The 1153433-nt window shown below is 43.8% G+C and overlaps 2 protein-coding genes, 8 long non-coding RNA genes and 1 other non-coding gene across 22 annotated transcripts; 6 read left to right on the top strand and 5 right to left on the bottom strand.

The window, feature by feature from the left end:
- Nucleotides 1–211654: 211654 nt before the first annotated feature.
- On the bottom strand, nucleotides 211655–215341 carry LOC109493128. Its single transcript, XR_002744813.2, has 3 exons — nucleotides 215247–215341; nucleotides 212239–212327; nucleotides 211655–211754 (listed from the first exon to the last, which is right to left on the bottom strand). It is a non-coding gene; the product is annotated as an uncharacterized LOC109493128 (long non-coding RNA).
- Nucleotides 215342–240962: 25621 nt separating this feature from the next.
- Nucleotides 240963–265578, bottom strand: LOC109493124. 2 transcript variants are annotated; one of them, XR_006586353.1, is made up of 7 exons: nucleotides 265477–265578; nucleotides 264883–264967; nucleotides 262717–262800; nucleotides 261968–262061; nucleotides 261232–261554; nucleotides 260925–261139; nucleotides 240963–241120 (listed from the first exon to the last, which is right to left on the bottom strand). It is a non-coding gene; the product is annotated as an uncharacterized LOC109493124 (long non-coding RNA). The 2 variants fall into 2 exon arrangements; XR_002744806.2 differs by lacking the exon at nucleotides 240963–241120 and having other exon boundaries at nucleotides 260813–261139.
- Nucleotides 265579–332943: 67365 nt separating this feature from the next.
- SEMA5A (semaphorin 5A) lies at nucleotides 332944–816457 on the bottom strand. 9 transcript variants are annotated; one of them, XM_023239575.2, is made up of 25 exons: nucleotides 815963–816457; nucleotides 705843–705921; nucleotides 687173–687242; nucleotides 647282–647477; nucleotides 600644–600743; nucleotides 584612–584657; nucleotides 516413–516475; nucleotides 505948–506046; nucleotides 504302–504515; nucleotides 486520–486805; nucleotides 483224–483359; nucleotides 475970–476174; nucleotides 444498–444705; nucleotides 426025–426142; nucleotides 415328–415509; nucleotides 408473–408616; nucleotides 399921–399938; nucleotides 399540–399687; nucleotides 361962–362187; nucleotides 358484–358702; nucleotides 350906–351076; nucleotides 349229–349384; nucleotides 347761–347808; nucleotides 343167–343378; nucleotides 332944–340499 (listed from the first exon to the last, which is right to left on the bottom strand). In XM_023239575.2, exons 4-25 carry the CDS (start codon nucleotides 647400–647402, stop codon nucleotides 340380–340382), a joined length of 3240 nt encoding a protein of 1079 aa, XP_023095343.1. In that variant the 5' UTR covers nucleotides 647403–647477; nucleotides 687173–687242; nucleotides 705843–705921; nucleotides 815963–816457; the 3' UTR covers nucleotides 332944–340379. The 9 variants fall into 9 exon arrangements, with proteins under 9 accessions (XP_023095343.1, XP_023095360.1, XP_023095363.1 ...); XM_023239592.2 differs by lacking the exon at nucleotides 815963–816457 and adding an exon at nucleotides 815696–815922; XM_023239595.2 differs by lacking the exon at nucleotides 815963–816457 and adding an exon at nucleotides 796448–796617.
- Nucleotides 753059–756315, top strand: LOC123380499. Its single transcript, XR_006586351.1, has 3 exons — nucleotides 753059–753091; nucleotides 755856–756145; nucleotides 756226–756315. It is a non-coding gene; the product is annotated as an uncharacterized LOC123380499 (long non-coding RNA).
- A 147-nt stretch (nucleotides 816458–816604) lies between the features above and the next one.
- Nucleotides 816605–820168, top strand: LOC109492280. Its single transcript, XR_002146133.3, has 2 exons — nucleotides 816605–816915; nucleotides 819715–820168. It is a non-coding gene; the product is annotated as an uncharacterized LOC109492280 (long non-coding RNA).
- On the top strand, nucleotides 819545–819615 carry LOC111557038. The gene has a single exon (XR_002736786.1). It is a non-coding gene; the product is annotated as a small nucleolar RNA SNORD123 (small nucleolar RNA).
- A 345-nt stretch (nucleotides 820169–820513) lies between the features above and the next one.
- On the top strand, nucleotides 820514–832248 carry LOC123380493. The gene is made up of 3 exons (XR_006586339.1): nucleotides 820514–820915; nucleotides 828957–829009; nucleotides 829145–832248. It is a non-coding gene; the product is annotated as an uncharacterized LOC123380493 (long non-coding RNA).
- A 29337-nt stretch (nucleotides 832249–861585) lies between these two features.
- On the top strand, nucleotides 861586–870914 carry LOC109492282. 3 transcript variants are annotated; one of them, XR_006586329.1, is made up of 4 exons: nucleotides 861586–862735; nucleotides 863328–863458; nucleotides 863861–864444; nucleotides 870229–870914. It is a non-coding gene; the product is annotated as an uncharacterized LOC109492282 (long non-coding RNA). The 3 variants fall into 3 exon arrangements; XR_006586331.1 differs by having other exon boundaries at nucleotides 861586–863146; XR_002736258.2 differs by having other exon boundaries at nucleotides 861586–863458.
- Nucleotides 870915–877519: 6605 nt separating this feature from the next.
- Nucleotides 877520–889033, top strand: LOC109492283. Its single transcript, XR_002744800.2, has 3 exons — nucleotides 877520–877858; nucleotides 879650–879736; nucleotides 888964–889033. It is a non-coding gene; the product is annotated as an uncharacterized LOC109492283 (long non-coding RNA).
- Nucleotides 889034–894186: 5153 nt separating this feature from the next.
- Nucleotides 894187–895210, bottom strand: TAS2R1 (taste 2 receptor member 1). The gene has a single exon (XM_003981557.3). The coding sequence runs from the start codon at nucleotides 895081–895083 to the stop codon at nucleotides 894187–894189; it is 897 nt and encodes a 298-aa protein (XP_003981606.2). The 5' UTR covers nucleotides 895084–895210.
- A 116849-nt stretch (nucleotides 895211–1012059) lies between these two features.
- LOC111556622 lies at nucleotides 1012060–1030065 on the bottom strand. The gene is made up of 3 exons (XR_002736255.2): nucleotides 1029418–1030065; nucleotides 1018113–1018181; nucleotides 1012060–1012535 (listed from the first exon to the last, which is right to left on the bottom strand). It is a non-coding gene; the product is annotated as an uncharacterized LOC111556622 (long non-coding RNA).
- Nucleotides 1030066–1153433: the final 123368 nt, after the last annotated feature.

The following is a 1153433-nucleotide window of genomic DNA, read 5'->3' as shown; positions in this document are numbered from 1 at the left end:
CAAAATGGTACCATAACTTTGGAAAACATTTTGAAAGTTTCTTAAAAAACCACACATACTCTTATATGATTCAGAAATCACGCTTCTTGGTATTTACCCAAAGGACTTGAAAACTTGTGTCCACACACACACACCTATACTTGGATATTTATAGTAGCTTTATTCATAATTGCCCAACTCGGAAGTAACCAAGATGTCCTTCAGTAGGTGAGTGGATAAATACACTGTAATTCATCCAGACAATGGAATATAAGTCAGCGCTAAAAAGAAATGGGTCATGAAAAGACCGAAAGAAACCTGAAATTCATAGTATTATGTGAGAGAAGGCAATCAGAAAAGGCTACTTCGTGTATGGTTCCAACTATATGGCACTCTGGAAAAGTTAAAACTATGGTGACAGGAAAGATATCAGTGGTTGCCAGGAGTTGGAGGGGGGTGGGAAGGACGTATAAGGAGAGCACAGAGGATTTTCAGGACAGTGAAAATGCTCTGTGTGTTACCATCACGGTAGATACATGTCACTATACGTTTGTCCAAACTCATGAATACACGACACCAGGAGTGAACCACAACGTAAACTATGGACTTTGATTGATTATGATGTATTAGTGTAAATTCATCAATTTATAACAAATGCACTTCTCTGGGGGAGAATGAGGGAGTTTATGCATTTGTGAGAGGGAAGGGCATAGGGGAAATCTGTACATATTCTCCCCACTTTTTCTGTGAAACTTACACTGATCCAAAAGAGTAAATTCTTAACAAAAAAAATGCAGAGAGGCTTGCTAAATTGTTTGTCAGTAAGAGTAAAACTGAGTGGAATCACAGAAATTGTTTCCGAGTTGTGTTTTCAGTTCTTGTGACATTTGAAAATACCATATTTCATATTTTGCCCTTTGTACTTGCAATATTATGGTCAGTACGGAGGTTATTCATGGTCATGGCCATCAAATTGGATGTCTATGAGAATTCCCTTATTTTACAGCTGGCGTCTGTTTCTTCCATCTCTACAGTCTTGTTTGATAGAAATCTCTAATAGTAGCGTTGGTTTCACCCAGCATCTCTTGAACGCTTACTTGTGCAAAAGGTTTTGTATACTTTGTTGCTAATTTCTGCTTCACTCTTGCCATTTCAATGTCTAGGGAAAGCAGTTTGAACTCCTGCTTTTCAGGATGAAATGTAAAACCTGAATCTGCCAGAATCCCCACAGGTCCTCTGACAACAACCCATTATATTTCTGTTTTGTGCAACTTTTATGTCTGTCATATGTCGCCCACGCGTTAAAATACATAATGTAGGTATAGCAGCGGTCCTGCACCTGATATGTGGATTTTCATTCTGTGTTACTGCTACCCTTTGTGTGTTTCAAAATCTATAACACACAAGCCTAATTTTATTTGTCAGTAGCTACTAATTGTTTGGATTCTACTGTCTATGCCTATAATTAATTATTTGTTTCAATAAAGCATAAATATCCTAAAGGTAGTCACTCATATACGGAGGCATTCTACATATTATTCAATCACTTTAGCACTGGGAATGGCTATTAATACATTGAAGTGACTAAAAGGAAATATACTTTTATAGTAATTGGGGTTAATGTAAGATAACATTAGATGCAAAGAACAAGCATGCTTAATGTAGTCCTACTTAAACAAATATGTGTGAATTTGCCTAGAAATATATTAATAGAGTGCATCTATTGGAAATGGAATTGGGGTGGTCTTTTCTACCTCTTTATGGTGTTCTGAATTAAGGAAGACATACCAAATCTACCATATACTATTTAGGGAACTCAACACCTAGAGGTTTTGCAGGGAAGTCAGCCCAAGAGAACAATCTCTGTCCTGCTAGGTTTTGAGAATTGTGATCTTTAGGATTCTTGCAACAGCTTTCTGGGGTTATATAGTGTTCCTAGGTTTCTTTTTCTAGACATAAATGGTCTTCTTCAAAGAGATTTTTAGCTCAAGCGTTTCAATAAATTTACTACAGCCATTTGAAAGCAAGTAAAACTCTTGAAAAGAGATCAACCTGCTGGAGTAGAGATGCCAGCCACAGAAGTCTAAACAGGGTTAGAACCTGCTCTTAACTACCACTACTTGTGAATTGTATTCCCTCACCTAGCACGGAGCAGCTCTCAGCGTAGATCCACGCGTTTTATTTTTATATTTGAGTCACGTGAGTGTTCTATAAACTTCGTATCCTACTTAACACCGTGCTGTCCGGTCGGCTGGAGCTATCCAACAGCACTGCGCTTTGGCTCAGGGTCTCCAGCTCGGCAGAACACTCTCCTTGCTCTACTCTTACTTTGTGGTCACACCTGCCGGGAGGTAACAACCTGATTCTAGCCCCAGGGCCTCCTGAAAATCCTTTTATTATTCTGAGCCTCAGTGTCTATATTTGCACGATAGCACAACTATTGGATGGTAGTACAACTACGCGTTCCTAACACAACTATATTCATTAGATGCGTAATTCCCCTTTAAAAAAATTTTTTTTCAACGTTTATTTATTTTTGGGACAGAGAGAGACAGAGCATGAACGGGGGAGGGGCAGAGAGAGAGGGAGACACAGAATCGGAAACAGGCTCCAGGCTCTGAGCCATCAGCCCAGAGCCTGAGGCGGGGCTTGAACTCACGGACCGCGAGATCGTGACCTGGCTGAAGTCGGACGCTTAACCGACTGTGCCACCCTTTAAAGGTGAACATCTAAAGCCTGAATGGAAATCTGCCTGATTCACTTGCAGAGCTGGGACTGAAGCCTCGCCCCCCTTCTCCTAACCTGGGGGTTTAGTAGCGTGCCATCTTGGCCCCTGACTTCTCGTGGAATATTTGGTACACAGCATAGTTGGTATTCCTTAGGGTGTTACGGAACCAGGCTGGAACGCTGGCGGAAAAACCAAGCGGCACTGGGAGATCTTGGTGGATCGGAGATTTATTTAACAGCGGCAGGCTCAGAGGAGACCATTTCTCCAAAGATCTGAGCCCTGAATGGGGGGGGGGTAATTTATAATTGCCAGCTTCCATATCTATGGGGGGTTTCACCCTCATGGCAAACAGGACGAGAGGAACCCGAAGAGGGGTCTCCAACCTAGAGACCAGAGCTTGTTTTAGTCCCGCTGGCCATCTTATGGTGTAAAACTTTATTCATTTTCCCAGCAAGGGTACTACTCATGTTTTATAAAATGTCGGCGACAGATTTGATTGAGTCTCCTTAAGAGCAGGTATAAGGATCGGACGATGAATCCTACTCAGGCAGACTGCCCTCCTTCCCCGTGACACAAGGAGCCAGACACTTGGATAGAGTTTTCTCCCATTCTGTCTACATGTAAGCAGAGCAATTTTTACTGAAAGAAAACAGTGGCCACTTAGAACACAAGACGCGCTAGCTGCGACTTTCCAACAGTGTGAATAAATAAATGCTTCCTATTTTCATGATAGTGATGATGCTGTAGGTCATTTCAGTAATCCATGCATTTATGAATCTTCGATTCTTTATACTAATGAAATTCATGACTTTGCCTGATTTGCGTGGCCTTGCAGATGTTCTCACGCGCATTGGCTCTTGATCATCCTAAATTTCTTGGGCTTTTGCTATCAGTCGCAAAACGCAGTGCGTTATCTTGTATTATTTTATCATTGATATGCATGGTTTGCCAGTTGACTTCTGTCTGAGTCTTATCACTGAAACTACACCAAAAATCTCTTCAGAAGATTAAAGAGTCTAGAAGAACATTACTGGCTTCCACTGGTAAAAGCTTCTAAGCAAACCATCACCAATCTCACCAGCTCACCTTGGTCACCCTTGAGGAGGATCGGGAAAAGCAGTCAGAATTTTCTGTATTGTAGTTCTTGTTCAGAAAATTCTTGGATTGATGCTAATAGAAGGCAACAAGCTCTTAGCAGAAGAAAATAAAGGATTGTTTCAGATCAGGTTACATAATATTCTGGGATAGGCTGAAATTATAATTAAGCCTAGATTTGCTGTTGGGCGGTGGGGGTGGAAATCGGCCCAATTTGGGCTTGTTTTGTTTTGTTTTCCTTTATCAATACCGGTGACCAAGATTGACTTCCTTTTTCTTTCAGCTTGACCCAAGTTAGGTGTGATTTTTCCTGATTCCAGGTCTGACTTCCGTTTTCCTAAAGCATTTACATTGAAAGACTTGCAGTTGCGAATTATTTCTCTGATTCTTTGAGATGTAAACCTTTTTTTAAAGTCTTCTGCCAGTTTTGCAATGCGGGAACGCCTTTCTCAAGGACCTGGGACCAGATCCTTGAAACATAGTTCTGAAGGATCATGCCCCAGACCCCTCTCTCACAGCCTCTGTGAGAGGGGAGGAGCCTAATTTCGGCAGGCTCCTAGTCCCAAGTTGTCAAATTACCTCCTCTAGAAGATAGAAGGAAGTCTCCATTTTGTTGGGTGCTTTGGAACATTTCCCAGTTTCCCCCTCTCCCACCCTTCCCAGAGACAACAGCCCTCATGAACCCGGGCACTGTTTCTGGTGTCACTGGGAAAGAGGAGAAAGAGAGGCAGCCTGCAGACCAAGGTGACAGGGATGGGTCCTGAGCAATGTCCACACCCTGCTGGGTCAGAAGAGAGGGACCCACTGCCCTGGCAGAGGGCGGGCTCCAAGGTGGTGCCTCCCCTGCTGGCGTCCCTCTCTTATCTGCTGTTCTCCAAGGACCCTTTGAGTTGAGAGATGCATTGAGAGGCTGTCCTTGTTGGAACAGCACCACCTAAAAACCTGCCTGCCCTGGGTCTGGGGCTTCGGGGTCCCTGTAGGGTCTAAGCAACCCCAATTCTTTGTAGGGGAGCCCAGTGTCTCTGAAACAAACAAACGAACAAACAAACAACAACAACAACAACAAAACAGCTCCTGTGAAGGTGTAGCTGGCTTCCTGTTGATTTGTATTTGGGCCAGTTGATTAATTAGGGACCAATGTTGAGATACTGTTCCTGGATTGACATCCAGTCGGGGATACTCTGCCTTTTAGAATGGATCTGAGGATGGGCCCAGATCCACAAAGTTCAGTTTAATATGTATCCTTATGTCCACCTTTGGATAACTCAAAACAATGGACAGCCTGCACTTTGCCTGGAGGCAGAACCCTAGGGGAGGCCAAGTGCCATGCCACATTTGTCCCACAGGGGTGAGTTCTTGGGAGGACCAGGCCGGGACCAGGTCCCCTTATGATCCCGGGCTGTACTTCCTGCCCGTAGGCCTCTGTTCATCAGTCCCAAGGGTCATCCTGGAGTCCTGGCCCGAGGGAGACAGCTCCTGTGTTGGCAACACGGTGGCTTCCTCCTTTTCTGATCTATTTCCAAGGCCTTAACATTCATCTATCAAGTCCTTTGAAGTTCATCCACCGCAGGCATTGGTGTGAGTCACAAGACACAACAGACACACTTGAACAAAATTCTGTGTTTACAGCAGGATTTCCTGTTCTGTCCTCGGGATAAGCAGGGAAAGAAAAGAACTCTCACTTCCTCCGCTTTGTTGCCTCCACCGACCCCACAGTGGGCATCTCTCACTTGTCTCCCCTCAACTCCATGGGACAATCTCTGCCCCAGTGAGAGTTTTCTGGTGTCAGTTGATGAGGTTTTTGGGGTGACAGTGGGGTTCGAAGGGTCTAGAGCTGACAGCCAAGAAAGAATTCTAGAAGACATCTTTGGTGCAAAAAGGTGATTTTATTGAAGCAAGGGAACAGGACCTATGGGCAGGAAGAGCTGCCCCGGGACCATGAGGAGAGACTGGTTTTATAATATGGAGCTGGGGGGAGGTAAAGTCCAGGGGAAGTTTCCAGTGAGATTTTCATATGCTAAGGAAGACTCCCAGGATACTGGAGGCCTAGCTATTGTCAAATTTGGGTTGTTTGCCCTCTAGCAAAGCATTAGCATTAAGACATAGGGAGTTCCTGGAGAAATGTTTTACTCTGCCGGCCTCAAGTATCTACCAATGGGTTGCAGGTTATAAGGAAATTTCCTTTTACCTGCCATTTCCTTCTGCCTTTGTTCCCACATCACTATGGAGGGGTGACGGAGACTTAGGTCCTACAGTTCTATGATCTCAATCAGTTAACCATTTGTTTTTTCCCCTTTCCTTTGCTTTGGGGCAGCCAGGAGTGCCGAGGAGTATCACATACATCCCACCTGGCGGTGGGGAGTGAGTGTTTGCAGCCTGTCAGCTTGCCTTATTCTCCCTCGTCACCAGTGCTGTGCTCCCACTCTGGTTAACTCACGCAAAGGAGAAATTTGTTATGACTCAGGGTGGCTGTGTAATCAGTTTTCAGAAGGTCCAGAGCCAGAGAACACAGGCATCCTGGGAAATGAGACACATGGACAATACCTTCGGGGTGCAGAGTTTCCAATATTTTATCCTTGATTCTCTCTCCCAGCCAAGATTCAAGTTACAAAAGAGAGAGATTCTGATGGGCGTAGTGTGGGTCACATGCTAGTTCCCTTGATGGGGCCAGGAGTCAGGGAGAAGGCAGTTCGATAGATATTCTCATTGTATATGGTTTGGAGGAAGTGGGGTTATCAGTTCTTCCCGATTTGTCTTAAAATTATCTCCTTTTATTCCTAAAAGCCCTATATCCTAAGAAAGCTTTCGGTTTCATGAAAAGTGGAGAAAGTCGTCCACCCTAAGGAGGGCTTAGGAAGACTGAGGCATTATTACAGAAGTCAGGGTGAACGTGCACTGCCATGGCAGAATAAATTAGGTGTTTTTACTAGACGTATGGACAACCTTGGGCAAACCAAAAATGGCGAGTATTGACATCAACCCTTTTCGGTTTCAGTTTGAGTTTCTAGATTCTACTGGGCCACTAGAGTAGGAAATATGGGAGAGAATGAAAGCTCTAATATGAGGATCTGGTTTTCTGTCCTTGTCTAGGAAGCCTGGAGTCCTTTTAAAGGAAGGGATTCATTAATTACACGGGAATGTCACGGTACTGTTATGGCTTCTTCCCTGGGATCTTCCACTATGATTTTTTCTGATTCCAAAACCAATGTTCTTCTGAAGCATGGGTTTGGGAAGGCAGGATGTACAAGTGGCATGTTGACCACATTATTCTGCCAGTGAATTCCGGCTATATGAGTTCTAGTAGAGCATTTATTCAATATAAAATTTTAAATAATTTTAAGTATTTTTTAAATAAGTTGACTTTTAAAATAAATCACTTTTCAGCCCGGAAATTTCCGTGCCTCTACACAGATGGCCGAGCTCTAGACCTCACCTCTGGGGGCGTGTGGTTGAGTGGCCCCGGTCAGGGAAGCAATTTCTCCTGGGGTCAGTTAACTTTGCTTCTCTCCGCAGCCACGGCCTGCACCTCCCACTCCCCGCAAACCTCCCTCCACTAAGTCTCCAGGAGTCCAGAGGAAAGAGTTTCCACGGGTCGCTGAAAATCTGCCACCTCTCCTGGGGACTTTATAGACCTCTCATTCTCCTTAGTGTAGTCTGTGAATGTGGACAGCTCCATACGTCCGTTGCATAATTAAGTGTATTTCTACACCACGATTGATAGGTGACCAATGTTGAACGCTTCATCGACTCCACGTTTCATCCGAGCCCATTTCACGTGTATCTCCTATTTCATTAGAAATTTATATTCTAGGGGCGCCTGGGTGGTGCAGTCGGTTAAGCGTCCGACTTCAGCCGGGTCACGATCTCGCGGTCCGTGGGTTCGAGCCCCGCGTCAGGCTATGGGCTGATGGCTCGGAGCCTGGACCCTGTTTCCGATTCTGTGTCTCCCTCTCTCTCTGCCCTTCCCCCGTTCATGCTCTGTCTCTCTCTGTCCCAAAAATAAATAAAAACGTTGAAAAAAAAAAGAAATTTATATTCTAATAGGTACAATTGCAATAGCCACATTGGGGATACTTAAATACCTGAGCGCTGTTTTCATGAAGCCACATTTTTAAAAGCCACCTCTATGGTTTGTTTGTTTGTTTTTCCTTTTTCAAGTTTTAACTTAAATTCCAGTTAGTTAGCATACGGTGTAATATTAGTTTCAAATGTGAAATTTAGTGATTCGTCCCTTACGTACAACAGCAAAGGCTCATCATAACAAGTGCATTCCCTAACACCCACCACCCATCTAACCCATCCCCCACCCACTTCTCTCCATCAACCTTCAGTTTGTTCTCTATCTTTAAGAGTCTGTTTTCTGGTTCGCCCCTCTCTTTTCTCTTCCCCTTTTGTTCACCTGTTTTGTTTCTTAAATTCCACATGGGAACGAAATCATATGGTGTTTGTCTTTCTCTGACTGACTTTTTTCACCTAGCATAGTACCCTCCAGGTCCATCCACGTATATCAATTATGTATAGTATATATATCCACGTATCATAATTATATAAATTATCTTGCCCCAAGAAGATTTTGGAACGTAAGAACGGAAACATCCTTAGCGATTCCTTTTAGGCTTACGAGAATTCATTCATTTTTAGCTGAGTCCAGGTGCTTCTTCGTTGTTGATGAAAATATTTACATTTTTCAATCCTAAAGACAGGCACATTCCACATTCGTAGGGGATGTCCCACTTTATATCATCTTCTGCATCAACAAAATTAACCAGCGGTTCCCATCATTCAACATTCGAGGCGCATCTCATGGACAACCTCTTGCAATAGAAATGGTTGAAGTTGGGGTTTTCGGGGACGATTGTCCCAACTTTTGTCTTGGGAGAAAACGATGGTCTTCTCTACGTGTCTTCCCAAGGAACTGAGGCAGAAGCTACAGCCATCGCTCTGCCTGAACAGCAAGTGGGTAGAGCCGGCCTGATGATGAACTGTAGCACAGAGGACGTACTCTTTTCTTTGCATTTTCGCGAACAAAGATTCATAACACAGTAAGAGTGTACAGATCCAGCAATTAGCCAGCACGTTTCTGGGAGGCAGGTAGGTGCTCACGATATTACTTGGTACCAGGGAGATACAACAAACATGTGGGACACGGTGCTTTGTGTTATGGGAGGAATGTTGTCCACCCCAAAAGAAATCGAAGCCCTGAACCCCAGAACCTTATTTGGAATGTGACCTTATTTGGAAGCCGGATCCTTTCCGTTGTAATCAAGATGAGGTTTTTAGGGTGGGCCCTAATACAATACGACTGGTGTCCTTATAAGCAGAGGGAAACTCACACACACACACACACACACACACACACACACACACACAGACCTGGGATGACAGGCGGCAGGGATTAGGTCTGATAAAGCTACAAGCTAAGGACATTAACAGTACCCACCAGCACCTAAAAAAAGTCAAGGAAAGATTCTTCCCTACAGGTTTCAGAGGGAGTGTGGTCCTGCTGACATCTCGATTTTGGATGTCTAGCTTCAAGAACTGTAAGACAATAAGCTTCTCTCATTTAGGGCATCCGGCAGCCCTAGGAATCTAATACACCTCCTCCTCAAAAACCACCATTACGCAGAGATTTGTCGGCCACCAGCTCCTTACTAGACACCGGGCTTATTTCTAGGGATGCAAACGCAAACACAATGTGGCAGATTTCTTGGAGAAGAGCCTATACGCTAACTATGTGGGTGTTTTGGCACAGCTAAATGATATGATAGCAGATGGCACCCCTAAAAGGCAGCCTTGATTTCCTACGGTGGTAGTACACTCTAAAATAACGACTGAATTGTAACCCTCTTCAGACTACAGGATATTTCAAAAAGATGCAGATTGATAACGGTAAGTCCTAACAACGGAATGTTATGCAAACCGTAGTTTCAGCTCCCATATTTATTAAGGAACCATTTCTGGAGGCGGGTAGATTGAGGGTGGGGATCCTAAATCATTGCTTCTGTCCCTGATCCTCTGTAATCTCCTGTAGGTCTCCAAAGGAGAGAAATCTTCTGTGAACTTTACTGCTGTCTGGTCTCAAGTCTCTATTTCTTGGTGGTAATTGTTCTTGAGTTTTGCAGAGCAGCTTTGTGAAATGACTCCTTTTTTAGTCAAAAGTGCAATGTGTTTGATCTTAGGAAGGCATTAGTGGTAACTGGTAAATCAGGATGTCTGCATTTAAAATTATGTTAAAGACAAGAGCATTTCCTATTCTCTGAGGCTTTTTAGAATTCCAACTATCAGTATGTTTAATTGGAAAGAGAATCCGAGGATAAATCAAACAGCGTAAGGCTTAAGAGATTCTGGCACTATTAAGAGTACAGCTTGAAAATTATTGCATGGATTCTTTTGTTTTTTTTTAAATTTCCCAGTGATGCTATGATACGTAGTTCACAATGAATCAGTCTTTGTACCATATGCTCTCATTACTTAATATTAACATCTGCCCTGGGGTCCTGTAAACTAACCATAAAATTTCCTTAAGGAATAAGAAAGGATAGCCAGTTTTTCTTACCTCATCTTATGCAAATGAATTAAATGAAAAATGCTGAAAAAAATTAGGAAGGATATCTAATCAACTTCTATGTCATTCACTGAGCAAATTAAAATTTAAAAATTAGAGATACTCTGTAACTACAGGGCACTGAACTACCTTCTTTCCTTTGTTCCTTCCTTCCTTCGTTCCCTCCTTCATTTTTCCCTTCCTTTCTTCCTCTCTCTGTCTCCTGCATTCTTTCTTTCACAGTCAGATCTAGAAAAGCTCAAAGAAGGAATGAGATATTATCCTCTTACACTCCTTTATTATAAAAGAGAAATATCAGGCCCAGAATAAAGTGACTTTTTATGATTATAAAAACAGTATATATATTTAAACTGACAGTGTCATTTTTAAATACGCTCTGAGATTTATTTGGGGTCACCCATGACATGCAGCATACTCAAATTTAAGAATGTGACATATAATTTTCTAGAGACCTATAATAGAAGAAAATGTATTCTGAGAATTCTGCAGGAAAACTAAATTGCGGCTAAATGCATACTTTCATGTTTATAGTTAAAGCTATACTTAAAAAAAAAAACAAATTGTGAGGCACCTGGGTGGCTCGGTCAGTTGAGTGTCCGACTTCAGCTCAGGTCATATCTCACAGCTCAAGATTTCTAGCCTCGTGAGTTCGGGCCCCGCCTCGGGCTCTGTGCTGATGGCTCAGAGCCTGGAGCCTGCTTCCCATTCTGTGTCTCCCTCTCTCTTTGCCCCTTCCCCGCTCATGCTCTCTCTCTCTCTCTGTCTCTGTCTTTCAAAACTAAATAAACATTAAAAAATAAAAATAAATAAATAATAAATAAATAAGTAAACATGCAAATTGTATTTAATGTTGACCAGATAGTGTCAAATCAGTGGCATCATTATAGCCAACTCCTACACAAAATCCTGGGGAGTTTATGATGTCTGCACAAGGCAGAGCTCCCCAGTGGGCAGGGGGAAGCTGTCAAGCTAAATTTAACAAAAAAGGTGATAACATTGCCCTGCCCCATAACTCCATTGTCAAACACCATCTGACCCAAGCACAAGGACTGGTTCCATTAAATTCTGGTCCCCTGTGGCATTTGACGATGGTGGCCTTCTCAGGGACTGATGTCACAGGAGTCATTTAAATTCTCACTTATTCAATATGTGATGAGGGTACAATATCAATTTGTTACCAACTTCTATCAGAGCATATGCAGAACTCAGCGGCTTCTGCTTGTTTGTTCCTAGTCCTGAACATGACTTTTCAAGCTCAGAACAAGTTTCACATTTTGTAGAAACACAGAGGAGGGGCCACGACCCTTAACCTTCTAGGTCTACCGTTCAGCATGACTCCTGGCAACATTATTGGATCATTACATGCTCCTTTGGAGTAACTACAAAATCAATTTAAAAGGTTTCAGCAGCATTTAACTTATGTAAAATATTTTTTGGTATCGCTAATATATAACATTGACAGGTATCAAATGTTATAGATGTTTTGAAGCATTCTTCTTGGCTTTGAGTTGTTTTATCTGTTTGATAAACCACCGAAGTAAATGAGATACATATCAGATGTGAAAAGAAGACAAGAAAGAAGAATTGGGATCTTAGTCAAAACAAAAGCATTTAACTTCATAAAAAATATACAATATGCTTACCTAGTAATTGGAAATGAACATCAGAGCAGTGTTTAAATAATGTATTTGCTAGTTTACCACAATAATGTAGAGGTCAATAATTATTTTGGAGGATTTCTGTTATTAATATGATCCCTTAAAACCTCTTGCTAGGAAACAGTAGTGTTCGTTATGAAATTAAATAACTGTGTAATTGTTGCTGGCTAAAACCAGTCTGAATTCATTGCACCTATAATTAAAGGAAATATTTCTTTTTTGGTTTGTTTGCAGCTTTTATTTAAGTGATAGTTAACATACAGTGTAATATTCGTTTTTAGGATTAGAATTTAGGGATTCATCAATTACATACAACACCCAGTGCTCATCCCTAAATGTGCCCTCCTGAATGCCCATCACCCATTTAGCCCATCCCCCCCACCTTCTCCCCCTCCAGCAGCCCTCAGTTCATTCTCTGTATTTAAAAGTCTCTTATGGTTTGCCTCCCCCTCTCTTTTCTTTTTCGTTCCCCCGGGTTCATCTGTTTTGTTTCTTAGATTCCACATATGAGTGAAATCATATGGTATTTGTTTTTCTCTGACTGATTTAATTTTGCTTAGCGTAATACACTCGAACTCCATCCACACTGTTGCAAATGGCAAGATTTCATTCTTTTTATAGCTGAGTAATATTCCATTATATATGGAATATATATATACACACACATATATACATATATACATACATACATATATATGTGTGTATATATATATGTGTGTGTGTGTGTGTGTGTGTGTGTGTGTGTGTGTATATATATGAAAGAGAGAGAAAGAGAGATACAGATGATGTGGTATACATATAAACCACATCATCTTTATCCATTCATCAGTCTGTGGACATTTGGGCTCTTTCCCTAATTTGGCTATTGTAGACAATGCTGCTGTAAATATCGGGTGCATGTACCCCTTCAAATCAATATTTTTGTACCTTTGGGTAAATACCTAGTAGTGCAATTGCTGGGTCATAGAGGGAAATATTTCTAAGGAGATTCTGATTCATTAGTGTTCACTTTTATCTTAAGCTATAGTCTTAAATAGATTGGCATGAATGAATATAGACAGTATTAATGAACATATGTTAAAGTGTACTCTCCAGTAAGTTACCTAACATCTATTAATATGTAAAATGGGGGTGAATAACTGTGAGGGGTAAATGAGTCAATATGCTGCAGCTGTACTGGTTAGTATTGCTACTGACCAAAGTGTGTGTGTGTGTGTGTGTGTGTGTGTGTGTGTGCGCGCACGCGCAGGTGTTCCATAAATAGGTCTGCACGCTAATTTTCACTTATTAACATACCATATGCATTTCCTCATCACTGCTACCTATGACCCTTCTGTTAATATCTTTGCGCAGAAATATTTTAAATTTGTCCAAAGCAGATTCTTAGATTTAGCTTCCCAAACAAAATTACTGGACCAAAAAACATATATATATGAAAAAAAATTAGGCACCTAACCATGTTGCCCCATCACATTAAAATTTTTTGTAACTGTATATATGCATTTCTCCTCTCCTTCACTGTGGTGAATATTATCTTAATTTTAACATTTCCTCTGTTTCTAAGTAGAACTCTCGTTTTAATTTTCAGACGTTGAATATTTTCTCATCCATTTCGTAATTGCTGTATTATTTAGATGAATTTAATTCGGTCTTGGAAACATTGTGCTTTCTCAGCGTTGAGACAAAGGAAAATAATGAGTTGATCGTGGAGGCACAGCTAATACACCTTCTAGGTCTGGATGTGGCTTAGGTCGAGTGTGCAGCGATTGGCCAATGTGGGTGAAGGGGCTGACCTGAGGGCACCTGCTGTCTCACGTCCCCTCCATCAGTGCATCCACACTGGGGTCAATGCCACTGACAGCTCTTTGATTGGGTGGTGGCCCACAGCTCTTTGATTGGCCCACAGTTTCTCTAGGGAGATAGCTACCTCATATTTACCTTAATTGAGTCTGTCTGGTGCCCATTCAAGTCCCAAGAAGTTGGACAAGAGGACAGACAAGCTTAAATGGACCAGACATGTGTGTGGCCGGAGGTGGTCATCAGGTTACAAAATGACTGGACTTTGGCGGGTTCTCCTGAATGAAGCAGGGAGTTCTGGGAAGCCACCGAATAGAGTTGTGGGAATAAAGACCACCTAATGAGAAGAAACAAGGGGTCCTTATTCAGAGCTCCCTGGAGCAAGGGAGTCCTCACCCTCACTTGTATTTGGCACGGATGTTTTGTTGTTGTTTGTTTGTTTGTTTTTATATAAATTGGACTTCATTGAAGTTAAACACTTCTGTGCATCAAAGGATATAATCAACAGAGTGAAATGGCAATCCACAGATTTTGGAGAAAACGTTTACAAATTATATACACACTCAACAACAACAAAATGACCCAAATTTAAAAAAGGGCAAAGCACTTAAATAGACGTTTCTCCAAAGAAGATCTACAAGTAACCACTCAGCACATGATTTTATACGGCAAGGTTGGCCGGATTGGAGGCTGAAGCTGGAGAAGGGCTAACCAGAAGCTGGGCATCCTGTGTGATTGGTGCTGGGTACGCATGTGGCTTCCTGTGGTTGGTCCAAAGTTGGAAGTGGGACAAAAATCAGGGAGGCCATCCTCTATTCATCAAGTCCTGGCCACTTGGAATAGATTATTGCAGGGGTTATTATTTGTCTTCCTGGATAATTACTAGCAATAGTGGGCTGGCTTCCTGGGCTGGTTCCACACGTAATGGGTGGGTTTCCTGGGTCGGTTACAAGAGTTTATGGCTCAGAGTTCTATCTCTATACATGGTCTGGCTACACAGCCATTCAGTCTCATTCAGTGCCTTCAGTCCCTGAGCATGAAGTCAGTGGAGACTCCACAAGGGACAGGATTGGGGTCGGGCACGTATGTCAGACCCTGCGGGTGTCATCACTTTGTCTTCTGTTTGAAATGGCTTCTCCACGCAATGTTTGGGGTTCATCACAGTGATAAGTTGAGATCCCAGAGCTTCTCTCTCTCTCTCTAGCTTGGAAACCTGGCCCTGGAGAAGTACATATGTCTCTGAGGAGAGATCTGTTTATTCAAATGCTGAATCTATTGACAGATTGAAAGGAAGGCACACAAATATTCTCTCCTTCCTTTGAGGAGTTTACGGATCATGTTTTCATTCAAAACAACAACAAAATCTCAGTTCTCAGCCGAGCAGGCTCACCTCATTTCTAGAAAAATGAAATGAAGTTGGTTTGTGAGTGCCGATTTACATTCCCCCACATCACCTGAGTTCTTAATCCCATTACATATGTGATTAAGTGATTTTCCTCCAGACTGCGGAAAGAGTAGATAATGGCTCATCTCATGAGTTCTCATACCAATGTGCTTTGTCTCTATCATGGATGCTGAAGCTCACAAGTGTGGCATTCTGACAAAATGTTGGACCCCATTCTTGACGGTGCCCATTACTGGCTTGTTTTGTCTGGGTTTCTGTGAGCTGTGCCTGGACAGAAGGCATTGAAACGCGGCTGAAGTTTGTGAGCCTGTGCAGTGCAATCTGGCAGTGACCTAACGTTGACACCTCTGGGCCGGGATCCTGCTTTCAGGAATGTGATCAAAAAGAACATGCCAGCTGCGTGCATTCCAGACTCCTATGAAACACCACGTATGAGTTGCTGAATAATTTTCACAGTCTCCACTCAACTGCATGATGGTTTGGAGTCTACACTGCCGTCCTCCCTAGGACACAGTGTCTGTAAGTGTAACATCCACATGCCAGTTTGTGTAATTTGTGTGCAATGTGTGTTTCCTGAGGCTCAAGGCAATAGTCACGGTATTTGGGATGTGGCTAAATGAGATGTATTGATATCTTCCTCTGGGAAACCATCCAAAGTCACATTTCACATTCTCCCCTTAGATATATTGTTGGAAATTCATTGATCTGTGATATGTACGCCAATTTTCAGTCTCTTTCCAAGGACTTTTCCCTGATCAGAATATTAATCTATTGAATAACTGCAGCAAGGAACCAGCTCCAAGAGGTGACATGAGCGGTGAAGCAAGAGGGCAAGAAACCTCATGGAAGAGACTCACATGGGGCAGGACCCAGTCCACGTGCTTAGGGACCAGAGTGAGCAAAAGAAAAGGCATGAAACGAGTGCAAAGGTATTCTATAAAAATCAACAGGCAGATAGAAATTTTCTGTGATGAAATCAATCATCAGGGCAAATGAGCAGAACTGAGTATTCCATTCATGTGATTCATTCAGATGTCAAATATCACCCATGTGTTGGGCACGTCTAGGCACTGTGAGGGATACACAGAAAAGACACACTAGCTGATTACAAAGAAAGTGCAAAGTTTTAAGGGGGGGAAGGAGAAACTTGGGTCCAAACCTTCTCTAAAAGCCAAGTTAAAAAAGTTGGAGAATGGGTAGCAAGGCTTGTTTTAGGAGTCACCGAGTCAAGAATCCTACAAGGCCCTGGGAGAGGTGATATTTGAGACAGATCTTGAAGATGAGGTGAATTTCAATGGACAGGATAGGAGGAAGGGAACAGCCAGCATTCGAAAGACAAGGAATAGAATGAGCAGACGCCAAGTCAGAAAAGTGAAAGCTGGTCGAGATCGCCACGTTGTAGGTCATATGTAGGGTGCGGGTACAGGAAGATTCTCACCTGTCAAACATTTAGGTGGCACCAATATTAGAATATTCCCACAGGACAGCTTTCATACCTCAAATGAAGCCATGCTATTTTTTTTTTATCCCAATCCTTACTATTTGACTTTTATATTTTACACTCTTTTTGTTGTGGTCAAAACTTCGTACGTTGAAATGCACATCTTAACTTCGCAGATTGGTAAATGCATCTGCCCTGATACAGAACATTTCTGTCTTCTTAGAACTCTCCCTCCTGTTCTCTCTCAGTCAACCCCACCAGGGGCAACCACCATTCTTACTTTTTCATCTTAGATTAGTTCTGTATGACTGTAATCATACAGTGTGGACATTTCATGACTTGCATGTTTCACTCAACATTTGTCTGTGAGATACGTGTGCGTGTGGTTTTGTGTGCCAGAAGTGTTGTTTTCAAGGACTCAGTAACAATTCATTGAATTACTAAGCCCTCCTGCTGATGGGTGTTAGCGTTGTTCTCAGTTTGGGGGGTTATTATAAGTAATGCTGATGGGTATTCCTATACAAGGCACTCTGCAGAATATTCTCCAAATATTAGTATAAAGAGTGCGAGATTCGTTCATGTTTTTGTGTGTATCTGTATCAGTTCATTTTTATCGATGAGTAGTGTGGAATTGTATAGAACACTACAACATTTTTAAATAAATTAATTTATTAATTTATTTTTGAGCGTGCGCGCACGAGAGACAGAGAGAGAGAGAGAGAGAGAGAGAGAGAGGGAATGCATGAGTGGGGGAAGGGGAGAGAGAGGGAGAGAGACACCCCAATCTGGCTCCGCACTGTCGTCACAGAACCCGATGCGGGGCTCGATCTCACGAAGCATGAGACCATGACCTGAGCCGAAATCAAGAGTCAGACGCTTAACTGACCGAGCCACCCAGGTGCCCCAATATACCACAGCTTTTTAATCCCCTTATCAGTTGATGGACATTAGAGTTATTTCTGGTTGTTGTCTATAAAGACTGCAAATGTACATATACACATGTAATGCGGCTACCTGCTTTCATTTCTCCCAGGTAAATGTTGAAGAGCAAAGTGTTTGGATCTCACACACATGTTTAACTTTGTAAGAAACTTCCAAACGGTTCGCCACACTGGCCGTGCCACTGGCCGTGGCAATGCCCGAGAGTTCTAGTTGTTCCTTATCTTCACCAACACATGGAGTAGCTCAATTCTAATTGTTCTTATTCTAATATTAGAGGTGGATTGTGCTACCTTATCGTGGTTTTAGTTTCTGTTTTCCCACAACTAATGATGCTGAGCACCTTTCAATATGCTTGTTGGGCCATTCTCATCTCAAATATCTCGCCTGTTTTGTAGCAATTGAGTTGGTTGTTTATCTTCTGATATATTTTTTAAGTTTTTTTTAATGTTTATTTATTTTTTAGAGACAGAGAGAGACAGACCATGAGCAGGGGAGGGGCAGAGAGAGAAGGAGACACAGAATCCGAAGCAGGCTCCAGGCTGTGAGCTGTCAGCACAGAGCCCGACATGGGGTTCGAACCCACGAACCGTGAGACCATGTCCTGAGCTGAAGTCAGACCCTTAACCGACTGAGCCACCCAGGCGCCCCTCTTCTGATTTTTGAATAATGAAAATTCCTTCAGTGTATTCCTTCTGGATACAAGATTTTTACCTCTTATGTGCTTCACGTATTTTCCTCCTAAACTCTGGCTGGTCTTTCTTTACGTAAAAGTAACTTACCAAGTGCAGGAGGGATTAGTTTTGACCAACAACAGTTTGTCTTCTTTTTTTTTTTAAATTTTTTTTTCAATGTTTATTTATTTTTGGGACAGAGAGAGACAGAGCATGAACGGGGGAGGGGCAGAGAGAGAGGGAGACACAGAATCGGAAACAGGCTCCAGGCTCCGAGCCATCAGCCCAGAGCCTGACGCGGGGCTCGAACTCCCGGACCGCGAGATCGTGACCTGGCTGAAGTCGGACGCTTAACCGACTGCGCCACCCAGGCGCCCCACAACAGTTTGTCTTCTAAAAAATGTTTATAATTGGTGCTTTTTGTAGACTTTCTAAGAAACTTTTGCCTAGTCCCACGTGGCAAAGACATTCTTTTATGTTCTCTTTAAAATGTTTTTACTTTTTGGGGCACCTGGGTGGCTCAGTCAGTTAAGCGTCTGACTTCGGCTCAGGTCATGACCTCACGGTCCGTGAGTTCGAGCCCCACGTCGGGCTCTGTGCTGACAGCTCAGAGCCTGGAGCCTGTTTCAGATTCTGTGTCTCCCTCTCTCTCCGACCCTCCCCCGTTCATGCTCTGTCTCTCTCTGTCTCAAAAATAAATAAACATTAAAAAAAAATTTTTTTTTAATAAAATGTTTTTACTTTTTAGCTCTTACGTTTAAGTATCTGATCCATCTTGAGTTAGTTTTCATACATATATCATGTGAGGTAAATTTTGTCCGTATAGATACAGCAGTGCCTCCTTTATTTGTGGGAGATGTGTTTCAGGACCCCCAGTAAATGCCTGAAACCATGGCTAGTACTAAATGCTAGATAGATAGATGATAGATCGATAGGTCGATCGATCGATAGAATGTTTTCTTCCTTATATATAATATCAATGATAAAGTTTAATTTACACATTAGCCACACTAAGAGATAATCAACAATATCTAAAAATAGAACAGTTATAACAAATATAATAAAAGCCTTGTGGATGCAGCCTCTCTCTCTCTCTCTGAAAAAATCTTACCGTGCTGTCCTCCCTTCTTTTGGTGATGATGTGAGATGATCAAGTGCCCATGTGATGAGATGTAGCGAGGCAAATGATGCAGGCGCGGTGACGTGGCGTTAGGCTACTGGTGACCTTCTGACGGTACATCAGAAGTAGCTGCATCTGTCCCCGGGGGGCAGTTGACTGCAGGTACTTGAAGCAGCAGAAATCGAAATTCTGAACAAGGCAGGATTCCCTAGGCCACTTTTTTCATACCGCTTGTTAAGAAAACTTACCTTTTCCCCTTGAATATCTTTGAAACCTTTGGTCACAAACGACTGTCATACCAAGTGTGGATCTAGTTGCAGACGCTCGGTTTCTTCAACCTTTTTAATGATCCTTTCGCCTCCATAGGATTTTCACTGTTTCCTTCATCAGAGCCGCTCAGAATATGTCTCTTTCAATGATGAACGCTTTAAAACCTTTGCTCAGTGTCTCCGTTCATTTGTGATTGACTTCTCGGGTTCTCGATTTCTCTAAACGAACATATTCAGGTGGAATACAGACCTAAGTCGGTAGCCCTGAAGTTAACTTTTATAGATAATAGAATTTATTAATTATTTATCTGCCACTTTGAACGGTGTGAGAGCGTATTATCTCTTTCCTTTGCTTTTTCTAAAATTAAGGAGTTCTTTGGCTCAGCATTTCTTACTGTTTTCTCAGGCCATTCATCGGTTTTAGTGTATAAACTCCAGAAAAAGTGCCCGGTGGCCCGGCCAGTACGTTGGAGTCAGGGACAAAATAGTGCTTGGGGCCATGAGGAGGAGGGCAGTGTCTTTGCAGATAACCTAAAAAGCCTATCTGAGATCTGGATTGACCTCTGGTGGAAAACATTTTAGAACGAGACACGAGTGCTCAGGAAGAGACCTTGAGAAGGTCATCAACAGAGAGAGGCATCTTTTTGATGGTTAAGTTTATGTGTCCATTTGGAGGGTGTTTTGGGATGACATTATCATATAAATAGGTGAACTTTGGAGAAAGAAGATTGTTCTCCATAACCTAATAATCTCAGGTGTCTCTCACTCAGCTGAAGGCCTGACTAGGATAAAAAAAGCAAGCTCCAGACTTTAACTGCACCATGGACTCTCCCGGGTGTCTAGTCTGCCAACTGACACTTCAGATTGTGTGTGTGTGTGTGTGTGTGTGTGTGTGCACGCTCACGCGTGAATCCTAGCGTAAATATGGTTGTCTGGAGAACCCTGACTAATATATAACTTCCTAGATCTCCCTTCAAAGAAGGGTTTGCCACCTCGCTGCAAAGACTGGACGTGGCAGAATGAGCTAGAGTCAGATCCTTCAGAACCCACTTCGCTACAGGCAGCAACCTCACTCTGTGTCTGTCTTTGTGGGTAGTATCCCTGGAGACTGAACGGGGCAGGTGTATACTGGCCTGCCATCTTGGCCTGACGCACACTACTTGTGCCAGAACTCCTCACCAGGTTGACCGAGGCTTTGTTGATCCCTTTGTACCCAATCCCGCTACTTCTCCATTCCGGTCGTCGGTGTCAACCTGTAATTCTGATTTATAACTCAAACCTCAACCAAGCTCCTCATTCTGAAGAAATCAAACTAAGACAGAAACGTAAATGTGCCGCATGGAGTTTTCAAGTGGGACATTCAGTGAAATCCCCTTACTTCATTCATCTGTAACAACTTCACCACCAGCTCTTGCCACTAGTGCTTTGGGCAAATGACCTGTTCTTTTGAGGGAGGGGGCAGCTGCATCTTGTCTTTGACACGGGGAGATGAATTGTATTTGTGGGCTTTAAGCCACCTTCCATGCTACTAGCTTTGACTCACTGACCAGCCAGGCTGCCAGACAGCCTCTCTGGGGCTGTGTCGCAAACTGTGCTGTAGATGTGGATTACATTTGGAGTCATCATGGCCCTTTCACCACTTTGACTTAAAATGCATGTTTTCTAAGATTGTCAAAGTGTCTAAGAACAAACAAACCGATGACAGACAAGGCATCAGTTTTCCTGTCAATGATTCACTGAATTATGGCAAAATGGCTCTTGGATCATGGATGCTGGATAGTTACCTTCTTTGTAATACACCCTTGTTCCAGCCTGAACATGGACCATAGTGGAGAGGGAAAAAAAGTCACGAGTAAGGCCAGCTTTGCTTGTGAAGATAGACCCAAGGTGTCATCGTCTTGTGAGGTGCACATCTCTCCCCATGTTGCAATGATTTCATCACCATCTGCCCATCTGATTTCCCTGCCCCCCTTCCCCCAACACTTGAGTTCGACAGGTACTTGATGGGCCCCATTCTGGGAAACACCATTTCAAGTGGCGCTCCCACACCCCTCACCCTATACTCCCCATCAAAGGGGAGGGGAGACCAGTGATAAGTCATGGTTGACAAAGGAATCAGAAACTTAAGGCTCCTATATGAGCATAGCAAGTTTCAAAAACACATTCTATGACAACTTTAACAAAGGAAATTTAATGCCAACTAGAGAATTAGTCCCAACCTTGAAGAACTTCCTCCTAGGTTTGTTTTTATATTATATTGTTTTATTTTAATTCCCAAACCATTGATTGGGCAGCTCAAAAGAATTTCATTTTTGCTATTTTGGTGATGGGCTCTGAACAAAAGTTTGGATTAATTTCTGAAGGCATCTCTTTTGGAGTGATATGAGAGGAAGATCATAAAGAAATCACTTATCTTTGGATACAATGGGAATTCAAGGAGCATCATTGCCCAATACACTGGGCATCATTGGAGAGTATTTATTCGAGGCCCAGACTATAAACTCAAACGTCTGATTTGGGGGATCCAATAATTACTTTTCATTAGTTATTGAGAGGGCTGGGCCTCGGTGACACCCTGGATGTAAATAAAATATAAACAGGAGACATGAGGGGCCCATTTTCCTGAACCCAATCCACTGCCCAAGACGTCCATTTTTTTTGAAAAACAGCAGAGGTTACATTTTTAAAGATTTAAGGCAGCAAGAAAAATGAAGAATAAATCACAGTTTTGTGGCTCAGGAACTGCGAGGGGATAAAGCATTGTTGGATTTATAATTACAACCACATTCTCATATTTATTTCCATAGGTTAACGCTGGGCCCTGGAAATCATGACTTTTCACTCTCTTTTTAGTACTGCAGGGTGTGTGCTAACATTTTTCACATTTTCACAGCTACTAATGACCTGCAACGTATCTAGTGTTTAGAGCAAATATATTTAATGATGCTGTAATGCACAGTGAGCCCCTGGTCTTCTTGTTTACAAATATTCACTTCCCCTCATTGTTCTTCAGGGTTTCTACCACAGGGCCAGAATACAGACAGTTGGTTTTCCAGTAATGAGGGGGCCATCGACGCCTTTAGCCTGTGCCTGTGGGGGAACGGAAATTGAAGGGTGGGAGCTATCCCTTCCTTTCACGGAAAATCTTTCTCTTCTAAAGTTATGATGCATGAAGAAATGGGTCTGGTGTTCTACACGACGAGGACGCTCATGATGAGGTAGCAGGCAGCCCTGACACTCCTACTAAACTGTATTACCTACTAGAAGGTGTATGTCACTTTCAAATCAGCACTAACATTTGTATAAGGCTCTGCATCTGTGGTAGATAATTATGTGTCATTTTGACGGGGCTTAGGGATGCCCAGATAGCTAGTGAAATATTCTTTCTGGGGCGTGTCTGTGAGGGGGTTTCAGGAGGAGACCAGCATTTGAATCAGCAGGCTGAGTAGAGATCACCCTCACCAATGTGGGTGGGCATCTGACGATCCGTTGAGAGCCTGATGGAAAAAATGGTGGGCAGAACAGTGACTCCACTCTCTCTGTTGAGCTAGGAAGGCCATCTTCTCCTGCCCCCGGACATCAGTGTTCTTGGTTCTTCAGCCTTCGAACTCTGATCAGGACTTACGTCATCCGCCCCCCTGATGCTCAGGCCTACGGGCTCTGATTGAATGTCGCACTGTTGGTTCCCCTGGTGCTCGGGCCTTTGGACTTGAACTGAAGGACACTACCAGCTTCTTGCTCATTCTCCAGCTTACACATGGCATAGGGTGGGACTTCTCAGCCTCTATGTCCGTGTTAACCATTCCTATAATAAAGTGCCTCCTATATGTGTGCATGTAAATATATATATATTTTAATATGTATGTTAATATATACTTATATATGTAATTTGTTTTGTTTCTGTGGAAACCTTAACACAGTGTCTCACACCTTTTCCTACGTACCTGGCCTCCTTTGACTCCAGGGGCCGACACGGAGCAGGTCTCATTATTATCCCAACATTTAGGGGAGGAAATAGATCAGAGAACTTGGGAGCCTGTCCAAAGGAACTCAGGACCTCTGACTTCATGTGTGAAAACGCCCTCAACAGGCTTGGGAAGAGTTCCTTCTCCCACTGCTGTGACCAGCCCAGGCCAATAGCAAGCCATCGCTACCTTCTTCAGGGCAACGTTGTGGGGTTTCTGCACCAGGACCTCCAGCATCAGCCCTCAGGGTCCAGATAGAAGAGATGGTGACTGAGAAAGATAGGGTTTTAAGGAAATCACTACAGTTATTCACAATGAATTAACGCCCTTGTTTTTCACTGCAAAGTTTTATTTTGTTTAACACGTGTGTTTCCTTTCCCTACTGAAACAAATACCACTGTTTGAAATTTTATTTTGTAGTGAATAGTAACACATGAACTTGGATTTTTGCTATTACTTGTTAGAGCCCTAATTTTCTTGTGATATCAAGGAAGATTTGAAAACCTCAGTAGAACTAATTTTGACTGGCTGTACTTGTCTGTGGGAAACTTCCTGGCTTACCTGTTCCTGCTCTGTTTACTCACAGTATTACTCTGTAATACTCCCTATGTGTATTATTTTTTCTGGAGAATACTATTTGCCATGTAACCTGATACTTCGTCTTGTGCCTGAAGGGTAACACCAGATCTCACACAGAGAGAAAGACAGAGACAGAGACAGAGTTGAAATTGTTCTGTATGCCACGGACCCACATCTCCATTTCACCATGTATCAATTTTATTCCCATCTGCCCGGGTTTTGAGCCACCCCACCCAGTGTACCAAAGTTCAATAACTTCATGTAATCTATTTCTTTCCAGACCTTATTTGCTTCTTGAATATATATATATATATATATATATATATATATATATATATATCTTATTTATTTTGAGAGAGAGAGCATGAGTGGGGGAGGAGAGAGAGAGAGAGGAAGAGAATCCCAAGCAGGCACCACACTCTCAGCCCAGAGCCCTATGCGGGGCTCTATCCCAAGAACCGTGAGATCAGGACCTGAGCCGAAATAAAAAGACCCTTAACTGACTAAGTCACCCAGGGGCCCCTGCCTCTTGCATATATCTAGTCCTTATGATAGTCATTGACTAATATACTTCTTTTTAATTAAAAATGAGTGAGGTAGGTAGAATGAAGCCCCCCTCCACCTTAAAGATCTCCATGTCAAAATGTCCAGAATTGGTGAGTACGTTATGTTACCTGGCAAAAGAAAATTAAGGTCGCAAGTGAAATAATGTTGCTAATAAGCTGATCTTAAAATAGGGCAATTCTCCTGGATCATCTTAGTGGATGCAGTGTAATCACACAGGCCTTCGAAAGCGGAAGAAGGCAGAACATGCATCGGAGACGTGGGACAGTGGAAGGGAGGTGGGGAAAGCGACAGGACATGCCATCGCCGGCTTTGGAGGTGGAGGAAGGGAGCTCCAAGACTAGGATGTGGGCAGCCTGGAAAAGCCTGGAAGAGCCTGGAAGAGTGAGGAAGTGGGTTCTCTCTTGGAACCTCCAGGAAGAAACCATCCCAACTGACACCTTGATGTTCATTCAGTGAAACCCGCTGCAAACCTTTGACCTCCAAAATAGTAAGAAAATACATTTAACTTGTTTTCCGTTCCCCGGTCTGTGGTCATTTACTGGAGCAGCCATAGGAAACTAACCCAACGAGGAAGCTAAAAGCACACGGAGATGGGGCCATTCATGATTAAACCAGAACTTTCCAGTCCTGGGTTGGCATTGCTGCCTGTGAGTCTGTCCCGGGGAGACAGCAAGGGTACCGAGTCCGTGGGCACATGGGTTTGGGCACAGGTGCACGTCATGGGAACATGTGAGCAAAAGCCTTCAAATTAACCTGATCTTTTCTTAAAATGATATATAGTCCTTCTGTCTGTGTGTTTGTATGTGTGTGTGCATGGGTGCGTGTTCTGAAATTTCGTTTTGGCATCCGTGTATGTTTATAATAAACCAGGAGCCTAAAAGCCGAGAGTGCAAATGCTCTGAGATACCTTGTCTGGGCATTCCTGAGTGGCTCCCTCTTCGCATCAATTCACAGTGGATTTATCAGGCACATAAGGACAAAATCTGTAGTGTACTTTCTTCTTAGCTTTAAGGAATTGTTTTGTTTTGGGTTTTTGGGTGTGTGTGTGTGTGTGTGTGTGTGTGTGCGCGTGTTTTTGGTTTCTGTTTTTTCCTGTCTAACCACACGCAGAGCTACAGACACAACTTCAGGCTCCTTTTCTGTGTTTCCCTCTTTATAAAAAACAACAACAACAACAACAACAAACCCACATATTTAAATAGAAAGCCTGAAGAAATTTACCAAGTCAATGTAATCATCTTTGCAACATAAAATATGTGATAAATCAACTGTTTCTTCAAGCGATAAACGCATATGATTACGTAGAGAGAGCGGTAATTCCCTGACTTTTAAATCATTATGTTGAATTAAACCAGTGGGAAGTATCTCCTGCCATATCTCCTGCCATAGTGCACTCTGTTTATAGTTTCACAGAAATTTAGCATTTTTTTTATGTTTGTTTAAAATAATTACTCTTGAAGTGCTCCATACACGTTCCATGTTCTGGAAACACTGCCTGTGTTTGTGTTGTTTTTAGTGAGCATGACAAGGACAACATGCTTCTGTTGCCTACCTTGTATCCTTTATTTATTTTTTTTAAGTTTATTTATTTTGAGAGAGAGAGAGAGAGAGAGAGAGAGAGACAAAGGAAGAGAGAGGGAGAGAGAAAATCCCAAGCAGACTCTGCACTGGCAGCTCAGAGCCCAACATGGGGCTTGAACTCGCCAACCATAAGATCATGACCTGAGTGGAAACCAAGATTCGGGCACTTGATCAACTGAACCACCCAGCTACCCAACACAGTATCCTTTATTGAGCTAAGAAAGTGTGAATGAGTCATATGATACTATACTTATGAATATTAATGAAAAGACAACACGATTGGTGACACCAATTTTTTTGAAATCTTTCAGAAACAAGTTTCGTCCTTAAACACTTGCTAGTATTCTTATGAAAATTAGTGAGAAACGTGTATAACCCCTTCACAGCAGATTGTAGTTCTGTGTGGACATTTTTCTTAATAGTAACTTACTGGGATGTTGAGTTTTATTTTTATCATATACAAATGAGTGAATTCATTTTTCAGACATCCATACGATCAGTGACATAAAGGAAATAAATGTATCGAGGATTTTAGAAATTTGTATGTTGTGGGGAATAAGCTTAGAAATTCCCTGAGCTTGCACTAATGGGGGTTAACAAGGCATAAAGAAGTAGAAAGCCACAGGATGTACGCATCCAAGATTAGTAAAACAGATTAGGTAAATGGGGCAAAGGCCCCCAGTATAAGACAAAGGTATAGGAATAGGAAATCTCAGAATGGAAGCATCCAAGATGAGGTAAACAAGATTAGGTATTCAGGGCAGAAGTGCCCCCCAACTTAGTACAATAGCAGAAAGCTGCTTTGACAGGAAGGAAGGACCAAAATAGGTAAATGGGAAAACAGGGCTATAGACTGCAGCAGGGTGAAGTTGCCCCTAGGGCAGCTAATTAGCAAAAGAATGGTGCCTTGTTGACCCTGAGGTAGCATGCTCTATCTTTCTTGTCCCCTAGAGCAGTTCAGGTAAATAGAGGTGGTGCCTCATGTTTGCTGTAAACAGCCTTCCACCCAGCACCAGAACCTTATTTTGTATTGACCCAAACCCCTGACACCGCATATCTCCAAAACCCCCTTTTCCCTGTGCCCATGAGTTAATGTTCATGGTTTCATTGTCTCTTTGTGCACGCCCAGCATGCTGGTAAGCCTTCTGATCCTAATAAAAACGGAGCAAGGACCCTTACTCGGGGTTCTCATCTCCACCCGGACATTAGCCTCTCTCACATTTCAATCCTGCATCCCACTCTCTTGCTGGACAAGAGAGAACTCCAGACCCAGAGTCTACAACAATATGTTACTAGACTTTATGGACTGAGTTGTGTCCCCACCTCCACTGCACCCCATGTGTTGAAGTCATAACTCCTTCAATCCTCAGACCGTGTGGGGGATTAGGGGCTTTAAAGAGACAGTTGGGTTAGGTGAGGCCATGAGGGTGGGTCCTAACCCAATATGAATCTCTTCTTAAAAAGGAGATTAGGACACAGCCACTCACAGAGGAAGACAACACGAGGAGGGAGAAGGTGGTCATCTACATGCCTCCTGGAGAGGCCTCAGAGGAAAGAACTCTGTGGACACCTCCATCTCAGAGTGCCAGCCTCTGTAATTCCGAGAAAACACAGTTCTGTCGTTCAAATCTCCCAGTCTGTAGTGCTTTGCGAGGGCAGCCCTGGGACACTAACTCACTGGATCTTGCCCTCAAACACCAGCACCTGAGCTTCTCCAAAGGAAGCAGAGGATGAAATTTATAGTCTCAATAACTACCGTTTCTTCCAAGCAGTTTGCTAAGAACATTGGCAGCATAGACAATGATTTTGCAAACTGCATATTAAATTGTGTTACAAAACATTTTTAGAATTAACTTACCTGTTCATATTTTGATTAATAGACCCTTGAAATGGAGTCCCTGGGTGGCTCCAGCTGTTTAAGCATCCAACTCTTGATCTCTGCTCAGGTTATGATATCATCGTTTGTGAGTTTGAGCCCCATGTTGGGCTCTGTGCTGACACCACGGAGCCTGCTTGGGATTCTCTCTCTGTCTCTTTCTGCCCCTCTTCCACTTGTATGAGCATGCACATTCTTGCTTCTCTCTCTCAAAATAAATAAATAAACTTTATATATATTATATATATATGTCATATATATAATATATATAACAATGTATGTATATATGTATTATATATAATATAATATGTATTTATATATAATATAATATGTTATATTATATTAATATAATATGTTATATTATATTAATATAATATTATATATAATAATATATGTCATATATAATATATAAATATAATATATTTATATAATATATACTATATTATTATATAATAAAATATAGTTATAATTATTAATATAAAATATATTATATAATAATTATTACATAATATAGTATATTATATTATAATTATATAATAATATAATATATATAAATAAAATATATAAAAATGTTACTTTACATATATGTGTGTATATATATATATCCTTGAAATACATTCAGAATTAATTAGAATTTATAGATGTATATATTTGTCATGAATGTAGCTTACGACCGTTTTCCTTTACATTGCCTTTCCTGTATTACAGTTTCTCAATTTGGTTGATCGCTTCTTTATCTTTTAGATTTCAAGTTGACATTTTTGTCCAACCTTTGGATTTCAGAAATGCTTCAGCAAGAATAATCTGGGGAAACCAGAATCACAATTAGCTGTATCGTTGCAAGTGTTACATACCTGTTTATGGAGTTCTCATTTAAAGCAGCAGAGATGAGGGGCGCCTGGGTGGCTCAGCCGGTTAAGCGTCTGACTTCAGGGCAGGTCATGATGTCACGGTTTGTGGGTTGGAGCCCTGCGTCAGGCCACAAAGCCCAGAGCCTACTTCAGATTCCGTGTCTCCCTCTCTCTGCCCCTCCCCTGTTTGTGTTCTCTCTCTCTCTCTCTCTCTCTCTCTCTCTCAAAAACGAATGAACACTAAAAAAAACTTAAAGTAACATAGATGAGGAGAGTTCCCACACTTATTTTTTCTTCAACTATGTTTTCTACATTTTCTAAATATAGATAATAAGATTTGCCACAGGACGCTAGAAATCACTGGAAAATTAAATGAGAGAAAGTAATAAATTGGAAAATGGCAGGAGTTGAGGGAAGTACATGTACTTTGGCATACGCACTTCAAAACTAAGCCAATAACGGACAATAACTCTCAAAAGTTGCTTTCTTATTGTTGGTTGGAGGAGTATCAGCCTAGAATCTTCTATTTCTTCATTCCTTTCAAAATTCCCAGAACATTTTGGTCGTGTAGCTATTTTTACACATTGGGAAAGATTCTCTAAACAGTTGTTCATTGTCTCAAAAACAACCGGTTTTTAAATCATACAGATGTTTTTAGGGGGAAAACACAATAAATAGAGGCAAGACTGAATGTTAAATAACATATGCTACAAACACTGAAAACACGTTTCACTGACTGTTGGCTTCTATTTTGTTGATCGTTCATCTGCTTGTTTTGGGCCATGGGAAAGAAGAGTAGTGTTAGTGTGGATCGATTGCCTCCTTCAGGTAGGTTGTTAAATTTAGTCACGTCTGAGTTATACTCTTTTTCTGACCTTTCGAGTAATTTATAATCAATAGCTACCTAGAAGTTTTAAAAATCCTGAATATTTAGTGTATAACAACTTCAGTGTTCAGTCAATTAACCATTTTACCCTGACCCATGGATAAATGAATTGTTAAAAAAAATACATACACACACACACACACACACACACACACACACACACACACACGGGTCACCTAGGTGTCTCAGTCGGTTAAGCGTCTGACTTCAGCTCAGGTCATGATCTCACAGGTCACAAGTTTGAGCCCCGTGTTGGGCTCTGTGCTAGCAGCTCAGAGCCTGGAGCCTGCTTCGGATTCTGTGTCTCCCTCTCTCTCTGCTCCTCTCCCACTCATGTTCTGTTTCTCCCTGTCTCAAACATAAATAAACATAATTTTTTTTAAATTGTTACTCTGGTTTGGTCATCAGGCCTGTGAATGTGAGTTGTTTTCCCTTTAATGTGTTTCCATGAATTTCTAAAATGAGAAGGCTGCCATGTGCCATTTCTTTCCCAATAGTTTTTTTGACAAACAAAAATTAATTCTGTAGTTTCTTTGGTATTATGAAGGGCTGCTGTTACCATAGACTATGGCATTGGAAAAGTGGGCAATACTGACGAAAATAATACATTTGTAGGTGAATATGTGAAATGAAATAAAGGATTTTATTTAGTTTTAGTTTTCCGATGAACACAAAGAAAACCGATGTATATAACTCTGCAGGATGATGTAGGATGCTTGGAAAGTTCTATGTTTGTCTTTAAATGTTGTCTTTTGCAATTCTGAGTTGCAATTTTGCTCTCAACTTGTATTCATTCATTCAATTATTTGTTTTGAACACCTACTATAGTCTTCTAAGCTCTCATAGTTTCCTTAAAATGTACCAGTTCCCAATGGGAAGAATTTAAATTGAAGTAAGAGGAGTATCTGATCATCTGTCGAAACTTATTAGACTCTCTAAGTTGTCCTGATGGATTTGCTGATGTCCCAGCCAATTTGCCTCTTTTTCATTTCCGACAGAGTCATGGAAAAGCTCCAATATTGATGATAGATTAATATCTTAGATTACAGGAAGAGACTCTAATTCAGTAAGGATATGGCAAAGTGTCTCAATCAGTATCTAATGTGAAGTTTTTGTTCGTTTGTTTGTTTGTTTTAGCATACCACCAAGACTTAGGGAATGAAAGAGACTTTTTAGACCCAAATGCATGTGAACTCTTCAGGACTGGAAAAAACAACCAGACAACAGTATTAGAGAGACAGATTTTATTTCCAAAGAGAAAAGTATATAATTAGATCAGGAAAAGTTGGGCAGAGAAAGCGGAGCTGGAAATCGAGATTAGTTCTGTGTTTAGAGTAAAGATATGATTTAATTGCTGATGTTTATTTTTTTTTCCTCTGTTGACATTTCTGGTCATAACTTAGCATGCACGTGGAATTAGCAAGATAGACTCGGTGTCTGCACTTAAATAAAGGATCCACTGGAGAATCCAAGAAGGAAGAAAATAAATGTGGTCCAAGCATTTGTTTACAACATTTTTTTTTCACTTGAATCTTCATTTGTTAAAAAAAAAAAAACCCACATTATATTTATTTCTATATCATTGTTTGCCATATACTGTTGTTGTCAGTAATTAAAAAGGAGAAAAAAAATGAGATAAAATAAATAGAGACATTCTTAAGACATCTTCACATTCAGGGTTGACTTCCAAATCACTTTTTTAAATTCACATTTTATTTTACTTTTTATTTTATTTTATTGTGGTAAGAACACATAACTGGCAGTCTTCCCTCTTAACAAAGTTTCAAGTGTATACTATGGTATTGTTGGCTATAAGACACAAGGCTGTTTTGCAGGTCTCTGCAATACATTCAACTCGCTTTAATTGAAATTCTATGTTCATTGATTACCAGCTGCCCTTTTCCCCTTTCCTCCCGTCTCTGGAAACTGCTATTCCACTCTTTGATTGTATGAATTTGACTATTTTAGATACCTGATGTAAGTGGAATCATGCCTTATTTGTCTTTCTATCACTGGTTTATTCCACTGAGCAGAATGTCCTCAATGTTCGTCCATGTTATCACATAATGCAGGATTTCTTTTTGTAAAGGCTGAATACGATTCCGTTGTGTGCTGTATTAGAAAGAAACTACATTCTCTCCATCTAAGAGGGAAAAATCCAGTTCTTTCCTCTTGTCTTCCCCTTCTGTGTGTCTCCTTTACTGCTCACACAAGGTACTTCACTTCTGGATACCAAATATGTTTAGGTTTTTCCCAGACCAGGTAATTCTCTGTGACACTAGCTGGTTGTCATACAATGTAACTCAATTCTAACACTATGTCGAGATAGTGTCAGATCCCATAGGTTAAGATTCGATCCCTCGAGGCTGCTCTCATTGTCCTTCAGATGTGCTAGAAGCGGGTCCCCAGGTTACCCACAATTTCTGTACAATTTCGTTACAAATAGGAGGTTCCCATGACCCCCTCCTCAAGTTTAATTAATCTGCTAGAGCCATTCACCGAATTCAAGGAATTCACTTACTTTCTCTTACCTGTTTATTAAAGGATACAGATGAACACCCAGAGGAAGGGATATATAGGGAGAGTCTCGGAGACTATCAGTTACAGGAACTTCTGACCCCATGGAACTGGGGTGCATCACTCTCCCAGTCTGGATGTGTTCACCAATCTGGAAATTAGCCCCTCTGTCCTCTTTAAAGAAGCAGGGGGTGAGACTGAAAATTCCAAGCTTCTAATCATGGCTTAATCTTTCTGACGACCAACCCCAGTATAGGAGCCATCCCAGAGCTCACCCAGAGTTACCTCACTGAACCAAAAGATGCTTTTTGTAATCTGATCACTTAAGAACTCACAGGGGTTTTAGGACCTCTGTGCCAGGGAACTGGGGGCAGAGACCTATACATGTATTTTCTATTATCCCACATATGCATACACTGTATTTTCTTTATCTTTTCATCTATGGAAAGCCATTTAGGCTGTTTCCATTCTTGGATAGTATGAGTAGTGCTGTAATGAACATGGGAGTGCTAATATCTTTATGAGATTCTGATTTTAATTCTTTTGGAAAAGTACTTTGATGTAGGGTTGTGGGATCATATGGTAGTTCTCTTTCCAAGTTTTCGAGGAACCTCCACACTATTTTCCAAAATGGCTGCAGCATTTGCATTCCCACCAACAGTGTACAAGGATCCCAATTTCTTTACGTCCTTGCCAACATTTGTGTCTTTTGGGGTTTTTTGCTTTTGTTTTTGTTTTTGTTTATAATAGCCATCCTAACTTATGTGAGGTGATATCTCATTGTGATTTTGGACATTCAAGACCTGAAACCAAAACTTCTGATGAAAACGGGGGGGGGGGGGGAGGGGGTTTCATGACATTGGTCTCAGTAATGGTTTCCTGAATAAGACACCAAAACACAGGTAACAAAAGCAAAAATAGACAACTGGGACTAGGTCAGATTAAAAAGCTTCTGCACAATGAAGGAAACAATCGACATTTAAAAAAAATTGTAGGTAGACTTTTCTTTCATCTCCAAAATATAGTTAATTACCCCTAAGGGAAATGTTGAGATGTATTTTACTATATCTAAGTGACTGCTTTATTTTTTTTTAATTTTTATTACATTTATTTATTTTTGAGAGACAGAGACAGGCAGAACACAAGTGGGGGAAGGGCAGAGAGAGAGAGAGGGAAACACAAAATTCCAAGCAGGCTCCGAGTTGCCAGCACAGAGATCGATGCAGGGCTCCATGCGGGGCTCCACGCGGGGCTCGAACTCACAGATTGCGAGATCATGACCTGAGCTAGAGTCAGACACTAACTGACTGAGCCACCCCGGCACCCCACTAAGTGACTGCTTTAGATGAAGGTATGCGATCATGGAGAAGAAAGAATAGTCAAAAACAGAAGAACTCAAGACATGTTTTGGGAGCCAAGAGTAGTTCTGTTGGTCTTAAGACTAAGTAAAATTAATTTTACTGGAGAAGGCTTGCCTGTAAAGGGGGCTGCAAGACAAATTGGGGAAGGTTTTTCATGTTAAGTCCATGAGTTTTTGTCAGTTATGGAAGCACTGAAAGTTTTTATTGGGAGACCTTCATTCATCCATCCACTCATTCCTTCATTTGACAACTATTTGCTACACACTGGAACAAAGGGGAGAAAGTCATAGTTTCCGCCTGCTTGAAACTGAGTCATGCGGAGACAGGAAGGTGAATAAATAATCAAAGTTCTGTGAGTTAGGTATTTAATAAAGGACATGAATAGGAACCCCAAGTTCTGGGATGGGCTCATCCTCCAAGACTAAGTGCCTCGTGCATTTTGTGGGTTACCCTGTCTCCCCTGCTCCGTGTCCAATCACAAGTTCAATGTGAACATAGGCCCTGAAACAAATACCCTTGCTGTCTTCAGCTTACAGGTGAGGAAACATCACAAAGAAGTCAGACATGCTGCCCAGGTTCAGGTAGCCCATCAACAGTGCAGACAGAACATGACACATGAATGTACATGGTCGACCTCAGAGCCTACTGTGTTCATTCTTTCCTTGGATAGTAAATTTCAGGTAAACTACAGAAGTTTAATGTTTATATGGAGGTTTTTGATTCTACAATGAAGTTCGCAAGGTGCTGATAAAGCTATTGGACCATTTTATGGCCATATATCCTAGAGCAGAGGTCAATGCCAATTCTTGGAGGAAGATGTTTAAAAAAAGTTATCAGAATAGGTGATGAATTTTTTACCCAATATTCAATACCTCTTTTGTTTCTCGTGTTTTGTTTTAGACAAATTGAAATTCAATACTATTGGAAAGATGAAAATTGCTTTTAACTAAATTATCTTTTTATTTCTGTCTGAAATACCTACAGTTTCTTAAGGGGTACATACGTTTCTGGTGGAAGAAAGAGACATGTCTGTCAGGAAGAGGTCAGAGGGCTGCTAAAACTGCTGAGACCTGAAATTGGTCCAGAGTGTGGGTGCTGAGTCAGAGGGGCAAACATGGAACCTGATGGTCCAGGGGGAGAATTTTTGGGTTTACAAAGAGCTGCTCATGAGTTATCCTGTTTATTCCTCATGATAACCCCACAAGGTATGGGGGTTGGTCATCTCTTTGTGACTGACGTGGACTGAAGAATTCTGAAGAACACAACCAGGCTTCTTGGCCAGGGAAGTGTGGCTCAGGAAGGGACATGGCAATTGGAGGCAGGGCTGTGGGGAAGGGCTTTTGGAAGGACACCACTGGAGGGAACATGCTGATGGCCAACGCTGCCTCACTGATGCAGGCTATACTGGACCTTCCCTGCATGCCCAAGAGCTTCCGGTTGGAAAAACACTTGCATTTTTAGTTACCAGTTAGATGGTCTAATTACGAGAGTTTCGATATTCTTTTTGCAAAACAAACAAACAAACAAAAAACATGGATTACCACTATTTTGATCTCATAATCTGTTGTGTCCCCAATCCCATCGGTGGCCTATTCTGAACTACAGGGTTAAAGAGTTTCCTCCATCAACCACACCATAGAACGTGTTTTCTTGTTTGGGCCATACATTGGATGTAAACTCAATGTTTAAAGGCCAATATATATTTTAACAAGTCCGTAAATATAAACTTTGCCCAATACAGTGTCATATTGGCTTTAAGGAAAACAGTAGCATTCAATCAGTTTGGGATATGTTCTTTTTTTTTTTTTTTTAATTTTTTTTTCAACGTTTTTATTTATTTTTGGGACAGAGAGAGACAGAGCATGAATGGGGGAGGGGCAGAGAGAGAGGGAGACACAGAATCGGAAACAGGCTCCAGGCTCTGAGCCATCAGCCCAGAGCCTGACGCGGGGCTCGAACTCACGGACCGCGAGATCGTGACCTGGCTGAAGTCGGACGCTTAACCGACTGCGCCACCCAGGCGCCCCTGGGATATGTTCTTTTTAAACATTGCTCTCTGTGGTGACCATTTGCATCAACCTGGCCAAGTTTTCATTTGCGCTGGGATATTTCTCTCAGGAACTGGACACCTGTGTATTTCTTGGTTAAGCAAAGTCAAGATCAAAATAGGCTAAACGATATTGCGGGCGATTATGAGGACATTTCTGTACCTAGTTACCCATGTCTCAATCACATCTCATGCAGATTTTAGTAATCAAAGTAAAAGCTATAAGTGAACATCCGCTCTGTGGAGCTCGGCTAGAGGTCACGCTGGTGGGAAGACACATCTGTGAGCCCCCCTTTGACTGGATTTCCAGGTGTCCTTTGATATGATGGGAGTCGGAGGTGGGGAAATGCAACTATGAAGAATCTTTTGAAAGTGGAGTTTTCTGTATTAAGATAAAGAACTAGCAAATCTTTTGTTTCATTAAACGGAGTATTATCATGAGTCAAATAGTTGCTAAATCAGAGTTTGAATTCCTGCTGAAGACACGGGACACATGAAGGCAATCCTTGGTTTTCTCCACGTTAGGGACATCTGGGGATATTCTGAGATTTTTAAACACTGCTGCAGACACATTGTCACCAGGAGGGGACAGGAGTTTGTCACCTGCTCCCCTTAGAAGGCAGCCTGTGCCCCAAGGGTCAGTGGGGCAGAACGGCGCACCTCTGTGGTGTTTTGTCTTCACAGGGGGCTCTCAGGTATGGTAAGTCAGTGGACACATAGCTTATCTTTTGTTAATCTTCCCTAACTGTATACAGAACAGGGATCACCAGTACCTTTTAAGAAGGCAAATACAAATTATGCTTGGATTAGTTTGAGCCACAGCTGAGAACAACAGGATTATTTGGTGGGAGATGGAGAAGGTGCCTCCATCTGTCAGTGTCGGATCATGGGAGGGCTTCAACTGTCATTGCATCTTCTTACCTTCTAGAAAGTTCTTTCTTCCATTTCATCCCAGATTGTATTTTTAAATGTTTTTTAACGTTTATTCATTTTTTGATAGAGAGAGACAGAGCGTGAGTGGGGGAGGGGCAGAGAGAGAGGGAGTCACAGAATCCAAAGCAGGTTCCAGGCTCTGGACTGACAGCACAGAGCCCGAAGCCGGGCTCGAACTCACGGACCGTGAGATCATGACCTGAGCCGAAGTCAGACGCCCAACCGACTGAGCCACCCAGGTGCCTCTCATCCCAGATTTTAAAAAAGCATCTATTAGGTACCAATGGTTCCCCTTGTGTTTAAGTCAGTCTTTCTGGAGTCTTTTTTCTTGTAGGGCTGAGTCACTGTTCTTCCAAAGACTGAAAAGCCACATGTGTACTGGAGAATTCTCTGTCTTTAGCAACAATACTTCCCTCCCTCTTCTTTTTCACCTACACTTTCCCTGCGAGACCTGTTCACAGAGCTGCTCCTTTGTCTTAGTAAAGTTTGCCCTTCCTGAAGACAAAGATCTGTCATCCCTGTCATGTTGTGGCAGGCCAGAGAGAGCTGTGATTTAGCACAGAGACACTGGCTAGTTGGGGCCAGAGGGCAGACAGGGGGACCTCAGGAGCAAGCGGTGGGGCGACACTGCTCAGGAGTTGGAGGGAGATGCCTGCGGCAAAGGAGAGAAAGTGTCTCAACGTGCACTTTTTTCTGCATATAGGAAAGTGTTATTTTATGCGACCTTGACTCAGGAAGAAGGCAGGGGACTCCTCGATTCAGACAAAAGGTGATGTCAATGACATCGGGCACCATGTTCTCTCTCTTCCTCAAACCACCTATATTATCAGATCTCCCCATCCCTATCCTGCTCATACAAGCCTTCCTTCTGGAATATTCTCTCCTACTTTACCAACTACTAACCTCTCTGTGATCTATCAGTGTTTGTCGAAGAGGGCACTATGATTTGCGTATTCAGAGCTAAGTGCTCACCTCTCATAAATCATGCAGAGGAGACAGAGGTTCCGAGTTAAGACGACTATAGCAAAAATAGCACCAAGTTATGGGTGAGTGAGAGCTTTACTTCTTTCAGTGGGAATAGCAAAGATACAACACTGGCATTTTGTTACACATGAAGTGTCAAAACACAGCAGTTTGGGACATCTCACGGGACCAGCGGCGTGGCAAACTGCAGTTGATATGATGTGACCTGACACATGTTCAGCATGAGAGACATTGCCAGCATCTCTTCTCCCCCGGGGAAATGTGCGGACCCTCCCATCTGCCAACCAAAAGAAGGTATTGCATTAAGAGCAGGTGACCTTCCCCCACCTTCCAAGCTCTCCTGGGGTTGCAGACTCCACTGCTCCCAGAAGTGCCTGCACCAAGTAGAAAACAGGACGTCCTGCCTCTCAACCCACTCCGCAATGGAGACCTATGAACAGGACAGCCGGTGTTGAAGTCAGGATGCATCAGCACGCATGGCCACACAGCCAGCGGAAGCCGCACTGTGCGCAATCTGGTTTACTTTCAAAAGCTTCCTCCCGGCGGCCAAGGCACTTTCCTCCCTCGTGCCCACTGGCCTTCAGTCTCTTCTGGGCATTTCTCCCCCAGCCAGATCGTCTTTCCTCTCCGAAGAAGACCAAAGAAACGAACAAGCAAAAACAAAGACCGAAACATCTCGCTCCCACTCATTTTCGTGCTATCAGTGGCCGAGAAGGTGCCCCATCTGAGGTCCTGCTCTTTGGAGAGTTCCTTCACAGCCGCTGTGACAGATATATAAATAAGAAATAGCAGATGTTCTAGCGTGCTCTGCAGAGTCAGTTAAAATAACAAACACCAACGTATTTAACGTTTTTGTGTTTCAGAGCCTTGGAGGCAAGCCCTTTGAACTTCCTGGAAAAAAAAAATATACTGAGTTCCCAGCCAGGAACATGCATGAACTACACTTTGCTTTAGAAGGGATTGCACCCTTTCCTGTAAATTTGGGTGGGAAAACAGGAATAGTGTGCACTTATTTAGATGAAGGTATAACATACCCCTTCCTCCCCCGACCTCCCCACCACCAACTGACTGACATTCTTTGGGTTGATCAGTAAATGAGGTGAGATAAAACCAGGTTTTAACTTTAGATTCAATTCTGTAATTAGCTGAATTTTTTCCAAGCTGACTTGAGTGGTGATCTGACAGTCCTATAATCATTATTTCTGAAAGAGCTCTACTCACAAAGAATTGTCATACATTACATGGCAAAAAATAAACAGATACCTATAATTTTGATCAAACACAAATGTATAAAGCATTCTAAACAAAGTTTATGTTTCATAGTACAAAGAGCATCTCTATTCCGTTTCTAACAGCCGAACTTGAAAGAATAATGGCTCGTGTAATTTAAAAATTTCCCCAACGAGAATGCAGCTATGTTTCTGTAGATATAAAGGCTCCTTCTGCTTTCTGTAAATTTTATACACATATTACAGGCCACCTTCCTTTCTCCAGAATTCAGACGTTTTACAGTATTTTTGACAGAATTCTTTTCACCGACAAGGAGAAAAGAAAACGCATTGGAGCAGTGATTACAAGAGCTTTAATTTTGGCAGAGAGAACCGAAGAAGACCATTGAGCTGGATGCTTTTGCAAATCTTCAGGTCCCCCTACAAGTGCCGGCCATAGATTTGTCCCCTGCTGCTGTTCGGAAGGTAAACATTATGTACAGTTGTACAGCGATGATTCTTCTTCTTTCCTCTTCATCTGTATTTGATTTCTCTTGGGCTGGAGATCCATAAGGAAGGTAGTATTCAAACGATTTCATGCATCCCACGTTTAAAAAAAATTTTTTTAACATTTATTTATTTTTTGAGAAACACAGAGAGAGAGACAGAGTGTGAGCAGGGGAGGGGCAGAGAGAGAGGGAGACACAGAATCCAAAACAGGCTCCAGGCTCCGAGCTGTCAGCACAGAACCCGACGCGGGGCTCGAACTCACGAACCGCAAGATCATGACCTGAGCCGAAGGTGGACGCTCAACTGACTGAGCCACCCAGGCGCCCCTTTGCATCCCACATTTTAAAGATCCGTTGTAAGATCCACTTCTGTAATGGCGATTCAGTGACTCTCCAAAATCTGCTCCTTCGTGTAAGCAGCCAAAGCACTAACAATAATTGCCCAAACCCACATTTTCAAAACCCTAAAGGTTAAGCAAACTCTTTTAAAATCGAAGAGGCTTTATTCTAGAAAATAGCTGGATATTGGTATCGACAGTGATATTCCTAATGATCTAACTCACTGCGTTCTTCTCACCCTCGTCTTAGGCTTGTGCAACTTCAGGATCACCTTAAAAACCAACGCCCCGGGAAGCACAGTAGCAACAGTATTCTGGAAGCCACTCAAAGGGGCAGATCGAGTTTGGAGTTCCCCCAAACCCACGCCATACAACTGTGACTATTTGACCTGTCTTTTCCCTGGATCCTTCCAACTTACAGACCCACTCCTGACCAAGAGTTCCGTTAGTATAAACAGTTTTTCCCCTGGGATTTTTTGACAATAGTTGTTAAACATTGCCACTGCCTAAGTTGGAGCAAACAAGAAATTGTTAGCCAAAAATTTAAAGGGAAAAATTGTAGAATGAGATGTCCATAGGGACCCCGTAAAGGCCTCACATATTTCTGGGGAACTAGAAGTCACATACATAGGAACAGCTGTCTGAATGCGTAGGGAAGACCCGAGAAGGCTCCAATCTCATATCTGTAACTTCTCTTGAGGCCCTGCACAAGTAGGAATTAAAGGGCAGGACAGAGCTGGGAACTGCCTGCTGGAGCGATTGAAGGTGCATGCCCCAACGGGTGCACAGAGCTTTGCAGCAAAGGTGGGAGACTCACTGTGTCCAAGCATGTATGGAAATTTCTACTGGATAATTGGATGACCACAAAGCTTACTAAGTAGAGACTTAAGTTGTTATGCACAATAAAGAATAAGGACCTGAATTCGTTTAGGAAAGTCAGTAAACAAACAAAATAGCAGTAACAACAGCACCAAGAAACTCTTGGGAAAGGGAAGGATCTGATTTCAGAGTTGCAAGATTATATTATTTAAAACATCCAATTTTCAACAATAGATTATGAGGTATGAAAAGAAATTAGAAATTGTCCCTGAGGACGCCCAGATGTTGGACTTACTAGACCAAGACTTTTATTACCGTTTCGTGTTCAGAGAACCAGATGAAACTATGTCGAAAGAACTGAAGGAAGGTAGGAGCAAATGTAGAGACTATAAATGAAAATAATAGAAATCGGGGGGAGGAGTGGTAGTTGCAGAATCAAATAGAATTCTGGAGTAGAAAGTATATAAAGTAAAGCTCAAAAAAAGGAAATTGAAGTAAATACAAATAATGCAATAATAAAGCTAAAAAATAGAAAAGAACTAGAGAATGGAAAACAGGAAAAAAAAACCAATGTAAGCAGAAGTTCATTTTTTGCAAAGATCAACAAAATGGATAAACCTCTTGCTAGATTGATGAAGGAAAAAAAGACCCAAATTTCCAAATTCAAGAGTAAAAGAAGAGACTTTGCTCATGACCATTCAATATTTTTTAAAAAGATTATAAAGAAGTACTTTGAATAATTGTATTTCAACAATGCTTAAGTTGCATTTAAGTTAATTATCTCTATGAACCTTAAGTTCCATTACAAATATCTTTATAAGAGAGAGGCGTGCGCGCGCACACACACACACAGACACACACAAAGAGAGAAGGTCATGTGAAGACAGAGGCAGGAGTGATGTGGACACAAGCCAGAGCATGCCAATAGCCACCAGAAATTTAGAAAACCATCAGGCAGTTCCACCAAAAGTTATACATACAGTTAGCATGCGACTGAGAAATGCCATTCTTAGTTACATATGCAAGATAATTGAATGCACAGGTCCACGCAGGTGCACAAATGTTCGTAGCAACAGGATTCATAATAGCTTCAAAGGGGAACAACCCCAATGCCCATCAGTTGATAAATGGATAACCAAGAGGGGGTTTATACACGCAATGAAATATTCAGCCATACAAAGCAGTGAAATTCTGACATATGCTACGACATGGATGAACCTTTAAAACGTTATGCTAAACCGAAGAGGCTAGATCCAACAAATTACATACTGTCTGATTCCAGTTATATGGAATGTCCAGAAAATGCAACCCTGTTAAGAGACAATAGCAGGTTACTGGGGGAGGGGCAACCAGGGACTGACTGCAAATAGGCTTGGGGTGACTTTAAGAGGAGATAAAAATGTTTAAGAAGTATCGACACATTGGACTTTATTGGAATAGCGTAATATAGGGTTTTCCTGTCCCAAAACTTACTTTGGGGTGTGTACAACAGATGTGCTGGGAAGGACTGGAGAGGTTTCTGGCATCCGGAGGACGTTACCTCCCACCAACATCTGTTGAAGTCCTACTCAAGCAAAACAGTAAAACAAAAACAAGAATGAAACTCAAGTTTACAAATTGTATTGTGGAAACTCCCAGATGAACATAAACAGAAGTCTAGTGCAGTCTCTAAATAATGTCATAGAGTACTGAGATGTGTGTGTGGTGTCAGAGAGAGAGAGAGAGAGAGAGAGAGAGAGAGAGAGAAAGAGAGAGAGAGAGAGAGAGAGACAGAGAGAGAGAGAGAGAGAGGTACACATGGGGAAAAGGAATTTTCCCCTGAAGACTCTCAGACTTTGAGATTGGGAACTCCAAGCTGCCTGTGACATTGGGAATCTTTCTTGAGTTGTCCTTCATGATTTCTTCTTGTTGGACAAGAGGAAAGCGAGAGCTAAGCCGCCAGAGAAGACAGAGGAAAGGGGGAGGGTGGAGGACACACTCAGAAGGGGGAGGAGGGTGGTGGGCTCCTGGCCGTGGGGCAGTTAGAGACGGATGAGCCCCCTTCTCCTGCTTCCCACCTGCACACACCCCCAGGTAGACATGGCCTAAGCCGGGACCCTTTCCTTCCCTTTCTTCCTTCCTCCCTTCCTTTCTTTCTTTCTTTCTTCTTCTTTTTTCTTTTCTTTTCTTTTTTCTTTTCTTTTCTTTTTTCTTTCTTTCTTTCTTTCTTTCTTTCTTTCAAAGTTTATTAACTTATTTTGAGACAGAGAGAGAGAGAGAGAGAGAGAGAAAGGTGACTGGGGGAGGGGCAGAGAGAGGGCAGATTGAGAATCCCAAGCAGGCTTCCCACTGGCCAACCCAGGGGCTCAAAGGCACTAATTATTGACATCATGACCTGAGCCAAAGTGGCTTAACCTATTGAGCCACCCAGGCACCCCCGGGACACTTTGCATTACTGATCAAGATTATATTTTCACCTTCCAAGTTGGAAGCCTGGCCTCAGGAGTCCCACTCAGGACAGAACAGCCAGGAAGTCCCCAATGATGGTCCCTTGGAGATGTGCAGGATGGGCCCCGGGCTCCTGGCCCTGAACTGATGGTCCCTGAGTGGCTGCTACCCCTGTGTCGGGTGGTCGCAGTCTGGGCACCACTGGTCCACAGCCCCAGCCCAGGCCCCCCAACCCCTGTGGGGTCCAGGACCTGAAGCCCCAGGCTTGGAGGGAGCCTCCTCTCAAACATGAGCACCCTCACCAGAGCCGCCCTCTTTGCAAGAAGAAGGGATACGTCGGGCACCAGAGTCCCAGGACACCTGAGCTTCATTTGAGATCAGGGAGAGGGGAGGGCTGCATGCGGGGAGCTGTTTATTCTACTGGGCCTGGGTCCCTTCTTTGAAGTCACCTGCCCTGCCCCCCGTCCTTGGCTGCGGCATCCCACTCTGGCTCCCATCTCTGTGCTCCCTACTCCGACAGGACCTCTGACCTCTCCCTCATCAACCTGCGTCCCGAGGCCCCCGACCAGGACGCCCGATTTCTGCACGCAGCCCTCCCACTAAGGGTTTGCTCCTGCAGACGTTTGGTCTTCCTGGGGGTGGCCCAGCAGAGCTGAGGCTCTGGGACGGGTGTCCTGGCTATGCCATGGGAGCTGGGGGGACCCCTAGGAAGGCGGAGGCGCCCCGAGCCTCAGACCCCAAGTCTCCCAAGTCCTGGGCTCTTGAGTATCAGACAACATCGAAGCGTGGCCTCGTGCACACCGCCCGGACGCCCTTTCCACGTCCTGGGGTCCTGAGCAATTCTGTGCACATAGAGCCAGTGAAGCTCTTATAAAATCAGTCATTAAAGTCCAAAATGAACAAACAAAACAAACAACAAAGAGCTGCCTCTCTCACCTCACCTCCTGGGTCACTGATTTCAACTCCTGGGTTCCCGGCTGTCCACCGTAAAATGACAAAGTCCTTTATTCAGTGAGAGGAGGACATTGTTTAGATCCAAGATGACTGCTTACCTCCGGATCTGCTGCGTGTGTGTGTGTGTGTGTGTGTGTGTGTGTGTGTGTTGCTCATTGCAGGGGGGAAACTTTTTTTTTCTTTATTTTTTTCCGATTGACAACGGTACCTCCATTTTCTACAATATGCAACAGCAGAACCTCCTGTCGCTTATCGTCAATGACTCAGCGGAGGTTTAGTTACCAAGATCCCCGGTGTCTCTCCAGGCCTCAGTATGTGGGTGCACAGACCCCCAGGAAGATTTGGAACGTAATTACACTGCCTTTATTTAAAACATACGATAGTGTTAAAAGATACCTAAATATTTACCATAAATAAGCCATCAGGTGACTTGAGTGTTTTCCAGATTTCATTTTATGATAAGCATAGACATGCTCTCAGCTGGTTTTGTGGCCAGAGAATTGTAGATGACTTGGAAATGGTTGCCGAAACCCAATGCCTAATTCATGAAATGTACAAAGAAGGAGAAAAGGCCCTAGTAATTAAATCCCCTCTGAATCCTATGAATGGAGGCAGTAAACATTATCTTCAGCCTTATCAGCAGCCCAGCTGCCTGCTGTGGCCGACACATCTGTCACTCCTCTGTGACACAGAGCTTCTCCTGCCCCTGGGTCTTTAATTGAAGAAAACCAACACTCCGAGCACCTATTGTTCATTAGAGGCTGGGAGCTGTCAGTCACCCCTTTTGGATTGTTTGGGTTCCTTCTAACCTCGTGCGTGTCCACGATTGGCTCACTTTTTATGCGTGTCAGCGTTTCTCTTTAAATTTTCCCTTTGGTGTTTGGAATTTGATTTCCTTAAATGGCAGAAAACAGGGAAATCCACTCATTCAAAATTTAATGACAGCAGACTAGTTTAGTGCAGTAGCTGGAAGGATGGGCCCCACGAGAGACTGACTGGCTTCAAAATATGACCTGGACTTCCTAGCTGTGCAACCTTGAGAAGGTTACTTAATGTCTCTGTGACCGAAGGTTAATTTTAGGCTTCACCTTGGCTGGGCTGTGATGCCAAGTTGTATGGTTAGACACCATTCTAGATATTGTTGTGAAGGTCATTTTAAGATGTGATTGACATTTAAGTCACTACACTGAATAGTGCCGCTGACGGTCCCCAGTGTGGGTGGGCCTCATCCAATCAGTTGAAGTCTTTAAAAGCAAAGGCTGACATGTCCTGAGGAAGAGGGGATTCCACCTCAAGACTGCAACATAGAAACCCTACCTGATTTTCCTCCTAGTGCCCTGCAGCCTAGTAGCCTCCGATTTCAAACTTGTTAGCTCCAAAATAACAGGAACAATTCCTGAAAATCTCTCTTTTCCCCTCTTCTTCTCCTTCTCTTCCCCCTCCTCCTCTTCCTCCTCCTCCTCCTCTTTTTCTTCTTCTCCTTCCTCTCTCTCCCTCTCTCTCTGTCTTGCAAAGGCATACAAAAGAGTTGAAATAATTTGCTTCCATTTTAAATTAAGGAATAAATTGGAAAAACCATACCAAGAGTTTGAGCTGCTATGTTTAAGGACACCTGGACACTGACTGCTCTCTCCACCAAATGGAGCTATTATTTGGTAACTCGAGGGGCTCCCCACATTTGCAGACCTCTTAAATGATGTGCATGGGTGTTTTGCGTAAGCTCCCCAGTGGGAATGGACGCCCCGAATAAAGGCACCCTTGCCGTGGCAACAACAGGACTTCCCAGATGTCACCAAACCCTCCCTGCTCCCACAGTGTCCCTCCTGAGTTCACCTCCATCAGGACCTCCATGGCCAAGGAAAGATGTCCTGAAATGTTGGGGGGGGTTCCTCTACAAAGCCACCTCACTCCTGGCGACGTTCCTTATTCTTTGCTAAGTGAAAAGCATATGGTAAATTCACTGGGAAGATGGGAGGGAATGTCTCCTACCCTCACTTGCCCCCTCACCTCAAACCCCATTATTCCTTCCCAGAAGCAATGTCATGGTATGCTGCGCTCATTTTAAAAACGGTCTTCTCTTATTCTTTTAGGTGTTTAAGTTTATTTATTTACTTTGAGAGAGAGAGTGACAGTGAGCTGGAGAGGGGCAGAGAGAGAGGGAGAGAGAGAATCCCAGACGGGCTCCACACTCCCAGCATGGAGCCCAGTGGGAGACTTGAACTCACAAATCACAAGGTCATGACCTGAGCTGAAATCTAGAGTCAGTCGCTTAACTGACTGAGCCACCCAGGTGCCCTAAAAAACTGTCTTTGTTTATGCACGAAAACAAACATTTATGGGACGCAGGATACAGATATTCAAGATCTGATGAAACAAGAATGACCATAATCCTACCTTGAGACCTTGACATAGACAAGGGTTAATGATTTCATCCAGGCTATTGTGTATCCCCCTTTGCTCTCCCATTGCCTGCAGGTAAGTTGGGCTTTCTTCATAACTGAATTGATGAACACAGAGGTGGGACCAGAAGACAGAGTGAGAAGGGATGAGAAATGGAGTCTAGCACTTGAAGGGCTCCCAAGGGAAAAGAGCAGAAACCAAGGAGATACGGGGAAGATACTGATCCGATCAAGGGAAAGGTTGTCACGTGTCACCAGAATTAAAACCTGAAATGTGCTTTCAGTTCTCACAATAAACTGACACAACACAAATGGAGGGACACACGCAAGGGGAAAGAAATCGTATGAAATGTTCTGGGGCCGCCATCGTAACAAAGGTATGAGGTGAACAGGCTGATGTCATTGCCAGGACCCTTCAGAGAATCCAAGGCTGTTTGTGCACGACCAGGAACAAAGGATGAAGTGATGTAGAAATCTCACAACTCACTAGTCTCTTCATTTTGCTGGTCTTGGCGTAACTGTCTCGTGCAGAAAGATGTAAGTATAAGAACGCTTCACCCAGATACAATAGCAGAACCAACTCTGATGTGTTTCATTATTTTAATATGTGCTTTGGCAAAAATAAAGCCTGTTTTCTGCAGGAAGTGGTCAGAATGGTAGTTCACACTGAAGGTGTAAAAATTAAAATATGTTCCAGCTATCTTTAAAAAGTGACAGCGTTACCCTACAAGCCACAACTTTATTGACGCCTGACATTTATTTCAAGATACTTCAGCGATATTCATAATAACGTGGTCATATGTTCAAAAATTTAGCTTGTTGCATTGAATTCCCTTAGCAATTTTGAGGCTAAGTATGAGCACAAATATTACAAACTTTCTCAAAGAAACCCAGTACAGAGTTTTCTACCAAATATAACATTTATGGACTTCTTGTCGATATTTTCAACAAGTAAATGTGATTCAGATGGCAAATTCAAGATCTCTATGTCACTATGTTTAAATCCAAGAATAAATAGTAATACAATTCAAACAAGAAATTTCTACTTAAGCATTAAAACAGGAAAAAATAGAATATTCAAAAAAATTTTTGTAATGTTTATTTATTTTTGACAGAGAGAGAGAAACAGAGCATGAGCAGGGGAGGGGCAGAGAGAGAGGGAGATAGAGAATCCAAAGCAGGCTCCAGGCTCTGAGCTGTCAGCACAGAGCCCCACGCGGGGCTCGAACTCACAGACTGTGAGACCATGACCTGAGCCGATGTCGGACGCTCAACCGACTGAGCCACCCAGGCACCCCAGGAAAAAAAATAGAGTATTTTAAAACTTGGACTGACTATTTAAAATACTGAGCACTAAGAACCAAATATTTTAAAAATAATTTTAAATATTTTTTATTAGGAAGTCTGAAAATCTCTAACATTGAAGATAACTTGCTGTAATGTAATCTATATTTGATAGCTATTGTGAATTTGGTAAAAAGAAGTTTAAAATGTATTTTAAATAAATTTTGGCAATATTCTGTAAGGTTGAAATTTTCATACCCTATGGCCCAGTGATTACATACATATATAAAATTTAGCTGATCTTACCAGGAGTTAAGAATATTCAAGAGGTTGTTCATAACAGGAAATAATCCAGACGGCAATGGGGTCATGGATTTACAGCACAGAATATTAAACAGTGCTGAAAAGGAATTTGCTGTAGCTGTAAGCCATAGTGTGAATTAAATTTTGTAACAAGATCAAGGAACGAGAAAAGCAAGGATAGGAAGACCACATATGGTATGTTAGCTTTGTAATGATGTTACACTAAATGATAACACAACTAAGCGATATTCCTTTAGGCAGACACACACGTGTGGCCAGAAAACAGAGTTTTTGAAGTTTACTCTCGGAAGAAGAGAAGAGTCTTTGGTGCCCCAACTGTACCCCCTCAGTCCAGCTTTAGTTGTAGCCAGATCTGTGTGAACACAGCCCCCTGTCTTTTAGGAGGACAATAGAAGAAGCCTTCTGTATGCTTCTCTGTAGGTCCTAGTATAATCAAGTCCCTGCAACGTATAGCTGTGAGTTTCATTATCGACCCCTAAGACTCCATTTGGGTTGGTTGGCATGCGTTAGGAGTGGAACGGAAGGCGTGATCTTGTAAAGGAATAACCATTTACATAGTATAAGAAGAAGACAATAGTTCTGCCAGCAATAACTATCAAAAAAGTTTACAAAATTTCTAAAAGGAATCCCAGCTGAGCCTGCTGAGAGCTTTTTTTTTAAAACATATATTAAACTATGGAAAATCTGTCTATTCCCTGAACATATGGAGAGGTGTGTAATCTTCCCATTTGGGCAGACTCAAGAGTCAAAGAGCAATCCTGTACTAATTATAATATAAAATCACCAAATTTTGATAAAAACTTTCCCAGGAGCACTTTTATTTATCTTGATAATCTAATTATAAATTCATCTGGAAAAAAATCTCCAAGAATAATCAAAGACATGTAAGACAATAAGGGAATGTGCCTTACCAAGTATCAAGGTGCAGGATAAATCCAGGGTAATTAGAACATTTTAATCTTGACGTAAAAATACATAAGCCAATCACTGAGGCACAATAGATAATATTAAGAGATCATATAGATATGGAACAATTTCTCATAAAGGTGATATTCAAATCAGTGGTGGATAAAGGAATCACAAAAATAAATTTCAGAAACAATCAGGTGATAAACACAAAACAAACTTGTAAATGTATTATAGGAAAAAAATTTTAAATATATATTTTTTTAACATTGGTATAGGAAATAACCTTGCCAACAAATCACAAAATGAGAGTTTTTCCCTTTATGGCAAGAAGCATCAAGGAAAAAAGGTAGATAGACATCATAAAAATATGCTTAAATGTGACAAAGTCATTGTAGAATTAAAATGTAAGCTTAACACTTAAGAAGCATTTGCTGCATGCACAACAATAAAGGATTAATATTTAGATTATACTTAAAAATCTATAAATACTCAAAAAACATAAAAACCCAATAGACCAGGGCACCAAGGTTAGACGTAGGGAATTTAGAGAAGAGAAAATCCTACAGATGTGTGAAAATCACATTGGGCTATAATTTTTCTCCCACAAGATTTTCAAGATTGAAAACTAAAAGAATGACACCATCTAATTTTGTTGACAATGTAGGGCAACAGTTACTGTCTTTTCACTGGGGGATGGAAAGGTCCAGTCTTCAAAGGACAGCTTGTCAGTATTTCCTGACATCCTCAATGTGCTTCACTCCTGACACATCGTTACTTCTCAGGATCAAATCCTTTTTAATTTTTTTTAAGTTTATTTATTCATTTTGAGAGAGAGAGAGAGTGAGCGAGCAGGGAAGGGGCAGAGAAAGAGGGAGAGAAAGAATCCCATGCAGGCTCCACGCTGTCAGCACAGAACTCGACTCAGGGCTCGAACTCACAATCTGTGATATCATGACCTGAGCCAACACCAAGAGTCCGATGCTTAACCGACTGAGCCACCCTCAGGATCAAATCTTAAAACATACTCACATGGGAAAAAGCAACAAGGTCACAAACCTTTTCTTGTGTACCTTTTCACTTATTAAAACACGGGATGGGGTAGGGGCGGGAGCACCCCGACATTGGTCCTCTGGGGAATGGTTACCCTGCCCTGCATCACATGGCGAAGCTTCACTTAGCACATTGTCCTCATGGGGCAGCCCGACTCCAGTGCCAGACTCCTCAAAGGCAACCCTGCTCAAGTGTGGTTTCTGTCTTTGAACTTTGCCAGTTTTTTCTTTGGCAGTTATATATACATATGCATATATACAAATTTATATGTGTCCACATAAGTGTATGCATGTAATCATTTATGTATCTACAAAGGATTATATATACATAATAATTTTGCGTTGTATATGGTTTTCGAAACACAAGACATGTTGCTAACTATATAGTCTAATAATTTGTATTTTTAGTCATTAATAGGTTGTGGAGATATTTCCTTAATAACCCATACCATTTTTTCTTATTTGTGTTAATCTTGGTTTGAAAACTACTAATTGACCTTAAGGAGACTAACGGACTGCAGGAGAATGATGTTGTGTGTATATGCGTATGAGTGTGTGTGTGCCAACTCACATGGATACACGCGCGTGTGTGTGCTTGCGTGCGTGTAGACGATTTTTCAAATGATAAACCGAACTTGAATTCCCCAGACGAACCCAAATTGGTCATGTGCATTTTACTTTTTGCTCTTTTTTTATATCAAATAGAATTTACTGTCAAATTGGTTTCTTTTTAACTCACTTAGTTGGTTGATATTCTGTGCAGAAGTTTTGTAATCACCTTCAAGAGAGAGAGTGGCCCGTAGGTTTCTTTTCTAGCACTGTTCTTCCTAGTATTAGCAGCCATATTGTAAAAGCCACCTTTTTGTATTTTCTTCATGATATAACAGAGGCTTATGCTCATTTACTATTCGATTTATTTGCCTGTTGCTTATTTGTGGCATAGTACTATTAGTATATATCATCATTAGATTTTACCTATACTAATATTAGTGTTAAGATTGATATTGGCCCTGGAATTCTTAGTTTGTGGAGGTAAGGTTATTTATGTTGCTTTAACCCTGAGCACAAAATCTTTGCTCTTGTGAGTTCCTTCCTTCTGTGTGGATTTAATGAGCTCTGTGTTACTGTCACAGCCAAAACATCACAGGCTGCTTTGAACAATGGGGGCAAAGGTGGAAAATAATTACTATCTATTTTAAGCCTAGAGGTCTTTGGGTGATAATCGGAAGAGGAAAAGGCAAAACAGGGTAATGAGGGAAGGACTTTGCTCAGCAGGACTCTGGCTTAATTGATTTACCCCAGATTAACCTGGAAAGAGTGGAAATGGACTCAAAATGCTTATGTTCACGCACACGTATGTTTAGTTGCTAAGCTCCTCATTGGAAATTTTGCTTTACCTCTGTAAATAACAAATCTAGTTATTTTATGATGATATTTTAATAATTGTTTGGTTTTTGTTTTTTTTTAGGAGAGAGAGAGAGAGAGAGAGAGAGCATGCGTGCACGTGCATGCACACAAGTGGGGGCGGGGGCAGAAAGAGAGACACAGGATCCAAAGCCGGTTCTGTGCTGACAGCAGAGAACAATGCGGGGCTTCAACTCAGGAACTGCTAGCTCATGACCTGAGCTGAAGTCAGAAGCTTAACCAACTGAGCCACCCACGTGCCCCCCAAATATAGTTATTTTTAATGAAGATGTTCTATAAACTTTCAGCCAAAGAAGAAAACATACTTATTTACTCATTTGAATCTATTTACTCTTTTATTTCACCAGATGATAAATATTGACAATCAAGATATAAAGAAAGAAATAAAATGGAGGCGAGATAATTCTACATTGGCATTGTTCCGGCAGTGATAATGTCACTTTCTTCTCCCTGCTTTGCCAAGATGCCTCATATGTGATTTTCAGTTATGCTTATTTTTTAAGTAGTATCTTTGTGACTGTTTCCGTTAGGACCCTGGAGAAGCAGTCAGTTTTAAAATCCCACGTATGTTTCCAAGATCCCTGAGTGATCGGGAGAAATATGAAGAGTGCTTTAGTAATTCCAAGGAAGGGAAAAATATTTAAACAACATCTGAGCCCTGCAGAGAGATTTGCCATTGGGTTCGTGGATTTTTTCTAGGAAACAACCTCCTGAATAGTTTACAACCCAAGACAGCATCAGACTGAAGAGGGAAAGGAGTTACCATGATGTCTCAATGGGAGAGGCTCTGGGAAATCCAAGAGTGGGAAATCTCCAGATCTCTTTCCATCTCTATCCCTGACCTGGACAACTTCTCTGCAGCACCTTCTGGTGTGCAGACCTCTTTATTGAACACACATGCACAGCACACACTTCAAGGAACACATGCAGGGCTGTGTGATGGGCCCTCTGATGGTAGAAGAAGAAGGGAAACAAGAGACGAGATACACAGGTAATCCCAGAGTCGCTTTTCTCACAGTGTCCCTTCACAAAGCCCTTGGAACTTTCCTAGCGTTGTTCTCTCCACGATGGGCAGGAATGATTAGTCTCACTGACTGGATGTTTAGTCAAAATGACCTTATTTTAGAGAAGTTTGCACACTGTGATAATGTAATTTTTTTAAGTTTATTTATTTATTTTGAGAGAGAGAGAGAGAGCACAAGTCGGGGAGGGGCAGGAAGAGAGGGAGAGAGAGAGAAGCCGAAGCAGGCACCACATTATTACGCAGAGCCCAATGTGTGGCTCGAACCCACGAACCTCGAGAACATGACCTGAGCCGAGGACGTTGGGCACTTAAGCAACTGAGCCACCCAGGCACACAATAATATGAAGTTTAATTAGAATACACCAAATACACCTAAATTCACATCTCAAGTTGATGCTCTGATGTGTGGCTCCCAACCATTTCTTCTGAAGAACGGGTATTGGATCTTAAACTGTGCATAAATCCAGGGATCCACAAGCGTGCCTGGGGCTTCCTATGGGTTGGGGGTGTGTTTGGGAAGGGGAGCGTGCTGATCCTAAACCAGAAAAAAAGATATCTCTACTTTCCTTCAACTACTGAGATGATTGTGGATTCATGCGCATGGGCTGCTGTAACAAAAAAGCATGGACCAGGTGGCTTAAACAATAAACAATTATTCTCACAGTTCTGGACTCTGAGAAGTCCAATAACAAGGTGCTGGCAGGTCCAGAATTTGGTAAAAGCTCTCTTCCTGGTCCATAGATGGCCATCTTGTCACTGTGACCTCATGTGGCAGACAGAAGGAGAGAGGGCGTGAGACTGATCTTGGTTTATGGTAGAGAAATTTGGCCTATCTTCTTTATTTTCTTTACAACTCCTGGACAGTGATAGCTGCTCTCTCTTTTGACATATGAGTCCCAGATTTTGTAAAGATTACGCTACGCATAGCATCACTTCTGGGCCAGGATGTGGCCATCTGCCTTCCTAAATGCCCTTAAATGACATCTAAGCTGCTGACAACCGTCACTCCTCACCATCCCCACCCCTGCAGAGAAGCACCTGTTTCCACACTACACGCGAAGCCCGATCCTCAATGCCCACTGGGCTGACCCAGGAGCAACTTTTGTGCCAACTCCTGCAGGCCCGCATGGACCATGCTGGGAGCTGTCTTCGGATGGCAATTATTCTTGGCTGCAGCCATGGCCCCATTAAAGACAGGACTCTAGAGATGAAAAGTCCCAGATCCCATTATCAGTCCTTACTTCAAACATGCACTCTGGGTCTTGAAGGCTCTTCATGTGGCTTCCACAGCTTAATGACACCATTAGCATCTCCTACCTGAAGGCAGCACTAATTAAGGCACTAAGATGCACAGCCATATATTAGTTAATGGAGTTCATTTGCTGGTTTGCAAGGAAACGCAATTAATAAAATAAGTTGTGCGTGTCACGTTTTTTGGCGGGTCAGCTTTGAAGAGGTATCTGTTTGACTGATTTACTCTGAGTAAAATGAGAAAAAAATAGTTCATGCTGAACTATTCATAGGCAGAGGTGACGAACATATGTTTCTAATTCTGAGCTAAGAGAAAAGCAAAAATACACAAATTTAGCAAATCTTAGTTCTTGACAACCACTCACAGGGTATTTCAGCTAAGAAATGAGCATATGGCTCAGGGAATAAAAAAAACTAGCTGGCGTGATGTGGAAATGAAGCTAGGCTCAGTTTCTAGGCTCAGTTTCGTGACCGCCATGAGTGCATTCTTTCTGAGATGGGGGGTGGGGTGGGGAATATTTTCTGTGGCTTCTCCCATCAGTAAACAAATGCTTCTTATCCATGCAGGTGGGTTGCGTGGGGGTAGAATGGGCACCTCGTTACCTTACATCGCACTTCATGGCGGATGATTTTCACCAGGAAAGGATTAGGTCTCTTCGGACCTGCTGCATCTGGAAGTGATCAGGTGGTTAGAGTCGTTTCGGGTAAGTGCAATGGCAGAGGGGTGTGGATGACCTTCTGCCCTGTATGGAAGTGTCAGCTCAAAGTAGAGAAGGAGTTTGGCCACCATGCCTCTTGTTCAGCGGAAATTGTTTTATTATAGTTAGACAATGGGCAATTCATTTCATTTTTGGCACATCTGTGCCATCTGTGTGGCACATTTTTGGCACTAGCTGATAATGTTTTCATTCCTAAGCCTGAGCGCACACTAGTGGCTTTGCATTGTCATTTACAGATAGCACACGTTCTGAGCGTTTCTCTGATGACAGAGTCAGACTCTGAGTTGCGTGAGATCCTCAGCTGACCCCTGTTCACATTCAAGTTGGGGCATTGCTGGCCACGGGGAGGAGTCATAGTAACAGCCCTGGTGTTCCCACTGTCATCTCTTAAAGGGAAGCTGAGAGGGAGGGCTGGAGCGGAGATCACACAGAGGAGTTGGGGACCCACAGGGGTCATGATGCGTTGGCCTCAGCCTCTTGCTTGGTGACTCATCCTGTTGGTGCTACCTTAAGTATTGCCCCAGGGCTTGTCAGCCTCCACAGATCACAGTTCATCAAGCTACACACCCTTTCCTTCCAAGTAGCATCTTTTAAATGCCACCTGTCATCCCAATGGTGAGGGGCAGGTATGTTCTTTTTTTTCTTTTCTAACATGCTAGCCCTTCTGAGACCCTGGGGAACTTTTATGAAGCTGTTTTATGCTCCTCTGGAGCTGCAAGGGAACTCTTGTCGGAAGCTGATCTTCTTCCCTGGACCACTCATTGGAATGTATACCACGGGTTGGACACTGCTTTAAAGCAGTTTCTATAGAGTCTTTGCAGGTGGCTGGAGCTAGGCAATAGATCCCCAAAGGCCCTCTCCATCTGGCACTTACCTCTTCCAAAGTTTTCTGTGTCTCTGCAATTTGCCAGTTGAAAAATGTTTTACTGGAATCTGCCATTCCATCCAGGCAGGAGCAGTCCCATTTTGTCTGCCTGGATGCCCTCTCAGATCCTTCTGTCCTGGCCTGTGCAGACACTAACTTTAACTGAATTCCCTCCTGATCCGGAAGTCAACTGCTGTCTCTGTCTCTCGCCTGTATCGAGACGATCATAGGGAAGAAGAAACAAATATGTGGGTTCTTTTTTTTTCTTTTTTGTGGGGATGTTATTGTTTCAAATTTGTTTCGCCCATGAAGATTGGACTAGCTGATATGAGTGATTCTACCATCGACAAGGTTAACTCTGCCAGCCATGTTGTGTAGACTTTCCCCTGACAGCTTGGCATATTTTGAGTTTTAAAGAAGTGCTCCTAGATGCGGGATGTGTAGGAGGTGAGAGGAAAGACAGAGCCTAGACCAGAGGGCCTGTGGCTTTCTCCAAGGGCCGAGTCTGGATCTGTCCCAGGTCCAACATACGTGCACTGCCTACGTGAGAGGCGGCTGGTTAGTATGTGTGAGGTTAACCTCATTCCAACTGTCCACTGGATTACTTGGTTTGGAATGACTTCTGAGCTGGGGGGTTACTTGGTAGAGAGGTTGCAGCTTAAATGATACTTGATTTTCTATTGTTTGCCGTTCTCGAAGTGAGTAGTGGCCTCCTCTCAGGCTTGCGGGACGGGCTTCTTCCTGACGATGGTCAGCGCACCTGCTGACTGGGGGTGCAGGCTGATTGTGCCCGTGAGGGAGTGCCTGGCTCCCTAGGGGAGGCCGGTGTGCTTTGACTCCAATGCAGACATGCAGATCCCCACTCATGGTTCACACAAGAGTTGAGACCTCCCTCGTAGGCAACAGTAGCCTCCTACTTCCCAGGAGCAGGGAGGCGAACTTTCTAGTTCTGTCTCCCAGCTCCTCACAAGGCAGGAAGGATTCACTTTTCCTCAGACCTCCAATTACACAAATTCACCGTAAGATGTGTCAGGCTTTATCTTAACTAATCCTAGGACTGAGCTTTCCAGATAAAAAAAGGTGTGGAATTTGACCTATGTAGCTTTTCATAAACACATTCTCTCGAATAAAACAGCCTGCCATCTGACTTCTGCTCAGTGGCGTGAGGGGCCTTGTCTCACAAGTAGAACCGGAGTAGTGTGTGCTCCACAATGGACCTCAGGCTGTGTTACAGGATGTTTTTGCTGAAGACCCCGTCACCCCACCCCCACCCCATGTGCTCCATGTGCTCTGTAGATCTTTCCTCGTCTGCCCAGAGCACTCTTCACCTCTTCCCGCCTGGGCCATGAATCTCCTTTGTGCGAGACAGCTGAACTGCTGACACAGTTTGCTGAGGAAAGTCCCCAGAAACCAAATTTGCGAGAATGATCTTCCCATCCATCAGCCTGGCCCTACAGATCATCCACGCTAAATGGCCTGGGCAAACTTTGTTGGAATCTCTCACCAGCCCAAGGCACGCACCTTGAAAAATGAGCAAGAGAGAGGACTTCTACAGGCAATTGGTATTTCAAGGGGATTAGAGGCATGGCTGTGTTTCTCGTCCCCGTCCCCGCCAATAAAACTGACTCGCGATCTGTCACCTCTGTTTCATAGACAGGAGACTGGTGTCGGTAGTGGTAAACTTAAGTGCCCAGAGGTTCATGAGAGTATAAAATGCTTATTGGTCTCTAAACAGGCTACTGCGGAAACGAACTGGCACTCTTGAACGTGGCAAGAGTTGATGGCTAACCCGCAGCCTTGAAGTACTCATCCTCATCCCAGGGAAACCAATCATGGCATAATTGAGCCATGGAGGTTGCTTTTAGGTCATCAAAAAAGTTGTCCCCTCTTCCCACACAGCAAGACCAAATCTTGTAGGAAAACACCTCTGCTTACAAAAATTCCCGGAGATTCTAGATTTAAAAATCAACTTCTGCTCTGCCTGTTGTATTTCAAAAGTATATACCTTGAAACAAGTCATCCTTCTGTAAGGATAGATACCTTGCCACATAAGCTATCTAAGTAGAAAAGTGACTTAATATCTGCTTCTGTATCTCTTCTATTGAAGATAGGTGAAATTCTGAAGAATAATTCCTGATAAAGGAATTATTAGAAGGTCTTCATGTGTCAGTAAATCTGGGGGATAGCTAAAGGCTCTTCCTTTAAGGATGTCTTGATTTCATCTCTTTTATGAGGTGTTTTTAAGGTTGTTAAAGTTGTGTTTGTGGAATATTGTCTCAAGGTTGCACCCTTAAATCACCTTTATTTCAAAATAGTTCCCTTGTCATTTTTTAGAATGATCATATGAATAGCTTCATAGTGTGATAGTCTCACTAGGACGCGATAATGGAGAGGTAGAAATAAACTTCAATGCATACATCTGATGAAGAAGTTTATGTAAATGATGATAACAGCAGGTCTGTGAAGGATCAGGGGAAAATACTAGGTTTATTAGCAGTACTAAGTCAATTAATTTAGCACTTTATTCAATGAAATGTAGTTGGGTTCAAGTATGTTGTGTTCACTGCTGGGTATAAAAATATGGAGACCACGATCTGTGCCCAGAAGGAGCTCTTAGTTCAGCATTATTCAAACTTACCACTGGTGATATTTGGGACCAGGTAATTCTCTGCTGTGGTGGGGTGTGTCCTGTGCACTGTAGGATGTTCAACATCATCCCTAGCCTCCACCCCCTGGAGGCCAGTAGAATCTTCTCTCACAGTTGTGACAGCCAAACTTGTCTTCAGAGCATGCCGAATATCCCCTGGGAGGTCAAATCGTGGTTAAGAAGCACCGTCTGGTAGGAGAGAGAACTCGTTAAGGTCCATGAGATATGATAAATGCTGGGTGAGCACAAGGTATCTACTAGTCGCTGTGGACTGACCCCACACAAGGTCAAGGAGTCCAGAGTGGACTTGATGGCTTGTTTTGACGTTAGTTCATTCAGTAGGAATAGGCTAATTTTTTTTACTTAATCTGGTAAAAAATATGATACCTTTAAAGCTTTATTCTCAGTGAAGTGACAAGATAAATAACATTTTTACTATCAGCCAATTTCTCTATGTTCTGAGATTTGTAACTTGTTTATGACTTTCAGATGGGGAAAGATTTTTTAAAATATCATCCTATATTTTTTCACAAGTATTCCACAGCTTTGCCGTTTATATTCATTCAACATATTCTATCTGAAGGGTTTTCTAACAGCTTTAGATTGAAGGATTAATCTAATTTTATTTTCTTCATACGATTAGCAAGTTTTCCCAACCTGGTGATCTCAATTCATGGTGTATAGGCTCTAGACAGCCGTGGGTCACAATCCAGGTCCAATTCTCCTCGCCTTTCATATTGGCCTATTTACCTATATCTTTGGGAGTGCCAGCCCCTGGCTTTGTAATATCTTTTACATAGAAGGATATGTCTTCTTCTTCTTTTTCAGGATTGGTCTATGAATACAGAGAGATCTGTACTGTCATAAGTTTTAAAAGCTGCTCATTCCCCCATCCCCAAATGTGACTCATCCAGAGTCATGTTAAATTTTCTTGTTTAGTTTGGGAAGGATTGATATCTTAATGTTTGCCCTTGCCCCTTTTATTTCCTCTTTTATTTCACTAATTGATTTAAAATATATTCTCTGGGGAGCCAGTATACCACGGGTAATTTCTGGCCATGTGATAATCTAATGTTTGTGCAACTAGTATCTTTTTTGTGTTTTTAAAAAATTTTTTTTAACATTTATCTATTTTTGAGACAGAGAGAGACAGAGCATGAATGGGGGAGGGTCACAGAGAGAAGGAGACACAGAAGCTGAAACAGGATCCAGGCTCTGAGCTGTCAGCACAGAGCCTGACGCGGGGCTCAAACTCGCGGACCGCGAGATCATGACCTGAGCCGAAGTCGGACGCTCAACCAACTGAGCCCCCGGGCGCCCCACTTTTTCGTGTTTTCTAATTACATTTTCTTCATCTTCTTAGATTTTTGATCTTCACAGTCACCTTGTACTCATATTTTATCATGAACCTTTCCATTGATTCTTCTCAGTTTTATATGCATATTTCAGTATCTCCTGCAAAGAATGATACAATATTTGCCTTTTTTGTTCTCATCCTTATGTTGTATGTTACTCACTAATGGTATTAAGTATAAATATCTACAAAATGGAAACCTTTATAGATCCAGCTACATGATAACTGAAAAGTAACAGCATAATTAAAGACAAAAGGAGGCAAGTGATCAACCAGGGATTCATATGTGTTATACAACTGACAAATAACTGTTATATAAAATGTCTTAGTACCTCCTGAAATCAACAGGGATAGAGCAACATGACCCAGTCGATAAACTGTCAATGAATCTGAAAAGATAACATGACACATCTTTTGAAAAATCTGATTTACTTGGTAAGTATGCTTATGTGCTTATTAATGAGAAGATAAATATAGCCCGTTAGGTCTCCCATTGCTGAAGTCTTAAAAAGTTAGACACATTGGCAATGAGAAAGAATGAAATATGGCCTTTGGTAGCCACGTGGCTGGAACTGGAGAGTGTTATGCTAAGTGAAATAAGTCATCCGGAGAAAGATAGGTACCATATGTTTTCACTCTTATGTGGATCCTGAGAAACTTAACAGAAGATTGTGGGGGAGGGGAAGGGAAAAAAAAGTTAGAGAGGGAGGGAGTCAAACCATAAGAGACTCTTAAAAACTGAGAATAAACTCAGGGTTGATGGGGGGTGGGAGGGAGGGGTGGGTGGGTGATGGGCATGGAGGAGGGCACCTGTTGGGATGAGCACTGGGTGTTATATGGAAACCAATTTGACAAAACATTTCATATTAAAAAATTTAAAAACAAAGACAATTCTAAAACCAAAAAGAAAAAAAGTTAGATACAAACTTCACTGGCAACATGGAAAACAAAGTTTTAGCAGGGGCCTAAAGTAACGCAGCAATCTTGAAGAAAAGTTCAAGCATGTAATCAACGGGGGGTATGTTTAACTCAGAGCCCAGTGGTTCTACCACCAAGGTGTATATTCAAGAGGAGCTCTCAGTGAATAATTCGTAAACAGAGTGGAATGAAAAGGAGTGATAAAGAATATCTGGTCTATAGCAGTGTGACTCCCCCAGTCAAAGCTGGGCATCTACCTGTTCACCTTCCCAGTGGAAATCTTACACAAGTTCAAAAGGACTTCTAAAGAATGCTAATTTCATCATTGTGTCTAATAATGAAAAACAAAAAAGTCTAGATCTATCAAAGTAATGAACAAATAAATTGTGGTATAGAAGTATCTTGAGAGATCATAGAATAGTCCAAAATGGTATGTTATCTACATATCAATATAGCTTTACCTCAGAAGCAAATTTAGAATGAAAAATTCTATGAGATTCTACATTTATATAATATCCATGAACAACAGCACATTTTGCTCATTACTTACATACACATTAGTATCTTAGTCTGCTTGGGTTGACCTAACAAAATACCATAGATGGGGTGGCTCTAAACCACAGACATTTATTTTCTTGCTGTTCTGAAGGCTGCAAGTCTGAGATCAGGGTGCCCGCAAGGTCAGGTTCTTATGAGAGCTCTCTTCCTAGTTTGTGGATGGCCATCACCTTGCTGTGTGCTCGAATGGCCTTTCTTCCACGGATGAGTGTGAAGAAGGAAAGATCTCTCTTCCTCTTCTTAGAAGGCCAACCCTCTACGGTTAGGACCCCACTATTATGACTTCATTTCACCTTGATTGCTTCAGGAAAACCAATGATCACATTGAGAGTTGGGGCTAAGCAGGAATTTGGGTGGGGGGACAAAATTCCATCCATAGAACGTAGTAAATTAGATTTATATTCATTTATTTTTCTTTTATGAAGACTTCTTATATAAACCTTTTATAGGAATGCTGGTTGTTTATATATAAGTACATAGTAAATGGGAAGTAGATTCGGATTAAATATACTCGAGTTGCTGTCCCTGTAGAAAGGAAAATAAAATTAAGATGCAGGGGTGCCTGCGTGGCTCAGTCAGTTGAGTGTCCGACTCTTGATTCTCTCAAGTCATGATCCTGGGATCATGGGATTGAGCCCCTGCTGACAGTGATAACAACACGGAGCCGGCTTCAGATTCTCCCCCCCCCCCCCCCCGCCTCTCCCCTGCACTCTCTCTCTCAAAATAAATAAATAAGCTTCAAAAAATTAAGGTGCGGATGAAGGGACATAAAATAAGGCTATCCATGGATGGACTGATAGGCGACAGTGTATCTTATCCTGAGGTTTATAATCGATAGCATACATTCAATTCTATACCGATGAGGACAAGCAGGTTACATACATGTAAGATTTGGGCCCATTTAGATGAGGACAAATCCAGTAATACTTGTGACATTTGTAGCAGTTAATGACTTGATGAAGATAAAATGTAGGTAAAATGAGAATGGCAATTCAGGCATTGCCACGTGTGATGTGACAGAGGCACATGCTTTCTTCCGTCCAGGACCGTCCTTATCAGCATTTCAAATGACCTCCATATTTTCACATTCAATGGCTTCTTCTCTGTCTTCATCTTCAGTGTTTTGTTTTGTTTTGTTTTGGGGGGGGTTGTTTTGTTTGTTTGTTTGTTTGTTTGTTGACACGGCAGACCTCCTTCCCAAAATATTTTCTTCTCTTGCATTTCTGCCACATAACACTTTCCTGGTATGTGTGTGTGGTCCAACCCCACATCCGTATCTGTGTCCTCCCAGTCTCACCTGCTGGCTGTGTCCCTCTTCCAAACCTGCCTGGGGCCCGTGTTCTCTCTTCTGTCTTCGCTTCTCTGTTTGCTTTCTCAGTGCCATGGTTTAAATCCATCTTATGCCCGTGACTCACAAATCAGTATCTACAGCCGCAACTTTCTCTGGATCCCCGGTGTTTCACAGACAACTGCGTACCTGATAGCTCTCCTCCGATGTCAGATAAGACCATCATATTTAACATTTCCCATACACAGCTCTTGCTACATCCATCTAAACTACTAGAATCGGGGTAAATTCTCAGACTCCAAGCTTGGTTCCTCTTTCCTGACTCCACTTCTAACCCATGGGCAGCCTCTCTCATTCATTACGTCCTGAACCATCCATCTTTCTGCCTTCTCCCCGGCTGTCTCTCTGGTCAGTTCTCTCCAACCCAGACTCCTGATTCGTAGTCAGGCTTCCACACCTGCCTCCTCTGTGATTTCCCCTTCATGCAGTGCCCAGAATGACCTTCAAAAATGATCATCAGATTATATCATTCTCCAGTTTCGAAGCCCACCGGGGCTTCCAATCACATTTAGAAGGATCGACAAAGTCTCTACCATGAAAGTTATGGGTCTGTATCAGTTGGCCACTGTCTGGTGTTCTGACCTTTGTTCATTTAGGTCTCTGCTGATGTTAGGTTCCGGGCACACATGGCCCATCAGTGCACTGTTGGGTGGTGTTCACTCCTCTAATTCTTTTTTTTTTTTTAATTTTTTTTCAACGTTTATTTATTTTTGGGACAGAGAGAGAGACAGAGCATGAACGGGCGAGGGGCAGAGAGAGAGGGAGACACAGAATCGGAAACAGGCTCCAGGCTCTGAGCCATCAGCCCAGAGCCCGACGCGGGGCTTGAACTCACAGACCGCGAGATCGTGACCTGGCTGAAGTCAGATGCTTAACCGACTGCGCCACCCAGGCACCCCTCACTCCTCTAATTCTTGCTGCCTGAGAGCATTTACCCTTCCAGCTCTACACAGGGGACTCTGGCCATCATTCAGTTCTCCGGCCGATCATGGCCTTGAAGAGAGGTCTTCTAAATAATCCAGTTGAGGGCAGGACCCTTACAGCCACATTTCTACATCCAAGTTGCTGTTGCATTGCCTGAATTTTTTTTTTATGTTTTTCTTTTCTTTCTTTCTTTCTTTCTTTCTTTCTTTCTTTCTTTCTTTCTTCTTCTCCTTCTCCTTCTTCTTCTCCTTTTTTTCCAATCACAGTCATATTGTTTACTTTGAAAAATTATTTGTGGTCTAGGGGCGCCTGGGTGGCTCAGCCAGTTCAGTGTCCGACTTCAGCTCAGGTCATGATCTCACAGTTTGTGGGTTTGAGCCCCGTGTTGGGCTCTGTGCTGACAGCTCAGAGCCTAGAGCCTGCTTTGGAATCTGTGTCTCCCTGTCTCTCTGCCTCTCCCCTACTTGTGCTCTGTCTCTCTCTCTCTCTCAAAAATAAATAAAATGTAAAAAAAATAAAAGAAAAGAACATAAGAAGAAATTATTTGTGGTCTCTCTAATCCACTGAAATTAAATTTCACGGAGACAAGAACTGTGTTTTTGTTAATAGAACCCCATTGCTCACAATGGGTCCTGTCACATGCGGACACACGGAAAAGTAGATACATTTGAATGTTACTATGAACCAGACATGGATCAGAGTGTTACATTAAATCACCTACAGAGGAGAGAGCTAAGAGCAGACATGTCCACTGGCTTGCTGTGGATCTCGTACTACTAATAACAGGCAGGCCTGGAATTTGAACCCAGTACATCTACACCCAGGGCCCAAAGTCTTCATAGTATGCTGTTACTGTTCTTAAGTGTAATGACCTATGTTGAGTGAAAGAACAAGTAGAAAACTTATCCATATTGTTGTGTTATTTTAAGACTCAGCTCAGATTACCAAGTGCCCTCAATGTTAAATGTTGGAGATTCTCCACCCAATGGAGTTGGGAATGGTACACATTTTATAATCAGCTCAAACCACAAAATCCATTGATAAAGTACTATGTATAGTAATTTTCCCATGAAAAATTAGAAACATTGAGTCCAGTGGGTTTATACCCACTGTCTCTCAATTTATCAGCCAAGATCCCAGAGCCCTGAGATCCCTCTGCCTACGTGTTTTAGGAATATTGTCCAGAGCATAGATTTTCTTTGGACATGATTATGTTGTCTCATGAAAGATAGTCTTCAAAGCTTCAAGTGGTGACAGTGTCTTAGTTGGGTGGTGAGCCAAGGCATAACTTATCCTCTTCCTTTCATAAGATCAGCTCAGAACCCAAAATGGGGCATGTGTTTATGTTTCTCATGGTCACCAGCAACGTACCTTTCATGGTTACCAGTCATTACAAACAATCCCGACAGGCGGATGCGTGAATATAAACTTGCACCTTGTAGTTCATGATTTATGCCTTGCATATTAAGATGCATATCGTGTGGATCCCCTGTGGCCTTTCTGCTCTGCTTCATGGGTTTTCCTTCCTACGTGCATAATGGTGTGGAAGTCAGACAAAATGGCATTCCTGCTGACTCCTGAACTGTAACAAAATCCCTGTACGGCTGCTTATATTGGCATAAGTTTCCATTCTTTTTAGCCACCAGTTAATAACATGTATCATCACAATAAGACACTCCAGGTTTACAGAACCTATTTGAGACTGAGGCATAAGACTTCACCTTTACTGAAATAGCAATTTTCATCTTAAAGAATATTGGGAATATTGAAGTTTGAAGGCTCTCTTCAATGAGTTTTCATGATTGTATAAAAAGGGGATTCTATTAGGCATAAATCTATCTCTGCAGACGCGTTTGCTTTTACTGAGCCTTGCCTTATTTCCGAGTATGTATTATTAATCCTTAAGACGAGGTTTATGGTTCCTTCTCTGTGTTGGGCTATTTCTGAAGGATGTCTCTGAAGTGAGATAAGGTTAATGAGAAAAAAAATATCACCTGCAGCAGCTGAACGAGAGAAGGGACATAACCTCATGTCGATGATAATAACTTTTTTAAAGTATGACTAAGGAAAGGAAAACATTCTGGTGAGGTGCAGATAATACAACACGGGTGTGTCCCATTTGTACCACGGACCTGTACTGTGAGTTTATTAATCCCTGCAGGGCTCACCAATAACTCACACTTGGGAATAATCAAATTGAAGGTTTGCGATTAACCTTTTCCTGTTCTGGGGAGGAAATGGGTGAAATTGAGGAAAGTGGACAAGGCCGCTCTCCTCTGATTTGAGACTCCAAGGCTCCATGGTGAATTGGGAAATGATCTGAAATATCAAGGTATGACCCATGGACACATACACATTTGGTCACAAACACAGCATAATGTATGGTGATGACCCGAATCTAGGATATGTAACAAACTCATGACCAAGGCTGGGGGATCTAAGAGAAGAGGAGACCATCACAGTGGGCTCCCTCATCTCCAGTATCCCAGTCTCTCCTCAGGCTACATACACATGTGCTGTAGGATGCGAAGAGTCGTGAAGTCAGCACAACACCTCAAGAGAACCATTAGGATTGGGTCTGCCCAGTTTCAATCATCATGAACAGGATAGACTGCTGAAATTGCAAATAGAGGGCACTGGAAAATGGACATCATGGAGAATAGGAGGGAACCACTTAGAAGGAAACTGAACTCAGACTTAGAAGGCAAACGCTCGTAATCGTTTCCAAATATGAAATTCAGTAAAATCATTTATATTAAAAGGAGCTTAAATAAGATAATAGCAAAATGAAATGCAAAGGGAGATTTCCAAAGGGAAAAATAAAATTAGATTTCAAACACCGGGATGATAGGCTGAATAATGAATGAGACCAAGGAACAGGACAATCTTATGAAATATAAAATTATTAACCTAGAGGGAAGATTTGTGATAATATAGGAACGTATTTCCTATAAACATATAGGAAAACAAACTCAGAATGTGAATAATAAGGAAAATCTAAGGTATTTGTTATTTCTAAATTATGAATCCCAGAAAATGAAACAGAGCTATACTTAAAGATATATTAATTTTCTCTAGAAAGTCTGAAATACTGAATCAATAGGCCAGTTAATACCATCATGGTTTCTTGATGTAACACACTGAACACTGGCACATATTCAAGTTAAGCGATTAAAGTTCAAGGAAAAAATTATTGATGCATCTAGGGAGACCATTAGGCTGGTCTCATTGTCTAGATTTCAACATTGGTCTAGGGGCAAAATCTATAAAGTCCTGAGTGTGTGTGACTTGAGGACACTTTGTAGGGCCAAGCCTGTAATAGCTCAGGAAGCGTTATTCTAGAAACCCTTGGAAAGGCAACACTAACTTAACAAAGAAATCCATTCAGTTAGGGATAAAGCACAATAAATGTTTCAGAGATGGAGGAATCACAAAAGGATGAATTATAAATTCATTTCAAGATGGCATTAGAATATATTCACATGATACGGGCGCCTGGGTGGCTCACTTGGTTAAGCGTCCAACTTCAGCTCAGGGCATGAACTCACAGTTCGTGAGTTTTCAAGCCCCATGTCGGGCTCTGTGCTGACAGCTCAGAGCCTGGAGCCTGCTTCCGATTCTTGTCTCCCTCTCTCTCTATTCCTCCCCAGTTCCCACTCTGTCCCTGTCTCTCTCTCTCTCAAAAATAAAGATTAAACATTTTTTTAAAAAAGAATATATTCACATATCTTAAAAAACAAAGAAAATAAAATTAACATTAACACTAAATTATATAGCATTTACGAAGCTAGAGACATTATCGCTATGGAATGAGATTGTTCAACAGCGATCACAGATCACTTCAATAATTGATTATATTAAACAAAGGAAAATAGAAGCCAACATGCCAAAAATATTCTAGATGTTGGGAATATAAGTCTTTATGCTCATCTATTTAACTTCTAAAAGAGAAATAGAGATTTAGTTAGTTTCAGGAGGTCACTTAGCTTTATAAAAACTGATGTTAATATATAGATTTCTTAGAACAGGAGGGAGGGAATAGTCAGTGACAATTTCACAGCAATTGGAAATCACAAATAGCCAGGTTATAGGAATAAATGACCTTAAATATAGGCTTGGTCATGCGTATATGAATAACACGTGTCTGTGTAGAATGTAGAGGTGAAAGCTACTTTTTCTCAACTTTGCAACCCACCAGTTAAATTTGCCTGATTAGCTTGGGGGTGAGCCTTGTATCCTATGTCGTTACACAGTTTCTATTGACTTCTTTTGTGTTCTTTGTCAGGGTTGTTACGATGCTTTGGGGGATATGAAAATAACATATAGGGCCCTGAGTTTTCCAAAATAACTGTATCTTGTAGCCAAATATTGCCACTATTAGGGCCACTCATGGTCTGGTGAGTAAGAAAGAGAACAATATTTCCAGAAGTCCACAGTAAAATAACACTTTTTTATGTATTACCCACATATTTACCGGAATCCATTATTTTATTAATAGCAACCCATTTCTGAACCTGTTGAAATATTGAACTTGTTTTAAAACTTGGGTACCTCATGGGGCCCCTGGGTGGCTCAGTCAGTTAAGCGTCTGACTTCAGCTCAGGTCATGATCTCACGGTCCGTGAGTTCGAGCCCCGCGTCGGGCTCTGGGCTGACAGCTGGAGCCTGGAGCCTGCTTCAGATTCTGTGTCTCCCTTTCTCTCTGCCCCTCCCCTGCTCATGCTCTGTCTCTCTCTCTCTCAAAAACAAATAAAAATAATAAATAAATAAATAAATAAATAAATAATAAGAAAAACTTGGGTACCTCCGTAGGATTGCCTCAAAACCAAATTAAGGGGCCATTAGTTACACTGGCTTCCATCAAGAGCTAGCATCTGGATCTAAAACCATCACTGCCCAGCTCAGTGGATGGAAGGCTGGTGTTCTTTCCAGCACTAGTCTCAAAACTACTACTCTCTTTAAGTTTCCACTGAATTTGTTTAAATCACCTTGGATCTATTGAGGTATAAATATTTTGCAAAAACTCAATTTTCTGTTACAAAAAAAAAAAAAAAGACCGTGTTTTGCTTTCCCTTCCTAAATCCATTCTGGGAAATGAGTGAATCAGAGATAAACTTAAGGAATTTTGCTTCCCACCAGTTAAAAAGAACTTTTACATAAAGTTGCCTACCTTCAAGTATTACTGGGAGGGCTCAGTAGAGCTACACCAAGTAGGCACCGACCTCCGGCAGCTTTATTTTCCCGTCCTCCCCTCTTTTTCCGGCTCTCTCCAGCGACCCTGCATCCAGTCTCCAAGCTGAGGTTGGGATGCTTCTTGGCCTTAGTGCGGCCTATGGTACCCCGACCCAGTCACCTGAAAATGGGCTCCCGACATTCTTGGCGAGTTAAAGCAAATATTACACACTGAAGATTGTCCCCCTTTTGAAAGGCCTTTCGTTTCATCCCGTCTTAGTCCCCTCCCTTTTGCAAATTTCTGGAGCATGGAGTTGCCCTAGTGCCTCCCGCTTCTAGGTCACGTGCTACTTTCCATTTCCTGTTGCTTCCGGTGGCTTCTGTCTTAGCGGCGAGGCCACACCTAGCAGAGGGGAGGACAGGGGACCGTGTGCGTCCTGGGTACCCGGACCCCTGAGCACTGCTGGGGCCGTCTGGGTACTAGCCGGTCTTCACATCGGCAGGACTAAAAGCTAACAGCTGCCACCCCGCTGAGACTCTAACAAGGCTGTCATCAAAATGCAGGAGATAAAATGTTAGCACCCAAACAAAGCACGCAACTGTAGACGCTTGTTTTAGGTAACATGTGATCGGCTGTAGTCCTTGTTCACAAATTTGCAGCGCAAAAGAATTACCCAACAGTCTTGAATCAAGAAACCGTTCTCCTTTGGGAGGTGTCCTATTACATCTTGGAGGCAGGTGCATCACGTCCCCTTTAGAATCTGGTACTCAGCAAGGATGCAATTTTATATGTTTGTTTATAGATTCTGAGCATGGTTTATGAAGGAAGGGAGGGAAGGTGTCACAAAATATGAACAATCCACCTCCCCCCCGACAGGAAAAGGAAACAAAACAACCCGGGGGGGTGGGGGGGGGTGGGATATGCCATGTGTATCACCGTAATGTCAGGTGTCTATAGTCTACAGTAAAAATGTTAAAATTCGCAACGTTTGTAAATGATGAGTCTTTTCACTTATTAGTCTCGGTTTTCCTCCCTCAGGGAAATTTAATCTCACAGATTTCAATGGGAAACACACTTGGAAATAAAAAAAGACACCACTTTATCTTTCTCAGAAAAGCTGTCGCTTGATTCTCTGCAGGAGGAAAAAAAAAAAACTTGCATTAGTGCAGACTTGAGTTTGCAGGTGGCGAATGTTACCTTTTAAAAAAAGAAACGATTTTCAATTTTTAAATGGTATTCTAGAATTTTCTTAGGAAGACATTTTAAGTTTTCGAAAATAGCTTAGAAATTACAGCCGCCTAAAATCTTTAGAGCTTTTATTTCTGTGTGTTTCACCCGTTTCTAAGGAAACAATAGGATTTGATCAACAGCAGTGGTTTGTTAAGTGCCTACTGTGTGCCGAGTGATACGCTGCATGCTAGTGAACACTATCTGTCATCTTCCTAGGTGACAGACAACGAAACCTGCAGTCACTCGAACACGCCATCCGTCCTGGCATAACAGGAGAGGCACAGGGAAATGACAGATGCAAGGAGAGCCGACTCAGCCTGGTCTGGGGTCAGAGGAGGGGACCCTTATACAGGGACATTTAAGCTGAGACCTGAAGCAGGGGTGAAGGATGCAAGTGGGGAAAATTGTTCCAGGTGGAGGATGGGGCAAAGGTGAGAGAGAGAACATGGTGCCTTTGGGGCATTTGCTTTGGGACAAATGAAGGAGGTGAGCAAGTTCGAACCCTGGAGAGGAAGAATAAGGGTTATGAGGGGGAGGAGGGGCCAGATCTGGACAACTTGAGAGCCAGGTGGGTTTTTGTTTGCTTGTTTGTTTGTTTGTATCTATTTTTTAATGTCTATTTTTGAGAGAGAAGAAGAGAGAGAGAGACAGCGAGAGAGAGAGAGAGAGAGAGAGAGAGGAAGGAAGGAAGGGAGGGAGGGGGAGGGGCAGAGAGAGATGGAGACGCAGAATCCAAACTGGGCTCCAGACTCTGACCTGTCAGCACAGAGTCCCACTGGGAGCTCGAACCCACGGACTGTGAGACCATGACCTGTGCCAAAGTTGGATGCTTGACCGACTGAGGCACCCAGCCGCTCTTAGAGCCAGGTGGTTTGTACATAGTCTGCAGTGATGAGAGGCCATTAAAGAGCTTATGCACCATACTTACGCCCGCCCATAAAGTCCCTGTGGCTGTAGATTTTAGAGAGGCAGACCACAAGATAACTCAGAGCTGGATCCATAACCAGGAAAAAGAGGATTATAGGTCCTCCTAGGAGTTGGATGGGGAAGATGGATAGATGCAAGAGGTATTCCAGAATTGGAGCCAACTATATTTGGTGATTGTCTGAGCTTTGACAGTGAGAGAGAAGGAGAATACCAGCATACCCTGTATCACTGTGCAGGTTGTGTATTGAGAAACTCGGCGGTGTCACTGCTATCTCATCTATAAGAAAGGCTCTTAGGGCACCTTGGGTAGCTCAGTTGATTGAGCTTCCAACTCTTTTTTTTTTTTTTAATGTTTATTTATTTTTGAGAGAGAGAGAGAGAGAAAGAGCACAAGCAGGGAAGGGGCAGAGAGAGAGGAGGACACAGAATCAGAAACAGGATCCAGGCTCCAAGCTGTCAGCACAGAACCTGATGCAGGCCTCAAACTCATGGACCTCCAAGATCATGACCTGAGCCGAAGTCTGTCGCTTAACCAACTGAGCCACCCAGGTGCCCCAAGCGTCTGACTCTTTATTTGGGCTCAGGTCATGATCTCAGGGTCATGGGATCAAGTCCCACCTCGGGCTCTGCGCGGAGTGTGGAGCCTGCTCGAGATTCTCTCTGTCTCTCTTCCTCTGCCCCTGTCCTCCACTAGTGCTCTCTCTCTCCTTCTTGCTCTCTCAAATTGAAAAAGAAAAAGTAAAAGAAAAAAAAAAAGGCTTTTGACGAAGTTGCGCAATACGGTAGAAGGTGAGAACCCAGTAATGAAAGAGTGTCTTGATCTCTACCCTGGTGCCATTTATTATGACGTAGGAGGAAAACCAGAGTTTATGATAGGCAAGTGGGTCACGGTGGCAGCGATGAGGGGACATGAGGAGACGAATGTGAGCAGTTCATCTTTGAATGGATGTCACTCACACTCGTGTGTCTGCTCCTCAGGACAATGGCGTGACAAGGTGTGCTTGAGAAATCCTGCGTTTGGGTGATGATGAAAGCAAGAGACTTTGCTGAGATTCGAGAGTGTGTTGTACGGACGGTCTAAAGAATCTGTGGGCTTTCACAATTTATTGTTAAGGGAGAAGCAAAGAATGAAGAGTTGGGGGTACGACCTGAGAGACCACGAAGACTAGCGACACAGGGTCCGTGGAAGAGAGGAAGGAAAGGGCAAAGTAGTGGCCTCATTGGGAAGAGGGGCAGAATCCGGGCCACAATGCCTTGAAGGTGGAGTGAAAAACACCAAAGTAGAGACAGGAAGTGTAGACCACTCTTTCCTGTGGTTTTGTTGAGGACATTAGGGCCACGAGGACAGCAGCAGAGGGAAAGTTAAGAGTAAAGGGCAGTTTTAAAAATGCGAGGCAGGAGTGCTATTCTTTCAGGAGGTTAAGCAAGCGAAATGGAAGCAATTAGCTTCCCGTCGAAGCAGAGGTATGCCGTCCTGCGTCATAAGAGTGTGTTCTCTCGCACATACTACTCACTTCTGTGTTGCTTGAGCTAGCTCAAGTCAAAAGGATGTGAGCTGATACAGAAAGATATTCAGGGAAGAAAATTTTCAGGAAACATCTGGAGAATTTATATGTTCCCTAATGCTATTACTATTTTGTCACTTTCTAGAGAAAGTTCTCTTTCCCTTTTCAATTTACCTGTTCGGTGGCTTATAAAATTTTAATGTTAGTGGTAACAGGAAAATCAAATAGTGATTCATACATAAAGTAGGAAAGGAATATGAATCCTGCGCCAAATTAGTTATAGAAATCTTGAAGCTGAATTTCAAAGCAGTAGCTGGATTCGTAAAAGAAAGCCTTCCTGCTATCCACCCCTAGCCTGGCAGCCAGAAGTCCATGTTGAAAATATTTAGGAGAGAATTTTCAAAATCCAAGTTTACAGCTCACTCTAAAATCTCTTAAATGCTACAAAAAATCTGAGACTGATAACCTGTATTTTTCAGGTTCATTGCTTTAACAAACTTGCAACACATCCTTCACAGGTAAATTAACCTTTCTGTTGTCTTAATTATTCAAGGTCTGAAAATCTAATGTAGTCTCACTGAGGGTTATGTGTTTCGCACATTTACACTTGAACTAAGGTGCACATATTAGGTATTCCCTGTTATGTTATTCTTTACAGGGTATTCTAGATTCGCTTGAATGTATCATTATTACTGATTTAAGTATTTAAATATTTTTTTAAATTACTGCTGTGGACTGAGTGGTATCCCTCTACTACTCCCAATTCATACGTTTAATTTTGCGATGGTATCTAGAGATGGGGCTTTGGGGGATTACTCGGGTGTGGATGAGGCCATCGGGGCCATATTAGTGCCCCTATATAGGAAGAGACACTGGAGAACTTACTCTCCTTTGCTAGAAGACACCATCTGGAAGAATTCTCACCAGAAGCCAGCCATGTTGGCACCCTGATATGGGGCTTCTGGCTCCCAGAACTATGGGAGATAATCCTCTGTTTAAGCCACCCGGTCTATGGTATTTTGTTATGAGAGCTTGAACAGAGTGATATGATTGTGAATCGTGTAGATAATCTGAACCCTAAATTGGGCTATAGGGATTTGTTATGTCACTCTAGGTTGGGGGTTTGGGCACTATTGGCATTTTGGGTCAATACGTCTTTGTTAGGGGGCTACATTGCAGAGTATTTCACTATTCCTGGCTTCTACCCAGTAGATGAGAGTAGTATCCCCTTACCCCCAGTGGTGACAACCTAAAGTATTTCTGGACTTTGTTAAAGATTCCCTGGAAGGGAACGTCCTCCTGTCTCCTACACGAAGATGCACCTTCACCCCTGGCAAGGATGACTGCACTGTGTAATGTTTAAAGCAAAGATATTCATTTAGCTTAGTCTTAAATAATATTCTCTTCTCCCATCCATAAGCCCTGGTTAGTTCTAAACAACGAACACATTATTGTAGCTCAAGGAACTGTTATGAAATGCAAAAACATGAAACTTAGACATACTTATCAAAGCCAACGCACACTTTTATTAACAACTTTATTAAAAACTCTTTAAAAAGTAGATGTAGAAATACAAATATATTTGTATGTGTTAAGCACCTGCCAAAAAAAGATAGCTTCCTATGTTGTTCTTTTATCACGAAATGGGCTTAAATTTGAGAATCAACTTCTTTGTCTTCATGGTTGTTTTTGCTGCTTGGATTCTACAATTGTAATTATCCCCCTTCTCTCCGTATTGTGCATTGAGAAAATCTAGATTGGTCTATTAATCTCTGTTCAGTTTCACTCAGTGTATAAACCTCTTCTCTAAAGATTTTGAGAATTGAGAGTATCTTTTGAGGAAATAAAAAAAACAAGCAAAGTGTTTATAACGAGCATGTCAGCCTAAAAATCTCCTTAGAAAAATTCCAGTTATATAATATGGGGATTCTCAACCTTCGGCCCATGGGAAACCGAAAGGTGTTCATGAATGGACATATAGGGGTCTAAGTTCAATTCCACCCAAAGCCACGGGTGTGTAGGCACTTTCCACTGAAGAGGAATGGTTTTAATCAAATTCTCAAAAGCGTCCAACATGAAAATTAGAAACAAAACAAAAAACAAATAGCAACTGAGTTTAACAGTAATAAGAGTTTAGACACTAAATTTATCTTACAGTATTCTAGTCACATAAGCTTTTTCTCCTGTTTAATAGGAACTATTTCTGGGACACCTGGGCAGCTCAGTTAGTTAAGCATCTGACTCTTGATTTTGGCTCAGGTCATGGTCTCACAGTTCATGAGCTCGAGCCCCATTTGTATTTCTCTCTCTCTCTCTCTCTCTCTCTCTCAAAAACAAACAAATAAATAAATAAACTCTTAAAAAATAGAAACCGTTCCTACTTATCACAAGGCATAACCAAAAGCATCATATTCTTGAGGAAATGAGATCTTAACATATTTTTTCTTTCATCCTCTCAACATTGGCTGGAACTCAACTGAAACCATGATGATCAGGATGGGATCTCCTCATTCAGGAATAACAGATGGTTAATGTGTGAACACTTGGCAAACATCACCACTCACACAGTCTTCCCAGGCCAGGAGGGTGCTGGGTATTCTTCACCACGGTGAGCTTTGTCAGGGAGGACGAAACCTACCTACCTGCATCAGGAAGGAGAGATACACCTACCTGATGTCCCTCCAGACTATTCTCCACAGACTATCAGAGACCCTAACATGCAAAGTTGATGATGATGGTGACCTGCTTAAACGGTTTCCATGATTCTCAACCATATCGTCTCTATCTGCGTGTGCTCTAGGCAAGGGCTGATTTCCCTAAATGCACGTCATCCTTTGATATAATTCTCTTCTATGAAATCAAGACCTGGTTCCTTCTCGCTATAAGTTTATGAGCACTTAAAAACAGATGTCAACGTTTCAGGGAAATGGGGATGTTGAACCACATAAATACTGAGGCAGTAACTCAGATGCATAGCAAGGTAGTTTGCCAAGAGGAAAAAAAAGTCCACTACCAATGGTTCATATGCTGTGTGATTCTATTGATGTATCACTTTAAAAAATGACAAAATTGGGGCGCCTGGGTGGCGCAGTCGGTTAAGCGTCCGACTTCAGCCAGGTCACGATCTCGCGGTCCGTGAGTTCGAGCCCCGCGTCAGGCTCTGGGATGATGGCTCAGAGCCTGGAGCCTGTTTCCGATTCTGTGTCTCCCTCTCTCTCTGCCCCTCCCCCGTTCATGCTCTGTCTCTCTGTCCCAAAAATAAATAAACGTTGAAAAAAAATTTAAAAAAAAATGACAAAATTACAGAGATGGATGACAGGAGAGTGGCTGTCAGGGGGTTGGAGTTTTAGGAAGCATATTGTTGTTAAAAGATAATACAGGGAAGTTTCTTTGAGGTGATGCACTAGGTCTCTTTCTCTCTCTTGATTCTGGTGACCACTATTCAAATACGTACGTATGCTAAAATCTAGGAGCTATATATCTTTACCTTTTCCTTCCCGTCTCACCTCCCGCTGAACCTGAGGGCATGTTAAAAACAAAACAAAACAAAACAACAACAACAAAAACTGGTAAAATCTCAGTAACGTCCACACAGGTTTTGATAGTATCATACCAACCTCATCATTGTGGTTTTGACAATGCACTGTGGTTATATAAGAGATACTGTTGTGGAAATCTGGGTGAGGGTATGCAGGAACTCTCTGTACTCTTTTGGAAAACTTGTATGAGTCTTAAACTATTGCAAGACAAAGTTTTTAAAAAGATTGTTCCAAGAGGATCTCTTTTGCATTGCTGGTGGGAATGCAAACTGGTGCAGCCACTCTGGAAAAGAGTATGAAGCTTCCTCAAAAAATTAAAAATAGAACTACCCTACGACCCTGCAATTGTACTACTAGGTATTTATCCAAGGGATATAGGTGTGCTGTTTGGAAGGGACACATGCACCCCAATGTTTATAGCAGCACTATCAACAATAGCCAAAGTATGGAAAGAGCCCAAATTTCCATCAATGGATGAATGGATAAAAAAGACGTGATATACATAGAGAGTATTACTTGGCAATCAAAAAGAATGAAATCTTGTCATTCATAACTACGTGGATGGAAGTAGTTATGGAGGGTATTATGCTAAGTGAAATTAGTCAGAGAAAGACTAATTGATTTCAAAAGACATATGATTTCACTCATATGAGGACTTTAAGAGACAAAACAGATGAACTTAAGGGAAGGGAAGCATACTAATATAAAAACAGGGAGGGGGACAAAACATAAGAGACTCTTAAATATGGAGAACAAACAGAGGGTTCCTGGAGGGGTGGTGGGAGGGGGGATGGGCTAAATGGGTAAGGGGCATTAAGGAATCTACTCCTGAAATCATTATTGCACTATATGCTAACTAATTTGGATGTAAATTAAAAAATAAAATAAAATAAAATAAAATAAAATAAAATAAGATTGTTCCAGAGCTAAGTAATGTCATTGGGATTTTATGACATTTAGTTAGTGATTTTAGTTACTGAAATTCTTACAATATTTCAGGAAACAGCAAAAATGAGTTAAAAATAGAAATCAAACAATTTTATGATTAGAAACTACTATTAGAATATTTTCAATAGTTAATTAAAGGAAGGGAGATTATAAATATTGTATTTATCCTCTCAAGGAATTAGCCAGGGAAAGAGTGTTTCCAATGAAAAGTGGTTGGGAAAGCGTTACAGATTATTTTATGACAACAGTGTATACAAAACTTTTGAAAAAAAGTAATTTTGAATAACCTGTGATTCCTCCTGTGAGATAATTCACAAGGAATTTCCACATCAGAATTGATGAAACTGTATCTAATTTGTTATTGATCACAGGTCCCAAAGCAGTAATTCTGTATAATTAAACACTGTGAGATTACATATTTGTTTTTTCAAGCCATTTTTCTTTTTCCGGAAGATTTTGCAATAACTCCTGCTCTCTCAAATGTATGCCTTCATCATTTATCACAAAGCTGCTGTATTCGATCAGCCCAGGGAACTTGAGGGTCTTCCATATGGTTCATTTTCAGTGTCTGTGTTGGTACATCCACCTGAGGGTCCATTAGCTGGGAAGCATCCAACATGTCTGCGTTTGGCATTTCAGTCACCTGAAGCACCACCTGTCATGCTAATGTGCTGGCATCCTTTCTGATCACAATCAGGTCACAAAGTCTTACTCTTCATTAGTGTGAAGAGATACAAACTTCTCTTGAGATACAAAATTTCTTCAGTTGATGTTAAAGACCCTTACAAAAAGCACCTTAGTATGTGATGGATGGAATAATAGAATCCGAGATTTCCTTCCAAGCCCTCAGAGACGCCATATTGTCCAGTAAATTATTTTTATTTCATAGAAATTGGCCCATTCTGTTCTTTATTTTTCTCCTGCAGTGCCTATGAAATTTTGTTTTGATACGTGAGGTGGCCAAGTTTGAAAGAAGTGAGACTATTTAATGCTAGTGCATAAGAAAACTCATTGTAAATAATTAATGGATAAGGTGATGCATTTGTTATTGCCTAATTATTGGGAAAATTGCTCATTCCTTATTTTTACATTCTGGCTTTCTTATGCATTTTTTGCAGGGCTACTCTCCAACTCCACAAAATGTCAGCATCATTACTGTGAAATTTTGCATATGAATGCAAAGCCTTTTTCTCTTGGCCCTCATCACCTGACAGAGTCTGTTCATGGCTCTACAACCCATAATAATTGCTTCTAATTGACAGCAAACAGTAGGATTTTCTCTCCTCCTAAAATTGAATCTAAGGTAATTTTTCATTCCCTGTGTTAGAAGTGTTTGATATTCTCAACAAAATCTACTCATATTTAAGTAACAGAATCAAGGAGGCAAGATGTTTCTGTATGTACCATATATGACATAATATATATGCTACCTTTGCATACATATGATCCTAGATTTTTTTCCTTAAATTAAGCATGCAATACAATGTATGAAAGCCTCCTAAAGCATACTAATCAATGTCAGTCAAAGGCACATTATTCCTGCAGAGTGTCTCTCAGTTGAGAGGGACATATTCATTCTCACAGTGTTTCGAACCATCTGGACGTCTTCACGAATCCAAATGTCTGCATTTGTTCTCCAAATGCAAGTACTCCCACAGTCGACAGAAAGGCAAGGCTGGTTTTGGGGGTAGGATGACAATCACTGGCCCCATTCGCCTCTTTTACTAAAAGGGGGCTCTTACCAGCCCCTCCTCTGCATTCGCTCACATTAGGCAGGACTTTTGGTGAAGGCTGAGCCTTAGGGAGAATGCACATGCTGGTCCCACTAAAACTAATGTTCACATTTCTGTGATGTTACCACCCGAGACTTTGTGGGAGGGAACTAAGGGAGCAGAGGGACACTGTCTTCTCAAAAGCCCGAAGGGGATTTCACGTGACTCACCAGAGGGCAGCATGAGGAGGATCCAGGGTATCAGAAGGGATGGCAGGAAGCAGGCACTCACTGAAGGAGGAGGTGCCGAGGACAAGTATGAACAGATTTTGCTGTGATCATTAACACAGAACCTCAAGGCTTAGCACCGTCAAGTCTCACCCCTGGTCGGAACAACTCCCCAGGGCATTTGTTGGCCCAATGATGCAGGCATTCTCCATCTTGTGATGCCAATACCTCAACATATGGCTTTGAAGGAAGACCGAGTGTCACTCAGCAGGTGTTATGTGTTCAGGCTCAGAAGGCACATGGGTCGTTGCCGCTCATATCAGATTGACCAGAATTAGTTGCATGTCCTTTCGTTTTATTTATTTATTTATTTATTTATTTATTTATGTATTTTGAAAGAGGGAGAGAGAGAGCATGCAAGCAGGGGAGGGACACAGAGAGAGGGAGACACAGAAGCTGCAGCAGGCTCCAGGCTCCGAGCTGTCAGTGCAGAGCCCAACGTGGGGCTCGGACTCCCAAACTGTGCAATCATGACCTGAGCCCAAGTCGGTCACTCAACAAACTGAGCCACCCAGGTGTCCCCTTCGTGTCCTTTTCATATACAACTTTTTAAAAATGACTTACTGTTTGTGACCTAGAAACACCCAGATTATCAGTTTCAAGACTTCAAAACCGCATGTCGGCATTGGATGATTCTGTCTGGTTGCTCTTGTATGGTTCCTTCTGGACTATTCTCCGATATTTAGCGATATTTTCTACTCATTGTCAGCTGCCAATTTTTTACCTTTAAACAAAGTATACCCTCTTTACCAACAAGTATACATGATTGGGCACAGAGATGGACATAAGGCCAAATGATTTCGTGATTTGTGTGCTTTTCCTAACAATGATGGTATGAGCAATGGCAGATATGATCTTAAATGACTCCTCTTGGAACAAGACCTGGCCACCTTGTATCACAATTTTTAGTTGCTGATGCTGCTCGTTCAGGAAGTGAGATTTGAAGGGAAATTTGGCCTTAACGCATTGCCTGAATGAACAGGAAGCATTCCCTTATGAGTCCCACATGGCTTTCCAGGTTGGGGCTGCTTCTCACTGGCCACACTCCTTTCTTCCTCCATTTCAAGGCAAGCGTCCAGTTAATTGGAACAGGATTTGATTCCCCTCTGATTCTTCTCTAATTCTGCTTATTATATCAGTGCTGTGGTGGGATGGGGGAAGATTGGGGAATGAGCTGGTGAGGAGCCTTGTGCCTGATGCGTAGAGACATCACATGTGTATCACGGACTCCACGGCTTTGTCTAATTTACGGAGATAATTTAGGCAATGTTGTGGATTTTCTTCTGTGTAAGACTGGTTTTAGGATCCACCATTCATTTAATCAACTCTTGGCTGGGAGAAGAAATATACTACAAACAATATATCAATTATAAGGTACCATCCTAAATGAAAAAAATATATTAAGTACTTTTAGAAAGTGTGTATTAGAATAAAGAATGTGCAATAGTGAAATGAGGACTCATTTTGATTCAAGATATATATATATATATCTTGAGTGTATATATATATATATATCTTGAGTGTATATATATATATATATATATCTTGAGTGTATATATATATCTTGCATATATATATATATCTTGAATATATATATATAATCTTGAATATATATGCGCATGTGAATACACACACGCATATATATATATATATATATATATATATATATATATATGTATACACACATGCGTATATATTCAATACCTATCCACTATCTGAGTTCTGGCATTTCAGAGAAAAGGTATAAAAACATATCTAGGCACAGCTGGCTACATAATTTGTAGGACCTAGTACGAGATAAAAAAGCAGGCTTCTTATTCAAGAAGCAGGGAAAAATATGTAAAGCACAAGAATGTCATTTTTTTTTAGTGCAATGTCATTCTAAGTAATGAAAATAAATTTTTAAATTGTTAGGAATTTTACTATTCATTTTCATATTATGTAATACCAGTGTTTAATGTAAATATTAAAGCATTTAATTCATTTGTAAAACCACCAACTTTATAAAATTCACACTACATGGCTCATACACACATGTGTGTTTTGATCTTACAGAAGACGAGAGACCCTGCACAACATCGAATCACCTGCCTTTTGCTTTGGTTTTTACTTCCTGTGTGTACATTTTACCATCATTCTCTACTTTTGGTTCATTAAAGAATAAGGAAAGACTGAAAGGAAAAGCAACTACGCATTATTCTATTTTTCTCTTTCTTTGTCATCACTGTTAGCTTAAGTGGCTGACATGAGAAAGTAACATGGGTTAAAAAAAAATCTTGGGGCGCCTGGGAAGCTCAGTGGGTTAAGCGTCCCACTTGGGCTCAGGTCATGATCTTGTGGTTTGTGAGTTAGAGCCCCGTGTCAGGCTCTCTGCTGACAGCCAGGAGCCTGGAACCTGCTTTGGATTCTGTGTCTCCCTCTCTCTCTCCCCCTCACTGCTTGTGCTCTGTCTCTCTGTCTCTCAAAAATAAACATTTTTTAAAAAATCTTTATTTTACCTCCTATGTTTCTATTTTTGGAGACAATAATTGCTTGCTTCCCTGACTCTTTCCATCCTCAAAATAACTCTGTAGATTAGTCTAATTAGTTTTTCTCCCCCACAGATTGGAGAGGAGAAGAGTGAAAGAGAGAGAGAGGATCTTAAGCAGGCTCCATGCTCAGTGCAGCGCCCGATGCAGGGCTTGATCCCACAACCCTGGGATCATGACCTGAGCTGAAATCAAGAGCTGGATGCTCAACTGAATGAGCCACCCAGGCGCCCTAAGTTGATCTAATTCTTAAATGTAGTCCATTTCGGTCTTTGCTACTCCTTTCCTGTGATCTCAGCTTGGTCCTAATTTTCCCCCTGGTGTGGTTGTAAGAATCTGCATCTGCGACCATCTGGCTCTAGTCTTATGCCTAATAAGTTCTTCACATTTTTTCTAAAATAATCCTTAGAAGACACAAATATAATCATGGAGTCTCCCCCACCGAGCCTACCGGAAGCTCCCTGAAGGACAGTCTTCCGACATGTCTCGGGAGGTCCCTTTTCTCTAACCTTATTGCTTATGGAGTCTGAGCCCATCCCTGTGACTCACCCACAGGTACCAGTCCTGTCAAACTTCTCCGTGTTCCCTGGATATGCCGGACAGTTTAATTGCTTCCTGTCTCCCCATGGGTCTTCCCCATGCAGCAGCAGCTGAATTTCTAAAGCTCCGAGACCTTCTTCCTCTAAGGGGACTTCCTAGGGTCTCATTATCCTCGGGAAGGATTGACCGCTTTTGGTGTGCCATACATCCACTGCTGGTGCTAGACCTGTGTGTGTGTGCACGGGCATGCACATATACAGCCTTTGTCCTAAGTAGACCAGATGCCCCAGATCTTGCTCATCCTGAGCCACTCATGCCAGTCTGGTTGCTGTCCGCGAGTAGGCACATAGCATCACCGAAGACTGGATAATTATCCGAGCCCTCTTTATCATAAACATTCATTACTACTCAGGAAAAAGAAACATGCCAGCTATTTTCAGCGGAAATTAAAGACAAAATAACTGTGAAATAAAATATGTGTAGACAAGATGTTGTTTTAATTCCTTAATTTTTTTTTATTTTTTAATGTTTTATTTTTGAGCGAGAGAGAGAGAGAGAGAGTATGAATGGGGGGCTGGAGGCAGAGGGGGAGACACAGAGTCTGAAGCAGGCTCCAGGCTCTGAGCCATCAGCACAGAGCCCCAAGCGGGGCTCGAATTCACAAACCGCGAGGTCACGACCTGAGCCGAAGTCGGACGTTTAACCAACTGGGCCACCCAGGCACCCCTCCTTTTTTGATATAGATATATCCAGAAAAATATTGTGGGGCTATTTTCACTAGTCAGATAAATAAGGTAAAATGATTTGTATCTGTTTCAGATGAAGCCATCTATAATGTTTTTATTTTTTTCATTGTTCAGAGCTGGATGCTAAAATAAATACAATAATTTATTTCTGCGTTTGAATTGGAATACATCTACAGTATATGGAGAGTGATAAAAAATACAAGGGCATGAATGAGCTAATGTTTTCACTTGTGTGACCTCATACACATTTCATAAGGTAAAGTAATATATTTTTAATTTAAAAAGAATAAGAAGGTACACTTTTGGATATATATATATATATATATATATATATATATATATATATAAAAGACAGAGAGGAGCTTTAGCCACAAAGATATGAAACATGGAAATGAGAAAAGAATGAAAAAATTTAGAATTTTGTTAAGTAAACATAAAAGGCTGAAACTTATATTCAGTCTCCAGGCGAAAGGGAACTGGGTGGTTGGTGAAACTGAACCTAATGTATGTGATTAGGCAGCATGTGAGGTGTCCTCACTGAGTTCCCTATAGGTAAATGCAGGTAAATATGAGGGCTTACAAAAGCCTTGAGTTCATAAAGTAAGCATCTGAAAGAAGGTTTCACGTTTTGAAAATAGAGTAAAATCTGACAGTTGTTGGTGTTCAGGAATGTGATGATATTCAAAAAACAGTACAATCCACAGGCCCCACGCAATCTCCTTTAACACATACAGAGTCCTTGTGTTCCGATTATTGAATTAAATTGCAGTCTCTGATCGGTGTTAGCAAAGTAGCCTGACTCCATAGATTTCAGCTAAAGCACTGGAATGAGGCCTACCAACCAGTTTCTCCAGAACACTCTTGATCCCATTGGGTTGGCTGGGTTGTCCTCTTTGTGGTTGAGTAGGATTCTGTGGTTACTTTCAGGATCAGAATGGGATTAACTTAACACTTAGAAAGGAGGATGTGGAAGGGGCTGGAAACCGCTAAGAACTAAGTATTTGCCATCTGTGTTCTAGGTCATTTCTAGTGTTATTTTTATGTATTAGTCCAAAACTATGTATTTTTTTTAAAGAACTGCCTTATGAAACATGTATGAGATCACATAATATCAAGTATAGCGCATGAAACAAGGATTTGAACAGCAGACATCTGCAGAATGATGAATAAAATATTTTTAAAAATCAAAACTGAAGTGAGAGGGATTTTTCTGGCTGTGTATAAGATCTCTGATAACCATTAAAGAAACTGGAGCTTACTGAACAAGGGATTGTAGCCAACTCATAATTCTGCCATAAAGCTTTGACCAGGAAAACCTGAGTATTTTGATCTCAATATCTTAGATTGCCATATATTTCGAAGGGTACAAAAAAAAAATAGGCAAGTCATTCTCTGACAAATTGAGAAAACAAGAATGTAAATTAGGTTTAGTTTTCTTTATTTAATTGACATTTAACCTACAAGGGTGATATATTTATTTTATTTTTTTTTTTTTTAAATTTTTTTTTTCAACGTTTATTTATTTTTGGGACAGAGAGAGACAGAGCATGAACGGGGGAGGGGCAGAGAGAGAGGGAGACACAGAATCGGAAACAGGCTCCAGGCTCCGAGCCATCAGCCCAGAGCCCGACGCGGGGCTCGAACTCACGGACCGCGAGATCGTGACCTGGCTGAAGTCGGACGCTTAACCGACTGCGCCACCCAGACGCCCCAAGGGTGATCTATTTAATAGATATTTAAAGTGAAACCATCATATGATAATAGTTGGTAATATTCAGAATCACTATCATTTCCTAAAGTGAGCATATAGGTACAGATATAAAAAAACTGGAAAAATGAGGTTAGAAAATACTGAGCACAGGTCAATTAAATAGTATCTTGTAGCTAGGAATTTTGCTTTTAATATAAGCAAAACTCAAAGACATCTGGAAGGTTTTGAACAGAGGACTTGCATGATGTCATTAGGTCCCTGGAAGATCACTCTAGCTACTGACTTGCCAGGAGGCTCCGGCAGTTGGAAACAAAGACCATTATTATTGTTACATGAGCCATTTCAGTAATTCACATATGTAGTAATCATGGCTTGACCCTGAATGATAGATAGCAGGGAATGTGCTGAGAAGTGGTCATATTGTGGGTGTGTTTTGAAGATAGATCTGCCAAGGAATATTTCCTGAAAGATCGGATGTGGAGTGCTAGAGAAAGAGAGGGGCCAAGATGAATATCAGACTTGTTTTCTTGATCGAGTGGATGGCGTTACCACCAACAGAAATTGGGAAGGCAGAGAAGACATGGGGTATGATGGAGTTCCATTTTATACACTTAAAGTTAAAATGTATAGAAGATGTTCCAATGGAAATGTTGAGCACAGAGTGATATGTGAGTGATATGACCCTGGGAGTTGAGAGGGACGTGATCTAGTACACAGATGGTTTTTAAAGTCAGGAGAGTAGAGAAAATGCAGGGAGGGTCTATTGATAGAAAAGCAAAGAGAACCAAAGACTTGGAACCTGGAGTTGCTCCAAATTAAACATCAAGGAGAGGGGCACCTGGGCGGCTCAGTCGGTTGGGCATCCAACTTTGGCTTGGGTCATGATCTTGTGGTTCACGAGTTCGAGCTCCGTGTCGGGCTCTGTGCTGACCACTCGGAACCTGGAACCTGCCTCAGATTCTGTGTCTCCCCCTCTCTCTCTGCACCTCCCCTGTTCATACTCTATCTGTCTCTCTCCCAAAAATAAACAAAACATTTAAAAAAATCAAGGAGGAAGGATAAAGCATTAAGAGATACTGAATGAGAAAACTAAGGATGTGATGCCCTTAACATGATGCATTAAGGATGAAGGAATTATCAGCTAAGTCAAAAGTTGCCAAATAGTGTGAGGACTGAGAATTGATCCTTGGAGTTCACAAGATAGAGCTTATGGCTGATTTTGGAGAACAGTTCCGGTGGAGTGGTCAGGCAAATCTTACTTGGAGGGCATTAAAAAGACAATAAGAGCATGAGAATCCAAGGCAGCATGTATGGAAAATCCTTTGGAGGAATTTTGTTATCACGAGGAGCAAGGAAGGGGGCAAATGTTGGTGGGGAAGTAGAGTAGAGAGAACATTTATTAAGATGGGAGACAGGACACCGTGTTTGTGTAATAATGTGAATGATCCAGTAGAAAGAGAAACTTTGATGTGATAAAGGGGGCGAGGGGCACCTGGGTGGCTCAGTAAGTTAAGTGTTCCAACTCTTGATTTCAGCCAGGTCATGCTCTCATGGTTCATGGGAGCTAAATAGGAGCTGTATGGTTTATATCTGTCATAGGAGGCTGGGGTATGTGGGTGCAGACGATGGTTGATGTGGGTGCAATTGCCATGGGTGTCTGTGAAGTTTCTCTTTCTATCAGCAAAGAGTCATGGTCATCTGCTGAGTCAATGTGGGAAAGAAGTGGGGCATTGGGCATAAGGCATGAAATGGTCACATGAGCGTGGGAAAGTAAGCAGAAAAGGACGTGTAATCTGATCACCAGATAGCTCTGAGGACCCAGCTGATGTTGAGGATCATGAATGAGAGAGAACACCAGCCAGGGCGTTCTTGCCTTTTTGTCCAGCCCTGATCAATTGCATGGGTGCCGTTGCAGAACAGAGCAGGGAGGAAGTTGCCAACAGAGCACCGAGCAAAGCAAGACAGGAGCAAGAATGAACAAGATGCATGATGCATTAAGAATAGAATTCTACTGTCCTAGTTTACGATTATATGTTTAATATCATCCCTTGTTTTATTTCTTTCCCTTCAATCTTTTGGTCCTTTCAGAGTGGCATACTGTTCTTTTAGAGATGCCAAGCAGCTCTAGGAAAGAGACTGTCCTCTCTGAGAGTTTATTTTTGAAGATTTTATTTTTGTGTTAGTCTTCTCTATTTTCTCAGTAAATTGTTTTTCCTCATTTTCTTCAGCTAAGTTAAAATAAGGCATGATTGGGGCACCTGGGTGGCTCAGTCGGTTGAGCGTCCGACTTCAGCTCAGGTCACGATCTCGCGGTCCGTGAGTTCGAGCCCCGCGTCGGGCTCTGGGCTGATGGCTCAGAGCCTGGAGCCTGTTTCCGATTCTGTGTCTCCCTCTCTCTCTGCCCCTCCCCCGTTCATGCTCTGTCTCTCTCTGACTCAAAAATAAATAAAACGTTAAAAAAAATAAAAAAAAAAATAAGGCATGATGTCTCTGACCAAACTTGGTAGGTATTATCACAATGCACCTTGGATCTGTCCTGATACATGGTTGATAGCTAGATTCTCTTCAATCCACAGCTACAGAGAGCCAGATGCATAATCACGGCTCCCCATTCTTATTACCAATTTTTTTTCACATACTGTGTCTAATAGTCACTGGGTCCTTTTGATATTGCTTTTAAATGACTGTTCGTGTTTCCAAGGGTAAGAAGCACCAGTCAGAGGCGTTAAACCACCCTGTTACCTGTCATAAAGCTCCTGTATGACAGAGGAGAGATTTTTTTTTGCTCTGTTGATAATCACACTCTCTCTACAACCATTCTATAATATTTTTTGTCTATAATTAGATTCACAATACCAAACCTTTAAGTTGGTACCACCCGCTGTGGTCTGTGCTGACCACAGATCGCTGCTTTGGGGCCAACTTCTCAGCTCTTGGCCAGAGATAATGTGCTTGGCAGATGTCCTTTTGCTGCGCTCATAGTCAGAAGTACTCTTGAACCCTCTTTTATTCTGACTTTCACTGAGTAAGCATATGCTCATTTATCATTCTTTCCCAAATACTGAATAATGTCTTCCTATTATGTGGGATGCCACTTTTATTTTTCAAATTATGAATCATTCTTTTCAACCTTATTGCCTTGAGTGAGAATATTTATTCTATTTTTTTGTTATTGCTCTTGCCAAATCAATGAGTCTCAGAATATAATGATAGCAATTATTTCTTCCCAAGTCTTCTGGACATCTGATCATTTGGCTGGAGTGTGCATGGTGTTTCATTGTGTAACGTAATTTTGCAGGAAAATGAGGATGTTTTGGCAAGATCACTATGGAAAAGCCAACAGGATTTGGAGCCTGTGGAGGTACCACTTGGTTTAAATTCTTGTCTAGTAATTTTAAATTTTGAGACTGAATGTTTAATTGGCGCATTATATCCAGACACAATGAACATAATGAAGCTATAATTAAAACTTAATTATAATTAAAACTCATTACAATTAAAAGAGGAAAACAGTCTGCACATTTATTTCAATGTTCTGTTGCATAAAATTTTAAATTATTTTTAGTTTTCACTTGAAGAATAGACTTTCCAAATGATGAGTAAACTTGAAGATCATACTGGACTTGAACTTTTTTAAAAGGAATTTCACATGTGTTTGTTTTTTTGCTAGTTTTGCTGCCTGTTTCTTAGCTCTTGCTTTGAAAAAAAGTTTCCCCTGCTTCTTTGTTCCTCTCAGTCTCTGGGTTTATAACTTTGAAGTCAGGGGCTCTGACTCCCTTGAGCATGAGCATCTGAAGTGAATACTAAACACGACCAAGACCTCGATACGCAAGAATCTCAAGAAGCTAACGTCAAAGATTTAATCTTCATAAGTTCAAGTTAAGACCACACAAATGAACATGAAACAAAACGATATGTACTGTTCAAAATCACATCTGATCCCTCATGACTACCAAAACTAAATAAGAAACATGCCTGCATTACAATGGCGTGATCATGTCTTTCTAGCCGGTTTCTCCAGGTTTTTTTGATGATAAAAATTAGGTCCAGTTAGATTTACTTGTCCTTCTCATTCTTTCCTGTTTAACAAATTTCTCCGAATGTTGTTGCACAAAAATGCTCCTTTGCTATTCTCAGGGATTCCATTGCCCAGAGATTCAGGAAGTCCACGGTAGGGAGGACAGTCTCTGTCCTGAGTATCTGTGGGCTGGGGGCACAGCTGAGAAGACCCTCGTGGCTGGGAGATGGGACACCTGGAGAGGGAGCTCACTTGCAGGATGGCCTCTACACCCACAGTTCTGACACCTGGGACGAGCATGACCTGAACGAAGGCCGGCACAACTGGGGACGTTTGTCTGAGTATACAATTGCGGCCTCTCCAGAGCACCTGTCTGGCTCAGTTGGTAGAACATGGGACTCTTGATTTCAGGGTCATGAGTTCAAGCCCCACATTGGGGATAGAGTTCCCTTAAAAACAAAAACAAAAAACAAACAAATGCAGCCTTTCCTCATGATTTGGGCTTCTCCCAACATAATAACTGGACTCTGCACTCTGGGAAAGAGCATGATGAGGTGGGGCCTCAGGAAAGAGCTTCCCAGTGGCACCAAGTAGAGGCTCCATGATTTTTTCTGACCTAGATTCAGAATTCACAGGCTTGATTCCATCCATCACACTCTAATGGTCACAGCAGACAGAAGCCCACTCCAGATTCAAGGGAAACAGACATAACTCCACCTCTTGCTGCGAAAAGCGACAAGGTCACCAGGTACAAGAGGATGTGGGAAGGGCAATAATGTTGCAGCCACTCGGAAAATACCATCTACAACACTCGAACATTTTTACCATTTGCTTTCACCTCCCGGTGTCTGTGGTCACACGTATACAGAACACGCCGAAACACCACGTATCAAACCATGCCTATGAATATAGCACAAGTGTGCTGCTCTCTGCCGTGATCCCTCTGAGGCTGCTACGTGCTACTTGACATATACTTGGCATATCTTCTGAAGTATTTATAAGAAGATCCATAATGAGTTATGCCCTGACAACACCTTTCTTGAGCAGGTCAACAACACATTTAGAGCAAAGTTGTAGCACTGGAGATGAAATTCATGGTCAAGGATCTTAGTTCCAGACAAAAAGTGGTGAGATAGCTTTTAAAGTGAAATGAAACTAGCATGCTAGAATTTATAAATATATATATATATATTTTATATATTTATAAATGTATAAATAAATGGTGTGATCACCATTTATAAATATATATAAATATATAAAAATATAAATATATAAAATATTTATAAATATATAAATACATATGAATATAATATATTTATAAATATAAAATATATATTTATAAATATAAATATTATATATTTATAAACATAACATATATTTATAAATATATGAAATATATATTTATAAATATAAGTATGCAAGTATATACTTATAAATATATATTTATATATGCTAGAATATATATGTAATATGTATATGATATATATACATATATATCATATATATGTCATTATATATTAAGATACAAATCTCATGTAAATATGTAATTATATTATTAAGAGGGAACTTATATTATTAAGATATGTGATATTTTGTAATATTTTCTATAGTCTCTGAATTGATGATATGTCAAAAGATCTATTATAAGAAAAATATTCACCATCCTGTTACAACATGTGTTTGCCAACTTCCATGTCCATATGCATGAAGAATTTGAGTACACAGTGGTGTCTGCTGAGAGCAATTTGCTTTGCTTAGCTTGTACTTTTTAGTGTACGACATAGAATTTTAAAAATATGTAACACACATTGGATCTCTGGAAACATACAGAATCCTACCGTGCTACCTAGTTTTTACCAAATAAAACTCCCTTCCCCTTTTGGAAAAATTTTGTAGATCAAGTGAAGATATGCATGCAAATAACTTTATTGCCAAAATCTGATTTATCTGATAAAATAGATGACAAGAATATATTTATTGAGATTAAATTGCCCTTTAGGGTACCGAATAAAATAGTAGGATTGTACCTGCATTTGGCTTATTAAAATGTAAAAGGTAATAAGTAAACAACAGCAACAACAAAACTATTATAATTAGGTACACTGATTACATCTAAGCCTAACTGAAAGCAATAAAATTTTTTTTTATTTAAAAAAAAAATTTAAGTTTATTTATTATTGAGAGAGAGAGAGACAGAGACAGAGTGCAAGCATGGGAGGGGCAGAGAAAGAGGGAGACACAGAATCCGAAGCAGGCTCCAGGCTCTGAGCTGTCAGCACAGAGCCCAACATGGGGCTTGAACGCACGAACTGCGAGACCATGATGTGAGTCGAAGCCAGATGCTTAACCGACTGAGCTTCCCAGGTGCTCCAATAAAATATTTTTTATGAAGGAAAAATTTATCGCTTCTGGTATGACATCTTTACTGGAGATTAAAATTCATGTGGACATCGGCAGTGTCTAAAGACCACCTATCTTTTCGAAACTAATTTATCCAAATAAAATCATGACGTAGCACTGCTTCGTTTCAACTGGGTGGAATCAAAAGTTACCTGGGCTGATCTCTCTTCATCTCTATTTTATTACTGTGTATACCATATGCCATGACATGTTATTACAGTTCATATACGTGTTACTGCCCTTGATTATTCATTGAGGTTAGGTTCATTCCTTCGAAGATCTTTCCATCTCCAGTGTTCACCACCATGAATAACAATTTTCTATCAACAGGAACATTCACTCAAATATAATATTTGGTTGAATGAATGCACGTTAACTCACTTCTGAATCTGCCACAAGAACTGCTCTCAGTTTTCTAAAAGTTTTTGTCTAGTGAAATTCACCTTATTAAATAAATTCGCATCGTCCAGTTAGATAACTCAATAAAAGCCATGTTTCAGGCATTTTGTAACCTAGGCTTGGAAATTCAGTGAGAATGGCTTTATTGAATCACAATGCTTCAAGGCTTTCAAAATGATGCAGTCCTTACCTTTCATTAATAAGTGAGACAGCTGAAAATGTATCTACTATGTTTGCTTTTTCCTACGTGGACTCTTTGTTCACCTTGCTCTTTTGCACTAAGTACACACAGACGATTACACCACAAGACGGACAGTTGTTTTCAGTCATTGTCATGCCTTCCGAGTTCTCCACTGGAAGAATATACTGTTGTTCATGTCACACACGCACCTCCTTCTCTTAGTTTTTGCTATTATGAATAGTGCTGCAGTAAACAGCTTTATGTATACATCTTTCATTTTCCGTAAGCTTATCTTTGACATAGATTCTCAAAGAGAGGATTGATCGTGTTCTAAATTGTGCTCTGTGTTTCAAACTCCTTTTCGTGGATAAAGACTCAGAAGTGGGATTGCCAGATAGTGCAGGTGCTGTATTTTTAGGTTTTTGAGGACACTTCATACTGTGTTCTATACTGGCCGCACGGCCTAGCTTTCCCACCAATAGCGTGTCAGCGTTCCAGTTTCTCCACATCCTCATCAACATTTTTCCTTTCTTTTTATAAGAGCCATTCCTCACAGGAGATAGTATGTGCCTTGTGACAATTGGCTGTTCTGTTGTATAACCCAAGTGCCTGATCGCAGAGGCGATCACTTCAGAGAGGCCATCTTGAAAAAACACCACCAGCCACCAGCAAGATAGAGAGCCAGGCCACCCCCTACTCTGAGGTTCCTTTGGTTTAGAGATCTTGGTTAACTCTGATAACTGACCATTTGTGGCATTTGTTTTTTCTCTTCCTGCACTTTGGTTCCTGCCCTTCTGTTTTAAATTCACCAATAAATAGTGAGCCTGCAAAACTCTAGGCCCCTACCCTTGACCTGGGTGAAAACAGGACCCAAGGTCTGTGCTCTCTCTCCCTGTCTGGGGGCTCTCCCTGTGTGGTCCCAGGCGGGCTGAGTAATTTCCATACCTGAAAAATAAGGCATATTACTTATTTTCCCCCAAAGTTTCTTAATGATCATTGTTGAGGGCATTTTGTTGTTCTAAGAACCACAAAGGACGGCCCATCGACTACGTGAGTTAGCAATAGGCTAGGACTAGCACAAAATATGGGTGTGAGATGTTGTCTCATTGTGGTCTGGGGTTGCATTTCCCTGATAATCAGTGCAATGCATATTTTCCCTTGATAAAACTGCTAAACTAGAAATATATACAAGGTACAAGCTGTATTGCCAAATTTTCGAAAGTACAGAACTTTGGAAGGATTAAAGGCGTGAATGAAACTGGTGGACAGAGCTAGGTGTTAACTGGGTCACCACCTGAGTTTCTTTGGTAGTGTCTGGGCCAAACAGCCAGAACATTCGCCATGGAGGCAATGTTATCAAGGGGTGTTCAGAGTCTACTGTGTGTTATAAAAAAAAAGCTCAGTTCCCATTTTTGACCTTAGGTAGGGATTACGATATTTTCCTTTTCTAATCTGTAAACAAAATTTCAACATGCGTGTCTTGCCACGGAAGCCCTTCATGGAGTTCTCTATTCTCGAATTTATTTAGAACTCTATTCGTGGATGCATCTGCAGTCTCAGAGCTGAAAGGGAAGTTATTAGTCAAGAAGTATGACCACTGTCCTTCCAAATGAGAACCTGTAAGTCTAGATGTTTGATTGCTTACCGTGATCAGAGGCTATGGGTTTATGGGCTAGAAACACACTGCAGTTCGATATTTAAGTGAAACAGGGAGAGCTGGCTTCGTGAAAGGGCACTTAAGAGGCAGTAAGAGCCTGTATGACATAAGTCCTAATGACAGGGAGAACACAGAAGTAAGAATTCCACCGATCAAAGGAGGGATGTGGAGACTTGGAACACAGTGAAGGGAGGCTTTAACCAACATTCTCGCAAGAGCAGGTGTCTGATGGACAGACACACTCCGGGAAGTTACAGCAGACAATTTACCTCCTATTGTGCAAGCCCCTCCCCTGATTCCCCATTGGCTGAAAACTACAGAGCTTACAGCCTTGCCCAGAAGTAGCCTGTGCCCAGCGGAGGCAAAAAGTAGTCTGACTGCACACTCCTTGATGTGACGCACACCTCAGTTCTTTGGCGCATGCTCATTGCAAAGCCCGCAAAAAATAAGCCCGTGAAATCAAGAGGGGAAGAAGAACCAGGAAGTGAAGTGTCTTAAGGGTTTGGGATTCCATCGTGGGGGAGGGCAGTCTACCTATTTCCAATAGATTGTACACCTATTGTTAACTAGACAGCACAGCTTTTATTTGGTATTTCTGAAAATGAATCCTCTCACTTACCTCTCATAACAGGCAAAAGGGAAATGTGGATACAATTACATGCCCTTATAACCTGCAGCCCATCGCCAAATACTTGATGTTGGCAGAGTATAACATTCCTCCAGGAACTCCCAACTGTCTTCAGGTTAACGCGTTGCTAGAAGGAAAACCAACCTTAGCTTGACAATAACGAGGCCTCCAGGATCCTGAGAGTCTTTTTTAGCATATGATAGTCCTTTTGGAAACATCCCCTTGCCTTTACCTCCCCCAACTCCCAAGTATATGATCAGTCACTGTTCACAATCCCAGGGCAGCTCTTTCTGCCCATGGGTTCTGTCCTCCTGCTTTAATAAAACCACCTTTTTGCACTGAAGATGTCTCAAAAGTTGTTTTTCTGCCATCGGCTCTGAACCCCAACATTTTCCACATGACTAGCAACAACGACCCATGAACGATAACCAAGATTGGGCTCTGCATGTTTTCAATTGCCCGATCAATCCAGTTAGTGGCATTGCCTATCAGAGAAGAAGTTTATTAAATCCATTTATGGGATAACAGGAACCTTGTATTTGAGCAGGTCTTTTGCAGGAAATAAACCAATGGGCTTCTCCATGCTTGAAACACAGCTCTGACGCTGCTATTCCCCATGATTTGTTTAACCCTTATTCACTTTGTTAGTCCTCATTTTCTCTGGAAATATATAAATAGATATAATTCATTGATCATGCCACTGTTGTGCTTTTGTTCCAATGTTCAGAAAAAGCTAAACTATCATCATGTTATCAGTTAAAATCATAAATACCACTTTTTACTTTACTGAATATGTAGATACTTCCATGACTTCATTTTCTAGAACTGATTTTATTCTGCCTGCCTACAGCTCTTGGACTTTTTGTACCCCCCCAACCCCCCCCCAAAAAAAAACACATGTAAGAAGTAAGCCTGTTGGAATTAATTTCAGCTTATTATCAGTTATATATATATCCATATATACATATATAGATATATATATATACACACACATATATATGTATATACGTGTATATATATATATACACATATATATGTATATACGTGTATATATATATATATATACACACACATATATACCATATTATTTCACCATTTGAAATAGTTTAATTTTTATTCATTATCTGAACATTGGATTTTTTCCTACAGTAGGTATATAAAGTCAATATCCACCATATTAACAGCTCTGAATTAGCTAGCCTTACATTTGTATCAGTTATGGCTGCGTAGTATTTGTTCTCAGAGTTAACAAAGCCATTACTTACGGTGGGTTCTTGGGTGGCTCAGTCAGTTAAGCATCTTACTGTTGATCTCAGCTCAGGTCTTGATCTCAGGGTCCTGAGTTCAACTTCTGTGCTGGGGATGGAGCCTACTTAACACAAGAAGGGAAAAAAAAATTACTGTTACTTATAGACATTAATGACATATTACCTTTTCTTTTTATGGTGTTCGTCTTTGTTGTTGTTGTTCTGTGGTTGTGGTTATGGTTTCTATCACTATTTTCCAGGTCATTGTGCCATTATGATCTATGAACACTGGCTAAACCATAAACATTCTTTTTCATTCCGTGAGTTAATGGCTTTCATTTTTAATTTTACCTCCTTTGGAATTGGAGAGTTTTTTGGTATTAGAAAGAAATGACCTTTCCATTAGAACAACTCAAAGGGAAGCATACTAAAATCAACACTATAACTAAGTTTCTTTAATTAGTACATTAGTCTCTATCCATGTTGATAAGTGAAGTAAAATTGCATTTTTCTGACCTTTAACAAAGGCATAGGAGAAACCTTCTTGCTTCATTAGAATTAAATACTTTGGTATGTACCAATATATTCAGTGGCTATTCAGAAAATTATGAAATTTTTATGACAACCGTTAATTGTATCTGAAAAAATTCTACCCTGCACTGATGTGTCAGTATTCAACTGCAGAAACAGAAGAGACCGGAGACGCTAGATTGTTACCCCTGTTGCCATCATCATTATGAGATTCTTGTTTAGAATATCTTTAGTGGGGCGCCTGGGTGGCGCAGTCGGTTGGGCGTCCGACTTCAGCCAGGTCACGATCTCGCGGTCCGTGAGTTCGAGCCCTGTGTCAGGCTCTGGGCTGATGGCTCAGAGCCTGGAGCCTGTTTCCGATTCTGTGTCTCCCTCTCTCTCTGCCCCTCCCCCGTTCATGTTCTGTCTCTCTCTGTCCCAAAAATAAATAAACGTTGAAAAAAAAATTAGAATATCTTTAGTATCCAAATTAGCCTTTCCCAGCAGCAATAGTTTGAATATGCAACACCTGGTGCTTTCTTGCCAGTCACCTTGTTCATTGTCCTTTGTCCCGGGAAGGCTCCCGTCTTAGAATTCCAGAAGTTCTTTTACTGTGATAGCTTTAAGCATGGCTGTGAAGTCTTTGGACCTCCTTCCATCAACAGCAGAGTCTAATTTCTCTTTCCTTGAATGTGGACACTTGTAATGAAAACAATGAAGCAAAATTAAAATTGCGTTACTTCTAAAGATAGGTGAGAAAAAATAATACTGCTTTTGCAAGGCACTCTCTCCCTCTTCAGATATGTGCTTAATTAGGCCAATATGGAAGCACTCGGCCTGCCCTAGTGCCACCATGCATGAGAGGCCACACAAGGAGGACATGTACAAGAGATGCCCCAAGTTCATCAGTGCCCTGCTGATTGTCTGAATATCAACCTTCTTTAGCTCCTTCCAGCCCCGGGATTCAAGGCTGCCATAATTACTGCAACTTTAGCAGAGATGACACTATCCTCTCCTCCCTGTCCAAATTCCTGACCTACAGAATCTGTAAGCATAAGAGACGATCATTATATGCCAGTAAGTGTTAATTTGTTTTGCAGTTGTAGAAATGGAAATTCCTCTAACATAAGTTCTTAGAAACCTTACCAGTCCATGGATACCACAGGTCCCTTTGCCCACTCTTTCTCCCATATCTTATTTTAAATCAATTTGCTGGCCCCTGGGTAGCTTAGTTGGTCAAATGCCCGAATCTTGGTTTTGGCCCAGGTCATGATCTCACGGTTCCTGGGTTCAGGCCCGCATTGGGCTCCATGCTGATCGTGTGAAGCCTGTTTGGGATTCTGTCTCTCTACCCCTTCTCTCTCTCTCTCTCTCTCTCTCTCTCTCTCTCTCCTCAAAATAAATAAATAAACTTTAAAAAAGGAAAATAAATCAATTTTCTAATCAATAATGGCATATTAAAGCACATATGTGAACATTAAAATTACTTCTATTTTAGAAGCTAAGTGTGAAGTTATGGATTTTTTCCTATGCTTTGAACATGTTTAATTCCAATAAAATATAACTTTTGCTTACATCTTAAAAATAATTATTTCCTTTTCCTTTTTAGTCAATGATTGTGATGGGATAAAGTCCTTAAGTGTCATATGAGACAAATTTTATAAGCAAATCCTTCTTTCTAAGTTTATCCTTCACTCATTATCCAGATAGGTGAAAGTTCAGCAATGAGTACCAAGTGCTGTTGGATATTTCCAAAGATGAGGAATAGCAGAGACTGCAGACCATTTGACATGGCTGGTGGTAGCCTTGGTGAGGCGCCCTTAAATGGAATTTCCAGAGAACCAGTGGATTGAAGGATTAATAAGATAGGGAAAATAAAGGGAGGGAGCAGAGCTACATCAAGATTTTAGCTGTGAAGCTGAGAGGTAAAACCACAATTTTAAGCAAACAGGGAACCAAAAGAAAGCATTGATTTTTCCTTTTGCTCTTTCTTAAGATGACGGGTCCTTGAGGATATTTACATTTTTTATTGTAGGACTCAGTAGAGACAGGGGTTGGCAATATAGGACGTAGTAAAGACAGAAAAGAGATCAAGGTCCCTTGACTAAGGGTAAATGAACTGCCTATTGAAGGGTTTGGTCTAGACACCAGAAAGGGCATCCCTTTCATTATAATAGGAAATGAGAGTAAATGTTATTAAATATCAAATAGAACATTAAACCTAACTTGCCAAAAATACGAATCTTAAAGTACTGACAAAATGAAAGGAAATAAAGGACAATGTAGAGAATGTTTACCAAATTGGAGGACCTGCACTAGAAAAGTAAGGAATAAGATGGGAACAATTCCTATCTCCTGCTCTTCCAAGGGAAGACAAAAGAAATACAAATATGTAGGAAGCACAGCCTCCATGGCTCACCAGGAGGCCTTGCTGCAGAAAGGTCCATCAGATGTCCTTCTTTCTTTTCTCCCGATGAAAGCAGCAAAAGGATGTTGGCATACCTTTAATGAATTCAAAGCCCCTCTATTCCAAGAATATAGTCCTACCTTCTCGACACGCCTCATACTTCTTTGACACAATGCAAATAGATAAATGTTCTTAATGCAGTCACATTTGCCACTAACTTTTTGTCAGGGCATATATAAAGATCGTCCACCTTACATCATCCATTTTATAGCTACGTAATGTACATTCTGTGCGTGAACCCACAAATCTATGAGTAAAAGTAAAACATAAATGTAATATTTTCACTTGCATTCAATTGCTTTGACAAGTAAAGCTAATGGGTTAGTTTAACGTTCCAAGAGAGCCTGTGGGGAGTGAACAAGTACAATAATCGAGTGACCTTTCAAAGCTGTTTCTACGGCGCATACAAATTCCGGCAGTATCTATTTTCCAACTGGGTTTACCTCATCTCAAAAATATGATGGAAGACATGAGGTTCAAAATGTCTTTTTATTGTCTTCGTTCTGTGTCAAATTATTACCAGAGTTGATTAAAAGCTCCAACACTAACAGAGAAGCCAAATCATGAAAATTTCACGCTTGAGACTATCAGCATTTATGAGGCTCTGGTTTGGAAATATTGTTTTCCCAGCTTGCATTGTGCCATAGAAATAATTGTCCACCTCCACCAAATATCGTTTGGACATTAGTGTCTAAAGAAGTATTTGTTATCTAGATAGTCATTATTTTTCAAGCATAAAGTAAATAACGTTAGTAATTTTTTTTTCTGGTGGTCTTTATTAATATTACATTTTATTTCTTTTTTTGTTTGTTTTGGTTATTTATTTATTTATTTATTAAATTTACATCCAAATTGGGGCACCTGGGTGGCTCAGTCAGCTAAGCGTCTGACTTCAGCCCAGGTCATGATCTCACAATTCATGAGTTCGAGCCCCATGTCAGGCTCTGTGCTGACAGCTTGGAGCCTGGAGCCTGCTTCGGATTCTGTATCTCCCTCTCTCTCTCTGCCCCTCACCCAGCTCATGCTCATACTCTGTCTCTGTCAAAAATAAATAAACTTAAAAAAATTGAATTTACATCCAAATTAGTTAGCATATAGTGCAACAATGATTTCAGGAGTAGACTCCTTAGTGCCCCTTACCCATATAACCCATCCCCTCCCACCACCCCTCCAGGAACCCTCTGTTTGTTCTCCATATTTATGCATCTCTTCTGTTTTGTCCTCCCTGTTTTTGTATAATTTTTGTTTCCCTTCCCTTAAGTTCATCTGTTTTGTCTCTTAAAGTCCTCATATGAGTGAAATCATATGATACTTGTCTTTCTCTGACTAATTTCACTTAGCATAATACCCTCCAATTCCATCCACGTAGCTGCAAATGGCAAGATTTCATTCTTTTTGATTGCCGAGTAATACTCCATTGTATATATATACCACATCTTCTTTATCCATCCATCCCTCGATGGACATCTGGGCTCTTTCCATACTTTGGCTATTGTTGATAGTGCTGCTATAAACATGGGGGTGTGTGTGTCCCTTCGAAACAGCACACCTGCATCCCGTGGATAAATGCCTAGTAGTGCAATTGCTGGGTCGTAGGGTAGTTCTATTTTTAGTTTTGTGAGGAACCTCCATACTGTTTTCCAGAGTGGCTGCACCAGCTTGCATTCCCATACATTTTATTTCTTAATGTTATTCTGCATGAGTGACAGGAGTCTACTGAAGATCTAGGCCATGGTCCATACCAAAATTCCCAAGTATAAGTACTTTGTGAAGTAGAACTGTAGTTACCAGCATTTATCCGTACTCCCCCCGTGTTACCCCCGACACACACACACACACACACACACACACACACACACACACAATATTCAAGGAATAAAACAAAGATAAGGTGTAGAAAACTGTCGAAAAATGAACTCAAGTAAAAGGATGAGGTAATACCAGAAATTCAGGAGTCCCGTGGACGCGCATGGTCTCGTAAAGGCAAGGTGGAAAAACATCAGAACAGGCGTAGTGGCTATTATTTGAGAGGTAAGGACTATTACCTGTGTGTGCAAAGGTAGCCAATCCATCTACAGGGTGCAGGATAGATAAGGCTCACCTACCATTAGAAGGTGGCACCATTGGAAGAGCCATTGGCTTTTCAAATAATTTGTTGTTACAATCAGCAATTCACTCAACTCTTTGAAGCTTAGTTTCTTTATCTACAGAATGCCAGGGATTGATTAGATATTTTAGAAGCTTCTAATATATATAAACCCACTTACATGTATATATATTTGACTTACTAAAATTTTTAGAATATTTGCCTCTGTTTATAAGGGATATTGGTCAGTGGATTTCTTTGCACGAAATTTCTTTTTCTGGTTTGGATATCAGAAGATTTAGCATCATAGAATGAGTTGAGAAGCACTCCCTCCTTTCCAATTTTCTAGGATAGTTTGCATGGATTTAGTATTACATCTTCCTTAGGTGTTTCTTAGAATTTTCATTGAAGCCATCTGGACCTGGTGCTTATGGGAAGGATTTTAACCACAAATTCAACTCCTTTGATATATAAAGTTCCACTCAATTTTTTATTTCTTCTCATATATGTTTGGTTATTTAAGTAATTGTTCAATTTTATCTAAGCTAAAAAATTTATTGTTGCAAAATTAATTGTATTATTTCCTTAAAATTCTTTTGATACTTAAAGATTTTATAGTGATATCCTGTTTTTGAGTGAGTATTTTGATAATTCTTATCTTTTCTTTTCTCCCTACACTGTCTAGCTGGAAGTTTATCAATTTTATTGATATTCTTAAAGGACCAGATTGTTTAGGGGCGCCTGGGTGGCTCAGTCGGTTAAGCGGCCAGCTTCGGCTCAGGTCACGATCTCGCGGTTCGTGAGTTCGAGCCCCGCGTCCGGCTCTGTGCTGACAGCCCAGAGCCTGGAGCCTGTTTCAGATTCTGTGTCTCCCTCTCTCTGACCCTCCCCCGTTCACGCTCTGTCTCTCTCTGTCTCAAAAATAAATAAACGTTAAAAAAAATTTAAAAAAAAGGACCAGATTGTTTATTTCATAGATGATTTCTTTTGTTTCCTGTTATCCAATTCATTGCTTTTGCTTTTTATCTTTATTATTTTTTCTACTTAGTTAAGTTTGGTTTGTTTGATGTGATGTTTTCCTAGTTTCTTAAGGTAAAAACTGAGGTCACAGATTTTAGGCCTTTCTCTTTTTCAATCAAGAATTTGTTAGTGTAAAATTCCCTATATATACTGCTTTAGCTGTGTTTTTATTTTCTTTCAGTACAAAATAATCTTTAATTTCCCTTTTGGTTCCTTTTTGCCTGATGGGTGTTTCAGAAATATATTTAGGTTCCAAATGTTTGGTGTTATTTTTTCTGATGCTTTTCTGTTAGTATTTTACAATTTATTTTCATTTGAGTTCTAAAGCATACTTTGTATCATTGAAATCCTTACAAATTTATTGATGCTTGATATTGGCTTACCACATGATTTATATTGGTAAGTATTCTGTGTTCACTAAGACTGTATTCTAATGTATGTAATGTTCTAGAAATGTCAGTTCAAATTTGCTGCAAGTTTGGTCCTTGATTTTCAGCCTCCCTGGTCTATCTATTACTGGGGGATGGGTGTTGAAGTCTTTACTATAATTGTGTATGTGTTTCTCTCCTTTCTATGGCCCTGAAATTGGGTGTGTGGATGTATAAATTATTGAGTCATCTTGTTGATTAGACATCTGAAGGTAATCAGACAAAGTGAACAGAAACCTATTATCTCAGTTGCCCTTGACTGAAGGTCAGCATATTTAAAAAGAAGGTGTTCTCTCTTGTTTTTTGTTTGTTTGTTTGTTTGTTGTTGTTGTTTTTCCTGTTGAATACCTTGAGTTCATAGAAACAAATTGATGATTATGGAGAAGCAATTTAAGTTTCTGGGGGAAGTCCTGAGGGCAGGTGGAGGAGTCAGCATAATGGGGAGGACTCTCCTGAGAGTTGGGATGAAGAGGTTGTCCAGCAGCAGGGTGGCCAAAATGGGACCTTGCAGAGCTGAAATATCAAAGATGGAACTGGTATTATCTGTGGATGTATGGCATAAATATTTCCCATATTGACTCCTCAAATCTACATTAAAGTCGCTTTTATGTCAGTGCTCCCTGTTCAAATAGCATCTTTTTGCTCACTTCAGAAAAGTTTTCAGCTTCAAGTCTGAGTCACCATGGTGATGCTGAGACGAGGCCCGCGTGCAAGAACGTGGTCAGTGTTGGCCATCACAATGGGGGTGCCTGAGAGTTTAAGATAATTTAGGAAGCTTTGGGCTTTCCCAAACCATGGAATTTAGGTCTGGTGGCATTCACATCTGTCCCAGGTGGGAGACAGAATTTCAGCAAAGACAAAGATTTTTCACCATTAAACATGTTAGATTTGCCTTTTTCCAGAAGTGAGTACTATGAGAAAGAAATTTAATTTACCTTTTTTTAATTTAAAATAAAATTCCTACAAAATGGACTGCTTTCTATGCTCACTATAGGAAATCCCAAAGGTAAGGCATACCATTGGTGACATTGAATAATTTGCCATTTGTCTGGTCAGATGTTTTCTGGTTATAGTTTCGAGAACCACAATATATAGGTTTATACATTTATTACGCTAAGATTTCCACACATATGCCTACAATGACTCATAGGGTCATTTGAAGGAAATTTACATTTAGCCGAAGGAAGCCCTTAGAGCCTTTACTTACATGGTTTGAGCTTTCTTTACAGCTTTCCATATGCCCGGACTTTAACAATCTGTCACACGGATTAAAAAAAAAATCATTTGCAATTGCCCAAATTTGCTTCAGCATGGAGAAAATCTACCCGGAAATGTTTGGAGAGAATTAAAATGCAAACCAGCATGTTAGGGCACACACACTGAGTATGAATTAAAGTATGCTACCTTCTTGACGTGGGAATTTTCTGAGGAACAGTGGGGCTCTCTTCTAAAGTCAGTAGTATTCACTGAGCTACAGGATCCTGGAGTCATTCAGGGCAACATGTGGGGAGCTGCCAGGGGAAAATGGGAATGGGTGTGTTGCCAGCAGTGAAATGCCCCCTGAGATGGAATAGCCTCAGAATAAAGGGTGAAATAAGTAAGAGCTACTAGTAACTTAGAGAAATCTTGAAAACCTCTTCAAATTCAAAACCCATCATCCATTTAACCTGGGGAATTGGGACTAGTTATGGACAATACAACTTTCCTGAATCTGAAATTTACAAATGAAGTTTAGAAACCGGCCAGACAAGGGGCGTCTGGGTGGCTAAGTCGGTTACGTGTCCAACTCTTGATCTCCTCTCGGGTCCTGATTTCCATGGGTTGTGGCACTGAGCCCATGTGGGGCTCTGTGCTAATTGCACAGAACCCGCTTAAAATTCTCTCTCCCTCTCTCTGCTCCTCCCCTGCTCAAGCTCTCTCTCTCTCTTGCTCTCAAAATAAATAAATGCACTTAAAAAAAAAGGAAGACAAAAATTCCCAATTTCCAGAAACCAATATATGGAAAAGGTTAAGGCACTGGATTCATGCCTGCGGTAATACAGCTTCACTATTAGGCCCATTATTTCACTTCTCCGAGCATCGGTCCTTCATCTAGGAGACAGAGATAATGATGGTGCCTCCTGATGAGGTTGCCATAAGACGAATGAAACAAAATACGAGTGTAAAAATACGCAGAACTAATCACTGCTCAAAGTCAATGTTCAATAAATGTTTGCTCTTATGACGAGCCAATTCCTGACCAAAGGAAGAACCTTCAATGCCTTCTCAACTGGCTATGTGTGTGTAAATGTATCCCTTCTTGCCAGTCCATGTAGAGCAGGGATCGTTCAACAGTGCCTGGTTAGTGGACTTCATGGCTCGGATGAAGCGTGCTTTTCTCCGGCCGAAGTACATGATAAACTATCACTGTCATGTGATGGCGAATTGTCAGTAAAATCTAAGGTTCATTTAACTCAGCTCTCGATTGATAGTCACATTTCAAAGTTCCCTAGTTTTCAGAAAGGCACCAGAAGCCACCCACCCCTGCACCTCCTGGAAGGGTGACCCTGGTCTCAGCGGGGTAGAAAAGTGCTCGATGACTACACCGGGGTTGACATCTTGGTGGTGGTTCTTGCCCTCTGCCAGCCCAGGTGACCTCCTCCTGGGCTTGGCCTTAGGACTTCCTGGGAGCCAAGGACAACTTGGGGTGAAAGGTCTGATTCCCAACTCTCTCATTTGTCTACACAGCACAGACGCTTTACAGGAGAGCTGAGTGCCCGCCCGTACCTAGAAACACTGTCCACATTCACAGGGGACGTGTTTTTCACACCCTGCTCTTCTCAGGATGCCATCTTTATCATTCATAATCCTCCACCTATATACAGGAAAGAAATACAAAATAATCGGAAGAGAAATATTATTTGCATCATTTGGGATTTCCAAACAAATCACTGAAGGAAGGAAGGAATAAATGAATTTGTCTCTGATCCACTGACACATTTCTGGCATTGAGGACAGTGCCTGGCACAAAAAAAAAAAAAAAGAGCTCAAAACCACCACGTGCCTGAATCACTGGATAAGTGATGTGGTCTGAGCACAAGCCTAAGGGTAAGTGTAATGCCGGCCATTTCCCCACGATGACAGTGCTTTGAAGATCCAAAGGTGACAGTAAGACACGATCCCTGCCATCAAGCAATTAATTCTCCTGAATTACACTGTCCAAGCTGTGGTTTTAAATCACTGTCTTAAGTTGTCGTTTACATACCAAAATTCCACCCACTGAAAATGTACCATTCAGTGCGTTTTAGAAAATTGAGGGAGTCACGCAATCTTCATAGCACAACTCAGTTTTAGATTTCTTGTGTCTGTTTTTCAGCTAATCCCGATTGCTAACCAAACCCTTCGCCCGGATAACCACGAATTTGGTGGCTGTCTCTATAATTGTGCTGTGTCTAGACATTTCATATTAGTAGAATTCTACAGTGGACAGTCTTTGTGACTGGCTTCTTTCCCTTAGCATAGTCTTGTGGAGGCACTTCTGTGTTGTTGCACGTATCACTAGTTTGCTCTGTTTTATTAATGAGTAATATTGCAATATGTGGCTATACTTCATATTGTTTCTCTATTTACCGATGGATTGATTTACCATATTGTTTCTCTATTTACCGATGGCACGTGATTTTGACTGTCATGAATAATGCCACTGTCAGATTCCACCTGCAAGTCTGTGTGAACATAGGTTTTCATTTCTCGTGGGTTAGACTCGGGATGGAATCGTTGGGCCACTTGATAAGTGTATGTTTAATACTGTAAAAAGCTGCCAAACTGTCTTCCAAAGTGCCATTCTACATTCTTAACAGCAATAAACAACAGGTCTAGTTGTGGTTTTTTTTGTAATATAAGTCCTTTTTAGCACTTTGTAAACTCCATCTTTTATTATTATTATTATTATAGCTTCCCTAGTGTGTATATAGGGGTATTTCATTGTGACTTCAACTTGCATTTCCCAAGTGACTAACGATGGTGTACGTATTTTCATGTGCTTATTAGCTATTCTCAAATCGTCCTTTGTGAAATTGTTTTCAAATATTTTACTTATTTTTTAACTTGACAAATTTGTTGAATTACAGTTATTGAATTGTAACAGGTCTTTATATATTCTGGCTATGCATTCTTTACCAGATGAATGAGTTGCAAATATTTTCTTCTAATTTGATGAAGTGCAGTTATCAGTATCATAAGGGCTTATATATATAAGTATATATAAGTATATATTTATATATGTAAATATATAACTTATATATATATAAGCTTATATATATCGGTATATAATGGCTTATAGGGCCACATCTAAAAAGTCCTTGCCTATTCTTAGATACAATCAATTTCCTCCTGTTTTATTGTAGAAGCCAGGAAGTTTTAATCAGTTACAGTCCTGTAGCCATCAGTCGCCCCTTAAACTTTTGTCTTTTCTCTCATCTACCACTTTTTCTTTGACAATTCTTTCTCAGATTTTTGTAACCCAAGAATGATTGGGATCCCTGTCTTTATTTTATTTTATTTATTTATTTATTTATTTATTTATTTATTTATTTTTCCCTGTCTTTATTTTAAATAGAGCGACTATTGCTGGAGACCAGCTCCAACAACCAGGGGTTCCCGAAGGAAGAACGGCGTCGGTGAAAATAAAACAAAACTGAAATAAAAAAGTAGAAAATAAAAAACTAAAGTAAAAAACTAAAACTCAAATAAAAAACTCAAATAAAAACAAAAAATAAAAATGGACACAGACAACCGCAGTGGGTTGAACTGGCCGATTTACTGTAGCAAACGTGGCATTGTATTTGCTAGTGATTTCCTTGCGGCATACGTCATCTATGTTTTTCTAACATTACCTGATTTTGACAATGTTCCTATGTGTAAACAACCTTTAAGAAATAACATGGTGATTTTCCCCTAACTTTCCCTCATACCCTTTGATTATAGATTAATTTCTTACGTTATTCCATTATGCATCTGCGCTTATCTATAATTATTAGTCGATAAAGCATTTGCTTTGCTGTTCTCGTGAAAGGCCCTCCATTTCTCAACACCTCAAGTGGAACAGTTACAGGGACACGACCTCCTAACCACATGAGGCCAGAAGAACAATGAGTCTGCCTCGGTCCAAGGTGCCAGAAAGGGGCCGAAAAGGCCTTAGAAACCCATGCCTCACACATTCTCAGAGAGACGATGCACCTAGGAACCAATGAACCATTCTGTAGCTTAACCGACTAGGTTCAGTCATCATCAGGAATGCCCCTGGGGAGCCAGGTGGGCCTTGGGGTTGAAGTCACCTGTGCCCAGAGATACACTCCTTAGTTGCCGGAGTGAGGCTTTCAAATCCATATCTCTCTCCTTTACAGGCCCTCTTTGCTTGCAAAGGCATGAGGCTATCTTTCCTGTAAGTAGAGGAGTCTCCATAGGGGATGGCAAGGGCTAAACGTAGGCCGCACAATTTCTTGCGGAACCTTATTTTCTTCCCTAACGGTTCTTTTCCCAGGGGGCCTGCCGAGGGTAATTCCCCGACAGACAGACAATATCCCAGGTACTTTTAAGGCCAAATTACCTAAAAGCAGGAGGACAAGAAGCTTCACTGTTGGCGGCCTCCCTGCAGTCACCAATCTATCCACAGCCCGGGCCCTGCCACTCAGGCTGGGATAGCTCGGCTTCCAGCAAACTATCTTTTGTTTTTGTTTGCTTCCTGTCTCTGTCATAGCGAGAAAATTTCCTTGATGCAGTGGCAGTCCCCACCATGTATGACAGCCAGGCTCCCCCCGGGGACCATAGACCGCAAAGTCACGTCTCTATTTTTTTTTTTAATTTTTTTTTTCAACGTTTATTTATTTTTGGGACAGAGAGAGACAGAGCATGAACGGGGGAGGGGCAGAGAGCGAGGGAGACACAGAATCGGAAACAGGCTCCAGGCTCTGAGCCGTCAGCCCAGAGCCCGACGTGGTGCTCGAACTCACGGACCGCGAGATCGTGACCTGCCTGAAGTCAGACGCTTAACCGACTGCGCCACCCAGGCGCCCCATGGCACGTCTCTATTAATCTAGAAGAAACACATGTGGTATAGGCATTTATATATTATGGTGAGAACACTGAAGATGTACTCCTTTAGGAAATTTCAAATGTACAATACAGTATTAACTATAGTTAGTCCCCACGCAGTGCCTATAATCTCTATAATTTACTCCTCCTTCGTAACCAAACTATTGTATTCTTTGGCCTACATCTCCCCATTTTCCCCACCCTCAACTTCTGGCAACCATAATTTTATCTCTGCTTTTATGAATCAAACTTTTTTATATTCCACACGTAAGTGGAATCCTGCAATATTTGTCTTTCTGTGTCTGGCTTATTTCACTCCGCCGAATGTCCTCCAGGTTCAGATGTGGAAACAAGGGGCCGTTGATGGATAAATGATACACACATGATCTGTGGTTTGAATTTAAAATTTGCAGCAAGAAGCAAGAGGAAAGAGAAGCAAAGGGAAAGAGAGTGGGAGGCAGGCATGGTGTCAGTAGTTCGGCTGAGCTGAGAGAGAGAGAACCAAGCTGTCAGGTGTGGGAGTGGCTGATTCCAGCAGGAAGCCCAAAGTGAGCAAGGCAAGCCTCCATTTCCCCGATGCAAATGCACATCAGTCCCTATTCAGGTGCGTCAGTGAGACGTGGGGTCATTTTACTTCTGAAAAATCCCAAACAAAAGGCTCCAGAAACTTCACGGGCCCTGAGGCAGGGAAGGGCTCCGAGTGGAACAGTACTAGGCACTGAGTCAGAGTGGAGATGTGTCTTCTGGGTTTTCTGTTCATTCTCCCCACGAGGAGACCTCAACAGGGTTGGAACCCTGACTCCTCACATGAGGCATGCGATGTTCTTGGGTTTTCTCTTTCCTTCTGGTGCTTCTACCTTTGCTGATGATGTCCCCGTTGATCAAAGTGACTCAGCAGAAGGAAGGTGTCTGTAACCAGCACTCCGTGCTCTACCCCAGAGATGCACAGGCAAAATAGCCCAGACTCACCGATAACTACACGAGCCACGGCTTTTATCTGAGTGTCTCAGGCAGCTGACACGTGGAGCCAGATGGATTTTACTGGAGGGTGACCAGCTTAAGAATGACACAGCTTTCAGTCTGGAGGTGATAAGATCAGTGCCTTATGCAGAGACACGGTTTACTTGGTTCATCCATTCTTCCCCGTGGAAATCTAGCACAGACCTGGCATACCTTACAAGCTACTTCTACGTTTTAGCAAAATGGAATATTCCATCATTTCAAGATCTTGGAAGAAAACCCACTGTTGCCCTCATCTATGAATAATCCTCACAAGATTTTGTCAAATTACTCTGACGGTAGTTAAGGAGCACATCAGAATTAGCTTGGATTCTTAACACTGTAAAATTAAAATTAAAACTCTAAAAAGGTATGAGTAGACATCTGTCTACATAAGCAATTCAAGGAGATTGGAAATATGGAATGAAGAGAAAAATTTTAAAACTGCCTTCATGTGCACCTGCTAAGTTGAAATTTTGCTTTGTTAAACAAAAGCAAAATGACATATGGTTTTTTATTCAGGTAGAGAGAAGAACGTAGCAATGAGAAATAAAAAGGAATTACTGAAATAAATGTCCAAAGGCAGTGGGAACATGTGGTATCTTCTGATAGCCTGCAGTCGCTTCAAAGTAAATCTTAAGTTTTGTAGAAGGAAGGGGAAATTAACATGCATATGGCAGGACTGGAGCACGTGATTTCTTTGGGCAGGTACCGACATTAGTCTTGCTTCCACAGGAGAGCTAAGACAAAGTCTACGTAAGACCTTCAGAACTGGCACCTCTTTCTTCAAACTTGAATGTCTTTCTCAGGCTTTCTGATGTACTTTCGAATACACATATAATAAATGACTTTCCCCAAAGCATTACAGCCCTGGGTATGGTAATTAGAGGGAAACAAATTGTAGTGGTCATTTAGTAAAATGATGAATTGGTCAGAACCAATGAGAGGCAGAAAACTCAACACTAAGACTGTGATGAATAGCTAAACGATGTGAAGGTTTTCTCTGAGATGCAGCTCGGGAAGAACTCGACTTCCAGCCACAACCAATAAACTCTTCAAGGTGGAACTGGGGATACACACGAGAGGCAGGGAGAGGTCTTTGTAAATTTTAATATATCATGTCAAGTACTTCATTCTATGGCAAAAAGAACATCGTTATTTCCTCAACAAATTGCACATATGTTTTTTTAAAAATGTATCCTTGGGGCGCCTGGATGGCTCAGTCAGTTAATCCTCTCTTAATCTCGGTTCAGGTCATGATCTCACAGTTTGTGAGTTCGAGCCCCTCATGGGGCTCTGCACTGGTGGCAAGAAGCCTGCTTGGGATTATGTCTCTCTGTCTTTCTGCCCCTCCCCTTCTCTCTCTCTCAAAATAGATAAATAAACAACAACAAAGATTCTTAATTGTATTCTTTTTCTTGTTATTTTTTTTCTGGGAAATTACTTTTGACTTTTATTTTTTAAACACAATATCTTGTTTTAGGCTATATTTCAATTGATATTGCATATTAATATATCCATTAAATATATAGGAATATTAAATATAAATAAAATATATTTATTAACATTGAATACTTTAGAATTTTATCATAACTTTACTTACTTATATTTACTTATATTTAACTAACTTACTTATATTTAGCAAATATATCTTACTTATATTTACTTACTTATATTTAACTTACTTATATTTACTTACTTATATTTAACTTACTTATATTTACTTACTTATATTTAACTTACTTATATTTACTTACTTATATTTAACTTACTTATATTTCACAAATGTATCTAACTTACTTATATTTAACAAATATATCTTTATACCTTCCTTTATCTTCTAATTTTATGCCTTATTTTATTAAATGAATCACTTCTAATCAGTGAAAAGTTGAATTCTTAAAAATTCAATCTGTCTTTTTATTCCTTTTTTTAAAGTTTTTGTTTAAATTCCAGTTAGTGAACATACAATATAACATTAGTTGTAGGTGTACAATATAACGACTCAACACCTCCATACAAAACCCAGTGTTCGTCATGACAAGTGTGCCCCTTCATCCCATCACTTATTTCACCCACCCCTCCCCCACCTCCCCTCTGGACACCATCAGTTTGTTCTCTACAGTGAAGAGTCTGTTTTCTGGTTTGCCTCCTTCTCTTTTTTTCCCCCATGTTCACCTCTTTTATTTCTTAAATTCCATATATGAGTGAAATCATATAGTATTTGTCTTTTCTGACTTATTTTGCTTAGCATAGTATACTCTAGTTGCATCCATATCCTTGCAAATGGCAAGATTTAATTGTTTTTAATGACTGGAGTGATATCCCATTATATACATATTATATATATACATATATATAATGTGTGTTTATACTCCATTATATATATTCCATTATATATATATACTCCATTATATATATATATGTATATGTGTGTGTACATATACATATATATATATTCCATCATATATGTTTATATAAATCTCACATCTTACTTATCCATTCATCAGATGATGGATACTTCAGCTTTTTCCAGAATTTGGCCAATGTTGACACTGCTGCTATAAACGTTGGGGTGCATGTACCTCTTTGGATTAGTGTTTTTGTATTCTTTGGGAAAATACCTAGTTCCTCAAAAAGTTAAAAATGGGACTACCCTACTTTTTTATTTTAAAGCAAAATGCCGTTCCTTGAGTTCTTATTCTCTTCCCTGCTTCTTTAAAGTTTTAAAATGCATTAAATTCCTCCACATCCCAACACACAACTTTGGTGACTTTGCACCATGAAATCACTTTTAATCTTATCCAATGGAAACCACATTAAGATTATTAAAGAAAATACGCTGACGGCACAAATTTCAAACATATTATGAATCTAAAAGAGTTGGGTAATAAATGCGATTGTAAGAAGGGCAAAAATGCTATTTTTAGAGTATTAGTTAGAATCTCAATTTTTTGTTCGATATTGACTCATATGCTGTCGTGAAATGCATCAGAAAACTCAGATGTTTATTCCCAAAAGGCTAAGTAACAATTTAGAACTTGGCCTGGAAAAAAATCAGAGGCTTTAAAACTTTGACATATCCTGTTTCTCTGTATTTTTATCTTCATTTACTCTCTCTTACTAACTCTAGCTAGACCAGCTCATTTCTGACTGTCTATCATAGTTTCCCCACCATATACCGTAAACCATATACCATAAAGCTCGTGACTTAGTGATCAACTAACTTCTATGCACACGCGTGTGGTAGTAAGTCAGAAATATCTACTGACCTTCTAACATGTGCGACACAAAGACTAAGCACTCCCTCCCCCTCGCCCTCACTTTGAAATGGTAGCAGTGGTGATAGTAATAGACAGCAATGTTATAATTCGATGCCAGTCTATGGCTGGGTTTGCCCAACTTCTTCTGAAAAGAGCTATGTAGCAATTATTTTCGACTCTGGGAGTCACATACAGTGTCATAGCAGCATGATGGCCCCTTCAGACAATGTGGAAATGGAGGGGTGTGGCTAGATTTGGCCCATGGGCCATGGTGGGCTTACCCCCAGTCTGAGGCAATAACACAAAATTTGATGATACGTGGATGATAACTTAATGTGTTCTGTAGCCGAAATGTGATTTAAAAAAAAAAAAACAGATAAGATCTCTGTCAAGATGATTTCTGGAGGCTTCTTAAAAAAAATAAAATAGTGTTACAATTGCTGCCTTAGAGCAACTGCTAAGCTTTAATAGTGATTGGAGAAAATATAGGTATTCCAGGTAAGAAGGTTCACTTGTTTACCAATTATGTTCTGGGCCTAGACTGAGCCAGATAAAGAGTCAGGGTTTAATAAACAAAGGTAATGTCTATCTGTGCTCTTGGGTGGATAACCAATACAAAGGAGTAGAAGGATCCAGCATGATCTCCCATCAACAAGGCCAATTGGACAAAGACACTGTTGCAACGGATACTAGAAAGACTGAGAAGCTAATATACCAAGACTATACTAAAAGCCAGAGCTGCTGTTCGTTAATTTCTGCAAGGATTATGAACTTTTCCCCAAGTCTGACGGCCCTGCGAGTTCTGAAGTTCATAATTTCCTTTGAACTGAGTGTAAGAACTGACATCTCACATAGCAATGCAACTATTAGGCAAAGTATGATAGGATGTTTACATTTAGACAAATGTAATCATTGCCATACTGCTGATCATAGGGTGCCCTTTCACAACATCAGACCTCTGTAAGTAGAAGAATTTCTCAACACCTTTATTTCTTTTATATTTATCTTTCACTGTATGTAGAAGTATCACCTTACACAGAACGTTAGTATATGTATAAGTACCTTATGGATACTATCACTGCTCACCTGCTTTTATCTATCTATTATTTTGTAAGCATACAGAATTCTCTTCCTGTTAGGACTTTTCTGCAACTGAAATCCTCTCTTTCTTCTCACTAGTGGCGGGTATTTCTAAGTCCTGCTTTAGGAGAGGAAAAAAAAAAAAAAAAGATGATCCTTTGCCCAGATGTCCATTCCCTTTGTTTCTTTGTTTTGTGTTTGATGAGTACAGTCATGGACTAGTAAACAAGCAGAGACATTGAAACAAGTTATTCTTTCCCTTTAAGTCATTTGAACTGATGCAGAACAGCTTGGAATTATCTTAATTTACTAGTACAGTATCTTTGGTGTTGCTCATAATTCTCCTACGAAAAGACGACATAGGCCGACAGACTGGACTGAACTATTTTAGACACAAATGTACCTGTATCCTTTCGAATAAGCATCATCATCCATTACCAATAGTACCTTCTGGGACTGAGAAGAGATTCAAGCTGATTCGAATCAATCTCTTTCACTTGTATCTATTTTAAACTGCAAAACTATGTGTGGGTAAAATTATCCACAGAAGCGACAGAATAATAAAGACTAATATTTGAAAGTGCATAGGAATTTAACTATTTGTACTCATTACTGAAGTAACTCAAAGTAAATTACATCAGCTGTCTGTCACTTACAAAAAGGTTCACGTCCCCACCTCCCCCAGGGTTACTGTGAAAAAAGCCATAGACATGCATTGAATGTCACCTCAAGCTCTGTGATTGAATAAAATATTATCAAAATTAATCTTCATTTAAAAGTAGAAATGTAGAGCCAATTTCCATGTCTCTTACTCATTTTTTTTTTCATGCTTATATGAAGAAAATGAAATTTTCTTAGCTTATTCAGGTAATTAATTATATCTAAATACGGATACCTTTAGATAAGTCCCCCAGAGATATTAAAAATGTTACCATACGCCACTATTTCTCATAGCTTTCTCTACTATGGCTATTATAACAAATGATCAAAAAGTAATTCAATGATTAATTTTAAACTTTTGAATCATGGCTCACAAATGAGGTACTGGCTGGTGACTCATGCAGCCTTGTTGATGAATGTTTAGGGTTTTGGGTGCCGTAGTCTACATTTAAACTTTCCTTATCACATATTCTTCTATAACATATTAAAAGCAACTCTGAAAAGATAAGAAACACGTGAACCTCACACACAAGATAAAAGGGGCCGATGGGGCGCCTCGTGGCTCGGTCAGTTGAGCGTCTGACTTCAGCTCGGGTCGTGATCTCCCAGTTTGTGAGTTTGAGCCTCGCCTTGGGCTCGCCGCTGTCGGCACAGAGCCTGCTTCGGGATCTTCTGTCCCCTATCTCTCTGTCCTCCCCTCACTCCCCACCCCCGCTCATGCTCTCTCTCTCAAAAATAAATAAACATTAAAAAAAAAAAGATAAAAAGGGGCCTAGACAACAAGGTAAAGGCCCTGATAAGCTATCAGCATTCTGATCTCACTACTTTTCTATGAACAAGAGTGAATAGTTCATTAAAACTCTTGTTTTCAAGCAAAGTTGCCGGAGGATAGAGTTTCGGTTCTGCTCTGGATAATCTTTAGGAACTTACTTTATTTGGCATTTTATGTGGTCGCTTTCCTGTCTTCAAGTCTAATCAATGAAAGGCTTAAATATCTGTAAGTTAAAAAAAAATTGATATCCTTGGCCTCCTGAAATTAAAGGACCCAGGGAACTGGGAATTTCCAGAACTGACCATGGACCTATGACTGCTGACTCTACCCATAAGGATTTGTTCGGGCCTTCCGGTTATGCCGTAGGACTTTTGGGCAACGTGATCCTAGGAAGGGGAGCCCTAGCTGGGTGACACGTGAATTCAACTTCATCCCGCGGCACCTCCCCTGGCAGGTGAACACTCTGTGGCTGGGAACGAGAAGGTGCAGGATGCAGATGGTCGGGGAGGTCTTCAAGTCCTGAATCCGGTCATTTTCTCTTCCTGGCGACTTGCAGAAGGTGTGGAGAGTGGCAGACCCACAGAGGACGCTTGTCATACCAGTCCGTTACTCCCCAGCACCATAGCATCGTCCAGGGCCAGCCCCTCAGAACTGGAACTCTAGATGATATATTTCCCAGGGCTGGGCACGCCCAGAGCTGAGCTTCTCCCAGCACACCTTTCCATCCTGACCTGCCCCTGAGTCCAGGGTCTTCCTGACCACTCTGACGATGCGGCAGAATCAGTCGGGAAATGAGCCCCGTCATCCAGAGCAAGCGGGAAGGACCCAGAGCATGCTAACCCTTCCTGATGAAGTTAACGGTGCTGACTATTCCTGCCAAGCTCTGGCGTTGGGCAAGTCTACATTTCATCTCTGTACACTCAGAAAGGTCACTTTCTTATTGGGTATGATCTTGGAAAGCAAATAAATAAGGAGCACAGTACGAAGCAGGAAGGAAAATGAAACACTGAATGCCCCCTATGTTACATTGTAAGACCAAATTCCAGGCAAGAGAGCCAGAGACACATGAACCCACTGAGTGAAATCAGATTATGTGATTTACCCTTTGCATGTTAATCTTGATCTGGGGAGCAATTGCCTATGAGAAACTGGGAGCACTAATTCCTAATCAAACTTAGAATGAGGCTAAATGCACAGTATCGCTCTTACACTTCTGACTTTGCTAGAAAGATTGTATTTAGAACGCCCTATTAATTTGGAGCGCTGCCCCATGGTGGTCAGCTGGGGTAAATAAATAAACCAGGTAAGCAGATTAATGGTTATAAACGCTTCTCACCGGTGATTCTGTTTCACCGCCGAGAGAAATTTTCTAGTGAAAAACAGAGTTAATGAGATACTGGGCTCATCTTGATACTCTCAATTCTCTTGAATAAGCTGAGAGGAAGGTAGTCAACCAGGCGGATTATCCCAATTTTACCGCCTCACTAATACTCAGTTGCCTGTTCCTGTCATGAGTCCTGGGCACCCCCTTTTTTTGCTTCATCCCTTCAACATGTTCACAGCTGGCACTCCTAGGCATGCCACTGAGCTCCCATCCTGTGTAGGAAAGAAACACACCACCACTTAAGATGGTGTTAAAGCAGGCAGCTCATCAAATTGTTGATCTTCCAGTTTGGGTCATTCCTCTTCCAACTCTCTGTCCCCTGGCCTCGTCACGGTTGATGTGGGGCTTGTGTTTCCTCACACCAGCCCCAGCCGTGCCCCCTGTTGTCCTCATTAACCACCACTCCCCCTCGACGTTTGCCCAACTGTGAAAATTGTTGATATGATGATCACGGTCTACTCTTTCTTACAGATGTAGGGGCTGGTCCAGTCACTCTTGGTGTGGCCTTGGACAAAGTAGTTAATCAAACTGTGCCTGAAGGAGATGATAATACCAGTGCGTTGAGGTGGCTGAGAAGATGAAATGAGTCCGTACGTGCAAAGAACTGACTTCTACCTCTATGTTGTTGCCTATCACTGAGCGCTCCCTGTCCCTCCCCCCACCCAACAATGTGTTTTGCTCCTGCCTTTTCTGGGCATCCTTAACAACCTCATGCTTCAATTTTATGCCTCCCTTCTATCTTGCAGGCTTTCATTGAAATCTCAGCTCCCGCTGGCCTCTCATTTCCTTGAACTTCTACAAAGATGATGGCTTCTAACTTTACAGCTGATTCTATTCTTCCCATAGTCCTCAATCTGTGTTGGCTTCATTCAGGGATGTCTCTAGGCAAAATCAGATTATATGATGTGGTTTTCATCGGGCTCAGTAGGTGCTGGGTATGCACCTTAGTCCCTTAGTGCCCTCTTCTGTTGGTAGGCTCTCCTCCTCTTGGGCAAGAACACATGTTTTAACCTCCCTTGCTTATTAAAAATCTACCTGTAGTGGGAATCATTGGTTCATCTAGATTTCCTAGGTGAATGTTACCAAGCGGACAAGATGAAATTTGTTCTAGTAGATAACTCATGCTGAGGCATCAAAAGCAAGTGAAATTTCAGGAAAGATCAATATGATAAACTTTATTATAACCACTTGGGTAACTGGCATCTAATCAGAATTATATTCTTTTAAGTATGTTAGATATTTCAAATCATGGTATTTGATTACAGGTAGCCTATGTATTATGTCACTTCTTATAATATTTTTTTCTTTCAATTAGAATTATATCTTGGGGTGCCTGGGTGGCTCAGTTGGTTAAACATCGACATTGGCTCAGGTGATAATCTCATGTTTCGTGGGTTCGAGCACCACATTGGGCTCTGTGTTGACAGGTAGCCTGCTTTAGATTCTCTGTCCCCCTCTCGCTCTCTCTGCCCCTCCCCGTCTTGTGTGTGCATGTGCTCTCTCTCTCTCTCTCTTTCAGAAATAATAAATGAATAAACTCGAAAAAAAATAATTATATCTTATTGTCATGAGTTCTTCTAACTAATGTAGGAAGAGTCACCCTTCAGGAATAAACTAAAAAATACATAAATGATTACCAGTTTTAAAAGTGTTTTCTAGGGGCGCCTGGGTGGCGCAGTCGGTTAAGCATCCGACTTCAGCCAGGTCACGATCTCGCGGTCCGTGAGTTCGAGCCCCGCGTCGGGCTCTGGGCTGATGGCTCAGAGCCTGGAGCCTGTTTCCGATTCTGTGTCTCCCTCTCTCTCTGCCCCTCCCCCGTTCATGCTCTGTCTCTCTCTGTCCCAAAAATAAATAAACGTTGAAAAAAAAAATGTTTTCTACTATTATCTGTATAAATATGTCACTAATGACATTAGTTGCTACATTAGGGCCAAAAAGTAACTATATTTGAAATTTCTCAGAAATACAGTCTCTCCAGACATAAGCAACTTCTAAAAGCCAAATAATTACTATTGTCCAAAAGGTCTTTGATCATTTTTCTGCCCTTGCACAAAGGGCTATAAATAAATCTTATTCAACCGTCACAACACCCTAAGAATCATGAACACCTTCCACCATCGCTTAGAGGCAGTGAAGCAACACTCAGGCTGAGACAGCTGGCTGGTCCAGCTGCCATTTGTATTTTGCAGGGATGTAGTAAAAGTTCATTGGAAAAGCACACATGGAAAAGAGAAGGCAACATTGCCTTTTACTTTATCACAGAGACATATTTTATATGAACACACATCTTATTTTATAGATTGTGTGTATATCTTATAAGGTGTATTCCTACTTACCTGCTTTTGTTGGCTTTGAAAATAGATTCTATTATTTCATTGTATTTATGAACTGTTTCTACTTGGGAAAGCCACTAATTTTGGCACATTAATTCCAAATCCAGAATTTTATTATTTAGTCAACAGTTTTTCTGGGAATTTTTTTGTTATCTCGTCTATAGTTTTATCTTTCATGGGCACTTGTTTGCAAATGATTCATTGTCTGTTATTTTTCAATAGGCAGGTAGCATAGGCCCCTTTGCTTTTGGACAACCATTGTTTTTTTATAAACTCACCGGATTCTGGTTCTGTCTATTATTTTTGCCACGTCAATTAAAAATGTGATTTGAGAAAATCTCATTGAGAGTTCCTCTTCAGTCTTTCCAAGTTATTTTCTTACTTCAAAGGAGTATTCTGTGAATTTGTAAGGTAATTCTCTTACAATAACTAAGACTGTTCAAGAAAGAGATTCCACCCAAGTATTAGGATATAGCATAGTGCTTTACCTTATAAACCTTCAAAACTAAGACAGGCTAAAATAAGAACGATAAGTGGGCTTGTGTGTGCAAAGAATTTAAACTACGCGTGCGTGAGTTAAAGGTTCGGGCTACGAACCATTGAAATTAGGCGAAGTTGTTTAAGCACATAGCTTAGAGAACTATTCAAATTCAAATATGTATTGGTCTTGAAAAAGGACACAATTAAAAGTCGGCAGATGTGCCGGATATTAGGAGGGTGAACATTCGTATTTTACTTCGGAAACTGCTTTGAAATTTTCTAAAAACGTTGTGTTGTCTTTTAATTAGGTTAATGCTACAGGGGATAACCGATGCACCTAAAATGTTAGCAGCTTTCCATAGAAGTTGTTCATGCACTTCAGGGACCGATCTGGATCATGGAGGCCACGCTATGCATTTTGGGTAGAAGAGGTTTAGTGTAAGAACTGGCATCGTACATGACTTCTGAAGACCAGGGAAGCCACCACAGATATCTCAGGCAGCCTGATGCCCCCAAGTGGGTGCTTCTCAGACTCACCCGGAAGCTGCAGAAGCTCTCAGGAATCTCCGAGAAGCTCCGGTCAACCGTCCCGTTCGGTCACAGTGAGGAGGGGCTCTCCGGAAGCTCCCCAGGGAGTCGCAACGAACCCTGCATCTGCCCAGAGTCTGACTGCAGCCAGCTCTGGGGGTCACCGCTTCTCCTCCAATACTGTCTTCCCAAATCGTGTGCGTGTTGTTTTGATGGCAAACTCTAACCTGGACCCAGGCAAGGAAGGGAATGCTGTACCTCAGCAACACATGAATGGATGGCAGGCAACAGACAAGAATGCAAACCCACCTTACAGCGCAAGGGGGGTGTGAGCTGTCCTGGTGGGTGTGTGGTTTTGTCCTTGGGAGAATGGAGATGACGCTCCCGGCCGCCTCCCCATTCAGGTTCCATTGACAGGGACAGGTCACATGGCCCACCCGGGGGCAGCAGAAGCTGCCTCTCTGCGGGCCCCCCCCCGTTATGCAAGGAAGAACATTAATAGGGAGGAAAAGGCAGCCTCACAAATAAATTAGTCACAGGAAAGATTCAATTAACCTTCACAACTGAAAAAAAAATAATGTTGGATCTGGAATGTAACACGAAATCAGAGTTTATCAACATAAGCCATGGTGTTGACAGCTTAGATCTTATTTGTTTATTTATTTTTATTTTTTATTTTATTCAAAAAAATGTTTTTAATGTTTAATCATTTTTGAGAGAGAGACAGACAGACAGACAGACAGAGCATGAGCAGAGGAGGGGCAGAGAGAGAAGGAGATACAGAGTCCGAAGCAGGCTCCAGGCTCCGAGCTGTCAGTACAGAGCCCGGCGCGGGGCTCGAACCCACAAACCGTGAGATCGTGACCTGAGCCGAAGTCAGATACTTAACCGACTGAGCTGCCCAGGTGCCCCATGAAATCATAGCTTATCAACATAAGGTGTAGTGCTGACAACTTAGATTTTCTTATTTACTGAGTGATTACTTGTCAATACCTTTGAAGCATGCTAGGTTTTTCCTAGGATACAAATATCAGTGGTAAAATAATTCCTAATTTTATTGTATGAAAGCACTGAACTAATGTATTAACTTTTCTCTACTGATGGTCACACTGATCCTTGTCCTGAAATAAATGGTCACATCACTGGGAATTGGCAGAAAATCTGCATCTGCTAAAACATGATGGGGGATCCGAAGTTTTCTGGGAGAGTAATTTGTGTATGAACATAGAGAAGACGCTTCTGAGTTTTACTCAATCACACATAGCATGCTTATGGAGTTTTACAAATATATGCATTTTATAACCTTGTTTGTGTTATGCCCAGAATTCGTGATCCCCAAAGACCAGCAGGGAGCCGAGTCCGATGCAAAAGCAAAAGAGCCTTTATTCTAGCTAGCTCGAGCTCAATCCCCTACCTGCACCGACGCAGCGGTGAGATACCAGGGAGAGAGTGAGTTTCAAAAGCACAAAGGTTTTATAGGGGTCTAGGGGCAGCCGATTGGCTGGGGAAGGGGCGTGGCCTTGGCCAATTGGCTGGGGAAGGGTCAGAGTCCTGTTAGGCAGGTCGCTGGGCGTGTTTTGATCAGGAAGTTTGAATGGGTGAGCAGGAGGTTACTCAAGGGGAGGAGGCAGTGGTCTAGGTGAAGGACACAGAACAAGATGGAGTTGGCCGGAGTAGGCCCGCCCTTTCAGTTTGGGCTAAAAAATAGTCTTGGTTTGGGGTGCCTGGTGGTGCAGTCAGTGAAACCTCCAACTCTTGACTTCGGCTCAGGTCATGATCTCAGGGTTTGTGAGTGCAAGCCCCAAGTCTGGGTCCACGCCGATGGCTGAGAGCCTGCTTGGTATTGTCTCTCCCTCTCTCTCTGCCCCTCCCCTGCTGGCACGCTCTCTCTCCCTCAAAATAAATAAATAAACAAAAAAAAAATAGCCTTGCACTCATGATTGTGAAAAAAAAAAAAAACAAAACTAGAGGTTACCTGAATCTCTACAGGAAACTTGTAATATGCAACAAGAAAACAAATACATTTATGTTTTCTGAAGCACTTTGTATTAAGTTCAGTCTGGAAGGTGATTTGAGGAATTCCTTAAAGTAGGGGCACGTTATACGTCTTACTCATCTAAATAAATCTCTCTGAATAACCTCTGAGTGAACGAATGAAGTGAATTATTTATGCCACGTGTTTATTTCTCTTACTCAACACCAGGCTCTTAAAATCAGCTATTTTCACTACAGGCACCTAACAGTATCTGCCACATTCATTTTTGTGAATGAGTAAAAGTGGAAATTGCTGTCACGTGTGCTTGATCAGCCCTTTTCTTCCAAAATAAAAATGCTAATTCTCTGTGCAGAAGGATCTTAATTGGGCATGCATATCATAGCAATTCTCTTCCCTTGCACCCTAGTCCCCTTACGCTATTGAAGCTCTAATGAAATTCACACCCTGTATATTACCCAGTCCCCTACTCTGTCTTCTGTTGGCAACATCACTGCATTTTTGCTACAGAAAAAGAAAGTTACAAAGATAGAAATGCTGTATTTCCCCCATAAAGGCATTGCTGTTTTAAAGGCATAAGAAGAGTTTCACCGTGAATATCTCCAGGTCAGCTGAGTTCTCACCCAAATAGATTTAACCATTATTAGCTGCCTGGATTATGGTTTCTTCGGGGGTTATCTGCAATTTGTTTAAAATTTGAGAACAATTAACAGAAACACCATGCTATTCTAGGCAATAGTTATGGCTCTGACAAAGATCTTTTACAGATCATGTATTTTCAATCACTTTTCGTGCTCTAAAATAAGCTTAGCACAAAAGGTCTCACCTTGTAGATGCATCACCTAAAAATTGTAGGCAAAGTGTGTTTAAAAGTAAATGAAACCGCAAGAGAATAAAAGGCGTATTTTGGTATAATCTAAGGTTTAGAGTGGCCTTTTAATTTGGGCAAAGCAACTTTTCATGCATGGGGTTTTCAAGTATAATGCAGTTTGCAATGGACAGTGGAAGAGGCAGGTGCAGAATTTGTGAATACTCCTGTCAAGGACTATCTTCGCTTATAGGAAATTGGGAAGCACTGGGCACTGACAGGTGGTTTTTGTATAGGAAACCGACAATGAAAGATAAAATAGAAATTGAGCAGAATTCGGGGCGCCTGGGTGGCTCAGTCGGTTAAGCGGCCGACTTCGGCTCAGGTCATGATCTCACGGTCCGTGAGTTCGAGCCCTGCGTCGGGCTCTGTGCTGACAGCTCAGAGCCTGGAGCCTGTTTCGGATTCTGTGTCTCCCTCTCTCTGACCCTCCCCCGTTCATGCTCTGTCTCTCTCTGTCTCAAAAATAAATAAACGTTAAAAAAAAATTAAAAAAAAAAAAGAAAAAAAAGAAATTGAGCAGAATTCAAAGGAGCATGAGATGTGTGTTGTGTATAGACTTTGAGAGCAGGTGCCCTCTTCAGCCTTCTCAGAATGGTGCTGCTGTTAAAATAGATTCCCAGGGCTCCTGGGTGGCTCAGTCGGTGAAGCATCTGACTCTGATTTTGGCTCAGGGCATGACCTCACAGTCTGTGAGTTCAAGCCCCGCATCAGGCGCTGTGCTGACAGTGCAGAGCCTGCTTGGGGTTCTCTCTCTCTCCCTCTCTCTCTCTGGCCCTCCTCTGCTCTCTCCCCCTCTCTCTGTCCCTCCCTCTCTCAAAATAAATACAATAAACTTAAAAAATTCTTTTAAAAAAAGGAATGAAAGTATTTTTTTAAAAAAGAAGAAGAAGAAGAATAGGGATGCCTGAGTGGCTCAGTGGGTTGAGCGTCCAACTTCAGCTCGGGTCATGATCTCGTGGTTCGTGGGTTCGAGCTGCACGACAGGCTCTGTGCTGACATCTTCGGATTCTGTGTCTCTCTCTCTCTGCTCCTCCCCGCTCATGCTCTGTCTGTCTGTCTCTCTCAAGAATAAATATACATTAAAAAAAAAAACAGAATGGATTCCCTAGGGCACTTTCCATTGAGACTTGCAGGTACAGAGGCATTTTCTCAGGATAAGTGGTAGCATCTTTGGCGTGACTGAAAATGGTGCTAATCAGCTCTTTTTAATAACAGCTGCATTCATTCGTTTTGGTCAAGGAACAAATTCTGTACCTTAAAATCAGTACCACATACGAAGTAAACTATATATATATATATATATATATATATATATATATATATATATAATTGAGTGGGATTAATGTTGTTATTTTAATCTAAAATCTAGCTGATAATGTTTTCTGTCACCGGCACACATGTTAATTTGGCACTAGGTCTCCATGACAAGGGAGGAGGTCAGTTCCCTGCTATGTGAGATATCTTTTCTTTTTCTCTAACTAGGGCAAAAAAAATTGTTATGCAAGGTATGCAGGAATAATTAAGTCTTGTCATTTTATCTCACAGAGGACTAAACATTTTGAAGACTCAATTACATATTAATGAAGAAAATACAGATATTATTGAAAGGTATGCTACACCAGATCGCTGTACCTGTTAGTCAAACACAGGAATTTGGTATTTGTCCACCAGGGAAATACCTTGCTTTATGCAGCCATGGAACATCACCCAGAAAACAATAATGTCTTGATGAATCAATGAAAGTTGATGTTTTTATACTTCAAATCGCTGGCCTACTTTTTATTTACATTTGATGATATTTAAAACATCAACGACAGTTATGTTTCATTGTTATTATGCAAAACATAGTAGGCCAACTTTCTGTTCTTTGGTAGATTTTTAGACTAATGAAATAATAGCGTAGCATTTATTATAGTCCTACATTTCCTGCAGTAAAACAAACTGGTGAAGTTTCTTACTTCAAAAGCTTCCAATGCAGGGGCACCCGGGTGGCTCAGTTGGTTGAGCATCTGACTTTGGCTCAGGTCATGATCTCATGGTTCCTGGGTTTGAGCCCCCCGGTGTCGGGCTCTGTGCTGACAGCTCGGAGCCTGGAGCCCGCTTTGGATTCTGTGTCTCCCTCTCTCTCTCCCGTCCCCGACTTGTGCTCTGTCTCTCTCTCTCACTCAAAAATAAACATTAAAAATTTTTTTTTAAAGCCATCAATTCAAATGACTGAAAGTCAACAGAAAAATCTAGATAGAATGTGCAACTTGGATTGTAAGTACTCCAGCAGACTCAATATCGATATCATTTCCAGTCTGCATCAAAGCGCTACTAACTAAACTTGACAAAAACCTCATATGCAAATAGATGAGCTATTCAGTGTTTAATTCCTCCTATTGTGTGCATTTTACTTTCCGAAGTATATTGTTGTCATTTCCTTAGTGTATTTGCATAAGAACACTTTTTTTTTCATGAATTAAGGCAAATGTAAAATTCCTTAGGGACATTATGTTAAAAAATATCAGAGCAGCGTTAATACCTGACAATAGAAGGGTTCAACCTGCGGGAACAATGGAGATTTCAGACAACTCTCCAATTTTGCCTGATGCTAAAATTTTTGTTGATACTGGTGGGAGTTAACTCTCAAAAACACTATTTGTGTTTCTTTGCATTTCAAATATTTGCGTTTTACATATTAACTCTATATGTTTTTGTCAGTTGAGGATGTCGTGTACTTACGGATGGCAGAATTTACATTCTTTTATACAAAGAAGGGACCCACCCTGACTTGGGATCGAGACACATCTTCATTAGCACACCACTGGTAAAGCCAAAAGGCAGGGATGCTGGGTAAGAGAATGGGAGAGAACTCAGAGATACAAGGAGCCAGGAGACGACATGGGGGCATTGTGCCTTCATTTTTATTAATTTGGATGATAACCATCCCTTCTGGAGAGCACTCTGTCCATGTTCTGATTACTGCCTGCTTTGAAAACGTCTAGAAATGTGGTTTTTCTCTCCCAACACCTGCATTAAATGACAGGCTTGGTGGTGGTTTTCTTTTTCCTCCAGAAAGTTAACTGTTTTCTTGGAATACCCAATTAGATTATTATTCCGACCCTTTAGAAGTGTTATTTTTGTGAGACAAGTTTTGCCTCTTAGAGACATTTGAAACAATATCTCCCAAATGGCTCTTATCTAAAGGGATTCCTACTCCATATTATTTGCTACCAGAGCTAAAATTTAGTTCTATTTTCAAAATCATCTCTTCAGAGACCAATCTTGCCATTGTAACAGTAAAATAAATGTATTTACTGAACCACCTTGAAGATGTTTAAATTCAAACCCAACCACACTGGTGAATTAGGCCATTATTTCCTATTTGTTTTCCTTATCAACAAATGCACTGAAATGTTTGCTATGTTTCACGTGTTTTTGGAATTGTAGGTTTTTCAATATTTTCTCCTAAATCAGCCATATTATTTAACAATTATTTAAAATGGAATTTAGCAAACAGTTGATGTAGAAGGATCAGTCGAGAAGAAAAAACAGCTAAATTTCATACTGCCCCGATGTAAATTTCATGCTGACCCAGGTTTTTATGTTCAGATAAAGATGTGTCCTTTCATAAAATTCTCTTACATTTTGTCCTTTCTTCATTTTGTCAAACAGCTTTTTATTTTATTTTATTTTATTTTTTCAACGTTTATTTATTTTTTGGGACAGAGAGAGACAGAGCATGAACGGGGGAGGGGCAGAGAGAGAGGGAGACACAGAATCGGAAACAGGCTCCAGGCTCCGAGCCATCAGCCCAGAGCCCGACACGGGGCTCGAACTCACGGACCGCGAGATCGTGACCTGGCTGAAGTCGGACGCCTAACCGACTGCGCCACCCAGGCGCCCCTCAAACAGCTTTTTAAAAAAGTCTCTGTGAATAGTGTTGTTTGGGGGCCGTTAGCTATAAACTGCTTCAAATTATTTAAGTAAAAGTGATATAAATATACAAAAGTGACTGACATTGGAATAAATGGTTGGAATATAAATTTTTCAATTGGTGTCTCATTAGCAGCATTTTGTACTTTAACCTTCCATCCCCAAGTGGGGCTGGGGGTTGTTACATGACATGCATGATATTTCATGCTCTATGCGCTGTCATGAGAGTTTGCTCTTTCTTTCTTTTTTCTTTAATGTTTATTGATTTTTGAGAGAGAAAGAGAGACAGAGCATGAGACTGGGAGGGGCAGAGAGAGAGGGAGACACAGGATCCGAAGCAGGCTCCAGGCTCCGAGCTGTCAGCACAGAGCCCGACACGGGGCTTGGGCCCATGACCTGTGAGATCATGACCCGAGCCGAAGTCGGACATTTAACCGACTGAGCCACCCAGGTGCCCCTTGTTTGTTCTTTCTTTTAACTACCCTCCCTGCCCCCGACACCTTAGTGGCAAAATGAGAGAGGCATAAATAATTTGTCTCTCTCGGACCCGAAGGAAACACTTTCTTCGGTCTACATACTTTTGAAATCTGGGACAATGTCAAACACGGCTTGCCTCACTGATTCGTTTTTCAAGGCACACGTGAGGACAACCTCCCTTCCACACTGGGATGTTGTTTAGAGCTGGAGGGTCTCAAGAGGAGTGGTAATTAGACTATATGTTCGGGTAAGAAGATAAACATCCAATACAGTTGGTGTTTTCAAATGATTATTAATGTGTAAGTCTCTCGCCATACATTTTTCTCAGGAAGTAATATTTTAAGTTCTCACTAGTAAAGAATGATGCTTTTTCAGACAGGTATTTTATAGTTTTCCAAAATAAGGTCAGGAAACCATCTAACTGCCAAATACATTATACAATCATTACCCTCTATAAATTCAGAGTAAAGATGATTTTTAGGAATACTTATTTACGATTTTCTGGTCATGACGTGTTATGTTCCACAAGGTAATATTTTACTGTGATGAGTTCGGAGACATGAAGTCACATTTGCTAGTGACTTACAAAGACTTACTTGGTTAGCTTCCAATTTTTTCTCCTTTTCCTAAATAAAGATATTTTTAAATCATCTCAGTTACAATCGCAGTTTATATGTAGTCTATATGTAGTGCTCTGACCTTTCTACATCAGGTTTTGCATCCACTCCTAGTAACAAAACCTGACTTCAGAGGCCTGTACTCATGAGGATTTATTCTTTCGCAATAAAGGGACATGAAGTCAGGTGTCCGGGGCTCAGAGAACAGCTCCACAAAGTTGACCAGGCTCCAAGGTACTTGAATCTTCCTTCTGTACTTCAGCCTGTAGCACGAAGTCCTAGAACACCTCACATACCAAAACGGCAGCCAGAACAGCAGCCATCTTGCCCTCACATCAACATCCCTGGCAGGAAGAACTCTGTCATCAGCATATTCCTCCATGTGGACACCAAGGTGAATTAGATAAAGACAAATATTTATAGTGAAAATGAACATAGCGTTGAAAACAGATTTCATCTGCTAAGGTTCTTAAAGGCGTAATTAGATCAAAGGTAGATTTGAAGAATGTTGAGGTTCCTGAAAAAATAATTTCACTTTATTAGAGGCAGATAGCTTTCCAGATTTAGGTTTGTAAACCTGGTATAGAGAATAGTGGTTTAACAAACCATCCCTGTGGTATTTTGAACACCCCCCCCTTTTTTTTATGAAATGTCAGACCTCCTACGTCAGTACTACCAAAAATGATAACGAACTAAGGATGGCCTACGGCACCGACGAGTATGCGCACTCTTTTGTTAACAATCTATTGATTCCATTCAGCAATAAGAAAGTTCACGATTACTGATTGATGGTACATTTGCACCATTAAGAGCGGAGCATACCTACAGCCCTAGCAAACTGATTTATTCCTAAAGTTACATATTTATTCATAAGATTTATTAAGAACTTTACACCCATCTATATGCAGGGTATAAAGCTTATAGTGATTGGACTATTAAATTGTTATAAAGCGTCAACAACTCATAGAAATTAATTGTCTTTAATGGCCGTTGATTTCCCAGTAAAGGCTTATGATGCACTTCAGCGTCTTGGTGAAATATGTAACTGTTAAAATGGATATTTTTGTAGTAGCGGTAATGATGTTCTCAGCAGCAGCGTTGTAAATTACTTGTGATTTGTAAGCATGTTTCTCCCCACATGCTTCTGCCACAAATACTTTATTAATGCATTAAATCTGCTATTAAAATAAAGTGACTAAATCACCCCAAACAGTACGATCCCTTCAGTTATTCATCCCACTGACTATTTTGTACCAAGAGGAAAGTTAAATTAACACTCTGAAACTCATGGAAACCATACTCCCAATGGTTTTTCATGTATTATAGTAAAAACGCCATGATATAAAGTGTGTGTTTTATGTATGGTGTAAATCTTGGATTCTCTGAAGGTTTGAGCTGCCAAAGGCTTCGTTGAGCCATTGGAAATCCACAACCCTTCTCAATATTTCCTTCATGAATTAACTGAAAAAAGATCTGGGAATTGCTTTCTTAATGTAGTTTGAGATTTTACTGCTTTGAAAAGGGATCGTAGTGAAGCCGTCAAGTCCAAAGAATTCTGCTCTTGGGTTGTCTTGCCTATAAGCAAATTCTATTTCATAAGATGCATGCTTAAGTGCTTTTAATGTTAATTGGGCCATGCAGTCAGTCAGTTAACATGTATTGACTTGATATCTGCCTCATGGGAGGGACAACGTCCGCACCTACACGGCGTCTTCAGTATTGGTCTGAATTGTCATGATAAGCCCCACATCCAGGCCGACCTAAACATTTACTCCCTAATGACTTACACACACCTCTAGGGCACCGTTGGGGTATCCCTCACCCAGAAACCTCCATACCTCGCAACATACCCATCCAGAAACTGCCATGATGCCACAGTTGTCTTAAATTACTCTGAAGCACGTTTATCCAACTATATATTACATTTGCTATCGTGAGGGCATAAATTCGTATGTAAAGTTTGAAGTTCTGAAAATTATTATAATAGTTTATAAAATGGATTGTATTCCTTAATTCACAGGGTTTTCAGGGTCTTCGTATAACATAATATTACACAGAAACTGATGCTTGTCATGTCTGTGCTTTAGACGTTTCTACTCACCAAAGACCAAGACTTCCGACAAGCCCAATATGCTCTTGTGTAGAGGGGGCAGAAAACAGATTTTAAGTGCTGGACAATAACTTGCCATTTTCCCTGACTTCTCACCCAACTTTGCCTTTGGCACTTGTCATGTTGAATGAAGCCACTTGACATTAATTATACTTTTGTGATCTGTAACTCCTCTTGTTGGAAACAGCCAAGCACTTCAGCGGGTGAAATGGCACTAAGAAAATCCATGAGATCAGTTCATCTTTCTAGTGCTGCCCATTCAAATTCTAGTTCCTTTAGGAAATTGTTACAAGGGACTTCATTGTCATTTCAGCACAAGGGTGCTGAAAGATGGTTCATTTCACGGAAAATAGAAGAAACGAAATTACATGTTTTCTTCAAGCCGTTTTTAACAATGTCCTCCACGAGATCTTCCTGGTCCCTCTGTGCTTTCTTGGGATCCTTACCAGACCCCCGGTGGGGTATCCTGCTATGGGATTATCTTGTTTGGCATCTGTCTCCCAACCAGGGTTATCGTGTTATTTTTTGAGGGATTATTATATATTCATATTTACCTCTCCAAAATTTAGCATCATATTTGGAGCACAAAAAAGCAACCCACCCATACAGAACAAATAAAGACAAAGTTACTACCACACGGTATATTTATACGCCTGATTTTAACTGATTGGCCAGTTGTCATTCCTAATTTAGTTTAGCTAAATTACTGTTTTTGTATTAATGCAGGACCGATGCAGATTTGTGCCTTTCTATTCATATTTGGTGTGCAGTTCAATTCCGGTAGTGGCTGAGAATAGATACTAACAGGTTTCTGCTCTAGCTCGGTTCTGTGTACCTGAGCTTCTAATCTGTGTCTAAAGGTCTTCAAAGAGGAGAGGCAGGCTAGATAGGTTTCAGCGTGGCAGCCTTATTTCCTTCGGATCCTTGGCTTTAGCGAGAAAGGTTTTCTTTTACTGTGTGTTATGTGCAAGGATGGGCGTGGAGTTTGCAATGTAAACTCAACTGTTGCCTCCCATTAATGACTTTATTAACACGGGATCCTTCATGCTTCTGAAATTAACGTCACTCTGTCATTACACAGCACCCTTTTAATATCTTCCTGGAGTCCATTTTAAAGGTTTTTAAGGATCCTTGTGTTTATATTCATAAACGGCTCTAGAGCATGCCTTCCCATGATACAAGTTCAGATTTTAATGCAGGCTTACGTTAGTCTGGATAAGCCAGACTATGTTGAAGTAACGAATAAGCCCCTGTCTCAGTAGCTTAACCAAAGAGGGGTGGGTTTTTAGCTGGAGGTACATCTGCAGAGCTGTTCAGCTGGGGGGGTCCGCTCCACAAAATCACTGGGGGACCTGAAGGGTCACTCATATTCACCATCTTCCGGCCATGTTGCCCAGAACAAGAGAAAGCATGGAGATCTTCCCCTGGCTCAAGCCGTGCCAGGCAAGGCAGCCAAAGCTCGTTGGCCAAGACTAGGTACGTGGCTCAGCAAGAGGCTGTTCTGGGTCACCTTTCTCGTGCCTCATTGCGGAATTGCATAAGAATACACCGTAGTGACATCTAACGCATGTCTGTATTTGTCGTGCTCTGGTAGAGCCGTGATACAGCAGGGGGGCCCGCTTGTGGGATTTCTGTGAGGATCAAATAAGTTAATATGGGCAAAGCAAATAGGGCTGGACACACGGTGAGCACTATGACCTGTGTGCTTTTATCATTATTACACGAATTTAGTAGTGCTCATAGTGGTGGTGAGAGTGGTTGAGATAGTTGCAATAGTCGCGTCTGCAACAGTAGGTCACAGCGTCGGCGACAACAGCAATCGTTGTAGTAACAGCACTCGGGGCGGGGGAGGGGGGGACAAATAGCAGCAGTGGCAGCAGCCGTGGTGGTAGCATTGGAGATAGTGGGGATAGTAGTCTCAGGAGTGCGATTTCATTCCAGGCTGGCTCTGAGCTGACTCAAACTCGGGTTGCAATTCTGAAGCCCCTGCCTGCCACCCCCACCCCCCCCCCCCCGATTCTCCCCTGCAGCCGCTGCACAGCCTCCGAATGCCGAGCTTGGAGGCCACGATGTAGCCAGAGTTCCAGACGCATCTCAGGCACGCGGCTCCGACTGCCATCTCCTCCATGTTGGAAACCTACCAAAAGCGATTCCTGAATGTTGGGCTTGGGTCTACCTAGAGCTCCTCACGCACCCCACCTGTGCGGGGTAAGAATTTTGCAGGTGCTTAGTGGGGTGGGGGTGGGGGCACATCAAGCAAAGTGCAAGCTGATCACTCCACACGTTTTTCTCTAGGGTTCTGTCCTCTCGAACCTAAATTGTCTACCATTTTGGTTCTCATGATGCCTTTGGCATAAAATCCTGAGAGAGCAATTGTTGAGGAGAAAGCCTTCACGCTAATGAAACTTTGACACAGGTTGCCAAACTGCCCTTCACAAAGATTGAATCCATTCACTCTCCTACCAGAGGGTACGACATAAAGTGCATTTACTTGGGAAGTGATTGTTTACTAGAGTGTCTTGCATCAAGATAGGCAATAAATGAAGGCGAGCAAAATTGAAGAAGTGGTTTTATCTGTAAGAGAATTCTTCCATAAGTAGGAGGGGGACTGTAGTGGCAGAGAATTCTCTTGAGCTTAATGAGAGAAAATAAACTAATGGCTCTTCCTTGGTGAACTCTGAGCATTTTATACAGATGACTATAAATTTCCATGAGACGGCATATCAGAGATTAATGTCACAGAGAATTGATAACTTCACTCAACGGTGAGAAGAGATAAGTCTTTGCCTTTCTTTCTCCCAATTTGTGGGTACTTTTCTATCAAGGCGTAGATACTAGTTTATGCATCTTAATAGACTCGAAGTGAGTTGAGGTATGGGACTCTATCACTCCGCTTGCTGTTTACGTGTAACGTCACTTGATTCACTGTGGATACTTAACGAAAGTGTGTTGAATGCGTATTTCCTGAAGTTTGGAGCAACATCCCCCCCCAAAAAATCTTTAACGTCAACTATGACTCCATGTCTTTGGAGAGGAGCAAATAGGAGCCTCTTCTGTTGTGAAAACAATTCCTCTGTGCCTCTAAGGCACCGGGGTGCCTGGACCAGTCAACACAGGTCAACCCCGATTCAAGAAAGCCCTGCAATTCATTATCTCCATGATCTTGTTAAATACACTCTCTTCTATATTTCAGTTTCAGAATATCCTGCTAGTGCACCTAATATCCAAGAAAGGAGGAATTGTTATTTTTACAATATTACATCTCAGACTCAGAAGCTCTGGCACTCTCATGATTTATGCCATGGTGTTACCGGGATCTATAAAGTGTAGACACAAGGACGCAGACCATGCATGCCCCCTGCAGTGGAGTCTGGTGGTCTGAAGAAGTAGTTATAAGTACGTTCTACAGAGCAACGGAGCCCAAAGTATGCAGGAAACTATTCATCAAAATGACATCCCTTGAAACTTTCAAGTTACTGCATTTAATATTCTTGTGACCGTCATAATTTTAAAGGGCTTCGGCTTCCCTTTTTTTTATCAAACCAAAACTCTTTAAAATTCTCAACGACTGAATGTTCCAAGGGATAAAGAGTCTCCTGAAATGTAGGCATTTTGCAGATGATCAAACAGTGGCCAGCCTTAAGGGATGATCCCTTGCAAATAACTAACATAACCATGTTGGGGGCCGATGGTTTCTGCCTCAATGACTCGGTCACTGTTTACACCTTTGCTAAACCAGGTAAAATTTAGTTACCGCTGCAAAGCACCACACCAGGTTAAAAAGTAAAATGGGGCACCTTTAGCAAAAATATTTTTGGAACTTGTTAAATGCCAAGCTGTGAGCTGTACACAGTATACAGAATAAAAAGAAGTAAAAGAAATCGGGACATTGTAGTGTATAAAAAATGTTACTGAGAATATTGATGTATTTTCTGAGAAGCTGAGAATGGCTGTCCAAATGACTGAAATCTGTTACTTTTATATGAGTAGATAACATTTTCTTTGATTAATTTCAGTTACGAACGATATACACACCTTACTAAATAAATAATTTTTAGTAGGAAGTGTCAGTGCATCAGTAATCATGGATAACTAGAATTGATCTATAAAGAACATTTCATTCATTTTTCATGTTACTTCATCTATTACTAATATATTTATACTGTTGTGTGTCTTTTACTTTATTTTTAATATCGTGTCCTTCTCTCTGATTACTTCAGTGTGTGTTTTCTAAGAACATAATGTTCTCATCCATAACCACAGTATAGTTATCAACTTCAAAAAAGGTCATATTGACTTAATTTCATCTACTCTACATTCCATGTTCTAATTCCTTCATTTGCCCCCAAAGCATCATTTTTAGGATTCTGTTTTTCTCTGGGAAAGATCCAGTCTCGGATTATAAATTGCTTTTTGTCATCTCTCTTTCGACTCTTTTCATTTTTCAGATTCTTAATGTCTCTTGACTGATATTTGGAATACAGGCCAGGTAACCTATAAATTTTTTTCTCAATTTGAGGGGGACCTGAGTGGTCCCGTCAGTTAAGCGTCCAACTTTTGCTCAGGTCCTGATCTCACGGTTTGTGGGTTCAAGCCCCGCATCGGGCTCTATGCTTATAGTACGAATCCTGCTTGGGATTCTCTCTCCCTCCCTGTCTCTCAGGCCCTCCCCACTCACACTTTCTCTTTCTCTCAAAGTAAATATACAAAAAAATTCTCAATTTGAGTTTGTCTGATATGTCTTTGTGACTTGTATGACCAGCTGGATCAGATGTGATGATATGCCCACGTTCGCACTGGTAATCCGAATTTTGTCCATCTGGCTGAGATCTTTTTGTTCTCCAGTGTATATTTACTATTTTCCCCTCACTATTTCCACAGCAAGAAGCCTGGATTGTAATAACTCTTTCACATTTGCTCATTTACTCAATTCCACAATATACACAAAATAATTACAGAATCATTGTATCTGTCCAACCACAAAAAGAACCCTACTAATAAGAGGCGAGATTTGTTCGCACATGATTCAGGTGATGAGAAATCTTGGTTAATTTATGTTGGGTCACATTTTAATTATTTGATGTTTATTTATTTATTTATTTTTTATTTTTTTTTAATGTTTATTTTTGAGAGAGAGAAACAGAGACAGAGCATGAGAGTGAGCAGGAGAGGTGCAGAGAGAGAGGGAGACACAGAATCTGAAGCAGGCTCCAGGCTCCAAGCTGTCAGCACAGAGCCCAATGTGGGACTCAAAATCACAGACCATGAGATCATGACCTGAGCCGAAGTCGGACGCTCAACCGACTGAGCCACCCAGGCGCCCCTATTTTATGTTTTTTTTTAAGTACACTTGTTTATTTTGAGAGAGAGAGCTTGTGTGCACACAAGCAATCTAGGAGCAGAGAGACAAAGAGACAGAGAGACAGAGAGACAGAGAGACAGAGACTCCCAAGCAGGCTCCACACTGTCAGCATGAAGCCCCATGCAAGGCTCAAACTCGTGAACCATGAGATCGTGACCTGCGCTGAAGTCAGAAGCTTAACTGATTGAGCCACTTGGGCGCCTCTGTTGGGTCACATTTTAAAGTAATTCTGATCATCTCTCCTCATTAGAAAACTGACACAAACTTTAATTTTACAGATTCTATGTACTAGTTTTCTTTACTGTTCATCTCTGCTACTTATTTTTAAAGTATTTAATCTCATTGCACCACATGTATCTTTGTAAACCGATAAGCCAACTGGCTACCTGTGTGTAACAAACCACACACACACACACACACACACACACACACACACGTCATAAAAACCACTTAAAACAAGAACCATCGTTGGTTTGGCTCATGATTCTGTGAGTGAGCAATTTAGACCTGGCTCATTCTAATAACTCTGCTGGTCTTGGCTGGACTGGCTCACACACATCTGTGTTGAGCTACAGAGATGGTCAGGTACGGGCTGGGCCAGATGATCTCATTTGTACGCTTGGGAGTTAGCTGTCGGCTGACCAATAAGAGGTGACTGGGGCAAGTATTCTTATCATCCAAACGTGTAGTCAGAGGCTGATTAGGTGGAAGGGGCAATTTCCAAGAGAGTGAGCACAGTGTACAAGATCTCTTGAGGGCTGGGTTTGGAACCAGCTCACCTTCATTGTACCCAATCCTGTTAGCCAAAGTATGCCATGAGACCAGGGCAGAATTGAGGGGTAGAGCAGTACAGTCCACCTCTTGAAGAAGGGGGTGTGGAAAGCTACATGGAGGGGGGCACGAATGCAGAGAGACATGAAGAATTCTGGTCAATTTCACAATCTGCCACAGGCTCCTTAAGTCTTTTTAGGAAAGGATATGTCTTAAAACAAAACCAGACAGAAAGAAGCAAAACGGGCATTTTGTATACTAGTGCAAATACATTGGTGGTTAAGAAAATGGATCTAGAAATCCACATGTGAATGAATTATGTTATTTTGGCTTTTTGATGTTTCCCTTGTCACTGTTTTTTATTGTCTTGGTTATGTAACACAAATACCAAAGAGGCTCATATCACCTAGGAGGGTCTATTTGAGGAGTGAGAGCCCCAGGAAAAGATTTTCAACTCTGATATTGTCCGTATGTAAATTACTAAAAGAAAATGTCATCATTTTATCTGTGGGGGCATTGAAAAGATCTTTTAGTGATGATAGCATGAGATAGTTCTAAGATTTTTTTTTCTTCACTTAAGATCTGTTTATATTCCTCTGTGATGTCCTTCACCTTCTGTTGTCATCTCTCTCTCTCTCTCTCTCTCTCTCTCTCTCTAGCAGTTGATAGGTAAGGTAGATAAACAATGCCAAACACTGAGAGGGAACAGAGTTTTCAAGTGTTTATTTCAAATATTTGATAAAGTAGCTGGGAAACTGTGAAGCACTCAATTTTTCCCTCCACCTTTATTGATATATATCTGACGTATAACATTATATAAGTTTAAACTACACAGTGTGATGATTTGACACATATACATAATGCAAAGTGATTACCATTATATGGCCGGTTAACACCTCTGTCACATAACAGAATTGCCATTTTTGCCTGCAGTGAGAACATTTAAGATCCACTTTCTTAGCAACTTTCAGGTACAAAGAACCGTTGCCTGTAGGCACCATAATGTACATTAGATCCCCAGAACTTATTCATCTTACAACTGGAAGTTTGTACTGTTTGACCAATGGCTCCCCATTTCCCCAACCCTTCACCCTGGCAAATACCATTCTCGTCTCTGTTTCTACCAGTTCTGCTTTTTTTAGATTCCATATAAAATCAGATTATATAGTATTTATTTTTCTCCATCTGGCTTATTTTGCTTAGCAGAATGCCCTCAAGGTCCGTCTAAGTTGTTGCAAATGGCAAGATTTCCTTTTTTTATGGCCGAATAATATTACTTCCAAAATAATAATACGCACACACACACACCCCACATTTTCTCTATCAGTTCATCTATCCATAAGCAATTAGGTTATCTCCACGTCTAGGCTTTATGAATAATGTTGCAAGGAACATAGGAGTACAGACATTTTTCCAAGATAGTGATTTCATTTCCTTCAGATATAGAATCCTTCATAGGGAATTGTAGGATCATATGCTAATTCTATTTTTAATTTTTTGAGGAAGTGTATAGAATATTTTTGAAATCTGAATATATCTCTCATATATACATTAGATGTTTACATGGTTCCTGGTCTTATTCCATATTTTCTCCACTGGTATATAAGATATTCTTAAATCCTTCTAAATATAAAATGTTTTCTCTACTTCAATTGGTAAGTGTTCATTTGCTTCTTCCAGTTAAGAACTCGTTAAACATGGTGATAAACACAAACAGAAGAAAGTAATCCTTTGCTTGGTTAAGTCAGTGGATACATATGGTCTATGTAAGTTTGTTGTTTTTTTTTTAAACCCAAATACTTCCTTCTTCTAATTTCCTGTGCTGAGGCTTTATAAGTCACCAGCTGAAAATTACACATCAAAAGTATTCCTTTGTTTAATATACCCGTTGCAGCCAGTTTCCTATTACGAAACTTGTTTATAAAATTAAAAAGAACAAAGTACTTTCAAAAGGATATTTTCTTGGAAATCTTCCATATTTAGAAGCAGTGGCATCTATAACAAAACTACAAAGAATGAGAAGTCAAGAATGAGGGGTTTTTGAATTTTCTACTGGGTTTCAGTGTCACATTTTAAGCAGGTGACTTATGATCTTAAATCAAATATGACAATAACATGTATTTTGAAGATAGATACTTTATGTTAAAGTTCTGGGAGCTTTTTAAAGCTGCTCTCCCATTATTATAGACTGCAGAGGTGCTATTTTAACGTTACTATTTGGTGATACACATGTTTTCAGACATCCAACTTAACTGCTATCCCAATGGAGATTCACTGAAGTTAAAAAGTTTTCCTGATGAACGCTAATGTCCTTACATTGTCTGTATTTCATAATGTTATCCAGCCTACTTGAGACAATGTTAACTATTTTTAAGATAAAATGTCTTTCTGGGGCTATTTGGAGTGTCTCTACATATGGTTGTCAGTAGAATTAGAATAACAACTATGACACAAAAGTATCGATAAATGAGTCGATTCTCTGCTCTGCTTATACTTCCAATTTAAAAAATCCCGTTTTTTAAATCAAATGTAGTCCATGAATGTCGCTTCACAATCTAATTTATAAAAGTAGGTCCTTGCCTGAAATCCCCACGTTAGACGCAACCCTCCTTCACTCCAAGTGTACGATGTCTCAGGCATTGTCATCAAAGGGATGGTGGTCCTTGCTGGGGTAACGTGCCTGCATAGAAGGACAGGTACATGGGCATCCCAAGCGAGAGGGGGAACAGCTGACAGTGAGAGGCAGTAATGCCAGGTTCCTTCACATTACAGCCACCGACTCTGGGCCATCCAGGAAGTCCAAGTGACCAGATGAGTCACTGCCGCTCAGTTGTCAGACTGCAGAGACACTTTGTAATGAGACCGCATTTCCCATCGTGTTCCTTTGTGTGATGTCAATGATTTGGGTTCTTGGGGGGTCCATGTGCCACTAACCAAGTCTAAATTCCTCTTCTTTGCTAGAACTGACACCTGGTGTCCCGAGGCTTGTAACACCCTCAGCCACCTATTGTGTTTCTGACTAGTGTAGATTGGGCAGTCGGTGTTTATGCATCTATATTATAGGACTATTTTATAGATTTCATGGTGATAGGTGCAGGCATTCAAAAGTGAAATGCTATTGCTTTGTGCTCTTTGAAGCCACTGCTACATCTAAGTGCTTGGAGAACATTTGAGGGCTCAATGTAATGTTTATACCCCCTTGTTTTCGCCCCCCAAAATGTGCATTAACTGACCCTATCAAAAGCTACACTCAAATATCTCACTATAAACTTTCTCCTTAATATTTACTTAGGTTTGCTTTCGGGCAGCTAATGAAATTACATCAGTTTGTCACCATATCCCAGGAAATCAAAAAGGGAGGCAGTGCGAGAGGAATGGTAGAGAAACCCAGTCCGACCTCCAAAAAGATGATTTATTGAGGAACACGTTTAGAAAGATATCTGTTCTTTCCAGCTGGTGGGGAAGACAATCTGACTCAATTTCTAATAAAGTTTTCGTGATTAATAAATCTGTTGCTAAATGAAAGTCGGTCAAAAGCAGGAATGTTTGCATTATCTTGATTTTTATACACTAAGATGAGCTAGATAATTTTAAATATAGTGAAAACATACCCTCTTTGCATTACCAGTGTCAAAAACATTGCCAGGTTAATTGTTTAAATTAAACAGAGCAAACATAATTCTCCCCTTCCTTAATGACTTGAAGATGTTGCTATGGAACTCAGGTTTGGCGACGCCCTGAGAGCTGTAGGCCTTTCAAATAGGCCCCAGTTCTCATTAGCCTGTATTTACCTCTGCTCTTGAACTACCTCAGCCCATATTCTCAACCTCCCCACCACCAGATTGAATCATCTAGTTATTGTGGACTTGCTTCCCACATCCTCCCACTGGGCATGACCTTATCAAATGTAAGCTGATACAATCAATCTCAGTGGTATAATTATACAGCAGCGTATGTTTGCTTTATCCTGATATCATGTGACTGCTGCCTGTGGCCATTCCAGATGTCAGGAGGACATTACAGTGGAGACATCAGGGGGCAGTTTGATGCTTTGGTCCAGGGCTCACAGAAGAGGTCCAGGCTGGAGAAGTTACCAATAGGGAGACAGTATTTGATGCCCACACAGAAAGCATTCAAGTCATTGGAGAGCGTCTTAGTTCAGGCTACTGTAACAGAATACCATGGAATGAATGCCTGAAACAACAAGCATTTGTTTCTCACAGTTCTGGAGGCTGGAAGGCCGTGCTGGCCTGGAGCTGGTAATGGCCCCCTCCTGGTCCACAGACAGCTGACTTCTCATTCTATTTTCCCTTGGATAAGGAGAGCAGAAAAAGAGCAGGCTGTCATGTCTTCTTAAATGGATACTAATCCCACCATGGGGACTCCACCCTCATGACACAATCACCTCCCCAGAGACCCGCTTCCTAATAATAGCATCACATTGGGAATTAGGATTTCAACACACGGATTCCAGAAGGACACATCCAGTCCAGAACAGATACAATGTGATTTCCTACGAGAGAAGAAGGCCAGGTCTGAACCCCAGGTGACACAACCATGTAGAGGTTTTCTGAGGGGTTGGAGTAAGCAGAAAAGCCTCTTAGCATCTGGCCAGTGAAAACAGGGAAAACCAAGAGAAGAGGTCTCAGGCAAGCCGAAAGAAGAAGTGGTTCAGGAGAGAAAATGAAGTCAAATGTTGAAGAAACTGACCATTGGGTTTGGTAAGATGGTGATCAATGGAGACCTTGAAAGGGAGGAAGAAAATCTACTTGGGATTTGCTGACGAGCTAATGAGAAGTGGGAGGTTTAGATAGCTCAGAATAGCAAGGTAGACAAGCCTACTTCATGTTGGCGATGGCTGACAGCACAGAAAAAGAACAGTGGCTGCAGGATGTCATTGTGGTGAGGAATGTGCTATGGACTGACTATGTCCCTTGAAAATCTGTATTCTGAAGACTTAATCTCCAACGTGATGGTATTAGGAGGTGGAGCCTCTGGGAGGGAATTAGTGAAGTAATTATGTGAAGTCATGAAGGTGGAGTCCCCATGATGTGATTAGTGCCCTTATAAGAAGAAAAAGACATGCCACAACTCTTCTCTCCCCCGTGTGGAGATATAGTGACAGGGTGGCCATCTGGAAGCCAGGAGGGACCCTCACCCAGAACTGAATCAGCTGGCATCTTAACCCTAGACTTTCCAGGCTCCAGAACTGTGAGAATAAGTATCTAGCGCTTAAGCCACCCAGTCTATGGTGTTTTGTTATTGCAGCCAGAGTTGACTAAGACAATGTTTATGGGCTTATTTTTAAGATGATATTTATACGAGGTGTTAGAGAGAGAAATATTGAGAATGTGGTAGAGAGGAAAAAATATAGAAAGCAAGTCTGAGTAGAAGAGGGAATCAGATCCACAAGAGAGCAGAGGCTTCTAGAAAACCTCCATTCTAACAGGTTTGGGGCACCATGTGTGAGAATTGATGCTGGTAGTTTTATACAGAGGAGAGTGGGAAAATGAGGTGGTTCTTACCTGGCCGTATCTTCATGATCCATAAAGCAGGAAGCACAGCCATCTTCCAGGACTGGAGGGAGGGAGACAGTGTCAGAAGTGTGAAAGGAGTAAAGGACATAGGACACAGGACACAAGAAAGTCCCTTCACAAGGAAAGTGTTGAACCGGCAGGCTATGTGGATGGTGCCTTTGAGATGCATGGTTTTACATGTAAAGTGAAATCAGTCAGTGGGATTTTGTGACTTTTCCCCTTCTATTCACATGCATCTGCTGAGAAGGTAGATGGCTTGGTCCAATCCACACTGGTGATTACTGAGAATTTGCTACGTGACTATGACAGAATGAGAAAAATGAGACGTTGCCACAGACATTTGTGAAGTGCTCATTGTGGCACCAGACCAGATCATCTGGGCTGGCCAAGGAGGAGCTTGGGATACGAGGGGGTGCCAGACAGCGACCACCATGGTAATGCCTGTGCAGTTTGAGGCAGCAGCTCTTGGGTAGGTGAGCTGGGAGGACAGGAAGTAGGTGACAAAGTGTCATCATGGTGCAGTTTCTAATGAGGACAATGGTTACAAATTTGCTGAGATGGAAACATTGGGAAAGAAGGTTGGATTTGAGAAGAGGAAGAAAGACATTGGGGTTTTGGAGGCCTCCCAAACCTTCCCACATCATGGCACACCTAGAAGAAAGACACCTCTGTGCACAGCACGCTGGGTAAGCGGATGCCATCCTGAAGCCTGAGGAGGTCACCCGCTTGGCACGCCTGTGACATTCCAGTGCACCAAGGGACCCCTTTTAAAAGCTCATCTATCTGGATGTTTACATTGCCAACAATAAAGGTGACGTGCTAGGAGGTAGAAGATGACACGAAGGCAATTGGTGCCTCACCATACAATCCTCCTCCCAGTTAGAGAAAAAAGGCGAACATAAGAAATGGGAGGAAAGGTAGTGCTTATGGCTTTGCCACCTGCTTTTTCTTATCAACATGCTGCCTCTGAGAAGGTCTACTCTGGGGCGCCTGGGTGGCTCAGACGGTTAAGCGTCTGACTCTTGATTTTGGCTCAGGTCATGATTCCATGGTTTGTGAGGTTGGGCTCTGGGCTGACAGTGAAGAGCCTGCTTGGGATTGTCTCTCTCTCCCTCTGCCCCTCCCCCACATGCTTGCTCTCTAAAATCATGTTTTAAAAATGTTGTTTAATGTTTATTTTTGGGAGAAAGAGAGAGAGAGAGAGAGAGAGAGAGACAGGAGTGAGGGAGGGAGGGTCAGAGAGAGAGGGAGACACAGAATCTGAGGAAGGATCCAGGCTGTGAGCTATCAGCACAGAGCCGGATGTGGGGCTCAAACTCAAAAACTTTGAGATCATGGCCTGAGTTGAAGTCAGATGCTTAACCAACTGAGCCACCCATGTGCCCCTATAAATATTAAAAAAAAAAAAAAAGGTCTAGTCTGGGGTGCCTGGGTGGTTCACTCAGTTGAGCGTCCGACTTTGGCTCAGGTTGTGATCTCATGGTTCATTGCTTCAAGCCCCACGTCTGGCTCTGTGCTGACAGCTCGGAGCCTGGAGCCTGTTTCAGATTCTGTGTCTCCCTCTCTCTCTGTCTCTCCCCTCCCTGTGCTATCTCTCTCTCAAAAATAAATAAGCATTTAAAAAAATTTTTTAAAAGGACTACTGTGCTCTAAATGGAATTGTGCCTTCTTAAAAAAAAATGTTTATTTATTTATTTATTTTGAGAGAGAGAAGGATTGAGAATCCCAAACAGGCTCCACATTGTCAGCACAGAGCCCAACATGGGGCTCATCTCAGAACCATGAGACCGTGACCAGAGACGAAACCAAGAGTTGGACGCCCAACCAACTCAGCCACCCAGGTGCCCCGACATTGTGCCTTTGATGTTTGAGGAAAAACAGCCAATTGCGTTCACTTCTACACCTCTCATCTATCTGGTGACCGACCCTGTCTTAAGTCAACCGATGTCCTTCAAGAGCTTCCCTGGGTTCCTGCCGGGCTCCCACAAAGCCCTCCACCTTGTGCTCTATAGTGTGGACAGTGGCTCTGCTTCTCACACTGCTCTGCTGTCCTCTCTCCATTCCACACAGCCTCTCCCCGTTGAGGTCTGCTCACCTTTGCGAGGGGTCCTGCTGGGAGGGACTAAAGAGGGTTTTAAGCCAGAAAAAGTGAAATCATTCTCCTGTAGGCATTGGTATTCTGTGTGACTGTAGACACACACAATGAAAATACCTACTATTATATTATAAAATATAGTATACTCTTCTCATTAATTTACATGGTTATAAACCTATCCCTCAGACGTATTTTCAGAAAATGTTAGTTGTAAGTTTTCCTAATATATTTCAGAGGCCAGAGGCCAAGTCTGGAAAGTATTTATTGTCATCCACACCATCTCAGTGCCATCAGGCTGTGTGAAAAAGAGCCCACGTTGACACGCAGTCAGATGACGTTCAACAAAAGCCAAAGAAAGAGTGTAAATGATCGTTGGGATGGATGCAGGTGGCATAATGGGACAAGGGAAGAGATGAGACTCACTTGGTCGTTCACTGATTGCATCGAGGGCCCCACGGTGTGAGACAGAAGGAACGTCTTTGGATGTCAGCCTTAGATCAGGTTCCCCGTCTACTTGATCTCCTCTGGGCCACCTGACACGTGCCAGGCTGCTCTCTTGTCCTGTTCTCTTGCCTGTAGAATAGGGGAAACTACATCCGCCTGAAGTGTTTGAATGTGGACTAAAGCAGATATTTTGGTGACAGGTCTAAAAGGGCGTTCAGTTAGGGGCACCTGGGTGGCCCAGTCGTTTAAGCGTCTGACTTTGACTCAGGTCCATGGTCCCATGGTTCCTGGGTTTGAGTCGCGTGCCGGGCTGTGTGCTGACAGCTCGGAGCCTGGAGCCTGTTTCCGATTCTGTGTCTCCCTCTCTCTCTGCCCCTCCCCCACTCACACTCTGTCTGTCTCTCCAAAATAAATAAATATTAAAAAAAAAAAGTAAAAGAGCATTCAGTTATCGCTCAATAAACATCCCTGTCCCAACACATGTTTCCAAGTTACTAGAATAGTAACGACACTGGTATGTGTCTAGATAAGTCAGTATAGTACATTCCTCTGACTGGATCCACCCTTCCTCATAATCTCCTATCACCCTGTCAAATATTTATGGAAAGTAGTTTGCCTCTTTGCCTCCTCTCTTCTGTACACTATGTCTCAGTTTCTGTGCCCTCCAACTCGCAATATTTTAGTTTAGCATTTATATTTCTGTGCTTACACAAATTGATTGAACAGGATGCACCCAACTCTGGGATAACAGATACTACGATAAATGCAGCCCTCCTTTCCAGGAATGCTTAAACTTCTCTGACTTCCCCCAAATAATTAAAACATGGGAATAAACTGACTGCCTCAGAGTAACAACACCATTTCTTAAGTTTATTTATTTATTTTGAGAGACAGCGAGAGAGCACAAGTGCGGGGGAGAGGAGGAGGGGGCAGAGAGAGAGAGAGAGAGAGAGAGAGAGAGAGAGAATCCCAAACAGACTCCAAGCTGTCAGCACAGAGCCTGATGCGGGGCTTGAACTCATGAACCGTGAGATCATGACTCGAGCCCAAGTTGGATGCTTAACTGACTGAGCCCCTCAGGAGCCCCAACAACACCATTTATTTATTGAACACTTTCAGTTTGTCACAAACTGGCTTCCTTAACCTATGCTGTGGACCCTCTTCTGTTACACCCATCCCACAAATAAACTTAGGTTACAGAGGATGAGGATCTGGGTCATAAGTACATGCTTAGAGTGAAGACAGAAATTTAAGTTCATTCCAACCTTAGGCTCTGGTCACCGGGTGTAGATTCCAGAAAACATGAAGACTACATTAAGTTAGCCAAAAGACAAAAAAGCAAACAAACCCCCAAAACCAAAAACAAAAAGCTCTTGTACCCCTCATTTTATTTTACCCTAATAGTGTGCATTTAAGGGTGTTTAAGATATCACATCTGCAATTGAGATCTGAGCACCCTGATAATATCGAGAAAAATTAGGAGGAAAACTGGGAAGAGCTGCATAAACGTTGTTCACATTAACTTGAAGTTATTCTTAGAAATTTGTCAAAGAGGTATATACTCACAGACAAGGATCACAGAGAGTTGTCTTGTGCAGCACCTAGACTTATTTTTTTTTTTTTACCAGTTAATATGATCCATTTCAGACATAGGAAAAGTTATCTTGGTTAATACTAATTTGACACTCTTAGGAATGAGTTTTTGTTGTGTGGCCCCTGGGTAGCTCGGTCGGTTCAGCCTCAGACTTCAGCTCAGGTCATGATCTCATGGTTTGTGGGTTTGAGCCCCGTGTCAGGCTCTGTGCCTGCTTCGGATTCTGTGTCTCCCTCTCTCTGCACCTCCCCCTCCTGCTCACACTCCGTTTCTCTCTCTCAAAAATAAATTAAAAACATTATTTTTTTTAATTTAACAAAAAATAATGAGTTTTTGTTGTTATATCTTCTGTCATTTCACAGCCAAAATCCACTTGGGTAATTTTATTATTATCATTTTTTTTAGTGTTTATTTATTTCTGAGAGAGAGAGAGAGAGAGAGAGAGAGAAAGAGAGAGAGAGAGTGAGAGAGAGGGAGGGAGGTGCACAGACAGAGGGGGAGACACAGAGTCCCAAGCAGGCTCCAGCTGTCAGCACAGAGTCCAACACGGGGCTCGAACTCACAGACCACGAGATCATGACCTGAGCCGAAGTCGGACACTCAACAGACTGAGCCACCCAGGGGCCCCTATTTGGGTTATATTTTTAATGTGAGACCCTAAATAGGGGGTGAAATTAGTTTTACAACAGTGCGCCCCATAATTGTCTGAATTTTTTAAAAGCCTTGTCTTCACTTAAACTCTCACTTTAATTTCATTATAAGAGATTGGATTCCAAAGTCACTTTTCATGAATGGAAGAAACAATTCGACTTTCCAGGTGTGTGGGATGTTTGTACTTTGACATTTAACTGACCAAAAAATAAACATTACCATGGGTAAGGTGCCAATCACCCTCGTCCATTTGCGTCCATTTGCATGGAAGATTTGGCTCAATCTGCCTACTCTGAAAAACGCTTTGTTGTCCATAGCGTATTGTTAGAGTGCCTTCTCAAAGTCAGAACTAATGCTGTGATATGCTTTTGCTCTGATTGAATGTATTATAATTTCCACCCAGCTCACTTTTAGCTTTGCAATGATTATCATTATATCGTAAAGCCAAATAGCATAGACCATCTTCATCCACACAATCAAATCAAAGAGGAGTAATCATCCTTGATGGGAAGGATGTCCCATTTCTCATTTCAATTTTAACCTTAGATAATCAGCCATGTTTCCTAGTTCATATTTGGATGGTACTGTCATCTATGTGTCTGAAGTTAAGAATGAATGAATGGATGGATGGATGGATGGATGGATGGATGGAATAAAAGATAAGGAAGCAATGCCTACCTCAGTTGTCCACCATAGAAGTATCATGCAATCATGATGTGTTTTCTACCTGATAACACAGCGCAATTCTAGATGTGCACATACATGTACAAGCGTACAGGAACCCTAGAGGATGTTATTCTTGCGTATATATGGGTGTATGTAATCATTTCGTAGGTACTATTTTCTATTTCGCCATCAAATATTTCATTCATCTTTAATTTTTCTTATAACTGCTTATGTTCCATTGAAATTGCAAATGCCATCTCTACACAGTTCATCTTGGGCCCCTTGGCCGAGTCTGCCATGTTGGGAAACTACCAGGAAGGTAAGTGGTGTTATAGTCTCCCTGGTCTCTTCTGCTCAACAGCCGCATTATCCCCCAGTTCACAGTGTATTTAATCTAATACGCAGACTCATGGGCCCTACTTTCGAAGGACACGTTTCTTTTAATCACCTTCCTCTTGGGCACAAGACTCAAATTATATTCCTAACTTACAGATGTTTTGTCCTTTGGTTACTCAGAGTGAGAGTGATCAGGGAGGAAGGCCCACATGAATAGAAATACTAAAAATTTGCAAATCTTATTTCTGTTCCTGGGTAACAGCTTTGCAAAGGATAATTCACTTGTGATGCTAATCATAGAAACAATTTATTTCCTTAATGAGTATTGTCATTGACTTCTAGTTGTAATGATTGTTATTAAAGGTGTAGCTCCTATTTTGTGTGCCTCGAGCTGTCCAGTTTTGTTTAAAATTTTCTTTAATGTTTATTTATGTTTGGGACAGAGAAAGAGCATGAGCAGAGGAGGGGAGAGAGAGAGAGAGAGGGAGACACAGAATCCGAAGCAGGCTTCAGGCTCTGAGCTGTCAGCACAGAGCCTGACGCGGGGCTCGAACTTACAAGCTGTGAGATCATGACCTGAGCCTAAGTCAGATTCCCAACCGACTGAGCCACCCAGGCACCCCACGAGAGGTCTATTGGTGTTTTTCACTGGGAAATCTGTGCTTTATTATTCACTAGTGCGTGGACTTCTTTGCTTCATGATTAAGAATATATGTCATGTAAACCTAAGGCCTCTCCTCTGTCTTCTTCCCTCTCTGTGACTATGTGTCTCCACCCCTGTCTCTGTCCTCTTTCTCTACTTATTCTGACCTTCCAAATGCTTCTCTGACCAGTGCTCTTAACCATAGCACTGCTCTTGGGCATGAAGCATTCCCAGGTTAGGAATAAGGGAATACATCCACTCCAGAGGACAAAAGACAGAAGGTTCTCTGAGAGGACAGAGAAAAGAGCAAGTTGGGCAATAGGGTACAGAAAAGAATGATGCCCTGTCTATGAGCCTAGTCAGATTTGGCAGTCCCTTATCTCTCTGCAGAACGGTGAACACCAATCTACCCCAAGGTTAGAACCAAAAGTAGTCACCCTACACTGTCTTCAGGCAACAAGATCCCCAAAAGATAAAGCACAACTTTTTAACTTCCCCCAAGGTTAAAACATAGATCAAAGAAAGTGAGTCAATTTATTCAGGAAGAAGAGTCAAAAGCAATTATTGTCTTTATTAATATAAAAATGTTTATTTATCATACTATTTCTTGACTATTATGCACGAATCATGTTATTATTTGGGGGGGGGACATGAATGGGGGAGGGGCAGAGGGAGAGATAGAAAGAGAGATACAGAGAGAGAGAGAGAGAGAGAATGAGAGAGAGAGAGAGAGAGAGAGAGAGAGAGAGAGAGAGAATCCTAAGCGGGTTCCATGCTCGGTGCAGAGCCCAACACAGGGCTCAATTCCACAACCCTGGGATCATGACCCGAGCCCAAATCAAGAGTCTGGCACCCCACCGACTGAGCCTCCCTGGTTCCCCACATTAATCACATCATCAACCTAAGAATCCTTGCGCTTACAGTATAAAAGTCTTGTATAATATGCACAGAATGAAGTATAGTGAGTTTATAAACCTATGTGTATGAGTTTGATATTTAACATTTTACAAATAAGGGTATGTGACATTTGCATAAGCACATAATTTTTTTGTAAATTACAGAATACATATTATAGGCTGCAACTGATATATTTACAATGCATCACATCCAGTTCCCATCTACATTTCTCTCATCATCCTAGGACTTTGCTTTATGTAGCATGTTTTTTTAATTTTTTTTAATCTTTATTTATTTTTGAGAGGGAGACAGAGTGTGAGCAGGGGAGGAGCAGAGAGAGAGGGGGAGACACAGAATCTGAAGCAGGCTTCAGGCTCTGACCTCTCAGCACAGAGCCCAACGCAGGGCTTGAACTCATGAACTGTGAGATGTTTAACTCATACAGAGAGACCTTGAGAATGGTGAACACTATTCAGTCTTCAAGAACATTGAGCTTGGCTTGAGCATGCTGGGGTCTCATATCTGATATCACCATCAGTTAATGGTTAATTTGAAAAAGTGTGTCTTAAGATGTAAGTACACATTGGAACTTGTGTTTTACTTGTACCCAGTGACGATTATGTGTAAAATGGCTCAGCCTTCAGGCATTTTCATATTATCTGGTAGGAATTTTTAACTCTGGCATTCACATTCAACAAGCTATTTGTTTTCTACTTCTATTGATGTCTTTGTTTTGGCTATGAAGTTTATGCTTCTACTGATTGATTTTTGTTTTGTTTTTATTCAAGTATAATTGCCATACGGCGTTGTATTTGTATCCGATGTACAATATAATGATTCACCAATTCTATACATTTCTCGGTGCTCAAGATAAGCGTACTGTTTGGGCATCTGGATGGCTCAGTCAGTTCAGTGTCTGGCTCTTGATTTGGGGTCAGGTGTTCGTGATCTCACCGTTTGTGAGTCTGAGCCCACATCAGGCTCCGTGCTGACAGTGCAGAGCCTGCTTGGGATTCTTTCTCTCCCTCTCTCTCTCTCTGCCCCTCTCCCCCGTCAAAATAAATAAACAAATTTGAAAAAAAAAGATGAGTATTGTTAATCTCCACCACTTATTTCGCTGATTCCCTCCACCTACCTTCCCTCTGACAACTACCAGTTTATAGACTGAATTTAAGAGTCTGTTTTTGTCTCTTTTTTCCATTGTTTGTTCATTTGTTTTGTTTCTTAAATCCCACATAGGAATGAAATCATATGGTATTTGCCTTTCTCTGGCTTATTTCACTTAACATTATGCCCTCTGAATCCATTCATGTTGTTGCAAATGGCAAGATTTCGTTCTTTTTTATGACTGAGTAATATTCCATTGTATCTATCACATATTCTTTATCCATTCATCTATCTGTAAACACTTGGGTTGCTCCCATATCCTGGCTATTGCAAATAATTCTTCAATAAATATACAGGGGCACATCTTTTTGAATTCGTGTCTCCATTTTCTTTGAATAAATACCCAGTAGTAGAATTACTGGATCATATATAATTCTACTTTTAGTTTTTTGAGGAACCTCTGCACTGTTTTCCACAGTGGATGTACTAGTTTGCATTCCCATTAAGAGTGCAGGAGGGTTCCTTTTTCTCTGCATCCTTGCCAACCTTCCTTCTCTGCATCCATGTTATTTCTTATCTTTTTGATTTTAGCCATTCTGACAGGTGTAAGCGATATCTCATTGTGGTTTTAATTTGCATTTCTCTGGTGGCTGGCGATCTTGAACATCTTTTCATGTGTCTGTTGGATATCTGTAGGCTTTGGATTCAATAGGCTGTTAACATAAGGAATATTATTTTTCTCAAAAACAAAATTACTTTTACACTTAAGATTTCTAATTGTACCTTTCAAAAGTTTTTAATAGTTTTCTAAAGCTTATTTATTTATTTTGAGAGAGGGAGAGAGAGAGCATGACTTGGGGAGAGGCAGAAAGAGAAGGAGAGAAAGAATCCCAAGCAGGCTCCATGCTGTCAGTCCAGAGCCCTATTCAAGGCTCGATCTTACAAACCATGAGATCATGACCTGAGCCAATGTCAAGAATTGGAGACTCAACCAACTGAGCCACCCAGGTACTCCCCCTCCTTTTTCATGTAAATGATTGCAGGTATGAATGCATTCTTAGTAGAATTGGTCAAACACTCTAGCCTTTGAAAGCTCAAGGATGTCAAGACACATGTCAAATATTGAATGGTTCCACAATGCAAAAACAGTCTCAGGGGCTGTTGGTCCCATGCTGAAGCATGCCATATGATGATGCTCCTTGAGTTATTACATTTGCTCGTTAGTTTTTCTTCTCCTCCCCATCCCCCTCCTCTTCCTCCTCCTTCTTCTCTCCACTGACATTTCCTGATGTCAAGCATATTTGCCTGTTGAGGGATCTCTCAATGGTATACCAGTTCTGTTCCGGGAAGCCACATGAGCAAACTAAAATTATAGGAAGGAAGGAAGTTAGATCTAGCCTATCAGAAGAGGGCTGAGAGTACCATGTATTTCTAGAAAGTAAGAAGGTACTCAAAAGTGAAACAACAACAACAACAACAACAACAACAACAACAACAACAAAACTCACTGCCAAAGTAACATAGGAACCAATGAAAAGAGCTCCTAATGGCCAAAGCTGGAATAATTTGAGTAACAAAAGAAGAAAGTAATGGAACATAACCCAAAGTATAAAATAAATATCCACAAGTATGCTTTAAGGTAAATAAATGATTGAGTAAATAACTAAATGAGAGAAAAGAGACAAGTCTCCCATGTAGAAACATTTGTTGATCCTCTGCCTATTATGTTGATCGTCTGCCCTATTTGAGATGGCACATAACTCCTGACTCCTTAGGTGTGGGTTTCACATAGTGACTTCCTTCCAAAGAGTACAGTCTACAAAGAGGCGGTGCAACAGTTACTTCACAGTAGAGAATCTGACAAACTCTATCAGTTGAATTAGGCCAAACAGCCATAAGTAATTTTGATATTATATACCCTTGATATGATGGGATTAAGACGGTACTTCACCTCTGTGGTCTTTGTTCTAATAATTCATAACTCCTCTATAACCATGAGGAAAATATCAGACAAACCCACACTGAGGCTTACTGTGCAAATTACCTGACCAGTACTCCTTAAAACTATCAAGGTCATCAAAAAACGAAGAAAGCCTGAGAGACTGTCACAGACCAAGAAAAAAGCCTAAAGAGTCATGACAGCTAAATATGGGATCGTAGATAGGGCCTTGGGAGAGAAAAAGACATTGGATGCAAAATAAGGAAAATTTTAACCAATTGTAAAATCTGTATGAAATCACTTCAGTGAAGAAGAATCTATTAATGCTGGTTCATCAGTGGTGATGGATTAATAGAAGGTGTTGGCAATAGGCAAAAAGAGGTTGGGATATACAGAAACCCTCGATACGATCCTTGCCCCTTTTGGTTAGTCCAAAACTATCTTAAAATAAAAAGTTTGTTATAAAAAAAAATCAACAGTTTATTTCATAATTGAGTATGTTAAATCCCCTTATAATTTATTGGAGGTGTTATATGATCTGTCTCTTTAAATCAGTGGTTCCCAAACTCTAATCTGTGTGAAAGTCACCTACGTCTATTAAATTCTTACAAACAGTTGAGAATCTTGCTGTATGTTGGCTTTCCCTCCAATACCACCTATACCTGGATCCCTCACTGAGAGTTTCTTTTTTTTTTTTTAATTTTTTTCAACGTTTATTTATTTTTGGGACAGAGAGAGACAGAGCATGAACGGGCGAGGGGCAGAGAGAGAGGGAGACACAGAGTCGGAAACAGGCTCCAGGCTCTGAGCCATCAGCCCAGAGCCCGACGCGGGGCTCGAACTCCCGGACCGCGAGATCGTGACCTGGCTGAAGTCGGACGCTTAACCGACTGCGCCACCCAGGCACCCCCCTCACTGAGAGTTTCTAATTTATTTGCTCTGCTGTGCTGCTGGACAGCAGGATTTTTAAACACCCCCCGGTGATTTCGATTGTGTGTCCAAAGTTGGGAAACCTTTTTGTTTAATATTTAATATGGCAGATGTTAGCTCTGTTTTCCCCCTCAAAATGCAAATAGCTGACCAATTATATCAGCATCTCGAGAGAAGCTTGTTAAACATACAGCTTCCTGGTTTCTACTCCAGCAGTTGGGATAATGATCTTAAGATCTGGGGTCAAGAAATTCAAATTTAGCCTCAAATAACTCAGCCGCATGCAAATTTCAAATGGCTCGTAGTGTCTCATTATAAAAAGAGACGCAGGGAGGGAGAGAATGATTCCGGCCAGGATGAAAGTGGACAGGGGCCAATGGGGAGCTTGAAGGAGTGAAGATAAGTTTTAAAGAGTGAGACAGAGAAGAAGAAGATGAGGGGAAAAAGCAAAGAAAACAAAATAAATGCTCCGTCACCAGCTTTGTGATTACCCACCGGCCATGCATATTTTCAATATACTTCCTTATTAAATTCTCACAAACCCCCCTCTAGGTTGGTATTGTTTTACAGATGAGGGAGGAGACCCAGGGAGGGTTGGTAACTTGCCCTGAGAGAGTGTGAATACCCCAGAGGAGAGCAAGCAGGGGGCAGGGGCAGGAGGGAGACATGTGAGGCCAGGGTTGCCTGCTCCCCAGGAGAGGACAGCAGTGTAGATGATGCAGCTGCACAACTTGTATCACCAAAACCATAAAGCCAAGGCAGACCCAGGGCATTTTCTGAGTCTGAGTCAGTGTTTCTATGGAGAGCTGCTCTTCTAAAGTCAACATACCCACTCAATAGTGCATTTTAATATCGAAATAGCATGCGTTTGTCTTGACCTTTCATTGGTGTCTTCCCTATGTTGTTGAGTATTGCTCTCTGAAATAATGTTCTATGTGCTTTCAACCTGTTGCTATACCCTCCATTTTTCCAGGAGTTTCTACTGGAGGACCCGTCGAGAAGTGGGGTAATGGGGATCTGTACCCGGAAGAGGCCATAACCCAGTTTGAGGCCCCTAACACCTGGGACTGCCCATGCATGATGTCGGCGTAGGTCTGCGTGGGTATGCATGTTTCAGGCTCCAGTGCCAAACTCCGAGAAGCAGTTAGGAAATAATGTTGCTGAAAAGGCCACGCTATCAAATGGGAATATTGAGTGAGGCTGTAGGATATGTAGCCACGAGTTGCAGATGCAGAACATCAGAGAAAACACCTAGTACCATTTGGGAATGTTACTGTGGTGGCACATGGTTTATGGAGGACGAGAGCTGTAGTCCCAGGTAGTTTATCTGTACAGAAAACAGGAAGAAGAACTCATGCTCTGAATCAGGCAGTATCCTTGGATAATGAGGAGGAGCCCCAGACGTTGAGGGGAAACGCTCTCTCATCAGTGGCTATTCTTGCACCTGCTGTTTGAAGATGAGATGAGGGTCTTTTTTTTTAAATTTTTTTTTAACATTTATTTATTTTTGAGACAGAGAGAGGCAGAGCATGAACGGGGGAGGGTCAGAGAGAGAGGGAGACACAGAATCAGAAGCAGGCTCCAGGCTTTGGGCCATCATCAGCCCAGAGCCCGACGCGGGGCTCGAACTTACGGACTGTGAGATCATGACCTGAGCTGAAGTCGGACACTTAACCGACTGAGCCACCCAGGCGCCCCGAGATGAGGGTCTTGACACAGAAGGCAGAAGGGAGATTAATGGGCTGGCTGCCTGAATGACTTCAGAAGAGACTCTGTCACAAGGCACCAGAGAGTGAAAACCCTACAGTAGACATTAAGGTTTAATTCACTACATTCTGTGAAGTTGCTAATTGTTCACGTAGAAAGAAGTGAGTCTCCAAATGAAAAAAAAAAAAAAAAAAAAGCAAATCAGCGGATTAGGGAGCTAGGCAGGAAAAGAGAAATGAAAATAAAACTTCATAGAAATAGGAAATCGTAAATTTATATTTGTGGACATGTCTTCCAAAAACAATGGATGCTGGAGTGATTTCAGTTAGTTTTCTTTTTTCTTTTTCTTTTCTTTTCTTTTCTTTTCTTTTCTTTTCTTTTCTTTTCTTTCTTCTTCGTTGTCGTCTTCTTCTTCTTCTTCTTCTTTTTTTGTTATTGTTTCCTACTAGTTGCAAAACTGGTATGTTTCAGTTCACTCCTTTGAATATAGCAGTGTGTGACCTTGATTTTGAATTAGAGTTCTGGGAGTATATGACAATGATTGACAGCCATTTCCAGACTGCAGACCTGTGAACTGTTCCTTCATTAACAGTGTCAAAACAGGGGCGCCTGGGTGGCTCAGTCAGTTAAGCGTCCGACTTCGGCTCAGGTCATAATCTCGCAGTCCGTGAGTTCGAGCCCTGCATCGGGCTCTGTGCTGACTGCTCAGAGCCTGGATCCTGTTTCAGATTCTGTGTCTCCCTCTCTCTCTGACCCTCCCCCATTCATGCTCTGTCTCTCTCTGTCTCAAAAATAAATAAACATTAAAAAAAAACAAAAATAAACGGTGTCAAAACAGTAAGAGTTTTCTCCAGCTGATCTGGGTGCCATGGCAGAAATGGACAGGGGACATAACTTTGGGCACGCCCCCATTTAGAGGTCTAGTGTCATGGTATGTGCGTACCCTCTGCTGGGCCACTCGGGACAGCTCGCCCTGTGCCCACTGATAGACAAGCCTTGGGACTATCTTCCAAACCCAAATGACGAGATTCTTGTGTGTGTGTGTGTGTGTGTGTGTGTGTGTGTGTAAGAAAGATAGAGAGGGAGAGAGAGATTGACTCTAATTATCAGCTAATATCAAATGGATTTCTTCAAATTATCAGCCTCCATTTGACTTCCACTTTACAATGCCTTCAGTTGGTGACCTAGCAGTTCCTGGTTCCTGACATAAGACAGCATTAACTAAGTCACTATGACAATTTGTTTAATATATTCAACAATTGGTTGAAATAACAGAAGTAATACCACTCACTAATCTAGTGATCTGCCAGCATTACCAGTAATGTGCTGTGGCTTGTCCATTTCTCTTGGTGTACAAAAATATTTGAGAAAATAATATGAAATAATCACTTAGAAAATGCCACAAGCTATTTAATATTAGAATTTGTTCAGGTAACATTTTGACCGTATGGTTAAAACTGATTTGGACCAAAGGGCCTCCAAACAATAGAATTACATTTAATTTGTTAAAGTGGGACCCTTTATTGTAAGTATTCATATTTAACATGCTCCATGGAATTTTGAACTTAAATTAGGTGATGTTAAACCCTAAATCATTTTAGAGGTCAACCTTGTGTTTTTGTATTTTATGTTCTGAGAGGTCATTTTTTCATAATTAACTTTGCTGGGGTATGATTGATATACAAGAAACTGCACATATTTAAGGTATACAACCCAGTTAACCCAACATACATATGCACCTCCAAAATGAACCATAACCAGGCAGTAAACATATCCATCACCTCCAAAATTTTCCTCCTGTTCCTTTGTGTTTGTTTTCATTTTGCTTTCTGATTTATTTTTTGTGGTAAGAACAGTTAACAGGAGATCTACTCTTTTAACAAAATCTTGTTTGTTATTGTACACAACATTGTACATCAGATCTTTGTGTTAATGTACACAACATTGTACATCAGATCTTTACACTTTATTTATCTTACACGCTAGAAACTTTGCTCCCATGAGTAGAATCCCCCATTCAGCTTCCCCTCAGCCCCTGGCAACCACCATTTCATTCTTTGTTTCTATGAACTTGGATGTCCCAGGTACCTCATACAGGTGCAATCATGCAGGATTGGTCTGTGACTGGTTTACTTCACTTAGCATAATGCCGTCCAGGGTCACCCTTGTTGTCATATATGGCAGGCGCTCCTTTTTTTAAGGGCTGAATAATATTTCATTGTATGTACATACCACGTCTCTTTATATCTTAACCCACAGATATCCATTTAGGTTGATTTCTTAAATATGACACCAAAGGCACAGGTGACAAAAACAAAACAAACGGGACTGTGTCAAACTAAAAACATTCCATGCAGCAAAAGGAACAATGAGTGGATTGAAAAGGCCACCTATGGAATGGGAGAAAATATTTGCAAACCATCCATATGATAAGGGAGTAATATCCAAAATATACAAGGAACTACTACAACTCAAGGGAAAAAAAAATAACAAAACAAAACAAAAACAATTAACCCAATCAAAAAATGGGCAAAGGACTTTAGTAGACATTTCTCCAAAGAAGACATACAGTTGGCCAACAGGTAGAGGAAAAGGTTCTCACCATCACTAATTATCAAGGAGATGGAAATCAAAACCACAATGTAATATTGCTTCACACCTGTTAGAATGGCTATAATAAAAAAAAAGTTAAGTGTTGGTAAAAATGTAGAGAAATTAAAGTCCTTGTATGCTATTGGTGTGAATGTAAAATGGTGCAGTCAGGATGGAAAATCGTATGGAGGTCCCTCAAAAAGTTAGAACTACCACCATGATCCAGAATCCCACTTCCAGGGATATCCCTAAAATAATTCAAATCAGGATTGCAAAGAGATCATCTGAACTTTCACGTTCATTGCAGCATCACTCACAACAGTCTGGTCTCCAGAAGATCTTGCCATCACGTTAGTTCAACATACTTAAATCCCAACTCACAAATTCATGACCAAACCAGCTCCTAGACCAACCTCCTATTGACCACAAATTTCCTGCCTGAATACCTCTTAGGTTCTCTCTTTCTCTCTCATCTGTCCCCTCCCCACTGCCCGTTTGGACCCTGTTGGAGCAGGTAAGGATTCAGCCCAGATGCCAGCACCCGTAAGAGCTGGTCATAGTTGACAGGCAGAGAGGGACTGATGGTTATAGTCCTAGGGTGGTAACAAACTTGCTAGAAGGTCAGCACTATTGTGTATATTACAGGCGTATCTTTCATAGTCTTGGAGCAAGCATACTTAGGAGTCCATACTTCAGAGTCTGTTTCTTGGTCTCTAGATCTCTCTCTCTTTCCCTTTGCTCATTTGAATTGTTTCTTAAGTTCCACATATGAATGAAATCATATGGCATTTGTCTTTCTCTGTCTGACTTATTTTGCTTAGTGTTATACTCTCTAGCTCCATCCATGTCATTGTAAATGGCAAGATTTCATTCTTTTTATGGATGAATAATGATCCATAGTATATATACAACACCTTCTTAATCCATTCATGTCCATCAATTGATGGACACTTGAGATGCTTCCATATTTTTCTATTGTAAATAATGCTACCATCAACATCGAGGTGTGTGTATCTCTTTGTATTCATGTTCTTGTATTCTTCGGGTAAATACCCAGTAGTGCAATTGTTGGATCATAGAGTATTTCTATTTTCAACTTTTTGAGAAACCTCCATACTGTTTTCCAGAGTGGCTGCACCAGTCTGCATTCCCACCAACAAGGCAAGAAGTTTCCCCTTTCTCCACATCCTTGCCAGCATCTGTTGTTTCTTGTGTTGTTGGTTTTAGTCATTCGGGCAAGTGTGAGGTAATAGCTCATTGTTGTTTTGATTTGTATTTTCCTGATAGTAAGTGATAATGAGCACCTTTTCATTTGTCTGTTAGCCAACTGTATGCCTTTGGAGAAATGTCTGTTTATGATTTCTTCCCATTTTTAATTGAATTATTTCCTTTTTGGGTATTGAGCTTGATAAGCTCCTTACAGATTTTGAATACTAATCCCTTATTGAATTCAATTGAACTTGAATTTATCTACGTATCTAGAAACCTATTCTATACCTATCTAGATATATCTAGAAGAAAGTTGCTATGGCTGATGTCAAAGAAGTTACTGTCTGTGTTCTTCTCTTACACTTAGGTATTTAATACATTTTGAATGTATTTTTCTGTATAATGTAAGAACGTGGTCCCCATTCTTTCTTTTGCATGTTGCTGCCCAGTTTTCCCAGCACCATTTGTTGAAGAGACTGTCCTTTTCCCGTTGGATAATCTTTCTTGTTTTGTTGAAGATTGATTGACCATATGGCTGTGGGTTTATTTCTGGATTTTCTATTCTGTTCCATTGATCTTTGTGTCTATTTCTGTGCCGGTTTTGAATACTACAGCTTTGTAATATGACTTGAAGTCTGGAATTGTGATGCCTCCAGCTTTGCTTTTTTTTTTTTTCCCCAAGATTACTTTGGCTATTTCAGGCCTTTTGTGATTACATACAAATTTAGCATTGCTTTTTCTAGTTCTGTGAAAAATGCTGTTGGTATTCTGATAGGGATTGCATTCAATGTGTAGATTGTTTGGGTAGTGTAGACATTTTAGCAGGGTTTGTAAAGCACAGACTTTTTAGGAACAAGGAATAGAAACAAACCCAATCTGGCTCTAGGAAACTGGTTATAATCACGAGGAATAAAGTTCTATATCGCACGGCGGAACTCATTATTGTAAAGTAAATCTCTCAGAAAATTTTTCATAACAGGAATGACATCATAAATCATTTTTACAAATTCAAAACTGTAACATTTTACTCTCATAAAACCAGTGATCATGAAACTCTCTGTTTCACATACACTGAGAATCACCTCCCTGTCCATTTGTGATTGTGACTTAACCCAGATCATTCTTCATTGACAATACCAGGGCATTATCTTCATAGTTATTATCACCTGCCTTGGGTGAAGAGAATGAAAGATGGCTCTAACCTCACCTAGCGGATTTAATGCCACAGTTATTGACATAAGCTCACCACATTAGCCAGAGATTCTTTATCCAAACAAGAGCCAGGGTTGGAATCCTCTGAAAATGTGCTGAAGGATGGTAAGAGTTGCCACAATCTATGCAATAAATGGAACTTCTACACCCCTCCCAACAAAGGCTGCCTCTGAATTGGTATTTGGGTGTTTGTTGGATTATGTACAGTGTCACTGTGGAATAAAGAGTGTCCAAAGTATAAGAGAGGGGAGTCGGAGAAAAGAGGGTCAAGACACTTGTGGAGTGGAGGGTGTTGGACTCATTGGTCCTGGGACTCATTCGGTAATTTGTTCTACCAGTTAGTTATTTAGGGGAAAGTGGAGAAATCTTTACTTCAATAGTTGCATTTCTTTTTAAATATGACTCAGTGATGAAAATAAATCAAGGAAAATAACGTATTTTATTTAAAATAGGTAAAATGTAATGTTCTCTCCCAGAATGATCCAAATATCTGTATACTGATATACTTATCTTGAGTGAAATGCCAGCTGACCTCATATAAATATAGGCTATACAGCCAATGACTCATGAAAGATTCTGAGTGATTACAGGTCTCCTTGTTTGTTTTATTCACACGGTAAAAGCTCACTAAATGCTGAATAATTGGCAGAACCTGTGGACGGGGACCTTGAACTAAAAATCAGTTCCACAGGTAATCTTTTCTTTTTGCCGGAAGATTCCTCCACACTCCAGGTCCTGAATTGAGAGGAAGCTCTCAGAGGGAGATGTCAGTGTCCTCGAGAGGATTATTTACATTTCCAATATAGTCGGGGTTAAAAGGCCCTCAAAGAAAAACAGCATGTAATAACCTGGGCCCCAGGGGGCCCCATGGGAGGATGCCTGCCAGAGTTAGTTATTTGAAGAATGTAAGGCAAATACCACCCTGTCAATAATGCCCGAGCTCTTTCAGAAGATGAGTTGTGGGAGAATAAATCATAAATAGGTTTTCAGGTGTCAGTCAGGAAATAAGCTATTACTTCGTCCAAAGTGAAGCAGCTGGGGACAACAGACCAGAATATTGCAGGTCTGGATGCTTCTGTGAGCGCCGCAAACCATGACAACCGGGCCAGGGTGGGAGGAAAAATCATCCCTGAGGGTAAACGGATCACAACAGGTTTTCCTCCTGAGCTCAGAATGCAGAGGCTGAGGTAGAAATGGATCATCCGCTTCCCTAACTCCATGCGTGACACCCCGGAGAATGTGACCACTATTGAAGGGAGGCTATTGAGCAGGTCCAGGGGGAGGGGGGGCGCCGAGGGAGACCCTAATTCAAGCAGTGTCTTTTCCTGCCCTCGCTGTGCGAAACCTGGCAAATCACACGCTGTATAAAAAGCACCGATGAGGGGCGCCTGGGTGGCGCAGTCGGTTAAGCGTCCGACTTCAGCCAGGTCACGATCTCGCGGTCCGGGAGTTCGAGCCCCGCGTCGGGCTCTGGGCTGATGGCTCAGAGCCTGGAGCCTGTTTCCGACTCTGTGTCTCCTTCTCTCTCTGCCCTTCCCCCGTTCACGCTCTGTCTCTCTCTGTCCCAAAAATAAATAAAAAACGTTGAAAAAAAAAATTAAAAAAAAAAAAAAAAGCACCGATGAGAAGCTCTACCAAATGCTGCCGGGAAGCAAAAATTAAGAAACCGAAGTCCAGATATTTGAAAATAAAACACCTTCGGATAACTCTCACATAGAAGGTGCGTTATTTACTATCATAATAGGAGAGATATTTTTGAAATTCTAAAAGCTTTCATGATTTACCCATCATGTGATCTTAGGAACAAAAGGATGTGTGTGACAGAAGGTTTTTCCCTTCTGTCAGTTCTTTGGTTCTTATTTTCAAGTGGTATAAACACATAATAAAAAAAAAAAGAAAGAAAAACTCCAGGGCGCCTGGGTGCTCAGTCGGTTAAGTGTCTGACTTGACTTTGGCTCGAGTCATGGTCTCGCAGCTCGTGAGATCGAGTCCCAAGCAGGCTCTGCACTGCCAGCACAGAGGCCGACTCGGGGCCCTCTCTCTCTCTGCCTCTCTCTGCCCCTCCCCCTCTTGTACTCTCTCTCAAAATAAATAAATAAACACAAAAAACCCCTCAGATCTGGACGTGTGTAAATACAAGTGGCCATGATCAGAATAAACCACATGGGGATTGAAACTCCACTGTGCTCTGCGACCTTCCTTCTATTACAATTTCTCTACTTTTCTATTACAATTGCCACCAAAGTGGCAATCTGCCTGTTGAAGGTTACATGAACCAGTTTTAGGCGGGGTCAGGATTATTTCACAGTCCCTTAAAAAAATGCTTTCGAAATTCTTTTTTCTAGACCTTCTCAAACTGTGGCTACGATTCTGCGCAACATTCTGAAATGTGGGGTTTTCCCACACATTGAGAAATTCTTGGACTACCTGGGGGTCCTGCAATTCAACTCACTTCTGACACTATCTGCCTGTAGCTGGCACCAGATTCTACATGTCTTATGCCCCTCCCCCCTCCTTTTCAGATGCCAATCCCTCATCCAGGTCTTCACCTGTGCTCTGACCTACTAACTATAGATTGGAGGTTCCAATGCCCCCCCCCATGGATTCCGTTAATTTGCTAGAGTGGCTCACATAACTCAGAGAAACACCTTACTTACTTGATTACTGGCTTATTTTTTTCAAATGTTTATTTATTTTTGAGAGAGAGAGACCACAAGCAGGGAGGAGTGGGAGGGGGCTCAGAATCCAAAGCAGGCTCCAGGCTCTGAGCTGTCAGCATACAGCCTGGCTTGGGGCTCGAAATCATGATTAGTGAGATCGTGAGCCACCCAGGCGCCTCCAAGATTATTGGCTTATTATGAAAGAACTCAGGAACAATCACATGCAAGAGAGGCATAGAACAGGGGATGGTGAAAGGCCGTGGAGCTTCCGTGCGCCATGAACATGCAACTGTCTCCAAATCACAGCTTGGACAACCCAGAAGCTTTCTGAACCCTGTTCTTTTTGGGTTTATGGAGACTTTGTTACCTAAGCACGATTAATTAAATCATGGACCCCTGGTGGTTGAGCTCAATCTCCAGCCCCTCCCCACCTGCTAGAGATCAGTGGGTAAGACCGAGCACTCCTACCCCTCCAGTCACATGGTTAATTCTCCTAGCCACCAGACCCCCACCCCTAGGTGCTTTCAAAAGTCACCTCATCAACATAAATTCAGGTGTGGTTGAAAGGCATTCATTACGAGTATAAAATCCAAGGGTTTTAGGAGTTTTGTGCCTGGAATGGGGACAAAGACCAATGCATATTTTTTTTTTATTGTAAATCACAACATCACCATGGCTTATATGTTTCTGTTGGTACATCACATATTCTCAGGTACCAGAATTCCATCAAATCCTTCTTTATCAGGTTGTGTTTTTAGCTCACTGAGAGTCTTCCCCCCGACCCCTGTATATAAAGAAAAAAAAAACTGTTCTTTTTAAATTGATAATATGTGTTGAAAGATCTTTTCGTAAAATAGGCCCTTAGATTCTTCGGTTAGTCTCTTGCAAAGTGAGATTATATGGCCTTGCTATTTTATTTTACCTTTAAACGAAATATTCCTCAAGTTTGGGGAATTCTGTACACATCTATGTCACCCCTTGTTCCCAGAACTTTGGCATATAACTCAGTAATACTAAGCAGCTTGCCTAGTAATGTTAGCCAGTATATTTCTAGGAGTTCAATATAACAAGCTTTCATTTGGCCATACTCCTAAATACTAAAATCAACAGTTGCTAAAATTTAGTCACAAAAGACTAAAACTAAAATCTAACAGTAAAATCTGACTACTGTTGGGTAAGTCTCAATCTTTATGTGTATAAATGCAAAGAGAAACAGTATTTCTGATTTTCACTTTCAGTGTTCATCAGTATGAACAGAGAAAAAAGGATACGACTAAAGCAAAACAAAGCCATTAGGAGGTGAATGAATAAATAGATGTCTGTTGATTAGTTGGAAATCCGTTTCAGCGTTAGAATTAAACCGAAGCATTGGGAGACTATTTTCCACGTGTTTCTCAAGTTTCTGCAAGTCTGTGAACAGAAACAATAAATTACTTCATTCTGGACTATCTTTCCAAGACTGTTTGTGTAGCAAACAACTTGGGAAGATAGTGGAAGTTACCTACCAACTACAAAAATGAAGCGAGCATCTTCCTACAAACAGGGAGAGGCATGTTCACTGCCTATTATAAAAGACTCAGGTTCCCTGAGTCCGGGATTCCTCTCCTTTGATGCAACCCATGAGTGTGAAGACACCATCTGACCCCCCCTTACATCTTCCCGTTGCAAGTGAAAAATACACACTTGAGGTTATTTCATATTAAAAAAAAAGGAACTGGAAAAATTTTAAAAGAGTATATAGCTAAGGAATTCAGCTAATGCAATTATACTGTGATTCCAAAGATAAGCAACTAAAGAGACTTTCAGGAAGGTCATGGTTTTCAGAAATTTTGAGTTGATTGGCATTGAATTTCCTACTCCTTGAGGAGATATGCCTTCCGGTCTTTAAGCAGAGGCTACATGACCATGTGAAAGGATGGGATCTCTGCCTCTGGTGGCATCAGGTCAACGAGTCCCAAGAGGCCTCCTTATACTCCTTTATTCTGTGGTTGGACGACCAGGCTATTAAGAATTTGGGAGTCTAAAGTCTCAGCGCTCAGACCAATCTGCTCTGCATATCCCATATTAAAGCACATTCAGCCACTGAAAGCACTACAAGGACTCGCCGTTTTAAGGAGGCTAGTAATGGGCCTGTGTTCCTTTCATGTCACCTTTCACAAAATCATCACTAATAATCTTTCTTTCCCTTTCTTCTAGATATATAATCGGAAACATATTTGTATTGAGAGGAAGGTCACTCAATGAAATGTGTCATATGCCATTGATCCGTGATTCTCTATTGGGGATTGTCCTTGTGGTTGTACAACTCAATGCATTTGTCAGAAATATATAAGAAAAGTAAATTTTACTATATGTTAATTAACACATAAAATGTTTAAAGGCTGTCTTCTAAAATTTCTCCCAGTTATTTCTTTTAATACTTGCTCATTTTTTTTTAATTTTTTTTCCCAACGTTTTTATTTATTTTTGGGACAGAGAGAGACAGAGCATGAACGGGGGAGGGGCAGAGAGAGAGGGAGACACAGAATCGGAAACAGGCTCCAGGCTCTGAGCCATCAGCCCAGAGCCTGACGCGGGGCTCGAACTCACGGACCGCGAGATCGTGACCTGGCTGAAGTCGGACGCTTAACCGACTGCGCCACCCAGGCACCCCAATACTTGCTCATTTTTGAGAGAGAGAGAGAGAGAGAGAGAGAGAGATAGGAAGGGAGACACAGGATCCAAAGCAGGCTCCAGGCTCCAAGCTGTCAGCACAGAGCCCAATGCAAGGCCTGAACTCACAAACCATGAGATCATGACATGAGCTGAAGTCTGGCACTTAACCAACTGAGCCACCCAGTCACCCCCCAAAATTTTTCCCAGTTCTAATAATCTTTATTTAAAGGAAGGGTTTTCACTTCCCAGAAATGCCAACATTTTAATGGAAAATGCGTTTAAGGGTTTGTCTTTGGTATGACCCCAACCTACACAGGAGATCTTATTAATATTGAGAGAAGTCTGTGCCATATTATCGTGGGCTAAGGGTTTCAAATCCCAAATAGTTATGAAATTGGCTTTTAAAGGAATGATGTCACTTATTGAGTTGAAACATCTTCCCTAGGAGTTTGTAGAACTATGGCATCTTCACTCGATCCAGAATAACACCTTTATTTCCAGGAATCACTGTAAAGAGAAATTATGAAAATGTGACATTAAATAAGTCTTGGTATTTACCAGGCACCATGCAAAATGCCTCATGTGTATCGTGACTCTTAATCTTCACAAGAAACTTAATACTGAATACTATGTTATTTTCATCTTTTTTTTTTTTAAACAGAGGAATACAATAAATTTGTTATGTGCACGAGCATTTAACCAACCAATGGGCAGGAGTGAGGTTTGAACACTGGGCATCTCAAAAGCTCACCTTCTCAACCAGATGCAGTTTGTCACACGTGTCTCCACTTTCCTCAGCTCCATTTAAATTGACTCTGAAACTCACTCAGATGCAGGATAAATTTCACAACCTTTGTGGAAACCAACAAGAGTCCACTCCTCTGTCAAGCATAGTATTCTACCAATGGGGTCTGGAAATACCACTATCTGTGACTCAACTCAGTGTTTAATTCCACAATTGTAGCTGCCCATTGGAAATAAGAAAACAAAGCACTATTTGGGAATATGAGTATTCTCATCTAATGTGTCTTTTGTGTGAGGTCTGGTGTCTCTGTGATTCTCCTAAAGGCAGGTGTGCCGAGAGGCTTTTGACAGGTTCTAGGGCTGGGATGAGAAGTCTGAAGAGGTGAAAGGCCATGGAGATTTCCAGCTCTCATCCTCAGTGACTTTGAAGTTCGTATGTTCTGATGCCAATCATCCAGACAGTGGCTGCCCCTCGATTTTCCTGGTAGGGTGATTGACAGCAGCAGGAGGTGACCCATTAGGCTGCCACAAGGCTCAGCCAGAGTTTTACTCCTATACATTAAATTTAATCAGAAGTCACTCTCCTTCTGTATCTATCATATTAAATTATCTTAGATTTGAATAACTTATTCCTGGAAAAGTTGGCTATGAGTGGGTTGTGAACATCATATTTTTTTTTCTGATCTATAGGCAAAGAAGTTCTGTTAATGATTCAGTGCGAGTGGGATGGGCTCTGACTTTGACTGTGAGCCCTCCAGGTGGTGATGCTGTGCAGTGATGGAAAATGAAATTACTGACCTTGGGAATGAATCTGTGTTGCTATTAAGTCACTTGCACGCTATTGCTTTAGGAAGGTTCCAAAAAGTCTTCTTTGTGCATTTTCTATAGATTCTGTTCCTACCGTCATAGTCCATTTTCCCTATAAAACCAGTATCCATGTTGCTAGTCTTTAGGAAATGTAATCAAATACAGGTAAAGCTTTATTATCATTTTGTTTTCTTTTATAACAATCTGGCTTGCGAAGCAATAGAAAGGAAATACGCCCACTTAAGGAAAAAGAATAAAGTCACCCCAATCGATTCAATTTGTTAGTATCAAGGTTTCGGTGCAAGGGAAAGAAATGGCTTAAAGTATTTTCCTTCTACAGAATTATGCCTGCGTGTCTTGTGGCCCTTCGATCAGACGCTATCTAGAAACCAGACTCCACTCCAGAAAATGCGTTGCGTTTACTTTGGGGGTGGGGAGACTTCCCCGGGTTTAATGTGGAAATGCTGCAGGCTACAGAGGTTCCGAACAGAACATGAAAACCCGAGGGCTGTGAAGCGTGAGCTCCTCTCCCTCATTTATCACCGATTCTCGCCGCCATCGTTCTCTGACATTGAGCATCTGTTCAGGAGACCGTGGGTCCCAAGGCGCGGCCCCCAGAGCTTTCCTGGAGGGACAGCTACAGGCCTGCATGGAGAGCGGCCTCAGTGAAGTCCTGGGGGTTTTCCTTCTTTTAGCAGCTGCTGCCTGAGCTACCGTTGGCCCAACAACTTAGAAATAGAAAAAGTAACAAAGTGATAATGCCACAAAACACAACTGTTAGCTGAGTCTCCTAAGACCCACAGTTTCACAACTTCGGTGGAGAACATTAACAGGGAGTTAATTAGCCATTGTTGTGACTGATAGTTAAGTTCACGATTTTTCTCTCTATGGGACTGATGTGCTATCTGGGCTAATCTGCAGAAGTTTAATGAGCAGAGGTTTCACGACAGCGTGAAAAATAAATCATATGTGATGAAAACCTATTACAAACATCCCAGTAATCATTCTGCAAACTGCCAGAGCCCAAACCACTAGAAGCCATCAACAGATAATAACCCTCCCCGCCCCCCCAAAAAAGGATCCTTTGAGAGCTTCAGCTAAAGTTCTGTATTTTAAAAAAGGGGACAACTGTCACATTCCGACTGGGATCAGGAATCTTAGAAACACAAGGCAGGTGCAGCCACGAAGGGGAAGCGGGGCTCAGGGTCCCCAGGCTGAGGGGCGGGGGCGGGAGGAGGGTCCTCGGGCGGCCCCGCCCACGCAGGGACCCAGGGCGCAGCTACACCCTCCCCCCACCCCAGGCACCTGCCTGATCCCTGAGCCAAGGCCTTGGCGTCTCCCACCTGCAGAGAGTCACAAGGATCGCGGCGGCGCTGACAACCTGCAGCGTCCCTCACACGCACCAGCACGGGCCTCGGGCCGCTCTTTGCGCTGGGTCTGCGCAGTGACCAGCGGCGAGGGCCTGACAACCAGGCCTGGACTCCTGCCTCCCGTGACCTAAGGTCAGCCCCGACCACTGGGATCCACCCGAGGATCGAGGATCGTGGAAAGAGGCGGTGCAGGGTCGGAGCCGACCGGGCCACAGTCTCCGCACCGCCCCCGGGGTCCCCGTGTCAGGGGCCTGCCTTCCCCAGGGAGCCACCCTGGCTTTCGCACCGCAGTTGTGACAGCTGCACCCTGACTGCGGACCCGTCGGCCAGCCTCCCGCAGTTCCTGTTCCGCACAAGCCAGGCGACGGGTCTGCCCCGCAGGAAAGAAAAGAGAGTTAGCGTTACCTTAGTTCTACCAGGTTCCAGAAAGTGAAAGACACTGGGTATGATTGCGCCTCTACCCCCCACTGCCGTCCTGAGACCTGAACTTTATTATCTGCCTCTGACCATAAAGGAAAAGAGATTCTTGGACCAGCTTGTCCAAGGTCATTCAGCTCAGAGCCCACAGCCGGCGGGACCCCCATCAAGATGCATCTGATCCCAAAGTCGGGGCCCTTCTTACTGCCTCGTGTCGCTGTCTGGAAAACCCTGCTGAAGGTCTGGTCCCCACCCCATCCCCCACCGGGACTTTTCCCCATTTCTCTAGAAGCAGACACTCTCCACCTGTAGACAACCTCACTCAATCCTTCCCGTCCAGCGCACCAGATAGCCACGTTACCGAGAAAAAATAGAATAAAGCACCGTCAGGGAGGGGGTGACGACATTGTCTGTGAGGGACAGAACCTGCGTTAAAATACTCAGTTCATCAACCCAAGGTTAAAGAAAATCAGAAAACTATGTTTTGCAAGTTAAGCACGAGACTTTAACTTGACTGCTTTAACCAGGCTTTAATTTGACCGCTCTGAACCCCTGGTCTTCTCAAGTATCTGTCCTTGGACTATTACTCTAGAAGAAGAGACAAGCTACGCATTAGAGACATCTAGGATGATTCTGAGTAAATCCCTTATAATCATTCAAGAGCTACTGTCTGTATTGCGATTCTACAACGTTCTCGTGGGAAAGTTAATAGAGGCAGCTCCCTGGTCGAGCGAAGAATAGGAGTCCCAAAGATGCACTCACTTCAGCAACCAAAATTACGTAGTGGCACAGGGAAACGTTTCCGCAGGGTGATTCAGGCAAACCCATGAGAAAGCGGGGCGCTTGAGCCGCGACATGAATCATGAGAGAAGTCACCAGTGTGGATATTTGGGGCATACTTGGAGGAAAAGCATTTGTTTGCAAGGAACGGCGAGTGCAAAAGCCCTTAGATGGGAAGGAATTTGGCATGATGTAAGGCAGAAAGGAAGCCGGCAGCACTGGCCGGTGAAGGCAGGGTGGCATCCAAAGCATCAGGAAGGGAGACGGAGGCAAGCCCGTGTGAGTCCTGTTAGACGGTGCAAAAAGGTCTGCCTCCTATTCGACTGGCAGGGTGGGATCATCGCGGTGCCTCCGTTTCCATTTGCAGTTTAGGGAGGTAGTGCTTCCTTCTGGACTGACAGTGGGTCTCAGGGAGGCAAGAATGGAGTTGCGCGGAGACTTGAGGATGCTGGAAGAGACCCAGGCCCCACAGGCTGCTGGCCTGGACCAAGTCATGAGCATTTGCAGTGTGACGAGTGGATGCATGATGGACACATTCCAAACGCAGAGCCAACTACAGGTGCCGCCGAAGCAGGTGTGATGGGGCGCTGGAAAGAACCCAGGACGGCTGGGGTGTCAGGCCAGAGCAACTGGCCTTTTGGTGTTCGCAGCTGAGGTGGGAAGGTCTGTGGGGAGCAGACTTGAATGTGTGCCAGGTGGGGCAGGGGGAGGAGGGAAAAGAAAGCTAAAGTGCTGTAGGAAAGCAGGAGGGAGGGTAGCTTCCTGCCCTATTCGCGGCCTGGATTCCTCCACGAGGACGGCTGATGGACACCAGCTCCGATAGACCCCCTGGACCCTGCCACACTCCCCCGCTGCGGCAGCCACTTCCCACGTAGGCATCGTCTTCCCCCCGCCCGAGCATCCACTCTGGGCCTCCTGTTCCGCATCCCATGTTTCACGCAGCAGCGGGACCTTTTGAAAGGGCAAATCGGATCCTATCGTGTTGCCCCTTAAAACCCTCCACGGAATATCGAGCCCAGTTTGGGTAAATGCCACTCCCTGGCTTATCAAGGACCCGCACGTCTGGTTCTGCACTCCATCTGCGGCCCTAGCACTCGCCCCTCTCCCACGGCCATCGGCCACAGGAACCTTCTTTTTCTTCTCAAAGAGCCCATTCTTAGGGCTTCGGAAATAACTGTTGTCTCTGCCTGATCTCTACATAGCTGGCCCCTTCCTGTTACTCACGTCCCAATTGAAATATTATTCTTCGGAGAAATTTTCTCTGTCCACACGCTGTAAAGGGGCCACGGCGTCATATAACCCGATGGGAATTCTCATTCTTGTCATCATTACCGGCATGATTATTGAGAATTTGCTACTTCTGGGCCACCTCTCCCAAGTGGAATTAGAGTACGTGAAAAATGGCTCCGTTCTCTTTGATGGAGTTGGACAGTGTCTGACGTCCAGAAACTCAAAACATATTTGAAGGAATTAATTGCTGTTTCCACCAATACCTTGCAGTTGCCCTTGGCGTAAAGCAGATGTTCAGTGAAGGTTTTGAAGGCTTGGGGGTTATTTTGTAATAAATGAAGGCAGGAAGCAAGAGACCAAATGGGACTCCAGAATCATCCAAGTGTCTCATGTCTCTTCACTGTATCGCTTGCGTAGGCAGTAACAAGTAATTTTCTTAATCTTTCAATCAAAATACCGCTGTGATGACTGTCGGCTGGGTACTCGGATATACCTAATGTTTTCCTTAAGTTTTGAATTCAGAGGCATTATCTCAGGGTTTTCAAACCCGATTTGTCACGTATTGTTAAAAATAGTCGCTAAGTGTATCATTCCCCACGAATCAAAACCATTTGTCCCGTTTGCCTCCGAATAGAGACGAGTGCACCTGTCATCATCACAAGAAGCTTAGACTTCTCATCTACTAGAGGCATTTCCTTCTCTGCCTGGGAACGTTTCACACTAAGAGATGGAGTCTCATTAAAAAGATAGCAGCTTTTTTGTAGATGGACCACAATATCAATTCATTTCAGAATAAGTACGTAAACGAGGTGGGCAACCTTCCTTTACCTCCCCAAGGAAGACAAAATGGTAGTTTGGTCTGAATTACAGAACCAGTTCTCACTAAACCAACCCTTTCTCCAGTTGACTCTGTTGCACTCATGCCCCAGTTGGTCCACATACAATCAGCCTGACTTTAATATGTTGCCACAGTTTGGGGGCTGATGGAGGAGAAAGGAAATGGTGCTGAAAATGTCATCACCCAACTGGGGCATCTGAGTCCAAGAGTACAGTGAGGTGGCCGGCAGCCTTGGGGTAAGCATGGTTTATTATGCTGGAGCACTGATGGCTCTCAAAGTTTTGGATAAAATGTTAGGCACTTGGGGCACCTGGATGGCTCAGTCGGTTGGGCGACCGACTTTGGCTCAGGTCATGATCTCACGGTCTGTGAGTTTGAGCCCCGCGTCGGGCTCTGTGCTGACGGCTCAGAGCCTGGAGCCTGCTTTGGATTCTGTGTCTCCCCCTCTATCTGTCCCTCCCCTGCTCGTGCTCAGTCTCTATCTCTCAATAATGAATAAACATTAAAAAAAATGTTAGGCAATTAAACTTACAAGTATTAAGAGCATCATCTTTTAAAATTAAAAGGATACCAGGAATGCTAACAAGTAGAAGGCATGTGTACATGAACTGATGTGATAAAAGATGGAACTGGAAAGAGAGATCACTTAGGCATGAGGACAGCTTAGGTTATATCGTCAGAACCTTGGAGTGTCCCCACTGCCATTCAGGTGCCACTGCTATCAGGGATTTGGGCAGAAAATTTTGAGAAGACCCAGGATGAATAAGACCACCTTCCTAGTGTCCCCACCCAAGTCCCAATACACATGAGCCACTTTCCAGGCTGTTCTTTCTTCCCTATCATGGCAAGACGCAAGTGACTCCTCCGTGGCCTGCTGAAAAACACTCCTTCAGGGAAATCTTCCAAGATGGCACCTATGTAAGGTGTCTGTTCCCTGTGTTATGGGCTTCTGAGACTTGTCTATCCCACTAACCTTCAGGATCCACTCTTCTAGCAGACTGTGAGCTCCTTGATGACCAGTTAGTAATTACTCAGCTTTTTCTCCCTTCTCTCATGTTGCAGATTGTTCCTGCCCCCATATGATGTAAATTTCCTGCCCATCTTCCTTTCATTGACCCCATTTCCTCAGCCAAAGGTCTATTGTATCTTTGCCTTCCACTGTCCCTTACTTCCTGCTTACTGGCTTTTAAGCCAGGTACATAATACAAAACCCAAGCAGTGCTCCCCTTCTGGTTTGGGGCTTTTGTCCCAAACCATGCCTCCTCTCTTAACATCTCATTCTTTATGTGGATTTAGCGGTGATATTTTTTACAAAGGTGTGCTCCATAGAAGTGAACAAGTCAGAGGGCTTTTACCGTGATTCTGCGAGAGTTACTGTTTTCATCGGTCCAGGACTGCTTTTTATGGTACTGTCTCAGGCTGATTGTTGACCCATGCAGGCAATGCAAATTCAGACTCTACGGCTCTGTATGGCAAGGGCTCGAAAGAGAGTTTTTCAGAATTCAACTATTTACTGAGCACCTACGATGTGCGAGACACTGCTTTAGGTGCTGGATACAGCAGTGGAACAGAGTCAACAACCCTGTTCTCAGGGTGTTTAAATTTCCAGAGGGGAGTGGGTTGCTTATCGTGGAGGGACAGGAAGAGAGCAAGCTCTTTTGGGGAGGTGGTTTTCGCTGTACAATTAGATGGATAGCATTGAAAGATCCCAGATGTATGCCAGTGAGTCAGCTTTCGTTCCCCTTCTTGGGTGGACTCAAGCCCGCAAAACCCGTTTCCCCCCATGAGATTTAGGATCTTATCCTTGGTGTGCCTGCATCCAGTTCCTACACCACCTTGCCTGAGTTCCCTAACACTTCCTGACCGTGGTATTTCCCTTGCTTTTAAGCGAGCTAATGTATTAAGGTCATTTTTGTTATGGTTTATTTAGTGCATCTCAGGGTGTCCATAAAGTCTGGAACTATAGATAAGTTTTCATATTGATGATGTCCTAGATGATGTGTCTATATTAATCTATGTTTTCAGGCTTTAAGGACACATCTGTCTTCAGAAAGCAAGTTTGTGATTCAACTCAGTCCACCCATCTACTGAGAACGCGTGCAAAATGCCTGCCATCTTCACGTATGGGTAATGCCTCCACCTTCCCACGTGTCACTGTAATAAATTGTTAATGTGGATTAATAGATAGACAAGGAAATGAGTCCCAGACCCTGTCCCGATGAAGCTCTACTGCTCTACACAAGGTAAGGAGCTGATATTTTCTCTTTCAAGGTTTGTGTCCTCTGAGCTCCCCCATTGTACGTTCTCTATTTTGTTGTGGTGTTTGTTCGGTCTCTGCCGCCTAAGCATCGGTGTGGTGCGAGACCTGATCTGCTTTGCACTCCACTGAGTGCTTAACAGTGGGGTGCGCCCAGCATCTCCTCCCTCCATCTTGGATGAAGAGCATGACCATCTCCACAAAAGGAACGCCTTTCTTCCCCCTCTGTGGTTGCTGGTGGGACTGTTAACATGGGTGCTCTGCCCTCCATGACAACGGGAGGGGACACTTGAGCCAGCCTGGACCATCATACGGCAACGCGGTGGATGCTATTTCAGGTACCGCTTCTGTGCAACAGCCGAAGCTTAGAGCCTTAAAACTACCTCACTTTATATTCAGTCTGTTCTGTGGGCTCGTAGGCCAGCCTTCTCCTCTACGTGCCAACAGGTGTTCCCCCCGAGACCTCTTAGTCTCCTCACCCCTCAGTTCCTACCTCCTCAAGGCGATTTACATCCCTCAGGAATTCTCATGGTAACAGACTCCTTCCATCTTGCTGCCATTCATCTTCTCCCACCCAAATGTTGGGCCACACTGTTGCCATGGTGATATCTCTACTGCACAGATTTGATCGTGTCCCTGGCAGTACAGACTCCCGCAAAGTCTCCCCTTAGACCTCAGAGTCAAGTCCAATATGGTGGCGTAGCACGGAAGAACCTACCTTCTGCTCATGCCTGTGGTCTCTTCCAATCTCACTCCCCACCACAGCTTCCCTCGCTTCCCCTGATCTTCGCCCACTCTGAAATTGCCCCAATTATCTAAGTGTAGGACACTTTCTTCAGACACAGAGTTTTGGGGCTTCTGATCGATTCCTTTTTTGTCATTTCATCCGACCCCACTGAGATCACTGTAAGGCTGGTGCCCGGGATGGGAGGGCGGTTGGTAAGGTTGAGGGGGGAGATGGGAAGGAAACTGAAAGGGGAAGAGTCATCCAAGATAAAAATGCATTCACACTTGGACTCAAAAATTGCACTTCTAGTCACTTAATAGTAGCTCCAAACTGATTTCATTGCAACATATTCCCTCACAGCAAAAATTGGAAATAACCTAAATATCTTTCCAGAAAAGACTGATTAAAAAATATTTTGTACACTTACGCAATGAAGGATAATCCTAGGCCCCTGCTAGGTCCATATGTAATGACAGCACTATGAGAAAAATTATCTTATTGAAGATCATGAAGACAGAGGGAGTGTAAGCACCTGGGAACATGGCTTACAAGAGACTGTTACTTTCTCTGCGTTGATTGGCATTTTATTTTTTGTCATCAGAAATACATATAAATACCATATAATTACATTTACATAATTTATAATTTATAAGATTGTATAAGTATGTAATTTCTGGAACAAAGAGGTAGACCTCCGTTTAGATGTATCAGCAAATAAATTTAACTTCTGGGTTTGAGTGAGAAGACTTTCATCTTATAATAAAAATTCTCCATTTTCTCCCTTAGAGTGCTTTGTAGTTTCATTTTCTGCCTGCTTTCTGTTGCTAAGGTGCATGAAGAGTCTATGAAATACAATTAGCTATGTTTGAGGAGTTACTTTTATACTAAACTCTTGTTCTTACCCCCTTATAACTTCGTGGGGGAAAAATAGCCATCGGCCTAAAGTTTCTCTGATTTCAAGCCAACAATGAATTTTATTTGGAAAGCTTCAGGGGGAAAACACTCAGCTCCTTTCAATTATTAATATTTAAAGCAAGGTAGTTCTTAATGCACTGAGAGAGAAAAAGAACATTCAAACACTTTTTGTTTATGGGTAATCTGAGAAGGTTTCCATTGAATTGCCCTCAAGTTGGCATGGCTGCCATTGGGATTTTTTTTTTTTTTAACATTTTCTCTATTCGTACCCACATCCAGGTGAGTAAAGTGAGTAGCTGCCTTTGCATAGGGGCCTCGTGCCTTTGTGTATAAACATCAAATTCCATGTGGATCCACACAGTCTCCTCATGGAACCAATTTCAAGAGGAAAAGTGAATGCTGCCCAACTGAAAGAAGAGAGAAGGGGGCAGGGGGAAAGAGAGACAGGGAAGGGGGGGGGGAGAGAGAGAAGGAAGGTGAGAAGGAAGGAGAGAGGGAGGGAGAGAAGGAGAACATTATATAAAAATACAGGAAGTGCCTCACTGGTCTGCTGCCATAATTAAAGACAAACATAAAGGGGCGTCTGGGTGGCTCAGTCGGTTAAGCATCTGACTTCAGCTCAGGTCATGATCTCATGGTTTGTGGGTCTGAGCCCCATGTTGGGCTCTGTGCTGACAGCTCAGAGCCTGGACCCTGCTTTGGATTCTGTGTTTCCCTCTCTCTCTGTCCCTCCCTGCTCATGCTCATGCTCTGTCACTCTCTCTCAAAAATAAATAAATATTAAAAGAAGTTTAAGAAAAAATAATAAAGAGCAAACATAAAAAAATGACTTTTCATAAGGAAAGACTTCTACTGAAGTCAATCATTTAAACGTTCTGACTCTTGATTTCTGCTCAGGTCATGACCCCAGCGTCGTGGGACAGAGCCCCATGTGGGGCTTAGGGCTGAGTATGGAGCCTGCTTGAGATTCTCTTTCTCTCTCTCTCTCTCTCTGTCTCTCCCTCCCTCGGCCTCTCAACACCTCCCCCCCCCCCCATTCTCTCTCTCTAAAATAAATAAATAAATACATAAATACATAAATAAATACATAAGTACATAAATGCATACATATATAAAGATAAATAAAACTACTTCTAGTAGTGATTTCTGGAAGGAGCTGATTTAATTCTGGAGTGTAAACCCAGACAGTCAGGTTTTTCTCTAATGAAATGTTAGTACCTGACTGAAGCTTTGGTTGCCAGGCATCGACTTCAGAGAGGGCTGTCTGGAACAAACACACTGCCAGGCACAGGACTAGATAAAGATCAGGGCAGTCCCCCTCCCCACCACCTGGATCCCCCAGGCTCCTCTGTTTTAGACATCTTGGCTGATTTCCATAACTGAAATTTTGCCCACTTGTTTTTTTGTCTTCCCATGCTTTAATTTTCTCTCTTACGATTTAAATTCACCAATAAAACATGAGTCTGGGGCACCTGGGTGGCTCAGTCGGTTAAGCATCCGATTTCGGCTCAGGTCATGATCTCGCAGTTTGTGAGTTCAAGCTCCGTGGCGGGCTCTGTGCTGACAGCTCGGAGCCTGAACCCTGCTTCTGATTCTGTGTTTCCCCCGCTATCTGCCCCTCCCCTGCTTATGCTCTCTCTCTCAAAAATAAACATTACGGGGCACCTGGGTGGCTCAGTCGGTTAAGCGTCTGACTTCAGCTCAGGTCACAATCTCGCGGTCCGTGAGTTCGAGCCCTGCATAGGGCTCTGGGCTGATGGCTCAGAGCCTGGAGCCTGCTTCCGATTCTGTGCCTCCCTCTCTCTCTGTGACCCTCCCTCATTCATGCTCTGTCTCTCTCTCTCAAAAATAAATAAAATTAAAAAAAATTTAATAAATAAATAAATAAATAAATAAATAAACATTAAAAATTTAAAAAACAACAACAACATGAGTCTGCAGAAACCCTAGACTTCCACCTTCCACACTGATCAAAGCAAACCCCCAGACCTACACTCTGTCTCTCTCCTACTCTCTACCCTCCCCCTCACTGTGTTGCCCCAGGTGTGTTGTGTAATTTCTGGGCCCCGTGAGTATTAAACTATTTCTTCCCCCAGCGTCTCCTGATGGTTGTTGCTGAGGGCATCTCACCATGGTAAAAACCACAAGGACTGTCCAACCACAACCATGGTTGTCGATAGGCTGAGATCAGCACCCAAGTTCTAAGAGCTTGAATTCCATCTTCCAACTTATCCTTGAAGCTGTATATAATCTTTAAGATGAGTGCAAAGTAACTCCTTTGCAAGTAGCTCTGAAAGACTGAAATGAGCAAAGAACATCGAACTATGACTGCCACAGGTTATTCTTATTATTTTAGGTGGAAAACAAATTAAATTCTACAGAACTGTACACAATACACAGAACAGTATTTACTATAATAACAAACAAAACATATCCCAGAGCAGCAGTTCCTATGATATCGGAAAGGTTAAATGAAAAAAAATCACTTAATCTCTTACATTATAAGATGCATAGTTAAAGCAAACCTATAAAATGAAAATAGAAACTAAAAGAGAATTATTTAAGGCCTGTGCATGGGAAAGATAATCATTGGTAACTTCCTAGCTCCCAGGTACTTGTTTTAAACCATGAACTAGAAGAACATCTGAAGTGACTTTTATAATCCATTTTTTATTATCCAATTCAAGTGCTCCTCAAAGTACAATTAGGAGATTATGAGAATGGAATCAGACACCATTATAGAATAAAGCTGATACCAAACTTCTAATTTACAGACTTTCAGACTTTTAACCTTCTGCCCTTTTTATTGATCAAAACTTGTATTCTTCACTAATCCGTATGGACCAGCCATTGAGCTGCAATTTGTCATTGCTAAATACATCTGCAAATCCTTCTACCAGTTTCTTGTTGATGCACAGATGTAAGCTATGTGAATAACATCCGCTTTGAAACGTTCTGAATTAAATGTATCTCTTGATAACTAATCGGTGTCTATACCTATATCTGCATCTGTATTTAGCGATTTCCCTGGACTTCTGCTTCCAGAAATATGGCACACCAACCATAACACAATTAGGTCTTGGATAAATTGAAATAAATACCCAATTTGAATGTATTCGGGAGCTCCTAGACGTAAGGCAAATATATTTAAAGAGCAAGAAGATATTTGAAGTTTTAGGAAAACACATTCAGGCTGGGTTTGCCCTGAAAATATGTTGACCCCAGGTCTGGTTTTAGGAAATCAAGCCAGTACCTGTGAAAGGTCTAGAACTAAACCTCATACTCTTTCCGTCAGACACAGCGGCACACTGCAGCCCCTCGGTGCTTCTGTGACTTAAGTTTAATCAACAGCGGGAAATTTTTTTTTTAATTTTTTTTCAACGTTTTTTATTTATTTTTGGGACAGAGAGAGACAGAGCATGAACGGGGGAGGGGCAGAGAGAGAGGGAGACACAGCATCGGAAACAGGCTCCAGGCTCTGAGCCATCAGCCCAGAGCCTGACGCGGGGCTCAAACTCACGGACCGCGAGATCGTGACCTGGCTGAAGTCGGGCGCTTAACCGACTGCGCCACCCAGGCGCCCCAGAAATTTTTATACCACCAACTGCAAAAAGAAACAAGTCGCCAGCGAGCCATAGTCAGTAGGGAACATTCCAAAATGAATAAACTCTATTTAAAGCCTTCCGATATCAAAATTACAACCATAAGGTAAAGTGCTATGTGTAAAATATCTAAAAACTAAAATATGACATCAAATATTAAGCCACGGATCAGCATGCCACGGAGCTGCTCAAGGTGTCGAAAGACAAATGTGCCCTCAAGTATCAAGAAAATGGTGGGAACACAAATCCATGCCAAGAGGAAGAGAGAGGAAGCCATGAGGAAAGCGGCAACCAAGAAGCACTGAGCCCCCTCCCCTCTGTAATAAAGCCTTCTTGGAACTTGAAAATAAGAGAGGATAGAAGGATCACCTAATGAAACAATGCAAAGAATGACACCTTGGGTGCAAAAACAGAAGCCAAAAAAACAGAGAACTATGTCACCAAAGTGCTGAGAGAAAATAAACCTCATCCTGGAACTCTCTATGCAGTTAGCACTGCCTTTTATTAATGAAGGTGAAATATATTTCAGATTATCAAAACCTGGAAAAAAAATCACCACTTGCCAATCTTGATAAAGAGGTTTAAAGGAATTTTTTCTGTAAATTTTCAGCTTTATTAAGGTATAGTTGACCCGAAGGAATTACACGCATTCAAGGCATACAACTCGATGTGTTGGTATATGTATACACTGTGAAGTGATCGACACAATCAAGCTCATGAACATACCCATCACCTAAGTCAGGCACCATTTTCTTTCTCTGGTTCTCTTTATCAATTGATTTTCACCATTCCTTACTCTATTTATAAAAAATCTTCATTTGGACTCAGTTATATTATGATTTATTTGTTCATTAAGACTTTATTTTTTTAGAGCGGTATAAAATTCAAAGCAAAATTGAAGGGAGGGAATAGAGCTTTCCCGTATGCACCTTGCCCTCACACCTATGGAGCCCCCTTGTTATTAACATCCCCCACCAGAATGCTGTATTTGTTACAATGGATTAATCCATGGTGACACATCATTATCACCCAAAGTCCATATTTGATTTTACAGTTCCCTCTCAGTGTTTTGCATTCTCTGGGTATAGACAGGTGTAAAATGACATTATCCATCATCATAGTATCATACATGGTATTTCTGCCACCCTAAAAATGCTCTGCATTCTGTGTATTCATCCCTCATCCCCAACCTCTAGCCTCTAAAACACACTGATCTTCCTACCATCTCCATAGTTTTGACTTTCCCAGAATTTTATATAAAGCATACACGATGTAGCATTTCCAGACTGGTTTCTTTACTGGTAAATGCTGTTAAGATTCTGCCATGTCTTTTCATGCCTTGGTAGTCATTTCTTTTTAGTGCTAAATAATCTTCCCTTATTCAGATGTACAACCATTTCTTTTATCCATGCACCTACTGAAGGACGTCTTGGTAGCTTCCAAGTTTTACCAATTATGAAAAAGGCAGCTATAAACATCTGCGCCCAGGTTTTTGTGTGCATATAAATTTGCAACAAATTTGGGTAGGTACCCAGGAGTGCAATTTCTGGATTGTATGGTAAGACTATGTTTCGTTTTGGAAGAAACCACCCAGCTGTCTCCCAAGTGGTTGTACCATTTTGCATTTCCACCACCAGTGAATGAGTGTTCTGTTGCCCTCCATCTCTGCCAGCATTTGGTGTTGTCAGGGTTCTGGTTTTGGCCACGTAATAGGCGTACAGTGGTTCTCATTGTTTTAATATTAATTTTCCTAGTGAACTATTACGTGGAGCATCTTTTCATATGCTTATTTTCTATCCCTATATCTCATTGGGTGAGATGCCTGTTAAGGTCCCTGGCTCACTTTTAAACTGCGTTGTTTGCTTACTTACTGTTGGGTTCTAAAAGAGTCTCTTTTTTTTGTATATTTTGGATAATAGCCCTTTATCAGAAGTGTCTTTTGTAAATATTTTCCTCCAAGTCTGTGGTTTGTCTTCTCATTGTCTTAACAGTATCTTTCACAGGCCAGAAGTTTTTCATTTTCATGAAGACCAGCTTATCAGTTATGTCTTTCATTTGGCTAAATGAAATGCTGTTGGTGCCGTGTCTAAAAGGTCATCACCCCGGAGCACCTGGGTGGCTCGGTCAGTTAAGAGTCTGACTCTTGTTTTCTGCTCAGGTCATGACCTCGTGGTTAGTGAGTTCAAGTCCCACATCAGGCTCCGTGCTGACAGTGCAGAGCCTCCTTGGGATTCTCTCTATCTCCCTCTCTCTCTGCCCCTCCCCTGCTCATGCGCTCTCTCTCTCTCTCTCTCTCTCTCTCTCAAAAATAAGTTTAAACATTTTTAAAAGTTAAAAAATAAATAAATAAAAAGGCCATCACCCTACCCAAGGTCATCAAGTTTTCTTCTATGTTAGATTCTAGTTTTATAGATTTGCATTTTACATTTAAGTCTGTGATTCATTTTGAGTTCGTTTTTGTGAAGGGTGTAAGGTCTGGGTCTAGATGCATTTTTTTGTCTGTGGATGTCCACTTGTTCCATTTGTTGTCCATTTTGTGTCCATTGTGTTGTCTTTGCTCCTTTGTCAAAGACTAGTTGACTGCATTTATGAGGGTCTATTTCTAGGCTCTCTGTTCTGTGCCACTGATCTATTTGTTAATTCTTGATTTGTCTCTTTGTCTATTTCTCTATCTGACCTATTTGTCTTTATCTTGATTATTGTAACTTTATAGTAAGTCTTGAAGTCAGGTGTCATCAGTCTTCCAAATATGTTCTTCTCTTTTAGTATTGTCTGGGCTATTCCGGGTCTTTTGCCTCTCCATATAAACTTAGAATCAGTTGGTCAGTACTCACAAAATAATATGGCTGGGAGCTTGGTTGGAATAACGTGGAATCTGTAGGCCAGGTTGGGAAGCACCGGCCGATGGAGCCACATAAGACCTGCCTCTACCTCTTGCAGGGAGAGCCCTTTGGAACCAACAGACTGGGGACTAGAGCAAAGGTGAGGACTGGGGCAAAGGTAGAGGGCTGCCTTAGGCTCTGGGGTGGTGGAAACAATGCCTTCAGGGAACGCCCTTGACCCTGGGGGCCTATGGCAGTCATGATCCTGGAAACCTCAGGGTTCCCTTGCTCAACATGCATGGGCTTTTCTTCTCCCTATGTGCTCACTGTGAAGCTGAAGGTCCAGGCAGTGTGAGAGGGAGGTGCTAAGCCCACTCATGCATTTGTCTATTGGCTGGGCTCCCGGTCAAGTCTGTGATTCAACCTCTGGTCTCACACTCAGAGCCGGGTGGGCACATAATGGGTGGGGATGAGGGGCAGCGGGGTGGCCCTTCTGCATTGGGCAGAGTCACAGTACTATTCCCAGGTGATGAGGTTTGGGGGAGAGACTGCAGGATTCGTGGAGTCTGGAGCCGATGACCAAGAAAGAATTCTTGAAGACGTCTTTGGTGCAAAAAGGTGATTTTATTAAAGCCCAGAGACAGGACCCTTGAGCACAAAGAGCTGCCCAGGGACCATGAGAAACTGGTATTATACTATGGAGTTGGGGGAGGTCAAGTCCAGGGGAAGTGTCCAGTGAGATTTTCATATGCTAGTGGAGGCCTAGCTATTGTCAAGCTAAGGTGGTTTTCCCTCTAACAAAGCATTGACATTAAGACAGTAGGGATTCCTGGAGAAAAGTTTTACTCTGCCGGCCTCAAGTATTTGTCAGGTTGCAGGGCTGACAGGTTATAAGGACATTAACTTCTATCTGCCATTTCCTTCTGCCTTTGTTTACCCCCAAATCCTGCCTTTTGTTTGTCCAAAAAAGGAGACTTTTAGGCCCCCAGGACTTTGATCTCAATCAGTTAGCCATTTGTTTTTCCCCTTTCCTTTGTTCTTGGGCAGCCAGGAGTGCCCGAGGAATATCACACATATCCCACCTGGGGCAGGGGGTGTTTGAGGCCTGTAAGCTTGTCTTCTACTCCCTCATCACTAGGTGCCTGGACTAGGATGTTGGGGGGGGGGGGGGGGTGGCAGGCGTTTGGCGCTGAGGATGCTGAAACCACCCCAGGTATCTGGGTTGCTGACCTCGGGAAACAACAGTGAGACAAAATCTGGAAGAGCTTACGAAGTGGCCACCATCTCTGTTTTGAGGTGTGGGAAACACAATTCTAGAAAACATCCTACAACATAGGAGCAGACATCACCAATCATTCTTTTCACGGTGCTTGTGTCAATATGTAAATGAAACCCAGAATGAATCGCCTGTTGAAAAGCCACTTCATTCTCCAAGGTTAATTCAGCTGTCAGTATATGGATAACAAAGCAAGACTGGTTCTATCCTCACCTTCCCCCCTTTGGAGTTTTTTGTTGTTACCACGGCAACTTAGCCCACAAATTTGATGATAATTAAAAACTAATCAGGAGAGCATCTTCACCTACTGGAATTGGGAGATAAATCCTGAAAAGTCCAAAGAAAAGACAAGTAGATACCAAGCCAGCAGCCAAAAGAAATAAAAACAGTTGGGCAACTTGCCGCATTAGGGAAACGTATTAATAAGACTTAGTTGTTCAAGGACTCACTAAGTTAATGCCGCAAAAATAAATGCTTGTCAACCACAATATGAATTAATAAAATGTTTTTACTCAACTCAAAAATATTGTCTGAGGTTCGGGATGTGGCACATTTTTTATTTACAAAAGTAAGAGGTCAGTATGCCATTAATTAATCTCTTGAAAGATATAGACATGGGAAGCTGGGTGGCTCAGTTGGTTAAGTATCTGACTCTCGATTTCAGCTCACTGGTTCGTGAGTTCGAGCCCCGTGTTGAGCTCCATGCTGATAGTACAGAACTTGCTTGGGATTCTCTCTCTCTCTGCCCCGTCCCCACTCATGCTCTCTCTACAAACAAACAAATAAACAAACAAACTTAAAAAACAAAAGAAAGATATAGATGAGTAGGTTGTAACGAAGGAAAAGTCCACATTCACTCTTGTTACTCTTTTTTTAAAATTTTTTTTCAGTGTTTATTTATTTTTGAGAGACACAGCGTGAGTAGGAAAGGGCAGAGGGAGAGGGAGACACAGAAATTCAAAGCAGGCTCCAGGCTCTGAGCTGTCAGCACAGAGCCTGGCACGGGGCTCGAACCCACGCGGGGTGAGATCATGACCTGAGCAGAAGTCAGAGGCCCAACCGATGGAGCCACCCTGGCGCCCCCTAGTTACTCTTAATATCCAACTACTGTAGTGACTCAAGCCCCTTGTCTAAGAAAAAAAAAAAAAAAAAACAAATAAACCAAAACCCACACTTAACAATTTCTGGTGTGTGTGTGTGTGTGTGTGTGTGTGTGTGTGTGTTGCGTATAAATATACATCAGGGCTTCACAACCTCACGCTGTCGATATTTGGGGCTGGATCATTCTTTGCTCTGGACTGCTGTCCTGTGGGATGTTTGGCAACACCATGGCCTCTACCCTGGAGACAGTAGCGGCACGCTCCTTCTAGAGCTGTGCCAACCCAACTGCCTGCAGATCTCATCCACTGAGACTACAGCCCTAGAACAATCTCGACCTCATTTCGCTCGTCCTCTGCTCACACTTCAGTGAGGATGGGTTCCCTGCAAAAAGGTGTGGGTTTCCCTTCATGGCTGAGATGGTCACAGGCCAGGGAAAACGTCCCAAGACCGTGCCACGGGGGGCATCACGTCTCATAACGGCATATTTAAGAATTTTAAAACTCACCTGAAAGTTGGGGCCGTGTAGCCTCACACCATGTCTTGTATGGACCACGGGAGCTGGAAGTTGTCCTCACTGGACCAAGTTGGCTGTGATCTGCCGGGAATGAAGAATAACAGAGATTCTTGCTATGGAGAGCCAGAGCTTACTTTTCGAAATTCAGCCAGCCTCTAGGCGACTGCTGATGAGAATATGAATTGGTACAACTTCTCCGAAGGGTAATTTGGAAATACATGTGTCACAACTGCAAGTGTGTAAGCCCTTTGATCTACCAATTCCATAGAGCATTCTCTTAATATTCTTGCACACATGTCAAACAATGTATGTACGAAGGTTCTCAATAAAGCATTGATTTGCTTGTGACAGCACAATGTGAGAGCCAACCTACATAGTCTCAGCAGGACTGCTTAAGTAAACAGATTATATCCATAAAACATAAAAGTAACAAAATCACAGTTCAATGTATATCCGTTTATACTGTATGAATTTTAACATAAAGCAAATTCATCACCTATGTCGCTTTTTCACTTTCATTTTTGTTTCTCTTGTTTTGTTATGTCTGTTTTATTTATTTGTTTGCTGCAATTGGGGAGTTCTTTCCATATTCTGTTACCAGTCGTTAATCAGGAATGCATTTTGGAAATATTTTCTCCCAGTCCGTGGCCCTTTGTGCTTTTTATTTCATAAAACTCAGAGACCAGACGTGTTTAGTTGGTTGAACCAATGTTGTTCCTTTAATGGCTCACCCATATTGTGTTCCTGAGAAGAAATCTTTGACCCAAAGTCATCAAAATTCTTTTTTAAAAAAAATTTTTTTTATGTTTATTTATTTTTGAGACAGACCCCAAGTCAGAGAGGGAGGCACAGAATCCGAAGCAGACTCCAGGCTCTGAGCTGTGGGGCTCGAGTCCGTGAACCGTGAGATCATGCCTGAGCTAAAGTCAGACGCTTAACCGACTGAGCCACCCAGGCGCCTCAAGTCATCAAAATTCGATTCCATATTTTAATAAATTTATAATTTCAGGTTTTACATTGAGGCCCCTGATCCAATTTTAGTTCATTTTTATGTAGGTGAGGCATGAACACCCACTGATTCTTTAGCCATACTGTTTGCATCATATTTTGCAGCGATTGATTTTGGGATTGCGATATGCATCCTTGATTCTTCGAAGACTACTTAGGGTCCTACTCAAAGGACCCTCACAAATAATACCTTCACTTTTTGTAAATATAATAATCTGGGAACAATAGACTTCCATTTTAGCATGCCTGAATTTTTATGCTTTACTTGCCATATACATTACCTGTTCATATCAGATAAACTTCAAATACAATGGCATAGTTGTTGCTTTTATAGTTACGTGTTTTAAGGAAGTAGAGTGAAAAATTGATAATTTTACATGTATCATGTTCCCATATTCAGTGTTATTCATGTTTTCTGGAACATTCAGGTTTTTATCTGGTTTTGCTTTTCTTTAGCCTGATGAAATTCCCTTTAGCATTTCTTAGAATGTGGTTCTCCTGTTCATCGTTTTGAATGAGATATAAGCCGCTTTTCGTATCTTTACTCCTCTGCATGGTATGTATAATTTTTTTCTGTCTACTTTCTATAGTTTACTTTGATCTTCATCAGTTTACCTATTTTGCCTCCAAGGTGATTAGTTTCCTTTTATTTATTCTGTTTGGGGACTGCTTTGTGTCTTGAAAGTATAAATTTTGTATTTCACAAAAATAAGTTATTACTTCCCCGATTTTATTTTCTACTTCAGTTTTTCTTCTCTTTCTGGAGCTGCAATGTTATCTACCTTGGACTGCCTGCCATTGTCACATGGATCACTGTGGCTTTATTTACCTATTTTTGTTCAAACTTTTATCCATCTTTCTGTCTTCAAGTTGAATGATTTCTATTGATTCATCTCAAAGTTAACGGACTTTTTATTAATTCTTCTCCCAATCTGTTGTTAAGCCCATCTAGTGACTTTACTTCAGTTTTTGGTATTATTTGCTTCTCGAATTTCATTAGATTTTTCACGCTTTATCTTTCCCTACTGAAATTTCGTATTTGTTTCCTTATCGAGAGTATATTTTTCTTCAATTCTTTGAATATTTTCCTTTAATTCTTTGAACACATTGGAAATAACCATAATAAACTTTCAGTGTTTCCACATTGATTTCCTATATGTTCATTCATTAAAATACATTTTCTTTATGTCCTTGAGTGCAGTTATAACATATGTCTTAAAATTTGTATTCGTTGAGGAGCCCCTGGGTGGCTCAGTCGGTTAAGCATCCAACTCTTAATTTCAGTTCATGTCATGATCTCTCTCTCTCTCTCCCCAAAAATAAATAAATCTAAATTTTTTTAAAAAATTGAATTCATCGATTTCAATGTCTGGGCCATGTCTAGTTTATTCTCCATCGACTGGCTTTCTCTTTCCTATGAATTACTTTTTTTCTTTTATTATTTGTGTATTAATTTTGAATCAGACCCCAGATATTGTGAATGATAGCTTGGGGAGATTGGATTCTGTTATATTCCTCTGAAGATTATTGATTTTATTTTCTCCTTAAGATTTTACCTCAGCTGGACTCAAACTCACTTCTGTCTCCCCTATAATTGTCAGAAACTAATATCTACTAAGTTGCTTTAGCATTTTCTGGGTTACTTGGAGTCTATTCTATACAAGTTCAGGTAAGGGGACAACCAATGATTTGGTCAGATATTAGACAGAATTTGTTATTAACCCCCTCTCTGGCTAGCTTCTGTGTAGAATTTATCTTCTCACTTTCCAAATGTTGTGGTCTCCTCTTACTCTGTGCTCTGATTTCTCAACCAGTAAAACTGTAGGTTTTTACTAGGACTTTAACACTCCACATGGGAACCACTCTGGTCTTCCTTCAGGCAATACGCTACAAACTGGAAACTTACCCAGTGTTATTATCTTCTTTGAAATGTCAGCTTCCTTCCTACTTGCTTTAGATGGTTCTTCCTTTAGATTTTTTCATTTTTTTTTTCCCTAAGAGTTTATCGTTTGAGGGTGAGTTAGTCAAATATCAGCTACTCTGTTATTATCTGAGACAAAAATCTTTATGGCATTTTATTTTTTATGGAAGAATATTCTACTACCAAGTGTATTAAAATAGTTTGTTTCAAAAAAGATAGTAAAGGAAGAGCAAATTGATGATTTCCCAGGGACAAATAATGTAGCAGTAGATTGCAATGATAATTTTGTAAACAGAATTGACTTTTTGTTCATCTAAATTTACTTCTGTGAAACATGACTCATGAATATTCCAAGTGTGTTTTGGGGTTTTTTTTGGGGGGGGGTTGGAAAATGGGTCTGTACTTCTTAAAAGTATATAGAGTGAGGGGCTAATGCTGGGAAATGATACAGCGACTGGAATAGGAATGAAGGTAAGTTCTTCAATAAATTCAAGAAAAGAGAATTAAAGAAAACAATTTTATTTATTTCAGCCCTCCATTGAATTTCTCATTTTGCATAAGCAATCACATAGAAAATTAATTTAATACATGATTAAAATTTTGAAATGTTTCTAATTGTTTTGTTCTTCACTGACTCCTTAAGTGCTTTACGATAATAAAATTCATGGTTAAAACTATCATTACTATGCATAAGATGAAAATAGGTGGGTTTTTTTTGTGCTATCCAGAAATTGCATACTGTATTCCTAATCCACCTAAGGCAGTTATTAGAAATATGCCTTTACATTGTCAAAGTGTGTCTGCCTTGATATGACAGTAATTATTCTTCTCTCCTGTGACATAAGTTTTAAGTTTAGTCAATGGAATTTAAATGTAATAACTTCCAGATTCCCCCTATTCGATTAATACTTGGAAATATTTAAATTTATAAAGCAGAAAAAATTACCATTTCTTTTGGGAGGATGACAAATTCTTTTGACTTACCAAAATATAAAATCATGGTTAGGGCATACATTTTATCTCAGAGAAATAATATATGTGGTATATTGTAGTCAATTTCTATTTATATAAAATTCTTTTTGAAAAAAATCAGGGGATACATCATGGCATTTTGTATTCACAATGATGTTTGTAAGGCCCTGCAAAATCTTGACTCTTGGGTAAATCAGTGTTTCTCAACCTGCCAGTTCCCTCAGGGTCTCAATTAAATAAGATCTACTGAAAACGGGGCTCAGACATAAATATTTGTACATTTTTCCATGAGGGTGATATGCAGACAAGACTGATAATTACTGAAAAAGTTCAACAAATAGAGATGTGTATTATACCTTGATTGTTAAGGTGTTTTTTCTGATAATCTTCATATGATGTACATAGCAACTATTCATCAGAAATGTAATCCCAACTCATTCTGAAAAAGTTTGCATTTGAAACTTATTTGTTTGACAGAATTAAGAAAATAACATTCAAAATTCAAGATTTAATATAGAATAATGGGGTAAAACTAGAATTCTTGAAGATATACAAGGGAATAAATGTAATCTCATTGAATCCTTCCAATAACATTATGAAGTGAATGACATTATTATTGCCATTTTACAGGTGAGAAAACCAAGGCACCAAGTAGTAAAGTAAGTTGCCCAAAGCCACAGGATAAGAAGGAGCTGAAAATGAACACAGACAGTCTGGCTTCAGAATCCCTGCTTCTACACATACATTTATACTTTTATTATACCTATAGCAACATTTTTCAGTGAAAAATAATCTTCCTGGAACATCCATTCCAAAGATACCTCTCTTCTCTCTGAGCCTCATGACTCCTGAGTTGTTTTCTATCCCTACCTTTTAAGGAAGCCAAGAGGAAAAGTTTTTAATTTTTTACTCAAAGACAGTGTCCCTAAAGTCATGGTTCTTCTCATTTCTATATTATAGTCTTTACCTATTTACCACGTGCACACGGTTCACCAAGAGCTCCTTGAAACACTTTCTACTCTTGGCCAACATGAATGTGGCAAATGCTTCAGGTCCCCATCTATGTTCTCTCAGTCTTCCCAGAACATACCCACAGCTTTGGAGGAGTATTTGGAGTTTCTAAATACACCTCTGGTGTCATTCCTTATGGACCCATATCTTCTGCCTAAGGGCATTCCATGGGCACGGGAGCATCTAGATGTGCATAAAAGATGGGTGAGAAGTGACAGGGAGCATATGTTCCATAAAGCAATTCCCTGCCATCAAGTGATGGAGAAAAGTAGATAAGGACCCCAATGTCCTTGCTCCTCAGTAGGATAGTTTGGGTTGTGTGTTATAGGCTCTCTCAGATGTTGCCCAATGATATCCCATCTGTTCTGTGGCCAGTAGTCATCAGCCACTCATTAACTCCCCCCTTACTGGCTAACCTCCCTTTCCAGCATACTTTCCCTATTCCTTTCTGTGTTTCCTTAGATCACCTTCAGATAAATCACATGCGCCAAATTCTTGATTCAGGGTCATCTCTTGGGAAAACTCAAACCAAGAGGATGATAGAGCGTTCTTCAACCTCTCTCTTCAGGCTCCATTTTGTTTTTTTCTCCACCTCCTAAGGAAGATCCACGTCCTCTGCTCATCACTTAGAGAATGGTATTCTCAGGATGCTGCATGGATCCTACTCTCATCTCACTTCCAGAGGATCTCATCTTTTCCAGATCTTTTTTTTTAATATTTTCATTTATTTTTTTTAAATAATTTTTCAACGTTTATTTATTTTTGGGACAGAGAGAGACAGAGCATGAACAGGGGAGGGGCAGAGAGAGAGGGAGACACAGAATCGGAAGCAGGCTCCAGGCTCTGAGCCATCAGCCCAGAGCCCGACGCGGGGCTCGAACTCACGGACTGCGAGATCGTGACCTGGCTGAAGTCAGACGCTTAACCGACTGCGCCACCCAGGCGCCCCAATATTTTTATTTACTTTTGAGAGACAGAGAGAGACAAAGCATGAGCAGGGAGGGTCAGAGAGAGAGGAAACACAGAATCCAAAGCAGGTTCCAGGCCCCAAGCTATCAGCACAGAGCCCCATGCGGGGCTCAAACTCACAAACTGTGAGATCATGACCTGAGCCAAAGTTGGAAGTCAGATGCTTAACCAACTGAACCACCCAGGTGCCCCATCGTCTTTTCAAGATCTTAAATTGCCATCTTTATATTGATTGTTCCAAAGTCATTAACTGTAGCTCACATACTTCTGTCATATTCTATATACTGTTTTTTTTTTAATTTTTTTTTAATTTTTTTTTCAACGTTTATTTATTTTTGGGACAGAGAGAGACAGAGCATGAACGGGGGAGGGGCAGCGAGAGAGGGAGACACAGAATCGGAAACAGGCTCCAGGCTCTGAGCCATCAGCCCAGAGCCCGACGCGGGGCTCGAACTCACGGACCGCGAGATCGTGACCTGGCTGAAGTCAGACGCTTAACCGACTGCGCCACCCAGGCGCCCCTATATACTGTTTTTATTCCACAGTATTTATCACACATCTACTCTTCTGCTAGCACCATTTCAGGCCATGAGTATAAGCTCTTCAAACACAGATCCTACTCGAGGAGCTCACATCCTGGTTGGGAGAGATAAAACACAGACAGACAAAGTGTAACTGACACGATTAGTGAGCATAATGGAAATAAAATGGAAATTGTGTTAGAGATTCATGAAGATGAAGGAGAGCTTTAGCAAAGTTGGCCTGGGAAGGCCTTCTGCATACTGAGCCCTAGAGATGAAACCTGAGTTCACACCTCCCCACTGAACTCCCTCATCAGGTGTCAGATTGCCTTCTTGAGAGCTCTGTGTCTGTCTGATTTGGAGGCTGCATTTTGCCCCAGTGACCTCACTTCTCTGAGGAATCTAAGAAGAGTTGTTAATCTTTCAGATTGGTCAGCTTCTCACTTATTGTTAGGGGGTAGTGACTTTCAACTTCATTACATACCAGACTAGAGACCAAAAATCTCCTATTCAGCTTTGACTTGTATGCTACGTCATAGACTCATCTTTGTATAAGTAAAGGAAGGCAATTTATTATATGGACTCATTGTGTTTTTGAATATTGTTATTAAAGAGCCATGAGATATATACACAGGTTTCTTGGTTGTTTTTATTTCATTTTCTAGTATCCTGTATATGATTTAAAAAACACTATGCAATTTAGTATTTATCAGTCTTGGTATTGAATATATGTTCTGTTGAGCCCTGTATTATGCTTATAGCTGACACTGAAGAGTAACTCATAGGACTGTATCCAGTGTCATATTATAAAAAATATACAAATTACATTTATCTTTTTTAGAGTCTTTATATACCTAGAGTCCCATAGCAGAAATGGAAGGTATAAAATCAGGGTCCCTTGGGGCAACTGGGTGGCTCGGTTGTTTGAGTGTCAGACTTCGGCTCAGGTCATGATCTCACAGTTCGTGAGTTCGAGCCCCACGTCAGGCTCTGTGCTGACAGCTTGGAGCCTGGAGCCTGGAGCCTGTGTCCCCCTCTCTCTCTCTGTGTCCCCCTCTCTCTCTGCCCCACTCCTGCTTGTGCTCTGTCTCTCTTTGTCTTTCAAAAATGAATAAACATAAAAAAAATTTTAAATCTGGGTCCATTTTGAAACTTGATTCTCTTTAAAATGCAGACTTTCTTCAAATTAGGCACCAAGTTAATAATCAGATATATTGATGAATAACTCTATGTTAATTTTAGAAAGAGGCTTAGCAAAGGAGGGCATTTCTTTAGGGAAATATTATATCTTTATGGATAGTGCCATGGTAGAGCCCAGTGTCCAAGAAAAGGGGAAAATTTTCCATACCGGGCCACTCTCAACTGTGGGTTTAATTCAAGTCAAAAGAACTCTGAAAAGGAAGTTCCCAACTGTACCGTCTCTTTAAAAGTTTTTGTCACATTTAACCACAACCTGAGTTGAAGTAATGTATCCAAAACACAAATGGTTTAAAAAATTAAAAAAGAGAACCTTTGGTACAATATATAAAGAAATCAGAATAATGATTTATTTAGAGCCTCTTAAAAGTGATGGCCATATGTGGGTACATAATTGTTGACCTCCCCTAAAACATCTTTGTACTTAAAAGACAAGATGCAAATCAATGTGCTCATTTTCAATCACCTCACTTTGCTATCTCTTTTCTTTGATTTTCTCCTTCTCTCTCTCTCTCTCTCTCTCTCTCTCACACACACACACACACACACACACACACTAGAAAATCTAATCAAACTCATCTCCTTGTACGTCTTATATTAATTGTTCAAAAGTGGTAAAAAAAAGTTTATGTGGTGATCACTGAGTTATTTAGATAAAAATAAACATTTTCTAATTATATTGTGTTAAATTTAATTAAATTTATTTAATAATCTGATTTAATTATTTTGTGTCACTGTATAATTGACTGTACAAGACAAATGCAATGCATTGATCACCTGAAGTTCTTAATTTGATCCTTCATATGATGAATACATATGAAATATGACTTTTAAAATATTTAGGCTTGCATCATCCAAAAAAATTCAGACATTTTAAAATTTTTAATATTTTAATTTTTAATAAAAATATTGAAATATATGTGACTATAGGAAGTTTAGGGTGAAATTCTTTATATTTATTAAAATTACAAAATTTTATATCACAAAAATATTTCACTAAAATATATTAAAGGATAAAATTATCTTTCTGGTTGATGCTACCCTTTAATGAATATGCCACAAACTCTGTAAATGCAATTTAATATGCAAAACAAAAAATAGAATATTTGTTCACTTACATGTATCAACATTTTTATCTCAGACTATTTTTTGTGTTTAGCTATATTTTTATTTCATTTTGGGCTATAAAGTCAGTTGTAATACCACTTAAAAAGAAACACACCATAAAATAACAATTGTTAGAGCACGAGCATTTAATAACTAAGAAAAGTTTCTGTGGAAATACGTATATTACTAAACCGAATACTTCTTTAGGTTCATGATGTGGACTTGTTGGTGAGTTATTATTTATCACTGGGGAACACATCCAGAAAATTTCTCCTTAGTGACTTTTTCCTCACTAATTAATTACAGAGCTAAATGCTGATGCAGTTGGAATATTTCCCGCTTCCATATTTTTCCCCAAGGGTAGCTTACCGATACTTACAGTGTAATCATTCATTTAAACAGCTCGTATCACAAAATTCAAATTCAGACAGGACACACTGAGCTGCTCATCGTTGATAGCTTGGTTGATTGATTGACACACGAAGTATGTGTCTTCAGAAAGGCTTTGAGGAAGTCCACACAAGATACACGGTGTAGTAAGGTTAAAGTATGATTGAGGGGCACCTGGGTGGCTTAGTCAGTTGAGCGTCTGACTCTTGATTTTGGCTCAGGTCAAGATCCCAAGGTCATGGGACTGAGCTCCTCTTGGGGCTCCGCGCTGAGTGTAGAGTCTGTTTGGGATTCTCTCTCTCTCTCTCCTTCTGCCCCTCCTCCCCACTCACATGTGTGCCCTCTATAAATAAATAAATAAATAAATAAGTAAATAAATAAATAAACTTAAAAAAAAAAAGAAAAAAAACTCAGCTGGATCTAGGCAGCGGGCTATTCTATCACTTGTGTGTCCTTATGAGTCCCTCAGTCACACAGTATTAAACACCCATACTCTTTGAGGATTAAAAAAAAAAAAAAAAGACTTATTGAAGTGAACCCAATCATCCAATCTATGTAGCTACATCGTGCTGAATGTTCTGGAATTTCAACTGTGGGCATTATGACCACCTGTGGGTCTGCACTGGGGGCAGCTTTGCATCTGGCAGACGTTTCACATGAGACCTCCTAACCATTCTTTTGGTATAACTCTTTATAGACTGTGGCGTTGCTTTTGAAAGTGAAGATGCTGTCTTCCTCATCACAAGCTCACAGAGAAGACAAAAGAAATGCCATCTGTGATACTATTATTGTGGGGGCTTGAAAAATGCCATCAGACATGCTTAAAAACTCTCTGGTGTCAGACAAGCGCATGCTGGGCCTCCAAGATAAGTTCCCATAAACACTGTAAACAACACAGGAGAAAGCCCACAGCTTGGGGCCAGCCCACCAGGTTATTCACTCTCTCACAGAGATTCAAATGGGGTTTAATCTAGGGTAATTTATGGCTACATACAACTCCTTGATTTGTCGTATTTGATAGCATAGAATCAATGAAATTATAATCAGAGATTGTGTGTGTGTGTGTGTGTGTGTGTGTGTGTGTGTTTTAAATAAAAGTTTCTGTTACTTCGGCAAACTTGCTTCCTAAGTGTGTAGTTTTATACCAGATCTCAAAAGAGACACAATGAAACTCTTCACAGGCTACACATTGTCCATCTTAACAAATCAGTGGCTGCCCTTTCCTTTTTCCAAAGCTGATAACATGAGTGGAACCCAGGATCCTTCGTTAGACCTCTGGGTTTTCCCCACATTCTGTTCTGTTACTTCATCCTTGTAGACCCACCAGTCAATGGTTACCAGGTGCTTAGAATGTGCTAAACCAGTGCTGCCCCCCAAGCCATAAAACCTACCAGTACCCAACCCGAAGTAGGTGCTCATGGACCTCCAGGTCCACCAGGGATAAACTGTCTAAACAAGGAAGTAAATAAATAAATAGGGAAATAGTTAGAAACTATGATGTGTGTCATAAAAGCAGTAAATAGCTCTGAGACAGAGAATACAAGAGTGGGAGCCGTGGTGTGGAGTGAGCCACACAAGCCCCTTGCAGGTTGGGCTCCAGGCTGGGCTGGGTGTTACCCAAAAGAGAAGGAAGCCAGAGGATGATCTCAAGGGTTCAAGAAAGAAAAGTGACTTCTATGATTCTGGGCTGGCAGCCTCTGACTCCTTCCCTCACACTGTGGCTGTGAAACCTGGGATCCCGGGCAGTAGGAGTGAACAAATATCAACAGTCAGTTACCTCCCTTTTATCTGCATTTACAGTGCACTTGTTACCTCCACGCATGCTCCAACCTGCTGTTTGTCTCTATTCTGGAAGAATTCACGGAGTCTGACCCAGGACCCATTTTACCTTTTAAGTCTTTTCTAATGTGATGCCTCAGAGAACCCCATTCATGAGTTCACCTAATGCAAGAGATATGCTGAAAAGACTTCAGTCCAACCTCCCCCTAAGTCAATGACACAGGAGCATCATGAGCTGGACTACGAAGGGAAGCAGTCCAAAGACCATTGTCACATCCAATGTTAGTATAACAAACCAGTGCATGGCCTGGGGCCATTCTGGAGATACTGCTCTATGGATGAAGATATATCGTTGGTAACTGAAGATAAGCCACAGTGTGGCTTCAAATCACAGGTGATCTAGGGTCATCAGTTCTGTTACTCATACCTTGTCCTGAAATTTTAAGTGTGATATACACTCACCCCCACCACTGGTGGTGGTTATATTTTTACCATGAGTTTGTGTTATAGGAGGCATAATGGACCTCAAAGATGTCCATGTCCTGATGCCTGGATCCTGAGAATGTCCCCTCACGTGGCAAACTGGGGACTTAGCATATGTGATTATGTTAAGGACCTTGAAATGGGGATATAATCCTGGATTTCCCAACTGGACCCCATCTAATCCAATGAGTCTGTGAAAACAGAGCCTTTCATGGCTGTGGTTGGAGAAATATGTGACCATAGGAAACAGGTCATGAAGATACAGTGTTGTAGGCTTTGAAGATGGAGAGACGGCATTTTGTATTTTTTTCATGAGGCAGTTAGTCAGGTCCCCAAAAGAGGGGACACGGGAAGATGCAGGGAAACAAAGTTTGTTCCACTCACAGATCCCGGAGGGACAGAGTCACTGAGCTCTGTTAGGGGCCACGTGCAGGGAGTCCCAAGGGAACAGACTCAGCCCAACTGGTGGGGATCCCAGAGTGAGGACCCTTAGGCAAGTGCCTTCACTGGGGCCAGCATGAAGTACGCCGAGCATGAGAGGGTTTCCTGGTGTCTGGGAATGGTCACCAGGTCACAGGAGAAGGCAAAAGAGAATTTGAGGCAGGAGCCACTCGTACCACCTGGGAGCGCTGGTCACCTGGGAGGAGCATTCACAGTGTGTTTGTGGCGACACTGGGGCAGCAAGAAAATATGGAATTTTACAAATTATAATACAATGGACCTTGTGGGGCCACCATACCAATGATGCTGGTTAAGATGGGTAACACTTGTCACCTGGGTTGTGGAGATGTTAAAGGTGATGGGGGCAGCGTGACTCAGTCCCTGAAAGGCAAACTTTATTGAAGGTGACAAGTAGGAAGAGTCCTCTCAGGCACATGATGAGGGTTTGAACCTACTTTATACTTTGTGGGAAAAACCCTAAGAAGAGGCCAGGCTCCTCCGGATTAAGAGAATCTGTGGAAGATTTGGTTCGTCATGAAAGACCTTTACCTGTTGGCCTATTCCTCGTCCTTAGGTCCGTACCTGCCCAGCGCTGTTAATGTATATGCAGCAGGAGGTGCCCTGAACGGCACAAAACTCTCCTTCCCTCACTAATAAGTAGTCAAGAGCCAGTCTGTTACCCATGACTGGGTGGCTCCTGGGGACCCTGGCAAGGGTGGGAGCCATTTATTGAACCTCTCTGGGCCTTACCTTTGTCAGTTCTAAGGTGGGCATAATAGGCAGTGTCTCCCTTCTATTTTTACCATAAGAATTAAACCAGCTGATATTAGAATAGTATCAGAATAATAGTGGGCATAGAGTTAGGACCAGTCGACCAGTGTTGCCATTTTCGTTTTTCTCCTGGTAATTACAGCTCCCGACAAGTGTCTCGAAGGGAAAACTTTGGAAGAAAAACATAAGCAGCCAATTAAAAGGCATTGATTTAGATGCACACCACTTAGGGACAGAAAGAGCCTTGGGTGCTATGTGATCCAAATTCCTCATTTTCTGAAACAAGGAGAAAAGTACTTGTTTTGTACTGAATGCCCTCAGTGAGTTAGCAGCACGGCCTGGCTAGAGTCAAGAATGGAACGGAGTGCTGGATCAATGCGCTTTCTATGGCAATGTGACCTCTCTGTGTAGACTCTTCTGTCAGAATCCAAGTGGCGAATTTATTTGAAAACCATCAAAGAAAGTCAAGAGAATAGACCAAGTTGGCAAAATGTACATTCTAGAAGGATATTTTTGCTTATTTTTCTCTCCTATAACTCACTTCTTTTTTATTTTTAGTTTTCTGCCTGTGTTGGAAAGCAGGAAGAATTACTTATTATCAACTGTTGCACATTGTAAAGAGGCACTAACTTGTTTATAAAAATCTCATAAGTCTCAGCCTAAATATAGAAGGATCATCTAAGTTAGTTATCATCAAAATTTTTACCCTCCATGGCATTCCCACTTGTGAAAGGTCTGTAAATGCCATGGGTCGGAGACTCTCTTGTCACACATTGGGTTCAATGGGTCTTTGAACTCTTCAGATAAGAAAGGCTTTTTTTAAAAAATCTCTCAGACACCAGGATGCACACAAAGACAATTATGCTGAGAACACAGTTAGAATTGGATGGTCTGGTTCTCATGTTGGCCACTTACCAAGAGTGTTCTAAATAGAAGGGGCAAGTAGTTACATGATGAGGATTCAGAGATGTATCAGAATTGCCCTTTAAAAGCCAGAGATTTCCTTTTGCCTTTAAGGACATAAAAGTTTACTTCCTGGGTACCTAGAAGCAGAGGACAGGAGGGAGGGAGGGAGGGCGTGTGTGCAGAGATGGCTTTCCTGAGTAGGATTACCCTGGTAAGCTGGGGTTGAATGAAAATGTATCTCTTACCCCAGACACACAAATCCCCAATGTTAAATTCCATCATTTCCAGGGCACAATACTTCTGTCCTTCCCAGGCCCTTGCTAAGGTGTTAAATGGCATCCATGCACACATTGTCCTGTCTGTCTGTTCCTCTCTCCTCGGCCAAACTTGGCTCAACCCCTTTTTGTTTGGTTGGCTTGGTTCATTCCTACTTGTTTCCCAACATCAAGTTCAACTATACGTCCTGCAAGACACCTCTGCTGACCCTTACTGGAGCGGGTTAGGGAGCCTCCTGTGTGAGACCCTGCTCAAGTGCTATCACGGCAACTGTTAGGTTGTGTCTTCATTGTCTTCTTATTCTTCTCTGCCTCCGAGTGGTGAGCTCCTAGAACACAGAAGCTGAGACTTCCATTTTTATCCCCCTGACACAGAACACATATCCTGGAGCAAAATGGATCTCCAATTGATGTTTGGAGAAGCCTTTAATCAATGAAACTCCAGCCCTCCCTGTTCTCTGCCACCATCAGGGCATATGCTGGCTTCCATAGCAACCTTTTATTATCCACTCAGGAGAAAATATCAGAATTGGAGTGAGGGAGTGTCACGTTCTAAGGATCACACTCAATACACTGCAATGTATAATAAACAAAGGGGTGTTACTGGATGATTCTAACTAGTAGCAAGTGGCCTAGAAAGCATCTCTTGCCAGATTATAATTTACAAGTATTGTCCCAATCTGGAGTTGATTAACCGGCACCCATGGGTCAGGAGGAAGAAAGTTCTGTAGAAAAGATATGTCCTCAAAACACATGAAGACAGGAACATAACCTGGGCTCACGTGAATGACTAACAGCTACATCTGTATCACTGAAACCCGATGTTTCCCAACATTGTCCATGTTGAACACAGGGATAGCTAGAAGGGGTGAGAGAAGAAACCCAAGTTAAATGTTACAGTAAGGCAAGAGCATCCGACTGAAGCAGATATATACAGACCCCCTTCAAGGGAGGGGAAAGGGTATAGTAGGGAAAAGGAAAGGAAAAGGGAAAGGTATAGTAAATTAAAGAACCACTTACTGCTTCCATCAAATAAGTGTCCGAATTATTTGAGAGCCACATCTGCCCTGTTTTCCTGCTGAATTAGAAAGCTAGCACTCTTGGGGCGCCTGGGTGGCGCAGTCGGTTAAGCGTCCGACATCAGCCAGGTCACGATCTCGCGGTCTGTGAGTTCGAGCCCCGCGTCAGGCTCTGGGCTGATGGCTCGGAGCCTGGAGCCTGTTTCCGATTCTGTGTCTCCCTCTCTCTCTGCCCCTCCCCCGTTCATGCTCTGTCTCTCTCTGTCCCAAAAATAAATAAAAAACGTTGAAAAAAAATTTAAAAAAAAAAAAAAAAAGAAAGCTAGCACTCTTTACTTACATTGTAAACACAGATTACAGTCCTAGTTCACAGAGCTACAGTAGAAGCTGAGTAAAATAACGTGAAGAATTAACATCAAGAGAAATTTTACAAGATTAAATCCAAGTTAAAAAGAAACATTAGGGGCGCCTGGGTGGCTCCGTCGGTTGAGCATCTGACTTTGGCTCAGGTCATGATCTTGCAGTTCATGTGTTCGAGCCCTGCGTCGGGCTCTGTGCTGACAGCTCAGAGCCTGGAGCCTGCTTCAGATTCTGTATCTCCTCCTCTCTCTGCCCCTCCCAACCTCATGCTCTGTCTCTCTCTGTCTCAAACATAAACATTAAAAATTTTTTTAATAAACAAATAGAAATTAAAAGAAGCAACATTACATCTTTGTACCAAGGTTATTCAAGTGAAATTTTTACATTTTCCTTTGAGTGCACCAAATGAACACACATGTGCAAGGATCCATCCTGTGCCGAGTTGTCTCCTGGGTGTTGAGTGTGTACAAAGAGCACCAACTGGAAGATGTTGACATCCTAAGAAAAAGCCAGATCCCAATGCAGGGGGTTAGAAGCAATGCTGGCAAAGAGAGAGAGAGATGATGCCTTTTGAAACAAAATGCTTTATGTTGTGATAGATTTTTTAAAGTTTATTTGTTTATTGTGTGAAGGAGAGAGAGAGAGCAGGGGAGGGGCAGAGAGAGAGAGAGGGAGAGAGAGAGAATCCCAAGCAGGCTTCGCATTGTCAGCATACAGCCCAATGTGGGACCTGAACTAATGAACCATGAGATCAAGACCTGAGCCAAAACCAAGAGTCAGATGCTTAACCAACTGAGCCGCCCAGACACCTCCTTGTGATGGCTTTTTAAACATGGACTTTTTCATGGAGGTCATTACTGATGGCATCCCCCATAGTAACTCAGTCTTGTAAAACCTGAGTACTTAACACACAATTCTTTTGTGGTGCATGTGCTCATCACCCTCTAGGAGAGTGTGGTATATAAGCTGGCCCCACATTTTACAGCAGAATCTGGGGAAAGGGGTTCAGGCAGGTCTGCACTGAATACAATGCAGCGATGGTGAGAAAGAGTGAGGTATCCTGGTCCAGAGATCCACCTGAGAAAGACATCTGCAGGAAGCCCCTAGCGTGTTTGAACCAAGGCTGGTATGAGAAATGGCCATTGAACTGCTTCTCGGCCTTTTGACTAAGATCAAGTGGAGAAATGGACATTGAGAGGCACCTGGGTGGCTCAATCAGTTAAGCATCCCACTCTTGATTTGGCTCAGTTTATGATCTCACAGTTTGTGAGACCAAGCCCCATGCCAGTCTCTGGGCTGACAGTGTGGAGCCCTCTCTCTGCCCCTCCCTTGCTTGCATTCTCTCTGTCTCTGTCTCTGTCTCTGTCTCTGTCTCTCTCTCAAAATAAACAAACAAACAAACATTAGAAAAAATAAATGGACATTGACAAGGGGTAAAGGATGATTAAAAGTGTCAAATATAACAACCAGGGTGCAGTTGCACCTGTATTGTTGCACAACTGTTCCTTCAGTAAAATCTGTGAGCAGGAAGTCTACATCTTATGGCTTTACGAGACTCACAGGAGGGAAGCCAGGTCACTCATAGTTGCATCATCTCCCAACATATCCAGGACTTGCTTTCATTTGTTTCCAGGTGAGGTGAATCATAAGACTATCCCTTTTCTGCATTGGTGTTCCCATGGACCCTTGTCCAAACCGATGTGAGCAAAGATTTAATATCAGAGCAGTGACAAGCCTTCCATGAATGTGAGTGGCTAGCTCATGGACAATGGCTGGGAATACTATTGACTTGCACATCTATTTTTCAAGGGTTTTTTTTTATGTAAAAGTCATAAAACATCACATAAAAGGCATCTAATTGAGCATAGTTCGTACTAACAGAAGACATTGTTCTACATGTAACAAAACTTGTGCCAGCCCATCAATAGAGCCCTTGTGAGAATAGAGCCCATCAATAAAAGCCCATAATTTTACTCTGAAATTACTGGGTAGAAAACAAAGTAAACATGAGAGAAAAAGGGGAGAGATGAGAGAATACAATAATGTTTAGATTTTTGATTTATACATAATTATTTTTGTATGATGTTAGGTAGATATTTTTCCATTGGAATATGGAATTGGTCCAATATTTTTATTGAATAATAGATACATTATAAGATCTTCATAATGTATGTATTAAATATTTTTTTATCCTATAAGCACTAAAAAAATTCATTGAAATATTTTATTAGAAGAGAGACCTGATTAAATTTACTCCTAAACCTACAATACTATCCCCCAGGGAGAACAGAAAGTGGATTAGAGGGTCAAGAATGCATATGTTATTGCATGAGACCATTTCATGTTTCTCTTTGGCATTAAATATTCTATCTTAATATTAATTCTAATGTGAGAGTCTCAGTCATTTTTTCTTCTACATTAGTCACATGAAGTTGACCAAAAGTTACATTATGTGAAAATCCTTCAAAGAGTGGTATTAAATTTTCCAAAGATACAAGGAACAGCTCTGAGTTGGTAAGATATCAGAAATTCCAGGAGACCAACAACAAATTCAATCAGGGTGTATTCAACAAATTCTGCATCCAACAGGGTATTTTTATTCTGTTTTGAATGTCTTTTGGGATGTGGAGGTTTCCAGAAAGTTTATGGAACAATTGCAATGACTATATTGTATTGTAGTCACCTTGGGAACTCCATGACCAGGTGATCTATAGAGGTCATTTGCCAAAACTAAGAATTTTAGTAAAGGTCATTTATTAAAAAGAATGAGTTTATTAAGCCATTTATGAAAAAGAGCGGATGAACAAAGTTACTACTTTCACTGGACCAAACTCAAGGTGAGTGTGTTAATCTTCAGATGTACATTCTTCTCGGTCAATCAATTATGATGTGGTGTTCTGGTTATTTACTGCCATGTAACAAATCATCCCCAAACTTACAGAATTAAAACAACGTATTCACGTCTCTGGTGGTTCTGGCCCTTGATGGTTCATCTGGTCATCTCCTTCTCGGTGTCTCCATCACTTGAGGCAGGTCAAGGCTGAGACTTGGAGACAGCTGGAGCCCTCTTCACTCACATGCCTGGCATCAGATCTGGACCTGGGATGGCTGGAAAATCTAGGGTAGACCAGCCCCCCCCCCCCGTCTCCATGTGACAAAACACCTTGGCTTAGTAGTCTCAAGGTAAACAGATTTCTTACCTGGCACCTGGATTTCCCTAAAGCAAGTGGTCTGAGAAATCATAGCCAAAGTTCAAGAGTGCCATTTATATTTCTTACACACAAGTCTCAAAAATCACACAGCATCACGAATCTCATATTCTCCTGGTTACACAGGCCAGCCAGATTCAATGTGGGAGGGGGCTGCCTGAGGGTGTGCATACCAGGAGGTAGGGTTCATGGGGACAGCTGGGAGACTAGTTACCAGGAGGTTACATTCATGTACTGGGGGTAGTAATGGAGAGACGAGTATGTGACAATAAGGGACTTTAGGATTTTCAGCCCAATTCCTTTGAATAAGAAAGAGGGCTGTGTGTTACACAGCAGATCAGTGCTGTGATGGCTCATTGAGCGGACACTATACAGGGAGCCAACTTAATTAAGGAGAGAATTCACATATTATCATTATCTGTTGGCTTTTGGAGAGGAAGCAGGACAGAGAGGAGCATGGGCACTGAGCATTGTTATTTCTTGCCCCCAGAAAAAGATTCAATAACTGAAATGTCTCTTGGAGTCAGTAGGTTAAATTTACTAGATAGAAATATCAGGAAGTTATTTATTGCCAGGAAATGAAGGACCAGACCAGTGCTTAGGACCTATTAGACCTCTGCCTAGTCCCAGAAATCAGGGAAACTACTGACTGATTTATTTGGAAACCAGAAATATCACTTTGCCTCCATCACAGATAAGAAAGGTGTCTATTTGAGAAATCGTAAAATGTGCTGCCTGATATAAATTATCCATAATGAACAGACCTGTTTCTTGCCTTTGACCTTGTTCTTGATACAACTGGACGCAGGAATTGCTCCAGCAACTTCGAAAGCCCCGTGGCCTTGTACTAAATCCCAAGGGCATCTAAACCCTTATGATTATGAAGCTGAAAGCCAAGAGCAAAAGAATGATTCTGAAAATGGTCTAAAAGCGTCTCCCTGTTAACTTGGCTGCCGGACAAACCAGTTCGCGTCCAGCAGAAGCTTTTCAGGGCAGTGTGGCCGCTGCTGAGGAGCCCAGAGTGTCCCCAGGCCACAGGTTTAACCAGGAAAGAAACACGTCCTTGTGAAGGAATCACAGGCAGGAGAACCTCGTGGGCAGCAGGAACAGTGTCAGACCCTGGGAAAGGGCCAAGGAGGCCGGAGGCCCCGAGAGGAGCAGGAGGCCCCCTGCTGGAGGCCCCGAGAGGAGCAGGGGTTAGAGGCCCCAGGGGAGCTCGGCCCTGGAGGCCCCTTCTCCACCACCATCTGGGCCCCGGAGGGGACCCAGGTGTCGCCTGTCCCCTGAGGCCCCTGGGAGGCGGCATAAGCACCGGGACCGGGGCAGTGTGACAAATGTCGCAGCAGGTGAAACCACCCGAGGTGCCCTCCCGGGTGAGCGGGCTTCAGGGACAAGACTCGGGGCCTCAGGACCCGGTTGCAGACTCTTGGCGACCGAGAACCGTGGAGGGGGGCGGGGTGGGGGGACTCCGTCGGCGTGGCTGCATCCTCCGCAGAGCAAAGCGCGGAGTTCGGGCGTCCGCGACCTTCCGTGCATTTGGCTGAGACCGCGGTCGATCGCGCAGCGTCACCAGACGAGTGTCCGCTTCGTTCACTCCTCGTCCCCTTAGGCCACGCCGGGTGACAGAGGTGACAGGGTGCAGCCCCGGGCCTCGAGCCGCCCCCACCCCTCGAGGAAACAGGTGCGCGACCACCTTGCATGACGTGACCCTTTAAGGGCGGCCGAGGCTGGCCGTTCACCGGAAAACGCAACAAGCGCGGACGCGACAGTCACGGGGCCACATCGCCGGGTTCCCGGGGCTCAGCGTCCACACCCACAGCCCCGTCGCGACGGGAGGCCTCAATCAGCTCCCCCGCGGGGCGGCCAGGCTCGCGTGTCACCTCCTCCGCCCGCCGCGCACCAGCCCCGGGGTCCTGCCAGACGCCGAGACGTCCGCGGGGCGCCCCCAGACGGAGACTTGCACACAAGCACGGCAGACGCCCCGAGCGACACGCAGCACGTCCCCAGACACTGCCTCGCGCGGCCCTGCACTCGGTCACCTCCTGGATGTGTGCGGTGCGCAGAGGAGGACAGCGGAGGTTCCCGGGATTCAGCTCAGCGTCTCCAATCTTCTCAGCTGATCAACGGCGCCCGTGAATGTCCTGTCCCGACTGTCGAGACAAAGGATGCCAACCCCTCCGTGGGCTTTACTCAGCGAGTGATGATGACACGGGAGCTCGGGGACTGGCGCTGGGAGGGACATGGCTGGCGTGTCGGAAGCGCTTTCCCAGGAAAGCAGGGGCGCTGGCCCTCCGCCACCCCGTCCCTGCCCACGCGTGTCTTGCCGACCCGTCACAGCGCCCCGCGAGCGGGAACAGTTACACGCAGCCCTGGCCCTTCAAAACGGACCACACGGTCCCCTGGGAACACAGCGTGCCCATCGTCTATCCTGCCCTGGCCCTTCAGCGCCTTCATCTGGGCGGCCGCTCTGCCTTGCGCGTGGGTTTGCCGCCTCAGGGGCGGGACGGTCAGCCAGAGACCTCTGTGCAGGTAGATCTCTCCTCCCTGTCACTTCTTTCTTCAGCCCATCCTTAACCCCCCTCCCCGGCTTTCGGAACACGTGAGGCTGATCACTCCAGGCCAATAGCTTTCCAAGAGAAATGATTTGGAAAAAGTCTGTTGGCTAATTTTAGATCTGCTTCAATACACCTGTTAAAGCAACTTACATAACAGAATCAGAAGAGCCCAGAAGGATTTCAGAATTTGCCGTTCCTGCTTTGCCCTGAAGGCACCTCCGTACTTGGGCGCTGAGCGCTGGTTTGAAAGTCCTAACCAGGCAGCCCAGCTGTACCATTTTCCCTGGCAGGCAGAACATTCCTCCTCCGCAGGGGAAGGTCTGCCTTGCACAGGGCACTTGGAGGGGCCGCCGTGGAGCAGGGGAGGACAGCCGTCAGAGCCCTATTCTGCCAAATCTCTAGAGAAAATGAGCGATGTCAGCTCACAGGTCCCAAGTCAGTTTCTTCCAACAGGAGAAGTAGGCATTCGCTCACCGAGAGAAGCCAACGATGCCGTGACAAGGAAAGAGGACAGATGGCTGGACCATTCCATGGACGAGAAGCTGGGGCAGGGAGTCAAGATCCAAGTCTTTGTCTTCAGGCTCTCGGCTCCAAATGTTCATGTTAAAAAATAAGGAAATCCCGTATAGACACATGCAAGAATTATTTGAGCAGATTGTCTTATTCCATGAGCGTCAACGATGACATTGGGAAGCTTCTTTTCTACCCACTTGAGACCCAGACTAAGAGCTGTCCGTGGTAACACCTCAGGCGCATGAGGTCCTGGGACAGGGATGTCGAGCTACAGCCCCAGGCAAACGGGGATGGAGACATTGTCTCTGGTCCTTTCTGCAGCTCCATGCGGTGGCCCTGCTGCCATGGTGTTGGGGGATAACCCTACAAAGAGAAGAGACAGAACCAAATCAAGGGTCTTAGCAGTTCCAGAAGCTGTGACCCCCACACTCTTACTACAGGGCGTTGGCTGCATTTTCTTTCCTGAAAAATGCAAGTAATGCCTTTTATTCATACCAGTACATGTGTCCTATCTACTGATATGGTTGAGCCAACTGGAAGAATATTCCTCCTGATTTGTTTTCTTTTATGGATTTTCATTTATGTGACCTGCATGGTTTTAAGAGTAAACACAAAGCAAAGGGAAAATACCTGGTAATAGTGTAAAAGATATTTCGCTGTCATTTCCAACACTTTAAGAAGCCAAGACATTTTCATTTCCAAGAACAGCCCCTGCGGCGGGGACTCCTGCCTGTGAGATTTTCCTACTGACTTAAAATAGAGACCTGGCAGGATTTTACCACCGCTTGATTGAAGAATGTGGGGGGAGAGTGCAGTTCCCCATATTAATGACACCTCCGGACAATGATCTGGGTCACCGTGGAGGGCCTGTCTCAGTCTTTGCACAGGAACACCATGGACAGAAACCGGTGTTCCTCCAGCATCAGAGAAGCAACCGGATAATCTTCTCTGCTCGGCATGTGCCACAAAGAATTGAGAAGGAAAGAAGGCAGACAGAAGCAAGAATTCACACGGAACATTATAGTATCTTTAATTATTAGGTCAATATAGTCACATGGTGAAAATTCCTATATTTCTTAATGATGATCAGCCTTTGATCAAGTCCAATGAGAACTGCATCTCCTTCAATGAGTCTGAATCAAAGTGTTTCCGTGCAAGCTGCTTTGATTTATTACTCATTGAAGAGAAACCAAGTTGCCAGTTCTGAGAAAATGCTGATATTGATCAATCAATGTCAAGTTTAGATTAAAAAAATAAAAGTCAGACTTCCAAAATGGTGTATTTAGGATTCACAGAATTTAGAGGAAGCAAGGGGCTTTTGGTGAAAACTAGGGCCAAATTTAAAAGTGTGCATCCTGACTCGGTTGAAAAGATCTTATTTGGGGGGTGGGTAGATGGAAAATGTAAGCACAGCATTATGTCAACATACTAACACAGGGGCCGGAAAAATGAGGAAAAAGAGGAAAGATCGCTTTCAGATCGAAACATTAGGAGAGAAGACACATGAAGTGAAACAAAGCCACCTAACTGCCAGCTAATTAGCCATAAATTAAACTCCATGTAAACAGAGGCATGCTTTTTAGGTAGAACAAAAAATAATATTTCTTGTGGGGCACCCGGGTGGCTCAGTCGGTTAAGATCTGACTTCCGCTCAGGTCATGGTCTCAAGGTCTGTGGGTTGGAGCCCCGTGTCGGGCTCTGCACTGACAGCTCGGAGCCCGGAGCCTGCTTCGGATTCTGGGTCTCCTTCTCTCTCTGCCCCTCCCTGCTTGCACACTGTCCCACTCTTTCTCAAAAATAAACAAATATTTAAAAAAAGAATATTTCTTGTATTACTCTGAATTACGGCAACCGTTTTAGTTGTTTGTTCTCTGCCTCCTTATTATTTTGGATGACTTAATACTGGCTCTCTGTATTCTGAAACAAGTAGCTGAACTTAAAACCCGTGGTTGCATACCGCGTCCTTCCTACACTCAGAAAAGTGCCGCCATGGCGAATTCGCTACTCCCAAACACACCTTCGTGCACTTTTTAGCCACGAATCGAAGATTGCTCGGTGGAAGATGGACCACACTGCTTAGATATTTCTATCGGTTTGGGATAAATGAAAAATAAAAACAATATGGGTATTGTATTCACTTTAGTGTTGCTGCCATGACAGATTACCACAGATTTAGAGGCTTAAAACAGAAAATGTATTGTCTCACAATTCTGACCAGAAATTTCTGGTCAGAAATCCACATGGTTTGGCTGATTCCTTTGCTCCTGTCCTCACAAGTCAAGATGCCAGCACAGCTGTTCCTGCTGGAGGCCGAAAAGCATCCACTTTGGGACTCATGCTGGTTGATGGCAGAGTTCGGTTCCAGGTGGATGTGGCATTGTGGTCCCCATTTGCTCGTTAGCTTCTGGCCAGAGGCTCTAGAAGATACTTGAATTCCCTGGCTCATGACCACCTTCATTTTCAAAGCCAAAGTCAAGTTCCTCCCGGGCTTGAAATCTCTCTGGCATTCCTGTCTACCTCAGCTGGAGAAAGTTCTCTAATTTTCAGGGCTCATATGATATGATTGGGCCTAACTGGATGACCCAGGGTAACCACCCCATCTCAAGGTCCATAAATTTAAGTACATCTGGTAAATCGTTTTTGGGGGGGAAAAAGTGCATTTCTTCATTAAAAAAAAAAAAAACAGAGAAGCTACGTCTTTACATAGGAATTATACACATTAACAAAGCATTTCTTATGGTTTTCTAAAGCTTATTATAACAGGCTGCTAGCTACCAATTAAATAGATTAGAATTTTAAAGTTAAAATGAAATCTCTGAAACTACTGGATATGCTAGACTTTTCCAAAAATAAATGAACCGAGAATATGAATATGGTTTGCGTTCACTAAGTTTATTGTTAGCTTCGTTGCTAGGAGTCCTTAGGATACAGCTTTATTGTGCCTTTGTGATCATGATACATTTCTTTAAAAACTGGTCAAGTTTTCCATATATATAGTTTTACATGATAGATTACAGTGCAATACTATTCTTGTTTCATAATTATAGGGATATTACAGAGCCCAAGAGGACAGGGTCTGAGCCATCTGAACAAGACGTGATATAACAAATTTACAGGCTTCAGAGGTTGGAGCATAGACTTCTTCGTGGGGTCAATGCTCTTTTTATTTCAGGAAGTTTTCAAATAATACAGAAAGTTTAAGAGTTGTCATAATATAAGTATCGGCCATTTGAGAACTAAATATTAGAATTTTGAGCTTAAATTATTTGGAGTTAGTTGATACTGAATTACATTGTTTAAATATTTTGGTCACAATATGTGTCCCATATTGGTTCATTTGCTTATGCTTTTTACTCTATGCATATGCATATTTTTATGTCTGCATTACATATAAAATACTATATATATATATATGTATATATATATGGCGTATGAATAGATTAATGTATGCATTTTAAAGGTATGAAATGCATTTCTCTTATCTGTATTGATTATTTCAATTTTTGGTGATTCATTACTTTCTTCTTTCTACTGCTCTTGGATGTTTCTTTGCTGTTTTTTTGTTTTAATGATTGGCAGTTATTATCTAAGTCACTAGTAAAACTTTTAAAGGCAGCTTCACTGGGGGAAGAATAATTTGCTCAATAAATATAAAGCAGATCTGGCTCTCTTACTCTATATATTTCCCCCTATAATATAGTGAACGATTTGAGGGCTTTTCCAAAATGTAATGTGTCGTACATCTCAACCCCAACACTACAATTACCAATAGGGGAAATTAAAGTTACTAGCAGAAACTAAAATGATTATGGTTTGCATTTCATTTATCTTTACAGCGAATCACCTCATTTTTAAGGGCATTAACCTTTTGCATTCATATATACCAGAATCAAATATTTAACTTTCAATTTGCAAACTAGGTTGATTTCTAAGAAACATGTTCTGATACGGTCCCTTGAGGATAGGTGGTTGTAAAACCCGGACCAGGTGCGAATCCACAGTGCTTCAGAAAGCTTCATTCCAAATCAATAACTAAGAGAGTAAGCACTATTCTCAGGCAACAGAAAATATACCCAACCTCTCAAACTCTGAAGTGGTTTTCATTCCTCTAATAATTTGTCATGGTTAACATCAGAGAGGAGAAAACTTTGCTCACGGTAGTCCTCGTTTCTTTTTGCTTTTTAAGTTTATTTAATAGGGATAGCACGAGTGCGGAAGGGACAGAGAGAGGGGGAGAGAGAATCCCAAGCAGGCTCCACGCCACCATCACAGAGCCCTATTTGGGGCTCAAACCCATGAACCTTGAGATCATGACCTGAGCCAAAACCAAGAGTCAGACGCTTAACCAACTGAACCACCCAGGTGACCCTAGTCCTCATTTCGAAGCAGTGAAATTCAGGTCACCACATTACCAATACTGATTATGTTCCTTTCTTCTTTTATAAAAAGTAACCTTGTTTTTAAACAACAGCTTGCAATTTCTTTTCAAAATAAAAGGCTGACTTTAACTAATTTGCCAAGGAATGTTTCTAGTGTAAGATAAATTTAGAACAAAATAAATTTATTTTATTTCTTCCAACACATGGCTTAGCAAAGATGAAGACCTAAAAAGAGAAAATTACAGCACAAAATGTTATGTGAAAAAGAACGATGAAAAGAATCTGAGAGGAAATATTAAACATGAGAAAACCTGCCCTGAGCAAATACTGTACCTTGATGTCTTGATTTTTTAGCATTTCAATATCATTTGTAAAGATGTTCTACAAATTGCCTTTAATATTTTCAAAGGAATTCAATAGATTGAGGCAAAGTTGAGAGACCACCCACCAGTAGAAGCCATGGCACTTGGTGCCGGCACCAGAATCCACATCATGGCCTCAGGTTCTGAGTCTCTGCCCGGCCAAGGGTCCTCTCCGAGGACACACGCATGGAGATGACATTAGCAAGCTGCAGCCACAGGCAAGTGACGTCACTCAGGGCAGGGTGAGGGCGGGGCTTGGGCTTCAATCTTGCTCCCAGAACCAAGGGCACACAAATCAGTGTGGTCGTGGTCCACACTGTTCTATCTCACCGTGACAGGCAGTGGGGTGATGGGGAGACCCAGGGGTTGGCGTCAGATGGGGCCCGAGCACACTGCACCTGTTCCCCTGCCTGGGCTTTGCACCAACTGAGGAGTAATGGGCAGATGCCTGATCCGATCGTCACACCCATTCCTGACAACGGATGAGTGGGGGGCATTGGCTTCTAGGAAAGAAACCAGCAACTCTCCCTCTGTGGCCCAGGACAAGGACAAGACCTGCGGGACAGACACACTGGGGCAGACAGGTGCTCCCAAAGGGGACAGAGAACAGGATGGCACTGAGCCACTGAGATCATTCTTCCTAGAGTTTACACCCAGCTCTTTCCTGGGCACAGTGAGGAGAGTGAAGAGAAGCCAGTAGTCACACAAAGGGAGCTCCTTTCCCAGAATGGAAGAATCCCAGTTGGCCAAGGCTCTGCCCCAAGGACAAGGTTTTAGAGTGGGACACCTCTGGCCTTGACTCTGGCCCCCAGACTTACCAGCCATGTATGGTGGGCAAGCTGCCTAATTCTCATGTTGTGCTGTTCCTCATACACAAATGTAGATGCAGTTAAGTATGTGTATTATGTAAGATGAAATCAATACCTGGCAGATTCTCAAGTAACAGAAACTAATATAAATATTGTCATTCTGAGCCAAATGTGTATTTGGTCAGTCATGTTTCATTGATAGTTATTCATATATTAACATTGACTGGTTCGAGTTACAGCACACAGCCAGTCCACTCCCTCTGTCTGTAGTTGTTCTGAACGAAATCAAAACATCCTGGACAAGAATAGTGGAATATATTTGATCAGATGTGAGCAAGGTGAAACCAGGATATAGCCAGATGCAAAGACCAGATGTTTTCCCACCCCCAAATTCATATGTTGACATCAGATTCCTAATGGAAAGGTATTAGGAGGTGGGGTGTTCGGGAAGTGATTAGGTCCTGAGGGTGGGGCCCCTTGAATGGGATTAATACCATCATAAAATAGACCCCAGGGAGCCCCTCACTCCTCTCCCAAGGTGAAGACACAGCGAAAAGATGGCCATCTCTGAACCAGGAAGTGGTCTGCACCAGTGTCTTCATCTTGGACTTCAGACCTTCACACTGTGAGAAATGAATTTCTGTTGTTAATAGTCTACCCAGTTTACAGTTTATGGTATTTTTGTTACAGCAGCCTACGTGCACTAAGATACCAGATTTAAAAAAATCCTTCTGTCAACTTCACTGTCTTCATATGGTTCAGATTTGTTTACCTCTTTCCATTTTCCCACATACAATGTTGGTGCAGGCACTTCTCAACTGTCCTCTGAAATAAGCTCCTGGTCACTGATCTATTTCCTTTAATTTCTACCCCAGCTAATTGAGAGCAGTTCTTCTAAAAATGCACATCAATTCAAGGACTCCCTTTTGCCTCAATACAAAATCCAGGCTCTGCTTTGAATTGCAACTTTCTCAAACATAGTCACCTCCTGGAATCCTGGGCTCCAACTATCCTTGCCTTTAGGCTGGGTGGGTTTTCCCACTGTGCCCACCCTCTGGACCTTTGCAGTCTCTCATCTACACACTACACTCATTTTCTGGCCTGACTTTTACCAGTTTTTCACATAAGTGAGTATCATCAGTCCTCAGATTAAGCGTGACCTTCCCAGGAAAGCCTTCTTTGATCTCCCAAGGCTAGAATAAGCACCATTCAGGCCATAACCTCAGATTTCACATAATGTTATAACTCAATTTTTAGCTGCCTCTCCTACTGGACTGGATACTCCTCCAGAACACAGAGCAAATTACTTCTTGAGTATTCTCACTGAGAGGCCCAAGGCATTTACTGTATCTCAAATAAACTTTTCTCCAATTGACTCAATGAATGAATGAATGAATGAATGAGATGAGATGAGATGAAAGTACATGACATTGTGTTGGCGACTCTCCTCTGCTCATATTCAGTATTCCTATCATCCCAATCCCTGCCTTTCCCATCCCCCAGATGAACCACTACAATCCTTTGCATTCATTCCACACCTCCTTTTAATTAGTGGCACTCACTTCTTTATCTGGAATGACCAGGATAACACTCAAAATCAAGGTCACTGTGAGACACGATGGTGCAATTAGTAGATTCTCAGCGTAAAGACTAAAACTTGTAGAATCCACTTGGGGAGTCCCTTTGAGAACCTTTTTTCTTAGGGTTTCTTCTTCTTTGATTCTTTTCTTTGTGATCTTATGTTTGTTCTCATTCCTTATGACATCATACTCACCCCTCTCTTTTGGCCCTGCTAACTTCAACATCCCCTTGGCTCTTCTATACTGAGTTCTCAGGTAAAGCTGGCTCCCTCTGCACAAAACCGACATCTGGCACTCTAGAAGGGACAGGCAGAATCCAGAGGAAAAAAGGAAACAAATCTAAGGCTTTGACCAGCATCTCACTCCCATGAGAAATTTGTTTTCCTTCTCCCCACTAAAGTGAGAAAAATATGGAGGACAGAATGAACAGGTGTGCCTACGTGTGTGAAAAAAGGGAAAGATGAGTGGTTTTCATTCATGGAGCATTCTGTCCAGTTGACAACATTTGTGCACCTCACATCCAGTCTAGACTGGCCCATCAGGCCCAAGCCATCCATGTTGGGCTTCTTTATCTGAGACAAATGCCATACGTTAATTAACTATTTGTTCCATCTTCTCTGCTGGTTTCCTTCAGATCCTTGTAGAAGCTGGAGGCAGACAACTAGCAGATATTTTAAGAATCTCGCACCCCACCATTTTTTTCATATAGTTCCAGGTAGACAATAGCATTGCTTCCGGACCAAGGCCAATCCCTCTCTGGTACGTGTGACTTTATCTTACCTTACACCAGTAAGCATGACTTCGATTGCTTTTGTCTTCTTTCTCCTGCTTGAAGGCAAGCTCAATCCATCATCATCTCTGAAAGAAATCTGTCCAAATATTCCCATCAATTCTCCCTCTCATGTAGTTGACTTATCCCTGCTCTTCCCTTTACTTCCAAATGCCTATATAGAGCCGTCTAGAGCCGCTCAGTATAATTCCTTACCTCCCATTCATTGGCCAAGTTGCCAAGTCACCAAATTGGTTTCTTTGTTATTTTCCAGAAACTGCATTTGCTAAGCTAGCAGTGGCCTGTAATTTGCCATATCCAATGAAACTGTTTTCCTTCCAAGAGACATTTTAAAGTCAGCTGTTAAAGTATGTTTTGGGAGCCGCTTGCCCTTTCACAATTATCACCAAGTCTCTGACACCTTTTCCTGGTAACACTTCTTCACAATTCAGCTCTCCATAGTCTATATCTTCTTCTCCTCCTCCCCACTCTCTCCCATTATCTGCTGTTAACTCAAAAGTCTGACAAGAGGCCCAATTTCCCAGTCCTCATGTTGTCTGCAGACACTACTATTCGTTCCTGTGTCTTTAGCTGCCAATGACAACTTTTAAATGTCCTTCAATGCTTTGACTTTTTTCTGGGACTTACATCCACATTTCCAAACTATATACAGGACAATTTCATGAAAACATCCTAAGGCGATTGAAATTTAAACTTCTAAAACCTGATCTCATTATCTATCTCTAAACACACTCATCCTGTATCCTTTATGGGGCCAAGATGGTCTGGGTAATGATGATTTATTAATTATTTAAATCCACTACCATTTTCTATAGAGAAGATACTATAACGGGGGAGTTCTCATTGATCTACAAAACACTTTAGATGGACGTGAAGCTCAGTTTACCAATGAAAGCTGAGGTGACTTAAATGCTTGGCATAACAAGATTGCAAGTCTCCAGGTCCTATCTCAGAGCAAGAGAGTGAGGCATGAATGCAGGAGTGAGGAGGGAGAGAAAAGAGCAGGTAGAACAATGAAGTAGGGTCTACACTGGTGAAAATAAGTTAGTAAAACATTGTGAGCGTCAGAGGAGCTAAAAGGAGACACAGGGCATCATAAGTTCTATCGCATGCAGTGGGCAAGGTGAGCCCACCCAGCTCTCCAGTAAAGTATCTTCTACCCACATTTATCAATAGCCTTAGATGGGTGAATAAAGCGTAAGCAATTGTTTCTTGGGTCTGGAATGATACGAGGACAACAATAGAAGGACCATCTTAAAATATAAAAGACAATCGAATTCACAGAAGTAACAATATATTGACAACAAACATGGGGCGAATGTAGACCCTGAGGTAAGTTTGGAGAGATATGGGAAGTCAGAATTACACAGTTGTTGGAAAGAGGGTTGGAATCATTTTTTTCCCCTTCTGATTAGGAGGTCAGGAAAATTCCTCTAACAGTGAATTTCCTCAACTGCGTTAATAACTTGAGCATGATCAGCCGTCTGAACCACATTAGACTCTGGGATAATCATCATGAATTTCTCCCTCTCCCTCACCTTGGATTGCTCCTGGACTTGTTGGTTCTCATCCATTCTTCCCCTTCCTGCCCCCTACTCTCCATCATAGGGTCCCCCTGAAAGATGTATTTCCCATTATTCCATGACAGCTTTGTTCTGGCAGGATCTTGACAGTAGGAGCTCCAACAGGATATGGGAGGGTAACGGAAAGGGAGAAACCAGAAAGTTTCTTGCCTTCCCTCAATCTTTGATGGATCCTTTGGCAGTAGCTGTATCTCATCTGTGTATCCAGACAGAATTGTGTGCTTTCCTCTGCCTTCGGGTGACCCCAACCCTGTCCCTGAGCCTCCAACCTGGGCAAGAGTAGCATCCTGTGTGGTTCATCTCTGGATGGCTTTACCAACTCCTTTGGGTTCTCAATGTTTCCAGAATATGTTAAGCAGCATCATTTTAATGGTCTCTGCTTTAAACATACAAAATAGTTTTCATTTTGTTGTTGTTGTTTTTTATTAGACCCTCACTGATAAATTACATGAGAACATGTGGCCAAACATCCCCAATGAGCCCTAATGAGAAATATACACTAGGGTTTCATTTTGGATGTTGTATTTCATTCAGCTGATAACATTCTTTGATTTTAATATTAGAAGGACATCTAAAATATTAAGTACATAATCAATTCTAAACAAGGGTACACCAAGGATAAAATAGCTATAGAATATAAAACGGCTTGTTAATACTTTGAACAAACCAGGGAATCAAAAAAAAAAAGCATTCATCCATTCATTTCTGCACGTACCCATTCGTTTGACATTCACTGGCGTGTTCCCTGAATCAGATGTTCTCTTTTTTTCTATAGAGGAGGAATTAGAAGTGAGTGGATGGGGATAGAAAGCCATAAGCAACAAACCTGGCTTCTGCCTCTGAGGAGCTCAGATTCAATTGCAGGAGAAGAGGGTAAACAAATAATTACTGTAACTCCAACCAGCTTCTACAACGCCATATATATCTATGTCAGCTGAAGAAGGAAGGACCTCACAGTCATTTCTCATTAAAAACACAGAAATGTTATTTTTGAATAAATCCTTATCTCCTATGAGTTTATTCTTAACTGAAAATCTGTTTTATCCTTCTTCTGTTTGACTTTTCGTTAGCTTGCTCGATGCTGGGTTTGATGCAAACCTTGCCTTCTCACAGCTACTGGGGGACTGGCAGCCATGTTTTTGTGTTAATTTGATTGATCGTACAGGAAATAAAAACGTACTCTGCCAAAAATAGCAGAGCAGCAAGACAGCAAGACCTGTTTTAAAATTGACTACATTATATGTTTCTTCTTTCCAATTCACTGCATATTTCCCAAAGCAGAGATATATTTAAATTTGATATTCCATAGACTTACCCATGTACTACCCCAAACAATACTTCATTTAATTTAAAAGCCAACTGCCGTCTACGTTGTAACCCACATCATTTATGAAATGTTACGGCGTAAAGCAAACCTTAACGAATCGCAGATTGTGAGTGATGTCGTGTGGATCACCTCAGCATCTGGAGTGTCACTGGAGAGCCAGAGAAATCTCCATGATCCGCAGCTCTGAGCAGAATTTAAAAGAAGGGGCACAGAAACATTTTTAGAAATCAATTATGTGGAAGATTGGATATACAAATGGACAATTCCAGACCATATAGGAAAATGGAACTCTGACCCACAATCTGCAGCAACCAGCCAGCAAATCAACTCATCTACAGAACCAGGCCAGGAAGCCAGCCTGCTCTCTATGAGTCAGGCTTGTAAGAAGCCAGACCACTATCTCCAGGGACTGGTCCCCCAAACCAATCAATAACCCCTGTAACGATTGGCCAAATGGGGCAAGAACTTAGTTAATACCTGACAGCTTCCCTGATTTTTGTTCCTGCTTCTAACTTAAGACCAACAAGATAAACCCAAATAGGTACCCTGACCAATCATAGAGGATGCCTGTGTCTGCTTAGCCCACCTCCAGGTTCCTCACGCCAGCAGCCTCCATTCAGAGCACAACTGGAGTCACCCCTTTTTCCCCACTGTGCAATTGCCCACTCCTCTGCCTGCCAGGTCTCTGCTAAAAGACAAGTGATAGTAGCCAACTCCTTTGCTACAGTAAGCACTGAAGAGACAGCCTTTGCTTTTCTCATTAGGTTGATCTTTATCTCCACCTATAATTACTCTGCTTTTATTCCATGTGCATTTATTCCACGTGTTTATTCCACGTGCATTCAGTTGGCTACATGAAGCATCACTGTGACGAACAATGCACTCGGGTTTCTAGAACCAGACTAATCGTTGGGGCTTCACCAAGCCACTTCTGAGCCAGGTTCAGAAACTGCGTGTCAAGAGTTTTAATTCTAAACCTCAGTGCATACAAGAAATCCATAAAACTGCTGTAAGAGAGTCCCTACCAAGGTCGATGCCATTTAGGCTAAGCAGAAATGTAGGTTCTGATGGGGACAAAAGCTATGAGCTAAAATCCATGTGCCTGGAGGACCACTATGTCATAGAAAAGAGAATCGTGAACAACTATAATTCCTCGGGAAGGTGGGCAGGACATCACCTGGGGATTGGGTCAGGAAGTTCCAGTTACAAGAGATGGTCAACTCGTAGTAGAGATCTAATACGAATTTTATAGCCTATAGCATGCACTTAAAAGAATGTGTGGCTTGAAGGGCAGGGTGGTCTGTTTTAGGATGCTCTGGAGTACAAACATTGGCCCTTGAGTATCGATGGAGAAAAAAATATACCTTTAACATTTAATGTATTAATATATTCAAAATATTTTAAATGCATGATTTAGGGTTGGTGTTAGACTGGATGATTTCTGGTCTTAAATGTCTCTAAAATTTTATGATTCTGCTCAGTTATAATTACTATACTGAGATAATAAAGTAACCAGATATTTGCACTGCAAATCTCCCGACTAGCGTGTTCCCAAAACAAAGCCAGGGCAGTGTTTGGAATTCAGGGAAGAAGGTTGTCTCTCAACACTAAAGAGAACTTGCTTATTTTAAAAAAAGCATGATGAATAAATCTAATGTTTTATCCTAGATGAGGTCCTGAAACAGAAAGGACATTATGAAAAAAGTAAGAAAATCAAATAAAGTATGAATTTAAATTAACAATATATCATATTGGTTCCTTAGTTGGGATAAATATTCCACAGAATGCAACATGTTAACAATAGTGGATAGAGTGTATGTATTCAGGAATTCTCCAAACTTACACTGTAACATTTTTTTAAATCTAAAATTATTGTAAAATTAGTGTTTATTTAAAAAAATTAATGCTCTTTAAAAATGCAAATGGCTGAAAGAATGTAAGTTTTCATTTTTTTCTCCTTCCCTGGGAATATTCAGGCAAGAACATAGGCAAAGCTATACCAGATCAGATACAGTATATCACATTTAAATCTAAATCTGTGAGTTGGGAAATACAAATAAAGTGAGCTTAGCTCATGCTATACAATTAATTCACAGTAGTCTTCAATATATTTAAGATAGAGTTAGGAATTGGAGCACCTGGGTGGCCCAGTTGGTTAAGCATCAGACTTCAGCTCAGGTCATAATCTCACAGTTTGTGGGTTCGATCCCCGTGTCAGGCTCTGTGCTGACAGTTCAGACCCTGGATCCTGCTTCAGATTCTGTGTCCCCCCCCCCTTCCCCTCCCCTGATCTCTCTCTCTCTCTCTCTCTCTCTCTCTCTCTCTCAAAAATAAATAAACATTAAAAAATTTTTTAAAAAGAAAGTTTTAAGAATCAGTCGTTATCATGCTTTCAATCCCCAAATCATTTTCATTTACTGGGTTTTCCATTGCTCATGACCAATGTTAAGGTATGGGAGTAGAAATATTTGTCACGGAATGTATGAAATATTACAAAATGGGCAGGTTCTTTCATGGAATTTCACGTATGGATTTGGATTTCCTTTCTAAATAGGGTGGGAATTTAAGCTTTGAGTCGCCACTAAACAAGTCGTTGTAACCAAAGACTCTAGATAAAGGCTTGTTCTTTAATAAATAACTGCTAACAATATGCAATTATCAAGAGTGATGACAAAGCAAAGTGTAACATCTGCAGGCTCCACTGGATTAAACATCATGTTTTACTCAGCAGGATACTACTTTGAACAATTAGTTACCCATTATAAATTAAGCCTAATTAAAGGTTAAACACTAGAGAGATAGGGGAAAACCAACAAAAACATTTGCAAGCAACTCAAGCATTGATGCTCCAACTATGGGTTGGATTAGGAACTCATCACAGAGATATTTTGATATACCAAAGTTAAATTACAGTAAACAATTAAATAAAGACGACTTATTTATGCATTATGAACTATATATGTTTTTTTAAATGTTATCGAGGTATAACTGATATACTGTAGACCACATATACCAAAACTGAAACAGGTGCATAAACATAAAACTATCACCACAATCAAGAGAGTGAAGATATACACCAACGTTTAACAGTCCTCATGCCCTTCTGTAACTCCTTCCTCTCTTCAGCACTCTGATAACCGGGCAAACACTGACCTAGGTTTTGAATTTTCTGAAATTATATGTAGATAGATAGTGATGGATGGATGGATGGATAGACAGATAGACACACACACAGAGGACACCCTTCTTTCACTCAGCGTATTTTATTACTTATCAATGTTGTTGTGTGTATCAATACAGCAGTTCATTCTTTTTGACCGTGGAGCAAATTTTTCATGATATGGATATTCCAAAGTTTGTTTATCCGTTCACCTGTTCATCCAAACATCTGGATTGTTTCCAGTTTTTAACTATTGAAAATAAAGCTTTGATGAGCGTAGCATAGAAGTCTCTGCCTGAACGTCAGCTTTCGCTTACGTTGTCTAAATACTTAGGAGTGCAATGGCTAGGTCCTGTGACAGGGGAATGTTTAACAGGTAAGACGTTGCTAAACTGTCCTCGAAAGTGATTGTGGCATTTTATATGCTCCTCAGGAGTGCATGAGAGTTTCAGTTACTCTGCATCATCAACTACATTTTTGATAGGGCGTCTTTTTACTTTTAGCCATTCAAATGGGTGCGTAGTGTATTTCACTATGGTTTTAATTTTCATTTCCCTAATCACTAATGAGGTTGAGAATTTTTCAAGTGCATACTGGCTATCCATTTATCTATCTTCCTTTGTGACGTATCTTTTGAATTCCTTTTCCCATTTCATTGGTTGTTTGTTTCCTTACTGTTGAATTTCGAGAGTTCTTTATATTTTCTGGATACAAGCACTGTATCAAATATGTGTCTTGCAAATACTTCTTTTCAATCTGCAGTGTCTGTCTTCATTCTTTTAATATTGCCTTTCAAAAACCAAAAGTTCTTAAATTGGATGAAGTAATCTTTATCCTTTTATATACATATGAAAGAATAAATATATATACGTACAAACATACATATATATGTGTATATATATAGTTGTTGTTTATTTGATTTTACCTGACATCTTCCTCAGTCTCCAGGAATGCTTAAGATCGCAAAAGACCAATCTCCTCCTCTTGAGGAGGTGGAGTGTATTTTTGCATGCATTTTTTTTAATTTTTTAAATATTTATTTTTGAGAGAGAGAGAGAGAAGAGGGAGAGCACGGACAGGGGAGGGGCAGAGAGAGAGAAGGAGATACAGAATTGAAAGCAGGCTCCAGGCTCTGTCTGAGCTGTCAGCACAGAGCCCAAAGCGGGGCTCAAACTCATGAACCATGAGATCGTGACCTGAGCCAAAGTCAAGAGTCAGAGGCTTGACTGACTGAGCCAACCACGCACCCCAGAAGACAAACTCTACTGTATGCAGTGCTTTATTTATTTATTTTTTTCAGAGGGAGAGAGACAGAGCATGAGCAGGGGAGGGGCAGAGAGACAGAGGGCAGCACAGAATCTGAAGCAGGCTCCAGGCTCTGCACGGTCAGCACAGAGCCTACGCCAGGCTCGAATTCATGAGCTGTGAGATCAGGACCTGAGCCGAAATCAGACACTTAACCGATTGAGCCACCCAGGCACCTCACATGCTTTCACTGTGGGCTGCATGTAGCGTCTGCCTTCTTAGGAGTACAATTTTGAAAAAGGAAAAAAGAGTAACTTCAGAGTGTAGAGAGCTAACAAGCACTATCCCGGCCAGTCGATCAAAATTCACACCAATAGCGATTAGTCACGGCGATAGTCTACACCTGTGATAGGATGTGATGAAAAAGGCACTTTGTCTCTTAATTGCAACAAATGCACCACGCTAATGTAAGAAGTTAATGACAAGGGAAATGGTGTGAGGCATATTGGAGCTCTGTGTCCAATCTTGCACATTGTGCCTTCGATCTAAAGAGGTTCCATTTTCAAATCTATACTTAGAAAAAAAAATGTCTAAGGACTTGGATTTATGGAATACTTTTAAGCTCTTCTTTGGATATAGATATTATAAATTGAAGGATCGTTTTCTATTTTTATTATAATATAAATTGGTCACCTTCTGCCATAAAACTGCTGATTATATATTTATAAGAGAGCAAATGTTCCCTTTACTGCTCCTTTGGTCCAAATGAGTTATTGTGAGAAGTCACTGAATACGATTTACAAAAGTAGATAAATATTTCACATCAAAGTCTTCCATGGGTTATAGAATTTTCTGTGCTTGAGTGGTTTCTAAGGATGAAATTCAAGTTGGAACAGATATTATAGTGAAATCTGAGTGAATTTTGAAGCATTCCGAAGGATTGAAAACGGTTAGTGAAACAGAAGAAAAATGCCCCAGGAAATGCTAATGGCAGACATTTGGGCTGAAGGAAGGACGGGAGGCCCGTTGGCAGGTTGGATCTAGAGGCAGCCGTGAGGAGCGCCATGAATGGGAAATGATTAACTGTAAAAGAATAACTGTAAAATTAGAAAGGATTAACTGTAAAAGATTAACTGTAAATGATTAACTGTAAAAGATGATTAACTGTGCTCTTTCTTCTAGCATTTAATTAAAAATTACTAGTTTGTATTTCCTTGGATAATGAATGCTGTGTAAAATATAACCAAATACTATACTAAATGCCTTTAATGGCATTCAATATTTTGACAGTTCTATGCTCATCACATGAACAGGACGTGAGGATTTAATTCTACAATTGCTATAAATTACACATTTGCTCTAAATCATTGCTGACAGAGTGGTGATAATAGGAAGAGATAGTATAAGGTGGCAGGTCAGATTCTGGTCTTGAGTCTACTTACTTGCTGTGGGATTTTAGGTGAGCCATTTAATCCTTGAGGTGCATTGTTCTGTTCTTCTGCAACTGAGGGGTAATCCAGTATCCGCCTCATAGGACCCTTTACCTATGAATGTCTGAAAACCTACTTTCTAGTGTTATTTATTCTTTTAAAAGTCAGATTTTTTTAGTTAAATCCAAGAAGAAAGGGCACACCTTTTACAGTTAATCATCATTCCCCATTTATGGCGCTCCTCACAGCTGCCTCTAGATCCATCCTTCCAACTGGCCTCCGGTCCTGCAGCCCAGTGTCCGCCATTAGCATTTCCTGGGGCAGACCTGCTGGCAGCAAATTGTTCCCCCCTTTGTTAACCTGAACAGATCTTGATTTCTTCCTCATTTTCAGAGGATATTTTTGGCACACAAACTTAGTTTTTAACATCTAGTACTAAAAAAAGTGTATTTCTGTTATCATCTGTGAAATCAGCAGTTATTTTTATCCTTGCATGCCTGTGCATAATGTGGCTTTTCTTCTCTGGCAGCACTCAAGGTCTTTCTTTGTTTTTTGGGGGTTTTTTTGTTTGTTTGTTTGTTTTTCTTTACCTTTGGTTTAAAGCATTTGGGTTATGGTGCATCTCGGTCCAGTCCTTCTGATATTTATTTTGCTTGAGTCTCACTGAGATTCTTGCCCACATAAGTAAATTTTTTCATCAAATCTTTAAACGTTTTAACTATGATTTCTTCAAATATTTTTTTGTGTTCCAATTTTATGCTCTTCTGAGGGACAATTATATGGATAGCATCTACAACTTCCTGAGGATCTGATCACTCTTTTTCAATCTACTTCTCTTTTTTCTTCAAACTGGAAAATGTCTGTATTTAAATTTATATTTTAATATTTTATATCTAAAAGTTTATTTACTTCAATGTATTAAATATCATAACAAATATTTAACATAAAAATTACATATCACATATATAAATATTATATATATATATTACTTTATATACATTATTTATATATTATATATACAGGTGACCCTTGAGCAACAGGAGTTTTAACTGCATAGATCCACTTATACATGGATTTTTAAAATAAATACAGTACAATACTATAAATGTATTTTCTTTGATTTTCTCAATCATTTCTTTCTAGCCTACTTTATTGTAAGAATACAATACATAACACATGTAACCTACAAAATATGTGTTAACAGACTGCTTACATTATCAGTAGAGCCTTCAGTCAACAGTAGGCTATTAATAGTTAAGTTTTTAGGGAACCAAAAGGTATACATGTATTTTCTGCTGCACAGGGGTTGGCATCCCTGACCCCTGCATCATTCAAGAGCCAACTATATGCTACATAGATACTATAATATGTAATAAATATATATTATATTGCATATATAAATATAAAATATAGAAATAATATATCATATTTTATATATTCAATTACTTTTAAAATATGTAAGTGTATAGACAATACATATTTATAGATGCAGTGTATAATATATGGTGTATACATATAAATTAATATAATATATATATACCATGTATTATATATTATAACATACACTTGTTATGTGTTGTACATAATGTGTACATTATTGTATTGTACATAGTTACCTTATACATAGGTACATTGTACATAGGTACATAGGTACATTGTATTGTACATAGTTGATGTGACACATAAGATACGTATTAGAAATAAAACATGAATGTATGATATCTATATATCTTATATATTTAATATTTTCTATATTTGATGTATATAATTATTTATATTTATTTTATACCTATATAAATATAGATGTTGTTAGGGAACAGTATGCATGCACGTATTTCTGGGATATTTTGCTTTTTTCTTTAACTGAGGGTCAGAAGCTGACTCTTTTTTTGAGTTTACTTATTTATATTGAGAGAGGGAGAGAGAGAGAGTGTATGCGAGCAGGGAAGGGGCAGAGAGAGAGGGAGAGAGAATCCCAAGCAGGCTCCACGCTCATCATGGAGCTCCTTGCAGGGCTCAAACCCACAAACCGTGAGATCGTGACCTGAGCCGCAATCAAGAGTCAGTCACTTAACTGCCTGAGCCACCCAGGTGACTCAATTTTCGCTTAAATATCATAAATTGATCTATATTTTTCTATCTAGAAGACTTAGTTCCTCTATCTTTTGGCAGAATAAAACAGTAGTCACTGTCCTCCCTCAGTAGAATTTTATTTCCCCGATTTCCTGAACTCACACAGGGCAACCTGTCTTTGGCCAATGAAATGTGAAAGCGACAAGTTACACTTCCGGGCATCGATCTATGAGGCGATGCATCCTTCATCATGTGCTCTGTTCTCTCTCTGCCTTGACGTCCATCAGTGTTCCAGAAAGCACAAGTGTCATCAGGCTGAGTTTGGCATGAAAATGACAACCATGAGAAGCAAAGATCTATGAGGATCTGAGGGAAAATAAACATTTGATATTTCAATCAATGAGGTGTGGGTGTCACTCGTTACTGTCGCAAAATTGGTTTATCCCGACTGATACCACAGCTAGTATATGTATGTATGCATTACAATTTTAGAATAGTCCCTTTTAACGATATTCTCTTAGATTTGGGGGGAAATTGTATTAATCATATGATATCATTCAGAGCGATAGACATATTCAGATTGTTGAAGTGTCCTTTTCAAGAGCATAATGTGTCTTTCTATTTATGTAAATCTTCTTATGTCACCAAAGAGGCATTTCAGTGTCTACTATAGCATAATTAATGTCAACCTTGTTCTAATGAAGAGTAACCTATTTTATCTTTAATCTATTAATAGTAGTATAATGAAATATTTTGCATAAATATTTGACATGACTTAATTAATCCCACATCACAAATGCATAAAGTAGGACTAGTAAATTGAAGATAATAATGGTCTTTAAATTCTTAATTACTGTCAAATAATATCTTAGAAAAATTACAGGAATTTACTCTCCCACTAGCAATATATTTATAATGGTAATTTAATGCAATCCTTCCACTAATACATTTTATCTTTTCTTCAGTAAAACATTCAGATGGATGACAGATAGACAGATAACATACATGCATTGTGAATGTTGGTGAAGACACCCGCAAATATATTAAAAAATGCATGCATATATACATATGTACACACACACATAGTTACACACATATATTTTAACCAAAAGAGTGAAATACACAGACATGCACTCATATATATTCACATACACATATGCATGCACACACATACAGGTTTTGACTATTCCTGAGCTAGAAATTATTATTTAGACCCTCTTGTTTTATCGGTAACCTCTAACTTGCCATACTCTGTAGTCTTTTGGAGTATTTTAATAAAAAACCCCAAACATGATAACATTTTACCCTTAAATTCTCCGCAGTGGACTCTCTAACAGAAAAGAATGCATATTGTTATTGCCATCAACAAAATTATAATACTTCCTTAATGGAATTAAAGCAATTAGCATGCCTGTGCATAAATCCTTGTAGGTGTATGATGTAGTTTATCTTCATTCTCCAGATAAAAGTGGAATTGTGGGGCCATGGAACAAATACATCCTCTCCTTTTATTTCATGTATGTTTGATGGTGCTACATAATTCTCCAAGGTGTTTATACGTATTTATCAAACTGCTAATAGGAAATAATCATTCTTATTTCTTATTGAGATACATCCTAAAATTAAGCTATAATGCTGATTCTGCTTTCTCTAATTATTAATGCAACTGAGAATCATCTCATGTGTCTATTAATGTTTTTGTGCTCTGCTTCGATTGTTTAGATCCTTTGACACTGTTTTCTAAGATTTGTTTTCTTTTATTAATGTGTAAGGTACCTCTATATATCCTGAATACAAATCCTTTGCAATAAGTATTACAAATATTTTTTCTAATCTTTGTTTGACTTTTGCTAAAGTTTAATATCATATAGAAGTCATTTTCCACATTTTAATGCAATTTTTTCCTTTATGGTTCATGCCTTTTGTTTCCTGTACAAAAAATATTCCATATTACAAGGTCATAAAGATAGTTTACGTATATTTTTAGCATTTTAAAATGTTGCTTTCACATTTAAGTCTTTAGCCTGTCTAAAATGCATTTAGAATATTTCCCCACCTGGATAGTCACTTTTCTCAAAATCACTTTTATTTTTCCCTAGGAACTTATTAAATTTATATATTATGTCAGATAAAATTAATGTCTTATTTGGATTATTCCCACATCTCTCCATTGCATTACTCTTCTTTCGTTTTTTAAAAAATAACATTTCACAATTTTCTCCAGATGTTATTTCTACCTTTTTAAATTTTCTTATTCCTCAGTGACTGCGATAGACATTTCTACTTCTTACCCATACTCTCATTTTCTTCTCCAGACACGTGGAAGGATTAAACTACCCCGCCTGGAAGTTAGCTGTGGATATATGTCTTGATTGGATCACTGAGGTGTAAGCGAAAGCGATGTGTGTCATTTCTAGATGGCAGCATTTAAGAACCAGTATCCCTTTTCCCAGGACCCTACAACAAACTCACAGCAACTGAGGATGTCTCATGTTACACATGGCAGCTACTGGGAGTGCATTCTCCATTCTCCAGCTTGGAATGTTGGTAGAAAAAGGGGTATCTAGGGTAGTTGACCTGGAGACAAAATCAGACTTAACAATGGGCACTGAATCAGCACGAAAGAAGCCTTCTGGTATTAAAGTTCTGAGATTTGGGCATTCTGTGCCCTAATTTATTCTAAGCTGATTGATCCAGTACCTTCCTAGTAGATGGTCGATGTACACTATCATATCTATAGTAAAATTTTGTTTCTTTTTTTGCAACCCCTGTAAGACTTATACTCCCCCCCCCCATCTCCTTGTATTGAAAAGAGCCTCTTGTGCATTACCACATATGCACTGAACATCCATTGGATAATGAGGGGATAGCAGGTGTCTTGGCTTGCTTCTCTGCTTAATGGAATGGCGAGTAAAGTATCTCCACACAGTACTACGTTTGCTGTAGGTCTTTAATAGCTGAATTTGTCAAGCAATAGAATTTCATTTTTATTTCTACCTTATTTGCTAAGATTTTTAAATCAAGAATGAGGCTAAATTTCATCAAACATCCCTTACAGCTGTATCATAAGACTTGGAATCTGGTGGTTCTTATACAAGGTGGTTTTGTCTTCTAGATCCTTTGCAGTTCCACGGAAAATTTAGAACGGACTTGAGAGTTTCAACAACAAAAACAGCAGCAGCAACATCGACCATTCCCACTGTGATTTTGAGTCCATAGATCTATGTGGGGGGAATCAATGGTAATGAATAACAATTCGGGATGTTTGGTGAATTCACTAGACAGAAGACAGTGGACGCTAGGATTTATGTGTTCTGTTTTGGTTTTGCTTTGTCCCCAGAGAAGATTATCCCTCTCCTATTAGGCAGCTATGATGAGGGGCTGACCTCAGTTCAGTCAAGACCTGAAGTTGGTCTGAGCCAGTAGTAGCTTTAGAAATACTCAGTCCTTGTCTGGTTTCTACTATCCCTATACCATAAGCTCTGCTCTCACGTTTGCTGCAGGAGCCTCCCTCTGGAGGGACTTTGTCTCCTGGTCCTGGAAACAATGCAGCCCTTCCCCCTACCTTCCCTCACCAGCCCAACGCTCAGCAAATGCTCCCTGGAGCAAAGCAGCCTCCTCGCAGACCCCAGCAGCCCACACAGCCTTGCAGACTCTGCCGGTTTCTTTTTCTCGCAGAATCCTGTGCTCTGAGCCAAGCGCCATGATGAATCCCTCCAAAAATTGGCAAATGCCCCCAGGAAGATAATGTCCAGTATCTCAGTCCACTAAGTGGGGGCGGGGGGGGGGTCTTCTCCATAGAGAATGTTAGTTTAACTACTCTTCTCTCTGAACCTCTTTCATCTTAAAAAATTTGACTTTTCTCTGGTTTAGGCAGTTGGGAGGGGGAGGTTGTCACCATTTACTACATACCATTTAGAAGAGAAGGTTCTTACTACATTTTTTAATGAATTCTTTGGCAATTTTCAGGAATTCTTTTATGAGCGCTGGTATTTTAAGGTCTTCCACTTCTTGAGCCAAATATGGTAATATTTTTATCCAAGAGACGTCTATTTATACTGTTATCCATTTATCCATTGAATCTCTTAATTCTATCAGCATAGAAATCTACATAGCTATTTCCTATGATATCATCTTGTTACAAATTTAATCCATACTTTAATTTTTGTTATCTTAAATTAACCAGTGATTTATTTGTTCAAAAATATTAATCTCTGTCAATCTTATTCTCAATTCACACTTCGTTTTCAGTTTTTATTTCATTTCTTTGTTTTAACGTCTTTGATATCATTTTCTACCTTTTAAAATATCCCTATCATGGGGCGCCTGGGTGGCGCAGTCGGTTAAGCGTCTGACTTCAGCCAGGTCACGATCTCGCGGTCCGTGAGTTTGAGCCCCGCATCAGGCTCTGGGCTGATGGCTCGGAGCCTGGAGCCTGTTTCCGATTCTGTGTCTCCCTCTCTCTCTGCCCCACCCCCGTTCATGCTCTGTCTCTCTGTCCCAAAAATAAATAAACGTTGAAAATAAATAAATAAATAAATAAATAAATAAATAAATAAATAAAATATCCCTATCTGTACAATATAGAGCGACAACTTCCTTCTTTTTTTTAATAAATGCTTATTTATTTATTTTGAGAGAGAGAGAGAGTGTGCATGAGTGGGGAAAGGGCAGAAAGAGAGGGAGAGAGAGAGAATCCCACTCTGTGATGTGGGCTCAATCTCACAACCTTGGGATCATGGTCTGAGCTGAAATCAGGAGTCAGATGCTTACCCAACTGAGCCATCCCTAGAGTGACAATTTCTGCCCCAAATAACGTTTTAAACATTGAATGAGATACTAAGGTAAAGCCCTGAGCACAGGGCTTAGCCAATGTAATATCGCAGATTATAATGGTTTTATTAAAGCCCATTCTTGACCTGTTCTTTATTTTGATACATGTCATCCTCATTAGTCTTATCATTTTATAAGTGATAATTCAATCCTTAGCCCATTTCTGAAACTAAAAAAATATATAAACTCTTTCTCTAAACTGTGTAATTTATATTACATGCATATGCATAAAGAACAGAAAAGTACAAGTAAGAGAAGCTTATGTTTGATTGTTCCTCTCGCAGGATCTCCCTGTGAACATCCTTCAGTGGCTCCTCCCTTCAGACCTCCGCTGTCTTCAGCTGGGCTGAAGTTGCCTTTCCTCTCTCCTTGGCCCACCGTGTCCCAGCACCACGTCCCATCCTCTCTAAGGGGCTACCCCTCGTGCCCCGCAGCTGGCTTTCTATTCATTATGATTTCTGGAGTTTGCTCACTTGTGTCCTTTCCTTACTTTTACCTTAGCAGGAGGACATATTTCCTGTTTTACTTACACCACACGAAATGGCTATTTGGATTATAAACCTTTATGAAAATTGTAGGTGTTCTTTTTCAAGCCATAACGAAATGTTGAAGTTGATTTATGTCCCCTCGTGCAGGAGGTCTTCGGAAATGGAGGTCTTCACTCTTTATCAAGCCACCAATCCCTAACCACATGCAAAATGTCCCTTCCTACTTTCATTGCCCCGGAAACCACCACTCTTACGCCCTCTTCCTCTGGGAAGATGGGAACGTCCTGAGCCTCTATGATAGACTAACCCTAGTGGTAAGCAGCTAGCTGAGCACACCATGCTGTCAGCTTACTCAACCTTCTCTGAGCTGTGTGCTTTCCCTTCTGGTCCCCTCATGTCCTTTTCCTACTCAGGATGCAGTTCTCCCTTCTTCGGGACTCCCGGAAATGCCATCTTACCGGGTTCAGACATATCAGCTGCTGGAAGCCCTTCCCCACCCCAGCCAACCAGTCCCCACTCCTTCATGCGAACGCCTCTGACGATCACACCTCTCCAGGGGATGTCAGCCACCTGGAAGAGAATCAGGATTTATGAATTCCCACTCTGCTCTTCTCCCAGGGGCTGAGGACCCAGGTCACAGTCAGTCCTTGCTTCCCTACAACTTTCACTGCAGGGCTGCTGTGGGGGAGGACGGTGAAGACAGCCCTGTAACCTCAAGTCTGGTTTTCCCAGCATTCCCCCATGCTTCCCAGCACCCAGGCAGCACAGAAGGAACCCCCCCTCCACCCTTGTGGATGCCACCCTTCCCTCCTACACATAACAGCAGTGCAGACTCCTGGGGGCTACTGACCTCTGAATTTACAACCCAAAGTCACCGGGGGGCACAGCGACCATTGCGTCCCTATTGGCAAAATGCCGTGTTCAAGGTGGAGTCTATATTCCCTTCAGCCAGTATTGGGCCAGGAATGGATGCTCGGTCCTAAGTAGAGAAAAATCCATGCCTTCCTTTTCTCTTATCATGAGGCAACCATGTTCTCATGGAGCCAGCTTCCTGAAGGGTCAGACAATCAGGCAGCATATTACAGGTTGAAGAAAAAAAAAAAGAATTCAGGGGCCAAAGATGATTCAAAGCTAGAGTGTAAACCCACCACCCTTCAGGACCTCACTGCCCAAATCCCCTCTCAGGACAAGGGTGCCCTTTCATCAGCTGGGACGGCAGCACGGGCATCTCAAGGACCCCACACATGAGCTGTGGACGAGGGGTGAGGGATAAAGGTAACCGGTGCGCTCAGGCTGGAATGTTGCAATAAAGCAACTGCAAGAAGGTCGGCCAAACATTCAGACCTTCTGTTTCCTCCCAGTACATCTTCCAGAAGGCCCGATAGGAGCAGCAACATACAGGAGAGGGAAGCTTTCTTCTGACCCAGGTGAATTTATGGCTCACCTGGGCATTTGCTGAAGACATCGCAAGAAGTGAACTAGCGTTCTCCTGCTTTCTGGTTTTAGCCACTGGTTGTTATTTAAGACATCTCAGCTCCACTTTGAACAGATACAATGGATGACTTTCCAAGCTGCCATCATTAATCAAGACTTCTCCTTTGCACACCTGTTTCCCTGCAGCAGGATTATCGTTAGAGTGTATCAGCCATAAGGAGACATCTTGCGCCCTAAACTAGAATGCTTCTGGAGAGCAGTCCTTCATGTCTTTGAGGGTTTGGAAAAACCAAATCTTTCCCTCCTTGGCATCTCCCCCTTCATGACCTTTCCAGAGTGAGGTGACTCTTGCGTATTTCCCTATTCCCCTGGAGAGCACAGTTGGCTGTTGACCATACGGAGCGACCGCAGTATAGCCCAGAGTCTCAACTTTCATCCCATCTATTAAAAAATAAGCATTTACCCTGTGTCTAGTCAGTTTGTTCGAGAGATCAATGTCTTCATCTTAAGTAATGCTTTTCGAAAGCTTCCAGACCCTAATCTCAGGGCAGAAAGAGGTACCGGGGTAAATATTGGGAATATCAGACACACTGAAATTCCTAGTTGAACCCTCACGCTTCATTTGTAAATGTCTTGTGAATTTTGTACCGTGTGCTGTTATATACTCATTTTGTGGAACCCTCTTCAAGCAAAGTTAATTCTACTTGAAAATTCACTGTCTTTATAGCTTCCTGTTCTCCCTGACATATGTGGGTCCCGTTCTTAAAATTAAAAGCTCCTGGTCTTAGTTTTTCTTTCTTGGGAATACCCCTTACTTGGAAGATCATGGCATGGGTTATCCGTCACTTACAGCTTAGTGTAAATGAGTTTGATAGATCTTTCCTAGGAGAGTGTTAGACGAGAAAGGACAGTGCAGTTTTGAGGATGTGTCACACAGAATGAAGACAATGATATGAAGCCAACAGGAGAACCACCAAACGAACATGAAACAACACGTGTTCAATTGCTGTTTTAGGAATTAGTACTCAGGATGGAGATCTGGGCTTCCTGTCAAAGTAAGGCAATTTTAACAACGTCAACAGCAATAGTTCTTATAATCATACAGATCACATTCCTAAGCACAACTGGCAATAAAAAGAACACTTCCCCTACCTAAAACAAGAAGTGATCTAATAGGAACCTGATAGGAATGACTGAGGCAAACACAAGGTCACCTGAGTATATTTCACAAGGTTGACTAAGAACCCTATTCAAAAGTTCAGGGACGCCCAGGTGGCTCAGTCGGCTAAGGGTCTGACTCCAGCTCAGGTCACGATCTCACAGTCCGTGGGTTCGAGCACCGTGTCGGGCTCTGTGCTGACAGCTCGGAGCCTGGAGCCTGCTTCGGATTCTGTGTCTCCCTCTGTCTCTGCCCCTCCCCTGCTCATGCTCTGTCTCTCTCTGTCTCAAAAATAATAAAAACATTAAAAATTTAAAAAAAAAGTCAGCCTGGAACTGTGTTCATGAAGAAGGGAACACAGAGCTTCTTTAAAGGATGTAGATATGTTTAGTAGCCACGTGTGGACGGTAACAGCATAATAGATGGATAGGGCTAGACAATATAAAGTTGTAGTGGAAGAAAGTTCATGACACACTTGGGAAAACAGCAATTTTTTAATAGACTTTATTTCTTAGAACAGTTTTAAGTCCCTAGCAAACTGAGGCAGAAAGTACAGAGTTCCATAGATTCCTGTCCTCCCACACAAACAGCCTTGCCCATCATCAACACCCCCAACCAGGGTAGCCACTTTTGCTAGAGCTGATGAACCTACACAGATACATCTTAATCTTCCAGAATCCATAGATTACATTAGGATTCACTTTTGGTGTTGTACATTCTAAAGGTTTTAACAAATGTGTACTGACAGGTGTCCGTCATTATAGTGTCACACAGAATAATTCCACTGCCCTAAAGGCCCTCTGTATTCTGCTTATTCATTCCTCCCCCAACCCAATCCCTGACGACCACTGATCTTTTTACTATCTTCAGTAAATCTTCTTTTTTTAATGTTTATTTATTTATTCAGAGAGAGAAAGATAGAGAAAAGGGGAGAGAGAGAGAGAGAGGGAGAGCATGAGCAGAGGAGGGGCAGAGACAGAGGGAGAGAGAGAGAATCCCAAGCAGGCTCCATGCTGTCAACACAGAGCTCAGTGTGGGGTTTGATCTCATGAACCATGAGATCATGACCTGAGCCAAAATCAAGAGTCAGATGTTTAACGGACTGAGTCACCCAGGTGCCCCATTCACCGATCTTTTTATTGCCTTTTCTAGAATGTCATATGGTTGTCATCAGACAGTGTGTAGCTTTTTCACTGAGTAACATGCATTTAGGTTTTCTCTGTGTCTTTTCATGGCTTGATAGCTCATTTCTTTAAAGTGCTGAATAAAATTCCACTGTCTGGATGTAGAGGGCTCTATCCATTCACCTATTCAAGGGCACCTTTTTTTATAGACTGGGTTTTTGGCCTTATATATAAAGCTGCTATAAATATCTGTGTGTGGGTTTTTGTATGCACATAGGATTTCAACACAGGATTTCACCTGGATAAATACCGAGGATGATATTGCTGGATCATAAAGTAAAAGTATGTTTAGTTTTGTAAGAAACCACCAAGCTGTCTTTCAAAGTGGCCGTGCCATGTTCATTCTCACCATCTGTGGATGAAGGTTTCAGTTGCTTCACATCCTCGATAGCTTTTGGTGTGGTCTGTGTTCGGGATTTTCATCATTATAACACAAATCACCCGTTCTTAACTCAGCTGGAAATGCGTAGGAGAGTCGTGGGGGCTAAATACACAAACTGAACCCAGACTGTAAATGGTCTTAACAGCCTTTCTAGAAAGACCCACCGTTCAATAGACACAAGATCTAACTGTTCTCCTCTCCTTTTTTCAGAAGTCAATATTTCCAGGTCACAAATGGAAAGAGGACAGTGTTTATCTCACAGACTACCAGTATGGGGCTCTGGGCTTGCTTTCAGGCCCACTTGCTCTCTCTCTGCACCTCCCAACCTGTCCCTACCCCTCACTTTTCCCACCCAGCCTCTCTCTGCCCATTCCCTCCCCACCAGATCCCTTTCTGGCCCCTTGCAAAGCTTCTCACTGTTCCCAGCCTGATCTCATCCCATCTCTCTATGACCTCCCTGCACCTGCCGATCTGTCCCTATACTTCCCCGCCCCCTCAACTGCAACTTCCCCACAAGGATAGAGGTGGTGCAGGAGGCTACTCCCCTGCATGTGTAAAGGGAGGGGCCCTCACCTGTCTTGACTTCTCTCCCTTTATACCCTAAAACAGGACCCTACCAAAGGCTCCCAGGGGGGTCAGGGTACACCCCAATTCCTAACCGTGAATTTCTTCCTCTTCACATACCCATGGCTCTTGGAGAAAGGGCACTGCCTCAAGTCTATGGGGAATGGTCTTTACCCACCTTTCCAGAAATGGAACTCAAAACTCCCAGCCGTGGATCTGCCCAATAATCCATCCACACTCCCAGAAGTCCACACCAAAGTCTGACTCTAGAATGCCCTTTGCCGGGGTGCCTGGGTGGCTCAGTCGGTTAAGAATCCAACTTCGGCTCAAGTCATGATCTCGTGGTTGATGAGTTCGAGCCCCGCGTCGTGCTCTGTGCTGACAGTTTGGAGCCTGGAGCCTGCTTTGGATTCTGTGTCTCCCTCTCTCTCTGGTCCTCCCCCCCCCTCAAAAAAAAAGTAAAAAAAAAACAAATTAGAATGCCCTTTGCCATCCCAGGGGCCAAGAATGTTCCAGGAAGAGTTTTGTTGCTTCCACTACAGAAAAAATTCGCAAAGCTGCCAGGGATAATGACTGTCCACACTTCTCGGGTGCCACATTCCCTTATCTCTGCTCATAACCAAGTGTGAGCTACAGCAGGTGTGTCCCTGTATGCCCCCAAGAGCTCAGAGGGTGAGAGATGAATTAGATTCACAGGCACACACACACGCACCCACGCAGATGCGCACAGATGGGTGCATTTTTGACACACACCTGTCAAAAATGATTTTCAAAAGAACAGAAACTGTTCTCTCACTTCTCTAATCTTCCTGGCTATGACTCTGACGGTGGATCGTCTTTCAAATTATTAAGTAAGTTACAAATTTATTTTCTTCATCCTATGCTATCACATTGTGCCTTCCTGTCTGGCCAGGGATAAGAAGCAGGGCCATTTATTCATTATGGGTCCCTCTCTTACCTGCAAGGGATGGCTGACTGCTCACCAACACTCACGCACCCTTGGCCTCTGCGGTGTTAGAGGAAGCGGGGAGCCAATGCGCGTCTCTGATCCGGGAAGTGAAGTTACCACGCTGGCATCAAACGAAGGCCATGCCAGTTGAAATGGGCACTGGGGCTGCCGGGAGGGGGTCTGGAATGCCCTGTGACACAGGTCAGAACTAGCAGGAGAACCAGGGGGCCCGTGTGAGGTTGGGAAGGCTCCCTGTGGTTACAGGTGTTGGTGCTGGGGCGACATGTTACAAGCAGTGCCCCAGCTTGCTGTGGGGCATAGGACACCTGTGTGTGGCGATTTGTCCCCAGAGCAGACATTGGCTGCTGACGGCCAGTTCATCTGCATTTTCCCCTGCTGCCTGAGGGCCACCGGTTCCGGTCTGGGCAATGGCTGTGAACCCCACTTCCATCTGGTGCGAAAGGTCCCCATCCCAGTGACACTGGTGTCCAGATGCTTATCCCTTCCTAGCGTTTCTAGCCACGGCCATTTCGTGAGGCCCGGTACATCTGTTGATAGATGTGAAAGCAAACGTTGGCGTGCCTGCTCTGGTCTGTCTGCCTGGATCCGGGCCCCTACCCGTTTGTTAGAGATCATGGCCTGGCTGGACAATAATTGAGGTCAGCAAGCCTCGCTGGCCAGTCATGCCGGGACAGTGGCTCTGACTTACATTTTCTCATATAGACTTTAGCCTGAAAAAGGTCACGACAGTGTCTGATCCGTCTGAAAAAAATATCTCCCATGTTTTGCTTTTGCTTTTGAAAGTTTCTTTTACATGTGATCCCTGGGGAACCATCCGTATCCTCAAGGACCTCCTTTAGAGGATCCCCATCTATTTGAATAGTTCAAGCCTTTTGCTTGCAAGAGGCTAAATTACATTCTAGGAAAAACACGTTTTTGAAAATCAACGCTTTCTCATTAGGTGGTTAACGGAGGAAGGTAGCGAGCCTGTTCTGGGCTGGAAGGCACAGGAGCCAAGAACACAAATCCATTCAACCCCTGAAGTCACAGAGCTTGAGGCTCTGTTACCATGGAGACCATCCACTTCTCTCCAGTGGTGCACCTGTGACAATTAAGATTAACTATTGCTATTGTACTTTTGGTCCTTGAATAGACATCACAGAGAATTTGTGTGAGGGAATTTACACAGTTCAAATCCGTAGTGGGCTGCAGTATTCCCACATCCGGGCCCCACCCCCAGAAATTTCGGTTCACTTACTTACTTGTTCTGTGATCAGCCTGGACATCGGGATGATAGTAGCGTAGTCAGGATTATATACCCCTGATCATCAGGCAAGGTGGATGTTGAGCGTCAGGCAGTCGTTCCCAACGTTCTTTCTCTCTTCTGGGACTTGGTTTGAAGACCGATTTTAAAAATAGTAAGGCAATTCTGTTCACACGTACTCTCCAGGTGTCCCATTAGCTTTGGATAAACGCAAAGTTCTCTGGGTGCAGCAGGATGCTGTTTTGAGTCCTAGCACCTTTCTTTTGCCCAGGAATGCCCTTACTCCTTGCCAAGAAACGGGACCCTGAGGAAAGCCACCAACCCTGAGAAGTGAATGATGTCCCCAGGAGCCGTGAGGCCATCTGAGGCCTGGCCACAGAGCTGTGTTGTCCAGCGCTCGTGGTTTCTCAACTTGGAAACTCAACCTGTAAACTGCACCACCGTGAAGTTCCTTCCCAATCTGCGTTTCTGCCAACAGTCTAACGATGTCATAGTCATTCCAGATATTGCCTTGCCCGCCTTCTCCCAGCACATTTCACATCTGAATTTCCTTAAAGGGGGCTGGCAAGGAGCTCGGTCTGGCCACTGGCACACCAGTGGAAGCGAAATAACAAGACTGCGGGGTGGAAGCCGTAAGAACCACTGTGTGAACACGTCCCAGCACACCCGCTGTAGAATCGTGATAACCTGTGCTGAGATGAGTCTTCACTTGGTGCGAACATCAGAGGATTACTCTGGGCACAGGGTCCTTGCCAGTTCACACTGCATAAGCCACAAAGAAACCTTAACTCTTTCCGACCACTGAGGTTTCGGATTTATTTCTTGTCAGAGCACCGCATAGCTTTTCTGACTGAAACAATAGATCCTAACTTCTGAAAACTCCATGAGGGCTTTTTGGTTTTTATGTATTTTTTTAGTGTTTTCTTTATTTTTAAGAGAGAGAGAGAGAGAGAGACAGAGTGTGAGTGGGGGAGGGGCAGAGAGAGAGGGAGACCAGAATCCCAAGCAGGATCCAGGCTCCCAGCTGTCGGCACAGAGCCCAACGTGGGGCCTGAACTCGTGAACCGCGAGATCGTGACCTGAGCAGAACTCAGACGCTTAACCGACTGAGCCCTCCAGGCCCCCTTCCATGAGGGCTTTTTAAATGCTTTGTGATCTGTTGAGAATGACTTAGTCAAGTGTATGACCATCCTGTTCCTCATACAGCAGCCTGTTTGACTTACAAAAATGAAGATTGCCTTTCACGCGTGACAACTACAAAACATGTTTATTACTTCATTTGGCAATTTCTGGGATTTGGCCAGTGTGACCTACAGAGGCTAATGTGATCCAGAGATTTCTGATTCTGAAGCTAAATTTACAATGATGACCTTTACGGATTTTGAGCCAAGTGACAGCTGCTAAGGATACAGCGTGAGCTCCCTCTGCGATTTAGTGGCCAACGATTTGGACATCCGAGACCACAGACCTTGTATGAGCAGCTTCAGAGGAAGTTAATTTCTCCCTCTGAGATTTAATGTTAATAGGTTTCACTGAATTCCATACCTGAGATTTGTTATTAGCTTATATTTGTGGCAATGAACTGGGTAGATGGCATTCAGCTGAGATCATATGCACAGAATTACATGAAAAGGTTCATTTAGCACAGCTGCTTGCTAATGAAGACACATTACTAATGAAGAAATTTATTCTCTAACAGGAACTTCCACCTGAGCCTGCAAAAATCCAGAAAAGATGAGTCAACTCAAACAGAAACGGGAGGAACTACCCCCAATTAAACATCAGTGAGGCATTTGCTGAACCCCAGATACCGCATGGCAAGTTCAAAGGTTGAAGAGGGGAACTGAGCCCCCCTGCCCCCGGCTGATACCATTCTGGACTAACTTGAATTTGACATTGCCAGTGTACTTTGCCCAGCGTTTCTGTCATTTTAAAATGTGTTTCCTTCTGTCTCTCCTCTTTGTTGATGCATTCCAAAATAGGGCATCGAAATGCCAAATAGTGCTCAAACTTCAGAAAAACAGCTGGGACAGCAGTGAACACATTCAGCAAAACTGTTCTCTTTCTTGTGCTGAAGATGCTAAAATACTGTCACCTGCCCGACTGGAAGCAGAGCCTATAACTTGTCTGGTGGCTGAACGTGCGTCTTTTTACTTTCAACACACTCAGTGGGACGGAGCTGTGTTATAGAAATATGGAGAAAAATAGAGGAGAAAAACAATAATCTATTCTTGATATCCCAAGGGACCTTTCAAGAATAAGTACAACATAAAAAAGTAACAAAAATGGCAATCACTGGGCTGTTATATTTGAGGCAGAAATGCACACCACAGACAGGCCACCTGAGCCAATGCGGAGAGACTGGTCCCATAGGGAAGGCACAAGTGTCAGGAATTATGCTCAGCCCAAGGGCAGCCGATTGTGGACTCGCACACCTTTACAGGGTGGTCTGATGCCACTCACACACTGGGCTGTTATTCAAACAGGAATTGGTTGGAACTTCCTGAAAGTTTCCGTCAAAGGTTTTTTTTTCTACACCTCAAACATCGGCTCATTTGTTGTTGTGCGTGCAGAGTTCTCCCTTCTGCCCCAGCTGAAGGTCAATGCCATTTTGGGTACGGATGTTCACCCAGTTCATCGTGGGCATTCGCTGTGTGCCTATGTGCTAGAACTGAGGCTAAAAAGTAAACAAGGTCAAGGCCTTTTTTTTTTTTTTAAGAGAGAAATCTGGGTAGCCCTTGAGGCTTCTGTTCTCCTTGCTTTGGGAGCCCAGCCTTGAGATAACATAGCTGGACCGGGTTATTTGGACTGAACAGACGGAAGCCAGCCACTGCTCACCCTTCCTGACAAGGCAGCTTGTGGAACCCCGGGAACGTCTGCTGGTGATGTCACACGCAGGTGTCCCCTGCTCCCTGACCCTATGAACACGGGGAGCATCGGAGGAACTGACACTGTGCACCAGGAGATTGGGCCGGGGGAGACTAGGGTGCGGCAGGGACAATTCAGTTGTGGGTGTTCTTGTTCTGGGCACCTAAGGTCTCCCTGCAAACCTCAAGTGCCACCTGCACCACGTGCCCGTGCTGTTGGAAAGCAACCCCCACCCCAGCAAGGCCCAGGAGGGGCACAGAAGTAAACCACCACCCCAGGCAGCATTCTGTCCCTCTGCAGGGAAAAGAGCGCTAACTTCCCCTGCGGCTTCTGGACGGCTTCACCCAGGGCGTGGTGGTTCGCGGGGGCCCTGAAGGCCGAGCAGGATTCGCACAGATCCGGGAGAAGGCGTCCGTCCGGGACGAAGGCGGGGTGCCTGGGTGCCGAGAAGCCCCGCAGGGTTTGGAGGTCGGTGCGCTCAATGGGTCACATCTGCCCAGATGGCGAAGGGCTCCCGGAGTGAAGGACACCTGAATCAGGTGATGCCACGGCCCTCCTGGGAATACCCACGGCGGGAGGACAGTGGTCACTAGGCGGTCCCAGAATGTGGAGCTGAGGTGGACAAAGACCCGTTGGGATAGGACTTTGGCTTGGGGGTGGTTTTCCACCTCTCCCCCAACACTCCGCTTCCTCTAAAGGGGACAGTGTTCAGCTCCTACGTACAGCACCCTTACAAACAGTATTAAGCACTCACCTATTTTTGCTTAATTATTTTTTAATGTGTATTTCTTTATTTTTGAGCAAGAGAGAAAGAAGCATCAGGGGAGGGGCAGAGAGAGGAGACAGAGAATCCCAAGCCGGCTTTGTGCTGCCAGTGCAGAGCCCAATGTGGGGCTCAAACTCACGAGCCATGAGATCCTGACCTGAGAGGAAACCCAGAGTCCAACGCATAAGCCACAGAGCCACCCAGGCGCCCCAAGCATTCATTTCTTTTAAAAGACCACATTTGACGAAACATGTCTCACAAATTTTGGTTGGCCTTTGATGTTAATGGCTGGGTGTCCCTTCTTCTCCTGCACCACGTGGTTTTGTGCTTTTTCTTCTGGAAGTTCCGGAGCTTGCAGAGAATAGGTTCAAAGTTGCCAGTGCCAAAGAAGAAAAGATGAGTTCTCTTTAAATTTTCTAAGAAAATTTAAACGCCAGCTATATGTGTTCAAATGCCAACTATATAATAATAATAATGTGACATTCTGCAAAGAATTGTCGTGTTCTAGTAAGGCTTACTAATATCACTTCAGCAGAATAAATTCTGGGGGGAAAAAAACTAGAAAGGTCATCCAACTGCTTCTGTATATATTCTGCTCAAAAACGTACAATACCGTTGAGTTAGGTAGAATTTTTAATTTAACTAAAAATCTCTTTGGACTGTTGAGCAAAGGTTTTAAAGGTTTGAGGTTAGGTGAACATTATAAACTTAATAATGCAACTCAACTCAAAATGCCCTAGCTTCTGCTGATGGGGACATGAATTGGTAAAAAGGGCAGTTTTCACATCAAATTAAACGTGGAGTTAATGCTTATTATCTATCCTCTATCCAACCGCTTTCTTTTCTTGACACGCAGTTCCCATTGACTTTCTCAAAAAAACTGTTCCCAGCAGCTGGACGAGGTTCCAGGGAACATGACACAGTGGGTCTACAAAGCATAAGGAGGGGGTGCCCACCAGAAGTCCCCATCCAACTACATTTCCATCTGGAAGGCAAAATGACATGGTTAGTCAAACAAGAACAGACAAGTTTTTGCAAACACATCTTCTCTACAAGCTATGTTAAAGAAATTCCTTCAAGTAGAAGGGAAATCATGCCGCATGGAAACTTGTCTACATAAAGGAATGTAGAGCCTTAGAAATAGTAAACATAAGAGAAAATTAAGAGATTTATTTCAATGTATTTAAAATACAATTAACAGTTAAAAAACAATTCTGAAAAACTTATGTCTCAGGACACCTTTACCGTCTCAAAAATTACTAAGAATTGTTAATGTGGATTATATCCATCAAATTTGCCATAATAGAAAGCCCAACGGACATGCATGTTAATACACGTTAATGAAAATGTTTATTAATTTGTTTTAAAGTACTCACGATAAACCTGTGCTATGTTAACAAAAATAGTACCTTTTTTAATAAAAATAACTGCATCTTCCAAAAAAGAAAAAAAGATAGTGAGCAGGGTGGCTTTGTTTTATATTTTTGCAAATCTTTTCAATGCCTCACTTAACGAAAGGCAGCTAAAGTATCAGAAGTGCTTTCACGTTCATTCTGTTGCAATGCAACATAACACAGCCTCTGGAAAATTCTCCTTATGAAAATATGAAAGTGAAAACAGCGAGCGCTGATTTATAGCTATGAAAAGAGTTTCAATCTGGTGGATATCCTAACAGGACCCGGTGGACCGCAGGGGACCCCAGGCTGCACTTTTGGAACCACTTGGTTAAACGAAACCTTGTAACAGCCAGCTGGAAGGTTATAACATGTAGACGGGAAACGCCCGAAAGCACTGGCAGGTTCACTGGAAGCAGGAAGCGCAGGTCAATGCATGGCTCACACACTACGTTTGAGATGGTCAAATATAATTAAGAACTAGCCCGTGACAATGAAAGTATATACAGCACAACCACTAGAGCTATTATGAAAAGTAAATACATGAAACAGATTTAGCAAATTGTCCAAAAGTGGAGGAACAAAAATAGAATATTACCTCTGACTCGCTTATTCTCAAAGGAGACAGGAGAAAAAGGAAGAAGGAAGCACGGACACGCGGCACGAATGGACGCCACGTAGTAAGAAGACACACGTAAGCCCGACAACATCAGAGTGTATTACATGTAGAAGGTTCACGGTCAGTAATAAGAGCTTCCACGTTGAGAAGCTAGAAAAAAGCAAGTGTGGCCAAAATAAGTATGCTGAAGGACACAATAAAGAGTACAAACAATGAGGCAGAGACAGTAGAGAAAAATAAAGAAATCAGAAGCTGGCTCTTAGAATATATGAATATAATGTATAAAACTCTCACTATACTAGAGAAGGAAGACAGAGGGCAAACACAAGGCTGAGTGCTGTCTTCTGCCCAGGCCGCCATCACAAAACGACACAGGCAGAGGGATTAACTGACAGAAACGTATTTCCTCCCAGTTCTGGAGGCTAGAAGTTGAGGGTCAGGGTCGCATCAGGTTGGGTTTCTGGCAAGACCTCCCTTCCTGACCCGCAGGCCGCCACCTCCTCTCCGGGCGCTCACGGGACCTTTCCTCTGTGGGTGTGCAGACAGTGACCTCTCTGATGTCTCCTCCTCTCCTTATAAGGACACCAGTTCTATGGGATTCAGGTCCCACACCTATGACTTTGTTTCATTGTGTACATATAGGCCCCATTTCCAACTATAGTCTCATTGGGGCTATGGTTTCAACAGGAATTTTGGAAATACACAATTCAGTCGATAGCAATCACCGTGAAAAATAAAAGAAGATCGCAGAGACCCTGCAGACAGTAGGAAGATACAAGGTAATACTATGAACAGATTTACTTATTTTTTTTAATTTTTTCTTTTTTTTTTTTTACATTTATTTATTTTTGAGAGACAGAGAGAGACAGAGCACAAGTCAGGGAGGGGCAGAGAGAGGAGACAGAGAATCCCAAGCAGGATCCAGGCTCTGAGCTGTCAGCACAGAGCCTGACGCGGGGCTCGAACTCACAAATCATGAGATCATGACCTGATCCAAAGTCAGACGCCTAACAGACTGAGCCACCCAGGTGCCCCCAGATTTACTTATTTAGATAGACCATCTAAATAGGTAGGTATGTTCCTCAAAAGATAAAAATAAGATTGACCCAAAAAAAGAACATTTGAATTGCCCTGTATCTATTAAATATATTGAATTTGTAACTAAGAACCTTTTTACAAAGACACAGCAGTCCCAGATGGCCTTACTGGTGAATCCCTCCAAACAGTTTACAAAAAATAATACCAATCTTACTCAATATTAAAAAAATAAACTAAAAAAAATCTACAAATCCTCTTATAAGACTGGTGTTATTACCCAAACCAGATAATATAAATAGAATAGATCAATATAAATAAAGCTACCATTCTTAAGAACACAAACTCCCTTTACAAAATATTATTGTATGGTGAAACAAATACAGAAATACAGAAAAAACTTAATACCTCATGGCCAAATGAAGTTATCCCCAGGAATGTGAAGTTGATTTACCAATCAAAAACCAATTAATTAAATTCTCTGTATGAGGGGTATATAGAAGGAAAACTATATGATCATGTTTACAATTTTAAAAATCCCTCCAGGGGCGCCTGGGTGGCGCAGTCGGTTAAGTGTCCGACTTCAGCCAGGTCACGATCTCGCGGTCCGGTAGTTCGAGCCCCGCGTCAGGCTCTGGGCTGATGGCTCAGAGCCTGGAGCCTGTTTCCGATTCTGTGTCTCCCTCTCTCTCTGCCCCTCCCCCGTTCATGCTCTGTCTCTCTCTGTCCCAAAAATAAAATAAACTTTGAAAAAAAAATTTTTTTAAATCCCTCCAAAAACTGGAACTAGAGGTGAACTATCTCACCTTAATTAAGGTCACTTACAAAAAACAAAAAGCAAACACACACACACACACACACACACACACACACACACACACAAACACCTTATACCTAACATAATACAGAATTGTGGAAAAAGAAATACTTCCTCTCTAAGTTTGGGAATAAGTCAATTGGGACTGCTCTCACCAGCCTTATTACACATTATATTGAAGACCTCAACCATTGAAATAATGCAGGGAGAAGACCTTTTTAAAACATAGAATGCAAAAGAAGTAAAGTTGCCCTTATTCAGAAATGACATGAACTCTTCACCTAGAACAGCCTAAAGACTCACTCAAAAGCCGGCAGAACTCATGGGTGATGTTCGCACAGTCACAGGATCCAGTCAACACACACAATAATGATATTATACACAAAAATACATTGTCTATAGAGAGATACAAGAAAATGTTTGAAAAAAGAAAAGTCATTCAGAATTACGTGAGAAACATGAAACAAGGACACCTATAATGAAACTATTAAAGATCTATACACTGATCACTATAAATCATTGGTGAGAGAAATTAAAGAACTATGTAAATGAAAAGATAATATTTTCTCACTGGATTGGAACGCTCAATATAGTCAAACTATCCATGCGCCATGAAGTGATCCATGGAGTCAAGGTAATTCCAAGTCAAATTCTGACAGGTTGCTAAGGATATTTGATAAACTATTTCTTTGTTTAAGTTCATCTGTTTGCTTCTTTATAGAGAAAGCATGGGGGAGGGGCAGAGAGAAGGGGAGAGAGAATCCCAAGCAGGCTTCCTTGCTTTCAGTACACAGCCCAATGATTAAAACTGGGAATAAGATTTTGTAAAGGTGTATATAGTCAGAATTCTGTTTCCAAGCAGTCATTTTATTTGGCCTCAAATGGTATGCTACTGTATTTTATCGATCTGTAAGCATATTCCAGTCTTTCTAAGCATTAAATGGGCAATTCATATGTTCTCACACAGAAGGTAGATAAAAATCTTATCCTTGTTTGACTTTATTTTTTAAAAATGTTTATCTACATATTTTTGAGGGGGGAGAGGGACAGAGACACGGTCTTGAACTCATGAACCGTGAGATCATGACCTGAGCCAAAACCAAGATTCAGATGCTTAAGTGACTGAGCCACTCAGGTGCCCCAGATAAACCATTTCTAAATGTATGTGGAAATGCATATAAATTACAATAGCCCAAACAATTTTTCAAAAAGGACTACCAAACTGGACAACTTGCACAACTTTGTTTCAAGACTTATGATAGACCTAAAAGGCACTGGTGAGGGATCAGGAACGAGGCGGGCGAACCTACATGAAGCTGCATGTTAGCGATGAGGCAGCAGAAATTATGAACGTTGAAAATCAGGATTCTAGAATTCAGGACGCAGCCAACGATAGACTGGGAATCGTAACAGATTGACGTGATGGCTGTGACTCACCTGTGCTCACTGGGCTCCAGGCCGCGCCAAGTATGGTCGGGGGTGGAAACACAGAGGCCCTGGCCGCCAGACACCCGTGGGCTTTCATGCAGCTAAATGTCCTTATTAATCTCTCATACCTCCCCTTTGGGGTCTTCCCAAAATTTTCTGACTTCTAAAGAGTTTCCTTTAAAAATTGCAGAGGCATGTTTTCTGCATATAAAACAAACAAACAAACAAACAAACAAAAAACCCATAAAGGAAGAAAGTAGGATTTGGTTACTGAATAGTAAGAACAAACTCCGTAATATTCTTCCAAAACCATGAGTAGAGATATATGCACATGGGAGACAAATGTTCGATGACTATTTAGAAACCGGTTTGGACTTAGCTGTAGCGATAGAAGTCAAAATAGTAGTTGCCTTCAGGAAGGTACTGAGCAGGAGGGAGCACCCAGGAGCCTCCAGGGTGATAGGCATGTTCTTAGGGCACAAGTCTGTGAAAATACATAGAGTTTGCTGAGTTGCATCTTGACGATTAGTGTACTTCACCCTACGCATGTCTGCCTCAGTAAGAGAGCGAAAGCAAACGTTTGGTGGCATTTATCTTGCTGGGTATGTGGGTTGAGAGGAAATACAAAATTAAATTTGGAAATGTTTTCTTTTCCTGGAGGAATCTTTTCTCTCTTAAATAGATCTAAACCTGGGGTAAGGAGCAGGCAGGCTTTGGTTCATCACACTGCTCGGTGGTCATGCGGGATCCGATTTAATGAGAAGAGAAATAAAGTCATCCCTCATCAATGAAAGCCCCCCCCCCCCAGGCCTGGAGCTCGGCTGAAAGGCACAGTGTGCCCAATGAGCATGCTGTGTCTGTCTTTATTTATGACAGCTACCCACTATCTTAACACAGGCATCCCACGTGCAGGTAGTATGCGCCGGCAGATTTTTAATCGCCAGGATCACTATGGATCATTGGATGCCAGTTCTCTCTCTGAGAATCAGTCTTTCACCTTTAACTGACGCTGCGTTCGAAAGAAATACTCAAAGCAGCAGCAAATTAAGGAAGACTAAAATCCACATCACTGCGAGGCTCTCTCCACACAGATAGGTTTGTCTGTTCTCCTGTATTACGAAGCCAATGAACAATAGAACTAGTGAATTTGGCAGATCCGAATGGGACTGCGGATTATGATGACCCACTCAGGGAGAGCCCGCCTCGCTGGTATACCCTAGAGTAGGGAGATCCTGAGCTGTGGGAACCAGTGGTCCTACAAGGACACGTGGTTAACAGTGCGGAGTGAGCAATAAACTGCTATTTCAAGAGAAGCAAAATCCTTAGAGGAAGAACAGAGGAAACTGACATGTCAGTGACTCAGCATAATGGGAAGTCATTGCTCCCGTAGAGTACGATGGATGCGTTCAACCTCTTGCGGTCGTTCAGAGGCCCATGCCATTGGAAGCTCTGCCACGCGCAAGCGTCCCCGGGTCACACTGCAGTGGCGACCTCCCGGCTGACGGAGAAAGAGAAGGAGTGGATCGCCCGTCCGAGAGCTTTTAAGGGTCAGACCTGGAAGAGGCATAAATTACATCTGCCCACCTTCAGTTTGCTAGAAGTCAGTGTCCCCATTTGAATAAAAAGGGGCCAGCAAAAATAGCTACGTTATGGACGAGGTGCATGAGTGTTTGGCGGCCAGAGAGCCGTCCCCACCAGAGAACTTCAAGTACTGTGTGAAATTCTTCACAAGACTGGCAATGCAGCTGAAGACCTTTCAGGGATCAGAACCAGAAAATGCTCGCGCTGAACATCAAAAAAAAAATCCAGTCATCATTAGATCAGATTGCGCAAAACAATCTGCCAGAGGGAGTCGTTTGGGGGATAAGATACTCTCCACTTTTAGGGAAGGGAGATAAGTAAAATGTAATAGGATGTGAATAGAGACAGAAAAGAGGGAGATGCCAATATTTCCTAATCAGGGAGACTTCTGAGTTCAGATGTGGTTAACGAATTTCTTTATTAGGATGTCTGAGCAGAAATTCTAAAATATGTACAGAATTTACTTTCAAGTGGCTGTTTTATTGAAATGTAATGTACAGAAACTACGCGAATCATAAGGGTGCACATCAATGGATTTTCACAACAGGAAGGCCCCCCGCAACCAGCACCCATCAAGATAAAGCACATGGCCCGTGCCCCCCTCCCACAGCCTAAGCCCTCTTCTGCCCCACACAAATCACAGTGCCAAATAAAGTTAACGGCTCTCTTGGCTCTATCTGCTACGTGCCCCAGGCCGCTCTGCAGTTAGGTGTGGCCATACAACTGGGTGTCAACCAATGGCATGTGTGTCTTAGGTCTGAATGTATAGTTTCCCATAGGAACCTCTCTCATTTGATCCTTGGGGCCCTTTCCCCCCATCACTAAGCAGGTGGATCTCGGAAATCGCACGTTCGAGACGGCAGAAGCACGAGATAAAAGGAGGCTAAGGTTTCTGAACCACCTGTTGAAGGAGAGCCTTCTGCCAATCGGGAATACCAGGCATGGGATTCACATGAATGAGAAGTGGCTTTTTAATTCATGCTTGAGCTATATCTGTGTGCTTTCATTTGCTCCAGCAGTGAGGGTCACCTTAACGAGCACACCCGCCACCCCCTGACATCTCCCCTGTAGGTTTCAAAGGCTCCTCAAGCTTGGCAGGTCCAGAATTGAACCTGTTTCTCCTTCCTCACCTTAATCTATTTCAGTTTACTCTGTATCAAATCCACCCACACACCTGGAAGTCAGCCCGGAGCCACCAGCCCCCCGGGGTTAGCCACTCCCCATTTTTGTGGATTCTTCCCCCTGAGTATCTCTTGTGCCCATCTCCTTCTCTTGCCCCTCGTCCCCATTGCCTAGTGTGAGTCCTTAACATCTCTCATCTGAACCTCCTTGGTATTTCTGCTCTCTGATTGCTTGCTGTATCAGTCAGGGTCCTCCAGAGAAATAGAGCCAATGGGATATATATGGACACATAAGAGGATATTTATTATGAGAACTGGGTTCTGTGATTATGGAGACTAAGATATGCCACCCGCATAGCCAGAGAATCAGGAAAGCCGGTGGTATAATTTAGGCTGAGAGCGAAGGAAGGAAGAGGGATCCCTGGTGCAGGACCCAAAGTCTGAAGTTCTAAGGTCCAGGAGCCCTGATTCTGAGAGCAAGAGAAAATGGACGTGCCAGCTCAAGAAAGAGAGAATTGTCCCTTCGTCAGCCATTTTATTCTATCCGGGCTCCCAACAGATCAAATGAGATCCACCCACAATAGTGAGGACACATCTTTACTGGGTCTACTGATTCAAATGCCAATCTCTTTCTGAATTATCCTCACAGCCACACCCACGAAGAAGGTTCTACCAGCTGACTGGACATCCCTTAGCCCAGTCATTTGACACGTAAAATTAACTGTCACACTGTCTATCAGAATATTCTTCCTATAATCAGAAACACAAATCAAGACAAACTTCAGAGTCCCTCAGTGGCCCTCAATTTCCAAAACAAACCCCGAGTATACAGGGCTTTTTATGATCCATGATTATTCTCCAAGGTTGTCTGTTTACACTTTTCACCCACCTTCCCCCATGCCTAACCCCTTACCACATCCTGTGACTCCTCAGGGCTAATGGACTTTGTCGGATGCCTCATGATGTGCATTTCCTGGAGGTTTTCCTTATTCTGTGTTCTCTGCTGGGCACAGTAAGCATCATGTTGTGAACTTCTGGGTAATCTACTCAGAGCTACCCATTACCATGATCTCCTTTCCTTAGAAGGAAGTCAGTGGTATTCAAATCATCTGCTTCCTACCTTATTTTTAATTTTTTTTGCTTCCTATTTTATTGCTTTAAGTTGATTTCTTTTGAGAGAGGGCAAGGGAGGGACAGAGAGAAAGGGAGAGAGAGAATCCCAAGCAGGCTCTGCACTGACAGCATGGAACCCAACGTGGGGCTCGAATCCACGAACCGTGAGATTATGACATGAGCCGAAACCAAGACTTAGGTGCTTAACTGACTGAGCCACCCGGGTGCCCCTGCTTCTTATTTTTAAAGGATCTCTCTCTTCCTCCCTTCTTCCCTCCCTCCCTCTCTCTCTCTTCCTTCGTACTCTTTTCCTTGGCATGTCCCCTTTTCCCAGCATTTCTGATCCTGGAGTCCCATCCAGCTTCACTTTGCTTTGGGTTCACACCCAAGCTATATAAGCCGCCATCCCAAATATGAGGTTCCATTTTTCTTCATTAATAATTCAGTTCACAGCAACCTGGCTTCCCTGTCTCTTTCATGCCCAAACATTTCCTTTGATTTCCTAACATAAACATTTTTTTACACTGCCTGTAGTCCTCACCATACATCATCTCTTTCATCCATGTCATGGAAGACTTTAATTCACAACGACTGAGCCTTCTCTGCATCGGCTCGGGACGCTTGCTGAGGCTTCGCTTCGGTGGCTGGCCCCCAACAAAGACTCTCTCTCATGCCCTGTCCCTGACTCTCTAGGTGTCATGTCTGTGGGTCAAACACCACCTGGGTCATAGGAAAATGGGTACTGCAGCCCTCCGCTGGGCTCCAGCCACCACCTGCATTTGCCCAGGTGCCGAAACTCATCAGATCTCAAACGAAACCCACTTTGTCTACCTGCCAATGTCCTCCACCTTCCACTCAGCTCTTCAAGCCCTAACACTTAAGCCTTCGACCTTCTTCCTCCTCCCCTCCCCCACATTTCTCTATGTCTCACATCTCTCTTGTCCTTCCGCCTCTGCCTCCATTCTTCACCACATGAGTCTCTGCCCAGATCACCTGTCTCCTAGACTACTACTTTTGTTTCCCTTCAACTCCCAAATGGCTGCCAGAAACATCTTTCTGATTTGAAGCTGGGGACTTCACCATTCTGTCTACAGTGTTCTGTTGGCTCTCTATTGAATGCAGGGTAAATATGGCGAATCTTAGAGTAGTTTGGGGGCATCCAACTAAGTAACAATACCAGTATTTGAGCCCTGTATTTGAATGTTTCCCTGCTCTGCTCACCTTGTATGTTCTACCCCAGAGGCCGTCACAGTATTTTACCTTCATCTGAGCACACCATGAGCATTCTCATACATCCTGCTGTCTAAAACCCTCCAAAAGATGTCTCTGGTGTTCCTTTTAAGTCTCCAAAAAATTTTTTTAATGTTTATTTATTTAACCCTCCAAAAGATGTCTCTGGTGTTCCTTTTAAGTCTCCAAAAAATTTTTTTAATGTTTATTTATTTTTGAGAGAAAGAGAAAGAGAGACAGAGCATGAACATGGGAGGAGCAGAGAGAGAGGGGGACACAGAATCTGAATCAGGATCCAGGCTCTGAGCTGTCAGCACAGAGCCCGACACGGTTCTCGAACTCACGAGCTGCAAGATCATGACCCGAGCTGAAGTCAGACGCTTAACTGACTAAGCCGACCAGGTACCCCTAAATCTCAAGAAATTTTTAAAGCCGCAACTCAGATATCACCTGTGATGCCTTTTTATCTATCATTTTTTGTAGAACTGTAGCACTTAATATTAACATCCTTACTGTAAGCAATGACACATGTACATATCTGTTTCACCTTCTAGAATATGATCTCTTCAAAATTAAGGACACCATATTATTTACCATTGTATTATCAGTGCTTATAATAGTGAAAAGAATATTATAAATTCTTTGTATACATTTGGCACTTACTTCTATTTTGTGTTAAATTTTCGTATTGGAATTTAAGATGCTTCTAAAGCAAAGCCAAGAAAATTTGTATGATGTCATTATTAACTTGAAGAAAGTGTTCTTTATTTGCATTATATTTTTAGGGTCCCTTTTTCCTCATAAAGGCTGTAAGGTAACAATCTGCACAAGATGCCTGACTACTGTGAACTCTGAGCTAATGGTTTCTGAATGAGATTTTAGGACATTAAAGTACTTTCTACCCTGAAACAAGATGACTGACGTATCAAAAGCACACACACAGCATTTGAAATTGAAAATTCAAGTCAAGTGAATCACTTGAAATAAGCAGTAACTTAATCTATAGATACATAATGGCACTGGTAATGGCAGTGTTAAATATAATTTTGTGTACTTTAAGTCCTTAGCTATCCACTTCATCAAGATGGAGAAACCTATGACAAGTACAATGAAATCCAGTGAAGAGAAAACAGTAATAAAAAGAACAAAAGCAATGATAGTCAGTTAAATCAGGTTCATGAGAAAACCATCTGAATATTCTTGCTAAGACTGACGGAGGAATGTATATAAGGAACAGCCAATAGCTGGGTACATCCCAGGCAATCTACAAAAGCAGAGACTCAACCCCAGGAGAATTTAGATGTAGTTTGTACACCAACCAGGAGAGAAAGAAAACCAGGGTGAGTCACAAGACCTTGAAATCTTATCCAAGTAGGATGTGAACGTTCCTTGCCTGGAAACCATCAGAACACATAAAACTAGAATTTTGCCAAGAATTCAAGTCTTGAGCTATAGATACCAAGCATTCAGCCTCTCAGTAGCCTATGTTATGAAGGATAGAGCTTGATCATATCACCTTGTTTCTTCAACAAAAATGTAGTGCTCTGAAAAGAAGTACAGAGAAAAATTCTTCATCCTGAGCAACTGTACATTCTGTCTCCCTGCATAGTGTTGTTTTCCACTACTATTTCAACTAAGTCACATTTTCTTCCTAATCCTATGCTTGGACACTCATCCACCAGGATGACATCTTTGCCAACACCTGTTGTTTCTTTTGTTGTTAATTTTAGCCATCCTGACAGGTGTGAGGTGGTAGCTCATTGTGGTTTTGATTTGTATTTCCCTGATGATGAGTGACGTTAACCATCTTTTCATGTGTCTATTAGCCATCTGGATGTCTTCTTTGGAAAAATGTCTATTCATGCTTTCTGCCCATTTCTTCACTGGATTATCTGGTTTTTGAGTGTTAAGTTTCATAAGAGCTTTATAAATTTTGGATACTAATCCTCTATCAGAGATGTCATTTGCAAATGTTTTCTTCCATTCTATAGGCTGCCTTTTAGCTTTGTTAATTGTTCCCTTCACTGTGCAGAAGTTTTTTATATTGACAAGTCCCAATAGTTCATTTTTTCTTTTGTTTCTCTTGCCTTTGGAGTCATGTGTATTAGAAATTGCTATGGCCAATGTCAAAGAGATTGATGCCTATGTTCTCCTCTAGGATTTTGATGGTTTCCTGTCTCATATTTAGATCTTTCATCCATTTTGAATTTATTTTTGTGTATGATGTAAGAAAGTGGTCCAGTTTCATTCTTCTGCATATCACCGTCCAGTTTTCCCAACACCATTTGTTGGAGAGACTGCCTTTTTCCCATTGGATACTCTTTCTTGCTTTGCTGAAGATTAATTGACCCATATAGTTGCAGGTCCATCTCTGGGTTTTCTATTCTGTTCCATTGATTGATGTGTCTGTTTTTGTATAATAACCAGTATTATATAATTGAAAAGGTGTGCATTTCTTTTCTTCTATTAATAAGTATGATATTTTTCATCTTAATAATTGAGTTTTTTGGGTAATTAGTTTTCAAAGAAAAGAACTGGTTTTGTATACACTATTTTAACTTGATTTTTAATTGACCTGAAGATTCTTCATTTGTTCCTTTTTAAGACTGCAGACTAATCTGCATCATTTTCTTAAATGAATCGCTATGATTTTCTGTAAGAAATCTTTACAATAGTTTTGTCCCGTAAGCAGGTGGCTCAGAATCCTCCATTATTAACTCTGTTGACTTGCTTCTTTTCCTTCAATTCATTATTACAGCTTCCTGGAGAATTTCTTACAACCAGTGGATGGATAAAGTGAAGACTCAAGCCTGGTTTACAAAGGGAGCTGCACAGTATTGTAACTCATAACACTTGGAAATCAAAGCTTCAGTATTACAGTCCCACGTGGAGAATTTTCTTCTACCACTGTCTTTCAAGGTTACCTTTAAGTTTTGTGGGAGGCCCCCTCTCACTCTCACCTCTGCCCAGCAACAACCTACCTAGATATCCAGCAGCTTTGAGAACTTCTGTGTGTTTTCTTATGAACTGAAGCAGGAGGAGAGTCCTTGGGGCGCCGTGCAGTCAGTGTTCTAGTCAGTGGAAACCTTCTCAGAGAGAAGGGCACATAGGGCATCCCCGAAGAACTTCCAGAAATAACTGGGGACACCTGGAAGGACTGCTACTCAATCATTAACACAGAAGGGATTTATTAATGCAAAGGCGACTGACTATACCCTTATTTCACACAACCATGTCACCGTTCCAAGAGTGGTTCCTGTGATCTCAGTTGAGATGGTTAGCAGCATTCATACAGCTGGGCTTCACTTTCTCCTCACTTGGAGAAAGGGTGGAAACACAAATTGGCATAACCTTTCTAAAAAGCAATTTAAAAATGCAATCAAAAGCCTCAAATAAGTGACTGGGTTCGAACCCATAACTCCACTCATAGGAAATGTCTTAAGACATACTTTCACAGCTATTAATCTCAGCCTTGTTTGTACTAATGACACTGGGAAACCACCTCACTTCCCACAAGCAAGGATTTCACATTCTTGGCATGAATGTGACATGAATGAGGCCCCTTGACATGATGGGGAAGAATACCTAACAACTTATTGCGTGAAACATTTTCACAGAGTGTTAAGAGATGAAAAGCAGGTTAAAGAGCTCCCTATTTATAAAATGTGGATATATCTCCAATAATATACACATTCCTCACTGGCACAGACACATTCTAGATATGAATTTACCTTGACCGCACCACCAACCGTAGACTAATTTATCATCATGATGTTCTGCACGGTGACACATCCAATCAGGAACTCACTTCACTGCAGTAAGTACAGCAATGGGCTCACATCCATGGAATGAACTGGTCTTGTCCTCTATCCCAGGACTTGGGAGCAATTGGACTAATTCAATGGTGGAGCGGTTAGCTGGGGCTCCTGTTATGGTGGCAATTTGAACACAATACACTAAGAGAACTGTGTCTGTCTTACAGGACGCAGTATTTTCTTTGAATCAGAGACCACTATGTGATACTTTCTCCCCCACAGTCAGAATACGTGAGTCTGGGAAGCCAGGGGTAGATTATGCCTCCTGCCAATGTTATTCCTAATAACTCACAAAAGTTTTACTTTCTGTCCCAGAGACATTGAGTTCTGCTAGTTTTGATGTCTTATTTCCCAAAGGACACTGGTTACACCAAGAGAAACAACAATGGTTCATTGAATTGGAAAATGAGCCTGCCATCTGGACATTTTAGTCCTTTTATGCCATTGAACCAACAGAGATAAAAGGAGTTACTCTACTGGGTGAAATAATTGATTCTCATTATCCCTGCTACACAATGGCAGACAGGGAAGACTGTGTCTAGAACCCATAGGGATTCTCTGGGTTAACATCTAATACCACCATACTCAACTGTAAAAATTAATAGAAAACTGCATTAATCAATATGGTCGAACTTTTCAGTATCAGTACTATACAGGGATGAAAGTTCAAGGTGCCTGAATAGCTCAGTTGGGTAAGCAAGCATCCGACTCCTGATCTCATGGTCTGTGAATTCGAGCCATTTATCGGGCTCCACACTGACAATGTGGAGCCTGCTTGAGATTCTCTCTCTCTCTCTCTCTCTCTCTCTCTCTCTCTCCTTCTGACCTCTCCCCCATCAAAATAAGTAAATAATTTTTTTTTTTAAAGAAAGTTTGGATCGCTTCCCTAGATAGGGAACCCGGACAAGCTCCGATTATAGCTGAGGGCAAGAGAAATGTAAAATTATCAATGGAAGGAAAAAGCCAGAGATAATCAACAACAGCTTCGTGATCAATTTTAAAAATTAAGATTATCATATATTTCTATATTTTATCATACTATATGTGTTTGCTTTTTCTTTCTTCTTTCCATTTTTGTCCATTTTTATTTTTTATTTTTATGGAACAGTTCTTGGAGGTAACTTTACTGTCTTTAGTTGTCATCCTGAAAGAGTAGATAATTGGCCACAGATATACTCAAAGTTTCAGTCTTAGCCTTGGGGGTGGGGCGCTGAGGGTCTTCCAAGTTCCTTCCTTCCCTCATCCCCAGAGTTAGTGGTTGCAATTCACATCTCTTATTCTTATATGGCTTAAGGTTCTCTTTACCCCTCTTAGAAGTCAATCCAGGGGCATCTGGGTGGCTCAGTCGGTTGAGCGTCTGACTTTGGCTCGGGTCATGATCTCGCAGTTTGTGAGTTCGAGCCCCGCATCGGGCTCTGTGCTGACAGCTTGGAGCCTGAAGCCAGCTTCAAATTCTGTGTCTGCCTCTCTCTCTGCCCCTCCCCTGCTCATACTCTGCCTCTCTCTGTCTCTCAAAAATAAGTAAATGTTAAAAAAAATTTAGAAGTCAATCCAAGTTCACCATTCCTCGTGGATGGATACAAGAGCACAGCATGCACAAAGAGATAGAGACATAAAAGCAGCGTTAGGGTTATGTCAGCAAAAATGCCACAGTAAGGACTTCCAAAAGTTTTCCTTTCTAGAAAAGCAGTGAAAAATCCAGAAAAATGTGTCAAAATCAACTATTTCAAGAGTCTGAAATTAACTAACAGCTTGCAGTAAACCTGTGAGTGTTTGGGCCAGAAAAACAGCCAAATCTCAGGAAGAACAGTGCACTTTGTGGCACTTCAACGTACCTGCTCCCATCCCCTGCTGCCCAGATCCACAACAGCCTTGGAAGATAAAATCCCAGCTCCCAGTACCAGAGGGAGCAGAGTGGGGCTGGGAATCTTTCCGAGCCTCACTCAAAATAGGCACCATTACCTGATCTGAGTGGTGTTGCACTGGAAGAACCAGAGGTTCCAGGCAATTATGGGAATCTTTTTGCAATCCTTAGCTGACCGCTGAGATAATGGAATGGAGACTTGAGGAAAGATACAGACTTTACAGAAATAGATTTGAAAGTCAATAAACAAACAATGCCACCACAAACAGCAACACCAACAAACCTTGAAAAGGAGTGACAAACAGATTTCCAGAGTTGCCAAATTATATTACTTGAAATGCTCTGTTTTAAACAAAAATGACATGGACAGAAACCAGAAAGTATTGCCCACAAACAAGAAAACCAGCAGCCAATAGACACCATCCCTGAGCAAGCCCAGGTATTGGCCTTTCTTGACAAACACTTTAAAGTAGCCATTGTACACATTTTTTAAAGGACTTAAAGAAATTGTGTCTAAAGAAATAAAGGAAAGAATGGGGATATGCCTCGCCAAATACAGAAGGTCAATAATGAGATGGAAAATTCACATGGAAATTCTTGAGCTGAAATTCAACCAGAACTGAGATTTTAAAAAGTCACTCGAAGGGCCGAACAGAAGATGTGAGCAGGCAGAAGAAAGAATTGGCACGTTTGAGGATAGTTAACTTGAGGAACAGAAATTAAAAAAAAAATTAATTGAAATAAACAGAACTTTAGACGCCATCAAACTTCACACACCTATGGGACATCATCAAGCAGAGCAACATACGCATAATAGGAGCTGCAGAAAGGGCAGGAGAAAGGGGTGGAGAGGCTATTGGAACAAATGATGGCCAACGGTCAGAAGACAAGTGTTGAGAGTGCACCTACCTAATCACTGAACACCTGCCTTTCTCTCTTTCCAGTGCCTGGGTATCAGTCTGTTAGACCAAGAACAAAATTAATCCCATGTGCATGTTGCCTTGCAAAACATGAAGTGACAGAAAAGTCACATTTCTCTATTTCACTGAAGTTAAATCTGCTCAGCCCTTCACCTGCTGGTTATTGAGAAGTTCAGCCAATTCACTATTCATGTTCTTTGCACCAATCCTTCCCTGTACGGGTTCTACAGAAACCCTGGTATGTGTTATCATAAGCTTGCTGACAGATTCTAAATCCACCGTTGTTTCTTGAAGATACGGACACAGACGGAGTCTGTTCCATTACAATCAAGAACTTCACTCCTCTGCACCAACTATGGGCTTTTTTCACAGCCCCTGAGTATGTGAACTCCTCCCACACATCACAGCACCTGTCACCTCAGTGCACACCAGCACACTCAGTTCATGTCCCAAGTTCAGGATGGCCACGTTCCACATCCCGAATCAGGGCCACTTCTTCTGCCTCAACGCTAAGCATGCATCTTGCTTCTAGAAAAATCCAGGATGGCCTTTAATGGACCTGAACCACCGAAGCTGTTCCCCACTGCGCCCCCCTCCACACCTCAGACCTTTAGAACCAAATGGAAGCCTTTAAATCATAAGACAGGAGTCAGGGATAGTACTGCTTTATTATTCCCAGGAGAAGCCCCAGCTCTCCCGATACCACCACCACCAATGATTAAATAGCGCTAGTTGGTGTTCTTTCTTTTTGATACTTCACTCAGTCACATGCATATAGAGACGGCTACATGTAGATGCATTTCATTTACCTCATGCCCAGCATCTATTTCTTCAGCTAGTCCTCATTACCAGAACGTTACTTTTATTCAGTCAGTCATTATGTTCAGGTGATTTATCAAAATGTGATTCTATCCATCACCTATTCATTCATCACCCACTCCTTTAACAACTCTTTCCATAGTCCTGACTAAGCCAAGTCAAGCAGGTTCAGCCCATCCCCATTGTCACTGCTTGGAGCTGGAGTGGAAACATGGCCGCCCTGGACCAGTGAAGCGCAAGGAAGGTTTGCTGCTTGCTTCAGAGGCGACTCCTGTTTCTCTCCGGGGGAATGCCCAGAAGGAGCTCTTTCCATTCACAGGTTCACAGGTATGAATGAGGAACCCTGGGTCCTCGGGTCCTAATGATTCTACCTTCAGGGAACCAACGCTGGCAGGAGCTGGACTGTGGTCCAGGGACTGGAGAGACAGAAGACCTGGCCTTCCCAGGAGTGAGCCTGGGGGCTTCCTGATTTCCTTGCTAAGCAGTTAGAGGTGGCTTTCTCCTAATGGTTGATACCCACCCACCCCACTTGTGTCACAGGCCTCTGAGCTGAGAGAATCAGGGTGTTCTAATTAAAGGGACAATGTACTTTGATAAACAGAAGGGCCCAATGGACTAAGTCTAGGAAGTTTTCTCTAAATAGGAGACCTGCTTCCTGAGACCAGCTTGCCTTTTCATTACAGGCAAATTCATTATTTCCCCTGTCTGTGCTTTGACCCTTCCTCAGTGTTCACATTCATAGGGAAGAAAAATTCCACGGTCTTGGTGAATGTGCAAATGAATGTCAATACCGCCACAAAGTCAATTATAATTAAATTTATCATGCTTGGTCTGATTCATTATGGTAAGTTTTTACACAACTCTGAATTAATTCTAGACTAGAATTTTGGTTTCCAGCTCCTTCCCTTAAAGCACTAGTAACAGTGAGCCAGCGGCTGAGATTTAAAATGCGTTTCATTGGGAAGCCAGCTAGAGGAGCTCCCCGACAGGAGCAAGAGGAAGTGAAATAACTTGGCATTTTCATAGGCCTCTTTCGCATTGTATATCAGCAACATCTCTCTCTCTCTCTCTCTCTCTCTCTCTCTCTCTCTCTCTCTCTTTCTCTCTCTTTTTTTTTTTAATGTGTCTAAAACTCAGCTTCCCAATCGGTTGATCCTTGTCCGGTCATGTTTCTGACAAATTTCTTGAACTGGCACATGTCTTCCCAAATTCATGGATGAAACCTCTCAACCTTCAGCAGAAAAACGTCAGGACGCCATGCAGCTCAAAATACACAGCTCTTACTGGTTGGCAAGAGCCAGGGGCAAGCTAATAATCATCCTTCAGGCTCATGTGCCTCTACCCTATAACGGGAAAAAATGATCAACTTCAAGATTCACGGGATCATATTTATAATACAGGCACCATGGCTGTCTCACAGTAGCTGTGTAATTGCTATGTGCGTTCACCTTCTCTGCTACTCACAAACTTCCAAAACTAGCATCTACTCAGTCTAGTACCCAAGTAGGTCCTCAGCTTGGCTCCAGTGCAGGCCTTTAACTTCACCTTCAACTTTTCTCCTACTAAGTCCCCGCTGTCTCCAGAACTAACTCTGTACCATTTTCTGCTCCTTTTCCACCTCCAGCCAAGCTTCTGTTCTCACCATTCTCCCTCACCAGCAAGCCCTCCCTCCTCTCAGGCTCATGGACCTTGACAAACCAGTTACCAGCCTGCTTCTTCATGAAGGCTCTTCCCTCCCATGCAGCGGTCCATTGGGCCTTTCTTCATTGTTGATCACTCACTGTGAGTCCTTCCTCCTCGGCTATCCGCACTCCTTCCTGTGGTCCCACCCTGTGGCTCAACTTTGGAGGTCTGTTTTCTCAATGACTACACACTAGGTTTCTTCACAGCAGGAAAGAACAATGTAATATTCTCTTTCTCACAGTTACCACAGGACCTTACGGTGTTTCTCTCTACTCATTAATGTTTTCATTCCTCAGCTATTCCCCAATAGGACACCAAAGTAATTCATTCTCTCTCTCTCTCTCTCTCTCTCTCTCTCTCCCCCCCCCCCCCTCTCTCTGCTTTATTAATTGAGCAGGACATTCTTTATTAAACCTGGCAGAATTGAAGAAGACAACATTTTTCTTAACTTGGACCTCTATATTTAAGAACCACAAAATAAATTTCTAAGATCAAAATTGATAATTGGCTTCAGAATATGTAGTTTCATTTTGAAACTATTTTCAAAATGATAAAAGAAACTGAGTTTTTTGTGATCCCTGGTATTTTGTGGGCATAATCATTTCACTGTGATGGCAAGCCCGGGTAAATGGGGTAAACAGGGTAGGCTGGGGATCTAGAGGATCTGGTTTTAAACTAAGCTCTAATTGTGTGATTTGGGAAAGTTCCTTAATGTTGATGAGTCTCATGCCCTTAGCTCCAAACTGTGGTGATTATAATATGTATCTCCTGGGTTTGCTGTGGGCAAGAATCAAATGAGTGAACCCACCTGGAACCCTCAGAAACAGCCCTGCAGGTAGCAGGTGCTCAGTGATGTCAGCGCCCAATGGTGCGCAATGACACGGAACCTCCACTAGGGGCCAAGTGACAGATGGCCTACCCCAAGGCTCTCAAGGAAACAGGATGGAAAGATCTGAAAGTGGGCACCTCCTGATATACGCAAAATACCGCAGCTATCCACCAACGACAGCAAATAGGTTTCTAGAACAATGCAGATGGAAAATAATAAAATAATAAAACAACGTTACATTACCTTCAGGTGTATGACCTAGTGACTCCCACATCTATACATCATGCTCTGTCCACCACAAGTGCAGCTACCTCATGCAACACTGTTATTCTATTATTGACTCTACTTCCTATGCTGTTCCTCTGTTCCCATGATGTGTTCGTTCCATAATCAGAAGCCTGTACCTCCCACTCCCCTTCACTCATTTTGCCCACCACCCCCAGCGACCATCACTTTGTTCTCTGTACTTATGGGTCTGTTTCCAGTTTTTGTTTGTTATGTTTTGGGTGTGGCTTGGATGGACTTAAAGGGTAAGTGAAATAAGTCAAGGAAAACCAAATACCACATGGTTTCATTTGCATGTGGAATCTAGAAAAATCAGTATATATTTTTAATTAGCAACATTATTCCTCCAGAAAACTCAGAAACTTATAATGAATGAAAAAACAAACTGCCGACTTTTCCTGTTAATTGTATTATCTAGTCTATACAACATAGTTTAGTAGGAAAATATTAACCTGGACTCTGAATCTACCTTGAAAACTAACTGAACACACGACCTTAAAAAAGTAATTTCCCTTCAAGAAGCTCATTGTCTTTATTGAACACAACACAAATTAAGCAGATGCCTTTACCACCCCCGTGTATTTATTGAGAGTTTGGATTGGAATACTTTACACGAAAGATGTGTGAGAATTTTGAACTACAATAGGTCTATCAGGAAGCTGAATTTACAGCAATGCATTTAAATTAAAATGTTCCAGGGCGCCTGGGTGGCTCAGTCGGTTAAGCGTCTGACTTCAGCTCAGGTCACGATCTCACGGTTCATGAGTTCGAGCCCCGCATCAGGCTCTGGGCTGATGGCTCAGAGCCTGGAGCCTGCTTCCAATTCTGTGGCTCCCTCTCTCTCTGCCCCTCCCCCGTTCATGCTCTGTCTCTCTCTGTCTCAAAAATAAATAAACGTTTAAAAAAATAAAAAAATAAAAAGTAAATAAATTAAAATGTTCCTGGCAACAGATTTTCACTAGGTCCACTGCTCAAAGTTTTAAACAGAGCAAAGTGTTATTACTTTAGTCCAGTTACGATGCTGGCTTTTTGGAATTCACATTCAAATCAAACCAGATAGTAGGATGAAATATGGCTTTTCCCTTTCAAGTCTCCTTAAGTTGGTTATTAATGAATCAATTTTGATTTGGGTGGTTTTGTGTACAAATAAGACGCACGGCCATATATGTGCATGTCATGGCTCTCCTGAAAACCCATGGGAAAAAAAACGACATATGCTTCTTTGAAAGCACATGAAGAGTGATCCACCAACTGTTTAAAAAGCAAAAAAAAAAAAAAAAAAAAAAAAAGGAATGCACGTGATTCGGGATCTTCCACTCTTTTTACTGTTTCCAGCTTCCCATGCCCAGCGGGGTTTCCCTTCACAGCACACCAGAGTAGCCAGTGTTATGGTGGTGTAGTTGGTTCTCCTTACCTGCTGTGAGCAGGGGCCAAGAGGCAGGAGGTGACAAGAACCCAAAGAGAAGCGGTGTTGGTCTGTGTCTTTCTGCTGCTCATGCTCTGTCCGTGTTGGCAGAAGTCGAGAAGAGTCACCGCGCTGATGGAGAGCTGTTTAGCAATCCTGACCTCTGTTGCCTCATCTATGACGTGGGCATGATGGGACCACCCTTCACAGCACTGCCGTAAGGACTAAGGGAGAATACACGGTGTCATGGGAATCCCATGTCCGGGTTCTCTTTCCTCTGCACCTCCCTGGACACACACTGTCTGACTGCAGATACCTGGTCTAGACAGGATGCCCGGATAGGAGGCACCAGAAGGTGCATCTGCCATGAAAAAAACATGCTGTCCGTATCTGTGTTTTCCATCAGGGCTTCTTTCTTTTAAGTATTGCAGAGCATGTAAAGCACCGGGCAGAAGGGCCTTCCTGGGGTTTTGTCCAGAGTAAAACAGATCAGGGAGCAGTTCCGTCTGTCCCCACAGCAGGAGATAGAGAGTACAGGAGAGAATCAAGAGGGAAGTGGAAAGAACTGTAATCCCCAGACACTTCCTTCTTCCATTAAAACCTCCCCAACGGTCACTCCAAGTGGGATTATGGTTCCTCCTGGAAAGAAGAAATTGGAATGGATAAATGACTTTCCCAGAGTCACGTAGACAGTATATGCTACCCCTGGTTGGCTGGCCTCAGACTAGATCTTTTGGAAGAATTTGCATCTCCCTGGAGAAAGAGGGGACCGGCCCACCTCCAGGCACCTGGTCACATGGGTGAGACGAAGGTAGGCGTAGGGGGCTGGTTACTCTGTGGAGCACAAAGTTTTGGCTTGGGGAGACTGTCTCCTTTGTTGGCATGGGCAAAGGATGTCTGTCTTCCTTTCTTCCTGTTAAGGTCTTTATCATTGTCGTCAGTAGCTTGGAGCCAACAGAAGGTTGCCCAGCCCGTGTAGCTCAGAATGAATTGACAGGTGGCGCATCGGAGGGAAGGGTTTTGATGAAATGTGTCTCAGTCAGACCACTCACCTGGTAAAATGTTGCCTCCTTCACCATATGTCAGGCCTCAGTTTGCCAAAACATCTCTTGGCCAAAACAAGAGCATGCCTTTACGTGAGAGATTCTTCCTCATTGTTGGAAAAGAACGAAAGAAATATTCATTTAGTGAATTTGAAACTACAGAAAATGGGACAGAAAATTGGCCAATTTAATCAAATTTACTTGCACATTTATCACAGAACAACTAAATTTATTCTGGATACTGCAAGAGGATACTATTATAGGAACATTTATTTTCTAGTTGAAACTACCTTCTACATAGAATGCATTTGTTGGCCGCAATGAAAGTGTTTCAAACCAAGAATATAATGATTTGTAACTTCGCCAAATTCCGAAGTCCTGCTTTAGTGAGATGCAATCAGTCTCGATGTGGTTAGAAACCGAGCCTCAGAATGGTTTACAAATCAAACTGACAAGCGATTGTCTCATCCATATATTATTACTATTAAACATTTATAATTGAATTCTTGATTTAAATGCCTTTCAGTTGCATGCATTCAGGAACACTTCTTGTAAATGGAGAAAAAACACTAGACAATTTGGGTCTTATGGCATACATGTTTTAATAGGTTTTTGGAACACTGGGAATTTGCAGAGGTGACATTTATAGCTTGGCATAAATTCTGAGTATAATAAAATAAGATGTACGGCTTCGGAGTTTGTATACTTAAATATTAATCTAAGTTGCGTGATACCAAGTAAACAGGAAGAGCAGATACCTGATATGTCCAGGGCTGCAAAGCCATGATACACAAAGCATGAGACCCCTTCCGTAGAAGCCACAGGGAGACTGCGCTGACTACCTGGAGAGATGAAAGCAACAGTCTTTGTATTTTCACGAAAAAGAGGCAGCGATGGCACGTAAAAATTACATGCAGAGCCTATGCCCGGCACGGCGCTAAGGCATGTTGCATTTCATCTTCAGGATTTCTCAGTGAAACAAAGGCAGACATCAGCAACAGTAGGAGAAGGCCACCAGAGACTTGGCTTAGTGAAATGGTATCAGACATGATTCCCTGCCATCCAGGAAGAAAAGAAAGAGTTTCTCGCTGGACGGTGTATCTATGTGCCAAAGAGTTTCAGTTATTCTGAGCAACCTGCGAATTAGGCACGGGCATAATGAATAAACAGAAAAAGCACTCAGGAGGAGAGAGAATTCAATAACACTGGATCGTAAAACAAAGTTAAGGACTCCCTTGACTACACCCCAGCAAATGTCAAGTGTAGATCAAACACATGAAATTCTATCTCGTTGTGGCGTCGTATGTTCGGTTGGGTCAATGGTTAATTGAAGCCGAAGCTGAGGATATGTATTTTTTTAAGTTTATTTATTTATTTTGAGAGACAGCACGAGGGGAGGAGGGACAGAGAGGGAGGGAGAGAGAGAATCCCAAGCAGGCTCCATGCTGTCAGCGCAGAGCCCAATACGAGGCTCAAACTCGCAAAACTGTGAGATCGTGGCCTCAGCCGAAACCAAGAGTCAGACGCTTTACTGACCGAGCCACTCAGGCACCCCCAGCCCCGTACCTGTATTTTAAGTTTCGGTCATCCGACGTTTGGGTGCGTGGCAGATGGAGGTTGTTTGGGGAGACAGGTAAACCGAATGTAGGTCTTCGTGCACCCTAAGGAGAGTCTGTACTGTGGGATTCCCTGGTATGTGAATTCTCAACATGAAATTTACACAGTGCTAAAATATTCAAAGTATCGGATAACTTTTTCAATCTCATAGCTTATCCCAGGAAAAAACGTGTTGGGATTTTCACCGAGGATATGACGCACTGGTGTATAAAACCCCTGGCACACGCATCACACAGCACTAGCAGGTGCTGCATTTCTCCCTGCTGCCTGCTCCCACGGGATGCGAAAGGTTATACTTAAGAGTGTCCTAAAAATTATGAATATTACCAAATTTTGACCCTTTAGAATATATATATCCTCTAAAAAAATATTTTGGGTGTTAAAAGGAGAAATGTAATGGCTTACCCAAGAGAAATCACTTGTGTGATTATGTGAGTTACAAAGTAAATCACATAGCAGCTATTTTTTCCACAGCACCTTTTGTATTTGGAAAAATAACTGACAGACCAACTGTGGTTATTCAAACATAGATATTTGGCAGTTATTTTCTTCAACATAAAGTGAGACATTAGCTTCAAGGGAAACAGCTGACAATACTTGTTTCCCAGGATAGGAATTGAGCTTTCAAGTGAATATTCGAATTTTGGAAAAATTGTGTCTGCCATGGTAAGCTTGATAATTTCCCAATGTTTAAATTTTTTTTTTAACGTTGTATTTATTTTTGAGACAGAGAGAGACAAAGCATGAACGGGGGAGGGGCAGAGAGAGAGGGAGACACAGAATCGGAAGCAGGCTCCAGGCTCTGAGCCATCAGCCCAGAGCCCGACGCGGGGCTCGAACTCACGGACCGCGAGATCGTGACCTGGGCTGAAGTCGGACGCTTAACCGACTGAGCCACCCAGGCGCCCCGATAATTTCCCAATGTTTAAAAAGTGTTCTTAGGTAGTCGTGTTAACAAACGTGATTGTTTGTGCTGTGTTCGTAACATGGCAACTATCGATGGATATCACACTCATTAACAAAAGCTGTTTGAGAAGATTTGTTAACTTGTGAGGAGCACGAAGAGGTCCTGAAATCCAAACATTGGAAAATTTGGGTAGTACGCTCTCACAGGAAAACAGAAGAGGGTCGCTGGAAACTAAACTTTGATCAGACCAACCAGAAGAGCAACAATTTTCTGAATTCAGTTTGGCTAAGGGTTTTCATCAGCACTGTAGTGAGGAAGAACTAGAAAGGCGTATCATCACCAACAGTATCTTTTTCATATGGAGCCATTTTTTATATGAATACTATTGAATCAGTGTTACCTGTGCCCGAGGGAACGCGTCCTCAGCGGGTGACATGGGCTCAGTCTGGTCTGGGGGAGCCACACTGACCAGGGGCGTAGGTGACCTGGCAAACGGAAGCACAAATGTCAGGATAGGAGGTACCGATGCTGGCGTCCTGACTCTGCCGATAGCCGTTCTGTGACTTAGATGAGCTGTGCCAACACCAGTTTTCTGCCTTTATTATAGGATAATATCCGTACTTAATTCCTGGGGTTGTGGGACAATGAAATGCAATGCTCTGACAAGAGTACCTGAAATAGAGCGAAACGCCATCAATGCTCTCTGTTGGCAGCATTTTAGCGGCCAGAGTGAACCGAAGCAGAATCCATCTTCCTTACAGTGTGGTTGTCAAACTTGAATGTTTTGGCACCCTCAACAGGACACACCAGGCACCTCATAATCTGGCGCCCAGCTCTCTTTGAGCCTTCGTTCCCACCATACTACGGTATAAACAGTCTTGGTGAGTCCTCTGTCTGGCTGTTCCCGCTCCCCAGCTCATGCCCTTCCCCTCCTCCCCAGTTCCCTCCAGTTAAAATGGAGCAGCTGTATTAGTTCATCAGGAGCCTCACTTACAGCCAGAATCAGTGCCCCGTCTTATAATCCATCACTGCCCCCGTGATTCCTTGGTTACATAATTGTTATAACGTGCGCCGTTACTATACCCGAACATGGCCGACATGGTACTTGACACACACATGACATTCTAGAACTATCCTTGCACCGCATTGAGAACGTTTTCTCAATAAAGTGGTATATTATCAGAGAAGAGAGAAACAAGATCATGTCTTGATAACAGTGTCATTGCTATTTAAAGGTGCCATGCCAAGCCACAAGACATTGCAACAAACTGTATTGCTTTTTTTGATTAATACAGGAAAATATTTGAATGCAGAGACATTTCACTCTTTTGACGCAAGTTCCATGTAATGATGGAAGAAACAGGTAACAAATAGACTCTTAAAACATTAAACGAGCCTGGGCGCCAGGGTGGCTCAGTCGGTTAAGCGTCCGACTTCGGCTCAGGTCATGATCTTGCGGTCCGTGAGTTTGAGCCCCGTGTCGGGCTTTGTGCTGACAGCTCAGAGCCTGGAGCCTGCTTTGGATTCTGTGTCTCCCTCTCTCTCTGCCCCTCCCCTGCTCTCTTTATAAATAATAAAACATTAAAAAAAATCATTCTCAATCAAGTAAAATATGATTTATCTTAATATGCAGGTAAACCAGTAGACGCTGCTGAAAAATCCAGGGGCATATCTAGGGGACATGTAGAAATCAAGTGTTTTATGGGATCATTCTCTGATTCACCGTAAATGCATTTGGTTCAGCTGAACGATTCAGACACATGAAAGCTTATTCTCACAGGCCTGACATTATGTTGCTTATGACAATTTAGAAATTTGTATGGATTCTTTTGCACAACAGACCACACTGTCCTAGAAGGAAGTCACTACCCCTACGTGGCTTTTGAACCCTTGACATGTCCCAGTTCAAACCGAAACGTGCTTATAAGCATAAAAGACACATGAGATTTAAAGACCAAATATGAAAAAAAGAGTGTATAATATCCCATATACTTTTTATACTGAACACATGTTGAAATGATTATCTTTGGATATATTGGGTTAAATAAATAAATAAGTAAAATACAACATTAAGTTTTTTTTAAAAGGAGTAAATATGGGCTTTGGATGAAGTCACGGACACCTGTCTTCACATTTTAACCCTAACATGTACAACCACTCGCAATTCCAGTCATTCCTCTGACTTGGTTTTCCTCATCTCTAACTGGACATGCTTACTTCTTGCCTTGTTGAGGGAACTAAACGTGATATAATATTCAAAGGGCCCAGCAGAGCACTCATTGCTTTTTATTCTTTGTTTTTTCTGTTTTTTGAATGTCACGGCCTTGTAGGATCTCAGACATTGTAGAGCCCGAATGGGTGATCCCACTTCCTTCCTTATTGATACATTTAGAATATGGTGCTGACATTGGAGGCAAAGGAAGAATCAAAGAATGACCAGCATTTACTCATTTGCCGTCATTGCTGTAAAGAAAACTACTGGGCATGCACGCAAATAAGCTGCATTTGGGACTTCGGTAAAATGGGTGTAATTGCCCATTTTTTCTTCACGGATATTTGGAAGACGCGAGAAGCAAAGGCACTTTTAAATACACACACACACATACGTATGCACATGAAAGATATTGATTTTATTCTAAAAGTCAAAGACAAATTATATTATAATGTAAACAAAAACTATGCAACAAACTATAAAAAATAACTTTTCATAATTTTCTGTGGGTTCTCTTGAGGAGTCTAGAATATCATTATTGAGCGCTCATATCACGCATTCCATCAACCAACTATTTAGCCCACTCTACACTGGACTCAGTGAGAGGCAAGATATGCACCATTACTCTGCCTTCAGACACAGGCAGAAAAGGGAAGTTAACCAAAGAAGAGAAACATTTTTCGCAGTACGTTGTGGTAAGTCTTATAAACAGGCAGTTATGAAAAGTAATACCTGGTGTCGGGGCCCTGATTTTAGACGGGGGTCAGGACTGTTTCAGCCAGGACCATATTCACACTGAGCCGGACAGGATGGATGGGAGGGAAGCAGGTGGGGGAAGGGGTGATATAGGGAGGAGGAACAGAGGAAGAGGGGGTGTCAAGATGTGGGGGCAGTGAGAGGGCTGGGCTCAGCCGTGCATGGCCTTGAAGGGCACATGAGGGATTATTTATTTTAGCACACTTGCAGTTGGAATCCATGAAGGGTTCACAGTAGGGGACTGGCAGGATCCAGCCACGGGTTGACAAGGTCACTCTGGCTGCTTTGCCCAGAGCACACAGGAGGGGAGCAGGTGGTTGAAGGTGAAATCGGCAAAGATGGCTTCCAGAATACCAGGTTTGAGAGAAGAAGGACAGCATCTCACTGCTGGGAGGGGTCGGGGGAGGATGTCATTCTGGCTACTGGGATAGGAGGAGGGAAGACCAGACCCAGAGGGAGGGAAGGAAGTAGGTAGAATGCGGATATATTTTGCAGGTAGAATGGCCAGGTTGGTTTGCTTAAACGGTAACAAACAGGCAGCACGGGTCACCTTCCTATATGGAGAAAGAAATGGAAATAACAAGAATCTTTGCAAAGAAAAGGCCTTGCTGGACTAATGCCTTTGAAAGTTGTTTGCAAATATGTTTTGAAATGATTGGGTAACTCTCTATTTTCCTCATAGGAAAAAATAACGAAATCCTAGCAATTTTTCAAAAGCAAATATCAGCAGAGTATGGGGCGATGCTAAGAGAGGCTATTGGTAATTATTGTACTCCATATTATCATTTCATTTATTCTACACTGAATTACAATCATCATAACTCTATCATAATCATTTTTATTGTATCAGGTTTTGTGATTATACTTCAGCTGCATTATCATATGTTTTCATTTGCTACTTATACTTTTCTTTCCAATTTCCCTACATATAGTTTATAGAGGTTTTTATATGAAGTATCCCATAGTCATATGATCCACACTTCTGTTTGTGGTTTTTATCTTCTTTTCTTTTTTTTTTTTTTAATTTGCTTCCAGGGAAACACATTACAAGAGATGGCAGGTTTTTATAACCGTTTTAAAATAGGTGTTTGTAGGACAATGTTTCAATGTAATTTTGATAAAACAGTAATAGATCTATGACTAGTTTGCCAAGGAAGGGAGTGAGGAAAGAGTACTTTCCACTATAGATACATAAATCATATGCATAAATCACGCAGGATTTTAAAGTAAATTGACCAGCTAACAGCGTCTGCGATAAACGTCTTCAGGTTTTAGTCGTTACTGCATTTAAGCTTGTTATCTCCTCTTCATTATTAACATAAACCCAATTTTCTCTCCTCCAGGCTTATCTCTGTGCATGGTACTCCCTTTTGGGGAGCTGGACAGGGAGGAAGGATGCCTAGTCTCTCATATGAGGTGCTTAAGCCACCCATAATTCCTCGTTCTCTTGGCGATTTTCTCCCAGTAAATGTTTCCATATACTCCTTCCTTTTCAACTTATCCTGCGGTTGATTCTTTCTGGAATGTATCTTTCATTCACCCAGGCACACATAAAAATAATTGACAGTTTAGTCTATGGCATCAATAATAGGACCACTGCTTCTATTTGGTGCCACAGAAGACACTTCATGTCACCCGATTCGCATGAAATGCATTGATAATAGCAGTAGAACTAGACAGGTTTTATATCCGTTTCATGTGTATTAAGATCTTGAATTGTGGCCAGAACAGCAAATAATTAAGGATCACTTAACTCTGTGGAGATCAGTGGTTTCCTTTTTACCAAGAATTTCATGAACCCCCCTTAAGGTGCCAGCAATAAGTCTTCCCGATTCCCAAGAGCTTTAGTCCCTGACTTTATTGGCACACTCAATAAAGTCCTCCCTGAGGGGCACTCTTGAGGAAGGAAGAACAGAGAATGAATTATCTTGGTCTCTCTTTGATGTTTTCAGGCTGGTCAGAACCAAGCAAACCTTAAGCCACTCTGCTTAGGATCAGGGACATCAAATGCGTTTATCTTCCCTCTGAGCCCTTTAAATTCATGTAACTTCAAATACTGGGGGTAAAATAGAGCATGTAGGGTAGCCTTGGCTCTATAGATAATATAAAATTACCACCCCAAATAAAGGTTTGCTTCTTCTCATTCTTTTATTCTCTCTGCGGAACAACACAAGTATAAGGAGACACTGTATATAGTTTGTCTTCCACTAAAGACAAAATTCTACTCAAGATACAAATTAAAAGTACAAACACTCTCTGCATAATTCTAGAAAAGTGGTCTAGACCTTATCAGTCTCTCAGTTTTATTTTATCCACCTAGCAATGCTGTGAGGAAGGTCGATTGGTTGCTGGCTCTATTCCACAGATGAGAAAGATCAGACAGGAAAGTTGTGTGGTCTCCTAAAGAGCTGGAAGCTCGGAAGAGGCAGAAACAGATTCATACCTTGATGTCTGACCCCCAGTTATGCTCTCTTTCCACAGAAACTTGAGCCTCCTCACCACCCCTTACTCCCCATTGGTTCCCAGTGCTTTGGGGCAGGGGACTCACATAAATTCTGTTGGATTAAGGGATAAAGGTACATGACAATCACAAATTTATTTAAATGATATTAGTGCCTATATTCATTATCCAACTTTGTGCTGACTTGGCTAGGTTTCCAAGTTACCAGTGGATTTTCACTCTTCTGATAATTGTGGATGAACTTGTTGCAATGCACCCCTCCCACTGAGAACAACTAGACACAAGGAGATATGTGTTTGAAGGCTTTCAGAACTACCAAGACAACAGAAGCCAAAACCAGAAACAAAGTACAAATAATTACATTCACCATGAAGCATTATTTTCACCTGGTTCAGCAGCCAATCAGGTCACCAAAGCTGAGAGATGAAGAAGTTGAACAAAGCTTCCAGAAGTCTCCTTGCATTACGAGACTAAAAATGGAGTTCATGGCTCAGCAGAGAAAAGAATGCCTGGCAGTTAACCAGGAGTTCAGTGGAAATCCTTGAAAGGCTACATACATGAGGAAGAACAAACTGAAATGGACCAAATATCAGGATAATGAAGGCCAGCTTCTAATCTGTCAATCCCTCATCAGATTTCATTTTTGACTGGCTTCTGAACTACTAGGCTCTAAATTTTTAATTCACAAATGTTTCTAGGGGAAAAATGGTGCTTAATGATGATTTATCAGAAGTAAAAATAGAACCTCTTTAAGGGTGTGAGCAAATTATCTTTATAACATTTTCAAATATGTATGGCATTAAATTAAAAATTACTTCAGAAACCAGAAGATAAGACCAAATGACAGAAAACAAAGAGAAGAAAAAAGAAAACAGAGACTCTTGAGAAATTCAAATATTGATATTAAAACTATCAGACACAAACTTTATATACATGCACATACTAATATGATCAAGAAATTAGCTGGCAAAAATGGAGATTATCAACAGAGAAATTGAAGCCATAAAAATTAATCAAGGGGAAAAGAGAAAATTAAAAATACTATAAATATGGCACACCTGGGTGGCTCAGTCGGTTAAACATCCACCTTTGGCTCAGGTCATGAACTCACAGTTAGTGAGTTCAAGCCCCACATCGGGCTCTGTGCTGACAGCACAGAGCCTGGAGCCTGCCTCAGATTGTATGTCTCCCTTTCTTTCTGCCCCACCCCTGCTTGGACTCTGTCTCTCAAAAGTAAATAAACATTTAAAAAAAGTTAAATCCTATAAATATAATTGAGAACATCATAGATTGATTTGACAACAGGATATTGAGAGCTGAAAAGAGGGTTATTAAACTGGAAGACAGATAAAAAAAATAGCTTTAAAAATGGGGAAAACAAAGTTAGGGGTGTAATAGTCCCTTATAAAAACAAAACAAAACCAAAACAAACAAACAAACAAACATACAAAACCCTAATACATGTTCCATTAGAGTCCCAGGAAGTAATGAAGAAGAATAATGGAGAAAACCAATAATACGAAGAAATAAATGACAGGAACTTTCAAAATCTGAGAGGCACTATCAAACTCCAGATTCATGACATAAAATACATACCAAGTGGGGTGCCTGGGTGGCTCGGTCAGTGAAGCAACTGACTTTGGCTTAAGTCATGATCTCATGGTTTGTGAGTTTGAGCCCTATGTCAGGCCCGGAGCCTGCCTCGGATTCTGTGTCTCTCTCCCCCTCTCTCTGCCCCTCCCCCTGCTCACACTCTATCTCTTTCTCTTTCAAAAATAAATAAACATTAAAATAAATAAATAAATAAATAAATAAATAAATATAAAATGCCTACCAAGAAAACAATTACGAAGAACAACACACATCAGCATAAACGTTTTTAAAATTTAAGACAAATAGGAAATTGTAAGAGCTGCCAGTGGAGGGGAGGGGGGCATAAAACTTTCAACGAGGACAAAAATTTTCAAAGAAGGCTTCCCCAGGGCGCCTGGGTGGCGCAGTTGGTTAAGCGTCCAACTTCAGCCAGGTCACGATCTCGCGGTCCGTGAGTTCGAGCCCCGCGTCGGGCTCTGGGCTGATGGCTCGGAGCCTGGAGCCTGTTTCCGATTCTGTGTCTCCCTCTCTCTCTGCCCCTCCCCCGTTCATGCTCTGTCTCTCTCTGTCCCAAAAATAAATAAATGTTGAAAAAAAAAATTAAAAAAAAAAAAGAAGGCTTCCCCACTGAAACAATGCAAGCCAGACAACTCGATAATAAGATCTTCAACTTGTTGAAATTAAATTAATGCCAAACTAGAATTCCGCATCCATCTAAAATGCCATTCATTTTTAAAAGGCAAAATAAAGAGACAAACAAAACTAATGGAATTTGTAAGCTTCATACTGAATAAAATTGCCCAGAAAATCTATATTTCACAGAGATACCAGTAAGAATAGAGCAACAGAAAGAATAAATATGTGGGAAAAAATGCTAAATGAACATTAATTTTCTAAAACAATGATAATGTTTTGAGTTTTAAGTATCTAAAGTATTAAAATATATAGCAACAATAGTACAAAATATAAAAGGAAAGTAAATGGAAGTAAAATATTCTGAGTTCCTTGATGTATAGAAGCTGAAATCACAAATTCACGTTGCAACCTCTATAGTTGTTCTCAACCAGGGATGATTTTTGCCTCTCAGAACATATAAATAGCTGTAGGTGTCTTTGGTTCACACAGCTGGAAGGAAGGTGGTTGCTTCTGGTATCTACTGGGTAGAAGCCAAGGAGACTGCAAAACATTCTACATTGCAAATAACAGTCCCCTAAAACAAAAAGTTTTCAGCCCAAAATGTCGATAGTGCTGAGACGGAGAGACCTGCTCTCTCTAGAGTTTCCACTAAGGATCAATTAGAAAAAACCTGATCATATGCATGTGCTATCACCTGGCCAAGTTTATACCTAGATTTATACCCAGCAGTAATATGTGCCTATGTGCACCAAGAGATGCATATAGGAATGTTTTAGCAACATTATATGTGAAAGGGAAAAAAAAACCCTGAAGATAACCCAAGTGGCCATCAGCAGTAGAATGTCTGAACAAAGTAAGTATGGTTTATTTATTCACACGGCAGAAAATTACACAGCGATGAGAATGGACAGAAAACAACAGGTATGAGTCCGATTAACACACAAGCAAAGCACAAGAGAGTACATCCTTCACTATTTTTTAATAAAGATTTCAAAAACCGTCAAAGCTTAGCGACGACATGAGAAGTGAAGGTAGTGTTTTCCACCTCTGGGAACAGAAAAGGCACAGTGCCAGGGAAGGGCAGAGGGCAGTTTCTGCTTTGCTGCAAACGCTCTATTTCTGAATGTGGGTGACACTTACACGGATGTGTTCACCTTACGACAATTCATTACACCGAATACCTGTGGTTTCTGCACTTTTCTGTACAGATGGTATACTCCAATTAAAAAAAAAAAAAGTAAAGATGTCTTTGAAAACTAGCAAGGAATGAAAATCTGAGGCCCCCGATTCCCAGAGTAGAACCTGTTGTCCTTTTCCAAAAGGCACAGCATTTGTACCATGCTGGGAATCCTGCTGCACCTGCTAGAAAGTTCGGTTGTGTTTTCCCCCATACTGATACGTTATCTTTCCTGTGGTGCTGAGGGAAGAAGGAAGGGAAAGGCGGAATGAAAAGGGATACGTCTGGGGTTGCCTGGAGTGTGAAACGTGTAGTGGAAAGCTCCCACATGACTGGCTTAACTCTGTGCTTATAAGGCAGTTAATTAGAATACTTTGGTGTCTGTTAAATAAAGTGCTTCAGAATTCAACTTATAAATTAGAACAGTATTGGGGCACCTGGGTGGCTCAGTAGGTTGAGCGTCGGACTCTTGACATTAGCTCAGGTTGTGATCTCAAGGTTGTGGGATTGAGCCCCACGCCAGGCTCCTTGCTGAGTGTAGAGCCTGCTTGAGATTCTCTCTCTCCCTCTCTCCCTCCCCTAGCCCACTCACATGCTTGTGTGTGCACGCAAGCCCTCTGTCTCTCTCAAAATAAATAAACATTAAAAAAATAAAATAAATTAGAATAATATTATTGACACTTAAAACAGTATTGGTATTACTCACTTATAAATGTACTTCCCTGGGAACGGCATCCACAGTGCAAAAGTCAGTGGAAATGACTTTACAACTCATTAGCAACTGAATTAAATGATGAGAAATCAACCACTGAGATTTTTCTAGGAAGATAGAAAATAGAAAATACATACAGGTTCCAATACTTCTCACCAGGATATTATGAGTAATACTTTTATAAAGTTAGTTTTTTCCTTAACCTTTTAAACATCCTTCTCTCTGCCCTTTTTAAATGTGGGATCAAAATAACTGAAGCTGTTCCTCCAAATGAAAAGTAAAAATTGAACTACATTATTGTGAGTTTGTTCTTTTGCGTCTTTTTTTTTTTTTTTTTTGTCTCTTATGTATTTGTCCTATGAAACCCCTGGGTTTTATGAGTCAGGATAGAAATCAAACTCTACCAGTTTCTTACAAAAATAGTACGTGGGAAAATATACAACTGGTCGACACAGAAGCCATATCATATTCAGAGGACAGTTTCTTTGTATATTCATTCAAAATCATTACTAAAAGTGTGAATTTAAATAAATGGTGTCTTTTACAGTAAAGACGGCAAATATTTAGCAGAAGACGCCTTTTAGATTAAAATACACATCCCAGAATAAAATGAAATTTTATTCCCTTCTAGGCCATTTGAGTCTCTGAACTATAACAGAATAATCCATTCTCTGGATTTTCAGTATTTTACCTTCCGCTAAAACTCTACCTCCATTTCTCCAGAAGCTCTTCTTTCTACCATCACTGGGAATTTAGCCATTATTGGATCTATGTTAGATTTTTATCAGCAGTCCATTACAGAATTGCTTTCATTTGTTTTCACCATTTTCTTCTTCTCTCCTATTGATTGGGAGCAGGTGCTCCTGGCTTAAGCTAAACTCCTCCCCAGGTATCCATCCTGCAGACCCATCTACACTGACACGCCCTCTGTTCTTGACAGCCTTGATCTAGCAATTATCTTCTTTCTGCCCTATCTTTAATCTCACCCTCTGTGTCCCTTCATCAGCATTAAAATGTCAATACTACCCAATGCAATCCCAGTCAAAATTGCACCAGCATTCTTCTCAGAGCTAGAACAAAGAATCCTAAAATTTGTATGGAACCACAAGAGACCCCAAATAGCCAAAGTAATGTTGAAAAAAGAAAACCAAAGCGGGAGGCATCGCAGTCCCAGACTTTAGCCTCTACTACAAAGCTGTAATCATCAAGACAGTATGGTATTGTCACAAAAACAGACACATAGACGAATGGAATAGAATAGAGAACCCAGAATTGGGCCCACAAATATATGGCAACTAATTTTTGGTGAAGCAGGAAAGAGTATCCATTGGGGGGGGTGGTGGTGGGAGGAACAGTCTCTTTAGCAAATGGTGCTGGGAGTACTGGACAGAGACATGCAGAAGAATGAACCTGGACCACTTTCTTACACCAGACACAAAAATAAACTCAAAATGGATGAAAGACCTAAATGTGAGACAGGAAGCCATCAAAACTGTAGAGAAGAAAACAGGCAACAACCTCTTTAACCTCAGTTGCAGCAACTTCTTACTCGACATGTCTCCAAAGGCAAGGGAAATAAAAGCAAAAATGAACTATTGGGACCTCATCAAGATAAAAATTTTCTGCACTGCAAAGGAAACAATCAACAAAACTAAATGGCAACCGAGGGAATGGGAAAAGATATTTGCAAATGACATATCAGAGAAAGGGTTAGTATCCAAAATCTATAAAGGGTTAGTATCCAAAATTTACCAAGCTCAACATCCAAAAAACAAATAATTTGGTGAAGAAATGGGCAAAAGACATGAATATACACTTTTCCAAAGAAGACATCCAGGTGGCCAACAGGCACATGAAAAGATGCTCAACATCGTTCAGCATCAGGGAAATACAAATCAAAATCACATGAAGATACCACCTCACTCTAGTCAGAGTGGCTAAAATGAACAACTGAGGAAACAACAGATGTTGGCGAGGGTGTGGAGAAATGGGAACCCTCTTGTACTGTTGGTGAGAATGCAAACTGGTACAGCCGCTCCAGAAAACAGTGTGAAGGTTCTTCAAACAATTAAAGATAGAACTACTCGAAGACCAGCAATAGCACTACTAGGAATTTATCCAAAGGATACAGGAATGCTGATTCATAGGGGCACATGTACCCCAAGGTTTATAGCAGTGCTTTCAACAATAGCCAAAATTATGGAAAGAGCCCAAATGTCCATCAACTGATGGGTGGATAAAGAAGATGTGGTTTATATATACAATGGAATACTACTTGCCAACGAGAAAGAATGAAATCTTGCCATTTGCAACAACGTGGATGGAACTGGAGGGTGTTATGCTAAGTGAAATAAATCAGGCAGAGAAAGACAGATATCATATGTTTTCACTCATATGTGGAATTTGCAAAACTTAACGGAAGACCATGAGGGAGGGGAAGGGGAAAAATAGTTGCAGAGAGGAGGAGAGGCAAACCATAAGAGACTCTTAAATACAGAGAACACACTGAGGGTTGGAGCGGTGGGGGTGGGGGCAGAGGAGATGGGCATTGAGGAGGGCACTTGTTGGGATGCGCACTGGGTGTTGTGTGTAAGCGATGAATCATGGGATTCTACTCCTGAAACCAAAAGCACATTGTATACACTATGTTAGCTAACTTGACAATAAACGTTATTATAAGTAAATAAACAAATAAATAAATATGCTCAGGAGTCTCCTATCCTTAAAAAAAAATGCCCTTGGTCCTATATATTCCTCCAGTTACCCACATGCTTCTCATTTCCCACCAAAAACATGGCAGTGTTGATCCCCTTCATTGCTTTGGCATTACTCCCAAATCACTCATACCTCTCTTTTCTCCCAACACACAGTTCACCCTACCATACGTAAGGCCCTGGTGACTCTATGGAGCCCCAGTGAATGGGTCACATTACCTCCCACCCCAAACTTGATCCTTCTTTCCCACTTTCACGAGGCTCTACCCAGCTGCTGAAGCCAGAAACCTAGCAAGGAGTGTCACTGAGATGGGAGTAATTATCATCTCCCTCTTTGAGTGCCTGTTCCTCATGGAATTCTGCTATGGGGTAAAGGCCAAGCACATTTTTAAGGTTTTTAAAATACTTTGCCAGTTATCTCTGAAAATGTTGTGTCAGTTTATCATTCTCCTAGAAGTGTACAAAAGGGCTAAATTTGACATCAGGATATTCTAATTCTGTTTTGTCCTGATCAACATGGTGTGTGAGAAATGGTTTTCTTTGTTGTCTCTTCTTTCTCTCTTCTTTTCTTTTTTTTTTTTTTTTCTGTTTTTGAATCACAGTATGACTTGGTTCTTTTTCCACATAGCTATTGGCCCTTTGTATGTTTGGGTGTTTGCATTTTTACCCTTGGCTGCTTCATTATTCTGTCAATTGCGTATTGTTTTGTAAACACTCTAAAATTGATATGAATCTTTTGAATGTTTTGTTTACCAATGTAATATACCCAAATTATACAGTTTTAAGTATATATATATACACACACATACATAAAACTATATAAATACATATTTATATTTATATAAATAAACATAAAACTATATAAATATATATTTATATTTATATAAATAAATATATAACTATATAAATATATATTTTATATATACACATATAGATAAATATATACATATGCATATAAATATATATATATATATACACATAAAATTAGCTCAGTGTATACTAGAACTTCATAATATTGTCCTTAAAAAATATTAGCATTACCTTAATCCCAGCTTTTGGGCTGGGTAGGCAGAAGTAGGGCCACAAATTATGGTCTTTCTCAGACTGAGTGCTTTACTGGTTCATTCTAGGACACTCTATTGCTTCTCAGTGAAGCTCAGAGTTATTGGTTATTGATTTCAGTCAGTCTTCGAGGCAAGGAGATTGTGGTCTCACTTTACAGTGAACTGGGGGGTGCTTCCAATCTCTCCCACTTGGGTGGACCTGTCCCTTTGATGAGTGTCCCTCTGTGCCTCCCGCTGGTCTCAGGTGGGGACAATATTGGATGGTGGGGGGCAGGCTGCAGGAATGAACAGCAGGGCCGTCTCATCAGCCCCCGGTGCCCAGGACCGTCTAACATTTACGCTTCCTTTACAGTTATGTAATCTCAGTGCTAAAAAGCAATGATACGCAGAAATCTGCACTAAACAAGGGATAGTTTTCAGCTCTTGTCAGGTGGCTGCCCTCACCCCAGCTCCCTCCACCTGCTGTCTAGAAGAGGCCTCTGACCTCCAGCCTCCCTGCCTCCTCCCAGTCTTCCTGCCTCCACACTCCCTCCCAGTCCCCTACAAAGTCACCTGGGAAGCCTTCCCAAACCCTGACTTTGGTGCTATCACTCTTTATACCCCAAAGAACAAGAAGGATCGGTGTAGGAAACGTAGTGCCATGGTTGTGGTTATTCCACAAAGAAAGTACTAGCTCCTTTCCCAAACTTTTAACAACAATAATTCCATGAACCCTCTCTTTTACACATGGGTTTTGAAGCATCTCAGGCCCCCATTAAAAGGCCTTCCGTCACCAGAGATATGATTGCCTCCCTTTCGCAGACACGGCCCCCGGTCCCCACCCACCCACCACTCCTAAAGGACCTCGCTGGCTCTGTCTTCACCGTTTCCAGGGGTCCTGGCGCCTGACCAGGGCCTCACGCCTCAAGCCAGGAAGACCCTGTGTGTCCTTCCTCACACGCCCAATGCTGTTTTTCCTCCAGCACCCCCGTCCCCGATGACCCCACACACCCAGCACAGCTGTGACCCCGGACCCCAAATCAGAATCTAGCAATGTCCCCCGGCCACTCTCCGTGTGTGACAGAACACTTGTCCGTGTTTTAGTAACTACTTGCCAGAGGGGCAGCTCTCAGCAGGCCCCCTCTTTTCCTATGTTCCTGGGTGCTCCAGGTCTGGGCAGCAGTCACGGATGCAAAACTAGGTCCCCAACCCTGTCCCTCAGCCTCACGGATGACAGGTCACACAGCTGCCTCCTCGTCTCACCTGGAGTTTGGTCACCTGGGTGACCACCCCCTACTTGGATTCCCTCACGTCCCTCCTGGGTCCCCAGGTGGGATCCCATCTTCCTACATAGTCCGGCTTAGTCTGGACTCAGCCGTTTGTGACCCTGACCTCCCCAAGATCCACCCTGGAGCTCATGGCTTTCCAGGTGATGAGTAAACACAAGCTTTATCTAGGTCACCCCCGCTGAGTCAGGGGCCCTAGCCACAGGGTTTCTGAGAGCCCTAGAGCGGAAGGGGTTTGGTGGGGCCGCCTGCCTTCACTGAGCACCTCCTGTGTGTGGAAGAAGGCAGTAGCTTGAAGAAGCTGAAGTCATAAGGGGCAACCTTTCTCTGAGGCTCCTTCCTCTACACGACAATACAATTAGAAAACACAATCTGAAGAACGCCTGGATGGCTCAGGCGGTTAACGTTAAGCGTGTCTGACTTCAGCTCAAGTCATGATGTCACAGCTCATGCATTCGAGTCCCACGTCAGGCATTGGGCTCTGTGCTGACAGCTTGCAGCCTGGAGCCTGCTTTGGGTTCTTTGTCTCCCTCTCTATCTTCCCCTCCTCCAGTTGCATTCTCTCTCTCTCTCTCTCTCTCTCTGAAAAATAAAAACTTAAAAAAAATTTTTAAGAATAATAAGAAAGAACAATTTGAGCAACTGGAAAATCTAAGCTTTTATTTAGGATTATGATCCACCAAAAATGGCTTATTTCAGTGAGACAATACCACTTTCCTGAGTAGGGGTGTGCAAAAGCCAGCTGTCATTGCTATAAGTTCTAAATATCCCTAAGATTGGTGTGAACACTGTAGGGTTTCCTCTTCCTCAAATAAGAAGTCCAGGGGTGCAGTCTGGTTGCTCAGAGACCAAGGGTCCTTCTGACTGTCCATTCCAGCATGTGGCTTCCAGCGTAGGGGGACAGGACAGCCAGTTCACATTCTGGGCAAGGAAAAGTGCAAACAGATAGTTTTCTTCCCCTGAACTTTGGTGGCTCCATTTGGGCATTGTGCCTGACTGTCTGGATATGTGTCTCTGGCTCACACAGGTAAGATGGATGAGTATTTTAGCTGGGAACATGTTACACACACCCCTCACTCCGGAAAAGAGGGTTTTGTCAATAACAAAGATGGGAATAATGAATACCAGGTAGGCAGAAGCAGTGATTGCCACAATGGGTTCACTTTCTTCCACCAATTTGACAAAAATGGAACTCGTGCTGTTGTAAAATGTTATATTGCCTATGACACTATATTAAAAATATAAATACTGTTACATTGTTTGTGTGTGTCTGTGTCTGTGTCAGATAATTTGGCAAACCTCCAAGTTTATATTTAGTCAATGGACACCATGTAAAGAACGATATTCTTAGTTTTAGACCCTTCACACATGTAACATTTCCAAGGTAAGACATGTATTTCATTTTTGTTGTTCACTAGCTATTTATCTTTTTCAACCCTTAAACTTCTTATTTTGCTCATGTATTTCTCACGAACAGATGTGGAATTGTGATTCCAAGAAAAAAAGGAGAAACAAAATTCCCACTTTGCTACTCTACATCCTACCTCTTGAAGCCGCACACATGATTCTTAGCAAAGAGGAGGCGGGTATGAGTACAAAGGAAAAAGCAAATGGCAGAAAGTTATTCGATGTCTGATTCATGTCGTTTTGAGCATGGTGAAAATTCCTTAACTCATTCAGATACAGAAGGTGCTCTGATTAATTCTTATACAATTTTAGCACATGGAACACGAGTACAATATTTGGTTTATGAGTTAAGATATCACACATTTATAACAGTTTATATACATACAGATCGATTCGTAGTGACTTCTTCTGAAGGCTGATCAGATCAAATTGAGGAAGAAATTCTGAAATCATGCAGTTACTGTCAAAGAGGGTAATTGCCAAAATGGATAATTCAGGTAAAGATGGCCTCCATTTCAGGCCTCAGTTATCAATGTTCACTGGTCTTTGTAATTTGTGTTTAAGAGGACAAAACAGAAAATGATTCATTCTAACCACTTGACAATAAAGACAACTGCTAAGAATTTGAGTTCTTTCTGATTTGGGCATGTTCTTTCTTCTTTGATTTCCCTCAAAGAGAATGGGGAAAAGGTTTGTTGTTTCCTTCCAACATCTGTCTCACCAAGCTTACAATCGGAATAACCAGTGAGACTATTGAGACTCAAGAGAAGATATATCAAGAGAAGAGAAGATGGGTGTGTGTGTGTGTGTGTGTGTGTGTTATAGCAAGAGAAGATAAGATGGGTGTGTGTGTGTGTGTGTGTGTGTGTGTGTGTTATAAAAAGTTAAATGCAACCAGAGGGAGTTTAAAGAAAAATTGAGTAGACAGCAATTACCCTACATCTATCTAGCTCTATGTTTCCTCCCTGACTTAGCTTCTAAGAAGTACCTATGGTCACATTTGGTTGCTTTCTTTCACGATGATTATTAAGATGTCCAGAATCTACTTTTCCTCAGATTATTTTTTACATTTTATCAGAGTTACCTTCCACTGCAAGTAATATAAATTGAATGAAGTGATTCAACCAATTACGTATTCTCCATAGGCAACAGAAGGGTAGAGGTATATACTCTGGATGGAAAGAGTATCTCCAAACTGAACTAGGGAACCATGTTCCTCCTACGTTTCTGATCTGTGATCCTTAATGTTTGACTTTCATCCTCATGCTCACAGAATGGCTGCTGTGCTTCTAGGCATCACATCTGTATTTCAAGCAGCAAAAAGGAAAGGAAGAAAGGGCCCAAAGAGTGTGATAGCTAAGTCTGACCCTTTCTATGAAAGAAAATAATGGCTTTCCCAGAAGTCCCACCGCCCCCCAAAAATAGTCTGATTATTTCTTATTGGAGAAACTACATCACATGGTCACCACTAGGAAGAAGGGAGTCTGGAAAATTGAGATTATTAGCTGAACACAAGTCTGCTCAACTAGCATAGGAGTTTCTTTAGCACTGGAAGAATGGTAGTAAATATTGGGTAAACCAATCAGTGTCTTCCACAGTTTCCTTTGTGGTTAGGGTATAGTTCTATATTCATTGTTTACTTAAATAACTGATACTGGACATGAATTAATAATGCATAACCGGGGCACCTGGGTGGCTCAGTGAGTTAAGTGGCTGACTCTTGATTTTGGCTCAGATCATGATCCCAAGATCATGAGATCAAGCCCTATGTCAGGCTCCGTACTGAGTGTGGAGCCTGCTTGGGATCCTCTCTCTCTCTCTCTCTCTCTCTCTCTCTCTCTCTCCCCCCCCCCTTTGCCCTTCTCCCCCACCTGTGCTCTATTATATATATATATATATATATATATATATATATGTATATACACACACACACACACACACACACACACACACACACACACAGTAGAGTATATGGAGATGTACAGTATATGGGTGTGTATATATATATAAGTTCTTCAGGGTGCCTGGGTGGCTCAGTCAGTTAAATGTCCAACTTTTGGTTTTGGCTCAGGTCACAATCCCAGGGTCGTGGGACCGAGCCCCATGTCGGGCTCCTGCACTGAGAATGGAGCCTGCTTAAGATCATCTTTCTCCCTCTCTCTGCTCCTCCCCCACTTGCACATGCACATGCACTCCTTCTCTCTCTCAAAATAAATAAACAGTAAAAGAATGAATCACTAATTAACTTCAGAGTGAAAGCCAAGATTCACAGCATTTAGGGTATTGTGAAGGGTGAGCTGTGATCTGGAAGGGAACTCTCAAGCAGGGACTGACTAGTCAGCAGGTGGGCCCCGGGAAAGGCCTCCATTCTCCGTCTGGGCTGTGATGACCGTGTTCCTTAGGTACTGTGGGGCAAGAGTGGGTGGGAAGATGGCAGGAAGGTGGCAGGGGCGAACTGAGAAAGAAGATGTGTGAGAGTTGCCAGCCGGAGGGGAGAGATGTACAGTATATGGGTGTATATATCCACCCAGGAAGCAGGGGAGAGATGGGGAGACAGAGGTACCCACTGAAAATGCCAGAACCCCTGATTTTAGTGATGCCTGATGCTATTTCTGCTCTGGGAGCCACTGAACTCTCACTTCCCATTTTAAACTGCGTTCAGCAGGTACCTCTTCTCCCCCAGTTGCAAAATGGATAACCAGCCGTGCACATTTCCCTTTGAGGCATCCTTCTTTCGGCAAACACGGCCCACCCCCAAAGGAGGGAAAAAGAACAAGTCAAGAGCAGCTCACGCAAAAAATAAATGTGCACCGATTCACTAACACACAGTTCTCAGCCATCAGAGAACTATCCCTGCGGGTGTCTGCGTAGCTAATTTTGAAGTCATGATTTGGAAAAATGGATTCATTCTCTTTGCATCTGGAAAATGTGCTCACTTTCCTTTTATTGGACCTACTCATTTCGGTTGTTCTTTGTCAACGGAAGACAAATTAGGATTCTTCGGATAGTTGATATTGTCAGATCACAATTAAATAATTTTGCATCAGGAAAATTAGCGGAGCTTCAATCTCCGGTAAAACACAAGATCTTTCCTTCCCACGGCGGTCCTGATACGAACAGGTCACACGGCAGCTGTTGTCTAGGCCGGCACCACAACACAGACGACATCTTGAAAGAAACTCATTCTCTCCCACCTGGCTTGCTGTGAAGTCTTCTCCTCATTTTCCATCCCCCTTTGAGAAAGAACTCAGCTTTCTCACTATGTCCTTACTTGTAGTCACTTCAAATATAACCAACTTAGTCTATGTTTAAAACATCATTTTAAAAACTTTTATAATTTTTGGAATTCGTTGGTCATGTTTCACACTGACAAGAAAAGCGTCTGATTATATGACGTATATATATATTCCATATTCCATACATAAATTGCCAGTCTTATTCTTCAGAAAGTAATTTAGGAGCATCAGTTAAGGACAAGCACATTTATACATCTAGAAATAAATGTTGAATTCTCTTACGCCTTGAGTAATTTTCCAAAATTATTTTCCTTGTGTCTCAGGACTTTAAATCTGATGGAATGAGCCCCCTATGCCCTTCTTCCCGCACCTGTATCTACCAGGGAAAGTTTAAATTTCTGTTAATCGTCTCAAATGTATCACTACCTCCTGGAGCATTTATTTCCGACCAGAACATTATACGCTCTCACCAAACTTCCCTCTCTGTTGGCACTTAGCACCCCTCGAATCCAAAAGCAACAGCTAATTTACAGGCCATATTGCTTCTGCTTCTAACTAGTTCTAGCACCAGATTTTAAGAACCACTTAACTAAATTACTGTTGAAAATCGTCAACCTTAAACTGACACTATTGGAACCAATTATTAAAACCACAGTCGGCGATTTGTCTTATTTTCTTTGGGGCTTCAAGAGGTAGAAAGGTTTGTGTGTTGATTAGATAATCAAATCATTCTCTGATCTTCTTTCCCACCGTGTGAAGGTCATATAGCTAGTCGGAGGTCATCTACATTGTTTCTGAGCTGGGACATCACTCTGATACAGGTGAAGACAGCCATATTCAGAGTGGAAACGTCCTACTTGGGGAATCATCTGGAATGTGTGTATCAAGGTCTCGTTTGCATGATGCTTGAGAAATCTGTGAGCTCCAAGTGAACTTTTATTTGGGAGTCTGCCAAGAATGTGGCTATAAAGACATAGTTGTGGGGTTTCCAGCAATTATCTTTGGAAAATCTTTGGAAAAACAAGTAGGATCCAAGAGATTGGTAAAGCATAGAAAAATACACATTTTTTTTATAAAAGGAAAAAATGGCTAGAAGGAAAATCTTCAAAAAATCTACACATAGATATTCAAATTCACACGTAAAAATACTGGAATGAATTCTCAAAGACTCAATTTATTCATACTTTCAATATCATAAGGGACTCAGTTCAGAAATCCATGGAACTTTGTGACGAATGTGTCCAAGAAGCCCAAACCAATTTACTCCAACACACTGGACAAATATGGGAAAGTTTGTCCAGAAGAAACAGCAGACAGGACCCAGACACGTAGGAAAGTCATGGTTTCCTCTTATGGCTCCCTGTCCTGCTGAAAGTTACAAAGTTTGACCTTTAAGACTTAGAAAAGAAACACAAACCTGCTGTAAAGGTAAACAATACTGCAAGCCAATAAGTTGAGAATGTAAACTTGATATAATTCCCATCCACTATTTACTAGGAAAATCAACATTTGTCAAAATACAACTAATTTAAGAAGAGTTTCTCAATAATGTCTGCAATGAAATCAAGCAAAAACACACCCCATAAACTGTATTGTATTAATATAACTCTATTGGGACATCTTCTGGGATTTTAATGACTTAGTCAATTTGGGGCACCTGGGTGGCTCAGTTGGTTAAGGTTCCAACTTCACCTCAGGTCATGATCTCACGGTTCATGTGTTCAAGCCCCCCATCGGGCTCTGTGCTGACAGCTCAGAGCCTGGAGCCTGCTTTGAATTCTGTGTCTCCCTCTCTCTCTTCCCCTCCCCCTCTTGCAATCTGTCTCTCTCTCTCTTTCTCAAAAATAAATAAACATTTAAAAATATGCTGAAACAATGACTTAGTCATCTTCATCCATCTTATATTTTAGTCAATAATTTAATAACTTTGTCATTTTTATTATTATCAATAATATTGAAGCAATATTACTATCTGCCATTTCACATACAACTTAATCACAGTAATAATGCTGCCACAATTTCTGATTTTACAGATGAAGGATCCAAGACCTCATTAGTTCCCATAAAATGTCCAAAATGTACATGGCGGGTGGTGGCAGGGATCAGAGTCAGGTGGTCTGACCCCAATCCAGGCTCTGCACACCTGTCTGTCCCTGCCTCCCAAGTCCCCATTGCCTATTTCCTGGGATTCAAGCACTGGGCAGTGTCTTGAAAGCAAGTTCTTTAACTCTACCCTTGTTGGGTATTGGACCTGCATAGTTGTAGAAAATCTGCCCTCTGAGAGTGTCCCTCTCTTAAGATGTGTGAATCAACTTTTATAGCAGGGATTCAAACTAAACGTCCACAGTGTCAGGTGGGTAACCAGCATGTGTGAGTTCCCCGGACCTAAGAAGATACAAGAGTGGAGAGGTCAGTATCCAAACACACACACACACACACACACACACACACACACACACACTGCCTAAGCATTCAAACACACTTCGATATCACTACTGCAATCAAAGAGAAGCCTTCTGAAATCCAGGTTGTTCTTGTGGGCAGGGACTTGTGACCCTAGATCTGATGTCTGCAGTAAAATCAATTGGTAAAATGGCTCAGTTAAAATTTTGCTCAAAGCACAGATAAGGAAGAAGATTCAGACTTTGAGGTATGTTTGTGAATGTTCCAAATAAGTACAATGTGAATAGATAATCTTGTACAAGATTGAAAAGGAAAAGTATTAGAATGGAAGAATAAAACTGGGCCATAACACTGATGGGTAATGAACTAAAAATTGGGTCATATGAATATTCTAATCAGATGAATTTTTTTAATACTGTCACTGCTCCAGAATTCTAAGTTTTCAGAGGTTAAAATCCTTTGTTCTTACCTGATGAGAATGACCTACAATTGTTAGAAATGAAAAACTAGTTGTGCCAAAATGGAATATCCCAACTCATGCAAACCCCTTGAGCATTTGACTCTATTCTGTGGCATGTTTACTGAGGACAACAAGATTGTTCACTTCCATAATTCATCTTTGTTTAAATTGTACAATAACTTGGTGATGTGTCAAAGATGATGAGGGATTATATTTACCATCACTGGACAATATTGAGGTGCAGTGCAAGTGTAGACCTGCAATTGGGATGTGCCATCATGATCTCCCCCAGTCATTGTTTTGGAAGGAATAGCATTTGAAATCTGGACTTCTGCCTTTTCTTCTTGTCTATACCTTACCTCAGGAAAACATTATATTGGCTACTTGAGTTCATACCAGTTTTCTACTGCAAATGGAAAAAGGAGACATAAAAAGAGGTAGGATTGTATCAGAGGTTGTCCAAATGCAGACAGAGACATGGGGGAGAACACCATGTGAATTTAGGGATTGGAGTGATGTATTTATTCCAATGTATTTACTCAAAGAATGAGTATTATTGTCAGAAAAGCACCCAAAGTAGCAAGGAGCAAAGGAGGGTTCCCTTACAGTTTTTGGAGGGAGTATGGCCATGCCAACACCTTGATTTCAGACTTTTACCTTCCAGAACTGTAAGACAATACATTTCTGTCATGTTAAGCCACCCAGGATGTGATGCTTTGTTGTGGCATCCTGGGAAACTAAAGCAGTGGGGAAGTACAAATGAACCTAATCCATACAATTGCCCAAAACATCGCACTTGACATTGGCTGTCTTGATACGATCTTTACTAACATTCCTTAACTCCCAAAAGTGACCCAACTTGGATGAAAGCATTAGAGACTCATTCAATGCTTTGCATCTAGCCAACTTCAATTAATCTTGAATTTAAGTGCCCCCCTTCTTAAATGTGTGTGAGTGATGTGTAAGGAGAGTTAAGACATCAAGTGAACATCATCTTGGTATGAAGGGGCTAAGTTTTTTAAATCTCTGTGGTAGAAGACAGGTATAGACCACGAACACTTAGCTGAAGTGTAGGAAGACTGGTTGCTTCAATTCTTAGTTCAGTTCACCTGCTTGTGAGTGGCCGAGCTCTCTAGAGACCCAGTAACCGTGAGTTGAAACTCAGATGAAGGGAAGAAGACTGGTTGAGTTCCCATTTTTGACAGCTTATAGGTGAGGGCAGGCTTCTGCCAGGGCCATGCTGGGCATCTAAAACTCAGAGAAAAACACAAGGTCTTGTGAGCTTGAGAAATGAGAAGACAAAGTCCAAAGCAAACATGGCAACAGAAAAGAGAGGAAGGAAATCCTGAGAAACCACAGTGGAGGTGCCACATTTTTGTGCATCAACTCTGCCCACATCCCTGGTTGATGCCTTACCAACTCACGTGTAGCTCTACGTGTAGACTGAGTCAGCTCAGCTAAGAATAAAAGAACAGACCAGAGATTTCAAATGCTGCCTATTTCTGGGGAGACAGGAGGGAATTTGAATTTAGTCAAAACAAAGAAAATTAAATTAACAGTTTTGAGAGAAACATATGAAAATTCATAGTTGTTATGACGTCTCAGTCATAATATCCAGTATGTAATCCAGAATTTCCAGATGTACAAAGAAACCCATGCTCAAGGGAAAAGGCAACCCACGGGGACGTTATTGCTTTCAGCAAAGAAAGTGGCCGGAAGCAAAGCCTCAGCTAAAACCCTGGAACTCTCTGCCATGGAGCAGGTCGGCAGGGCCCTCAGGCTCCGAGTGCCCGGGACATCCTGCTTTCTCTTTGGGAGGGCCATGGTTCAAAGGCCCTTAAGTACCCCTGGTCACTTAACACATCATGCTTTGCCATTGCGGTTAAAGACAAGGACAGCCCTTGTGGGGAAGAGTGGGGAAGAGGAGGGCAAAAACTTTCCTCTACCTGGTACATTTGTCTTCACCTTCTTGGGTTGGAAGACACAGCCCATGTGTGGGAGCCACCAGAGGTCAGCTTCTGAGCTGTGGTAACTCTGAGCTCATCTCCTGGACCCCTGCGAGACCGAGCAGAAGAGGCTACTATGTGCCCAGCAATGACTGAGCATTGCTCCGTTCCCCTCTGGGCCACATTATTTAGATGCTTCATTAACTTCACTTTGTAAGAGCTAAAGGGCCCTGGGGATCATCTAATCTCTGCTCATCTTGTAAAAATTAGTCCCAGAAGGTTCAATATATCCCCAAATTTAGACAGCCAGGTAGTGTCAGTACTGGGGCTACGGCACCACCTCTTGATTCCCAGTACCATGTTCTCTGCCCTTTGGCCTCTCCCACCAACCAATCACTTGCTTAATATATTGAATGTAATGTTTATCACATGCCTACTAGGAACCAAGAACTGTCCTGGCGGATAGAGGTGCATTCATGATTGTGATAGAGGAGGTCTGTCCTCAATCTACATTTGCCCCTGTCTTAGAAGCTATACGTATGCCGACTTGGAAGCTGTCTGTCTCATTTAATCAGTGAATAAATACAGTATTATAATTTTCCCCTCCTATAAAGGAATTCCATTTGTTGGTATGCCTAATGTGTTATTCTGCTGCCTCTGTTTATCTAAAAGAAGTTAAATAAGGGGCATCTGGGTGGCTCAGTCCATTAAGCATCAGACTCGTGATTTTGATTCAGGTCATGATCTCACACTTTGTGAGTTCAAGCCCCATGTCAGGCTCTGCACTGATTCTCTCTGCAAGATTCTCTCTCTCTCTCCCTCTCTCTCTGCCCCTCCACGGCCTGCCATCTCTCTCTCCCTCAAAAAATAAACACGTAAACATAAAAGAATAGGAGAGGAAAGGAAAGAAAAGAAAAGAAAGAAAAGAAGTTAAATAAAACCAAACATTGCAAAGAAAGGTCCTTGTTAAACTTTAACTGTAACTGGGCCTGCTTCTAGGCATTACTCCATTTATGCTGTACCTGTGAGTCACTTATTCATGGGACGTCTGACCCATAGGGGCAATATGAGTGAATTAATCCTCAAATGACTCTAGCCTTTGGGCCTCCCATATGAGGACCTGGATATCATGGAGAAGAGATCAGTTGTCCCCAGTGTTCGCTGTTTAAATTCCAGACCCACAGAATATATCATCATAATAAATGTTTGCTTTATGCTGCTGAGTTCCAGAGTACTTGTTCCAAAATTTTAGTGACCATTCACAATTTCATGTCTTTATAATTTGCCTAATGTTGATTATTTTGGCCTTCACAACTCAGGACAAGAATATGAATTGCTACTTTTCTCCCAACATTTTCTTTTCTTTTTTTTAAGGTTACTTATTTATTTTGAGAGAAAGAGATGGGGCAGGGCAGAGAGAGAGAGAGAGAGAGAGAGAGAGAGAGAGAGAGAGAATCCCAAGCAGGCTCCACGTTGTCAGTGCAGAGCCCAACACGGAGCTCAAAGATCTCCAAACCAGAAGATCATGACCTGGGCTGAAAACAAAAGTCAGATGTTTAACAGACTGCGCCACCCAGGTGCCCCCATTTTCTTTTCATTAGAGAATCATGCAAGCAGATATACACGTATTTGCTACTTAACTTTGGATAAGTAAATTACAGGCATGTTTTCATAGTCAGGGTGTTCAGAATATTTTTTCCTTAAGATATATTATATGTATAAAATACAGGTGAGATAGAGAGAATGTTTTTCTCACACCTGCTCCGTCTTCCCCACAAGTCCAAGGTTTAATTGGACTCTGGTGTCTGTATAAGCACACGGAAATGTGCCCTCACTGCACTGATGCTCTGCCTCCATCCACGCATAAACTCTTGTCTTCAAAAGCAATAGAGTTCTAAGACTGAATCTAAGTAATTTCCATATCAACCAGAAATCATAAGGTATGTGGAAAGTGAATTCAAGTCGGAATACATAATCTTTTTTTTTAATTTATTTGAAAGTGGGCTTTTCTATGAATTCTAGAGTCATATAAAGACATCGCAGACTGCTTTTTGGATAGTCTTATTTCTATGAATAAATTAATATTTTTGGAGTCCTTTGGCATTTTTGTCATAATGCCCTTTATTCTGAAGGCAATTCAGTCACCCGAATGGCATCCCAAAGTGCATGACGGTGGTTACTTGTCAGCTGCTGTTCCTGGCTGTATCTTTTTCATATTTTCATTAGACTCAGATTTCTCTCTAATTCACTGACTTCACATAATGTCCGTTTGATTTCCTCACTTGAGTTGTCAAGTACGCATTTCTGTAGATGAGAACATGAGACACAGACTCTTTCAGAATAGACTTCAGGGGGTCGATTTTAGTGCTGTGCTAAAATCATGGTTCTTATGGGTTCTGCTGAGACCGATTTCGCTTTACTGGCATCATACTTTACAAGAAACAGTGATATAAAATGAGATCTGGTTGAACACCTGGGGTGTCTAATCAGGGTGATAAAGATGGAACGAGTCAACTTGCCCTTGGTGTTAACGAAGCCTGGACGTTTAATTCCTCAGTTCGGGTGATGAACGTCTTTCTCTAAGGCCTAATAGTATCTTTCCTGTTGTGACTGGTTATGCCATTGTCTTCGCTGTGGGGAAAAAACATCCATTTTCCCTGCAAGTCGCCCATGTCAGTGTTGTGTCTCTCTTGAAAAGGGTTCTAAATCGTCTCCAACCTTCTGTGTATTCCTACCTGTTTTCTACTCCCATATTTCTTTTGCGTCAATTAAAAACAATCTGGAGACTTCTGGGGCGCCTGGGTGGTGCAGTCAGTTAAGCGTCCGACTTCAGCCAGGTCACGATCTCGCGTTCCGTGAGTTCGAGCCCCGCGTCAGGCTCTGGGCTGATGGCTCAGAGCCTGGAGCCTGTTTCCAATTCTGTGTCTCCCTCTCTCTCTGCCCCTCCCCCGTTCATGCTCTGTCTCTCTCTGTCGCAAAAATAAATAAATGTTGAAAAAATAAATAAATAAATAAATAAATAAAATAAAAACAATCTGGAGACTTCAAACAACATGACCATAGGCCATCTTATCTACGAAGAGGCAGGACACCGCCCACCATCAGTTCATACCCCTGACGACTCCATGGGGCACATCTACAATGAGCTGGGTAAGGCCAGTTGTAGCAAACTGTCAACTTGCAAGGCGAGTATAACTCAAGCTGTGTGTTGCCAGGGACTCTTATAATATGATTCCAAAGCATTGAATGGTAGATCACTAAAAGTGGAATCCTACTCTATTTATTCTATTTTTAATTTTTTAAATGTTTATTTATTTTTGAGAGAGAGAGAAAGAGAGGGATACAGAATCCGAGGCAGGCTCCAGGCTCTGAACTGTCAGCACAGAGCCCGATGCGGGGCTTGAACCCATGAACCGTGAGATCATGACCTGAGCCAAAGTTGGACGCTTAACTGAGCCACCCAGGCGCCCCAGTTTATTTCATTTTTAATCTAGCTTTCTGGGAAGACCTGTTGTGTCTTGTATTAGACACATTAGATGTGAAGGAAATAAAAATAAGATAAAATCTTTTCATACAAACAGGGTCTAAGCAAAAAGTAGATGTTAACTAAAGAGTTAATAATGTACAGGTCAATGCTCCCTTATATCACCCCCGTTCTTCAGACAGCTCTTTCATTTGCCTAAATTCTGTAGCAGTGTTGGTTTTGCATCTGAAGTGATGGGCATTGTAATGGAAATGGGATGGAGGTCATCACAGGAGCTTGCGAAAAGGATTATCACTGGAGATAAAAGAAGCCAAACCAAAGGCATCGTATTAAAACCCAATTTAATATCTTAACATTAAGTCTATTCAAATATGCTCCCTTATTTTTAAGCATTCAATGTGTATTTCCCTCAAAGTGTTCTAATTCACCATCTGCTCCAAGACATCCATTGAGATGATCATTTCCAGGTGAGGAGGGACTATTCATGTGATGACTTTCTGGAACTGTGGTGAGCATCCGTGTTTGATACTGGAACACACAGGTGAAACTCTCTTCCTTACACGAATTCTCAGGAAAGCTCATGGTGGGGTTAGTCTCTTCTGATCAATTTTGCTGAAATCGGGAGATGTGAGGGAATGGTCTTCTCTCTCCTTCTACATGGCCCAGTGGGAAGTCAGCTGGCTGCCTCTTCTCTGCATCAAGCCAGCACTTTTTGCCATTCTCTCGGAACATGTCAGTGTCTCTCCTGCATTCTTACATAAGCACGTAAGGAATCGTGGCTTCTGGAGAGCAGAGTCTGTGCTCATCTCGGATCCCAAACAGCCCCCGTATGAATGTATCAATGCTTTGTCCGCAGTTGACTCCCCGCGGTGGCTTCTTGAATGTGAAAGGATTAGTTCCAGGATCCTCACAGATGCTTTTAATCCCCATCTCTACCCTCACCAGAGCAATAGCAGCCTAGGAACGGTTCCCTCGTATTTAATAACATCTTTCCAAAACATGAAAAAAAAATTTTTTTTTACTTGTAATAATACCCGATTGTGCAGTAAAGCTCTGCTCTCTGCTCTGTTGATAAAATATACTTTACCCAATCTACCAGCTTGTATTGGTGGCACGCTCTCTATTTCAGCACTCCTGGTTCTCTAGGATACTGCAAACCCACGTCAGGTGCAGCAGAGCCCCATGAACTTGTGACGGCCCCAGGAGACAGGTGTATGATACATTATGGAGATGTATCAATACACATCTCCATAATCCAGCCAGAAGATCAGCCTCGTCTACAGGCAACTAGGGTCAGAATAAACACAGGGCTGAGTACAGGGCATCGGTATCTGTGGCTTCATGTGGTTTGGGGCATATCATGCCCTTTGTCTGGCTGAACAGAGAGGGGACCTTCTTAGGGACCTGGATGTCACCAGTAAGGGACAGCCGCATGGATCCTCACACGTGCTAGGACAAAGACACACTCAGAAGACCTCATCCCAGGACACTGAATGTAAGAAGGTGGGGCCCCAGCCCTGACTCTGCCCCAGTGAGGTCTGTGACCTGGAAAGTCACTGTGCCACTCCTGCCTCAGTTTCCCCAAGAGTGGAATGAGTGGGCTGTATCTAGATTAGCCCTAAAGGCAATGCCAGCTTTGGTTCTTTGCTCATTCAAACATTAGGGACAAACAAAGGTCATCTTAAATCCAAGAGGTTTAGGACTGGAGAAGATGTCCCTCTGCATAGGAAAAGAGCCACCTCAAGATGTGTGTGGCCACGGCTGCCAGTTTCTTGTGACCGAGAAGCTCGTAGATGAAAGTAAAGGGTCACGTGACAGTGAGGAAGCAAAAGGCATAATGTCCCAGGATTTCTATTTTCCTCCAAAGATTTTAACAGAAGCCAAGGCCCATAGCTTTTATTCTCAAATCAGACAAAAGAGAGGGATGTTTCCCAAAGCAGCACAATCTGCTCTATCAAGTAGTTATTGAAATAAAGCTGGGAGTTGAATTTAGGGGAAGCTTCTTTTTTTTTTTTATGAGACAAAAGGATTCTAGTTCACTTAAATGGCATCACCTCAAAATCCAAGAGAAAAGTTCCAAGGTGACAGAAATCAAAGAAGCATTATCAAAATCTATTTATTGTATGTTTGGTCATTTTAAAGCATAGAAAGAGTTAACATTGATTTTGCTACAGATGTCACTCTTCCTAATGATTACGAAATTTTATAGCCTACAATGTGGAATTCGTTTTCTTTAAAAATATACAGCCCTAACACACACTATGTGTAAAATATAAGTGCTATTAAGCATATGATGCAGCTATTTTTTGTAATATTCCTCTATGATTCAATTACGGATACAGTAGATTCTTACAAGGCACTTTGATGTTCAAGACACTGCTCAATGAGGTGATTTAAGGATGCTTGTTGCCACCTCGGTCTTTCTTCTGAATTATTACAATCTGTGAGAGATATCGCACACATATAACCACACATCTAGCCACAAAACAGGGCAGTGAGAGAAGACTGCAGATAATGGTGTTTCCTGGTCTACATCGTTTATTATTAAACATTAACTTTATGAATCTCTCTACAAATCTGTAGATGACAAAAGAGTGGATGATAGTGTTCCAAATTTACCAATGAAGATGTAAACTCTAGTCACCCGAGGGCAGAGTCATCAACTAAGAAATGCAGGGTTTTACTTGCTCCCAGGACACCAAGCCATACTTACAGCTCCGAAGTGAGGATGGTTATTATATGCCCTGTCAAGATTATAGTAATCAGAGAAAGCTTTTGGTTTGAGTCAGAAGGAAGAGTTGTGAGTTATCTTAATGGAGGGGAGGGTATGGGACATTCCAGATGGAGGACGAAGCATGAGCAAAAGGACACAGACGATCAAGTTTAAGGGGCTCCTCAGGTTATTTACAAGAAAACCACTGACCAATGTGTGAGGTACCTGTGAGGTACCTGGCGAGGAACAGTGGCAAAGAAGTATGGACAGGAAGGTAGCAGGTGTTGGATCTGGAATGTTAGGTGGAATTGGAGATGCAGATTTATTCCATGGAGATTGAGAATCACTGGAAACATTTCAGCGAGTGAGAAATCAAATGAGTGATCTGGGAGGCATAACTTGTAGAAGCGTAACTTGCGTCTTGTAGATTCACCTTGAAATAATCTAGCTGGTGGAGACAGGGGGAGTGAATTGGGAATTAATAGGCATGTAGGGTAAGAAACTCAACTGAGATCAAGTAGCAACCCAACACGAGCTCCACTTTTACATCTAGATGTCCACCAAGTCTTAACCACTCCAGAGGTAAAGTTGGCCAGTCCCAGTTGGAGAAACTGGGTTTATCAAACATTTGCCTTTCCTGCTTAAACAAATAAGAAACTCTGGGGCGCCTGGGTGTCTTGGTCGGTTAAGTGTACAACTTCGGCTCAGATCATGATCTCACGGTCCGTGAGTTCGAGCCCCATGTCGGGCTCTGTGCTGACAGCTCAGAGCCTGGAGCCTGTTTCAGATTCTGTGTCTCCCTCTCTCTCTGCCCCTCCGCTGTTCATGCTCTGTCTCTCTCTGTCTCAAAAATAAATAAATGTTAAAAAAAAATTTAAAAAAAAAGAAACTCATTTTTACATGTATTTTTAGATGTTGGATGAATATTCGATTTTACCTCTTCCTCTGACAGCTGAGGGTTCCACCAGAATTCTTCAAAGAGCTTTATTTGGTGTCATTTCAAGAATCCTGAAGTAGTGGGAGATATGAGGGCTTTCTTGATCCCCAAACTTTGACAGGCCTCAAAGTACTCATAATTTTCTAAACAATGGTATCAGATAAGATCTGACTTTTTCATTGTGCTGGCATTGCTGAATTTATTTTGTTTAAAATTTATTTTGTTTAGAATTTATTTTCTTTAAAAAATAGGTCTTTGAAAGGAGGAATCTGACCTTTTTTTGGGGGGGGTGCAATATTTGGTAAATATTTTCACTATCAATCTTTGTATTTCCCTAGCACTTGCTTCATTTTCACTTATTGTTCCTCTGTACCAAGTCTTGTCTTGCATTTCCATTTTGTTCTATATTAGGTCTGCTGAGCATATAAGGGAATGATCCACACATAGAGCTAGAGGTGTTGGCCAAATAAGCCTCTATTCAAGTGCATCCCATGGACTGATGGTTGGAGGTCTGCAAGAATGGCAGCAAATTTGTGCAAAGGTGATCAGTCAGTAATGTTTGGATCCCTCTGTCCCCATCCCCACCACCAACCAAATATATGTGAGGACATTCCTTGTCGTATCAAATCGTGAAAGACAACTTTGCTAACTGCATATTCTGAGGTCAGTTTGCCAGCTCGCCTATCCTATGGCTTCTACCTAGCCTGTATTCTTTGAAGAACTAAGACAGCATCCATCAGACCTTTGACAGAGTATAGCTTCATTTGTGTTCGTCATGTATTTGCCCACATCCAAGCCACAGCAGAACTCCTATTTCCCATATGACTTCTCAAAATAATCCTGGTGACTTACTACCCTGATAACTGGCAGTGGTTCACCAAGGAAGACTTACACTTATCATCGCCCTTGGGGAGGTATTTTGATATACAAAGGGTACATTTAAAAGGAACTCTGGAAAAAAGACAAAATGTGAAACAGCATAGCAAGCTCTCTCTGATTAGATGCTGAAGGCTCAAAAGAAATAAAGACGCCAGGAGAGTCTCCCTCAAAGATTCTGTATGGAAAAAAAAAAAAAAAAAACAAGAGAAATAGTTCACTGCTATTCAAGCCCTCTGAAATTACCCTCCATATCCAGCTGTGTCTTCACCACCTACTCACAGCATCTCGGTCCCTCCTGCTCATCCTCTTGACCTTCTTGAAGTCTACATTCCCCTTCAGGATTCTGTGTCTGTTTGTACTTCTGAACAGGAAAAATCACATTGAATAATTTCCCCTTAACCTTTCTAGATCTATAGAAGGTGAACTCAAACCCTAGTTGAGAGAGGAGTTGTGGGCTTTAAAAAGTGTTTTCCTAACTTTAAAAAGTAACTCTGCCTGTTTCATGAAGACAGACGAATCAGTGACAGAATTCAGGATTTTGTTAGGTAACTATTGTTCTCGATTGTCATTATTGCACCAACTAGCTCCTCTCTTCTTAGGCCCCAAGATAGGGAAAATGGTTAGAAGCAGCACAGTGGGACATGCCAGGAAAGGATTGAATCTGGATGTGCATACATCTAAAAATGGCACTAAAAAAGAAATGTATTGTGTGTAAGGCCATTTCTGAAGTCTTTCCCTTAAGTTCAGATTGGGCAAAGACACAAAATTTTAAACCAAATAATGATGAATATCTTTTAAGATGGACTTCAGAAATATTTCAAACAATATTCTGGGGGTACAGAAAGAACTGAAGTAAAGACAGATGCGTTCCTTTTTAAAAGTGTTCAAATATTGATAAGGCTTAAAAATAGAATTTGACATTGCCAACCTAGAAGACTTGGAACACTTGGATGAATATTTTCAAAAATTCTTAGAAATTATTAGCAAATCATTGTCTGATAACACATTAGTATTCAAAATATATAAAAACTCCTAAAACTCAGCAATGAAGTGACAAACAACCCAAGTCACAAATGGGCCGGGGACTTTGACATTTCTCCAAAGAAAACATACAAATAGCTAATAAGGACATGGGAAGTTATTCTGCATCACTATGCGGGAAATAGAAATCAAACTGCAGTAAGATACCACCCCACACTTATCGGGATAGCCATTATCCAAAATACAGAAATTAAGTATTGGTGTAGATACGGAGAAATCGGGATGCTGATGGCGTACTGCTGGAAATATAAAATGGGGCGGTCACTGTGGAAGACAGTATGGCATCTTCTCGAAAAAAGTAAACAGCATTATCACATGATCCAGCAATAATTCTTCTAGCCACACGTCCAAAAGAATTGAAACCAGAGACTCAAGCAGAATGTTGTGCCCCAGTGTTCACCAGTATTATTTGCAATGATGAAAAGGTAGAAACAACCAAATGTCCGTTGACAGGTGAATGGATAAGCAAAATGTATATACGTAAAATAGAACATTATTCAATCTCAAAAAGGAATGGAGTTATGACGTATGGCACAAAATAGATAGAACCTGAAAACATCAGTGAAATAAGCCAGACACAGAAGGATGAATATTATACGACTTGACTTATATTAGGTATCTAGAATACTCAAATTTATAGAAACAGAAAATAGAACAGTGGACACCGATGTGAGATCGTTGAGCTCAAGGGTCAAGAAAGAATTCTTGAGATGTTTTACGGTGCAAAAAGGTGCTTTTATTATAGCTTGGAGACAGGACCTGTGGGCCAAAAAAGCTGCATTGTGATTGTGAGGAATGACTGATTATACAGGGTTTTCTCTCTTATGGAAGTGAAGGTGATGTTAGGGCTCCAGGAAATTGAGTCTATAGGTTCCTGGAGGTCTGACTATTATTGAAATTGTGTTTTTCTTGTAACTCTTTAAGATGGTTACAAACCGTAGTGGAGTTTCATGTTCTGCATGCCTGCGATCTTTATCAATTGACCATTTGTTTCTCCCCTGTCTTAGTTCTTACAATCATGTGAATGTACCTAACGACACCGAATTGAACACTCAAAAGGGATTAAATGGGTAAATTTTATGTCGTGTATACTTTACCATAATCTCTTAAAAAAGACTTTTTTAAAACAGCCCTAGGAAATAAGCAAGCTAGGAAACAAAACAAATATAAAGCTTTACGTTTGTTTTCTTTTCTAGGTTGATATATATACATAATATATATGTTATGTATATAAACATTATATATATGTTATATATATAAACCTAGAGGCCAAAATAAAAACAAGACCAGAAGGTCCTCTGCTCTTTAAGAATTAGGAGGCTGTGAATCAGGGTACTCATGGATATGATCATCACAAGGACTACAGGAAGGACTCGTGTCCCAGATTGTCTAAGAAAGAGAGGACACAAAGATTCTATGCCAAAGAAAACATCGGCACCCCCAGATTCCATGTCTATGATCCCAAAACCTCATGTTGAATTGTTTATAAACATAAGTGTAAAATAACATGACTTTCTGTTGGCATGAGTGCCTCTATATCTAACATCTATCTTGATCGGTGATGACTTAAAACATCACTGATTTGTGCCTAGTCCTTAATTTATAAAAATGGCTTAATGAGGATACGCAGAGGTCAAAGCCATTGAGAGAAAAGTTTAATGTTACCCACAGTTCCCCTAGAAGGGAGAAGTGTGCTTGCCATGCAGGGCCACCATGGGAAGCACCCGGAGACAGAGAGAAGAGAGGGGAAGGAAGCATAGACCAGAGCCTCTATTGGAGTTTCCATGGGAAAGGCAAGGCAGAGAAGAGTAAACAGTTTAGGATTTGCTAATTTTAGTGATTGCAACTGGCTGTAGATCATAGGGGCTGTCTTAGTTGTCTAGTACCGGCACTGGGTCGATTCAGGGCAGGGAAAATACTGGCTTGGTGTATGAGTGTCCCATATGGGAGGTGGTGGGGGGTGTGGACTTGGAAATGGGGGGTCCACATATGAAAGGCAGGCTTACTTCCATGTTGTTTGCTGTCTCTAGGAATTAGGTAGCCCTGGGGGGGCAGTCAGCGACTCTCCACCCAGATGGCCCCCCAGAGATTTCAAAACATCATATCATATAGAAAACAAGACACATGATTAGCACAGTCAGATTCCTTAGAATTCTAAAATCACTCGAGGAGTGGAAATTTCTAACAGTCCTGTCTTTCTTCTTGACACAAACTGTAACTGTTATTTTGGGCTCATTATCAGATGAACACAGGGTCTCCTGAAGTACAGCCTCTATAAAATTTAATGAGTAGAGATCTACTCTGCAAAGGAAACAACCAACAAAATGTACCGCAGAAGGACTAATTTTAGAATGTGCCAGAAAGCTCTCCTACACCTGGTCAAATTATAGCCAATCTAGATATCAATATAATGACATTATATATGATTCAAAATATAAACAAAGAATAAGTGATAGTCCCAGAAACCCTATAAGCAAGACTTCTCAGAACTAGGCAGAATGATTTCTAAAAGTCCTTAGAACACCAGACTGATTTTTTCCCAGATAATCATGACCATTCTCACTGCATAGCACATGAAATATTATACTCTGCTCTAGGGGTGTGAACTCAACAACACGGAAATCTCATAATTGTTATTATGGTTCTGAAATCTGATACATGCCCACTCCCATAACAGATACATGGGATACTTCCATACAAAATTCTAACTTAATATTGGTTGTGTATTTTAAAATGAAATGAGATAATATCAGACTTATTCTGCAATAACACTCCCAATTCCCTTGTGGAATCAGGCCTTTATGAGATTACAGATCATCTCAAATGGCTGAGCCTATGGCCTTCTCTGGGGTGTATTAAATTGTTAAGAATAAAAACGGTAAATATATACACATAGTCTATGTGCTTTGGGAATAGTCCATGGCTTCAGAATCCTGCAGAAACAGTGTTCTTAACTTCCTTAGGCACCCCAGTGAAAACGGCCAAAAAAAGTAAGAATTAATTGATGTTTCAATAATAGCCCCAAAACTTATGCTCATAAACTAGACATCCACAATGAAAAAAAAAAAAAAAGGAAGAGGAAATAATTTAGCAGACCTCCATGCCAAACATGCCCTTTGGACTAAAAAGCTTTTTATAGAAAAGAAAGAGACATTCATGGAAAAACTGTAAAAGTGAGACACTGTCTACAATCATGATTTAAGGGATCATCTCAGCAAATACTTCCAAATGGATTTCATAACAATTGCCTCCTTCCATGGGCTGTGGATACAGACCAGTCATAATATATTTATTTTCTTAGATAGGTTGAAACAATCTCCTGTTTAAAAAAAAAAAAAAAAAAAAAAAAAAAAAAGCCCTAGCACTCACAGTCATTTAAAAATGATAATATATGGTGTCTTCTATTTAGGGAGTCTAGGTGCCTGGGCGGCTCAGTCTGTTGAGCATCCAACTCTTGGTTTCAGCTCAGGTCATGATCTTGTGGTTCATGAGACTGAGCCCCACATTGGGGCTCTGTGCTGTTACCTTGGGATTCTCTCTCTCCCTCTGTCTTTGTCCCTCCCCCACTCACGTGTGTGTTCTCTCTCTCTCTCTCTCAATCAATCAATCAATAAAATTTAAAAAAGAAAAAAAAAAACTTATACTCTCACCATACAGCGATAGACCGAAACATTTTCTAGGAAACTGATCTGTGATTTAGTCAAGGCTTCCTCCACTCATCAGAAAATCCCTTGCCCTTATAACCCAAGAGCCTCTGCAAAAGTGGAATGAGCAAATAGATTCTTGAAACTAAAATTACTTAAACTCTCAGGCACCTTTGAAATCTCATTACCCAAAATACTACCCTTAGCTTTCATGGCCCTGCATCATTCCCTCTCAGGAATTTATATAGTTTCCCTCTTTGAACTGATCATTGGCAGGCCCACGCCTAAAAAACACCTCCCCTGACACTCCGTTCCTATATTTCACCGCTGATGTAGCTGAATGCTGCAAAGGAACACCCTGTATATTGAGTCTTCTCGTGGACTTTCACCGCGTGTTTTTCTTCACCAATCATTTAATTAGCCCCTAGGCGATCTAAAAGTAGATGATTTGATGTTCTGAAAAAGACATCAGAGAAGGGCTATCTTCTGACCCCACTGGTAAGGACCACACCCTGTAATCATGCCTAGCATAATAGTAATTAAATTTGCAAGGAATTAATCTTTAAATGCACGTTTCCCAATTAAAACAATATCCCCCATTCTCAAATGACAAAAGTGAGAAGATTACAGCAATTAGAGATCTTGAACTGAGGTTCTCTGAGAAATGCTGGAAGCAGATGGTCCATGGGGGTTTAATGATGACATAGGATCTTCAGAACAAGCAGACAACTGTATGAAGTCCGCAATTTCTGCCTAAGACTATCAGAGCAGATCCTCTCACATTCCTAGAGCCACTGTCACCTTCTCCTTTGTGTACTTCCTTTGGACATAAACTTGAAACCGTTTATGTTACACATGTTTGACTTAAATGACAGCAACTTACCTAAGGCTGTGTTTTACTACAGACAATCACTACCCTAACTCTGAAATCCCGATTTCACAAGTTATTGCTAGCACACTCTTAAGAATTGTCAGCCACATCATTCCTTGCCAATTCTTAGGAAAATTCACATAACGGCCATAGTTTCAGGAAAGGCTATTAGAGTACATATTCATCAAGGATATTCTAATGATTAATCATTCTTAACAAATGGTAGACTGATTAACACTCAGGACAGGGTGGCTATAATTTTACTTATATAAAAACCATAATTCAACCTGATTGTGCAATTTTACCTACTCCTTACCATACTTTGATGGTTATTCATGGTGCTTTTCTTGTAATAAAATTACAAACCAAACTCCCAAAAGACTCCAACATTTGCAGCCACGTCTTTTGCTATAAAATGACAGAAATATAACAATGTATTCAGGCCTATGGGAAACTAGAGAATGACATAAAAATGTGTCTGCCACACCAAATGATCCAGTAATGATTCAAAGGCAAATGCAGGGTGAAATGTTGGCCCACAAAGTATAAATCAGACATGTAGAAATGAAACCTTAACGCTGAGGACAATCAGCACCTCTGGTTATAATTTAGGACAAGAGATGACCTAAAAGGCAGATTCTGAATGAAAATCCTCTTGCCCTGGGGAAAACATGGAGTATCCTGCAACCATGATGACAAGGAATCACCAGAGAAGTTTTAACTTTTTTAGTTTTTTTTTTTAAGTTTATGCATTTATTTTGAGAGAGACAGAGAGATAGCATAGGGGAGGGAGAGAGCGAGAGAATCCCAAGCACCTTCCATGCTCAGTGCAGAGCCCAACACGGGGCTCCATCCCACAAACCATGAGATCGTGACCTGAGCCGAAATCAGTCGCTTAACTGACTGAGCCACCCAAGTGCCCCCACCAGAACCAGTTTCACATGCATCTCAGGGTCAGTGCCAACTCAGGGTCATGACGTCACTTTTTAAAGCCAGTCAACCAGGCACAGGACACATTTCTGAAAGTCCACCAACTGGCAGCACAAATCGGTCAGGAGCCACCCTCGTGAAAGCCCTTTGTCAGCACCATATACACACCACTAAGTAACACGAATTACCGGGATCACAAAACCAAATAAATGGCTTTGGGCTCCACCTTTCAAAGGCTACCAATCTCTTAACTGACACTCTTCTCAGAATCCTATAGGAGATTAACTCCTTGCTCTACCTGGAGTGATTGTTCCCACAAGCGTAGTTTTCTTTGACTTCAGAACGTAAAAGTTTGACTTCATTGAATGTGGCCCTCTTTCTTTGTCAATCTCATTTAAAGATCTCATAGATTGATTTAGCTTTTTATACGGAGGATGTTGCGCTCCTGCCTTCTTTTATTTTATTTTCTATTTTTTTTTTTTTTTTTTTTTTTAATTTTTTTTCAACATTTATTTATTTTTGGGACAGAGAGAGACAGAGCATGAACGGGGGAGGGGCAGAGAGAGAGGGAGACACAGAATCGGAAACAGGCTTCAGGCTCTGAGCCATCAGCCCAGAGCCTGACGCGGGGCTCGAACTCAGGGACCGCAAGATCGTGACCTGGCTGAAGTCGGACGCTTAACCGACTGCGCCACCCAGGCGCCCCACTCCTGCCTTCTTTTAAATGTGCAGACAGTTAATGCGAGACAAGGAATGGTAGAGAACATGTCTACAAACTGGTGGATAGATCTCTCGAATGTTTCGAATTTCCCCAAGGAAAAACCATTCTCTTATTTAAGGGAAGGGGGAAAAAGCAATAAAAAGGTAATGATTTTATTATAGAAGGTTCAGAAGCACTTGCCTGGATTTCTGTTAAGGGAAACAAGAAAGCAGACATTTCTCAGAACAGCCCTACCTTTAGGGTATTTCAGGTTAACATGCTGACCACCCTTAGTCCTTTTTGAGGTCTTCTCTTACACTACTTTCTACACCTGAGCTTTGTGAGCTCAGAGCTTATCTGTCTTCCTTTACAGCTTGGCCTGAGTTTACATGAGGGAAAGGCAAATAGTAAACCTTAACATGCAAGAAGATGATTATATATTATATGATATCATATGTCCCAGATATTTTTTTCCTAGAATAACCACTGCATTTTAGATCTGAGAACACACAACACCTTGCCTTCCCCTCCATTTTCCCAACACGCAAATTATAGACAGGTAACTCATTCAAACTCTTACAGAACAGAAAAAAACATATGGCATTTAGACTCCTTTTGAAGGAAAGGTATCAAGGGAGCAACAGAGGATCATCTAGTAACTTGTGTTAAATACTCCTGGACCTTAATCCATTTGTTGTTTATAGACTCATACCTGCTTCTATAAAATGTGAAACACCAAAAGCAAAAGAAGAGATGATCTTATAATAACAAAGTACAAAACACTTGATTCTTCCCATGGTGGGGTAAGAATGGAGAATCATTCACATGATGCACAAATGAAGACCCATTAATATGCTATTTCTTGTAAGTTAAAAGTAATATAGTCATAAAACATTTCCTTAAATGTTATTCAAATGTAATTTAAGTTTTAATACCAGCCATTTTCCCCTGATCTCTAAGTGATTCATAATTACTGATTATGTGATACGGGAACCAATGAGTCGGCTCTCTCTGTATTGGCATAATTTAAGAGATAGTAAATACATTTAATAATTTCAAAGGTTTCCTTAAATCCTGGTTAACATTCTTCCTTTTAAATTGCATTACTCCTTAGAGAATATGCTTCAGTATAGTTTTTCCCTCCAAACTCTATCATAAGAGTTTGCCCAATTAAAACTAGAGCATAAGCTATTCCTAAAACTGTAGATGGAATAGGAAATATGCAGCTTGAATGGAAATACAAAGATACTACATATTCCTTGTTTATTGCAGGTTGGCCTTCTTTGAGACCCCAAGTCCTGGTTGACATTGAGTACAAGACTATGCATGATAGAGCCTTTAAAATTGATAGAAACAGAGGACACATCTTTCTGAGGAAATAAACAAATTACCATTGTGTGTAAGTTGTGTATTTCAGAAAGATGGTGTGTACTTTCTGTATCAGTTGGTGTCCTGAGATGAATCAGATATCACAATGAGATGGGATATTTATAACGATGTGTGCAAGGTTAAGTAAAGCCAAAAGAGATGCTTTAGCCCCCTGAGTTTAACAACTGCAAGGACCTAAGACCAGACATAGTTATTAGCCATGGGGAGAAAGCTGCTTCCAGAACTTAAAGAGGGACACCTAAATGAAGCAGTGACCTTCGGTGAAGGATCAAAGTCATTGTCTCCACAGGGACTGGCAGGTAGGGAACCCTAGGAGCAAACATTCAAATCTTCTCCCAGATTATCATTTGCTCCATTGCACAAGTTCAGTTGGGAGCTTGAGGACAAGGGAGCCCATTGAAATAGTCCATAAACGTCAGCCCAAGAAGGCAAAGCACAGTGGGGAAACCAGGTTTGGGGGAGCATATGGGGGATTCCCAGCACACTAGCTTTGCTATGCTTAAAGGGACAGCAAGAAAGCCGCCTTTCCACTGAGGCTGTCTTCTCTGAAAGACCAGCTGCTCTCCCAGCCTTTGTACTGACCACACTGTGTTGTTTCTCTCTTGCTCAGTGTGAGTCACCGTGAACAGAACACTATCTCATTATCCGTGTCTTCCTAACATCTGGCAGAATACCTGGTGTCAAGGGTGTACGATGAATATTTGTTGATTGAACAAATGTATAATCTATTGGCATAACCATTTTTCGGTTGTTTTTTGGGTTTGTTAGTTTTTTGTTATTGTTGTTGTTGTTTAGGTAGGCTCTACGCTCAGTGTGGGACTTGAACTCACAACCCTGAGACCAAGAGCTGCATGCTCCACCAACTGAGACCCTGGCATAATCATAGTTTTCAATATTAATTTTATAAAAGAATTTCTCATTAAATGGGAAAAAAATGCACATCGTGGAACTTGGTTCTTCCAGATATGTGACTAGCGCTGTGTTTACTTCAGGTGACAATCACAGTTTTTTCCTAAGATCTGTTTCACAGGGCTTTCAGAATATTGTGTTTCCCTGTCATCCATTACTATTACACATCCTCAATCAGAGAGAATATCCTCATAAAATTTATCCATGATGAAGAAGCTCCAAGATTCCTATTTTCTCCTAAGTCCAGTCCAAGACTCTGTTTGTCCTTTGATCCTGGTCTGGTGCTGTGCCCCCCCCCACCCCGACTCATCACTAAATACAGAGTATACTCCTTCAATGGTCATCAGATTCATTTTTGACCAGTCTCTTCGAATCAAACTAACATTAAGGGAATTTTCAAGCAAATGCCCTAAGTGAACGATTGAAGGATCCAAGTCCATTGTCTGCACACTCAACTCTAGTCGTTTTTCCAGCTAAGCTGGGGTCTCCTACTCCTGGGCCTCAGGGCTCCTCTGTTCCTTCGTGGGTTTCTCCCAGAGAATTCTGAAGCCCTCTCTCTTTTATTCCCCTACCCGAGCATGTTTCCAGAGTGCCACCGGCTACTTGAAGTGGCTTTTTTATCAACATATTTCTTCCAAACAGACATAGCATGAAGCTCAGTCTGATGTAACTGCCAACGGCTATTTAATTTGCAGATGAAATAATAGCTTACATTTATCTAGAGCCAGCTTCTTTTTTCCAATTAACTCATCTAATGCTCATCAGCCACCCTATCCAATAGATGCAACTATTAATTCCATTTTTTGAGATGAGAAACTGCACATAATCAGTGAATTCCATCACAATGACCCACATTGGCTTGGCCCAGCCTGAATCGATACCCAGCAAGAGGAATGAATGGGTGACCATGAACGTTGGTCCTAATCAGGACCCACTCCAGCTGCCTGGTCAGGAAACCCACTCTGCAACTGGGTAGGAGTGCAATGTAATTAATGCCAAGGAACGAACAAAAACATCTCACTTACAAGGATCAGAGTGCTGTGGCTAGGAACCGACTGTGGGGCAGGTCTGCCTGGGTACAGATCCTGGTCGCCTCACTTACTAACCATGTGACTTCCGGAAAGTTATTTAACGTCTTGGAGCTTCAATGTTTTTCATCTGAAAGTGAGGATTGTAATGAGACATGCCTCCGTAAGCGTGATGTAAGAATTAAATTAGCATATGTGAGTTAATATTGACAAACAACGTATCGCCTGGTACTGTGTAATTCCCAATTCCATTTTATTTACCATGCACATATATAACATTTATTGTCTCCGTTTGTTAAATGCTAAAGTGGAGATATAGCTTCAGGCTGGCAATAAAGCTTCTCAAACTTTCACATTTTAAGAGTCTCTAGTATTTCTCACAGAAAGGAAAAAAAAATCACAAATGAGGGTCTTTGTCAGCCAAGTGGAAGATAGGTCAGGAGAGTACATTTTCATGCTACAAACAAACTTGGAAGTCTTTAGCAAATGCTCTCCTGTTACGTAACCTCATTTCCTACTCTTACAAGCCAGGAACTAGAAATGATTCCCATTTTAAAGATAAGAAAACTGGGGCTCCTGGGTGGCTCATCTGGTTAAGCGTCGGACTCGTGGCTGTGGCTCAGGTCATGATCTCATGGCCTCGTGGGTGCGAGTCCTGCACAGGGCTCTGTGCTGGCAGCACAGAACCTGCTTGGGATTCTCTCTCTTCTCTCTCTCTCTGTGCCTCCCCTACTGATGCTATCTCTGTCTCAAAATAAATTAAAAAAAATCTTTGTTTAAAATAAATACATACATACATACATACATACATAAAAAAGTAACAGTTCCAAGGGATCAGAAACTTCAAGTACTAGATACAGGACAAGACAGGAGTAACATCTGGTGTATTGGTTTCCTTGGGTCCAACTCTAGGCCAGAGATTGAAAACTAGTGTCCCACCAGCCATTTCAGCACTGAAGACATGTAGAGATGTTCTCTTTCCCGTGAGTGATTTTTATCTTTTTTTTTTTTTTCAAAATTTTAAATCAGTTCATACTAAAAAATCAGGAATCCCAGGCTCTTTGCAAATAAATGTCATGTGATAGTTGTCTGGCGATACTGGTCTGTTTTCCTGCAAGATGACAACACGCAGAAGCCAAAGGGCAGCGCCCCCAGGTGATGGGAAAATGCTACTCAGCTCTGGTTCTGCTCCTTTTATACCCAGTCCACTTAACAGCCAAGGCAGGTAGATGTTCACACCTGGGCTAATCCACCTGGGCTAATATCCCAAAACAGTCCAAAGAGAGGGGGCTCCATCCACAGCCTCCCTATAGAAGGGAGGAAGGAGGTGAAAAGAGGGGAGCAAGCCTGAGCTTGGAGGCAACTGTTGAAGAAACAGTGGGGATTGTCCACCTGGGTTTGGAAGGACACAGGGACCTTAGGAGAGGAAAGTTTGGGGACCCAGTGTGAGAAGGTCTGAGGCATGTGCTAAATGAGCCAGGAAACAGAGGGGCTAGAAAGATTGGGGTTTTACTGGTTTTTTTTTTCAATAATGAATCAGCTAAAAATAATAACTTCTAATAGTAACTGAGCATTTCTAGGTGTCAAACTCTTCTTGGAGGTTTACAGGCATTAGCTCATTGAATCCTCCCAAAAGATGTTATGATGCAGCTTATAGTTTTATCCCTTTCAATAAGGAAAATCTGAAAAATTTTAGGTGTTAGGAAAATTTGTCAAAATTATAGAGATGGTAAAAATAGGAAGGGAGGAAGGAAGGGAGGAGGGAAGGAAGGAAGGAAAGAAGGAAGGAGAGAAGGAAGGAAGGAGAGAAGGAAGGAAGGAGAGAAGGAAGGAAGGAGAGAAGGAAGGAAGGAGAGAAGGAAGGAAAGGAGGAAGGAAGGAAGGAGAGAAGGAAGGAAGGAAAGGAGAAAAAGAGGAAAAAAAGAAAGAAAAAGTAAAAGAGGGCAGCTCCATCTTCTAACGGTTCTGCTGCACTGTGTGCCTCACCGTGGCTCCCTGCTACGCAGTGGCCTTTCTTATACCTCCAGGTAGCTCCAAAGTGAAAGGACAACACTAGTCACGTCTCTTCTTTCATTTAAAACCTACTCCATTTATCGTGGGTTCACCATAGTTTACTTTGCTCCTTTGCCAGGCGAATCCTGGGAGAGAGCACTTGCCGAGGGCATCTGAGGAATTTGCAAGCCAGAAGAGAAATCCGGCTGCGGGCAGCTACGCATGAGAGTGCACTTGGCTCCAGGTGTTCTGGAGCATCAGTGGCCCACGCGAGCCCTCAGTAGGATCCTTTCTTTTCCATTTGCATTCATGGTGCTCGATGTGGAAAAATAGGAGGGGGGGTGGTTCTGACGAGGGAGAAATAAAATGGGAAGAGAACTCTGAGGAGTGAGGGACATCTGCTCACCCTGGGGTCTCCTCTGCTGGTTTAAGCCTACAAACAAGACAGCTTCAGATGCTCCAGATCGCTGACGTGTCTGAAGGATTCTCTTACTCGGGCTGCCGAGCAGCTAACCTTCTGCCCAGAGTTGCAGAGTGAAGCGCCAGGACAGAAGAGGCCCCTCGCCCCTCCCAGCCCCTGCCCTGCCGCAGACTGCAGCCTGGAGCTCCTACAGCTCTGAGACCTGCTGGGAATCTTCAGTGTTCTCATGAGATGGAGACAGACCGCAAGGACGGTCCTCCGGGGGCTTTGCAGGAAGAGAGCATAGGACAGCGGGGGGTTGTCCTGAGAGGAGGACAAAGGGATAGGCTCATTTATTTGGGGGGACACGTGGAAGTCCTTGGAGGAGAAATCACCGGGATGGGAAGGGTCTTTGGAGCAAAGGAGTGATGCACCATCACTAATATAGCAGGGATTCTGCAATTCAAAGCCTGCCAACTAGATAAATATTCCATCTGCTTGCACTGCCCCACGAGCGGTGCCTGTACTCTTTCAATCGAGATGGTTTACACCCAGTCATGCATTGGGCCTCAGCTTCTCCCATTTAAGTATCTGTTTCTTTTTAGCGGCCCCCACAATTTTAGAAGGATTTCACCAAGGAGATTTGCTTTAAATGATCCCCCCACCCCAGCACTAGTGAAGGTACTTGGAAACAGGATGGAAATATAAATCAGGGTAACTTTTCTACAGGGCAATTTAGCGGGGCGCCTGGGTGGCTCGGTCAGTTGAGCGTCCCACTTCGGCTCAGGTCATGATCTCGCGGTCTGTGAGTTCGAGCCCCGCGTCGGGCTCTGTGCGGACCGCTCAGAGCCCGGAGCCTGTTTCAGATTCTGTGTCTCCCTCTCTCTCTGCCCCTCCCCCGCTCATGCTCTGTCTGTCTGTCTCTCTGTCAAAAATAAATAAACATTAAAAAAAATGTAAAGGGCAATTCAGCAAGCAAATCAGAAGCCTTCAATACGTGCCTAACTCTGACCCAGTAACTTCATTTACAAGAAATATCTTCAGCCATACTTACAAAGATACTCATCACAGCCTGGTTTCTAACAACACTTGGACACCGCCTAAATTCCCCCAAACAGAGATCCTACATTTCTGACAGGGGAACTGGAAGCCAATTACCATGATGGAGATGCAAACAGCTTGCTGCCTGGGCCATATTCACGCTCAATGTTCAGAGAAGAAAAGTGGATGTGAAAAGTACTCGTATCCATATTTATAAAAATATTTGTTGACTCCTAATAAAATGAGCATTACATGTCAGCAATCACCTCTGGATGGCAGGTTTATTCCCCCAAAGAATCCTTCCTTTGTTTGGAATTGCAAGGTGCCAGGTAGAGACATTCTCCAACCTCTCTCGCACCTGGACGTTTCACCACAGGGGACGACGAGGCAGTGCGGCGGTGGTTCTCAGGAATCTTTTCATCCTCACCCCCTCACCGCTTCCTGTCTGGAGTAGAGACAGCACTCGAGTTGCAGGAGGGAAAAGACCACTTGCCAAGAAGAGCAGAAACATTTCAGACGCCAGTGCTGCAAACATTCGTGCACGGGTACTTGTGTGCACGTCAACCTTCATTTCTCTGGGAATGCGGTCTCTGGCTCAAATGGAAAATGTACACGTAATGAGAAATTATAAGAAAATGATAAATCACTCTCCCCAGAAGCTGTTCCATTTTGCCTTCCCATACCGCACCCGTTGATGATGGACTGGGGCTGAATCTGCTGGTGGCTAGTCCAAAGATCTTTCTTCAGAATGACCCTCTCCTACATTTACTTTTCAGGATATTCGTATGTCCTGTAATCCAACATTTTCACATAACTCTACTGCGTGAATGCCACAAAATGACCGACGTTTGTTGTTATTTTAGTATATTTCCACGTGGAGGCACCCGCACCTTCTCATCTCCTACATCAGTGACTCAACATCATTTCTATCTTGTCCACGTTGGAGAAACGCAGTGAGACAAGCAGGTGGATGCCACGGCGGCTTTGCAGTCAGTGGCAAGCAGAAACGTGGCGAGATCTAGCAGCTTCTGTGAGAGTTGGTAATTAATGTTCCTGAAACCTCAACTCACGGCTTCAATCTTTAGAAGATTTTTCTCCTTTGGGCTCCTGGGTGGCTCGGTCAGTTGAGCTCCCAACTCTTCACTTCGGTTCAGGTCATGATCTCACAGGTTCGTGGGTTCGAGCCCCACATTGGGTTCTGCTCTGCTGGGGCAGCCTGCTTGGGATTCTCTCTTTCTTCCTCTCTGTATTCCCCTCTCCACGCAAGCTCGCTCGCTCTCTCGCTCTCTCTCTCAAAAACAAACATTAAAAAATATATTTTTTCTCCTAAAAGTCCTTGAAGTATCTTCTTAGTAGATGCTGAAATTCCTCTATTCCATTTCTCATCAATTCATAATTCCCATGAGCCCAGCAGTGATCTTTCACAGGTGTTTGACATTCTAGGTAGTGGAATAGGTTCTGTGACCTTGGGCATTTCAAAACCATAACGTAAAATCTCAGTGCCTTCAAGAAAATAACAACATTTTTTCTTTTTCTAATAAGGTACTCTGATTACTTTGGGCAAACATTGGGAAAAACATACAATGCACAAGATCAAGTTCTGTTTCTGAATTGGAGCCATTTTCCCCCTCATTTATCCCTGTTGATACAGCAGGCAGAACTTACTGAGCAAACAACAGCCTTGCAAAAGGCTACAATTATCTTCTAAGAAGTTCAGAGGGGTAAATTCCTAATAGAGAGACCATGCTTCTTTTTTTAAAAAAACATGTTTCTACAGAACTATAGAAACATTAAATGATGCTTTGGTCACATTTAGGGTAAGCTGATTTGTTTAACAAATAGACCTCACACTGCACGATGGTTCAAACACCACGAAAGTTTAGTTGTTGTGCACATATACCCTTCCAGGTAAACACGCGGGTGTTGGGCTGTGGGGGTGGGAAAGGAACCGTTGATATGTCAACAACACGAATGACCCTCAAACTGGTCATGCTGGGTCTTTTAGGGCTCCTGGTGGCAACACCAATGCCTCAGCCAACATGTGGCCTTCTAAGGACTCACAGCGTACCTTCAACTGGTACATGAGAGAGGCTGGGAGAGACTCATAGCAGTAGAGACACATAATCATTTTCTTTTCTTTTTAGAATTTGTTAATGTTTATTTACTTTCGAGAGAGAGAGAGAAACGAAGCACGAGCAGGGGAGGGGCAGACAGAGAGGGAGACACAGAATCCGAAGCAGGTTTTAGGCTCCGAGCTGTCAGCACGGAGCCCGACATCGGGCTCAAACCCACGAACTGTGAGATCATGACCTGAGCCGAAGTGGGACGTTCACCCGACTGAGCCACCCAGGAGCCCAACACCTACCATTTTCCAATGTTCACGTTCCTGGCCATTTAAAGGCACTAGGATAGGGAAATAAGGCCCCTCCCTGGGTAGCCACTGTCTGGGGATGACTATGGTTGGGGAATGGCAGTCTTTGATGGACAGACAGTAATCCCTGTTTGACAAATTACTGTTCGAAGAATTTGCCATTTGTTTGGTTGATTTCTAGAATATACGGGGACATTAAGACAGGTCTTGGATTTTTTGCCCCTAAATCTTTTCTTCTCTATTTTTTCCAAACGTCTAATGGTTTCATTTTTATTAACCGTAAGCAATCTAGGCAAGATAGTATAAGCTGGTACCCGACAGGGTTTTTAGATCTCGCTAAAAGAGATCTCTTACTGTCTTTCTCCATTCCCATCTTCAGCCTTAGGTGAACATTAAATCCTCTCTATCCTTATGTGATGACTCCTAACTCTCATTAACTCTCGTTCTGTTTGCTGTATGTCCTCAGTTCTATCCTCTAATTACAGACTTCCTGCCAGTAATATCCAATTTACCATTTACCCTTTGAGATTTTTCCCCCCAAATTACAGATTTTTGTGATGATTTCTCTGAATTTCCCTCCATTCTTGACTTACAGATTCTACCCTATCTATTAACTTTTCGAGTATATTAAGTATACTTCTTTTTAAATCCTTCCTTGAGATTTAAAATAGCTGCAAACTAGAAATAACCCAAATGTTCACCAACCGAAGGCCGCATTCCTCATGGAGGGTTGTGCTCTGTGTGCTTATGTTCTTGCTTTACCTTATGGGTTGGGGGGGAGCCGTTTCAGGGAGATAACACTTCGTCTCTAGTTGTGCAAACCTTGTAGTGAGAAAGTTTTACATTTATCTCTGCCTGGCCCACAACATTTTATCAGTTCTGGACTAATATTTTTTTTCCCAGCAGCAATACTGAGATATATAAATAATACAAAACGAACTTCAAGGGTAAACTTTGATAATCTTTGACAAATAGATACATTAATGTAACCATAAAAGTCATTTCTATTACCCCTGAAATTTTCCTTGGAGGTGATGTGCTCCCTATCCCAACCCCAGGCCCCCGGCAACCCCAAATCTGCTTTCTGTCACTATTATTTTGCCTTTTCTAGAATTTCATGTAAAGGGAATAATAGATCGTGTAAAGCCCCTGTGTGTGTCTTGTTTGTTTCACTTAGCACAATGCTCTTGAAATTCATTTAATGTAGTCGTACGTATCCGTAGTTTCTATTCCTGAGCCATATTTCATTTTATAGATATACCACAATTTGTTTAACATTTGCTAGTTAGATGCTGGACCTTTGGGCTGTTTTCACTGATTTGCTACTATGAACAAATGCCCACAAATCTTTGTATCGACAGATGTTCTCATTTGTTCTTGAGTAAATATCTAGGATGGATTTTGGGGCTTCATAATAAACATATGTTTAGTTGCATAAAAAATAACTGCCAAACTATTTTCCAATATGGCTATTCCATTTTGCGTTTTCACCAGTTATGAAAGAGTTCTCCTTGCTCTGCATTCCAACCAATACACATTGCCAGTGTTTTATTTTTTTTTATTTTTTTTTCAGCGTTTATTTTTATTTTGGGGACAGAGAGAGACAGAGCATGAACGGGGGAATGGCAGAGAGAGAGGAAGACACAGAATCGGAAACAGGCTCCAGGCTCCGAGCCATCAGCCCAGAGCCTGACGCGGGGCTCGAACTCCCGGACCGCGAGATCGTGACCTGGCTGAAGTTGGACGCTTAACCGACTGTGCCACCCAGGCGCCCCTCCAGTGTTTTAAATTTTAGACATGGCAGTGGCTGTGCAGTAGGATCTCCGTGTGGTCTTAATTTGCATGTCCTGGTCACTAAGAGGTCGACTATTTTTCCACTATTTTTGTGAAAAAATGTCTCTTGTGAAGTGCATGTGCAAATTCTGTGACCTATTTGCTGTTGTATCTTGGCTTTAAATATTCTAGATACACGTGACTCCTTAGATTTTTTTTAGCACATCTTTTCTTCCACAATATGGCTTGCCTTTTTCATTTCATTAACCGTGTTTTAAATAGTAAGTTTTAAAGTTTGACAAAGTGTCATTTATTACAGTTTTCCTTCACAGGCTCTGCTTTTTAATCCCAGAAATCTTTTGCCTAATTCAATGCCACAAAAAATTTTAGCCTAGAAGGTCTGTACTTTTAGCTTTTGCCTTTAGATCTGATATGTTTTGAGTAGGATTATCTATAAAGTATAATTAAGTATTGTGACTTATTTTTCTATACGGATATATCCAATTGTCCCTCAGTCATTTTTTGGAAAGGACTACACAAGTTTGTTTCATAGAAGACCTTAACTAGGAGTCTAATTCTGGACCTAAATAATACATTTCCATGTCCCCTCCTCCCTTCCACTCTGCTGCCCCACGCACTGTATACTATTTCTACACATGTAATCAACATGTAACACATTGTTCCTAGTTTTACTTTAAGCAGTCGTTTATCTTTTAGAGAAACAACCAATGCGAAAAATCTCTTTCCTACTATCCATACATTAATCATTTCCAGCCCTCAACATTGCTTTGTTTAGAACCATTTCCCCCAGCTGGTATCCTCCTTTCTTCTTTTTGAGGAACTCTCTTTAACATTTCCTGTAGTGAAGGTTTATTGGCAAGGGATTTCCTCATCTTTCACTTGCATGAAAAAGTGGTTTTTTGCCTGTTTTTAAAACCTATTTTCCCCATGCTAGAATTTTCAGTTGACGAAATTTCTTACCAGTAGTTCAGATGGGCCACTCCATTCCCCTTGTTCGTACAGTTTCTGTCCAGAAGTCTGCTGTTCTCTTAGTTTGCTTCCTCTGTCGAATGTCTTATTTTTCTCTAGGTGCTTTTAAGGTGTTGTCTTTATTCATGGTTTTCAGAAATTTGGTTGTGATGCTCCTTGTCATTTTCTTCAACTTTCTACTTCAAGAGGTTTGTTGATCTTCCCGACTATGTGGGTTTGTAATTTCCCTCAAAGGTGGTACATTTTTGGTCATTATTTCTTCAGATATCTTTCTTCCCCTTCTTCTATTCTTTTCAGACAATGATTACGTATAAGTGAGACTATTTGATATGATGCACAAGCCACTGATGCTTTGTTTATTTTTCTAGTCTTGTTTCTCTCTTTTCCTCATTCTGGGTGCCTTCTATTCACTAATCTTTTCTTCTGACACATTTTTTATTCCAGGTATTGTATTTTTCATATCTAGAAGTTTCATTTCTTTTTCATATGCTTATAATTACAGCTTGCATTACTTTCCTCATCAAGTATGTGCTTCCCTTTATATTCTTGAGCATCAAGGGTTATTTGTAGCTGCTGCTTTGCTTTTCTATCTGCTAATTTTATTACCTATCTCTGTAATTTGCAGGGTGATTGTTAATTAATGTATCATTCTCCTTGCTCTAAGTCATGCTGTCTTGCTTTTTTGCATGCTTGGCATTTTGCTAATGGGTGTTGAAATTTGTGAATCCGTGTTGTCTAATTTTGAATTTTATTTTGGTCCTGTATAGAGTAGTGGGACTGGTCCTGATCAATTGTACTTTTTTAGATTGGCTTCATCATTTTAGAGTTTGCTTTTGAAATGTTGTGAGGGTGCATACAGAGAAGATCTTCTCATTACAGACTGGCTCTGGGCATTCAGTTCTGTATTAGACCTCACAGGGAATGGGTTCTTGTCTCTCATGGACAACCCCACCCAGGCATGAGGTTCCTATGTGTGAGCACAGGCTGTTCCTCTTTACATCGTGGATAAGACTGCCTTCCCAGCTCTCGACTCTGCACAAGAGGTTATTTCCAGTTGCTTCCAACACAAAAATACAGTCCTTGCAGAAACCCCGTCTTGTTCCGAGTGTGCCCCTCCACCTCTCCCCAAGGACATCTACCCCCTCAGTTAGAACATGCACCATCTTCCATTTTAACAAAACACTTAATTTAAGGGACATTAGGGATTTGGGTAGCACTTTCTGGATGGTAAAGACTTAAGTGTGACAACCTCTTCTGTAAATTCATTGAATTTCCTCAGAAATACTCTTTGAGTATGTCCAGAGTGGGCAGCATGAAAACGGGAGATTTGGGACACACAGGTCACGCTATTCAGGTATTGTAAGAGCAACACAGAGCAGCTTTTTCCAATGTAATGTAACAAACATGATAATTATCGTTTCAAAGAAGACTGAATATTGGCAATATTCCCTGTAATGAATCATTTGTGAGTTTCCTGTGTTAACCTGCTTAAGGCTGTCAAAATTTTGCAAATAACAATGCCCAGTTACTGAAGTATGGATGTAGGAGTGAGACGTACCTGGATTCCCCCCCTAAGTCCCTCCCTCTCCATTGTTTCCAAGCATCTAATCCTTTTCTGTTCATTAGCCGCATTGAACTTGGCAAGGCGGTGAGCTGTCACCCCTCAGGGTACTAGAAACAGATTCAAAGGGCGTTGTCTCATTGTCTCACCAAGAGTAACCTTTACAAGCCCCAGAAACTTTTTATATACAGTCCAACAATAGGAATTAGTGTTACCTAGGCCCCCTTTTATATTTTACTGCACTGTTGAAACTTGTTTTCTGAAGAGCTTCCAGAAAATAGCCTGACTGCATTGGGAGGCCAAAGGGATGGGTTGGAAGACGCACAAGACAGTTGACTATTTTCTAGGCCCCGAGCTCACCCCACATCCGGCTCTCCGGGTTAGCAGGGGGACAGCTGCTGACTGCCAGGGACGGGGGCCCCTCCTTAGGGAATGCCCCAGCCCTGCCCAGGCCCTTCATTCCCTCCCCACCTCCCCTCTCTCCTTCTCTCTCTCTCTCTCTCTCTCTCTCTCTCTCTCTCTCTCTCTCGGTCTGAAATTGCAAATCCTCTTAACCCCGGCGGCGCCTCGGGGTCTGCGATGCACCACCCTTCCCAGCAGGGCCTCCCAGTGTGCGGGGTCCTCCCAGAGCTGACCGGGAGGGTCCTCCCAGAGCTGACCAGCAACAGCAGGTGTCCCCGCGCCTCAGCCATACCCGCCCCTTCACTGCCCTGCACCCGTGGTTGTTTTAGCTTAAAAAGAAACCAGCTGCACAGCTGACAAGGGATAAAGCCGCTGGTCCACGGGGTGGAAGAGTCGTTTTTGTGACTTGACAAAGCTGCTCCCCCCCCCACTCCCCCCTTAGGGGCTCCTCCTGATCTGACTCCTCCTGGCTCCTCGCCCCCTGCCCACACACTCGCTGCTCCCTCAGACCCCCCCCACACACCCGGCCCCCAGCCTGACTGCACCGCCTGGGGCCCCAGGCGCCCTGCTTCCTCCCACCCACCTGCTCCTGCTTTGCCAGAAAAGTCCAACCACTGGTTTGTAGCCCCCACTGCCCTTCATCTGCACCATCGCCGACTTTTCAGGTCATCGGCCCATTCCCATCTCGGGGATTCCCCTGTGCCCTGACCCCCCCCCCCCTCGCGGTCCCCGGGGCCAGCACAGAGGCCTCCTCACCCGGGCTCCCCCTCAGCCCCCTGAGCACACGCGGCAGGTGGATGCCGCCCAGTAACGAATGCCCAACCCGCAGCTGACTCCGGCCTCGCAGGCTCGGTTCCAGGTACCTTTCGGGAAAGACGCGGATTTTCAGAAAGGCGTCTTCCTAGGGGACTGCTCCCACCACACAGGAGATTCGCGTGTAGACCCGGCTGCTGCAAAAACGTCGGTTTGCGCTAAATTCTGTTGGTTCAAGTGGGTGCAGGTGGCTCCTCGGAGCGGGGGCAGCTGGACGAGGTCGGTGGCCGATGCAGCGAGTGGCCCCCGGTGTGTGAAGACGCGAACACGGGGCGGAACACGGAGAAGGAGCAGCTCTGCCCTCAGGTGCTCCGTGACGCACGGGGGCCCCATCTCCGCACAGACGGCGCCAAACCCGGGGACAGGGGTGTCGTGCCGGCCTCACCCACCTGTCACTTCCAGGAAGGGGCTCTCGGGACCCCCCCCTCCAACCCCGTGCAGTGATGGGTCGTCCGCTTCCGGACAGACCCTCCGATTCCTCGACTGCACCTGGCGAGCAGGTGCGGTTCTCCCGTGACTCCGGGGTTCACGCGCGTTCACACTCACGTGCGGCTGACAGGTGCACGTTCTCTGACCCGGGCCCTTCCGCGGGGAGGTCGGCAGCAGGTGGGCGGGAGCGGGTGCATGTGCAGCTGAGGGCTACCCGTGGGTTCAACATTCACACCCCGCCCACTTGGAAGATGCTGCCGGGTGCTCCCGGGGTGCTCCATGGGTGCTCCCACGATGTGCAAAGGGCTCCTCGGGTGCTCCGCAGGTACTCGGGTGCTCCGCGGTGCTCCTCCGATCTGCACAGGTGCTCCGTGGGTGCTCCACAGGGCTGCACGGGGCCTACCCAGGCGCTCCTGCCCCGCTGCCACGTGTCGCCCAGGACAGCCGGAGCCCCGGGGCCGTGTTCACCGGCGGAGCCAACCCGCAGCCACATCACAGGAAGGGCCCGTTCTCCCCACCAGGCCCCGCCTCCCTCCCTCAATCCAGTAACTTCTGCCCCTCCACCTGCCGGGAGTTGGGCCGCCGCACACACCCCTCTGGGAAACCCAGCGGTGTCACCGAGGGTGCTGACGCTTGTTCCCTGGGCCCCAGGTCTCGGCGGACATACAAGCGGAGACAGCTTTCTGCGCCACTCGTGTCACTCCGCACTGCGACAGCGAGCCTGCGCTGAATTTCTGCTGAGGCTCACACAGCTCTCACGGAGAAGGGCTCCTTGAAGCAGCACCCCAGCAGGGGTCTCCGTTCCAGGACTGGGGAAAGGCCACATGTACCCTGTGTCCCGTCTCCCTGCTTCCCACCCTCTCCTGCCAGCATCCCCATCCAGCCTCCCTGACACACTGCCAAGACTCCAATGCACCGCCACCTTTTCCTTAAAATACTCAAAAAAACGTTTAAAGCCACACAGGGAACAGTTATACACAAGAGCCATGTGTTTATCTGCGGCCGAGGCCTGTGATCTCATGGAGATTCAAGGTCAACATTCCATCCAACCCGTTCTCTACCTGGCCACCCCTACCTGGATCCCTCCCACCTGCACAGCCCCTTGGACTCTGTCCTGGCTTGTCTTGTGCCATCTCGGGGCCACCTGGTTTCTCACCACAGTGGGCCCAGGTCCCTGGGGCCTCCACCACTTTCCACAGCAGGGGCCAGCAGGGGGGGGGGGGGGGGGGCTCTGTGGCCCCGGACAGACTGGACACGGGAAGGACTTGGCCTCCTCTGGCCTCTCCCTGCTTGCACGTGGCTGTGAGCCCTTAGTTCAAAGGGCACAGGTGACAAGGCGGGGAGGGGAACCACCACAGAATACCTGGAAGAGAAAAATGGAAACTAAATTATTGCAGAAGTATTATCCAGGTTCCATTGTCCCTTTCAGAGAAGTCACTGAACCCCTTTCTAGACCCAGGACTCGGGGTCTTACCCACATTCCCACACTTTACCCCACAACCGCTCTCATTCTCCTAAAAGTACCTCATCTCCCAGGGTCCAGAAACTTGCCAAAGGCTGAGTGGCATCGGCCGTGCAGCTCGAAGCCAATGCCGCTATCTGTCTTCAGGCTGGTTCTGGATCCGGTTCCGTCCCCGCGGGCAGAATGGCCTCAGCTCAGTGAGGGTCCACGTGCTTCCGTCTTGGCTGGCCACAGGTATCCAGACTTTTGATTCTCCTGTTGGTGCCTCTCCTTTGGACTGTATCACAACAACTAAAAACGCATGTTTACGTTTACTTTTATTTTCTAAGAAAGTCTCTTTTTCCGCCGCCCTTGAACACCAGCACTTGGCGAAGGCTACTTTATGCGTATGCCAGCGTGTGCAAGGAGAATCCGCCGATGCTTTGGTCCGCCTGTGGGTGAGACGTGCTCCCTTCCTCTGCAGCTGACTTTGTGTTTTCACATCTTGTCTCTTACTCGCGGCCCCCTTCATCCCAGTAACACCCTTCTGGCAAATGCCACGACCCGTGCGGTCTGAATCTGGCAATACTTTGCAAATTTTCCCAATCGTGGTTACTGGAAAACTTTGGAACATACGAAACGGTGAAAACGCAAAGTAAAAGGGTCAAGTGAGAATTCGAATATCCTGACTATAAAATATGGTTTCAGTGGCGGATTTTGGTCTCCTTTTTCGGAGCAGTTAGGTGAAGTGATGAGGACCTTAGTCCCCATGTTCTGAAGGGAAGTTCGGAGGCTGGATTTTAGGCTTTTTTTTTCACCCCGAGGGACTTTCCATCGCCATTTCTTTTGACGATAGGAAAGGAGAATAGAAATGAACACTCAAACCACCTGTCTTCAAAAAAACCCTCCTTTCTCTGGTTATCTCAAGGGCTGACAGCCCAAGCTAATTAGCAACCTTAGCTTCTGCCCACAGAAACTCTATCTGTTCTGTAATTTTTGAACAAGTTAAAGTATCACACTCTTTGTTTAAATAATTCATGCTAAAGGAGAATATTACCTTAGGTATAAAGAAAGCCTTCCTTCCTAAGAGCTGTAAGAATGGTCGTGTTTGAACAGGTCTTTCTGTCACAATGCGAAGCCAGGGGACAGCTTTCTTCGAACAGGTTATTATTCTCTATTCCACAGAACAATCGAGAGTCTAAACGTTTCCCTTCCCACGGGCACCTCTACACTAGATAATCATAACTTATTTACGTGTTGTGGAATTCTTAAACAGTCCCCCAAATATGCATCTGACCAAACTGGTTCACTATTTCCCCGTCATGGATGCGGACAAAAGCACATTTCCCCTCTTCCACTGCCATGGGATTAAAAAAAATTTTTTTTAACTGTGCTGTACAATTTCACTGTCACCGGGGTGCCTGGGTGGCTCCGTTGGTTAAGTGTCAGCTTGTGGTTCGTGAGTTCGAGCCCGGCGTCCGGCTCTCCACTGACAGCATGGAGCCTGCTTGGGATTCTCTCTCTCTCCCTCTCTCTGTCCTCCCCCGCTCATGCTCTCCTTCTCTCCCTCTCCTTCAAAATAAATAAATAAACTTAAAAATATTAACCGTACAACAGCCCCAGGTGCCAGAGTGTTCCGTGAAATTCTCTATGTATTATCCACATGATTCTCTCACTCATAATAAAAACAACGATAGCAATGACATATTTGTTGAGCAATTTGTATGTGTCCAGGCCTTATGCTACATGCTTTCCTTGTATTTGCTCAATGAATCGTCAAGGGAACCTTATGTTGTAGGTGCTCTTATTGTCTCCATTTACAGGTGAGAACTTGAGGCACAAGAAGTCAACAGCTCCGAAGTCACCAGCCAGTAAAGGGCAGAGCTTCTGGGGGAACCCAGCCCAACATCACCTCCCTGCCATCAGGGGTCCAGTCTCCTGGAAGAGAACTGCATGTACATTTAGTTGTCCTCACCAACTCTGACTTCTCAATATCCAGCCCGGACCTCACACCTAGGGGCGTACAAGCAGGGGCCCCTGGACCCTCACCTGCACGCGGCCGTGTGGTCTTCTAAAATGTGGTCAACGATTCCACTGCCGTGGAGATCCCTCCCCCATTCCGTTCTGGTTCCCTCTCTCTCCATCCTGTCTGCTTGTATCAGGAGGTGCTGACGTGGCTGGTGGCATTTCTGGAGGGGGGTTCTATCGGGCGATTGAGATGGGGATACATTCAGCTTGGGCTTGGAGACACGTGTGCACGAGGCTGGCAGTCACCTCCGTGTCACCTCCCTCTCTCATGTCCTCCACGTGCCTGATGCAGAGGTGAGGGGTGAGAGGGCTGTCCTGGGCACAGCCCCTGAAGTCTGCCAGTAGTGGAGGAGAAAGATCCGGTCTCTGTAAGTAATCATCTGCTGTCTCAGCTCGCACAGAAATGAAAGTGGACAGAAGTGTTCCAAATTTGGAACCCTTGAGAAATTTTAGAAATGTTAGAAAATTTTAGAAATCAAATCCTAAAATTTCACCTGTGATTCCACATAACACACGTTACTGATAAAGATAAATCAACTTGGCTTAACAATTATTTTCTATTCTCACGATGGAGAAAGACATTACAAGCGTTATTGTATGCTGGGTCCAAGGGCATGCAAGCAAGACACATGGGAAATTATTCTAGAATGGGTTGCCAGGTGATTAACACAAGCGCTCTGTTGTTGTTTTTCTTGACTTGATCAGATAAGCAGTTCCTATCATTTTTTTTTTTAATTTGAAATTTGTCGCGCTTTCTAAAATCTAAATAAATACTTTTTTTCACGTTTGATTTTGCACTGGGAATTTTGTCCTCCTTTCCTTTCAAAAGTCCCCCCTAAGTTATATAAGCTTCAGATGCTCTAAACGTGGGATCTGGGCTTAGGTATGTGCTTAAAAATGTTGTATTTTAGGGGCGCCTGGGTGGCTCAGTCGGTTAAGCATCCGACTTCGGCTCAGGTCACGATCTCGCAGTCCGTGAGTTCAAGCCCCACGTCGGGCTCTGGGCTGATGGCTCAGAGCCTGGAGCCTGCTTCCGATTCTGTGTCTCCCTCTCTCTCTGCCCCTCCCCTGTTCATGCTCTGTCTCTCTCTGTCTCAAAAATAAATAAAACGTTAAAAAAATTTAAAAAAAAATGTTGTATTTTACGGTGAGTTAAACTTAAGTGACTACAAGTCCATGAAATATGTTTCTCCAAATTCATAGAGGAGCCCTTCTCGCTGTCATGCTTATGCGAGCGAGTGTGCGTTCCCTTTGTCCCTTCAGGAAACAGAAGCACGTTCTAGATTCAGAACAGAGACTTTCCAGCTGTCATGCATATCTGCGGATGTGTGTAAACACCCACTAGTCTTCTCTCCTCAACCCGTCTACCCAGAAGACATCACCTGGGCACCTTCTAGTGCTGGTGTGCAGCGGGCCACCAGGTAGAAACAAGAAAAAGGTAGGTGGTAGCCCCGTGGGGGCTCCTGGTGTAGAGGGGCCATGAATTTCAGGATCACACAGGGAAAGCTATGAAAGGAACAAGGATCCTGGGGAAGAGAGGAGCCAGTGCTGAGGGGACCTGCCCCTTCCTCTTTGTTCCCGTGCATTCCCACACTGCCTTTTTCTCTTGTTCTGGAGGAAGTTTCTAATTCCTGGAGCCCAGACTGTCTGATTCGCCATCAGTCTGTCTGTCTATCAGGCACTGTCTCTCTCTCTCTCTGTACTCTTTTTACTGTCTCCCACTACCTCTTCCTGTTTTCTTCCTCTCAGGCTGACCTTTGAAAGCACTTCACATGTTTTTAAACACCAGGCTTGTTTAGGGTTCAAGTGCTCAGACAGTTGTAGGAAAGTTTTGATCTAGCCATGGGCAACCTTGGCTTTGCTGTGTGACCTTAGGAATGTCACCAAATAATCTTCACTCCTAAAGGGACAATCACACCTCCTTCCATGAACCATACTCTGAAGATTCCATTCCTTAAAAGATATGCGTGTGCACTTTGAAAGATTTAAAAATCTGTCATCTATCTATTTATCATCTATCCATCCATCCATCCATCCATCTACTTAACATCTAGCTATAATTATTATATTTAGTGTTATCAAGGACATGCAAATAATTTTTCATTTTTTTCTTCTCAAATAATTTAAACAAAGGATGGTAAACTAGTTTGAGAAAATTAATATGTTTCACAAAAGTTTGGAAAAAATGTTTCAGAACACACGAACTTAATACTCTCAAGCTATTAAAATGTGAAATATTCCAAAGGCCTGAACTCACGTCAAAGAACAAACTGTTGGGGAAATTAACCATAGGCGTTGGGCAACCCCATCGCTCCTGACCTGAGCTTCCCACAGCGGTGTGATTTTAGCCATGTTGTATTATGTTTCATGCACAGAGTCCCTCTCTCCCCTTGCATCGTGAACTTTCGGAGGGCAGAAAACTGAATGTTTTTTTCCCTATGTTTCATCACTGTTACTCCTGAACTAATAAAAGTCTGCATATTTGAATGGACTCAGTGGCCTCTCTTAACATACCTCAAGCTAGGAGCTTTCCAGCATCTTTTTCCAGTCTGGTCAATTATCTTGCTCTGGCTGCCATAACAAAATAGCATAGGCTGGGCGGGCGGGGGGGGGGGGGTGGCTGTTAAAAGACATTCTTAAGGTCTGGAGGCCAGAAGTCCAAGATCAAGGTGCCAGCAAATTTGGTTTCTGGTGAGGACTCTCTTCCTGGCTGCCTGGCCACCTCGTCACCGTGTCCTCTCATGGCCTCTCCTCAGTGAATGTGCAGAGAGCGAGAGAGTTCTCTGGTGTCTCTTCTAATAGGAACACTAATTCCGTGGGACCAGAGCCCCACAGTTATGAACTCGTTAATTATTTGCTTCCAGGAACCATCTCCTGATACAGTCTCACTGGAGGTGATGGCTTCAATAAATGAATTTGGGTGGGGGAGAAAGAAGCCTTCGGTCCATAACAGCTAAGTTGGCAGAATCAGACACAAGGTTGTATTCTCACATCAAGCTGAGACTTGCGATGTGTCTCCACCTCTACCGCTCCCGGGACTTCGCTGGTACAAGTTGTTTTTCAAATTCCCCCAGTTTTACTCAGGGCCAAAAACCACTCAGAGGCAGAGCCAGACATGGACCTCATCACGGATGGGGGTGGTCTTGCTCCCAACATTTGACATTTTTTCTATATCATTCTTTTCCAGTACAACCCTAGTCCTCTTCCTGTCTCTAACCGCAGACACACATTCCCAGGTGCCACCGTATGTCAGCCTCGGTGAGGTTGAAGCCTACAGCTTCTTCCGGGAGGTTGAACTGATGGGAGACTCCCCAGCCTGGCACACAGCTTAGAAGATGCCTTCCAAGAGCAATAACACATATGGTTATTTTGCAATCGCCTACGGGTTCCCTGGATCATGACCTACCAGGTTTCAGGGAGCCATTTTCTTCTTCTCCCTTGGTCCTTTCAGGCTTAAACACTTTGTGCCCTCGGCAGGTTTGACCACCTGAAACCCGTTCCCTCTCTCAGGTCATCGGAGAATGCAATGATACCGCCTGTCATGCTGACACCAGTGACCTGTCACTGTTAACTATGTGCTCTAGGAACTGGCCATCCAGTCAGACATGGTTTCTCCCTCACAGACCTGTTTAAAATAAACAGTTTTCTTGTCTACCACTATGTGGATTGCATCTTCCTTAGTCTCTTGTGAGGGAGTTCACAAAAGTTTTTCAAATCTAGAAAATGGTGTGTGCCCAAAAACGTTCTGTCTCCTGAGCTTCCCTCAGCCACTACGTCAGCGTCAGAAGTTCAGTGATATATTAATTTTAGAAAAATCAGCATTCTCAATGTTCCCACTTTATTAAATCTGTGTTGGCTAAGATTTTACTTGGTTTTCTTTCTTGTTAGTTTTCTCTCGCTCCTCCTGGCATTAGAGGTCAAAACTAACCCATCCACTGGACTCACGCTCATTTCAGACTCTCTTTTCTTCCAGTGTTCCATTCCTCGCTGAATTGGCAATTCTCAAACAAACAGCAACACCTTTGGATGCCCGTTTTCGAGATTTGTAGAACTCCCAGGGCATGCATGTTGGTCTTTAGAGTTTGTTCATCAAAGAACGTGTACGCTAGACGGACATCTGGTCACCCAACATACACAGAGCTGGTATGTAACAACCCTGCTGTTAAGCTGGGTCATGGCCATAATGATGGGAACTTGTTCCGGAGTGAAGCTAAAGAAGGCCCTTTCGATTTCTCAACGTTTATTTATTTTTGGGACAGAGAGAGACAGAGCATGAACGGGGGAGGGGCAGAGAGAGAGGGAGACACAGAATCGGAAACAGGCTCCAGGCTCTGAGCCGTCAGCCCAGAGCCCGACGCAGGGCTCGAACTCCAGGACCGAGAGATCGTGACCTGGCTGAAGTCGGACGCTTAACCGACTGTGCCATCCAGGCGCCCCTCGATTTCTTACCCAAGACATGACATTCCCATTTCACTCTGGAAACTGAAGGATTAGAGGCTGTTAAATTGGGAAATATCCATAAGCAAGGTTCTAATTACTTTCTCTGTGGTCCACGTGTCTTGAAGATGTATCCAGTAGACTGGAGTTCCCATGTGGAGCTGCCTTAGGACAGCTGTGGGATCATGCAGTACCCATCCCTCACGGCGATGTCATTCTCTGTCACACTGTGCCAGCACAACTGGAGGAGATGGAGGACCATACATATAGCATGCCGGACTGATCAAGAAGGAGCTGCTGCCCACACCGCCTGAGGTGACAGCATTTGGACACAGGTCTCACAAGTTCTGAGGGGTAAAGGTGAATCCTCAGTCGGGCCCGCTCCTCCCCTCCTCCCAGGTTGGATTTCTGCTTTTAACCTTGCCAACAAAAGCACTGGAACCAGGCCCCGAGTGATGGTCGCAGCTTAGGGCTGACCAGGAAAACACATCGAGGAGAGACAGAAGGAAGCTGATCCGCTTGGAAGGTTTCTGAGGGAGGGCACCCCAGAGAGGACGAGGCCTAATTTAGACTGTATCTCATGACCCCGGCAAACTGGAGAACCTTCTGGTGAAGGTGATGCTGCCTCACTGTCATCCCAGATCTTATGATCGATCATAACACAGCTCCCTGACCGAACCGACCTACTACAAGAACATTTGTTTATTTCAACGTGGGGGAATACAGAGGTGAGGGGGCAGGAAAGGGGAGGAAGCCAGAGGGGAGGAGGGCGAGAATGGGGGACAAGAGAGGGAAGGACTGTGAGGTTTAAGGAGTGGACAATCCCTCGGTGGTCACTGGGGAATCCTGAGGAGTGGCAATACACTCAGTGATATCTGGGAGCCTCAGTTCTGGACATTCATCCAACATTTCTTTTATTCCTATCAGCTTATGCCTGTTGATAGGTCCTTCCCTGTGCAGCTCAGATATCTTGGCCCATCCCTTCCATTGCCTACCAGGATCAGCACTATCCCGCCTTAGTGCCCTTCCTTCTCAACTGATCAAAACTCCAAGGGAGATAAACAGCAAGCTTTCTTAAATTCTAAAGAACATAATCTTCAATGGGGGGAAAAAAAGAAAAAAACAGGGCGCCTGGGTGGCTTAGTTGGTTAAAGGTCCGACTTCAGCTCAGGTCACAATCCTGCAGTTTGTGAGTTCAAGCCCCATGTCAAGGCCTGTGCTGACAGCTCAGAGTCTGGGGCCTGCTTCGGATTCTGTGTCTCTGTCTCTCTCTGCCCCTCCCCCACTCGTGCTCTGTCTCTGTGTCTCAGAAATAAATGTTAAAATTTTTTTTTAAAGCCTAGAAGGTATATAAATGACTTAGAACTACTGTTTCTATAATGGGAAAAGACCAATATCTATTTTCACATTTTTCTGGAACTGACAGACTAAATTTCTTTAGCAATTTTCTATGATGAATTGATGGTATTTGAAATGTTAGATAAAAGTAGTGAATCGTGTTTTCCACAGTTTGATTTGATGACCAAAGTGGAAATCAAGATGAGAGGTACTTAGATTCTGAAGTATGGGCTGTGTTTTTGGACTTAGCTAATCAATTGGTGATAAATGTACAGCATCATCTAATTTCTGAATTCTGATTTTTCTAACAAGTATGAAAATCATTAGAGTTCATATCATCTGTATGATTTAGAAATTTGTGCTCAGAGTCTTTAAACACACCAACCTCCTTTAAAAGCAAAATAACTACAGACCCTACAGAAATCCATCATGCCAGCCTGCACCAGATAGTACTTTATCTTGTTGTCAGCCCTTCGTGTGTTTTGAGGAAAATAGACCTAAATAATCTCAACCCTCCCCCCTTTTTTTATTATCATTAAGGTGTAATAACTCAACACTTTAAAAACCTTTAGAAAAATTTCATAAAAGATGTAGAATTCTTACTTTGGGAACACAGGTACAATCTCCATTGTTCATTTCCATGTTTTGGTTTATAACTGAAACTGGTTACATTTGACTGGTTACAGTCAAATGGTTTGTACCATTGACATAAATTACAAAAACAAAACAATTTATTGGTTTCTCGAAAAGCATTCAGAAGCAGGTATTACATTTTCCAGAAAGAAAAGCAGAGCAACTAAAAGTCTGTATGCACCGAATGAGATGAAAGAGTGATCCTTGGGCTGGTTTCCGTCCTTTGTTTGTTCCCTACCTGCCTACCTTAGGAGGAAAAACAAACAAAAGATTCAGTTAGAATCTTCACAGTCACCTTTTCCAATTTTCTCCTCTATCCAGGTTACCTCCTTTCCGAGTATACCAGATGTTCCAGCAAAATATTTGTAATTTACCCTTACTTTTCAATCTTTGTTAAGTGTCTGATTTAACGACTATTTCCAAAGAATCATGGCTTAATTAGTTGCAGGTATGGGCAACAACACGCCTTACAAAAAGAGGAGAATGATAAGCCCAAATTGTATCACTTTTACACAAATCTTATTAGTTACTCAGCACAGTAATGTTCACTTATGGTGGGATGGTTCCCCATCAGCAGGCTAACCATTGCTAAAAAGAGGCTGCTTGGCTGTCTTCAAGCAGAATGAGCATTTTCCCTATTTATGGGACTCACTGGCTTAAAACACCAGGTCTCGTTTATCCAAACTCAGAAGGGATGGAACATGTGTCAATTAATTATGTTGTTGAATTATAACTGCCAAGATTTGTGGGAGGACACCTTCTGTTTCTTCTGAGAAAGGCCCACCAAGCCTGGACCTCATAATGTATTCTGGTCTCAGGAAAGGGACGAACCAGAAACAGATTGTTATTTCCTTGGGGGCAGGTTGAAGATCTAGGAAGCTGGGTGAGGAGAAGGAAGATAGGAAGCAAAGCCTATATGCGTGTCTCCCCCTCCTCCATTTTCTAAGCAGATTTGGGGCCAACAAATCTTCAACACAAGGTGATGATGACCTCTTTGAAAGGGAGTATGTGCTGTGTCCTCCCTGACCTCGTGCATTTACCTCCTTATACTTCTGTCTCCACAGAAGACACAAGGCACTTGAGGGAACAGATCTTGACATGTACACCATCCGTCATTTCATCCCCCTCTTTGAGCCCAATGGTGGAGTATCGTGTGATTTCCAATTGTGTGCAAACTTGCTAATGTCTTGTTCTGTCTTGTTTATCTTTAGATTATGTCTAGATTCTAGAATAAGAATGGGAAGGCCCCCTACATGCAGAATCAGGACACTGCTTGAGCAGAGGGAGTTGGATAAATGTACACCATGAAACATTCTCTTAAAGAGCTCGTAGTTATTAAAGGTGATGACTGAGATTCTCAGCAGGAGTAAGAAATTCGCTTAGTTTTTTCCAGGTGAAGGGAAGTCTGAAGAGATTGAGGCTGGGGTTGAAAGCACTCTTGGTGGGGAGCTGCCAAGCCAGGTTTGAACCTGTGTCTCTGCTGCACCTGCTGGGATCCTCAGGGCATCCTTTCCTCTCTGTCAAATGAGGGGACTTCACCACTTTCTCCTAAAGTTAACCTCACACTCAAAAACTCCACTCTTCCACAAAACTTAGATTCTTGGAACTTCTAGAGAGGAAAGAAACAGAGAAAGGGGGATAAAATTATCGAGGAAGTCACAAAGGAGAATGGTGTGTTTTGAGGTGCTGGGTGAAGGGGTCCTGTGAGCTGTAGGGTTGCCTTGAATCCACTTTCTGAAGGGCTGTTTGGGCATCGCTGCCTGGATATCTTCCTGACAGGATTTTCCTCGTGACTTGATGTGGCCGCCACCTTCCTTCTCTCAGGGAACGGCGAGGCATGTCGACCAGGGGACACGTGATCTCAGAGGGCACACAGATCCTGTAAGGAGCATCTGTTAGCAGGAAACAGGGAGTGACAGCAATTGTGAGGTGAAGGCGTGGGAGGAAATTGAAGGGGAAGAGAACCGTGGTTGGGCATTTACTGTCCTCACCACTCCTAACTCTTCTGAGGAAAGATGGCCTCTGAAACCACTACCGTGATGAACAATTGACTCTTCCACAATCCCAAATTCAGCCTATATCCATCACGATTGGAAAACAGTAATTCAGCAAAGCCTTCTGTGTCTCTACAGTGAGACTCATTTTCAAAACATTAATAGAAGCTTTTCAAACTAGAGATGACCACTTATAATTCTGTATATTGTGTGAGGAATGATTTTACAAGGGTGACTTTTGGACTTGACTTATTCTGTTATGCCTTTGGTGGCTGGCCTTATGAACTCTGAACCAACCAAAACACACAATTGTTTATCCAATGCCATCTTGTTTCGGTTCTGGCTCTGTGATTGCAGGGGTGAGGTGAGAGCTTCAAATGCTTCCTAAGAAAACTTATGCCAAGCTGATTAATGAGAGAAGAGCCATGTTAGCTAGTCATTTTATAAACAAAATCATACCTGCTGTAAAGATAAACCAAGTGTAATTCCAGGAAAATAATACTATTATGGGTATTGTTTAAAAGATAATTTCCTTTTACATTAAATAGCTCTAGTCATGTAGTCGGGAAGTTCAATCATTTCTGCTTATTCTTGACAAGCTGGGTGCCAGGAGACACTTTAAATGGAAATTTCCATTATATATTTCAAATGGATCCAAAACAGTACTTTAAATCGTGTTTCAATCTTATTTTGTTAAGAATGAAGTAGACCCTGAAAAGAAAAGCTGAACACATAAGCACGTGTGAGATGGTGTAGAATGGATCTCTATAAACACGAAGATTCTAGAAAACAATCACAAGAAAGGAAATTGTGGCACAGCACTTGTTTATTTCCCTCGCTTTCTAAACTGACCGCCAAATGTAGGTTCTTTAAGGGATGCTTTAAAATGTTAATATTTCATAGAATAGAGATGCTTAGAATCCAACTGAATTGGCCGGGGATGGAGTCTGGGTGACATTTCTTAAAAACAAAAACAAAGCCCAAAACAAAAAACTCCCCAGATAACGTGCAGCCAGAGCTGATAACCACTTTGACTGTCAACAAGCTCAACGGGGGGAGAACAGACCTCCCAGAGAAGCTTTAAGAAGTTCTTCTTCTGGGACTCTTTTAGCACTGACAGGCGTCCAACCTTGCAATAGGAGTGAGGTCTTTTAAGCGTGCGGGCAGCCTGAGTGATCAGGGCAAATACAGATTTAAAAAACTTAAACAGTAATTATTTCATTATCTGTGGTTAAGAACAGCTTAATCATTATAACATGCTTCACTATATATTTTTATTATGTTAATTTTGGCCTCCATATTAAATGGGCTTTTTCAGCATTTTAGTCAATTAAAAATTATATATACATATGAAATTATGCATATTTTGTCTATACATGTGTGTATATTATGTATGTGCATGCATATATATACACACATACAAACAGTTGGCTGTTGAACAATGTATGCATGATTTTTATTTTTATTAATATGGAAAAGGACTGTAAATGTAAATTTTCTCTTATGATTTTAAGACTTTATCTCGAGCTTACTTTATTATAAGAATAAAGTATATAATGCATACAACATAAAAAATACATGTGTTAGTCGACTTTCTGCTATTGGTAAGGTCAACAGTAAGCTATTAGTTGTTTTTTGTGGCGGGGGAGGAGGGTCAAAAGTTATATGCGGATTTTCAACTGCTGACGTCAGTGTCCCTGACCCCTGTGTTGTTCAACTGTGTATTGAAAAGTTGAGAAAGAAAGAGGTAACAGGATCATGAATACTGAAATATGAAATGTGGCTTTCACTCAACAGAGTGGGCTTCCTGGGCCATGCATCTTCTGTGCTCATGCTGACAGTCAGCAGTTCATTCTAGAAAAGTCTTGTTTTATGCAAGAGATAACGGAATATGGTGTGCTGGAGAGATGAATATAACTTAACAAATTAACCTTCCACAGGATCTGACACCAACTCCTAATAAATTAAAACCCTGATTGGCTTTCCTTGTCACGTATGTCCCGTTACCCATAGAAACATTGCTAACGCTTCTTGACTGTATCACAGAACCATCGTGAGGCTGGTGGGGCCAGTCTCGGCCACCACTCAAGACGCCTGAGGATCTGCAGAACAAACAGGAGCTTGATAGGGGATTTGTGCAGAAGGCTGCCCAGTCTCACTCTGATGGAACCCTCCAAGGAGCTGTCACGCCTTAGCACATCCGGGAGCACAGAGACTTTGCGGCTATGTGAAGAAGAATTGCACTAAACTATTTCCTAAATGGTAGGATTTATTTCAATGCTCACATACAATTGCATGAGACAAACTATTTACATAAAACATAAGTACAAAAAATATAATACAATTTATACTGTACATAATCGGGATTCTCTTATTTCGTCCCCCAAAGTGTTGGCAGGTAGAGATGGGAGGGAGGGGATGCTATGGAAGGAAAGATGGCACTCTGAGCAACACTCAGGGTCATTCTTCCTGAATTTGTTTGAAAAAATAAAATGAATTGGCTTGGATCGTAGAAACTGGCAATTCACCGAGAGCAGTGAGTGAGCACGGCATTCTCCCTTCTGGAATAACAGCTCATTTTCTTATAAATATGTTTGCTTTCCTTAGCGTTGGGACTTGGAGGAGGTGTGAGTTGGTTTCTGCTGACTGGTGGGTAACACCTGCCCCCCCCCCGACTGCCCCTTCTCAACATTTTCCATAGTTGACCCAAATGCAGCAACGGATGAGCTCCCGGCCTGGGGTGCCACTATCGGTGTCTCAAACTGACTCTTGAACGCAATGTACCTGTCAGGTGTCATTAAACAACATTCTTGGATACAGCGCCGGACAGCTCTCTCCAGTGAGCATTTAAGACCAACAAACTGATGAACAGAAAACATAAAAGTGAATACTATTGGAAATTTGTATTACACATTTCTAATGACAAGGTTTCAAAAGAAACCTTAAAAAAACCAAATGTAAGGACTAAAAAAAAGGGGGAGGTGGCACCCAAGAAAGTGAAGACAGATCTGCAATCCATGAGGATTCCAACTGGGCAATCAAAACTCCGTTTTCTCATTCAAGGGAAGGGAAAGGCAACACTGTCTCATCTACAAAGCTCCGTTATGATTCATACATATGGTCTTTTAAAAACTAAATTTAAGGTAACTATCTGCAAGTTTACCAAGGGCTGAAGTTGGCTTTGGTTGGAGAAGGTTCAGTGAAAAAAAGTGAAACAATCCCAAGGAAGTTTATTTTGTATCACAAAACAGCAACAGCAAATTCACACAGAATGAAGCATTTAACATTTCATAACGTCTTCAAAAGTCACATCAAGGGGCGTAACACGCAAGCTTCATTATACGCTTTTGAAGAATCCTACAAGGGAGCAAGTTTGTGCATTTTCTTTGCAGATGATGTAGAGTCTCAGTGGTGACTGTAGGTGCCTGGGTTGAAGGTTCACACTGTGCTTTCCTTCAAAGTGCAGAAGTTAAAGTTTGATTTTGGCCAACAGTCATGGTATAAGAGAAAACACCTTCAGCAGAGAAAACACTGTTAACTTTCTTAACCCAAATTAAGGGTGACAACTTTGTGAACTTGTGAAGCAGTTTTGAAATTGCCTTAAAACACAAACACACACACACACACACACAATGTTCTAGGTGGTTCTCACTCCACTCACGGTATCTGTGCCAGCTGCCACGAGCCTGATTTTCCTGTACCTTGGACTTGCCTGAAAGGGGTCAGTAACAAAAACTCTAACTTCTATAGACACCACATCGGCATCCCCACTACAGACCAAACACTAAGGTGTTTTCACGGAAGATGTAAAATTAAGGTGATGTCAGTTTCTGGAAGGCTGAGACCAGATTAACCTGAACTCTGAGCACACTTCTGCACCTGTTCCGGTGCTACATGCCCTACCCAGTGGGGGCAGACATGACACCCGACTAGGATGTGCTCCTTGGTCATTTTCTATTCCTGAGTTCAAAGAGACAGGTAAGAATGATTTTCTTCAGAGTGTAGCCAGTCAGTCCTCTGCTTTGAATTGGAACCAACAATATCCAGATGGGAGGACAAATCACCATCTTAAACAAGGCACTGGCAACTTTGTATAGAGAAAATGAAACTCTCTGCACTTACGGAGGATGGCTAACAACGCTCTCTTCTTAGTGACATGACAGAAGGACTGTTTGGATTTTCCAGAATCCAGATTGGGCTCCCAGCCTGTATTTGTCTAGCATTTGAACTATTTTGAACTACCATTTGAACCACCGTTCACCTAACCCTTGGGCCACTTGGCCTTTCAACCAAAGCTAAAAAATAATAGGGTCGTGGTCAAACTACTGGCCTCAGATTTCTTACTGAATATGAAGCGATGGAGTGGATGGTTTTGCCAGCCCAACATGGTGGTTTAAGAAACGCCACAGTGTGGTTTTCCACCTCTCCTTTGTTCCTTTCAGGTTTTTAAATGTCCTTGACTAGTTACCCTCATCATGTCAATACAGTAAAACCTGTTTGCTTGAACAAAAATGGATTCTGACTCTGGTCATGGGTAATAAGCTTGATTGCTTTCTGTGGCAGAACTAATACGGTCTTTTGCAAATACTATGAGACAGCTCACACTAGGAAATGAACATGCTGTCAGGCTCCGCTTTGGGTTTTGATGATGTTCTAAGTCCCTGTGCGGCATAAGCTATATCTTCAAGAGAAAACAATCCCTATTCCTGATGCTTTCGTAATGTAGACCAAATTTTTGATAATGTGACATATGACATATGAAAAAACTTTGATTCATCTACTTCCCAAAACATGTATAACACACCCTTAATATAGTCCATAAAAAAGGAGTATAGAATAGTCATTACAGAAATTCCTGCCAATAATTCAACAATGCACCTTGTTCATTACTTGTCAGTTTCCAAAAGAGAAAAGCAAGGATTCCAACAACGTATTTCCCTGTGTTTTATCAGGCTATCAAAACAGATAACATGAATACCTCGAGTTGGCATTTGTAGAGTTACAGAGCATCTTTAAATCAGTTCTTATTAATGACCTCAATAGGGGAGAGCAGCCGAAATAAATTCCGCCATGGCTCCTGGCCTCCAAATCTTTTCTCTCACACGGGGATACACCGTGCAATGACTGGCATTTCTTTTTATGCATTTCTCAGGCCAAAGTGACTGTTACTTTATGTTCTTCCATTTCATTCCCATTGAGAGAAGCAAGGGCTCAGAATGGCTTTCTAGTTTCTGATAATCGTAAGTAATCAAACTTGCAACATTGTGTCAATGTATTATCACCAGGTCAACAAGAATTATCATGACATAATGGAGACATTAGAAGGGATGGATGCATGGGGTAAGCCAACGCGGTCTGAGAATTCCACTTTGCCCCATCCTATCCTGGAAAGCACAGCAGAGAGTTTGCGTATGAGTTGATTCAAGGTAACCATTTTAGTCCCCACCTTCATGAACATTGATTATTGGAGCTGGAGGCTTAGGGACAATCCTGTTCTGTGGAGCACGGCTGCTTTGAGGCAGAAGTTCACTGGATCCACCGCTGGTAACTGCTGCCCCTGGGGAGGTGGCCCAGAGCCCTCTTTTGAGACAGAAATGCGAAATTTGGAGTTGCCCCCAAATGCCACACAAGAAAACCCCACTGGAGTGTAAAAGACTTCCTGCCGGAGGTGGTGACAGTGCTGGGGAAATGTTCGCGGTTTATTCGGAGAGCAAGTAATTATCATAGAGAAGCATAAAGATACATGTGAATTCAAGCACTAGCAAAGCTGCACTTTGTGCATCAAACAGGTATTCGGACAACATGACTAGCTGAGTGCAGACTCCTACAGACTTCAAATAAAGTCTCCTCTGATCTTCAGTTTCACCCGCGTGTACCCCGGCAGGTGGCCCTGGGGACGCGGCATCCCCCCGTTGGGACTCTGTCACAGCTTGGAAGGCTCTGCCCCGCCAGTGCCACCGCAGCCTGGGGTGCAAACGCGCACCCTCGTGGGCCGGGGGCCCCCACGGACTCACCCTTGTGCGGACAGAGCAGGACACGAGGGCGCCCGGGGCGGAACCCCTTGCTGTCTGTGCAGTGGATCCCCCCAGGGTCCTGGCTTCAGACCCACAGAGCCGGCGGGTCCGGGCTCCCCACCCGGGACCGTCCCTCCCACTCGGCCCGGAGCCGCCGCCTCTTCATCATCCCACACCCCCCTACTCCCGCCCTTTCCCACCTCCTCTTCTCTTTGGCATCGGCTCTCGAGGCAGTGGGGCCAGACCCCGGTCCCCCCTGGCACGCGGGCGGCCCCTTCCCGGGGACCGGGCTCCCCCCGGGGCAGGGACTCCCCGCTGCCCCCGCCGGCCACCCCTGCACCTGCCCTGCACGCGAGGCAGCGTCGGGGGTGAGCAGGCTCCTGCGTCCCCGGAGGTGGGGGCTCAGGGGCCCCCACGGAAACGGGTCCCCGGCGAGGGGGGCAAAAGTGTGGGGCAGCACCCAGTCCGGTGACCACGGGGCCTCCGTGGGGCAGAACCCACCCGGCCCCAGACTCCTCCGAAGTCCCAGTCCTGTGACTCAGGGTGACATAGGCCCGGGGCTCCTCACCTCCACCGCCCCCCGCGGCCTGGGGAAGGGCCCTGCTGCGCGTCCTTCCTGCGGGAGGATGCAGCCCCCTGGTGCCAGTCCCCTCTGGAGAACGGACCCTGAGCAGCACTGCCCCTGGGAGTCCCTTCCAAAGAATTTGAATGTGAGACTAAAAGCCAGTGTCCTAAGGAAAACCAGCCAAGCTTCAACCGTATCCAGAAATAATCCTAGAGATTAAACTGGGATTAGTGTCACTTGAGATTAGGTTCAGAGGGGGTGCAGCTTTAAAATATTAGTCTCTATCTGTGCTGCTTGGAAGGAAAGAGGGAGGGAAGGAAGGAAGGAAGGAAGGAAGGAAGGAAGGAAGGAAGGAAGGAAAAAAACAGAAGAAAGGAAAAGAAGGAAAAGAAAAAGACAGAAGGAAACGGTCATTCAGAAACTTACAACAGGACCCACAGAGAGGGAATCCCACACTCAGCCCCCAGGGAGGCTCCTTAGGGAGGAGGTCCCAGGGCAAGTGGTAAACACCACCGTAAACACCCACCTGGGCTCACGCAACACAGGAGGTGTGAGGGGAGGCACAGACACACGAAAGCTAGAAAAGCAAGTTACTCCATAGCTGATGACAATACTTCGACTATATTTGAAATTATTCTAAACCAACTGAAACTCTGTGAAATAAGGAGAATGTGAGAGAGACAGAGGAGAGAGACAGAGAGAAAGAGAAGCCAGAATAATCTGTCTTTGAGGGGAGTGTCCGGGAACAAAAATGAGGGCCTTTCTTTGCAGAGATAAATCCAGGATGTAGGCAATCGCCAACATGACAGTTCGGTGTGGAAGGTGGATGCTGTCACGGGCCACAGCATGACACTGACTGAAGTCCAGCCTCGACAGCATTGAGAAAGCATTTCCAATCAGGTCCACTGATGCTTTCTTGAAATTAGTATCCTCTTTCCTTAGGGAAATAAAATGACCTTTTAAGCTTAGAAAACACTCGGGGGAGGGATTCAAAAAACAACTATAACATGCTTCATGGTGAAGGCGTTTTTCTTATAGAAAAGTGATAACACCAGCTGAAAATCTAGCTCTGGAACAAAGAGGAAACCATCGGACTGAATTTCACCTCCTGAGTATGGACTTTGGCTCTGTGCGTCCAGACAGAGTCGTCTCAAACAGCAGACAACAATGCAGGAGGGGCCACATGAACTCCCCACCAGAAAGACCCAGAACACCATTCGCTTGCAATCTACCAGGCCTCTCTGAGACCACCTGCCATTTAAAATTGAATTTTAGTAGCTTCTGGAAGCCTGGGTACATTTAGTAGCTTCTGGAAGCCTGGGTCCATGGGAGTATTTTCAATGCAACAATATTCATTAGTAAACATGGGATTTTTTTCCCCCAACACTTTCTGAGATTGTTTCTTTACATGGGGTAGGATAAAAACATGTGTGCTAATAAGTCTGTGCTCCTCAACGCCCGTGCTATGTATCTTCGGAAACCGGAAGGTTCGCTGAGCAAAAAGAACACATTTTACTGACCACTTAGGCATCAGATGAACAGTTTCAATCTTGTTCTTACTTTCGAAGACTAGTCAGCCAACTGCCATGTATTATTTCTCAGTTGCTTATGAGTAATTTATCTCGCTTTTTTTTTTTTTTTCCTTTCTGGAGACCTCTATGAATAGTATTATAACACTCTGAAATGCTTAGCAGTGATCAATGCTCAGAACCACAGGGATCATTAAAAACCTCACATCCCTGCTTTCTCAAGGTACATCTTGAAACGCTGTTGCCTCCATGCAGGGAGAAGTGGGAGGGGGCAGGTAGGAAGGCAGCACTGAGACAGAACCCAAAGGCACCAGAACTGGACGTCTCCTCCTCACCTGACCCGGAGGTGGCAAATGACAGCTTGGGGGGCACTTTGCTATTTACAGCGCGGGGGTGAAGGAAGCCAGCTTTACACATCAGTAATGCTCTGGGAAGGGGATGATGGCCATACACTAGTTCTATCGGGAGATAGAAATTAGAAAGTTGCCTTTCGTTAAAGGTCAGTTCTTTCAATCCTTTCCATAACATGGAAGATAAAAAAAAAATAATAAAAAATAAAAAAGTCGGTTCCCATTACATTCCAGTATTTTTAATGCTTTCCCCCATTGGTGTCATGAATGGTTAAGATTTTTTCTTTGCGGGGACACAGAAGGTGTGGCGTCTATCCAAATGTTGAGCAAGTGCTGGTTTTACGGGTCGTCTCTTCAGGATGCTACTATGGACTGGACAGGGGCGGGGCTTCCAGACCAACCGCATAGCAGGGAGCTCCCTGGAATGCTGTGAAATCCAGGAGGGAGACTATGGCTAGCCTCGTAGCATCGCACGGAACGCTGGACCCTTCCTTGTGTCTGTGGCTCTGGTCTGTGAGTGCGCCTCCACCAGGGATAACACAGTAACTGCATTAAGACCGGGGAAAGCGTGTGTCATACCTCACACCATCACCTCCGCAGATACAAGCCGGGGTGAATCCCTGCCCTTCCCCCAGGCAAGAACCGTTCCAAGTCCAAACACGCAAGTCGCTTCCACGGATTCCAGAGAATTATTCAGGTTGGGAAGACAGGGGATCCAGGGTGCAGAACTCTATGGCCACATTCGTATTCTTCGTTTCATCAAATACTTACAGACCTAACATGCCTTATGGAGAACGGGGACTCTCAGCTGAAGTGTCTCTTTTGTTGGATTAAAACATCATAAAGATTTATGCCCCAGAGCAGGAAGACATTCCTATTTCTAAAGACTCCTTCCCATGTGGGTGGTACATTTAGTAAAAAGCTCAAGAAAACAAGTGACTTGTTAGAAAAAAAATGGACTGAACACAGTAAAACAAAACAAAACAAAGCCTCACACCATGGCTCACTCAACAATGATCAAGCATCGAGACCAGATTTTCACGACATCATATTTAGATCTGTGTTGCTTTTAAGGATGTCTGTTTTTGGTAGCAATGGGAAACTCATGGCTTGAAATGCACTTGAAATGTATCCAAACTTCAACTCTGAAGTCTTGGAAACATGGGCAGTCATGGAGCACAGGCCTTGAGGAACTGGGGAATTACAAGAAGCCAAAAATATAACAACTATTAGTACTCATCGTAATTGTTGAGATCTGTAAAATAGGCATTAGAATAGGTTTTCCCAGTGAGATGCGGGTTGAAGTATTTGTTTCTTTCCTCTAGGATCAAGTTGTTTTTGTTAAATGCCTGTAAAAAGGAAAATGATTAAGGAAAAGATTTAAGAATACTCCATGGGCAGTATTTCAGAGAAAAAAAAAAGAATATAATGAGGGCATGACTATGCTGAATATGAACTCCCTGCTAAGGTTCCATTGTCTTAAAAGGTGTTTTCTCACTTATTTGCTTTCTCACGTTATTTGCCTTCCTGAAGACCTGCCTCGTAACTAGAATGAAGCTGGTGGCTTTTGATAAATAGATTTGGAGTATTCCAAACCTTCAAAAAACCTTAAACTGTAATGACTTCAAATCAACACTTTGAATGTTGTGTAACTCTTTAAGCAGCATTCTAATTCTCATGGATACGTAGGTGGAAAAGAGATTTCGAAGTAGATGCATGAAATTTCAAATGACTTCATTGCTCGTCATTCTCTACACTTGTTGAGCATGAGACGAGGAAACAGCCATTCTGAGTCACCCTCTGGGCATTTGCCAGCACGACAACCCTGCTCAGACCCAGCCAGGGTGTGCACGCCTACAAGAGGACCAGAGCTCCTGCCATAAGTTCCTGCCTTGAGCTGAGCCTGCAAAAAAGTCAGTGACGTCTGCCCCAACCACCTTGTGAGTAACAGGTGCCCGCTACCCTCTCTCTGTCTCCTGCTCACTGCTGACCTGGGACGGGGGACTGCCCTTCCCCAGGCTCCTGGGATGCGTCAGTAATAAACCATGGGACTTGACTTCTTTTGGGTGAGTGTATTGAAACTGTGCCTTCAGTCAAAACGAGCCTGGGGTTTCCACTTCCCCAAAGTGGGAGCTCGGCTGCAGAGGGAGCTGCCTGCCGATCCCATGGGGGTGGCCTGTGCCTCCTCACTCCACAGGTCAGAGTACGCATATTCTTAATTTGACACACCAGCTATGGGCCCCCTAACACAGGCTCCTGTAGCCACTTCTGACACAGATGCCCTTCCTTATTAAGTCATTAAAGGCACCTATACTTCCAAAATGCTAAACTATGCCAGGTGGAGTGCAAATATTGAAAAAACTGAAATAAAGATGCAGGATGGTCGGCAGAGGCCAACTGTCCTGGACTGGTCTGGGCAAGGTATCAGAAGAAAGTTCCAGAAGGATCCTCAGCGCTACCCTGCTGCCCTCGTAGAAATGAAATTTCTTATTATCTCGAGTGGCTACTGGATCTTAAGTGAGAACAGAAGACCAGCTAAATTATCTTGAGACACTTGGAGTGACACACAAGTTGATAGGTTGGAATCACATTTAGAGGAGCCCCTTTCTTGGGTTCTGAAGGCTTGTTTGGAAGGTTCTTGCTCATAAAAGGAGCTCATGTTCCTTCTCATACTCCGGGATCTCCGCTCTGAGACATTGTGAGGGGCGTGTTATTAGTGCCTGGTGCTTCATTCCCCAGCCCTAGCACGTGATTACTATAAGGTGCTGAAGGGTTCTGGATCCTGGGGGTAAGCAAGGCCCATGGGTAAAAGTCAGCTGGCTCTGTCTCTGTCCAAGTGCTAGAGAAGGGGGCCTCGTGGTAGGAGGAAAATAAGAGAGGGCACTGTGGATCCCAGGACACAAGCCCTTTCAACCACCTGAAGTTGTAAGCGCTAAAGATGTTCCATATTCCCACATGGGAAGGAAATCAAAGGAATTTCTAAGGAGATCATAGCAGAGAAAGAGTCTCCACGTGCTCCCTAAAAATGCTCAGGGGAACCACCAACTTAACAGGAATATCAAAATGAGAATTTCGTTCCTTCACATGGGTGGTAGGGCACATTGGGTGAAGCAGACAAGAGTCCTTGATGTCCTTCCAGTTATACCCCCGACCTCCTGTATGTTATCTCATTTAAACCGTGCAACAAAGATATGACAGTACATATTGCTATACCCATTTTAAAGACGAAGAAACTGAGGTTCAAAGAAGTAACTAACTTGTATTCCAAAACCTGATGCACAATGCCTCAAATAAAGACCACATTTATTTTGTCAGGCACTAGTCAAGACATAGGAGAAAATGGAGGCTCGGTGACTGTGAATGACTAGCGTTAAGTTTACTCAGTTGGTGACTCATGAACTCAGCTCTTTCTGGTCCAAAGCGGATACCCTTTCCACTCTTTCTTCCTTCCTTAGAACTGGCCTCTATTTCTGGGTGGATCACTGAATTAATCACCCGCTGGGAAAATCTAACAGAACACTTCACCCCACACCAGCCACACAGCACTTGTGCAGCATGCAAAGCTGAAGAGACTTCATTATGCATACAAATTATTTTGAAGATAATTTTTGTAATAATGTGACAGTTTTTCTCAGGATCCCATCGGGGTGATTCCAGCAATGAACCTGTACATCAGATTACCCAACCCCGTCCTCATTACCACTGTCTGGCAAGTACAGGTCCTCGGCCTGGAGCTCTTCTCTTTGACAAGACCTCTCTTTGAACATGGAAGGCACCGTGGAGGCAGAACTGGACAGTGGCCAATGACTCAGTATTTTCCAGCATTTTATTTGTTGCCGCTTCTGTGTCCTGTTTCTAACCCACTTCCCCATATAAGATGCCACCTTTTTTTTCAGGCAAAGGAAAGCTGAAAAGGCAGCTCATCATAAAGGACACCTATTATCTTACCCTCCCCTCCTTCACTCAAGCCACCGCCCCCGGGGTGCTGCTTGGCCATCTGTCTGCCGATCCCTTACCTTGATGGCTTCCACTGAGTCGTACTTGTCCAGTTTGTTAATATGGTTAGTTATGCTGGTGTTGAGAGGGGCGGGAGCAACAGGGTGGATGACGGTGGCGTCGTGGGACTGCTGCTGGTACCGCTGGCAGTAGGTGTAGACGAGTAGGGTAAGGAGGCAGCCCAAGATGGAGCTGCTCAGCCCCACGGCAATCATGTGGAACATGTTGAACTCTGGGAAGACAGCATCAGAAGTGACGCTACTTTGGAAAAGAACACACTACTCAACAGCTCAACGCACTCGGATGAGGACAGAAAAGCAAAATGAAAGGCCCCTGACCAATTCCAAACTTCAAGCAATCACAGGACCTTCCTTTGAAATGTCACGGCCACCAGGACACTTCCCCCCAGGAAGTACAGCTTATTTTGCGTTAATGCTCTTACGGATTACAATCGGGTTTTTGGACATCACCTGAATACACTAGCAGAAGCATTTTTTTTTAAAGGCTTGTACAAGTCTGCTTGTCTGTTTCAAGTGTGGCATGATTTCTGGTCTATGGGGTTACTTGAGAACATGTTTTCCATGCTCCTTAACCGGTGGAGGATCCCTGCCTACGGCCTGGCTGTGTCCCATGAACAAAGTGAGAAAGCATTTACTGCTTCCAATTACTGCTCAAAATTACTGTATTTTGGAGACCTTGTAAAGAAAATGGTTTACACCAAAGAAATAAAGGATTTGTGCCAAAGGCATAAAATATATGATCTTTTGATGGTCATGAAATAGCCCTCTTTTACATATTTTTGTTTGTGTTAAGTAGCATCTTTGGGTTATTTTCCTTCAGTTATAAATACAAGATGTAGAAAAAATGAGTGGACGTGGATTTCTGTCTCTAATATGTGATTGGCTCGAAGGACATCAAGATAACATAATTAAGACCTTTGTAATGTCTGAGAAACAACCAAAAGAAATTACAGATGTTCATCATGTCTTGGTAAAATGCGATACAAAAAAGTTTCCAGACTTTCAGGGAAAAAAGACATTTGAGTAATGCTCATGAAGCTGGACTTAGTGAAAATAAGGTGAAGGACAACTCAACCTTAGTTTTTCTATGCTGTGTTGGCTCTATGTGGCCAACCTGTTGCCTGTGGGTTATTGGTCTCTGTCACCTGCACAGGGCACATCCCGAGGACTGCCTTTCAGCCACGGTGTCCCCTCCATCCACCACCAGGGGGCGCAGTGTCACCCACGCTCTTCCCAGATCTGTCCATCCTGCACCCAAATAGAACCATGAGAATGCCTGCTAGGCACACTGCAGACACCAGGTGAGTCCCAGAGTGATAGCAAGAGGCCCCCAGGCTCTCAGGGAGAGAAGACCTGCAAGTCTGTCCCCTGCACCCAGGCCCTGGGGTGTATGTCCCTCAACTACCCTGGCTCCTCCCTGAGGACTTTCAGAGTCACATTCACCTCAGCTGGGTCCACTCACTGAGGTGCCCTCACTGTCCCCACATCCTGATGTCTCCCTCTAGGCTGTGCCCTTTGCTGCTCCCAGATGCTGCATTCTGGGGACCCCTGAGAGAGGGAGCTGCCTGCCCAAGTGAGCACAGAGCCTGGGTTCGCTGCAAGCCACAACCCACTCGCTCCTACCTGAATCCTAATGCAGGTGTCCAGTGTCTTCAGCACCAGGACCTGGATGACCCAGGTGGAAGTTACTAGAATATTCTACAAGTATCATCTACTCCCCAACACCCACCTGTTTTTCACTTTTTGATTCTTTGGTCAGTGGTTTAACAAAATGGAAGCAATTCATAAACCTCTGGCCTTTCCCGATTTTGTCTGGAGCCTCTAGAACTGGAGACCCCCAACCTGGGAAGGGTGCACAGAGCTTCCGGGGAGCTTTCCACCAGCAACCGCCCGAAATGTCTACTGTAACATTGAGGCGGTGCTCAAGGTAAGCAAGAGCGGATCTCACATATGTTGCCATTGTTTTATACTTTAGCCAATTGGACTCCCCAGGGTCCATGCCACCTACCGATAAAAGCACTGTCTGCTGCACTGATAACAGTTTATTGTAACCTACGAAAGATGTATGATGCTTTCCATATGCAGATGCTTTGTCATCAGTCCAATGAATCGTGCTTGCAGGTGCCTGGGGAGGGCTGGGGCCAGCTGACATCTTTATGAGGATTATATAGTCTTTGTGTCTCATGCAACTAAAACTAGCTAAATTGAAAATTTTCAATAGGCCTATGCTTTTCCGCATTGGGAAAAATAGTGCCTATTAAATCTCTTTTGAATTTGCTTAGCGTGGCTCTTTCCTTTGAATATGTTTTTTCTGTTGTTTTTGGTCAGTAGTGTTGGAATAGAAACCCACTACCCAGTTGGCTCAACTGGCTGTTTTTCTGTACAAAATTTGATGGGTTTTCCTTCAAATGGAAAAAAGACATCTACGTTGCCTCCTGAAATATCCCGAAACATTTTGCTAAGTAATTCCTTTTACCTCTCAGCCCTATACTCAGATCCATACAACCTCTTACTTGCCTAACCTGGTGGGTCAATGTTAGCAGCCTAAAGATCTAAAAACTCAGTTCTGAATATTATAAGATCTCTGTGACTTAATCAACCGCATGTCAAGGTTTGATCTTGGGTTGGGGAGCCAGTTAGCCCAGCTGACTCAGATACACAGAAGCAACATTTTAGGATTGGGAGTGGGCTTTGCATCATGTTCTCTCAAGTGCTCAAGGCCCTTGAAGGTCTCCTGTATCCTAGCCCAGAGAGGGCTGGCCAGGGAAAATGATTTCTAAACCTGTGGCAGGCGTGGAGGGCCAGTCAGCTCTGCAGAGGCAACTTCTGGTTGACTCCACGTTCTGCCTTGGCCTTCCCAGAGGACAAGAATACTCCTCAAGAATTCTGGTTCACGGATCTTGACCTACGCTGCCTCTGAGGGCAGCAGGTGCCCCCAGGCCCCGGGTCCAGAGTGTCCAAGAGTATTTGGCTCCAGCCCCTGGACACAATCCTCCCAGATACTCACTGCCAGGATACTCTTCCTGTGGCGCTCTGGCCTTAAAGCTCACACTCAGATCCCACTGCCTGGGTCCACACCCTGGCTCTGTTGCTGACTTCCCGGTGACCTTCACCCGTGGCCTCCTCTCTCTGACTCTCAGCAACCCTAATGCAGACGACAGTGCCTAGCTGCTATCCCTTTCCTAGAATTTGCAAAACCCAAATCTCTGGCACCTGATTTTTCCTCGCTCGGCTGGCAGCAAAGCATGACTTGACCTGACCCAGTCTGCTGCAGAACGGACTAGAGCTGCAGGGGGAGTGTTAGCATTTTCACTTTGCGCGCATCTCACAACAGCATCATTAAAGAGACTGGTTACAGAATGTGGCCCCGGGCACTGCAGCGTGTTATGTAACAGACATCGCATGCCCTGTATTACCCATCTGAAATCTGGTGAAGGCTGGATTCCGAAACCCTTTCCTATCTGCGAAGGTTTACATTAAGGAACTGTGGGCTGTGGCACCTCCATGAACACTCTCTGTGAGGATCGAATGGGACGCTTCTTGCCACTTAATTCAGTGACATATAGTGACTGATCTCACAGCTATGATTATTTTTATGGGAGCTGGTATATATTTATCTTCCAGCTGGATCCCAAGTGAGTAACTGTCAGTCTGTGAACCCACTGAACTCGTGTAGGTCAGACACCAGACCCTGCATCTCTCAGGCACTGAGGTCTTTTATGATGCGACTGTTGGTTCCAGAAGGGCTGGGGCTATTTGTGTCTCCATGATAAACTCAATGTCCCTCACAAAACTCCAAGAGTGGGTGGTCAGCTAAGATTATTGAATGAACAGATCGACAGCTACCTAAACAGAAAAACTGTGATGGTGGACTCTTAATTAATGTAGCTAATCACAGTAAGTACATTCCTAAAACACACCCACGAAGCTCCTGATTCCGTATGAACACAGAGACAAAAGCCTGTGGCTGAGCTGATGGACTCCCCTGATGGAGTCCATCAGTGGACTCCCCTGATGGAATGGATTCTGGAAGGAATGGGTATTTGTAGGTCACCAGCCACATGTATGAATATGCCATCTCGGTGTGGATATCGGGTCGGTTTAGCAAAGGTGGACGGACAGAGGGTGGGCTTTGATCAATGGACAGTCAACCCATCCTGCTCAGACAAGATAAACATAGACAGTAAAGTCTAAATTTATCATGAACTGGAACCAGAGATTGTGATTTATATCATTTGGGTCTGCAGAAAGTTTAAAAAATTCCTCTAGAGGTGTAGGTATAACCTTACGCCCCATTATAATTTTGTCGCTCCAGCGGCCTGGAGGTTTGAAGCTGGCTGCCATGGATTTGTGATGATCCCAGTCTAGCTACTGCACCTGAGAACCACTGATCCAGATGTCAAATATTGACTATTTGTAGTTACACTACCAAAGTGGAAGGGGTTTGGATCAAGAGTTTCTCCCGTCTGTTTTTCTTGGCCCAAACATCATATGAAACATATGGGAAGAGAAATGATTAGAAAATAACGGAAATCAACCAAACACTAGTTTAAGAAAAAAAGTTAAAAAACATTAGTTAAAAAGAGGAACTTACCCCCACACCTTTTCTCTTCTACACTACTGGATCTCGCCACAGATACTTCTGGAAAAAATTAAATCATGACGTTGGGTGTTGGGAAGGAAGCAAACATCAATGGTTCATTTACAAAATATCTAATGATTTCGAGTTTTATGTGAGTCCAAGTTCCAAAAGCTTGACTAATTGTTAAAAAAAACAAATCGCATGTGTTTCTTTGTTCTAACCAACCTGAGCTGTACTTGGTCAAGGTCATCTAGATGGGGAACGAGTGAGATTCATTACCACAGAAAGAAAAGGCTATGGTCCTTTGGCTCAAAACCAAGGCACTAACTTCAAAATAAAGCCAAGCATGTGCTGGTTTTCCGCTATCATATATTCTGCCAGCTGTGAACCCCACAGCGTCTGCCTCGGTCTTCCCACCTCCGATCTCTGGTTGCATCAAGGCCAGTGTTGCCAAATTCCCTGCAGAGGGGGGGACTGATCCACTGGAGCTCGAAGAAAATTGCCACAACAAATAAAGTCCCCATTCAGAGCTCACTCATGCTCTTTGCCATGATACATACAAATACACAAATAAAATGCCAGTGAGGGAACAGATCCCGAAAACGTTTTAACCCACAGGGATCAAGGATCAAACACCATGTCAGAAGACCGGAGACGTGATTCTTTCCTGTAACGAGAATTTTTCTCTGCGTAACAAGAATTAGCAACGTGTCTCTGGTTAAGAAGGAAAATGACACAAGGCTTGCAGTTCTACACCATACATGATGGAAGTGCCACACAAGACTAACGCTGCTAATTTTCTGTAACATATGATTACCCTTTTCCGTAAGTGGAAGAAAACGAGGTAGTTACCTATAATTATCTTGAAACAGGTTGCTCTCTGCTTTGGTCGACATCAGTAGATGTAAGGCCCACAGTGGACATGTACAAAATGACTTACAAGTATCTAACACCGTGCTTACAGTGAACATGCGACAGATGATTTGTTACCATCGATAAGTAAACATCAATTTCACATGGAAAAGCCTATTGGCAAAGGGCCAGCTAATCCCTTCTCCAAGATGAGCCCCCTGGTACATTTCCATTTTCCCAACTATATCAAAGTTGCAAAAGAATTGTCCCCTTTCCTCTGTACAAACACCTGCACACAACATTATAGAAGCATTTAACCTGTTAAAATACCAAACTAATCTATTTGAATTTTTTTGAGCAGAATCTTCTCGCTGTGTTATAGTCAGTAAATTGTAAAAGACACTGTGCTAAAAAAAAAAAAAAATCGTAAAACTTATGGCCTAAATGCAACCCACAGTTATCTGTAAATCTATCGTCTAATTACCTTGAAACCACAAGAATTGATAAGATCATCTCTGTTTCACCAAAAGTGACCTCCAAGGACAGCTAACACTCCCACCTATGACTCATCTCCTCTCTAAACAATGGAAATGATTTTGTTCACCCCGATAAGCATCTCTGCTCTTACCTGGGATAAAATTGGAATCAAACACACACGGCCGGCTCTCCGTGGTGTTTCCAGAACACTGGCTGCCCACAGGGAACAGAAGGATGCACTGGCGGGCACGGATCTGGACTCCAGACACGTCACACTCAGACCAGTCTGACCACTCCGACCAGCTCTCTGCAATGACCAGAAGGGGACGGGACAACACTGCCCACTGAGATCGATCGACCTGGAAGCACCACAGGTCACATACGTTACATTAAATTTTCATACTACAATTTTAACGGGTCTGTGTATAAATAAGATGGACAGGTAGCCTCTGACCGCTCCAGTAAATAAATTACACACGGGCATGGATAGAAGAGCTGGTATGCCTTTGATCAAAAATCAAATGTGCTTCAAACACATTTTCTAGAACCCATGTTATTTTACTGCTTTCAACTCATTGTACTAGACACTCAATAAGCTAATTCGTGAGGTCCAGCAGTGTAGACATGGGCAGTGGTCGGGGGAGAGAAATCAGCAGTGAGGACACCATTTTCCACCTGGCAATGCTCCCCGATGAAGGCCAGCCCTCAAAGGTTTTCCCGCAAAATTCCTACAGGCCTCAGAGCTCCAGCAAGAGAAATGACAATGTGTGAATGAGAAAGCCCTGGTTGCTGAAAGGGGTGTCGAATGCTTTCGCTTCTGTTACAAAAACAATTGTGCAGAGTCAATATACCAAAGTCAGGCTGTACTTGAGGAAGAATTTATTTTATCCTGTGTTTACTGTTGCCTATGTGCGTAAGATCGGTGCACGAGTCTTGAGTTAAGGTCCCAGGCTGAGTGATAAAGGTCACTTCACCCCGAAGTGGAAAATTTGCTAGGATTTGTTAAATTCGCCCAGGCTTACGGATGTGTGAAAAGAGAGAGCAACCCTTATATTTTAAGTAAGGGGTTTAAAAAAATATAAATAAAAAAGAACTCTCTGTATTTTTTGAAAATATTAAACACATTAAAAAGACATGTTTCTATGCGGGTTGCTTTTTTCCTCTTTTTAGATTTAAGCATCATCTTTGCATTACAGGGGAAGTTTGGAAATCAGACGTGTGCCTTGACGCACTGTAAAGACATGACATTTTTCCTCAAAAATGTGTCAAGTGCCAGGTTTGAGGATGACTGAGAATCTGGTTTCTAGGCACTGTTCTGTATAAATGGAACCTTCCAGAAAGATCTGCAGGAGCAAGTTAAAAACAAAAAAGGATGAGCATTTCAATGTCAAAGTTAGACTCAGAAGAGGGCGCCTCATTCATTCCTAGCGGGCCCTGTTGGGTGGGGAGGCTGTTACAGTGCACCCACTGGGCACCTGTGCTAGCCAGCCTCGGAGCTTGCCCACCCCCGTCCCCCAGACCTGAGGCTGAGTCCTTCCCAAGGGCTCTCCTTGCTCCCCACTCTGATTTTCAGATCCCACTACCAGGTTAAACCTTCTAATGAGACACTGCGATAACGAGTTTCTGTTACTAGTTGTGACACTGTTGACGTGCTGGTAGCTATTTTAATGCAGAACGGTGGGATATGGTCAAGGGTAACTGTGAGGGACGAGGTGCTCCTCTCTTTCAGGATTTGCTGTCGTGGGCCACCATCAATTTCTCCGTTTCTACATCAATCAAGGGAAGAGGTGAGTCTGCCCCGAATCGCGCAAGCCTCCTGGCTGCTCACCGGGGCAGGGCTGCGTGTTGCAGAGAGCTTCCTCCGTATGAAGCCCCAGGCAGATGTCTCCTCCGTAGGCTGGGGCCGGGTTTGTGCACGAGCGGGTCCTCATGTAGTGTCCACCGCCACAGGTCGCTGAGCATTTTGACCAGGGAGACCAGCAAGACCACACGCCATCCACTGGGAAGGGACACAAAGGCATATGACTTCTGAACTCCTAATGTGACCAGCCTGATGCGGCTGCAGATAGAACGTGCATCGTGGGAGGACATCTGCACACGCCCCTGACCGCTCCCAGGGCTGTCTGGCCTCTTCCTCCTGGTGACCAAACCAGTTTTGTGTATTTCTCCCTCTGCTTTCTCGGTTCCTCTTACTTGCTCTTTCAGGAAATATTTCCAAGAATATAATAAGCAAGCACGAAGATAGCCGAGGAATGCTATGTACGCGTAACAGAGTCCCAGTTCTGGGAAGGACCATTAACCATATTCCGTGGTCATTACTGGGAAGGCCAGGGAGCGCTCACCTTTGCTAACCACAGAGTGGACCTGCAGCCAAGGATCAGCAGTTGTGGACACAGACTTCCTTACTAATTGCATTACGATGTGCTCCACGAGAGCGGGATAGAAAAGAGCTAACGGGTCCTGGCAGGAACTGTGAAGGATGCTTCTAGATGGGGGCATCAAACAACCCGACTAAGCATAAACCACGCTGCCTTGGAAGTGCAGACCAAAGACAGGAATCCCCAAGATCTGCGGGCAGACTTCAGGATGATAATGCAGGTGAGTTTTACACTAAGGGCGTGAGGCATAACTGGTTCCATGACTGCTGGTGACCCAGAGCATGACTCCCGTTCTCCCCAGGCCGGGCTCGTGATACCTGCCCACGGGCCTCCTGAACCCTGGGATCAGCGGCCCGCCTGGCTCTGGGACCTCAGGGCTTGCCTCGCGTTAGGTGAAGTTGCTAAAACAGACACCTCATCTGGCTTCGGTCTCTGCTACTGTCATATCTGACCCGAGACACAGAATCCGAAGGAGGCTCCAGGCTCTGAGCTATCGGCACAGAGCCCGACGCGAGGGGGCTTGAACCCACAGACCGTGAGATCATGACCTGAGCTGCAGCTGGATGCTTAACCCACTGAGCCACCCAGGCCCCCCTCATTGTTACAATGAAAAAAAACAAAAAACAAAAAAACAAAACCATTTCAAACCAATTTTAAAACGAGTCTGTGACCTAACTGGGAACTGTGACTCAAAAGTTTATACATTTTACTTAATAGGCAATAAGTTAGATTAGAGCCTAAGGGGGAACCCATCAGATATATGCCACAGGCTGTGACACCAGCAAAAGGAGGCAGTCAGGTGTTTGCCTAGAATTGTGTAAGTTTCAAAAATCCTCTCCCACATCCAATCTTACTGGGAGGATGCTTGCTCGCTGTTTCTCCCGGAGCTGAAGTTTGGTCTCTAGCACATATACTTGCACACCCCCAAAAAGGGTGCCCCTAAGTCGTAGTGCCTTAGAACGACAGGTGTCAAAGGTGTCAGAGTGTACACGGGAAAGTCTGGAGCTCAGAAGGGTCTACTGACTTGTTCTAGATGGTTCCAGAGCCCAATTTAGAACCAACCACGTGATCTGAGGATTCTTCACTTAAAAAAAAAATTAATGTTTATTTATTTTTGAAAGAAAGAAAGAGGCGGTGGGGGGGGTGGGTAAGGGCAGAGAGAGAGACCTAGAATCCGAAGAAGGCTCCAGGCTCTGAGCTGTCAGCACAGAGCCTGACATGGGCCTCAAACTCAAGAACTGTGAGATCATGACCTGAGTCAAAGTCGGACGCTTAACCGACTGAGCCACCCAGGCGCCCCTTGTGGCTAATGATAGACCTGCTGACCAGTGGCCAACAGGTATATGAAACAATGCTCAACATCACTCATTATCGGGGAAATGCCAATTCCAAACCACCCTAAGACATCCCCCCACCCCTGCCAGGATGGAGATTATAAAAAGAATGACAGACAGATGACAACGTTGGTGAGGATGTGGCGAAATTGGAACCCTTGCACACTGCCGGTGCAAATGAAACCTGGGGCGGCCGCTGGGGAAACTACTATGGCGGTTCCTCAAAAAATGAAAGCCAGAGCGACTGTGTGATCCAGCAGTCCCGCTTCTGGGCATAGATATCCGGAAGAACTGAAATCAAGATTTCTAAAAGATACCTCCATTCCTATGCCCACTGCACCACTGTTCACAGAAGCCAACACTATGCGCCTGTGTGGCACCGCGTCTGTAGTTAACGGTACCGTCTGGTGTTGTCCGAACAGTACAACTGTTCAACAGTATCGTCTTTTAATAAAGGTTTGTTAAGTCTTTGTTATCTCACGTGGGTGGCTCTCATGTTAAATATCCTTACTCAAACACAAAAAAAGGGTAAACACTTCAAAAACAAACCAAACATCGAGTGCTTCCCTTCACAAGCATTTTATGATCACGCAGGATCTAACGGTCACACACAGCAGGGAGCCAATAAGCTCCTATGTACAACCCACCTTGCGGTCTTTCAAACAGTGTTCGCTCCTATCCACATTTCAACCAGTACGCTAAGTATCATTTCATCTCGTCTAATAAAGGCTGCCCGCCCCCGCCCCCCACACCGACTGTCCGGTGGGGATCGTGAAAAACATCCCCCGGCCCAGGACTGTTGGTTGTTTGACAGAGAGAGTGTCATTCTCGCTCAAAATGTGAGCAGTGTGGGGGCACATTTGTAACCGAACCCAGTTGCGAAAACGTTCCCACTTGTCAGTTTAAACCATAAGATCACATCGTACCTCTACCAATTGCCACGGCAATTGCTTTGCTCCAAGGGATATCGAAGAGTTGGGGAAATAGATGCTCCCTGTACAAAAGGAAATCAAAGGACAATTCCAGCCACTTCATTCCATCAGGTAGTCGCCCTGGTCTGTAATTGTCCGATGCCCCCAGACCGATTCTACCCTGCCCGTCGCCCCCCACCACGTCATCCTCGTGCTTACGTTTCAAATCTCAACCTTCCTCTGGGGGCAGTGACACTGGGGAGAGGGGGGATGCTGCTTTATACCGGGTGAAAAATGACATTGAGTATGGAAATGCCATTTCACATTAGGAAGGCTAACGTGTTTCCAAAACAGAAATAACAGCCTATTAAAAAGCTCCATGACGTAGCCTTCACTGCCAGGGAGCATGCAGAACCTGGTCGGAAAACAGGAACTTGGAAGCCAAGAAAACCATACAAATGTAGACTCCGTGCTAGCCATGCACACCAGGGGAACCGAGCTGGGCTGAGCACATGAAATCTCCCTTTTCCACTACATAAACTAGGCTGGACTAACAAAATAACTACACGAGTGGAAATAATAACTCGCTCAGTATTGCCCCCCCCCCCCGCCCTGTCCTCACCGCCAGCCTTGGTGGCGGGGTTGTATTCTAGAAATGTGGGACTGAAATGCAGAAGGGTTAGGGCGCAGAGGGAACACATGGGGAGCAGGCCTGGCAGGCTGAGCCCAGGACTCGGCACAGTGTAGGGTTTCACGTAACTTCTGTCCCGTCGCTAAAACTCCGGCGGGAATCTCCTCCTGGCCAAGAAAGACCAGCTCACAGGAAGATCGGACAAATATACGAAAGCTCAGATCCCAGGTTTTTTGCAAGGAGCAAAGCAATCAATTGTAGGGAATTATTTTTGAGCCAATGGAATGTATGGATTAGGTCAACTTCATAGAAGAAGATGCCAATTCGTGTTGGCATCTACCTACTACAGTAACATAAGAATGGTGGCCACGGGAAGTACAGTTACTAGTGATCTAAAGAGCAAAGCAAAATGGAATGATTAACGTCTGAGTGTCAGGCATCCTGTGTGCTGTCGGAGATACAAAGCCCGACATTTACAGTTCTCCAGGACGTGGGCGTGTTTGACGTGGATTCCCCAGCGTCCGGAGGCCTGGGCCACACAGGTCATCACTGTAGGACAGCTGTGCTCTAGACTCCTCCAAGGACCCCTGGGCAGAAGTTTCCTGCAACAGCTGCCCCTACTCCAATCCTCAGTGCTCCTTCTGGGCAGAAGCTATGTCTCATGAGCCATTTTTGTCACCTGTGGTTTACAGAACAAAGCGTGGACTCAAGGAATTCACGAAGAGAAAGGCAGAGTGTTCTAAGCTCATCACAGGTGTCTAACATGTTATCTATAGAACACACATCTGCCCCAACTCATCACTTTGATTCATAGTCTGTCCTTCCCACTCAGGATCCTCCTCCCTCATACTTAAGGTTTTCATAAATATACACAGACTCTTATTTGAATTTGAATAGTACTTAGTAACAAGGAACTACCTGTTGATTCTACCTTTGTAGGTCAAGATCTGGAATCCTTAGTTCTGAAATAAACGTGGATTGACAAAGGGAGTGAAGAAAGACCAAGCTACTGCTCAGTGTTGGAGGAAAATTACATAGGTGAAGTTACTACCAGACCAACCCACGGGAGGGGAGAAAGGATCATTTCAACATGATCATGACTTTACAACCTTATTGCAGTTTAGTATACAAACTGGAATTGGAGATCAAATTTTTCATTGTCTGATTTAAAGGACTTTCCATTCATCTAGCCTTTGATTTTCAAATTTCATCATAATGAACAAACTTGTTTTTAAATAAGATACAGTGTCCATTGTGGCTGTTCTTGCCCAGTAGGACTAAGGATGAGTAAATTCACAGGGAGGAGAGTATCCTAAATGGGGTAAAAAAATAGCCCTATTGCTGGATTTGCAGCTTGGCACCCACATCCCTGATCGCTTCCAATCCCTCCTTGCCAAGTTACATCCCATCGTGTGTTCAGGAATTTTCTAGAAGGTGGGAGAGAGGATAGACATTTACCCAACTCAGTCGCCTGAACTTGCTCATTCCCAAGTGGAAAGTGACGTCTGAATATTTCCACAACCCTCTGGAATGTTGGCTTTCAGAAAGAAAATGAGGACAGAGCTATTTCAAGACATTAGGGTTATGTGCACATGATACTGGCTTGGCCATCAAATCAACTGAAATACAAACAGCCCCCGAGTCATGTTAAGGGATGTGTCTGAGATGGGCCTGAGCCTTACATGCAAGGACCAGAGTGGCATCCAAATATTTGGAGGAGACTTGAAGCTCGTTGACAGTGATGAGGACTCATGTCTGGATCCTGGGGAGGCGTGGGTGGATGGAGGGATCCTGACATTCCCCTATCACCCTCCCTGTTCAGTTTATAACACGTATCCTAATCTGATGATGTCACCAACAAACTGTCTCCCAGCTCCAGGGAGGAATCTCACTCTCCGTGCTGGGGCTGTGGGAAAGAACTGGCTTTGTGACCTTTCCCACCCCCTCAACATCACTTGTTTGGGAGAACTGAGTGGCTGAAGGGAAAAGTCCCCTGGGGCTGGAGAAATACAGGAAGAGACAGCCTAAAAGGGGCTGAGCAGCCCTAGGAACAAGGGCATTATTGGGATTCTCAGCTACAAAGCTGAGAGCTATGTTATTTTCAGTTTAATGTACATTTATTCATCCAGCCATCCAGCCATCCAACTATTTATTCATCTACCAATCCACCCATCACCCATTCATCCCCCACCTATCCATCCATCCCTCATCTACCCATTATTCATCTGTCCATCCATCCACTTATCTATCCATCCACCAATTCACTCACCACCCATCCACCAATTCACCCAGCACCCATCCATCATCTATCCATCCATCTATTCGTCCACCACCCATCCATCTATTATCCATTCACCCATCTATTCATCTACCAATCCACCCATCATCCATTTATCTCCCACCTATCCATCCATCCATCAAATATCCAATTCATCTGTCCATCCATCCACCTATCTATCCATCCACCAATTCACCCAGCACCCATCCATCATCTATCCATCCACCTTTCGTCCATTCACCCATCCAACAAATGTTCACTGAGGACTGCTGCAAGAGAGTTCCTTGCTTAAGGAACTAAGAAACTTATTTGTACCCACTGAAAAAGATGCTATGCTTGCAGGCTTCTGTATCTTTAAAATCACTGTACCTGGTGTTTGGAATAACCCTCCTTCACTCACCATCCCTGCTTGTCTATTTGGTCAACTCCCGTCTGTCCCTCAGGACCCAGTTCAGGGGCCACCTGATCGGGGTAGCTGCCATACTTCCAGCTCAATGGGTCCTTGGCTGATATAGTCACTACATCTGGTCATCAGCCCAATAGCCACTGACCATACTGAGTTGACATCATTCCCAGGATGCCTCCTCACCGAACTCTAGGTTCTTTTCTGCCCGGGACCATATCACCATGCCCACGTATTCCCTGTGAATGGTGCACAGTGGGCTATCCAGAAATGTTTGCTGACAGAATTGAAGCAAAGAAGGAAGGGAGGGAGGTCAAGTAACCACGGGCTTGTTTTCTCATCGTTCCATGAACGATCACTGAGAGCCCTTTCGTGGGTGCCAGGCTAATGCTGGGAGCCGGGGACACTGCAGGGAGTGGGTCCGTCACAGAGTTCCCGGCTGTCCTGGAGCCTTCACTCGACAGAGCCAAAGACAACACGCACAGCCGTCGACAGGGTTCGGGTGGCCATGCGGCATCGATGACAGACTCTGACCACGGGAGCATCAGGTGGAAGCGAGTCAGGTGCCAGAGACACATCCAGAGCTGTGGCCGTGGGGACACAGAGAGACTGAGCGCTGACTAGGACAGACGGTGCACACAGCGTCCTGTCCTGGAGGAAGGAGGCTCTTCAGGCTCATTTATTAACCCTGTGATTTTCTGGGAGTTCGTCGAATGAGACGCCAGGTCTCGGGACACAGACAACACAGCTTCTGTCAGCCTCCAGGGGAGAAGCGTGTGTGTTTAGAGGACTGAACCCAGCACAGAGTGGAGGCCTGCTGACGGACTGATCTGGCTGGTTTGGCTGGCACCTGGTGGGTCATTCTCGATACCTGTCATTCTGGAAGAGGAGCCTGTGGTATGGGGGGGAGGGTGGTCCTGGGACGGCTGGGCCTATCAGTTTGGGAGAAGGTCAACCTCCAGCTTCAAGGACACAACACATCTCTCCAGGCGATGACGGCAGGGCCGACTTCTCCATCAGGCATGATGCCTAGGGCCCAGGATTTTTAGAGGGATTCACGAGAATGTTGTAGTTGCTTTTAAATCAGGAGACATAGGGGCGCCTGGGTGGCTCAGTTAAGCATCCAACTTTTGGTTTCGGCTCAGGTCATGATCTCATGGTCAGCTCTGCACTGACAGCTCGGGGCCTGCTTAGGATTCCCTCTTCCTCTCTCTCTGCCCCTCCCACACTCATTCTTTCTCTCTCTCAAAATAAATAAACATTTAAAAATATCAGGAGAAATAAATGAATATAACCCAGCCTAGGTTATATGTGTCTTTACACCAATGCAGTTAGAAAATATAGTCCGTGAGTCTTACATACATATAATCTCAAGCCTAAGGCTGGGGAAGCTAAACGAGCCTCCCTAAATAGAAGGTCTTCTAAGGCCCTTGATTTTTCAGAAGTTTTCCAGATTACTCAATCCACTCACCTGGGCAAGGCAGAATGTTGCATTCCTGGTATTCCAGGGAGGGGCCCAGGCAAGGCAAGCCCCCATACTTGGGCTCGGGGTTGTTGCAAACCCGCTTCCGGTTCCGGATGCCCCTGCTGCAGTCGCGGCTGCACTGTGACCACGACGTCCAGGCCGACCACGCCCCGTTGACGGTGTGGGCGGAGTATCTCCCGGCACGCAGGAAATCGCCAGAAAGGCCTGCCAAGGAAATGGCCCAAGTGTGATTCTATTAGAAGTCCTTAGAGGAAGCACAGTGCAAACCTTCACTCTGCCTCGGCTGCCTGCTTCGTTTCTAGAACTACACTCTCAACATCGGTTGAATACTTCTGATGCTTCAAAAACCAAACTGTTGGCGAATGATCATCTCCAATCGCTGAAGCTTCTTTCTCTGCGGTTGCTATTGCATAGGATGCAGCTGAGAACTAGATTTGTAAATGTGGTAACTTCCTTATACAAGGAATAGGTCTTGGGTTTGTAGGTCACTTATTTTCCTGAGAAACTTCTTACAAAGAAAACACAACTTTCTCCCTTCCCTTGGGAATCCTGCAAAAAAACCGGGCTGTCCAGGACCAGGCCATGCTCACCATTGGGGACATCCGTCTGGACAAACGGAAGCATGATTCAGACGTTTTTCTAAACCCGTTCCTCTATCCGTGAGCCTTCCCAAAGTGAATTAATGCTGGTGAAAGTCTCGGAAATAATTCAGAGTTAACTGCTTCGGAATCACAGGCCAGGGCGACAGGTGTCTGTTCAAGAACCAGGCAAGGGGTGGAGCTCCTGACTCGGAACTGAACACACCTGTGAATGAACTTGCCCAGTGGCACCCGCTCCTATGCAGTTCACAGCACACTTACCAGCAGGTGTGTTTCCCCAGGTACACATGTGGCGGTAAGAACACAGCAGCGAGGAAATGTCTTGTTAAGAACAGGCTCTGCCTATGTACTGGGGTCTGGTCTGCTCTGAGCATTCTACACTTGGGAAGCCATTTAATTAGCCACAGTCAAAATTCCTGCTTGCTTTGGTGAAAATGGCTGCTCGCTGACAATATTACAAATATTCAGTAATTCTCTCAAACGCTGGCGATGTGATGCGGGTTTTAACAAAAAACTCTGAGGATGCCACGCAGTTCCCGGGAGGTGTGACAAGGCAAATACACTCACAGCCCTGTTGCTAAGCTCCTCTGTTGTTAAAAACTCTGGCTCAGAAACCTAGGAAGGATGCTCTTTTGAGAAAATGGATTAGAAATGTCTTTCTGTAATGAACCGGTACTCTGTGCTTAATCAATACAGAAACAACTATGCACAGGCAAACCTCATTTTGGGCAATCAGAGGCAAAGAAGCCCAATTCTGTATTTTCAAGGTGTCCATACCAAAACGTGTGGATGGTCATTAGAACCAGAAGCCCCTAAGACACAAGGCAGAGGAAGTACATTTTAAGGCTTGCTCAAGATATACTTTTGGAGGAAATATGGGATATTTTTTATAAATGTGTATCAAACTTGTTCTTAGTTTATATTACTATCATTGAAAACAAATATCAGCTATGGTTTTATATGTATCTGAGAATGAAAGGGTTAAAAAAATGTATGTTCAGAGAAGACAATGACATTCCTGTAGGGACACACTGCTATTCACTGTCTCTGTTTTACTTAGATGACATAAGAAATAAGAAAATTCACTGCCTGCTCTGAAATGAGAAAATAAGTGAATGACTCAGAGACAGCATTGCCAGATTTTGCAAATAAAATAGAAGAACCCCTGTTAAATCCAAGTTTCAGATGAATTTGGATATTCAAATTTTAGCAATGTTTTAGGGTAAGTATGTCCCAAGTATTGCATGGGTCATACTTACCCAGAAAAGATTCATGGGGCATACTCATATTTTAAAAATTCTGAAAAATATCTGAAATTCATCTTTAACTGGGGATTTTGTATTTTATGTCACAATGCTAACATGACATCACAGGATAATCCCTTGTGGAATGCAGATCTTTCAAATGGGTCCTCAGTTTTCTCTTGATATTCTATCATATATCTTTTCTTCTTACAGCAGGGTTTTACAGAATTAATAAGAGTGAATATCATTTTGCTTGATTTTCTACATGTATGGGTGTTTGCTTTATGTAAATTGTAGACTTATTCACACAACATTTTTCACTAAAGCAGACTTTTTTTTTTCAAGAAACAATGAACAGGCTTATATTTAGTTGGTGAACTACAGTGAGCAGGATGGTTTGAGGTCAGGAAATAGTTAATGTCAGAACGTACAATTAGATGTGGCTCTCGATGGCAACCGCCAAGCCTCCAGTCATGAAGGCTGGCAGATCCAAGATGCCCCTGCTGTTCAGAGGCTCCCGGAGGAGACAGGGACATTTGTGGCCAGCGTGCCACCAGTGGTCCTCACGTGGAGCCACTCCAGAGCCATTTCCCTCTGGCAATGAAGGAGGACGTTTATCACACCCCCATGAATTTATCCCATCCATGTCAGTCCAACATGGCGACTGCCTCCGTGGTTCATCAAGGCCACCCACCCTGGGTCTAAGGATCCTTCTCTAAAAGTGTCACTGACGGTGACTATGCTTTCTATGTCACATTCATGTTGGGAGAATGAGGTGGAATCATAAACACAAAGGTGCTGAGAAATGTTCCAGGTGCACGACATTACTATCACCGTCCTCATCACATCATGTTCTGAGAACCATCTGTGAACACCTATTTCCTTTCCAGAATTGGACAAATTTTGTGAAAGTAGATGGGAAAGACAGAAGTGACGAATAAGGAAGCGGAAATGAAGCTCTTTGGGAAGGCCAGGCTCGCCCCCTTTCCTGCAGTGGAGACAGCTGAGCTCCAGGGGGAGCCAGTGAGTTGTCAGAGGAGAGTAGCCCACTGAGCAGCGGGGCCAGGCGGAGGGTGCATCTTGTGGTCTCTCTTAGAGCTTTCCCTTCCGCTATTAATATGGTATTGAAGGGATTAAAAGGGCAGAGCAATTTCAGAGCCTATTAAAGGATCCCCACAGGCTGAACTTTTTTGCAGAAAGATCCTTCTATAGACAGAAACACAGAGATGGTCTTTCTTTGTCTTTGTCCAGTTTGGGGATAATCAAAGGAAAAGCTTATCTGCAGCTTACATTTTAGTGACAGAAGATTCATGGAAGACGACTGAGCCTTCCTTGATATATTTTCTGATATTAAATAACCCCCCCCCCCCAGACTCTTCTGGATGTATTAAGAAGGCAGTGTTATTTTGAGGGCTGAGTTCACAGGACCACCTCAGTATAGAACTCTTTCCCATCAGTTTGCCACAAAAGGCATTTGTGCACTTGTGGGATCACTGTCGTAGATTGCTAAGGGGAAAATAATCAAAAGGAAAAGAGCCCCTTGCTCGCCTGTGACCTGAGAGATGGGGTCGCACGCGGGTCTGTGCAAGTTGGGTCGGTCCTGGGGGGTTGGCTGCTCACCGTCTGTAGAGCAGCCGCTGGTTCCGTCACTAGAACAGTATCGCATCTCGATTCTCTGTCTTCCCACTTCCAGCAGATTTGGATCAGGCAGGCGGGCTTTGCACGTGTAGCGAAATCGCTGCTCATAGTGGCCCCCGTTGTCCGAGATGTTGACGGGCGTCCAGGGCGTCCAGGGTGTGGTCTTCTTCAGCTCGGGGCACGGGTTGATATTGCAAGGCTGGTACTCCTGGGAGAGAAAGGGTGCGGCAGGTGCTTATCGTAGGGCATAAACTGGGTCCAGGGCTTCCTTCCCTTACTGAGAGACAGGGCTCTCTAAAACGTCACATCCTGACACCCACCGGCTATTCTACAAAGTGGAAAACACATTTTTGTTAAATTGGACATTTAAGAGGATGATCAGTGTTCAGGTCAACCACAGAAGGAATCTGCACAGGGGCGCCTGGGTGGCTCAGTCGGTTAAGCGTCCCACTCTTGATCTCGGCTTAGGTCACAGTCTCAGATTGCCTAATGGAGCCCCACACTCGGCTCTGCACTAACAGCACAGAGCCTTCTTGTGTTCTCTCTCTCTCTCTCTGCTCCTCCTCTGCTCATGTTCTCTCTCTCTCTCTCTCTCAAAATAAATAAACTTTAAAACAAGAGAAGGAATCTGCACAGTTTATCCTGTGTCAACAAGAATGAGACAGTAAGTGTAACCGTACATGAATAAGAATGGTGATCCCATAAAAACCATCTTCCATCTTTCACCTGATAAATAACCAAAACTGCTGACTATTCCAATGTTAATCTTAGCTTTTTAAAAAAAAAAAAAAAAGCTTGAAGTTCAAATGATGGAAGCAAAACTTTTCGTTTTTGGACAACATAATGCTCAATGAGATTTAATGAGTATTTTAAGCTCTGGGATCACAGATTCTAAGCATAAGAGTAGTGAAGTATTTATTTATCCAAATAAAATACACAATACATAACTTCTTTTCAAAAATATGTTATTTATTTATTTACTTACTTATTGAGAGAGAGCACAAGTGGCGGAGGGGCAGAGAGAGAGGGGACAGAGGATCTTAAGCAGGCTCTGCAATGTCAGCACAGAGCCCTACGTGGGGCTCCAACTCATGAACTGTGAGATCATGACCTGAGTACAAGTTGGATGCTTAACCAACTGAGCCACCCAGGCGCCCCTGTAATAACTTCCACTGTGTAAGTTTCACAGCATTTCCCTCATTGATACAGCCATTTCTGTTTCTCCTCCCTTCCCTCACTACCAGACATCTCCCTTGTAAGCACAGGCGGGGCGTCCGGTCATTGAGTAGGGTACAGATGAAGGTCTGGAAAATGGGGCATGGGGTGGGGTGGTGGGGGGTGGAATTCAGGACTCCAATTATTAAAATTCTTAAAGATTTATTTGTCAAGAATTCTAAACAGAAGAAGCGCCACATAGGAGGGGTACAGGGTTTGACCTTGGACACAATACTTACTACCTTAATGTTCTTCCATTTCATGATAAAGCAAGTTTCATTTAACAATACTTAATGCACCCAGTTATGACCATACTTTAAAAATAATTTTTAGGGGGGCCTGGGTGGCGCAGTCGGTTAAGCGTCCGACTTCAGCCAGGTCACGATCTTGCGGTCCGGGAGTTCGAGCCCCGCATCAGGCTCTGGGCTGATGGCTCAGAGCTTGGAGCCTGTTTCCAATTCTGTGTCTCCCTCTCTCTCTGCCCCTCCCCCGTTCATGCTCTGTCTCTCTCTGTCCCAAAAATAAATAAAACGTTGAAAAAAAAATTTAAAAATCATTTTTATCAATGTTAAACATATACATAAAATAAGTGTTAAATAGCCCTCGAAGCTTTCTTATGAAAAAGAGAACCACTCTATCTTTTCCCTGTATCTTTTTTTTTTAATGTTTGTTTATTTTTGAGAGAGAGAGTAGGGGTGGGGCAGAGAGAGAGGGAGACACAGAATCCGAAGCAGGCTCCGGGCTCCGAGATGTCAGCACTGAGCCCAACGCAGGTTTCGAACTCATGAACCGAGAGATCGTGACCTGAGCCAACTGAGCCACTTAACCAACACTTAACCAACTGAGCCACCCAGGTGCCCCTCCCCCATACCTTTTAGTTGAGTATTTGCATATTTATCCCACAGATCTGACAACTAGAATATTCCAGGATTAGGCATTATCCATTCACTGTGCGCTACTGAAAAAAGAGGCTCTGGCCCTTTACTCCCTACCCCACCCTTGGGCCTGGAACATCCCTGTCTCCTGTTATCTGAACGCAGTTAGGCTGTAATTTTGGTTAGATCAAAATCCAGTGTCTTTACTTCCAACTAGGCGAATACCACCCACAACCGAGGGAGGTGGTACACTGACGGGTTGTTGCTTCTCATCCAGGTCCCTCACACACCAAGTGTGTTGGGGGCGGTTGTTTAGCTTCTAGGAATCCACCATTAATTCATCCCCCCTCCAATCAGGGATTCAGGCCCAGGAAGACCTGTCTTTGTTGCTTCAGGCTTTGAAAGAATACTCCTTTAATACGACATCAGAGAGTTTCCGACAGGAGAGAGACTGGCCACGTGTGTCCACAAGGCCAGCTCGCTCTGGAAGCCTATCAAAATACCTATTTCGTCATGACTCGAATTGTTCTCACTGCTTTTCTTTACTCATAACCCATTTTTTAAAGAAGTTTAGAAGTGATACTCAGGAGTTCTTCGTGTCTGTGACATCATAGGCCTTCAGCAGAGAATCTGGAAAGTGCTTCTCTGATTTAATACCTTCTGGCCATCCCCCCTCCCCACCACCCCAATGCTGGTCCTTCTCATCTCCACACCAACACACCAGAAGATGGATGACTTCATTTCCCTTTGTTTATAGCATCTTTTATTACGGTATTATTTGGATGCTGCTCCAAAATGAAGAAATAGCCCCAACGAATGCCATCAACCCAGTCATGTGAGAGACTAGACGGGACATGCGTGAGCCCTCTTGTTTTCTCTCGAAATGGAGGCCATCAGAGAGGAATACAATAAACCCTTGTCTGGGGTCTTCCAGGCTGACAGTGTGACAGCATTGCCATCCCCAAATTGAAAATGCCGCACGCCACCGTCGTCCCCTTCATCACTCTGTGCCAGCCTGGCTGGGCAAGTGTCCGGGGCTCCTTGCTGAAACGGACTCAGCACATATGTGGTTTATGGACCCCTGCTTAAAAAATGCAGGTCTTTAAGCCTTAGTAAGTTCGACGTCACCTATAAAACAGTAAGATCCCACATCTTAATAAATATACAGGACGCTCCCAATAACTCTTAGCTTCTGTACACTAGGTATTTCACATTTCCTATGGAGGTGAAGTTTCCTTTTTGGAAGATGTGACTAGCAAATATATTCAAAACCTGGGCCAAGTAGCTGAGTTGGTCTCTGTGTGCTGGTGACATATTGAGCGGGGCAGGGGGTCACGTGCCCCAGGGGTGGCCCCAGCTCCGGAATAAAGATCAATTCGAGCTTCTTAGACCTGATCTCTGATGACCAAGTTTGTTCTTCTATTCGTTGTCTCTTCATCGTACACAGTCTACCATGAGACTCAGAACTTCTCTTTCCACCTGCTTTTTGAGGTTTGATTATGATGCACTCATTTAACATATAGAATTACGACGTGCCAAGAAATAGTATGACCAATCAGTTTTATATTAATGGCCGAAATTATAAAGTGATTGGATTCAAGGGGGGTAGTTCTATGGTTCAGCTGAATATGCACACTATGATTGGCTGAGGAACCCCGACAGTAACTACCCGACCCTGAACGGGATGTGAACAGCCTTACATTTGATGCTAAAAATAGAAATTGTTTTCCAAGACGTTTCAGGGAGCTAATGACTATCACATGCCACATAGGATTCTTGATATTCTGGTGGAAATCATCAGGTAAGAATGGTTACTAAAATCAATCCCGCTTCTGGGTATATATCTGAAGAAACTGAAATCAGGGTCTTAGAGTGATGTCTACACTCCCATGTTTATTGCAGCATTACTCAAAGTAGCCAAGATATGGAGACAAACTACGTGTGCAGCACAGATGGATGGATATGTAAGATGTGGTATGCTGGGTGAAGAGAATATGTAATATACAATACAATGGATAATACACGATATATACTATAACATATACTATTATTCAGACATAAGACGGAAGGGACTGTCCCCATATAGCCAGGCTTTTATGCTTCATGTTATATTATTTGGGTCTTATGAGGCTCTCAAGGCTTATGGCCAGTGATAAAAGTTATCACTGGATAGACTTCATTCTAGAACATTCTATGGCCTTCATTAAGAACAAAGGAGGAACACAATTACTAGGTTGTCAGCCATCCTATATTTAAATCTAATTCTTCTATAGACATACAAAGGCAGTGTCATGATATTCCAGGCAACATGTGAAGGAACATAGATCCGAAGCTTGAAGGTCTTCCCCACGTTCTCCCATGACAAACCTTTCATGTGTATGTCACAAGGTGGTCATGAGGGTCAACTGAAACCATTACGCAAACGCCTGTAAACCATGGGAAGCTATACGAATGTAAGATATTGTTATTACTCTATGGGGAAGCCAAAGTCTAACATGGATATTCTGTCCCATTTCACTTTTCTTGACTCCAAGCCACTGAGAAAGTCCTCAAGCAAAGAACTGACCCAAAACCTGAGTGTTGCTTTCTCTTTATCTCACCAAATGGTTTGGCCCAATATTACCACTTAGAATGGAGATCTCTTATTTGGTCCCTGAAAACTCCCTGCAATAAGGCTAAAGAAAGAGTAAATGATATTTTCTGTACAAAGAGAAGAAAGAGCAAAGGGGAATATTCAGAGGGGACTCTCTCTTGCCACGGTTTAGCTTAGGCCCTCAGAAAATATTTGTTGGTGTAGCTCCTTCAATTCCACTACCGTCGGCTAGTGTTCACTGTGATACCATAAACTTTAAGGGCGGTAATGTCAGCAAAGCCTCATCGAATAACAGCAAGTATGTTTGGGGAGAAAGTTGCTCTACACAGCACCTAGCTTTCGGCACTTCTGAGAGAAGAAGCCAGAGAGAGCAAGCTGGACCGCAGAACAAGCTGGACCACAGAAGCAAATGGTCGGTCGTGACTGAATCGATATTCTGAAGCCTTGTGGAGAAGGAAACAGTGGAGAAGGAGTCAAAACTCCTGTGCAACAATGATCTTCTGAAAACAAAATCCACCATTTTCTTTTTTCTTTTTTCTACTTTAATGTTTATTTATTTTTGAGACAGAGAGAGACAGAGCATGAATGGGGGAGAGTTAGAGAGAGAGGGAGACACAGAATCCAAAGTAGGCTCCAGGCTCTGAGCTGTCGGCACAGAGCCCGACGCAGGGTTTGAACTCATGGACTGTGAGATCATGACCTGAGCTGAAGTCAGATGCTTAACTGACTGAGCCACCCAGGCGCCCCAAAATCCACCATTTTCAGCAACTTGGATGGACCTTGAGGACATTATACTAAGTGAAATGAGTTGTACAGAGAAAGACAAATTCTGCATGATATCACTTCTATGTTGAATCTAAAAAGTACAGACTCAGGATGCCTGGGTGACTCAGACAGTTAAGTGTCTGACTCTTGATTTCGGCTCAGTTCAGGATCTCACAGTTTTGTGGGTTGGAGCCCCACATCGGGCTCTGCACTGACCCTGCAGAGTCTGCTTGGGATTCTCTCTCTCTCTCTCTCTCTCTCTCTCTGCCCCTCCCCTGTTCATGCTCTCTCTGTCTCTCTCAAAATAAATACATTATTTTTAAAAATTATTAAAAAAATACAAAAATACAAAAGAGCAACATAGATATTGTGGTGATTGGAGAGATGGGTAAAATGGGGAGATATGAAAGGGTGCCGACTTCCGGTTATGAGGTTAACAAGTCTGGGGATCTATGGATAACATGGCGATTATAGCTACTCACATTGTATCACATAACTGAAGTGGCTAAGAAAGTAGATCTTAGATGTTCTCACCTCAAGACAGAAGTGGTAGCTATGTGATGGGATGGAGGCAGTAGTTTAATAGTACTGTTATTATTTTTCAATAATAAACGTATCACATCAACATGAGGTGCCCGTTAAACTTATACAAAGTTATGTTAGTTACTTCCGGAAAAAAAAAATAAAGCTGGAAAAACATAAAAATCAATAAAGGAAACGGTTGATGCAAGGAAAAAACGTAAATAAATGGTCAAGCACAACTAAGAAAAATAAATCAAGAATGCTTACTAAAGCAATATTACACAATTCTCTAGATATGTTCCCCCACGTACTCTCTATCCCAGTCAACACTGAAAGAACCATTCACTTAATGTCTAGGAGGCACCTACAGAAATGGGCCCTCCCACCTGAATCGGCTTTTTGGTCATTCAGGCCACCGTCACCTCAGCCTTGGTTCAAAGAATCAAAGCATGAATGTCATGGAAGTTTGTCTATTTCTATGCCTGCTTCCACCAACACACGGGAAGTTTGTCGTGTTTACTTTATATTACCGATCTTACTTATTTATTTATTTTTTGGTGAGTGGATACATCATATTGATCAATTCACAAATAAGTACATTCTGAGGGACTCTGCATAAGTTTGGGGAACACCTTTCGGTGGTTAAGAGGGGCTCTGTGTATTGCTGTTCATTTTTCCTTTGAAAAACACTACAATATCTGTATTCCATAGGTTGAAGGCAAAATAAATGGTGACAATTCAAGCAAAATTTTGATAGCATATGCTCAGCCCAAAGGAAGAAAATTACCCTTAAAGTCATTTTATGAATAGCTGAAGATATGAACTAAATGTATTCTCATCTGGAATACGCACGGTTTTCGTATGCATTTATCAAGTTCTCTTCCAGCAACGAAGGGTGTCTTGCTGAGACAGAAAGCCATTCTGCACAAAACAAATAAGGAAGAAATGCAGTCTGGCCTGCAAAGGGCCAAAGCACTCAAGCTTGTGCACAGCAGGAGGTCTGTGATCCCCGACCCCTGGGGCAAAGAGAACATAGATTGATGGGAAGTCCTGGAAATGAGCTCTATGGGACCCAGTAAGGAAGACAAGTAAAAACGAGATGATGGAGTCAAAAGTCTGGGTCCACAGGATGACTTCTGCTTCTAACCAAGATGGAGTAACAGAAGTGGGATTAACCTTCTCGCCAAAAAATAACTGAAAAAATGTATGAAACAACAGTGCTTAAAACACTGGACACCAGGTAGTGAAGGACAGTGATTGCCAAGTGATGGGAAACATGAGGGAAGCCTCCCTACTGGCCCAGCCTACAACCTTGATGAGGTCTCCAGGCCGTGGTGGAGGAAGGAGAAGCCCAGGCACACAGATGAGGGATTGAGGAGACAAAGCTGAGAGCTGGAGGAAGCCAAAAGGCTGGGGTTCTCAGAAGGAGAGAGATGCACAATGAAAACTCCAGTATTATGCAGAGATCCCACCTCAAGTACTCAGGTGGGTACAAATCAGTGAACGCATGTGAGGAAACCACACGGGTGGGGAAAGACCCACCTGCAAGGATCAAAGGGAACAGAGTACATCACTCACACAGGGCCAGACATAGTGTTCGCTCCTCGGAGCAAGAGTGGACAACCTTACGATTCCCTGGGCATCCGTTAGAGTAGCAAGCAGGGTCTTGCCTCCACAGTGGGAAAAATCACCCCAAACTCTGTTCTGATCTCAACAAACGAAGCCAAGAAAAAGCCAAATGATCATATTGGTTTCAAGTAACTTGATCATGTCCTAGAGGAGAGCATAATTTCAGGAACACAGAAGTGTCCCATACACAACAAGGAAAAAAAAATCACAATGCCTTGCACCTAATTTATAATGATCAGATACACAAGGAAGCTGCTGAAAAACACAAGCTATTATGAGGCGAAAGATCGGTCAATGGACATTGGCACAGAAATGACACAGATGACAGAATTTGTAGTCAAGAACATTAAAAAAGTTATGATAACTGTATTTCATGTGTTCAAGAAGCTAGAAGTAAGACTGAACATGTGAAGCAGAGACACAGAATATAAAAAGAAGAAATAAACTCAACTACACACACCATTTCCAGGAACATGAAAAGGAGGGATCACATCTCAAGTCATTCTCGGGTTGACTTTAATCTGATATCAGAACCAGACAAAGACATTACAAGAAATGAGAACTACAGGTGAATATGTCACATGAACTTAGATGCAAAAATTCTTGATGATATTTTAATAAAAAAACCTCTAAACTGCATAAAAAGGTTATTTCTCAGGATTAAGTGGTAATGATGTCAGGCATGCAAGGTTGCATTAACATTTGACATGTGATCACTGTAATTCACCATTTATTAACAGTCTAGAAAGTAAACCTATAAGATCATGTCAAAAGACGCGAATATATCACTTAATAAGATCCAACATTCATGCCATATAGGAACTCTCCAACAACTATGAAAGTAAATAAATTTCCCACATCTGATAAAGGACATGTATTAAAAATATACAAAAGTGACATCTTACTTAATGGTTAAAGCCTGCATGCTTTCTTACTAAGATCAGAAACAAGGCAAGGATATTTGCCTCTACCACTTCTAGTCAATTTTATACTGACAATTCTACTTTGTACAGCTAGGAAACAAAAAGAATTACACTTCATCTATAACGGAAAAAAAGAAGTAACTTTCTCTTTGTACACAAACATTGTGATTGCGTATGTAAAAAATACTGCAGAACCTACCATGAAGCTACTAGAAGTAACATTAATTTATCAAGGTGTCAGAATACAGGATCAATAGAAAATATTAATTTCATTCCTATGTACTAGCAATGGGCAATCAGAAATTAAAAGAACGCCATTTACAGGTGCACTGGGTGGTTCAGTTGGTTAAACGTCAGACTTCGACTCAGGTCATGATCTTACGGTTCGTGGGTTCCAGCCCCACGTCAGGCTCTGTGCTGACAGCTCAGAGCCTGGAACCTGCTTCAGATTCTGTGTCTCCTTTTCTCTCTGCTCCTCTCTCTCTCTCTCTCTCTCTCTCTCTCTCTCTCTCAAAAATAAACATTAAAGAAATTTTAAAAAAAGAATGCCATTTACAGTAGCATCAAAAACATGAAACACTTAGAATAGAGCTCACAAATTATGTCCATGACTTGTACACTAAAGGAAACCAAATCCCCTAAGTGATGTACCAAATCAATGCAATCTTAATCACAATTCTAGAAGACTTTTGGGGTGGGGGGAGGTAAAAATTGACAAGCTGGTTCTAAAATTCATACAGAAATAAAAAGTATCTAGAACACTGAAAACACTTTGGGAAGGAAGAACAAAGCTGGAGGACTTCAACTTGACTTGAAGCCTCATAGAACTACAATAATCAACATGCCATGACGTAAGGATCAAGATAGAACACTAAGCAAAGGAATTCGGCACTGGAAAGTCCAGAAATAGGCTTGCATGTGTATAAATTATTCAGTTTTGATAAGGGAGCAAAAGCAATTAAACCTCCATATGTGAAAAGAAGACCTTTAACCAATAACTTGCTCTCCCTTTGATAATAAACTCCAATGGCTCATAGACCAATCATCTAAGACCATAAAACTTCTACAAGAAAACCTAGAAGAATCCCTCTGTGGGCTTCGGTTAAGCAAAGATTTCCTAGCTACAATGCCAAAAACATCACTCCTGTAAAACAAACAATGACAATTTGAATCATTCAAAATCAAGAACTTCTGTTCTGGAAGAGACACCGTGAAGAGAAAGAGACGCAAGCCACACACCGAGAGAGAATATTTGCAAATCAAATCAAAGATTCATACCCATTACATATTTAAAAAATGAAAATTCAACATTAAAAAAAGTTAATATAAAAATTGCCAAGTGATATGGGGCGCCTGGGTGGCTCAGTCGGTTAAGCGTCCGACTTCAGCTCAGGTCACGATCTCGCGGTCCGTGAGTTCGAGCCCTGCGTCGGGCTCTGGGCTGATGGCTCAGAGCCTGGAGCCTGCTTCGGATTCTGTGCCTCCCTCTCTCTCTGCCCCTCCCCCGTTCATGCTCTGTCTCTCTCTGTCTCAAAAATAAACGTTAAAAAAAAAATTAAAAAAAAAATTGCCAAGTGATAGAAATAGACATTTCACAAGATTAGATAGATAGATGACCAAAAGAGCATATATAAAGATGCTCGACACCATTTGTTGGAAAAAAAGGAAAATTAAAACCATAAGGAAACCACCACACACCATTAGAATGGCTAAATTAATCACAAACCCCAAACCTGACATCAACGCTGGTGAGCTCACAGAGCACCAGGACCCCCTCTCTTACCCCGCTGCTAGAAATGTAAAATGGCACCATCCCTTTGAAACCATCTGACGCCTTCCTAAAAAATTAAACATACACTTACCATGTGACCTTGCCATCTTCTTCCCAGACATTTACCCAAGAGAAAAGAAAGCAGATGTCCACACAAATGCTGGCACACAAATATTCTTAAAAGCCTTCTTGGTGATAGCCCAAAAGAGAAACAACCCACATGTCTGTCAGCAGGTGACTATCGAAACAGATCGTCTTCTATCCAGACAATGGACTGTTCCTCAGCAGTAAGAAGAAACGAACTGTTGACGCATATGGCATAGAGGGATCTGAAAATCGTGCCCAGTGACAGAAGCCAGCAGGATGAGTGACACTGTATAATTCCATTCACGTAAAATGATGGAAAATGAGGGGCGCCTGGGTGGCGCAGTCGGTTAAGCATCCGACTTCAGCCAGGTCACGATCTCGCGGTCCGTGAGTTCGAGCCCCGCGTCAGGCTCTGGGCTGATGGCTCAGAGCCTGGAGCCTGTTTCCGATTCTGTGTCTCCCTCTCTCTCTGCCCCTCGCCCGTTCATGCTCTGTCTCTCTCTGTCCCCAAAATAAATAAACGTTGAAAAAAAAATGATGGAAAATGAAAACTGTGAAGTCAGAAAGACCAGCGGTTACCTGGGATGAGTGAGGTGTAGGCAAGGCAGGGCTGCAGAAAGGGAAGGAGGAAACTTGGAGGTTGACAGACATGTTCATTGTCTTGCCGGTGTCAATGGTTTCGCGGATGTGCACAGTTACCAAAACTTGTCAAATTTTATACTCAAACGTGCAGTGTATCATATGCCAACCGTGCCTCAAGAAAACAATTAAAAATGATATGTCCACGGAAAAACAAATCTCTTTCTTTTTTTTTTTTTTAATTTTTTTTTTCAACGTTTATTTATTTTTGGGACAGAGAGAGACAGAGCATGAACAGGGGAGGGGCAGAGAGAGAGGGAGACACAGAATCGGAAACAGGCTCCAGGCTCTGAGCCATCAGCCCAGAGCCTGACGCGGGGCTTGAACTCACGGACCGCGAGATCGTGACCTGGCTGAAGTCGGACGCTTAACCGACTGCGCCACCCAGGCGCCCCAAACAAATCTCTTTCTTTTTTTTTTTTTTTTTTTTTTTAACGTTTATTTATTTTTGGGACAGAGAGAGACAGAGCATGAACGGGGGAGGGGCAGAGAGAGAGGGAGGCACAGAATCGGAAGCAGGCTCCAGGCTCTGAGCCATCAGCCCAGAGCCCGACGCGGGGCTCGAACTCACAGACCGCGAGATCGTGACCTGGCTGAAGTCGGACGCTTAACCGACTGCGCCACCCAGGCGCCCCAACAAATCTCTTTCTAATAAATGGTGGTTACCTTGCCGGTTAGAAGAGATATTCAAAACCCATTGCGCTTAGACATACTTGCACACATTAAAATTACAGCTCTATTTTTTTTCATAACATTCATGCTGGAGCACTGGCGACTGAAATGCTTTATAAATGCAGAATGTGCACTATTCAGCCCCAATTGCCCATCATATATGCCTGCGAAATGCTACTTTCTATCCATAGCCAATGTGGCCACTACCTGTTAAAGCCTATATATGCACATGTATCAACTGCATGTTATTATCACCTTATTTTCCTTATAATAAGTTTCTTTAACTGCAGTGCATTTTCATGCTGGTATGGGCTTTTGAACACGAAGGAGTTCAAGTCATCTTCCATGGCATTTAGAGAAGTTTTTGAATCACAGGATGGCTTGGTGGAAGACGAACTCAGCCCCAAGGTCAGCTTCTTATTGTCCAACCTTCCGCAAATCTGTAAACACTTGGAAAATGTCTTAGTGTATTCGGGCTGCTATAACAAAACACCACAGACTGGTTCAACAGAAATGTATTTCCCCCAGTTCTGGAGCCTGGGAGCCTAATGTTAAGGGTTAGCATGGTTGGGCGAGGGCCTTCTTCTGGGTCACAAACTTGTCTTTGTGTTCTCACGTGGCAGAAGGGGTGAGCTCACTGGGTACAATTTTATAAGGACACTAATCCCATCCATGAGGGTTCCACCTTCATGACCTAATCACCCCCAATGGCCTCACCTCCTAATGCCATCACTTGGGAATTAGGTTTTCAACGCACGAATTCGGAGGGAGGTGGGGGTGTGGGACCCAAACAGTCAACCTGTAAAACATATCCCAGCGAGTACCAAATCAGGGGTTACCAAGATGATCTCAAAATCCTAAACACATTTTGGAATCCATCGTCTTGCTTTGGATTAGCTCACTGACCCAAAATAATATTCAGCACATACACCTAAATCTGTTTCACAGAAGGTGACAAGATTTGATACTCAAGGCTACATGTCTACACCAGCTACTCTGAAAAGGCTGAGGAATTAGAGATGTGTATGAATATTCCTGATTTCTTTCCATTATCATTACTAGTCATTACAGGCTCATTGAAATAAAATGGAAACTTTTTTTAAATGTGAAAGTGACATGATAATGTGAGTATTTTAAAGTAGGAAATTCCACTGTTCCAAGTACCTGCTTGCCTGTCAGTGGGCTTCCTCTGAGTTAGCCACAGTTCTATAAACCTTTACTGTACCAGCTGTTGGCATGGGGTCTCCCCGGCCCGTATGTTTCTCAAGGGTAAAGCCTGGGGTTGATGTAACTTTCACCCTCACTGGGTGACTGGCACCATCATTGGCTCTAACGGGGGAGAGGACTGGGCTGAACATCTCAGGGGCTTTCAAATGGGTGCATTCGCTTTCAACAAATGGTCATCCCAAGTGTTTTTTTCTTTTCTTCTCTTTTCTTTTTTTAAGCACGGAAAAGCAAGCAAATACTCCTCTGCTGTCTTACTAAAAAAGATAAGTGTTTGTGTGCGTGTTAGATTATATATGTGTGTACATATATAAAAACGGAGCTGGCTTTCCCCCTTACGCATTATTTTAGGCATTCTTTTTTATAACACAGTAGAAAGCCCAAGAGAATAAGAAAACCAGCGCTGTCGTTGGAAATCTTTATTATAGAGGCTGTGATTTGTGGGCACTCTATAAACTTACATCTCAAATGAGAAGATCCATTTATTTATTTTATTCTCTCACTAGAATGCCTTTAAATTCGTAGTCTCTGAGAGTGAACATCAAAAATTCAGACAGCTTTTTTTTTTTTTGGCAAATACTGTGCAATGAGAGGAAAAACTACTTTTAGCTGGAAGTGAAAACCTATCATCGGGGGAAATGTTTCCTTCCCAACTCGACAACTGAAATGGGTGACCTTGAGCAAAGGAGCCCACCCTTTCCTTCCATCCCTCCGCTTTTTGCTGTAACACCTGCTATCTGCTTATTCACTTGGCAAAAATTCCTAAAGATATCTTACAAAGATCCCGAGCGCTCAGTTCTCCTGTGCATTTCTTCAGACATGTAGGATTGTATCTTCGGGCCCCTGAGGAGAGTTGTCCTACTTGAAGGCTTAGGAACAGTTGGTCTGTTTCCCATTAGTCACCTGTACCCTGACACCTTGATTACGGTACAGCTATGATCTTAAGAGGACTGTGACAGCAAGCACCCCAAATTCCCATCACCTGGGTGTCATGCCCTGTGCAATGCCCTCCCCATGAACGTGGCTGGGTCTTGGGGAAGATGATAGCTTTGTGGCTCTCTTGATGAGATTCCTCCTAATCTAAGACTTCCTTGTAGGGGACAATAGAGAGATTGTCCTGCTGGCTTTGAAGAAGGTAGCTGCCATGCTGTGAGGGGGAATGTGGCTGGGACTTAACAATGTCCTCCAGCCAATAGCCAGAACGAAAATGAGGATCTCAGTCTCCAAACTGCAAGGAACTAAATTCTACAAACAACCAGAGAGTCTGAAAGAGGCCTCCGAGCCTTGAAAATGTTTGCAGCTCTTGATTTCAACCTGCAACTCTGAGCAGTGGAGCTGGTTAAACTGGGCCCAGACTGCCCTCCCAAGGAACGGTGGCATAATTAATTATGCTGATTTAAGCCACTAAATTGGTGCTCATTTGTTACACAGCAACAGAAAACTAACACACACTTACGTAGTTATATGTTTGTTATTTGTACATAAGGGGGAATCTATTCCATGACCTGCCTTTTTTCTAATATTCCAAGGATTCAATGTAATAGACAATTCAAATGAAGTTGACTTTTCTTATCTCCAGCCTCTTAATCTGGTCTCTCTTGGGCAAAAAGATGAAAGGATTGGATTCCTTCATGGAAAACTCATTATCTTCCTCCCATGATCTTCCAATTCTTTCTAATGAGAAAGTTTTGGCTAAAAATTTAAAAAAAGTGACCATTACTTATTATTAATAACACCTAGGAAAGTCAAGGTATTAATGAGAGGCCTACAGATTATCTACTAAGGTTGAGGTTGGTTGTTACAATTCATGTCTTATTAAAGATGCCAAGACCATCCAGAGTCAATTTTTAAAATTTAGTTTTACAGAATAGTGACAATACACACGTGTTGACAATCAAATTGTACTTCAACTTCACCAGTTTCACTAAAGCTGTAGATTTAATGGAAATCCACTATGCTTGACTGAAATATATTGGGTTAATGCCTTTTTCTTTAAGGACACAAGCAGAATTTAAAATGGCGTTGTATTCATTTCCCTCGAGTGTGTCTCAGTGGGATGCGGACAGGTGCCACCGAGCAGGCATCTGTTGTCAGGAAAGAGAGAAGCCATGGGTTCAACAAAGTTAAATGGGGTTTCTTCAAACCAGGAGTGGTCAGAGCTCGTTTTAGGGAACTGAACGAGACAGCACATTGGCAAACGCTGTCGGGGAGGAAGCCAGCTGGAATCACAAAAGTTCTCAAAGGTGAGAGCAATTTCATTGTTTATGACTGATTCTACAATCGACATCACTCATTCAAAACTGAAAATACGTGTATCATACGACTTATATGAGTCACCCCTCTCCTGCCAAACCTAACGGGGATTGGAAAGATTGAGGATGGAGTCTTATGTTCATAAAACCCTTAGCCCATTTGACTCCATGTTTGAATAGGGAAAGCCGTCTAAAATATCCCCTTCCTTCAAGACTGTTGGTGGGTGGCTTTCCAGTGAGCTTATGATGCAGAGGGAGCTGGCACGTCAGTAGTCATGCTTCTCAAGCAATTTCTTTGCTGAGTTTATTCATACGTGGGCTGGTCAGTTCTTACCGGGAAAGTCTCTTCACTTCCAAGTTTCCTGTGTGATAATCAGGAGAGGCCACCAGCTCCATCCAGCGGGCCTATTCCCTTCAGTCCCTTAAACTAGCACTTCAGCTAGAAACATATTGTCATGATTTGGGAATATTAATGAGGTAATATGTTCACAGCGGTTATCAGTGAACCTGGCATGGGGGGCATCTTTAGTCTGCACAGAGACCTGGGAATGAAGACGGAAAGCAGAACATGAAAATAGCAGGGGATCTCCAGGGGCGCCTGGGTGGCTCAGTTGGTTAAGCACCGGGCTCTTGATTTCGGGTCAGGTCACGATCTCACGGTATGTGAGATGGTGCCCAGCCTCAGGCTCCGTTGGTCAGAATACGGAACATGAAAATATTAGAGGCGCTCCAAAGTTGGTCACTAGCCATCTTGAGAAATCATCCTTTCTCAGTGCAGATGGCCACAATAACCCATAACTCTCCCAGCCAAGTCACGCTCAGGGGAATGGATTTCTCTAACTGGTAAAACAAGTTTAAATCTAACTTCCATCCAACTTTCCATGCATATGTATCATTTGACTCCCTCTGTAATGTGATCATCTAGTGGAAAAGTTTCTTCCAAATTTGCTCTTATCTGCGTTTACATAAAGCTGGCTTTTAATCAGTTCATGTTCCTTAAATAATCAGCTAAGATTTCATGCTCTAAAAACTAGTAATAAGAACATTCGTTTAATCTAAAACCCTCACATCATGAGTGATATATTTGGAACATTCACTGCTATGGCCAAAGCCCTTCTGCCATTTCATCTCACCAGTATGGGAACAGTTAGAACTCTTGGGTGTTGCGGCTTTCCAACCTGGGATCCCATCATTAATGGGTCCGGGAAACAGAAAACATGTTTTATCAGCATCTTTTGCTGATAATTTAAATCACAAGGGACTGCATTTTTTTTTTCTCTTCTTTTGGCCAATTTACTGTGGGAGAATAATTAATTCCTCAAATAAAGATCCTTAAATGACTTTCATTTTATAATTCAGATGGTTTAATTAGATTCCTGTTACCTTCTGACTATTTCCTGCCAGAACTTATGGTTAATGACCTAAATATCTTAAACCAAACATTTATAACAACATTTATATTTTTGAAATGAAGGGTCACAGTAATATTGCCCAAATGACATTTTCAACTAAGAACATAGTTATGAAAATAGAAGTATCATGTTATTCATCCATCCATCCATCCACTCATCCATTCATCCATCTCTCAAAAATCACTGTTGGGGCAGTTAGTTACACCACATGCTAAGCTACGTCTTCAGGATTTCAGATGTTAGCAGTGAAAATAAACAGAGGACGTCCAAAGGAGACATGTAGGATTATACACCCACACCAACTACGGGTCATGGGAGTTTACATGCAGCAGGAACTAACCAGAAATCACACAAGCATCTCGTAACTAAAGGCAGTGTGGTCAGTCCCACGGGCCACTCAGCGTGAGATTCTGCGTGGGATTCTGCGTCGGACCGACTAGTCTCATCCTAAGGGTGCCGGCCTCGCAACCACAGCACCAGACGAGGGATGCACTCAATGCTCTAGTTGCCTTGAGCAACCAATTCTGGCTAAATTACTCATGCCTTCATGCTATAATGTCACTACTGACACAAAACAAAATGAAAACTCAAATGCAATCTTAGCTACTCGAAGAAAAGTTTCAAGTCTTTATCAGAGAAAATAAAAAGATCCACTAGTTGAAAAAGTTGTCAAAATACTGGGTATTTGTCCTCATTTTTTTTCTTAATACGGTTAAAAGTTTTTGTGCCCCAGTTTTATAAATGTTCAAAATATATGCACAGGGTCCTACAGTAATCCTAATGAAAAGAGTAAAGTGTTAGGAGGGCCTGTCCAGGACATGCGGCAACAATTGATGGCTGCTTTCATACCAAGACCTGCTTTCATTCCAAGACCCACGGCCTGGGTGGGTTCTCTGTCCTCCATCATTGTTCTATTGCTTTTCCTCTCAAAGCTGGGGGCGGTATTAACAAGAAGCCCCCCAGTGTCCCAGCGAAAGAGATGCATTTCCAATCTGAGGATAAAAGCCTTGTCCTTTCCTGCTAGAATCACCATCCTAGTTCAGTAATATAAATATACAGTGGCTTTAATATGATCTTTCCCAACTAAACTATCACAAAAGTGAATATTCTGTCTAAATGAAGCGACAACATCATAAGACAGTCATTTGTCTATGGCCGCTGTTTGATAGATTCATTTCTAAGATTTATAACTTTGTCTCTCAGATCTTAATTTAATGACTTAGTGATTTCTTAGGGGCTATAATTAAATCTACTTATTACTGACAATACCACTGATGGAGTACATTTTCTTTCTTTCTTTCTTTCTTTCTTTCTTTCTTTCTTTCTAACCACAGCCAAAAAAACATTTCTTGCATCTACTTTTTTGTTGGTGTTATTGTCTATAACCTAAGTTTTAGGCCACAATTCTGCTACTTTATGCCCCACTTTTCATGAGTTTCTCTCTAATTCCATCTCTGTGACAGTGTGGACAAGAGAAGATCAAGCCTATTTGAGTAGGGATCAAGAGAATATTAACACTTTGTTGGGGCGCCTGGGCGGTTCAGTCAATTAAGTGACCATCTCTTGGTTTCAGCTCAGGTCATGATCTCACAGCGTGTGACTTCGAGCCCCACATCGAGCTGTGTGCTGACAGTGTGGAGCCTGCTTCGGATTCTCTCTCTCTCCCTGCCCGTCCCCCCACTCACTCTCTCTGTCTCTTTCAAAATAAATAAATTGATTTAAAAAATTAAAAAAAAAAAAAGACATTCCAAGGACAGAGTCTTTGCCACAAGGCTGGACAGCAAAATCCCTGTGTTTTTTCCTGCTTCCTAAACCTGGCCTTGATCTTGGCCACTAGGTTTAATGTGGCCATTTTCCCACAAACAGGGACTTCAGTGGGATTAAATATTCAAGATGTTGAAACCAAACTTACAAGGTAAACTTAAACATTTCTAGACTCGAATATACTTAACACATGGCAATGATACAAAACTGTTTATTAATCTGGAAGTTTCCTATAAAAAGTAACTGTCCAAATCAATGTTTGAAGACTAAACAGGACTGTGGATTTTCATCTACTTAAATATGATGAGAAAATTATTCTGCTGTAAATTCCTAAAATATAAAATGCTGATTGGATCGTGGAGTGGGTAAACTCCCAAATCCATATTTCTAACCACAAGTATTTCTAACCACAAGTATCCTAATGCATGCCGCATATCCATTTCCTAGTTTTTAGCCATACAAACCTTTCCCCCTTTTTTTTAAATTTATTTATTTATTTATTTATTTTTTTTTTTCAACGTTTTTTGTTTATTTTTGGGACAGAGAGAGACAGAGCATGAACGGGGGAGGGGCAGAGAGAGAGGGAAACACAGAATCGGAAACAGGCTCCAGGCTCTGAGCCATCAGCCCAGAGCCCAACGCGGGGCTCGAACTCATGGACCGCGAGATCGTGACCTGGCTGAAGTCGGACGTTCAACTGACTGCGCCACCCAGGCGCCCCCCTTTCCCCTTTTTTGACACTATATAAAATATAAAGACTTTTACAGGGCATAAATATATTTTATATGAAAATATAAAACCTCATGATGGGAGGTCACTTATTTGGAAGCTACTTGAAAGTTATCTGAACCAACAAATGGAGTTACAACTGTCTCATTCTAGAAGGTTGCTTCTTTAATAACGAGTGTTTCTTATTCAAAGCCATCTTTCATGCCTATGGAGAATGCCCCAGTTAAAATATTTAGGATTCTGTACTGTGGGTAACTTTAAAATTCATTTTTCTATTCTAGGAGACATTGCAAAATTTAAGCAAGAATATTGACTTCTCTGTGCTTCAATTTCTATTCATTTAGGCAAAAAATTCTATAGGTTGGCAGAATAGAAATGTCTGCTCTCCCTAAACATGACTAAAGTATCTCTAAGTTGCTGAATTTTCTTACAAATATAAGTACACAGAAAAAGAAAATAAGTGATCCGTTAGGGTAAATGTAGACATATGAGTTTTCTCTTTTACTGCAACAGGAATAACTTTAGTTTTCTTCTTTTTGAGCATTCCTCAGTATTAAAGGTTAGTTGGCTTTACTGCTCGATGAAATGTCCTGATCCATGTTTCGACAGAACATGTGAGGCAGGGGAGAGAGATGTGAGGCTTGTCCACACACATGGACAGGCAAGAATGACATCAGCAGGTGGAAGCCGAAATATTATCATAATTAAGATAGAGCTACAGATATAATATCTATAATTCCATAAAACTGCAACCAAATTAGTATGCAAGGCGATTCTAGTGTAAGAGATTTTATCCAGTGATTGGAACTGCCCCCCCAGGACACAGAATCATCAGTGTTAATTGCATTTCTGTGGTTCCACGTTACCCAAAGTTAAAAGCCAAAGTCCCCAGCTTTCGAAGTATTCAGAAACTCAGGCCAACCGCCTTGTCCCAACCCCCCGGCCCTGTGATCTGTCTTGAGGACCCAGCAGCATACGTTGTGGCTTCAGGCCCCTACGCCTTTGCTGCTGCCGCCTTCCCTGTAAGATGCTATTCTCCTAAATTTACCTGAAAATACTACTCTCTCCTTGGTGCAACCACTACACCCTACCTTGGAAAGTGACGGACGAAGGACGCAGAACACGATGACCTGTGTGTCAGCACAGGGGGCTCTCTAATAGACTGTGAGATTTGTGAAGAGGGGGCTACCTATTTCTCGTTTTCCCCTTCCTCGCCCCACAAGGACACCTGTCATTTGTCACACACGGGTGCTCAGCCAGCATCGGACCTCCCAGCACCCCCTCAGTCAAACATGGCACTAACGGGCTCTACACATCAGGAAACAGGACAGTACCTGGGATTCGTTTTGATAACTTTTCCTCACTGGTGTCCCAAATCTTTAGAAATACTGGTGAACCTTCCAACCAATCAATAACATACAGACAGGTAATGATCGAGTGGCTATGGTTCCAGTGAGACAGGGGCCAGGAGCCCACCCAGCCAAGCACCCCTACCCCATTGCCACCTGCTGGGGCTCAGTACGGTGCCATTTGCCAAACACAGCAATGAGTGAATGTCACCCTCCATCTAATGACCAGTCATTAACTCATAGTGTCTGACCTTCGAGACACAAGTAAGAGAGCCGGCAAGAATACTTGGGATTAATTATTTCTATCCCTGACCTTACAACTTTTAATCTTTCTGCCTTGTTACACCGAATCGCCTGTGATCTCCAGTAGAATAGTGAATGCTGGCAGGGCTGACAGGAGTTCTTAGCTTTTTCTTGACTTTAATGGAAAAGCTTCTAATCTCTCACCACATAGTACGATGATATTTGCTATAACATTTTCATAGGTATTCTTTAGGTTATGGTTCTCCCGGAAGGTTAAAGCAGCTCTCATCCACGCTGTGTTGACTTTTATTTTAACTATTATGAGTGAATGCTGGATTTCATCAAACATTTCTTCTGCATCTAGAGAAATGGTTGTAACATTGTCCGTTAATCTTCATAACGTAAAATGTCTTATTTACTAGATTCCCCACTTGATCACTGTCATATCCTGAAGACGCACATATGCGTATCAGTGAAATGTAAATATTTACACAGGTATAATTTATATTTACACTTAAAGCCTGACGAACTGACATTGGACAAGAAGGTACAGTAGGCAGGTCACACAAAGGAAGATCCTGGCCGAGGGGGTGGGTGAGGGCTGAAATTCCACCCACATCCTCTCCTAAGCCATGAGCTTTGGCCCAGAGCTGTCTATACTTAGAGGAAGAGGCATGGTTCTTTCCATAAAAATGTACTGGCTGCCGGCCAAAACCCGGGCTGTGGCGCCGTGACCCCCAGAAGGGGAAACGTGCTCAGATTCACACAAAGGCACCTTCCAAGTGAGTGGCGATCCTGGCTCTCAACCATTTCGTTCTTTTTTTTCCTTTTCTTAACATTTACTCGTTTTTGAGACACAGAGAGACACAGAGCGTGGGTGGGGGAAGGGCAGAGAGACAGGGAGACACAGGATCCGAAGCAGGCTCCAGGCTCCGAGCTGCCAGCACACAGCCCGACGCGGGGCTCGAACTCAGGGACCGGGAGATCATGACCTGACCTGAGGTCGGATGCTTAACTGACTGAGCCACCCAGGCTCTCAACCATTTCTGATCCTCAGAGCCGACACCATTTACCAAGCAGCTCAACCACTGGACGAGTCAGCCTGAGAGAAGTCGGGACAGAAGTCCTTGCTTTAAAATGGCCATGCGTCTCTGTCTACGCTCAGACTCCCCGCTACGTGCGAGTTGGCACCACTAGCTATGTAACCTCCAATGCCTCCTCTCAGAGGGGGGCCCTGAGAAAGGGTGCCCAAATGTTTAAGTGAGGGTAAGAGACACGAATAAGATATTGAAGAAATGACTCTTCTCTGCATGCACACCAACGAATATGAGGACAGTTTCGGGCCTCTTGAGAGATCGCGTCGTCTCTGCTTACTGGTACAAAACGTAACGGCTCTCCTTTGACCTGAAGGCCCCCAATGCATTTCACATCATTCACTGAGCAGCTACTCTGCACCGGGCACTGAGAAGGTGCTGAAGATACAGCGGAGAGCCACAGAGACGGGCCATCTGCAAGCGGGAGCCTGGAGTCTCGCAGTGCCCTCCACGATGCAGCCCCGTGTCAGCCGGTGGACAGACCCCAGTCAACAAGCATCAGTCTGCTCTTCTTAACCTGCAGGCTCGCCAGTGATTTTGTCCTGAGATCCTTACAGGACGTGACTTACAATTAAAAGCCACGCCCAGCCACCTGTTGGGATGAGCACTGGGTGCTCAATGTGACAATACATTTCATATACACATACATATACACACACACACACACGCGCGCGCGCGCGCCAAGCAACTATCTCTCCTCCCCTGAAATGCAAATAAAATGCCAGCAAAGTGCCAGGATTATAAAACTTTCTTTTGTAACACTAGGTCTTGCTATAAATATTTATGCGGAAAAGCTTGTCTTTTTTAACGTGAGTACTTATGCTGGAGATTAATTCAGATTCCTTGCAAACAAATGAGGCAAATGCAGTACATTTACAGTAAACTCGCAGCTGTACTTGGTGGGGCCTCCCTGTGCAAATGTCAGCATAAAAGCAACAAACAGGGGGGTTACGTATTTTGCTAAGGAACAAGCAGAAATGTCTGCTGGGAAAAAAGTTACAACTTCCATTAGTTACCTTTTTTTTTTTTTTGCAAAGACTCAGGGAATAGGTACAAGTAAAACGGCAGAATTTTAAAAAATTAACAATTTGTATCAAGATGAAATAGGTTTCACTTGACCAGGCTCCTCTCATTATGCAGTGGCTTATGGGGCACATCTAAGAACAATGTGATCTATGAGTGCCCAGGGTGGCAAGAGACTGGGAGCCCAGAAGCCTGAGAAGATAATATAAAATAAGTGCACCCAAGTAAAAGCCTGCCAAACTCCTTCACGAAGGCACACACATGGAATCAACATCTCCGGAACATCCTCAGAAACTGTGGGTTAGACCACACTCAGATACCACCTCACGCCAGTCGGAGTGGCCAAAATGAACAAATCAGGAGACTATAGATGCTGGAGAGGATGTGGAGAAACGGGAACCCTCTTGCACTGTTGGTGGGAATGCAAATTGGTACAGCCGCTCTGGAAAGCAGTGTGGAGGTTCCTCAGAAAATTAAAAATAGACCTACCCTATGACCCAGCAATAGCACTGCTAGGAATTTACCCAAGGGATACAGGAGTACTGATGCATAGGGGGACTTTACCCCAATGTTTATAGCAGCACTCTCAACAATAGCCGAATTATGGAAAGAGCCTAAATGTCCATCAACTGATGAATGGATAGAGAAATTGTGGTTTATATACCCAATGGGGTACTACGTGGCAATGAGAAAGAATGAAATATGGCCCTTTGTAGCAACGTGGATGGAACTGGAGAGTGTGATGCTAAGTGAAATAAGCCATACAGAGAAAGACAGATACCATATGTTTTCATTCTTATGTGGATCCTGAGAAACTTGAGAGAAACCCATGGGGTAGGGGAAGGAAAAAAAAAAGAGGTTAGAGGGGAAGAGAGCCAAAGCATAAGAGACTCTTAAAAACTGAGAACAAACTGAGGGTTGATGGGGGGTGGGAGGGAGGGGAGGGTGGGTGATGGGTATTGAGGAGGGCACCTGTTGGGATGAGCACTGGGTGTCGTATGGAAACCAATTTGACAATAAATTTCATATATTGAAAAAAAAAGAAATTGTGGTTTAGAAAATATAAGATCAAGCCCCATGGGCCAGAAATATTTCCACTGGCAGCTTACTGGATGGCAGGCGAAATGAGTCATCTGTTTCCATGAGATTCAAGTGGCAAAGGTGTTGGGTCCACAGGCAAATCTCTATCCTGTAGTGTAAACACTGAGGGCTCCTCAGTGGACATGGTGGGGGGCACTCTCCTAGTCCTCTGGACCAGAGGCAAACCACCCTCCTATCACCCCCCAGCGCCCCCCTTCCCCTGAAAACACCAGATGCTCAGCCAATGCAGAGCCAAATTCTCTTGTCGGAGGAAACCACTGGGGACCCTATTTGTACTCAAAGTCCCCTTGACCCCCGGTCTTCCTAAGTCTTAGGAACACTCAAATGACTTCTGCTAAAACAGTGATGTGGGCTTTTCCCAGAGAAAGCCATCCCATATACAGAAGACTTAATGGTTCCTTCCATTCTCTGGACACCTGTAGCTTGGATTCATCTCTGGCACTTTCTACCTGAAGTCAATGCCATTTGGTTGCTAGCCTCTTTCTCCTCCCAGGCTGAGAGCTCTTGGGTTCCAGGACAGCAACGTACCCAGATTCACACTTCACCCAGCCCGCATCCCAAGTGCTGGCTCAAACCCACAGTCACACGAGACTTGTTTGTTAAGGGGACAGAGCTGGACCAGACTTGGGTTGGTGTGTATGAAGTGCACCGAGGGAAATCGGACAACATCTGATTAGTGGGAAGGTTGATGGTCTGGAAAGGACCTAGGGTCACTACTACATTGAATTCCTATTTACAGAAGGGAGCTCAAATATTGGAATCTGTGCCACTTTAGGAAATACAGATTTTCTTTTCTAATTAGTTGCTCTGCATTAGTTATATGTACTCACGTCTTGCCTGTGGGGATCTGATAAGGTCTTGGAAGGTCACTGCCAAGTATAATCTAATATCAAAACCAATTTTAATGAACTTCATACACTATTACTGCAGGCAAACTGGTTTTCAGTGCTCAACTTGACTCATTTAGAGCAGCCTTGTAAAGCTAATTAGAAAGAATTTGAAATAATTTAAGAATAAGAACAAGAAGTAAAATGTTCATAAGCAAACATCATGGGAGGAAAAATTAAATGTGAAATAAAGGCAGTCCCACTGAGCTGTGAAGAATCTCTATGAAAGAGAAGACCAGCCACAAAATACGTTCTGCTGTAAACGACCGAGGGGAAACCACAGAGCAGACAAGGGCGATCGGATCCACAAGAATAATCACTTCATTTGAAAAGACGTTGACAATATTTCCCCAAGTTGCCACCACCTTAAAAAAAAATTAATACACGAATTTAATAACTAGCTTTATCTACCCCCTTATCCTACACTCTGCTAGATACTGAGGATACAATCATGAATAAAACACGTATCGTGCCTGACTTTAAAATCTTAAGATATCCTCTTTTTTGGTGTTAGTCCGTTTAAAAACAAATTAGTTCATCTCATATTAGTGGGATGGGACTTTCCTCTTCGAAATAAGACTAAACCCAAGTTTATATAACATATTTTGGGGCAATGCTGACCTTAAATTTAAACTTTTAGGTCGAGGAGCAAGCATCTACTAAGGTTGAACCAATGGCTGTGGGACAAGAATGTACTTCAGGATAAGGACCACACACGAACGTGCCCTCACATATTTGCATCCATAACATTATGCATGCATTACAATTAGACAGCTTCTATCTTTCAGATAGTAAAACCAACATGACTTTCTTTTTCACTGCAAGGAAACATAATTGGAAACGTGACGTAGCTGAAATGTCTGAGGTCACTGATGGAGTTGTGCTGTGGAAATACCAACCCACGAAAGTCAGTCCATCTCCAAGCTAAGCTCCCACTCCATGTCAACCTGGCCAGATCCCGGCCACCCCTTGTGGGGCCCTTGAACCATCCTCTTGCCTCCTCTTGACCCTTTGGTTCTTCGTCATTGTTCCATTGCCATGTCTGACTTGGTCCTTATGTTCCAGCCACGGGATTTATATTCTTCTTCCTGGGCTAGGAAGTCAGTTCTTGGAGGTTAGGAATTTTATCGCACATATCTGCGTATCTTCCCTAGTACCTAACGCGCTTCTTCACACACGGTAGGTCATCTTTTTTGCCAGTCCGATCTACAGATGAAAAGCTCCGAAAGTTCTACAAAGGATAGGATGGCAGACATGAATCGGTGACTGAAGTCGCTGAGAGTTTTCTTTTCTGCCACGTGTAAAACGATTTAGAAATTAACAATATCACAGCAGATTACACCAAGCATTAGAGAAATTAATTATCAAAGGAGACTCATGGAACAGGCACAGATGGCAAGGCCTTATCACTAAAAGCCATGAGCAGTTTCGAGATAAGAGAGAGAAATCAATTAAATAAGCCTCATAACGGAAACTGCCTGGCAAACATCAGAGGGTTCCTCTTGATGTCTGGATCCCATCTGCTTGCCCTGCTATTTTTGTCTCTTCCTCCTTTGAGAGGCTATGGTTTCACAGACGCAGAGCTTGGATAATTTCATAAGGTAGATCCCCCAGCTTCCTCCTCTCTGCCATTGCCATTTCGTCCTCCCATACCATGACCCTGGAGTTCCTTCGAAGACTACTTCCGAATAGTCTCAAACGGGGCCAATTTCCCGGGACCAGGATAGAGTGGGAACAGATGTGGGAAATGTTTCACATCATGACAGAAGCACGACGCCAAATGGCAGTGTGTGGGATGTTACTTTCTCACGCAGCACGGCTTAGAAAATAATGCAAGAATGCGACACGGTACAAGCCAGTTCTATCAGAGCAAAACATTTAAGCTTTTTTTCCCCCCCCTGACAACTTAAAAACTTTTTTTTAAATTTTATTTTAGAGCAAGAGAGTGCACAAGTGGGGGAGGGAGGCAGAGGGCCGGAGAGAGAATCCCATGCAAGCTCCAGGCTGAGCCTGGAGCCTCACCTGGGGCTCGATCCCACGACCCTGGCATCGTAACCTGAGCCAGCATCAAGAGTCAGATGCTCAGCTGACTGAGTCACCCAGGCGTCCCTTTCCTGACAACTTCTGAAGGCTCCCACACATGTCCTGGTATTTCTATTTGAAATCGTTCAAGAAAAAATTTAAAAGTTCACAGGAGCCCCTGACAGTCTTCCTTGTAGTTACATACAAGGGTTCTGACGTGGGATCTAGTCCTTCAACATTTTAGGATGGCCAAAGGGACAACACTTGGGGAGGAAGGATCCCATGGCGTCTGTGAAAAAGTCAATGCTTTCAAACCATTTTTTCATGTTCCAATGCCTGTTGCTTCCTTCCCTCACTTACTTAATTACAAGTCGCTTTGAAAATTATTATGTATGTGAATTGTTTTAACAGCCAAAATTATACATTTAATAATTCCATTGAGGGCGCTCAGATACAAGTGATACAAAAGTGGGAAATGCAAATCTGAGGCAAAACACGAATTAAAACGTATTGTTGATATAATTAAACACGCACGTTACTTCTCCAAAAGGAAGGGCTGCCTGCTGTGAGCCAGACCCAACGACAAGGCCAGTGTGATCAAAACTCAGTTTAAAATTCTCTGGCTGCATTTCTGGGCCTCTGACTACTCCTGCAACACACCCCCTCCCTGCTAGTGGAAACGGAATCAAAATACACTGTGAACAACTGCGTCCACAAACAAGAATAAGGCAACGAGCCAACTGGTACGGAGACCACTTGGGGTTAAGCTTCACAAGTGAAGCCTTATTCCTAAGCTTTGACCAGGGACGGTGATTCCCTTATTCACCCTGCTATCCCCAGAAGCCATCACTGGGTAGAAGTTCAATATTCATTAAATCCCGGTGGAATGAAAATGGGTCGGGGCGTCTGGGTGGCTCAGTCAGTTAAGCATCTGACTCTTGATTTCAGCTCAGGCCATGATCTCACGGTTTCTGAGTTGGGGCCCCGTGTTAGGCTCTGTGCTGACAGCGTGGAGTCTGCTTGGGATTCTCTCCCTCTCTCTCCCCCGCCCCCTCAAAATAAATAAATAAACTGGAAAAAAAAAAAAAGAAAAGAAAATGGGTAAAAAACTCAAGCTGCTTACATTCTAATTACATCAGTGTGAGTTGGAGAAAACATCTATTAAGACCGTGACGTATGTGGGTCTTGCCAACCTGAGTAAACCCAAAGAAGAACGCACGGCAAGAGACACAATCAATTAAGTAAATGGCGAAAGCCTCTGAGCAAAGGAATTTCTCCCCAGGTTTTTGCTAGCTTGTTCATGAACTTGATTTTAGAGCCTTTTAGAAATGAGTCAGCTGAGGCAGTATGTTCCACCTGTAAAGTGGAACCTGCAATGGGCCGGATCCCAGCTTCTCTCCAGTTCTTCCGTAAGCCAGCTGAGTAGACCCACAGGCTCAGATTGGGATGGTGGGGTGGACAGAATGTTCTACTCGTGCAGCCACAGAAACACATCCCCGGAAACACAGCCCCGGCCTGTGCAGTAAGGTCTGCACTGAAATACAAACTTTCCAAAGTGGAGGCAGACGGAAGTATCCAAAGACGCAAATAAATGCAAGGGTCCATCCCCAATGCTACCAAATCTGCACCCCCCCCCCGCCCACACTGGCCAGGAAGCCCTCAGCTCCCAATCAGAGGGACAGCATCAGAGCACATCATTTAGAGGCCAACTTGGCTGGACAGTGCAGTTAGTTGCTTTTTAAAAACCACGAACAAGCAATGCTTGCTCATATTCCAAGAGAACATTCTCTTCAATTGCAGGACAAACGCTTAATGCAAGTAGACGCAGACAAGGTGAGCTACAGAAATTGACCGCACGGAAGGACACCACACTGACTCATCGACCCCGGAAGCTTTCTCTCTGGATAATCCATGATTAGCCCGAAAGCATCAGCAGGGCTATAGTCAAAGACTGGAGATGCATTTGGAAAGGATGCATCAAACAGCTCGCTGTTTTAGAGGAACTTCTATTAAGACTTTATGTTATATAGTCACATCTAAATTTTTTTTAATGCTTATTTATTTTTGAGAGCGAGAGACAGAGAGAGAGAGAGAGAGAGACAGACAGACAGAGCTCGAGTGGGGGAGGGCCAGAGACAGAGGGAGACACAGAATCCGAAGCAGGCTCCAGGCTCTGAGCTGTCAGCACAGAGCCCGACACGGGGTTCCGACCCATGAACTGAGAGATCGTGACCTGAGCTGAAGTCAGACATTTAACCCACTGAGCGACCCAGGCGTCTCTACAGTCACATTTAATTACTCGTTTGGTAGCAGTTACAAATCTGGCATCATTTACAACGGAGACCTGGGTTTCCTATAGCTGAGAATTACTACGCCTTTTATTTATTTATTTATTTATTTATTTATTTATTTATTTATTTATATTTTTTTTAACGTTTATTTATTTTTGAGACAGAGAGAGACAGAGCATGAACACGGGAGGGGCAGAGAGAGAGGGAGACCCAGAATCTGAAGCAGGCTCCAGGCTCTGAGCTGTCAGCACAGAGCCCGACGCGGGGCTCAAACTCACGGACCACGAGATCGTGACCTGAGCGGAAGTCGGATGCTTAACTGACCAAGCCACCCAGGCGCCCCGCTACGCCTTTTAATGTCTGTTTGTTCTGGATGGAGTGCGTATTCACACAGACCTATAAAAGACCTTTGGACCCATGGCCATTTAATGGAAATTCTTAGGACTGGGACCAGGACGTTGTTTCCATATGTAAACTAAGTATCTTAACGTCAGGCATTGGAAAATCTTTATCACAGAATTCACTGGCAAACTGTAAAGAAAAAAAAAATATGTATGTGTGTGTCTCCTTTATCTAAATCCCTTCTACAGCAGAAAATCTCTATTCCTAAAGCCTCTCCTTCCAATTAACTTTGCAATCACTGCATTTGAATTATTATAGGCGGAGACAAACCCGATTTTTTTTGGAAAGTCAAAGAAATCTGTGCAACAGACTCTCCCAACACTATAAATAAAACATTTTTGTAAAATACTCCAGATCTCCATACCAATTGCCATTTCCAGGGGTTGTAGATGATAATTTATACGTCCTAGAAACAGACTTGATGGATTAATTCCTATAATCCATCATTTTTCTTTTCTCCCCATCTGCATCATGCACCATTCTTAAACTCGATCACTGAACTTTCAGCGCTAAATTTCAGAAAACTTACTCTTCTGTGGCCACCCGCCAAACCACCTGATTTTGTGTACTGATACTAACTTCGTCCAAATGCTCAACTCCCTTGGAACAAAATATGGCATTTTTGCTCTGACAATCTTTCATATTTGCAAGCCTTTCACGGAGCTATCTCATAACAAAAGAAAGCAATTTTTGCATTCCCATGCTAATGAAGGTGTAATATCAAATTTCAGCTAGGGAGATCAATCATTTCTCTGGGGAAGGATGTTTGGAAATACAAGTGAATGCATTTTAGGAGCACAGTGCAATACAAGATTTCATGCTGTGACCTTCTTCATGAAGAAGGTCAAGGTCCTTTGTTGAACCTTTGTGGATCACATGAACATTTTAGATTTTTGAGAGAGAGAGAGAAAGAGAGAGAGAGAGAGAGAGAGAGAGCACGAGTGGGGGAGAGGCAGAGAGAGGGAGACACAGAATCAAAAGCAGGTTCCAGGTTCTGATCTGTCAGCACAGAGCCCGATGTGGGGCTTGAACTCACGAACCGTGAGATCGTGACCTGAGCTGAAGTTGGACACTGAACTGACTGAGCCACCCAGGCACTCTGAGCATGCCTGTTAATATTGTGAAGTGGTCTTAAGAACAGGATAAGAAGCAGGAAGCCTCCCTCCCTCTCCATCCTTGAGGATCTGGGATTTGAGGGGCTTCCCAGGAGGAGGAGGAGGAGAGGCGGGAGCAGGCACAACAGTTAAGATGATTTTGACTCAAGCCAGCTAAAGTCATGGGGCACTTGGATCTCACGTATCAGACAGTCCCCAGCAAGGGGGTGGCGGGGGGGGGGGGTGGGCAAGGCAGACGGGCACACTGGTGCCCCCAGCTCTGCCTCTCTGCCACACTACTGCAGTTCCTCTGCTCTGACCTGGTGACCCCCCTCTGGCTGCCAGCAACTGGGGAGAAACCTTCCACCTCCTCCCACACGAGTCTCCAGAGGAGGAAAGGAGCCTCCCTTCCTGCATCTTGTATTGACGGAATGCAGAGACCTTTCCCAGGACCCCCTACCAGCTTTCCCCAAGGGAAGAACTGGTCCACATGATGGGAACCACTGAGCTAGATAAAAAACACCTGCTGGGAAACAAAGTGGAATCTGCCCCATCAGTAGCATCCACAGCCATCTGAGGTCTGGAAAGTTCCAGAGTCCACAGGACCCTGGAAGGCAGGGCTGAACCCCAATTAGTGGGCAGCCACATTCGAATTCCCGTGCCCGCTAGCCTGGTATGCTCAGGATTTGGTTTCACAAAGTCAGCCGTAGCGGGTACTTTTGGGGCCCACATTGTAGCCCCCATTCCATGATCCCAGCTGCAGGCATGGTGGCGGCATCCACCGAGGGCGCGGCCTCACTTCCCGTGACTTTCTTTCCCCATTAAGGTCTTCTCGGAGGTCTCCGGGGACTACCGGGCTTGGGGGTGTGCAGCCCGGATCATCTCTCTGCCAAGGGGAGCTCAGGAGCCCTGCCGCTTCTGAGAGCCGTTGTGCAGTCTTCTCAGCCATCCTGGAGGGACTCCGCCCCACTCTTCTCAGCAGCGACCTTGAAAACAAACCCTCGTATGGCTTTTCTTTTCTTCCCTCTAAGCCCCCCTCTTTCATCTCACGTGTTGCTGTAGATTCATCTCCAGAATAAACTATGTGATCGAGTTCTATTTTAAACAGAGCTCAGGCTTGCCCCCCTCAGCTCCCACCTCCATGGTGCGGAACACAAATCAAAGCGACAGGTGGCAGTCACCCTACGTATTTCAGAGGCTTTGAAGAACTTTGTCGTTTTCATGCACTCAGGTCAGGGCTTGGGGTCCCTGCAGTCCCACATTCGGCACCCAGGCTTTGCACTGTCCTACAGGGGCACTACTCACATTTTTAGATGATCTTTAACACCCCCCTTAAAATTATGCAGTATACAACCTGCACAACTGTATACAGTGGTTTTGGAGGATAGGTATTGGAGTGTGCACCTCCCCCAAGCATCTGGATATCTAGTCCTCCCCTAAGAATCTAGTCCCTCTGGACTATATGCACTCTCAAGAAGCCACCAAGGGTCATCTGTTGTTTTCAGTAAGTGATAGAGGAGGGCTTCTTTGAGCTTTAGCTTGAATGATTCACTTTATCAAATTCAGTCGGGCAAAACAGATTTCTATAAGCACATGGGTGTTTACGGTAACATCAGGAAACCTGCTTTCAAACTTTAACCTTCCAGATTATTTTTCAAATATCAGATAAGGCTACAGAATGCCACTGGGACTCATGCGGGTCATTGATACGAAAGCCAGCCTGGCCGGGAATCTGGCCGCCCCTCATAGGAGCTGGGCCATCACGTCCCTTGGTGTCTGTCATATCTCCATACCTATAAAATGGTTATTCTAACAATCATGCCACATCTCTGGTTCACTGGCAGGAGTAAATAATAAAATCCCTAAGAAGTTGTTCAAACAATGCCTGGCCTGTAGAAATGATCACGGTCATGACGAGGATGACGAGGATAGGAAATACTGTTTTTCTTTATGAAGGTTCTATATGCTTTCCGTTGAGCTGAAATCAACTATTTTACTTAATTTTATCGATTAAATTTTATATAAGAAAATTGTTTTTTTTTAGAATTATAAAATGGCATGTTCATAAACAATGGGCAAAACTAGGTGTATGTGTACGAGTTGTATATAGTTGTATATAAAACCAGTTGATATAACTAGCTAAAACTCGTGGTATCCCTTAGACGGGCCAACGGGCTTGGGGAAGGAAGCAAAGATTCCAGACTCCTCGATAAGCAGCCCATGCAGGGAGCCCAGGCGCGAGGTTGTAGGATACAGTCAGCGTCAGCAAATAAACGTGTGGGAATGGATCTTGGCCCAAAGTGAAGGAACCCCTTAACACACATAACACTGTAAACTGGCAACGTCCGAACACCTGCAGACTCGTCCACACGGGGAGTACACAGCACACGGGGGCCAAAACCAAGGAGAAATGACGGAACGAGGGGAAAACCTCTCATGCACCTTCTCATAAAAACGTGCCTGTCTTCCACGGCAGAATCCGCATAACCACCGTTCAGAAATGGGGACACGCTAAACACGAGCCCAAAGGACACTAACAAGCACCAACCAGCAAGAAGAAACTTAAAACTACTCGTGCCTGTTCACAAGTTAGTTTCCCCTGCTTCACGTTTCTTGTCGGTTGTAGGCAGAGAGGACATGGGACGTGCGAGCTGTCCATTCGAACGGAAGCAGGTGCCCTTGCAAGGAGGTGCTGATTCTCGTGAAGATGTTCTAGTACTAAAAAATAAACAGGGCACTAGAGGGGATTTTATTAATTTAGGTGGAGAGGAGAGGAGTCTTTCTAACAAGTCTGTTTCAATCTACCTCGTTTTCTGGGTGGGGGGGGGGGCGGGTGAGATAAACTTCTGCCAATTAATCTCACAGTTCTTGACCCAGGATTTTCTGAGGAGGTCACAGCAACCGGATCTTTCCAGTACCTTAGTGCTGAGACGACCTGGACTGGGGTCTTTGCTTGGCCAAAGGCAGGGCTTCTGGTACGTAAATCGTTTTATCGGGGCCCCATGTTCTCGTTTGGAAAATCACCAAAGTGTGAGATGACAGTTTTCAAAACAGTTTCCTAACTCCTGTGTGCCACACAAAACTGAGGTATTACTGCCGATATTTTCCGAGATCGCAACCTATTTAAACTTCCAATTGCCAGGTTTCACCTGCTCCTTAACTTATCTGTAGTGCCATTATTTGGCACAAACATTTCCAATATGTTCTATCAACTTTGATTAACCTTCACAGAATCCCTTTGACAGGGTGTATTGATCTTCATGCCTCTCTTCTTGACCTTCAGGGTCCTCCTTCGGCCGGCTCTTTTGTATCTAGGAAATACATGTTCTCCTCTGCTCCCTGCGGAGAGCATAAATCACAGCTTTTGGTCCATTGTTTTACGCTTTCTATGATATTTCGGTAATAAATACAGCGCTGGCAGGCGCTAAGTCTGCTCCCGTCTTTGAATTATCTTTGTTGCACCTGACCCCGTCTTCAGCTCTAATCTTTCACACCTCTGCTAAAACCTTTGAGGACATTTTGAGTTACATTAACTTGAGAAGCAATTCTATTCATAGGACATAACGTCGCATGTCTTTCTTCCTTCCGTGTGTTGTAATCTTCGGCCCCAGCATAGAATTAAGACGTGCGTTAGGTGTTTAGCTTCAGGTAACGGCCATGGTCATCGGAATCTCCCACGGATGCTCTCACGGTCGGGTGAGAGAACCTGATCACGGCTGATCAACAGAGACGGATACAACAGACACGTAAGGACAAAAGGTCCTCTTTCTTTGAAGATAGGCTTTGTACTAAATAAAAGTAAAGAAAAACAAGGTCCTATCATTTATCGTCTAACATCCGGCAAAGAAATCAGGCACACGGAGTCCTGTCGTTCTGTGTGTGTCAGCGGGCCCGTTCTCAAATGCTGCTACAGGAACCCACCAGCCACACGCTACTGGCCAAGTTCACTCATCTTTCTCAAGTTGAGTCACCCACCTCCAAGTGAGGTAATAACGAAAACTGCCCCGCAGGAATACAGGGAGAATACACACAATACATTTTCATCGCTCTTAGTGTCGTTTATGGCACGCAGTAGGCGTTCAACAAGAGTTCCTTATTTTATTATGTAACACAGGACGTCAGCTGATCACAACATACCTAAATAACAACTCCACTATGCTCGCTCATACTGTCATTCCAGTACTTTATTTGACACGACGAAGTTAGCATTCGTTTTTAAATATTTACGTATTTATTTTAGAGAGAGCTGAAGCGGGGAGGGGCAGAGAGAGAGAGGGAGACACAGAATCCGAAGCAGGCTCCAGGCTCGGAGCTGTTGGCACAGAGACCGATGCGGGGCTCGAACCCATGAACCGTGAGATCACGACCTGAGCTGAAGTCAGACGCTTAACTAACTGAGCCATGCAGTCGCCCCTGAAATTAGGATTTATGAGGACTCGATCTAACGATTATTACAGTTCCTAGTTATTATCCAAAAAAAGGCGAAAAATGAAATGAAAATAGGCCAAAGATAATTAACCCCAAAATGGGTACTCTAAAGTGGTCTGGCTAACTATTTTCAATGAAATAATTACAACTCTGAATTGTCAGGGCACTGAAGTGATGTAGGCTTAAATCCTGGCGGTATAACTGCCCAGACACTGTCACCCCTCAGCCTACTTCTCACGGGTGGGATGGGAGAAGCCACCATAAAGGTGACAATTTATCCTGGGGTCCCCGCCTCTCTGTAGACAGGCTCAGTACCCTCGGGCAGGTCCCCTACCTATGTAGTCTCATGTCCCTCGCCCACAAACATGACCACAGTAAAGTCACATCGGCAGGGCTATCGTAAAAGAACCAGAGACAAACAGAAAGCATCTGGCTGTCAGCGGGTATGCAGTAAATATCACTGTTTCTCCTTTCTCTGCACCACCATCCCGGGTTCCTGCGAGCATTTTATAAGATTTCAGTCTACCATAACATGCCTAAATAATAACTCCAGTGTGTTTAATTATAGCTTCCTGTCAATAATTCACTTGAAGTTAACTGGTAAGTTAAAATTTGTAAGACTTGATATAATAATTACCATTATGGTTCCTAGATAGTATCCAAACAGTTTAGAAATAAAAGATAGCCATGCCAGATATAATTAGTATAAGATAATAACATTATAGGGGTTAAGTGTCTGACTCTTTAAAACATTTTTTAAATGTTTTTATCTATTTTTGATAGAGAGAGACAAAGAGCAGGAGCATGGGAGGGGCAGAGAGAGAGGGAGATACAGAATCCCAAGCAGGTTCCAGGTTCCGGGCTGTCAGCACAGAGCCCGATGCGGGGCTCGAACCCACGAACCGTGAGATCATGGCCTGAGCCACGAGTCAGATGCTCCACCGACTGAGCCACCCAGGCACCCCGCTTAAGCTCTTTATAAATGTGATTACTGAAGTCAATTTGCAATATGATAATGAATTGAAACGTTTACTGAGCTCATTATATTGAAAAGTTTTGGAATGTAAAGAGCCAAGATGGACTCCAGGCCATCCCTCCCTGTGGTTTCCCAGCTGATAAGATAAACCCTGATTTGTGAGCGGAGATCCCGGCCTCAGAAACTGAGGCAGCAGAAACAGGAAATGATATATTTCAGCAGAGAATAAAGCTACCTCATTTAAATTGTTTTCCTAAAACGAGGGAGTGACCACAGATTTTCCTTTGACATTTTAACACATAATTTTTTAAGTTCCAGCGTTTGAAATATCAATAAATGCATCCTTTTAAACTGGCACTAAGATTCTTCCTGGCCAATATTTAGTTCAGGCCAACCTGGAAAGAAGTGCTTCTCTAATCAGTAACCGCTCCTATCAAAGTTACTGCAATATTTGCCGGTGTGAAGGGGACGGCGTCTAACCGCAAATCCCAGTCACGGAAATCTCCCTGGGTCGGGCATATCTGAGAAGATGCTCATACCCTCTTCCTCTCCCTGAATTTTCCAAGGCTATCTGCAGGGTGTGGATTTTGCATGGCACAAAACAAGTTGTACCGCAGCACAAAATAACGTCCCTCAGCCTCATGAACCAAGGTTAGGAAAGCAATGCAAAGAACGACTGGAAAGATCAGCCAAACAGGACCTTCTGGGGCCGAACTTCTCCCCCAGAACATCCCCACCCACCACGTGCCCTCCGTGGTGCCAGCACCGGGGGAGGGCGAACGAGGTGGAAAACCAGCAGCCCTGAGCACTCAGTCGTTCTTACACATGGCGCAAGAAAAGCAACGATGGGTCTTTGGAAAGGTGCCCGCGCGAGTGGGATTTTATTAGAGAATGTAGAGTGCTAAAGGAAATATGACCTGCTAAGGCCGAAGAAAATCAAAACCATAGGTTGTCTTGTATTCCCTCTGAATCGGCACCATTGTGCTCTGACAACAGCTGCACAAAGTTTCCCAGCCCTCAGAGTGCCTCAGGTTGATCCTGCATCCTATATGTCGGTGTGGAGACCTTATGCCATTTTCCCCAATGAAATATCGTGGGCAGAGTCAGGCAGACTGAAGCTTTTGTCATAACTCAGAAATCAGAACTGAAAACACCCCAGGGCAGTTCATCCCGTAAGTGAAGCTTTAATTCAAGAAGCCTCCCAGCTGCTATGACTTTCCAGTATTTCCTCCAAACATCAACCAGAGAAATTAACACCATTCACAGCACCTAGTACATGCAGAGTATCTACTGCCTGGGCACGTCGTGTTCGCAGAGCGTTTCCTGTTTGCAGAACTTCTAGTGTCTGTTGAAAATCGACTGTTTGCAGACTATCTGGTATGTGAGAGCATGTTATACCTGTGGAACATGTAATGTGTGCAAGCCATCCAGTGCCTAGACATGAGGTTTACAGAGCATGTGGTTTGCAGAACACCTAATGTTTGCAGCGCTTCGAGTGTGTGCAGAGCACCTAGCGGGTGCTGGCTCTGGACTCCCAGCGCCACGTCAGGGGCTGGGAATGAGGGGGACCGTACTCACCACATTGCAGCCCGCGCAGTCAGGTCCGTTCTCGCAGGTCCTGCGGCGAGCTTGAATGCCGCCCCCGCACTGGGCTGTGCACCGTTCCCAAGGACCCCAGCCTGTCCAGAACATGTGTGGGGGGCACAGCAAATGCTCATTGCAGTATCTGTGGGGGGGAAACCAAGAGGAGAAGGAAACCGTTCAGTGCAACCTGAAGCCACGGGTCTCTCCGCTGTCCGTCCCTGCACCGGGGTGTCGGACACATGGGCATGCTCCGCGTGGGGGGGTTTCTGTGTGCGGAGTGGTCGCACGATAAAGGGGGCAGATGTGGGCTGGCCATGCTGTGTGCACACAGACGATGGGATGCACGGGAGACAATGAAGAAGATGCTAAACTCACAATGCAGGATGGATCTTCCTGTGCAGCCAATTAAAGGAAAAACAAACAAAACAAAACCCTTCAAATAGACACCCAAAAAATGAGAACACACAGAAAATATCTAGGTAGGGCATTTATCTTCTACGCACAACTACGGAAAGATAAAGTAGGCTATGGATACAAAGTCAGCAACACTGTGTTTGGAATTCAGTTCTCATTCCGGGATCAAATAAGGTTCCTAATCCTATTAATATAAGTAAAAGAGAAGTTAAAGCCTGGTTTTAGTATGAAGCTTCATGCCCTCCATGCCTTAGGTCATCGTACTTTTAAATTTATTTGTAGACTCTCAAAATGATGTCAGACGACCTTACTTTAAAAAAACCACCAGTTATCCCAGGATAATTGAATTATTATTCACAAATCCTGTTTATATATTCCCTACTTCACATACACATTCAGATTGTCAGTTATCAGCCGATTGTACAAGGCCTTCTTTAGCCTTCGATGAGTCAGATTTCTCCTAAATCCTCAGTTCTACAAGTGAAATGAAGCAAAGCGAGGTAAAGAAATGAACAAATGAAAAACAAGAAGGTAACGGCCTGGCATTCCACAGGTTACGGCCTCCAGGGTGGAAGGGATTGCTTTAAACATGGTCAAACTTGTGACACACACATATCTGGCAATTTAAAAGACTATTTCCATTCAGTACTCCGTCTACGGAGCAGAAATTTAGCTTCTAGAGGACAGTAGCGTGCACGTCCTCTTCTGACCTCCCTCTCCCCACCCCATCTGGATTCAGACACAAGGCACAGACTCCCACCTGCGAGGCTAAGTCAGTCACCTGTGATGCCATCGTTATGAATAAATGCTTAATCCTGCAGGACACCACGCAGAGGGCATTACAAAGAGCGTTTCCACATGACAGGTGTTTACAACCTAAGATGAGTACAGGGAAATGGACACAAGGCCACAACAGAAAATACGGTCTTCGCGGTAGGAAATAAAGACAAGTTGTAGCTGGTTTCCAGAAACCAGGAAGAGTCATTTGGGGAGTGTAGTTTCCTGACAGCAGATGCTGACGATATTCAACTGGTTTCCCACCAAAACCAGGAGAACTCTATGGAGAACGTAAAGGCTTCAGAAGCAGGTACAGACGAAAGGTAAAAGCCAGGCCAAGCGGACGGGAGTCCACAGGATGAGGCAAAGTGAGCAATGGCTGACATCCTGGGAAAGAACGGAATATAGAAATGGGAAGAGTTAAGTAAGAAAGGTCACTGGGGAGAAGACAACAGAAGAAGGTGACAGGACGTAGCAGCACCTACCTTCATGGGTGGGGAGGAAGAACTGGAAAATTTACTTACAAGGAATCAAAAAAGTTCCACAGAGCTTGAGAGACAAAACAGCACCGTCAGAGTTAGAGGGTGAAGACTGGTCTCCAGGGGTCGGTGTCTCATCCCATTGGTGGCCTGGAGCTCCCTGAGATTTAAGGAGCTTTCCATGCGTGAGTGTGGGGTCTCATCTCCAAGGAGCCCACCAGCAGGAAGAGCAGTGGGAGCAAATGCCAACCAGGAGAGTCTGGATTGCAACAGCGCAAGGGAGACATGTTCCAAGCCGGACAAACAAGATGGTGGTGGAAACAGAGAGGGACGGGGCACGCTTGGGCTTGATATAGTGGGGTGAAGGTGTGGCAGCTGTGTGAGCACAGAGAGAAACAGACAAACAGCACGGTCACGTGTCAGCCTCTCATTTGTGGGAACATGGAGGCATGCTTACTTCCGGCCAGAGAGAGCTGGTAAGTCGTGGCAGGAGAAGCCTCTGGAGGCAAGAACCAATGAGGTACATGCTTTAGCTTCTCTAAAGAGAAACTCTTCACAGAGAAGAGTAGTCAGTGGAACTAAACCGTCCTCACTCTTTCTCATCTTCTCAATTTTCGTTAGGTTTCCCTCTTCCGAAGTCATGGACCCTCTTATGTGTAGGGGAGAAAGGAAAGGAATCTTCTAAGTAAGAGAGTGGGACCTCTAGGTAGGAGCACCAAAACAAAATTGAGGGCGCAACAGATTAAAAGATACAACAGATGAGAAGAATCTGGCCTCAGGAGGCATGTGCAAACAAACACACAGCCTGGCAGTAAGTAAAGCATCACAGCTACTCAGTGATCATTAATTAACATCAGTGTTGGTACCTGGAATGTTCCAAGAGTGGGGAGCCATTCAAGAACACGTCTGGAAGAAAAGAAAACTCACAACCTCAGAACCCTCAGCGCTGGATTCAAAACAGCCACGAGTACCTTCTCTCACTGTGCACATATTGAGACGAAGAATTCCACCTCCCACTTCCAAGCCAATTCACCGGCCTTTAAAAGGTATGGACTACCTGGGCTCCTTACCTTCCTTTTCACTTTCAAACACAAAACAAGCAATAAACAGATAGGGAGAGCAAAGGGAAAACTTGCTAAATATGCTTATAAAACACTTGACTTTTCATAAGAAGAACAGCAAGGGAGTTACCATCTCCCCATGGCGAAATCCATCAGCGTGCACAAATACTTTCTCATATTTGCCTAGAGCGGGCCACCTCTGAAAACACTCAGCATGTTAGCAGAGCTGAAGATGTACCGCAGGAGAGCCAGAAAACTCCACGTAGCATAGAAATTCTGACCGGTGTCAACACGTGATGTATTTGGCCGCATTTTAAAGTGGTCTACCAGGAGCCTTCCTTTTTTCTCTCTCTTGTTACGGCAGTCCTGAGAAAATAGCTATACCGGGATAGGTGACCGGTCACCCACTGCAAGGGAGGTCAGAAGGGAAATAGAGATTGCTAAGCTAGCCAGCTCTGTCCCTTTTTGTCTGGGTTTTCACTCACAGATCCACCCGAAGGGAGTCTGCTCAGAGGCAAAGCCCTTACAAGCCCCAAGCACTGGATTCTCTGCGACATCAAAGAAGTAGGGTCCCTCTGACCCCAACTAAGATGTGCTCCGGACAGAAGTGACTCTTCTTAAACCACCCACTGGGTTTCCAGTGTCTTTCCTGCTCACAAACAGCAACGGGGATCAGAAGTTAGTTGCTTTGATGACTCTGCTTGTTCAAAAAATTTTATTAATTTATGGATAAAATATCTCACAACGGACCAGCCCGTGGTTCCTAATTTCTCTAGTCCCCTACACACAGCTAGCTTTTGCCAAATAACAGCTGAACATTTTTGAGGTTTTACTGGCTCCCTGGATCTCTAGTATCATAAAGCATTGAAAGTCACAGATGCATTTCATGATGCATTAAAAATTAAGACTTTCATTTTTCCCATGACTGCTCATTCTCATTTTGCATTTAAAACTAAATTAATAACCCGGCAATATTTCTCTATAAATCATCAATTTTTCCACAGACCTAAGTCTCTGTGAAAAGAATTGCCTTTCATAGCCCCACATAGACTAGATTCTCAACACTGTATTGTTTCTTGTCATATCTTTTCATGGTACAAGTGCATTCTGTTCTGGTTTGGTCTGTAGTAGTTTCTCACTGCAACCTCTCACAGCCTGAACCAGTCAGAACCCTGTTACAACCATGTTCTCCCCGCTTTGCTCTAAGTGACCGTCCCTTTGCTGGGCCATACTGGAATAATCAAACCTCCTGGCACAAGAGAAACTGCACATACACTGGGTCCCCTCCCCCATACTATTAACTTTTACTCCAGGAGAGAGCCAAGAGAACCCATTAGGGGAGGGGAATGACTTTCACAGAAGCAGTACTTTGGCTCATCACAGGACTAAGCAAACACACCCACGGAGATGAAGACAAATGCGATAAATAAAAATCTTATGGTAAAAAATAATAATAAAAACCATATAATAAGCTCCCATTGGTTCCTGGGATTCTTAATTTTGATAATGCAGTGGGCAGAGTCTACTGTGGTCCCCATGGTCTCACCTCCTGGAAATCACAGCTTGTGTGATCCACTCCCACTCAGTGTGTGTGTGTGTGTGTGTGTGTGTGTGTGTGTGTGCGCCTGTGCATGTACGTTGGGGGTGGGGGGATCTGTGACTTGCTCCTAACCAACAGAATATGGCAAAAATGACAGGATATGACTTCCATGATTGAGCAACATAAGCCTGCAATGTCCCTGTTTTCAAGAAAACTCCCCCACCCTGCTTTGAGGAATTAAGCGGTTGGGCCTGAACGGCTTAGATGGCGAGGGATTCGGGGAGGTTCTGGCTCATGGCCTCGGCGGACAGCTTGCCGAGGGGAATGAAGGTCTGACACACGGTCCAGCATGTCTGAACCTTGAAAACATGATGCTAAGTGAAATCAGCCAGACACAAGGGTGCAAACAGGAGATGATTCTACTTACATGACATATCTCAAAGAGGCAAATTCATAGCGAAAGAACATAGATTAGAGGTTACCGGGGGCTGAGAGGAGGGGAAAAGGGGGAGTCACTGCTTAAAGGTTCCAGTATTAGGATGACGAAAAAGTTTTGGAAATAGTGTTTTAGTCACACATTACAGTAAATGCAATTAATGCCACTGAATCGAACACTTTAAAAAGGGCTAAATGGCAAATTTCATGTTAACTATATTTCACCACAACCAAAGTTGGAAAGAAAATAGGAGCCCGTGGTTGCAAACTGGGGGGAGGGAGGACCTTGTGAGGCAAGGCAGAAAGCTACCCAGGCTGTCGCTGCGGTTTCTATGGAAAGCGGAACACGTCAGCGTGAAGTGAGTTACACAGCCGAAGAAATTTCCAGGCAAAGTGTTGGAGGTGCTGCCTGGTTTCTTCTTGTTGCTTATGGCAAAATGTATGAGGAATGAAAAAAAAAAAAAAACATGAGGGAAGGAATAACAAACAAGAAGGGCCAGGGAAGAATAACTTTGGAAATTCTGAGCCTCTCCCGATGACAACCAATGCTAAAATTAAGAAATAGCTTCTGAGCACTGTCGGGAACGGTTGGCAGAGAGGGAAAATCCGAACGTGTGATGGTACAACCTTCTGCTAAAACCTCAGAAAGGCCAAAGGATCAGAGTGGTTTCAGTTACACGGGGGATGCTCTGAGGCGGTCAGGAGCAAGGGTGTGCCTCACAGATGGTCTCGATCATAAGCAGGCCCCAGGGTGTGGTCCCTCAGCCATTAGGAGGATCCCCAGCTGGAGAAGGGCTATCTCAAAACGATCTGTGGGTGTAGATTTGTTTACGAGAGTAAACCTCAAAGAAATCCTCAGAAGACCCATAAGGGATATTTCCGCAGAAATACCAGCTTGCGCGGAAACGTACAGAGAAAAGTCCAAATGAAATGAATACTGGAATCCAGAATTCTACTGGCAGGAAACAGGTTGATAAAACTCCCCAGCCGCAAGCACATGCTAACCTTCATGAAAACGAAAAGATGATTCAGGAAGCAGCAACGAGAGCCCAGAAGGCAAAGCCAAGAACCGTGCAGAATTACGCACAGGCCTTGAAACTTAATCGAGCAACTCCCAACACTTGTTTGGCTAGATTTCAGAATTTCTATGGAGCAGTGATGCTTCTGCACTTTCATTCTCCCTCCCTTTTGAACAGAAATGTCTATAGCTGCTACCTTTCCCCTGTCCCCCCATCACACGTTGGGTGGGCTGGTGGCGCAGATATCTCGTCTCTGAGTTTAGAGGAACAACTGCCAGGGCGCCTCATTCATATTTGAGGCTGACTTAAACGATAAGGTTCTGGAATATTCGGAGATGATTTAATGGTATAAAACTTTGAGGGACCTTGGGAATTGGTGAAACACATTTTGCATACGGAAGGGCCACGGATGACTGAGGGACATATAACTGACTGTGGCAGATACTCCTAGGTGACCCCAATGATCCTTGCCTCCTGATATTCATGCCCCGTGTAATGCCCCCTCTTGAGTATAGACAAGGTCTGTGACTTACTTCTAACCAACGGAATATGGCAAGATGATGGCATGTCACTTTGCAATCGCACTGTGCAAGACCATCCTGTTCATCCTGCCAGGAGACTTTCTTCCTCGCTGGATTTGAGGAAGACAGCGGCTGTGTTGGGAAAACTCGTTTGGCAAGGAACAGGGTCTCCATTTGACAGTCCACACAGGGCTAAATGCTGACAACCAAGCCCATGAGCGTACAAGTAGCTCTTTCCCCAGTCGGGGGCCCAGATGAGACCACAGCTCTGGCTAAGCAGAGAACCCAGGTAAGTTATACTGAAACTCCTGACCCAGTAAGACTGTGAAAGAATAAATGTGTGTTGTTTTAAGCCACGCTCGGTTTTTGGAACTACGGTTACCCGGGAAGAGGAAACTAATACAGAAAAAGACACCTGCATTTTGATAGTATTTACGTAGAGGTCCACTGCTTCATCCTTCTTGGTGCTTTCCACTTGGTTCTTGGTACTCAAGAACATCATTTTCCAGTAAATTTTAGAAAAGAGAAACAGTGTCCACACCTTCCAAGGTACATGCAAAAATAAGGTCGATTATTTTCTTTACCCAGTACTTCAGAAAAAATGATGTGAATATTTCTGAGATTTATGTTGCCATAAAGCTTCCATCCATATCCTAGACATTCTGATCCAATGAAGTCATTAACTCTAATCCTGGCCTTAACTTAGGGACTTTTCTGGGGGAATCAATATATTCACTCGAGGCCACTCAGGGGTTCTTTAGGGTCGATGGTGTTGAGAGAAGAAGGGTGCAACGGTATAACCCGGTACATGCCTAGTCATGTGTCTTCCATGGAGACCAGAGTCTCCCCAAGTTTTGAGTTTAGTTCTCAAATGTGTGTAAGGGATGGTGTTGTCACAGGTGGAGAGGCCTCCCACCTAAGACAACAACCAAAAAATCTCAGAGCTGTTTGCCGGTGAAAACCAAGAAACAGACATCGTATGCACTCGTTTTTCTAGATTTCATTAGCCTCTTGATGGCTTGATTAGCCCCTAAGAAGGGCTGTTCAACAGGGAAGCTTCAATTCTACAGAGTCCCTATTCTCACCATCCACACACTGACTAGGCAAATTCAAATAATCTTCCATGAACCAAATACGTCTTTTGCCCAAATGAGCAGGTTATTTTTTTTTCTGTAAAAAGGGAACATTTTAAGCGGCAGTCCCCCAAACACAGGCTTCCCTGAAAACATAGCTTTACCAAACCAACAATCGCGAAACGCATACAGAACACGCATACATGTTAGCCACAGAGTTAAATGGCAGCTTCCTTCCTGTGCGCTCAGCCTAGGAAAGGTGCCAACGGGAATAAGATTTGCAGGGGTGCTACGACTGGGGGGGCAGCTTCACACTGATAAAGGTGACATTGCCTGGAAGGGCTGTATTATGTGACGGTGTATGGCATTTTAAAACTTCCAACCAGTTTTAAATCTTGTGAGGTTAGAGATAGCAGGGAGACAACGCGCCCATAATCGGTCCTCCCGCTTATCAACTGGTGCTGGATGGGAAAAGGTAGGTTTGTATAAGACTATCTCGGGACTACTTCAGAAACAACCAACCTCGCTTTGTGAAAATCATCTTTCCTTTTCCTCTGGGTCAAAAGGGATGAAAACTTAATTGGTGATTTTGGCACACAGCGACGAAAGAAAGGAACGATTCTCCCAGGTTGTTTTGAGGTGGTAATAAACGCCTCGCAGGGAACTATCTGTACAAGTAAACCTGTTGATTTTGTCTACATAAATATTGATTGCGTAGCAAATAACTGCATGCAGTATTTTTATAAAAGGCTCACAGCGAACCCATATCGCCAGATACAGTCCTCACTGCATTTTCATTAAAAGGTATCGCAAGCCATTTTGTTTCACAGGGGTCAATGCAACACCCTTGTGTTAGTGTGGCAGAATAGGAATCCTGACTGACGTGAAATCCACCTGCTTGGATTTTCCCCAACAATCATGAACTAGAACGTACATTAAATATGCAAGAAAGAGCCAACCATCACAACTGTAGATTATATGAAGCCAAAGCCAAATGTCTGTTGCTACGAAAAGCTCCCCGAGGAGCTGAAGGCTTAGAGTCCACCCTGGAAAAGGATGCCGCTCTGGGCTATAGAGCCGCCTCCCTGAGAGGATCGGTTAGTAGAGGGGCATGCGGTTATAAATGTACCCAGATCCTGAAGACGTCCTCACCCCGCTCCGGCTGCTTGACTTAGTTCTGATGCAAAACCCTACTGCATCTGACCACTGCCATCCGGACCTGGGGCCGTCTTAGGTCCCACCTGGAACGGCGGGTTTGGAGACTGGGTCTAGTTGGATTTTAACAAGAACGGATTTTCCCCAGCGGACTCTCTTTCTGAGTCGCCAGGGAGACCAGCACCGAGGTGCCCGCTGTCCCCACACCTCCGCTCCCTTGGAGACTGCTCGGCCAGGCAACCGTGCAGGCACCAGGGTGGTAGTGAGGCGGTCGACACGGGGCTTTGATCAAAAGTAAACGACGTCGGGAAAGGAACAGGACGATCGGGCTCAACAGGAAGGGATGCCACGTACAAGCTGAGCTACGTCCCCGACTAAAGCCGCGGGGAGTTGGGCCACACTGGAATGGCAGGCAGCGTGAGGATGGCGGTGTGGGGGCAGAGCGGTGCCTACCTCTCCTCGCGGTTCTGTCCCACGCACACCCGGCCCCCGTGCCGGGGGGTGGGGTTGCTGCAGGATCGCTGGCGCACCTGGAAGCCGATCCCACAGGTGGTGCTGCAGGGAGACCACGAGGTCCAGGGGGTCCAGCCTCCGTTCCTGGGGAGAGGAAGCAGCAGCGGGGTCACGGGGTCGAACTGGCGCAGTCCATCCCTGCGTGCACCCACCTCCAACTAACTTCCCGTGTCCGCCCCCCCTCACCCCCACCGTGTCCGCCCCCCCCTCACCCCCACCGTGGACTGCTGGGTTGCGGCCGGGAAGGGAAAGGGAACAGGAGCCATAGGACCCAACTGGATGGGTTGGGTCTCGGGAAATCTGGGTCCCTGGGAGACCTTCTCCTTGGTATCTGATTTCAGGGTCAAGGTTTGTTTTGTTTTTGTTTTTTTTTTTTGAGAGTGAAGCTTAAAGTGTGCTATAAATAATTTAAAATGGCTATATTAGAAACTACTAATAAGTTTTAGTTAGGAAGACGTTAAACTAATGAAAAATAAGTTTATTTTATTGAAAAGCAATTAGAGATGAATTCCTGAACCTCTAGGTTTTATACTTCTTTGACTTATACTATATAATTTATAATCTACAACAAGTGCACATTTGAACAAAATATCATCTAAAACTACCTCTCATGCTTACTTTTAAAATCTATTAATAACGAAAATCAGTAATTCTCTTGATAGCATTCGCATTGATAAAGAACCCTGTAATATCCAAAGCTTTAAAACAAACTTTATTAAAAATGAAGGAAGCCAGGAACATCTGGGTGGCTCGGTCAGTTAAGTGTCTGACTCCCGATTTTGGTTCAGGTCATGATCTCACGGTTCATGACATCGAGCCCCATGTCGAGTTCTGCACTGACAGTGCATGGAGCCCGCTTGGGATTCTCTCTCTCTCTCCCTCTCTCTCTCTGCCTCTCTCCTGCTTCCACACACACACTCTCTCTCTCCCTCAAAATAAATAAATAAACATAACAATTTTTTTTAATCCTGAAGGAAGTGTACTTTAAATTCAGATTCTTGGCGGGGCACCTGGGTGGCGCAGTCGGTTAAGCATCCGACTTCAGCCAGGTCACAATCTCGCGGTCCGTGAGTTCGAGTCCCGCGTCAGGCTCTGGGCTGATGGCTCAGAGCCTGGAGGCTGTTTCCGATTCTGTGTCTCCCTCTCTCTCTGCCCCTCCCCCGTTCATGCTCTGTCTCTCTCTGTCCCAAAAATAAATAAACGTTGAAAAAAAAAATTAAAAAAAAAAATTCAGATTCTTGGCTATTTTCTTACAATTTGACAAAGATATAGAGAGTAGAAACAAGGAGTGCAAATTGCACATAACCGTATTTATGTTATTACATATATAATATGATAGGCATATAAAATATAAAATTAAAAGAAAAGAAACAGCTTGTATAAAAGTGGTTTATAAAGTTAATTGCCACTGACAGCTAGAGGAATTTTTCTTTTTTGTTTAATATTGTACTTTTCCTTTGAAATGCCTGTACTCAGCTTGTTTGTAATTTAAATATCTCCCTTAGTAGTTAGTCCCTACTATTAAAGAACAAATTGTAGGCAATTTTAAGGATTTATTAAAACATTTTTAAGGATTTATTAAACCCTCAAATATTTGTTAAAATGTCTGTTAAATCCAGAATCCAAACTCCCATGTGAATATTCTACTGCATGTGGAATATATTTCTCTAATCATATATGCTTTCTATAGATATGTTGTCCTCATCAGACTTTCACTTCCACTGAAAAAAATCGACTGACATTAATTGTTATTTTTACTTTATACATTCTTTTAAAAACATGCGGGTCCACCCCTGTGCCACTGAAGCTCAAGATATAAACGATAATCTGAATATATAATTTCTAAAATAATTTCAAGTGACAGTTCCTCTGAGAAAACTCTTGGTATATTTCATAGTTCTCTATTTTCTGCAACTTCTTCATGATAGAAATAAAAGAGACAGTTAAGCTTTACTGTATAATATTATAAGAAATCGGCTTTATGGTAACATAACCAAGTAATCACAAAAAAAGACAGATCCTTCCAAGTTGCTCATAAAGGTAATTAGAATCTTATACCCTGTTACCTACACAATTTTTTTAAAAAAAATCCAAATAATTCATTGGATTCTATACAGAAATGGCCACTTTAACATAAATAAAAGGATCTTTTTACTTCCAAAGTTTCTTCATATGTTAGCATAGTGAAGGAAACATTTCTTCCGAAATTGTTTGGAAATTCTCCATTTCCTAAACCTGTTAACAACAGGTTAAAATGTAATGTTAACATGACATTTTGTGATATATTCTACTTACGATACAGGGGGCGTGTGGTATACAGAGAAGTGGGTAAATGGAAGTGGATATAAATAACAGAACTATAGTGAGTCAGGAAATAACAACCGTCTACATGCACCCGGCTTTGCAGTCCTGGTCAATGTTGCTCTGAAGCACACGTTGTGGTACACAGCCCCTAACCAGCACCAAGTAAGCATGGATCAGCTGATGAGCCATTTCGAGGGTGAAATCAGTCCAAAACGACCCACTCGTGCACTGAAAGCACCACTAAGATGGGTTCCGTTCTTCAATTACTAAGCTGAAAATCACCGCTAATTACATCACAGGTCTGTTTAGAGGATGAATGTCAAGTGGAACCAATGCCAAAGAGGTAGCCACAAACAAGCTGCGGTCATGCACTTGATGGTCCTTTCCTTCCCATTGAACAGTGTAAAAAAGAATATCCATCACCGATCATCATCTTCGAACAGTAACAGCTCTGTAACTTTTATACAGCGCCTGCCATGGCTCCATGGAAACCACCTGAGTTTGGTGGAAAGAGCGCCCCGTGTAATGCCATGTGGACACGCCTCTGTTTTCCGTAACAACACAAATAATCTAATCTGTGTAGCCCTGCGGTCTCCTACCAACCTTGTGGAGTGACCTGGGCTGGCCTGAGAAGGGGAGCGGAGGGCAGGACGCACCCTTGCACCTCTCCCTTCCTCCCCCAACAGCTTCTCCTCTTGGGCAGGAAGCGCCCTCGCGCTCGGGGCTCTCCTAGTGAGCGATCGCAGATCTGCAGTGTCAGGGATGGCATAGAGGACTTGCCCAGAGGTTTCCGCGTTCCAGATAGCCTCGTGGAAACAACATAATACTTCTTAGAAATACTGTAAATTAACAAGCAAGTGAGGAGGGAGCTTGGAGACTGATTTGAGAGGCCTTCCTGATGTCTGTTTTAAAATATAAGATGCTGCTGTGGTCACGGCACTGAAGGTGCAGGGGAGGGGAGCAAACTGACTATAGTGAAATAAACAATCTAGCAACAACAAATTAATAGGCAGGGGAAACAGGAAATCAACCCAGTGAATCATTGATGAAATCGTTCTCCTGGTTATTCGGTACTGGGATGTTAACTAAGTTGGGGTGTTCTGGGCTCAGGTCGACTAGAGAGCAGAACAGAGCTGTCTGGCAAGGACTTGGCTTCTTCCATCCCCCAGCTACTGTCAAAGCCCCCCCCAGACTGCGGCCCTAGCCTCTCCAGCTGCTCAGGGTGCTAGGGGCTCAGAACTGCAGCTGAGAGGACCTAACCACCATCAAGGGCCGTCCCAGCTACGGGGCTCCCCGTGCATTCAGCTGAGTCCTTTTTCAGGGCTGCAGCCCACAGCAGTCCTCCCTTGGTCCACGCTTCCTTCCTGCCTGCCCTCACAGGGGTAGGCGCTTGGGACATTCCCCAGTCTCCATCCTGCACACGAGTCTCTGTGTCCTGACCAACCCAGGTCAGGCACAGGCTGTGTTTGCTCTTAGAGAAAAAGTTCCATAAAGGAAGGTATAGGCAAGAAAAATGGAAGGCTGTAGAAACCTATTTCATTTAGATGACAAACTCCTGTCAAGGATCCAGACCTTCCCTGGACCTTCTGCCTTCCTACTGGCTAGTTTTGTTTCTCTCTCTCCTGCCTCTCTCCATGGCTCCCTCTCTCCTTCCCTAAGAATTAGAATTCAGAAGTGACATGGTGTCGTGAGGATGCACATTCAAACGTTTACTTTAATTGTAAAATGAAACCCTATTTTCCAGATCCATTGTCATTCTGACTCGGCCCTGCTTTGAGAGTCTGGCCTAGCTAATTCCTTTATATCGTGGCTTTCATTTCATACGTTGAATGACCTCAATCTGTAGCTCCAAGGTGTTAAGAAAAAAAATATTTAAATGATGTGATGTGATAACAGCATGTAATCAAAGACATACTTGCAAAATGTATTGAACTAGCAATATTTTGAATTTCCCAACACTTCCACTGAGTGAAACAAGGTGCCTATAAATAAAGAATAACAGGTTTAATTGGAAGCCTGTGGTCAGCCTTCTTAAAGGCTTTCTGACGCACTCTGCACACACTGAGGAAGTACCGGACAGTAGTGAGTAAGCAAAAATGGGGGTCTGCAGGTTAGGTGCTTGGCTATGTTTCGCTTCGAACAAAATTGAAGGCCAACATGAACAGGTTATCAACTGATAAAGGGCAATAACAACAATCTTTGGCATGAGATCACCGTGCTTTCGGCAGGTAACTTCGAAAGAATCCAGAGAACTGCGTGGAAATGCTATGATCTTATATTTCCATCTACTTACAGGAGTCATACCTGTCAGTACTTGTAGACAGAAAAATAAAAATGTAAGAATGGAATCGATGCTAAGCCCTCCCCAAATCGGGCAAGAAACTGCACTCGTGCCTAAAGAGGAAAAGTAGGTGGGAGTTTTAAAAAAATGGCCTGAAGGTAAGAGTTTCCAGTGAGATCTCACATTTTAAGTGTGAAAAAAATATTTGTCAAAATGTGGAATATTCATGTATTTTAGATTCATCGTATGGCAATTTTCAAAACATATATTCAAAATATTTCATCATAAAGCCTATGGTTATCAGAAATACAAATTTTGTTTTTGAATTCCATGCATGTAATTTGTTATTCTGGCAGTTGCAGAGAAGCATGATATGGTGACCAGTGTAAGACTTTTCAACATAAAAACGTAATATATTAGGATACGATTCTATAAGGAAAGAGAATAAAAATAGGAAATTAAAGAAGGAAAACCGTAAATTCTCTGAATGTTAAACTAGAGCCTGTTCATCAATTTCTTAAAGGGGCAGGTGGCTATCAAATCACTAAAGCGTTTAGAGCCCATAACACATTTAAACCGGGACGTAACAGAAATCACATCTTTGCAACTACTAGAACTTTTTAAATATTTATGTATTTATTTTGCGAGACAAGGAGAGAGGAGCAGAGAGAGGGGAAGAATCCCAAGCAGACTCCACACTGTCAGCACAGAGCCAGATGCGGACGGGGCTCGATCTCACGAACGTGATCATGGACCTGAGCCGCAATCAAGAGTTGGATGCTCAACCGCCTGAGCCACCCAAGCGCCCCACGAGTACTAAAACTTTTGATGAAAAACAATTAGATGCCGATCTACGAGTATTTGAGGGGCGATCTAGTGTATCAACGTTATTTGAGGGGGGCTGATGAACGGCTGCTCATGAAGACCGCTGCTTCAGGAAACTCGAACTGTCCAAAGACATACATACACGGTGAACGTGCCATGCACACGTGTGGGCACATGAGCTCTGGCTGCCACCCCAGATCTTCCTTTCCAGCTCCAGGAACATCGACCCCACGGGTAGCCTCCAAAACTACCAGAACCGTCCCCCTCGTGCTCACGCCTCGGAGGAGGCTGCTGCAAAACAGCACATGTCGGCTCCCGCAGCTGCACGAGGGGACGCTTAGTACGTGGGCTACTGGGGATACTTTGCGTTTGATGCCGGAAGTGAGGTCAGGATTGGGCGAGCTGACGCTGCGTATGCACCTCTGTCCTCGCACGGCCTGGGAGCGAGGCCGGGGCTCTCTTGCCTGTAGCTTCTGCCTTGATAGCAGAGGCTGCGTTTCTCCGGCCCGACTAAACGTCGCCAGAAGCATCACATCTGCTTCATGAGAACCTCCGCGTGTGTCCATGTCAGCGTGCCTGAGGGACAGGGAGCTGCGACTCCATCATTTGCAAGGACTGGCTGTGTCACAGTTTTCTGGGTGTGGCCAAATCTGACTTCAGACTTGCTTTCATCCTCAGGAGGCACCTAATGGCCAGGGCAGGGTGGAGGGCCTATGGCACTCACGTGCCCCCAGCCACTGGGGTCCCTGATGCTGGCAAAGGAAACGGAGGCCCGCGCATAGCCGCCTGGATTAGGCCAGTACACAACGAATGTATCGTGTTCTACCGGTAGGGGCTATTGGCCTACGTGTTCCAGAAAAGGACTTTGGTTGCCATGGACGTTTCCCTCAAACAAGACAGTAACATTGTGCACACTGCAAATATGTTTCCTAATCTAATGATGAACACATTAAACACGTTTAGATTTACAACCTCACTTATAATTTAAAATCTCCTCCCAGGGGCGCTCGGGTGGCTCAGTTAAGCGTTCAACCTCAGCTCAGGTCACGATCTCACGGTTCCTGGGTTCGAGCCCTGCGTCGGGCTCTGTGCTGACTGCTCAGAGCCTGGAGCCTGCTTCCGATTCCGGGTCTTCCTTGCCCCTCCCCCATGCACCCTCCGTCTCTCAAAAATAAACATTAAAAAAATAAAAATAAATAAATAAAATAAGTAAAAAAATAAAACCACACCTCCTTCAGTAGATCACGTAACTTTTAAGTGGTAAGTGCACCTGTCCCTTGCCACCTCCCTCCCGAAAAAGGGAGATGCACACCGAAGACGACATCCCCCCTGCTCTACGGTCCGCTCGCACATGGGGGAGGGCACCAGTGTCGGGAGGGACACACCTGGAGCAGTTGGCGATCTCCATGCGGGGGCCCTCGCACTCCCAGCCTCCGCACTGGGGGGCCGGGCTGTCGCAGGAGCGGGTGCGACACAGACAGGATCCCACGGCGCTGCCATCGGTGTGCGTGCAGGGCGTCCACGGAGACCACGCGCCGAAGTGCCCGTCCACGGTGAGATTCCTCGTCTAGGAAGCAGACACGAGAGAGGATGTCAGGAAGGGTTAGGGCTGTAAACAGAGAGAAAATCTGAAAGGTCTCTCACAGTACAATCAGAGCACGTTGAGAATATTTTGATGTTAAAGTTCAAGAGGGATGAACAGGGAGGGATTTCAAAGTAAGGCGGCCGAGGTCATTGGTGGGGGCCGTGATGGAGAAGAAGGGAGGGGAGGAAGGGGAGAGGGGGAGGGGGCGACGGGGGAGGGGAGTGAAGGAAGCCAAGGGCTTGGCCATCAGCCGACCACAGAATTGTCCACTAATGCGAGAAACCCAAGGAACGACCAGAACTGGAGTGAGAAATCACAGATGTGCAACTCTGTTGAATTTTTATGTCCCGTAGAAGAAAGATTGGCCAATTCGTTTCATTTAAGACCTGGCCCAGCTCAAATGTCAGCGCAAACTGCCAACATTGAATTTTTGGCCTATTGAAGCAGCCAGGACTGTAGTAGCCGATAGGCATGTCCCGGTCACAGCCACACCGTAACCTGTCAGCAAGGAAGGGCCTGGCAGGAACCCACTCCCGCGAGTCGGGGCAAGGAAGGGGCTCTGAGCACTGAGAGGGGTGTGCGGGCCTAGAAGGGGCCGTCCAACCAGCACGCCCGACCTGGGAAGGCCGCTGGGGACTGTGCCCGCTGCCGCCTGGCTGGACGGGGCTCCCCATGGACACGGACGACTGGACGACCGGACGACCTCAGGTCACCTCTGACAATAGAGCCACAGGGTGGTCCGTGAGTCCTGGGACCGAGTCCTCAGTCACCCTGCAGGAAAAAGCAGCCTGACCCTGAACGGCCGGAAGGAGGCCTACAGTCCAAACCTCCTAACTTTAATATGGCGACGTCGGTATTTCTTAGAAAGCGCGACCCACGAAGAGGACGGTACGTGGCTGCGTTCTTTCACTTCCCCCTCTGCTGCTCCCAGCTGCTCCTTCCTGCCCTACCCTAGTCGTGACACGTTTGAAGCCTCATCATCCACGCAAGACAGGACTCCACGGACGAGGCAGGTCGTTCCTTCCAGGCCACGAACTGTCCCTGTACCTCCCCATTTCAGAAAAGTGCCAGTGCCGTATTTTGCGCGTGGAAAGCACAGGTGAGCTTTACTTTTGTTCCGTCACTTCTCCAAGTACGGTAGGACGGAGTCCACATGAAACGTGTCCGCGTGCGCTGACGTGGCTGGTGCGTCACCTCCAACTGCCACAGTTTCACTTTCTGCCTCCCGCTTTCTTGTCAGCACTCTAACCTTTTATGTCCACTAGGTGGACGAACATCCAGAATTCCCTACCATGCCGGGCTCTTTCCAGAAGAAGCAAAGAGGAGGGAATCGAGCTGGATTCGAGGTGACTCACTGGACCTGACCCAGACAGACAGTGACAGTGAACACTCAGAGGCAGATTTTTCCCAAGAGGAAAAAGTCCCCATTTCCAAGGTCCACGACCAGCTTCGGTCAGGATAAAAATGCAGCTCGTACTCTGACCGTAAGTTTCCCTGGAGCCTTCAGTGTTTTCTCAGAGAACCGAGCCCCATAAGACAAGCTGACTGAAGCCACTAATCACTCCCACCAAAATGTTCTTAAAGCAGCAAAGGCCCTGCCACTTGGGAGTTCCCACGTCCCTCCAGTACCACTGACCAGCTCACCCTCTTGCCTCGGCCCCAAAGGGCTCTCATGTAGGTAGAGAGGGATCAGTTGTTGCCTTCACTGTGATTTAACATGGAACCCAAGCTAACAAATCCCCTCACGGGCCTTTAAATCCAAACAAATCCCCGTGTGCCTTTTAATCCAAACCTGTAACTGTCCTCAGCCTTTCAGAGAGAGAGAGAGAAGAAGGGGGTTATGGGGGCTGGGTGAGGCAGAGCCTGGGGAAGGGCAGCCTGACAGGGCTGCAGCCTAGGCTGGAAGACGGCAAGGAAGACATACCCCAGTGTCTCTGCTCCTGCCCAAGTCTCCCACTATCTAAACCCAAGCCTGGGTGGGGGGCAAGCTGGAAGTGGGGAAGGACAGGCCCATGGGGGAGAGAGTGGCTGGGGAAGGGGATGAAGGCCAGCACGGAGCACTGTCAGGAGACTGACCCTCTGTGAGCCATCTGGTCCCTTCCATTTGCCTCTCTTCTAAACCTCTATGTTTCTAAACCTCGTCTATGTTTCGCTGTCTAACATATGACAGAAATAGGCACGGAGACTGTTAGGGTCTCTCTAGCTACAGGAGGTTTTGAGGAAACCTGGAACCCACAGAATATGGAGAAACTGAAGACTGATGAGGCCAGGAGAAATCCACTGTGATCATGACAAAGGAATGCTCGTGGAGACAGAAATCATCCAGAATGTTGAAAGAGGGCAGATTGTGATGGAAACATATTTAGACTTCACGGTCATGAGTCAAACCCACAACCAAGGTAAACGTCATGTGAGCTAAATTCATCAGTAGGGTTATTAGAAGTGAAATCAATATAGGGCAGATACAAGTGAGACAGAAACAGGCAGGCAGACAGACAGACAGACACGGAGAGGAGGAGTCAGAGTCATTGCCTGTTTCCCGACAACTTTGAGGTTCCTGTCCAATTCATACGCTCTCTTGAAATTAATTTCCAGTCCTGGAGGGAATCTGAGAATCTGTTTCTTCAGCCCAAAGGGCAAGAACACCAACCAGGGTGGATGGTTTTCTATGAAAGAATCACTTTGAATAAAAGGGGTTTTGCATTCATCATGGGGATCATTCCTTACCATTCCGGGGAGACAGTAGGTAACTGTGGGAGGGCTGGGTTGGCATCACCAGCCGTGCGCTTAGCAGGAGGGTCTAAGGCTGTCATGGGAACCCCACTCACCTGGGCCAGTGTTGGGCCCACGAAAGAACATGTGACCAGATTCTGGTCAAGGAGACTCAAGAGGAGAGTGAAAGAGGAGTCCAAAAATGACTTTCCTCCAGATAAAAGCAGAATATTCTCTCTTTCTCTCTGCTGCAGACACTGTTATGTGAGAATTCGCTGCTTGGTGCCCCTGTGGAGAAGCAGGCCAGGAAATAAGAGAGCTGCTCACCCACGGCCCCCCCAAACTGGGCATCAGAATCACTCCTGAAACTGCTGCTTCCCCATCGCTGGAGGATAGAACCGGTCCTTTGTAAGACCCTGTTCACAAGGAATTTAATTCTGGTTAGGCCTACGATTTTTACAGAAAAAGCAAACGTAGATGTAAGAAAATTTTATAACCTGCCAAAGATTGCCCGACTCACAATTTGGAGGGTATAATTGGAAATACTGGTCAGCATTTTTCTGTCCATGAGACCAGGGTTGTAAAACCTCAGCACTATTGACATTTGGGCTAGAGGATTCTTTGTCGTGGGGGCTGCCCTGTGCATTCGTGATCTCCCTTGTCCACCCACTATAGATGCTAGTGGCCCCCCAGCCCTGGTTGTGACAACCAAAGTTTCTATGGACTTTGCTGGATGACCCTGGGGGCAAAATCTCCCCCAGTTAAGAACCACTATTTCTCAAGGAGCTAAAAGCGAACTACCACATGGCCCGGCAATTCTACTTCTGGGTTTAGAGCTGAAGGAAACCAAATCACTACGCTGAAGCGTTAGTGGCACCCCCACAGTCACTGTAGCATTACTTATGACAGCCAAGACATGGAAACGACCTATGTGTCCACTGAAGGATGAGTACGTAAAGAAAATGTGCTATATATACCACTCTTTTATATAGTATATATAAAAATATATAGGAGGTATCTCATAAACCTCATATATGTATAATATATAATTCATATATATCTCATATATATATATCTCACATGTATATATCACACATACACACACACACACATATATATCGTATGTATATAAAATATATGAATACTATTCAGCCATCAAAGAGAAGGAAATCTTTCCATGTGGAAAAACATAAATGGACCTTGAGGGCATTATGTTAAATGCAATAAGACAGAGAAAGATAGGTACTCTACGATATCCGATACAAGTGAAATCTAAAAAGAGCCCATACTCATAGAAAAAGGGGTAAGATTTGTGGCTGTCAGATGCATCGAGTGGGGGAGAGAGGAACTAGGGGAAAGAGGAGGTCAAAAGGTACAAACTTCGGGGTGTCTGGGTGGCACAGTCAGTTAAGCATCCAGCTCTTGGTTTAGGTGCAGGTCATGATCTCATGGTTTCTGAGTTTAAGCCTGGTATTGGGCTCTGTGTTACTGGTGCAGAGCCTGCTTTGGATTCTCTCTCTCTCTCTCTCTCTCTCTCTCTCTCTCTCTCTGTCTCTCTTTCTCTCTGTCCCTCCCCACCTCTGCGTATCCTCTCTCTCCAAATAAATAAGTAAATTTTTTTTTAAAAAGGTACAAACTTCCAGTTTTAAGATAAATATGTCTTGGACAGGTCATGTACGACATGATGGATAGAGTTCACACCACTAGATGGGACATTTGAAAGTTGCTAAGAGAGGAGCTCTTTTTCACAAGGGAAAAAAAAATTGGGGGGGGTATCTACATGAGATGATGGGTGTTAACTAAACTTTCTGTGGCGATCATTACACAATATATGCAAGTCAAGTCACTGTGTTGAACACTTTAACCTCACACAGTGCTGTGTAAAGCTGTATCAATTACATCACGGTAAAACTCAAAGGGAAAGAAAGAACCCCCCACACTACACATCCTTTTGTTTCCCTGTTTGGGCACTGGCATAAGATAACAGTCTTTAGGCAAAGAGGTGCCACACACATTCTCTTTCCAAATGTATGTGAGTAAAAGTTGAGCTAAGACGACAGAGAAAAAGAGAAAGAATTGGACACGAGTGACCGTAAATGAAAGAATGGAGTGGAATGAGGGAGAAAAAAATAGAATAGTTATTGCAGTAAATATACACTGGAAAGTAAAAGGAACAGCACTAGCCAGTCATTAGTAAGAGTAAATGGTGATGGCATCGCAGGGGAAGAGTGGGGGTAGCTGCAGATGCTGAAGGGCAGATTTTCAATCCAGGACCGCTGCAGTTGGTTCTATTCACTTCTGGAGCAAGAAGAACTTGCAACACGCAGAAAAGCACGTGGGCAGTGGGTGGCTCTCTCACCCACTTCGACCACACACTCCTTTTGACGCTCAGTACATTACTTTGAGGATCTGCCTAAGGAACAGATCCATGAATAACGGGATGGGTTCTGCTGCTTCCCTTCTCCATACGAGCACGTCCTTTTGTATTTTGTTAGTTTTCTTTAGAAATCAGAAATAAAGCTGTCTAGAATATATTATCTGTGGTTGTGCTATCTCCAGGTTTCTGCCTAGCGACTTTCTCTTTGAGGTATGTGCTTCGTTTGATAAGATATTAACGACTAAACCATAGTGAAGCATATACCACATGTAGGTACTTTAGTGGATGCCAGGCATGTGACGAGTGATTTCTATGTGTTAACTCTGGAATCTTCACAAGGTCCTTGGTATCTACATCCCATTTTATAGACAGGGGAACTGAGGTTCAGATTAGGCTCAATTTATTCACAGTACTGGTTGTAAGGGACCCAAGAATCGGTGTAAACAAACTAATCAAGAGCCTGCGATCTTAGCCACTTCATTCTGCGATTCTAGATCCTTCCCTGATGGGAGTCGTGTGGAAACCAGTACTTACACATTTATCCATAACTGTATAATAGCAAATTTCCCTTTACCTAGGAAATAATGGATTTCTAAGTGCTAGCTAAGTAAGATTCAATTTTTGCTAACAAGCATAACCTGTAATCCCACGTTTAAATCCCTCATGTTCAACTCATTCATTCCCAAGGAACCAAGCATGTAGATGCATTTGATGGGTACAGAAATCCATGGAGTGTGCCTGTAAGGTCTTGCTGTACTCCAACCATTATTCTCTTATAACTCAAGTGAACTCTTCTGTTTTCTACTGGGATGTTTTTTCAGAAGTCAAAAGATCTTCCTTCGTGCATTTCCAAAGTTTCACGCACCTTTGGTCAGAGATGGTAACAAACCAGGATATTGGATCTGCCCCTTGGAACAGACTGTCTCCATGTTACAACATCAACTTAATTTCCCTAAGTCTCTCCCCATGAGTGAATTACACGAGGGAAGGAGAGCACCTTTGAAGAGGACTAAGCGGGAACGGCATGTGACCTCTTAGTCACATAGACAGATAGGGACAGTCTTTATTGCCTCGGAGCCACAGGTCTTCCACTCATGAAACGGAAGCGGTGATGCTTACCCCTGGGGCGATCATGCATATCCAATGAGATAATCCACTGAAATGGCCTAACACGCCACTTAGCACATGGTGTAGACACACAATTAACCTTAGCTCCCTTTTCCTTCTTTTACAGTAGATTTCACTACAAAATTCAGAAACAATGCCTTACCGGCTATCTGAGCATAAGATGCAAGGTGACCACCGGGTCACCTGTCATTGGGTGAACCCATCAGCCACTGCTCTGGGGAGACGTTGACAGCTGGGAATGTCATTGTCTTATAGATTGAGGATAATGTCAGAAGCACCGGATTCAGTCCTGGTTTCTTTCCCAATGTAGTTTTAGAATCTTCTATCAACCCCTTAGACTCTGGTCCACGGTGCTGCTATGTAAACGGAAGGCTCTGGGTTCAATCCGTGCTAAAGGATCTTTTTGCTCTAAAGGTGCTATTTACACAGTGTCCTGGGAAGAAGCTAGCTATTGCAAGCCATCGAGGTGCTTATTTAGTATACGTATTTTGCTGGTTATTGCACGATGGATTTTGGAACGGGGACTCATCGTATGATGTATACCGGGAATGAGGTACCCACAAAGAATGTGGACGGTGTTCGGCATAAATAAAGCTCAGGGCAATTCTTAAGACTACAATATCCTCATCAAGCAACACTGCAAGTTATGCAGGACATAAATAATATTCAAATCACTCCAGACCTGTAAATTTAGATCTTGCTCAAGCAGTTCAGATCTCTTAAACTGAGAATAATGTTTTCAATTATAATTACGTAAGCCACCAGAAATTAATCGATACGTCAGTCACTATTGCCTTGTCTCCCATACAACGGAGATCCATAAATGTTTTAAAATAGGGATCTTTCAATAGAAAATAGGTCTTTTCTGGCACTAAGTCCCTGGGGAAACCCTGGGAGGGTTTCCAGGGGTCCATCACCCAGTGGAACTCTCTAGAGAGCAGACGATCTGTCCATGTTCTGAATGCAACACTGACTGGGGAACTCAACTCTGCTACGTCATTGGTCTGAAATCTGTGAAGACTGACTGGGTAGTTTCCCACAGAGACTGGCATTACCCTCATTGTCGTCCACATTATGTGAGCTCCCCATAAAACGGTCTCCATTTTTAGCGATCATTTGGGTTTTTACATTGGATATAAGATGCTCTGGTCTCATTTGAAAACCACTCAGCTTATAAACCTTAATTTCTTTTGGATATAGACATGTAGATAAAAAAAACTGTTTCACTGATTCAAAGTTTTTTTAGTATATGTGTGAGTATCTATTTATCTATACACTATATATATATATATACTGCTGTATATGTATACATATATGTATCTATCCATACACTATATATATACTGATATATATATAAATATCTAAATATCTATACAAATATTTATATATAGATATTTATATATCTATAAAGAGATATAAATATAAAGATATATAAATATATAAAATATAAAGATATATAAATATCTCTGAAATCAGTTTGTATCTTGCAGTCCATGGCAACATTTATTTTCTTAATAAAAACAACCAATGGTGTATCAGAAATGATGAAATACAGATTTAGCCAATACAATTAAACCTTTCTTCTATTTTAGTCAAAAATTTACAAATAAAATAGAAGCAAAATTACATTTTAATAGCTTTTAAAAATACCTAAGACTTCTCTGTCATAATGCTAATACTTTTCATCTAGCTCGTGTCTTTTTTTTTTAATTTTTTAATGTCTATTTATTTTTGAGAGAGACCGAGCACAAGTGAGGGATGGACAGAGAGAGAGGGAGACAGAATCCAAAGCAGGCTCCAGTCTCTGAGCTGTCAGCACAGTGCCTGACGGGGGGCTCGAACCCACGAACCGTGAGATCATGACCTGAGCCGAAGTCAGATGCTTTAACCGACTGAGCCACCCAGGTGCCCCTAGCTCATTTCTTTCTAAGAGACAGAATTTTAGAAAGAGATGTACGATGACTATAGTTGTTAAAAACCAAAACTATAGACCTAAAATGGAATTTCTTATGCTAAGTCCCATGTCACCAAACTGAGATTTGACCTAATTACATACAGTGCTGGCTCTCCCAGAAAAGGAATCTTCAACCAATCAGGAAATGCCTGAGCAGCAGTAGCCAGCTCCTCTGACTGATAGACCCATGCCATCTACTAAGGAAAAGTAACTTTGCAATAAGCCACCTGCTTTTTTGCCTAGAAAAACTTCCTCGTTCCCACTTATTTCTGTCTGTAAAAGTCTTTTGTTTTGTACGACTCCTCAGAGCTCCTATCTGTTGGGTTGGATGCTGCCTGATTTGAGTTCTGTTCAACAAACTCTTAAAACTAATATGCCTCAGTTTATCTTTTGACAAGTAGTTGGGTCTACGGGAGTCCCCATTCTGTATGGTAGCCTATCTAAATCCGACAACTACATAGCTTCCTGTCCTGCCTTTCGCTCCAGGGGACATAACTTGCTGTCTGTTGTTGGAGGCTTTGCATATTCTTATCAAAAGTGTATGTATTATATATTGTATATAGACATATATGTATGTATATAGAGAGACAGACAGACAGACGGAGACAGAGAACAGGGATGGTTCTGTAAAGCGGAGATGTGAAGGGACAGCCCTCCCATCAGGGCAAGTCCGTATCACCCTGTGACCTTCTTTGAATCTGAAATAGAAACTGCGCTCTCAGCAGCAGTGACAACTTTCGTAACAACCCGCTGGCCACTTTTTAAATGTTAGGTCATGTCCATTTTTTTTCCTGTAGAAATAGACAACGCATGTATTTGTTGTGAACCTAGTGGGTGACTGTGTCACGATTTTCCATCACATAATTAAGCATGTCTCAGATCTCCACGAAACCACGTGTTTTGGAGTGAAAGCCTTACCGCTTGAGAAGAACTGTTCCTGTAAGAACTGTTACTACATTCTTCTGCCCTTTTTGCCATTAAAATGCTGGCTCATACATCTATGAGAAGATGCACCGGTTCTTGGGGGGGACACGCCCATAATTGAGAACGACAGTTCAGCTATTTCTGTTTTCTCCAGCTGCAAAGATTCAAGGTGAGCATCTCTGTGCTTTGAAAGTGTTATTCAGAAACGAGAAAGAACTCAGCACAAACACTGGCATTTTTGTAATCGATTTCAAGAAACAGTGAGAAAATTTGAGGCCAAACAGCCCAAAGGACTAGCGGCGAATTGATCTGTAAAGCTCTGCTCAGAGCCTGGAGGTGGTGATCACACACCTTTGCAGTAAAAGGCTTCTACCTCGTGCCCACATTTGGGACAGGATGCTGGTTTCACTAATCCTAGCCTTCCCCATGTCACTGCCTGGTTTTCCCCTTCCCCTGGAAGGAGAGGCTGCATGAATATGTGGTTTAGGTGATGGAAAGGGTAGGTCCCTTCATAGGAAAGAAACAGCGTTGGACATCTGCGTCGGAAAAACAGCGTGGGCTTCCCGATACCGGAATGTGCCTCTTCTCTTCTCACCTCTGCCTTGCAGAGGTGCGCCCGAACTGACAGTCAGAGAGATCAGCAGCTATGTGACAGCACAGTGACTTCATCACTTTAAATATATGGAGGCTAACAGTTCCTGCTCATATTCTCTGAGGACAGAAAAAAGAACCTGAGATCACTGCATTTAGGGTTGTAAAGACAAAGGGAAAAAAAAATTAAGCTGGTTCTTACAAGTGAAGCCTCAAAGAGATAAATTGGCAAAGAAAATTGTTTTCTCCCTAGATTCAGAAAACCTAGCTCCAAATGGAAATGAGTTTCTCTTCCTTCTGTGGGTTCACAGCGGGAATGGCCATCGTGCTGTTTCTCCCAGACCTTCCCGGGACCCTGGGCAGGATCCAGAAGACTGTCCCGCCTGGTGTCCAATAGTAGCATCCTTTACTTTATTTTTTCAAAAGCTCTACTTATCTCAGTTTCTAGAATTATAGCTCCCAAGGGAAATTGATGGGTGTGGAAGTCACTATTTTACTCATGCTAAAAAGGGCAAAATAGTCCACACCAATCTCTGGAGAGAAAATCCAAGAATGAGACAGAGATACTACATCCCATTTCCAAATCAACAGTGTTTTCTCTTCAAGTATTTCTCTGCAAAGCAGACAAAAAAGCTTATGGCAACATCCCACGTGGCTCTGGTGGAAACTAAGAGCTGAATGAGTTGAGAGAGCACTGGGTGTGCGAGAAAGATCCCAAATGCATGGCCACCACCGACGTGTGGGTTAGGATTTAAGACAGCTGAGTGCCCAAGGGCGGGGCTTTCTGAGGCCGGGGAACACGCGCACTTACGGGACAGGTGGAGGTGCTCTGCTCCCATTGTGTCATGCTTAGGCTCTCCTCCAGGCTCGTGCATTTCTTCATCACCATGTCCCAGCCACAGTAAGGGTCCTGGGCCCCAATGCAGGCACTGCAAACACACACCCAAAGGTCAGCAGAGAGGCAGCCGTACCCACAAGAGACATAAGCTTAGGCGAGTCTGGCCCTTAGGGATTGACATGGGAACTAGTTGCAAGAAACTAGATTTTAGCCTGCACACGAGAAAACAAGCCATCAACATACATCAGCAAGTATCTAATTAAATCAAGTGATTAATTTTGGTTGAAATATGTATACTTATCCTAAGATACAGGGGAAACAACTAAATGTGCCGCTGTGAGCTTTTTGAGGTCATGAATAAAGCTAGTCAGAATTCTACAATGTTCAAAAGTACGAGATGTTGTTACCACCGTCACCATCATCACCACCATCACCATCATCGCCATTATCATCATCATCACCACCACCATCACCATCATAATCATAATCATCACCACCACCACCACCATCATTATCATCATCACCACCATCACCACCACCATCACCATCATCAACACCACCATCATCATCACCATCACCAGCACCACCATCATCACCACCATCATCATCACTACCATCACCATCATCATCATCACCATCATCACCACCATCATCATCATCACCATCACCAGCACCAGCACCAGCACCACCACCACCACCATCATGATCATCACCACCATCACCATCATCAACACCACCATCATGATCATCACCACCATCACCACCATCATCATCATCACCATCATCACCACCATCACCACCACCACCATCATCATCACTACCATCACCATCATCATCATCACCATCATCACCACCATCATCATCATCACCATCACCGTCACCAGCACCAGCACCACCACCACCATCATGATCATCACCACCATCACCATCATCAACACCACCATCATCATCATCACTATCATCACCACCATCATCATCATCACCATCATCACCACCATCATCATCATCACTATCATCACCACCATCATCATCATCACTATCATCACCACCATCATCATCATCATCACCATCACCATCACCACCATCACCACCACCATCATCATCACCATCATCACCACCATCATCATCACCATCACCACCATCACCACCACCATCATCATCACCATCATCACCACCATCATCATCATCATCATCACCATCACCATCACCAGCACCACCACCACCACCACCATCATGATCATCACCACCATCACCATCATCAACACCACCATCATCATCATCACCATCACCACCATCACCACCACCATCATCATCATCACCATCATCACCACCATCACTAGCAGCACCATCACCACTACCACCACCATCATCATCATGACCACCATCATCACCACCATCACCATCACCACCACCATCATCATCACCATCATCACCACCATCATCATCATCACCATCACCGTCACCAGCACCAGCACCAGCACCACCACCACCATCATGATCATCACCACCATCACCATCATCAACACCACCATCATCATCATCACTATCATCACCACCATCATCATCACTATCATCACCACCATCATCATCATCACCATCATCACCACCATCATCATCACCATCACCACCATCACCACCACCATCATCATCACCATCATCACCACCATCATCATCATCACCATCACCACCATCACCACCACCATCATCATCACCATCATCACCACCATCATCATCATCATCATCACCATCACCAGCACCACCACCACCACCATCATGATCATCACCACCATCACCATCATCAACACCACCATCATCATCATCACCATCACCACCATCACCACCACCATCATCATCATCACCATCATCACCACCATCATCACCACCATCACTAGCAGCACCATCACCACTACCACCACCATCATCATCATGACCACTATCATCACCACCATCACCATCACCACCACCATCATCATCACTACCATCACCATCATCATCATCATCACCACCACCATCATCACTGTCATCGTCACCACCACCATCACCAACATCATCCTCACCTTAGTTACAGATGTTATTTGCGGAACACTTACTATAAAATACCAAATTATATCATTTAGACATTTAACTCTAATGAGGGAGGTAGTATTATTTTTACCTACAGAGGAGAAAACTGAGGCACAGAAGATTTAAGAAATTGGCCCAAGGACAAGCAAATACACCTGAAACCCTTCAACATGGTTAGTTTGAATTTAATAAGTTAGGGAAGTCTTCCTTTTGGGTACCATAGCTTAAAAATGAATTAAAAATTTTGTCAATCAATAGTTGTTTAATGTAGCTCCAACTACAATATTCAATCAGTTATATCAGAACTATTACATACATCGTGGATATTTTATTTTAGCTTTGTCTCGATGAGAGAGTTCATACAGTACCAGGTACTGGGGCACCATTAGATGAAGATTTTGGCCCATATGTTATAAATACAAAAGAGGGTGTTCAGGGGCGGAGGGAAGCAGAGCGACAGTGATAGAGCCAAAATTATACAAAAGATGACCCCAGAGGCAAGCAGGGCATCGAACACTGGAGAATCCTGTCTCTTAAGGGACCAACAGGTCAGGCGTGCAGGAAATGGAAGCACAGAAAGGCAAGGTAGTGCAGCAGGGAAGTGTTAATGTCTTCTTAGAGGTAAGGGGCCCCTTACAGCAGGAAGAATCTGTTAGAGGATTACCAATTAATCAGGAGTAGGACCAGAAATCATAGCATAACTATCAAATGTGGGCCAAGGAGGTGCTGTAAGTAATAGTAAATTGCTAATATTAATGATACAAAAGAATCGTGATTAACGCATCAAATACGTTAACCACATATGAAGCACTGCTCCAAGACCGTGACCTCTATTAGCTCATCCCGACCTCAGAGGACCTTACAAATACAACACCTCAATTAGCTACCGCATTTATTTTAAATGAAATAAACGTAATCACTTTAAAAGGAGGAAACCAAAGCAGAGAAAGATGAAGTGTAAGTCCCGCAGCAGGGGAAGATATCTCTAAAGACAATAAATCAAACAATAATGGTATAAAACTATTATTTATTGTTGCTACGTAATATATATTTACCACCCAAAGAAGTTCAGAGACAAGTGGTTAAAACTGGTCCTCCTCACAGCAGGACTAGGTTGAGTGGAAACGGGGCCGAAACAAGTGCCTGTCGTCATAGCCTCCTTGGAACATGATCCTAAGTGCCCGTGCCCGTGTTAAAAAGTAAACCGAGGTACGTCAACATTGTGAATCTGACTGCACCAGGCTAGGAGGTTCCCCTGACAGGAACTAGGGGAGAGAATCCTCTAGAGGAGACTCAGCAGCAAACCAAGGAAATCATTTGATCGGCTATAGCTTAAGTGGTGGTCTTATTTGGAAAAGCCTGGTTGACTGAGATCGTTTGTTCCGAAGTCTCACTTTCTCAGATTCAAGCGCAGTTGACCCTGGCGTCGGTTTTGGTTTGCTTAGGTCAGCTGCCAAGGTTTTAAGGCGACTTCAGTCTAAGGGCCTTCTTATTTAATTACCTTAACAAGCACATAGTACTTTCATGTGAGAACTCCAACAGAACAGTTATCAAGGACAAAATATACGCTTTCCTTCCCCAGAAATAGGCACTATGCACACTTTCATGTATTTGGGGACATTTTCTCCGCACAAATACGTATTCATGTATGGATATGTCTACATATACATATATATTTTGTTGTTTTATATGTACGATTATATGTAACACACACAAAGGGGAGTATACACACAGCCTCCTGTCTGTTTTTTACACGTAAAAATACACTGTGACGGGGCGCCTGGGTGTCTCAGTTAAGCAGCTGACTCTGGATTTTAGCTCAGGTCATGATTCCAGGGCTGTAGGCTCAAGCTCTGCGTCAGGGGCTCCGCTCTGAGATTCTCTCTCCCCTTCTCCCCCCACCCCTCTCCCCCATCATACTCTTTCTCTCTCTAAAATAAAAAATAAAAAATTAAAAATTAAAAAATATACTTTGACATTTTCTTTTGTCAGTATATATATAGCTCTACCTTATTCCTTATATGGCTGTGCAATATTCTGTTACCCAGAGGAACGAACATTTATTTAAATCCTTTAAAAGCAAGGCTGTAATGCACATCTTCATATGTATTTTTTATAATTTTTTTATGTTTATTTTTTGAGAGAGAGACAGACAGACAGAGTGCAAGCAGGGGAAGAGCAGAGAGAGAAAGAGACACAGAATCCGAAGCAGGCTCCAGGCTCTGAGCCATCAGCACAGAGCCCAACGTGGGGCTAGAAGCCATGAACCACGCGATCATGACCTGAGCCCAAGTCGGACGTTCAACCGACTGAGCCACCCAGGTGCCCCTGTACGTATCTTCTACATGATAAGTTTCTATACGTGGAGCTATGAGATAGAAGTTATGGGTATTAATAATTTTGTACCAGTCAACAATTTGAAGGGTAACTCTTTATCCTCTCCCTATTTCATACTGGATGCTATTTTTTTGTTAACTTAGCCCTTTCTGATAGATCAAAACACTTTTCTACTCATCTGTTCTATTTACTCAGTTGTGAGATTAAGATTATGTGTGTGTGTGTGTGTGTGTGTGTGTGCATTTATGGATTATTGTATTTCTGTTCATGTAAATTTCCCATTTGTAACCAATTTCTCCTTTATGCTTCTTTTTGATTGACTGACTTCACTATTTTTATGTAGTCATTGCAAGTGATAATTTCTGTATTAGAAAATTAACCCTCTGTCCATAATGCTTCACATACTTTTCCTACTTGTCATTAGTATTTTTTTTCTCAAGATACAGATGTTTTAAAATTTTATGCAGTAAAGTTTATATGAGTCTTTTTCTTCACAGCATCTGGATTTTGTGCATACTTTCAAAGAACTTCCATGCTTAAAAATCATAAAAACATTTATGCAGGATTCCTTCTGGTCCTTTCGTATTTGATCAATCATTTCATTTGACTCCCTAACTGTGATCCACCAGAAATGTATTCCTGGTAAATCTCCTTTTCTCCCTCCTAAAAATCAAAACAAGTAACAATGACAAAAAAACCACATATTTTTTTAAGCTAAACTTCTCAATCTCATACCAACACAAACAGGTCCAGGGCTGAGAAGTAACAAAAAGGAAGCTGGGGATGTTTTGTTTAGTTTTGTTTTCCTTTTTCTATCAAATTCAGACAACCTCTTTTTTAAACACAAGTTTACAACACTAAGTGTGAGCACCAGCTTCTCGAAATCTCTAGTTCTTGAGGTCCGGGAATATAATCTTTTAACAACTTACTTTTTAAAACTAAAAAGTCATTTCAATGATCAGTTCCATAGAGTAGAATTTGCCCTGTATATAAAGCATATCCCAAATTTCTCAATTTTAAGAATTTATTTTAAAGACACACAATTGATTTAATAACTTTTTTTTTTCAGGGAATAAGAAAGATGAGAATAAACCAAAGACTGTGTAAAAGACAAGAAAGTGAATTTTTGTATCTACAAGGTAAGATATTTCACGTATTGTCACTAAGCTCGGTGTAAGCAAATCAGCCCTCAGTAACAATGCCTGGGCAGATGTTTTGTAGGAAGTTTCTGGAAATCTGAAGACCCCTCAACTGTGAGACAGACCTGGACACAGGTGAGAATCAAGAACCTTTCTGCTTCCTGCTGCGACCTCCTGGCTGTGAAGGCATGTTCTGACCCACAGTGTCCTAGTCTTACTGAACCAGCCATTTTGCCGGAATGCCATAGTATGTATCACACGTCAGAATTCTGTCTGGGCACGATCCCATTTTCACAGCGGTGAGCAAACAGGAGGGAGCTACACTTACGTAATTATTCAAAGGGCCTGAATTCCCTTTCATTTTTTTTTTTAATTTACTGTATATTTATTTTTGAGACGGAGAGAGACAGAGTGCAAGCAGGGGAGGGGTGGAGAGAGAGGGAGACACAGAATCCGAAGCAGGCTCCAGGCTCCGAGCCATCAGCACGGAGCCCGACGCGGGGCTCGAACCCGCAAACCACGAGATCATGACCCGAGCCAAAGTCGGACGCTCAACCGACTAAGGCACCCAGGTGCCCCTTTCATGTTCCTTACGAAAGCAACACGACCATTAGACAAAATTCAAATTCTGAAAACAGGAAAATTCCACCAACTCCCTAACTTGGCCCTCCAGCCTCTCTTTGCAAATCTGCCTGCAGAAGTGAAACAAGGCCACAAGGTTACACAGGATATTTTAAGCTGTTTTAAATGAAAAGCCGCTTGTAAAAACATCTTTCTTCCGATAATGTTGACGGCTTGGCGCATTCTTAACATGCCTCTTATCCCTTAAACTAGTAAAAACTTCTCTATAAGCACAAATGCCCCTTCATTAAAAATTCCATTTATATATAAATGTTTTCCTCAGTCAAAATATTTCATACCGTGGCAAAATTCTGATGAGCTCTACCTTTCCGCTAAAGTGTACTTCCAGAAAAAACAATCATCGTAACTTATTACTTTGGGAAGGTAGGTCTTTCAAAGACACCGCATGCAGGATCACAGATGTCTTACTAATGTGGCCATATGAAGGTGGCTTTTCTTCACTTTGAAATGTTTTTTTGTGTGGATGAGGAGTCTTTTTAATAACAAATTTTCCTTACTTGGTTAATAACCTTAGATTATCCTCATTTGATAGATTTCCTTGGTGTTTGAAAGTCTCTGATTTCAGAACATATGCTGGTCAGAATCTTAAGGTTTAATTTAAAAACACATTTATGGACGAATACGTATAGAGCTAAATGTATATTCACAGACAGGCCTTAGTTCTTGGAGAAGGATAAACTACTCTCTCTTTTCCAAGACAGTGATATTAATATTTAACTAAACTCTTCCTTTATTTATTGATTCATTCTATTATATAATTTTTGATCAAATTAGCTAACATACAGTATATACAGTGTGCTCTTAGCTTTGGGGGTAGATTCCCATGATTCATCACTTACATACAACACCCAGCGCTCGTCCCAACAAGTGCCCTCCTCAATGCCCATCTCCCACGTTCCCCTTCCCTGCCCCCCCATCAACCCTCAGTTTGTTCTTTGTATTTAAGAGTCTCTTATGGTTTGCCTCCCTCCCTCTCTGTTTGTAACTATTTTTTCCCCTTCCCTTCCTCCATGGTCTTCTGTTAAGTTTCTCAAGTTCAACACATGAGTGAAAACATATGGTATCTGCCTTTCTCTGACTGACTTATTTCACTTAGCAAAATACCTTCCAGTTCTATTCACGTTGTTGCGAATGGCAAGATTTTGTTCTTTTTCATTGCTGAGTCGTATTCCATTGTGTGTGTGTGTGTGTGTGTGTGTGTGTGTGTGTGAGAACACACACACACCACATCTTCTTTATCCATTCATCAGTTGATGGGCATTGGGGCTCTTTCCATAATTTGGCTACTGTTGATAACGCTGCTATAAACTTTGGGGTACATGTGCCCCTATGAATCAGCACTCTTGTATCCTCTGGATAAATACCTAGTCGTGCAATTGCTGGGTCATAGGGTAATTCTATTTTTAAATTTCTGAGGAACCTCCACACTGTTTTCCAGAGTGGCTGCACCAGTTTGCATTCCCACCAACAATGCAAGAGGGTTCCTCTTTCTCCACATCCTTGCCAACATCTGTTGTTTCCTCTAAACTCTTCCTTTAAATTTTAAAGTGTGCAGTTATGCTATTTGCTAATTTGAGTAATAGGGAAAAGAGGTGTATTCATTAAAATCTTCTCACTGTATTTCTAGAGAGTGGGAGCTAATTACTGAGTATGATCTCTTGCATGTTAGATTATCTAAGTATCAATGACTTTATCTGACTTGTTACTGTTACACTAATTGTCATTAGATCAGCTTATTTTTGATCTTAAGAATTTTGGCCATATTAACAAAGTGCATTCATAAAACATGGGCTTTTAAAAGTGTCCCAATCATTCCTTCATTTGGTACATACTTAGGAGCACCTGCCATGAGCCAGACTGAAAATGGTGGGGGTGCCAGGGTCAGCAAAGCAGACGCAGTCACTGTACCCACAGAATTTATCATTTGGCAAAGGCAATAAACACTAATCGACTACACTGATACAACAAGAACCATCAGCAAAGTAAAATCCCAAAGGAGAAGCCCTGTTTGGATGGAGGGGTCTGGGGTCAGGAAATACTTGACTTAGGTGGCATTTAAACTGAGACGGATAGAAGTGATCCATTTCACATAGCTTTGGAAAAACAGGACATTTGACAGCGAGGTGGATGGACACTTTGGTGGGAGGGAATTGGAGAATTTAAAGGAAGATAAATGGAGGCTAGACTTTGATTGGAGCTTGAGGAGTGGAATGGGCAGAGCCCAGAGCCCCGTTCAAGACAGCATTTCCCAGTAAGTGCTGCAAACTTTAAAATACTGGGCAAAAACCATGTGTCAAACACCAGTACTTATTTCTACGATCATGATAGTAGTGGGATAGGTGGATTTCTCTGTTCATGAATGATCTTTACCTTAATTTCTAAAACAATCTGAAGTATCTTATTCCTAATGACCGATGTCATTATATACTTCAGAATCTTCTTTTTAAGGTTGGCATGAAAAACACTGTCTTACTAGAAATAAGACTGAAAGAAAATTCTAATTAGACAATAAACTGCTTGAGGAATGCATTGTAAGACACCGACACGTCCTTCAGTTGGTAAATCCAGCTGGAACACATCTTTTCTCCAATGAGTACCTCTGTGAAATTGGAATGATAATAATCACCTCACAGAAAATATTTTGAGAATTAAGTTACATCAGGTAGTAAATAACAAAGTTATTTTGGGGGTGGAATACATACAGTTATTCCAATTAATCCCTAGACATTATTGTATATTATATGATATCGACTTCTGGGGTGTTTGAAAACACTCTATCCCAAAAATACTAAATGTGTAAATGCCGTGGGCTCTTTATTTAACCAGGCAATGTGGCACACCACAGTGTATTGTAGTAAGTGGTACAAAGTATTATTTTATTTTATTTCATTTTATTTTATTTTTTAATGTTTATTTTTGAGAGAGACAGAAACAGAGTGTGAGCAGGGGAGGGGCGCAGAGAAAGGGAGACAGAATCCGAAGCAGGCTCCAGGCTCGGAGCTGTCAGCACAGAGCCCGACGTGGGGCTGGAACCCATAGACTACGAGATCATGACCTGAGCCGAAGTCGGATGCTTGACCAACTGGGCCACCCAGGCGGCCTGGTACAAAGTATTTTAAATACACATTTGGATAGATTCACAACGATTTTTTTGACTACCTGGCATAATGCCATGTGTCGAAGACCCAAAGACCAGGAAGGAACCTGGGGTCTCGTGAGGGAGGAAGAACCGGTTCATGAACGTTGCGTAACAACATAAGGAGGGTTAGCTATTAAGTTAGAAGCTCAGACAGTGGGCGCTATAGGAGTCAGAGGAGGGAGAGGTCGGCCAGGAGAGTTCCAGGGAGATGTCATGTGTAGGCTGGCTCTTGAATGGAGTTGGAATTTAGACAAGTGAGAACAGTCTCCCTGGTTATGATGGCCCCAGGAAGGATGACAGTCATGTGCATGTGGCATGATCGGGAAGATAAGCAGAGAAGCATGGCTGGGCCACGGTTTCCTTAAGGCTCCCAGAAAGTATACGGATGTGAATAAAGTGTTGGGGTTTTGCTTAGGCAAGAAAAATGTGGTTGTACTGTATAGCGTGTGTCAAGTACCAAAAAATCTACTAGAAGATTAATTTCTAATTCCCAAGAAGAACTAAGACGGAACCACACTGTAATGGCATTTTTAAATTTAGGACACATGCCAAGTAAACAAAGATATAATTACTAGTAAAAATACACGTTTATACTCATTATGTATCACTTGCTAAAGGCATTTAATAGGAATTCATATTGGATGTTATGATTTGTAAATGAAATTAGTGGCCTAGAATTTCAATTAGTTACAAACTTCTAATACATCGAAAACCATTCCCTATTGACTTATCACTAAATGACATTGATTCAACACAAAGATGATTTTTTACATTTAAATTTGCTTTTAATATGAAATTAGAATAATCAATATGTATTGCCAGTAATACTAAGTGGATGGTTTTTAATTAAAATCGTATTAGGTGCATAGAACACTCAGATTTTCCTGAAAAATCTGTTTTAAAACTGAACAAGATTGGGAGCGCCTGGGTGGCTCAATCAGTTAAGTGTCTGACTTCGGCTCAGGTCATGATCTCGCAGTTCATGAGTTAGAGCCCCATAACGGGCTCTGTGCTGACAGCTCAGAGCCTGGAACCTGCTTCAGATTCTGTATCTCCCTGTCTCTCTTCTCCTCCCCTGATTGCACTCTGTCTCTTTCTCTCTGAAAAATAAATAAACATTTTTTTAAAAATTAAAAAAAAATTGAATAAGATTGATACACATTTTACAGTGAAGCATTTTGGGAAAATTGACAGTAAAAAAGAAATAGTTACAAGAGTAGAGGGTATCTGAAATAAGCAAGCCGAAAGTGCTTCTGGAATCTAGCAATTGTGATCAACTTGGGACATCAGCCGTTTAGAAACTGTGCTCCCCTGGGTTACGATAATACGATCACATTAAAATATTTGACCAAGAAAGAGAAGAAAAAAAATGTACTCATACTCTTATGGTTGTGGAGGCAGCCCACGGCCTCTACAACCATAAGAGTATGAGTACATCTCTGCAAGATGGCGTTCACCTACGTTCTTTGCTTTTGTGGTGTACCTGAACCAAAATCTGTGTTTGTATCATTGCCAAAGGTGGACTTGCCCTAAAGCTAAGGAAACTTAAACTTCTTCACTTCGTGAAATTCCCTAAGGACCTGAGATCGGTCTTAATCATTCTTCATAATTCAATATCCTTTTCCTTAGTGAGGACCACTACCAACCCATGTAAGCTTCAGACCTCACAAAACTACATTTCTCCTTGATTATTACAGAACAAACCGTAGTATGGTTTATGTTTTGTAAATTACCAGTCAAGCTAACATATGCTCTTGTTCTACCTAGCATATTTCTTTTTTTTTAATTTTTTTCAATGTTTTTTATTTATTTTTGGGACAGAGAGAGACAGAGCATGAACGGGGGAGGGGCAGAGAGAGAGGGAGACACAGAATCGGAAACAGGCTCCAGGCTCCGAGCCATCAGCCCAGAGCCTGACGCGGGGCTCGAACTCCCGGACCGCGAGATCGTGACCTGGCTGAAGTCGGACGCTTAACCGACTGCGCCACCCAGGCGCCCCATACCTAGCATATTTCAACTGTTCGTTTTCCAACCTGCCTTGGACCTGGGGGTGTTAACTTGTGATTTCACTTAAAAAAAACAGTGTTTCGGCTCAAGCCCCTCTGACGGGGTGCTCTTCAGAATGATAATTAGATGTTGGTGAATGTACTTCGTCTTTTTCAACTATTTTTTAAAGCTATAATGAAGGCAGACACATACGCTGTTCTGTTGCTTTCAGTTACTACCATATCACGCATAGGTCTTCACAGACATCATTTAATAGCTTCAGAATAACCCACAGCGTGAGGACTCCATTGAATAAGTAGATTATAATTTGGTGATGAATTCTGTTAGTATTAGAAAGTTAGGATTGGAACACTGGTTGTAATTCAAAAATAGCTTAAAAAATAATTGGACAGGGCGGGCAGGCTCGAAGATCAGGTCCTAATATAATACAGGATCAGACTTTAACGATAAACTGATCTGGGGACAAAGTCTCAGGTAACACTGAGGCCCTGGGGCTCAAAGCCACAACAGATCTTCGGGAGCGTTTATTTATGCCAGAGTTACTCTTTAGACTCTGAGCCCCATGAAGACAGGCTCAGGGATACTTCTTCATCTGTCATCCCATGCTTAGGGGCTTGCTTGGTGCTTGGCACCTACTGAGATCAATAAATAGACTCTGAACGAATTAATGAAGGAAAGTCCAGTCTTTAGAAGCTAATCCAAAGTCAATGCAAACAAAAACTCAAGGCGTTGAGATTTGGAAGATACTAAATTCATTTTGAAGGGAGGATATTTACTTTGTAAAATGAGCACATGTCAAAATTCCTCCCGCTTGCTTATGTGATTCATAACTGAATGGCTAAAGTTGTCTTTCTGGAAGCCCTCAGGGGAATCCTGAAATTTCTCTCTGTACATTGGATGTCTCTCACCAAGCAGACGCTGTCTGTAGAAATATGTAATTAATAAAGGTGCCAACATACTAACTCCATGTCTCGAAACTTTGCCCTTCCAAGCAATGAATGTCCTGCAGTAACCTAATCCCCCTAATTTTCTTAATGAGCGTTAATTTCTTTAACTAAATGACATTATTACAAACTAAATGAATTCAGAATGGCTAGATACCCATTCACAAATGGAGCCAATCTCTTTCCTAATGGTTCTATCTTTCCCTCCAGTTTTACAAAGCAAAACGTCAAAGGCACCTCTCTTCTGTTTTATATGTAGACTAGGATTCTCCCGGCTTCCACCTTTTCTTCGCGCCCCAGTAAGTTCTTATAATAAAGCAAAAGTGAAACAATAAACACCTAAGGCCCAAGGGTTTCCATCCTTTAGCTAATGTCTTGCGTCACTACACCTTCCCGTAAAAGGAGTTTTAGTGTTTCACAAGAATTTAGGTTTATTTTAGAGATGACGAAGTAAAAGACGGAGGAGGGGGAGAGGCAGTGTCCGTTTGTAAATCGGGTAAGTGTTTACTGAGCCTGTGTTGGGCTGGGCACCATTCTGGAGGCTGCACAGACCCGGAAAGACAATGCCCAGCTTTTGGCACCTGGTGCGATGGGCTGAATGAAGCCTGGACTGCCATGCGGGGCTCAGACTTCTAGTCTCTGTTCTAGCCTTGACGATTCTCACGCTATTCCCTCTGTGATTCGGACCAGTCCTCATCTATAAAACGTTAACCCTACAACAGGTTGACAAACGTCAACCCTACTTGACAGGTTTGTCTTACCCCACAATTGTGGTGGGTGTCAAATAAAAAAATAAAGAATATGTGTCTGAAGGGCAGAAAGCGCCACGTTATCCAGAAAATATTAAGGTATAGAGTGAATTCGTGCAATTTAATAATTTAGTAAATTTTACAGGTAATTTTATAAACCACGGTATATGACGATTGAAGGTACATTGATTCATTCAAAAGGCATATATGAGAAAATCCGAAACCAGGAGTCAGCAAGTGATAGCCCATGGGCCAAGTCCAGCCTGGCACCTACGGTTTTCCTGAAACACAGTGCAGGGCAACGCTGTGCCCCGGCACCCTGAGGACCGAAGCACAGCTGACCTAACTTTGGCGGGACGCTGAGTGATCGCCCCCATTGTGACACACGGGAGGATGGGGAGGAGCTGTTACAAGGCCACTGGCCCCTCACTGCCTTCCGTCAGGGAGGCCGTCATGAGACTGCTTCTCATTGTCTCCCAGGTTCTAATGAGGGCGAAGGCCTCGTGCCCCCCACCCTCACCCCCACTGAGGCACAGGTACAGGTTCTGAAACCGCTAAGCTGTAGCACAGCTGGTTGCTTTGCAACATGGCACCCCGCTTCCACGATGCGTGCTGATCCGTCCCTCTGCTGTGGCACCATCCAGTGGGACAAGGGGCATGGGTAGCTAACACCTCTTCTGCTCTTACTTTCCTTGTAACAAACGGCACCAAAAAGCGAATCCTTCCTTTGCCCGACAGATCTGCCAGCCTTGCTGACACACGGCCACGCTCACGCCGTACGGTCTGTGGCTGCTTCCATGCAACAAGGGCAGGGCTGAGTAGCTGCAATAGAGACTGTGCAGCCTGTGAAGCCTAAAGCATCTTCTCTCTGGTTCTTAACAGTTTGCTGCCCCACTGATCGAATTGCTGCACAATCCTTAAACTGACTTGCAAGTCTGAATCAAAGGCCTTCCCATCACAACTCGCCTTTCCTGAGGCTGAAGGGTGCCAATGAGCTGGGCCAAGTGGAAGGCCACAGTATTCCCTGGGGAAGGCTAACGGCCCAGGTCCTGTGATCACTCGTTCCTTCCTGAAGTACTGAGATGCGGACTCCCTCAGCTGTCCGCCACAGTCTGTCCCCCTTCAGGTGGCAGGTTATGACTTTACTCTCGTATTTACATGAGACTAAGGTAGTGCAGGTCTTGGCTGTTCCACACTTTGTACTCTATAAAGACCTTTCCCGACTTCAAAGACCTCACGCTGCTTTGGGGAGACCTGACCTTGTGCCAAGTGCATATGACGTGGCCCATGGGATGGCATCGGCTTACCTACCTTCCACTGTCACCCGCAGTACCCACATCCGGGCCTGTCAAGGTCCCCACATTCTTCAAAAGTCAGTCAGTGGTGATTCACTTTAGCAACCGCATGCATATATATGGTAAATAAATCCTGGAGTACAAAAGGCTACACAAGAAAAGGAAAAACTTCTCTTGCACTTCACATGCGCAGAGGGAACCACCCTTTTCTGATAAGTTGACTCTGTCATTCACATCATTTCCCCATGCTATTCACTAAATGGTTATGGAAAAAAAAAAGTTAAAATCAAAATCTTTTCGGTCATTTTTTTGAGGTTGAACTTGACTAAAATGTATTTTTAAAATATTGTTCTACCAAAATAACCTTCCGAGGAAAACAGTGACATCTCGTTAAAAACACAGTGCTGTTTGTTCGAAGTTACAATGGGTGCAGAGCTTGGAACACATGGGCAAATGGGGTGCCTGCGTGGCTCGGTTGGTTGGGTGTTCGACTTCGGCTCAGGTCATGATCTCAACTGTCCGTGAGTTCGAGCCCTGCATCGGGCTCTGTGCTAACAGCTCAGAGACTAGAGCCTGCTTCAGATTCTGTGTCTCCCTCTTTCCCTGCCCCTCCCCTGCTCATGCTCTGTCTCTCTCTCTCTCTCAGAAATAAATAAATATTTAAAAAACTTTAAAAAAATGAAAAAGGAACACACAGGCAAGCTCTTTTTCCAGCCTCCCCTGAGGCTCTGGGATCATTTCTAGAAGTGGAGGTGGAAATTCACTGTAGAAAAAGCAAGCGGGTATCAAACTTCTGGGATGCTGGGTGTTGCCTGGTAACAAGTATAATAGAAAAGAAAGAATGGGAAGGGGCCAGGGCTAAACTGTCATCAGCGGACATGTCTGAGTTCATGCCCTTCTCATTAGCTCCAGCGCTCAGAGACACACGTGATCGGTGCCATGGCGTAACTGGTTCCCACTGAAATCTGATCCTTGAGCTGAAGTCCTCATTGTCCCAGGGCAGCACAGTGAACCCCAGAGAAAGCCTGAGCCTTGGAGGCCAAGTCCCAGCCCTGAACCTGGGCTTCATATCACACGATGTATGTGGCCTTTGGGCAGGATCCAAAAATCAGAGCCACCGTTTCCTCCACTGAGAAATGGAGATGATGGGTGACTTAACTCTCGGGGTGTAATGGCTAAGAGAAATGATGAGGAGATCTAGGACAGTGCCAACGCGTGGAAGTGTATCAATATCAATTATAAACATTTTAGCAGACCTGAAACTGTGCACTGCCTTTGAAAAATAGACATTAAAACATTTCTTAATGTGAATATGATTTGGAAGGAGACAGGTAATTTAGTTAAGCTCCGTTTCTCTTGCCAAACACTATAAAACTCATTTATGAAATTGATTTTTCTAATAACAAATGAAATTACTTATATTCTACTATGGAAAATATATTTAACAAAGAAATACTCAATCGTTACTCCATTGGTCGCCTGTTCCTACTCAACGTACTTCTTTGGGCATATGTCTAGAAAATTAAAATTGCTCATCAAAAAACAAAACAAAACAAAACAACCTCCCCCCTCATTCACCAAAAAAGAAACTAGTCACGTAGATACTAGTGTCTGAAAAATGGACAAAAAATGGAGGTTTTCTTGTCTTTCTGTGGGAAGGGGGTGGCAAAGAACACACTGGAAAGAATCCACAGAAACGCTTGGGTTTAAGTCTTCAGATTTTCTTCTCTCAGATGGAATACTTAAGGGTCAATCACAGTCTAACCCATTCTGAGTGTGGGGACACAGAAAAGCACAATCTATCAGTTTAGGATAAAGCTCTAATCTCTCGCGGCTCTTCTCTGAGAGGGTGGACAAGCACACAGCAGGAAGATTCTGCTCTGGATATAACTGTATGATCTTCTCCTCCCAGGAACATGATGAACACAGACAAGTGGCCTTGTCGAGGGAGCCGGGAACGCCCCCCGGGCTGCCGTGCGCGGTGGTGGCCAGCTCCTTTGGTTTCCTGATTGGGCTCCACAGGCAGCCACGCAGGAGACGAGGTGGGCATGATGAGGCCTCGCTTCCCTGACTTGATGCAGAACTTAGCTTCCGATGTCGCACTTATACGAGGAGCCGGGCTATTGTAATCCCCACTCGATGAGGCAAAGCACCACGGAAAGGATGCGGTGCCTCCTGCATCACAAGCCATGAAGTCTCATTCTGGTCCCCCAAACACCCTACAGACAGCACAGGCCTGTGTCTTCCTGTGTGTTACCCTGTGTCATGCCCACGGAAGGCCGTTAGAGCTCAGGGCTTCCTGGTTGGAAGACTGGAACCCTTCCAGGGGCATCCCAACTTGTGACGTGCCTGTTGGCAAGACGCCGACCCTTCCCGTCACCCACTGACCGTCGGCAACTGGGCAGAATCATTCCTGCGCCACGTTAGTCTTGCAGGAAACACAAATCAACAAATTTCAAGCGGCCAGTGGTTAACGTTATAAAAAGATAGCTGCTAATAAATATCACTATTTGTTCTTATCGCTCACCATAGCATCGTTGTTGGGTAGAAAACCCTTTAATATTATTCCTCAACACTCTGATACCAAAAGAGGCACCATGTAATATACTTCGTTGTCTAGAATCTTCTAGAAAGGAATCTTGTGGTGATTTTTATCATACATAAAAACTCTCTTTCTACAAGGGGATACCCGCCGTGTATGTTTATTTGTTTAAATTTAAATCCAAGATAGCTAACATACGGTGTAGCAATGGTTTCAGGAACAGAATTTAGTGACTCATCACTCCCATGTAACACCCAAGGCTCATCCCAACAAGTGCCCTCCTTAACGCCCATCACCCAGCTAGCCCATCCCCCCACCCACCTCCCCTCCAGCAACCCTCAGTTTGTTCTCTGTATTTAAGAGTCTCTTATGGTTTGTCGCCTTCTGTTTTTATCTTATCCTTCCGTCCCTTCCCCTACGTTCATCTGTTTCGTTTCTCAAATTCCACATAGGAGTGAAATCATACGGCATTTGCCTTTCTCTGACTTATTCCACCCAGCATAATACACTCCAGTTCCATCCATGTTGCCGCAAATGCAAGATTTCATTCTTTTTGATCGCCGAGTAATATCCCGTTGTAACACATGTGCCCAATCTTCTTTGTCCATTTTGTAAAGGGCCGTGAATTTTAAATGGTATACATTATACCATTGAAATCTATAGCAATTTGCCTGTGTTGAATGTGAAAGTGAGGCCTAAGATACTTTAGTGACCAGGTCAAGAAATAGCACAGGCAGCCTGCACTGTGACTCCCAGTCTCTGAGCTCCAAAGCTCATGCCACGGGGCACCTGTTGGGCAAAGAATGACCTGTGTATGGTACCTGTGAGCGATATACGCAAACAGTCCGTTTCTACGCCAGATCTGCCATGACGCGCTACGTTGGGGGACGGAGTTACTGAGATTGCGGATCCCTAAGAACATATGAGATTGTGATTTCCCCAAGGGCGATCTTTTGTGGGGGGGCAGAGCAGTTACGCAATGCTCCAACATTAAAGTGCTGGTCAAGCGTGTAGTGTGCATAGTACCTGATGGTCTCTTGAGCAATTTTCCAAACTGAGCCTCAAAGGCCACTGTGGTCCCCGTGGGCACCCCATGGCCAATGAGAGGTGAGTAGGAGCAAGGAAAGATGTGACGGCACTTGTGGTCCCCTGCGTCCCCAGGACTTCCTTCTCCTTCCCTCCTCCCAGCCTGTAGGGTCCTGGAGCCTCAAGAGAGAGCCGACACAGGGAGATGGCCCCCGGGGTGGGGTCCCACATCGCTCCTCCTCAGGGGATTAGCTCTGGGCCGACAGGACGCACTTGCTACCATGCTCTGCCCGCTCCGTACATATATTACATTACACGTATCCCGATCAAAGCAAACTTGCACCGGCCCGATGCAGGAACACCAAAGATCTGGGTTATCACGGGGGAATTTCTCTTAACCCGGGCCGATGCCTACAGGTGTCACCAATCGGCTCTCCATCCGGAGGCACCAGGGGGTCGTTCTCATGCCCGCAAAGCGGTTTGCACCAGCACCCCGCGTCCTGGGACGGCGCGGGGCTCGCTACGATGCGAAGGGCCGGGGCCCAGCCCGGGGCAGGCCTACCTGCGGGTTCGGTGGAACTGGCACCTCTTCAGCGGGATCTTGGCCACGTGCTCCTGCAGGCCCACGAACAGGGCGCTGCGGCTGTGGAGGAGCTGCAGGCTCCTGATGGGCTCCCCCCGCCGCTCGGGGAAGAGCTCGATCTCCTCCAGCAGGCAGCTGCCGGCAGCCGGGGCCAGGGGCGCCCGCACTTTCTTTATGGTGCCGTAATCTGTGAGGGCAACAGGGAAGGAGGCAAAGGGACAGAAGGTCAGCGGGCCTCGCCGGCCACCCAGCAGCGAAGCCGCCACGCGTCTCCAGCCCGGCTGCTCGCACGGCGTTCCAAAGCGATGACTGGCGCGCTCGGTCCGGCCCGCGTCTGACTCCGGCTCAGGTCCTGATCTCCCGGTTCACAGGTTCGAGCCCCGGGCCGGGCGCTGTGCCGACAGCTCAGAGCCCGGAGCCCGCTGCGTGGATTCTGTGTCTCCCTCTCTCTCTGCCCCTCCCCCGCTCCTGCTCTGTCTCATTCTCTCTCTCTCTCTCTCTCTCTCTCTCTCTCTCTCTCTCTCTCTGTCAAAAGTAAATAAAACATTAAAACCTTTTTAAAACAATGCTGACACCCAAATCCCACCCCGGACCTCTTCAATCGCCAGTGCCGGGTGTAGGGCAGGCACACCGGCTGTGCCGCGGCTCTCAGCTACCGGGCAGCTAGCGGTGAAGACTGCTCGGCCCCCTCAGCCTCGTCCACGTCCAAGTCCAGACACCCAGCGTGCAGTACAGCTACCTGTGGCTCCTGGTCGCCAGCTCTGCTCCGTCCCATGGAAACCGTCAGATGAGAGGAATCCTCAGGAGACTATCTCGGATTCCTAGTGTCCGAAAGAGGTGCTGACCTGCACCCCCTCCGCGCCCCCCCACCCCTGCAGGGCAGACACAACACACCCAGGGCAACAGCAAAGGACACCTCCTCTCCTTCCTGCCTGGGAAGTGCATCCTTCTCTGTCTCTCTTCCTCCTCTACCCGGAACACCTCCTTCCTCTTTCCATCTAAAGCGTGCCCGTTGGGATGCCCTTCTCTGTCTCGCAGTCCCAAATTCTCCTCTCCTGGACAACGGAACGTCTGTTTCTGGCCCGGTCTCTTCCCCGCCCCAGGTTTTCCGGTCACTGCGTGTTTGTGCTCACCTACACCTAAGCTTGGCTGTAAGCACTACCTGTGAATCAGGCATCTCCCCAGACCGGCTGCAAAGAGCACAGAGAGGAGGCCTCTTAGCCGGCGAGAGTCACAGCACGGCCAATACCACGCATCAGGACACAGACCTGAAATGTGTGCTAATGTCCCCAGCGTGCTTTGGCGAAGGCCCTGGTGCCAGCCTGCAAATCAGGGGGCGAGACAGCAAACCCACCAGAAGTACTCCCTAAAGCCATCATTAAGCTCCTCAAATCAACCCATCAGCATCCTGAGTCTCAAAACATTATAATTATCACCCTGAAAATACAGAAAATGAGGCTAAGAAGTTATTCCAAAACCAGGATTAAATCTTCGGCTTTGAGGCTTCCTATCAATCCATGAATCTCAAGAACAATTTGGACAGGAATATTTTCAGGTTTCCATTCCTATGGAAGTGCTCAGAGACTCAGAATATTTCTTTTAAAGAGAAAAGATATGCACAGACATATGTTACCCTGAATTTATTTTTAAAAGTCTCTCTGAAACATCTCCAGTGAATACTTACTGATTACGAACTGACTTCATAATAACATATGCAGCCTTAGTAAACCACGGCTTAATTTTATTTTGAGCTATCTGAATAAATGTGTTACTTCCGAAAAAGTTCAAGCATAAATGGCATTACGCTATACGTTGGGAAGATGAAAAACACAGTGCCTGTCTTTGAGGGAAGAGAGAGAGAGAGAGAGGGCACAAGCCTACACAACAGGGCCACAGACATTCTAACGAAGGAACATCTCACAGACTTAAGCGTGCAAGAAAACTTGTACGTCTTTACTGCAAAAGTCAACCTAATTTGGACTCGGTGACCACAGTCCCCAGCTGGTGGGAAATTCAACGCCAGTGACTCTGGGGTCTTCCTGCCCCGCATAGAGAAAAGCGTCAACAACCATGCACAGCACCGAGGCACGGAGCAAGATGGGTGCTTCAGGGAAGGTGACTTCAGTACAGAGATGTCTCAGCCACAATACCCTGAGAGGAAGTCCTCACCAGCAGATGGAAGTGCCAGACTTCCCGTGGAGCAGTGACAGGCACGAGCCATCCTTTGGGACGTCATGACAGCAGAAGATATCGTCCGAGCCAGAGGCCAGGAGGGGGTGCCAGGGACTGCCACCCCCCAGCGGGCAGCAAGGCGGGTAGGAGGGCTTAAGTGAGAGACCCTTGGGATGCAACAAGAATAGTTTATAGCAATGGAGGGGAGAGGGTGGGGGTGGGGAGGGGGCAAAGGAGATGGGAGTCCAGCAGAAAAATCACCATCTTTGGACCGTTGTCACACTACAGTCACGGGAAATGCGGATTACGGAACAAAAATGCTATTCAACAGTTGAACAAAGGCTCCTGCTGTTCATTATTTCTGCTGTTGATAGATTGCTAGTCTGAGAAACCCACCCAAAAGAATAATAGTTCAAATGTCAACATGCTCACATGCATGCTGAGTTTTTTTTTTTTTTAATTTTTTAAATGTTTCTATTTATTTTGAGAGAGAGAGAGTGGGGGAGGGACAGAGATAGAGAAGGACAGAGGGTCTGAAGCCAGCTCTGTGCTGACAGCAGACAGCCCGATGCAGGGATGCGGGGCTTGAACTCACAAACCGTGAGATCGTGACCTGAGCTGAAGCTGGACGCTTAACCCACAAAGCCACGCCGGCACCCCAGGAACCTCTGCTTCTGTGAAGCTCTTCCTTCCCTGGCCTGTGCCTTGTTCTCGCTCCGGGCTCACACACCTGTTACCTTGGTGCGGAACGCCTTCCTAACCCAGAACACTCACCGTCCTCTCCTACGTCTGGAGGGAGCATCAGGATGCGTGTGCGTGTGCCTTGGATGCTCTGCACAAGGGGCCACCGGGGCAGTGAGTCGCCGTGGGCCGTGCATGCCCTGAGCCCTCATCTCGGGCTCCCTCGCACCTCCACCTCTCTGCGCCCGAGTCACGGGGGGCACCTGGGGCTCTGGGGGCCCAGGAGCACCCCAGCCCCGCACATACAGGTTCTCTGCTTAACATGGCTTCCCGGCCGGCTTCCTCTTTGTGTCCTTGCTCAGAAAGCTGGGAGTCTTCTCTCTCCCCTCCACACACAGCCAGGCAGACCCCTCCTCCTGGGGTGTCTGGGAGGCCCGGGTCAGGGCGTTCTGTCACCATTCGTCTTTCTGCCCGTTTTTCTCTGCCCATCCCCCCCCAGGGGAAGCCCTCTCTTGGGGGCACGATTGGATCTCGTTCTTCCCATCTTCAAGGCCACGTTCTTTTCTTTTCCTTTTTTTTTTTTAATTTTTTTTTCAACGTTTATTTATTTTTGGGACAGAGAGAGACAGAGCATGAACGGGGGAGGGGCAGAGAGAGAGGGAGACACAGAATCGGAAACAGGCTCCAGGCTCTGAGCCATCAGCCCAGAGCCTGACGCGGGGCTGGAACTCACGGACCGCGAGATCGTGACCTGGCTGAAGTCGGACGCTTAACCGACTGTGCCACCCAGGCGCCCCTTCTTTTCCTTTTTTAAATGAATGGCTGTGTGCCGAAACATTTTTATGGGGACGGAGAACACACTGTGTAAGTCTAAGTTGTACATATGCTGCTTTGAGGCACTTATATAATCATGTTACGGGGCAACATGATTACCCCGTAGCACAGCGTCCGCTAACACCTCTATCATGTCACGTGATGTCATCCCAAACAGATACGTTTCGAAATACGAAATGACCCTGGAATTCCGAGGAAGCTGTCTCTCCTTCGAGCACATTAGAACAAAGAAAAAGAAAACCTGGGTCATCCTGCATCTCACAAAAGAGAAGGGACGGGCCGAAGGAGCGACGTCTCTAAATCCCACGACACTGATGTGACCCCGCTCGTCTCGGCAGATTTAATCAGGAGCTGCCACTGGAGTGGTAGGCGGCGAACAGACCCTCGACGCCGCCTCACGGTCCAGACGAATGTTCTCTCCCAGTTACTGGACACACTGGCCGAAGCACGGGTACAAGGATGTGGCAAAGCCATTGGTCTCTTTCCGAGGCAGAAAGGCAGAGCCTGGCCCATGAGAGAGACCACTGGGCAAAGAACTATTTTGTTCAAAAAACAGGAAGACCCTGGTCGGTCCCAGAGAGCGCTTAATTTTTTGTTGCTGTTTCTGCTTTACAACATTTATTACGGTGTACTGACTCATCTCCTTGTTTTGTGGGTTTGTACGCTTGACCTTGAGCACCACGGGGAGAAGATACTATGTCAGTTCTGTCCTCTGACGTGTGCAGAGTGGCCATTGATATGGCCTGTGCACAAGAATAAACACACACCGGGCGAGAGGCCCACTGATGGGTGAGGGACAGAATGGGAGAAAGAAGGAATGAGAAAGTCATCATCCGTGCATCTGCTGGAAAAACTCCTGATTAATATTTTTCCCATTGTGGCCGTTAATGAGAGTTATGTTATCAGTCAGGGTGAAGGGCAAACAAGAAACATCATTTCCCCAATAGGCATAGATTTTAGCTGAAAGTGTCGTAAACTAAATGGGAACGAAGAAAACCATTTTAATTGGTTTCATCTGATAAAATATTAACTCTGAAGATTTGCCATTAAAACTAAAACCATATATACCTTCGACACACTGAAAATTCAATACGTTACTCAAAGTGAGTTACGGGGGCGGGGACAAAAATAAACAAACAAACAAACAAAACAGATGCCAGTGTCAAAAGTTCAGAAATAACAGAAGTAAAACCAATGACTCACCGAAGTAGAAATCAGTAAAAATTTACTGTGCACACACCAAAAGGACAGTGTGCAAACCAGGGCGCTCGGACCATTACACGGTCTTGTTATAAAGCAGCTTACGTAGTGGGAAGGTAGTGACTTTCTTCTTCACAGTGATTGGTTATTACATTAGAATTTTCTTAAATAATAAGCCATTGGTTAGCAGTCACCTTATATCAACCTCGGGAAACAGTTCAAGTTTCCTTAGGATTTTCAGAGGCGTTAGCAAGAAGTGACCCAGGTCAAGTTAGCCTTGCAAAACAAGCAAATTAAGTTTTGTTTGTATGACTGAACTGGTTTTGTCTGCTTGGGGACTTTTCAAGATTAGTTTGCATTTGTCTTTTATTTTAACACAAGAAATACATACAACTTTCTCGATCGTTCTTGGAAATTCGACAATCAACAAGAAAAGAAAAGTCTGGCACTTTCAGCCAGCTGTGGCTCAGGTCCCCAGGGAGCTAACAGCATGCACGCGCGCGCGCGCGCACACACACACACACACACACACACACACACACACACACACAACTGGCACTGCCTTGCCACAAACTCTCCTAATAGCTGCTTCTTCTGGAAAGTGTCAGCTACTCATTCTGTCATGGGCCCCAATTTGAAAGTCACAGTTTTGTAGTTTACTCTCAAATGGAAAACTGTGCACACGGTGAGAGACAGAGCTCCTGCAGGATTTTGAAGGTTGGATCAAAGCTGATAGTATGGCTGTTATTTGCAAGACACGAATAGTCGTAATCACATGAAAATTTCATTAAACATGGCACCAAGTAACTTACATTTGCCTCCTTTCAGCACAACAGACAGCATGCGTATACCCTAGGGGGTTACCAGATTAAATAAAGGATGCCCACTTAAATTTAAATTTTAGATAAACCATGAATAATTTTTTTTCGCATTGGTATGTCCTCTTCAATAGTATTCATACTTTACCTGAAATTGAAATTTAAGTGAGCATCCTGTGTTTTCATTTGCTAACTCTGGCAACCCTGTTATACCCACATTTCATCTGATCATCTCAGCAAGCTAGTTAAGATGTAGCTGATACACGTGACTCCTGAATAGCACAGGTTTGAACTGACTAGGTTTACTTGCGTGTGGATTTCTTCCAGTAACTAACAGTACAATGAATATAATAAATATTGTATTTTCTCTTCCTTATGATATTTTTTAAAGTTTATTTTGAGAGAGAGACAGAGACAGAGAGAGAGAGGGAAAGCAATAGCATGTGGGAGAAGCAGAGAAGGAGAGAGAGAGGATCCCAAGCAGGCTCCACACTGTCCACATGGAGCCCGATGGGGGGCTTAAACTCACAGACTGCGAGATCATGACCAGAGCCGAAATCAAGAGTTCGACACTTAACCGACTGAGGCCCCCAGGGACCGCCCTTATGATTTTTCATAGTAACATGTTCTTTCTTCTGGCTTCCCATATTGTAAGAATAAAACATACATTACACATAACATACAGAATATGTGTTAAGGACTGTTTATGTCATCGGTAAGGTTTCCAGTCAGTGGCAGGTGAGGAGTGGTTAACTTTTTGGGAAGTCAAAGTCACACATAGGCTTTTGGATGTGCAGGGTGTGGGTGCCCCCAGCCCCCTGTTATTCAAGGATCCAGCATATACGCGTGATTATTCTTACTTTCTAGATGAGAAAATGGGAGTTTCAGAGAGTAGAAGAATTAGTACGTATTTTTGATAAGCTGTATTTTCCAAGTCCTCTAAGGGATTCAGACATGAAGTAAGCTTTCACTTCAATGCTGATGAATGAGATCAAAGATTGTAACAAATAATTCCAAAGTAAACATTAATTAAAAAAGCTACTGCTAAAGAAGCAGTGTCATGCAGAAGAAGATGGCCATTGAGGAGGGCACTTGTTGGGATGAGCACTGGGTGTAGTATGTAAGCAATGAATCACAGGACTCTATCCCCAAAACCAAGGGCATGCTGTATACGCTGTATATGAGCCAACAATAAATCATATTAAAAGAAGAAGAAGAAGAAGAAGAAGAAGAAGAAGAAGAAGAGGAGGAGGAAGGAGGAGGAGGAGGAGGAGAAGGTAGTTTTACGTAGATTGTCTGCCTTCTCTTTTTATTCCATGACCTTGTCTGCAAGTCATAGGAACCTGACCAGTTGGGAGGTAACAAGAAGAGAGTCAACATTCTGATCCCATGGGAGCTGCTGCCTGATGCCCACTGGGGGGACACGCACAGGTGGCAGCTGCTTCAGAAGGCACGTGTTCCTCTGGGCACCAGGACCACCACACCAACCTCCCATATGCACATGCTGACGTGGGCGCAGCGGAGCAAACACAATGACTGACATGCCCAATCCTTTATGCGCCATCTGTCTAGGGAGGCACGCGGAGCCAAATTCAAGTATGTGCCTACAGATGAGCAGAAGCTGTAGATACACTTAAAAGGTGGTATTTCTGGCAACACGAGAAAGGGAAAAGTACCCCAAGAAACAAGGACCATGCAAGGTACTGTCACCAGACCAGACCTCGCACAAACAAAGGGCTTCACTAACACACTTGCCAGAGGTAACGGTAACGTTCCAGGGCATAAATCATCAGAATGTGCATCCAAACAATCCCTAATATTGATTCTTGCCGGTGACTAATGAAGCCACGGAAGACCAGAAGTGAGTCTGATGGCGGGTAGAAAATGCAGGGGTGAAATTGGATTACTGTAATAACAGAGATATTCATTTAGACCTCCATATTCTGGGCCATTAGGAAAATGACCAAAGGAAAAAGCAAAGACTGTAAATAAAATGGCTTACTGAGGTAAAGTTGGAACATCATCACAGGAAGGAATAATAAATTCAATTTTAAAATGAACGAGGGATTGCTGGGAGAAAATATTTATGCAATACTTATCAAAAAACAGGAGTGTAACTTGAAAAAGATATAAAGAAATTGCCCCAAAGAATAACAGGCACAAGAGACGATCCATGAGGGGCATCTGGGTAGCTCTGTCGGTTAAGCACCCAGCTCTGGATTTCGGCTCAGGTCATGATCTCATGGTTAGTGAGTTCAAGTCCCATGTCAGGCTCTGTGCTGAGAGCCCAGAGGCTGCTTGGGATTCTCTCTCCCTCTCTCTCTACCCCTGCCCCACTCTCATGCATGCTCTCTCTCTCTTTCTCTCTCTGTCTCTCTCCCTCCCTATCTCTCTCAAACTAAATAAATAAACTTAAAAAAAAAAGAAATGATCCATGAAAGCCTGAATCTCGCTCCCTCAGCCTTCACCCCACAGGAACTGGGGTGTGTGCTCTACAGCAAACCAGCTATGGAGCAGTCCACAGGAAAAGTAAATGAAACAAGAACAAAAACAAACAAAAATAAGTGTGTGTGTGTGTGTGTGTGTGTGTGTGTGTTTTACACAGGAAATAAACAAGTATTTTGGTTTCAAAGAAAAAAAAAAATATATCCTTAGAGTGGAGTGTGGCAGTAAAGAAAGTTTCCAGGACAAATTCCTAGCGCATTTCCTGGGGACAAGATGACCTATTCATGGGACCTGGGAAGGCAGCCGAAATGATTTCAATCCGCAAAACCTTCCAACACTGACGCCTGCGAGTGGGAGCTGACAGAGTTTGTCTGGACCAACGCCATCCAATGGCAATATATTACAGTCCACATAAGTACTTTGAAGTTTTTCTGGTATCTACCTTAAACAAGGAAAACTGACAGGAAAACAGATGAATTAATTTTTATTACTTATTTGTATTTATCCCAATGTATCCGAAGTATGATAGTATGTAAAATTATAATATGTAATTAATATATTATTGAGATATTTTGCATTAAAACTTCTTTAATGTTTGTTTATTTTTTGAGAGAGAGAGAAAGAGAGTACGAGTGAGGCAGGTGGGGGGGGGGGGGTTGCTGGTGCAGAGGGAGAGGGAGACACAGAGTCCGAAGCAGGCTCCAGCCCCTGAGCCATCAGCACAGAGCCCGATACGGGGCTCGAAATCGTGAACTGTGATTATCATGACCTGAGCTGAAGTCGGACGCCCAACCAACTGAGCCACCCCGGTGCCCTATTTTGCCTTTTTTTTATACTAAGTCTTCAAAATCCAAGTTCAACTGGGACCAGTCACCTTTCAGGTGCCCAGTAGCTATTTGGTGCTGTAGCTATAGCCTTGGGCAGCCTGGGGATGCACCAGGCTCTCCTGGTGCTGTCCTGGAGAGCCAGGTGTCTACCTGCCCCCCCCCCCAAGATAGTAAGTTCATGAGGGTTCACTTCATCCACAGTATGACAAGCTCTGTTGGGCTGCATTATACACTTTGAATCTTGCCATATGATTTCCCTTGAATAAAGGGCTCCCATCCACAAGTGTCTAAAAAAATCCCAGCACTGGAGCAATCGTTTCCTATTGTGGTAAGATAACCCAGGTCCCTAAAGGTTAACTAATGGCTCTGGGACTAAACCTGGCCCTTAACTCCTCATCTCCCCATTTGGCATCGCTCAGCTGACAACTTACCACAGGCAAGTGACAGATGTCCTGTGAGAGAGTATGCAATCACTGTCGGGTCAGGTCGGAAACCTATGGATTGCCACAAAGCAATCAAACCATTAGGGAAGGTTCTCCCTGCTCTTCGTTTGCTTGGTAGGGTTTTCCTTTCAACTAGGGGTCAAGCTCGTCCCTGTTCTTCTTTGGAGTGTAGTTTCTGTATCACTCTTCTGAGAAAATGAAGGACCCTGAGGACCTTCCAAACAGAAAGAGTATGACATCATCTTTTAGGATCCGCAGTTCGAATAATCAATGTTACAGCTAATGCACAGAGGAAAAAAAGAAACTAACCAAAATTAAACTAGCAAGGAATGAGAAGCACAAGTGTATAGCTTGATGTGTAAATAGGGAAATACTGGCCACCTTCACTTTCCTAATTCGGTCCATTTTCTGAATCCACGTGGATTCAGACAAGTCCATGTGGGAGAACGCGAGAGACCCCATTGATAGGGCCACCTCTCATTGCGATTGGCCTTCTACCATCATGTTTTCCGAATTAAAATTCCAAATGGTCACAGGATGTTACAGATGGAAGGAACCTACAACAATACTGCGAATTTTGCAGGCGAGGAAATCAAAGCCCAGACAGGCTAAGTGAGTGCCAAAGTTCACTCTTGGGCCAGAATTTAGAGCCTCTTCATACCAATCAAGTGCTGGTTAGTTTTGTCCTAAAAGTATGGAAGGGATAATATGCAATGGCTGTAATGGTGCATCAGTATCAACATGGCTGATGAGCTCCTAAAAGATCATGGGGGCTGATTAGCGGTGTGTGAAGCGAGAGCAGTTAATCAAGACAAAGAGTAAGCTATGATTGAGGGGTCTGTGCTTATCTTATCCTAGAATTCAGTCCACAGTAACTGATGTATAAGTGGTGCCAAGCCCGGAACTGATCTGACTTCTCCATCAGGCTTTGGGCTCTCACTTCCAAGAGCTCAGGACACAAACAAGAGAATAATCTGATGAAAAGGGTTATCTTAAAAAAAGGGGGGATTTGGGGCGCCTGGGTGGCTCAGTCGGTTAAGCGTCCGACTTCAGCTCAGGTCACGATCTTGCGGTCCGCGAGTTCGAGTCCCGCGTCGGGCTCTGGGCTGATGGCTCAGAGCCTGGAGCTTGCTTCCGATTCTGTGTCTCCCTCTCTCTCTGCCCCTCCCCCGTTCACGCTATGTGTCTCTCTCTGTCTCAAAAATAAATAAACATTAAAAAATTTTTAAAAAAAGGGGGGGATTTAAGGTGACAAAAGATATTTAAGCCAAAAGAATCTCACAGTAAAAATAAGACCCTGAAACCACTGTTTGCTGTAGGTCACATTTGCTCTGTGCAGTGTAAGCCCTACTACACATCACTCAGCTATGCTGGTTGAGAATTGGTCATATTTTTAACTTTGGGGGAAAGTAACAGACGTTTTTGTAATTGTCAATGTTCACTTTTCTCACTAATAAGGACTGAATAGTTTTAATGAGATTCAATTTTGCGTCTTGATAGAGATGGAAAAGCATAACCATCTCTCCTTTGCTATGAAAATGGGTCTTATAATAAGATAGGGAGTATTATGGGCTAAATTGTGTCCCCTCAACGTTCATGTTGAAGTCCTAATTCCTAACACCTCAGAATGTGACTATATTTGGAGACAGGGCCTTTAAAAAGGTAATTAACACACAACAGGTTGTATAGGGGGAGGTCCCTTCTCCAGGATGTCCTTGCAAGAAGAGAAAAATTAGGATGCAGACATGTGCATCCACATGTGAGGACGAATCAGGAAGACGGCCGTCTGCATCCCAAGGAGAGGAGTCTCTGAATAAAACAACTTTGTCAACACCTTGACCTTGGACTTCCATCTCCAGAAATAAGTGTGCAGGGCTGGGGGCGGGGGGCACCTGGGTGGCTCAGTCAGTTAAGCATCCAACTTTGGCTCAGGTCATGATCTCACAGTCCGTGGGTTCGAGCCCCGCATCGGGCTCTGTGCTGACAGCTTGGAGCCTGAAGCCTGTTTCAGAATCTGTGTCTCCCTCTCTCTCTGCCCCTCCCCTGCTTACGCTCTCTCTCTCTTAAAGACAAAAATAAACATAAGAAAGAAAGAAAGAAAGAAAGAAAGAAAGAAAGAAAGAAAGAAAGAAAGAAAGAAAGAAAGGGGAAAGAAGTTTCTGTTTGTTTAGTCTACCCAATCTGCGGAACTTGTTATCTTCGTTATGATGCAAGCTGGCACAGGGACTCCATGTCAAGAGTAGGATATACAAAAGTAAAAAATAACAAAAAAAAAAAACCAGACTTTCGCCCTTCAGATAATTTGCTTAAAGCAATTTCAAAACTAGACCATGAGTTATTTTTCCACATTCCCTTAAGAGGTCATGATTGAAATTGAAATGCAAAGGCACTATAAATTATAGGTTTGACTCGTATGATCACAACGTAAGATTCATCTTAGTTACAGCCTAGTATTTTCAAATACTGCCATTTATTTCACTTAATCCCCTATACGTTTGATCCCGGGCTAGTAAAACAGCAAGAGAATGATATGGGACATGGAACATTGTGAAAAATGGATGCATTTTGATAAGCATTATAAAATAATTCATACAGACGGTGCTGTTACTCACGACCTTTATGCCAAAGGCTCTCCTGCTCTTTGGGGGAACATCAGAGAGAAGGGAATGAGCACTCAAGAATGAACTTTCAGGTACCTGAGGAAAAGGGCGCTGATTATAATGAATTTCTTTTTGAAGGATTTCTAGAACTTTAGTCTCACCAAAATTTCAAAAGTTTATGAAAACACACCTTTTTTTTTTTTTTTTTGAAAGAAGGCAGGAAGGAAGAAGGGAGGGAGAGAGGGAAGGAAAAGAAAAACGTGGTCAGCTCAGAACAGTGACGACAGCTGTAAATGAAAATGATCATTTTTGAGTTTTCATGCTTGCATACGATCAGACAACCTTCTGCAATTCACTAAAGCCTGAACAATGAAACAATTAAGCTTTAAGTAAAATGCCTTATGCTCTACGTGTAGAGTGGCTTTAATTCGATGAATTTGAGAACACTGAACACTGAAAAAAGTGTCAGAGAAATGGATTCTTCTTAAGAACAGCAGCCTGGAGGCACCACCCAGGCTCAGTCAGTTAAGCGCCCGGTTCGGCTCAGGTCATGATCTCACAGTTCTTGAGTTCGAGCCCCACATTGGCCTCTGTGCTGACAGCTTGGAGCCCGGAGCCTGCTTCGGATTCTGTGTCTCCCTCTCTCTCTGACCCTCCCGACTCGTGTTCTGCCTCTCTCTCTCTCTCTCTCTCTCTCTCTCTCTCTGTGTCTCTCTCTCTCAAAAATAAACATACAAAAACAATTAAAAAAAAAAGAGAGAACATCAGTCTGAAGCATTTCCAAAACACACAATAAATATATATTTCCTATAAGGTAAAAAAAAACCTTAAAGGGTGGAGTTATACATAATTTTGTGTTTTGTAAAAAAAAAGTCATAAAAAGCAAAGAAAGGGCTGGTTCATAAAAATGTGGAATAAAGATGCAAAGATTATTTATTGCAAACCATTGGATGGTTAAATGTAAGCCTGACTCCATTCTCCTCTTGTGACATCTCAACGTGTTACCGTATTTTAAGGGAGTTTTCATTAGTGAGCTTGCTGTGTGCTGAATCCAGTACAGAAACGAAACCCACGAAATGGACACAGGGCACTTCTGACAATGGTTACCTGCGACTGGGCTGGAGATTCACTGTGGACACTAAGACCACGAACCTGGAAAGCTAAATTACTGTCTTTCCAATTGTGCATTTGACTCTATTTGATTCTCTGCCACTGTTTCCAAGAGACATTTTATTGTTTTGTCTCATCGACCCAGAGTTGCCGTGGAGTAAAAGAAAACCTTTTGTATTTGCATCCATTACTGTTCCAACCATTATCAGTGAAGTAATGATGAAATGCCCTCTTCCGCTCACTGGGCAGCATGTTGCCATAGCAACAGATCATTACATAAAGTTCATCAATTCAGCTGCTCATTATCCCAAAGTAGCAGACAGCTAATATGTTATGAAAGTTCTTTCTTTTAACTTGTAATTGGGCAAATGAATTAAACTGGTTTTGACAGTGGGACTCAGCATTGCATCTATACAGTACAAGGGAATTTAAAGAGGAAAACGGGGCTTCGTGGTTACTGTACGCTTAAAATGGAGCTTTTGATTAACTCGTTTTATCAGATCCAACTAAGGGATTATTTTCTTTTTCCCAAGAAGAATACGCTAGCCAGTTGAAGCCTCTTAGTCATAAATTGTATGCGACATTCTTCTACCCCTAAGTATTATTTTAAACCATATTCCCACATCTCGCCCTGGGTTGAGAAGTTCCAGGGACGGTGGTCCTGGAGGATGTAGCTGGTCTTCGTCACTGTGATCTCACTGGCATCTGCAACGGTGCCTGGCACATGGTAGGTGTTCGAGCAGAGCACAGGGTTCAGAGTGTGGACCCTGGGGCCCCACGGCCCGGGTTAGACTCCCGACTCCAACACTTACAGGCCATCTGGCCAAGAGCAGGCCAGTCACCCTCTGCGTCTCCTTCACCCTGGGGTCCAGCTCACAGGTTGGGGGCCACGCGGTGAGCTTCTCTGGGCAGAGGGCTTGAACGGTGCCTGGCACGCGGGGCACATTACGTAAGAATCCGCTAGAAGTATTGTCTTGCCACTTCCAGCTCGTGGATTATAAGCCCTACTCAAGTGTCGTCTAAACCGAACAGGCTCCTGCCTCTGTCCGTCCTCACCACACCCAAAGCTGGAGGGGAGATCCTGCCTCTGAGCCAACAGCGTCTACCGCCTTACAGAAAACCACACCAGACCACACACTCCTTTAAGGTATGCAAAATCATAGGCCGATGCTTATAGGAAGTTTATCACTGGAGTTTCTCGTGAATAAAAACAGTATTACATTTAAAATGAGAGCGCTCAATCCAGCCCTCTGGGTGTCCTCTCAAAACTCCCCTCTGACCACACCACTTAAATCTAACTCTCATCTTCCCGCTAAGGAGGCAATTCAAGTTTCCAGAAGGAAATTACTCGCCTTAGATTTATTGTATCTAAATTACAAAACAGCCACCCGGCTGGCAGTGTCGGCCGCCCCTCTCTGACAGTCACCAGGCAGGAACACAGAGTCTAAATCACCCTGTCACCCCAGTGGTGAAATTTACACTGCGTCTGGTCCCATTAGTGTGAGCCGGGATGGTTGAGAAAAATCTATGCTAAGCACTTTTGTACTTTTGCAACATTAATTTAAAAGGGGGAAAAAAAGAGAGCTCGCTACTCAATGGAATAAAAATTGTCATTTTTCTGAACTGCTACATTATACTAATTATGAACTAGTAGCTGATGCGTCAAGCTATTTGGTAGCTACAATTTTCATGCCCTTTCTTCAGGCATGACCTTATCCATTCCTATGGCTTCAGAGCTGAGCTGAGGTCTCTATTACTGACCCAAACTTTTCTCTTTCGCTTCAAAAAAAGGATTTCCAACTACCAGACCGCCCCCATGCAACTGGAACTCACCATGTTCGAAACCCCGTCATGTCTCTTCCCCTTAGGCTCAAATCTGTTCATGCATCTGAAATCCTGAATTCATTTGTTAGGATAAGAATTTCAATGTGGCACATCCTATCTTTCAGCTTTATCTCCTGTGCCTCCACCCACAACTCCAGCGAATTTAAATTTCTCACCTTTCAAATGCCCCCATATCTTTCTATAGCTTTCAGTTTTCCATATTCTGTGCCTTCTCTTAGGACGACCCACCCATCCTTCCCCACCAGGCAGCCATCTTATCTTTCGAGATGCGCTGACAGCTCGAGAAACATATTCCACCTGAGCATAGACGGGACTCTGTGAATGGAAGAGCAGGGATTTCTTAACAGAAGTTATGGGGACAAGTGTGGACCTCCAAAAGCATGAAACAGGGATGTGAGATAAGGAACCAAATATCCGAGGGGCAGGAAAGCCTTAGCTGGATCCAACGGGCAGGTGTGACATGTATTCTCAAATGTCCCCGTGTAGGGAAATGGGCTCTCCCCGTGACACTTCTGAGATCATAGGCCCCACACTGATGGGCAGATTCCAGGCCCCTTTAGCCTTCTGGCTTCCACGCTGACTTTCCAGTGTGGCTCTCCGAATCTTCCATGGGTTTAGTTTGTGATCTACGTGGCATCCCAGCCCAGTTCTCAATCACGAAGAAGGCAAATTATGAGTCCTAACAAAATACACTGTTTTTCCATAACTAAGACTTGACTCTTTGAGAGACAGTCAAAGCCTAAAACCAGTTATACATTGAAGGCCATGGTGAGGGTCCCAATCAGACAGCAGGAAACATGGGACCAGGGGCGAGGGACAACAGGTTCTTGTCTGGAGATGGGGCAGGGTCATCCTCAGGGTCCACGAGCAGTCCCCTGATTCCTGGGAGGGCCATGTGTCAGAGGACACAGGACAAAACCCAGACACTGGAGAAAAGACTGGATCACCGCTCGGGAGAGAAGATGTCCAAGGCTCTGTCACTAAAACCAGGGGAGAGTTCAGAGCACAGCCAGGGTGAGATGAGCCGGCACTGAGCCTGCATCTTCTTGCTCCCAGCATGCTCGGTGCCCAAGGCCCGGAAGGAATCTGAGGAACCCGGAGGTGCGGGTTAAGGACCCACCTTCAAAAGTTAGAGATTCCTGAAGACAAAGTGCCAGGCGGATCACCACAGGACGGCAATTCAGGAAAGACCAAAACAACTGACTCTCATCCAGTCCACGCAGAAATAAACTAATGCTGAACACCAGTATGTAAAAAAATACCAACATTGTGCAATCTATAAAATTTCTAAAGGAAAGAAAAAAATGATTGTTTAACTCAAGGAGCAGCAATTCATTGTGAAGATTGCCTTTAAAGACCCAATTTATCAAGGACGAGTCAGGAGCACTATTTTTCACATTGAACCAGTGATCTTTTGCTGAAGCCAAGACCAGATTTTAAAAATTAATTAAGTGATCATATCAATGAGGACCATATCAATGAGGCTTCTACCTTGATAATTAATCTCTTTCAGTACTAACGGTGAATTTTTAAATTATTTTTCCAAAATCCCATAAATGTATTCAGACAATTAATTAGTGGAATATTTACTTTTTGGTACATATAGGTGGAAACTGAGGCCTCTAAAACCTCCTATCTGTTCTGAGAGTGTGAAAACCAACTTCTACTGGCCTTAGGTCAGGGTCATTCTAAGGGACTCTTACTGACTGCAGACAACTCTTCAGTATTTTAGCCTCACATGGTAACAATGCTTCTTGCATACTTTCTAGTTGAAGAAACAATTTTTCCTTGAGCAAATTCTCCTTTCCTTTTTTCCAACTCAAGTTTCATTCCTCAAATAAAAAAGATCATATATTCAATCAGTTTCATTATACCCAGTTGGGAGCACAATAGTTAGACTAAAAACATGGGGTGCCTGTGTGGCTCAGTTGGTTAAGTGTCTGACTCTTGATTTTGGCTCATGTCATGATCTCACGGTCCGTGGGACTGAGCCCCACACAGGGCTCTGTGCTGACAGTGTGGAGCCTGCTTGGGGTTCTCTCTCTCCCTCTCACTCTGCCCCTCTCCCACTCACTCTTCCTCTCAAAATAAATAAGCATTTTTAAAAAAAGAGTTAGACTAAACACAGATGACAAGAACCGCCCTCCTGGACATTGTTTTAATCTCAAAATGCTTTAAAAGTTTCAAACTGAAGGGGTGTCTGGGGGGGCTCAGTTGGCTAAACATCTGACTTCGGCTTGGGTCAGGTCATGATCTCACAGTTTGTGGGTTTGAGCCCCATGTCAGCTCTGTGCTGACAGTTCAGAGCTGGGAGCCTGCTTCAGATTATGCGTGTGTGTCTCTCCCTGCCCCTCCCCTGCTTGCGCGTGCTCTCTGCTCTCTCTCAAAAATAAACATTAGGGGCGCCTGGGTGGCGCAGTCGGTTAAGCGTCCGACTTCAGCCAGGTCACGAGCTCGAGGTCCGTGAGTTCGAGCCCCGTGTCGGGCTCTGGGCTGATGGCTCAGAGCCTGGAGCCTGTTTCCGATTCTGTGTCTCCCTCTCTCTCTGCCCCTCCCCCGTTCATGCTCTGTCTCTCTCTGTCCCAAAAAAATAAATAAACGTTGAAAAATAAAAAATAAAAAAAAACAAAAAACATTAATTTTTCTTTTTTAATTTCACACTGAGTTAAGCTTCTGTAGTCTTTAGAAATCCACAAAGTGATTGGTCAGAAATTTAACTAGTTTGCATTGAATGTTCTTAAAGAGTGACACAAAACCAAAAGAAGAGGTTGTTTTTTGTTTGTTTTTTTTTCATATTTGGGGTAAAGTAATGACAGTGGGGGAGGGGGCTGGGTGATGAGAAGGATGGCTGGATGGACAAATGGACAGACAGCTTCCCACTTTCCACCTACCTGCACATTTGGCAATTATTTAGCATTTCCTAAGGCCATCCAAGGCAAAACGAGGGAAGGAACTTTTATTCCACATTGATTTTTCTTTGGTCTAGATGTGTAACTGCCTATGTAATTATCATTTCAGGTTTTCTCGACTTAGGGTTGGGTCGGTTCAGCTATCTCCATTCTTCCTACAAGGTTCCATTAGTAACAGTCACGTCCTCAGCTTCTCTGAGCAAATACTTATTTTTTTTAAGCTTTATTTTTTTTATTTTTTATATTAAATATAATTCATTGTCAACTTAGCTTCCATACAACACCCAGTGCTCATCCCAGCAGGTGCCCTCCTCAATGCCCATCACCCACTTTCCTCCTCAATGCCCATCACCCACTTTCCCCTCTCCCCCCAGAAACCCTCAGTTCATTCTCAGTATTTAAGAGTCTCTTATGGTTTGCCTTTCTCCCTCTCTGTAACTTTCCCCCCCTTCCCCTCCCCCATACTGATTTATTGAACAGGTAAGTCAAGTCAGGGAAGCGCTGGCCCCTAAGGACATCAGCTTGGAACACCACCCCCTCCTTAACACCATGAGAATTATATGGTTCCTTGATAAGAACGCTGGAACATCTTTTTGTACAGGCAATTCTATTTAAAGACCGTAAAATACCTTATTTAAAAAGCAAAAGTGTGCCCATCTCTTGTGTTTCAAAAGGAAAGAGGGGTGAAAATTCTATAAGCCAACCAATAAGTGAACAGATTTTTCATCTCACTGTGAAACTATGCTATTTCTTGGGAGGACAAAAATTAAAAGAAATTCTTCTGTTGACATCTCTGCAAATGACAAATACTGTTTCCTTCCATCCACCACAGGTTTGTTTGCAGACACGTGCACTGTCAGTAACTGCACCACCGTATCAGGCTGTTTACTCAAATCACAGTTTGCTGCAGACTTCCTGGTGGAAGGGAGTACGCTGCGTTAATCCGCCATGATGATCTGGGGACAGCCCACTTTTTCTAATGGCTTCCAGCGGGGATACTAATAGGTATGCCTGGCTCCCTCTACCTTGGCGTTCTCTCACTCCTGGGTCTGTCAGATCCCTTTCACACCAAGGGATTCTTCTATCCACATTTCCTCTTCAGAAGGCTAACGTGCGAAGAAATGATGGGGTGTTTTTTCTTCTGGTCACTCTGCTGTGTGACTGCTTCTGAATGAAAGCCTGTATATAATGTCACTGTTAATGACATTTTATCATGCAGTGGAGGCTGTACCTACTCCTTCCTAGTCCTTCTGAGGGCCTGCTATCTGCTTCTAGAATTTAATGACCTAGAGGCCAAGGCTTAAATCTGCTCAGCAGCGGCTGGCCATCGCTGCCGGGCAAACATTGTCTCTACAGGTTAGCAAGGAGATGCTTGCGCAAAGACTGAAAAAGGGAGATTTTTAAAACCAAGGCATAGACAACCCTACAAGTAATCTGACGGCCTGATCAGATGGGCCTCCGCTGTGGCCCACACGACCTGCCGCCTCTGCAAAGCCCCCGTGACCATGGCCATTGTGTTAGATGAAATCATTACAGAAAGATTTACTCTGAAGACAACATTCCTTTCAAGGGACAAAAGACGACCGACGGCACCCTGGCCATCTGAGTGGAACCCGGGTTTTCCTAGTGCACAGATTCAATTTGCTAACGTAACAGAAACCAACCATTCCAGATTTTATAGTACTGACGACAATTTATTTTTTCTGATTGAACAGCGGAGACAATGGCCGTGTTAGGCCCATTGACAGCAATTTCACATATTACTCTAATGCCCGCCTGCAGCGTGGATGCTCACCGGCATTCTAAAATTCTGTCCCTTGCCTTCTCAAAGGAAACACAAAACCTCATCCCGATCCTCTGTGCTCAGAGGTCCGCGTCAATTGCTTCTGGAGGGACTCCTGAAGGCTCCCCAGGGGTCTGGAACAACCGAGTCAGAGATGGCACCCCCTGGGGGAGAGACGCAGCCACCTCACCGCCCGTAGGGCGGCTGGAGGATTCTCCTGACATGTTGTGTGTTTGTCCCTCATGTTGGAAAAACAACACGCATCTAGGTCACGGTACAAAGAAAGGAAGCAGGAAAGAGCGAAGAGATACGGTACGTTGTTGATATCATCGCCTCGCAAAGTCTCCAGGGAGAAAGGGTTCCTCTGTTCCTCTGCAGCAGTGGAGATGTGGGGCATTGGTAAAACCTCTTTGGGGTTTGACATCCTCGCCCACAGAAATGATCTAGGCATACTACCTAGAGATCTGTAGAAACAGGAGGACAGTAGGTCTGGGAACGGGAGGCTACTGTACTTCAACTCTAGTAACGACCACGAAACCTTAACGAGATACGTCAAATGTGAGCATCAGACGGGATTTATGTGAAGAGATGGGGTGAAGAGAAACGGTGTGTATTTCTTCCGCCCACAGACCACAGCACTTTACTACTTGAGGCAACTTTCAATCAATGCTGATCATGTGCAACAAGCAAGAGGAAGAGTAGAAGACTCAGCAGGGTCTCTGACACGACAGGTCGGGGGAGAGAAGGCAGAGAAGAAAAGAGCAGGAAAATGGGCCACTCCATAGACGCCGGGGCGGGCTGCATCGCATTTAGAGGAAACCGGGACAGCCACTAAGTGGTAGCATTGAACTTATTATTTTGTGGGTGGGGAGCTGGGCGTAAGCAACTAAAATTATTTGGAAAACATGTTTAAAAACAACACGTCTTAAAATACAAGAACGAATGTTCCTGTGTTTAGTAAAGCAAAACAATTAGTTGTTCTTATGCCATTTTAAGTGGCTTGGCGTTTTTAAGTTGTTTTCGACAGTACACTTTCCATTTTAATTGGGCTTCACATAAACTAATACAAAAATGCAAATTTTGTTCAGTGAGTTCTGGTCATTGAGAAATGTCAGCGGAACAGGAGAAGGCCAGGCTACACACTTGAAGTTTGGCTGCAAGGTCAGATACAAAGTGGCCAAGGACCCTCAGGTGGATTAGTGTCCTGGGGCTGCTGAGATAGAATACCACATTCTGGATGGCTTAAGGTACAGAAACGTATTGACTCGCAGTCCTGAAGGCTAGAAGTCTGTACTCCCTGCGATTCTGGGCAAAATCCTTCCTTGTCTCTTCCCAGCTTCTGGTGGTGGCTGTCCATCATTGGTGCTCCTTGGCTTGTGGCTGTTCATTCCGGTCTCCGTCTGTGTGGTCACATCATTCTCCCTATGTGGGTCTTTCTCTTCCTCTTATAGGGATACCAGGCATATCTGATAAAGGGTCCACCTGACTCCTATGGGGCTTAATCTTAACTACTTGCACCTGCAAAGACCCTATTTCCCAGTAAGCTCACAGTCTGAGATAATGGTGGGTTGGGTGGGTTGGGACTTCACCACGTCTTTTGGGAGGACACAATTTAACCCATAACACCGGGTGGTTGGGATTTTCCTACACGGCTATTATTCCCTGCAATTATTTTATCATTAAACTCAAAATCTGTTGGGGCGCCTGGGTGGCGCAGTCGGTTAAGCGTCCGACTTCAGCCAGGTCACGATCTCGCGGTCCGTGAGTTTGAGCCCCGCGTCAGGCTCTGGGCTGATGGCTCAGAGCCTGGAGCCTGTTTCCGATTCTGTGTCTCCCTCTCTCTCTGCCCCTCCCCCGTTCATGCTCTGTCTCTCTCTGTCCCAAAAATAAATAAACGTTGAAAAAAAATTAAAAAAAAATAAACTCAAAATCTGTTAAATTCTATCTAAGGAACACTCAAACTACATAATGCTTCCTTCTAGCCTATGGGAACACCTTACACAAACAGACACACATGAGCATGTTCAGATTACGTTTGGATTTTTGATGTCCAGCGAGAAGGACAGAATTAGGGGTGACTGTTGCAAAATCTTCCCAACAAAAGACGTGCACGACTTCATGCTTACTCGTGACACCGATTGTAAATATTGAAGGAAGACAGTGGTTAATAATGGCCACAGAAATGAATCACTTAATTTTTAGTGCCCACAGGGATCTCCCTAGAGCCTCTCAAGTCTTGTGTACCTCAGTCCTAGGGACTGTTGGGGCCTGTCCTTCACTCAGCAGCATCATGTTCCTCTCTACAAAAGGGGAACTGCAGGGCTTAAGAGAAGGTACTGGAAGGAACTGCACCCAGGGAGATAATGTCTGGAATGGGATTTTTGCATTTGCTAATAAGCTCGTCCCCAATCGTTACTCTTACAGGAGAAATTTCTAGAATACACAGAACATTGTTTCTTTCTCTGTTTTTTCTACAAGCTCAATTGGGATTTTCCTACACCGCTATTAGTCCCTGCAATTATTTGATCATTACTGATTTCTGAATTTTAATAATGGTTGGTAGCAAGTAACAATAAATACATATTCTATATTCTATTCTATATTGAAAATATATTTGAAAGAGAAGAAAGGGAGGGTAGGATACAGCCACTCACTGGCTACATTTTCTCCACGGTACTCATGGAAAAGCCACAGGAAGCATGAGTGCTGGGGTCCCATCTGCATCGAGGCGTCTCCTTTCTCTTCCCTGGGGTTGTTATCTGACCCCCAACCTCTGGTGGCCCTCGGAATGTCACCCATTCAGTGACCCTTTCTCCTGCACAGTGGGCCGTCTCAGTGAGACGATTCCCATCCGTAGCTGCAAACTTTCTAAAGTCAGATTCGTGGAGTCTAATCTCTACCGAAAAGACTCAAGATGGCACTAACACACGAAAGTCCTTGGAAGTGGAATTCTAGTCTCTACCTCCTACCTCCTAAAAACCATTAAACACAATGGATCCCACTTGTTTCCCTTACAAATAACTTGTTAACGCTGAAACCTGGCCTCCCTCCTTCCTTCTTTGTGCTGTACTTTTCCCCCAACCGACATTTAACCTAACTGTTTTGTGGTTTGTACCTCTCTCTGAAATACGAGCTTCTTCATGGCTGGGAGTCTACTGTGTTCACAGCTGAACCCTCTCCAGGGAATCGGGGCCCCACATTTCCAGTTCTCCCTTCTTAGAAAAGGTTGTCAGCAATCACTCCCCTGCCCACAGCAAACAAATCAGGAGTTACTAGTGATCTTGTCCATTTCATCCTTACATACTTCCAGAACATATACTAAATCTGTTAACTTTTCTCCACAAAAATCGCCAAGAACAGTGTTTCTCAAATGTTTTTTCCTTTATCTCTCTGACAAGGAGACTCTTCACAGTTTTGGGTTTTTTTTTTCTGTACTTGTCCTCCAGCACAGGAAATTTTAATACTAAAGACTATATATACACTATATGTATTATATACAATATATATATATATATAGACTATATATACACTATATATATATTATATAAATATAAAATTAATATAAATATAAAATTAATATAAATATAAATACATAAATATAAAATAAATATATAAATATATAAATATAACATAATATATATAAATATATATATTATATATTATATTTATTAATTTGACATATATACACATCAAATATATATATTGTATATTATATTTATATATAATATATTGTATATTAATATACAATATATTATATATTATATTTATATATAATATACTATATATTGATATACAATATATTATATATAATTAATCTGTAATTAATTATATATAATATATAAAAATATAAATATAAAATAAAATATAAATATAAAATAAAACATAAATATATAGTTATATATATATGTTTTTGCTTATGCAGTGCGTGTATATCTGTGCTTTGTGGATAAAGGTAAGATATTTTTGTCATTCAGGAATCAACGTCTGCCTCCTTAGGGGCAATATCGCCCTGGTTACGAGTGCATGCCTCAGTCTACCCCACCGCTGCCAGTCTGTTAGCCACTCCCGCCACACCCATCTCCTCCTGGACGTGGATTTTGAATTAAGTAGCCTTGAGCACAGACTGGTCTTCAATACACAACTGCAGTGAAATGACATGTCCCTATAACGATTGCTTTCGCATAACTGGCAAATCTTGCAGCAAAATTATACTGATGCTTTAGACCCAAATTCTCCCATTTCTATCCTCGGGGCTACCCTCCAATTCATTCTCCAGGAATTATGGACAGTGATAGCTGGAAATACTGATTGCTTCATGTTACTTCCTTTCTTTACAAAACGTTCAGTGTTAGGGGTGCGTGAATGGCTCAGTCGGTTAAGCGTCCGACTTCAGCTCAGGTCATGATCTCACGGTTCGTGAGTTCGAGCTCCGTGTCGGGCTCTGTACTGACAGCTCGGAGCCTGGAGCCTGCTTCGGATTCTGTGTCTCCCTCTCTCTCTGCCCCTCCCCTGCTCATACTCTGTCTGCTCTCTCTCTCTTTCAAAAAATAAATAAACATTTAAAAAATTAAACAACAAAAACAAAATGTTCAGTTTTATTATTCTCGAGTGATTATAGGTTGAAATCTGAGTAGCTCAACATGGTCTATAGAGCATATCTCGTCTTCTCTGTCTGCCTATGTTTGTAGCCATGCAGCTCTACGGGGTTGAGTGAAGTCTCCCTGACTCTGATTGCCTAGAAAACAGAGTGTGAAGTAGGCTTAAGAGCTAATGCATGATTAGGGGGACAACCCCAGGGCTGCGTGTGTGAAGGAAGAAAAGAAGACTATATTGTACACCAGGAACTAATATTAAAAAAAAAAAAAAAGGAAGCAGGAAGGAATGGGAAGGAATGCCATGTGAGGTGTCATCCTGGGGCCACTCCCTTACGTCAAGCTACAAAGAGACATGTGCTTGGCTACTTGCCTCGGACAGCCCACTGGAGGGGAAAGGAGAAGCGAAATTCATCAGCTCGTCTCTTCCCATGCCCCGCATCTCACTGGGTGAAGCTCACCTCACAGGGAGTTGAGCTCCCTGCCTTTCCGAGGGCATCTCCCCGTCCCTTTTGCACCTGCGTGAGAAGCGGGACCCCACGCGAGTGGCACGATGTCTCATCCAGGTCCGGAGGTGGCAGGGGGCGCCTGGCCACCAGCCAGTAGGCATCGGTTGGAAGAATCCCACGGTCCTGCCGGGAATCCATCAGCCATGGTGGTGGCTGAGACAGCGAATGGCTGAAGGCCCAGGATAAAGTAAGGCAAGAGAAGCTGAGCACACGCTCCGAGGGATGTCCAATTCACAGGCCTTCTCTCAGCTGTCCCAGCATGCTTTGCTCCACCACCTCTCACAGCCCTTGCTTACCCTGACCGTCAGGTCCTATAGGGCGTCTTCATTTCTCTTTATCCGAAGTTCAAATGGATTCTCATCCCAACACCCATCCTTTCCCCATGACTTCTTTCCTGAGGTTTCTGTTCTGATGTTTCTTCCTTTGGCTAGAAATCAAGGTTTTCTGTTTTTAAGGTAGGAATCACGGACGCTGGATACCGTGAATCCTCCTTTACTTTTGAAGGAGAGATTATCCTAGAATAAAACCCTCGAGTCACATTTAATTTTCCTCCAGTTATTGTATACATTGCTGTGCTTGCAATCTGGTCTTAAGACTTCCGCCGCTTTGTTTTACTTTCCATTATTTCTCAAAGCTGCTCTATCAACTGTTTGGTGGAATCTAAGCAGGAACGGGTCTTGTCTGGGGCTTGTAAAAGAGACCCCTGGCATTCTACTTCGTGAGGTTTTCTCGGTTGCAAAAGTGTCTGCCTATTCTCTATTTCTGGTTGAGCGTGATATTCTCGATTCACATTTTCTTTTTCTCAGAATATTTTGGACCATGTTTCACAGATTTACGCAGCTGGAGCGCATTCTGGGACCGCCTAACTTTTTTTTCTTCTTTTCCATTTGCAGTTATTTTTTCTCCTCAATAATTCTTTCTTTATCTTTGGAATTTAAAAATTAACCTGGTTCTATCCAGTGCTCATTTATTCTGAATCAATATTGCTCAAACTTGTTGTGCTTTGAAATTTTCAGACCCAATCTTCCTTTTTTTTTGGAGAAATCGTTCTTTGTAACTTTGCCGGCCCCTTGTCTAGACCGCCAAGTTCTATTACAGATGATTTCTGACTTTTTTTTTTTTTTTTGCCTGATAATGTTAATCGTTCTGTACTAGCTGGCTGCATCTTAAACATTTTCTGTCAAAGCAAGTACCAGATGTTCTCAGGCGAGTTAGCAAATCATAACAGTAGGTACTGAAAGGAACAGTTAGGCTCGTGTTGGGTAACAGATTTTATATCTGCATCACAAACAATTAGAAACCAGTCACAGTGATGTCAGTGCCTAACCACAGACAGAGGTGAGATACATCTGTTATAGAGAGATTCTAGGTCAAAATTATTATTTCATCCAGAACTGCACGGCTTGAATATGGTCCAGAAATGGACGGCGTTAAGTTCACCTGGGAGCCTGTTAGAAATCCCAGCTTTCTGCATAATGTAGAAACTTGTGGAATCCCTATGTTGTATACCTGAAACTAATGTAATATTGTGTGTTAACTGTACTTGAATAAAATATAATAAAAATAAAATTTTTAAAGTGAAATAAAATGTGTAATTTGATGTTAGTTCTCTTATCGGTCCAAATAATCCCAGCTCGCTACACTAAATCAGAATCAAGGTCTTACCCATTCTCAAGTGGAACAAACACTGATTTAAAATAGTACTCTAGGGGCACCTGGGTGGCTCAGTCGGTTAAGCAGCCAACTCTTGCTTTCGGCTCAGGTCATGCTTTCACGGTTCATGGGTTCAAGCTCCACGTGAGGATTGTCTCTCTCTCTCTCTCTCTCTCTGCCCCCCCACCCCCAAAGTAAATAAACAACAACAAAAATACAGTTCTCTAGAAATAACAAGGGTCTGAATTAAGGGGATAAGTTTTGGAAAGGTACAACGGATGGTTCCCAGAGGTGGCAGAGGGTTTGAAACTCCAGGATGTGCTGCCTGAACAAGAACGAGACAGAATATACAGGAACAGAAGCAGATCTGGGCAATAAAGATACACATTCAACTACAGACACCCTGGAACTGAGGCAAAGTCAAAATACAAGGAATGTACTTCGTCCTGGAAGGGATGGTAGAACCCCTGACACTGAATGGTATTTGCAGGGAGGCAGCACAGACCAGAACCACCGTGACAATGGGCAGGGCCTGAGTCACAGCCACCCATGAGGGGCAAGCAGGAAAGATGGAATCCAGCAAAGGAATGTCACGGAGGCAGAAGTGCCAGAAACGACGGCATTCGCGGATCAAGTAAGGAGGAGAGCCGCGGAACACGAGTGGTCAACAGGGCTCTGATTTCATCTTTGCAGAGGCGTACAACTTCTAAAGGAGTTGCCATATGCCAATTTGCCTCTTGCTCCGAGAAGCCCTTCCAAGAGGTAACTTATAAAACAGCAGCACGGTCATGGCCCAGATAATGCGCCTAGTCCTGCCTGGCTGGATCTTCAACAAGACAGAGACTCGAGCTGTAGCTAAGAGACCAGGGCTTGTCTGGAAAAGGCCGGTGGACTCAGCGGGGTGGCGGGCGGCAGGGATGAGACATTCAAGCTGCGAGAAGCACCAGGAACCACTGTATGGCCAAGGTCTATTTCGCGTGGATTTTTAGATAATGCTGACAAATAAAATAAACCAACTTTCAAGTGGCCATTGGCGGGTTGTCTCCAATGCCTGTTAATTCAGGTAAAATCAAGGAGGGGCAGGGGGAGAAAATACACTTAGCACCAGACCTGGATTCCCAAACCCAAGATATCAAATTGACTTGAGTAGCAAGTTAGGAAGCACTCTGCTTCATGTTCGCTAGTTGTCAATGCTACCCTCCTCCTCTACCAGGTGAGCATTTATGAATTCCCGGATAAAGATCCAGAAGGTGCTGCAATGGGCCTAGAAGGGCCCCAGCCACGTGTGCTCAGTATTAGCTTTAACATCAAAAAGGAGGAATGTTCCTGGTTTGCCTTGATGGGACTCTACTGGGAAGACATAAATAAAAGACCACATCAACATGAGCCTTTAGAATTTTAAGCCAAAATCTCCAATCTTTATCATCCCTACCTGTCAGGAACTGCTCGGCTCTTAGCAGGTTTAGTAAAAACAGACTGGCATTTTGGAATATTTTGTCTAATATTCCACTTTTACATTTCAATTCCTTGGGAAAACAAAAGAAACCTGTATGTTGGATCATTAAAAATAATACCATTTAAAACTAAATTTCATTCTAAATTAAAACGTACAAAAGAAGGGATTAGTCAGTGCTGTAAGAGACGCATGAAAAGATCCAGAACTTGGCTGAGACATGAAATTTGTAATCGGTATTAGTCCTACGGTTAGAATTATCAAGCTAGTCTAAACAAACTTAAATACCATCTATGCATCTAGCCACCACTGGAACTCTCCGAGCATCCGCTCCAAATCCCTGCACATGGTTTGAGGACTGCTCATGTTAGGACCCCACGTAGCCATGGTTATTTCTCTGTTGGAGGGGACCTTCACCCCCTGGAAATTCCTCTTCTTTTGAGATTAACAAAACCCGGACTCGTGAGACGTGGAGGCTGTAGGACAGTTCTGTGGTGTGGCTTCTTCCCCCGTAACCTCAGCCTGTGGTTCCCGTTAGCGACATCTTGATGGGTGCCATGACTGAATTTGTAAATTATAGATTAAAATCTGAATCAGGTGTGTAGAACAACAACAAAAAAAGGAACCTCCGTAAGACACATGCGCTGAATGGCACATGGTGCATTGTTAATGAGCATCAGATTTGCAAACCTGGAGAGGAGACAACCTGGGGTAGCTAGCAACTGAGTCCGGAGCTAATCCCCTAGCTGCCTTGTGGGAGGAGGTGGGAGGGGGTTCAGGGGAGAGCAGGAGCCCAATCATGAGGTCATTCAAAACAGATAGAGGCAAGCAAGTTTCTAGAAAGATATACTCTTTAAAAAGCCATGGATGTTGACCATAATTTCATCTTAAATTCACAATTTACCCAAATTGATCTGTTGTGATTGGATTTAGATTCTGCGCAAGCTTATTATCTGCAATAAAGATCTTCAAGGAGCACCTGGGTGGCTCAGTCAGTCCAGTGTCCGGCCCTTGATTTCGGCTCAGGTCCACGCCCCACCCCATTGGGCTCTGTGTGCTGATAGGGCTGAGCCTGCCTGGGATTCTCTCTTTCTCTCTCTCTCTCTCTCTCTCTCTCTCTGCGCCTCCTCCACTCAGACTCTTCTGTCTCTCTCTCAAAATAAATAAGTAAACTGACAAAAATTTAAAAAATATCTTCAAGTATTTTATTCCTGTGGGCAAGTTTTAAAAAGTGGTAGAAAAAGTTGCTCATTGCTAATGACTGAACGTGTGCGTCCTCCCAAAATTCATACTGAAGCCCTGATCTTCAAAGCAATGATATTTCGAGGCGGGGCTTTTGGGAGGTCATTAGGCCGTGAGGGTGGAGCCTCCATAAATGGGATTAGCGCTCTTTTAAAGAGACACAACAGAGATGATCTGTTTCCAGCCTGTGAGGACACAGCAAGGAGTTGGTCACCTATGGAGAATGAATGAGGACGAGGACTCTCACCAGAAAACAAATTGGCTAGCACCTTGATCTTGAACTTCCAGCCTCCAGAAGGGTGAGAAATAGATTTGTAGATTAAGCCCTCCACCCCCACCCCACCTATGGTATTTTGTCACGGCAGCCTGAACTAAGACACCAGACACAATTAAAGGACAACGAGAGTGCCATCAGAAGCCCTCAGAAGCTCGCTACAAATCATTATTAAACACAAGGAAGCAAATCCCGCCTTGTTAGGGCCTTGGTTGTGGAAAGGTCAGAATGCTCAGGCTGAGGCCCCTGCTCTGTACCGACCAGCCTCATCTCCCTTCGCCACCTCCACCCCCAGGTACGGATGAGGGACTCAACAGCCGCCTGGAGTTCCAAGATGACTCTATTCTCCGTGGCAGAGTCAACCAGAACACTTATGAAGAAAAACTAGGGAAACTTCTGGAAAGGTCCAGTTCACTCATTCCTCAACTTGCTACACATCCAGCCCTCTGTGGGGCATTAAGGATAAAAATGGCTGGGGCGCCTGGGTGGCGCAGTCGGTTAAGTGTCCGACTTCAGCCAGGTCACGATCTCACGGTCTGTGAGTTCGAGCCCCGCGTCAGGCTCTGGGCTGATGGCTCAGAGCCTGGAGCCTGCTTCCGGTTCTGTGACTCCCTCTCTCTCTGCCCCTCCCCCATTCATGCTCTGTCTCTCTCTGTCCCAAAAATAAATAAATGTTGAAAAAAAAATTAAAAAAAAAAATGGCAGAAACCAAGACCTGATTTCTTCTTATGCTCTAACGAGCAAGACACACACTGCAATGGTAATTCTGTCTTCTCTTAAAAAACACTACAAACTTGAACTCCCAATCCCTTAGGATACCATATCAATCCTCTCTCTTCCAAGGCTTATTCATCATGGATGTTCCACCTAACTTCCTTCCTGCTCCTGACCATAGAGGCACTCATGGCCTCCTTTGTCAATCCCACAGTGACATCCCTGTCCTTACCTGACAACACAGGGGCACTGCCCCCAGCTGACCACTCCTGTACCTTCGCTGTTTCCCTCGTCCTGAAAGGCCAGGTCTTTCTCCTTAGTCAGCTATCAGCTTAAATGTCACCTCCTGGGAGAGACCAACCCTCAACAGCCAAGGATGGGAGCCCTCCGCCTCTTGCTAGCCCGTGGCTCTATTCATATTCACAGCATAAGCCAATCACTCTCTCGGTCCTTCCCCTCAGCGGCAGGCTGATGTTATGTTGTCCCCAGGAGAGCAGGATGTTGCCAGTCTGTTCACCATCTGACTCATCAGTGCTCATACAAGCCGCAAAATAGTAAAAATTCAATAAATGTTGGTGACTTCCTGAATAAAATCAACCAGTAGTGGGTATGAGATATTATAAACAACAGAAACAATAGAAACTGTGTTCTGTGAGAAAGGGGTCATTGGACAGGGCACTGGACAGAGGATGTAAGGATGGGGGCGGGCTCCGTGGTGAGGGGACTCTGCAAGGGAGGACCTGAAGGCAAGGAAAAGCTGAACAGGTGTGCAGACTGAGACACGGTCACTGAGGCTGGTCTCAAGCACCCTTTCTGTGCCAGACGCCTGCCTCCAGTACCCAGTTACCTTGGAAACTGGACATGTCTAGCTGTCATCTATAATTTGATAAATAGTGTTGCCAGTTTCTCTTCAAAGTATTTTGTTGTTTATGCCTCCAAACACATTCTTCAAAATTCTTCTATCTACATCCCACACCAGGAATATCTTGCGAGCACTGTTTGAATCCATTGAAAATCATTATGACAATCCCAGGATAATATTGCACCCAACAATGCCCTCCAATTGCATTGTCTTAAACTATACAAATGAAAATGGTCTTGCCAAGAAAAGCCTTATTTTATGAGCACTTAAGAAATGACAGTTAAGAAACCAGGCGCTGTCTTCCCAACTAAAATTATGGCCAATGTAATGTAAAGAGTGAAATTAAGTTCCCTATGAGGAACACAGAGGATGACGAAGACAAGGTTGGTTCGTGGGTTTTGCTGGGTGACAAAGAAGACCGACTTGCGGCTGGACATAGAAATCTCATGCTTAGGAAACTCTTCAGGGGAGGCGCCAACTCCTACCTGTGGCCAGATAGATGATGTGGACGAGCATGTCCCTGCCCTGCACCACGTCGACGGCCACGTGGGAAAAGCGGCTGTTGTCCTCCATGAAAGAGGGCACCGAGGTCACAGGCTGGACCACCTCGTGCATCAGGATGAACTTCTGAGCATCCTGCAGATTCCTTTCGGTCAGGTTCATGTACAGGCCCTGGTCCACCGTGCCACACTGCAAGGAAAAACAGGCCGTTATGGGGACCGGCCACCTGGACACGCACAGCTGATCCTGGCCACCCCGGCGGGAGGGGGACTCGGAAGGTTAAGATCGTCAGTGTGCAAACATGTGTGCTTCTCTGCTCTCTCCAAGGTCCCCCCTCCTTTGGGCCCTCCCATTCTAGATTTAAACTCATCACATCTGGGGAGTCTCTCAACTCCATTACAGAAATATATGATCAGATCTTAAAAATTAATCCGGTAGAAATCAGTGCTGACTTTAATCTGAATGCATAGGAATGAAAACTCCCCATCACGTGTTGAAGTTACATAGAAGCTGTCTGGCCAAGTGCACACTACTATATCTGCCTGTAAATCAGGTGCCAAAATTGAAAATGCAGCGGTCAAGAACATCATATAGATCTATTACTATCCCTACTGGAACGGTGGGTCTATAAGCAAGATATGGATTCCACAGAGATAGAATTAGGCCATTTTAATCTGTCAATTAAGTAATATTATTCCAGTAAATTTCACATGGGTACAAGGTACTGGTGGCTTTATTGCCTTGTGCTCATTCTCTAAGCCAGAGGGAGGGAGGAAGGGAGAAGTGGAAAGAGGAGGGTAAAGGAAGAAGCCAGGAAGAAGAAGGGAAGGAAAGAGATGTTGAGACAGAGGAGCCACCATGACCATGAATCTGGTATATAAAAGGGGGGAAAAATCAGGCCCGGCAATGCTGAGAAGGGAATCCAGAGCTGGGCTGTGGAGAGACGGGCAGGGACCTGTGCAGGATGGTTTGGGGCAAGGATAAGGCAGACAGCGGGGTGGGAAAGGGGGAAAAGCTTTCCTGGGGCAGAGCACACAATCAGAGAGGCCCCACCGATCTTTCTCAACTCTTTCCGAAGCTTGAATCCTGGGGCCAACAAAGACTAACCCCCAGCAGAATTTCCCATAAGCAAGTTTGATGGAAACAGATTCCATGTCCACACCATCTGAGACTGCCGTTTATAACGCGCCATTTCTAATACTTGGTTTTATCACAGGTTACAGGGGGAAAAGTGTAAGATGGAAACTGCTTTTTAAAAATAGATGGGGGCGCCTGGGTGGCTCAGTCGGTTAAGTGTCCGACTTCAGCCAGGTCACGATCTCACAGTCCGTGGGTTCAAGCCCCGCGTCGGGCTCTGCGCTGACAGCTCAGCGCCTGGAGCCTGCTTCCGATTCTGTGTCTCCCTCTCTCTGCTCCTCCCCCACCCATGCTCTGTCTTAAGAAAGAAAAAGAAAAAATAAAATAAAAATAGGTGATAGTTTTTTGTAGCACTTGATAAAAATGCCCTACATGCTGTAAAATGATAAGCCGGTTGTAAAATTAGAGAGTGTCAGAAATGGATCTCGAGTCTTGTCCAATGTGCAATGTCCCATTTCCTTGCAGGGGCAGCCAGGCGATGGGTCCACAGGTGATGGGATCACGGCCAGGTGAAGGCTCCACGCTGCTGCCCCAGGAGCCATTCGGTCTCAAGTAAGACGCTGCTTCTCAGCTTCTGTCTCTACCTATAAAGTAGCTAGAAAAACACTCGCTCTATTCACTTCCCAGGGCAGTTGTGAGGCCAGCTGAGATCATCAGTGGAAGGCATTTGTAAATTAATTGAAAGTGCCTGTAGATGCCAAGGAACAAAACAGTGTGCCTGGCACAGAGAAGCCATTCAACCAATGGCAAATCTGTCTTGTAGTCGGACAGCAATTCTATGGTGCCCTGGGCTTCAGTGGCCAGAGGGAAACGCATGAATAAGTAAAGGAAGGAATCAATGGGTGAATACACAGGCAGCTGCTCATGGGACAGGGAGCTGTGCTAGGAGATTTCACATCGTCGTCATATTTAACAGTAGCACTCAAGGGACAGGGACGTTGCCTGTTAACAAATGTGTTACCAAATGAAAGTACTCTCCCAGACTCCGTCTGAGGTCTACTCAGGTGAGCTCTGGCTCTGAGAGTGACTTTGTGTTTGCCAGATTGCTCTTCCTGAAACCGATGACGGTGCTTAAGCATAGGTGGCACTTAGTTACCTACTTGTTGGGTGAAGTTTAACACACAGGTTTTGTGTCTTAGGCACAGTGTGTGGTTTTTGTTGTTGTTGTTGTTGTTTCTTAATGCATCGCAGAAATCAGGAGTCATAACACAAAACTGAGGGCCTTGTGCTGCCCTCGAGGAATCTGGGGGTCTGCAAGAGCCTGGGGGCCTCCTTGGACTAGAGCTGGGTAGTAGGACCACTGACCTCCCCTTATCATTTTTTTTTTTTACCGTGGATCCCATATCTTAAGTCATCAACCTGAACTGCCATTTTGATATTGTGACTCGTAAGAAATACATATTTGGTTTTTGTCCTCTTTCTGACACACAGCTCCCAAAACCATGGGAATTTTTTAAGTGTCAAGAGCAGTAAAGGTGCCTTTTGTCATGTTAACGAGGCACCTCTGGGCCAGTTGGCTAGAGACCCAATCACATAATTAGAAGATAGGGAACTTTCAGCCCACCCCTGACCTCCAGGGAGGGGAGAGGGGCTGGAGATGGAGTTCAATCACCAATAACGAATGATTCGATCAATCTTGCCTATGTAAGGAAGCCTCCATAAAACCCCAAAAGGGACAGGGTTCAGATGGTTTCTGGGTTGGTGAACATGTGGAGATTTAGGGCTCAGAGAGGGCACGGAGACCTGGCCTGGTGTATCGCCTCCAGAGTTAGGTCGTTTCATAACAAACCAGTAATCTAGTCAATAAAATGTTTCTCTGAGTTCTGTGAGCCCCACTAGCAAAGTAATGGAACCCAGGGCAGCGATCATTGGAATTTTCCATTGGTAACCAGAGGTTCCGAAGCACAGGTGAGGAACTGGACTTCAGATCAGCACCTGAAGTGGCAAGAGGTGGGGCAGAAGGCCTGTAGAGCTGACCCTTGTACCTGTGAGATCCGATGCTCTCTCCTGGTAAATAGTGTCCGAATTGAGTTGAATGGTAGGACACCCAGACGGTGCTGGGAAATTACTTCACGGTACGGGAAAAACTACCACACATCGGAACTGGGTAACAACATCGTTGGCCAGGAACTAATTTTGAACTCTGCTCTACGACGTCTTGGTTTATTTTTCCAGCCTATAATAAATATCTCACCCAAGGATTCTTTCTCATATTTTGAAAGCTATTTCGATTTACAGTATATATTTATTGGGTCGTAAGTAACCCATCTAGCTCTCTAATGCGCTGCAAATTCTCTAGCTGTGCCTCACACACTGGGTTCCCGCAGGTGTCTCTGTGACACCTTGGGGACTCCGTGCAAGAGGGTAACAAGACAAATGTCACGGTCCTCAAGTGGGTTACAAACCACAATGGTTGTCTTGCTACCACTTCTGAAAGTAATAAAGACAGTCATTCGACTAATTTTTTTTAATGCTATAATACTTGCATTTTTGTTTGTTGCAGAGACAATAGATCCCATCCTCTTTCCAGTTTGCTGGAGTTTTGTGCAGCTCCACAATCACCCGGCCTCGTGCTCAGAGTGCCCGATCTGATTGGCTCTCTTCTTCCCATCTTACTGCAAACGTGCGCTGTGTTATCACAGGGTCCCGAGGACCTGGTCAACCCCTTCACTTGGCCCAAGAATGACCTCCTCATCTGTCTGACCACTTAAGGGTCTGTTTTCCATTTTGGCTCCATCATTTCTGATTGGTGGTTGTCAAAAACGCACAGAAAATTGCGGAGTCTGTCCACTGGGTCTGGATGGTGTTTCCTGTTACCGACCAATGCTGTTTTCCTAGTGAAGTTCAGGGCCAAGATGACTTGGACCGCAGGCTCTAACGGGGTAGGCTTCCATAGAACTACTTACAGTGGTTTCTAGATTGCAACTATAAAAACGCTATCTTTTGCTGTTTTGTTATTGTTCTCAATTGAGGTTTCTGTATTACATCTTGCAAAATGAGGCACTGTCCTTCCCGACCCATTCTTCTTCCTGAACCTGAATCACATTTCTGTTCCTCCAACTAACTTGCTAGTTCTTATTATAAATGCTGCATAAAATTCCAAATGTCACTAGGCAAACAAGAATGGGAAAAATTGAACCACTTCTCGCTGTTGGTTACTGCAAACATAACGACTAGTGGAAGGATCCTTAATTCAAAATGTATTCCCACCCTGTGCCAGCTACATGGTCTCATGAATATCAGTAAGGATGCCAATGCTATCATGGTTATCAAATACGATAAACCAAAAGAAAACCATTGGTACATTTTTGTACCAGAAAATATACAAGGAATTGTCACCATTTAAAATTTGAGTTCCCCTGGGGCGCCTGGGTGGCTCTGTCGGTTGAGCGTCTGACTTCGGCTCAGGTCACGATCTCGCGGTTGACGAGTTCGAGCCCCGTGTCGGGCTCTGTGCTGACAGCTCAGAGCCTGGAGCCTGTTTCGGATTCTGTGTCTCCCTCTCTCTCTGCCCCTCCCCCGTTCATGCTCTGTCTCTCTGTCTCAAAAATAAATAAACATTAAAAAAAAATTTAAATTTTAGTTCCCTGTAAATCTTAAATTCTACCCTAACAAGTTAAGCCCAGCTAAGCAAGCTTCCTGCCTGAAATGCATGTCACATTTGTGCAAGCTTCATTTGTTATATGGCATGAACCTACTCCCATCTCATAAACGTGAGTAAGCCTCTCCGTGTGACACTGGCATTATAAAACCAGAGGCCCGTGGCCTTAGGAAATGAGAGATTTTGCTGTGTGCTACAAATATGTTCAGACAAAAGGGCTAAAAGTTATCCACTGCCTGGAGGTGGTAAGGCATCAGGGGTTTATTAAGTCACTGTTCATTATGAAGACTTTTGCAATAGAAACATCAAGGCATTAAGAGTACACTGTAAATAAAGGGAGCATCTTCATTAATTGTTTTTCACCTTCAGCACTTTACAAAGCACCTTCTTAAGAGCAATGATATATTCCACCTTCAGGATTTTACGGAGGGCCTTCTTAAACAGTTACGCTGTACCCCATCATCTGAGGACAGGGAGAAATTCAGATGGAGACTCAACAAAGGGGCAAAGCATCAATGTTCAGTTAATAATGACATAAACTGTCTATGCCATGAGGAGCCGTGGTCACTTCAGGTTTGGTTCCCACTAAGCTGTTAGCCGCTTGACCTGTGATATGAATCTCTTTGTACTGAACCAGTACTGAATTTTCTGAGTAGCGGGGCTAGGGTAATACATATAAATTGGTTACTCGGTTTCCTGACTTCTAAAGCATGGATGACGATGCCTACCTTACAGAGCTGGGAAGAGGAGACAGCAGGGCAGGTATATAAAGCATTGACACAATGTGGGATCCCAGAAGGCGCCCAGTGAATGGTCCCTAAGAGTCACCTTCTCCAACTACATTCTACAGTCAGCAAGACACATTAATCAATATTACCAAAGTTTATTCCTAAAATATTCCTGTGCCTTCGTATCCCACTTTCCTCATCTTATTGATGAGAACGAGAGACAGAAGATGCTAACAGAATGCCCCAGTAAAGCAGCAAAACGGGAAAGAGGTTGTAAAAACCACCCATCTGTCCCCAATCCCATGCTCTTAAATTACCAAAAATTTAATTTAAAAAAATTCTTTCAAAACAGTTACAATTGAACGGTCCCTGCCAAAGTCCAAGGAAGGTATAAAATAATCGAACCCTTTCTGTACTCCTAGTTTTCTCAAAAGCCAAAAGTTTTAGGTGTTGGGATGATCAACCAACCAGAACGTGGACGCCTGGGTACAGAACCCAGTTCTAACTCGGATTAGTTACCGTAACTAAGGGTCTTTTAGCCAGAAGAGGGTGGGACTTTGCATCTGAGGACTGGCGTTGAGATCTCAGCTCAGCGACTGATCAGCCAGTGTCCTTGGCCTGACTGAATCTCTGTACGGAGGCTCGGCACCCCTCTCTGTCTGCAGGAGAATTTGTCACTGATCCCAACACCGTTGCCAGCGGGCAACATGATGAGCACAGAGTCTTGAACGTGGCGGTACTAAAAATTACACGCACGATGAACGACGACAACGATCGTATGAGCATCCGTGTCAGAAGGGGGGCCCTAGAGGGAAGCCTGCTGCTGCGGTCTGAATGTTCGTGTCTCCCCCAAATGCATATGTTGAACCCCCAACCCTCAAGGTGGCTGTCTTTGGAGACGGGGCCTGGAAGGGAGTAATTAAGGTTCAGTGGGTTCACAAGGGTGGGGCCTTGATCCCACAGGATTAGGGTCTCTCCCCAGTCACTGAGGAAAGGCTACGTGAGGACACAGTCAGAAGGTGGCCATTTTTAAGAGAGGAAGCGATTCACCAGAAACTGAATCAGCCAGAACCTTAATCTTGGACTTTCAGCCTCCAGAACTGTGACGAAACATACGTCTGTCATTCACGCCGCCCAGTCAGTGGTATTTTGTGATGGCTGCCTGAGCAGACTAATACACCTGCTGATGGACCAGACATGAGGAAATCACATTTCTTTTGGTCCCGGCTTCTTCTGAACATCGGAAGATGAGAGAAAATGACGTGGAGCCCCTTATAGCTCAAACATCCTGCAATTTTGTGATTCGTGAGCTAATGGCCACCACCTGCTCTGCTTCCCCCAGCTGCACCATCACGTCCCACTCACCCCTACAGGAAATCTCCCCACGTCCACCAATTAGTGCTCTAATTCTGTTTGTGCGTCTCCACTGCTCTGTGCCCTGGGCTCCATTCACTACGGCGTCATTCATTAGGGATCAGAGCTTCTGGGGACACAGGGTCCACCATCATTAGCACTAATTGAAGCTTGGCTTCCCAGCCTGCTGCTTTATTCTGGCCTTTTTCAGCTCAGCCTCGGCGTCCCAGCTGACAAAAGGCCCCTTTTCGGCCCGGGGCACCTCAGCGGACAAAAGGCCTCGGCCATATTCCGTGAGCCAGGCTGAGCGTGGGCACGTCCGCGAGGGTCAGGGGAGACACCAGCTGCGTTGTGCTTTACACTGTCCCAGGCTGTCTACACAAGAGGAATGAGTGCCTTCCCCACCCCCCTGAAATTACCTGGAAGTTGGGGTTGGGGTTGGGATACGGCAGCCAGGCGGAGCGTGAGTTCTCCTGGTACTTGAAGGGCCCGTTGAAGGCCTGGGAGATGGCACTCAGGTTGAAGACACACACGGCCGAGGCAGCGATGCTGTTCCTGGGGGGAGGGGGAGGGGGAGGGAAGAGAGAGGAAGGGGGGCAAGTCAGAGTCCTGCGGGGACCCCTAGCGCAGGCACCTTCCGGAGAACCTCAGGATCACAGTGTCCTAAGTCCCCCCCCTCCCCCCCACACACACACACAGGGATGAAGCCAAAGCAGTGACTGATGTCACTCTGTGGTCTCCTTGTGGAAGAACAAACACTTGGGTGCAGAAACAAGACTATTTAGCGGTTATGACACTTCTAATCCTGCCGGATGGGATTAATTCACTCAGCCGCAACAAGAGGACAGAGGGTTGTGAAGAGCCGTATGTCAGGCCTTTTAAAAACAGGAGGAAAAAGACGTTCTCCTCCGGGGGCTGGAGCCTCTCAACGGTCCGGGTGGCTCTTGTCCCAACTGTTCATCTGGTTCTTTCAGACGGCGGCGGGCAAACTGTGGCTGCCGCTTCTTTTTGTTAGATCCCCAGAGAGCGGTGTCTGTTTGCAAGCCTTTCAAAAATAATCAACCGAAAGCATTTTGCAAAAAGTCCCTGTCAGAGAGCCTTCATTTATGTACATATTTTTTAATTCGAAAAGCATTTTAAGTCCGAAGGGTCAGAGAGAAAAATTGGACATGGCACTGACGTAGGAAATCTCGAAACCTTAAATCAGAGTTCGGGCTCTGCTGAGACAGCTGTAAATGAGAGGCTCTCAGGAGTCCGGCGCCCTTTTGCTAACTGTGGAAACAGCAAAATATGGTCTGGTTAAAGAAATCTGCTTTTTTCGAGCACGGCTCGCGTTTTTGCTGTCTGTGAGCCACCATTTTTGGACACCCGGGAACACGATGGTAAAACCTTCAGCGACTCCACGCGGTAGTAAGTAGGCCATTTCCTGCAGCCCAGCTCGTGGCCAGGGGGTGAGAAAACCACCCAGTCCTAGGGCAGAATGAGCGAGGGGAGCGACCTTCATCCCCACTCCCCAGTGCTAAGAGACCTTGATGAATATACAGAGGCAAAGCAAACGATGAGCAGCAACGCCCACCAGAGAGCTGAGCCACAGCGTGATGTACTCATCCACTGCTGGCTGCCTCCCGTCATCATTTCCTTTGGTTTGGAGCAAGTCTTGTCAAGAATGTGGTCATCTGTCCAGAAGGTAAGATCAAGGCTGAGACATGAGAAGGAAGAGAGGTGGGGCGTATGGTGGAACTAGAAATGGATGGATCTGAAAGTTCTTCCCAAGACCTGGTGAGAGTAAGTGTTCGAGACAGAAAGGAAAGATCTAGCGATTCTATCTCTAATATAGATGGATAAATGATAGATAGATAGATAGATAGATAGATAGATAGGTAGATAGACACATAGATGATAGATAGAGTGATTGATTGATTGATTGATTGATTGATAGTAGATGATAGATAGACAGATAGATGATGGATAGATAGATAAATGGATAGATAGATACATAGATAGATACATAGATAGATACATAGATAGATAGATAATAGTAGATAATAGATGATAGATAGATAGATAGATAGATAGATAGATAGATAGATAGATATAGATAGATGCTATATACTGGGTGATGTCCAATATGATGGGACACTTGCAACACTAAACAAATCATCTGGAATAGTCTGAAACTTATTTTTGCGAGTGTCCAAATTGACCATTGAACAGTCCAGACGCAGTATTTCCATAACTTTTTAAATTGTCTTTGCCCAGAGCCAGGGGAATGAACAGCTAAGTAAGCCCAGCTCCCATTGTGTGTAAAATTGATGTCAAGTCAGCAACTGAACATTCATCTTGTGCAGCCGACGCGATTTCTTAAGCCGGGTTTTGGAAAGCAAATCAGCTTCAGAAACTATAAATTGATTTTTTAAAAGAAACGTATCAAGGAGGGAAAATAAGCTCTGGGGTTGAAAACCAGATTTACAATGAAGGTGGTCATGGTGGGGTGGGGGTGGGTGGGGCGCCATCCATTTCAGGCTTCTTCTAACTTCATGTCAGAAAGAAGACTCTTCACGGAGTAAACGTTATTATCGAGTGACTGTTAACACTTAAGCTCAGCAGGGCAGAGGACAGAGGGAAAGAGTACCATGGAAGGAAGGAACAGATCAAGTGGTTCTACAGCAACTCCCGGGTAGGCATCCTCGATTCTCCCAGGACCCTGGGGTTTCCCTGGGATGCAGGACTCGTCTAGATGCCGAAGCTGGGACGATCCCAGACAAGCCAGGATGGCTCGTCATCCCACACTCTTCATCAGCACTTTCAAACTGCCTTGATTCCATTTTTTCTGCATTGTTAAGTTGCCAGAATAGAGACTCAAAGATGGTCCAAAGCAGAGTCCACACTGCGGACCACGGTTACCACTGAAAGGGGGCCCAGAGTCTGAGTATGAAAAGGGGATCTGTCACCCCTGGGGGCGGGATGCGATCCTGTTGAATCTTTCACTGCACACCAGCAAAGAATGGGAAATAGATGTGGGTCACGCTACAACTCCACCAGAGTAAGAGTGAACGAAAGATCAGGAAACTTCACATGCTTTCCCTTATCCAAAATTTGTCAGTTCTGGAGCTAGGAGTATCACCTCCCACAAGAAAAACAAAAAGATGTTACCGTTTTTTTTCAAGGATATTTTTAAAGTACAGTCATCATTTTAGAAAAGCCTGCCCAGGTTAGCCGTCTCCTAGAACAACGGTTGAAAATGCAGCTACGGGAAAGTGACAATGTGCATTTCACTTATGACCGGAGGTGTGGGCACGAAATATACTACTCAAAGATCAGACTCCAGAAAACACTGCCTTCATTGTGCCCAAATGCGGAACTGCATATGGAAAAAAAATGCGCCTAATATGTACCAGCATTTCAGACAGTGCCCAGAACACATTGGTGAATCAGGAAGGAGAAAATTACAGTCGGGTAACTTGATGCTACAATTACCTAAGGACAGATTGAAACTCTTTTTGCTTCACTTTATTTCCCGAACACCAAGTCTCAGAAATCACACTGTATTTGCATAATATTTAATTCATACTCAAACATTTCTTTGGCCGTTGGCCCAGTAAAATAAGAAAGGTTTCCTTTAAAGCAACTTTCCAACCTCTCAAAGGTCAGAGAACAGCAGACGCATGCACCGTGGACAGAGGAGCAGGGAAAGAATTTTCTTCCAGTTACTTACACGTTGGTGGTAAAGACGCCATAGATCAGATCCAGCTCGGGCAGGAAGAAAGTGCTCTGCAGCTCGTTGTAGTAAAAGGGGACCTCCCCGGGCCGGGAGCAGTTCAGGCGAGCCTTCATGAACGTGGTCCAGGTGTCCTCCAGTAGGAACCGCCCCCCGATGTCATTCTTGCAGACCCGGGCAGCTCTGGAGAACACGGTTTTCCCACAGTCGTGCTCCACGGCGTTTTCTCGGAAAAAGAAGTAGGTGAAATTTCCGATGTCGTAAGACGACACGAAGTTTGGTTCTGGAGACAAGAGGGAAGAAGAAAAGCGTGAACATTCATATGGTATCTCTGTATGTCTTACCTCCTCGGTGTTTTTTCCAAGGACACATGCTTTTGTGCAGACAATGCCTGGCTCCTAAGGGACGAACGAGAGCCCCATGAGCAGCTCGGTGACCTGTGCTAAGGACAGAACACTGTACGCAAGTCCTAAGTGGCAAGGAATCGCCCGCGCGATTCCACACATAAGCATCCTGAGTTAACACAGCACCCAGTCACAGGACGCTAATGCCATCAAAACTGGGCAGCAACTTTTGCAATAGACTTTTAAAGCAACATATACTCGTTTATTTGTATATCGTGACATGCTCTTCAGAAAGAGTGGGACGGGGGCGCCTGGGTGGCTCAGTAGGTTGAGCGTCTGTCTGACTTTGGCTCGGGTTATGATCTCACAGTTCCTGGCTTTTTGTCCCATGTCGGGCTCTGCACTGACAACCTCAAAGGTCAAAGAACGGTAGACTCAGAGCCTGGAGCCTGCTTTGGACTCTGTGTCTCCCTCTGTCTCTCTGTCCCTCCCCTGCCTGCGCGCTTTCTCTCTTTCTCTCAAAAATAAATAAATAAATGTACAAAAAAAGAAAGAGTGGGAGAAAATGAGATGAAAAATATGCAATGCGATTCAGAACACAGGAGCGCCATGGTACCCTGTTTGTGTACAAGACAACAAAATTCTTTGATCTTACTCGTACACGGGAGTATGACCGACATAACTTATGTGCTTTTTTAGCGAGAACTTTAAGATGGTTTTCATTTGTGAAAACTGAAATAAAAACTGAAACTATCAGCTTAGTGTCCTGAATTAGCTTTAGCAATTCCAGTTACTATGGTGACCATGTAACTGTGAGAATCGACTCTGATTTTCTCATTTCTGGGTTGCTGGAGAATCCATATAGAAGAGCGGAGTGTGTTGAGATGGGGTCACTGCCTTCCACCTTCCTGGTCTCATAATTAGCTTAAAAATAGGGATTCAGAAGGGACAAAATTATGGCAAAACCTTTACTCCATCGCCAAGCTCATGAAGAGTTTAAGAGTCCTATAGTTTGTCAACTGAATTTCATATCTACCCTTCACAGTGTTATGTTCAAAGCTTCTTGTTTGAGCCCATTGATGATAGAAATGATACCCTTTCAGACACGGACACACCTTAACATTTATCTTTATACAAATTCTAATGATCAAGTTTGATTCTTACTCTTTTTTTTTTTCAATATATGAAATTTATTGTCCACTTGGTTTCCAGACAACACCCAGTGCTCATCCCAAAAGGTGCCCTCCTCGGTTCTTACTCTTTCCTCTATTGCTAGGAGCTTACAATTCAATTAGCCAGGGTCTCAATTTTATAGGGCCATTAAGATAATATGGCGATAAACCTTTGCGTTCAAAATAAATGGAAAGATACACACAACAACTGTATCCACAGGGACATATTTCAGGGACAATTAGTTTGGGGAGGGGGCAATTCAACTGGCCTTGGACTCTGCCAGATCCAATTAGATTGTTCCAGCAGACATGTTACTGGCACGGCGACTAAAGTATGTTTGGCCACAAGACAACCCATTACTAGTAACAGTGAGACACACAGCAGGCCCACCTCCAATGTGAAATGCGGACACTGATTGAGAGGTGGCACTGACTACACTACCATCCTGTCCAGAAAGCTGTCGCCAGGTTTCAAGTAACACATATATTGGATATCACCCCCGAATGTCTCACTTTAATTCAACTTTCCATTGTAGAGCTGTAACAATATTCTTTAAGTTGTATAAGTTGTACATGCAACGTGTCCTCCTCCCCAGTCCATGATATTGTTAAGTCATTTAAGCACATGAAGTAATAGAGAACTCAAAAAGAACTGATTTTCATTTATAAACTGCCAAACATGCTATTATGTCACAGCTGCTTTAACCTGAAATGGATAGAAAGAAAACTGGGCTGCATTACAATGTGGGAGATGGAACTCGGTTACATTGTCTGTACGGTATGCTTTAATACCGGAGAGAGATGCTCACAAAGCAGGAGGATACACATCTCTGACCGGTGTTCTGGGAACACACAGCCAAATATTGGGGAGCTTTTTGAATCTGTGTTCACCGAGCCTCCAAAAGAGAATTACTCATTGAAGGAGACCCCAAAAGCAAAGATATGGAACAAGTGCCAAACTGTATTTGGTTCCTGAAGAAAACATTCACCCCTATGTTTAATTCGAAAGGGAAGACTAAATCGTTTCAGAACGCGTCCTGCACCCAGGCACTCCAACCAGGTGGTACAGTTTGATCGTTGTACTAAAAACAAAACAAAAAAAAAAACATCGTCCCGATCATCATCATCACCAACAAGGACCACAAAGCTTATCTAAAATGGGGAAAACAGGGGCGCCTCGGTGGCTCAGTCAGTTAAGCGTCTGACTCTTGGGTTTCGGCTCAGGTCATGATCTCACGGCTCATGAGTTCAAGCCCTGCCTCGGGCTTTGCGCTGACGGTACGGAGCCTGCTTGGGATTTTCTCTCCCCCTCTCTCTCTGCCTCTTCCCTGCTCATGCTTCCCCCCCCCTCTTCCTCAAAATAAATAAATAAATAAACTTAAAAGATAAATAAAATGGAGAAAACAAAGAAAGAAGGTGGAGGACTGGATGTGTCCAGTCTAGGGCCACAGTTACTAACACGTGTGGATGAGGTTGGGCAAAGTCCACAGGATTTATGAAAACACCCTCACGGAGACCTACTCCTGCTACTGGGCAAAACAGAATGTGAGAAGAGACAAAGGTAAAAGTGATCTTTCATGGTTTCTTCCAGTCAAGGTTGAGTCTATTAATCTTAAAAAACAGCTACAGAATGCTAAGGCTCCCGTGCCAGGCTCTATGCTCGGTTCTTCATACTCCTCTGCTCATTCAACTCACAAGAACCATAGAGGTAGGTGCTGTGTTATTACTCATGGGTAATCTGTCCAAGCTCACACAACTAGCAATGGGCATGGGGTGGGGGGTTATGTCCTGGATCTGGACAGTCTGACCACAGAGCGTAGGCACTTACCGTTACACTACACTGAAACAAACAAACAAACAAAAACAACGGACTACGAGGGAATAATTGACTCTGCGTTAACCGTATTCAAGAATAAAAGTTAGTGTTCCGGAAAATGCTTTAGAAACCAAAGCGGGGAGCAGGTTTTCTCAGAAAGACAAATGCCCAGATGAAACTTACCCTGCAGCTATCAGGGACATCAGGAATGACAGAGGGAAGGAAAAGCAGGAGGAAGGAGGCAACAATCCAAGGGCTTATTAAGCAAGAATCCTGCTGGGAAGCGTTTGTCCGGCTCCAGAGATGCTATTTCAGGTGGCGCCACCACCGCCCCAGAGAGCCCGCGAGTGCCTGTTGGGGCATCGAGGCCACGTTCATAGTCTGCCCCACCGGACCACGTCACTCAGATTTCTGCTCGAAGGGGAAGACTGGGTAACACCATGCAGACTGGCCCACAGCCTCCTCTTCCCACAGAGAACCTCCACCGTCTCTCCAAACCACCCTGAAACAATTCTGCGATAGGATGACAGAGCGCATTTCAGACGGAAACGCTCGAACGCATTATTTCCCGCCGAGAAACCGGGGAAGAACTTGTGTTCAATGTGTAGCAGACGCTGTTCTCTAACCCAGCACGGGCTGCGGGTCAATTTAGTCAGGGAGCTAAGCGACACTTGGAGACGCATCCTGCCGTCCTGCAGTGGTCCTTCAGGATGGGGATGGGTCCCTGACTGTGTGAACTGCCGTCAGATCAGGAAGCCCCGTCTCCTGGAAAGCAGAGCCCTTTGAAACTCGGCCAGCATCCTGCTCCTTCTCCAAAGACAATACAAAAGCAGGGATCGTTGTTAGACAGACAGCCACGTCTCTCTCCCATTTGCAGATATCAATCTGGAGGCAGGGGATGTTTGAATCTCACCAGGCGCTACAACAAGATGCACATTGTTTCCCTCCCATTATTTAAGTTCTGTCTCTTGTTAAAATGCAATTCACCACAAACCAGTGATCTGTCGCTCCTGAGTGAACTGAACAAGTCATAAATCAGGCCCTGCCTTCTTTCTACAATGAATGTGAGTGCGTGAAAGAGAGATCTGAGCGGTCCTTTATTCTTTACTGTCATTAGAGCTCTACACGAATAGTAGGTGTGCTGCTAATTCAGAAAAAAAAACGACATGAGTATATGTCAGCTTACCATAAATCTATGCATGGAGAAGCTGGTTTTTTTCTCATGTTTAGAAAACATACTGAGTTACGGATTACAGAGCATGTTACAAAATCTGTCACGTCGCAAGAGGAGATATGGTTCGTGATACCAGGACTTTTATTTTCTACGTTTACTTATTAGTGGCCATGCAGATAGGGGTAAGAGAAGAGATTCATAATAGGACAAACATGAGTAATGAGAAGAACAAAAGCTTCAACATTTTCTAGAAGATCTGGACCATGTAAAATCAGATGCTGAACGTCAATATGGATCCTTCCTTTCTATATTCTTTCTATTGCAACACCTACTGCATCAGGCTGGAGGTGCCTCATGTTCAGGAGTGACCAGATCATTAGCAGTTTCTTCATATAGAAATATTTCTTGGGGCACCTGGGTGGCTCATTCAGTTGAGCGTCCGACTTCGGCTCAGGTCAAGATCTTGTGTTTCATGAGTTCAAGCCCCGTGTCAAGCTCTGTGCCGACAGCCGAGCCTGGAACCTGCTTCAGATTCTCTGTCTCCTTCTCTCTCTGCCCCTCCCCCCACTCATGCCCTATCTCTGTCTCTCAAAAAAAAAAAAAAAAAGAAAAAGAAATATTTGTCCACATTGACGAGAATGGATGTGGAAGAAAGGAATTCCGATTTTCCAACTCTACAAAAATGTTACTAGAATCACAATCTATCATAAATCCTTTCTCAATCAAAGGCCACCTTGCAATACACTTGCCCAAGGCAGACTAGAAAATGCCTGGGCATGGGGCCCATGTGGGTTGTGGCTCTCCCCATCCCAGATTGAAACCCTGGGCTGGATCAAAGACATCTGGAATGCTCTTTCATCCTAGACGACAATTCAGGGCCCAAAAGACCTACTTCGCCATAAGGATTAAAGAGACTGGTGTGGGGTAAGATCCCAATAAACGATGCCTACATCATTTCATCATTTACTTTTGATGTCCCTCTTAATAACTTATATTTAGTAGAACCTCACATAATGATAATGAATTATCAAACATGCAAATGCTAAGCTTACAGGTGATCAAAATGTAGGAAACATAAAGCCACGTCGAGTTTTTAAAATAGCAAGCTATTCCACAAAAAGAAAAGGAGTTAGTGGAAACAATCTTTAGACGTGACACGGTGAGCCAGATATTTTTAATTCCCTGATTTTGGAGGGTCAGTCACGACCCAAACCATTTTCATATATATATTCCTAAGTTCCATACACTCTCTTACTAGGCACCTCTCCCTTTGTTACGGCTACATGAAAATGTGCTGCAGAGTGTTCCAGAGTAAACTACTTTCATCTAGGTATTTAGTAAGCATGGATAATTAAACTAAAATTAAATGAAATTAAGCACAGTGTGGTTTAAAAGCCACTGAGGTGCTAAAGCTCTCCCTAAGATTTCCAGTAAAAGACAGACATACAGATGGGCAGATAATACATGTCTGTCTGTGTATGTATGTGTGTATGTGTATCATGTACATGTATATACATATAGTATTGAGGCATATGTATATATGGCTCAACACTTCCACCTACTGGCTGTGTGAACTTAGCCAAGTTATTTAACAGCACCCTGTTCCCTCCCTTTTAGAAAGGTGGTTAACGATGCCCAATATGTATCACTGGGGGAACCAAAGGCAATGCACATCCATTGCCTAGCGCCTAATGGCTAATCATCAAAATACAGATCATCATTTGCATCTGTAAATAAAAAATATAATAAATATATATGTACATACAAAATACATAAATTAATATTAACATACATATTGGTAAACATTATCGCCAGTATTTATTGAACAAGCTCAATCACAAGCTTTGCATTCTGTATATCAAATCAGGGTCTTTGTTCCCATCAGCAGATTTGGCACGAAACGTCGAGGTGCTGTAGACAGAGCCTTGAATGCCAGCACTCCTCCATCACCAGGCACGTACCACCTACTGGGGGGACCGTGCCGGGCACTGGGTGCGTAGACGTGGTAAAGTGACAGATACAGCCCATGCCCTGGGGGACAGAATGAAGAAACAAACAACACAGACCGACAAGTCATCACAAGGACGACAAGAACAATGGGGGTGAATTCAAGGGTCAGAAAGGAGAGGACCAGGGAAAAGGCAGAAGTCAGGCTGCGAGGGGACACCAGGCCAAGAGCTGGAGAGACAGCCACTGAGAGAGGACCCTCAGAGCGGCCAGGAACAGGATGGACCAGTGTTGGGATGAAGGAATCAGGAGACAGGAGAAGGGCCAGGACAGCAACCCAGCAAACCCAAACCGTTTGCATTTCAACTGCCACTGGAGAGGCACTGAGGGGTTTGAAAGAGAAGTTCATGACCCACTCTCCCGTGTGTGTCCCGTGGTGGCAGCGTGTCCTTGGTGGTCACTGAGAGCAAAGTGAGCCCCGGATCCCCAGCTCCTTCAGTCACTGAGCACCTGGCAGGAGGAAAAGCATTGCCTAAAACTAGAAACGTGGTTCCAGCAAACTTGATTCCTTCTTTCTTCAAGGGGAATATGACCTGCTGCAAATGTGTTATTTCTGTGGGTTTGTGGAGTCACACAAGAGCAGCTAATAGCATAGGAACCTGGGCCGTCTCTCCCCAAAGATCTGCTCCCTCCCTGTGAGCACGCACCCCGCCAGCCCAGGACTCTCCCGGAACTCTCCCTGGACATCTGCAGGGGCTTCCTTAACTGGCTCTGGTCTCCATGCTCTCGCTCCAAGGGACACAGACACCCTTGAATGTTCTTCACTCCGTTCCAAGCACCAAGCCTCCGCAGCCCTTCTCCTCGAAGCATCTGCCGCATCACACACCCCTAGGCTCGATTCGTTCAGACTGACTGTGCGAATATGGATTTCTGAACACTTTCCAAGCAGCAAGTTTCAATCTACCAAGTTCATTTTCTCCTGATTATAGTCAAAGCGGCGGCTCACTTCTCTTAGGAATGGATCCTTTCACCTGAAGAATCGTGCATGAAAACTTCGGAATTTTTAAAAACTGGAATATTAACTTGAATTTAAAGATCTTTGGGGCGCCTGGGTGGCTCAGTCGGTTAAGTGCCCGACTTCGGCTCAGGTCAAGATCTCACGGTTCGTGAGTTCGAGCCCCGTGTCGGGCTCTGTGCGGACAGCTGGGAGCCTGGAGCCTGCTTCGGATTCTGTGTCTCCCTCTGTCTCTGCCCTTCCCCTACTCACACTCTGTCTCGCTCTCTCTGCCCCTCCCCAGCTCTCTCTCTCTCTCAAAAATAAACATTAAATAAAAAACAAAGATCTTAAAAATATTTTAATGCTTAATTGTAATGCTTAATAAAATAGTTTTAAAGAAAAAAACCGGTGAGAGCTCCCTGGAGGAAGATACCGGGCTGTAAGAGTGTGCAGTTAGAACACGTATACTTGAATGACGGCGTGGTCTTTGTCTCCTGAGCTGACACGGGCCAGGGCAGGGCAGAAACCCAGAGCACAGAGTCAACCATCCAATACGTAGCAGTGGATTATAAAAAGGTGAGAAGCCACTGAGTGCATACAAAGAGTTTAACAGAATAATATGGAGGCAGATTTGCCGAAATACACAGACCTGGGGATCTTATAAACAGGATGACAATATGACTTATGAGCCAAACGGGAGCACTTTTGAGAGGGACAGGAAGTGATGTTATAATCACGCCAGGAGTGATCCGCGACTGTTGCAAGGAAACTGCTCGTGATCTGCAGACAATACAGTGAACCACCTTCCCGCCTGGTTACATAAGCACTAGCATTTTCTGTACAATACACTGTATTCTCTATAATGGCACGGAATTGCTCTGTGTGGATTTGTGTTTCGTTTAATGCAGGTCTCCATATGACTTAGTGTATACAGTTGGTGCCTTTGGCCAAAACATACCTTGGCAGGGGAGAGAAGGGTTCGTTCATCCATTCTCTTCTGAAATGTGTACATTGGAAAGTCCAAATGACTGACTGGCAAATACAGAGCTGTCCCCACAAGACGGAAGGGAGCCGGCGCTCCCCTACTTTCTGGCATTCAGCACAGAGACCCATCAGAGCACGACACTGCTTTCAAAGAGCCGAAGAAGAACAGATTCCTTCATGTCACTTAAACTTTTGTGCCCATAAAAGACTGTTTGAAAACACGTCACAGACTCTTCTGCTTGAGTTTAATAATCCCCGTGCACCTCATCTCCTTTCTTAAGTTTTGGCAATCAGGAACCCCTCCCAACCTTCCTTGGGTCCTCCTATCCCTCTTGTGTGCATAAAAATGTGGACATCGGGAGAGACGCGGAGGCAGGTTATGACGTTGGTGTTTCCTAGGGTGTAGACTAAATGTGGAGGGCAGAGGATGCCAGCTCTGGTGTGGGTCTGTTTTCAAATCCTGGCTCGTGGACACATCAACAGCATGGCTCTGGTTCGGGGGGCTGGTCCCTCTGACCCCCACTTGCTCCTCTGTAAAATACCAACAACGTCGTCTCCCTTCCACCTGACAAGTTACAGCCGCCGTAACCCCATGAAGATAATCAACCCTTTGTGTTCACCACACTATTTCCAATATACCCGCACCCCGCACGAGATGGGCAATCGACCTGACGTCTCACCAGTTAGAAAAGGCAGCTCATCGCGCTGGGTCACATGTCACCTGACGGCTTGCGTGTTCTAATTGCGCTGGCTCACATGTCACCCTACTGCCCGTGTGCTCTAAGCCCACTACTCAACGTCCTCTAGCAGCTGCAACGTCACACGTTAGGTGACAGGCTTTAGCCAGATGCTTGCGTAATATGTGGGTAGACTCTTGACTATACAATCGTGATTTCTGTTCTGGCTTTACTAAGCTTCTTTTCCTTGATAAAGACTTTACTGGGGCGCCAGGGTGGCTCAGTCGGTTAAGCGTCCAACTTGGGCTCGGGTCATGATCTCACGGTTCGTGAGTTCGAGCCCCACGTCGGGGTCTGTGCTGACAGCTCGGAGCCTGGAGCCTGCGTCTGATTCTGTGTCTCCTTCTCTCTGCCCCTCCCTCACTTGCGCTCTGTCTCCATCTCTCAAAGATGAATAAACATTAAAAAAATAATTTAAAAAAAGACTTTACTTTTCCTACACAACTGTATTTCATCCCTAGGCTCCACTTGTCTTTTTTGGGCTTGTTCTGTGAACGCTGCTTCCATTTATGAATTTCCTGCTCAAGCAAATGTCGTCCATCCAGGGAGCCCCTAGAGCAGATGATTCACACCCTCAGGGACTCTGCTGTGGAGACACTGCCAAAAGCAAACTCACTGTCCCCAGGGCGAGCCCAAAAGAGTCACTCTGACCTGGCCATGCCTGGCTCTCGGAGACGCGGCATCTGGTCCCAGAGTAAAGCGCTGAGGTCCTCTACAGGCACCTGTCTTCACGGTTAGGAGAAACAATTTCTCCTCGAGTTCGGCACAGAGGGGATTTTCTCCCTCCAAGTAGATTATCCTTAATCATTAGGAGGTTAATCATTGTATTTTAAGGACCTCAAACAGTCTATTTAATGGGTGAAGAACATCATTAAAGGACTATTTCGAACCAGGAAAAGTTAAAGCTGTTACAAAAAGTGTTTTGTTGGCTAGAAACATAAAAGCTCCTATGAAATGACATTGTTAAGATGGGAAGTCCTGTGATGTCAGGCCCGTCTGCTTCCACATGAGGTCATGGTTGGAATCCACAGAAATAGAAGGAGGTGCGGATCTCATCCGGGCAACCCCACAGACAGGCAAGCACCTCCCCCCAGAGAAGGACAACGCGAGGGTCACCGAGTGCTAATAAGATGTGTCCACGTAGGTGTCCATGCTGAGTTATTGAGGCTTATTTATTTGTTTGTTTGCTTTTGAGAGAGAGAGAGAGAGAGAGAGAGAGAGAGAGGGAGTGGGGGAGGGGCAGAGAGAGAAGGAGAGAGAGAAAATTCCAAGCAGGCGCCCCACTGTTAGTGCAGAGCCCAACTTGGGGCTTGATCCCAATACCCTGTGATCATGACTTGAGACGAACTCAAGAGTCTGATGTTCAGCCTACTGAGTCACCCAGGTGCTCCAAGGCTCATTTATGAATTAGTTTTTCCAAGTTCTTACCAAGGTTTTTGTTTTTTTTTTTCTATATGAAAGCACATAGTTCCCTTGGAACCCACAAACTCAACTTGCATGCTATTAATTTGAAAATTTCATTTTCCCCCTTTTCATACGTTTACTGTTTCCCCAATTTCATTGCCAATTTCTTAGAGGCAAGTTTTACAGCTTCTCTATTTTAGTCATTGACCATTAAACATTTACCATCCTTCCTTACAGTAATCATTTAATAAGCGTTATTAACGATTAGTATTTTAATGCATCAAAGCTGTTAAGGTCTTTCTCTAAACACATAAATTTGTTCTAAGAGAGATTTGGGCACGAGGGGATAAATCTGATGTTGAAACTTACATTCATTACCACACACATAACTCAACGCTTCAAATTCCTCCAGAACACCATCCAATCGATTGCATTGCCTCTGACAACTGACTGAATAAATAATGGTTGAAAATGAGTGTCTAAATGAGAGACAAAGGAAGAGTTTTCTCAAATGTTTGGGACTGAATCAGTTTCAAACATACAAATCTATTTTTTTTTTAAATTCTGGGTTACAAGTCGTACGGCATGTTCCCATGGGGTAACAACATCATTCCTATTTCTACTATTTTGAAACGCACTTCTCTCCCAATCATTCAACAAATACTAACAGGGCATCAACTGTGTTTCAAGCACAAAGTGAGATAACCCAGGGCACAAAGATGGCCCACATATCATTCCTGCGCTTGAGCAAGTCAGAAACTTGGGGGTGAGGGGTGGACACAGAAGCCAATGACTCATCCAATAATTCATTCATTTAAAAAATATTTATGGGTGTCGGGGCACCCAGGTGGCTCAGTCAGTTGAGGCTCTTGATTTTGGCTCAGGTCACGATCTCACAGTCGTGGGTCGTGAGATCAAGCCCACGTCAGGCTCTGTGCTGAAGCCTGCTTAAGATTCTCTTTCCCCCTCTGCCCCTCCCTTGCTCTCTCGCTCTCAAATAAGGAAAAAAATTTACGGTGTTTACTATGTGCCAAGCACTGTTGAAAGCATGCTGGACACATCAGTGAACAAAACACATTAGCCCAGCCAATGGGGAACCTCCATTCTAGGGGAGGAAGGAGACAAGCACTGAACGGCATAAGGGTTAAGGATAAAAGCTGAGCATGGTAAGGGGGACAAAGCGGGCAAGATGGGAGAGACCATCACTTCAAATAAAGTGATCGGGGGACGTCCCATAGAGAACCCCATCTGAGCAAAGACTGGAAGGAGCTAAGCCAGTTGGCCAGCTGGCTCTTGGGGGGGTAAAGAGCTTTCTAGATAGAACAGGAGCCAGCAAACTAGTCTTCTGGCCAATCCTACCCACTAACTATAAATAAAGTATTATGAGCACGCAGCCACCTGTGATCAGGTAAGCACTGGCAATGGCTGCGATGAGGACAGAACTGAAAAGCTCCAATGGGGACAAAGTTGACTGTAAAGCTTGAGATGTTTATTCCCTGGCTCTTCGCGGATCTCTGGGAAAGAGCAGAGAGCCAGCGGCACGTTGCAACATTTAAGAGGCCAAAGCAGAGGGAGCAAGGGGGGGGGGGGAGGAGTGAGGACACAGGAAACAGGAGGCCACGGGTCGGGCTTCGGCCTTCTCTGCAGGTGGAATGGGACTCTGTGGGTTTCCGGCAGGAGAATGTCCGAGAGCTCCAACACAGTCCTGCGTCATCCCAAGAAGGGACGGGAGGTCCAACCAAAACTCTAACTAGAGCTAAGAGGGGCCAGGATCTGGGAGGAGGCAAGGGAAGTGAGGACTGCATGGGTAGCATGTGCGAAGGAACGTGGTGAGGAAGGCACACACTTCACACTTGCCCCTCAAGGACACCAACCGTGCACATGGAGGAAGTAGGAGGAGTTGGGGCAGAAAGAGCAGGTGCAGCCGGACCGCACAGGCTGCGAAAGAGAGAAGAGGCAAACCGGGTGAAAGTGTCCGTAGCCAGCCAGCTCCCCTGCTCCACGCCAGCCCTTGCTGAGAGAACGTCTCACCAGCCGGGACTTGTTGCACAGGTGCAGGGGTGCAGCTAAGACACCCCTTCATTGGGGTACACTCACAGTGTTGGGGGTGTAATAAGAAACCGTATCTGGAAATCTGGTATTTGATCCAAGGGGCTTAACTTGCTCAAGGAAAATTGCTGGAACTATAGCAGGTGCTTGTGCTAGGTCCCTGGGGACATTCAAGGCTCGGTGGGTCCTCACTCAGGGCTCCTTGTATCCTGGCAGGAAGTGAGCCTGGACAGCCCAATGTCACCATCTGGCTGAAGATAAACCCTGAAGTACAGAGGTTCCTGAGAGGCCGGGTGGCCAAAGGTCCCTGGCCTGTTGTGCTCTGTCTACATGTCCTGAAATCCTAAAGAACATCCTTTGTGCCTGTGTGCTTAGACCGGAGCGTCAGTGCACTTGTTTCTGTTAAGACTTCACTACAGTCCTTAGAGGGAATAGTTCCGACTCAGAATAAGCGAGATCCAATCCATTTCAGTATGCTGCTTAGGAGGGGGCACTCCTGCCCCAGAGACCATGGGATGGAGGAGAGAGGCACTGTGGACAGAGAAGGTGTAAGTGGACGCAAGGAAGAGACAGATGACAAACAGCTGTGCCTTCGGTAAAGCGAAGACAGCACTGTGTGCTTAGTCAAGGAGACTAAGGAGTGGGCAGAGGATGTACCCACCCCTAGCACAGATGGAGAGGTAGGACTCCCATCAGAAATAAGGTGCAGGAGCTTAAGATGTCAACATTTGAGCATTTCCTGATCAGGGCACCGTTAGAGCTTGAATAGGATCCACCCCTCCCCCCAAAAAAGAAATGTTGGAAGTCTTCACCTTCAGTACCTGTAAATGTGATCTTACTTGGAAACAGGGTCATGATAGATAGGATTAGTTGAGATGAGGTCACACTGGAGTATGGGGGGCCCCTAATCCAGTACGACCGGTTCTTACATGAAGGCGGCCAAGTGAAGACGCAAAGATACACAGAGACAAGACCATGTGAACCCAGAGGCAAAGACTGGAGTGATGTGGTCCTAAGGTGAGGGATACCTGGGGCCACCAGAGCTGGAAAAGGCAAGGAAGGGTCCCCTCCCCGAGTCTTCGAAGACCACCAAGTTTTCCCGATATAAAGTAACTAGCTGAACTATGGAAAGGGCCCCGTCTGTGTGTGGGCAAGTGGTCCTGGGCACAAATTGATCCCCAGCACCGAATCTGAACACAAAAATTGTGCCGATCGTAGTTAATAGGTACTATCTATCTTCCACACCTCGCCTGCTGAGACCCTTCTCTCTCCAAGCAAAAATGTTGGCCCAAACCAAAGAATCTCTAAGACAAAGAAGCAAGCTCTGGTTATCATCATATGTGAGTAGCTGTTAGTGGAGTGACCATCTGAGATGTGTAAGTCATAAGCCCTGTTGCTTTACTTCTGTGAGTGAGCATCACGAAACCGCATCTTCAGTCAAAAGGCCCCGGGATTCCCACACCCCAAAGTGGGAGCTTGGATGTGGAGAGAGCTGCCTGCCGACCCCGCATGAGAGGCTTGTGCCTCCTCAGCGGGCAGGTCGTGGTCTGTACATTCTCCACTGAGCACACCAGCTCTGGGTTTCCCAGCACACCCGCTCACCACTCGTGCAAGTAAATCCAAACCTCTGATCTCCATCTGTCCCCTCCATGCCTTGATTCTCAATCAGCTGAAAACTCTGGAGATGAATGTAAGAGCCTCACTGAACGGGTCCCTAAAATCACAACCGGAAATAGGACCCCTTCTTGATACGGCAGCACTAACTCTGTTTTCAGCTTGTTCGATAAAAAGATGGAAGTCCTCCCTCGAGAGGAAGAAATCTAAGGCCATAGCAAAAACAAAAAACAAGAAAACAACAACGAAAAAAGGAAGGGATAACAGGTACAGCAACGATCTCAAATGAAGAAGGAAAATCACTCTGGAACACAGCGGAAAAGAACTGAGACAAGGGTGTCTGGTCAACAAGGAAGGAGAAGACGGGATGTAAAGTATGGATTCCAGGCAGGCCAGTGAGGACAGATGTCCCTGCATCCAGGCAGGCCAGTGAGGACAGATGTCCCTGCATCCAGGCAGGCCAGTGAGGACAGATGTCCCTGCATCCAGGCAGGCCAGTGAGGACAGATGTCCCTGCATCCAGGCAGGCCAGTGAGGACAGATGTCCCTGCATCCAGGCAGGCCAGTGAGGACAGATGTCCCTGCATCCAGGCAGGCCAGTGAGGACAGATGTCCCTGCATCCAGGCAGGCCAGTGAGGACAGATGTCCCTGCATCCAGGCAGGCCAGTGAGGACAGATGTCCCTGCATCCAGGCAGGCCAGTGAGGACAGATGTCCCTGCATCCAGGCAGGCCAGTGAGGACAGATGTCCCTATATCCAGGCTCAGTGTGGGGACAGATGCAGAACTGTGTGCGGTTAAGGGCCAGAATCTATCCTGGATGAAAGGTCAGTCGGAGCAAAAAACCAGGGTCAACCAGGAGTAGAAACAATATCGTGGGGTTCAGTAGAAGGCGGCAGTGCCCCAACAGGACACAGGAGATGCAAGCAACACTCAACACGCAGGAACTCTCTGCTCTCCGCCCCGAGAGGGGGGGGACTTCCTTGGCGGGTGGGTGGGGGTGGGTGGAGCTGAGGGCAGCAGACCATTCGGTGTCTCGGGGACGAAGATGAGAAGGTGGGCTGAGGGACAGTTTTACCATGTTTACCTCGGACTTATTTTCCATCGCTGCAGTTGTTGGATTAGATCACATATAAACAGCAGCACATTTGAGGAACCCAAAACATTACTCGGTATGTTCGACAAATAATGACAGCATGCCCACAGTGACTATGGTAAGCAGTTAGGTCCCCCACTGCCCTTCTCAGGTCACCTGACGTTCAGACAGAAAGGGTTCCGCCCAGACATTGACAGAATCTGACCATCTGATCAGCCAGTGGGTATCTGAGTCACGTGCAAAGGGACAGCCAATGTTTGTAACTCATGCCGTGACCTGAATTATGTTTCCAGGATACTCTTCAGGGGGTCACTTGTGGGGGGAAAAAAGAGAGACGGTACATGGTATTCCTGATTACTTTTTCCTTTGTTTTGAATGAACTCTAATTACAGTGCCTTTGGTTGGGGGCAGGTAATTTTGATTTTTCACTGGAAACTTTGCTTGGCCAGAAAAATCAACAAATGACTAGAAAGAGGAACTTTAAGCTCCACAGATGAAAGCTTCAGGGCCTGAAGGGGACTGAAACCAGTTCAACAAAAATAATGTTAATGAAGAAAAGCTAGTTACGGCTTCAGTTTAGGAAAACAACTCATGTTGCCCTCCAGAAGCACATTACTGGAAGCACATTCAAATTACTGGAGAAAGTTGATGAGGACGTTCTCTTTTCTACAAGGGGGTTCTTTAAAGGCAAATTGATGGTTGGTTTGACTACATTATTTGGCAAAATGCTTGCGTCCTGTTTGTATACACATGTACACATAAATACACATAAATAATGAGCCTAAGCCGGTGATTCTCAACCACAGGCACCACCCCACCAAGAGAGATTTGGAAAGTTCTGGAACTTTTTTTATTGGCACAATGAGGTGGGGGGAGGGAATGCTATTGCATCTAGTGGGTATCAGCCAGAGATACTGAGAACCACCTTCTGATAACGAGGACGGCCTCCCACCACACACATCAAAGAATTATCTGTTCCAAAACGTCAATAGTGCGGAGGTTGGGAAATTCTGGTCCCCATAATTTGCTTGTACTTGACAAAAGGCCAGTAAACCTTCATAGAACTCGAAAGCTCAAAATAAGAAAAAGTATAATGGTAAGCTCAAAACTTCGTCTTCGTACAAACTGTCAGAGGGATGACAGGTGGTACAGGGATCTATCCATTTAACACTGTGTGTGTGTGTGTGTGTGTGTGTGTGTGTGTGTGTGTGTGGTCACATTGACACATGAACATACACACATACAGAGGGATGAATTTCAGCTGGCACACATGAGGACATCGTACGAGGTCAACCTCTATTCAGATGGTTGGTAGCACCTTCTCTCTGCTTAGTGAGGAGGTGACCAACTTCTTCTAGTCCAGGATTGAAAGGACGTCTTCTAGCGTCTTCTAGGGGTTTCTGGTTTTGCAGAAAAGAAAGGAAAAGAAAAGAAAAGAAAAGAAAGAAAGAAAGAAAGGAAAGGAAAGGAAAGGAAAGGAAAGGAAAGGAAAGGAAAGGAAAGGAAAGGAAAGGAAAGGAAAGGAAAAGACAAGACAAGACACAAGGAATATGTCCTCTTCTCCTACTGGATATCGTCATATCTGGATGCAGTGCCTGAAAATGGAGTGCTGACTACCCATCCACCCCCAGCGGAGCCAGCCCGCGGACCACACGGAACATTGGACGGCAGGGACACATCAGTGACGAGGCTGGGGTGCTTACTGACTCTCGAGCCACTGAGGGAAGGAACTCTGAAGACACCTACCCCAAAGTTCTATTTGTGTGACTCGACAGCCTTTTTTCTGACATTGATCAAGCTCTTTGGAGCCACGTGTGGCCAAACACATTCTCTTACACTGTGTCTGAAAATTCCATAAAATGCTTGTAACTCCCCCTTTTTACATTTATGATAAGTTAAGAAAGAATGTATATGGATGTACAGGTATCTCTGATACAACCTCAAATTTCCTGAACTTCAAACAATAGCCTAAAAAGCAGCCTAAGGTCCATGAATAGTCATGTCAACATTAGCCCCATTATTCTGGTCCACAGTGTTGACCGTATCTCTTCCCTCCTCCTACTACAGAGCCACATACAATGCCCTTCCACACAGATGTACAAAACAAGTTATATTTGGTTTCTTTAGAAAATGAAGAAACTGGCGCCTGGGTGACAGCTGAGCAACTGACTCCTGATTTTGGCTCCGGTCATGATCTCACAGTTCATGAGATCGAGCCTCACGTCGCGCTCTGTGCTGACAGTGCATGGAGGCTGTCGGGATTCATTCTCCCTCTCCCTCGCTCTCTGACGCTCTCGCTCTCTCTCTCTCAAAATAAATGAACATTTAAAAAAGAAAATGAAGAAATCGTTTGTCTTCAGAAGCTGTGAGTTTGCTTTCAAAGCATGAAGTAACCAGGCATTACAGACGAAGGAGGTGGGGAATCAGCCGTGCCGGTAACACTCACCATTAAGCCATTTGGAATTGTACTGTGCCGTGCGGAGAGGAGGTAAGATGCCCAGACTTCGGTAAATGGCAGGATCTCGTCCAGGAAAATCCATGGCTGTTGCAGCGTAGAGCTCCCCACCGGCCGTGAGAAGAGCCGTGGAATTGTGCTGGGGACTGTAGGGACAGCGGGCCATGCCACTGATCTGATCATGGATCTCGGTCAGGTTGCTCAACTACGGGAAAGGGCAAGACAGAGGAAACCAATTATCGCTCGTGAAAACCCTTTAATAGTGTTAATGGATTAGGTCCTCCTGAACTGCAAATAAGGCATGGTGCAACAAACTCTCTGGGGCTCAGGGTAAGACACGACAAATGTTCACACTCCCGTGCTGATGGCAACATCCGGCGGAGGACGTGGACAGAGAATCCACCCATCATCTCCCTCACTGTCCCCTCAGACTGGCTGGACAGGGTGCCACTGAATTCACAAATACCAAGTTAAGACTTCTGTGTGTGGGTTCTGTTTATAATGCATGGGCACTGCAGATCTTTCCACTTTAATGAAGCAAATTTCAGTATTTATATAAATAGAAACCACAATAAAGATGAAGCACAAATGTATCACTATAAGTGAATTCAAACGTTATGAATAGCCCCAAACTGTGCTCACAGGTAAGGGTGCGTGCTATTTTGTACCCCATAGCCCCAATTTCCAAGACTCTACTATGTCAGTTTTCGGACAGACAACTCTGTGTCTTGCAGGCCATCAGCTGTGAACCCAGCTTCTCAGATGCTGGATTCCCAACCAATCATTGAACGAGAAAATTTCCTAGGACAACAGGGACCAAAGGACAACCACCACATGGGGTAGATGTCAGGGTTCCATAACCGAGTAGGTGCAAAGCGTTTAGAACGGGGTGTGATACTGGGGGCTCCCTCTGTGATCCTCCTTGTCGTCCTCCCTATATTTCCAATAACTGAATGCTAGCTTGGAAATATTGCAGATGAATAAATTCAGGCTTTGAGAGGAGTCGTGTGACCAGGAAATGAACATCATGGTAATTCTTCATTATGCTCCCTGTGGAACACCAGACCAGTAACTCCAACTAGGAAGACTGCCCGTGTGCTCTGACCTACAGGTGTAAGACACGGGTGCTGGAAATTCCTCTGTCACAGGACAGGTTGAAAGAAAAAGGAAAAGGACAGGTTGGAACTTCACTTTGCCTAGGGCTTCATTCGTTTGTTTGCTTGTTTTAACGTTTTTTGACGTTGCTCTCATCCAACTTGTAAATTCTATTTTCTTCTTTGGATTATGATTTTAAGGCCCTTTTATATACTTCGCAGTAGCTCTATAATAAATCAAGATAAATGAAGAGCATGTTGAGGATTTATGTTCAGGATCACTGGTGGGGATAGAGCTGATAGAAGCAGTTTAGAAACATATTTAAATTTAATTAAACAAGTTATAGTTATGTTCAGCTCTTTATATAATAGACGATGTGATTAGTAATAAATCAATACATTGAACATTGAGTTCGAAAAATATATTTTTTAATTAAAAAATGACTCCTTAGGGAATAGACATACATGTAAAACTACAGTTTTAATAGAATGTTTGGATTTTCCCAGTATTAAATTCTGTCAACGCTCAAAATGAACACCTACCGAGCGGTTGGTGCAGACAGGCGTGAAAGCATTGGTCCCACAGGTAAATAACCGGTCGCCACCCACCAAAAGCACCCGGATGTAGTTCTGACATTCCTCCTGAGAAGAAAAAAAAAAAAATCACAAGAAACATGTTAACAAGTCCTGAACACGAAAGGAATGGTTAATCTGAATATATTATGATCGGCTAACAAATTAAATGATAATTAACCACTAAAGAGAAAAAGAAAACAAACAAACAAAAAACCTTTTAGATATTGACCAAAAAATGACAACAAAACTGCTAAATAATCTGACCTTCGTTACCTGCATACTACTTGTTCAATAGAAGACATTTATGAAGATAAATATACATTCAATTAAAAGCTCAAAGCATGTGTCTTCTGATGAATGTGGTTTCATTTCGAATTGTACCTGTTAACACTGCAAACCTTAAATCACCTTTGACATGTGTTAGGAGAATAAATAAAAGGAAGCTATGAGATATTGCTCATGAAACAGTGTCTTAGAAAACTTCTCCAGAACTTTGGAAAAAAAAAAATGTTACAAATGCTTCTCCAAAGGGAAGGGTCACATGTGAAAATCTGCATACAAATTGCAACAAGTTTTACATCAAGTTTTCAAACCGTTGTTACATACATGGTGAGAATCTATAAATATTTTTGATTCTTTATGCAAAAGTAAAAATGTAACTAATAAGGAAAGGATGCCCAGCAGAAACCCCATGCTGGGTGTCGACCCGGAGTTGAATATGTTTCGTGCTTGCAAAACATGCATAGAAAATCTGGGGCACGGTCATAATAGTTCACGGACTTCTGAGCTACAAAGCCCTTCATTCATTCAGCAAGCATTTACTGATTAGATATCCTCTGACAGACATGTGCCAGAGGTCACGATCTAAGCACTTAGCAGAAAATGAAAATACAGGGCCATAACAACTAATATAGAGCTTTCCATAGAACAATATGTTACTACCTGCAGAGGGGAGGGGAAGGGAAGAAATGTAGGAAGCCTTCCCAAGGGAGGTGACATCTAATGTAAGTTTTAAAGGAAGAATAGAATTCAGTGAGGCTTCCTGGAGGAAGCGCCATCTGACACTTGGAGGATTTTGCTGACCTAAGGGGGAAAAAAAGATACTCCAGGCAGTGGGAGGGGACCGTGGCAAGGCGCCGTGGCTAGACAAAGTGTGGCACTTCCATTGCAGATGGAAGAGGTAACACACAATCTGGGGAGCCAGACATGGGCCAGTTGTGCCTCATGAATGTGAATTTTACCTGGAAGGTGAAGGGACGCATCGTGAGCTTGCACTGCTTGCAGTCTGACCTTGACCCAATGTTTGCGGTTGAAGGACCACTCAGGAATCAATGTGGAAGCTAAACGTGAGATAGGGAGACTACCGTTCGGGAGGCAGGCCAGGAAACCGCTTCCTTAATTGGGTCCCCGGTCATTCAGTGCCTGGACCGGGCGGAAGTGTGAATGTGCAAAGCCAGGATGTAGTGAACCAACAGGATGTGGTGAGGAACCAACCGGTGGACAGAGCAGATGCTGCGCGATCCAGGACGGTTTGAATCACGCGCTGCCCCACGTAAGAAGCCCTGCGTTTGTTGGCACAGCAATGCCCTCTCCGATCAAATGGAACCCCAGTCTCCACGGGGTGTTGATTTGCCATAACTCAGTCTGCTTGTTGGCCTGGTCGCCATGACATTGAAAAGAGCTAAGTTTTGGGATCTCCTCTCTAAATGTAAAGTGAAATGTCAAGGGTAGGTAACTCTCCTAAGACCATTACTAGCAGTGGTAGCAAATGATCACCAGCTGCTAATCCGGACACCCCTGGAGGGGGAAAAAATAGTGAAAGACCTAAGTTGAGTATCAGAAGAATTAAGGAGAATAAACAGGAGGCAGTAAATTGGGTAACTGAGAAAGGTATGTCAGACGGGGAAGAGGCTTGTTCTGTTCTGTTCTGTTTTGTTTTTATGACCAAGGAAAGGGCAGAGAGTTCTAAAGGGAAAGAACAAAACAAGACTCCAAAGAGTCACATGGTTCTCCATTCCTAGGCTCAGGGACCACATGGAAGAGGCAGAGGAGGGGTGCAGGGGACCGCCCACATCAGACAGCACAGGGGCACGGGAGTGGGCAAAGACAAGTGTGAAAAACTGAAGCCTAAGCATGTCTGAGGGAGACTCCAAAAAACCAAACAAAAACAAAAACAAACAGACAAAAATAACTTTGGAGAACATGGGCTGGGAGGGTTTGATGCCCTAGCAGATGAAACAGACGCAAACCTGACACTGTAATCAATATGAGATGGAAAATTACAAACAATGGAGACAGGTGAGGATTTTATTTGTTCTTTGCTGTGCTTTTAGAATTCTTTCAAGAAGGAGTCTGTGGCCGTTTAAAGCAAGAGACTGACACAAGGTAGAATGTGCCAGAAACAGTCCTACAGCCGTGAACACAGCCAAGGGTACGTTATTCCAAGATCCCAACTGAAAGATGATGCCTACAGACAGGGTGGAGAGAAAGCAAGTGCCTCTAATCAATTATGGGAAGGGAAACAATCATGATAACAAATGGATGTTTATCTTTATCTTCCAAAAGAGAGACAAAGTGAAGAAAAGACTGGAGGTCATTATCATTCATGAAGGCCCATCACAGCCTTGATGAAGCAGGTTAGGGAATGGGATAACCAGCCTGCAGAAGTATGCCAGAGAGGCAGGACAAATCCAACTCCTCCTACTTTTTGTAAATCTTAGAAAAAAGCAAATGGTGGGGGTGGCGCCATATTATTTCAACTGGAACAGAGAATCGTAACAAGCCTGTTCCCGTAAGAATGTGAGAGGGTGCTTGGGGGCTCTACTGTCTCAGAATGGTCACGTGCCCGTGGGCTCCCCTGCTCAGTGAGGATGCAAGGCAGGAGGGAGAAAGATGTCAAGGACCAGGACGATCGGACATGGATGTCTGCACGGTCTTTTTCTCAAGGATGGAGGACAGACCCAGCCTTGCACTGTAAATGGGACCCGACGAGGGTAATGTTCTAGATGAGCTCAGGATCACGCTGGGATGCACCAGATGGAGGAGGAGAGGCGGAGGGAGGAGGAGGTTTGCATTATCACCAGCGAGGCTAGGACAAGGTCGTTTGCCCACTGTGTCCCATAAGAGGAATTTTTGGAGGCATGTGTACTTCTGTGTTTCTTCTCATGTGTCAAGAGCTGAACTCATTTGCCCGAAGTCTGGCTCAGCTCAGCTCAGCTCACAGCCTCCCTGCTTGAACTCCCTTAAAAGTCACCTCATGTTTAATTCACAGACTGATTCAGCTGATTCTAGGAGCAGGTTGGATGTGAACCCTAAACAAATAATGCATTCAAGACAATTTGTTTTTAAGAGAAACTGGCGTAAGTTTAGACAAAAGAGAAATGTAGAAAATACAGGAATGGAAGAAAGTAAAGGTACTTAGCTTCTGAGCAGCAGATAAATTTAGGAATCAGAAAGTCAGAATTACCAAGGAAAGGAAATGGCCCGAGTGCCGGGCTCTCCATAATCAATGTCCTGCTGCAGCCGAGCCTAAGGCTCAAATTCTCCTGCGGAAAATCTCCTTCCCAGTGGATCGCCTTGTGGGTCACAGGTACACGCCTGGCCATTTCGTGGGTTATTTAAATGTTCTAGAAATACCGCTTGTTTTAAAGTGCAGGCTTGATGTAGAAGTCCTGTTAGGAGATCCTGTTACAGGTTTGTCTTGTAAATCGACTCATCTAAATATCTTCGAGTTTCCTTTTCTCATCTAAGAATCGTTTCTTTTTATCCCATTTCTGTATTGCAGACGTGGTTTAAGGGAATTAAATGAATTCTGCTTTTCCAAGAAGCCACAGTGCTGATTTCCAAGGACGCTCGCAGCCTGCCACATGGCTTCTGTTGTTGATAAGGAGGGTCATCAATCTACACTTTGATAATAACACTTGAACATTAAGCAACCCATGTGTGCCTGTGATCCCGCAGGCGGGTCAACCTGTCCTTGACTTGAAAGCAATTCTTATTTGAATTGAGAGCTGGGATGCACAGTTGCTGACTCACTGGAAGAGCTTTCAAGATGGCGGCAGGCCAATGCCCACTTGGTCTCAAGGACCTACGGCCCCGACCCCAGGACAGCAAACACATGGTTTAGGACCATTTTCTCAATGAATTAACTGGTTTTGCCTTACAGAGTTCATCATTTTTTCCCCAAGGGGTATGTTCTGCTTGAAGAAAGAACGTAACCGTGTAGAAAGATGACCTATAAACAGGGTGGACGTCTCAGCAATCCCCAGCCCACAGCCGGCCCATCAATACTAGGGGTGGAGGGTGAGGACTGGAGCCTGGCAGCATTTATGCTAATCACAGCACTCCCACTGAAAGCAGAATGTCTCTCTTAGTGATGCATCACCTTTGCAAGCATCCAGAGTGCCAAAGAGTAATTGATAGTAACTGCACGTGCCTCTCATGTTCAATGTACATTTATTGAAAGTCACGATGACCAGTTGGATCTTGAGAACTTACATCATCCAATCAGATGTGTGTGTGTGTGTGTGTGTGTGTATACACACACATACATGTGGGTATGAGACATATATGTAAGACATGTGTGTATAAGATACACATGTATTATATATGTATATAGCTGCATACAGATTACAGAAGTTTAAAAGCTCATTTATTCTGAGAGAGAGAGAGAGAGAGAGAGAGAGAGAGAGAGAGAGAGAGAGAATGAGCAGAGGAGGGTCAGAGAGAAAGGGAGAGAGTCCCAAGCAGGCTCTGCACTGTGAGCACAGAGCCTGACATGGAGCTTGATCTCACAAGCCATGAGATCACAACCTGAGCTAAAATGAAGAGTCGGGTGCTCAACCGAATGAGCCACCCAGGTGCCCACAGAAATTTAAATAAATATATGGATGCCAACATATCTATATTTTTAAATCGAGATGTACATACCTATAAGCATACAGATATAAATAGACACATTTGTATATGGATATATATTAACATATCTATTGTATGCTACATAATACATAAGGTATTGACAAATGAAAGTGTATTTATTATGCATATATTTACATATGTGACTGTTTTCAACTGAACTAACTCCACACAAAACTTGTTGGGGACACCTCAATTTAAAAAAACCCAAACTTGCTGCACAGGACCTATACAGGTTGTTAGCATCTCACCCAAAGAATCCTCAATTTTTGCAGCAATTATATGGAATAAATTCAGGTCTGTAGTGTGCTGCACGCTTTAGGTCAAGAATTCCAAATGCAAGCGCTTTGGGTGAAAAGGTCCAAGCGACCCCCACATGCCACCAGGCTCCTGAGCACGATGGTGTCATGTTTTCTTTCCTGTCCTTGCACAGCTGGACAACGTGGCTAACAGAACCACAGGGGAACCACAGGAAGAACCATACACAGAGCCCTGGACTCCAATCAAAACTCTCCCACTAAGTAATCCTAGGAACTTGGTGTTCAAAGTACTGCGATGAGATCACGAGCAAGAAAACTGAGAATTATAAACTCTGGCTTGTACACCAAGCAGCTCCTGGCGCCCTCGACAGCCCATGCCTTTCCTACAGGGCACGGCGGGAAGGGCTGCGGAGTGACCCCAGACAGACGAGGAACCCGTGTTAGGGCAGGGAGAACTGCCTGTTTGCGTTTAAAATAATATTTGTTTGATAGACATTTAAATAATTCTCGAAGCCAGTGTCTGTACTGGCATTTGAGAAAGACAACAGACTTTGTTCTAAAAAATTTTACAATACAGAAAAACGGGTTTTTCTTCCTTTCACTGCGTGAAAACGTTTGAGTCGTTGTAGGTAACATCATGCTCTTTCCCCAAAGTGAGCTGAAAAAATTTTTAAGTTTATTTGAGAGAGAGAGAGAGAGAGCACAAGCAGGGGAGGGGCAGAGGGAGAGAGGGGGAGAAAGAGAGAATCCCAAGAAGGCTCTGTGCTGTCAGCTCAGAGCCAGATGAGGGGCTTGAACTCACGGAACCGTGAGATCATAACCTGAGCAGAAGTCAGATGCCTACCTGACGGAGCCACCCAGGCTCCCTGAAAATTTTCCAAGTACAACTGGACTCAAACCTCACAGAGAACTGGCGGCCTCAGTGCCTGCTTTCTCTTCTAAATGGGCCTGAATCAAAGATTTGGTGACATTTTCTCGACCTCCGTCCATGAACGGTCAGTTGAACGGACTACATGCGAAATGGTGCCCGTGTGGGTCCCAGCAATACCGGGAGGCGGGGAAATGGGTCACCTTTCTTCTCCCCTGCCCTGTAGCCAGCTGAGGAATGTTCCCACCGCCCCGCAGCTCAGCCCCCCTCCTCCGCGCCTGGCATGCCGGCTGTGTATACACCATGCTGCACAGACCACTGTTAGGGGAGAGAGAAAACAAACATGCATTCACTCCAAATGGCTGGCATTTTTCTCATTTTCTGGATGTCACATTTTGCATTATTCTTTTCATTTTGGGGAGAAGGGAAACTTTGTAATTCTGTGCGAGTTGTCATAACACCGTGCACAAACAAAAAAAAACGAAATTGCTGAATTCTCATTTCTAAGCTCAGGGCTATTAAGAAAAGCCTGAATTCCACTCCTCCAAATAGATGTGACAACAGGCCTCCTTCATCCATGAGGACACTCTCCAAGACCCCCCAGTGGATGCCTGAAATCACGGTTAGTACCAAGCCCTGTCTATATATAGTATGAGTTTTCCTATACGGTCACAGCTGTGATAGAGTTTCATCTGGAAGCTAGGCACGGTGAGAGGTTACGGCAACAAATAACAAAACACAACAATTATAGTAATACACCGTAGTACAAGTTTTGTGAATGTGGGCTCTCGCTCTCTCTCCCTCAAAATATCTTACTGTGTTACAACCTCCCTTCTTCTGTGGATGGTGAGATGCCTACGTGATGAAAAGAAGGGAGGGGAGGGGCGCCTGGGTGGCTCAGCCGGTTCAGTGTCCAACCTCAACTCAGGTCACGATCTCACGGTTTGTGGGTTCGAGCCCCTCCTCGGGCTCTGTGCTGACAGGTCAGAGCCTGGAGCCTGCTTCCGATTCTGTCTCTCTCTCTCTCTCTGCTCCTCCCCCACTCTCTGTCTCTCTCAAAAATAATAAACATTACAAAACCTTAAACAGAAAAAGAAGAAGGGAGGTGAATGCCATAGGTGCTGTGACGGGCCGTGAGGCCACTACTGACCTTCTGATAGATCACAAGGAGGACCCTTTGCTTCGGGACAATTGGCTGTGGGAAATGGAAACTGCCACAAGCAAAACCGTGGACAAGGGGACAGCTGTGGCTGAAGTGACTCTGTGAAAATGTTTTCTAATCTGGCCTCTTGAACTGTCAGAACAGGAACAGAAGTTTCGAGATGCCTGGGTGGCCCAGTTAGTTGAGCTGCCGACTCTCGATTTCAGCTCAGGCTGCGATCTCACGGTTCATGGGTTCCAGCCCTGGAGCTGGAACAGCTCGGAGCCTGCCTGGGATTCTCTCTCTCCCTCTCTCTGCCCTTCTCCCACTTGTGCATGCTCTAAATAATTAAGTAAATAAATAAATAAATGTTTTCAAAAAAGAGGCGGTCTCTCTTGGAAAAAAAAAATAGAACAGAGAAATTTGGGTTGTCTGAGTCGTGAATTCAGGGACGAGCCTGGCTGCTCCTTTGCATAGGAAGTGTCCTACTTCCTTCTCTTCTGTGTCCAGCAGCTGGGCTCCGGGCTCTCACCCGATGGCTGCTGTGTCAGGTGCCACTTTAAGAAAGTACCAGAGGGCTCCCGTGTGGCTCAGTTTGGTTACCAGAGGGGCGCCCGGGTGGCTCCGCCAGCTAAGTGTCTGATTTTGACTCAAATCTCAGGATCTCACAGTTGGTGGGTTCGAGCCCTGCGTCGGGCTCTGTGTTGACAGCTCAGAGCCTGGAGCCTGCTTCCGATTCTGTGTCTCCCTCCCTCTCTGCCCCTCCCCCGCTCTCTCTCTCTTTCTCAGAAATAAACATTAAAAAAAAAAAAGGTACGAGTACTGCTAAATGAGAAAAATGAGCAAGTAAAGGAGGACGGAAAGGCTGGATGTCCCTCCTTCTGCTCTCCCCATCCAAAGATCCCCCCTCCAGGGCTGATTAGGCTGGTGCCTCGACGTGCCCATCATGTTATTTTTCGCACGTGAACTTTTACTGCACACGGGTCGGCTACACAACCGAATTCCATTCCAGCTGAGCACAGGTTGTGCACAAGTGTGTTCGGGCCCATTAATACACTTAGTACAACGCACGAGAGCGTGCAATCTCCCCTTGAGTCCTGGCAGATGAAACTCATCTTCATCTGTGTTAAGACAGTCTTAAAAAATGCCATCCACAAATGCCGTTTCAATCAATTTACAACTACTGAGAGGTGCCATTGTTTTTAACCTATTAAAACCAGAAACATATGGAGCTTGAAGGTCTGGTTTTATTTGACAATGTTCCCTTCACTCACTTGTCTTCTGTGTTTCAGAAAACTCAGCTGAGGGTAGGAATGATTGATCCCTCATGTCAATCAAGTGCCCATCACCTAATGGAAGGAAAGATGGCCTTTCCCCTCTGTTCCTGATTGTCACTTGCCTCATTTCCAACCTCATGACCAAACAACCAAGTGGTCATAGCTTAAGGCAAAACATGGGTCAGTTTTGACTCAGCAGAAGCAGTTTTTCACTCTGAGTAGTAATGACCTGCTAGGAAAAGGCTACCACATTGATTCTTATAAAATTATTGACACATAGACTATAAGCAGAAAGAAACGCTGGCTACATTAATAATCCTTAAACACATAAGGAACACAAGGAGACTTATGGCCAAAGAAGGGAAGGACACTTATTTTTTTTTAATTTTTTAATGTTTATTCATTTTTCAGACAGAAAAAGACAGAGCATGAGCAGGGGAGGAGCAGAAAGAGACAGACAAACAGACAGACAGACAGAATCCAAAGCAGGCTCCAGGCTCTGAGCTGTCAGCACAGAGCCTGATGTAGGGCTTGAATCCATGGACCGTGCGATCATGACCTGAGTGGAAGTCGGATGCATAACTTAGTGAGCCACCCAGGTGCCCCTGGAAATTTCTGCCTTCTTTCTCTTTCTTCGTCTCCTAGCATTTCCCTGGCTAAGACTGCATTGTCTTCCTTCCCCTCTTCCTTCTTCCTGGTTATTCAAGTTTTGGAAAACCCAATGATTAAGTTCCTTAAGACTGCCCTCCATGTCTGACTCTCAAAACCGTTAACTTGAAAGACAGAGAAATGGGCAATGCAAATGGGTAAAATAAAGTGCATAACAGTCTTATCCAAGTACAGACAGTGTGACGATCTTTTACCAGTGCTCACTCCATTTGCCACATTTTCCCCAAGCTCTTGGCTCTGGGATCACATTGGCACAGGGAACCTTTCTTGCTGTTCTTTGTGTATCTGTTCTTCTCTCTAACACAGAGTGTGATTCACATTGGAAAGGACCGTACTCCCATAAAGTAAGACCATCACTGTCAGAACGAGACATAATGAGCCCATGTACCAGCTGCAAGAGAATTTCCTCGAGATGATGCGGTGTAACTTTCTCAGAAACAGATTTCCTTGGATGAAGGAACTCTGCTTTTATTGAGCCCGCCAACTGTGTGGAAGCAGGTCTACCCCGTGCACAGTTGCGCAAGAAACGCATTTCCAACCTTGGCTATAAACTGCTCTTTCCAGGAGCACCTGGATGGCTTAGTCAAGTAAGCATCGGACTCCTGATTTTGGCTCAGGTCATGATCTCCCGGTTCATGGGTTTGAGCCCTGCACTGGGGCTCCGCACTAACAGTGGGGAGCCTGCTTGGGATTCTCTCTCTGCCCCTCCCCTGCTTGTGTTCTCTCTCAAAATAAATAAATGAATAAATAAATAAATAAATAAACAAACAAACAAACAAACAAGCATTGTGTGCGTGTGTGATATTCAACTGCTCTTTCCTTAGAAACTTGGGGATGCAAATTTTCATATGGAAAGAGAAGGGGTGGGTAGCAGACAGAGAGCGAGAAGGAGTTTATTTTATACATAGGTTAAGATGAATTTATAAAGAAACCTCATAACTTCTGATGTAATAATTTTATTTATCAAATGGCCACTTTATGGGATTAGCTCTAAGATATGATGGGGGGGAATCAAAATGTTACTTCAAACATTCAGGCCCATATTTTTCTGAACGATATTACGGCCAATTGATTTCATGTCACAGCCTAATGATTAATTGTGCAAATCAGATCGGATCTTATAGTCCCAATCCTTTTTGGAAACCGTGGTTAATCCTGATTTAAATATTAAAGCTTTGAGAATCCACTTGCTTGTTTCCAATTTCCATGGCACTATCATCAGGAATGGCCCTCATATTAAAATGCCCCACATATATTCCTTCCAACAGGTGGCCACACCCTTCCTTAGGCACACGCTCCTTACCTTTGATTTGCCCTTACTGTAACAGGCCTTCTTGGTGACTTCGTCACAGCCCCACTCCACAGCCTGTAGGAAACACCAAAACGACAGCACTTGGTATGGTTTTGACCGAAAAAACGGGAAAAAATAATAAGCCACCGGTACTCAGATAAGGAAATGTGGGCATACCGTGGAGCCAGTAAGAAGTTACACTAAATCCACGAAATTCACGCATAGGGGCTTATACCTAGCTTTGAAATCAAAGCCTTTGAAAGGACTGGTCCCCTAAGCATTTGCATGTAAGCAGTAACAGTGTGATAGTTAGACCCATCACTGTAAGCAGGCAAGGAGTGGGTGTCACTTGAGTGAAACTGTCACTTGAGTGAAATCACAGGACAGATCCGCAGCATGCGGAAAAGCCAAGCCTCGAAACAAAATGATCCGAATACTCATTTGGGCATTTGTGTTTTCTCTTAATAGTATGTCATTTATCAATATTCAAAGATAATGGAGCAAGGATGATTTTGCATATCCTTAGTCCCAAGATCCATATATAAATGATGAATAGTCAATAAAACAAACAGCTCAGGCAAAGAACCACTTCACCTGATGCCAGTAATTTTCATACTGTTATCAGCTCTAACTAAACACTTAGAGCTGCAGCCCGTGGGCATTTTTTCCCAAACTTTCCAAATCGAACTCACAGTGATCAAATTGATACGCCTACTTTCACACGGCTGCCGACTCACAAAGGGAACCCTGTGATTAGTTGAGATAGTATACAGTGTTGATTTCACTGGAAGAAATGAAGCCTGCACACGTTAACCGTCTACATGCTGAGACTGTGAATCATTTCTTTGAACAGACTGAAGCATCCGAGTTGTTCATCTTTTGTCTTCCTGTCGGTTTGTGTTTCATCCTACTACGAGAGCTGGAATTTCCAGAGAATTTAGGATTTCTGAAGAACCAGTTAAATCATTATCAGGGAAAAAAATTTACGCGAGGGACAATTTTTTGTTAGTTTGAACCAATGTGAGACAATATGGTAAACAAAGCCAAAAATAAGCTACTGTCCAATATTAGGAAGGAGAATAATGGCTTTAGTCTTCCTTCTAGAAAGGAGACATTTTTCAATTCTCCTAAACCTAGGAGAATAACACAGTAATGGTAGCAGCATCATCTAGTATCGACTGTCCTCCAAAGAATGTTACATAACAGAGACTAAAGCACAAAACACTGCAACTTGTATAATTTATCTTTCTTGGCAAATATGAGTCCATAAGAAAAGTATTCTAAAGAGAACCCCCTCAGTGTCTTTCAAACAGAAACAATACTATAACTGTTTCCTCTTGTGTGGACTTAGAGATTTTTGTGGGTGTCAACATCTGATAAGAGAATTCGTTAATTCTTCCCGTGATTTCTTCCTGTTCATAATGTTTAAAGGCAGCAATAAAGTCACAGCGAGTCAGCATCTGCTGCGAACAAATGACTTGAATTCCCTGCTAGGATGACAAATACTTCCCTGAAAAGAGAGGACACCTCCCGAGAAGAGATAAGGGTTTCAGGAGCACGTGCAGATCTAGTGTCCCCACGAGGCTCACCTAAAATAAGTGATTACTATTACTCTGAGTGGACCTTTCTCAGATCTCTTTACAAAACTGACTTTGTTGTTTGTATTGAAATAAAGATACCCATATTTCTGCCCTTTGGTCAACTCAAAACAGAATCAACACACTACAACATGCTCTTCAACAAAGCTGACCTTACTGCAACTTTGACTTCTTATCACCAAGGGGATTCAGTTATACAGTTACCAGGACAACCACACAATAAAAAGCTTTAGATAAAGAGGCACTCCTAGGGGCTCTTGTTGTCTAGTGATTTTGTTGAAAGTTAAATAGTAATTTCCTTTTCAGTAAACCTAAGACCTATGAGGAGCATGGTTAGTCCGAGGGTTGCAAGGATATTTATCAAATGCCATCAAAATTGTTCCAATCCTTCTGCCGAAATGGCAAACAAATAGTTTCCCCAGTCTGCCTAGTGCCCAAGTAGCCTTTGCGTTTTCAAGATAAATACTGGCCAAGGACTGGAAGGGGAAAGTAATAGAAAAAAGAATGAGAGTTTTCAAAAATATGTCATGACTTTATCCAGTTTAGCAAGAAAGCGTACCTGCACCCACAAGCTGATTAGACCACTAGAAAATAGGATGAGTCTTACAGATTTTTCTGAAGACAGTTATTAAAAGTAGCAAAGTTACTTCCAAGGCATTTTCATTACAGTATAACCAGTTTTCCAATAATATTCAAATCCAGAATTAATTGAAGACCATGACTGTATAGCTTTTCTGTTGATTCGCTTCCTACCTGAACAGAGGACACGAGAGAGAGACAGGATTTATGTTAGGAATGGACTGAGCTACCTCTTGTGAAGCTGGATAAGTATTACCGGATGTCACAGGACTTATCAAAGAATACAGTGGGAAAACATGTCTTTTCCGGATTGGTCTAAAATCGAGTGTTCCCGATTAATCCCAAGTGTCTTTCTATCCCCTCAGTGAACTAGAGATTACCCACTTGACCACTTCACAGCTGGGGAGTGGGGGGGGGGGGCAGGCAACAAAAACAAACAACCAAAAAAAACCCACCACTTTAATTAGAAAGAAATACAAGTATCAGTAGAATCCTCCTGGACCAGAGTGTACTTCTCGGCGTTACTCATTCTGTTTGAAATTAAATCATGTTTGAACCAAGTCATAACTTTCTTTCGTCCACAAGACTTGTTCTAATCAATTAAATTCCTTTTAATCAAGCCTTCTCACTCTATCCTCAAAGAAGATTCTTTGTTATTCTTTCACGCATCATCATTTTGGAACAAACCCCACTGCTGATTTGCGAAGCCATCTTTCCAGCTGACTTCCTTTTAAGACACTTTCGCCATCCACACGAACCTATCTTTATGGCAGTCAAAACAACTGTGAAGGCATTTAACATCCTATGTTTCAGATCTCCGTACAACATTCATGATCTTCTTTCTTGAGTCTGGTTTTTTTTTTTTTTTTTTTTTTGTCTTCTTAAATCTAATTTCTATCATCTCTTGTCTTTTTCTATTGCACAATAGCCTCATAGAGAAAAAAACGTTAATTCTCTTTTCTGTTCTGCATTTAATCTTCATTATATTTTCTGGCAGCAGACAAGTAGCAGTAATATTGTGGTTACATGGACATCCACAGGCTATAGAGACTAGGCAAAGAGTGTGAGACATCTACATCTTAAAAGACACGAAGATTCCTGTTTGTGGAATGTTTTTTTGTTTTGTGTTGTTTTGTCTGTAAATACACACCGGTAACATCTGTGCCATTCAGCCACTTACAGATTTGCTTTATGGGCACACGTTCAATGTCTCTCTCATGTGATACGTGGTTAGTGAGCTCCGATGGAAGAGAAACAGACATATGCAGGATATTTGCACACACCAGGTATTAGTTTATGATAAAATATAAGTGTCTTCCATCATCTGGACGGCACTTGCCAAATGTGAGAACTCCACAGTGGTCATTTCCATTGTAACAACAGCCATGTTAATCTCAGGCCCAGGGATACCCTGGAGCTCACAATATCATCAACTTTCAGGAAAAGCCACAGTGCTACAGGCAGATGGAAAAGGAAATAGGTTTACAGAAAATCATTTAATATCTGCAGAAATCCTGGGGATGTAAGGAAACGCGACACGGCACATACCTCACCATGATGCACACACACACGCTCAAGCTATGATAAACGGAGCTAGGATCTCAGGAGTAGATCCGATGTGGGAAAGAGAAAAGATTGGCTCTGTGTACGTGTTACATACATATAAGTCCACAGTTCTCAGAAGTATATAAACAAAGCTGTGTATTATCACATTCCGCAGCGAGAGAAGTTAATTAGACAGGGACCAGCAAAGGCAGATACTTTTCATAAAAATGAAGAGAACAACATTCTAGGCAGATGGGCCACTACTCTTTCAGCAGATGGCTTTGCTAATTAGATACTGGCAAAAGATAACATTTAAAAAAACTAATTTAATTACACAGTGCCAAAAATTAACAACCACCTGAGGGCTTTACATATATATATATGTATATACATACATATATATATATATATGTACATATACACAATTGCATTCATATTCTTATGTCATGGATTTCTGTGAAATGCTGGAGAATGTTAAATCGTGGTGGCAGCTATAAACACATTGCCAGGGAATGTGAGACCACATCCTTGTTCAAAACAGAAGCGAAACACAAATGAGTTGGAACTTGAAATAACTGTGACTTTTACGTAACTCGAATAAAGTGTTATAATCCAGTTATCCTTAAGCGCAGACATGCTCACTAATTACCTTTAGTGGCCACACATGACAGGTTTACAAGTAGCACTAGAGATCGAATGGTGTGCCTCGAAAGACACGAGGGGTAAATAGTTTAGTCGCTCTGGAAGGATCTGCTCAACATCCCTCTGTCTTTACTTCTTAGTGTCTATTGTACGTACGTTTGCTTTTAATGCTAATTTGGGGTGCACTTGCATTTACGTCCACAGCAAGTATAAGCGAGTCTATTTCATTCTTCCTGCTGACCTCCACATCAGAGAACTCTAAGGGGACATCAGTCCTATTATCCAACTGCTGGGTTTCCATCCTCGTGACACTGACATCATCCAAAATTAGAGAAACACGTTACTTTAGAAATCCCATAAAAACGTGTTAGTACTATTTTTAAAAACCTTATATCGAAGCCCAAGACTTTCTTCCACATAAGAATACCAAATCAAACTTACTGTGGTAATTGCACAGCGGAGTTCCCAACTTGTTAAATGCTCGCTGGGCCTTCTGATTTTCGCTGGATCTTTCTAAACTGAGGGCTGTTTTGTAATTGAGGAGACAGTATATTAGATTCCTAGGGCTTTTATAACAAAGCACCGTGGCCTGGGTGGCTTAGCAACAGAAACTCACTCCCTCACAGTCCCCGAGGCTAGAAGTCTAAAATCAAAGTGACAGGAAGGGTCCTCCTTCTGGAGTCCCCAGGGGCCAGTCGGCTCCCTGCCCCTCTCATAGTCTCTGTCGGTGCCTGGTAGCCCTGGTGTTCCAGGCCTCGTGGAACCATCACGCCAGCCTCTGCCTCTGGTTGTCCAAATGCCCTCTTCCTCTAAGGTGACTGTTCTTTGATTAAGGCCCACCCCACTCTAAGAAAACCTCATTTTAGCTAATTACATCTTGCAAAGACTCTACCTCCAAATAAGGTCACCTTCTGAGAATCTGGGTGGACATGAATTCTGGAAGGATACTATTCAACCTGGCACACAGAGTGTGACATGAAAGTAAGAGTCTGAGATTGACAATTAATAGAACACAGATAAGGGTCATTGATTTTCTGGAAATTAGCTGCCAAATCTTAGGCAAAATATTGATAATAATTTACAAAACTCTTGCATTGCGCTAACTATAGATCTGGGTGTTTTTATACATTTTCTAAGTCTCTACAATTTTATGTGAGAGATAACATTACTAAACATTCTGGATGAGGACGTCAGCTATATAAATTTCCAAGGCCACAAAAATGGTGAGTGGGACATCAAGATTTGAACTTGGTAACTTGGATTGAAGTCTGTGCTCTCCCATCATCGAAGTTGTTAGAGTAAGTGACCCTCATTACTGATTGTCATGGTTCCTTTGCCCCACAATGTAGAGAAATGCACGTCTCAATCACAGAAATTTGCACACATCTAAGTTCAGAGCTGTTGGCATTCAGTAAATATTAACTAATCATAAAAGATATTGATTCCTTTGTCAGGAGGCTATGGATTTTTAAAGCTTCTGGACCTATTGATGGTCCTAGTATTGATCTTAAGTGGGCCATGATTCACTAATGAAACTCTAAGGTCAACAACTGCATGGCCAAAATAAGACATAAAAATCTTAGGTTGGTTTTGTAAAATTAAACATCTTGAATATGAGAACACAGTCTATTCTTGACGACAACAGCAATGTTGTACTTTTGAAAATGAATACTGAGGAGAGCATGGATGGCTCAGTCAGTTGAGCATCTGACTTTGGCTCAGGTCATGATCTCACAGTTCCTGAGTTCAAGCCCCACCTTGGGCTCTCCTCTGTCTCCCTCTCTCTATGCCCCTCCCGTACTTGTGCTCTCTCAAAAATAAAAATAAAACATTAGAAACAAATATTGAAATACTATCCTTCCTCTGCGATAGCCCTGCAAGGGTCCTTCATTCACCTAGAGTAAAAGTCAAAGCCATCTGGAACGTTCTGCCATATCCAGTCACTTATTTTCTATCTCATTTCCTAGTGCCCTCTACCCCACACTCTGCTATGGGAGACATGGGTTCCTTGGTGTGGTCCTCAGACAATGCACACATGTTCCACTTTCTGGAACACTCTTCTTTTAGATACCTACCTAGCTAATGCCTGTGACTCCTGCATATATTTGTTCAAGTACTATCATCCTACTGGGGCCTTTCTAACAATGTATTTAGTAAAACTGCAATCTGCCTCATGAATCCCCACTAGAAGGCAAGCCACATTTGGGCAAACATCTTGCCCTCTTGGTTTTGTGACCCTAGCACCTACAACAATGCCTCACATACGACAAGAACTCAATAGACACTTGCTGAATAAATCAATGCATATAGAATTCTCTGTGCCCACAGCCTTGGAAGTGGCTCTAGGGAACCTTCATAGGGCCCCCCATGTGGAATGGGCACATGAGGCTTTGGAGTCCTTGAGTTGGTTGGGCGAGCCCACAATGCACTGCACTTCTGCCGCTAAAGCCTCTCAAGGATTCCCCGCCTAAGCACTTCACTTTGCCCTGACAGCAGGAAGAGGGCTATGAAGGAGGCTACTCTGTAATGAAAAGCAGGAAGGACCAGAGCAGGATTTCTACACTTCTTCAGCAGGAGACTCATTTCTTTAAGTAAATCCTTAACGATAATCTCACTTTAAGTAAATTCTTATGCATGATCTCATATAAAAGACAGTAAAAGTGGCCTTTACCAAATTCATGTTATAAATGCCAGGATTACAGCATTAAATCATTAGTAAAATGTAAGAACAAATGACCACTGAGAGTCACAGCACTCGATATCCAATTATGTCCGTATTTTGTTTTGGTTTTCTCTTTTGAAATAATACTGATTTAGACACATTAAATAGTGATAAACAGGGCCACCTTTCAATGCCAGTTAACGTGGAGTATAACAAAAATAACAACTGTCACTTTATTCTATGTTCCCCAATAAACCAGGCAATCCAGGTAACATTATAATAAAAGTTAATTCATGGAGGGTTTCCAAAACTTTAACATTTTGTATATTATGGACACTGGTGTAAATGATTTTTAAACAATAGATTTAAAGCATAAGTAATGTACAAAATCCCTGAGCACCTCTAGAATCCTGGGGTTCCAGGAAGCATATCTGACATATTTGGTTTTAAGGTACCAGGTGCCTCTGATACCCAATTTAAATGCTGGGAATGGCCCAAGGAGGGAGAAAAACAAAGTAATAGAGGACAAGCTCTACGAATCCTACCCCTGAACTTGGATGAACCCCACTGAGATGATTTTGTGAAAAAAAGTGATTAGGAATGAGTCCAATATCAAAGGACATTATAATACGTGGCATAATATTTTAAATTACGATAGTCAGACACTGAAGCATCAAACAATTATTATACTTCAAAAATGGTCCTATTAAAGTAGTACCGGGAGGTAAGCCTGGCACAAGAAGTTGCTGTGGGTTTCGAGAAAATTATTTTCACGGATCCAAGTGGGACTGGTTTGAGAAATGGCATATTGTGCAGTTTGTTAGCCTAACCATAGTGGGGAAAAAATCCAATTACCAGAGGAAGGACTATTTTTATATACAAATTTCCTAAAGTATTAGTATATAAGAAACTCAATTCAAAGTCAATCAAGCATGGGATAAGAATTGCCATTAGAGTAGGCCGACTTCCCAAGGACTTGCCTAATTCAACAGCTCCCAATGTTTGTTGGGAAAAAAACTGTTGCTTCTAATGCTGTATTTTCTCTCTGTATTTTTTTTAAACATACATGATGTAGATGATGCCATTCAAGCATCACGGTATCTGTAATGTTCAACAGAAATCCTAATGTTCACTAGAAATTAGATACATCACACTCAAATTAAAATTAGATGTTATATCTGAAGTAACATTTATTCCGTGCCTGCAGAGAGGTGCCCCGAACGGAATGAGTTGATTATAGAAAGTCATGAAAACCATCAGACCAAGCTAAGTTTGTTCAGACTAGTTGAAAACTTCTATGACAATGACATGAGGTGTTGCAAAATACAAATTAAAAATAAAATAAAATAAAATAAAATAAAATAAAATAAAATAAAATAAAATAAAAATAGAGAATGAGCAGTATATTGGCATGGGTCCTTTGTAAGGTAAGGACCAACTTTAGGGACAAACTACTTGCTATAACGAAGGTTGTCCTGGAAATGTCTTTGCAAGGCTAACTTTGTAGCATGGCTTTGACCAAAGCATGCTTACACAGGGTACTTGACGATTGGCAATCATATTCTAGAGCCATTGGGAAAAGTGAAGAGAGACAATTCTAGCCCAGATACAGGAATGAGTGCCCCGGCCACGTAATGAGATTTCGTTTGGAAATATAGTCAAAGGGTTCAAAGGGTTCAAAGGGAATGAATCTCACAAGCAATGTGAAATAGATGTAGAAAAAGACTCCAGCAATCACAGCATGAACACAAATGAAGATGCAGCGACACGATAATTCTTATACACCTTAAATACCATTTGTGACTTTTGCGTATTAGATTTCTCTTGCTAGAACTGTAAGGTCACCAACATCTGGGTCAGCAGCTTTGGTCCCATTATTGTATATTCTGGCTGAAACCTAATGAAGACATTCTACATAAACTATCAGCTTAACAGCCAATATAGATTTAAATAGATGAGTGTTTGTTTTTAGTTCCCTATCAATTTTTTGTCTTTTTCTTCTGAAACTGGCTTCATGAAAACAAACAACACTTCATACCTGATTACTGTCCTCTGCAGTTCTGAGTTAGATTGTGTGCACGAGATTCACTGGAGTACACAGGAGGCCCAGGTTATACATGCTTCCCGGGGAATTACTTCAGAGCCACTGATATAAACCACTCAGAATTTATTTATTATTCACATCGTAAATGCTCGTTCCCTGAGATGCAGCCTACCACTACCAAGATTGACGTTATTTCCAGGTTCACGACATATCGATCTATTCACCAAATCTCAGGGTATATTGAGAACCCTTTTTATGAGCCTTACTCAGCATTTCCATAAATTTTTGTTTGCAGCTGAAAAAAATGAACATTAAAATTTGTTTTCCGGTGTGCATTTGGGCAGTTACTTCTTTCTTATTTTAAATAAAACGTGATACAGGACGACATACTTCTGTTCAAGAAACATTATTTATAATGTGACCGCAATGTTAAAGGATACTTTGATGAGTATTATTGATATATTCATTTCCTAGTTCCTATTTAACATTCTCCTAATTTTATGAATATCTGCAGGAGTGTATGAAATCGAACAATTTAGAGTTAAACTGTGCTTTGTGAGTTTGCCATTTGCTTCCTCAAACATTTGTCTCTCTTCTCTAGTATCATCAGTTTACTTACCAGTGGAAAGTCCTAAAATGTTATCATAACTATTACTAAAATCTTAGATGAGAAGGAGCTCCATCCAGTAAACGAGTCCCGAAATGTTTCAAGTATGAGAATAAGAGCATGTGGTTTGGGGGTTTTTTTGGGTTTTTTTTGTTTTTTGTTTTGTTTTTTTTTTGATATATGTAATGTCTCTGATATTTTATTTAAGAATGAAAATTTGGGGGTACAACTTTACAACAGATTGCGGTGAGCATCACTTATTCCCCCCCCCCTCCATTTGGTCCCTTCTCAGTAGGGTTTTTGCTATCCTACTAGGCAGAGCAGGTAATTAATTGACACATGTTGTAACTTTACCCAACTTCCTGTGAAGGAATTGGGCTTTATGGCTCCAGGAGCATCCAGAAACACACATTTGCGTGCGTTAGGAGGCGACATTGTGGTGCACTGAATGGTGGCCCCACAAAAGATAGCCACATCCTATTCCCTAGAACCTATGAATATTGCCTTATATGGGAAAAAAAAAGGACTTTGCAGTGGGATTGCATTAAGAATCTCGAGATGGGGAAATTATCCTGGATTATTCGAAGGGCTCCTAAATGCAACAAAGTGTACCCTGCCGAAGGAGGCAGAGGAGGACCTGACGTGCCCAGAGAAGGCAATGTGACCCCGAGGCAGATCGCAGTGACACAGCCACAAGTCAAGGAAGGCCAGCAGCCACCAGAATCTAGAAGAGGCAAAGAAGAGATTCTCCCCTAGAAGCGCAGCCTACGAGACACCTTGATCTTCCAGAATAATCATTGTGGACTCCCGGCCTCTAGGACTATGACAGAATAAATTTCTGTTGCTTTAAGTCACCAAGTTTGTGTTCATTTGTCCCAGCAGTGATACAAAATGAATATAGGCATATGTATACATGAACCATACGTATGCACACATATACACACACACCCCTCCAGACAAATAATTTTAATGTCATCATATGGATAAATTCCCCTCCATGTTTCTGCCCAATATTGGAGTCGGTCCCTGTAAATATGAAAGATGTAGTCCCTGATATCAAGGAGCTGTTGAGGGGTGCATGCTGTAGTTTGGGGAGCAGTGAAGGGAACACCTGGCCCAGATATGGGGAGGGATGAATCAAAGGAAGTTCCCAAGGCAGCAGAGCTTGAGCTGGATTGTGAAGGGACTGACGTAGATGGAAGAGGGGGTGTTCGGGAAAAACAGGTGAAGCAGCCAGCTCAGAGCCTGGAATGATAAGAAAGTGTATGTGTGGGAGGAACTAAAAGTCACTAAGGTAGGGACTGGAGAGGGATGTGGGTTTACAGGCTGGCATGCAGCTCAAGACGGGACTCCCGATCCATGCCGAGTTCAGAGATTTTCATGAGCCAGGAAAAGTCATGGGTAAGTTGGTAAGATCCCAGCATGGTGAGATGAGTAACTGAGAAAGACTTCTGGGGTGTGCTAAGGCCTGGGATGGAGAGCAGTGGGTGAACAGGAGATTGGTTTAGAGGCTACTGCAGGCAACCGGCAGGCAGATGGTGACAGGCTGAGATAAGTAGGGACAACCGGATGACCACAGATGGAACGGGTAACCCGCTACTCAGCAGGAAGAACTCTCCTGCTGAAAAAGTAGATGCTGCGATGAGGGGAGATGCCACATACCTGACTTGACAGCTGGGTGGACATCAGTGGCCCAAGTTTGTCTAATTTCTAATGGGAAACTCATTCCCACCCTTTGGGAATGGACTTTGGTTGGACAGAGCTCCATGCGTGATTCTGGAAGGCCTTCTTTCCACCCCCATAAGTAGCTCTAATCTTACAAAAATAAAACTACCTTTACAACGCTGGTTGAAGAAAAACATAACAGGATAATAAACCTATTTCCAAAATAGCAAAGTAGTTGGCCAAAAAAAAAAAAAATCGTGGAATATTTAGACCACCACATTTTTGAACCAAATACACTTTTAGTTCATTGGCAATACCTTCTGGTTTTTCAAAAGTAACTGAAAAAAAAAAAAAAAAAAACAATCAACCAAGCAAACCATATTCATTACAGGAAAGATACTGCTAACAGTATAGGAATTCATACTAGTCTCACACAGGAACTTCGCTTTTAAAGTCGTATGAGCATGACTTATTTGCTTGGGATTCTGTGTCCTAAATCAAACAAATGAGATTAAGTAGAAGATACATGGTACAAACCGAAATGAAAAATGATGGGAAACTTATAACCCTTGACTTACAGGACATTTAGCAAAGCTAAAGAAGTTGAAATTTGTAACTGGAAAAATACTAGAAAACACAAGCATACAAGAAAAACAGAAAACAAGAAAAATTAAGCTTTCATATCGGTTAGGCTTAGATTTTCACCTATGTGAAAAATTCAGGAAGAAGTACGCTATTAAAAAGCTAATATTTATTCTGCCTCCAAACCAACCAAATTCCAGAATTAATGCTTGAGTTTCAGGTATACTTGGGTCTCAATTATAATTCTCAATACCCACAGAGGAAATTTAATGCCATTTTTAGGGAATACTTTGGGTCTATGATATGTCAAGTGTTGACTCTGAATGAATTCACCACTGCCCACTTCTTGGGTCAACATAGCAAGTTCAAGGAGACTGAACAGATAAACCTGTAATGCAGAAAGCTCTCGCTCAATCTGGAGTTGACACAATGGTCCAAGCAAAACTGATACATAGAGGAGAAAGGGAACAGCAGAAACCAGAAATCAGAAAATGTGAGACAGTAAATACCCTAAAAGAATACCAACAAGATACATTAGGGAAAATATCCCAGAGTTCCTGATGGGGATGATGCCCAACGCTTTTCTGCCCAACACTACATCCACTACCTTCCCAATAACTACAAGAAACAGGCACTTGAATCAGGCTGACCCTATACAGCAGGTGGCAGAGAAAAGTGACTCACCAAATGTCACCAACCTATTAAATGGATGACATGGGATTTGAACTGGGGTCGTCTGGTTTCAGCATCCATGTGCTTTGACCCCATCTCTCAGTGAGTGGGGTGCCAGGACCTCCCAGAACTCCTAATTCCTTCCTACCTCACCAGGGTCCTACTGAAAGAGTGAGTTGGCTTGCTTTGAACTTGTCAGAGGAAATAAAATATGTTGTTTTTCTTTCTAATAAATGGGAAAAGATCTTTGGTGGGGAAACAAGAAATAAAATGGTTTGTTTGGACAGATGATGTCTCTTCACTTGGTCACTACTGAGATTGTGACAAAACCATTAAGGTTTCAATGTGAATTCCATATGTACTCATTCGCTTGGATGTGTTGGTTGGCGAAGTTCCTCCACGAGCCCGAGTTCTGAAAGGGCACAGAAAACACAAAAGTAGATGTACCTGAGAATAGCCCAGGACTCTGCAAGTCTGTGTAATTACCTAAACCCACGTGAAATTATATCAAAGGCAAGACAGGTGCACCCGGGTGGCTTAGTCAGTTAAGCGTCTGACTTTTGATTGCAGCTCAGGTCATGATCTCATGGTTCATGGGTTCCAGCCCCACATCGGGCTCCATGTTAACAGTGTGGAGCCTGCTTGGGATTCTCTCTCTCTCTCTTATTCTCTGCCCCTCCCCTGTTCATGTGTGTTCTCTCTTTCTCTCTCTCAAAATAAATGAATAGACTTAAAAAAAAAAAAGGCAAGACTAAGAGCATGTATGAATGGACAAGTGTGGATACAGTCCCATCTTCCAGCACATTACATTGGGGTAAAGATTATTAAAATACATACAGGTAGTTTATTAACACACTGGGTTATATTCCCAAAGTAATTTTATATGTTGGATTTGGGAAAATGAAAAAAACACTATCCCGCGGAGATAGCACAGAAGTTGATAAGCACCGAGGTCAACAGAGCCCAGTGTCCTGGATATGAGATAAAGAACCCAAGCATTATGCAAGCACAGCTAAAAAACACACTGGAATTTCCAATCTTAGATTCTAAGACTCTATGTCCCTCCCATTCAAGTGAAAGGCTAATCCTTACCTCCCCATAGGCAACATGGAGGCCAACCCCTTCCTCTCATAGCACAGAGCAGAAGAACTCTAAGAAGGTTTGACAGACCATTGAAGGGACACTACCAGGGCCAGGGAAGACAAGGACAGGAATGGTGGCACCTAGAACACTCCTGAGTTCATACCCTTGTGGGGAACTAGCCCATCTTTTCTCCCAGTCTCAATTTCTCAACCCCAAACAATGTAAGGATTCCTATCGCTGTTGTCTTACTGGAGGATCCAGCCTTTGGGAGTCTCCCTAAATGGTCTCAAGGTTGAGATTATTTAGTAGTTCACTATTAAAGGGTGAAACCTAACATTCCTCCCAAAGTCATCACATAGGCTGTACAGAAGCACTGTGCTTTCACTGTAGTATTTTCTAGGACAGTCATACCCTAAGACCTCTAATACCTCTGAAATAAATCATGCTAACAGAGTTATCCTCACTTCCTAAGGCCTAGAGGTCTAATTATGCTGAATATTAAGAGAAGTAGATTTTTCTTCTTTGTTTCTCTAAATAAGATAACTTTCCCCCATGTACATCTAGATGCACTCTCAAGGGCAACTGATTTAATGGACTATGATGATGGATAATTAGTCTCTTAATTATTTTCTTAGGATTGTTGTAGCTGTGAAAATCAAGCCACATACACATACATCCAAATAGCAATTAAACAATATTTAATTGCTTTTTAATTTAGAAATGATTTCTGGTTTTGAGAACTATCTCTGTTCCAGTGTCTTCAATCATTTTCTTTGTATACTCAAAGACCTTATCAGTCTATTTATAACTACGTTGATTGGCTTACCTTCTATGGTATTTTGACAAATGTCATTCATAATTAGTTAGATTTGTGTTCATGCTAATACGCAATCTGGGTGATTCGACCAACACATGATGCTTAATTACCCAATTTTAATTGAATCTTAAAAAATGGATGCAGCAAGTTCAAATGTGATCTACAAAATCTCAGAATCTCACCTTTTTTAGGCACCAGACTCTGGGCATTTCCAAAGATTTCATCCCTAGGCCATCTCTTCCAATCTTTGCTTTTCCTTTAAATAAGGAGGAGTCTCAGGGAAAGGAAACTCTTAGCTTACAGAGTAACTTTTATATTCCCTTCACACCAGTGATCAACAAAAGTGTTATTGCATAATAATCCTAAGAGGACAAAGTGAAGTTTCTCCTCTGATGCCTGAAAACACGAAGGACGGTCATTGAAGCCTGTGTTTAATACTAATAAACTCACGATATACGAAATATGGGTAGAAACCCTACGTCATCCATATGTAATCATTTTTATCGGTTCCATGTCAAGGAAACACCCAAACCCAGGCGATGTTCATTATCCAGTTGATTTCTTTGTAATGCATCTTAACTTGTAAGTATACTCAACTAATCTTTACTGAGCACCTATTATAGGACAGAATTGGAGTTACAGTACGATCCTTTCTAAAGCCTCCTGCACTTTAGAAATTCTCGGCCTGACAAAAGTGAGAGAAAAGGGAGTAATTGGAACACAACTCGGGAAGTAAACGTACATGGTGTGAGAACACCGAGAAGGGAACACACAGGGTGACGAAGATGGGGAGTCACAGAAGGACACAGCCAAGCTGCCACGTGAGCAAAGGGGCACAGAGACTGGAGATTGTCCTGGCAGCTGCAAGGGGCACGTGCTTGCTAGACACAGGTAACCACACGTGCAAGGTCTGTTAGGAGTGAAAAGCCACCTCGTGCTCACGGATCTGGGAGAGATGTGTGTGCGGAAGCCGGCGAGGAGCGGTGGGGGTCAGAGGGCTTCGAAGCTGGAAAGGGGGACAGGGACATCCTGTCCTGTCTCTTAGATGAAGAGAAGCCCCTTATATGATGTCGTGTGAAAATAGGATGTTTTGCATTTAAGCCTTTTAAGCCCTAAGATGACATAATACATTAAGACACAGCCACAGTTAGGGGCAGGGGAAACTGAGGCACGGGGCATTACAAACGACGGCCCGAGGTCGGCAAGCAGGTGCAGGATCGAAGACGGAACCACGATCAGATACACAGTTTGAGACGCTCCATTCAGACGGTGCTGGTGCGATGGAGAAGTATTCCACCGTCCAGGAAAGGAGCTGGGTTGGGGGTAAAGACAACGCACGCTTTCTCGTGACACTCACATTCATCTTTGCTTGGAAACAAAGGGCGTGCAGTGACCTGAGGGTGGCTCACATGGGTCGTTCTGGCTTATTGTTTTGCGCTTTTTGGGGAAGGGAATCAAACCAGAAGTCACAATAGCTCAATGATAAGCCTGCATTCCCCAAAGCTGGTTAACAGGCAGGGGCTGTGCCCAGGTGCCGGCTGTATTACAAGTATCACGAAGGGTACCCCAAACCCTTCGGTGAAACGCCCTTGTTCAGGGGGAGGCATGATCTGCTCTAACACACAGACACGTGGCTTGAGCCCCGTGACACTGAGGTCAAGGAAATTCAGCAGTGAACCACAAAGTGCCATGTCCATCGTAACCCTAGAGTCAACACCTGGCCTCAAAGAGGTTTCAATATGGCAGCAAAGCCAGAGAAGGACTCCTTCACCCGGTAAGAAACAGAAAAAACCCTGCATTACCTCCTCACTGCAGCCTGTACTGAATACCTTCAAACTGCCCTATGGATGAAAGTCAGAACGCCTTTTCCTTTCAATAGGATACACGAAGCACGTACTAGCACACTGGAGAAACAGCCACAAAACTATTCTAAGGGGGCAAAGTAAAGCCCAGCACGCCCGGCAAACAGACTATATATTTCATAGACACATATGTATATATAATTTCATATAAACACTCGTATATGTAATCTTTTCTCAGACCAAATTAAATTTCACTGACAGCCCATCAAATGAAGTAACAGGTTCTGTGTTATACCTGAAAATGTCCATCAACACGGTCAGCTCCAAAACAAAACATGTGGTTTATATCAGAGACCGGGACTCCGCATGGCTCTAAAAAATTAATTATAATTTCTCCTTGCGGCACAGGAGGCCAGTGAATAGTGTTTAGGATAAATGAAGCTCTCTAGCCCCTTCCTTCCGCCACATTACTTGTAAGGCATTCAACCACGAGAACCATCGGCATTGCATCCTGTGGCTGGCCATGACTTCCAGATGGTTCCCAGCGGCAACTTCAAGGGCCATGAATGGGATGTGTCGGCAAGGTTCACAAGTAGGGAATACACAAGGGTGAGCAGAGGCGGGGGGCCCCTCTGGACAGTTCTGCACACAGCGGCAGAGGCCCCCAGGAGGCAGACAGGTAGAGCCAATGGGCAGGGTGGTCATGGAGCCATCTCTGAGCCCAATGACCAGCTGCTGGCATTCGGAGCAAAACCGAGAGGCCTGCATTTATTGGATGCTCATTCAGGCTGAATACTGAAACATGGTTGAGGAGGAACGCTGGGGAGAAGAGTTGTCAGATGTCAGGTCGCTAAAATAAAATAGAAATATTCACGCTCCTTTGGAAGGAATCTCCACAGAAGTTACAAGTCTCACCCCCTTCTCTTCAACTGGGTTCTCGAGTGCTAGCTCCAGGCAGAACTCTACACATTCATATCCGTTCTTCAATTAGAAGGCTCGGCGAAGCGAAATTCTACTCTGCGATAAAAATCTTGGCTATTGGATTAAAAACGTACTGATCAAATGTACTGAGTCTCGGGGACGGTGCCTGGTTACCTAATGAAGACAGATAGGCAGGCAGGTAGGCTGCTGATCAAGGAGATGGGGAGACAGCGGGTCTGGCTGTCCGTCGGTCTTCTCCCCTCGCAGGCTCGAAGGCAACGTCGCAGGGTCCCTCTCTCCCGGTTCGTAAAGACAGTGCAAGTCCTGCTCCGGCCACCCTTGCGTTTACCTGGGGGCTCAGAGACCTGGGCAGAATCCTGGCTACGTGGTTTCATTGAGTCTCTCTATTTCTCTCTCCCCCATCATTCCTCATTGCTTGATGGATATAATAAACAGTAACAGCCCCAAGGGCCGTGTGAGCAACAAGGAGAATTTGTAAACGGCACCAAATATACAGTCTGCACACAGTAAGCCTGCAGAATTGTTAACCGTTTATTGATTTTAATTATTTTTTAAAACTCCCTTGTTAATCCCATCCTCGTCCTCCAGGTATGTGTGTTTAGCTTGGAAATAGGGCTACAATGGAAGGGAGACAGGCAAACAGCTACTGGGCAAAAGTTTGCTTTTAATACTCCTGGAAGGTTCATAATAACAAATGTTTCCACGTGTGTTGGCAGGATTTTTTTTTTTTTTTGCTCTAAGGGAGATTTGAAAATAAAATTTCATATAAATGTCTAAGGAATTCCAAATGTTTAGAAAAGCTGAATCCATTCATTCAGGAAAAAGAAAGATACAGATGTCTGCCAAAAAAAAAAAAAAAAAGAAAAGAAAGAAAAGAAAGGAAAGGAAAAAAAAAAACCTAAAAACAAAACCTACAAAATCTGTTCAGCATGTTAAGTTGCTGATTGCGATATTTGGAAAAAGCTGGAGCAAAGAGTTCTGTGCGTGAAGAAATTGTTGAGAATTTGTTATCAATGTGTGATTTCCTGAGAAAACATCCTTGGTCTTTGTTCCCTCCCGCACTCCCAGTTCTGGACACAGAGCCCTGAAAACTCTTGGAATTTCGGGAGTGATAGGAACACACTTCTGATAGGAACGTGCTTGGTTATTCGTAACGAGGTCCTTTCAACCACACCTAAGTTTATGCTCATGACATGACTGCTGGCAGGGGCCCCAGGATAGCTTCAGGATGGCGGATGCCTCTCCAGAAAAGCAATCGCCAATGGGGATCAGGGGGTTGGAACTGACATCCCCACCCGTGAACTTCCAGGAAGGGGAAGAAGGCTGAAAATGGAGTTCACTCATCAATAACCATGATCGGATTAATCGTGGTGATGTAATGAAACCCCCATAAATGTATTCCATGATGAGGGTCAGATAGCTTCTGGGTTGATAAACACCTCGAGGTGCCCGGAGGGTAACTGGACCTACCATGCACCACGACCCGCATTACTTTGTCCCATGCATCTCTTTCACTTGGATGTCCCTGACTCACATCTTTTATAATACACGGGCGAATTTAGGTCAAGTGTTCTCCTGAGTGATATGAGCCATTTCTAGCAAATTATCGAGCCCAAGGAGGGGGTGGAGGGCAGCCGTGATTTAGAGCAGGTTGGTCAGAAGTGCAGGTGACAATCTGGACTTGTGCCTGGCATCTGAAGCGAAGATCAGGCTTGGGGGACTGCGTTCTTAATCTGTGGGGTTTGAGGAATTCCGGGAAGCTAATGTCAGAATAAACTGAATTTTAGGACACCCAGCTGGTGTCCAGGGAGGTGTAGAATTAGTTGGTGTGGGAAAACCCCCACGGATGTCAGAAGTGTTATAAGTAGAAACAGATCTGATGATAAAGGAATAAAACACTCCCCCCTCTTCCTATCTGTCCTGCCAGGGCCCCCAGAGCCATCAGGACATTTGAATACAGCCATTAACCTTTTTCTAGGACTTGAATTTAAGTTCTTGCAAAACAAAAGAAAACATGGTCTTTAATGGCTGTGACCCATACTAGTTCTTCATCATGGGATCACCTGGTAAAAATCCAACTACTCTCATTGATCACACGGGGATTGATAACCACCTGAGCTGCTCTAAAAGATGTCCGTCCAGGCCCACGTTGCCCCACTCACTTGGGTGTTTCTCTGCATGCCTCCTTGCAGAAAGGGGCCGCAAGTGCTAGGACTTCTCTTCTCTCACACGCACCCTCGCCTCATCTCTCCCCACCTCCCCTGCACAGACTGGTGAGAAGAATTTAGCTTGTGAGTCTACTTTGGTTGTTGCCTTTAAACTGATTGGAAGATTAGAAACTCTCAAATGGTGGCTAGGTGCCGAGCATCTTTTTAGGAAATATGGACTCATCATGCAAGACGCAAACACACACAAGCCCAAGTCTGTTTGGGGGAATTATGTCAGAAGAATGGACAAAAACAAAACACATACCATCAAAACCGATCATTTCGGTTTCCATTTACGTCTATTAGTTCCTATGTAAAAGTCTCTCTTATTTGCCCACACATGTCTATAAGCCAAGAGGGATATGGCTTGTACCGCGTGAAGACAGATGACAGACAGAAATGGGGGCAGGGAAGGAGGGGAGGAAGAAAGGGAACAAAGGCCAGGAAAGAGAGAGCAGATGGGCACACTGAAGGCAGGAGGGGAGGCAGGTGATGAACAGAAGTCGGAAAACCAACCACCCAGCCTCCAAGTGAAGGACACGTTGTGTTCTCATAATGCTCCAAGCAAATCCCAGAGCAGCCAAGCATCTGAAGTTAAAATATGGCCGAACATTCAGGGAACCACTTTCCAGGAAAATGAATTCAATTTGGGGTCAAATGAATCGGTGGAAAAGAGCACAGCCTATCGTTCTCAGCTTTGAGAGTCTAGGCTGGTCTGAAGCGTGAACACCCTCGTGCTCACACAGCCTCTGAGCGCACCTGCGGGTATTGGCCGGCTGTTCCCCCAGTGGACCCTGGAGACCAAGGATGGGTCACACAGGACCCATCACAACAGGAAGCGGAGCTCTAGGTTTATCATTTTGTATATCCCTGGTGGAGGACAAAGAAAGCTATCTTCCGCTTAATAATGTGGATAGCTTGTTAATGACAGTGACAGCAAAGAACAGCTCCACGAGGAGATGTCGTGTGTGACCGGTTAGGTGGGGGGAGCTGGAGGAAGGGACGGTGGCAGGTGGCCAAGAATCAAGTATCTCCACCTACCCAGTAACTTATCCCTTATGTTGAGCCCCCCAAAAGGTGAACAAAGATGGTCTTTGATCTGAAATTCCTTCTATCTCACTCTCGGGATTTTTCGCTGCAATGTATATGCACTTTAATATTTAGGAGTAGAAACGTGGGGAAAGTACTAATATGGGAGCTGAGTGACTGAAACAATAAGCAACTGGCCCACTGGGATTACAAATGAGTGTACGTGTTCTTTCTTTCTCTCTCTCTCTTTCCTCCTTTTTTTTTTTTTTTCTTTTTTCCTTTTCAGGCATGGCGGTGTAAGGTCTAAAATTAAAGCCTACGATTTTATGCTGCCTGGATACCTGGGGACCTGGGAGGGTCTCAAATGGTCAAACTGCTGGTTCCCCTCCCTGATGTGTTACCAAGGCTAAGGCCCCCTAGACAAACGACCCTCCTTGTCACAAGACAAGGCACTGTCCCTGCTCCCCCAGCGCTGTCAGCCCCTGCAATTATTCAAGCGAGCCCAGCATGTCATGCTGCGGGGATCAGGGCACCCCAACCTCTTGATACTAGAAAAGCCGCACCCTCTGCCCCGTTCTTTGCTCTGAACCCCGTGTGGCCCTGCATGGCGTGCAGTGTCCCCCTACACTGGGCTTTGAGACAAATGAACTGCTGTCATCCTGACTGTCCAGTGCCCAGTGCCCTGTGTCCCCACAATCCCGAGGCAATGAGGCAGAGGACTTCCTCCCTCCCCACGTAGGTGGACAGAAGGCAATTAAAATAGTCATCACCTCCTGGGTTATGTTAAACTAAATTCAAGTAAGCTGCCCCCTCAGCTTCCTTCCAGGCCCTCCCGGGACTGGTGTCTACCCACACTGAACGTCTGGGCTCCAGACACAGGAGCAGCACACGCTAGCCAGCTCCACACCCCGCACCCGCTGGGAATGTCCGGCACTCAGCTGGCATGCCGTGTTCTCACGTCGAGGGCCTGGCATCTGAAAAATGCCGTTGGGGCGAAAGGCGGTGTTTTGCGGAGGAAGACCAAAGAGGAATTGCTAAGCGTTAACATTCCTGGCCGCACAACACCCTCTCCTTCCAAGCCTCTCCCACATCTTCGCCCACCACCACACAAAACAAAATCCATTTATCTCACATTTCCCAACCTGCTCTGGAACAAAGAGCATCAGTGCTCCTTCCACACTGCGTGCCTTCCAAATGCTGCTGACTCTGTGTCTGCCCAGAGGGCGTTTTAGGACAACCGGGATGGCATAAGTCTCCGAATACAGGTTGATGTTTCCAAGGAGAAAACATTCTTGTCCACGGTTTTGGGTTTCGTTTTGATGTTTCAGATAACGTGACACGTCGGTTAGCCAGGGCACGTCCAAAGCACAAGAGTGTTTCTGTACTTTCCAGGTATCCCATAAATAGAATCCACTGGCCAACTTCCACTCGTAAATACTATTAATAAAGGAGATGAAGAGAAACCTGATTGGGGGGGGGGCATCCTGTTATGTGTGACAACCTCTAGAAGGCTATGATTCCCTAAACGACTGTTTCACATTTACGGTCTCTGTCAATATAATGATGTAATGCTTGGTTAAATAAGCCGTTGTTGTTTAGTGTAATTTTTGGCTGCAGTGGAAACTTTTATCAGGTCCCTTGAGGTTACACTAGAAAAAACATATTTTATCTTTAAAACAACCTCTCCCTGTCCCTATGAGAAAGAATGGGGGAAGATTATAGCAATGGGATGATTGGAGCCATTCTCTTTGGACGGGAGGACACAAGCATGGTGAAATTAAGAATATCCTGATTTCTCCAAAGTAATGAAGAGAATTTGACCTAGCCCAGAATGTCCACCAAATTCTAGCCTCCTCTGGAAAGATCATGTACATCTCATCATCATACCCCCAGTAATACGGCTGAACAAATTAATATGAATACAACCGCATTAATACAATATTCACATGGATGTTTGGGAAGCTCTGGACATTGGAACAGTAAATTTAAACACTCCCAAGCATCCAACAGACTGCAGAATAAAGAAAAGAGACTTCAATTATGGCCCCTTATGTAATTCTCAGAAAACTTCTTAAAAACCCCATTTTGGGGCGCCTGGGTGGCGCAGTCGGTTAAGCGTCCGACTTCAGCCAGGTCACGATCTCGCGGTCCGTGAGTTCGAGCCCCGCGTCAGGCTCTGGGCTGATGGCTCAGAGCCTGGAGCCTGTTTCCGATTCTGTGTCTCCCTCTCTCTCTGCCCCTCCCCCGTTCATGCTCTGTCTCTCTCTGTCCCCAAAATAAATAAACGTTGAAAAAAAACAAAAAAAATTAAAAAAACAAAACAAAACAAAAACCCATTTTACAGATTAGGAGCCTCGGGTGCAGACAGAAGGTGAATGCCTCACTGAGTTGTACCCAGCTAGAAAGTGGCAGAATCAGGATGGAGTCCCAAGTTGCTGGCTCAAAACCCTGGGATCTGTCCCTGGACCTACATGTTTCAACTACAAATAGCGGATGAAGCTCTGATCTGGCTTTCATACTCAGAAAAGATTCGATTCTTATTTCATCCAAACAAAGGGTGAACTGAGAATCCAACCACACCTCACAGGGGCTCTTTGGTTTGGAGAGACCCACGTGACACCAAATCTCACCTAAACACCCTCTATCTGCCAGAGCTGTGGCTCTGTCTGCTTGATAAACCTGGTTGGTGGAAAACACCAATTTTGGGCGCCATCCATGGAGTCTCTGGCCCGCTTGAGTGCAGGAAGTTCTTTCTTAAACTGAGCTAACATCTATCATCCCACAGCTTTTACCCGTTAGTTCTGGTTCTATGCCTTGGAGACACCAAGATAAATCCTTTGCCTTCTTCCACATTGTTGTACCTCTCTTGGTTATGAGCCCCTAAATTGTCCCCCTGGGTCTTCCCCTCTCTAGACCAATGTATCCAAGTTCTTCATCTTGTGTCTCGGACAATATGGCATCTGATTGTTCCGACTATTCTGGCCTCTTTCCTCTTCTTTATGATTGCCTATAACTCAAAAGTACAGAATTCAACTTAAATACTGAAAGACGATATAGGACCTGTTTTCTGAGATCTCCTTCATTATCATCTGGGGCTGGGACAGGCATGGGGGAAGTGGATAAGGGAACAGAAACAAGATTTGCAAAAAGATTGGCACCTTTTTTAACCGACTGCTGAATACGTAGAGTTTCATAGAATTTTCTTTACCCTTGTCTATATCTGCAATGTTCCACAATAAAAATTCATTTTAAAGTGTAGTTTCCAAAAACACGTATAATACTTGGGACATGATAGGGTTGATTAGAAGGAGGCTAAAGCATCACATTCGGTACCATGATATTGCACACTTACCTAATGAAAAATGATTACTTTTTTTAGAGCCACTGAAATCTCTTGCCTTGTGTTTTCTGAAACATCTCTGCTATTTCCCATCTTGATTACCATAGTTGGCTTTTGTTGGTTTTTATTGCTGGTGGATTTCGCTTCAATTGTAGAGCTTATTGTTTTGCCCTTGGAAATATTATATTGGTAGATTTCATCTGTATAGAACCAACAGACGCTAAAACTGTCAGTCAACTAATTCACTTGGGACTACCCACAAATATTTTTAGCATATCCTTTACATCGTACCCTGAATCATCGACAAAAAAATACTGAGACAGGCTGAGATTCAAAACCTAGAGAATGAACTTGCAAAACATTTCCTGTGTGTGGAGGATGTTCACGGTCAGCAATTCAGTCTGGAAGGATGACCCACAACAAACAGTGATGAGACCACCCACCTGTTCATTGAGAAAAACCCAGAAAACGGGGCTGTGGAAGCTGCTCTCAGGGGAGGAAACAGAAAGTTTATTTTTGCATGCTTTTTTTTTTTTTTTTCTTGCAATCAAGTCTGGAATTTGCTGGTAATGTGATGACATTGATACGGATGTAAAAGAAAAAAAACTGAATGATAATGGCATTAAAAATGCCACCTTAATAAATACTATTGTCCTGGAGCAGTGCGAGTTGATGTAGAGGTAAAACATATTGAATCCAGAAGTGAGAGAAAGAGATAATTGGATGTTAATAAAGAATTTATTTTCCTTCCGCTGTGACAAATTTCATTTACGTCGCACTTTATAAATAATCACCTTCAACACTTTAACAGATTGCTGCAATTTATCATGAATTTTTAAAACGCTACCTTGCATAGAGATAATTAATCAGCACCAACTGTTTGATTTGTAATTGCTTCATAATTTGGGGATAAATTATATTTATCTCTGTTTTAAACATCCTAATTTATTTTTGAAAGAGGTGTATTTCAATTTGTTTTAGAAATGATGACAGTTTCATGAAAAATAAGGCTAGAAAGAATACGACACTTGCATCATACCGTTATCTTCCAAGACTAAGTAAAAACACATCCCACATCCCCCCCCCCCCCCCACTCTGGGTTGTAAGATCAGGTCTTTAGACTATAGAAACTACCAGAAGTGCATCCCTTGGAGTCATCACAGAAGGCCATATGGGGAGAAGACTGTACTGTACTGACAGAGTAACTGTTGGTTGGAAAGCCGAGAGCCTCGTGCCTCTAATCTGTTATTGCACTGAGTCACCCAAAGTCCCCACCTGCAACAAATTACTCAGACTAGAATCCCAGCCTCAATCAGGGACAGCATGGTGGCAGATGGAGGACAGGGGGCTAGCCAAGTAGATAACATATAAACGAGGGTTTAATCCAGGGCACCTGGGTGGCTTAGCCGGTTAAACGTCCGACTTGGGCTCAGGTCACGATCTCACTGTTTGTGGGTTCGAGCCCCGCATCGGGCTCTGGGCTGACAGCTCAGAGCCTGGAGCCTGTTTCGGATTCTTTGTCTGTCTGTCTCTCTCTCTCTCTCTCTCTCTCTCTCTCTCTCTCTCCCCCTCCCCTGCTCACGCTCTGTCTCTGTCTCAAAAATGAATAAACATTAAAAAAGTTAAAAAAAACCCACGAGAGTTTAATACTATCTGTTGTAGGCATGGAAGCAATAAAAATAGATATAAATGCCACTAACAACCTCTTATGTCAGAGCTGTGACTCTTACCCGACTCAGTAACAAGACACTCGACATGACTGTGGAATCCATAAAAGAACACAAATACAGTATTTGTGTTCTGGCTTTGCTGTTATTCGTTATGCAACCCTTAGCCAATCACCTAACCTGACTTAGTTTGCTCTTCTGGAAATATGGAAAAAAAATAATGTCCTAATTACCAAAAACTGGTGACATAAAGTTCCAAAGAGATAATACTGATGAAAATACTCTTGTTGGCACTAAAATAGAATAGAAACATTTCCATTATAATTATTTGTGAAATGGTAGCAAAAAAAAGCATAAAATGTAGAATGTAAGATTCTGTATGATAAGCACTCATCTTAAGGTTTCTGTTAAAAGTGTATAGGATTTCTCAGTTACACCATTGACTTCTACTTATACACTACAAAATTATAATGGTTTAAAAAGTAAGTATTAGTTCTAGGGGTCTTTTCTGACCCAGAAAACCAGTGTTATTAAGCCCCATCTGATAATGAGCCCCCTTTAGTGACCGCACAGAAAAGAGTCCCCATAGCAGGCCTGGGACTTAAAAGGGCCTGCTTGCAAAGTTGGCCTTGAGTTGGTATTGGGAGCGTGGATTTCAGGAGGGTTTCTACCATTCTCCATTATGAACGGCTCGCTATGCCTAAACTACTTATGTAACAAGGAGCTTTATGCTGAAACTTGCTTTGCTTCAAGAAGTCTGGAATTTTAGAAGGTTCCAGGCAGAGGGCACCTATGTGACCTGCCCTCACTAAAAACCACGGGCGCTGAGTCCAATGAATTTCCCTGGTAGAGAGCACCACACATGTGTCGTTATGATTTGTTGCTGGAGGAATGAAGTTCATCCTCTGTGACCCCCCTGTGACAAGACTCTTGGAAATTTATACCTGCCTCTGGATGTCCCCTCAGGTGCCTTTTCCTTCTGCGGATGTGGCTTCATAGGCTTCACCATAAGAAAACACAGCCACGAGCACAACCATTTGTGGAGTCTTATGAATCCCTCTGGAGAAGTATGGAACCCGGGTAGTCTTGAAGGCCACCCCCTACCAACGCCAACACAGTAACTTCACAAATGTATACGGGAAGGGAAAATCTTGAGAAATCAATGGCCAGAAACCTGAGTAAGATTTTACAAGTTAATCTGAAGTAATAATATGTCTCTAGACTCCGGCCAGAACAGAGAGTGTGAGAGGTGGCCATGACAAGGTGGAAGCCGTGGCTGGTCAGATGCACGGGATTCCCTTTGGGAACACCTTCTCAGTGTGGCCCAAGGGCTGCCTGCCGTGGATCTCAGTGAGTACCTAGAGAACATCAGCCTGGACTCATTCCAGTCTGATAGAAAGGAGATTTCTCCAAGCCAACATTAGGCAACGTTGGTCTTGTCTGGAACTTCCGTTAGAAAGAAGATACTAGGAAAAGTGAAGTTGTCTATAAATAAATAAATGAATGAAGAGCATGCGTGTCTGTGTTTATATCATTTAAAATCTCTTCGTCAACCTAACCCAGGTCTTTGCTGTTAGCTAACATGAACTGAGAGCTTCTAGGCACAATAAAAGCCACTTTGTGTGTGTCATAGAAGCCTCACAATAATCTGCGAGACAGGTACCACGGTCATCCCCATTTTATAGATGAGGAAACTAATAAACTAATACGACTGAAATAAGATGGATTCTCAAATTTTAATTTCTAATGTGTCATGATTTTGGTAGACCGGTAAAGTCAACAAAACTCAAAAGAAACAGACAATTATTGTACTGAACAGATTCTGTCCAAAAAAGATTTTCCCGACCATTCTCAGTATATGTTTACAGTCGTGACTCCAACTGGGGATGAAATGTCCTCCACCAAGGGACATTTGGCAATGTCCACAGAAAATTTTTGGTTTCCCCACTGCCGAGGGGTGGCGGGGGGCAGGGGGGGTACTGCTGGCATCTGATGGGTGGAGGCTGGGGATGTTGCCCAACATCTTAGAATGAATGTATAGACCAGTCCCACAATGGAGAATTATCCAGCCCCCAATGTCTACTACAGCAAACTTGAAAAACCCTCCGTTATATGAAAAGCTAATCTTACATCCATCTTATTTTATTGACTTTATCGATTTACTGATTGACAGAGTGGAGGGATACTGAGAACTATCCGGATTCTTACAGATCACAGCCTTCCAGATCACCAAACAGATAAGGTAAACAGAACCATGAAACCTGCCTGAAAGAGACCAAGAAATACTGCTGTCCCCGACAGGACAGAGACAGCTGTTTGACATCTGTCAGGTCATGACATGTCCCAGGAATACAGGGGACTGTCAAGGAAAAGGGGAGTTGGTTGGCTCATGTCTCATTTCCTTCCCACTGCAACACAAGGGCATCACTGAAATTCAGGTCAAACAAGGTTCACTCTCTGGAGCAGACTGATTAATGTCGAACACATATTTCAAAAATAATGACTACAAATAAAATGATGAAGACCCAACAAATAGAGAAAAGAAAAAAGAAAAGGAAAGGAAAGGAAGGAAGAAAAGTGAGTAAGAAAAATGAAGCAAAGAGGAAGTAAAAACTGGAAAAATGAGCAGCCAGAATAGACACAAGCAGTGGGGACTCTGGACATGCCGTCAGGGGGCCTCGAATCTGTCCCTCAGGTTTTCAGTAATGGAGGGGAAGAGGCCCAGGACCTCGTGAAGGCAGTAGCTGGACAAGCAGTGACGGCTTTGTCCCAAAACTTTCCATCAAACACACATGCACAAAATGATACTCTCCTCCTCCCTGTGAAATGGATACTAAGGAAAATGAACAGGACACAGGACTTATTTATACTGAAATCCACTGAATTCGTTTAATGCCAGAAGTAGAATATAAGAAAAGGAACAGTGGAATCTTAAGTGGCATAGGTACACTGAGGTATTATCCATTTCCTGGAAGTCATATTTGACCACATAGAGAAAGGGATTTCTAACCAGACCAACTGCCATGTCATCAGAATGGCCTTGCTAAAATATACATCCCTTTGGGGTGCCTGGGTGGCTCAGTCTTTGGGCAGCCAACTCTTGATTTAGGCTCAGACCATGATATCACGGTCGTGGGATCGAGCCCCGCACCAGGCTCTGCACAGAGTGTGGAACTTGCTTGAGATTCTCTCCCTCTGCTTCTCTCCCCCACTTACGCTCTCTGTCTCTCTCTCTCTCTCTCTAAAATAAAATAATTAAAATTAAAGTTAAAAAATAAAATACACATTCTATCATGTCACCATGTGCCTTCCCATTCCAAAGCATAAAACCTGAAATCCTAGCGGGAGGCAGAATAGAGGTATCCGTGTCCTAACCCGTGGATCCAGTGACCACATTATGTTACCTGGCACAGGAGGAATTTAGGTGGCAGACGAAATTAAGGTTGCTAATCAGTTGACCTTGAGATGGGGAGATTACCCTGGGTTACCCCGTGAGTCCGATGTCATCTCAAGGGTCCTTATAAGTGAAAGGGGAAGGCAGGAGAGTCTGAGAAAGAAAAGGAGATGTGATGAGGAGAGCAGAGGTCAGATGGATGCGTGATGAAATTGCTATCTTTGAAGATGGAAGGGGGCCAGGAGCCATGCAGTGCAGGTGGCCTCATGAAGCTGAAAATGGCAAGGAGACAGACTTTCCCCTAGAACCTCCAAAAGGAACACAGACTTGCCAATACCTTCATTTTAGCCCAGTGAGACCCATTTTGAACTTGTGATATCCAGAAGGGTAAGGTAACAAATTTACGTTGTTTTAAGCCAGTAAGTACACAGCAATTTGTTACAGCAGCAACAGAAACCTAACGTGTTCCCCCTTCGGTTTTCTACTGCATTCTAACAAGTTGCTATGAACTTGAAGGCTTACAGCAATACCTACATGTTAGCTCACAGTTCTCTTGGGTCAGGAGTCCAGTTGTACATCGGCTGGGTCCTCTCTTAAGGAGCTCACCAGCCTGAAGTCAAGGTGTTGGCTAAGATGGAGATCTCTTTTGAGGCTCAGAATCCTCTTCCCAACTCACTGGTTGTGGCAAAATTCAGCTCTTGGTGGCTTTGGGACTGGGGCGCTCTGCTCCTAGGAGCTGCTCATCAGTCTCCGCCATGTGGCCCTCTCCACAACTTGAAAATTCGCTTCTCCAAAATCAACAGCACAGCATCTTTTCCTGCCGAGGGTCTCTTCTAAGCATCCATACGATTAGGTCAAGTCCCCTAGAATAATCTCGGGCTTTGGTGAACTTATACTCCACGCATTAGTGTTCTTAATTACACCTGCAAAGTCCCTTTACTTCTGTCCCCTAAGGTAACCTCATCGCGGAAGTGAATCCCATCTTATCACCAGTTCTGCCCACACTCAACAACAGAGGATTAGACAGGGCATGTCCACCAGGAGGCAGCATCCTGGGGACCATGTTGGTATTCTGTCTCCCACACTGCCTGGTTGGGAAAGCTAAGTGATTTTTCAGCTTGCCCCTGGTAACTTATCCTTAACCAAATCCCCCAACACAGGCCAGTTAGGGAGTTGTAGGCGCTGCCCTAAGCATGCTCATTGTCCCACAGAGCACACGTTACCTCAGCCATGCCCCCCTCTCTCCAGTGACTGCCCCCGTGTGGTTCCCCCAGCTCTTTCTTACTTGTCTGAAGAATGCTCAAACTTCACTTCATCTTCACGGTCATAGTACCTAACACAGAACATGGGGTGCACGGAATTAATCACTACGCACCTCAGTGCACATGATCCATGGTTTTACTAAAAATAAATGTATAATCAATTTGCCTGTATCAAATATGTTTTCCTGATTGAATGCTCCAATTCCAAATGAAAGCACATTGTAATGAATATCCAGCAATGCAATAATTTTCAGAGGACTATAAAACAGTAGCTAATACAGAATTCTGAAAGAAACGAATAGGGACATGGGGAAAGCAAAAGATCTTCATTTTCATAATGTAAACTCAAACCTAGGTTTGCTTGCCTGAAAAGTATCAACATAGACACATCCGGAATGAATTATGTAGAGAAACCGGCCATGTGGGAGTTAACAATGAGCCAGCGAATAAGGAAAAGACGAGAGAATATAATTACTTCCATTCCGTTTTTATGACAGATTGGGCTGATTCAAATCCAACGCAATTTATCAATTATTTTTAACAGTCACCAGCGATGGAATTTTTTTCTTCTTTATTTTCTCACTCAAGAACTCTTTCATAGGGTAAAATTTTGAGGGAGCCGCAAATGGAAATCATGAGCTAGTGTCTGCCTAGAGTGTTTTTGCGTAAAATGAGCAACAGCTTTCTTATTTGTTCTTGCAGTTTTCAGCTGGAAGAAGCCTACCCAGCATAAGACGGATACGCTTTAATAAATAGCTCTCCTTGCGCCAATCGGCGGCACATTGCTTCAATTACAGTTCTACCCTGGCCCTGGGGGAGGGAAGGAGAGTCTTCACAGCCAGACCCCAGCCCTGGGAAAAGTGACAGTAGCACCGGAGGCGGGCACCCCCTTGGCCAGCCAGATAAACCCTGCCAGTCTGGGGCAGTGGGCCCAGCAGGACAACCCCCAAAGCCTTCTGTTCTAATAATAACACCAAAGTAGAGGAAATGAGAGAGAACATCTGTAGTGCGTGCTAAATCCCTCACGCCTCCGACACGTTTCCAGTCCCCTCTCTCCGACTGGAACCACGTACACATCACTGCGGGTGCTGCTTCCTTCCATCCACTGTCTAGGATACCTTCTACTCTAGCAAGGATATTGGACATTTCTTGTTAGAAAGTGGTCCCGCCCACGAAATGCTTGCATTTCAGGAAACTGACCTAACTCCGCGGTGTGGCGTTTCCTTCTGCAAACCCGCTTGCAGGCAACTCTGGGCATCAGCCTCTGCTCTGGGAACCAGCCAAGACTGTGTCTCTGTGAGTCAGCCTGAAAGGCCAGAAAGGGCCCGGAGCCCTTCCTCCCCAAAGGAGCCCGGGATTAACAAGGAACTCTTGACTTAGTCTCTCGACGTACTAACATCCAAATTAAACACATCGTTTAATTCAAACTGTAGTTGCCCTGGTTAAAGTCATGAGTCATGAGACCCCAAAGCAACCGGGCTTGGTTCTTCTCTAAGTGAAACTTCCACATCAGCTCACAAGTTTCCACGAGAGCTGTTTCCGGAGGCTGATCCATCCCTCTGCCAAACAGCGGTTCAGGAGAGCGGAAGTTGGGGAAGAGCACATTCCCAGGGGGGTTCCAGAGCAACCTTCTCCCCCGTGGAGGTGGCATGCTACAATGAGCCTTGACCCCAGCACTCTGCTGGAAGCTGCTTCGTGGGGAACAGAAGAAATACCGTCAAATAATATGGATGCTTCCAAGAAATTGAGGCAAGAATTGAGGTACCTCGTCAATGGAGCTGCACGAAAAGTACCGATCGCTTTGCATAAAGCTTTCAGGAACACTAGGGTTCTGTTCCACCACTTCGACCAAATACAAATGATAAATTAAAGCCCTACAATTCCATCTGTAATGTTATAATAAAAAGAAATCGCAAGATTTCTTACGAGGCTGTATATGAAGACCTGTGAGTTACATGCAGGGGGGTCGCCATCACCTGAGTGGGCCAACAAAGTCAAATTTTCAAATCGTTACAATGTTTAAAGCACTGATTTACCAAATACATGCACTATGCAAAATGGGTTTTCCTATCATTTTATTGATAGCTATATTTGCCGTAGAATCTGGAGCTCACCCTGCCCTTCCATCCCTCAATCCAGTATGTTAATAATCTCAGCAATCCTTCTGTGCTGCCTGATTCTGAATTCTTGCCAACTGCCTTGGGCGACACAGCAGACATCTGTGATCCTCTCCTCAGCTCAACATGCTCGCTGCCTGAAAAGCACCCCTCCAAGGAGTGGCCCCAAAAGACATAGTCTTATTGTGGTCTGCCTCCTGGTCACAGCCAATTGGATGGACAGCTAACCCATTCCAGTCTGTTTTCATATAATCATTTATTTGTTTTTATAAAGGATTCTCCATTCTTAATTTAAAACCAATTTTTTCTACATTTATTTATTTTTGAGAGACAGAGTGAGATAGAGCACAAACAGGGGAGTGGCAGGGAGAGGAGACACAGAATCTGAAGCAGGCTCCAGGCTCCAAGCAAGTGTTCAGCCCAGAGCCCGATGTGGGACTTGAACCACGAGATCATGACCTGAGCTGAAGTCAGTCACCTAACCGACTGAGCCACCCAGGCGCCCCTTAAAGAATTTTTTAATGCAAGCTCTGTGCCCAACATGGGGCTTGAACTCACAACTCCAAGATCAAGAGTTGAGTGCTCTATCCACTGAGCCACCCAGGATCACCCATATAATCACTTCTTTTATAATCACTTATTTTACTCACATTACATATTTTATCTCTTCCTCTCTTTACACACACACACACACACACACACACACAAACACACGAAAAGCAGTACATTGACCTCTGCAATATCTGAAGTCGGCACAGAAAGAAATACGTGATAAGGCACAGGAGTCCCCTAAGGTCTGTCTCTGGCCAGGGCCCTCCTTCCTCCTGGCACCAGCTGACCTTGGACACACCCCTCTTTGAACACATTCTCCTTTTTCAGCCGTGCTCAAAACACTCACAACCAGATTCAGCCCTTTGCTTTTGCTCTTCATGAACCGCATACATGCAAGGAGACCACACATGCCCTGGCCCAGCCAGCAGGTGCAGAAGATAAGGAACTTAGGGATGGATTGATCCATGTTCCTGTTCCCTCACTCACCTTGACTGCACACGAAGACTAGCAAATATGCACACACGCACAAACACACAGGCACACATGTGTACAACAACTAAGGGCATTCGTTTTGGTATTAACGTAGACATCAGCATGATTTGGAAAATACCGTCTGTAGCAAGAGTCGTTAGGGTCAGTCAGATACCTGTTAAGTGATGCCAACATCAGAAAAAGTATCAAATACTATTCTCAGGTTTCACACAATGCACTAAACATTATTGCATTCAAAAAAACTAGACACTTAATTCTTTCGTACATGCATACTTCTTACAGCTGAGTATTTCTGTGTACACTGTAACTATTTTTTTAAATTTTTTAACATTTATTATTAATTTTTGAGAGAGGGAGAGAGAAAGAGCACATGCATGGGAGGAGCAGAGAGACAGGAAGACACAGAATCCAAAGCGAGCTTCAGGCTCCAACCTGTCAGCACAGAGCCTGAAGTAGGGTTCGAACTCATGAACCATGAGATCGTGACCTCCGTCAAAGTCGGATACTTAGCCAACTGAGCCACCCCGGGGCCCCTGTAGACGGCAACTATTTTTAGACGACTATAACTAGAAGGTTTCTCTAAAGAGAATTTAAAAGATGATGTACATGTCAAAGATTTTATCATATCATCCATTGTAAGGATATATAATCCATCCACCTTTAAAAATTCTATACTTTTTTTTTTAATTTTTTTTTCAACGTTTATTTATTTTTGGGACAGAGAGAGACAGAGCATGAATGGGGGAGGGGCAGAGAGAGAGGGAGACACAGAATCGGAAACAGGCTCCAGGATCCGAGCCATCAGCCCAGAGCCTGACGCGGGGCTCGAACTCACAGACCGCGAGATCGTGACCTGGCTGAAGTCGGACGCTTAACCGACTGCGCCACCCAGGCGCCCCTAAAAATTCTATACTTTTAAAAGAAATTGCACCCATTTTCTTACATTGTGTTACTATCCTATGGGAATTGGCAGAGGACAACCAGCAGGCCAACCTGGCCCACCACCTATTATTATAAATGAGCTTTATTGGAACACAGCCACCTCTATTCATTTACATATTGTCTGTGGCTGGTCTGGCCCCACAAATGGCAGAGCCGAGTATTGGCACTAGAGATCACATGCCTGCAAAGCTTCAAAATTTCCTATCTGGTCCTTTGCTGATAAAAATTTGCTAACTCTTCCTCTAGTTAAATACAGCAAGGCAGTTTGAAAATCCTTTCCCTCAAACACCAACTTAAAAAAATGAAAATGCCATCATACTCAACCAAACTCAATTAAAAGATACAGATTCTGAAAACCTCTGTCTCTCTTTGAAACCATTGATGGGTAAAGAGCCTAAGAAGCAATATAAGACAAATTTAAAAGAAATACATGACACATTTATGGTGTTCTAAAATAGAATGAAAGGGGCATCTGGGTGGCTCAGTCAGTTGAGTGTCCGACTCTTGATTTGGGCTCAGGTCATGAGCTCACGGATGTGAGATTGAGCTCCATGCTGGGTGTGGAACCTGCTTGAGATTGTCTCTCTCCTTCTCTCTCTGCCTCTCTCCCCACTTGCTCTGTCTCTCAAATGAATGAATGAATGAATGAATGAATAAATAAATAAATAAATAAATAAATAGAATTGAAGATACTTCCAAAGCCTAGGAAAATAAAAAAAATAAATTTATACGATACTTTATTAAACAATGGTCCTACAGGAAATAGTGTGTAATATCATCATACAAGATAATTTGAGGAAGGCTTAATAAAAGGACTATGAACAAAGATGTGGGTGGGTGGAGGGAAACACAAGGGCCCCCAGTGCTACCTTGGGAAGTCTAGATGGACAATGGGAGAAGACTGGGACCATAAAGAGGGAGTCAGGTCACATGCATCTCTGTAATCTCAGTCTTTGGGTGGAGCTGACCTTTGACCAAGGGCCATGACCGATCTGAGGTTACCTTATGAGTTCAAGTGAAGGGAATCATAATGCTGGTCCCTCTCTCTTCTCTCCTTCCTTCCTATGTGCCTTCTCCACTGGCCCCTTCCAACAGGACTCTTGAAGGCACAGGAACATGAAGCTGGGCCACGGGAGAAGGGGTAATTATATTAGAAGGCACAAGAGAGGATACCCAGCACAGGTACATGTTCTTTCAAGGGTAATGAAACAGGAGAAGATAAATGTGAATCCGTTCCCAATGCCGTTTATGTTTCTAGCAAGTACGGTCTCATGAATGAAATTCATTTTCTGAAAATCAAGGTTAAGACTGAGGGGGATTCTTTTTCCCAACATTAAACTAAACAACCAGTTTTACTGAAAACTGGTTGCATGATGAAGTGGCTAGAATTAAAAGGTAGCCTTGGTAAGAAAACAGTTAACCTGGCAGTAGCTAAATGCACAACGACATCTAATTCTTATGGTGTGATATTGGAAAGGGTAGAAATGACAAACAAAACAAGTGAAAAGCAGCAAAACATTTAATCATGTTCTCCAAATAAAGGCTTGTTCTCTAAAAATTTTTTTAAATTAGATGCCTTTTTGCTAGAAAGAGAATCTTAACTGCAGTAATATTTTATTCAATTGTTTAAGCTGACGGGAAACCAGTATCGTGGTATTCACAGAACACCTTCAATATGACTCTACCAGGATTTCTCAAAATGCTTTGCTTATATACACTTAATTGGTAAGACTTGGCATTTACTCCTGTCAATGCATATTTCCTCATTTATATCTCATACACACATATAGCTGTGCATGTAGATATGTATATTTTTTATAAATTTTTTAATGTTTATTTTTGAGAGACAGAGAGAGAGGAAGAGAGGGAGAGACAGAGCACAAGTGGATGATGGGCAGAGAGAGAGGGAGACACAGAATCTGAAGCAGGCTCCAGGCTCTGAGCTGTCAGCACAGAGCCCAACGCAGGGCTCGAACCCACGAACTGCGAGATCATGACCTGAGCCAAAGTCGGACACCCAACCGACTGAGTCACCCAGGTGCCCCAGATATGTATATTTTAATTACAGTTTTTAAAATATGGCAGAAAAATGAGAAAGATATTGTAGAATAAATGTTTTATATTCTAATTGAACAAAAGGGGTTTTCTAATCCTAGCTTAATAATTTATGACATAGTGATATAGTGATTTATGATACAGTGATATGATACAGTGATACAGTGATTAGAGATTCTGTTTGTATATTCAGTTTATTTTGATTTTTAGTTTAAAAGTGTTACAACTAAAGTAGGCATCACGGATACATAAATCCAATTGCATCATTGATCGCTCTACTAAATTTTGATCTATTTTTTTCAAACCTATCTTCCAATTATGATGGTTTTTGTTGCTGTTGTTGTTGTCGTTGCTGTTGAAATTTGCCTAGCATATTTCCATAGTCACTGGTGTAAAAATCTCATGCTTCAAAACTTCTAGGAGTTTTAAAATGAACATAAAACATGCTGAAATCCTCCAGTTGGAAGTTTTATAACCAAGTTAAAAGTGCATGTAAAAATATCTTTTAAAAATTTCAAATCTGAAGTTTAGATAAGGCATTATTACAGAGACATCTGTATTATTTTGAACAGCAAATTCATGTAAGGATGGAGATATTTTGAAGTATCTGCTTTAAAAAATTACTTTTCCATTGCAGGAGTTTTTTTGAAACACATATTCTGGGGCACCTGGGTGGCTCAGTCGGTTGAGCGTCTGACTTCGGCTCAGGTCACGATCTCGTGGTCTCTGAGTTCAAGCCCCGCGATGGGCTCTGTGCTGACAGCTCACAGCCTGGAGCCTGCTTCGGATTCTGTGTCTCCCTCTCTCTCTGCCCTTCCCTTGCTCACACACACTCTGTCTCTTCCTGTCTCTCAAAAGTGAATAAAAACATTTTTTAAAAAAAGTGATATCTGGGGCACCTGGGTGGCTCAGTCGGTTGAGCGTCCGACTTCGGCTCAGGTCACGATCTCGTGGTCTGTGAGTTCGAGCCCCGTGTCGGGCTCTGTGCTGACAGCTCGGAGCCTGGAGCCTGCTTCTGATTCTGTGACACCCTCTCTCTCTGCTCCTCCCTGACTCATGCTCTGTCTCTCTCTGTCTCAGAAATAAATAAACATTAAAAAGAAAGAAAGAAACACATATTCTATCTTACTCCTTCATGAAATGAAATGAAATGGTTACTTTTTTCCAAAAAATACCTACCATTTATCATACCTTAAAAATTACAGAAAGTTCAGCAAATGTAGATCGCTTCTCAAAAATTAAAAAAAAAGGATGCAAGACACACATTCATACGTATGTGTGTATATACATATATATACACACAGCCATATATTAAGTTTGATGAGTCCTTAATGTTAAATTAATAGGACGATTTTTAAAATATGTTGCCACTAGATACCTAGAGAATCTCTATGAAACGCAAAGTGATAGTCCCTCCCCCACTCCATTACAAAACACTATGAAGACCCTACCATATTAAATAACACAATGCAAAAATCTGATGTACTGGCACTTATATACCAAAATCTTTCCCCTTTTGTCCATGACTCCCTCAAGATACCCCAGAAACTGACTCTGACATGTGTCAGCAACTTGACATATTGAAAAAGTGAGGGCACCAGCATCGACTGCATATTTTAACACTAGTAAATTTTGTACTATGTTTTATATAAAAATAATAGACACGGAAATTCTAGTATTTCTTCCCACCCATTTTTGCAATCACTGAAGATTCCCAGCATCAGACTCACCTCCAGGTGTGTGTTACAAACGAAGATTCTTCATCAAGGAGGTCAGAATCTACAGGAGGTGGAGTCACAGGGCATGGGGCTTAAGCGAGGTCAGGGGAAGAGCCGACTACGCCCCTCAGATGGCACCCGTGGTACCCACCCTCCTTCTGTCAGGTGACTTGCCTGTCCCCTGTCCAGAGCTGGAGTCTAGTTCGTCACCCCGAACCCTTACAGGCCTGGGACAATTCTGACCGATGCAATATGCAGAAATGACCCTGTCCCTGCTAGTTCCATGCTCAGCCCCAACTGGACTGTCAGCCTGGCCTCCTAAACTTGAAGCCAGCCACTGTGTAAGAAGGATAGCCTTCTTACACAGACCAGCAAGAGAGGCCCCGGAGGATAAAATGACAAGTGCAGAGACCAAGAGTTATATAGGAAGGGAAGGGGGGAGGAGGGGGAGAGAGAGAGGTTTGTAAAGATTTGTAAGGCTCGCAACTATAGCAATAAAATAATAATAGTGACATTCGCGCAGTGTTTAACGATACACCAGGCTGCATTCACAGAGCATTATCTGCATGAACTCATTTACTCATCAGGAAAACCTGAAGGGAGACATCATGATTATTCCCAAGAGGAAACGGAGACACAGTCTGTTTAAGGACCTCGTCCAAGGCCACACACATAGGAAACGGAGGCAGTGGGAACTGGAGAGCGTTTTCCAAAACTCTAATTCACTGCCTCTAGTTATCAATACACAAGTTGTAGACAGAATGCCAAATAACTAAATTGTGCCGAATGTACAGGAAGATGAACTATTCTAGAATTCCTCGTAAGTTTAAACAATCAGTTTTCCTGGTGCCTTGTTAAACAAAAACTAGCACGGGAACTAATATTTCTCCGAAACCCCTACAGAATAGAACGGGTTTTCAACTGTTTGTAGCGTCACGATTAATTCCGAAAGCTAAAGTTGCTGCTGGTGTAGATCCGTGGTTGCCAGGTTGTCAGGTTCTCCTTCCGGGGCACACATGGAAATGTGGGGGGACATCTTTGTTGTCATCACTGAGGGGTGGGGACACTGAATTCTAGTGGGTAGAAGCCAGGGATACTGCTAAATATCCTACAATGCACAGGCAGCGCCCTTCAAAAAAAAAAAAAATTATATGGCCCCAAATCAGGACGGTGTGAGAAACCCGGGTTAGGAAACGGTCAGAGCTGTGCCCTGTCTCCTTGATGGTCTCGGTCCGCGAGCATCTTCTCTCCGGGTCCTGAGCTCCTCCAGAGCCAGTTTATGTCCCACACCGGCAATTAATCACAGAGTGCCTGGGACAGCACTCTACTATCACCATGAATTTTCCAGGAGCATAAATCTTATCTTGTCAACCAGAACGGAAGCTTCCAGTGAGTTCTGAAGTCCCTTTCTTTCCTGGCAGAATGCAGTGCAAATGGTACCGGATATCTAGTTGTCAATATGATTTACCTTGTAATTTCCATTTCTTGAAAAATTTGAAATGAAAGACTCAAAGCAATCCAGGTAATTGCTTCCTCCTGAGACAACGTCTTCCTTAAATGTCTTTTATCTCTTAAGGGTTTACGACGCCGTCTTTTTCACCACCCCTTCCACAGGCCTATGAAAAACAAACTTCCTCTAATTTTAAATTGCAAGAGAAAGTTATCACAAGAGAAACACAAAATCCAATTCGTGAACACTCAGTGCCAGCATTCTAGCTGCTTTTTACCTCACCGCATGGATGATCAGTGGTTGTGGCTTTTTTGTTGTTGCAATAATAGCAAATTTAACACATGCCATTAAATTCTACACTGTTCTTGACCTTAGTTGGCCACAGTATGCATTTATATAATTTTTCTCTCATGTCTTCCTCTCTTGTACTATTCATTCATCTAATGTCTTTTTGCTTTTCTTTCTCCTCCTTCTCTAAAATTTGGGTTTATTTAGACCAGTTAGCAATCTGCCGTATGCCTAGGTCAGCCCTATGACACGCAGTGTTTGGAAATGAGAAACTGATAACCCAAATTAGCAATTAATCTTCAGGTGCAGGTGGAGAGGATATTAGTATTTTTTGCAAAAATCAATAAAGAAGTAAATAGAAAGATTAATGCTGTTAGCATCTTATGTTAGCTCTATTCTGTTCTCTAAAGAGAAAACAAATGAAGAGCAATCAGTCCGTTTATTTGCAATTACACAATTACATCCTACATATTTCAGCCTCTCTGTCTTATCACCTGGTAGTACCTTTGCCAACAGAGATATAAGTGGTTTGAAAACATGTTGGCTTTTAATTAATCATATAATAGGAGGGAGAAGAGACACAAGAAAATGAAATGGGCAACGGAAGCTCAGATCACAGACAACAGTGGATCATCCCCAAATCTCATCCGTTTGTCTTTGAAATGTGGCCAGACAGAACCTGGGCTTCCTGCCACACATGGGTAATGAGGAACCCTCTGGCACATGACCGCCGCCCGGCTCATTTCCACGGCAGACACTCAGGGTTCGAGACTTGTAAGTGTCACGACTCTTTGGAGGTGCCTCACCAGGGGTACAAGCCTGACCACGTGCACCCTGCATCCCTTTGGAAACCTGCACATACTCAGGAACTTTCTCCCTCGACATCAGCACCTTTGCCCCAAACCGCGGCAATGGACTTGGGCTCAAAGGCCATAGTTCTGCCAGACATCAGGAGGTGAACACAAACTCACTTCCTTCCACTCTCTCCTGGATTCCTCCTGAGTTCCTCACACAAGAGTTGACATTATGCCTCCTTCACATCAATACCTGTATTGGTGTCAGACTCCCTGCTCGGAATATCTGAACACCCCGTACTGTCCCCACACCTTGACAAAAAGTGCTCCAGAGATCCCCAACCAGCCTACCTCTTAACCTCTTGGAACTCCAAACCCCGCACCCGACGTTGGCTTCATCCAAGGACGCTGGACTCCTAAACATTCACCCACAGAGCAGACAACCCACTCTTCCTTTACACTGAGAGGCCGAAATGCAGGAGTGGCTTCCTAGTGAGCCCATAGTCTACCCTGTTCCCAAACCTTACTGGTGCCACATTTACTCATTCATTCATTCATTCATTCATTCTCTCCATCACTCTCCTGCTTACTGTTTTCCTCCTGCCCGTCTGTCCTTTTCTACCCCCACCAAAAATTTAAACTGGACAGCCAACTGGATGCCTCACCATTAATCAAGGTCACCAGAGTCAGAGCAGAACTTCTTGTCTTCAATCTGCTCAACCCACCTAAACATCCACTCCTCAAAAAACCCCTCCCCCCGTTGCTCTCAACACATCTGTGATTAGACGCACTGATTTCACAGTCCATGCTTGGATCCTTCCCCACACAATATGACGTGTGCTCTCATCTCCCAGGGTTCATGTTCAAAGCGGAGATCCCCTCACTCAGTAAGCGCAGAAAGAATCCGGGGATTTCCATCTGTAAAAGCCTATTCAAGCGAATCTGATGACCTCTCAGATGCTAGAACCACTGTGTTTAAAAGTCAGTAAGCCTCTGGTCCAAACTCACGTTTGTAATATTCATTCTACTGGAAAAGCAGTGCAGAGAAATAGCTTCGCTTTGTTAGGTAAAACCAGATATCTGGTTTTGCAGAATTACGTGAACGCAGGCAGAAATAAGAAACCAAGTCATTCATGGTGAATGCTTGGACTTCATAATACATTTTATGGTGGTCCACATGGTGTATGCAAGTTCCAAGGGTGAGCGACGGGGAAGGGAATGAGGAGGAGTTGCTGTCCTCTCCCACCTGCTCTTCAGTATCTATAGTAGGTTAACAGCAGGAAGGCTGCAGCCAGCGAGTCTGAGGTCCACTCTGGAGCCCACCACAGTCAGAGATGTGTAACACGGACAAAGGATAAAGAAGGTGCCTATCAGCCAGGAGCCCTCATAAGATTCAATACGTGCCCTGCATGCTCTTTGTATACAGATATATTTATCTATAATAATGTCACAATGTTGACTACGGTCACCATTACATCTCAGATTCGGGAAGATTCAACCTCCTTCCATTGATAAATATCTCCAGAGAATTACATTGCACGCATCTGAAACATCTGGCTGGAAATCAATGCACTCGTTCAAATAACGCTCACTGCTTCCTTTGAATCCAAGTAGAATGAGCAGAAAATATAGTTTCTATTTGCCAAATACCAACTCTGATCAACCAGGGGAGCAAACAGATTACTAACTATCATCTAATGGATATTTTAATGTGGTGAATGATAATTAAGGACTTGAAAACCTGAAATGCTACCATGTTAATTTAAAAAGGCATGTGTAGGGGCGCCTGGGTGGCGCAGTCGGTTAAGCGTCCGACTTCAGCCAGGTCACGATCTCGCGGTCCGTGAGTTCAAGCCCCGCGTCAGGCTCTGGGCTGATGGCTCAGAGCCTGGAGCCTGTTTCTGATTCTGTGTCTCCCTCTCTCTCTGCCCCTCCCCTGTTCATGCTCTGTCTCTCTCTGTCCCAAAAATAAATAAAAACATTGGAAAAATAAATAAATAAAAATAAATAAAAAATAAAAAATAAAAAGGCATGTGTAATTGGGGCAAGAAAAGGGAACTGACTCCCACATGCAGTGAGGAATGCAGTCTAAAAACATCAGTTATTTTAGAAGGTCAGGAAAAAAAGGTATTAGTGTATAAAATGTAGAGTTAATATACTATCTATAGATCCATTTATAGGCTTATCATGTCTTCAAGGTCGATCTATGAATCTTCAAATACATGGGCTATTTTTATTTTTATTTATTTTTGAGAGACAGAGAGAGACAGAGGGCAAGCGGGGAGGGGCAGAGAGAGAGGGAGACACACAGAATCTGAAGCAGGCTCCAGGCTACATGCTGTCAGCACTGATTAGCACAGAGCCCGACGTCAGGCTTGAACCCACGAACCGTGAGATCATGACCGGAGCTAAGTCAGATGCTTAACCGACTGAGCTACCCAGGAGCCCCAAATATCGCCTATCTTTAAACAGCAGTGACCAAGTGAAGTTTCTCAAACGCTGGTAAAATAGTTTTCTTTTTAAAATGGTTAATTGTGGGGGCGCCTGGGTGGCGCAGTCGGTTAAGCGTCCGACTTCAGCCAGGTCACAATCTCGCGGTCCGTGAGTTTGAGCCCCGCGTCAGGCTCTGGGCTGATGGCTCGGAGCCTGGAGCCTGTTTCCGATTCTGTGTCTCCCTCTCTCTCTGCCCCTCCCCCGTTCATGCTCTGTCTCTCTCTGTCCCAAAAAAATAAATAAAAAAAGTTGAAAAAAAATTAAAAAAAAAATAAAATGGCTAATTGTGGTATATTTACACAGAGTTCTCCTAGCCTCAGGTGCATGTGCATCGTGTGACAAACCCTGTAACTACAAAATATGCATTTTGCATGAAAATAGAAGTCTCTGTGTTCTTTTTGGAAAAAAATGTCCTTTCCCCAAATGCATTTCTTAAGAATCCATGTGTCTTTCTGGGAAAAATTCACTCCCACTCTGAACGGTATAGAGAAAAGCTAAAACTTTGGGCCCTGGATTTGACTTATGACCCACTAAAAGAATAAAAACAATTTAACTGGAATTTATAGAAAGACAACAGTGCTGCAGTAAAACGTTAAATAATTTCACCAACCACTCACTTACAGCATACCTGCCATGTATGTGAGAGAGTTTTGTTCAAACTGAATCACCTTCTCCCCTCCTTTCCAATTTGCTGCAAGTACATACTATCTCTCCAAGTTGACTCATCTTCGGTTCGTATAAACCCTTCCTGTGTCCTTGACCATGAGCAATGAGTTTGAGATTATATATTTGCTTCAGTCATGCTTCAAAATGATAAGCCCACTTTAATTATCATTCCCTTGGAGGGAAAAATCACCCATTATTAGAACTATACTTTTATCTATACATGCAAATCTAATAAAAAAAAAGCCATCAATGTGAAACCTCTATTTACTAGGGTGAATAAATTATAAGTTCTTTTCTGACTCAGGGAACACATCTACATTTATGGTTATGTGTATTTCCCATTCACACTCAGTTGCCAAAAGGCATCATATTATTATGTGCTTGGTCAGATCTTTATGATGCCTATTTTTTTTAACTTTGTATTTTATAACTTTTAGGCCCAAGGTTAATTTAGCTACCTGTTTTTCTCTAATTACAAAAGGAAACGCGCCTTTTAGAAAGTCTTGGACCAAATATAAACGTGAAACATTATACAGAGAGTAACCTGGTCCAATGGTGCTATCTCATGATTTTTAAATTGCAGGATCAGCTTATGAAATAACACTTTCTGTGATACTTTATAATGTTTAAGTTTCAGGATTATTATGGACAGTAACAACATGGGGCAGGAAGAGAGATAGAGGGAGGGAAAGGCAGAATATTTTCTACGTGTAACACATGCTCCAAACTGTGTGGGCCCCCCCCAAAAAAAACACAAAAACAAAAAAACATAAAAGCAGTCTTCTCTCCTCAGGGACTTTACATCGAGTTATGGCAGAAGCTTCAGGATCTCCCTCTGGAAGACAACGCACCCGAAGCGACACATGATAGGAAAGAACAACGTGCAGTTAAAGTCTGGAGAAGACAACCAGTTGTCACTGATGGTCCATCAGGAGAAAAAGGAGAGCGTGGAAGAAAAAGATCACGAACAAGGTGGCACGGTGGTCACCTTAGAAGATCGAACAACACCTGAATGTTGAAAAGTGATGAATGCAACTCAAAAAAAAATTTAAAAAAAAAACCACACATACTTCTTTCTCAGTTCCAAGTCATCTACTAAAATGTTCCACAAAGAGAGGAAATATGCTTCCTTGCGGGGAAGCATACTCACACACATATAGAAGTGAAGAATCTATAGCTATGAACTTAGGTGACCAAGATGTCACCTATCATTAAAAATTATATTGATGGCAGGTGCCTGGGTGGTTCACTCGGTTGAGCGTCCGACCCTTGGTTTCTGCTCAGGTCATGATCCCAGGGTTGTGGGATGGAGCCCCACATTGGGCACTGTGCTGAGTGTGGAGCCTGCTTGGGATTCTCTCTCTCTCTCTCTCTCTCTCTCTCTCTCTCTCTCTCTCTCTCTCCCTCTCTCTCTCTCTTTCTCTCTCCACCCCATGCTCACATACACTCTTTCTCTCTAAAAAAAAAAAAAAAAAAAGATATTGATGGTGTTAAAAGCCGAATAGTATCCCCCCAAAAAGATATGTTGAAATCCTAACCCCCAGTACATCAAAATATGATCATACTTGGAAATAAGGTGTTTAAAGAGATGAAATAAGATGAAGTCCTTACGCTGGGTCCTAATCCAATAGGACAGGTGTCCTTATAAAAAAGAAAAAATTGGAAACTGAGACAGATGAGCACGGAGGGCGGCTGGTGTGAAGACAGCAGAGAAAAGACAGCCAGGTGGCCGGAGTGACCTATCGCTGAGTTAGGGGACACCAAGGACCACTGGCCAACACCAGAGGCTGGAAGGGCGGGAAGGACCCTCCCCCAGTGACTTCGGTGAGCGCAGGGCTCTGCCCACCTGAATTTCTGATTCCTGGCCTCCAGGCCTGGGAGATATTACGTTTCTGCTGCTTAAAACCACTCCGTTTTTGCTCCTCTGTCACAGCAGCCTGGTTAGAATAAAAATGTCACAGCCTCATCTTTTTCTGAAGAGTTGTTCAACAGTCTTTCCTAAACAAACATGAATGTATAAATAATGAAAATGTTTACATAGTTTAATTTTCGAGTGCTGCCCTGATTCCGTTTTATAAAGAATATTAAATGTGAGATCTGTTGTCTGTTTGGAATAGAATTTTGAACAAGGGGTCTAAAGGAAAATATCTGTGATTAAGGTTATTTTTCAAGACTAGGATAGTAGCTGACAATTTGAAGTCTCAAGACTAGAGAGGGACACCTTTCATAAAGAAGGGAGGTAATACTCAAACACTTAAAATGGCCCCACCGTTTCCAAACTATTATCATAATATTTTAGTAATGAGCTCTCCCAGCCCTCACTGCTGCCCACTGTGGAATGAAGGCCATTAGCCTAAGTAAATGCTTCTCTTATGGAGCTATTAGGAGTGTGGGATCAACCAGTTAGCCATTTGGACGGGCTTGACAAGCCAAGCCCACAGTCAACTGGCCACTAAAGGCACACAGTGAGCGAGATTTGCTGCGCCCTCAATATTAATTAAACACCGAGAGCGAGCTTAACTGTTCAGAAGACGGGGGACTCCATAGCAGTTGGACGTGCAAACCTTAGACTCTTAGAGCTGAAAGGGCCCTTGGAGATCATCTGTCCATCTGGTCTAATCCTGTTGGGATGGAAGAAAGCCAATGAGAAGAGTGGCAGGGGAGTACGGAAGAAACGGCCTGGCAGGGAGGGGGACTATTAAAATAAAAGTGCCAGCATCTGATTTGGGGGAGTTTAGACAGACAGCAGAAGAATGAGAGCAGAAGAGACAGAAAGTGAGGACACAGGGGTCCAACGGGAGGAGCTCAAGCACGTTGGGGAACGATGAGTTAATGGCCAGCACGTCCCAGGGGCTTTCTCAGAGCTGGCCTCGTGTTTGCATCAACTTCCCGACCCTGCCTGGGTGTGGACTGGTAGAGCAGTGGGGGAGGGCAGTGAGCGGGCAGGCTGGGCAGAAGAGTGTCACCGGTGACCCTCGTCACCTTGGCAGGGTTAGGCTCAGATGCCACCACCTGTAACCACCCCTACAGGCACACCCTTAGGCAGAACCTCCTCATTTGTAAACAACTGTCACTCGAACAGGTTTGGGGAAGCAGGCCATAAATATGCAACATCTTTCTCCGCCTTCCTAGCTGAAACCATAAAAAGAGAAAGACTATTCACAAGAAAAACTTGGCAGGGACGATTATGAATGGACAAGAGCAACACTTCCTATTCTCTTTTTCCCTTACGGGGCAGGACCACGGGCGTCCTCGTGCAGCTGAAATACAACGGGGAGCTTCTGAAGCCCTTCGTCAGGGGCCTGGCTCCCAGGACAACTGGAAGTTCCCCACGCTGTCATTGCCCTGAGTCACCACTGACGACATCCGAAATGGGAACAGAAAGAAAACTGCAGTCGCACCCTCTCACTTCCCCCTACTTCCAAAGGCGCCTGTGCTCACCTGCCCCCGGGGGTTTGGGGACACGGGTGGCACCTTCTGGCACAGCAGGGCGAGTCAGGCTGCGACCGCCTTGTGTGGCCCCCCCAGGGAGGTGTGTTCCAGGACAGCACCGAGGCGGCGTGAGGACAAATTAAGCTCTCTGACATCATTAACCTCCTCGCCCATCTAAGGTCCTGTGCACCCACGAAAGGGGCACACGGGCAGATTACAGGTCCTTCCACGCGCCACAGCCCATTTGTTTTGTCAGAGGAAACCATGCCTTACGTTTCAGATTTGTGAAAGGCAGAGTTGATACTTGTCTCTGTTTTCTCTGATCTGTTCTCTTACCTCTTTGCCTTTTTGTCGGAAAACATTCATCACCGTCATTGTGTGATGTGGGCGTAGAGCCACGCTTCTCAACTACGGGTGATTTTGCAACCCCCCCAGGGGGCGCTTGGCAATGTCTGTAGACGTCTGTGGTGTCACGACCGGGGAGCAAGGTACTACCAGCACCCAGCGAACAGAAGTCAGGGCTGCTGCCTCGGTCCCACACTTTATAATGCACAGGACAGGCCCCCCCACCCCCGCCCCAAAAAAGAATTATCTGAACTAAATGTCAATAGTGTTATGGTTAGGAAACCCTCAGGTACAGAAAAAGAGAAATAGTCTTTTCTTTTTTCTGTTTTTTAAATCATGCAGTCCTAACACAAAGAAAACCCTCATGGCACCGCAAATAGGTAGAACCTCTTCGAAACAATGATGCAAAGGAAACAATCAACAAAACTAAAAGGCAACCAACGGAATGGGAAAAGATATTTGCAAATGACATATCGGACAAAGGGCTAGTCTCCGAAATCTACAAAGAACTCACCAAACTCCACACCTGAAAAACAAATAATCCAGTGGAGAAATGGGCAGAAGACATGAATAGACACTTCTCTAAAGAAGACATCCAGATGGCCAACAGGCACATGAAAAATGCTCAACATCACTCCTCATGAGGGAAATACAAATCAAAACCACACTGAGATACCACCTCACGTCAGTCAGAGTGGCTAAAATGAACAAATCAGGAGACTAGATGCTGGAGAGGATGTGGAGAAACGGGAACCCTCTTGCACTGTTGGTGGGAATGCAAACTGGTGCAGCCGCTCTGGAAGACAGTGTGGAGGTTCCTCAAAAAATTAAAAATAGATCTACCCTATGACCCAGCAATAGCACTGCCAGGAATATACCCAAGGATACAGGAGTGGTGATGTGCAGGGGCACCTGTACCCCAGTGTTTACAGCAGCACTTTCAACAATAGCCAAATTATGGAAAGAGCCTAAATGTCCATCAACTGATGGATAAAGAAACTGTCGTTTATATACACAATGGAATACTACGTGGCAATGAGAAAGAATGAAATCTGGCTTTTCGTAGCAATGTGGATGGAACTGGGGAGTGTTATGCTAAGTGAAATAAGTCATCCAGAGAAAGACAGATACCATATGTTTTCACTCTTATGTGGATCCTGAGAAACTTAACAGAAGACCAAGGGGGAAGGGAAGGAAAAAAAAAAGTTAGAGAGGGAGGGAGCCAAACCTTAAGAGACTCTTAAAAACTGAGAATAAACTGAGGGTTGATGGGGGGGGGGGGGCGGGAGGGAGGGGAAAGTGGGTGATGGGCATGGAGGAGGGCACCTGTTGGGATGAGCACTGGATGTTGTATGGAAACCAATTTGACAATAAATTTCATATTAAATAAAAGAAAATAAAACAATGATGCATCCACTTGAGAAGATTTTCTTCTCAAGAGTCCCCACATACCACCTGCACTGGGTTGAATGGTGGCCTTCCAAAAGATGTATCTACCCAGAACCTGTGAACGTGACCTTACTTGGAGAAAGGATCTTTGCAAATATAATCAAGGATCTCAAGCCAAGATCATCATAGATTACCCAGCGGGTCCTCAATCCAATGACAAGTATCCTTATAAGAAACAGCCAAGGGATATTTGAGACACTCCGATAGAGAGAAGGCCATACAAAGTTGCAGCAGAGATTAGACCAAAAAGACAAGAACTCCTGAAGCTACCAGAAGCTGGAAGAAACAAAGACATATTCTCCCCTAGAAACTCTGACAAGAGTGTGGTCCTGCTGATACTTTGATTTCCGACCACTGGCCTCCAGAACTATAGGAGGATAAATTTTTATTTTTTAAGCCACCAAATTTGTAATAATTGGCATAGCAGACCCTAGGAAAACTAACACACTACTAAAAAGATAGTATGTCAGGCTTGACTCGTATCCTTTCTAATGGACAAAGATACCTAGTTTAAATGTGACTTCCAAATATATTTTGTGAGATCTGTATTTACAAGCCAAACGTGTGTCTCATGACCTAAATGACTCCCTCAACCAATGATAACATTCATTTTTTAAACAGAAGAAAATCCCACTTGGGGTATGCATCAGACCCAACACTCAGGACAGCCTCTTCACCCAAAGGGTAGACAAATTTTAAGCAGCAAACTCATAAGCATCAGGAATCTCAAAATCAATATACACTGGCCTTCAAATCTGGCTTGAGAAGGTTTAATGTGAGCAGCAGACAGAAGCAAATTTATTGTAACCAAGCCCTTAGGACTGTCTTCGCAACAAATGATAAGAACTCAACTCCAATCAGTTTAAGCTACAGCTTTCAAATAGTTTATAACCGGAAAGCACAAGATGAGAAAACCAGACTGAAGCACAGACTAGCCCAGAGGTTCAGAGCATGCCACAAGAATTCAACGGTGTCCATTCCTAGTTATGATGGGCTCTGCTGGGCCTCTTTCTTGGGCTGGTACCACACACTGACAAGAAGGACATAAGTAGCCTATGGTTAACATCATCCTTCAAGCTCATGACTGCAAAGAAAAAGAGATCATCCCCATTTCTCTCAGGGCATATTTCAAAGTCCCCTAAAGGCCACCAATGAGCTGCACGTGGGTTGCTTTCAGAACCCTGGGCCACGGAGATGGGACACTCTTACTAGGCTTCCGGGGTCAGCATCCCACTTGTGAGATCAGGGAAACGGAGGCCATTGTGTATTAATCTCCTGTGGCTGCTCTAATGACTTACCATCAACCTGGTAGCTTAAATCAATAGAACTTTAATCTCTCACAGTCTTAGAGGCCAGAAGTTAGAAACTTCTGGTATTACTAGACCAAAATCAAGGTATCAGCAGAGCCACGCTCCCTGCAGAGGCTCTAGGAAAGAACCTTCCATATCTCTTCCAGCTTCTGGTGGCTGCAGCATGCCTTAGCTTGTGGACACATCACTCCCACCTTCAAGGCCAGCCTCTTAAGTCTCTCTCTGCTCCATGTTCACATGGGTTTCTCCTCCACAGGCATGTATAAAGTATCACTCTACCACCCTCCCAAAATAACATTTGTGAATACATTTAGGACTTGCTCACATAATCCAAGATAACTTCCCCATCCCAAGATTCTTAACCACAGTTTTGCCATATAAGGCAGCATTCACAGGTTCCAGGGATTAGGACGGACATCTTTGGGGGAGCCAATTTTTAAACTACCACACCGTGTCACCAGCAATACTGCAAGAATCGTAGAGAGTAGGGCCCTAAGAATCCAAGAAGGAAAAGAGAGAAGCGAGCAGTGAACAGAAGCCCCTTGCAGGTTAAAGCACATCCTTGCTCTATTAACCCTGTTGCCGATTCTGTAGATACAAGAAAGCCATCGCGTGTTTGAACCAACACGAAAGCCAAACTGAACCTCGTACCTTCTTTATCTTCACAGTGAGGCTATGCGGCAGACAGTGATGAAAATAGCATGTTTCATTTCAGGCTCATGTTCATGCTCATGAACCTGGCTCATTCACGGCTGTTTCTCAGAGTAGAAGTGCAGTGATCACCAAGGCATGATCCTAGGCATCAAAGAGGCATCGACATTCCCATGATATGAATATTAGCCAATCTAGACAAAGTCAGTGCGCTTTAGATACTGAGACAGCTGCTCTAAAGCTCAGAAATCTTAAGTGCACCTGCTAGCATAGCACGGAACTTTATGTATGAAAAAGAAGATATATACCCATTCTTTCAGTGTTTCTTTCTCCTCCTTGACTCAGACAAGGCTTAAGCAAAGAGAACGGAATGGGAATCCCTAACATACACTAATTATAATACAGAAAGAAGTTTTGAAACCAGGTTTAAATTTTTTTGGCTTTTGTTGTTTGTTTTCTTCATGAGTCTATTTAATTGATTAGTTTATGCTGTTACAAAAAAAAAAAAAAAAGAAAAGAAAAGCGTATAAGCATACATACAGCAAACAATCTGGAAAATTATGGTAAAGCACAAAAAGAAAAATCCAAACCACCCACTACAAGGATATCACCACTGCTGACTTACATATTTCAAATAATAAATTTAATTTATATACTAAGAAGAAAAACAAGTTGAGATCAAGCTGAAGGAATGTCTGAACTTCCTATTTCTTTACTGAACTTATAAGCTCCAAAAAACATTCCTAAAGGTACCATTAAAAAAAAAGTTTTAAACATGTAGATGATGGGGTGCCTGGGTGGCGCAGTCGGTTAAGCGTCCAACTTCAGCCAGGTCACGATCTCGCGGTCCATGAGTTTGAGCCCCGCGTCAGGCTCTGGGCTGATGGCTCGGAGCCTGGAGCCTGTTTCCGATTCTGTGTCTCCCTCTCTGTCTGCCCCTCCCCCATTCATGCTCTGTCTCTCTCTGTCCCAAAAATAAATAAAAAACGTTGAAAAAAAATTAAAAAAAAAAAATAAACATGTAGATGATGAAGTCATCAATGTAGCTGCTTAATTTCCAACCACGTTTCTTTAAAGAGAAACCCATGTCCATGTAGGAAAACTCAGATTAGCAATTTAAGAAGAATCAGAAGAAACAAACAAACAATCATTTTCATGTGTCTGTTGGCCATCTGGATGTCTTCTTTGGAAAAGTATCTATTCATGTCTTCTGCCCGTTACTTAACTGGATTATTCATTTGGGGGTGTTGAGTTGTATCAGTTCTTTGTATAGTTTGGATACTAACCCTTTATCCCATATGTTATTTGCAAATATCTTCTCCCCTTCCATAGGTTGCCTTTCACTTTTGTTGACTGTTTCCTTCTTGCACAGAAGCTTTTTATTTTGATGAAGTCCCAATAGTTTATTTTTGCTTTTGTTTCCCTTGCCTCAGGAGACCTATCTAGAAAGAAGTTGCTACGACTGATGTCAAACAGGTTATTGCCTGTGTTCTCTGCTAGAATTTTGATGGTTTCAGGTCCCACAGGGGAGGTGGGGGGCAGAGGCAGATGGGTAAAGCAAGTTATGGGGATAAAGCAGTGCATGTGTTGTGATGAGCCCTGGGTGCTGTATGGAATTGTGAAATCAATATATTGTACTCCTGAAACGAATATTACACTGCATGTTAGTTAACCGGTATTTAAATAAGAACTTACCTCTCCCCACCCCCCAAAAAATCTTGAAAATTACAAAGTTTAACAAGTCCTATATAAAATATTTTGACGAGGAACAAATTTTGAACTATAAGCTTATTTTTATCATGATACTCAAAGAAACACAGAAGGGAGAAGATGAACATTTACCCAGCAAAATATCCCATTCATGAGACAAATAACTTGTTAGGGAAAAATAAAACAAACACCATTGAAAATTGATTATATTGTGAACTATAAATAAATCCTAAGAAATTACACACAAATAAAGACTGGGGCTCTTATGTTCCACCCATATTTGTTGCTTTTGCTTTTTTATATTCAAAATCATCCGGTTTGTTTTATATTTGGAGCACCATTTACTTGTATACTTATTATTTATCTTGGTTTCCCCATAGAATTTCTAATTGCATTTCTACTTTTCCTTTTGATAAAAATAATCTTCATGTAATTAACCACTTCTCAGTTGTTAACCTTGTGATTTGAATAAAAATATCTACTTTGTTCTTAAAGGCATTTTTATGGAACCCTCTAATTGCATTTTGCATAATTTGTGATGAGTTGTATATGTGAGACATCATATTTTTATTTCTATGAATTCTTTCTTGAACTGTTTTTTCCTTCCCATGGAAGTCTTCTCACACTTTATGAATACAATATCATATTTATACTATTTTTTAACTAAAGTTGAACATGCACTTAATTTATAAAGATATCCACAGAAGCTAAAACAAAAGACTCAAGTAAGCCCTCTATGTTGTGTCCATATGCTGTTCAAAGTAGGAACATTCAACTCTTCCACAGTCTATTTTGACATTTGTCTCCAAATCTCTAAATAAAATTATTTTACTGCTGTTTCTTGATTTTTTTTCAGCTGAAAAATATCATTTACTGGCTCCTTCTTCAACCTATCCTCCTCGCATCAATACACATACCTTCTCTTGTCCCTGTTTTCTCAATATTGTTTTATCATAATTCTGCTTGGATATTCAGCATTTACATATTTATGACTATGTCGATACTATTCACAGATGTGCCATAAAGTGAGAAATGTTTCTCAAAACAATTTTGTTTTTCTTGGAGTTAATAACAGTCTTGTCTTAAGTTTGTTCAGGCTGCTATAACAAAATGCCATAAACTGGGTAGTTTATAAAGCCCAGAAACTTATTCCTCACAGTTCTAGAGGCTAGCAAGTCCAAGATCAAAGTGCTGGCAGATTCGGTGTCTGGTGGGGATCTGCTCCCTGGCTCAGATAGTGCTTTTCTCTATAAGCTCACAGGGTAGAAGAGAGGTCTCTGGGGTCTCTTTTTTAAGGGCACTAATCTCACTCATGAGGGCTCTCTCCTCGCGACCTGTTCATCTCCCAAAGACCTCACGTTCAAACCAATCCCTTTGGAGGTTAAGTTCTTAGATCTGAATTTGGAGGTGGGGGCGGGGCACAAACATTGTCTATAGCAGGGCCCTGGTTTCTTTTTCTACGTACTTACTACTGATTTGTTCCCAACGCCCAACTGTAAGTTTACATTTTCTCCAAACACATACTAACACCTCAGGTATTTATTCCATGATGGTTATTTTCCTGGAAAGACACCTTCTGACACTCTTCTACCTACTCCAACCTGCTCCTACAGCCTAGGGCACAACCTTTCCGCAATTACCTCTCTTTGCCCTCACCAGATTTTTCTCCCTCTCTATGTCCTGTGGGAGCCTCTAGTGCAGGCCTGGCATATAAATGAGACACTGTTCAGATGCGTTCCTTCACGTCCCATCTCTCAGTCCCTGTTCACCTTTCCGGGAGATTTCATCAAATTTATGGTCTTGCTAACTGTTGACATCATTTTTTAATCATGTAGTAAAGACAATCTGTGAAAGGCCATTTTAATAGACTGAATATTTTATTGTCTTTGTTTAACGGATGCAGAATCTTCCCTGATTTCAGCAAACATGAATGGTAACTTCCTGTCTCTATTTCCTCCAGGTTTCTCATCCAATTGGTTTCATCGCCTATTTTTCATCATGAGAAATGTAAAACAAAACAAAACAAAAAGAGCTGGGTACATGAATTGCTTTGTAGGCCAGGAGTTAGCGGTGCCTATTTTTCCTGAGCATGAACACCACCCACAGGGGAAAGGAGCTGGGACCACACTACAGAGCCTTACATTTCGTGTCCTTTTTTTTTTTAATTGAAGATCTAAGCTATTTCTAGGTACCCCAGTCTGATACATTTCTAGGTTTCTCATGTTCCAAACTCAAGCCTCTGTCTTCTTTCAGGGTGACACAGGAGCTGTCGTGCTGAGGTACAAAGTGAGGGAAGATCTGGAAATCTAACCCCTCCCTCCACTGCCTCCTACTATTTGCAGTTTCCATTGAAAAATCAGCTGTAAATCTTACTTCTACTCCGCTGAGCATTATATGTCCTTTTCTCCCCACTATGGTTCATTTTTAAGGTGTTTCTCTTTGTCATTGGTTTTCAGGCTTTCAACCATTATGTGTCTAGATGTGGCTTTGTATTATTTATCATTCTTGGTGCTCGCTGAATGTCTAAATCTGGTGAATGATGTCTTCAATCATTTCTGTAAAGTGTCAGCAATAATTGCTAAGAATATAGTTACTACTTTGTTTTCTCTCTTTTCCTTTTGAGACTCAAATTATAGGTGAGATCGAATTTTGAACTCAACATGTGTCTCTTACTTTTAACATGTTTTCTGCTAATTCCTCTCCACACCTCAGGCTAGATACTTTCCAGCAACTAAATTCCAGTTTACTATGCTAACTGGATCATCTGTGGGTTTCATTCTATTGCCTGAGTTTACCTAATTTATCTGTCACAGGGTTTTTGCCTTTTCACATGTCTGGAATATTTTGCTGCAAGCCAACTGCAGAGACTCTAAATGATGCTACTTCCACCAAGAAATATTCCTTCAGAGACGGTTGCTTTTTTCCTCTGTAAAGCAGATCTGGAGGGAAAGGGGGGTGAAGGTAGGGACTAAGCCGAGTCAGGGCTGAGGTGCAATCTGGAGAGATTCAATAAACTTCTGATTCATCTTTGTTTCTAGAGCGTGGACTCTCCAAGTTTTTAGGCAGTAGCCTATCGGGTATTTAGTTCCTTGGTCCTTTAAACAAGTGGGAGATTCCTTCTACTCTGTTGTAGCTTAGACCTTCAGCCATAGGACTACCACATTTCGGCAAACATCTTCAGGGGAAGATTGGCCATGTGTTTGAGGTCCATCACATCTTTAATTTGTAGCTATGCTTCTGTGTGCGAGTGAACGTCTGCTGGTTTCTCTCCTTCTGACCAGCAATCTACTGGAGGTTCAACCTTTAGCTGAACCCACACTAGATTTACCTCCTTTCCCACTTTTCTTGCTCTTGTGAACTTGTAACATTTAAATATTGTCTCTGTTCTCAAAATAATATGTCAGGAGAGAGCTGAGGTGATCATATTTACTGAATAGCTGTAATAGTTTCCTGAATCCCACTGAATATAATATTTGGAATCTCTTTAACGTCATATTGTATTCCTTGGACAATTACCATTTCATCTGAAGTAATTAGTTTTGGTTGTTTTATCTGGCTTTTACCACCATGTTTTGGATTGTGGCATCTTCTGTTCTTAGATATTTCCAAATTTCCAAATAAAGGGTGCTTTGTATCCTTTAAAAAATGTCTTCAAATAGTTTGGTATATATAGATATCTATATATAGATATAGACATAGATATAGATATAGATGATAGAGATACAGATATGATTCCATTCCTAGTATTCATAGACTTTTAACTTTTACATATCTTTATTGTCATTTAAATGCTGTTTTAATGGGTGGAGTATCAGTATCACTGTGTCTCCACCTTCCTGAACCAGAAACTGATGGCTGTACTTTTCAGACTACTTTTGATTTCAATGCTCCTTTATCCAAATGATGATTAAAAATTTCCAGAAAAAAAATGTACGTATTTGGACTTCACTTCATACATACCCATACTTAATTTGTTATTAAGTAGAATGCATCTAATAGTGAATATCTGAGTGGGCAAATTACCTCGGTGCCTTCCAGAAAACACGTAAACGATAACTGAGTATCCTCCAAAATTGAGAAACAGGGTTGAAAGTCAAGAATTAAACTGTACATTAGAGTGGGAGAGAGCCAAAGCACAAGATACTCTTAAAAACTGAGAACAAACTGAGGGTGGATGGGGGGTGGCAGGGAGGGGAGGGTGGGTGATGGGTATTGAGGAGGGCGCCTTTTGGGATGAGCGCTGGGTGTTGTATGGAAACCAATTTGACAATAAATTTCATGTATTGAAAAAAAAAGAATTAAACTGTACGATCAGCCCATTTCAAATGATAACAGAGGTCATATCCTGTCAGTTGAAAGAGGCAAGCCCCTAGGCCAGTAAAAACTGATGCAAACTGGTGAAACATCGTGACCTAATAAAAAGGTTACATATAAACTCTAAAAGGTTGGCCATTATAGGGCACCTGGGTAGCTCAGTTGGTTGAGAATCAGATTCTTATTTTCAGCTCGGGTCATGATCCCAGGGTAGTGGGATCAAGTCCCACATCAGGCTCTGCACTGAGCATAGAACCTGCTTGGGACTCTGTCTCTCTCTCTCTCTCTCTCTTTCTCTCAATCTCCCTCTGCCTCTCCCCACCTTCTCTCAAATAAAAATAAAAATAAAATAAAATAAAATAAAATAAAATAAAATAAAATGTTAGCTATTCAAGAACAACAGAGAGTTTGATAAACATATATTAAACAGGGGCAGTGTCCATCACAGCTCTACCTACTGAACTGAATCACAGTTACCGAATAAGTTCAGGATGCCAAATAGTTCATATGCTAAATAATCACCAAATCAGGGGATACCTGGGTGGTTTCAGTCGGTTAAGCGTCCAACTCTTGATTTCAGCTCAGGTCATGATCTCACAGTTCGTGAGTTGATCTCCACGTCAGGCTCTGTCCTAACTGTGGAGCCTGCTTGGGATTCTCTCTCCCCCCCCCTCTCTCTGTCCCTCCCTGCTCGCTCGCTCACTCGCTCTCTCTCTCTCAAAAACAAATAAATAAATTTAATAAAAAACCTGTAAATTAAAAAAAAAAAAAAGAATGACCAAATCAGGATTTTCAGTCCAGTCACTGTAGAGAATGGTAGGCCAATGTAACTCATGCGTTTTTCATTTATATTTCTCCCTTGCCATTCATTCTCAGTAAGCCCCTAGGTCACTGGGAGATTCTGCTTCCAGAATCTGTAATTTCCTACACAAACAAGAAATCCTTTACTTATCTCTGAAACAAAGGGTTCTTCTGGGACGGTGGCTTATCTATTTGTGTCAGCATCTGGGGAGAGGCGCACAAATAAGGAAGATGAAAGCAGGGCAGAGAATCTAAGCGTGACCATCATTCAGCAGTCCTGTCAGGTGCTGGGGCCACTTCTGAAATAGAGGTAGAAATGCATTTTAGATAAATGAAAAGGACCCCTCCGTTTATCTAGCAGCCTACGATTGTCAGGCAGTATTTGCTGTTGGCTCACAGAAACTTCCTGACTTCATTTCGAGAAACTAAAGGACACACACCCCTAAGAAAAATATTCATGCATCTTCAATTTCGCTTTTGAGGCTGCAAGTGGAGCAGAAATTCAGAAACGCATAGGGACAGTCGTTAAGAACAAAGCCACGCACGATACAACAGAATGCATTCAACAATCGAGCAGACGTGCAAACATTTCACTGCGGTGGCAGGGGCAGGTCTTGGCAGGCCAGGTCTAGAGCATCAAGACAAGCCCAAGTAAAATACGCAAACACGCTGAGTGGCACACACACCGCAGTGGGCGCTCTCAGGGCCTCACCCGGCTCTCCTTCCACGACAGCGCACCTGTCACTGGCTGCCGTCAGCTTTGGCTGGTACTGGCTCGCGGATGCCCCCCCTCTCTGCAAACCGCTCTTGGCTGATGAGCGCAACCTCGTTAGAAGACTCATGTGACCGGGGAGACTGGGTGGCTGACCGGGGAGCCTGGGTGGCTCAGTCTGTTGAGATTCCGACTTCAGCTCAGGCCGTGATCTTGCGGTTCATGAGTTCGAGCCCTACATCGGGCTCTCCGCTGACAGCTCAGAGCCTGCTTCAGATCCTCTGCTCCCTCCCTCTCTGCCTGCTCACGTGCTCGCACGCGCTCTCTCTCCCTCTCAAAAATACATAAACATTTACAAAGATTTTTTTGAAAAAAAGACGGCTGTGTGACCAACTTCCCCCAGATGCAAAAATCAGTAGCTAATGATGGAAGGACAAGGGGGAACTGAGCATAAATCATCCCCCTTGCCTCAAAGGGGACCAACTGAGATCTTATCTAGGCTCCAGAATTCCCTTGGGATCAAGTTGACACTAGACTCCAGCTGAGAGCAAATTCCTGCCTAATTCTGTTCTCTGCTATCTTCCTCACTCCCCACCTGCCGAGAACACGCCCTCCATACAGCACAAGCCTATGAATCCCCGTCTCCGACTTCCAGGAAACCCAGTCTAACGTCCAGATATAAGTTATAATGATAAATTAACAGTTACACTCCCTGTCTGCCAGCTGTCTATACGCGGTATAGTAAGCAGTAGCAATGAGCAAGTGAGGCAGCCTGTCGGCTGGGGATTAAGAGACTGTCCTCTGGAGCCCAACAGACCCAGATCCAAATCTCAGCGCGGCTACGTACCAGCTGGGCGGTGATGGTTAAATCGCAGAAACTCTCCAAACACCAACGCCTCCTCCATAAAATATTAAAAACGGTATGTAACTTCGGGGTGCCCGGGCGGCTCAGTTGGTGAAGCATCTGACTCTTGATTGCAGCTCAGGTCACGATCTCACAGTCGTGAGACCGGCCCTGCTTCCGGCTCCGTGCCGGGTGTGGGGCCTGCTTAAGATTTTCTCTCTCCCTTTCTCTCTGACCCTCTCCCACTCTCCTGCTCTTTCTCAAGAAAAAAAAAAAAAAAAAGGAAAAGAAAAAAATCATGTAACTTCAACCTTAGTGACGTTGAGAGGCTCCCGTTGAGACAATGCATGTGGAGGGCTGAGCACAGAGTTAGAGTGAGGGCCTGCTTTTGCCACAATGACGGAAGAGAAATAAGTCGAAGGATGATGCACGTGAGGATTTTAATGCTGAACGGGCCTGCAGGGACAGTCCGGTCCACTCCTCCTCCAGGTCTCCTCTCCACAAGGCACCGTGGAGAAACTGAGGTCTGAGGAAGTTGTGTGGTTTATTTAAAGTACCCTTGCTTTGTTTTCTACAGAGACGTTAGAAGCGTGAACAAATCTGTGTGTGTGAGAGAGAAAATGAGAATGACGTGGGTTGGGGGTGGTGGTGGACGGAGAACAGGGAACAGTAGGGGCACCCCTAGCGGCTAGGCCCGTGTTTCCCAGCACCCTCTGGGTGAAAATGCCAACACCTGCCAAGGTCTGAACACCCCACTTCTCTGCCTCTTCCTGGGCATGCGAACCACACGTTCTGCCCCCTTGCAGTTGACTGAGGCCAGGTGACTGAGTGATGGCCGCTGGCATCTGGGCAGAGGGGAGGTGTGCCACTTCTGGGCATGGCCCATAGGATCTCCTTTGTGGGATTTTCCATTCTCCGTTCCATGCCGCCCCTGGAAATGTGGGTCGCAGATGAGGGCACATAAGGCAGAAATTCTGGGCTCAGGGCTCCCGCCGCCCCTACGGTGCACTGTAGCGCAAGTGATGAGGCTCCGTGTGTGTGTCCAGCCCCTAAGGACACGGGGCTGCTTGTCGACAGCAGTCAGCTCACCTTCACCAATACTCTGAAACTAGAACACCTAAATCATCCTTATGAAATATGCATAAACGACTATAAATCCTCCGGGAAGTTATGAGAAAGGGAAAGTAAATGGGTAGATAAAACGGCACTCGACCGGGAGCGTTCACCAAGAGGGTGGCTGCAGGAGTTCAGAATTTAAGGACAAAGGTGACCAAATTCTTCGGTTTCCGACCAGGAAGACCTAGACTAGCAGACCGACTTAGGTCAAGGTCTGCTGGGACCATGAGACATTGCACGTGGACTCCAATTAGAACACATCCACCAGATACTGTCTGAAAAACTCAAAACACAAAACAGAAACAAAACTTTTCACTGCCTCGTATTGCGTTCACTCATTCATTCAGGAAATAACACATCGAAAACTTCTTATGTACGAGGTGACAGAACAAACCCTTTCTAAAAGGGTCACTTAATAAATATTTTAGGCTTTTCAGGCAGGGCAGTCTCTGTGACAACCGGTCAACCCTGCTATGCGGCAGAAATAGAGCGCATCTCAGAGACACCGGTGTGTGCGTGTTCCAATAAACTCTGTGAAGTAGAATCCCAGGTTGGCGGTATGCACGTGAACGGGCGTGGCCATGTTCCAAGGAAACTTTAACTATGAGCCACAAGGACTGGTTTGCACACCCCTGAAAGGTTTTAGTAACGCTGATCTCTATGAGTCCTTCCACTTCTACAGTAGGATGATTTTAGGAACATGTTTGATAAAGAAAGGAAAACTAAAGTTGAGAAACCTGATTTCTGATGACCGCAGTAGGGACTGGTTTCTAACTGTCCAATATAAATATAAAATTTGATTGAAAAAAAATCAGTCAATATGAATACCTCCTTTGAATAGTCATTCTACATTATTAAGTAATACGTCATTCTTACACAGAATCCGAAACAGGCTCCGGGCTCTGACCTGTCAGCACAGAGCCCGACACGAGGCTCGAACCCACAAAGTGTGAGATGACGACCTGAGCTGAAGTCAGATGCTGAACCAACTGAGCCACCCAGGTGCCCCAGTTGACCGAATTTATTTTTAAATTTAATCGCGTATTGACAAGAGGAAACAATTTAAACTCCAGAGTTCCAGCAGCTTCTTTTAGAAATGGCCACCAAGTTTTCATACGTGTGTTTGGTTCAACATAGGAAGAACTCTAAAGAGAAAACTTCCTTCAGCACATCAGAGATCTTACAGATTCAATCAAGTCATCTTAACATCACAGACTAGACAAGCAGCTTCTTCAAAGTCTATGGGAGTGAGACAGCAGTTACCCAACACAGGGTTTCAACCTTGGCGCCATTAGAACCCAGAGCCACCGTGGTCTTTGTGGAGTGGGGACAGCCCACCCTACGCATTACGGGATGCTGAGCAGAATTCCTGGCTTCCACCCCACAGATGTGTCTCACCGTTCCCATCAGAGTTTGTGAAAGCCAGAGGTTCTCAGCAGGTTCGGCAGCCCCCAGTTGAGAAACACTGGTTTAGACAATGTCAGGTTGAAAGTCAGTTCCCCAAACTTAAAGATCCAGGAAACAAAGTTAACATCTACGCTAACTTCCAACAGAAGTCTCTACCAATGTTGACCAGGTAGCCACACACTTAATGGTTTTTAACTAACAACTCACGGGGAGGCAGGTGGCAAATCGGAGCACAGATTTCGATTTTTCTGCTTATTCCAGCAGTTGTGAGTGAGAAACGGGCTGTGAATTCCTTTCCCCTGGTAACAAAACAATATGAAAATGGATTTGGAGCAATTCCCTCAAAGAATATTAGAAAGATGGGGAGCCTAAATGAGCTGCAGTCCTTTGTGCTCTTGGGATGCTGTTCAAGGAGTGTCCACCTCGGGCCATCCCAGGCATCACCCCAGAGGGGCAAATGTTGTCAATTAGTCTTGAGGCCAGCTGCATTTCTGAATTGCTCAAAAAAACCTTCTTTGTTCTTAAAAAATAACTGCTGTGATCAAAGCAAGAAGGAAGGTGATCTGAAGAGTTGAATCTGGCTATCGTGACAAGACGTGCGAAACACTCACAACGGTGAGCAGCCACGTCTTCGATCACCAAGCCTGACTGGCTTTCAAGATGTCATGGCTAAATTGTAGCACTCGGTAGCCACAGGGAAACTGATCGCAGCCTCTGAGTGGAAAGATGCTTTCTAAATGATATCACATCGATGTCTGGTTCTCTCGACATTGATGAAAACCAGGTTTTCTTTCCTTAAATTAAAAGCAACTCTCGATCTTGCACTTTAATACAGAAGGTATGCCTGTTTGAAAATGGTAACAAATATTCTGAGTACAGGCATTTTACCTCGTGGTACACCTATATGTGCATATGTCTGTGGTGATGCCAAGGCATTTTCCTCAAGCACATAATGTTCATCCAGGGTAACAGAGAAAATGTGTCCGACCCAATCCTGGATCAAACCTTTACTGCTTTAGAAACCCTACCAGTGGTGTCTCGCCCTAACTAGAGAGGCAAAGGGAAAGACTGCTTTGAATCCGGGTTCTGTCCAGCCTCCAGACTGCTTTCAGCATCTGGCTTATCAGGCAACCTGACCTTGCTGTGAGTTTTCCCATTCTGAGGCCACCCGACCGAACTCCATTTTCCTTACCAGCGGATCTCGGCACAGTTTCACGAGCCGAGTCACAAGGCATGGCCACGTCCGGATGGACGGTGTGCTGACTCCGGTGTGTAATGCCAGCAGCCTGTGTCTGGTCCTCCCTTCGCTGCTCAGGGGGAAACGAGACCTGCCCCCCGCCACTTCTCCTCTCACCAAACACCATAAATGGGGATCACCAGTGTGGGGACCACCTTGATCTGAGGAAGCGGGGACGGGGAGGGTGCATGGAGAGGTGTTCACTGTGCCCCTATTATGGCCGGGGGCTGGGCTGACTCCTCTGTGTACAGCAGGACGTTGAATTCAGGGATCATTCGTGGGAGACGGTCTCTAGAATTCTGTAACAACCAGCCAACAGAAGGAGAAAAAGGAATATCATCCAGCATCTTCTGTCTTGTTACTGATCCTAAAACACGATCGAGGCAAGGAGACGAATTCGGGGCAGAGGAAGAGTACAGAGCATTACTGAGCAGACAGGTGGCTGGCGGGTCAGAAAGGAGTGGATCGGAGTCGGCAGTCACCTGTATTGTCCTAGAAGTATGCTTTGGGGTGAGAGGGCACACACGTGTGTTTCTGGATGCCTCTTTCAGCAAGCGTCTCTCATGGCTCTAGTTTCTGGGTTGTGTTCCTTTCCTTCTCTTGAATTGAGGGACGAAAATACGAAGCTTACCTCCACCCCCTAATGCAGAGTTTAAAAAAGTTAAAGAGTGAACATATTACTCGAGACCAAGGCATTAAAACAGACATTTGTCTCGCGTCTACCACCTGCGGGTAATCTAATCTGATGACCCAACACCAAGGAGACAGAAATAGAACGTTCCTCATGACACACAGAGTGAATTTGCATGTGAATCAATGGGTGCTCATCAGAAACCGAGGCTGTGAGGCTACGAAATGAATCAGAGGGTCACCTGCCCGAAGTGGCTCAGGCTGAGTCACAAAGACAGTGTGTCTACCGGGGGACTCAGGATCAGCAGTCTTTTTCTAGATTAAGAAGAGCATGGGGCGAACGTGTTTACCAGAGAGGACGGCAAAACTAAATGTTTGCTCAATGCTAGGAAAGAACCTCCAGGTGACAGGTTAGAAAGCTATAAGCAGCGTGACACTGACAGACAAGGTGGAGGCACCCCACGGCGATGGAGAGAGACAGGATCAACGCAGGACCCACCAGAGGTGGACCCTGCCGTCATGCAGAGAGGGGCAAGATCAAATGAAGCCTTGTCCGGTGTGAAATAAGGGCTCTCGATGATTCTCAATACCGATGTTCTCCGCTCTGTGGCAAACTGTTTTCCCCCTCGCCTCAGCTTCCCCACCTTCCATGTTGAAACAATCACTTGTTATCTTTAGTGAGAGACGGAAGGAGGCAATTATTAGCCTGAAATGTTCAAATCAATCCGGCTGATCCTAGGAGAAACTAATATTTCTACGACATAACTGAAGGCTTCCGAGTCATAAATGCCTCTGTACGCATTCTCTACAACTGGAACATCCAATGGGGTAGCACTTGCCCTGGTGATGTCTTGAACTGGTGCTCTCTATGTAAAATACGCTTTAGATTTTACAGATTTAATCTTAAAAATGTAATATCTCACTGATTTCTTGAAATGAGTACATATTGAAATAATATTTTTGATAGGAGTCAAGACAAACCTATTATTAAAAATGATTCCCATTTCTTTGTACTTGTTTCAAAATGACTGACCACCAGTTTCAACAAACTACCCGTGAGGCTCACATTATGTTTCTACTGGACGGTGCTGATTATACCACCAATATAGCCCTTTCTTTAGCTGTGCACCTCTCTTTTTGGTCACCCTGGGAAATAGTCATTTAAATGACAAGAAATTAGTCATAGAAATCAAGAAGACAACTTTACTGAAGACATGTAAGAAAGAACAGTCTGCCAGCTTCATCACTCTCCATACGGAGTACACAGGAGGCTACTGAGCAGCACAACCACCGCAAATTGTGCATCTTGGACTGTTTTGCACCAACGGCAGAGTGATGTCTGACAGCTGGCACCAGGGCTGTGTCATCAAAGCCACCATTCAGAAAGCCACTGACTTCTTGCCGGGTCCCATGTCAGTAAACTGTGCGCTCTCTCACCAAGGGGTCATGCTGATGGTTTTTCAACCAACAACCTCAACTTGAGTTCCACCAGAAGGCCGTCGTGAAGACAGGAAACCATGATGGGAAAAGCAACTTGGTTCCCTCGCCCCCACAGCAACGTCACACACAGCGTCAATGGCAAATGCACCTGTTTATTCCGCAATAGCTAAATTTGCAAGAAAAACACACTGGGCTCTGATAAACCCTTCACTGAAATTCCTGGGTTTGCCCATTAATTATTTTACCACATTTCTTTATCACTCTTTCTGCATGCGTGTATTGTAATTTTTAAATGATTTCAGAAGTTAGAAAAATGATACCCTTTACTCCTCCTTATCTCAGGTTTGTCCAGAGAACGAGGTCATTCTCCTACACAAACACATTACAGTTATCAAAATCAGAAAATTACTATCAATACATTTCTGCTGTCTATTCTGAAGACGTTAAAATGTTGCCAGTTGTCCCAATGGTGTCCTTTATAGAAGCAAGAAAAAACATTTTCTTCTCTTCCAAGATAGAAGTTGGACTGAGTGTTTCGTTTGACTGCCATGCCATTTTTTCTCCTTGATGATGGACTAGCCCTTCATTCTTTACGTGCCTTTCATGACCTGGTGATTTTTGAAGAGTAGAGGCCAGTTTTTATAGAATGCCCCTCAGTTTTGGTTTGTGTTCTGGTTCCTCCTGATAAAACTGGTTGGAATGACGAGCATACCTTGCTGTGTCCTTCTCCATGCCCTGAATCAGGACACGTTGACTAAGTTCTTTGTCCCATTACTTGGTTATGGTGAGAATGGCTGGGTTTCTTCACCATCAAGTCATAATTTTCCTCTTATAATTAATAAACATCACATAGGTAACTACTTGGAGACTTTATAAATATCTTGGCCATCATCAAAGTCTCGGCCATAAATTTTAGCAGCCATTGATCATTTTTGCCTGAATCAATTTTTAGTGTGATGGTAACCAAATGATGTCTTAATTAAATCATGCCTTCAATATCTGGCAGTTGGTATTTGACAGTAAGGAAGAATGGCCCCTCCTTCTGCCTCATTTGTTTATTCATTCATTTCTTTTCTGATGTTGGTATATTCTTGTTGATTCTTATTCACCGTGTTATAATCGGATACCATCATTATTTAACAATCCATTGTCCCAGATTTCTTCAGTGAGCCCAACGTTCAGTTGGCACCTAGGTCCTTTGGACCTGCCCTCATCATTCTCTGAATATGTCCTGAATTCTGGAAACAACAAGACCTTCTAGGCTTCTCTGAGACTTTTGCCGCCCAGACCCTGGAACCGGCTACTTCTCCAAGAAACTTTAGTTCATTTTAGTGTGTGGTAAAATTTAGAAACCAAGAACTATATATTAAATGTGCTCATTGCTACTACGATGACACTCCTTCCAGAACCTTCCAGCCAACAAAACTAGGAAACAAGGAAATGAGAGAGCACGTACATGTAAACAAATATGTGCACACACATCTACACACACCATTTTTTCCCACACACACATACACAATGCAGCAGACCGTCTATTACACCATGAGAGTCAAAATGAGCATAATATATAGTTCCTGCCTATTGAAAGATCTATATTTTTATAAAAGATTCTTCAAAATCAGAGTTTTAAAGTGGTATTTTAGTTACACTGCTGATCATTCTGATTTCTTCTTAATACATTCACGGTTTTCCCAACAAATCAACTCGCACAAGGACTTATACACTAAAGAAAACCAAAACAAAACAAAAGATGTATATGCTAAACTACAGTGGCAAGATCACTCATTGTCTGGTGTGATGAAATGATTACAATACTAAGTCATTGTTTAGCATCATCACTTTTAAAAACAAACACAATTGACATTTGTTGACAAATTGCTATGGCTTCTTCCTTCTGCACATTTTACTCTGTTTAATTTTAGCAGTGACAGCGTGGGGAGATCGTGCCCTGTGGCCGTTTCACAGATGAGGAAACCCACAGCTGCTGGGAGGAAGGGAGCTATATCACAAACCCAGGTCTATCGTCTTCAAAGCCCTTGCGTTTTTACCAAAATTAGCTTTGCTTGTGGGATTGGCTTATCTTGAAGCCCTGGTGAATGAAAGATAGGTCGAATATTAAACCCTAGCTGGGGTGCCTGGCTGGCTAGGTCAGTAGAGCATGCAACTTCCGATGTTGGGGTTGTGAGTTTGAGCCCCACACTGGGCGTGGAGCCTACTTAAAAAAAAAAAAACACCCTAGCTCCAAAATTTCCTGGATGTTCACAAATCCCAGCATTACATGCAGAAGAAATTAACACAAACTCCTCTCCAACTACTTCTTAGGGCTCTAGTACAGGAGGGTGACATTACAATTGAAGACCTTTTCCCAAGATACACATGGCCCAGGAGTAGTTCTAGCACGTTCCATGGGGAGTTCCAGATAGTCGGTGAGAGAGATAGTCATGTTCTAACTCTCCCCTTGTCCATGGAGACCATGGTTACCAGACCCTTCTAAAAGCCTGGAGGGCAACAGTGGGCCTTCGTGATTCACATCTGCCTCTAAAATAAATACTCTACTCGGGCAGAAGGATCTGTGTCCTTCTTCAAACTGTAAAAACAGAAGTACGTAAAGTGCATTTGTATCTATCGCCACTTACTCTTTTCTATATGTGGTTTTTTACCCCTATACTCATATTTATTTAATTATAAAAGGTAAAGAGGAAACAAAGATGTTTTCCTAAGGGAACTGACTTTTCCAAAACTATGATGGCCGAATGCAGCAAAATAAATAATCAATGGCCATTCTAACTGGGGGTGGGGGCAGAGTGGGTAAGGGCTCTCCCAGACACTGAGGGGATGTCCTCTGAATTATCTATCATGTGGTGAAGACTAAATCAGGACGATGCCCATGACAGGAAGGGAGGATGCACAGTAGGAAAAAAGGGCCAATCGGGAATTAAGGCAGGTGACGACTCATATCAGATAGGGTCTGGCAGCCTGACTCGCTGAGGAAGCGAATCTCTGCTCTGGCATGATTAATACCTTTACACACATCTGTCTTCATTCTCTCAAACGGTAAGCTCATTGGGATGGAAAATGAAAGCTTGAGAAAGATAAATCGCACCTACCTGGATCAGAGACAAATCCTCAAGCTGTAACCTGAAGAGGTAGTTTCTACAAAACACAAAAGGAGAGGAGTTTTAATTTTAATAGATTCAAAATATTACAGGTCATCAAAATTATGAGAACAAGGCAAAACAAAGCAATGATTTGGGGCTTTCCAAGAATGCGTGTAGCACAGTTGTCTTCACACCTCAGAATTCAGAGAGGCATTCAGTATATCAGCAGGTTTGAGATTAACACATTTGAGATTGGCAAGAGAGTTAAGGAATAAGGTGCGTGTGTGTGTGTGTGTGTGTGTGTGTGTGTGTGTGTGACTACAGTGAATCTCAGTTATTAATGGACTCTCTTGATCCATGTGGAATGGACCAAAGGACACAGGCAGTCAATTCTGAAATTGAGTTTAAGTAAGAGAATACAAACCCATTCTATGAGTCTTCATTCTTATGGATCACCTACATTCACCATGATTTATAGTTACAACACATCCTGCTTTGGAATTCAACCACAGTCTGAGTATTACAGTGTTCTGTCTTGCTGGATGCATTTGGTGTGTACAAGTTTAGAAGCATCAACTCGTCGGTCCACAATCAAGGGTGTGAAAGAGTCCCCTCTGGCTGCCCAAGTGTGAGGCAAGAAATCAGAGAAAAGGAAAGGATCTGTCTTGACAATGAAGGGGAAGAACAATGAAATATGCAGTGGCGATCAGCACAGCGGGGGGGCAGAACACAAACATCAGCCACATTAGGCTTTGGACTCTACTGCTGTAGGTTTAGAAACAAATTGGCCTCCTCCTGAGAGTTGCTTTGGCCTCTGACTCAAATCATGAATGCCCCCTTAATGAGGAGCTGGTGCAGGGAGAGCCACACTCCAGGGACTATGGAAGAGAAAGTTAGCCCAGGTATAAACAGTAATGGCAGGAGACCTGGCACCCAACAGACAGACCCTACGAAGGCACGAGTGTGGGACGGGTCTCTAAGAAGCTATTGTTTTGGGGAGCCTGAGTGGCTCGGTCCATTGAGCCTCTGACTTGATTTCAGCTCAAGTCATGATCCCAGGGTCCTGGGATGGAGCCCCACGTCTGGCTCGATGCTGAGCATGGCGCCTGCTTAAGATCTCCCTCTCTCTCCCTCTTCCCCTCTCCCCTGCTCTCTCTCTCTCTCTCTCTCTCTATATATATATATATATATACACATACATACACACACACACACACACACACACACACATATATATAAAATTTTAAAAAGAAGCTATCATTTTACATAACAGGCTGGCCCGACCAAGGTTATTTCCATGGAACTAAGAGATTAACAAGTTTCTCAACACCAGCAAGAAACTCAAGTAGATTATTTTCACTATTTGGAGAGATGGGTAGATGTCTGAAATGGACACATGCTGTCCTAGTGGAAGTGGTAAGTGACGGCCAAGTCAGGACAATGGGCATGACCTTGAGAGGACCAAGAAGCATCCCTACTGAGCAGCCAGACATGGGAAGACAAAGCCAATAGAGAGGCTGAGGGCTAGTAGCCTGTGCGTGCACACCGTCTGGAACAAGCAGAAGGATGAGCTCATTGGTAGAGCTGTCTCCGGCGTCCCGGCATCACCCCTTGGTCACTCTGCGATCTTAGAGTCTGCCCCCCACGCGGAGCCACCGCCATCTTGCACGGGGTGAAAGTTGCCTCCTCCAAACCACTTAAGTGGCCTCTTCACCACACCCTTTCCAACGTCCAATTTAACCTATGAAATAACGCCAGAGAAGCTCCCAGAAAACACTGCGTGGCCCAGGCCACCTCCGCCACAAGGCCATTTTGGGAACACTTGCCCTCTCTTTTATGGCAGATGGATCAGAGCCCTCCGTGCAGACCCAGATCAAGGATGACTTTGACAAGGCAGTGCCACAGCAGGTCTATTTTTATTTAGTCGGGCAGCATGCGGAGGCCAGGTTTCCACCAGAAACATCTCCCTGCAGGAGGAGGAACGGGAGCCCAGCGCGCGCGGAAGAGGGTAGTGGAGCTGCCGAGGAAACACCACTGGAGGCTGCTAGCATTTGAAGATTTTCAGGCCTTCACCGATGTGACACAGAGGCCGGCGTGACTCCTCCCAGGGAAGTTAGCAATCCAGACACACGCACGGATCAGTTTTCCAGATGAGAGGCTTACAAGTGGCACCTCCGGCAATTACTGGCCACTCATCGCCTTCATGGGCACGATGGCTCCCTACCCTCACCCCCGCCTCCTGATTGGCTTCCTGCCTGCAGGATGCTGCCGGCCATCACCGCACAGTGACCACGGGAGCCAGAAGGATACTTGCGCGAAAGCCAAAGCTGTGCCAGGACACAACCTTGTGAGGGAAGCTTAAGCACCCCATGCCTGGGTGCTCTCATCTGTAAAATGGGGCCCATACTCCTACCTCCGCCCTGCGGCTGTGGCGAGGGTTACCTCCAAGGAAAGCACTGAGGATGGCTCCCGATCCATTGCAAGCAGTCGATCAATCGTGGCCACACGCAGTTTATGGAAAACACTGAAATTTCCAGACCCATTGCAATTCTCAGCAGATTCCCCATTGCACAGGAAAGGAACGAGAGCCGCTCTCCAGCCATTTCCGGTTTCCGGCGGAAGCCGGCCTGACTGTGCGTTCAGGTGCGTGGGGGCATTGTCTGCAGGGACAGTACAGCACTATTGGGTCTTCAGATTTATAGCGTCGTGGTTCTGGGACCCAGTCACCACATTCTTCCACTCACTAGCTCTTTTAAGAAAGACTTTTTCTGTAAATATTTCCAGTAAAAGAAATTGTTCATATTTTTAGTCAATTAATTACCTAAGGGGTCTGATGAGGTTGAAAGGCCACCTCTCTCTCAAGCCTCTCATACACCCACCCCCATCTCTATCTTTCTCTCTCTCTCTCACACCCACCCACCCCCCCCCCCCACACACACACACACCCACATCTAAATCTGGGAACTTTCTAGAAAGGCACTTCTCATACACAACGAGCTGGAAGTGCCTTCACACCACTGAGGAAAGAAGATGGTGGTGTCCACCATGCTCCGTAGAGCTCCGGGCAGGACAACTGGAGAGAAAGTTCAAAGTCCTCCATTTTGGGTCAGAGGACATACAGAGAATATTCTCGGAAACCCCTCAGTGCCCTTTTCAGGTGCTGTCCACGAGGGAAGGGTTATAGCATGAATGTTTGGATCTCCTCCAAATTCTTATGTTGAAACCCTAACCCCCAAAGGGGATGGTGTTAGGAGGCAAAGCTTTGGGTAGGTGATTAGGTCATGAGGATGGCCGCCCTCGTACAAGAAGCTCCAGAAATGCCTCACCTCTTCGACCATGTGAGGCCACAGGGAGACAGTGGCCAATCTGTAACCCAGAACCCAGCCATGCTCCCTGACCTTGGACTTCCATCCTCTAGAACCAGGAGATAGAAATCTCTGCTGTTTATAAGCCACCCAAGTCTGTAGAGTTCTGTTCTAGCGGCCCCAACAGACCAAGACAGGAAGACACGGACTTACGATAAGAAACATGCCACGTTTTCGGGCCACATCTCCCCAAGCAAAAACTTAACTCTGCTGAGGATCCTTTTCCTGCCTGGCATGTCCCAGTATGCAAAGGTGCCCCTCCCTGCCCCACCATTGCTAGTGAATTTCAACCCTGTACTTTTACTCCCCTGAATACCTGAGAGCTGTGGTGCCCTCACAACCATTTCATCAGCGATAAATCAGGGTGCTGGAGACATTCAACAGGTGAACAGAGAGGAAGGGGACAGAGAAAGAGCCACAGTGCTCAGGCTACCCATGCCAGCACCCCAGGGAAGAGAAGCATCAAAGGAGACTGACACGTTTCCTTTAGTATGTTCTAGGTTACAAACAGGGTGATTTATTCAAGACTATTAGGATCAGATAAAGTCCCAACATTAGAATCAGAACCTCTCAGACCATGCTGTCCCTTGGCCCCTGTGTCACACGGCTTCACCAATCAGTCATCCCATGTCACTTTCCGAGTTTCATGGGCACACCCCCCCAACACACGCACATACACAGAAACACACAGTAATAGTTCTTAGAGTACAACTCTTTTATGTCTTCATTGTTCATTCGCAGGCACATTTACGTATCATTTTGAGACCATTCTGGTCTGAACACTACTAATGGCTGTCTTTTGATTCTAGGTAATTGATTCTCACCCCTGGGACTGATTTCTGACTGTGACATATGTCTCCCCATTAAGCGAACATGTTAACCCTACTGGTCTGGCTCATTAAATGGTGTCTCCTTTCTCCCTCCTTATTTCTCACAGTTTTTTTCCTGAAACTGCCTGCCCATACTTTTTTTTTTTAATTTTTTTAATGTTTATTCATTTTTGGGAGACAGAGATGAGTAGGAGAAGGGCAGAGAGGGAGGGAGACACAGCATCCGAAGCAGGCTCCAGGCTCCGAGCTGTCAGCACAGAGCCCGATGAGGGGCTCAAACCCACGAGCCGTGAGATCGTGACCTCAGCTGAAGTTGGGTGCTTAACCGACTGAGCCACCCAGGCACCCCTGCCCATACTTATTTTAAGAGTGCCCATGTTTCTTCATTTATAACATGAGAGAGCTAAACTATACCATCTGTCAGTATTTTTAAGTAACACAAATCCCTAAAAGACTGTAACCCTTTTTAGATATGAAATGGCCAAGGGAGTTGAATGAATATGTGACCAATCAAATAAAAGACTTGTTGCCCTGACATATTTCAACAAATTCCTGAGAAATACTTTTTTGAGTGTTTTTTATTTTTTTGCAACCAAGTACATATTGCAAAATAATTTTAAGTAAAAACTCAGCATGTAAAAAGGGAGGATAGTTCTTCATTAATGAAAATTCATCCAACAAAGTACTCACACATAATATTTGTTCATCATAGTTGATTAAAGTGACTTAAAATTTTTGAAACTAGAATTACGGGAAATATGTATTGATAACCTTGGACAACCTTTGTGGCGGTTGGTCGGTTACATTTTTGTTGTTACTTTTTGTTTGATTTGGGAGACAAAGAATTGGTAAGAGCTTACAAATATTTGTTGAATACATGACTGTGATCTACACAAAATCCAGGTAGGCAACTTAATGCCTTCTTGGACCTTTCCATATTAGAAATATATAATATGACACATCTCAGTATTCACTTTCTCTATCATGATTTTCAACGATTTTAAAAATGTTTTTAAGAAATGAAATATAAATGAAACATTTGTGGAATTCCCCAATCACCTCCCTGGAACTTGAGAATCTGACAAAAACACAGTGTGGATTCTACGATTCTCAAATGCCTTTCCTCAAACTATTCGGTTCCAAGTATAGCTTGAAGTCCATTTTTGCTACTGGACAAATTCCAACACAGCTAGCATCAAGAGGGACCCGAAATCTCCCAAGACAGCTTGATCCATCATAGTTTGGGTCAGCGACCTACGAAGCTAAAGATTACAAAAAGAAAGAAAATCTTCTAAAGGGAATAAAAAATTGATATTCCCAGATGTTGGGCCACTCACACACTAAAGCAAGATCTATGGTCCTCTGTAAGTGGCTGTTCTCCGGGGCATTCCAGAAGGGGCAACCACTTTATCTTGCACTCGTGAGCACACCGAGGAGGGAAAACAATATATGTGAGGTTCACGAGAAAGGCTACCAACCTTTCCAACATGAAGGGGTAATGATTCTGGCATCCAGCCAACAGGGAATGCTAACCAAATGTTTCATATCGGGTCAGTTTCTCTAGGAGGGCAAAGCTCTGAGCAACCCAAAGCATTTAAGTGGTCTCATTCATCATCATAACACCCTGGGAGATGTAAATAGGTAGTAATAAGGAATATCACCACTCTACAGGGACAAAGGCAGTGGTGCAACAGGTTAAGGGATTAGAATTTTTTAGAATGCATCAGTGGTACAGCTTAGGAGAACTAGTCTGTATTTCCATTCCCCACCCCCCTCATTCCAGAAGTACCAAGCAAGAGTTTACCACGCTGGAAAGGTTCAGTTTTACGATGATAGTAAATGAAAGTATGCGTTTTTCTTCCCTTGGTATGGATCTCCTTTTTTTTTTTTTTTCAAATGTCTTGGAATAAAATTTGACATTGCTCATTCACATGTAATAACCGTATTACTTTTAGGAGTAATAATGTATGAGGGATACATAGATCCAACAGACTGAATAATTCAAATCACAAAGCCATTAAATTTGGCAGACACAACTTGATAGTTTCCCCACTAGACATCTGAACGCGTTTTCTCCCTCCTCACTGGAGTTGATTTCTTATTGATTGTAGGATTGCATAACCCATTCCCGCGTCCTATCATATCCCCCAGTGGCCTATTAGCAACAAATCACTAAGCACAACAACATATCCTCTGAGGGAGCAGTGCGGGCTGTAATAGACGAAGTTCATTTGTGTCTTCATGTAAAGTAATAAAATTCAGCCAGCATTAAAGAAAAGGTTGAGCCATCATGAGCATATTAACTAAATGACTCATTTTATCTAGAGACACTATAAAACTTAACTCTGACCTCCATTAATTATGAAAGACACAGGTGTTTTAAAATGACATTCTCTTAGAATAACTCAATTGGTCTCTGATGAATATAGCTATAAAATCAAAGAGGAAAACTCCAGGTTCTTATTGAACACGGAAGTTAGAGGCTTGCTCATAACGGAGGAGGAGAAGGCCAAATAATTAAGACAGACAGATACGCATTTGGCACGAAAGGAAAATGGAGACAGAACAGCAAGCTAATCTATCAAATGTGTTTTGAACAATGGGGGTAGTGACTTCTCTTTCTGTTTAACAGAAGTTCAGACCGTGGTCGATCATGAAACCATCTGAACACAAAACACACGCTGTGGAGCAGCTATCACCATTTGAGTAAATCTGAGAGCTGACGTCAACCGAAAGGCCAGTCTCACCTGTACCTGGGTCAGCTACTTCCTACCCGATTTCTCTTTGCTGCAGGACTCCCCCGTCATCAATAGGCGACTGCACAGAGCTTGAAATAGCCACGCCCTCCATCACACCCACGTTTTCCACTGCACTGACAGATTTGAATATTAAAATGTAAGTTTCTGATTTTGAAACTAAGGAAAAGTAACACCTGTAGCCTTTAAGGCACAAGATGTTTCTATAAAAAATTATTTTAATGATCTGAATGTCAGTATTTAATGTATCAATCATATCAGTAACATCAAAGCATCTGAAGATTTAATTTCATCCTGGAACCAATTCTGTAATTGCTGTCCCAGAGATTTTCATGATGCTGGTTGACTCCAAACGGATTCCAGGAGCCTTTATTTTTTCTGCAGTTATAACCATTCCAACCATATCTCTTTCATATGTTTTATCCACAAGTTTTGGGGCATTTAATTAATTTTTTGAATTACCAAACTATTGCAAGTAGGTAACAACTATTTAGTTGGATCACATTTAGATCACAGTTTGCGAATAATACAGTCATGCTTATAAGCTACCTCTTCAGTCAAAATCTTTGCTACCCTCCTCTAAAATCACGACTACATGTACTTTGGGCTATGAAAATTTTAAGATAATTTTGATTTTATTGTTGTTGATATTACCATATGCGTCCAGTACAAACTCCCCCAAAATTGTATCGGCTTCTATTATCCCATTCCTTATCCCCAAAAAGTTATTTCAAACCTTTCAAAAGTCTTGGTGATTAAAAATGTTCCAAAAGAACATATCAGAACCAGGAATAAATCATTTTAATAGCACTCTTGTATGTTTAGACACCAAGATTGAAAGGCACAGAAATAGATGGAGAGCTTCTTGTTTTTGCAAGTAAAATAAAGTCACAAAGATGAATTCTGAATGGGGTGCAGTGATTAAGACCAACGCTGTTAGCAAACTGCAGCGATATAAAACCAGAAAAACCTTTTCCCATAAGCACATCTAGGGTCATAGTTATTAGTCAATATTGTTAATAATCACACCGATAATTTAAATTTTACTATGCTCTAAATATTACTTGCTTTGAGGATTGCAGACGATGACTTTTACTGCTCCAGACTTAACTCACAACTCCTGCTTTTGTGGGTCTGCTGGGTATTTGACTTGTTCCCTCCTATTTTTCAGTTAATAGAGATCATATTTCATTTGAAAAAATACCAAGTGACCTATCTTAGGATTCCTTTAACCCTGTTTTCTTAGGAATGTCCACTCCTCAAGTGATCTCCATATACAATTCTTTTTCTGGGTTAGCTTCAGAGTTAGCAAAAGCCGAGCTGTTTTGTGTTTGTTTCAGTTTTGTTTTCATGTATCTTCAAATAATCAAAGAATTGCAGCTCAGTCCCCACATGCTCAGGGCTAGCTACGGCCATCACGGCAAGCCACGCTCCCGAGTCTTGCTCCAGATCTCCCCTTTGACTCTTGCCCTCTACCTTTCCATCTGGGGTCACCATCAATCACTGTCAAACTCAGCTCTGAAATATGTCTCAAATCTCTCCTCCCCATTTCCACCATCACTGCCTAAGTGTAAGTTCTTTCTACTGTCACCTGATCCACAGCCCCCAAGTGCTGTTCCCATCTCCAAATTGTTGAAATTCGAGCAGACTCTGCACACAATATGGAAGAAATATCTTCTTCAATGCAAATCTGAGCGTATAAATAGGCAGACTGAAAAATCTCCCAAGCTCCTAATGCCTTTAGCAGAAGCTCTCAAATTTGCCAGGCCAGGAGATCATCAGAAACTTGATTAAAGCAAAGATTTCAACGTTACTTCCATAAAGTCTAACGCTGATGAGCTGGAGAGGCCTGGGCATCTGTGCTCTTGTGAGGCCTCTTAGGCAACTCTCATGACGGCCAGATTTGGAATCACTGGTCTGGAAGATTAAGTCCACTCTGTTCCACAATCTGACCCCACCTAAAGCTCCTGCTTCACCTGCAATAACTCCCCCCCTCAGCCAACTGGTCACCAACTGGTCCAGTCAAGCTTAACTCTTCTCAGCCTCATCGGGATCTCGGACTTTCCCCGAGGTATGGTCTTTCTGGCAAGAAGACTCTTCCATCTGCCAGACTCGTAATGTGTCTCCAAGGCTCACTTGAAAAAGCACCTTCTCCATGCACCATGTTCACCCCCCAAAACCGTCATGTTTCTTTTTTCTTAGGGTTTCTACAGCCCTTTACCCAGGCTTCCCTGGGAGAATTTAATTGCTTGTGTTCCCCCCACAACTGTTAGGTCAAGAGTCAGCAAACTTGTCTTTAAGGGCCAGACAGCAAATGCTTTGCCTTCATGGATGGTCTCAGTTGATACAACTCATCTCTGTAGGTAAAGTTCAAAAGCAGCCCTAGGAAATATGCAACTGAATGGGTGTGGCTGTGCCCCAGGAAAACTTTATTTACAAAAACAGGAGACCGACGACGGAGCCTCAGCTTGCCAACTGGGCACTAGGTTTGTGCCAGGCTACGAAGTCTTCGTCAGGTAGAGACTAGGCTTCGTCTTTGTTTCCCCAGTGTCTTAGATACTTCCTGGCATAAAGTAGGTTCCATAAATATTTGATGAATGAAGACTCATGAAAGGTAACTAAGTGAACTAATAAACTCTGATGGACCCTATGTAACACTGGCTGGGAGCAAAGCTCTCAACGCTCCAACACGGTATAGCACACATATACACCCAAAGTAAAGAGGCTGATTAATTTTTATTACACTGCTTTGTTGACTCATTCATGCATTTGGGGAAAAAAAGGACTTTATAACTAAATAAATAACTATGCCGCTAGACTTATCTGCTCACCAGTTCCAGCAGAGAAGGAAAGTGTAGAGATTATTCTGTTTTTTACAACAGCAAAAGGAACACAGGGTGCAGAAGTCTTTCCCCCAAGAGTTTCTGTAGACCACCTGTTTGTTAAAAGCTCACACTCCTGGACCCTTTCCAGCTCACTGAATCAGCAGACCTGAGAATAGGGGACAGAGGAAACTTCACTTTGAATGAACACACCCCCGCCCCCGGGGTACTTAGGTACGCTGATGTCTGGCAAATACTGGACAAAAGGTAACAAAGCCAGCAGAAAAGGAGTGGGACTTTTTAACACAGATCAGGTTAATTAACCATAATGGACTCTATTGGAAGATTAATAGGTATGAGAAGGAGGAAGATAGGCAAAGAGAATCCTAAGAGAAACGCACATCTATAAATCGAGTGCCAACACTGAGAAGGAAAATGATAGAGAAGAGAAAATATTTAAATGATAAACTAACAGCTGAAAAAAATTCCAGACCACGAGCAGGAATGAAAAGCACCATCCTTTTTTTTCATCACCTGCTGTTTTTCCTAAATCATAATTAATATAAATACAATGTAAACATCATTGCTACCCTAGGATTCTTTGCACTACGGGGGGGTCTATTGCTTTTGGATTCACTCCTAACTGCTGACTTGATTCCACTCACAGAAGTTACCTTCAATTGTGTATACTTGACTACAATGTATCCTTTGGAAAACAGAAGTGGCTCCTGGAAGCAGAATTGCCCATCTTATAAAAAATCTCCATTTTTCCTTTTAATCATACATTGCTCCCAAGAGATTAATTCTAAGGTAAAACTTTAAAATAAAAATAGCAATGATGAATAACCACCACCACCAAAAAAAAAAAGAGTGAATAACATTGGTTCAATTAAAAAAAAATGATTTTATGTGAATCTAAAATGCAGCTCTTTGTTCAGATCCAGCGACAAAATCATTTTGAAAGGAGGAACTTCTTCTAATTAAATAGAAGTCTGCCCGTGCATTCAATTGTGATCTTATGGGAACATATGCTTTGAATACTTAAAGCGAATTCCGCGCCACCGTAACAAAAGCAAGTTCATCTTTCCTTTTTATCTTTATTTTTGCAGATTCAAACCAGGGGCAAAACAATGCTTGAAAATAACACACTAGAATTTTTCAAGACCAGTTTTTGTGACTGTGATGAATGAAGGTCAAGCTATGCCTTGAAGCCCGAAGGTCTTAGTTTTAGTTTTTGTTTTCGGTAATAAACATGCTGATTAGAAATCTATAGTACCCGTTATAGAAACATGCATACGGAAATATCTTCCCCTCTGTGGAGACGGTTCACTGACTGTAATGGCAAAGCAAAGGGCTCCGTGCAAGGCGCAAGACTCGGGGCTGGTCCTCAAGTCCGGGGCAAGAAGGCTCGTGCATTCCCATTTACCCTTCCTCTTGATATCTCCATAACGTTCCCATTTTGTAATGTAACTTCAATAGAATTAAAATTATTCTATTAAAATAAAATAAAATTTAAATTTAAATTTAAATGTAAATATTCAATAGAAATAAAATTAAAATTAAAATTAAAAGTGAAACCACCCAGTAAATGGCTTTACAATGCTGAGTGCTAACTCTAAGAAAACAGGAAGAAAAATTTGAAATTTCCAAGGTCATGAATTGTTGTATTTGTCATCAAATTTGATTGCTACCTGACCCAAGCTTTGAGTCTATGGGCTTCAGTCCCACCAACCTTAATCACCAGCAGAGGGCTGGGCCTCCCTCTCTCAAAGGTGCTCATGTGAAATTTTACGGGTGAGTGTTTTTACTAAAACATCATAGTATAAGTTATAGACTCTGCCTTTCAATTTATATACTTCTATTACACTGAAGCTGGTTAGAGAACAGTAAGGTGATCAGACATCCACTGAAAGACCAAGAAACACACAAAAAGAATGGAAGGAAACTCACATTCTCTTTGGTGAGAGACTCTTTTCGTTATGATTCTATGGCTTTATGCTTCATAAGAATATGGCTAATTTGCAGATGCCCTGATTATTATCTGTTTATAATCGAACACTGCATTGTATGTGAACCAAGTTAGCTGCCATTGGGAATAACATTTGAATTTAGCACAGAATCACCTGTAGTCCTTCCAGTGAACCCAAAACACTAAAGACAGACAGATTGATTTGGAGAATAAAAGTATAATCATCTTCTTACACCTAGTTTTACAATCCTATCTGCCACAAAACTTACACTTGTATCAACTTTGTGAACTGTTACTAGTACCAATAAAGTACCAATATTTTTTACTTTATCTATACAAAATCTACACCAGGACATATTTCTTCGCTTTGGAGTTTTTCTTCTTATATATAAAATATCATGAGAGTGGCTTTTTGTAGGTTTTTAGACAAAGATGTATATAAACCGTTCATAAAATATTACCCCAATCGTATAAGGAAATAGAAATCAAATAGCGTGGGGAAATAATTGAAATGTTTAACTGTGATTATTTCTGAAATTGTGTTTCTTTCTTTATGCTTTAACTGCATTTTCCACATCTTCTGAAATGCAAATGCCTCAGCCTCATCTTTGAAAACACAAATATTATTTTAATTTTTAAAGAGCCTTGGGTAAAACAGGATACGAATGCCAATGCTTTCAAAATAGCATAAAAGATAACGTGCATCTTGGAAATAATAAATTCAGGGATCTTTCCAGAAGTTCCACGAATTCAAGAATGCAGGCACCTTCTGGTACCACATAACCACAAATCGCTTAAAGAGAGGTTTTCTCTTTGCAGCACAATGAACTTCCTTTTTGTGATGAGCAACAAAGAATCTTTAACTGAACTCAATTTCAGGAACATAAAGCATCACTGACATAAAGTGAAACCACCCAGTCAATGGCTTTACAATGCTGAGTGCTAACTCTAAGAAAACAGAAAGCCTATCACTGTATTTTTTTTTCCACCACTCATATTTAAACCATTACAAATGTCCTAAATATGCACCTGCTCTCTAAACTTCTTTTGCTCTGTCAAGCCCTCCCAAGCAGGAAGCTGAGGGCTGGGTTATTTTTAAAACGTTATAGATGGCTCACACTCCCTCTCAAGCTTTCTGAGCCTAATCCCACCACCCAAGTTTCCTAGTAAAATCCCTATTCTCCTCGCTCAGCGATGTCTGCCTGAAGCGCACACGCGCACATATGCCGAAACCCGGAGACTTCCGCAGTCACCGTCCCGCTGCATGCTTACTCCGTGCCTGGTGCTGTGACAATCGCTTTTCATGGATTATTTTATTTAATCCTCGCAACAGCTGACAGGGGTAGGAATAATTATATCGATTCCAAACAGGAGAAAATTAGATTTCTAACGGTGGCTCAAGATCACGTAGCTGAGCAAGTCCATTCTATGTCTTTCCTTCTTTCTTGGCTTGTTTATCGAATGTCTCTGGCACCCAGGGTGCTGCTCTAGAACGGAGAATACAGCCCGTGTTCCTGGGGTCGCTTGTCTGAAATCCAAATTCAACTGTGCCTCCTGGACTTGGACGTGCTGAAGTCTACCGGTCCTTTTGCTCCTGGTGGCCACGCCGTACCGTGCGCCAGGTTGACTCGGTGGCTAGTCTGATCCCGGCGTGGCTGGGCTGGGATGTGGTGACAGGAGATGGCAGCAGACGTTGAGGGACCCTGGGAAGGCTACCTCTGGGGACAGGCTTCCCTGGGGACGATTCCCAGGCGCTGTCTCCCACCAGGGCAGGACCACGAGCTAGCTCTTCCCAATGCCAATTTGCCCGGTGGCTCATCACATCCAGGAGGAGAACCCGTGTCACTGGCCAAAAGCCAAACGCCTGCGATGCGTGTGCCCGTGTGCCGTGCCGTCCCACTCATGCGGCACCAGAAACAGCGGAGACTCTTCCCCGTCTCCTTTGCCAAAGTTCTTCAGGGTCCAATGGAGCATCCGAGACCCAGCGGTACCGACGGAGGTATTTGTACCTGGTGCCGCCTGGCAGGCATCGCCTTCCCCTCTGGCTAAGGGCGAGAGCTCACTTCCCCTAAGGGTTAGCTGTGCCACTCTCTTGTGTCCTTGGAACAAATCTGCTTTGAACCCAACCCATCTTCCCCGGAGGGTCCTCCCGGATGCAGAGGAGGACATTTACGAACCAAATTCTCGGAGCAGATATGTTCCATCCACACATGTGTTTGAGCTTCTGCCAAAGGAGAAACTGTGCCACATTCTAGGGAAGGAAAGAGAAGACAGGCACATCCTCCACCATCCGGTAAGTCAGTATTTGGTCGTGTGCTGGGGTGGGGGGGTGGTGACACCTGACAAAAAGTCACGCGCTAAGGGAAGAAATGAAGGCAGATGACAGGTGTGCTAACAGGACCACGCAGTGCAGGGGCTGGAGGCGCTCGGGCCCAGGGGAGGACCCTGGAGCCAGATCTCCTCACGACGCATCTGAGTTCACCAAGTAAAGTTGGGGTGGGTGGGTAGCTGATGTTCCAGAAAAGCAAAGGAGTTTGTCACCAACTCCCCGGGGCAGGAAAGAGAACATTTTACAGTTGTGGACAATTTAAATAACTCCACATGCCTGGACCATGAGAGAATGAAAAAGAGCGGAATCCATGAGGGACGTGGGACCACAAGGCAGAGGGTGTGTTGGGCAACACCCAAGGTGCCAGCATTTACCCAGTGGGGACTACCGAAGGGGGGGGGCTTTTAAAAAGATGATGTTGGGGGCGCCTGGGTGGCGCAGTCAGTTAAGCGTCCGACTTCAGCCAGGTCACGATCTCGCGGTCCGTGGGTTCGAGCCCCGCATCGGGCTCTGGGCTGACGGCTCAGAGCCTGGAGCCTGCTTCCGATTCTGTGTCTCCCTCTCTCTCTGCCCCTTCCCCGTTCATGCTCTGTCTCTCTCTGTCTCAAAAATAAATAAACGTTAAAAAAAATTTTTTTTTTAAAAATAAATAAATAAAAAGATGATGTTGGCCAGGGTATGAAGAAAGAGGACAAAACCTGGAGGCCAGAGGACCAATTAAAAACCCTTGCGACATAAGATCCAGGCTCCCAGTGAATACGCTTGATGGAAGTCGGCATCTGAAGTCCCCCATGGATTCCCAATGTGCTGAAGGAACTAAAAGTACACCAAATAAGCCCAACCAATCTGTACTCACTGTCCGCTCAAAAATATCAAAAGGCATGCCGGTGACATGTTCAGTGCTAGGAGCTAAGCCAATGTCCGTGTCCCCATGTAAAGTTATGCCCGCACATCTCAATGTCTTCAAGGGCTGGGTGGTGCACAAGGTTGCCTTGAGATCTGAGAGCAAAAGGAACGGTTCTAGAAATGGTTCAGTGTTTATCTAGGGTATAAACCAGATTTAGCTTCACTCAGGTATACATGGAAACTGCACATCCTCTCTCTTGCTATGAAAGGTATGTTTTATAATCTACTAAATCTGATACATCACTCCAGTGCCCAAAGTGGTTTCCTTGAGTTCCAGAGAGAGTCCAAATCTACCAATGGCTTCTTTCTTCAAAGTTAATATTTTTCCTAAGAGATAGGTATGTATAGGTTATGTTTTAGAAATTACCCTCAAAATACATGGGCAGGATAAATTATTTGAACGGAAGGATTCCGTCTGTTCTCTAAAGAAGCACCGGTAAATTTGAGGGAAACGACTCAAAGATCTGTTCTGATTGTGTTCTGGTAGCCTCGTCATCAGACTGCAACGTCGAATATTGACCTGGATCCAGGAGTTTGTGCACCTGAAGAGGGGAAATGTAACGGTTTCCTTGAATTCTCAATTGACGAGAAAATGGTCTAGTCAAGGTCACATTGGAATGGACATCCAAATCTCGACTCCAGAATTTTACTGAAGAATGTACCGACAAGTTACGAACATGGTTTCTGGAGTCAAAATGCCTGGGTCTGACATCTGGGTCCAGCTTTTATTAGACATCATAAATACGACCAGACTCAATCCCCTCATCTCTAACAGAGGGACGTTGACAATACCTACCTCTCAGCTTTCACAGGAAAAAAAAAGTAGATGAATTCATGTGAGAACAGTTCCTGGCACACGGGGAGCACCCAATAAATGCTGCCATGCAAAGCAGTCATCATCTTATTATTAGTAGCATAGTCAACAGCCCCTTATGCCGTATTTCCTTCTTAGAAGAAGCGTTACTTAGCACTCGTGAGCTACAGCAGAGAAGCTCACGTGTAACTGCACAGATGGAAAACGAAATCCAAAATTATCTGCGGTGGCAAAACGTAAGATCTCTCACCTTGCTCCTACAACAAGTTCTTTCTGTCCTGGGTCAAATGTTAACTGCGAGAAATCCACAGCATTCTTCGCTCTGAACTCCCGTAACCAGGGGCCAATTTCTAAACAGGAAAAATAAATAAATAAAAAGATAAAAATGAATGATCTTTCCTCCGGGGACCACAAAAGGTGCACATCAGGTAGCAAACATGACATTGCAGAGAAGCTTGGAGGGCCCCCTGACGCGATCGTTCAGGGGCCACTGGCGGTTCCCATCAGAATGTGACACAGTCCCCACCGAGCTTGTGTAAAACAGCATCAGCGCTTGGGTGTGATTTATAAGCCAGATGTGCATTTCCCTTTGGGCGCTGGGCTGGGCGGAAAACCACACAGCATTCACGCGCTTCACCCAGGGAAAACTGAATGCAAACAAAAGCACTTCCTGGGTGTCCTCCCTGGCAAGAACTGAAGACTTAAGGAAATCGCAAAGCCCTCCTTCGGACCCAGGACAAACCCAGGCGCACCATCTGCCTTCCTTCAAAGTGGACGCTTCGTGTCCCTGCACTTTGGGTTTCCATCCTGGCCCCACGACCAGGCATGTTAAATACATTCAGCACTTTCTAGATGTGAAATCTAGTTACTTCTAGTTCTCATTGGCATTTTTTTTTCCCTAAGGGAAATCAGGAAATAGCCACTCTTTAGAGACAGGTTTTTCACAAGACTGTTAAGTCCTATGACATGGCCTCCAGCCTAGAGTCTCATTATTGTAACACGACAGCTCGGAAGAGGGACAGAATGCTGCTTCACGAGCCACTTTTGCAACTTTTATGGGCACATTTCTGACACCAAAAAAAAAAAAAAATGCTCAGTGAGTTGCCCTCTAGTTGTGCCTCACCTTATCATTATTCCTGACACTTAGCCACGTTATCTGTCATTTTTTCTTGGATTACTATTCTGAGTGATATCACACTGACTAAACAGGCACATGACAGATGCCACATCAACAAAGTTACAAAACAGATATAATATGGAAATATGCCCACATCCCATAATATGTCCCATACACAGGTCTTTGTTGATGTGATTGGGACGGATTATTTTCAAGAAATGTCTCCGCCTGATAAATACAGCAATTTTCTACTATCAGTTATTGGGGAAAAGGCCATAAACCAGAAGTTCTACACTGCATAAAGGAAACCAGGGTTGAGTTCTAGAGAGGCCTGTCTTTGGGTTTTGAAATTGTAATGTGCATCTTGATCCTTTTAAGAAGTTTATTTCAATGTATTCATTTTACAGCCAAATCATTAAAAAAAAAAAAAATTATAGCAAAGTATGTACAAGGCCCTGGAGCTATAAAAACTTGTTAATGAACGGTCTGTTCCAGAAGCTCACAATCCAGTTAGGGGGCAAGCACTAGTATCTTCTTTAAGCAGAGTATCTATGAATGCAAGGACTTTACAGGCATTTGTAATGTTACAAGAAGTACTCACACATAGAAAGGAGTGGAGACTGGGATTCTCGGCAAAAGAAAGGAGAGATCTGACCACATACTGACGGTGCAGACACGTTCTAGAGGAGCAGAGCTACGTGGGATGCCACGGTGCCCCCAGGGCCAGAATCGGTGCTGCCCACCTGCTTGCCCATCAGTTCTCCGTTCCTGGGAGACAGAGCCGAAGGCTCTTATGTCTGCAAAGCTCACCTGGGTGCCTGCGGCACAGGGCGCAGGACTCTGAATGTGTGAGGCAATGATCACTGTGTGGAACAGACGAGCAAGAATCAGTAAGTGATTTCAAGAGGAAAAGAATTAAAAATGAAAGGAAAGAGGGGAAAAAAGAGAAGAGGGAAAGGAAAAAGCAATGGTAATTCAAGAAACTACTGGGATGGTTAACTGAGAGGCATATTTAAATATAGCTCACAGGTCAACAAGTTCGGACACGGCTTCATCTGTGATAGAGAGGCTTTGAAAAGTCCTCAGGCAAGTACTTGACACATCAAAGCAGGCATCTTAGGAATGTGAATGGGCCACTGGTGGGCAGGAAAGAGTAGAGAATGGGGGCAGGAATGTTAGCTTTTTAAAAGTACCACCAGGCACTTTAGGTAGTGGTTGTATGAATGCTGGTTATCAAAATGCAGGAGGAACAATGGTGGGGGTGTCCTAGGGGCCTGATACCTAACTGGAAGGCAACCAGCTGAAGATAACAAAATCCTTCCAACACGGAATTAAGCAGAAAACAATGCAGAGTGGCACACAGGCCTCAAGGGGTAAGTCCGGGTCTTGGAGAAAGATGATAGGTTCAGGTGAACTATGGAGAATGTCCTCTATGAAGAATGACCCCAGAGACATGGCGGAGCATGGCTACGACCCGGAAGTGCACGTAGAGCTGTTTTAATACAACAGCTTCATCACACAGAGAGGAACCTGATGAGGAGACCTGCCAGGACTGGAGTTCCAGGCTCTCGAGTGCCCCTCCCAGGCTCTAGGGACCAAAGCTCACAGCTGCCAGAGCTGAGCACACACGTGTTGTACTCAAGGTGGTGACAACAAGTAGGTCGCATGAGTCAAGAAGAGAGGGCCACGGGCTGACCTTTCTGTTAGAGGAGTGGAAAATGTGAGCCACATGTGGGGAGAGAGGACATGAAAAGACATCAGAAGAAAATCACCTCCCATGCATTAATCTCTCTTTTCAGTTAGACAAACAGGAAGCGTGTGGCCAACAGGGACCAGGGTGAAGAGACATACTTCAGGTTTTGGCTCCTATGCTGGGCAACAGGAAGGACTACACTACTTCCTGAAATGTCCTCCAATAATAGAAGGAGGGATGCAGATATGGAAAAGCAAGCTAACAACATATAGTTCCATCAAAATTGTTCCCTTTCCTTTATTTCAATTTCCAAAGAGCTGCCCCCTTGAAACGGTACATTTTTACGGTTAACATTAGATAAAAGTTGGATAATCTGCACATTCTCTTCTTTTTTGATTTTCCTGGGCATCCCTCCAGGTCTGGCTCTCTCAAATTTGCATGTCACCTGACTTCTATCTGACACAACACCATGAACTCCTGGGGAGAAAGCTAATGCATCAACCTGTCTCTAACTGAAAATGCGCCTGTCTCAGACACCTCTCCTCCCCGCTTCGCGGTAAGATCAGAGGCTGGTGCCCTCTCCTCTGTGCCAAGATCAGTACCCCTTCCTCTGCTCATGCCAACTCTTCCCTCCTCTTTGGTCCCTTCTCTAAATCACCTCTTTTCTCCTCTAATATCTCCCGTGTTATCGGGCCCCTTCCCTTTGTCTGCAAGTACCTGCATAGTCCCTCATTTTGAAAAATCTTTTAAGGGGCACCTGGGTGGTTCAATAGGTTGAGCATCTGAGTCTTAATTTTGGCTCAGGTCATGGTGGGATTGAGCCCCACATTGGGATCCACACTGAGTGTGGAGCCTACTTGGGTTTTTCCATCTCTCTCCCTCTGCCCCTCTCCCCTGCTTGCTCTCTCTCTCTTAAATTAAAAATAACAATAACATTTACAAAAATATTTTTAAAAATTATTATATTCTTTTATTAAGACAGTGTCAAACACTCTGACAAAACGCATAGTAAACTCCCACATACAATTTGTCAGAAAAGGCAGTAGGCTTAGTTTCACATGTAAGTTTCAACAACCCCTTAAGGAACATGGAATCTCAACTTTATTGAACTTACTTCAGAGATTAGACAAAGAAGTAAAGCTTCCTAACACAGTTCCGAGGTGATTAGGATCCTGATAATCTTGCTAGTAAGGCTTCACAAAGACATGATGAGAAAGGAAAATCATGGGCCACCCTCATTTAAAAGTATGGCTGAAAACACTGCTAAGGAAAGACATGTATTAGCAAATCACACACACGTGTATGCACATGTGTGTGTGTGTGTGTGTGTGTGTGTGTGTGTGTGCGCGCGCGCACACACACACACACACACACACACACTGCTTCACATGGGACGGGGTCTACTCCAGAAACCCAAGGATGGATCGACAAGTTTAATGTCAGAAGTTCTATCAGTAGAATTTGCCACCACAGTAACAGAGTTCAATACCAGCATCAAGAAATGATCAGTGCTACTTTCTAAAGAATCAGAAAAGGGTCAGTTACAGACACAAAAGTCTAAAAGAGCACAATGTCAAGTAAGGCAGGTGAGGACAGAGTCTGAACACGGGGCAAGTGGAGGCCAACGAGCTCAGAAGATGCCAAAGAAAGATGAGGGCAAGGGAAGCGAGCAGCGAACAGCACACAGCACGTGCTAGGTTGAGAGATACAGTTGTTAACAACATCAACTTTAATATACACTCACTTCTCCCAAATAATGGGTTCACCTTTTCCCTCCTATTTCTCTCTCCTGATTTTGCTGAAAAGAACACATAGGAACATCAGGATGAAAGGGAACTTAAATATAGCAGCCAACAGGACCACTGTTTGGAAGTTAAAAACACAAAACCTGTAACTTCAAATTTAATACTTTGTAGATAATTTTTAATATTTGATGGTAATCATTCAAGCTAATCCTTTGATTACACAAATGTGGCGATTAAAAAATGGCCCATCAATGACCTTCTACTGCAAAATTAGCTGTAGTGACACATATTTGCCTTCTCTTACCATTGCATAAGCACCCATATGATTGTTTTACAAATATTCTAATAAAACATATGCTGATTTGATTTTAAAAAGAACCCAATATTACAGTCTCAAGAACTAACTTTCATGAACATATGTCAGCATTAATCAATTTGGTCCAAATGATGACATATATAAACTAGAGACTAGCTTACAAATTCAATACAGTCACCAACCCCCACCCCCCACAACCAACCCTAGAAAATAGAAAACTTTGGAAACAAAACAAAAGTTACTATTAACACTGTAGAAGATATTGAAGGAAGTCATGGTCATAAGCCAAGAAAACCTTTTAGAGCCTGATAAGTAAGAATCACAGGAGATTTTGGTGTTCAAGACTAGCCCTGGTCTGAAATCTGAAAACCAAACTGATGTCTCCTCCAGGGGCTAAAGCCTGCAGCACTCACTTCCCAGGGACCATGCTGACTAGCAGGCAAACACTGGGCAGTGAAACCTCCCAGGTCAAATAAAAGTGGCTCTGGGTGGCCTGTTCCATTCATCACTCTAAACTTCAGTCGATTAAGGAGCCCAGTAAGCAGGACTGAGAATCTTTTGGGAGGAACTTGAAGCCCACATTGGAAAAACCCTAACATGTAGCTTCCTATGCAACATTTTTGTAAAGTAACAAGAAGGAAAAAATCAACATCCTCTTCACTTTGAAAATGAATTGATTCCCACTGTTATATACTCTTAAATAAAAACTGTCACCCACTCAGTTTAATAAATAATACATTTATTGTTTCTGCTATTGTTATGAATAACCATGATCCACACGTCAGTCAAGATCTACAGAAAAAACCATTCCCATGGTCACCAGTTAGGTTTTATGATCCAAGGGTCTTGGTGTAACGAAGGGAGGAGAAAATGTCAATAACCATGCACTGATCTGCTTTACTGGTGCAAAGAACGTGGGTGCATGGGCGGCTCAGTCGGTTATTAAGCGTCTGACTCGACTCCACCTCAGGCCATGATCCCAGAGTTCGTGCACTGCCAGCACAGAGCCTGCTTGGTATTCTCTGTCTCTCACTCTCTCTCTGTCCCTCCTCCACTTGCTCACATGTGCACATGCTCTCTCTCTCTCAAAGATAAATAAATTAACATTAAGAAAAAAAGGATTACTTTATCGGAGCAAAGAACATTCTGGAATGACAAGGCAGGGATGATGCGAACAGAGTAGAATGGCAGGATTTCTCAGCAGTGTAAGCCACTCAGCTCTGGTGTGGGGGGACAGGACACTGTCCTGAAATCCCAAGGCCTGGGTCCTCCCCTCCCCCGGAAGGGCACTCCTGCCAGCTGGGCACCAGGAAAAGAAGGGCAGACGGTCCTATTGGCTGAGCATTCCGGAAGTTGTCCTTGCCAGACCTTCCCCACGTTGTGAAAGAAACCATCCTGCATCAGAGATGCCTATTACTCTTTAAAGGTGGCATGCATCCCCCTTCCAGGGACGTCGTTTTCAGCTTCTGCCATTACACGCACCATTCTCAGCAACACAATCTGAGCTGAAATATGATTGGAAAACAAAGGAGCAGAATTTTTAAGAAGCCCTGAGAACGGCAAGGCAGGTCAGTGCTCTGGACCGCTACCACTGTTCTTCTTGTTCCTTTTCCTGCTTTCCCGAGGCATGTGCTTCCAACAACAGCCCGTCAGAGCAAGGTGAGCCTGCTTGACTCAGCAGCTCTCAGCACCTGGTGCTGGTTTTCAGCTACATGAGTCCTGCCTGAAATTCTTTAAGGGATCACAACAGATTTCAGTTCCAAAGCCTCATGTGTTTGTCAAATGGCAGGCTAAGGCAAAACACTTCACCAGGAAGAAAAGACCCAAATTCACAAATTCACAAACATTTATGCTTGTGGGGAAAAAATTATTATATTATATTATATTATATTATATTATATTATATTATATTATATATTATACACACACACACATATACACACACATATATATACACACACACATATATATATATATATATACACGTGAGGTCAGGTGCTATATACATGTGTATATATATGTATACACACACACACACACACACACACACACATCTATATATATCTCAGAACAACCAATGTCTCTTAGTAATGCTTTTTGTTGTTGTTACTATATTATCAGTATTTACTTAATTTCTGGAATTATATTAGATACTTTTTTACATGTTAACAATTTCTTATTATATTTAATGTTTACAATCCTGTGAAGCCAGAGCTATACTCTTTCTTACAGAAATAAAACATGTAAAAATTAAAAACTCTGAGTGTTCGAAAAGTCAAACAACTTGCCAAATGTAACGTAAGTGGTAAGCAGCTAAGCTAAACCCAGGATGGGACTAAGGCCATATTTCCATAAGGTCTGAATTAAAAATCAATTTTCCCAGGAATGTCTAAAGTGCATTAATCCTTAGCACCTAGTAATATATCAGCATGGATTAAATTATCAGAAACAGTAGCTGACACCCACCAAAAGAGAGCAAAATTCGACAGAAAGGAAGAGATGGTAATTTTCATGTGAGGACAGGAATGTTCCAACCCAAGCTGCCCATTGGGCAGGGCACAGCTGGAAGAAGGAAGGTCCCAGAGAAAAGCAGAAAGAAACCAGGGTCCACCGCAGACGATAAGGCTACCGAAGGAAGAAGATCCCAACAGTAGACATTTGTCTTCATCATTTCTTTCCAAGACAGGTCCTGGTTACATCAGCTAATGTGGAAACAGGCCAATACTCTCTGCCTTACTTTGACTTTCTAGAAAAATTGAAAAACATCAGGCCAATTTTGTTTCTCCAAACGTATAGACCTCAATTATTCTCACTAGAACTTCTATCTAGGACTCTGTAGAATCAACATGGTGTTGGCTATCCTGCAGTCCACCCCTCCCCCCTTCCTTTACAGCGGATAAAACTAAGGGCAAAGAGGTTGTATGACTGCACAAAGTTATACGCCAATGAAGGCAAAGGGAAAATCTGAAGCCCTGGGATTTCTTTGCCCATCTATTTTCTTCTCCATCACAGCACTAGAATATCCATCCAAGTGGGAATAATGGTAACATTGTAAGGGACCAAAATATCTATATCTAGATTTAGATCTCAATATATTCACCCATATATTAGGATGTGTATATATAAATACATGTGTTTATTCATACACACACACACACATATAGATACCTAAATATGTATATTAAGTATATATTTACATGTATATTTATACCTAGATACAGACACACACAGTTCCACATATTTATATCCAGATATAGCCATCAATATGTTCATTCATATATATACATATATGTATACATACATATTTGCATAAAAGTACATAAGAGGTATAAATAAATAAATATATATATATATATATAATGTATATAACATATACACTTAAAGATTATCTTAAAGGGAAAAATATCTCAAAAGCTTGCTATAGGAAATCATCAAAAGGCTCAACTGATGTGACTTTTTAAAAATAAAACAAAACTATTCAATAATAACCAATTAGGAAAAGTAAAATGCTTTTAGACCAGTGTTTAGACCAGCAGAAAGTATCCAATACACCAAGAAGACATAAGGCTTCTATCATTTACATTTTTATTGATAAACGTGATACATAAAACACAGTCTTTTAAATACAAAGAGGGGTTTTTCCCATCATTTCTGTGTTTAGTTGTGTATCTGCTCAACAGAGGTCAGGTGCTACATCAAGTCTCTTCATATGTTTCCTTCCCAATGACATTTTAAACACCTAATCTTTTTTTTTCCCACACGTTCACCATCGGAAAAATCCACTAACTGCAAGTTTTGCAAAATGTCTGTGCTCTGGAATTGGGTTCTTCTGAAGTTCAGCACTTCATCTTGGACAGCCTGCCTGGTAGATGTCTTAAGAATCCAAAAAGCTGTGATAGTGTACTTTTTACTTGAAGCATTCGCTGATGTGGGTCTTCTTAACTCAAACATAATTTGAAGCCACAAGCGGCATTTAAGCTATGTTTTACAGCCTGGAATCCACTGCATAATATATATGCACGATTTGAACAAGCATTAAATAATAGTCACAAATCTGTTAAATTACAGGAAGGAACACACATACTATTCCAGAAAAGGCAAGAGCAAACAGCCTGCCTCGGGAAGGTGGCTTTTAGATAAAGACTGGCAGCTGGCAGGCTGAGAGCATGCTCAGCACCTCAAAGAGATTCCTGTGGGACTTTCGGACATATTGTTCCTCAAAGTTAGATTACTGCAGAGTAATATACAACTAACAAAGTTTTCGACGGTTTCTTTAAATGTTTATTTATTTTTGAGACAGAGCGCAAGTAGGGGAGGGACAGATAGAGAGGGAGACACAGAATCCAAAGCAAGCTCCAGGCTCTGAGCTGTCAGCACAGAGCTCGACGTGGGGCTCGAACTCATGAACTGTGAGATTGTGACCTGAGCCGAAGTCACTTGCTTATTAACCAGCTGAGCCACGCAGGCGCCCCTAACAAAGTTTTTTTTTTTTTTTATGTTTTTCCTGGATAGGTATCTTAAGAGAAATCTTTCGAGACACAATTTCAGTAGAATCAACTACCATCCCATAACCAATTGAAATGTACTGCCTTTCAGAATCAAGGGTGGGATCTGTGATTTCCACTGTTTCCCCAGGTTTTCATTTGTTTGTGTGGTTGCCTGGCTGTCTCAGGATCTTATTCAATCTCAGGATCTAAATGCCAGGGTTACGTGGGGCCCATGAAATTCTCAGTCATCCGAGGGTTACCTGAGACACACCTAGCAAGGTGTAAAGAGAAGGTTCTGGGATGTTGTCAGCAAACTGGTTTCCAAATCCGCCTGGCAGGCTGGCATTGCCTTCCCTTTTGTTTATAACTTTTAAGATCATGGAAACCTAATTATTCCTGGGGGCTGCGGGTAAGAACCAAACCAATAAGAGACAGGTTTTTATTGCTGGATAACTCACACAAGCAGCAATTTCTATTCATCCATCCATCAAGACAGATTTTTTTTCTAATTTAAAAGTTTATGCAAATGCATACGTAAACCAGGCAAGACCTTCAAACCCCCAGACTGTGACCAGCTTTGTCCTCCAGGCTGTGAAGTGTGTTTTGGGGCTGCCCTGCCCCTAAACTCGGTGTGGCTTTTCCTACAGGAAACTTTCCTGGTGCAGAAGGGTCTTAATTTTGCTTTGTGACCTGCAGCATATGACTACGGGCTATAAAATCTAATTGCAAAATCTTAATGTTGTGCCAGAGGACATTAAAAAGTAATTTCCTTCAGATTTATAACTTGAGAATTACAAATGATGGTAATGTGACTAAAAATATAAAAAATGAACTGTTTCTATTCAACGAGCGCTTAGATGACTCCAGAAGTGGCCACATGCTTGCTGTGTAAGTAGTGATGACCAGAAGTCTGAAGGGTACAAAAAAAGCCATTTGTGCAAGCAAGCCTCCTTGCTTGAAGACATTCTAGTAAGTCCCCAGGGGGTCTCTTTGCCAAAGTACTGATTCTACCTACAGGTAGTACAGGTAGAACGCGTTCCAAGACTGACCCAGATTTTACCAGAAACTTTAGGGTGAAGCATTAAGGACATATGCATCTAGACTACTGGGGCAACACAACTATGGATTTACGTAGTCAACGAATATTTCTTGAGTGCCTACTACATGGAAGAACCCACTTCGTACTGGCTCGGACACAAAGTTATGTAAGACAGACCTCTGCCTTCAAGACACTGATAATTTTGCTAAAAAGGGGAGATATACGCACAAGAGAGCTAAACTGAAGAAAAGAAACACTAGCTGGTCCCAAATAAATGCGATGAGTGTTCTATCCAATGAAAATAAGAATGTGACCTACACATACGATGTTGAATTTTCCAGTCGCTACATTTAAAAATGCTAAGAAGAGGGTAAAATTAATTTTCGACAATATAGCTTATTTAACCCAGGATATCATTCCAATGTTATCAAAATAAAATTTATTGAAGTATTTTGATTTCATGTGTGCATTCTCAAACTTTGAAAACCAGTGCAAATTATAACTGATGCCCTTTTCCACTTGGACTAGCCACAATTCAAGCACTCAACAGCCGAACATGGCCCGTGGCTTCGCTGCTGGACAGTGTGTATCTAATTTATCAAGAACGGGGCTTCCTTGGTCATACAGAGGTGTTGTTCTATTACTATTGAAAAGACGAATTGATCCTGGGTTTCCTCAGAACCTACTGCCATTAACACTGTAACTGAATCAGGACTGAGCCTAATCGCTAATGAAAGTGATACAGTCCTTGGAATTAAGCTGATTTGGATTTGAACCCCAGATGCTAAGCTTTTACTGGTGGGGGCTGTGAGGCTACCCCCAACTGCCTCACCTGTCTGAACAAACTATGAAACAGAAGAACATGAGAACGAGAGTTTGTGTTGAGAAGAATGCATAAACCAAATCCCATGAGGCATTTGGCAAAGCCTGAAGTCACGGGAGGGTCTCCAGAACCCTAGGTCCCCACCCTCACCACGATGGCAACATAGGGTGTTTACACCTGCCTCACAAGACCACCGTGAAGAAGGCCCTACTACATCTTTGACAACATCCTGCTACGAGGCAGAATATCTGTCATTCATTTTAGCTTCCTCTAGAATGACATTCAATTTCGTGTAAATCACAGTCTACCTGTGAAGGGTGTAAGGGCCCTGCAACATTTACAAAGGCTGGGCATCACTGTTCAAAACCAACTGAACAGGTAACAAGCGAGAGATTATTCAGGAACCAGTTGACTCAGCAGGTCTGGAGTGTTCAAACCCTGCCTATTCCAAAGAAAAGCCTGACCCTCGACTGACCCCTGGAGATAATCTCGAAGACCTTGGAACATCATGCCTGATAAGATAAGAGTGCCTCTGTATATCTGGGGGCCTTGGGCCATGCCAGATAGTCCCTGCTAGCAATGTGTCCGGTGGCAGGGACCTTTGACCGTGCTCTTGTGTCTGCGCACAATGATTTTCTCTGTCGGCAAGTTGCCATGGTCACAGCAAACGGCCATCGCCTGGCCGTCGGCCCCTCTCAAACTTACCTGCTCGTCACTTCTCTTCTGCCTTCCCCCCAACATAGACGCCTCAACTTTTCCTCAACCAGCTCCTCACCGAACTCGTTCTCACACCCCCACTTGGCTAACATGAGTCCCTCCTTTCAAAATGACCCATCCTGCCCCTCTAACAACTGTAAACAGGCTGGGAGCCACTAAAGAGAAGGGTGCAGGTTCGTTAGTATCTGTGCTCTACTATGCGTTACAATAGGCCTCAAATGAATCCGCACTGGTTATAACGTTGCACGTTCCAAGGCACAACGCGGTCCCAGAATCTACCTGCACCCTCCCTTAATTACCCGAGTCCTCTCCATCCCTCTGGTCCACCAATACTACCTGGATAATACCGACTGCTTGCCGATTGTGTTTATGTAGCAGTCATGAACCGTATTCTACCATTCTTCTAATTGTTTTACATGTGAATGAGTTTATATCCAAATATGGTTGTAAATGTATTAAAGAAAGAGAACTTTCAGATTTATGGAGTATAATTTTCAGCGTCTAGGCTCTAGAGCAGGGATTGACGAATGATGATCCATGGGCAAAATCAGGCCCATGGCCTTTGTCCATAAATAAATTCTTATGGAGCACGGCATTGCCCGGGTGTTTACCTATATTCTAGAGCTGTGTTTGTACAACATTGGCAGAGTTGAATCCAGATTGTCTGACTCCCAAGGTCTAAAATATCACTATCTTGCCCTGACCTCTGCTCTAGAGCATAGGGTAAGGGCTCAATAAGCATGTATTACAGATAATTAAACACACTAAGCATAATTCTTTAGTAATAGAAAAAAATAATAACACACAGTCTCAAAGTGAGAAAGGACCTCAGGTCACACCTACTCCAATGCCTCATTTCAGTAACGTGGAATCTGGAGTCCCAGGAAAGCAATTCACTCAGCCAGACATCACTGCAAATTAATCTAGAAAGAATCCCTGGTCACTCACCCTGTATGATTGACCTGTATCACATGGCATCACCAAGCGTCAGCATTTCCAGGATTTTCTATTCCATTGGTGTTATATGGCTTTTAATACCTTTCAACTAAAACGAAAAAGGCATACAGAAAACCATTACCCAACTCGTAGGCCAAAGCTGAGTGTTCCATGTAGAGCCACACAGAATCATTTGGAACCCCACTTAATTACTACACATCCATTTCCTCCAAGAGAAAAAGCAAACCTGGAAATCCAGCAGGAACTATTACCTATTAGCTGGTGCTAGCTCCGATTCTATAAAACGTACAGCCCTCCCTCGCAGGCTCCTTTAGGTACCAATAGCCCCAAGTCACTCAAGATGATAGACCGGAAAAAAAAAAAGCAGGTTATAAACATGAAACCGAAACCGACATTTAGGGCCTAAAGTTTCTGTTTCCAGCCGCAATGGATTTCTTCTGCCTTGGCCCAACCTTTGCAGGAGACCTCTGCCCTCCACAGCAACCTCGACGAAGACAGGCTCACAGGGGTAGACGGTCAAGAGAGACAGGAAAATAAAGGCTGGTTCTCCTTTTGTTTCACCCATCGGGGTGCACTTTGAAAACCTGTGGTGGTTGCCATTTCCAGGTGCGAACCTGGTCCCGATGTGACCGGGTGGTCGAACAGCTGCTCTGTTCCTCAGCCTTCAGCAAAGCCGCCGTGAGGACTAGCTGAGAGCGGCCTTTGTGAATTCCCGGAAGTGAATTCAACGGCACTGCCCCGTTTCTAATCCCGTTTTCAATTTTTCTTGACAAGTTGACACACTCGCTTCCTGAGGCATCCTACACAACTTCAGAGATTCTTCCTGCCCTGAGCCCAGTCTCCACGGCCAACGCTAATCACTTGCTTGATGCCATTATGTTTCTTTGCCGGACCATCTGCCACCAGGCTCATGATGGCCCTCCTTGTGCAGACGCTTATCGACTCTGTGCCTGGCCCTGTTCTCAGAACTAAAGACACGCAGGAAAATAAACAGAGAAGCTTCTCGCCCTCATTAGATGTATATTCTAGTGAGGAGGACCGGATCCATAAAGAAGAAATAAAAGTAGTAAGTTATTGCCGTGAGGTAAATAAAATAGGTGGGTGTTTGAAGTATCGCTTGGAGTGACATTATAGCGTTTCCAGAGACGACCGCTCCGCTGAGGTGACGCTGAAGCTGAGACTTGAATGACAGCACAAAGCCACACAGATGTGGGAGAAGTACACTGCAGGACAGAGCCCTGTCTGGAAGAGGCCTGATGGCGGGTGGCGGGGGGGGAGTGAACCAGAGTCATTGAGCAGCAGAAACAAGGCAGGTGTGTAGGCAGAGACAAGGTGAGGGGAGAGCTGAGAGGGAGGTAGGGAAAGTTCAGGTAGAGAGTCTGGCCGGTGAAGGTGAAAAAGTTTCGATTCTGTTCTGTGGGAGAAATTGGAAAGCTCTTGCTGTAAAGGGCCACATAGTATTTTAGGCTCTGCAGGCCATATGGTGTCTGTCACAGCTACTCCACTCTGGTGCTGTTGCTCCAGACAAATATAAACTCATGGGTGTGGCTGGTTCCAACAAGACGATATTCACATTACGCGGACACGGGCCAGATTTGGCTGTGGGCTGCCATTGTCACCAGCCTCTCTTCTGTGGCACTAAGAAGCCAAGGTGTGTGGGGAGAAGGGGGAGGACATGAGCTACTTTGCATGTTTAAAAGCTCCTCTGGCTATTCTGTGGAGAAAGTGAATATGCCTCCACAGCCTGAAGACACTGAGGGGCAAATGTAGTGTCTGCAACAAATTGGGGCTCATGGAGATGTGAGGAGTTAAGGAGGACACCCATTTTTTCCACTAGAGTCACTCAATCGATGGGGCCGTTTCTCAGATAGGAGAGACGGGAGGAAGAATAGGCTTGGGGTCTGGAGAACAATCCAGCAGTCCTTTGATGAACGCCTCAGTGGAGATTCCCCAACGGAAGTCCCAGTGGAGATGGGAATAGGTGGTGGCAGAGAAGCTCTGAGGTCAAACTCAAGATACAAATTTGACAGACATCAACACACTGATCGCATTTACTACACGTCTAATTGGGATATTAAAGGAAGCAGGTTAGAACAAGAAGACAACAGTCCCCACAAGGAAAATCAGCAAAGAAGACTTGTAGGATGTTGCACAAAGGAACAAACAGATGCACGCAACAAGCAATGAAAAATTCCATTTTCTTCATCCCGAGGGCCATGCTGCCCCTCTCCAATCATCTACAGCCCCTACAGTTCACCGCAGAATTTCAGAGCTAACAGTCATGATGGTACCGGTCTGACAGCGAATTTGCCTATTTAGTCCCATCCCTGAGCCCAATGAGCCATTTATCTGCGTATGTGCTTTGAAGCGTCCCCCAACTGGATACTGTTTCTAGTCCCATAAATATAAATTCCAGCCCGCCCCTCTGCCTCCATTCTTTCTCTGGAAGAGACAGCCTTATAGCCCTCGTTAGATCCCAGCCTCACTGAAGGTACCCTTCCTCTCCGTGGGCTCCCGGGAAAGACGGGGGCTCTGTTGGTGGGAATTAAACGGGTGGGTAACATCCTTTGCTAACCAGTTACTAGACAGCAGTTCTGATCTGCGTCTGCCTTCTGGTCAACCCACTGTAGGCGCAGGAGCAGGAAAAGGGGCCAGCACACGTGTGTGTGGAGAAGCTTTAGCTTTGCCTGTCTGTGCCTCGGGGTGTGGAATGTAACAGATGTTACAGTAACTACAAGTTTATGCTGTACCAAAGGATGAAGGAGGCGGAGCGGGCTGGCTCTCTGGATTCCAAATCAGACAAAAAAGAAAAAAAAAGGGGGTGGGGGAAGGTGGGGGACTTTGCACACAGTTACAAGAAAGTGCTAGCGGAAAAGAACCCCCACGGAGTTCAAAGGGACCTGTGTTTAATCAGACACAAAACAATTTTTATAGCCTCGGAAACCCACTTGATGTGCGAGGAAGCTGTCCAGTTGGACGGTATTAGGCACTGCAGTCAGCATACATCTGTATTATCCTCTTTTCATCTGCAACTAGTGTTCAAGGAAATTCACTGGGTAAAACAGATACCGAAGTGAATCAGCCCCATGAATTAACACCGTGATGAAAAGCAGATTCCTGTTATGAGCAAGATAACCAGGGGCCTCTCAAACACAGGAGTCACCTGTTGATAGAGCAACTATCAAACTTCGTCCAGGGGTTCGAACGTGTGGCTTGCTTCGTCTCCTCTGATTAAGCTCTCACGTACCTGATATGCCCCCCAAGCGGCCTCCTGAACACATCAATGAGCTCGACTTCAAGAAAAAGCCCTGAAACACGAGGCGATGATGGCTGGCAGGAAGTAGCATTCTGCCCTTCTGAAAAATCATCCTCCTTCCCGGGCCCACAGATTCGGGGTTCTGTCGATTCCCCACCTGAAGGTCACACGCGTGGCCAGATCTCCATCTCATTAATTATAACTGTTGGCAAGCCATTAAAAATCTCATTTCATTTTACCATTCACCCTCCTTTTAACTGACTTTTCATAATTATAATTCTATTTTTGATATACTAGACCTATTAAATTTAATGCCACACAGAGATTTGAGAACTCTGGAAGAAAAGACTAATGCTGGACGGTGTCCAGGAAAGGATGTGCAGTCCTTGCTTGGGAACGCGTAGGGGAAAATGGCAGCGTGCTCTATTTTCATGCGTAGAGAAAGGAAAGTCAAGTTAATTGCATATGGTCAGTATAATAATGCTGTCCTTCTGGAAGGGCTACAATTAGCGAGAATTGTTTTCACAAACAGGACGACCAAGCTGATGACTCCAGCCTGAGTTGGATCTTTTTTTGCTCCAACACTTATAAACATGTCTATTTTTGTTCTTCCCAAAACATAAACACGACTGTATTAGATGCCCAGGGAGAGGAGAGCCTGACAGTATCTTTATAAACTCTAAGAACGAATAGAGAACTCTTTTCAAAGGGCAAGTCTGTTAACAGGGCTGGGACGCCCAGGGAGGGCGAGAGGAACCGGTACCCAAGAAACGCATGTTTAGTTGGTGATGTCAAGAGACAAAGCATCTCTATTGACTGTCGGTAGCTTGTGCTGAAGGGAGACACACAGAGGAGTAATCAACTGTCCGTTGTAAAGACAAGGTGATCATTTGGACCCCTCATGCCTTAAAATATATAAGGCAATTATTATTGATGAATATTTAGGGGTAAATTTCTAATCTCACTTCTTTTACTGAAGTTGTTTAATTAATGTTGTTTGGACAAGAATTATAAGAATGCCTTTGCCAGTGCTGAAATTCAGTTATAGGAGGAACTATCAGGTTTTAATCCAACTGGATTGAAGACAGTAGATCATCCTGGAATATACTGCAGTCATACCTCGCCCCAACCCCCGCCACACACACACACACACACACACACACACACACACACCCGTTCATGGAATCCTGTGACTTCTACTTCTTTACTGCACTTCCCTCTTTCCCCTCTGCCATGACTTTGGTGGAAACCACCACTGTCTCTCATTGGCACCACTGCTTGCCTGGCTAAGCCAATAGTACTGCACTCAGTGCCTCAGCCCTCCGCCGTCCCTTCCTCGTGACTCCGATCAGTATCCTTACATAAAACCTCAGCAAGACCATACCAAACTGTCTCCTCATCTCCGACTCCATCACCCTCTCTGCCATCCATTGTGCATGCACTTTGGACTCTGACTGTATCAGGGACTCTGAACCAGTAACCATCCAGAGCTCCCTTTACCTCCTCCCTTTCCTCACCTGGCACTCTGTTGCCTGCCCTTTGGTTACCAGCTACAGTACCTCCCCAGAAAGCTTCCATGAGCCTCCACAGACAAGATGAAGGGCCCAAGCCATCGTGGGCATACAACGCACAAGCTTTACCCTATCAGAATCCATGATGCCTTGCTCAGTTCGCCTATTTACACATCATCCCGCTTCCTGTATTCCCAATGCCTAGTATGAAGGCTAACACAAAGCAGCTACTGCCTCAATAAAAATGTATTTAAGGAATGAGCAGATGCTGGTTGAATGAATAACTGAAGGAATCAATTTTGGACACAAACATGAATGAATGAACATTAGTCTGTAGGTGCCAACTCCACAATGAAAGCAATGAAACTGGAATGCAATCCGAAGCTATGGATGTTAAACTAAAGTTCTTTCAACTACACTGCGGGCGCCCTGCTCCTCTACAGGATAATAAACACCTTGGAATCTAGAAAAGGAGCCTCTTATTCGAGACACTGAGGTACACCATGAGATTTGTTGCCTTAAAACTTTCGGATTCAAAGAGCAAAACAGTGGCTCAGAGCCCTCTTGAAAATATGGCAGACAGCAGGGCTATGGGAAACTTCTGTTAACCTAGAAGGGGGAGCATAGACGTGTTGACTAGGGTACAACATGCTTCCCTTACCACTCAGTCCCCCAGATCCGCAGCTCAGCACCCAAACCACATATGCACGCACCCCCACACGCACACGTGCACGCACACACTGACACACGCAGGTGTAGCAGAAGCAGCAAGTTACGGGATGCCTGGGTGGCTCAGTCAGTTAAGCGTCCAACTTCGGCTCAGTTCATGATCTCATGGTTCGTGAGTTCGAGCCCCACATCGGGCTCTGTGCTGACAGCTCAGAGCCTGGAGCCTGCTACAGACTCTGTGTCTCCCTCTCTCTCTCTCTCTGCCCCTTCACCGCTCACACTCGGTCTGTCTCTCAAAAATAAAAATAAACATTAAAAAAAAGTCACAGCTATGGGCTGTAACATTTTAGAACCTGGCCTTTGCAGCCTGACATGCCAGAAGTCTCGTCCCCACTCTGTTCCTTATTGACTATGGGCTTGCAGGTGAGATATCTCACTTCATTGGGTCCATTTCCCGGGCTATATAAAAAGGCACAGACATAGCCACTTTACAGAACTTCTATAAAAAGGCAGAGACAGAGCCACTTTACAGAACTTCTATAAAAAGGCAGAGACAGAGCCACTTTACAGAACTTCTATAAAAACTAAAAAACATGCTGTTTGTAAGGTACTCAGTAAATACTTGCTAGTTGTGAGGCATTATTGGAATTGAAGACTGCTCTATTTTGCTTTTCTCATAGCCTATCATGATTATCAGTGTTGCCTTCCTCCAACAGACTCCCTCTGAAACACAGTGGCCAGAGTAGGGTACTTCCCAACACATTCAGGTGGAAGCTGAATTGGTGATAAGTTGACATCCATGGAATCTAAAAGGATTCCTTTCTCTCACAGAGGACATGACATAACTTTTATGCCTACAGTAATTATTCTCTACACCCAATTCTGTCCCTCCCTTTGAAAAATTCAAAATTGTATCAATTCCAACTTAGTCTTTGTATTTGGCTTGCTCAGCAATGAGGGATCCGCGTCAGCATAACTCAACCATTTTCTTGAGGACAAGGGAAAAAAAGCAAACAAGAAAAGCATGGTAAAAGGTACCCTTTGAGAGCAAAATGGCCACCCAGTTTCATTAGAACCACTGGGGTAGGGGAGGCAGAATGATCCGGAATCCAAGACTGTAATGATCTAAAAATTACTCCGTTGACAACATCTCATGATTGATTCTCCTAAGGCCATGCTAATAGATTGTAGGATTTTTGTTGTTCTCGTTATATAGAAGGATAATTAGAGCCTTTTTTTTCTTTAGCGTTTAAATTCAAGACAAACAAGAATTTCAACTGTGCTACCATCTTCCAGCAATGGCCTGTGACCTCTTCAGGCAGCGCAAAGAACGACTCCTCAAACGAACCATCCATCAGCTTTGTAGTGGGTCATCCTATCTCACCCGTAGTTTGGACATTAATCAGAAGTTAGCATCAAGCATGGGTACACACGCTGGGAGATAATGCGTAGGGTACTTATTATCCATCAGGATGGGATTTTGATTCTGTTAGCAACCCTGATAGAGTCCAGCAAGCAAGATCTTAAGAAGCTTGACAGACTGAATACATTTCAAAAGGGACAACACTTTAATAATCTAAAAATCAGTAAAGGTGTTTCTCAAAATACATCTATTAATAAAATAAAGGCGACTACAATGAGAGGCTAGGTTAAGTGATAGAGACCCAATAAAGAACTCTCTCAATAGTATTCCTCCAAACAAAATTTTTATTATGTTCCATACCAAGCTTTTTATAACAAGACCACAGCTACAAAAAAAAAAAAAAAAAAAAAAAAAAAGGAAGCTTTAGCAGACGCTCTTGAGGAATTTTATCTCACATGGTAATACAAATAATAAACCGCAATGGAAATGCTAACACTGTTGATGCTCTATGTATTGACTGCACACAATATTCGAAGTACTAAGCTAGGCAACAAGGCGGTTATTTTACATATACGTTCCTGGATCTCTGAAAAAGCCCTGAAGGCACCTATTTTTATCCATGTATTCGTGCAGGAAAACTAGAACTCGAGGAGCCAAAAGGCAATGGAGAGAAAAAGCACAAGTGATGAACACTCTTTATTTTTAAATCTTCTCTCTCAATCTATGATTTATCTTTATTTTTTTTTAACGTTTATTTATTTTGGGGACAGAGAGAGACAGAGCATGAACGGGGGAGGGGCAGAGAGAGAGGGAGACACAGAATCGGAAGCAGGCTCCAGGCTCCGAGCCATCAGCCCAGAGCCCGACGCGGGGCTCGAACTCCCGGACCGCGAGATCGTGACCTGGCTGAAGTCGGACGCTTAACCGACTGAGCCACCCAGGCGCCCCCTATGATTTATCTTTAAATGCTTAATTTCTGTCGTCTTCATTCCTATTGGGGATAGTAAGTTCTTTGACAGTAGTGGATTAAATAGGCAGACATTCTCTCTGCCGACGTCTCTAAAGCCCATGCTTTGGGTACAACAAGGAATAAAACAGAAAGCTCACCCTCTAGAAACACAAGGCCATGCAGGATCATATACTTGGCTCCTTCAAAATAAAAGAATATATGGTTCTTCTAACAGAGAAAGGAGGGAAAACTATCAACCTCCGTTTTTTTCTGTGCTATAAGACTGAACCATTTATCTCTCACACGTTATGAATGCTAGATAAATACTTAAATTAATTTCTTACTCTGAATTTAAATAGGAATTAATCTAGTCTTCTCTATACACTACGTTCACACGGATTTCTTCAGATTTTTTTTTCCCAACTCATAATACTCTTTTCGTGACATGTATTCTCCGCCTCATCTATCCTATGGCTTCTTGCTTTGGTGATATCAATTCTACTTGTGTATCTCCTATACACTTTAAAATCTGCTGAGGGTGAGGGGGGATGGGGCATCTGGGTGGCTCAGACAGTTAATCGTCTGACTCTTGGTTTTGGCTCAGGTCATGATCCCACAGCTCCATGGGTTTGAGCCCCACGTGGGGCTCTGTATTGACCGTGCAGAGCCTGCCTGGGATTCTCTCTCAGCCTCTCTCTCTTTCCCTCCCACGCTCTCTCTTTCTCTCTCTCTCAAAATAAATAAATAAACTTTAAAAAAATTAAAAAAACAAAATCTGTTGGGGGTTGGCCTATTATAAGGATATAGGGGCTTAAATTATGCTTTCATTTTGTCTGTGGACTCCTAGGGCCACCCATCATCTCATTGGTATGTATCTTTGACTCTGAACTCATCTTCAGCAAAAGTTATTCCTGCAAGAACCCATGACCTAGGAACCATGAGGCACTGCAAGACAGTAGAACCCGGAGGCCCTCTCAGAGTTAGAGGTTTGGTGTTGAGGAGCCCATCGTCAATTCCTTTGTTTGGGGCTCCTCTCTTGGAAGAACAGTACCTATTTCGATCCCTTATGAGAGACCATAGAGCAGGCTCAGTGTTCCAATTTCCCCTTCAAGAGTCTGTTTCCACCCATGGCCAGCCTTCCCTCTTCCGAGGGAGCGGGTAAGTACTTCCCTTGGACTTCATTCCACAGGTAGGACAGCTCACTGTGACTTGCAGCTTTATACAGGAAGCTGAGCTTTGGCTCTCCCGGCTCATCGGTTCCCAACACTCACGTCTCCCAACCTCAAGCATTTCCACTTGGATTCCAGACCTGGCTCCTCTTTTTGATACCTGTCCCCCTGGGCCTTTTCCTTTCTCGCTTTTGGGGCAGCTTTGTATTTTTAATGCCATTCTATGACGGCGGGGGGTTTCTCCCATCAACTCAGTCCACTCTTTTGCTGAAAATCTTTGATAAGAACTGTCTTTTTTGTTTTCATATCACTTCCTCGGTAACTAGGAATACTACCCCCAATGAACACACACAATTAGTCTGAATGCTATCCCAACATTTTCGTGTTGATAAATATTAACACTTTAAATCTTCAGGGGAAAGATATATAATTTTAAGTCCTACTTTCTACTTAACATCTGACGTTTTAAAATAGAATTTAAACGACTAAGGTCATTTAACCATTAATTAGGTCCAAAAAGAAAGAACATAAAAACCCAAGTGAACACACAGTTGTTCTACGCGCCCCATAGCTTTGGGGTCCAGCCCACACACTACCTAATCTCGTTACTAAGGCTCCATGCTAGCAGAATACCAAATGAGAGGCAATCTCGGTGGTTTTGAGCTGAGGTTGAAACAGAAACTCTTTAGTCTCCAATTCTCATCTTAATTTTTATGTGCAAAACCATCTGTAAATGCTTACAGGAGAGATGATGAGCTGTCCAGAAAGCACTCTTCACCTCACCTGGCTCACTGGGGAGGGCTCGGCAGCTTTCTCCGTGACGCCTGGTCATCTAGGCATGGTATTTGTGAATGCATCTCATTTTTTAATTTTGCACTTGTATTTATTTTAACATGGTTAGGAAACCCCACTAATGAAAGATTTAGGGACTCCATAGTACACTTCATTAGAGAAGGACTTTCCATGAGATCTTATAATCACTTTAGGTCCTTCAGGCAGCGTTTTGCGTGGTTACATGGCCAAAGGAGTTTGGTCTCAGACTACAAAAGGCGTAAGTCCTTCCGATCTACACATGAACAAATATAGCACACAGGAAACCATTGCAAAGTGCTGATACAACCTCTTCTGTCTTACCCCTTCTGAAAATGGCTGCTGTCCCATCCATGCACAGTGGTCCATTCATGTGCCACAGATGAAAAAAACAAACAGAGCAGTAAGGACAGATGTGGTTGCGTGCTGAATCTGCACTTAAAAATAGGGTTGCTACCCTCACCTACCACAGTAGGAGAGGGAGGTCACAATTACATGGTAGGGCAGGAAAAGGTCAAGAGCAAATTGCTGGGATGAGAGAAGTTCTAGAAGGTCACGTGGTTGGACTCGCTGGAGAGTAGCTCCAGCACCAGCAAATATTTTTGCTTGGCTTGAAGTCAGAGAAAGAGCTATTGCTGCATAATAGAATTACACATCCTTTGGGAGATATTCTTCTCTCACTTGGAGTGCGAAATTCTTGGCAACATCAACTGAAGTTTCACACAGGTAGGGAGGCAGAGGAAACCCAGAGCATTTGAGAAGTATAAAACATAGTGCCGACGGAATATCACCCAGCTATCATACCCCCGTCCCCCACCCCCACGCCAAGAGGGGTTACCTGGTTCTGGCCAAGAGATGCAGACCTACAAAGGGTCGCTGTTTGCTTGCAACAAACACAATCTTTAGTTCATGCAATGGGACGACTGAATCAAAAAATAATATAGAATCAAAAGGCATCTCAGGAGCCAGGAAAACTGGGGTATATAGAGGTAGTCAGGAGGTGAGGCAGAACACGGCGAGGAGAAACAGTATCTCATTGGTTGCTTTAAAGAAAAAGTTGCTTAAAAATAATGGGTGCTTGGGGCACCTGGGTGGCTCAGTCGGTTAAGTGTCTGACTTCAGCTTAGGTCATGATCTCACGGTTTGTGAGTTCGAGCCCCACAATGGGCTCTGTGCTGACAGCTCGGAGCCTGGAGCCTGCTTCCAGTTCTGTGTCTCTGTCTCTCTCTGCCCCTCCCCCACTCATGTTCTCTCTCTGTCTCAAAAATAAATAAACATTAAAAAAAATTTTTTTTTAAATACTGGGTGCTCAGGTTTGGCTCAGGGGTAAGGGAAAGTCTTAAATAAGAACAGTAATGATAAACACGTGCAAAGTTCAGTATAACCTTCCCACTTTTTCTATCACTGCTGTGCACATTAAATTTGCTCATAGCAGGCATCTTTAACAACCAACTATGTAAATTTATTATTTCCATATGTTCTTCCCTTTTTATCCCCTAAATTCCAAACATTGCTCTCAAGAGCTTTCAAAAGCTGAATTAAATCAGACAAGACATTGAACAATTCTGTGCAGACACTTCTGAGATTGAAGAATTTATATCTTATAAATGGTGTGAATAATACATTTGGCCCTTAATACAAACTTATTTTATAGCCTTGCATGAAATTCCTACTACATATCTATATCAGTCAGGCTTCACAGGTCTAGATGAATTTTTTTCATAAGAAATTTTCACTGCAGGAGAATTACTTATATTCACAAGAACAGCCTGATAGAATTTTAAAGCATTCCCAGTGAGAGTTGGCTTGTTTTTAATCATGCCCCTTAGGAAAAAAGGCTTAAGAGGTTTCAAATAAACAGCTTCTCGACATCAACTAGCAGTTAATCAGACCAAAGATAGAGATTAAAATTAAAGGAAGGATGAGTTCTTTTGTACCAGTTTTCATATTACATAAGGATAATTTCCACAATATTACATGAGTCCTTTGACAACCTGCTTAGTCATTCTCGAAGAGTCAAATTCCCATTGTCCATTTCAAGAGACACGAGAAAACACCCAGCCTCTCATGAATCATGTTTACATTTCAAGCTATTCAACAATGTTTTTTTTTTTTTTAATATGAGAAAATACAAAAATGAGAAATGCTTGCTCTTCTTCATGGTATCTCAGATTTGGTTGGGCACAATCTGCTCGGGGTAAGTTTTCTGTTTCCTACCAATAGACTACCGAGTTAGTTATTTAATCAAAAATGTAAGGAGTCCTCATTACTCAGAAAGATCCCCTGTGTGAATGAAGCACGAGATGGAGTATACGCTCTGTTTATCAAGCAGGGCTTTAAAATATAAAAGGAGAGACATATTCCATGAAGCATATATAAGAACATACATTTATGAATATTCATGGGGCAGTCACACCAGAACCAATTACACAGCTGTGCAGACAAGGTTAGCTGCTTTATCTTTCTTCCTTGCTAACAGAACCCAATTTGGTTAAACAGGAAGGGCTGGGACGCAGTGAGGTCTCACCTACAGCGTAAAATTTAAGAGGGCAGCAAAAAAAAGTTCAGTGATATAATATTTTAATCCAGTATTTTTTGGCAGTCTAAATTAATGCAAAAAAATCCGTGATGAACAAACTATCCACATTTGAAATTATGACAATGGAGCCCCAATAGGGTTCAGGAGGAAAGTAGGAAACCCGTCTTCATTTATAATCTGGAGAGTTTGTTCATCCTAGATATTTTTTGTCATTAATGTGTATTCTTTTTAAATATTGCATTATATACATATACATAGCGTATATATACATACATGCATACTGGATTGCGAGTAACTTGTTCTGCGAGTGTTCCAGAAGACGGGCAAACGTTTCTAATAAATCTTAACTTGATAAATGAGCCATGCCTTGCAATACAAGTAGTACATGATGCCAAACGTCACACGGTCACAACTGAGCCAATGGTTCTCTCTCTCTCTCTCTCTCTCTCTCTCTTTCTCTCGCTCTCGCTCTCGCTCTCTCACTCTATCCTTGTGGGATTGTGGGTGATCATCTCTCATCCTTGGATGCTCGGTCTCAGGCCACGGTGTTTGGCAGAAATCGGTGATTAAGAACACTGGAAGGTGCCCACAACTGGCACTGGTGTCCTTTTTGTCACTTCAAAGCACCTATGGACAGTCCTTTGCTTTTCGATCCAAGAATAAGCTTAGGAATGTCTTGCTTCATTCTAGGTCAGGATGCCTGCAGATGTAGACCCTTTCCTCTGTTGCCTTAATTCCAGTTATATTAAATACAGCATATGATGAGGTTTTTTTTAATGTTTATTTATTTTTGAGAGAGAGAGAGAAAGAGAGAGAGACAGACAGAACACGAACAGGGGAGGGGCAGAGAGAGATGAAGACACAAATCAAAACAGGCTCCAGGCTCCGAGCTGTCAGCACAGAGCCTGACGCGGGGCTCGAACTCAGATGCTGTGAGATCTTGACCTGAGCTGAAGTTGGAAACTTAACCGACCGAGCCACCCAGGTGCCCCAACAAGGGTTTTTTAATACTTCACTGCAGTCAACAGCCATGTGAGTGTATACAACGGCCCCCACGCAGAAAAAAATTCCACTGAGCCAATAGATAGCAGTGATTCTGTTAGTGATAGTGAAAGTCGTCCTACACAATAACCCTCTCTCTCTTGTCCCCCTCACATGAGCCATGAAAATTTTCAAAAGTTCAGATAATTTCCTTATTTTTCTTTATATTTTATATTTTCTTTATTATTCTGTATTATATCTCAGTATTGTAACCATTTTCATACGAATATTTTTGGGTTGTAGAACGAATCATCTGAGTTTCCATTATTTTTTGTGGGGAAATTCGCTCTGATATGCAAGTGCTTTGGATTACAAGCATATTTCCGAATGAATCATGTTTGCAAACCAAGGTTTTACTGTGTGTGTGTATACACACACACACACACACACACACACACACCTCTTATTTTTTATCTTCATTACTGACTTTTTATACCTCTTAAAATTGCATCCAGGGTGAGTTCCTCGCCTCACCCCTGTTACCACACCTAATGGACTCAGGAATTAAATCATGATTTTTCCCATTGTCATTTGCAGGACACTTCCTTTCCCCTTGTGCCTGGGGCAGGCATGTGACACAGCTCTGACCACTTACATGTAAACAATTCTGCACAAGGTTTCCAGGGGAGATGTTACTTTTGTAGATTTCAGATATGAAACACATGAGCAAAGAGGTTGGCTATCCTGCCTGACTCCCACTGCTGCCTAATGTTTTAAAAATATTTATTTATTTATTTATTTACTTATTGAGAGAGAGAGAGAGAGACAGAGAGAGAGAGAGAGAGAGAGTGAGCGAGCATGCAGGAGCGAGTGGAGGAGGAGCAGAGAGGGAGGGAGAGCCAGAATCCCAAGCAGGCTCCACACTGTCAGCACAGAGCCCAACGTGAGGCTTGATCTCATGAACCGTGAGACCATGACCTGAGCCAAAATCTAGTCAGACGCTTAAACAACCGAGCCACCCAGGTGCCCATGCTGCCTGACTCTGAGTGCTTCCAGCTGCATAAAAACAATGGGGCACCTGGGTGGCTCAGTAGGTTGACCCACCGGCTTCGGCCCAGGTCATGATCTCACGGCTAGTGAGTCTGAGCCCCGCGTTGGGCTCTGTGCTGATGGCTCAGAGCCTGGAGCCCGCTTCGGATTCTGTGTCTCCCTCTCTCTCTGCCCCTCCCCGGCTCATGCTCTGTCTCTCTCTGTCTCAGAAATAAATAAACATGAAAAAAAAATTAAAAAAAAAAAAAAAAAAAGCAAAAGCCAACTCCAGGAGATTGACGGAGGAAAATGATGGAGCCCAGGTCTTTGCTGACACTGGGGAGCTTCTGAGCCAGCCTGGACTGCCTGCTTCTGTACTTCCTGGTGGGCAACAATAAACAGCCTTGCAGTTTAAACCACTATTAGGTCGGTTATCTGTTGCTTGCAGCCAAGATATTTCTAATTGATGTTGTAAGCTTAATACACAGCTTTCAGAGTAAGAGTTTCTAAACTTCACTGCATTGATGACTTAAAATGTATATTAACATTTCACCTCTGAATTATTTGCTTCTAGGTAGCAAAAAAACCTGCTAAATCTAGTGGAATATGAATCTAACCTTTTTATGTATCAATTAATTGTGGAAATGTATGAAAACGAAAGGTCAAACCATTCCTCACATAAAATTTATTAATGTTTCCCGCTACACGTTCGTGATAAAAATGCTCTCAATGTCAACAATGCCAATAGAAATCTCAATTTCTATTTAGTTCTTGCAATACAGAATTCTACTGTGTTATGGTTTGAGGATTAAGACAGGAGGGAGTTTTCTTGAAGAGATAAACCATGTCCCAAAGGCCCCTTGGCCTCCCCTATTATCCTAGTTTAAAGAGTTACGAGTGTGGCAATGTCTTTGATGTAATAGCCCAATACACTCATTTTTCACTTAAAGAAATTGAGACCAAAAATGAAAGACAACAGGAGATTCCTTTTACATCAGAGAAGTAGCTGATAGCAGAAGTATAACAACTATACAGTTTTCCTCTTCTCGGTCCAGTTTTCTTAAAACATGAACCATGACCCTTTACAAAAAACGGACTTAGATAGGATGTCAAGATACAAGAGCCTTTGAAAAAACACAGGATCAACAGCCTACACCTACAGTTATTATACAGTACTAAAGGCCAAAGGTCCAAACATCACTATCTGACACGGTAGTCACCACCAACAGATGACTATTTGTATTTTAGTTTTAACTAATTAAGTAAATTTAAATTTAAATTAGGTGGAATTAAAAACCCATCACTTCAGTTACACTAGTAACATTTCAGTCCTCAACAGCTCCACAGATGGCTAACGGCTACCATATTTGCCAGCCCAGAATAGAAGCATTTCTGTCATCACAGAAAATTCTATTGCACAGAGCTGCTTTATACTAGTGGGTCCTCTTATTACCCCATTTCTTATTGTAGAAGTGGGAAAAAGCAAATGACCGCGTATAGAAAATCAGCCTTCAAAAGGAAAATGAAGAGCTACATGCTTGGTTTACAACCCAAAGTACTAAGTGTATGCCTCTCTTGTTTCTTCTCTATGGTTTTAATGGCTGCCAATCCCAAGAAGTGTTCTATCTCTTAAATTAAGACGTGACCTACAAATCAGCAATTTCCAGATACGATGGCATCTTCTCAAAGCACACACGAGTCAAAACTATGTTCCTCCAAAGATTACCATTGAGTGAACTACTATTTGAAAAAGAAGCTTTCTATGTGTATTACTCGTCTTCTATCAGGTTGACCTGGACTGTAGGGCTCTTATCTCTTAATATAACTTTGGTGAAACAAACTTTACTGATTAAACAGTTTATGCAGTCAGTTTTTCATTAAAGACATGAGTACCTTGGCTTGAATTTTAAGTACCTTTGCTGATGCATAGACACATATACATACATTTTATTAAATGTTGCGTAATATATCATTCATAATTATCTTTCTCATTGTAAAGTTGTCACATAAAGTTTGGCCTTCGTGCTAAGCACCGTTTTGACAAACTCAAGCTATTTCTTAAGCAGTTGGATGACGAAACCCTACATTCTTGACACGTCTGTGCTTCTCCGTTAGAGTCGAAACTTATTTTTTTTTAAAATCAGCTTCACTGAGGTATAACTGAGACACAGTTTACTCACTCAAACTCAACGACTTTAAACAAATGTATGAACTCTGTCGCCATCATAGAAAATACCTGCACCAGCTCACAGGTTTTCTCAGAAACGCTTGCAGTGAATTCTTTCGCCTGCCTTGTGCCAGGCACCCATTAGTAAATATTCTGTTACTTTAGTTTCATCTTCCATAGAATGTCATGTACCGAGCTAACACAGAATATGTAGTTTTTGGATCTGGCATCTTTCACTTAGCATAATACTTCCGAGATTCATCCATGGTCTCTACCAGTATTTTGTTTCTTTTTATTGCCCAGTAGTATCTATTTCACATAACCATTTTGTCCACTCCCACAGACAGACTTTTGGGTGGTTTTCAGGTCATGGCTGGTAAGAATAGAGCAGTTACGAAGCTTTGCATCCAAATCTTTCTGTAGACATGATTCAGCTCTTCATTACCTTTGGGCAAATATCTACAGGCAGGTTTGCTGGGATTCATGGTAAGTGTATGTTGAACTTTTGAAGAAACTCTGTTTTCCAAAGTGGCTTCACCCTCTTGTATTATCAACAGCCAAGTAGAAGAGGTCAGGCTCTACCAAATCTTCGCCAATGCTTGGCACTATCAGTCTTTGGGTTGCAGCCGCTCTGTTGCGTGCGTAGAGGTACCACACCGTGGCTGTCGTTAGTATTTTTCGAATTGTCTAAATCTCTAGGCCGTTTTTTAAATTTTGGATTATTTTCCTACTAGATTGGAAGTTTCCTTATATGTGCCGGACACAAGACCGTTACTGGATACACGTTTGGTAAATATTTCCACATGACATCTGGCTTGCTTTACCGTATTCTCAAGCGTATCTCTGAAGAGCAAGTTATTTTTAAATTTTGTGTGGTCTAATTTATTTTTTTTAAACATACGTGCTTTTTGTCCTTTTTCTATCCTAATAAACCCTTGCCTAATTCAAGGTCTTAGAATTTTTTTTTCTTTAGAAAAAAAATCCCCTATATTCCTTTAGAGGGATATAGAGAACGTGTGTGCACATGCATGTGAGAGAGGGGAAGGGGCTGAGTGTGTGTGAGGAGACAGAGAGAGAGAGAGAGAGAGAGAGAGAGAGAGAGAGAATGTTCAGCAAGCTCCACACTCAGCTTGAAGCCCAATGCAGTGCTTGATCCCATGACCCTGGGATCATGACCCGAGCCAAAATCAACAGTGGGACATTCAACCAACTAAGCCACCCAGGTGTCCCTCAGAAATTTTTCTTCATAAATTTCCTTCTAGAAATTTTATAATTATAGCTCTGAATTTTAGGTCAATGATCCATTTCAGCTAACCTTTGCATATGAGATATCTAATTTTTTCCAGCAACATTTGTTGAAAGGACTATCATTTCATCATTAAATTACCATAGCTACTTTGTTGAGAATTAACTGACAATATATATGTGTATCTATTTCTGGTCTTTGCTTTCTGTTATGTTGATGTATATGCTTCTCCTTGTGCAAACACCACACTGTCCTGAATTTAGGTATTGTCAGCCTTCCAACATTGTTATTTTTTTCCTCAAAACTGTTTCAGCTTCTCTAAATTCTTTGTTTCCATCTAAGTTTTAAACTATTTTTTGATTTACACAATAAAAGAACAATTAAGATTCTGATTAAATTTGCATGAACCTGTAGATTGCAATGCATATGGCATAGCTGAATTGACACCTTAACAACACTGAATTTCTGAATTATGAATAGTTATCTCCATTTGTTTAGGCCTTTTTAATTTTCTCATTAATGTTCCATAGCTTTCAATTTCGCCTCCTGCATATATTTAGTTAAATGCATCCTTATTTCATATTTAAGATGCTACTATAAATGACAAAACTTAATTTCAATTTCTAATTATTAGTTGATAGTGTATCACAATGCAATTAAAAAAGTTTTAAATCACTATATATCTTAAAATCATGAATTCACTTATTTGTTCTAATAGTTCTTTTTTAAAATTTTAATTAGGATGTTCCACATAGATAATCTAGTTTGCAAAAAAGAAAAAGAAAAAAAGAAATCAACTTAAATTCTTCCTTTCTAATCTGTCATTTGTTTACATTAATTTTATTATAATATAGTATTCATCTATTATTACCTTCCACAGTGGTTAGTACAGTGGTAACTAAAGGCACTAAAACGGAAAAGAGTAAACATCCTTGTGGAGAAAGCATTCAGCCTTTTGCCGTTAAGTATCATGTTATATTTACATATTTTTTAAGCTGCCTTTTGTCAGGTTATAGCAATACCTTTTACTCTGAGTTTTTACCATGAACATGTGTTAAACTTTATCAAATGGTTCTTCTACATCTATTGAGATATTTTTTTTTAACTTAGTCAATATATTGATTTACACTGATTTTCAAGTGTTAAACCTTAGAAATCCCACTTAATCTTGCATTTAGGGGATAAAACCCACTTGGATATGCTACATTATCCTTTTTACAAACTACCAGATTCAACTGCTAAAATGTTATTAAGGATTTTTGCGCCTACATTTGTGAGAGATATTAATCTGTAGTTTTATATTTTGTAATGTCTTGTCTGGTTTTGGTAAAAGAGTAATGATGACTTCTTTAAAAAGCTGAAAAGCATACCATCCTGTGAGTGTCTTTTCTTCTTTCCCTTAAATATTTGTCAAAATTCACTACTGAAGCCACCTGGGTTTGAAGTTTTCTTTGTTGTAAGATTTTTAACTATAAATTTAATTCCTTTAATGGATATTGAATTATTCAGGTTATCTGTTTCTTCTAGAGTGAACTTGGAAAGACTGAATCTTCAAAGTATTTGCCCATTTCATCTAAGTTATCAAGTTTATTGGCATAAACTTGTTCACTGTTTTCTATTACTATCCTCTTTCATTTCTGTAGGCTCTGTAGAGCTGTCTCCTCATTCATTCCTAACACTGACAAATATGTCTTCTCTCTTGTTCCTAACCAATCTGGTTAGAGATTTATTGATTTTGTTGATCTTTTAAAGTATTAGCTTTTAGTTTAACTGATCTTCATTATAATTTTCCACTTAACTGATTTATGCTCTTATCTTCATTTTCTTCTTCCTCCTATTTACCATAGATTTATATTTGTACTTCCCTAAGATCTCAAAATCATTGATAACAGATCTTCCTCTATCTCTAATATAAGCAAACAATGTATAAATCCCCCCTAAGCTCTGTTTTAGCTGCACCCCACAAATTTAGATAAGGTGTGCTTTTGTCAGCACTCAGATGAAAACATTTTAGAATTTCCCTCTTGACTTATTCTTTGATCTTTGAGTCAAAGACTTAGAGACTTAGAATTATATTGCTTAAATCCAACATAATTTTCCACATATCATTCTGTTATTGATTTTTAGTTTGATTCTTATGTGCTCAAAATCACATAGGCATGATTTCAATTGCTTTAAATGTACTGAGACACGATTTATGCTGATCTATATTTTGATTCCCCACCACAGAACTTTGCCTTGGAAACTACTTACAGTAAGCTGAGGCTATCACGGGGCTCATCTGTTTCCTTTGTCTAAGTAATTACAATCTTGCTCTGCCCTCTGCCTATTGTCCATTGTCTGAAAAAAATGTAGTTCCTAATATTTTGTCTGGTTTTCTTGTTGAATGCAAGAGGGTAAATCAAATCCCATATTTCCATCATGGCTAATTGATAAAATCCCAAATATCATTTTTCATCTAAAAATAAAAATCGTCTGTTTATCAAATCTTGGTCAAACAAGAAATATATATTACAGAAGCTCTCTGACAATCTGTGTACAATTTCTAAAGTTAGTATTAGATGTTATGGTTAAATACTCTAACATGAAAGAAGAAGTCACACATTCATATATTTTGCTCTGGTTTGCATTTTTAGTCCCCAAACTAATTAATCTGGATTTCAGATTTATACATTGATTCATGAGTTTGTCATCTAGTCTTTTGTTTCCCCACTATGAAATGGAGGGCTTATGCCGTGCTGGGGCTTTATCTTTGTAGATACACTTTTTAAAAGTAGGGCTGACCCTATGAAATTAAGAAATAAAAGCATGCAAATAAGTTCTAAATTTTACTGAATTGTACTTATATTATTCTAGTCCATTTTTTAGAAATTCAGAATATGTTTAAATCTGACTTGAACCATTCATGTAATGATTTGAAATGTTCCCTTTGACTCCAAATGAGAAGTTGTCAGCATACCTTTGCATTATCCAGTGAATAACATTAAAACTCAGAAAAAAAAAATCACAAAGACCAAATATTCAGATTTCTTGTTCACTTCATCACTGCTAGTTCCTCAAATTCCTGTGCCTCAGAGTTTTCAAACTTGCTCATAGTTAGGAGTGCTAAATGACTCCATTTAAGCTCAAAGACAGGTAATTTTAATGTCAGATATAATGACAGCTGACATCACAGGTCTTTGTAATTTCATATGCACCCAAACACACACACAAACTCTCATTTCCCCTGCTCAATAATCCTACAAAGGTAGCATTATCACCCCCCTATTTTCAAGTGCTAATGGAGGCACAGAATTACTAACTTACCCAAAATCATACCATTACTAAGTTACAGGACACAAACCCAAAATCCGGTCTCCTGACGATACTGTTCTTTCTACTCAACAGCTGGCTAATACTGACCTCAACTAAGAGGGCCAGACTGACTTCTGAGATTTCTCCTTTTATATGTAGCAACCTCACACAATACTGTCTCTTAAATGTCACTAGGGCAATTCTTTCTTTGGCCACTATTCAAGGGATATTCGTATTCAAATTATGTGGCTTGCCCCACAGTCATCTAGAGTATCTGCCAGATATCCATCTGACAAGTAGTTCTGCTTAGGTAGACCCCAGTCTAGGCTTAGAGATTCTGGGGCCTTTCGGCACCTGAGGACTCCCTCCTGACAATGTTAATATTGGCTTCCTGCTTTCTGACGTTCAGAGCCAAATCTCTAGTTTTTAGCCTGCTAGGTCACTGTGAAAGGAACTTTGTGTTCACTTGACTCCTAGGGCGTTTCTGAACGTTCCTTCTCCATCCTATTTGTTGTCTCATCTCTCCAAACTCTGTGTACTGAATTACTCCATGGCTCACCCATTACACCTGTTCTTTTCTATGTATACTCTTTCCCTTAGAGACCTCAGCCAGACTTACAGATGTAAATGATATCTATATGTTAATAACTCCCAAATGTCTACCTCCAGTCAAGACTGCTCCCCAGGACCCCAGACCTGTGGACGCAACTATTTGACATTTCCACCTGAATGCCAAAGAAGCATCTCAAACTTAGCATGCCCCAAACTGAGCTGCATTACCACTTCCCAAGGTGACTGTCTTATACTTTTTCTCATCTCCCTCACTCTTCCACCCTTTCAGTTGCTCAAGTCAAAACGCTTAGAGTCCCTCTTGCCTTTCACTTTCTCTTAACAGCACGTACACAATCTGAAAGGAAATACTTGGACTTGACTTCCAAAACAAGCTGTATCCAGAACACAACCACTGCTCCTTGTGTCTGCTGCGACCACCCTTGTCCAAGCCACCATGACCTCCAGCCTAGATTATTCACCAGCCCCGAAACCGGTCTCCCAATCCTACATCCCACCCATCCACCTGCAGTGGCAGCCAGCATGATTCTTCGAAGCCCTGTTAGATCACATCAATCCTCTACAACAAATCTCCCGGTGGCTTCCCATCTTACTCGAAACAAAGGCCCTACAGGATCTGGTCCCTGTTATCCTCCTGACCTCACCTCCGTTACTCTCCTCCAAGATTCACTCCATGGGTCATTCTAGCCTCCCTGCTGTTACTCAAGCCTGCCGAGCACGATCCCACTTCAGGGCCTTTGCGCTTGTTCTTGTCTCTACCTAGAACACTCTTTCCTCAGTTATCCCCATGGTTTGCCCCTCACCTCCTTTAAGCCTAGACTCAGTGCCTTTTTTCATATGCATCATAATCCTTCCAGGAAAACAGAAACCACTCTAGGTAGCTCAAATACAGAAAATTCAACACAGGCGAATTATTATAAAGATAATGTGAGACCTGGGAATCTGGGTGGTTCAGTCAGTTGAGTATCTGACTCTTGATTTCCGCTCAGTCATGATTCCCAAGATCACAGGATCAAGCCCCGCATCAGGCTCTGAGCTGAGCTGAGCCTGGCGTCTGCTTACGATTCTCACTCTCTCTCCCTCTGCCCTCTCCCTAACTCTCTCTCTCTAAAACAATAAATTTAAAAATGACTTTAAGAAAAGATAGTGAGGGGCGCCTGGGTGGCGCAGTCGGTTAAGCGTCCGACTTCAGCCAGGTCACCATCTCGCGGTCCGTGAGTTCGAGCCCCGCGTCGGGCTCTGGGCTGATGGCTCAGAGCCTGGAGCCTGTTTCCGATTCTGTGTCTCCCTCTCTCTCTGCCCCTCCCTCGTTCATGCTCTGTCTCTCTCTGTCCCAAAAATAAATAAACGTTGAAAAAAAAAAAAAAGAAAAGATAGTGAGAGACCTGAAAAAGCCCAAGGATGAAGTTTCGGGCCCTGGGAAAGCCAAAGGGAAGAACACGGGACCCACAGAGATGAGCAGCTCAATGAGTTGGGCCGGAGCCCATAAGCCTGTATCTGCTGCTGCATCCTTGTCCAGCAGCTCTGACTCAAGTGGAAATTGCCAAAAAGCACTTCCTGCTACCAGGGTGGACTCACCTGACCCCTCCGCTGCATTCGCCTGCTGGGGGCATGAACGTGACCTTCCCCGTTGCTCTCCAGCCTCTGCTGCCTCCTCCCATTCACACATCCCAACAGAAGCCCAGCTGGCATGGGAGCCCGAGAGAGGTCTCTGACTCCCTGCCCAGTCACACAGAGCAGAATATAAAGGGGGCAAGGGTGTATCTGAGAGATGACAGGTGACCGTCAGGCACACCCGGTTACCTTGATGAAATGGCAAGACCCCTCCCATATTTAGCTCACTCCCTGCTATTCTTCCTCAGCCCTTATCATTACGTAACTCACTCCACGTTCTATCATCTTATTCCTGTCTGTCTCCCCTAAGAAAATGTAAACTCAGTGCCCACCAAGATTCCTACCTGTTGTGTTTCTTGGGGTAACCCCCATGACTGAAACCAGCCCATAAGAGGTACTCAGTAAATACAGATTAAATTATTGACGGGCTGGACCCCCGCTTTTATCTTCAAACAAACAGAAGCAAAAACGCTCTGTGTGCTAACGCCAGGGAACTGAGGGGCAGAAAAATCAAAAATACAAAGGAGAATGACAATCATCGATCGTTAGTCTGGGAGCTACCATGAGCAGCCACTGCCAGCCTGGCGTCGGGGTCCCACCTCATTGATTTTACTTCATAGGGTTTGTGGCCTTTCTGACGTGCAGCCAGAGGTGCCTTCAAGGGGGCAATGATCAAACAGCTTTACCACAACTTTGCTGCACAGATTAGAGGAGTGTCTTCATTTCAACAGGCACACAACGTCGCTACGCTCTTGATTGTGAGGGAGACTGAGTCCTGCCTGGTGCAACACATGTGACGAGGCTGAGTCCACCCCTGAATCACAGGTCGGGGATGGGAAAGGAAAGGAGAAATGAAGGAATAACTCTTCCTAAAGCTAGGGTCTATTCATGGACCTTCTTTATTCAACACGAAGAAAGCTCCAGGAAATAGAAGGTTAATGTGATGTTTTAAATGAGTAAACAAACTAAATTTAGAAACCTGGATGTTGTCTTTTCCTTGTCATGTGGGCAACAGAAAAATTCAGCACTGCTATCTGCTGGCGTAGGCATAATGCTTCGTCTCTCCAGTGTGACCATGGTTGCTGACCTGGCCTTGATGTCAGAGTAAGACAGGAGAACCAATCCAAGAAAACTTCCACCTAATCCAAACTGTATTCACTCCACATTTACTCTTCAACTCCTCCTTCACACTTAAAATAAGGATAAGATTTTGGGGCACCTGGGTGGCTCAGTCCATTCAGCATCAGACTCTTGATTTCAGCTCAGGTCATGATCTCATGGTTCATGAGTTCAAGCTCATGTGTCTGCCCCTCTCCACCACTCTCAGAAATAAACATTAAAAAATAAAATAAAATAAAATAGAGGCGCCTGGGTGGCTCAGTCAGTTGAGCGTCTGACTTCGGCTCAGGTCATGATCTCACGGTTCATGAGTTCAAGTCCCGCCTCGGGCTCTGTGCTGACAGCTTGGAGCCTAGAGCCTGCTTCAGATTCTATGTCTCCCTCTCTCTCTGCTCCTCCCCTGCTCATGCTCTGTCTCTGTCTCTTTCTGTCTCAAAAATAAACATCGAAAAAAAATTTTTAATAAAATAAAATAAAATGATAAGATTTTTATCTACCTTCAGTGTGAGAACACATGAATTGTCCATTTAATGCTTAAAAAGACTAGAATATGCTTACAGATCAATAAAATACAGTAGCATACCATTTGAGGCCAAATAAAATGACTGCTTGACTATGATCAGTCAGAATCCTGACTATGCCTTTACAAAATCTTATTCCCAGTTTTAATGCTATCACATTGACCTACTCCACTTATAGAGTATTCCATCCGAAGCTTTAAAATAATAAAAAACTATTTCCCCACCTAGACAAATCAATCCAAAAGCTTGAAATCTTATCTTGAGATACAATATAAATGTTCCGTTTTATAGATTATTTCATTAGTGGCCCTAGAACACAAAAATAATATGGAAGTTATTAGCAATTCTGAAAACTCAATAAATCATTTGCATCAGAGTCTAATCATTCTTTTTAAAAATAATACATACAACAGAGACCATCTCCAGTCTCGTCAGTCAAAGCTGAATAATGACATAAAAGTACGATGTAGGCATTGGAACAAATTCACCCACTGAGTGACGCATAGTGGTTTTACGCAGCGTTTTCTTCTAATACGTATGTGCGCTCATGAACGATGGTGATACACCTACATTAGAGAGTTGGCAAGTTGTGTATTTTTTAAATATTCCATCTTTCAGATGGCACAACCGGCAACAGAGTTTCAAATAAAAACTGTATTCCCAAATGCAGCTTTTAATGCACAAAACAAGCAATGCGCCTGTACCACTGCTGTTTCACTTGCAAATAGGTTGGAATATTTTGCCCGTGTGATTGTGACAGTACATTAGATGAACCATTCAGTCACACGCATGAGAACAAAAGTCAAATTATTTATGGAACAAAGAACGTTTAAGGATCCGTAACAACACTTTTCCTCCCCAAATAAACTCACAGGGGGATCACTCATACCCTGTTTGGAAACCAAAAAGAATCACGCTTGGTTTATGTAAATTTTACATTTTACAAAGAGGATTGAATTCGAGGCAGATTTCAACAGTTAGCAGAGACTAGCTGTACCTAAGCTTTAATCAGATATTCATATGAAAATATTAAAAGGAAATATTAAAATGAATTTCACACAACCTATTTTTCATGAAAATGAATTCTCCTAATTCTTCCTCGGAGAAAGTAGGCCACTGTCATACAATCACACACACTGATGATTTATAAAGGTCAAATGGCAGATCTGAGACTAGATGAACAGGGAGAAATACTAGAGGCGGCTTCAATCAAGATTTATATACTCAAAGACTCTGAAATCTCTAAAATCTTCTGGGAAACAGAAATCATCCACTATAGCCCTTCTGGTGGTGATGAGGGTCCTAAGTCCTAGAGAAGAGGGGCAATCCAGCCAGGGCCATAACAACCACATGACTGTCCAGGGTTTAGACCCCAGAATGTCAAAACCCGGGGAAAAAATGGAGCACCGTGGGACAACGAGGAGCGAGGGGACATGTACGGAGCCATGGGATGTGCTTGGGCCCATAGGATACGTGGAGCCATGGCACATAAACGATCCCTTGGCTCCCTTCTGGCATCCCCATCCTTGTGCCTTGGAGGGTAACTGAGGCTGCCCAGGTTATGCCATCCCCAGCCCCAAGGGAGCATGTGGCACACCAAGCAATGCAGAGGTCTCAGGAAATGTGAGGAAGCCAGGGAGAGGGAAGTAACTGGCAGGACAACAGGTAGGAATGGCGGCTAATGGGGCAACAGGAAATGTGTACATGGCCACCTTACAGACTGGTAGAAAGACAGCCTCTCAGAGGTAGGAAGTGGCCGAGATTCTCAGTACGTTAAACATGAAGAAGAAGACAGTTACAAAGCACGTCTTATATTTTTATTGCCAGCAACAAGTCAATGCTTCTAACACACACACAAATTCAATGACATGCGTTTATACGATTCAAAAGAACAACACAGGATAGGTGAAAAGTGTTCATTCTGTGGTATGAGAATAGAACCCAAGTTCAAAATCCTATGTTGTACCCTTTCAATCATGGTCCCTTCAATCACCTAAGACTACATGTGGAGATAAAGACAGTTGTTTAAACTCAAAGGCCAACGCCACACCCAGTCCTGTCCTGGGGTTGGCCAAAGCTGGAACCCCCATTTCGATTTCTTCAGATGCCCTTCCAAAGACCTGGGGCCAAACATTGCTAATCCAGTATCAAGCATTCATACAACGCTTTTGTAAGTTCCAAAACAAATCTCCAGCCAATCGGTGAATCCGTAAGTAGGAGGACACTCAACGGGAACACCAAGGAGTCAGAGGTGAAGATCTGAGGGGCCCGAGAGCGGAATTAACAACGCCTTGCCTGATTCGGCAGGCAGGAAGAATCTTAGTAATCACTAACACTGAGCACTACCAGCTAAGGCACTGAAGAAAGGCTTCCAGATTAGTCATGATATTAAGGCTCCAAGGCAAAGAAAGCCTAAGTGCGGCATGACTCGCCCCACTGGTGGTCTTCCTCTGTGCATACTGTGAAATCGTTCCCCATAAACCAATTCCTATAAATGGAGCACACTCTAAATAGCCAAGCGTGCTGGGTAAACTTTAATCAATAAACAAACAAAGGCAGAATATGGCACTATTGCCTTAAGTGGACATTAAACATTTAAAACTCATTTCAGAGATGGTTATGAGGCTCAGTAAGCATGCTGAGAAACATGCTGTCTTGAAGGGTCACTATTTTTTCCCTCTTTATTGGAACAGACATTTAAGCAAATGACAAGGACATAAGTGTAAATGGTGTGTCTGCGAGGGGTCAGAGTGTTTTAGCAGCCCCTGAACAATCAAGGATAAATATTCCAGAACATGCAGTCAAGGGAGTAACCTTGCACACACAGCAAGCTGTTACAGCGTGTTGAGCAATGAACTCTGCTAGACAAGGGAAGCCCATGGTGGCAAATATTTCACCTAGGATGGGGAAAAACGAGATCCTGCCAGCATCTTCTGCCTACCCAGGTAAATCGAATGAAGGCTTCAATAAAACTTGCTTAGTTGTATTAAGACGTTACTGTAGCATCTGGTCTACTTCATGAGGAGCCTCTTGTGCAGAGCGCCTCCGATATAGAAGAACATTAAATCATGAAATTTTAAGTGTACGCAGAAATCAAGATTTCCAAAGTCCGCATTATCCAGTCCTTCATGTATTTCTGCGGTATCTTAAATGCTCTAGCAGAGTCGCACCTTACACGAGAGTGTTCATGGAGCCCAGCAGTGGCCACCTGCTAGGTTGGAACATGAGCCATTTCAAGGACTAGCGGGGCTCCTAACATCCCCCAGGGAATCGCTGGTGTATGTTTTGGTCAACAATCTTGCCCCTTCTTCAGAGAAGCACTTCCTTCCTGAAGCTCCCAGGCTCTTGGCACATGGCCTGCTCACTCCTTCTCAGCCGAGATGGAGGTCCTCAGACACCCCCTCCCCTCCACCCCCCGACTTTCCTGCATCCTGGGTGCCCTAGACTCCCTCCCTCCAGACTCACTAGAGGTAGGGTCGGCTTCCTGTAAGCTAATCCCCCACCTGTGCCCAGTATCCTATCTCCTCCCACAGCCCTGGGGACTCTGTCTAATCAATTCTCTCCCCCCTCTCTCTTCAGCCTCTTCCTTCACCTGGCTTTTCCCCATCAGCACTTAAGGACGATTAAGCAATGCTCTCTTAAAAGCTGTCCCCTGCTCTCACGTCCCTGGCGGCTGAGTCAATAACCGGCTCCTTTTATATCTACTTCTTCACCTCACATTTGTTTCTCTGCCCATCACCATTTAGTCTACTCCCCCAGCACGGTCCTGAAACCGCTCTGATAAATGCCATTTATTACAGGTTGAATTGCGCTCCCCAAAAAGATACGTGGAAGTCCTAACCTTAGTACCTGCGAACGTGACCTTATTTGGACATAGGCTCTTTTCAGGTATAACTTATAAAGATGAGATCATGCTGGGTGAGGGTAAGCCCTAAATCCCATGTGACCAGTGTCTTGGTAAAAAGAGCAGCAGGCGATGGGGCGCCTGGGTGGCGCAGTCGGTTGAGCGTCCGACTTCAGCCAGGTCACGATCTCGCGGTCCGGGAGTTCGAGCCCCGCGTCGGGCTCTGGGCTGACGGCTCAGAGCCTGGAGCCTGCTTCCGATTCTGTGTCTCCCTCTCTCTCTGCCCCTCCCCCGTTCGTGCTCTGTCTCTCTCTGTCCCAAAAATAAATAAAAAAAGCTCTGTCTCTCTCTGTCCCAAAAATAAATAAAAAAAGCTCTGTCTCTCTCTGTCCCAAAAATAAATAAAAAACATTGAAAAAAAAATTTAAAAAAAAAAAAAAAAAAGCAGCAGGCGAAATGACGGAGCCCCGTGAAGAGAAGGCCACGGGGGTAGAGACTCAGAGACTCGAGCGATGCGTCCACAGGTCTAGGAACACCAAGGATCGTGGACAACTCCCAGAAGTTGAGAAGAGGCAAAGAAGGATTCTTGCCTAGAGCCCTCAGAGAAAGCAGGGCCTACTGACACCTTAGGATTTTTTACTTCTAGCCTCCAGAACTGTAAGAGAAGGTATTTCTGTTGTTTGAAGCGACCCGGCTTGTGGTATTTTGTTACAGGAGCCCTGGGAAGCCGAGACACAGATCATACTTTCAGTGCTACACCCAGGAAGGTTCTGGGCAAACAAGGAGGACTTCGTCACTCTGCCCTCTGGCCCACATCTGCCTTGAACTCTTCATCATCAGATACTCGGATGGCCTCCTCCCTCTTGAAAAGCTCTCCTTTCTTGGATCCATTGATGCCCTGCCCTCAACTAGACAACCCATTTGACGGCAGTAGGAACTCAGTTTTCTCAATCTAAAATCATCATTTTAGGGGCACCGGGGTGGCTCAGTCGGTTAAGTGTCGGACTCTGGCTCAGGTCATGATCTCATGGTTCGTGGGTTTGAGCCCTGCTTCAGGCTCTGTGCTGATAGCGTGGAGCATGCTTGGGATCCACTCCCTCTCTCTCTCTCTCTCTCTCTCTCCAAATACATAAACCCTAAATAAGTAAATAAATAAATAAACAAATAAAAATAAAATCATCATTTTAAATTCCTGTTCTTCGTTACATATGGAATCAACAGCCAAGAACTTGTAAATCATACTCAGTACCTCCTTCTCCTTCCTGTCCCACATCCGTTAAATCATCAACACATTGTTCACATTTCTAGAATTCACCTAATTCTTCCTTTTTTTTTAATGTTTTATTTATTCTTGAGAGGCACAGAGAGACAAAGCACAAGTGGGGTAGAGGCAGAGAGAGAGGGAGACACAGAATGTGAAGCGGGCTCCAGGCTCTGAGCTGTCAGCACAAAGCCCGACACAGGGCTCGAACTCATGAACCACAAGATCGTGACCTGAGCCAAAGTCGGATGCTTGGCCAACTGAGCCACCCAGGTGCCCCTGGAATTCACCTAATTCTCTACATTTCTGCTACCACTCCCTGAGCTTATGTCCTCATGACCGCTCCCTCTGATCACGGCCGCAGCCTCAGGATGGGCTCTCCCTGCTGCGTTTTGCCATCCTGAACAGGGAGCCGATCCAGATAAGGGGAATTTCTTAAGGGGCCTTCAGATGCCCGACAACATGGAAACCCTCCAACTACTAGCCTCATCTCCCTCCACCTCCTTTCCATAACCTCAACTAAGATTTCATGGCTTCCTGTACAGAACGCCGGCCAGGACCTGCTAGGTTTCCCTTCCTCACTTGAGGGCTTCTGCACCTGCTGTTTTCCTCTTCCTGAGACACCTCTCCATTCATCAGATTCATAAACACCCTCTAACAATCATTTGGGACTCAGCTCTGCTGTTGACTCAACCCGGAAATCTTTAAGCACTCTCCCAAAGCCCGGGCTATCTGGTTCAGATGCCCCTCTCCTGGGCTCCCACAGCACCCACCAAAGATACCCATTAAGACCCTTAACAGATTATAATGCAATGTTCCTTCTGCTTTATACTCTTAGAGATATTCTCAACCCTTGAAGGGAACTGTATTTTTTGCTCTATATCCTCAATATAGAGCACAGACAATGCCTCGTAACAGGCACCTGTTAAATGTTTATGGAATATTTGCTCCAAGTTAAAAAATTTTGCACAGAAATTAAAATTAGGTCGAGATGTCACTTACGAACTATGGGATTAGTCCTAATCCCAAAGCCTGACAGTGCGCTCCACTGGAAAGGCTGGTGGGAAATAGATCCTCGTATCCAGGGCAATGAGAACACAATATGGCGTGATATTCATGAAAGGGAGTTGGGCAATATCTAGCAAAAACACAGGTGCATTCACCCTTTAACCTAGCAATGTCAATGCTAGGAATCTCTTCCGATGATACCCTTGCAAGGGATTAAGAAATGTTAGCAGGAGGCGTTACTCATTGTAACACCATCCACGACCACAAAGGACAGAAAATAACCTACACATCTCTCAGTAGGGAGTTGTTGAATACACTATGGTTCATCACACAGTGGACAGCTATGTGGCTGTGAAAATGAAAGACATAAAGTGCACGACTAAGGAAGGGACCCCAGGATATACTGCTATGTCAAAAAATGCTAGGCAGAGAACAGAAGCATGGACCATAAAGTAAAAGGTGAGCTAAATGCAGAGAGAGGGAACAGGGCGGAGAAAACACAAGTGAAGCCAGTTTCTCTAAATATTCACTGCCTCATTAATGAAACTTTGAAATACTACCTAATAATGTAAATTCTTAAAATTTCCAAAACTCAAAAGAGAAATTAAACACAGGACATCAACTGGGTGTTGAGTTGGGAACACAACCACGCAAGAGGAAATTATTTCAAGTGATCTCCAAGTAGCCACATTGCTTTAATTTCCCAATGAAACCTGTAGCCCGAGAACTACAAGAAGAGAGGCGGATGATCTCACAGTGTTTTCAGTAGTCAGACACAACTAGCGCTGCTTGAAAGTTGCTCTGAAAGCATGCAGTATGTGTTTCAGGAAGAGGCAAGGGAACAATCACGTGGGCTGCAGAGACTCGGGATTCCGTGCACGGGAGCGAAAGACACAGACATAAGGTAGAAGGGGTTCAGAAAAAAGCCCTCTAGTCCTGCAGATGGGCTGGAGGTATCCAGAGGAAATTACGGTGCATTCTCAAAAAGTTTTCCTTAGCTCTGTACATAGGAAAGACCTAATGCTTGGGACAGCCATGCTTAAAGGAGCCCAAAATGGCCGGTGCACAGGTCTACAGAAGGAAATGGCAGAGGCGGGGAAGCAACATCTCCTTGTCCCAGAGTCAGCAAGCTCTCAAAAGCGACCTTGGGTTGTGTCAGAGGAGCTCAGGAGCCAACTTTAAGAGGTTTCCATGGGCTTCAAATGAGATGATTTCACCACCCATAAGCATAAAAACTACAATTGCTTGAAATATTTCAAATGTTAAAATCCATGTATTAACAATGATTCTATATTTCCTATATGAGTGTGTCCTCAGGATATTCAAGTAGTTGATAAGGGAAGTTACTTTATACAGAAGTATTCATGCTGTTAAATGAAGAAAGACTCATAAAATTAGGAAATCCCAGCTTCACACCCATGAACGAATTGGTAGATTTAGGCCGTGATCATCAGTGACTACTAATTTCACATTACCTGCCTCCCAAGAGAAGGACACCGCAGCATCCGTGACATGGGAGAGACAGAAAGAGTCGACCCTGAATCTAAGCGGCCTCTGGATCCTACTCTGAATTTACACAAATATTCGGGACAGAAGAACATTTCAACACCAAAGGGATGCACTTGGCCAAATCCAGACTGTGGGAAACTCTGCAGGATAAAGAGCTCCGATTTCTTTTGTAATTAATTTGCACGGGAAACAAAACCACCACTGCAAAACGGTGCAAAATTAGAAGAGTCTTAAGAGCCATACCAACCAATCGCTATGGATCGACTCCATTTAAACCCTGAGTCAATCCAACTGTTAACAAAAAAATTCATCAGCATTCATGAGACCATCAGGGATCTGGATCTCACGATACTCACTGGATATCAGATGACTTTAGGGAATTGAGGTTTTTTTGCATTTCTTTTTTCTCGGATGTGATAATGGTGCTGAGAATTCCCTTTGTTTGACAGTTAAGAACTAAAATATTATAGATACAATTATACGATTTCTTGGATTTGCTTCAAAATAATTTGGCGGGTGTGAGATAGAACATGTGTGGGGATTGGGAGAAAAATGGTGGGCCCGGAATTAATAAATGTTGGGTTACGGGGCACCTGGGTAGCTCAGTCAGATAAGCGTATGACTTCAGCTTAGGTCATGATCTTGTGGTCCATGAGTTTGAGTCCAATGTCGGGCTCTGTGCTGACAGCTTGGAGACTGAAGCTTACTTCGGATTCTGTGTCTCCCTCTCTCTTTGTCCCTCCCCCACTCATACTCCGTCTCTCTCTCTCTGTCTCTCAAAAATGAATAAACATTAAAAACATTTTTTTAATAAATAAAAATAAATGTTGGGTTGGTGTTCCTTAGACTATTCTTTCTATTTTTGCATATATTTGACATTTTTCATGATATAAAGTTTAAAACATAACAAACATAAAACTATTTATTGCATGAATTATTAAAATACAATGTCTCATTAATTATAATTGGCTTCATGATAGAATTGCAAGTTCCTTGAGGACAGGGACAAACACTAACCTACTTTTCATCCTGACTGTTTAGAGTACCCAGAGTATAGACAGCCTCAAATAAATTTTGATAAATAAAAGAACAAATGACTGAATTTACACACTAATTAATTAATCCTACAGACCCATGGAGATACTTAAGACATGAAATCAATTCTGTCTGCCATGCAATGCCAGATAGAGACCACGGTGTAAGTTTTGTGTTAAGACTAAGGTTTTGTAGGGAAATGCTGAAGCGAAGAATTCTTTGCTTCAGATCACATTTTTATCCCCTGGTTTAAATGCCTAGGAGGCTCACAGCACCGTTAAGAAAAGGTGGCCTCAACCATGGCCGTGATAACTCCAATGCTGAATTCTTCCTGAAAGAGATAGTAGTGATCAGTTTTGGGACAGGAAATTCCTGCAGTGGGAGATTTTGTATTTTCGTTCGTATTTTAAACAATGTCTGGAACAAGAGTCACAGAGCGACAGAGCAAGACCCGCTGCTATTCCCGATCACTGAACACGGGATGTGCATTTAAGGGGTGCCCTTGCAGTCCGAGCGTGCCTGTCCCTCACCTTTATAGGAAATGACCGGGTGTTCCGCTCTCTGGCACTGAGATGCGTCCGTTTCTGGCTGGGCGAGTCTCCACCACCCCAGGCTTGAGAACAGCCATGCAATGACACAGGTCCCCTTCATGGTGGGCAGAGGCGTGGGCTCCAGGTAGCTGTCTCCTAACCAGAAGTTCGTCCTCCTGTCATGTGGGGGAAGTGCCTAAAACACACAAAAGAGAACAATGCGATGAACGTGAGTTTGCGTTTTCTGGTGCGGGGATCTTGTAGGAAAGCCTCATCACTACTTTTAAAAAAGGAGAGACTGTGTGGCTCAGTCTGTTAAGCGGTGGACTCTTGATTTCAGTTCAGGTAATGATCTCACGGTTCACGGGATCAAGCCCCACGTCGGGCTCCACACTGACAGTGTTTGGAGCCTGCTTGGGATTCTCTCTCTCTCCCTCTCTCTCTGATCCTTCCCCACTCTTGCTGGCTTTCTCTCAAAATAAATAAAATTAAAAAGAATTTTTAAAAAAGGGGGAGAGCCTTCGAGTGCTTGGACAAACTGCCCTTTTCAGCTCATGAGTTCGAGCTCTGTGCTGACAGCTCGGAGCCTGGAGCCTGCTTCGGATTCTGTGTCTCCCTCTCTCTCTGCCCTTAACCCCCTTGCATCCTGTCTCTGTCTCTCTCAAAAATAAATAAGCATTAAAAAAAATTTTTTTTAAATGCAGCTTAATGTTTGTGATCGCTGAAGGTTTTGCCCTTCCTCATCCCCTCGCGCTAGCAGGGATCTATGCGGGGAAACCCTAAGGAACTCTACCTTTTCCTTTTTGACATCCAAAGCCCTTGTTTCATGAGGCCACGACCACTGTCTTTTACCAACAACCCGACTAATATTTTGCCACCCAACTCTTACAAACTGCCCATATTTGGTGAATTTATCCTTTGAAATTTATACACGGCCTGCCTGCAGAGTTTCTGGCTGGAAATCAAGCGTGAATCAAATAAAAAGTCCATAGTGAGCACCTACTGGGTGAAATGCAATTGCTACGCTGTCAGCTACGAGACTTTAAAGAATAGGCATAATTTTAAAGATTAATAAACTTTAAAACAAGATAGGCTTGCAAAAATAACTGTAAGCTAAGCTGTTAGAAAACCGTCGAAAGGAGCAGGGGTGCCATGGGACCTTGGAGGGAATGCCACTGCCATTTAGAGGACCCAAGGGTGGGTCCCGTCAAGAGTTTGTGTTTGAGCTTAATACTAAAGGATATGGAGGATTTCAACACATGCAGGTTTCTGGAAGTGCATTCCATGCCAAGGGAACAGGGGTGCAGGGGTGCCCTCGAGGGGCAAGAGGAAGGAGGAGGTAATAACAGTTTGGGGAATGGTTTCCTGTAATTGAGCCAGACCCTGGGAGATCTAAAGGAGACTAGTGGGAAGCAGTTTAGACAGAAGAAGGTTGAGTTAAGATCTGGAAGGCACACTATACCAAAGTCTGAGGTCTCTATTTTTACTCAACAAGCTACCACGAGATAACAGCACAAGAAATACTTAAAACATTGTTCTTACAATAGTGTATGCAGGAAATTGGATAAAGAAGACCATGGAGGTAGAGAAGTTCATTTGAAACTATGGCAACTATTCGGAAGAGAAATAAATGAAGCTGTGATTTTGCGTGGTGAGCAAACACTCAGTGTGATGGGTAAGGGAAGTATGGCAAATTAAACATGGCCATGGCCCCTCCAACCTTCCTCCCATGAAAGCTAGGTTTATGCCCGTTCTCTTGAATCTGGATCGGCTCCGTGACTGTTTTGTTCACAAATTTAACTGAAGTGATGGCATGCTCATTTCCAAGCCCAGACCCGAAGAGACTGGCAATTTCCACTTCCTCTCTCTTAGAACACCTTCTCTGGGGTACTAAGAAAACAGATCAGAAGCCCATCTACCGGGAGACAGCCAGATTACAGAGACCACTTATAGGGACTCCTAGTGACCAGCTTCCCAGCCATCCCCACCTGATATGTGAGTACAGCTGAAACTGAGTAACTTCAGTATCACAAGAGCAAAGGAATCACCCAACTGAGCCCTACCCAAATTCCTAATGCCCAAAGTACGGAATATAACAAAATGGCGGATGTTCTAATCTGCTACACTTGAGGGAAAAGAAAGCAAAGAGACACAAATAGACTCAAGATAGAGAATACAGGCACCCCTCAGAGTGGCAATGCCCCTCATTTCAATAATAATCACTAGAGAACTTTGTTCAGATGAGAATACGATCATTTAGTTTTGTACGTGTTGGGTACAGGATGCTGAGAGAATATTTCAGGCAATGGAGAAGATGGCTGAAAATCCAGGTCGGGTGCTCAGAAAGCAAAACAGGGATTCAGAGATAGCATACAATGTATGGAATGCTTTCTCTGACTGACATTATGGGTATGGCTAAGATTCACCAGGGGAAAGCATGGAAGGAAAAGAAAAGGCTACAGAGAACTGTCTGCTGAGAATCGGTAATTTAACAAGTGACCCCACAAAGATACAAGAAGGAAAATAAAGATGGAGTACTGAGGGCACAGGGCCACATGGAAGTCCAGTTAGACTGGCGTATAGAAATTACACATTTTAAAAGGGGCGTGGTCAACTGTAACCTGAGGAGGCAGAGCAAAGACCATTAGCTTTATTTTTTCTTCAAGTTTTTATTTAAATTCTAGGTAGTTAACATACAGTGTAATAATAGTCCCAGGAGTAGAATTAGGAATTCGTCACTTACAAAGAACACCCAGTGCTCATCACAATACGTGCCCTCCTTAGTACCCATCACCCATTTAGCCCATCCCCCACCCATCTCCCTCCATTGATTCTCAGTTTGTTCTCTATCATTAAGAATTTCTTATAGTTTGTTTCCTCTCTTCTATTACCCCCCCTTCCCTTATGTTCATCTGTTTTGTTCCTTACGTTCCACATATGAGTGAAGGCATGTGATATTTGTCTTTCTTTGACTGACTTATTTCACTTCACAGAGTACACTCTAGCTCTATCCACATCATTGCAAATGGCAAGATTTCATTCTTTTTGATGGCTGAGTCGTAAAGACCATTCATCAGCTTTAGGAATGGATGCAGCAAAAATGGGACAGAACATACATGGCCACCTCGAAGGCCAGGTACCAAAAAAAAAAAAAAAAAGAATCAATGAAATCACTAAGCACTGAAAGATCAAAGTTAAGAGAAATCCAAGGTCAAGAAGACAGCCAAATATGGCTTCTTTTCCGGTAAGTGGTAGTAGAGAAGAAATTGTAGGTTTAAGAGGGAGTGGAGCTCTTAGGATAGAAGAAGATCCAGAAAATACTAAGGCGGCAAACTATTAGAATCCTAGTAAAGAAACTGGTTTTGAATGGAAAAAAAAGGACCCTGGTCCTAAAAGCGTGCACATGAATATATGGCGTGATGCCAAGACAGAGAAAACATAAAGTTGATGGCACATGAAATTCACAGTCTCTTATCTTGAGTCCCATTCATTCAATGCTCCCACTGACAAAAATAGTCAAGCTGGGCAGAGAAAACAAGAGCTGGGACTCCAAATCATGATGAGGCAAGAGTACGCCTTCTTCAGGAGGGAGAAACCCTGAACGTGAAGGCTCAGGAAGGAGTGGAGAAGTGAACGAGGAGCCAAGGGCACACCTGTCCAATGGGTCCATCATCCCTGCCCAGGCACAGCACATGGTAATGGACAATGAGTCACAGGTGTTATTTTTTTCCTGGGTTATAAAATCAAAAGTACGATTAATTGCATTCTTGGCAAAGGGGCGTGGTCCACACAGTTGGAGGCTGCTGTAGAACTTCAGTCTAGACGTAAACACGTGGACCAGTCCATCGTTTCTTACCCTTTGGACCTGAGACTAGGATGGAAATTTCACCAAACGAAGTATGTTAACATAGAAGAACACCCATCAGAGGTGTGTTTTAGACCTAATTTTGTTCTCTTCAGAACAAGGAGATCCAAAGCACTGGCACCAGCCCACTCAGGGAAGTCTACAGGTCCATTATCACTGCTCCACGTCAAAGCAAATTGGCAACCGAGGTGCTCGAGCGGCTCAGTCGGTGAAGCAACCAACTCTTGATTGCGATTCAGGTCATGATCTCAGTTCGTGAGTTTGAGCCCCGAGTCAGGCTCTGTGCTGACAGTGTGGGGCCTACTTGCGATTCTCTCTCTCTTTCTCCCTCTCTCTCTGCCCCTCCCTTCCCCCCCCCCTCAAAATACATAAACTTAAAAAAAACTGGCAATGATAAAAATACCATGGGAAGGACAATGAATTTGCATGAGGTGCTAGCTCTGGGGCAGGCATGATGCCAAGCTCTTACACCCATGCCTGGTGCCCAACAGGCACAGAAAGTGGTAGCTGTGACCCCTGTCACGGCACTCATCACAGAGTGGGATTAGGGCAACACTCCATCACAGAGAGGGATTAGGGCACCGCCCTGCCTCGACCTCTGAGACCAAGCTCAGGCCACCTAGGACCTAAGAGCAAATGCTTCCCTGGCACATAGTTTGTCAGTGTGTCAGGCCCAAGCCAACACACAATCTCTTTCTGTTAACTGTGAAACACGTCCAGCAGACCCACGGCCAACCGGAACCGGCCTACGTCGAAGGCAGTCATCCCTCGCATCTCCAGGCTAACACGGTCACCTCCTGAAGGAAAGGAAGAGAGAAATAACACAGTGCCTGGCACGTGTCTTCCCGGGGATTTGGAGAGTGACAATTAGGGAAGAGGGACACGTCCTTTCAAGCGCGAGAGTGGCTAAAAGGGGACGCGCAGCCCCACGGTAATGAGATGAAATTATATGTTTGCCACGGTAACCTAAGGAAAGCACATTTAATGAGAACGAGGTGATTTTTGGAAGTTTGTAATTTTCAGACTATAACATGTTACCTTTTTTCTCAAAATAAAGATACAGCCGTCCCAGTAAGACGCCAGGGAAGGGCATTCACAGTCTGCACTAAGACGGGGCTTCTCTGAGCAGGTCACCCTGCGAGGCTAATTCCTTGAATAGTCTTTTACTCCAAACAGGCTTAGATCTCAACAGCAGGTCCCTCCATCCTGGATTCTGCAATTTTAACTTCTTCTGAATATAAGAACGCTGTTGCCTCTTGGGGGGGGGGCAGCATATTTATATCAGGGATTTTAGTGTTGCATCTCAGCATGACTGACAGTTACAGGCAAATAGTTATGTGTTCTGGTGGCTGCTCTGTGCACTTAGCAGCATCCCTGGCCTCCACCCACTCGATGTCGGGAGCGCCCCCCGACTCCACGTGCGCCGACCGAAATTGTCTCCGTTGCCAAATCGCCCCCGGTTGAGAACTTCTGGTTTATGTGGATCATAATCCCTCTCCTCTTTAGAAATTAAGCAAGCTGTCATCACCTGAAAGTTTATTTTAAAAATACACTTACATAAATCACCCAACTGACTTTGTATTGACTCCTTTCAGCAAAACTCCAAGAAAAATGAAAGCCATGTTAATTACACCTACTTGCTACGTTGGGGAAATACATTAGGAAGGAATTTTCAGAGGATCAAGTTCAATAAAAGCTGTTCTGATTTCATCCTAGCACCTCTGGAAAGTTAAAAATATATTAGGTGATCGAATGCTAAACAAATGATTTGGCGAACCGGAAGAAGATTTAGCACAACAGGCTGATTTGGGCTTCAAAATAAAAACATTTTTGTTGCTTCTACTTCCAAAGTCCCTGAAGCCTTCCTTTCAGTTTCCTGATGTGGGCGGAACTCTCTATAAGCTCGATCTAAATAAGCAAAACTCTGTATATAAGTGTTTGGGCAATAAATAACATTTCCCATTCACACCCACACTGCAAATGAAAAGGCTCCAGCGAACAAAAAACTAACTGTTCCTTTTAGTTTAAAAAAAAAATGCTGTCAGATAAAAAAGAAATCAAAAGAATGAAAGCTTACACAAAAAGTTTTGCTTAGGGAACAAAGTCTAACCAGTTATTAATAAAAACAGACCCAAAATAAGCTTAATGTACTTCTGTGCAGGGGAAACTGGGTTTCTTCTGGGTTTCAGACCTGCTGGAATATTTAGAAGGGGCCGGATCCACTGGCGCAATTCAGAATCCACAGAAACTCTCTGGCTTGGCTCCTTCCTGATGGCTTTCAGGACTTCCTTCGGAGACAGGACGAAGGAGGCAGGTAGGAACAAAGCCGGGGAGCTGATGGGGAGACTCAGGTAGCCAGGCCCACGCCTGCCTGCCTACAGCGCAATAGTCCGTATCAGAGGGCTGAGGCCAGTGTCAAGCATGTGCCTCTTAATTGTAAGAAGTCGGTCTACTGTGACATCTAAAACAGGGGCGCCTGAGTAGCTCACTCGGTTGAGTGCCCGACTTTCAGCTCGGGTCATGTGCTGGCAGTTTGTGAGTTTGAGCTCCATGTGGGACTCTGCTGACAGCTCGGAGCCTGGAGCCTGCTTCGGATTCTGTGTCTTCCCCTTTCTCTGCCTCTCTCTCTCACTCTCTCTCTCTCTCAAAAATAATCTTAAAAAAAAAACTTAAAAAAAAAACAACACAAACAGTACAACTGTAGGAGGGGATGGACAGACATCTCTTCTGCAAGGTCTGTGTGCATCAATCTTTCCACCTCTTGGCCCAATTCCAACACATCAGATGAACTGCTCCCCCAAAGACTAAAGGCCCAGCCCAAACTGAAGACATCCCACCATCCTGCACACTTCGGCACCACCAAACACGGTGTCTTTTGCACAATTGTCAGCTGCTGCTGGGTAAACAGCCCTGCCCTGTTCAAAACCCCTGGTCTCAAACCACCCCCCTGGAACATAGTTTTGTCTCTGGCAAATCACAAGGGATGAACCGTTGGCGTGGAAATGGCCAGGGTCTTAGGGGGTGTCATCATTAACCCAGCCAGACACACTGAAGGATGTCACCTGTGGTCAAGAGACGCCCCCCCCCCCCCCCCCGCCAGCACAGGAGGGCCAAGATGATGAGGACAAGGTCCAGGACTCCTTCAATGCTTTCGAGAGAAAGTAGAGTGCCCTTTCACCAACAGGCTGTCGGCCAAATCCACGTCCGCTCCTCCCACTGCGGAGGCTTCCCGTCGGCCTCTCTCGTCTAACCAGCATCCTCAGAGTAAGCGTTGCACACGCATTAGTACCTTTGCTGATGCCATGGGCCCCATGCCTGCTACCACACGGTTTTTCCGCTACCAAGGTTCAGGCTGGCTTTCCCTTTGCGCAGGCACACATGGGGGCCGCCCACACCAGCCCACGTGGCGGCCCCTTTCGGGGAACCGTGGGGTGCCAGTTACAGTACAGGCATCCTCATCACATGCTGCGTGTATGGCCACATAGCCTGTCCTCTTTCCGAGTTTGATCTATTCTGTGATAAGCAAGCTACGGTTACGGTCCCAAGTTCACGCGTTCCAACATGCCAAATCAGCTGTCTACGTCAATCAGGAATCACACAGCCAACATACTCTTTGGCATTTAGAATTCACCCATCCCTTGCCCTGAGCAAACAACACTGTGAGGTGGTTTGTGCAGTCCCTTGGCACAAGAGACAGGAAATGAGTCAAGAACCCACTGCATTTGAGGAGGAAGGGGTAGGGAGGGGTGAAATCACGGCAGCTGAGAAGGCCAAGGCTCAGCCAGGGTCAAGGATCCCACAAGCGAATGTTAAGACCAGCTGAGTGAGTGGTGGCCTGGCTCCTACAGGGCGCACTCGGTCTTCCTGCTCACACTGGTTTTACACTTGGGGCCACAAGTCCAAACGGCCTGAACCACCCCCAGGAACATAGTTTTGCTTCCAGCAAATCACAAAGGATGAACCATTAGCGGGGAAATGGCCAGGGTCTTAGGAGGTATCATCATTAACCCAGTCCGCCCCACTGAAGGATGTCACCTGTGGTCAAGAGACGGCCCTCCAACACAGCAGGGCAAAGAGGACGATGACACAGTCCAGGCACTTCCAGGTCATAGGTAAGAATGAGTTAAGCAAGTGAAGGTCTATCTCTAGATAATTATCAAACGGAAGGAAGAGCAAAGTCTTAGGAAACACAGGAGGAGCACTTCCCTCTGAATGGAGGGAGAAGACAGAAGCTAGGGCTTCCGCAGGGGTTCAAATTACAGTGTTCAGAAAAGCAGGAACGAAGGATCCAGGATTTCAAAGTGCAGGCTGCGTTCAGGGCTGGAAGGAACGTATCTTGAATGAATCTGTGGTATTTCTTTACCATAGTATCAGATATTCAAGGCACTGAACAGGAAATGGGATTAAATGAAGAATCAATAAAACAATAACCTTACGTTTGCACAGTGTTCGAGTAAATAGATGCTCCTAACCTTTTTCAAAACCAATAACTGAACATTTTATTCTTTGGGAAATGAAGTGAAATTAAAGCTTTCTTGTTATTGTGTTGAGTCTATAAGGAGAATCAGGATGTTCCCCAAACATAACGCATCTTCAATTATTACATACATTTTTTGTAAAAGTTGGATCCTTTTTATATTATTTTAACCCACGTAACTTTGCCAACTTTCATTCAAAAAAAGATTTAACACAAATGAATTAGAGAAACATTGTGGGAACGTGTTAATGAAAACACTGACTGCCCTTACATACAGAGGGACCGCTGGCTGCCACCTTCAGGTAACTGAATATGAAGTTGGCTCTGTTACTCATAGATTTTTATCATATCTGAACTAAGATGGAATTTTACGACTATATACAATGACCTCATGATACACATTGGGAAAAACCAAACATTAAATGATTTTATACATTTCAGTAATGGTTCGGCTCCAGTGACCTCGTTTCATATCTCTCTTCAAAGGGAATTGTTATTACAGTTTTGCCTTTTCCCCCTTGTTTAGCTCCAGATCGCCTGGAGGAACCATAAAAATAAATGAAGTCCATTAGATAAAATTATTATTTACACAAAGGCAATATTAATTTTATCTGTCAGCAGGTTTTAAAACTAAGTGAAAGTTCACTCAATCTACTTCTGTGCTAGGTAAAGCAACCAGAGGCAAGAACGAAAGGAAAGGGAAAGGAAAGGGGAAGGGAAGGGAAGGGAAGAGAAGGGAAGGGAAAGGGGAAGGGGAAGGGGAAGGGGAAGGGGAAGGGGAAGGGGAAGGGGAAGGGGAAGGGGAAGGGGAAGGGGAGGATAGGGGAGGAAAGGAAAGGAAAGGAAAGGAAAGGAAAGGAAAGGAAAGGAAAGGAAAGGAAAGGAAAGGAAAGGAAAGGAAAGGAAAGGAAAGGAAGAAGGAAGGAAGGAAGGAAGGAAGGAAGGAAGGAAGGAAGAGAAAAAAGGAAAGAAGGAAGGAAGGGGGAAAGAAGGAAAGAGAAAGAAAGAAAGAAAGAAAGAAAGAAAGAAAGAAAGAAAGAAAGAAAGAAAGAAAGAAAGAAAGAGAAAGAAAGAAAGAAAGAAAGAAAGAAAGAAAGAAAGAAAGAAAGAAAGAAAGAAAGAAAGAAAGAAAGAAAGAAAGAAAGAAAGAGAGGGGGAGGGAGGGAGGGAGGCAAGGGGGTAAAGAAGAAAAAATAATGGGCCTTCAAGGCAGCACAACTACATCAACAATTTCTAAAAGATTTATCCAGAGATATTTCCTCAAGGCAGGAAATTCATATGGACACAATAAGAAATCAAGTGATAAATGGCCCACAGTGGATCAACTATTCTTCACAGCTCCCATTGGTTTTTAGTTCAGCTAAGCAGGACTCGGGGCACCACTTTCTTCCTTGTTAACCAGAAGGCGCAACAGCTAAGGCAACATGCAACAGTACAACATAGTACACAACACACACACACACCATGCAATAGTACACAACCGTAGCAGGAGAGAAGGATCCGCCCTTGTGTCTTCATGACTGATCTTCACTCATCACCTCCTGACTGCCACCCTGGTGAATTCATGCAGCTGGGTATCTCCAGGGCATTCGTGCCCACTGACTTTTTCCCTTCAAGATCTCCCCAAACCCCCACTTCCTCGGTTGCCTTAACACTCCAAACTCCCTATATCCTTGTACATCCACAGTTCTGACTTCTCGTTCTTCCCTTTAAATGAAGGTGCATCCCAATCTCTGCTGAACGTTCATTTCTTCTCACCCTGCACATTCTCAGTGGCCTGTGTTGTCAAACCCACACAACTTTCCACACCTTCTATAACCTGGGGACTTCCAAATCTAAAACTCTCTTTGGGACCTCTGTACATAATAAGGACACAAATCAAAATATATGTCTTCACATTGATAGGGCAGAGGTATCTCATCGAAAGGTGACCTGATTATCTGTCTTTACCAACTGTCTCCTTCATGTCTATTTCCTCTCATGGCTAACTACACCATTTACTCAGATACCCAGCCCATCATGAGGACTCACCTGCCATTTCTCCCTCCGTCGTCTTCCCAAAGCCCCCTGACATTTTGTCACCACATCCTGACAACCCTTCCCTATCCGGAGTCATGCCCCTCCACCCCACCGTAACCAACCCCCTCTATTTCTCACCTCTGAGACGTCAGATGTATCTTGACGGGTTCCCCTTCCTCCCGCTTCATCTCCAAGTTCACATTCCCCACTTGGCCCCACTGTACATCAACACTCATTTCTCTTATAGCCTTTATCACTGGAAGCCTCCGTTATCTGTGTCTCTGCCTCGTTCGAAACCAGGCTGTAGAAAATCTCAACCTCTGGACAATACAGGACAGAGTATGGACGAACAATCACTGCCTGAGAAATGACTTAATGGGAAGAAACGATGCGAATCCACACACACCCCTCTACCTTCCTTACAATATTTATGCCCCTATCAACATGCTGTTCACGTTCTCTTTTTGTCTGTGACTATGCTCTTCGTTGTCACAGATGTTTTATTCCTCTATTAAAATTCTCTTAACATCTGGTCCAAATACAAGGATTCCCATGGTTTTGAGAAATGTCCTTTCTAAATGTCATAATTTTCCAATTAATGGTCAAAGGGATGAAGGGATTACTAGAGGCAGACCAGCTGAGAGAGGAAGTCTCCTGGGCCTAAAAGCACGAAAGCACATGGAAGATATAACCAAAGCGTGTGAGCCCTGAGGGGTTCGACTAAATTCCTCTGGAACGCCAGAATTCCTTGGAAGCACTTGAAAAGTCAAAGGACAGGAAAAGGAGGATATTATCATTTATAGAAGAAATGAATTCATCAAATTCATTTTCCTAGGGTGAAAAACCAACTGCTTTGAAATATTATCAGATATATTTACAGATAATGGGCTGCTGGTACACTTGGAAAAATGAGCATTATTTTATGCAAAGGCTCTTGATTTGTTGCTTTCAGATTTTAGTTGGGAACGACCCTTGTGTATGATATCCACCAACAACTCTTGGGCCCAATCGATCAGACATGTCATAGTTGACACATCTGAGTTTATTCAAAGCTGTCACCGTCTTCAGTATTAAAAAAAACAAAAGCAAAAATGAACACACAGAAACAGCAGGACTTGAGAGCTCTGCAGTAATATCTCCCCTTATCCATGGTTCCACTTTCCACAATTCCAGCTACCCATGGTCAGAAGCAAATGATCTTCCTTCTGACATGTCAGGAGGTCAAGAGCAGCCTAACACTACATCACCGTGCCTATGTCATTCACATCACTGCATCTCATCACATGGGCATTTCACCACCTCGCACTATCACAAGAAGAAGGCTGAGTACAGTACAAGGTATTTCGAGAGAGACCACATTCACATAACTTTTATTACAGTATGTTATTAGAATCATTCTTACTATTAGCTACTGTTGTTAATCACTTACTATGCCTAATTTATAAACTGAATTTGCCATAGAAGTGGATTATAAAAACACAGGATACATGGAGTTCACTACTGTTTGTGGTTTCAGGCATCGACTGGGGGCCTTAGAACATATCTGCAGAAGGAAGGGGGCACTACTCTAAACGCCATTTTGAGGGTCAGTTGATTAAACACAAGAATAAGAAATCATCGCTAAAAGTAAAAAATACTAAGACATAAATCAAAATCAAAGATTCCAGGGGCACCTGGATGGCTCAGTTAAGTGTCTGACTCTTGGTTTCGGCTCAGCTCATGATCTCATGGGTTTGTGAGTTCAAGCCCCGAGTCAGGCTTCATGCTGTCAGCATAAAGCCTGCCTGGGATTCTCTCTCTCTCTCTCTCTCTCTCTCTCTCTCTCTCTCTCTCTCAAAAAAAAAAATAATAAATAATAATAAAAAAAAAAGATTCCACCAACTTCCACCAATCAGGGGAGCCAGGTGGCTCAGTCAGTTAAGCATCCGACTCCTGATCTCAGTTCAGGTCATGATCTCAAGGTTTGTGAGATCCAGCCCTAAGTCAAGCTCTTTGCTGACAGTGTAGAGCCCGCTTAGGATTCTCTCCCTCTCTCTCTGCCCCTACCCCCACTCGTGCACACACTATCTCTCTCCTCTCTTTCAAGATAAATAAATAAACATTTAAATATATATATTTATATAAATCTATATATATTTATATAAAAATAAACATTTAAATATATTTATATAAATACATGCATATATATATATATGAAAAGATATATGGAAAGAGAGAGAGAGAGGGAGAGGGAGAGGGAGAGGGAGAGGGAGAGGGAGGGAGAGGCACCTGGGTGGCTCAGTCAGCTAATAAGCATACTACCTCAGCTTAGGTCATGATCTCACCATTCATGAGTTCAAGGCCAGCATCAAGCTCTGTGCTGACAGCTCAGAGCCTGAAGCCTGTTTCGGATTCTGTGTGTGTCTCTCTCTCTCTGCCCCTTCCCACTCACATTCTGTCTCTGTCTCTCAAAAATGAATAAACGTTAAAAAAATTGTTAAATATATATACATGCAAAGACTGTACCAATCAGAGAATAATAAAATTTAAGAGAAAGTTCTATGTTTATGTAGAGTATTAGTCTTTTTTCCCTGAAATAAACCTGTAAAATACGTATTATCAGTCTCTCCTATTCCACAGAGATGGAGACTCAAGGCGGCCCCACCGACAAATGGGAGAGCTAAAACTTGTCACAGGTGAGTCCCTGGCCTCAAAGCCCAGGGTCATCTTGCTGTGCCAAAGATACCATCCCTGTCTTTCCCGTATTTCTGCACTGACTGCTTATTGACTAGGGATTGGGAGCCGTGGGAAACTTGGCTGAAGAGATCAGAAAACGCTCTCTTTTCTACCAGCTGACTTTGTGCGGGGCATTGAGTACGTGTTTCCTTGGGAACAGAAATTGCACGAAATAACTGGAAGCAGCATCGCTCACCGATCCTAGAGTCACGGACCTCACTGAGCAAGATTCAGCCCAGCCAACGATGAAAGCACTAGCCTCTGGACAACTGGGATAGCCTTCCCGGGGTCTTGTGTCATCCTCTGGCCGCCACCCTGCCCCCTCCTGGGGGGCTCACCCACCAGCTGGCGAGTCTCCGAGGTTCCTCCACCTGTCCCCCAAACTGCGACCTCCGTCTGCTTTGCACTTCCGCTTGAGTGACAGAGAATTACCTGCAACCAAACGTGGACCAAAAGGAACACTGATTCTCGCCTTCCCCACATCTGCTTCCTGAATTCCCCGTCACTGCCAGAGGCATTTTGTTTTCTGTGATTTCCCCATAGAAGGCTGTGAGCCATCAGTGAACCCCGCGAATGGACCACACACCTGTCTTCTTCTCTCGCCTCCACGGCTGAAGTCCCAGGTTAAGCGACTTCATCTCTCACCTGGACTCAGCGGGAGCCTTCCCTAGTCGGTCTTGGGGCTTTTCACTCTTGCCCGCTCGAAAGTCCATACTCTATGTTGTAACCGGAGTGATCTTTGTAAAGAATCCAAAAACGGCTTAGAAGCAGAGAGCACAATGGTGGTAGCCAGGGACCAGGGGTGGCGGGAGAAATAGGGAGATGTGACCAAGGGGTACAAAGTTTCAGGGGCGCCTCGTGGCTCAGTGGGCTGAGCATCTGACTCTTGATTTCAGCTCAGGTCATAATCCCAGGGTCATGGGATCGAGCCCCACGTCGGGCTCTGCGCTGAGCCGGGGGCCTCCTCAGTATTCTCTGTTTCTCCCTCTGCCCCCTCCCCTGTTCTCTTTCTCTCTCTCCCTCACTAAAAAGCTGGAAAAAACAAATATAATAAAATATTTATGTATTCTTAAAGGAAAGTATGTAGCTGCCATAAAACTACATAAAAAGGAAAAAGAGTTAATCCGATTAGGTATTTTTTCCGTTTACAGCCCTGAAATACCTCCCTTCACAACCTCTCGAAAACGCAAACCCTGGACACTAACCAAAAAGCAGCCATTTATGGTCGGCCCCACCCACTCCCCCCCACTCCAGCACCTTCCTCACACTCCTGTGCCCCGTGCTCAGGCCACACACGTGTACACACACACACACACACACACACACACACACACGCACGACCTCCTCCTTTAACGCACCAAGCTCATGGCCTTTTAGACAACATCCGCATGTGAGCCCCGAGGCCCTTTCTCTAGGTCCTTCCCAACTGCCTCCTTCTCACTCAGATGTCACCCACTCAGAAAGGAGTCCCCCACCAGGCCAGCCAGAGCATCTGTGTCTTACTCTCCACCAGATTCTGGGATTTTTCTCTCCATGTCACCTAAAACTACCTGAAATCACTCCACCGACATATTTGTTTATGGCCTATTTAACCCACAAGGATATAAGCCTTGAGCCAGCCTGAGTCTTGCTCATCTGATGTCCCCAGGGCCTAGAAGAGAGTATGACATAGAATATTACTGACTGACTGACTAGGTACTAGAGGGGATACAGACTAAGACAGTCTTTGTCCAAGTGATGGAAGACGTTGTTGTTTAGACCCACCTACTCTCTGCCAGTGCCACTGAATGGCGCTTACAGCAAGTTTCAGGAGAATTTCTGCGGAAAACTACAAGTTCACCGGCAGGAAATCAGCCTATTAGGGGAGATTTCACAATCACAAGTCAATAAAGACCCTGAATCCGCTGCCACAAAAGCATCGAACGATTAGCACATAATGCGATACTATGAAATTCAGACATGCTGGGAACATATGGTTATTTTATTCTTCAGTTCATTAGCCTGAAATGTGGAAAGGTCCTTCGGGACGTGACAGGAAAGGTCTCCATGGTTGAAAAATAATCCCTAATTGTTTTGAATTCCTGTATTTCAAAATATCAAAAGCCAGGCGATGGTGGATAGATGTTCAGGAAAACACAAAAGGAACAATTTGGAAGTGTGAGTCCAGAAAAAGGACCGTCAGACTGCATCAGTTTGGCAAATCCCTCCCCAACAGGGAGGGGGGTTGGACAGGACTGCAGGAGGTCTGACTGCCGGCTTCTGCCCTGCAAAAGGTTAAGGACTCTTCCTGCAGTGCTCCTCTGCCTAACATAGCCCAGCCCTGCCCTACACACCCGTGTAGGGAGGCACATTTCAGAGAGCTTGGCACAAACCCAGAGCGCCTGGGTCCCAACTAGCTCCAACGTGAGCCTCAAGTTCCATCATCTGTAACGTGGAGATAAAAACCATGGCTTAAGATTACATGAGTTAATTTGAAATGATGTAGACTTGTCCCTAGGTATTAGGAAACACTAAAAAAGACTAAAGAAGTCTTAATAAATATGAACAAATAAGAACTATTAAAAAAAAGAAAAAGAAAAGTTGGGGCCTGGGTGGCTTGGTCAGTAGAGTATCGGACTCTTGATTTCGGCTCAGGTCATGATCCCAGAGGCCAAGCTCAGGGTGGAGATGCTCTCTCTCTCTCTCCCTCTGCCCTCTCCCCTGCTCATGCTCTCTCTATATTTAAAAAATTAAAAATTAATTTAAAAAAAAAAGATGAACGTTCTTTCAGTCTTGTAAAAGAAGAAGAGTGGGCTCAGTCAGAAGAGCAGGTGACTGTGGCTCTCGGGGTCATGAGTTCGAGCCCCACGTTGAGTAGAGAGATTACTAAAACAAGTTTAAGATAAAAACTTTAAAAAGTAAAATAGAATAAAATAATAAAAGAAAATAAAATGTACAATAAATAAAATCACATGATTTCTATTTGCATGTTTGCAGGGACAAAGAAACCAGCAGTCATTCCGAAACAGTGGAGGTATTTTATACGTAGCTTGAAAATCCAACAAGCATTTATTTTTATTTATTTATTTATTTATTTATTTATTTATTTATTTATTTATTTAATATAATTTGAAGTCAGTAAAAATATCCAGGTTTAAAATAAATGAGCAAGGTGAGATTAGCTTTATGGATTGACTCACGAGACTGGAGCCCTGAGGTGCATCCTTGGATTCTGACTGGCTGGATGCAGGGGGAGGACACCAGGGGAGAAGGGTAGCTACAGGGCAGGGGCAGGGCGGGTTTAAAGGAGGGAGGGTTAGAAGGTAGAAACGGCGGCGGCGGGGCAGGGGCCGACTTCCCAGAAGTATTCTCCACGCAGCCAGGAAACTCCCAGTGTCATTTCAAGCCCAGTGAGGAAGAGCCAAGCACGCAGGCATGAACCGTGAGTCAGTAACAGACATTTCTAAGACGCGGACCGCCCACTCCTCCCCTTTTGAGATTCCTCTCTGCCGGGGAAAAAAAAACAAATTCACCCCCGCCTAAGGAAATGAAATTGGTTTTATCAGCCTTCCACCGATAAACCGTATTATGCCAAGCTCTCCGCTCACACTGCAGAGAAGCGCTCGGGAACGCGGGCCCTGACCAGTGCTCTCTGACCCCACACGGCCAGCCTGGCCTCCAGCCTCCGAGCCGCCACTTTAGCCTGGTGAATAACACGCCCCTGGCAATTCATCAGAGCACGGTTAACACGCGTGTTTGTTTTGTCGATAAACGATGGATCGTGTTTCCGGTCGAGCGCGTAGAGGAGAGGGAAGTGCTTTCTCTAACATCCCAGGTGGGAGGCAAATCCGATGTTTAATCTCATTGTCCCGGAAAATTCCTGCGGTTCTCTCTGGTTACGACCACAGCCCCACAAAGAGCAGCTCGTTAGCGGCGGAGAGGAGGCTGCAGGTGGCGGGGCTGTGCTTTTATGCACAAACACTTCATTCTGGAAAATCAGACGTTCCGGGGCACAGAACTCCCGGTCTGAGGAAACCTGGTCGCCGAGGAGCACGGACAGATCTACCTAGGTTGGTAACTAATCTCACAGATCACGACGAATTGGCAAGTTGTGGAACAAAGCTGCTTACTTGAGAAGTCCGAAAAGAGTTGGTTCCTACCTGGTGGAATCCAGGGTTGCTTTGACTGCCACTTTTAAAACACAAGCAGGAGGCAGTTGGTGGGAAATTTTAAGGGGCCTAAAAGTATTCATACACGGGCGCCTGGGTGGCTCAGTCGGTTAAGCGCCGACTTCGGCTCAGGTCATGATCTCACGGTTCGTGAGTTCGAGTCCCGTGTCGAGCTCTGTGCTGACAGCTCAGAGCCTGGAGCCTGCTTCGGATTCTGTGTCTCCCTCTCTCTCTGCTCCTTCCCCACTCGTGCTCTGTCCCTGTGTCTCAAAAATAAATACACATTAAAAAAACTTTTCTCTTTAAAAAAAGCATTCATACGCTTTACCAGACATTCTCCAAAAGAATTCATCTTTTATGTCAATGAAGATTTACATTGAAATATGTTCCTCCTAGTCTGAGTGTTATGTGTTACAATCATGATTTGGAAGCTTAGAGAGAAGGAAATGGTTCTATACAAATTAACTACATCAGGAAGACAGGATATTATTTTTTAAAAATTTCTTAACGTTTACTTATTTTTGAGAGAGAAAGAAGGAGACACAGAATCCCCAGCAAGCTCCAGGCTCCGAGCTGTCAGCAAAGAACCTGATGTGGGGCTCGAACCCATAAACCATGAGATCGTGACCTGAGCCAAAGTCGGATGTTTCACTGACGGAGCCACTCAGGTGCCCCAGACAGGCTATGATTTTTAAGAGAAAATTTAAGGCCATGAGAAATACTCAAGGTATAATATTAAGTGTATTGGCAGAAAAATCAACTCTTGGGTATGGCATGTAAATAAATGCACACACACGGAGGAAGGGTGCACCCACAATGCATGCTCACATGCTTGCGCACACACACAAACATACTCTCGGAGTGAAACAGAAACACATAGACACTAAAAGCCTGGTCTCCGTGTCTGACTGTACATTGGACACAAATCCCAACTCTGCCTCTTGCTGGCTGTGTGTCCTCTATTTCCATCTTCAGGTGGGCATAACCTTTGTGCCTTTCTCATAAGGTTTGTGAAGATGTACTGTTCTCATCGAACAATGCCAGGCCCACAGTCAGTGCTCAATAATTATGAGATATGACAATGTGGATCTTCATTGTTACGATCAGCATCTGGAAGAAAATACACCCAATTGTTAGAACGTTCCGAGGTATGCGGCTCTGCATGATTGTTTAATACTTTGGGGGATTGTTTTTGCAAGTTTGCTGCAAAGGGGAACGTGTGATTATTATCATCAGAAGAAAATTATACGTATTATTTGCTAAGCAAATGCTACAGAGAAGAGTCAAGAGGAATCGAGGATGTGAGCCCCCTCGCTGATTCATTTCCTTCCCCCCCGGGGCAGAAGAAGCTCTCGACCTATTAAGACCAGTCTTGACACTCTTGTTACACATAGTCATGCTTGAAAACACCAGCAAGAACAGGAGAGATGGGGTCAAAGACAGCCTGTAATTACTTTTAAAAGGCCCAGAATTCTTTTATCTGATCAGAGCTCGGGGGCCCTCAGGTTCAGGAACACCCTGTAGGATATGGGTGCTCCTATTCCAAGGGGAGAGCTGATCAGTGCTATAATCCCCAGAGAAAAATCAAATAGAACAAGATGCTATGCCCAGCTTCTCTAGAGCTAACTCCACATAGCCGATGACTTCACTCACAACAGGAAACCAGAATTTAAATTTCAATTTTTCACCTAAGCTACACACTGACTGAAGACGGCTTTGACCAAAGCAAGCACAGAATCAAACAAATCAAGAAAAACAAAATGATGCTCCGAAACTTAGAAAAAAATACGACATCAAAGGCCAGATCAAATGATGGGTGTCGGTGGGGGTCATCCATAACTTTCTTTTTATTTTTCATTTTTTTTAATGTTTATATATTTTTGAGAGAGAGACAGCATGAGCGGGCGGGGGAGGAGCAGAGAGAGAGGGAGACACAGAACCTGAAGCAGGTTCCAGGCTCTGAGCTGACAGCACAGAGACCGACGCGGGGCTCGAACTCACAGACCGTGAGATCATGACCTGAGCCAAAGACGGACACTTAGCCGGCTGAGCCACCCAGGCGCCCCTGTAACTTTCTAAGTGGAACTCAGAGCTAAGGTGTGCAGAAGTGACATCTCCAGACTCTTCATTAATCTCGTGAGTTTCCTCTACATGCCATAGTCAACATAAAACACGATGAGCTCATGACCCTTCCAAAGCTTAGTTTATCGTCTGACATTTTTCTCTGGTCGTTAATGGTGATTCTCACAGACCAGAACAGGAGAGGTTATGGAAAGAGGCCAGAGTGCAGACACATTGAGGAAACCGTATCCTCACAGATGAGAGTCACGTTAGAGCAGAATCCAGCATGGCCTAGAATACCAAAGAACTCCAACTCAGGTGTGCCAGAGACCAACCCCTTAGCCTCCAGGTGAGAAGTCTCCCCAGTTTACCAAATTACCCACACAAATGTTACCATTTTTGCATGCAGTCACATGAAAACCTTTTGAAAAACTATGACAGCTTGAGAATCACAGACGTGGGTTCAATCCAGACAAGAAATGATGATTCAGAGAACTTAACCTTCTAGCCCACAGTTACTGTCAGTCTAGAAATCACTGCCAGAACTTGAATTCACTTGGGTTTGACTCAAAAACCACTGTGCAATCCCATGTCCCCAGTGCTTTAGGTTGACTGACAATCTTGCAACTATATTATACCAACACCAACAGAGAAAGCCCTACATTTTTTTAATGTTTATTTTTGAGAGAGAGAAAGAGAGGAGGGGAGGGGCAGAGAGAGAAGGAGACACAGAATCTGAAGCAGGATCCAGGCTCTGAACCGTCAGCACAGAGCCCGACGCGGGGCTCGAACTCACGGACTGTGAGATCACGACCTGAGCTGAAGACGGACGCTTAATTGACTGAGCCACCCAGGCGCCCCAGAAAGTACCACAGTTTTAAACTTCATAAAGTGTAAGCTACATTTCAAATGTATGCTGCTACTAAAGATTCGTCTCTCTGTAAAAATTCCAGTGACACAGCAGTTCCAGTCCTAGGTATAAACCGAAGAAAAATAAAAATAGATGTCCACGTAAAACCTTGTACACAAATGGTAATAACAACACTATTCATGATGGTCAAAAAAATCCGAAATGATCCAAATGCCCATCAATTAACAAGTGGTGAATGAATAAAGAAGTGTGCTATACCCTACAACGTAATATTATTGAGCTAGAGAAAGGAACAAAGTACTGTCACATGTCACAACATGGATGAACCCTGAAAACATGAGGCTGAGGGAAAGAAACCAGCCACCAAAGGCTACATATCGTGCAACTGCATTGGTACAAAATGTTTCCAAGAGGCAAATCCATAGAGACGGAATCTAGATCAGTGGTTGCGTGGGGGTTAAGGAGAGAAGGGATGGGGAGTTTTGCTGACAGGTAGGGGTTTTATTTGGGGGGTGATGAAAATATTCTAAAATTAGATGGTGGCGGCTACACAACTCTGAGAATATGTGAAAAGTGCAGTAAACCTTAAAAGGGTGAATTTTATTGTATGTGAATTATATATCAAGTAAAGCTGCTATAAAAAGCTAATTCCAAATCCCAACTCAGGCTACCAGGTTCTTGGGATGACCGTTCCAGCAGCAGAAGCCAGAGGTCAAGAAGGAAGTTGGAATGCAGCCCATTCCGAAAGGGGACTTGGGTGGATCTTTTCAAGGAAAAAGGGTGTCAGCAGGGGCAGTTGGTAATAGCAGCGACTGGGGGAGCCGGTGAGGAGAGAGCTCTTCATATACCAAGGTTTTCATTGGACAGGTTCCCATTGGCCTGATATGGATGAAGGAGCAGGTGTGGATGAGCTATGAGTATACGTAAAAAGTAAAAGGGCCATCAAGAAACCAATGTGAAACTGACGTTCTTACTCAATGGCAGAGCTCAAAGCTAATTTTGGATTAAGTTTGTATTTTAATTCCAGTGTACTTAACATACAGTCTTATGTTAGTTTCAGGTGTACGATATAGTGATTCAACAACTCATCCATCACTCAGTGCTCATCACATGTGCCCTCCTTCATCCCCATCACCTATGTCACCCACCCCTCCCCTCACCTCCCCTCTGGTAACCATCAGTGTGTTCTCTGAAAAGAGTCGGTTTCTTGGTTTATCTCTCTCTCTCTCTCTTTTTTTCCTCTTGTTTTATTTTTTAAATTCCATACGTGAGTGAAATCATATGGTAATTGTCTTTCTCTGACTGATTTATTTTGCTTACTATTCTACTCTCTAGCTCCATCCATGTTATTGCAAATGGCAAGATTTCATTCTTTATGGCTGAATAATATTCCATTGTACATATATACCACATTTTCTTTATCCAGTCAACACGATCAAGTGGGATTTTTTCCCAGGACACTAGGGTGTTTCAATATTCACAAATAGATCAATGTGATATATCACATCAATAAGAGAAAGGTCATGGTAATAGATGGCAGAAAAAGCATCTGACAAAGTACAACATGCACTCCTGATAAAAACCCTCAACAAACTAGGTTTAGAGGGAACTTATGTCAGCATAACAAAGGCCTTATACGAAAAACACACAGCAAACATCATACATAATGGGGGAAAATTGAGAGCTTTTCCTCTGCTTTTCCCCTACGGTCAGGAACACCACAGGGATGTCCACTCTCACCACCGGAAGAGTGGTAGCGGAAGTCTCAGCCACACAAGTCAGGCAACAAAATGAAATAAAAGGCATCCAGGTTGGTAAGGAAGAAGTAAAACTTTCACTCTACACAGAAAACCCAAAAGACTCATTTAAAAACTACTAGAGCTGATAAATGAATTCAGTAAAGTCTCAGGATGCAAAATCAACATATAGAAATCTGTTGCATCTTTATACGCTAATAATGAAGCAGCAGAAAGAGAAATTAAGAAAACAATCCCATTTCCAACTGCACCAAAAGTAATAATGTACCTAAGAATAAACTTCACCGAAGAGGTCAAAGACCTGTACTCTGAAAGCGAGAAAACACTGATGAAAGAAATTGAAGATGATATAAAGAAACGGAAAGATATTTTATGCTCATGGATGGGAAGAAAAAATATTGTTAAAGTGTCTACACTACCCAAAGCAATCCACAAGTTTAATGCAATCCCTGTCAAAATACCAACAGCATGTGTGACAGAACTAGAAAAACCAATCCTAAAATTTGTATGGAGTCACAAAAAAGTCCCAAATAACCCAAAGCAATTTTGTAAAAGAAAAACAAAACTGGGGGCACCACAATTCAAGACTTCATGTTATATTACAAAGATGTAGCAAGTGAAACAGTATGGTTCTGGCCAAAGTTAGACACATGGATCAATAGAACAAAATAGAAAACCCAGAAATGAGTCTAAAGCAATTTCTGTTTTAAATGGACTAGTTACCCACATAGCTTGTTGCCACGTATATATTCATGAAGTATCGGACTCCATAATAACTTTAAATATCTTACACTACTTATAACGATTAATTACTATATAATTTATATGAGTTGCCATTATAAATTGCCTCAGAGTCTAAAAGTATCTATAATCTACCTAATAATTTAAAATTTAAAAAATTTGGGGGCACCTCAATGGCTCAGTCAGTTAAGTGTCCAACTCTTGATTTTGGCTCAGGTCATGATCTCGTGGTTCATGGGTTCGAGCTCTGCGTCGGGCTCTACGCCGACAGCATGGAGCCTTCTTGGGATTCTCTCTCTCCCACTGTCTCTCTGCCCTTTCCCCACTCACAGTCTCTCTCTCTCCAAATAAATAAATATTTTTTTTTAGTTTAAAATAATTTTAAAACTCACATTCACTTAAGAACTGTGTTGGTGGAGGTCTCCCCAAGCCCAAGAGCTCAATGTCATCTCCAACATACGCTCCGTGCGTCAACCCTTCAACAGTCCCTAGGGACTCTGCACCTGCTTCTTCATTTAAACATATTGGGTAGAAATTTCCATTCCTTCCCGGTGTTTTTCCAGCGACAAGGCAATTACATCAGAGAGCTAAAGGAAAGTCTTTCCAGTATTGGTCGTTCTCCAAAAGAAGAACAAGATGGAGGAGCCAGTGGGCAAGAGGTGGATGGATGAGAATCCATCAAAGCTGTGCCCAAATGCTTGGACACAGCGCTTCAATTACGTATAAATGACAAATGCTCTGATGTTTGTTTGGTTGGTTGGTTGGTTGGTTGGTTGTTTGTTTGTTTGCGCAAAGCACTAAGTTCCATTCAAGACCCAGGATCTAGTGCCATACGTCAGCCAAAGCGAATGTTTTCCGCCATGTCCACCCTCGATTATTTCTGGAATCTCAGAACTCTCCCAGGGGTCACAGGTCCACCTCCTGATGAAGCCTCGGTTGCACACCACCTGTGTAATGACCCGACGTCAGGGGTCCCTCAGGGTCCTCTGCCCTAACCCATACAGGAGGACCCCCAAAACACTCACATATTCATACAATTAAAAAATGAGGTGATTTTGCGCATGGCCAAGGACTAGTTAGTTCCACTGCAAACATATAACCACGGAGCCAAAAACCACTGACAGCTAATCCCCTCCACCAACATTTCTCTCTAGGCTTTCTAGAAGTGGCACACCTCAACCTCACCCTCAATTTCAGAAGAGACACTATGACTTTATCTCCAATTCCACCACGCAAAAAGGGGGTCGTTCCACAGGTCCTTGGAGAGATTTCCAGAATCAGACAAAGGCGAGTTTGAATTCTGTCCTATTTTCTAGCTCGGTGACTCTGGAGAAGTATACTAACCTTTGCCAACTCTCTTTCCTCACCTAAAAATAGTAGTACCGTCTACCTGTCCTTGTGAGGTCCTTATGAGGACGACATAAGCTCATTCTTTTAATGTCCCCAACACAAGACATGTATTAAGAGGCCACAAAATGGTACCTGTCGAATGCCTTTCTCTCCCTGCCCTGACCCGTGTCCTAGTTGAATATCCCTCACTCTGTTCTCTCTTTTTTCCATCTATCTTCAACATGGCTTAACTGCTTCTGTCTGGACCCTCTGAACTCGATCCTGTGGACAGTCCCTGAGCATGGCCTGCAAGATGCAACACAATCTCAGGCATGATTTGGCATTTTGGCATCTATACACCCTTTTGCTCTTTATGCTCAGGATGCCTTCTCCAAAGCACAACTTTCCATCTATCCCTCCTATCCTGTGAAGGTCCACCTCAAATGTATCTACAAAAGCTTTGTTATTTACCCATTCTCATCCCTCATGAGAACTAACTCTTCCTTCAACCTTGTACTCAAAACTCATGGTCTATACCCTTCAGCATTCCATTCACAATGTGATATAATTACTTATGCACTTACTTCCCTCAACACCACGCAAACCCCTGGGCAGAGACACTCTTACTGGCACACCTTTTCATCACAATATAGAGCGTAGATCTTAAACATTACGAAGACCCAGCCAATGTTTGAGGACTAAAGAGGAGATGCAGGAGGGGGTGAAGAAACCCAGCTCCTCCATCAGGCTTTCTGAATTTAAGTCTCCGCATCAGCCCCTGCTGGCTGGGTGACTTTTGGAAAGTTGCTGGACTGCTCTACAGCTCAGCTGCCTCATTACAAAACCAAGATATTAACTGCACTTTCCCCGTGGGTTGCTGTGAATTTTAGAATATTGAATCCTTTACGTGCATCATCTCACTGACTAGCATGCAATGATTAACACATACCTGCTGTCACATTGTAATGAAAATTGGAACCTTTAATTTTAAGCCATCTCACACTCTGTTGAAAAATGGGCCAATCTTATTTGCCGAGCATTCCTTGTCAGTGTTCACAGGTTTAAGCCTTGGACACAAACAACTTAATAAAATAAAAAAAGAGAACGAGAGAAAAGAGAAACAGAAACTGTATACACATAGTTCTCTTCTGCCACTGGATCTGGTCAGAAGCACAGCAAAGGGATGGTTATAAAACTCCACGGTGTCTGTATCCAAGTTCTAAGCCAGGCTCAGTGTCCTACTGGGAATCATTTTTAGAAGACATCCATGTGATTCCTATGTTAGTTTCCCCATCTGCGAAACCACAACTGTCTATTTCCCCAAACACTGGTGATGCATGCTTTTATTAGCCTGTCTGTCATGAGGTTAAGAAGAACATAGCAATGATTTGTTTCTAATCAAAGTCATAGAGCCAAGTGGTTTCAACACAGAGTCTCCACTATGGTGTGTGTATGTGCGTGTGTCTGTGTGTGTGTGCGTGTGTGCGTGTGTGTGTTTATCTGTATTTATATAAATATGGAAGGAGAGAAACAAGACTCAAATTACTGCTTGCGTGCCATAACTTTTTTTAATGTTTATTTATTTATTTTGGGAAAGAGAGAGAGAGAGGAGTCTGCACGGTGGGAAAGATGCAAAGAGAGAGGGAGAGAGAGACAGAATCCCGAGCAGGCTCTGAACTGTCAGCGCAGAGCCCAAACCAGGCTCAGTCTCACAAACCATTCAGATCGTGACCTGAGCCAAAACCAAGAGTCGGACGCTTAACCAAACTGAGCCACACAGGGACCCCCATAGCTTTCTAATCTCAGCAATAAATCTTTAGGCCAAGTCTAAACCATTTATAAGACATGCTACCAGCTCCAAGTCTCTAAGGCTATAACACTACATTCGTATTTTATCAAATTATTTTGAAATACATTCGCAATGAGGGACAATTAGAAGGATCATTCTGGTGTCCCAGGGACACATAGTCTGAAGACAAATAATTTCCCCTTGTTGGGTAAGAAATCCTGATTTGACCAACCTCTGATAGCCAGTTCTTGAGGTCAGAGGAAGTAGCCAGGAATGAATGAACAAACACGAGGATCTTTCCAGGCGGACTGTCTCAGACAACCGCCAGAGGTTAAGTCATAAAGGCGCGTCCTGCAATTGTGACCGTACGCCAACAAGCAGTGAGCTGTTTTGCTGTCTCTTTCTTTGTGAACAGGTGCTAGATTCCAAAACAGCTTCTCCAGCTGCCCAAAGAAAGGGTCAAGGTAAGATACCCAGCTCTCTGAGCGTGTTCTCGCCCAGTTTAACGAGAAACCACACGGTTTGAAAGCAACTTCAGAGGTACAGAATGTTAAGCAAGATATCCAGTATTTTCTCCCGCCATGAAACAACAGGCCCAAACAGCCAACTCTGGGAACGTCCCCTGAGACTGTGTTTGCACATGTCAGGAAGCAAAACAGGGTGTTCAAAACGCCCTGCTTGTTACAGTATTTCTATCCCTTCTGAGAATCCGAGTAACGCAGAAATAATTTCACTGAAAAATGGGCCCACCCCACCTACCCCCCTCCCGGGAGATCCAAAATTCCACAGGAATCCCACAGTTGGGGACCCGCCCTACATGCTCTCATGAAAGTCTCCCCTGGCATCCAGTAGCCACGAATTCTAACTCAGAGCCTGCCAAACTTAAGGCAGCACGTTTCTCAGTTTTAAGGAATAGCTAAAGTCAAGTTTTCAGAAGGCCCAGGAGAGAGATCCTGACGGGCCTGGGTCGCCTTCATTTGCCCACACTGAACCGGAGGACTTCTTTTTTTTTTTTTAATTTTTTTTCAACGTTTATTTATTTTTGGGACAGAGAGAGACAGAGCATGAACGGGGGAGGGGCAGAGAGAGAGGGAGACAGAATCGGAAACAGGCTCCAGGCTCTGAGCCATCAGCCCAGAGCCTGACGCGGGGCTCGAACTCACGGACCGCGAGATCGTGACCTGGCCGAAGTCGGACGCTTAACCGACTGCACCACCCAGGCGCCCCTGAACCGGAGGACTTCTAATAAAAGCCAGGGGGACGCCGGCAGAGAGACGGGAGCTGGGGAGACCTCAGGCCACTGTGGAAATGAAAACTTTGGCCAAGTTACTTGAGCTCGGTGAGGTGCCGTTTCTCTGTGCGTGGAATTAGGATATTCGCCACCCCCCCCACCCCTTGCTGGGTGATTTCAAGGAGAGAAAGAGCGGATACCTGCAGAAGGTCATCCAGGCGCCCAGTGCACAGCAGACAGCCAATATTCATGGGTTCGTTTGCGCGGCATTGTAAAGGGGGGCCTTCAACTGCGCTAGGTTCCCTCCCATATCCCCGTGACTCCTATCACTGAACTGACCACATGAAAGGCACGTGTCCCAGAAGAGAGGACACCAACTCAGCCGCCGTCGGCACAGCACCACCTGTATGTCCCGCACTCCCATGAAACGCCGGCCAGACAAATGACCAAAAAATGGTGAAGAGCTGGGACTTGTCTTTACCTACCAAAAAAAAAAAAAGAACTCTGAGTTTCAATTCCCCATAATGATGCTAACACACGTCTCCTGCCTTACCTAGTCAAAGACATGGACACGGGACAACCTGACGGACAGACATCAAATAAACAGAACACGTTTCAAATGACACCACCAAATTACCTGTCTCCAAGGGCCCCACATGCCTGATGGCAAAATTTGTCCAAATGGAAATATTTTCCTAACGGCAGTTGTTCAGGCACCATTAAGTTTACCAAAGTCGTAAATATCTATTTATAATAGCATTAAGGGGTGCCTGGGTGGCTCAGTTGGTTAAGTGTCCTATTTGAGCTCAGGTCATGATCTCACCGTTCGTGGGTTCAAGCCCCACGTCGGGCTCTGTGCCGACAGCTGGGAGCCCAGAGCCTGCTTCGGATTCTGCGTCTCCCTCTCTCTCTGTCCCTCCCCTGCTCACTCTCTGTCTCTCTGTCTCTCAAATATAAAGTAAGACATTAAAAAAAATACAATAAGCTTAGAAAAATAAAAAGCTAGAAATAGTTTCTCAGACAAGAAACAAACTGTTTTGAGGTCAGTATTCAAAACCAGTGAGATTTAAATATGTTTCTGCTTTAGGAAAATAAAAGAGGAAACACTGCCTTTTCCCTTCAGTGAAAGGAATGATGAATATCAAGAAAACAATGTTTTGATTTATACAAACGCATCAAGGATCAAATCTGAACGTTCAGTATTTACTGGATGTGTCAAGCGTGGATAGCACTAAACTACATTTTTAACATAATTCAAAGCAATTTCACACAGCATTAAGAAGCTTAAAGCCAAATTTAGGGAGAAGAAACATACATAGAAGTTGCTGTGTAAGAAGTAATAAAAATACCATGTTGAGAAACACAGGATGTCTTGAGGGTTAAACCGGAAATATTTGCATCAGGAGAAGGCACAGAAAAGATGCAAAAAGGAACTCCCCCGACGCAAGTAGGTTTCTTGTAGTGTGCGGATTTCAAACAGGTCTTTGAGTCAATGTTTGACGGTGTGGTCATGGAACTCGGGAAACGGAAAGGAAGATTCCAGAATGAGGAGCGTATATTCGATAAAGGTTCTCATGGAACAAACACCGTACACCCAGAGTTCCTCACTCTCACCATTACTGGCGTTGGGACGTCCATTCGTCCAAGGGATGAACAAGTGATCTGTTGTTCTGGGAGCTGTCTGAGCACCAGAGGGTCTGAGCAGTACTGCTTACCTCTACTTAGGAGATCCCGGGAACACAAGACAATAGGTTTGCCAAAGAAATGTCTCTAGATGTTTTTTCAGTTTACTTATTTATTTTGAGACAGAGAGAGTGCAAGCAGGTAAGGGGCAGAGAGAGACGGAAGAATCCCAAGCAGGCTCCACCCTGTCAGCGCAGAGCCCAACACGGGGCTGGATCCCACGAACCGTGAAATCACGACCTGAGCTGAAATCAAGAGTCAGGCACTTAACTGACTGAGCCACCCAGGCGCCCCCATGAAAATGCCTCTAGATATCGACAAACGTCCTGGGAAGGGGGGAGCAGGTCACCCTCCCTCATATTGAGAATGACTGCTACATACAAAGTTACCTGCCAAAGAAATATTGAGATACGACATAACAGAAGGACTGCGTGTAAAAAGGGAACGTCTGATTTCTTCTTCCATACTTCAGTGCTCTTGTCCACTTACTAAGTCAATATGATCCTACAGGCTGGGGCGCCCGGGGGCTCAGTCGGTTAAGCGTCCGACTTCGGCTCAGGTCACGATCTTGTGGTTCATGAGTTCGAGCCCCACGTCGGGCTCTGTGCTGACGGCTCGGAACCTGGAGCCTGCTTCGGATTCTGTGTCTCCCCCTCTCTCCGCCCCTCCCCTGCTTGCACTTGGTCTGTCTCTCTCAAAAATCAATAAAAACGTTAAAAAAAAATTTAAAAATACGATCCTACAGACAGAAAGTGCTATACGTACCCATCAAAACCGTATCCCGAATCACCACCACACGCAATTTCACCACAATGAAATGTGCGTTTTACAAATCACGTACATCGTGGACACCAGATTAGGTGTGCCGCCGTTACCGCAGTAACAAGGACAGCACGGTTTGGTAAATGAAATGAGCGCTGCCAACGTTTGTAGGCAGAACCTTCAAAGACCTGAACAGGAACCCCAAATGTCTCATGAAAGGCTACTTCGATCCCCTAGTGATCGGCGGCTTTTGTTCTGCCTGGAGAGGATGATGGACTGCCACGCCAGGTATGCACCTGCGGGCGAGGCTGTCTGATCTTCACGGGAGACGGCCACAAAGGATAGAGGGAAAGAAGGCTTCTTCAGTCCCTGCCTGCCTCCCGCTCCTCCCGCTACATGGCTTCCTTTTCTTCAATTCCAAGAATGAACTGAGCCGCCTCTTATCCATCAGCAAAGCAGTCTATCAGATACCCCTGAGCTCCGGGTAAGGAATCTCCAGCACAAAATCCAACAAGGGGAGAAGGGAGAGTCTCCTGTCCTGCCCGCCATCACCACCGTCTCCACCATCAACCACCTCTTCCACCATCATCACCACCATTAACTGGAAGTCTCAATCCCACAGGGATGAGGGGATCCCCCCAACCCTGCACTGGGCTCCAGCATCATCTAACCCCTGCTCGGACAACTTTCTCAGCACCCAATTCTTCCCTACGCTGGAATTTTCCACTTTGAGAACGTCTACATTTCTCAAATTTGCTCAAATTGTTCTCTTGGCCTGAAACACCCACTGTACACAAATGTTTGGGTTGCCATCTTATTAAGACAAGCTGGAAACACATTGGACGTGAAGAAAACGAATACTGAAATTGCTTCCAAACTGTAGAGATTGCTGCATGTTGCAAAACAAGTTTTCCAATGGATGAGCACCCACTTAGTACTTAAGTCTTTTAAATGTGCTTAATAGGTGTCAAGTGGGTGTTCTAAATATTTTACGATTACGAACTATCTTGCCTTTATAACAACCCAGTGAAACAGTTACTATTATTATTATCCTGTTTTGTGTTTTTTTTGGTACTAATAGAGTTTATTTTCAAAGCAGCTTCGTGTTTTCGTCACAATCGAGGGGAAGGTACAGAAATTTCCTACAATGCCATCTGCCCACACACAAATGTATAATCTCCCCATCATCAACTTCCCCACCAGAGTGGCATGTGTGTTACAATCAATAAACCTACACCGACAACCATTATTACCCAAAGTTACTGTCCTCTTTTCACAGATAAGGAAACTGAGGCACAGGGACGTGAAGAAACGTGCCCAAGTCCCCAGCATCACATAAGTGGCAGAGCGGAGACTTGACCCTGGCAGCCATGTCTCTGGGTCTTTGAACCCTTCTACTCTGCAGCCGCTCTACACCGAAAACGGTTCCAAGGCAAATTTTACCTTTAAGTTGCATTTTTTAAAACAAATGTCAGAGTCAAACAGAGCTCCAGGAACATCCGGTTGCAGATTTTCAGCCTTTTTCTAACAACAGACCACAGTTTTCAAAAGCCTTGATTCCAGCCCCCCCTTCTCTCTCAGAGAACTCTTGGGAAAACCCAGGGCCATCTTAAACACTGTTTTGAACACCACCCGTTTTTTTTTTTTTACGCTTATTTATTTTTGGGAAACAGAGTGAGACAAAGCGTGAGTGGGGGAGGGGCAGAGAGAGAAGGAGACACAGAATCCGAAGTAGGCTGCGGGCTCCGAGCTGTCAGCCCAGAGCCCGATGCGGGACTTGAACCCACGAACTGTGAGCTCACGACCTGAGCCGAAGTCGGATGCTCCACCGACTGAGCCCCCCGAGGCGCCCCATCAACCCCACCCATCTTACTTCCACCTTCTCTTTTCACAGACTTAAAAGCTGAGGCCCCAGGAGGAAAAGTGGTCTGCCCCAGACCCCCGGAGCTGAAACCAGGATTCAAGAGTCTCCATGCCAAACCAGCCACTCTTCAGTTAGACCTCGACACCTGGCTAATCACCAAATAAGCATGCTACACGAAAGTGCGGTTTAATGCCTACCAGTTTAGAAACGTGGCTGAAAACACAGGAAACTAATTCCCCAGGAAAGCCAAATGCTAATCATTCACCGAGACGTGCCTGCCTCTCTCTCAACCTGCATCCTTAGTGTGGAATCTGGGATCTGGGCTGCAGATCTGCGGCTCTCAAAGCCCTTTTCGGGCAAACCTGGGCAGCCAAGTTACTGGCCCAAATGGCAAAGGACAGAACAGCGTAACGAAAACACTGGTGATCTGAGTTCATGGCCCGGCAAGAAGGAAACCCCCACATCCCTCTGTCCAGCTGTCCAGCGGTCCAGCTGTGGCCTGTGCATGCACCCGGACCCTCCTTCTAGGCCCACAGCTGGGAAGGGACCTTTACCTGCGCACAGAGACACAGAGACTCGTCAGCAGCAGCTCCGGGAGTGATTTATGGGTTGACCTTCAGATCTTCACATCATAAGCCTTTCCATGACTAAGTTTCTCCCTGTGGAAAAGTGCACTTCCCTCCCCGAAGAGGTGTTGAGAAATTACTAAATGCACCTGGCCACGTGGGGAAAGTGCCAGGGAAGACAGGACAGGGGGCGGCTGGGTCATTACCAGATGGCTTCTGCTGACAGTTCGTGGAGCTGCTTGAGCCCAAGTCTCCAGGGAGAGACAAACTCAAGGAAAAACTGGTTTCAACAAAGGAGTAAGACCCCCGCCCCCCCGCACTGCTCCCTGATTTCATATTGAGATAAAGTAGGACACTGTAGCCTTTACTTAGGGTTTTCTTTTTCTTTCCTATATCCAGGCATCATGTAATCCTCATAAAAAATTTTATGAATCTCCCTATGAAAATAATAATTCAATAGGAAAAAGCTCTTCCGGCTTTTGTTTTATCATGAGAATTTTTTAGCAACCATTAATTAAAAGCTAATGCTAGAAGTTGTATTTTCCAGTATCTTTCATTTGTTTTTATTAAATTGAAAATTGTGTAAATAACAGATAAGCACCTACATCTATAATAGGACAAGAGAAATCACACGATGTTGTAAGTCTATCATTAAGTAAAATAATAATAATAATAATAATAATAAGGAAAGCCAGAGACACACTAATACCTTATTTAAAATATCGTTAACTATAACTAATACATTTTATTTGACGTGACGTGAGCTCCAAAGAGACAGGACTTTTCTTTATTCCCTTTTTCAGAGCATTTTGTTCCATTTTCCTAGCGTTGTTTTAATGTCTGATTTCCCTGAGAAGTCAGCCGTCAATCTCCCCGGGATTGGGATTTCCATTTCATTGGTCTTCAATTTTGCAAAGCATCCAGGCTATTCTTTTGAAAGATTATGAATAAGGAAACAAAACAGGCTACAAGTAAAGAAGAAACACATACAAGCTGCCTACATTTCCACAACAGAGCGTTCTGTACCTACCCACTATATTTATTCCTGAATTATAGCAAATGACAATTTCCATCTGGACTTTTTTTTTCTTCATAGAGGCATTTCTCATTTCATCCTGTGATAATGTAAAAAACTAAGTACACTGTGTAACCATAAATAAAATAGCTTACAGCACCACTCCAAACATTATTCTCAGCCTTCGTGCATACTAAGCTGCTTGCTCCAGTCCAGGCCAGAGAAACCGGGTCAGACAGCTGCACAACAGAAAAGAAGGAATAACACGGCATGTCTCTCGCATGTTCCCTGTTATGCTGCTGATTATCTTGTGGGACTCCGGAGTTTCATAAATCTTCTTAATTGGAGACGTCACTTAGCCTTGGGCTACAGCAGACAAATGAAAGACGAGTCTTTGTTGTGGACATGGACTCTGTGCCTTATCTATTCCGTGGGTGTCCTCTGAGTGCAGCCACTTCGGGAGGGATGCACCTCCAGCCCACATCCAAGCAACATCAAGTGGAAACAACAGTGCGTCCCCAGCGGCACACCGATAAAAGCGCACCTGAGTCACACGTGTATCATTTCCAGCAAGAACAGGCCTGGGGCACTTCTCTTATGCGACCCACGGACTGACAGTCAAGTCATGTCGCCGCACCTTCCCCCACTGTTAGAAGGAAAGCTTATCCCCAGCCCAAAGAATTAAACTGTGCTGATGAATTACCCACAAGGAAGGAACAGAAGAAGGGAGAAATAAAATTAATCTTCTGCCCACCCAACAGAAAAACTTGACGTTAAATATGTGATCGTGATTAGAAAATATTATAACTTAGAGGAGGATAAGCAGAGGTTAATTGAGGCCAAATAATACTGTGACAATCGGTACTAGAGCTTTCTTTTAGAATGAAATAGAAGATCTTAGCTAAACCCACATAAGGTGTTCTGTAAAATGAAAGACTCCATCTCCTGCAAGAAGAAAGGGGCTTGTCCCAGTAAACGATGGGCAGAAAATCAATCCTGTCCTGGGGGCGCCCGGGTGGCTCAGTCGGTTGAGCGTCCGACTTCGGCTCAGGTCATGATCTCACAGTCCGTGAGTTCGAGCCCCACGTCGGGCCCTGTGCTGACAGCTCGGAGTCTGGAGGCTGCTTCGGATTCTGTGTCTCCCTCTCTCTCTGCCCCTCCCCCGCTGATGCTCTGTCTCTCTCCCTCTCAAATATGAATAAATGTTAAAAAAAATTTTTTTAAAAATCCATCCTGTCCTGGATTCCAGGTACCCTTTCCTTTACCCATCCCTTCTGCTTGTTCTAATTAAGCCCCACAGAATCCATTATATGAAAAGAAAATGCAGTCTACCACTTCCCAGATTACTCTATATTTAAATGACTCACCTTTGGAATAGCTACCTTGACTGACTAGTAATATTCTTTACACTTTATACCAAGAATGTCATATTAAAAAAAAACCACTATGCACTGCTTTTATTGTAATCCCTCCATCACTTTACCATTGTTTCCTACACCGAACAGTCCTCCTTGTTATTATTTTCTTGTATTCAAAAACATCGTGACCGAAACACAGCATGTATACATCCATCCATCAGCAATCTCTGGTGTTTCACCAACAACGTCCACCATTCCATACAACCCACCGCATAAAATGTGTGTAGAATGATTGTTGGCAGGAGGCAAAACAGAATCTGCATTCCCAGCCAGCCACCACAAGGTCAGACAGTTAGGTCCTAGGTTCCTGGGAGTCAGCGTGAAGGGGACGTCGGGAATGATGGGCATGTCCCCAGGATAACGGGAAATAAATCATCCAGAGACAGAAGAATGGGCAAAGCTCTTCCCAAACCATCAGGGGAGTACTCTGGAGAAAGAGAAAGGGCATTACTCAAACATATATCATCTGTGAATCTACAAAAGCAAGTGTGAAAGTATACACTAGACCTAGATGGGACTAACCAGACATAAGGAAGTTGGCTTAAGAAGAGGAAGGAGTTCGGGGCGCCTGGGTGGCGCAGTCGGTTGAGCGTCCGACTTCAACCAGGTCACGATCTCACGCTCCGTGAGTTCGAGCCCCGCGTCGGGCTCTGGGCGGATGGCTCAGAGCCTGGAGCCTGTTTCCGATTCTGTGTCTCCCTCTCTCTCTGCCCCTCGCCCGTTCATGTTCTATCTCTCTCTGTCTCAAAAATAAATAAACGTTAAAAAAAAAATTAAAAAAAAAAATTAAAAAAAAAAAAAAAAAAAAAAAAAAAGAAGAGGAAGGAGTTCAACTGGCTTCTGAAACCTCAGACAGGACTTGGGAGGTTCAGGCAAAGAATATCCAAGATTTAAATGGCATGCTTATAGTAGTGGGCAGAGTGGAGCTAGGACTCATACAAACGGGCTGGTACATATTGATCTATTGGTGAAAAACCTTCAGTGGGACTTCATAATGAAAGACGCATAAGCCTTAAAGCATTAAGAACTGGAAAGAGTGACAAGACATGTTGCAGTGTGTGGCTGAAGGGGACAGAAAAGGGAAGTTAGCACAGAGGGCAACATGAATTCACAAAATCACCGTATACACTGGAGAAACTAAATTGCTATGTATTGTCAGCCTGTTCAGTTTACGTAGTGACCTGGGAAGGGAAATGACAGCAGATAACCATTCCACAACGTTTTTGTTCTATATGGACAGAAGCTTCACATGCTCAATAAAAGTCAAATGACACAACTACGTTTCTGAAACATTCCTGTACTCAGTTTCCCCAACAGTCTAGCATTAACAGAGTTTATCAATCTTTCTTTAAATGAATTTCCCCGCATGCAAGCACGATGCATACTGAAATAAGGATGTAAAATCTCTAAAGTAAAACTCATCTGAAAAAAGTAGGAGAGAACATTTCCTAACTTTTCTCTTTCTTGTAAATAAATTTTTTTAAGTTTATTTATTCATTTTGAGAGAGACAGAAACAGCGTGAATGCGGGAGGGGCACAGAGAGAGGGAGAGAGAGAGAATCACAAGCAGGCTCCCAGCACTGTCAGCACAGGGCCCAACACGGGGCTCGAACTCACGAAACCGTGAGATCATGACCTGAGCCAAAACCAAGAGTTAGACCCTTAACCGACTGAGCCATCCAGGCACCCCCTAACACTTTTTTTTTCATCTAGTAGGACCTGATTCAAAATTATCATCTACTGTCTTTCTTTTTTAACTGTGTGAGAGCTAAAAGGATACCCAACTCTCTTGTCACAGTGAAATGAAAATTTATTATGTAATTAGTTTAGGAAAACACATATTATATGCATAAATAGACATCATTATAATCATCATATTTCACTGTAATAATATTTGAGACTAAGGGATATCATCAAATGAAATTAATTTCATTTACAATAAATGAAGCATAAGATACGGAAAACTTTACTCAGTTGCATTCAAGATCTAGCAATTCACTGTGAGTAAAAAAAAATTACTTTCATCAAAGATAATAGTTTTTCTCTAGCTCTTTTGCTGATGCCTACCCAATATATTCTCTCTAAATGGGCATAAAATTTTAAAATGTCCCTCTGATTCGATTTTATAACACAGATCTCCATTCAGTGTTTGAAATATCATGGATCTTGCATAAATATTAAGATGGAAATATGTCCATTTTCAAATGTTTATAAGTCATTGGCTTGATAAATGCTTTTACTGTCTACTAACCATAACATAAGACCTTGGTAACATTCTTTACTAGAAATCTACACGCAAATGCACCAAGAAACTCATCCAAAAACCTCAGCAAAACCAATGATCTGTTCATTAGAAAAAAATATATATATATTTATATATGTATACATATACAAATATGTATACATATATATCATTACATATATGTATATGTATACATACATGTATATGTATACGTGTGTGTGTGTGTGTGTGTGTGTGTGTGTGTGTGTATACACACACACACACACACACACCGGCCACAGGTAATCATTCACAACCAAGAGAAGAATTTTTCTATGAATCAGGGAGGGGTTTTGAGTTAGCAGATCCTGAAATTAATCCCAGCTTTGTGATTGTACCTTGGGAAAGTTACATGACTTCTGTTTCTCAATTTTATCTATTAAATGGGACTAAAACCTTGCAGGGTCTCCATCATGACCAACACAAGATTCAAAAACCACCTGTACAGTCCCTGACACAAAGAAAGACTACTCTAAATAGTACACCACTTCACAGATGGCTATTCGATAAATATGACACTGCTTCATAGATGGGTCTCAATCTTGTGTAACTCTTTACCACCCAAAGCTCAGTCCACTTGATAAAAACAGAGGAGAGCTGATCACAAGACAGGATGGATCTTTAAGCAGGTAGACATCGGACCCAAATGAATCTGTGACTTGTATTTTTCAAATGATAAATCAACCACCACTTGATTTATCCAATAAGTGCTTCCCGTAAATGACTACTTTTAAGAAGCAGCTTTCAGAAAATGCCTTCTTTACACAGGATTTCATTACTGAATAACAAAAGCCTTTGACCAGTACAGAGGAAGCTGTACCAACCATAAGAACTGGATTTCTCAGTGTCTAGGGCTCCTCACTTATTAGACGGGAGTGCTACATAATCCAGCGACAATGGTCACTGAACACAGACACCTTACGGCCTCAGGGATGTCAAACGATGGAAGGAAAGGAATCCACACACTTTGTGACACACACAGAAAACAAATAAGGATCAAAAAAGTAATAATAAACCTAGAAGAGCCTAATTTAATGCAATGCATGTGTTGGAAGATGAAAAAATAGCATCTCGTTAACATTAATTGCATTAAATTCAGCATTTTTATAATACTTTTGTCCTCTTTTTTTCTTCCAGTTGGCAAGGTGTCAAAAGGGAATAAAAAGTACTTCCAGATGGTTGGTCTAAGCAAATTGGGTGGAATTTCCCTTTAAGTAAAATGGGAAATATATGCATTAGAAGCCCTGCAGAGCACCTATCGAATCAAAACGACTACTGTCTGCATCGTTCTAATTCACTCACTGGTTTATGGCCTCGCTCTATTTCAGGGAGTTTCTCAAATACACATTACATTCTGCAGTGCTAGAGCTGGGATCAGATCTCCAAGTTAGTTCAGAGATATACACTGTGAAATCTTCCCCCGCTAGGCAACTGTCTTCTTTGGATCACAGCTGAGAAAGTACAGCAGCAAAATAATAGTAATAATAATAATAATAATAATAATGATTTTTTAATTGCATTCTTTCAAGGGCAACTCTAAAGTATGCTCACTCAGCTCAATAAACAAAGTGGGTTGGGGCACCTGGGTGGCTCCATCGGTGGAGCGTCTGACTTCGGCTCAGGTCATGATCTCACAGTCGTGGGTCTGAGCCCCGCGTCGGGCTCTGTGCTGACAGCTCAGAGCCTGGAGCCTGCGTCAGATTCTGTGCCTCCTTCTCTCTCTACCCCTCCCCTACTCCCACTCTCACTCTGTCTCTCAAAAATAAATAAATGTTAAAAAAATTTTTTTTAATCAATGTGGGTTTCAGGGATAACACCACAAAGATTCTCACTTTGTCCTTCCAAGCATACATTTTACTCTAATCCTTGTGTTGTTTGGGAGAGCTACCAGTAAAAATTAGGGACGCAGATGTAATGATGGCCAAGGGTCATCATATCGTAAATCAATTCTCAAAACTCTTCTCTTGCCTGTAGTTGGGGGATTGGATTTTATTTGTCCCAGCCTTTCACTCTAAAATCCAGGAGCACATATGGAGCACCCAGACGGTTTGGTCAGTTGAGTCTTCAACTCTTGATTTTGGCTCCGGTCAGGATCTCACAGTTCATGAGTTTGAGCCCCGCAGTGGGCTGTTCACTGATGGCACAGAGTCTGCTTGGGATTCTCTCTTCTCTCTCTCTCTGATCCTACCCCACCTGCGTGCTCTCTCTCTCTCTCAAAATAAATAAACATTTAAAAAATAAAAATAAAATCCAGGAGCACATAAATGAGGGGTAAAAGCTTGAACTGGAAATACAGGGGGTCAGGGAAGACAGAGATGGCAGCCGTGGCCATCCACTCCAACCCTTTTCTGATTACTGCTAACTACAGGATAAACCTCAAAGTCATTACTCATCAAAGGCAGGCCCCACACTTCCCAGCACTTAGATCCAGGTGGAGGCGAGCCTCCAGCAGCCTCCACGAAAGAGAGAGCAAACGCCACTGTGGCATCCTGCTTGCCAGCCTCCACTCAGGGCTATCTCCCTGGATGGAAGCTACTGGCATGAGGTCAGGAATCCTGTCAAAGGCAACATGGAAATAGCACTGCATCAAGTCCAAGGCCTGGCGTTCACAGATATGTGCTAACACAAGTACACACAGTGTTTTCGAGACTTGTATTTGTCCTGTTTCTAATTTAGTAGAGTGTGTTTCGACCAATAGTTCAAAATCAACAGCGATATTATGCCCTCTGCCTGGGAACATTTAGCAACGTCTGGAGACAATTTTGGCTGTCACAACTGGGGGACACTACTGACATCTAGCGAGTAGAGATTGGGGATCCTGATAAACATCCTGTAACACACAGGAAAGCCCCCCCACCCAACCCGCTAAAAAGAAAGAAACTATCCAACCCAAAACGTCAGTAGTGCTGAGAATGAGAAACTCCGCTTTAGACGGATTTTTTTTAAGATGCAATTAAATAGCTTATGCATTGTAAAGAGGAAAAGAATGGCTAAGACCATTGCCGGATGTAATCATCAGCCCCCTCTCGAGATTCCAATCAAAGTCCCGCCACTTACTGGAAATTCCTGCTATGCAATAGGAAATGTCCTTTATCATCCACAGGTGACATCTGCTCTCCCGAGTCCACAAATACTGAGAGCGCACTAAACGGTAAGCCGCTTACCACTGAAACTTTTCTTAGCTCCTAAAACAGGAAGCCCGGTATAGTCATTGCACAACTTCCTAATTACTTTGTAAATACTGTACAGATTCACTCTTTCTTCTGCCACGTGAAATATAAGGGAGGCAATTTACATACCGCGTTTCAACTCTCCGCTGTATTATTTTAAGATGCTGCTGCTTTTATTCTTTCCCCGTAAGAAGTCACACTAGAATAAATAAAAACAGTTGGACACAATTCACAGACAAGTTTTTCAAAGAGTGCATTCTTAACATCATACGACTTCTAATTAAATATGCTATCCTACTGGATTGTGTATGCAGAACGTATTTCCCACTTCCACTTAGGCACATCATCTGCTTTGTTAAAACTTTTTTTTTTTTTAATTTCGCACATAAATCCGTATTGATCCAAGTCTTAAGTGGGATCCCATTTGGCACATTGTTCTCCACTGATTCTGGTTATTCTTCAGCACTACCTGTAATTTGCAAAACAGCAATGGACCCTCGCGTCTTGTACCTTTCAAACGTAAGGGGAGTAAGGATGACCAGTGAAGGTTCAGTTCACCTGACTACATAACTGCATTCCTCCCTCTTGAGGCATCTTCCTTCACTCTTACACTATTTCTTAATCACCACCGATCCTGGGATCCACACATCCTGTGCCTACTAGCCACTCTGATTGATAATCTCATTTTTAAATTTATTAAAGTTCTCCTATCTTGGCTCAGGCTTATGTCATAAGTTATCATTGACGGGGGGGGGGGGGGGGGGCTTAAACAACAAACATTTATTCTCACAATTCTGGAGGCTAGGAAGTCCAAGACCAAAGGTGTGAGCACATTTGGTGTCTGGTGAGGGTCTGTTTCTTGGTTCCCAGACTGCTGTCTTCACTCTGGGTTGTCCCACGGCAGACGGGGAAGAGAGGTGGTGAAGGAGAAAGCCATCTGTCTTGTGTTTCTTTTATAAGAACACTAATTCCATTTATGAGGGCTTGGCCATCATCTCCCCAAATCGCCTCCTCCCAACACCATCACATTGGGGGTTAGAAATTCAACATACGAACTTCACAAAGACACAAACGTTCAGTCCATTACACCTCCCATATGCAAGATAGAGAAAATAAGGGCACACTTTCCATCGTCCATGTTCCTTGCCTCTGTAACAATGTTATTTGGTTCCAGTGGGTAATTACCAGAACGCTTCCTATGACTGCAATCAATTTGCTTGCCATTTGCTAATAATTCCTGCCACCCAACAGGGGTGTTCTTTCTCCTTATCACACAACAACTGCCCCTCTAGATGACATACACTAAGGCACACTAAGCTGTAATTTCCCTAGGAATGGGAACCCTTATATCTATGTCTTCATACACCAAAGAATACTAAACTAGCAGTAAACACAACTCCCGATGTCGATGAGAACATGTAATGGGGTAGAAAGTCCCAGAGACTACCATTGGTGCTAAGAGGGACTCAGAGAGGTAACAAGCATCTTAACCATTCGGGATAAAGTAAGGACAAAGAGAATATTTAGCCTGGACGGCTCAGTCAGTTAAGCATCTGACTCTTGATTTCGGCTCAGGTCCCGATCTCAAGACTCATGAGTTCGAGACCCATGTCGGGCTCTGCACTGACAGTGTGGAGCCTGCTTGAGATTCCCTCTCTCCCCCTCTCCCTTTGCCCCTCCCCCTCTCGTGCTCTCTCTCTCTCTCTCTCTCTCAAAATAAACAAACTTAAAAAATAAAAAGGAACATCTAGCCAGACTCTGTCTCACCTGGTAAGTAAGGACAGAGGCAGAGAAAGGACAGTGCAAAGTCCTCTGCACAGTTGTGCTAAGAAAGGAAAAAATACACCTCTGAGCTGAGGATCAAAGGGGCCAAGACAAGGCCAAGGCCAGTCTTCAGATGATGACTCTCCAGCTGCCCCGATCCCTAAGCACAACTGGGCAACCTCGTCCGTCACTGTGCCGACCCACGGGGTCACAGCAGACCACACGCCAGCCTGCCGGTGCCCTGACAGCAAGGACCCCTGTTCCCGGGGCCCACATGCACGCGACACGCACGGGAGATTTACACCCAAATGACTTCTGTTTGTTCACCTCGGGAGCCTTCCATGTCCTCAAGAATCCGTGTACGACAAGATATGGAAAAGCTCAACGAGACCTATACAGAACTGGCCAAATCAAATCAAGCTTTCAGAAGACAAAATTAGGAACAACTTTTGTGAGTCTGTAGCGTCACAGGGAGAAAAGCCAAGACTAGAATAGGCGCTTTCTGATGTGCCTCCCCAAAGCCCTATTCATACACCCGCAGCCAAACCACTGGCCCAGGATGTGCTCCCCGGACACCACCCTGATTCCAGATGAGTTCTAATAAAGAAGGGCGTTCGCTCCGGGCAACACCATCCCCTTTCTCCTCGGTGCTATGTGCTGGTGCACACGCACGTGTTCCCTTGGGAACCACAGGCAAAGCACAGGAGCCCTTCGAACGGCAGAACTCATGGAAACTCATGGAAACCCTCACCTTTGCCACTGGTTCGTGGGTATGACCCCACGCAAGTTATTCCTGCTCCGTTCAGCACCCCACCAATTTTCCTCCTTAGAGGTGACCACGGTGGCCTTCGCCAGCACAGGGGTGCTGGGAGGCCGTATTATACTCAGTCCCTCTGTTTATACAACACCTCTTAAATCAAAACGTAGGCATTTACCAGTATAATTTACCTTAATTATAGTATTTGCCATCACCCATAATGCACAAGACAACTATGGAATTTGCACACAAGGAAAAGGAAACTGGAACAGAGGCAGCATTTTTTTTTTCACTTGTCCAGGGTTACTCCCATGCTGGAGAGAAGGGGAAATATTAAATATATCAACTACCAAAGGGCAGACTTAAGGATTTCTAATCCACTGCTACTGAATGTTTATCTCCTAAGAAGAGGAAATTTAAAAGGAGAATGAATGTTATCAGAAGACAGTCAGAAAGGATTCCTCACATCAGGAAGCAATGGTCGAGGGAGTAGAGGGGTCTATGTCCCTTGCATGAGTTACTTTAAGCCCTTGAAAGAAATTCAAAGGCTCTCTGAGAATCTTACTTGTAACCAGACCTCTGCTAAGTCCAGAACAGTCAGGTTGGAATTCATGCCCCCAAATACCCACACCTTCATACTTTTGCAAGCTCAGTGCCAATCAGGACCATTTTTTTTAACTTGTTTATTTTGAGAAAGAGAGAGCGTGAGCAGGAGCAGAGAGAGAAGGAGAGAATCCCAAACAGGCTCTGCAGTGTCAGCACCGAGCCTGACTCGGGGCTTGAACTCACAAATTGCCAGATCATGCCCCGAGCCAAAACCGAGAGTCGAAACCAAGAATCGGTTGCTCAACCAACTTAGCCACCCAGGCGCCCCTCACAGGACCATTTTCTAGAAGCTACTTCTCTTCTGCCTACATAACCATTGTTAACAATCTAATAGACATGCTTCTAGATCTTTCTCCATTGTTCATCTCATCACAAACACATGTATACAGACTTGGAAGAGGGTCTTCCTGCTTTATAAAATAGGGCCTACTTTTCTCACTGAATATTATAAAAATCTCTTCAACTTCACCAGATTTAAATGAATCTTTAAATGGATGCAGCATATCTGAGGCATTCTTATAATCTAATCGATACACAGCCTTTAACTCTTGATACGTACTCAACATGCAAGTTGTTTTTTGAGTGTGTTTTGCGTTTTGGTTTTGATTTTGGGGTTTTTTTGTTGTTGTTTTGTTTTGTTTTGTTTTTTTATTTTTTTTACAGGGGTCACTGAAAACAACGCTACTATATAAACCCCCAATACACAGACCCTTCTCTATGTGTGCTGGCATTTTTACTTTTGTAATCTGTATTCCCAGAAGTGGTACTACGGGGTCAAAGGGTTTGTGTATTTATCGTAGGAACTGTCAGACTGCTTTCCCCAAAAATGTAAGCAATTCACATTTCTGTCAGGAATGGGTGTGAGTCCCCTTTATCAGCATCTCTACGAGTAGTGTTTTTATTTTTCCTTTCTCTCTCTCTCTCTCTCTCTCTCTCTTTTTTTTTGCCTGTCAGAACAATGGCATTTCACTATCCTAACAGTCACAGATGGATCATCATTTCATGTACTTACTAGACATCAGAATTCACTCATATTTGGGCGCCTGTGTGGCTCAGTCAGTTAGGCGTCTGACTTCAGCTCAAGTCATGATCACCTGGTCTGTGAGTTCAAGGCTCGGGCTGGGCTCTGTGCTGACAGCTCTGAGTCTGGAGCCTACTTCCGATTCTGCTTTTCCCTCTCTCTCTGCCCCTCCGCTACTCATGCCCTCCCTCTCAAATAAATAAACTTAAAAAAGTTTTTTTTAAATTGACTCGTACTCGATTCCCTATTCATATCTTTGCCCATTCATTTGAAGGTTGTTCGAACCTGTGTAGATTAGAGATATATCTATCACATGTGTTGCAGAATACTGTCTCTAGGTAATATTTGACTTGTTAGATTGTTTCTATTATCTTCTGGCATAGATTTTTCTTAATGACAACCAAATCACATTCTAGCTTTTCTGTTGCCAAAGAAGAGGAAGAAATAAGCAGAAAATTCCCAGTCTGCAGCTGCTAAAATTAATACTAGAGATCCAGTGAAATGTAAACTTGAAAAGAATCCAGTATAAATAAAATGACATGTCTAGAAATGCCTTCCTTCTTCACCATCAGCACAAAGGCTGTCCCTACCCTTCCCTGGCCGACAGGAACTCCATGGCACAGAAAGTCACTAACGTGGCTGGTCTGATGCCACGCAGTGGATGCCACGAATGGGCCACTCTGTAATTCCAAAATGTGGGCAAGGCATTGCCCACAGAGCTTTCAGCTTCCAGTCCTACTCTGCGCTGACCGAAGGAGGACTCCTCGAACAGAACACACAGGGATCCCATAGGATACGTTTCGCCCAGAACCCGTCTCCAGCGTGGGGAGAATCCGGCACCCTGAGAGGGGAGAAGTGTGCTTGTGCCTATGAGATGGGGTGAATCTGGAGGGAGGACGGACTCTCTGTTCCTTTAAAAATGGCACATGGAACCTTTTTCTCCACTTTAGACATGAAGCAAAAAGAAAGCTAACAATGGGGTGTGCCCACCAAAGAACGGGGTTCTTTCATTTTCGTTAAGAGTTTTTGTTGCCCGGTTCTGCCATCTCCCAGCATTTTGCGAGTGATCATGTCATGAGCTTTTCTGCTAGGTGGTAACGATCATTCCACCTGGCCCTCCCCGGCATCTTTCAGGGTGGCTGGCTTTTTGTATCCTGTTGAATTTTTATCAGACTAGGATGGCTATCGACAATACAGGAGATGTTTTATGGTGTTTCTAATCCCAAAAGTGGCAGAATAAAATTAGTCTTAAAACCGACAAGGGAACCCCCTTTCACCTCCCTGACCCCATCCCAAAGCCTGGGTCTGCTATAAACCTTGTTATAACCTCAGGTGAGGTGTTCTCGGGCCTCACAGACAGCTGTGAGCAGTCATCAAAAGCCCTGATCAGTTGTGGTAAGTTCCACCTTGATCTTCTGCTGCCCTCCGTGAGCTCTGCCTCCCCCGTTTGAGAAGAGGCATCAGCACGACACGTACACCTGAGATCTGGACACCATGGTGCAGCAGAGAAGGGAAACCACACATGAGAATTCAGGCTGACCGTGACGTAAGGTGCTGCGGGTTTGCTTCCGACCCCAAACCGACCTGTTCCAAACGGCACTCCTGAGAGGCGACTCTCCATCTCCAAATATAGCACTCATTTTAAAACTCGGATCTAGTATAGACCACAGTGCCTACAGCTGAAATGGCAATGCTGTACTGTAGACTTCAATTGGCTACGAGGGTAGATCCTAGGTTAAATATTCAGAAAAAAAAATTCAACAATAATAATAAAGGGGCCAGGAGGGTATTCGGGGAGGTCATGGGTATGTTGACGTCCCTAACGCTCACAATGGCTTCACAAAGTCATCAACGTAGGTACATATACATTAGATACAGTCTTTTTATTGGCTTTTTGTCAGCCCATCGCACCTCAACAAAGTGAGATCTTGGGATACCTGGGTGGCTCAGTCGGTTGAGCGTCCGACTTCAGCTCCGGTCATGATCTCACGGTTCACGAGTTCAAGCCCCTCATCGGGCTCGCTGCTGTCAGCGCAGAGCCCGCTTCGGGCTCTGTCCCCCTCTCTCTCTGCCCCTGTCCCACTTGTGCTCTCTCTCTCTCAAAAATAAACACTGAAAAATACATGAACATAAAAATGAGATCTCTTAGGTTATGTATATGCTACTTTCTATACATTGGCATTTGACCCGCGAAATGATCCACTGGCAAAAATAACTTACTCTTCAGTTGAGCTTATCTATTTTAACCATGGCTGGGTCACCGTGCCTTACAAGTTCGGTGTGTCCTTTCCACAGAGCTCTCAGTGCAGATGCTGGATGCTGACACCCATTCCTTCTCAACGTCCAGCCCTGTATCCTGGTTTACGGGAGAAGACAGCTGCCTGAGGGAATCTTAATGGCCAGTGTCAATCTTATTTTCACTAACCACGAGAAGGGTGAGCTTTCAACTGTGCATTAATAAGCCAGATGCATTTCTCTCTGATAGAAAATCAAAGTTCTAAGCCACTGATAAAACTCTGATGACACCCTGGGCTTCCCTGCTTTGATCCTCTAACAGAAGGTGTGAACGATGCGAGCGGGGTTCACTAAACTCCTCACCTGAAATCCAACACTGAGTGGCTCTCTGGCCTGCATCACTATTCCCTGTGTTGTTATTAAGACCACGTCTGGTCTCCTACTCAGCACATTGTGAATGTTCACAGAGACTGATTCAGTCAACAGGTGTGCTGCCCGGAGCCAGAACTGAGGCCAAGAACATGAAATATGGCAGCGAAAATACTCGAAGGGCCTCTTAAATACTGACCTTTCACTAACCCAAGGTCCCCAGGAAAAAAAGATATAATTAAAAGAGCAGGAGAAAACAGTAGGGCAGATTTTTATGTCAGAAGGTAGCATTTTGGTAACAAGGAAAACTGGCTAGATCGTTAAAACCCGTGTCTTGTCTGGCCCCGAGCCTCCCAAGACTCAACTGGGGAAGAGACCGCATTTACGAAAAACAGCCTGAACTGCTAATTGGAAGAAAAAAAGCAAACTAAAAGCTGACAAGAACTCCCATGGCAGACTTCACTGTAAAAACCCGGCCTTATATTTTCTAGAACCAAAATGGCATTTGATGTTACAACCATGGAGAATTCTGCTACTAAGATGTGAAAAGAAATCTCTCTCAAGGGAAGAACTACCTTTGGGACTTTTTGTCACTTTTAAGATCTCCCCCGAAGTATCAAAGCACTACACCACCCAGTGAAATACTATGAAGGGCTCTCCAAAGATGTCAGGACCCTCCCCACAGTCCTGTCTGCGGCACCCTCCGGGGTCCGAGGGGAGAGCCCTGGACTTTAATACTGTGGGTATGCCGATGATTCCCAACTATTATCTCTTGTTCCAATCATTCCCAGATAGTCCGGACTCACATAGCTATCTGCCCATTCTCTCCAACTGGATGACCAATGACACCTGTCAACCTAAAATTAACATGGCCCTCGGAGAATTCTTGTTTTTCCCTCTAAAACCTGTGCCTGCCCCCACCCCAGGACTTCTGTCTCAGTAAATGGCCCACCATCCACTGAATTTCTCATGTCCAAAATCCACATTCATTCTTAATTTTTCTTCCTCTCTCCCCCAATGCCCAAGCCATCAGAGTACCATTGACTCTGCTTCAAAAAACATGCCAAACCCATCTAGTGTTCTCTGTCTCCACCAATAACCCCCTGATCTGTGCCACCATCACGCCTCACTCAGTCACGTACAGTGACCTTCTAGCTGGTCTTCCAATGCTAACTATAACAATTTTGAATGACAATTTAAAAACGCAAACAAGGGGTGCCTGGGTGCCTCAGTCAGTTCAGCGTCCGACTCTTGATCTCAGCATGGGTCATGATCTCACGGTTCACGAGTTCAAGCGCCTCGTTGGGCTCTGCACTGCAGTATGGAGCCTGCTTGGGAGTCTCTCCCCCCCCCCGCCCCTCCCCTGCTCTCTCTTTCTCAAAAATAAATAAATACACTTGACAACACATGTTTAAAAACTGCAAACAAAATCATGACCCTCCACGGTTTCTACCAAGGCCTCTCAATGCCCATAATGAACATCGATTTTGTGTCCTGCCCTATAAAGCCCCACACGCTCTCTTGCCCACCGCTGCGATCACCCAAAACATTCTCGCCTTCTCACTACACACAGGCCACTCCAAAGCTGTCCCCTACTCACTATCACATGAACCCATCCGAGTTCTCTGCACAGCACTTACCACTGCATGCCAGCCTTCTTATTTATTGTGATATAATTTTTGGTTATCGTCAAACTGTCCCACCTAAAATGTATATGCCCCATGACAACTGGGAGCCTGTCTTCTTTACCGGTGTACTTCCAATGCCTGAAACAGTCTTATCCGCTGTATGTGCTCAGTAAATGTCTGTTTGGTGATGAAGAGGTGGGACGGATATAGGTTGTTTCACCTTGCCGCTTTCCTTGCCATTTTCAAGAAAAGGGGTTGGTGTTTTACGTCAATAATAGAAATGTAATTTCCAATCAGACATTAATCGGGATGTCCGTGAGTCCTTGATGACCCCCACATTCAGGAAAAGATGCTTCAGGGACATTTGTTTATACAGATGTTTATCCATGAGGGATCTGTGTTTGAGATTAACCACCAATCATGTGTTTTCCGCAAGAAAATTACACAGTGAGAGTGGGTTCCAACCCTCAAAATATCCGCTAGCTCAGTGAAATAAAACCAAGACACTATTTGCAGAAACCTACGGTAGCTTTAGTTTGCACTGTTGAAAATAGGCGGGTTCTACTGCTTTACAATTCTTTTCCACAATATTCTGCAACGGGAGCTACCTCGGTGACCTTCACAAAATAAAGGGGGTGAAACTCACACTGAATGAAGAAGTGATATGTTATCCACCGGCTCTGCCATCCGGGTAACCTTGGCATGACCTAGGCAAGTTTCTTAACCTCTCTATGCCTCAGTTTTCTCATCTCTCAACTGGGGATAACATCAGAACCGGTTCTTGTATGGCTGTTGAGAAGATGAAATGATGGAAGTAGGGCAGTTATGCCAGTGTCTGGGATACAGGGGACACTCTAGTGACTGGAGCCGTATTATGAATTATTACCAGTGGTTCATATAATGTTTCATATTATGAAGTGTTGGAGAGGCTTAGTTCAACTTGTATTGTCTTTGCTGCATTATGAAGGACTGTTGAATGGCTGCACTTGTGAACTCGTCCAAGCCTTCCTTCAGACCCAAACATGGCTGAGTACCAATGGCAGGGAGAGGTGTTCTAGGAATATTTACATTGTGCACTTTCTACATGCAGGGAACTGGCCTGGGCTCAGGCAAAGGAGAAGCAGCTACTCTAAACCAATCAAGTCTCCACAAACCATGCACTTGTGGGTAATGTTACTTGTACGTGTATCTATCCGACCAGGTACGATTTAAGAAAACAAAAATCACTTTGTAAATGCTCTGCCAAGAGACAGTCTGTGAATAAGAAAACAAGAGGTGCTTGGGTGGCTCAGTCAGCTAAGCGTACGACTCTTGGTTTCAGCTCAGGTCATGATATCGTGGTTCATGGGTTCAAGTCCCACATCAGGCTCCATGCTGAGAGCAGGAGCCTGCTTGGGATTCTCTCTCTCCCTCTCTCTCTCTGTCCTTCTCTGTCTCATTCTCGTTCTCTCTCTCTTTCAAAATAAACAAATACAGAGTCAAAGCTAGAATATATACAAGACACTGATGCTCGGTTCACTGAAGATACTTTAGAATGAGCACTAATCAAGGAAGTATGTGGTCATTCACAAGCTTCACTCGTTCCTTCTTGTTTGGTGCCTACTGTATGCCTGGCCTGTGGATACATCCTATCTGATGTTCCCAGCTGTAAACACAACGGCAGCATGTTCAGGGATGGCTAATAAAAAAAGGTCGGTGACTGTCCACACTGTCCAGTGAAAAATGTGTGTGTGTGTGTGTGTGTGTGTACATGTGTGCGCCCACATCCGCATGTGCTTGTAGGACCGAATTAGTGAAAGATCATTTATTCAAAAGAAGCTGAGTAGCTATGGTTTTCCTCTATTTGGTGGATACTTCAGTAGCTCTCAATTACTTTACCAAAAATTCATAACTAAGCCATAAGGTTAGGCTACAGCACACTGTTTTAGACATTTATTTCATGGATTGCAACCGTGACTTAATGGCCTTTGTAAGTCTCAATAATAGTGTGATCTCTGTCTACATCTATATCTATAAACCTATATACCTATATATCTACATGTATATATCTGTGTCTATATCTGTATCTGTGCCCGTCTATATCTATACCTCTATGTCCATACACTTACCTCTGTCTACCTACATCTTTCTAGATCTACGGCTTTATCTACGTCTATCTATAAATACATTTATATACACACACATGCATACGTTCAGCTAACACAGATTTGTGCTCCCAGCATGGCAGGGACTCCGTAAAAGACACATCAATGCTGTTTTTTGAACCTGCACATTTCGATAACTAATTTACAGGAAACACGACTTCAGGGTTCTAAGCCTGGCTCAGCTCCATGACCTTACAGTCATGCCATGCTGTGCTATTTTTACATTTAAGAATATGTACTCCTTGAAGATGATCCTGATGAAATTCTCTGTGATACTGACAGGAGGTCCAAATGCTGAGTGTAAGAAATGTAAATGCCAGGAAGGAACTGACATCCGATCCTACCATGTGGGGGCGGGGGGGGGGGGGGGGTGGCCCTGGTCTCGGTGCTATTTAACTACAGTCACCTTCTTTTTACGGCATCTTCACACGTTATAGACAGCCATTCGGGAGAAGGAGACTTTGGAGGGACCACACACTCTTTCCTCCCTAAGATACAGTATGAATAATGTTCACTTATATTGGAAGATGTCAAAGACTACTCCGAAGGCAGTAGACCAGACTATTCAGGCTGGACAATTTTGGGCCAGGCTAGAATGGCTTCAGCAAATCTAATCATTTAATTATTGTAAATTCATGAAACAAACATCTTCAACGTAGCACATTTTTATTGCACTCTTAAGGACCATTAGAGTTAAGTTATGTTTTACAAAAAAATTCAGTCTAAAATCATTTCATTAAATACCACACACGTAATGAGCGGTTATGGCGTGCCACAGTGTTAACTACCCGGGAAGATAAACACAATCAAGCCAAGGGCTTCACAGTCTGAAGAGAAGACTATACATATACAAAAATAACAGTGAATCCGACTTTAAACTGCCGTTGTGGGGACATGCCCAAAAGTGCACAGAGGAAGTACAACCTAATTCATCTGATCGTGGAGAGGGAACAGAGGTTCCAGAGAGGTAACAGGTGAACTGAGAAATAGTGAACTCGCAAATATTGATCCACCTGATGATACTGGGAAAATTATACCAAACATAGCAAACTCTATTTGGAAGCAGAGGGGAAATAATCCCATCCCTTCATTGTGCAGACAAGCTCATAGACTTCCACCTCTGTGCCCAAATTAAAAAGAGAGTTTTTCTCGCCCAGTTTGGAAAATCCCAAGAGATCTATCCATCTATCCACCCATCACCCATCCTCACCTCTACAAATCCATCCATTCAACAAATAATTATTGACAGGTTTTTACCTCCTGGGCTTTTCTCCATGCCTGGAGATGGACCAGTGATCAAAATAAGCAAAAATCAGGGGTGCCTGGGTGGATCAGTCGGTTAAGCATCCAACTTCGGCTCAGGTCGCGATCTCGCGGTCCGTGAGTCCGAGCCCTGCATCGGGCTCTGTGCTGACAGCTCGGAGCCTGAAGCCTGCTTCAGAATCTGACCCCCTCTCTCTCTGTCCCCTCCCCAGCTCATGCTCTGTCTCTCAAAAAATAAACGTTAAAAAAATTGTTTTTAAATAAGCAAAAATCTCTGCCCTCATGGAGCTTACATTGGGGGGAGGGCAGAAATTATGCAAATGGGAAGGATGGTGAGAAAGAGGTGAGGCCAAAGCACTGAGCCCAGGACTCCTGTGGTTGGAGGGCAAGGGGATGAGAGTGGAGGAAAGAGGAAATGGCCAGAGATGTTTAGGGATCGCACCAGAGAAACATGGTACCCGGAAACCAGATGAGCAAAATGCTTCAAGGAGGTGGGAGGGAATGCAGCTGACTGGCTGACTGCCAAGTGTGATGCTGTGCAAGTCTTGAACCTTAGGGTCAGCAACATGGCTGTAACTGGTGACCTGAAGAGGCAGTAGTGATGGAGGACTGAGCAGTCAACGTGGGTTCAAGACGAACTGCAAACACAGGAATTAAGGACAAGAAATACAGGCAAGTGCTTTTAAGGAGTTTTTCTGTTAAAACAAAGAAAGGAACAGGAAAAGGAGAGAGAAAAGAGACAAGAGAGAAGAAGAGAAGAGAAGAGAAGAGAAGAGAAGAGAAAAAGAAAAGAAACAAAAGAAAGAAAAAAAAGAAGAAAAGAAAAAAGAAAAGAAAAGAAAAAAGAAAAGAAAAGAAAAGAAAGAAAAAAGAAGAGAAAAGAAAAGAAAAGAAAAGAAAAGAAAAGAAAAGAAAAGAAAAGAAAAGAGAAAAGAGACGTGGGTTGTAGCTGAGGAGAAATTAAGGTCACGGGTCATTTTTTTTTAAGGTGGTAGATGTGCCCATTCTTACTGGAAAGACCCAGCAGAAAGGGGAAAATAAACACTTATGATGCCGGAAAGAAAGGGAAGAATAATTTAAGTGTTATCCTGGAGTGGGAGAGAAGGAATGGGGTATTGGCGCCCCAGCTGGGGGCATGGCCTCAAATAGAATTAAGTCAGGGTGGCCACCAGGTGAGACGGGTGCTTGGCCAGCTTGAGAAGGTACCCTTCTTTCAGGCAGGAGGTGGCTTTCTATGGAGGAAGGAGGAGCATTTCTCAAAAGGAGGAGCACGGCCTCTGAGCTATGAGCAAAGCAGTCACCTCCCACAAAAAAAAAAAAAAAAATATCTGAGCTTGATAAAAACTTAGCTGTACCCACCTAATTTGTGAATGCTGGAAATATAAAATCGGATGACTATTCTTAGATCCTGTCATATAAAAATACAGTGGTATTTACTTCCCAGAATCTCCTGACCATCTTTCCAACCTTTGCTTTTTCTGCTTCGGTTTAACCAATAATGGGTACTGTCCAAGCTTTAAGCAAAAGCAAATGAAGCAAAATGACTCTGATCCCTTTGTGGCCTGGAAGGCTAAAAAAGACACAAACACACATGAAAACCACATGAAAAGCTCCAGTGGATAAAACATGAACTGATTAGGTTTGCAGCCCCGAAGCTACAGAAGCCTCTCCAGGACGCTGATCTGGAGGCCGCAACGCAGGAAAACCCCCAAGTCCCATGAAATTTAAAAATCCAAACACGGGGTCATATTTAGACCCTTAGGAAAGTTCCGCCAAAAAAGATCTTACGCACAGTTTAATCAAGGGGGCAGTATCCTTACGTGCACATGTAAATCTTCAAATCCAAGCAATTAACCCCACACACATCTGCCCTTCTACTGGGTGTGTGAGAATGAACAGCACACGCAGGCCATCCCCATCCTGCCTCAAACACGAAGCAAAGGGAAAAAAATGGATCCTGAACTTGACCACACATCTGTGATTCACAAATATTTATAGTGGTCATAAAACCAGAACCAAACGTACTTGGCAGGCACTCACCTACACAAACCAGGAAAAGGGCCAAAATCCCATACGAGAGAGAAAGCAAGGTTTCCCCTGCACCATAATGGGATATTCCGACGCGTTCTAATGTGGAGAGTGGAGGCAGACAATTGACCCATCAGTGAACTTGGGACACTGCGTGTGACCAAGCAAATCAGACCTGCACAAGCCTCTCCACATCACCTCCTGGAGATTTCTCCATCAGGCTGACAAGGCAACAGGACAGGAAGAATAAGGAATGGAGTCCACAGCTTTAATATTTCTGATATTATTAAGAATGACAGGCTTAATCTCTCTCCTAAAATACAACCACTCAGCAGGTCTAAGCAAGTGATGCACCTGTGGAGGTGCATAGCAATGCACCACAAAGAACACAAAATAAAATCCCAATCAGCATGACAGCCCCAACTGAAACACTGAGAGCAGCTCAGTGAGCACGTTTGTTTTCCTATTTAGTCTTTTTCTCTCCAAGAACGCAGTCCAGTGTCTCACTGCCTGTTCCCACTCTCAAATGCTGTCCTTTCACTTTCCTTATTTTACAGCCAAGAAATCTAGAACACCAGGAAAAGGAAAGCTAGAGACCTGAGCTGTCTCTGGATCCGTCTTTGGATCTGTCCAAAGCCAGGTTAGTCTCCATCACGAAAAGAGAAACCTAGCCAATCCTCTATCCTCTGGAACATACAAACCATGAAACCACTGTTGCAGGCACATGGAATTCACAATTAAGTTAATATTTTAGGTGAGTGCTCTAAACTCAACAAGTGAGGACACCATCCAATACGTACGTGATTCGACCAGCGCTGTCTTGCACTCAAAACACATAACATTTAATGCAAACCCCAGAAGTTAGGCACAAACAAGAAACAAGAGGAAAAGCACTGTGATGATGTCTTAATCATATCCAGCCTAATGCATTAAGTTCTATTATACAAAAAGTACCGATACGGAGTTATTAAAAATATAGGTAAAAGCTGTATAACATCTCAAAATGCAAAACTAAACCTTTCCCTAACCAAAGGAGGATTAATAAAAGAAAGTATTTCAGACGTCTGACTGTAAACCTGATTTCCGTTTGCAGGATGAAGCAATGTACAGCTGAGACCCCCTCCTTCATACAAAGATTTTAATTGAACATTTTCATTAGAGTAAAATTGGAGGTTGATTTTTGTCAGTGAGGAAAAAGAAAGGCAGGCTATAACTATGAGATAAATTACAAAGTGCAGGATCTATTTTTAAATAACTGAACTGTTCTATGAATTCCAGGGATGGATATTTGTAGTAATAGCATGAGAAAGGAAAGGAAAAACCTTACTAAATCCCTAAGCGCTGGATGGTGTCATTATGAAAAAATATATATATCTGGCAACACTGAAATAAACTTCTTTAAATTTAAAACGATAAAGTCAACAAGCTAGTGAAGTGGAGAAAAACTAATGACAAAGAGTTAGTATTCTTTCTTTTTTTTTTTAATTTTTTTTTTCAACGTTTATTTATTTTTGGGACAGAGAGAGACAGAGCATGAATGGGGGAGGGGCAGAGAGAGAGGGAGACACAGAATCGGAAACAGGCTCCAGGCTCTGAGCCATCAGCCCAGAGCCTGACGCGGGGCTCGAACTCACGGACCGCGAGATCGTGACCTGGCTGAAGTTGGACGCTTAACCGACTGCACCACCCAGGCGCCCAAAGAGTTAGTATTCTTAAAAACAAATTCTGTTAAAATCTATAAGAAAAGTGCTGAATTTCAACAGCTAAACAAGCATAAAGACAAACAGTTCTCTCACATATGTATGTTCCCTCTCTCCTTCCTTCTCAAAGTAATGGTTAATTGTCACACAATTAAAAAATAATCAGCCAAATAACATAATCAGTAAATAATGAATCATAGAAAAAGAAAGGAATACTATCAAATCGACACAAAAAAACTGATGATGACCCTCAGTGATAGAGAGGTTTTAGCAAAACAAACTCTCTCACATATTACTGGGGAAGTATTAATATCTACAACACTTTGCAAAGCCAATTGGCGATCTTATTAAAACTGCTTGGTTTTGGAACAGCCAACAGCAGCTATTCTGACCTAATGAATGATTGAACCTGCAGTTAAAAGAAAGCTTGACGAGAGTGGCTACTATTATTCATGAAGCATATACTTTATGTGTCCAACGTCTCGTCTTCACAATGTAGCTCAGAGTGTGAGCTACACGCAGCTGGAAAGCAGGGTTAGAATCCAGGTGTATGTGTACTACCCCCCTTGGCCTGATTGTCTCGGCACTGTCCGTGGGTTTGTTAACCTAAAGTAATATATATGTCCAGCAAGAAAAGAAGCAGTAAATTGCATTATAGTGTCTCTACATGATAGAATATTGTAATGCATTAAAATCAGATTTATTAACAATTTTTGGTAATATGATACATCATCATATGCATATGATAGGAAAAGTGTATAACAAGTGAAAAAGCAATCATGAAAAATTTTATCTTTACTGTTATTTCAACTCTGTACATTCTTTATCAAAAACCTACTGGGGCGCCTGGGTGGCTCAGTTGGTTAAGCATCTGACTTCAGCTCAGTTCATGATCTCGCAGTTCAAGAGTTCGAGTCCCACGTCAGGCTCTGGGCTGACAGCTCAGATCCTGGAGCCTGCTTCAGATTCTGTATCTCCCTCTCTCTCTGCCCCCTCCCCTGTCGTGCTTACTCTGTCTCTCTCTCTCTCAAAAATAAATATAAAAAACTTTTATAGTATATATATAAAGACTGCATGAAATGACAACAGTGTTTGTCTTTGTCAAAGTCATTATGGGTGAAATTTTCCCCTTCTTTTACATAATTTCTTTTTTTTAATGTGTATTTATTTTTGAGAGAGAGACAGAGCACAAGTGGAAAAGGAACAGGGAGAGAGGGAGACACAGAAACCGAAGCAGGCTCCAGGCTCCGAGCTGTCAGCACAGAGCCCAAAGCGAGGCTCAAACCCACAAAGTGTGAGATCATGACCTGAGTCAAAGTCGGACACTGAAGAGCCGCCCAGATGCCCCCCCCTTTTACATAATTTTTATGACGAGCATTCACTTCTTCCTTTCTTTTTCATTTTTTATTTTTTTAGATTGTGAAAGTATAATACTCCTGAATAATTTTGAGAGTGAATGCGTGACCCGAAAAAAGGCAAGCATCCTCAAACCTAGAGATAATCCATTTAGAGTTTGATACATATTGATACATGCTCTAGTAGACTCTATAACACACATGTATTTATGTGCACAGATTGTGTGTGTGTGTGTGTGTGTGTGTGTGTGTGTGTGTGTGTGTGTAAGAGGAATGGAATTTTATTAAATATATTATTTTGCAACCTGATTTTTTCCAGTTAATAAGGTACCATTATATAGCTTTCTGTTGCTATTATAATCTAAATGTACCTTTTTATATTATTGCTATTAAACTATTTGGTTCTCCCTTGCCCATGTTTTTTGATGATAACCAGTCCAATCGTCAGGTAGGCCTTCAGGTGTCAGAAGTATCCTTCTGTAAGAAAAAGTTAGGTACGCAAAACACAGAACCATCTCGTGTGATGCGTGTGGCAAAGGAGATCGCCATGTTACCCCGCGATTTAACTATGTCAACTTTGTTCCAACTTGACTCTTACTAACATCTGGTTTTGCTCATAATAAAAGAGAAAGATTTGGTACCGGAGCACTTTTGAGCAACACAATTATCAGACAGCCCAAAATCATTGCATGTTTGCCCTAATAAGTATAAGCAAGAGTATGTTTAAGGGTACAAAATAAAAACGTCACATTGAGAAACAGTACAGACGCCAAAAGAGGAAATGCTATCTGAACCTATTTCGTAAAAGAGCTATACGTTCTAGACTAACAAAATACACTGAAGGAACCATGTTTGTCAAGGCTGCTTTGAGCAAAGCTGTCGTCTAGGGGCTGGAATCGCATTAATACACTTGGGTGGAGCACTGGATACTAAATGCACTTACTCTAAGGGGTAGGTTTTGCAGTTACAGTAGACTTCATTAAAAGTCACTTATTAAATCTGAGCATCCAAGCTAAATTCTGTTAAAGAACTCATACCTACTGGCCACTGAAACACACTCGTTCTCCCCAGTGGTGTGAGGTCTTTGAGCATGGTAAGTGTGCAGATCAGGGCTCAGGAAGCTACAGCCTGGGGGCCAAATCCAGCTCAGTGGTCTTTGTAAATAAGGTTTTACTAGAACAGAGCCACACAGCCACATTTGCTCATTTACGTCTTGTCTGCAAATCCTAAAATATTCACTACGCCACCCTTTTAAGAAAAAGTTTGCCCTCTCCTGATTTAGATTGCTGTTTGAAAAACAAACTTCTTAATACTTATTGTGAGCTTTTCTTTTTTTTTTTTTTTTTTTATGATTGTGACCTTCTCCTTAAGGACATGAGTATTTCTAGTAAGGGAAAAAATTAAAAAGCGTGTCTGCCTTATTCTCAGAAGGCATTGCTAGTTCTGTGAGGCAGTACTCTGTTAGGGTTAAGAACATGGGTTCAGGGGCGCCCGGGTGGCTCATTTGGTTAAGCCTCTAACTTCGGCTCAGGTCATGATCTCACGGTTTGTGGGTTCAAGTCATGTTGGGTTCTGCACTGACAGCACAGGGCCTGCTTGGGATTCTCTCTCTCCCTCTCTCTCTGCCCCACCTTCTCTCTCTCTCTCTCTCTCTCTCTCTCTCTCTCTCTCTCTCTCAAGAATAAATAAATAAACATTTTTTAAAAAAATAAAAAAGAACATGGGTTCCAATTCCATCTCTACCTCTGACTACCTGTGAAATCTTGAGCAGATTACTTAACCTCTCCATGTCTCGGTTCCTTTCTGAAAGCCTGCTCGTTCACTGCCATTTTTAACAGCAGAGGCAAGTGTTGCTACGTCATAAGCTATCACACTCTCCATCTATACAACCATCGGTTTCCTCGTTTCCCCTTGAGGTGTCTGACTTACCAAGGAGGGAAGGGGGGGAGCGTTTCCTCGATCATGTATCACACTAGGGATCCACAGCACCTGCACTCACACACAGGCACTGCAAAAAAGAAGAGAAAAAAAAATAGATCCTATGAGTCCATGTTACAGGAGGCTGTGGTCACTGTTTACCAATTCTAGAAAGTTCCATCAACGCCTTGCACAACCAGCGCAAGCTGCTTTAGCAGCGAAGACTGAAAGCAAAGCGACCCAGGACAGCTTGGAAATCACAACACCATGATCCCAGTCTAATATCCCACGCACCAATGGGTCTCTCTCTTCAGAATATTAGAAATAAAAATTCAAATGCGGTCAACATATGCAAACAAGTCCCACGAAAAGACCAAAAGGACCATCATTTCAAACCCGTGTGAATTACTGATTGTGAACATCAGATTCAGATGGGTTGTGTGAATTTACCCACTTTACAGTGGCTCTTTCATCCCATTTTGGAGACTATATTGTACTTAAGTAATGCATTTGAAAAATAAGAGATAAAGGCAGAAGGTATAGAATAAACTATACCAAAAATCTGAGCTTCTATTTTTATTTACACGTTAATATATATGACGCACAATGTGAGACTTTATAAGGAAAAGAACTGTAAACCATAAAATCAAGTAATCTCATTCGACCAAGTAATCTCTACCCAAGCTCCTCGGTTTCATATTAAAATCCTAAAAACTTGAACTATGATGTGACAGACTAATGCAAGACACCAGCCTCCCTAGAACAATGCATGCCAGAAGTTGAAGAAATGGTTACTTTCAATTTCTGATTCATAAAGAAATATGTCCGTTTGTACCAAAGGATGCCTGTTACTTCAAATACTGCCCCTCATGGCCCCACGCTTACTCTGTTGTCCTAGTTCATGTGGTTTCTTTCTACTCTCCCAGCTCGTCAGCTCCTGGCTGCCATAAGCCTGGAACACACTGATGTTGCCTATCCCAATACATACCCTTGGGTAGCAGCTGAGAATAATTATGAGAAAAAAAGGCAAGAACTTCCTGGAACATTCTGGAACATTCTGGCTATTCCTCTATACAACGATTCCCACACTGTCTACTTCAGTAATTACCTAAAGACCATCTGCCTGCAGAAAATCAAATGAATTACAGCATCTGGAAGTTTGTAAAATTTTATATCTGGTGAAATCAGCCTTTTAGAAGTCCTGAGGTTCAGAGGCCAGAGGGTAGCCGGTGGCTAAGTGACCCTGTCTCTCCATGAGGCTCCTTGCCTCCATGAGGTGCTTTCGGTTCGTTCACAGGAAGCAAAGGGGGCAAATCCAAGGCGACACATTCAGAATTGCCCAGAAACGCGCGCACAGCACAGGTGCGCTCCCACACTGCAGCACAGCCAAGCCCAGTGTGGTCCCGGCTGAGTGCTTGAAAGCCCATGACATCATCCTTTGGAAAAGAGGAGGTACAGATGCGAATCCTTGAGGCCAAAAGAGGAGTAAGGGAGCTCTCCCCAAGGTGAGAAGGCATGCTCAGCCCGGAAAAATTCCTAGGACTGGCCAATTCCTTTCTCCCACCCCAGTAACATCTCCTTTGGGTGTGGCAACAGACACGATAGTTGAAACTTCTTTATAAAATGGCGTGTTTCAATACACCAACCTCTCCTCCGGCGCCCGAAAATCTGCTTTAAAATGAGCACCAACGTTTCTTTGTTTACGTCTTAATCAAGATTTAAGTGACAGGGTTGGACACAGCCACCCATTAGTGCCAGGAATTCCTGGCAATTTCTATAGACCCGCGTGTGTCAGAATTAAACTTAAAACAGGGCTGATAATTAGGTCTGGAGGCTGAGTTCTATCCTCCCTCAGTGAGGTCACAAATTAGCTGATGTGGTCCCTCAGCCAGGACACCCAAGGGCCACGCCTGCGGAGGATGGCCAGCCTCTTAAGTGGCGAAAGACACGAAGGCCAAAAAGGACACCGTAAAAATTCAGAATCGACGCCACCAGATAAACAGTGCAGGGAGAGGACGTCCCTGTTCAATCCAGGCAGGGACAGCCACAGCATGGACGGCCGGAGACTCCAGCTCCAACTTTCTGGCTTCAAAATCCAGTCCCTTCCTTGTGAAAAGGCCACACTCAAGTGGCCAAACGCCCCACCGAGTTCACAGGGCTTGGTGTAAACACACCTCCCTTTGGAATCTGCGGCTTAAACTGGAAACCAGTTCCCGCAGTAGGATTTGGGGGCACACGCCCTGAAAGGGTCTTCCTATGCCCATGTTTCCGTCAATAGTGAAAACAACATTTTCCCACCTTGGTGCCTGCCGGTCAGGTGAACAGCATGAGGACCTTCTACTCTGGAAGGTGAACCCTTGCCTGGGTGACTGCTTCTCCCTCTAAAGGCATACACCACATTGAGCACAGCACCCACACGTGCCGAGGAGTGTGGGCTCCGGAGAAGCCACAGAAACGAGGTAGTGTGAGTTTGCAAAGACCTAAAGTCAAGGACGATGGCTCAATGGGTAAAGTAGGCTCCACAGCTAACGTGGGGCTCGAACTCACAACCCTGAGATCAAGAGGCGCGTGCTCCTTGGACTGAGCCAGCCAGGTGCCCCTCTCCCAGGAAGGTCACAAATTAACTGATGTATAAACCGGAAATCACTGACACATTTTCTAGAAAACTGCGAAGAAAGTCAAAAGGTAAAGAAACTACGATGCCCCAGAGGGTTGCCTCGGGCTAGAGGTCGGAATATTTTAAAGTGGATCTTTAACTGCCCATTAAACAAGAAAGGGCTTATGTTTTATTAAAATATAAATGTCCCCATTTGACTCAATTCCATGTTATTCTTATTCTTTTGTCTTTTAGCTTAGGATCAACTTCAGTCAAAACGGCGTCCTGAGTCCTCTGCATCAGAGTTCTCAGCCTCACTCCAGAAACACCACCGCGTCACACACTTGTGCGAGAACTACCCGTGCAGCAGCCCGTGGTGATTCACAAACAACAAACCCCCTTCCTAGAAGTTGCACCCTGTAGCCACCTTCACAGGCTCTTAAAACGCTCTCTTCACTGGAATGCATAAATAAAACTTAAACATCAATTATAACTCACTAAGTGCCCATCAGCACACGGCTTTCTGCAAAAATATGCAACCTCCCCAGCCCGACCTAATTAGAATGAGGAAAAATGTAGATTTAAACATTCTTCTAGAAACCAAAGGTCAGCTGAGCGGTGGCCTTTCTTCTGCAGATACATGAGAGAAATGAAAATTTCAGGCCAGTCTTAAAAGCTCCATTTAACAATTGCGCCACAGTAAAATCACCAGACCTAAAAGGAAAATGGATGAGACCACCTGGCATCATAAAGATATTTAATGGAGTCACGGAAAGAAAGCCCACCGGGTGCTCAGGAAACCCATGAACTGTTGGACCAGGGTTTCCCAACTTGCTAGAATTTTCCCAGTGGCCACAGGGCTCAACTGAGGAACATCTTGTATTCAGTCAATTAGTTAACTTCCATGTACAGCACAGCCCCATGGTAGTCAATGTATAGTAACAATTCTCAAGACCCGATTTAACTGGGGTTTTTTTAGGTGGTAAAAAGACAAAGCAAGAACCAATTACGCACTCGGGAGCTCATCCTTGCCACGTGATGCTGTGACACTCTGAAATTGGAGGACAGGAAGTTGCTTCCAGGCAGAAGAGCAAAGACAGCTTCCTGGAAGAAGAGATACGTGATCTGGGAAATAAGGGATATTCAAGGAGACCATGACGTAGTTGGAGTGGGGGGTGCATTACAGGTGAAGCAAGCAGTAGATGAGACAGGGATCCCCACGCATCCTCATATGGAACAAAGAACCATGTGGCCAGAGCCATGCTGGGTTGAAGTGCCAATGTCTAGTACCACCAATGGGGCAGGGTGTGTGGACGGAAACCCCAACCATGGGGCCAGCAGATAGAGTTTGCAACAGTGCTGACTGAACGGGGTCGGGGGAACAAAGCAAGTCAGCTAAGGTGGAGAAACAGGACTAAAGCTGCGAGGACCACGGACAGAAAGCCGTCCTGTCCTCAGATTTGTGGAGGAAAACAAGAAAGCCAGCCGGAGAATGGGTTCCAAGTGGGACCCAAGACGGAAGGGCAGGAAGGGAGAGCATCAGCAGGCATGTGTGCATGGCCACTCCCAAGCATGGCCGAGTTGGAGGAAGACTTGAAGGAACCACTCCAAGGAACTCACAGAGTAGAAACGAAGCCAGTTAGGGAACGTCATCATGAGAAAAAGATAAGATTTCATCCAAAGGGAGGGCGTCACCGAAAGCTCAGTGAAGTACCAGAAGGAGAGTGGTAATTAGGAAGATCGATACGGCAGCTCCGTGGAGGAACACACCAGAAGAGGAGAAAGCGGAGGCCAGAAGCAGCCGTCGCTGAGAATTCCACGTGTTAAAATACTAACTTAAAAAAAAAAAAAAACACACAATTATAAATCACGGACCATTTTCACGAAATATTACTTGTGTAGAGACAGTCTAGAAACTGCGCGGCAAATGAGGAATGAATGTCTTTGAACGTAAGACGGTAACGTCACCAATGAGAATCTGTGAATCGATGAATTAAAATACAAGTTAAGTAAAGGATATTACTGTTGTTTGCCCACTGGTCCAATGCCACTGGTTTCATTGGGAAGAACACTCTGGGGAATCCACAGGCAGACGGGGATGGGGGCAGGAGGGAATCAAGGACTCTCTCTATGCACACGGTGCCCCTTTCTGACACTGTCCCTAACTTTGCTGCTCCTGCACGAAGTCACCTCTGACCATCTCCACTGTTCGCCTCAAATACACGTGCCCCGCTGGCCAGTGCTCGGAGAAATCATCAGTGGACATTTAATGGGTAAAGAAAAATGCTGCCCGAAGCGAAGTCAGGCTCCTGCAGGCCGAGGGTTTGTCAGAAAGCCCCAGCCAATAGGGAAAGAAAAGGAGGTACCGGCAGCAGGAACAGAGAAAAGAATTGAGGGAAACATGGCAGAGAGTAGGGACAGGGGACGGGGAAGGAAGGACACATAGGAAAAGGAGAGGGGTGGGGGACGAACACACAAGAGGCAGCCGACAGACACCCGGCCGCTCTGACAAGGTGCAGACACTGAAGGACATAAGCCACTGCAGGCAGCCTGGCCCCTGGCAGGAGGGAGGAGGACGGACCTCTGCTCCCAGCTGCACCCACTAGATTCCTAAGCAAAATTTCGAGCATTCAGGAAACCCATGGGAAGAGGAAGAGCAAAGGCCCATACAGCAGGAGGTGATGAAGAATGTATGTGGGGACAGTGGTGGCCTGTCCAGTCCCATCCCAAGTGCATCTGAGGGACAGTCCCTGTCCTTGGGCTCCAGGCTGATGCCAGCTGGTGTTAGGGTCTGGCCAGTGGAGCGGGTTCATTTCGATCTCCCCAAATGTAAGACTGTTGACTGCTTTACATTCAAGACAAGGTCAGGGCTCAAATTTTTATTTTATTTTTTTTAATTTTTTTTTAACATTTATTTATTTTTGAGACAGAAAGAGACAGAGCATGAACGGGGGAGGGTCAGAGAGAGGGAGACACAGAATCTGAAACAGGCTCCAGGCTCTGAGCTGTCAGCACAGAGCCTGACGCGGGGCTAGAACTCACGGACCACGAGATCGTGATCTGAGCCGAAGTCGGCCGCTTAACCGAGTGAGCCACCCAGGCGCCCCAGAGCTCAAATTTTTAGAGTTAGTTGTTTTGCTTTCTTTTAAAGATAGGTCTGCTGCTCAGTTGACTATCACCACCTAAACTTTGAACGTTGTTTGCCATTACGATTTGTAAGTGCTGAGAGCAGCATTAAAAAGTGTCCCAACTCAGGATTTTTCTCTTATTTTTATTTTTTTTAATGTTTGTAATTTATTTCTGCAAGACAGAGACAGGGGGAGCAGCAGAGAGAGAGAGAGGGAGACACAGAATCCGAAGCAAGCTCCAGGCTCTGAGCTGTCAGCACAGAGCCCGATATGGGGCTCGAACCCACGAACCGCGAGATCATGGCCTGAGCCGAAGTCAGTTGCTTAACCGACTGAGCCACCCGGGCGCCCCAGGATTTTCCCCTTTTTTGAAAGATCTTCCTTCGGCCACAGGCTTGCGTGCACTGGCCAGCGGACAGAATCTGCGCGGTCCCCCAGCCAAATTCTGCAGTTGCCAAACCGCATCTGAATTAAGCAGTGTTTTCATTAGCACGGCACCAGGGCAAACAGCCGTGGCTTTTGAAAGCCAGAGATCTTACACGTAAGTGTGAGACACAAACAATGTACAGAGAGGGGGAAAACAAAAAAAACACTTCAATCAGGTGTTGAAAGCTGTAACTATACAGTAACACTTTACCCAAAAAGGAAACGGTTTTGCCTTCCTTTCCTTATCGGTATATACGGCCAACCAGACATTCTCCTACATCACAGCTGAGCACAGGATGCGCGGAAGAATGACAGGCATCAAGACAGAGTCGCGCGGAAGGGTTCTGGGGCTCCAGGAATTCACCCTTTGGAGGGACCTTTCCCGAATCAGACATGATCTCTTTAGTCACCAGGTGATCATTTTCTGTACAAATAATGCCGCATATTGACCCATACCGGCTACTAAAGAATCACTTTGAGGGTTATCTCAGGAGCATTTTTTTTTTATATAATCTTGGGCAAGTCATTTACTGTTCCAGTCTCAATTTTATCATCCTTTTTTTTTAAATATAATGTATTGACACCTTGGTTGCCATACATGAGCATTTTTAGAAGACAAGTGCCCGGGGGCACCTGGGTGGCTCATTCGGTTAAGCTTCTGACTTCGGCTCGGGTCATGATCTCACGGTTCGTGAGTTTGGGCCCTGCGTCAGGCTGTGTGCTGACAGCTCAGAGCCTAGAGCCTGCTTTGGATTCTGCATCTCTCTCTCTCTCTCTCTCTCTCTCTCTCTCTCTCTCTATCCATCCTCCTCTCTCTCTCTCTCTCTCTATCCATCCTCCTCTCTCTCTCTCTCTCTCTCTCTCTCTCTTAAAAATAAATAAACATTAAAAAAAAATTAAAAAAGACCAGTGCCAGATGTCACAATTTCCCTTTCATAAACCCCTGGCTGTCTTAGGGCCAACGTTCAGGAACACCTGGAGAGCAGCCCCAGCCACGGCTGGGGCTCCATGGACAGTGCATCGTCCCATGGGGACACCGGGCCTCACATTTGGGTCACTTCATGATTCAGTCACCTGGCTCTCAGACCAGCAGAGGAAAATCCTACCTTACCAAGCAGAGGAGCAGGCACTTCCGAAAGTTGAGCCCAAAGACAAAGAGAAAACACTTCCATTTGGAGCTTTCACACCCAGACCCACCGAGACGGCTCCCTCCATCAGACAGGTGACAGTCACTGTGAAATGTGGTGGCCTGCAAACATTAAACACAGCTGAGGCCTGCGGAAAACGGACGGCAGAAGCTGAGATTTCATTTCTCAAAGCGTTGACTAATCTTAGCATCTGGGAAGAGAGCAACCCCATTGGCTTTCATTTGGTCTTTGTGCACAGTCATCCTTGGCTGAGTACTGAAAGCTGGTAGGAGCTGCTGACCCTGGAAGAGACAGATCGCGCCTCAGGGGCTGGAGTAAAGCTCGAGCAAAACACCTCCTATCCCCTAACTCCCACATCAGATGATGAGATGTATTCTGAGCCGCCAAGACACATGGGAACAGAGGGAGAGAAAGAGAGGGGGCAGAAACGACTTCTTATATTAAAGCAAATAAGTTGCCAAAAACTAAGGAACCGCTCGAAATGAGCAATTTCTAAAATCGGCTCTCTAAGGACACCACCATCTCTGAAGAGTGACTACTTTTCTTCTTTCTGCCACCATGTGCCAAATTTTCAAAGGGCAGGCTCGCTTTTCGTGCAGGCAATTTTGAAGGGCTTGCACAAGTGGATAATTTGCATGGGCAATTGGCCTCTCAGCTTTCATTTTGACAGCTAAATTGATCCATCCTTTGTAGACGAAAATCTCGCTACCCAGAAGGAGAAGGGGTGTCTGAGGCTTTTTGAAAAATGTGGTCTCTCAATTCCTACTTATTCAGAATGTACCCAATAAGACCTACCCTGTAAACAGTCGCTTGCCCGCACAAAAGCCAGCCAAGACTCGACTCTAAATCTAAACTCAAGATTTAATTCTTAAATCAAAATTTAACTTTAAAAAAAGTATTTAGCTACTATTGTTACTTAACTTCTATTAAAGCAGACAGGGAGGGCTTGGGTTCTTAGATCAGCCCTTTGGTCGCTCCACAGGAAGAGGGAAATGTCTGCCCCAGATTAAGCCCACGACTAACTGACGCTAAAACCTTCCCAGCACAAAGCTGAACGGAGTCAAAGGTCTGCGGGAAAAGCATGGAGAAATGAGGGCTGTATATCCCTGGAAAGATGGCTGACCACAGAATTCACAAAGAACGGTTAGTGAAATGGTAATGGGTTAAATCACTCAGAAAAATATTTTCCTAAAAAATAAGAGCAGATGGCAGGATTTTGGAAATTTCTAGCCATAAAAGACACTCTCTCTCCAACTCAGTAGAGAGCAATGAAAAGATGTTCTCCTTCAGTTCAGGAAGAGCAATCAGATTACTACATGGGGCGCCTGGGTGGCTCAGTTGGTTGAACATCAGTTGGTTTCAGCTCGGGTCATGATCTCACGCTTTCATGGGATCAAGCCCCACGTAGGGCTCTGCACTGACAGTGCAGAGCCTGCTTGGGATTCTCTGTCTCTCTTCTCTCTCTCTCATAATAAATAAATAAACTTAAAAAAAAAAGATTACTACAAACCCACACAAGGCAATCCAACATGCACGTTGGTCTGTATCAGTTCTCGGTTTTCCACGACTTCATGCATTGTATGTACCTTGAGCCCAGAGCTGCTGTTCTACATGGCACAGGGGGATCCAGGCCAAGCACATTGTGTTTGGACTTGGAAGTCAGACAACGGTGTTGTTTTCTGGTTTCAACCCAGCAAATACTCTGAGTCACTTCAACACCTTCATCCCTCCAAAGACACGAAGAATACGAGACTTCTAAATCCTGCTGAACTTAGTCCCAATTACCTGTTGGGTCTTCCATTGTCAACAGTGCTCACCGAGGCCTGCACAAGGAAAAGACGGCCCGTTTTGCATCGGCCAAGGTGCTCAGGGATGGGACTCATCCCACCTAAGGGTGTCTTTCATGTTTCTGAGACAACAGAGGGCTTAACAATCCTTGGGCGTGTTGCGTAACTAAAAATTTCATCCTGTTCTATGTGTCATCCTCTCAGTATAAATTAGTGACAAAAATAAGAAATAGGCTACTACGCAGCGAACCAGATGGTGCCTTACCTTCCTCTGAACACTGTTGTGTTTAGAGGGTTTACACATGCGGGGGAATAAAAAGATCTTTTTTTACATTTGGCAATGAGTCATGTTGTCCATTTCAGCACAAACAGTACCGAAACGTCCTCCCCATGAAGAAGAGCCCAGCTCCCCTTATGTTTAAAAACAACTATGTCAGCTGCCTTAGATTAGTCATGAAGTGCCCTGCCCATCCTGCAGCTCCATCAAGGACACAATCTGAACAGATCGGACCCACTAAATGGTACCAGGAGGCCGGGCGCGTCCCGACGTGTAAGCCTGCCTCCTCTCTAAGAGGCAAGAAGCTTCTTTCGCTCTCTTGGCAAACACGCCCTTAAAATGCTCAGCCCCGGAGGCTGACTTAACGGTGGCCCCTCATTCCCTGCATCCGTCTCCAGATCCTTGTTGAGCGACTTACTACGGTATCAAACCTGGGGCTGCGGGGTGCTGAATAATCCTGGGAAGTTTCTGAGCTTACGGATCATGAAAGGAGCCGCAGTTAATCCCTCACCACCCCATGCGATAAAAGCCCATTCCACGGAAGCAACTGGAAGGGAGGCAAGACCATTTTGGAACGCGGACCACGTTTTACACAGAACGATGCCTCATCATTTTCCACGGACGCGCTCTGCCAGAAAATGTGCCAACGCAGGCGAGGTGCGCGGGACCAGGCCTGAGAGTGTCGGTCCTGCCCCCCACGGTGGGGCTGGGTTTGTGTTTCCTCTTCATAAACCGTCAGGAAAACAACCCCCTCCTCTGTTCAAAGAATGGCATGAAACTGACCACTGGTGTTGGTTTGTTTAGTTCTTTCAATTTGACAAGCTGCTGGGGGCAGTAACTGCCCTCCTTGCGATTTGTATGGAGCTGATCTGAATCCAGAACTCTGTATTTCTTGCCGTCGGATTGAATCTGATTGGTTTCCCCTCATCACTCGAGCCAGAGTTGTTCCCGCATCCCTGCTGGCCCCCTGAAATCTACATGTGTCCTCGGTGTCCCCGTGTGATGTGACTGCCTCTTCTTTGTGAACGGGACACCCAGACCTGCCTCTGGTTACCTCCTATCACCCTCTGTTGTCTACCTGCTGGCCTCCCCGTGTCCGGGGCAGCCATTATGTCCTACTCAACTATTCAACTTCGAATCCCCGTGGCCAGGCCCACATCAATGAGCACGTTCCAGAAGGCCATCTGATGACGATTCCCTCTTTTTACTTCAGGGTGTGTGTAAATGTTAACAGACCAGGGGGATGACCTAAAGTCAGCTTCTAGAGATAGCCTTCCTGTTCGACGTCACCATTCCATCAATATCGCCCAGAGCAAGCTAAACCCAGACAGAACCGAGATGCTGCCTCCTCCCCACCCAGGTCTAGGGCACGCCAGGCACTCAGCAGGTGCCCGGGGAGGAGTGAGTGAATGGGGGCTGTGCAGGACAGGAAGTCTTGAGGAGTCAAAATCCCACTCCCTGGCCCAGAGACACCCGGCTTGCCTCGATCCCATCTTCACTGAAAATAAACTATTTTTTGTGTCTCTTTAGAAGGTTTTCAAGTCTCAGAAGCAGCTTTCAGATGCTATTCTCACAGGTTCTGGGCCCCCGTTCATATTCTTGTAAAACCCAAGTCTATTACAGGCTCTGCTGTGCAAACCGGCCGATGTCTCCCCTCTTCTGGCTTTATTAAGCCAGCCGGCATACACAAGGATCCGTCACAGGCTCCCTGGGGGAAGCCTCTTCCACCCCGAGAGGCTCTCCCCATGCTCACAGGTGTCCCCACGGACAGATGGCTGCTCCAGTGAACAGTCACAGCAGGAGAGCAAGGCCAACCCAGTGGCCACCAGTGAGCACCCAGGAAAAGACCTGTCCCGGTAGTATAAACATCACCTCCGTGACTCTCAGGCAATTCCCTGAGTAAATCCATTTTTCATAAATACCAGGAGAATCACTAAGTAAAAGTCACTCCCATTTTTGAATGAATGATGTTCAGTTAAACTGAGTGTTTCCTCTGTCGCAATTCTGTAGTCACCGATTTGACAAAATCCAGTCTTGCATCCTGGGCTTCTGCTCTCTATAATCAGGGGCTTCGGGCACCTTCACAAGTGCAGCGTCTTGAAAGCTCCTGACCCTTGGCTGACTGCCTCACCCCTCCCCACCCACTCCTGTGTCCCTTCCCCCCAGGCAGCTGCCGAGAAGAAAAAACTTTAAAGGGGCTCCCTCCTCACCATCCAGCTTCCTACGTCACACGTGGCTACAGAAAACGTGTATGTGCTCTGGCCAAAATGAACATGAAGTGATGATGTAATTCACCAATTAAAAACTTAAAAAGCGTTTTAGGTAACTAAGCACCAGATAATCAATGCGTTCTTGGGAGCACGTTATGCTTGACTCCCAAATGCCCGTTTTAATCTCAACATTACGTCTTTTGACTGTTAGTTTATGGTTATAATTCTGATTTACCACTTTTTACGCCTATGGAGGCGATGCTACTCCGTGAGAGTAGTAAGCCTAACACCTGAATCCGGAGCTCTGAGTCAAGATTCTGTAACTCTAGCCTAGAAGACAAGACAATTATGCAGAAAACAAAGCCCAGCGACAGCTGGACACAGACCTGCCCTTGCTTTGGGTTTTTTTCTTGTTTCAAACTATATAGACTCAAGGGTTGGACTAAGACACCCTTGTCCAGTCAGGCTCTCGTCCACGTCCGCTCCCCCGGGCCAGCAGACATCCAGCATCTCAGCTGAGACCCTCCTTTGTCGCATCAGAGACATTACTACCCAACCAGGGACTGCCCTGTCTGTGCACGCTCACTGTAGACATCAGGGAAATTAAGCCATAAACAAAACCCCTCATTCGAATGGAAAGCTGAACGCATTTTGGGGGAGGGAGGAGGCGATTTAAGACTTGTTGTTGTACTAGGAACAAAACGTCTTGTCCTGCTGGCCATTTCCTCCCTCGCGTGTTTCAGCGTGCCCTCGGAAGAAGGGGCATGGCTGGCTGTTCATTATCTACTGACAATTTCTCAAGTCGTGTGCCATTTCCAAAGATTGCAAAAGAGCTGTAAATCAGAAACAGGACATGAAATTCTGGTGACAGCTGTTTTTCTCAATGCCTCCTAAGAGAAAACACCAAGCCATCATCTGATAAAATAGCACAATATTAGTGCCATTCCTTGATAGACAGACACCCCTCACCCCCTTCAGATTAGGTCTCTTCTCTTTTCCTATTCTGCGGTACACGGAGGTCTTTCCACAGAAGCTAAAAGGACACAAACCGGTTATAACCACCCTAAGATTTTGAGAAAGGAGAGGGTCAGGAAGGGCCCAGATTTCATGACTTCCCTCTGCTGCGAGCCTTGGGAAGTGCCAACTTCCAGACCATCTTTCTTCGCTCAGCCAAGGTGTATCCAGCTGACCAGCAGGTACGGACCATGGCTCTATCTGAACCGTTCAGTAAAGGGGAAGAAAGTAACAGTCATGATGTTAATCCAAGTCACTTAATGGTGTTCCCACTACACCTAATCCATCGGGCTTCAAACCCTTACAGAAAGGACGCACGTAAGCTTTCCTCCCGCAGGACAGTCACAGAAACTGTCACTGCTCAGCCGATCTCTTCGTCGCGGCTGAAAGCACCAGAGGGAGCCCCCTTCTCCTCAATTCCAATTTGCCTTGACAGACACACGGCTGCCGAGGAGCCTCAGGCATCCTTGAACCAGACGCTCGGCAGGAATTCCCAAGCCGACCTTGGCCGGCCAACGGAAGTCAGCAGCTTGGGGAGCAACAGCTGTGAACCTCAGCCAGCGTGGCCCAGCACCTGACCATACAGTCTCGCAAGCAGAACACGGGCCACCCCAGCTCCTCCTGACCCTGCGCCGAACAGCCCCCGCCAGGGCCCGGAGGCCGGCGCAGTGTTGCCGGCAGGAGGTTTGACGACGATGCTAGAAGCAAAGTCAGGGTGGGTGGGCTCCCTCGAATCAGGCCACGTCCTTGACCCCCGACCACATGAAACTCTCCTTCAGCTTCCGGCCATGCTCTCCTAAAGCAACTTTAAAGAGAAAACGGGAAGTAAAAGGTGAAACTGTAAGCTAACCATCGACGGTACGTGCTGTTCACACCTTGCTGGGCAGATGGGTAGATGTGCCTCTCGCCTCGCCCAGCTGGTTATTCAAGGTGCCATTTTTTTTTTTAATTTTTTTTTTTTAACGTTTATTTATTTTTGGGACAGAGAGAGACAGAGCATGAACGGGGGAGGGGCAGAGAGAGGGGGAGACACAGAATCGGAAACAGGCTCCAGGCTCCGAGCCATCCGCCCAGAGCCCGACGCGGGGCTCGAACCCACGGACCGCGAGATCGTGACCTGGCTGAAGTCGGACGCTTAAAAAACTGCGCCACCCAGGCGCCCCACAAGGTGCCATTTTTTACAAAAGCTTCAAAATCACTCCTCTCCTCCCTGTTCAACGAGGAAGTGCTGAAGTCTAGATATAACGATGCCAGACGGACAGGCAGGAAAGCTTCCAAAGGGACCTAATTCATCACCCAGAAAGAAGGAACATCCTGAGAGCAGCTCCAGAGGCCGTGGCATTTTCCATCACTTTCGCTGCAACCCCCAAAAACAGGGCAGCAGAAAATCCTGCTTCATCACCACAAGCTTAAAGATCGACTTTTGCACCCGCAAGATTCAGAGTACAAAAGAAGTCAGGTAACTCCAGACGTGACTTCTTTCTTGTGGTAACGGACATTTGTGGAAAAAAAAAAAAAAAAAAAGAATTCCTCCTCTCCTCGTTATTCACAGATTCGATTTTTGTGAATTCACCCATCCGCTAAAATTTATTTGTAACCCCGAAATGTGTGGTGCCGCTGTCTGTGAGTTCAAAGCTAATGAATTAACTTAGGTGTCTTTAAACAGAAACACGCATAAAACGAGGTACTTTAGGGGCGCCTGGGTGGCTCAGTTGGTTAAGCCTCCAACTCTTGGTTTCAGCTCAGGTCATGATCTCATGATTTGTGGGTTCCAGCCCCGTGTTGGGCTCCACACTGACAGTGTGGAGCCTGCTTGGGATTTTCTCTCTCTCTCTCTCTCTCTCTTTCTCTCTCTCTTTCTCTTTCAAAATGAACAAACTTTAAAAAAACAAAAAACAAAAAGCAAGGTTCTTTAGTGGCGGGTTGATGGGGCCAACGTGACCAGAAGTTATCGGAGCCTAACCTTGATTGGCCCCTAGGAGTGACGGGTCGGTCTTGGCTGATTCAGTGTTCATGATGAACTTACAGAGCAGAGCACCACGAATGAGAAGGATGGACTGTAAACGAAGGACACGAGCAAAAACACCACCACAGTGTCCCCAGCTCTACCCGGGAATGTCAGGAGCTGACTGGAGTAAAGGTGGGCTGTGGGATTGTGTGCGTGGAGCGCGGATCACTTCGTGGAGAGAGATTAGGTCCAGGCAACAGGAACTTGAAAGACACGAGCTATCTGATCGTTCCTGAAAAGCAAAATGTTGCCCTCTTGCTCCCGAGGAGCACAGAGCACATGACTCACCACGCTAGCTGCGAGCCGTGCAACCTGGTGCCTGGCTGTCTGGCACCACCGTGGGCAGAGACCTTCCTGCAGTCATTCTGGAGTGAAAATTAGACCCCTCAGAAACCGAAATCTGGACAATTACCGGCCATCAGGGATGACAAGCTGGTGTCCAAGGTCACTCGCCGAAGGAAGGCTCTGGCTTTGGCTGGCAGGACTCTTGAGAGCTCCCGCTATGTAATATGAACCAGATCCCCATCTTCTGCAGCAGATAATGATCCTTGCTCCGGAGATTTAAGGGATGATTACAGTCTAAAGAGTTGATTGTGTCTCATTACACTTGTGACGATATATTCCCGACAACTGAGGCTATTAACTTGGACTTCCCAATCCCAGCACACGTCACACGTGGCCCCCTCTGACATATCCCCATCCATCATCTGTCAAATGTGAGGAAAGTGCGTCCTCACTGCACAGCACATAAAGGAGAAAGTTAAACTGGTACAGAAGAGTGAATACTGTTCTTTTCCAGTCCAGGAAGTCTTAATCGAACTGAGTCTCTTCTGGTACACTGGAATCTTTAACAACAAAAGCAAAACGTGCAGTGTAATCCATATATGCCCGAGGATGAAAAGGGTCCAAAGCCCTTCCTTTCTTGTGTCCTGATGGCCTTCCAGCTCTTCACTAGCAACTTCTCCCCTTTCATTATAATCTTAGGAACTAGAACTACCACCTTCTGGAATTGTCTTCCTTTTAAACGACTTTCCTTCTTTCGGCAGGAAAAAGTGATGGGAACATGGCTCTCCCCTTCCACCTCTACACGGTCGGTCATCATGGAAAGTGAGCAAAAAATGACAGAAATGGTTCACGTGTGTCTCCAGACTAAGAAAAGAAACTGATAAAGCATGCTGTTTTCCAAGTTCCAGCAGAGGAGTTTCTATCACGATCTCACAAAGATAAGTTGGCCAGCTCCACGAAGGCATTCTCAAAGACAAACAGAATTGTCTGGAAGAGCGATAAACCAAACCCGAGAGTTATGGATATGAGTCAGGCACCAACATTTTTACCCCACTAGCACCAGACGGGGCTTTCTCTTGCCTACGCCCCGAGGCTGTGAATACTGCAAACTAACCACACTTCTCACGGGGTTTCCTGGTTGGTTAGCGTACCGCTGGCTGATTTCTACAGCAAGCACCAAGACGAGACGGGACGGCGATGTGCCAACGGGAACAGGCCAGAACAGGAAAAGGGTTTCAAACTGCGATCAAGTAATCCTGTAATAAGAAATTGTGAGAATTTTTTTTTTTTTCAAATGACTATTCCATCTGGGTTTTCAGCCAAATCTGCCTCTAAAAATTCCCTGATCTCTTGGAATACTAGATGCTAAAAATAAGGATGTGTGTGTATATAAGTTAACTGGGAGCTTTCAAGAGATCCCGTGGCAACACGAAAGGGGGGCTTAGCGCTGCTAAGGTTTTGGACCGAAAAGCAGAGAAACGGTCGGCATTTGACTAAAACGTACAGAAGACCCTTCTGGGAAGGGAGAGCAGGTCAGCAGGGGCCACATTATCTGGAGAGCCTGAAACGCATAAAGCACTTAAGGAAGAACATGATCAAAAGAGTCTGGTGACTATGCAGAGAAGGTGCTTACAAAGAATCAAGCCTCTGTCTGCCAATTACAGCGGGAGCCGGCTCTTTGTTTCCCAGAAGCCAACAGTTACAGGACTTAGATTGGGGCATAAATTCTAATTAAAGTACATCTTTCTGGGTTCCCTGCAGAATTTCCACTCGCCAGCTTCATCTTTCAGCGGGACTGGAGTGCCTTACGACCCAGCCTGACAAAGAGCTGCTCTGTCCCTCGCCCAGCCTGGGAAGGAAGGTACACATCACGTGGCCCTCCTGCCTTTCTGGGAACTTTAATCTCTCTTCTGCAACTGGCTGCAAATAATTGCTTCTGTAAAGGCGAGCGTCAGGCTCCGGGTGCAGGTGAGAAGCAGGATTTGGCTGGGGAAAGGGACAGGGGTAATTGGAAGCAGACAACAAAACATAACAAAAGGAGAAAATTAAAAACCCTGACTTTCAGGGGAATTCAAGGAGCACACGGGGCGGAGAGAGGAAAACGGGGGGAGAGGAACATTTCTGGGGAGCCGGCGGAGCATAACTGAGGACACCTGCAGCCTCGGGAGCTGACAAAAAGCGCATGTGTCCCAGGTCTTGGCCCCCCACCCCCCGTCCCTCCAGCCTGGTCCTAAAGCTGCTGGACTTCACCCCAAACCACAAAAGGACAGGACGGGGGGCGAGAAGGAAGGTCTAAGCCCATCCAGCTGCAATAACAAATACGGAAGGGCCCGGCCACTCAAGCTTCGAAAAATAAACGTTGTGATTCAAAGTGAGGGCAAACCCAGTGCTGGGAAAACTTCAAGAAGCACCAGACCTCACCAGACATCATTTTGAAAACCGTTGGGAAACCGCCCTTCACTGAGGTGTTTAAATGACAACAGAGGACAGCCTCCCTGAAAAAGAACAGGATCAAAGAGAGGAATCCTCACGAGGACCCTGCTCCTCAAAGAGACTAAACTGGACTTTCATCTCCCCATGAAAACTTCCTTAGTCCTGAGCTCCCCTCTAAGCCCCTAGGACACTGAAAGCTTCTAGAGTCTTAATACCATTACCCCTTCATTTGTCTAAACCAGTCCTAGCAAATTAGCCCAACTGTGGACCGATTTCAGGGCTTCTGCAAAAGAAGTGGTCTCCCTGTTTGTGCTCACACCTGCTGCTTGTGAGTTCAATTCCCAGAAGTGAAGCTGTGGCCCAGAAGTTCCCAAGTCGCTTAAAAGACACAGAACTTGTCCTCCATCCGGAACTGTTCCATGTGAGTAAATCTACAAGGGACTCCCTCTTTTTTTTTTTTTTAATTTAACATTTATTCATTTTTTGAGAGGCAGAGAGAGACAGTACGAACAGGGGAAGGACAGAGAGGCTCCAAAGCAGACTCTAGGCTCTGAGCTGTCAGCACAGAGCCCGACGCGGGGCTTGAACTCACAAACAGTGAGACCATGACCTGAGCCCAGGTCGGACGCTTACCTCACTGAACCACCCAGGCACCCCATGACTCCCTCTTTTTTAAGAAAGCTCCGAAAAAGGCTCCCCAAAGGGAAAGGGAGGGCACTGTGAGGTCAAGACATGTCACTACTTTCTATCCGTGTAGCACGGACTTTTTCTTTAATAAACTCTCCTGAGTTTCTTCTGCGATAGAAGCGGGATAACAGGAACAAGTTTCCAGGAAAGTTGAGTTTTGAAAACAATGTGTGCCAAGTTCCTGGCTCCAAGGTGGTCCTCCACATGATTATCACTGTAATAAATGGAATGGTTTCTTACCCCAAAGGGGTCCCGACGGCCAAGGGTGAAGTTCATCTACTCTATGAGCCTATGTCTGCAACTTCACCTTCCTGGGCCTCCTGACTTAATTTACAAAATGAAATCCATATGTCACAGTATTTTCTTAAAATTTTTTTCAAGTTTATTTATTTTGAGAGAGAGAGAGAGAGAAGAGAGGGAGAGAGAGGATGAGTGGTGGAGGGGCAGAGAGAGAGAGAGAGAGAGGGAATCCCAAGCAGGCTCCCCAATGTGGGTCTCCAACTCTGGAACCACGAGATCATGACCTGAGCCGAAATCAGGTCAGACACTTAACCGACTGAGCCACTCAGGCGCCCCCAAATTATTTTCTTCAATGCCCATTTTGGGGGCAGAAAACCTACTTGTCTGGGAATCTGGTTTCTTCCTCTGTACTCTAAAACTGCAAAAGCTCATTCTATGCCTATCGTGACATCTTTTGTCTTCCTAGAAACTTTTCCATAAAAAAAAAAAACAAAAACACTAAAAAACATCATCTTGATGCCCTCTGTAGTGTGTAAGGGCCACATGTCTTAAAAGAGTCACAGGACATGTTTTTCATATAAAGTACAAAGGAAATTTATTCTTTAAAAATCAGCATGCCCGGGGTGCCCAGGTGGCTCAGCTGGTTAAGCATTACACTCGGTATTGGCTCAGGTCATGATCTCAAGGTTCGTGAGTTCGAGTCCCATGTCACTCAGTGCGGGTGGTGCAGAGCCTGCTTGGGATTCTCTCTCTCTCCCTCTCTTTCTGCCCCTCTGCTGCTCGTGCTCTCTCTCTCTCTCTTTCTCTCTCTTCGACCTTCTCTCTCCCCCTTTCTCTCAAAATAAATAAGTAAACTTTTAATTTTTTTTAACGTTTATTTATTTTTGAGACAGAGAGAGACAGAGCATGAATGGGGGAGGGGCAGAGAGACAGGGATACACAGAATCGGAAGCAGGCTCCAGGCTCTGAGCCATCAGCCCAGAGCCCGACGCGGGGCTTGAACTCACGGACCGCGAGATCGTGACCTGAGCTGAAGTCGGATGCTTAACTGACTGAGCCACCCAGGCGCCCCTAAATAAACTTTAAAAAAATAAATAAAGTAAAACTCAGCATGTCCCCTCTTTATTCGAGAACGTTTTGCTAAATGTAAGGATCCAAAGACCTATTGGCAGACAGGTCCCCTTGCTTTCCCCTAGTGATGGTACTTTTGTCCTAAATCTTCAAGTCTGCTACCTCTTAAAAATTGATCTGACCGCTTTTGCGGTCGTTCTCAAAATTTCAGAAGAATACAGAAAGTCTAAGCCTGAGGTAACTGCCTGAAACTCAACGAGCAGGGGCCAACGACGCACAGGCCTCAAATTTTAAACTGGCCCGCTGTGTGAACACATCAATCGTAAGTCGGTTTGTGAGCCACAGGTGGCGGGCACACGTCCACGCATGGTCAGCAAGCAAATTCGGGCAGTTTATGGTCAGGCTGCCCATGAAACCACTCACCCGGGCCCGTATGACGAGTCCATAAGCTGAAGCTCCGGGACGGATGAGGAAAGTCTCCGAAAAGGGCCAGATCTGTCCGTTCAAAGCCAAACCTGCAGGATGCGAGGGAGGCCCCGAGCTGCCGTAGAGAGCAGAGCCGACTCCACAGAGCATCCACGAGCACCAATATTTGGGGGACCCAATGACCGCTAAGGGGCAGGTGGAAGATCCCGCGAGGCTGGGGCAGGGAGTCCCAGAGACGCACACGTTTTACAATCAAATCTGTGCCCACAGTGACGTCCTTTACAGCCTCAGAGGCCACTGTTGCCTGCACTTAAGAGAAGATAAGCTACGTTGGATGAAAACTGGCTCAGGGAATCTTTGCAAACTCAGCCCTTGATTTGATCTCTTTTCACAAGATAAAATATGGACCACGAAGATTTCTATCAATACCAGTGGCAATAAACAGAGCCTAAGGCTACTCTCTAATATCCAATCTTATTCTTTAAATCTACCCATAATTACATGGTTTTCTTTAGAAACTTAGAAATGGGGCACCTGGGTGGCTCAATCGGTTAGGCATCCATCCGACTTTGGCTCAGGTAGTGATCTCAGGGTTCATGAGTTCAAGCTCCGCGTCAGGCTCGCTGCTGTCTGTGCGGAGCCTGCTTCAGATCCTCTGTCCCCGCCCTCTCTGCCCCTCCCCTGTACTTCTCTCTCTCCTCCCCTCTCCCTTTCTCAAAAACAAATAAAACCATATTTTTTTTTTTTAATTAGAAATGTCTCCCAGAAAGCTATTGATGGGCCCTGTTTCAGAGAGAATGGAAGGTAGTCCCCAGGATACCGGCCTCCACATGTTCATGTCCTTGCATGATGCCCCTCCCTAAGGGTAAGTGGGACCTGTGACTTGGTTCTATCAATGGAATACAGCAAAAGTGACAAGATATGAGTGATTACACAATTATATTATACAAGGTTTCAATACCCGCCTTCCGGAGATTCCTCCTCCCCAGCTGGCTTTGAAAAAGCCAACAGCCATGCTGGAGAAGTCCACACGAGAAGGAGGTGCAGGAAACCTCCAGCAAGAAAATAAAGCCCTCGGTCCTGCAACTACAAGGAAATGAATTCTGCCAACAACCCAAGTGAACCTAGAGGCATATCCTTACCCAGTCAAGCCTTCAGATGAAACCCCAACCCCAGGCAACTGCCCTTGATTGCAGCAGTACAGAGAACCCAGCTAACCCATATCCAGACCCCATACCCACAGACCCAGTGACATAATAATAAATGTGTGCTCTCTTAAGTCACGAAGTTTGTTGTAATCTTTTAATATATTAATAGATAAGTCATACAGATCATTAAAACTCAAGCTGTTTATATAATGACACAAGTAATTTAATTTAAAATAAGCTTAGAGGCACCTGGGTGGGTCAGTCGGTTAAGCAACCGACTTTGGCTCAGGGCAGGTCGTGATCTCATGGTCTGTGAGTTTGAGCCCCACGTCGGGTTCTGTGCTGACGGCTCGGAGCCTGGAGTCTGCTTCAGATTGTGTCTCCCTCTCTCTCTGCCCCTCCCTGACTTGCACCCTTTCTCTCTCAAAAATAAAATTAAAATATTAACAAAAATTTTAATAAGCTTATATAATAGTTTATTCAATGGAACTTGTATATCATAAACTATATGTGTGTATATATATATATATATGTATATATATATATATATATATATACATACACACACACACACACATATATATATTAAATGCCCGACTTTAGTAAGACTATTTTTAACTATAATATAAAATGAAGCATTACAGATGGCTCATTCGCATTTTCTGTTCACTATTCTGTGGTTCTCCAGATAGCAAGGCTTTAATCAAATAAGAGGAAGAAAGTTGCCTAAGATCAAAATATCCACATTTGGTCATTAGTTACTAACCACGGATAGTTCAGTCGTTAATTGGCCTATAATTATTATAACGTGACCCATCAAATACTGTCAAAACTTATTTTCAAAATTCTGATACATCCTATAAATCATCCCTAGAACATGTATGAGGAGGTCGAGATTTTGATGTCAGCAATAGCATTAACTGAAGCATCTGGGTGTTTGAACAGGCAGGAGCAAGGTATTGGTAAATTGTGTTATGTTAGCAGCTCAGGGTTAGAAAAACTATCAACAAATTCACAAGACTACAGTTATAAAACCACGAATCCAGTTATCTGTATTTTACACAGAACAAAGCCGTTTATATTCAAGCAAACATCTCCCTATTTCAGCATATCCTACGGATTAAATATACTCCCAAACACGAAGCATTATGTAAAGGCAATAGTTAATTAGCGCCCCGTAAGAAAGTACCACAGATCGGGTGGCTTAAACAACAGGAATTTTTTTCTCACTGTTAAGGAGGCTAGGATTCCAAGATCAACTAAGGTCCCTGGTGAGAATGCTCTTCCTGACTTACAGAGGAGGCCACCTTCTTGCTCTCTGGTGTCTCTTCTTACAAAGCCACTAACCCATCATGAAGGGATCTTACCCTCATCACCTCCCAAAAGCCCCACCTTCAGATATCATCACATTAGGAGTTAGGGCTTCAACGTATAATTTGGGGAGGACACAAATCAATCCCTAGCAATACATATCAAACTATTTTTTAAAAGCGTAATTATGAGTTACTTTAAGCATGATTGGTATGTTTACATAAATGAATTCTGTCTTCCATCAAAAATTCTAAAAATGCATGCCATATAGTATGTTACACATCCAAGTAGGAATATTTTCCTACGTGTACAGAGCAAAATGTTTTCAATCACATCTCCATTTTGGGGGCAGGGGGGAAATGTTTTCCTCATCTTGACATGTTTATCAATTTGAAACAGAACCAAATGTTCCAAGTTTATATTTTCTGGCTCCTAGAAATGATAGAGTTCTTTTGTTTCATAAAATTCATTCTGCTTTTGTCACTGAAAGTACACAACATAAGCAAATGAAAATAAATATAGTTAAGCCTTAAACAACACGGGGACTGGAGTGCCAACCCTGCCCCACCCCCAACAGCACAGCTGAAAATCCATATATAGCTTTCGATTCCCAAAAACTTAGCCACCAATAACCTCTGTTGACCAGAAGCCTGACTGATAATATGAACAATGAACATATTTTGTATGTTACATGTATCAGATACTTTAATCTTACATTAAAGAAAGCTAGAGAAAAGAAAATATTCCTAAGAAAATCACAAGGAAGGGAAAAGACGTGTAAAGGTCTGCACGTTAAGTGGACCCTCACAGTTCAAACCCACACTGTTCAAGGACCAACCACCCTATATTCAAGCCTTATATTCCTCTACTGATAAGAAACCAATAAGCCTTTGTAATCATGTTTTGAAAAATTTTAGCTTGGGGCGCCTGGGTGGCGCAGTCGGTTAAGTGTCCGACTTCAGCCAGGTCACGATCTCGCGGTGCGTGAGTTCGAGCCCCGCGTCGGGCTCTGGGCTGATGGCTCAGAGCCTGGAGCCTGTTTCCGATTCTGTGTCTCCCTCTCTCTCTGCCCCTCCCCCGTTCATGCTCTGTCTCTCTCTGTCGCAAAAATAAATAAACGTTGAAAAAAAAATTAAAAAAAAAAAAAAAGAAAAGAAAAATTTTAGCTTATTTATTGCTTTAAGACTTAAATTTGATTGCTTTCTACTATCTATTTTGCTATTCTCATAAAGAGTACGCTACAAATTACTCCTTCTATTTGCTGTCTTATATTTCCCTGAACTTTACTAAACAAGTAGCATTACGGCTTCTCTTTGGATCGCACCCCAAAGATGACTACATCATTTATTAACAGCATTTAGGAAAATGTTTATGTCTTTAGTCATGGGCATCTCCCATCTATGCCATGCATTTAACATAGAAATTTCCTAGCACAGAAATGATATTTAAAAACTCTTGGGGCGCCTGGGTGGCGCAGTCGGTTGAGCGTCCGACTTCAGGCAGGTCACGATCTCTCGGTCTGTGAGTTCAAGCCCCGCGTCAGGCTCTGGGCTGATGGCTCAGAGCCTGGAGCCTGTTTCCGATTCTGTGTCTCCCTCTCTCTCTGCCCCTCCCCCGTTCATGCTCTGTCTCTCTCTGTCCCAAAAATAAATAAACGTTGAAAAAAAAAAAAAAACACCTCTTAAGGGAGGGGTGCTTGGGTGGCTCAGTTGGTTGAGTGTCTGACTCTTGGTTTCAGCTCAGGTCATGATCCCAGGGTTGTGGGATGGAGTCCTGCATCGGGTTCCAGGGTGTGCATGGAGCCTGCTTAAGGCTCTTGGGGTGCCTGGGTGACTCAGTCTGGCTCAAGTCACAATCTCATGGCTCATGAGTTCAAGCCCCGCATTGGGCTATCTGCTGTCAGCACAGAGCCTGCTTGGGATCCTCTGTCTCTGTCTCTCTCTGCCCCTCCCCTGCTTGCTCCCTGTCTCTCTCTCTCTCTAATCAAATTAATTAATTAATTAATTAAACCCCTCATGGATGGGAGAATCAGGTTATGGAACTATTTGGGCGAATCAGGAAGAGCTCAATTAATGATGGGAAGGCCAAATCCTAAATGTTATTTCAAACTACCATTCTCCTTAAGGCTCATACAGAGAATGCTCATTCAGTATTCCAGAGTGTCCCAGAGGCATGGAAGAAACAAAGGTTATCACTTAGACAAAGCAAAGGTAAGGACCCCGGGCCGGCTTAGCAGACACAGAATGGGATCACCTACAACAGTTGCACTCGGCCGCATGAAAACCTCAGCTTAGCCCCGTTACGACGAAGCGCCCCAGTAAAGCGAGATCTGTAATTGGAAATTGAAAAAGCAATTCTTAGCTGCCAGCTAATGGTGGACCCAACAGTACAAAGGCACGGAGAATAACGCTCTTCCAAGTAAACATCCATAATCACCTGGTTTTCACAGTAGAGTCAACGGCAGATCATCAATACCAGCTCAGAAACGCCACCACAATATCATTCTATCCCACCCTGCTACCGCCCTGCCTTGAAAGATACACCTGTACAAAGTGGTGTTAGTTACAGACACTTAACTGCATGACTATACGTGGGGGATACCGTGGTGGTGCAGACTTTCATGGACTGCCTTTTTTTTCAATTTACGAAAAGATAAGTGCAGTCCCAATAGCTGAGTGTGCTTACATGCACACACACATACACACCTGCATGTGATACTCAAATGCTTGGCATCTGCCACTCTATGTGCTAGAAAGTGACTTCCCTTCCATCCTATGATCTCCAAATTAGACTAACCAGGAAACCAAAGACCAAAAACAAAACAAAACAAAACAAAACAAAACAACACAACATACTGGGACTACAACACCATTTAAAATCACACACACACAAATGTTTTTATCATTCCTTTACAGATTCCCATTGTTATGATGGTTGCATTGCTACATATAATCTCGGCTTAAAGACTAGAGGCTGCTGGGGCGCCTGGGTGGCTCAGTTGGTTAAGGGTCTGATTTTGGCTCAGGTCATGATCTCACCGCTCGTGAGTTCAAGCCCCACATCAGGCTCTGTACTGACAGCTTGGAGCCTGGAGCCTGCTTCAGATTCTGTGTCTCCCTCTCTCTCTGCCCTTCCCCTGCTCACGCTCTCTCTCTCTCTCTCTCTCTCTCTCTCTCTCTCTCTCTCTCCAAAATAAATCAACATTAAAGCTAAATATATTAAAAAAAAAAAAAAAAAAAGACTAGAAGCTGCTGTGACCAGCTTCACCTGCCTGACATTCCCCTACTCTAGTGCTGGGAGCATCTGTGCCCCAAGCCTCACAACTAATGTACGGTAAACTGTCCGAGTAACAACAAGGATGCACCTTACATCTGAGCTCTCACAAAGACTCCTATTGTGGGGAACTCTCCTAATTTATTTTAAACAAGACAGTCTTATCCGGGAAAGATGTGGCCTGAAAAAAAAGCAGAGAAAGGATCTCAAAGACGAAGCAAGGCTTCTGATAAAACCAACATTAAAAGCTCATTGAAACAACCAAAGGAAAGAGGGAGATTTGAGGATATACTGCTTTGGAAAGATTTGCTTTATTTAGATACAGAAGAAAACAAAACCACACATAAACTTACGTTATTGCCTAAATAGTAAAGGTTGTCAACAGCCCCTTGGGGAAAGGGCAAGAGGGCAGGACAATATGATTAATAATAAAGCATGACTTTCCTAGCAAGTTAGGCTGGGTTTTGTTTTGTTTTGTTTTTTCTAAATTTAGCCCATTGCAATCATTCTGTAAAGAAAGATCGTTTATCCTGGGCATGAAGTAAACACAGTAGAGCTGCTATAAAAATAAAGCCACCAGAATCCAAACCATAAAAAAAAAAAAAAAAAAAAAGAAAAACTCTGGGGCTAAAAACGGATACTCTCATTTTGCCTTCAAAATTATACGTTCAGCAGGTGCTCTGAGCCACCAAGGCCTCAGCTGCCAGTGCGGCCCTCCTCTGTCCCAAAGCGTCTTGCCCTCCTTCACCGGAGCTGCGCCACAGGAAATGGCAACATATACTTAATGCGCAGGTAGTAGATGCTGAGACCGCCAAGGTCATTCCAAACCAACAGATGTAACCATCAAACCCGCACTGAGACACGGTCCCCACACAGCTGGGTTTGGAAAAGCGGTGCCCTCACTCCCCTCCCCTCTCCCCAGAACGAGTTTGCACTGAGTGCATCCTGTGACTTTGTTTTATGTTGTTGTTACTGGTTGATTAGCGATGCTACGGCAGGTTTTATCAACACTGGCAGCACCGACCTTTGGGGCCCGCTAATCTTCTGTTGTGGGGGCTGCCTGGGCACCGCAGGGTGATTAGCGGAGTCGCTGGCCCAAGTCTGAGAGCCTGTGACACCCAGCACTGCCCCCCAACCTGTGAAAACAAAAATGTCTTTAGACACGGTCAAATGTCCCCTGGGAAGCAAGACTGCCCCTGGTTGAGTCGCTAGCCTGGATCCACGCAGTGGTATAACTTTCAAAATGGAAGCATTGGAAAGTATAGGGTAAACCCACATGCTACCCTTAAACTCTCTCGGAGATCAAGAGTTACATGAAAAGAGGCAGGGGCCCGAACAGTGTCTAAGCCCCCCTCTCTTCTAAAGAGTATATTCCCAACTGCTCCGAAAATCTCTGGAAAGGAACAGAAGACCCAGTTCATCGTGCTTGCCTCAGCAGAGGGATTATCATTTATACTTTTCTACTGTTTGCATTGTTTGCTACATGCATGAACGCCTTTTCAATCACTTTTGAAATCATTTTAATAACTTTAATATGCTTAAAAGTCTAGCATTCAATAGGTTCTGCCCCCCTCAAAAAAAAAAAAAAACAAACCCTAGGATTGTTCTTTCCCTTGCTTTATTCCATAGTCAATTTGGAGTTTAAATGGGGCTCTCCAAACCATTTGAACCTCCCAAGCTTCCACTGGGGGAGTTGGACCCAAGAACTCAATGGCATCGGGCCACCAGCAGCCTCAGTCCGGTGGAAATCAGGAGAAAATACAGGGCAGTGCTGTAAGCCCCCATGAATGATTGCTTGTGTGTGGTCATTTTAGCCCTGAAACAAGATCGTCCGGACTAATGCACTCAGGCCTCATTTCAAACGGATGCTGCTGGCAAGTCCTACCCGTTGTTCTGCAGTCACCCGTGACCAGAGGTTTGCTGTGTCTTGTCTGCGTACAACAGTCTGGGGGGCAGGGGGGTCCACACTGCACATTTCCTAATATTCTCCAAAAAACTGTCATTGCATTCTTAGTCTCAGGACTACCAGGCCCACCATCTCTAAAGCTTTATGACCTGAGGTCATTTGGTTCTGCCTTCTGGCTCCCCATCCGAATCGCTATGGAAACGTCAAAATGTCCAAGAAACATCAAAGGGTCCCGGGTCCCTCTGGACCCGCTGAATGAGAATCCCCAGGTTGGGGCTTCAGAGTCTCGGGTTTCACAAGTTGCCAGGTGATTCCCATGAAACTTTCTGCTTATTGGTGAATTTCTTTGATTTGGGGGTTAAAATCAGAATCTTATATAAAATACAAGGCCTTTCCCAGGGGCTAAAATCTGATAATTTTCCCAAAAGTCTCCAAGTATCAATCTTGAAACAGGTGGGAGAAATTTACTCATCAAAAAAGGGGTGTTTCAGGGCACCCGCGTGGCTCAGTTGGCTTAGCGTCCGACTCTGGATTTCGGCCCAGGTCATGATCTCCCAGTTCATGGGATCGAGCTCCACGTCGGGCTCTGTGCTGACAGCGCAAAGCCTGCTTGAGATTCTCTGTCCTCTCTCTCTGCCCCTCCCCTGCTCAATCTCTCTCAAAATAAATAAATAAACTTCAAAAAGGGGTGGGGTGTTTCAACTACCCATTACGTGCCAAGGTATACTCTATATACTCAATTATAATCCATGAAGCTGACTGCTATGGAGATATTTAATTACTTTATCCCATTTGGGGTCCTTGGGCAGAAGAACCAGTCATTGCCTGAAGTGCTAAGGTGAAAGGTTCCGGAAGCGTGAAGAAGAGCATTGAAGACAGTGGAGTGGGAACAAGAACCTGCAACAGCTTCCGTGAGAAGCTCAGTGTGGCTTCAATGCCCAGGACCCTAGAGGGTCAAAGATGAAGTGACAAGTTACAGTGGCTCCAGGCCATTGATCAAGAAGTCTTTACCTTTCCTCTTGCATTTACCACACTGTGGGCCTATTTCTTCCTTATCCAGGCACTCTCCTTAGAGCATTTACTTTAGAAAACTTACCATTGTGAATTCCTCCTCTGACACTTTGAGATACAAGTCTTTTCCCAGCGTCTTGCCAGTTTTATAACCCAGGGTGGGTTTTCTCAAGGACCTGGGAGCCACCCCTTGAAAATGTAATCAAGGAAGATAGGGCTCCTGTCTCCTAGTCTCTGTGGGAGGAGGGAGCCGTTCTCTGATAAGCACCAATTAGCAAACACAGATGGCCCAATCCCACTGACCAGCCCCCTCCGCCAACACCCTGCAGTATTTTCCCGCTAGCTCACCCCAGCGCTTCAAACACTTCTACTGCTTTGTTGGAGCGGAAGTGAATTCAATCTCTCTCTTGACCCCTATTGCAATAGTCTTGACCCCTAAAGTCTTACTTAACTCTTGAGCTTCTCCAGGCCAGTCGTCCCTTGACATTGTTGAAAGGACTTGCACCTAAGAAAAGTCTGTTTCTTACTTTATCTCAAGGGCAATGGGAAAGCAGTGAGATCTGAGAGCTCAGGATGAGTGGCTGTGTACAGACAGAACCTGGCTACCAGAGTGGAGACCACCTGGAAACTGGGATTAAACCAGTAAGAGAAGTCATGGGGCCAGTGAAAAAATTGTGCCTCGGGTTATCGATGTGTTTAAAGAGCATGGCCAGAATATTTGGAGTTGGGGGGGCGGTATTTATGAGACAGAATTTGGCAGCTAACTATCAGAAAAGTACGTGAAAGAAAGGGGGGCATTTAGAATGATTCCGAGATTTCTAGCTTGGGAAAGTAAGTGAAAGTATTTATAGACAGAGATAAGGAAATCCAATTACCAAAGAGTCATTAAATGAATACAATCTGTTCTTATGTTACGATAAAGTGCTTATTTTCAATATTTATCATAAATATTTCAGAGTTAATGATCTGGGATTGGTCTCACCTGGGTAGATGGCTGATTCTTCTCATTCCTCCTCTTCCCACTCAGCATTAAATAAATTGGCATCCACCCCCGACAAGCATTTCTAAAATACTCTTCAAAGTCACTGCCAAGAGGGAGACTGTGTTTTCAGATCGCTGTGTCTCAGATTTATCACACAAGTGGGCAGATGTGAGGAGAAAGGAGAATGAGGTTTGGCAGACACAGTGCAGAGGTGTGTTTCACTGTTCTCAGTGAGCACCAAAGACAACAGGCAAAGGCATCCTCATCGGCGACGGTCCGCACCCAGCCCCTCCGCAGACGCCGAGTCTCATACTTTCCATCTCATGAGCCACATGCACAAGAGGACCCTGACGCCACCAACGGGGAAACGCGGCGCGCGGACTGTCCTGCGACCACACGAGCATTCGCCCGTTCCCGGAGGATGACTCTGGGCACTTTCCACTTCCACGGGTGGGAGCTTTAGAGTGCTGGCTGAGCGAGGCCAAGGTTCTATTCGGCCACGCAACTTGACAGAACTTCACAAGGAGCAGAGCGGTCACGTGTGGGAAAAGCGTGTTTCCCGGCACAGACTGGGGGGCTGTGAGCCTGGGTGGCTTTCCTCCTTGACAGAACTGGGTAAATATGAGCCAGCAGCCTCTGAGCCAGAATCAAGCCAAGGCAGGTAGCGGCCGATCCGTGCCTGGGGGTGGGAGCCAAGGTGGGCGGAGAGGTCCAGGCAGGTCTGAGCCCGACCGGCACAGCGTGGGTCTGGCGTCGTGCCTGCGGGAGGCTGGATCCTTGTACCGAATTACTAAATGCTACAAATAGGGGAACGGTGCCGAGGAAGGTTTTAAGGGTTTATTAGCAGCAACACCAGTCAGGGCACTAAAACTTCAAAGCCCTTTTACTAACGGAGTCCAACTAATCCTAACAACACCCTAGTGAGCTAGGTAAGCAAATAAGCATTATGACCCGCATTTTATGGTTAGCAGAGAGGTAAGAAGCTTTTTTGCTCCCAGCTACGGGAAGTTCAGGGTTACTCACGTCCCTGGAACCACCGAGTCCAGATTCGAAACAGCAGGCTGGCCCTCGATCCACTGACTCATGCTATTGCTTAAAACCCAGGGAGGGTCAGCGAAGGAGTCTTTCATTACTCGGAGTGAAACGTGTCATTAGATTTTATTTAAAATAAAGGAGCAGACATTGTTTTCTGCTGTAGCTTTAATAACAGTAAATGACAGTAATTCGGCCAAATTAGAAAGGTCTGACTTGGGATGCTGGCTGGCCCTTGCACTCTTGGGATGAAGACTATCATTTTGCCAAACATCATCCAGCGTTGGGTCTCCTACCTGACGTTCTCCCGCTTTCCATGGCAACCTGAAAAGTTTAGCTACGGAAACTGAACACTCTTTCGTGCGTTTTTAAAATCCTCCTTTAAATAAATTACAATATTTTTCGGAATATGTACCATAACAAATTCTGGGAAATACAAAAAAGTAAAAAGAAAATAAGAATAGTGATTTCTCGGGGCGCCTGGGTGGCGCAGTCGGTTAAGCATCCGACTTCAGCTCAGGTCACGATCTCGCGGTCCGTGAGTTCGAGCCCCATGTCAGGCTCTGGGCGGATGGCTCGGAGCCTGGAGCCTGTTTCCGATTCTGTGTCTCCCTCTCTCTCTGCCCCTACCCCATTCATGCTCTGTCTCTCTCTCTGTCCCAAAAATAAATAAAAACGTTGAAAAAAATTTAAAAAAAAAAAAAAAAAAAAAAGAATAGTGATTTCTCAGTGGTGGATGTAAATGATTCCCGGTAACCTTTGGAAGTACGTGCTACCTGTGAATTTTCATGCATATAAATAGGTTTCTATGACACAGATGTGGGGTTACTCTACCTACTTTCACCCAATTCCATCACATCCACCCATCACACCCCTAAATCTACATGAAAGTTGATGTGGGTGCTTGAGGACGAACCAGTTATGGGATGGAAAAACAGCTGGGATGATTTCTTTTTGTTGTTGTTGTTGTTTATTTTATTTTTCTGAGAGAGAGAGACAGAGAGACAGAGTGCGAGTCAGGGAGGGGCAGAGAGAGAGGGAGACACAGAATCCTAAGCCAGGCTCCAGGCTCCGAGCTGTCAGCACAGAGCCCGACACGGGGCTCGAACCCACAAACCCCAAGATCATGACCTGCAAAGTTGGCTGTTTAACCGACTGAGCCACCCAGGGGCCCCTGGGATTATTCCTCGATTCCTTCACGACTGCATTTGTGGCTTTCCCTGGAGAAATGCCCGGCTGGACACCTGGAGGGAAATCTAAAGTCTAGCCAGGGGAAGATGCACAGAGACAGAACAGATTTCCTCAGGCTCCATGTGCACAGCTACCCTCCCAAGGTTTCTATATCACTGAGGGAGGGAAAGAGGGAGAGGACAGTGTGGCCTCTACCCCCCCCCCCCCCAGTCCATAACCACCAGAAAGATTGGCAATGCTTCAGTCTCAAAGTAAATAACAATCGGAACGCTTGATTTAGAACTAGCTAGGACTTTAGAAAATTCAAAACGATTGTTGACAAAGTAACAGATCTCTGGGTCATTAGAGTAACAAGCAAGAGGAAGCCTGGGTGGCTCAGTTGGTTAAGCATCTGACTTCGGCTCTGGTCATGATCTCACGGTCTGTGGGTTCGAGCCCCGCATTGGGCTTTGTCCTGACAGCTCAGAGCCTGCAGCCTGCTTCAGGTTCTGTGTCTCCCTCTCTCTCTCTGCCCTTCCCTTGCTCATGCCCTGTCTCTCTCTGTTTCAAAAAGAAATAAACATTAAAAAAAAAAATTTTAGAGAATAATAAGAGAGATTTTTTTTGTAAATGTCCAAACCATGCACCATAACTAAATTTTGTTAGTCATGTGTATAACACGGAATAACCGTTGCCATTAACCATTTTCTCAACCAGAAAGTCTGTATGTATTTCCTTTACTAAGAGTAATGAAATATTTACCTGAATGTTATAGTCACAAGCAAACTCAGTTACTCAAAATTAAATGTTCTGTGGTACATTTTCACTTCCAACTTTGCTTGAAGGAAAAATCCAGAAAATTGGAAAAAAGTAACAACTTGCTAGGCTGTGGAGCTCTTTACAGTACAAGACGCATAAAGAAATTGTTAAGAGTAGAGATATACATGTTTAATTTTTTTTTTCAATGTTTATTTATTTTTGGGACAGAGAGAGACAGAGCATGAACGAGGGAGGGGCAGAGAGAGAGGGAGACACAGAATCGGAAGCAGGCTCCAGGCTCTGAGCCATCAGCCCAGAGCCCGACGCGGGGCTCAAACTCACGGACCGCGAGATCGTGACCTGGCTGAAGTTGGACGCCTAACCGACTGAGCCACCCAGGCGCCCCTAATTTTTTTTTTTAAGCAATCAACTCACTGACTTTGTCTCTCAAAATACATACAGCATGTCATATGTTTTCTAAAGGCGTCTGTCCTTTGGGAAATTTTTCTCTTGCTTTTTCTCTAAAAGCTTGGCAGTGTTTGGTTTTGTTTTTGCTTTTTGTTTTTCTTCTATCTGCCTCTTGACACTTTTGAGCACAGAAAAGACAACACAGAGTGCTCTGGAAGAGGTTTTTTTTTTTGTTTTCATTTCTGTTCTTTTATGGCACCCCGATAGCATGACGTGACTCTGGAAATCAATTCTGTGCTGTGCGAACAGGTATAAAATGAAAAGTTCCTGCCCTGTGTTCAGAAAACTGTGTTAGTTCTCTTGCAGCCGTCTTGCATCCTCCCCTGTGTCATTGTACAGGCACAGAAATAATCCCCAGCACGGTCTGGGGCAACAGCCAAAGGGAATTGTCTAAAACAGCAGATCCCTGGTGGGAGAAGAGGCTTGGGAGGTGATGAGGAAAGCAGCAATCAATCAATAAAATATAAAAGCCTGCACATGAATTCGTGCTTACTTACAGATACATACTTAATGTATGTTTCCATAGGTCTTTTTGTCTTCCTTATATAATCTGCTCATACCCACTGCAGAAAATTTATAAAAATACGCAAAAGAAAAAAAAAATCATTCATAATCTGACTCCCAAGAGATGATCACCATAATCATTTTCACACATTTCGTTCTGGCCTCTTAACCTATTCACAGTTATTTTTTAGAAATATATAGAAGATACATATAAAATACACGAATTTACACAGAACGGTTGTTTACTAAAGAAGATATATAGATAAGACACAATTCCATACATAGAGTAAAATCTGTGAATAGCAGGGTTTTTAGCAACTGCATAATGGCTCATGTTTTTTATGCGATATTATTCATTCGTTTCCTTAAAGCTAACCAGTTCTTTGCTCCATATTTTAAATTGTTCACTTTTTATGTTTTTTTTTTTTTTCCCGTCCATTCCCATACTTAGCAAGCATGATAAAAGTCAGCAGGGAATAGAACTACCAGGTCACCTAGTCGTGAATGATTTAAAGTAATAATAAACAGAACCTCAAAACTCTATTTGTAAGTAACAATTTTGCCAGCAAACTATACACCTTTAATTAATACAACTCAGTGGCTGAATATGGAAATCAGCAGTAAGAATGAAGAATGCTCATGGACCAGTAGGCCCAGTGAGGACCAGTAAAACATCAGGGGGCCACGTCCTGGCTTTTGACTCTCGGGGGACAGACACTAGAGGACCAGACTGCCAAGATCAAATAGCCAGGTCAAGAAAGCGAGCAGACAAGTCATTAAGATTTGACCCTGAAACTGGGGCCAAACTTACAGTGCAGTATATAAACCGGGGAGAGAGGGTAAGAGGGTGAGAACAGAGAAGAAGACAGAAAATAGGAGAAGAGGAAGGAGGGAGAGGGTGTGGGGAAAGCATGAAAGCGGGATGAAGCCAGCCACGGGGGGTGAGCTGGGGCACGTGGTAAGTATGGGACGTGCTGGGCCGGCCTGGGACACCCACAGACACCCCCGCCTGGACAGCTGGCAAGGGACAAGGTCATGAGCATCTGCCTACGGGTCCCCAGGACTCGACAGCCAGGGAGTGGAGAGGTGATACATTCTCATGGCCTGAGAGTAGGAGGTCAGATTAGAGGGCAGGAGCCCAGACGCTGGAAGCTGGAACAGCACAGCCAGGAATCGGGGATCAAACGACAGAGTGACAAACCCATCAGTGACACCAAGGAGTCCACAGGTGCTGGTGAAAAGCAGAGGCATTTTCCATAAACAGGCGATTGTTGATTAGGCAGCATGCAACATATGTACCACGGACATCTGCCCTCAAAAAAAAAAAAAAAAATAGTAATAATACGCCAAAGAGCTCAAACACTAGAAAACCAGTGAGTGTGATAAAGCAGGTGCTAATAAAAAGCTGTGGACGTTGAGACAAAGAAGGCGTCTCTCCCAAGTGAAGAGTCCGGCCCCTCGGGGCTGACTCCCATGGGTCAGATGCCGTGAGCAGAAGTGACTTTCCACGGAGTCAGGGCAGCTCAGGGAAGGCCACTCTTGCACGCCGGGCTGAGGCCAAGTTCGGAAGCGGTGCCACAGCAGGGCTGGGCCTGAGGGCAAGGTTAAACCAAAGCGTCTGTTGGCAAAGGGGTTCAGGGGCACAAGCCAGACAAACGAGGCCACCAGCTGTGACAGACACGAATCAAAGGCAAGGACGGACCTTCCCACCAGGAAACAGGAGTCTGATGATGGAGTATGAGGCCAAGTCTGAGAAGAACAGTCACTTTTTTTTTCTTAAAGGTTCTGGTATTTCCTCTGAAAGTATCTATGTGTGTTTAAAAGATGTATCTACTGGGATGCCTGGGTAGCCCAGTCAGTTGAGACTCAGACTCTTGATTTTGGTGCAGATCATGAGCCCCGGGTCGTGGGATCAAGCCCCGTGTCAGGCTCTGTGCTGCGTACGGAGCCTGCTTGAGATTCTCTCTCTCTCTCTCTCTCTCTCTCTCTCTCTCTCTCTCTCTCCCTCTGCTGCTCTCCCCTGCTTGCACCTGCTCGAGTTCTCTCTCCCTCTCTCCCTCTGTCTCTCTCTAAAAAATAAACTTAAGGGCACCTGAGTGGGCCAACCAGTTAAGCACCAGACTTCAGTTCAGGTCATGATCTCATGGTTCACGGGTTCGAGTCCCGTGTTGGGTTCTGTGCTGACAGCTCAGAGACTGGAGCCTGCTTCAGATTCTGTGTCTCCCTCTCTCTCTGTCCCTCACCCCGCTCACACTCTGTCTCTTCTCTCAAAAATAATAAACATTAAAAAAAAGTTTTAATAAAATTAAAAAATTAAAAAATAGCACCTGGGTGGTTCAGTCAGTTAAGCATCCAACCTCAGCTCAGGACGTGATCTCGAGGTTCATGAGTTTGAGCCCTGCTTTGGGCTCTGCGCTGACAGTGTGGAATCAGCTTGGGATTCTCTCTCTCTCCCTGTCTCTCTGCCCCTCCTCCACCTGCACTTTCTCTCTCAAAATAACAAACTTAAAATTTTTAATTTAATTGCATTTAAAATTTAAGAAAAGATGTGTCTACTTGCTAAGTAATTAGGAAAGGAATATCCACCACGTGCAAGGAGAGGAATTAATTCTCCCCTACCTCCAAGTTAACTGGGATTAATAACCCTTTATCTCAGGACCGTTTCCATTATCGGGAGAGAAATGCCTACTCCCCTCTGCGCCCTTTAATGCCATCCAGCCCTGCCTTCCTGCCCCTCCTCCGTTCTGGCCACCTCTCCCAGGCCACTGGATTCTGAAACACTGCAAGCCTTGTCCTCTCTCTGGGATCTCACATAGTGGCACGCTCCCTCCTTCTTGTCCGGTTCGTCCCTTTTTATTCTTCAAGGCCACTTGAAAAGTCATCTCGGTTTTAAGATCATTCAAGTCTTTGTTACCTTCTCTGTTTTCTGTTTCCTCAACGAGTCTTTAAAAAAGAAAGGCCACATCGTTCTTACTTATCAAGAGATCCCCAGTGCCTGTCTCAGAGCAGACCCCCTGTGAACACGTTCTCCATGACGGCATCTCACACACGGAGAATGCATTTTGATGAAAAATGCAGCTTCTAAAATGACATTTCTTTTTCATAACACTCGAAACCATCGTCTTAGAACTATGCAAAAAGTAATACTCCTGCACAGTATCAAATGACTTTGTTCATATTTTAACCTGTCCTGAGCAACAAAGTAACTCAAGTCCCCAAAATGGGGTTAATCTGGCCAATGCTAGAGTGTTGTTATCGTTCGTTTAAGTTTATCTGGAAGCTACTCTGTAGCAAGAAAAATGTCTCATTCATATTTGTGTTATTCCTGCCGAGGAAGGCACCTGGCGATTCATAGGTGCTCAGTTAATGTGTTTTCCATTAAAAGATTTTTCATTTTAAATTAACATATGGTAGTTGTCGCTCAAAGTATAGGCTTGCAGAAAGTGAGAACACTTCCCTTCCATCCTCCAATACAATTCATCTCACAGAGGCAGCCGATGAGGACAGGTTGATGTATATTCTTTGATTTTCCACGCGCTTACGACCGAACATGCATATACACAAAGGGACTAGAGGCGCTGTTTCCTAACTCACTCAATATACTGTGGATAAGTCTGCGTATTTGCAAACATAGCTATGCTCCATGATTTTATTTAATCAGGTCTCTTCTTGTGGACACTTAGGTTTTCTCCACCATTAAAATTCAGAAAGCAATGAACATCCACCATTGCACCGTTAGGTGGGCATAAACACAGGATCAATTCCTAGAGGTGGGATCCCCAAGCCAATTACTATTAGATACGTCTTAAGCCACCAAATGGCTGTTATATACGTGACCCCTTGCACACCTTGGGGGTATCAATTTTTTTTTAACCTTTGCCAATCTGATAGGTGAAAACCAGTTGATGGTTTAAACCACCTTCACGACGACTGAGGCTAAAACAGCTTTTCATGCCATCAGCCGCCTTTTGTGTTTCTAAGTGAAGAAGACTCTCTGAGGCATCCATGCCAAGCAAGAGGCTAAGTACCTGAGAGGGAATCTGAAGATCCCTGCTCGGGAGGCTGTCCACGCGAAGCCCCAACCACCATCTTGAGTTGAACTGGCCTAACTCATCCCTAACCCGACCCAGGCTACTGGACAATACGCTTCGTTATTTAGTGCATGTTCATCATTTCCGCTGACATAACCCTCCATTACTGCTTGCCATGACCTTTAATAAGACCAGGGGCACCTGCGTGGCTCAGTCGGTTAAGTGTCCGACTCTTGATTTCAGCTCAGGTCATGATCTCACGGTTTGTGAGTTCGAGCCCCACATGGCACTCCGCGCAGACAGCACAGAGCCTGATGGGGATTGTCTCTCTCCCTCTCTCTTTGCCCTTCCTGCTCTCTCTCTGTCAAAAAAAAACAATAATAATAAATTTAAACATTTTTTTTTAAAGGCCAAATAAAAATGCCAGTTGTCATTAGGAAGTAACATAGCTACTCCCCCCAGTGGTGCAAAGGGAGGACACAGAACAGAGGTGCTACGCCAGGCTCTAGAGGGGCTGGACCCCTCTGCTGCTCATTCACTGTGAACGCAGGACACGCGGCTTCCCGTTCCTGAGCCTCAGCCTCCTCATCTGTAGTAACATTGACCCTGCAGAAATGCCGCGCGGATAGGGATAATGTAAGCGCGGCCCTCGCGCCTTCTCGCACATACAGCGCAAAAATGGAAATGGTTATTACTGCTGGCATGAGGCAGGGCGTCCACGCGAAGCTGTGAACACCCCTCTGCAGGGAGCATTTCTCACTTCACAGCAGGAATCCAGAAGGAATGGAATATCCACTCCCTGTCCCCACCGTGAATCACGACTACTATATCTAGCCATCTCAAGTGGCACTTCAGGTTGGGTGTCATCCTGGGGACGGCCGGTCCCCCACTGGCGCTACGTGCCCAGACCTGGACGGAACATTCACGCTCACGCACCTCATCACCCCCAGTGCCTGCCCCGCACAGAGTACGGCCTGTCTCACAAAACACCTCCTAAGCGAAAGAATGAATGGCGTGCCCACGGGGAAGCTCTCCCACCACGGCTCTTTTCCTTCCTCCTTCAGAATCTGTTTAAACCAAGGGTTCCCGTTGGGACGAGCACCGGGTGTTGTATGGAAACCAATTTGACAATAAATCTCATATTAAAAAATAATAATAATAATAAATAAATAAACTAAGGGTTCCCAACCAGAGCACCATAGACGTTTGGAGTCTGAGAATTCTCTGTTAGACGGAGTTCAGCATCCTTGTCCTCTAACCACTACACCCCACTATTACACACCTTCCCACCAAGCTGTGATAACTACATCAGAATCCAGGCGTTACCGAAAACCGAAACAAAACAAAAAAATCACCCCCAGTTACGAACAGCTGGTTTCGACTATAAGAAAACAGCCAAGTGTATTTCTGGAATCTACTTACTGCGTTCCTGATCCCAAAGCCGTTTTGAAAGCTGAGCGAATAATATAAGCCGTGAGTTAGCAAAGTAAGTCATCAGGGATCTTTACAACTGATCGGAAAATATTAACTGCCTGGGGCAAATCCATCATTAGCTGCTGCTGATCCGGAGGGGGACACCGCATTAATAATTCAATAAAGGAAAAGGCTGCAGGCAATAAAACCTTAGGGTTATTTATTTAGCCAATTAGATTCGTTTTCGGTGGCAACACGGCTTTTGTGAGTGTGAATAAACCATGTGTATTTTTCAGTTCATCAGGAAAACTGTACATCACAAATCTGCTCCTCTGCCCCTCAGCTGCAAGGTGTGAGAGAGGAGTGGTCCTCCAGCCCGCGGAGGAGGGAAGAACCATCTCATGAGTGCGCAGGCTCATAACTTACCTACCCACCTCGTGTGAAACAGACAGATGCACGACAAGTGTGTAAATTCACGTATTCAGCCCTCCGCTCCTTTCTAGCCTTCTATCCTCAATCCACGGCCAGACAGGGATGAGTCACACCAGGTAAAATTTAGATCCACTGGCTGGTAGACAGGCACAGTTCATTACCGTTTAGCGATGAGCAATCCTAACCATGAAGAGACTGAAAAATGCCGTAGGAAACATACATCCAGTAGAATAAATGCAAGATCGTTCCTGTTTATGCTTTGCTCACAGTTTAGGGTAAGTTTATGTTTTGCTCACAGATCCTTGAAGGGGACCTTTTTGGGGGGGAGGGAGGTATTTTGGCTTAGGTCACAATGTGAAATGTGTCCCTGTCACTCTCTGGTTGTCAATCCAGAATTATCTCTGAGCCCGACAGACCATGATGGGCAAATTGAAAATATCACTATGAAAAAGACTATCTATTTACGCCTACATAGTTCTGTTCATTGGGACAAACCACTGGAAATTCTGCAGATGTCTGCTTCAACTATTGGAGATTTAGAGATTTTTCTTTTTTTTTTTTTTTTGTCACTTACCTTAGCTTTTCCATTTCTAATCTATATTTCACTTCCTTTTCCCTTTCTCTCTCTCCTGACCTCTTTTTTGATTCCACTCATTTGTTTAGAGGCCAGATTTCATAATAACAGAGGTGTGCATGCTCTAAGGTTCCAGAAGGCCAGATGTTTACAGAAACCGGGGGCTCACTGAAAGGCCACAGACCAGGCTCCAATGAGGAGACGTCTTTGATCGCTGACTGGCGCTCCCATCTAAACAAAGAGCATGGCCCTGCACAACCCCCACCCCACCCTTGTGAAGGAGTCCTAATGCAGACATATCCATTTCAGCCTCCCTGGGGACGAGGGTCAGTCAAATGCCCCTGATAAAGGCGCAACATGGAAAACCTATCTGCAAGCCATTTTGTTTCACTGAAATTGAACTGATGCTTCAGTAAGCAAAACATAGAGCCTCTGCCCCTCCCGAAATTTCACTGACCCCCCCCAAAATTAGCTTTGTCAACCCAAACATCCTTTGCCTTCGTCCTTTCACGTGCTACGGTTGTGACGGCCACGGCCAGCGGCACACAGGCAGGTGCACATGACAAGTGCTGAACAGAGGCGGATGCTCCCTCCACTGTGGTCATGGATACCCCCGCCCGTGGAAGATCCGGACCAGCTTGCCACGTTATGACACATGGCACCTGGGAAAAACGTCTTAGCAACTCGACGCAATCACAGGGCCTCACGCCAGGGGAACTGGAGGTCCTCTAAGCTCACAAGGAAAGAACTCAGGGCACAGACATTTTGGTGTCGGAAAGAGAACGATCAAGAGCACAAGACGCTACCTGAAGTGGGGCTCCCTAGAGGTCAGCGTCCTGGATGAGAGGGAGGGAAGAGGAGAAAGAGCCCATCACGGCCGTCCGGTAATAAGCGACACGGACACTGGTCACTGGAAGGCCATGGGGGCATCCAGTGGTGCACCGGCCAGTGTTTAATGACCGGATTTCAGGAGAGCCGATGTCCACGATGCGCCCACCATAGCCTGCTTCATTCAGGCCACCGGAGGATGTCACTGAACACAGAAATGGAAAGAGACACACACAGTGGGCAGGGGCCCTGAGACCCACTTCCCTTGTTTGGCGATTTGCTCCATAAGGGGCTTCGCCTGGGCTTCAACGGGCTTATGATGATCATTTATTCTAGGGAATTAAATGGAGCCTCTTTCCTTTATCTCTCTCCATTTACCTTTGTAAAATTCTTAGGAATTTAAAAATTCATGAAGAGCACACATTCGCTTAAATCCCAGCTTCAAAGGACTGTTCATTATTTTTCCTGTTGTGACCCTATTGTATTAAACATTGCATGAAATTATCATGCCACTAATTTGGGTTCAGAAGCACTTTAGTTAACGGCATTTATTGACAAAAGGCGGTTCACCTTCTTATTCGGAGACTCCTAGGGTTCCCTCCACCTCCCCCTCCACCCTCTCTTCTCTCTCAGGTCCTCCTCCCCAACTCTGGTCCCCCCACCCCCTCCCTTTCTCCCTTTCCCTGGCCCCCCACCCCCTATCCCTCTCACACTCTTCTCCCGATATCTCAGGAAGGCAAACACCACTTACAACAAAAGCCTGAACAAAGCTCTGAGTGCAAAACAAACTTTGCAGGACCCTTGGAGACTTCATAGTTTGTGCCAAAAACGAGTATCGCGGCACAAAAGCGTCACGCAGGCGAGTAAATTAGCAGCCACTTAAATAAAGGCAGCTGACAAATTGTGGGAAAAGCCTAAATGTCCGTCAACTGATGAATGGATAAAGAAATTGTGGTTTATATACACAATGGAGTACTACGTGGCAATGAGAAAGAATGAAATATGGCCCTTTGTAGCAACATGGATGGAACCGGAGCGTGTGATGCTAAGTGAAATAAGCCATACAGAGAAAGACAGATACCATATGGTTTCACTCTTATGTGGATCCTGAGAAACTTGGCAGAAGACCATGGGGGAGGGGAAGGGGGAAAAAAAAGTTATACAGAGAGGGAAGGAGGCAAACCATGAGAGACTCTTAAAAACTGAGAACAAACTGAGGGTTGATGGGGGGTGGGAGGGAGGGGAGGGTGGGTGATGGGTATTGAGGAGGGCACCTGTTGGGATGAGCACTGGGTGTTGTATGGAAACCAATTTGACAATAAATTTCATATATTAAAGAAAAATTAAATATTTATAAAAAATAGATTTTCAAGTGAATGTGGTATTAAATCATTCAAAATGCATATTGAACAAAATAAAGAAATGACCTGTTTTCCTATAAATAAATAAATAAATAAATAAACAAAGAAACAAACAAACAAAGGCAGCTGAAAATGCTGCAGTAAGAATTCTGTGTCATTTCTCTCCTACCTCCTGCTTTCCCCTCGTCTTGGCGAGCACTAGCCAAGCCCTTACGTTACATTCTGCTATATTAAAAGGTTCAGAAGACAAAAGCAAATCAGATCCAATGACTCAAAATCTTCAGGTACAAAACGAGTGTCGTTTAAAGGAAAAAAAAAAAAAAAAAAAGCAGCTGTGAAGGGACCAGAGAGGAAAAAACAGACGAAAGATACAGATGAAGTCAAGGGCGATTATGGCTTTTGGCTAATACAGACCAAGGTGCCCACATGTGCATACATGGATACGAAGCTAACAGGACTCTAAATCTGACAATTCCTGGAAGAAAACTCTTTATTCACAAAATCATATTCAGCAGGACAGGGGTCCTACAAGTACTGAATCAAAATTCTGTCACTTAAGAGTAATAAGGAAAAGAGAGACTCAAATTGTTCAACTGAAGAACTGAAAATCTGAAATTGTTGATATTCCCAGATTTTTCAGAGGAAAAAGGAACAGATTCACAACTTGAAACCATTCAAATGCAGGCAATTTTATAGGAAGTTTTTTTTCAAGGATTAAGGCAAAGTATTTACTCCGTGTCCCTCTCCCCAATACAAATGAAAGCCAGGGGCACCTGGATGGTTCAGACAGTTGATCATCGGACTCTTGATCTGGGCTCAGGTCAGGATCTCACGGTTTGTGAGATCGAGCCCACATCGGGCTCTGCAATGACAGGACAGACCTGCTTGGGATTCTCCCTCTCTCTCTCTCTCTCTCTCTCTCTCTCTCTCTCTCTCTCTGTCTCTGCCCCTCCCCTGCTTGCACTCTCTCTCAAAATAAATAAATAAACACTGAAAAGTAAATAAAATAAAAATAAAAGTGACAGCTATGTTTATAGTTTTTATAGTCATTTGACAAGTATGTCAACAAGAATTAGCCCCTAACATCATTTCTTTGGCCTCCCACGGTCAGGAAAATATACAAGATTCTGAATGCGATCTCTGTGTTAACACACTGCTTCTTATGTAGTGTATCATCAGGAGGCTATAAGCAAACGGCTGACACAGTCAATACTCAGTATCTTTGAAGTTAATAATATTAAACAGAAACACTAAAAGAACTGTCATCAAAGAGCATGATTTAATAATATTGCCGAAGAATTATTTTTAAATCCCAAGCAGAGCACTAGAAGTAAGTCAGCAGACTTTACGGTATCCCATTTGAACTGATCACATTTATGTTCATACGCTGGTATGTTTATTGTTAGAAATTCCTTTGTTCCCAGTTAGGTGTTATCTGCATCATTCATTCAGTTAATTGTTGCTCTGGCCGGAACGCGTGCGTGCCCTCCTCCTCAGATTCATTTGTGGAAGCCTAATCCCCAGGGTGATGGTTCCAGGAGGCAGGGCCTTTTGAGGTGATCAGGTCCCGAGGCGGAGCCCTCAGGAATGGACTCAGGCCATATAAGAGAGGTTCCCATGAGATCGCTCACCCTCTCTCTGCCATTTGAGAAAACCAGTAAGGGCTGTCTATGAAGCAGAACTCGGGCCCTTGCCAGACACCAAATCGGCCGGCACCTTGAGCCTGGACTTCCCAGCCTCCGGAGCTGTTGAGAAATTTCTGTTGTTTGTAAGCCACCCAGTATGGTATGGCATTTTGCTGCGGCAGCACGAATGAACTAAGGTAATGAGGAAGTTGGCATTCTTGGTACTATGTGAGTGAATCCCAATTCCAGGTTAACTACTACCGTTACATTTGATCCGGTTCTCAAGGTGGATGGTATCTGGTGCATCGGGAGCACGGGGGCTCTAGGGAGCCCATGCTTCTGGGTCTGTAAAGTATGGGTCGTTCTCTCCTCTGCCCCCACCCTCCACCATACATCCACCTCCACAGACAGTGTGGCTTCTGCTCACTCGACATCATGCGTCGGGCTGCCAGGTTTAAATACAAGATGTGCACTGAATTTGAAGGGCAGACGAGCAGCAGCACAGAGCTTTTAAGGTCAAATGTAAATTTCAGACAAACAGTGGATGCTGTTGGGAGGGGTAAGTGCAGGACAGATGTCCAGTGACACAAGTATGCACTGTTTACTTGAAGTGCAAATTCAAATGGGCATCCTGTATTTTTTCTGGCAACCCTAGGCTGAAGAGCCTGTGTGAACCCTTGTATTATCCAGGGTCCTGATCCTGGGTGGGACCCAAGATGGGCATCTGAGAACATGAACCTGCCCCCCGCCCTTCGCATCCTTGGACCCTGGAAATGATAAAGGGTGTGTGCATTTAAAAGAAATTATTGTGGGTCATCCGGGTGGCTCAGTTGGTAAAGGGTCCAACTCTTGATTTCGGCTCACAGTTCGTGAGTTCGAGCCCCGCATGGGGCTCTGTGCTGACAGCATGGAACCCGCTTGGGATTCTCTCTCTCTCCCTTTCTCTCTGCCCCTACCCTACTTGCGAGCTCACTCTCTCTCAAAATAAATAAGTAAACTCTAAAAAAAAAAGAAAAAAGAAAAGGAAAAGAAAAGAAAATGTTTCATGGAAGCGCTTGGAAGACACAGAGAAACTGCAACGTGGACGGGAAATCCTGAGGAATCCCTGAAAGAAAGATCCCTGTGTAGCTCCCCTAGACAGAAGAAATCCCAGCTTCAGATATAAATGAAAAAGATGGCTGGGAAACCCCATTCAGAACTGCTAAACGATGGTGCCTGCTACCCCCATCCTGGGTCAGGCAGCAGGAGCACCTGCTCCCCGGATGGATCCAGCAGGGTGAGCACCAGGGCAGAAGCACCAGGGGTGCCCTGAATGACCGTGACACTCAGGAGGCACCAGGGACCTGCTGTGTGCCCACCCCACCCACCCCATCCTCCTCAGTCAATGAACTCCAGCCATGAAAAGCACACATGCAGCCACAGGTAAAACACTGCAGCCTCTCAAGGTGACCTCATGACCAAGAGCAAACCAAAGTCAAGATCAGGAGACACCGTGGGGTCTCTGGGTGGCTCAGTCAGTTCAGCATCTGACTCTTGTTTTCAGCTCAGGTCATAATCTCACGGTTCATGGGTTCGAGCTCCACATTGGGCTCTGTGTGGACAGCACAGAGCCTTCTCAGGATTCTCTCTCTCCCTTTCTCTCAGTCTCTCTCTCTCTCTCTGAAAATAAATCAATAAACATTAAAAAAATCATTAAAAGGTAAGAAGGAACCAAAGAGCTACACGGCCCCTACACATTAATTCTTAGATATTTTCTATTTTTGCTGCCATCACAGGTAAAATCACATTATGTTGTTGTATATTAACCAGTTATTGCCGGGAAATAGAAAATTGTTGACTCTTGCATATTTACTTCGCAACTTGGGACCTGACTAAATTCTCATTTCTTCTAACACATAGAACTGATTAACTTGTGGTTAGGGGTCAAAGACAAGGATTGATTTTACATTTTCCTATTTTCTTATCTTCCTTTTTTATCCAAAAAACTTCCAGTCCAGCACAGAAACAGCCAGCTTCCTTGTCTTTTTCCCACTGGTATTGGAAAGAAACTGGCCACCGCCCACATTTCACGCGTGGCCTAGGGTGGTTCTGTTCTGCCTCAGTGATGCAGGAATGCACCATCAAATGCTCTCCTGGGAGGCTGCCTTATGCCCACTTGGGCTTGAATCGCCCGCTCTTACATGCTTCCTTTGACAGGCTAAACCAGCCCAGAAGGGCATCTGCACATGAACGGAAATCGAGCTGAAATAACCGCACCCCTCGACCACACTGTCAGGGACTTTACATCCTGCGTGGCATGTGAGTGGTACTTAGACAATCACCCCAGATGCAGAATACGCTGTCTTTCCCAGGTAAGTCTGTTGCGAAAGACTATCTTGGCCTATCATCTTTTTTTTTTAATTTTTAAAATGTTCATTTCTTTTTGAGAAAGAGAGAGACAGCGTGAGCAGGGGAAGGGCAGAGAGAGAGAAACACACGGAACTCGAAGATGAACTGTCAGCACAGAGCCCGACGCGGAGCTCGAACCGTCAAACTACGAAATCATGACCTGAGCCGACGTTGGACACTCAACCAACTGAGCCACCCGGGCGTCCCTGGCCTATCATCTTCTGATGTGACTATACTCTGCTCTGTCTACAACATTATTCATGACTGCCCTCAGGTCCAGAAAAATCCATGACTGATGTCACCCCTGGGTCTGCTGCCATTGTCCATGTAGGGCATATGTCGGCACACATCTGATTTCGATGTCCCCTAGTGACTCAATTCCTAAACTGCCCTGGTCTACGCTCCCCACCGTGTTGTCTGTGTGTCCCTGATCACCAGTATTTATTTACAACATTTACTTGTTATATGCTGCGAACAAAATTTGCCCATCTCAGGCTCTTTTCTGCAAACCGAGAGATATTTAGGTCTATTCGAAATCCACCATTTGTTTAAATGTTAGAAATCTATAAAATTCCTTCCCAACTGAGTACGTTTTAGTATGAACTCTCCTCTTGGGTTCTTTGGCATTTTAACTCAACAGAGCCTTGTTCGCAAAAAGCGTCTTTTGAAATATTCACTGGTTGGTTAGTTGTTTTGATCGGTTTGGTTTCTGGTTGTTATTTTGAGTTCAGCTCCAGCGAGAAGTCACTTAATATCTTCATGATGATTAGCCCACGCTGAACAACGTGAAATTTGGGGGCAGGGCTCACACGCCGTCTTCCCACAGGCTTTCCCCAGGTCCAGACAGGGAGGAGACACATACAGACATAACATCCAAACAGTGTCTGTCCATCAGAGGCTTCGACCCGGCTAGAAAAAACGAGATTTGAATGCAGAATTATGCGAACAACAATGGGTTTGCAGTGTCAGCCGCGACTGTAAGCTTTGATTGCCCAGGCATCCAACCTCAAAGAGAACTATCTCGGATAAACACGCTGCCGGCCACACAACAGGATTAAGAGTCAGGCCACCTCCTGATGGCAGCTCCTTTGTTTGAAAGAGATCAGGGTCAATTTTGATCACTATTTGTATCACTCATCATTTCTCTTCCTGTACTTTAAATTCCCCCTCTTTCATTTCAAATCCACCAATAAAAAGTGAGCCCGTGAGCCCCAAGGCCCCCACCCACCCTCAACCCCAATAAAAGCAGGGCCCCAGGCCTGTGCGCTCTCTGACCCGTGACCTCGCTGTGTGGCCCCGATTTCTGCTCGTAAGATATAAACCTCTATTTTTCAAAAGTTTCCTGATGGTTGATGCTGAAGGGTCTCTTGCAATCATAATGGGAACCACAGGGCTGGTCTAGTCTTGGTTTGGAAAGGGGGAAATGTCTGCGGGAAGCTCCCAGGGCTAGGGGGGAGGATCAGGTGAGTGTCCCCAGGTATTTCAAGCTGATGGCATTCCTATAGAGAGGCCGAGACAGGCACCCGTTACTTCTAAGGGAAATTGTTGGAAATTTTAAAAAAAAGCCAAAATGTTAGTTTTTTCATAAGACTTGTCTGGAGATGCCATTTACACAAAATGGCAGGTGTTCTGCTCAGCCCAGAATACAAGAGTTTCTTTAGTTTTAATTAAAACTAAAATTAAGTTTAATTAAGTGCAGGGGCGTCTGAGCGGCTCAGTCGGTTGAACATCCGACTCTTGATTTTGGCTCAGGTCATGAGCTCACGGTTGATGGGATCAAGCCCAGAGTTGGGCTCTAAGCTGACCGTGGGGAGTCTGCTTGGGATTTTCTCTCTCCCTCTCTCTCTGCCCCTCCCCTGCTCATGTTCTCTCTCTCTCTCTCTCTCTCTCTCTCTCTCTCTCAAAATAAATACACACACCAATTTTTTTAAAAAACCTGTGCAAAAAGGAGCAAAACCCCAGCCTTTCATAAAACACATACCTGTGCTGGCCCTTCTAGGAGCCAGGCCAGGCCCTAGGTCAGGTAAGACAGAAGGTAATCGAGAGGGTGCCATTGGGGAGAGAACCAGGGGGATCCACGGAGATGCCGGTGACCGTATTTTGCCACCATGAGACAGAACGGGCTAGATATTGTGAATATGTCTGGTCCATCATATCTAATTTGAGTACCAGAAATTTTGAGGAAAACCACTCTTCAAATAACATGTCCAAAATCATTCAAACAGAATAAAAAAGTGAAGGAGGTATTTAACACTTAAGAAATGAAAGTGCCCTTGGAGCAGAGCCGGAAGGAGGGCAGATGCAGCTCCAAATGGGAAAAGCCGTGACCACCGCACGCTATCGACGAAAGCGTTATTTCTAACACTATCACCTATTACGACTCAAAGCACAGATTTCTTTCTATCTAATAGCGTTACCTAAGTGATTATTTGCTTTATATCCCCTGCCTCCAAGTCCCACTCAAGATTTCCAATTTTTAGCCATGGAATGTTGAGTTTCAGCTACCAACACCTTACCCTCGCACGCTGTCAGGGGCACTTTCTTTCTCGCCGCATGATTGTGGAAAAGCTAAACAAGTGAGCAGTTGGCAGAGCCTATTTGAAATACATTTATGAGGAATCTGTAATTAAGGGAGGGAATGATCCTCACCGGCTCCCCAGACGAATTGAATTCTTTGGTTGGGACGATGTCCGTAGAATAATCCAACATATGTAAAATGTCTGAACGTATTTCTTCAAAGTAAGTGCACTTAACACAACTGTCAACTTTCTTCTGCTCGTTTGATAAAAAAGGAGCCACGTTTGCAATTTGAGAACATTAAGAGAGGCCCAGTTTGAATTCCTTCAAGGGCCCACACAGCACAGAAGAGAAACAAGGCAAGTATAATAAGGCTTATTTAAACTGATGCCAGATTTGTCTGGCACAACCCCATCCTTCCACTGGAGCTTTGGGAGACTAGAAGCCAGATTTTTAGAAGCAAGTCAGATAAGAAAGTAGATCATTGGGGCGCCTGGGTGGCTCAGTCGGTTAAATGTCCGACTTCAGCTCAGGTCATGATCTCGCGGTCCATGAGTTCGAGCCCCGCGTCGGGCTCTGTGCTGACAGCTCGGAGCCTGGAGCCTGTTTCAGATTCCAGGTCTCCCTCTTTCTCTCTCCTTCCCTGCTCATGCTCTGTCTCTCTCTTCTCAAAAATAAATAAATGTTAAAAAAATTAAAAAAAAAAAAGAAAGTAGATCATTTTCTTCTTTCATGTGATCCGTCATTAATTTCTCTGAATTACGGGGGGAAAAAAACGCCCAGCTAAACTAATTTCACAGTAAAATTGGGCTTGAGCATCAGTAGCTTTTATCTCAAAAGCATTCATGAAAACAGATGTATTGGGGTTCAGCAGGTGAGCATCCGACCCTTGATTTTGGGTCAAGTCATGATCCCAGCATCATGGGATCCAGTCCTGTGCTGGGCTTGGAGCCTGCTTAAGATTCATTCTCTCTCTCTCTCTCTCTCTCTCTCTCTCTCTCTCTGCCCCTCCCCCACTCACACAAGAGTTCTCGTTCGCTCTCTAAAAATAAACATAAAAATGGGGCACCTGGGTGGCTCAGTCGGTTGACCGTCTGACTTCAGCTCGGGTCATGATCACACGGCTCTGTGAGTTCGAGCCCCACATCGGGTTCTGTGCTGACGGCTTGGAGCCTGGAGCTCGCTTTGGATTCTGTGTCTCCCTCTCTCTGCCCCTAACTCACTCGCATTCTGTCTCTGTCTCTCTCAAAAATAAATAAACGTTAAAAACAAACATAAAGGGGCGCCTGGGTGGCACAGTCGGTTAAGCGTCCGTCCGACTTCAGCCAGGTCACGATCTCGCGGTCCGGGAGTTCGAGCCCCGCGTCGGGCTCTGGGCTGATGGCTCAGAGCCTGGAGCCTGTTTCCGATTCTGTGTCTCCCTCTCTCTCTGCCCCTCCCCCGTTCATGCTCTGTCTCTCTCTGTCCCAAAAATAAATAAAAACGTTGAAAAAAAAAAAACATAAAAATAAATAAAGTAGATATCTGAGACACAAATAACTTCTTTCCTCTTACAGGTCAGTATCCAGGCACTGTGCTCACGTGGGCCGGCGTGGCACAAAACGGCATAATGTGGAGCTCCAAAAACAACCAGCTCGCGGGGACCTGCCACGGACACCAGATCCCACCACTGACCATGGGGAGAATGTGGCCGGCTGTCCCACGGCTCCTCGGGGAGAACCTGCCCAGAGAGGGCTGCGGTGGCCTGTGGGTGCCATACCCCCTGGTGGACAGTGTCCTTGACCATCACCTCCCCTGTGACCCCAGCCTTAGACCCTGACATTCTTCAGCTCCCCTCCCGGAACCGGTAAGCGGCAGTCGGCCCGCCACCAAAACTCTCCTTGCCTGCTGTCGCCCACACCTGCCTGTCCTTCTGTCCTCTTCCAGGTGAAGAGAGTGGAGCCAAGGCTCCATCCCTTCTTCCTCAGCCTCGTGGGGTGGCTTGGATGACCGCGGTGTCAGAACCTAGTGGCAGATAACAGGAGAGAAACCTAGGAGTCTTCTGTCCCCAGCCACTGCCACGCCGTCGTCCTCGGGGCTCTGCCACACGTGGCCATGTGGAAGCTTCCAGTTCAGCTTCGGTCAGAGGGGCTGCACTGGTATGACCCACTGCTATGCCTCCGTTTCCCCCACCTGAGAAGCCCATCGCAGTACTCTGTCCACAGCAGACGTTCCACCTACATCAGGGCCTTTGAAGATCTTTCATATCTATATACCTAGATTGTACGTGCAATTCAAAGTCACGAACGGATACAAACACGGGTAATTGTGAAAGAAAGCAAAAGTTGACGAACAGACAATAAGCATTGTCAAAACTGTCTGATCGAATTGAGGTTGAGGGGCCAGGGGCACCTGGGTGGCTCCCCCGGTTGAGGGTCCAACTCTGGATTTCAGCTCAGGTCATGATCTCATGGCTCACGAGTTTGAGCCCCACATCGGTCAGCACAGAGCCCACTTGGGATTCTCTCTCTCTCCCTCTATCTCTGCCCCTACCCCACTTGCTCTCTCTCTCAAAATAAATAAATAAACTTAAAAATATTGTTTTAGAAAGTCAGGTTCAGATTTCTACCATCAACTTTCATGTTTTATTTTAATCAGCCCACCTTTAAATCGTCACTGCAAAAATAATGTTCACATTGAAAAAATAAACACAAAAAGAATTTAAAGGAAAGATAAAAACTTATTGCCACTGTCATTTCACCCATCCGAAAAGGGCACACGGTGTCCCAAATTCTTATGGCTAAATTCGATGGTTCTGCAATCATGAGTAAAGAGCCTAATTCAGTGTATTTATTGAGAGAAGGAACCACAGTAAAATTAACTGATTGGCTATTAGTGGTCCTCGACTTCTAGAAAAACACTTGCCATGCTCTTCATTGGCAAATCCGTTACCAGTCTTCCTGGGATACAGACAAAAGGCACATAGAAGCGTCTATCAAACCCATCAGTTCGTTTGGAAAGTTCATCCATCCATTCTACAGCTTTTTATTAAGAGTATCAGACACTTCTCAAGATACTGAGGACCCATTGGTAACAAGTCACAAGGAGCTTATGTTTTGGTAAGGGAAAAAAGAATAAACAAGATAATAAGTGAATGTCATAGTAAGTTCGAAAGTGGTAAGTTCGATGGAGAACAGTAATTGCCTGTTGACCACTTTCTCTACGCAAGGCTTTGTGAACACATTACCAAGGAGGCGTTATTGACACCTTTTCTGGAAGAGAAAATTGAGGCGCAGGATGACGAAGAAACATGCTTAACGTCACACAAATGGGAAGTACTGAAGCAGGGATTCCAAGTCACATCTACAAAACATCACACAGTGTTTGTCTAATCATTCTTCTACGGGACTCTTGGGCAATCCTGAAAGAGACCTCATCAACTATCTGAGTGGGGACGCCAGGCTTCATGCTCACTGCAATCTGGGGAAGAAGTTAACACATGGGAGTTGGACACCACATGGCCCCATGTCCACCAAACTCCCAACACTCAAGCTCTCCTCACCGTCTCCTTGTGTCTGCAACAGCCTAATTCCCTCTGCTTTGCATTTTTACAGAAATGCTTATTCATAAGAAAGTCACATTAAAGAGACTTCTGAAGGCATACCGTCATTCACAATGTCTAAACCGTGAGGTTAAAAAGACGCCCTTCAATAGGTGAATGGGGAAAGAAACTGTGGTCCATCCAGACAGAGGCATATTATTCAGCACAAGAAGAAAATGAGCCGTCAAGCCGAAGAGACTCGAAGAAACCCTAAATGCACGTTACTAGGTGAAAGAATCCAATCTTCAAAGGCTACACGCTGTATGATCTAACTATAGTTGACGACACTCTGGAAATGACAAAACTATAGAGATGATAAAAAGATTAGTGCTTCCTGGAGGTTAGGGGGGTATGGAAGAACAAATACGTGTAGCACAGAGGATGTTTTAGTGCAGCGAAATGATGCGCATAAAACTAAAATGACAGACGCGTCATCACACATTTGTCAAAACCTAGCGAATGTGCAACACCAAAAGTGAGCCCTAATGTAGACCATAGACTTGGGGTGTTAATGCGATGTCAACATAAGTTCTTGCATTGTACCAAATGTGTCCCTCCTATGTGGGATCCTGATGGCAGGGGAGCCACTGGGGATGTAGGGGGGCCAAGGGGTAAGAGGGAATTCTGGACTTTGTGTGCAATTTTGCTGTGCACCTAAAAAACAGTCTCTCAATTAATAAGTATATATAAACAAGCATTAAAAAGCATATTGTCATCACCTCTACTAGTGCTTATTCAGAAATTTACAAAATCACGGGCACCTGGATGGCTCAGTCAGTTAGCATCCGACTCTCGATGTAGACGCCAATCATGATCTCACAGTTGTGGGATTGAGCCTTGCATCAGGCTCTGTGCTGGGTGTGCGGCCTGCTTGGGATTCTCTCTCTCACTCTCCTATTACCAGCCCCCTCCACACACTCTCTCTGTCTACAGAAACAATAAATGAATAAAATAAAAAGAGAAAGAAAGTCTCACGTACTTTTTTCAAGATGGCTTCCTCTCTACTTCCTCTCTACCTTCCTCTCGATCACATGCCTAGTTTGATTACTGCAAGAGTCCCCAGGAATGATGCCCTGGTAGCATTAATAATTAATTATTAACCTATTTATTTCTATGGGGAGAATGTCAGTAGAGTCTATTTATAAAACAGAACTAACTAAAAGCCATGGAGACAAGGGAACAAGGAGAGAAAAATCTCATTAGGGCCTGACAGCCCTTGATAATGGGATTAAAGTTATTTTCCTCCAGACTACAAATATGCGAAGTCAAGTCGCTTTTGCTGTGTTCTCTCTTCTTAGAAATGTGGGCTGTGTCCTTGCGTGGAACTTTCCCCATGCTACACTGTCTGTGGCTCACGGGAAACAACCGTGGAAAATGCTCACACGACGGCAGCTTTGACTCAGTGCCACCATGAGGCCAGCACCCCGCGAAAGGACACACACGCCAGAAGTGGCTCAGAACTGACCTTCATGGAGATGGAAATGTTTGAAAGAGCGTTTTCTAGCAGTGAGCCAACAGATTATCCATTTGATTTCGTTTCCCACTGTGCCCGGGTTCAATGCAACAGATGCAGGGTTATCACACCTTTCACAAGTACAATCTACGGCTGGCATGTGCCAAATATTGGGCCTATTTTTAGTTAATTTTTTAACGTTTATTTATTTTTGAGAGGGATAAACAGCCAACGCGCGCGAGGGAGAGGGGCAGAGAGAGAGGGAGACATAGAACCTGAAGGAGGCTCCAGGCTTTGAGCTGTCGGCACAGCGTCCAACGCGGAGGGAGGGGCAGAGAAAGGGGGGGACAGAGGATCTGAAGCGGGCTCTGCACTGACAGCAGAAAGCCCAGGGAGGGGCTCGAACTCCTGAACCATGAGATCATGACCTGAGCCGAGGTCGGAAGCTCAACCGACTGAGCCACCCAGGCGCCCCTAGTTAATTTTTTAATAAATACATGTTTAAAAAAATGAGTTGGCCACGTTCATATCTGGATCTGTACTTCCAAATGTTCTCCATGAAGACTGAGAGTAATTATCCCCTATTAATAGAGTGCAGAACCTGCTTGGGATTCTCTATCCCTCTATCTGCCTCTCTCTCTCTCTCTCTCTCTCTCTCTCTCTCTCTCTCTCTCTCCCTCTCCCCTCTCTGCCCCTTCCCCACTCACACTCTCTCTCTCTTAAAAATAAATAAAACATTAAAAAAAGATTACCTCTCTCCCTCTGCCCCTCTCCCCCACTCACATTCCCAATCTCTCTAAAATAAAAATAAATAAAAATAAAAACGGACAGTAATAGATAAGTGACAAATCAATCTATTTGAAGTTATTCTCAAGTCTCCCAGTTTAGCAATTTGTACTTCTTACCCAAACTCTACTTATAAGAGCTAGGAAATAAATTTTGAATGCAACTTTCTTAGTTTGTACCTCTGATTATATCTCTGCTAATGTGTAGAAGACACGTGACTTGGGGCACTTGGGTGCCTCAGGCGGTTAAGTGTCCGACTTCGGCTCAGGTCATGATCTCACGGTTCATGAGTCTCTCTGCTATCAGCACAGAGCCTGCTTCGGATCCTCTGTCCCCCTCTCTCTCTGCCCCTCCCCTGCGCTCGCTCACTCTCTCTCTCTCTCTCTCTCTCAAAAATAAACAGTTTTTTAAATAGAAGATAAGTGACTTGTTATTTGATCACTAAAATGTGATATTAGATATTAGTGTCTAATATTAGATATTCCGAGTTTTTCTTTTTGCTACCAAGAATCTAGAATGCATTTATTCATCAATTCATTCAACAGACATTTATTTGCATGAACCTTCTAAGGAGCAAACATGGCAGTAGACGACTCAATATGAACATCCTCTGGATGTTCAAGGCCTAATAAGAAAATCAGAAAATATATACCCATTCGTATGAATAAAAAGGAAATACATAATATGATGCAGTAGTAGGACAAGAAGAAAAGGGTGAGCTGGGTGAGGAGAACAAAGAAAGAAGTTAATTTTTCAAGGTGAGGAATAATTCGTTGCAAGAGGAGAAAAATGGACAAAGCCACAAACCTTTAAGATTCTGAGAACGGTCAACGGATGTATGCAAATGTATGTAAGTGTTGGTAAATAATCCACCATGGGTATCTCAGGCTTCTAAACATTTTAAGAGCAGAGACACTGATAACTTTTGTTCTGAACCATCTCTCCAAGGACGTTGGTATAACAACAGTCTTGGAAGACAGAGATAGTGTCATATTTGATCACTGTCCCATGTAATAAAAGCTAATGTCTCTTTCTGGGGCACACACTGATTGGGTTTGCATGCCCTCATTATATAAGATTTGGGTTTCTCAGCCATGACGTATATCCACTGCATGTACTCATTCACCTGGGCCCTCCAAGCCTATCCCATGGGGTCTGTAGGGCAGCAAAAGGAGTCAACGCAAACACGATATTCAGGCCGCTTACTGTGCTGTTAGAAACAAAGTCTTTTGTCTCTGAACCAAGAGTCTCGTGGCTTCTGCCAGCATCCATGAAATTGTGGCAGATTAACCATTCACTTGCAAGTAGGGTCAAACCCCAGACCCTTCACAGTTTTTGACAGAAAGCAAGTGAATGCACCCCACGTCCACCAATTTCTTTATAGAAACTAAGCAAAAGACTGGCACTGGGGCTTCCTATCCGCACGGGTGGCCCAACCGGCAAGAGAATCAGATTCTAACGCAAAACAGTTCTCCAGGCACTAGACTTTCCAACTGGTTTGAGAATGCAATGTCTGCTATGGCGTCTTCATCTGTTGAGGTTTCTGTAACAAAATACCATAGATCAGGTGGCTTAGAAACAACAGGAATATTTTTCACCCACAACAGTGGGGTGAGAACCCTCTTCCGGGTTACAGATTTCTCCCTGTATCCTTACATGGTAGAAGAGGACCGGGACCTTTGCCAGATCCCTTTTATAAAAGCACTAATGACTTAGTGCTTTACAGAGGCTCGAGCCTCATGAGCTAATTACATCCCAAAGAACCCGCCTATCATCACCCTTATCATCCGTAGGGGTCAGGATTTCAACATACGAATCCTGGGGCGGGGGGGGGGGGGGGGGTACGAACATTCAGACCACGGCATAAGGGATATAAAATTATTGAAAAGAGAAAAGAAATTGAGGATGAAAAAAACAGTATTTCCTTTCTTCCGGGCACAGGAATACCTCATACGGACAGAGAGAAATCACGTTGACAAAATGAGGAAGTGCTGGTACACAAAAACGTGGGCTTTATTCCGGACGGTGTTCACTTGGAACTCAATACATTCCTATCGATACTTAAAAATGAAATGATGTGGGTGTTCACAAACATTCTTGGTTTTCAAACCAAAATGCCAGAGCTGCCAATCTAGTTTTAAATGCATTTTCTACACATGTGCCCCAGAGTCCATCTACAAAAGCATCGTTTTTTATACCAAAGGAAGCCATCCAGTTTGAAGGAAGACAGCTCACGGAAAAATCTGAGAGGCCATTTAACAGACTCGCATCCTATGACCGTCTTCACAACCACCTGGGGCTTTCTAAGAGATTCTGGTGGCTAAGTGGTTTCAACAGAGAGCTTTACAAGGGAGTGTCCCGGGCCTTCCTCTCTAGTGTTTCCTTTCGTAGCAAAAATAATGCTGATCCACACAGTTTCTCTAAGAATCACATCAATAGGAGTGTCTTCAAAAGAGAAGCAGGAGGAGGTAAGAGGAGGTGATCTGCTCCCACCCAGCACAGGAGCCCCCCAAACCACTCACCGCACAGTGTAGTTACGAGGACAGAGATGAGCAGACCCTGCCCAATGCATGACCCCAAGTGGGAGGGGCCAGCCTGAGCCAAACTGCCAAGTGCATTACTTCTCAAGTCATCTAATCAACATCTGGTCAAAATTCAGATTTTCCGCAACTCTGAAACCATGCCAAGTTTGGAAGAGGAAAGTCTTGAGGGAGCAATACGTAAACAAGACTTGGGAGATTATTCCCAAGATAGCTGTGCCTAATGAAAACGAGTCTACCACTGTGTCAAAAGTAAACTATGTGTGAAGACCACACCAGCTCCACCATCGTATCTTTTTCACAATTTTAAAGGCAGAAGAAAGAATTCTGATGCCAAACTTGCTTAGTGGCCCCCAATTCTTTCCCTGATAAACCCTACAGAGGTAAACATAAAATTTGGTTACTCTCAACTGACACAACACAAATACTTTATTTGTTCACCAAAACATAGCAACAATTCATTCAATTAAACCATCTATGTCCATGTTCCTCTCAGTGAGAGAGGACAGTGAGGAAGAGAAAGACCGGATTTTCCCAGATACCATCAGTGCTGGCGAAGGGAGAAGAAAGAATGAAAAAGGCTGAATTTAGCCTCCTGAACTTTTCTTGACAGAATTTGTTTGCTCCTGAAATGCCGAATATTCATTTGTTTCCTCATGGACGACGTGCTCCCTTCCCTCATCTACACACATCGGAATGGAAGCTTCGGGAAGAAGGTCGGCCATGGTATCCCCAGCATGCCCTAACATGGTGGGCACTAAATATCTCTCGAAAGAACATTTGAGCAAAAGTAAAGTCCGTTAACAAAGAATGTATAATTGCATGCTTTGATAAAATACATTTTAGAAGAGGCTTAAGGGTAATATCATTATAGAAGTTTAGTCCATAAGGAAGCACCAGAAATGTCTACCTAGACTATCTACCAAGGCCATGACCCTGTTTTGAAGCAGCTATGCCTCTCACACTGACGGTGCAGCGAATATAGCCAAGATAAATATTATTATATGCATTTTTCACATCGGACAACATGTCCCATTCAGCCCAGCTAGTAAGTGGCAGGGTCAAACTTGAAATTCAGAGACGTTAAAATCCGAAGCATAGGTTCTGTCCATTCAACACGCCAGCCTGCCCGCTAGAAGCCAAGCCAAAACCATTGTCCTGGAGTATTCGTTAAGTTACCTGAGGAAGGCTGGGTCTTGCACGAACTGCTTGGATCCTTCACTTTTTATTGTTAGGTATCCATTTCCATAATTTACAGATCAGTCCATGAGGGTATCTGTAAAGCCCATAAAACCACACACGGTCTGCAACCAGCTACCAGCAAGGACAATATTCCAAGCAGCCTATTTGAGATAATCACTGCTCATTTGTGTTTTAATATGCATGAATAAAAAGGCCTTAAAATAGCCTTGCATACCAATCCAATATTTGTCTTTTAAATTAGTTAATCTGGTACGGTCTCCTAAATGCACTGCCTTATTAGAGAGTATCATATGGTACCATTTTGCTTTCCCCCTTTAGGTTAGCGTATTAGAGACTTATAGGGACATGATATTTCTCTCTGAAACACTTAGGAGCCAGCGAAGCCCGAATGATATAGAAACAATCAGCTTTCACACATGACGGAGAATGACGAGCTCCTAACGGTAACCAGCCTATATATATTTAACCAGCCTATATGTGTGTGTGTGTGTGTGTGTGTGTGTATACGTATATATACGTGTGTATATATATATACGTATATATATACGTGTGTGTGTATGTGTATATATATATATATTGGTTTTGCGAGAAAAGCATCACCATTGTTCATACCGCCTCAAAAATCATTATGCTCAAGTATCTTTTTATTTAAAACAGAAAGAGCCGTACGTATTTTGATGCCTGCTGCCTTCCCAGGATATTTTCAGACAGAGCCCACAATGTTTGGACGCCCTCACTTGGGAGTGGAGTCTGCCATAGCAGCAAGGACGGAGGAAGCAGCCAGAACGCAGACATCTCAGTAACTGGGCGCACCTCACGATGTTTGAGACTTCGGGTCGAGGGGCCCAGGATACTCCGGTGACATGTGAAGGAAGGTTCATAACGTAGACTGTGTTTGCTAGTTTTCACCAGCGCTTTGAGACACCAGGCAAGCAAGCATGTTACAGGTGGTGACCCCATCTTCAAGAGACCCCAAAAGGATGCGCCGTTATCGTCTTCATTGTACAGAAGAGGAGCAGGGGCCACAAAAGTCCGTACCTTGCCTGGGGTCACACAGCTAAAAAGTGAGGAGCACTGATTCAGCCATGAGCCTCTCTCTTCCAAGCTGCGGCTGCTCTCAACCACCGGGCTGATTTGCCTTCGTTAATTTCTCACTAAAACCACAGGAGGTAGACGTTGGACCCTCTTTCCTCATCTGACAGTGGCCAGCTTGACTCTTGGCTGGCGCCCAAAGGCAGATGCACTCTACTGTATTCTAACTCGATAAATTACACGCTAATTGTTGGGATCACCAAGCAGGCAAAGCTGGAAACAGGAATGAACACAAAGACGCCATCCGAAGTTAACTGCAGGGAGACGGAGGGACAACATACCCACTGAGGTCCCGTTAAGTCACCGTAGTACCTTGAACTCCAAATGGGAGCCACCAGTAATGTTGACTTATCTGTCCCTTTGGCCACCTCAACAGAAAGAGAACAGCTGACTTTTCAATTATTGAGTCATTCTGCACCTTTAATGTCTCTATTGCTCAGACACATTTTTCTATTGACATCATAAAAAACCTGATGTGTAACTGACATACCTGGAGAGAACCACTTCCTACCATTCTACTTTCCCCGGTATTCACGATCGCCTTATACGTGCAGTGGACTGCCCTGGATCCCTCAGCCCTGACCCCTCACTCAGGAATGAGCAGACACTGAACAGGTGAGGGATGCTCGCTCAGGACGCCCAAGGCTCCTCCCAGCCATCCTTCCTTCCTCATGTGCGAGACAGTGCTCAAGTTCAAAGGCGTTTTTAGACAGTTGTGTTCCAGGAAATAGATGCCTCACTGTGTTCTATGAGAGTGCTTCTTTCCCATTAGGTCAGAGAGGTAAAGAGATGGGAAAGAGGGAAAACGGGGGCAGGCGTCCATCTGGGTGAGGAGTGGGCTCTCGGGTTCTCTCACCCCGGTCGGGAACCAAGATGAGCACCAGCAGCCTGCCTGAATTCCCACAGCCGGAGAAGCCAAGTGTCAGCCCTTAAACCAGAGAAGTCCTGGGCGCTGGGGAGCTGCTGGCCTGTCCTCGGCACTCCCGTAACTGCTTCTTGAATGTAGGCTGGCGTGATCTTTTTCTTGGGTTGGCCTTTCCTCTACAGTGAAGGGGTCAGGTCAAGATTCAGACAGGTTTGCAGGGAAATGGGGAAAGAAGAAGGCTTGGCCTGCTTTGGGATCTAGTCTCTAATCTAGCAACTTCAGAAGAAGTTGAGGACAGAAGGAGAAGAAGTAGAGGGGAATGAGAACTGGAGGGTAGAGGCTAAGTTGGGATTGGAGCAAAGGCCCAGCAAAGTGTTCCTGTACCTGGCCTTGGCCTTGGCTTCTATATTTCCTTCCAGATCCTGGCAGATGGTGGATTCTCAGAAATAAGTGTCAAGCGTTCCTAAGCTTCTTGCTATCAACCAACACATCTTACAACGCTTATACAACATTAACCCTGATGAAATATCCATTCATTCAGAATTGAGAAACCACTTCCTGAAACTGGATGCAATCACTGCCCACAGAGAACAAATCCTGGGCCCACACTCAAAGATGTATTTGCTACCTTTATACCGAAGAGTTTCTGGAACAACAACAAAATTACAATGATACATTTGAGAGCATCATTATCATAAATACACATGAAGATTCTAAAACACGGCAATGCCACCCTAGAGGAACACGACTTTCATTCACAATCCATCCATTTATTTTAAGAAAATTACAACAAACCCTGCCATATTTTATTTCAGTTCAGAAATAAATGTCAGAAACCTTAGTACACTTTTCTGGAAGTTAAGACTTTTTTTTTTTTTTTTTTTTAAAGACAGAGTGGTTGTTATGCTTCAACTCTTTCCGGACTACTCTGTGGATTCTCACGGAGTCACAGCCAGGATGCAGATGTGGGACTCAAAGGGTCTATTTCTCAGACAGCAATATCACACCAGGGAGAACAATAGTCCGGAACAGTAGATGAGCGTATATTCTCTGGAGCTGCTCATTTCTTATGGGTATGTCGTACAAGTACTATAATAACCAACTCTGACCCAAAATACGTCTCAGGCCTGGGGCCATTATGACCTAGGCCTGGATGTTGGAGACAGACTTGAACCATGAACATGAAAGGCAATGGTTTAGCATGCCTTTGGCTGGGCTGGATTCAGCAGCATTATCATATGTTTTTGTTTTGTATTTTGTTTTTGTTTTGTATATATGATTAACAATTACAGAACCCACTCTATCAACAGATAGATGAGTTACTGCAAGCTAAAAGAAATGTAACGAAAATGTATGCATGCTGCAATTATGATAATGCTACATCAAACGAGTAAATGCAAAACAGTGGGTGTAAACATAAGCACAGGAAAAGGTCCCAGCCCTTCCCTTGGGTAGGAAGGATGCTCACGCTTTCGTGATGCCATCTGGTGGGGAGCAAAGGAGTGGGAAGCAGTTGGTCACAAAAATGGATGACTGTCCCACCAACAAATACCACCAGGAGATTTCCCAGGAATCCGAAGTGTTACTGTTGGGGCGCCTATGTGGCTCAGTTGGTTGAGCCTCTGGCTTCGGCTCGGGTCATGATCTCAAGGTTTGTGGGTTCTAGCCCCGCATCGGGCTCTGTGCTGACAGCTCAGAGCCTGCAGCCTGCTTCAGATTCTGTGTCTCCCTTTCTCTCTGCCCCCTTCCCTGTTCACTGTCTCTATCTCTTAAAAATAAATAAACGTTAAAAAAATTTTTTTAGAAAGTGCCACTGTTCTTAAGATTTCACAAACCATTATGGGGCAACTGAAAAACAATTAGTGAAAACATCAATATTTATATGTTGGCCCTTTATTCTGTTTCTATCCCCACCCAAGTCAACTTCCCATTACTAAAAAAAAGTCTCTTGTTAGTCATGCCCATTACTGAAAAACTGCCAAATAAAGAAAAAATGCAAGCAATGGATAGAAATGATGGGTGTATTTGGTAACGAATGCACCACAAAATCACAGAAATTGTACTATTAATAATGGCACGAAGAAGACTTGCCCCCCTACGGAACATGAAGAATGGCTCATTGATCTAATTATCTGGATATGTTCCCTTCTTTCCCCATTAAACTGCAACCTATTTGAAATCAGAGAAAGACCTCCTGTATTTCTGAATGTCAATGCCTTACGCACGGTAGGCCCTACGAATAAGCTCATGTAGGACATCTTTTCTCATGGTCCAGAATGGACACTTTGATTCATTAGTTTTGTTTTTTTTTATTACTAGGAACAAAGAAACTACAGCCATGGCAAATAAACAACAAAACCACAATCATCGGTACACAAATACTGTCATTATCTTGCAAGCGTTTCGACCTAGTTACGTATCATTAACTTCCATCCACTTATAACAAAAACCAAATTCCAAGTGGATTCTGGAGCAGGGAAACTTCCATCACACAGTAAGGCAACAAGAAGAAATTGAGGTAAGAAATGTAGAAACAGTAAAAAGGCCAAAGCTAGTGGTGTCTGGAAAAAGGAAAGTTATATTTTACGGAAATAGGTATACAAATAAATGGAAAACAGTAACAAGAGAATGTATGGAATGTGGAGCTCATTAGCAAGCATCCATCTGTTACTCATGTTTTAATATCTTCTGTATCACCCTACAGCACCACACATGCAATTAAGAAGAAATTGCGATTTTTTTAATAAGTTATTGTCAACAAGCCGACCACACAGAGCCAGTTGCAAATCACTAAGTTAATTTAGCACCAGTTTATAAAGTTTTGATTAATCCTCAACTCATTTTGTGTTATTAACAATACATTATTAAATGCGACACATGGTTCAGGCTCGATCATTTGTAAATTCCCCACATATTGATCATGACAGTGGGGCGGACGCTATCCCCCATGAGGCTTCCGAAGCGAATTCTTTCCAAATGATAAGGCAACTTCTGCTCCTAAGACACGTGTGAAGTGCCTTCTGGAAAAACACCAACTATCCCAAAGGTTTAATCACAGTAGCTCTTAATATACGCATCTCTCATCACTGTGCGCCTCGTTACACAACCAAAAATACTCATTTTCTCTCGGCTGATCCAGGCATCACCACTCTACCACCAACGACTACACTGAGCTAATCCAGGCCAAGCCAGCACAGTGCCCCACACAGATGTGCCCTGAGTAGAGGGCGCTAGACAAAATCCAAGACCCCCAGTTGAATTTGCGTATCAGATAAACAATGAACAATGTCTTAGCATAACCATATCCCTGCAACATTTGGGACGTACTTACACTAAAGTATTTGCTCTCTCTGGCAACCCTATGCACAAGCTTTGGGCTGTGGCTGGGGCCTGGCTCTACCCACACTGCATTCATTTCAGAAAAGGAAAATGTTTGTGGTCTAGGGTCAAGTACACTTTCTCCCATCCCTTCTAAGCTGGATCTTTACTCCATAAGAATCTTTCATCAATGTCTTCAGAAGCTAAATTGTTCATTAGACATCACACCAAATCCCTAGTGAGAGAATTGCCTATCCTTACCTTCATGAAAAAAGCCCCAGACACTGTTCTAATGGCCACTGTGTGAAGCTAGAATTTCTTACACTGATTTTCTTGAGATTTATGATGATATAATACAGAGTATGGAAAAAATTAATTAGCAACCTTCTATACAAGACAGTGTTTTTCCAATTAAAACACGTTTGATTCACAAAATATATTAGCAGCTTCATATAACTGTTGAAATGTTTGCTAACGCAACTTAAGCTCTAACCTTTTATTAGAATTTTAGTAACATACCCTAGAAAAATAAAATCCAGGGGCGCCTGGGTGGCTCAGTCGGTTAAGCGTCTGACTTTGGCTCAGGTCATGATCTTGCGGTTTGTGAGTTTGAGCTCTGCTTCTGGCTCTGCTCTGACAGCTCACAGCCTGGAACCAGCTTCCGATTCTGTGTCTCCCTCTCTCTCTCTGCCCCTCCCCCTCTCACGCTCTGTCTTTCTCTTTCCCTCTCAAAAATAAATACACATTAAAAAAAGAAAGAGAAAGAAAATCCATGGATATTCACATTTCAAAATGTAGGAGGCTGAGATAAGAGAACTTAAATTTCTGATAAGTTATCTTTTACTCTAAAGATAAATATGGAAATACGCATATGTGTGTCTGAATGAGAAAGTGTGTGTATATAAAATACTCTATTATAAAGTATATATACCCAGACACAGACACACACTCTTCTGGGTGCTTCTCTATGTGCAGAATAAGAAAAGAAATACTAAGTGGGCAAAGGAAAGCATCCAAAAGCCAAACCGGGAATCAGGAGAGTTTGCCAACAGGAATAGACGCACACTGAGGCTGCCTCCCCCTTCCTGCTGGGACACAGGCGCTCAGCTGCAGGAGAGGGGACACAGAGCGGGCTTCCTGCACCCTTCAGAGGCCAAGCAGGCATAAAGACAAAAGCCACACACCGAAGATGGCTGAGAGAACGCGAGAAGGAGCCTGGGTCCCAACAGTCACCCAAGGGCACCCCACCAGCCCTGGACACACAGCATGCTACATGACAATAACACAGATCTTACTTGGCTGATCTGCCATGAATTGAGATTTCCAGTAGATGCAACTAAACATTTTCCAAACTGTTGCAAAAGGAAAACCTAAAGCTTTCTGTTAATCCACTGATAGAAAGCGTAACGTGCACAATTTTTGGACTATTCAACCAGAATTACTGAACATGTAATGCAATTCAAGTACCTGCATTTTTTTTCAGGGCATCGGAACAGTACTTAAAATATGCCAAGCCACTACAGAAACCAAAGTAGACACACACCTAATCATGAGGCCTCTGAGTCAACTCTCACTCTCTGGCCCTAAATACCTTTTTTACATAAAATGACAATATTGTGGAAGCAATCTGAAGGGTCTGCGTTTAGGACTGAAGAAAAGGAATAACCCCTCCCTGCACGCCGCATGGACCATTTTCCCTGGAGAATAGAGTTACTGCTCGGTAGCAGATACGATACGGGACAGGAACCATGCGCACGCACGCTTAGCATCTGATAAATAAAAGCAGAAGCAACCGCCTATGTGCAGCAGAGACCAAGTTGTCCTTCCATTTGAGAATCATCCCCATTGAAATATGTGCGCGTCAGAAGAACCATTTGGCCCAAGGTAAGAATGCCTGGCTGTGCCAGCCGCGTTCCCGAGCGCACGGGATCTGAAGTTACAGAGACAGGCACAGCGTGGTGAGCCTGCCAGGGCTGACGGCATCCCAGGAAAACCTCACGCCAGAAATAGCAGGGAGCCGGCCTGGCCTCCCTCACGGCCGTGAGTCCCTCTAAACGCGCTGCCTCCTGGGCTTACAGAGTTTCCACGGCTTCCTCGAGGGTCAGCCGGCCTGCTCCTGCAAACGCGTGCTGGGCTTGGCACTTGGCGCCCTCCCAGCGAAACCGGAGCGCGCGGCCCTGGTGGGGGGCCCTGCCCCGCAGCCCTCAACTGCAAAGTCACGTCTTTGAAATCGACCAGAGACCAGCGGCCGGAGGACACAGAGGCCACTCTATCGTGAAATGCCCCTCCCAAAGGGTGCAAACTGGGGGCAGACGGGAGGAAGAAGAAGGGGAGAGGAAAGAAGCAAAGATGAGAGGGGGTAGGAAAGGGGCGGTGTCAGGGACCAGCAGATCTCGTTCAGGTCTTTGATTCCCCGCATGGTTTTCCGAAGGGACACTAGAACACTAAACCCCAACTCTACTCTCCAGGGCAGCAAAGTTTTCCTCCAGAGAAGGCATTTTTCTTGATCACTCTGCACTGTGCTTTGCATATGGTACGTTCCCCAAATAGCGATGACACAGGAGATACGTGAGTCACCGGGATAGAGCTGTCAGTGAAAGGAAACAGCACATGTGGCCTTTCCAGTATTTATGAATCACTTTTTTTTAATGTTTATTTGTCTTAGGGAGAGAGAGAGAGAACCTAAGCCAGGAAGGGGCAGAGACAGAGGGAGAGAGAATCCCAAGCAGGCTCTGCAATGCCAGTGCAGAGCCCGACATGGGGCTTGAACTCACAAACCATGAGATCATGACCTGAGCCGAAATCAAGAGTCAGGGAACCGACTGAGCCACCGGGGCGCCCCCCCCCCACCCTCCCAGTAGTTAAAGAAACACAGAAGGTGAGCAAGAGAGAGAGAATTCAAAGCATTTTGAATGTTCTCACCCATTTGCAGGACTCACTGTGGGCAAGAGGGACACTCCCGGTCTCCACACCTCACAAAGAAGAGACTTTCCTGACACGGTGGCTGTGGTGCCCGTCTGCAGGAGAGAAGCCCTCCCCGACAGGCACCCCGAGATGGAGCTGGGGCAGAAGGGAGGGCTCCACACAGTAGGGAACACGGAAGGAGCCAGGTGCCCAGACACAGGTTATTCTTGGACGCTCACAGCACTCTGTTCTGCTCCTGAGAGCTGGTGTCCTCAGAGACTAGGTATTCCCAGGCAAAGCTCCCGGCAGGTGGATTGCAGAGCAAACACAGGAGCCAGGCACCCCCAACACCGATGTTCCCTCAACTACCATATGCCTCTCAGCAGATTCCTAGACATCCCGGGGCTAACCTTGAATGCTGGAACATTCACATGAGGCCATCCCCATGCTTTTTAAGTATCATCCTAAAACTGTGTATATTTAAAACATATAATAACCAAACACATCCAACACTGGACACCAAGTAATGGATGAAAGTAAGCACAAGGGTCCCACTCTTAAAATGACATCATTCTTGCCTCAAGATAGAAAAGTTCCTTGCCCGGACACCAGGGGTATTGTGAAACTGCTTATTGCCATAGGACACAGATTAATTTCAAGTCACAGGTTTCTTCAAACCCCAACACTTGGCATCATTTAAGACAGCAGGTGTCCAGAGTTCCACCATGCACGGAGAAAGTGGCCAATCAATGACAGCTCATGCTAACTAGTAAGGATATTAAGTGGGTACACATTGTAAGTTGCAATCTTCCCCATGTTAATGTTATTAAACCACACACACACACACACACACACACACACACACACACACACACTTATTTTTCACAAATACACAGTTTCCACAAAAGGTGTTCATTTTAACAAACACCATACCCAACTGAGATATGCTGGAGCCTCTACTGTTTTCCAGAAACTTCTGCCAGCTCCAGAGATGCAATAGCAGCAGGCCAAAGTCCTCATTCTCACGGAGGATGGATGTAGGAGAGGAAACAGAGAATAAACCAATAAATACACAGATACCTAATGTAACAGTGGGTGGTAACAAGCAGGAAGAACAGAGGACAGTGAGGAGACAGAGTGACCTCAGACAGAGCAGTCAGCAGAATGTTCCTGAGCTGGTGATGTTGGGGCAGAACCTTCCTGAAGGGAAGGCAAAAGCCATGGGCATCCCCTGGCAGTTGAAGGAAGAGCATGTTGTCAAGCGTGGCTGGAGGATGAAGCAAGGGAGAAAGTGGTCAATGAGGACAAAGAGGACCGAGGACCAAGCCAGGTGACACTCTGTCATTGGTGGGTCCTGAGCAGAGACGCCATATTGCTACTGATACCATCAATGGATCACATTAAAGTGTCAACTGAATGATGAGGGGCATTTTGTTGGATTTTTTTTTATCCTATCTTCAGTTTTCAACCTGTGACCTCCTCCAAAGACTTAAGACTTTCCTCCCTGTGTTCCTAACCCCCTATGCCTGGTGTAACAGCCTGATGCCCAAACATCTTCAGCATTCCTATACCCATACTGTCGATGGAAGTCAAAATCCATCACCTGGTAATTTCTCCTGAACAAAAAACTACAACAAAGTTCATAAGGCTGAAAAACTAAAAGCCTGAGTTAGCTTCACTGTTCCTCTTCTATTTGCGCAGAAAAATACAACAGCTTGGGGAGTGGGGAAGTGTTCTGGAAACATCTAATATCACTACAATAATGACTAAACAGCTCACATGGCAGGCAGACAAAGGATGGGATGCCCACTTCCCTCTTCCTCTCCCAGGTCCAGCTCTCATTTTATGGTTCCCAAAGGACCAAATCATCTCGCTTTCAACAGAGAGCTCATTGGCTGTGGCTCACCCAATGAAGAAATCCATGTGGTGCAGGGGTGTTTTAATTACACTTCACATTTCTGTGACTCAAACTTTCAAATTACAACCTCACTCCATCAGTGATTTTCACTAATTACCAGGGGCAGAGCCCAGATACAGCCTCACTGTTTGGGGGAACAGGAAATAGTCTGCCAGATGGATCCCTGCCTCGTCTCCCCCTTGGGGAGAGGCATCAGGTTGTCAGAACTCTTTCTGATTACACAGTGAGGCTGTTAAAACTCCTCACTTCCCCGAAGCCCTTGGAGGAGAGTTACTCAATCGCCCTCTTCAGGAAGGCAGAGCAGCCATCGTGCCGGTGCCCACACACACACACAGAGCCCCAGCACCTTGAGCCTGAGGACCCCAGAGAGGGAGAGTCTTGGCATTTGGCACCCAAAATACCTCTGCAGCAGACTTTCCCGACAGGAAGACCAGATTCCTAAAGCTAAGACAGCGGTCTATTTTCTAATTGCCGCAAGGAGATACGGCGCAAGCTCATGGATGGTTAGCGTGGTTTTTCTTCCACGCTGTCTTTGACTTCCTACTTTATAATCTCAGTGATCAATGATAAGGAGAGTCTCAAAGTGAGCAGTCAGAAATTTGTCCTGGTAGATTAACTGTCACCCCAGCAGCTATTCTCTACATTCCTCAAGGACAGAGCCAGATGAAACATGCCAAAAATAACACCAAAAAGTATAAGTAGGTATCAAGAGAAATGGGACCGTGGACAAGGGAAGGGGCTCTCAACCTCATGAGAAAATTTCGATTAAATTAACACATCTAACCAGAATAATTTACATGATGGCTACAGAGGAAAGAATAGAAGGGACCAGATAATTCAGGCTTCCTTTTAGAATCATTTGAAGATGGAACTAGCACTAGACAGGGTCACTTCAGTTGTAAAAATTTAATTTTCTATTAGCCGTGATGAGGAGACTCTTTTAGCAGACCACACGAATTGTTTTAACTTTAATTTTTTTTTTCAACGTTTTATTTATTTTTTGGGGGACAGAGAGAGACAGAGCATGAACGGGGGAGGGGCAGAGAGAGAGGGAGACACAGAATCGGAAACAGGCTCCAGGCTCTGAGCCATCAGCCCAGAGCCCGACGCGGGGCTCGAACTCACGGACCACGAGATCGTGACCTGGCTGAAGTCAGACACTTAACCGACTGCGCCACCCAGGCGCCCCAAATTGTTTTAACTTTAAACCACTGGTTAGAAGGTACACAAATTATCTGACTTCTCGTTTTGTTAATGTCTACATTTAACTGCTATAAAAAGTATTAATACATAAAGTTCTAACAGTTGTTTTTTTTTTTTTTAAACGAAACATCCATATGAAGGGTCTCCTTTTGAAAACTTTGGTTTGGGCCGCAAATAACTATCATGGGACATTTTACATGGCCCAATTTTTAGAGAGACCACTGTCAAGAGTCCCATTTAAGGAGGGGCCGGATTTAATGTACAACAAAGTGTACCCTCATGGGGCAGGGTTGAAAGTAAAGGCCCTGCCTCTCTTGCAGCATCAAAATAAGGGATGAGAGGCTGACAGGGGTGGGAAATCTCTGGGCGTGTTTGTTGTGCCCCTACTGATTGGGGCCAAATATGGCAAGCAGCCAGGCTGAGAAGGGGATGAGATCCGTTAAAGCAAAGGCTTTTACAAGCCAAAGCCTATGGCAAGCTTCAGCACAGCAGGTCCCAGGTATGAGATCCTAGAACAAAATCGGCCTCAATATCCATGAGTGCGCCATCACAATGAAGTCATGCCCCCCATTCCACACGCTGTCCCAGGATCATCATGGTTCCTACAGAAAGCCCCTCTCTGGGACTACACTGAAGCATGGGCTTGTGCCAAGAGATCGTTTAAAATTAAATAATTACCGGGTATTTGCTAAAAGCTGATCTTACTTTGAGTTTGCTACCACCGATAATGAAATGGGTGTCAATTCCTCACGGAACGATCAATGCCTACTCCTGTCAGAAACGGGATGAAGTTAGTGAGGTAGCATAGGTGCTACTTTACTAGAAATAAAATAATTGTAATGGCTTATGTGGGCACGTTCCACCACAATTAGCTCTAATTATGTTTTATCGCTGTAATAAAAGAGCACGTGCTCTCTTTGATCAGCGAGCAATGGCGCCTTCCCCATTGCCCTGGAGTCACGGCTTTATATCTCCATTATCTCGAGTCACTTTCAAGTCAAAGCCATCCCAGAATTCTTGGTGCAGATTTACATGTAAACTAGTTCTAGAGAAAGAGCGCAAGCAGTCTTAGAAAGCAATGCCATCTGGCGCAGTATGACTTCTCGTTAACGGTTTATCTGAATGCCATCATCTTGTGTTGCCTACACGTGCCTTATTCACCTTCTTCAGGAACACATCCGCTCTCTTGTGAGACGTGCTTTTCCGTGACTTCTACACAATATGGCTACAGATGCTTATTACTTTTTGCAGGATGCACTCCTGAGGTCTTTCCTCATTTCTTGGCTTCCATATTTGATGCAATGCATGAAAATACTAAGTTCTCAGTAGGTCTGAGACAGAAGGAAACTGACCCCGGTAACCGCCATATGGTGACCCCGGCAGGATTCAGGTTCTATCCTAGATGTGTCCACCATGGAAAGTTGTTCTTGCAGCACAAAGGGAAACGTTAGAAAGGCAATGTGGAGAAGCACTTCCAGAACAGGAGTATAAAGCCACGGTAACAAACGTGGAGAGATGAGCCACTGGGAGTGGGTCAAGTCTTAAAATCCGAAGATTTAAATTCAACCCCCTATCCCCAACACCGGCAACAATGAATACCCCTTCTCCAGTTTCTCACCTGGAACGGGCATCACTTCTTCTAAAGATGAAGAAAGAAACCAGTGTCTTATCCCTCTTCATCATGAAGCCCCCTCCTTTTGCCACATCCACCAGTCACCACATCCTGTACACTGAGCCTCCTACATTGCTGTTAAATGGACCTGCTTCCCTCTCTGCTGCCTCTACTAAAAGCCGCCATTGTATCAGGCTTGGATTTTTGAAGAGGTTCCCAAATTGGTCTGTCTGCATTCAATCTTGCCTTCCTCCAATCTACTCTCCAGGCTGCAAAAAGGGGTTTCTAAAACTCCCACAGATGCATGGGGCCTACACTAGCTAGAAAGAGAGTCTCGGGTTCTTCACTGCCCCAAGCCTTCTTCCACCCTGGCCTTGCAACACACAGCTCTCTCCACTTGGAACATCCTCTCCCACCACCTCACCCAGGCCATCGCCTTCCCCAGGTGTGCATGTAACAGCCTTCCTCTGTAAGGCCTTTCCTGAACGCCCCCGATTACCACCTCCCCTAGCTATATAGCCTAGAACCTTCTGGACTTTTCGTAGCCTCTTCCACTTCACTGAAGCCACTTTTATGACTTCCCATCTCCGCTGGCACAATGGGAGCTCAGTGAGATTCTATAGCCGTGTCACCATGTTCTTGGTACATATTACAGACTAAGAACCTAAGGATATGTGACAAATGGAAAGTGAATTACAATGAAGAACCAAGGTTCAAGATACAGTCTCACTGGCAACCCTAGAGGATGCCCATAACTCTGGGGGGACCAACAGCGAACAGAATGGCAATGAAATTGGTGCCTCAAAAAGAAAAGGGAAGCCTAGTAATCTGCAACCATGCATCAATTCTGGCCAAGCAGAGGTTATCAGGGTGGGTTCAAGGAGAAGCCCACTATCACTCTACAGAGGTGCAAAAGCAGGTGACCATGTAACTGAGGACATGAGAAATCAGATGGGACTTGAGAAGTCCACTTTTAGATCTCTTCCATGATCCACTAACATCCATTGCCTAGTGCTTAGTAGGCATTCAACAGACAATTGTTTAATGAATGACTATTGGTTCTAGAGCCCTAGGATCCCTGCAGCACCACAAAGTCAGTCCATTCACTTGGGCCCAAGGCCTTCTCATTCTAATATTCTATATTCTGCAAGAAGTCTCCGAATTTCACCTTAACACCTAGTTTCTGGGTAAGAGTAAAGGCAAATCACCAAACCATAAAAGACTCTCTTAAGGACTGAGAACAAACTAAGGGTACATGCGGGTGGGGAAGAGGGGAAAGTGAGTGATGGGCAGGGAAGAGGGCACTTGTTGGGATGAGCACTGGGTGTTGTATGGAAACCAATTTGACAACAAATTATATTTAAATAAATAAATAAATAAATAAATAAATAAATAAATAAATAAATAAATAAACAAATAAGGAAAAAAGACTATAAGCAAATCAGCAGATCTCCCTAGATGGTTTCTTTCCACGTGATTCATTTCTTCATTCATTTAAGAAATGAATACACTATTACGTAAGACAAGGTGCTTCCCATCATGGACCTCAGTGGAGAAGGCAAAAAACAAGTAACATGTAAACTAGAAAGAATATTATTTCAAATAGTGATAGGAGGGAGGAAAGAACACAAGGGAGAGTTAGAAACAGCAGATTTCTCCCTGGCATGGCAATGGGATCTTTACAATAGGACATCCAGGAAAAGACTCTCTGGGGAGGCAACAACCACAGGACCCGGATGATTAAGAAGAAAATTAATTCCACGGAATCTGGAAAGAACTTTAAAAGAAGCCTTTCGATTAGACTCCATACCATTTTACCCTCTTGGCCTCCGGCACAATGCCCAGCCCAAAACTCGCATTCATTCACTCATTCGATCTTCCATTCATTTACTGTCTCATTCATTCCTTCCACAAAGGGTCATTGAGGATTTACAGGATGCCAAGCACTGTAGCTGAGGATAATAACATAATAAATGTCTGTTGCTTGATTTGGAAGCATTATGTGAACTTGAACACTTAAGTTCCCCACTATTGGACAGATTTTGCCCTACGAAATGGTGATTGCACGATTCATACATGGTGTTTTAATTCTGGATCGGTAAGCACAAACTATTGGGAGATAAATACCATGTTCTAGAAACTTGCTTTTTCAAGCCCTCTGCAACTGCTCATTTACACATGGTTACAAGATACTAGTATTTTCAGCTGCAAAGGGGTCTCATTTCTGGGTTATGGGCTGTTTTTAAGGAAATCTTTGTTATCTTTGCTCCATTGCAGCTAATGGTTGAATTAAATAAAATTGCACGTTCTTAAATGAATACTTCAGACCCTTCTTCCAAGTTAATGCAAAATGTACAATATTTTACAGGTGTTGGTATCCATTAGAAGCCCTTCCAAGTTAGGATTATCTTTCCAATCCCTTAGGAGACAAATGCTGTAAAACAGAATTTCAGGTGTCGGTTCAAGGAACCCAGTTATCCAAGCCTGAAACGTATTTCTGGTGGCAATAATTACACACAAACACACAAAATTGCCAAGTAAACGGAATCGTAACCCATTCGGCCTACATGCCAATTCCAACAAACGGACCATCAGAAGTTGTTGTAGTCTTTAACCAAGGGAACATCAGTCCACGCTCTGTAGCCATGAGTATCACATACTATCTTTCCTCATATCAATATTAAAATCTGGAAATATTCTGAGTTCTCTCAGTAGCCATTGGTGCCTCTTTAATTCATGAATTCATCCAAGACTTTATGGAATTCATGTACAGGAAATAATTATAATAGATTCCTTGACCCTTGGGGTGATGAACATTATAGTTGTATTTCCCACTGTGCAACACACTCCTACGGATGGTCGAAAGTGTGTCACATTCGAGAGACTTCTGGTGTGGTAATAATGATTCACTCCTCTACGCCTCCATTACTCATTGTGATATATAATTGGAATAGGTCGTGTTTTGTTCTGTTCACACTAAATCAAGGAGATACCTTCTTTGAACAACAGAACTAACTTTTTTATCTGGCAGATTCAGGGGCCAATGTCAAGGGTGAAAACTATCTGACCCTGCAATGACTTGTGCAATATCATTTCTCCCTCTTCAGAATCTAAGGGAAATTAGCTTTGATGCACTGGAGACAACAGCCTGATGAAAGAACCGGGAAAGACCTAGCTTGGTAACCTGAAAATACTCTAGTCCTGTACCTGTGTCCCAAACCTAATCTAAAGACCAAGCTAAATCATCCTGCCAAGAACCAGGATCCACCAATTTGGGGGGACAAATATGACGAACAACAGTACGCGGCACAAACGCAAACAATACCATCCTGTGTCACAATGTGGTTTCTCTTCCCATTTGCTCTTTTTTGCACAGACACCTTGTTCTCTCTTAGGCAGAGATGAAAGTTGGAAGAATCTGGAAACACGCTTCGCCGTATGGAGATGGATGAAGGCTAAGGGATATTCCTCAGTCTTAGATCTCTGGCATCAGAATTGGGGGAAGTCACAACTGTGGTTCCTAGAAGAAACAGGAGCTGAAACAGCCCCCATCCATCTCCCTAGTTTCACAGCTCAAGAGCAGAACCGATTCCTGTCAACGCCACCCAAGAAATAAACAAGTGTGGGAAAAGTTTACTTTTATCTGACTTCAGCAAGAGCAAAACACCTTCCTAATTACGCATTTCTTTTTCTATAAAATGATGCTTTAGGAACCGTTTCCGCACACCAAGTCTTTAAATCCTCCAAAGAATCCTGAGTGGAAGGAAGCAGACATTGCTACTTTGCGAATGAAGAATCGCAAGCTCAGTGCATCGAGGGGACTCGTCTCAAGTCATGCTGGTAGGAAGTGATGAATCCTGATGAATCCAAAAGTAGAAAGCCTGGCCTTCTAATTCATAATCCAATGCTGCTTTTCTTTCTTTCTTTCTTTTTTCCTTTTTTTTTTTCTTATTAGGCGTTCATAGTAACTGAGCAGTCTCAACGCACACGCACAGAATGGATTTGAAAGTCAACAACATTCACGTTCAGTCCTGCTGCACTGGGTACAGTGTTCTGGAAAGACTTCAAGAAGAGCCTGGTCCCATGCCAGCAGGGGCAGTGTGATGCTTCTCCTTTTAAGGCAGGTGCAAATCCCGGGGCGCCTGGGTGGCGCAGTCGGTTAAGCGTCCGACTTCAGCCAGGTCATGATCTCGCGGTCCGGGAGTTCGAGCCCCGCGTCAGGCGCTGGGCTGATGGCTCAGAGCCTGGAGCCTGTTTCCGGTTCTGTGTCTCCCTCTCTCTCTGCCCCTCCCCCGTTCATGCTCTGTCTCTCTCTGTCCCAAAAATAAATAAACGTTGAAAAAAAAAATTAAAAAAAAAAAAAGGCAGGTGCAAATTGAAGGAAGCCTTAGACACCATCTCTGTCCGTTCCACTCAAACCAAATCCTCTCACGGAAAGCACCAATTTGGTGTAGCTGCAGATTATTTTAATCTGTTTTTGCAAGTCATATAAACCAAACCTGAACAAATATGTTCCCCTGCATGCTCTTCCTGAATTTCAGTCAAAGTTTTTCAGTAATTAAACATTTTTCCTAGAGTGTTGTGAATCAAATAGTGTTCTATGCCAACGCAAGAAAAGCATTAACGAAAACAAAGAATAAAATGAAGCCAAGTTCAAGTAGTAAAAATGTTCTTATTTCATCAAAATGAGATGCAAAAGAAAAATATGCAAAATGAGGATTAAAGGGAGTTCGATGCTGTCAACGTGACAATGTGACGTCTCCCACTAAAATCGTTTCGGAAAACAAATCTCTCATCTTGAGAACTTGGAAGGAAGGAAGGGAGGGAGGGGAGGAAGGAAATGAAAGAAGAAGAAGAAGAAGAAGAAGAAGAAGAAGAAGAAGAAGAAGAAGGGGAGAGGAGGAGGGGGAGGAGGAGGGGGAGGAGGGGGAGGAGGAGGGGGAGAAGAGTGAGGGAGGAAGGGGAAAAGGAAGGAAGGAAGGAAGGAAGGAAGGAAGGAAGGAAGGAAATGAAAGAAGAAGAAGAAGAAGAAGAAGAAGAAGAAGAAGAAGAAGAAGAAGAAGAAGGGGAGAGGAGGAGGGGGAGGAGGAGGGGGAGAAGAGTGAGGGAGGAAGGGGAAAGGGAAGGAAGGAAGGAAGGAAGGAAGGAAGGAAGGAAGGAAGGAAGGAATGAAGGAAGGAAAATAAAGAAAGAAAAAGAGAAAGAGAGAAAAAGAACAAGAAAAGGAAAAAATCACAGTCCCCTGGGTTAAAGGTGTGTTTTAGTAAACTTAAGGACTTTAACAATACACTCTTAACAATATTATTAAGCTAGAGAACTTCACTACCTTTACAGTAAAAAATAAATAAATAAGCCAGAGAGGATTTTAGCACTCCATTTCATCCAAGAAGTTGTCAAGTCCTCGACATTGCATCAAATTTCTTTAAAAATAAACTGTTTCCCCCCTAAGATATCTTAATCAAGTCAAATCAAAACCACGCACATCCTATAGAGTCGTCTTGCAGAAAACGTTAGCCACCGAGAACACCTGCCTGCGTCTGGAAGGAAGAGAGGGAGCCGAGGACGGAAAGGCTGGGAAGGACATCACGCCCTCGGCGAAACTTACGACGTACGGCGAAGCGGCTATCCTCGCACAAAGCAGACGGTAGTGCACACAGCGGGGTCACAAAATGCCGAGACAGTAAAGAATCACCAGATCCATGCTTTTCTAAACAATCTCTCCTCCAGGGTCAGCCTCTAAATTTTTCGAATCTTAATCCTGCCTTTATTGAATCCACTAAAGCTACTCCGGTTCCACGTAAGCCTATCCTACTTTTGCGTATCAACTTCACTCGCAAAACCCACAGGCACTTAGGCTGAAACTCACTAGTTGCCGAGTGGCACGACCAGGTCCTACAGAACAAATTCCCGCTGTAACAGACGACCAGAAACTCGGTGGCTTAAAACAACTCAGATTTCTTCCCTCGCACTTCTGGAGGTCAGAAATCTGAAAAGGGTTTCTCTGCCGTGACCCCAAGACCTTCCCAGGGCCGCGCTCCTTCTGAAGGTTCTAGAAGAGAATCTTTTTCCTTGCCTCTCCGGCTTCCACAGCTGTGCTCTCGCGTCTTCCAGGCCAGCAGAACAGCATCTTCAAATCTCTCTGCCTCACCTCTCCTTCTCCTCTCTGTCGGTAGCAACTTTCACAGCCTCCCTCCTATCATGGATAAGGCCTCTTGTGATTGGACCCAGAAGCCACGTGGGCAATCCAGGACAAACTCCCGTCTCAAGACTCTTCACTTCATCACATCCGCAGAGTACCATGCACGGGTTCCAGGGACCAGGACAGGACGGCTCTGAGGGCCACCATTCTGTCCACACAGCAGTGGGTGTTTACTGGGCGACACCTATCACTCCAAACTACTCCCGGATCACCTTCACAAACGGATGTGTGCTTTCTAAGAATCCTTCATAACTAACAACTGGCTTCTTGAAGTGTCTGGTTAGTTTAAACTCCACTCAAACTTAAACCTTTCCCCTGTGTATTATGAAACTCTTGGAGAAAAGTTACAGGATGGGATCCCGTGATCCCTTCATTCCTGCAACACAGATGTTAAAAAGTTTAAAATCAGATTCCTCAAGATGTTTCTCTCTCCCCGTCTCCATTTCATATTTGGGTAACAGCAGCCAAAACCCTACAAGAAATTAGTCATATTAAGTAATTTCTATACATCCACTTTAGAAAAATAAAAGTTTACTAATTTAACATTAGCCTGTGCTGTCGAGCAACTGATTAACCCACTGCCCAAAGACATTACAGGCACGGGATGTAAGAGTTAAACATAATCATCTGAACGTGATCATGGGGTATTTGGGGTATAAAATAAGCCACTGGACATTTGAGCTCAGACCTCTGGCTGTCTTCCAGGTACTGCTGAGCTGATTAACATATTTCTTTTTTTTTTTTTTTAATTTTTTTTTTCAACGTTTATTTTTGGGACAGAGAGAGACAGAGCATGAACGGGGGAGGGGCAGAGAGAGAGGGAGACACAGAATCGGAAACAGGCTCCAGGCTCTGAGCCATCAGCCCAGAGCCCGACGCGGGGCTCGAACTCACGGACCGCGAGATCGTGACCTGGCCGAAGTCAGATGCTTAACCGACTGCGCCACCCAGGTGCCCCTGATTAACATATTTCCAATTAATAGGTCAGAAAAACAAATTTTCCCAGTTTTAAGTTATTTCAGCAAAGGTCACACCCTGGGAAGACACAGAAGGTCTGGAGCCGGTCCCCCACAGCTCAGGCTGATGGCTGAGCCTGTCCCGCCCCCCAGCTCCTGAGGAGTGTCTGAAGGCCTGTGCCCAGCATGCAGACTCTGTCCTCTTTCTCCACCCACCACCCCCCAGGACGCCCTTCTAGTTGAATTTATTCTGTTATCACAAATGCCCCTGCCCCTCCGATTGCTCTGACTGTCCTCGGTGACATGCTGTCCTGTAGCTGTGGTCCTCAGTTGTTTCTGGAATAAGCACTTCAGCTTTTCAACTCTGTTGAAAAGAGGCCAGAGGCCAGAAGATACACATTCTTCTACTCACAGCACCCATCGTTTCCTGCAGTTCTTGGAACAAAGGTGTCAGAGACAGAATCCAACTCAAGCTTCCGGCTCTTACCTGGACACCGAGTTATCAAATAATTGTCATTAGGTTAGGGGACAACTAACTGAAAGTATAAACAAAGTATATACAGGGGCGCCTGGGTGGTTCAGTCGGTTAAGTGTCCAACTTTGGCTCAGGTCATGGTCTCGCGGTTCACGGGTCTGAGCTCTGCCATCAGGCTCTCTGGTGTCAGCACGGAGCACGGAGCCTGCTTCGGATCCTCTGTTCTCCTCTCTTTCTGCCCCTCCCCCGCTCTTGCTCTCTCAAAATTAAATAAACATTTAAAAATAAATAAATGAAGTATACGTACAGTGATCAGAATAGAATTCCTTCCCAGCTGGCTGTATACGTAGGGACCCAGCCAGAGGGATGACGGCCACAAGGTTGCCGGCTGCCCATCCTTCTCCCGCACACCCCACAAAACGGACTCTTTCCTCCCTGCCCCCAACTTCCAAAGGATGGGCACCTGAAACTTAATGTTATCAGGAGATGTGCATCACGCATCATACACGTGAGGATACAATTTCAAAACCCAGGAGTCCATCATGCAACTGAGCAGAAACTTCTTTAAAAGTCGACATAGGGCAGCCTTCGTGAAAGTACGAGTGCATGCACGCTTTCCTTGAGGTCCTTAAGGTAAGTGTGAAAATTCGTGCCTGACACCGTTACAGCAACGGGAGGCCCAGCAGACAAGCTGGGAAGGCGCGCGACGTTCCCAATTACTAGATCATCTAGGAACGACACGCACAAAAGTGCTTTCAGCTGCCACCAAAATGGGCCAGACGGGTTTGATGACGGCCCTGGGCAGCCCAGGGGGCAGCACAGCTGACCAGAGAAGAACCCAGAAATAGTAGCTGTCAGGAAGGCGCTGCGGCTTTTCAGCTCGGATTCCTGAGCAGCAACCGATACGACAGACGCGGAAAAGAAACTACGTTAATGACTGTACGAAATCTGAAAATAAATCAATCACAGGAATGTCATTTCTTAGCCTGCCAAAAGAAAACGCTGCTAAGAACCCAGCTGTGTCCCCTGGCACAGAGGCCCACAGTACACCCCACTGTCCCCCCAGCGCCATCAGGGTGCCCCGCAGAACCGGTGACAGGGGTTCCGTTCTCTCATTAATTCACGTGCTCCTTTCTTAGCTGCAGTGATTTGAGATTTGTCAAGTCGTTATAAAAACAATCTTTTTGTTCCCCTCAAACACAGGACTCATACATTCGGTTCAATTAACTGAACAAATCTACTAAACATCTACTCTGGGTAAAACACCATGCACGACTCTGCAGATGGACGGCTGGGCTTCAGCCCGGCCTTCAAGATGGTGCACACACATAAACACACACACACACACACACACACACACACACACACACACACACACACCACACCTCGCGTACACTTACCAGACACACATACCACATATACATACATACGTAACCAAACGCTAATAGGAAAACGAATTCTGTGACATCTGTTGGTAAGTATCATGTTTTTTTCTAAATAAACAACAGTGAGATTCAGTGGAAACTTCGCCCAGCCTGCTTAACTAAATATCTGCGTGGGAGGAAAAAGGAAATTTCTCCAAGGTGTTGAATGGCTCTGGAGTTTCGTGCAGCATATTCCTGGCCACTCAAAGTGGGGTCCTGCATCGGCATCATCTGGGAGCTCTTAGAGATACAGACTCTCAGGTGTTGCCCTGGACTCGTGGATCAGGATCCACATCTTTACAGAACCCTCGGGTGTTCTCGTGGACCTTCAGGGAGGAGAAGCCGTGGGATAAAACCTGGCGTGCAACCGTGACCAAGAACAGTCACTCGTTGTGGTTCACTTTTTCAAACTATTGACGAAAATCAATTTCTACAACAAATGAGGCTAGCCCACCAATGACTGGGAATCCTTTGGCTAATAGAAGGGATACAATAGAACCAATCGGTGAAACGGTCAGTTTTTGTGCATCGGTAAACCTCTCAAGTTTACAAAGCCTACTTTCCCAGGTCATTACAAAGAAAATAATGTCACAAAAAAGTCTAGGGGCTGCACCTTACCAATGAGCTGACTCCCTCCAATCTAGTGTCCTGTAACCATAGCAACTCGAATTTGCAGACTGAGCACACACACACACACGAAAAAGCAAGCAAACTAACACAAAGGAGTTTTTCCCCTTCTGGTCATGGTTTGTGGTAGCCACAGGTGAGCAAGGTCAAGAGAGGCAAGGATTTGCATCATCACAGAAAAAAGAAACATACGCAGTAACTGTGGAAACCAGACACAAACTTCAGAAATGACCTGCAATTGGCAAAGGCCAAACCACTCTGTTTCAGTCACAGAAACATTAACTATGGGCAAATTCCCCAAAATAGCTGAATTTGTGGAAGACGGTAACACAAATGTTTTACCCAAGCACCATCACACGTTGTGTGGTTGGCAGTGGAATGGTTAAATTACATGTTGTAACAACTGGGTTATTTACATGTGCTCAGTCTAGATTTTCACGTACTCTGAGGATATACTGGCCCTGACTTGAGTCAGCTAATTCCTTAGGTGAAAGACACATTCCCCATCAATTCCTGAAGGTCAGCAGGATGGCATCTCACCAATTGTCAAGACTGAAGAAATTCAGGTAACTTCTCAAATATCCAACTGACACCTAAGGAAGATGAAGGGTTGCAAGGATCCTGCCCATTTTATGTTTCCTAAGCCAGTCCTCTGTAGATTTCCTACTTAAAGATCAATATACATTTCCATGGTATTTACACAGAGAAAACAAAGCGGGAAAGCTTAAACCACTAACGACGTCCACCCAGGTCCACGGCCATAGATGGCCTCCTCCCTTGGATATTTCCATAGAGTTTCCTGTTTATCCGTTGGTCGCGGTCTCTCTCGCTTTCAGATCAGATATTGCCTACTCTTTTTTCAGAACAGTTTACACACTGCCTGAAGTTTAATGGATGCCCAAAAGGAGAAAATGACCACTCTGCTAAAAAGAGAGAGAGAGAGAGAGAGAGAGAGAGAGAGAGAGATACTGAATCACAGCAGGAGGTAAAAACAATTTTAAATATGAGTCTCCATGATGTTTTTATAGCCCAGAATGACATGTTTATCTTTCACCTACTTTTTTTCATTCCACACGAGAGTAGAAAATATTTTTTGAGCTTGATAAATGAAAGCTCATTTGGGGGCAGCTGCTACTTGAATTACTACTCTCAGGGTTAAATTAATAACTATGGCATATTATAAGCACATAAATATAAAGTTGAATTCCATTCTTCCTAGTGTATTTATGTGAGTTTTTGCCTCACTTTGTGTGTCGGTCCTAGGTTTCCCTCCTTTCTCTGTAAAACATGTCACTGCTAATTATCACCGTGTTATTAGGCACTGACAGAGTGTGCAAATAAAAGCTGACATTGTCTGCACAGCCATTCCTGGCCGTGGCTTTTTGTAAAGCAACCGTCCGACTTTCAACTCAAACCTAAAACGAACGCCAAGACGTTTCAGAGTCAAATGTTTGCATTCTACTTTGAGCATCGCACGTTGTTGATGGGACTATCAACCAAAAAACTTGAAGTTTCAAGCTACTGTTTTACGTGGCATTAGGGAAGAATAACAGTCCTGAACTTCCCAGTGTTCAACTCTGGGTCTGCAAAGTGAGAAAAAGTTTCCCGTCACCAAAACACAAGAAGAGCCTGAGCCAGCGGCTTGACCAAGCCAGTGTCGTTTTAGTTTGGTGCTAATTCCCTGATTTGCTCTTTTATTTGCTCTAGCCACATAGTTAATGCTGAAACAAAGCCTTTTAGGGGTTTGCCACTGAGCACTCTCTGTCTTAGGAGAAGGAAAAAGTCTTTAGATACGTATCCAATGGCCATACATGCGCTGAAGGCAAGGACTAGCAAGCCGGAACTACAAACTACCGCAAAACCCACACAATTAAGCTCTGCAACCATCAGGGGCTAAGACAGCACAGACCACACTAAAACCGTACTAAGATCATAGTAAGAGTGCTAAGGCCACACACACGGAGACCATGTGAGGCCTGCTAAGACAGCTAGGGTCATGCGAAGACAAGCACAGGCTGGTTTTTCAGGCCTACGAATCTGAAGGCTTTTCGGTGCCTTCTATCAGATCATCACGGCATTTTAATCCATCATTCATTACCTCGACTACGTGACACCTTTCCTTCTACTCTAATGGTACGTTTCTGATGGATTCTGATGCGTTTCCCTGCTCGAAACCCGTTTTAACCCTCAGAGACAAGGTGCCTCTGCAAATACAGTCACAACGCATACAGGAACCGAGAGTTCAGACTTTTATGAAGGAAAGTGCTAGAGATAAATGGGGTGTCTGAAAAACACCACAGCTGTAAAAACATAAGCCCGTGAGATGGGGCGCCTGGGTGGCTCTGTCGGCTAAGCGGCCGACTTCGGCTCAGGTCATGATCTCGCAGTTCATGAGTTGGAGCCCCGCGTCGGGCTCTGTGCTGACAGCTCAGAGCCTGGAGCCTGTTTCAGATTCTGTGTCTCCCTCTCTCTGACCTTCCCCCGTTCATGCTCTGTCTCTCTCTGTCTCAAAAATAAATAAACGTTAAAAAAAAAATTAAAATTAGAAATAAATAAATAAAAACATAATCCCGTGAGAAAAGATGGCAGAAAAAAACCAAGTGCTATGGGTGCCCATGAATGGTCCCCCAGGAAGGCCCATCACCATGGCTTGGCACTGGTCTCCGTTCACCCCAAAATCGTAACCTCTGATGGTAGAGGACCATGGTCTAAATGCCATAACTTTTCTTTCTGCAAATCGTTCATTCATTTGCTTTCCATTCACTGCTTCCTGAGCACCTACTATGCGCCAGGCATGTTTGAAAGGGCTGAGCATACAGGGGAGAAAGCAAGCTCCCTACCCTCTTGGGGCCCACCCTCCAGGGAAGGAGACAGCCAGCAAACCCACAAACCTATGCAGGATGCCCGTGTGGATGAGCCCAAGGGGACACCACAGGCCAAAAGGCAGCACAAGTGGGGTGGGGACGAGGCAAAGCAGGCACTGAGGTGGCCTCTGGACGCAGGGGACTCTGGACCCAGCACAGGGGGAAGGAGAGCCAGAGGGGCTCAGGAAGGGGAGGGGGGAGAGAGAGAGGCCAGAGCAGGGTGGGGCCCGCTTAGGACCTGTGGTGCCTCCAGTCTTTGGATTTACTGGTTACGCCACATTTACCCGACCTCGGCCAGGTGAATGAAGCCATTAAGTGGTGTTGATGGCAGGTCCCAACAAGGTGCCTTGGGAACGGCCCTTCGCCTGTGGGCTTCCCCCCCAAACCCATAAACTACAGTCTAGTCAGGGGAAAGACACGAGACAAACCCAAACCGAGCGACATTCCGCCAGCTCCCTGACCAGCACTCAACTGTCAAGGACGCCAAAACCAAGGACAAGACTGAGGAAGTGCACAGCCACGAGGAACCCAAGACAAGACAACAAAACGTCACGGGAGGATTCTAGACGGAATCCTGGAACGGAGAAAGGACGTGGAAAAGGCGGAACCTGAGGAAACGCACATACAGTCCAGCCCCTGGTCGATAACAGAGCATCGATGCCGGCTTCTCACTGTGGCCCACGGACCACGCGGACGTAAGACATGAACAGGGCAGGAGCACACACAGCACACAGGGACCCTCTGCTGTGTCTCAGCAACTTTTCTGTAAATCTAAAAGTATCCCAAGGTTTTTTTTTAATTTATTTTCTTTAAAAATATACAAAGGTCCTCTGGCTAGGAATAATGGCTCTGGAATACAAAGTACAACAAAAATTGATGATAAATATGCAACAACACCTGAGGCTAATTATTCAGGATTTAATGCCTCTCTGCATATTCCTGCCAAGTGGTTTATCAATCCCATTAGAGGCCTCAAAGCCAGCCCATTCCACCTCTTTATAACTCTACATGATTAAGGTTTATTTCTCTCACTGATCCTGGCTCTTCCCCTCGGGGCCACAAGTGACCAGAAAATCTCCCTGTTCCACGTCAACAATCCATCCAGTCTCGGGTGAGAAAGCTCTTCAACTCAAATGTTCCTTTGCCTTGGCTGAGTTCTGAACTTCCCTGCACCAACAATGTGCGTCGCCGCTGTGTCCCTGACGTGTCCGTGGTTGTCACCTCTCCAAGGAGGGGGCCTGGCATCCTCCAGGGAGGAGGTGACAGGTGAGTCTGCCTGCATGATGGCCCTGTCGAGTCGCAGATGTCTGAGGAGACGCTCAGGTAGCTGCAGCCACACCTGTCCCTGGGACTTCCTTCACCTTCCCTGGAAGTACAGAGGACCCTGAGGGCTCCACCTGTTCCCTGAGGACCAAGACTGCCTAGAGCCCCAGAACGCAGGCTCGGACAGGCTCCCATCCTAAGAGGCCCCATCCCCATGGACAGAATCTCCCCTCAGACCTCACTTCTTCCCCCCCTCGGTGCCTTCCCAGCCTCACACAGGATCTCCATGCACGGATTACTCCGTGAAGGGTGCTGACAACTTCCGGGGAGAAAGGCAAGATCGGGCTGCCATAGTAAATGACCTCAGGCCGCTGGAGCATCCAGGTTGTAGGTCCAAAAGAGAAAATGGAGCAAAGACAATGGGCAGGCAGCAAATAAAGGGAGGTAGGTCTCAACCTCATTCTCCCAAAGGGCTTTAATTCTCGGATTTCCCAAATGAACAACTTTAAAACTTTTTTTTTAATGTTTATTGATTTCTGAGACAGAGAGAGACAGAGCATGAGTGGGGGAGGGGCAGAGAGAGAGGGGGAGACCCAGAATCCGAAGCAGGCTCCAGGCTCTGAGCTGTCAGCACAGAGTCTAATGCGGGGCTCGAACTCACAAACCGTGAGATCATGACCTGAGCCGAAGTCGGTCGCTCCAATGACTGAGCCACCCAGGTGCCCCCCCCAAATGAACAACTTCAACCTGGAAAGTTAAACCACACCTTGGTGGTTCATCGTAACTACGTAATTAATGATATTTAGCAAAAGTGGAATCTAAATTTGGTCTCCAGTAACTCGTCTTAACATAACTCAGCTTCTCCCTTTTATGTTTTGGTTGTAGAGATTCTACACAGTTCTTGAAGGAACAGGTCTTCAGCTGAAATCGAATTTACACAGCCTTGTGTGTAGTTTGGACGGATGCAGTGCCTAACACTATTTAAACAGCGGCTTCTTGGAGGTAATTTTTTTCTTTTCCAAGCTATTATGCACACGCGTATTTTGAGCTTAAGTAAGATAAAGATACAAACAGTTTTACAAGATAAAGCAATTAGTAAGCAATAAAGGTGATTTGATTTATAGAGCTAATACAAGAATGTTTAAAATCTATTATAAGCTGAAGAAATCTGTTCTTTATTTAGATAAAATGGGAATTAACTCTCCCACTCAAGAGGAAAATGAAATTGAAAAATGAAACATACGTAAGGGAACTGTGTAATCGCCAAACTGAGTCCCCACAAAGGACAATTACGATTTGAGTAGAAGAAGTAAATGTATTTTAAATGTCTAAATGTCACCTCCTTTTGCAGAACCTTATCTTATCACAGTCCCGTCAGAGATAGAGGCTCCCTTACTATCAGCTCTCGTAAAAGCAGGTGGTTTCAATTTCTAAAATGACCAACTTAATCATGCTCACGAATCCCATAAAAATGCAGGAACTGTACACGTTTCTAGAGGGAGAAACCATCAGAGCATATTTTTCAAATCTTAGCTCTGAGTGGAAGCATTCTGTACCATGTAAAATTGTTTACAAAACCTCAGAAATCAAAGCCATTAAGCACAATCTAAGTGCCTAAATTATTACACAAATGTATAAAAGGATACAAGGAGGGCCCAAAGGGAAGGCGGCATAGCTCTGTTCCTGCGGGGAGTTATCACTGATCTGTCATCATTGCTGCATCGAACCACCTGCTGGTGGACCCTCCTGTTGATCTGGAAGAAGCGGCTGCCGGGCAAACTGAAATCAGAAATGATTATTAAGCACTCAAAAGCTTAACTCTCCATTCTCGGTCCAAAGCGAGTAACTCGGGACCATCCTTAGGGGCAGAATAGCTCCCTGCAGACTGTGCGGGCTTCTATCCGGATGCCAGCAAGGTGCCAACTTTGTATCACTGCCTTACGGACGCTGCGCTGGGCTGACTAGTGGAATGGTGCCCCCCCCCCCCGCAAAAAATTCGTGTCTACCCGCAACTTCAGAACGTTACATTATTTGGAAATAAGGTTTTTGCAGATGTCATTATTAGTTAAATTAAGATGAGGTCATTCCAGATTAGAGTGAACCCTAAGCCACCTACAATATCCTTCTAAAAAGAGACACAGAGATGATGCCACATGGTGAGACTAAGGTGGAGCCTGCAGTGATGCATCTACAAAACAAGAACACCAAGACGGGGGGCAACCACCGGAAGCTGGGAAGCGCCACGGAACAGATTCTCCCTCAGAGCCTCCAGAAGGAAGGAATCCTGCCCACACCCTGATTTCAGACCGTTGTGGGAGCCCTAGGAAACAAATACAGATGGCAACAACAGCCACAACAATAATAATGAGCATCCCCTTGGCCACAGTATAAGGACTTAGCAAATCTCAACCGCTATTAACGTAATGACAAATATATACGTAAACACTTTTCAGGGTAACCATGGGAATATTTAATAAACCATGAGTTTTGAGGGCACCTGGGTGACTCGGTGGAGCGGCCCACTTCAGCTCAGGTCATGACCTCACGGTTCTTGTGCTCTCTCAAAAATAAATAAACCATTTAAAAAATAAATAAATAAACTATGAGTTTTCTTTCAGCGAAGGGATTTTGAGTTTAGAGTTCTGCACTTGAAATACTTACTAAATACGTATCTATTGCATGGCCAAAATATTTCAGGGTTTGACCTGGACCCCATGGAAGGATACCAAACACACAGAGAGGGAGAATAAGATAGATGTAGACGTGTTTGGAGTAGAAATGAGACATTCAGATGATAATGAGATTCACAACAAGGCATACAATATATTTATTACCTTGAATCACACGAAACGGGCATTTAGAAAGACAAAAGTAGCTATTTCGTATGGTTTATGCCAAGGGTCAAAAACTATGGCCTGTGGGCCAAATCTGGCCCCCTGCTTATTTGTGCAAATAAAGTTTTATCGGAACACAGCCATGCCACCCCTTTGCACGATGCCAATGGCTATTTTCATACTACGACGGCACAACTGAGTAGTCGTGACACAGACATGTAGACCTCAAAGCCTAAAATATTTGCCGTTTGACCATTTACAAGAAACCTTTGTGAACCCTTGATTTCACCTAACTTTTACATGAAATGACTGGCAGTGACAGCAAAGGCAAGAGAATTTCAGGAGCAGGGAAAATCGGTACAATGCATTCCCCAGGAGCTCAGGTTTGAATTGGGACTTGACAAGGAGATGGATTCTGAACCAGAAGGTACGGGACTTTTTTTTTTTTTTAACGTTTGTTTTTGAGAGAGAGAAAGCAAGCAGGGGGAGGGCAGAGAGAGGATCCAACGCGTACTCTGCACTGACAGCAGCAAGCCTGATGTGAGGCTCAAACTCATGAACTGTGAGATCACGACCTGAGCTGAAATCTCACGTTCAACCAACTGAGCCACCCAGGCGCCCCCAGAAGGTACCAGGACTCTTCAAGCGAGGGCAACAGATAATAATGGTTGTGCTGGCTCTCGGGCCCCAAAGGCCAGGAGCACCCCCCAGGCACTGAGACAACCCAAAATGCCCCCCCCCACCTTGTGTCCAGGCACTCTCTCTGCTGAGACTCATCAGGGAAGAGGAATGAGAAGGAGAAAAGTTTGATAAGGTTTTCAGAGAGGCTGCAATTCCATGTACAGCAGACTGAGAAAGGGCAGGGCGACCGTATGACAGAAGCATTATACCAGGAAGATGGAGTTCTAGACATGTGAAATAATTGAATCTAGAGCAAAAAAAAAAAAAAAAAGATCGTACTGTTTGGAATATCTGTCCGGGTAGTCCTTTATAGGGCCATATTGTGAAGAAAATAATTATTCCGATGATTGTAGGAATTATAATTTTAAAAATTATGCAGAGCTCCAGAAAATTGGGAACCCCCGCGGGGTTATTAATAGCCAGAAAAGCAAGGAAAAGGAACACTTCTTTCTCGTTAAAAGCCACACACTTCATCCAAACCATGACCTCCTATACAACTTGTATTGCATGTTGAGTTGCAAAGTTCTTGCTACCAAATGCTTCCCAAGGTCATATAAATACTGAAAGGAAGGGGGAATTTGCCTGGGTCAGGACAGTCCTCCTCTTCTCCACACACACCAATTAACCAAGAACACAAACATTTAAGTTCAGGATTAAGCTAAAAAGCCACGTGGGATGCATGTGTATAAAACAATACGTAAACAGATATTTATGTGTTTGCATATCCGAGATTAAGGATACCTTAGACCCCATTTATGAGGGCCGTCCCAGAATAATACAGTTTACTGATTTTATCAAAACTAATTCATAGCATATACAAGTGTATTTAATTACATAAACCAGCATTCTGCGACCCTGTGAAGATGTCAGCTTGCACGACAAGAATTATCCAGTTTAAAGAGACTGACCTAGAACACAGTTGCTCCCGAGTTTCTTTTTTTTTTTTTTTATTTTTGGGACAGAGAGAGACAGAGCATGAACGGTGGAGGGGCAGAGAGAGAGGGAGACACAGAATCGGAAACAGGCTCCAGGCTCCGAGCCATCAGCCCAGAGCCCGACGCGGGGCTCGAACTCACAGACCGCGAGATCGTGTCCTGGCTGAAGTCGGACGCTTAACCGACTGCGCCACCCAGGCGCCCCATGCTCCCGAGTTTCTAAAGCAAATACTGTCCGCCCTCAGTTAAGCTCCAAAGCAATTTCTTCCCTAAGAGTCATCAATCTGGAAGCCCTGGAGTGGCTTGACTTCAAGTTAGAAGTTCTCGTCCCTGGTCCCTCCTCCCTCCACGCTGCTGGTCATCGATCAGGTGGCCAGGATTCTGGTCCTGTTTCAGCATATGATCATATATCCAGCCACACGATCTGCGTCACCCCCTGCTTAGCTTTATGTGACTATGTAACTACTCCAATAAGGGACGCCAACCTACCACACCGGGCTGGGAGTGACTACAGCCAGACAAGGCTCAAAAGCTCTTCACAGGCATTAGAAAAGATCATGGAGTTTTTAACTTCTCACATTCTTCCCCATGCTGGCAGGAGCCGCTGTCACAAAACCAACTGAAAATGGATGTCAATGCTATCATTCTGGGGCTGGGATAGCCAGGGTTCAGAGGGACCCAGGCCACGCTGAGCCTGAGCCAGCTCAACCACCACCTCTTAGCCTCCTGGGCTGGACGGAGGGAGCATTTTCCAGTTCTGAGAGCCGGGAGGGGCTCCGTCAAGGGCGCCTGGGAGGAGGCGGGGCGGTGGGGGGGGGGGGGCACTGAGGCCTTAGAAGGATGCAGCCAGCCGTGCACCCTCCTCAGGACGCAAGCCTTCCTTCAGCCCCTCCAGGCCACCCATGGGAGGAAGCCAGCCTGAAGGAGGAGGCCAGCAAGCCTGGGACGCAGTCCACGCAGCTGGACCTCCCGAGCCTGGAGAAGGCTCCAGAGAGGATCTACCGGGGAAAGCGGAAGATACCCAGCATCCACCGAGGAGAAATCACTAGCCTTTCTGTCCGTTTACTTTTTCCTAACACCAAGTGATATTTGCTTTTTTGGCAAAGTCAAGCAACAATTCCCAGCCCTGTTTTTATTTTGGGCCAATTTCCTTTTTCTTCCCACCTCCCTCCTACCGCTCTGTGTGGGCGTTCGTGGGCAGGTGACCTGCCGGAGGAGCGGATGCAAGGGCCTTGCGCATTGTGCTCTGAAGTAGAGGAAGATGTTAACCCACACCTGGGCTTGGCAGGAGACTTTCTATTCACAACACAAACACTTGCTATCACTGGAAAGTGCTCACTGTGGAGCGGGCGATTCACATGCATCCCCGGTCTCTAATCTTCAGAGAACCGCCTACCAGGCAGGAAGGGCTCTTACCGTTTTAGACCTGACAAGAGCGTGGCGCAGAGAGATTGAGACGCCCCTCAAATTCTCCTAGAACTGAGCTACAAAGCCAGCCACTCCGATCCCAAATCTACTCCGGTAACCGCGACATTCGTGCTGCCTCATCATCATCCTGGAAAGAGCTACAGGACTTTGATATTTAAGGATATCCTGCAATGTTCATCGTGGAGCAAAAAAAAAAAAAAAAAAAAAAAAATGCATTTTGATGAAAAAAGAAAGATCGTTCATTCTGTAATTTGTAAGTTTGACATCCGCATGCTGTATCTGCTGAAGTATCCGTGTGTTTGCCTCCAAATCCTGTCGTTACAGAAACGACGTCAAGTATGATTGACCTTAGCAAGTGATTACACATGTCTTTTGCTGGTTCCCATACACTGCACACGAGGAATGACGCGGCAGATGGGACTTTTCCACAGATGGCCTCCACACAATCTCCCGTCCCACATGTTCTGCTGCGTGCCTTGGCACTTGCCCGTCACTACGCACTCGATGTCTCCTACCCGGGGATCTGGGCGAGCCCGAGGGCTGTCGTGACCGCTGCAGCTCAGCGGAAGTAGCCGCTGCCAGCTCTGGGCACGGCCTTAAACGGCCTGGAGTGTGTTTCCTGCCCGTGGAAGCCCATGCCTTCGGGTAAGAGGAGGGAAGGCACACGGAAGGACCCCCTGGTACCAGACCTGTGAGTGAGCCCATCTTGAACGTCCAGCTCTGGGAAGCCTCTGATGACGCCAGCCTACCTCCTTGTGTCATGTGATGTGACGGCCACCTCGTGAGAGACCCGGGGAGAACCACCCAGCTGAGCCCAGCCTCGTGAAGGACTGAGAGAGAGAGTAACAACTGAATGTCCTCGGCCACTAAGTTAGGGGATGATGCATCGCATAGCCACAGATCACGGAAACAAACAAATGTATCCATGTGCGATGATACATACTGCATCGCCTACAGGTGAGGTGACCCTTGAACAACGATGGGTCTGAACAGCTTCTCTGGTTGACAACTACAGCACGGTTCTGTAAATACAGATTTCCCTTCCTTAGGATTTTCACGATAACCTTTCTCCTCTAGCTTACTTCATTGTAAGAATACGGTATGTAATATGTATACATATGGAACGTATTAGTCAACTGTTCATGTTCTTGGTAAGGCTTCTGATCAACGGAAGGCTATCAGTAGTCAGGTTTGGGGGAATCAAAAGTTTTTAGCACATTTTTGACTGTGTGGGGGGCAGGGGTCACTGCCCCCAATCCCACCCCATGTTTTCCGAAGGTTTATTGTATTTACTTCTGAGAAGAAAGATAAGGGGGGGGGGGGCCTCGAAATAAGTCTACATGATTTGCCTCTGTTCCCAGGTATTAAATCAATTTCACAGGGGAGCCAGGCATCTATAGATTTCAGGAGGACCCAGTTCCAGAGGTCTGAAAAGCCTTTGTGATCAGGTAGCTCTCAGGACACGGTGATTCTATTTGCAAGACTTGGCACTTCTGGAAGTCCCCAGAAAGAGGCAGAAGGGCAGCTTTTCTGAGTTCTGAGCCTGCCGTAGCGCTGTATCCAGATGGTTGTGGCTATGGCAAGTCCTCCCCGCCCCCCCCCCGCCCAGTTCTGAGAGCACCAGCAGCTGTCAGCCATCTCGCAGTCTGGGGACCCCCCGAGGATGGCAGCCAGGCCCTGGGTGGGGAAAACTGCTTGCCGCAGTCTGCCACCCCGCTCTCACTGCTCCTGCCCCACGTTACTGAAACAAAGTCCCCCCAGCCTTCTCGCTGGCAGCCAGGCTTCTCAGCACCTTCCCCAGAGGTGAGGATGCCCCCTGGCCGGCCCCAGGGGGCAGCCGGGGGCTCGCTCTCCCCCTGGCTGTTCCCCCACCTGCTGAACGGCTCCTTCCCAACAGCTTCAGGATATAGGACGGTGGCCTTTATTCCACGCTAAGTGACTGAACCGAAATTACCACTAATAAACTGCAATTAAAACGAAATAAAACATGCAAGCTCTGTGTGCCAGGAATATTTCAGACACTGACCTCTAGGCCTCTGCCAATAGTGTTAAGCCATCTACTGAACCGGTGCCAGACTTTTTTTTTTTTTTTCAAATTATAAACTAATGACATGCTTTCAAATACTGGCCTCCTCCTCCACCTATGTCAATCCTTGTAAAATTCCATGGGTATATTTGGAAGTAAGTAGGAAGTTAGCCTTCAATTATTCATTCGTCCTGTTTAAAACGCGTCACAAGAAGGGGAGGTGGGGACTGTGAACTGAAAGGTCTTTTGGGTTCCAACCTCTTTCTGCTACTTCCGTACCCAGATCCTCACTGCATTTACACTCTCTTGGGTCATGTGGAACAGAAGCCTTCAGAACAGTTATCCGGAACTGAAGTACCATGAAATGCAGAGGGTGGCATGTTCAACTAGACTCAGTAGAGCATCCATAACCTCTAAGGAGAAGGAAAGAGCTGGGAGGACAGACGGGTGCCAAAGGGCACGGACGAACAGAAGGCAGACTCTTCACTCCCCTTGCTGCTCTTGACCTCTGCGTTCTCCAGCTTTGTCAGGTGCGACGGTTTCCAAACATGTGAATCCCAAGCACAGTTGGCAATCCGTGGCTGCACTGGCTTATACCCGGAAGGGACAGACCATCACAGCCCATGTGTTTAAAGAAAGAAAGGGGGGCGGGAGGGAGAGAGAGGGAGGGAGAGAGAGAGAGAGAGAGAGAGAGGAGAGGGGAGGGGAGGAGAGAAGAGAGGAGAGGAAAAGGAAGGAAAGAAAGGGAAAGGGAGAAGAAAAGAGAAGAAAACAAAGTCATGTGCACACAGGGCTGCAGGTGGTGACAGGAGAGTCCACATTCAGGAGCCACAGTTTTTTACAGGTAGAGGATTTCACAGCTGCACATAAGGTGATATATAATTAAAACATAAACACATCTGTCCCAGTTAAACACCCAAAGGGAAACAACACACATAACTCGCCAATTCGTCACACCTGAAACACCACCCTGGCAAAAACAAACAAACAGAAACTTCCTTGGTAGTAATCTCTTGCTCCAAAGCCACTTGCCAAAATTTGCGTCCTGACAAGCCGCTGCTGTTTCAGGTTTGCATAAAGGGACAAAACGGGCGGAAACAGAATGGAAGGGCGTTCGTCCTTCCGGTTCACAGACACACATGCAACGAGAGACGGCGGGTGGGCCCCGTTGGCACACCGCTTGAGACACGTGGGCAGAGTGCGGCATCCAGCGTTACGTTAACCGTGGACCCATCACACGCCGCACACAAGCAGCGTTCGGGACACGGAGGGCAGTTTGTGAAAGAGAAATGGCCCTCCTCCAGAAGCCCAGAGTCTGGGAATGTTGACCGACGCGCTGGAACCCCTGTAACAAGAAACTTCTGCACATCGCAGGCGCTGCTCAGGGCAGGGGGGGGGGGGGGGGGGGGGGGGCTGGGCGTCTGAGCACACAGTAGGCGAGCGGAGTAGATGAGCACACAGTAGGCGAGCGGCGTAGGTGATGGCACAGTAGGCAAGCGGCACCAGGCGGGCAGGCTCCCCAGGGGCGCTCTCCGGCAGCCTTGTGACCGGACTGTTGCTCCAGCACCAATTCTCCTGTTCGCATCCCGGGGCTCTTCCATTTCGGGAAAGGCTTATTTCCCTTTCGTGACTGCAAAGCGCATTAACCACGGGAAAAGGCAGCCCGGCAGCCAGGGCGGATGCTGCGTGTTTGTCCCCGCGAACACCGGGAAGCACACCGCACGTTGGCGGCCTTGGGAGGCACGGCGGTGAGCTTGTCCAACAGGGGTCCGGACATCCAAGTTCCCTGACAGTCCCACGGGGGTGACCGTAAACTTCTCAAAGGTCCGGAAAGGAAGTCCATGAGCACCTGGATCCTTACTCACCTGGAAGCTCCTGATTTTCAGGCCCTCTCTACTCGCAGAGAACCTAGAGAGCCTAGAGAACGAGTCTGAGGACACCACCGCCTCGCTGCAGGTGCTCTGAGAGAGCGGCTGTGCATCCTGGGCAGAGGGGACCGAATGCAGGTCCGGGCCGCCTGGGTGTGCACCTTCCAAACCTCCACTGCTCCCTTAGTCCCAGGAAGTGAGGCAGCACAGCCAGGGCACAGACAAGCGCACTGTCCCCACTGTGCCCAGCCCCACTCCTCCACCTGCTACCACAGCCCTCCCGGATCGGGGTTCTGGACAATCCTCAGTGTCCGAATGAACCCAAAGCCTCGTTAAAGTTCTTGAAAATACACACCAACAGAGCAGAAACCTCTGTCCTGTACACACCGTATTCCCAGGGCAGGGCTTGGGCTCTGGCACAAAGGAAGCTTCTGGTAATCATTTTTTAGGTAACCACACAAGCTACCTTTCATCTGTCCAGCTCCTCTGGACTACACTAAAAAGAAATGGCCCACGTTATAATGGAACCCCTGTGTAAGCCCTTAAGAACATGATATGGGGGCGCCTGGGTGGCTCAGTCCGCTACTCGTCTGACTCTTGGTTTCGACTCAGGTCATGATCTCATGGTTTGTGGGATCCAGGCATGGAGCCTGCTTGGGATTCTCCATCTCCCTCTCTCTCTGCCTCTCTCTCTTCTCTCTCTCTGCTTCTGTCTCACTCAAAAATAAATACATAAACATTAAAGAAGAAGAAGAACATAATAAGTCACTGTCTCTCTATGAAGGTTTAGAAAAATCCCTGCCTGGAGACAAACACTGGACAGCCTCCCCATCTTCCAAATTCTGGAAGTCTATGGAATGGTATTATCAGTTAGGAGGCCCTCCACATTCAACAGATAAGATGCTAGCATTCAACCAAATGCACTGCCCTTCCTTTGAATCAAGTCAACCTCCTGCCTGCCATGTCAGTTTGAACTAAGACGACAGAAAGGCTTGTCAGAATAAAACTGTTCAAAAGTAGACCATCCTCTTGTAAACTATGGATTGCTTTACAAACAAACAAACAAACAAGCAAACAAACAAAACAAACAAAAAAAAAAAACCCTTGGGGAAAAACGGTAATCAACCATCACTGCCGAGGACAACTGTAGGCTACATATATATTGAATAATGAAGTGTTTCTCTAGACATAAGGAAGTGGAAATAGAATTCTTTCAAAGCAAACTGGTCATTTGACTCTGGCATGATTGGGGGCAACATGTGTAAGAGATCTTTTCAGGAGGGTAACTGTATCTCTTTACTACAGATGAAAGGTTAGTGTGATAAGCAAGACTTTCAGCCTGAAAGGGTCCTCCTTTGACCTTCTGTTCATGTAAACAAAACAGGAGGGGGGAAGGAGGATCTCGGCTGTTCACCTCTGTACCCCTGCCAATAACATAAACATACCCGTCGGGTTTTTAACTGTCCTCATGATCAAGGCACTGTCATCTTCCAACAGGCTGAACCACTGCCAATTTGATCGGTGCCCACTCCGCCCAGCCCCGAATTCCATAGCTTCTGACCCCTTTGTTCACAGTGAGAGGTGATTCTTTTGTTATCTCCACACAATGATGTATTGTTTGACCAAAGCAATCAATCCTAACGTCAGATTCAGGTCGGCAATGCAAAGATGTGGAACAGGCACGTTGTCTGAGCCCTTGACACTGTGCTGTCCAAGATCCCGTGACTAATTTTGGATCCTTGGAAATTGGCCACCACAGGATACATTTGAATTTGCTAAAAATAGCCCCATTGCCCCTCCAAACGTTCCAAATACTGTGGCAGCAAGAGAACCGTGCTCAAAGCTGGCTTACTCCCCTGGAGTGCAGTAAAGGGACAGAATTTCATGATATGGGATTTTTTGAGATCATCCATAAGATATTTTAAATAGACTTTTCACTTTAGAACTTACAGTTAAATAACTTAAAGCGAAAGATGATGAATATACAACCGAATGTCTTTGCTCTAAGTAGAAGCAAGCCATGTTGTATGCCGTAGATCAATAGAAAACAATTGATACTATTTTCAGAATACTCCCTGGGCCTCCACTCCACTTAAATGTGGAGCATTTAATTAAGTAAATCCAATTAATCATCTGGAAGCCAATGTGAGAAAAGGAAACAGCTAACAACCTCCCAATTGTTCAGAAAGGCAAAGCATTTCAAACATGTACATTTTACCGTTCCTTATGTACTCTAATTATGTCTTTATAAGAATTCCTTTAGCTTTCTACCAATTCCTGAAAACCTAAGGCCAAACTCTTTTACAGAAATACACCTACAAAATCCTTCCCTTCCTACACATTGGAAGATACAAGAGACGGACCTGGTTGGCACTGGAGCTTGGCAGATGGACCTCCACTCGGGAACTTTGTCAACAGCTGACATAAGCTATAACATGTTCGCAACATACATATATTCATAAACTGTAACATGATCGGGCAAAATGGCTACTTGGCAGAAGTCAAAGTCGACCCCAAGAGCTAGATTTAAAAAGACACAGTAGCCCTTCCCTGACCAGCAGCAAAGATAAACATGAGCATCCCACACACTTTGAAAGGAGCAGCCTTCCCAGAGGTGTTTCTCATTTGTTTTCCTAAATGTACCCGTGCAGGCTTAACTAAACCAGGTGTTCAGTCAAAAGTGCAATTAAAGAAGAACCCCCAAAGGCCACTCAGGCCCCCCATATCAGTCCCCTAGCTGAGCCACTCACTGACTGTACTCTTTGTCCAGCGTCTTGACTAAGATTTTACCAAGCCTCCAATCACGGTCCTGTTCTCCCCACTTAGCACTTCCTCCAACAACCCCAAGGCAGGAAATCTGGGCCCCAAAGCCAGCTCTCGGGGGAACGTACACTTTTAATTTAAACACAAAAACTTGGGGCGCCTGGGTGGCGCAGTCGGTTAAGCGTCCGACTTCAGCCAGGTCACGATCTCGCGGTCGGTGAGTTCGAGCCCCGTGTCGGGCTCTGGGCTGATGGCTCAGAGCCTGGAGCCTGTTTCCGATTCTGTGTCTCCCTCTCTCTCTGTCCCTCCCCCGTTCATGCTCTGTCTCTCTCTGTCCCAAAAATAAATAAACGTTGAAAAAATAAAATAAAATAAACACAAAAACTTAAAAGCCCATCAAAAAACACTTACTTGGTGGCAAATCCTAAACTGCATTCAGGCCCATGAGCCACACACCAACGGGCTCTTCTGCAAATCACAAGCTCCCTGACAATGGGGAGGATCAGAGCTTTTGCGGCCTCAGACACAGGAGGAGGACAGAACAAGCCAGTGTGGCCTTTATTAAATCGAAAAGAAAAGTGGAACCAACATTCTCTGGAGCTCAGAGGGGGCTCCATTACCCAGGATGATCCTTTCCTTTCTGTGCCCCTCCTTCATGTTGACCCCAAACTGACCCACCAATGGAGCCAGGCACTCCAAAACGGGAGAAGTAGGCAGGGTGACACTTTGGAGCATTCTGGAAGCCGATCTGCCCCTTACTGTGCTGTTCTAACCTACAATCCCTGGCTGAGAAGTCATGATGATTCTTTTCCCTCTGAAGAGAGAAGATCAAAGTAATCGGTCACTAAATTAAGAAACCTAGGATTTTCTGAGAGATTATCAAGAAACTCAGGGTCACAAATACGAAATGAAAAATGTTGATCTGGTCTTCTTCCCCAATTCACACCAAAGCCTACACTACTCCCTTCTAGCAACCAAAACAAACAAATAAAATACACTTTCAAATTGTGTCTGAATCTGCAGTGTGTGATTTTTGCTTATAACTTGCATTATACTAAGAAAAAAGTCTCAGGGTGCTGGGGTGGCTCAGTCAGTTAAGCATCCCACTCTTGATTTCGGCTCGGGTCATGATCTCTCGGTTTGTTGAGTTCAAGCCCCATGTGGGGCTCTGCACTGACCGGGGCAAAGCCTGTTTGGGATTTTCTCTCTCTCCCTCCCTCTCCCTCTCTTCCCCTCCCCTGCTCTCTCTGTCTCTTCCTCTTTGTTTGCCCCTCCCCCACTCATGTTGTCTCTCTCTCTCTCTCTCTCTCTCTCTCTCTCTCTCAAAATAAACTTTAAAAAAGAAAAAAGTCCCTTTAAATTCTATGTAGACCTAGGAAAATGCCCTTCTACTCAAACAAAAACTTACAGTATGCTACTCTCAGTAACCCCTTCCCCATGCCTGTCAAGTTCATCTTCTCTCTGGTCATGGTCCAAGTTCAAAGCATTCACTTTCTTGAGCCTACCTCAATAAACAATTAATGTGTCAACAGATACTCTTTTAAAAACGGTCTTCAAGGTATTTTAATTGGCAGGGTATCTGATCACTATGAAGACTGATGTTCCCCTCTATTGTTCTGCGGTTTATAACTTTAGCAACGAAAGTCCCAACCTTTACACTTACTCCACGAAGTTCTGCAGAAGAGAACCTACTGCACAGATGCCCGGGTCCGGGATGCAAGACGTGTGGGACCTCCGGGAGGCCCCTCAGCTGATGTCATCCCCAGGGCACATGCCATCAGGTCCCCACTGTGAATCCTTCCCAGGCTTTCCTCTGCACCAAGAGAAACCTCAACGAGATGGAAACCCAGCAGGTGGGCCTGGAGAAATTGTTCAAAGTTAAATAACATTTGCAGGCGTAAGCTTTCGAGTGAATGAATCTTTGCAATTCTTACTTGCCAGCTTGCAGTTTCCTGAATGATTTCTTTTCACGAGCTGGTGATAGGACCTAGGAGTTTCCATCACTGCTGGCAGACGGAGAGTAAATTTGGCTCCAGGCCTGACTCTGGAGTCGGCTCGGAAAGCGGAGACAGCCACGGTGCACTGGCTGGCCTTGCAGAGCTCTGCAAAGGGCTCCCCTCCCCACCCTCCCCCAGCCCCACGCCCCTGAACACTGCACAGTTCACATCCAAGGGCAGTATTTCTACATATAGAAAGTTGCAGGAAAACACTGGTTTAAGACGCGCACTGTAAAAGAAAGCGACAGGATGGATAGGAAGAGTGGGAAATGTTTCCAACCCGAGCACATGGGTTTAGGTATCCCCACCTGCTGAGCACCACCTTTAAGGTATGACTGGGAGCCAAGGAAGTCAGAGAGAGATCCAAAGTGGCTTCAGGTCCCTTCCACCATGACGTGACTCGGGAATGGAGGCGTTCCTACTGCCCTGGAGCAAATGCTTCGAGCTGCATGTTTTTCCCAGCTTGGGAACACCATCCAACGTGCAGCAAATGTCGGGGTGTGACTTAACAGCCATCACATTCCTGTCACACTCTTAACCGACCTAGAGGAGGTCCGACCTGTATGAGCCAACGCGAAGCACCACACCAACGAGACCCTGGGTGAGAGAACATGTCTCGCACGGTCATGGGGCATCAACAGGAACTCTGAAGCCCCTCGGCAAAGAGTCAGGTGCTGGAGACGCCAAACAGTATCAGACAGGACAAAACCTGGCAAACCCCTTTCACGTGGCGGGATGGACACTGCAACAGAGAAGGGAAGGCAAAGAGAGTGAGCCGGCTCTTACTAGAAACGAGACGGTCAATTAGAAGACGTCACGAACTCAGCTTGGCTCAACGCTTTTCTGGTAAAGGAGGAGCACAATAATTAAAAGGCTGCTGGATTAGTAAGAGAAAACTGAAAAAGCCATCAAAGGATATCTGAGGAACAGCCCTGTTGGAACAGAAAAGAAACCAGAGTCCAGCATTCTCCTTCTCACGCTGGGCATCTGCGCCCCTTACCCTGGACAGAGTTCAACATCTGGGCACTGGACCCTTGCTCTGAAAACATCATCTTCCTTTTCTACTTACAGCCTGGCAATATTAAACTTAAATCATGAAAATGCCTACCTTTACCTCCTAGCTCAAACTTTATAGGAGTTTTCCTTTGCTGACAGGTTGGCAAACTTCCTCCGATTTTAAACTTCAGAGAAAGGACAGGAAGTAAGGTAAGGAGGCATCTGCACATTAGCCTCACACAGCCCAGGGCTGGGAAGTGAACATTCCAGGCTGTTTCCTGGTTCCAAACTGCCCGAGTAAAGTTAGGATCCTATACGTCTTAGTGTTTAAAATCAATATTCGATGTTAACATCTGGATGCTTTCCAGAAAAGGAAATGGTTAGGAAAAAGTAAAAAATCATCAAAAGCAATAGTCTAATGCATTTTCTCCACTGAGGACAATGTCTTCACGTAGTTCCCGACGTAACACTCCCCCTTATTTCATTATGATCAATTCTAGCTATCAGAGCCGATACAAATCAACAGTTCTCTAAAGGAGGTCTTAAAGCAAGAGAACATCACATTGCTTCTTACTCCTGTGGTTTCAAAACTAAGTATCAGTCCTAGCGACATGGAAATTTCTCTAATCATGTAACCAATCTGTTTAACAGAATGCCTAACTAGTTATCCTTGAAATCCGGGGAATATTAGCTCATTGAAAATGAAAGAAAACCACCACTAAAAAATACCCACGTAACCAGTGTGTTATTGACCAATTTAAACCATCAAAAGTGACATCAAAAATAAAAATGTCTCCCACCCCTTTGCCCTCTAATAAGCAAAAGGAAATACTAATGTAATCTCAAAAATAATTCCTTACCACTCACCAAAGATGAGTAATAATTTAGGATTGGTAATAGAAAAACATAGTCATTTTATAATTATTACTCTTAATTTGCATCTAGGCTGCAAGTTTGGGAGCGGGCAAATGTGGGATAAGCCAATCAGAAATAACATTGGTAAGAAGTCAATAAAGCTATCGCACTAGGATTTGAAATTTGGTCAATCTCAGTTGTTGCCTGCAACTACAAAGACTGAAGAAGTTAAGCGTTGTTAGAAAATGCTTGTCGGAAACATCACAGGGCTGGATAAAAATACTTTATTGCTAATGGAGAGACGCGCATGAGCTCTGAGGCCTGCAAGCTGCAGCCAGCTCTCGAAAAGCCATCCTGGGTGTATCTGGAGCTCGGACAGTCTGTGCCAAAGTAAACACTCCCATGGAAAGTCACCATGTGGAAACCAACTGGTGTGGAGAGAGTAAGGTGCCCGAGAGAGAGCCGAGAAAGCCCGTGGCAGGAGGCAGAGAGGATTTTAATGCCCTAAACAGATGGAAGTTGCAATAAACAAGAGGGAACAGCGAAAGACACACCCCCACCCAGAGACAACAGTCCAAGAGCAAGGAAATTACAGGCAATTCATATGTAGCTCTCCCCATAACCTAATTTCAGCTTGCGCTTTAACCGCAAAACTCGTCAAAGCAGAATAGAGAGAGCTAGAAGCGATGCTACGGCGACTCTTCTCCTCTAAAAGGAGAAAAACAAAACAAAACAAAACACTCTGCTTTAAGTACTCAGGCTCTGGGCATTTAAAAAATCTGCACCCTTCCACTGGATCTGGCTGTTAGAAGTTGCCTGCGTCACCAGCCGCAGGAAAAGCCGTGCTAAGCACAGGTACCAGGACCCAGAAGCAGGCATCGTTGAGGCTTTGCCCACCACAGGAAAGCAGCACTGTTTGTGAGCAGAGCAGTTCTCCAGAGTTCCAGACCCTGCAGCTCTGACCAGGAGATGCAGTGTTTCCAAAGACTGCCTCCCCTCCACCCCCAGCTATGCCACATAATAAAACGGACAGAAGAACAATCCAGTCTAACGCATGACTGGGAACAGAGGGCACCAAACACACCCACGAGCTAGACTGGCTGGTTAGTTGAATTGAGTGATTTAATTCGGTTCTGTGGTCTCATCCAAAAGCAACCTGGGTTTGCTCATTTGCATAAAAGAGGTCACGATGCGGACACACTTCCCAGGAAGAGCCTCCGCGTCAAAGAAATGCCCATCACCTCAGCATCCTCCAGCATCGGCACCAGACTTTGTGAAACTCAGGGAAACACGGAATAGGACTGCACCTAAACGGCAGGATTTGTTTGGGCCGATGGCAGTTTAATTTTGTTTGTAATGTTTATTTTATTTTTGAGACAGAGACAGAGCATGAGCGGGGGAGGGGCAGAGAGAGAGAGAGGGAGACACAGAATCCCAAGCAGGCTCCAGGCTCTGAGCTGTCAGCACAGAGCCCAACGTGGGGCTCAAACTCACAGACCACGAGATCATGACCTGAGCCAAAGTCGGATGCTCAGCCGACTGAGCCACCAAAGGCGCTGTGGGCCAATGGCAGTTTAAGGCACTCAAATAGTAGAGATTATGTCACAGTTCCTTTTTTTCTTTTTAAACAACTTTTATTGAGATATAACTTACATACTACAAAATTTACTCCTTGTAAGTGTACAATTCAATGGGTTTTAGTAAATGTACAGGGTAGGGTTGTAGGACTCTCCACAGTCCCGTTTTAGAACATATCCATCATCCCCAAAAGACCGGCCTGTCCATGGTCAGGCCCTCCCAAATCCCCATTCCAGGCCCCAGGCAACCACTAATCTGCATTCGGTCTTTATAGGCTTGCATTTTCTAGACATTTCATACAAACTGAATCATAGGATATGTGGTCTTCTGTGACTGGCCTCTTTCACTAAGCATAATGTTTTGAAGTTCACACACAGTACAGCATATATCAAGAATCCATTCATGTTATTGCTGAATAGTAGTCCATTGGATGGCTATACCACATTTCGTTTACCCACTCATTTGTTTTGGCTTATTAAATCTATAAATCCAACTAAGTGACCAGGCTTATTGGCCTATTCTCAGAAATAAGAAAGCCTGCCATATTTCTAAACTTAGTCTAGAATTCCTGAACTCTCTATAATGTATGAAGATATGTAACGAGGATTCCGTGTTTCCTGGAATTTTTTTGGGGGGAGGGGGGGTGCTATTTTTTTTTTTTAATGTTTATTTATTTTTGAGAGAGACAGACAGAACACAAGCAGGGGTGGGGCAGAGACAGACAGAAACACAGAATCTGAAGGAGGCTCCAGGCTCTGAGCTGTCAGCACAGAGCCCAATGCAGGACTCGAACTCACGAACCGTGAAATCATGACCTGAGCCAAAGTCCAAAATGCTTCACAGAATGAGCCACCGAGGTGCCCCGGGAGTTCTATTTCAAATAAGTAAACAACATCTTTGAACTTCCATTTCTTATGTTTTAATACAGATGTCTTCAAACACATAAAGTGTCTTCATGCTAATTGCCAAGTCAAACTTCTCAGTCCCAGGTGCCCATCTCTCCTCCAGCTGAGACCATTCAGTGCCCCCTCAGGTCCCGGGTCCAAGGACCCCATCCTGCACTTCAGCAGCCGCAGTCTGACGCCCTGGACCCACACTCAGCAGGCCGGAGCCCAGCTTTCTTGGTTCTACCACTGCAGGCAAATTCAAGGACTTGTTCCCTTGACCTATCCTCTGAGTCACAACTTAGTTCTAGTGTGTTTCGTGTTACCATTCCTGAGGCTCCACCTTGGTTACCAAACACCCTCACCACGCCTGCAGAGATGCCCAAGCACGCTTCCGGTCTCCTCCTCCCCTTCATCTTCTGGAGCACCTGTTTCTGTAAGGCTCCGAGGACACGACGCAGAGGTGGGATTCTGACCCAGACCCAGCACGGAGGCTTGGCCATCTCCAAGTCCCTCCACGTACTCCACTGGCCACCTCTGCACAGGGACCTCAACAGAGCCTCCATCACCATCCGAGTCAGACAGGGACGATTTCACCACCGTCAACTGCTGCTGTCCACACCACCCCCTCCAGCTGCCCGCTCTGGCCGGGAATCCGGGGGCACCACCGCAGACACGTCTCCAGCACCAGCAGGCGGGCCTGTCCCCTTGGGACTCCTCCAGTGCCAGCGAGTGCTCCCTCTAAGGCTGACGCCTCTCCCAACTGCCCTGCCCGATTAGGCAAGCAGCTCTATTAAACCGTGGGCTTCTAGTAATTATTCTCCCCAGCTGCCCTAGAACTTTCTTAAAGTCAGGTCCACGGTTACAACACACAGGAATTTACACGGCAGACAGCTCAGAAGCAAATCCGTTATTTAGCTCATGCTGTATGTCAACGGACATTAACAATGGCTTAACTACCACATCTGCTGGGCCCAAGGGAGTTTAATATCCAGAGCAATTATCTTTGCTTCGTACCACCAGTTACAAACACTGTTGTCAGCTTTATAATCGGTCGAGTTTTACAGCCGGTCTAAATCTCGGTCCCGTAAAAGGAATCCCAGAACCCAGTTGCGATTCTAAAATCCACGTGGTTGCAGGACGTCCAACCCCCCCTGGTCCCTGGCATCCGATGCGTTCTTTCAGCAGAAAGCTAGTGCGGTCCTGGCAGCCAGCAGTTGCGTCCTTGGTGGCTTCGGAAGCCCTCTCCCAGATGTGCCCCGTCTCCAGTTGTGTTACAGAAAGGGAAGTTCTTTGTGAGGAACTTTATCTAGAGCCAGTCTGGGAGGAATGCATTGCTTCCAGGAAGTTTAAGCCAAGCAGTAGCCATCTGATGATTCTGCAGACAACTCACCAGAAACCGTGTAGCAGGATTTCTCTTACTGCTTTTTTTGACTCTGCTTTTCTTTGCAGAGGCACATCACAAATCGTTGTCAAATGTTGGGTGAATTTGAACTGATTGAAAGAGGCTCTATTTCCCGTGAACAATTTGTCCTTGCTCAGTCCCGATTGTCACTTGCCTAGAACTTATTTAATTTCACATCTCAGCAAATACAGCATCATTGCTCCAGGAGAGCTGGCTTCTGATAGCGTCATTCTCCTGGGTATTTATCATACATATCTGTAATTGAATTACCCATTGCAGTAATGTGATCTACTCACAAATGTACATAAAAATGCAACATAACAGGGGCACCCGGGTGGCTCAGTCGGTTAAGCCTCCGACTTCAGCTCAGGGCATGATCTCACGGTCCGTGAGTTCGAGCCCCGTGTCGGGCTCTCTGCTGACAGCTCAGCGCCTGGAGCCTGTTTCCGATTCTGTGTCTCCCTCTCTCTCAGACCCTCCCCCGTTCATGCTCTGCCTCTCTCTGTCTCAAAAATAAATAAACGTTAAAAAAAATTAAAAAAAAAATGCAACATAACATACAACTGTTCCAACAGATACTGTCTCATCATCCCACAGAAGCACAGGATGGCCAATCCTAGAGATATAGTGACTAGTAACGAATGAAAGACGGGAAGATAAAAGATTAGTGGGTTCACGGCCTTCCAGAAATAAAAGATATTCACCCCCAGAAAAATTTATCCTCTTTCAGAATACGGTGCTTTTCAATATTCATCAGGAAACCAATTCTAGCACACGTGGGGGAGGAAAGAGAGCAAAGAGGGGAATGACTTTACTTTTTCCAAATGTAACAGTACTCTGCCAATATATTTTAAAACTCAGGGGCGCCTGGGTGGCGCAGTCGGTTAAGCGTCCGACTTCAGCCAGGTCACGATCTCGCGGTCCGTGAGTTCGAGCCCCGCGTCGGGCTCTGGGCTGATGGCTCAGAGCCTGGAGCCTGTTTCCGATTCTGTGTCTCCCTCTCTCTCTGCCCCTCCCTGGTTCATGCTCTGTCTCTCTCTGTCCCAAAAATAAACGTTGAAAAAAAAATTTTTTTTTAAAAATACAACTCAGGAGAGAGACATAAAGTATGTCCATCTTTGCTCTTACCAGGCAACCATTTATCTTGAACAAAAAAGAAAGAAAGAAAGAAAGAAAGAAAGAAAGAAAGAAAGAAAGAAAGAAAGAAAGAAAACAACAACAGAGGGAAAAGAAAAAGAAAGCAGCAATTCCTTTCAAAAAAAAATTTGTTTTCTTGAGCCCACTGTTGGGTTAATCCTATTGTAAACGTCGTGCCCCAGGTGAAATACAACTTGTCTTTGAAGCCGCCTGGATTCAAAACACTGAAATCCAGAGACAGGTTTCCTTAGCTCCACAACCTGCAGATGGCAAAGATCAATCGTGTGGATACCAGTACATTACAATAAACTACTTATGCTCCATCTTCTCTTGGATCAAATTTTCGTTTGCTTTACTCCGTTTGCCTTAAATTCCAAATTCTAGGTAGGCTCGTTGAAAGTGAAAAGTTTACTTGTGTATATGCTAGCTCACTTTAATTTTTTTCTTCGTCTTGCTGTTAGGATTCGATTTCATATATCCAGATAACCAATACCTAGCAACTTCATCAAAGAAATAATAGCGATATATTTATCAAGCATACCAAAAGCCGCTTCTTCAAACTGCTTCCCTACGAGCTATTCCTCACCTGTCGAATTTACCATGATGATGCTACCACTTGGGGAAGGGATTAGAGACAGCAGATTGCCCCCTATCTACAGCAGATCATTTCTACAAGGCAGCAAGCAGGGTGATAAAAACTGGTAATTTTCGACAAAGCTTCTGCGTCTCAGTTTTAAAAGGTTGCTGGGAAACATATGTGAAAATGTCTGTGTTGTCAACAACAATACACGAAGTAGGACAAACAACTCAAAGCACTTACATATACTCATCTCAGGACTCAAGAAAATAGTTCACTTTCTCTGCATAAATTTGCAAATAGATGCAGGTGGGCAGAAATGTACAAGGTTCCACACCACACACTTTGCACTTGGGCAGAACTCAATTTGTTAGATGCTGTAATTTACATTTTAAAAATTATTTAACACTAAACATAAAAATTTGTCACCTTGGTGTTATAATTATACCCTAAGCAATTGGTCTAAGTAACTATAGCAACAATTTCAGAAGCATTTCTAATACAACTTTGGTATAATTTTAGAATCAAGAATTACAGAGGATTTACTGCAGGATCCAGGACTACTTTTCTCAAACACTTGTACATAAATTCTACTACAGAAGTGCCTTCCTAGACTCAGACATATTCTAAACTAATTTGTTCTATCTTGCACACTGTATGATTGGCAATGCAAACCTTCTGAGATTATGTTCTTATCTCAGTTATTTCTAGAGTTCATAATTACTTGCTTAGGTGATGGACTGCCTTTTATACCTTGGGCTGGCCATTTAGCAAAGTTCTTTTTCACCCACTCCCACTTTCCTGTATGTTTATCACAACCAAAGCCTTCATCTCAATGACCTTGTAACCCAAAAGAAAGACCAACGTTGGAGTCATTCAAAACACTTATCAAGCTAATAAAAATTATGCAATGATTCAGTTAAGCAGCTCTCTCCAACACCAAGAGCATTCAACATAGTCCCAAGGAGCTAGCGTACAACAAAGAAAAGTTTTTCAGTTTTAACATCTGTCCCTGAATTAAGAGTCTCCAGTGACTTTCAAGCACGAGGTCTTACTGCAAAACCACGGATGGGTCTTCAGAAGGTTTGTGAACCCTCTAAAGCGTAAGCGAAAGCTTACTCTGATGTGCATATATTCATTATGGCCCCAGAGCTGACAACTTTAACAGCCATTGCACTGTATGTTCCTATGTTCCGTTCTATCCAGACATGCTGAAGAAACAATTTTAAAAGGAAACGGCAGTGAAGAATGCAGGTTTATTTTTACCAAATTCTGAACATCTCAGAAACTGCTTTTGGACACAGACAAGCTTTACCACCCAAGAGACCAAAGTCTTTGCTCCCAGCAGGAATCTCGCAGCTGTTTGCCATTAAAACAACCAAATAAGTTAGTGTAATTCCTAAAAGGCACAAAATGATTAGTACCATCCATCTTCTCCCTATTAAGGAAAGTATGCATAGACTAAAAGCATGTAAAAGCAGGTACCAGTTCATCACCCCTGGGTTCCATGAGCGCACAAAGGATTAGTGTGAACTTTCAACACCGTGGATGGGCTTCTATTTTGTGGTAAGGTTTTTACAAGAAAGAAACTCAAGGAAAAAGAAATCTGTCTTCCAAGTGGCCCAAACAATTACATTTCAGACTGCTTTTTCTTTAAAAACAAAATGAAAAATGGTTGGGATAAAAAAAAAAAAATTCCCTGTTTCCTCTGATACAAACACAGGCATAGACCAGAAAAGTTATTTGGGTGATACACGATTCCAGGTATTATCTCCCTGAACTGAAACTGGGAACTGGTCACTCAAAGGGGTGCATGATAAACATTAACCCCTCTTCAACTATAAAATTGGCACAATTAGCAATTAACTTAATCCTAATTACATGTGACAAGTCTTGCCTAGTAAAGAATGTTCTTTTCTTTCTGTGTCTACTTAGGAAAGACTAACTGTGGAATGAATAAACATATCTGCTGTTTCCAAACTTGGCCTTTATGACAGAGCTCTTCTCGATAAGCTAACTGTGACATACGACTGCTTTTCTTGAAAGCAAGATGCCACAACCATGCATAACTCCTGGCATTTTAACTAACATCCTCCAGAGGAACAGAACCTTGTCAGTACAAAACATACTGACAACACATTATTATTATTATTATTATTATTATCATTATTTACTTATTTATTTTTCTTTGAGTAAATAATCCCAAGGACGAAGCCAGACGCATAGACAGAAGAGTTTGCAGGGATATGCTTGTCTCTGGAAGGAACCTTTCTCTAGACTTGTGTTTGGCAACCACCTTTCCTGTCGCGTCTCTTGCAAGGCTGACAGCTCCCTCGGTTGAAGGATCAGCTCCCCCCACCCCCCCCCAACTCCCAAGATGTTCCGAGTCCCCTTGTTTGTTGACTAGGACCCCCACCCACTCGCCCAGAGTACCTGCTCTCAGCATCCTGTCTCCCTCTTCCAGTGCTCGCTCTCAGCGCCCCCTGCCGGCAATCCCCGGGACGCCGCAGGCGCAGGAAAGTTAAATCCCAACTCTGAGCCGCCGCATCCAGGTACAAAGCAAGGAAAAAGGGCGAGGAGGTAGACGCGCTTCCCGCCAAAGCCCCGGGAATCCGGATCTGACCGCGCTAGGCCGGGCACTGGGCGCCGCGGGGAGGGAGCCCTGTCCACTCCTTGGCGACGGTTCCCCTGCACATCTCTGGAGGACCAGTTCCCTCCGGGGCCCAGATGTACCTCCGGCTCCGAAATCCTGAGCCAGGGGATGCGAAACCGTGGAGCCGCGAAGAAATGCCCGTGGAAAGGGACTCGCCTGGCGCTGCAAACCATCCGGCACTCCCGGGCCCCGGCAGCCCCAGCCTCATTCTCCCTCATTAAGCAAAGCGCTTGGCGGAGTTGAGCCCAAGTCCCACGGCCTCCCGGTCTCTCACACGCGCCGCAAAGCCCCCGTAACTCGAACAGGAAAATCTGCCCCAGCCGGCGGGGCTGCGAAGCCCAAGCCCCCGGGACCCCAGCGCATCGCCCCCGACTACGCGAGCCCGGACGCGCGCCGGGTGCGCGCTCAGCCCCCCACTGCGCACCTTCCCTAGGTGGTGGGTAGGGGTCCCGCCTCGCCAACGCCAGATCGCCCGCCGCGTCGCTTCCGCTCCTTACCTCAACGCGCTCCGACCTCGGCAAAGACAGGGACACAAACTTCCAGCCCGTGCACTAGCCCAAGTGTGGGTGCCCCGCACGGATGGTCGTCCTAATCCCGTGCGCGCGGCCACCGGCTCTCCCCCGCCCAGCGCCTGCCAGACCGACCCCACCTGAGATCCACACGACCCACCCGCCGACCACTGCCGCCCCCGGGTCGCGGCCAGCAACGCTGCACGGCCGGGGCTGCGGCCACGGCCACGCGGGGACGGGGCGGGGGTCGCTCACCAGGTGCGAGGCGCGTTCCTCCTGCCAGTCATCCGGCGCCTGAGGCCCCGAGCAGCTCTGAGGGTCCTCTTCGGTGCCCGGCGAGAGAAGTCGAGGCAGCGGCCGCCTCAGCCCCGTTACCACTTGCCCAAACCCACCCGCCGCTCGCTGCGCTCCGGGCTGGGGGCGTCGGTTTGAGCGCCGGGCGCACGGTTCCCGGGCGCGCAGCCGGGCCGGGGGTGAGCAGGTTCGTGCTCAGCGGGGGCGACGGACCGGGAAAGGCAAAGTTGGGTGCCGGAGCCAGCTCTGCCAGGCAGCCACGGGTCGGAGAGGGGAGCCCCCCGGGAAGGGCCACACGGGCCGGGCCGCGCCTGCGGAGGGTGGGAGCCGCCGCCAGGCGAGGGCCGCGGCCGGCAGGGGGCTGCGGAGCCCACCCGCGGCGGGAGGACGCTGCGCGGGAGCGGGCTCAGCGAGAGCAGCCGCCGCCGGCGCCGCCTTCCCGGCGAGTAGAGAGGCGCGGGGCGCGCGGGCGGGGAGCTCGGGGCGGGAGCTCGGGGCCGCCTCGCCCCGCCCCCCGCCCCGCCCCGGCCCCGCCCCCGCCGCCGCGCCTCCTCCTCCCCTCCCCGCGCGGGTGAAACCCGAGCGCCCCACCCCGCGCCTGACCTCCCCGGGCCCCGCCCCCGCCGCTGCCCTTCCCGGGACGGGACCCCCTCCTCGCCCGCTTGCCCCCTGCACCCCAGCGGCCCCCCTCCTTCCTCCCTGTTGCGAGTGCGCCCGAGCGTTGACTTTTCGGTGACTCCCTTTCCCCCGCCTCGCAGAGACCTTCTGTGGCTCCCCGCCCCCCCCATCCGGCCTCTCAGACGTGGCTCCTGGAGGCAGGGGGTGGGGTGGGGGGAAGAAGGTATAAAGGGCGGGAGACCTCGCGGGCCGAGACCCGAGACGTGGCGCGCCCACCCTGCCGGCCTCATCTCCAGGTACGTGCGCGTCCCCCGGCCGAATCTGGCCATGTGGGCGGGGGGTGGGGGGGGGTGGGCAGGGGCGGCCTGGGCCTCCGGGACTCCGAGTTTGTGATTTTGTTCGTTTTGTGTGACATCCACATGTGTGCTCTGAGCTGGAAACTCCTAAAAGACCGAGGGTTGCTTCGGGTTCTTGGAGGAGCTATTTTAGGGTGCACCTCCCGGCTAGTTCGGCTGAACTTCAGTGGAATGAAGTTAGAGAAATGAACAAATCCGACCAACCAAGGGAGGCAAGTCAGGGGGCTCCCCAGGGAGCCACGCGGAAAAGAAAGCCTCGGAGGGATAAAGTCAACTTGTCCAATTCTGGACCAAATGTTACTTGTTGCACTTTTGTCGGATCTTTCGGCCTGTGGAGCAAGTGTAAAAGTGAAAAGATTCATGACTGGAAAGCATAGTACTTTTCAAAACGCCTAGAATTTGATACTTTGTTGCAAAACTTCCGTTTGGAACCCAGAGGGGTCGGGGGTGACTCTTCCCTCTGGATGGGGGTGGGGAACGGTATCTCAGGGCCCTGTTTATCCAGATCTCGGCCTCATTTGCCTCAGAAGGTGGCTTTGAAGTTTCCCTTGCATAAGGAAGTGCATGAATGCTCCCACCGCTGTCCCCTCTGCAGTGACATAGGATGCCCCTATGGCCCACATTCACACAACCGCTACAGGGTCTGGTTCTTGGGATTTGTCTGACGCGGAAGGGCCCGGTGTGCCCTAACTGTGCCAGTGAGCTCATCTCTAAAACAAAGAACACATCCCTGGCTGTGAGGCGTCGTGGCTCACGCAGTAGCCACGCAGATCCAAGAGGAGGACAATAGAAACAAATACAAAGTGACATTGATTTGTCTTTATCGTCTAGAAATATTTTTTATATAAAAGATAATTCTGAATTGCTTTTCATAAAAGCAATTCCGAAGGTTTCCGTGGAAGCTCAACCCAGCCCCAAATCTCCAGTTTCTCTCTCTCACGGCGGGTACTCAAGGGCTCACTCGGATTTCCTGTAAGACATCCAGAGGAAATGTCAGTGTTGGAGGGCCTCTTTGAAGAAGGATTGTTTCCTGAGTTGTGCTGGGGGCACTCCGCCTGGTGCAGGGCAGCTGCCTGGCTCCTGGAGACTTAATGGAAAGCTTAACACTTCCTTCTGGGCTTGGCACGAAGGACACTTGCTCCTTCCTAACCTTCCCATTGATTCTTCTGCCTACGTGGCACAAGGGCCTTGAAGCCCTCCCTGGGAGGAGGCTGGGCAAGGTCTAGCCTGGCTGTTCTGCTCCTGGGGAGTTGGAGGAAGCGGAGGGACGACACTACCTTACGCCTGACCTTGCAGCCTTTGAGTGAGTGAGGGGACCTGTAGAGCCCCAGCCATCAGGAAAAAGGGAGGCAGAAATGAGGACCCGTGTGTTTAGCTAATCCTTGTCAGTGCACCTCAACATCATTACAGTTAAAGGCCTGCACACTTTCAAAAAAAATGCTTGGCATATAGAGAGTTAAGCACTGGGAAGAAAATACCTTTCTACACCATACCCCAGGAGGGATCATAGCATCATGTTTAATATGTAACTTTATGTGTATGTGGGGCGGGAGTCGATTTTATATGCAATGTACGGGCTATAAGGAAGCAGTTAGAATGTGTATATTTCATGATAACGAATTGCAAGCAAATTAATAATAAGAATGAGATCGTGCATCCTTAGTTTAAAGTGAAATGGACCCACACTGCTGGTGATTTCACCTTGTTACCTGGGGAAAGCCCCTTTACTTCTCTGAGCTAGTCTTTTCATCTGGAGCTCAAACCAACCTGCTGGTAAGTGTGTCCTCTGTTGGCATGAAGGAGATAGGAGGCGATGAAAGTGAGACCCTCGCGGGGGGCCCAGCACAGAGGTAGGCTCTTTTTTTTTTTTTTTTTTAAGTTTATTTTGAGACAGAGCAGAGGAGGGGAAGAGAGAGAGGGAGAGAGGAGGAAGAATTCCAAGCAGGCTCCACACTCATGAACTCCAAACTCATGAACGGTGAGATCATGACCAGGGCAGAAACCAAGAGCCGGACGCTCAACCGACTGAGCCACCCAGGCGCTCCAGAAGTAGGCTCTTCACAAAGAAGATTATTTTATTTTTTTTTCAACGTTTATTTATTTTTCGGACAGAGAGAGACAGAGCATGAACGGGGGAGGGGCAGAGAGAGAGAGAGACACAGAATCGGAAACAGGCTCCAGGCTACGAGCCATCAGCCCAGAGCCTGATGCGGGGCTCGAACTCACGGACCGCGAGATCGTGACCTGGCTGAAGTCGGACGCTTAACCGACTGTGCCACCCAGGCGCCCCACAAAGAAGATTATTTTAAAGAATCCATAGATGTTTCCTTTTTCCAAATGAAATTTCTGAGGTTTTTTTTTCTTTCTTTGAGAAGTCATTCCTCATTGAAGAACTACCTACATGAAGCTGCCTCTCATCGTACCGTAAAGCTAGAGGTGGTAATTTCAAAACAAAACTGTTTAGTTCTCTTCTTTTCAGGATAAAATGAGAGCTCTCCTTGCACTGATTTTGATGAGCCATGCACATAATGTAAAAAAATATATATATGAGAAACCTAGCCCAACACTTGGTGAAAATGATGAACCGTGGGGCGCTGATTTCATGTGACTTGAAAAACGCCATCCATTTCCTGATTCACCTTAATTTCTGTGTCGAGATGTGGGGGATCTCTTACGTCTCTGAAATAAGTAACCAGTGTTGTCCCCTCTTTGTGTCTCTCCCTTCCGACTGAATTCCAGCCACGCCGCTGCCCTGCCTCCTCTGTGGAGCGGAGCCCAGATCGCCACCCAGAAGAGGCGAAGATGTGGCCGTAGGTCAGGAACGCCCTCAAAGGGAAACCTGGATATTTGTGATCTTTACGCCACGAGGAGATAGTGTGAATGTCATGAAAAACCTCCGTCCGGAAATCGTGGTCTCCAGGCGTCTGCATCGTCACTGGCTTTTCCTACAGAGGAGCCAGGGACGACATATCACAGTCCTCAACCACAGTGTTCTTGCTCCCCGGTCTTCTTTCTTTTAGATCCATGGCTTTTAAGGATTCATTGAACTGCTGGATCATCTGATCAACCCCATCAGTGTTTCTTTGTTTGCAGATGGCCACATTTTGGTGAAAAGATAGGCCATTTTATGCCACGCTAGGATTGCCTAGTGCTCTTTGCTGTTCACGTATGTAAAGACCCATGATTACGGCTACAGGTGATGCAGACTTAAGTTTTGAGAGGTGAGGAGTCTCCGGGTCGGCAGAGCTTAGGGTGTCCTCAGCCCCTACTCAAGTCCCTGGAGCTTCACCAGAAACTCTTTAGGGTTCTTTTACCCAAGAAAGGCTCACCACCGCCCTTTATGTAGCAGCCCGCTCCCCTGTAAGCAGACCAGTTTTATTCAAGAACAGCAGCCCGGAGGGGCGCCTGGGTGGCGCAGTCGGTTAAGCGTCCGACTTCCGCCAGGTCACGATCTCGCAGTCCGTGAGTTCGAGCCCCGCGTCGGGCTCTGGGCTGATGGCTCAGAGCCTGGAGCCTGTTTCCAATTCTGTGTCTCCCTCTCTCTCTGCCCCTCCCCTGTTCATACTCTGTCTCTCTGTCCCAAAAATAAATAAACGTTGAAAAAAAAAAATTAAAAAAAAGAACAGCAGCCCGGAAACCAGGACGCAAGAGAAAGAAAATATGTCTGGCACATGTGAGAAGGAGCATATGTGGGCACCGTACAAGGGGCAGGTGCCCGGACCTTACATAGAAGGACTGGATCCTCTCTGTGGGCACCTGCTCTCAGCCCTCTGCCAGTCTGCGCCCTGGACACTCGTCCTCTCCATTTCTCTAAGTTTCCACCCGAGTCCATCCAGAGCCTGCCTCGAGCTTCCCTTGTCTGGTCAGAGAAACATGCTTTGCCCCTGGCACCTGGGCGGTGGAGGTTGACCCAGCACAGCTTGACCTTCACACGACCCAGGTGAGTTCTTATCTGGGAACGCCCTGGAATTAATTCCACAGGTGAAAAACGCCTCATGGCTACATTCAGGGAGGCAGCCTACTTAAAGCCCGCCTGCTAAGAGCCACTGCAAAAACTGAAGGATACAACAGCCCGAGGCTACATTCAAGGAGAAGTGCTCACTTAGTTTTCACTCAGAAAAGTTTAGTAATTCATCTTGCTTCCAGGAAGGGCCTGTTAACGAAAGACACTGCATTTTACTTTAGTTTTACTTTAGTAAAACTTTTGCTTTTACTTCTGTGTATCCAGAGGACCAAAGTAGATTAGAGATCTGGAAGTATTTTTGCCTTTTCTTTATGGTTGAATTTCTACCAACCCAATTTCCGTTAAAAAAAAAAAAAAAAGAAAAAGTAAAAAATATCCATGCTCAAAACACCTGAAGTCATTTTTTTTTTTAATAAGTATAGTATGGGGAGAAGGAAGAAGCTAGGTTTAAAAGATTCTTGGAATACCTAGAGGAAATACAGATGGTTTATAGCATGGAAATAAGCATCCGTATGGTTTCCTAAGTGATATTTTCTGACATTGGGCCTTGTATGTATCTCGTATCTACAAGCAAATAGTTGCTATGCTGGAATCCATGTTCTTTTTATTCCTCTGTCTTTGGAAATAGAGCTTTGGGGGGAACTCAGTCCCTTTGGAAATAGATTTTCAAAAATAATGTGAGTCCTACATAGATTTAGGAATAAAATACAATTTGGTCTGCCTCTTTATTCCATCATTCAACGAGGAGATTAACTCATAATGACCTTGAGTTCAATGAAAAGAGTATCTACTAAGTGAAATTGAACCAATGGGCAAAGTGTCTCCTGAATCCTGCAGCAAATCAGTGGGGAGACGAGCTGTCAAGGGTCCTGTTGCCCATCTGTCAAGTCTCATTACAGACCCTTCCTTTCATTCCTGTTGCTGTTGCCTTAATTCAGAATGTCAACTTCTCTCACCCCGAATCCCACCACCTCATACTGGTCTCCCTGTGGCTCTCAGTCTATAACGCACAGCTCAGTGACCATCTTCAAACAGCAATCCAAATGGTCCTTAATAACACAGACTTCCTTGATTTTATTTGAATTGCAATCTGCCCAGCTTAAAAAAGAAATTCCTGAAGCTAGGTGAGACCATGGAACTTAACTGTGACAAATAAGACGTAAGTGGGTGCAGCTCCAAGTACAGCTTCATAAAAGGGGCCAACGATGAACACCATGATTTTTCGTGCCTTTCCCTCTCCATGGGGATTTCTGCCTGGAACTTGATTGTGGTAGCTGAAGTTCCAGCCACCATCCTGGACTGTAAGGTAACCTTGATGATACAAACCATGAGACAAAGACAGTAGAGCTAAAAAATAGAGCCTAAATGCCTGGTGACCCTATGGAACCCCCATGTCAGCCTAGAATAGCCTAGCTCCAAACCGTAACATGAGAAAGAAATAACATTCCCTTTTGTCTATCCAGCATTGTTTCTGTTCTGGATTTATCAGGTCCCTGCTGTCTTCCCTCCTCCCCTCCCTCATTCTTTGCTTTCCCTCTTTCAACCAGGATTGTTGCATAGCATGTGCCCAGCATATGGCCGCACATTAGGAACAGAATAGAGAGAGACCGAGAAGATCCCTGTCCTTTCAGGACAAGCATCATCAACAAAATGGCATTTGAGCTGACATTTAAAGGATGATTAGTGACTTAACGAGAAACGGGGTCATTCAGGGGAAGAGAGTGAGGTCCAGGGAAGAGTGGAAATATTAACTTTAGAATTTAACTCAAACACACTTGTTAAAATGCCAGGGAGAGTAATAGTAATTGCAGAAGAACAGCAATGGGTACAATCTTATTAAACAGTAGAGAGGAAAAAAAGATGAAATAAGGGAATTTGATCAATCCAGTAAAAGGCTGGAAAGAGAAGGAAGACAGAAATGGAAAAAAAATTGCAGAGTGGAAAGAACTAGTAGAAATTGGTAACCTCGTAACATTGCATTATAGCAGAATGCAGAGAAATACGATGGGAAAAGATACATCAGGCAAATATCAGTCACAATAAAACTAGTTTACAAATCCCAATATCAGAAAACTGGATTCTAAAACAAAATTCTTTCTCAGTAAAAATATTCACCATCGAAAAAAATTCAGCTCATTAGGAAATACAAATATGTATGCAACTAACAAAATGGCTTCAAAATATAAAAGGTAGGGACACCTGGGTAGCTCAGTCAGTTAAGCACCTGACTCTATTTCAGCTCATGTCATGATCTCCCAGGTTTATGAGATCGAGCCCACATAAGGTCTGTGCTGACAGTGCAGAGCCTGCTTGGGATTCTCGCCCTTTCTCTCTCCCTCTCTGTCTGTCTCTCTCAGAATAAATGAACTTTAACAAAAACAAAAGGATAAAACAATAAAACACATATACATACACACACACACACACACACACACATATATATACACACACATATATGATGAAGCACATTCCTGCCACTAATTGATAAATCCAAGGGGAAAAATAGTATGAATTTAGATATCCTGAAAAAAGCAATTAGCAAAATTATTCTAATAGAAGTACTAAATACTCCGGCAAGATTTACAAAACTTAAGCAAGTCTGGGGCCACAAAGCAAGCCTCGGTGAATTTTGAATAATCTGCATCATGCGATTAGGGTACAAATTAATAATTTAAAAATAATTGAGAAAACTTACATTTGTCAGTTGTAAGCCACATTGCCAGTAGTATGTGTGACAAAGAAATGGTAATGGAAGTCAGGAAACTTCATATGTTGTATGAAAATGGGACATTTAAAACTTACATAATGTAGCTAAAGTAGTATTTACAGAGAAATTTAGCCTTGAGCACTTGTATTAGGAAAGAGGCGCTGAAATTAACAAGACAAATGCCCAACTCATTAGGAACAAAGCAAGGGAAAGAACATAGTTATTAATATCACATATTAATAAGATAAACTACAAAGTTACAAGACAGCAAAACTAAGCTGTTTAAAAAATAATAAAATACCAATAAAATAAGCAAACATCTGGCAAGGTATATAATTCACGAGAAATTTAGCTTCAGGAAACTAAAAAAGTGAAATCCAAATACATTTATCACCAGTAAAGAAACTGAGTCAGTAAGCAAACAGCAAGTAAAATAAACAAGATGGGTGATTTTCTAGGAAGATTCTACCAAATATTCAAGGCACAATTTAATCCCTAGTTTATAAAAGTTATTCCAGTGCATGGAAAAATGATAGGCCAAACTCCCCCCAATTCAAGGATGTTTTATCATTAGAAAATATATCGATATAAATCACCTCTTCAGAATTAAGAAGAAAAACCATATGATCATTTCAATAGCTACTTAATGTACTTCTATGAAATTCAATGTACATTTGTCATTTAAGAAATACTTCTTGGGGCGCCTGGGTGGCGCAGTCGGTTAAGCGTCCGACTTCAGCCAGGTCATGATCTCGCAGTCCGTGAGTTCGAGCCCCGCGTCGGGCTCTGGGCTGATGGCTCAGAGCCTGGAGCCTGTTTCTGATTCTGTGTCTCCCTCTCTCTCTACCCCTCCCCCGTTCATTCTCTGTCTCTCTCTGTCCCAAAAATAAATTAAAAAAAAAAAAAAAAAGAAATACTTCTTGGCTTTTGGATTAGTAATACGAAGGAAGTTGCCCAATTTGATAGACTATCTTTCAAAAACAGAATCCACAAAAAACTTGACATTTAATCATGAGAAGTTGGAGACATTCAGTTGAAAAGAAATCCAAGACAAGCAAGCACATTTCTATCCTTCCATGTGACACTGAAACCATGATTGTAAAGGAAGAAACAAACTTAATCTCAAACAATAGCATTGTCTCCAGCGAAGCCACTTAAGAACATCTACAGATAAGTAATTAGAATAGAGAGAAAGTCTGCAAATTTGCTACAAAAAAATCTCAATATATAAATCCATTTGGCTCCCATAAACCAGAAGCCAAGATAAGAAAATATAATATAGAAAAATTAACGTTAACAAAAAAAAAATCAGTATGTTACCTAAGTAATTTTGGCAAGAGGTATGTTGGACCTCTGTGGAAAACCTATAAAACTAAGTTTAAATATCTTAAAGAAAAAAATAAGATCTTCAAAAGTATCAAAATAAATTGATGCTATCCCATATCTGTGTGGAGTGATTCAGTATTTATAATGTCTTGAATATGAACTATTCATTCAGAAATATCCACGCTCCCCAAATTCATCCATAAATACAATGGAGATCCAATCAAAATTTCAACCAGCTACATGGAACTTAAGTAGACACTAACAGTGGTAAGCAGAGCAAAGGCAAATGTCTAAGAGTGATTAAAGAATTTCTGCAGGGGTGCCAGGGTGGCTCAGTCGGTTAAGTGTCCAACTCTTGATATCGGCTCAGGTCATGATCTCATGGTTCGTGAGTTCGAGCCCCACATCGGGCTTTGCACTGGCAGCACAGAGTCTGCTTGGGATTCTCTCTCTCCCTCTCTCTCTGCCCCTTCCCCTCTCATATGTGTTCTCTCTCTCCCTCTCTCTCCCTCTCCCTCTCTTCTCTCCCTCTCTCTCTCTCTCTCCCCCTCTCTTTCTCTCTCAAAATAAATTTTAAAATAAATAAACTTAAAAAAATAATTTCTGCAGAAAATGAACAAGGAAGGTAATCAATATTGTTCGTAAAGCTACAGAAATTGAGGCATTGAGATATTGGCATGGGGACAAAGAGCAATGTAACAGAGGGCCCATGAACAGACCCACCTATATGCTATCTTTGATATGTTACAAAGGGGCCCACTGGGGAGAGGTGCAACTCAATAAATGAGTCTAAGACAGTTGAGGACCGTGATGTAAAAACACTGAATCAGATACCCACCTTAAGCCATTTACAGAAATAACCTCAAAGTAGATTAAAGCCAACACGAGAAACAAAACATTAAAACATTTAGGAAAATATATAAGAAGCTATCTGTATGACCTCTGGGTGGGGAAGCAGTTCTCAAAATAAGATACAAAGAACAGCCACGCAGAAATGAAAAAAAATCAATATAGCAAACAACATTAAAGTTTAGAACTTCCATGTGATGAAATACAACTTACGCGCAAGCCATAGCTGGCAGAAATTTCCGTGCATACAAATGACAAAACATGGCAGACAGAATATGTTTTCAAAGTCCTACCAATCCACTGGAGAAGGAGGAAGTGAGAGGAAACTGTGCAAACGAAGCAGGAAGCTTCCTCGATGGCCAATAAGCAGAAGAATAGAATAAAACCTCCCGAATCGTGCTAGAAATGTAATTAAAAGAAGGTGGTGCCATGTCATACCAATCAGACTGACAGCAGTGAAAAAGTCTGGCAATACCAGCTGTCATCACATACTGGTCAGGGAAGCTATAGAGGTAGAAAATGGTACGATCACTTGGGAAGGCATTTTGGCCGCTCTTGTAACGTTGAAAATGGACACTCCATATAGCCCAGTTAGCAAAGTTGCAGAGGATATGTAGTATACTGCCAGTTTGTATAAAGTATTAAAACAAAAATAAATCATATCTATGTAATGTCTGGATACATACACAGCAGTGAAATAGCACACAGAACTGATGGACACTAAATTCAGGTTGTTTATTCCTGGGCAGATGGGAGGGAGATCATGGGAAGATAAGGGTTGCCAACTTTATCTGTGCTTCTGTTTCCATGAAAAAAGAAATAAGGTAGGAAGCAAATATTGAAAAATGTTAAGGTTGGATAGAGTCGGTTCGGTGGGTGTTCATTAGATTATTATCCTTTCCCGTATGCTCATAAGATTTCATAATTCAATAAAAAAGTTTAATGGGAAGTAAGGAAGTAGAGACAGTAGGCAAAAGAAAGCTCATTAGAGCAGTTTTGTCCTGAAGAAGAACAAAGAAACTGGTAGCAGCTGGAGGGACATGAGCACACAGGGCTATTTTTAAAAGTGGGTCATTTCAAGCATATTTATACATTGACTGAAATACCTTCATGGACAAAGAAATTGACGGTGTACTAGAGAAAGAAGGTGATTGTAGGAACAAAGGCCTCGGAAAGATAAGAGGCAGTAGAATTTGTGTTTGGAGAGAATAGGGGTTGTCTCAGCATTGTCCTGGGAGAGAGGACCACATAGAGATGGAAGTTTTGTTTGTGCAGAGGAAGGCCTGTCCCTCTAAGAACTTTTGTTTTCCGAATGATGTATAAGGTCAGATTCACATGAAGAGTAGGGAGAGGGCGTCAGCGTTGAGAAGAGAAGAGAAGGGAAGCTACGAAGCCAACGTCTCGGAAATCGAGAAAACAAACTTATTGGAATCTCCATGCTACATTGAATGACCAGCTGAGTCCTGTGGTCATCATCCTCAAATGAGCTCCATCCACATGCTGGGATTTTCTCCAGCAAAGTTCAGCAGCTCAGGCGCTGGTGCAGAGAAGGCCAAAGATTGGGTCCCACCAGGAGATGGTTTCCCCAGGCAACGGAAAAAGAGAGAAGCAGGAAGGCTGAGGATGTTCGCAAAGAAGTGACTTTAAGGGTAGTCATACAGTGTAAGCTAAGTAAAAGGACACGGGGACAAAAATAAAGATGGTGTCAGTGGACTGGAGAATAAGATGAGGTCAAGGAATCATTGCACTGGGAGCCTGGAGAAGGATCCCCAGAAGTTGTTATGGGGGGAGGGTAGGTTAAGGAGGTGCAGTGGTCCAAGATTTGTCCATGACAATGGGACCAGAGCTGGAGAAGTTTATGGTTGTTGCAGGTTATCGTAGGAGGGCAGGTGGGTCAGGGAAGAAAGCCAGCCTCTTGGATGTGTGATGAATATAGAGATCAAAGTCACTAAGAGGAATCTTTAGTGAATGAGGTAGAGTGACACAGGAAGTTCGGGAGACAACCGTGGGGAAAAGGGGGCACTGCTGTGTTCATCTCACAGTTTGAAAATGCAGTTCAGAGAGAACGTGCCTCTAGGAAGCAGCTTGCAAACTAATAACCAGAGGAACCCAGAAGTGTCTGACTCCAAACTCCATATTCTCTTTCCTGTACCAATCTCCTTGTGCAAGTTTCGACACAGTAAACTTGAATAACTATACAATGGAATTTGATGTTAATCTTCCAGTACCTTCTCTGGACAGAGCTGGTCATCACGACCCTTAACTGATGTGACTAATCAGGAATATTTGGGGAGTTTTCTCACATACACAAGCCCAGGCTGACCCTGCACCTAGTGATCAGTCTCTAGGGGATGTGTGCAAACCTATGATTTTGAAAAAGCTCCCGAGATGAGTCTGATACACAGGTACTTAACAAGCATTAACCTCAGGTTATTGTCAGCACAAAAGCTCACCTGTCTTTAAAGCAGAAATGTCCTGATATTCCTGAGAAAGAAATGATCCAAGAGAACAAAGACTTAAGGGCCCAGTTGTGTTTTTCCATCCATGTCTATGCTATGGCTCTTGTTCCAAGTACTCTATAGAGCAACTCATTCCATATTAAGCTGTATTAAGAGATATGTTTTCCTGTTCAGAATCTTATGCTTTCACAGAACATTCTTAATATTTGCTTGTCTTGCTTAAAGATTCGCTAAAATACCAACTTTCACCAATAGGTTTCTATAAAATGTTTTGCTTATCTGTAATATCTTCTGTAAAATGTTGCCAACTTTATTACTCTAGAGATGGCCAATCTTATGGGGATCTCTCTTTTGTCTGTCTGTTGGTCTCTCCCTTTCTCTCTCTCTCTCTCTCTCTCTCTCTCTCTCTCTCTCACACACACACACACACACACACACACACACACACACACACCTCTTCTCTTCTGCTAAGATCAGATTTTCCAACTTTGTGCATAATCAAAGGGATAGCAACTGGGAGAAAATTTCCCACTGAGGAGCACCAAGAAAGACCATTTTGACCACTGTTTACCTCCCTTCTATCCTTTCTTCCACGAGCTCAACCAGCACAGACATGATTATTTAATTATGCCAGTATGAGAGCTACAATATTTATTTCACCTTTCTCTGCCCCCAGGAGATGATGTCATTCCAGCTCGCCCCAGGAAAACATGTCAGGATCTTGGGCAGGTGAGGAAATGGCGGTTTTACCTAGTTTACCTAGTTTACCTAGTTCCTAAAAAATTGTGCCGCACCTTCCAACTTCCACCCAGTTCAATCATGGTACATGGAGTAGGCTGGATTGTCTTCTGTTTCATTCCCTAGCTCCTTGTGCAGTGCACAGGACATGATTCATCCAAATGTGATAACTGCGTCGGTGAAGTCACAGACATCTGAGGCTCAGGCAGTCCTCAGTGAAGTGGACTCCCAACGTGCCATTCACGTCCTGCTAGAAGGCGTAGGTGGGATTCAGACAGCACTGCTGGGGGTATTGGAGGCTGGATCCTCACCACCTGCACTACTAGGCCAGGAATTGCAAACTTTGCCTATGAAGGCCAGGTAGGAAATATTTAGGCTCTGTGTAAATATGCGATCTCTGTTGCAATTCAAATACATAGACCAGTTGGGTTTCGATAACACTTCATTTACAGAAGCGGGGGTGGGGGGGTGGGGACATCGCCTCCCGCCCTGGGTTGGTCATTGAGACCTGCTCGAGACCGACAGTGGTAAACTTGAGGTTGCCTCAGAATCATCAGAAGGGCTCATTAGAACCAAGCTGGTGGCCAACACCCTCTTGAATTTTCTGATTCAGTAGGTCTTGAGTGAGGCCCAAGGCTTTCCGTTGTCAGTCTGTCTCCAGGTGATTCTGGTACGCAGGGTTGGGGACCACGCATTGAGAACCACTGCCCAGAGGAATATTAATACACATAGCCTGCACGTCACCTCTTGAAAGCAAATCAGAATTAATAGAACATCTTGCCATTCCTATGACTAAGTCCCTATCCTGTCCTTCTCCTTGCAGTCTTTATTCAGGAATTTTTGTTTTCTGGAACATCAGCTCTGTCAGACAGGGATTCTGAAGAATCCTGTCTTGTCATTCACAGTGCCTGGCATAGTGGCTTAGGTGCTCAAACATGTTTGCTTGGAGAATGAAAATAAAATGAATGGCTGTATTGCTGGGTTAGATTAGTTCCAACAATTTTAAAAATGTGATAAAAATACTAAGGATTTGGGTATATTGCTCTGACTCAGAGAATAACATTAACCCGTGGGGAAAAATCGTTTGTATTGAACAGTAGCTCATTTTTTCCAGTTCACACATTTAAGGAAAATCTACATTTTGAAGATGGTCCTGAGTTTTGTCCCAGTCATATTAAATGTAGCCTGCGTTATGAGTCTCCATCAGAAGAAACTCTTGCCTGTCAAGAGATTGTTCCTTCGAGATCGGGGACGAAAGGAGATTCAGGCTATAGGTTTCACTAAAGGCAGTACCAGCCTAGGCAATAAATGATCTTACGGTGGAAAGATTGGGATCAGCCTGACTGGACATGTCTAGAAATAGCTAGAGCAGAGGACCGCCTGCCCGGACTGATTTCCCCCTCGGGGTAAATAGCCAGGTGTCAGGCGAGGACCAAGGCACGTACGAATCTCAATGCTTTGGTGGAACCATAGAGGCATCAGGGCCCCGTGGTTCCCTTGATTTAGAAAACCGGCTGGGAAATTAAAATGTCCTCCGAACGATTTGAATTGGGAAGAAGACAACCTCATTTAGTTTCAGAGCATGACTTTTCTCCCCGCCACACCCCCAATTCTGAAAGAACCCGACCACAGTAGCCGAATGTAAAGGCCACTTGCTGTCTGCAGTAGGCATGCATCAGGGCTTTCCTGCGTCCAAATGTTCATTTCAACTGACAAAACATTCCCGGCACTTTAATTTTATTTCATAACGAACAGGCAAACTTAACTTCTAAGCATTTTTATTCCGAGTTTAATGGCTCACACTCCCGAGGTCGGCAAGCAGATGGAGTTGAAGACGAGAATGTATAATTGCAGATCATGAAACTGCAAAATTAATATTACTTTGTTAATGTCAAGATAAGATTTGAGAGCCAGAAGGGATTTTCAAGATCATTGATCTTAAACCTCATCACACACAGGAAGACAGTGAGGCGGAGGGATGGCGTGTCCTTCCCAGACTCACAGAGCCAGCAAGGGACAGAACTACGTGTGATGCCGCCTCCCGGCATCCAAGCCAGTCCTCCTGCTCCTGGGCTCCACTCTCCCCATTGACTCCTTTACAAGAAAGGGGCTCTCATTTTTCCTCTGCTGCTTTACCTTCCAGTGTACATGTATGGGAGAAAGAGCGAGAGAACGTGTGCACATCTGCGATGGGTATTTGGCTATAAATTTCAATTTAGTGCGCCGTTTTGAGATATTTCAGAATTTACTTTGATGTGTTAACAGAACATCAAACAAAATCCCCGATGGCATGAATCAAGAATGACTTACCCCCACTACGTGTAGTAGTAATGAGGATCTGATTGGGCCGTATATGACAGAGACCCAAAATAACAGGCACCAAAACCCTGGAGGTTTCCAGGTGTAGGGAAAATCCAGAGAGCTGTCATGATGATAATACCTCACACATACGTCAGGGGCCTGGTTCCTTCTCTCCATAGCTCTGCAATTCTTAGAGGGCTTCCCATGTGTTCATGGGTTAGCATGGTTAACTACCACCCTGGAAATTCTAGCCAGGAGGGAAGGGAGAGGAGAAAGGAGAAAGGGGGTGCACAATCCTTCCCTTGTGCCCATGCCCGGGAAGCTGCACCCACGTTTCCCTGATTGGAACTTAGTTAAGGGGTCAGACTTAGGTTCTGGGTAGCCACATGCCCAGCTAAACATAGTTTATAGCATTACATACTACAGAAGAAACAGCGGTTACTGCTTTCTGCCATAGTTGGCCACTCTGGCCATCCACATATCTGTGCCTACCCATCTTGTCACGTGAAGAACCCAGTACCCAAAGCAGGCAATCCCTAAGTCTCATATTGTGAGTTTATGGCACCTACATGACATGGTCCCCCACAGGGTTGGTCCCCTCAGGTTAGCCATAAACTAAAAGATAAGTTTCCTGCCCATTCATCGCATCTAATATGTAATGGTGGAGCAGGAGCAGAAGACCTCAATGGAAAAAACGTCTCCCACTACTGATCAGCACGGGAGTTTTGACCTGCTCCGTTTCCGAGCTGGGCCGGTTCACCCCTCCTTAGGCAACCTGGTGGTCCCCAGCTCCCAGGAGTTCACCATATTGATGCCTAAATGTCCATCAACTGATGAATGGATAAAGAAATTGTGGTTGATATACACAATGGAATACTACTTGGCAATGAGAAAGAATGAAATCTGGCCTTTTGTAGCAACGTGGATGGAACTGGAGAGTGTTATGCTAAGAGAAATATGTCATCCAGAGAAGCACAGATACCATATGTTTTCACTCTTATGTGGATCCTGAGAAACTTAACAGAAGATCGTGGGGGAGGGGAAGGAAAAAAAAAAGTTAGAGAGGGAGGGAGCCAAACCATAAGAGACTGTTAAAACGTGAGAACAATCTGGGGGTTGACGGGGGCGGGTGGGAGGGAGGGGAGGGGGGTTGATGGGCACTGAGGAGGGCACCTGTTGGGATGAGCACTGGGTGTTGTATGGAAACCAATTGGACAATAAATTTCATATTTACAAAAAAAAGAAAAGTCTCCCAAAGAAAGACAAATAACAGCGACAGGGACTTACTAGTTTATAAATCCTTCTGAAGAGCCTCTGCCCATGAGTGGCGTCACTTCCTTGGTCACCCTCCAGCAGACCTCTCTGGAAGAGCATCCTTGTCCATGGTCTCTCCTGGCCCCTGGCTTTGTCTGCTGAGAGCGCCCCGCTGGTCTCTCTGTGGTCCAGCTGGGATGTGCGCAACTTTCCACAGCGGGAGGCGGTGGGTCACCAGTCACATAGTTATGCAGCCTTGCCTGGTGGTTTCGTTGGCAACAAAATTTCTCAAAAACTTAGCGGGGACTGCCACTTAAACCTTTAAAATTCAGCATTTTTATTTCTTTGCCTCTGTGCTCTGCCAAAATCCCTTTCAAGTTCATGGGGACTAACTCGAGAGCGTCTGGAACAATAGCCTTGATGGGAAGGAAATTTCCTTCTGATGTCCCATTGTCTGACAGGAAGATTCTTGTCTGGGGAATGCGAGAACAATCTCTGATTACCCTGCTCTGCCTCCTGCCTTGCGGTCCCAGTGCGCCGCCTCCTGTCCCCGGTTCAGTCTGGGGTAGAGTTTGGATTTATCAACCCTACAAAGTCCCAAGAGGACACTCCCTCCACTCGGTTGATGATAAGGAAGTGAGTCTGTACCTCCTGAAGGAACGTGACTTAGCAGAGCTATGTTCCTTCCGTCTTTGTTTACCGTCTGGCTGACTTCGTTTTAATTCACCTCTTACGGGTCAGGTAGCAACCTGAATGCACCAACCTTCTGAATTTTCTGACCCTTTCCCCGTTGGTGATAGAATGTGTTCTGCCTCCCAAGATATTGTAGATGACCACACCCCTGAAAGTTTGGTCCACCCAGAACCAGGATCACCAGCTTCCCAGTCACTAAGATCTGTGTCTTCACCACCCACTATCAAAATGTTTCCTCTAGGGCTGCTTGGGTGGCTCAGTTGGTTAAGCATCAGACTCTTGATTTAGGCTTGGGTCATGATCCCAGGATCGTAGGATCGAGCCCCGCGCTGGGCTCCACGCTCAGCTTGGAGCCTGCTTAATATTCTCCCTCTCTCTCTTTCTCTCTCTCTCTCTCTCTCTCTCTCCCTCTGCCCCTCTCCCCAACTCACACTCTCTCTTTCTCTCTCTCTCAAAAAAAAAAAAAAAGTTTCCTCTAAGCCAATGACATCCATTTTAGGTCCTCACAAAGCCAACATTGTACCTCTAGTCTGGTCTATAGATTTCGGAGTGGGAGAGAGCATCCCAAGTGATGGTGACATAAGCCCAGAAGGAGTTTAGCTCCTTCTCACATAAGATCTGAACTGCTCCACAAGGCTCTGCTCCACAAGGCTCGTCAGGCACCCAGGCTCCTTCTTCCTTGTCGCTCTGCCATGCCTTGGCGATTGTCTTGCCTTCATGGTCCAACCTTTCTTACCACTATATCCACCAGTAATGTGGGAGAAAGAGGGACAATATGCCTTTGTTTGTTATGGCACAGCTGGGAGATTTCACCCACCCTTTCTGTTCAATCCCATTATTCAGAATTTAACCTCGAGAATAAACTCACTTTTCGGTATGGCTTGGTGCCCAGACAAAACTCCGGGTTTTTATTGCTGTAGAAGGAGGGGAAGTCAGTATTGTGGGGCTTGAGTAGTCTCTGCCACATGGTAGAATCTGTTTAAGGTTAAGCATAAATATCTAGGAAATAACCTATAATCAGTTTATAGATGTAATCGCAGTGTGACTATGCTAAATCTCCCCTATCTGAAATATTGCTGGTATTACCACCGAGAACATTATGGGAAATTCCTTATCCAAACCTTTAGGGTGACCTGATCCTTTACTGTCATTTGAGTCTCCCTTTATTCCCAAACAGGGGGATCCATGCTGGCTTCCATCAGACCAGGCTCTCATATCTGAAATGATACTGAATGAATACACGTTTAGGTAACTGTTCAAAGTTCATATTTTGGATACATCCAGTTGAACTCATTTTTATTTTCAATGGATATAATTTTCATTGCTAGAATGTACATGATCTTTTTTATGAAAACAGTGAGCTTGTTTTCTGTTTTCCTCTGGGGCATCAGTCCACTGGAGTATGCTAATTTTATTATCAGTGCCCTATTATTCTAGTGTGGTCTGAAGCTACTGTTTGTGTTTTTTGCTGGCTCATGCACATGGTATATTGTTCCTTTTGTGATTCTTGAGTTTAGATTGTGAGTTTGTGCTCAGTGGGGTTTTATCTGTGAAAATCCTGAGTGCCTCAGATTAAAATGTGTCCCTTGGAAAGGGTGTTGGGCATCCTAGGATTGAAACCAGACTGGGACTCCTTTGTTGTTGTTAAGTTCTTCCTTTGGGGATCCCAAACTTCAGGCAAAGTCTGCATGAAAAAAATCTCATGGTTGTAATTTTTAAGCAAGGGGAGAGTTCATCTCACCATGAACCCAGGAGGAGACAGCTTTATTATCTCTTTGCTAGGGAGTGGATGTTTTACATACTCTTTCAAGGAGGATGTAGACAATCCATAGGGCTGGTTTTCAGCGTGGAGGTGGGAGGAACAATTTTATCACATCGCCTTGCATGTGTCCAGGCCTTATTTTCTTTTTTATTTATTTATTTTTTATTATATGAAATGTATTGTCAAATTAGTTTCCATACAACACCCAGCGCTCATCCCAAAAGATGCCCTCTTCAATGCCCATCATCTACCCTCCCCTCCCTCCCACCCCCATCAACCCTCAGTTTGTTCTCAGTTTTATTTAAGAGTCTTTTAGGCTTTCGCTCTCTCTCCCACTCTAACTTCTTTTTTTTTTCTTTTTTTTCCTTATTTTCTGTGACGTCAAAATCTGAACCCTTGATCATTGGTTCCCAAGATAGGCACGCCCCAGTGTTCCCTTCCCCAATTCACACAGTTAAACCAACAGAGTTTCTACTGCCTTTATTTTTAGTGCTTGGGAGTTTCCTTACTTTCTTGAGAGCTTGGCTGTGCAGTTTAGAGAACTTTATTTGTATCCAGAGTTTTCAGTATTCTATGGCGGGCTGGGAGCTTTAGACTACCTACTAGAGCATGTTTCCATAGGGAGAAGTCATGTCCTTATTTCAATCATGTAGAAGCAAACTAAGTTACATAGTGTCACCGAATAAACTGTAATGGAAGCAACTGACAAAAAAGAAAATATTTGCAACATTTGTCACGGGCAAAGGCTTAGTGTGCTTGTATAACTGGGGACATTTGGTTATTTTAACTGGATCCCACCGGGACATTTGGTTATTGTAACTGGATCCCAGCTGCCCCTAGGTAGAGACACTGGCTGTGCACGCCACCCCACCCCCACCCGTTTCTCCCCCCATCTCTGAACCTCAGCCAATTCTTGCATCCTAAGGATGGGCATCCACAGAGTTTACAGAATTGGCAGTACTCTCCTCCTACCCTAGAGAAGACAGTTTTTCTGTTAAGTCCCAAGAGTATTCCTGACCACTGGTGGCAGCAGCGTGACTTTCTAGTATGGTGTCCTGATGGCAGGCGGGCGGGTCACCTGATGGGCAGGTGGGAGCCAGAGCAAGCTGGACAGAGAAAGCGAGAGAGCAGGCAGCGATCGCAGTTTGCCAGCTGGGATTATTGGCATGTGGGTCTCCCGGAAGTCACGGGGACCAGATTCTTTGCAGTGAGCTGGTGCCTGGCAATCAGCCTAGGGGTGACTGAACTGCCACCATTGATTGATTGGGTCCCCAAAGCTAAGGTGGCTATAAACTGTCAAGACATGGAGTATCTGGGTGATGCTCAACATATAGAGCACTTGAAGAACAAGACAGTCCCAAATAAAAGATGAATGAATGATGATTCCTAAAAGGAACAATAAAACAGATATCAAACATAACAGTTAGTTCTGCCAAAAATTTAAAACATAAAATAACAGTGAGATATCACTTTCATCTGCCAAATTGACAAAGATTATCAAATGCATATTTTGACCTCCTACTTGTTGGAGGGATGGGCACGGACGTTTCTATTAATTTTACGAAGGCAAATACTTAGGGAGAGCTTTGGAAGTGAAAATGCCATTTCATTCTAAATTAGGTTAAAGAAATGATAAGAGAGATTTATAAAAGTTGGGGACACAGACGGTCGCTGTGGCACTCTTACACACGGTAAAGAAATTAGAGCATCATACGTCTCTCGCAATAGAAGAATAATCAAATACGTTTGATTCCAGCCATTACACAGCTATGATGGAGCCATCCAGATCTCACTTCCTTCTCAAAGCCTATTTCACGACACAGAAAACTGTTTACGACAGAACTGTGACAGGCGAAAAGCATAGGTTGCAAACAACACATCAAGGGCACAGTCTTAATTTTGTGTGTTCATACAAGTGCACATGAAAACTAATTGTCGGGGCACCTGGGTGGCGCAGTCGGTTAAGCGTCCGACTTCAGCCAGGTCACGATCTCGCGGTCCGTGAGTTCGAGCCCCGCGTCAGGCTCTGGGCTGATGGCTCAGAGCCTGGAGTCTGTTTCCGATTCTGTGTCTCCCTCTCTCTCTGCCCCTCGCCCGTTCATGCTCTGTCTCTCTCTGTCCCAAAAATAAATAAACGTTGAAAAAAATTAAAAAAAAAAAAAACAAAAAAAAAACTAATTGTCGATATGTGCACAGGTGAGTGATTATCACTTTCTCCTGTGTGAATTCCTCTATTTTCTAAAACTTTCATAATGAACACAGGTTATCTTTATGTTCACCTAAAAGGGCAGTAAGTCCTCTTGTTATGATTATGTGGTCTTTATCGGTTGGGTTTCTCTAGAGTTTTGACTCCCATTTTCCCTGAAGCACACGTCTGGAGAGGTGCTCGAGGGGAGGGAGCGGAGCGTCCTTGGAAACCATGCTGGCTCTGGCTTTGAAGGAGCCCCCACTCATGGTTGGGGTGTTGCCTGCATTGTCTTATGTCTCATCCTTGTTTTGTTTATTTTGCTTTTCTTTGCCTTTGTTCGGAGTTGTTCTGCTGGTTAGCAATTTCATCATGCGGCGTTTCCTATATATACGAGATTAAACCAGATGAGAGTGCCGACATTTAACAATTTTTCACTTCCACAGAAAGCACTTTCAACTGGTCTACCCACCTCAATTATATCTGTTCCCCATTTCGTGGAAAAATCGTTTTCCTGACTGATTAGAAATTCTAGGTAACTGGTTGCCCCATGTAGGCAGTGGTGCTGGGCAGACAGAGCTACATGGGATTTGAGCAAGGCTTTCACATGAACACAGATTAGTTGAATTACACTCAGTGATAGTTTCCCACTAATCTAAACCATCAATTTAGAAGATCCAGTTGGAGTACTGACGTTGAAATAGGCTTCATATATGTAAAAAGGAACCGCTTGGTCTGGCCTTTAATTTAGAAGAATAAGCCGAAAGAGAAGAAAAAGACAGCTTTTGCAATATTTTATGAACTGATTCGATTTGCAAGGCATTTCAAAATAAATTTTAAATCAAATGTTCAAAGCTACAGATGACTGTAAACAACATAAAAACAGAAAATGTTACCAGTTGTTGGGCAACGATCAGCAAAATGGGTCAAGAAATTACTGCTCAATGTGATCTCCATCCTTTTAATAATGTCATGCCACCTTTAATCTTGGTTTATGAAATGAAATTCTCAGGACGCCTGGGTGGCTCAGTCAGTTGGGTGTCCAACTTGGGCTCAGGTCATGACCTCACTGTTCAGAGTTCTAGCCTCATGTTGGGCTCTGTGCTGAGAGCTCAGAATCTAGAGCCTGTTTTGGATTCTGTCTCTCTCTCTCTCTCTCTCTCTCTCAAAAATAAATAAACATTAAAAAAAAAAAGGAATGAAATTCTCTGGGAACAAAGTGATGATACAATGTATTCCTCTGGCAGACGGCTGGGATGTACAAGTCTGAAATTCACAAGGGGAGTTGGGGAGGCTTCAGTTCCAAGATGCTTGGAAGGGATGAGAACTGGGTGGGGAAGAGCCAGTGCAGAGTGATCCCTGGGGCTCAGAAAGGTGGGGGGTGGGGCGGTGGAGCGGTGGGGAGGAGGCGTGGGGAGAAGTCAAAACCGGATGCAGGAGTGCCCAATGAGATAGGAGGAAAATTGGGATTTCTCAGTGTCCTGGAAGCCTGGAGAAGGAAGCAGGTCCAGGGAGAGACAGAAATCAGGTCCACTGATAACTGCCAAGAGGTCAGCTAAATGACAGTCGCCTGCTGGGTTTGCCCTTTTGTGTAGATGGCTGCAGCTTCACAGCAGAGGGGCAAGTGTCTGAGAGGAGGAGAGAGGAGAAATGGAAGGGTGTAGAATATTTTTTAAAGTTTTCGGGCAAAGGGTCCCGGTCATGGCTGGAATCCTAACATTTGCAGAGAGAACAAACAGAACCCACAGGCCCCCTTGAGTAAATATTTAAAATATAAATGCAATTAACAAGCTGTTAAGGAAAATTTGCTCTTTCCTCACATCTTGAAAAAAAAAAGATAATTTTTGATGCAAAATGTTACCGTTAGAAGAAACAAAAGAAAGCCTATCCTGGGAATCTGTCTGAAGATTTTTCCTACAACACATGTGACCCTACAGTTTTCCCAGAATGAATCTCAAAAGTTGTCATTACAATGATCTCGGAAGTTAAAAAGTGCTGCCTTTGTTAACAACCTGCAAGGCCAGGTTTGTGTTTGATGCTAGACTCGGGGAGGAAGGGCAAGCTAGATGAATGGCAGGACCCATTGCAAATGAAACTGTGGGGCCCCATGTTCAAAAATGATTCAAAATTCCCAGATGTCGAGAGCAGGGCATTATGGCAAGTGCGGAGACAGTCTGAGTGTGCGACTGTGTGAATGGGGGTGGCACAGCCCATTCCAGGGGGGCTCGGGGCTCGTGTGGTGCACCTGCCCCTGGCACCACAGTCCCGCCCACACGTGGGGCAGAAGGGGAAGAAACTGAGGAGGTAAGGCTTGGAAGCTTCCAGCAAATACCAGCAAACATCAAATATGGAGTCAGATTTTTCATTCTAGTCTCTCGCCTCCTTCAAGCCCGATGGTTCCCTTTTAAAATCTTCACCCCCTCTCCCCACACATCAAGTCAGCCAACTGTGCTCCACCTGGCCCCCCGCCCCCCCTCCCAGGACACCTATCTCCTTATAACAAACTATATGTTTTACTTTTATTAGTAAAATAATGCTTTCACTAGAAAGTAAGCTCCCTAAGGACACGTGTGTTTATGTGTTTTGTCCTAAAAACAGTGCCTAGCTCCTATTCAGTGCTCAGTAATTTTTGGTTGTGGATGGATGGATAAAGCAGAATGTAACAGATCAGTCTTGATATGAGGGCTCCCTGGAAAAAAAATCCCCAACTGCAGAATATCTCATCTCCTCTTAGCGTGAGCCTTAAATCCACACGGGGAACGCGGCTCTCTCTGCGGTCCCCTTTAAAATGCAAACATTGCAAGGGCTGAACAGTATTTAACACTAAGGTTATGTCAGCATTTTACTGCTTTTGGCCCCAGACGGTAGAAAGATTCACAGAGCAAGCACTGGTGAAAACGTCGCCTTGACAGTCGACAGTGGAAAAACAGCACACGTTAGGGGGTGGCTGAGCTGAAGAAAAGGCTGCATCGTAAGGTCGGTTTCACCGAGGAGGTCAATCAGACTCCAGGGCCGAGTGTGAGCTCTGGATGCTCAGGGAGTTCTCACTCTGACGGCTCGAGGGCGGGGGGAGGGTGGTCTCTAGGAAGGTCTGCTTCTCCAGGGACGCTGAGGTTCATGGGCTGTCCGGAGGGACCAGGATGCTTGCAAAGTGATGAGGGCTGGGGGCAGGTGGTGGTGGGAAAGAAGATGGCCGTTTAAGGGGGAAATGCCCGGGACCAGAAAGGAGGACACAGTGAAAGAGGACTTCAGCTGCCTCCACTTGGACCTTGAACTTCCTAGTTGGGCTCTCCTTTCCAGCTGGTCTCCAGGCTCAGGCACAAGACCCTGAGGGCAAGGCATCCCCTGCTGGGAACCGAAACCACTGGAGCCAGCAAGGAGGCAGCAAGGCCCTGCCAGTGATGGACTCCAACACAATGAAGGGTTTGACCTTCACTGCCCGCCTGCAGGTACCCACCCACCTTCGCCCCACATGTTCCTTATACAAACCTGCAAGTGTCTTTAGCACTTGGGAGACGGTCTTTGAGACCCTAGTCCCTGTCTTCCCGGTGTTGGTGTCAGCCTCTCGGAAATAAATTCCTTTCATGTTCCACCACCTCCCGTGTCTCTGCCCTTGGATTTCATCAGCAACAAGTGGCCGAAGCGGGTCTGTTTGCGAGCCCCGGAGTCGGGTGCCCTCGCACCCCGGTGCCCTGCCTACAACAGAGAAGCTCGAAACAGGTCTTTTCATTTCCGCTGAGTCATCTGAGCCTAATTAGGAGGCATGGACTTTGCAACTCACTTCAAGTTTATGGATAAAATCAGCCTTGCGTCAATGCATCTTCTGTGTTTATTAAGCGTCAGAAACAGGGGGAAAGCCAGATGAAGAGCTCCTTCCCCGATACCCACGTTCTGTGGTTATCTCTGACCTTATGATCCACCAGAGTTGAGTTCTACCTACAGCTTTCATGGAACGGGGAACTCTTTGTGTTTCTTTATGGTTTGAATTCTAAGCCAAGATTATGTCTGACTTAGGGGTCTTCTCATAGCTGCCTGCCGGGGGAAGATAAAAGAGTGAATAATTGGAAAAGGGAAAAGAGAAAATAATATAAGTTAATCTACACTGTCCAGCACTCCAAGTTAAGAGTCGGTCTCTGTGTTTGACAGTCCTGATTCTGGAACCTGGAATTGCCTCAACTGGGATAAAAGCCTCAGTCTTTCACCCCCTGCTCTGGATTCCGTTGGTGCCTGTCAGCCTTCTCCATGGTTTAGGGACATGGCTGTTCCTCAGTCTGGATACGAAATGGAAAGAGAGGGACTCCAGGGAGTTATTTCTACTTCTGAGCCTGAAACATATTAAGACAAAAAGCAAAAATCATTCATCATTGCCTGGAAATGATCGCAAAATTTCCCCTTAGACATTCAAGATTACATAATTGGACAATTGTGCCATGCAGAATATGTCAGTCTTCTGTATCATCATAACATTAGCAGGAGGAGAGAATCTTCGGCAGACCATACCCAGCCACAACTGGGGAAACATTCCAAGGTCAGACTAAGGAGTTCTAAAAGATAACTGTAGCACTTGCTAAGAACCCGTCTGCATTTCGACAGCACTGGAGAGAGAAATAAAGTTCCAACACTGTGTAAATATTCACAACTCTTGTAAAGTATTAAAGAAATGCAGTGGCCCACCTCAGGGTGGGAAGAGGGCAAATTTTGCCCAGCGGTCCTGAACAGGACTTCACCTTTAGAAATGCGAATAGTTCCTGTAGCATCTTTCCTCCAGGATAACTCACTGTTTGTTGTTGTTGTTGTTGTTGTAGTTCATAGGTAACCAGATCAAGGAGAGTCGGATACAGATCTGATGGAGAGACTACATGAAATCCTGGAGTCAGAGTGAACGGGACTTGGGGGGTAATTTCCTCTGCAAGAGGATGATGCGTATTTTGTGCAGAGGCGGGTAAATGAATATATGTGACCAAGAGAGTGCACTGATAGCTGGTATTTTTGTTGCCAGCTATTGGCTCCTTTGTACTGTGGGAGTCCTCTGCCAGCTGCCTGTGTGAGCTGTAGGATGTAGGCTACATCTTAGCAGAAGCTTTAAGAGCCATTGGATGTCTGCCTCACCTCCCTTGTTATTTCCTTTGGCCATGACCATGGCATGTCCCAAGGGAGGCTACTCCTCCAGCTTTGGTCCTAGAATGAAGATACACGAAGCTGACCCAGCAATGGCATCGAACGTGAGCGAGAGATAAACCAGAGATTTGGGGGTCGTTTCCGCAACCATCTATAGTGAAAATTGATGGATAGATTCTGTAATTATCCAACTCTTTGCATAGCTGATTATTCACATAAGGAGAGAACAGCCTGTGAAGCATCGGGTCAATACGGTCAAAGCTTTACATCAATTCAAGTTTTTAAAAAATCTGAAAGATGAAAGTTCGGCAGCATGTAAACAAAACATTTGGATTACAGACTGAAATTTGGGCTGAGTTGATGATGTTGTCTTGCCCCTCCTTAAGATTGTTTGACTGTAATCATCATGTTAGGAGAATTCTTAATGGTTTCGAATTTAGGAGTATGTGAGTAATTAGAACTTGCTTTCACTCTGCCTAACTCTCATGTATGTTGCATGTGATTTTCTCAGAGAGTAATCAACACTGACTTCTTCGAAGGTGAAGCAAACTTCAGAAGGGTTGTTAACTGAACATCTGCACCCTGGGAGTGGGCTGTCCAACCAAACCTGATTCAAATGCTATTTGATTTCTTTCCTGTTTAGTACAAGGTAGTTTTAGAAAGGAAAGATTGGTGTTCTTTTTTCTATTCTTTTTTTCCCCAAATACAAGTATGAACACTTCAACAAGCTCCTCTTTTTTTAAAAAAAATCAGCGTTAAAACTAACATATTCAAAGTCATTTGTATAAATTGCGGGGAAGGTTGCTGACTTCATGTGATCAGTGGGCTCTCAACAGAAGTTTGATAAAGGCTCTCAATGCGCCTGTAACAGCATCAATAACCTTGGCCTTTGGGAAGGAAGGCTGGATGAGGACGGATTGGTGGTGGCTCCGGCCAGTCAGGCTCCCCCACTGCCAGTCTCGGAGGCTGATGTGTCTGCCCGAGGCAACACCGCCCCCGTGCAATTAACAGAGGCCACAGCGAGAACAACTGTTCCTCGCCTCATTCAACACCATCATTCTGACCTTGCTGCTAACTCTTAATCACTTCAGTAACGCCACATGCTGCCGTCTGGACTTTTTTTGGAGACATGCTGGAATGACAACATTTTCCAAATTATTATTCAAGATGCGATAAAAGCCATAGTTTCCTTTTGCAAGTTTCAACATTTTTAATTGCAGGTGTTTGGAAAGTCAACATATACGAACGGAGTCCTGATAGTAAACAGGCATGTTTGAATCCCCTAAAGTCGATAGGAAAAATGTCAGCACACAGATACCTTACGGTCCCTTGAATATAGACATTGTATATTCTCTTAAGTATAAAACAGAAACCCACCATGTATTTCCTGAAGTGGGTTTTGATCTGTGTATGTATATTATCAATCTATTTGTCTGTTTTATTAGGGCGCTGCTAGCTGCTGTAACAAAGAAACCCAACATTTTGGTCGTTTAATATGATGGGATTTCTTTCTTGTTCATGTAATAATCTGATGAAAAATTCCTGGTCAGTAGGTAGTTTTTTTCTAGCTTGTGATTCAAAGACCTTAATACTTTCCATCTCGTGGGGCCACGAACCCTGGGAGCTCTGATAGTTCAAAGTATTGTTTCCAACCAGCAAAAGGGCAAGAAGACAGTTCAGAGGGCTCATGTGCCTCTAAGTACCCAGCTAAGAAGTGACACACATCACTTCCCTTCATATCTCAATCGGGAGAACTGGTTCATGGCCAGACCTGGGTATGAAGTTGATCTGGAAAACATTCTAAGTTGGGCAACCACCTACAAAAAAAATCTCCAAATTAAATTGTGGAAGAAGGAGCACCATTTGGGGTTCATAGCTAGTTTTTGCTTCCACAGTCACCTTGTGGGAGAATATGTTTTTAAAGTTTCTTTCTCGTATATTTAAGAACATTGGTCTTTTTATGTCAATGTTATGTCTATTCTGTTTCAAAATTCAAGGGGCAACTTCTGCCTGCAGCATTGAATTATTAATAATCTGACTCCATCTTCCTATACACAAAATTTGTATTTTGTATTGTTGTATACAGAAGCATTGTTGTATAACACTTGCTAATTAAAATTCATCTACTATCACTGGGCCCACTTGGAAAGTTTCGGGCTACACTCATGATTTGGGGTTGAAGGTAACAGGAAAATCACAAACTCCTTCTTTCAGATACCATAAAAATATTAAATCTGATGACTTCAGAAACTTATTCCCCCAGAAAGAATCTAGATAATTTCCAACGATCCCATTCACTCAGAAACATTTATCGTTCTACTACTAGACGCCAGGCATGAAGACTCATTTTGTATTTCTGCTAGTGTAAAATATTTAATTCAGTTACCTGCAACTTTCGATGTAAATTTGTTAAGAATTTTCCAAAAGGAACTAAACTGCATTAACTGATTCTGTATCCCTCCCTCCAACATACCGACCTGGTTTTCCTTTTCCTCCAAACACCCTGGGCTTGTTGGTCAACCAGGGAGCTATTCTCCTGGAAGTGCTCTACTTAATAAAGTGTAAACATTAAGCTGATTTTCCTGGTGTGGGGCAGAGACTCATAGGCTCAGAGAGCACGCTCCTTACCCCCCTCCTCCCAACTCCTTGTGACTTCCACTCGCCCAAAAGACCTGGTTCTTCAGCCATTGAGGGAAGGAAAAGCCACGTTACTGAACAAAGGCCTCCTGTCATCATTCCTTGATCTTCCCATGGTGCCTGTCTCAGAGAGGGACACTTTGAGAAATGGAGTAAGACGTCCATACTAATGACTTGGTAATAAGTCAAATTGATTTCCACCTTTTTTGTTGTTGTTGTTTTCAGCCAAATTGCAGAAGAACTTAATTAAGTTGTCAGCTGATAAAACATTAAAAGTAATTTTTGATGATAGATTATAGTATGATTTCTGGAGGGTAGCTTTGAAGAATTCAAAGAATGGAGTGACATCGTTACAACAGTTTTCTTCCATTTCCGTCTATTTGTGTGGATGAATTCTCTAAGCATTTGGACTTATAAAACAGAAAAATAGGAACAGAATTGAGACTGAATCTTTTTTTTTTTTTGAGCCATAAATGATTTTTTTCCTCCAGAGACATATAAACAAAAAGAAAAAATGGATGAAAAAGAAAAAGAAAAAGAAGAAAAAATTACCCATCTCACTAAAGATCCATTTTTCCATAAAATGTTATGTTCTTTCTTATAATCATCAAAATTTGTGAGACATTTTCATTTTTGTTCCTTTATGCAATGGTAATTATTGTAATGATAACTAAATCCAGAAGTAATTATTCAAACTGTAGAGTAGGGTATTTAAAATATCACATGATATTTTAGAAAATTAAGTTTAAATACATGCCCATATTTATATTGTAGAGAAGTATAATGGAAATGCAAATTTAATGAGCAAAAGAAATGATATGAAACTTCTGTAAGAGAAGAGTTTGTTCATGTCGTTTAAAAATAGCTGATGGTGGATATTAAATCATCTTGGAATTTGGATTGCACTGGAGAAAGAGAAAATATTAAGGTTTTGCTTTTAGTTTCCAATATTTACAGGACATTTGAAACTATAGCCTTGATGGGGCACCTGGGTGGCTCAGTCGGTTGAGCATCTGGCTTCGGCTCAGGTCACGATCTCGCAGTTCGTGGGTTTGAGCCCTGCGTCAGGCTCTGTGCTGACAGCTCGGAGCCTGGAGCTGCTTCAGATTCTGTGTCTCCCTCTCTCTCTGCCCCTCCCCCATTCATGCTCTGTCTCTCTCTGTCTCAAAAATAAATAAAAACATTTAAAAAACATTAAAAAAAACTATAGCCTTGTAATTACTTAAATTTATATTAAGACATTTGGATATTAACATAAACAAGTGTCAAAGGAAACATTCACGCGTTCATCATTCTTTCAGGAGAAACAGTTGAAGGTACCGGCCATGGTGCTGGTGTATTTCCACGTGCACATGGGACTAAAAGCACCCAGTGGGGTGACATACGGATCCTCTAACTCTTACTCAAAACTTCTGGGGCTGGAGATACAGCTTATGTTACAAAGGGAAGATGGTACCTATTCCGTGGAATATGTAATATCCTGTGATGGGTTAACAACGGCCAAGACCCTTTGCCACTTCTCCCATTGAGAGATAGAGCCGGTTTCCCTCGTCCTCCAATCTGGGCTGGTATGCGACTGGTTTGGGCCACTAGAAGACATTGTGAGTGGCGCTGTAGACTCTGAGCCTGTTCCCTAGGAAAGCTTCAGCTTTCCTTCAATCTTCTGGAGTTCAGCCTCTCAAAATCCCACTATCATGTTGAAGGAGCCCGAAGGAGTCACATGGAGAAGGTTGTGGTGGAGACCTGATTCATCTCCGTGAGAGGCCCAGCTCAGGCTTGGCTGCCAGCCATGTGAGTGAGCCATCTCAGAAGTCCCAGCCCAGGGGAGCCTCCAGATGGCCACAACTCACCAGGTGCACCAGGCAGGGCAAAAGAACCACCCACGTGAATCCATCAACCCTTTGTCTCATGGTGAGAGAGAGATCGTGAATGGTGGTTGTTGCCATCAGTTTAGGGGGCTCTCATTGCATAGCAAGAACTAACTGGTCTATGCCACGGGGTCTAGGGCAGCACCCCGTGACCAAACACATTAATATTTCTGAAGAAAAATCTAGAAATAGTCACAATGTGGGATAATAGAGATTGTAAGTAGCCTTACATCAGTTCATGTCAAGTGTTCGCTAAAAAGTTCATTAGGTCATTTTGGTGTTGTTGTTGTTAGCCACATGAGTTACGAACAGAGTGGGTTTTGGAGAATCTTGGATTCTAGGATTGTAGATGTATTCAACTCACATTGTGAATTTAAATCTGTTACTTTAAAACCCAGCCTAGAATGCTCTGTTCTCCAGAAAGCTGTCGCTAAAACACCTCTCACACTTTCCCTGCAACTTTGCAGCCATAATGCACACTCAGAGGCACCTTTGCTTTTCATTTTGTACCTGTTCTTGTTGCCACACTAGATCATGAGCTGCCTCAAGGCAAGGAAATCTTCACCTCCTCTGTCCTTCTGGGAGTGCCAAACATCAGGCTTTGCACCCAAACACACCTACCAGGTAGAACATGTCATTCTCAACTGTCCCAATGTCTCATCTTTACCATATTGTACACATCTATAATTACCCCCTGTTTGTAGGTGAAGAAACTGAGGTTCAGAAAGGTTAAATGAGTTTCCTGAAGTCACACAACTAACAGATAACAATGCCTGGCTTGAAACCCAGGCAGGTGAGTTTTGCAGCAATAAAAATGTGGTCTGCATTTTGGGTTTACTTTTTTAAGCTTACTGATCTATTTTTTGTCATTTCTACACCCAACATGGGTCTCGAACTCACAACCCTGAGATCAAGAGTTGCAGGCTTACAGACTGAGCCAACCAGGTGCCCACGGTCTGCACTCTGGATAGCCATGATCTGAGCTGCCTATCCCAACAGGTAGTCATTTCTCAAGTCAGAGGAGGTTATATATGAACTTGTACTTTTCCCTACAAAATTGGCTACATTTCACAAATCTTTATAAAGCAGCAAAATACCGTGTCAGTTACTCAAGGTGATACAGAAACGATTGCGTATTCAGGAAAATCACTCAGAAGTCAAACACAGATATAAAAATACATATTGCTCAATTAATTTTGTTGAATCATTGAATGAACAAACTGCCAGTTTGATTTCCCTGGCTCATCTCTGAAGGAGCTCACAATTCCCTCTATTAAGAAAATAAAACATGTATTTATTAAAGTGGGTGCTCTTATAAAAGCAGGACAGCCCGATGAGAGCACAAGGCAAAAGAATATAAGCTTTAACAACAATCAAAGTATACCCAAATAATGCTTATCAGATGTGTTTGACCAAAATGTATTTTGTATACTTAGCTATCACGTTTCCTCTTTTCTCGGACACTCCAGACCTTCTTTTTCTCTCGATTCCAAGTCCCTTTCAATGCCAGGTTCCCTCCAAGGTTTCTCCTGCCCCTTTTCTTTCTGCTGGTTGTGTGTTTGTACCACCGACTCTTCAACCTGAACTGGTGACTGACCCTTTGTCCTCTTCTTCGAAACTTACTGGTTCAGAAATCTTCCCTCCTGGTGGGCAGTTTTCCATTTTATAACACTGCCTTCTACAGAATCCAGATTCTTTTTCTTGCAGCGCACTGCTACTACGACACAGCACGTGGACGTTTCCAAAGTCCGTCGATGTACCTACAACGAATAATTGGGCTCCTTATTTGGGGAACAAACTCTTGCAAAGACATCCTGCATTCCACTTGCTAAATCACGTAAAACAAGGTGATGCATCCGAATGATTAGTAATAATCACTCCGATGTAAACATCAGGCAGCTTGATCATTGAATTGGAGCAACATTCCCTTAGTATTTACATAGAAGTTATTAAAGGCTAAGGTTTTAAGCTTATGGTTTTACATTAATAAGGCTCAAATGCAGAAATAAGGTTAATGTTTGTATTTAAAAAAATTTTTTTTAACATTTATTTATTTTTGAGACAGGGAGAGATGGAGCATGAACAGGGGAGGGGCAGAGAGAGAGGGAGACACAGAATCGGAAACAGGCTCCAGGCTCCGAGCTGTCAGCACAGAGCCCGACACGGGGCTCGAACTCACGGACTGCGAGATCATGACCTGAGCCGAAGTCGGACTGAGCCACCCTGGCGCCCCGATATTCGTATTTTCACATAGCTTCACTGTCAGTGCACGCTTCCCCACTTAAATGGTTAACACCGCGAGCATTGTCTTAAACGCACACTTAGGCTCTTGCCGAGGTCATATATTTAAATAGTATTGGTGATAAAATATGTTTTGCCTTCAAAGACTTATTTTTGAAATAAGAGAAGTTTTCAAATTTCAAAAAATATGCCCATTTGCTGCTCACTTTTATTGTACTAAAAAAAAAAACACCTGAAGGGTTGCTTGCTTCTAGATGGTCTCCTATTAAAGATGAGTTGTGTTGACAATAAAAATCACCCTGTGATTTGCAGCGGATCAGGATTTTCGCGGCTTGTCTGTGCCAGTGCTGTGAGCTGCTGGCGTGAGGGCTTCGCTCAGCGAGCACCCAGAAAGGTGAATAATAATTTCCACTTGGGGACAGTCACCTCCACCTCTAGCCAGAGGTCAGGTCACAGCTGGGCCTCACTTTTCCCTTCTGCTTTCAGACAGCATGAGACAGTCTCCCTGGTAAAGTTGCTCAGAAAATTCAGGTCCGTTTGTAGCTTGTTATCTGAGAAAGATAATGCATTTCCTTAAGGCGGTCGGATTCTAAAGGCTAAAGGGACCATAACCAGTTAACGGAACTAATTAACCAGCCCTAGGCCCCCTCCGGCGCTGTTTGGGGATGTGGGCTGGGCCTCAGGGACCATGCTGAGCACACAAGAAGTGCATCAGGACTCACAGGATGTCACCCGCTGCATTAGATGGCCCGTCATTCTGTGGTTGCTCTCTACTTGAGCTCAGCAAGGGTCATAAATTAATTGTACCAAGGTGCCGGGGGACAAAGGACAAGATTGCTTCACAGGCTGAAGATTGCACCTTGATGAAGTAGCTGACTGTGCTCACACTTCTTGGACAGCTAGTTTATTAGGAGTATGTCTTTGTCCTCAAAGGCCGTTTGCTTTCTGCAGAGAGGGCTGAAAACTCCTCTTACCCAGTCCCTGAATAAATGACCACGGGGAGGCTTGGGTGAATGTCACATGGACTCCAGGCGCTGTTTGTCATGTGGATGGAGAGGAATACGGGGTGCAAAAGACTAGAGAGATGATTTCCTTCTTAGGCCTGGAAGTTTAGATTTTAACGGAATGATCCAATCAATAATGACACTACCATTTTAGATGTTGCTTCCACTAAGATTAGGTCCCACTGCATGTACCGGGAGATCAAACTGGCAGTGGTTTACATGAGATAAAAATGTTACTCGTCTCACCTATAAAAGCAGTCAGAGATGGGCAGTAAGGGCACACCTGGGACTGTTCTCCCAAATCTCTAAGACCCAGGATTTGTCTGGCCCACATCTCTGCTATCCGTAGAGCATGTCCCATAACCTCAGCATCCTGCTGAATGCCAGAGCTCCAGCCATCACAGCCACAGTCCAGGGAGGAAGATCACCTTCCTCCATTTAGAGATATTTCCCGGAAATTGCACAAACATTCGACTTACATTTCCTTGGCCAAAATGCACGGCCACGTTTAGTGTTGATGGACTTGGCCAAATAGTCACTTGGCTTGGTGGCAAAGTGACGAAAACATTGGAGTTCTTATTACTAGAGACATGGGGAAGTGGACGCTGAGAGGCATCTAGGAATTTCCTGCTGCATGTCATTATATCGCCTTTCTGTGTAAACCACTTTTACTAGGACCTGCTTCTGGAGAACACTGTTCTTTTTTAAAGCAATCATATTACATAACCTTAGAAACAAAATAAATGAAGAACATTTGCCTATTCATTATGATGATATATAGAGTCACATCTTGGCTAGAAATTCTTTGAAATCCTATAAAATGCACTAATTATATATTGAATCATCAAGCTTATAAAAGAACCTTGACTCCTATAAAGATAACCATGGAATGAAAATAAGATTCTCACTAAGCTATGTGGAGATACTTTCCATTATTGAAATTTATTTTGTTAAAAGAAATAGCAAAAAAATCTAGGAGAGAAAATTATATTTACCCATCTGGAAGTTCTAAAACTCAAACCGCTAAAGCCTTTTGTAGTAGAATTAAGAATCATGTCATGGAAGAAAATTTAACTTTATTTATTTGAAGGGGGGGGTTACCTTTATTTCTCCAGTGCCCCCCCACACCCCATTTACACACAAAATACAAGTTTATATTTTGAATCCTAAATCTTTTTGCTAGGACAATTCCAACTTCAGGACTCCATTTCCCCGGGTCATGCTGGTTCCATTTGTTTTTAAAGGGAAGTGTGTATTTTAGCCCCGGGGAGACAGGGATGATGGATAGTCTCAGACTAGAGGTCAGAAGACTGGTTTCTATTCTCAGCTTCCAGCATTGATTTGTGTGGCCACAGGCTACTTACTTAAAGTCTTTGGTTTTGTATCCATTTTCTACAAAGCTGAGCTACCTCCTTTTGATATCTACTCTTCACAGATGGTGAGTATTGGGGAATTCACTACGAAAGCCCTTGAGATCTTCGCATTCTGAATGCTGTCCACCCCAACGTTTCTTCTGTCGGTAATTCCTGTACATCACACAATCAGGTGCATCTGGAATGTTCTTTCTTGGCATGCCTTCCTCGGCCCGGACATCTGAAGTACAGTCTCAGCAGCTTCAGGACTTCAAGGAACTGTCTGGATACAGGTCCACTCGAATTTTAAGAAACCCGTTTTCACGCATTGGCCGCCAAAGCCTGGGGAGGCAGAGTTCTATGGACACTTTCTGTGGAGTTAGACAAGACCGAGAGAGTTCGACCAGAGCTCTGGGAAGTTCAATTCCAAATCTCAAACCTGGGTGGAGATGTGGAGGCGAAGCACCTGGGACTTTCCCCTGTTGGCACAGAGCAAGCCTGAGCTCTTTCTTCTCATGGGGAACGGATCTCCTGCCCAGTTAAGCGTATGGTGGGATTGTCAATGGCCCTGTTGTCATCAAGATTGAAGATAGGACTAGTCATGTCAAAATAAACCAGCCTGCTAAGAACATCTCGGTTCTCCTGAAATGTTAAGACTTTCTATATTTCCTTGATTGGAAAACCAATCCTTTAAAATATTTTAACAGTTCTGTAAAAAATGGGAACGTATGGAAGGCCGGCATGATCACTAACCTGCAGAGAACCTACAGTTGCTTGTGAAACAGACCATCGACTGTGCACAGGGGTCCTGGGAGTCTAAGTCCTGAGAACTGTCAAATTTGAGACCAGAATCAATTTCACTGTACATCGACTTGAGAGCCAGACAGACCTAGAGTAAGTCGTACCCTCACCTTTTACCATTTGTGTGATTGTCAGCAAAAGGAAAGAAAGAAAAAGGGGGAAAAAAAATCTCTGTGAGCCTCAGTTTCCTCATCTGTAAAACGGAAATAATGTCCGTCTTCCAGGGTTGTGAGGATTAAGGACTTAATGGGCAAGAATGCAGCAAGGCTTGAACATAACAAATCCTCCACATGGGTATTTTCTTCGTGTTCAGAAGTTGTCTCAGCAGAAGCAGGAGGCGCCTTCTAAGCAGGTGGCACGACTTTATGCTCTTACCTGAACAACTTCGACTCCCTCCTTCCAATTTCTGTAAAACACACATGTAGCAAACTAAAAGCGCCAGGTCTGTCCTCAGCGCAAACCTCATCAAGCCCAGACTGAGCCCAGACTTTGTCTGTTTCTTTGCTTTTTCTTTCTGCGTATTTGGAGTAACATCCTTATCTCATGGACGTTTAAGGAAAATGTTAAGGCAACCGTGGCTGGTGCTGAGGACACAGGACTCTGTGAAAGAGGGAGAAGAAACTACAGATGGGCCTGTGGCTTAGTTCTGCCACCTTGAGAAACCCGGGTCAAGGATCCCTGCAGTCTCGGAGCTTCAGGACTGCACGCAGGACTCAGAAGGGCCCCTGACTTTGTGCCCTCCCAGCACCCTGCAGCTCTGTCCTAGTTCACTCGCAAATGTCAATGTCAGCTCTAAGGAAGCCGGAGGCTGAGCTGTCCGGCTGACAACCAGAGCCCCTGAGTTGCTTCCTTTCCCCTCCTTGACGTGCTGGCGGAGCCCAAGGATTTAAGAGTTAACGAACGTGCTTCCTCATCCCGTGGAAAAGCCCCTTGACATCCGCTCCAAGAACAGGAGTGGATTTCCCTGTGTTGTTCTTCCCAGATCCAGAAACCATGTTTTCCATGTTCTTCAGCTACGCGTCATACTCTTCTTCTAAACGTGGAAATAGTTTCGCTGGGGAAAATACACAAATTCGTGGCAATTGTATAATCAAGCAGCTGGAAAGAGGGCACACGCCTCTGCTGACCTTCTACCCACTTCCATTCTCTGCCTTCGCACAGCTCAGCTCAGAACAAGGCACATATGTCAGAGGCTGCGGAAGGAGCCGGAGCCTCCTTGTGCCAAAATTCCTTTTAGAATATTGGCAAAGATCTCAAATGTCAGTGGGTAGGAGAGCGACAGGGAGAGGTTTGTGGGTGCGTGTGTGTGAGAGAGGAATATGCCTGTTGGAGGAAGAACCGGTCCTCGGGCTCCTTTCGAGCCTGTTTCTGGGGTGGGGAATAACCCCCAACCCCCAAGGTGGCTCGCTGGCCCTCCCCATGTGAACGCGGCCGGTTGAGAATTCCGTCCGGGGTCAACCGACCTTGAGTTCACTTCTTCTAGAAGCTTTCGCGACTCCCGTGCTCCTCGAATAGCTGCCTCTCTACATGTTCTCAATCTCCCCTACAAACTGGCTCCCCAGATGTCTTTCTCTTCACTTCCACGTGACAGATGCCTGTTTAATCACCAGCACATTTTCTGAATGTGTGCTGAACTCATACCCTTAGGCCACTAGCCCCTGTGGAATGCGTGTCCATGAGAAAAGGGGTCATTATCATTATTCTTTCCTGGCTGGAGGTGGGTGGGGGATAAAATAAGGCTCCCCTAGTCTGTAAGGGGCCTGGTGGATTGTCTATCCTCCTGAGAAAGGTACAGGGATCAGAGAAGAACAGGAGGCAATGGAACATCTAGAGAAGGCATTTAAGAATTAAAGAGCTGTGGGGGCGCCTGGGTGGCTCTGTCGGTAAAGCGTCCGACTCTTGATTTCAGCTCAGGTCATGATCTCACGGTTAGTGGGATCGAGCCCCACGCCAGGCTCTGGGCTGACAGCTCGGAGCCTGCCTGGGAGTCTCTCTCTCTCCCTCTCTCTCTCCACCCCTCCCCCGCTTGTGCGCTCTCTCTCTCTCTCTCTCTCTCTCTCTCTCTCTCTCTCGAAGTAAATAAATAAACATTAAAAAAAAGAATTCAAGAATTGCAATTTAATACAATAGTACAGTGGAGAAAAGTGCCCTGGAGGGAGACAGATGATGCCTCTCTGAGGCTTACCCCCTGGGCAGCTGTGACTGAGTCAGGGAACTGTCCAGACCTCGGTTCCCTAACATGGAAAAAGGGGAACATAAAGTTCAGCGTGCAGATCTGTTGAAAGAATCACTAACTTCACGCCTTGGCACATCGTGGCCTAAATGGTGGCTGTCAATATCATTGCTGGAGGGTGCATTTGGTGCAATTTTCTTTTAACATTAGCACTAAAAGTGGACAAAATTGAGGCAAACAAGTAAAATAATAATTATATACATCATCAGGGGATGTGTAATCTTTTGAAAGCATTTGAACGTATTTGCTAAGAGCTCCCAAAATAGGATCCATGCCATTTGAACCATGGCATCTTTTCCTGTGAATTTGTGTTAAGAAAATAATTTTAAAATGCAGTATGCTTCAGGGTGCCTGGGTGACTCAGTCGGTTGAGTGTCCGACTCTTGGTTTCAGCTCGGATCATGATCTCACGGTCCATGGGATCGAGTCTGCTGACAGCTTGGGATTCTCTCTCTCTCCCATTCTCTCTCTGCTCCTCCTCTGCTCTCTCTCTGTCTCTCTCTGTCTCTCAAAATATATAAATAGACTTAAAAAATGCAATATGTATCACGACTTTAATTTATGACGGTTAACCCACTGCATGGTTAGATGAATAAATCAGTGCATCAGAATATAGTCTAGACACGAGACCCACACTTCTGCAGTCACCTGGTATGTGCCCAAAAGTGACACTGCTATGCAGGAGAAAAAGATAACCTTTTTGATTGCTGGCACTGGGCCAACTGGATATCCATAGGGAAAAAACGATTCTCTAGCCTGATGTCACTCACACTACACACAAAAATCAATTACAGATGGAGTACAAGACAACAAATGCAAATAATAAAATAATAAATCTTTCCGAAGATACTACAGGAAAACGTATTCATGACTGTGGAGGAGGCTTAGAGTTTTAATACATACGATATGCTAATCACAAAGAAAAAATGATAAATCAGCACTACATTAAAATGAAGAGCTTTGTATATCAAGACATCATTAACAGATTGCAAGGGAAACCCACCTATGGAATGACAGAACATTTACAGAACACACATCAAAAAAAAAAAAAAAGACTTGTATCCACAATACGTAAAGAACTTCTCCAAATCATCAAGAAAGCAGACAGGCAACCCAAAGGGCGAATGGGCAAGAGACCTGAACAGGCACTTTACAAGGCTACTCCCAACGACAAGTAAACATATGACAAGACGCACAAGAGACAACAGGGAAAGATGCGTGAAAATCACAATAAGGCATCACCCAAATCGTGATTCGTGGTCTCAAACCTCAAATTCATGAGGACAAAAATCCCAAGGGTTGGAAAGGATATGGAACAAGTGAGGGCCTTGTAAATACCGCTGGTGGGAGCATAACTACTTTGGAAAGTGACTGGACGTACCAGCAACTCCACGGCACGGCTGCGCACCCTGTAGGATTGAACTTGTACGTTCATCGGTAGACATGTACAAAAGTGTCCATAGCAGCTGTGTTTGCAACTGCCCCGCATGGAAACTACCCGACTGTGCGTCATTCTCCAGAGGAACAGATACATAAATTGCACACGCAATGCTAGGAGGCTATGTGATGAACCACTACGCCCACATGAAAGTCTCAAACACAACATGGAGAAAAAGAAGCAGACACAGCAGGTAGAGGTAATCTTTAAAAGTTAGGCAAGTGGGGCGCCTGGGTGACTCAGTCAGTTAAGTGTCTTGACTCTTGATCTCGGCTCAGGTCACGATCTCACAGTTTGGGAGTTCGAGCCCCTCGTTGGGCTCTGCACTGACAGTGAGGAGCCTGCTTGGGATTCTCTCTCTCCCCCTCTCTCTCTCGGCCCCTCCCTTGCTCATGCTGTCTCTCAAAAATAAATAAATGAACTTAAAAGAAAAGAAATTCAGGAAAGTAACTACTCTTGAGTAAAGAAAAGAGACCTGAGAGACCCTCTCTGTGCTGGTACTACTGTGTTTCTTCTGAGTATTGCTTTCATGGTGCGTTCACTTTGGGAAAATTCGCTGATCTCTATCCTCATGATTTGAGTGCATTTCTGGGTGTGTGTGTGCCTCAATAAAAAGTTTTAAGCCCCCCAACTGCAGTATGTGTGAAAACGTATGTGCACATATCCCCACCCAATTTCATTAATACCAGACTTGGGAAATAGCCCTCATGTCCTGTGATGGTTGTTATATGTCAATTTGGCTGGTTACGGGGCACCCAGATATTATTATTTTTAATATTTATTTATTTTGAGCGAGAGAGAGAGAGAGAGAGAGAGAGAGAGAGAGAGAGGGAGGGAGGTAGAGAGAGAGTAGGGCGGGGCAGGGGGCAGGGGGAAGAAAGAGAGAAAGAATCCCAAGCAAGCTCTACACTCAGCACAGAGCCAGACACGGGGTTCGATCCCATGAACTGTGAGATCGTGACCTGAGCCGAAATCAAGAGTCAGATACCCAGCAAACTGAGCCACCCAAGCACCCCTGGTTCAACATGATTTCTGGGTGTGTCTATGAGGGTGTTTCTGCCTTAGATTAGCATTTGATTTGGGAAATGAGTGGACATCATCCAATCCATTGAGGGACTGAGCAGAATAACAAGGCAAATGAAGAGAGAATTCTCTCTCTCCGCCTGATGTTTGGAGCTGGGACACAATCTTCTCCTGCCCTCAGACTGCGACTTCCATCATTAGCACCCTAGAAGGTTCTCTGGCCCTCAGACTCAGACTGGAGCCACACCACCAGCTTTCCCAAGTCACCAGCTTGCAGACCGCAGGACCGCTGAGCCTCCATAATCACATGAGCAAATTCTGTACAAAAAAATCTCCGTCTGTATCCATATTGTCTTTATCAACTATTGGCTCCGTTTCTCTGGAGATTCCTGACTACTACATTCCCACATTAAATTTTCATGAGATCTAGAATAGCAACCCTGCCCTAAAATTTCTCACAGCCATTCTAGCTGCTACCCCACGTAAGACTTCGTTTTGGACACCCTCTGCCCTACCCTGTTTTACATTTGCAACTTGTCTATTGTCTCATCAAACAAGAAATCGACCAAACCCTATCTGCACTGCTGCTCTGTGGTAGATTGCCATCTGAACTGATGTCAGATGTCTCAGTCCCTCGTTCAGTCGAATCACAAACAGGTGTTGCTACCAGGAAAGCTGGGTGGCTCAGTCGGTTAAGCATCTGACTCCTGATTTTAGCTGTGGTCATGAGCTCACGGTTCGTGAGTTCAAGTCCCTTGTCAGGCTCTGCACTGACAACACGGAGCCTGCTTGGGATTTGGTCTCCCTCTCTCTCTTTCTGCCCTTCCCTTGTACTCTCTCCATCTCTCAAAAATAGATAAAGAAACATTAAAAAAATGCAAATAGTTACTGATACCAATGTAACTTGGAAGTTGCTGGTGGTCATTATTCTTGCATGGGAATCCAAAGAGACCAACACAACTCATCGATATTTCCAGTTGTGACTGGTGAGGCAAAAGACAGGATGGATTGGGCAATGTTGTAGAAACAGCCTGAAAACTCTCAGTGGCTAACTGACGAAGGTTATTCCTTGTCCATACTGCCCATTGTAGGCTCTGCTCATTTGCATTCCTCAGGGATTCCATGCGTTCCCTGCTTCCATCATCACAGATGAGGAAAAAAGGGACCAGGTGCTGGCTTTTAAAGCTTCCATCCAGAACACTTACATTTCATTGGCAAAGGCGAGTCACGCGGGTCTCCTCAAGGACGTTCTGTCCTTCACAGGAGGGGCGCTGAATAAGCATGGTGGAAACTGTGACAAGGGGGCAGATGGAGGGAATAGGGGAACGTAAGAGACTGACAACAATCACATCTATTTTTCATCAGGGATAGTTTGAGAGGGGGGTACCTAAGTAGCGAGGGAGAGGACGCACACCCAGTCAGCCAGGTCAGCAGAGTCAACCCTGGTCCTCAACGGGTGACTGTCCTCACCCTGGATAATAGCCCAGCCAGATAACAGTATTTGAATGAACTCTGCAAATTCCAAGGGGCTTCTGGGGTGATCCGCCATAACTTAGTTCCATTTTCTTCTGTTTGTCCAATGGAGTTCCTCAAAGAACACCTAGAGAAGAAATGACCTAATCACAATGGTGGGAAATAATCTCTTGGTGGAGATGTGAGGGGTTTTGTGTATATCTCAGCTTAAAGATAAGAACAGTCAACGGCCATTAAGTAGGCGACTTGGTGATCTGTAAATAGTTTTCCTCGTTCTTCTGGGAGACGAAAAAATTATTTCTTTAATGGCAGAGCCACCTTAGGTTAAACCTTAGAAAAGGCTGACTTTGCATTTCGTTGTGTAAGGAGGTTGTGAGGTGTTAAGGTCCCGATAAATGTAGTATCCTTGAGTCAATTGCGGGATTCTCCCCACCCCACCGCCAGCCAAATTGGGGAACAGGTAGGGAGGCTTTGCTCATTAGGTAACAGTCAACCTCTTCCTTACACGGGGACTCCCCCGAGCGCCTGCGCGGCCTCTGCAGACCCATAAAGTTTAAAAGAAAACAAAAGAAAAATGAATTTGATCCTGCAGATGGTGTCTCAATATAAGCTGTTAATTTTATCGGGTGAATTATTTTACCATAAACGTAAGTGTTTGCATTTTCTAGAAACCCTCATTTTGCCTGGGGATCTGATCGAGCTGCTGCTCAACGCTCACCCCGCTCAGCTTGCGAAGGGAGAGAAATGACTGTAAATAGCTTTGCGTCTCCTCAAACGGGGTCCTTTCAGACTGTGAGGCCGAGCCTCTAATGAAAGGGGGGGTGCGGGCCCCAAACTCCAGGCACCGAGTCGTTTCTGATAAGATTAAAAGGATGTTTTCTCTACCAGGTACCATGCGCCCTGAACGTACTGTTTCCTAAACAAAGCGATTAGGTGCCAAACGGTGCGATTTATCTCGTGGGAGCCCGGATACTCGCCTCGTAGTTCCTGTTGTAATGATCAGCTCTGGATTTTTCTCGGTAGTCTTTGCCTCTTTGTTTTCATCCCCATTTCAATATTCTTGCATCAGAAGGACTCAGAGGCTATGGCCCTGCTCAGAAATTAGCTTCCATTGTGAGTTCGTTGTCGTTTTTTTTTTTTTTAATCAAATCATACTACAATACAGACCTGTTAGCAAACTGTTTCAAATTCGGTGAAATTTTTGTTTCATTCCTCCCATTGATTTAAAACCAAGATATTATTATATTGGTGCCTAATTATTGCTACAACAGGTTTCAGAATAAAATTGACCAAGTAAAATTTTTTACGGTACTAAAAGAAAGATAGTACAGAATTGACCATTTTGACCCTTTTTAAATACACAGTTCAGTGGCATAAAAGAAATTCACCATGGTCTGCCAACTGTCACCTCTGTTTAGTTCCAGAATTTTACTAACTGAACTTGGACGTGTCTAACGGTTCCAAGAAATCTCATTTCCCAGGGAAAATGAATGTCTGAGGCCAAATCTTATCAAACGGTATTCTGTTGTTGTCGTCGTCGTTGTTGTTGTTGTTTGTTTTATGAGAATAACTTCTGAAGCATAAGGATAGGAAATCAGAGGGATTTTTCCTTTGGAAACCCCATGCACCACCCGAGTTCTACCACGTGCTCCACCGAGGTGGTCTCTGGGATGACACCATCCCATTCGCCATGGAACTGCTTGCTACCTTGGCCCCGGGGGGACAGCCCAGAGCACTCTGTCCCATGCACAGAGTTAGAGCTAAAGAAACGACCTGCATTAATGGACTGTTCTGTGGCTCCCTTTCCGGCTGCACCGCTGGCCACCCCATTCGTCACGAGGACGTGGAGTCATGGGGTGGCATCTCCCACAGCATGGGGAAGCTTGAGATTTTTGATAAGAGCAGTCGCGAGAGTGAGAGCTGAGTTTCACTCCTTTATTTAACCTGAAGGTTGTCCTAATTCCCCGCCAAAGAGTGCCACGAATTCTGCCTTCTGACACTCAACTGGGCTAAGACATCTGGATTTGCTTTCAGAGGGAAAAGGAGCAAGACAATGAAACAAGCATCTTCCCAAATGTAACCTTTAGGTTCCTGAAATGATTTGGTCCTATTCCCCATCCCCCGCTCCCTGCAAACCCCTAATCAGATCACAGACCCATCCGGCTGCTTTCGAATATAAATGAAAACTTTTCATCTATACCAAAAAGTTAGACTTCTCTAATGTTCCAAACTACAGCTTTAAACCCTCAATCAATCTTCTCAATGGACGTGAAAGCCAAAGAAACCTATGGTTAAATAATCTTTCTTTTTTTTTGTTTTTTTTTTTTTTAAGTTTATTTATTTGAGAGAGAGAGAGTGGGCGAGGGGCAGAGAGACAAGGAGAAAGAGAAACCCAAGCAGACTCTGTTCTGTTAGCACGGAACCTGACTTGGGGCTTGAGCTCATGAACCTTGAGATCATGACCTGAACCCAAATCAAAAGCCAGACTCTTAACTGACTGAGCCACCCAGGTGCCCCTCTGGAGCTTATATTTTTAAAAAGTATTATTGGGGCACACCTGGTTAGGAGTCCTGCTTTTGATTTCGGCTCAGGTCATGATCTCAAGTTTCGTGAGACTGACTCCTGCATTGGGCTCTGCACTGACAGAGTTGAGTTTATTTATTTATATATTTATTTATTTATATATATATATATATATATATATATATATATATATATACCAAAAAATATATATATATGTGTATATATATTTATATATATGTATATTATTTATTTATTTATTTATATATATATATACCAAAAAATATATATATATGTGTATATAAACTCCAGAATTTTCTGGTAAAATGAACCCGTGTTTCCCCGTGATCAAAGCAGCATCTCCAGCCTCTCACTGCACAAGACCGTGAGCCTCACTGATTTCCCCTAGCACCTTGAGAACCACTGGGCAAAGAATAGTCTTCCCACGAATATCTGCAGGGTGAATAACTCTCTGTGAAAGTCAGTGTGGCAGGGACACCTGGGTGGCTTAGTCAGTTGAGCGTCCGACTTCGGCTCGGGTCATGATCTCACAGCTCATGAGTTCGAGCCCCGCATCGGGCTTTGTGTTGACAGCTCAGAGCCTGGAGCCCCCTTTGGATTCTGTGTCTCCCTGTCTCTGCCCCTAACCCACTCGCATTCTGTCTCTGTCTCTCTCAAAAATAAACGTTAAAAATAAAAATAAAAAAAAAAGTCAGTGTGGCAGTTGTTCATGACAACAACGTACTCCAAGGACGGTGGTCAGGAGCAGGGGCACCTCAAGTACAGCTCCCACTAGCCTCTATGTCTGGTCTTATGCTCACTCTCCTCTACTCACAACCCTCTGCCCTCTCGCAGTGGCCGGCTTCTTTACATCGAGTCTCTTCTCCTCCCTCCCATCATTCTTCTGTACCTGTCTCCAGACTGAACGTGCCCTTCTAGAACTCACGTGTTGAAACCTCACCCCAGTACGATGATGGTTGGAGGTGGGGTCTTCCTGGACGTGATTTAGGTCAGGAGGATGGAGCCCTCGTGAAAGGGGTTAGGTCCTTGTAAGAGAGACCTCAGAGAGCTCCCTTGTCCCATCTGCCATGCGAGGACACAGCAAGAAAACAACCATCTGTGAATCAGGAATTGGGCCTTTACCAGACACCGAATCTGCCAACACCTTGACCTTGGACTTCCAGCCTCCGGACCTGTGAGACGTAACGGTCTGTTGTTAGAGCCGCCCAGGGCATGGAGTTTTGTTACGGCAGCCTGAATGGACTGAGACGTGCTTTTTTCTGTTCTCCCTCTTTTTACCCCCTCACTCATCCCCTGTGAGCTTTCTCTTCCTCTTCCTCTCATTTTCGATTTGCCTCTTCTCCCCTGCCCACCTTCTCCCTTCTTGGCCAAATCCATGGAACTAAGCTTTATTTTAAAGTGGTCTTCTGATTTATTAAGTACCGGTCTCTCAGCTCTTAATTTTTCTCACGGAGCATTGGAATCTTACGGGCATTTGCACCGCAACAAAGGACAGATTAGTTTTTTTTTAGTTGTGTGTGGCAAAAAAAAAAAAAAAAAAGAATAAACGTTCTCTGTGATGACAGGTGGCTCTTGAGAAGGTGAGGAGTGCCTGGCAGACTCCCCCGGACGCCCTGCTGCTTCTGCACGCCGGCATAGCCTGGCAGTTTCTCTCTCTCACCTGAGCAGTAGCATCCAGAAAGCTGGCCAGTTCCCAAGCGATGGAAGCAAGTTACCCTACTGCCCACAGCTCCTACCTGATGAAGAAAAACAAAGGGTCTGCGGGTGGTGTCTGACTTTATGTAGGGAATTAGGTAAGTGCCTTGCGAGGAATGTATCCTGTTATCCACTGCCTGCCTTTCCAAATCCAGGTTTCTGTCCAGTTATTGTTGGGGCAACACGCATTAACTAGAGGGTATCAGTGTGTTCAGCAGAGTGCGATTCCTGAAGTACTAGGTGAGGAGAAATCCCAAATTTATTTCTCAAATCAACAAAAACAAGCGTGATCTGTATTTCTGGTGTTTTCGATGGGACAGTCAATACGTACCTTTCTCCTTAATTTGAGTAACTGACAAAAGTTCATCAACAATGTCAGCATGGCTCTGTCATGACTGTCCTGTGGTGAGTTCATTGGAAGGAAAATTGTGTAATGATGGAAAAGAACTGGAAAAGAATAACAGTCCGTCATTCCTACTTTCGAACCCTCGAGTCTTCAACTTCTCCAGGTAAGTTAATTGAAGCAGATTCTTAGACAGAATATGAGGAAAATCATTTTGTGCTAGCACCATAGACCTCCGTGCTGTTTCTCTTTAAAATTTGTAGAAACGGAAGTTGTTAGCTTGTTTTCTTGGTCAACAGATTAATCTGCCTCCCCTGTGGGTCTCTGCTGTTTTTCCGTTCACTCAGCTCATACGTTCCTTGGCACAGTGCTTTCCCCCTTCTGGATGCTCAAGAAATATGATTTGATGATAAGCCTGCCTGTGATTTCCAGATGCCTTTGTTTCCCTCCTGTTGATTCCTCAGTCTTGCCAGGGAAGGTAAGCTACTGTGTCATTAGGCAAAGACTCTTCTTCAATAAGCGTAGGTGGGTGAGTGAAGGTTGAATACCAAGAGAACAAAGGGGAAAGGAAACAGAGTACTTTGCCACTTGTACAACCTTTACTAACAATTTTCTTTTGAAGCCATACATTTATTACTTTCAAATAAAAAGCTTTGTTGAATAAAAATCTTCTTAAAATTGCCCTTAAGTGCGCCATTTTGTTCAAGACGAACCCATTAAACGTTTTCTTTAGTATAATGAAACCTCATACGCAGCGACCGGAAACATTTGTCCAAATGCTAAAAATTAGCCGTCAGCTTAGCGTGGACGAGCAAGCCAAAGAGTGGATGTATATTTACTAGGCTCTAAAGAGCTTATTTTTGTTTTGTTTTGATGCTAGGGAAAGGCAGGTGGCTCCAACCCAGGACAGTCCCTTTGTCTCCTCTGTATAAGCCTATTCAGCCTGGCCGGACCAGCGACTGTGGGGATTCCTAGAACCAGACGACAACCTGCAGAGGAGAGTGGAAGAGCAGGGAAAGGTCAAGGACGGCATGAGTGGGGCACCCCGACAGCCATGGACCCGGCTAATGGGCCGTCACGTGAGGAAAGCTGGTCATGGGGCCTCCCAGCTCCAGCCATGAGAATCAGGCTGTAGTTTTCAATTATATGGCTCAGGAGTTAGATGTTTATCTGCACTGTCGTCTGGGGGGTGCTGTAGCTTGTGACTTATTAAGGCAACAAAAGGATTGGCCGATGATGACCGAGCCTTTGTATAGAACGAAAACCACCTACAGCTTACTAAGCGATCGACCCAAGTCTAACCATATTTCCAACAGGCTGAGTAACGTGGAAGGACAGGGTAACCTGATGGAGGACATTAATTCTTCTTCTCCAGTTATGAGAGGAAAAGAAGCTTATTTCCTTTTATCAAATGGCAAAGGGACTCCTGGAGGGAAAGAGTTGGATTCGTGCAGAAGAAGAGGGGTAAGGAAGGGGGAGCATGAGGAGACGGGACCTACCCACAGAGCACGGGCGTCTCTGGGGCTGGGCAGGGGAGGTAGGAGTGAGTTCTGCTGGGAGACCTGGACCCCAGGGAGCACCCCATCTGGGGGTCACCTACAAAGGGAGTCTGTGGTGGCTTGAGGACTTACCCCTAAGACCTGTGCCCTTTGAGGCTGCATAAAAGGTCCCAGTCACCAAATTCGTCACAGGGAGTGGACGTTGCGAGGGGCAGTTTGCCCGCCTCTGGGTGGCCTTTGGGGGCTGGCTGGCCATATGCGGCCCCAGCCTGTTTTTGTAAACTGAGTTTTGTTGGCACGTAGCCCGTCCTCTTGTTTGCATATTACCTACGACAGATTTCACGCTGCAAGAGCGGAGAACAGACAGAGATGGCAAGGTCTAGAATATTTACTATCTGGCTCTTTACTGAAAAAAACAAACAAACAAACAAACAAAAAGAATGTGCTGACCCCGGAATTGTTAGCGTGGACGACGGGTTTAGACAGTGAGAGCACAGCCGTTCGCATCCCAGACTGAAGCTGGGGGATCCTGGGTAAGTTCTCAGGATCACTTAGTCCGGAACAAGGGAGGGATCAGCGATGACAACAGTACACAGTTCTTCGTCATCCCCCTTCTTGCCAGTTAGTTCTAATTTAAATATGAGATGAGATTTTATATTTCTAATACGATACACACTTCAGAAATTAAATAATGTGATGTTTCTTGGGCTAATGCTCCGGACACACATTCATATCTGCTACATGCTGCGTTCGTTTCCCACGGAGGCCATCGCAAATGACCCCAGACTTGGTGATTTCCAACAGTAGAAATCGATGACCTCGCAGTTTGGAGGTCAGAGGCGCCAAACCCGTCTTGCCAGGCCCCAGTCGACGTGCTGGGAGGGCCGCGTTTCTTCGGAGGCAGAATCTGTTCTTTGCCTTCTAAAGGCCACCCACATTTCTTAGCTTGGGGCTTCTTCTTCGGCCTTCGCAGTCAGCGGGACCGCGTCTTCTCTCCTCTCTGGGTTCTGCTTCTATCGTCACAGCATCTTTGCCTCCGACCACCACCACCACCCCCAGCTTCCCTTGGAAGGATCCTGTGATTACGTCGAAGCCACTCAGATATTCCAGGATAACCTCCCCATTTCAAATTTTTAAAACTTAGTCACATCTGCAAAGTCCCTTTCACCAGGCAGAGGAGCACAAAGAACAGAGATTGGGAGTGGGCATCTCTGGGGCTCATATTCAGCCCAACGCCCGCCACGCAGAACCCCAAGCATTTGACCGACCTTCCCCTCAGTAAGGAATTGCGGAAAAGCCACGGAAGCTACAGGAAATGGGGCCGTGCTGGTCCCATCCCGTCTCTTCTTTTTCCTGAACTCATGTTCAGGAATGGGGTGAGTCGGGATGGCACAGGCGGTCACTGGTTGGTGGCCTGAACCACCTGCTGAGCGACAGCAGCTCTGTCCCGCAGGAGGGTGAGGTCTCGGACAGCCTTGTTGTACAACTTTGAAGGGCCTGTCTGTCCTCTTTCTCCATGATTCCCTTTGTGCTCCTGGGGGGGCTTCCTTTTCCGTGTCCTGCTCCTCCCTGATCACATCTTTGGTGGCCCTGGAGAAGAATGCCTCTTTCTAGGGAAGCAGGTATAGTTTTAGAAGCGAAATTCTCTTGGTTGCAGGTTTAGAGACCAGGAAGTTGCTCTGGTGCGTTGGGGGGGGGCGTGGGGGGTGGGGAGGTCAAATACTCAGAGGATGTTAATGACCAGACTCCAAATAGCTTTAGAACGTTTCCTTAAAAAAAAAAAAAAAAAAGTGTCTGGCCTGTTATGATCTAAAATGTGTTCCCTCCTCTCATGTGTTAAAATCCTAACTCCCAGGACCTCAGAATGCGACCGCATTTGGGGTCGGGGCCTTTGAAGAGATGATTAAAGTCAAATGAAGCCGTATGGGTGGGCCCTCATTCAACATGACTGTTGTTCCCGCAAGAAGGGGAGATTAGGACACAGACAGGTACAGAGGGAAGACGGAGCAGAGGCACAGGAGGGAGGCGGCCATCCGCAAGCCAAGAAGGCCTCGGGAAACCGATCCTGCCGACACCTTGGTCTTGGATTCCCAGCCTCTAGGACTGGAGGGAAATAAGTTTCTGTTGTTTGAGTCATGGGTCTGTGGTACTTTGCTGTGGCTGCTGTAGGAGCCAATGCGGGCTCCAGGCGGCAGAAGCCGTGGGAAGTGAGGGGGCATCGGTGGATCATTAGCAACAAAGCTCATGTGGCCCCGGGGCGCTGGCCCAGGAAAGGCATCTGGACCACCAGAGCAGCACCGGCCACAGAAGACAAGTTCCAGTCCTAGAAGCAGGGTGCAGGTGCTGCACGGTCACAAAGAGGAAGAGGATGCCATTGCCCTGAGCTGTGACACAGAACAGGTAGACTACCAGGAACTTTGAAAGTTGGAGCCTGAAGCCTCTTTGTAGTCAGAGTATCTCTGCCTTAAAAATAGCACCCAACGGGGGCCCCTCAGTGGCTAGTCAGTTAGGCATCCAACTCTTGATTTTGGCTCAGGTCACGATCTCATGGTTCGTGGGATCGAGCCCCGCATTGGGATCCACACTGAGAAGGTGGAACCTGCTTGGGATTCTCTCTCTCTCTCTCTCTCTGTCCCTTCCCCGCTTCCATGGACTCTCCCTGTCTCACTCTCAAAATAAATAAACATTAAAAACAACCACAGCACCCAACAATAAGACTGAGCAACACCTATGTCTGCTTGGCTTTGTCATGATGGACAACGGATTTCCCTCTGGGGTTTCATCTTTCCTCCACCCAGTGCGTGTCCTGGAAAAGTCGTGCAATTCTGACAAGATGGAGAAAATTGGTCGTGTTTCCTTCCCCCTCTACCTAGACCCTTGTAAGAGCAGAGGCTGTCTAGTTACAAACGATCATATTTCCTTTGTGCCTTAATCCTCCCACATCCTGGTTGCAGTCCCTGTCCTGCTATTACTCCGTCCCAGATCCATGTTTGTCCGCGGTGCTCTATTTTCCACCCTGGTGCTCCTGTCCCTGGCAGGGCTAACAGAGAGCACCGTCCTCTTCTTTAAAGGTCTATCTGGTGGAAATATTTCTCTTCAATTGCTCCTAGTACAAACCACGTCATCCAGCCCTACTCATGATTTCCCCGACCGCAGATTCTTTGTGGCAAACTTTTTTTTTTTTTTCATTTCTCCTGTGATGTTCCACCCGGCTTCAAGCATGGAATGGATAATGGAAACAATGTTCACCTTTATTTTCCTCGCGCGACAGAACCGTAGTGGCTTGTAGCAATTGGCATCAAAAGGTGAAGGTACAATCAGACATTTGATTTAATCGTCGAAGAGGTGGCTGAAACAAGATGCAAGGCCAACTTTTGAACTAATATTGACACAGTGGTATAATCCAACAGTGATTCAGGGTACGGTTTTAAGCAGCCAGACAAGGAAATACTAACATTTGGGTTTTTGGTTTGTTTGTTTGTTTCAATCAAAGCTGGAAAAGTTTGGAGTGTTCTCTTAGCCAAGAGTCTTGGTTTGGTCAATGTATCACATTGATTGATTTGCGAATGTTGAACCAGCCTTGCAGTCGCTCCTCATCAGGGAAATACAAATCAAAACCACACTCAGATATCACCTCACGCCAGTCAGAGTGGCTAAAATGAACAAATCAGGAGACTATAGATGCTGGAGAGGATGTGGAGAAACAGGAACCCTCTTGCACTGTTGGTGGGAATGCAAACTGGTGCAGCCGCTCTGGAAGACAGTGTGGAGGTTCCTCAAAAAATTAAAAATAGATCTACCCTATGACCCAGCAATAGCACTGCTAGGAATTTACCCAAGGATACAGGAGTGCTGATGCATAGGGGCACTTGTACCCCAGTGTTTATAGCGGCACTTTCAACAATAGCCAAATTATGGAAAGAGCTTAAATGTCCATCAACTGACGAATGGATAAAGAAATTGTGGTTTATATACACAATGGAGTACTACGTGGCAATGAGAAAGAATGAAATATGGCCCTTTGTAGCAACGTGGATGGAACTGGAGAGTGTGATGCTAAGTGAAATAAGTCATACAGAGAAAGACAGAAACCATATGTTTTTACTCTTATGTGGATCCTGAGAAACTTAACAGAAGACCATGGGGGAGGAGAAGGAGAAGAAAGAAAGAAAGAAAGAAAGAAAGAAAGAAAGAAAGAAAGAAAGAAGAAAGAAAGGTTAGAGAGGGAGGGAGCCAAAACACAAGAGACTCTTAGAAACTGAGAACAAACTGAGGGTTGATGGGGGGTGGGAGAGAAGGGAGGGTGGGGGATGGGCATCGAGGAGGGCACCTGTTGGGATGAGCACTGGGTGTTGTATGGAAACCAACTTGACAATAAATTTCATCTTAAAAAAAAAAACAAAAAGAAAGAAGTCTGCAAGCCCATGAGCGACTTCTCTGTAGGAACACTGTATGACATTGACATTGCACTTCCTTCTAGCAACAGCTGTGCTTTTGGATATTGAAGGTGTATAAACTGCCCGGACTTCGTGTATAGGCTTCAACTGGTTAAGAAAGAAGAAGAAGAAGAAGAAGAAGAAGAAGAAGAAGAAGGAGGAGGAATGCATTCCGGACATTTCTTTGTTGCTGATCTGAGGACTAGACATCTGCAAGTAGCTGCTCTGGAAAATGTAGAGCCCGCTTAAGAACTATTAGGAGCGATTGGAAGAGTGTAGGTGGATAATGTGCCCCTGAGTAGGCAGATGAAGAGTTTTGAATCACTGATGATGCTGTTCAAAGACGCCCAGAGACACCTAGGACAGATCTGCTCGGCTGGTTGTCCTAAGCTGGTTCATTAGTAGCGTGAGGACATCGGAGACAGGGAACTGAATGAAGAGGCAGGTATGGAGAAAAGGGCCAGTGTAGTCACAGGACCAATAACGAAATCAGCTTCCTTTCATGTTTGGGTGACAGTAGTTCAACAGGAGCTGGATTCCATGGGAAAGGAGCTTGCAGAGAACTACAGAGGAAGCAAGGCTATTCAATACCGCACTCCGGCTGGTGGTCTTACAAACTAATGCCATGCATCATCCCTGCAATCCCTACTTACTGAAGGTCTCTGAGGTACAATCTCTGGGTTGATGCTGCCAGTGAATTAGACAGCGTCTCCCCCTTGTCCAGGCTGCAGTGACAAATTATGGCAGACTGGGTGGCTTATCAATAATAGAAATGTGTATTTCACAGTTCTGGAGGCTGGGAAGTCCAAGATCAAGGTGCCAGGTGCGAGTAGAGTCAAGTTCTAGTTTGAGTCCTTTTCCCGGTTCACAGCTCGCAACTTCTCGCTGTGTCCCCACATGATGGAAGGAGTGAGGGATCCCTGTGGAGCCTCTTCGATAAGGACACTAATCCCATACGTGAGGGCTCCACCTTCACGATCGCCCTTAACTGCATCCCAAAGCCCCACCTCCAAATACTATCATGTTGGGGCGTTAGGATGTCAGCATATGAATTCGGGGTGGACACATGCATTCAGACCAGTAGTACCTTTCCTTGTGGAGCTAACATTCTGGGAGGAGAGCAGGTGACCCTGCTGTAAAGCAGGTGGGGGGCTGGAGGACTGGTAGGGGGCAGAAGGAGGTAGAGTTTTCCATGAGTCCCACTTCCCCAAGGCAGAACAGAGAGGACCTGGGGTCCCAGGTCTCGGCAGCGGAATCTCAAATGCTTCCAGGCTCCATCAAGCTGGTCCTCACACACGGGCTCTGCTTTGCAGGGGAGCAGCCTAAGGAAGGAGGCGCCGATGGCATCCACTTCAGTAGTAGCATCTGGCTCCTGGGACAAGAGTGTTTGCCTGGCTGGTTCCTGGAACAGAAGTGACGTGGGACCCGGGGCAGCAGCAGGGACGGTTGAGCCTTGTGGCAGTGCAAACTGTAATGTGCCCGACTCAGTGGCGGCAAAGGTCCTGCTGCAGACCTGTTCCTGTGCGTGGTTTAGGGCACAGACCCTGGAGGCCACGAGCTGATTTCTGCAGATGACTCAAGGATACTGCGTGTTCCTCGGTCTACTCTTTTCTGCTAGATCCACCGTAATTAACTACTGTTCCTGGCAACTGTTCCTGGTCTGATCCTGGCTAACTATCCTTATTAAAACATGTCCCCAGAGTCTATATACACACAAGCAATGATACATTTTTCTGTTTAAGAATGGGACTCTGGTATATACACACCGGGTAGCTTAGACCCACTCTTTCCCGTTAACCACTCTGCAAGAGTCCGTGGAATTGTATGTTTCACCATAATTTGCTAACCAAACCCCCTACTGATTTACATTTAAGAGATTTTCCTCTTTTGATTCTTGTATGCAAGGTAGCAGTGAAAACCCTGACACATTTATCTTTACCAGTTCATGCTGTGATTCTTGTATAGATTCCTAGCAATAAAATTTCTGGATTATCACATATACATATAAACCATGTTAATATGTGAAACAAAATGATATTCTATTTTATTTCTTTTTTACAGTTTTACTTGAGTGAGAGAGAGGGCACATGAGCAGGACGGAGGGGCAGAGGGAGACAGACTCTTATAGTGCAGAGCCGGACGCAGGGCTCGATCATGTGACCCTGGGATCATGACCGGAGCTGAACTCAAGAGTTGGATACTCAACCAACTGAGGTACCCAGGCACCCTTACGGAGTTATATTTTAAAAGGTTATACTAACTCTACATATGCGTGAAGATGCCAATTTTTCCCATTGTCTCTACCACTTAATGTGAATAGTCTTTTTAGATGTTGCCATTTTGAAAGGCAAACCGCACCTCATTTTAATTTATATTTTAAAGATTATTGGTGAGATTGAATATGTTTTCTCATGTTTACTGGTCATTTGTATTTTTCATCTGTGTTTTGCATGTTCAGAGCCTTTGTCTATTTTCTACTTTTTTATTTAAAAAATTGTTTTAATGTTGATTCATTTTTGAGAGACAGAGAGACACAGAGCGTGAGTGGGGGAGGGTCAGAGAGAGTGGGAGACACAGAATCCGAATTCTCAGGCTCCAAGCTCTGAGCTGTCATCACAGACCCCTATGCGGGGCTCAAACCCATGAACTATAACATCATGACCTGAGCCGAAGCTGGATGCTTAACCGACTGAGCCACCCACGCGCCCCATACTTTTTTATTATTCAGTAAAAATCACCTATATTCTATATTGCATATACATATATAACATGTATGTTATACAGTATGCAATTTGTATGCATTTCTCTTGTAAATAAAATTACCTTTTACTACACCCACTATACAAAAATTTTATTCTGCATTGGCTGAAATGATTCAATGTTAGGGAATTTAACAGTGTATTGAATTATATTAATAAATAATTTGAGTAAAGAATCATCTGATCCTGAAAAAAAATTTTTTGATCTAATTGAGAAGAAAATGTTGCGATTAAAGACTTTAAGTAAAACACGATTTCTGATTAAATACTTCTGATAAAAGTAAAAGCTCCCTAAAATGACTTTTAAATGATAACCAGAGATCACCGTAAAACATGGTATGGAATTGTAAAATCCGAAAGGCGTACCTAGGGCAGCTGGAAACAAGACAAGCCACGGGGTACCTTCTGCTAAAATTCAGTCTGGTTTGCGAGGGTTCAGCTAATGCGAGAAGACAGAAGCAAGTGAATGGTGTAAATTTTGGAAAAGAGGTGAAAGCACTTCCACTTTTGGCCGAGAATATGATTTTATACCTAGAAAACTCAGGAGGCTTAACTAAAAAGAAAATCTCTTCAAACTCATTTAAAAAAAAAAAAAACCCAAGCACATGAAGATGTCACTGGGTAAGATAAATATTTGAAAGCCTCGACAGCTTTCCTCACCACTAGCACAACATTTAGAAATTGAAATGGTAAAAGATTCCATTCATGACAGCTACTAAAACTCCAGAATGACTAAAAATAAATTTATCAAGGAAGTCATAGGGCTAGAACACATCTTTCAATATTAATATTTTGCAGAAGACGTAAAGGAAGGCTTTCGTAAATGAAGACGTGTCGCATCCCTGAATGGGAAGACTGAACATTGTAAATGCTTCTCAAACAAGTGCATATATTTCGTGCAACGCTAGTCAGACTTCCAATGGTTGCGTATGAACATTGTTTTGGAATTGGACAAATTAATTGTACATTTAAAATTTTTTTTTAACGTTTATTTATTTTTGAGACAGAGAGAGACAGAGCATGAACGGGGAAGGGGCAGAGAGAGAGGGAGACACAGAATCGGAAGCAGGCTCCAGGCTCTGAGCCATCAGCCCAGAGCCTGACACGGGGCTCGAACTCACGGACCGCGAGATCGTGACCTGGCTGAAGTCGGACGCTTAACCGACTGCGCCACCCAGGCGCCCCAATTGTACATTTTATACGGGAGGATAAACTTGATAATTTCTGAGAATGTTTTGGAAAAGACTATTAAAAGGAGTTTATCTTCTAGATACTTAAATGTGTGTTAAAGCTACTCTAATCAGAACGATATGGCATGGGAATAGACAAATTGGGCAAAACAGAGCCTGGGATCCAGAAACCAAACGAAAAATACTTGGGTTTTGATATATGATAGATGATACTTGGACAAAGGGCTGACAATGTAAACAAGAGAAAAGGTATATATGTGCATTTATGCAAAAGTTTTCAATGATTTCAGGATGGATTAAAGATCTAGATGAAAGATAAAATCCATTTAATGACATAATAAGATACAGGAATTACGCTTTTGTGTGTTCTTTTTAAGTTTATTTATTTATTTATTTTGAGGTGAGGGTGCAGAGAAAGAGGAAGGGAGAGAATCCCAAGCAGTGTCCACACTCACTGCAGAGCCCAATGTGGGGTTTGATCTCACAACCACGGGATCATGACCTGAGCCAAAATCAAGAATCAGAAGCTTAACCGACTGACCCACTCAGGCACCCCTGCCTTTGTTTTTTAACCATTGAGTGGGGAAGGTGCTTTTAAGCAAGGTTGATAATTCAGATGCCACACAAAAACAAAACAAAACCAACCCCACGGTCTCTTCCATATTTTAATCCCATCACTTTACAGATTTGGATATAAAGCCTGTGTGTGAGAGTAAGTAATTCATCCAATTTCACTCAACTCAGTAGAGGTAGAGAATAAAGGCCTTCATAGGCAATCAGAATGTTTAACTGGTGTAAAATATATCTTTTTCTTTTTTCTGGTGGTTGCTAAACTTTAATGAACATAAAAGTTACCCGAAGTACGTAACAAAACAGTTGCTTGGGCCCCCCAGTTTCCGGTTTAAAATAGGTTCGGTTAGGGCCCGAGAGGGTGCATCTCTAAGAAACGCACAGGTGATGCTCATGCTGCTGGCTGCAACTTTGTGGGAATAAAATCCTTCGTGATAAAACTTCTTTATGTGAACAATAAGGGCGCCAATATATATATTAGCTTGGATGCCTCACTAAGCACCCATTTTACTCCAACTTATTTTAGGGATATATATGTGATAGGGCAGTGAAAACTTAGGCTTAGAGATGAGTAGGTAAGTACTAAGAATCAGGGCCAAACCCCTTCAGAAACAGAGCTATGAGGTCAGGCCGAGGCTACAGAAAAGCACCATAATTAAGATATTTCATGAAAAGTTATTTCAAGAAAGTTAAATGACATCAATGACAATTCTCTTTGCCAGAAGTTCTCTTCTCCATAAGATCAATGAGAAAAGTGGCAAAAATGGTCAGAATTGACTTTTCCAGAACCCTGGAAATTAACCAAAGGTGTGGAGGCACCTGAGGAGCTTATCAGAAAATCAGTGGCTACGTCCCAGGTCAGGGAGCTTGGTGGCATTTAGCTTGCCTTACTCCCTCCTCTGTTCTCCAGCTCTACAACAACCATGTAAAGTGAAAGCCTGTGTTCCCAGGGCAACCAGCAACCGCTGGAGGTAACACACCAGAGCTGAGGCTTTTGCAAACCCCAGTTCCAAAGAGTTGTCACTATTTGACCACTCCCGTGGTTCCATGAAAGATCTTACTTGCAAGGCTATCTGTATTTGACCTTAGAGCTTGCCCTGTGCAAAAAGCCTTCTCCCCAAGGGGTATTTGTTGAAGACCATGATAGGGACATGTTTAACTTTTAATTGCCTGAGGTGGTGGATGCAGTGAGGACACACTATAGACTAAGCAAACCCAAGAGGGAAAGGCGGGAAAAAGAGTTCACAGGGTCTTGGAAAAGCTCTGAGGTGTTCCTGGGAGTTTAGACGGCCATGCGTCTGTTAGAGCTGTGTACGTGCCCTGGGTTGTGGCAAGCTTGGATAAAAACTGGAGTGGGTCCTAAGTTCTCGCCTTTGGCTCACCTTGAAGCTTTGCACAGGCAGAAAGGGAAAGTAAAGGTAGTATTGTCAACTGCCTGAGTGTTGAAGGATTGCCCCCAAACACATACAGAGCCCTCGTCAAATGCTGGGGGACTTCCTGGCTCCAGGAATTTGAGGAAATCTCTGTCCAATCATTAGCTGACCACTAAGCTGAGTAGAGACTTCAGAAAAAGAACACAATTTGGGGGGCTGGGGGTGGTAGAATGAGTACAGAAAAGTCACTAAACAAACAAACAGTAACTACAACAAACAACAATAACAATAACAACAAGCCAGGATGAAGGCAGAAAAAGACCCTATTTTCAGAGTTGCTACATTATATTATTTTCAATGCCCGATTTTCAACAAAAAAGATTGCGGGACCTGCAAAGAAACAAAAAAGCTCGGTCCATACACAGGGCAGGGGGAGGAGGAAGTAATCGATAGCTACCGTGTCTGAGGAGGATCAGACATTGGACTTCATCGTCAAAGACTTTACACATACTGTTTAAATACATCCAAAGAGCCAAAGAAGGCCACGTGTAAAGGACTGAAAGAAAGTAGGATGCCTCACCACATAGAGAATATCAATAAAGAAGTAGAAATAATTTTAAAAGTCAAATAGAGATTTTGCAGTTCAGCAGTCAAATAATTAGAATGAGAAATTCACTAGATGGCTCAACAGCAGATCTGAGCAGATAGAAGAAAGAAGAAATGAACTTGATGCTAACCAATTGAGATTATCCAGTCTGAGAAACACAGAGGGGGGGAAATGAAGAAAAATGAACAGAGTCTCAGAAACCTGTGGAAGCCGGTCACGATTCTCCACGCATGAATAAAGGGAATCTCAAAAGGAGTGGAAAGGGAGGAAGAGACAGAAGAGATGTTTGATGAAGTAATAATGGCTGAAAACTCCCAAATTTTGATGAAAACCATTGGTCTCCACATCCAAGCAGCTCCATGAATTCCAAGTAGGATACACTCAAGAGATCTACACATACACATCATCTTCAAACTGTCAAAAGTACAGACCAAGAGAGAATTTTGAAAGCAGCCAGAGAGAAGTGACTGATTTTGTACAAGCGATCCTAATTTATATTGACAGCCGATTTCTGGCCAGAAACCATGAATGGCAGATATTGGTGGTATGACATATTCAAAGCCCTGAGAGACATATACTGTCAACAATGAATTCTATATCTGGTGGGGGTCAGTTGGTTGAGGGTCCAACTCTTGATTTCAGCCCAGGTTGTGATTTCAGGGTTCGCGAGTTCAAGCCCCGAGTCATCAGCTCGGTGCTGACGGTGTAGAGCCTGCTTGGGATTCTCTGTATCCTGTCTCCTTCTCTCTCTGCCCCTCCCCTGCTTGCACTCTCTCTCTCTCTCTCTCTCTCTCTCAAAAATAAATTAAAGAAGCATTTTTTAACAAAAGAATTCTACATCTGGGAAAACTATCTTCAGAAACACAGGAGAAAATAATATATTCTCATATTTTATTTTATTTTATGTTTAATGTTTTCTTTTATTTATTCATTTTGGGGGGGGGAGAGAGAGAGCACAAGCGGGGGAGGAGCAGAGAAACAAGGGATCTGAGGGACAGAAGATCCGAGGTGGGCTCTGTGTTGACAGGGTGACAGCAGTGAGCCCGATCAGGGGCTCAAACTTACCAACGGTGAGATCATGACCTGAGCTGAAGTCAGACACTCAACCAACTGAACCAGCGAGGCACTCCTATTCTCATATTTAAAAATCAGAGACAATTCGTCTCTAATAGACCTCCCACAAGAAATACTAAATAGAGTCTTTGAGGCTGAAATTAAGGGCCACTAGGCAGCACTGTGAATCTACACAAAGAAATAAAGAGCACCGATAAAAGTAACAACGTAGGTAAATAAATGACAGTGTAAAGGTATGTTTACTTTATGCCTTTTTCCCCTATCTAATTTAAGTGACACTAGCATAAAGAAATAATTATAAATGTGTGTTGATGGACACACAGTATATAGTCATGCCTGTTTTATTGCACTCGGATATGATGGTGGTTTTTTTTAATGTTTATTTATTTTTGAGGGAGAGACAGAGACAGAGACAAGTGCAAGTGAGAGAGGGAGATACAGAACCCGAAGCAGGCTCCAGGCTCTGAGCTGTCAGCACAGAGCCTGATGTGGGGCTCGAACCCATGCGCCGTGAGATCATGACTTGAGCCAAAGTCAGACATTTCACGGACTGAGCCACCCAGGCGCCCCATGCGTTTTTTATAAATTGAAAGTTTGTGGCAACCCCGAGTTGAGAAATTTCATCATATGTTTTTTCCCGTAGCATTTGCTCATTTCAGGTCTCTGTCACATTTGGTAGTCCTCACAGTATTTCAAATTTTCTTCTTCTTATTATTTTTGTTAGGTGACCTGTGACCAATGATTACAACTCACTGAAAGCTCAGGTAATGGTTAGTATTTTTTAGCAATAAGTATTTTTTTCAAAATTTTAATGTCTATTTTTGAGAGAGAGAGAGAGAGAGAGAGAGAGAGAGAGAGAGAGGCATGAGCGGGAAGGGGCAGAGAGAGGGAGACACAGAATCCGAAGCAGGCTCCAGGCTCCGAGCTGTCAGCCCAGAGCCCGACACGGGGCTCGAACTCACAGACTGCGAGATCATGACCTGAGCTGAAGTCGGACGCTTAACCGACTGGGGCACCACCCAGGCGCCCCAATAAAGTATTTTTTAAATTAAGGTCTGTACATTTTTAAGGACACAATGCCATTGCACACTTAATAGACTATAGTATAGGGTGATCATGACTTTTATATACACTGGGAAACCAAAAAATTCATGTGACTCATTTTATTGCAATTTTTGTTTTGCTTTTCTTTTGTGGCAGTCTGGAACCAAACCCACGGTATCTCTGAGGTCTGTCTGTACACAGATGTGATTTGTGATAATCGCACTGCAGAGGACGGGGAGGGAAAGGCACTGTAGGAGAACAAGGCCTTTGCGTGCTACAGAAAGTAAATCGGTGTTCATCTGAGCTAGCTTCTGATGTGTTAAGAGGTAAATTGTATTTCCAGAACAACCACAACGAAAATAACTAAGGCATATATAGGTGAATGAATGGAAAGAGAATCCTAATGGTACCCTTAAGTATGTATATTTAACATCAAAGAAGGCGGTGCTAGGGGAACAGACGAACAAAAAAAAAGGCATCAAACGTAAAAACAAAGTGAACCTTCTTGCCATGATACAAGCAGTGAGAAGGGTTGATGCTGACCATGGACGGCCAGTCCCAGGACACCTGCTGTGGTGAGGAGGGATGGGGGGAGGACACACGTGGGACACACCCAGAAGCACGACCACGGCGGTAAAGCCCTGTACCCACAAGCAGTCCAACTTGCTCCTTGTGCGGGGTCCTGAGCTGTCCCTACCTGCTCCAAGCTTGGCTCCCACTCAGAGGTGGGCTGGCCGTGCGGAAAATAAAGCTTACACTGGCTGCGTCCTGCTCCCGGGATGCAGGGAGGATTCACATGCGTGACCCACATGCATGAAGCAGTGCTCCAGCCTGGGGGGGTCATGTGTACACCCCGCTGGTGGGGGGATGTAGGAAAGGCCTGGGGGGGGGGTTGGACAGCTGGACGTGCCCACCAGGCAGTGGCTGTGTGAGGCCACATCCAGAGAGATTGAGGGACGAAGGCTCCCAGGGCTTGGCTTGATCCTGCGCCCCTGCCGGTCCCCGGAAAGACCCAGGGTCTCTGACCGCTTTCCTGGTCTCTGCACAGCTCCCTAGTCCCACTGGGAGGACCCACGGAGCAAGACACTGTGTGGAAAGCCAGTGGCTTTACCCGTTATCAGAGGTGGTGGAGAGAAGCGTTCTCAACCGTCAATAATAAAAAACAAATTTCTGTCGACCTTGCTAGAGGAAAGATAGAATTAGTTTTCTATTCTCTCTGCAGAAAATGATACGACCAAATTATTTTCATAGGAGCAGGGCAGTAACAGAGACGAAAAACCCGCAGAAATGAGCCCTGCAGAGGTGCATCAGGCAGCCAATTACTGCGACTACGACTAATAACAATTCCATGTTATTTTTCTGGATTTTACGGTGTCTGTAACATTTGTCAGCTTTTTAGTCTGTACCTCTGTGCGGTTCTTTCTCTCGTGTCATAAATGCTGGAGAAGCCGCCACCCCCGCTCAGCTGGTCTCTGCTGTGCCCAGTGCTTGCAGAGGCCATCGGGGTAGCTGTGGGACCGAGCAGGGCCCCCACCTCAGCAGAATCTTCCAGTCCATTGTCATGAAGTTGGTCAGGGAAGTCTCTCACAATTTTTAAAACTCGTCCCCTGTGGGCCTTGCCTCCTCTGTCACCAACAGAATTTGTGTCGCCCTCTTTTGATTTAATCAGTCTTGTCAGTAGACTTGTTTATTTTAGGATATTTTCTAAAATAAATATATATGTGTGTGTGTGTGTGTGTGTATGTATACACACACATTTATATATATTTATATATGTTTAATATATATATTATTTATATGTGTTTAATATATATTTATATATTAAATATATATTTATATATTAAACATATATAAATATACAATATATATTTAATATATAAATATACAATATATATTAATATGTATTATTTATATATGTTTAATATAAATATATATATTAAACATATATAAGTAAACATATTATTTATATATGTTTAATATATATTTATAAGCATATATATATTAAACATATATAAATAAACAAACAATATATATTGTTCCTGTTGATTTTGTTTTTTATCTTCTAGTTTCTTCATTTCTGCCACCGTTCCCTCTCTTTTCTTTCTCCCAATACATAGGAACCAGATATCCTTTCAGGAACCATGGAGGCAGCAAAGAACAAGCCGAGTCTCCCCCTCATGGAGCTTTTGTTCTGTTGGGAAAAGGTAATAAACACATGAATGAGTGAATGTATAAGTTATGGTATACGGTATACAGTGACTGAGGTGCTAGGGGGGAAATAACGCCGAATTATAGGACACAGAAGGATGGGGGAAGTTCCTGTTCTATGTGGGATGATCAGAAGAGCCTTCTTCACAGAGGTGACATTTGAGCAGAGACCTGAATAAGCAAGGGAGAGAGCCAGACTGCATTTTCTGGGCCAAGAGAAGCACGTGCAAAGGCCCTGGGGTGGCCATAACCTTGGCATGTTAGCTAGAGACAGCATGGAGGCCAGTGCCCTCAATGTAGACGAAGCAAAGAAAAGAGAGAGAGGGAAAGAATTCAGAGAAGGCTTACATTCCACGGGACCTCATAAACTACAGAGAAAGTATGGATTTTATTCTGAATATGAAAGCAAGACAATGGAGGGATGTGCACAGGAGAGTGAGAAACCAGAGGCACATATTTTAAAACAGCCGTGGGTGCATGATAGGCCTCTTTTGCTTTCAAGTCTCCTTCAGGGAACTTGTTTTTGGGGTGGAACCAGAAGCCTGAAGGACCTGGATCCCACGGGGAACAGCTGGGCAGGAGTGAATGTGGCATGTGTGTGGGATGAAAACGAGAGAGAGAGAGAGAGAGAGAGAGAGAGAGAGCGCTCCATGGGAGCCAGGGGAATTCAGACCAAGGCCCAGCTTTGAACAAGGTAAGGCAGAAAGTCAGAAAGAGACCCATGAATAAATAAAGCATCGCACATATATTGCCTTACTATCAACGTTTTGGATTTAATGTCTTACGAACACGTAGGTCAACGTAAATGCTTTTAATGCAAGCAGGAGTATCGCATTTAGGGTTTTCCACATGTTTGCTTCCATATAAAACATCCCTGTCGCGTGGTTGGCGTGTATCACGACAGCCCCCGCCACCCCTGAGAGGGCTGGTCACCCGGCACCGAATGTCCACGAAATGAGGCTCGTCGGGGACGCCGATCTCATTATCTGCTGCCACTGAGTTCTCAGCGCTGGGACCTTTAGGTCGGAGCGTCCGCGCTGACAATCTCTAGGCACATCGCCAGCCGCTGCCCGAAACGCTGTCACAGCCCCGCCGCCACGGCCACCCGCCTTGCTCACCACCGCGGGCCGCCACACCCTTCCATTTTGATTCACCTGCCAGCCAAGCTTCGGTGCCACCCCACTGCTGTCCCCGTTTGCCTTTCGGTGATGACTTTTTCCTGGACTTTCTGGCTTTTTAATTCTTCTTTCGAGTCACCTACTTCACGCCTTTCGCCTCCTGCGCTGAGCGCACCTGTCTTTTCCGCGTCGCTCTCCAAGGTTCTGACTCTGCTGATCTTCATTCCGCTGTTACGTGTGTCGGGATCGTTTCCTAATAGTCTGATGATTATCACGGAGGCGTTTTCTGCAGAGAGAGTGTAAATTTCCATGTCATCGGGTCTGTGGATTTTTTTCCTTCTGTTTACTTTCACGTTCTGCTCAGAGAGACCCCCCCCCACCCCAAATTCCACCAACATGCAGTTTATCCTTCTCTTGGTGAAAGACTTATATTTACATCTTAACCCAGCTGGCTGTCTTAGTCCCAGTCGTGTTCTGGGGCGGAGAAACAAAATTTAAGACATCGTCACGCTACACGCGGGCTCTCCTGGTCACACTGACGACGTTCCTCGGCACACTCGCCCTCCTCGTGGGGTCCAAGTCCCCAAAGCAGTCACCCGGCGGCTCTGTTCGCAGGGCCAGCTCCACGGCGCCCATCAGATAAGGCTCTGTCCCTAAGCGCCTGTTCTGTGCGCCCTCCTCAGGCGGTGGGGCTGTCCCCAGGCCTGGAGTGGCCACAGAAGGCCTCTCAGGGAGGGGACGGACGACAGCCCCGTCTGCCTGGCTTGACCTCTCCCTCCACGTGTCTAAAGAAATGATGGATGGCGGGGCTGGAGACATCCTTAACTCTTGGCAGGAGCCTGCCGGCACCCTTGGTGAACCTAGATGCAGATGCGCAGACTCTGGAAGACGAGCTGAGAGTCCTCCCGCTCTGAGGTTGCCCCCATTGGGACTCTGCCCCCTAGAACCACTGAGATCGTCAGATAGTGTTGTCAGAGATTAAAGAATAGCATTCTCCTTAGGCAACTGGAAAGAAAAGGTTATTCATCCATGGACATTTTATTTTTAATTTTATTTTATTTGAGAGAAAGAGAGAGAATCTAGAGCAGCCTCCTCACTCAGCACGGAGCCCCACGGGGGGCTCGACCCCATGACCCTGGGATCCTGACCTCTGCTGAAATCAGGAGTCGGATGCTAAACCGACTGAACCGTCCAGGTGCCCTTCATCCGTAGACTTCTTAATCCATGTGGAAAATTGCCCTTCTCTTGTGATTTGTCCCAACAGCACTGAGGTTTGTACCCACCAATTTATTAAACCCTACAACACCTCCGGATGCAGGGATGTACCCAGTGATGTGAGAAACAAAGGCAAAAGGAAAAACGATAAATCTCCTTACATCTTACAGCCCGTGGACAAGTCCTTGAAACAGGCACAGTGACATTCCTCTAGGAGCTCAGCCGCCTCGATGATGACACTTTGCTCAGGGCAAAAGGCAATCGTAGCTTAACATTATCCCGACCCCGCGGGATCCTGTTAAGTCTACTTTAACATATAAAAATTCCTTTGGAAACTTCCTTTATCTCTACACCCCCCACCGCAAGACATATGCTGGCAATCATACTCCAAGCTTATGGCCCCCTAATATACATCTCAAGGGTCTCATGACTCAGGTTTTACTAAATACACAGTAATAAATAACCTTTTCCTAACAGCAGCTAGCCCCTCAAGGTCCTGGAAACCTTGTTTCCAAAATACCTGAAAGACTTCCACTGTCCCTGACCCCCTCCCAACTTGAAGGTATATAATCAGTCGCCTGTTGCGACCCCGGTGCTGCTCTTTCTGCCCACGGCTGCTGTCCCCGTGCCTTCATAAAACCACCTTTTTGCACCAAAGACGTCTCGAGAATTCTTTCTTGGCCGGCGGCTCCGAACCCCAGCGTTTACCACGTCACCCAGAACCACTGAGATGCCCCCACTTTGGGGGTCCCGCAGCTGCTGTTTAGAGACAACACACAGTGGTTTGGAACCGGAAGCCGGAGAGGACACGTCCTGGGGTTATTTTCTGCTGCAAGAAAGACCAAAACGGGGTGAGTTTCAATCCGGTTCGAATGACACAATTCACAGTCTTATCTGGAAGGTAATATTCACAGAAACTCAGTCAACGCTCTATTATTCAATCGAGCAGCGCCACGGCACGGATCACTTTTAAGCTACTAACTTGTTAATCCACGCACTTATCTGTCCATTTCCCCCTGCGGAGCAGCTCGGCAGGCCCCTCTAGCGTAGCTGTTCCCACCCAGGGGTGACCTTGTCTCCAGGGACAAGGGGGCAGCGTCTGCAGACATCTAATGGGCCAGGCTGGAGATGTTGCCAGACGTCCCACAGTGCACAGGTGTCGCCCCTACAGGTGGGCCGGCCTGTGTGGATGGTGTTGAGAGACCCGGTCTAGAACAATGAGGAGAAGGCACCCTCCACGCCCCCTTTCAGATTTTCTCCCAGTTTAATCCAAGACCGAAAAGGTTGACCTGAACTGAGGAAAGCCGAGTGGTGGAGGCAGTGGGGGCGGGGGGGGGGGGGGAGGGTGTCCTGGAAAATCAACTGTTATGAGAGCCGAGCAGCCCTCCGCCTGGGTCTTGTCATCCGTCCACACAGTGCGACTCCAGGGGGGACTTTTCAGCCTGTGGGTTGGGGTGCCGGGCGTCTCCTGGGCGCTAGAGGGCGCCAGCTCCCTGCCCCACTGGAGCAAAGGGGCGCACAGGTGGCTCCCTCCTCTCCTCTCCGCCTCCTTCCTCAGCTCCCATCTCTGGTCTTCTGCGAAGCAAACGTTCCCTGCACCCGACCTCCATTTCCACCTTCTCGCGCCGGTGGGCTCGGCCGCGCCTCGGTCATCATCCAGGAGTCTGTGCCGCACCGAGCACCGAGCACCGAGCACTTAGCCCTCAGCACCCCCAGGGGTCAGTGGTGCCGCCCAGCCCGTTGTTCCAGGGAGCGAGAAGCTCTGGCTTCAGACCGCGCCTGTGCCAGTCTCTCAGTCTCTGAGCCTCAGTTTCCTCATTTGTAGTGGGACCCATAACACCGGCCTTGGGTCCCAGTTTTCAAAATACTAGGATCAGGGCGCCTGGGTGTCTCAGTCCGTTGGACGCCTGACTCGCTTGCAGCTCAGATCATGATTTCACCGTGGGGAGATCAGCTGACAGCGAGGCGCCCACTTGGGGTTCTCTCTCCCTCTCTTTCTGCCCCTCCCCCCCCTTCTCTCTCCCTCCAACTCAACCCCACCTGGGCTCTCCCTTGCTCTCTCACAAATAAATATTCGTTGATTTAAAAAAATATAAAAATAAAAAATAACAAGATATTAGGATCCAGCCAGGCAGTGTGCATCATCATCATGGGTATTTTAATATTAATTTCTAAAAAAAAAAAAAAAAAAAAAAAAAACCTATTGGAAGACAAGGTGTAATCATGGAATGTATTTGTGACGTCCCTCTGTTATTCCAGTAAAAACTTTGAAGCCCAGGTCTTCCTGTGCCTCGGCACCCCAAGGACGGTCCTCTGAGCGGGGGCTTTGGAATCCGATCTCCTGATCCTGGATCCCGACGGCTCAGGGGCGGTGGGCAAATCACGTTTCCCGGGGCCCCGTTTCCACATTTTGCAACGTAGGATGAAAATCAGGCAGCCTTTCACACTGCTGGGACAACGCAATAAAGTAACCTTTGGGACATGTGAGGGATAGAGCCCCGCCCGTGTTCAGCGTGAGGTGCCCTGAGCCCTTCCCGGGCTCCAGGGAGGATAATCCGGAAGAACCACCTAGTGCCGGCCCCACCCGAGAGCCTTGTCTGCCGGCTGCCCTGAAGCTTCAGCCTCCGCTCCACCCCTCGGAGCATTTCTGTCACCTCGCAGCCAGCAGGCCCCGACAGGCTCTGTGCTCAGAGTGGTTCAGGAGAGTCCCGGGCCTGACACCTGTCCTGTTTGCAGGACAGAGAGATGCCCCACCAGCTCCCTTGGAAGCTGACATGGGGTTGACAACCACTGACATGGGGTTGATTGACCAACATTCAAAGCTGGTTAGGTTCTGTGTCAGGGTCACAGGAAAAGGCTTATAAAACAAAGATGAAAAGCTAAAGTTACTCCATTATTACTTTATTTTATTTTAATTTTTTAAAGTCGATTTATTTTTGAGAGAGAGAGAGAGAAAGACTGAGTGGGGGAGGAGCAGAGAGAGAGAGGGAGACAGAGAACCCGAAGCAGACTCCAGGCTCTGAGCTGTCAGCACAGAGCCCCATGTGGGGCTCGAACCCACAAACTGTAAGGTCATGACTGAGCTGTAGTCGGATTCTCAACCAACTGAGCCACCCAGATGCCCCTATAATTATTTTGGAAGAGAGAGCTTTTCAACTTGAAGTCTTTCAATACCTGTTAAATTAGTAAACATTAAAAAAAGATCTTAAATAGCAGTGCTGGTCAAGATATGTAAAAACCAGCATATTTGTGTATTGCTAACTGCAGCAAACCCATACAATCTCCTTAAAAAGCAATTTGCTAATGCATTTCATAGCTGCCGACCTCGGACTCCTACTTCTGAGAACTTTCCCTATGAAATTATGCAAAACGTAGGATAGACAAGAATCACAAAGATACCTATTAAACATTATTTATAATAGTAGAAATGAAATCACATTCAATGCTTCCCCAAATAAGGGCATAGAGAAGTAAAGTATATTAATTCTTCTTTTAAACAAATATTTACCAAATGCCTTTATTTCTGGGCCCTGTGCTATATATCAGCTCAACAGTTATTAAAATGATAACTACAGAATAACAAGAAAATGCTTAACATCTTAAAGGAAATGAAATTTATTAAAATATCTCTTTGCCATGATTATAATGATATAAAATTAAATATTTTTATTCACAACATTTGAATGGGAACATGGGCAAATCAAAACTGCTGATTTATTAAGAGGCTGAGTTTTGGATGACTTTCTTCTTCCTTATTTGTTATTCGATACTACATTTTTTTTTTTTTTGCAATAAGCAAGAAATCCAATTAGAAATGTAAAAATCCCCATTCCTGCAGCCCAGCAAAAGAATCACTAGGTTTCTCCGTAGCTCACACTCTAGGTCTTTGGAAGGCTTAGCCCCATGGGCCTGAGGATCCTTCCCCCTAAAATCCTTGCTGGCTTGTCTGCACTGTTCTGCTTTTTTTTTTTTTTTTTTAATTTTTGCTCTCTTAGATATGATTTAAAACCCCAAAGAGAACTCGCTTGGAGAGTGATTTCACAAGAGGTCCATTCATTCTGTTCCTGGAAAAACAGGGAGACATGTTGCTATTCATCCTTGGGATCCCGCTGGGAACTCTTTGTGGGGCCTGGCACTCAGCCTGCACCAGATAAGAGCACCTGAGGGCACATCCAGGAGATCCGGGTGTGACCCCTGTGACTTGCAGGGGTGTTTTGCGACACAAAACACAGAGCACAGAAAAAACAGAGTAGTATGTTTTCAGGTGAAATTGCCCAGCTGAGCTAGCCGAACTAAACTCTGGTCACATTCCTACTTGGGGGCAGAGGGGACGGCTGTCCCCCACAGCACGCTCCTGGAAGGGGCTCACCTGCACAGACACTGGTCCCATCCAGGAAGGCATTTTTATTTTTTAACATTCTGGAAGCATACCAGTCGTAATCAGCTTGTTCCCTCTGAATTAGCCACCAGTGATTGAATCGGTCTTCAAAATTCTCAACTACGGGCAATCAAGCACAACTTTGATGCCCTGAGGGGTTAGAATTTCTAGTCTCTGACAATTTTCCCCAAGCACCCTCTGCCCTTTAAGAAAGAAAGAAAGAAAACTGGAAAGGAAAGGAAAGGAAAGGAAAGGAAAGGAAAGGAAAGGAGGAAAAGAAAGAAAGAAAGAAAGAAAGAAAGAAAGAAAGAAAGAAAAAAGAAGAAAGAAAAAATAGAAAGGAAAGGAAGGAAGGAAGAAGGAAGGAAGGAAAAGAAAGAAAGAAAGAAGAAAGAAAGAAAAATAGAAAGAAAGGAAAGGAAGGAAGGAAAAGAAAGAAAGAAAGAAGAAAGAAAGAGAAAAAAGAAAGAAAAAGAAAAAGAGAGAGGGAGGAAGAAGAAAGTGAAATCTACTTTTGAGGTTTATTTGTGTTCGACCTTAGAATTCCACTGCATAGTGTTACATTCAATGGCCTGTAAATTTGAATGGCAATGGTCTATTTAGATTCTAAAGGTATCTAGATTCATAATGTTTGTCTATTAGCCCGAACGCAAGCTGATTCTAATAAGGAAGGCTGATTTAGAATTTAACAGTGAGTGAATTCCCAATGGAGACTGTCACCGTGTTTACCCACGGATGGCACCAGAACATAACTGTGGTAGTACTCCCAACCTCTGCCTCTTTCTTTTTATGATAGATTTTTAAAATCGTGGTAATATACATAACATTTACCATTCTAACCATTTTAAGCGTACAATTCAGTGGGACTGCGTACGTTCCCAGTGTTGCCTAACCATCACTGCTATTTCTAGAACTTTTTAATCATCCCAAACAGATTCTGTATCCATGAGCTCCCCAGCCCACGCATCCTCTGTTCCACTTTCCATCTCTATAAATTTTGCCTTCTCTGCTGCCTCATCTAATTGGACTCACGTAGTATTGACCCTTTTGTGTCGGTCATCTTTCCCTTACAGTGTTTTCAGGGTTCACCCATTTTGAAGCATGTATCAGAACTCCATTCCTTTTCAGGTCTGAACAACACTGTGTTGTAGGGATATTTTCATAAACCACATTTCGTTTACCTGTTTATCTCTTCTTTTAAAGTTTACTTATTTACATTGGGAGAGAGAGAGAGAGCTCGCACAAGCAAGGGAAGAGCAGAGAGAGAGGGAGAGAGAGAGAATCCCAAGCAGGCTCTGCACTGTCAGTGCAGAGACTGACCCAGGGCTCGATTTCATGAACGATGAGATCATGACCTGAGCCGAAATTAGAAGTCAGTTGTTTGGACAGCCTGAGCCGCCCAGGTGCCCCTTGTTTACCAGTTCATCTGCTGATTGACACTTGGGTTATTTCTACTCTTTAGCTATTGTGAGTAATGCCGCTATGAATATTGCTATACAGGTGTCCGCTTAAGCCTCTGTGTTCAATCTCTTGGGGATATTCCTAGGAATGGAATTGTTGGGCCATATGAAAATTCTATGTTTATCTTTTTGGGGAACCACCCAACTGTTTTGCACAGTGGAGTCCCCACTTGACCCGCCCGTTTGGTAGAATTGCTTTTATTCCCAGATAGTTGCTGCCTGCTCTGAGGGCATCTCCTATCTCTCCCTCTCTCTATGGGTGTGGCCACTTGGCCATGGGGGTGGATATGACAGAGCTTATCCACGGTGCGACTCGAGGCAACAGGGCTGCTGCAAGCGGGCGGCCATCACGGATCATAGGCGAGAAGACACTTCCTCCAAACCCTGCGACTGATTGTTTGATCGATGAGTAGCATGAAACATAAACCTGCCATTTCTGTGGGTCGAAAATGGTCACATTTCAGCCCTTGGATACGACTTAACAACTGAAAACACTAGCAGCAACAAGGCATTGATTCCACTGGCTCACTGTCTCCTCTCCTCAAGTTTGGAATTATTCTCACCCCCACTTCTAAGAGGGGGAAACATGATGTTCAAGTTTTTCAAGACTAGATTTGAGCTATGACCCTCTGTTGTTCAACAGGTTCCTTCCCAGTGCACTCCCCTTCTGTCCCAAGGTGCTGCTGGAGATTCCTTGGGACAGAATGGATCTCAGTCCCCGTTGCTTGGGAGTTGCATCGTTAGAGCTCACAGTTATGAACCTGGAACTCGGTTCAGTATGTGGTCTCCATTCTTAATATCCCTATTTCACAGATCACGGAACAGAGGATCAGCTCATCACTGTGCCTACTGCGTCGCACAGAAGTTACTTAAATGACCAGAAGAGCAGGTGCAGTTTTAGCGAGAACAGAGGAGGCCAGCTTGTCAGTCTTGAAATGCAATGGTTTGGCTTGTGCATGGACTAATTCCCTATCTTTCAGTGGTATTATACAAATCCACTTAGGCTCCCAATCTAAAATATTGTGCTCAAGGTTTCCTCTCTCCTTCCATAGAGCCTGTTTTCTGGATCTAGCATCAACCAGTGCCATTAAGAACACCACGCTTCCATGATCAAAAGCATAAGTCTGTATTTCAAGAATTCCAAGTATTAATTTTTTTTTCAATGTTTATTTATTTTTGGGACAGAGAGAGACAGAGCATGAACAGGGGAGGGGCAGAGAGAGAGGGAGACACAGAATCGGAAACAGGCTCCAGGCTCCGAGCCATCAGCCCAGAGCCCGACGCGGGGCTCGAACTCACAACTCACGGACCGCGAGATCGTGACCTGGCTGAAGTCGGACGCTTAACCGACTGAGCCACCCAGGCGCCCCAAGAATTCCAAGTATTAGAGCAGAAATCTGTGGGGAATGTGCTGGAGAATTTTGTCATGAAACTGAGCTTCCTGACCGTATCTGGTCAGCGTTCTCTGGAAGCCAATTGCCTGGGTCTTAAATGAAAGATAAAACATTAATTTATACTCACAAGCACAACATCTGCTTTCTAAATGAGTGGGTTTACAGCCAGAGGGCAACCCATACATTTAGTAATATAATATCCTATCCCACCGTTAGCCACTTATTTATTTTCCAAATCCTTTTCCACCTGCCTGTCTTCAGAAGAATCTGGCTTCCCCAGTGGTTCTGGAATTTAGGTCATTCAGACCATGCTCACCGAGCGCTGAGCCCAATTTAGCTACAGGACCTCACATATCCCCAAATTCAAATTCTACCCAGTCATACATCAGCATGGACTTGCGTTACTTACACAAATCTAGAAGAAGAGAGTTGAGTTACAAGAAGCTGAAGAATTCACCTAGGACCATGCATTTTAACCTCAAAAAATAGAGAGTCACAATGTATCTTTTCCCTTAACAATGCAGAGTTTTAAACAAAATGAATTCTCAGCGCTCATTTTAAAAACGGACATATTTTCAGACATTTAAGTCGATATTTTATTTAATATTATTTATGCTGATGATCTTGTGGAAAACTGTTTAAAATAAAAACTAATAGGGGCGCCTGGGTGGCTCAGTTGGTTAAGCGTCCGACTTCGGCTCAGGTCATGATCTTGCAGTTTGTGAGTTTGAGCCCCGCATCGGGCTCTGTCCTGACAGCTCAGAGCCTGGAGCCTCCTTCGGATTCTGTGTCTCCTCCTCTCTCTGCCCCTCCCCTGCTCATGCTCTGTCTCTCTCTGTCTCTTAATAAGAAATAAACATTTAAAAAACAAAATGAAATAAAATAAAAACCAATAAAACACCAAAAAGAAAAAAGGAAACCCACACTTCATTGGTTTGAATATGTTTTAAATCACAGGAAACAATCACCAACTCCTGAACCACAGCCAGAATGATGAAGTAGATCCAGATGTCACAGATCTGAAGCCAAATGTTTACGTCACATCTTAAAAACAATCGGTATTGAGTCCCGTGAAGCTATGGAGCCATACATCAGGTACTTTCGTGTATCAAGGAAACAGAGGGTGATGCTGGCTTTATATAGAAAGGTAATGAAATAAATGTCCACAAGGTAACTGAATTTATGTTGACTCTCCCAAAGCCTACTGTTTTCAGTCCATTGAGGCCGATTTTTCCAGAACCTACCCTCTCCCCTGGCATAAAGGTTTCAGTTGAATCTGCAATGATTGAGTGGCAAAATAATATTTGTTTTAAAAAAAGAATATACCATTGAAACTAAGTTTGTGTTAATACAATCTCTAATCTGATTTCCAATCTCATACCCTAGTAAGACACTTTTTAAAACATGTAGGTCTCCCTGTCCCTGTTGTTTGGAGTTTTCTCCACTATGGGTGCCATCTGTCTGTAACATCTGTTGTCCCATGGATTGCCAAAGTCGATTTGGATGATCTGCCTGGTTTCTTTCTCTTTTGGATATTTCTGACTACCTGTCCCTCTTGTTACCCGAAGAGATGTCGGTCTATATGGACAAAAGTTGTTGTAACCATATTTCTAAAGCCTAAGATTTGAATATTCACAGTCTGATGAGTATGACTAATACCTAAGCATCCAACAGGGTGTTAAGGTCTATCTGCATGGGGCTCCTGGGTGGCTCAGTCAGTTGAGCATCTGACTGTGGCTCAGATCACAATCTGGCAGTTTGTGAGTTTGAGCCCCGCATCGGGCTCTGTGCTGACAGCTCAGAGCCTGGAGCCTACTTCAGATTCTGTGTCTCCCTCTCTCTCTGCCCCTCCCCTGCTGATGCTTTCTCTCTCTCTCTCTCTCTCCCCCCCCTCTCAAAAATAAATAAACATTAATTTTTTTTTTAAAAGATCTGTCTGGAATGGGTGGTCATCAGTTTGAAGACCGGTAGACATTAAATGCTAATGTGCTCCTAGCACTTCCAGGTCCAGATTATTCTGTCTTCAACAGTTATTATATTTGAATGAGTGAGAATTCGAAAGGCATTTGTGGGGTATTTGGGTGACTCATTCAGTTGGGCATCCGACTTCGGCTCAGGTCATAACCTTGCAGTTCATGGGCTCGAGCCCTGCATTGGGCTCTGTGCTGACAGCTCAGCCTGGAGCCTGCTTTGGATTCTCTGTCTCCCTCTCTCTCTGCTTCTCCCTTCCATGTGCTCTGTCTCTCTCTCCCCCAAATAAATAAACGTTAAAAAAAAAGGCATTAATAATTTGTGAGACTTTTTAAATTGTTGCATTTATTTTAATTTTTTTTTTATTTCAAAGAGAGAAGGCATGAGCAGGGGAGAGGGGCAGAGAGCAAGATAGAATCTTAAGCAGGCTGCACACTCAACGAGGTACTTGACGTGGGGCTCAATCCCATGACCCTGAGATCATGGCCTAAGCCAAAATCAAGAATGGGGCACTCAGGCAACTGAGCCACCCAGGCGCCCCTGTGTTTCAATATTCAAATTGTTACAGTATCTATACTTACAAAAAGTATTTACATCAGCACCTTTTCAGTCAGTTACCATGTTTAGTCACTGGAAACCATAGAGAATCCTTGACCAAAGGAGTCAGTGTCAGCATGGGGAGTGGGACACGAGGGGCAATCCTGGCATTCTGGTTTGGGGCCGCTTACCGAACCCCTATCTGAAATGGGATGAGGTACTATGCTGGCTCCCTTTTCAGTAAGAGCCTGCCTGGTAGCCGATCCTCCTTTGCTCTTGACTGAGCAGGGCCGCTGGATCTACTCTGGCGGGGAGGGGTGGGGGACCACGGGCAGGGGATGAAGGGCACATAGCACTGTGCCCTGTAGTTAACAGCCTTCTGGCCTGACCCATGGGCATGTGACCCCCAGCCAAGGCTCCCAGGGGCCACAATGGCTAGTCCACGCCTATAGATGCAGGGGTAGGGTAGAGGAAGAGTTGGTACCTATACAGAGGCTAACCCCATGCTACCCAAGCTAGATGCCAGGACAGAACCAATTTGTCCAGGCTAAAGATTCCAGCCAAGGGCTGCTACGGAGGGATCAAAGGCTGAGTCTGTTTTGCTTCTACAACGGAACAATTAGCATTCTACACAATCTCCATCAACGAGATAGCCAGGTGACGTTTCTGGAAGAAATAGTTCTAGGAGAGTAGATTGCGAAAACGTTTCTACAGGAAAGAGTATGCATCCTCTTTTCTAGAACTCCTTGGTAACGTTTAAGTATCCAAACAGTCTGACCTTAATATTCATCTCATTTACTAGCCTTCTGAAAGCAGAAGTTGCATGTAATGGAATCAGGATTTGGCATCAGAGGAAAAAAAAAAATCACAAGAGAGTTTGTATATTTACATATTTCTCCCCGAATGTTTGAAACCGCCCCCACTCTCTCTCCATCCACCTGCCGATACACACACCGTGATTCAAAGAGCCGGCATCCGCACTTGAGATGCACAGAAAATAAAAGTAACTCTTCACTGTGCCTTCTCAAAGCGGGAGAAATAATCACCTACAGGACACAACTGCTGTTCCCAGAGCTGGCTGCCTGGGTGCACGATTAGTTATAAACCTTCCCACCTACTGGGACGAAGGAAAATAAAATAGCAGGAAGATGGAGACTGTTAATTTGCTCCTTGGTGGGGGGAAGTCTGAGATGCATACCCAAGTTCCCACACCCAAGAAGATAAATACTTTCCTGCACTCTTCCGAAGCAAAGACTTCTGTTATTTTAGTACAACCAAGCGTGCATGTCTTGGGCGAGGAAACCATCCTCTGAATCTCCATTCCTGGCAATTGGCCAACCCAAACCTCAACAGGCTTTCCATCATCACACATGAGCTACAAGCTCTAGCCAAACTGGGGAACGTCTTTCGTTTCACAGGAAGCAAAAGGGTTCCGAAGCTGTTTTAGAAATACCTATATATCTGAGCATCTAAAAACCATCAGTCACATAGCAGATGCATCTGTGACGTGAGGCGGACGGAGAAGCCCCCAGTCCACCCACCTACTGGTGTTGCTTCATTGAGAAGACATGCGATGTGGTAGGAGTTCTAATTTGGTACCATCGGTTGAAAAGGTCCCAAAGCCGAGCACACAAATGCAAGATGAAACAGCTTTGCAAACTATTTTCTGGTCTGTGGGCCCAGTTAGGGGAAATGGAAAATTCAGGCCCGGGTTCCTCTTTCCTCCTCCATCTGCCTGCTCTTTTGGGCAGTTGATGGGACATGTCAACATGGTGTCTAGCATCTCAGCAGTGTGGCGTCGGTGAGCAAGCTTACCAGGACAGAGATGGCCAGCCTGTCCTCAGCTCTCTCTCAGATTGGACAACTCTAACAAACAGAGCAAAAATAATCTGCAAGTTAGACCCAAAAGGAGCAACCGGTCCTTTCAAGATCCATCATCTAGATGAGACATCGGGCGCACGGGGACCCCACGGCATTCATGCACCCTTCTGACATCACGAGTTCAAACGTCCTTTTCTTTTTCTCTAAACTTTTTGAGACAATTGCTGATTCACGTGCAGCTGTGAGAAATAATACAGATCGATTCCCGTACCACTTACCCAGTCTTTCCCAATCAGGTAACACCCTGCACCCTGATAGTACAGTATCGCAATGAGGATATTGACATTGATGCGATCCGCCAGTGTGCGTTGGGCTCTGAAAATCAATATAACCCTTTGAAAAAGGGGCAAATCCATAAAAATGCCTCAGGTTAGACAAGCAGTCCAAGCTTTGTGTAATTGTGAGCCGACTGCTTTGTTTGACTCAAGAAGGTATGGCAGGCATCGTCAGCTCATGGAACTGCCAGTTCTTCGAATGGACCAAAGTTCTCTCTCACTGGCAGCACTGCCCATGGAGGAGGAACTTCTTTGCATTTTGTTTCAGTTTACGATTTCCCGAAATTAAGATAATAGAGTGTCCCGAAGGGTAGGACCCAAACACCAAGATACAGAACAGAAACATGAAGCTTCTGAGCTCAAAAATGTGAGAAGAGAGCAAAGCAGCTGTCATGTAGTGGGAGAGATAGAGGACTAAGAAGGACAGAATGGACAGAAGCGCACTCACATGGACACCTGTGCTACCGTCCCTGGTGCCCGTCGCTGTGTTTCTCATCTGCCACGTATGTCTCCCCAGAGAAAACACCAGGAGCAGAGTAGAAGTGAGGAAGATAATGAACGGCGGTGAAAACCTAGCAAGAGAGACAATCTGTAAAGCAGATGTTTCTTTGATTTGAGTTGTTGCATTTGGGGAGAAAAGTCTCAACAAGACTTCTTGGGAAAGAACCCACGTATGCTTGCTGTAGAAAACCAAAGGGATGGAGGCAAAAAGCAGAGACCCGATGATCAGCCATGGCACCAACTTGGATATCCTCCTCTTCAACCAGAAGAAGAGTGGGTGAGCGATGGGGGAGATCTTGGCGCAGTAGAAAACGCCGAGCCATGTGGCCAGCCAAAGTCCCGTTTCATTTACAAACATGAAAACCGCAAAATTCTTAACAAGTGGAAGGAAGTCGATCAAGGAGAGAATAACCAGATTAATGTAGAAGATAAATGACTGCAGACAAATCCTGGAAATCGCCAGGCAGGAAAGAAGGAGATCCAACGGAACCATCTTTCTCTGCTTGATCAACTCAGTGCCATTCACGATCACAATGATGCCATTTGCTAAAACTCCGATGAGACATTGTATCACTGGAAGAAGAAAATGGATAATGAGGTAAAAGTCTAGCATTCTGAGAAGAAAAAAATCGGTTACTTTAAAAACTGATGTATTTATAGATTTTTGGACAGTGTAGATTATTCTAGTTTTCTATTTTTCTTCAACTAGACTAGAAACCCTTTAGGGAACATGACTGACAAAAAAGGCAATGGGACAGGAAGGTGGCATACATTTGTTTATATCACCGTTTTCTCAATTTGGTTCCGAGCCAGTCAAATAAGAAAGAGATACTCCAGCAATAATTTGCTTCTTGGCGATAGCTTTTGCATTTTTCAGATCTACTTAGCTTCGGACGTCGTCACAAGCAAATAGTGGAAACAGACACCTTCAGGGCTGGGAGAAGGGCTCCCCTACCACATAATCAGTGGAAACTCCTCAATCCTTCACCTCCACCATGAATATTGAATTGTGCCTGCAGGTGTAATTCTGCTTCGTGTTAGCGGGGCATTCTTTAAAAAGACGTGACTCTGAGATGATCACTTCTGCTACAATGGTGCGGAATGGTCAGCACATAGGACTCCTGAGTAGTAGTTATCCAATATGCAATGGCTCAATGATTCAGGACCACTGGAAATGTAAAGCAGTTATATAATAAAATATATGGGATAACAGAAAGCGTCAAAAAACATAGAGACAAAGGAATTAGGCTTACCCATATGCATATACAATCAGTCAAAAGCCTAAAGGAAGACAATGTACCACTGAGAGAATCACTTAGAATCATTCGTACCCGGATCCAGCTGCAGGATAACATAGGGTTGGAAACCTTTTCCCTGTTTCTTTTTTTTTTATCCAAAACTATGAGGTTTTTACGACATGATCTGGTTATTCCAGGGGAAAAGTCATTTAGGAAAAGAGTACCCGATTCAGTTTGCTGTTCTAATTGTCGAACAGACTATTTTTGGAGAAATTAAATCAGCATTTATTAACATGCATCCCGTGCCAGGTGTCACACTAAGGCAGGTTCTCTCAATCTCCACACTATTGACATTGCGGGTTGGATAGTTCTTTGTTGGTGAGGGGGACAGCCCATGTGCTGTAAGATGCGTCCACCAGCCAGATGCCAGTAGCGCGCCCCACTCTCTAGGCAACCAGCGGCATTTCCAGACATTGCCAAATGCTCCCTGGGCGGGAAGACATTTTCCAGTGGAACGCCACGGTCCTAGATATCGAGGGGACGGAAGGGAATGGGACACGGTTTTCATCCTTAAGACGTTCAGAGACTGAAGGCAGAGCCCATCCCATGGACGGTGTGATCTAAAACAAAGTTACGTGTTTGGATAATTCAGCAATTCCGTACCGGAGCATAAAGTGGGGAACAATTTATTGAAGCTTTTCCGACTCAGCGCTTGACCATACAGTTCCCAGCAGACGTCCTAATGAGGCATGTCTTTGTGGACGCATTTCCCTTTGTCCAAAGGTGCCGTAAAGGATACTGAGCATGAATCTTGCCGGTAGAAAACATTAGTGGTGGGGATAAATCTCCTGGTTACTTTATCATTCTTCCCTGAATATGCAACGTCTGTGCAGTGTAGGACTCTTCCCTGTTCTTGTCACGGCTTCAGTGAGATAAAGGAAACAAGCAGGAACATCATCAAAGAGGGCATCGAGGGAGCCAGATCCTGAGTGGATTCTATGAAAATGGATCCGGATTCAAGCGTGACAATCAAGATGCATCTTGTTCCTCTCCATCAGGTGGGAAGAAAAATGTACTTAAAAACCACTTTCTGTTTGTACGTTCTGAGGGCTCGAAAAGCAAAAACAGAAGGGCCTCCAGCTATGAAACAATGAAGCCGAAAACTCTCAAAAAAGCAGCAACCCCTATTTCCCTGGTTCTCAGTCAAACCTCCGTGCTTCTGCCCTGTCACTTCGTGGCCTGTGAGACTCGGCTCTTTGAGGGCATATCTGGGCTTTCTCCTCACCCCCTACCCCACTCATTCCTTTGGTATTTGGCGCAAGGTACTTTTGTGATGTAGAACCGGAGTCGGTTATATAAGGCTTTTCATAACAAAGGAAAAGAGAACTAAATGTTGTAAAGTCGTCTCGAGAGTTTCTGTTTTCTGCCGGTTCCTAGAGCCGTCGGGTCATAGGACCCCCGTCTAACTCTTCCCTGTTGCCCCAATGTGGTGGCGACATTTACGTACTGAGCCCTTCAGCATGGTTTGGGCACCTCAGTATTGCAAAACAGTCACGGTGACACAAGGGAAAGGGTGGACAAAAGTTGATTCTGAGTCTAAAACAACAGCCCGGTCTTCCAGCACTGACCGCAAACTAGCAGGTGCAGCTGAGGTGACACACGGTCCACCAAAGACTTAAAGGGAATAACTCTGTCTAATTGTGTTTATTGGCTGCTGCTTGTCTGGTGGATTGAAGCTTCTTGAGGGGATATTCGGTCCTCAAATATTCTCTTCCAATTTTTGTTAGAACCAGCTTGGGGGCTAGAGGCAATCCTTCAACAGAGAGCTTCGGTTCTTGTAGGTCTTCTGACGTGGAAATCCCATGGAGTAAAAAATAAAGATTCATGAGGCTTAAGCTACGTTTTTTTCATTAAATAATTTCCATAACCCATGTCTTCAGTGACCACGCACAAAGGCTGCTGACAAGGGCTGCCACCTCGCCCGAGACTGGCACTTCCTACACGGAAGGAAGGCAGAATAAAAGACATCTATGCCTGGGAGCACAGCATTTGTGTGGCTGCTAAGCCGATGCCCCATTCAACCCCAGGAGGTGGCTGCTGTCAGTGCTGATGCGAAGCCTTCCGAGGTGGTGTTACCCAGCCTTCCCCCTAGATTCCACCACGTCCGTCAAGATAACTGTGGCCTTGGTCATGCTCTTGTGCTAAGAGAGACTGAGCTAAGTATTTTAATGAGGAACCCAACAAACCCACGAAAGGAAAAAAAAAAAGGTCCTAAATACAGACCCCTCTACGTCTTTTAAGCTGTTTGTTTCGCTGAGAAGGACACGTCAGAGAGTTTCTGAGTCTGAGATGAAAAACGTACATGTCTGGCCTCACCTGTCAGTCACTGGCTCGAGATGGTGACAGTTTTACATGGACAAATGGCTCGGAACAGATGGAACAAGTCCCGATGTGGAGAAATTCACATGATGATTACCCCGTATTACCCTGATTAAATCCGCTCACTCGCACTCATCTGTAATGAGCAATCATTAAAAGAGACAACACTAAATATTCTCGAGGTAACTGACAGGCGGAAAGAGTTGCTTATTTATATTCAAATCACTCAGCTCCTCAAAAGAAAGTGCGATTTTTTTTCACACGCAGTTAGATTGACAGCGGCGAGCTTTTCACCAGGTAGAAGGCTATAATGATCATCTTTCTGCCTTCCAGTGGCTCACGGACATTTGCTCTGAGATTAGAGTCATCATGAAAGTGAGTGATGGTTTTAATACCTTTCCCAAGTGGGTGTTCCCACTTCATTACCAAGGGAACAATTCCTGCTCTAAGGAGCATGTGCATGTATTAACATTATTGTATATTTAATAAGATCGTTCAAATAAGAAAGAAATAGACCCGGGGCAAACCGGCGCAGACCTCCTTGCTGAATCTTCCCGGGAGCAGAGCTCAGTCCTTGTGAAGCCGATATGGAATTTACTGCATCTGAAATTCACAGCATTTTGGTCAGAAAGCTCCCGACTCTTTCAGACTACTCATTCTTTAAATCTATTCATTTGTTTCTCTCCCCTTAAATTTGCAGTCGATCTCCGGGACTAAAATTTTTGTGTTTAATATTCAGGTCACTCCCATTTACTTGTCCTTTCCCTTCGTCTGCATATCCTGGTCATATATTTCCATGCTTTTCCTTTACTCTTCTCAATATGCTGAAATTGATTTGCATGGCAGCAAATAGAATCATGCGCGATGTAATAATACATTGAATTCAGGTCCTACGTGTAACGAACATTACAGACAAGAACCCCTTGTTAGTTACAGTGTGGAAAGGGAAGCCAGAGATGCTTGCACATGCGTCCCTGGAATAATCTTGAGTCCTCACAATTTTGTCTTCAGCTGGAAAGTGAGCTGTGGAACTTCCAATTCTTCCCTCCCTTCTTCTTCCTCTCTTTCTCCCTCTCCCTTCCTCCCTTTCTCCATATGTCAACACACATTTACTGTATGTGTTATGAAATGAGGCACTATTGCAGCATGGAATACGTAGTAATGCACAAGACAGTCAAAGTCTCTGTCATCTTGGAAATTACCTTTTGGTAATCTGCTGGGGAGGAGAAGAATTAAGCGAGGAGAGAAAGAAATACTTCCGGGTAACATAGGGAGAGGTGCCATTTTAGAGAGCGTGCTCAGAGGAGGTAAACTTTCCCAGAGAGGAGGTGATGATCATTGGAAAGAGAACCGAATGAGAAAGGATTGTCTCTGGATGTCTGGGAGATGAACAGAGGGCAGGAGATGGTGATGCCCTCTTGAGTCAAAGAGAGAGAGAGAGAGAGAGAGAGCTTGAAGTGTTCTGGAAAAACAAAGGACCGAACTTTGCAGTTGCTGGAGAAGCATGAGCAAGGAGAAGAACCCAAAGTGAGGAGAGCAGAAGGGCAGAAATGGCCAGATTGTGGAGGACTGTGGGTCACAGTAAGAGCTAGATTGCATCCTCAGTGTGACAGGAAGCCATCATAAGGTTTGTGTGCATGTGTGTGTTAGTGGGAGGATTTGTCATAATCAGATCTATGTCCAAAACATTTACCCGGGCTGTCGTAAAACCCCAGAACAACACCATTTACTCTGGATGACAGACTTGGGGGTCAGGAAAAGGCAAGAGCAGAGACAGGAAAACCAATCTGAAGGCTATTGCAGACCAGGCAAGGGATATTGTTGGCTTAAATCAGATTGGTGGCACAGAGTAGAAAGAGGTGTCTGGATTGGTAATATATTTTGAAGGTAGAACCAACAGGGATTTCAGATGGCTTTGATGGGGAAAGAGAAAAATAAGAATTACTCTTGGGTCATTGGCATGATCCACTGGTGAGTGATGGTGCCATTTTTCAAGAAGGGAGAGGTTGGACGAAGGTTCACATCAAGAGCTCTGTTGTGGACGTGTTCTGTCCGAGATGCCTGTTATATAGGTTGGGAGATTATTAAGCAGTGGGTGAGAGATCTGGAATCTAGGGAGTTACAAAGCCTGGAAATACACATTTGGAATTCACCTGCGTATAGATGATGCTTAAAGTCGTGAGACTGGTTAAGATTACGTAGGAAAGAGATTGCCAATGGGAAGGTCTGAGCACTACAAATAAGAAACAGAACAGTTTGCGCATTCGTGTCACCCTTACTGTCCTGTCTGATCCCGTCTCTTTGTGGAAGGAAGTCTGACGAAAGCAGAATATGTGAGCCAACACTTCCTTCCCTGAAGTCTACACTACTAGCCGTGGTTTCCTAATCTCTTTGCATACGGCTGATTCTATTTGCTGTTTCGTTTAGAAATTTCACTTCTTTATTTACAACACAGACGGGTCTATTTGATAAATTTGATTATACATGTTATGCTGGGTTTATCAAGAAATCGTTAAGCTTTTCTTATTTTCTATGCACCGGAAAATTGAAATAACATGGGAATTATCTGTTTCTTGGGGGATGGAAAGTATTCACAGTGAAAGCATCTGAGGCCGGGGGCTTTTGGGAAGGGGCAAAATACTTACCATTTCTTTAGCCCTTAAAATGCTAAACAATTGGCAGACATTGTCTCTGTTTGCCCTTTTGACAACTCTATGAAGTCAATGTTCTCTCCACTTTAGAGATTATTAAATTGAGGTGCACAGGGGATTGGATATTGCCCTCAGGATGCAAGTAAAAAGTAGTGTTTCCAAGATGTGGACCACAAGCTGACTTCAAATCCTATGTGTGTCCGTAACCATTCAGCACCACTGCTCCCCTGTTAACACTCGTAATAATGGTGAAGATTCCTTTCCGTGGTTTCACGTGAAGATTGGACAACTGCTTTTTTTGCCTGCCCAGCACACATCCCACCTGCCCCCCCGCCCCCCACACCGCTGCCTTTACCCTGGTTTTCTTTGGAAGAACCACCTCTCTTCCATTCTTGTTTATGTGCCTTATTTGGGACTCCCCATCTCCAAATCCAGAAATAGGCACATGAGCTAGGTGTGACAGCTAACATTTTCATTCACCTGACCAGGGATGATCCACTCAGGAATGAGCATGAGGCCCAAATTTGTCAAGTCAGAGGTAATCCCAGAACTTTTGCATGGGCAGGCTCGGGAAAATGTCCCTCTCCCTCGAAGAGAGGATGTCTTTCTGGTGCTGTTGGCAGCCATTCTGTCACCATGAGAGGCAGACTTGAACCTGTCTAAGAACGGATTCTGTGCGGAGAGCAGCCATGCTGAAAGAAGACAGAGCAAGACCAGGGCTCAGAATACTTCAGCCCCCCCAACCCAGCCTTCACTTCCTGTTGGCCTTGACATTGAAACGAACCCATAAGTTTCCAGCTTTTGCTGAAGTGAGCTTTGGTCACTTTGGGCGTCTTAGAATCTAACAGCCGCGTGTTGTAGAGAAAGGCAGAGATGTTCTTTCCACTTTTCACATTGAGGCATTGGAGCCAGAGAAGTGATGTGCTCAAAGCCAGTCATTTAACAATGTACCCAGGGCTTGAACCCGTGATCTCTAAATTAAAGTTGACTGCTCCCTTCACGGAACTCATGGTTGTCTCAGACATATTTGTAGAACTTTTTAGAAAAAAATTACGGATTTCTTTTCTGGGGGTTCCCTTATACATTTAATTATTTCTTTCCCCTCACATACTCACTCTGAAAGCTCAGATTTTTATTGTGCTGTAAGAAGGGTTTGCAAAGCATAAGGTTACCATATGGGCATGAGAAGTTTCATTCATTCTGAACTGCACAGAATTTCCCTGGCACTCTATGCTGACTGGCTACACTCCATCCAGAAGATGTGCGGTCCAGTAGATTCTAATATGCATCCACATATATGCTGGTTGCAACCACTGGATTGGAGACACGGATGAAGAAGAGGCATATCTGGTTTTGAAATCCATTGTGTGCCATTTCTGCCCTGGTCCAATCTTGAATGGTTCTCTCTCATCCTAGGAGCCAAAATCTCCTTTGCTAAGACTGAGCATTCCAGGTTTTCATGAATGAAGTCTGTCTAGGACCTTGTTTCTCACCTCCTTGAGCCAACTTTCTCCAGATGTAATTTTCCAATTCCTAGAAGACCCAGATTGTTTTTCCTTGCTTTGTTTCCCTAGAAGCTGGGACCAGGCTTCATGGTTTAGGGATGTTGGCCCCATTCCCTGCATTCAGGAATAGATACATATGTATGGATCTATATGGGGATGCCCTATAAGCATTGCTGACTGAGTAGCAACAAAAAAAATGAATATAGCTTCTCATCTTTAGAAAGATGTTGTTATGCAAAATTTACCACTACATAAACTTTATAACATTTTTTCCTACAGCAGAAAATATTATTCCATTTACCCACCATCAACTAATATTATTTTGTGGACATTTGTGGAACAAATGAGTAGGATGAAGAATAAGGTCTGTGACCAGGAAATAAAATGAATCTCACTAATTCAGAGGATGTGAAAAAAAACATGAACTTGGCTTTTGAAATTGAATACGGCAAATTTAATATAGAACCACATCATGTCAGATCTGCAAAGGATATTGGGGATTACTTGTGCCGACTCTTTATTGGATGAAAAACGAGAGAGTAGAATTTCAGAAAGGATGCATGATGCCCTATGCCTTGTTCCAGAGAATATTCAGATGCTGTGCATTTTAGAAGGAAAACTGTGGATTTACTTCCCCTGGGGGTGACTAGTGCACCTTCCATGAGAGCATAAAATATGGTCTATTGATGGGACAGTGGTGCCTACGGGTCCTCCCAAGACATGTCTAATGGCCATGCTTTTGGGAAAAGCTGTATAAACTCCACATACATGTATCTCCATCCCACTGCTGTTGATTGCAAAGGATATACACAGGAATTTGCAATCCTTCCTCGAAATGTGAGAAAAGGAAAGAATATCCAGCAATGGTACCTAAGGCTTTCTAGGTATTTGTGTATATATATAATTTTAGAGACAGAGAGCATGAGCAGGGGAGAGAGGCAGAGAGAGAGAGAAACAGAGAGAATCTTAAGCAGGCTTCATGCCCAGCACAGAGCCCAATGTGGGGTTCGAACCCATGAACCATGAGATCGTGACAGGAGCAGAAATCAAGAGTCAGACACTCAACCAACTGAGCCACCCAGGCACGTTTAGTCCAAAGTATTTTAAATTGCAATCACAATACATTAGAAAGGAAAACATAGGGGTGCCTGGGTGGCGCAGTCGGTTAAGCGTCCGACTTCAGCCAGGTCACGATCTCGCGGTCCGGGAGTTCGAGCCCCGCATCGGGCTCTGGGCTGATGGCTCAGAGCCTGGAGCCTGTTTCCGATTCTGTGTCTCCCTCTCTCTCTGCCCCTCCCCCGTTCATGCTCTATCTCTCTCTGTCCCAAAAATAAATAAACGTTGAAAAAAAAATTTTTTTAAAAAGAAAGGAAAACATAAAGGAAACCTTTTTTTTTTTTGAATTGTTAAATGTTTATTTATTTTTGAAAGAGAGAGAGAGAGAGAGAGAGAGAGAGAGCACCAGCAGGGAACGGGCAGAGAGAGAGAGGGGGACACAGAATCCAAAGCAGCCTCCAGGCTCTGAGCTGTCAGCCCGGAGCCCAGTGCAGGGCTTGAACTCTCAAACTGTGAGATCATGACCGGAGCCAAAGTCAGATGCTTAACAACTGAATCACCCAGGAGCCCCATAAAGGAAATCTTTAATTCCAATTTTCTGACATCACTAAGACTTATCTTTGTACACTTAAGGCTCCCTACATACATATTAAGTGTTAATATAGAAGTGTCATTTTATCAAATATTATCCTTCCTCAATTATCCACTAATCTGAAGGTTGTCTTGTTGTAACTAAATAGATAATACCGATTTTAAAAAAACTATCCTTTCTGCCTGGTATGAAACACAATTTAGATAATCACAGATTCTACTATAGCAGAGGAAATTTGGATGATGTTAACAATTAAGCAATCAGGAGTAAGGTTTTTTCCTAGGTTCAGTGGACTCTCTTTTTTCTAGTTGTGACTTAACACGGTGGTTTACACAACGTACTTCCTTCTCAGAATTCACACGATCACGAAATAGAAGCAATTTTCGCTATAGAAACAAGATGAGAGCAAATATATTCCAAGAGTAATTGTTCTCAGATACACTCAAAGTGCATCATGCTTTGATCTACAACAGAGAAAGTAAATATGACAGTGGAAACATGATGGTGTGGAGTGGGGGAGGAGGAGTGAACTGTCCAACGTGCTCTTAATTATATGGACTGATAATTAGTGCAGCTCAAATCTCTCACGTTGACCCAGATTGCTGGGGACAGGCACTGAGGCCTCGTTTGAGTTTCCAACCGCTTTAAAAACTGATTTACGAAAACTATTCTCCTGCCTTTCTTTCTCCCAAATAATCTGTCGGATCCACATTAAGGTTGAACCGCCTTGTGGCATCATTTCCGCTGAGCTGAAGTTTGACAGGAAGAGGCCATAATCACGCCCCCTGTAAGGTTGGATGAAGTTCCCAATGCACTGAGCCTTGAGGGACACGAGGTGGTTACCTCAAGCAGAAGGGATGCCTCAGCTAAGTTTCCACCAGCCCCTCACTCCTAATATCGAGGGAGGAATGACACGTTGTTTACAAGGCAGGGTCTTGCCAAAGCGAAAACCTCAATTTCTTCTGGCGCCCTTTTCTCTTAAGGGCCTGTATCATCATTTAGGAAGAATCGATACTAACCCTCTATGCCCCGGGACACCTGGCAAACATTTGGATCTCAAACCAAATTCAGCCCCAGCAAGGCCACGCGCTCACGCGGAGGGAGGGCGCAGCACCGGCACCCAGGCATTCCTGAAGGATCTCTTCAAGCCTTTCTCCTCCAGAAAACCCCTTTTCCACCAGCTCACTCCCCGGTGATGTAAAACTCCTTCACCTCGTGTTCGGATAGGGAGTTAGATGTGAGGTCGGCGACTCCCGGCTGTTGAAAGAAAGCTCGAGATACTTGCTTCACTCGGAGACTCATCGTCACCAAAGCACCTGACCCAAGCAGCGTAGAAGCAACTTTACAATTCAAAGCCATCTTGAGTCCCACGAGTTCATTTAGCAGACGTATCACGTATCTCGGAGCACCCAGATCTTTGGCATTGCTGTTGTGTATCTGCCCGCTGAATGAATACTTACCGGGCACCTAGTAGGCCATCCTTTTATTCATATGCATCACTGGTAATGCGTGGAAGCCACAGAATGTTAAGAATGTTAATATGTCTACTGGAAGAACTATTCACAATTGCATTTGAAACATGTTATCTGCCATGATTTTTTTTTTTTTTTTTTTTTGCCACAATTGGCAAATATTCTATGGACAAGTATAATGGTTAGCAAGAGTTGCAAGTATTTGTGAAAGATTTGTGGAGAATTTTGCTGACTCTAATTTTATGACCTCAGTCTCAAGGAGACTCCAGCTCCGGCTTCCCAAATACTCCTTGGTAATGGCTTCTCCATCACCTCTCTGGAATGTAACTTTATCAGCTTCTATTTTCTCAGTTTCCTATAATTCAATCAAAAGGCAGCAGTAACATGTCCTAGGGTGAGCTCTGTCTCAAATATGATTTTTAATGAAACACGAATATGCACACGCATGTTCCAGCAAGCTCTTCTGCACTATGCCAAAGTGTATTAAAAGTGAAACCACATTTACATTTGTTTTGCATTTGTTATTTAAGAGGTCAAAATATGCAAACCACATCCACTCTTGTCAATACCTTCAAGCAAAAGAAAATTTTATTGAAGTTAGATTCATGACCAATAGAATAGCTAATATTCCTCATTTGGGGGGGAAAGGCCGCATTTTTAAACATAGTAGGCATTTATTTCTTATCTAAAACTGAAAAGACTTAACCAATGTGCATTTTGAACCAGGTATAATGACCTGCACATAAATATGCAATTAAAAAAGGCAAACTTAATTATAAGCAGTTTATAGCTTAAATGGAAATGGTTATACAGTCTGCACTTGGTCCTGGAAATTTTTATATGAAAAATAAAATTAGTAATAGAGGAATAGAAGACATTTAGTGATTTCCAAGAAGGAGTTTTAGAGACAGCCAATTCTTACCCAAGTTACACAAATAAAGAGGATAGCTCTAGAAAAATTTGTATTTTCTGAGCTAGATAATAGAAAGAAAATCTTCTCTAACATAGCTTAAGAATTACCATCTTATTATATAGATGCTAAGCTCATTAATGGTTACCTTCACCAAAAGAAACGTTTTTTTCCAAATCAAAGAAGTTGGGTTTTTGCCAAATCAGCACCCGTGTTTGCCCTGGAAAACACTGGGCAAATGGTATGGGGAAAAAATAGCAAAATAAAAATTCAATGTGTGTGACGTACTTCCTGTGCACTACTGGCCATGTAGGGTAGATGGATCCACCCCGACGTTTCTAGATCCTCTGTGGAGCTCTGGATATGTTACACTGGTGATTACATGCCTGTGCCTTTGCATGGGGTTTGCTGGGTATGGTGCACTGAGTCGCGGGGTGGACCCTCTGATGTACACAGGTGGCCCTCTCTGAAGCGTGAGATTCAGCATGCTTGGAGCACTCTTCCAGACCCGCGATTCGTGATTCGTGCCCTCTCCTAATTCAGATCAAGTATCACCTCACCGAAAAGGCCTTACCTAATTCCTCCACCCATGCCACCGTCATTTCTTACCCCCTCCCCCTGCTTCATCTCCCTCCACCTTTTTTTTTTTTTTTTTTGCTAACACTTCATCACTATTAGACATACTAATTTTCATTCTTCTTCTTAGAATCTGAAAATCCATTAGAACGGGGGCCGTTTTCGTCCATTGATGCATCCCCAGTAACCGGATGGTGCTTGGTACATATAGGTGCTCAATAACCTTTGTTGAATGAATGCATAAGTAAATGATGAAAATAAAAACTATATCCGTTCATCAGTGACATTGTGGAAAGGTCCAACAGAGAGTGCAGCTTGCAGATTGGTTGGGAAACAATTCCTGTAATGGCTATTGTTTTGAACACTTAGGAAATATCAAGACTTCCGTGAGCTTCTGACAGACTCATAGTATGAGAAGTGTCAAAAATTGTGTTGTGTGGTGGTGTGGAGACCAGACAAAAAAACTAAACATACTCCATCATCAGAACTGTCAGACTGGTGTTCTCAAGATCGTCAACTGGGCAGCCAGAAGGAGGGACAATGTTAGCAGTTTCATATATACATCATTGAATTGATCTTCAATGGAGCTATTGAATTTAATTAACATAAATCTGGGCAGAGACTTCTGTTTTATTTTCTTTTTTTAATGTGTATTTATTTTTGAGAGAAAGAGAGAGAGCACAGCGCGAGCAGGGGAGGGGCAGGAAGAGAGGGAGACACAGAATCCCAAGCAGGCTTCGGGCTCCAAGCTGTCGCCACAGAGCCCGACATGGGGCTCAAACTCATGAACCATAAGATCATGACCTGAGCCGAAGTCAGGCGCTTAACTGACTAAGCCACCCAGGCACCCCAAGATTTCTGTTTTAAACAGTGGAGTCAATCATTATCCCAATAGGTGCTGGTATGGAAGGAGATAAGGACTTGGGTTGGAGAAGGATGGACAAGCCAGGAACAGGCGATGAAAGAATTTTCAGTGGAAAAATGTGAAATAATTCAATAGCATGCGTGTTACTTAAAATCACCCAACATGCTAAATTCTGATCTGACAAACAAAATACATTGGGAAGTGATACACATTCATGAAGGTTTTTCATGTCAACGTAGGCACATTTAAGAGAGAAATCTGTAACAAATCTTAAAGCCTCATTTTAAAAAGATTATAACCCAAACCCAAAGTTTGATGAATATATGAATAATGTCAGTACAGGCGAATTTGCAGCTCAATCCATTTGAGTAAGTGCAGCACTGACTCTGGGTAGTTGTGCAATGGCATCACATCTATAAAAGACAATGTACATACTTTCATTAAAAAATTGCTAGGGCATCTGGGTGGCTCAGTCGGTTGAGCGACTGACTTCAGTTCAGGTCATGATCTCACAGCTCATGAGTTCGAGCCCCGTGTCGGGCTCTGTGCTGACAGCTCAGAGCCTGGAGCCCGCTTCGGATTCTGTGTCTCCCTCTCTCTGGCCCTAACCCACTCGCATTCTGTCTCAGTCTCTCCCAAAAAATAAATTAACATTAAAAAAAATTTTTTTTTAAATTGCTAAAAAATGTTAACCGTATCTGAACTTCCAGCCAGTCCTAATCATGGACCAAAGATCACCGTAACAAATATAATAATGGGGAAAAAGTTAGAAATATGGTAAGAAACACTAAGATGTTCCACGAAAGCATGAAGTGAGCAAATGCTGTTGGAAAATTGGCCCAGGTAGATTTGCCAGATACAGGATGCCACGAACATCCCATTTACAAAAATGTGGTATATGTGAAGTACAATAAAGTGAAGTGTAATAAAGTGAAGTATGCCTGTGTAGGTTGTTTTTTGTTTTTTGGGTTTTTTTTACTTATTTTGAGAGAGCAAGTGCAAGCACGAGTGGGGAAGGGGCAGAGAGAGAAAGAGAATCCCAAGCAGGCTCTGCGCTGTCAGCATAGAACCTGACGTGGGGCTCAATCTCACGAACCGTGAGCCGAAATCAAGTCAGACGCTCAACCAGCTGAGCCACCCAGGCGTCCCTGTATAGGCCTCTCTTCACTAACACGGGTGAAGGTTTGAGGATGGAGAAGACTCCAGGGACCAGAAGCCAATTTATGACTCACTGAAGCTGGGGCTGGGGCTCAGCAGCCCTCTTCACCCTCTCTATCCACTGCCACTCACCTCAGTACTAGAGCATCTAGGATAGGAAAGTGGTCTAGCCACTGGAAATGAGCCCCTAGGGGTTGGGCTTCCATATTCCCAGCTGAGCAGTGGTGCAGATCAGCTTTCCATCCCATCCCATCTCTGAACTCAGCAGTCATTACTGACCGTCACCATAAAAGTCAATCTTCCCCTGAATGTCAGGAGAAAATTTAGAGGTCTTTTATTAACGATGCAATCGATCTCCAGAACAAAATGTGGGTTAATTGATATAATTATATGTATATTCACGTGACTATATATTATCATGCTAAGGACACGGTGGGACCAATCATGTAGGCATCATACCTCTCTGCTCCCGTACGAAATATCTTTCCTACAGGATTGTGACTAGGAGTATGGCAGCTCTTACTTCCACAAGACGCTTATCAAATATGCCCTAGTAGTGGGACTCACCTGTAGCAGAGATCCCCAGTTCTCACAAATATCTAAGACCCCCTCCTCCTCTGGACACACAGCTGAACTACATTTCCCAGTGTCCCTTGCATTGTGTGTGTCACCGTGACAGAGTTCCCCCCAGTAGAATGTAACCAGGACTGATGAGTGCCACTCTGAGGCCTACCTGTAAAAACTACCCTATGCACTGTCTTCACTCTCTTCTTCTCCCCAGTGGATACAGAGTGCTCCAAAGAGCTAGAGGAGAGTGGAGGGTGGGGCCACAAGATGGAAGGGTGTGGTTCCTTGACTGATTGTAGGAAGCAGATACCCCACCCACTGAGCTGCCCTCACCAAGTTCACAGTGGATTGAAACATGAGTGAGAAATAAACTGTCATTGCACGGAGCCACCTCTGTTTTGGGATTGCTTGTTTCACAGTTAACATACCTTGACAAACGTAACGACCTTTGAATGGTTTCTCAGAATCTGAATTTCCTGGGATCTTTTTTGTTTCATTTACTTTTTAAAAACAAATTTTAGGGGCACCTGGGTGGCTCAGTCGGTTAAGCATCCGACTTCAGGTCAGGTCATGATCTCACAACTCATGAGATTGAGCCCCGCGTCGGGCTCGGCGCTGATAGCTCAGAGCCTGGAGCCTGTTTCAGATGCTGCGTCTCCCTCTCTCTCTGCCCCTAATCCACTCGCATCCTGTCTCTGTCTCTCTCAAAAATAATAAACTTTAAGAAAAATAAAAAAAAAACGAATTTTAATTGTGCTAAGACATACATAACTTAAAAGTTGACATTTTAACCACCAGTTCAGTGGCATTAATGCCACCAGTTCAGTGGCATTAATTACACTCACGTTATTGTGCAGTCGTTCATCTCCAGAGCTGTTTACATCTTGCAAAGCTGAACCTCTGTCCCCGTTAAACACTATCTCCCCATCCGCACCACACCCTTGCCTCTGGCATGTATCATTCTCTTTTCTGTCTCTCTGGACGAGAGACCATGGGCGAGTAGAATTATACAGCATTTAACCTTTATGACCGTGGTTGAAGTAAAAACGAACAAACCTCTTAGAATCTCTAAAAGTATGAAAAAGGGTTTTATTCAAGACCGAGGTAAGACAGCTGCCTGAGAAACATGCTCTTCACAGAGAAGAAAGTGCTCCGGAGGATGAACGGTTTTTATAGGGTTATATATTTTTTATATCTGTAAGACCTCAAAAGATTACAGATTACCATATAGGCAGGAATCACAGGTTTTGCTGTAAAGGAGTGCAGGGAGAAGGAGCATTGATCGATGTCTCAGGGACAAGGTGGTTTTCCTTTAGACTAGTCCTTCACAAAGCAGAGGCACCATGCTTGTGTGAAGGGCCATAAATCAGGCTTTCGGTTTGCATAAAGTTTCTCTACAGTCAGGCTGACTTGGGAAGAGACGTCAAATGGCTTCCCTTGTATGTCAGGCCTGTAGAGAGTCTTTCACTTGGCATATTTTCCGGGTTCATCCGTGTCATTAGCATGTGTCAGAGTTTTCTAACTTTTTGAGGCTGAATGATATTTTGTATGTAGAGACCACATTTTGCTTCTGTATTTATAATGCTGCTGCAAGTGTGGGTGTACAGACGGCTCTTGGAGAAACTACTTTCAGTCCTTTTAGGTATATATCCAGAAGTGGAATTGCTGGCTCATTCGATAGTTCTATTTTTAAGTTTTTGAGGAGCGGCCATATTGTTTTTTGCAACAGCTGCGCCATTTTACACTCCCGCCAACATGGCAGAAATATTCCAATGTCTCTACAGTCCCACCCCTATTATTTTCTATTTGAATCTCCTGGGATCTTAACCTCCAGCACAAGTCAGGAAAAGAAACCTCAGGATATTGCATCAATTACTACCTGAAATTTTAATCACTATCCCTGAAAATTAGTCCAAAACTAAGAACGATTCCCAAATATTCCAAGTCCACTGTTCTTTCCCCGATGTGACCCACGATCACCTTTGCTCCTAAAATCCTGCTCATGGTTATGTAGTGATTTCTGAACGTGAAGGTCAGTTGGCTTGGTGGTTAGAAAATGATCTTCTGGTCACCCACCAGCTCTAGGCTGAGTCAGACAGATCAGCGAGGTCACTTCAGTGGCGAGCCTTGAGAGCATTGAAACCATATCTGGAGCAGATTAACAAGAAATGTAAATTCCCCTCCAAAAATAGATCCTAAGAAGGTGAGAATGTTTAAAATTACTTTCCGTAAGAATTTCCATGCCTGAAGCTCTAATTGAAAGGACTCTTGAACTTCAGCTAGGTATGGAATTAGAAAAAAAAAAAAAAAACACCCGTCTTGCATTTGCTGTGTAGGAATAATACATAATGCCTTTAAGAGAAAACACAGGGGCTCCTGGGTGGCGCAGTCGGTTAAGCGTCTGACTTCAGCCAGGTCATGATCTCGAGGTCTGTGAGTTCGAGCCCCACGTCAGGCTCTGGGCTGATGGCTCAGAGCCTGGAGCCTGTTTCCGATTCTGTGTCTCCCTCTCTCTCTGCCCCTCCCCCGTTCATGCTGTCTCTCTCTGTCCCAAAAGTAAATAAACGTTGAAAAAAAAAAAAAGAAAACACGATTTGGGGTTGTTATTTTCTTGGGTAAAAATTTACAGAAGAATGGAACTATCTCAGTCTTATTCTCTATCCCCCTCATTATTCCTTGACTTATAAAAATCACATTTTGAGGACAAGAATCCTGAATTTCAAGCAGGATTAAATGTATAAGAGTAGCCAGATATCTTTTAGAACACCAACAATGAAAGTAAACAGGATGGACTTTCGCTATCAGCTATTGAAATATGTTAGGAAGCAATCATCTAAGACTGAGTGATGCTGGCTTCAGAAAAACCAGGGGACTAAATGGATAGTCCATACAAAGAAAAAAGTCTATAAATACATTCTGCCATTTAAGGCAACGGAGAGAGTATAGACAATTTCCTAGATATCATTAAGTGGCTCACTGCTCCAGGTAAAATGAAGTTAGATTCCTATTATTTTAGAATTTACATAGAAATTAATTAAAGATGAAAGGAGTGTTAGTAAAAATGCAGAGCACCTGGAACCCTCCTATTTGGGTGGCGGGAGAGAAAATGATAGGGTTTCTCTAGACGAGTGTGTCAGCTTATTGTAAAGTTAAACATACGCATAGTCCATGATCCAACAGTTTAATTCCTATCTATTTCCCCGGGAGAAATAAAGCACACGCCCACAAAAAGATGTATACAAAGAATGTGCATACCAGCTCTATTCATAATAGCCATAAACATAAAAGAAACCAAACATCCACCGAGAGACATTTGGTTAAACGGACCACTGCACTGAAGTGGAGCCATGCAAGGGATTATCATTCAGAATTCAAAGGAACAGGCTAAGGCCACATGCAACAACATGGATAAGTATCAAAACCATTACATTGAGTGGAAAGAGCTAACATAGAGTGCCTAATGTATGATCGCGTTTATATGAAGTTCTAGAAGAAGCGAAATGAGTCTGTGGTGCTAGAAATCACAACAGCGGTGGTCTGTGGTCAGGGCATGGGGTGTGGCTAGACTTGACTAGAACAGGACGTGAGGGTAGTTTCTGGGTTGAGGGAAATATTTTACCTCTAGATCGTAGTGGTGGTTACATGCATGGATTTGTCAAAACTCATCAAACTAGAAACCTTATATGACGATTACTTCTTCGTAAAATTACTAAATAGAGAAGGATTTAAATTTCAAGGAGAGACTGACAAGTATGATTACTTAATTTAAACTTCTGGTAGGATCAAAAAATTACAAACAATAATTCAAAGGTGAGTAATGACCAGAAAGAAATCATTATGGGGGTGCCTGGATGGCTCAGTCAGTTGAGCATCCAACCGTTTTTTTTTTTTAATTTTAAAAATATTTATTCATTTTTGAGAGAGAGAGAGACAGAGTGCTAGCAGGGGAGGGACAGAGAGAGAGGGAGACACAGAATCTGAAGCAGGCTCCAGGCTCTAAGCTGTCAGCACAGAGTCCCAGCTGGGACTCGAACCCACAAACCACGAGATCATGACCTGAGCCAAAGTCGCATGCTTAGCCGACTGAGCCGCCCAAGTGCCCCAAGGAGATACAAATTAAAACAACTCCATGCTTCTTCTTCACCTTGCCCTGCATTCTCCTTCCACTGGGGTTTCCATTCTTTCTCCAGAGCCGCTATTTCCCAACCTGACGTCTGGGTAAGTCCCACAAGTCGTCAAGATCTCAACTCAGATGCCACAGCTTTGGTCATTTCTCCTGACTCCCTTTCTGACGAGGAAGCCCTGCCTGCAATGCTGTGCTGTCCGTGATTTCTAGCAGAACACGCATTCTGCTGCAGAATGTGCAATTTTCTTCCAAGACCACCATGGTAAGTTCCACAAGGACGCTGCTACAGGCCGAGTGCCCAGCACACTGCCTGGGGCATGCAAGTAAATATTTCACGAACGTTTGAGACCGAGTGAGACCACATTTTTAAATTGGGAAAGATTAAAATGAAGAAAAATATCCAGTGTTGGCAAAGTTTAAACCTGTGGCATTTTTATCTACTTCTGGTAGACGCATAAACAGATATAAACTTTTCTGGAAGGTGATTTGGCAACATTCAATAGAAGCCATTAAAATGCTTTACCATCTTGATCTAGTAATTCAGCCTTTAAGAATGTGTCCTAGGGGCGCCTGGGTGGCTCAGTCGGTTAAGCGTCCGACTTTAGCTCAGGTCATGATCTCACAGCTCGTGAGTTTGAGCCCGTGTTGGGCTCTGTGCTGACAGCTCGGAGCCTGGAGCCTGCTTCGGATTCTGTGTCTCTCTCTCTCTCTGCCCCTAACGCACTTGCATTCTGTCTCTGTCTCTCTCAAAAATAAATAAACATTAAAAAAAATTAAAAAAAAAAGAATGTGTTCTAAGGAAATTATCAGATAAGTATCTATGAATATTTGTGTAGATCTCATTGTTTATGGGTTATAAGATGAAAACATATTTTTTAAATACTTTAAGGAGTAATTAAATAAATCATAAATTATATCGAAATACAATTCAATAATTAACAGTGATATATGATACCCTACAATTATTGATATTAAAAACTCGTTCACAATATGTTAGGTTTTTGAAGCCAGTTAAAAAGAAAAGTACAGTGCAATCCAAATTTAATTTAAAATATATACACAGAAAAGCCTGTAGAAACATACATCTAAGAAATTAATTGCTGTTATCTCAGGGCCACAGAATTATGGGTGATTTTTTTTGCTTTTGCTAATCTGGTGCTTTCCCATTTTTATTTCAGTTAATGTGACTCATTTGTATAATTTTAAAGAATGAAAAACATTAACTATGTGCTTTGGAGGCTCTGTTATCGTAAATAGCTGGGCTTCACCTTGAAGTTCCAGTGAACTTTGGATTGCAATCAACAGCAGTTGGCTGAAGTCCACTCTTTTTGTAAAAAGTTCCATTTCCTTCTATCACAAATACGCCTGCTCGGATTGATCTCAACACTGATTGGCCTACACTTTTCCTCCTGATGTCGCTTTAGCAGGGCGAGAGACTGGGCTGATGTTCAGGCGTAGAGTTTCAAAGACAAAAGCGATCTGAAACACCAACCTGTTTGCCGTGGTGAAGAGACCAGAGACAGATGAAGTCAGTCATCCGGTCAAGGCCGTGGAACAGAGGAGCGGCCAGGACGCCAGCCTAGTCTTCCTGGTGCTGTGCCCTGGCCTCCTCTGTCTTCCTCCCGCACCGTGCAGGTGCTGAGCTCTCAGGAAATCAGAGCCAGTAGCAAAGACACTTCTACCTTCTCAAACAAAAGCCGAAACGTCAGCAAACATTTAGAACGTGCTTCCTGCACAGGCGCCGTTCAAACACACGTTACGTGCGTTGAGTCCGTGGACCCTGACAACAACCCTGCCAAGGAGGAATCATAACTAAGTCCATTTTACAGATGGGAAGCCCGAGTCTCAGGGAGGTTAGGCAATTTTCCCAAGGGTGTCCAGCCTGCAGTGGAATGGCCAAAATACGAAACCCAGGCAATCTGGCCGTCGAATCCGTGCTCTTAACTCTTAGAGCCGCGGACCTCACACTTTCATGCACGGAAGGGTCACCCAAGAGCTTCCTTAGAATCACGTCCCGGACTGTGTCCTCAGGGAGTCTGATTCAGTAGATCGTGAGTGAGTACGTCTGTCACGTTCACAGGCGGTGCCGATGGTGCCAGTCTGGGGCCCGCACGTGAGCCGCGCTGCGCACATTCTATGTGTTGCGGTGAACTGCCACCAGTTCCTCCCTGGAATTAAATCTAGTAAACAATCAATAATGCATGAGTTACTCGTGGATCAAATTAATTTACCCCAAATGGCTTGCCATTGATATAGAAGTAATTGGTAGCAGAGTTGGCTGATAATCCAATTTAAAAATTGTTACTTATTCAACTCTATCGCCGCAAGTATGAGGCAATGCGTTCCCGTGACAAGCCTGCTGGGAGTCCGGGGCAATGGAAAACCGAGGAGTATCATTTAGTGTAAAACCACCACAACAGCACAACACGGTCTTCTAATCACTAAAGCCTCATTTCCAGAAGTCACGAAAGACATGGTGTGAATATAGCATCCCACAGAACCTCACCCTCCCTGCGCTCTCCGTGTACATCTGCTTTTCCAGGAGAGGTTGCCTTGGATACAAGTATCCTTATGCCTGCAAAGTCTATCCCCTGTGGCAAATTAGCAAATCGGCATTCAGATTTAATAAATCTGTCTGTTATTAATTTTCCTGCATGGCTCAAACCCCCGAAGCTTGATTAACCTCCGTGAAAACTGATAAAACCAGTTCTTGGACTCTCCAAGTGGACAACTGAGTCCAGAGTCCCTGAACTCCTGCCCTGGGAAATGGAGAGGATCCCTCATTAACGACATGGGACCGCGGTGAAGGAGGTTGGTTTTGGAAAGGCCACGTCCGCATCCCTGATGGTGACTCATGCCCAAGACCTAGACCAGCTGCCCTTTGGGAGGGGTGACACCACCACACTTAATAACAGATTGCAGGCCGAAGCTTCCTTCACTTGGAACAGTCGGTCCACAGCAGTAGCACCAGGGCCGTTTCCTCTGGTCTTCTATCTGTATGAGCGCCCTGAAGAACTACCATGCTGTTGGCCAGTAGACGCAATCACATGACACGACTTGGCTCCCCAGCAGGTCTATCTGCTGCATGAGAAATTGGAGAATGGGGACATACCTAGTGATGGTCTCATAGTGCAACCATCCAAAGCTATTAGAAGGGAAAACACATGACATTAGCATTTTTGTTAGGTCCTAATGGGTCAGACCCAATAGAAGATTTTTGCTTCATTACTGGATTTCCTTTTATATCACCCTGCCTCCAAATGAGATCCAAACAAGAGCCCCAAATGAACCCCCTTGCTGTGAACATCCTCCAATCCCCTACGCTCACTGTGAAAGAGGAGAATGTCTCCAGGTCAGGACCATTCCCCCACAGAGTCAGAAAAGGGAGCTGTGACATCCTTTCAGCTGTCCCATTCTGCGAGGGGAGGGGGAAGCCCAACTTCAAAACACAGATATACCCCGAGCCCCGGATTCACCAGTGAGTTTCTCGAGACGGGGACACAAACAGTGAACATTCATCTATGAAGGAGTCCCTAAACAGCCAAAAGTGGTTAAAAATACTTTTTAAGAACAAATCAAAGGTATTATGGAAAAGTCTGAAATATGTCTAAGTCAACTGATGAAATAGAAGGCCTAAATAGGAACCTCATTTGTCCTCACACAGAATACACCCTAGCAATTACTGAGGTACATCAATTCTGTAATGTAGATTCACACCCCAGACTTCCCAACCTGGGAAGGGAAACCCAGCGGTCTCGAGACGCTCAAACATGCATATGTAGTGACCCTACTGTGCCTCTCTGTAGGCTGTGGGGAGCAAATGATGGCTCCCAAGATGTCCACATCCTGATCCCTGGAACCCGCGAATATGTCACCTTATGTGGCAAAAGGGTCTTGACAGACACGATTAAGGTAACATATCTTGTGATGGGAATATTATCCAGATTATCTGAATAGGTCCAAACTAATTACATGAGTTTGCAAAGTTTGGAAGAAGGTGGCTGGGAGGTGAATCAGAGATGGCAATAAAAGAAGGATTGAGAAGCAGGGACAATGTCCAAGCATCTGAGAGAATCCTCTGGGAAGTCAAGATGGCTCCCAGTTGATGGCCAGCAAGGCAATGGGGTTCTGGGTTTCACAACCACAATGACCTGAATTATGTCAACGCCTATACGAGCAAGGGGATGGGTTCTCTTCGGTGCCTCCAAAGAGGAACTCAACCTTTGACACCCATACTGCAGCCCACCGAGATCCACACTGTACATCTGAGCCCCAGAACTGGAGGATAGTGAATTTGTATAGTTTATTCTGCTGAGTCTGCATAACAAATGGTCATTTGTTGTGGCCACAATAGAATACATAGTTTTCAAGCAAATTTCCTTTTTTTTTTTTTAGCGTTTTTAATTTTTATTTTGAGAGGGAAAGAGAAGGCAAATGGGTGAGGGGCAGAGAGAGGGAGAGAGAGGATCCCAAGTGGACTCCGTGCTCAGTGTGGAGTCTGATGCAGGGCTCATTCTCACAACCACGAGATCATGACCTGAGTTGAAATCAAGAGTCAGATGTTTAACCAACTGAGCCACCCAGGCGCCCCTACGGAAATTTCCTTTTTAATTGAAAGTTTTCCACTTTAGACCTGGGTGGCTCAGCTGGTTAGGCGTCGAACTCTTGACATCAGTTCAGGTCTTGATCTCAGGGTCTTGAGTTCAAGACTTGCATTGGGCTCTGTGCCCAACATGGAGCCTGTTTTAAAAAACAGACCAACCAACCAACAAACAAAAAACAATGAAAAAATACTTTTCCACTTTAGCCGATCCTATTCTGTTTAGCCACAGACTCTGATCAGCCTGAACTCTGGTCGGTCCCTTCTTGTAAAGCAACCCTCTTCCTCAGATGAAATAATTCAGAAAGGTCTTCATAACTTTTTCTACCAAACTTTCTGTATTAAAAACATCAGTGGATTTCCATGCTCTATTTTAGCCCAAATGATTCCAGCTTGGCTAATCATAGCACTGTCAGTTAGGAGTGATGTAATCCTAACCTCCAAAAGGTGAATGAATGCTCTTTTCTGACCCTGAAGGTGTCTCAATCATGTCTGGCAATGACTGCATAGAATATTCTGGAATGCATCAAGGACAAAGAGGGAAAAACAAAGATACTGATCTTCGAACCTCACAATCTGGTTTTAATATCATTTGTCTACAGAAGAATCAGCTATCAGACAATGATCTCCTCAAGCCCATTTTTAAAGACCACTTTAATCTAGCCATCTGCTAAAATTGTCTTGATAGAAATAAGGAAAATTTCAGTGAACATCTGAATTTCTTTGTTTACAAAATAAAAACTGGATCACATTCTTGACCCAGGTTGCTGGTAAAATTAGTCTGATATATTCACATATCCGTGTGTGTTTATATGTATATAATGCATGCACGGATTTATAGTATAAATGCATGCATTGATGCATATGTCTGTGTATTTTTATTAACCACATGTGAACAACTGCGCACACACCGATGTTTACACACATATACGCGTTAATCAGGATAAGCTAGTTTATGCTGCACCTGTTTTCCATTGCCACATACAAACCACACAAACTTTTAGTGACTCCAAACAACAAAACTTTATTCTCTGACTGTCCAACAGTTTTGGGGCCAAGCCGGCAGTTCTTCTGTGGGTTTCGCCTGAGGTCATTCACGCAGTGCAGTCATCTGGGACCGAGTGGCCCAAGGCAGGTCTGTTCCCATGCATGGAGGTGATGGTGGCCGCCAGCCAGGTCTTTCCCTGCACGTGGTCTCTCCCCAGGGACACTGGCCTCAAAGGTGGTCTGAAGGCGGCACAAGGGTTGAGCAAGAGGCCTTTGCTCACAGTGCTCTCAGTGACACTGCTTAGTCTGCCCCCCTCAGTCTACTGATCAAAGCTAGTCAGACGTTCGGGGTGCCTGGGTGGCTCAGTCGGTTAAGTGTCTGACCCTCGATTTCAGCTCAGGTCATGATCTCACGGTTCGTGGTTGAGCCTCCCATCGGGCTCTGTGCTGACAGTGTGGAGCCTACTTGGGATTCTCTCTCCCTCCCTCTCTGCCCCTCCCCTGCTTGCTCTCTCTCTCTCTCTCAAAAAAAGTGCTAGTCGGACGTTCAGCCCAGTTTCAGTGGGTAGAGGAGCAAAGTCTAGCCCTCGACGGGAAGAAGCAACAAGTCACATTGCAAAAGTGCTGGAGGAATTTGTGGCGACTCTCATAATCTCGCAAAAGCCCAAAAGGCAAAGTTTTGTTTTTCTTCAAGCTGCATGTCTGTCACGGTCTGCCGGGGGCTCTGCACCACAGTGCTCCTCATTCAGAAATGCAGGTGGATGGATTTATTCCTCCACGCAGAGCCTGCTGGGGTGGTTATCACAGCTGAGGTTATCCTAGCAGTGACGTGTTTCGTAGACAACGAAATACGTCTCTCCAGGATTGGCATATGCTAACTCCCAACCAGCTCACTGTCCCACGTGAGTTATATGGCCACACCTGACTTCGGGGCAGTGGGAGGTGAAGTCTTATCATGTGCCCAGAAAGAGGGGAATTCAAATCCTGAGCTATTTGTTACCAAACAGCACAGCATATATGCGCCCTCTCCTGCACACACACATACACACACACCATCAATCTGTTAGTTCGACAGACACCTCAGATATTTGCTGCTACTCTCAGTGTTCTGGATATTGTATTCTCCAACTATACATCAGTAAAGAAAGAACAACTAGATAGGTTGTATTTTTGTCATTTCTATAAGAAATTTTCAGAGGAGGGCTGATTCCTTCTTGTTTGTTTCAGAGATAATAATTCAAATTGAATTTCCTTGCCAATATCAGATTAGCTTTGATTAGACCCAGAAGGGTTTTATCCACATCCTGAATCAAAAAAATATATTGCCATTTTGTAGTTAGAACATTACTATTTCTTTGGACGTAGAGCTTGGATTCCAAGGCTGTTCTCAGACACTTTGGCTCTTTCTCCTTCTGAGCCACAGCTACTCCTCACCTACTGAAAATTAAACGTTGTCAGGTGATTTGCTTTAGCCAAGGAAATTCCATTTTATATCTGCATACCATCCTACATTATAAAGCACCGTTATATAGATGAACTCATAACCAAGTTATAAAGACAATAATTGGAAATTAGCTTACTCTCATGTAAACGTTGCTAAATAAAGGTGACTCTGAAAACAATATCCATGCTTATAAAAAAGAGGGTTTGGGGGAAGGTCAAACGAATAATCCTGAACCACTCAACTGCCAGTTGGAATTTTTGGATCCAACTAACAGCAATATTTTTTAAAAACTAAAATAAAGATAGAAAAATAGTTTATATTTTTAAATTGTACTGTTCTTCTTAAAATTTTCTTATTTTTCGTGTTGGAATCTTTGTAAGTCTGTAATGGAGAAGGAGGAGAGGTTTATAAATTCCAGTTGCCTATAATGGCTCAACTTTCTGCAAAGATTTAAACTTTTCTGTTTTTGCTTCTAAGAACAAAATTTCTGTTCATGTAGACTATCATGCTAATATTTACCTGATACCCAAATTAGAAAAACTTTTTTAACTGAAAATGCTACCCACAGAAATAAGCCACACTGGGCTTCCTGTCTTATTTTCTCTTGTCATTCCACGTTTATAAAGGTAGATGCTGTTTCTCCATAGCTTTTAGGTAATAGTCCCCACAATGAGCTGAATGGTGACCCACAGAAAAGGCATTTCCAAGTCCTCACCTCCTCGGGACCTGTGAATGTGACCTTATTTGGATAAAGAGTCTTTGCAAACATAAATAAGTTGAGCATTCTTGTGATGAGATCATCTTGGATTACCCAGCTGGGTCTTAAATCCCATGGCCAGTGTCCTGATGAAAGAGAAGAGGACGAGGCCATGTGAGAACAGAGGCAAAGCCTGGAGTCATGGATCTACGAGCCACGGAGCAAGAAGGATCTCCAGCAGCCACCAGATGCTGGGAGATGGTGGGGTCTGGATCTCCCTCAGAGCCTCCAGCAGGAACCAAGCATGCCAACACCTCGATTTCCGACTTCTCACTGCCACAACCGTGGGAGAATAAATGTATGTGGTCTTAGGCCTGCCAATTTGGGATAATCTGTTGTGACAACCCTGGGAAATGAATACATTCCCTCCCATGTCACTGCTGATCATCTCCCTCCCCCCCCCCCACTTTTGTATTGGCATTTCCCAAAAAGCCAGCAGAACTGTAATCTCTGAATTAACACCATTTAAAATTTTTTAAAAATGATTATTCATTTTTGAAAGAGAGAGAGAGAGCATACATGAGTGGGGGAGGAGCAGAGAGAGGGAGAGAGAGAGAGAGAGAGAGAGAGAGAGAGAGAGAATCCCAAGCAGACTTCACACCATCAGTGCAGAGCCCTATGTGGTGCTCGAACTTATGTAATTGTGAGACCATAACCTGAATGGAAATCAAGAGTTGGACACTTACCGACTGAGCCACCCAGGTGCCCCTGAATTAACACTATTTAAAATCTCAGTGGTTTCGTTTCACAGGCTGGCTCCCCCTAAGTTCTGTAGAACTTGCATGGATGTGAATCATGAATGTGAATGTGTGGCCCCCGCTGCCTTCAGATGCACTGATGTGCTTCACCCAGAGATATTTCAGCTCTAGGTGGCACCTACAAAGTAGATGCCACAGGGCTGAAATAAAAATGGGCTCAGTGTCAGTCCTGCCCCTGCCAGTCAGCTATATGAACATACGGGCTCTAAACCACTATATACATTCTATACTGCTTTCCTTTTTTTTTTTTTTTTTTTTTTTTGGCTCCTGTTTTATTTTTCAGGATTGCGAGTTGCCTCTGGAAGCTGCCACAGTCTGAGATCAGTTAATTTTCTTCTGCCTATTAAAATGCAAATTCATATTTCAATGCAAGGCGTGATGGATTTGCGTAAACCGTGGGGCTTTCTCCTCTCAAGTTTTTACTGGTTTAATTTTAATCTGGGCTGTCTATCAAAAATTTACCTGTCCCTCAAAGTGCAGTTTAAAATGCTACTTCTCCTGTTCAGAGTTTCCGGGTTTCGCTCTTGACTCTGACAATGAATTATGTGCACCTGTGAAATGTGCCCACATTACTGAACTTCTATCATGTTCCGTGCACCACATCAGAAGATCGTATCATGACTTAATTTAATCTTCAGGGAACACATCTAGGCTTAGCTCCTCTCCACGGATGAGGACACTGACTCGACAGAGTTCAGGAACTTGTCGGTCGTTGTACTAGGAAGCTGTCGCTGTGTAACAAAATTCCGCACGTAGGGTCCTAAAACGCTCATTTGTGGTCTAACGGTTCTTTGGTCCGAAGTCCGACATGGCGTGACTGGTTACTCTACTTAGGGTCTTACGAGGTTAAAGTCAAGGTGTCGACTGGGCTCTGCTCTTTTCTGCAGGGCTGTGTGGAAGATTCTGTGTCCAAGCTCATCTTTGTTGTTGACAGACGTGGGACTGAGGGACCCGTTTCCTTGACAATGGCCTCCTCCATCTCCAAGCCAGCAACAGCACCTTGCGTACCTCACGCTCTGACTCCCTTTGGCTTCCTCTTCTGCTTCTGCTTTCTGTGATTACTTTGGCTCCTCCCGGATAATCCCTGATAATCTCCCTGTTTTGAGGCCAACCGATGAATAATCCCAAGCACATCTCAAAGTCTCTTTTGCCCTGTAAGGTAACATATTCACAGGTTAACCCATACCCCATAAGAAACAACTTTGTCACCTATTGTACAGGCTTTCCATACAGTTTCTTTTGCTTTTAGTTTTACAGATTCTGCTCATTTCCAGAGTTACTTAAGTCAGCACCTTTCCCCTCCTTCCTTTTCATGAGGTTATTTCATTCATTTGTAATGTGTTCGGATTCTCTAGGCTCATCTTCTTTTCTTTTCTTTTTTTTTTTTTTAATTTTTTTTTTCAACGTTTATTTATTTTTGGGACAGAGAGAGACAGAGCATGCACGGGGGAGGGGCAGAGAGAGAGGGAGACACAGAATCGGAAACAGGCTCCAGGCTCCGAGCCATCAGCCCAGAGCCCGACGCGGGGCTCGAACTCACGGACCGCGAGATCGTGACCTGGCTGAAGTCGGTCGCTCAACCGACTGCGCCACCCAGGCGCCCCTCATCTTCTTTTCTTATGGGGCTCCCCCAACCTCTCAAATGATTTTTTTTTAATTTGTGTATATCAAAGTTCATTCTTTGTCTTGTAAAATTCTACGAATTTTGACAAATGCCTACTGTTATGTTTTCACCATTACAGGGTTGTACAGAATAGTTTCGTTGCCCTAAAACTCCTGTACCACATCCATGCATTCTTCCCTTTTTCTCATATTATATACACTTAATATTACATGATTGAAGTGGCACTTTACATCTGTGGTCTTTGTCCCAATTAGCCCTAATTCCAGTCTTATCAGGAAAATCCCAGTAGAGCAGTACTGCTCAAAATTGTCAAGCTCATAAAAAATAAGGCAAGTCTCAGAAACTGTCAGGGCCAAGAGGAACCGAAGGAGACAAGACAATAAATCTAGTATATCCTGGAATAGAAGAAGGGCATTAGATACAAATGAAGGAAATATGACTAAGGTATGGATTTTATTAAATAATAGAGTATCAACATCATTGCATAAATCGTAACGAGTGGACTATACTAATGTAAAATGTTAATAATAGGGGAAAGGGAGTGTAGGATAAACGGGAATCCATTTATCTTCTTAATTTTTCTGTAAATCTAAAATTGTTGTCCAGAAATGAAGGTCTATTAAAAATTAAAATTAGATGCTGAAAATTCCCTTTCAGGTCTTAAATGGTCCCAGTTACTGACAGGATAAAATCAAAACTCCACCCTTAGCACTGAATACCAGTTCTTATTTTCTTCTCCGTCCAACTCCTGCTCCATTTCATGCTTGTGGGGGCTTCTCATGGCTCCTCAAACAGTTACAACAAAGCGTCATGCCTGTCCGGAATTCTTCACCTTTCGACATTCCATTACCTCGGATCTTTCTTACAAATGGCTCGTCTCTGAAGATTCAACTCAGTTGTCCCCTCCACAGAGAAGTCTTCCCCGGCCTTTCCAAAGTAGACTGACCGGGAGCCTCTTTTCTATGCAATATGGCGGCCTGCAAGTGCATACAGTCTAGTCCATTGCTTTGCCCCCAGCGACTCAGTGTGGTCCAGGGACCAAGGGCATAGGTGTCGCCTGGGAGCTCATTAGAAATGCAGACCCTCACCTCACTCAAACCTGCAGGGTCAGAATCTGCATTTTAACAAGGTATCCAGTTGATTTGTAGCCATATTACATTTGGAAATGTTTGAGCACCGGGATTTAGTTCTCCCCAAGCCCTTAGCATGTAGTTCTCTGATATTTTTTAATTGTCTGTGTCCTTGCCAAGTTATGAAGTCACTGAACACAGGGACCACGTTGTTTGTTTGTTTTTTTTTTCCTTTATCTGCAATCTTTTCACAGTATCTGGGACATTCATGGGAACAAGACTGAATGGACTCACGAAATGAGAGGCTGTGCTGGGAAGTTATATAAATTTTATAGGCTAATACCTAACACTCCATTTTTCCTTGCCAGAATTCAGAAATAACCGAGAGACAGGCAATGGTCAGGCAGATGATGTACAAAGCATCCCATTTATTGCTGATAAAGCTGATTTGGGAGAGCATGGCTTTGCTGTAAAGCTAAACAGCTGCTTTATACTTTGCCCAGAATTGGGCAGACATAAAGCTTATCGAGGCTTCCCTTTGGGGAGTGGGAGTCTGCTCTCGTAAAACTTAAGTCATGGAGGAAGAACAGACCTGTGTGGTGCTCTCTCTAGGCAGAGTCCAAAGAGAGCAGATACAGAGGTGCACCATCAATTTGCTCAGGGTCTGCTCCCAAATTCTCAGGCAGCCCTCCTCCATCCTTCCTGTGGTGCATGAGTAGTAGGTTACCCTGATAAAATGACGAATTCCTCCACTGATAGCAGAAAATTCAGGGGGGGGGGGGAAAGGAACAGGAACTAAGGGAGAAAAGAGCAATACAATACTTGAACTGTGATCTCAAAGCACTAAAATCTCAGGCAAAGAGGTCGGATACTGAAGACAGGGCTTGACTTGGCTGAACCTTACCTACTTTGGGATGAGACCCTCAGACCTGCCCCACTGAACCAAACTCGATCTGACCCATCTCCCGTGGTTTCCAGGGGAGCTAGGCGTGGTCTAAAATGCCCAGCTCGGCCTCCAGCCCCAATCAGCCATCGGACCAGACCATACTGAATGGTATGGGGACTGTCATTGTTTCAGCTCTTCTATGGGCTTGCTTTCCAACATCTCTGCCTCTGTTGACCAGGAAATGACATAAAATGAGATATAATGGCACCTTTAATCCATTTAATAAGGATGAACTCTAAGAGACCAGAAATAATAAGTGGGACTTTGAGGGGACCAGGAACATGAAAAGACCCTTTAATGTAGACTCACACAAAACTACCAGAACTCAAATCCACATCATTTGAAGTATTACTTATTTTTTCAAGTATTACTTCTTACCACTGAATGAACAAAATTTGTTTTTCTCCCAAATCTTGGGCCATATGTGTTATAGTATCATACATATTATTAAAAATATACATGTATAATGTATATAACATAATAATAAATCATAACAATTCATATCATTAACTCATGTCATTATAATCCTTAATCAGACAGAATGCCACTCTCTACAAGTCACCGAGTCTCTTGGAAATCCATTTAACACATACGATTTAAGACCCATGTGTATATTATCCTAAGAAATTAAGGTGATGATACTCAGTGATCACATGCATTTAAAAAAGACACAGACTAGGGGCCCCCGGGTGGCTCAGTCGGTTAAGCATCCAACTTCAGCTCAGGTCATGATCTCACGGTTCGTGGGTTCAAGCCCCACGTCGGGCTCTGTGCTGACAGCTCAGAGCCTGGAGCCTGCGTCGGATTCTGTGTCTCCCTCTCTCTCTGCCCCTCCCCCACTCACATTCTGTCTCTCAAAAATGAACAAACGTTAAAAAAAAAAAAGATACAGCATAGTTTATGAACAGCCACAATTTTGGAAAGTTTGTTGATATAATAACCCAAGGGGAGCAGAACCTTCCTGAGTGAAACACAGGTGGCTTTTAACGCAAGCCTGGCAGCAGTCCGATGTTCAGGAGGCATCCAGGGATGGTTTCCTTGGGTTCTTTAAGAAAGAAACCTGTGCTAGCAATATAGGGTGTAAATGCTTAGCATTCATGACTGTGTACCTTTAGCTACTGCCTGTGGCAGACATTACTAATTGATCACAGCAATCTTTTGCCTCCCCCCGAGATGTAGCCTTCTCAACCCAGAGCTCCGGGCAGCCACAGTTAATTGATTGGAGTTTGCGCACAAAATGAAAACTACCTAACATCCCAGAGCTGGACCCTCCGTCTCTCACCCCCCTCTCCTGCACACAGCTGTGCGCATCTGCCTCAGCAGACTCCATCGCCACTGTCATCTTTCCGAACGTCTGCTCAAGGTCTGTGTCCTTTACTGTCATGTTGCCAGCATCTAGCCAAGCGGGTGCACATTTTGTTATAAAAATGGAAGAATAGGGGAAGGGTGGTGCTAAAAACTGAAGTGGGGATTAGAGGAGGAGAGCACGTCTGGGCAAAGCCCGGAATAAGTTCAGGTTTGGACTGAGTGAGTCCGAGGTATTGGCACATCATTTCCCTCCATCCTTGTCTATTGCAGTCTAGACCCCGGAGGACAGAGGCTTTGTGTAGTTCAGAACAGGCTTTGCAGGTCCTGGTTCCAGCCCAGTTCTCCTCAGAGAAAAGAGTGGACGTTTGCTCTTTGAAGTGGATTAATTGGCCACATTATACAACACTGCAGAAGCATAGAAAACATCCCATCTAGACGATCATATGTCTTGGGAGAACACTTTTGGAGAGCTATAGATGCAATAATTTATATTTATATATACAGTATTTATAATATAGTTACACACATAATAATATGTAGCACAATAACGCATTATAATGTATTGTAGTGTATCATAAATGTATTTATAACAGTAAAATTGGACAAAACATCCTTTGGATGCAAGTACCCTAGAATCACCAGCCCACAGTGATGATTTACATATTTAATAATCGTGTCAAAGTCCTCTTGGATTCGTGATGTGGTTACACATTAACGACTGATCTTGAGGACTTTGTGTAGTGCCTGTGGAAACTACCCAGCCAGAGCTGATGGCTGTTGATAAAATGACATATTCCCGTATAATTCATACTCCACAGTGCCAAGGAAGAAGCCTAGTTATTTCTAAAATTATTTTTACAAAAAAAACATAGTGCATCGTGTTATGTACACAATTAAATATTGTTAAGTAATGTAAGCAAAGGCAGATAAAACCATTTGTGTCTTTTAAACTACAGTTGAATAAATCTATTTTGTAAGGTCTTCAATCCTTAGATTTATTTATTAGCATCTCAAAAACAGCTAACTGTCCTAAATGCCAGAGTGTCATCAACATGACAAAGCTGTTGCCCCTGGGAAAATCTAACTTTGAAAAATATATTATTCTTGAGGAACGAAAAAAAAATGTTGATCTAGCAGGAAGGATGTTATCCTTCGGCATTTTCCAGAGACTTGGTCACCAGATGGGAGGTCCGGCCCAGGGTGAACTCTTTCCTAGTGACCATTAATTCCGAGAAATTCCTTGGGACATTCTTTGTCATGTAATTAATCACACACAAGGCCTGTAATCTGATGTTCAGTGTAGCTTTATTTACCAGAACGAGGGAGAGAGAGAGAGAGACAGAGAGAGAGAGAGAAGAAAGAAAAAAGAAGAAAATTGAGGGGAGAAAATAAATCAAAAGAAAGGGTCCAACATAGGAGGAAATGGACAAATTATATTTTATCCATGGAATAGAAACGACATGCTTGCTAAAATTTGCTTTTCAAAACCTTAATACTATGGAGGAATTCTCCTAATGAAATGTTAGCTTTTAAAATTAAAATGTATTTTTATTGCGATATAATTGGCATGTAACATTACATACATTTAAGGTATAAAATGGTATTGATTTATAGATTTATATATTGTAATATAATTACCAATGTATTGTTAAATAACACCTGTATCATGTCACGTTCTTATTTCTTTTTTGTGCTGGGAACAATTAGAGCTAGTCTCTTAGCAACTTTGAAGTTTATAATACAGAAGTGCTGACTGCTGTGTGTTAGATTTTTCAGAACTTAATTAGTTAGAGTTAGAGTGTTAATTTTTTAAAAAATGGTATATATCAAATAATCCCAATTTTATTAAAATTTTTTTTAATTTACATTTATTTATTTATTTTTGAGAGACAGAGGGAGACAGAGCACAAGCAAGGGAGGGGCCGAGAGAGAGGAGACACAGAATCCGAAGCAGACTCCAGGCTCTGAGTTATCATCACAGAGCCTGACGTGGGGCTCGAACTCACATACCATGAGATCATGACCTGAGCTGAAGTCAGACGCTTAACCGACGGAGCCACCCAGGCGCCCCAGTCCCAATTTTATTTTAAAATACTGATTACTGTAAATATGACTCTAAATATTAATAGTAACTATATCTTAGAAATAATACTTGTGGATTATCTTTATTTCCTCCTATGTGTTTTCTTGTGTTTGTTATTATACTATAGTCCCCTTCAAATTAACATGTCTTACTTTAAAGGTTTTATTTATTTACTTGAGAGAGAGAGAGAGAGAGAGAGAGAGAATGCAGGCAAGTCGGGGAGGGGCAGAGAGGGTCCCAAGCAGACTCCACACTCAACACAGAGCTCAAAGCGGGGCTTGAATTCACAACCATGAAATCATGACCTGAGCCAAAATCAAGCGTTGGACATTTAACTGGCTGAGCTACCCAGGCACCCCAATAGGTATTACTTTAAAAGTAAAATAACATATGTTGTTATTTTCAAAACATCTAGTTACTTTTGCATGAGTTTTAAACACATGTGAAATATTCACTTAAAATTAAAAATTGTGATTATTTTGATAGATGACAGAGAGATAGCTTGAGTTATTACTACATAATTCAAGTGTAGATCCTAATATGTGATATATTCTAATTAAGAGTCATTAACATATGATATATTTTACACAGGAACCACAGAACAAATGAAACTTGTCCAATCATCTCTCTGAAGCTAACACGTTATAGTAACAGTCCATCACTAAAAATGAGCCTTAAAAACATAAATATCGACTGGTTCCCCTAAATTCTACCCATGACTTTATTACTTCTGCTAAATTATTGCCAGATATAACAAAAGCTGCCAGTGAAAAGGGGAACATGATGCTTTCACCCTGCTTGGGAGATGTTTTAGACTTTTAGGTACTGCTGGTGTTTACAATGCAATTTTATCCCGTGATCCCCCTGTGAGTGAACCAGCCCCATGAGCAACCCCATGGTCAGTAAGCCTGATTGATGGTCGTGGTGAATAGAAGGGCCAGGCAAAGCATGCTGTGTGCTCAGATGAAGATTTAAGCATCCACTGGCCTTTTCTTTTTACTCTCTGTCGTTCTATTCCTTCTGCCCACCGAAGAGTCAAAGACACCTGCACCTGTTCCCCAGGCATCTTGAAGGGCCATGCACAGAACAAGACGGACATGCTTCTCTGATGGCAATAAGTTCTCCAGCGTCCTCAGCTTCATCCACGGACTTTCTCTCAAGCTTCAAGAAGGTGGAGATTGTCATCTCCCTCTTCACAGCTTTCTGTGGTGCCTTCAGGGATGTCCTGCCCGAAGCAGATCTTTAATTAGGGTTTGCTTTGTATAGCTCTCATTGAGTGAGTTGTTAATGAATAGAAAGCGGGAGTCCTTCTATCAACGGGAATCCACGGTAACTTCATGGGTAACTTGGGGCTGCACGTGCCAAGGGTCCAATCCAAGAAGAGGCACCATGGGAAGATCCCTGGAGCCACTGACTTAATAGAATGGACTCTTGCATAGAGGAGAAAAGTACCGAAGACTGTAAGGTGGCAAATTAGGTATTCTATGCCTAGGAGATTTCAGTACCAGAAACCTTGGAATAAAGATGGAAGTTTTGATTCTATGGCAAGATAACTATGTTAAGTGATATTAATTAGCAACCAGTAGAAATCTAGGGACCCTTTAAACCACTGATGGGGTGACCTTTATGGAGCCTCGAAATTCCTGCCACAGGCACAGAGTTGACTGGTCCCTTCAGCAGGTTAGATGAAGACCTCTGTGGTTATAGGAAAATAATTTTTTTTTCAGAAACAGAGGAATTCTTGAAGTCTACTGAATATAAGAGTCACTTGTTGGGCTTGTTGATATAAATAGAGATTCTCAATTATCCCTCAGAGATTCTGATTAAATAGATCTGGAACAAGGTTGGGATTTGCATTTTTGACAAGTACCATCGGTGGGTTAGATTCAGGTATTTCCAATGTATGTTGAGGAAGGCAGACAGAGGAAAGACTGATGGACACTGGTGTCAAATAGATGTCCACCTCCCCACACTCCTGTGAGCAACAGTGAGTCCCCAGGGTTCTGGATGGCTTTGTGTCCGCATCGTTATGATGGGGAAAACATGAACCGCCATGGAGTTTGGGAATGTAAAGATCCTTGCCTAGTGGATGCTGCCTGGGTCCTCCTTCCATCCAGTTCCCGAAGCCCATTTGCATCATCCCCTTTGCAAAGACCGTGGTTGTAGCAAAGCAAATCGGGGCAAGCACGAAGAAGTTGCGGCCTCTCCCACGTCAGTGGCTTCGTGTCTGGGGACTGGTTGCTTTGGTATTGGACACAAATGGTTTGAACTGGGCACTGGGAAAAAGTGCTCAGCAAACAGGGCCCTGACCATCAGCGCATCAGCACCACCTGCCTCTGCTAACACAGGACCCTTGAAAGCTTGATCTAACAAAGGAGCCCCGAGCAGTGGTTCCGGGACTTCTCTGAATAGACGACTTTGATTCTTGCCCATTAATTGACTTTTATCAACTCTATGGCTCTGCTCTGGCCTGGCTATTCTCTCTCTCTCTCTGTCTCTTGTCTATCTACCATCTATCCGTTTATCCTGTGACCTTTAATGCTCTTTTCCATGTACCCAGCTAATCACTCCTGTAAAGATATCCAGTGGGCTCCAAATGCCTGAGCAGTCCTTCCCCAGCCGAGACCCCCAGACCAGCAGCATCAGAATTACCCAGACACGATGGAAATGCAAATTTGCCGGTTCTACCCAGACCTGCTGAATTCAAAACTCTTTCAGAGTTCCATAAGCCATCCATATGATTCGGATGTGGTTTCAAGATTGAAAACTATTGCCACAGGGAGTTAACATCTACCATAATCTATTTAAATTTATATATATATATAAGCTTTTTTTTTTCCACAGCTGGAACATTTATTTCATTCTTTTTGCTTCTTGGGCTTTCCTCTCACAGTTTTTGTTTTTAACATAATGTAATACTTCTTTTATCGTAATGTAATTCATTTTTTTGGCTTGAGAATCTTTTTTTGGTTATGAGAGAGAACGAGAGAGAGAGAGAGAGAGAGAGAATGGGAGAAAGAGAGAGAGAGGGAGAGACAGAGAGAGAGACTCCCAGCTATCCCTCAGAGTTTTAAATAGATCTGGGAAGTCAAGGTTGAGATTTGCATTTTCAACAAGTACGATGAGTGACTTAGATGTATTTCCAATGTACACTGAAAAATGTGTGTATATATGTATATAATTATAATGCGTAATATTATATATATAGTATTGTTTGAAAATTTCTTCTAAGTTTCTAAATATTACACATTTCTTCTAGCAAAGTTATTACAATTTCATGGTCACAATAAATAGCTGATAAAAGCAACATGATACAAATTTTGATGTTTTTCAACAAAACCAAAATATTATTACTAATTTATTAATGAGCTGAATGAGCCTTTTTATTTTCACATGTCCTTTAAAGAAGTAATCTTCAAGCTTACAAGAATGAGCTAGGAGTCGTGTTAAATGTTGAAAACTATCTTTGTACAAATAAATAAATGGGAATAGGAGTTTTGTTAAAACGCTTTCACTCAATTCATCAAAATTTGTCTAAATTATGTGATCAAAGTTATATAGTAATATAACATCGAAATTATTTTTAGTGACTTAAAAACATGATTAGACTTTCTTTAACTTTGCAAAAGGCAAAAAAATAGAATCCATCTAACTGGTAAAAGAATGTGTTACCGGGGTGCCTGGGTGGCGCAGTCGGTTAAGCGTCCCACTTCAGCTCAGGTCACGATCTCGCGGTCCGTGAGTTCGAGCCCCGCGTCGGGCTCTGGGCTGATGGCTCAGAGCCTGGAGCCTGTTTCCGATTCTGTGTCTCCCTCTCTCTCTGCCCCTCACCCGTTCATGCTCTGTCTCTCTCTGTCCCCAAAATAAATAAACGTTGAAAAAAAATTAAAAAAAAAAAAAGAATGTGTTACCATTATTAAAAACATTTTTGTAATTTCTGGAATATATACTCTAAACATTTTTTACTAAGAATTAAAATATGACTTCCCCATGGAAGCACTTTGTTTTATTTGATATACTAATAAACATTTGGGAAAATAAGATTTTGTGAGTTATATTGTAGTTTAATAGTTTTAAAATAAAATGTCTAGATCTAGGTATATGATTGCACAGGTTGTGCACTGTGCAATTTAAGGGGGTGACATTAGCAGAAACTCTAATATAAATGGCAGCCCTTGGATATACACAATGTGGTGGACCTCAAATGCTTAGGTCTTCTCAGATGCTGTAAATATATTCTCACTAAAATTAAAGATGTAACTCAGTTTGTAGAAATAGTCTTTGTATTATCTAGTCATCGAAATGATTTCTCGTCAATCCAAGGAAGACAGCCTTTATTTCTGTCAGGGGAAAAAATGTCTGTCTTCATCTTCAGTCACAAGTGTTGCCATGCATCCCTTGACCAGCCCTCTACTTTTGAATTGTGAATTGGAGACAGAGAGATAAATCAGGCAGAGACATCTGCTGAGGTTGTCAACGGCATGGAATAAGTTACAATTTACTTCGCTTCCAATGCCTTTGCCCCCGTCATCCCGGGTTCATCCCCTGGAGCAGCCCATCCTTTTCCAACAAACAAGGGTTGGGAGGGAAGTCACGAAAAACAAATGACTCTTCTCACCACCCACTCTAGTACGCGTCTGAATCCGTATCATCCAAACCCAGGCCAAAGCCCCTCCCTCTAGCACCGCAGCTCACTGTTTAAAGAAGGATGTGCGACCCAGGCAGATAACCCAGTCCTGTGGGGGTTGGTGCACAGCAGAGAGTTGAGTGATGGCCCCCCCCGCGAAAGACACAGCCACATCCTAGTCTCTGGGGCCTGGGAGTGTGACCTCGTTTGGAAAACGGGGTCTTTGCAGATGTAATGAAGCTAAAGATCTCAAGAAGAGATCATCCTGGAAGATGTTGGTGGCCCCCAGATCCCGTCACAGTGTCTGTATAAGACACAAAGGGAGACAGATACGCAAGAGGCCGAGGAGAAAGGCCACGTGAAGGATCGCCTGGGGCCACCAAATCTGGAAGAGGCCAGGAAGGATTCTCCACTAGAGACTTTGGAGGGAGTGTGGCCATACTGACACCTTGCATCAGACTTCTGGTCTCCAGAGTTGTGAGAGAATACATTTCTGTCGCTGTAAGCCACCCCGGTGTGGTTCCAACAGCCACTGGAAACGGATGCATGCTCCTGGACTTGAGCGAGGCTTGCCTGGGCCACTCACCCTAACTGTAGAGTGCTTGCTACCTCCGAGCATCTTGGAAGATTCCAGAGGGGTGAACGTGTGCCTTCAGTTTATGTCGTAGGACAGGGGTAATTATGGCAGGAGAATCGGGCTTGTGACACTGGCATGGCTCCTGAGGAGGTAGAGTGGGAGCCAGTGCTGGAGATGACTGGGCTGGGCCAGCGATCTGGGGGACGAACAGCTAGGACAGGTGACATGTTAAAATGTCACGCGGTGAAACGGGATGGGGTGTGTGGTGCTTTATCTGAGTCTTAGTTTCTGATCCAGTGAGTAAGAACTGACTCAATTTAAACTTAAATGTCTGTAGAGTCTCCATCCCTTAAATAAGGAAGCTGAGAACCAGGTCGAGGCAGATCAGATGATGCTTTCCAGGGGGACAGACAGGGGCGAGGTGCAGCCTCCCTCCAACCCCACCCTGGATTCCAATGACCCCGCAGCCCCTCTTTTCTTTGTGGTTTCGTTCAGGGGATCCATTCTCGGCAAGTCTGGGCTCTGTTCTCGGTTATTCTCGTGAAGGGGAACCGTGGCCTTGGCTCTGGGCTGGTCTGTGTGGCCCCTTCATTTACATGTCCCACTAAGCCCCGCTTTGGTGATAAGCAAAGCTTGTGTTTCTTCTTCTGCTGCTGCCACGGAGCATGTGTGTCTAGTGCCTGTCAGAGCACCCCTGGAAACTACTACCGGCTATGGGTGAACAACAGGTCAACTCAGAGGGAAAGTACGTACATAGGACTGCCTGGGAGCAGCACACCACCCTTCTTCCAGATTGATGGTTCTTCAAAACTGGAGTCACATACTGAGCTCGATGAAGTTATGGGTCCTCGATGATGCATGACACAGGCACATTTTGGCATACCATTTTATAGAGTTCACAGACAATTCCCCCCAATGGAAGTCCATTCTTGTAAAACCCAGTGGTTCTAGAGGCGCCTGGGTGGCGCAGTCGGTTAAGCGTCCGACTTCAGCCAGGTCACGATCTCAGGGTCCGTGGGTTCGAGCCCCGCGTCGGGCTCTGGGTTGATGGCTCAGAGCCTGGAGCCTGTTTCCGATTCTGTGTCTCCCTCTCTCTCTGCCCCTCCCCCGTTCATGCTCTGTCTCTCTCTGTCCCAAAAATAAATAAACGTTGAAAAAAAAATTAAAAAAAAAACCCAGTGGTTCTAAATATTTTTATTCTATTAAAATTTTTTTAATGTTTATTTATTTTTAAGAATGAGAGAGACAGAGCGTGAGCAGGGGAGGGGCAGAGAGAGAGGGAGACACAGAATCCGAAGCAGGCTCCAGGCTCTGAGCAGGTACCACAGGTCCCAACACGGGGCTCTATCTCAGGAACTGCGAGATCATGACCCGAGCTGAAGTCAGCACTTAACTGACTGAGCCCCCCAGGCGCTCCTAAATATTTTTATTCTTAAATTAAGCCAGACCATCAAAGATCCTGGTCACATACCTTAGTTGCCTGTTAAGATGCTCACACCAAACCTCTCTGAGGTGTTACGCCATCTGCTTCCAGTAACGAATCCGGAACAAAAGTGCTCTGTAATTTCTGGCTGAATTTGTGGTCGAACTGTCGTGGATTCTGTTCCTGACACCACAAGGCTCGGTCCTCACGAAACAATGAGAAGACTTTCTCTCAGGTCTGCGTACCGGAACGAGCTATGCCTCCCTGGACTAAGTGTTTATGCTGTATGGACACCAAACGTGTCCTCCTCCCCGAGTGTCACGGAACAGGCTTGCTTTGCAGCTCACCCCCTGTGGAGAAGCCTCATCCTGGCCCCTTCTTATATTTTCCTTCATCCTGATTTTCTCCCTTGTTTGTTAAAACCTTATTTATCAAGAAAGATGTTCACTGAGGACCTGTGAACATAGTGAAGGAAGATTCATTTCTCCTGCCTGTAGGGACTCCTCTTGATGAATTCAGAAGCCCTTTCTCTCCCCTTGTTTCTACACACCCTGTTCTCCACTCGCTCACCACACCCGCCCCAACCACTTCCACGGGACAAGCGTTCAAGGACTGTCCCCCATGGGTGCAGGCCCCTCTGGAAATGAGCAAAGCACTCACAGAAGGTTTACAGAGAAGCAGAGGTGGCTGTCTGCCCTCAGCCTACCAAATGAAAAATAAACATGCCTCAATATCAGATACATACATCGTGGATGACTGTTTAAGGCATTTGGCTTTTTACAGGCACTTTTAAATCTTCCTCAAAACTTTTTTTTTTTTAATACAGAACCACAATAAAGAGGCAAGTACATTTCTTATATTTCTTCTTTAACTACTTTTCTTACCCAATTATGGCACGACCTCTGGTATGACGCTTTCTGTTCCCAAATTGAGTTTGCTAGCTACATCGCCTTTTGAAAAGAAGGTTTTATTAGGCAGTCAGCAGTTAGCCAACGCTTGGCTCCATTTGGAGACCGGTTCGTGTAGAGCGTTCGCTCTTAACACAGCAGTTCAAATAACATGGCCAGTTGTTAACGCTCGGCAACAATTTGGAAAGTAATACATTTCACTAGAATTAAAGTCACTATTATAACTCAATAACCCTCACCTCCAAGAATCAGCCATAGTTTTTTTTTTTTTTTTTCCTCAACGTTTTTATTTATTTTTGGGACAGAGAGAGACAGAGCATGAACGGGGGAAGGGCAGAGAGAGAGGGAGACACAGAATCGGAAACAGGCTCCAGGCTCTGAGCCGTCAGTCCAGAGCCCGACGCGGGGCTCGAACTCACGGACCGCGAGATCGTGACCTGGCTGAAGTCGGACGCTTAACCGACTGCGCCACCCAGGCGCCCCAAGAATCAGCCATAGTTTATCTTCAAATAAATTACCGGCTTTTTAATTTTTTCCCCTGAGAGGCATCCAATTTTAACAAAGCTGTTCCGGGTCTAGTGGGACTACCCAAGGGAAACCGCTGCTCAGTAATTCATGAGGGATGAGTTCTAACTAATTAGGTTCCTTTGCCAAAATTAAGACACAAACGAATCACAAAATTGACCCTTTTAAGTGTAGCATCTAAGATGTCTGCAGCTGTTGACAAGAAGAAAGCCGGTGATAAATTACAACAATTGGAGCAAACAAAATCAAACAAGGTTTTAATTCATAAAAATATGGAAGAAATTAAGATCAGATCAAAGGGAATTTCAGTAGTCGCGAATCAAACGAGAGAAGAACCACAAAGCGACTTCTTGTCGTTAGCTTCAGGGCAGCCGAAACAGGGTCTTGGAAACAACATTTGTTTTCCCCAAATAAAGGTAAAAGAATTGAAAAAAAAAATGATTCTGTTACTCTACTTGAAAAACAAAAGTTTTCTTCATTTTGGCTGCCAACGTTTTAATAGGTGTCATCCTGTGTTTGAAGTATATTGCCTCCTCCTGACACCCATGAATCGGTAAAAAGAAAAGGTTGAAGGCCAATTTCTTTGTAATAGGTTTCTCTTGTTTGATGTCCATTTGCAATCTCTTTTATTCTCTCATTTTCAATCCAGTTTTGCAGGGGTGCCTGGGTGGTGCAGCCGGCTAAACATCTGGCTCTTGGTTTCGGCTCAGGTCATGACCTCACTGTTCCTGAGTTCGAGCCTCAGGTCAGGCTCTGCGCTGACAGTGCGGAGCCTGCTTGGGGTTCTGTCTCTGCCCCCCCATGAATAAATAAACTTAAAACATTAATAAAATAAAATAAATAAATTCAGTTTTGTAGGTCATGATGTTTGGTGAGAATGTCCCATCAATTATAACATAAGTGTTCAAGAGGACAGTGTAAGAAAACACACTTGAAAATCTGTAAAACAATTATTCCTTAACTCTTTCACATATATTGATTACTGAGGTTTATGCCAACCACTAATATCCCATGGAGGTCATTCCAGGAGTTTTCCCTCTTTTTCCTCACTTTTCTCTAGAATTCACTGTATTGTCGATGTTCCATCACTTTATTTCACTTGTTCACCATTAAAGATCTTTTCTCAAATCCGTGATACTGTTCAGAGTCTTAATTCTGGAATTCTAGAAGTAGACTAAGTACTTTGTAAAATACTCTCTAGCTCCAGTACACGACTAGCAGTGTTGATTCTGGAGTTAAACTGGCTGGGGGATTCGCAGCCCCCCTGTGCACCTGCTGTATGACTTAGGGAGGCCACTTCATATTTCCTTAGACACTTTCTTCATCTGGAAAGAGGAGGGAATCATATTATCCATCACACCGAGTGCATTCAAGAAAGCAATTCAGTAATTCATGCCTAGTGCTTAATACTCGAAAGCTCTTCACAAAATCGCTGCTTTGGGTGCCATTAAAACTATAACCAGTGGTAACATTATGATTGTTTCTTCGGTTGCCATCTTGCCATAGCCCGGAGAATGCCTCAAACCTTTCTCAGTAAAACAACTTTGATGGTACAGGGGAGCATGGAATCCCATAAACTAGGTCCAGGTCTGACCGAGCTGCACTTCTGTTTCTGGCATTGGGAAGACATTTGCACCAACTTCAAGGCAGGTAGAACTGGATTGAGATCCATTCAGGCCTAAGGAAAAAGTGGATGAACTTTCATCTTCTCTGCAGAATTAACAAAGGAAGGTTGGGGCAAGATTGGCCTAGATGCTGGGTATTGAAACTCTGAAGGTCCAAAAATCTGGAGCACCCAAGGGGATGGCGGGTAAGGCCGTGTGGTGTACAGAGACTCAAACTGAGGGAATGGCAGGTCTCCACGACCATTGGAAGCAAAGACCCTCATGTGCAGCAGGACCTGGGAGAAAGCCCTCAGGGCGAGCAGGGGGAACGCCATCTTGAAGACACAGGAGGGGACATACCTCAGTCAAATATTTACCACCACCATTAAAGCATAATTCAGGAAATGGAGTGGGAGGCAGGTAAAATGGGTAAGAAGCTAGAGAAGGTCATCTCGGAGGAACGACAAAGAAAGAAGTGTGAAGAGAAAGTCTTCAGGGAAAGGGACAGCGGATGAAATGAAGACACGTTACACGAAAACAATTTTAAGTGAGGTAAGTTAAAGCACACACTAGAAAAAGTAATAACTCACATTAACAGGTGGAAAGTAAAGTCATTTTATGGTGGATGAACCTAAGGGGGCTACTGGCAGTGCAGAAGAAAATATATGCAAGATTGAAAATAATAATTTAATGACAATAATGTGTTTTGAAAGTCTTGGAATGTATTACTAAAGGCAGAGAGAGAGACAGAGAGAGAGAGTAAAACATTTGCATTTTTTCCCTATTACCTAGTGCAGTCAAGGTAAAGAAGAAATTTTAGTATTACTTTTGAAAATAAAACAACTTTTCCAACCACTTCAAAATTATACAATATCCTATATAATCATTGGTTAAAAATAGAGTCAAAAGCTTCAGCTACAAATACAATAACAAAATGAGAATAAAACATATAAGACACCAAAGCACAGAGCCAAGCATATAATCAGAGAAAAATTCACCACTTTAAATGTTTTCATTACGAACGAGATAAAACAAAGGTAAGTGAACTGAGCCGTCAACCAAAGAAGCTCAAAAAGAGAAATAACCTGAAAAAGAAGAAAAAAAAGAAGGGAAAGATGACAGGAAAGAGGAGGGAAGAAAATACAGCTGCAATGAAAATGCTTGAAATCGAATTAAACCTAAAAGCTGTCTGTAAGAAAACAAGACAGTCTCTTGGAAGACAAATACTCAAGAAAGGGAAAAGAGGAAATTGTCCCCCAAGACAAGGAAGATTTTCTTCAAGTTAAAATAATACTAGACATTGATGGAAACATTGAAGACACAAACAAATGGAAAAATATCTCATGTTTACTGACTGGAAGAATTAACATTGTGAGAAAGTCTGTATCACCCAAATGCAATCCCTATCAAAATTCCAATGGCATTTTTCACAGAAATGGAAAAAAAACTCCTAAAAGTCATATGGAACCATAAAAGACCCCATATAGTGAAGGCAATCTTGAGAAAGAAGAACAAAGCAGGAAATATCTCACTTCCTGATTACACACTGTACTTCGAAACTATAATGGGACATCTGGGTGGCTCAGTCGGTTGAGCGTCCAACTCGTGATTTTAGCTCAAGTCATGATCCCAGGGTCATGGGATCAAGCCCCGAGCTGGGCTCTGTGCTGAGCATGGAGCTTGCTTAAGATCCTGTCTCTCTCTCATAAAATAAGGTTGATACCCCTAATGCAAAGCAGGCCTAGTACTAGAAAATCTGTTAATATAATTTTGTACGTTAGAAAAACCAATATGAAAAACTAAGGATCCTACTATTTGCCAAAAACGTTCATTGAATTTTATTAAACATAAACTCAGTAAACTACAAATTGCATACTTTCTTGATATGATTTTTTTACCATTTTATTTAATTTATTTTTTTAATTTACATCCAAGTTAGTCAGCATATACTTAGCAACAATGATTTCAGTAGATTTCTTAATGTCCCTTACCCATTTAGCCCATCCCCTCTCCCACAACCCCTCCCATAACCCTCTGTTTGTTCTCCATATTTAAGAGTCTCTTATGTTTCATCCTCCTCCCTGTGTTTATATTATTTTTGCTTCCCTTCCCTTATGTTCATCTGTTTTGTATCTTAAAGTCCTCTTATAAGTGAAGTCATATGATATTTGTCTTTCCCTGACTGACTAATTTCACTTAGCATAATACCCTTCAGTTCCATCCACATAGTTGCAAATGGCAAGATTTCTTTCTTTTTGATGGCCGAGTAATACTCCGTTGTGTGTGTGTGTGTGTATGTATATATACATACCACATCTTCTTTATCCATCCATCCATCGATGGACATTGGGGCTCTTTCCATACTTTGGCTATTGTTGATAGTGCTGCTGCAAACGTTGGGGTGCATATGTCCCTTCGAAACAGCATACCTGTATCCCTTGGATAAATACCTAGCATTGCAATTGCTGGGTCGTAGGTAGTTCTATTTTTAATTTTTTGAGGAACCTCCATACTGTTTTCCAGAGTGCCTGCACCAGTTTGCATTCCCACCAGCAGTGCAAAAGAGATCCTCTCTCTCCACATCTTCGCCAACATCTGTTGTTGCCTGAGTTGAAATGTTAGCCATTCTGACAGGTGTGAGGTGGTATCTCATTGAGGTTTTGATTTGTATTTCCCTGATGATGAGTGATGTGGAGCATTTTTTCACATGTCGGTTGGCCATCTGGATGTCTTCTTTGGAGAAATGTCTATTCATGTCTTTTGCCCATTTCTTCACTGGATTGATTTTGGGATGTTGAGTTTGATAAGTTCTTTATAGATTTTGGATACTACCCTTTATCTGATATGTCGTTTGCAAATATCTTCTCCCATTCTGTCAGTTGCCTTTTAGTTTTGTTGATTGTTTCCTTCACTGTGCACAAGCTTTTTATTTTGATGAGGTCCCAATAGTTCATTTTTGCTTTTGTTTCCCTTGCCTCCGGACATGTGCTGAGTAAAAAGTTGCTGCGTCCAGGGACAAAGAGGTTTTTGCCTGCTTTCTCCTCGAGGATTTTGGTGACTTCTTGTCTTACCTTGAGGTCTTTCATCCATTTTGAGCTTCTTTTTGTGTATGGTTTAAGAAAGTGGTCCAGGTTTATTTTTCAGCATGTCGCCTACCATTTTCCCAGCACCATTTGCTGAAGAGACTGTCTTTGGATATTCTTTCCTGCTTTGTCAAAGATTAGCTGGTCATACATTTGTGGGTCCATTTCTGGGTTCTCTATTCTGTTCCACTGATGTGAGTGTCTGTTTTTGTGCCAGTATCACACTGTCTTGATGATTACAGTTTTGTAATACAGCTTGAAGTCCGGGATTGTGATGTCTCCTGATTTGGTATTCTTTTTCAAGATCGCTTTGGCTATTCGGGGTCTTTTCTGGTTCCATACAAATTTTAAGATTGTTCTAGCTCTGTGAAGAATGCTGGTGTTATTTTGATAAGGATTGCATTGAATATGTAGATTGCTTTGGGTAGTATCGACATTTTAACAATATTTGTTCTTCCTATCCAGGAGCATGGAATCTTTTTCCATTTTTTTTGTGTCTTCTTCAATTTCTTTCATAAGCTTTCTATAATTTTCAGTGTATAGATTTTTCACCTCTTTGGTTGGATTTATTCTTAGGTATTTTATGATTTTTGGTGCTATTGTAAATGGGATCGATTCCTTGACTTCTCTTTCTGTTGCTTCATTGTTGGTGTATAGGAATGCAACCGATTTCTGTACATTGATTTTATATCCTGCAACTTTGCAATTCATGGATCAGTTCTAGTATGATTTTTAAAAAGTTTCAAACCAATATCTACCACACATCATTTAATTTAATTTTTAAAAAAAAATTTTTTGAGAGAGAGAGAGAGAGAGCACAAGCAGGAGAGGGACAGAGAAAGAGGGAGAGAAAGAATCTCAAGCAAGCTCCCCACTGTCAGCAAAGAGCATGATGCAGGGCTCAATTTCATGAACCATGAAATCATGACCTCAGCGAAAATCAAGAGTTGGATGTTAATGATTTTAAAATGTTAAACATGTTCTGGTTAAAACCAGGAATATGATAATCATCACTGTTGTTATTTTATAAAATTCTTAAAGTTCTGATTTATGCAATAAAATGTGGAACAAAAATAAAAATATAACCATTAAGAAGGATAAGGCAAAAGTTATTAAAAATTGCAAAAAAAAAAGAATTAAAAATCCAAAAAAAAAAATCAATGAGTAAAAAATCTCAGAGAATAAGAAAATTCAGTAAAGTTGAACCCTTAATTCTAACTCATGCCCCAGAAACATAAAAATCTAAATAGGTAGATATCTTGTTCTCAGCACATTCATAACACTAAGCATCAAGGAATAACCTCGTTAGGGAAAGATAATTTTATTGTGAAAAACAAAATATTTTTAAAAAACTAAAGGAGCACCATGCTATATTCATAGATAAGAACATGATGAATATTTTAATATATGCATTTTCTTCAGTGAATATATAGTTCTAATGGAATTTTAATCAAAATCTGAATAGATTTTTTTCTTGGGACTTGAAAATATGATTCAAAACCTCCTGAAAATAAGCTTGTACAAACATCTTAGGTATATTCTATGTTAGTAGTTTTCAAATGAATTGTTTACCTTTGATTGCTATAGCAATATCATAAAATAATATGCATAGCATCCCCAAAGGTTTTCAATATTATGTAAAAATTGGAATCCCAAAATTCTGGGTTAATCTTTTAAATGTTTGTATAAAAAAGCACCTTTCTGTAAAAGTGCAGTATTCAATTTTGTTATTAGTAAATTTGAGACAGATTTGTTCATTGACAGTTTAAAAATGTGCTGTCACAGGAAAACATGAAAAGGGGGAAGTAGGTACCTTTACGATATATATAAACACACCTGACAAGTCAGCAAATTTTGTTTTAACAGCCACAACAACACATTTTTTAGTAATAACACCCTATGAAGGCAGAGAATATTCTGGAAATGCCGTGTGCTTGCAGATATGGCCAGACTTCACAGACTTCATGGAAAAATACGCTTTAAATTTTTTTTTCAAATGAAAAATTAAAAGAAAAAGTTTGTATTTGTTCTTTGTCTTTGTGTTCCAAATTTATTTATCCTATCCCATGATATTTTAGTACATATAGTGAAAATGAAGTGACATCTGACTCTTTTTGCGGGCAAGGAGTTTTACAATACAAAAGTCTTGACCACTTAAGAACTAAGCTGAAAGAAGGTTCTGGCTTACTTCAGTGTCCATAGCACTAAACTATAGGAATGTCAAGAAAAATGTCAGATGGTACAGTACAAAAGAGTAGACCAAAGTCAGGATCTTGAAGAGATATCTGCACTCCCATGTTAGTGCAGTATTATTCACAATAGGCAAAGTGCAGAAACAATCCAAGTGCTCCTCATGAAGGAGTGGATAAAGAAAATATACTTCCAATGGAATACTACTCAACATTGAAAAAAGGAAATTGTGCCATATGAAACAACATGGATGGACCTGGAGAACATCGTGCTAAGTGAAATAAGACAGACACAGAAAGAAAAATACTGCATGATTCCACTTATATGAGGGAACTAAAATAAACTCTTAGAAGCAGAGAGTAGATTGGTAGTTGCCAGAGGCTTGGGGACGGGGAGAACAGGGAATTGTTCAATGGGTATAAACTTTCAGCTACGCAAATGAGTAAGTTCTAGAGATCCGCTGTATAAAATAGTTCCTGTAGGGGGCGCGAGGGTGGCTCAGCCAGTTAAGCATCCAATTCTTGACTTCTGCTCAGGTCATGATCTCAGGGTTCATGAGTTTGAACCCCACATTGGGCTCTGCTCTGGTGGCGAGGAGCCTGCTTCAGATTCTCTCTCTCTCTCTCTCTCTCTGCCCCTCATCCATTCACGTGCACTCGGTCTCTCTCTCTCTCTCTCTCTCTCTCAAAATAAATAAATAGAAACATAAAAAAAATAGTGCCCGTAGTTAACGATGCTGTATTACGTGCTTAAAATATTTGTATAAAGGGTAGATCTCATGAGAAGTGTTCCTACCACCAAAAAAAGAGGGAGTGGTCATCAAGAAACTTTTGGAGGTGACAGATATGTTTATTACCTTGACTGTGCTGAGGCTTTCATGGGTGTGCGCATATGTCCAAGCTCATCCAATTGTATACATTAAATATGTGAAATTTTTGTATATCGATTATAGTTCAACAAAGCTCCTTTTAAAAAAATAAATGTTTATTTATTTGTGAGACAGAGAGAGACAGAGCATGAATGGGGGAGGGTCAGAGAGAGGGAGACACAGAATCTGAAATAGGCTCCAGGCTCTGAGCTGGCAGCACAGAGCCCGACGCCGGGCTCAAACTCACGGACCGCGAGATCATGACCTGAGCCAAAGTCGGCCGCTTAACCGACTGAGCCACCCAGGCGCTCCAAACTTGCATTCTTTTAATTACAGCATGCTGTTTCTGGTTCTTGACAGTGCCCTCTACAAAGACATTGTTAGCTAAAGGCCGGTAGCATCTTTGAAGTAATAATTCACTTTTTTCTTATATCGACAAAAGTTTATAAGGGTCTCTGGGGCATCATCAGCCCAAAGAGGAAACACAACTCTGCACCTTTGACAGAAAAGAATCAGATAATTGTTTCAAAGTTCTTCAGAGAAAGAGGTCCCATTATTTCTCAGGTAACCTATTTCTGTGTCTTCTAAACTCTGAAAAACTTCTGGTGTTTAACCTAATCCCAATGTGTGAAAAAACAGAGCTTCACTCTGCCTTAAACCAAAAAACGAATCCATAAAGTTCTGAGCACAATGAGATTTCCCCCCAACTTTTTTTTCTTCTTCTTCTCCTTCCCCTCCTCCCCCACCTCCTCCTCCTTCTTCTTCTTTGAGAGAGAGAGAGAGAGAGAGAGAGAGAGCAGGGGAAGGGAAGAGAGAGAGAATCTCAAGGAAGCTCTATAATGTCAGCACAGATCCCAACATGGGTCTTGATCTCACGAACTGTGAGATCATGACCTGAGCCGAAATCAAGAGTCTAATGGTCAACCGACTGAGTCACCCAGGTGTCCCTGCATCATTATCTTTTTCTTGAGATTCTAGGGATGGTGACATAGTTTGTTTCTGACTGTGTTCCCCCCCCCCCACACACACACAAACAACTAACAACTCTTTAAGAATATGACACTACTGAGAGAATCTTAGAACACAGGGGTGAGGCCAAAGTAACCACTGCCTGCACCACAGAGACCGAGCCAGACTATTAGAAGGTAGGAGAAATGCCTACATACTGATCACCTTGCCCCTCCCCCCAGTCAGCACACCACCGGGCAGAGAGGTCTCCCCTGAGCCTTCGGTTCTTCTAAGGGGACAAAAGGAACCCCGGCATGGGGACAACCTTTTTCCCTTACCTGCATTGTGGATCTCTTTCCAGAAGCCCCTACTCTGATCTCCCACCACTGGGGTTGCAGGAAAGGTGTAGGACTCAGCCACTGGGAACCTGAGTGTGACAGGGAGAGGGAGAGCTCACAACAACCAGCACAATGGCACACAATCACAATTGAGCCAATGGTTCTTTCTCTGTCTCTGTCTCTGTTTGTCTCTCTCTCTCTTTCACTGCAAGATGGTGGATGATCGTCTCCCATGCTCAGATGCTTGGTCTCGGGCTGTGGTGTTTGACACAAATCAGTGATTTTTCAGAACTTGGAAGGTGCCCACTAGTGGCAGTGGTGTATGTTTTGTCACTTCAGAACACCTATGGACAGTCTTTTCCTTTTCCATCCAAGAGTAAGCTTAGGAATGCGTTGCTTCGTTCTAGGTCAGTGGATAGATTCCTCGTTAAAGTTCGCAAAAAGAAAAAGATTCCATTGAGCCAATGGACAGCAGTGATTCCGTTAGTGATGATGAAAGTCGTCCTACACAATAACCCGCCTCTCTCTTGTCTCCCTCAGGCCAGCCACGAAGGTTTTCAAAGGTAAGTGTAAGTTAATTTGTTTATTTTTCTTTATACTTTGTATTTTCTTTATCATTTTGTGTTATATTACAGTATTGTAATCACTTTTAGATGAATATTCTTGGGTTGTGGAGTGAATCATCCAAGTTTCCATTATTTCTTACGGGGAAATTCACTTTGATATACAAGTGCTTTGGATTGGAAGCATGTTTCTGGACCGAATTATGCTCACAAACCAAGTTTTTACTGTATATCCAATGGATTTTATCCAGTCATTTAAAAAAAAAATTCAACCATTTGCAATAACATGGATGGAACTTGAAGGGATTATGTTAAGTGAAATAAGTCAGACAAAGACAAATACTGTGTGTTCTCACTTACATGTGGAATCCAAAGAAATAAATAAGCAAACCAAAGAAAAAGAGATCAGACTGTATGTAGTTACCAAAGGTCAAGGGTGTGCGGAGGGAGAGTTGGAGGAAGGGGGTCAAAGGTAAAAATTCAGGTAAATGATAAATCAGTAGTAGGGATATACTGGGGATGTACAAAATCATACAACATGATGACTGCAGTTAACAGTGCCATGTGATTTATCAAAAAGTTGTTAAACAAGTAAATTCTAGGAGTTCTAATCACAAGAAGAAAATTTGTTCTCTTCTTTTCATTGTATCTATAGGAGACGGTATGTTAGCTGAATTTATTGTGTGATTCTTTCATAATATCTATAAATAAAACAATTATCCTGTATGCCTTAAACTTATATATGTATATGTGTGTGTGTGTGTGTGTGTGTGTGTGTGTAGCTTTAAATAGATAGATAGATAGATATAGATATATAGTCATATGTCATTATTCTCAATAAAACTGAGGGGGGAGGACCCAAATTTCAATCATCTTGTTCTTAAACAAGCAAGTAGTATGAGAATGTCACTAGAATCCATAATTCTAGACTTACTTCAGCTCTTCCTGGGTTATCTCTTGTGGGTTTCTTGAAGAGCATTGCATGAAATTATACAAATGTCTAAAAAGGCACTGAGGAATTTTTTTTCTCTTCCAAATTTTAAATTTTAGACAGATACTTAGAAGAAGAAATCAATCTTGGTATCTTTCATTTCCTGTCTCTGCCTATTTTTCTCTGAAAAAAAAAAAGGTGGTTTGACCACCATTCGTATTCTACAATTTATTTCTATTTATAGAAAATTGAGGCTTTTAACATCACCAGCCACACTGTCTGCTTCTGAAGAACCATTGTGGCACCTCCCGCATGACAGAGGAAGTGAGCCGTGGTGGTGGAACATCTTTTTAAAAAATTCTTGCAATGATTTGAGCTTTTCCCACAAATTGGGTAATAAAGTTAAAAAAAAAACAAACCAAGATTCTAAGTGAGTTCATTTTAAAAATGACCCTGATTCAGTATCTAGCTTATGTTTTCTACCATTGAAATGGAATCATTCATCGTGTTCACAATTTTGAAATAATGAGGTTTCTGGACCAAAAACTATGTGTCCATTCCAGTACCCTTGTAGGCCCAATTTAACAAATGAAAATTGTGATCTCAGGCAAATGTAGAATCCAGCTACAGACCAGCCATAGCTATAAGGATATAGCTATATATGCCTCCTTGGTGATGTCCTTCATTATCTTTGTTCTTATTTTCAATTTGTGTACTTGGCCAGGAAGCAGTAGAAAAGACTGGGAGGGACATTCTAAGAAATTCAAATCTATACCACACAACTGCACAACAGACTTGGAATATAGCTTAGGAGTGGGCCTGAGCTGCCATCATAAAGTACCACAGACTCAATGGTTTCAACAACAGAAATTCATATTCTCACAATTCCAGGGGTGAGAAGTCCACAAGGAAGTGGCTTCAATGGTCTTTTCTGAGGCCTCCCCTTTTCTTGCAGATGGCCATCTTCTCCCTGTATCTTCTCGTGCCCTTCCCTCTGTACATGTCTGTGTATCGAATCTCCTCTTCTTATAAGGACATGAGTCACACTGGATTAGGACCCACCCAAATGATCTCATTTTTAACTTAGTTTGCTCTGTAAAGGTCTTATTTCCAAATACTGTCACATTCTGGGGTGCTGGGGTTAGGGCTTCCACATATGAATTTGGGGCGCGTGCATAATTCAATCCATAGAATATAAGAAGCATCAGCATTACAACATTTTTCAGAGGAATGATGAGGCTGCTCAATACTTCTCATATAGGTGAACATCGCTGACCGATTGGTCTCTAAAAAGTAGAAATGGGAAAAACGAATTGTGTTTCCTCACGTGCATGGGTGGCGAGCAATTCTTGCTGAAAGGGGTTACTATTTCATTGGCAATATGGCGGACATATCACATAGGGAGTCCCGTAATGATATTCATCTGTTTCTTCCCTGAACTTTTCTTTGACTGAAATCCTTCTCTTTATATGTCTGGCAACAAGACGAATGGCAGATTTTCTGGGACTAGGTTGAATAACTTTGAGTTACTGCATGGAATAAACTACTTTTCTGGCAAGAAAAATGAAATGTGACGGAGTGACACTGGGTGTTCCAAAAGTCCTCCTCAATGCCTTATTCATGTTGCATATGAGCACAACCTGGTACAACGACGAGGAAAAAAAGATGCCTGTTTCTCTGAGGAGCAAGAAAACAATGATGATTGGCCACACACGAATGAAAGGAAATTGAAATGCTAGAAATTAGAATCAATGGTGCTTTGACAAATACTAATTTTGAAGCCTATCTGTATGTATATCAACCCCTAATACTTTTGTAAAGTTATGTCTTCCTATATTGGAAACAATTCTTCCCCAATTTATATTATAATGCGTTTGATCGGTCCCATGTGTTTTGAAAGAGCGGGAGACCTTTCCCAAATAAAACTTACACATCATAGTTGTATTTCCTCTTCTTTCCTGCCATCATATTGCTGCTCTTCATGATGAAACATTTCAGAAAACTTAAAGTTTTTTATAGAATGGACTATTTCCTTATTATAATTAAAGTCTCTTTTAGAGAGAGATGAATGTGACTTGCAGAGGGCAAAAGTGGCCAAAGGGTTACTTTACGTAGACAACAAAATGAAACGTAGATATCCCGTCTCAAGAAAAATGCAGAAGCACAGAATTTACTGTTTGAGCTGTATGTTTTTGGGTGGTTTCATTTCTCCACACTAGACACGTGCAAGGCTATTTCCTTCCTCTTTCCTTTAAACCTTGAAATACTCGCCTGGTAAGAACCTACTTACTAAAGGTCCAAGAAGTGTCAAAAGCTTCTAAAAGTTTTGCATCTGTAAGAGTAATAAAATGCATTCGTTCATTAAATATACATTTGGCTCTCGCTCTTCTGGGTATTGTGCTAGATTAGTGCTTCTCAACCAGGGGCTGTGCTCTCACCCCCATGCCAAGGGACATTTTGCCATGTCTGGAGACAGTTTGGACTGTCACACTGAGGAGGAGGGTTTTCTACCAGCACCTAACAGGTACACGTCGGAGAAGTTGCCAAACATCCTACAATACACAGGACAGCCCTTCCAACAAAGAGTTATCTAGTCTAAACCTCCAATAGTGTCACAGGTGAACAACCTTGGAAATAAAAGGAAACTCATGATGAGTAGAAATTTATAAGTGCACATAAACTCATCCAGCTCAGTCCAGCCTAAATGGCCAATCAGAAGAACAATGAGTTACATAGTTATTATTTCAAGCCACTAAATTTGGGGGGTGATGTGTTATGCAGAAATAGCCAACTGATACAAATCAGTCATTTAAAATCACCCAGAGGACAGCGCCCAGAATGACCTTGGGAAGCTACAAGAGAGGACGGTGGAAGAAGAGTGCCGGAGGAAGGCAGTTTTAAGAGGTAGTGGAAAGACAGACAGAGCAGGCAAAAGTGACTGATCCATCAGACAGAGGAAAAGAAATCAAGGGAGAACAAGCTGGGGGGAGGTCAACAGAGGAGAGAAAGAGAAGGGAAAGGGAAAGGAAAGTTTCAAGAAAGGAGGGAAAAAATAATCCAATGCAAGAGGGAGGTCAGTAAGGAAGGGAAAGGGTCTACGGAGTACCTCCTTTAATGTTGTCACCTTAATGCAGAAACAAAGCTAGACTCTAGGACTTGGGCTTCGGCCGCATGGGCCTGAAGACTTGGTTGGCCTCCTGAGAGAAGATGTCGGTAGAGACTTGGGCCTCTAGTCAATCAGTACCCATGATACCAGAATGAAGGGCACCCCTTCTTCCAGCAGTTAGAGGGCAGTTCCTTTGGGACTGGGAGACATCGAAAGGAGGAAATGGTACTGGCATTCTATCAGGCGCTATGGCTTATCTGTGGCGCAGAGCTTTGTGATATGATACTGTTAGATAGAGTCATCGACTCTGGGACTTCCCAAACCAACATCCTCCAAAGAGAAGGCTGGGAAAAAAATGAATGAACAAGTCTACAACAGTGATGAGTGCTTTAGAAATGGAGCTCATCACACTGGTCAGATTGTGCCACCAGTAGCACAGTCACTTTAGGGGGCCCTCATTTCATACAGCAAGCATTTGGGGGAAGCCACAAGGGCCCCGTGGAGACAAGAAGGGAACAACCAGGCAGAAGGGATCCAACCACGTATCACAAAGGGTCACCCGACTCAGCCGAAGAAAGCAGACCAATCCTTGGACAGCGAGGATGGCGAGTCAGTGAGTAGAACTAACATGGCCACCAAGAAACCTTCCTTGGAACATGAAAGAACAAGGTCTTTGGGGAAACCTGGCATTAGTGTCATTCTCAGGTGAAGGCTCAGAACCTTGCTGACACTGCGTCTGTGCCCCTAACTGCCCTACTTCAGGTTTGAGTGGATGAGGGAACACGGCTGACCAAAGGATTTGTTCATATTTTTCAAAGATGACATGTCTTCGCCACTGGATGAAATCCTTGCTCTGAGAACAACTGATATCCCATAAGACCAAGAATTAAGGGCCGGGAGATTCAACTTCACGTTAATGGAAATTGATTGCAAAGTGGTCAAAGTTACAAAGCTGATCTGTAGGAAAATCACACAAATACTCATTTTCCCTGAATTCCTAGCCTAGAAATTTTTTGACCGCACTATGCTCCATTTAGATTAAGTAGAAAATATTAATCGACACTGATGGGTGAGGAAATTAAGAGACAAAACAAATGCCATGATTTCCCTAAACCTTCAAAAATCTGGGGGCTGAAAGTTGAATTCAGATCATAAGTGTTGAAGCCCTTGGGCTTAAGAGTGCTTTAGCTTTTTAGGTTATTCTTACACCAATTTTTGCTATTGCCGTTTCTTCCCTCAAAAACTTACCCCTCCCCAGAGTTATCTCCTTTTTTTTAAGACGACCCTTGCTCTTTATCTACTTCCTGCAGCAACAGCTCCACTGAGAAAAAAATAATTTAGATACTACAAGTCTAATTTGGTAATGTGAAAGAGATCCCATGAGCTGTAGGCTGGCTGTTCATGAACTGCACTGAGATTTAAATATTTAAATGTAAATAGTTAATACCCTGAAGGAGCAACAGAAGGCAATTCATGAGGAAGAAACCAAATACAATCAACTTAAAACTATAGACTTCTAAAGACGCAGAAGCATGCAGATTTCAAAAACGGAAGGGGAAACGTGGACAGAGGACGGGAAAAACTAGTCCACACGCACAAAAATTGGACAGGTGTCCAACTGACACATAACTGAGGTTCGACCCAGTCTACAACTGAAATAATGCAAATGAAATTGCAGTTTGTTGGGGCACCTGGGTGGCTCAGTCAGTTGAGTGTCTGACTCTTGATTTTGGCTCAGGCCATGATGTTATAGGCATGAGATCGAGCCCCACGTTGTCTCTGCACTGGGTGTGGAGCCTGCTTAAGATTCTCTCCCTCCCTCTCCCTCTCCCTCTGTCCCTCTCCCTCACTCCCGCTCACGCTCTCTCTCAAAAAAAGCTGTAGTTTGTTTTTTGCCATCAGATCGCCAAAGGTCGAGACGTGTGATAAGCCCAGAGGTGATGAGCAAGTTTGAAAGTAGACGTTCTCCCACACTGTGAACGGGACTGCGACTTGGTGCCGTGGATTGGCGCACACCCCGTAGCTGTCGGAGTGTGAACCACACATATCCTGTCGCACGACCTTTCCTCTTACAGCCGTGTATCCAGCAGGCACGCGTGCACAAATGTGCTTCGAGTTTACCCATCCCAGATCGTTCGTGATCGCAGGAAACCAAGCACAAGCTAAATGCCCCCGAGGAGCCAACTGGACGTTGGTTTTTGGTGGGAAGAAAACTATACAGTCAGGTTTTAAAACCTAAATAAACGTATAGGGGCTCTTACCGGTGAAACTTCAAAACAGAGTTGCTGCCAAAAAAAAGGGGAAATGTTAATGCACGCACACCTGTGCATGGAGAGACATCTGTATACGTTGAATATTTGTACACCAACACTAGGAAACCACTGAGAGTGGCTGTCCCTGGCTAGAAGATATAAAACAGGGAAGGTTGGGAACAGAGGCTGATTTCTAACTTTTTTTACAGGTACTGTCCTGTCCTGTTTAAGTGACTTCCTGTGGGCATGCATACATCGCCTTCCTAATAACCAACTATTTAATGAAGAGAAGCCATACTGATTCAGAAATGTAAACTAAAAATGGCATTTGATTCCAAATGGTAGTATCTAAAAGCCCCCCAAACCCTCCTAAACATCACTCTGATCAACTTACTCTTGTGCCCGGGGCAGTCTAGGGGTCTAAGGTGACCAATTGCCCCCTCCCCCGTATGCTGGGACCAAGGGGTTTCCAGGGTACTGGGCTTCCCATGCTAGAAAAGGACAGTCTGGAGGCATGAAGTCCACCCCACTGGGCCCAGTGAGATGCAGGGATGTAGGTGAGTTGCCTTTGGTGAGCTCTGGGGCCACATCCGAGTTGGAGGGAAGGAGTTGGTGAGCCCCTTGGCTCATTCTTAAGCCACATTCTTCCCAAATCGACTCTGTTAGAAACATGTGTAGCGTTTTGATCTGTATCAGAACTCAGGCCTAGAAGGGGCGCCTGGGTGCCTCAGTCACTTAAGTGTCTGATGCTTCATTTTGGCTCAGGTCATGACCTCACTGTTCATGGGTGTGAGCCCCTCTGTGCTGATGGCACACAGCCTGCTTGGGATTCTCTCTCTTTCTCTCTCTCTGCCCCTCCTCCATTCATGCTTGCTCTCTCTCTCTCTCTCTCCCCACCTGTCTATTAAATAAATACCAAAAAAACCCACCCCAACTTAGGCCCCGAAGATGAATGTTTGTCTTTACATCTTCCCTGAACCCCCCCCCCCCACCGCCAGCCAAATAATTCTGGGCCTTTCTGCTACAAACCTGCACCTTTTTCCACGTTAACAGTTCGAATGTGGTTGCCCCAGCCTGACAGGATGCCAAGATGACCCAGGGCCAGAGGGGATAAGGAAGCTGAGCTGTGCTCATACTGGACAACAGGAGAATTGGTGTGGCCTTCAAGACAAGCAACCTAAAACCCTGGAGCCCAGGTCAGGCTCCACTGGACCAAGTCATGCCCAAGAAGGAACCATCAGGTAGATCTATGGGGGTGCTAAGAAACTTGTGGAGTCACAGATGGCTGGTTCACGGTTCCAAGGGCCATGGTTCTCATTGGCTTTGTTATATTCTGAGCCAAAGCCCAAGCACTGGTGGGGACCAGGCCAGTGACCCTTAGATGTGACGGCCATGTTCCATGCAACCAGGCAAGGCTTCAGGGAGAAGCCCTTTTCTCATCAGAGACACGTCTTTGGAAGCAAAGTATTAGTTGAGCCATACAGCCGTGCATATCCAGTGCATCCGAGGTCAGAACAGGGAAGCAGGGAGAAGGCAGGTGGGAAAGCACAGCTTGGGGCCATGTGGGTGCTCTGGACTCACCATGCACCCCGAGGAGAATGGGAAGGCCAGTCCCAAGCCCTGGCTGTGGTGGGGAGGGGGCTGCAGTCTTGGCAAGACCTGGCTAAAGGACAGCTGGCCCTTCCATTAGGGGCATATTTTGAGATATTAAACAATGTTGTGTTTCTTGCCTGTGGGTATTTTCTTCACTCAGTTCCCCTCTTTGCCAAGGGTCTCCCCCAGGCAAGCGGGTATTTATGAATCACTCTGCCTTGGGGGTGGGACGTGAGAGAGCGAAGGGCAGAACGACCCTAAGACCGTAAAGTTTCTTACCCTTAACAGGAATAGCTGCTCCAAAGCCATGAGAAGAATCCAGAGACAAAATATCCAAGACCTCGAGAGGAGAATGATTTCCTCAAGCCTAGGGAAGGATTCCCTCCGGCTGGTGGTGGAGTTGGGGGCAGGAGTGAGGACACAGGAGCACAAGGAGAACAGAGGGACTTCCCTCCACCCAAGTGCACCCCAAATCCCAAGCTGAGCTTCCAGACACTGAGAAGAAACCATGATGGGGCATGTCTGGTCCCGCCATGCAGGATCCTAGACAGCCTCAAACATTCCCGTGCCCCAGGCAGGCTAAGGAGACCAGAGAGTCTGCTCACCCGGAGGAACCACGTAGGGCTAAGCGCCGCACAGCCCCCGTGGAGCTCTTGACCTAGCCCCCCCACCCCCTGAGCTTTTGCACTGTATAATGTTCTGGAACCAGGGCTGACTCTGGAGGGAAGCAATTGCAAACCGACTCAGATTAGCAGCAAAGACCCCGTCTAGACCCCATGGAACTTGCCGGTGCAAACCTATTTGCTCCCAGCCAAACACCGCAGGACGCCGCTGTCTGCCTGGGGCTGCTGGATGAGCTCCCTCGTGGCGTCTCCCTCTGAAACCCTATTTCTGGTGTCTGCTGACAATGAGGGACACAAAAGACTCGACCATAAATATTCCGTCTTTGCGGTGTGGGCCTCTGCTAGGGCGTATTATCATTTGAAGGCAGCCCAGAAGACGGAAATAAACTTCAAAGTCCAAAGGGGAAGAAAGAAGGACCCACGGGGGGACTCTTCAAATGAAAATAACTGGCCGACAGGCGCTCCGAGGCTTGAGGGCCACTTGGCTTCAAAGAGCGAGCAGGCAGTATGGACGGCAGGTGCTGCACGGCTACAGACGGGCCCTTTCCTCTGGTTCTCAGGTGAGAATCCTTAACATCCCGTGCCATGTGGCACGTTCTATTTTGCTCCCTTGATTTTCTTCTCTCCGACGTCGTCTTCCTCGGCAAAAATGTAGACAGTGATGTCTTCAAAAGCGATGCACCATAGAAAGTAATGTGTACATGGAGGGGAAATGCCCTCATAAAGTGGCGTATGTCTCCCTTTCTGTACTGTTGAACTTCTTTTTTCCAGTCTAGCTTCTGAGTACGTTGATTACCTGCTTTACCAGGATCTGTGACACGTGGTCTACATTGTGGCTCTATCCCCCTACACAGACAACTGGTCTTTTTTTCTTAGAGCCGTGACGGCTGCCTGTGTGCAAGCCTCATCGTTCCCCCCACCAATCACTTGTTTACTTCCTCAGCACACATTTGTTCGTGGCCTAACGTGTGCTAAGCGTGATGCCAGCGATGTTGGCCTCCTGCCCACAGCCTTGTGAGTAAGGCTGGGTCCTCCCACCCCAGTCAAGCCCTTGGCTAACACCTTAACCCACACCAATAAGAAATCCCAAGCCAGAACCGCCCACCCAGGCTGCTCCCCAATTTCCTGATCCATAGACAATGGTAATAAGTGTGTGTTGTTTTGAGCCACAAGACTTGGGGAATCATTCGCGATGCAGTGACGGATACCGAATTCACTTTGCATGAAAGGGTGCCATCTACAACCTGTAAATGGTCCCCACCACTTGGAGCAGAGGAGCTGGCATGGCAAGCAGATGAGTTTTGGCTACAGAGTCCTTGCAGGTATTTCGAACTGATGTTCCAAGATTGGGAGACGTCACATAAACATCAGAACATCTGGCCACACTAGTTTCACGTGTCTGTAGAGCACCATGAGCTGGGCCAGTGGCTTGGCTGCCCCCTTTACAAAACAGGCACCGTCTGGGGAGCCTGGGTGGCCCAGTTGGCTCAATGTTTGACTTTGGCTCAGGTCATGATCTCACGGTTCGTGAGTTCGAGCCCTGCATTGGGCTCTCCACTTTCAGTGCAGACCCTTCTTCAGATCTTCTGTCTCCCTCTCTCTCTGCCCCTACCCTGCTTGTGTGTGCACTCTCTCTCCCTCTCTCGAAAATAAATATGGTACCCTCCAACGTATCAGGTTTCCTCCTCAACAGTAATAAGGGCATGCGATAGTTGCCATTTTTATCCTTGCCCGCACCATTATTTGGTTATAACAGAGATATATTCTTGTGTATTCATGTCCCTACCAAAAGTGGGGGGGAAATAGACCAAAAGGGCTCTATTAAAAAAGAAATCGGGAAAACATCTTTCTTTACAAAAAAAGCAACATTCTCATGTGTTTGATATGTGTACAAAGTGTATAAGAAACATAAGCAGGTCTCAGTTCACTCATTTGTCTCACCTGCCTGGCCCCTTTAGACATGTGTCCTTATGATTCCAGATCTATAGGGCAGGGGTGGTTCATTGGCACAGTCTGGCTTTTCTGGAATCCAGCCCCAGACCATTAATTTCTCATGCTCACCCCTCCTTGACTCATCCCACTCAACCCACCAGGACGGTTTCACGTGTCAACTTGGCTGGGCTTCGGTGTCCAATTGTTCAGTCAAACACTAATCTAGATGTTGCCATGAAGGCATTTTTTAGATTTTAGACTAACATTTAAATTGGTGGGCTTTGGGGGTGCCTGGGTGACCCAGTCAGTTAAGCATCCGACTTCGACTCAGGTCATGATCTCACAGTTCGTGGGTTAAGCCTTCCATCAGGCTCTGTGTGACAGCTCAGAGCCTGGAGGCTGCTTCACATTCCGTGTCTCCCTCTCTCTGCCCCCCCCCCCCATTCGCACTCTGTCTTTCTCTCAAAAATAAATAAACTTTTAAAATTTTAAATTGGTGGGCTTTGAGTAGTACAGATTGTTCTCCATAATGTGGATGGGCCTCATCCAATCAGTTGCAGGCCTAAAAAAGCAAAGATTGAGGCTTTCTGAATAAGAAGGAATTTGGTCTTATGACCCCAACCTGGAAACCTTGCCTGAGTTTCCAGCCCACCTGGGCAGTCATGTAGAATTCAGATGCAACACTGTAACCTCAGCCCATATCAGCATTTCCTGCCTGCTGGCTTGTCCAATCAATTCATTTTCCAACCCCTACATTGTGTGAATCAATTCTTTCTCTGTCTCTTTCAATCTCTCTGTCTCTCTGTCTCTCTCTCTATATATATTCTATTTCAACACTATTTCACACTACTATCAACTGCATTTTGTCCTGCCAAATTCATATGCTAAAATCTCATGCCCCATTCTGATGGTATTTGGAGATGGACCCTCTGTGAGGTAACTGGGGTTAGGTTATGTCATGAAGATAGGGCCTTCATGATGGGATCAGTGTCCTTATTAAAAGAGGAAGAGAGAGAGTGTGGAGATCTCTCTCTCCCCATAGGAGCACAGAAGAAAGGCCACGTGAGGGCATAGTGAGAGGGTGGCCATCTGAAACCCAAGGAGAGGGGCCTCACCGGACACTGATCCTGCTGGCACCTTGATCTTGGACTTCCAGTCTGCAGGACTGTGAAAACACGTATTTCCGTTGTGTAAGCCACCCAGGTTGTGGCATTTGGTCATGGTAGTCCAAGCCAACTAACATACCCACTCGCCACGTTCCTTATACTTTCGATTCTGTCTTCTGTGTCCTTGGCCATGCCCTCCGTCCTTGGTCATGCCATTCCCTTACACCCAGGACATCTTGTCCCATCTCACCCTCAACAATGCCAGAGCTTCCTCTAGGACTCGGCCGAGGCATGGCCTCGTCCGGGAGGCTTCTCATGACCATGCAGACTGGGATAGGTTGTCTTCCCCGACGATGCTTGCTCCACAGCCCCTCTCGACCCACGTGTTAAACTGCAGTATAATGGCCTCCTTTTATGTGGCCCACCAGAGCAGGACTATCTCTTATTCTGTCCAGTGGATGAATGAATACGCAGATGAATTCGAACATGTTATTACTGAGGAGGACAAACAGACAGAATAATTTTAGACCAAGTAGTTTTATGGAATTATCATGTAAATCACTGCAGAATAGAATAAATGCTTTGCAATTTAGGGGGAAACAGAAGGATTTTTTGGGCTTCTGGCAAAGCTTTTTCCTAACTCAATCATTTCATGCACGGCTTTTGCGAGCCCATCTTCTGCTGGTCATAATTATGCATCTCCCACCCCCCCCCCACTGTTTGGAATTACTTTGTGCTAACACCAAAATTGTTCCACAGAGAGTCGGATTTATTTGCTGAAATGTGATGAGAAGTGGGATAAGAGACATCCTTCACATGCGGTGTCCGTTGCTGGCACAGCTGTATTTCTGAGAAATAGATTTCAGTCCTTTTTCTCCATTTCCCTTGTAATTTAATAACTGAAGTACAAAGCTCATGAAAGCTGGGAATGTGCTGGAAGGTCAGTGAGGAAAAATGTGCGTGGTACAGTTAGGAGAGACAAGGGAGTTAAAATAACGGGGGAAATTGATCACTTAGGATCTTTCTGGCCAATGGTTTATGGCTAAATGTCTGCTTCGGCTGAAGACCAGGCACTGGCTTGTGTCCACCGAAGGGCGGAACAGATAACACATTCAGGATCTGAATTCCTTTTGTGCCTCTATGGGCAATATAATTACTTGTTTAAAAATTGTTTCATTTAAGACCAGTAGAGGGATGTCTGCACGCCCACGTATCAAAGCAACCGTGGTGGCTGCTTCTGCTCCTTGAACGACGGGCCGCCACATTCAGTTTTCTCACCGAGCACAGAGCCTTTTATGTAGCACATGCCTAACGCCTCTGACAATGTCTGCCTCGTGCGCACAAATAGCTCTGTGTCAAAAATCGACATTCACGGAGGCGCCAGAAACGCAAACAGGTCCCTGGTGGTGGATGGGCTGATTTCCCTCCCGGAGGAGCAGTACCCTGCAATCTTTACTGGGTATCGCGTCTATAAATGGGATGTAAATAGTAGCTCCGCGGTTCCCAAGGAATCTACTGTTATCCACACCAGCGTTCATGACAGCAAACACAACATCACAACTGAACTTTGTAATCTGCACTTTCAGGAGAAGGAGGCCTGGTTTAGTTTAACAGATGCCCCTGACGCCTGCCTAATCCTCTGATACTGGGTTGCGGCACAGAACACGGGTTTCACAAGCAGACAGCGCTCCAGCCCTGTCGGGGTTTGGCCTCACCAGATGTGTGACCTTGGGCACGATGGTCTGCTTCTCTGAACCCCGGGACCCTGCTCTGTCAAAAGGAGCAGATAAAAAATACCCTTGGAGGAAGAGTATGTGATGAGTTCAAGCATTTAGAATAGGAATTGGCACATAAGACATGATCACAAATGGTAGAAAGTGTTTGTAACTGGCTACAATTGACACCACGGCCCCTGATTCAGGATTCTGGCTAAGACTTCCAACAAACAAGGAGAAGTCCCCTCCTGTTCCAGAACAAAGTTCGAAACAATTCCTTCAGGTCTTATTAAAAGACTGAAAAGCCAGGGGCCCCTGGGTGGCTCAGTCAGTGAAGCGCCCAACTTAGGCACAGGTCATGATCTCACGGTCCGTGGGTTCAAGCCCCGCGTCGGGATCTGTGCCGACAGCTCAGAGCCTGGAGCCCGCTTTGGACTCTGTGTCTCCCTCTCTCTCTGCCCCTCCCCCACTCACACTCTGTCTCTATCTCTCAAAAATAAACATTAAAAAATTAAAAAAAAATAAAAACTGAAAAGCCAACCTAACGACCAAATTGTGTATCTAGCACAATCTATGCAATTTGTGTGCAAATCCAGCTTATATATATCTATGTATATAATGCAATATCACATAATTATTATAACATAGAATATAATGTACATGTATAGTATAAAATATTTATATACACAGATGCAGGTGCGTGAAGAAATGAGTTTATTGAAGGGAATGGGCCAAAACAAGACTTGCCAACCAGGGGCAGATTACTGTAGATTCTCCATCACAAGAAGGGAGTAGGGTGCTTGGCCACCCTCTCCAACTAAGGAAAAGGAGGCTTCAGCGGAGATAACAGAAAAAAACTACACAGACTTCAAGGGCAGGAGATTGGCGTCCTCCAGCCAACGCACCACATGCTGAGCAAAAATGAAGGGGAGTCTTGGGAGAGCTAAATGTGTGTTTCTTGGGGTCTGAGGGTGTTGCCTGCTTCTCTCTTGAGACCTCTGAAAATGAGAGCTGACTGGAGCGGTGCCCTTTTGGAGTGAGGGAGAAGCGACCCACTTGGGATCCCTGCGTGGGACCCCCTCGAGCCCCAAGCATGTAGAGAAGATGACGAAGCCAAGCAGTTTGGAAGCACCCACCCGGTAGGGCAGCGTATGGGGGTGAGGGGTCCCGTCACCAGGAGGCGGTAGGTATGCCATCAGAACGAAAGCAATGAGATGATTGCAAACTCCTCTAGAGTCCAGAGATATGTTTGCAGAGATCTCTGTGGGGTTGCCAGACCACCACGGAGGCACCTCCCAAGGGAGCACCAGCTTTGGGAGACACGACGCAGACAGGACAGGTGGATCACAACGGTGCCCAGGATGGAAGACGTGGGCTGTTGCCTCCAGTTTGCCCCTCCCCTGTCCTGGGGTCGCGAGGAGAGGCAACCAGCCCTGGGGCTGGGAGCAGCTTTGCACCAGATGGGAGACTGAAGCTTTCAGCCTCACCAGACTTTTATTACCTTGCAGGAAACCTTCTCCCCCACATGAGCTGAGGCATTGAGAAATCTGTATGGATCTGCCTGAGATGTCTTCAATGGGTAGGGAAGCGAAGCCCCACAGAGCGATGTTAAAAATAGAAGTAGGAGAAAAATAAAGCCATTTTCTGCTTCCATGCTTTGAGTTCAGAGGCCACAATAAACCGGCCTCCAAATATGCATTATGATCATGGCAGCTCCCAAGTAGGGACAGGCACACCCAATGTCAAAGCTCAGAGACTTCTTTTATTGCCAACAGCCAAGGCGTGGTGGGGGGTGGGGGTGAGGGTTCTCTCTGGTACTTCTGTACCACCTATTTGTAACTATCACGTTAAGTTAGACACAACCTAACTTAGGATGCCTGATTATTACTAGATAGATTAGATATATGTGTTATTTAGATATATACTATCTAAAAATATTAGAGTGAAACAAAACTCCAGGGACTGCAATCAAATTAAGTCAAATCCTGATTTCTACCCAGTCTATGTTTTATAGCTTTTGCTTACACTTCCTTCCAAAACTCTTTTCCTCTTAATCACCGGAATGTGGATTCCCTGATTTCTGCTCTCAAAATTTCCCCAGACAAACCTCTTTCTTTTAGGGGCACAGAACTTCTTCATCAGTTGAAATTGTACTCCTCCTTATTCCACAGTCTCTGAGCATACTCAAGTCTCTCTATGACAGCTTCTGATGTGAGTTCTACCTCTAGATTTGCCTAGACAGCAAGCTTGTTAAAACACAACCTTCAGGGTTGGGCGAACAATGGCGGTCTGCTTGGGAACCTTGGCCTCCCTCCCAAAACAACCATGAAATCAATCAGGAAAACAAATGAAACTCAAAGGGACTCATGCCTTCAGCGCTACCAGGAGAGAGAGAAAACAGCAAGCTTTGGGTTACCTCGGGGTAGAGGGAAAAAGCACCAGATTCCCACACAGCTCCCATGCTTACTCGCTGCTACTAAGAGCCTCTGAATGCAGAAGAGCAGAGAGGGGAGGCTGGAAGGATTAGTAAAAAGAGCAGAGAGAACAGAGGGCTTAGGAGAACTACCGACGAAACCGCCCCCCAGAAGGAGGAAGAGAAACCATCAACACAAAATGACTGAACACCGGTCAGGAGCTGGAGATTCCTAGCCCTGCTGTGGAAAAGACACTTGCAAGTGGGTGGGACCAGAGATGGGGGCCTGGAAGAAGCCTTACTTGTGGGGGAGACACTGATATGTAGAAAAAACATGGTACCCCTTGGAGAGGAGGCAGTGAAAGGAAAGAAGCAAATGAGTCTCCTGCAAAATAACTGAACAAACGGAACAACATCTCTTATTCATCGGTGAGAAGCCTCGATGTTATCCAGATGTCAGTTCTCCCCGAGTTAGTTTATAAATGTAATGCAATTCCAATAAAAATTCTAAGGAGCTTTTTGATGGAGCTGGGCAAGTTAGAAAAATAAACACACAAGAACAGCCAGGAAAACACTGAGAAGGAAGAACTCAGTGGGTGGGGCAGGGAGGGAGGAGGAATAATTCCTACCACAGAGTAAAACATAATACAAATCCTATACAATTGAAACAGTGTGGTACTGGCACATGAACAGACAGAAGAGTGGAGCAGAATACAAAGCAAAGAAAAAGATGCAAAACAGGCATCTCAAATCACTGACACAACCGTAATCTCTTCGATAAATGATGTTGGGACAACTGGTTAGTCATTTGGAAGAAGATAAAATTAGATCCATTCCTCAAACCATACATACAAATAAACTCCAAATAGATCAGGGATCTAAATGTGTACACATCTGTGTGTGTGTGTGTGTGTGTGTGTGTGTGTAAAACATATATATATATATTAGAAGCAAACAGGGGTAAATTCTCCCATAATGTGGGTATAGTAGAAAGGCTTGCTAATTATGACTTGAAATTAAATGCAACCAAAGATTGACACAAATTATGACTTGAAATTAAATGCAATCAAAGATTGACACATTTAACTACACAAAAATAAAATAAAATAAAAAGTTGGGATGGCATAAATACAACATAAGCAAAGTCAAAAAATGACAAATGGAAAGAAAATATTTACAACATACATAGAAGATAAAGGATTCGTGTAACTAGTTTATGAAAAAACATGTGAAGGTGTAAAGTCCTCTATAGATTCAATGCAATCTCTATCAAAATCCTAATGGGAGTTGCTACAGAAATAGAAAAAACAATCCTAAAATTTATACGAAACAACAAAAGACCTTGAGTAGCCAAATCAGTTTTGAGGAAAAAGAACAAAGCTGGAGGTATCACACTTCCTGATTTCAAAATATATTACAAGTCAACTCAAATGGATTCGGTTTAAACAAAAGACCTGAATTTATCAATTTTCTAGAAGAAAACACAAGGGAAAAATTTTTTGACATTGGCCTTGGCAATGATTTTTTGGATATGACACCAAGGCGCCAACCACAAAAGCAAAAATAAACAAGTGGGACTACATAAAAAGTTTTTGTCCAGCAAAGGAAATAATCGACAAATGGAAAGGTAACCTACAGAATGGGAGAAAATGTTTGTAAAGCGTATATCTAATAAAGCTTTAATATGCAAAATATATAAGGAACCCTACAACTCAATAGCAAAAAAAAAAAACAAGTAACTAAATTTTAAAATTGGGAAAGAAACTAAGTAGACATTTCTCCAAAGGAGACATATCAATGGCCAACACATATGTGCTCAACGTCACTAATAGGGAAATGCAAATCAAAACCACAAGGAGATATTACCTCATGTTTGTCAGAATGGCTAGTATGACAGAGACAAGGGGTCTAAGAAGTGTTGGTGGGGATGTGGAGGAAAGAGAATATACACTGTTGGTGGGGATGTAAATTCGTGCAGTCGTTACAGGAAATAGTATGGAGAGTCCTCAAAAAATGAAAACTAGAGCCACAGTATGATCTTGCAATCCCACTTCTAGCTATATATCCAGAGGAATTGACATCATAATCTTGAGGAGGTAGCTGCTCCCCTATGCTCCTGGCAGCGTTGTCCACAATAGTCAAGACATGAAGGCAACCTAAATGTCTTCAGTGGAAGAATGAATTAAAAATGTATTATGGATGGGGTGCCCGGGTGGCTCAGTCAGTTAAGCATCCAACTTGCTCAGGTCATGATCTCATGGTTCCTGAGTTTGAGCCCCGCGTAGGGCTTTCTGCTGTCAGCACAGAGTCTGCTTCAGATCTGTCCTCCTCTCTCTCTGCTCCTCCCCACCTTGCACACACTTGCTGTCTCTCAAAAATAAATAAAACGTTCAAAATAAATTAATACAATGTATTATGGACATATAGTGGAATATTACTCAGGGTGTAAAAAGAAGAAAACCCTGTCACTTGTGACATCAATAAATGTGGAAGACATTATGCTAAGAGGGCCGGACACAAGAGGGCAGTAGGTTTATTACAGCAGTATAAAAAAAGCAATTCTGAAGTAGTTTAGATACATTATAAGACTGAGCAACTTAGGGGCGCCTGGGTCGCTCAGTCGGTTAAGTGTCCCACTTCAGCTCCGGTCATGATCTCAAGGTTCATGAGTTCGAGCCCCGTGTCGGGCTCTGTGCTGACGGCTCAGAGCCTGGAGCCTGCTTCGGATGCTGTGTGTGTGTGTCTCTCTCTCTGCCCCTCCTCCACTCACACTCTCTCTCTCTCTTAAAAGTAAACAGACATTAAAAAAGAAAAAAAAATTTAAGAAGACTGAGCAAGTTAGTAAATATGTTACTATTTTGGGGAGCCAGAATCCTCATTATGGAAGAAGTGACAGGTATATGAAGGAAATGGAGAAGGCAAGAAAGAACCTTACGGGGATGAATTGGAATCGGCAGTATTAGAGTGGACTGGGAGCTCATATTTCAAAACTGCGTGTGTGTATGCGTATATACGTGCTTATAGGTGCTTCAATATATGTATACGTATGTATGTGTGTGGGTACATTTATCAAAGAGCACATCGAGGGCCCAGAGGTTGGTCTCTAATACCATTTCCCACTAAAAGCAACCAGGACACCTTGGAGAAATGGCTAATTTCAGGTCTGTGGCAGGGTAGCTACAAGATAAGCCCAGATCACTCTGTTTGTCCAGAAACTAAGGAAGTTAAAAAAAAAAAAAAAAAAAAAAAAAAAAGATGGGACCTGTCACAAGGACAGAGGAGCCAATTGAAAGAGCTCCCACTGGCCTAATATGGAGTGTCTGAGCGCTAAAATGATTAAGTACGGTAATGAATTATAAACCATTAAGAAGCCAGAAAATCATAGCATAATACATACATGAATAAATAAGTGAATGAATAAATGAATGAATACGGGAGAACAGAGGTCTCTTGCCGATGTTAGGGTGCTATGGGCTGCCAGTAAAGGGCATGCTGGGCCAGGGAAATCTGCAACCAACATGGTAAATATCTGATTGGACAACAGTCACCGATGGCTGTCTAATCATCAATGGTACTTAGTCTAGGAGAAATTTTGTTGAGGAACAAGATAGTTTGGATTGTCTTAAAGTGTCTCCCCACGGACTGGTTATTTGTTGTAAGGGAGAAAGTAGCAGTTTTACAGTGGAAAAATTAGGCAACACCTTGAGCAGGTGACCAACGTTGACATCACCTGTGTGGGACAGACGGGCATACCATGTGCTTTGAGGTGTGATGTCTTAGCAGGACATTTTACCTGCTAAGAAGGTGGCTGAGAAGGCACCTCAGCCTAACCCAAGGACACATCAGGCAAGCATAAAATACGGAACATTCTGTTTAAAAAGTGAAGGGGAGGCCTGTATTCTTTAAAAAATTCAATACCATAGAAGGCGAAGAACCGTGGGACTGTTCCAGAATGCAGAAGGCTAAAGAGCCATGACAACTAAATGCAACACCTGATCCTGAATTGGACCCTGTGCTGGAGAGGGAAAATGTTATCAAGGACGTTAGTATTAGGTCAACCAACAAAATTGGGATACAGGCATTAGATCAGTTAAAAGTATGACATCATTGTAAATCAATACTATAGAATCAATAATGTCCTGTGGTTATATAAAAAACAATTCCCTATTCTTAGGAAATACACACTGAAGTATTTAGTAGCAAAGGACCACTATATATATATATATATATATATATATATATACACACACACATTCTTCAAATGGCTCAGAAAAAAATTGTGTGTGTGTATGTGTATATATATGGTGAAAGATAGTGTAAATGGATAAAAAAACAGGTGAACCTGGGTAAAGAGTATGATTTTTGTTTTTGTAGCCTTTGTGAATGTGAAATTATTTGCAAAGAACGTCATGGAAACGATGCCGTTCACTCTTCACTACCTCGGATTCCTCACCTCGGATCCACCCTGCAATTCACTGTCACTGACCCTTCGTCTTTACTTCACTGAAATCGATTCTGGTGAAAGGTCCCTGTGCATCCCTGAACAGAAAATCCAGCGGGAGTTCTTCAAATCTTTGTCTCGCTTGGGTGTCTGTAGAATTGGCCTCTTCTGGTCCCTTGCTTCTTAGAAATCAATACCTCCTTAACCTCCAGCCACTGTTCCTTCTCATCTTTATGACCACCTGCTTTAGCCTTCCTTTCTTTGCTTTTCCTCCTCTGCTCCTCCCGAGAATGTGTTTCCCAAGATTCTTTACTTGAGTCTCTCTCTCCTCAACATGTTCTCCCTGGGAATATTCTTCTATGTTCATGGCTCCAAATACTGCAAACGGGACAAACGGTTAAATGGCTGATCGTTAAACACCGGTGAACCTGAGTCTATCACTCAGCTCTTGCTGAAGAAAAAATAACTACACAATCTCCGTAGCGTTCAACCTAAAGCTTTTCCGCTCATAGGTCTGTGTGTTGGCAGAGTTTGGCTCATCTCCATGGAGATTTACCCGACTTGGCCCTAAGCTGTGGGTTAGGTCCAGGTCGGCTCTGTGTGCGGCTCATCCTCTGCGGAACAGCGAGGTAGCTGGACACATTCCTACGGCAAAGGCAGGAGACAAGAGAGCAAATGGAATTGTGTCATGTCTCCAGAGGCCCGGGCCCCAAACTGGCTCATTGGCATGTCTACTCACATCCCATTTGCCAAAGAAAATCACCTGGTCAAACTCCGAGTCCAGGGGCGGAGAAGGATGCTCTGTGTCCAGTGGGGAGAACCGCAAAGGCTCCCGGGAAAGAGTGGCTACAGGCAAGGGGTGACCCTGGAACCCTCTGGGGTTAAAATGTATGAACTCATTCGGAAAGTGTTTCAAACGGCTCTTGCCCCGGGTACATCACCCCTGAAATGATGCGGGCATGCTGGGCAGGAGCTGCTGGGGACCAGGGTTCCTCACGGCAGGGGGTGGGGGGAACTGGTGAGCACAGGTGTCAGGAAGGGAGCTGAGAGACGTGCCACCTGGAAGAGACATTAAGGGAGGCTTTTATTTTTAAAAAAAAATTTTTTTTCAACGTTTTTATTTATTTTTGGGACAGAGAGAGACAGAGCATGAACGGGGGAGGGGCAGAGAGAGAGGGAGACACAGAATCGGAAATAGGCTCCAGGCTCCGAGCCATCAGCCCAGAGCCCGACGCGGGGCTCGAACTCCCAGACCGCGAGATGGTGACCTGAGCCGAAGTCGGACGCTTAACCGACCGAGCCACCCAGGCGCCCCTCCATACGTTTTTAAGTGCATTTGTCTTTTGAAATGGTCCAGAGGCAAACTGTAGATGAAATTGTACACAAAAGTGGGTTCCAAAACCAGAAGGGTGGAGGGGCTGTAAAGTACAGAGACCCTGAAGTTAGGCTGGGCTACGCCGCCTGTAACGCCGCTGACCTTTGTCATCCTAATTCTCCTGAGACTGCATTCTTTCATCTAGAAAATAAGACCCTTCCCAAGTTTGCAGAGTTCTAGAAGGGTGAAACCGAAGACTGTTAAAAGCTCCGACTGTCCGGACTAACCAGTATGCACTGAATAAATAAAATCTTTCAAAAAGTCAAACAAAAGATACCATCATCGGGGTGCCTGGGTGGCTCAGTCGGTTAGGCGGCCAACTTTGGCTCAGGTCATGATCTCGCGGTCCGTGAGTTCCAGCCCCGCATCGGGCTCTGTGCTGACGGCTCGGAGCCTGGAGCCTGTTTCAGATTCTGTGTCTCCCTCTCTCTGACCCTCCCCCCGTTCATGCTCTGTCTCTCTCTGTCTCAAAAATAAACATTAAAAAAAAATTAAAAAAAAAAAGATACCATCATCATTATGTTTTGAGTGTTGCTGGATTTTTCCCCCTTTCTTGCTTATCTTCTACAGATGTGTTACTCAACTTTGACAAATTTAGTTTTGAATATTTTTAGCTCACCCCTACAAAGGATAGTGAATGTTTCTAATTAATGGAGAATTTACACTCACTGGTTAAAGGCCTTCTCTTGCCCTGGGTAATTAGGGAATAGGGAATTGAAGGAGAAAGAAACAGAACATAATTGAAGATTTATCTAATAGGTCCCCCAAAAATGACTTCACAAAAGCTTTATGTATTTTTCAAGGAAAAAAAAAAACCACAAACACTTCTGCTCTGCTATGCTGTCTTCAGCATATACGAGATAGTACCTGGTAAGGAACCGTAATAATCACAGTCAAAGATTGACCAGCTTCTGTGCTAGGAAGCCTCTAAAATGGCTCCCAAGGTCCCCACCTCTCTGCACACCCTTCTCCCCTTGTGGGTGGGCTGGGCAATCACTGGCTTTTAAAAAAAAATTAATTTATTAATTTTGAGAGAGAGAGAGAAAGCAAGGGAGGGGCAGAGAGAGGGAGAAAGAGAGAATCCCGAGCAGGCTTCGCACTATCAGCACAGAACCCAATGCAGGGCTCAAACTCAGGAACCACAAGAAATGACCTGAGCCAAGATCAAGAGTCAGATGCTTCATGGACTGAGCCATCTAGATTTCTTAGATCTTGGGAAGAGTTTCAACGGTTCGTTCTCCGTTGTTGCCACAAAGATTGCGTGGATTCTTTGTCAAACAACAGCTGAGCTATAGCTCCGAGGCTCTAAGATTTCACCGCCTAATCATCATGGGCCTCTAGTCTTTTCCTAAGGGGAAAAGTACACTGGTCATCGCAGGCCTTCAGGGGACAAAATCTTATTACCCATCTTCCCATCGAGTCACATAGGCCAAGAGTACATTTTTATGAACATAGAGCAATCCAACTGAAGAGGTAAGACCAGCCTGAACCCCAGCCATTCTTGTCCCGTGTGGTCCAGCCACAGATGATTTCTCACACTAACATCACCACCACCACCAAGAGCAACAACAGAATGACCACCACGAAAACCACGAAAATCAACAAGAAAACCACCACCACTCTCACCACCACCACCAACACTAACTACCGCCACCAAAACTCAGCACAAAACCATCACCACGGTCTTCATCAGTAACAACAAAGCCACCATGGCCTCTATCAGCAACTCGCAGCCACAACAACGCGATCACCACCATAACCACCCCAACAGAACGATCACCGTCCAACAACAACAAACCACCACTGACAATGAAACCGTCACATTTATTAGGTACCTTCTGGGTCAGGTGCCGTGCTAAGTGTGTAAGTGTTGTACATGGATTGTCGCCCTTACTCCCTACTTCCTGGGATCCTCTGAATGGCCCATCCTCTCAAGTTGTTAGGTGTTTGCACATTTCTGGCCTTTGCTAGAGTCCCGTAACTCTACCTTTCACCAACCATGCTACTCACTTTGACTCCCAGGCAAACTCTACTCATCCTTTAAAACTTGACTCAAGCATTTTCTGAAATTCAACTTGGTGGCTGATTTCATTTGCATCTTTTGTTGGCCTCATGGTTAGAACCAAACTGGTGTCTACCTCCCACCATGTGTAAGACTGTAGGGTCCACCCGGTGACGCTCCCTCTGGCTCTATTTTCATTTCAGACCCTGATCCTTTATTTGGCTTTCTAAAAATGCCTCTTAGATATACCTAAATCTTTTATTATGCAGAAATATTACGTTTTCTTTTTTTAAATTTTTTGATGTTTATTTTTTGACACAGAGAGAGAGAGAGAGCGCGCATGCATGCGCACATGCACGCGCACATGAGTGGGGAGGGGCAGAGAGAGAAGGAGACACAGAATCTGAAGCAGCTCCAGGTTCTGAGCTGTCAGCACAGAGCCTGACACGGGGCTCAAACCCACAAACGGGGAGATCATGACCTGAGCCGAAGTCAGACGCCCAACTGACTGAGCCACCCAGGTGTCCCCAAATAGTACATCTTGTTAAGGCTTCTTCCTTTGCAATGAGACAGACCATGAATAAATGACTCAATGTGCAAAAAGAGATTTTTTCCAAATCATTATTTCCAAAGGAAAAAATTGATTTTAAACTCTGCCCCATCATGTATGAACTAAAAATGTAGTATCAGCAACATCTAGCACTTTCTAGCGAGCCACTGAGGCAAATTCTATCCTTGGGCCAAATACAGGTAGTAACTGACAAGTCCCTGATACCACAGGGTCTGGATGAGTACAAGAATGACCTCATTTCTTCAACACAAATGACTTTTCCTCGAGAGAGTTTTACAAGCAAGTATTTTCTGTTAGTATGGCTTCAGGGCCAAATCCTAAGGGCATACCATGTGCCACCTGGCTAGATGTTGGGGAAAAAAATTGGAAAACAGTTACTGAGAAACTTCTCCCAAAGGACTTTCCACTGATTGCAATGTAATTCTTCCAGAAGCAGTGATAAAAATCAATACGTTCAGAATTGCGGGATCCTGCGAAGGTATATATGAAGCCCTGGGATTAGAGGAAGCTTTCTGTTGGGCAGTCCATTTTGCACACGACATGGTGCTTATGTGATTTGCTGGCGGGCAAGATCACGGGCCACCTGAGTCACTGAGCTGTCTAAACACGTGGCGTCCATAGTGATGGGGGGGACCCCTTAGCAAAGGGGTAAACTAAGTGATGGAACCCGAAAATCTACTGGGAGATTTTCAATTTTAAAACTAGGACTTCTAAACACAGAAGATCAACACTAAGGATTCATCAGGCAAGTTTTCTTTGATAAGAAAGTGTTAATCTGCACAACGCATTCAAGACCTGTTTTCAGGCTGGTGTACCTACTTAAGGGTAAAGTTTTTCATGCAAACCGTGAGCAGCTGAGGGACACATTTGCAATGTTTAAAACGGGATCTGCAAATTGCGTTGTTCCATCGCTTCGGGAAGTATGACCCAATTGCCTCGCATCAATGGTAAAAGCAGTAATTTCAAATTCTGGACACAGCGATTCCTGAGCACCAAACGATACTCAAGAAACAGTGCAGACGCTTGGATAGCACGCTGGTGGCCCACCTGCCTACCAGAGTGCCTTGTTTACACCCTATTATCAAGCTTGTCTCACCCAGGAGGCTCTTTTTCTTTTTTTCATCTTGAATTGCTAGCCTTAAAGAGAGGAGATATTGTGTTATATTCACCTTTGTTTTCTAAGACCTTAGCACATTTCCATCAGAAAGTGGACATCAATAAAGGGTCATTTAATAGACAGAGCTAATAAAAGAGAGAAACTATCTGTCTCAGATAATACTATTCAGCACTGACATCATCCCTCAACATTTGCTTGGACCCTTTGAGAACCACGGAGACCAGATTGTGTGAGCTCAGATAAGTAATGTTATGGCAGAAAGCAGGGAGGTGCTTTGGGGTTTTACAAGTTGAGGTTCCAAGTAAAAAAGTCTGTCTACCCTCGCCACCCAGGAAAGACCAGTTTCCTCAGGATCGAGGGAGAAGAGCAGTCAGTGAAAGCCACTGGAACTACAAGGCAGGAAGACCTGAGCAAAGGCTGGCATCATTCTCTCCACAGACTGAGCCTCAGGGGTGCCTACAAAAATCCCTGAATGGGTGGGGGGGGGGGGTTGAAACTGGATCCAGGTAGGGGCTAAGGAAGCAGCAAGACCCAGGGTAGAAATCCTCGAGTCCTGCTGGAAGGCCTAAAGCACCTTGTTGAATTCCCGGGGTTCTGGTGCAGAAACAGGAGAAGGCTCTGTGCACCCAAGCAAGGCACAAAAGTCACCTCCCACAGCCCCAGGGGCATGCCGCTGCCTAATGTGTGCAGGAAGAGGCAGAAGGCATCCTGGGCACTGATGTAGGGTAGTCATTAGATCTACAGATGAGTCATGCAAAAATGGTGAACCGTGTACGGTGGGAGGGGCTGGAATGCAGGGACCAGAGACACAACAGGAGATCTTGAGAACCGGATAGGTTCTCCCCTGTCTTCTCTCGCAGTCCCCCTAGAGCTCAACTACAACTGCAGAAATGTTGGGGTAACCTCAAGCTGTGACACATTTCTACCACCTCAAAGGAAAGGAGCCACAAAGTTAAATTATAAAGGATAAAAAACAAAGAAATATTATTTCTTGCACACTGAGACAGCGCCGGGTGAAATATACCCATATGGTGATAACGACTGTGTTGTCTGAAATATACAAATGAAATATACAAAGGACGTAAATACAAGTACACATCGAATCTGATCTGAGCGCAGCTTTCCTCGGTCTCCTAAGGGAGACGTTTAAAAACTAAGGAGGGAAATGAACAGAGTTCCAATATAGCATTCTGTTTACATAGTACTTCCATTACCTGAAAGCCAAGTACTTGTAGACAAAATAGTCCCACTTCGCCTAGACAGTCGCTGCCAAGGAACGCCATCATGTGTGTTCAAATATTCAAGGGAGAAAAAAGATCGGAACTCTTTAAGAAGTCTGGTGGAAATCAAGTGCGCACACAACTAATTGACTCGGATTTACAGAAGCTTGTGCTACCAGCCCAGCCCAGTAGTGAAGGCGGGGTGGGGGCTGCTGGGAGGCAGGGGGTGAGGAACAGAGAAGCCCCTTCCCAGGAAGTGGAATCAGCACGGAGGTGGCCCATCAGAAAACCCTCTTGGACCCTTCCCAGCCCTGAGTGGCGAGACCTGAGGGGCCCTGTGATCTGCTCCCCTCTATACTGAGGAGAGCTCCCCGAACGTGGGCAGGAGACAGAGCAGTGCTGACCAACAAGACCAGACCAGGGCTCCCTCCTGGTCAAGGAGGAGGAAACCAAGCATCCACCTGTATGCCACAGGTCTCACCACCTTGCTTTCCCTCTCACCCTTACCGTTTTATCCCGTCTTAACAAAAAGTCACACAAAGGAAGCCAGGATGGACCCAGGTATGACCGACCCCCAGGCGAGGCTCGCCATGCACGTGTGCCTTTGTCCAGCAAGGACAGCCATCGGACACAGCAACAGGAGCGCTAAGAAAGAGGAACTCATCCCCTTGCCTGAGGGATAGCCTCACCCCGAGAGGCCCACGGTCTCCGACATCAGAGTGGTCACTCAACACTGAGGGTCTGTCCCAGGGGGGGTGCTGGCAGGTGGGGCAGCCTGGCCACTGACCTCTGACCACACACCATGATGGAGGAGGTGGTGCCCACGGCCAGCTTTTTCTGCCTTTCTGATCATCTGTGACACCGCTTTGCCCTTAACGGGGCCCCCTATTTATACCTGGGCACGCCCCCTGGTGACACACTACCACTGTCCTCCTTGCTGAGACTGTTTGGGAAGCTGTGAAGAGGTGTCTAGAAACCCAAACTCAGCAAAAGGCCCTTTCTTCCCTGGGAGGGAGACCAGTAGGTTAGTGTGAGTAAAGCCAGGGACGGTTTGTGGCAAGTAGGTACACCGGCTGTCTCCAGTGTTGTTTTAAAGTCTAGCTTAACTACCAGTTCTTTTTAGAAGTTAGTGACAGGGGCGCCTGGGGGGCTCAGTCGGTTGGGCGTCCGACTTCGGCTCAGGTCACGATCTCGCGGTCCATGAGTTTGAGCCCCGTGTCGGGCTCTGTGCTGACAGCTCAGAGCCTGGAGCCTGCTTCACATTCTGTGTCTCCCTCTCTCTCTCTGACTCTCCCCCGTTGATGCTCTGTCTCTCTCTGTCTCAAAAATGAATAAACGTTAAAAAAATTTTTTTAAATAAATAAATAAAAGTTAGTGACAGTTGTCTGTTGTTTGAGAGCAAGACTGACCCTTCCATCCCGAACTGGACGGAAAGAGCAAGATTGTCTGCCAACGTGGGGCTGACTCAGTGACCCCTCTGCTGAAAAGTGACAAGTGTGTCATGTTTTGAGTCACAGCTTATGGAGCAGAGTTAAGCTTCTGGGTTTACCCCTTTTCTCACTTTTCATGGTGATGCCCGGGGACACTGTCTTACAATTTTGTGTCATGAAATCGTGCCAAGCGTTCTCACGGTAGGCTGGTAGATCAAGGAGGCGGGAATTCAGAAGAGGAAATTCTAGGACAGGAAATTTGGAGGGTAAACATGCAAATACCAACTCCTTACTTTTCTTTTCTAAGAAAGGCATACTGGCTAATACACCCCTAGCTTATAATACAAAACCATAGTTTATAGTGGTAATGATTGCAATTCTTCTACGTATGTCTTTAGATAGTAATTCTGCAAAAGACGTAAGGATGATTTCAGCGCATACGAATTCCAAATGTCCTGGTAACACGAAGACGAGGCTCAGGCAGAACCCAGAGAAAAATGAGAACTTGCGTTCTTTCATCCAAGGTTTCGTTGCTCTACTCTCTCTCATAGTGAGTTTGGCAAGTAGACCCAGGGAAGATATTTATATCTTGGCTTTGCATAAAGGGAAATTAAGACAAAAGGTCCATCTTCAGCAAGATGACCTTTTGAAAATAAAGCACAAGCCTGGTGTCAAATGTGTTCTCCCCATAGCTACAGAGCAGCAGAGGCAGGCAGGTGCACTGCACCTGTGCTGATAAACAGATGTGATACAGACCGCAGAGGGGGCTGGGAATAGGGTGGGGCCAGCAGCGAGGTGAAGGTGGGAAGGAAATACGCAAAGACAGGAGGCTGGCGTACCTTCGAGGATGCTGGTTTCAATAACTTGTGCACAGTTGTACCATTTACTGAGATGGAAAAGATTGTTAAAAGAATGGATGGGTGGCTGGACGAATAAATACATATGTAAAGATAATAACAGTAAAGGAGAATAAGTCTTCAGGGTAAGAAATAATTCATTAGGCATATTTCTTCTATATCAGGCGGGGTTCTCTGGAGACAAATCAATAAGAGATATATCTGAGAATTAGCTTACATGACTACGGAGGCTGACAAGTTTGACATTGCTAGGGCAGGCCAGCAGGCTAGAAACCCAGGCAGAGATTGCCAATTCGAGGCAAAATTCTTCTTCCGAGAGCGTCCTTGGGGTTTTTTTGTTTTTCTTCTTAAAATCTTCAACTGATTGGATGAGGCTCACCTACATTACTGAAAGTAATCACCTTTCGCTAACGACCGGCGGATCATAGATGTTAATCACATCAAACATACAAAATGGCCTTCGCAGCATAACTTAATTAGGGTTTAATGAAACAATGGTATGTTAGCCTAGCCAAAGTGACCCATAAAAAAACCACCACGGCTGTTAAAGGAAAGTCCAATAGGACATTGGTTCCTCATGTATTGTTATTATAAATTTTCTATCAAATGTAAAATTAGACAATCTAAACCAATCACAGGTACCATGTTTCCTTGTCAATTGGACTTCAGAGAAAACGATGTATCATTTTCCGAGCTTCCTACCATTTCCATTATAGCACATTCCCCCCATGATGAGCCCCAGCAACAAGGAACCTGATGGCACCAGGGCAGACGAGCCAGTCACTGTGGCACCGAGGGACTTAACAAATAAGGCTGATCATCAAGCTTTCCTCAAAAGATTCTTGATCAAAAGAGGGAAATGATAAAGGAAATTTTCCACTTTTTGTATTTGTGGGCCCTGCTCCTGGGCTCCCAGGGAAGCTTCAACATTTACCAAGGTCAGAATCACTTACCTGAATTTCAAAGCATGGGCTCTATTTCTGCCCCGAGCATACATTGTACATCTGCTTCATTACCACATAGCCTAAATGAAACATTTCAAACTAAAGATAAGAGTAAAAATCTCCCTAGGTTCTGTTCCCATACGTCTGGAAGCCAGCCACCTTGCACATACTAGAAGCATAAGGTAAAGTTTGTAATTTTCTGGCAAAGTCCTTCATCATGATGAATTGTAATTCTGGATGTAACAAAATACTTATATAACCATATAACCTGGTATTAAGCATTCCTTCTCTGGATCACTCTTTTCTTTGTGAAGATTGTGTGTCTCGGGTAGCTGTCCTCGTTGGACTCGAATAAAAATCTCTTCTTTTTTTTTTTTTTTTTTAGAAATTCAAAAAGGTTCGTTCATTTTGCATGGACACAGCTCCAAGGCATTGTTTGAAAAAAAACCATTACCCTTTACCAATGGTATAACTCAAGGGTCAGCAAACTACAGTCACTGGGCCAAATTCTGACCACAGCCTATTGCTGTAAGTGAGGTTTTCTGGAACACAGCCACACCCCTTCATTTGGGCATTGTCTAGGTGACTTTTCTTTTCAATAAATTTTTTTAATGTTTATTTATTTTTGAGAGAAAGAGACAGAGTGTGAGCAGGAGAGGGGCAGAGAGAGAGGGAGACACCGAATCCAAAGCAGGTTCCAGGCTCTGAGCTGTCAGCCCACAGTCCAACTCGGGGCTCAAACCCACTAGCTGTGAGATCATGACCTGAGCCGAAGTCAGATGCTTAACCGACTGGGCCTCCCAGGTGCCCCATACGGTGACTTTTGTGTGGCAACTGCAGAATCAAGTACTTGGGAAAGAGACCAAATGAGGCTCAGAGAGCAAAAATATTTACTGTCTGGCCCTTTTCAGAAAATGTTTGTGGACTTATTCAAGCAAGGCAACTGTGCGGCACAGTGGAAAAGATTCAGGATTCGAGACAGTTGGTTAGTGGGTCTGAACCCAGTGAAGATCTGGGAAGATTTTAAAAAGAATAGTCCAACAGGGTGTTTGAGAGAAGCCCAGAACACCCGCATGTGGCTTCAAAGCAGCTTTACCTTCGGCAACTGCTAGCTTGCTGCTCAAAAACTGAAGCTTGGGGCCTCTGGCACAGAAAACTGCCCCCTAATAAATCTCACACGAAGGATGCCGAGATTTGCATGGGCAAGAAAATGGCGCCTGGAAGGCAAACCATAGCCACGTTGCTCAGTCTTGCGAATAGCGACCGGGCTCAGGTTTTCACCTCATTTTTAAGCAGTTTATCATCACCTCCAAAGAGGGAAAAACATAACCTTGAAAAAATTGCATCGCTCAATAAAAATTTTTTTTAAAAATTGCGTTGCTTTTTTTTCCTGTTAAGAGCATATAAATGAAGATTTAAACTTTAACAAAACAGCGTTCCCACATACCTATTCCTAAGTTTCACCTACCACTCGATCGCTTGAAATATTTTGTCATACCAGTGGATACGCCCCCCCCCCCACATCTCTCTTTTTCGGGGATAAATTTCGCTGAAATGAACTGACGTAACATCTCAATTCATTACCTTGTATGTGAAACCCAAATAGGGTTTGAGAACCGCTGTTAAGTATCAACTGAAAGGAAGACTTGTGAGATTTTTTTTATCACCGAGGTGTAGGAAAAACATGATAACGCAGACACGCGATACATTAGAATTCATTTTTTTTTTCAACGTTTATTTATTTTGGGGACAGAGAGAGACAGAGCATGAACGGGGGAGGGGCAGAGAGAGAGGGAGACACAGAATCGGAAACAGGCTCCAGGCTCCGAGCCATCAGCCCAGAGCCCGACGCGGGGCTCGAACTCACGGACCGTGAGATCATGACCTGGGCTGAAGTCGGACGCTTAACCGACTGAGCCACCCAGGCGCCCCTAGAATTCATTTTTATAAATTTTTTTTAATTAATTTTTTTTAAATAAATTAATTTTTATAAAAGATAAAATTAAGATAAATTTTAAAAGATATCTTTTAAAAAAGATAAAATTTGGCCACAGTGCGTGGCCAAATAAAATTGACTTTGGTCATTTATGTACCACGTGTCGTACCCTTAGTATCCACCGGGTGCTATGCTGTGTATCCAGCATGCAAAATTCCTGATGCTCCCTGCCAGATTCCCCAGAGGGGCCTGCGGTTTTATTTCTGGAGTGTTCACTGGGTTCAAAACCACTAACTAACCTAACAAGGCAACTGGGACCGAAAGCCTGGCCTGCCTACCCCACCCAGTACGCAAAGCCCAGGACGGCGCAGAGAAGATCATGCCCAGTGCGATCGTAACCCCTAACTTCCCACCTGATGGCTGACCCACGTCGCCCCAGCTGCCCTCATTCTTGTGAGTTAAAGAACATCGGGCATTCCACAACTCTGCCTTTTTCCTCCTTTCTATCTCCCTCTCCTCCTGCAAGACTTAAGTTTTTTTTCTCTTCAGTGTCTGATTTGAGCAGTACAGTGTTATGCTTCCCAGGAAGTGACTGCTTTTTCCAGAGTTACCACCATCCCATTTTCAGAGTTTGTAAGTCCAAGGGTGAGAAGCCCATCCACGCAGGGCCGGGCAGGAACTACAGCTGAGAATGAGAAACTGGTCTCTGTGTGCCCCTGGCTGGGGCAGGTTGATCTTCGTCCCTGGTAGCTGCCTTATTTCCTGATAAATGAACCAGAGAAGCAGAGGGAGCATATGGGAAAGAGGAGGTCAAATAAAAGGACGTCCCCCGTCGTTCAAGTCCCTGGCTCCAAGCTCTCCTGAGGCCAATGTATATTTCTTAATTTGGGTCCCCAAGTGGAACCTATTATTATTTTAATAATATCACATTTGTTTAGTCTAAAAAGAGAACGACTTCTGTCACTTGCCCACCTAGCAAAGGTTATTATATTATTCAAACTTACCATCCATTTCTATTTCTTCAAGGGCGCCAGCGAGGGTACAATTCATGCCAAGGCAGCGATATGGAATCACAGTTACAGTATTACCCCTTGTGGTATCATTCTTGCCTTAAACTCTGATGTCCTGATTCAAAGGAATGACTGATAAACCAAGTGTTAGCTGCAGTAGGCCCCCAGAGAACTAGTTTCAATGCAGATGGGTCTCTAGACCCTCAAATATCGCATTAGGCATCGCACTCCCTCTGAGCACATATGCCAAGGCTTGAGTTTAACTTTCTTTTCCCCTCGTGACATAGACAGAAGTTCCACCAGTAATTTCCATGCCAAGCTTCTGGAGAAAGCCAGTCTAATGTCATCATATTTTTCTAGCTATTTTAACTCAGTTAAAAAAAAAAAAACACCAATTTTTTAAACCCCTATTTCTAGAAAAAGCTAGAAATGAGAAACACAGGAGACTGCCTTTAGCTCCTTCAGTAATGAAGCTTGATCGCTTTGCTCCCATATTCTTCTTTTCCCAGAGATCAACTGATATTCCCTTATTTGTAGAACACATGCCCCCTCGTCCTTCAGAGTTCAAATCCAGTTGCCTTTCCTCTGGTGCTTTTTTTTTTTTAACGTTTTATTTATTTTTGAAAGAGAGCATGAGTGGGGGAGGAGGGACAGCAAAAGAGAGAATCCCAGGCAGGCTCTGTACCACCAGCATAGAGCCTGACACGGGGCTCAAACTCATCAACCGTGAGACCATGACCTGAACCAACGTCAGACGCTCAACTGACTGAGCCAGCCAGGTGCCCCTCCCCTCGTGCTTTTTCCCAGTAAAGCGGTAGCTCTTACAGAGAACAGTGAGTGGCCTCCTGGCTCATCTGATCCCAGGTGACTTCTTCTGCAGGTTGGGTGGTTAGCATTTCCCTGAAGGGCATTACCTAACCTGCCCCAGGAGGGACTATTTATTGGACAGTGGGGAACCCAAACCAGATTCCAGATTCCTCATAATGAACACAACTAAGGATTAATAAATATCAATACTTTTTAAGTAGATACAATTTTAACGAGCCACATAAACCCATACCAGCGTCCAAAGAACCCCTGGAATTCATTCTGTCATCCTTGGTGATACACGACCTTGTTACCTCTTAGTGGCTTCATCCATAAAAGGCCAGAAAGATGCCCAGTGATTCCTTAGTTATGGCGAAATTGATTCATGCAAAAATTCTGTGTAGGTGATACGAGCATAAAGGTCTTTCGGTGCTTGAATCCCCTCCAGTGCCCCCCGCGTGCTCCTCCTTTCCAGGTCTGGTGGCAAAAGCTTCCTGACTCCGAATCCACGAGCACTACTTGAATTCGGGGACTTTAGGATATCTCTAAATCAGGATGAGTCTCATAACCGAAGCCATGTCAGAGTTTAACTAGGAGCATTTTTTTTTTCTTAGAAGTACATAAAATAATGGTGCCTTTTATAACCAGTGGCATTTTAGATTCTATGAAATACAGCAACTAAATGAGTCCTTCCAGAATTCAAGGTCTTTCTTAAAGCAGGTTAACTTTGCTATTGGCTTTAATTCCTATCTCAGTAGCTTTTCTCAAAATGTGCAGGAAATTGCACCTTGTGGACCTACCCATGGTGTTGAGAGGGATTGGAGAGGTCACCCAGCCTATGGTCCTCAGAGAGACCCCCTTGCTTACTAAGTTTGGGGAATGTTGTATCAAAGTTTTCTCAGTCACTTGATACGCTGAAATACAGTATGGGTTTGTCAATAAGGTGTTCTCATGTTTGGGATTTCCCTACCACCACATCTTTTTCCTAGGACCAATCTGAAGGGGGATAGAAATACTGAGAAGACGAAGGCCAAGAGATTATGCAATTTGGCCCAAAGACCCAGATAACGAGTAACAAAGCCCGCAGGTGCAGCTGGGGTCTACCAATTACAGTCCCAGTGTTCTCACCACACACACTATTTCATGCATCACTTTTCCATGAAACTAGTAAGGCACCATGGCATAGATACCTCTCTCCTAATGCACTTTAATAAGAATTTCAAAACTAACAACTTAATGGATCTTAAAGACACATTTACACCGGAGATCAGCAACCACTCAAGTTGTGGAAGTTTTGGGTGCACGTGATATCCGTGGAATGGGTCGCCCAACTGCTGTCCAAGACCCAAGAGCAACTTTTGGAGCATCCGTGCATTTCGGAGTAGGGGGAGATTAAGGGGCAGAAGCTAAGAGACAGTCAGAGACACCTCCCGTTACTACAGATCCCTAGTGCCTTGAATCTGGCAAAACTTTTGAGGCGTTGCTACCCACCAGCGGGTTACTGCCGCCGGCTCTGCGACTCCTTCACTTCTGATTATGAAAATATCCTTATTACACTGCACTGCACCATAATCATTAGCATTTTTATTGTTTTCACTCAAAAGCTCCTAAGTTATTTAGATAAGCACCATTAAACAAAAATCTGAGTAATTAGTTCTTTTGATGCATCTTGTGACAGCAGAGGAACTCAAAGACATTTATTAACAATACACTCAGTCCCAGGCGGGACTTAGTATAAACAGAGCTTGGCCCCAAAGCAACCTGTCATTAAATCCTGAACAGGAATTAGGTACTTCTCTCTTCCCATGCCAGTCTTCATCAACCAGCCTCTGCCACTTGGGTAGGGTCATTATATCTCTCCCTCCACTGAAATACCACAAGTCACTGCTAATGCAGAGTCCCAGAGGGTGGCCAGAGACAACCACACATGCTCACAGAACTCACAGAACTTGAAAATCAGAAGGAAATCTCAGGGATCGCCTCCCTTCGTCTCCTCATTTTACTCATTGGAGACAGAAATCCAAGTAAATTAAGAAGTTCCCCAAAAGCCCACAGATGGTCCGCGCGACCCACATCTTCCCTCTCTTGTCCCAGTGAATTCTGCAGCCCACAACCCTTCGAAGTGTCTCGCTGAAACCAGTGCCTGGAAGCTGTCCATGGATTCTGGCCACTCTAAGTTACTGATCTACAACAAAACACCCACTCTTCCCCCCAGAATGACAAATGTTGTGAATGTCGTATGCTGGCATCAGCATGCATTAAAATGAGGATATTTGGGGGTGCCTGGGTGGCTCAGTTGATAGAGTGTCCGACTTCAGCTCAGGTCATGATCTCATGGTTCCTGAGTTCGAGCCCCGCATCGGGCTCTGTGCTGACAGCTCAGAGCCTGGAGACTGCTTGGGATTGTGTGTCTCCCTCTGTCTCTGCTCCTCCCCTGCTCATGCGCGGCTCTCTCTCTCTCTCTCTCTCTCCCTCTCAAATAAACATTAAAAAAAAACAATGAAATGAGGATATTTGTGGGATCTTAGAAAATCACCAAAAGGAAGATTTACATGAAAAAAATAGCGATTTTTCTTTGTGTACGTTGGAAAACAGAACTAGGAGTTGATTGGCATCTAGGGCCAACAGGAGACCTTTGCTGTCATCTGTCCTTGCCAGCTCTAGGATCCCCAGCGAATGCCACACCTGTCGGGGTCTCCGTCCCACATCTGTGAAACAGGCCGACCAGTTTCTGACTTGAATGCAGTGGGGGAGGGCAGAAGCCAGCCAACCGACCCCTAACAGCTCCTCTGGCTCCAGATGCTTCTTTTGTCTTCAGATGCCCTCCCTCCCGTTGGTGGGATTTCTCTACAGAGCAAATGTCATCGTTAATGAGGCTTTCCCCCTGTGTCATGTAACATATGGAAGCACAAACACGATTTCAAAGAAAAGATTTCCTGTTAATTTCTCAGTATTTTGCTCACATATGATGTCTGATGACTAGGAGTGGAAAGAGGGGGGTGGCCTGCCTCACTCACTGGCTGAGAATCACCCTCCCGAAATTCTAGCCAGGTGCCACAGAGATAAACTCCTACCTGCCCGCTTCCTCCTGAAGCATCATGCAAATCACAGGCCTTGAGTCCTTCGCAAAACAACTCTACTCCCCGGGAAATATTCCTTCACTTAATCTCAGTCGCCCTAACGGAACATTTGCCTGTTCGGCCAACCACACGCTAACACAGAAAAAACACCAAGTTCTGTGGGGCAGGTATTTCAGAAGGGCCAAACACCTTTGAATTTGACCCTAAGTTCCTAGGTTTTTTTCCACTTCTATAGCTAGGAAAAACAACATAAGGTTTCATGTAGATTAACAACAACAATAAAACTACGTGGGTTGTTTTATTTTCCATAGATGGACTTTATATTCTAATTCAAATTCCTGCTCTGCCAAGACTTGAAAAGGAAACTTTCATCCGTCTGGGGAGGCCTGTTTGACTCTCACCGGATGCCATTCACAGAAGAGGCTAAAAATGCTTTATCTGCCTGAAGCCCCAAATGGCAGGGGAGGAGAAAGCCCAAAAAATAAATGAAAGATACGTGTCTAGATGAGACCTGAAAAGTAGAAGTCGGTGAGGTAGAGTCAGAGGGACGGAGAGCATTGCCTGGGCCACATGATTCGCAAAACCAGGATCCCGGCAGGGACGGCTCCGAAGCGAAAACCCGCATTTGCTGATGCATGAAGGCAACAGGTAATACAGGAGAACACCCGAGCTCATTTGTTTTCCATTTTCTCCAACCAGACAATCCACACAAGAGACTGTACCTGCAAAAAGTTCCAGATTAACTTTTACCAACTGTGTTGTTCGTCTTGACTGTTAATTAGTGCCAGAGGCAATTCCCCCTTTTTCCTCTTCTCTCTCTCCCCGGATTTCCCCTCTGGATGCTAATGAAGTAAGAGATTTTAAGTTCCACAGTCTCCACTGAGACTTCTCTATTGGCAATAAGGAAAAAAAACAAATTAACGTGAAGGATTTCTGGAGGGGAGCAGTTTACAGTCAAACACCCACTGTTGACAAAACCATCACACCTGTCACTTCACGCCTCTCTGCCAACTGCATAATTATTGTCATTACCAGTAAGTCATGGAAAGATAAATGAGTGTGGATTATACAACACAAAATTGCATAAATATGAATATTTTACGAGACCTGAGCAGTGCCACAAATTAGACACGACATGGAATTGTCACTTGCTTCTAGAGGCTCTTAGGATCTCTCCCCCAGTTGAGGGGAAATCTAGAAAGATGTCCCGGGTGGATGTTACTAGAAGACGAGTGAGGACGAGAATATTCTCTTTGGAACTGATTTTAAAATACATTAAATTGCTAGTGTCTTTTTATGTTTAGGACGTGCCGTTTCATTTTTACATTTTCCTAAGTGGAATATAATTTCTAAAGAAAGCATTTTTGAGCCAACAGGGTTTAAAGCCAAACGCATCTAATTTGTTATCACCTACTATTCTGGATCATTCACATTTGAATACGTTGCCAAAAATGTTAGACCAGACCGCTCTGCCCCCCAATTGCCTGTAATTTCTCCACTCTTGGTGACCTTCCTTCTTCTTGTGCGCCCAAGGCCAGCTCAAGCCTGCACTGCTTTCTCCCACTTTTGAACTTCTTAAGCCGGGATCCTGGAAAATACACACTTCTGACACTTTTCAGATTCTATAAGATAGGACTATCAGACTCTTCCTGTCTGTATTAATTGTACATTTGCAATTTCCAAACTTCCACGGACGGTCTCCTTCTCAGTGTCCAAAACTGGGCTCAGAAGTCAGAGGCACTCCTTCAGTATGTGTAAGGAAAATTATTAAATTAAATCCCATGTTCCTTAGTGTCTATAGAAAATAAAATGGGAATAGAAGAATATTAGATAAAGCCCAGGTATTCCTTTCAGCAGGGTGGGATCACAACCCTGGAAACCAGACACAAAATAGTGTGTTCATTGAGACTTGCCAGCAGGGCCTGGGAATTACCTTCCTAATCAAGGGGATTATTGATTACAAGCTTGGGCGTATATTAAGAAGCAGCTGAATCTCACATAGTATCACTCGATTATCAGTTCCGCGAGGAAAGAAAGTTTCGTCTGATTGTTCATAGCTATGTAGGCAGAATAATGACGTCCAAAGATGTCCACGTTCTAATCCCTGGAGTCTGGGACTATGTTAGGTTACATGCCAGTGAAAAAGGAAGCCCGGACACAATTTTTACCCCTAATTTCAAAATTCTGTGCTTACTGTGTTTAAATTCTCTATTTTTGACTCAGTTATCATGCCTTTTAAATACCTGTACAATGTCATGGTAAAGTTTCAGAGAAACTTCAAAATCTGTGAGTATACTAGATAAAGGATAAATCCACTTAAAGTTCAAAACTTTAAATTTCCATTCTTTCTAGGTTTCCATTCAAGAGATGAGACCAGAATGATAGAAGTTGCAAACATCGCCTTACAAGGAATGTTATCATACAAGGTTTGACGTGACACCAAATAATGGGCACGATAACATTTGTGTTAGTGGAAACTCATTCCAGGTACAGACTAGAGAATGACTTGGTTGAAAAAGGCCGTGGGCAGACACTGTAGGAACTCTGGTGAGAGAGGCAGTGGCCTGGCGTTGGATAGTGCAGTGGGGTTGGAGAAAAGTGGATGAATCCTAGGAAAGAGTAGGTGTTATTGACAGGAATTGGTAACTAGAGCAGGGGGAGAAACAGTCAGTGGGGATCACAATGGCTTTGGACAACAGGATGGATGATAACCATTCAGTAAAGTGCAGAGTGTGAGATATTGTGGCCGAGCATGAGATATGCAATCTCATATAAAATGAGTCCCGATTTAGACATGTTGTGTTTGCAATGGGAGGGGATACTAAGTGACTGTTGGAGATAGTAATGATTGGATGTATCGGTCTGCATCTCAAGGGGGAGATTTTGTTAGCAACACAGATTTGGAAATCATCATCAATATATGAATGCAGATGGAGGTCGCTGAGTCTGACAACACCCACGGTAAGTGTATAGATTGAAAATTTAGGGACGAATTCCAAGAAAGATTATTTTTAAGGAGCAGGACAGCAGAAGAATATACACAAGAGACTAAGTCCATAGCCAGAGAGAAAGAAGACCAGGCAAATTCAGTGTTATGAGAGCTAACGGAGAAGATTTCAAGATAGCGGGTATAATCCAAGGTGCCAAACGCTGCTGAGACGTGGAGCAAGGTGGAAGTGTGAGCGTTGGATTTTGCAAAGCAGATACCATCAGGGACCTTAATGAGAGTGTTTTTAGTGGACTGGTGGGGGCAGAGATCAGCCTAAAGTGTATTAAGGAAAGGTGAGGACAGGGTGAGGAAGTAGGGGAAACAAGTAAGACATCTCTCTTAAGAAGTTGGACTAAAAAAAGAGAAGCAAGAAATGGAGTGGTAGAGAATTGTAAGAAAATTTGTTTTAAACAGAAGACAATGTTGATCCGAAGAGACCAGTGGAGAGGACAAAGCAGACGATTCAGATCATCAAGGAGGTAACTGGTGTCACGAGGTCCTTAAGGACTGGGATGAATCCAGAACAGGGTGGAGGGATGTGCTGTGGATGGCGGTATGAGACATGTCTTCCACCGTAACGGGAGGAAGGGAGGAAAGGAAGGACGCAGGCCGTTGCAGGTGAGTTTCTAGGTTGGTGGAGGAAAATTGAGGCAGTTGCTCTTCCTCTGGCTTTTTATTCTTCTGTGAAGTAGAAGATGAAGTTATCTAAATGCTTAATTTTGAAAAGAGAGGTGTTCTGGCACATAAACCAAGTTTTTTAAAACAAGTCAATCCAAGGATCTCAGGTGATACCACCTCAGCGTTGGTTTGAAGTTGCAAAACCATAATCCAGCGATTTGAAGTAGTTTCAAAGGGGTTTCCAAACATATGTGGCGCTCAACATTATGGAAGAACTCAGCCATAATACTCAGAAAAAACTCTCAAACCCCTCCACTCCTCCACACATCTCCCACATTCACAGCTTCTCCAGAGCTTCTCAAATATCAGATACGAAAAATGCGCCCCCATCCCCAGCCTGGCCCCACTTTCCTTATACCCTCTTCCCATATCCTGCTCTTCAGTTTTGTATGAAGGTAAACTGAAGCTCTTGAATGAAATCTTTTCTCTCTCTCCCTACTTCCCAAGCTTTCTTCTCTCAATCCATTCTCCAGATTCAAAGATCTGCATCCTAAAAGATGCAGGAACAGGTCTGACAGACATAGAATTTTTCTTGGAAGACTGGTGTAGGAATGTAAAAAGAATGAACCAGGAGAAAGAACTCACAGGCTATTAAGTTGTGGCCACCATGTCGTCAATACAAGAGCTGCTTTTGAAAAACGTGATGTCAACGTTGGAGAACGACCCGGCACAGTAATCCCCACTGGAGTGTAGACCCCTGTGCTGAAGGCTGCTTCCAAAGAAGGCCAGGGGTTAAGTGGATAAAAGGGTGATCAATAACTCTGAAAAATTGATCGTGGCACAGTGCTGTGGCTGACACTGGGCAAAGTTCGAATTATTGATCACATACGGCATATGCACGTTTTATGCATTAAATATCCACGTACTGAAAGATTCCAAAAGGAATGAAGAAGATTATTGACCACACGACTCATTGGAGACTTGTGGTTACGTTGAGCCAGTAACAAAATCCCCTTGTGGGCTAATAAAGCTTAGCAAATCCACAGAGAAACAAGGAGATGCATTTCACTTCTCCATCCAGCCGTTGGAGGAATTATTGTCTCCGCACATTAACAGGAAGAACATCAAAAGGCCTCCCCAGCAAGTTCAGAGAGGTTGTCTTATCAGTCAAGTGCAAACAACAATAAAATCTCACTGGCTTAACACAACGGGAGCATTTCTTGTTCATGCAGAGTTGTTAGTGGGTCCAGCGACCCTTTGGGAGCCCTGTCCTCCACGTGGGGGCTCAGCCTTCCAACTGCTGTGAGCCTGAGTCTCCATAATGGCTGCTGCAGGGGAAGACCACACAAAGGGTGTCTGGGCTGGACATTGCCGCTTGCCCTTCCAGAGCCCTTCACCAGCATTCTCCAGCATGTTCTGGAGCGGTGGAAGTCTGACCGATGTGATCTTGTCCTCGTTGCACTTGACCAATGGAGAACACCCGCAGGAGGTCTAAGGGCAGAACTGGAGTGGCTTCAGGTGTTACGCCGGCACTCAGTCTCCATGTTATTCCTGCTGTATCCCTCTTCTGAGGACCCAAGCTTGCTCTCTCTTTCCCTCTCTCTGTAGGTTCTGGTAACCGTCCTTCTCTTGTCTTTTATTTTATTATTATTTTTTATGTTTATTTATTTATTTTGAGAGAGAGTGCACGCATGAGGAGGAGAGGGGCAGAGAGAGAGAGAGGGAGAGAGACAATCTCAAGTAGGCTCCACACCATCAGCACAGAGCCTGACTCGGGGCTCAGTGCCACGAACTGTGAGATCATGACCTGAGCCAAAATCAAGAGTCAGACGCCTCACCGACTAAGCCACCCAGGCGCCCTTCTTCTCTTGCCTTTTAAAGCCTAGATGTCCTAACACCTCCCCAGTGTGACCAATCCTAGAGTGTACCACCATCCCCTGTTGATTTCTTAAAACCCAGCCCACGCCGTTATTAAACTCTTTTCCATTAGCCAGATTTTAAATGCTTTTTTTTTCATGTGTATTTACTTTTGAGAGAGACAGAGCATGAGTGGGGGAGGGGCAGAGAGAGGTGGCAGACACAGTATATCCCAAGCAGGCTCCAGGATTTAAGCTGTCAGCACAGAGCCTGAAGCGGTGCTCGAACTCACAAGCCATGAGATCAGGACCGTGAGCCGAAGTGGGACGCTTAACCCACTGAGCCACCCAGGCGCCCCTCCATTACCCAGATTTTAAATGCTTGGGCCTGAAAATGGCCCTCGTCGTGTCCACTTGAAATCATTGACCAGACAGGTCCCCCTTAATTCCTACGAGACTGGGAAGTTTAATCCACCCAATCACCCAAGAGAAAAAAGAGCCCAATATTGGTGAAGACCAGAAGTCTCCATCACAAAGACCCAGCAATAGATGTAACACGATTTACGTGATAATTAGCGAGAAAATGGTCACTTTGCCACTTTCATCATTGGAAACAGCACATAACTCATCTCAATTCCTTTTCGGTGTGATTGCAGAGAGCTGGAGTACTTCCAAAAGCAGTGATCAAATACAAAATTACCAAATTAACCCCCCCAATTGGCAATCAGATTGAGATAGCCGTTTCCTCTAGGTTAGAGAAGATTGCCCATTAGCTCTTTAGAAGAATAAGCAGGGCAGGTCACAGCCTGACGCGATATTGATTGGATGTGTCCTTACATACAAAATGCCATAGAGTAGCTTTCAGTGAGCTGTTATACAACTGTCACAGAGGGGCAGGAATACAATGCTATCTTTAAAATACGTTGTCTGCTGATTGATTAAAGCAACCCGACAGAGGTGAGCGAAACACCCAACTCTGAACAGTCCAGAAACGCTGAGGGTGTGCAGGGTGACAAGACTTGAGCTGGACTCAGAATCGCCGTCCACACTCTCCAGTAATTGTCTCAGTGCCCCAGACCACGTCAAGTCTGGTTTCTTACATATAGGTTGAGGCAACTGAATTAAGGGCTTTTTAACCTGAGATACATGGATTACCTCATGAGTTCTGGTAAAATTTGGTAAACTTTGAAATATGTTTGCATATGTATTTTTTTTTTACAGAAAGCATTCACAGGTTTCATAAGACACCAAAGCATCCTTTACCTAGCTCTCCTCTTAAGAAAAAGTTCACAAAGTTGGCTAGATGACGTCTAGTGATCCTTCCAGATCCAGCATTTGGTGATCCTCTGGTTATTTCTGGTCAATCTATTGTTTTGATGAGAATATATAATATATTTTCATAGCACAATGGAATTGTCTTAATATGGAGACTCAGCATACCATTGGTGCTCAATACAGGTGTGTAAATCTGAATTTACATCTTGTTTTTCCTAATGTTTAAATATGCCCTTTTTGAAGGATACAGAAACATCTGATACAAATGATCTTTTCTGAGTCCCTCACTCACTCTACATGCCACATTTCCATTTGACCCCCAGGGACTCTATACAGAATAGGATATTTTTTTTTAATTTTTTTTCAACGTTTATTTTGGGGACAGAGAGAGACAGAGCATGAACGGGCGAGGGGCAGAGAGAGAGGGAGACACAGAATCGGAAACAGGCTCCAGGCTCCGAGCCATCAGCCCAGAGCCCGACGCAGGGCTCGAACTCACGGACCGCGAGATCGTGACCTGGCTGAAGTCGGACGCTTAACCGACTGCGCCACCCAGGCACCCCAAGAATAGGATATTAATAATAATCTCCTCCACAGGAAGGTAGAGAGCACATTTTAGTTAAGCAACTCAACTTTGAGCCAAGATGCTAAAATGCCTATTTTAATTTTCTTTTTTAGAGAGAGAAAGAGAGAGCATGGGTGGGGGAGAGGGGCTGAGGGAGAGAGAAAGAGAGAGAGAGGAGACCTCTCGAGCAGGCTCCCTACTCAGTGCAGAGTCCAATGTGGGGCTCTACCCCACGAACCTGGGATCATGACCTGAGCCAAAATCAAGGGTCAGACACTCAACTGACTGAGTCACCCAGGCGCCCCTAAAATGCCTCTTTTAATAACTAGTAATTGTTCTGCACAAACTCTTGTCCAAAGAACAAACTTTAAAATGGTTATGAGCAACTCTTAATGGACCAAACTTCCTAACGTCAATGTCCTAAGGTACCTAAACTGCCCGCTCTCAGCGTCACCGTCCAGTTGTTTTAATTAACCATAGGTTTAGTTTTACTTGCACACTAATTGGGTCCTTGACTAATTGTGCATTAAAGATGTGGCGGTATACTGCGGATGATCTTACAATGCCCTCATTTCTCCCAGCTTCAACCTGGGAAGGCTTAAGGTGTCAGAATATTACGGTTGGTAGTTTCCCATGGAAACAAAGGAAAGAGAATTCGGTTTAAAATGACTCCAACGCAGGATCAGGACCCACAGGCACACATTCGAGATTGGAAACCTTTTTTCAAACACTCTGTGGTGTTAGGAACGCTGTCTATTCTGGCATTTTCAGAGTGTATTTGACATGAGGGTGAATACATCTTCAGTCTTGAGGGCGGGGTTGAATGGGCCGACTCTCACAATAGCAGGGGAGTCTGCGTCCCTGTCATTCGGTGTCCCGTCAGCCAAGGTTAGCTTTGGCAATGGCAGAAAATCAGTCCAGAGTGCACATAGCTCTACAGGCCACTTGCTTTTCTTTCACACCCTCTTCTCTCTGGCCTAGTTTTCTTCTCTGTTTTCCTATATCGGCCTTCGTGTTACAGCCTCAAGCCTTTCACTTAACACACACTTTTTCTTTAAAGAAAAAAAAAAGTTTATTCATTTTGAGAGACAGCAAGTGGGGGAGGGGCAGAGAGAGAGAGAGAGAGAGAGAGAGAGAGAGAGAGAATCCCAAGCAGGCTCCACACTCAGCGTGGAGCCCAATATAGGGCTGGAGCTCACGACGGGCATGATCGCGACCTGAGCTGTTACCAAGAGTCGGACGCTTAGACCATTGAGCCACTTGGGAGCCCCCATTTTTTTTTCTTGAACACAGAACTCCCACTGGGGAATTTTTAGCTAAGATGTGTATAAAATCTTGTTCAGTATTATCTTCCTGTAATTTCCACCTTGGGTTGTTTTGATGAGCAAAGGGATTGGTCAGGCGGGTTAATTTCAAAGTTTATGATGCCTTACCCCGATCCTGAATGCCTCAAAAGCAGAATTATTGAAAAAGTGCTCCAGGCAGGGACTAACTAGCAAGTTCAGTGAGCTGCTCGGCATTGAATGAGTGATACGAACCAGACAGAATCACCAGATTATGATTTAGGACACCAGAGTGCTCCGGTCTGGCCACTTATTCCCTGTACTACCAGCCCATTACCCTGAAGCCCTTGTTTCCTTACAAAGGGTTAAAGGGCCATATTTCAAAAGGATCACTTTCAAATTCACAAATCATGACCGCTGTACAAATATTAAATGCACGTATTTAACTGAATCAGAGAAGAACGTGAAAAACAGATCTCTCTAAAACATCAAAAATACCGAAATGAATTTCTAATAGATGCAAAACTAGGCACAATATGTAATCTTTGTAATGAGGCTTGGATCATTTCGTTTTGGAGTGGAGAAATCAATTGTATCACCACTGGACAAAATTAGTTTGCATTTCTGCTAGTTTTCCACAATTTACAGAGCTGCAGTCTAGTCTAGTCAAAGACAATGAAAGGCACAGCCCCTGTGGAATGAGCTAAACCTGAAGGATCCGCTAGAAAATTTCCAAAATTCTGTTAAAACGACAATCTGTAATCTGCTGCCCATTTTCTTTCAAAAATTTTTCCCAAGAAGCTTGCCCTGGAGATCATAAACACCATCCCCTAGAATTACGCCTGATCACAAAAATGCTGGTCTCTTTGGGTTTGGCCTGCTTATTTCTGTGAGTGTTGCAGGAATGCTAATTAACCATATATTTGCTTTGTAAATTGAGAACCACGCCATTCCGAGTTACTACCGAGGCCACGGAATTAAATTCTGTATGGACGTTTTCATAAGGAGATGGAATTTTATCTTTTAAAGCCTCTGTCATTTGCTATCCTCAAGCTAGGAAACCACTTCCAAGAAACTGTCCACCAGATGTGACAGCACCTGCAAACACCGGTGAATTCTACCCTTCAAGGGCTTTCAAACTTCCTAGGGTTCATGGTCTGCCAGGAAATGACCTCCTCACCATCTGCAAGGCCTGGACCCTAAGCCAAGTTAACCCTAAAAGATAACCTTTTTTTCTTTAAAATTGGTTGTTATTCCTGATTAAACAGGAATTCTTTCCTTTCTTTTTTCTTTTTTTTTAATGTTTATTTATTTATTTTGAGAGAGAGAGAGAGAGAAAGCAGGGGAGGGGCAGAGAGAGAGGGAGAGAGAGAATCCCAAGCAGGCTCCACGCGGACAGTGCAGAGCTCAACGTGGGGCTTGATCTCACTCACGAACCATGAGATCATGACCTGAGCCCAAATCAAGAGTCAGATGCTTAACTTGCTGAGCTACCCAGGTGCCCCTAAACAAGAATTCTTTTCAAACATGACAATCCTTCAACGGCCTTGGTTACACAGTTCAATTATATTCTGGTCAAAAGGTGGCTAGATTTATATTAAACCTAGGTAAACAACTATTTTGCCATGAGAGGTAAAGGGACTTGTTAAGAGTTGGTAAATTTGGGGGGGGGGGATCAGCGAGAATCAGATATAATTTAAAAATGTTTCACTTCCTTTTACAAAAGCAGAGTCTACTTAACTAAATGTTCTTAGGAATGATTCAGAAAGAAAGACAAAGTGCTTCTTAACATATACATAAAAAAATAGAGCATTAACAAAACATCAAGAAAATTCCAAACAGCTAATCACAAAAAAATTTCTGTCCTGGTTCCTTCGGTCTCTTGTTCTGCTGGATCATAGGTAACCAGCCTGCTTTTGGAAGCCATCTGCTTCCAGACCACGAAGAAACCAGGGGACCCTGTCTCAAATTGGTGGCACAGTTAGTATCTACAGTATCTCCTCAGACACCTGTCCCCAAGTGTCTATACTTAGAAGCATCTGCTATAGTCCTTTCCATGAGGATCTAAGACTAAAGGCAAAACTGTTGGCCTGTACCTTATGAGAAGGCCTCGGGCAAGCACTGGAACAAAACAAAAATTATCTGCAGATGACGAACACTTAATGATTGTGGTTAATTTACTGCTGTCATCAATAATATCAGAATGCAGCAGGATAAACTCCTTGTTGGAGTATAATGCATAATTATTTCATAAGGGTTTGATCAATGTGGCCCCTGAGAGTCAAACCAACCCCCAGAGTCTTCTCATAGGGCATAGACTTTCTGAAATATTTATATTAATAACTCTGCACCTCAACAAATGCAAGCGAAGGCTAAACACTCTTCTAATTTGATGACTTTCCCCCTGTAGCTCTTGCAATAGTGTTGAACTAATTTAAGAGATACCTAACACATTAAACAAACTTAATTATTTTGTATTTCTCTTTTTATATGGTAAAAAGTAAATCTTTGTGATTGCTCTGGGCCTTTGGGAAATTTCCAAGACAGTTTTAGGTGTAAAAGATATCCCGAAAATTTTCTTCTATTTTTTTCTAAATATAGGATCCAGTCTTGGTAAGGCAAAGTCAAAAGAGTTGTCAGAGGAGAGCTGGGACACTTGATTTTGGTTGGATCACAGGTGCTTGAGAATCAACTGCACGGTGACCTATTTAATCAAAGTGACAACAAAATATTTTGAAATACACATAAAAGGTAATACACTCATAAAGAACCTTAGCTCTTTCACAAGTAAGAGAGCTTTGTTCTTTGGATTTTTCTTTTAAACAATCAAGGACATAATAAAGTCAACATAAAGCACAGAAAATTGTTCTGGTGGGCCCAGGTTCTCTGCTATGTAGACAGATTTTACAGAAAGTACACATTTTCATCTTGTAAATAATGGTATTAATCTGCAAAGCAGTGAAATAAACCCAACAAAAATGAGCAAACTTAGCTAAAATTTTAACTTATTTTAAGCCTTCTTTTCAGATTCAGCTGTTGTAAATCAAGGCAAATAAAATTTATTTTCCAGGTCTTGTCTTTTATGAAGCTCTTTTGCATTCTAGAACAAATGGACACTTATATTAGAACAAAATTATTCTTTTTCCTTATAAAACAAAGCCACATATTCATTTGCATTTCTTTATCATTATTGTTTGTAGTATGGTCTCAACCACGTGTAGTTTTTTCTTTTTTTCTTTTTTTCTTTTAATTTTTTGTTTTAGAGAGTGAGAGAGCATGTGAGTGGGGGAGAGGGGCAGAGGGAGAAAGAGAGAGACAGAGAGAGAGAATCTCAAGAAGGCTCCGCATTCAGCACTGAGCCCAATGTGAGGCTCGATCCCGACCCTGGGATTATGACCTGAGCCAAAATCAAGAGTCAGACACTCAACCGACTGAGCCACCCAGGTGCCCCTCAACCCTGTATATTAATTATAGCATGGACCAATATGAAAATCTCCTACTTCACAAACTAGAGGGTATGTGATTGAGAACTGTCCATCATTTTGCAATGTTTAGGCAGAATAACATAACTTATGTGGCACCTGGGTGGGTAAGTCAGTTAAGTGAGAGACTCTTGATTTTGGCTCAGGTCATGATCTCACGACCATGAGATCGAGCACTGTGTTAGGCTCCACACTGAGTGTGGAGCCTGCTTGGGACTCTCTCTCTTCCTCTCTCTCTCTCTGTCTCTCCCCACTTGTGTCTTCTCTTTATTTCAAAATAAATAAATAAAATTAAAAAAGAAAAGAATAACATAGCTTGTGAGTATGTTTTACACATATTCTACAGCCACACCCATCCCTTTCATATTTTTCTAAAGTGGCAAAAGTAAACCCATTCATTAACATGACCCGAAGATATAGACTCCTACAGCATATAGAAACATGAACCTTAAAATTATGCTTACATACTAATATTCCAGGATTCCATATTACACAGAAAATATCGAGGTATCCAAGAATTATTGTTAATTAGCTCAATTTAATATTAGTTTAAGTCTTTAAGTTACCTGAAGACCTTGCAAATTATGTTTGAGCTGACACACTACAAAACATAATTACTATTGATATTAAAAGTTTGTTAGAATAATGACTCAATTTAGTTGAGCACAAATTACTTTTTGTAATCTTTAACAATGTGTGGAAGTATTGTTAACTTATTGGATCATAAAACCTTCATAATTTTAGGAAGATCAGACTGACTATTCTCATGAATAAGAAAAAATCAACCAAGTAAAATAACGTGTGTACTGACAAACCAGAAAAAAACACAGATTAATTGACAAAAAAAATATAGATTTGTTTATTTATTTATTTTTATTATTAATTTTTTTTAATTTACACCCAAATTAGTTAGCATCTAGTGCAACAATGATTCCAGGAGTAGATTCTTTACTGCCCCTTACCCACTTAGCCCATCCCCCCTCCCGCAACCCTTCCAGTAACCCTCAGTTTGGTCTCCATATTTATGAGTCTCTTCTGTTTTGTGCCCCTCCCTATTTTTATATGTATTTTATATATATTTTATATATTTTTTATATATTTTTTATATATATATATAATATATATATTATATATATATTTATATATTTTTTATATATATTTTTTGTTTCCCTTCCCTTATGTTCATCTGTTTTGTCTCTTAAAGTCCTCATATGAGTGAAGTCATATGATTTTTGTCTTTCTCTGACTAATTTCACTTAGCATAATACCCTCCAGTTCCATCCACATAGTTGCAAATGGCAAGATTTCATTCTTTTTGATTGCCGAGGAATACTCCATTCTTTATATATATACCACATCTTCTTTATCCATTCATCCCTCGATGGACATCTGGGCTCTTTCCATACTTTGGCTATTGTTGATAGTGCTGCTGTAAACATGGGGGTGCATGTGTCCCTTTGAAATAGCACACCTGTATCCCGTGGATAAATGCCTGGTAGTGCAATTGCTGGGTCATAGGGTAATTGTGTTTTTAGTTTCTTGAGGAACCTCCATACTGTTTTCCAGAGTGCCTGCCCACCAACAATGCAAAAGAGATCCTCTTTCTCCGCATCCTTGCCAACATCTGTTGTTGCCTGAGTTGTTAATGTTAGCCATTGTGACAGGTGTAAGGTGGTATCTCATTGTGATTTTGATTTATATTTCCCTGATGATGAGTGATGTTGAGCATTTTTTTCATGTGTCGATTGGCCATGTGGATGTCTTCTTTGGAGAAGTGTCTATTCATGTCTTTTGCCCATTTCTTCACTGGATTATTTGTTTTTTGGGTGTTGAGATTGATAAGTTCTTTATAGATTTTGGATACTAACCCTTTATCTGATATGTCGTTTGCAAATATCTTCTCCCATTCTATCAGTTGCCTTTTAGTTTTGCTGATTGTTTCCTTCGCTGTGCAGAAACTTTTTATTTTGATGAGGTCCTAGTAGTTCATTTTTGCTTTTGTTTCCCTTGCCTCCGGAGACGTGTTGAGTAACAAGTTGTTGCGGGCAAGATCAAGGAGGTTTTGCCTGCTTTCTCCTTGAGGATTTTGATGCCTTCCTGTCTTACATTGAGGTCTTTCATCCATTTTGAGTTTCTTTTTGTGTATGGTATAAGAAAGTAGTCCAGGTTCATTCTTCTGCATGTCGCTGTCCAGTTTTCCCAGCACCACTTGCTGAAGGAACTGTCTTTATTCCTTTGGATATTCTTTCCTGCTTTGTCAAAGATTAGTTGGCCATATGTTTGTGGGTCCATTTCTGGGTTCTCTATTCTGTTCCATTGATCTGAGTGTCTGTTCTTGTGCCAGTACCATACTGTCTTGATGATTACAACTTTGTAGTATAGCTTGAAGTCTGGGATTGTGATGTCTCCTGCTTTGGTTTTCTTTTTCAAGATCGCTTTGGCTATTCGGGGTCTTTTCTGGTTCCATACAAATTTTAGGATTATTTATCCTAGCTCTGTGAAGAATGCTGGTGTTATTTTTGATAGGGATTGCATTGAATATGTAGATTGCTTTGGGTAGTATCGACATTTTTAACAATATTTGTTCTTCCTATCCAGAAGCATGGAATCTTTTTCCATTTTTTTGTGTCTTCAATTTCTTTCATAAGCTTTCTATAGTTTTCAGTGTATAGATTTTTCACCTCTTTGGTTAGATTTATTCCTAGGTATTTTATCATTTTTTGTGCAACTGTAAATGGGATCGATTCCTTGATTTCTCTTTCTGTCACATCATTGTTGGTGTATAGGAATGCAACCGATTTCTGTGCATTGATTTTATATCCTGCAACTTTGCTGAATTTATGAATCAATTCTAGAAGTTTTTTGGTGGAATCTTTTGGGTTTTCCATATAGAGTATCATGTCATCTGCGCAGAGTGAAAGTTTGACCTCCTCCTGGACGATTTGGATGCCTTTTATTTCTCTGTGTTGTCTGATTGCTGAGGCTAAGACTTCCAATACTATGTTGAATGACAGTGGTGAGAGTGGACATCCTTGTCTTGTTCCTGACCTGAGGGGGAAAGCTCTCAGTTTTTCCCCATTGAGGATGATGTTAGCGTTGGGTCGTTCATATATATGGCTTTTATGATCTCAAGGTATGCTCCTTCTATCCCTATTTTCTTCAGGGTTTTTATCAAGAAAGGATACTGTATTTTGTCAAATGATTTCTCTGCATCTATTGAGAGGATCATATGGTTCTTGTCCTTTCTTTTATTGATGTGATGAATCATATTAATTGTTTTTGCAGATATTGAACAAGCCCTGCATCCCAGGTATAAATCCCACTTGGTCATGGTGAATAATGTTTTTAATGTATTGTTGGAGCCGGTTGGCTAATATCTTGTTGAGGATTTTTGCATCCATGTTCATCGGGGAAATTGGTTTATAGTTCTCCTTTTTTAGTGGGGTCTCTGTCTGGTTTTGGAATCAAGGTAGTGCTGGCTTCATAGAAAGAGTTTGGAAGTTTTCCTTCCATTTCTATTTTTTGGAACACCTTCAAGAGAATAGACTTATTTTTGAAAATCACAATGATTAAACCAGTCCTATTCAACAAAGCTTTATCTTAATTGTGTAAACTTGGGTTCTTAAAATGTTTCTGACCCAGCAGAATAATCATTTTAGCTGTAACTCTCTTAAATTATTAGAAATTCAATTTCATTACAAATCAAAACCACAATGAGATACCACCTCACACCTGTCAGAATGCCTAACATTAACAACTCAGGCGACAACAGATGTTGGCGAGGATACGGAGAAAGAGGATCTCTTTTGCACTGCTGGTGGGAATGCAAACTGGTTCAGGCACTCTGGAAAACAGTATGGAGGTTCCTCAAAAAATAAAACATAGAACTACCCTATGACCCAGTAAATGCACTACTAGGTATTTATCCAAGGGACACAGGTATGCTGTTTCAAAGGGGCACAGGCACCCCAATGTTTATAGCAGCACTATCAACAATAGCCAAAGTATGGAAAGAGCCCAAATGTCCATCGATGGGTGGATGGATAAAGAAGATGCGGTATGTGTGTGTCTATATATACATATATATGTATACACACATGACAGAGTATTACTCGGCCATCAAAAAGAAAGAAATCTTGCCATTTGCAACTATGTGGATGGAACTGAAGGGTATTATGCTAAGCAAAATTAGTCAGTCAGGGAAAGACAAATATCATATGACTTCACTTATATGAGGACTTCAAGATACAAAACAGATGAACATAAGGGAAAGGAACCAAAAATAATATAAAAACAGGGAGGGGGACGAAACATAAGAGACTCTTAAATATGGAGAACAATCTGAGGGTTACTAGAGGGGTTGTGGGAGGGGGGGATGAGCTAAATGGATAAGGGACATTAAGGAATCTACTCCTGAAATCATTGTTGCACTATATGCTAACTGACTTGGATGTAAATTAAAAAAAATAAAACAAAATAAAAAAAAAAGAAATTCAATTTCATTACTTTGGGTGAAGATTCAGAAATATTTTATTTATGTAAATTTATATTTATCTCAGTAAATGGTTAGAAGAGAGCTCTTTTACTATAAGACACATGATAACCTAATTTGTTAATATCCTCTGGAGATGGGGGGTGGGGTGGGTAATCCTACTAATACCAGAGGAAAAAGCCTTTCTCAATTACATACACAGACACACGGACATGAAGACACATAGAGAATGTATAGCTTCAGTTCTACAATATCAGCCTCAGTTCTAAAGTAAATAGAGACACACAAACCTCTGTGGCCTTGGTCTCAAAGAGTTGTTCTCCTTCCCAGAAGTTTTTCCTTGATTCGAGCTTAGAATAGACAAACACAAAGGGTGAAAAAAAAATTTCCTGTTGTCTGTCACCCAACAGAGAATAGTTCACTATACTCCACCTGTAGAAATCAACAAACCATAGATGGCAGAACCAAATTTCCAATCATTGCTGTCTCCAGTGGAGAGTAAATTAGCACCCACATGAACCATCTGTGTGAACCAGAAACAAAAAACACACAATCAGGGGAAAAGAATAAAATAAGCGAAACAATAAATAAATAAGCAATAAACAATAAATAAATAAATAAATAAATAAACAATAAAATAAAATTTAAAAATGTGAAAGTTTAAGTCACTTTGAACTCAGATGGGAAACTATGATAAAACCCACACAGGCTTGAACAGTCCATGATGTGTACCTCTCTGGCAACAGTTTGTTAGGTAAATCTTCATATCTAACTGGCACCTCCAAACTAGTAAAGAATAATCCAAATGGGAAAATCATGACCCACATACAAATATAAACAGGTGTGAAAGATTTTGTTTTTCTCATCAGCTAATGAGGGAACTCTGATAATTAAGTCCCTATGCCTAGAATGTTCAGCTAGATTGGTGAACCATCAAATTCTGCACAGCTTTGTCTCATTATAGCTATTGGGAATGAAGACGTCAAAGCAGACAGTGGTGACCCCATTCCATTATTCTACTTATGAAACATCATATCTATCACATGCTCTTTGCAAATTCAAAAGTAATTAAACACATTCATTGTATAAAATTTGATTTTTTAAAATTTTTACTAACATTTATTTATTTTTGAGACAGAGAGAGACAGAGCATGAATGGGGGAAGGTCAGAGAGAGAGGGAGACACAGAATCTGAAACAGGCTCCAGGCTCTGAACTGTCAGCACAGAGCCCGATATGGGGCTCGAACTCATGGACCGCGAGATCATGACCTGAGCCGAAGTCGGATGCTCAATTGACTGAGCCACCCAGGCGCCCCTAAAATTTGATTTTTATAATTGTCAAAATACATTCAACGTTTAATTGACTAAGTAAATTGGATGATCAAGCCGAACACTCATCACCAATGTTCTGTAGTAATGCATCACTCTACTGGGAGGCTGAAATTGTGGACTCAGTTCCCAGCACCAACACTGACCAACTATTCATAGCCTATTCTAGGGGTCCAGTATCTCATTCATAAAATGAATGGTCAGGATGGAATGACCTCTGAGGGCCTTTCTGGCTCCAAGGTCAATGGCAACGGTAAATCTTCATATCTACATGGCTTTTTGTCAACAAACGGTCATCAGGCAACTGTATTATATTTGCCTGTGTGTTTATAAAATTAATAAATTTCTGGCCCCCTCGACAGATATACCAAACAGAATTTGGGTGGGATCCAGGAATCTACATTTTAAATAAGCTCCACATTATTGTTATACAAACTGAAGTTTGAAAATCTTTACTGTATGGATTTTTTTCCTGGAAAGAAAACAGTTATGACCAAAAAAACAGTTACTGAATTGTTCTGGTAAATGGTACACTACTCAGTGCCTTCAAAGCAAAGGTCATCTAGAGGTGCCTGGGTGGCTCAGTCAGTTAAGCATCCAACTTCTGTTCAGGTCATGATCTCATGGCTGGTGGGTTCGAACCCTGCATCAGGCTCTGTGCTGACAGCTCAGAGCCTGAAGCCTGCTTCGGGTTCTATATCTCCCTCTCTCTCTCTCTGCCCCTTCCCCACTCGTGCTCTGTCTCTCTTTCTCTCAAAAAATAAGAATAAACATTAAAAAAGGACAGTTGTGAATAAATGTGCATTTTCCTTTACTCACCTGCATTGCCTTTTACTTCCTTCTTTCTTATAAATGGTTTGAAGAAAATCAACAAAAACAAATTCTGTTTCTTTGAAAAGACCAATAAATATGATAAGCCCCTCACCAACACAAAAAAAGAGAAGACACAGATTTTCCATATCAAAAATGAAAGAGGGGTCATCACTACTGATCTCATGGACATTAAAAGGCTAGTAAAATAATACTATGAATAATTAAATGCCCACAAATTTTGTAACTTAAATGAAATGGAGCAGTTCCTTGAAAAACACAAACTACCAAGACTTATATGAGAAGTAGTTCGGATAAACATATATTTGTTCTTAAAAGCTAAAGTAATAATTCATAACCTTGCAAAACAGAAATCACCAGACTTTGATAGGTTCAGTGGTGAATTATACCAAGAACTTAAGAAAGAAATAATACTAATTCTCTAAAAAGTCTACCAGAAGAGAGAAGTAGAGTGAATACTTCCTAACTCATGCTATGAGGCCAGCATTACCATAATAGCAAAGCCAGACAAAGACATTACAAGAAAAAAATACTGCAGATCAATATCTCTCATAAACCTGGACTTAAAAATCTTCAGCAAAATAATAGCAAATAAAATCGAAAATCATATAAAAAGAATTTTACTCTGAAACCAAGTAGAAAACAGTTCAGGTATGCAAAGCTGTTTCAAAATTAAATAAATCAATCATTGTATGAGTACCTGGGTGGCTCAGTCAGTTGAGCATCCAATCTTGATTTTGGCTCAGGTCATGATCCCAGGGTCATGGGATCAAGCCCTGTGTCAGTCTCCATGCTGAGTGTGGAGTCTGCTTGAGATTCTATCTCTCTCCCTCTCTCTCTGTCTCTCTCTCTCTTCCTCTTTCTCTCTCCCCCTCTGTCCCTCTCCCCCACTTGCTCTCTCTCTCTCTCTAAAAAAAAATAAATTAAAAATATTTTAAATCAATCATTGTAATCCACCACATCAACAGATTAAAAAGGAAAAATCATGTCAGTTGAAACAGAAAAAGCATTTGACAAAATTAACATCCAGTCATGATAAAAAAAACTCTCAGCACACTGAAAAGAGAGAGAAACTTCTTCAACTTTATTTTAAAACATTTCCAAAACAAAATGACAACAACAACAACAAAAAAAAAAAACCAGTAGCTAACATCACACTTAATGGTGAGAGCCTGGATGCTTTTCCTTTAATATCAGGGAAAAGATAAGATGTTCTTTCACACCATTCGTATTCAACACCAAACTAGAAATACTAACTAGTGCAATAAGACAAGAAAAAGGAATAAGTTATATTTAATGTGAAGAAAGAAATAAAACTGTCTCTATTGACAGATGATATGATCCTCTATGTAGAAAATTCCAAAGAATCGACAAAATAACTCTTATAACTATTAAGAAAAAATAATAAGGTCATAGGATAGAAGATTAATACACAAAAGGCAATTGTTTTCTTTTAATTTTTTAAATGTTTAATTACTTTTGAGAGAGACAGAGAGAGAGAAAGAGAGAGAGAGTACGAGCTGGGGAGGGGCAGAGAGAAAGGGAGATACAGAATCTGAGGTAGGCTCCATCCAGGCTCTGAGCTGTCAGAACAGAGCCCAACACCGGGCTTGAACTCACAAACCATGAGATCATGACCTGAGCTGAAGCTGGACACTTAACCAACTGAACCACCCAGGTGTCCTGTCAATTGCTTTCTTTTAAATGCTTTCTCTTTGATTGTGGGAAAATGTTAATCCAAATAAAAGGGCATTGCCACTCTGAGAAAGTTGTGGCCAAATTGAGGAGAAAATATACCTTTTCCTGACAAATTAATAAACTTTTAAAAGGAGTAGTGCAACATATGCTCTTTCTTTTTATATTCCTCATTTTAGATTTTTTTTTTTTTTTGGAGTTGGATGAGACAAAAGATGCTGGTTCAGAGTCAGGTAGCAAAGGGAAAATGGCCTAACTAAAAGTGATGGTCTTGATAGTTATACTTTAGTATCAGAAAAAAAAAAAAAAAAAAAAACCTTTACAGTTTCATGACGGAAAATAGGAATTTATACTTCCTTTATACAAATGGAAGACTTAAGCCTCTATGCTACTTTAAAATTTCAGAGTAGAGAAAAAGTGTTAATACCTTTGCAAAGTAATTTTGATAATTTTCCTCTTGCTTATGTATTCACTTTAATGAAGAACTATTTGCTATTTTCTCTAAACTCCCTCGGCCCTCTGAAATATTTTTACATAGGCTTTCACTGCCTTTTTTCTGTTATCTAGTGGACTGTGATTCTCTGTGCCTGCACTCTGATGGTGTGTGTGTGTCATCAAGCAGGAGGGTTGCAAGTGTTGCAATAGTAATCACTACCCTGTTACTGAACAGCCAGTAATTGCTGCAATAAAACTAGGCATAAATGTTAGACCACATCTTATTCTGGCTCCATACAGTTTATGTTCATGAAAGCCACTTTACCTAGCTTTTTCTGGAGCTCCACTGAATAGTCTTCTGGAACCCTGAAATCTGACAAGGTTTCCAAATCCTGGGAAATCTCTCCTCTGGAGAGAGATAACAGTGGAACCTGGATGACTGTTTTTTTAATTATTTTTTTTAGTGTTTATTTTTGAGAGGGAGAAAGAGAGAGAGAGAGACAGAGAGAGAGAGAGAGAGAGAGAGAGAGAGAGAGAATCCAAAGCAGGCTCCAGGCTCTGAGCTGTCAGCACAGAACCTGACGTGGGGCTTGAACCCCTGAACCTGGAGATCGTGACCTGAGCTGAAGTTGGACACTCAACCAACTGAGCCACCCAGGCGCCCTAGAACCTGGATTATTTTAAGTGATGCTGCCTTTGGGCTGATTCATGTGGGTCCCCAAGAGCCTTGCACCATCTACCATCATGTCCCTGAATGCTCAGAGCCCTTGACAAGTGAAAAATAGACAGCAGAGTGCCGCATCCTACTCTTCCATTATGAGAACGTGCAGACCCTGTCTCCAGCCCCACTTTGGTAACTATAGAAGAGTATCTTATCCAAACTCCTTCCTCCCTTACAGAGCAGGCTGAACCTGCCAACAGTGGATCTTCAGCCTACCCAACACTCTGTTCTCCCACTGTTCTCCCACCCACCTACACAGCCCCCCAGACAAAAGAACCTTAAGAAACAAAATGCCTATTCAACGGAATTTCTGCATATAAAGGCACAAAACAGGATATCGTACCTTTTATATCTTTCGGGAGAGTCAAAGGACCCCAATCTTGGATTATTAAAATTACTAAACCCTGGTTTACATCACCACGTTCACAGGGGAAAAAAATACTAGATTTCACAGCATTTCAAAGTAAAATATATTGCTGGTGATGCATCATTTCCCAACCAGAACAAAGACACCATTCGTGTGACTATGTGGGTGAGATCTGAGTACATCACAACATAGAGCTGGTAAGTTGTCCTGAAAACCTTCATTTTTCCCAAATGGGTTTCTATGTGAAAGGTTTGCAATGATCTGAATCTTTTCCTTTCGTTCCACATTTTTAAAAGAGCACAAAAGCTGCTCACAAATGTAGGCTTGACACCTACTTGTTGGAATCCAGAGAAGAGAGGGTGACAAACTTCACACCCCATGGGGAGAGGATCTCTTTCCAAAAACACCCTTCTGGGAATGGAGAATGATTTGTAATTTGTGAGAGTTCCTTGTTCCTAACCTTACTGCGGAAATAGTTCCTCGGGGATGAGAAGCTTTGTCTGAATTGGAAACGGAAAGAATTCTCTTCGGGGATTTCCTATCCAAAAGAAAGAAAGAAAAAAAACATGTCCTATTGTCTTGTCTCAGTGGAATATTCTTGTACAAATGTACACCAAGATAACAAAAGATAATATTCTGCGAAGCTTTTCTATACATAGTCAAATCATAGAAAAAAATACATGAACGTGTAAAAACAGAAGGTAGTCACTGACATGGAAGTCTGAATTCACTTTGCTCTCCCTAAATAACACCTATATCAGAACCTTGCTTAAGCTTAACCTTTGGAGAATGTGTTTTGTAGGATTTAAAAATAAACTGAAGAACTAGAATGAAGAAAGTCACAAAAAAGTGGTGTGAGAAATATTATGTATAGATGAGGGAAAACAGCAACGCTAGCATTCATTCTATGACTCCATGAATCCCAACAAAAACCTAGAAGAGGAAACAAACAATCGGAAGTTATTGTCTATAAATGGACCAGATGTGCTGCAACATCTGAAAACCTGCTCTCTGCCAAGGGGCAGAGCGGGAAGAGAAGCGAAGGCAAGAATCAGAACAAAGGAAAGCAAGGGAAAGAGCAAAGTACCGCGAACCCCAGCGTACAGCTGACAATTAAAGCCAGGAAAACCACAGTGATGAGGCATTAGATTCTGCGAGGAAAAAAAGGAGAAGGAAATAAACATAAAACAGACCATTTTCAAATGAATTGCTGTGCGCTCCTAACCCATCTAGAGGAGCATTGCATAGCTAGTAAAACAATATGGAAAATAAAAGCGAATGTTTGTAGAAGTTCAAAAAGCAAAACAATGCAAGAATCTAATCACTTTACAATTTAGGGAGGATGGAAGAGAAAGCACAAAAGATTGAAGAGAAAATTGAAATGACCTCCTGGCCTTTATCTTCCCTAGATTTCCTTTAGGGACGCTATTCAAAAATAAATTAAAAGGTTATGTGTTTAACCAGTCAGACAGGAAGGATAACAAGGGGCCTTGGGAACAGATGGATGATAGAAAATCTACAGGAGGCGAAGTTAAGTTTTGGAAAATTAAATGAAAAATTCATCATATTTCTTCCCTAACTCCAGAAGGATTATAAATCACTTATGTACCTGGAATCTTCACAAATGTGTATCAATGTGGCAAGCACTTCTGTGTCCCCCTACAGGACTTACTTCTCACGTTTGTCACATCATTTTTCTTCGCTTTTTAAGGAAAATACTTGGTTCTATTGAAGCTTCAGAGATCACCTTTGAAAGTACCTTTCAGATTATAGTGCCCTGGTGGGAGTGGGGTTTTTTAGATTAAAATATTTTCTGGCTGGCATTTTTGAGCTGCTTCCAAAATCTTACTAACATACTGCAAAGGCCACCTAGGAAGATGAAATTTGCACTTCCAAAAAACCGCAACTCACAAGCAGCTCGTGACTTGGGTCTAGGAACAATTTCTGCAAATCTGAGAAGAATTAGCATTGTTCACTAACACGTACATCCCCTACACATATAAACATGCATCCAAACATCGCCAGCCTCCAAGAAGACAGGAAGGACACCAGATCATTTACATCCACTCTGTCGTAACTCAGAGAAGCATCTTGCATGATAAACAATTTCTCTACATGTATCACACAAGAGCACGTGGCATGGAATCCAGTGATCCCAGTTTTAGAAACCACGCCTGGACAAGATGCTCAACGTCACTCATCATCAGGGAAATACACATCAAAACTACAATGAGACACCACCTCGTTCCTGTCAGAGTGGCTAAAATTAACAACTCAGGAAACAACAGATGTTGGCCAGGATGTAGAGAAACAGGAACCCTCTTGCACTGTTGGTGGGAATGCAAACTGGTGCAGCCGCTCTGGAAAAGTGCGAACGTTCCTCAAAAAATTAAACATAGAGCTACCCTATGACCCAGCACTAGCACTACTAGGTATTTATCCAAAGGACACAGGAATGTTGATCTATGGGGGCACATGCACCCCGATGTTTGTAGCAGTACTATCAACAATAGCCAAAGTATGGAAAGAGCCCAAATTCCCATCAACTGATGAACGGATAAAGAAGATGTGGTTTATGTATACAATGGAATACTACTCGGCAAAGAGAAAGAATGAAATCTTGCCATTTGCAGCAACGTGGAAGGAACTGGAAGGTATTATGCTAAGTGAAATAAGATGTCAGAGGAAGACAGATATCTCATATGTGGAATTTGAGAAATGTAACAGAAGATCATGGGGGAAGGGAAGAGGAAGAAATAGTTTCAAACAGAGAGGGAGGCAAACCATAAGAGACTTTCTTTTTTTGTTTGTTTTGTTTTTTTAAAATTTTTAAAAATGTTTATTTATTTATTTTTGAGAGAGAGAGAGAGACAGAGCACCAACAGGGGAGGGGCAGAGAGAGAGGGAGACACAGAATCCAAAGCAGGCTCCAGGCTCTGAGCTGTCAGCACGGAGCCCGACGCGGGGCTCGAACCCACAAACCGTGAGATCATGACCTGAACTGAAGCCAGATGCTCAACCGACTGAGCCACCCAGGTGGCGTTCAAATACAGAGACTTTCAAATACAGAGAACAAACTGAAGGTTGATGGGGGGCAGGAGTGGGAGGAGAAGATGGGTGATGGGCATTGAGGAGGACACTCATTGGGATGAGCACGGGGTGTTGTATGTAAGCGATGGTTTATGGGAATCTACCCCCCAAACCAAGAGCACACTGTATATGCACTGTATGTTAGCTAACTTGACAAGAAATTATAGTAAAAGAAACAAAAAAGAAAAGAAACCAGGCCTGGAGAAGGAGCCAGAGATTTATGCATATATTTGCTTATGGAACCTTTTGAAAATAAGAAGAAGGAAACTGTCAAGCACCGAGGAGTCACCAGCAAGGGAAATGTTAAGTAAATCACAATACAGCCACTAGGTTACCTATAAAAGCCACACCTTGGAAAAAATTAACACCGTGCAAACGTGCACAATATAATATCAAGTGATTAAAAAGTAGACTATGAAATTTATTAATGGTGTGAACCCAAATCCAAATATGTTAAAATAACACACACACACACACACACACACACACACACACACACACCTAGAAAAAGCCTGGTAGTCAATACATAAATGAGTTACTAGTGGATGGCAGAAAATACAACTTTAATTCTACTCTACAGGCCATCAAAATTTCTCTACAACAGCTTTTATAATAATAATAATGATAATAATAATAATAATAATATTTAATTATGTAAATAAAGCACAAAGGAAGTCCCCATCACCAGGCTCTGAGCAACACTGGGCTGGGACTGACACCATGACGTGTTCCTGAATTGACAGACACAAGTTCACTTCTCTTTTCTGAATCTCAGAGAAGACTATATGCCCCCCTGGGTTGGGGTGAGATTTAGTGGAATAATTCAATTAAAATAACATATTCTACGTGCCAAAGACAACTCTAGCACAAAGCAGGTAGGAAGAAATGCCAGCCGAATTTAAATACTTACAGTGGAGGTACTCCCTGATCAGTCAAAAAGAAACCAGCCGGTTCCAGATGAGTATTTCTGTCGCTACTTCTCCGCCAGCACCGGGATATGACATCCACACTGCCGATCTGTAGTGCCCCCTCCATTCGGAAGGTGCTTCCAAATGCAGGAAACAACCCTCCCTTTGACGGATGCCAGGCGCGGGAAGCATTGAAGAGATGCTTCGTGGTAGTGGCAGCAACAAGACACACGAAGATGAAAATAACGCAAGACGTAATACAAGAATAAACGATCCGGCACCCGATTCGCGAGCAAATTATCACATCGGTGCCTCCAGAATAAATTTAGAGCGTATCATTAAAGCTGTGTTTTCGTGTCCCACAAGGACACAGACTAGGTTACCCTAAGACAAAAGCATCAATGCGTCAAATGCACATACAGGTGGTCGAGGGCAACGAGAAATAGGTTTTCATTGTGTCCTACTCATATTTTATCTGAATGCATTTCTTGTTGTCTGGTGTTCTGTGATCACACAGGGCTGAGCTATTCATAGCCAGAATGCTACTTGGCCTTTCAGGGTTATTCTTCATTGTTTCCAGATAAAACCGTTAAGCTTCATACAGGAATGCAGCACAAGAGCCAAAGACCTGTGTCATGTATTTTTTAGAGTAAATCATTATTCTCCAACCAGAAAAGCAACATAATGGAATATTTCAATTTTGTCAGGGAAAACCTTCAACAAACTTAGATAATCTTGACGATGTAGGAGTTTAATATTTTTAATGCAAAAAAAATGTTAAGTAAAAGTTTACAAATGCTCACCTTAAATTCAAAATCAGCTTCTGTGTGAAGCCAAAACATGTAGGAAAGAATGATCTAGAATATTTTTGAAAATTTGCAGCTGGCCCAGGATGAAGAAGCAAGCAGGCCTCAGATCCTCCAGGCTGGGGATTTCCTCATGGGAAACAAAACATAGATGTTGAAAGAAGGTAGGAGGCGGCCCATGATGTAGGATTTTTTTCTTCAGGCAAATCTACTTTTCAGGCTGGTCTGAATCCCCCAAAGGATCCCAGGATCCACCTTGGTTGGATGGGTCTCATGATCCCTCATTAGACCATGATCAAGGATCAGTACCCATCCTTCAGCCTGCGGTGTCCCTATAACACAGCTGGCAGCTAAATACAAAACCGGGGTGTCAAGCTCTAGGGGGGCTAGACCTTGGACGCTGTGGTTGATGCCTTCATCTGGGAGAGCTTGGGATGCCCTTCTGTCCGGGCAAACATTGACACAGGGGGGTAGACTCAGATCGATGGCCCTTGCTGTCTGTTCCCAGAGTCATGAGACCACCAGAGAGGCAGTGCCAGCCAGGAGCTCACGCAGCCCTCTCCTGGTGTCCTCCCACCTCCTGGCTGCCCTCCCTTCGTGTCTTTTACTGAAATCCCCTCTTGTTGACCACTCAGGTTGGTGCTGCTCAGGCTCAGTCCACATCTCTCTCTCCTGCACCTCTTCCCACTCCCTCCCCACCAGTCTAAAGACCACCTGCATGGGGTGATGCCTCAGTCTGCCTCTCCAGCTCCAGCGGCTCCCCAGCTTCTTGGACTATATCCCACTGCCTACCCCACAAATGCACGGAAGTTCCTGGAAGGCATCCCTAACTTTTCATACTCAAAGCTAATAGTTTTCTCCTCCAAACTTGCTGCTTTCACTGCACTTCCTGTCTTGGCAGGTGGCGCCACCATCCATCCACACAGTGGCGCAGACCTCACGTCTTAATTTCTCACTCGGCCTCGCAGTCCACGTGTCACTCAGATCCTGCCAGTTCTGTCTCCAGAACATCTCCTGCCCCTGCCCTCTCCTCACCAGCTCTCCTCCTTCTCCCCTCATCCGAGCCCACGGAACAGCACACGGAGCTCCGAGCCTTGAATCTGGACCCAGGCTTGAATCTTGGCTCTATCTCTTATTGGCCGAGGTAAAGCTCCGTGCCTCGGTTTCCCCAGCTGCAACATGGAGAAAAGACTATTTCCCATCCCCTAGGTTATGGAAGCTCTTGCACAAGGCCATCCAGGCGCATAGCCAGCACTGTCTCCAGGGGCCTTGGTCTGAAGCGGGCTTCCAGATGGGCCTGTTTCTTCCTGCCCTTCGCCGTCCACCCCGTGTGACAGCCAGGGTAAACCAACGTGAACCAGATCACACGGCTCCCTGCTTAACACCCTGTACTGGCTTCCACTTCTTACTGGAATCAAGTCCATACCCCTTGCTGGGGCCCGTGAACTTGGTCTCTCCGCACTGTCTCGGACCATCTGACTGCGTCTGCTGCGGGGCCTGCCTGGCTCACGACCCTCCCAGCACGCTCTCCCTCCTTCGCGTGTTTTCCTGCCCACGCCAGCTGCATCCCTCCTTGGAGCCTATCCCTCTGTCTGTCCGAATGTTTCACCTGTGGTCTTCACGAGGCCGGCGTCTTCCTGCGTCCAGGCCTCTGCGTGGGTGTCCTTTGCCCAGAGGAACGTGCCTGGACTCTGCTATCCTGTCCCCGTCCCCGGCACTGTCTCTACGTCTCTGCTGTGTGTTGTTGGGCTCAATCCCTCTCCCCTCCTTACAGCCTGCCGACTTTGAATCCCATGCCGCCAACCGTATTCCCCACTGACGGGAGGCTGCCCACTCCTCCTGTCATTTCTAGAAGTTCTCTGCCGAAGTCAGAGTCCCTCACCCAAACCACTCACTCCTGTTTCATTCCGGGCAGTTTTAATATTTGCAGACACGGTGCATCCAGCCCAGGGCCTCTGGCTTGGCTCCCTGGCCCTCCCCTCCCAGCAGCTTCAGCCACCACCTGTCCTCCCTCCGTCCCTCCCCACCTTCCTTCTCGCCCACCCTTTCTCAGCTCCCTTCCTTGTGCGGTCGCCGCCATTTTTCTCTGCCTGTATCCTCGACTCTCTTGCCCTCATGCTTTTTCATACTTGCTCAGCCACGCCACTGCTCTGAAATCCAGGCCTCTGCCAACCGGATGCAGCTGGGCAAAAACCACAGCACGTTGCCTGGTCTCACCTGGAATTCATGACGGACAGGCTCCAGTGGACCATAGTGATGTCAAACATGTGATGTGTCAACCGTGGTTCACTCTCTCTCCCATTTCTCCTCGGTGACTATTTCCCCAGCTTTTCCTCTCTCCTCAGGCACCCACAACCATTTCTCCCCCTTTGCAGTTAGCGGCCTGGCCTTCTGCTTGACTGGGAAATTGCCCCCAACCACAGCCCTCTTCCGTCATGCATCTGGGTTTCCACATCCTGCCTCCCATCTACTCACTGTCGGTCGGTGGTCCTCAGACGGTGGTCCTGGAACGGCAGCATCAGGGTCCGCTGGGAACTTGGAAGAAATGCAAATCTACAGGTCACATCACAGGCCTAAAAACTCTGGGGTGGAGCCCCAAACTCTGTGTTTTAACAAGCCTTTGGGTGAATTTGGAGGCACTTGCAAATTTGACAACTACTGCTAGAGATAGAGACACATTTCCATCAAAGGCTGACCTTCCTGCGTGCTTCGCCCCCCTGACCTACTCAAGGGCGTTGCTCCAGCAGAGATCAAGGCCAACCTACACCCCTCTGGAGCCCTGCTCCAGCCAGGCCACCTTCCTCTCTTGTATTCCCAACTCCATCCTTTCTATGAGTTCATTCCCATCCACATTGAAACCTGATGTTAGTCATCTCATCTTCCCCCCCACCCCCCACCCCCCAAAAAATCAATTGACCTCCAGGCAGGCATCGATGCTGCAGTCTGGAAGCAGAACTTCTTCTCTGAAAAACCTCAGTGTCTGCTCTTAAGGCCTTCAACTGCTCAGACAAGGCCCACCCACTGTGTCAAGGGTAACTTCCTTCACTCAAGGTTAATCGATTTGACCACATCTACATCTAATCATATCTACAAAATCCTTCCTTCCTTTCTTCTATTTTTTTTTTAAGTAGGCTTCATGCCCAGCGAGGGGCTTGAACTCACAACCCTGAGATCAAGAGTTGAGCTGAGATCAAGAGTCAGACACTTAACCGACTGAGCCACCCAGGCGCCCCTACAAAATACCTTCATAGCAATACCTTGGGAGTATTCGATGAAAACTAACGATCATACCATCCATGTGCCATGACCCCCAAATTCATATTTTGCATCCAGATCACTTTCCTGAACCCAGACTTGTGTATCCACCTGCCTGCTCGGTACCTCCACTTGGATATCCAACACAAGGATCTCTTCGAGGCTGAATCTTACCGGCAGATTCCCTCTCATTTAGCGGCAACTCCATCCTTCCAGCCTTGTTCTTAAAGCCTGTGAGTCTCTCCTTCGCGCCCCATAATCAAGTCCTGTGGGCTCTCCCTTCTTCCCTATGCCCTCCTCGGCTTCCACCTCTGCCCCCGGCCACGTCACCTCTCCCCCGATTGCTGCAACAGCTTCTGAATCGGGGGCTCCCAATATGAACTCCTCCTCACGTGCAACCCAAGCTAGCCATCCCTTTGCTCTGGACCAGACTGCACCTCATGTGGAATCCGGAATAAGAGCCAAAGGCCTCTGCGTGGCACCCCCAGACTTAACAGGAGCTTCCCCCTTTCCTCACTGACCCCACCGACCTCTCCCCTCCACGTGAGCCACTCTGACCACACTGAGCCCTGGTGTTCCTTAAACACGGCAGGTGCACTCCAGGGCTCAGACCCCAGAGTGTTCCCTCGGCCGCGGACGTTCTTCTCCACGTACCCACATGCTGACTCCCTGCCTCCTTCAAGTCTTTGCCTGAATGTCTTTTCTCACCAAGACTCCCTGAGCGTGTACGTCACCTGAACACGCTCCAGCCCAGCCCCCCACCATCCTCACCCTGCCCTAACTTCTCCTGGGGTTCACGGCCGTCTCGGCACCGTGTGTACCCGTTACAGCCGCTGTGTGTCTAGCTCTTCCCCACAGAACGCAGACAGATGTCTCTCGGCTCTTGACACGATGTCTCCCCCATGCGCAGAAGGACACGAGCACGTGTGGGCTGAGCGGGTCCTGTGTGACTGTGTCTTCTCCGCACACTTAGTCCTGGTCTCTCTCTTGCACTTGGGCGTGAGCTCCTTGAGGACGAGCTGCCGTCCCTGTCACGCGGGCCCTCATACAGGCCCTGATGGCCGGCAGGCACCAATCTCTGTGGAGGCGTCAGGAGCTTGTCTCAGTCCATCCGTGCTGCTGTAACAAAACACTACAGCCCGCGGGGCTTACAAACAACTCACAGTCCTGGAGTCCGGATGCCCGAGATCGGGGCGCCAGCACGGTCCCGCGACGGCCCTCTTCTGAGTTGCAGATGTCTCACTGTGTCCTTACATCACCCTTACAGAGGTGAGGGATCTTTCTAGGGCCTCTTTCATAAAGGCACCAATCCCATTCATGAGGCTCCACCCTCATGACCCAAGCACCTCTCAAAGGCCCCACTTCCTACCACCGTCACCTGTGGGGTCAGGATTTCAGCGCGGGATTCCGGGGGGACGTAGGCATTCGGACAGTGGCATAGCTTCTCTGACCGACGGGGGTCTTCAGAGAGGAAAGGGGGCCAGGTCCTACCACTTACACTATCCCATCACCCTCTTACCCCGGACACAGTGGGCTGGGCTCTGCTGGTTTCCGGAGGATTCCGAAATGAGCACTGTTTTCAACAGCACCAGTTGGCAGAGGACCCCGGCCCTGCCCGTCCCCCTTCACCACCGAATGACCACAAGAAGCTGACTTCTCCCAGGCAGGCATTCTGCATCCCAGACGGAATGGGAGAAGGTCCCCCCAGCCTAGTAATGCCTGGCCTGAACACTCCGGCCTCGGACGAATCGGAGAAGCCACTCCGAGCCAAGCCAGGCATCACTTTAGAACTCCGGATCTATCCACCGCTCTGTCTCCAGTCACCGGGACCTTGGCTTTGTCACCCGTGCGCGCATTCGCTGGAGACTAAACGTTCAGTGTGACAGAATTCACGTCGCCCTCATCTGTGACTTCCACACACGCTGAAAGGCAATTAGGGTTTTGCCCTCCCTTCTAATGCCGGAACTCAGTGTTGCATCGTCAAGGAAAAAGATTCCTGCTTAGAAAAACACGGCCTTTGGGGGAAAGAGGGAGAGATTCTTATCTGGGAACGAATGGGGCAAAAGGGCTAGCATTTTACAAGCTTCGATCAAAGCCAGGACGAGCTCTCCGAATGAGGACAGCTGGGGAGGCAGGAACTTCCAAGCAAGGAGGTCACAGGCCCGGCTGGCTCTCTGGGGGGGGGGGGGGGGGGGCTGCTGGAGCTGACAGGCAGCAGGCGGTGGTGTGGTTTGCAGACTGCTCTCTCTCTCTCTCTCTCTCCCCTGCTGGCTGCGCGGGGGGCCTGTCCGGTCCTCATCAAAATCGCTGCAGCCCCGCTGCCTTCTCCTTGTCTGCGCCTGTTGGCTTCTCAGCACTTCATTAACTTTTAAATCCAGCCATTTAAATGCCCGCATTGGCCTAGCTCCCCTTTACCTAAAGGAATCATTAAGACACTGTGTCACTCCTCACACGCTTAGACCCTCTCACGCGGGCATCTGGAGAGGCAATCTTTTGTTTGCTCGTTTGTTTTCACCTCATCCAATGTATTTACTTTTTTATTTTTATTTTTTTATTTTTTATTTTTTTTTTAATGTGAAATTTATCGCCACATCGGTTTCCATTCAACACCCAGTGCTCATCCCAACAGGTGCCCTCCTCAATGATGATGCTGCTTTAACTCGGTGCCTATGAAGCAAGGCAGTAACATCCATTGACCAAACCGGTTCTGGAAGCAGGAGCTGCTCCTAAGAGCCCTGGCCAGACTCGTTCCTTCCAGAACCAGATGGAAGCTGGGCTGCAGAGGTGGGGCGGGGGGAGGGCCAGGTCCTACTTGATGACCTTTGACCCTGCCCCCCCCCAGAAAGTCCTTCCTCGTGTCTGACTGCACTCCTCAAGCCCATACCCTCTCCTTTGCACGAAGGCACTTCAAATTACTGAATAACTTTTCAACCTGATTTCCTCTAGAGTAAAAGTATTTTTGTACCTTTTTAACGTTATAAGACGATTCCATTTTTTTTTCCTCTTGGTTATTTCTACCCCTTTAAAATGTGAAGACCAACACCGTATGTTATCAGATCAAAAAGTCCAGAATATTGTTCAAAGACACGTAGCCAAGCGGGTGTAAACCTAGCCCCTGCAGCCAGACTGCCTGCATTCAAATTCCCAGCTCTGTCTCCTACTGGCTCCGTGGCCTCGGGCCAGTGGCTTAGCCTGTCTGTGCTTCAGTTTTAAACATCTGTGAGATGAGGAGGATAACAGTGTGTAGGGCATTAGCATATCATGAAGTTAAGTAAGTTAATACATGTAAGAATATAGGTAGTACTGTTTTGTGCCATAGAAGAGTCCACTATGAACATCAGTTCTTAATTTTCTATAAATAAATATAATTTTGAGTCTGAGCATCCATCCAAACAGGCTCGCCAGAAACTTCCTTGCTCTGGTCTTCAGGGCTTGCTCTGGGGAAGGGAGAGCCCTTGACCCCCTGGGCTGTCAGCGGGTCCAGGTCTGTCCACACAGATTCCTGCTCAGTCCCAAGACCTCTCGAAGGTCCAAGGCTCCTGTGCCGGCTTGGGCCTCGCTGCTCTGGCCAAGTGTCCCAAGAACCCACGTGCCAGGGCACACGTGCGACACCGTGGCCTGTGTGGTATCCTCAGCACCTAGCGTGAGGCTTGGAGAGAGCCCAGCACTCCATGCCCGCAAAGGAGAAATGAGGACACGGCCCGTGGGCGCAGCACAGGGTCCTAGCCGTGGGTTTAAGCGTCTGTGAAAAGGCCCCAACTCCAGATCTCCAGCCTGCCCTCGAGAAGCCGACGGGAGCGGCCAGGTCAGGTTTACTCGATAAGGTCAGTTTACAGGATACAAAATGCAGTCGTACTTTCAGAGTAGATGTAAAACTCCATCTTGGATACTGTAGCCGAAGCTTTAATGACATGGAAACATTTTGTTACATAAAAAAGTCAGGTTATAAAACACCATCAAGAATTGTGTCTATATTCAGTTCCCAGGACTGTGGTAACAAGGTGTCACAACATTGTGATTTAGAACAGTGGAAGTTTATTCTTTCACAGTCCTGGAGGCTTAAGTCCAAAATCAAGGTGTGGGCAGGGCCAAGGCCAAACTCCCTCTGAAGGCGCTGGGGGAGGGTCCTTCCTGCCCCTTCCAGCTCCTGGTGGTTCCAGTGACTGCCATTCCCTTGCTGTCCCAGCATCACGTCTGTCCTCGTCTTCATGTGGTGCCTCTTTGTGAGCATCTGTCTTCACGTGGGGACGTGTCACATTAACTAATTACATCGGCAATGACCTTATCTCCAAATAAGGTCACAGACGGGCGTACTGGAAGTTAGGACTTCAATGTATCTTTTTTGGGAGATATAATTCAGCCCATGACAGCCTCTCGTGTTGAATTAAAGAGCCTACATCTCAGGGTGCCTGGGGGGGGGGGGGGGCTCCGTCGGTTGAGAGTCCGACTTCAGCTCAAGTCATGATCTCTGGGTGGGTGAGTTTCGAGCCCCGTGTCGGGCTCTGTGCTGACAGCTCAGGGCCTGGAGCCTGCTTCGGATTCTGTGTCTCACTCTCTCTCTGCCCCTCCCCACACTCACTCTCCCTCTCTCTAAAATAAATAAACATTAAAAAAGAGTTAAAAAAAAAAGAGCTACATCTTTTTCAACAATGACAAATGACTACATCTCTTTCTGAAAAACCACACACACACACACACACACACACACACACACACTTTTACCCGAAAGAGAGCTCATCCTGCCCACGCTTGTCACCCTCCCTAACACCTCGTGTTGAGTTCCCCCCTCCCCCCACCCCACCAGGCCAGCTAAGCTGAGGCCTGGAAGTGGGTGTCTGTCTGTCTGCCTCTACTTACTGGTTCCGGCACACATCTTCACAGGCATTTACTCATTATGTGAACGCCCATCTCCACACGGTTTTGTCACTGTTTAAAAAACAAACAAACAAATAAAAAGAGTATTTTCTATGCCTTTTCTGAATCTTGCTTTTCTCACACAGTAACATCCGGCAGAAGTTATCCAAGCTACCCAACAAGCCTCCAAATCACTATTTTTAATGGTTATATAATACATTCTGCAGTTTGGGCATTAGCTGAAAATTAACAGTGATTATCTTCAGATACTTGGAGACAGGAGCTCTCGTCCATCACCCTTGTTTATGTGAGGCTAGCATGCAACCTGAGATACGATGGCTGTTCAATAAGCATGCGTGTCTCTGCCTTGTGAGTGAAGCATTTTCCAGAAACTCCAACTCCAGTAGAACTGGTATCACATACATAATCTTACTGCTGCTTAAAAAGGACACTGACACAGGGCCCCTGGACGGCTCAGTTGGTTGAGCGTCTGACTGTTGATTTCGGCTCAGGTCATGATCTCAGGGTCGTTGAGCTCCACGCTGAAGCTAGAGCCTGCTTAAGATTCCCTCTCTCCCTCTGCCCCTCTCTTCTGCTTGCGCTCTCTTTCTCTCTCTAAAATAAAAACAAAAATGAAGAAGCAGAAAAAGCCCAACACTGACATTTTCGGGTCCCAGAGACTAATGGTCAACATTCTACATAAGTCACCATAGCAGCCCGACAGCATTAAATGCTTCTATAGCCAAGGACAGGGCTCTGAGGGGTGAGCACTAACCCATGTAGCTTGCTGGTCAGATTCAGAATTCCAACCCTGATCTATTGATCTCCCAAGACCATCTCTCTCCTCCACATCTGTTTTCATAAGAGAAATAGCGTCTCTTTTGCTAGAATTCACTTGGAAAGCCTAGATGTGGTTGTTCCCGAACCCAGTCTCCAAAGTCTCACGACCATTAAAAATAGACAACGTGATGAAACAGACCAAAGATTTACAGAATTTTAGCAACCCAGAGAACTGGTCTAACTCCTCTTTGCTTATTTAGAATTGGCGACTTGGCTTTCGAGTCAGATGTGTCACACAGGAATGTCTAATTTCTTTTTGTCAATGTTTGTTTACTTATTTTCAGAGAAAGAGAGAAAGCATGAGCAGGGGAGGGGTAGAGAGAGAGGGAGAGAAAGAATCTTAAGCAGGCTCCGTGCTCAGTGCAGAGCTGGACAGGGGCTCCATCCCACGACCTTGAGATCATGACCTGAGCCGAAATCAAGACTCAGACGCTCAACCGACTGAGCCACCCAGGCACCCCAAAAGTCTAATTTCTAAGGACACAAGAGAAACGACTCACACATGGCAGGGCAGTAAATCATCGGGAGGTGAGTGGTAAGAGAGACAGAAGCCTGGGATTTCGGGCACTGAATCGGGGGAGGACAGCGGTGGCCTATGAAATTATACCAGGACTCCGCCACTTCTAGGAGTGCATTTTCTAGAAAGATTATTGGGAGCCTTTGACAAAAACACCCATATGAAAGTATACTGCAGTGTATGTTTCTTTAATTGTCAATCAATTTATGCGCGACCGTGATGGTGCACAGAGTGACCAGGGAGAATCACAAAGAGGAAGGGATGTGAATTTCAAAGGTAATTAAGTGGTGCCTAGAGTTTACGTTTCTTACCCTCAGATAGCGGACGGTAACGTGGTTCTGAGCCTGGGCTAAACACTGTAACCGCCTGGGAAGTTATAAGAGTACCGAAGCCTGCATCTTGACCACTTGGTACTGAACACACTGAGCATTAAGCATCTCTAAAGCTCTGCATGTGACTTGGAGTCGGCAGGGGCTGAGACCCACATCGCTAGAAGATTCAATTGCAAGGGATTAAAACTGCTAAAACTTAGAAGGGCTGTCTGTGCAATAAAATGAAATTGAGAATGAGAAGTAATTTCCTTATGTGGCAACACAGCCTTCTATGGGCTGTTCTCAGCCCTGGTCTTCAGCCTTCTCTCTGATTCTTCCCTGTGCTTTCCTGCTGCAGAACCGAACTTTCCCCCACATACACCACACGTTTCTCCTCTGTTGCTTTGCTGATGCCTTCCCTCTTCCAGGAAACGCTCCCTAAATGACTCTTGCTGATTCTCGGCAATTCAACCTTAAAAGGCCCATCCCAGTGAAGCTTCCCTATGATCCCCTAAGGTGTGGACCCACTGGATTGCATTTAATGATCTGTTTTGGTGCCTGTGTCTCCACCGGACTTCAGCAAACACCATAAAAGCAGAGACTGCCCCATTCAATTTGGGTTCCCATCACCTAGGCCAGTCGCTGGAAATCACAGACGGCAAATGAGTAGGAGGTGAAGTCAGGAAGCAGGACGGCGTTACGCAGCATGTATCAGTTACTCATTTATTATAATCTTGAGAAATGTACAGTCTTGGCAGGCATACACACATGCAAGAGAAAATTTGTTCTGTCGATGACAGCCCCCAAAAGCTTAAAAAAGAACACTATGGGGAAAAGGGGCAATGGAGAATTAGTCGCATCTTATATGGCGTTTATAAATGTTTCCATTTTTCCTCTTTGCCCTCATTGTAGGAAGCCAAGTAACCTAAAGGTAGCCTAGTAGCCACATTATTTTTTTTGCAGCCTGAAAGAAACAGAAGATACTCAGTTTCTACAAGTGGTCCTACAGAGGAAACCCTTCCCTCTGAGAGATTACAAGGCCCCGTAACACATCGCTGCAAACGTTTGCTGCCCACCCTAATCAATTTCTTGCAAGCTCAGTAGCCAAATGGCAGTGACACTTCAGAAATACCAGAACCTGGTAATTTATTCCTTGACTGTCTTCCGAGACAATTAAGGACCTAGCATCTCCTGTGTGCTAAGCAATCCTGGGGCTACTCTTTCCAGCAACTTCCACAAGAGACGCTGTCAGAACTCCTTACAAACAATCAAGTCTGAAAGAGGCCCCTAGAGAGTGTCTGCACTTGAGCAAATGGTGCTGATGCCAAAGCAGGGAGCAGACTTCTCCCGCCACGTGCAGCCCACGTTGTTAAAGATGGAGTTCTCGTCCAGGGTTTCTTGCGATCGTGCGGCCCTCTGCATTAGACTCTGCAGAATGACAGCAATTTGACCAAGAGTGCCTGGATGGCAGATGCTTTATGTACACTGTCAAGTTTAATGTGGTACAATCCAGGCGATTCTGCCGTGCCGGGCGTGTGGCAAGCCCGCGGAGGGCTGTCGACAGCCACACAGGGTGAGGAGGTGGCAGAATCGTGGGGTGATCAGCATTCAAAGGGAGCTAAGAGACCATCTCGTTCAGCCTCTTCATATTGCAGAGGAACTAAGATAGACCAGAGAGCACAATGGTTTCTTGTTGAAGAAACATACGGAGAGGTACATGCATGCCCGATCCAAATGTGGGGCTTGAACCGGAGTCTTCTGCCTGCCTAATCTAAACTGGCTACTTGCACTGTCCAGACACACCTGCTGATTTTCAGAACTTCATTTGACTCTTCACCCTGCAGGCTGCTTAAGGATGACCGATTGTATCAACTTGAGCAAGTGACGCTGAAGCTGTACAAATGGTCCGTATCTAGTCACTCCCACTCCGCATCCCTAATATGGCTCAAAGCCACCGAGTAATCCCTGCTGACATCCAGTTATGTTGTTGTCGCTCACCGAGTCTGGCCGACCCTTATCTTTGACCTAAAAATCCTTCAGAGTTAGTTCTTGGAATTTAAAGAGTTTCCAACAGGAGAGAAGCACTTCTATTAAGATCTTTGTCTCTTTAAAAAAAAAAAAAAGGAATAAAGGAGGAGATAGAAGCCAAAAGGAAACGTAATTATAGTTCTATTTGTCTTGCCTTGCATCTCTGAGGGAAATGTGAATCTTTTGTACCAGTGGGTTAATTTCAGCTGAATGTCATTCAACTCATTCAAAGCTGGTAGGGTATTTTAGAGAAGAACAGAGTGGAAATTGTAAGTAAAAAATAACAATATTTTGCGTTCTAAAACTAGGATAAATTTTTCTGTAAGTTTTCTTCATCAAATGGAGACAAAATGAAGAAGAAAAGAAAAATAGAAGTGTGGCCTCGTTAATTATTGCTTGTCCAACCCATGCATAAGGGCCATGGTGTGGACACCACATGCATATACACACACACCTGTGTACCCTAAATCTCAATGTCTTATATGTATCATGATTTCATGATAATAACCTCTGTCCCCTCCTCCTCTAAAGTAAATAGAACAAAAACATGTTGGCAGACACAACCCTTCTGCCCAGCTCCTCCCATCATCCCCATAACGTACCTACCATCTCAAAAGAGGTGCCATCCATTTACAGTATCATGTTATCTGAAAATCATGAGAGTTTTACTTCTTCATTCCTATTTGGATGCCTTTTATTTCTTTCAGTTGTCTGATTGCTGCGGCTAGGGCTTCCAGTACTATGTTGAATAAAATGGTGAGAGTGGGCATCACTTTTGTGTTCCTAACCTTAGGGGAAAAGCGCTCCTAAAACCCTAAAGACTCCAACCAAAAACTTCTAGAACTGATCATGAATTCAGTAAAGCTGAAGGATACAAGATCAACGTACAGAAATCTCTTGCATTTCTATGCACTAATTATGAAGCAGCAGAAAGAGAAATTAAGAAAACAATCCCATTTACAATTGCACCAAAAATAATAAAATATCTAAGAATAAACTTAACCAAAAAGGTGAAAGACCTCTACTCTGAAAAGTCTAAAACACGGATGAAAGGAATTGAAGATGACACAAAGAAATGGAAAGACATCCCATGCTCCTGGATAGGAAGAACAAATATTGTTCAAATGTCTATACTACTCAAAGCAACCTACACTTTCAATGAAATCCCTATCAAAATACCAATAGCATTTTTACAGAACTAGAACAAGCAATCCTAAAATCTGTATGGCACCACAAAAGACACCAAATAGCCAAAGCAATCTTGAAAAAGAAAACCAAAGCTGGAGGCATCACAGTTCCAGACTTCAAGTTATATTGCAAAGCTGTGGTGATCCAAACAGTGTGGCATTGGCAGAAAAACAGACACATAGATCAACAGAACAGAATAGAAAACACAGAAATAAGCCAACAATTATACGGTCAGTTCATCTTCAACGAAGGAAGCAAGAATATCCAATGGGAAAAAGACGGTCTCTTATTTATTTATTTACTTATTTATTTATAATTTAAGTTCAAGTTAGTTAATTTGTAGTGTAGTACTGGTTTAGGAACAGAATTTAGTGATTCATCATGTACATATAATATCCCGAAAAAGACCATCTCTTTAACAAATGGTGTTGGGAAAACTGGACAGCAACATGTAAAAAGGGTGAAGCTTTCTGACACCATACACAAAAATATTTTCAAAATGGATTAAGACCTAAATGTGAGACCTGAAACCATAAAAATTCTAGAAAACAATGCTGGCAGTAATTTCTTTGACATCAGCCCTAGTAACTTCTTTCTAGATAGGTTTCTTTTTTAACTTTTTTTAATGTTTATTTATTTTTGAAGGAGAGAGAGACAGAGTGGGGGGAGGGGGCAGAGAGGGAGGGAGACACAGAATCTGAAGCAGGCTCCAGGCTCTGAGCTGTCAGCACAGAGCCTGATGCGGGGCTCGAACTCACAAACCGTGAGATCATGGCCTGAGCCGAAGTCGGTCGCTCAACCGACTGAGCCACCCAGGCGCCCCTAGATAGGTTTCTTAAGGCCAGGGAAACAAAAGCAAAAATAAACTATTGGAACTATATCAAAACAAAAAGCTTCTGCACAGCGAAGGAAACAATCAAAAACTAAAAGGCAACCTATGGAACGGGAGAAGATATTTGCAAATGACATATCTGATAAAGGTTAGTATTCAAAATATATAGAGAATTTATAAAACTCAGCGCCCCAAAAACAAATATTCCAAATAAAAAATGGGCAGAAGACACGAACAGACATTTCTCCAAAGAATACATACAGATGGCCAACAGATATATGAAAAAATGTTCAACATCACTCATCATCAGAGAAATGCAAGTCAAAACCGCAATAAGACATCACCTCACACCTGTCACAATGGCTAAAATCAACAACGTAAGAAACAACAAGTGTTGGTGAGGATGTGGAGAGAGGGGAGCCCTCTTGCACTGCTGATGGGAATGAAAACTGGCACAGCCACTATGGAAAACAGTATGGAGTTTCCTCCAAAAATTAAAAATAGAACTGCCCTACGATCCAGTATTGCACTGCTGGGTATTTACCCCCCAAAATACAAAAACACTAGTTCAAAGGGATGCATGCACCCCTATGTTTATTGCAGCATTACTTCCAGCAGCCAACTTATGGAAGCAGCCCAAGTGTCCACTGATAGATGAGCGGATAAGGAAGACATGGTATGTATGTGCACTGGAATATTAATCAGCCATAAAATGAATGAAATCTTGCCATTTTCAATAACATGGACGGAGCCACAGAGTATTAAGCTAAGCAAAATAAGTCAGTCAGAGAAAAGCAAATGCCATATGATTTTACTCACATGTAGACTTTAAGAAACAAAACAAACGAGCAAAGGAAAAAAAATGAGAGAGAAAGAGACAAACCAAGAAAGAGACTCTTAACTCTTGAGAACAAACTGATGGTTACCAGAAAGGAGGAGTCCAGGGGATGGATCAACGAGGTGGTGGAAATTAAAAAGCACACTTACCATGATGAGCGCTAAGTAATGTATAGAATTACTGAATCACTCTATGGTACTCATAAGCTGATATTACATTGTATGTTAACAGACTGGAATTTAAGTAAAAATTTTTAAAAATTTATTATAAATAAATACATAAATTTTTAAAAATGAAACTATAACTTAAAAAAAAAAGGGTGGCCATCCAAATGAAAAACAAAAAAAGAGCATGGACCTGTGAGCCAGGAGAGCTTGATCACAGGCAATTTTGCCTTAAAAAATGGCCCAGTTGATTCCTTATTTAGAGGATACACCTACACATGGTCCTTTTCTTCACTAGGTAGCCTTGAAATGAACAAATCCTTTGACAGACTTTAAATCAAAATGCTGGGGAAAGGGGCACCCAAGTGATGAGCGTATGAACGGGACGAGACCCCCGCCCCAACACACACACCAAAATACAACATGGCGCCTCCACTGGAACCAGTGACTGGGTCATGATTCCAAGACAACACTGATTATAAGACACGCTTCTATCTTTCAAACGACTAAGAAAAATAATTTGTAAGTGAAGCGGGATGCCTTAATGACGGTCTGGGTACTAGAGCCCTGTATGGTTCCCACCAGTCTCTCCTTACTCTGAGCACCTTTATTCTCTCCTCAGGGATCTGGCAATGTCTCCTGCCTTTGCTCGCATGGGTTGCCCTGCACTAGGCAATCCTTCTGCATATCATATATCTCAGTACTAATTCCTTTTCACCTACTTCTTTTCTTAGATCCTTCTCTTGGTCAGCTTTCGGTAAGTTGTGCCATGGTGACAAACACCACTTAAATCGATGGGGCTTAAAACAGCAAAGGGTTTAGTTCTCGCTCCTGTTAAATGTGCTTTGCAGGTTGGCTGTGGCTCTGCTCCACAGGCCTTCATTCTGGGGTCCGGGCTGAGGGCAGGGCTCCTATCAGAGGCACACCGTCCTCAGCGCAGAGGGGAAGAGAAACAGTAGACGGGTGGTGGTGGCTCCTGTGGCTTGTGCTGAGAAATACATACGTCACTCTACTCCCAGGCCATTAACTCATGCTCACGTGGCCAAGCGTGTCAGTATTGGGTGTGGGGTATGCTCCTCCCACAGATAGGTACAGGAAGGAGGGGCCCTGGAGGGAGAGGTCGAATGGAAGGGCAGCGGATATTTTAAACAGATGTTGCAATCTGTCGTTAAGCCTCTGATGGTCACTTTTCAGTAAGTTAGATAATCTAGTCATTCTACCAAAGAGCCATATGCGCTCTACCAACATACATTTATACCCTGCTGCTCTGTTTTCGTGCCTTTTTATTTAATAGCTTTTTCTTTAAGGGAAAAATCATATATAATTTTTGGAGCTATTTTAAGTGTCAGTTAAACTCAATCCTGTAGCTACAACACACTCATAACTTATCAAAGCGCCATCAATAAGACAGCCAGGACGAAGGCTAGGACTGAGTCTACCCGCACACCGCACAGAGGCAACAGGAACCGCGTCTGCGGTCTCCTGGTCAACAGCAAGCCTAAGCCATCATTGTTTGCAAGATGCATTTCAATCGCACATTTGTTGAAATGTGGAAAAAATGTCTATTACAATCAACGAAATAGAGTACTTGTGCGTATATGTATGTGCATGTAAAATGAGACTGACTGATCAGTTCGATGTTCTACATCTTTGCTCCTCAAAGTGTGGCCTGCGGTTCACAGCTATTGATGCCCCCTGGGAGCTGGTTTAGCCATACAAATTGCCGTCCCCAACCAAGACCCACTGACTGGGAACATTAACAGGATCTTCAGGTGATCCCCATGCCCATTTCAGCATGATAAGTAGTATTCTAAGTAACGTCGATGTCATAGCTGGTAAGTGCATCATAACAGAGTGAACACACAGATGCATGCACGCGGGTCATGGAGACAATGGGCTGACACCCACTCCTTCCTGCATGCTGGAGCTCCAGCCAATAGGGCAAGAGGGAAGAGTTATCTCCTTCGGCAAGAGTGACAAGGACAGATTGGATATCTTAACCCTGGCCACAGTGAAAATCACCTGGAGAAGTTTTTTAACAATACTGAAGCCTGGGCCTCGCTCTCGGAGATTCATTTAGTTTGGGGCACTTGACTGATGTGTAACCTGGGTGGGGCTTCCCATTCAGGGGGCTGGGGGAGTGCAGCGGGGAGCGGAAGGGAGGTCTGTTTGTGAGCTGGGAGCAGAACTGGCAAGCTCTCCTGTGAGCTCCTGAGTCCTCACCTTCACTCGGGCCACTGTATAAATAGGACTCAAATTAGGGGCAGGAGAGAGAAAGATGTGTTGCACAGGGTTTAGAGCTGATAGGAGCGAGGCTGATAGGACTGAGCAGCGGAATGAGGACTCGGGATTCGATCTGATTGCAAGTTCATGTGTAAACAGCCCACGCACATGTGATACGGGGAAACCACACTAACTTAAAAGTCCAAAGACCCAGATCATCTCTTCTTTAACCCTAAATAAAGCAGCTAAACGCCCCAAGCCTTGGTGCCCTGTTCTGTTAAATGGGCTTAAAAATGATACCAGCCTCCCTCCACACTTCATGGGATTCTGAGGTTTACAGAGATGCTCTTTATAAAATGAATCTTACTATGCAGAGACAAGGTGTGTTCATTTTTTGAGCACATGTTTAGAATGGTTTTTAGTTTATTTTCTCTCCCTAAAGAGGTACAGATTATTTATAATTTAAAATAGAATGCCTTTTATCTTATATCATTTGAGGGTAGGTAAACAAACCAAAATCAGGAGTTTCAAACTGGGTTCCTTGAAGCACTGGGGTTTGCTAAATTTGGGCACCACAAAATATTTTTCAAGCACACCTGGGGGAGGGAAGTTGGTGATTTTTTTATTTCCACACTTGAACCAACTTATGAGAGACTATGTCATCTGAATTTAGTTTGTCTTCTTCAACTTCCAAATTGGGTCTCCACCTTATGGGGACATATGAGGGTTTTTGTAAGGGAAGACTAAAATTACATCAGAAAATAAGCAGTAAAAATATTGCCACCAATGGGCAGGATTTTGGGAATGATATTTGTTTTGGTATTAGTATCATTTTTCTCTGAGGTCATTTAAGGATTTTTTTTCACTACATATGTATAATTGATGATATTTGTTTTTGCACAGGTAGTTAAAGCGGCATACTTTAAGAGAGTTTCATATATGTGCATGTCTCCACACATATGTATGTCGAGATATATGTGCATATGTGCATGAACATTCATATTCACACATAGTGATTTTGACGAGATGGCGAACCTCTGCCATTAAAAAAAAATTTTCCGGGGGCGCCTGGGTGGCGCAGTCGGTTAAGCGTCCGACTTCAGCCAGGTCACGATCTCGCGGTCCGTGAGTTCGAGCCCCGCGTCGGGCTCTGGGCTGATGGCTCAGAGCCTGGAGCCTGTTTCCGATTCTGTGTCTCCCTCTCTCTCTGCCCCTGCCCCGTTCATGCTCTGTCTCTCTCTGTCCCCAAAAAAATAAATAAATGTTGAAAAAAAAAATTAAAAAAAAAAATTTCCTTGGGGCGCCTGGGTGGCGCAGTCGGTTAAGCGTCCGGCTTCAGCCAGGTCACAATCTCGCAGTCTGTGAGTTCGAGCTCCGCGTCGGGCTCTGGGCTGATGGCTCAGAGCCTGGAGCCTGTTTCGGATTCTGTGTCTCCCTCTCTCTCTGCCCCTCCCCCGTTCATGCTCTGTCTCTCTCTGTCCCAAAAATAAATAAACGTTGAAAAAAAAAATTAAAAAAAAATTTCCTTAATGTTTATTTATTTTTGACAGAGAGAGACAGAGTGACAGCAAGCATGAGTGGGAGGGGCAGAGAGAGGGAGACCCAGAATCCGAAGCAGGCTCCAGGCTCCGAGCTGTCCGCGCAGAGCCCGACACGGGGCTCAAACCCACGGACCGCGAGATCGTGACCTGAGCTGAAGCCGGACACTCGACCAACTGAGCCCCCCAGGCGCCCCTGACCCTCTGCCACTCTTAAAAGCCTCTTGGGTTGTCAGGGTCATAGATATAGAATGAGCCCATCTGTTTATCTGGGCATCTATAAACATCTGAGAGGATGGCATTATTATTAAAACAAGTAGACCTTCACGTATTCTACCTTTGAAATGTCTAACCATCTTGAGTTGGGTTACAAATGTTGGCAACCATCACCCAGACTTCTGAAGTGAAAAAAAAAAATCGCTTTCGCTGAAGCTACTGACAACAAGATAAAAAATTCATCCAAAATTTCATCCAAAAGGATAAAAAATTCAAAAGATAGGATGAACATTGGCTCCCCCATATTTCTTCGCTCAGGTGTCAATACTACGTCTCTGGGACGTTCCCTAATGACTCCTCCTGCTTGGCAACGGAGGCGAAACGTGGCAGTGCTCATTAATCTCATGGGGAAAGTGGTATGTGTAATGAAAAAAGCATCTGTACATGAATCTTGACTTCTACTTTGGGAGATAAAAAATAGGATTCACTGGGAGTAAGACGATGAACGCCCCTATATGATCTTTCTTCCTCCACCCAGTTCTACTTTTCATCTTTAAACTAGAGATATTCTGATACCAAAAAAAAAAAAAAAAAAAAAAAATAGCCATTTTACCTCCAATCCAACTGTATGTTCTTGGAAGTGAAAGACCATCCCGCAGCTTATAGTGAGAAGCTCAAACCTCTTCGCTGTGCTGCGGGGGATAGCAGAGCACGAGAAACTACCTTCATGAAACACACTTTCCTCCAGCCTGTGTCGAATACAGCGTGAGGGCAATCAAGAGACTGCAGGGGACTAAATCCTGAAAAGAGAGAACAGAAATAGAGCTCACCATTAAGAGTAGAGGCATTGTTTTTTTTTCCTTTGTAGGTTTTTTGGGGGGAGTCGTTGGGGGCTAAGGGATATGGGATATGTATTAAGCTACATCTTAGAAATTAAGAGTTACATAAGGTAAGTAAAGATAAAAGGGAATAAAAGATTCGTGTTAGGGAATTTTTGTTTTCAAAACAACTCAGTACTCTCTGTGGTGTTAAGGGATAATCAGAAAAAGGTAGTTCTTTCAACTCAAGTAACAAAGAGAAAACTAGGCTTTGATCACTTCAAAGGAAACCAAAGACTGCAAATGGGAAAACCTTAGGAACAGATGGAGAGGGAGAGTATGAGCTTGCGAGAGTGTAGTAGTAAAGTAAAGCAGCCCTCGAAAGACACGATAAAATCATCCCGAATACCATATACGCACCTGTGGTGTAGACAGGCTGCTGTGGTTCTCAGTGCAGGCCGTGAGCAAGCCTGCAGTCTGGGGGGTGAGGAGCTCTTTGGCCTTTGGATGCACAACGTGGTCAGACAGGCGAGAAACCAGATGCAACCCTGAGGGGGTGCAGGGTCTCATCAACTTAAGTCAGGGAATTTAAAATTGTGAATGATTAGGTTGCTATTTTTAAAGACTGGGTAGGGAGACAGCATAAAACATCAGGAGGTATGAGAAGTAAGGCGTTGAGAGGTCCTATCTATCACCCTGTGAGCACATCATTCTGAATGTGGTGCCCAGATGCTGGGTCTGGGTCCAAACTTTGGGAACGAAAACTGGGTCTTGAGTCACATTCCAGAACTGTGCCTCAGATGCAAGCTGGCTCCCTCCGGACTACTGAGAAAACTTGGTAATCAGGAAGGTGAATCAAAAACTTAGAGATAATGAAGCCACTCTAACCCACAGTATTAATACTTTGGTGTAGAATTGAGGAATAAACGACGCAATCATCGTTTAACAAAATATGTGTCATGTTAAGTCACTAGAAACATACATGGGATTTCAGCACACTAGAGTATATGACATAGCAGCCTGGGGGTGTGATTTGAAATTCTCAGTTGATTGTAGACTTGTGGTTTTAGGTTGAAAGGAATAAGAGAATTTGATTAAGTTGGCAGACAACCTGATTTATCCACCTATACATTTATAAGAGCTAAGTGCTTAGAAAGAATTCGCTTGCTGGGTTTGTAAGTCTGTCCTGACAGGAATTAAAGGCGCTTCAGATGTATCAAATTTTGAGAACAGAGTTTTTAAATGCTTAAGGGAATTTAACCAACTGAGTTTCCGAGTTTCGTTGGTTGTTTATGTGAGTCTTATTTAACGTGAAGAGTTAAACAAATATTTTATTTTATTTTATTTTTTTAATATATGAAATTTATTGTCAAATTGGTTTCCATACAACACCCAGTGCTCATCCCAAAAGGTGCCCTCTTCAATACCCATCACCCACCCTCTCCTCCCTCCCACCCCCCATCAACCCTCAGTTTGTTCTCAGTTTTTAACAGTCTCTTATGCTTTGGCTCTCTCCCACTCTAACCTCTTTTTTTTTTTTCCTTCCCCTCCCCCATGGGTTCCTGTTAAGTTTCTCAGGATCCACATAAGAGTGAAACCATATGGTATCTGTCTTTCTCTGTATGGCTTATTTCACTTAGCATCACACTCTCCAGTTCCATCCACGTTGCTACAAAAGGCCATATTTCATTTTTTCTCATTGCCACGTAGTATTCCATTGTGTATATAAACCACAATTTCTTTATCCATTCATCAGTTGATGGACATTTAGGCTCTTTCCATAATTTGGCTATTGTTGAGAGTGCTGCTATGAACATTGGGGTACAAGTGCCCCTATGTATCAGCACTCCTGTATCCCTTGGGTAAATTCCTAGCAGTGCTATTGCTGGGTCATAGGGTAGGTCTATTTTTAATTTTCTGAGGAACCTCCACACTGCTTTCCAGAGCGGCTGCACCAATTTGCATTCCCACCAACAGTGCAAGAGGGTTCCCGTTTCTCCACATCCTCTCCAGCATCTATAGTCTCCTGATTTGTTCATTTTGGCCACTCTGACTGGCGTGAGGTGATACCTGAGTGTGGTTTTGATTTGTATTTCCCTGATAAGGAGCGACGCTGAACATCTTTTCATGTGCCTGTTGGCCATCCGGATGTCTTCTTTAGAGAAATGTCTATTCATGTTTTCTGCCCATTTCTTCACTGGGTTATTTGTTTTTCGGGTGTGGAGTTTGGTGAGCTCTTTATAGATTTTGGATACTAGCCCTTTGTCCGATATGTCATTTGCAAATATCTTTTCCCATTCCGTTGGTTGCCTTTTAGTTTTGTTGGTTGTTTCCTTTGCTGTGCAGAAGCTTTTTATCTTCATAAGGTCCCAGTAATTCACTTTTGCTTTTAATTCCCTTGCCTTTGGGGATGCGTCGAGTAAGAGATTGCTACGGCTGAGGTCAGAGAGGTCTTTTCCTGCTTTCTCCTCTAGGGTTTTGATGGTTTCCTGTCTCACATTCAGGTCCTTTATCCATTTTGAGTTTATTTTTGTGAATGGTGTGAGAAAGTGGTCTAGTTTCAACCTTCTGCATGTTGCTGTCCAGTTCTCCCAGCACCATTTGTTAAAGAGGCTGTCTTTTTTCCATTGGATGTTCTTTCCTGCTTTGTCAAATATGAGTTGGCCATACATTTGTGGGTCTAGTTCTGGGGTTTCTATTCTATTCCATTGGTCTATGTGTCTGTTTTTGTGCCAATACCATGCTGTCTTGATGATGACAGCTTTGTAGTAGAGGCTAAAGTCTGGGATTGTGATGCCTCCTGCTTTGGTCTTCTTCTTCAAAATTCCTTTGGCTATTCGGGGCCTTTTGTGGTTCCATATGAATTTTAGGATTGCTTGTTCTAGTTTCGAGAAGAATGCTGGTGCAATTTTGATTGGGATTGCATTGAATGTGTAGATAGCTTTGGGTAGTATTGACATTTTGACAATATTTATTTTTCCAATCCATGAGCAGGGAATGTCTTTCCATTTCTTTAAATCTTCTTCAATTACCTTCATAAGCTTTCTATAGTTTTCATCATACAGATCCTTTACATCTTTGGTTAGATTTATTCCTAGGTATTTTATGCTTCTTGGTGCAATTGTGAATGGGATCAGTTTCTTTATTTGTCTTTCTGTTGCTTCATTGTTAGTGTATAAGAATGCAACTGATTTCTGTACATTGATTTTGTATCCTGCAACTTTGCTGAATTCATGTATCAGTTCTAGCAGACTTTTGGTGGAGTCTATCGGATTTTCCATGTATAATATCATGTCATCTGCAAAAAGCGAAAGCCTGACTTCATCTTTGCCATAAACAAATATTTTAAAAATTGCTTTGCAACTTTAAAAACTGAGCATTGGTTTATACAGAAATTATTTTAAATAGTTTTTTGAGACAAAATCTTTACTGATTTTTTTCAATCTCAACTACTATATACCTCAAATAGACTCAGAAAGGCATCACATTTTGCTTTGAAAGCCAAGTAGGGTTGCTTTCCTTTCCTTCATAGCCATTTGGAGGGAGAAAGAATGATCTCAGTATTGCAGCGAATTTTAAAGCCCCTACCACCTTGAAGACTATCTTTTTTGGTGTAGTGTCTAGGTTGCAACCATTCAACTTACACTCAATAGTAATATAATGATAATATTTTTAGCAGTTGGGGGTTCTCAAAGCGTGTCCACTGGCATACCTAATCAGTGTTTTCTACAGCAACTGAAAGCAATTTGTACTCTGGACCTTCTCAATGTCCACTCGAAATCTGAAGGCACAGCGCTTTACTTAATCATTGTCAAGTGTCCTTGGACTTCACAGCTAAGACTACTCCATTTCTAGAATTTTCCCCCTTGAGGCTGGAGAGAAAAATAATGGCTTCAAAGCTAAAAGCCCTTTAACACGAGAAGGGCTTAGCACGGTGCGTATACAAGGTGGGTACTCCACACACATGGCCCCTATTCTTAGCACCCTAGCATCAAGCCTTCGTTGCCTTAGTCCTCCATCAGAAAAACGTGGCCAAGACTGGGAAGCAGGAGCCCTGGGAAGATTTCACGTGGCAACTTCAGAACTTAGAAGATGCAGCCATTCCAGGGGTTCATGTATAACCCGCCTTCCCTGGTTATACTCAGCCATTGGAGGACTGACCCCAGACAGAGTGGGAACACTTTTTAGGCCCTTTCTTCACATTTCTCCCCTCTGGTTTCCCCTGTGCTCATCTGGGAACCCCACCCAGCCTGTCAGAGCCCCCAGGCTCTGTTTCCGGGACCATAACTTGATGCCTGTACCCAGTGGACAATGGATGGGCCTCACGGGGAATCCTGACCTTGTGTGCCAAATTTAGGGTAAACGTAAGTAGTGCCATTTTATGGTGAGAGGATCCATAGCTGCCATTCTATTTGCAAATGATTCCACAGTTGGAAAGTTGGAGGTCAGGCATTGCAGGTACTTCCTCGTTCCACCCCACTGTCCAAATGTCCTCACCTCCTCACCTCTGTCCACCGCCTGGGATTCCTGTGAACCGACCCTGTGGGCAGGTAGACAAATCAGCCTCAACAGAGCTGTCGGGGGCTGCCTGGAACATCCGTGTTACTCTTCAAGAACCAGTGTCAACTTTACACAGCAAAGGAGGCAAACGTGAGGCGTGTCAGGCACATTGACACAGACATCGAAGGTGTTTTCAGATGACAGGTTGAGTATTGCAGTGCAGTAGAATGACTGAATTTTGACAAGACCCCGTGGTAAGCATCCAGATGCCTGCCGACCTGATGATGTATCTTCCATGGCCCTCCACTCGGGACAAAACTCTTCACACGGACCCACTGCTCGCACCCACCTATGTGCCCACCCAGCTGGCCACTCCCGCAGGGATGCAGGGATGTGTCACCTCACCCACCGCCTTGGGGAGAACTTCAGCTTCAGGGTAGGGAGGTGACGCCACCAGCCAGGCTCACACGTAGAACCTGATGCAGCCTCCTGTCTCTTCTGAGCAAGATGACCCAACTGTGGGTGTTACCCTGGAAGTCCTGCATCCCAGGAGACCTCTCAGACCCTGAAATTCGGGATGGTTGTTTGCCCTACAAATAAAAAGCCCTAAATTTCCCTCTTGTGTGGGAGTATTCCAAGCTCCATCCTTAACCAAGAGAAGGGAGGGGCCTAGAAGTCCTTGAAAACCGTGTCATTGGAAAACACACCAAAAACTCTGCGTGTGGAAGACTGTTGTTTCTTGCAAAAAATCGAAGTCTCCCTCCACCTGGGGCACACGACACTCATCCCCTGCGTGGTGGCAGACTCAGCTCTGGGGGACAGCCGGCTTTGATTCAAGCAGCATTTGGCTTCAAATCAGAGTTAAAGGAAAAGTTATTTCCCCTTCAGGCTGTCATGTTTTCATCCCCTTGTTTCCCATGACAATCCCCTCGTAGCCTATACTTGTTTCCCTTCACGAGACTCTCCTTTGGGCAGACATTGCATTTTATTTATCTATTTATTTTTTCACAGCAAGGCATCTTTATTCATGGCTGATGCATCCCACTGATTCATGATAATGAAAAGATGGAATCCCCGCTTCCAACAGTGGGTTAAAAGGATCCTCCAGAATTAGCCATGTGTAGGAATCTTTGATAAACGAAGCCAGCCAAATACAAGTTAGCTGCATCGAAGAGTGCATAATCTATTATTCTACTAAAAACACTGTTGTAGAAACCATTTCCAATGAACTCATCAATGCAAAACTGTTTTTTTATATTTAATTAATAGACTGTTAGAATAAGAAACAAACCTCTTAATTTATCCAGTACGGTGCTTTCATGTTCCAGAAAAGGGAAGTGGATTCCAAAGAGATTACATGCATTGTTGAAGGTTGCTCACCTTGTCATACAGCTGGGTCCAGAACCTGATCCCCTGGCGTTCCTTCTGTTGTCACACTCTTTCTGATTCACGCCAGGTTAACAAAGGGCAATATCCCAAAGGATATGAGTTGTTCTCAAGGCTGGCTACACGTTTTTTTTTCAGAGTTAAAAGTTTTATTTTATTTGTTTGTTTATTTATTTATTTATTATTTATTATTTTTTTTAATTTTTTTTAACGTTTATTTATTTTTGAGACAGAGAGAGACAGAGCATGAACGGGCAGAGAGACAAGGAGACACAGAATCAGAAGCAGACTCCAGGCTCTGAGCCATCAGCCCAGAGCCCGACGCGGGGCTCGAACTCACGGACCGTGAGATCGTGACCTGAGCTGAAGTCGGACGCTTAACCAACTGAGCCACCCAGGCACCCCTTTATTTATTTATTTATTTATTTATTTATTTAAATATAACTTATTGTCAAGTTAGCTAGCATATAGTGTATACGGTGTGCTCTTGGCTTCAGGAGTAGATACAGGAGTGCTGACTCACAGGGGCACAGGCACCCCAATGTTTATAGCAGCGCTATCAACAATAGCCAAATTATGGAGAGAGCCCAAATGTCCATCAACTGCTGAATGGATAAAGATGTGGTTTATGTATACAAAGGAATACTACTCGGCCATGAGAAAGAGCGAAATCCTGCCATCTGCAACAATGTGGATGGAACTGGACGGTATTGTGCTAAGTGAAATAAGGCAGGCAGAGAAAGATACCATGTTTTCACTTATATGTGGAATTTGAGAAACGTAACAGAAGACCATGGGGGAAGGGAAGGGGGGAAAATAGTTTCAAACAGAGAGGGAGGCAAACCTTAAGAGACTCTTAAATACAGAGAACAAACTGAGGGCTGAGTGGGGTGGGGGGGAGAAGGGGTGATGGGCATTGAGGAGGTTACTTGTTGGGATGAGCACTGGGTGTTGTATGTAAGCGATGAACCATGGGAATCTACTCCAGACATTGTATTTTAAATGAAGCTAATGTGGCTGTAGTCACCGGCTAACACGGTTCCATTTATAGATGCCTCATCTAGGAGCCTTCAGCCCCCGTGGGTCCCCCTGCAGGGCAGTACAGGAGTGGGCCCCACATCTGTCCCCTGAACTGTGCTTCCAGCCAGCCCCCTGACCCAGGGACATTTAGCAATGTCTGCAGACATCGTTGTCGCAACTAGGAGGTTTGCTACTGGTACCCAGCGGGTAGGGGTCCGGAATGCTGCTAAGACCCCTTGCAATGCACGCGATGGGCCCCCACAGCAAAGAATGCAGTGTCAGTCATGCTGAGGGGAACGAAGGGCTTCTCAGGCTGGTCCTTTAACACTTACAGGGCTCCAAAGTCATGGCCCAACAACCACATGGGCCCAACAGCATGGCCCAAAGCGTGCACATTTATCACATTTTACAATGAAGATGATTGCTGATTCCGAGGCTGAGAGAGCCACCTGCCTTTTAGAGAGAGCCAGAAGAGAATGTCACAAAGCAAAAAATTCTAGCCTGTGGGGGGACAACATCTCCCACCCACCCCAGGTATTAGGGAAAACTAGTGCCTGATAATGGCTGTTGACCGTGATTGTTGACAACGATGTTGGCGGTGTCGCTGATGATTCTGCAGCCCCTCTCTGCTGGAATTGTGTCAGACCCCGAGACCAGAAGAAAAACAAACAGGCAGTAAGGAAGTTATAGAGGGCACAGGTTTTAGCACAGTACTGAACTTTCTTTGGGATGCTTTGCGAAGTCACTGCAAACAAACAAACAAACAAACAAACGTAACCTGTTGGTACGACCACACAATGACCCGTATGTAAATGTTCATAGCAGTGTTATTCAGAATAGCCAAAACGTGGAAATAATCAAATGCCCATCAGCTGGCGAACAGGTAAACAAAATGCGGTCTGTCCGCACATTGGAATAGTACTTGGTAATAGAAAGGAAAAGTACGGACATGGGCTACCGCAGGGATGAACCTTGAAAACATTGTGTTAAGTAAACAAAGCTGGACAGAAAAGACCACATATTGTAAGATCCGGCAGACATGAAGTGTCTTTTTTTTTTTTTTTTACAAAAGGCAAATCTATAAAAATAGACTAGTGGCTGCCTAGAGTTGAAAGAGGGAACAAGACCAGAGATTTTAGACCAGGCCTGTTGCCAATGGCACGAGGGTCTTTTGGGGTAGTGAAAATGTTTCAAAATTGGATTTGAAGACAACTGCACAAGTCAGTAAATTTACTAAAAGTCATTGAATTGTGCCTTTAAGGCAGGTGAATTTTACGGTATGTAAATTATACCTCACTAAAGCTCTCACCAAAAAATCTATTAGACTTGGAAGGATTTTTTTCCTCTGGTATTTGGTAGAGAATGTTATAGAAAGAACACTTCACGGGGTGGGGGTGGCGGGGGCGGGGGGAAGACATTACATCCTAGTCCAGATTCTACGTATAATTAACTGCATTACTGAAAACGAGGCACTGATACGCTCCCGGACTGCTTCGCAAACTGTAACCTAACTGGGAGCCCTCAGATACTTCCTACCTCTCATGCCGTGAGATTTGGTTGACTGACTACTCATATTTCAATAGGAATTGACTCGTGGGCCTGCGTCATTGCTTTATAATAATCGCATCACCTCTGAAGTTCACTTCGCTTTATAGAGAGCGAGTGCCTGGGCCCATCTAAGTCCGGGACCACGTGCATAGCTGATGCTCTCTCCCCCAAACTCACCCCGTAGCAATATCTCATGGAGACACAGAGGATGTCGCAACCAGGGAAGGGCCAGGGTGGGGTCTGTCCTCTGAGCTGCTCGATTCTCCAGTACGTATGCAAATGCCCAAGGGGGCTTCTCTTCCCCTTCTAAGTCAGGCCATGGTGTCACTTCACCCACTTTGGACAACAGCCTGGCCGTTGGCATCCTAAACTCAGACCCCGTTGCCTGCCAGGCTCGTCGTACTTAGGGGATGACCAGTGAAGGTGCAGGAGAGCAAGCAGGGTCAGCCTTGGAGAACCGCCACCTTTCCAAAGGATGGAGGAATACGGATGGCCCTCCTACCACTGTTCCATGCCCGTATGCTCAACAGGGAAGCAGAAGACGTCCACACCATGTATCTGGGGGAGTCCCCAGGCGGCACTGTTCCCACACTCACCGAGAAGTCTCACCAAGTGGGCCGGGACAGTAGAGCTTCCATATGTGGCTCTACAGATTGTTGCCAGCACAAGAAGTCAGTCAAGGGGATGGAGGAGGAACTGAAATCCATTCCATGTTCAGCTCACTAAGCTCGGTGCCCCCATGTAGGATGATGGCCGTGCAGAGGAGGGGCACCTTTTCCTATTTGGAACCAAGGCATTGTATGGACCAGGGGGACCCCTGCACGCTGCTGTACCACTGTGCCTGTGGTGGGGGGGCATCAGACCTCCCCTCCTCATCATCCTCTGGGCCCTCGGGAAGAACCACGCCTGCCCTCTGCCCACAGTCTCCTCTCCAGCTGCCTCAGGGTGGGTGGTTGAGCGGGGCCCAGACACCTCCTGGTTGATCCAGTTCCCAGCCCACTCCTCCCCACCCACTACTCCATACCCTAGCAGCCCCCAAACCACCCTCTATACCCTCAACCAAATACAAACATCCTCATGTGAATGTTGTCAAGGAAACCAATGTCCCTTAGTCCAGCTGAGACCCCCTCCTACTGCGGAGGTGACTCAGGACTGGGCCGCCTCGTGATTTGAGGGCAGGGCACTTCGCCAGCCCTCGGTACACATCACCAATTCGTGTGATCCTCGCAAGGTCCTCACAGGATGGATCTTACTCTCCCTGTTTCACAGATGAGAAAACTGAGGCTCACTAAAGTCAAAGCCTCCCAGACTCAGGGCGGTGGGTCTATGTGACTCAACCTCTGCCTTCGATTCCCTCGTATCCTCTCCCCTTTGCCTTTCAAAACCCACTCACGCATGTCGGTACCTCGCCCGTGCTGCTCAGACGCTGCGTCGCCCGTGCTGACCTTCATAATCACCGTGGACAAAGGGGCCCCTCCTGCTGAGCCTGCTTTTGCCTCCCCCCTCTATGCATGTTCCTCGCACTGTGGGCTGCGCTCTAGTTACTTTTGGTGGGCATCTTTAAAATGATTTCGAATGATGCCAGAGACGAAATCTCCTTTCATAGGAAGTGTTAGAAACCCAATTTTATTTTCCCGGCCCCTAAGTGTGAGCAGCTAGGAGCATTCCATGCATACTGCAAAGTACCTTCTCACTATCTACAGCAAAGAGCATTGGTCTTCCTTCCTATCTCTTCTAGGTCCTTAAGAAAAGTGGGGGGGGGGTCACCCCAACTCAAAATATTTTCCAAAATGCTGCCACTTCCATTTCCAAATCTCCGCTCATGTCATGCATAGCAAAAACTATTTCAGCAAGTATGATGACAATCACATCTCCCCATTCACCCAATGCAATCATCGTCCAAGGAGGGCTCCCTCGCAAGGAGAGACACCTGGCCAGGCTGTACCAAATCTGGAGCATGAGCTAAGAAGGCCCAAATGGAGGGCGTCATTAGACAGAGGGTCCAGCCTTTCTACCAGTGGGTGGCCAACATTTAGTATCAAGCGTGTTGTTTCAACGAGAGCAATGGACTAAGAAGAGATATACCCATCTGGAAACAACGAATTATTTCTTCGGCTGAAACAATCCATCTGTGTCTTCTTATACCGCGTTACTTCGCAAAGCCTCCGAAATGACTTGCAACTCTGTCACTGCATTACTAAATTACGGGGCAGAATTCTCCCAATTAAGCATTTAAGTCAAAAAAAAAAAAAAAAAGAGGAGAAAGGAAGAAACATCTCATGGCATCTTTTGCTGAACTTTAAAGAAACTGAAGACCTGTCCTTGCCAAACGGTGAGTGCTAGATCCTGAGGGCTGGCCCAGCTTCAGACGAGCTAACAGATGTTTGCTCTCAAGTACAGTTTCCTCTTAATGGCATTTTGAGGATATCATAAACTTCCTGACACAGTATTTCACTGGAAATGTTTTTTTTAAAAAGATTACTTTGTTTTCATAAAAAATCCAACAAGCATTTTGGATACGTATTGGCGTATATGGCTCAGATGAGATTTAGCCCAAAAGGAAAGGTAGAAACTACCAAGGGGAGCACATGCACACAAACTTGGCTGGGAGCCTTAAAACACACCTGCCTTCTTTCCCTCTTTTGGCCAGCCTCCTTCTGAGTATTCCTAGTATAGACCAGAGGATTGAACCAGGGAGGGATTCTGTCCCCAAATGGGTATATGGCAATGACGGAAAACATTTTCATTTGTCCCAACTGGGGATGCTAATGGCGTCTAGCAGGTAGAGACCAGGGATGCTGTTCAACATCCTGCAGGGCACAGGACAGCCCCCAACAACAGAATTATCCAGCCCCAAATGTTAGCAGTACTGAGGTTGAGAGACCCTGGTATAGACAGAAGATAGTTTTGTCTACATTCAGATCATTGTGGATGAGACACGTTTTCTGCCTGTGCTGAGTTTACAGTCTACATGGGCAGACACACAAACACACGTTTCCAATGTAATATGGAAGTACTCTCCAGAACAAGGAGTGTTACTGGCGACTCCATCTTGTCAAGAACAAGGGGGAATATACTTGACACCATGAAGGATGAAGAAAGGCCTGGTAAGAGAATTGAGGCCTGCAGTGGATAAGTAAGAATCGGCCGAACTTAGGAGAGGGGAAGGGGCCAGCAGATGTGTGGGCACCTCCAAGCAGCTCTGCCTTACCAGGTGGAAAGCAAGGGAAGGGAGGGCCAGCTCCTGCAGTACTTTGGATGGATGCCAAGCTTGGGCTTTGTCTGTCAGGTCATCTTGTGAGGGTCACAAGTCAAAGGTCATCACCCTGATCCCGGGTGGAGAATGAATATAAGGAGAATCTTGGAAGAGGACCAGGTGTGAAGTTACTCCAGAAACTGGTCACGAGTGGTGGTTATGGAGGGAATGGATCAGAAACAAGAAATGGGAGGGTAAAATCTTGACAAGTTTGCGTGTAGGCAGCAAAGAAAGGGAAGGTTCTAGAATGACCTCCAAAATTCTAGCTTGGATGACTGGTATTTCCTGACTGCTGAGATTTCCTGACCTGTTGGTGCCTTGACCTCTTCACACCAGTGACCTTTCTCCCCTCCACTTGGGCCACCTACATAATAGTCACTCATGCCTTGTCATGGCCAGAAATTTCAATCAGAACTCTTGATTTCAATCCTCCATTATTTGACTTCCTCCTCCTCAGCTTCTAGAATATCTGCTCAGGACTCTTGATGCACCAAAGCATCCAATCTTTCTCAGGCTACCCCATCCAGTGACCCTCTGCACTCTTCACTTTTCTGCATGTCTGGTTTAGAGTCCTCGATCCACTAATAAAAACCATCAACTTGATCACACCCTCCAGTCTTTTCTTCTCTCTCCTTTCATTATCAGTGCCTAGGAGTACCTTCATCCTTACACAGTTGCTCTGTATTCCTTCCTTCAGCTGCATGGGAATCTACAATCGTCTCAAAACAAAAGGTTTGATTTTTAAAGAAAAAGCCACACACCTTAATCCTGGATGAAGCCAGCTATCTGGCGTGCCCACAATTGAACAACCAAAATTACTAGATATACAATCAAGCTGACTCATGATCTCAAACCTTCCAAGGAGCCTCTCCCAATCATCCTTTCCATCTCCGTTCATCCCCTACTTTTATTATTGATTCACTTATGTGTGAAACACGTGTTGCCCAAAGGGTTGATTTTGCCTTGGTCTCTGGGATGGAAAAAGCACCCTTTTAGCATGCATGCTAGAGGACGCTAAGCCCCCACCCAATCTTCAAAGGGCCCCGTTCTGTCTTCTGCTTCCACCATCCAAAGAAATTTCTCCCTCAACAAGGTCACCAAAGCCTTCATCTGCCAAATCCAGAGGAAGTGAATGAGATATTACTTGACTTCTCATTAGCATTTGACACATTCCCATCTCTGAAAACATTCTGCTCTCTTGGCTGCTATGAGTCCAGTATGGCAGGTTATGAAAGTTTCAGCCTGTGTGACTATGGACACTTAACCATTCTTTTCTGCTTGTTTTGTGCTGCATGAGAGAGAGGAAATGCAAATGCCTCCCCTCAATTTTGGGGGAGGTTGGAAGTCTAGGTTTCTCTGCTCTCCGTGGAAAGGCAAACCATCTATACCTTCACTTGCTCTGGCTCTAAGTTTAATGGGCCACGAAGAGTAAGAAGAAAGTACGTTTCCAAGTGTTAGTGGAGATAAGAAGGGTGGGGAGAGAGGAAGCACAAGGAACTAGTGGAGGCAATGGAGAGATGGGCACCAGATGGGCCCCACCATAGGGAAAAGCTGATATCTGGGAACCACTGAGAGGGGGGAAGAGCCATAATCCAGGCAGCGTTGGGAGAGTGAACCCGTCAGAAGCCCACGGTGGGGAGTGTTGCTTGAGTGCCAAGGGCATCAGCAAGAGTTGAGCCTTGACTGACAATCATCCAGGCTTCTTTCTATAGAGAATTTCCCATTACTTGCACATGGATCGGGTCCCTTTGTCTATACCTCACCAGAGAGAATTCCTCTCTGTCCATAGCAGCACCTTATGCATTGACTCACCTAGTCATGCCCCAAGAATGTGTCTTGTTACCATTCCATGACTCCACGTATTTAAAAAGCTCCCCCTATAAACCCAAAGCATGAAGTCTGGTCACAAAGTGGGACACAAGTGTCCTCCTCTTAAATGTAAAGATGAAGAGGGATAAAATATATAAGCTCAAGGGACACAAACCAGGACAGGTGTTAGTGACCCTCTTCTTCTACTACCTCTTTTCCCATTCCACTAACTTCACTGGATGCTTCTTCTCAGTCTCATTTGCTGGTTCTTCTCCTCTTCATCTGACCCTTAAGTGATGAGCCCCTCAAGACTCAGTCCTTTCTACTTCTTTTTATGCCAAAATAATCACATCCCTTACCATGTTTTTACATAACATCCATATTCTGATGATTTGAAACTGATACATTCAAACTTCACCTCCCCATTCCCAGTTGAGACATCTGACTACTTACTCAATGTCCACATCTGCATATCCCAAACTTCTCGTGTCCAAGGTTACAGGGCTCTTATGACTTTCTCCTGCTTATCTCTCCACCCAAATATCCAGCCAGTCTCCCCTCAGTCTTCAAACACAACAGCCTCTGGGCCCTCTCTCAGTTCACAAACATGACATATCCTTTTTCATCACAGGCCTTTTGCACATGATACTGCTTCTGCCCAGAATGCTCCCTGCCCTACATTGCTTGCTCCTATAGTTACTACTTGAACTGTCATCCCTTGGAGGCACTTCCTCTGTCACTCTGTATCTAAAGCAGGACCTCCCTCTTGTTTTCTATGTATACACCCTCTGTAGTATTAATAACTATGGGCATTTATCTATAGTGTCCTTCACTGCCTACTGACCCATACAAGGGCAGTGACTATACTACTATTCCCAGCCCCTGGAAAACTACCTAATCCATAGAAGATGTGCACCAAATATCCTTTAAATGTATGAATGGTGGGGATTATAGCTAAGATGGATATACAGGAGGAGAAGAAGTTGGAGAGGTGTAGGGAGGTCAGTAAAGGGATGAATTTCATTTTAGACGTGTTGAGCTTGGGGAACCTAGAGAACAAATGGATGGATTGATAAGGAAATGACTGGATATGTAAGTATAAAGGTAAGGGAGGTCAGAGATAAAGATATAGGTAGGGAGTCATCAAAATTATGGCTAAAACCAGGAGCAAGAATGTGATGGCCCAGGGAAAGTCAGCAGAGAAAGGAGAACAGGGAGCCAAGAATAGAAAACCACCAAGAGGTACCTGTCACTCAGTCACCACCAAGTCCTCCTGCCCAAACTCCTCTGTCTTGTCTAGTGTATGGGTCAGGAACTTTAAATGTAGAAGAAATGCTGGAAGAAATAACAATGGAGACCCTTCCTGCATTCTTTGCCCCATGCCTTCCTTTGACCCTGCAGCATTCCTACAGAACTGGACTGAGCCTCTGGGGTGTCTAAATGAACACACCTATGTGTAAACTTCAGTAAAAGATGAGGGTAGACAACGGAATTAACCCCCTTTCAGGGCACTGAAGCTGCTTGCCAATGTTAGACTGCCATCCAAACTTTGGGAGAACCCCTTAGTTATCAGTCACCACGGCAGGCTCAGAGAATGAGTGGTGACCAAAACAAAAATGGTCACAGCCCACAGACTGTTCATGATTAGTGAGAGTGGGTCATGCGGACAAGGGCTGGTTAGTGGAGGCTGTGCTTTCCAGTACATTTCTTTCTCCTCCATTTTAGCCAGGCATATGGCTGCCCTGACTGCCCAGATAGAAACTACATTTTTCAGCCTCCCTTACAGTTTTGTGTGGACCCAGGCTAAATTTTAACAAGATGAGAGCAGAAGTGAGGAATGCCATTACTGGTTGAATTGCATCACTCCCAAAATTCACATGTTGAAGTCATCATCCCCCGTACCTCAGCATGTGAACTTATTTGGAGATAGGGCCTTCATGGAGGTAAGCAAGTTAAGATGAGGTCATTAGGGTAGGCCCTTATCTGATATGACTGGTGTCTCATAAAAAGAGGAAACTTGGACACAAATGCATAGAGGGAAAATTATGAAGAGCTAGAAGAGAAGACATCCATCCATCTACAAGCCAATGAGAGATGTCTGCAGCAGATCCCTTGCTCACGGTCCTACAAAGGAACCAACCATGCCAATGCCTTGATTTTGGACTTCCAGTCTCCAGTGCTGAGAAACAACACATTTCTATTGCTTAAACCACCCACTCTGTGGCACTTTGTTGGCGCAGCCCTAGAAAACTTACTACCAGTTCCAGGTCATGACCCCAGAAAGGAAGGTAGGCAAACTTCCGGGCATACTTCTCTGCCCGCCGGGAGCAGCTATCTTGGATCTGGAGGTAGAAGCTGTGTATTGATTTGTCAGAGCTACACCATTGTTGACAGAGCACTGACCCCTAGACTGACCCCCTCTGGACTGTTACAGAAGAGAGTCTAACTTCTCTAAGCCACTATGTTTGGGGTCTCTTTGTTACAGCAGCTTAACCTATGTCCTCACTTACACATCTTGCACACAGGCCATGGCTAGCTGTAAACAGACTCACACACTGCTAGCAAAGAAAAGCTTAAAAGTGAATTACACTTGACCTCTCATCATTGTTATACATTATACATCATATTTATAGAGTTTAAAATGCATCCTGTCATATCCCTTTCTACCTCCTAAATCTCCAGGTTAGTTGATTTCATCAACTCCTACCTTGGTTTTCATGGTCACCTGCAGTGCCCTTCCCATTTACAGATCATTCAAAACACCTCTTCCAAGATTTCTCCTTCTTATCCCTCAACCACAATGTTCCCTTTATTTCACTCCAATCGGGTTGTCAAGTTCAAAATGCTTTCTGGAATTCAAGCCTGCCACTGCACTTTTTTTTTTTTCTTTTCAACCCAGGCATGATTGAATGTGACTCAGCCATCATCATTACAGGTAAGCACTTTCCCGAAGCACTTGTCCACCTCTGTTCTATGTCTTTTGCTTTGGAGTAAGATCCCCCTTGAAATTAGAGGGATTCTTCCTGAGGTAGCATTCAGAGGCAGTGGGATTTAGCTAGACATTTTTGGCCTTTTTTTTTAATGTTGACATTAATATTCAGATCCATTGTTAAATAATATCTATATGCTTGGCTTTTCTTAATCTATAGAAGTACAAGAAAAAAGGTAAAAAAAAATACTAGTACAAAATGCTAATTAAATTCTATCTTACTTTAAGGAAACTCCCTGGCAAGAATTTTCTCTTATTTAAGCTAGGATGTATGAGTGAAAATATTGAACATCAAACATGGCTTGCTTCAGGGTTTTTATTATGATCCATTCCATTGTTCCTGACCTCTTTGTATGCAGATACCCTATGAAAGTTCAAATAGAGGATCTGTTCTACATTCCAGATAAAAATTAAAACTCACTGAAGCACTTATCTACAAATACAAACTAATCAGTCCTACATTCTTTTTTACTCTGGAATCAAGGGTAACATGGATATATTTGAACCATTCAACACTGACATAACGCACCTCCCCTATGATCCATTTTTACTTGTGATATTTTAGTGTATTGATGGACTAAGCAGAAGAGAAAATATGGAAAAATCCTACTTCTTCCTCTGGCTTTGGTCAGAGAAAGAGCGTGTGACCTTGGGAAAAGAAAATATCCTTTCTCTGACTTTGCTTCTTCATTTGCAAAACAGGGAAAGCAAAGTCCCATAATTTACTAATAAATTATCTCATTACTGAGTGTAAACACTGTTATTGTGTAGCATTTATTTCCGCAATCTGTCAGGACATTTTGAAATTTCTGCATGAAATATACAACTTAATGCACTGTTTCTCCTTCTCCCTTTTACGTGGCGTGTCGGAGGAGGCGAGGCAGAATGGTGAACACATGGGCGATGTAAATGAAATGCTATTTAATTTATTTTGAAATGGATAAAAGGAAAGGTAATTAAGCTTCCTAAAAAAGTCTTCCAAATAAACTTCCCTTAAAGAAGGGACGGAAAAGGAGGTTGTAACTGATCAAAGTGGTACATCAGAGTCCTTGACCCTGGAGACAAAGGGCATATTGGGATACCACCAAAGAATGAATGCGATGTAATCCCAGGACATCACAGGATGGAAAAGAGGCACCAGAAGTATGGATAAGACGTTTGTCAACAACTGTGAAACAAACTCCATCTCTGAAGCCTTTGGATGACATAACATTTGGCATAAGTGACTTCTCTTTCTCTCTCCCTTTCTCTCTTTCTTCTCCACGCACATACAATTGAATATACTTACAGCTTATTTTTTGTTTAATGGCAAACGACCAAGATGTCAGTTTAAAAACCACAAAAAAAGAGAGAGAAAGCTTTACACATCTGCAGACCCCTAGGGAAGGATTTCCTTCTGCGACATATGCATGCTGGAGAGGACAGCACAGTATCCACAGCAAGTATTAACGACATAAGAAGCCTGTATCATTCGTTACTCCTTTGTAAATATAAACAACCAAACAAAAGGACATTAGTCGAATAAGGACAACCACACATGTGAATAACCAACATCCCACATATATTGGCAGCTTATAGTCAGGTACAATTGCAACCTGGTTAGTAAACTCCCCAAAATGAACATGTGTTGTGTTTGTTCCAAAAATTGTCCACTCTTCATGAAACTCAAGCTAAAGGAAACTAATATTTATTTCTCAGGACTCTATAATTCCATTTCCTTTGAAATTATACATATGAGAAGTTATCACCCTGTCAGGGTCATTAATGTTCCTAAAAGGTACTCATCAGGGGCGCCTGGGTGGCGCAGTCGGTTAAGCGTCTGACTTCAGCCAGGTCACGATCTCGCGGTCCGTGGGTTCGAGCCCCGCGTCGGGCTCTGGGCTGCTGGCTCAGAGCCTGGAGCCTGCTTCCGATTCTGTGTCTCCCTCTCTCTCTGCCCCTCCCCCGTTCATGCTCTGTCTCTCTCTGTCCCAAAAATAAATAAACGTTGAAAAAAAAAATTAAAAGGTACTCATCATAGAAACTGGCATTTTTATCCTTTTTTAATATACATATATGCTCCAACTAAGCAACAACCTGGACACATAGAGGAACTTTGCTTTAAGTTGATTGTGAAATTAACTCTTATGTGTCAATGGAGATGAATTGATCAGGGCGTATATTTCCTCTCTTAAGGATTATATGCCCTTTTTCTTTTTTTGGGGGGGGGGGGGGCGGGGAGAACACATGTGTAGGGGAAGGGCAGAAAGAGAAGGAGAGAATCCCAAGCAGACTCTACACTGACAGCACTGGGACTCAGTCCCACAAACTGTGAGATCCTGACCTCAGCTGCTATCAAGCATTGGATGCTCAACTGATTGAGCCACCCAGGTGCCCCTTCATTATATGTCTTTACTGTAAAACAAAATAATAAGTTTCCATAAAAAGTGAGTATCTTGTAATCTATAGTTTATCAGTTGTCCCTTGTACCCTGTTTTGATTATTTGCTTTCCTCTTTTTCAACATGATCTTTATGAATATGTTGTCTTATTCAAGCACATTTAGTTTTGAAAAGATAGTATACTGTGTTAATCTGCCCATAAAATAACATATTACTATGCAGGATAATCAATTACAATAGGGTTTTGACTCATTGCCTTTCAAACAAAGACAGTGAGGATCTGAAACATCCTATTGTTAAAATAAGGTTTTAAGAACTGAAATAAGCATACAACAATGGTCGGGAATGGAGCAGAATTAAAGAACAATAAAAAACCCCTGCAATGAAAACAGCCTTGAGTCATGAATGAGCATAAATTGAAAAATCTATTGATTTTCTCTGTAGACATTTCTCAAGATAGTGTCATACTACCAAGATGAGAGATGCTTATCAGAACTAGTCGGAAATAATTCATCTCAAGGAGAAACCTTCCATTATTAGGCGATGAGAAGCCTATAACTAGAGCTATTCTAACCGAGTTCTCTTGGTCTGTTAAAAGGTTTTTAGTAAAAGGTATCCACAAGTTTGCATGGGAACCAAGAAACAGCAAAGCAATTCATAATTTTAATAATAATAGAACTGGTAAGTTACACATTTTAAATATAATTTTCTCCCAAACTCATCATAAGTCTTGAAGTCTAAATTAAAATACACAGAATAAATGCTGAACTTGAAATGCACCAAGATGATGGTAGTGGTTAACTTAGGGTGGATCTGACAAAGGATCATCTTCATTTTATTCTCCCAAGCTTCCAAATTCTGTACAATCTAGAGTTAATAGTTTTATTTTTAAAATTTCAATATCAGAGGCGCCTGGGTGGCTTAGTCGGCTAAACGTCTGACTTCAGCTCGGGTCATGATCTCACGGTTAATGGGTTGGAGCCCCATGTCAGGCTCTGCCCTGACAGTGTGAAGGCTGTTTTGGATTCTCTCTCTGCCCCTCCCCCACTCATGCTCTCTCGCTCTCTCTGTCTCTCTCTGTCTCTCTCTGTCTCTCCCTCTCTCTCTGTCTCTCTGTCTCTCTCTCTCAAAAATAAACATTTTTAAAATTTTTTTAACGTTTTATTTATTTTTGAAACGGAGACACAGCATGAACGGGGAAGGGGCAGAGAGAAAGGGAGACACAGAATCAGAAGCAGGCTCCAGGCTCTGAGCCATCAGCCCAGAGCCCGACGCAGGGCTCGAACTCACAGACCGCGAGATCGTGACCTGAGCCAAAGTCGGACGCCCAACCGACTGAGCCACCCAGGCGCCCCCAAAAATAAACATTTTTTTAAAATCTTCAGTAAAATTCTGAGGCCCACAAAAGCAAGCAGAACATCATGAAAATTACTTTCAACTCACAGGTCCCAAGCCAAAGGAACATGTCTTATTAAAACTCGCTGTGGATGAGCTTTAATATCCGTAAAAACATCCTCTTCTTCCAGAAAAATACACCCCAAACTGAAAACAGCGGTGGTCTCCATGGAGATGGGAGTGAGACTGCATTTTACTGTCTCTTTTACACATATTTGTTCTGTGTTGCTTTATTTCTGTATTTCATCTACTAAAAAAAAAAAAGTTTCCTAGTTTCCTTGAAAAAGTTTGACTTTTTAATGAAAATCCGGCATGATCACAAACGCACACATTTTACAATTGCCCAAGAGGAACGGATACAGAAAAAAAATTAATCTTTAAAACTCTGCAAACTGAAAAAAAGTTTAGGAAGTCACTGAGGTGACGAATGGGGGTGTCTTTCTGGAGTGACGGAAATGTTCCAGAATTAGAGAGCGGTGATGGTTGCCAAACCTTGTGCACATACTAAGAATTGTATTCTATGTGAATTGTATGTCAAAAAATAAACCAAAACAAAACCAGAAAGCACTGAGGAGGGAGCATTGATTTGGGGCTGAAATATCTGGAACTCTTCTCCTGTAACAACTGTGTCTCCCTTCAGCCCAGAGTAGATGATGAGGGGAGACACAGCATGCTTCAGACAAACCAGCAGAGGCCATTGTTCTCCCAAGGCTATCTTACCCAACAGTAGGACCTTTCTTCAAATCAAATTGCCCTGGCCATACTCAGGGGAGACTCTCAGGGAAGACATATTTTTACCTCACCAGGACAGGAAACGTCCTCACCTGCTCAGAGTTGGAGACATTCGAGAAAGTGCCCCTGTGGCATGGTCATCCCCAGCCTTTCATCATTATCTGTAGTTGTGGTGATGCCTGGATCAGCTGACTTTTGCGGAATAAAGAGCCATCCCCAAATGTAGTGACTGAAAACAACTACTTATGTAGTTCGTGATTCCACAGGTCAGCCATCTGGGCTGAGGCTCAGCTGGGCTCACTCAGCATCCACGTTCAGTGGCCAGTCAGGTAGGTTAGCTGACTGTGAGCTGGGCTGATAGCGTGAGTGGGCCACACGTCCTTCTTCATCCAGTGGGCTAACCCAACTTGCTCACACAGGGCAGCCTTCCGAGAGAACAAGGGAAGCATGCGAGGCCACTTCATCCACAATCTCTCCTGTTCAAATGGATTCCCAAGGTCAGCCCAGACCCAAGGGGTGGGGACACAGACTCCACCCCTCGTGGAAAGAATCGTGGGGGTCACACTCTAAGATGCGGGATATAGGGAGAGGAATAATTGCGGTCACTTTTTAAGAACCCACTATACAGCTCTAGCAACAGAGAGTCCAAAATTTTGAACACAAGGAAATAAATATTCAAGAGCTCTCAATTCACGGAGCTAATCTTCCCAGAGGGACACGAGGACCATGATGATTTAATGACTTCCAAGTCGTGTATCGTTCAAAGAGAAAGCATTTCCACTAGAGAAAACATCCCCACACGAACAGAAATGCATCTATATCCCTTACCACTGTGCGGCCCACTTCTCTTTAGAGCACCTCACCGTTTCATGTAGACAGAAGGGAGTTTGATTCTGACACCAGACAGACACCGGACTATTAGGATGTTAGATGAAGGTCGCTGAGAGAGGTCTGGAGATGGTCAACAGACACTTGAAGACATTCGGTGAATTCAAGTCAAGGGAAAGTGCTGGGATTATGGCTCTTAATGCAAAAAGCTATTTAGGTTCTTGAATTCTCTGTCCCTCAAAGATGAGACCACCAGGTCAGGTCAGATGTTTTCTCAGATCCATCTTACGTTGCTTAATTTCACAGAGCGAGGGCAACTAACTGGGAAAACAAAATGATAATCTCGAAATAGAGAAGACTTGAAGCTGCCAAACATCTCAGCACATCAGAATCGTTCAGTAAACTCGGGGCGCCTGGGTGGCTCAGTCAGTTAAGCGTCCGACTTCTCCTCAGGTTATGATCTCACGGTTCGTGGGTTCGAGCCCCGCATCGGGCTCTTTGCTGACAGCTTGGAGCCTGGAGCTTGCTTCTGATTCTGTGTCTCCCTCTTTCTCTGCTCCTCCCCTGCTCACGCTGTCTCTTTCTGTCTCTCAAAAATAAATAAGTGTAAAAAAAATTTTTTTTAAAAAGAATCGTTCAGTAAACTTATTACAAATACTACTTCTTGGACTCCACTCTCAGACATTATGATTCAGTAAGTTCAGGGGTTTAATAAGTGGGAAAACCTATAATTTTAGCAAGTGTCCCAGTTTGTCTGGGCAAGTTTGGTTTTATTAAGGAAGAAACCGGGATAACCGTATCTGCTCCATCCGGCTTCAAGGGAGGCAGCAGTAGACATGGATGGATATAGCATGTTGGTCTAAGGTGCATCTAACCAGATCCCATGAGCCTGGCCAATCACAGAAAGGAAAACTCTGAAGTGGGCAAGTGTATATTGGGTGCGTTCCTACCTTACCTTCCAGGATCTCTCCTTTCAGTCTTTTGCCACTTACTGATTGTTTGTTAAAATCTAGGACATTCGTGTTAGCCCAAGTGTACTACAGGATTGCATACAGCTGCAAAACCCCCAAACCAGAATACTTACACGAGATAGAAAGTTGTTGGTTCTCATGTAAGCAGCCCAGCACTGTCATACAAGTGGGCGCGATGGAACCAGGGGGACCCCGCTTGTTGCACCTCACCACTTTGCCATCACTAAACCTCGTGGTGTAAGGCAGAACTCGAGCTCCGACCATCACATCCCAGGCAGACACTGGAGGAACGGAAGAGAAAAAGCAGAGAAGCCCTCCCTTCACAGAAACTTCATTGAGTTTGCGCACTACCCTTCCACTCACATGCCATTGGCCAGAACTTAATCACTTGGAAACGAAGTCACTAGAACACAAGATTGGTAGATACCATCTCTATTCAAGACAGACATGGGATCTAAATTTCCATGGAAAAAGGAGAACGAGAAACTGTTGGACAAGACATTGCTGCCATATGTAGAACCTGTGCTTACAGCCTAGAAAAAGTTTTACGCACAAAGATGTTTGTTGTAGAATTATTGATAATACAGTTCGCCCTCGAACAATAAAAGGAAACAGAAAATCAGAGAAAATACATTTACAATACTGTGCCGTACTTATTTAAAACAACAACAATGTATAAGTGAACCCCTTCAGTTCAAACCTGTGTCGTTCAAGGTCCATCGTAATAGCAAGTATTTGGAAACACATTAAATGATCGACAATAGGAAAGTCGTTAAGTCAACTATGGTACATCAATTTAATAAAGTAATATACAATCATTGCAGAGGTTGGTTACCAAGATTACATAATCATTTTCAGTTTGAAATGTCCAGTTTCAGTGTCTAGCCTCTTCCACCTTCTCTCTCAAACATGCACAAAGCACAAAAACTCAAAGCACTAAGATCTTAGACTGAGAAACAGACCAACTGCCCACTCTGGATGCACTGGGAGATTTTGCTTTACTTACCGCCAACATTACACTCTCTGCCACTGTCAACTTATATTTACACAGAAACACAAATCCAGGCAATAACTTGGCAGGAAGGAAGGCAGCAGAATCTTGGTGGTTTCTGGTTGATGATGTCTCAGGAGTAAGCTTTATTGGTGGAGACAGGGAGTCCTGACAGCAGCCCTGGCCGACAGTGGTAGCTTTTCATGCACTTCATTGGGTCTGACTATAAGAAAACAACAAGGGAGGGTGTCTCATGGGAGAACAGATGCACATTAGGTGAAAGACTTAGAACCTGGGAATCCTAGCAGGACCCTTGTACATCTGTGGATTAGAAGAGGAATCCATTCATCTCACAAGAGGGCAGAGAAGTCTCAGGCACACCCACCCGCCTTGCCTTCTCTCCTCGTAAACACTGTGTTGGAACAGGTGCTTCTTTGTTTGATGGTAAGTATTAATGAAAACACTACTTCAAATCTAGAAACATCAATAGATGAACAGATCTTTGAAGAATCTTCTGCATTAGACAGACACACCTTGCAATTATTCTTTTTTTTTTTTTTTTTTTTTTTGGCATCTTCAGTAGGATTAAAGAAGGTCTGGCTCTTTGGAAACACCTGCAGAATATCCAGAAGGCAAAACTGATCTGAGATGAGAAAACCAGAGGCTGATAATGAACAGGAGATGGCTGAGTAGGATGACCAGAGACTCAAGATTCCACGCGAAATGAAAATGGCAGGGCAGGGAAACACTCTTTACGTAATCACACAGTGACGAGTAAGCCCAAACCAGACTCATCTCGCAAAATGAAAGCACCCTCTCCACCCCTCAAAGATCCGAACTTGGAAACACAGAAGGGGAACAGTACAGGATGTGTGTTTAAAAAAACAAAACAAAACTATAAAACATCACTAACAAAAGAAAAGAAAAAAAGTGAACAAGACAGATTTTCCATCTTTCTAGATTAGAGGACCTGTAGAAAGGAAGGGAGACTCCCTCTGTTGGTGGGAGTGTAAACTTTCTGAGAAGAGGCAGCTTCTCAGGAGAAGACACACTGCCTCCTAATGTGTTTTCTTATTTTTATCAGCATCCCCGTTTTAGACATTTTCGACATTTTTCTCCCTAATCTCCCCTCCTCATGAAATTTGAAAACTCCAGGTGTGCTGAGTACCTGTTTATGTCCTGTGCATGTAGCTGTACTTTTTATACAGAAGCAAGACTTTTCCCACCCACTCCCATAAAAAGTGTTTTTGGAGATTAATGGCATTCTGTAGAAATCAACTAAAATCATTTTCACGGTCAAGCTGTTATGACTTTGGCCAATGGGAGCACTTCTGAGCTGAATTCTATGCCCTTTTTGTCCACTAATCTGAGAATCCTTCCTCGCTTTCTGGAATCATGAGCAGTTCCAGCCCCAGCTCATACCTTTCCTGGCCTGAAATAAGCCATTTCTCTAAGGAGCCACGATTACTCATAGAGGTGAGTGGTGTTAAAGGCCAAGAGCTGGTTAGGAGGGGTGCTCGCTGCTGCTGGGGTGATAATGTTTCTAGGCTATCTCAAGGGTCAGAAATAGAAAATGTACTTTAAAAATGAACATGGGGGATGCCTGGGTGGCTCAGTCAGTTAAGTGTTGGACTCTTGGTTTCAGCTCAGGTCATGATCTCATGGTTTCATGGGTTTTGAGCCCCGCATAGGGTTCTGTGCTGGCAGCACAGAGCCTGCTTGGGTTTCTCTCTCTCCCCCTCTCTCTGCCCCTCCCCTGCTCATGTTGTCTTTGTCTCAAAATAAATAGATAAATTAAAAAAAATGTTTTTTAATGGACACGGAAAGTACAGCACAGGGAATATAGTCAATAATATTGCAATAGCATTGTAGAGTGACAGATGGTGACCACACTTATCATGATGAACACTGCATAAGGTATGTAATTATCGAATCACTATGTTGCACACCTGAAACTAAAATAACACTCACTGTATGTCAACTGTACTTCAATAATAAATTCAAAAACAATGAAATAATGAAGATATAACATGTTTTCTATTTAATTTTACTATTATAGTGTTCTTAGCTTTATCCTATAATATTTATAAAATAATTTTCAAATCATGATGCTAATATTATTGATAATAAAACCAGTAATAGCAGTTTATGATTTTTATGATTCTTTTTCTTTAGAGGCATCATATTAAAGATTTACATTTAGGGGTGCCTGAGTGGCTCAGTTGGTTGAGCATTCGACTTCAGCTCAAGTCATGAGCTCATGGTTCATGGGTTCGAGCCCCATGTCGGGCTCTGTGCTGACAGCTCACAGCCTGGAGCCTGCTTCGGATTCTGTGTCTCCCTCTCTCTCTGCCCCTCCCCTGCTTGTGCCTTGTCTCTCTCTCTTTCTCTCTCTCTCTCTCTCAAAAATAAATAAAAAATGTTAAAAAAATGATCTAGTACGCATATTAAAGTCACTTGAAATAATCCTTTCTCTGTCATGTCACCAATTTGACATACAATTGCATCTGTTTCAATTTGCTTCAAAATTACTAATACCTATATGAGTCAGAAGCTAAAACAATGCAAAAGGAACACACTGAAATGTATTAGTAGGTAACTATTTCATTGATTTCTTGTTCATCCTTCCACTGTTTTTACAAATGTGTGCACACGATATAAGAATATCTCTTACTTATCCTGGCAAAGTTAACTTCACTAGTTAGCAGAATTTTCATTTAATACATATTAAAGATAAGTTAGCATCTCTTTTAAACCACTTTTCACCTTAAAACATACTTAAAATTGTGTTTTATTAAGGGACACATGTTAGCCTTAACCCACCTTGTTTTCTAGGCTTTTCCCTGCTTTTGGAAACATTCTTTTTTTCATATCCATGGAACACACCCCTTGACTTTCCTGCACCTGATATTCAGGCTCGTTTGAAGTCTCTCTTCTCACTGTCTCTTAAACACCAGTGTTCTCTATGATCGTCCATGCTTGTGTTTCTCCCTGGACAATTGAATCCACTCTCCTGCCTTTAATCTTCACCTACATATTAGCAAATCTGAATTCTATAGCTTTACCCGTGACCTAACTCCTGAGCCCCCAACACACACATCCAACTGCTCACAGGCTATCTCCATTACACATCCACACACATTGGACACAGAGCACTTTGAGTTCATCATCCTGTCCCCCTCCATCTGTCCCCCAGTCTTCTTGGTGTCAGACACTGCACCCACCTGATGGCCCAGCCATCACACTTCCCTTCTGCTGTCACCTCCTCTCTTAACCAACTCCAGGGCCTGTTCTCACTCCCATCTGCTACACGGCATCCCATCCACTTGTCCTGGCCCCGTCCCGCCGGGTCTTTAGGCCCCATCTTAATGACTACAACTGGAGGCCTAGGAATTACACATTGTCAGTATAATGTTAAATGCTCCGAAAGCACCAACTCAATGCACTGACATGATATAAGCTCTTACTAACAATAGCTATAAGTATTACTAAGGTCGTTCATGGATAACAAGATAGTCTCTAAACAGAATTACTAAGGTCGTTCATGGATAACAAGATAGTCTCCAAACAGAATCTATCTTTAAGATTGATTACTTTGCATTTGATTAATCAATTACTTTTCATTTAATTTGATTCACATCCTCATTCTTATGTGCTTGAAGCTAAAACACATGTGATTCCCTAACTTGGAGAGTCATATAGAGATAAGTGGGGGTAACTCATTCTGAATGATACAGTTGGATTCCAGACCACTATAAACAGCTGTCCATTCTGAATTAAATGCTATAGATTATGTTTTATCATACGGTCATATTCCAAATCTGCTGTAAATCAGAGAAATGATGCTTCAGCCTTGAAACATCACTCGTAATAACAACAAGACCCCAAAAAGGCATAGCCTTCTATTTTACATCAGGTTAGTGGAGAATAGTTTTATTATGTCTGCCTGGGATACAGGCCTTTCTCTGTTGGAACATTCACTGTGAGGCTGAGATTACAGAAGTGCTATGTCATGAATACAGAGGAAATGTGTTTCTGCATAGTGTGAGTGATAATTAGCAATTGATAAAGAGCCTCAGCTGGGTTAAGACCTTGAAATAAATGGATTTATGTTGGAAGGTAAGCCAGAAAATATAAGGCTATCTACTGCTAAGGGGAAAAAATTGCTGCAAAGTACTGATTGTTTAGCCAGAGGCTAAAATTTCTGCAAAAGATGGGAGATACAAACTTTTGCATAATCGAAAGCATTACAATTTTAACCTCACCAGCACTTGTTTTATTAATCCAGAGGTCTAACAATTTTTACTGAAAACAAAAAATACACCTTCATCATGCCATGGCAAGTGAGTATCAGATAAGAATCGTGGAATGGGGAAGGGACCCAGAGACACCACCTGGCTGTTTCTCTGAGAATATTTCCTCTATCCTCTGTTTACAACCACAGACAAGGAAAGTTCTCATCCTCCAAAATCATTAACGTGATTCAAAATAAAAATCCCTTCTTGTTCTTAACATCCATTTATTTATTTTGAGAGAGAGAGAACAAGTGAGCGGCAGAGAGAGAGAGGGAGGCAGGGAGAATCCCAAGCAGGCTCTGCACTGTCAGCACAGACACTGGGCTCAATCTCACGAATCATCAGATCATGACCTGAGCTGAAACCAAGACCTTAACCGACTGAGCCACCCAGGTGCCCCTAAAATCTCCTTTTGATGAAGAATTAATTTCACGGATAGTTGAAGTTAGAATCCACGTATATTTCTCTTTCTGTTTTCAGTTGCAAGGGAGAAAAACGTCCACCACTGATTCCCGCCTCTGTGCTCTGCTGAAAAGACAGAAACCTGGTTCTGCCAGATCTCAGTGTCACCCCAAGCTGTGGGCCCAGGAGTGGCAGGGAACTGTACCTGCCCTTCCAGAATGGTCCAACTAACCATTGGAAGGGCAAGATGCTCTTCAGAGATCAGGACGGAGAGGTGTAGTTGAAGTGTAAGTCAAAACCAGAGGCAGCACACCAGCAGGAAAAAGGGGGCTCAAAAGAGGAAACAGAGATAGGGGGGCTTACCTTCAACAGGTATGAAGGTACAAGGGTATTACGTAGACCACCTACAGTTTTGCCTATGGAGGGAAGTAACTGTTAAGTGCACTAGGTCTGCTGAAAGAGTTCTTGAGTAAACACAGAAGGAGATTAGATAGATGATCATAGATAATGATAATGATGATGATAGATGATAGACAGATATATGTATAGCTAGCTATCTAGATGGATAGATGATAGATAGGTAGATAGATAGATAGATAGATAGATAGATAGATAGATGACAGTAGACAGATAATAGATGTATAGCTAGATGGAGAGCTAGATGATAGATAGATAGATAGATAGATAGATGACAGAGGTAGGCAAGACACAAGTATAAGTATCAAACTACTGAATTTTTTCTGGAAAATTCTTTTGCATAAAACTTGCTGCAAGGGATCTAGAAGTGCCAGTCTGACACCAAAGTAAGAGTCATTGCTCTGGTGCCTCTAAAACACAGGACACCAGCTCTGAGGTCTCTTTCCTCTTTCCTCTCCAAGAGCATATTTTCATGGTCATAAAGATAATCTCATTTGATGCCTATTTAACAGAGTTGAACACAGATGTAGAAAAGCAGACCGACTCACTCAATCTGTGGCATTTTTCCTGAGACTGCATTCGCTCAGAGGTATTAGTCTTTCCGACACATTCCAATGCCTGTGGATTCTCTTTTTTAATCATGCTATGCTTTCATGTCCTTGGAAAAATCTAAGTTCATCTGGTAATTGGTCAAAATCACTAAGACTTCAACAAAAAATGGACCACGGTCATGAAGAGACATTTACAAAAAGAAGAAACAAACCTTATTAACAAGCATATGGAAAAATATCCGCGCGCACGCGCGCGTGTGTGTGTGAGAGAGAGAGAGACAGAGACAGAGAGAAAGAGAAAGAATTGAAGCAAGTAATAGTTTTCTGTATCAAATTAGCCTCTAATTATAGCGTAATTATATAACTAAAATCTAATATCAAATTATATAATTATAACTGCTGCAGAGCACACGGACGAGACAGGACACACAGTGCCGTTGGGAACGCAGCTAGACAGAATTCTGAAAGGCAATTGGACAATATTATCGACAAACACCAACATGTGCATTTCCAGGGGTGCAGGAAGCTCAGAAATAGTATTTTGTTACGGGGAAATAGTGACAATAGAGAGCAAAGTGTTATGCAAGATGTTTTCTAAGGCGTTATGACTAGAAGCAAAAGATTACATAGCTGTATAAACTATGGAATAATCTCACAAAACAGTAATATGAAGCTATAAAAATGTTAACAAAAATGATAACATTTAGAAATGCTTATTTTAATGTAAATTTAAAATAACAAAATAACTGACTTGTATAACACACAACACTGGTTAGACTTTTTTGAATAGAGAACAATAGATACCAGAAGAAAATCCAATGAACGATTGAAAGATGATTTTGAGGGTTTTTGTTTTGTTTTGTTTTTGCTTTTGTGGGTGTGAATTCCTTGGCAATTTATATTTCTTTCTAATGAGCATATTGCATTTTTTCCCCAAATCACAACGCATTAACTTTAAAGAACACATAGGCTTCTTACCAGATACATCGTTTTTACATCTTAAAATTACTTAAATCTTAAAATCACTATCAACCTCTTGTCTCTTCTCTGCCAAGGCAAAATAATTCTTGTTCCTTAAACCTTTTCTTCACAGTCTTACCAAATCAACTCTTTAATTACATTTGTTACCCTTCTCTGAAAAGTTTCTCTAGGTCCTTCTTTAAGAACTTTCCAAAGAAAATTCTGATATATTATGAAAGAGCTCATAGGATCTCTGTTATCAGAGATAGAAAGCAAGGAAATTTTTAGTTATCTCTGGGTTTTTTTTTTTTTTAGTGTTTATTTGTATTTTTTAGAGAAAGAGAGACAGAGCACAAGTGGGAAGGGACAGAGAGAGAGGGAGACACAGAATCCGAAGCAGGCTCCAGGCTCCGAGCTGTCAGCACAGAGCCCAATGTGGGGATCGAATTCAACGAACCGCGAGATCATGACCTGGGCCAAGGTCGGACACTTAACAGACTGAGCCACCTAGGCGCCCCGAGTTATCTCCGTTTAACTCAGACTTTTTTAATGCAAAAAAAAAAAAAAAAAAAAAAAAGAATGAGGCTAAGAAAAATGAAGTGCCTTTCATGGTGTCCCAGAGCCAATCAGCACCACGGCCAGGCTCTTCTCTTACTCTGTTACCTACAGAACCTGGTTAACACATCCATTTCACTCCCAGGTCTGGCTCTCACTCTCTCTCTCTCTTCTGGAACCTACTCTGGGTCTCATACTCATTGTTCATGTATTCATGAAACCTAAGGATAAACGGAAATGTACATAACTTGCATCTCACCAATGAGCATCTCACCAATGAGCTCACATAATGAGCATCATTTCCCTTACGATTGTTTAGACACATTCACAACCTTCCTTATTCACATACTGGAGAGGAGCAGAGACAAGGTTTAGCAGAATCCAGGAGGCGACTCATCTGAAAGACAATTGTGCTCGTCCTGAAACAGGATGTCAGACTCATAATTGAAAATAGCTGAGTATTGATGTTAGAAACTTTACTAAAACGATGACTCATGCATTGAGGCAAATAGCAACACTCTTGAGAAAGTAGAAGGCTGGCCATCGCTGCCAACATCTACTCTTAGCCAAGGTTCTCCCTGGAGCTACTCTGTGCTGGAGACTGGTCCTTGCCAGGCCGTAATCGTCACGAACCCCCACTTCTCAAGCCTTCCTTGAAGCAGAGGAGACAGTTAACCATTGAGGTTCGAAGAGTCTCCCTTGTGGGACCCATTGTATACGCGCACACAGCAAAAGTGAGCAAAAAGCATGACGTGTCGACAAAGCAAGTGATTCTGTGCAAGCTGGAAAGCTTTGAAATAAGATTGATGGAAAGAAGTGAAAAAGACATAGCAAACCAAAATATTGACAATAGGGGCACTGGGTGGCTCAGTCAGTTAACTGCCGGACTTCAGCTCAGGTCATGATCTCACGGCTCGTGAGTTTGAGCCCCACATCTGTGCTGACAGCTCAGAGCCTGGAGCCTGCTTCAGATTCTGTCTCCCTCTCTCTCTGTCCCTCCCCAGCTTGCACTCTCTCTCTCCCTCTCTCTCTCTCTCAAATATGAATACACATTAAAAAATTTCTTTCTTAAATGTTGATAAGAGAATTGAAGGGCTTTAACAATACTTCTCTACAGGGTGCCTGGGTGGCTCAGTGAAGTGTCTGACTTCAGCTCAGGTCATGATCTCACGAGTTGTGGGTTCGAGCCCCACATCAGGCTCTCTGCATCAGCACAAAGCCCACTTCGGATCCTCTGTCCCTCTCTCTCTCTCTGACCCGCCCCTGCTCATGCTCTCTCTAAATAAACATTAAAAAAAAAATTTTAAATACGTCTCTATGTCATGTAACTTAAAAAAAGTTTTCAACCTTGCTGCTTCTTTGTAAGTTGCGAAAAACTTCAAACTTACAAACTCTGTAAGTGACCAAATGACCCAGCAGGGTTAAAAAAGAAAAGGAGGACAAATGTTCATAGATAATGCATACTGGAAGGCAGCGGGGTGACAGCATTCATCAGATGAAAAGGAATTGTCATTAGGGTACCTGAAACGGGAAAACGGGATTAGCAACACGCATCTATAAGGGAAGGAAAATGTCTGGTTGGTACAAAGGAAAAATCCTCCCCCGAAAATCGCCAAATCTGATCAAGGGTTGTTTCGTCATTAGTTATAAATATAACAGAAACATAGATACGGCTGCCCTCTCTGAAATTGCTGCTTTGGTAGGTCGGACAATGTTTAACAGAACCAAATAAATTAATATGTGAGATGTATATCCTTCCTTGGAGATCAAGAATGGAGATCCTTCGAGGCAGGCCTTTGGCTATAGCGCTAAACTCCCTGCTGTGAAGCCAACCTTTGAGCGTCAGCCCCAAGGTTGACTGGTGAACTTGGCCCCAAGCAAGCAGCAAAGGAGGGCATCTCAAGCCCCAGTGATTCCTGGCTGCTGACTGCTCTGCTCAGAGTGAAGATTACCTGGGTCGCTACCGTCTCCCCTAATCTCTACCATGTCTGCTTTCAAGGCCCCTCAGCCAGCGCCCCCAAATCTGGAGGAGCACGGGGTCGCCTCACATGTAGAAAGAAGGATGCGCACCGAGCCTGGCCCAGGTGAAGGCACTCAGAGAGCAGACCCAGGAGCCAGGCCGCCAGGGTTCAAGTCCCGCCTGGGCCACATTTCCACCTCCACCTCCAGCTCCCACTTCCTTTATCGGGAACCGGAGCCCCAGATGGCCTGTCTCCGAGGGTCACGTCAGTCCTGGTTGGGTCGCCACATACAAAGTCCTGCAACCTAACAATGCCTGGCACACCAAGAAACTCCAGATGCTAGCTGTTCGCGTGACACGTGCAATTCCAGACGAGTCTGTGCGTCCGTTGAAACAGATACAAAAATATGCCCGGAGTACAGAGTTACCTATGCTAATGTGTTCACACATACGGATGAAAGTTTGTACCGTGAGAAAGAAATACCTCCAGATTAAATACAGCAGAGCAACCACAGCAAATACTTGTATTTTTCTAGTTTCAGCTCTAGACACTCCCCAGGGACTCAGGCGATCCCTCTCTCCCCTGCATTATAAACACGACTGTCAAAATTAATCTGCAGTATTAGGGGTAGTGTTGACAGTTTCATCTCTATAAACGTTATTACTGTATCTTTTTTCGAAACCCACAAACCTCGGCCCATCTTCTCCATCCAGAGGGAGAAGCATTTCTCCTCATCGATAGAAATTCAATTTGCTGCTCAAGTTAAGAAGCAGTAAACTTCTCTCCCCCTTGCTTTACTGCGGCTTTCACAATCATAAAACGAGCCTAACGTTTAAATGTTAGAAAGCACTTAATGTTTAATCGTTGGAGATTAAGTCGCTTTCATGATGCCTGAGCTGCCTGGCAACAGGTTAGACATTGATTGCCCGCCTGCTCCGAGGGGCAGGACTGCAGCTCGGAAAAACATGTGCCCGGCTTCCCAGGGCTCGTAAATGCCAAAGGATATGAAAAGTTTCCTTTCCCAAAGTAGTTGCAAGTTCCAAGGAGCCAGCGCAGAGCAGCGCTGGGCCACACTCGGTTCGCTAAAGAAGAAACATGTGCGCACAGGAATTTGTGATGGTCTGGGGCCCCAGAGTCTGGCCAAGCTGGGGCCTCCCAGAGCTTTGGCCGTGGCCAGGAGGAGCCCCTCGGTCACCACACTCTCGAAATGCAAGAAGCAGACAGGGCCTCACGTGAGAAACGCCTCGAAAAGGCCCATTCAGCATTCATCCCGTGTCATGTGGCTAATCTAAGAACCATTCCCAGCAATGTGCTGGCACTCCACGCCTATAGAATGGTTTTCTTTTGTCCCTCTCAATCAGACCAGGGAACAGAGGCCAAAGAGGAAGGGAATAATTGCTGGCTGTCCCCCATTCAATCTCTAACAGCCAATTTTGAAAGAAAAGAATTCAGCACGAATTCTCAGAAGGATGTTAACATCCTGAACAACATCCTAGACCCAGACCTCGAGCCCAGAGGAGGCTTTGTGAATGGGGAGCACTGCCCTGTGAGGAAGGACCCAGGGTACCACCATGACAGCCATTCCCTACTGAGTCACGTCTCAGAAGCAAAGATTCTGAGTTCAAATCCTTGCTCCCCCCCCCCTCGCTGACACCCTGAAATTGGGCAAGACCCTCTCTCAATTCAGGTTCTTTTTAATTTATTTTTTATTTTTTTTAATGCTTCTTTATTTTTGAGAGAGAGAGAGAGAGAGCCATAGAGTGGGAGTGGGGAAAAGGCAGAGAGAGACGGAGACACAGAATCCAAAGCAGGTTCCAGGCTGCGAGCTGTCAGCACGGAGCCCGACGCGGGGCTCGAACCCCCAAACTGTGAGATCATGACCTGAGCTGAAGTTGGACGCTCAACCAACGGAGCCACCCGGCTGCCCCTAGGGTTCTTTTTTATAGAAAGAAGCTCATGATGTAGGAAGATTGTGCAGGATGGGTCATCCAGTACGAACCCAGTGGATGTTAATGCAAACTGAATCTAGAATAAATTCATCATCAGAGCCCAGCGAAAGCCAGTTGCGTGTGTCATTTGGAGCTTCAACATTGAATAAATTGTCTCCATTAAATTCCTTTATACTGAGCTTCCCAACCTCAGCACTGTTGACAACTGGGGCTGAATAATTCTGTGTTGTGAAAGGCTGTCCTGAGCACTGTAGGATGTTCAACAACATCCCTGACCTCTACCCACTAGATGCCTCTAGCTTGCCCACCCCCAAGCTGTGATAAACCACTGTCTCCAGACACATGTTCCCCTATGTTCCCTGTGGGGCAAAACTTCCCCCAGCTGAGAACCTCCGCTTTGTATTATCATCGGATGCTGGGAACTTGATGGCAAAAAATATTCTTTGCTCCCCATAGACTGCATATTAAACAGAGTCAGGTAACTTTCCAGGTGATGGCGTACTTATCGGGGCACCTGGGAGGCTCAGTGGGTTAAGCGTCCGACTTCGGCTCAGGTCACGGTCTCACTGCTCGTGAGTTCAAGTTCTGCATCGGGCCCTGTGCCAACAGCTCAGAGCTCAGAGCCCCGAGCCGGCTTCAGGTTCTATCTCCTTCTCTCTGTGCCTCCCACACTCTCTCTCTCTGTCTCAAATATAAACACTTAAAAAAAAAAAGTTCTCTGGTGGCTATTCTCTGAAGGCCAGAGACTGGGCCTGTGGTGACTGGGATGGACATGATGGAATCCCAGAACAGTAGAGGCCAAGTGACAGCACTTACCTACAAGCCAGGTGAGCATCTGGGCAGCAAGGATAAGGTGATCATCAGAATGTTTGATTCCCACAGGAATCTTAGGTGGTGGCTAATTGACCAGAGTATCCCTTGCGAGGAAATAGATGAGCAGCACCCTAGACCGATCCTTGATCCACCTAACAGGGCCCACGGTAGCCATACTGGAGAGGCAGCTCGTCACCCAGTTTCCAAGGTCAGCACCTGCCCGGGAGCTGCACCTACGAGCCTGGCTCCTCTTACCCTCCTTCACCCCAGACCCCTAGCCTCCCTCCTTGTTCTGTTTTCCTCCATGATATTATCTCTATCTGAAATACCTTCTTCCTTCATTCAGCAGCGGCCTTCGATGCATGAGGCATTGCTCTAATGCAGGGGACGACGTACGTGAACAAAACAAAATTCCAGACTCGTGGAACAGCCCTGTATTTGTCTGGCTTATCACCTATCTCCCCGATCGTATTGTCCTAGAGAGTGGGGATCTTGTCTGTCTTGTTGACTGCTGTGCCCCAGCATCTCGAAAGGCACCTGGTGTATACAGTAGGTGCACAGTAAATAGGTGCCGAATGAATGACTAGATCATCTGCTTGCTGTTGAGGAGAGTCTGTGTCTCTCCCGTGGTTTCCCTTGTTCTCTGACATCTTTGAGTCCCAGCCTTGCTTCCTCAGTCAGGTCACACCACAGGCCAAGCCTTGGTTATACTTGGTGAGCATCTCCGTCAGATCCATGGGTGAGGACGCAGGGACAAGTGGCCCAGGAAAGGTGTGGCCGTCAGGAGGATGATCAGAATCACTTAAGGGAGCTTTGAAAGAGCACAGATCCCAGGGCACAGCTCTCTGGGGTTCTAATCCTCTCTGTCTGGAATGGGGTCCAGAAATCTGCCAAAGTGCCCAGGCAGCTTGGGGGGAGGGGGGCTCTGCTCTGGCACACCCACACTCAGTATCTTCACTCCATCCTTGTTCTTCTCCAGGAGAGTCAGTGGCTCCCTCTTCTTCCCCAGAGCGTGATTCTGAGAAGGACCGAGCGTGTGTGGGAGCACAGGAGGTTGGAGAAGAGAATGGAATACTCCTCTGAAACTGTAGATGCAACACTAATCTAAATGTCCCCAGAGAAGCCCACCCCTCGTGCCAGCAGAGACATCTCTTGAGCCATGGCTTGTCTTTTCACCCCAAATATGCAAAGAAAAGGCAACAACCATCACCTACAGCTGTGACAGTCATGCATAAGTGATGCAAAATGACACCTCGGGATGCAGAGATTCCTGTTCCTCAGCAACGTGGGGTCACCACTGACATGCACCCCTGATTTTCCCATCCACAGTTCCCAAGACGGAATCAGTCAGAGGTGCTGGGAGCTTTAATGCCGAGTGAGAGTTTCATTCTGAGAGCCTTGCTCTCCGCTGCATCACGTCAAAAAGCAAGCCCAGGAAAGGGCCTCTCTGATATGAATATTTCAGGATGAGAAAAGAAGGTGCGATGATCTCATTGTGAAGGAAGCTCGGTCCCTCGAGGTCATCTGCAGAGCTGGAAATGATTCACATAGAGAACACTGACCTTCAGCGTTTTCTCTGCTGTGCATTTAAACATCGGCCACGGGCTAACCCAGCAGTCCACGGTGGGAGCTTGGGAGGCTCGGGTTTCAGACCTGGACTGACTGGATATGTAAGTGCAGGCTGGGGGCCTGATTCCAGAAGCCTGTGCACAGACACAACGTGTTACACTGAACGTCTGAGCTCAGGCCCGCCGCACGGGTCTGGGTCACCAACCGCTGTCCAGCGGTACAGGCACCAGGGCCACGGGGGCTCCGTGCCCGGCTGTGGAATCTGAGCAGATCGGCAAAACCAGGCCTTGTCACGGCAGCAGAAAGGCAGTGACAAATGTGGGAGGGGTTGATGGAAACCCAGCACGTACATGCATAATGGAGGCTGAACCCCCAGGTTGCTGACATTCTAGCTGCTATGAGAAAGCAAGGGGTAAGAATTCACACATAACACCGGCCATGAAATGACGTCCTGATTTACCAAACAATGAAATACACTGAAGACCAGCCTTAGCCTTAATCTTTTATAAATCCAAGCAGATCTCCTAAGTGAATGAAATCTGTTCCATTACTCTTTTTTTTTTTTAAGACAAAAATAAAGAAGACAAGCTTTCAGTGAGGTGATGAAACTCCTTGAAATTACTATCACAGCACCCTCGACGATCTCACAACGGGGAGGGTGTTTTTCTACATTGAAACATGACAAATTGTGCTTGAGGAACCCAATAAATGCAAAATTACTCAAAAGCTCGATTTCGGCTGTCAATAAAGGATGAATGAGCAAAATTCTTTACAGGCTTAACATCAGAGGTATTGAGCATTTCGTGAGGCTGAACCACCACGGATGAGTACCTTTTTTATGTAAAGTAGTGTCAGAGGGAGTAAAGATACACCTATCTAAAAAAAAAAAAAAAAAAAAAGGAGTTCATTACAGGTGATTATATACTTAAAATCACAAGCATTATTCTTCCTTTCCAATATTTCACAATTAAGCATTTATATCTTGGCCATTTTAATATAGAATATTTTATGTGATAGATTATGTGCTATGACATTCAGCCCCTATCAGGCCAGACCCGGGTCGGTTCACCTTTGAATGGACCAAGATTATCAGCGAACAAGACGACTATGCGGTAATAGCTTTACCGCTACGCTTACTGCCACGTATTTCCCGCATCCGATTCCCTCGTGGGGATCTGCTACCTATTCCGTTCATCACTTCAATTCCAGCAGCAGAGAAGGTGAGACAAACTAAGGACTGACCTGCGCAAATGGAATATTCCTCACTCCTCTTCAACTTTACCTGGGAAGCAGATGCCTCCAGAAGAATTTACCTCTAGCTCTCACATCTCTTCTGAGATCCACGCGAATTTATCCAACCAGCAAGTTTACCGCTCTTCTTAAAACTTTCCAGAGTTCACCACTGAATGAACGGCACCAGTATTCACCCTGTTTTTCTCATTTGTCCTTTCCCATCTGGTTTTAGTTATACATCATCCTGCCATCGTTTAGTCGTGAGTCTAAAGATTAGAGCATGCACCCTTGACCTTTTCAAGTCTAACATGAATTACGATTTTTGCCACCATCGAAACACTGTTCCAACACGTGAACTCCATTTGCCCCTTAATGTCTTTGAATAATTATTGTCATGCATTTTAACTCTATATATTCTACACTTACTTTAAATCCCAAGACATCGTTATTATTTTGTATAGTCAGTATTCATTTATTTCCACTGCCTCTACTGATTATCCTCTCTTACTGTATTTTTCCCCCGATGGTATTCTTTTTTTTTACCTGAAGAACTGCCTTTCGAATTTCACTAGCAGTGAAGTTCTGTTAGTTACAAAATCTCTGTTTATATTTATCTAAAAATGTCTTTATTTCACATCGACTTTTATTTTATTTTACTTTATTTTAATGTTTATTTATTTTTGAGAGAGAGTAAAATCAGGGGAATGGCAGAGAGAGGGAGACACAGAATCGGAAGCAGGCTCCAGGTTCCGGGCTGTCAGCACAGAGCCCGACGCGGGGCTCGAACTCACGGACCGTGAGATCATGACCTGAGCTGAAGTCAGATGTTCAACCGACCAAGCCACCCAGGAGCCCCTATTTTATTTTATTTTAAAATGTTTATTTATTTATTTTCAGAGAGAGGGGGAGAGAGAGAGCCAGCAGGGGAGGGGCTGGGGGACAGGGAGAGAGAGAATCGCAAGCAGGCTCCACCCTGTCAGCGCAGAGCCCAACCCAGGGCTCAAACCCACAAACTGCGAGATCATGACCTAAGTCGAAATCAAGAGTTGGACACTTAACTGATCAAGCCACCAGGCTCCCCCAAGCATAGGTATTTTAATGTACACGTGCGGAAACTCTTATCATCTGTGGGTATGCTTCTATTGTCTTTTTTCCCTTGACGCTGTTTCTTGATATGTCTGGTAATTTTTTCTTGAAAGTCGGACGTTATCTATTAAAACTTGCAAAAGCTCTAGAGCACATTACCTTCCTCCAGGAAAGTTTTTCCTATATTCTGGTAGGCAGTCTATGTTGAAGCAGACCACCTCAACCCAACTAGACATTAGACTGACTTGAGGCAAGGCTGCAGTTTTTATAAATCCCTGTCTGTCTCTGGTTCATCTCTGCTCCTGGGATACAGCTTCCCGTGGGTTCCAAGTAGAAGCTTGGGACACCTACTGTGTACTAGGACCTCTCCTCCTTGGCAAGTCCTGACCTCCATTTTTTGTCTCCTGGAAACCTTGAGACTTCTCAAACCTCCTGTTTTCAGGAGCTTTCTACTCACCTCCTTAGCATCCAGCCCAATGTAGCTTAAGAATCAGGTGAATACCTTAAAGGGGAAAAAACCACCAAAGTTGGACTTCCCTCTCCAGGCCATGCATATTTCCAAGACCTCGGTTTCTCCCATTCTGCCCATCTTGGCAACTTCAAATTACAAATTTTTGCTCTCCAACCTCATGTTAAAAGTCGAGCTGGGGGGCGCCTGGGTGGCGCAGTCGGTTAAGCGTCCGACTTCAGCCAGGTCACGATCTCGCAGTCCGTGAGTTCGAGCCCCGCGTCGGGCTCTGGGCTGATGGCTCAGAGCCTGGAGCCTGTTTCCGATTCTGTGTCTCCCTCTCTCTCTGCCCCTGCCCCGTTCATGCTCTGTCTCTCTCTGTCCCAAAAAAAATAAATAAATGTTGAAAAAAAAAAATTAAAAAAAAAAATTTCCTTGGGGCGCCTGGGTGGCGCAGTCGGTTAAGCGTCCAACTTCAGCCAGGTCACGATCTCGCGGCCTGTGAGTTCGAGCCCCGCGTCAGGCTCTGGGCTGATGGCTCGGAGCCTGGAGCCTGTTTCCGATTCTGTGTCTCCCTCTCTCTCTGCCCCTCCCCCGTTCATGCTCTGTCTCTCTCTGTCCCCAAAATAAATAAACGTTGAAAAAAAAAATTTAATAAAAAAAAAAAAGTTGAGCTGGTTTCTCTACCTTTTATCTAGGGATCTCTTTCTGGTTTCTCAACTCCTCACCCCCTGTAAACGCTCTGAGAGAGAAGCAGCTCACAAGCGTGAGCTAATCTTTCGGTAAGTCCCTTCCTTCTGAATGGTTTGCCTTTCAAGTCTTCATTGCTTCAGCGTCTCTTCCGTGTCTTCATTCAGATTTTAAGAATAGATTTAATCAGTCGTCTCTCAATTCTTCAGGAAAGTCACTGACCTGCTGCAAGCCAGAAGCCGAGGAGTCACTTCTGACATGCCCTTCTCCGTTACGCTCATCTTTCAGCGCTTCCTGAATGTTTCCGTCGTTTCTCTTCTCTCCATCCCCTGCAATACCATTTTGACTCTGACTTATGTTACCGGTCTATCCCCATCCACTCGTGTCTCCTTTCGCAACCACAAAAGAGCAACCACAGGGATGCTTTCTCTAAAAGTAACCAGTGGGATGTTACATTAAAACAGCGTATTCGTTTTCTATTAATGCGTAACAAAGTGCCACAGAGTTAAATTATCTACTGTTTCATATATTACTTTCACAGAAACCTAACGAGGAGAAGGGATCATTATCAGAAAGAGATCTGAGCACTTCTGGGGTGAAAACCTCACCTCTAAAAATATCCAAGTTCTGCTAAATTTCTTGCCACTGCTCATGTGCCCACCTGAGAAGGAATAATGCATGTTACAGAATGCATGCCAAACACTAAACGTTGGAGTGACGAGATCCGATAATCTCGATTAGCCCTCACGTTAACCCTATCCTATGAAGTAGGTACTATCATCCAAGAGCTAGGATTCAGAGGATGTGAATAATTTACCTAAGGGGGGCAGTTAGCAAGTGACAGCGTGAGGATTTGAACACAGGTAGAAGGAACAACAGCGGCGTCTGCTCTTACTGGCTCTACCAAGTCAGTGCTTCTCAAGCTCCCAGTAGTAAAGGTCCAAACGATTATTCTTAATTTCCCACAAACCATATGCACCAAAACCTTTGTGAAATACAACAGAAATAAACTATTAAAATAAATAAAATCATACTAAATGGGAATCTAATTATTTTTAGGCTCAGAAAATATAAAATTGTTCTGTCAAATTAATAGAAAAGTTTCTAAATGTTTACTCTCAATTTCTGTATTTACGTCGCTGTGGACCAGTAGCAAACGTTGTGCAGATCAGCACAGATCTGACTGGCACCATGGTCTACTTCCTCATTGGCTGTGAATTCTGTATTCTCTGTGGAATCTTCCCACGTATCGTTGAGGCCTTTTGCAATGGATACAATTTTCCACAAAAAAGAATCTAGTCAAAGTCCCTTCCAAGCCAGCCGGGTCCTGAGAACAGAGCCAGAATTAAACAGAGGCTTAGAAGGAAATGGCTCTTGCCCGGGGAATTTTCCCAAAGCTGAGGTCTGATCATGATATCTTTATGATTGATGTCTTCAATAGCATTGATTGACTTCAATTTTTTTCTACATTCCCTATTGGACTTGAAAGGCCCTCTAGAATCTGGGCCCTACCAGCTTTTCCAAACCTATTTCCTGTTACACTCTACTACGGACTAAATGTTTGTATTCCCCCAGAATTCATGTATTGAAGCCTTAATCCCTAATGTATGCTCACTGGCTCTCTCACTGTCGCTTTCTCTCTCTCCGTCCCTTCCTTCCTCCCTCTTTTCTTTCTTCTCTTTCCCTCTCTCCTCCCCTCTCCCTCCCTCCCTTCTTTTCCCTCCTCTCTCTCTCTCCTTCCCTTCCTTCCTCCCTCTCTCCCCTGGTCTCTCTTCCCTCCCTCTCCCTCCTCCTCCCTCTCTCTCTTTGCTCCCTCTCTACTCTGTTGCCTCCTCTCTCCCTTCGTCCCATCTTTTCTTTCCTTCCTCTCTCTTCCTCCCTCCCCCTCCCCTCTCTCTTTTTCTCTTCTCTTCTCTCTCTCCCTCCCCCATCTCTCTTTTTCTCTTCACTTCCTTTCCCTCGCTCTCTCCCTCTCCCTCTCCCCCTCCTTTCTCCCTTCCCCTCTCTCTCTCCCTTCTCCTCCTTCCTTCTATTCCTCCCTCCCTCCCCCCTCCTTCTCTCCCCTTCCCTCCCTCCCTCTTTCCCCCTTTCCTTTCTCTCTCACCCCTCCTCCTTTTCTCTTTTCTCTCCCTCCCTGTCTCCCCCTTCACACACACTCTGAGCACTCAGCAAGAAGGCAGATGTCTACAAGCCAGGAACTGAATGCGCTAGCACCTTGAACTCAGACATCCCAGTTTCCAGAGCTGTGGGGAATGAAATTCTGCCTTTTAAACCACCCAGTTGACAGTATTTTGATAAAGCAGCCCCCCACTGCTTTTTAGTGTAAGACACATTTCTCTGAATCCCAGACTCTCCTGGACGCTTCACTGTTCCTCGCACTCAAACCAGACTGTTCCATTTTGATGCCCTTCACTCATTCTCACCTCTACCAACTTGTGTCCATATCTGAAAGATTTTTCTCACTAGTAAACACAAACAGACCTACATCAATCCTTAAAAACTCAATGCAAAATGTAAGGATGCTTGGGAATGTCTAAGTGGAGTAACAGCAACTGATTAAAAAAGAGAACACATAAATATTATATTCTCCATGAATATCAACACCATTAAAATATATGATATAGAAATAAAAGTCGAAATAGACTGTCATTAGATATTTATCATGGGGGTTTTACATTTTTATATGAAACCTTTTTTTTTCTTTTTTTTTATGTATAGAATAAAATGTTCAGAATTAACAATAATAAATCCTATCTGTCTTTAGCGGCCAATGTCAAATGTCATCTAGGGCCTGATTAAGCCCCAGAGCTCACGCCCGTCACCAGTGTGGCACATTGCATCGATTTTTCTTCCCGGAGGCCCAGTGGCCCCAAATTAGGTCCACGGCCCCCACTTCTTCCCCCCTCTCCACTGAGGTTAATTCTCAGGATATAAAGTGGCCAACAGCGCCCTCCTTCTACAAACACCATGGAGTTTCTTCTCCTTGTTTACCTACCCGACTACTGGTTCCTACAGGGAACAGGGGATTTAAGGAGCACCTGGGTGGCTCAGTTGGCTGAGAGTCCAGCTCTCGGTTTCAGCTCAGGTCACGATCCCAGGTTTCGTGGGATCGAGCCCTGCGTCGGGCTCTGAGCCGGGTGTGCAGCCCGTGAAAGATTCTCTCTCCCCCTCCCTCTGTCCCTCCACCCCCTCAAAAAAAAAGGTGTTAAGAAAATGCAAAATATTCTATCTGAGCATTTCTGGCCCACATTCCGAGGTGCACTGGAGCGGCTTCAGTTCAGGAGAGGCACTTCTGCGCATTCCTTCCCAACCACGTGTTTACAGGAACATCAGGTTGGCAGCTCAAAATCAGCCATACTGGAAATATTTACCCCGTTCCATCCACGACAGAACTCCCCTCTCCAAGCTCTAGAGAGCCGGTTCTTTATTTATTTTTTTATTATTACTTTTATTTTTTTTTAAGTGTATTTATTTATTTTTGAGAGAGAAAGAGAGAGAGAGCAGGGGAGGGGCAGAGAGAGAGAGAGAGAGAAAGAATCCCAAGCAGGCTCCTTGCTGTCAGCAAAGAGCCCAACCCGGGGCTCGAACTCATGAACTGTGAGATCAAGACCCGAGCCAAAACCAAGAGTCAGATGCTTACCGGACTGAGACCCCCAGAGACCCCCAGAGCCGGCTCTCAACCATTTACCAGCAGGCCACTGTCTATATTGAAATGTAAACGGGGCTGAGCCAGCTGACCTGAAAGACAGCAAGTGGAATTCCTCCATCGTCTGTGACGAAACGATCACCTTCAGCGAATTCCACCCATTTCTGTTTCCCAGCACTCAATGTCACGGGGTTTGTACCCTTCACCTCACCTTGACCCAGTGCCTTGTACTGGGTGTGATACCACCGGCATGTTTTTCTGCCAGATTAATATGTGTCATTACATCAAAAGCTCAGTCCATTCCACATTGTCTCCCCCATAGAACCTGGGCTCGTGCTTTCCATGCAGTCCACGTTTAATAATATTTGGTGAATAAATTACTTGCAAGTGAAATTAGTTTCTGGAGAAGCCCCAGTTGAAGGCAGAAGTGAGGTTAGTCACCTCCAGGGGGTAAGACAGACATTCAACGTGTCTTAGCTTTGAAAAAGACACAAGGCGCTAAGGATGTTGCATTAATTCAAGTAGGATTGGGCCTCGAGTATTTCAGAAATGTGACAGACGGGAACTAGATATCACACAGGAGAGCAAAAAGGGGGGGGGGGGTAGGAAAGAGGCTGAAGCCAAAATCAAATGAGCCCATTTGCAAATTCAGCCTAAATTCAAGGCTGAAACAAGCGATAAAATGAGAAAAGCTTGCAGACTGTCCTCCAGATGCAATGGATTATTGGTTATTCTTTTTAATTTGGCTTACTAACGGACTTAATAATTATTGATAACAGCGTTGAGCATTTCCCGGGAAATCAAGAGGCACATTCTGGGAAAACAATCCAAAGCAAGAACAAAAATAAAACCAAACCGAACAGAAACACAAGAAGCAATGTCAAATGCTAAATAAAATCTAAAAGAAAAAATGAAAAAATATTATTCATTTATTAGCATAAGCTCGAGGATAATGTTTCACTCTGGGACCAATTACTGCGAGGAAGAAGCTAGAAAATGGAAGCCATAAACTATTTTTTAAAAGAGCAAAAAAAGGGGGGGGGGAGACATAAATATAATTAGATGAGATTTATAGGAACGAAGAAGATTTCCAAATAAAGGGCTAGAGAACAAAAAAAGGTCTTTGAATGCAGAAAATGGGAAGTGCAAGGGGAAAATAAACAATATGCAAAGTTTACTAAGTCCCAAAACTTTGGGCGCTTTATCCACGGAGTCTGGTACGTCGTTTCCATACACAGGACCCTGTCTCTCCGGGACAAGAAAGCGAGTTTGTGGAGGGCAGTGAGCGCACCCAATGCATTCTGGAGGCCTCTTCAAAGGCTTGCCACGGTGTCCCCCCGACAATACATGTCCAACAAACACCGAGTCCTGCTGTGTTTCCCAGACATTCCTCCTCTCTGGATTCGCCTGTCACACCCTTGTCCCCTCTCTTGGAATAATAAGGTAAAATGACCAGAACAAAGACCATAACCTTCCCACACCTTTCCATCAGCGCGTGCCTGCCTTCTCTTCCAAAATGTCCAACATCCACCTTCTCTGAATATGTTTAGTCACTATGCTGAGAAACTGCATTTAAGTAAAAGTGTTTGCTCATGTCTACACCAGTCATCACACACACACACACACACACACACACACACACACACGAACACCACTTAGCCTAAAATTTCTTGAGGGCTCAGAACTCCAGAACACCAATATTTCAATATGTGCCAAACTAAGCCGGCCAACTGAAAACAAAATTGACCCACACTTTTCTGCCTCACCGACCGTGCATTTATTTAGCTTCTCTCTCTCTCTAATTTTCTTCTGAAGGCTCCTTTTCCCTCAGAGATAACTGAGGGCAGCCTCAAAATTTCCATCCCAGACCATCTGCTCTTGGCTGCTGAACGTCTCAGTAGCATCATTAACCCCGAGGTGTAGCTATGAACTGGGAAAACATTTCCCAAAGCTATAGCCCAGCTAGGACCACTCACCCTCTCTCAAGTTCCATTTATGTAGGTACCTGTAGGACACCTCACGGATGTCCCCCAAACACACAAATCTCACAAGCTGAAATCTGAATGGATCTTCCTCTCTCAAAACAGCCTTTTCAAATCATTCTACAAAGAGCCTTATATTCACAGGCATCAGGTTTCAACCGCTTAGGAACATCCACACATCTTTTCCTTTGCCCCATGTCTAATCTTGCATAAAACATTACACGTGGTGAGTGGATCTATTTTAGACTTAAAAAAAATTTTTTTTAATGTTTATTATTTTTAAAAGAGGGAGGGGGAGGGGCAGAGAAAGAGGAAGCACAGAATCTGAAGCAGCCTTCAGGCTCTGAGCTGTCAACACAGACGTGGGGCTCGAACTCCTGAGCCGCGAGATCGTGACCTGAACCGAAGTCGGACGCTCAACCGACTGAGCCACCCAGACGCCCTTAGACATTTTTTTTAAACACGACCTGAAGGCCCCACCCACACACCGCTCTCCTCCAGCCCTTTGGCTGAGCATCTTCTTCCCTCCTCCGTGCTTCGCGAGCACATCTCTGACTTTGGCGTGTTTCTGTCTAGCTTACGGCATTCCTCTCAAGTTAACAAACGCTGTGTGCGGATGCCTATTTCTGTTGCTGCTATCAGCCTCTTAAAGCTCAGATCCACGTCAAATTCATCTACACCGTCCGGAAATAGCTAGCACAATGACTGGCAAAGAGTAGGCATCTGATAAATACTGCCACCACGCATAAGTGATGTTAGAACTTGCTTGCTTAAATGAGGTATCCGCCGTTAGCTTGTCCTACAGGGAGCTGAGTGGTTGCGTGCCGCGGGATCGATCACAGAGAGCACATCACGGCCAGCTTCCCATCAGCAGATGCTGCCCATTGTCGAGCCGCACGCGGCCCTGTTCAGGCACTGTTGCCAAACAGAAGGTTCTCTTGGCAGGAGCGTTGGCACACTCTGTGTTCTGCAGGCTGCACCCCTGAGCCAGCTTCTCCACTGGCAAATGAGCCTTCTCGGAACTGGCTGGTGCCACCCTCCAAAGGCCTCCTGCCACCCAAACAGATGGGCACGAATGTGCACATCAGGTCGGAGGTCCCAATGAAAGATTTGTCTCTCAGACACGGCGTCACCTCGTCCAAACAGAAAAGCACACGGCTGGGCGATGTGAGGTGTTGGGAAGGAATCGCTCTCCTCTTCTAATTTTGGAATCCATTCGTTAAAAAGTCCCAGACCTGGAAGTCGGAGAGAGGAGGAGAAAGAGCTGAAAGAAAACACCATCGTCCTTTAAAGCTTTGGCTGGTGGCATCCGTGGAGCTGGAGAGAGATGCTTTCTCTTTCCAGGTGGAGCTCAGATTTGAGACATGTCTCGAAGCAGCAGCTAAACTCATGACGGGGACTCCTGTGGTTGCCAGTGGGGAAGCAGGACACCAGACGCTTCTCTCGGGGACTGGCGTGCCTCCACACACAGGGGTGAATAAAAGTTTAAACTCTTCCCATCTGAGCCAACATCTGTAAACCACTTTCCAACAGCGTGGGTTCAGAGAGAAGAAGGCACTCTACATCCCGCCTTATTGAGAACCTGGTTGCAGTCGTGTCCAAACTCAAGCTGCAAACCTTGATTAACTCAGAGGTTATCTTAACCGTCTGACTGCCTGAGCTGGCTAGACAAAACCGTCAGTGGCAGGAGCAGCCAATGTGGCCTTTGGAGGACACTACAATTTTAAAAGCTTGCAATTGACAAAGAAATGATACCACCTACAACTCGGAAGCACTTTCGTTCCGTGTGTTTTGTTTTTTGTTTTTTGCTTTTTGGAGACACCGAAGACAGGAACTGTATTGATCTACTTAGTCAGTAGATCTCACAAGTAATTTCTTCCGTTGGGATTTGTGTTTTTGCTCTTACGTTCCAAACTCTAATGTACCCATGACTCATTCGGAACACAAGAAGTGCAGCTTGAACGTCCCAGTCGGTCAACCACAGGATGTGCCAAATAGCTAGAGGACCATGGAGAAGCCACACGACGGAAAACAGATCATCCGGCAGAACAACTGTCCGTTGGCCAGCAGGTGACCGAGTTCCTGGACCAACACGCTGCCCAGTCCTGGAAGGTGCTCAGTCTCTGAAATGGGCTATAAATGTTCATTCAGGGCTGTAACATTTGGAAGCTGAGAGCCTGAAAGACCTCAGGCTTTGCTGGTCACTCTAGGGCCGTCAGGTGCTTCTCTGTAGATAAAATCCATCCAGTCTACTTATTGTCTGCTTTTTAAAAGTCACTCTTTGTTTCTAGACAGCTCCAGACAGAGGCTTGACTAGGGCTTAAGTATCCATCATGAATGTTCAGAGACATTAAAAAAAGAATAAGAGAGAAAAGAAGAAAAGTTGAAACACCCACTATAGAAGGAATACCTCACTGTGACAGCTTGAAATGTTGCATTCCTCCAAGAAGGTAATATATCACCTACAGAACATCACAGTGGTGCTTGAAACATTTTTCTGCAAGAAGAAAAATTATTTTTAATAATGAGTCAAGCTCTAGCCTCTGGGGTGTCTTACATAAAAGGTTTTGAAGAAATTAACTTCTAATTTTATTTACCGATATACACGCATCTTTAGATCTTCAAAAGCATTCAGGACCCACTCATTTTTCAATTAGAATGACTCCAAGAGTTTGACATTAGGATCTTTGGATGACTTAATTGTAGACCATAAGTGTGTCCAAACTCAACTTCGCTGCCCAGAATTTTTTTTTTTCATTCTCTCCTCTTTCTAGCATGAAGTCACTACAATGCTCATTTGTCTGGTAGCAGGACGAATGGCCAACTCCAGGCATGTACGAGTTGAAGAAGCTATAATTTGCTCCCCGTTTCCTTTGAAGGTCACTAAATTTAATACTGTGATTGCAACCCAGTGCCTTCTATAAATCTCCCGAGAACTGTGATTCCTAAGAAGGCAGATAATTTGGGCAGATATGTTGACCTGTGCACACACGTTGAACAATTATAAATTGTTTCCTTTCATCTGTCTCCGAAGTAATCTCTAGCGGGACTCCAAAATATAAATCCTCTCGAAAGTGAGACCGCAGGGGAATGGACCATGAGGATGGGTGGGTTCACCCGCAGTACTGACCCCTCTGCGCAGCTTCAGAGGGTGACAGGTGACGCTGCTGTTCAGCCTTAGCTTCCATCTCCGGCTGCGTTCTTGAAGGCAAACAACGACAACAAAAACATGTCTCATTTATCCTGTTGGCATCCTTCCCAGTCAATGAATGAGCATGACACTTCTCCCAGGTAACCATCTCAAAGTTTTCTAACTCAGCTGGTGAGTGCAGAAAATGTTTCGCATTGGGAAATACATAAGAAAAATCGTTCTTGGGGCGCCTGGGTGGCGCAGTCGGTTAAGCGTCCGACTTCAGCCAGGTCACGATCTCGCGGTCCGGGAGTTCGAGCCCCGCGTCGGGCTCTGGGCTGATGGCTCAGAGCCTCGAGCCTGTTTCCAATTCTGTGTCTCCCTCTCTCTCTGCCCCTCCCCCGTTCATGCTCTGTCTCTCTCTGTCCCAAAAATAAATAAACGTTGAAAAAAAAAATTTTTTTTAAAAAAAGAAAAATCGTTCTTTTGCTCTGTGCCCGGAGGGAAGAGAGGGCATTTGAGACCAAGTTGCACTGCCTTTCCTCTCCCGTGTAATCTTTGAGAGCCTGGAGTGGAAAGTTGGCTGATCCCAGGACACACGTGAAGCCAGCAGAATTCTCTGGATCCTCGAACTGGGAGAACCAGGGGTGCCCCTGCAGGAATGTAACCTTGTTGGGGTAACAGAGGCTCCTGGCACGAGGCGAGTGGGCACGTCAAAGTACTTGAGGCAGAAGAATGGAGGCCGAGTGACCAACGATGGAGGGCCACGAGAGGAAAAAATACGGGTGAGAGTGATGAGAAGGACAAAGAGACTAAAAGGTACTGAATCCCAAATCCACCTCCCTATAATTTCTCTTGGCCTAAATGGAAAGAGTTCTCCCGATTTTTAATTACCCTTCATTTCAGTGTCACTCACGCCATCTCCCTATACTGGTTTGGTAGAGCTCCTGTGACAAAGTGCCAGAGACTGCGTGGTTGAAACTGAAATGTATTGTCTCACAGCCCTGGAGGGCGGAAGTCCAAGAGCAGAATGTCAGCAGGGATGTTTCCTTCTGAGGCTGGAGGAAGAAACTGCACCAGGCCACTTTCCTGGCTTCGGGAGGGTAGCAGGGCGGAACGGTTGGCGTTCCTTGGCCAAAGAAACACCGCCTGAACTCTGGACCTGATTTGTGTCTTCATGCTCACATGTCATTCTCTCTGTGTATGTGTCTTTGCGCATAAATTTCCCCCTTTCAAGAAGGATGGCAGTCATATTGAATTAGCAGCTGACCCGGTTCCGTAATCTTAATTCTTAATTAATTAATTACATCTTAATCTTAATTAATTACATCTGCAACAACCCTATTTCCAAATATGGTCATATCCTGAGGCATTGAGGATTAAGACTTCCATGTTAAAATTTGAAGAGGGCATTATTCAACTCGTAACACTCCCTAAAGTAACATTTCTATAACAATCTGTATCTTCCTTCTCAGGCTGAGGGATCAGGGCTTTACCAATCAGTGTTATAATTAAGGGATAGAGGCTGTTTGATGCAATATAAGACCACAAATTCAAGGATATGCTCAAACTCCAGAAGCAAAAAGGAAAGTAGAGACCAATTAGCTAGGGGCGCTTGGATGGCTCAGACTCTTGGTTGTGGCTCAGGTAGTGATCCTAGGGTTGTGGGACCGGGTCCCATGTTGGTCTCTGCACTGAGCACGGAGCCTGCTTAGGGTTCTCTCCCTCTCTCGTTCATGCTCTGTCTCTCTTTCTCTCTCTCTCTCAAAAAAAGAAACAAAAACAATTGGCTAAAAACAAAAACAAAAACAACCAAGTATCAAAGTTAAGAATGAATTTGTGGGGAGCCTGGGTGGCTCAGTCGGTTAAGTGTCTGACTTTGGCTCAGGTCACGATCTCCCAGTTCACAAGTTCAAGCTCCGCGTCCAGGTTCTGTGCTGACAGCTCAGAGCCTGGAGTCTGCTTCAGATTCTGTGTCTCCCTCTCTCTCTCTCTGCCCCTCCCCCACTCTCTCTCACTCACACACACACACAAACACACTCTCTCTCTCTCAAAAATAATAAACATTAAAAAAAAAGAATGAAGGAAGTTGTAACATTGGATTCAACATAAATATACAAAAAGCAGGGAAGGCTAAATAAATGAAGTACAATTATCAAACTAAGGTTTTGGTATTTTCTCACCCCAAAGGGCTATTCATGCCTTTAAGGATGGATATACAGCCTGTCTCAACTAAGGTTGAGAATGCTACGTAACAGGAGTTGCGCGTTATTTTCTCAAATCCTCAGACTCTTTGAAAAGTAAAGATATTTCGTTTATACTGTGATAAATTGCTAATAGGCCGTGATTTCTAAGATAGCGCCTAAAAAAAGACAATATTTCCCTTCAAAACAAGAAGATGCAAAAAATAGATTGATAAGAAATATTCAGTCACACAAAAATAATAAATAAGACAAAAAGAAAAGAAAAAGAAAGGGCAAATTGAAAATACAGCAAAATGATGATACATCTAAACTCTAACTATATTAAATGTAAACCGATTAAAGTCGGGGCGCCTGGGTGGCTCAGTCGGTTAAGCGTCCGACTTCGGCTCAGGTCATGATCTCACGGTTCGTGAGTTCGAGCCCCGCGTCAGGCTCTGTGCTGACAGCTCAGAGCCTGGAGCCTGCTTCAGATTCTGCGTCTCCCTCTCTCTCTCTGACCCTCCCCCGCTCATGCTCTGTCTCTCTCTGTCTCAAAAGTAAATAAACGTTAAAAAAAAATTAAAAAAAAAAATAAATTGATTAAAGTTTCCAGGAAAAAGCAAAGATCATGCAATAGATTTCTAAAATCCCAGCTATATGTTGTGCACAACAGATACATCCCAAACATAAGGATCCAGAAAGGTTGGATAACAGAATTCAAAAACACCTCTGGCATGATTCTAACCAAAAGAGAAAATCTGTGGCTCTTATAACATTAGGTAAAATAGACTTTAAGGCAATAAATATTGCTGTAGATAAAGAAGATTCTCTTATAGTTAGAAAGGATTTAATTCACCAGGAAGACATAAATATTTTAATTCATATGTGCCTCTAGTGGGCTGAATGGTGGCCCCGAAAAAGGCATTTCCCCATCATAATGTCCAGAACCTGTGAATGCTACCTTATTTGGAAAACTTCTCCTGAGGTTGATTAAAAATAAATAAATTAAAATCAAGAAAACCCAAATGCCCAAGATCAAGAATGAAAAATCCTAAACAAATATCAGCATATTGATTCAGCAATTTTATTTTTCACTAGAGTACCTAATGTTCAAGAATAAACCCACTGGGTTCATTCTAAGAATGCAAGCTTGATTTAATATTAGAAATTAATGCACCTCAATGTATCTCCAACAGATACAGATAATCCCAGGAAATGCTGCTGACAAAATTCAACATCTATTCATGAAAAAATCATTTATATAAACAAAGCATCACAGAATTTCCGAAATTTGATAAAGGGTATCTAAAACCCACTTATTATTTGGAAATAGAATGATGAAACTTTTTGCTTTGTAATCAGGAACAGGAAAATAATGTTTGTTAGCACTATTTCTGCTTGAGGTTGTATTGTAAGTTCTATCCAGCATGGTAATACTTTTAAAAATGTATAAAAATTTAGGGGCGCCCGGGTGGCGCAGTCGGTTGAGCGTCCGACTTCAGCCAGGTCACGATCTCGCGGTCTGTGAGTTCGAGCCCCACGTCAGGCTCTGGGCTGATGGCTCGGAGCCTGGAGCCTGTTTCCGATTCTGTGTCTCCCTCTCTCTCTGCCCCTCCCCCGTTCATGCTCTGTTTCTCTCTGTCCCAAAAATAAATAAAAAACGTTGAAAAAAAAATTAAAAAAAAATGTATAAAAATTTAAAACAGAGTTTCTTCGAGTTTACTTGAAGACAGTATGATTGTGTTTGTAGAAAACACAAAATAATCTAAAGATGTTAATTATAAATTATAAAATTTTTTTTCAACATTTATTTATTTTTGGGACAGAGAGAGACAGAGCATGAACGGGGGAGGGGCAGAGAGAGAGGGAGACACAGAATCAGAAACAGGCTCCAGGCTCTGAGCCATCAGCCCAGAGCCTGACGCGGGGCTTGAACTCCCGGACCGCGAGATCGTGACCTGGCTGAAGTCGGACGCTTAACCGACTGCGCCACCCAGGCGCCCCAAGATGTTAATTATAAATTATAAATGAGCTTAGTAAGTTTGCTCAATGAGGGTCATATAAAAATACATTGTGTACAAAAATATGCAAATCGTATATAAAAATAAAAAGAATATAAGATCTATTGTACTAATATAATTACTATGTTGCATTAGCATCAAGCATTTGGAAAATGAATTTTTCAAAAATTTCACTTATGGTAGTACCAAAAAAACATAAAATTCCTAGGAAAAAATTTTACAAAGACATCGCGATCTCTGCAATAAAAACTACAGACATAGCTGAGAGAAATCAAAGTATTAAGTAAGTGGAGAGATATTCCATGTTACTAAATTGTAAGATTCAATGAAGTTAATAGGGTCAATATAGTTAGTTAAATGCCAATTCTTCTAGATCAGTGTCAAGATTTAATACATTTCAAATCGAACTCCAGCAGGTGTTTTAAAGTGTATATGGAATTGAATGGACCTAGTAGAACCAAAACAATTTTGTGAGGTGAGAGCAAAGTGTGAGGATTTACACCAACCTGGATGAACACTTGATTAAGACTTACTATAAAGCAATAACAATGAGTATGGCTTGGTTTGGACAAAAGACATATACAAGTGCAACAGAAGAGCGAGTCCAGAAACAGGTCTTTTTATAAAGTTGTCAAGGCAATTCAGTGTGGAAGGGAAAGTCTTCAACAAATGATGTGCCATCAAATGGACATCCGGGGCACCTGGGTGGCTCAGTCGGTTGAGCCCCCGACTTCGGCTCAGGTCATGATCTCGCGGTTCGTGAATTCGAGCCCTGCATCGGGCTCTGTGCTGATGGCTCAGAATCTGGACCCTGCTTTGGATTCTGTGTCTCCCTCTCTCTCTGCCCCTCCCCTACTCTCACTCTGTCTCTCTTTCTCAAAAATAAACAAACATTTAAATTTTTTTTTAAAATGGACATCCAATAAAAGGGCAAAAAGGGGCACCAACCCTTACTTCACACCGCACATAAAAATTAACTCAAAATAGGGGCCCCCGGGTAGCTCCGTCACAGGTTTGTGAGTTTGAGCCCCACACCCAGCTTGCTGCTGTCAGCCTGTCAGTGAGGCGCCTGCTTCGGATCCTCTGTCCGCCTCTCTCTGTGCTCACTGTCCCCCACTCGTGCCCTCTCAAAAATAGAGATTAAAAAAACTTAACTGGAAATACATCATAGACAAAAATGTAAAACCTAAACTACAAAACTCCTAAGAGAAAACAGCAGAAAATGTTTGTGACCCCGTAGTAGGCAAAGGTTTCTCAGCTAGAATTCAAAAAGCATAAAGTGGAAAAAGAAAAAAAAATTTAAACTTTTGTTCCTAGATGTAACTTAAAAGGTATAAAGGCAAAGTCAGGGTGGGAGACAATGTCGACAACACATGCACCTGACAGAGGGCGTGTGGAAAGAATATAGAAAGAGCTGCCACAAATCAATGTTAAGAAGACAAAGTACCCGAGTTTTAAAATGGGCAAAGGATTTGAACACTGTACCAAGGAAGACATACAGGTGGCCCATAAGCACACGAGTGATGAGTGGCTCGCTGCCAGGGAACAGACAGAGGAAGAAATGGATCACAAAGGACAGGGAATCTGGTGGCGATAATAGAAATGTTTACCACATTTGTGGCGATGGTTTCATGGGTATGTACATACATTAAAACTGATCAGGTTGTAGACTTTAAATACACATGGCTTGGGGCACCAGGTGGCTCAGTCGGGTAAGCATCTGACTTCGGCTCAGGTCATGATCTCACTGTTCGTGGGTTCGAGCCCCACGTCGGGCTCTGTGCTGACAGCTCGGAGCCTGGAGCCTGCTTCGGAGTCTGTGTCTCCCTCTCTCTCTCTGCCCCTCCCCCCCCCACTCGTGCTCTGTCTCTCTCTCTCACTCAAATCTAAATACACATTTAAAAAATTTAAATACACATGGCGTGTTTTACTTCAGTAAAGTTGTACAACCCCTTTACGTACCTATGAAATCGTTTTATATGTATATCACAATAAACAAAAAATAGACCTTTTTAAAATTGATGCCGTGGACCATAACATCACAAAATACAAGGGTACAAAGAATAAATGTAACAAAACATGTATAAGACCTCTTCAGAGAAAATCACTAAACTTTATGGTAAGTGCATTTACCATGTTCGTGGAATCAAAGCTTCAATATCTTAAAGGTTTTTCCAAGACGTCAGTTCCTCAAATTAGTGATAAATTCAACGCGATCCCAATCGAAACATTAGCAGGTTAATATGGGCGTGTGCACGAGTGGAAACTGACCAGCGGATTCGAAGACACAGATGAAAAAGTAAAAGGCGCCGGAATTGCAAAGACACTGATGAAGAACAAAGTGTTGGGACTTGCTTTCCCAGATGCCAAGACTGGTTATCGGTGTCAGGTCATGAAGACACAGTGGTGCTGGTGTGGACATAGAGAAGTTGACGCCTGGAACAGAATACACAGCTAAAACACACACGCAGAGGCTCACGTGGCTAGTAGAGAAAGGGCAGGGGGAGCGTGGCAAGTAAGTAGGAGACAATGGACTTTTCAGTAAACCACGCAGACACAATTAGACATCCACAGGGGAAACGCGGAACGGAACCCTTGCCTCGCACCGCAAGCAGAAATAAATTCCAGTTTAATTTAAGTGCTCAGTGCCCAAACCAAAAATATAAAACGTTCAGATGATAATAGATGAGAATATTTTTGATGCCATGTTACTCTGTTCAGGCGGCCCTAACAAAATTCAACAGATTTTTTTTTTTTTTTTCCTTTCTTGCAGTTCTAGAGCCTGGAAGCCCAAGATCAAAGTGCCAGCAGGTTGGTTTCCTCGGAGATCTTTCTCTGGCTTGCAGACGGCCACCCCCTTTGTGCTTCTTCATGACGTCTTTGTGTCCCTCCCTGGTATCTTGGTGTGTGTCCACATTTCCTCTTCTTTTTTAAACTTTATTTAATTTTTTGAGAGAGAGAGAGAGAGAGAGAGAGAAAGAGAGAGAGAGAGAGAGGGAGGGAGTGCGAGCGAGGGAGGTACAGAGAGAGAGAGGGAGACACAGAATCTAAAGCAGGCTCCAGGCTCTGAGCTGTCAGCACAGAGCCCGATGCGGGACCCAAACTCATGAACCACGAGATCATGGCCTGAGCCGGAAGTCAGACACTTAACCTACTGAGCCACCCAGGCGCCAGTACACATTTTCTCTTCTGATAAGGACACTAGTCAGATTGGATTAGGGCCCACCCATATGATCTCATTTAATCTTTTTTTTTTTTAATATGAAATTCATTGTCAATGATCTCATTTAATCTTAATTTCCTCTGTAAAGGCCCTATCTCCAAATGCAGCCACATTATGAGGTCCTGGGGATTAGGGCTTCAAGGCATAAATCTAGGGAGGAGGCCATAATTCAGCCCATAACAGATACCTCGGGGTAGATAAAGATTGCTTAACCAAGACATAAAATGCCAAAACCAGAAAAATCTTGATAAATGTACCTGATTTAAACTTAAGAATTTCTGTTATAAAGCTCATAAAAAGGCAAACTAGAAGAGAACATCTTTGCTACATTTATAACCGACAAGAGACTGTTACACAGAATATATAAAGAATTTCTACAAACCAATAAGAGAAAAAAAAAAAAAAAAAAACCTCAAACGGGGAAAACCGGGTAATAGATCAGAACAAGAATGTCAAAAAGAAGAAAATCTAATATCCAAAATGCACAATAAAAGGTGCTTCACCTCTTTCATAATCGGGAAAAGCAAATGAAATTGGCAAGACTCGACGTCTTACAACGTCAAGTGTTGATGAGGACATGTAGCAAAGGAGCATCCCATACAATGCTAAGGGGAGTGGAAAGGGTACAAGTACTGTGTAAAACAACTTGCATTAGCTAATAAAGTTGAAGGTAAACATATCCTGTGACTGGGTAGCTTTCTTCTTGGGTATAAACCCAGAGAAACTTCTAGTAGTACACCAGAATATGTGTATACAGGTACAACTGAAAGCAACCTAAATGTCCAACAAAAAATTAACTGGATTTTTTTTAGAGGGTGCTGTATTCACTTAATAGAATATTCTTTTTTTTTAATGTTTTTATTTATTTTTGAGAGAGAGACAGAGCATGAGTGGGGGAGGAGCAGAGAGAGAGGAAGACACAGAATCCAAAGCAGGCTCCAGGTCCTGAGCTGTCAGCACAGAGCTGGACACGGGGCTTCAACTCGTGAACCACGAGATCATGACCTGAGCCGAAGTTGGACGCTCAACCGACTGAGCCACCCAGGTGCCCCCATAGAATATTTTATAATAGTGAGAATACGTGAACAACAGTCACACGTAGCATCTTCAAGAAGCTTACAAACAATATTGAGTAAATGCAGTCAGACATAGGATACATTCACTATGGTTCCACATACGTATAATTCAAAAACAGGATAATCTCAACTAGATTGTTTAGGGATGCATTTCTCAGAGACAAAAATATCTCTAAAAAGCAAAGATGTGATTATCGAAAACACCAGGACAGGGGTTCGACTCTGGGGGAGCAACAGATGTGAAAAGGAAATTTGGAGCCTGGTAACTCTGTGTTCTCAATTCTGTGGCTTTTACAGGAGTGTTTGCTTTATAAGCGTTCATGAAACAACAATTCATACAGACTGTATGTGCTTTCGCTGTGCTGTATTTCAAAACAAAACAAGGAAAAATGATTTACACCAAAAAAACGTGTCTAGGAAGTCCTGGACTTCAAAAATGAAAGCAAGAATTTGTAGGTAGCAGGTAATTCTGTGTAATCTTGCCCAATTGGGTGTCTGGTGTTGGCTGATGGCTTTGATGTCCCAGTCACCAAGAGGGAGACAGATTTAATAGCTGTGCTTAAAGTGTCAGATCAAGACCAGTAAGAGTCTTCTTTTTTTACTAATTCCCTTCAAGCTCAAGCACCTTTTCGTTATAATGGTCTATTTTCCCATCTATCAGAGACAATTAACCTCCGCCCCCCACCACCCAGCAGCAGCCAAGGTCTTATGCCAGCCACTCCCTCTGGCCCCTGGAATAGACCTCCAGTCTTATCTAAGTGGAGCTGGAATCACCACATGGTCAAGGTAGTCAAGAAAGACAGCCATGACAACAATCTAACAAAAGCAAAGACACAGGACGATGGGACATGTCAGTCGTAGAAAGACAAGCTTAAGGAATTGAGGGCAACAAAAGAACTTTCACAGCCAAGGGATGCACTTCCATTTACAAACTGCATGTTGTTTTTCAGACAGTGAGTTCATCCTCATTTAAGAACTGAAAATGCAGCTTGCTTTCTCAGGTGCATTATTTCCAAGTGGATGTGAGCGCCCCAGATGGTTCTGCTCACAGTGCCCCATTGATTACCGCGCTCTGCCCCCCGCAAGCCATGGATCTATTGGAGTCTAACTGACTGGGGACTGTCTGTTGTTTTGGTTTCAAAGCAGCTCTGTCCTGAGTGACACTCACACGAGCCAAATAATGGCGAGGGACCAGATAAAAGCTGGCCGTGAGAAACCTCGGTCGCTGGTTATTTCTTCCACAAAACTGAATATATTACTACGGCTATGGTCAACAAGCATGGCACTGACCATGGCATTCTCACCATCTGGATGACAGCGCCTGAGAAGCCAAGTGGGCGGGGGGGGGGGGGGGGGGGGGGAGTCTGAGTCACAGTCAGAATGGCAAGGACAGTAATTCGTACCTCTCACGGGATTCGCTGAAAAGCTGAATGAACAAAAGTGAGTAGAAAACAGTAGTCTCAAGGAGGTAAAAGGACCGTGTGCACACTGTTGTGAAATGTTAAGTCAACAATCCCTTGGCGGGTTGCTCCTATCGGGCAGGCTGTGAACTCCCAGAGACCTAAGCTAGGAGTGTGAGCGTGTGTGCGTGCGTGCACATGTGTGCGGGTTCAGCTTTAAGTGAAGGAAGTGGCCACAGGAGAGGAGGGGGCGAGATAGGCAGGAACGGAGTCCAAAGAAGACACGCAAAAAGGAGACACCACGATCTAACTACCCTTCCGCCGGACAAGCAAACGCTCGGTTGAACCTTCGAGAGATCAGGGGCCACTGCGGGGTGTTGGGACAAATGCCCCTGCTGCTGCCTGTGAGAATGGACACCCTGGTGATGGCAGCCCACTGTCCAGACCTGCCTTCCCTATCCTCTGCCCTCACCCCTCCCCCCACCCCCCCGCAGCCCACCTGCTTGCCCCGCAGCTCACATCCCCAGGCTCCGGGTGCCTTTGAATCTGCCCAAGGCGCCAAACAACAAGCCAGATAAAAACGAATACAGAATAACAACCTAAGGAACCCGGACTAAGGAGAAGGCTCCCTTCCTATCAGAATTTCTGGTGCCTTGGGTTAGTTTGGGTCTGCAGAGGACAGGTGTGTGAGGGGCTCAAGGGGAGAGAGCAGGAGGAGGCGTGAGGCTGGGAGGCAGGGCTCTTATTGGGGGGTTGGGAGAGAAAAAAGGGGGAGCATGAGTCTCAGACTGCAGGAAAAACGGCTCGGCCAAGTCCAGGGGCAATTCTGGGGCCAACGTCACCCATCAGAGGAGTCCTGTGTCATGCCCAGTCACTGGCTCGCTGCAGCCTGCTGGAGGGAGGCCTTAGTGTACGTGTGGGGGGAGATGAGAGGGGGCAGCAGAGGGGGCCGTTGGCCAATTACGCTTCCTGGGGCAGGAGACAGATCTGAGCAGCTGCCTCTCAAGAAGCATGTTCCTTAACCTAGTGGTCACCTGACATTAAAAATACCCATTTTGGAGGCGCCTGGGGGGCTCAGTCGGTTAAGCCTCCGACTCTTGATTTCAGCTCAGGTCATGATCTCACGGTTCGCAGGTTCAAGCCCCGAGTCAGGCTCTGTGCTGACAGTACGGAGCCTGCTTGGGATTCTCTCTCTCTCTGCCCCTCCCCTGCTTATGCACGTGCATGCTCGTTCTCTCTCTCTCTCTCAAAGTAAATAAATAAACTTAAAAAAAAAATACGCCCCTTCTTATCATTAAACCCAGCACTGAGGTCACAAACTGACAGCAATGGGCAGAATCTGGCAAAGACAGCTTTTTATTTTTGTTGTGCTTTTGGATCTGAGAATTGAATGATGTTTTTTAAAACTTTTGAGCTAATTACCAACATTTTAAAAGCAAGACATTTTACTTGTTAAAAAAAATCCAGATTTCCAGCTCTTCTTGAAATGAAATGCCTCGGGCCTACGTTCCCTGGAGTTGGCAGAGAAACAGCATCCGCCTCACGTGTACTTTCCCCCTCCAGTTGGCCACAGTCCCCCCACCCCACCCCACCGCTCGCTTGCATGGGCTGCCCCTGCACTCATTCGCTTTACTCGGGTCATTTCAACTTTTGACTTACCTGCATTTGTGCCTGTGTCACTGTCAGAATATAAGCATTCAAAACTATTTTTTTTAATTTACTTATTTATTTTTAGAGATGGCGGGGGCAGGGGAAGGGGCAGAGAGGGAGGGAGAGAGAGAGAATCCCAAGGAGGCTCCACACTGTCAGCACAGAGCCATGTGCAGGGCTCGAACTCACAAACTGAGAATCTAAGCATTTTTGAGGCATGATTCTGTCTGTTTGGATGATTGATGTGAACCAACGGCCTGGAACAGCGCCGGGCACATAGGCTGCTCGGTGAGTGTTTGCGCGATGATGGGGCATGCACATGGTGTCGGGTGTTGGAAGAAATTGTTGGGGTTGGCCGGCGGTGAAGAAAAAGAACTTGCTTCCAAGTTTTGTCAGGATGTAACCTTGTTCAACCCACACATGACGGAGCTGGCAGCTAGAGGACAAGATGAGCCCCCAGACACAGGAGCGGGGTGCTCTCGTTCTCAGGATGTGTGGGGCCAGAGTAGCTGCAGAGGGAGCAGAGAGGGCGTGCACGCGGCAGCAGAAGCTTCCCCATCGCACATCCTCTCACGCAGGAATGCTGTCTTTCTCTCCCACGCTTGGGAGGAAGGAGTAGGTTTGCACCGGGCAACCATGCTTATCTCCGCTCCGGCCCCAGCCCTGCACGAAGCGTTGCTACAAAATACCCACCGGGCCCCGATCCAGGGCAGCCGGGTGTGAGGGGTCCTCACCCCGGAGCTAACGCACGCTTAGGTGTAATGGAAAGGATCCAGCTCCGTGGTGATGTGATGTGCGCTCCTCAAAGGGCGTGAAAGCGCTTGTGGACAAGTGGTGGAAATCAGAGAAGCGGCTGCCAGAGCACAAGTCCCCCGTGGTGCCTCACTGGTCCTGAAAATGACTACCAGATGGCAGGGGCGAGCAGGCCCGTGCGATCTGATTAGCAGGAGGGACTGGCAAATCCATCAGGAGCAACGAGGGCGCCTTCAAGTCCATTTTACTTGCTAAAAACACACAATGTTAGGTTTTTAAACATGAGTCCATTTTCCAACTCATCTCTCAATGTCTTACATTTGTTGCAACCATTTCCAGCTAAAAGAGGAGAGGTGTGTGCTTTGAGACCTAACTTGGCTGCTATTAAAAATCCAAGTTGGGTCTAAGCCTGACACAGGCAGAGAGCTAGAACCTCTGGATTCTTCGCGACCTGCTCTGTCAGCCCCGTCTGCAGAAAATCAGCCAGGGGAAAGGGGGAGTCGCTCTGATGGAGCACCTTCAGAGCATCGGGCTGTACAGTCCTCTGCACACGTTTGGCCACATAATTCCCTGTTCCAGCGGTTAAGGAGGAGGTGTCTAAAGAACCCACTAGAATGCAAAATAGTGCAGCTGTTATGGAAAACAGTAGGGAGGTGCCTCAAAAAAAAAAAAAAATAGAACTCTCAAATGGTTCAGCAAGTCCACCGCTGAGCATTTACCCAAATGAATTGAACTCAAGATCTCCTGAGAAACTTAACAGAAAACCATGGGGCAAGGGAAAGGAAAAAAAAAAAAGGTTACAGAGGGAGGAAGCCAAACCATAAGAGACTCTTAAAAACTGAGAACAAACTGAGGGTTGATGGGGGGGCGGGAGGGAGGGGAAAGTGGGTGATGGGCATGGAGGAGGGCACCTGTTGGGACGAGCACTGGGTGTTGTATGGAAACCAATTTGACAATAAATTTCATATTAAAAAATTTTTAAAAAAAGAAATAAATTAGATTGTCTATATAAATCTAGTTGATCAATTGCTCTTCATATCAGTTTTAATATCCTGCTGGTTCCCTCACTAATTACCCAAGTTAAATAAAATTTTTGACCTGTGTTCGTTTTCTTATTTAAAAACAAAAAAGAAATCAAGATCTCAAAGGCAACCTACTGAATGGAAAAAAATATATGTTTGCAAATCATGTCTCTGATAGGCGGTTAATCTCTGAAATATAGACGAACTCCTACAAACTCAATAGCAAAAAGACAAACAATCCAATGAAAAATGGGCAGAAGATCTAAATAGACAGAGTTTTAAGGAAAACATACAGAGGACTGACAGGTATTCGAAAGATGCTCAGTATCACTCATCATCAGGGAAATGCAAATCAAAACCACCGTGAGATATCACCTCACACCTGGCAGAATGGCTATGACCAAAAAGATAAGAAATATCTTATTTCATGCTCTGGTGAGCATGTGGGGAAAAAGGGAACCCTTGTGCACTGTTGGTGGGAATGCAGACTGGTGCAGCCACTGTGGAAAACCTCAAAATGGAGAGTCCTCCAAAATAAAAAATAGAACTATGCTACGACCCAGCAATTTCACTTCTGGGTATTTAACCAAAGAAAACAAAAATGCTTATTTGAAAAGATATATGCATCCCCGTATTCATTACAGCATTATTTGTAATAGCCAAGACATGAAAACAATTTAAGTGTCTATTGACAGATGAACAGATAAACAAGATATAGTATATATACAATGGAATACTCTTCAGTCATAACAAAGAATGAAATCCTGCCATTTGTGGTAACATGAGTGGACCTTGAGGGCATTGTGTTAAGTGAAATAAGTCAGAGAAAGATGAAAAAAATATAATCTCACTTACATGTGGAATAAAAAAAAAACAAACCAACTAATCTCATCGATACAGAGAACAGATTAGATTGGTGGTTGCCAGAAGTGAGGGTTGGAAGATGGGCCAAATAGGTGAAGAGGGTCAAAGGGTAAAAACTTCTAGTTATAAAATAAATAAGCTCTAAGGATACAATGTACCACATGGTGACTATAGTTAATAATACTGTATTGCACAATTGAATGTTGCCAAGAGAGTAAATCTTACGAGTTTTCATCAGAGGAAAAAACATTTGTAACTGCGTGGTGGTGGACATTAACTATACTCATTGGGGTGATGATTTCACAATATGCAAATTCTGAGTCATTATGTTGCACACCTGAAAGTAACATAACGTGAAATGTCAATTATACCTTCATTTAAAAAAAAAAAAAAAGATCTCCAAGAGATATCTGGAGTCCCATGTTCATTGTAGCATTATCCGCAATAGCCAAGACATGGAAACAACCTCAATGTCCTCCGACAGGTGAATGGATAAAGCACTCTATATATACATAGAATGAAATACTATTCGGCCATTTAAAAGAAGGATATTCTGCAGTATGCAATATGGACAACCTCTGAGGATGTTGTACCAAGTCACACTGTCCAATCACAAAAAGACAACACTGCATCATTCCACTTACGTGAGCTATCTGAACTAGTCGAACTCCTAGACTCGGAGAATGGGATGCTGGCTGCCAGGATGGGGGGTGACGAGTTACTAATCCATGGTTGTGAAGTTTCTGTCAAGCAAGATGAACAGCCGAACAGAGCTGCCGGACAACACTGTACCTCTAGTCGACGATAATGTATTGGACACTTAAAACTTTGTTAAGGGGAACCTGGGTGGCTCAGTCAGTTAAGCAGCTGACTTCGGCTCAGGCCATGATCTTGCGGTTCGTGGGTTCGAGCCCCATGTCGGGCTCTGTGCTGACAGCTCAGAGCCTGGAGCCTGCTTCCGATTCTGTGTCTCCCTCTCTCTCTCTCTCTTCCTCCCCTGCTCGTTCTCTGTCTCTCTGTGTCTCTCAAAAATAAATAAACGTTAAAAAAAAAATTAAACAAAACAAAACTTTGTTAAGACAATAGATCTCATGGAAAGTGCTCTTTCCCTGACATGGCTCCCTAGCTCTACCCCACCTCTGTCTTGAGTCTTATTACTATATATCCCATCAGCCAATAGATTTTAGAACTTTATCTTCTATAGAGCATATAATGGAAACAAGGAACAGATTTCTCCTGAATTAAAAATATACTGAAACATTAAATAGACTTTTCAAGCCAAACACTTTCCCCCAAACAAGAGTCTGATGCAGGCTTTGCCGACCTAATTGCATAGAGAGCTGTTGAGGCCCAGAGATCATCACCGACATTTTCTCCCTACTGCTGGGATCTAACTTTGTATTTTTCGACCTCTGTTTCTTGAGGATTTCCCTCTCAGTAGGCAATACTCAACAATCTGTTTTCCAAACACATAGCTTCAAAACCATGGAAGCCGGGAATAAGAGAAAACTATGAAGATGATCATACAAATAGCAATCATTTGTGTTGGCATCACCGTGGTGGTGATGCTGGTAAGCAAGGGCCTGTCTGAACACGCTCTTCCCTTCAAAAGCTCTGGCCAATAAAGAAAATCCTCCCAGGACGCTCAGCCTAATACACTCCAGGGTCTGGTCTCAATGAATGGCAGAGCATGTCACCAGTGACAAGCAGAAGACCGAATCCTTTGGCCAAAGCTAGAGCCTAGTGCTGAGACCAAACAGGGGTTTTCTCATCTGAACCCTAGTTTTTCCACCCGCCCCCCACAATCGAAGACAACTGGCCTCACAAGACTGAGCTGCAACAAAACAAGCTAAGGACAACCTTCCCTGGGGTAGGAAGCAGGAACCCTATCCTACCACGCTTCCTCTGGGCAGAAGGCACAGACCAGCCCTTGTACTTGAATATACATCTGAGGGAGCAGTCGGGGGTCCCTGCTCTGCCTGCAAGTGAGCGGCCCACCGTTTGTGTAAGAAAGAGAGGCAAGAAAGAGAGCATATCCATACCAACTTTCCCACCCCATGAAAAGAGATAGCTTCTGCAGAAGTTTTCCTTCGTTTCCTGGAAGGCAAGGTGGCCTACCTTCCAGCTCCACCTTATCACTCAGTACCTATACACCTAGAAGATTAAACCCATTAATGTAATGGTAAAGAAGAAAGGCATTCCTTGCCGCGCCAGAAACTGTGAGGCATTCCAGAAAGATGGCAAGCGACAGGGCACAGTTGGAGGAGCGAGACCCACAGGAGGGCCCTGCGACAAGAAGACAGAGGGACGCCACATTGCCCCAGGAGCAAGCGGCCAGTCTGGGGCTGCGATCACAGGGGCACCGGCAAGGTGAAACCCTGTGGCAACTCAGCAAAGGAGGAGGACGGTTGACCTCCGTGCACCTTCTCCTGTCCTCAGGTCAGGGTGGGACCACCTCCAGGCGGATGAAGGAAGAGCAGGATCTGGACCAAGGGAAGTAATTCTGGAAGATCAGTCTGGCTGCTCGGTGGAGAACAGACTGTATGAGGTGCCCGGGCAAAGCAGGAGGCTGGTGAGTGTGGCTGTAGACTCCCAGGAAACAGATAATGGCGGCCTGGACTAGAGTGTGAGCGGTAGAATGGAGAGGAAGACGTCGAGTCAAGGGACATTGGGGACGTGAAACCAACAAAACAAGCTCATGGAGGGGTGTCTGGGTGGCTCGGTCAGTTAGGTGTCTGCTTTGGCTCAGATCATGATCTCAGGGTTAGTGGGTTCGAGCCCCACATTGGGCTCTGTGGTGACAGCACAGAGCCGGCTTCAAATCCTCTGTCCCCCTCTTGCTCTCTGTCCCTCCCCTCCTTGTTCTCTCTCTCTCTGTCTCTGTGTCTATGTCTCTCTCTTCCTCTCTCATAAATCAATCAATCAATCAATCAATCAATAAAATAAAAACAAGGTCATGGACTACGGAAGACTGAGTTTCCCACTCAGCTTGTGGATGTGTAAGGCGATGCCCTTAGCCCACTTCAGCCCTACTTACCTCCCAAAGTTTATGCTGTTCTCCTCATGTTTGTAGTCAACACGCATATTAAACACCTTGATACATTATTCTTGTTGATTTTTGCCGGTACACATTTCTGTTTCTGTTGGTCCCCCTTTCAGCACTCCATGTCTCCATCTGGGATCACGTCCCTCCTGACTGAAAAACTCCCTCCGTCACGTCCTTCGGCGAAGATGTGCTCCTGGCAAGTCATCCTAATTTTTGCTTCTCTGAAAGTGTTTTTATTCCATCTTCATTTTTGAAGAATATCGCCACGAGTGAAAGGATTCTAGGCTTCTTTCACTGCTTTGAGGAAATTATTCAATTGCGTTGAGACTCCCATGATTTCCCATCAGAAGTCAGCTGTTGATCTTGCTATTTCAAAGAACTGTCTTTTCAACACCTCTGTTTTTACGATTTCCTTTTATCTTTGGTCTTCAGAAATTACAGTGACGTGTCCAAGGCAGTTTCCTTTGTATTTATCCCCTTGGGGCTCACCAGCTTGATTTTGAGGATAGATGTCTTTGAACATTTTTTGGAAGTTTTGTGCAATTCTTGGCCATGATTCCTTCAAGTATTGCTTCTGCCCATTGTGCCTTTCTCCTATCTTTGTGGAACTACAATTATACCCTTTCATTGTGTTCCATGTGGCTCTTACTTTCTCTTCTTCCCATCTAATCTTTTGTCTTTTTGTGCTAGTCTTTCACAGACTTGTTTCTGGCTCACCAATTCTCTCTACAGTACCTCAATATAATGTTATGCCCATTCACTGAGATCTGAATTTAATTTATTTTTATTTTTCTATTATAGAATTCCAATGTTTCCTTTCTGTGGTTTCTAGTTCCCTGCTGAAATTCTTCATCTTGCAATTTTATGTCTTGAACACATTAAGTATATGTATTTGGCGTTCCTGTATAAGAACTCTATTTTTTATTGTTTAATTATGTTTTTCTCTTGGTTTTGGTCAAGTCTTACCCTTTTGTATACCTGGACAGTTTTTTTTAATTGAGCGCCAATGTTGTGTTCATACACAACTTTTCATAAAATTATATAGGCATTCAAGGCTTTGGATAAGATTATCATCATCCAGAGTGGATTTAATTTTTCCCCTCGCAGATCATTTTATCCGTGTCTGGGATTAAGCTGGCTGGGAGTTGGTTTTCAGCCTTTGTAACTTCTGCAATGTTTCCAATTCAGCCTTACTCTGAGGGTGTAGCCTCCTGCATAACAACAAAAAGCCTGGAGTAAGTGACTTCTTCTTAGAAGGTCCTACACTATAGTTTTCCACCCTCCAGCCTTGTGACACTACCAAAAGCTTTGCTCAGAAACTTAACCTCTCAGATGTCACTTTTTTTTTTCTGATTCTGCATTTGCCTTGTGGGCCAAAACAGCTCCAAACACCAGACACCTCTCTTCATTTTTCATTTTTTCTGTATCTTAGTCCTACAAAGGCTCACTGCCTCTATGGCTCTTTGAGGCATTCAAATACAGGTCTGCATATGCGTGTGTGCATGTGCGTTCTGGTTTTTTCTTACTCCCCATCAATCCAAAACCACCTAGTCAGCCAAAAGCAGAAGGTGGCAAAGGATGATGCTTATGTTTCTGACTTGCTTAATAGAATTAATGACAGTGTCATGCACCTTAACAGGGAATTGTAGAAAAGAACTCTGTACAGGCAAGAGTTACCATAGCAGGCCTCACTGCTATCCTTTGAAAGGCCTCTTTAGAAGGTTGGACCCTCTGGGTCATCTGGGAGCTTGATTTCAGGTAGGTTTCTGCCATTAACTGATAAGAATGGCTCACTGTGCCTAAACCAGGTTAATAACAATTGGTTTCAGCTGAACATCTGCTTTCCTTCTTGGAGTCTGGAATTTGAGTACGTGCCAGGCAGGGGGTACATATGTGATCAGCTCCCAATAACAACCCTGGGCATTGAAGCTCTAATGAGCTTCCCTCGATGGCAACATTCCACACATGTTGTCGTAACTCACTGCTGGGAGAAATTAAGTGCATCCCGTGTGGATCCACTGGGAGAGGACTCTTGAAAGCTAGCACCAGATTTCCCCCAGACTTCACCCCGTGTGCCATTTCCTTTGCTGATCGTAATTGGTATTCTTTCTCTATAATAGATCACAGCCATGGGCATGATTATATTCTCAGTCCTTAGTCCTTCTAGTGGATCACTGGTCTTAAGGACCTTTCAACACAGACCAATTGTTTTGGGGAAAATAATGATTTCAGACTTGGCTGGACTAAGTTTGAGGTGTTCTTTTTATCTTACTTGACCTGTTATTTATTCATTGTTTTACCAAGTACTTCTTTGATTCTCGTTTGATCTTTCCACTGCACCAACATCACTGACCATCCATCTTTCCAGAAACATGACTACCTTTGCCTTGTATAACACAGCCACCACCAGGTTTACGTCTTACTCTCTCCCTCTGGCAAACTTACAAGCACCTGACTTTAGATTCCTGGGTCCTCATTTCTTCTTACTTGGTCCACTCTGCCTGGGCAATGTCGTCCACACCTACTGCTTCAAATACCTCTTATCAAAAAGGGATTCACGTTTACAGTTTTGACCACGATCTCTCTCTCCCTTTCAGGCTTTATAACTGGACATTCCTCAGCCTACCTATCTCTCAGGTATCTCAGAGTTACCTCAAATGCTGGGTCATGCCAGAATCCTCAGAAGAAAAGCAGTCCACGTGCTTTGCGTCTCTACACCTACTCTCTTCCACTTTTCCCTGCCTCCTGTTCCTGAACGGGCCTGCACCCTTGGTCTCTTGTGTGTTAGCTATCACATGGTGTCTTCGAGGTTTGGACAACAAGACTTTATCGAGTGCCTACTACACATTCTGCTAGACACTGAGGATATGATGAAGAATAACGCACAGACTCACTCTTCAAGGGCTATACAGACTAATAAATAATGGCAGACAGAAAAGTAAACAAGTACCAAAAAGTATGATGCCTGTGATTACAGAACAAAGTCGAGACTACTGTGAGCCCACAAAAGGGTAAGTGATAAGATTTCCCAGAAGATGGAGGGAAAGTTACTTGAGCTACATTTTGAAAGCTCAGTCTGTTCTCCACAAAAATAGGAAGGGTCAAATGTACGACGGGGAGAAAGAGAGTTGTCAAAGTCACTATTCCCGTGGAAAAAGCCACAACAGAAAATGTCCCAGGAACTCATTTAAAATTCAGGGTATTAATTCTCTTAAAATAGCAATCATTTGAAAACCCAAGTACCAGAAGAATCTAAGGAAATAAGAAGGAACTAGTGTTTCTAGTTTTGCTGAGTGATGCAGGGTTTGAATGATTAAGTTTCTGGACAGGTCTGTCTCTGTCGGATCTCATGAGAGCAGCTGGTATGCCCCCTCCTTTCATGAAAGTAAGAGATGAGAGCCAAATTCAAGCTCTAGGAGACAACCAAATGAATGAGAGCAAAAAGGATTGTCAGGGGAAATCATAAAAAGGAAGGAATTAAGATAAGGAAGCCAATCAAAGATCCCAATTGGAGAAGCGAGATATCTTCCCTAGATAATTTTTTTTAAGATTTGTTTTTAAGTCATCTCTACACCCAACATGGGGCTCAGACTCATGACCCCAAGATCAAGAGTCTCATGCTCTACCGACTGAGCCAGCCAGGAGCTCCATTCCCCAGACAATTATTTTTTCCCCCAGATAATTCTTGAACACTACAAGCTGGATAAAGGAGAGGCACTTGGGCAGTGCCTCCGTTTGACCATGTCCTTTCCAAGGTTGGCCAAAGAACAGTTGTTATTTCAGAGGTTGGCTGTGTTCATACTGACATCATGTTTTCCTGTGGCCAATGCCGCAGTTACTACTCACAGCAAGGGATGGGTGATGAATGACTTTCTGGCAGCATTAAAATCACACCACAGTGTCCACTCTGCCTGACCCAACTACATTCCTGGATACAGACATAAGAACCCCAGGCCCTGGCTCACCAGAGCAACAGAGTCCCTCTTTCTTGTCCCCCACTGCTCAGACTTAGCCCAGGGGGGAGCACATTCTACGGGAGGAATTTTACCCCACAAATTTTGTCTCCTCATGAGTAAAAAGTGACCCATGAGGGGCATCTGGGTAGCTCAGTTGGTTAAGCATCCCACTCTTGGTTTCAGCTCAGGTCATGATCTCACAGTTTGGGAGTTCAAGTCCTGTGTCAGGCTCTGTGCTGGCAGTGTGGAGCCTGCTTGGGATTCTCTCTCTCCTTCTCTCTCTACCACTCCCCTGCTCACTCATACTCCCTCTTTCTCTCTCTCTCTCTCTCTCTCTCTCCCTCAAAATAAATAAACTTAAAAAAATTTTAAGTGCCACCTGAAATCTTTTCTCTGCCCCAAACAGTGCCCAAAGGAGAATACTAAGTGAACAAGCAGTTGTTCAGTTCACCACTGTCAAGCATTTTCTATGGGCAAGTGGCTACCATAAAATGCACTGAACATTTTAACATGTCCAAGACATGATCTCTACCCACATCTTTAGAAATGAACAATTCAACCAAAGTATTAAAATTAGTCTACCTTCAGCAAACCCAAGGATCAAAGAGTAAATCTCCAATATGGACATATGCTCAGGGCAGAAAAAAAAAAAATCAATAGAAATAAAGTGATTGCAAATAATCTTGACTCATGGCTGACTTCAAAAATATAGATTTTATTATATAATAAAGTTAAATATGTGTTTATAAGTATACTAATATAATATATAGTCTTTTTCTCTAGATCAACAAAAATAACTTTATTTATGTATACTTATTTTTGCTTCCAGGTTTATAGACCCTTTTTATAGCACTGTGGTCTTGAAAAACAAGAAAGAAAATATTTCCTGCAATTTTTCTCAAAAGGTTCCATATGGTTCAGAGAACTTAGCAATAGGCATATAGACATAGCAGTGTAATTCACACCCAACTATGTAATTTTTTACTTTCTAGACTATTACCATTAGCTGGATTGAAGGATGAATTCCCCAGAGCAGTTCACACCAACAAAGACAGAATCATATATATGGCTACAGGTTCTAATTTTCATAATAATTTTCCCTTTTGAGAAAGTCCACTGCTGAAGCCAGTGGAATAATACTACTAATTCAAAACCCCAAACCCTAATACAATGTTCCACCCATCACTCCGGGTAACAGAACGATCAGGCTGGACTTAGACATTCAATCAGGTATTTCCAAATAGCCCTCACCCTTTCTTTTTTCCATTGCCCTTACAACAACTTTGGGATTTTTCTATCTAAAACTGAAATATGATACATGAATACAAAGAAAGACAGACATGTCCAGAAATAAATTTCACCTGTACATTTACCCCACCCTCAGGCCACTAATCAAAGATTATTTAGGTAGATTAATTAAACAGTTTAATTATAGCACGTGAAGAAATAACTTGTTAATGAAGTTGGGGGAAATATTATATGCAGGCAAAAGATCATAATTACACTATCTGTCAGGCACAACCATATTGACTTGGAGAAATAGCACGTCTAATCCTAAAATTCACTGGTGCCCTGTTATCGTTAAGTCATCCATTAATTCCATCAATCATTAATCTGACAGATAATGTTCTGGCCGAATTAGAAATGCAACCATTTCTGACGGTTTATGGCACATCAGGACCGCTAAACTTCAAAGCCATCATCATTCAGATAATCCTCGTGGCACCCCAGTGAGATAGGACTCTTTTGATTTTCATTTTATATATGAGAAAACAAAGAATTCAGAAGGCTACATAACTTGTCTTGAGTTTGAAACTAATGAGCGGAGGTCCTGAGATCAAGGTGGCACCCGCCTCTGGAACCCACTGTGCTATCCCCTGACAAACCTTCCCCAACATTTCTCTCTGGCATATTCTCTTTGTCTCTGATGGGCCCTCAGGACTCCAGGCTGGCAGGCTCCTAAAAGGCTCCCCTTAGATTCCACATAACCCTACGAATCTAGCCTACTCTCTTCGTGACCTGCACAGGAAGACTGAGAGAAGCCACTCACTCTCACTCAATCAAAAGGGCTGCTGTCTTTTTTTTTTTTTTTACCTCCCCTCATATTGCAAGAATATTCCAAATATGCAAAATATCATCAAAACTCTCCTACCAACCCAATTCTCAATAGTGACTGTGATAAAAACAAAGTACTACCATGGAACAAGTTGGGTAATTCAAGGTTACCTTATTTTACAGCATCAGTGATATCTTCCCAAATTGATAAACTTATTGTAAAAAGCAAAATAGGCAGCATAACAAAATCATCGAACGTATCTTCTCTGCACTTGATATTTTAAACTACGTCCTTCGTGTTTCTTACTTTATTGGTGTAAACTGGACAACTATTTTTCTTTGGAGGAACTGATCTCACTTTGAGATTATGTCAGCCTACTTTTTTGGTTTTAAAAGTCCTTTCTTTTAGGAAATTATGGAGCTAGTAAGTGGCCCTAGTTTTATTTTGTTTTGTTTTCAACCATACCTATATGGCAAAGGAAGGTGTTGACAATGTTACATTTATCAGGAAAAACTATTGTTGTGATTGACTTTAAGCAAATTTGCAAAACCTAGAAGTCTAGAAAGTACTCCGTCTCTTCAAAGGCTCCCCAGCAACCATCCCTCAGGCCAATACTTGGAGGTCCCGTTTTGTGCTCCGAGTTAGACCATCAGGGCCAAAGTGGAATCTCAAAGTCCTACAAGAGCTCACCGCCAGAGGGTTTTCCCTTTCTTTTTTTCTTTTATTCCTGGTCAAAGGTTTAGTTGGGGTCCTGTTGGGTCTGAGCCCCCATGCCAGGAGACTTTGTTGCTCCACAAGTGAAAGCCCCGGACTTGGGAGTCATACGTGGTATCTCCTCCCTGTCTGAACAATCACTCGATCTCCCTCACCTTCTGTTTCTAAGTCCAGGTGAAATATCTCTAAAGATCATACTTTGATCTCACCTGTTATGTGATTCCGTCAACTTTCAGTCTTTAAGCCAAATCAGTCAGTTTTAAGCAGAAGACCCTTATCCACTCACACCTGGGGTTTTTTTGGTGGTCAGACAACAGCCACCCTTCCAAAACATCTTGTGTGCTAAGGGAGACACCATTAAGGGGGATGTGGCTCTTTTCTGAGTCTGTGAAGCCCAAACAGGGATGAGAAAACCTACTAGACACAATGCTTTCACAGTCATGGAGTGGGGAGGCAGACATCATCTCCCTCTTCCATTTGATCACACACTCAAATGACTTTAGGACCCATGTAGGAAGAGGACAGGAGCCAACTGGGAGTGGTGAGGACCATAGGGAACTGGAAAGGGGGCCTCCTGCCAATAGACATCCAGATTCAGATATTTTTTTAAGTTTATTATTATTATTTTGGGTGGGGGGGGGAGACAGAGAGAGAGAGAGAGAGAGAGAGAGAGCACATGAGTGGGGAAGGGGCAGAGAGAGAGGGAGAGAAAATCCCAAGCATGCTCCACATGGTCAGCACAGAGCCCAATGCAGGGCTTGATCCCACAACCGTGAAATCATGGTCTGAGCCAAAATCAAGAGTTGGATGCTCAACCAACTGAGCCACCCAAGCACCCCCAAATTCAGATATTTTTACAACTCTGTGCCGTCACCTGAATTCAGCCTCCTGCTGCCAGCTTGCAAGTTCAGATCTAGACTGTCTGGTCACCGAGAAAGAGTGTTGGTTCTTGGGAGACACCCTTGTGTGAGCTTGGTCCAATGCCAGCAAGAGGAAAGGATTAGCATGTGGCACTCACAGGGCTGTGTGACAGCACACATCCTTCATGTTGTGTGAGATTCCCTAGTCTTACCCCAAAACTGCCCTCAGGCTTTGTGGGGAAGAAAAGGAACTTAGTGCATCATTGGCCGGCATTGACCATTCTGCTGAAACTCCAGTGTTAGCCATGACCTGATGTCTCAGACATGACAATTGCCCAGAGGGGAGGGGAATACTTGGGAATGGGGAAGGGGTATAACAGTTCCCCAAAAGTGAGTAGTAATTCTTTTGTGGTAGGCTAGAAAAAAGATATTTTTACTGATTGGAACATATTGGGTAGGGTGGCAGGTGAGCCCTGGGGTGGGGCAGGGTGAACTGTTTGGAGAGAGTTCAACACTTTAAATGCTTTCTTGTAGACCTCAGGCAACTGTCCTATTGTGTGCCTATGTTGAAGCTCTCCACTCCTGCATTGCAATTCCCCTCTTAAATTACCCCAGCTTTTCAGGGAAGACACTATCTAACCAGTGTGGTAGCTCCTGGGGCACTTAAAGGCCAGGTTGAAAGAAGAAAGGGACCCAGCTCCACTCCACCTGTCTGCTGAGACCCTCAGAGAGAGGACCACTCTCTCCGGGCATCTGAAGTTCCCAGTGCTGACAAGAAACACATCTGGGGAAGAGAGAGACCCTTTCCCACCTGGACACCCCAGAAGGAAAAGGGAACTGGAACCCACAGAAACCAGCCACCTGCTTGGGGAAGCTGACCTCTGAGAAGCATAGAGGGGAATGGATGATGCCCGAGGACGTTTGAGAGGTTGAAACATGGAGCCAATGCTCTGAGATGGTGCATCAGTGGTGCTGGTGCACTCAGAAGATATGGGAAGGCCCAGGGTAGAGCAAGTGAGACCGTCCCCGTATTCATCTCTTTGTGTTGTCCTTAAAATGGGAATCCCAGATCTGCCCGTCTCCTGCCCCGGTACTGATGGCTGTTGACAGCCGTGACTGCTCTCTTACAAATTTGGCTAGGAAATCCATCCTTCACAGAAGCCACATGGAACATTCCATCTAGCCCTAAAGCTAAATCTGTCACATTCCAACGGCACGGTCTTTGTCCCATTCTATTTGTGATGAACGCTGCCTCTGCTTTAAAAATATTATTATTCAATAAAACCTGGCCAAATTCGCTTTGCAGAATTACCTTTTCTGGAAAACAGATGGAAGGAGCTACCCTAAAAATGCAAATCGCAACATCACAATGACTTCTTAGTTTTAAAAGTTATGGACACCCCTTCCCAGGAGGGACTAAAAAAGACAGCGACAACAGCTGCAGAAGGAGTGTCAGAAGTAGGAAGTGACCAAAAAAACAAAGGGAGGTTGTATAGCTGCAGAGGACATAAAGAATATTCCTCGTCTTCAAAAGTAGTGCACTGAGCACTCACATGTTTAGTTCTGCGGCGTTTATTCAGATAACGGAAAGGAACAAAGGCGCAATGAATCCTCATGATACAGATTATTCCCGAATGTGTCTACACGTGCCACAAGGAATACACAGTCCCCGAGATACACATTTAATGCCCTTTCTCCACATTTTGTGCACAGCCTCTCAGATAGGAATAGGAAACCACAGTTTGCAAATGCTGCTGATTCACACAGAAGTATTCAGACATTAGACTCCTCCTGAAATGGGTATTAAACACAGAGGCCTCTTTATATTTTCACAACTGGCCTCTCTTGAAATCCTCCGTCCATGAGGGTGGAACATGTAGGCATGTTCTCATTTTGGTATGAAAGTCGTTGGGTTCCTCACTAAACCACAGTTCCCACTGTTGATTAACTCTTCTCCTTCCCTTTTTCTGGAGAGAAAAGAAATTTTAGAAATATTTCTGGGTTTCCAGTAAATGTTAATACTGCCCCTGTGAATAAAATTCAATATATATGCAAAGTATGCCTCTTTCTACCTTTCGGTTCTTTGTGCTTTTTGAAAAGCAGTCACCACAGGTATTAGAATACAGATACGTCGTCTCCTGATTAATACGTTTAGAGGTACATCCAAGAACTAATCCTGTCATTGGTGGTGACAGCGTTCCCCGACACATTCCTCAGGGCTATCCAGCCTATTAACTGCTGTCCTCTGGGTGAATGGCGGACACGCATGTGCTCTGAGTAGCTCCCATCTCCACAGAGCCAACCGAAATTAAACAGCTGGAAATAGTTTCAAATTTCTGTCTAGGGACCGCTCAATGTATCAGAGCTCAGCATGAATTTCCCACTGAGATAAAAGTGTAAAAGTTGTTCTTTCTTTTTCCACCTTTTGTTGTTGTTGTTGTTAAGGCGTCCCCTTTCTACCCTCCCCCCTTCAAGTGAACATCAATAGAACATCACATCTTTCGGGTTCTTATCACAGGTTTGGGCGTGGGGGGGAAGGAGCCCTAAAGTCAGCTGTTGTTCACCTCCTAACGGAGAAATAGATCCAAATCTCGCTGGGGGAAGAAATGAGAGGAGGAGAACACATTACAGCATGTGGCTGTCATTTTCTTCCACCAGAATTAGGCATAATCCACTAAAACTGGCCTCGCAGAAAGCCAATAACGGGAAGCGTTTTGACTGCCATGTGTGGGGAACATGAGCCATTTGGGGGCTCTAGTCAATTCACGGGTTCAGAAAACAAATACAATCACCTCAACATCACTCAGTTCGGCAGAGTAACATGCAGTATAAAACAGTTCATCTTGGACTGCATCCAGGGTGTTAAGCTGGTCAAACACCAAGAAGTTTCTCAATGGTCCTCCACTTTGCTGGGGGATTTCCCTGTAGACAGTCCACCCCACAGCCAGCACCACCACCTATGGGACGTGTCATAGAATGTGGTTCTCGGAGGATTGCTCGTGATCGTTAGATTGCTTTTTGCTCATTAGAGCCTTGAGCTACTTAACCAGACACCACAAGCATGAGCATCCAAACAGAGCTGGACATCTCACAAATGGAATCCGACAGCATCCAGGTGTGAACCAAGAACTCTTCTGTCTAAGCAGCAGCTGCCAATCACTTAGACAAAGACGAGCCTTTCAAACCTATCTCTCTTCAGTTCGGGGTTGTTTTTACATAGGTCACGTGGCTACATCGTATTTCTTGGTTCATAGCTATAAGAGTGTTAGTTACAACTGTTCCAAACATGGCAACCGTGTAAGGGTAGAGACGCGGGCAGCAGCTCGATACCCTGTGAATGTGCTTTCGGAGGAACTTCTGGAGCCTGGAGGCACCCATCAGCCTCTTTCACACAGAGGAATAAAATCGTGCAAAACGTTGGGCTGCTGTAGTGCGCTGAACTGCAACTAAGCTAAGCTAAGGGCATGTTTTTCGGCATCCTTTTCCCCGTGTGTTCCCCGTGGGTTAGTGCTGGCCACAAGAGACATTTTGCATGAGATTGGGAATGTAGAAGTGAAGTGGCAGCTATATCTTTTTACACTCTGGAAGTTCATGAGGAGATCCAGGCACAGTGACAGCACATACCCATGATCACTGACCCACTGGCGCACCTTGATGGTGAACATTCGAACTGCGGCTCTCCAGGGTCCACAAGGCAGGGTGCAAAATTTACAGGGGGATCGAAACACTCAGTACTCCAGATGAACAACATATTAATGCAAAGGTTTAAAAAAAATTTTTTTTAATTAAAATTAATGCAGGAAAATATATGGTGAACAAATTATCAAAATATTGATTGGGATGGGTAACAATGTGAGAATAAGCCATGTCGGAGTCTGGGGCAAAGGGAAAGGTCAGTAATATGGGTCCCATAGGTCATGAGCTCTCCTTCAGCTTGTCCAAAGCCTGGAACAGACGCACGTGCAGCTTTGAGGTGGCCGGCACCTGCTTCTCATGCGGGTCCCCCCTTGGCGTGGATGGAGGCAGTAAGGGACATCTGCAAGTTACATTCTGTCCGTCTCGAGGTCCAGTTCTCTGGCCATGGATGTTCGGGTCTCTCCACACTCCTATGTGCATCCGGCGGTCCCTCCCCGCTGCCATTCTGGTGGACCCAGAGCGACTTTGTGCCCGGCCCTCACCGCAGACATCAGATGCAGTCACAGCACCCGGCACCGATGGCTCCCGCCACATCCACGTCTGCGAGAACTAATCCCTAATTTCTGCAATAACCGCATACTCCGCATGTCGTGCTTCTGCTTGTCCGACTGACGAGCGTGAATATGTCGATGAGGCGCACAGCTCCCGCTGCAGGGGTGGGAGGGGAGAGTCGTGTGGTGGAAATGCCTCCAGCTTTCTCGCTGCTGGTGGGAGCCACTTCTCCGACGGGGTCAAGATATGCCTTCTTTATCTAGATAACCCAAGGCTCTGTATCAGTGGATCCTACTGCTTATAATCGATTTAAAACAGATCATCAGAATGTCCCTAAGTCTCTACCAGGACAGAGACACTCTTCAGAGTTTGGTGTGGTTTTTCGCTTTATCGGCAATAAAAACAAAGTTATAAATCCTCTGAGGAAGGCATAAGATATGCTCAATAAACTCAAATTCCACAAACCCGAACCCCATTAGACGAAGCTAGTATTGTTGTGTTTAAAAGCACCATTTGCTATTGGTGCAGCCGCTCTGGAAAGCAGTGTGGAGGTTCCTCAGAAAATGAAAAATAGACCTACCCTATGACCCAGCAATAGCACTGCTAGGAATTTATCCAAGGGATACAGGAGTACTGATGCATAGGGGCACTTGTACCCCAATGTTCATAGCAGCACTCTCAACAATAGCCAAATTATGGAAAGAGCCTAAATGTCCATCAACTGATGAATGGATAAAGAAATTGTGGTTTATATACACAATGGAATATTACGTGGCAATGAGAAAAAATGAAATATGGCCTTTTGTAGCAACGTGGGTGGAACTGGAGAGTGTGATGCTAAGTGAAATAAGCCATACAGAGAAAGACAGATACCATATGGTTTCACTCTTATGTGGATCCTGAGAAACTTAACAGGAACCCATGGGGGAGGGGAAGGAAAAAAAAAAAAAAGAGGTTAGAGTGGGAGAGAGCCAAAGCATAAGAGACTCTTAAAAACTGAGAACAAACTGAGGGTTGATGGGGGGTGGGAGAGAGGAGAGGGTGGGTGATGGGTATTGAAGAGGGCACCTTTTGGGATGAGCACTGGGTGTTGTATGGAAACCAATTTGACAATAAATTTCATATATAAAAAAAAATAATAAATAAATAAATAAATAAATAAATAAATAAATAAATAAAAGCACCATTTGCTAAGTTCAGTCAGACTCAAAATATAATTAAAGGTGGAAGATGTTTAAGGTCTGTAAGGATCTTCCCCAGGCTGTGGAATGATGGATTATTCTGTGCGTAATTTTGGTATTTTGATGAATCCTGGAGCCGAGCTAAGCTGGAGTCGGAGACAGCATCATGAAAAGACTTTCACCATCTCTGGGGAGGACACCTGCTTTGTGGAGAGTTTTGGCTCAGTCTGGATGAAGCATAACTTAGCATAAAGAGACAACCTTTGTTCCTGAGACTTGCTACAGGAAAAGCTGGCACACACAGGCGGAGGCCTCAACATCACAGCTGTCGGAGATGAGAGGCTTGATTGCTGAGGGGACCCTTCTCTGTGATAGATCCAGACCAGAGTGTCTTGCTCTCAGCACTGTTGATACTTTTGCAGGATAATTCTTCGTGGTGCAAAGCTCCTCTATGGTCTGTGGGATGCTGAGTGGCACCTGTAGCTTCTATCCACTGGATGCCAATAGCACCGCCTCCCCCAGTTGTGACAACCAAAAATGTCCCTCAACATTTCCAAATGCCTGCCGGGTGGACAAACTGCCCCTGGGTAGGAACCAGAGGTGTGGACAACGACACCGGCTCCTTCCAGCTACCAGTGCCAATGCTAGGGTAGCAGAGCCAGCCCAAAATTAGGTCTTGAGAATTCAGAAGCAGATAAGGCGGAGGTCTGGCTCACAAATGTCTTTGCCTTGACATTCTCGATGGTGTCACTGGGCTCCACAAAAAGCATAATTGTAGATAAAGAGAGGTTGATACCAAGTCCATCACCGGAAACACCACATGTCAGCTAAGAGCTCAAAAGAAGGACAGGCTAGAAGCCCAACCTGGGAGACCCAGAAGCATCCTTACACTGATGCGGTAGACATCATGTACTTGGTAACAGACACTGGAGAGTTCAAGGACCTTCAGAACGTACCGCTAATATCTTAAGGCTCAGCCCTTACAGATGAAATCGATTGTATCAGTTAGTGATTGCCGTGTAACGAGCTCCCCAAACTCGGTGCCTTAAACAATAAGCATTTTTATTTCCCCTGAGTCCACAGGCCAGCTGAGAGTTTTTCCGCCCCGCCTGGGCTTGCACGTGTGTCCACGGTCAGCTGTGGGTGAGGGAGGCAGCTCTGAGGTCTTAGCCAGACTTTCTCCTGTGTGTAGAGTAAATATAACGGAATATGCAACTTGATGCCTTTTGATCTTAACTGTTACATTACGAAACATAAATTGCTATTATTGATTGCTAAGGTATCACTCCACGGGAATCCTAATGGTAAGATGCTGTCTGTCCTGTCACCCCACCTGTCATTATGCTGTCAGAATGGCAATCAGTGGTCAACTCTTGCCGACACGAATCCCCTCCTCTCAGCTAATAACCCTTATTTAAATGTTAGCTCCAAAATAATTGCCTTTTTCCTAAGAGTAGCTGCACGTCAAAAAAAAAAAATGTTTTATACACTCCCATCACTCAAATTGTCCTTTTTATTGTCACATGGGCCCTTACAACACACCTCCAAAAAATGGCTTTACGCTTTAAATTGACACTCACTCTCTGTCCTAAATAACAGCGCCCCGGTTGTAACACAAATTTAACAATAGCAACTAAACCAACAAAACAGCAAGTACTCATTGAGTGCCCACTGTGTACCAGGCACCATTCCACGGGCTGTGCATTCATAACTCTTTTCATCTTTTACAGAAAGGGAACCATTCTTCCAGACAAAGAAACTGAAGTGTCAAAACGATAAGTGACTCACCCAAGGTCACTCAGCTACAGGCTGGGATTCGAACCCCAGCCGTGTGATCCCAAGCCTATGTTTCTATCAGTGCACTGTACTGCCCCCCCCCCGCCCGATGTTGCATATATTATACATAGTCGATGACATTCGATTTTTTGACAATCATTATGAAGCTATGATATCTTTTTTAAAGGAAAGTTAAATATAAGCACAGCCATTTGGTTAAAAGTACAAGATTTGTGATCACTTTGAAATTCAAAGGCTGCTGACTTGGCTAACTAGAGAGAATATTAATTCTTTTCATTTGCTTTATGTAGATATCACTGTAGGCGCAACACAAATTATTTAGTGTAATAGAATCCAATCTCTCGCTATAATATACCATAGCTCTGTTTCTGCAACACTGCTCTAATTGACTCTGATCAAACATTTTTCAGTTATGTGGTGGTGTTAGGTCTGGATGTTTTAAGAAATTGAACTAGAATGATCTAAGTCAGAGGGGAAAAAAAGATAAAGTTTGAGAAGGTGTAGTTTTATCAATTGTTTTATACCAGCATTCAATTAAAATGTAAATTTATCCTTTAAGAGAAGAAGAATAAGTTGATCCACTGAAAACTAATGTTGGAGAACATGTACCACTGAGTCAGAAAAGCTGGTGGTGGGAGAAGGAAGACATTGCAGCAAATTCACCTTTGAAGGAAGGAAAGCATTTGTGTGATAACTGCATATAAAATATAAAACGCAGATTCGAATGATCAAAGTAGTCACTTGAAAACCCACTTGCAAATGAATAAAGAAAAAGATTATGGGGAAGAAAAGTCAATAAAATTATGAACAGCATCAAAAAACTGGTTCCTCACAGAGAAATGATGATATTAAGAAAGCGGAGGATGGTACATGTCCTCTTACTAAAATATAAAATATTGTTTATATTTTAAAAATAAGGTCTTTTATTGCAGTTTAACACACAGATGGAGACCTTACACAGCCTATGTGTATATTTCAACGAGTTATCAAAAGGTAAAACATCCACGTAACCATCACCTACGTCAAGAAATGGAACACGTCCAAGTTCCAGAAGCCCCTTCGAGCCTCCTCCCAATTATTTCCCCCCATCTTCCCTCCAAATGTAACTTGTTGCCTTTAACACCACGCAAGTTTTCCTTGCTCTTATGCTCCATATAAATGGGTAATCTCCCAGCACGATATTCTTTTCTATCTGGCTTCCTTCTTTTCACATCATTTGTGAGATCAACCCATGTTGTCTCATGCTGAGGTATTTCACCAGTCCTCACGACTTTATAGAAGTCCACTGCATGGATTTACCAAAATGTACCCACTCTACTATTGATGGACACTTGGGTTGCTCCAAGTTTATAGGAACATTACGACTAACACCACTGGGAACATTCTCATGCACGTCCCTTGGTGCACCCGTGCACACATCACTGTTGGGAGTAAAATTGCTGGGGCATAAAATACGTGTGTGTTCACTTGAATAGATAGTGCCAAAGTGTCTTCTAAAGTAACGGGACCAGGCGTCTGGGTGGCGCAGTCGGTTAAGCATCCGACTTCAGCCAGGTCACGATCTCACGGTCCGGGAGTTCGAGCCCCGCGTCGGCTCTGGGCTGATGGCTCAGAGCCTGGAGCCTGTTTCCTATTCTGTGTCTCCCTCTCTCTCTGCCCCTCGCCCGTTCATGCTCTGTCTCTCTCTGTCCCAAAAATAAATAAACGTTGAAAAAAAAATTTAAAGTAACGGGACCGATTTACACCAGATCAGCAGGACTGGAGAGCGTCTATGGTCTGTGCCCAGCCATCGCTTTGATTTTCACTGCGTGGTAACTTCATTACACCACGTACACAGATACCAATTACACTTATTCTTTACTGCATCTACTGCCCGCTAGTATGCAACTAGTTCATATTAACAACCTACATGACCATATTAGTGCAAAGCCGCTGAATATGAGTCTTCCGTTCCACTCCAAAGATTTCCAATGATTTCCAAACGTGCCTCACACCTGATCTCTCCACAAATCCCATCCGGTCCTTCCCTGCTTCTTCAGCACTCTGACCACAGAGAAATTCAAATCGTTTTCCTCCTACCTCCGTTACCACGTTCACTCCATTGACCTTTGGTTATCGACACGATGGTTTGTCATCCTTACCATTTGTCACGCGAGACTTCCCCGCGCTCTGCACATCAAAGGTGGTGTTCCAACCACCTGAGCCACACCTGACCATCTGTCCCTCATTTATTCATGTGATCCAACCATAACCATCTCTGCAACCTTTACTGTGTGCTTGCCATTGAGCTAGTAGTAGGGGCCAAGGCTGACTGAAACATGAAGCTATCCGGAGGAGTTTACAGTCCAGCAGGGGAAAACCTGAAAAGAAGCCATTGCGATCAGCTATATGAGGCGTTAACCAGAAAAATAGGATTATGTGTGGATTCAACACAGGCATAAAAAAGAAAGGGGCCAGTCTGCCTGAAAAGAAAAGGCAACAGATGGAATTTTGAGCAGAATCTCGAAAGCTAAAGATGAGTACTCCAGGAAAGGGGTGAGAACCCAAGCAACATGGCCAGGACCACGGGCAGAGGCTGGAGGGTGGACATTGCCCTGGGCAGTGGGCCAGTCATAAGTAGATCGGCACAGCTGGGGCTTAGACCAAAGGCGGGCTGTCCAGCAAGAATCACAGGCCTGACCCATGACACCGAGTCTCTCCCACTCTCCAGCCCCACCGGGACCTCCCAGTCCCACCAGGACTTCTCTCCACCTAGACCACCCTTCCTGCTCCTGTGCCCCTGTCTCCCTGCCTAGCCTCCCCATAGGTCATGATCTCATGGCTCCTGGGTTCGAGCCCCGCGTCAGGCTGACAGCTCGGAGCCTGGAGCCTGCCTCAGGTTCTGTGTCTCCCTCTCTCTCTTCTCCTCCCCGACTCATGCGCTCTCTCTCTCTCTCTCAAAAATAAGTAAACATTAACAAAATTTTTTTTAATGAAGAGAACGTCCTTTCCAGAGAAACAAAACCTCAGGGAGTTTGCCCACACTCGAAACGATGAAGGAAGTTCTTCCGATTGAAACCAAATCAAGCTAAGCAGCAGGAAGGCACAGGAAAGTGCGAGTCTCTCCGGTAAGGGTAAACGTATAGACAAATACAGAACAACGTAACACTGTAATGGTGGCATGTGCATTACTAATAAAAAGTTAAAAGATAAAAAAAGCGTAATCCATCCATAATGCATGCATGGAGAGCCTATGTACAAAACATGTAGATTGCTCGGGGAGCATTTTGTGGGGTACGCCTGGTATTGTACACAGTGGTGAGAAAACGGCCCCAGATCTCACTAGCCCCACTGGGGGAATGGCGATGAATCAGAGTTCTGGAAATGAACGCCAAGTGAGTAAGTGCTACAAAGCAAATGTCCAGGGTGCTCACGGAATATACAACAGGGGGATGACCTAAGGGGAGACAAGGAGGCTTTGCTGGCCACATCTGACTTCTCCAAGTGAAAAGCTTCCGTCTCCAACCGCGTGGAGGTGAGGCCAGGGGAGGAACGGAAGAGCGCACTCAGGCTGACGGGAAAGAAGGCACGGACGATGCCAAGATGGCAGAAGGAGGGTGGCACCTTTGAGGAAGCGGCAAGAGGCGAGTGGGATGAAAACAAAGAGCATTGGGGGAGCATTTCTGGGATGAATACGCAGGAGCCAGTAAAAGACAGGCTGTGCATGAGCTTGAAGGCCAGCTCGGGAATCTGAAATTTCAGTTTGCACTTCCAATAATGGCTCAGTAGCTCCTAACGGACCAACCATCCCCCAAACTATAAAAAAGTCCCTTAAGCTGTAAAAAAAAAAAAAAAAAAAAAAAAAAAAAAAAAAAAAAAAAAAAAAAAAAAAAAACTACAAACCCAGGACCGGATATAATAAGCAACTGCCTGAGGCCTGGAGAGGGACTAAAGCAGGCTGACACTCACTGGAGGGTGGGTGTTGATATTAAAAAAAAAAGAAAGGATCTGGTGGGTCTCCTTGTGTTTTTCTTTTACTCTGAGGGCAGAGCCCAGTGGAGGCCATGTGGGAGCAGATGAAAATTTGCAGTCTTCATGGATTGAAGACGGAGAGGCATAGATGGGGCAGCCACAGGAGGTAGGAAGCAAAGGGTGATATCTGAGAAGGAGAGCCCCAGGTTCTGTGCACAAGCCCTTCCCGCAGGTCTGGCTGAGCCTGGACCCTACATGCATGGGGGGAGACTCCGGGCAGCCAGCCACAGGTCAAAGACCCAAACCCAGTCCGAAGCCTACGTTCCACCAAAAAAGAGGGATTTCCGTTTGGAGTTAAGCCACTGAGCTTACACTTTGAAATAAATCCTCACAGTAGGTTTTGGGGGGGGTCACTGTTTTTCATCGTGAGGGCAGACTGCCTAACCAGATTCACATCTTTGCATTTTCGGAGGGTGATTCTGACCTTATTGTGTGGGGCAGGCTGTGTTGGGGCAACAGTGGATGCTAAGAGGTGTTCAGAGGCAGGTGCAGAAGTCCCAAGAGAGGATGGCATCCCGGGCAGGCCTGGAGGAGGTGTGGAGTCTGAGAGAAGCAGACACGGGGTCCTCGGAACTGGGGAGGGGATTCGGCATAGGCGGAGTGAGCGAGAGGGCCACGGAGGCCTCCGAAGTCTCTAATAGAAGCCGTCAGTGGTGACGTTCATGGAAGTCTGTAAGACAGGAAGAAGGCCAGGCTTGATGGAGAAGCATGAGTCTGCTTTCAGACAAGTGAGGCAGAAGGTATATTTGAGCTATTCCAGGAAAAATAACATCAAGTAGGCTGTTCAATATCAAAGTCAGAGCTAAAGACATAAACCGGATTTAAGCCATAATGAAGTCGTGGACACCCACAAAGAAGACACCCTAAGGATTAAGCACAAGGTAGAAAGAAAAAGGGACCCACGATCCACGCATCAGAAATCCCCCAATTTAATGGCCAAGTTGAGTTGGGAATATCTGCCGTGGAAATGAAGGTGGCAAGAGAAAAAGAAACCAGGAGACGCTTCTCTCACAAAAGACACTACGTGGTGGTTAAGGGCACCAACTCCTAATCCACCGTAACCCCGACTCAGGCGCTTTATCCCCACACTTGCCCATAACCTCATCCTTGCCTGTTATAAGACTCAGCTCCCAGTTCACCCCAAGACCTAGTCTGCCTGGCCCTTAAGGAACTCTGCCCCAGCAACATCTAAGCCCGTGGCCCTTTCTGTGTGTTCCCTACGTGTGTTCTTGTGGTTTAATCCGCTGGTAGCTACCACTGGCCTGCAGCACGACCTCCACCCCAGCCTCCGAAGCCCACCACGTGCGTCCTTCCATGGCTCACTTCGCCATCCTAAAATAATAACGAATATTGCGCAGCCTAGCTGCCAAGCATAATTTGAGACTCTGATCTGTTCTCTGAAAAGCGACATAAAGAAAAAAATGTTCAGAATCAGCAAGACGGGAGGTCTATAAAAACTACCACTTTAAACATGTGAGCGTCCATGTAAAAGAATCATTTTTACTTGGCCTTGCTTTAGTGGGGTTTTTTTTTTTCTTTTAACAATTCAAAGTTTAAATTACTGACCTGGTGAAATTGCCCGGCTCTGGTTTTAAAGGCCACTGTGACCTACTTATACCCACATATTAGCCTTAACAAAGGATTCTGCAAACAAGATAAAGAGGCACACAGAGCGAAGAAACGTGGACGTAAAACCACAGTTGATTATGCAAGGTTCTCTTGGAACCCACCCTCTTTCACGGGCTCCCTTCTGCAGCCCCCCCAAATCCAGTGTCATCTGGGGCCTCCTTGAGGTCCTATGACCCTGTCAGACCTCCACGGAGCTATTTCTGTAATAATATTAAGTCATTATTTGGCTTCTTAAATCTTATTCTCCACTAATCTGCAGTGGCGTTTTTATGCAATATCAAAGAAGAATATCCACAATTATCTGAGGAAAAAAAACCCATTAAATATTCTCCTTAACAGCCACGTATGTATCTAGAAAACCACATATAGGCAAGACTGGATACGGCAGCATATAGGAGAATGTAGCTAACTTCCATTAAAGAGACAGGCAAACATAAAAGTAAACCCATGCCAATCTCTCACCAAATATTTTTGTTTTGGAGAATCCTAACACTCTTCATAGAATTATGTTATTTATATTGCCATGTAGTAGACTTATAATTGTTGTCTTTAATAAATCATTAAATATTTTTTAAAAATTAGTTTCGAATACAGTAAACTTTCCTAGATATAACCCGTATCAACAAAGCTCTTTGGGGCCAGGGGCATGTGAATACATTGGGTCCCACCTACAGGTATGGGCCCCGAAGGTGGCTGGAGAGGACTCTGCTGTGCTCTGACCTGCCTCTCCTAGACTGTGTTAACCCACTGAGGGTACTTGTCTCTACGTGGGTGCTTTGCTTCCAGAAGCTGATAGTGTCACTGCCTTGACTCACCCGGCATGCCCTTCTCTGCGGACAGACACTCAGAGAACAGGTATGAGACCAGGGCTCACACCTCAACCAGCACGGAGTACAGCGGGACCAGTCGTTACAATATGAGAGGACACCTGGACCCCAAGTCTTCCAATGTCCCTGTCCCACATCTCCTCCCCCAGACCCGGGTTCTGTGCTGGTTGTTATATATTCGGATTATCCCCACTCGGCCAGAATCTGTGAGGTGCCAGCACACTCCCCCTTCTCTGCCCTCTGTCAATACCTCTCCCCACAATCCTCTGACCCAGAATAGGCAGATTTCAGGATTTTTCTTCCTCTGTTCTATCTTACCTTCTCTGAGGCAGCCAACCTTTGGCTTAGGTTCAAAGCTCAAAGGGCGCCTGGTGGCTCAGTCAGTTGAACACCTGACTCTTGATTTTGGCTCAGGTCATGATTTCACGGTTTGTGAGATTGAGCCTTGTGTTGGGCTCTGTGCTGACAGTGTGGAGTCTACTTGGGGTGCTGTCTCTCTACCTCTCTGTCCTCCCCCCCCATTCTCTCTCTCTCTCTCTCTCTTTCAAAATAAATAGATAAATAAACAAAAAAGGAGGGCCACCCTGTAGGGAGGCTGTGGAAGACATCCTGATCTGAGTATCCCAGGCTCAGTCTCTGAAATGTGAAATGAACTTCAAATGTGCTGAGGAATCTAATGGATCCCTCCTCACACCTCGTAGCCCAATGACCTTATTGCTTGTTTCTCAAGCTTTGGAGACCTCTTCCTGCAACAATTCCTGGACATTGTGGTGTTTTTCTTTCCATTCCTTCTTTTCCAACTACGTCATTGATGAGCCAGCAGTTCTAACATTCCCCTTCGTATCGGAATCACTTGGGGAAGTTCAGAAAACGCTGGTGCCCGGGATGAGCCCTGTACCATATATATCACTCTCGGGAGAAACCCAGGTAAGAGTAGTGCTTAAAGCCCAGAGATGCCAACATACAGGAGAGATTGATGACCAATGTTCTAGGCTAGATATATTACTACATGTCCTCTCCTTGATTCCCCACCTTTGGCACCCCATCACCCCATATCTAAAATTTCCTGGGGAAAAGCATCTTCTCTGCCCATTGTTTCCTTCGGAACCTCCCCTCTGGCTGGCTGGGACAGCGGAAGCTGGCTTTGGGCCAGGTACAAGAGTCTTACACTCAAGGAGACAGATCTTCTCCAGAAGACTAAGGCCCACTTCTATTTCCTTATTGCTTCATTGATAAGGAATAAACTGATCGTGGAGCTCTGAATTGATTTGTCCTGTGGTCAATCCCAGGAGTGTGCAAGGTAGACATGACCACTGATCGTGCTCCAGTCAAGGCCGTGTCCCCACATCAGATCACCTGGGCAGCCTTTAGAAACTAACACTTCTGCCCATTTCTTAATTATTTGTTTTTGGGGTGTTGAGTTTGATAAGTTCTTTATAGACTTTGCATACTAACTCTTGATCCCATATTCATTGTCCAGTATCTTTTCTCATTCTGTCTGTTGCCTTTTAGTTTCATTGATTGTTTCCTTCACTGTGCAGCAGAAGACATGAATAGACACTTTTCCAAAGAAGACATCCAGATGGCTAACAGACACATGAAAAGATGCTTTACGTCATTCATCATTGGGGAAACGCAAATCAAAACCACAATGAGATACCACCTCACACCCATCAGAATGACAAAAACGAACAACTCAGGAAACAACAGATGTTGGAGAGGATGTGGAGAAAGGGGAACCCTTTTGTACTGTTGGTGGGAATGCAAACTGGTGCAGCCACTCTGGAAAATAGTGTGAAGCTTCCTCAAAAAATTAAAAATAGATCTACCCTACGATGCAGCAATTGCACTACTAGGCATTTATCCAGAGAATACAAAAATACTGATTCAAAGGGGCACCTGCACTCCAATGTTTATAGTAGTTCTATCAACAATAGCTAAATTATAGAAAGAGCCCAATGTCCATCAGTTGATGAGTGGATAAAGAAGATGTGGTGTATATACACAACGGAATATTACTCGGCAATCAAAAAGAATGAAATCTTGCCATCTGCAACAACGTGGATGGAACTAGAGGGTATTATGCTACGTGAAATAAATCAGTCAGAGAAAGACAAATATCATACAATTTCACTCATATGTGGAATTTAAGAAACAGAACAGATGAGCACAAGAGAAGGGAAGATAAAATAAGATAAAAACAGAGAGGGAGAAAAACCATAAAAGACTCTTAAATATAGAGAACAAACTGAAGGTTGCTGGAGGGGAGGTGGGTGGGGGATTGGGCTAAATGGGTGATGGGTGATGAGAAGGGCCCTTGTTGGGATGAGCACTGGGTGTTATACGTAAGCGATGAATCACTGAACTCTAGTCCCCAAACCAATACTGCACCATATGTTAATTAACATGAATCTAAATTTTAAACACTAATAAATAAACTGCTAATGTTTGCAACTGTACCCCAGTGAAATCCACCAGACTTCCTGGAAGGTTCACGAATAATTCTTCTGTGCATCCAGCGTGAGAACCACTGAGCCTCGTGTCTCAGGCGTCTTGGCAGGTCCTGCCTCCTGCCTTCCACTGCAAATATGGTGATGCCTTGGTTGGCCTGGCTTTCCATTTTATGCTTTCCTCTGTCCGTAATCTCATAGGTCACCTGAGCAACCTGTGCTTTTTTCTGTGAGTCTGTCCATCTGTCCTGCCTCCGCCCAAACCCGGCAGAGGCCACATCTCCAAGCTCTGCAATTTAGATGGGTGTTGATCTTTAACTGTAAGCTTCCAGACCCCAAGGTTAATCCAGCCATGGCTTTTCAGTTGGATTTCTCAAAAGATCCACTTGAAAAAAAAAAAAAGGTCTTTATTTTAAATTAGCAAATACCTCTTGAAGTTTTTAAATTTTTTTAATGTTTATTTTTGAGAGAGAGAGACAGAGACAGAGACAGAAAGTGACAGCGGAGGGGCAGAGAGAGACAGAGACACAAAACCCAAAGCAGGCTCCAGGCTCTGAGCTGTTGGCACAGAGCCTGATGCGGGGCTCAAGCCCACAAACTGTGAGATCATGACCTGTGCCAAAGTTGGACACTTAACCGACTGAGCGACCCAGGTGCCCCTGAATTAGTATGTACTTATTGAAAAAGTAAAAACGCACATAAGAAGAAATCCGAACAGCATCAGGTGTGTAACAATTATACCATTCTCTTCCCACTCTGGTTTCCGGCCCCTCCCCAGAAGGGACTTCTAGACAATGCATCTTCCTATTCGTACCTCTGTGCCCTAAGGGACTTTTCTATTTCATAAAGACAGTGGAGATCCCTAAGGCCTGTCTACTGCATTAGACTCCTGGAGGGAGAGAAGGAGGGTCCCGTGAATCTGTGCCTTTAAAAGCTGCTTGGAGGTCGAAGATCAGATGGGTCTGAGAAGAGTGCCTGTGACATGCCACCCCTTGCATAGCCTTCAAGCACTTACGGAGCTTTGAGGTTTAACAGAAAGTGATAAGATAGCTCCAAGTTGCTGGAAGGAAGTGAGTATAGTCATTACTGATACCTGTACTAATATCTGTAGGCATTATGGGCGGGATATTGTTCCCCTCCCCAAATTCATAGGTTGACACCCTAACCCCCATAACCTCAGAATGACTGTACTTGGAGATAAGACCTGTAAAGAGGTAATTAAATTACAGTGGGGTCTACAGCGAGGGCCCTAATACAATCGGGTGTCCTTCTAGGAAGAGGAAAGATGAATACACAAGAAGAGACGGAGGGAATACACACACAGGAGGAGGCTGTGTGAGGAGGACATGAGGAGAAGGCAGCATCGGCCAACCGCAGGGAGAGACTCGGAAGCAAACAAACCAAACCTTAGTCCTAGACCCCTAGGCTCCAGTATTGGGAGGAAATAAACCGCCTTTCAAGCCACCCGATCTGCGGTATTTGGTTACGGCAGCCCCAGCAGACAAGGACAGGTAAGTTAACTTAATTCCACTCTGGTCGCGTGGAGATCCTAAGGCGGACCAGGAACGGAGTTGCTGGACAACGCAGACCCCTAAAGTGACGTCGTCAGCCCGCATGCCAGGGGACCCCCTTGTAGGTGACACCGTTTCCCAGCAGGTTCCTTGGTGTGGTTCCGTTGGGCCAAGATGTAAAGCAAAGTTGCCTTATGCCGACTGCCACCCAAAAGCATGAGAATAAAGCTTTCTGGCTTGCTGCATGAGGTTCCACATTTTCCTGAAATTTGTAACATGAATGCCTAAAAGCGGTCCGCATAAACAGCTAACATCATAAAGAAGGCCACAGAATGGTGGGGACACTTCTTCACGAGCAGCAGTACAGTTGAGACTGAGGAGCCCAAGAACAACTTCTGCCCGCTCCAAACCCCTTCTTTTTTTAAGTTTATTTATTTATTTTGAGAGAGAGAAGGGGGGGAGGGGCAGAGAGAGAGGGAGAATGAGAGAGAGAGAGAATGCCGCACAGTCAGTGTGGAGCCCGATGCGGGCCTCAAACCCACACACCGTGAGATCATGACCTGGGCCGAAATCAAGAGTCAGGCGCTCAACCGACTAAGCCACCCGGGCACCCCTCGCTCCACACCTTGAGACCAAAGCCTTTGACTTTCTCGTGCTTACACGTGGATCCAGTGCAAGGGGCGGGGAGGGGCGGGCGTAACTGCACAAGGGCTCGTGAGGAAGAGCTGGGACTTCAAAACGAGCACCTTCGGGTGGAAAACTAACTCACAGGGAAGAGATTCCTGGTTTCCTCTCTGCTCCGAAAGTAGCCCTGGCTTTGATCAATAAGCTATTAGAAATGGGATGCACAGTTGTGAGAGAAAATAACTTCTGTTTCAGAGGAAATGGCACAAGATGAAGGCACCGCCATAGCCTTTGAAAGTCAACACCCCCCACGGTGACATAAGAGGCTGCGGTCCACGTGCATCGTTGCGGGTCCGCCAGGCAGAGGGCAGTCCGGCTGCTTGCTTGAAGAGCACTGCCTCCAAAAGCCTGCATGCGGAAGGCAACGTTTTCTTTGGAATCAGTGCCACGGTCAACTCAGATTGCTTTCTCCCCCCAAAACCCTTGGAGGTGAACACTAACTGTTGGAGACCTGTTCTCTTGCAAACCCAATATAGGCCATCTGCCCTTCCAGGCATTCCAGAACAGGGCTGCCCCGGCTACCAACGCTTTATCACACTGTCTGGAATGCTCCTAGTAATATCAGAGACAGTGTAATACTGTGGATGGGCCGGTTCATTCAAATTCCAACTCTAGCGGCATCAGTTGCCCTAATAAAAACTGGAGAGTCCAGTGGTGGTCTGATAGAGGTCCAGTCCGGAAGCCAGTTCTCCGGCAGGACTGCTACAGGGTGTCTGTTGCCTGGCTCTCAACCACCGACCTACATTGTGCATCTCAGTGTAAACAGTGGGTCTTTATTGGCAAAAACGGTGGCCTCTGGAACTTCCATGACGAATGTCAGAAATAGGTTCTCTTGGGTTAAGTTAAAGGTCTTCAGGGTATGTGCACTGGCGATAATATTTCAGAAATATTCCCATTCTTACAGAGAATATACGAATCCAGAGTGATCTGTGGTGGCCGCCCCGCCACCTTAGGAATAGGGTAAGGACTGAGTCCCGCAGTATCCTGGGTCTGGCCACCAGCTGGGGGTGGGGTGGGGTTGGGGGGGTGTTTGGGGCTGTCAGAGGCGATTGCAAAGGTGAAGCCTGCCTCTGACAAGTTGTTGTCGCTTTCTCTAGTTATACCGGGACACCTAAGGCACAGGGAAGTGAGATTTCATGGATCTTACACAACAGGTTGGATCTTGGATCTCTTCCTAATAGGCATTTGTCTGGCAAAAGACGCACAAGATCTGGGAGCATCTAGTCTGAGACCCACATACATTAGAACCTTCATTAGGTGTTAAGAGAACAGCTAACCTTCAGCCACCTTTAGCCCTTAGAAGGCTACATTATCTACCCCTCTCCCCCAAAAAAGAAAACCCTAACTGGCTTAAGTCAGTTTAAAAAACATCCATTATTATTCTCCAAACTGGTCGGACCTCTCCAAGTCCTTTGATGTTACTTGCCCTCCCTTGTCTAGCTCCAAATCTAGCATTCCTTTCAGCCACCTCCTTATACAGAAAGTTTTCCTTATCTAACATCTTCCTTTACTCCCAGAAAACAAGAGCTAAAGAAATTATGCTAGACTCTTGTCAGCTTGACCTCATGACCTTTCTGGCAATCTATTCTAGGTCTAAGTACTTCAAGCTGATCTTTTAAACACTCTGAAGGCAAGGACCTCATTTTCTACATTTGCTAATTGTTTTGTATATTTAAAAAACAAAAACTGGAGTTTAGTTATTTTTGAGAGAGGGAGAGACAGAGCACCAGCTGGGGAGGGGCAGAGAGAGAGGAAGACACAGAATCCGAACGAGGCTCCAGACTCGGAGCTGTCAGCACAGAGCCCGACGTGGGGCTCGAACCTACGGACCATGAGATCGTGACCTGAACCAAAGTCGGACACTCAGCTGGGAGCCCGTTTTGTATATATTTAAACAACGAACTCAATTCCGTGAACGCAGAAGGGCTTGCCAAATGCATCTGTTTCTGTGCCTACCGTGTGCATGGTAACAAGTCAAAGAAGGGAGACCACAGCTTGGCTCTGATCCCCAAGAAATGATCCAGAAAAAGAGCGTGGACACAGGTCTCTCTCTCCCCCCCTCCCCGCCCCCCTCTTATTGAAGTCTAGTTGACGCACAAAATGCTACATTCGTTTTAGGTGTAGGACACAGTGATCTGACGGCTCTGTGTGTTACGCTGTGCTCGCCATACGAAGCAATTAGAATGCCATCCACTATATTCCTCACGCTGTGCCTTTCATCCCTGTGACTTATTCCTTCCATAACTGGAAACCGTTATCTCCCACTCCCCTTCACCCATTTTGCCCATCCCCCCATCCCCTCCCCTCCGGCAACCATCAGTTTGTTCCCTGCATTTATGGGTCTGTTTCTGCTTTTTTAAAAATTTGTGTGTTCATTTGTTTTGTTTTTAGATTCCGCATATGAGTGAATTCATGTGGTATTTGTCTTTCTCTGAAAAGACAGATCTCTTAGAGAGCCTTAGCATTTACTCATTTTACAGTGAAAACATCCGCACTATTGAATTTTTGGAACACCAGGAAAGGTGGCTAAGGATGGTTTCAGTTTTTCCTTCAGCTAATTCTTCAAAGGGAGCTACTGTGGTCTTTTCTAAAGATCCGCGATTGGTGGCTTCAAGGTAATAATCCACCACCGTGTATGTATCTTTAGGCAAATTATTTAATTTCTTTGCCTCCAGGCACTCACATATAAAATAGAAATACTGTTTATGCAAAAGGGTCATTGTGAGGATTGAACCGTCAAGGGCTCCGTATGTTCTAAAATGCTGCACAGTGTAACGCTTTGGTATCTTCAAGTATTCACTTCTTTTGACACCAAGATCGTCTTGAAATTATCATCTCAGTCAGTCAGAACTTTCCCAAATAAACTACTAGAAACTTTAAAGGAAAATCAAAAGACTTTATTAAAAAAAAAAATCTCTTCTTGAGTTAAAAATGCTGCATTTCAAAAAAAAAATGCTGCATTTCAGAAAGACTTTTGTTTATTAAAATAGATGGTGAATACAGAACTTCTCACACCCTTGCTGTCTCACATCTGGGGCTTTTTCACTTCTTTTCAAAGGAGAGCTAGAGGTCATTAATTAGACGCAATACACCGTTCATCTCCATTGGGTGATTCTGGGAATGCCAAGTTCTAAAGCACGGGTGTTGACCTCAGCTACCTTCAGGTAGATCTACGCGTTCTCATTTTGTCTGCTATGATGCAAAGTGCATTTCCATGCCCGAGCTCGGAGAGGCATTTGCTGTGTGCGGGTTCCAGAGCGTTCTGGGGATGACAGCGTGGGCACGTATTGGACCTTCATCCACAGACAGCTTTCAGGAGCGCCTATGTTTTCATTCTGAGGAGGGTTCGTTTTTTACTGAAATGGCGTTAGAAAGGAGTCACCGGACTCTGGTCAGCCTGGGTCCTCCCTCTAGTAGACCAAGCAGCTCAAAATCTACCAGGAAGATGATGTAAGCCAGGAAGCCACTGGTCTGAAGGGGAAGAAAGATGAAATCGCCAGGAACCTGCAGATTAAAGAACCCATTTTCTGTTTCAGATTGACATGGAGGCGCAAAAGTCAGAGACGAGACGTGGGCGAAGGACGTATCTTCAACGTACTGCTTCAGATTCTAACTCGAATTAATTCTCTGAATTTCAAAACAATGTATTTTCTAATTGCACTGGGACTTGCTTCAGAATTCCAAGTAGGACTGCCACCCCTCACAGTCATCCTGTGGGTCTACGGACTAAGCTTTTTTTTTTTTTTTTTAAATATAGGTTATTGTCAAGTCGGCTAACACAGCGTGTAAAGTCTGCTCTTGGTTTTGGGGGTCGATTCCCGTGGTTCATCGCTTCCATACGACACCCAGTGCTCATCCCAACAAGTGCCCTCCTCAATGCCCATCCCCCATTTTCCCCTCCCCCCCCCTCAGTTTGTTCTCTGTATTTAAGAGTCTCTTATGGTTTGCCTCCCTCCCTCTCTGTCCACTAAGTTTTGAACGACCAATACATATCTCAACTGGGGAAAATTACTGAGGCGAATTTTCCTAGCCTGGTTTTTTGTCTGATTGTTTTTAAACTCTAGAATGACCATTTATGAAACATATACATCCCCAACTTATGTGTATCTGTATTAGTCAGGGTTCTCCAGAGAATCAGAATCAGTAGGCTATACAGAGATATAGAAGAGGGGATGATGATAGGAGTCGGCTGACGAGGGTCTGGAGGCTGAGAAGTCCCACAATCCACCGTGTGCAACCAGGAAAGCGGGTGGAATCTGAAAGCCCGAGGACCAGGAGCCCCAGTGTCAGAGCGTAGGAGCAAGTGGATGTCTCAGCTGAAGGAGAGAGACAGAGTATTTGCAGCATCCGCTCTTCCTCCGCCTTTTCCTTTTACTTGGGCCCCTGACGGACTGGGTGATGCCCACCTTCACTGGTGAGGGGGTTGGGCGGGGGCGGGTCTTCACTCAGTTTACTGATTCAAGAAACAACTTCACAGACTACACCCAGAAATCATGTTTTACCGACCATCTGGGCATCCCTTAGCCCAGTCAAGTTGACACACAAAATTAACCATCGCAGTATCCTTTATTACCAATGGGAAAATGTGAGAGTAGGTTATTGAATAAGACATTCACGGGGACGGGGGATCCTGAATCTTAAAAGTACCTCTCGTTTTGTGCCACAGTAACCTAATCTTATCCTCAGTTCTTGGCACTAGGATAAGAGGGAATTCTTTACTTTTTTTTAAGTTTATTTATTTATTTTAGAGAGACAGAGACAGCATGAGTGGGGGAAGGGCAGGGAGAGGTAGAGAGGATCCGAGCAGGCTCTGTGCTGCCAGCATGCGGGGCTTGAACCCATGCAGCCGTGAGATCATGACCTGAGCCAAAACCAAGAAGTCAGAGGCTTACACGACTGAGCCACCCAGGTGCCGGAAGAGGGAATTCTTTTTTTTTTTTTTTTTTTTTAATTTTTTTTTTCAACGTTTATTTATTTTTGGGACAGAGAGAGACAGAGCATGAACGGGGGAGGGGCAGAGAGAGAGGGAGACACAGAATCAGAAACAGGCTCCAGGCTCCGAGCCATCAGCCCAGAGCCCGACGCGGGGCTCGAACTCACGGACTGCGAGATCGTGACCTGGCTGAAGTCGGACGCTTAACCGACTGCGCCACCCAGGCGCCCAAGAGGGAATTCTTTAAGTGAGACGAACAAGGTGGAAACTGTACGTACATGTGTTCTGACAACCCACCTAGACTTCAACTTGAATCCTGCCTGCAGATGCTGATGGCCTCTGGAGACGAGAACGAGGAAGGGGGTCCCTTCCACATGGCCTTGCCTCCACCAGATGGCACGTCACCATGAAGGCAGGTTTCAAACACTATTCTGCCGCACACCTGGATGTTTCCTGGCAAGCAGGTGAGAGGGGCTGCTCTCGGAAGCTCAGCCCCTGGGGTACTCCTTGAGGACCTTGCATGATCTGGACACAGACTGCTCAATTAAGAGGCAGGAAACAAAATGCAGCAGAGCCCTAGGCCAAGGGCAACACTCCAAAGGTGCACAAGTATCTTGCCGGCACCTCCAAGCTCCTGCACTCCTGTCCGCGGAAGGGCAAGGGCACTGGGCAGAGTTGAACCAACACGCGCGTTTCGAGGATGCTGAGCACCGCTTGTTTCCCTCAAAGTTCTCTCCAAACACCCTTACCTAATTAACAAACCTCCAGTGCAGAGATTTGCAGATGAAACTGCATGAAGATTTGGGGCAGAGGGAGCTCAACTGCGAGGCATCTTTACAAGCTAACGGCTGCACTGCTGCAATACACACGCCTCTGCAGGACACCGTAAGTGTGAACCTCCCCCAGGACACAGAGTGAAACTAACTAGCCCTCCACACTGCCTGTGCTCAAGTATTTTATTTAATTTTCTTTACATTTCTTTATTTTTGAGAGAGAGACAGAGAGAGTGTGAGCGGGGGAGGGGCACAGAGGGAGACACAGAATCCCAAGCAGGCTCCAGGCTCTGAGCTGTCAGCACAGAGCCCAACGCGGGGCTTGAACCCACGAACTGTGAGATCACCACCTGAGCCGAAGTCGGACGCTCAACCGACTGAGCCACCCAGGCGCCCCGTGCTAAAGTATTTTAAAGGAAAATTATAGGATACGTGACCGAAAGATGTGTTCAGAGGGACAGGCATGACCATTCTGCTAATTTCTCTATTCCAGTCCCTTTCACGTGGCCCAAGCTCTCTGAACCAGAGCACCAGGAGGGTTTTGTTTTGTTTTGTTTTGTTTTGTTTCCTTCTCCCAGTTCAAACAGAAAACAATCAAATAGCTAGAGGTGAAAATTTTACATAAGCAGCCACCTCTCGAAACATAAAAACTGAGGTCTAAGCAAACAGCGATGAAAACAATGTGCATTATAAGTGCTTTTCTCTGATCAGTGTTCTAGAAAGGATCCACAACGGTACAGGGCTTCTGTGCAAGCAACAAAGCTGAGAGGTGGCCCTGGACGGAGTCCAGGTGGTCAGGACATCATGGGAAGGGAGGTGGCCCCAGCCCAGAGTGCAATTCCAAATAGGTCAGTGGATTTCACTCTGCTTCAGTATCAAATGTAGCACCGCATTCAATAAAGTGCAGCCCGCCCCCAGGGCAGATCGCAGGCAGTTTACACAAAAGGAAGGGTATGTTTCATTGTGTCTAAGTTATCACTCGATATTTTAAGATACACTTGCTCAAAGAGATTTAACTTATGCCAGGAAGAACAATGCTGGCTGAGCTTCGCCCAACAGAACTATTTATCAGGGACAGACTCTGAGGAAGGTCTCTCGGTTCAGAACTCAGTTTCCCTGCCCTTGTCTCCCACCTACCCCCCACCACCCCAGGCATGATCCTTTGCCTCAGATTCACTGCTGTTTTGTAGCATTCATTCATTCATCAAATATTTACTGTGACGATTACCAAGAAGGGTGGTGCATGGGTGCAGCTCTCAAGGAATTTGGTTCTGAATTTGATTTTAAAATCAGAACAAATGAATGTGAAAGGTGGTGAATGACAAACGAATGTCACTGTCCAGAAATGATGTAGGAGCTGAAAACGGAGACTGTGTCAGAAAAACACTAGTTTTTCCTGCTTCCCACACAACCACCGCACTTGGCTTCTGACGGCAGACGTGTGAATTTTCCACCCACCCCCCACAATCCTCCAACAACAGCGGGGTGCCCTACCCTTCACCTCAATTCTAACACTAATGGGAGTTGGGGCAGACCCCACAGGTTAAGGGTTCCGTCCCACAAGACTGTCTGTCCCCACTTCAGACATGAATCACAGATAATGGGTCCCCAGGTTTTCCACGATCTCAATCCAACCTGGTTACAAATCAGAGATTCTGGCGTCCCTCCATGAATTCAATCATTTGCTAGCATGGCTCACAGAACTCAGGGAAACATTTAGCTTATTATTCAATAAAGGATATAATAAAAGATACAGAAGAACAGCCATATGAAGAGATAACACAGGTCTGGGAGAGTCCCGAATGCAGGAGCTTCTGTCCCCGTAGAGTTGGGGTGTAGTACCCTTCTGGCATGTGTATGTGTTCCATAGCCTGGAAGCTTCCCGAACTCCACACTATTGGGATTTTTACAGAGGCTCCCTCATGCAGGCATGATTGATTATTAACTCTATTTCCAGCACCTCTCCCTTCTTAGACAATGGAGGGAGGGCCTGAAAGTTCTCTGGTGACCAACCCCCATCCAGGAGCCCATCAAGAGTCAGCTCTTTGGAACAAAAGGCATTCCATCCCCCAGGGAATTCCAAGAGATTTAGATGCTCAGTATCAAACGCTCTTGTCACTCAGGAAATTATAAAGTCTTAGGAGCTCTGTGCCAGGAACCAGGGTCAAAGACTATTAGAACAAAAGATTTTCCGGGGCCCCTGGGTGGCTCAGTCGGTTAAGTGTCTGACTTCAGCTCAGGTCTTGATCTCACAGTTTGTGGATTTGAGCCCCGCATCAGACTCTGTGCTGACAGCTCAGAGCCTGGAGCCTGCTTTGGATTGTGTGCCCCCCTGTCTCTGCTCCTCCCCCATTCATGCTCTGTCTCTCTCTCTCAAAAGTAAATAAACACTTAAAAAAAAAGATTCTCCTAGTACCTCTATTTACAAGGGTTTTAGGAGCTCTGTGTACGAACAGGGGTAGAGACCAACATGTATGTTTCTTATTGTTTCACAGAGACACTGGGGATTGAAATGGTCAAAAAAACATGTTCTCAGAGGAGATGATTTCAGCAGGACTTGAAGCATTAGACACACCATAACACCTTTAAGAGAGTGGAAATCACACAGCACCTTATCTCGGACCACGGTGGAATTAAGCAGAGTTTGTTTAGGCAGAGAGGAGAGTGTCCACCTGAATAAAGAGAGGGAACAGGCAAAGACACAGACACAGAAAAGGGCATTTGCTCATATGGACAACAATATGGCCAGAGGTGAAAGTGGGTGCCAGGAAAGAGTGAGAAAAAATTATCGACAAGTCTCTAGTCTGAACACTTGGAAGATCTGGAATATCAGCGAGCATCTATACTTGGTCCTGTATGTAATGGGGGCCATTGGAAACTTTTTAAAAGGGAGTGTACACGATTGGGGCGCCTGGGTGGCGCAGTCGGTTAAGCGTCCAACTTCAGCCAGGTCACGATCTCGCGGTCCGTGAGTTCGAGCCCCGCGTCGGGCTCTGGGCTGATGGCTCGGAGCCTGGAGCCTGTTTCCGATTCTGTGTCTCTCTCTCTCTCTGCCCCTCCCCCGTTCATGCTCTGTCTCTCTCTGTCCCAAAAATAAAATAAACGTTGAAAAAAAAAATTAAAAAAAACAACAACAAGGGAGTGTACACGATAAATGGGGTATTTTAGGGAATACATTTTCCTGCGGTAAGAATGAATTGGAAGGGAGAAAGAAAGCTGGGCAATCGTGGGAAAACAATTTCAATTACGCAAGCATGAAGTGATGTGGGTGTAGACCACAGTGAGGCAGGGAGACTGCAAATCAAATTGTTCTATTCGTTTTCTGGAGAATAAAAGAAAAGTGCAACTAGCCTAGAAAAATAGCTTTGGCAGGTGCCGCACATAATAGATGGTCCCTCACTTATTTCACCCAGGGTTTTTTTTGCTTTAACTGACCACCGGGTAATTGCACCTGCACCGGCCTATTTATCATCTTCCCAAGTCCAACCCAGCAGACCTGAACTGAATGAAGGGATTTCAGGACTGGTGCCCTCACTGGACTGCAAGATTTCGTTCCTGTTCATCTCCCATTGCTACTTGGTGTTACCGCTGTCTCCCAGAGATCACCAGCACGCCAAGACATCACAACTAACACCTGGGGAACCCCCCACAGAGTTGAACGGCTCTTAAATTCGCTGTGTCATCGAATACCATGCTCTCCTCTGTAGACCTGCCAACGATCTGTGAGGTTGTAAAATCTCTTTTATAAATTTCTTCCTCATAAGTTTATTATGTGACTGGATGCTGCCTAGGTAGGTATGAACTGAGGGCAGCAAGTGCTGTTCTAGACGACGTGCTAGACTCATTACTGCCTAACATGTTACTGCTTGGCTGGCCAGAAACCAGTACGATGCTTCCTTATAAAATTTCAACTTCTGGTTTCTAACCCAACATGTAAGGAGCTTGGGAGTCACAACTCCATCTCAACAAGTAAGAAGCTGAACGACAACAACAACAACAACAACAGCAACAGCAACTACATCCGGGGCCATCAGACACGTTTAAAAGAGTGGAAATCCCACAGCGCCTTCTCTTGGACCATGATGGAACTAAAACTAGAGGTCGCTGGCAGCTGGAAAACCTTCAAACACTTGGCATGAAACAACACGCTTGTACATAAAGAAGACATGGCAAGAGAAATGTTTAAATATTTTGACAATTAAAATACAACTTACCAAAACCTGTGGGATTTAGTGAAAGCAGTGCCTGGAGGGAAATTTATGGCATTGAAAGTATGTCTTCGAAAAGAAGAGAGATCTAAAACTGATCATCTAGGCTTCCACCTTAGAAAAGCAGAAAAGGAAGAGCAAAGTAAATCCACGTAAGCAAAAGAAAAGAAATAATAAAAATTAGAGCAGAAATCAATAAAATTGAAGAGAGGAAACCAATCAGAAAGGTAATGAAACCGAAGGTTGGTTCTTTGAAAAGATCCAAAAAAAAAAAAAAAACCTCAATAATTCTCTAGCCAGGCTAACTAAAAAAAATAAAATAAAAAAATAGAGAAGACGCAAATTACTAATATTAGAAATGAAAGAGGGAATATAACAGATTACATGGACATTAAAACGATAATAAAGGGATATTACGAACAACTCTATGCCCACAAATTTGAAAACCTATATGAAATGGACCAATTTCTTAAAAGACACAATATGCCAAAACTCACACAAGGAAAAACTGACAATCTGAAAAGGCCCGTATCTATTAAAGATATTGAATCAATAATTAAATAACCTTCCAAACAGGAAGAACCAGGCTCAGATAGGTTCACTGGTGAGTTCTACCAAACATTTCAGAGAGAAAATGTACTCATTCTCTACAATCTCTTTCAGAAGATAGAGAAAGATAGAAGCCTCTTAACTCATTCTATGACGCCAGCACCACCTTAATAACAAAACCAGACAAAGACTTTATAAGAAAAGAAAACTAACGACTATATATCTCCCATGAACACAGATGCAAAAATCCTCAACACAATATTAGCAAATCAAATTTAACAACTTTTCAAAAAAATTATACACCATGACATCATGGGATTTATCCCAAGTATACAAGTCTGGTTTAACATTTGAAAATCAATTCCATAATATTGACAGGCTAAAGAAAATAAATCACATGGTTGTATCAATACATGCAGAAAAAGAATTTGACAAAATTCAATACCCATTCACGGTAAGAACTCCCAGAAAACTGGGAATAGAGGGCAAATTCCTCAACTGAAGAAACAACGTCTATAAAATCTTACAGCTAACATCATACTTACTAGTGAGAAACTAGTTTTCCCACTAAGATCATGAACAAGGCAAGGATGTCCTCTCACACCATTCCCTTTCAATATCATATGCCGGTCCTGGCTAATCCAATAAGAAAAAAAGGTACTAAAAGGTAATAGATGGGGAAGGAAGAAATAAAACTGCCTTTGTTTGCAGATGACATGACCTGAGTGTACAAGATTTATCTGAACAAAATCACAAAACTCCAACAACAAAAAAAAAATCAAAGAACTAAATATATGGAGAAATTTTCCATATTCATGGATAGAAAAGCTCAATATTGTAAAGATGTCAGTTTTCCCCAACTTGATCTATAGATTCAATGTAATCCCCACAGATATCCCAATCGCTTGTTTTGTAGGTATTGGCAAATTTATTCTAAAATCTCCACGAAGGGTGGAAAACTCCGAATAACCAACACAATACTGATAGAGAACAAGGTCAGAGGAGGGACAATATCCAACATCAAGGATTTCTCTACAGCTACAGTAATCAAGACAGTATTGCATTGGCAAACTAGGCAGATCAATAGAACAGAATAAAGAGATCAGAAATAGACCCATAGAAATATAGTCAGTTAATCTTTGACAAAGGAGCACCGGTGATACAATGGAGAATGGATGGCCTCTCAACAAACGGTGCTGGAACAGCTGGACAACCACATGCAAAAAAGAAAAAAAAACAAAAACAAAAACGTAGACACAGGCCTTACACCCTTCACCAAAATTAACTCAGAATTAATCATAGGTCTAAATATAAAATGCTGGGGTGCCTGCGTGGGCTCAGTTGGTTAAGTGTCCGACTTTGGCTCAGGTCACGATACCATGATTTGTGAGTTCAAGCCCGGCACCAGGCTTTGCACTGACAACACGGAGCCTGCTTCAGATTCTCTCTCCCTCTCTCTCTGCCCCTCCCCTGCTTGCACTCTGTCTCTCTCAAAAATAAATAAACATTTAAAAATAAATAAATAAATACATACATACATACAAAACTATAAGACTCTTATGGGATAACAAGACAAAATCTAGATGACCTTGGGCAAAAGTGATGACTTTTTAGGTAAGACACCAAAGACACCGACACCGGCACCATGAAACAATAAATTAATAAGCTGGACTTCGTTAAAATTAAAAAACAAAAACAAAAAACTTCTTCCCTGTGGAAACCACAGTCAAGAGAATGAGAAGAAAAGCCCAAGACTGAAAGAAAATATTTGCAAAAGACAACCTGATAAATAACTCTTATTCAAAATATACAAAGAACTCTGAAAACTCAACAATAAGAAAGTGAACAGATTCAAAAATGGGCAAAAACCTGGACACCTCACCAAAGATATACAGATTACAAACAAGCATATGAAAAGATGATCCACATCGTATGTCCTTACGAAACTGAAAATTAAAACAATAATGAGATGTGACTACACACCTATTAGAATGGCCCAAATCCAGAATGCTGAGGACACCACCCAGTGCTGGTGAGGATGTGGAGGAACACGAACTCTCATTCACTGCTGGCGGAAATGCAAAATGGTACAGCAACTTTGGAAGATGTTTGACAGTTTCTTACAGAGCTAAACATACTTTTACCGTACAATCTAGCACCTCCACTCCTTGGTATTTACCCAAATGAGCTGAAAACTTATGTCCACACTTATGCGCACACAGATGTTTATGGCATCTTTATTCATCATTGCCAAAACTTGAAAGCAACAGCAACCAAGAAGCCTTCAGTGAGTGAACTGATAAAATATGGTATATCCAAACAATAGAATATTATTCAGCACTGAAAATAAATGAGCTATCAAGCCATGGAGAGACATGAAGGAGCCTTAAATGCAGACTACTAAGTGCAAGAAGCCAGGCCGAAAGGTTACCTACTGTATGATTCCAACTCTATGACATCCTGGAAAAAGCGCATCTATGGAGACTGTAAAAAGATCAGTGTTTTCTGGGGGTTAGGGTGGGAGACAAAGATGCATAAAAGAAGCACAGATGATTTTTAGAGCAGTGAAAATACTCTGTATGACACTATTATGGTAAATACAGGTCATTCATTATACATTTGTCAAAACCCACAGAATGTATGATGTCATGTAAACCATGATGTTTGAGTGATAGTGATGTGTCGTGTGGGTTATCAGTTGTAACAAATGTATCACTCTGGTGTGGGATGTTGATGGTAGGGGAGGCTGGGCATGTCGGGGGGAAGGGGCATATGGGAACTCATTATTTTCTGCTCAATTTTTCTATAAACCTAAAACTGCTCTAAGAATTAAAGTCTATTTAAAAGGGAAAAAAGGGACTGTGACAGAGTGAAGTTAGAACCTCCGGTAGGTGTTCCAGCTAACAGCTGAGCCATTAGTACCAAAGCAGCTATATAGAACCAAGTTCAAGACAAGAAAATAGAAGATGTTGAAAACAGAGATTTTGGCATAATAAATCACCACAAATTCAGTGGCTTAAAACTGCCCACATTTATTATCTCACATAAGGAGAGGGGATTACACAAGAGCAGGAACATGAAGAGGCAGGGATCTTAGGGACAACACTGGACTCTAGCCACCAGCGAAGCCATGATGGACAGAATCTGAGAAGAGAGAAAATATGCAGCCATGAGAGATGGCGGGTGATGGCTGGACCTTCATTTCTGAGTCTTCAGTTACCCTTCCAGGTTCAGCTGACCCCAAGGATATTTCCTTCCTTGGGTTTCATGAGATTTTTCCTGACACTGTCACTAAAGCAAGGAGAAGCCCAATACCATTCTTTCTGTTGAACCAGGGTGGGTCTCTATTTCTTAGAATCCAAAGATCCATAACTTGAACTGATTGAAACCTTCCTCTTGTGGGACAGGTTTCCTGGTCTTTTTTGAAGTTAACTAGAAAGTGTTTATTCCTCATATAGGATGTGTTATATGGCAAATAGTTTGGACTTTGGTTCTATAATTTCCAAATGATGCAAACTTGGGCACTTCATGTAAAGTCTAAGCCTTTTTTTGTTTTTTTCCTGTAAAATTAGAATTAAATGTTTGCCTTGCAGTAGATACTTTCTCAGATGACATGAGACTGGTATGTCCTATAAATGTTTACTTTCTTATTTCATTTTTTCTTATTTTTTCCTTCCTTTTTCCCTTTCCATATAATATTTTATTTGTTTTCCAGGGCTGCTATAACAAAGTATCACAGTCTTGGTGGCTTACACAACAGAAATTTATTGTCTCACAGATCTGGAAGCTGGAAAGGCTAAGACCAATGTGTCGGCAGGTTTGCCTCCTTTTGAGGGCTGTGAAGGAGAATCTGTTCCAGGCCTCTCTGCTTAGCTCATCTTCAAGTTCATATGGCCATTCAGCTGGCTGCCTTCAAGTTCACATGGCATTCTCTCTGTATGCCAAATTTCCTTTTTTATAAGAACACCAGTCATGTTGGGCCCACCTAATGACCTCTTCTTAGTGTAACCAATTACATTTGCAATGACCTGACTTCCAAATTAAGTCACATTCGACGATGCTGAACATTAGAACTTAAACATTTGTATTTTTCAATTTACTGACAATCATGACACAATTCAACCCATAACAAACATAGAAAACATATAGAATATGTGGATCATTCTCCATTCATCTATTCAATTCTGGAAATATGAGGGTCTTGTCTTCTAAGGTCTGAACACACAGCTCTATAACAACTTCTCAGGGGTGACAGCAACCATTAGCTAACATTTTCGGAGGCTTGTTTTGTGTATACGAGACCGTCTGGAGTTCCCTTTACCTGGTCACTTTTCCAGAGGATCAACAGTGACCTCCAGCATCTCTGAGAGCATTTCTTAGGATTCTTGTAGTTGCACACAGGGGCATGTATTGTATCAGACATTATTCTTCCAAGTTACTGAGCCCCAGAGGAGGAGACCTGGGGGGACCTGGCTGGAAGAACAAGGGGGAAGAAAGCTTCATGGTCTCCATATCATAAGGCACTGCAGTTGCCCGTTATTTAGTGGTCCTATGATCCTAAATTAGCCCAGATTCTGGTTTGGGTTCAAGTGATGGATCAGGGCTTTCCCGTGATTCTGTACCTGCTCTTCCAGCTCAAAGACCAGAAACACAGCAAAACTCAACGGCCAAAACATAGGGACCCAGAAAATGTGAGAAGGTCCGAAAGGCCACTGAGGAAGAGCAACACTAGAGAAGATCACTGTCTCTGAAGACCAAACAAACTACAGGAGATACTCCCAGGAAAGGTAAGGATCACGGCTTCTGTCTATGGCACTTCTTCTTCTTTGGTTGTGTAATGTAGGAATTTAGCCTTTAGTTTTGATGACTTGGTCCAGTGTGAGATTGCACTGTGATTTCCATTCTCCAACATAATTCCGTTTCCTTATCTCAGCTGGAGCATCAAACAGCGTATTAATATAATGCATTACACAAGATTTCACCTACAGTGTGCAATAAAAGCTATTGTCTAACATTTCAGCCTGAGCTCAAGCAAAGTTAATCTAATTTAATATGTCATTAACAAAAGTTGGTCTATGTACCAATAGTTATTTGGGGATGAAGACTGGGGGCGGGGGGGTGGTTAGTTTGAAGGATAATTTAAAGGTCACTTTGATTTAAGATGAGTTCAAGTTTAGCAATGCAATCTCGCTGCGTTTACTATACATCTCTGTGATGAATGTAAGGCAGGAAAACCAACCTTTATATTTTCTATCCATTATTAATGAGTGGCTTCTAGCAGGGCTGGGGAGCGTAGAGAATTGTGATTACAGGAGACCCGCTCACTTCAGTGGTGTCAAGTCTCGTAGAGGCCACTTTAAACGGGCCCAGTGTCCGTATTCTCGCTTCTGTGTTATGGGGTTTTACGATTTTTTTTTTTTTATTCATGACAGTGTGAAACTTGATTAGAAAGAAGACAGAAGAGACAAATGGTAAGATTATGGTTTAAATTATTAAAGCCAATTACGGAGCATGAACGCCACCACTCACAGTAGCGTGGGGTTTCCAAGGAAGTGTTGGGGGTGGGGGGCTGTGAGCACCACCCCCACGCCCTTCTTTGACTTCTCTGAGCAGGATCTCCCCCAGTGGGCCGTTCCCACAAACCAAGTCCACCCCATTGGGGCAGCCATGGCGGAAACTTCCAAGAAGGAGCCTCAGTCTTACTGGGCATCCAGAGTGCAGTCTTGCCTCCCACGAGATGAAGCCCAAGATCCGGGGGCTGCTAATTCCCAGTCCTATTTTCCCCTCCTTCCCGGTCACTTGAGAGTGGCCTCCAAGAGACTGAAGAGAGCTGCAATGCCATCCAAGCTTAGAGGGGGAAGTGCCATGTTGCACGGAAAGTGGGGAAAGTGGGAGGTCACCCACATTGTGTGTCTTTCATCCTTACCATGACACCCCACTTCCTAAATCCAGCTTACCTGGAGGCTACGTCAAGCCTCCTGACCAAAGGAGTCCTACTCCTAAACCTCCGTCTGCTGACGGAGGGCCTCACCTGGAAGGCACAGGCTGCCCGGAGCTGCAACTCCGCCTGACTGTGAGCCTTGCCCTCTACACCGACTTTGCTACTTGTCCGGCACTGCCTGCCGGAACGAGCCCTGTTGCTCCCCTTGACCCACACCCCGGGGAACAGACGCGTCTTCTCCATTCCTGATCTCTCCTTCACACTGGACGTCACACAATTTACACAGTCCGATCCTCAATAAAAGAATTCAAACGGAACACAGTTTATTTCATCCAGGATATATTGTTTTCAGGACTTCGGTCAGTGTTTGTCAACCCTGACTATGTACCTGAACTTTTTTTGAAGGCTGACCTCACCTCCTGCAGATTAGGATGTAATCAGTCTTGGCGGGACTGGAGCATTGGCATTTTTGCTGTGAAGGGCAGCCCTGGGTAAGAACAAGCGAGTAGCAAATTAACTAGCTCAACTCTTTCTAATCCTCAGGTCGACCGCATGAGCCCTGTGTTAGGAGGGCCCTTTTCGGCACCCTTCCAATTTGTGCTCACTGGATCTCTTGCTCCTGAATGATAAACTTTATGTGAAGGTTGCATGCCTCCTGTTCCCCACACCTGGTCTCCAAAGTGAAGTAACGTGATTGTGGGGGAGAAAATACATGAAGAATGAAGAAAGGACAGTGCTCCCTATTGGAAGCTCTAACCAGATTGCTGGAGCGGGCAGAATGGCCAAGCCAGTATTTCGGGCCTAGCCTTATGCCAGGAAAGCTGGTAGAAATTCATGACGCTTGAAAGGGGTCTTGTGAGGCCCTTTGTCCACGGTCATTCTGCACGGATGAAGATCAACCTAACTTTGCTGACTTCCAGCGGAACGCCCCACAGGAAATTCCACCTAAGTGGGGCGCCTGGGGGGGCTCAGTTGGTTAAATGTCCGACTTCGGATCAGGTCATGATCTCGCGGTTCGTGGGTTCGAGGCCCGCGTCGGGTTCTATGCTGACAGCATGGAGCCTGGAGCCTGCTTCGAATTCTGTATCTCCTTCTCTCTCTGCCCCTACCCCCTCACACTTTCTCTCTCTGTCTCTCTCTGTCTGTCTCTCTCTCTCTCAAAAGTAAATAAACATTTAAAAAAAAAAGAAATTCCACCTAAGTGCCTCCAGCATATAAATAACATTGCTGCTACCTAGAAATTCCTCACCTGAGCCCCACACCACAGGCTGTGGTGCTGGTTCCCTACTGAGGGAGAAAGAGAGGAGCCCTTCCCAGCAAACAGCAATACGCCTGCAGTTAGACAAAACTGTATTTTACTTCGGTCTCCTCATATTAATAAAATATTGCCATATTGAAAAGTTTGTCTCACTACAACGTACCATTTCAAGGCTTTTTGTTAGAAAATGGCATGAGCTACTACAACATCCGATATTATAAATAACACCTAGAAACAACCCAAAAAAAACCCTAAACAAAGAACAAAGAAATTACAGTCAAGCCCAAAGACTTTAGACTTCTAACACATTGACCTATTATTTTCCATTAGTGATATAGATACAGATTTATCTCCCTCCCATGTATGTGTGTATGTATGTATGTATATATATATGGGGAAGGGAGGGAGGGAGATTGAGTTGGCCTTTCTCAACATTCAAAAAAACCCCCAATGTTGACTTCCTCATTTTGATATTGGACTAAAGTTATGTGGGAGGCTGCCATTAGGGGAAACTGAGTGGAGGCGCATGGGGCCTCCCTGCATATTTTTTACCAAATTTCTGTGCATCCAGAATGATTCTAAAAGTAAAAGTTTAAGAGGCGCACGAGTAAGGAAAGATACTCTACCCACAAAAGAAATGAAGGTGGACCTTGGAAGGGAAGAAGCTCGTGAACTAGGGAAGAGCTCTGTGAATCATCGCCAGCAGTAGAGAGGAGGCGGAGGAATTGCACAAGTGGTAGTCGTTGCAACTGCAAGTGTAGGGATGGTAACCGTTGTAGTAGTCGTAAGAGCAATAGTAGTAAGAATCGTAGGCAGTAGTCGCAGTTGATAGGAAATATTTGCATTCCCCACCATTGGGGCGTAGCAAAGAAGGAACCTTGTGAAGGTGAAGGTGGAGGGGAGGTATTTCACCCAAATCTAAACCCATGTTGAATCGGTCCCTTGTGATATTTGCTAAGAGGACGTACGAAGCTTCCCAAAATAACTCACTCCCAAAATACATATGTCTTATTCAACTTCCCAGGAATGCAGTCTTCAGTGTGAAAGCACGTGAAGAGCTCAAAGCAGGTGAAATAGTACATTGTTCGTTAAATCCATCGAACGTGTTTGTCGTAGGATACGGAATTCGTGTATTTAATTTACGAATCAATTCCTCAACCTTCTATTAATCGCCCCACGCTTGTGGGTTCTCCCCGTATTTGGAAAGCCCCAGACTCTCTGGGACTTAGCTTTCTCCTTACAAGCCAGCTTGAAAAATAAGTACTCTGGCAGATTCAAGACAGAACATAATTCAAGGTTGGTTATTTTATGAAGCTTTTCCCACTGTCAACCGAAGTGAGAGCGTCGGTGATGGAGCTGGAGATGGAATATTACAAAGACTCTGGAAATGCTTAGGATATAAAGCACCTACTACGTGCCTGATGCCATTCTGGTCATGCAGAACCCAGCAGTGAACAAGGCGGTCACGATCCTGCCCATTCTCAAGAAAGAATGACAATGTGCACAAAACTCAACAAACAAGATGATTTCAGATAACAACTCTGACTTGACCTTAACCAACTCTGACTTGAATAAAAACCAGGAGATGTGACAGAGAACAACACTTTGCAAGGGCTCTGGGTCAGGGAAGGTCTCCCTAGAGAGTGACATGTGAGTGCAAACCCAAGAAACAAACAGGAGCAAGCCAAGAGAAAGAAGACCCCACAACAAGGAAAATAGAAACCCTAATGTGAACATCAATTTGGTCTTTGCGACAAACAGAAGTGGCCGTGAGGACAACAGCAGATGAGATCAAAGAGGAAGGTCAGAGCCAGACGGAATTAATATATTTGGATGGACTCGGCATGTGGATCCATCCATGAAGAGGGGCTGCAGGGAGAGTACTTTCTAGATTTCTGTCTTGTGGCACTAGATGGAGGGGCTACTGCAAACTGGGATTGGAGAAGAGGGGCCCTGGGTCTAGTGCAGGACTTTTCAAGTACAAGGCATGGCTGAGACCCCCTTCTGATCTCGGGTCTCTGACTTGCGAGCCAGGGTAGCCCAGAGTCCCAGTGCCCAGATCCCACCCTGCAGCCACTCCCCTGCAGGGCCCGGCCAGCTCCCCAGGAGCACCACCTCAAGGCAGACGCAGGCTTCTTGGCCTCGGGATCCACAGACCAGGCTCTTCTCCCTCCACCCTAAGCCTGGGCAAATCACCACTGCCCCATATGTGTCCTCAATTCTTATACTGTTGTCTCTTCTCATTCCTATTGCTGCTCTAACAAATTGCCACAAGCACAGTGGCTCAAGACAACAAAATTCATTTTCTTGTGGTTCTGTCCAAGATGCACCACTCTGGGCTAAAACCAAGGGGATGGCAAGGCTGCCTTCCTTCTGGTTTTGCCTCTTCCAGCTTCCACAGGCTGCCCAGCTTCCCACTAGGTGCTGGCTCTCGCTCAGTGAGATCTCGCTGAGCTTCCCACTAGCTCAGTGGCTCTCGCCCACTGCATGCCATAGCATCCTGGGGATCTGGGCAGGGCCCCCCAACAGAAGCCACGTCCGGGGAAGAGATGAAAGTCACTGCGTAAGAAGAAGAGTAACCTGGGGCACCTAGGTGGCTCCGTCCACTGAGCGTCTGACTCTTGGTTGTGGCTCAGGTCACAATCCCAGGGTCATGGGATTGAGCCCCGCACCAGGCTCCACACTGAGTGTGGAACCTGCTTGGGATTCTCTCTCTCTCTCCCTCTGACTCTCTGACTCTGACTCTGGCTCTGGCTCTCAGCAGAACTGAGGCCTGGTGGTGAGCATGCCCCCCCCCCCGGGAATTCTCAGATAGATCATTACTGCTGTCTCTACTCGGGGGTCATTTTCTCTTTAACATAGGCTGCGCCTCCTTTTCCACTTTTCAAGCTCTATACACCCACCGTCCTGCAGGGGTGAGCGCCACGGGGGAAAGGTAACATGTTAAGCCCAGGGCCTCCTGCCCAAACCTGCCTCCACTTCCAGGAAGCATGCTGATTCTACTGCAACCCCCCCCCCACTTCCGTGGACACACTTTCTCATCTATATTCTTCTCAATCATCCTTCCCACAGCGACCCACCAGATATGGTCCAAAAAGAGAACCCGCCTCTCACTCAGGTTACGATGAGTGACATTTTCAATCATAACACATTTCAGTCATTAAGGAAAGTAACTAGAGAGTCTCCAGGGAGGGTGAGTGAGTGAGAGGAAAGCATATTCTTGCAACTCAGCTTACCTATGTTTTTGAAAAGAAGGTTGTCAGAAAATGGGACTTCTTTTGAGTCACTACAATGTTAACATCTGTGCGTCTGTAAAGGGAGAGAGACTCCTAATCATCTCTCACGTCTGCAAAATGCCTTTGAGTTGGAAGAATGTATTCGTGGCCTGAGCCCCCACCCGTAGAGACAGCACCAAGGCTTAACCCTAAAAGGTCCTACTTGCAGCAGCCGAGTCAGAGGGCTCTGGGTGCCGGAAGCCTGGTAGGACGGCAGTGCTCTGTCACAGGAGAACTTTCACACACGTGTCACCGAGCCTTCCGGCAAGATGGGCAAGAGTCACCTGGAAGGATAGAGACAGAGACTTTATCAGGCTCACACCGTACGTCATATGACCTGTTCCTGGCTGCTTTCTCTAGGTGGTGAATCTAGCCTGAGACTTGCTTTCACTACAAATTAGTAGGAAAGTTTGGGGGGCGTAACTAACCCTCAACCACCTCTAACTCTTGGCCAGATACCATCGTCCAGTGAAGAACACTTCAGACCTATGTGTGACGCAGCAAACTCAGGGTCATTCTCAGCAGCAGAATTTAGTGAATGCCCACCGTGGGCCAAGTCAGGGGATGGGACGGATCGCGGGACCCTCTCCTTCCAGAGTGGGCTCCCTCTCCTGTAGTTCCGTGCTTACATGGCCTTGTGGGGCTGCGCGGGTTCCAAGAGGAACCAGCGAGAAGGTCCACCGTGGGCCCAGGAATGCACTGTCCATGGATGACCCCCATGGTCAACCCCTGGTCTCCAGGCCCGAGGCTATCTTACTTGGATGGAAGTCCTAGAGAAGAACCATTAAAGGCAGTGCACCTCTTGGGCTCCCGCAGGCCTTGGGACCCCAGCAATCACAGTTACAGGCCTTCAAGATTTGCAAGGTAAGAGTACACACAGGCCTGCAGGAAGAAAAGGCCATAGTCCAGCAAGAGGGGAGTACACCGGGACTTAACCAGAGAGAGGACCTGTAAGCATCCACAGACACTGTGAGCAGTGCACATGAGATTCCAAGAGAATGTACAGAAGCTTACGTGGGGAGTGCACACAAGATGGCAAAAAGAGAGTATAGGCAGGCGCACGTGGAAACTGCACACGGTTCACATGGAGAAGCGCACACCGACTCACGTGGGGAGGGGCGCCCAGGCTCACGTGGAGAGACCCACAGTGGCCACATGGGGAGACGCACATAATTCTTGGGGACCTAAGAATCCCTCTCAAACAACTCCCCCCATTTAATAAGAAGAAGAGCGACCCTGGAGGGTCCGGGGCTTATCCCCACCCAGCCAGTGCAAGTCACCCGTGGGGTCACAGACCAGGATCACTGGCCAAGACGTGATTTTTACTGCCTCCTTTAATTTCAAAAGAAACGAAGACGAAATTTCGCCCGAGACCTTTCCGACCTTGGGTACGAGCAGGACGAGGAGCACTGAAGTCAAGATTTGAAACTTCGGGGGCATTTTCTCCAAAGGCTGCCTGGGAGCCGACAAAGAGGAGGAGATCTACTCACTACAGGTTGGGATTTGAAAAGAATAGCGAGCTCGGGAGCCGAGCACGTGCCTCCGCGGGCCCCGGTGCTCCTCGCTAAGCACCTGCCACGCTTCTCCGTCGGGACGCTCAGAAGGGCTCACATCTCTCCGTGCTAGGGAGCCTGTCCCCGGCCCCGTCCACAGGAGGGCCCCCCTCACTCTCAGCTACTCCTCCTTTCCTTTTCCTCCTGGTGTCTATGCTGAGGCCGATTCTATCGTTCATGTTTTGCTTTTGTACCATCTCTCTCCCTTCTAGAACGTCAGCAGAGTGAGGCTAGGACCTCACACTCTCCTGTGTTCAAGGCTCTGATCTCAGTAGCTAGAATAGAACCCGGTACAGGGTGGATCCTCAGTCAACACCTGCTGGGATAAAATAACGATAAACAAACCGTACGCCTAAATGCACACGCTGTTCCATTTCCAGAGGCTGTATTAGAGAATAGATGATCTTACATTTTAAGAAAATTCTCTCGTTGGTTCCCGGAAAAACAGTGTTTTTGTGTCCCTATAACTCACCGTCGTTCCTGCAGTAATGACTGAATGAGTACGGGGAGATTAAGGAAGAGGAAACGGGCATTCATTTCTCTTTGTGACTTTGACACAGGTGAGGCATTTCTCTGAGAGTTCGTCTCCCCGAAGTCCTTCCGCCCCCAGGGAGGACCAGGAGAGTGTAAGCCACACTCTACAACTGCCCGTCCCTGAGGACCAGGGCTCCGCAGGACGGTCGCGTGCTGTTGAGTGTGCAAACTGCAATTTTTCAGACAGCTCCCGAGACGCCTGCCTGGGGCAGATTTGCAAGTGATCCAAAGGTGACGGAAAATGACGCTACACCAGAGTCTTTCATTTTCCCGACGATCTGTCACAAGGACAAATGCCATCCGTTCCGGTGGTCTTTGAGATCACTCCATGCTTGGATGGTTGTGTCAACACCAGGTCAATCCGGGATGGATCAACAACCCCGGTAATTCCAAGGAGCCCGCTTTTACTGTAAGCCACGGTAACATTCCACCGCAAGGTCTCCGTGAACGTGCCCTGGGCTGCAGGGTTCCACCCAGAGGCGCCCACAGGGGCGACAAAAAGCCCCGAGTGAGAAGCCACCGCCCGCTCACCGTCACGGAGCAGCCCTGACCAGCTCTCCGTTCAGGTGAGCCTCAGTGAAAGGTACGCAGTCGGTTACCTGGGCAGGTCTCGTTACCCACGATGTAAAACGTATGTTTAACACGGGCCATTTTACCAAACTGGCCGCCACAGTCACCTGGAGACCGCTGCCCTTGAACGGCCAGTAAGCGGTAGGATCGTTTCTAGGAGTTTTAAGTCATGCTAAAGGAGAGTAAGCAAATATCCAAATATCCAACATTTACAGAAGCAGAATCCCAGCCACATCCTCATCAGACATCGCTGTTGAGATAGGACGCTGTAAGTCGTAGCAACTTCATACGGTCGTCAGCCTTCGTATCTGAGCCTGGTGTCTCCTTCCACCCCTCCCCCCCCACACGCACCCACACGCACACCATCCACACGCACGCACACACCATTCACACTCTTACAAAGCCTCTGCTAACAACAGCCTCTTTAATAATGCAGCATGGAGCAGAGGGCAAGAAATTATCTTGTTCTTCCCAAACCCAAGTGGCAGGAGAAAATATTTCCCAGCCCTCACGTTCTTGAGATGTTAAAACTGGATTTGCAATCAGTTTGGTGCTGCACACAGTGCCCAATGGAACAGCATCGTAGCAAGACCGATGGTTCTGCTTTGCAAAACCTAAATAGCACACTTACTGAAGACAATCTGAATGCAGAACAAAAGGTACCTTAGAAATAACTGTCGGGCTAACAGAACTACAGCGCTGAGTGGGTAGGCCTGAATTTAATGAAATGATGTAAAACGTGTGCTTAGCGTGTCTGGAAGGCTTGGAATGTACTCAGTTCTCTGTGGGATAGTTTGGGTTTGCATCACCAATTAACATAAGTTCCCAGTGACGGTGTGTGTGTGTGTGCATGCGTGTGTGTGTGTGTGTGTGTGTGTGTGTGTGTGTGTGTGTGAAGTGTCTACAATGGCAAATGCCCACACCAAAATACACAACGTCCAGAAACTTCATTTCTCTGAAAACGAATCCCATTAAGTTTTTTCCTAAACTTTTTTTATTACGTGTCTTTATTTTTGAGAGGCAGAAAGACAGAGAGAGAGAGAGAGAGTGAGTGGGGGAGGCGCAGAGGGAGAGAGAGGGCGACACAGCAGCCAAAGCAGGCTCCAGGCTCTGAGCTGTCAGGACTGAGCCCGACGCGGCTCGAACTCACAAACTGTGAGATCGTGACCTGAGCCGAAGTCGGACGCTTAACCGACTGTGCCACCCAGGTGCCCCTCCATTAAGTTTTTTTAAACGTAATTTATTGTCAAATTGGCTAACATACAGTGTGTAAAGTGTGCTCTTGACTTTTGGGGTAGATTCCCGCGGTTCATCACTTTCATACAACGCCCAGTGCTCATCCCAACGAGTGCCCCCCTTGATGCCCATCACCCACTTACCCCTCTCCCCCACCCCCACCATCCAACCTCAGTTTGTTCTCTGTGTTTAAGAGTCTTTATGATTTGCCTCCCACCTTTCTGTTTGTAACTATTTTTTCCCCTTCCCTTCCCCCATGATCTTCTGTTAAGTTTCTCAAGTTCCACACATGAGTGAAAACATATGATATCTGTCCTTCTCTGACTAACTTATTTCACTTAGCACAATACCCTCCAGTTCCATCCACGTTGCTCCAAATGGCACGATTTCATTCTTTCTCATTGCCAAAGTGGCATTCCATTGTATATATAAACCACATCTTCTTTATCCATTCATCAGTTGATGGACATTTAGGCTTTCAACAACAGCCAGATTATGGAATCCCATTAAGTTTTAACCTCCAACATGTAAGATTTGGAGGTAAGCACCAGAATTAAGAGGCTGCTTGAGGAACCAGGATGGCCATGATTCTAGTGATTTCTTTCTTTCAATCACTGCCAGCCTCGGCATGCAAAGTTATCTAATGGGGAGCCCACAGAGAATAATCCAGAAGCTAAAAGACTACAGGGACCCTCAGCACACAAGCATGAAGACATAAAAACAAACTTGGCAAATGCAAAAAGAGAAATTAAATGACCTTTAAAAGGGTTATGGAGTCAGCTAGGAATACTAAAGGATATTCACACAAGCCTCTTGCTCACGGAATGTGAATTCCGAACTGCACTTTCTCCAGATCCTTTAAGACACACAGGTTCCTGACATTCAAGCATGAGGGTTGAATGAAAAATCACTATACGGTTCTCATGTGAGGTGGAAAAAAACTTCAGGGCGTAAAACAGTTAACAAACAAAGAGAAATGACAGCTCAAATTTGAATTTGGAGAGCACCTTGCAAATTGTTTGCACAGATGTGACATTATTTACATGATAATTTCATGCTTCTCAGCACACAAAGGAAAATAAAACTTGTTAGATGACATAATGGGACCATTAATTCTATTAATGGATCAAGGGTTGTTTCTAGAACCTTTCCATTGCTTCATCATCTTGATATAATTGGCAATATTGTTACATCTGCATTTCAACACCTACTGCAAAAGGCAAGTCAGAAAGAAAAAAGGCAAGTCTTGCCTAGAAAAATAATGTTTCCTAGTGTCAAAAATAGTCGAGGCACTACAGATGACTCTTAAACGATATGGGTTTGAGGCACTACAGATGACTCTTAAACGATATGGGTTTGAACTGCCCAGATCCACTTGTACGTGGATTTTTTCCAATAGCTACAGAACAGGACTCTAAATGTATTTTTTCTTCCTTATGATTTGCTTCATAACATTTTCTTTTCTCCAGCTGACTCAGTCTATAATACAGAAAGCATACAAAACACGTGTTCATCGACTATTAATGTTATCGGTGAAGCTTCCGGTCAACAGTAGGCTATTAGCAGTCAAGTTTGGGGGGGGGGGGGCGGTCAAAAGTTACGTGGGGATTTTCTTTTCTTTTTTTTTTTTTTTTTTAATTTTTTTTTCAATGTTTTTTATTTATTTTTGGGACAGAGAGAGACAGAGCATGAACGGGGGAGGGGCAGAGAGAGAGGGAGACACAGAATGGGAAACAGGCTCCAGGCTCTGAGCCATCAGCCCAGAGCCCGATGCGGGGCTCGAACTCACGGACCGCGAGATCGTGACCTGGCTGAAGTCGGACGCTCAACCGACTGCGCCACCCAGGCGCCCCTCGTGGGGATTTTCAACTGCAGCGGGTAGGGGAGTGTTTTTGGCACTCCTGACCCCCGCATCGTTCAAGGTCAGCTCTATCTGGAATGACCTCTCGCCAAAGCATTAAGAACCGTTTTAGGGCTGAATAGTTTTCCAGCCATTGAAAGAACAGAATAAAGAGCTTTGTCTACAATACTTACTTCAGAAAGCCTCAAAGAAATAAGCATAGATCAGCCACAAAACCACGAAGCTTCTTCAACGTGATGTTGCTACTGTTTCCTCCAACGGCGCTGAATCAGCTCCATTTCAGTGGCAACGCTCTGGAAGCAAGAAATGATAGATTACAGTTGCGGTGAGCTTCACTTCGAAAGCACAGGAGGAATTCTCTTCCGTCGGCACTCACATTTCATCACTTACTTGCAATTTCTGTAGAGTACTCTCCAAACTGGGAAAGATGAGGAGGCCACGGGATAGATTCGGATTCAAGAGATTCGAGACTCACCCTTCACCCTGAAAAACATTCCATGCTGTCCCTCTGTAAATGGAATTATGGCCCCGGCAACACACGCCGGGGCGCAAAGTGCCCGGGTGAACCGAAATTAAATGCCCATGAAAAAGGGCTCCCTGCACATCAGCGTCCATCTGATCTGGCCTCTTTGCCTCCGCCATCTGTCTTGATTTTCATTTAGAGCCATGCCTTTCGCTCCGGGTACACTCCCTCACAGTCGCGGGTGGGTGTATGTGTCCTTGCCACCCATGGAGCGACACGGGGGAAAGAAATTACTTACTGATTTTCCTTTCTGTGGAATGGTGTCTTTGGAATGGCTTCTTGAACCAGGCCAGCAACGCGTGCGGCTCCAGCGGTGGGACCTGAGACAGGATGCTGTGCTGGGACCGTCCTGCTCAGCCCTCAGCCCTTCTCCGCAACTGTTCCTCCTGAGACCGCCAGCTCCCAGCCTCGTTGAGAAGACAAAGTGTGCCCTTAGACGTCGTAAGGATGAACAAAAAAGGGCGTCTTCCCATCTGAGCAGCTGAAACAGCACGACGAGAGCTTTGTTCTACTTCTTTATTCTGATGGAGGTTTGGGATGACTCATCCGGAAAGGGGGCTGCTGCTTGGACATGCAGGGAGGGCAGAGACGGACAAAGGGGTACGGAAGGATCTGGAGCAGGAGCACGGAGGGGGCGGGACCTGCGTGCCACAGCAGGATACAGAACCGGGTAGGCGGTGGAGCCAACAGACGAAGAGTCCTTCACAGCAGGGACCATGTGACCCAGGCAGGGGCCCAGGTAAACATGACCACCTGCTGTTGTAAACAAACTCTTATAGGATTGCAGGATCTCACCTGAGACCAACGTGACCCAGGCAGGGGCCCAGGTAAACGTGTGTCTGTAGGGGAAACTGAGCCACACGGCAGCTCATACCCAACCGGCCCCACCGGCGCCCTCTGTCTTTGCTGCCCTTGGCCCAAGTGATCCCACTGGTGCTGGCAACCCAGCCCCAACCTTCTCATTGTTCTGACAAACCCTCTTCTCGCTGCCAAGACTCTCCTTGAACCCCAGCTTCCTGCCATCAGCTCAAAACACACTGGAGGTTCAGGAGAGTCAGTTGGTGATACTGACTCTTTGAAAGGATTGTAGTAAAATCCAGTTTTAACCTCTTTCTCAAGACTTTAATTTTGTTCAAATGGTCTGCTCTACATAAGAGATCTAGTAATCTCTGAACAAAACGGTTATTTTTTAAATTTATTTTTTAAAATATGAAATTTATTATCGAGTTGGTTTCCATACAACACCCAGCGCTCATCCCAACAGGTGCCCTCCTCAACTCCCATCGCCCACTTTCCCCTCCCTCCCACCCCCCATCAACCCTCAGTTTGTTCTCAGTTTTTAAGAGTCTCTTATGGTTTGCCTCCCTCCCTAACTTTTTTTTTCCCCTTCCCCTCCCCCATGGTCTTCTGTTAAGTTTCTCAGGTAGCACCACTAGGAATTTACCCAAGGGATAAAGGAGTGCTGAAGCATAGGGGCACTTGTATCCCAATGTTTATAGCAGCACTTTCAACAGTAGCCAAATTATGGAAAGAGCCAAAATGTCCATCAACTGATGAATGGTAAAGAAATTGTGGTTGATATACACAATGGAATACTACTTGGCAATGAGAAAGAATGAAATCTGGCCTTTTGTGGCAACGTGGATGGAACTGGAGAGGGTGATGCTAAGTGAACTAAGTCATCCAGAGAAGGACAGATACCATATGTTTTCACTCTTACGTGGATCCTGAGAAACTTAACAAAACGGTTTTTAAAAGTAATCTGACTATCCTATGTTTCTATATTAAGCTCTTGTTGCAGCTTATTGGAAAAGTAAACGAGCATCAATGCAGATCAGGTTATGCTCGGGTGTAGTTAAAGAAGAGAAACAACCAAGGGGATACCAGAAGGTGAAAATGAGCCAGGAGCTGTTGTAAAAACATAACAAAATAAACAGGTAAATTCAGAAAACTTGTAATTGGGAAATTTCTAAGGACTTCACATTTGTCAGGAAAGGTGTACTACAGATTTATTTTTCCTTCTGGGTTTTGCTACTTGAAAAACCCAAACTTGATGCAGATAAGCAGACGTGTCCCAAGCATCCACGTCAACACCGGCCTTGGCCAGCCTGAGGCCACCGGCAATTTGAAATGCAGGTCTGCTATGAGCGCTCGTTGGGCTTTTACTGTGCAATATTCATGGTGAATTACAAAAGGCATTTTAATCACAATCTCTATAAAGCACATGGATAATAAGAAAAATAGCCACCAAATTGCAGCTTAGGCTTCTATTTATTTTACAAAGACACTCTAGAGTAATTACACATTTGGCAGGTTAATGCTAAATTCAAATTTGAAAAGTAAGATTAGCTTTTATAATATAACGAACGGCCAATTTCTTATATCCTGCCCTCGGGTGCATCCCAATACTGCCTCCTGGTGGTACTGCAGCTTAATTGCAGGAACAGGTTTTTGAAAAACAGTTGTTTGAAAGATGAAACCTCAGGTGATTACAAACACCATGCATGACATTAAGCAATGTAGCCCTGAGGTCTGTGGTGGGAGAGCTGTAACCAAACATCCATCTCTATCCTTTGAGAGAGACTACTGTGACCTCTGTTGTTCTAAGAAATAAGCTAAGAAATGAACTAAGAAATAAAGTCACCACCTAGAAAATTTGGCTTTATTTTTTTTAATGTTTATTTATTTATTTTTTTTTTTTAATTTTTTTTTTCCAACGTTTATTTATTTTTGGGACAGAGAGAGACAGAGCGTGAACGGGGGAGGGGCAGAGAGAGAAGGAGACACAGAATTGGAAACAGGCTCCAGGCTCCGAGCCATCAGCCCAGAGCCCGACGCGGGGCTCGAACTCCCGGACCGCGAGATCGTGACCTGGCTGAAGTCGGACGCTTAACCGACTGCGCCACCCAGGCGCCCCTAATGTTTATTTATTTTGAGAGACAGAGAGAGTGTGAGGGGGCTAGGGACAGAGCGGGGAACAGAGGATCCGAGGAGGGCTCTGTGATGACAGCTGAGAACCCGATGCAGGGCTCGACCTCATAAACCATGAGAGCATGACGTGAGCTGAAGTTGGACGCTTAACTGACTGAACCACTCGGGCGCCCTGAAAATTTGGCTTTATTAATACCCAAATTCAGACCAGTCAAACCAAGTTATTAAGTGGCATTGGAAAAAGAAAGAAGTGGTACACTCAGGTTCTGTTACTTCAACCTGCACATCTCAGACGGCTTGGCGTTCAGTGTGAACTGGAGACAACACCCACCCGAGTCCTCCAAAGTTGGTTTAAGAAACTGATTGGCCCACTTCCCTCCAGTGGCTCCTGGGTTGTGACAATCTGGGTCATGCAAAATCTCCATAACACTTCATACCAAACGTCCGACCCATTTCCATCTTGTGTACTTCAAGATCCGGTGCAAACCCCACCTTCATAGTATCCTCTTTTCTGCCTCAAGACTGAAGTGAATTCTCCTTCTATCTTTTAGATAGCCCTGTCTACAGCAGTCCCCTCTACCGCTCTATGCTTATATAATGTTACACCATTTACTTCCTTCACTCGCCTATCACGTGCTGTGGTCACCTTACCAGGCTATGTTTTTGTTTGTTTCCTGTGGGTCTCTCCCCGTAGAATGGATGCCTCCTGAGGGCAGGGACCTAGCCTGTTCTGCTCACTACTGCATACCTCGCTCCTTGCACAGTGTTTAGCACATGGTAGATGCTGAATATGTATTTGCCGAAAGAATAGACATTTAGTGTTGCTGAAGGTGTTACAGTCAATCCTATGCTTGCTGCCGAGAGTGTACAAATTATTTAGCGGACAATTTAGCGATACGAATCAAACCTCGTTACACGAATATAGTAGTGAAGTGTAAAAAATAACCCAAGCGTTTGTCAAGAAAATGGAAATAAGTGATGTACGTCAAATAGTAATATGCTATGCAGCCATCAGAGATGATCAGGGGCACTCGCACAAGGGCCATCCTTAGGGGCACCTGGGTGGCTCGGT

Source organism: Felis catus, chromosome A1, assembly GCF_018350175.1.
Source record: "Felis catus isolate Fca126 chromosome A1, F.catus_Fca126_mat1.0, whole genome shotgun sequence".
Taxonomy (NCBI): Eukaryota; Metazoa; Chordata; class Mammalia; order Carnivora; family Felidae; genus Felis; species Felis catus.
The sequence above is the reverse complement of the archived record's forward strand: the minus strand, read 5'-3'. Positions and strand labels throughout refer to the sequence as shown.

Excerpts from the sequence above, each read along its gene's own strand:
- TAS2R1 (XM_003981557.3), bottom strand. The coding sequence starts at position 895,083 with ATGCTAGACTTTTACCTCATTATCCATTTTCTTCTTCCAGTGATACAA.
- SEMA5A (XM_023239575.2), bottom strand. The coding sequence starts at position 647,402 with ATGAAGGGGACCTGTGTCATTGCATGGCTGTTCTCAAGCCTGGGGTGG. Across the intron at positions 584,658-600,643 it reads GAACTTGTTGTAGGAGCAAG|AAACTACCTCTTCAGGTTAC; the intron begins GTGAGAGATCTT and ends TGTGTTTTGTAG. Across the intron at positions 340,500-343,166 it reads ACTCAGTGGAAGCCATCAAG|GCATTTAACAAAAACAACTT; the intron begins GTAAGGGATCGG and ends TCCTTTTTACAG.